This window comes from Lissotriton vulgaris, chromosome 12, assembly GCF_964263255.1.
Source record: "Lissotriton vulgaris chromosome 12, aLisVul1.2, whole genome shotgun sequence".
NCBI classification, from domain to species: domain Eukaryota; kingdom Metazoa; phylum Chordata; class Amphibia; order Caudata; family Salamandridae; genus Lissotriton; species Lissotriton vulgaris.
Window position 1 is genome coordinate 801,902,888 of NC_141700.1, and position 1,153,433 is coordinate 803,056,320.

The 1,153,433-nt window shown below is 49.1% G+C and overlaps 4 protein-coding genes and 1 long non-coding RNA gene across 11 annotated transcripts; 2 read left to right on the forward strand and 3 right to left on the reverse strand.

Moving 5' to 3' along the window:
* The first annotated feature begins 73,352 nt into the window (after nt 1-73,352).
* On the forward strand, nt 73,353-748,900 carry MINK1 (misshapen like kinase 1). Of its 6 annotated transcripts, XM_086946233.1 has the most exons (32): nt 73,369-73,663; nt 161,144-161,209; nt 231,922-231,978; nt 309,193-309,318; nt 342,919-343,029; nt 364,443-364,533; nt 367,508-367,638; nt 416,920-416,974; nt 421,809-421,887; nt 436,702-436,877; nt 450,265-450,334; nt 465,777-465,984; nt 473,055-473,171; nt 493,799-493,885; nt 526,721-526,969; nt 535,789-535,968; nt 542,086-542,310; nt 565,431-565,516; nt 580,368-580,480; nt 588,726-588,814; nt 618,511-618,671; nt 624,676-624,790; nt 636,116-636,256; nt 645,799-645,910; nt 659,933-660,106; nt 677,005-677,148; nt 691,816-691,950; nt 703,405-703,505; nt 709,431-709,580; nt 720,163-720,322; nt 721,380-721,519; nt 746,175-748,900. In XM_086946233.1, the coding sequence occupies exons 1-32, from the start codon at nt 73,607-73,609 to the stop codon at nt 746,256-746,258; spliced, it is 3,990 nt and encodes a 1,329-aa protein (XP_086802359.1). In that variant the 5' UTR covers nt 73,369-73,606; the 3' UTR covers nt 746,259-748,900. The 6 variants fall into 6 exon arrangements, with proteins under 6 accessions (XP_086802360.1, XP_086802362.1, XP_086802359.1 ...); XM_086946234.1 differs by lacking the exon at nt 493,799-493,885 and having other exon boundaries at nt 73,353-73,663; XM_086946235.1 differs by lacking the exon at nt 542,086-542,310.
* LOC147678784 (uncharacterized) lies at nt 249,131-250,329 on the reverse strand. Its single transcript, XR_015302586.1, has 3 exons — nt 250,232-250,329; nt 250,057-250,136; nt 249,131-249,730 (listed from the first exon to the last, which is right to left on the reverse strand). It is a non-coding gene; the product is annotated as an uncharacterized LOC147678784 (long non-coding RNA).
* Nucleotides 748,901-778,461: 29,561 nt separating the features above from the next.
* Nucleotides 778,462-852,212, reverse strand: LOC147678785 (very-long-chain 3-oxoacyl-CoA reductase-like). 2 transcript variants are annotated; one of them, XM_086946239.1, is made up of 11 exons: nt 851,418-852,212; nt 842,635-842,681; nt 831,658-831,733; nt 827,798-827,908; nt 822,345-822,412; nt 820,054-820,098; nt 819,323-819,357; nt 810,023-810,104; nt 806,681-806,746; nt 800,827-800,976; nt 778,462-779,276 (listed from the first exon to the last, which is right to left on the reverse strand). In XM_086946239.1, the coding sequence occupies exons 1-11, from the start codon at nt 851,587-851,589 to the stop codon at nt 779,175-779,177; spliced, it is 954 nt and encodes a 317-aa protein (XP_086802365.1). In that variant the 5' UTR covers nt 851,590-852,212; the 3' UTR covers nt 778,462-779,174. The 2 variants fall into 2 exon arrangements, with proteins under 2 accessions (XP_086802365.1, XP_086802366.1); XM_086946240.1 differs by lacking the exon at nt 842,635-842,681 and having other exon boundaries at nt 851,418-851,647.
* Nucleotides 852,213-934,863: 82,651 nt separating this feature from the next.
* Nucleotides 934,864-935,802, forward strand: LOC147678786 (olfactory receptor 5V1-like). Its single transcript, XM_086946637.1, has one exon. It carries the CDS (start codon nt 934,864-934,866, stop codon nt 935,800-935,802), a length of 939 nt encoding a protein of 312 aa, XP_086802763.1.
* Nucleotides 935,803-1,032,619: 96,817 nt separating this feature from the next.
* Nucleotides 1,032,620-1,047,496, reverse strand: LOC147678787 (uncharacterized). Its single transcript, XM_086946242.1, has 2 exons — nt 1,045,628-1,047,496; nt 1,032,620-1,033,383 (listed from the first exon to the last, which is right to left on the reverse strand). Exons 1-2 carry the CDS (start codon nt 1,047,424-1,047,426, stop codon nt 1,032,852-1,032,854), a joined length of 2,331 nt encoding a protein of 776 aa, XP_086802368.1. The 5' UTR covers nt 1,047,427-1,047,496; the 3' UTR covers nt 1,032,620-1,032,851.
* Between the last annotated feature and the right edge of the window lie 105,937 nt (nt 1,047,497-1,153,433).

A 1,153,433-nucleotide genomic window follows, 5' to 3' on the forward strand; every position in this document is an offset into this window, starting at 1 on the left:
ACTCCAGACCCGTTGTACCCAACATTACCCAGTGAAACTGGCAACAAAGACGAGTGTGACGTAACCCTGTTCCGGCTCCTGTGATTGGTCACACACAGGCTCCTCCCATGGGGTTAAGGCCCCTGCTGCGGAGATCTCTGAGCATCCATCAATGGCCAGACTACATGAACGTCAAATCACCGGTGGTTAATGCACTTGCAGCGGAGATCTGGGTGCTGGCCTGTCTCGGGTCTGCGTCAGATTGAAACAGCAGAGAGGGTTCAGGTCCCTGCCGCAAAGCACAACGGAAAACGCAGGTCACTGATTTCAGTTGTAAGAAAAACGTAAAAAACATCAGCAGACCAAGGTCTGGCACCTTCACTCTTTGAGTTTCAAAGCTAACAAAGTGAGTGCAACAACTTCCCACAACTGCTGCTGAAAGATGCCTATTTACAATAAGAATTAAAGGCCAAAGGAAGGTGCACGACACAGAAGTCTGGACAAGGAAATTCTTCGAAGGTTCTTCTTTTTATTGAACTCTTTTGAAAACAACAGCGGCGCACAGCCAACGCGTTTCGGTCCCCAGTGCCACGGGAGCTTCGTCAGGGCTGCAACAATTATAAAAGACTTACATAAAAATATACATAAATACAAACATTCTTATGAGCAGAAACAGTAAACATAATATTTGTCTAGACGCCCAACGCATCCTATCACTACACTACTATTTTCACAAGAAGACACTTACAAGTAAACAGTTTGCCCCAAACATATTATCCAAAGTACGATTTTGTTTGACAAAAGACAAATAAACACAATAAGAAACCCACACAGGTAATTAGATCATTATTATTTGTTGTTATTGAAATTCAAGACTTTTTTCTTTTTCAGTTTACTGATTGGACAGGATATTAAGTTCATCGTGGAGATATCCTGCTATAGACATTTACGCTATCGATACTAATTTGGGATTCCTGCAAATTGGCCAAATATAGGTGCAAATGTATCTAGACTAAGGTTATAGTTGGGAGGAATGTGTTTGGGACTTTTTTCAATAGTCATGTACTTTGTGATGTCACTTTTTTGTCAATGTTTGTATATATTTATGTAAGTCTTTTATAATTGTTACAGCCCTGACGAAGTTCCCGTGGCACTGGGGAACGAAACGCGTTGGCTGTGTGCCATTGTTTTCAAAAGAATTCAATAAAAAGAAGAACCTTCGAAGAATTTACTTGTCCAAACTTCTATGTAGTGCACCCTCCTTTGCCCTTTAACACTGATTTCAGTTGAGTTCAGGTAGCTCAGTGGGTTACTGCTTTTGCCGCAGAGGTGTTTCTGTTAACTGCAGGTCATAATGTACAATCCTTGTACGGTGGCGCTGTGAGTTACAAACAATCATCAAACATCTGCACCAAACTGCAAGAAACGCACTTTTGTTTTCTTCAATCTTTACTTTTTTATAAGGCTTCTTAAAGTAGTAAAGAGAATACCAAATTCTGGGGTATATTCACAAGAACGTGTGATAACTACCGCAAGAGTAGCGTAACTCAACTTTCAACCTCGCAGCCCATCGCGGGAAAATAACCCTGTGTCAATGTGGAATTCACAATACAGCGGTTGCATGCTATAGTTTGCCGACACCGCAGACAATGTCCACGAAGCAACCACTGCGATGGAGATAAAACCCAATCCCCAACGTGACAAAACCTGCGATGGTCAAAGGTGTGATAAGAAAACAGTGACAACCAGCGCGAGGACAGCAATACACACGCGCTATGCAGGAAAATAGTAAGAGACCAGCTCACACAAAATGCCACTGAACAAAAATTATCAACAGCGGAGTACGATGAATGCACCCTGGACCACTGCAGAGGACAACATCTACACCACAACATCCAACCAACGTGGAAGAACAGAACTGACAGGCACACCATACGAAAGAGATCAGTGGCAGACAGAGCAGAGCCGCAGGAGCGACACACCCTCCGTGATGCATGGAGTGGAGAAGTGTGGCTCAATGACTGGAGAAGTGTGGCTTAATGATTAGAGCAGCAGACCCTGATGCAGAGGTCTAGCCCGGGACCAGGGTTCAATTCCCCGCCTCGGCGGGTCTTGGGCTCAAAATTCCACAGACTTGATAATTCTCGCCTCGGTGCCTAATCCAATCATGGAGTCCCACTCTGCAACTCTGGGCAATAGCTTGCCTAATCTCCACAACGGCCCCCACAACGCTAAGGATGCCTGGCCTCCACCTTGGGGATGCCCAGGAGTGGACGCTTCACAGGGAAAGCCAGGATGGGTTCCACAGCGGTATTCGTACAAGCGCCTTGAGACCCTTGCGGGTGAGTGGTGCGCTATACAAGTATCAATTTACATTTAAATTTGCACACAATCAGGAGTACACCCCGGCAGTGACAACATCCCTGGTCAAACAGCACCCCCACCACATTTTAACACCGGACACAACTGGTTCTGCAAATGTGCACAACCTATCAAATCACATCTGGAACGCAGGGAAACGTAACATCAAAATGTACAAGAACAAGCTGAGACCTGCAAAGAGGTTTTATTCACACATGCAGTGCATTTGGACATTTACTACTGTCGCTTGATTGCCATGGACGGCCACATTGTGACGTGCTCATGAGAAGTAGTGTCAATGATGGTGTTCCTACGGGCCATTCCTGCCGCTGCCGCAGTGGGATGAGGCCCACCTGCCCCATCACCACCACCATCGTCCGGTACCTCTGGGACTGGGATCCATGGGGCCCTGGTGCGAACACAGATGTTGTGCAACACACAACATGCAGCGATCAGCTTGCACACGATGTCCGGGCTGTACAGGAGCTTCCCACCTGTGCCGTTGAGGCACCGGAAAAGTGACTTCAACACGCCAAATGTGCGCTCCACGATGCCCCTAATGCATATGTGGGCTGCATTGTACTGCCTCTGTGCGGGTGTGGCCGGGTCTCGAAGGGGAGTCATCATCCAAGGGCAGATGCATATCCTTGATCACCTGTGACAGTGCAGGGAGAAAAGAGTCAATACCTGGTTCGGAAGGATGTGATGGCAGTGACGCTGTGCTGGCAGTGTGTGGGGTGAGTGTGCGCCAGCCCGCAGGGATGAGCTGATGCTGGAAACGACACCACCAGTCTGTATAGGGTGCAGGGGCATGCCAGGATGACCATGGAGTGTGTGGTCGTGTCTGGTAGGTGCACGGGTAGTTTGACATGTTGAATATGGCTTGGTCACATGTGCATCCCCACAGTTGTGCATTGTGCTGTGGAGCCATTGGGATGTGTGGTGTGTTGACTTGCTACTTACCAACGCGCAGTCCAGTTCCATATGTGCCACCCTGGAAGCGCTGGTTGATGATGGACTGTCGGAAGATGGAGTCGTGCACACTGCCTGGGTAGTTGGCGACAACATTGGTGAAGAGTCCCCGGCGGTCCACCATTGCCTGCACATTGATGGAATGTGTGTGCTTTCTGTTGCGGTAGTGGTGTGCAGTATCTGCAGGGGGCACAAGTGGGACATGCGTGCAGTCGATTGCCCCCAACATGAACGGGAATCCGGCCATGGCGTAGAAGCCTTGCTTTGCCTCCAGCTGTTCCTGTGCAGTGTGGGGGAAGTGAAGGTGCTGGGGTATGAAGCTGATGATGGCATCCAGGACAGGTGTGATGAACTGGGATAGGGCTGGCTGTGAGACCCCTCCGACTCTGCCGGTTGTTGGTTGGAATGTCCCAGAGGCCAACAGGTACAGTACGGCCAGCAGCTTTGTCTGCGGCGGGATGTTGGTTCTCCGCTGTGTTGGGACCGTGAGCCTGCGGGTGATGTGGATCAGTATGCGGTGAATGGTTATCCTTTTGAGCCTGTAGTGGGCAATGACTTCCTCTGGCGTTAGGTCTGTGAGACTGGTGCCTTTTGGGTAGGTCCGCTGCTTACTTTGTGCTGCCTCTGTGGTGGTCCAGGGGCGGGTGCGAGTCCGGGTCCAGCGGGTAATGGCGGTCCTAGGTGTTGTGGCCTTGTTGGGCTGTTATCGCTGGAATTCTGACGATGTCTGCAGTTTGCACCAGCTTGTGAATGGGGTGTTAGTTCTATCTCCACTTTTGGTGCGTTAAGGTGGTGATAAATCGGAGGTGACTCCTTGTAAATCTGCCCCTCAATGTTTTGTGGACCCCCCACACACGTTTTAAATCCTGACTGCGTTTCTCCAGAATAAGTGCTCTTAAGATGTAATTTCTATCAGAATAGATGATTTACATGGGCACTAGAATTATGCGGTAGGGGGAAGACTAAATTATGCACAAAGAAAATGCAAATTAGGTGGCCCAAAATGCACGTTACCTCCTTATTTTTACATTTGTGCACAGGTTAACACTGTCTGAGCGGTTTCACATCATAAGTACCGGTTTAACATCAAAATACAGTAACAAGCAACAGAAATGGGGCCAGTGATCCTTTGCAAAGGCCCTCCCCTGCGCAGCAGCGCGTGGCTGCATTTTTTGTCATTTTTGATCGGTATGAGCTAGAGGCACAATTCTTTTAAAACAAACAAAAAAACCTGCAGGATACGTAGCAGACACTGTATTATGAGGCAAATCCTTAATTATGAGGGAAAACGTCACTGCTGCAAACTCTCATCATGCCGATGGCCCTAATGTCATGGACTCCCCCGCCGGGACCCTCCGTCATATTTAGCATCTATGCACATAGACTTACAACCAGACCCGGACTGGCCATAGCGGGCACCGGGCAATCCCCTGGTGCGCCGCAAGGGTGGGGGCCGGTTTTGAGCCCATGGGGGCCGATTTTGTTACAGGGTCGTTTTTGCAGCATAGCTGCAAAATTGGCCGTGCAACAAAATCGGCCGAAAACTGGCCCTAGCAAAGCGCTCGGCGGCACCTCCAACCCCCCCTGAGTGGGGAGGGGGGCCGGCCGAGCACTTTGCCAGGGCCAATTTTGGTTCCCAGTCCAGCCCTGCTTACAACTTGTGTGAGTCATTGCACACTACAATATCTGTGCAATTAAAGCGCTCTGACAACCTGCCTTGTGCCGAGGAGCATTTAAAATAAATTAGAGAAAAATGAGTCAGGGGCATTTTATCAAGAGCGGTGTTAAAAATGATCGCTGGTTTAGCGGCAGGAAACTGCAGCTAAAGCGGCGATAATGGGCTTGATGATATGCCCTGGAGAATTCCCATAGAAGCCCAGGTTGACACCAGAACATGGGCTTCTATGGGAATTCACAAGGGCGTATTATCAATCCCATTTTCGACGCTTTAGCGGCAGTTTTCTGCAGCTAAATCGGCGATAATTTTAACGCCGTCCTTGATCATATGCCCCTAAGTGCTTTATAAATGTTTATTGGTGTCATTACTCAAGCAGACAAACACACATGACATTCTTACAGGACAAGGGCACCTCTGACAGAAAGGGGGTGGAAAAGGAAAGCCCCTCCCTCCAAACCATGGTTTCTCTTCTTCTTAGCACCTGTGAGGCCATCACAAGCAGACTGTATCTTGACTAAATCATTTAAGAGTCCATCTCGCCTTCAAGATTCAAAAATAAATTCACCCGGCAGTAAGAGAGCCCCATGGTTCACCGACGAACTCAAGAGCTCCAAGAAGAACTGCCGAGCCCTCGAGAAAGCCTGGAGAAAGGAACCCACGCCGGACAACAGGACCACCCTCAAGCTCGCCACCCGGAAACACCACCAACTGATCCGCACCGCCAAGAAAACGGCTTTCAAGAACCGACTGGACAACAACGCACACAACTGCAAGGAACTCTTCAACATCGTGAAAGAGCTCTCCAACCCCAACGCCGGAAACAACGACATCACCCCATCGCAAGACCTCTGCAACTCCCTCGCCTCCTACTTCCACAACAAGATCGTGGACATACACAACAGCTTCAGCACTCAACCGACGCACGCCACGACCGCAGCAACGCCACCCACCACCACCCTCCGCGCCTGGACCCCGGTCAACACCGTCCACATGATGAACTCCGTCCACTCCGGATCTCCGACCGACCCCTGCCCTCACCACGTCTTCAACAAAGCCGACACTGTCATCGCACCCCACCTGCGGGACATCATCAACACCTCATTCGACACCGCCACCTTCCCCGAGAGCTGGAAGCACGCCGAACTCAGCGCTCTACTCAAGAAACCTACAGCAGACCCCACCGAACTCAAGAATTACCGCCCCATCTCTCTACTCCCGTTCCCAGCCAAAGTCATCGAGAAGACCGTCAACATACAGCTGGCCGCCTTCCTCGAGACGAATGGATCCCTCGACCCATCGCAGTCCGGATTCCGTGCCAACCACAGCACCGAGACCGCCCTCATCGCCGCCACTGACGACATCCGAGCCCTGATGGACAACGGAGAAACAGCGGCCCTCATCCTCCTAGACCTCTCCGCAGCTTTCGACACGGTCTGCCACCGCACCCTAGTGCAGCGCCTCAGCAACGTCGGAATCCAGGAGAAGGCACTGGATTGGATCGTCTCCTTCCTCGACGGAAGAACACAGTGAGTCCGCCTACCACCGTACAAGTCAGAGGCCACCGAAGTCATCAGCGGCGTCCCTCAAGGATCCTCGCTGAGCCCTACTCTCTTCAACGTCTACATGAGCCCCCTCGCGGCCATCGCACGCCAACACAACCTCAACATAATCTCCTACGCCGACGACACCCAGCTGATCCTCTCCCTGACCAACGACCCCGCCGCCGCCAGAGCCAACCTGCACGAAGGGATGAAAGAGGTAGCCAAGTGGATGACGACGAGCCGCCTGAAACTGAACTCAGATAAGACGGAGGTCCTCATCCTGGGCTCCTCGCCATCCGCCTGGGACGACTCCTGGTGGCCCCCCGCCCTGGGCACCGCACCCAAACCGACGAACCACGCACGCAACCTGGGCTTCATCCTGGACTCCTTCCTCTCCATGACCAGGCAAGTCAACGCCGTCTCCTCGTCGTGCTTCAACATCCTGCGCATGCTTCGGAAGATCTTCTGGTGGATCCCCACGGAGACCAGGAAGACCGTCACCCAGGCCCTCGTCACCAGCCGACTGGACTACGGCAACGCACTCTACGCCGGAACCACCGCCAAGATCCAGAAGAGACTCCAGCGCATCCAGAACGCCTCAGCCAGACTCATCCTCGACATCCCACGACACTGCCACATCTCCGGACACCTAAGAGACCTGCACTGGCTCCCGGTCAACAAGAGAATCACCTTCCGCCTCCTTACCCACGCACACAAAGCTCTCCACGATCAAGGCCCGAGCTACCTCAACAACCGCATCAACTTCTACGCTCCCAAAAGCCACCTCCGATCTGCCAGCCACGCCCTCGCCGCCGTCCCACGCATCCGTAGAGCCACTGCAGGAGGAAGGTCCTTCTCCTACCTGGCCGCCAAGACCTGGAACTCCCTCCCGGCCGACCTGCGCCTGACCCAAGACCACCTCTCCTTCAGGAAGAAGCTCAAGACCTGGCTGTTCGAGCAGTAGCGGCACCCCCCCCCCCCAAGCGCCTCGAGACCCTAGTGCGCTCTATAAATGTCTTTGATTGATTGACTTGTATAAGCTTACTCCAATTCGTTGTTGTGCTACATTCACCAAGTGTTTCGTCTACGAACACTATATTACCATGGAAAAAATTAGGAGACAGCGGAAACTCTTGAGTTTCCGCTGTCTCCTAATTTTTGCCATCACAAGCAGGGCGCCTCTGTTTGCCCCATCACACTGGCATCCAGGTGTGAGGCTGCAGAGGGCTCCCGCCAGCATCAACAAAAGGAGTGCTGGGGGCCCTTAAGTGAGGCATTTTTGTTGGGCCAGCTCCCAAACCTCCAGAGAGAGGCACAGTGGGGGTGCAGTGAGTGTGTCACTTTTATTTATTTATGTGTTTTTATATAGCGCGGACTTTACCCGAAGGCGTCAGAGCGCTTCACAAAAGGAACAGAAAATTACAAATGAACAAATTACAAAAGCAGACGATAAGTTACATGAGGTAAAAGTGACAATTGTGAGCAAACAAAATACATGAGGTAGCAAACAGTGCAATACAGGAGGAGAGAGTGACAAGTGTGCAGGTTACAAGAGAAAACAAAGTACAATTATAGGTGAAATACTGCAATATATGCTAGACACTCAGGCACAAGAACAAACGTTACGTAGGCAATGGTGGCACTTGTGCAAGTGTCAAAAGCAAACAAAATGTGAGAGGTAGCAAACAGTGTGTTACAAGAGAAAAGTGGCGTGTGCATGTTACAAAAGAGAACCAAACACAGTTACAAGGATAATACTGTAATAAATGGCAAACACTCCAACCACAAGAACACACTGGGTAGGTACTTCCATAGTCATGGAGAATAGAGTTTTCAGTAATGGGAGGTCTTCCTTCAGATAATAGAGAGGGCGTGAATTACTTTAGGAGGTATCTTTGGAGGAGGAGAACTTTGAGGTCTGTTTTGAAGACCTGGGAGGAGGTGGTGGTCTGGAGCTGAGGCGGAAGGGAGTTCCAGATTCTCACCGCGTTGCCTGAAGAGGATTGGGCCATCGATCTTTCCTTCTTTAAAGTGGGAGGTTCAAGCAGTAGATTTTCTGCATTGCGTGAAGGTCTAGAGCCTCCAGAGAGTTTCAGCTTGTTCGCCAGGTAGCGAGGAGAGGAGGAGTGCAAGGCTTTGTGGGGGATACAGGCAGTCTTGTAGATAGCTCTAGCCTTGATGGGAAGCCAGCGGAGGGTGGATAACATGGGTGTGATATGGTCGCTTCTTTTGGCCCCATAAATGAAACGAGCTGCTGAATAGAGAACAGATCTACGGGGGGACAAGTGGGATTTGGGGAGGCCAGTAAAAAGAGAATTGCAGTAGTCCAGTCTGGAGAGGACCAGCGATTGCACCAGGGATTTAAGGTCCTGCTCCGGGAAAAAACTATGAATTCCGCAAAGAAGGCGCAATTGGTATCGAGCAGACTTTGCAATGGAATTGATGTGGGGAGTTAGATTGAGTTTTTTGTCAAGTATGACACCAAGGGATTTTTTGCTGTCGACAATGATGGGTTTATTGTTAAGTAGATTCATCTGATCCATCCATGATTGAACCGGGGAGGCGAAGGAGGAGAGGAGGAGAAGAGGAGGAATTCAGTTTTGGAGGGATTCAGAATCATGTGATGAGTTGACATCCAGTTTTGAATGGAGTCGAGAGTGGAGCTTAGGATGGAGAGATCGTGAGAGGAGGCAACCTTGAGGTAGATTTGAGTGTCATCTGCATAGAGATGATAGTGGATCCCGGATTTACTTAGGAGATTTCCCAATGGTTCTAAATAGAGATTGAACAATGCGTGTGCAAGTATAGAGCCTTGAGGAACACCTTGACCAACCGCCAAAGGAGATGAAAGACTGTCCGCTATTTTGATCATTTGGGATCTGTCTGAGAGGAAGGAGGCAAACCATTTAAGCACAGTGCCCTCCAAGCCCATTCTCTGTTGAAGAGTGTTGAGGGGGTGTTGTGATTGACAGTGTCAAAGGCTGCAGAAAGGTCAAGGAGAATTAGAAGACAAGACCCTCCCGAATCGAGTATCCTCAGCGCGTCATCAATCACTTGCAGCAGGGCTGTTTCAGTGCTGCAGTTTTGGATGAAGCCGGACTGACAATTGTCAAGAAGATCTTTGTCCATGATATGACGAGAGAGTTGTTTCGCTACACATCTGACGAGAGAGTTGTTTCGCTACACATCTTTCTGTGATCTTTGCAAGAAAGGGTAGATTAGTGATGGGGCGGAAGTCCACAGCTTACCCCAGGACACAGTCAGCATATTTCGGTGGGGTTCAGGTCAGTGATGGGATGGGAACCCCCCCCCCCCTCCGCCCCCATCTCCGCCCAGCCTGTAACTGGTGGGAGTGTCAGGCAGGAGGGAGGGCCCTTTGGAAATGATTCTTGTGCATTTTCAATCTGGATATCTTTGTAAAAATGCTAACCCTCTCAGCATTTTATCTTCTGTAATCACATTCCTGCCTTTTTAAAACTCATACCTGCCTTTTGTTAGTTTCTGCTGCTCTGGAGGAGCCTCGCGCTGCTGGGCGAGAAGGGCTGTGTATAAAATGTACATTATTCTTTTTGACGCGGCAAATACACCTCTCTTTGCTCTAACAACCGGTTATAAATAATGTTAACAGCTCTTAAATCCTTTATTAGTGATTTCTTCATATTGCAGTTTTAGGTTTCTATTTCAAATGGGAGAAAAAACAGATGTCGCTGCTTTCCCCATTTTCTTTTCATTGACAGGAACATAGAAATACAGGCCCGGCGGTAAATCTATTGGGTACAAATACCATTACAATAAGATATTTCTGAAAAAGAGAAGGCGAGGCAGAGACTGGCAGTCGTGTGTTCAGGGCACAAATCCTAAAAAAAGAAGTGGGGGGGACGCTGTCACCGGAAGTGACGTCACGACGAAGTGACGTCACGAAAGGTGGCTTACACTACAGGGCTCATTGCCTCCCCTCGCTCACCCCTTAGATGCGATTGCATCCGAGAAGTCAGCCCGTGAGCAGCGTGCTGTGCGCTCCGATCTCGTCCCAGAGAGGCCAAAGAGTGAAGTCCAGCTGCTTGGCAGGGGGGACGGCGTCCACCCGGTAAAATAAGTAGGGGGACGCTGTCCACCAGCGAGATACCCCGACTCGAGCCTTGCTTAAAACCAATGTTTTATTCCTGCCCTGCACTTGCAGACAGAAGGGAGTCAATACACAGAGGCCTTCTGGAGTAAATAAAGAGTACTGTACTACTGTTCCAGGTCGAGTCACAGGGCAATCTGGAGTATGAAAAGGAGTACAGTGGTACTGTTCCAAGTAGAGTTACAGAGGAAATCTATAGTGTGAAAAGGAGTACTGTGGTACTGTTCCAAGTCGAGTCACAGAGGCCTTCTGGAGTAAGTAAAGAGTACTGTAGTACTGTTCCAAGTCGATTCACAGAGGCCTTCTGGAGTAGGTAAATGAGTACTGTGGTACTGTTCCAAGTTGAGTCACATAGGCCTTCCGGAGTAAGTAAAGAGTACTGTAGTACTGTTCCAAGTCGATTCACAGAGGCCTTCTGGAGTAAGTAAAGAGTACTGTACTACTGTTCCAGGTCGATTCACAGACGCCTTCTGGAGTAAGTAAAGAGTACTGCAGTACTGTTCAGGTCGAATCACAGAGGCAATCTGGAGTATGCAAAGAAGTACTGTGATACTGTTCCAAGTCGAGGCACAGAGGCCTTCTGGAGTAAGTAAAGAGTACTGTAGTACTGCTCCAGGTTGATTCACAAAGGCAATCTAGAGTATGCAAAGGAGTACTGTTCGAAGGCGAGTCAAAGAGGCCTTATGGAGTAAATAAAGAGTACAGTAGTACTGTTCTGGGCCGATTCACAGAAGCCTTCTGGCATAGGTAAAGAGTACTGTAGTACTGTTACCAGGTCGATTCATAGAGGCCTTCTGGAGTACAAAAGAAGTACTGTGATACTGTTCCAAGTCGAGGCACAGAGGCAATCTGGAGTATGAAAAAGAGTTTTATGGTACCTTTCCAAGTCGAGTCACAGAGGCCTTCTGGAGTACGTAAAGGAGAACTGTAGTACAGTTCCATGTTGAGTCACAGACACCTTCTGGAGTAGGTACAGTAGTACTGTGGTACTGTTCCAGTTCTATTCACAGAGGTCTGCGGAGTATGTAAAGGAGTACTATAGTACTGTTCCAGGTCGATTCACAGAGGCCTTCGGGAGTAAGTAAAGAGTACTGTAGTACTGTTCCAGGTCGAATCACAGAGGCAATCTGGAGAATGAAAAGGAGTACTGTGGTACTGTGCCAGGTCAATTCACAGAGGCCTTCTGGAGTATGTAATCGAGATCTGTAGTACTGTTCCGGGTCGAGTCACAGAGGCCTTCAGGCGTAGGTAAAGAAGTACTGTAGAACTGATCCAGGTCGATTCACAGAGGGCTTCTGGAGTAGTTAAAGGAGTACTGTAGTACTGGTCTAGGTCGATTTAGAGAGGGCTTGTGGAGTAGGTAAAGGAGTACTGTACTACCGTTCCGGGCAGATTCCCAGAGGCAATCAGGAGTAAGTAAACAGTACTGTAGTACTGTTCCAAGTCGAGTCACAGAGACAATCTGGAGTAAGTAAAGAGTACTGTCTTACTGTTCCAGGTCGAGTCACAGAGGCAATCTGGAGTAGGTAAACGAGTACTGTGGTACTGTTCGAGGTCAAGTCACAGAGGCAATCTGGAGTATACAAAAGAGTAAGGTGGTACTGTTCCAAGTCGAGTCACAGCGGCCTTCTGGAGTAAGTAAAGGAGTACTGTAGCACTGATCCAGGTCGATTCACAGAGGGCTTCTGGAGTAGTTGAAGGAGTACTGTAGTACTGTTCGAGGTTGAATCGGAGAGGCCTTGTGGAGTAGGTAAAGGAGTACAGTGGTACTGTTCCAGGTCGTTTCACAGAGTCATTCTGGAGTAATACTGTAGTACTGTTCCAGGTCGAGTCACAGAGCCTTTCTGAAGTAGGTAAAGGAAAACTGGGGTACTGTTCCAGATCAATTCGCAGAGGCCTTCTGGAGTAGGTAAAGGAGTACTGTTGTGCTGTTCCAAGTCGATTCACAGAGGCCTTCTGGAGTAAGTAACGAGTGCTATAGTACTGTTCCAGGTCGATTCACAGAGTCCTTCTGGAGCAGGTAAAGTAGTACTGTAAAACTGTTCCAGATTGATTCACAGAGGCCTTCTGGAGTAAGTAACGAGTGCAGTAGTACTGTTTAAGGTCGATTCACAAAGGCCTTCTGGAGTAGGTAAAGTAGTACTGTAGTACTGCTCTAGGTCGATTCACAGAGGCCTTCTGGTGTAGGTAAAGTAGTATTGTAGTACTGTTCCAGGTCGATTCAGAGAGGCCTTCTGGAGTATGCAAAGGAGCACTGTGGCACTGTTCCAAGTCGAGTCACAGAGGCCTTCTGGAGTAAGTAAAGAGTACTGTAGTACTGTCCAAGATCGAGTCACAGAGCCAAGCCGAAGTATGAAAAGGAGTACTGTGGTACTATTCCAAGTCGAGTCACAGAGCCTTCTGGAGTAAATAAAGAGTACTGTTGTACTGTCCCAGGTCGAGTCACAGAGCCAAACCGAAGTATGAAAAGGAGTACTGTAGTACTGTTCAAGGTCGATTCACAGAGGCCTTTTGCAGTAGGTAAAGGAGTACTGTACTGTTCCGGGTTGAGTCACAGAGTCCTTCAGGTATATGTAAAGGATTAATGAAGTACTGTCTCAGGTCGATTCACAGAGGCCTTCTTGAATTGGTAAAGGAGTACTGTGGTACTGTTCCAGGTCGTTTCACAGAGACCTTCTGGAGTAGGTAAAGAAGTACTGTAATATTTTTCCAGGTTGATTTACAGAGGCAATCTGGAGAGAGCAAAGAGTACTGTAGTACTGTTCCAGGTCGATTCACAGAGGCCTTCTAGAGTACGTAAAGGAGTACTGTGGTACTGTTCCAGATTGATTCACAGAGGCCTTCTGGAGTAAGTAACGAGTGCTGTAGTACTGTTCCAGGTCGATTCACAGAGACCTTCTGGAGTAGGTAAAGAAGTACTGTAATATTGTTCCAGGTTGATTTACAGATGCAATCTGGAGAGAGCAAAGAGTACTGTGGTACTGTTCCAGGTCGATTCACAGAGGCCTTCTGGAGTAAGTAAAGAGTACTGTACTACTGTTCCAGGTCGATTCACAGAGGCCTTCTGGAGTAAGTAAAGAGTACTGTAGTACTGTTCCAGGTCGAATCACAGAGGCAATCTGCAGTATGCAAAGAAGTACTGTGATACTGTTCCAAGTCGAGGCACAGAGGCAATCTGGAGTATGAAAAAGAGTTTTGTGGTACTGTTCCAAGTCGAGTCACAGAGGCCTTCTGGAGTAAGTAAAGAGTACTGTAGTACTGCTCCAGGTTGATTCACAAAGGCAATCTGGAGTATGCAAAGGAGTACTGTTCCAAGGCAAGTCAAAGAGGCCTTATGGAGTAAATAAAGAGTACAGTAGTACTGTTCCAGGCCGATTCACAGAGGCCTTCTGGAGTACGTAAAGGAGAACTGTAGTACAGATCTGTGTTGAGTCACAGAGACCTTCTGGAGTAGGTACAGTAGAACTGTAGTACTGTTCCGGGTCGAATCACAGAGGCCTTCAGGTGTATGCAAAGGAGTACTGTGGTACTGTCCCAGTTCTATTCACAGAGGTCTGCGGAATATGTAAAGGAGTACTATAGTACTGTTCCAGGTCGATTCACAGAGGCCTTCTGGAGTAAGTAAAGAGTACTGTAGTACTGTTCCAGGTCGATTCACAGAGGCAATCTGGAGAATGAAAAGGAGTACTGTGCCAGGTCAATTCACAGAGGCCTTCTGGAGTATGTAAACAAGATCTGTAGTACTGTTCCGGGTCGAGTCACAGAGGCCTTCTGGAGTACGAAAGGAGTACTGTAGTACTGCTCCAGGACGATTCACAGAGTCCTTCTGGAGTAGGTAAAGGAGTACTGTAGTACTGTTCCGGGTCGAGTCACAGAGGCCTTCAGGCGTAGGTAAAGGAGTACTGTAGTACTGATCCAGGTCGATTCACAGAGGGCTTCTGGAGTAGTTAAAGGAGTACTGTAGTACTGTTCTAGGTCGATTTAGAGAGGGCTTGTGGAGTAGGTAAAGGAGTACTGTACTACCGTTCCAGGCAGATTCCCAGAAGCAATCAGGAGTGAGTAAAGAGTACTGTAGTACTGTTCCAGGTCGAATCACAAAGGCAATCTAGAGTAAGTAAACAGTACTGTAGTACCATTCAAAGTCGAGTCACAGAGGAGATCTGGAGTAGGTAAAGAGTACTGTAGTACTGTTCCAGGTCGAGTCACAGAGGCAATCTGGAGTACGTAAAGAGTACTGTCTTACTGTTCCAGGTCGAGTCACAGAGGCAATCTGGAGTAGGTAAAGGAGTACTGTGGTACTGTTTGAGGTCGAGTCACAGAGGCAATCTGGAGTATACAAAGGAGTAAGGTGGTACTGTTCCAAGTCGAGTCATAGCGGCCTTCTGGAGTAAGTAAAGAGTACTTCAGTACCGTTCCAGGTCAATTCACAGAGGATATCTGGAGTATGAAAAGAAGTACTGTGGTGCTGTTCCAGGTCGATTCACAAAGGCCTTCAGGCGTAGGTAAAGGAGTACTGTAGCACTGATCCAGGTCAATTCACAGAGGGCTTCTGGAGTAGTTGAAGGAGTACTGTAGTACTGTTTGAGGTTGATTCAGAGAGGCCTTCTGGAGTAGGTAAAGGAGTACTGTGGTACTGTTCCAGGTCGTTTCACAGAGTCCTTCTGGAGTAAGTAAAGAAAACTATACTACTGTTCCAGGTCGAGTCACAGGGAAATCTGGAGTATGAAAAGGAGTACAGTGGTACTGTTCCAAGTCGATTCACAGAGGCCTTCTGGAGTAAGTAAAGAGTACTGTACTACTGTTCCAGGTCGATTCACAGACGCCTTCTGGAGTAAGTAAAGAGTACTGTAGTACTGTTCAGGTCGAATCACAGAGGCAATTTGGAGTATGCAAAGAAGTACTGTGATACTGTTCCAAGTCGAGGCACAGAGGCCTTCTGGAGTAAGTAAAGAGTACTGTAGTACTGCTCCAGGTTGATTCACAAAGGCAATCTAGAGTATGCAAAGGAGTACTGTTCGAAGGCGAGTCAAAGAGGCCTTATGGAGTAAATAAAGAGTACAGTAGTACTGTTCTGGGCCGATTCACAGAAGCCTTCTGGCATAGGTAAAGAGTACTGTAGTACTGTTACCAGGTCGATTCATAGAGGCCTTCTGGAGTACAAAAGAAGTACTGTGATACTGTTCCAAGTCGAGGCACAGAGGCAATCTGGAGTATGAAAAAGAGTTTTATGGTACCTTTCCAAGTCGAGTCACAGAGGCCTTCTGGAGTACGTAAAGGAGAACTGTAGTACAGTTCCATGTTGAGTCACAGAGACCTTCTGGAGTAGGTACAGTAGTACTGTGGTACTGTTCCAGTTCTATTCACAGAGGTCTGCGGAGTATGTAAAGGAGTACTATAGTACTGTTCCAGGTCGATTCACAGAGGCCTTCGGGAGTAAGTAAAGAGTACTGTAGTACTGTTCCAGGTCGATTCACAGAGGCAATCTGGAGAATGAAAAGGAGTACTGTGGTACTGTGCCAGGTCAATTCACAGAGGCCTTCTGGAGTATGTAATCGAGATCTGTAGTACTGTTCCGGGTCGAGTCACAGAGGCCTTCAGGCGTAGGTAAAGGAGTACTGTAGAACTGATCCAGGTCGATTCACAGAGGGCTTCTGGAGTAGTTAAAGGAGTACTGTAGTACTGGTCTAGGTCGATTTAGAGAGGGCTTGTGGAGTAGGTAAAGGAGTACTGTACTACCGTTCCGGGCAGATTCCCAGAGGCAATCAGGAGTAAGTAAACAGTACTGTAGTACTGTTCCAAGTCGAGTCACAGAGACAATCTGGAGTAAGTAAAGAGTACTGTCTTACTGTTCCAGGTCGAGTCACAGAGGCAATCTGGAGTAGGTAAACGAGTACTGTGGTACTGTTCGAGGTCAAGTCACAGAGGCAATCTGGAGTATACAAAAGAGTAAGGTGGTACTGTTCCAAGTCGAGTCACAGCGGCCTTCTGGAGTAAGTAAAGGAGTACTGTAGCACTGATCCAGGTCGATTCACAGAGGGCTTCTGGAGTAGTTGAAGGAGTACTGTAGTACTGTTCGAGGTTGAATCGGAGAGGCCTTGTGGAGTAGGTAAAGGAGTACAGTGGTACTGTTCCAGGTCGTTTCACAGAGTCATTCTGGAGTAATACTGTAGTACTGTTCCAGGTCGAGTCACAGAGCCTTTCTGAAGTAGGTAAAGGAAAACTGTGGTACTGTTCCAGATCAATTCGCAGAGGCCTTCTGGAGTAGGTAAAGGAGTACTGTTGTGCTGTTCCAAGTCGATTCACAGAGGCCTTCTGGAGTAAGTAACGAGTGCTATAGTACTGTTCCAGGTCGATTCACAGAGTCCTTCTGGAGCAGGTAAAGTAGTACTGTAAAACTGTTCCAGATTGATTCACAGAGGCCTTCTGGAGTAAGTAACGAGTGCAGTAGTACTGTTTAAGGTCGATTCACAAAGGCCTTCTGGAGTAGGTAAAGTAGTACTGTAGTACTGCTCTAGGTCGATTCACAGAGGCCTTCTGGTGTAGGTAAAGTAGTATTGTAGTACTGTTCCAGGTCGATTCAGAGAGGCCTTCTGGAGTATGCAAAGGAGCACTGTGGCACTGTTCCAAGTCGAGTCACAGAGGCCTTCTGGAGTAAGTAAAGAGTACTGTACTACTGTTCCAGGTCGATTCACAGAGGCAGTCTGGAGTATGCAAAGGAGTGCTGTGGTACTATTCCAGATCGATTCACAGAGATCTTCTCGAGTAAGTAAAGAGTACTGTAGTACTGTCCAAGATCGAGTCACAGAGCCAAGCCGAAGTATGAAAAGGAGTACTGTGGTACTATTCCAAGTCGAGTCACAGAGCCTTCTGGAGTAAATAAAGAGTACTGTTGTACTGTCCCAGGTCGAGTCACAGAGCCAAACCGAAGTATGAAAAGGAGTACTGTAGTACTGTTCAAGGTCGATTCACAGAGGCCTTTTGCAGTAGGTAAAGGAGTACTGTACTGTTCCGGGTTGAGTCACAGAGTCCTTCAGGTATATGTAAAGGATTAATGAAGTACTGTCTCAGGTCGATTCACAGAGGCCTTCTTGAATTGGTAAAGGAGTACTGTGGTACTGTTCCAGGTCGTTTCACAGAGACCTTCTGGAGTAGGTAAAGAAGTACTGTAATATGTTTCCAGGTTGATTTACAGAGGCAATCTGGAGAGAGCAAAGAGTACTGTAGTACTGTTCCAGGTCGATTCACAGAGGCCTTCTAGAGTACGTAAAGGAGTACTGTGGTACTGTTCCAGATTGATTCACAGAGGCCTTCTGGAGTAAGTAACGAGTGCTGTAGTACTGTTCCAGGTCGATTCACAGAGACCTTCTGGAGTAGGTAAAGAAGTACTGTAATACTGTTCCAGGTCGAATCACAGAGGCAATCTGCAGTATGCAAAGAAGTACTGTGATACTGTTCCAAGTCGAGGCACAGAGGCAATCTGGAGTATGAAAAAGAGTTTTGTGGTACTGTTCCAAGTCGAGTCACAGAGGCCTTCTGGAGTAAGTAAAGAGTACTGTAGTACTGTTCCAGGTTGATTTACAAAGGCAATCTGGAGTATGCAAAGGAGTACTGTTCCAGGCCGATTCACAGAGGCCTTCTGGAGTACGTAAAGGAGAACTGTAGTACAGATCTGTGTTGAGTCACAGAGACCTTCTGGAGTAGGTACAGTAGAACTGTAGTACTGTTCCGGGTCGAATCACAGAGGCCTTCAGGTGTATGCAAAGGAGTACTGTGGTACTGTCCCAGTTCTATTCACAGAGGTCTGCGGAATATGTAAAGGAGTACTATAGTACTTTTCCAGGTCGATTCGAAGAGGCCTTCTGGAGTAAGTAAAGAGTACTGTAGTACTGTTCCAGGTCGATTCACAGAGGCAATCTGGAGAATGAAAAGGAGTACTGTGCCAGGTCAATTCACAGAGGCCTTCTGGAGTATGTAAACAAGATCTGTAGTACTGTTCCGGGTCGAGTCACAGAGGCCTTCTGGAGTACGAAAGGAGTACTGTAGTACTGCTCCAGGACGATTCACAGAGTCCTTCTGGAGTAGGTAAAGGAGTACTGTAGTACTGTTCCGGGTCGAGTCACAGAGGCCTTCAGGCGTAGGTAAAGGAGTACTGTAGTCCTGATCCAGGTCGATTCACAGAGGGCTTCTGGAGTAGTTAAAGGAGTACTGTAGTACTGTTCTAGGTCGATTTAGAGAGGGCTTGTGGAGTAGGTAAAGGAGTACTGTACTACCATTCCAGGCAGATTCCCAGAAGCAATCAGGAGTGAGTAAAGAGTACTGTAGTACTGTTCCAGGTAGAATCACAAAGGCAATCTAGAGTAAGTAAACAGTACTGTAGTACCATTCAAAGTTGAGTCACAGAGGAGATCTGGAGTAGGTAAAGAGTACTGTAGTACTGTTCCAGGTCGAGTCACAGAGGCAATCTGGAGTACGTAAAGAGTACTGTCTTACTGTTCCAGGTCGAGTCACAGAGGCAATCTGGAGTAGGTAAAGGAGTACTGTGGTACTGTTTGAGGTCGAGTCACAGAGGCAATCTGGAGTATACAAAGGAGTAAGGTGGTACTGTTCCAAGTCGAGTCATAGCGGCCTTCTGGAGTAAGTAAAGAGTACTTCAGTACCGTTCCAGGTCAATTCACAGAGGCAATCTGGAGTATGAAAAGAAGTACTGTGGTGCTGTTCCAGGTCGATTCACAAAGGCCTTCAGGCGTAGGTAAAGGAGTACTGTAGCACTGATCCAGGTCAATTCACAGAGGGCTTCTGGAGTAGTTGAAGGAGTACTGTAGTACTGTTTGAGGTTGATTCAGAGAGGCCTTCTGGAGTAGGTAAAGGAGTACTGTGGTACTGTTCCAGGTCGTTTCACAGAGTCCTTCTGGAGTAAGTAAAGAAAACTATACTACTGTTCCAGGTCGAGTCACAGGGAAATCTGGAGTATGAAAAGGAGTACAGTGGTACTGTTCCAAGTCGAGTTACAGAGGAAATCTATAGTATGAAAAGGAGTACTGTGGTACTGTTCCAAGTCGAGTCACAGAGGCCTTCTGGAGTAAGTAAAGAGTACTGTAGTACTGTTCCAAGTCGATTCACAGAGGCCTTCTGGAGTAGGTAAATGAGTACTGTGGTACTGTTCCAAGTCGAGTCACAGAGGCCTTCTGGAGTAAGTAACGAGTGCTGTAGTACTGTTCCAGGTCGATTCACAGAGACCTTCTGGAGTAGGTAAAGAAGTACTGTAATACTGTTCCAGGTCGAATCACAGAGGCAATCTGCAGTATGCAAAGAAGTACTGTGATACTGTTCCAAGTCGAGGCACAGAGGCAATCTGGAGTATGAAAAAGAGTTTTGTGGTACTGTTCCAAGTCGAGTCACAGAGGCCTTCTGGAGTAAGTAAAGAGTACTGTAGTACTGTTCCAGGTTGATTTACAAAGGCAATCTGGAGTATGCAAAGGAGTACTGTTCCAGGCCGATTCACAGAGGCCTTCTGGAGTACGTAAAGGAGAACTGTAGTACAGATCTGTGTTGAGTCACAGAGACCTTCTGGAGTAGGTACAGTAGAACTGTAGTACTGTTCCGGGTCGAATCACAGAGGCCTTCAGGTGTATGCAAAGGAGTACTGTGGTACTGTCCCAGTTCTATTCACAGAGGTCTGCGGAATATGTAAAGGAGTACTATAGTACTTTTCCAGGTCGATTCGAAGAGGCCTTCTGGAGTAAGTAAAGAGTACTGTAGTACTGTTCCAGGTCGATTCACAGAGGCAATCTGGAGAATGAAAAGGAGTACTGTGCCAGGTCAATTCACAGAGGCCTTCTGGAGTATGTAAACAAGATCTGTAGTACTGTTCCGGGTCGAGTCACAGAGGCCTTCTGGAGTACGAAAGGAGTACTGTAGTACTGCTCCAGGACGATTCACAGAGTCCTTCTGGAGTAGGTAAAGGAGTACTGTAGTACTGTTCCGGGTCGAGTCACAGAGGCCTTCAGGCGTAGGTAAAGGAGTACTGTAGTCCTGATCCAGGTCGATTCACAGAGGGCTTCTGGAGTAGTTAAAGGAGTACTGTAGTACTGTTCTAGGTCGATTTAGAGAGGGCTTGTGGAGTAGGTAAAGGAGTACTGTACTACCGTTCCAGGCAGATTCCCAGAAGCAATCAGGAGTGAGTAAAGAGTACTGTAGTACTGTTCCAGGTCGAATCACAAAGGCAATCTAGAGTAAGTAAACAGTACTGTAGTACCATTCAAAGTTGAGTCACAGAGGAGATCTGGAGTAGGTAAAGAGTACTGTAGTACTGTTCCAGGTCGAGTCACAGAGGCAATCTGGAGTACGTAAAGAGTACTGTCTTACTGTTCCAGGTCGAGTCACAGAGGCAATCTGGAGTAGGTAAAGGAGTACTGTGGTACTGTTTGAGGTCGAGTCACAGAGGCAATCTGGAGTATACAAAGGAGTAAGGTGGTACTGTTCCAAGTCGAGTCATAGCGGCCTTCTGGAGTAAGTAAAGAGTACTTCAGTACCGTTCCAGGTCAATTCACAGAGGCAATCTGGAGTATGAAAAGAAGTACTGTGGTGCTGTTCCAGGTCGATTCACAAAGGCCTTCAGGCGTAGGTAAAGGAGTACTGTAGCACTGATCCAGGTCAATTCACAGAGGGCTTCTGGAGTAGTTGAAGGAGTACTGTAGTACTGTTTGAGGTTGATTCAGAGAGGCCTTCTGGAGTAGGTAAAGGAGTACTGTGGTACTGTTCCAGGTCGTTTCACAGAGTCCTTCTGGAGTAAGTAAAGAAAACTATACTACTGTTCCAGGTCGAGTCACAGGGAAATCTAGAGTATGAAAAGGAGTACAGTGGTACTGTTCCAAGTCGAGTTACAGAGGAAATCTATAGTATGAAAAGGAGTACTGTGGTACTGTTCCAAGTCGAGTCACAGAGGCCTTCTGGAGTAAGTAAAGAGTACTGTAGTACTGTTCCAAGTCGATTCACAGAGGCCTTCTGGAGTAGGTAAATGAGTACTGTGGTACTGTTCCAAGTCAAGTCACATAGGCCTTCCGGAGTAAGTAAAGAGTACTGTAGTACTGTTACCAGGTCGATTCAGAGAGGCCTTCTGGAGTATGCAAAGAAGTACTGTGATACTGTTCCAAGTCAATATATTTTACAAAACAAGGGAACCCAAGGTGCAATCGCTAGGGACCTATGGGTAGTACTTTTAACAGAGACAGTGGTCCCTAAACAGACAGGATTAATTCAATGAATATAGACTAGATAGTTCTATATTAAAGTCCAGCCAGACCGTTTTATTTAATTAGATATTTGATTGTATCAAAATCTTAAAAATGTAAGTGGGACACCAGCCGGTGCCCGACTAAACACACTCCACAAGGGAAAAACATACAACAAAAATTGTAGGCAAAACAAGAGGTAGTCTGATTGGCATGAATTATAAACAGACTAATCATAAGATACACATATGCACATACAGAATCTCAATGCATTAGTGACATTTGTGTATGCTGTCGACGACGTTTCGAACTACAACTTATTTAGAGTTCATCTTCAGGACTATTGATCCTTTGCCTAGTCTAAATGGCTGCGCAAGCTTGTCAGAATGGTGGGAAAAACGAATGCCGAATTAGATTCCACCGTTAAAGGGCCGGGGAAGAAATTTGTGCAAGGGCGCATCAGCAAAATTTAAAATAGCCGCGGTCCAGAGTAAAGTACGGAATCCCTGTTCCAAGTCGAGGCACAGAGGCAATCTGGAGTATGAAAAAGAGTTTTATGGTACCTTTCCAAGTCGAGTCACAGAGGCCTTCTGGAGTAAGTAAATAGTACTGTAGTACTGCTCCAGGTTGATTCACAAAGGCAATCTAGAGTATGCAGAGGAGTACTGTTCCAAGGTGAGTCAAAGAGGCCTTATGGAGTAAATAAAGAGTACAGTAGTACTGTTCTGGGCCGATTCACAGAGGCCTTCTGGTGTACGTAAAGGAGAACTGTAGTACAGTTCCGTGTTGAGTCACAGAGACCTTCTGGAGTAGGTACAGTAGTACTGTAGTACTGTTCCAGGTCGAATCACAGAGGCCTTCAGGTGTATGCAAAGGAGTACTGTGGTACTGTTCCAGTTCTATTCACAGAGGTCTGCGGAGTATGTAAAGGAGTACTATAGTACTGTTCCAGGTCGATTCACAGAGGCCTTCGGGAGTAAGTAAAGAGTACTGTAGTACTGTTCCAGGTCGATTCACAGAGGCAATCTGGAGAATGAAAACGAGTACTGTGGTACTGTGCCAGGTCAATTCACAGAGGCCTTCTGGAGTATGTAATCGAGATCTGTAGTACTGTTCCGGGTCGAGTCACAGAGGCCTTCAGGCATAGGTAAAGGAGTACTGTAGTACTGATCCAGGTCGATTCACAGAGGGCTTCTGGAGTAGTTAAAGGAGTACTGTAGTACTGGTCTAGGTCGATTTAGAGAGGGCTTGTGGAGTAGGTAAAGGAGTACTGTACTACAGTTCCGGGCAGATTCCCAGAGGCAATCAGGAGTAATTAAACAGTATTGTAGTACCCTTCCAAAGTCGAGTCACAGAGGAGATCTGGAGTAGGTAAAGAGTACTGTAGTACTGTTCCAAGTCGAGTCACAGAGACAATCTGGAGTAAGTAAAGAGTACTGTCTCACTGTTCCAGGTCGAGTCACAGAGGCAATCTGGAGTAGGTAAAGGAGTACTGTGGTACTGTTCGAGGTCGAGTCACAGAGGCAATCTGGAGTATACAAAGGAGTAAGGTGGTACTGTTCCAAGTCGAGCCACAGCGGCCTTCTGGAGTAAGTAAAGAGTACTGCAGTACTTTTCCAGGTCAATTCACAGAGGCAATCTGGAGTATGAAAAGAAGTACTGTGGTACTGTTCCAAGTCGAGTCACAGAGACAATCTGGAGTAAGTAAAGAGTACTGTCTTACTGTTCCAGGTCGAGTCACAGAGGCAATCTGGAGTATACAAAGGAGTAAGGTGGTACTGTTCCAAGTCGAGTCACAGCGGCCTTCTGGAGAAAGTAAAGGAGTACCGTAGCACTGATCCAGGTCGATTCACAGAGGGCTTCTGGAGTAGTTGAAGGAGTACTGTAGTACTGTTGGAGGTTGATTCGGAGAGACCTTGTGGAGTAGGTAAAGGAGTACTGTGGTACTGTTCCAGGTCGTTTCACACAGTCCTTCTAGAGTAATACTGTAGTACTGTTCCAGGTCGAGTCACAGAGCCTTTCTGAAGTAGGTAAAGTAAAACTGTGGTACTGTTCCAGGTCAATTCACAGAGGCCTTCTGGAGTAGGTAAAGGAGTACTGTTCCAGATTGATTCACAGAGGCCTTCTGGAGTAAGCAACGAGTGCTGTAGTACTGTTCCAGGTCGATTCACAGAGTCCTTCTGGAGTAGGTAAAGTAGTACTGTAAAACTGTTCCAGATTGATTCACAGAGGCCTTCTGGAGTAAGCAACGAGTGCTGTAGTACTGTTTAAGGTCGATTCACAGAGGCCTTCCGAGTAGGTAAAGTAGTACTGTAGTACTGTTCCAGGTCGATTCACAGAGGCCTTCTAGAGTACGTAAAGGAGTACTGTGGTACTGTTCCAGATTGATTCACAGAGGCCTTCTGGAGTAAGTAACGAGTGCTGTAGTACTGTTCCAGGTCGATTCACAGAGACCTTTTGGAGTAGGTAAAGAAGTACTGTGATACTGTTCCAAGTCGATATATTTTACAAAACAAGGGAACCCAAGGTGCAATCGCTAGGGACCTATGGGTAGTACTTTTAACAGAGACAGTGGTCCCTAAATAGACAGGATTAATTCAATGAATATAGACTAGATAGTTCTATATTAAAGTCCAGCCAGACCGTTTTATTTAATTCGATAATTGATTGTATCAAAATCTTAAAAATGTAAGTGGGACACCAGCCGGTGCCCGACTAAACACACTCCACAAGGGAAAAACATACAACATAAATTGTAGGCAAAACAAGAGGTAGTCTGATTGGCTTGAATTATAAACAGACTAATCATAAGATACACATATGCACATACAGAATCTCAATGCATTAGTGACATTTGTGTATGCTGTCGACGACGTTTCGAACTACAACTTATTTAGAGTTCATCTTCAGGACTATTGATCCTTTGCCTAGTCTAAATGGCTGCGCAAGCTTGTCAGAATGGTGGGAAAAACTAATGCCGAATTAGATTCCACCGTTAAAGGGCCGGGGAAGAAATTTGTGCAAGGGCGGTTGGCACATCAGCAAAATTTAAAATAGCCGCGGTCCAGAGTAAAGTACGGAATCCCTTTTCCAAGTCGAGGCACAGAGGCAATCTGGAGTATGAAAAAGAGTTTTATGGTACCTTTCCAAGTCGAGTCACAGAGGCCTTCTGGAGTAAGTAAAGAGTACTGTAGTACTGCTCCAGGTTGATTCACAAAGGCAATCTAGAGTATGCAAAGGAGTACTGTTCCAAGGTGAGTCGAAGAGGCCTTATGGAGTAAATAAAGAGTACCCTAGTACTGTTCTGGACCGATTCACAGGGTCCTTCTGGAGTACGTAAAGGAGAACTGTAGTACAGTTCCGTGTTGAGTCACAGAGACCTTCTGGAGTAGGTACAGTAGTACTGTAGTACTGTTCCAGGTCGAATCACAGAGGCCTTCAGGTGTATGCAAAGGAGTACTGTGGTACTGTTCCAGTTCTATTCACAGAGGTCTGCGGAGTATGCAAAGGAGTACTATAGTACTGTTCCAGGTCGATTCACAGAGGCCTTCGGGAGTAAGTAAAGAGTACTGTAGTACTGTTCCAGGTCGATTCACAGAGGCAATCTGGAGAATGAAAAGGAGTACTGTGGTACTGTGCCAGGTCAATTCACAGAGGCCTTCTGGAGTATGTAATCGAGATCTGTAGTACTGTTCCGGGTCGAGTCACAGAGGCCTTCAGGCGTAGGTAAAGGAGTACTGTAGCACTGATCCAGGTCGATTCACAGAGGGCTTCTGGAGTAGTTAAAGGAGTACTGTAGTACTGGTCTAGGTCGATTTAGAGAGGGCTTGTGGAGTAGGTAAAGGAGTACTGTACTACAGTTCCAGGCATATTCCCAGAGGCAATCAGGAGTAAGTAAACAGTACTGTAGTACCCTTCCAAAGTCGAGTCACAGAGGAGATCTGGAGTAGGTAAAGAGTACTGTAGTACTGTTCCAAGTCGAGTCACAGAGACAATCTGGAGTAAGTAAAGAGTACTGTCTCACTGTTCCAGGTCGAGTCACAGAGGCAATCTGGAGTAGGTAAAGGAGTACTGTGGTACTGTTCGAGGTCGAGTCACAGAGGCAATCTGGAGTATACAAAGGAGTAAGGTGGTACTGTTCCAAGTCGAGCCACAGCGGCCTTCTGGAGTAAGTAAAGAGTACTGCAGTACTTTTCCAGGTCAATTCACAGAGGCAATCTGGAGTATGAAAAGAAGTACTGTGGTACTGTTCCAAGTCGAGTCACAGAGACAATCTGGAGTAAGTAAAGAGTACTGTCTTACTGTTCCAGGTCGAGTCACAGAGGCAATCTGGAGTATACAAAGGAGTAAGGTGGTACTGTTCCAAGTCGAGTCACAGCGGCCTTCTGGAGAAAGTAAAGGAGTACTGTAGCACTGATCCGGGTCGGTTCACAGAGGGCTTCTGGAGTAGTTGAAGGAGTACTGTAGTACTGTTCGAGGTTGATTCAGAGAGGCCTTGTGGAGTAGGTAAAGGAGTACTGTGGTACTGTTCCAGGTCGTTTCACAGAGTCCTTCTGGAGTGATACTGTAGTACTGTTCCAGGTCGAGTCACAGAGCCTTTCTGAAGTAGGTAAAGGAAAACTGTGGTACTGTTCCAGGTCAATTCACAGAGGCCTTCTGGAGTAGGTAAAGGAGTACTGTTCCAGATTGATTCACAGAGGCCTTCTGGAGTAAGCAACGAGTGCTGTAGTACTGTTCCAGGTCGATTCACAGAGTCCTTCTGGAGTAGGTAAAGTAGTACTGTAAAACTGTTCCAGATTGATTCACAGAGGCCTTCTGGAGTAAGCAACGAGTGCTGTAGTACTGTTTAAGGTCGATTCACAGAGGCCTTCTGGAGTAGGTAAAGTAGTACTGTAGTACTGTTCCAGGTCGATTCACAGAGGCCTTCTAGAGTACGTAAAGGAGTACTGTGGTACTGTTCCAGATTGATTCACAGAGGCCTTCTGGAGTAAGTAACGAGTGCTGTAGTACTGTTCCAGGTCGATTCACAGAGACCTTCTGGAGTAGGTAAAGAAGTACTGTAATATTGTTCCAGGTTGATTTACAGATGCAATCTGGAGAGAGCAAAGAGAACTGTGGTACTGTTCCAGGTCGATTCACAGAGGCCTTCTGGAGTAAGTAAAGAGTACTGTACTACTGTTCCAGGTCGATTCACAGACGCCTTCTGGAGTAAGTAAAGAGTACTGTAGTACTGTTCCAGGTCGAATCACAGAGGCAATCTGCAGTATGCAAAGAAGTACTGTGATACTGTTCCAAGTCAAGGCACAGAGGCAATCTGGAGTATGAAAAAGAGTTTTGTGGTACTGTTCCAAGTCGAGTCACAGAGGCCTTCTGGAGTAAGTAGAGTACTGTAGTACTGCTCCAGGTTGATTCACAAAGGCAATCTGGAGTATGCAAAGGAGTACTGTTCCAAGGCAAGTCAAAGAGGCCTTATGGAGTAAATAAAGAGTACAGTAGTACTGTTCCGGGCCGATTCACAGAGGCCTTCTGGAGTATGTAAAGGAGAACTGTAGTACAGATCTGTGTTGAGTCACAGAGACCTTCTTGAGTAGGTACAGTAGAACTGTAGTACTGTTCCGGGTCGAATCACAGAGGCCTTCAGGTGTATGCAAAGGAGTACTGTGGTACTGTCCCAGTTCTATTCACAGAGGTCTGCGGAATATGTAAAGGAGTACTATAGTACTGTTCCAGGTCGATTCACAGAGGCCTTCTGGAGTAAGTAAAGAGTACTGTAGTACTGTTCCAGGTCGATTCACAGAGGCAATCTGGAGAATGAAAAGGAGTACTGTGCCAGGTCAATTGACAGAGGCCTTCTGGAGTATGTAAACGAGATCTGTAGCACTGTTCCGGGTTGAGTCACAGAGGCCTTCTGGAGTACGAAAGGAGTACTGTAGTACTGCTCCAGGTCGATTCACAGAGTCCTTCTGGAGTAGGTAAAGGAGTACTGTAGTACTGTTCCGGGTCGAGTCACAGAGGCCTTCAGGCGTAGGTAAAGGAGTACTGTAGTACTGATCCAGGTTGATTCACAGAGGGCTTCTGGAGTAGTTAAAGGAGTACTGTACTGTTCCAGGTCGATTTAGAGAGGGCTTGTGGAGTAGGTAAAGGAGTACTGTACTACCGTTCCAGGCAGATTCCCAGAAGCAATCAGGAGTGAGTAAAGAGTACTGTAGTACTGTTCCAGGTCGAACTACAAAGGCAATCTGGAGTAAGTAAACAGCACTGTAGTGCCATTCAAAGTCGAGTCACAGAGGAGATCTGGAGTAGGTAAAGAGTACTGTAGTACTGTTCCAGGTCGAGTCACAGAGGCAATCTGGAGTACGTAAAGAGTACTGTCTTACTGTTCCAGGTCGAGTCACAGAGGCAATCTGGAGTAGGTAAAGGAGTACTGTGGTACTGTTCGAGGTCGAGTCACAGAGGCAATCTGGAGTATACAAAGGAGTAAGGTGGTACTGTTCCAAGTCGAGTCACAGCGGCCTTCTGGAGTAAGTAAAGAGTACTCCAGTATTGTTCCAGGTCAATTCACAGAGGCAATCTGGAGTATGAAAAGAAGTACTGTGGTACTGTTCCAGGTCGATTCACAAAGGCCTTCAGGCGTAGGTAAAGGAGTACTGAAGCACTGATCCAGGTCGATTCCCAGAGGGCTTCTGGAGTAGTTGAAGGAGTACTGTAGTACTGTTTGAGGTTGATTCAGAGAGGCCTTGTGGAGTAGGTAAAGGAGTACTGTGGTACTGTTCCAGGTCGTTTCACAGAGTCCTTCTGGAGTAAGTAAAGAAAACTATACTACTGTTCCAGGTCGAGTCACAGGGAAATCTGGAGTATGAAAAGGAGTACAGTGGTACTGTTCCAAGTCGAGTTACAGAGGAAATCTATAGTATGAAAAGGAGTACTGTGGTACTGTTCCAAGTCGATTCACAGAGGCCTTCTGGAGTAGGTAAATGAGTACTGTCGTACTGTTCCAGGTCGAGTCACAGAGGCAATCTGGAGTATACAAAGGAGTAAGGTGGTACTGTTCCAAGTCGAGTCACAGCGGCCTTCTGGAGAAAGTAAAGGAGTACTGTAGCACTGATCCGGGTCGGTTCACAGAGGGCTTCTGGAGTAGTTGAAGGAGTACTGTAGTACTGTTCGAGGTTGATTCAGAGAGGCCTTGTGGAGTAGGTAAAGGAGTACTGTGGTACTGTTCCAGGTCGTTTCACAGAGTCCTTCTGGAGTAATACTGTAGTACTGTTCCAGGTCGAGTCACAGAGCCTTTCTGAAGTAGCTAAAGGAAAACTGTGGTACTGTTCCAGGTCAATTCACAGAGGCCTTCTGGAGTAGGTAAAGGAGTACTGTTCCAGATTGATTCACAGAGGCCTTCTGGAGTAAGCAACGAGTGCTGTAGTACTGTTCCAGGTCGATTCACAGAGTCCTTCTGGAGTAGGTAAAGTAGTACTGTAAAACTGTTCCAGATTGATTCACAGAGGCCTTCTGGAGTAAGCAACGAGTGCTGTAGTACTGTTTAAGGTCGATTCACAGAGGCCTTCTGGAGTAGGTAAAGTAGTACTGTAGTACTGTTCCAGGTCGATTCACAGAGGCCTTCTAGAGTGTGTAAAGGAGTACTGTGGTACTGTTCCAGATTGATTCACAGAGGCCTTCTGGAGTAAGTAACGAGTGCTGTAGTACTGTTCCAGGTCGATTCACAGAGACCTTCTGGAGTAGGTAAAGAAGTACTGTAATATTGTTCCAGGTTGATTTACAGATGCAATCTGGAGAGAGCAAAGAGTACTGTGGTACTGTTCCAGGTCGATTCACAGAGGCCTTCTGGAGTAAGTAAAGAGTACTGTACTACTGTTCCAGGTCGATTCACAGACACCTTCTGGAGTAAGTAAAGAGTACTGTAGTACTGTTCCAGGTCGAATCACAGAGGCAATCTGCAGTATGCAAAGAAGTACTGTGATACTGTTCCAAGTCGAGGCACAGAGGCAATCTGGAGTATGAAAAAGAGTTTTGTGGTACTGTTCCAAGTCGAGTCACAGAGGCCTTCTGGAGTAAGTAAAGAGTACTGTAGTACTGCTCCAGGTTGATTCACAAAGGCAATCTGGAGTATGCAAAGGAGTACTGTTCCAAGGCAAGTCAAAGAGGCCTTATGGAGTAAATAAAGAGTACAGTAGTACTGTTCCGGGCCGATTCACAGAGGCCTTCTGGAGTACGTAAAGGAGAACTGTAGTACAGATCTGTGTTGAGTCACAGAGACCTTCTGGAGTAGGTACAGTAGAACTGTAGTACTGTTCCGGGTCGAATCACAGAGGCCTTCAGGTGTATGCAAAGGAGTACTGTGGTACTGTCCCAGTTCTATTCACAGAGGTCTGCGGAATATGTAAAGGAGTACTATAGTACTGTTCCAGGTCGATTCACAGAGGCCTTCTGGAGTAAGTAAAGAGTACTGTAGTACTGTTCCAGGTCGATTCACAGAGGCAATCTGGAGAATGAAAAGGAGTACTGTGCCAGGTCAATTCACAGAGGCCTTCTGGAGTATGTAAACGAGATCTGTAGCACTGTTCCGGGTTGAGTCACAGAGGCCTTCTGGAGTACGAAAGGAGTACTGTAGTACTGCTCCAGGTCGATTCACAGAGTCCTTCTGGAGTAGGTAAAGGAGTACTGTAGTACTGTTCCGGGTCGAGTCACAGAGGCCTTCAGGCGTAGGTAAAGGAGTACTGTAGTACTGATCCAGGTCGATTCACAGAGGGCTTCTGGAGTAGTTAAAGGAGTACTGTCTGTAGTACTGTTCTAGGTCGATTTAGAGAGGGCTTGTGGAGTAGGTAAAGGAGTACTCTACTACCGTTCCAGGCAGATTCCCAGAAGCAATCAGGAGTGAGTAAAGAGTACTGTAGTACTGTTCCAGGTCGAATCACAAAGGCAATCTGGAGTAAGTAAACAGTACTGTAGTACCATTCAAAGTCGAGTCACAGAGGAGATCTGGAGTAGGTAAAGAGTACTGTAGTACTGTTCCAGGTCGAGTCACAGAGGCAATCTGGAGTACGTAAAGAGTACTGTCTTACTGTTCCAGGTCGAGTCACAGAGGCAATCTGGAGTAGGTAAAGGAGTACTGTGGTACTGTTCGAGGTCGAGTCACAGAGGCAATCTGGAGTATACAAAGGAGTAAGGTGGTACTGTTCCAAGTCGAGTCACAGCGGCCTTCTGGAGTAAGTAAAGAGTACTCCAGTATTGTTCCAGGTCAATTCACAGAGGCAATCTGGAGTATGAAAAGAAGTACTGTGGTACTGTTCCAGGTCGATTCACAAAGGCCTTCAGGCGTAGGTAAAGGAGTACTGTAGCACTGATCCAGGTCGATTCCCAGAGGGCTTCTGGAGTAGTTGAAGGAGTACTGTAGTACTGTTTGAGGTTGATTCAGAGAGGCCTTGTGGAGTAGGTAAAGGAGTACTGTGGTACTGTTCCAGGTCGTTTCACAGAGTCCTTCTGGAGTAAGTAAAGAAAACTATACTACTGTTCCAGGTCGAGTCACAGGGAAATCTGGAGTATGAAAAGGAGTACAGTGGTACTGTCCCAAGTCGAGTTACAGAGGAAATCTATAGTATGAAAAGGAGTACTGTGGTACTGTTCCAAGTCGATTCACAGAGGCCTTCTGGAGTAGGTAAATGAGTACTGTCGTACTGTTCCAGGTCGAGTCACAGAGGCAATCTGGAGTATACAAAGGAGTAAGGTGGTACTGTTCCAAGTCGAGTCACAGCGGCCTTCTGGAGAAAGTAAAGGAGTACTGTAGCACTGATCCGGGTCGGTTCACAGAGGGCTTCTGGAGTAGTTGAAGGAGTACTGTAGTACTGTTCGAGGTTGATTCAGAGAGGCCTTGTGGAGTAGGTAAAGAAGTACTGTGGTACTGTTCCAGGTCGTTTCACAGAGTCCTTCTGGAGTAATACTGTAGTACTGTTCCAGGTCGAGTCACAGAGCCTTTCTGAAGTAGGTAAAGGAAAACTGTGGTACTGTTCCAGGTCAATTCACAGAGGCCTTCTGGAGTAGGTAAAGGAGTACTGTTCCAGATTGATTCACAGAGGCCTTCTGGAGTAAGCAACGAGTGCTGTAGTACTGTTCCAGGTCGATTCACAGAGTCCTTCTGGAGTAGGTAAAGTAGTACTGTAAAACTGTTCCAGATTGATTCACAGAGGCCTTCTGGAGTAAGCAATGAGTGCTGTAGTACTGTTTAAGGTCGATTCACAGAGGCCTTCTGGAGTAGGTAAAGTAGTACTGTAGTACTGTTCCAGGTCGATTCACAGAGGCCTTCTAGAGTACGTAAAGGAGTACTGTGGTACTGTTCCAGATTGATTCACAGAGGCCTTCTGGAGTAAGTAACGAGTGCTGTAGTACTGTTCCAGGTGGATTCACAGAGACCTTCTGGAGTAGGTAAAGAAGTACTGTAATATTGTTCCAGGTTGATTTACAGATGCAATCTGGAGAGAGCAAAGAGTACTGTGGTACTGTTCCAGGTCGATTCACAGAGGCCTTCTGGAGTAAGTAAAGAGTACTGTACTACTGTTCCAGGTCGATTCACAGACGCCTTCTGGAGTAAGTAAAGAGTACTGTAGTACTGTTCCAGGTCGAATCACAGAGGCAATCTGCAGTATGCAAAGAAGTACTGTGATACTGTTCCAAGTCGAGGCACAGAGGCAATCTGGAGTATGAAAAAGAGTTTTGTGGTACTGTTCCAAGTCGAGTCACAGAGGCCTTCTGGAGTAAGTAAAGAGTACTGTAGTACTGCTCCAGGTTGATTCACAAAGGCAATCTGGAGTATGCAAAGGAGTACTGTTCCAAGGCAAGTCAAAGAGGCCTTATGGAGTAAATAAAGAGTACAGTAGTACTGTTCCGGGCCGATTCACAGAGGCCTTCTGGAGTACGTAAAGGAGAACTGTAGTACAGATCTGTGTTGAGTCACAGAGACCTTCTGGAGTAGGTACAGTAGAACTGTAGTACTGTTCCGGGTCGAATCACAGAGGCCTTCAGGTGTATGCAAAGGAGTACTGTGGTACTGTCCCAGTTCTATTCACAGAGGTCTGCGGAATATGTAAAGGAGTACTATAGTACTGTTCCAGGTCGATTCACAGAGGCCTTCTGGAGTAAGTAAAGAGTACTGTAGTACTGTTCCAGGTCGATTCACAGAGGCAATCTGGAGAATGAAAAGGAGTACTGTGCCAGGTCAATTCACAGAGGCCTTCTGGAGTATGTAAACGAGATCTGTAGCACTGTTCCGGGTTGAGTCACAGAGGCCTTCTGGAGTACGAAAGGAGTACTGTAGTACTGCTCCAGGTCGATTCACAGAGTCCTTCTGGAGTAGGTAAAGGAGTATTGTAGTACTGTTCCGGGTCGAGTCACAGAGGCCTTCAGGCGTAGGTAAAGGAGTACTGTAGTACTGATCCAGGTCGATTCACAGAGGGCTTCTGGAGTAGTTAAAGGAGTACTGTCTGTAGTACTGTTCTAGGTCGATTTAGAGAGGGCTTGTGGAGTAGGTAAAGGAGTACTCTACTACCGTTCCAGGCAGATTCCCAGAAGCAATCAGGAGTGAGTAAAGAGTACTGTAGTACTGTTCCAGGTCGAATCACAAAGGCAATCTGGAGTAAGTAAACAGTACTGTAGTACCATTCAAAGTCGAGTCACAGAGGAGATCTGGAGTAGGTAAAGAGTACTGTAGTACTGTTCCAGGTCGAGTCACAGAGGCAATCTGGAGTACGTAAAGAGTACTGTCTTACTGTTCCAGGTCGAGTCACAGAGGCAATCTGGAGTAGGTAAAGGAGTACTGTGGTACTGTTCGAGGTCGAGTCACAGAGGCAATCTGGAGTATACAAAGGAGTAAGGTGGTACTGTTCCAAGTCGAGTCACAGCGGCCTTCTGGAGTAAGTAAAGAGTACTCCAGTATTGTTCCAGGTCAATTCACAGAGGCAATCTGGAGTATGAAAAGAAGTACTGTGGTACTGTTCCAGGTCGATTCACAAAGGCCTTCAGGCGTAGGTAAAGGAGTACTGTAGCACTGATCCAGGTCGATTCCCAGAGGGCTTCTGGAGTAGTTGAAGGAGTACTGTAGTACTGTTTGAGGTTGATTCAGAGAGGCCTTGTGGAGTAGGTAAAGGAGTACTGTGGTACTGTTCCAGGTCGTTTCACAGAGTCCTTCTGGAGTAAGTAAAGAAAACTATACTACTGTTCCAGGTCGAGTCACAGGGAAATCTGGAGTATGAAAAGGAGTACAGTGGTACTGTCCCAAGTCGAGTTACAGAGGAAATCTATAGTATGAAAAGGAGTACTGTGGTACTGTTCCAAGTCGATTCACAGAGGCCTTCTGGAGTAGGTAAATGAGTACTGTCGTACTGTTCCAGGTCGAGTCACAGAGGCAATCTGGAGTATACAAAGGAGTAAGGTGGTACTGTTCCAAGTCGAGTCACAGCGGCCTTCTGGAGAAAGTAAAGGAGTACTGTAGCACTGATCCGGGTCGGTTCACAGAGGGCTTCTGGAGTAGTTGAAGGAGTACTGTAGTACTGTTCGAGGTTGATTCAGAGAGGCCTTGTGGAGTAGGTAAAGAAGTACTGTGGTACTGTTCCAGGTCGTTACACAGAGTCCTTCTGGAGTAATACTGTAGTACTGTTCCAGGTCGAGTCACAGAGCCTTTCTGAAGTAGGTAAAGGAAAACTGTGGTACTGTTCCAGGTCAATTCACAGAGGCCTTCTGGAGTAGGTAAAGGAGTACTGTTCCAGATTGATTCACAGAGGCCTTCTGGAGTAAGCAACGAGTGCTGTAGTACTGTTCCAGGTCGATTCACAGAGTCCTTCTGGAGTAGGTAAAGTAGTACTGTAAAACTGTTCCAGATTGATTCACAGAGGCCTTCTGGAGTAAGCAACGAGTGCTGTAGTACTGTTTAAGGTCGATTCACAGAGGCCTTCTGGAGTAGGTAAAGTAGTACTGTAGTACTGTTCCAGGTCGATTCACAGAGGCCTTCTAGAGTACGTAAAGGAGTACTGTGGTACTGTTCCAGATTGATTCACAGAGGCCTTCTGGAGTAAGTAACGAGTGCTGTAGTACTGTTCCAGGTCGATTCACAGAGACCTTCTGGAGTAGGTAAAGAAGTACTGTAATATTGTTCCAGGTTGATTTACAGATGCAATCTGGAGAGAGCAAAGAGTACTGTTGTACTGTTCCAGGTCGATTCACAGAGGCCTTCTGGAGTAAGTAAAGAGTACTGTACTACTGTTCCAGGTCGATTCACAGACGCCTTCTGGAGTAAGTAAAGAGTACTGTAGTACTGTTCCAGGTCGAATCACAGAGGCAATCTGCAGTATGCAAAGAAGTACTGTGATACTGTTCCAAGTCGAGGCACAGAGGCAATCTGGAGTATGAAAAAGAGTTTTGTGGTACAGTTCCAAGTCGAGTCACAGAGGCCTTCTGGAGTAAGTAAAGAGTACTGTAGTACTGCTCCAGGTTGATTCACAAAGGCAATCTGGAGTATGCAAAGGAGTACTGTTCCAAGGCAAGTCAAAGAGGCCTTATGGAGTAAATAAAGAGTACAGTAGTACTGTTCCGGGCCGATTCACAGAGGCCTTCTGGAGTACGTAAAGGAGAACTGTAGTACAGATCTGTGTTGAGTCACAGAGACCTTCTGGAGTAGGTACAGTAGAACTGTAGTACTGTTCCGGGTCGAATCACAGAGGCCTTCAGGTGTATGCAAAGGAGTACTGTGGTACTGTCCCAGTTCTATTCACAGAGGTCTGCGGAATATGTAAAGGAGTACTATAGTACTGTTCCAGGTCGATTCACAGAGGCCTTCTGGAGTAAGTAAAGAGTACTGTAGTACTGTTCCAGGTCGATTCACAGAGGCAATCTGGAGAATGAAAAGGAGTACTGTGCCAGGTCAATTCACAGAGGCCTTCTGGAGTATGTAAACGAGATCTGTAGCACTGTTCCGGGTTGAGTCACAGAGGCCTTCTGGAGTACGAAAGAAGTACTGTAGTACTGCTCCAGGTCGATTCACAGAGTCCTTCTGGAGTAGGTAAAGGAGTACTGTAGTACTGTTCCGGGTCGAGTCACAGAGGCCTTCAGGCGTAGGTAAAGGAGTACTGTAGTACTGATCCAGGTCGATTCACAGAGGGCTTCTGGAGTAGTTAAAGTAGTACAGTCTGTAGTACTGTTCTAGGTCGATTTAGAGAGGGGTTGTGGAGTAGGTAAAGGAGTACTGTACTACCGTTCCAGGCAGATTCCCAGAAGCAATCAGGAGTGAGTAAAGTGTACTGTAGTACTGTTCCAGGTCGAATCACAAAGGCAATCTGGAGTAAGTAAACAGTACTGTAGTACCATTCAAAGTCGAGTCACAGAGGAGATCTGGAGTAGGTAAAGAGTACTGTAGTACTGTTCCAGGTCGAGTCACAGAGGCAATCTGGAGTACGTAAAGAGTACTGTCTTACTGTTCCAGGTCGAGTCACAGAGGCAATCTGGAGTAGGTAAAGGAGTACTGTGGTACTGTTCGAGGTCGAGTCACAGAGGCAATCTGGAGTATACAAAGGAGTAAGGTGGTACTGTTCCAAGTCGAGTCACAGCGGCCTTCTGGAGTAAGTAAAGAGTACTCCAGTATTGTTCCAGGTCAATTCACAGAGGCAATCTGGAGTATGAAAAGAAGTACTGTGGTACTGTTCCAGGTCGATTCACAAAGGCCTTCAGGCGTAGGTAAAGGAGTACTGTAGCACTGATCCAGGTCAATTCACAGAGGGCTTCTGGAGTAGTTGAAGGAGTACTGTAGTACTGTTTGAGGTTGATTCAGAGAGGCCTTGTGGAGTAGGTAAAGGAGTACTGTGGTACTGTTCCAGGTCGTTTCACAGAGTCCTTCTGGAGTAAGTAAAGAAAACTATACTACTGTTCCAGGTCGAGTCACAGGGAAATCTGGAGTATGAAAAGGAGTACAGTAGTACTGTTCCAAGTCGAGTTACAGAGGAAATCTATAGTATGAAAAGGAGTACTGTGGTACTGTTCCAAGTCGATTCACAGAGGCCTTCTGGAGTAGGTAAATGAGTACTGTCGTACTGTTCCAAGTTGAGTCACATAGGCCTTCTGGAGTAAGTAAAGAGTACTGTAGTACTGTTACCAGGTCGATTCAGAGAGGCCTTCTGGAGTATGCAAAGAAGTACTGTGATACTGTTCCAAGTCGATATATATTTTACAAAACAAGGGAACCCAGGGTGCAATCGCTAGGGACCTATGGGTAGTACTTTTAACAGAGACAGTGGTCCCTAAACAGACAGGATTAATTCAATGAATATAGACTAGATAGATGTTAGACAGGGACCGGGAGGGTCGGCCGAGGACAAGGGGAGAGGCCTCCGGTGAGGGCCGTCTCCAGCGATCGTACAGACAAGTAACTTCCCCCCCACAGATGGACACCACACAAGGATAAGGTTAACGTTCTTTATAGGCAATTCTTGAAGTATGATGATACTATACAATGGAAGCAGGATACGAGGATCCTCTTAATTCTAGTCTCTTGTCAGGGAAAGGGGTAGCGGGACAGTCTTTGTTATCAATCTGGTACTGCGATGCGACGATGGTAGCTCACAATCCTCGAGCTCGGCGTTCGAGAGGGATGGGCCGCGGCAGCGCCAGCAGGTCCCGAGGTGGTCGTAGATAGGAACGGGCCGCGGCAGCGCCAGCAGGTCCCGACGAGGACGAAGGTTGCAAGAAGGCCGCGGCAGCGCCAGCAGGTCCAACGAGGATGAAGGTTGCAGAAGGCTGCGGCAGCGCCAGCAGGCAGGACGATAGTTCACAAGGCAGGGCTGCGGCAGCGCCAGCAGTCCGTCAAGGATGAGTTCTTCACGGTGTCTCTCGACTCCAAGATACAACTGCCTTCCTGCTCTGGAGCTGCCCCAGTTATAGGTCTGGCGCCCTTTGATGTCCGGACCCTCGCACTTGGAGGTCGGGAGGTCCGGGATGAGGGAGTCCAGACACCCAGCAGGGGGGTGGAGCCAGCGCCCGGGGAGGCTGGGGGCGATCGGCACCTGGCGGGGGAGAGCCATCGACACTTCTTCCTCCCATTGACCTGACAAGTGGTCCGTTCACCTCCTGGGTGGATTGTGGTGCCGGGATGTCGGGCCTGGCCAGGCCCAGGGTTGGGGTCGAGCTGAGGCCACGCGGCCTCGTGGTGCAGTGTCCAAGATGGCGGCTGGGCCGGGCAATGGTGCTGCCGGTGGCCCGGGCCAGTGATACAGAGATGTCTGGGAACAGGAGTCCCGTAGGGGACGGTTTGCGGGTTGCTTCGGTAGGTCGTACCTGGAGAGCCGGTGTCCGGGCCCTGTCAGGCGGGGAGGGAGCGAGCCCTTCATGTGGCCTGTCCAACAATAGTTCTATATTAAAGTCCAGCCGGACAGTTTTATTTAATTAGATAATTGATTGTATCAAAATCTTAAAAATGTAAGTGGGACACCAGCCGGTGCCCGACTAAACACACTCCACAAGGGAAAAACATACAACATAAATTGTAGGCAAAACAAGAGGTAGTCTGATTGGCATGAATTATAAACAGACTAATCATAAGATACACATATGCACATACAGAATCTCAATGCATTAGTGACATTTGTGTATGCTGTCGACGACGTTTCGAACTACAACTTATTTAGAGTTCATCTTCAGGACTATTGATCCTTTGCCTAGTCTAAATGGCTGCGCAAGCTCGTCAGAATGGTGGGAAAAACTAATGCCGAATTAGATTCCACCGTTAAAGGGCCGGGGAAGAAATTTGTGCAAGGGCGGTTGGCACATCAGCAAAATTTAAAATAGCCGCGGTCCAGAGTAAAGTACGGAATCCCTGTTCCAAGTCGAGGCACAGAGGCAATCTGGAGTATGAAAAAGAGTTTTATGGTACCTTTCCAAGTCGAGTCACAGAGGCCTTCTGGAGTAAGTAAAGAGTACTGTAGTACTGCTCCAGGTTGATTCACAAAGGCAATCTGGAGTATGCAAAGGAGTACTGTTCCAAGGTGAGTCAAAGAGGCCTTATGGAGTAAATAAAGAGTACAGTAGTACTGTTCTGGGCCGATTCACAGAGGCCTTCTGGAGTACGTAAAGGAGAACTGTAGTACAGTTCCGTGTTGAGTCAAAGAGACCTTCTGGAGTAGGTACAGTAGTACTGTAGTACTGTTCCAGGTCGAATCACAGAGGCCTTCAGGTGTATGCAAAGGAGTACTGTGGTACTGTTCCAGTTCTATTCACAGAGGTCTGCGGAGTATGTAAAGGAGTACTATAGTACTGTTCCAGGTCGATTCACAGAAGCAATCTGGAGAATGAAAAGGAGTACTTTGGTACTGTGCCAGGGCAATTCACAGAGGCCATCAGGCGTAGGTAAAGGAGTACTGTAGTACTGATCCAGGTCGAGTCACAGAGGCCTTCAGGCGTAGGTAAAGGATTACTGTAGCACTGATCCAGGTGGATTCACAGAGGCCTTCAGGCGTAGGTAAAGGAGTACTGTAGTACTGATCCAGGTCGAGTCACAGAGGCCTTCAGGCGTAGGTAAAGGATTACTGTAGCACTGATCCAGGTCGATTCACAGAGGGCTTCTGGGGTAACGAGTACTGTAGAACTGTTCCAGGTCGATTCACAGAGGCCTTCTGGAGTAGGTAAAGGAGTACTGTAGTACTGTTCCAGGTCGTGTCACGGAGGCCTTCTGGAGTGCGTAAAGGGTACTGTAGTACTGTTCTAGGTCGATTCTCAGAGGCCTTCTGGAGTAGGTAAAGTAGTACTGTAGTACTGTTACAGGTCGATTCAGAGAGGCTGTAGGAGAGTAGGGTCTGCTTCCTATGTTCACACCCACTTTTGGCTGTGATTCACTGGTTTTTCGACTTTAGTGTGGCTGTGGGCCTGCTAATCATACCCACAGCCCAGCTGTTCTCTCTCTAAATTGATACCATGTACTTTAGGTACATACCTAATTGGGTATTGGGTCACCTTTGTGAGCCCCATATAGTGTACCATAGGTACCCAGGCATAGGTGCATCCAAGGCCTACCAGGGGCTGCAGCATGTATTATGCCACCCCTGGCTGGCCATCCAAACTGACACCACAGCTGATCACTCAGCTTGGGCAAGGTCCTGTAATCACCCCTTGCTTAGATATAGTATTCCTATATCTACCCTTATATATAAACACATATATACCTATATGTCACTCCTATGGCAGGCCTTGACAATCCTGAAGGCAGAGTGCTTGCTTTTATGTGAGATGGTGTTCTAGCATGAGCTGAGCCCGTCTACAGCTTTCTGAACCATGTCCTTATAGCTGTTCTATGATATAGCCACCATGTCCTTATAGCTGTTCTATGATATAGCCATACCATATACTCTTAAGTGCATTATAATCCTCGCGGTTAACGCTAACTTTGGTTTGCCTTTATCAAAACATGTCGTGTAAGGTGTCAAACACTTTGGAATACTACCCCCCCCCCCCCCCTATCCAGTCCTGGCTTTGGGGGTAGCATTCCACCCTTCTAGAGGGAGAAGACATGTAGTTACTGCTTTACCCGATTAAAGTTAAACAGAGACTCAGCATCACAAAATGAATTCTGCTGCCACAGACACAAGTCTGACCTCCTGCAGATGGACGAAACTCCGGCCAGGGAGGCTTGGACAATAGGTTTCCTGTCGAGGGAGGTGGTAGCACCTCCCCAGACAGCCTGTAGTGTATTGGGGCAGGGTGGGTTCAATGGAAAGATGCTTTTTCAGACACTGCCTGGGGCACACAAGGTGCTCCATGCATAGCCCGGTTCAAACCAGTTGCTGGGGCACTCCAGCCCCAGCTCTAGCGCGAAACTGGACAAAGGGAAAGGGGTGTAACCACCCCCTTCCCAGGTTCCACCCATATGAGGGACCTAGCAGGTAGTCCAGCCCCTTAGATTAGTATAAAGATAGGAGCTGTGTCTAGAGACATTAGATTATCCTGGAAAGAAACTCTGAAACTAACTCTTGGACCTTCGACGTTCCATATCGACTGGAGGACTGAAGACATCTCCCTTGTGTGAGAAGTTGGCCTGGTATATGATGTCCACTATTCTAGTGGGCACCCTGCACCAGTCCAAACGGCCCTTGTGGTGATGGTTGTAAAGTCAACCTTATAGACCAGCTATCCTAGTGGTAGCATGGACAAAGCAGTCTTAGGCTAAAACTTCAGAGAGCATGTGAAGCCAGCTGTGTTACCAATTATAATCCCTTGAATATCAAATGAAAGGACATCACACACGGTGTATATAAAATATATATGTATTTATTACTAACACAACCCCTCTGGACTCTTTATGAGGTCAGAGTTCGAAATACAGCACAAGTTACTCAATAAGAATACTATAAGTTGCACAAATACAACTCTGCCCTAGGGGCCTCACGAACCATATACTAAGTAAGTGGTATAAGAACCACTTCAGGAAAGGTGAGTAGGCCTAGGGCCTAGGAAACTGCTGGGGCTACACTGAACAAACAAGGGATTGGAAGTAGGAGGCCCCCGGGAAGCGTGTGCAGTGTCTAAACACACACGCGGGTTACCCACACACGCGGGTTACCATAGAGTTTCAATGGGAACGTAAAAGTTACAAAGTAGTAGATTTGGACACTTCCGGATGGACTACGGGAAAACCCTGTTAAACTAGGACACTTGGATAGTTAATACCCATGGGAGCACCGGAGTACTCGAGTTACCTCACCCAGGGAAGCCGGGTGCATCGGTGTTCTTTTGTGTCGGGTTTTGTCGCTGTTTACTATGGAGAGCTGCAAGAAAGTGCTGCAGGCGACCAGGAGAAAAGTGTCCGGGTGGATCAGAGTAGTAAAGAACTTGAAAGCAGTGGGGACTGAGTCTGGGTCACTAGCCAGTGACCAGGAAGGAACCAGGCGATGTTGAGATGCAATCAGGTGAGGAGGTAAAGCTTGTCTCTGCAGCCACGAGAACCAGGAGGCGTTGACGACAACCAGGAGCTGGAGTCAAGCTGTCCCACAACGGATCTAGCTGTTGGCGGTGTCGGTATCCGGATTGGACCCAACAAACCTTGGCAAGTGCAATCCACGCAGGATGGGAAGATTGGCTTCAGTTCAGACCAGCAAGGTCTGGGGAGCTTCTCCTTCGCCGGGAAGCTGGAGCAAGCTTGGAGCAACAAGGCAAGTGGTGTAGTTTCACAAAGATGTCTTCAGAGGGCTCACTAGCCAACGGCCTAGCAACCGCAAAGACGCATTGAGCTGAAATGCAGGCGCAGGCCCCACGCAGCACTCATGGAGTGTGGAGGGCTGAGCTTTGGTGCACTTACGGCTCGGGGTTGGGGCTTCTCAAACCCCAAAGCACAACTTCGAGGGTACCTCAGAAGCTGCACAGGTAGCAAAAAGCAGGTAGTCCAGGATGTCCGGTCCCACGTCTCTCGTGTCCGCCACGGGTCTCAGCTTTGCTGTGGATGTGGGTCGGAGTCAGGGAAGTCTGGAAGTCCAGTTCCTGCGTCGCTAAGTCTTCGGGTCCCGGCGGGAGCATCGACAAAGCGAACTGGCAAGTTGCTGATGGTGCCTGTTTGCACAGGGTGATCACTCCTTGACCACAAGGGAGATATCTTCAGTCTTCCAGTCGATATGGAACGTCGAAGGTCCAAGAGTTTGTTTCAGAATTTCTTTCCAGGATAGTCTAATGTCTCTAGACACAGCTACTATCTTTATACTCAACTAAGGGGCTGGATTACCTGCTAGGTCCCTCCTATGGGTGAAACCTGAGAAGGGGGTGGTTACATCCCTTTCTCTTTGGCCAGTTTCGCGCCAGAGCTGGGGCTGGAGTGCCCCAGCAACTGGTTTGGACTGGGCTATGCATGGAGCACCTTGTGTGCCCCAGGCAGTGTCTGGAAAACATCTTTCCATTGAACCCACCCTGTCCCAATCCACTACAGGCTGTCTGGGAGGTGCAAGCACCTCTTTCGACAGGAAACCTATTGGCCAGGTCTCCCCTGCCAGAGTTTTGTCCAGCAGTAGAAGGTCAGACTCGTGTCTGTGGCAGCAGCATCCATTTTGTGATGCCGAGGCTCTGTTTAACTTTAACCGGGTAAAGCAGTAACTACATGTCTTCTCCATCTAGAAGGGTGGAATGCTACCCCCGCCGCCAGGACTGGCGGGGGGGGGGGTAGTATTCCAAAGTGTTTGACACCTTACACGACATATTTTGATAAAGCCAAACCAAAGTTAGCATTAACCGCGAGGATTATAATGCACTTAAGAGTATATGGTATGGCTATATCCTAGAACAGCTATAAGGGCATGGTTCCGAACGCTGCAGAGGGGCTCAGCTCATGCTAGAGCACCATCTCACATAAAACCAAGCACTCTGCCTTCAGTATTGTCAAGGCCTGCCATAGGAGTGACTTATAGGTATATATGTGTCTATATATAAGGGTAGATATAGGAATACTATATCTAAGCAAGGGGTGATTACAGGACCTTGCCCAAGCTGAGTGATCAGCCTGTGGTGTCAGTTTGGATGGCCAGCCAGGGGTGGCATAATTCATGCTGCAGCCCCTGGTAGGCCTTGGATGCACCTATGCCCTGGGTACCTTTGGTACACTATACAGATGCTCACAAAGGTCACCCAATACCCAATTAGGTATGTACCTAAAGTACATGGTATCAATTTAGAGAGAGAACAGCTGGTCTGTGCGTTTGATTAGCAGGCCCACAGCCACACTAAAGTCGAAAAACCAGTGAATCACAGCAAAAAAAGTGCGGGTGACCATAGGAAGCAGACACTACTCTCCTACACAACACCCCCCCACCCTCCAAACGCAGGGACATTAAACTAACCTTGACCAGTTGAGTCTTCATGTTCTGAGTGGAAATATCTGGAGAGTCCATCTGCATTGCCATGGTCAGTCCCTGGACAGTGCTCCACTGTAAAGTCCATCCCCTGTAGGGAAATGGACCACCTGAGTAGTTTGGGATTTTCACTCTTCATCTGATTTAGCCACAAGAGGGGCTTATGGTCGGTCTGAATCTTGAAGTGAGTACCAAACAAGTATGGCCTCAGCTTCTTCAGGGCCCAAACCACAGCAAATGTCTCCCTCTCAATAGCTGACCAACGTCTCTCTCTAGGGGTCAGCCTTCTGCTAATAAAAGCAATGGGCTGGTCTTGACCATCTTTATTCAATTGTGAAAGAACAGCTCCCACACCCAACTCAGAAGCATCTGTTTGGACAATGAATTCTTTGGAGTAGTCTGGACTTTTCAGAATAGGTGCAGTGCACATGGCCTGCTTCAGGTCATCAAATGACTTTTGACAGCTTACTGTCCACTGAACTTTCTTTGGCATTTTCTTTGAGATTAAGTGGTGTCACAATGGACCCATAGTTCTTAACAAACTTCCTGTAGTAACCAGACAGGCCCAAGAAAGCTCTGACCTATGTCTGGGTGGTTGGAGGAGTCCAGTCCTTTATGGTCTGGATCTTGCTCTCCAGTGGTTGAACCTGCCCTCCACCCACAAGGTGGGCCAGGTACACAACCTTGCTCTGCCCTATCTGGCACTTAGTAGCCTTGATAGTTAGGCCTGCCTTTTGCAGGGCCTCCAAAAACATTCTTCAGGTGGATCAGGTGATCCTCCCAAGTGGAGCTAAAGACAGCAATATCATCTAGATAAGCTGCACAATAGTCATCCAGACCTGAGAGGACTTGGTTCACCAACCTTTGGAAAGTGGCAGGTGCATTCTTCAAGCCAAAGGGCATCACCACAAATTGGTAATGACCTCCTGGGGTCGAAAATGCTGTTTTGGCTTTTGCATCATCAGCTAGTCTGATCTGCCAGTAGCCTGCTGTCAGGTCAAACTTGCTCAAAAACTTGGCAGAAGCCAATCTGTCAATGAGCTCACCTGCCCAGGGTATTGAATAGGCATCTGACCTAGTGACAGCATTGAGGCCTCTGTAGTCCACACAAAACCTCATCTCTCTCTTACAATCTTGGGTGTGAGGCTTTGGTACAAGGAATACTGGACTGGCCCAAGGGCTCTCCGAGGGCTCAATAACTCCCAACTCCAACATCTTTTGGACCTCTGTCCTGATACAGTCCCTGACATGATCAGGTTGCCTGTAGATCTTATTCTTCACAGGCAGACTATCACCAGTGTCCGCCTCATGGGTGCACCAGTTTGTCTGACTTGGGGTCAGGGAAACCATATGTCTATAGGACTGTAGAACGGGTCTACAGTCCTGTTGCTGCTGGTCACTGAGGCTGCCTGCCAAGGCTACTCCATCAACTGAGCCATCATCAGGGTTCTAAGAAAGAAGGTCTGGGAGAGGGTCACTCTCCTCCTCCTGTCCCTCATCTGTAGCCATGAGCAAGCCCATGTCTGCCCTGTCAAAATATGCCTTCAGTCTGTTGAAATGAAGCACCCTGTGGGGGCTTCTGGGAGTCCCTAGGTCAACCAGGCAGGTTACCTCTCCCTTTTGCTCAAAAATAGTGTGGGGTTCAGACCGTTTATCTTGGAGTACTGCTGGGGTCACTGGCTCCAACACCCACACTTTCTGTCCTGGCTGGTACACAGTCAGTACAACCTTTTGGTCATGCCAGGCTTTTTGGAGTTCCTGGCTAGCCTCAAGGTTTTTAGAAGCCTTTTTCATGTATTCCGCAATCCTGGAGCGGAGACCAAGTACATAGTCCACTATGTCTTGCTTAGGCTTTTTGAGAGGTAACTCCCATGACCATCCTTCCTTCAAAAGACACAGGGGTCCTCTTACAGGATGCCCAAACAAAAGTTCAAAAGGGCTGTATCCAACCCCCTTTTGATGGACCTCTCTATAAGCGAACAAACGGCAGGGCAGAAGGATGTCCCATCTTCGCCTAAGCTTTTCAGGTAAACCCTTGATCATGCCCTTTAAGGTCTTGTTGAATCTCTCCACCAGACCATTGCATTGTGGATGATAGGGTGGGTGAACTTATAGTTCACTCCACACTCCTTCCACATAGCAGTTAGGTACCCAAACATGAAGTTTGCACCTCTGACTGAGATAACCTCCTTCGGAAAACCCTCTCTTGAGAAAACTCCCAGGAGGGCTCTTGCCACAACAGGTGCTGTTGTGGTCCTTAGGGGAATAGCTTAAGGGTATCTGGTGGCATGATCCACTACCACCAGAATAAACCTGTGCCCAGATGCTGTTTGGGGATCCATTGGTCCAACAATGTCTATCCCAACTCTCTCAAAGGGAACCCCCACCACAGGTAGTGGTATTAGGGGGGCCTTTGTGGTGCCACTTGATTTGCCACTGGCATGGCAGGTGTCAATGGAGCAACAAAACTCCTTGGTATCTTCTGACATGTGGGGCCAGAGAAAGTGAGGGACAAGCCTGTCCCAAGTCTTATTCTGGCCACAATGTCCTGCTAAGGGAATATCATGGGCTAAGGTAAGATGGAAGTCCCTGAATGCCAAAGGTATGACCAACCACCTGGAAGCACCAGGGTCTCTAGCCTCTGAATAAAGGAGCCTTCATCCCAATACACTCTATGGGTACCTGTAGCATTCCCAGCAGCCTCAACAACAGCTTGCTTTCTGAGGGGTTCAAGAGAGGGGCAGTCCAACGTTGCCTGCCTTAGATCTGCCCTGGAAGGTCTCCCTGTCCCAAGAAACTCAACCTGATCAGGTTCAAGGTCTTCTAGGACAGGTCCTTCTTGGGTCTCACACTCAGCTTCCTGGGAAGACTGATCCTCATCCTGAGGCAAGGGGGAAAACAATGCCTTAACCCTTCTGCTCTTTCTCTTGGAAGGCAACTGGTCCATAGTTTCAGGATCTAGTGCCTGTTCAGTTTGGCACTTTTTGGACTGTGACCTGGTCACAGCAAGGACATGTGCTGATATGCCCAGCATCTCTGCATGAGTCCCTTACTCCACTTCAGACTAGACTGAAGATTCTAGATCATTGCCCAACAAACATTCTACAGGGAGTTCTGAACTTACAACAACTCTTTTGAGGCCAGTTACCCCTCCCCAGGAGAAATTAACAATTGCCATACTATGGGTGGTAGTGACATTGCTAGCATTGGTCACCAGGTAATTATCACCTAGTATGATCTGTCCAGGGTCCACAAAGTTAGGCGTCACCATGGTGACACTGGCACATGTGTCCCTGTAGGCCTGAGCCACTTTATTATTGATTAAAAGAGTCTGTCTTTACTTGCAGGCCCTCTGCAAAGCAGTTATCCACTTGTGGATGTCATCCCCACTCTTGTAGGGAGGGACAATCTTACTTAGGTTTCTATGGTCATATGACCCTTCCCTACTTCTAGGGGTATTGCTGCCACCAGTGGATTCTACTCCATTTAACTGTTGCTCTCTTGCGAAAGCCAAGGTCTCTTTAGCGAGGGCAAGTTCTTGCCTCTGGATCCTAAGATTAACTTCTTTCATCCTAGCTTCATGCTCTCTTCTCTGAGGGGAAGCCATCCTCCTGAGAGCAGAGGCATCTGACCCTATTGAGTCACCAGAGTGGTGAGATTCCCTGAAACAGGATCTCCTCCTGGGCTCATAGTTAAGCCAGTTGTGGGTCTGGATGGGTTTCTGCCATCTCCATTCCCATGTAGGCTTAGGTTGATCTGGTTAAGTTCTCCAACTTGGACCTGATCAGTGTCATCATCCTCTTCTTCATCATCCCCCTGATCTTCATCAGGGAGATCTTCTGTTGAGGGATGGCCCTCCCCTGTACTGCCTGAAGGACCTTGGTTAGCTGCTTTCTTAGCATCATACTCCTCTAGGATTTCTATCAGGTGCTTGAGGGTAGGGTTTGACCCTTGTCTCAACTTTCTAGTTGTGCATAAGCTTCTCAGCTCATGAAAGATAAAGGTGTCATATCTAGAGGGTGCCCTGGGAGGGTCGGCTTCTACTGGGAGGGATCCACTAGGTTCTCCTCTCAGAGACATGATCTAGTGAGGTGTGGTGTGTGCACCTACCTACACTAAGTGTTATCTACTAAACCTCTCTAGGAGTTGTAGTCAGCACATGTCCTTGCTGTGACCAGGCCACAGGCCAAAAAGTGCAAAACTGAACAGGCACTGAATCCTGAAACTATGGACCAGTTGCCTACCAAGGGAAAGAGCAGTAGGGTTAAGGCAGTGCCTTCCCCCTTGCCTCAGGATGAGGATCAGTCTTCCAAGAAAGCTGACTGTGAGACCCAAGAAGGAACTGTCCTAGAAGAGCTTGAACCTGATCAGGTTGAGTTTCTTGGGACAGGGGGACCTTCAAGGGCAGACCTGAGGCAGGCGCAATTGGACTGCCCATCTCTTGAACCCCTCAGACAGCAAGCTGCTGTTGAGGCTGCTGGGAATGCTACAGGTACCCATAGAGTGTACTGAGATGAAGTGCTCCTTTATTCAGAGGCTAGAGACCCCACGCCTGGTGCTTCCAGGAGGTTGGTCATACCTCTGGCATTCAGGGGCTTCCTTCTTACCTTAGCCCATGACATTCCCTTAGTAGAACATCTTGGCCAGAACAAGACTTGGGACAGGCTTGTCCCTCACTTCCACTGGCCCCACATGTCAGAAGATACCAAGGAGTTTTGCCGCTCCTGTGCCACCTGCCAAGCCAGTGTCAAATCAAGTGGCACCACAAAGGCCCCCCTAATACCACTACCTGTGGTGGGGGTTCCCTTTGAGAGAGTGGGGATAGACATTGTTGGAACAATGGATCCCCAAACAGCATCTGGGCACAGGTTTATTCTGGTGGTAGTGGATTATGCCACCAGACACCCAGAAGCTATTCCCCTAAGGATCACAACAGCACCTCTTGTGGCAAGAGCCCTCCTGGGAGTTTTCACAAGAGTGGGTTTTCCGAAGGAGGCTGTCTCAGATAGAGATGCAAACTTCATGTCTGGGTACCTAACTGCTATGTGGAAGGAGTGTGAAGTGAACTATAAGTTCACCACACCCTATCACCCACAATGCAATGGTCTGGTGGAGAGATTCAACAAGACCTTAAAGGGCATGATCAAGGGTTTACCTGAAAAGCTTAGGCGAAGATGGACCATCCTTCTTCCCTGCCTTTTGTTAGCTTATAGAGAGGTCCTATAGAAGGGGGTTGGATACAGCCCTGCTGAACTCCTGTTTGGGCATCCTGTAAGAGGGCCCCTGTGTCTAGTGAAGGAAGGATGGGAGTTACCGCTCAAAAAGCCTAAGCATGACATAGTGGACTATGTACTTGGTCTCCGCTCCAGGGTGACTGAATAGATGAAAAAGGCTTCTAAAAACCTTGAGGCTAGCCAGGAACTCCAAAAAGCCTGGCATGACCAAAAGGCTGAGTCAAGAATCACCCCCCCCTCCCCAACGTATCCATGCAGCGCGTTAACCGCCACGCTCGACCTGTTAGGACAGCGCAGCAGCCGATGGGCCAAAAAACTACAGGCACCAGCATGCCTAGTGCGATTGGCGCGCGGACGGGAAATGCCTATATATGGCATAAACACGCTAGGAAAGGCGTCGGATATTATGATCCTTGCCGGCCTTCCTGGGTAGCTGTATACCGCGGACCCGTGCCTTTTCTTCTTCAGCTCCACGGACCTCGTTTGGTACTTGCACGTTGTGTGAGAGGTAAGCAGGAGTGGCTGCTCTCGTTACCCTCACGATATTGATTTGACTTGGTCGAGTGTTTGTTGATACACTCCCGAGTCTGGATTGGGCAGAGACGCACACCACAGAGGTGTTTGCAGCGTCTCTGCTTGGGTTTGCTTTGTCCTTGCCCCAAAGCGTGTATGTGCATCAGACACACGAGCACTACACAAATCCCCCGGAACAAAGTATCCGAAGGTAGAGCGGCAGCTCCCGGGGACACCAACACAAGGCGCTGCGGAAGAGTGCCCGGCTGGGCATTCCCGAACTTCGCGCCTTACAGCTCTCGAGATACTTCTACTAGCGCTGTACACAGAGTACAGGAACTAGCCACCCCTCTCACCCCCCATTAGCCTCATTTCGAGCGGCATTGTCGGCCGTTACATTGCACAGTGCCCTCCATTGGGGAATACCGGGACCGGTATTCATGCGGAGGACGGTTGGAGCCCTGCAAGAGGACCTGGGCGGCTAATGGGTATCGTTGTATACACTTTCTGATTTCCTGTTATAATATTGGTTGTGGTTTATTCCATAGTTACGGGACAGTGACTTACTGCATATTTTGATTTACCTTATTCCTTTGCTGTATCAATAAACTTTCTGGAAGACAACCAACAGTTTAACCTTGTTGTAGTGTTCTACCGTTACTCCCCGATACCGGGAAAACAAGCTTGATAACAGGCTGTGCTGACTGTGTACCAGCCAGGACAGAAAGTGTGGGTGTTGGAGACAGTGGCCCCAGCAGCCCTCCAACACAAATGGTCTGGACCCCACACTATTGTTGAGCAACAGGGAGAGGGAACCTACCTGGTTGACCTAGGAATTCACAGAAGCCCCCACAGGGGGCTTCATGTCAACAGACTGAAGGCATGTGTTGCTAATCAGGCCCACAGCCCAGCTGTTCTCTCTCTAAATTGATACCATGTAATTTAGGTACATACCTAATTGGGTATTGGGCCACCTTTGTGAGCCCCTGTATAGTGTACCAAAGGTACCCAGGGCATAGGTGCATCAAAGGCCTACCAGGGGCTGCAGCATGAATTATGCCACCCCTGGCTGGCCATCCAAACTGACACCACAGGCTGATCACTCAGCTTGGGCAAGGTCCTGTAATAACCCCTTGCTTAGATATAGTATTCCTATATCTACCCTTATATATAGACACATATATACCTATAAGTCACTCCTATGGCAGGCCTTGACAATCCTGAAGGCAGAGTGCCTGGTTGTATGTGAGATGGTGCTCTAGCATGAGCTGAGCCTGTCTGCAGCGTTCGGAATCATGTCCTTATAGTTGTTCTATGTAATAGCCATACCATATACTCTTAAGTGCATTATAATCCTCACGGTTAATGCTAACTTTGGTTTGGATTTATCAAAACATGTTGTGTAAGGTGTCAAACACTTTGGAATACTACCCCCCCCCCCGCCAGTCCTGGCGGAGGGGGTAGCATTCCACCCTTCTAGAGCGAGAAGACGTGTAGTTACTGCTTTACCTGGTTAAAGTTAAACAGAGCCTCAGCATCACAAAATGGATGCTGCTGCCACAGATACGAGTCTGACCTCCTGCTGCTGGATGAAACTCCGGCAGGGGAGGCCTGGACAATAGGTTTCCTGCCTTGGGAGGTGCTAGCACCTACCCAGACAGCCTTCAGTGTATTGGGGCAGGGTGGGTTCAATGGAAAGATGTTTTTTCAGACACTGCCTGGGGCACACAAGGTGCTCCATGCATAGCCCGGTTCAAACCAGTTGCTGGGGCACTCCAGCCCCAGCTCTGGCGCGAAACTGGACAAAGGGAAAGGGGTGTAACCACCCCCTTCCCAGGTTCCACCCATAGGAGGGACCTAGGCAGGTGATCCAGACCCTTAGTTTAGTATAAAGATAGGAGCTGTGTCTAGAGACATTAGATTATCCTGGAAAGAAACTCTGAAATTAACTCTTGGACCTTCGACGTTCCATATCGACTGGAAGACTGAAGACATCTCACTTGTGGTCAAGGAGTGACCACCCTGTGCAAACAGGCACCATCAGTAACTTGCCGGTTTGCTTTGTCGGCGCTCCCGCCGGAATCCAAAGACTGAAGAAGTGGACTTGCAGACTTCTCTGACGCCGACTCACATCCACAGCAAAGCTGAGACCCGTGGCGCACACAAGAGACGTGGGACCAGACACCCTGGACTATCTGCTGTTTGCTAACCGTGCAACATCAGAGGTACCCTTGAAGTTGTGCATTGGGGTTTGAGAAGCCCCAGACCCGAGCAGCATTTGCTCCGAAGCTCAGCCCTCCACACTCCTCGAGTGCCGTGTTGTACCTTTGCCTGCATTTCAGCTCACTGCGTCTTCCCGATTGCTAGCCCGTTGGCTAGTGAGCCCTCCAAAGACTTCTTTGTGAAACTACACCACTTGCCTGGTTGCTCCGGGCTTGCTCCAGCTTCCCTGCGAAGGAGAAGCTCCCCAGGTCTTGCTGGTCTGAACTGAAGCGAATCTTCCCATCCTGCGTGGATTGCATTTGCCAAGGCTCGTTGGGTCCAATCCTGATACCGACATCGCAGTCAACAAGATCCTTTGTGGGACAGCTGGAATCCAGCTCCTGGTCATCGTCCACACCTCCTGGTCCTCGTGGCTGCAAAGACAAGCTTCACCTCCTCACCTGATTGCATCTCGACATCGCCTGGTTCCTTCCTGGTTCCTTCCTGGTCACTGGCTAGTGACCCAGACTCTTTACCCTCTGTTTTCAGGTTCTTCACTACTCCGATCCACCCTTGGATCCACCCGGACACTTTTCTCCTGGTCGCCTGTAGAACTTTCTTGCAGCTCTCCACAGGAAACAGAGACGAAACCTGACACGAAAGTACACCTATGCACCCGGCTTCCCTGGGTGAGGTAACTCGAGTACTCCGGTGCTCCCGTGTGTGTTGACTCTCGAAGTGTCCTTGTTTAAAGGGGTTTTATCGTAGTCCATCCGGAAGTGTCCAAAATCTACTACTTTGTAACTTTTACGTTCCCATTATAACTCTATAGTAACCCACGTGTGTGTTTAGACACTGCACACGGTTCCCGTGGGCCTCCTACTTCCAATCCCTTGGTTGTTCAGTGTAGCCCAAGCGATTTCCTAGGCCCTAGGCCTACTCACCTTTCCTGAAGTGTTTCTTATACCACTTACTTAGTATATGGTTTGTGATGCCCCTAGGGCAGAATTGTATTTGTGCAACTTATAGTATGCTTATTGAGTAACTTGTGCTGTATCTCGATCTCTGACCTCATAAAGAGTTCAAAGGGGTTGTGTTAGTAATAAATACATATATATTTTATATATACCTTGTGTGGTGTCCTTTCATTTGATATTCAAGGGATTATTATTGGTAAAACAGCTGGCTTCACATGCTCTCTGAAGTTTTAGCCTAAGACTGCTATCTCCATGCTACCACTAGGATAGCTGGCCTATAAGGTTGACTTTAGAACCATCACCATAAGGGTCGTTTGGACTGATGCAGGGTGCCCACTAGAATAGTGGACATCATATACCAGGCCAAATTTTCACAGAGGCCTTCTGGAGTAGGTATAGGAGTACTGTGGTACTGTTCCAGGTCGATTTATAGGGTCCTTCTGGGGTAACAAGTACTTTAGAACTGTTCCAGGTCGATTCACAGAGGCCTTCTGGAGTAGGTAAACGAGTACTGTAGTACTGCTCCAGGTTGGGTCACTGAGGCCTTCTGGAGTGCGTAAAGGGTACTGAAGTACTGTTCTAGATCGATTCACAGACAACTTCTGGCGTAGGTAAAGGAGTACTGTGGTACGGATCCAGGTCAATTCACAGAGGCCTTCTGGAGTAGGTAAAGGAGTGCTGTAGTACTGTTCCAGGTCGAGTTACAGAGGCCTTCTGTTGTAAGTTTACGGAGTACTGTAGTACTGTTCCAGGTAGATTCAGAGAGGCCTTCTGGAGTAAGTAATGAGTACTGTAGTACTGTTCTAGGTCGATTCAAAAAGGCCTTCTGGAGTAGGTAAAGGAGTACTGTGGTACTGTTCCAGGTAGATTCAGAGAGGCCTTCTGGAGTAAGTAATGAGTACTGTAGTACTGTTCCAGGTCGATTCACAAAGGCCTTCTGGAGTAGATAAAGGAGTGCTGTAGCACTGTTCCAGGTCGATTCACAGAGGCCTTCTGGAGTAGGTAAAGGAGTACTGTGGTACTGTTCCAGGTCAATTCACTGAGACCTTTTGGAGTAAGTAACGAGTACTGTAGTACTGTTCCATGTCGATTCACAAAGGGCTTCTGGAGTAGGTAAAGGAGTACTGTAGAACTGTTCTAGGTTGTGTCAGAGGCCTTCTGGAGTGCTTAAAGAGTACTGTAGTACTGTTCCAGGTCGATTCGCAGAGGCCTTCCGGCATAGGTAAAGAGTACAGTAGTACTGTTCCAGGTCGATTCACAGAGGCCTTCTGGAGTAGGTAAAGGAGTACTGTGGTACTGTTCCAGGTTGATTCGGAGAGGCCTTCGGGAGTAAGTAATGAGTGCTGTAGTACTGTTCCAGGTCGAGTCACAGAGGGCTTCTGGAATAAGTAATGAGTGCTGTAGAACTGTTTCAGGTCGATTCACAGAGGCCTTCTAGAGTAGGTAAAGGAGTACTGTAGTACTGTTCCAGGTTGATTCAGAGAGGCCTTCTGGAGTAAGTAATGAGTGCTGTAGTACTGTTCCAGGTCGATTCACAGAGGCCTTCTAGAGTAGGTAAAGGAGTACTGTGATACTGTTCCAGGTTGATTCGGAGAGGCCTTCTGGAGTAAGTAATGAGTGCTGTAGTACTGTTTCAGGTCGATTCACAGAGGCCTTCTAGAGTAGGTAAAGGAGTACTGCAGTACTGTTCCAGGTCGAGTCACAGAGGTCTTCTGGAGTAAGTAATGAGTACTGTAGTACTGTTCCTGGTCGAGTCACAGAGGCCTTCTGGAGTAATACTGTAGTACTGTTCCAGGTCGATTCACAGAGGCCTTTTGGAGTAAGTAACAAGTACTGTAGTACTGTTCCAGGTCGATTCACAAAGGGCTTCTGGAGTAGGTAAAGGAGTACTGTAGAACTATTCTAGGTCATGTCACAGAGGCCTTCTGGAGTGCGTAAAGAGTACTGTACTACTGTTCCAGGTCCATTCACAGAGGCCTTCTGGAGTAGGTAAAGGAGTACTGCGGTACTGTTCCTGGTCGAGTCACAGAGGCCTTCTGGAGTAATACTGTAGTACTGATCCAGGTCGAGTCACAGAGGTCTTCTGGAGTAAGTAAACAGTACTGTAGTACTATTCCAGGTCGATTCACAGAAGCCTTCTGGAGTAGGTAAAGGAGTACTGCGGTACTGTTCCTGGTCGAGTCACAGAGGCCTTCTGGAGTAATACTGTGGTACTGTTCCAGGTCGAGTCACAGAGGCCTTCTGGAGTAGGTAAAGGAGTGCTGTGGTACTGTTCCAGGTCGATTCACAGAGGCCTTCTGGAGTAAGTAATGAGTACTGTAGTACTGTTCCAGGTCTATTCACAAAGGCCTTCTGGAGTAGGTAAAGGAGTACTGTAGAACTGTTGTAGGTTGTGTCAGAGGCCTTCTGGCATAGGTAAAGAGTACAGTAGTACTGTTCCAGGTCAATTCACAGAGGCCTTCTGGAGTAGGTAAAGGAGTACTGTGGTACTGTTCCAGGTCGAGTCAGAGACGCCTTCTGGAGTAGGTAAAGGAGTACTGTAGTACTGTTCCAGGTTGATTCGGAGAGGCCTTCTGGAGTAAGTAATGAGTGCTGTAGAACTGTTTCAGGTCGATTCACAGAGGTCTTCTAGAGTAGGTGAAGGAGTACTGTGGTACTGTTCCTGGTCGAGTCACAGAGGCCTTCTGGAGTAATACTGTAGTACTGTTCCAGGTCGATTCACAGAGGGCTTTTGGAGTAAGTAACAAGACCCATTAAAAGAATACTCATCTAGTTAGTGAAGTAAGTGCACTTACCCAAGTTAGATCATTATAAAAAGGTTTGGCCAACTGAGCAAAGGTAAAAGGAACTAACATTATTTATCTCTTGAAATAGTGACAACTAATTAGAAGGGTGCAGAAAACTCTACAATAGAACAGAAGAGAAGCAAGGTCCAGAAGCATAAGGGTGGGTGAGATATACAGTAGATGGAGTATTGAGCAATCAATCAATCAAAAAATGTATATAGCGTGCTACTCACCCGGAGGGTCTCAAGGCGCTTGGGGGAGGGGGGTCTGCTACTGCTCGAACAGCCAGGTTGCTTCCTGAAGGAGAGGTGGTCTTGGGTCTGACGGAGGTGAAGGGGGAGGGAGTCCATGTCTTGGCTGCCAGGTAGGAGAAGGATCTTCCTCCCATGGTGGCTCTTCGGATGCGTGGAACGGCGGCGAGGGCGTGGTTGGTCGAACGAAGCTGGCGGATGGGAGTGTAGAAGGTCAGGCGGTTGTTGAGGTACCTGGGGCCCAGGCCGTGGAGGGCCTTGTGTGCGTGGGTGAGGAGACGAAACTTGATTCTCTTGTTGACGGGGAGCCAGTGCAGGTCTCTCAGGTGTCCGGAGATGTGGCTGTGGCGGGGGATGTCCAGGATGAGTCGTGCGGAGACGTTCTGGATGCGTTGGAGTCTCTTCTGTAGTTTGGCTGTGGTTCCGGTGTAGAGGGTGTTTCCGTAGTCCAGTCAACTGGTGACGAGTGCCTGTGTGACAGTCTTCCTGGTTTCGGTGGGGATCCATCGGAAGATCTTCCGGAGCATGCGTAGGATGTTGAAGCACGAGCAGACTTAGGTAGTTAGGATTTTAATAGTGTGTTATTTTCTAGGTTCCAGTGAAAATCAGACAGCGACAAAAGTAGCAGCCTGAGGAACCTCTCTGGACCAGTCTCTTCTCTGTTTGTTATTTTATCCAATTCCCCCTTCCCCCGAAGTGATGTTTAGGAGGTTCTGAATTAAGACCTGTTGGCATTGTTTTGGGGGATTTGGGTACAAGCATCTCTGTTCCTGTGCAAGAACTGGTAAGCCTTATAGTATTTAAGCTTGGAGTTCTGACACTGCCTCAGATGTTACAACAGTCCACCCCTACAAGAAGAAGACTGGTGGGGCTCAGCTCCTTTTTCTACGGAAGAAAACCCTGAATGGCCAAGGTCCAAAACCAGGAAAAGCAAAAAGCAAAAGAGATTAGAAAAGGGACCCCCCCCCCCTGGTATTACCGGTCATATCGGAGGAAAACCCTTGGGAGGCAGATAAGAATTTCCATGCCGCACAAAGAGAGAATCCGGTACTGCAAGAGGCTTGGAACTCAGCTCTGGAGGATGAAGATCCCCAACATGTAGGTCCCTACTTCTTTGTTAAAAGGGGGTTGTTGTATAGGAAGGGAAGTCCCACCCAGAATCCCCAGCTGTTAGTCCCCGAACCATTTCGAGAAAAGGTATTGCTTTTGGCCCACAGTCACTTATTAGGCGGTCACTTTGGATCTGAAAAAACAGAAAAACAGATTATTGAACGATTCTATTGGCCAGGTATATACCAACAGATCAGAAGGTACTGTAGAAAATGTCCTGTGTGCCAGAAGAACAGTAGATATCGGCCCCCTCCAGTTCCCCTACGACCTCTGCCCATCATAGACGAGCCTTTTTCAAGAGTGGGTATGGATATTATAGGCCCTCTGCTGCCTTTCCGAAGCAAGTGCCGCTACGTACTTTTCATTGTTGATTACGCCACCCGATTTCCAGAGGCTATAGCCTTACGTAGGCTAGATGCCACTAACATTGCTAAAGCAATGATTTATGTATTTTCCCGAGTAGGGTTTCCCAAAGAGATCCTAACGGATCAAGTGACACCTTTTGTGTCAAAAGTCATGAGACAGGTGTGTGCTCAGCTAGGGGTTAGACAAATTAGAATGGCGGCATACCATCCTCAGACCGATGTGTTAGTCGAGCGTTACAACGCCACTCTTAAGTCTACCTTAAAAAAATTGTTTGACCTGGAAACAAGGAAATGGGAAGACATGATGCCCTTAGTCTTGTTAGCCATATGGTGCAAAGTGCAAAAGAGCACCGGTTATTCCCCGTTTGAATTTTTGTATTTGCGTCAGCCAAGAACTCTGCTAGAAATGACCCAAGAGAAATGGGAAAACAAACCAGATAACACCCGGCCTCTGGTGGATTATGTGTCCGCCTTAAAAATACGCCTAGGGCAGATCCGTACCATAGTCCGGAATAATCTAGAGGAAGCACAGGAGTCTCAAAAGGAACAATATGATAAAAGGGCAAAGGAAAGGTCTTTTAACGTAGTAGACTCTGTACTGTTAATGATGGCTTCATCAGACCACAATTACTGGGACAGTGGCAAGGTCCTTATACGGTGACAGAAAAGGTGACCCCTATCACGTACCGCATAGAGATAGATCCGACCCGGGCAGTGTCACAGATCTTTCACATCAAATTACTTTAAAAGTGGGAGGGACCCCTACCCATAGGGGTAGTTAGCACCGAAGAGCAAACCCCTCTGTTCAACCAGGGCATAGATCCGGCCCTACCCCTAGAGTTAAGGCAGGAGCTCACTCTCGTTCTTCTTCCCCTACAGAACGACTTCTAATTAATCCCTGGGAGGACAGCCTTGGTTGAACATGCCATTAAGACACCTCCCGGAAACAAAGTACGTCTTAGACCGTATAGAGTGCCAGAAGCCCGGCGTAAGATCATTAGGGATGAAGTCCAAAAGATGATACAATGGACATTATTGAGCCCTCCATCAGTTAATGGAATTCCCTGATTGTTTTGGTACCGAAGCCAGACGGCTCTGTGCGTTTTTGCGTAGACTTTAGAGAAGTAAACAAAATATCTGAATTCGACACATATCCTCTCCCAAGAGTGGATGAAATGGTCGAAAGGATAGGAAGAGCTAAGTACATCAGCACCCTTGATCTCTGCAAAGGGTATTGGCAGATACCATTACGCCCACAAGATAAAGAGAAGACAGCGTTTTCCACGCCCGATGGTCTCTTTCAATTCAAGGTATTACCTTTCGGGTTACATGGGGCACCTGCTACATTCCAAAGGGCTAAGAATCTGATATTACGACCCCATGAACAATATGCAGGGGTTTACATTGACGACATAGTCACCTACAGTGATTCTTGGACACAGAACAAGACACATCTAACACAGGTGATACAAGCTTTAGGATCCTATGGTCTCAAAATCAACCCTGCCAAAAGTCATCTGGCAGATCAAACTGTGACATATTTGGGCTATTTATTGGGAGAAGGCAACATTAGAACACAAGATTCCAAGTTGTCAGCCATCTCACAGGATCTCTTACCCTTGACAAAGAAGGATCCCCGGGCCTTTTGGGGTTACTCGGTTATTACCGACGTTTTATACCCAATTTTTCTCAAACAGCAGCTCCCCTAACATATCTGTTACAAAAAAATTTAAACACAGAACTCAGATTGAAAAATCCTTACCCTGAGATACTGCAGGCTTTCGAGGCTTTAAAAGGGTCCCTCACATCAGAGACAGCACTAGCAAGTCCTGATTATTCCCTTCCGTTTGTATTACAAACCGATGCATCAGACTAGGGGTTGGGAGCCATATTATCTCAGGTATCTACACAAGGGGTAGAGAGGCCCCTCATATACATCAGCAGAAAACTCTTCCCAAGGGAACGCAATTATGCTGTAATCGAAAAAGAGGCCCTTGCTATAAAATGGGCAATAGAGACCCTAAGCTATTACCTAGAATGTCGGGAGTTTACCCTATACACCGATCATGCCCCTTTAGAATGGTTGTCCAGACATAAGGGTAATAACGAAAGGGTGATGAGGTGGTTCCTGGCCTTACAGCCCTATAAGTTCCAAACTAAACACCATAAAGGAGCAGAACAAGGAAACGTGGACTTTCTATCAAGATATCCCCAAGAACACACCCCTAGTAGCAGGACAGCAAGGGAAAGGAGATGTAAAGGGGTAGACCCGGGGACCCGTTTTTCCACCTCTAATGTACCTGTGGGGACGCCCGCCCTGCTCTATTTACGCCGATTTCCACTGCAGGGGAGAATACCGCGTCAGCCAGCTACACCCATCTGTCGTATTTTCCTACGGCAGGACGAGAAACCGGAAGGAGGAGGGACTAACCCCGGAACCATTGGGTCTGCACCAGTGAAAAGGCACACAACCCAGGGAGGAAGGTAGCGGACCAGCAGGGCCGGCTCTAGGCTCATGGTGGCCCTGGGCAGGGAGCGTAGGTAGGGGGCCCGGAAGAGGGGGTCCGGGCGAAGTGGAGCGCGCAGGCCAGTAAAGAGGGGAGGGGGTCAGGGAGTTTAGAAGTGGAACAGAGCCGGAGGCCGCCAAATCCCTGCCAGGGGCCACCACGCAAATATGTATCCATCCTCAGAGGATTAATATATTAAGGATATATATTGGCGTGGTGGCCCCTGGGGTTTGGTGGCCCTGTGCAGGTGCACAGCTTGCACATGCCTAGAGCCGGCCCTGTGACCAGGAAGAGAACCGGAAACGAAGAGAGCAGGAGAAGACGCCGAGCGGGACCAGGAAGAAGACGCCGGTCGGGACAAGGACAAAGACGTCGGTCGGGTCCAGTACACCTACGCCGGAGAAGCCGAAGGATCGGAAGACCACTGGAGTGAAGAGTGGTGGCGTCCCTCGTAGGAGGCTGACAAGTGGCCGTAACTCAGAAGGGTTACGACAGGCCCGGTGAATGACTGGATTCTGGGGGAAGTTCAGGACAGGAGCAGGGAGGAGGGAGGAGTTTGGAGAGTGGGCGGATGCGGGTGGGTTTTTGAGGAAATGGGCTTGGTTTTAATACCACGGTTCCTGCCGAATTCCCTACACGTATTCCCTGACACTACCTAATCCTGATATACCCCTCCGCTGCATGTTTGTACACACGTAGGAATACCAGAAACCCGGTTATCATAAAAACCACGTGGCCACCAAACTTTTGAGACATACGACACTGAGAATAGTGTCTTCGTTTTTTTTTTTTGTCTTTCTTTATTTCACACTGGTGCGGTGAAGGGTAGCCTAACTTCAGTCACAGCCAGAAGTACATATTACTCACGGCCTCTCTTTTCCTCTCTTTCTAAGCTTTCGGGAGATACCAATCACGGCGGTGGACTCCAGACTAACCCCTTTGAGCACCAGCTCAGAAGGGGACAAGGAAATCCAGGAACAAACCCCTACCCTCACCAGCAGAAAAGAAACCCAATCCGGAAACTCAGAGACTCTCCCAGTGGTGAAACCCAAAATACTATTGTCTGATACAACAATAAACACCCTTGGAAAATACATCCAGCCTCCGCGTCTGCATATCCGACCCGCCCTCCCACAGGACCACTGAGAGATCTATTGACATTGATAAGCTGCGCACTGATTTATCTCACACGCGCAAAAGGAAGACCTATGTGGATAGGCACCACTGTGCTTCGAACCTGTTGTTCAATAAAGGAAGCCAAGCCATTGTCAGGCAGAAATGGAACCGCAAGTATGATGCTACTTTTGATGCTGTCCCACTGAGAGGTGTGACTAGTAAAGGACACATGGCGCCTGCTCATCGACCTGGAAAGTCCATCATCAGAGGTTCTTGCTATTTCAAAATCACACACAACTGAGGGGAAGAGGTATCATTCTTAAGACAATGTACAAACACACAAAAAGACATAGGAGAACTAGAGAACATACCACAAAGGTAGTGTGTGGCACCCGCTTTGTTCTTAAAAACTCCCCTCACCCACAAATTGTGCCATACTTCATCATTGGGCTCGCTAACAACATCCCTGCACAGACCGACGCCTGAAATGGAGCAAAAGGAAAGGGGGAGACAATACAAACAAAAAAGTTGTAGGGATCAAAAAACAAATATAGTGCAAGGTTAATTTTAGGGTGGTATATAAACAAAGAGATTCTATCAATGTGTGGTGGTGACTATTTTTTTAGATTAATATTTTCTGTGTCTAGTGAGATACTAGGCTCTCTCTTAGATCTGAAAAGATGAGAGCACTATGTGCTTTATAAAATACCCCTCACACACTAAAAAGTCCTTTAGTGTCATGCTTCATCATGGGGGTCTTCCCGTCCCTCTAACGGGCGGGGTGTGCTGTGACCTACGAACTACGCGGGAGCACTAAGTTGTTGTGACAGAAGGCTATGTGTCAGTGCAGGAGGTGTCAGTGAAGTGTAGGGACCTAATACGCGAGTGTAAGAAAGGGTAAAAAAGGTTAAAAATTCCCTGGCTAGTAGAAAAAAAATATTTTACTCGCTTCTCTAGCTGGGAACGTTAAGAAGGGGGTTTTGAGGTAGAGCAGTAGCTTGCTACCAGGTCGACATGTTTCGTAAGCAGTCCCCTACTGCTTACTCATCAGGACCATCTCTTTGTTTATATAATTCTGCTAGGAGGGTGATTCTCTCAGTACCTCTACGCTTCCTCTATTGTTTTGGAGTTAATTTTAGGGTGGCTCAGGAATATCCACTATATATTGTATTTCTTGATTTCCTGGTCAGGATTAAAAATTGCATATAGGATGGTGGTGTTGGGTGGATTAATGGCCCCTCACCCCGCCTATCTGCATGTCTGTCAACATGTTTCAGCAGATTTATTTTAGCTCACTCAGGATCTTCCGGCTTTCATCAGGACCTAAGATCCCCAGTTTCCCCATCTCTCCTACCTTCCTTTGAGTGTATGTTCAGGTCTGACTCATTCTGGTCTGGGGGCTTGGGTACACACTGCGGTAATACCTAAAATGGAAATAGAACATTTGTGACCACAGCATATTTACACATAAGACCTATTAAATTCTCTGTGAATTCCACAAGAAAAACATAGTATAAGTACTGAACATAAAAACATGGCTTGGCCATACACTCCTTAATTCCATTTGGTACCACACTCAGATTTATTTCAAGTGTCTTAAAAAGAATGGGGTAGGACACCAGTAGAATCTCTTATGACATGAAATGTTTACAGAGTTTCAATGTTGTATTTCCTCAAATAGATGTAGGAGTGAGAGCAGCTCCCTGTACTCAAACAATGATCATGAATACAAAAAACGAGAGATTTGAAAATTATTACCTGCTCACCTTGCGTGCTCTCTGCCCATGAGTTAATCTCATGGGTAAAGGAGTCACTATCTTGGGCATCACTTCACTTACCCTCTGTCTGGGCCATTATGGTCCCGACAATTGCAGGCCCCCTCCCCCATCTCCTTAATTTATCAAGGTGAGACAACTGCTACATCAATTCACTCCGAGCACCATGAAGGTGCTGGCCCGCTTCTACAGTCTCCCTTCTGTACGTGCCCATCAATGTCATGTGATCATACATGGTGATCACATGAAAGTACAGGCTATGTTGTTTCTACAGGACGTGTACCAGATCTTGTCCCCGTTTTCTGCCATGTTAGGTCAGAAAAAGTCCTACATGGATATGGTCATTTTAATGTTCATTATCATAACTCTCAAAAAAGAATATTGGTGGTACCATTATGTTTCGGCAGGCAACAATCTTCATATTGATTATGATATTCGATCTTGTTGTGATTGTCAGCTCTCATAGTCCTGTCCTACGGGGGGCAAATTCTGTGTTGGTGCTACCGGGGTGCGCACAGGAACATGTCCCCCTCTCTACCACGTCATGAGCCTGGAGATCATGCAGGCAGTCCAGGCAGCTCTGTTCAGCTCTCATAGTCCTGTCCTACGGGGGCAAATTCTGTGTTGGTGCTACCGGGGCGCGCACACAGGAACATGTCCCTCTCTCTACCACGTCATGAGCCTGGAGGTCATGCAGGCAGTCCAGGCAGCTCTGTTCAATTACGTTCTCTGTTGGCAACCAAATCAATTTCACCACAGAGCGTACTGAATCCCACTGAGTACCGTTGTGCACCTAACTGGCATTTGGATTGCCAGTTAGCTGCACAGAGAATGTAATTGAACAAAAGGTAAATGATCACAAGGCAGTGAACTTAAGAGGGAACTAACCGTTATGAAATTGAAATTCGAAAAAAGATATAACCATTGCCTCCAGTAAATAAGGTTGGTGAAAGATCCATAAATAGAGCGGTGAATGGTCCAACACTAGGTAACACAGGTGCCATTACTTAACAAGCCCTGAAGAAGACGTGTGTGAGACAAAATGGGTTGACTACATGTGAAGAAACGTTTTTACAAAAAGGAAAAGAGATGTGAATAAAAATAATGTTTCTAAAGGAAAAACAAATGGAGTCTGTCCACTAATTTTAGATAAACAATGTGTACTATATATTTGTGACCAATAATAGATGGTGTACCAGATACAATAGATGGTGTGTGCTGATCTTTTTCATATAATATAGTAAGGAGCTAGACCCCTGTGTGGAAGATTAGGGGATTGATCTTCCTGATCATTGCACCACCCATAATTTGATTACAATAAGTCACTGGAAGTGATAGGTGTGATTTGTTGTTTCTCAATCCTAATCTATGTAAATCACTCAATCAATCAGCAAATTGTGAAGTGCGCTATTCACCCATGAGGGTCTCAAGGCGCTATGGGCGGGGGTGCAGCTCTGAGTTAGCCCAAAAAAAGTGTCTTGAGGCTTTTCCTGAAGATGTGCAGAGTAGGGGAGCGTCTGAAGTTGACCGGGAGCTCGTTTCAGGCCTTAGCTGTGACATAGGAGAAGGCCCTTCCACCTGCTCTAGTCCTGCAGATGCACTGAGTTACTACTAGGGTGAGGTTGGCGGAGTGGAGGTTTCTTTTGGGTACGTGGAAGGAGACTCTTTCGTTGAGGTATTTGGTCCCTGTGTTGTGGAGAGATTTGTAGGCATGAGTAAATCACTCGGAGTTTAGGGTGGTGGCGCCAGCATGATATTGTTTTGTAGTGAAGAAAGTGATGCATAATCCTTGTCTCCATGTCTTTAATAGAATTGAGCTTTCCTTCTTGATAGCTAGGAAATTTTATATTTCTGTTCTAACTAGGGCTGGCAAGAGAAAAATACCAGGCATTTGTTGTTGTTTTAAGAGTCAGCAAGGCTGGGACGTGATACTAAAATCGATTTTATATAAAATGATATGCATTCATTTATAATATGGTCTTTCTGCCTTTGTTTAGGTTAATTATTAGTCATGGATCATTAACACAGCTCTAGAACACATTTAAATGTAATTTCTATTTCTATTCGCTGTTTTAATTATGCACAGAGAAAGGCTAAAAATACCAGCATTTTGTGATTTTGTATATTTGTCTACTGGCTGCGATATCAAAATATAGGTCAAGTGGCAACCCTAGTTCTTTTTTTAAATTCTAAATATTTTATTATTTTCTTAGAGACAGTATGAAACAGAAAGCATGTAATACATACATACATAAAGCCTACTAGAACATGCTAATGTCAGTGAAGATATACATTGCTTCCACCTACAACCTTGTACACAGGGGAATATAAATAGAGTCCAATTTAAACTTGTCTGCATGCAGGTTATGCGTTATAACGGCAAGAGCAACATCGAGTTTAGCTAAATAGAGCATATAAAAAGAGTAAAGCACTGCCCTAAATGTAAATGTGGGTGTACTTGTAAAGTGCACTGCGACTCCATGGAGTATCCTGGCGCTGAAGACCGCTGGGGAACCCGTCCTGGTTTTCCCTGTGAGATGGTCCCTTTCTGGGCATCTCCAAGGTGAAACCAGGCATCCCAGGCGTCTGTGGGGGGCCGTTGTAGAGTTGAGGCAAGCTTAATGCCCAGAGTTGCCGAGTGTGTTCCCTGGTTAGAGTAGGCACCGAGGCGAGAATTATCGAGTCCGTTTTGACCCTGGTCCTAACAAACACGGATGTGGAAGAGGGTTACAGTAAACATACCCAATATAAAAGAGAAGGAAGCGAAAAGAGGGGGAGAGGTAAAAGGAGTAGGGAGAGAGGAACCACCATGTGGGTGAGAGACAGAAAGAAAAGGGTGAGCATGACAGCTATGATCCAGGATGGAGCAGAGTAGACCAATTTGGCAGCTACATGCTATCTATCCAGTGTGTGCCAAATGGATTAAGCAGCAATAGGGTTCTGTGGTATCGGTCTAGTGTTCCAGTTAACCGGAACCGGAAGGGACGTAGCGGAAGTTGTGGGCGGCCATTTTATTCTGGCGCCAACCGCACAGAGTTAAGACGTGGTCCCGGCGCTCCGGGGAATAAACTACAGTTAACCTACCTAAGTCTCATGTCGTTCTTGAAATGACTTCATTACAATGGCGACGAGGCAAGGTATCTGACAAGAGAGCCCATGGTGCATAGACGACGAAGACAGTGGGAAGGAAAATGGCAACCCAGAGCGCGGCAGAGGACGAGGGAGAGGCCCAAGAAAGAGCGATCAGGTCCTCATAAGTAACAACGTGGTTGAACACACAAGTAAGCTGAACCACGAGCCGATCTCAAGCAGCATTACGGCGGCGGGAAAGGCGGCAGAGCGAGAGCACCCGAAAAAGCGACTCACCGTCCAGGGCATGAGGAGCCCCACTCTGAAGTAGTGTGGAAACCCACGCACCAAGCTGGCGGCACTGCGAGAAAAAGGGGAAGGAACGAACGCTGTTGACGGAGCGGTCCGAGACGACCTGAGAACGCCACTGCACACAGAAGGTGGGATTGGAGGCGGCTCAGCCAGCGGCGAGCACAGAGAAGAAGACGTGGACGAGAGACAAGCTCCTGGCAGTCCGCCGGGCAGGCCAGTCCCGACGCAAGCTGGACCCAGAGGGAACGGCAAGATGGCGACACAGTCCTCCTCCTTAACCCAGTTGGTACCGTTTCTCCCAAAAAGGGGGGAACCCACGATGCCTTGAGAAGACTGGAAACAATATTTTCTCAATTACCTGGATGCGTTGGAAGAAGAGAATGGAGCAGCGTATGCAGGCCCCAGAAGGAGGAAGATCTTACTACATAACTTAGGCCCAGAAGGTCTCAGGGTATATGACACCATCGTCAAGAAAGCAAGAGATGCGACCGACACCGACGTGTTCAGCCACGCACTTGAAGACATTGACGCGCATTACAGACCCGTAGTGTGCATAGCCATAGACAGACGCAACTTCTTCAAGAGGAAACAGGAGCGCGGAGAGACAATCGATGAGTACAAAGCGGCGTTGCAGAAATTGGCGCTAACCTGTAAGTTTGGCGCGCTACATGATGATCTGATAAGAGACCAGATCATAATGCACACGACCAGCACGCATGTGCAAGAAAAACTGTGGGTGAATGGAGATGCCCCCCTGAAGGAAGTTTGGGCCCTGGTGAAGAAGGCGGAAATGTCCAAGCGATGCGCCCAAGCTGCTCGGAAGGACACCGGGGCGACGCAACCGGTCTGTAGGATTATGACGCAGAACAAGAATGAGAAGGCCAAGCAGAGAGATCCACAGAAAGGGCAAGAACAAGGACAGAACCCACATCCAGGGACCACGGCCGACAAGACAGGAAGAGGAGGACGGCCATGCTGCTACAGATGTGGAAGCTCGTCGCACTTGGGCAACGACAAGGTGTGTCCCGCGTTCAGGGTGAAATGTGCGTGATGCCACATATTCGGACAGTATGAAAAAGTGTGCCGAAGGAGATGGAAAGGAGCCACAGTCAAGTACATAGAGCAGGAGTCCCAGGAAGACGAAGCAAACCTAACAGGGGAAGAGGAAATAGAGGAAGTCCTCTACATCGATGCCCAGATCTTGGACGTAGGGTGCGCAGAATCGGACAAACCAAGGCTCGACATGCATATCGGAGGAGTGCCCATCGAGATCATCGCCGACTCAAGCGCCCCCATCACCATTGTACAAAGACAGGTGTGGGAAGAGAAGTTTGAACCGATTATTAAGGAAGAGCTACGTCCCATGGACCTACAGACGGTCACGTACACGGGACAGAAAATACCGATGTTAGGGTATTGCCCTCTACTATTTGAGTTCAGAGGACGCAAGGCAGAGTGCAAGCTATACGTCGCGGAGAAAGGGCCGTCGGTGCTCAGCTGGAAAGATCAAGGAGCACTAGGAATACTGCTGAACCCAGGAGGCGTAGAAAAGGTGATGCTGATGAACGTGGAGGGCAGGGAAGAGATAGAGGCCTGGCGCAGAGGATACCCCAAAGTGTTTGAAGGGCGGATTGGCGAACTGACCAAGTACACACACCTAATCAAGCTAAAGGAGGGAGCCAAACCGGTCATCCACAGAGTGAGGAACATCCCCTTCCGAAGCAGGGAGGCGGTGCAGGAGAACTCGACAGACTGGAGAAATGCGAAGTGATACAGGCCATCGAGAGTGCGGAGTGGCTCTCACCGTTGGTGGTAGCCCAAAAGCAAAATGGGAAGGTGAGGCTGTGCGTTGACCCCAGGGAACTAAACAAAAACATCCTGATCTACAAGTTTCCCCTTCTTCGCATCAATGAAATGTTGGCCAAGACCAAGGGCGTAAAATGGTTCTCGACGGTGGACTTATCGTCTACCTACCACCAAATAAAACTCCATCCGTCGTGCAGCCACCTCACATCATTCATCACACTCTTCGGGTGCTACAAATTCTTCAGGATGCCATTTGGGCTGGCATCAGCGGCCGCAATATTCCAAAAGTTGATGCACAGACTCTTTCGTAAGGTGGATGGTGTTCAGTTTTTCCAGGACGACATCCTGGTCATGGGTAAGTACAAACGAGAACATAACGAAAAGCTACACACCGTACTGCGAACACTACAAGAGAATGGATTGGCGGCTGAGTGGTCCAAATGCAAACTCGGGATACCATTGGTTACATACCTGGGCCATGAAGTCAGTGAACGAGGCATTGAACCAAAGAAATCCAACATGCAAGCGATATTGGACGCGCCAGCCCCCGGAAAAAAGGAGGACGTCAGGTCGTTCCTGGGAATGACCGAATACTATAGTAAATTCATACCCCACTTTGCCACGAAGACACACTGTTTACGCCAACTGCTCAAAGAAAGGAATGGTTTCAAATGGACCAATGAAGAGCAGGAGGAGTTTGTCAAATTGAAAAAGGAAATGAGCGAAACGATTCTGCTTACTGGATTTGACCCGGACGCCGAATCAATCCTCACCACGGATGCAAGTGAACGAGGCCTGGGGGCAGTGCTCATGCAGAGGTCAGCCCTAGGGGAAATGTCAACGATCAGCTTCGCCTCGAGATCCCTGGCACCCAATGAGGAAAAATTCAGCGTCATTGAAAAGGAGATCCTGGCTGTTGTGTGGGCCATGGAAAAGTTTAGGCAGTACCTGTGAGGTGCAAAGTTTCTAGTCAGAACAGACCATAAACCCCTGGTAAAGGTTTTAACATCCAACGGACATGCTCATGCCACGCCCAGAATAGCCAAGATGACACTACGTTTGCTAGACTTCGTGTATGATGTGGAACACATACCTGGCCCCCAGAACAAGATAGCAGACTTCCTGAGCCGGGCGGCAGCTAAGGAAGACGCGGATTGGCAAGAATCCTCACAGTGGGACAGCTATGTGGTGGCAACAGTATAAGACATGGAGAAGGTGATTGGAGCTCAGGAATGGGAAGAGGCCTATAAATCGGACGAGGACCTGCAGGCGATAAAAGGGTATGTGGTCCACGGGTGGCCCGAGAAAAGACACTTGAAAGAGACATTAAGAAGGTATTGGGAAGTGAGGGACGAGTTGTCCCTAGGGGAAAATCCCCTGTTTCTGCTGAGAGGCGACAAGGTGATTCCTCCCCAAGGGATCATCGAACACCTAATGACTTTGTTACATGAGGGGCACCAAGGAATCACCAAGACAAAAGCGTTGGCTCGTCAAGCCTACTGGTGGCCAGCAATCGACACACAAGTGGAACGCTTTGTACGACAATGTGAGTCGTGTGCTAAAGCGCACAAGTCCCAGACCCTGATGAGGTCTCCCTTAAGAAAGTTCCCGGTGCCTGAAGAACCATGGGAGATGGTATCAGTGGACATTATGGGACCAGTACTAAATGCCAAGTGTATTCAAAAGTATGCCATAGTATTAATTGATAAGTACTCCAAGTGGCCAACGGTGGTCATAAAGGAAGCAGTGGACACAGATATTTGATATTTTGATATTTGATATTTATGGATATTTATAGAGCGCAGACATTCGCTCCAAGGGAGCATCTTGGCGCTAGGCTGACGTGCAGGGGGTGATTGCGTAGAAGATGAAACGTGATGAAGAAACTGAGACTAGATGGCTGCCAATACAGAGGTGTCTGGTTGTTGGTACACCCATGTCTTTAGGAGTTTTCTAAAAAGGCCCTCCTTATCAGTTAGTCTAAGATTGATTGGAAGGTTGTTCCATGCCCTTGCTGCCAGTACGGTGAAGGTTTTCCCACCCCGGGTTTTGTACTTAAATCTTGGAATAATGATAAGATTTGTACCGGAGGATCTCAGGCATCGTGAGGGGTTGTAACGTGTAAAACGCTTTGCAAAATAATAGGGTCCTGTATTTTTTAGGGTTTTAAAGACAGTGAGGAGAAGTTTAAAAAGAATCCTTTTGTGTAGAGGTAGCCAGTGGAGGGTATTCAGCGCCGCTGAAGCTGATGACCTTCTAGGAAGTCCCAGCACCAGTCTGGCAGCTGCATGTTGTATGCTTTGCAGTTTTTTAGGGTGGACTTTTTCACTCCTGCCATTAATCTGTTGCAGTTACAGCTACCGTGACTGATTTTCGAGCTGCAATGGGGAGGAGAGCAAAGATTTTTTTTAGGGATTTTATAAGTGCGAAACAACGTCCAGCAGTGATCCTGACGTGGTCATCGAAAGAAAGAGATGAATCGAATTGCACGCCCAGGTTCCGTGCTGAAGGTACCGCGCTGGGGGGGGGGCCTCAGATCCTACGGGCCACCACTCTTTCGGGCAGAAAGATAGGTCTCTGCTCAGCGGAATGATTTCGGTCTTGGCACTGTTACATTTTAAGTGGTTTTTGTTAAGCCACTGGAAAACATCCGAGAGACAATTTTGGAAACGCAACTCTGCGCCCGCACACTTTTTGTCAATCGTGACGACAAGTTGTGTGTCGTCGGCGTATGATGTGACAAGGATCCCATGGGATTCTATCACAGCGAGAAGGGGAGCCATATAGATGTTGAAGAAGAGCGGACTTAATATGGACCCCTGGGGAACACCTGATGTTATTGGTTTCTCGCTGGATAGAAAGGGACCCAAGGACACAGTTTGGGACCTGTTAGATAGGAAGGATTTAACCCATGCCAAAGCTGTGTCTGTCACGCCGATCTCTCGCAATCTATTGATCAAGATGGCATGTGAGATAGTGTTGAATGCTGTTGTTAGGTCAAGCAGGATGAGGACGGCCTGATTGCCCTCATCCTGCAGGAACTTGATGGAGTCAGCTAGTTCGACCAAAGCTGTTTCGGTCGAATGACCGGAACGAAATCCCGACTGTTGAGGATGCAGAATGTTACGTGCCTCTACAAAAGTTTTTAACTCTTCGTGTACTAACTGTTCCGTGATCTTACCCAGGACAGGTAGTAGCGAGATGGGGCGCATGTTAGTGAGATTAGTAGGGGATTTGTTTTGCTTCTTCATCAGAGGCTTCACAATGGCCTTCTTCCAGTCATTGGGCACTATCCCAGATTCAAGAGATTCATTAATGATGGTGTTAATAAGGGGATTAACAGTATCAATCAAGTAGTGAAGGATACTGGGAGGGCAGGAGTCGGTGGGGGCTCCTGATTTGCATGCCAAAATTGCCTTACGTGTTTGTTGGAGGGAAACAGGTTTGAAACTAGAAAGCGGAAGATAATTATCTGTTACCTCATTAGGGGTGATACTGTGATAGCCTTCCTGAGGGATGTGTTTATCAAAGAAGGAATTCCCAAAACCATCATAAGTGACAATGGGCCGCAATTCACTTCAGGAAAATGGGACGCCTTTGTAGCCAGAAACGGGATAGAAGTCAAACACACACCCGTATATCACCCAGCCGGCAATGGGCAAGTAGAAAGATTCAACAGGGTGATCATGGGCACCATACAGGCAGCCATAAATGATGGATTGGACTGGGAGAAGGAAGTGCCAAAAATGTTTTGGGCATACTGCATCACGCCAGGGAGCACGGGGTACAGCTCCTTCAAACTACTGAGAGGGAGAGAACCATTTACCAAAGACAACACAGCATGGAGGAAGATGGCTGTGCAAAGTAAGTGGTCTCCAGCGGTGGTCAGGAGAAATCTAGAGAGAGCACAGGAGGCCTACACCGAACATTTCAACAAGAGACGAGGCGTACAAGGTGGGGAGTTAGAGAAAGGAGATTGGGTCAGAGTGAAAGTGGCGACCTTAAAGAGGAAAGGAGAGAGTAAATTCACGCCACCCCTCCAAGTGTTGGAGCCGTATACCAGATCGGCACTACTCAGTGATGGAAAAGTTTGGTCGCAAGACAGAATGGCCAAGTGCAGCAAGATATTGGAGTGGGGAGAGGAGACTGATGAAGGGACCGAGGACGTCGAAGGAGGCAAGGAAGAATGTGATGGAAGGAGCACGGAGCAGGTAGAAGAAGTGCGCAGCAAGTGGAAGAGAGAGATATGAGGCAGGACGATGAAGTCAGAGGAACCAGCGGCACAAAGGACAGGAGCAAGTTTAGATCGATGAAGGAAAAGGCGGGAAGCACCTTGGAAGGGACAGAGACAGGTGAACCGGAGCAGGAGGAACAGGGAGACGGGAGAAGAGAAGGAGCTGTAAAGACGAGAGCGGGAAGAACCATAAGAACTCCGGAGAGATTCAAAGACTTTGAAATGGACTACAAGTAAGACTGTTCCAAATGTGTTTTGAAATATTCTGTTGTGAATAAAGGGGGAGATATGTGGTATCGGTCTAGTGTTCCAGTTAACCGGAACCGTAAGGGGCGTAGCGGAAGTTGTGGGCGGCCATTTTATTCTGGCGCCAACCGCACAGAGTTAAGACGTGCTCCCGGCGCTCCGGGGAATAAACTACAGTTAACCTACCTAAGTCTCATGTCGTTCTTGAAATAACTTCATTACAGGTTCCTGTAGAGGCAGGTTACCACTTATGTATGCTTCTAAGATACGTGACCACTGCCTACCACATGTGAAATTGCACATTATTTAATGTCTTCCAGTCCAAGAGAACCCTAGCTCCAACAGCAGCAAAGGGTTCAGTTCAAGTGCAACCAATGGTCAAAGTGACAAGCAGATTTCCTGACTCTGGCATGGCCACCTCGCTCAGTGGTTAGCAGACGTGCCTGTGTTATGCCTGATCCAAACATGGAGCCTCTCACATGATATGGGGAGCTGCAGCCATTTTATCCGCTGTAGAAGCGCAGAGTTCGGCGGCACCTGCTGCAGTACTGAAAGAGAGCCCTCAGCTCAATAAAAAAGCTTTTTCCATCAAAAGGTACGAAGCAAATGTTAAAATGTGTACCAGAAAAGTAGACATCTTTACACACTACAGGTTTTTCATTTTGGGGTATCAGTTTAATTTTTTTAAAACTACCCATAAAAGAATACTGCTTTAACTACATATTGGGAATATTTACCATATAAATACAATAGGTCAAAATTGTCAGCAGTACTTACGTTTAAAAGGTGCCAGCAATGGGTGACGTCATTTTCTGAGCCATTCTTCCACGGATACTCGATAAACATTGTCATTTCAAGATGGCCGCCGCGTTAGGCGAAGGCCTCCCGTTTCATGGCCTCTGGCAGTGGTGAAGCCGGGCCTTCCTGGTATGCGGCAGCGCGGAGGTCACGCACCTGTCTGCGGTCGTTCCCCTCGGGCTTTCGATGCCAGTGTAGCGGTTCCTTCCTGGTGGTGGACCCGCGGCGGCCCGGCGCTGTGCAGCGCGCGCGCGTCGTTGCCTGGGCGCGGCTTGCTTCGGGCTTGTTTCTGCGGGAGCTGGGGCTTGCCTTCTCCGCCGGCCGCCTGTCAGTGACAGCGAGGATCGGGGTGCAGGGGAGTCTGCGCGAGCCACCGAGGAGCCCCCCAGGACCACCGCCCGCGGCCCTCAGCCACAGCGCCCCCCCCCACCCCCCCCCCGCCATGGGGCCGCGGAGGGAGCGGGGGATGAGCCCCGGGGGCGCCCCTCAGTGAGGGAGCCCCCCCCAGGTCCCCCCGCCAGCCTCGGAGGAGCCCCCCCAACACCCCCCCAGCCATGGCGGACCCCGCGCCCGCCCGGAGCCTGGATGACATCGACCTGTCGGCGCTGCGGGTAGGTGGGGGCTGATGAGAGGGGGGAGGGGGAGGGACGGGTCCTGCCCCCGCACCTGCAGCTCTGCCCCCTGCAGGGGCACCTGTCTGTCTGTCTGCACTGCCCTCCCCCTCAGGGCACCCCCCCCCCCACTGCCCTCCCTGGTCACCCCACATTCACTGGCATCTACCTTCAATGTCTTCTGCTCCTCTCAGGTGGCGCCCACTCCTGGCAGCCTCTGCCACCCCTCTACCCCCTCACCAGTGTCCTCCCAGGTGGCCCCCAAAGCCCCCCTCTCATGCCAGTCTGTGCCAGCCCTGCACAGCTCACTCTACCACCAATGCCCGCTGCCACCCTGCCCCTCAGTGCCCTCTGGTCCTCTCAGGTGGCACCCCCTCCTGGCAGCCTCTGCCACCCCTTTACCGCCCCCTCATCAGTGCCCTCTGCTCCTCTCAGGTGGTACCCACTCCTGGCAGCCTCTGCCACCCCTCTGCCCCCTCAACAGGGCCCTCTGCTCCTCTCAGGTGGCACCCACTCCTGGCAGCCTCTGCCACCCCTTTACCTCCCCCTCATCAGTGCCCTCTGCTCCTCTCAGGTGGCCCCCAAATCCCCCCTCTCATGCCAGCCTGTGCCAGCCCTGCACAGCTCACTCTACCACCAATGCCCTCTGCCACCCTGCCCCTCAGTGCCCTCTGCTCCTCTCAGGTGGCACCCCCTCCTGGCAGCCTCTTCCACCCCTTTACCTCCCCCTCATCAGTGCCCTCTGCTCCTCTCAGGTGGCACCCACTCCTGGCAGCCTCTGCCACCCCTCTACCCCCTCACCAGTGTCCTCCCAGGTGGCCCCCAAAGCCCCCCTCTCATGCCAGTCTGTGCCAGCCCTGCACAGCTCACTCTACCACCAATGCCCGCTGCCACCCTGCCCCTCAGTGCCCTCTGGTCCTCTCAGGTGGCACCCACTCCTGGCAGCCTCTGCCACCCCTTTACCTCCCCCTCATCAGTGCCCTCTGCTCCTCTCAGGTGGTACCCACTCCTGGCAGGCTCTGCCACCCCTCTGCCCCCTCAACAGGGCCCTCTGCTCCTCTCAGGTGGCCCCCAAATCCCCCCTCTCATGCCAGCCTGTGCCAGCCCTGCACAGCTCACTCTACCACCAATGCCCTCTGCCACCCTGCCCCTCAGTGCCCTCTGCTCCTCTCAGGTGGCACCCCCTCCTGGCAGCCTCTTCCACCCCTTTACCTCCCCCTCATCAGTGCCCTCTGCTCCTCTCAGGTGGCACCCACTCCTGGCAGCCTCTGCCACCCCTCTACCCCCTCACCAGTGCCCTCTGCTCCTTTCATGTGGCCCCCAAAGCCCCCCTCTCATGCCAGCCTGTGCCATCCCTGCACAGCTCACTCTACCACCATTGCCCTCTGCCACCCTGCCCCTCAGTGCCCTCTGCTCCTCTCAGGTGGCACCCCTCCTGGCAGCCTCTGCCACCCCTTTACCTCCTCCTGATCAGTGCCCCCTGCTCCTCATAAATGGCACCCTCTGCCACCCCTGCACCTCCCTCTCCATCCCTGCACCTCCCTCTCCATCCGCCCTGGCACCCATCTGTTTCCTCCTTTTTAGGCACCTCTCTGCTTCACCCCATTCATTGGCATCCTACAGCCCTTGTTGATTAGGCCTCTCTGCCCCGCCCCTAATAGGCACCCTTCAGCTATAGCTTGACACCCTCAGATGCTCTTCCTGGCTCCCTTCTATTCCTCTGCTCCGAGAGGTATCTGCCTTCTTCCTGCCAATCTTCTGCCTTCCCTAGCACCCATCCGCTTCGCCCTTTATGGGCACCCACTGACCCTCCAGTCATGGGCACCCTATTGTCTCTATGGCTCACTTCCCTGGCACCTCACCGGCCCATCTGTGCATTCTCGTGTTTCTCAGTATTGTTTTTAATTGGTCTCTCGAGCAGACTGTATAAAACCGGATTAGATCATTGAGCAGGGTCTGTTTTGTGTGGGTGGGGTTTGTATGGGGGCAGTGGGGATCTAGAAGATGCCTGCCTCGCAGGACGTTCGGTTGTGGCCAGTCCACTGTGAGTTATGGCACCAGAAGCTGCCCTGTTGATGCCATCTCTGAGCCGAGGCTGGGCCTGCTCAGCCAAGGATTGGTCTGTGATGGCACCAGAAGCTGCCCAGCTGATGCCATCTCTGAGCCGAGGCTGGGCCAGCTCAGCCAAGGATTGGTCTGTCTCAGACACAGTGTAGGAGATGCCCCTCTGGCCTTCTTAGCTGAGCACTGCGGCCTTGGGTGGTCATTGATTCACCTCGCCGTGTTTGATGGTTTCCATTGCACACTCCGGACCTGACCTCTCCTGGGCAAATGAAGAGGGGTCGTTATAGGGGCATGGTTGGGCGATCTTTGGTTTCACTCTGGTACTGGGTGTGTTGTGCTTCATTTGATACATGGGCAGCCAGTGGAGAAGTTGTCATGGTGTTTTGATCTTCCCGGAGACCACTCCAACCATCGCCTTTTGGTTGGACTGCAGAGTAGTGAAGAGGTGGACTGGGGTGTGGGGAACAGCTGGGCTGGAGTGTGGGGAACTGCAGTGGTGGGGAACAGTTGGGCTGGGGTGTGGAGAACCGCTGGGCTGGGGTGTGGGGAATAGCAGGGCTGGGAAACAACTGGATTGGGGTGTGGGGAACAGCTGGGCTGGGGTGTGGGGAACAGCTGGGCTGGGGTGTGGGGAACAGCTGGGCTGGGGTGTGGGGAACAGCTGGGCTGGGGTGTGGGGAACAGCTGGGCTGGGGTGTGGGGAACAGCTGGACTGGCGTGTGGGGAACAGCAGGGGTGGGGAACAGCTGGGTTGTGGGGAACAGCTGGGCTGGGTTGTGGGGAACAGCTGGGCTGGGTTGTGGGGAACAGCTGGGCTGGGTTGTGGGGAACAACTGTGCTGGGTTGTGGGGAACAGAAGGGGTGGAAAACAGCAGGGGTGGAGAACAGCAGGTGTGGGGAACAGCAGGGCTGGGGTATGGTGAACAGGTGTACTGGGGTGTGGGAAACAGGTGGACTTGGACGTGTTGTGGAGAACAGGTCCACTGGGGTGTGGGAAACAGGTGGACTGGGTAACAGGTGGACTGGGGTGTAGGGAACAGGTGGACTGGGGTGTAGGGAACAGGTGGACTGGGGTGTGGGAAACAGGTGGACTGGGGAACAGGTGGACTGGGGTGTAGGGAACAGGTGGACTGGGGTGTAGGGAACAGGTGGACTGGGGTGTGGGAAACAGGTGGACTGGGGAACAGGTGGACTGGGGTGTAGGGAACAGGTGGACTGGGGTGTAGGGAACAGGTGGACTGGGGTGTGGGAAACAGGTGGACTGGGATGTGGGATTGGGAACAGGTGGACAGGGATGTGTTGTGGGGAACAGGTGGACAGGGATGTGTTGTGGGGAACAGGTGGACAGGGATGTGTTGTGGGGAACAGGTGGACAGGGATGTGTTGTGGGGAACAGGTGGACTGGGATGTGTTGTGGGGAACAGGTGGACTGGGATGTGTTGTGGGGAACAGGTAGACTGGGATGTGTTGTGGGGAACAGGTGGACTGGGATGTGTTGTGTGGAACAGGTGGACTGGGATGTGTTGTGGGGAACAGGTAGACTGGGATGTGGGATTGGGAACAGGTGGACTGGGATGTGTTGTGGGGAACAGGTGGACTGGGATGTGTTGTGGGGAACAGGTGGACTGGGATGTGTTGTGGGGAACAGGTGGACTGGGATGTGTTGTGGGGAACAGGTGGACTGGGATGTGTTGTGGGGAACAGGTGGACTGGGATGTGTTGTGGGGAACAGGTGGACTGGGATGTGTTGTGGGGAACAGGTGGACTGGGATGTGTTGTGGGGAACAGGTAGACTGGGATGTGGGATTGGGAACAGGTGGACTGGGATGTGTTGTGGGGAACAGGTGAATTGGGATGTGTTGTGGGGAACAGGTGGACTGGGATGTGGGATTGGGAACAGGTGGACTGGGATGTGTTGTGGGGAACAGGTGGACTGGGGTGTGGGAAACAGGTGGACTGGGGAACAGGTGGACTGGGGTGTAGGGAACAGGTGGACTGGGGTGTAGGGAACAGGTGGACTGGGGTGTGGGAAACAGGTGGACTGGGATGTGTTGTGGAGAACAGGTCCACTGGGGTGTGGGAAACAGGTGGACTGGGGAACAGGTGGACTGGGGTGTAGGGAACAGGTGGACTGGGGTGTAGGGAACAGGTGGACTGGGGTGTAGGGAACAGGTGGACTGGGGTGTAGGGAACAGGTTGACTGGGGTGTGGGAAACAGGTGGACTGGGAGGTGGGATTGGGAACAGGTGGACAGGGATGTGTTGTGAGGAACAGGTGGACTGGGATGTGTTGTGGGGAACAGGTGGACTGGGATGTGTTGTGAGGAACAGGTGGACTGGGATGTGTTGTGAGGAACAGGTGGACTGGGATGTGTTGTGGGGAACAGGTGGACTGGGATGTGTTGTGGGGAACAGGTGGACTGGGATGTGTTGTGGGGAACAGGTGGACTGGGATGTGTTGTGGGGAACAGGTGGACTGGGATGTGTTGTGGGGAACAGGTGGACTGGGATGTGTTGTGGGGAACAGGTGGACTGGGATGTGTTGTGGGGAACAGGTGGACTGGGATGTGTTGTGAGGAACAGGTGGACTGGGAAGTGTTGTGGGGAACAGGTGGACTGGGATGTGTTGTGGGGAACAGGTGGACTGGGATGTGTTGTGGGGAACAGGTGGACTGGGATGTGTTGTGGGGAACAGGTGGACTGGGATGTGTTGTGGGGAACAGGTGGACTGGGATGTGTTGTGGGGAACAGGTGGACTGGGATGTGTTGTGGGGAACAGGTGGACTGGGATGTGTTGTGGGGAACAGGTGGACTGGGATGTGTTGTGAGGAACAGGTGGACTGGGATGTGTTGTGGGGAACAGGTGGACTGGGATGGGAACAGGCAGACTGGGATAGGGTATGGCGAACAGGTGAGCTGGGAAGCTCCAGCACATTGCGTAGTTGAACTTGAAAGTCCTGGATTGATGACTTGCGTATTCTGGTCCCTTTTCATGTAGTCTTTTCTGGCTAAGAAATCCTTTGCTTTTCCAACTACTGGTGATTGCCTGTTGTCCATCTAAAGCATAGAGCCGTGTTGTGCCGCCCCTCTGCTCTAATCCTTTGGCAGATGTGGTGTCCCAGATGCCCACCTCTCTAAAATTTGCTCTACAGCCGTGTACCATCTCATTACTTGATCACAGATGCCCCCTCTTGGTCCTCACCTCATGCAGGATTCACAGGCATGATGCATCCTGTGCTGTAGTCTTTATTCTCCACCCTGTGCTCTCGTTTTTAGACATGTGGTGTGCCAGGGCCCTCTAGATGGACCTGGTCACCTGTTGGATCAGGATGTCAGCCTTCGGCTCTCATCTGATGCGGGTCCACACTGGCTTGCATCAAAGTACATGTGGCCTGCGCCCTCCCACGCTGGCAGTGTGTCCCTGAAGCTTGGTGTGTGCAGCCAGTTTTAGTGGGAGCAGAGCGCAGGGGGTCTCCAGGATCACCTTCACATACACACCACACCGCCTCTCCTTGCCCCTAGCAGAGTACCATGACAGGGTGAGATGCTGGGCATGTCATGGGATGGGCGCTTCATGGGTGGTCCTTGTGCTGCCCTGGGCTTCAGTAGTTGCCTGGACACTGTCTGTCGAGGGCCAGTCTCTCAAGGGCTGGTCTGTGTCTGTCGAGTGCCGGCTTGCATCTGCCAAGGGCTGGCCTGTCGAGGACCGGCCTGTGTCTGTCGAGGGCCGGCCTGTGTCTGTCGAGGGCCGGCCTGCGTCTGTCGAAGGCCGGCCTGCGTCTGTCGAGGGCCGGCCTGCGTCTGTCGAGGGCCGGCCTGCGTCTGTCGAGGGCCGGCCTGCGTCTGTCGAGGGCCGGCCTGCGTCTGTCGAGAGCTGATCTGCTCAAAGGTCATTTTGTCACATTGTCTTTTTAGGACTGGCCTGTGTTAGTCGAGTGCTGGCCTGCATCTGTCGAGGGCTGGCCTGTCGAGGGCCTGCCTGCGTCTGTCGAGGGCTGGCCTGTCGAGGGCCGGCCTGCGGCTGTCGAGGGCTGACCTGTGTCTGTCAAGGGCTTGCCTGATGAGGGCCGCGTCTGTGTCTGTCAAGGGCTTGCCTGATGAGGTCTGCGTCTGTCGAGGGTAGTCCTGTCGAGGGCCGGGTCTGCGTCTGTCGAGGGCCGGGTCTGCGTCTGTCGAGGGCCGGGTCTGCGTCTGTCGAGGGCCGGGTCTGCGTCTGTCGAGGGCAGGGTCTGCGTCTGTCGAGGGCAGGGTCTGCGTCTGTCGAGGGCCTGTCTGCGTCGAGGGCCGCATCTGTCGAGGGTCGCATCTGTCGACGTCTGTGTCTGTCGAAGACCACGTCTGATGAAGACCGCGTCTGCGCCTGTCGAAGACCGCGTTTGTCAAAGGCTCGAGGGCCTGCCTGTGCCTGTCAAGGGCTGGCCTGGCCTGTGCATGTCAAATGCTCAAGGGTCGGCCTGTGCCTGTCAAGGGCTGGTCTGGTGTGGCCTGCATGGGGCAGGGCCGGCCTGTGCCTGTCAAGGGCTGGCCTGGCCCGTGCATGTCAAAGGCTCAAGGGCCGGCCTGTGCCGGTCAAGGTTTGGCTTGCATGGGGCTGGGCCGGCCTGAGCCTCGTCAGGGGGCGGAATGGGCCGTCCTGTGCCTGTCGGGGGCTCAAGGGCCGTCCTGTGCCTGTCGGGGGCTCAAGGGCCGTCCTGTGCCTGTCGGGGGCTCAAGGGCCGTCCTGCGCCTGTCGAGGGCTCAAGGGCCGCCCTGCGCCTGTCAAGGGCTCAAGGGCCGCCCTGCGCCTGTCAAGGGCCCTCTTGCGCCTGTCAAGGGCCCTCTTGCGCCTGTCAAGGGCCCTCTTGCGCCTGTCAAGGGCCCTCTTGCGCCTGTCAAGGGCCCTCTTGCGCCTGTCAAGGGCCCTCTTGCGCCTGTCAAGGGCCCTCTTACGCCTATCAAGTGCCCTCTTGCGCCTGTCAAGGGCCCTCTTGCGTCTGTCAAGGGCCCTCTTGCGCCTGTCAAGGGCCCTCTTGCGCCTGTCAAGGGCCCTCTTGCGCCTGTCAAGGGCCCTCTTGCGCCTGTCAAGGGCCCTCTTGCGCCTGTCAAGGGCCATCTTGCGCCTGTCAAGCGCCGTCCTGCCCCTGTCAAGGGCCGTCCTGCTCCTGTCAAGGGCTCAAGGGCCATCCTGCGCCTGTCAAGGGATCATGGACAAGGGTTCAAGGGCTGGCCTGTACCTGTCAAGGGCTGGCCTGTACCTGTCAAGGGCTTAAGGGCCGGCCTGTACCTGTCAAGAGCTCAAGGGCCGGCCTGTGCCTGTCCAGGGCCAAAAACTACAAATAAGTAGTATCCCTCTAGACCTATGTTTCTTTACATAAGGCTTTCGTAAGCTCATACCGGGGGCCCAAAACAACACTCTTTTGCACACAGAACTAATATTTTCTTTCTTTTCACATTTTATTTCTTTTTCACTATTTTTTGATCATTGTTCTTTTATATTATTGTATACAAAGTCATGTAATATTAAAAATTGACCAACTTTACACAATTATAACAATCTTTTTTTAAGAGACAAAACTTGTGCAAAACATAATACAGAAAATCTGTATCAATTGAAAACAACGTTTGGATATTAACTAATTGGAATATCCAAACTCACAATCCCTGATACTCTTTCACACCTCTTCTCACTCCACATCCATATCACTTACATTCTATACATACATACATACTATCCCCCCCAGAACCAGACTACATACACAGATGAAACCATTGGGGTGAGGAACTCGACCCTCCAATGCTGTGCTGAGAGCTGGGGCTTTTCACTCAGACTGGTCAACGCGTGTTTCAATGGCTTAGTTTACGTTTCTTGCCATCTTCTTCTGGACCTGTTACTTTAGAAATCTGTAACGGGCAGGATGAAGGGGGAGAGCAGAATTTCCTGCAGTTCCTAGATATCAGGGAGTACTTCTACCAGGCATGTTGTTGTTTTGCTACCGTCTTTTTCTGATGCTGTTTTCCCGCTCTATGCTGTCGTTTTCCTTGATTGCTCCGTGGCCTGACAGTCGTCCCTTTTCAAAGATGGGCTTTGCTCCAATGCTGTACTTAGTATAGCGGCTGGGTAACGTGCAGTTCATGTTACCGCTCCGTCTCTTACAGGATTGCTGTGTTAACGATTCGCTTTTCTTTCTTACACCGATTAAGACTCAAGACTGCCGTTGGGATGCTCACTTTGTTACTCTTTGGCGGCCCTTCGAGCATCTTCGGCAAATCAGCTTATCCGGCACGGCCCCATGTCATGGAGTCTCTGTCCTGTGCCTGTCAAGGGCTGGCCTGTGCCTGTCAAGGGCTCAAGTGCCGGCCTGTGCCTGTCAAGGGCTCAAGTGCCTGCCTGTGCTTGTCAAGGGCCACTCTCCTGGGATGGCTAATGGAGCAAGCGGGTGGTACATGTCGATTCTGGGGTCTGTGCCGTCAGCCCGATTCTGACACCCCCCACCCCCCCACCCCCCCACTTGAATTGTATTGTTCACCTATGCCACCCCGAGCTACGTATCCCCCCTCACCCCCTTTCTTGGCGCTCAGTAGTGCAGCAAATGAGCTGACCATCTCTTCTGAGCATGTAAAGATCAAATGATGCAGATTTTAATTTGCGAACGAACGCATGTTGATTGTACGTCGTTCATTTTAGACTGTTGTGTTGAAAAAAGGTCCCAAACAGGAAATATTTTAACCTCAGCATGACGGTGGATATGCAAGAAAGGTGTCTAGTTTTGTAAAAATATCTTCTTTCCAAAGAAGTCTGTTCAGCATAGACAAGCCCACCGGGCTTCCAGTAATCTGTGGCCGCAGCATTTTCTGCATCATTGTTGATTTGCCGCGATCGCCACACAGGCGCAGTTCCAGGACGTGGGATTTGGGTAAGCCATGGAGAACCATGGGTGGGCCTTATTTTCCACATGATTTAGTCAAGCCAGTCACATCATTTGGTTTACTGCAGCCGCATAATTCCAGTGATCCTCAACAAAAGGTAGGAATAACACAATAGCAGAAAGTGACCATAACAAACCCCACCAAAGATGTATATCCTGAGTGTATGTTTATTTTCACTGAATTTACTTGCAATAGCAAAATCCTTCACACTGTTTCTGCAGTAAAACAGTTTTTCCTGTCTGAATGACTGTGAAGGGAGCTTGCGTTCCCCATATAATGCTTGTGTCTGAGGTACGCCTTCAGTTCACACATCCATCTTCGTGACCCCTCGGAGGTCTCCAGGCACTTCAAGGAGCCCAAGGCACTAGCGTTCTAGATGTAAGTTACACACTTAGCCTTTGATTGCAAACCTGCAGGCTGGTGCGATTTTTGCATTGACAAAAAGAACAGAAGATGGCCCTTAGGTGGGCCACTGAGCTGTCTTGGGAGGGCCTGGCCTACCTGGCCCACTCCCTAGAACCTGGCCCGAAGCACATAGCCCATTATTTACTACTGCATAATTTACAAGTTTTAGCAAAAACCTTTTCTTGCTAGATCAACGGATGGAATGTTCTGGGCTGCCACACCCGTGGCCCTGCAGGGCAGAACCTTTGCAAAGGTGTCACCTGTCAGTCAGTCCAGTGTTCACTGGGTGTACTAAGGTGAACCCTTGTCCAGACAGTGTCAGCGTGTGAAAGTGCAGAGTATTAAAGTAACGCTGCCAGAAGATGCCAAGTGCCTTTACTCACTGCCTGATGTAGTCGTCTCCAGTGGCCCTGAGTGTTGGTTCCACCATGGTGTTGTGGAGCGGGGACCATGTAAAGTAATGCAGACCCCCTTGTCTGTGGGAGGAGGCCCCACGTCTCCCCATGGTGGTGGCCATACCCGCGGCTCCTAATCTGTGGTGGTTTCTACATGAGGAGCCTTGCATGGCCTTGTCACACAGGTTCCAGCTAGTTGTTGAGTCCTGAGCACAGGGTGAGTGTGTTTCCCTTCGTGAGCTCTCCTTGCGCCTGGTATAAGCCTGCTGCTTTCTGTGTGTGCTGAGAAGCGCCACTTTAATGGAATGTCCGTGCGCAGCACTAGGTGGAGGGCATCTGGGGCTTTCGCCGCCATGTTGGGTAATGTTCAGACTGCTCAGTGGTGGAAGGGACCTCTGCCCCCGGAGGGGGGCAGGGTACTCCTCGAGTAATGCCCCCTGACCGATGGGTGCTAGTCACTGGGCCGTACCCCCTATCTTCTCATGGCTTGTGGTACCCCAAGGACGCCCGACGCTGCTCCAGTGCAGGAATGAGCAGAGGACCTGCCTTCCGCTCCCAGAAGCCAGCCATCTCTGGAGAGGACCTCTGTCTCAGACCTGTCCAGCTCTCCGTAACCTTTGGCTGGGTTCAGATTCGGGCAGGTCTCAGAAAACACCAGGCGCAGCCCCCTGTCCGATTGGAACTGCCTCGCCATCAGCCTTTCACAAAACCCCCGTTATGGTGATTTTACCGGATGTGGAAATGTCTGCTTTTTTACTGCAGACTTCTGCACTTTGAGCAGGGCCTAACGCCGCCTAGAATAAAGTTACCGCCCTCAACACATAATCCAACGCCATGTCCATAACTTGAAGGTATCATCACAGTTTCCCAGCTCACAGGGACAAAAAGTTGAAAACATTGCACATCGGTGCAGAGTCGTATCTGACACTTTGTACAAGTGCTGACTTGAGTGCTGCGAGCGGGCATTTCAATGGGGGCACTCATTCTCAATCCATGACCTCTGGGAGAGGATTTTGTGCACCACAGGAAACAAAAGCATGCGTACTTTTTTTATGCTTTTTTTTTTATTATAGTACTGCATTATTTATCACAATAATTAGCACATTTTGCAAGTCTCATAATCTGCTCATAGGCGATTAGCAAGGCTTACATTGCGGCATGCATGGTGTACCAAGGTTTATATCGCGGAACGCATGGTGTACCCAGGTTTACATCACGGCATGCATGGTGTACCAAGGTTTATATCGCGGAACGCATGGTGTACCCAGGTTTACATCACGGCATGCATGGTGTACCAAGGTTTACATCGCGGAACGCATGGTGTACCCAGGTTTACATCACGGCATGCATGGTGTGCCAAGGTTTACATCGCGGAACGCATGGTGTACCCAGGTTTACATCACGGCATGCATGGTGTGCCAAGGTTTACATCGCGGCACGCATGGTGTACCCAGGTTTACATCGCGGCATGCATGGTGTACCAAGGTTTACATCGCGGAACGCATGGTGTACCCAGGTTTACATCACGGCATGCATGGTGTACCAAGGTTTACATCACGGCATGCATGGTGTGCCAAGGTTTACTCACCCAGGCACCATTTGTGTGCAATAGTGTTTATTACAATCCTAATGCAGGAGTTACCGATAAAAGAAAGATCTAAAAAGAGAAAACAAACCAACAACATCTTGCAGCAAAAAGCACACATACTTAAATGTAATGTAATGCAATAGGATGCACAGAATGAGTCCATTGTCCTGAGAAGGATCAACACCCAGTCACGTGACACCCCAGGCACTGTTCTCAAAGCTGTGCTGAATACAGGAGGGACCTCGAAGTGGAAGGTCTGATTCTGCAAACCTCGGGTGCTGCTAGCAAGGCAAGTTAGGAGAAGTATGAAAGGATGAGGACTGTTCTGCAGGGCTGGTTTCTGCTGGAGTAGAGGTGTTTTCAGAAGCCCAATGGATGCTGTCCAATATTTAAAAATAATCAAACAACTTCCTGGGCCCAGAGGTTCTCTTTGGATGCTGCCGCTGCCTAGAATTGATCAGAACACAGAATCTTTATTGGCTCAGCTTAGCATATATAAGCCATACAATAAAAACCTAAAAATGCATAAAAACAATAATCTAGTACAAAGTTGGTATCTGCCAGATAATGAGGATGCTATTCTGATTTACAAGCCTTAACCTGGTGGCAAACAGATTGCAGATTTACGCCACTCATAAATACAACTCCTGAATCCATGTTATATATATACAGAATCGTGATTCGAAATCCGAACACCCCAGAGAAGGGGCGGGTCAATCTCTGGACAGTATGTGCAAGATTGTGGCATAGTCTGTACTTCATGTATCCTTCCAAGGACCTGAGTAAGCAGGCTGCAGTGGGCTTCGGACTAGAGCATGATGAATAGTTGTCCTGTGGTTGGCGCCCAAAGTGGCGCACTGCAAGCTTAAAATAATTCATTCTCTAGACCGTCCTGATTCAATGTCAAGCTTCTTTCTTCTAGTCTCTCTCTCAGACTCGTGTCCTCGTCTCCGCTGTCGTTTCTCCTCCTGTAACTATTTTCACTCGTTCTCTTTCTCCTTTGTCCTGCTCTGCAGTATTCCCGCTTGCTCTGATTGTATAAAGTGAGTTTCAAGTGCCCCCAAGAATGAGCACAGGTATCCCCTCCCACCGGCAGCCACTAGCACAGGGTAGGCACTGCTAAGATGTGAACATCGGGTGAACCAAAGGTGAAAAACAGTTTGGGTATATACCTGAGAAGTGTTGAATAATCAAGGGACCCACGTCATACAAGGCGTGTGAACGGATACCTTGCGTTTCTGCTGACTGCCACATTATAGATGTTGTGCACAAACTGTCTTAGTTTGCGGGTGGGAAGGGTGGTTAATAACACTGTGTGCTTTCCTGCAAGACCTCATTCTTTTTGAACAGGTAATATTAGACGTGGGGTCTTTAGAGGGTTCTCGCACGCCCGTGAAAGAGTCGGAGATGGGCAATGTGATATTACAACCAAGTTTATGCATGTTCATGCACAGGTGTAACCCCTCTCGTGGCTTATGGCCTGCTCACCTCTCTTGTCCTGGTGCTGCTAATCTTCACTGTTGGATGTCTTACTGAACCTCCCTTCATGAATTTCAATCTATTACCCTTCACTTCAATGGCGCCCAGTCTCCTTGACCCATAGTATTTGAGCTCCTCTCCCTGGCTTCTTACACCCGCTCTTTCCCTGATTGCTGTCCTTCACCTCCAAAGAAGGGTGACCTCTGGTGTGGAAGGAAGGAAGGGTGTCACCTTGTAGCAGTCTCCACCTCTACTGATTAAAACCTGGCTTCTATAGCCCCAAGCCATGTCACCTTTCTGTTCTTCCATTTCTGTTGCATGAACTGTCTGGCAAACTCACTATGGTTCTTCTTCACGTGTGGCGCTTCCCCCAACCCTACTCCAGGCCCTGCCCTTCTTTCCCCACACAGATCATGACTTCCCTGGTGTCCTGATGTTTCCCTGCTGTACAGATTACCCCCACTCCCCCAAACCTGCCCTTCCTCCCTTCACAGGTGAGTGACTCTTCGGTCCTCATTCCCCACTCGCCCAGAGAGGTTTTGTTTGGCTTGGTGTGCCCTGCTGCTGCTCCTCCTCTCCCCTGGTATTCCCAGCCCAACCCCAGCAGTCCCTGTCTAACGCATTTCTGAGGTTAATGGATGGGTTAGTTGGTGATATGCCACATATGCAAGCTTTTCAAGATGACATCTAAAGAAGAACACATACAAAGGTTGAACATGGTTTTGAGCATCTCACAATCCAAAGGAATGACTGTGAAGCCTAGTAAATGCAAGCTCCTTGTGCAAGAAGTGGAATATTTAGGGTATCTTATTTCGGGGAAGGGAATTAAGCCTAAGTTTTGCAATGTGGAGGCCATTAAGAGTGAACCTCCTGACAAGGGTGCTCTCTGCTCCTTTCTTGGCCTCTGCAAGTATTATGCCAGGATTGTACCGGGTTATGCTCTGATGGTGCAGCCCTTCAGATCTCTTCTCAAGAAAGGTGTTAAATTTGATTGGAATGATTCTGTCAATTTTGTGTTTAAAGAAGTCATACTATCAGTTGTTAATGCTCCTACGTTGCAACCATTTGTTTCTAGCAGCAAATCATTCATTACGGTCTTGAGTCTTAAGGGGCTTGCAGCAGTCTTGGGTCAGTGGGTTGAGGTGCAAGAAAACACCATTGCACTTGTTTCTAGAGCTCTGATGGGGCTCAAAGTTATTACAGCACCATTGAAAAAAGCTCTGACAATTGTATGGGCTGCGCAAAAATGCAAGACATATATTTGGGGTAATTCTTGTGAAATGTTTACTGATCACAAGCTTTTGGTGTTTTTATTTGTGGGAATGGTTTGGGTAAGGCCTCTGCACGATTGGTTTGGTTTTTGTTTAAGTTACAGGAGTATGACCTGATTGCTAAATACACTCAAGGAGGTAAGAACATTTGTGATGATTGTTTGTCCCGCCTTCCTCTTTCTTATAACAGAGATTATATTGATAACTGTCATGGAGTGTGTTGTTGGTCTTGTAGATGTTGTATCTGCATGTCAAGGGAGTATAGATGAGTGGTGTACAGCCATGGCTGAGAATGAGGTTTTGAGTAAAGTGGAGTATTCTGTCAAAACTAAGTGGCCATCTGAAAAAACTCCCACTGGGGAAATGAGGAGTTTTGCTCAGGTTTCAGAGGAACTTTCATTTGAAAATAGAATTTGCATCTGGAAGGATCTTTGTTCCTCCATCCCAGCTCAAAGAGATGATCATTAAAATGCTTCATGAGGGACATATGGGAAGAAAATAAGACCCATTTACTGGTGGCCAGGTTTAGATAAGCAAGTGTCTAATTTTGTTGGAGTGTGTCCTCAATGTGTAGTTTCCGATAAGCATTGGAAATTGTCTCCGGAACCGTTATTTCCAGTTCGTTTTCCGGATAAAGCATGGGGAAAAGATCGGTTTGGATTTTTCTGGGCCATTTAATCTGCTTCCATCTGACAAAAGATATTTTTTAGTAGCCATTGACTACTTTTTGAAGTGGTTATTTACTCTTTTGTAGAGGCAGCCAGCTCTTCAATGGTGATCACTTTTCTGCAGACCATGCAGTATAGTTATAGACAATGGCATGCATTATGTCTCTAGACAGATGGTGGATTTTATGAAGACGTATGATATAAACATTCTCAGGTGGTATGGTATAGTCCATCTTCTAGTGGGTTAGTTGAGGGAGCTAACCGTTTTCTGAAAGAAGGGATTCAGACAACGCTTGCGGCAATATTGATGTTTCAGAATTTTTGCAGGAAAAAAGTTTGGGCATACCTCACGTCTCCTCATTCTACCACAGAAGTTACTCTATGTAAATGACTCTCAGGCAGGGAAGCCAGATCAAAGTTTATACCAAAGTGTTTTTTGAACTTGTCTGCTGGGCTAGGCCTTGCCAAAGCGAGTAATGAGGGGGAAGATGAGCAACTTATTAAAGACAGGGTAGCAGCTAAACAGCTCGTGCAGAAGAGTCAGGGCAGGACAGAGGTTAAAGGTGTGCAGATAGCTGTTAGTGATTAGGTACTAATCAAGAAACTGTATAGGGTGTGTAATGGTCCGTCAAAGTTCTCTCTACTTGTACGAGTCATTAGGGTCAGTAACGCTTCTGTCTTACTGGATAGGAGAGGATGGTGGAATAAGTGTTCGGTTAACAGAAAGCAACTGGACAATTTCGGTGCATGTATGCTGACAGAGCTGGTGATGATGTTGAATGTGGGGTCATGTCTACTACAGGGACTCAAAACTGCAACACCTCTGCAGGGGCTGATATGGGTGTCCCCTCGTCCAATATTCAGGACGATGTGAGTAGCAGTGATTCTGCTGCCAGGGTTGCATGTGATAAAGGTGGTGCAACTGACTCCAATCTTCCAGCATTATTGGCTCAGAGCAAATCATACAAGGAACCCTGATCATCCTCTCGTAGCCAGCGCACAATCAAATTGCCTGCTAAACTGCGTAATTATACCCTGGCTTGAGTTTTGTTTTGTGTTGTGTAAGGAAGGGGCTGATGTCGTATTAGCAAGTAAATTAATATTTACTTACATGTGTTTTTTACTGTTGAATCTTAATGTATGTATTGAGTTATTTTCTGTGTTGACAATGTTGTAGTCTTGAAATGTTATGTATGCATGTTTGCATTCTTTTTGGATCCTTGACTCTTCGAATGACGGTCTGGTTCTAGAATGGACAAGTTTTTCAGTTGCCTGCTGCTCTGGAGCCGGACGGGAGCTTGTTTAGTCTTGGTCCCCTGGAATAAAGAACTGCATCTAAACCTTTCTCTGCGTTGGTTTCCAAATGATATTCTCAAATATTTTAACGCTCCAAATGGGGTCATAAACGGGGTGATTGACTGTTACTCTTCACAAAGCTGAATTGGGTGAGATGCTGAATGCAAATCAATGGTGGAAAAATATTTTGAACACCTAGTGTTTGCAATCATCTCATGAATATGTGGAAGCGGATGGCAATCCACTGCGATGTTCTGTTTGTGAGCGATCTTAAATCCGCACATAGTCTAAGATCTCCGATCTTCTTCTTGGCCAGAACGACCAGAGAAAACCCACCCCAATGCATCAATGGGGGCAATGATCCCTTCAGACTTTAACTTCTGCAAAACCAATTTACGATCCTGCCTTACACTGAGAGGCACATGTCTCACTTTGTGCACTACCGGCAACACACTCTTCTTGAGCTTTATGCTGTGCTCAAAACCCAGTACTATCCCCATAGCATCTTTAAAAACACCAGGATATGATGCAATCGGTACTGTCCACAATATCACCCTCCACCTCCGATGATAGCAGATCATTATGTGGTTCCCCCACTACGACGGGGGGATCTTGACCTGGGCGCAAGATGATACCCACACTAGCAAGATCTCTCCAACCCACTATATCTTTTCCATTCATTGCAACATAGACCTTCGCTAGAATAGACCTTCCCAAACATACCAATGTAGACCAGCAGAATCCTATAAGATCTATATCCTGTTCCCTTAATGCCTTTGGGTTAATGTCAGGTGGAGTCAGGGCTGCTGTCACCGTCCAAAGCTTATAAATGGTACGATCTGACAAAAAAGTAACGGGGCACCAGAATCTACAATCACCGTAACCTCTTTGCCATCAATAACAGCATCAACAATAGGTCCCTTAATTTTTTTCATTGAAGCCCAACTAGAGACCTCTGGCAAATCCACAGTCAATAACACATTCGAGTACCTGTTGCTACGCTCTCACAACTCCCCCCTCAGAATCGTTCACACTCACATTTCTAATTGTAATCTTATTAAATTTGCTGCCCATGCTAGCCTTGCGCACACCCTGAAAATAGCCTATTTTACGACATCGATTACATGTTATACCCAACGCAGAGAAAAATGGGTAATTCCCTATGTGATTCTTTGAACCACACCGATACACACTTGTTGGCCATGTCTCTGCTGACCACGCTGTTTTTTTTCCAGCCAACTGTTTGCTATTGAAAGCACAAAGAACCTCTTCCTCCATAGGCATCTAACCGAGGATTGGGTTTGCGAGGTATAACTTGACAACCCTTTTTCAAGTGACAATCTATCTCTCTATGCTTTTGGCCACATCAATAGTTTCTCCTAGCGTAGGATTACGACAAGTCAGCAACCGTTCTTGCACCTCATTTGAAAAACAATAAAAAAACAATCACGTGTATAGATGTCAACGTTGCCTCCAAATTCCCACTTTGCAACTAAGACCCGTAGAGTGGCAATATATTCCTCTACACTAGTCTACAGACTCCTCACATGACTGCTTGCACATTGCAAAATTGAATCTCCGTAATAAAACACTTGATTCACCAGAGTACTGCTTCCACATCCTTTCTTTTGCTTCCAGGTAAGCGTTCATGGGTGTCTCTTAGTTCAACGGTGCCGGAATAGGGGGAAGATTATCGAAAACCCTCTGACCAGCCACCCCCAAGTAGTTAAATAACAGTGCTATTTTCCTGGGAGGAAAATATGTATCTGCATCAATGGCAGTCAAATAGTTTTCAAAAATAGAAAGCCACTCCAACCGTTTTATATCCGGTTTTCCAGCTTTCTGCAAAAAAGGGTTGTGGCTGAATACTTCCCTGATTTGCGGCATTTATAACAAAATCTATGTAGATGGTTGTTGGAAAAAAAGTAGTCAAGTTAGCTTGTCCACAAGTAGAGCAAACTCAAATGGACTGAGGACAGGCTACTAGCCAGGAAGCGCAGGTGAAGGAGTAGTAAGCACCCACACAAAAGCGCATGCAAAATGAACAGAGAAAGCACAAACAACTGTGAGGCTAACTGAGAGAAACTAAGCTGCTCAGGAAGCGCAAGTGAAACAAACTACAAGCGTTCTTCAAGTAATGAAAACGTTGAGTTCACCAATCCAAAATGGCTGCATGCCAGGGAGGACCTGGATTTGCTGTTCGGGCTGGACTGTTCCCATGAGGCACAGGGTCAAGACTGATTTGCATATGGCCATGTCTGAACTGGGGTGGCATGGTGAGCAAAAGAACGATGGATTTAACTCAGATCTCTTGACTGGAGGTGAATGTTTTGATTTGTTCTGCATTCCGTCCATCAATTGTGTGTCTTTTGCTTTTTCGTCCTAAGTACACCAGGTATGCCCAGATGTGGGTTCCGGGCTCACTGTGCCACTGGATTCAAGCAATCCAGGCTGAAGAGGGTTGAAACTCCAAAACCAGTCTTAGGATGCTTGTTTCGGGTCCAGGGAGGACCTGGCTTTGCAGTTCAGGCTGGACTGTTCCCACGGGGCAACAGGGTCAAGACTGATTTGCATATGGCTGGGTCTAAACTGGGGTGGCATGGTGAGCAAAAGAATGATGGATTTAACCCAGATCTCTTGACTGGGGGTGAATGTTTTGTTCTGTTCTGCATTCCGTCCATCTGTTGTGTGTCTTTTTCTTGTGGCGATCGTCACCGGAGGCAGGTCCGGAATGTGGCTCATTGCACTGCCAAATGGCACATCAATGCCATCTGCTGCGCTGGGCGGTTGATCCTCCCATCAGCACGCGCCGATCTCGCTCCGGGTCTCGCGCACTCAAGGTGCGCTGGTGAATCTTAAAAACAATGCCAGGTACTCGCAAAGAAACCTTTCCGGCCAACAGTTCCCAGCGTCACAAAAATGTATAATCCTTTCCTTTGAATCCAACATAGTCAGTGGGTCACATAGGTGGGTTGTAAGATTACCCCACTCTTGGTACCAAAATGTAGTGTGAGTTCCACACATACCAAAAGGAAGGACTGGAAACCAACACTGAGAAAGGTTTAGATGCAGTTCTTTATTTCAGGGGACCCACAACCATAGCATGCTCCCGTCTGGCAACAGAGCAGCAGGCAACGGACAAACCTGTCCACTCTAGAACCAGACATTCATTTGAAGAGTCAAGGCTCCAAAAAGAATGCAAACATGCATACATAACATTTCAATATTTAAACATTGTCCATACAAAAATAATTCAATACATATATTAAGATTCAACGGAAAAAGACACATTTTTAAAAATATATTTTTTCTAGAGTTTTACATAGCGCGAACTAGACTCGAAGATATCAGGTATCGGATCGCTTTACATGAGCACCACTTTCGTTACAGAAGGACATATTCATTTTGTTAGGCATGGGGACATTAACTGATTTGCCCAGAATCGCAGGATGTTGAGCGTTGTTGCTGAGACTCGAACCCTGTTCCCCTGCTTCGAGGTCCACCACTTTAGCCATTTAAGTACATTTTTATTTGCTTGCTAATACCAAATCCTGTTCCTTCTTCCAGTCTGCTGAGTCTGGCCACCTGTGTAGAGGCTCCGTACACGAGGCCTACCTGTTGGTGTCTGAAGTTAGGTGCGCTGTGGAGTAGTTGAACGCAATAGGTGTATTTATCCACTGCAGTCGTTGCAGCCCTGCCATTCACATCCACCCCCCAGCACCTGGTGTCTCAAGGTGAGCCAGGGAGGGAGGGGGTGACCCCCCACAGCTCCAGGTTTCCAAAGGCGGCCCAGGGAGGGGGTGATCCGCTCCCACAGCATCTGGTGTCTGAAGGCGGCCCAGGAAGGGTGTCGTACAGGGAGTGTTTACGTAGTGTAGGGGTTGGTGGTCTGACACCATCACAGACCCATGCCATGTGGAAGAGATGGTGAAGTGCTCCGGATAGCGACGATGTTCACAGCCCCTTGTCCTAAAGTTTCCCTTTAGTCCAGAACCCACCTGTTGCACAAGTGGCGTTAACCTGAAATATCCTCATCAAGTGACCAGCACTTGCACAGCGCGCAGAGGGCTGTCTCAGAAGTTACACACGTGTGGCCACAAAAATCCCCCAGTGTCTGGTTTAGGGTGGAGATGTCTGTTGTGTTCTATAATCTAAACTTCACTGGTACAGCGGTGGACCTTCACACAGTCCGCGCCTTTGTCTACTTCCGTCAAAAACTGTATTTGACATAGTGTACCTCACTCTACATTTCTGCAGTCATAATCTGAGATTTTGATCTAGAAGTTAAAGTGTAGCCGTGCATTGAAAATCCTGTAACAGTCGTGGGAAATGCTTTAAATGTTTTAGTGCTTAGAATATAGAAGTGAATGTTTGTGCACTATTTCGATGTGGTGCGACAATCTGAAGGGTTTCCTACGTAAGAGGTCACAGCGATTGTAAGCACAGGCCCCATCCCTGAGATGGAGTTAGGAGTGAGTGAACGTAGAGCGCCCTCAAGGGGTGAGGGTAGATTTACCAACAGACCTCTGCCTTGGGGGGAGTATGCACCTCGCCTGCCTTTCCAAGCATTGTATTTAACCTTTTATATTATGTTAAATGTAACCTAGTTCACCTTCTGATGGGTCTGTCTGAAGGCTCGGATATTAAATATTACTATTTGTTTTCTTTACAACGCCTCCCAGTCTGCTGTGTGCTACTCTGAGTGCAATGCTGGGGCCTGGCCAGGGGGCTTCAGTGAGGTATAATGTCAAAGGCTTTTTAAGCCTAGTCCATTAGGGGGAGGATGCCCTCGCCCGACCTGAAGCTGTATCACATCACTGGATAGTAGTTCTTAGGTCGAGCCTAGAGGCAGCGCGCATGCGCTGCTCTGCACAGCACACTGTATTAGAGTATGCACTTGAAGCCTCGCTCATATCTGTCATTGGCTTGTATCATCGTCCTTCGTAAATGCAGGCTTCTGATTCGTAAATAGGCTTGTTAGTCCCTCCTTGATACTGCCTTGTCTGCATTTGTTACCTCCAATAGCGACTGGACCTTTTACTTGGCTTGTTACACGGTCTGCATTATAAGTCAGTGAGCACTATTTTGTTACTTGACTAATGGGGACAATGGCTGCTGCTTCTTGTATTTGCAGCAGCGCCCATGCAGGACCATGGTGGCCGATTTTCGTATGGATTGCAATGCCGCTCTCACTTAAAAAGTGGCTACCCCCTAACCCCACAGTACTCGCAGTACAATGGTGACGCTTTCTTTAAATATTACTTTTAAGATGAGCGCTTCAGGGACACCACACTTTCTTTCAGCTTTAATTTATTATTATTTTTTAAATAAACTTGAATGATGAGCGCAGCGCCCGTTTCAGAGACACCGCGCTCTGTTTCATTATTTTTTTTAACCTTAATGTTGAGCTTCACGGACACTGCGCTCTGCAATACAATAGGTCTTGTTTTTGCCAAACTTTGATCTATTTGAATTGTAAATGGCAATGCCTTTTAATGTTATGAAAGGCCTTGCCATTTACAATGCCAATAGCTCAAAATCGCGCAATTCCGAGACTTAATGCATTGTAAATGTTTGTTCCAACTGGTCTTGTGTTTAAGAATTCCCTGGGAGAAGCAGCCCCCCTGGCCCTTGGCAGTGCACGCCCAAGGATCCAGCTGGGCCAGCCCCCTCCGAGATGGCTGTTACCTCCTGAAAAGACTTTGCCATCCTTTTCTGGTTTTCTTCTCCGGTCTGATGATCATGTTCTGTTTTATCTTCGGGTTCTCCGGTGTGTAGGCCTCTGCCCCTACCCCCGCAGGTGTCAACAGCACAGCCCCTGCTGCCAGCCTCACCTACCACCTACCACCACCACCACCACCACCACCTCCTCCCCCTTCTCCTTCCACCACAGACCACGGTGCACAATGGGGGAAGTTTTCTTTTCCCAGCCCTCCTTTCTTGTTTTCCACATTTTGCTTATGGTAACAGGGGCTGTACATTCTTATTGTGTGAAGGTTTCTTTTCTCTGTTTTACTTCCTCTTCTTGAATTCATTGGTAGCGCTTTTGGTTAAAAGGGGATGCCCTGGTTGCTGGGAGAATGCGTGCTCTGGTAGCCTCACTGCCCACCTTGGCACCGCGAGACGTGGGTTCTGGACCCAGCTTCGGTTCTGCCCATGATGATCAGTCTCCTCGGCTGCAGTGACTGATTCACACTGACCTCGACTCCTCCCGTCTCAGCAAGCCACAGGCCCTGAAGGGCGATGGCGGTACATGCACCTCTCTCACCCATGGGGCTTCTTCTAGGCTAATTATATGGTCTGATCCTCAAGGAATCTTCCCCCCAGCCAAAGACACTCCTTCCATTATGCACAGAGTTTCGTAAGCCTGGCATGGTGCCCGCCGCCTCACCTTGATCTAGTTCAGTTATTTGTACCCAGGTCTGCTGCCTGCAATAATGATTAAACTCTGAGTAAGGCGCTGGGAGAGATACAGATGAAGATCTGCGGTGTCCATCTGCAGATACCAGTTCAACATAGACCCGGAGAAGAGCAGGATCACCCTTAGTCCCTTAGATACAGCAGGCAGGTGCCCAGTCACTGAGGATCTGTGCCCTGGCAGATGTGCCACCTTCTTCTCCCCACATCTGAGGAAAGGACCCCAAGATCCAAGCAGGAAAGTGTCCAGTCACTTAGGATCTGTGCCCTGGCACAGGTGACACCTTTGTCCCACCACATCTGAAGTGTCCAGACATGTATGCTCTCTGCCCCCATCACAGATGGCACCTTTGTTTACCCACACTTAATGAAAGCTCCCCTTATACACAGCAAGAAAGTCTCCAGTCACTTGGGTTCTGTGTCCTAAGCACAGATGCCACCTTTTGTCTTCCTACACCTGAGCAAAGGGTCCCTAGACACAGAAGGGTATTGTCCAGTCACTTAGGACCTGTGCCCAAGCACCGATGGCACATTTCTCTCATGACTCCTAAGCAAAGTATGTTTTCACAGTCTTGTACTACAATGTAGTAGAAGGCCAGAAAGAGAAGAAGGGCTTTTAGAGCCTTGATACTCAGTTGTGTGCCGACTCATCCGGGAGGATATCTCCTTCCAGCACCGACTGTTTTTGGACTGGTACTGAGTCATTATATATCCCACTTGTACACCTGACTTCTAAAAATGTGGCACCGCTACACTCCTGAACGCCAAAATGTAATCTACGTACTAAGGGTTAAACTGATACAAAATGTAAGCAAACATACCATGTGTGTCCCCACTTCCTGCTCGATGTGGATGTGATGCTTCCGACTATGGCATTCCACTTTGGTTTCCTTTACTTCTTCCTATTGGCTTTGACGAGTCTGCGACAGGAACAGGCCCCTAGTCTCTTGGCCTCCCTGAGTTCCTAAGCTTACACCTCGCTGATTCTTAGGGGCCACATGTTTTTACATCTGTGATTTGTTCAAGAGTCAGATTCTTAGTGCCTCGCTCTCGTTCAAGCTCCTTCCTTATTATAACTTTAACAAGCACTGGCAGTGCCAAAAGGTCTGGCTTTAAAGGCCTTTTGTATGGTAATGTTAAGCGTCACAAGTAAACAGAATGGGAATTGATTTGCATTTGAAAGCAAAGAATTGTACAATAATGTCGGTGTAGGTTAACAGGTCAGGCGACAGTTGCACTGTCAAGCCAGACATAAAAATCCATGCAGGTTAATGCCTGTCCTCCTCCCATCTTTGCTGCCACCAGAGAGACAATATCAATTTTCTAGTTATCTAAGATACTTTAATAGCATTACCATGCCATGCGTTTGCTTCTGGAAGTTTAAGCTCAGGGAGACAAAATGTCCAGCATTTGTTTTTGTGGAAGCCCACAACTTCAGCCCAATCAAAGCATGTCCCAACATCTTGACGGATCCAAAGCCCCTTTCCTAGTGATTCTCACATCATTCTTTGGCAACTTCTGCACTATCAAGCCAGACCATAAAAAGCACAGATACATCATTTTCATTTTCGTATTGTGTAGGAGTTATTGGAAACGCACTCAAAACACCAGTGTGTAGCGAGTGAACCCCTCTGTTACCATCTGGAGTAGCCATCTGACATGACATATAACGGCTCTCCATCCGTGGGTTTGAAAGTTGGACAGGCTTTTCTGTAACTTTCACTTTCTCATCAGCACAATATCATACATGTCTTCTGATAGTAGAGTGGTTTATACTACTGGCGCGGACACCAACTCTATTTTCCACTTTAAGCAGTGTTTCTTTCTATGCTGGCTGCAAGCTGCTGCCCTTATTAAAATAACAATCCCCAGAACTCTGCACCCGTTGTAAACAACAAACTTGTCCCCAAATTGGACACCTTGATGACAAAGACCTACTGCTTTCCATGACGACATCAGACACACAAGATTGTCAGCTCCGGTCTTAGCATTGCATAGTGACGTCACAGACTCACAGCTTTGTCAGTGCTGGTTTCAGCATTTCATGATGACATCAAACTCCTACATTTTAGACACCTTCATGCTCTGCTTTCCATAACAACCTCTCATACTCTCACCTTTGTTAACTCCAGCGTCCGCATTCCATGATGAAAATCAGACTCTCCGCCATCTTTAGATTCAACATTAGATGATGACGGCTCAGACTCACAGCTTTGTACGCTCCAGCCTCAACATTTCATGATAACATCACAAAGATTTGCTGCTTTCTGCAATCTTTAGATTCAACATTTCATGATGACATCAGACTTTTAGCTTTCAGAAACCTTCAGGCTCAACTTTCCATGATGACAGAACAGACTCACAGGTTTGTACGGTCTGGCCTCGGCATTCCATTATGACATCACAGCTTTGCAGCTTCCAGCCATCTTCAGACAGGCATCAGTCTTCTGTATTGAAGTTACAGACAATGCGTATGCCTCGGCCTTCCGTATTGACGTTTCAGACAATGCGTACGTCTCGGCCTTCCGTATTGACGTTACAGACAATGCGAATGCCCCGGCCTTCCGTATTGATGTTACAGACAATGCGAATGCCCCGGCCTTCCGTATTGACGTTACAGACAATGCGTATGCCTCGGCCTTCCATATTGACGTTGCAGAGACTGTGTAGGCCTCGGTCTTCTGTATTGACATTGCAGACACTGTGTGGCCTCGGCCTTCCATATTGACGTTGCAGAGACTGTGTAGGCCTCGGTCTTCTGTATTGACGTTGCAGAGACTGTGTAGGCCTCGGTCTTCTGTATTGATATTTCAGACACTGCGTATGCCTCAGCCTTTTGTATTGACGTTGCAGAGACTGTGTAGGCCTCGGCCTTCTGTTTTGATGTTGCAGAGACTGTGTAGGCCTCGGCCTTCTGTATTGACATTGCAGACACTGTGGCGACTCCGGTCTTCTGTTTTGACGTTACAGAGACTGTGTAGGCCTCGGTCTTCTGTATTGACGTTGCAGAGACTGTGTAGGCCTCGGTCTTCTGTATTGACGTTGCAGAGACTGTGTAGGCCTCGGCCTTCCATATTGACGTTGCAGAGACTGTGTAGGCCTCGGTCTTCTGTATTGACGTTGCAGAGACTGTGTAGGCCTCGGCCTTCTGTATTGACATTGCAGACACTGTGGCGACTCCGGTCTTCTGTTTTGACGTTACAGAGACTGTGTAGGCCTCGGTCTTCTGTATTGACGTTGCAGAGACTGTGTAGGCCTCGGTCTTCTGTATTTTTTTTTTAAAACCTTTATTTACAAATGCACAGTACACAGCGTCTGCCTACAACCCCGCAGGGCCGGCCGCTATGACAAAAAACAGGCTGAGCGAGAAGTGCAATATGAGGCAGCACGTTGCTGAAGCAATCTCTCAAATCAACATTATCGGCAAGAGCGTAACATCAGACAAATAGGATAAGAAAGGTTTAATTTTATGTTTTTGTCGAAGTGAACACTAACAAACAAACACATAGTATCATAGTGGCATGGGTTGCTGGAGGTGGGGGGGGGGGAATGAATGTAGGAGAAACGACGATGGCGAGGGGGGGGTGGCGCGCGCAAGAGAGGTATGTGGTGAGAATAGGAAAGGAACGTAAATCACGGAGAGGAGGGAAGAGGGACCTCGTAGTCAAGTGGGGGAGAACAGATATCGCCACGATAAGCATTCCAGGGAGCCCAAACTCTGGACCACTTCCCCGGACGCCCCCGGGCCTCATATACCGTCTTCTCTCGGAACATGGACCAGTCCATGTTCTCCTTCCAGGCACTTAACACTGGCGGTCTAGGGGAGCCCCAAAGCTGCGCAATATCCCTCTTCGCGATCATATTGCCAAGGGTGACCCAAAGTGTCTGGGCAGCAGTGCAGTCAGACGGTTCCCATACATTCAAGAGACAACGACGCGCCTCAGGAATCAATGGGACCCCCGTGACACGGCTCATCACATCATGCACCCTGGACCAGTACGCTACAATCACCGGACATTCCCAGAGAACGTGGAGAAAGGTACCATCCATCCCACACCCACGCTTGCATCGACCATCCGAAACCAAACCCATTCGCACCAGACGCATTCCAGTAAGATACACGCGATGGAGGATTTTCAATTGGACAAAGCGAAGTCGTGCAGGAATAGCCACCTCCTTAGGGGAGGACACGGCAGACTGCCAGTCCTCGTCGTCCAATTCAAGTCCGTCGGCCGTCCAGGCAGCCCGGAGCTTCTCGAGCTGGTCAGTTCTATTATTAATGAGCTTCTTGTAGATTAAGGAGATGGTACTGTCTGGGACGTGGCCATCTAGAACCCGATCCTCCAAAGGGGAGGACTGCGGAATGTCCGTACCGGGGGGGAAGACAGAAGACAAGGCATGCCTCACCTGCATGTACCGGAAGTGCTCCCTATCATCGAGCCGGTATTCTAGCTTCAGCGATTCAAAGGACTTAACCGCGCCACGTGTCCACAGGTCCCCCACAGTGCTAATCCCAATCATGTCCCATTTCTCAAATCCTTTCGTCTTCCACAGGTTGCCCAGACGTTCCGAATCATACAGTGGCGTCATACGTGTCAGTCTACCGCCCCAGCCCGTGGCCACCGTAGCGTCTCGCCATGCCCGCACCGCACATTTCGTTGGGCCCGTAAGAAGTCGGAAGGGGGCCTTAGAGTACAGCGCCCTATTAAAGTTGCCACCGGGCAGCAGCAATTTATCCAAAGCAAAGGCAGGAGCGGGCTCCGGAGCGTACGTCGCATGGTTGATGGCACTCAGGTGTGAGGCCCAGTAGTATCGTCTAATGTCCGGCAGCGCAATACCTCCGTCGTACCAGGAGAGCGTTAGCTTGGACAAGGCAATGCGGGCACGGCCGTCCCAGATAAGTTGCCGCTGTAAACTCTCGACTTCATGGAAGTAACGAGCCGGAACAGGGTCGAAGAAATTTTGCAGGGCGTAGAGGAATCGAGGGAGCGACATCATTTTAAAGAGCGCCGCCCGGCCCAATGGAGATAAAGGCAGATCGCGCCAACGCCGAACATCCTGCTTTAGTCTGCGGAGTGGGGCATACAAGTTACGCTCATAGCGGACCGAAGAAATCATGGATACATGGATCCCAAGATACTTAAAACCGTCCGTCGCTACCAGGATGGGAAATCTGCGGGGGAGAGGCGGCAGAGTACCAGCTATGGCGTAGACACAGGACTTGGTCCAGTTAATGACCAGTCCCGAGTTTTTACCGAAGGACGTGAGGACGTCGAAGAGAACATTGAGCGACTTCTGTGGGGAAGTGAGATAGAGGAGGATGTCGTCCGCGTACAAGGAGACACGATCCTCAAGGTCAGGGGACCATCGGATCCCTTTGATCGAGGGTTCCCACCGGAGCCACGCGGCCAGAGGTTCGAGTGCCAAAGCGAACAAAAGCGGAGAAAGAGGACAGCCTTGACGTGTGCCACGACCCAAGGGGAAGGGGTCCGAGCACCGACCATTAACCGCAACCTGGGCTAGCGGCTGCTCGTAGAGAAGCTTGACCCAAGCGATAAAATTGGGGCCAAAGCCAAATTTAGCGAGGGCTGCCCATAGGTAGGGCCATTCAATAGTGTCAAATGCCATCGTGGCATCAAGGGAAGCGACTACTGCTGGCTCGGCGAGAATAGAAGCTCTCGCGAGGACACTATGGAGCCTACGCAAATTAAGAGCAGTGTTTCTGTGGGGGATGAAGCCGGATTGATCCGGGTGGATCAGGTCACAAATCACAGCAAGCATCCGATTGGCCAGCACCTTGGCGAGGATTTTGGGTTCCGCATTAAGGAGGGAAATGGGGCGGTACGAGGCACACCGGTCACGAGGTTTGCCATCCTTGTAAATGACCACTATAGTAGCGAGGCGCTGCTCAAGGGGGAGGCATCCAGCCTCAACCGCCTCGAGGAACATGTGACGCAGGTGGGCGGCCATCTTGTCGGGGCAAAGCTTGTAGAGTTCAATGGGGAGACCATTAGGACCCATCGCCTTACCCGAGCGAAGGGAACGGATTGCAAGGGCAATCTCATCGACAGTAAAGGGGGCCTCTAGAGCAAGGCAGTCCGCATCAGACACAGTAGGCAAAGCAATGTCACGTAGGAGTAGCCTGGAGTCGGCCTCCTCTCGGTCACTAACAGGCGTATAAACCGTACGGAAGTGGTCAACAAAGCACCCAACAATCTCACCCGGATCAGAGACAGTCACACCAGAATCACGAACAATGGAGGGAACAACACGACTCGCACGCTCAGTCTTATCCAACCACGCAAGCAGCTTGCTAGCTTTGTCACCCACATCATACAGTCGACCAAGTTGATTAGACCGCATCAATTTAGCAGCATCCGTGACACAGGCTTTATAGTCTGCTTGCTTCAATTCCAATTCATGCAACAGTGCAGGCGTGTCATTCCCACCCAGCTCGCTTTCAAGCGCAGTGATTTCAGTTTCAAGAGCCACAACAGCCTCCCTCTTGACCCTACGCTCAGTGGCAATGAGTGACAGGGCGGAACCCCGAATAACCGTCTTAAAGGCCTCCCAGAGAACAGTGGGGGAAGTGACAGAGCCCATATTCTCAGAAAAATAGCAATCTATTGCCTTAAGCAAGTCTGAGCGGAGCCGGGGGTTTCGAAAGTGCCAAGGAGGAATCGGGGGAACTCTGTTACCAGGAAGACCGCCCACAGAAATCGTAATTAGCAGGGGGGAGTGGTCAGAGATACCCCGGGGGAGATGTCGAATCTCACGAACAGTGGACAAAGTGGAGGCTAACATAAGAAAATAGTCAATGCGGGAGAGGCTGCCGTGCGCACCAGAGTGAAAAGTGTATTGGTGGAGTGTGGGATGTAGTGAGCGCCAGACATCAACCAAACCAAAAGTGTCAGCCATTTCACTGAGCCACATCTGGGACTGTGGCAATACTCTAGGGGGTAGCCTGTCGCCGTCGCCGGACATGACAGAATTGAAGTCCCCGCCCAGGACCAGCAAGCCGTCTGGCAGCCCAAGGAGAGTCCTGCCTAAATCAGCATAAGTGGTAGCCTGCAGTCCCGGGGGGATATAGACAACAACAAACACGACCTACTTACCCTGCCACCTCCCCGAAACAGCAGCATACCGCCCACGTTCATCAAGGATAACCTCGTCGATAGCAAGAGCAAGGGAAGACCTCACCATAATACCCACACCCCGGGAACCCGAAGTGAAACCCGCATGTGCAACAAGTCGATATCCCCGGCGGTCTAAGGCCTTGCAAGCATTGCCAATCAAGTGGGTCTCCTGAAGAAACACAACATCAGGGGCGTGGCGCCTCAAGAATTGCAGTACAATGCCCCGCTTAATCCGGTCACCCAAACCATTTACGTTCCAAGAAAGAATCCGCATTTCACCCCCCCCCCCCATTGCGACGAAAACATTCCACACCCACCCCCCAGCAGAACCCACTATGAAAAGTCATTGCAAGATGTGAAGTACCATGAAACAAAGAACAAAACAAATTAAACAAAACAGAACCAAGTCCCCAAACACCAACCCCAAGACCCAAACCCGTTACAACACCCCCCTCCCTGCACCCCTGCTGACTAAGAAGCCACCCCCAACTGCAGTGTGCCTGTCGCCCCATACTTCTACACAAAGAACCCCCCGAGGAGGAAGGGAGAAATCACCCGTTACCGCACCGCCACGGGCAGAGTCATTAGGGAATAAGTCAATGTACACAGAACGTTTCATAGTCTCAATCGGAACCTCTGGGGCATCTGTTACTCCTGGGCCGCTGCACCACCTTCCGCACCACCAGGGCCTCCGCTCCCAAAGTCATCTGCCGGCAACGAGTCCAGCCAGTCGGCTACACGTTCAGGTTGGTCAAAGAAATAGGCACGCTCCCGATATTCGATCCGGAGCCTGGCCGGAAACAGCATGGCATATTTCAGTCCCCGGTCCCGTAGACGACGCTTCACTCCAAGGAAACCTGATCTTTGTCGCTGCACTTGAGGAGTGAAATCGGGATAGATGGAGACAGAGTTATTGTCAAACTTCAGGGGACCATGTTTACGGGCGGCCTGGAGGATAGCATCCCTGTCCCGGTAGTGAAAAAGCCTGGCGATGATAGGCCTCGGTGGGTTCCCCGGCTTCACTCGACCTCCAGGAAAACGATAAGCGCGCTCCACGGCAAAGAACTTACTAAGTCCCGCCGGAGCCAATTGGGCGACTATGAGTTCCTCGACCAAGAGATCGGTCGCTACAGCACCATCACCTTCCGGCACTCCGACAAGGCGTATGTTGTTCCGCCTGGCCCTGTTATCATAGTCCTCCATCCGCTTAAGCAGTAAGTTGTGCGATGCACGCAGATTGCCAATTTCGGACTGCGCCTCGGCCATGTCGGTCACCAGGCTCGACGTCTTGAGATCTAGTGCCTTCACCCGCTCATTTGTTTTGGCCAAGTCGGCCCGAATCAGAGTCACATCCACCGCCACCGTGTCTATTTTGGTCACCACGGCTTCAAATTGTTGACTCATGTCGGCCTTGAGTCCAGTAATGGCAGCCATTAGGTCTTGGAGCGACACTTCCGAGGTAGACGATGTGTCTGTTGGAAGTCCTTCAGCACCCATACATACGGTCCCGGGGGAGCCCCTCGGCTGGGTGTAGCGTTCGATCATGTTTGACTGGATCGATCCCCCCCGGGTTGCCGCCTTCCGGCGTTTTTCGGCCTCCACTTTCGTCGCCATCTCGCATTCAGTGTCGGTCAGATAGCCAGGGGAGGTGACGAGAAGGTAGAAAAGTTTCGGAACTCCGATGCGCCACTGAGACAGAGGTGTCGCAGCCTCCTTGCCAGTCCAACGGAGGATAGTGCAGGCTGAGAGGGCCGCAGGCAAGGCAGAGTAGGAGGAGACAGGAACAAAGAAAAGGAAACCGAAAGTGAAAGCAATACACCTCCGGCGGGCCAGATGCCAGGCAGCCGTTGTTGTTCAATTACAGGTCGGCCAAAGTGGGCAGCCGAGTCCCCGGTCGCGCCCGCGGGCAGGCCAGAAAGTTGCAAAGTCCAGAAAAATGGTCCCCAGGGTCCGATTTTGACCAGAGAAGGATCAGTAGCATCAGCGATGATGGCGCTGCAAAAGCCCGTCAAAATGACCAGGATAGGTGAAGGATAGATAAAGAAGGACGGTGCGGGTCTCGGGAGCTCTCTGCTCACGCGACCATCTTGGATGCCCGCGTAGCTCCTCCTCCCATCGGTCTTCTGTATTGACGTTGCAGAGACTGTGTAGGCCTCGGCCTTCCATATTGACGTTGCAGACACTGCGTAGGCCTCGGTCTTCTGTTTTGACGTTGCAGAGACTGTGTAGGCCTCTGCCTTCTGTATTGACGTTGCAGACACTGTGTGGGCCTCGGCCTTCTGTATTGACATTGCAGACACTGTGTGGCCTCCGGTCTTCTGTTTTGACGTTGCAGAGACTGTGTGGGCCTCGGTCTTCTGTATTGACGTTGCAGACACTGTTTAGGCCTCGGCCTTCTGTATTGACATTGCAGACACTGTGTGGCCTCCGGTCTTCTGTCTTGACATTGCAGACACTGTGTGGCCTCCGGTCTTCTGTCTTTACATTGCTGACACTGTTTAGGCCTCGGCCTTTTGTATTGACGTTGCAGAGACTGTGTAGGCCTCGGCCTTCTGTATTGACGTTGCATAGACTGTGTAGGCCTCTGCCTTCTGTATTGACGTTGCAGACACTGTGTGGGCCTCGGCCTTCTGTATTGACATTGCAGACACTGTGTGGCCTCCGGTCTTCTGTTTTGACGTTGCAGAGACTGTGTGGGCCTCGGTCTTCTGTTTTGACGTTGCAGAGACTGTGTAGGCCTCGGCCTTCTGTATTGACATTGCAGACACTGTGTGGCCTCCGGTCTTCTGTGTTGACATTGCAGACACTGTGTGGCCTCCGGTCTTCTGTCTTTACATTGCTGACACTGTTTAGGCCTCGGCCTTTTGTATTGACGTTGCAGAGACTGTGTAGGCCTCGGCCTTCTGTATTGACGTTGCATAGACTGTGTAGGCCTCTGCCTTCTGTATTGACATTGCAGACACTGTGTGGCCTCCGGTCTTCTGTTTTGACGTTGCAGAGACTGTGTAGGCCTCGGTCTTCTGTATTGACGTTGCAGAGACTGTGTAGGCCTCGGTCTTCTGTATTGACGTTGCAGAGACTGTGTGGGCCTCGGTCTTCTGTATTGACGTTGCAGAGACTGTGTAGGCCTCGGTCTTCTGTATTGACGTTGCAGAGACTGTGTAGGCCTCGGCCTTCTGTATTGACATTGCAGACACTGTGTGGCCTCCGGTCTTCTGTCTTGACATTGCTGACACTGTTTAGGCCTCAGCCTTTTGTATTGACGTTGCAGAGACTGTGTAGGCCTCGGCCTTCTGTATTGACGTTGCAGAGACTGTGTAGGCCTCTGCCTTCTGTATTGACATTGCAGACACTGTGTGGCCTCCGGTCTTCTGTTTTGACGTTGCAGAGACTGTGTAGGCCTCGGTCTTCTGTATTGACGTTGCAGAGACTGTGTAGGCCTCGGTCTTCTGTATTGACGTTGCAGAGACTGTGTAGGCCTCTGCCTTCTGTATTGACGTTGCTGAGACTGTGTAGGCCTCGGCCTTCTGTATTGACGTTGCAGGCACTGCGTAAGCCTCGGCCTTCTGTATTGACATTGCAGACACTGCGTAGGCTTCGGTCTTCTGTATTGATGTTGCAGACACTGCGTAGGACTCGGCCCTCTGTATTGACTTTGCAGACACTGTGTGGCCTCCGATCTTCTGTATTGACGTTGCAGACACTGCGTAGACCTCCGGCCTTCTGTATCGACGTTGAAAACACAGCGTATGCCTCGGCTTTCTGTGTTGACGTTGAAAACACAGCGTATGCCTCGGTCTTCTGTATTGGCGTTGCAGACACTGCTTAGGCCTCGGCCCTCTATATTGACGTTGAAAACACAGAGTATGCCTTGGCCTTCTGTATTGACGTTGCAGAGACTGTGTAGGCCTCTGCCTTCTGTATTGACATTGCAGACACTGTGTAGGCCTCCGATCTTCTGTATTGATGTTGCAGACACTGCGTAGACCTCCGGCCTTCTGTATTGACGTTGAAAACACAGCGTATGCCTCGGCCTTCTGTATTGACATTGCAGATACTGCTTATGCCTCGGCCTTCTGTATTGACATTGCAGACCCTGCGTATGCCTCGGCCTTCTGTATTGACTTTGCAGACTCTGTGTAAATGAATGAATGTATTTGTATAGCGCATGGCTACCCGGAGGCCTCCCAGTGCTGTGGACCGGGCAGGAAGAGGGAATGAATAATGACCGGACCGTTCTTCCTGATCGCTCTGTGAGCCAGGCACATGGCCTTGAACTGTATCCTGGCCGTGATGGGGAGCCAGTGAAGGCTACTTAGTGCTGGTTTCACAGATTGCCTGCTGGTAATCTGGAGAAGTTGGCGGGCCGCACAGTTCTGAAACATCTGAAGTTTGTGGATGGTGAATTGGGGAGCTCCCAGGTACAGGGCATTCCCATAGTCGAGGTGAGAAAGAATAAGAGCCTGTACCATAATCCTTCTTGCCTGGAAGGGGGGGGGGGGGGGGGAATCTTACGCAACATCTTCATTAGGCCATAGCAGGTGGCTGAGAGCTTAGTGGCCTGGTGGTTAAAGCTGAGGGAACTATCAAGCCACATGCCAAGACTCTTGATCTGGGCTTCTGGGTCTTGGGCGGGGCCAAGACAGTCCGGCCAGAGGAGGGCAGGGTTAAAGGAAGGTGAGTTGCCAAGGAGCATAGGCTTGGTTTTGTCCCCGTTGAGCTTAAGACATGAGAGTTCCATCCACTTGGCCAACGCCTCTAGGCAAGGACCTAGGGTGCAAGATTACCTCTCAGGGTGGTTTAATGCCACCACAAGCTGCATGTCATCTGCATAGGTGATCTTTATGCCGAATGGATGGACAATCTCCGCCAGGGAACACATATAGATATTAAATAGCTTGGGGCTCAGGGAGGAGCCCTGGGGAACCCCACAGCTAAGAGGCAACCGGTTGGACACACCATCTCATTCGAAGACTTGGAAGAACCGGTCGCTAAGGAAGGACTGGAGCCAGGTTAGTGCCGTGCCTGTCACTCCCAGATTCTTAAGTCGGCAGAACAGGTTGTTATGGTTAACAGTGTAGAATGCGGCACTGAGATCTAGGAGGATGATTGCCACAGTGCCTCCCTGGTTCAGTATCCTCCTTTCCTCCTCCATTACTGCTAGAAGGGCCGTCTCCGTCCCGAGCAGAGGATGAAAGTCTGTTTGAGAATCATGGAGCAAGTTGTTGGATTCCAAATATTCTACTAGTGGGGTGTTTATATGTTTCTCAATCAGCTTACTCAGCCAGGGAAGAAGGGAAATCGGGCGGTAGTTGGTTTGATTGGATTGGTCCAGGTTGGGTTTCTTTAAAAGGGCCCTGACCAGCGCACATTTCCAGGCAGGAGGAACCATACCAGAGGTAATGGATGATTTTAGAATATCAAGAATTACAGGGCGGATGGAGTTAGTGACTACGGTGATTGACTGGGGGGGGGGGGGGAGGGGCAGGATCGGAAGGAGAGCCAGAGGTTACCCTGGAAATCATTAGATCTAATAAGTCAGCATCCAGGAGAGGAAATAGCTCTAGTGGGCACTGGGGTTTAGAATGAGGTCCTCCCGTTATGGTGGCAGTGGGCTCAATCTGAATGGTAGGGAAGGACATATAGATGTTTTGAATTTTTGGGTGGAAAAATTCTGCTAAGTTGTTACAAAGAGTTAGTGCCCCCTCTGTTATCGGAGGTTTCTGGGGCAGAGTAGAGAGAGATTTGGCAAAACGGAAGATCTCTTTAGGTGAATTTGTGGTTATATTGATTTTCTATTCCTAAAATGCGATTTGGGCAGCTTTAATTTCTGACTTATATAACCTAATTGCCTCTCTGTAGTCTACTTTTCTGACCGCTGAAAAGTTCTGTCTCCACCTTCCTTCTAGTCCTCTGCATGTTCGCTTTAATTCTCTTAATTTAGGAGAGAACCAGGGTCCTGTTTTTTGTCTGCTTTTCTTGTGAGTGGGTCTCTTAGGGAGGACTAAGTCAAGAGCTTCGGGTCCATAGGTTGAAATTATCATTAGCCAGATTGGGGTTGGTATCTCTGGTTGGTCTTGTTGCTTCAAGAACTGATGTCCAGTGGTCGGTAGAGAGCTTGGACCACTTTCTTTCCAATACCGTCATTACTCTATGGGAGAAAATAGGCCCAGAAATCTCCCAGGTTAGGGGAATCAGGAAGTGATCCATCCAAGGAAGTGGGATAGGGGTGCCTACGACAAGATTTTGCAGGTTGCTAAACACATGGTCAAGAAGGGGACCTTTGGCATGTGTGGAGGCGAATCCTTTCTGTGGGAGCTGGAGCGCTAGGAGGTTCATTGATAATTCAGTGGCTACGTGGTCGGAGGGTTCATCTAGGTGGATGTTGAGATCCTCGAGCACAGTAAAGTTAGCTGGGGCTAAGGCTACATTGGCAACAGTCGTGGAAAGATCTGTGAGGAATTGCCTTATGGCTCCAGGGGGGCGATAGAGTAGTAGACAGGAGAAGGCACTTGTGGGTGAAAACTCTATAGAGAAGGCCATGTTCTCGCAGTCCGATAGCGCGTCCATGGTATCAGACAATTGAAAGTGTCTTTGACAATAATAGCTAGGCCCCCACCTCTGCCAGTCTTGCGATCTGCCCTGGGTATTAAATAACCAGGGGGAAGGGTTTAAACATTAACAGGATCAGCTTCAGCCTGAAGCCATGTCTCAGTTAGGAAGAGAGCGTCCGGTTTTACCTATAGTCCAGATGATCGTTTGGGGAGCCTTTTGTATTGACATTGCAGACACTGTGTAGCACTGGCTGACACTAGTAGGCTTCCTGAGTGAAAGCACACATGACATTCACACAGACAGATGCTGCTAGACCATATATTAACACCGGACTCTACTAATCAGGCAACCGATAACAACAATATACAGTGTAAAGCGAAAATAGGGCACAGATCAGACGCAGCCGCACTGCCAGGCTTTCTGTGTACTTCTCTGACACTGACTATCTTCTAAGCATTGCATATGATGAACACCTACAATGACCAGAGACCGGGACATTAGTGCTATTAACCGCTTCCGTGCGGCGCGAATTCCCCGCCCATGCTGACTCCGCCTTGCGCGGGCGGAGTCATGACGGAACGGTTCCGTCATCAGCACAGCTCAACCGACGCTGATGACGGAACCGTTCTGTCATCAGCATGGAAGGAGTTAAAACTCGCTGTTGGGATGTGACAAAGCCTGTAATTTACAAGTACAGGGTCCACACTGCAGTGGGAGACCAGACGGAAGGGAGCTGTTAACACACCTGAGACACTCATGTTTGCTTTCCTGGAGCCGAAATATAGTTTTAAAAAATATCTTTCAAGTTGTAATCCGTTGATTGACATAGTGAAGTCTCAGGGCCTGGCCTGACCTTATGATCTGCTGTGCCACAGACTGCCTCTTCCTTAGTGACCAGTAGCAATGGACTTCAGATACTTGTTCCTCTTGGCAACCCCTCTAGACTGTTCCTGTGGCCCAGATCCAGAGACCCCAAAACAAGTCTGATGGGTATGCATTGATCACACTGCCGACTCCTAGTGGCCAAAGGAATCTAGTTCACGTCATTGTTGTCCAGAATGTCATCCACAGGCACTGCCTGTCCTTCAGCTGCCACATTCAGCCATCCCCAGCCACATTCAGCCATCTGCAGCCACTGCCTGTCCTCTTCAGCCACCACAATCAGCCATCTGCAGCCACTGCCTGTCCTCTTTAGCCGCCACATTCAGCCATCTGCAGCCACTGCCTGTCCTCTTTAGCCGCCACATTCAGCCATCTGCAGCCACTGCCTGTCCTCTTTAGCCACCACATTCAGCCATCTGCAGCCACTGCCTGTCCTCTTCAGCCGCCACATTCAGCTATCTGCAGCCACTGCCTCTCTTCTTCAGCTGCCACATTCAGCCATCTGCAGCCACTGCCTGTCCTCTTCAGCCGCCACAATCCGCCATCTGCAGCCACTGCCTGTCCTCTTCAGCCGCCACATTCAGCCATCTGCAGCCACTGCCTGTTCTCTTTAGCCGCCACATTTAGCCATCTGCAGCCACTGCCTGTCCTCTTTAGCCGCCACATTCAGCCATCTGCAGGCACTGCCTGTCCTCTTCAGCGGCTACATTAGGCCATCCGCATCCATTGCCTGTTCTCTTCAGCGGCCACATTCAGCCATCCGCAGCCACAGCCTGTCCTCTTTAGCCGCCACATTTAGCCATCTGCAGCCACTGCCTGTCCTCTTTAGCCGCCACATTCAGCCATCTGCAGCCACTGCCTGTCCTCTTCAGCGGCCACATTCAGCCATCTGCAGCCATTGCCCGTCCTCCTCATCCGCCACATTCAGCATTTCCCATCTGTTTAGAAAAGCCACTGTTCTCCTGACTACCAAGTAAACCCAAAACGTGTGTCCCAGCTATAACTGGACCATTCAGCGACCACCTCCGTTTCTTCCGCCAGGACACCTTGCCATCTTCTGCCACCCAGTCGCGGTACCCTGGATCACTCGCCCACTAGGAAACCAGCCATTGACATGTATCAGAGCAGCGTGCTTACCTACAAAATGTAAATGATCTGCTTGTGCTGTTGTTTTCTGGCTTCAAGTTCAGTGTTGGATCTCCTGACGTACCTCGACCAGAGGTCCCACGACGCTTAGAACACTTACCTGCTCCTCCCCCAACAACTTGGATGTGTTTTCTGGTGAGAAATTCCCTGTGCATACAAACCCACCCCTGCGGAGGCTGCCTCTCAGTGGCGTCTGAATCCTGAACATTCTAAAGGAGAATGCTTAGAAAGTCACCCAAGGGGTTTCGGCCTCTTCCTGGTGTCTGCCTCCTTCAAAGTCTGTAGGAGAATATATAGAATAGAAACCTGGAGCCTGCCACTGATGTCGCATGTCTGTACTCTGTGCTTACAAAGCCACCCAGAGGGGAGAGGGCTGCCTCCTGGAGAGTCTGTAGGAGAATGTATAGAAGTCTGGTGACATGACCTGCTCTGTACTTACAAAGCCGCTCACCAGGGTGATGCCTCTCTTTGATGTCTGCCTCTTTGAATTTGTAGGAGTATGTATAAAAGTCTGGTGGCATGACCTGCTCTGTTCTTACAAAGCCACTCGCGACGGTGACTGCTTCTCTGTGACGCCTGTCTCTTACAGTTTGTAGGTAGGAGAATGTATAGAAGTCAAGTGACATGACCTGCTCTGTACTTACAAAGCCACTCGCGAGGGTGACTGCCTCTCTGTGACGCCTGTCTCTTACAGTTTGTAGGTTGGAGAATGTATAGAAGTCTGGAGCCTGTCACTGATGTCACATGTCCTTCCATGTGATTAGAAAGCCACCTGTGTGGTCTCTGTCTCTCCTTGGTGTCTGCCTCCTGGAGAGCCTGTAGGTGAATGTATAAAATCCTTGGGACTGCCCCTGACCTCACATTTCCTGCTCTGTACTTACATTTCCTCCCAGGGGGTTCTGCCTCTCCCTGATGTCTTCCTCCTGGAGAGTCTGTAGTAGAATGTATGGAAGTCTGGAGACTGTCCCTGACGTCACATGCCCTGCTCTGTACTTACATTTCCTCCCAGGGGGTTCTGCCTCTCCCTGATGTCTTCCTCCTGGAGAGTCTGTAGTGGAATGTATGGAAGTCTGGAGACTGCCCCTGGTGTCACATGCCCTGCTCTGTCACAAGCCATGTAACAATGCAGGCTTTGAACTCCAGACACCTAGAGTCGAGCTGTTAGTTGAACAGTGATGCCTTTGTTAGAGTGCAGGGGCAGGGAGGCACAGTACTTGAAGTAAGTCTGCTTTGAACCTGGGCCTCCCTTAACCCACTCCTGCTGCTCCCTTGCCGGTTTGTTAAAAAGGGACACACTTGTTTACTGACCTCTACACCAACATGCCCCCTGATTGTCCAATGTTAGCCGCATTGTTCTTGGACGATATATGGTAAGGCTGTCCCACTAGAACCCACAAATAGGTCCAGTTCAGAGGCCGCGCCATGCAGAGGAGTGGGTAATGCTGGGTAGTATCCATCGTGCAGTTGTTGGCAGGGTTTGCAGAACCCTGGTTTTATCTTCTGTTCAAGGCCTCTCAGTTTCGTCAGAGTACTTGCGTTTTTCTCCCTGAAAATAATTGGGATTAAGCGTATGAAGGTATTATAACCATATATACAGGGTGTTTCGGATTACAAAGGCGGCGCCTCTAATAAAATATTCCTAGTTGCACTTCGTTGCCCCTGCCTTTTTTAGAGTACCCTCTCAGACTTTTTTTTATCCCATTTACAGTACTAGATAGCACATCATATGCATGCAGGATCCATTGCCAAAGTGTTTCTGAGCTTGAAAAATATTTGCATGCACTTCCATTTCTACCCATGTCATACGTGTCAACACACCTGTCTCAGCAGGGTGACTCCCGAATTTGTAAACCAAATACAGCTTTATTTTTGCGGTCTCCTCCCTAAAATTACATTAAAATCAATGCAAGTAACATACATTCCTCAGATTTTTTTTTTTAACGTCCCTCTTTCTTGCTTCTTAATGTTGGCATTATGCCGTATATGGTGGTTTACTTCCCCGTGCTCAAGGAGAGAGCAGGCCAGTCTGGAAATGTGAGTGCACTGGAAGAAATGTGTTCTGGAAGTATCTATGATTCAAGTACAAATGTCAATACTTAATAATACTTAGTGTGTTTAATAGACAGGACAACTGTTCTTTCCTTATAACTTGCAATGGTGTAAAATGCACTTGGAAAAAACCGACACTATTATCGCGTCTAACATAATACATCGGGCATCTTCCTCTTTCTTTGGGAGTGTTGGAACGTGGGGATCCAGTGAAATATGGAGGTCCTCTCCCTCGACATGCCATCAATTATTCGCTACGCGTTTACAGCTTTAGGCATGTCGCTTACAAATCATCTACATCATGCGTTTAAGTCTAATTAGTTTAACTTAAGTCAACAGACCCTTCAACATTAAATGCATTAACCCAGTGGAGCTGTGCTGATGACGAGCTGAGCTCGTCATGAACAATGGTATATCATGAGTTGCAGCACAGGAGAGGAAAACCTCTAGCAGCCAAGGTGTTCAAGTGCTTGGTGCACGGCTCCCCTGGCTAGGTTTGACGGCTCCCCAGGGAGCCACGGCACACAGTTTGGGATCCCCTGCCATAGTCCCTTGTGTGCTTCTCTCTGTCCACCTCTGCTCAGTGTTTTCTTTTTCTTTAGCCCACTCCATGCCTCTCTCTCATGTGCTCCCTCACTCGCAAAAAGCGCTCTTTGTTACTGTCTCCCTCCTGTGCTTCCCCGCCTCTCCACTGCTTGCTCATTTTTGTGCTTCTGCACCGTGTAAACCTCCCTGTGCTCTGCTTTGCTTTCTCCTGCATGCTTTACCTCCAGTGAACCCCCGTGCTCTGTTGCTCTCTCCTGTCTGCTTTACCTCCAGTGAACCTCGTGCTCTGTTTTGTTCTACACATGTGCTTTACCTCCAGTGAACCCCCACGCTCTGTTGCTCTCCACATGTACTTTACCTCCAGTGAACCGCCACGCTCTGTGTTGCTCTCTCCCGTGGCTTTACCTCCAGTGACCCCCTCACACTCTGTGTTGCTCTCTCCCGTGTGCTTTACGTCCAGTGAAACCCCACACTCTTTGTTGCTCTCTCCTCATGCTTTACCTCCAGTGACCGCCGCACTCTATATTGCGCTCTCCCACATGCTTTACCTCCAGTGAACCCCCTGTGATCTGTGTTGCTCTCTCCTGTGTCCTTTACCTCCAGTGAACTTCCTTCACTCTGTGTTGCTCTTTCTAGTGTGCTTTACCTCCAGTGAACCCTCTGTGCTCTGTGTTGTGCTCTCCCGCATGCTTTACCTCCAGTGAACACCCTACGCTCTGTATTTCTCGCTCCCGCATGCTTTACCTCCAGTAAACCTCCGTGCTCTGTGTTGCTCTCTCCCGTGTGCTTTACCTCCAGTGAACCCCCGTGCTGTGTTGCTCTCTCCCGTGTGCTTTACCTCCAGTGAGCCCCTCTGCGCTCTGTGTTGCTCTCTCCTGTGTGCTTTACCTCCAGTGAACCCCCTGCTCTGTGTTGCTCTCTCCTATGTGTTTTACCTTCAGTGAACTCCCCTCGCTCTGTGTTGCTCTCCACATGTGCTTTACCTCCAGTGAACCCCCACACTGTTTGTTTCTGTTTCTCATCTGCTTTACCTCCAGTGAACCCACATGCTCTGTTGCTCTCTCCTGTGTGCTTTACCTCTAGAGAACCCCCCATGCACTCTGTTGCGCTCTCCTTTGTGCTTTACCTCCAGTGAACACCCGTGCTCTGTGTTGCTCTCTCCCGTATGTTTTACATCCAGTGACCCCCGCACTCTGTATGGCTCTCTCCTGTGTGTTTTACCCCCAGTGAACCCCCGCGCTCGGTGTTGCTCTCTCCTGTGTGTTTACCTCCAGTGAACCCCTCGCGCTCTGTTGCTCTCTCCCTCGTGTACCTCCAGTGAGCTGCACATACTCTGTGTTGCTCTCTCCTGTGTGCTTTACCTCCAGTGAACCCCTATGCTCTGTGTTGCTCTCTCCTGTGTGCTTTACCTCCAGTGAACCCCCCTGCACTCTGTTGCTCTCTCCCTTGTGTACCTCCAGTGAGCTTCCCATGCTCTGGGTTGCTCTCTCCCGTGTGTTTTACCTCCAGTGAACCCCTCACGCTCTGTGTTGCTCTCCACATGTGCTTTACCTCCAGTGAACCCCCACACTGTTTGTTTGTTTCTCATCTGCTTTACCACCAGTGAACCCCCATGCTCTGCTGCTCTCTCCTGTGTGCTTTACCTCTAGAGAACCCCCCACGCGCTCTGTTGCTCTCTCCCCTGTGCTTTGCCTCCATTGAACCCCCACACTGTGTTGCCTTGTCCTCTCTGATTTGCCTCAAGTGAAGCCCCCCTGCTGTGTTTCTCTCCCTTGTGCTTTACCTTCAGTGACCCCCCACATGCTGTGTGCTGCGCTCTCCCGTGTGCTTTACCTCTAGTGAACCCCCGTTCTCTGTTGCTCTCCCCCGTGTGCTTGACTCCAGTGAACCCCCTGCTCTCTTTGGTGCTCCCTCCTGTGTGATTTACCTCCAGTGAACCCCCTATGCTCTGTGTTGCTCTCTCCTGTGTGCTTTCGCTGCAGTGAACCCCTGTGCTCTGTGTTGCTCTCTCCCTCATGTACCTCCAGTGAACCCCGCGCTCTGTGTTACTCTCTCCTGTGTTTTTTATCTCCATTGAACTCCCGTGCTCTGCGTTGCTTTCTGCCGTGTGCTTTACCTCCAGTGACCCCCTACGCTCTGTATTGCTCTCTCCGTGTGCTATACCTCCGGTGACCCCCGCACTCTGTTGCTCTCTCCCTCGTGTACCTCCAGTGACCCCCCCACGCTCTGTGTTGTTCTCTCCCGTGTGCTTTACCTCCAGTGAACCCCCGTGCTGTGTTGCTCTCTCCCGTGTGCTTTACCTGCAGTGAGCCCCTCCGCGCGCTGTGTTGCTCTCTCCTGTGAGCTTTACCTCCAGTGAACCCCGCGCTCTGTGTTGCTCTCTCCCGTGTGCTTTACCTCCAGTGAACCCCCGTGCTGTGTTGCTCTCTCCCGTGTGCTTTACCTCCAGTGAGCCCCTCTGCGCTCTGTGTTGCTCTCTCCTGTGTGCTTTACCTCCAGTGAACCCCCTGCTCTGTGTTGCTCTCTCCTATGTGTTTTACCTTCAGTGAACTCCCCTCGCTCTGTGTTGCTCTCCACATGTGCTTTACCTCCAGTGAACCCCCACACTGTTTGTTTCTGTTTCTCATCTGCTTTACCTCCAGTGAACCCACATGCTCTGTTGCTCTCTCCTGTGTGCTTTACCTCTAGAGAACCCCCCATGCACTCTGTTGCTCTCTCCCATGTGCTTAACCTCCAGTGAACCCGCACACTGTGTTGTCTTGTCCTCTGTGATTTGCCTCCAGTGAAGCCTCCCTGCGGTGTGTTTCTCTCCCTTGTGCTTTACCTCCAGTGAACCCCCACATGTGTGCTGCTCTCTCCCGTGTGCTTTACCTCCAGTGAACCCCCGTTATCTGTTGCTCTCGCCTGGGTGCTTGACTCCAGTGAACCCCCTGCTCTCTCTGGTGCTCCCTCCTGTGTGCTTTACCGCCAGTGAACCCCCCCACGCTCTGTGTTGCTCTCTCCTGTGTGCTTTACCTGCAGTGAACCCCTGTGCTCTGTGTTGCTCTCTCCCTCATGTATCTCCAGTGAACCCAAGCGCTCTGTGTTGCTCTCTGCCCTGTGTGCTTTACCTCCAGTGACCCCCCTACGCTCTGTGTTGCTCTCTCTCGTGTGCTATACCTCCAGTGAACCCTCGTGCTCGGTGTTGCTCTCTCCTGTGTGCATTACCTCCAGTGAACCCCCGCGCTCTGTGTTGCTTTCTCCTGTGTGCTTTACCTGCAGTGAACCCTCGTGCTCTGTGTTGCTCTCTCCTGTGTACATTACCTCCAGTGAACCCCCGCACTCTGTGTTGCTTTCTCCCGTGTGCTATACCTCCAGTGAACCCTCGTGCTCTGTGTTGCTCTCCCTGTGTGCTTTACCTCCAGTGAGCCCCTTTGCTCTCTGTGTTGCTCTCTCCTGTGTGCTTTACCTGCAGTGAGCCCCTCCGCGCCCTGTGTTGCTCTTTCCTGTGAGCTTTACCTCCAGTGAACCCCCTCGCTCTGTGTTGCTTTCTCCCACATGCTTTACCTCCAGTGAACCCCCTGCCCTCTGTGTTGCTCTCTCCTGTGGCTTTACCTCCAGTGAACCCCCTGTGCTCCGTGTTGCTCTCTCCCACATGCTTTACCTCCAGTGAACCCCCTGCCCTCTGTGTTGCTCTCTCCTGTGGCTTTACCTCCAGTGAACCCCCTGTGCTCCGTGTTGCTCTCTCCCACATGCTTTACCTCCAGTGAACCCCCTGCCCTCTGTGTTGCTCTCTCCCGTGTGCTTTACCTCCAGTGAACCCCCGTGCTCTGTGTTGCTCTCTCCCACATGCTTTACCTCCAGTGAACCCCCGCTCTCTGTGTTGCTCTCTCCCACATGCTTTACCTCCAGTGAACCCCCGCGCTCTGTGTTGCTCTCTCCCACATGCTTTACCTCCAGTGAACCCCCTGCCCTCTGTGTTGCTCTCTCCTGTGGCTTTACCTCCAGTAAACCCGCTGCGCTCTGTGTTGCTCTCTCCTGTGGCTTTACCTCCAGTGAACCCCCTGTGATCTGTGTTGCTTACTCCCATGTGCTTTACCTCCAGTGAACCCCCTGCGCTCTGTGTTGCTCTCTACCGTGTACTTTACCTGCAGTGAGCCCCTCCGTGCTCTGAGTTGTGCTCTCCTACATGCTTTACCTCCTGTGAGCCCCCGCACTCTGTGTTGCTCTCTCCCGTGTGCTTTACCTGCAGTGAGCCCCTCTGTGCTCTGTGTGGCTCTCTCTAGTGTGCTTTACCTCCAGTGAACCCCCACGTTCTGTGTTGCTCTTTCCCATGTGCTTTACCTCCAGTGAGCCCCTCCGCGCCCTGTGTTGCTCTCCACATGTGCTTTACCTCCAGTGAGCCCCTCCGCGCCCTGTGTTGCTCTCCACATGTGCTTTACCTCCAGTGAACCCCCGCGCTCTGTGTTGCTCTCTCCCGTGTGCTGTACCTCCAGTGAACCCCCGCACTCTGTGTTGCTCTCTCCCGTGTGCTTTACCTCCAGTGAACCCCGCACTCTGTTTTGCTCTCTCCCGTGTGCTGTACCTCCAGTGAACCCGCTGCGCTCTGTGTTGCTCTCTCCCGTGTGCTGTACCTCCAGTGAACCCCCGCACTCTGTGTTGCTCTCTCCCGTGTGCTTTACCTCCAGTGAACCCCCGTGCTCTGTGTTGCTCTCTCCCGTGTGCTGTACCTCCAGTGAACCCCGCACTCTGTTTTGCTCTCTCCCGTGTGCTGTACCTCCAGTGAACCCGCTGCGCTCTGTGTTGCTCTCTCCAGTGTGCTTTACCTTTAGTGAATCCCCTGCGTCTGTACCTCTTTGTGAGACTTTCCTACTCGGGAAACAACAAACACATACATATTTTGCTCTTATTTGTCAACAGGCCACTTCGATGTAATCTCTGTAAAAGCAACATGATTCTTAGGCCCACAGCGGAAGGCGGCCATGCGCAGACTGGAAACTTGCCTGCCGTTTCTTGTTTAGGGATTAAAATCTGGAAAGACAAGTAGAATTTGGTACTTTAGGCCACATTTCTTCTGCCTATTAATTTGCTTTTATTGTACAAGGCAGTTATTTTGAACAGTGCTTCCCATTGAGGATGTAAGAAAGATGGCTCCTGCAGGTGGCTTGGTGATGTCTGATGCCTGTGGCGCTCAACACAGCGCCTGGAAGTCACAAAGACTTCATCTCTGGCAGCTGGGTGGAGACTAGGGCTGGAGACCCTGCACAGATCACACTGTGCACAGTACTGAACAGACTTGTGTACTGTGTTATTGAATGTGGTTTTCCTTACGTCAGTGGACGGTAGGGCTGGAGACACGGCTTAAATCAGACGGTGCACAGTACTGAAGACAGTTGTGTACAGTGTTGCTGAGTGTGGTCTTCCTTATGTCAGCGGTCAGTGGAGGGTAGGGCTGGAGACCCTGCTCAGATCACACGGTACTGAACAGACTTGTGTACGGTGATGTCGAGTGTGGTCTTCCTTATGTCAGCGGTCAGTGGAGGGTAGGTCTGGAGACACTGCTCATATAATACAGTGGATGGTTCTGAACAGATTTGTGTCTGGCGTTGAGTGCATCAGTCAGCAGTCAGTGGAGGGTAGGGCTGGAGACACTGCTCAGATCATGGTTCTGAACAGACTTGAGTACGGTGATGTCGAGTGTGGTCTTCCTTGCGTCAGTGGAGGGTAGGGCTGGAGACACTGCTCAGATCACGGTTTTGAACAGACTTGTATACGGTGATGTCGAGTGTGGTCTTCCTTGCGTCAGTGGAGGGTAGGGCTGGAGACACTGCTCAGATCACGGTTTTGAACAGACTTGTATACGGTGATGTCGAGTGTGGTCTTCCTTACGTCAGTGGAGGGTAGGGCTGGAGACACTGCTCAGATCACGGTTCTGAACAGACTTGTGTACAGTGTTGTCGAGTGTGGTCTTCCTTATGTCAGCGGTCAGTGGAGGGTAGGTCTGGGGACACTGCTTACATCAATCAGGTGGATGGTTCTGAACAGATTTGTGTAAGGCGTTGAGGGCATCAGTCAACAGTCAGTGGAGGGTAGGGCTTGAGACACTGCTCAGATCACGGTTCTGAACAGACTTGTGTACTGTGTTGTCGAGTGTGGTCTTCCTTACGTCAGTGGAGGGTAGGGCTGGAGACAGTGCTCACATCACACGGGGCATGTTTCTGAACGGACTTGAGTACGGTGTTGTCTCTTGTGGTCTTCCTTAAGTCAGTGGAGGGGAGGACTAGACTAGACACTGTTCACATCACAAGGTACTGAACAGATTTGTGTACGGTGTTGTCGAGTGTGGTCTTCCTTACGTCCGTGGTCCGTGGAGGGTAGGGCTGGAGACACCACTCAAACCACACTGTGCACAGTACTGAACAGACTTGTGTACAGTGTTATTAAGTGCTCTGTAGATGTGCCGTCTGCACTGGCTCTGTGGATGTGCCATCTGCACCAGCTCTGGGGATGTGCCGTCTGCACCGGCTCTGGGGATGTGCCGCCTGCACCGGCTCTGGGGATGTGCCGTCTGCACCGGCTCTGTGGATGTGCCGTCGGCACCGGCTCTGTGGATGTGCCGTCGGCACCGGCTCTGTGGATGTGCCGTCGGCACCGGCTCTGTGGATGTGCCGTCGGCACCGGCTCTGTGGATGTGCCGTCGGCACCGGCTCTGTGGATGTGCCGTCGGCACCGGCTCTGTGGATGTGCCGTCGGCCCCGGCTCTGTGGATGTGCCGTCGGCCCCGGCTCTGTGGATGTGCCGTCGGCCCCGGCTCTGTGGATGTGCCGTCGGCCCCGGCTCTGTGGATGTGCCGTCGGCCCCGGCTCTGTGGATGTGCCGTCGGCCCCGGCTCTGTGGATGTGCCGTCGGCCCCGGCTCTGTGGATGTGCCGTCGGCCCCGGCTCTGTGGATGTGCCGTCGGCCCCGGCTCTGTGGATGTGCCGTCGGCCCCGGCTCTGTGGATGTGCCGTCTGCACCGGCCCTGTGGATGTGCCCTCTGCACCGGCTCTGTCGGTGTGCCGCGGGGCGCCGGCTCTGTCGGTGTGCCGCGGGGCGCCGGCTCGGTCGGTGTGCCGCGGGCGCCGGCTCTGTCGGTGTGCCGCGGGCGCCGGCTCTGTCGGTGTGCCGCGGGCGCCGGCTCTGTCGGTGTGCCCCGGGCGCCGGCTCTGTCGGTGTGCCCCGGGCGCCGGCTCTGTCGGTGTGCCCCGGGCGCCGGCTCTGTCGGTGCGCCCCGGGCGCCGGCTCTGTCGATGTGCTGCCGGCTCCAACTCTGTAGATGTGCTGCAGGCTCCAACTCTGTAGATGTGCTGCTAGCACTGGCTCTGTAGGTGAGCTGTAGGATCCACTGTGGATCATTTACCCATTTCCGTTTTGTGGAGAAGTGTGGCTCACTGGTTAGAGCAGGCAGACCCTGAAGCAGAGGTCAGACCCGGGACCAGGGTTCAATTCCCGGTGCGGCGGGGTCTTGAGCTCAAATGTCCATGGACTCGATAATTCTCGCTTCGGTGCCTGACCTAATCATGGGTTCACACTCTGCAACTCTGGGCATTAAGCTTGCTTAATCTCCACAACGGCCCCCCCGCGGCGGGATGCCTGGCTTTCACCTTGGGGATGCCCTGTAGGGGCAATCTCACAGGGAAAAGCCAGGACGGGTTCCCAAGGCAAGCGCGGAGATACCCCTTCGGGGGTCGATTCTGGCGCTATATAAGAAACATAATAATAATAATAATAATAATTAGAGACGCAGTACCATTTCCTCTTCAGTGCCTGTGGTGTTTGAAAGGCAGCCCTGCACCCTCAGAATCTCTCTGCAAGTGCTAAGGCCATTAATATGAAATGAGGTATTCTGCGAGGCGCCCCAGGTCCTGCTATTAATACCGCTCATGGCAGTCCCATGAATTCCGAGTTTTCCAAGACTGAGGTGTAATTATTACTGACAGCTGGAGAAGAGCTTGCATCCCTTTCGCCACCGGTAGCGCCTCACTAGAGGCTCTGGCTAGCAACAGAAGGCATCAGTAAGATACAAGGAGCACATTGTGTCTGCATAGAGGGCTCATTGTACATGGGCCCACACAGGTGCGGAGGGCTCGTATGCCTCAGGTGAGGGGCTGGCTCCTACGTCTTCAGGACAGGGTGCAGTATTGAATAGCACAGTGATGGGGCAGGGAACACATGCCTTTGGTAGAGGGGGGTTGCATGTCGGGTGTGGGGAATTAAATACTCGCGTGCCTCTGGTGAGTGCCTCACTTGCCTCTGGTGAGTGCCTCACTTGCCTTGCCTCTGGTGAGTGCCTCACTTGCCTTGCCTCTGGTGAGTGCCTCACTTGCCTTGCCTCTGGTGAGTGCCTCACTTGCCTCTGGTGAGTGCCTCACTTGCCTCTGGTGAGTGCTTCAGGACAGGGTGCAGTACTGAACAGTTCAGTGACCGGGCAGGGTGCACATGCCTCCGGTGAGGGGGCTCACATGCCTCTGTGAGCGAGCAGGCTCTGAGGGCATCAGGACAGGGTGCAGTACTGAACAGTTCAGTGACCGGGCAGGGCGCACATGCCTCCGGTGAGGGGCTTGCAAGCCTCTTCTTCTCTTTTGGGGTGTGTGCGGCAGAAAGAAGGCCGTGGGGTAAACCACTGTCAGACATGACAGGGTAGAACGACTTTTCGGCATAAAGGCAGCTGTAGTCTCAGCAGCAATGTGTATGGAAAGAAAGTGGTGTAGGTATGGTGCATGGACAGCGCCTGCAGCTCACTTACGTGTTGTGTAAAAGAGATCACGATGAGAAGGTCAGTCTTGGCTGTCATGAGCCATAGGACACAACTGTGCACGGGACGAATGTATGGTCCCCTGTGGAAAGCCCAATGGTTTGGAGGAAATAACAGGTTCGACCTTTCAGAAAGTACATCACAAGGTGACTAAAAAAAGAGAAGGCTGATCTGGCGCATATAAAAAACCTGATGTAGCCGAAAGGTGACTCTCAACAGTGCTCAGTGCAAGACCTTAGGGGGTTAGTGACTAAACAAATAATACAGTAGAACATGTGGGCTGCAAAGGATTGAGATGTTGGGGGTCCCACAGCAGTGAACAAACGTGTCCCAGAATATATGGCTCACCGGCCTGAAACAAAAGGACCTTTATGTCGGTGTGTTGTACAACAAGATTATTTGTTTTGATGATAATTTCAATAGTGTACAGTCTGAGGTAATGTCTGCAGACACGGATTAGGTTATAAGTTAACTTCTGCAGCCTGTGATCAGGTTTTGAGTTGACGTCTGCAGACGGTGATCAGGTTATGGGTTAACATCTGCAGACAGTGATCAGGTTATGAGCTAAATTCTGCAGACCGTGATTAGGTTATGAGTTAATGTCTGCAGACAGTTAATGTATTATGAGTTAACATCTGCAGACGGTGATCAGGTTATGAGCTAAAGTCTGCAAGCGGTGAACAGCTTATGAGTTAAAATCTGCAGACCGTGATCAAGTTATGAGTTAACATCTGCAGACATTGATCAGGTTATGAGTTAACGTCTGCAGGCGGTGATCAGGTTATGAGTTAATGTCTGCAGACGGTGATCAGGTTATGAGTCAACGTCTGCAGACAGTGATCAGGTTATGAGTTAACGTCTGCAGACGGTGATCAGGTTATGAGTTAACGTCTGCAGGTGGTGATCAGGATATGAGTTAACATGTGCAAACGTTGATCAGGTTTGAGTTAATGTCTGCAGCCGGTGATCGTGTTATGAGTTGACTTCTATAGGTTGTGATCATGCTATGCGTTAACGTCTGCAGACGGTGATCAGGTTTGAGTTAAACGTCTGCAGACGGTGATCAGGTTTGAGTTAACATCTGCAGACGGTGATCAGGTTTGAGTTAACGTCTGCAGACGGTGATCAGGTTTGAGTTAACGTCTGCAGACGGTGATCAGGTTTGAGTTAACGTGTGCAGACGGTGATCAGATTATGAGTTAACATCTGCAGACAGTGATCAGGTTATGAGCTAAAATCTGCAGACAGTGATTAGGTTATGAGCTAACGTCTGCAGACGGTTATCGTGTTATGAGTTAACGTCTGCAGGTGGCGATCAGGTTATGACTAAACGTATGCAGATGGTGATCAGGTTTGAGTTAATGTCTGCAGACGGTGATCGTGTTACGAGTTGACGTCTGCAGACGGTGATCAGGTTTGAGTAAGTGTCTGCAGATGGTGATCAAGTTTGAGTTAATGTCTGCAGACGGTGATCGTGTTATGAGTTAACTTCTACAGGTTGTGATCATGCTATGAGTCAACGTCTGCAGACGTGATCAGGTTTGAGTTAGTGTCTGCAGATGGTGATCAAGTTTGAGTTAATGTCTGCAGACGGTGATCGTGTTATGAGTTAACTTCTACAGGTTGTGATCATGCTATGAGTTAACATCTGCAGGCGGTGAACAGGTTGAGATAACGTCTGCAGACGGTGGTCAGGTTATGAGTTAACGTCTGCAGACGGTGATCAGGTTATGAGGTAACATCTGCAGACAGTGATCAGGTTATGAGCTAACGTCTGCAGGCGATGAACAGGTTATGAGTTAACGTCTGCAGACGGTGGTCAAATTATGAGTTAACATCTGCAGACAGTGATCAGGTTATGAGCTAAAATCTGCAGACAGTGATTAGGGTATGAGCTAACGTCTGCAGACGGTTATCGTGTTATGAGTTAACGTCTGCAGGTGGCGATCAGGTTATGACTTAACGTATGCAGATGGTGATCAGGTTTGAGTTAATGTCTGCAGACGGTGATCGTGTTACGAGTTGACGTCTGCAGACGGTGATCAGGTTTGAGTTAATGTCTGCAGACGGTGATCGTGTTATGAGTTAAAATCTACAGGTTGTGATCATGCTATGAGTCAACGTCTGCAGACGGTTATCAGGTTTGAGTGAACGTCTGCAGAGGGTGATCAGGTTATGAGTTAACATATGCAGATGGTGATCAGGTTTGAGTTAATGTCTGCAGACGTTGATCAGGTTTGAGTGAACGTCTGCAGACGGTGATCGTGTTACGAGTTTACTTCTACAGGTTGTGATCATGCTATGGGTTAACGTCTGCAGGCGGTGATCATGTTAGTAGCCAGAAGCCCTCCCACAGGGTGATGGTCTTTGTCTCCTGTGACCAGGATTGCATCCTAATGACAGATCCATGGCCACTGGATTGGTTGTAGACCGTGTATTTTTACTGGTATTTGGGCCCTTGGTGAGCTGCGTTCTATAAATTCTTGGTAGTTTGTGTGTTTATTGTGCCTGCTGCTTGTTTGTGAGGTGTTAGTCAAGTGTTGCATGCACCTGTGGTTAACTAACCACCCTGGCTGGATACCCAAGCAAGGTGTTAAATTCCTCGGGTCTTGGGCTTCGGGTAGATCACTTTTATCTCGGGGTAGTCTCACAGTCAGTGGATTTGTGAATTTCCTGCCGCATCAAAGAAAAGCTTCAGGGAATGGCCGAGTTGGCGGAGTTCATTCCGTTGCACCAAATCTATCGGGATCCTGTTGTGTTTTCGAGTAGTGATGCCCTAGTTCCCTTTTGACTTCCTCCTTTTCTTTCGTTTGAAAAGCTGCTGAGCCAAGGCGATGTTTCTGCTGGTGGCAGACCTGATGTCAGTATTTCTTGGCGCATCGGCGGAGTCAGACCCAGGAGCCCTCTTGCTTCCGGTTGGGTAATACAAAGTAGTCACTGAGCAGTGAGGCCCTCTCTTCTGGGTCGTGGTGCCTTTGCACAATACCACAGAAATAGTCCGGGTACCACGGCTTAGTCCTCACATTACGTGACGTGTACTCCAGTGGAAGCACTGAAGCCTGATCGAGGAGCTCTAAACCCAAGAAATGACTAAACGTCACAGAAATGTTCATGGTCTGGGCTTGTGTTTAAGAAGCAGCCGAGCTCATGAACGTACATGGAAGCAGGAAAGGCTGTGTGGCTTTGAAATGCAATATGAGTAACATATCTGGAGTTGCCAAAGGCCTGTTCGTAAAGCTCTACAGAAAAGGGATGTTATAACAAGGCCGAACCTCTTGAACTTACTGAACTTTGGGCCAGGTGCATCAGTCAGTTTTGCCCATTCTGTGTGTATGGGAATTTGTGTTCATGCATATGGCCCGATGCTTCCAAACCTGTGTTTGCGAGCATCGGCTGATCCCCCTGCCAGTCTGCCTTTGTCCCTGTTCATGAACATGGCTGTGCCGAGCTTGAGTTCTTGGCACCTCCCTCCCTCTCATGGTGAGGAGTATCCCTGCCTGAGGCTGCCTCAAGGACTCCATGGGACCGACCCCATCTGTACCAGTTTACTTCCCTTTCAAGGTCTCCATGGGACCAGCTGACCCCATCTGTACCAGTTTATTTCCCCTGTTCATGAACATGGCTGTGCCGAGCTTGAGGTCTTGGCACCTCCCTCCCTCTCATGGTGAGGAGTACCCCTGCCTGAGGCTGCTTCAAGGACTCCATGGGACCGACCCCATCTGTACGAGTTTACTTCCCCTTCAAGGTCTCCATGGGACCAGCTGACCCCCATCTGTACCAGTTTAACACCTTCATGCAATAATTATCCATTAATAAGGGAAAAGTGACCAGTTACCTTTTGCAAAGCATTTGCTAGTTCATTGCAGCAAGATTGCCATGTTTTGTTACTAACCTTTGACATTTTGAGCAGTTTCTTGTGTTCTGTTCTGCACGTTATGAAGCAAATATATACATGTGGCAATTGTAGAAACCCCACATTTGCACGGAACATGCAGAAGTTATGTAGTCGTTACATTTCCATTGTCCTCCTGCATGTAGGGAGAACTTCTTGGGGCTGGCTGAGTCTCCACACTTGGCAGGGACAGCATTGTCTTCACACTCTGGGTGCATGTTTACAACAAGTCATCCCTTCCAGGCGAAGCTTGGGAAGAGCTCCTTCACGTAGAAGGTGGCTCTGGGTATTTGTGCCAGAGGGGAAAGCTTGGGAAGCGTGCTGTCACCTGGAAGGCAGCTCCAGGTACTAGTCCCAGAGGGGTATGTTTGGGAAGCCCTCCGTCCACTGGAAGGCGGGATCTGTCCCCTGGAAGGTGGCTCGGTCTCCTGGAAGGCGGCTCCAGGTTCTAGTGCCAGAGGGGTAAGCTTGGGAAGGGCTCCATCCCCTGGAAGTCCTGTTTCCCTCTGTGTCCAGCTGAGCGGCTTGCTGGTCCTGTTTTTCTCCTAGTTTAGCAGTGCTGCTTGCTTGTCCTGTTTCTCTCTGTGTCTAGTAGTGCTGCTTGCTTGTCCTGTTTCTCTCAGAGACTAGCAGCGCTGCTTGCTTAGCGCTGCTGCTTGTCCTGTTTCTCTCAGAGACTAGCAGCGCTGCTTGCTTGTCCTGTTTCTCTCCGAGACTAGCAGCGCTGCTTGCTTGTCCTGTTTCTATCGAGTCTAGCAGCGCTACTTGCTTGCCCTGTTTCTCTGAGTCTAGTAGTGCTAGTTGCTTGTCCTGTTTATCTTTGAGTCTTGTAGTGCTGCTTGCTTGTCCTGTTTATCTTTGAGTCTTGTAGTGCTGCTTGCTTGTCCTGTTTCTTTTGGAGTCCAGCTGAGCGGCTCGCTGGTCCTGTTTTTCTCCTAGTTTAGCAGTGCTGCTTGCTTGTCCTGTTTCTCTCGGAGTCTAGTAGTGCTGCTTGCTTGTCCTGTTTCTCTCGGAGTCTAGCAGCGCTGCTTGCTTGTCCTGTTTCTCTCGGAGTCTAGCAGCACTGCTAGTGTGTCCTGTTTCTCTCGGAGTCTAGTAGTGCTGCTTGCTTGTCCTGTTTCTCTCGGAGTCTAGCAGCACTGCTAGCTTGTCCTGTTTCTCTCGGAGTCTAGTAGTGCTGCTTGCTTGTCCTGTTTCTCTCGGAGTCTAGCAGCACTGCTTGCTTGTCTTATTTCTCTCAGAGTCGAGTAGTGCTGCTTGCTTGTCCTGTTTCTCTCGGAGTCTAGTAGTGCTGCTTGCTTATCCTGTTTATCTTGGAGTCTAGTTAAGCTGCTTGCTTACCCTATTTCTCTCTGATTCTAGCAGTTCTGCTCACTGGTTCTGTTTCTCTCGGAGTCTAGCACTGCCTGCTTCCCTGTCCTGTTTATTTCAGCTTTAGTGTAGCCGCTAATGCCAGACTGTGCATACCCACACTTTGTGTACTCTACCCTGCATATTGAGAGCACCTGGGGGAGGTGTCATTATATTCTGTTATTAGACCCTGGTAGGTGTGTACAGGTGTGTCTCTCCCGGACTGGGTCCAGTCGCTAATGCCAGACTGGGTATACTCACACTTTGTGTACTCTAACACTGCATGCCTGTAGAGCGGTGTACTCTGTAGGCATGTGTAGGTGAATATCACCACAGCTGGGCCTGTTTGTAATGACAGGGTGCGTATCTCTTCACTCTGTAGTTTGAGGGCACAGTGGTTGCACTGTTTTTGTTGTGGGTGATTCTTTTGTTGCTGGTGATTTCTACCTCCTCATGTCTTCATGCACAGCTCTGTCTACAATCGCAGGGGACAGTGTACCCAAGTTTGAGCCTGCATTTCGCTGGTCTGCCATAAGGGTAGAGCTTTAGCCCTGCTGTAGCTCACACTCTGCTCTTGCACCCTCAGTGCCCGTCTCATGTTGGTGTCGCAGAGGGCTCGGCGACAGCTCCTAGTGCACTAAAGCTGAGAGGGAGTGTTGAGAGCCTGTGTGTAGCCAGGGCTTGCCCATCTAGTTTTGGATAAACCTGGAGAGACTCTGGTTCTGAAATGCATTTGTGTGTCTTCTTGAACTGTGGCTTGGACCTGAACAACCTTCCTTCAGAGACGAGGGCTGCTCTCGCTATACTCTAAGGTGTGCTGGTGTGCAATGTCACAGTGGTGTGTCGGTTGTGTGTTTGTAGCTGTGCTACCTCCGCTCTACATAAGTCATATGTTTATTAACACTTAAACTGCATTAGATTCTCGATGCGTGGTCCCTGTGACCGACTGTGGTATACTCAACAGTAGGTTGGTACAGACAGGGGCTGTGTGTGAACCTCATGAGCTCCTAGCGTGACGTGGTCCGAGCCTACCTGGCTTCCTGCCGCGCCCTCACCTGTCTACCAGCTGCCCAACTAGACAGGACTTGCTTCACGCCCTGTGTCAGCCGCCAATGTTTACACTTTGATGACTGTCTGGTGCCTGCCCACAGTACCTTCCTTGGCACTCCTCTGTGGTTGGGCTTCACTGAGAGTGTGAGTTCCTGCACTGCTCATGGCAAGTGCAGCTCTCTAGACCAGAGGGCTTCAGGTAGCGTTTATTGAACATGGTAATCGATGCTCGATTGTATCAGTGCCGGGCGCTGCGCTGCCAGGATTGTATGTCGGTCAGTATGTATGAAGCTGTGGTCACTAGTCTGCAGCATCTCCTGTCCCTGTTAGTCTCTGTACATGTATCAGTGCTGGGCGCTGCGAGGATCGGGATTAGCTCTGTAGGTATGAAGCTGTGGTCACTCGTCTGTGGGATCTCCTGTCCCTGTTAGTCTCTGGTCATGTATCCGTGCCGGGCGCTGCAAGGATCGGGATTAGCTCTGTAGCCATGAAGCTGTCGCGGGATCTCCTGTCTCTGTTAGTCTCTGTTCATGTATCAGTGCTGGGCGCTGTATGCGAGGATCGGGATTAGCTCTCTAGGTATGAAGCTGTGGTCACTCGTCTGTGGGATCTCCTGTCCCTGTTAGTCTCTGTTCATGTATCAGTGCTGGGCGCTGTATGTGAGGATCAGGATTAGCTCTGTAGCTATGAAGCTGTTGTCACTCGTCTTCGGGATCCCCTGTCCATGCTAGTCTCTGTTCATGTGTCAGTGCCGGGCGCTGCTTGGATCAGGATTAGCTCTGTAGATATGAAGCTGTGGTCACTAGTCTGCGGGATCTCTTGTGCATGCTAGTCTCTGGTCATGTATCAGTGCCGGGCGCTGTATGTGAGGATCGGGATTAGCTCTGTAGATATGAAGCTGTGGTCACTCGTCTGCGGGATCTCCCGTCTCTGTTAGTCTCTGTTCATGTATCAGTGCCGGGCGCTGTATGCGAGGATCGGGATTAGCTCTGTAGGTATGAAGCTGTGGTCACCCAACTGCGGGATCTCCTGTCCCTGTTAGTCTCTGTTCATGTATAAGTGCCGGGCGCTGCGAGGATTGGGATTAGCTCTGTAGCTATGAAGCTGTGGTCACTCGTCTGTGGGATCTCCTGTCCATGCTAGTCTCTGGTCATGTATCAGTGCCGGGCGCTGTATGTGAGGATCAGGATTAGCTCTGTAGCTATGAAGCTGTGGTCACTCGTCTGTGGGATCTCCTGTCCATGCTAGTCTATGTTCATGTTTTAGTGCCGGGCGCTGCGAGGATCGGGATTAGCTCTGTAGCTATGAAGCTGTGGTCACTCGTCTGTGGGATCTCCTGTCCCTATTAGTCTCTGTTCATGTGTCAATGCCAGGCGCTGCGTGGATCGGGATTATGTCTGTAGCTCTCTAGCTATGGTCACTCGTCTGTGGGATCTCCTGTCCCTGTTAGTCTCTGTTCATGTATCAATGCCGGGCACCGGGAAGCCCAGAATCAGCTCTGTAGGTATGAAGCTGTGGTCACTCGTCTGTGGGATCTCCTGTCCCTGTTAGTCTCTGTTCATGTATCAGTGCCGGGCGCTGCGAGGATCTGGATTATCTCTGTAGATATGAAGCTGTGGTCACTCGTCTGTGGGATCTCCTGTTCCTGTTAGTCTCTGTTCATGTATCCGTGCAGGGCGCTGCGAGGATCGGGATTATCTCTGTAGATATGAAGCTGTGGTCATTCGTCTGCGGGATCTCCTGTCCATGCTAGTCTCTGTTCATGTTTTAGTGCCGGGCGCTGCGAGGATCGGGATTAGCTCTGTAGCTATGAAGCTGTGGTCATTCGTCTGTGGGATCTCCTGTCCCTGTTAGTCTCTGTTCATGTGTCCATGCTGGGCACTGCGTGGAAAGGGATTAGGTCTGTAGCTCTGTAGCTATGGTCACTCGTCTGTGAGATCTCCTGTCCCTGTTAGTCTCTGTTCATGTATCAATGCCGGGCGCCGGGAAGCCCAGAATCAGCTCTGTAGGTATGAAGCTGTGGTCACTCGTCTGTGGGATCTCCTGTTCCTGTTAGTCTCTGTTCATGTATCTGTGCCGGGCGCTGCGAGGATCGTGATTATCTCTGTAGATATGAAGCTGTGGTCACTCGTCTGTGGAATCTCCTGTTCCTGTTAGTCTCTGTTCATGTATCCGTGCCGGGCGCTGCGAGGATCGGGATTATCTCTGTAGATATGAAGCTGTGGTCACTCGTCTGTGGGATCTCCTGTCCATGCTAGTCTCTGTTCATGTATCAGTGCCGGGCGCTGCACCGCGAGGATCGGGATTAGCTCTGTATATATGAAGCTGTGTCATTCGTCTGCGGGATCTCCTGTCCATGCTAGTTGCTGTTCATGTATCAGTGCCGGGTGCTGCGCTGCGAGGATCAGGATTAGCTCTGTAGCTATGAAGCTGTGGTCACTAGTTTGCGGGATTTCCTGTCCATGCTAGTCTCTGTTCATGTATCAGTGCCGGGCGCTGCGAGGATCGGGATTAGCTCTGTAGATATGAAGCTGTGGTCACTCGTCTGTGGGATCTCCTGTCCCTGTTAGTCTCTGTTCATGTATCAGTGCCGGGCGCTGCGAGGATCGGGATTAGCTCTGTAGATATGAAGCTGTGGTCACTCGTCTGTGGGATCTCCTGTCCCTGTTAGTCTCTGTTCATGTATCAGTGCCGGGCGCTGCGAGGATCGGGATTAGCTCTGCAGCTATGAAGCTGTGGTCACTCGTCTGTGGGATCTCCTGTCCCTGTTAGTCTCTGGTCATGTATCAGTGCCGGGCGCTGCACTGATCGGGATTAGCTCTGTAGATATGAAGCTGTGGTCACTCGTCTGTGGGATCTCCTGTCCCTGTTAGTCTCTGTTCATGTATCAGTGCTGGGCGCTGCAAGGATCGGGATTAGCTCTGTAGCTATGAAGCTGTGGTCACTAGTCTGCGGGATCTCCTGTCCATGCTAGTCTCTGTTCATGTATTAGTGCTGGGCGCTGCACTGATCGGGATTAGCTCTGTAGATATGAAGCTGTGGTCACTCGTCTGTGGGATCTCCTGTCCCTGTTAGTCTCTGTTCATGTATCAGTGCTGGGCGCTGCAAGGATCGGGATTAGCTCTGTAGCTATGAAGGTGTGGTCACTCGTCTGTTGGATCGCCTGTCCCTGTTAGTCTCTGGTCATGTATCAGTGCTGATCGCTGCTCTGCGAGGATCGGGATTAGCTCTGTAGATATGAAGCTGTGGTCACTCGTCTGTGGGATCTCCTGTCCATGCTAGTCTCTGTTCATGTATCAGTGCTGGGCGCTGCGAGGATCGGGATTAGCTCTGTAGCTATGAAGCTGTGGTCACTAGTCTGCGGGATCTCTTGTGCATGTTAGTCTCTGTTATTTTACCCTTCTTATTACATCACTTTTACCGTCTGAAATCAGAGCTTTCATAACAAACCGTAGACATTGCAAATCACATCCCTTGTCAGAACAGGGCATGGTATTGTGCTGGGTAATAGGTAATGTAGTGGGGCCACCGAGTTCACTCTACTGTTTATGGAATTGGGCGAGTTATATCAAATATAACAAAAAAGGATCCCCTGAATCAGCTAGATTTTCCTAGGACAGGGAAACAATGCTTGAAGTGGTAACAATTCCTAGGCAACTTAACACCTGTCTAAAATCAGATTTTACACATTTGGATTAATGGACAGAAACTCAGTGTACTAAAGAAAAACAGTTAAAAACATTTCATTGTATTTAATTCATACATGTATATATATTATATGTATGTATATATATGTATATATATATATTTATATATATATATATCTTAATTTTGAAACAAAATTCACAACAACAATTAGAATGTTGGAAAGTGTCAAGAGTAGAGTGTTGCACAGTGGATTGTAGAGGCATAGAGAGGCGGAGAGGGTTGCACATTGTAGTTGAAGGGTATAGAGTAGAGTAGAGGAGGGTGTGGTATAGTGGCCTAGTGTAGTGGACTCTTGTAGAGTGGAGTTGCTTAGAGTAGAGTGGAACGGTGTAGAGTGGAGTGTCGTGCAGTAGCATAGAGGTCCGTGCAGTCCATCGTAGTGGTCTAGCATAGAGTGAAGTAGTGTATTGTAAAGTAGAGTGGTGTGGTTTGTCTGAAAGTGGGGTGGACTTGTGTGTTGCGTGTCAGAAAGTCTCATAGAGTGGAGCGCCAAAGATTGGATTACAGTGTAGTACAGTGGACTGGCGTGGAGTAGAGAAGACTGTGGTTTATAATATGATCGAGTTTAGTGAAATAGACAGTTGTAGAGTTGCTTGGCATACAGTAGCGTACTGTGGAGTGGCTTAGAGGGCGGTAGTGTCTCATAGAGGATAATTTAGTAAAGTGGGGTGGAGCGGCGTAGGGGGAGTTGCGTAGAGTGTCATAGACTGGTGTAGAGTGTTGTATAATGGCATAGAGTAAAGTAGTGTGGGGTGGATTGACATTGACAGGAGTACATTATTTATTGTAGAGTGGAGTGTTCTAGATGGAAGTATAATGTGGTAGAGTGGAGGTGCGTAGACTGTCGTTCAGTGGAGTACAGTATGGTTGAGCGGAGTTCAGTGGAGTGCTGCATTGTGGAGTAGCTTAGAGTGGAGTAGCATAGATTGGAATAGCGCACAGTGAAGTGACATAGAATAGAGTTGTGTAGAGTAGAGTGGCATAATGTGGAGAGTGGCATTGACATGGTTGGCGTAGAGTGTAGTACTGTACCTTGGAGTAGCTTACATTGGAATAGTGGGTAGTGGCTTAGAGTGGAATAGTGTGCAGTAAAGTGCATACAGTGAAATAGCTTTGACTACAGTGGTGTAGAGTAGAGTGGAATGGTATACAGGAGGGCGGCATGGAGTAAGGTAAAGGGGGATGGCATAGAGGGGAGTGAGATACAGTGGAATAACATCGAGTGGAGTGGAGTGGCATGGACTGAGGTATACCATTGTGGTATACAGTGGATTGGTGTAGAGCAGAATAGCGTAGAGTAAAGCAAGGTATACAATAGTGGCATTCAGTGGAGTGTTATAGAGTAGAATAGAATAGAATAGAGTGTAGTGAGGTTTACCGTAGAGGCTTACAGTGGAGTGTTGTAGAGTGCAATAGAGTGGAGTGAGGTTTACTGTAGAGGCTTACAGTGGAGTGTTGTAGAGTGCAATAGAGTGGAGTGGTGTAGAGTGGCATGAGGTATACCGTAGTGGCTTAAAGTGGAGTGTTGTAGAGTGGAATAGCTTTGAGTGGACTAGCTTTGAGTATAGTGGCATACACTTGCTTGACGTGGAGTGGTGTGAAATGACGTAGAGTATCATACTGTAGAATACCATAGAGGCGAGTAACGTTGAGTGCTTTGGCATACATTGGAGTGGCTTAGAGTGGAATAGCTTTGAGTGGAATTGCGCACGATGGAATAACGAGGGTGTAGTGTTGTAGAATTGAGTGGCGAAAAGTGTAATTGTGTGGAGTTGTGTACAGTGGGTTATAGTAAAGTTGAGTGTGGTACTTTAAAGAGATGTATCATGAGAGTGTGTGAATGGTATTAGATGCCCTGTGGCAGGAATATAGATTAAGGGGTTTAAATGTTCATTATTGGTAGTAGGTGTAAATAGTTTACATGTATAAAAATACTTTGTTATATATTGTGCCGCAGTATACTGCTGTACATACTGATGACAAGGCAGTATAAAAATCGCTAATGGCTCCCTTTACAAAATGTAAAAGGCAGCCATGTTGTTTTCAGCACACACTGGCTGTGTTCCTTTTTAGGGCCTTAGAAGATAGGTAAGTAGTTGCTTTTATCGTTGCTCCCTACCTATTCCCACTTTATTAAAGGGATAGTAGGTAGTGACTTGTATTTATTATATATTATATATATACATATTTTTTTTTTAAACAGGTTGCGGCGACCGCGCTATTGCCTACAAAGAAATGCAGTCGTTGTCGGAAAAAATAAAATACAAATATACCAAAAAAAATTCAATACACTGTAGTAAAATCTTAGAATGAGGTTAAACCATTTCCTTCTCGCCCAATCAGTCACAGCATCTGCCTGGCCCTCTCTCTTGCTGTGCTCTTGCATGTCTAAACTATGTCTGGGACAGGAGGAAGCAAGAAAAACACACATATGATGGACAGAATACAGAAGAAATCAAACATATACCCTCAGTCAAGAGGTCTGGGTTAAATCCACACCACCCCAGTATGGGCCCAGCCATATACAAATAAGTCTTATCCCTGCTCCTCATGGGAACAGTCCAGCCTGAACTGCCAAGGCATGTCTTCCCTGGACCGGAAATAAGCATCCTGGGACTGGTTTCGAGTTATCAAAAAATGAATGGATTTAACCTAGATCTGTGACTGGGGGTCAAGGTTTGATTTGTTCAGCATCCCGTCCATTATCTGTTCTTTTTGCATGGGAGAGAGGAAGGCTTTAGCGACAATCACAGCGCCTGCCACAAAGGGAAATGTGACAGATACCGGTCCCTGCTCCTTCTCCTGCTCGCACCAGAAGGGTTCCCGGTGTCTGCGTACCCGGCCATTGAGCGACTGGCTCCAGAGGGCATCTCTGGTGACTGGAACTAGAATACGAGCACGGACCAAACGCATTCTCAAGACATGCTTCTGGCACCCTGCCAAGTGCAACACTGATGAAGGAATTGGGTTGCTTTCTTTGTCTGCTATTTTTGGCTGTTGAAGGGCCTAAATAGCAAGATCTGAGCCGGGAATGCTGGGTTTTGTCAGAGAAAGCAGTTCTTTGTTCTCTTTCTGAATGCTTGCTCTAGTTCTGCTGATTAACCAGATTATCCGAAGAAGCTCTGACGCTGCAAGGCCTCCCCAATGTCTGCATACTCACCATGTGTAGCCAGGTTAGGAAGGTTTGCTTACAGTGCAGCAGACTTTTGTCTGAAGGATTATCAGGTGCTGCGTCTGAAGGTCCTGTGACGAGAAGGGTTTGGGTTGACTTAGGGCGAAGAAAGCAAGAGCAGAAGGGATGTAGTAGCTGTGGACCTCTGTGTTGTGCGCTTCCTATGCCATGGCTTTTCCTTTTCCCTCTGACTGGTACTTACTGTCTCACTTTCTTTGATGTGTCCTCCATCTCAGACATCACTTCTTCAGCTTTTGCGAGCGAGAAGGCGCTTGCGTCTTCTCAGTCTTCTCCCTATACGCCCCGGGATGGATCGGAAGTGGTGGAGTCCCTACCTGGAGGTAGCGTCAGCAGAGTCCTCTTCATACAGCTGAAGACCATACCTGGAGGTAGCTTGAGCAGAGTCCTCATGGTACGGCTGAAGGCCATACCTGGAGGTAGCGTCAGCAGAGTCCTCTTCGTACGGCTGAAGACCATACCTGGAGGTAGCGTCAGCAGAGTCCTCTTCGTACGGCTGAAGACCATACCTGGAGGTAGCGTCAGCAGAGTCCTCTTTGTACGGCTGAAGGCTACACCTGGAGGTAGCTTGAGCAGATTCCTCTTCGTACGGCTGAAGGCCATACATGGAGGTAGCGTCAGCAGAGTCCTCTTCGTACGGCTGAAGACCGTACCTGGAGGTAACGTCAGCAGAGTCCACTTTGTATGGCTGAAGGGCATGCCTGGAGGTAGCATCAGCAGAGTCCTCTTCATACAGCTGAAGACCATACCTGGAGGTAGCTTGAGCAGAGTCCTCATGGTACGGCTGAAGGCCATACCTGGAGGTAGCTTCAGCAGAGTCCTCTTTGTATGGCTGAAGGCTACACCTGAAGGTAGCTTCAGCAGAGTCCTCTTCGTATGGCTGAAGGGCATCCCTGGAGGTAGAGTCAGCGGAGTCCTCTTCATACAGCTGAAGACCATACCTGGAGGTAGCGTCAGCAGAGTCCTCTTTGTACGGCTGAAGGCTACACCTGGAGGTAGCGTCAACAGAGTCCTCATGGTACGGCTGAAGGCCATACCTGGAGGTAGCTTCAGCAGAGTCCTCTTCGTATGGCTGAAGGGCATGCCTGGAGGTAGAGTCAGCGGAGTCCTCTTCATACAGCTGAATCCATACCTGGAGGTAGCTTGAGCAGAGTCCTCTTCGTATGACTGAAGACCATACCTGGAGGTAGCGTCAGCGGAGTCCTCTTCATGCAGCTGAATCCATACTTGGAGGTAGCTTCAGCAGAGTCCTCTTCGTATGGCTGAAGGCCATACATGGAGGTAGCGTCAGCAGAGTCCTCTTCGTACGGCTGAAGACCGTACCTGGAGGTAACGTCAGCAGAGTCCACTTTGTATGGCTGAAGGGCATGCCTGGAGGTAGCATCAGCAGAGTCCTCTTCATACAGCTGAATCCATACCTGGAGGTAGCGTCAGCAGAGTCCTCTTCATACAGCTGAATCCATACCTGGAGGTAGCGTCAGCAGAGTCCTCTTCGTATGGCTGAAGACCATACCTGGAGGTAGCGTCAAAAGAGTCCTCTTTGTACGGCTGAAGACCATGCCTGGAGGTAGCGTCAGCGGAGTCCTCTTCATACAGCTGAATCCATACCTGGAGGTAGCTTCAGCAGAGTCCTCTTCGTATGGCTGAAGACCATACCTGGAGGTAGCTTCAGCAGAGTCCTCTTCGTATGGCTGAAGACCATACCTGGAGGTAGCTTCAGCAGAGTCCTCTTCGAATGGCTGAAGGGCATGTCTGGAGGTAGTGTCAGCGGAGTCCTCTTCATACAGCTGAATCCATACCTGGAGGTAGCGTCAAGAGAGTCCTCTTTGTACGGCTGAAGACCATGCCTGGAGGTAGCGTCAGCGGAGTCCTCTTCATACAGCTGAATCCATACCTGGAGGTAGCTTCAGCAGAGTCCTCTTTTTACGGCTGAAGGCCATACCTGGAGGTAGCGTTAGCAGAGTCCTCTTTGTATGGCTGAAGACCATACCTAGAGGTAGCTTCAGCAGAGTCCTCTTCGTATGGCTGAAGACCATACCTGGAGATAGCTTCAGCAGAGTCCTCTTCGTATGGCTGAAGGGCATGTCTGGAGGTAGTGTCAGCGGAGTCTTCTTCCTACAGCTGAATCCATACCTGGAGGTAGCTTCAGCAGATTCCTCTTTGTATGGCTGAAGCGCATGCCTGGAGGTATCGTCAGCAGAGTCCTCTTCGTACGGCTGAAGACCATACCTGGAGGTAGCGTCAGCAGAGTCCTCTTCGTACGGCTGAAGACCATACCTGGAGGTAGCGTCAGCAGAGTCCTCTTTGTACGGCTGAAGGCTACACCTGGAGGTAGCTTGAGCAGATTCCTCTTCGTACGGCTGAAGGCCATACATGGAGGTAGCGTCAGCAGAGTCCTCTTCGTACGGCTGAAGACCATACCTGGAGGTAGCGTCAGTAGAGTCCTCTTCGTACGGCTGAAGGCTACACCTGGAGGTAGCTTGAGCAGATTCCTCTTCGTACGGCTGAAGGCCATACCTGAAGGTAGCGTCAGCAGAGTTCTCTTCTTACGGCTGAAGGCTACACCTGAAGGTAGTCTCTCTGACTGAAATTCTTGCATGCTAAGCCCTTTTTGAACGAGTAAAATCTGTGTCCAGTGGGCCCTTGAAATCTGGTTGTTGATTAAAGGCCATGTCCAGTTGGCCCTGGAAGTAGGGATGCATGACCAATAACCTGTCCACTTCCTGAGCTTATGGCCCAGCTTCTAGGGCAGAACTGGGCTTTCGATTTATCACCCCCTGTAGTGAGCAGAGACACCCAAAGTCTGCTGTATAGGGCAAAATGTGGGTCACTATCGAGCAGTATCCTTGAACTGCATCTCAGCTACTGTATATCAGTGCCTGGGGAGGGTTAATTTCTGGTAGTGCTTGGGGCCCTTTCCCCAGTGAGGGCCCGGGTGCTTCTCAGCTACTTTATACCTGTGACTGGGCGGTTCACTCCTGTTAGTACATGTTGCCTTTGCTCCAGCGAGGGCCCAGGGTGCTTCTCAGCTACTTTATACCTGCAACGGGGAGGTTCCCTCCTGTTAGTACATGTTGCCTTTGCTCCAGCGAGGGCCCAGGGTGCTTCTCAGCTACTTTATACCTGCAACGGGGAGGTTCCCTCCTGTTAGTACATGTTGCCTTTGCTCCAGCGAGGGCCCAGGGTGCTTCTCAGCTACTTTATACCTGCAACGGGGAGGTTCCCTCCTGTTAGTACATGTTGCCTTTGCTCCGGCGAGGGCCCAGGGTGCTTCTCAGCTACTTTATACCTGTGACTGGGCGGTTCACTCCTGTTAGTACATGTTGCCTTTGCTCCGGCGAGGGCCCAGGGTGCTTCTCAGCTACTTTATACCTGCAACGGGGAGGTTCCCTCCTGTTAGTACATGTTGCCTTTGCTCCGGCGAGGGCCCAGGGTGCTTCTCAGCTACTTTATACCTGTGACTGGGCGGTTCACTCCTGTTAGTACATGTTGCCTTTGCTCCGGCGAGGGCTCAGGGTGCTTCTCAGCTACTTTATACCTGCAACGGGGAGGTTCACTCCTGTTAGTACATGTTGCCTTGGCTCCGGCGAGGGCCCAGGGTGCTTCTCAGCTACTTTATACCTGTGACTGGGCGGTTCACTCCTGTTAGTACATGTTGCCTTTGCTCCGGCGAGGGCCCAGGGTGCTTCTCAGCTACTTTATACCTGTGACTGGGCGGTTCACTCCTGTTAGTACATGTTGCCTTTGCTCCGGCGAGGGCCCAGGGTGCTTCTCAGCTACTTTATACCTGTGACTGGGAGGTTCACTCCTGTTAGTACATGTTGCCTTTGCTCCGGCGAGGGCCCAGGGTGCTTCTCAGCTACTTTATACCTGTGACTGGGCGGTTCACTCCTGTTAGTACATGTTGCCTTTGCTCCGGCGAGGGCCCAGGGTGCTTCTCAGCTACTTTATACCTGCAACGGGGAGGTTCACTCCTGTTAGTACATGTTGCCTTGGCTCCGGCGAGGGCCCAGGGTGCTTCTCAGCTACTTTATACCTGCAACGGGGAGGTTCACTCCTGTTAGTACATGTTGCCTTTGCTCCAGCGAGGGCCCAGGGTGCTTCTCAGCTACTCTACATCTGTGGCTTTGGGGATTTATTCCTGGTAGTACATGGGCCCTCTCCCAGATGAGGGCCCGGGCGCTTCACAGTTCATGTGCATTTGTGATTGAGGACCCAGTACCTCTGCTCTCTGGAGTTAGTGGAAGAACACAGATTTGAACATTTATAAAATACCTAAATTCCTTTAATGTGGTTTCTTTGAGAAAGCTAGACGACCAGGGCCGGCTCCTCTGCTAGGACGGAGGAGCGTCGCCGGGCCGGCTCCTCTGCTAGGGCGGAGGAGCGTCGCCGGGCCGGCTCCACTGCTAGGGCGGAGGAGCGTCGCCGGGCCGGCTCCTCTGCTAGGGCGGAGGAGCGTCGCCGGGCCGGCTCCACTGCTAGGGCGGAGGAGCGTCGCCGGTCCGGCTCCACTGCTAGGGCGGAGGAGCGTCGCCGGGCCGGCTCCTCTGCTAGGGCGGAGGAGCGTCGCCGGGCCGGCTCCTCTGCTAGGGCGGAGGAGCGTCGCCGGGCCGGCTCCTCTGCTAGGGCGGAGGAGCGTCGCCGGGCCGGCTCCTCTGCTAGGGCGGAGGAGCGTCGCCGGGCCGGCTCCTCTGCTAGGGCGGAGGAGCGTCGCCGGGCCGGCTCCTCTGCTAGAGCGGAGGAGCGTCGCCCCACTGCTTTGCTGCAGTGAAAGAAGGAAAAATAAAATGATAATAACTTGAGGTTCTCCTCATTGTACTTCATCCTGCTGCGGCAGCTTTACGGGAGGGGCTGCTCTGATGACGGAGAAGCAGGGGGAGGAGTGGTGGCACGCTGTAAGTGCGCATGGCTGTTTGACCGGCCGTCTGGGGCACTTTGCATGTTTTCGACCCAGGTTGTTTAACAGCCTGGGTGGAGAACATGCCCAGGCTCCCAGTCCCCACCTGTGTGCCGAACAACTGCGCTCAGACCAATCACAACGCTGCATTGCCGCGTTGTGATTGGCTTAGGAGAGCCTGGGGGCTTCTTGTTCCGGCCCGACGTGGAGGAAAGACGCAGCAAAAAGGTTCGTTTTTTTGTTTTCCTTGGTTTTTTACACCCCTTATCCCACCTCACCCCGCCACCCTCGATCCATGCCTGCCGCCACTGTAGATTACCGTACATGGAATGAAAGATTAAAGCATTTTCAGAGGTGCATTTCTTTTTAATTTTGTTTGCAATGCAGTATTTCTTATTGCTGTCATTTGCCTCTTTTATATATTATGAAAAGGGTTTTTAAGCATTAAGCACTTGACACTGAAGTGCGCAACAGCTCCCAGCGATGACTCACGCCTGTGTTCTGTAACTGCATGGTCCTTCCCTTCAGCGTAAACAAGCAGCTCATTTGGTGATGGAGAAAACTTGCCATGGCCGAAAACTTATGCTCCTATGCTTGGCCCTCAATACATGTGAAACTATTAGTTGCATGGCCCTCAATATGTGTAATGCAGACCATTGCCTGCCCGCAGTACATGTGATTCAAGGTGTTACGTGGCCCTCAGTATGTGTAATGCAAACCATTGCCTGCCTGCAGTACATGTGATGCAAGGTGTTGCGTGGCCCTCAGTATGTGTGATGCAAACCATTGCCTGGTCCTCAGAACATGTGATGCAAGATGTTGCGTGGCCTTCAGAATGTGTGATGCAAACCATTGCCTGGTCCTCAGAACATGTGATGCAAGGTGTTGCGTGGCCCTCAGAATGTGTGATGCAAACCATTGCCTGCCCGCAGTACATGTGATGCAAGATGTTGCGTGGCCTTCAGAATGTGTGATGCAAACCATTGCCTGGTCCTCAGAACATGTGATGCAAGGTGTTGCGTGGCCCTCAGAATGTGTGATGCAAACCATTGCCTGGTCCTCCGAACATGTGATGCAAGGTGTTGCTTGGCCCTCAGTATGTGTAATGCAAACCATTGCCTGGTCCTCCGAACATGTGATGCAAGGTGTTGCGTAGCTCTCAGTATGTGTAATGCAAGCCATTTTAACAAAGGAGGGACTGGAATAGGACAATATTTTACGGGGTCCAGTGTACTGGTCCGGAAACTAGTAGCAAAAGAGGGTACAAAGTTCCCCGGGAAGAGTGACGGATCAGAGAAGTGTGTGTGCTAGTAAGAGGGGGGAATCCCCTAGTTGGAACTAAAACCCTCACACACCCAGCAAGCTAGGTGTCATGCTTCATCATATGGGTTCTGCTCCTCGTCAGACTGACGCTGCAATGTCTGACGGGCTCCCAAAACTAGGGCTCTTTATCGGAGATCTTTTGTTCCCGCCATATTGTGCATGTGTGTGAGAGGGCAGGGGGAGTGTGTGGTCGTGACGTGAAAAGTGAAGCTAAAAAAGGTGAGTCAGTCCACAACCTAATTTATTCTCGTGGTTGACTCCCTTGGTTAAAAGGGGTGCGAGGGGAGGTAAACTGCCCTGGAACTACCCGAGCAATATTAACTGCTACCCTCAATTATGGTCAACATGTTTCTTGCCTGATGGCAATTCTTCAGGACCTCAGTAAAAGAGTACCACACAGTGAAAAATAATGGTGAAGGATAAAATTTACAATGAGGTATACAACCTTTTACGGTCGGTAATACCGGAGTGCAGGCCAATTGGCCCTGCTGCAGTATTATAACCTGTAAAGATGAAAATGAAAACAATTCACAAATTAGCAGCGTCAGTGAAGTCTTCAAATGTGAATGGTTTACTCAACTGTAGTGCAAGCACACACACACAAAGACCTTCCTCAAGGAATGATAACAACCATTTTCACGTGAACCCTGTCTCTAAATTAACCTGAGCTCATCTCCCTTGTAGACATGACACAGAGGAGACAGGCTTAACTGCGTGGCAATGTGCAAAGTATGTATGCCTTACTTAAGCAGTAATAAAGTCAAATTTACAAACAATAAAAATCCCAAACCGATTTTGAAATGTAGAGCAATATTCAATAAACCATATGACAGCAAAATGGCAGAAATGCCTTTAAGGGGAACTGGAGATTTGAATTCTTATATTGAAGGGACATTAGTGTAAAAAATCACAAAGCTCCAATGATGGTCTATGGTTGCTGTGCCAATGACACATGCACAATTTCAGACTGACCGCGATGGAGCACTGGTCGGAACCAACAACAAGGTTCGTCCCCTGCCAAATGTTTTTCCTTCTGACTTAGTGTTTTAAGTTCCTATCAACCACAGGAGTAAACTCCAACTGCCCCCAGAACCTCAAGGTAGGCACTCACAGACTCTCTGGCAGACACCAGCAGTACTGTCTAGTCCAAGTCCAGTTGCCACTGGGCAGCTGGGTAGTCCTGGGAAAAGGCCTCTTGCTACTTGTTGCCTCTCTACATCCATACAGTAGGTCGGCCAGTTGACCCGTGGGTCCATGCCTTTTCTTGGGTACAAGAAGGAGCAGGTCCAGTTCATCAGAGATCCTCTCAGGTCACAGTCGGCAGAAGGATTCCATCAGGGCTCCTCTCAGGTCACTGACGGCATGTCCAGTTCATCAGAGATCCTCTGAGAGCACGGATGGCAGATCCAGTCCTCAGGACTCATCTCAGGTCACAAACGGCAGGTTCAGTCCATCAGAGATATTCTCAGGTCACAGACGACAGGTCCAGTCCATCACAGATCCTCGCATGTCACAGACGGCAGGCCCAGGCCTTCAGGGCTCCTGTCAGGTCACAGATAGTGGGTCCAGTCCCTCAGGGCTCCTCTCAGGTGACAGACGGCAGGTCCAATCACTCATGGCTCCTCTCAGGTGACAGACGGCAGGTCTAGTCCCTCAGGGCTCCTCTCAGGTCACAGACGGCATGTCCAGTCCTTCATGCTCCTCTCAGGTCACAGACAGCAAGTCCAGTCCCTCGGGGCTCCTCTCAGGTCACAGCAGCAGGTACAGTCCCTCAGGGCTCCCCTCAGGTCACAGACGGCAGGTCCAGTCCCTCAGGACTCCTCTCAGGTCACAGACGGCAGGTCCAGTCCCTCAGGACTCCTCTCGGGTCACAGACGGCAGGTCCAGTCCCTCAGGGCTCCTCTCGGGTCACAGACAGCAGGTCCGGTCCCTCAGGGCTCCTCTCAGGTCACAGACGGCAGATCCAGACTTTCAGGGCTCCTCTGAGGTCACAAAGACAGCAAGTCCAGTCCTTCAGAACTCCTCTCAGGGCACAGACGGCAAGTCCAGTCCTTCAGAACTCCTCTCAGGTCACAGACGGCAGGTCCAGTCCCTCGGGACTCCTCTCAGGTCACCGACGGCAGGTCCAGTCCTTCTGAGCTCCTCTCAGGTCACGGACGGCAGGTCCAGTCCTTCTGAGCTCCTCTCAGGTCACAGACGGCAGGTCCAGTCCTTCGGGGCTCCTCTCAGGTCCCAGATGGCCGGCCCAGTCCTTCATGTTACTCTCAGGTCACAGACAGCAAGTCCAGTCCTTCAGAACTCCTCTCAGGTCACAGACGGCATGTCCAGTCCTTCAGGACTCCCCTCAGGTCACAGACGGCAGGTCTAGTCCCTCAGGACTCCTCTCAGGTCACAGACGGCAGGCCAAGTCCTTCATGCTCCTCTCACGGCACAGACGGCAGATCCAGTCACTCGGGGCTCCTCTCTGGTCACAGACAACAGGTCCAGTCCCTCAGGGCTCCTCTCAGGTCACAGACGGCAGGTCCAATCCCTCAGGGCTCCTCTCAGGTCACAGACAGCAGGTCCAGTCCTTCAGGAGTCCTCTCAGGTCACAGACTGCAGGCCCAGTCCTTCGGTGTTCCTGTCGGGTCACATATGGCAGGTCCAGTCCCTCAGGGCTCCTCTCAGGTCACAGACGGCAGGTCCAGTCCTTGAGGGCTCCTCTCAGGTCACATACAGCAGGTCCAGTCCTCTGGACTCATCTCAGGTCACATACGGCAGGTCCAGTCCCTCAAGACTCCTCTCAGGTCACAGACGGCAGGTCAAGTCCTTCAAGCTCCTCACAGGTCACAGACGGCAGGGCCAGTCCTTCAAGCTCCTCACAGGTCACAGACGGCAGGTCCAGTCCTTCGATGCTGCTCTCAAGGCGCAGACGGCAGGTCCAGTCCCTCAGAGCTCCTCTCAGGTCACAGACAGCAGGTCCAGTCCTTCTGAGCTCCTCTCAGGTCACATACGCAGGCCCAGCCCTTCGGTGCTTCTCTCGGGTCACATACGGCAGGTCCAGTCCTTCAGGGCTCCTCTCAGGTCACAGACGGCAGGTCCAGTCCTTCGGGGCTCCTCTCAGGTCATAAAGACAGCAGGTCCAGTCCTTCAGGGCTCTTCTCAGGTGACAGACGGCAGGTCCAGTCCTTCATGCTCCTCTCAGGTCACAGTCTGCAAGTCCAGTCCCTCGGGGCTCCTCTCAGGTCACAGATGGCAGGTCCAGTCCTTCTGAGCTCCTCTCAGGTCACAGACGGCAGGTCCAGTCCTTCTGAGCTCCTCTCAGGTCACAGACGGCAGGTCCAGTCCCTCAGGACTCCTCTCCGGTCACAGACAGCAGGTCCAGTCCGTCAGGGCCCCTTAAGTCACGGACAGCAAGTCCTGTCCTTCAGGGCTCCTCTCAGGTCACAGACGGCAGGTCCAGTCCTTCAGGGCTCCTCTCACATCACAGACTGCAGGCCCAGTCCTTCAGTGCTCCTCTCAGGTCACAGACGGCAGGTCCAATCCCTCAGGGCTACTCTCAGGTCACAGACGGCAGGTCCAGTCCCTCGGGGCTCCTCTCAGGTCACACACGACAGGTCCAGTCCCTCAGGGCTCCTCTCACATCACAGACTGCAGGCCCAGTCCTTCAGTGCTCCTCTCAGGTCACAGACGGCAGGTCCAATCCCTCAGGGCTACTCTCAGGTCACAGACAGCAAGTCCAGTCCTTCAGAACTCCTCTCAGGTCACAGACGGCATGTCCAGTCCTTCAGGACTCCCCTCAGGTCACAGACGGCAGGTCCAGTCCCTCAGGACTCCTCTCAGGTCACAGACGGCAGGTCCAGTCCTTCATGCTCCTCTCAGGGCACAGACGGCAGATCCAGTCCCTCGGGGCTCCTCTCTGGTCACAGACAACAGGTCCAGTCCCTCAGGGCTCCTCTCAGGTCACAGACGGCAGGTCCAATCCCTCAGGGCTCCTCTCAGGTCACAGACAGCAGGTCCAATCCCTCAGGGCTCCTCTCAGGTCACAGACAGCAGGTCCAGTCCTTCAGGAGTCCTCTCAGGTCACAGACTGCAGGCCCAGTCCTTCGGTGCTCCTGTCGGGTCACATATGGCAGGTCCAGTCCCTCAGGGCTCCTCTCAGGTCACAGACGGCAGGTCCAGTCCTTCAGGGCTCCTCTCAGGTCACATACGACAGGTCCAGTCCCTCAAGACTCCTCTCAGGTCACAGACGGCAGGTCAAGTCCTTCAAGCTCCTCACAGGTCACAGACGGCAGGGCCAGTCCTTCATGCTCCTCACAGGTCACAGCCGGCAGGCCCAGTCCTTCGGTCCTCCTCACAGGTCACAGACGGCGGGTCCAGTCCTTCGGTGCTGCTCTCAAGGCGCAAACGGCAGGTCCAGTCCCTCAGAGCTCCTCTCAGATCACAGACGGCAGGTCCAGTCCTTCTGAGCTCCTCTCAGGTCACATACGGCAGGCCCAGCCCTTCGGTGCTCCTCTCGGGTCACATGCGGCAGGTCCAGTCCTTCAAGGCTTCTCTCAGGTCACAGACGGCAGGTCCAGTCCTTCGGGGCTCCTCTCAGGTCATAAAGACAGCAGGTCCAGTCCTTCAGGGCTCCTCTCAGGTGACAGACGGCAGGTCCAGTCCTTCATGCTCCTCTCAGGTCACAGACTGCAAGTCCAGTCCCTCGGGGCTCCTCTCAGGTCACAGACGGCAGGTCCAGTCCTTCTGAGCTCTCAGGTCACAGACGGCAGGTCCAGTCCTTCTGAGCTCTCAGGTCACAGACGGCAGGTCCAGTCCTTCTGAGCTCCTCTCAGGTCAGAGACGGCAGGTCCAGTCCCTCAGGACTCCTCTCAGGTCACAGACAGCAGGTCCAGTCCTTCAGGGCTCCTTAAGTCACGGACAGCAAGTCCTGTCCTTCAGGGCTCCTCTCACATCACAGACTGCAGGCCCAGTCCTTCAGGGCTCCTTAAGTCACGGACAGCAAGTCCTGTCCTTCAGGGCTCCTCTCAGGTCACAAGTAGCAGGTCCAGTCCTTCAGGGCTCCTCTCAGGTCACAGAGGGCAGGTCCAGTCCTTCTGAGCTCCTCTCAGGTCACAGACGGCAGGCCCAGTCCTTCAGTGTTCCTCTCAGGTCACAGACGGCAGGTCCAATCCCTCAGGGCTACTCTCAGGTCACAGACGGCAGGTCCAGTCCCTCGGGGCTCCTCTCAGGTCACACACGACAGGTCCAGTCCCTCAGGGCTCCTCTCAGGTCACAGATGGCAGGTCCAATCCCTCAGGGCTCCTCTTAGGTCACAGACAGCAGGTCCAGTCCTTCAGTACTCCTCTCAGGTCACAGACGGCAGGCCCAGTCCTTCGGTGCTCCTCTCGGGTCACATACGGCAGGTCCAGTCCCTCAGGGCTCCTCTCAGGTCACAGACGGCAGGTCCAGTCCTTCAAGGCTCCTCTCAGGTCCCAGACGTCCGGTCCAGTCCTTCAAGGCTCCTCTCAGGTCACAGATAGCAGGTCCAGTCCTTCAGGGCTCCTCTCAGGTCACAGACGGCAGGTCCAGTCCTTCAGGGCTCCTCTCAGGTCACATATGGCAGGTCCATTCCTCTGGACTCATCTTAGGTCACAGACGGCAGGTCCAGTCCTTCAGAGCTCCTCTCAGGTCACAGACGGCAGGCCCAGACCTTCATAGCTCCTCTCAGGTCCCAGATGACGGGTCCAGTCCCTCAGGCCTCCTCTCAGTTCACAGACGGCAGGTCCAGTCCTTCATAGCTCCTCTCAGGTCCCAGATGACGGGTCCAGTCCCTCAGGCCTCCTCTCAGTTCACAGACGGCAGGTCCAGTCCTTCATAGCTCCTCTCAGGTCCCAGATGGCAGGTCCAGTCCTTTAAGGCTCCTCTCAGGTCACAGATAGCAGGTGCAGTCCGTCAGGGCTCCTCTCAGGTCACAGACGGCAGGTCAAGTCAAGTCAAGTCAGAGAATTTATATATAGCGCACTACATACCCAGAGGGTCTCAAGGCGCTTAGGAAGGGGAGGAGGATTACTTGTCAAATATCCACGTTTTAAGTTGCTTTCTGAATGCTAGGTGGTTCTGGGTAAGGCGAAGGTGAGCGGGGAGTGAGTTCCATGTTTTAGCAGCCAGGTATGAGAAGGATCTGCCTCCCATGGTGGTCTTGTTGATGCGAGGTACAGTGGCGAGGGCTTGGTTGGAAGAACGTAGTTGGCGGGAGGGGGTGTAGAAGGACAGTCGTGAGTTGAGGCATTCCGGTCCGATGTCGTAGAGTGATTTGTGTGCGTGGGTTAGTAGTCGGAAAGTGATTCTCTTATTGACGGGTAGCCAGTGGAGGTCTTTCAGGTGACCAGAGATGTGTTCGTTGCGTGGGATGTCTAATATGATCCTGGCTGAGGCGTTTTGGATTCGTTGGAGTTTCTTCTGGAGTTTAGCGGTAGTACCTGCGTAGAGGGTGTTTCCGTAGTCCAGTCGGCTCGTGACCAGAGCATGGGTGACTGTTTTCCTGGTTTCAGTGGGGATCCAACGAAATGTTTTTTTGAGCATGCGAAGAATGTTGAAGCAGGATGAGGATACGGCGCTGACTTGTCTGTTCATTGAGAGTGAAGAATCCAGATGACGCCTAGGTTCCGTGCGTGGTCAGTCGGGATGGGTGCTTTTCCAAGGGCTTCCGGCCACCAAGAGTCGTCCCATGCAGAGGGGGATGTACCTAAGATGAGGACTTCTGTTTTGTCTGAGTTCAGTTTCAGACGGCTTAGTTTCATCCATTCGGCAACTTCTTTCATTCCTTCGTGTAGGTTAGTTTTGGCGGTGCTGGGGTCATTGGTGAGAGAAAGGATTAGGTGAGTGTCATCCGCGTAAGAGATGATGTTGAGTTTGTGTTGGCGGGCGATGGCCGCGAGGGGGCTCATGTATACGTTGAAGAGGGTGGGGCTGAGTGAGGATCCTTGTGGTACGCCACAGATGACTTCAGTGGCCTCGGACTTGAATGGTGGAAGGCGGACTCTCTGGGTTCTTCCGGTGAGGAACGAGGTGATCCATTCAAGTGCTTTTCCTTGTATTCCGATGTTATTGAGGCGTTGTAAAAGGGTGCTGTGGCAGACTGTGTCGAATGCTGCAGAGAGGTCGAGGAGGATGAGGGCGACTGTGTCTCCATTGTCCAGTAGAGTTCGAATGTCGTCTGTTGCTGCGATGAGGGCGGTCTCAGTGCTTTGTTTTGCTCGGAAGCCAGATTGTGAGGAGTCGAGGGATTTGTTGGCTTCGAGGAAAGCGGCGAGCTGGTTGTTGACAGCTTTCTCGATGACTTTGGCCGGGAATGGGAGGAGCGAAATGGGGCGGTAATTTTTGAGTTCGGTGGGGTCCGCTGTGGGTTTTTTCAGAAGGGCGGTGAGTTCAGCGTGTTTCCAGTCTTCCGGGAAGGTGGCGGAGTTGAAGGAGCAGTTAATGACGTCTCGGAGGTGCGGTGCTATGACGGAGTCTGCTTTGTTGAAGATGTGGTGAGGACATGGGTCTGTGGGGGATCCTGAGTGGATGGAATTCAGGTCACAGACGCCAGGCCCAGTCGCCAGGCCCAAGTCCTTCATGCTCCACTCAGGTCACAGACAGCAGGTCCAGACCTTCAGGGCTCCTCTCAGGTCACAGACGGTAGGTCCAGTCCTTCAAGGCTACTCTCAGGTCACAGACGTCAGGTCCAGTCCTTCAGAACTCCCCTCAGGTCACAGACGGCATGTCCAGTCCTTCAGGACTCCCCTCAGGTCACAGACGGCAGGTCCAGTCTCTCAGGACTCCTCTCAGGTCACAGACGGCAGGTCCAGTCCCTCAGGACTCCTCTCAGGTCACAGATGGCAGGTCCAGTCCTTCATGCTCCTCTCAGGGCACAGACGGCAGATCCAGTCTCTCAGGACTCCTCTCAGGTCACAGACGGCAGGTCCAGTCTCTCAGGACTCCTCTCAGGTCACAGACGGCAGGTCCAGTCTCTCAGGACTCCTCTCAGGTCACAGACAGCAGGTCCAGTCCTTCAGGAGTCCTCTCAGGTCACAGACTGCAGGCCCAGTCCTTCGGTGCTCCTGTCGGGTCACAAATGGCAGGTCCAGTTCCTCAGGGCTCCTCTCAGGTCACAGACGGCAGGTCCAGTCCTTCAGGGCTCCTCTCAGGTCACATACAGCAGGTCCAGTCCTCTGGACTCATCTCAGGTCACATACGGCAGCTCCAGTCCCTCAAGACTCCTCTCAGGTCACAGACGGCAGGTCAAGTCCTTCATGCTCCTCACAGGTCACAGACGGCAGGGCCAGTCCTTCATGCTCCTCACAGGTCACAGACGGCAGGTCCAGTCCTTCTGAGCTCCTCTCAGGTCACAAACGGCAGGCCCAGCCCTTCGGTGCTCCTCTCGGGTCACATACGGCAGGTCCAGTCCTTCAGGGCTCCTCTCAGGTCACAGACGGCAAGTCCAGTCCTTCGGGGCTCCTCTCAGGTCATAAAGACAGCAGGTCCAGTCCTTCAGGGCTCCTCTCAGGTGACAGACGGCAGGTCCAGTCCTTCATGCTCCTCTCAGGTCACAGACTGCAAGTCCAGTCCCTCGGGGCTCCTCTCAGGTTACAGACGGCAGGTCCAGTCCTTCTGAGCTCCTCTCAGGTCACAGACTGCAGGTCCAGTCCTTCTGAGCTCCTCTCAGGTCAGAGACGGCAGGTCTAGTCCCTCAGGACTCCTCTCAGGTCACAGACAGCAGGTCCAGTCCTTCAGGGCTCCTTTCAGGTCACAGACAGCAGGTCCAGTCCTTCAGGGCTCCTTAAGTCACGGACAGCAAGTCCTGTCCTTCAGGGCTCTTCTCAGGTCACAGACGGCAGGTCCAGTCCTTCAGGGCTCCTCTCAGGTCACAGACGGCAGGCCCAGTCCTTCGGTGCTCCTCTCGGGTCGCATACGGCAGGTCCAGTCCCTCAGGGCTCCTCTCAGGTCACAGACGGCAGGTCCAGTCCTTCAAGGCTCCTCTCAGGTCACAGACGTCCGGTCCAGTCCTTCAAGGCTCCTCTCAGGTCACAAGTAGCAGGTCCAGTCCTTCAGGGCTCCTCTCAGGTCACAGAGGGCAGGTCCAGTCCTTCTGAGCTCCTCTCAGGTCACAGACGGCAGGCCCAGTCCTTCATGCTCCTCTCAGGTCACAGACAGCAGGTCCAGACCTTCAGGGCTCCTCTCAGGTCACAGACGGCAGGTCCAGTCCTTCAAGGCTACTCTCAGGTCACAGACGTCAGGTCCAGTCCTTCAAGGCTCCTCTCAGGTCACAGACAGCAGGTCCAGTCTGTCAGGGCTCCTCTCAGGTCACAGGCGGCAGCTCCAATCCTTCAGGGCTCCTCTCAGGTCCAGTCCCTCAGGGCTCCTCTCAGGTCACAGGCGGCAGGTCCTGTCCCTCAGGGCTCCTCTCAGGTCACAGGCGGCAGCTCCAATCCTTCAGGGTTCCTTTCAGGTCCAGTCCCTCGGGGCTCCTCTCAGGTCACAGACGGCAGGTCCAGTCCTTCAAGGCTCCTCTCAGGTCACAGACGTCAGGTCCAGTCCTTCAAGGCTCCTCTCAGGTCACAGACAGCAGGTCCAGTCTGTCAGGGCTCCTCTCAGGTCACAGGCGGCAGCTCCAATCCTTCAGGGCTCCTCTCAGGTCCAGTCCCTCAGGGCTCCTCTCAGGTCACAGGCGGCAGGTCCTGTCCCTCAGGGCTCCTCTCAGGTCACAGGCGGCAGCTCCAATCCTTCAGGGTTCCTTTCAGGTCCAGTCCCTTTGGGCTCCTCTCAGGTCCAGTCCCTTTGGGCTCCTCTCAGGTCCAGTCCCTCAGGGCTCCTCAAGTCCAGTCCTTCAGGTCTCCTCTCACGTCACAGGCGGCAGGACCAGTCCTTCATAGCTCCTCTCAGGTCACAGACGGCAGGTCCAGACCTTCATAGCTCCTCTCTGGTCCCAGATTACGGGTCCAGTCCCTCAGGCCTCCTCTCAGTTCACAGACGGCAGGTCCAGTCCTTCATAGCTCCTCTCAGGTCCCAGATGGCAGGTCCAGTCCTTCAAGGCTCCTCTCAGGACACAGACAGCAGGTCCAGTCCTTCATGACTCCTCTCAGGTAACCAGCTGCAGGTCCAGTCCATCAGGGATCCTCTCAGGTCACAGACGGCAGGTCAAGTCCTTCAAGGCTCCTCTCAGGTCACAGATAGCAGGTCCAGTCCTTCAGGGCTCCTCTCAGGTAACCAGCTGCAGGTCCAGTCCCTCAGGGATCCTCTCGGGTCACAGACGTCCGGTCCAGTCCTTCAAGGCTCCTCTCAGGTCACAGATAGCAGGTCCAGTCCTTCAGGGCTCCTCTCAGGTCACAGATAGCAGGTCCAGTCCGTCAGGGCTCCTCTCAGGTCACAGACGGCAGGTCCAGTCCTTTTGAGCTCCTCTCAGGTCACAGACGGCAGGCCCAGTCCTTCATGCTCCTCTCAGGTCACAGACAGCAGGTCCAGACCTTCAGGGCTCCTCTCAGGTCACAGACGGCAGGTCCAGTCCTTCAAGGCTACTCTCAGGTCACAGACGTCAGGTCCAGTCCTTCAAGGCTCCTCTCAGGTCCAATCCCTCAGGGCTCCTCTCACGTCACAGGCGGCAGGTCCCGTCCCTCAGGGCTCCTCTCAGGTCACAGGCGGCAGCTCCAATCCTTCAGGGCTCCTCTCAGGTCCAGTCCCTCAGGGCTCCTCTCGGGTCACAGACAGCAGGTCCAGTCTTCAAGGCTCCTCTCAGGTCACAGACAGCAGGTCCAGTCCCTTAGGGCTCCTCTCAGATCCAGTCCCTCAGGGCTCCTCAAGTCCAGTCCTTCAGGGCTCCTCTCACGTCACAGGCGGCAGGACCAGTCCTTCATAGCTCCTCTCAGGTCACAGACAGCAGGTCCAGTCCTTCATGCTCCTCTCAGGTAACCAGCAGCACAGTCCCTCAGGGCTCCTCTCAGGTCACAGACGGCAGGTCCAGTCCTTCAAGGCTCCTCTCAGGTCCAGTCCCTCAGGGCTCCTCTCAGGTCCAGTCCCTCAGGGCTCCTCTCAGGTCCAGTCCCTCAGGGCTCCTCTCAAGTCCAGTCCTTCAGGGTTCCTCTCAGGTCCAGTCTCTCAGGGCTCCTCTCAGGTCACAGACGTCGGGTCCAGTCCTTCAGGGCTCCTCTCAGCTCCTCTTTGTTGGGACTCTGGTTTTGTTGGCTGCTGGCCGGCCCTTCTTGATTGTGTGTTTTTGCTTTGGGTTTATCTACTCTAGGTTGGCCCTGAGATTAGGCCTTCTGGTTTTCTCTTGGCTGCTTGACAAGCCTTCTGCTGGGTTTTTTATGTGGTCATTTCTGTTGTCCTCTGCTGTGGAAGTTTCTTCTTAAGATGGTTCCCATATCTTGGGACTGAACTTACCCTATGTGGGGTAGTGGTAACTGTTATATAGCTTGTTCTATGCTTGGGAGCTGTGGTTGCCTTCGGGCCTCTGCTCTCCATGGAATTAAAGTACGTTGCAGGTGCAATTCTCCTATTGTTGGCTTGGAATGCCTTTGGTTTCGTCCCGGGGTGTTCTTCTCCGGGGTCGCTGCGCTGTTCGCCTGGTCTGGCCTGCTGTCAGCGGCCTGACGCCATGGCTCTGGTTCCGCTTCTTTTTGAGTCGTGTGTGTGGACTCCTCCCTGAGGCATGTCTGGACCTTTCGCCTTCCTGCTCTCTGTCTTCGGCTGGCGTCTGGCTTGCCCTGAGTGCATTGTCCTGTGGTGTTCTCTGCCTCTCCTTTCTGAGGGATGAGATGGATTTTGTGTTCCTCCCTCTTTCGGGTGCAGCCTGCCCGGTTCTTCATGGGTGCCCCAGGCTCCTCTTTCTGCTTCTGCCTGCTTTATTGCTGTCGGCGCCGTTCTGTCTAGTCTATTGACTTCTGCCTGTGGTAGGCTCAGCTGCCCTCTTCAAGAGGTGTGTTCCCGGTGGGGGGGACTTGCCTTTGTTCTATCTCGTCTCCTTGGAGTCTCTAGGTTGATCTTCTTCCTCTATCCTCCTCTTCCTTGCCTTGGCCTTGGATGGAGGTTCTGTTGCCTTGTATGGGCTTGGGGTGCTTTGGCCTCCTCTTGCCTGCCCTAGTTTCCTCTGCTGAGTGTGAATGGGCTACCTCTTCTTTTGTTCTTCCTGCATCCCCTTTGGGGTCGGTGTTTTTTTTATTGTACGGTTCCCCTTGCCTGGGGTGGACAGGGCTCCTCGGCCTGTCCGTTGGACTTGTCCCCTTTGGAACCCTCTGTTATATCCAGGCTGGTAGGTTCCCCTCGCAGACCCTCCTTTCCCGTGGGTATGGCTAGGGCATCTATTTTACGTTAAGGAATCTGCGGCTAGTAGTCTCTTATCAGATGTACGAGTTACTTACCTTTGGTAACGATGTATCTGGCACAGACGATTCTAGCCGCAGGTTCATTCACGGCCCGTCCTTCCTCCCCGTTCTGCGAGGACCTTTGGCTTGGTCTTCTGCATTCTCCTCCCTGTGGGTGGCTCTGTCTTCAGTGAGTGCAATCTGTCGGTCTTTCTGTCAGGATGTTCGTCCTGTTTCTTTGCTCCTTTTCCTCCCCTTTTTACACATTAGAGGATGGGTTTATAAGTGCTTCTGTGATCTTCTGCTCTGGTTGCTCCTGGTTGGGGCCTGCCTTCAACCTCGCCCCATCCCCTACCTTTTCCCTTTCTTATTTAGGGTTCTGGCTCCTCTGCTATCCTCTAGGTTGGGGTCTTTTGGCTGTGCCTCTGCCCTATGTTCCTTATGGGGGCTGTCACACTCTGTGATGGGGCTGTCTTGGAGGGGCGTCGTTCCTTGTTTGCCCTGGACTGGTTCCCCTTCATTGTTATTGGTTGGGGTTGTAGTCCTGCTACATGTTATCATGTCCTTTTTATATTTATTTATTTATTTATAAAGTTTTATATAGCGTAAACTTGATCCTGAAGGATATTAGAGCGCTTTACAATTTGAGGCAAAGGTAACAAATCAGAACATTAGTCTAACATGGGGAATCTAATGGGCATTGAGATGTTTACTCCTCTCAAAATCTGAATGGTGGTTGTATTAAAATTGCATAGATAGAGTGAGGGAGATAGATAGATAGAGGGTGATGGATAGAGTGAGGGCGATTAGATAGAGTGAGGGCGATTAGATAGAGTGAGGGCGATTAGATAGAGTGAGGGCGATTAGATAGAGTGAGGGCGATAGAGTGAGGGCGATAGATAGAGTGAGGGCGATAGATAGAGTGAGGGCGATAGATAGAGTGAGGGCGATAGATAGAGTGAGGGCGATAGATAGAGTGAGGGCGATGGATAGAGTGAGGGCGATGGATAGAGTGAGGGCGATGGATAGAGTGAGGGCGATGGATAGAGGGAGGGCGATGGATAGAGGGAGGGCGATGGATAGAGTGAAGGGCGATGGATAGAGTGAAGGGCGATGGATAGAGTGAAGGGCGATGGATAGAGTGAAGGGCGATGGATAGAGTGAAGGGCGATGGATAGAGTGAAGGGCGATGGATAGAGTGAAGGGCGATGGATAGAGTGAAGGGCGATGGATAGAGTGAAGGGCGATGGATAGAGTGAAGGGCGATGGATAGAGTGAAGGGCGGTGGATAGAGTGAAGGGCGGTGGATAGAGTGAAGGGCGGTGGATAGAGTGAAGGGCGGTGGATAGAGGGAGGGCGGTGGATAGAGGGAGGGCGGTGGATAGAGGGAGGGCGATGGATAGAGGGTGGGCGATGGATATAGAGTGAGGGCGATGGATATAGAGTGAGGGCGATGGATAGAGTGGAGGGCGGTGGATAGAGGGAGTGCGGTGGATAGAGGGAGGGCGGTGGATAGAGTGAGGGCGATGGATAGAGTGGAGGGCGATGGATAGAGTGGAGGGCGGTGGATAGAGGGAGGGCGGTGGATAGAGGGAGGGCGGTGGATAGAAGGAGGGCGGTGGATAGAGGGAGGGCGGTGGATAGAGGGAGGGCGGTGGATAGAGGGAGGGCGGTGGATAGAGGGAGGGCGGTGGATAGAGGGAGGGCGGTGGATAGAGGGAGGGCGGTGGATAGAGGGAGGGGGGTGGACAGATAGATAGATGCTCCGGAATGTGGTATTCTGTATAGGGTTAAGGCGCCTCTTGGTAGAATCCATAATATGATCCTGGTTCTACATATTTATAAAAACGGTGCTGCAGGGTGTGGAGAACCACTATATATGTTCCTTGTCTCCAGGGGGGCTATCTCCGTACTGGCAGGGTTGCTGCTCAGGGCTGTGCTCTGTTCTTTATTATTTTCCCTACCTCTGGGTACTGCGGTGCTGGGCACTGTTCTTTATGGTGTTGTTCATACCCTTTCCTTCTTTCCAATTTCCAGTTCTTTCGCACACTGTTCCCATACTCCCACAGTTTTGTCTGATGGCTATGCTTTCTGGCGCGGAAAAGTTATCCGAAGAAAACTGACAAAGGCGCGCCGGGGTGGGACTTATGTGACCTCGCTGACGTCACGTACGCGGACTACGCCTGGACAGTGCGCTGGGTTGTGGGTTGCTCTGGCAAAAAAAAATCTGGATCCAGTCTCACGCCTTGGGATAATTCTACATTAAGGAATCTGTGGCTAGAATCGTCTCTACCAGATACATTGTTACCGAAGGAAAGTAACTCGTACATCTAAGGCTGAAACTCCGGTGAGGCAGGCACTGTACCCACAACAAACACAGAGGCAGAGTCTGGTAGGCCGGGAGCGGGAAACTTCAGCAGCCAGGCCGGGTCTTGGTATCCTTGTCTCCCCCCTTCACATCGGCCACCAGCAGGAGTGGGTCTCTGTCCTTGGAGTGGGAGGTTTGTGTCCATGGTGAATTAAAGTAGCTTGGTATTGAGTGAACTGTTACTACATGCGTTGCACACTACATTCTGCATTGCCACAGCTGTTTTTTCTGTAGGACATCTGGTCCATGTTGCACTCCTGAATGTTTGCCTTGTTTATGCTTCAGTTATACCTCATAGACTGAAGTAGAATGCCAACAGTGGGCAGAGAGTGCCACATACATATGTTGGAGTTCCTGCCCACCTGTGGCCACTGTCCAGTGCGTGCACTGTCTCCGACGTGCACCCGTGGCCTTCGCTTGCAAGATTATGCATCTGTGCACAGAAATGTTGGAGTCAGTACCAGGCCACTGGGTTAGGCCGGAGCCCACATGTGCCGTGCAGCCATACGAGCCCAGATGTGCAGGAGGCGGTACCAGGCCACTGGGTTAGGCCAGAGCCTGCATGTGCCGCACAGCCATACAAGCCCAGATGTGCAGGAGGTGGTGCCAGGCCACTGGGTTAGGCCAGAGCCTGCATGTGCCGCACAGCCACACGCTCCCAGATGTGCAGGAGGCGGTACCAGGTCACTGGGTTAGGCCAGAGCCTGCATGTGCCGCACAGGCACACGCGCCCAGATGTGGCGGTGCCAGGCCACTGGGTTAGGCCCAAGCCCGCATATACCTTACAACTACACCCGCCCAGATGTGCAGGAGCTGGTGCCAGACCACTGGGTTAGGCCAGAGCCCGCATGTACATTACAACTACACCCGCCCAGATGTGCAGCAGGTGGTGCCAGGCCACTGGATTATGCTGGAGCCTGCATGACCCGTACAGCCACACCCGCCTAGATGTGCGCGTAATTCCGTATTCACGGCGATTGTTACGGTGACTACTGGGCCCGTGCACGGACATGCAGGTGGCTGTGCTCGGCCACTGGGTTAGGCCGGAGCCCGCATGTGTCGTACAGCCACACCCTCCCAGAGGTGCGCGTATTTCTGCATTCACCGCGCTTGGCATGCCCCTCCATCTGTTGCGTGGTTTGCAGCTGTGACAGGCTGGTCTCAAACTCGGATGCATCGCTGCTCCCTGGGCACAAGTCAGCAGCCCCCTACCGCCGTTAGATTCACCCTAAATAGGTGAGAATTGTGCACAGAGGGCGCCCCCCCCCTCCCATGCAATAACCATGGGAGGGGAAGGAAGCTACACGTGTACGTGCAGTTCAAACCGAGGGAAGAAGGCTTTGCTTTCCTTCATGAAGTGTCGTCTTCTACTGACCTCATGAATCCTTGTTCACACGGCTGCTGCGTGCACTGGGAGTTCTGTCCTGCAGGCCTGTGTGAAGGGGGTGTCCCCTGAAGCGCTAAGCTATGGACAGAGTAAACACGAGCATGGATTCCCGACTAGTGCTTTTAAAACACTGAATAACAGAAGTAACTTTTCTTCCAACAAGTGTCCCTGAGCAGGCTTGTGTTCGCGACCACGGCGCTTTCTTAGTGTAATTGTATTGTATTGCATTGTAATTGCATTTACATAGCGCTTGCAACCCCTGACGAGGCGCCAAAGTGCTTTTTCGGCGATGCGCGCGTTACTTCGGAACCTATAGGTATTACAGTTGAATTGGTATAGTGAAACATGTAAGTACATTTTAAGTGGTGGATAGGTTAGTCAGTTATAGGTTAGTCAGTTATAGGTTAGTCAGTTATTTAGATTCAGATTCGGAAAGATAGCAGAATCTTGAAGCAGGCTACTCTGGAAACCCATAAAGGATTAGTGCTGAATTAGTATGGTGAAATATGAAAGTAATTTGAGTGGTGGATATGAGTCCGTTATTTGGAGTGAGAATGGTAGCGGAGGGTTAAAAGGGAAGAAAGTTTTGCATTCATGTAACACCTGTTACCCCTGATGGGTGTTGAAGCGCTTTTCTGGCGAGTAGCACGCTACTCTGAAACCCATAAAGGGTTAGTGTTGAAAGAATTAGTATAGTGAAGTATGAAGTTATTTTTAATGGTGGATATGTTATTCAGTTATTTGGATAGAGAAGGGTAGGTTGCAGGATAGAAGACGGAAAGAGGTTTGTATTTATATAGCACATGCTACCCCTTGATGGGGTTTTGAGGCACTTCATTGGCAAGTAGCACGCTACTCTAAAACCCATAAAGAATTAGTGGAGAATCAGTATAGTGGAATATGGAAATTGAGAAGTGAACCTGTTAATCTGTTATTTTGATGGAAAAGTATAGTGGAGGGATAAAAGAGTGAGATTTTTTTCTCCTTTTTTTGAGGTCATAGTATTAGGAGGAGACTTTTGGATATGTATAAGGTTTTTTTAGGGGAAGAGTCAGAGGGAAGAGTTTATAAAGGTTTGTTTTGGGGGATTGGTATAGTAAAAAGAGGTGTCAGATGATGCAAGGAGGGGTAGAGTAGGAGAGAGTAGAGAAAGGGTTATTTTGGGGCTCATAGTTGTGGTATAGGGTTTGGGGAAAATGAGAGAGTGGATGTAGAGGATAGATGTATAGGGTGAGAGATAGGGTAGTGCACTGGAAAGAGTATTAGTAGAAATAAGTTTGAGATGAGTCAGAAGGTTGGGCCAGAGGATATATTGAGAGAAGTGTAGGCTGAGAAATTGGGGAGAGCGCCAGGGCTCCCTGCAGGTTTCTTTTGTGCTCTCTGCAGCTCTTCAGGTGGGCGCTGTGCTCCCTGCAGTTGTCCTTTGTACTCTCTGCAGGTGAGCGCTGTGCTCCCTGCAGTTGTCCATTGTACTCTCTTCAGGTGAGCGCCGTGCTTCCTGCAGGTGTCCTTTGTTATGTATACAGGTACCTCCCATCGTCCGGGGGGCTTAGGGTACTATGTATGCAGGTACCTCCCATCGTCTTGGGGGCTTACGGTACTATGTATGCAGGTACCTCCCATCGTCAGGGGGCTTAGGGTACTATGTATGCAGGTACCTCCCATCGTCCTGGGGGCTTACGGTACTATGTATGCAGGTACCTCCCATCGTCCGGGGGGCTTAGGGTACTATGTATGCAGGTACCTCCCATCGTCCGGGGGGCTTAGGGTACTATGTATACAGGTACCTCTCATCGTCCGGGGGGCTTAGGGTACTATGTATGCAGGTACCTTCCATCATCTGGGGGGCTTAGGGTACTACATATGCAGGTACCTCCCATCGTCCGGGGGGCTTAGGGTACTATGTATACAGGTACCTCCCATCGTCCGGGGGGCTTAGGGTACTATGTATACAGGTACCTCCCATCGTCCGGGGGGCTTAGGGTACTATGTATACAGGTACCTCCCATCATCCGGGGGGCTTAGGGTACTATGTATACAGGTACCTTCCATCAAATGGGACATAGGGTGTTATGTATGGAGGTACCTCCATCCTTAGGGGGGCTTAGGGTGTAATGTATGCAGGTACCTCCCATTGTCTGTAGACGCAGGGTGTTACGTTTCCAGGTGCCTCCCATAGTGAGGGGGAATATAAGGTCTAGCAGGAGTAAACAAAAGACATTTTAAATAGCTTGAGTTACTTTACGCTGGACAGCTGGCCCCTTCTAGTGTCATACTTGCTACTTTGAGTCACCAAGGTTGTCAGTGAGATGGGCATCTGTCTCACATGATGGTGCCCCTTTAATCGTACTCTTCTTTCTTTCAGGATGTCAGGCATTGTGTTGTAAGTCTGCATTTGTGGCTGGTGTTTGCCCTACTCACTCCTCCCTTTCTCTTTTCAGGACCCGGCGGGTATCTTCGAGCTGGTGGAGGTGGTCGGCAATGGAACGTATGGACAGGTGTACAAGGTAAGGGGTCTTCTCTGTCCTTCCAAGGGTGTGAGGGTGGGATGGGACCAAATGAGAAGTGATCCAACCTTAGAGTTCACTGCTTCTCCACGCCTCTGGGGTGTAGGCCTAACAGGGGTATTACTGCAGAGCCTGACAAGTGACATTGCTCAAGCTCTCCTGGCACCTATAGAGGCTGGGCATCCGCCCTGGGTCTTATATCTGTGTGATGTTAAAGACAACTAAACTCTTGTTTCACCCACAAGATGTTCAGCAGTGTGTGTCTCCCCACACCACCATCATTCATAGCAGCACTTGCTTTGATCTTAGTCCAGAGCTCGCCAGTGTGCCTTGTTGTAGGAGACTCTCTCAGCCACTTGTTTCTTCTGATGAAGAGGTTCTACAGGGCCTGACGGAACCTTGCCAGAATTTGGTGCGTGCCTTGTTGTTGGTGACTCTCATGTCTTTGTTTCTTCTTGATGAAGAGGTTCTCCGGGGCCTGACCGAACCTTGCCAGGATGTGGTACGTGCCATGTTGTAGGTGACTCTCTCATGCCTTTGTTTCTTCTTGATGAAGAGGTTCTCCAGGGCCTGACGGAACCGTGCCGGGATGTGGTGTGTTCCTTGTTGCAGGTGGCTCTCTCATACCTTCCTTCATATGGAGAGTTTCTCCAGAGCCTGATGGAACTTTGCCAGGATGTGGTGTGTGCCTTGTTGCAGGTGGCTCTCTCATACCTTCCTTCATATGGAGAGTTTCTCTAGAGCCTGATGGAACTTTGCCAGGATGTGGTGTGTGCCTTGTTGCAGGTGGCTCTCTCATACCTTCCTTCATATGGAGAGTTTCTCCAGAGCCTGATGGAACTTTGCCAGGATGTGGTGTGTGCCTTGTTGTAGTTGACTCTCATGTCTTTGTTTCTTCTTGATGAAGAGGTTCTCCAGGGCCTGACGGAACTGTGCCGGGATGTGGCGTGTGCCTTGTTGCAGGTGACTCTTGTGTCTTTGTTTCTTCTCAATAAAGAGGTTCTCCAGAGCCTGATGGAACTTTGCCAGGATTTGGTGTGTGCCTTGTTGCAGGTGACTCTTGTGTCTTTGTTTCTTCTCAATAAAGAGGTTCTCCAGAGCCTGATGGAACTTTGCTAGGATGTGGTGTGTTCCTTGTTGCAGGTGGCTCTCTCATGCCTTTCTTCATATGGAGAGGTTCTTCAGAGCCTGATGGAACTTTGCTAGGATGTGGTGTGTTCCTTGTTGCAGGTGGCTCTCTCATGCCTTTCTCATATGGAGAGGTTCTCCAGGGCCTGACGGAACTTTGCCAGGATATGGTGTGTGCCTTGCTGTAGGTGACTCTTGTATCTTTGTTTCTTCTCAATAAAGAGGTTCTCCAGACCCTGATGGAACTTTGCCAGGATTTGGTGTGTTCCTTGTTGCAGGTGGCTCTCTCATGCCTTTCTCATATGGAGAGGTTCTCCAGGGCCTGACGGAACTTTGCCAGGATATGGTGTGTGCCTTGCTGTAGGTGACTCTTGTATCTTTGTTTCTTCTCAATAAAGAGGTTCTCCAGACCCTGATGGAACTTTGCCAGGATTTGGTGTGTGCCTTGTTGCAGGTGGCTCTCTCATGCCTTTCTTCATATGGGGAGGTTCTCCAGGGCCTGACGGAACTTTGCCAGGATGTGGTGTGTGCCTTGTTGTAGGTGTCTCTCTCATGCCTTGTTTCTTCTCAATAAAGAGGTTCTCCAGAGCCTGATGGAACTTTGCCAGGATGTGGTGTATGCCTTGTAGGTGACTCATGTCTTTGTTTCTTCTTGATGAAGAGGTTCTCCATGGCCTGATGGAACCGTGCCGGGATGTGGTGTGTTCCTTGTTGCAGGTGGCTCTCTCATACCTTCCTTCATATGGAGAGGTTCTCCAGGGCCTGACGGAACCCTGCCAGGATTTGGTGTGTGCCTTGTTGCAGGTGACTCTCGTGTCTTTGTTTCTTCTCAATGAAGAGGTTCTCTAGAGCCTGATGGAACTTTGCTAGGATGTGGTGTGTTCCTTGTTGCAGGTGGCTCTCTCATGCCTTTCTTCATATGGAGAGGTTCTCCAGGGCCTGATGGAACCGTGCGGGGATGTGGTGTGTTCCTTGTTGCAGTTGACTCTTGTGTCTTTGTTTCTTCTCAATAAAGAGGCTCTCCAGAGCCTGATGGAACTTTGCCAGGATGTGGTGTGTTCCTTGTTGTAGGTGGCTCTCTCATACCTTCCTTCATATGGAGAGGTTCTCCATGGCCTGACGGAACTTTGCTAGGATGTGGTGTGTGCCTTGTTGCAGGTGACTCTCGTGTCTTTGTTTCTTCTCAATAAAGAGGTTCTCCAGACCCTGATGGAACTTTGCTAGGATGTGGTGTGTTCCTTGTTGCAGGTGGCTCTCTCATGCCTTTCTTCATATGGAGAGGTTCTCAATGGCCTGATGGAACCGTGCGGGGATGTGGTGTGTTCCTTGTTGCAGGTGGCTCTCTCATACCTTCCTTCATATGGAGAGGTTCTCCATGGCCTGACGGAACTTTGCTAGGATGTGGTGTGTGCCTTGTTGTAGGTGACTGTGTCTTTGTTTCTTCTCAATAAAGAGGTTCTCCAGACCCTGATGGAAGTTTGCCAGGATGTGGTGTGTGCCTTGTTGTAGTTGACTCTCATGTCTTTGTTTCTTCTTGATGAAGAGGTTCTCCAGGGCCTGACGGAACCGTGCCGGGATGTGGCGTGTGCCTTGTTGTAGGTGACTCTTGTGTCTTTGTTTCTTCTCAATAAAGAGGTTCTCCAGACCCTGATGGAACTTTGCCAGGATTTGGTGTGTGTCTTGTTGCAGGTGACTCTTGTGTCTTTGTTTCTTCTCAATAAAGAGGTTCTCCAGACCCTGATGGAACTTTGCCAGGATTTGGTGTGTGTCTTGTTGCAGGTGACTCTTGTGTCTTTGTTTCTTCTCAATAAAGAGGTTCTCCAGAGCCTGATGGAACTTTGCCAGGATGTGGTGTGTTCCTTGTTGCAGGTGACTCTTGTGTCTTTGTTTCTTCTCAATAAAGAGGTTCTCCAGACCCTGATGGAACTTTGCCAGGATTTGGTGTGTGCCTTGTTGCAGGTGACTCTTGTGTCTTTGTTTCTTCTCAATAAAGAGGTTCTCCAGAGCCTGATGGACCTTTGCTAGGATGTGGTGTGTTCCTTGTTGCAGGTGGCTCTCTCATGCCTTTCTTCATATGGAGAGGTTCTCCAGAGCCTGATGGAACTTTGCTAGGATGTGGTGTGTTCCTTGTTGCAGGTGGCTCTCTCATGCCTTTCTCATATGGAGAGGTTCTCCAGGGCCTGACGGAACTTTGCCAGGATATGGTGTGTGCCTTGCTGTAGGTGACTCTTGTATCTTTGTTTCTTCTCAATAAAGAGGTTCTCCAGACCCTGATGGAACTTTGCCAGGATTTGGCGTGTGCCTAGTTGCAGGTGACTCTTGTGTCTTTGTTTCTTCTCAATAAAGAGGTTCTCCAGAGCCTGATGGAACTTTGCCAGGATGTGGTGTGTTCCTTGTTGCAGGTGGCTCTCTCATGCCTTTCTTCATATGGGGAGGTTCTCCAGGGCCTGACGGAACTTTGCCAGGATGTGGTGTGTGCCTTGTTGTAGGTGTCTCTCTCATGCCTTGTTTCTTCTCAATAAAGAGGTTCTCCAGAGCCTGATGGAACTTTGCCAGGATGTGGTGTATGCCTTGTAGGTGACTCATGTCTTTGTTTCTTCTTGATGAAGAGGTTCTCCATGGCCTGATGGAACCGTGCCGGGATGTGGTGTGTTCCTTGTTGCAGGTGGCTCTCTCATACCTTCCTTCATATGGAGAGGTTCTCCAGGGCCTGACGGAACCCTGCCAGGATTTGGTGTGTGCCTTGTTGCAGGTGACTCTCGTGTCTTTGTTTCTTCTCAATGAAGAGGTTCTCTAGAGCCTGATGGAACTTTGCTAGGATGTGGTGTGTTCCTTGTTGCAGGTGGCTCTCTCATGCCTTTCTTCATATGGAGAGGTTCTCCAGGGCCTGATGGAACCGTGCGGGGATGTGGTGTGTTCCTTGTTGCAGTTGACTCTTGTGTCTTTGTTTCTTCTCAATAAAGAGGCTCTCCAGAGCCTGATGGAACTTTGCCAGGATGTGGTGTGTTCCTTGTTGTAGGTGGCTCTCTCATACCTTCCTTCATATGGAGAGGTTCTCCATGGCCTGACGGAACTTTGCTAGGATGTGGTGTGTGCCTTGTTGCAGGTGACTCTCGTGTCTTTGTTTCTTCTCAATAAAGAGGTTCTCCAGACCCTGATGGAACTTTGCTAGGATGTGGTGTGTTCCTTGTTGCAGGTGGCTCTCTCATGCCTTTCTTCATATGGAGAGGTTCTCAATGGCCTGATGGAACCGTGCGGGGATGTGGTGTGTTCCTTGTTGCAGGTGGCTCTCTCATACCTTCCTTCATATGGAGAGGTTCTCCATGGCCTGACGGAACTTTGCTAGGATGTGGTGTGTGCCTTGTTGTAGGTGACTGTGTCTTTGTTTCTTCTCAATAAAGAGGTTCTCCAGACCCTGATGGAAGTTTGCCAGGATGTGGTGTGTGCCTTGTTGTAGTTGACTCTCATGTCTTTGTTTCTTCTTGATGAAGAGGTTCTCCAGGGCCTGACGGAACCGTGCCGGGATGTGGCGTGTGCCTTGTTGTAGGTGACTCTTGTGTCTTTGTTTCTTCTCAATAAAGAGGTTCTCCAGACCCTGATGGAACTTTGCCAGGATTTGGTGTGTGTCTTGTTGCAGGTGACTCTTGTGTCTTTGTTTCTTCTCAATAAAGAGGTTCTCCAGACCCTGATGGAACTTTGCCAGGATTTGGTGTGTGTCTTGTTGCAGGTGACTCTTGTGTCTTTGTTTCTTCTCAATAAAGAGGTTCTCCAGAGCCTGATGGAACTTTGCCAGGATGTGGTGTGTTCCTTGTTGCAGGTGACTCTTGTGTCTTTGTTTCTTCTCAATAAAGAGGTTCTCCAGACCCTGATGGAACTTTGCCAGGATTTGGTGTGTGCCTTGTTGCAGGTGACTCTTGTGTCTTTGTTTCTTCTCAATAAAGAGGTTCTCCAGAGCCTGATGGACCTTTGCTAGGATGTGGTGTGTTCCTTGTTGCAGGTGGCTCTCTCATGCCTTTCTTCATATGGAGAGGTTCTCCAGAGCCTGATGGAACTTTGCTAGGATGTGGTGTGTTCCTTGTTGCAGGTGGCTCTCTCATGCCTTTCTCATATGGAGAGGTTCTCCAGGGCCTGACGGAACTTTGCCAGGATATGGTGTGTGCCTTGCTGTAGGTGACTCTTGTATCTTTGTTTCTTCTCAATAAAGAGGTTCTCCAGACCCTGATGGAACTTTGCCAGGATTTGGCGTGTGCCTAGTTGCAGGTGACTCTTGTGTCTTTGTTTCTTCTCAATAAAGAGGTTCTCCAGAGCCTGATGGAACTTTGCCAGGATGTGGTGTGTTCCTTGTTGCAGGTGGCTCTCTCATGCCTTTCTTCATATGGGGAGGTTCTCCAGGGCCTGACGGAACTTTGCCAGGATGTGGTGTGTGCCTTGTTGTAGGTGACTCTTGTATCTTTGTTTCTTCTCAATAAAGAGGTTCTCCAGAGCCTGATGGAACTTTGCCAGGATGTGGTGTGTTCCTTGTTGCAGGTGGCTCTCTCATGCCTTTCTTCATATGGAGAGGTTCTCCAGGGCCTGACGGAACTTTGCCAGGATGTGGTGTGTGCCTTGTTGCAGGTGGCTCTCTCATGCCTTTCTTCATATGGGGAGGTTCTCCAGGGCCTGACGGAACTTTGCCAGTATGTGGTGTGTGCCTTGTTGTAGGTGACTCTTGTATCTTTGTTTCTTCTCAATAAAGAGGTTCTCCAGAGCCTGATGGAACTTTGCCAGGATGTGGTGTGTTCCTTGTTGCAGGTGGCTCTCTCATGCCTTTCTTCATATGGGGAGGTTCTCCAGGGCCTGATGGAACTTTGCCAGGATGTGGTGTATGCCTTGTAGGTGACTCATGTCTTTGTTTCTTCTTGATGAAGAGGTTCTCCATGGCCTGATGGAACTTTGCCAGGATGTGGTGTATGCCTTGTAGGTGACTCATGTCTTTGTTTCTTCTTGATGAAGAGGTTCTCCAGAGCCCGATGGAACTTTGCTGGGATGTGTTGTGTTCCTTGTTGCAGGTGGCTCTCTCATGCCTTCCTTCATATGGAGAGGTTCTCCAGGGCCTGACGGAACCATGCCAGGATTTGGTGTGTGCCTTGTTGCAGGTGGCTCTCTCATACCTTCCTTCATACGGAGAGTTTCTCCAGGGCCTGACAGAACCATGCCAGGATTTGGTGTGTGCCTTGTTGCAGGTGACTCTCATGTCTTTGTTTCTTCTCAATGAAGAGGTTCTCTAGAGCCTGATGGAACTTTGCTGGGATGTGTTGTGTTCCTTGTTGCAGGTGGCTCTCTCATACCTTCCTTCATATGTAGAGGTTCTCCATGGCCTGACGGAACGTTGCTAGGATGTGGTGTGTGCCTTGTTGTAGGTGACTCTTGTGTCTTTGTTTCTTCTCAATAAAGAGGTTCTCCAGACCCTGATGGAACTTTGCTAGGATGTGGTGTGTTCCTTGTTGCAGGTGGCTCTCTCATGCCTTTCTTCATATGGAGAGGTTCTCCATGGCCTGATGGAACCGTGCGGGGATGTGGTGTGTTCCTGGTTGCAGGTGGCTCTCTCATACCTTCCTTCATATGTAGAGGTTCTCCATGGCCTGACGGAACGTTGCTAGGATGTGGTGTGTGCCTTGCTGTAGGTGACTCTTGTATCTTTGTTTCTTCTCAATAAAGAGGTTCTCCAGACCCTGATGGAACTTTGCCAGGATTTGGCGTGTGCCTTGTTGCAGGTGACTCTTGTGTCTTTGTTTCTTCTCAATAAAGAGGTTCTCCAGAGCCTGATGGAACTTTGCCAGGATGTGGTGTGTTCCTTGTTGCAGGTGGCTCTCTCATGCCTTTCTTCATATGGGGAGGTTCTCCAGGGCCTGACGGAACTTTGCCAGGATGTGGTGTGTGCCTTGTTGCAGGTGGCTCTCTCATGCCCTTGTTTCTTCTCAATGGGGAGGTTCTCCCTGGCCTTATGGAACCTTTCCAGGATGGGATCTAGCTAGCAAACTATCTTACTGAATTCAACATTGTGTTCTTTTCTTATTTTGAATGAATAATTTTGTGTTTCTTGATCACCAAAGCCTGTGCACATCCTATTCAAATAAAATAGACAGTATAAATTACAAAAGTCAAATCATGTGGCCAAATCGTTTTGAAGCAGGATTATTGCACTGAAGATTCATGCTGCTATCTGCGTGCCAACCCTGACATTCCTACAGAAGGATGCAGCAATAGGTTGCTGATGGGCACTAGCCTCCTCTGAAGGTCATGTGGGCGCCTTCTTTATACTGTCCCTCCTTCCTGGAAGCCTGTCCTCAAGTCCAGGAGTCACACTTGGCTGTAGAGACCAGGAATTCTGGATGCATAAATGTTTAAAGGAGGGGAAACGAGCTGCTGGGCTAAATAAGTCATTGATCAGAATCCCCTGGATAGAATAAAGATCATTTGAATGCCACTGCTCCAGGTGTCCCAAGGAGCCTCGCACCCACCTGCCCATGGCAGGATCTCCTCCATTCTAATCTATTGTAAGTGTCTTATACAGCGCACAGCTGCCCCAAGAGGTCTCCCGGCACTGAGGCTTGCACTCTTGCAGGACCTATGCAAGTAATGGTGAAATTAGAACAGATGGGCCTTCAAAGGATCCTGAAGGAAGTTTCTGACTGCGTTAGCCTTAGTTTGACAGGGTGGGCACTCCACAACTTGGCAGCCAGATACGCAAAAGACCTTAAGCCACATCTGGCTTACTGGCCCTTGGTCTTCCTCCAATGGCACTCTCCCAATCTGCCTGCAGTGGATCTGCTGCTCTTGAGCTGTACAACCCAGATGTGGGTTCCGTGCTACCTGTGCCACTGGATTCAAGCTAGCCTGGCTGCCTGACTGATGAAGGGTGTTACCCAGAAACCGCTCCCAGGATGTTATTTCCGGTCCACGAAGGACCTGGCTTGGCAGTTCGGGCTGGACTGTTCCCATGAGGCACAGGGTCAAGACTGATTTGCATATAGCTGGGTATAAACTGAGGTGGCATGGTGAGCTAAAGAACCATGATGGATTCAACCCAGATCTGTGACTGGGAGTGAGTGTCTGAAAAGTTTCAGCGCTCCGTCCATCATCTCCTTGTGTTTGCTGTACCTTATTCTCCAGGCAGTAGCGGCCTAGATACACATTGTAGTTGAATTTAAAGGCCCCACACGCTCTCTGCGAACGCAGCCTCCGTCTTTATTCCGTAAAAGCTTTAAAAGAAACGAGGCCTCCTTAATAAGCACTTTAATTTCTTGGCTTGCATGAGCAGCGCAGCCGCCCCACGGCCCCTCTTTTAATTGAAGGCTTCAGCGGGTCAGAGTGTGGAACAATTGTCTTGCGGCTGAGATAAAATGCCCAGAGCTTTCTACTGAGCTGAACAGGTTCACAGCACCACTGTAGGCTCCCAGAAGGATATTTTCCCAGACACGTCCTCTCTTTCAGTGGCTTTGATATCTAAAGATATCTTCCAGCTACAGGGATTCCAAGTTAATGTTTTTGATCTGAATACATTTTCATTCGGTTTAATGTTTGAAAGGTAGCTGCTCCTCTCTCATCACCAGTGCTGCATTTGAGTCCTAATTTCTGAATATTATTTTTCAAACGCACCTCTGATCCTCAGAGAGCTTTCTTGTACTTTGTAAACACCCCCAAAGCACAAGTTCTGCACTTCCCTCTGCCTCAACCCCCTGATTCCTGATTCGCCTGATAACCACCAATCCCATTGGTCGATGCAAGTCCCGAATGAAGCCGGAAGCCTTCATCCCCCGGCGAGCGACCGTGCCATGTTTCCATTGGTTGATTCGAGTCTGCTCCTTGACCTCAGTCCACACCGCCCAATCACTCCTGAACTCACTGCCTTCAGTGATCACCTCCTGGCTGCTCAGCCAGTTTCACCTACACGCCACTAGAGAAGTCTCTGGGCTTTATTTAATGTCCCCAAGCATGCCCCATCTGTCCACCTACTGCCTCCAAGAAGGGTGCCTGAGTGTCAGAAACAGGGCAGTATGTACATCAGTGATGCTTGTTTGTAGAGCAGCCATCCTTCTGGCCTCCAGCTATCCTGCCGACAGTCAGACCCTTCTGATTACACCTAGACTACAAGCACTCCTCCAGCTTTCATGGCTTCTGCCCGCTAGTCCCAACCCCCTCCCAAGTGGGCGAGACCCTCGAGCCCCCAGCCCACCCGTGCACCCCACTTCCCTCATGCTCACATATGACGCTCTTCGGTGATGGTGCAGAAGGCCGCAGCTGTATGAACATCTTATCCAAACGCGTAGTTTATTTCCAACCAGTCCCATTGATACCCGTTTCGTTGTTGGTCGCTGCAGACCAGTCTTTAAACCTTGACGGCTCAACCCTTTGAGCCGCCCCTGAGCGAAGGCCCTTTCTCAGCAGGTCTGGCATTTCCTGCAGCCTCTAGGCTGCACATTCCTGCCAAATGTTGTGGATGGACCTCCTGCCTGACCAGGGCTGCAAGTGCCGTGTCCACCCTCTGCTGACCTGAAGCCTGCTCCCTGTGCCCCACCACAAGGCATCCCAAGGGCACAGGTTTGAGTGGAACCCCTTTGGCTATTGCTCTCTGTCCGCTGATCCTCTGTGCTGTCCCCCCCCACGCTGCCTTTGGTTTCACGACCTCGGGCAGCTCCCCCTAAACTTGCTCCTTCCTGCCTTCATCTGAAACCCAGTGACTCCAGAATCCCACTTATGTTGAGGAGGAATAGCCCCATGCCCACTTCTGACAAATATACCCCATCATTGTCGTGGTACCCTTCTGCTTTAAGGTTTATGAGGCCATGCCTTACAAAACCCCACCCAGTCACCTTGCACTCCGGGCATGGTACTGTTTTGTTTCTTCTGAGACCGTTCTACGCAACATTGCCCAGCGCCCCTTTCCATAGGACTCCGGAATGATCTCAGACCGTATCAGCTCCGCTGGTCTAATGCACCTGGCTCCAGCTGCCAAATCCAATACCATGACTCCCATCAAGCCCCTAAACCCCAGGTGGGCCAGGTTCCCCCCCCCCCCCCCCCCCCCCAGGGTAAACCAAGTCCTGTGTATTGAAAGGGGGAACGCTCTCCATTAAGGAGCGGAGAGATGACACATCCTGAGGACCACTTCCATCCCCAAGTCCTGTGCACTGAAAGGCGGAATGCTCTCCATCTAGGATCACAGGTTCACCTCTCACACGTAGGCATGTGCGGGCAGATCCACAGGTTTTCCTCACACCTAGGCCTGCGTGGGCAGATCCAGAGGTTTTCCTCTCACACGTAGGCATGTGTGGGCCGATGCAGAGGTTTTCCTTTCAGACATAGGCATGCGTGGGTGGATGCTGAGGTTTTCCTCTCACACATAGGCATGCGTGAGCAGATGCAGAGGTTTTCCTCTCGCGCGTAGGCATGCATGGCCGATGTGCAGGTTCGCCTCTCACACATAGGCATGCGTGGGCGGATGCAGAGGTTTGCCTCTCACATGTGGGCATGCTTGGTCAGTTGCAGATGTTTCCCTCTCACAACTAGGCATGCATAGGCAGATGCAGAGATTAGCCTCTCACACGTAGGCATGTTTGAGCAGGTGCACAGGTTTGTCTATTGCGCATATGGCAGATACAGAGGATTCCCTCAACACGTAGGCATGCGTGGGCGGATGCAGAGGTTTGCCTCGCTCGTAGGCATGCGTGGGCGGATGCAGAGGTTTGCCTCTCACACGTAGGCATGTGTGGGCAGATCCACAGGTTTACCTCTCACACCTAGGCCTGCGTGGGCGGATGCTGAGGTTTTCCTCTCACACGTAGGCATGTGTGGGCAGGTGCACATGTTTGTCTCTCACGGATAGGCAGATGCAGAGGTTTCCATCTCACACATAGGCATGCGTGGGTGGATGCAGAGGTTTTCCTCTCACACAGAGGCATGCGTGGGCAGATGCTGAGGTTTTCCCCTCACACATAGGCATGCGTGGGCAGATGCTGAGGTTTTCCTCTCACACAGAGGCATGCGTGGGCAGATGCTGAGGTTTTCCTCTCACACGTAGGCATGAGTGGCCGATGTGGAGGGTCGCCTCTCACACATAGGCATGGATGGGCAGATGCAGAGGTTTCCCTCACACACACGCATTCGTAGGCAGATGCAGAGGTTAGCCTCTCACACGTAGGCATGTTTGGGCAGCTGCATAGGTTTGTTACTCATGCATATGGCAGATTCAGAGGTTTCCCTCTCACACGTAGGCATGCGTGGGTGGATGCTGAGGTTTCCCTCTCACACATAGGTATGTGTGGGCAGATGCTGAGGTTTTCCTTTCACACATAGGCATGCATGGGCAGATGCTGAGGTTTTCCTTTCACACATAGGCATGCATGGCCAGATGCAGAGGTTTCCCTCTCACACATGGGCATTCGTAGGCAGATGCAGAGATTTCCCTTTCACACGTAAGCATGTTTGGGCAGGTGCACACGTTTGTCTCTCACGCATATGCAGATGCAGAGGTTTCACTCTCACACATAGGCATGCGTGGGCAGATGCAGAGGGTTCCCTCTCACACATAGGCATGCGTGGGCAGATGCTGAGGTTTTCCTTTCACACGTAGGCATGTGTGAGCAGATATTGAGGTTTTCCTCTCACACGTAGGCATGTGTGGGCGGATGCTGAGGTTTTCCTTTCACACATAGGCATGCGTGGACAGATTGAGGTTTTCCTCCCACACGTAGGCATGCGTGGGCAGATGCTGAGGTTTTCCTTTCACACATAGACATGCGTGGGCAGATGCAGCGGTTTCCCTCTCACACATAGGCATGCGTGGGCAGATGCAGAGGTTTCCCTCTCACACATAGGCATGTGTGGGCAGATGCAGAGGTTTCCCTCTCACACATAGGCATGCGTGGGCAGATGCAGAGGTTTGCCTCTCACACGTAGGCATGCGTGGGCAGATGCAGCGGTTTCCCTCTCACACATAGGCATGCGTGGGCAGATGCAGAGGTTTCCCTCTCACACATAGGCATGCGTGGGCAGATGCAGAGGTTTCCCTCTCACACATAGGCATGCATGGGCAGATGCAGAGGTTTCCCTCTCACACATAGGCATGCCTGGGCAGATGCAGAGGTTTTCCTCCCACACGTAGGCATGCGTGGGCAGATGCAGAGGTTTCCCTCTCACACATAGGCATGCGAGGGCAGATGCAGAGGTTTCCCTCTCACACATAGGCATGCGTGGGCAGATGCAGAGGTTTCCCTCTCACACATAGGCATGCGAGGGCAGATGCAGAGGTTTCCCTCTCACACATAGGCATGCGTGGGCAGATGCAGAGGTTTCCCTCTCACACATAGGCATGCGTAGGGAGATGCAGAGGTTTTCCTCTCACACATAGGCATGCCTGGGCAGATGCAGAGGTTTTCCTCCCACACGTAGGCATGCGTGGGCAGATGCAGAGGTTTCCCTCTCACACATAGGCATGCGAGGGCAGATGCAGAGGTTTCCCTCTCACACATAGGCATGCGTGGGCAGATGCAGAGGTTTCCCTCTCACACATAGGCATGCGAGGGCAGATGCAGAGGTTTCCCTCTCACACATAGGCATGCGTGGGCAGATGCAGAGGTTTCCCTTTCACACATAGGCATGCGTAGGGAGATGCAGAGGTTTTCCTCTCACACATAGGCATGAATGGGCAGATGCAGAGGGTTTGCCTCTCACACGTAGGCATGTTTGGACAGGTGCACAGGTTTGTCTCTCACTCATATGGCCGATGCAGAGGTTTCCATTACACACATATGCATGTGTGGGCAGATGCTGAGGTTTGCCTCTTACACGTAGGCATGTGTGGGCAGATGCTGAGGTTTTCCTCTCACACATAGGCATTCGTAGGCAGATCCAAAGGTTTGCCTCTCACACGTAGGTATGCGTGAGCAGATGATGAGGTTTCCCTCTCACACACAGGCATGCGTGGGCAGGGGTGCTCCTGGTCCTACGCTAGCATCCTGCTTTTCTCTTTTCACCAAAGGCGCCTGGGCTCAGACCACCAGCGACTTTTCCCTTGTGAGTTTTAATTTTGAGATTTTGCAGAAAGTCTCATGTAAACCACTGTAGTTTGAAGCAATCACCAAGATTGCAGAAACCAGATGAGGCTGAATGTTCGCTGGGAGCAGTCTTCATTTAAAGTGAGGTTACTGATGTCTCGCTGCGGATAATCCATTAATGAGGGGGCATTGGAGAGGTGCTGATGCGGGTGGGCTATCAGTGCATTGGCGATAAAGACCTGAACATTGATTCTCTCGGCTCTAAATCATCATGTATCCTAGTATAGCACATATCCCCCTCCTCTGAGCTGAAGGGCTCAGACAGGTGCCTCCCCAGACCTGAACTTGTAGCAGCTGGAACAAGATCACGGTTTTTCGCCAGGGCTGGTGAGCATCTAATACTCCCTCTACCTTGTCAGGTACTTGTGCTCCTGGGGAGATCGCTCAAGTGGTGCAAACATGTCCTCTAGAAACCATGTGGCTTCTTAGGGAGATCGCTCAAGAGGCGCAAACATGTCTTCTAGAAATCATGTGGCTTCTTAGGGAGATCGCTCAAGCGGAGCAAGCATGTCCTCTAGAAACCATATGGCTTCTTAGGGAGATCGCTCAAGTGGAGCAAGCGTGTCCTCTAGAAACCATATAGCTTCTTAGGGAGATCGCTCAAGTGGAGCAAACATGTCCTCTAGAAACTATGTGGCTTCTTAGGGAGATTGCTCAAGTGGTGCAAACATGTCCTCCTCTAGAAACCATATGGCTTCGTAAGGAGATCGCTCAAGTGGAGCAAGCGTGTCCTCTAGAAACCATATGGCTTCTTAGGGAGATCGCTCAAGTGGAGCAAGTGTGTCCTCTAGAAACCATTTAGCTTCTTAGGGAGATCGCTCAAGTGTAGCAAACATGTCCTCTGGAAACCATATAGCTTCTTAGGGAGATCGCTCAAGTGGAGCAAGCATGTTCTCTAGAAACCATATCGCTTCTTAGGGAGATCGCTCAAGTGGAGCAAGTGTGTCCTCTAGAAACCATTTAGCTTCTTAGGGAGATCGCTCAAGTGTAGCAAACATGTCCTCTGGAAACCATATAGCTTCTTAGGGAGATCGCTCAAGTGGAGCAAGCATGTTCTCTAGAAACCATATGGCTTCTTAGGGAGATCGCTCAAGTGGAGCAAGTGTGTCCTCTAGAAACCATTTAGCCTCTTAGGGAGATCGCTCAAGTGTAGCAAACATGTCCTCTGGAAACCATATCTCTTCTTAGGGAGATTGCTCAAGTGGTGCAAACATGTTCTCTAGAAACCATATCGCTTCTTAGGGAGATCGCTCAAGTGGTGCAAACATGTCCTCTAGAAACCATGTGGCTTCTTAGGGAGATTGCTCAAGTGGTGCAAACATGTCCTCTAGAAACCATGTGGCTTCTTAGGGAGATCGCTCAAGTGGCGCAAACATGGCTTCTAGAAACCATGGGGCTTCTTAGGGAGATCGCTCAAGTGGAGCAAGCGTCTCCTCTAGAAACCATATAGCTTCTTAGGGAGATCGCTCAAGTGGAGAAAGCATGTCCTCTAGAAACCATATCGCTTCTTAGGGAGATCGGTCAAGTGGTGCAAACATGTCCTCCTCTAGAAACCATATTGCTTCTTAGGGAGATCGGTAAATTGATGCAAACATGTCCTCTAGAAACGATGTGGCTTCTTAGGGAGATTGCTCAAGTGGTGCAAACATATCCTCCTGTAGAAACCATATGGCTTCTTAGGGAGATCGCTCAAGTGGAGCAAGCGTGTCCTCTAGAAACCATATGGCTTCTTAGGGAGATCGCTCAAGTGGAACAAGCGTGTCCTCTAGAAACCATATAGCTTCTTAGGGAGATCGCTCAAGTGGAGCAAACATGTCCTCTGGAAACCATATCTCTTCTTAGGGAGATCGCTCAAGTGGTGCAAACATGTTCTCTAGAAACCATATCTCATCTTAGGGAGATTGCTCAAGTGGAGCAAACATGTCCTTCCCTAGAAACCATAGGCTTCTTAGGGAAATTGCTCAAGTGGCGCAAACATGTGCTCTAGAAACCATATCACTTCTTAGGGAGATCGGTCAAGTGGTGCAAACATGTCCTCCTCTAGAAACCATATCGCTTCTTAGCGAGAGCGGTCAATAGATGCAAACATGTCTTCTAGAAACGATGTGGCTTCTTAGGGTGATCGCTCAAGTAGCGCAAACATGTCCACCTCTAGAAACCATATCGCTTCTGACCTGAGGGTCTGCTTGGGTTCGATGCCTCCAAACCCACTCTTCAGCAGCTGTACTGGGAACATGTGCTTAGACGCGAACATGGTGGTCCTCAGCTGCTGACCAAGCCCACCTAGACATGGCCTTGTCTAGCAGCTACAGAGCTCCACCTGGCAGGCTGAAGGTGCCTGTGCTGTGATTAAACTATCACAACCCCTGGTCAGAGGGACCTTCAAATGAAAGGCAAACACTTCATGAAAGTATCCTCGTCCCACTGGTTGTAAGTTCAAAACAACCTATTCAGGAAGGGTTGGGGGTGCTAGATCAACAGCCCTGCTAAAGAATGAAAGAGTTAAATCAATGTCACAAAAAGGAAGTTCTGTTTCCTCATTATACTGCGAAACATTCAGAGCCAAACAATACAAGGAAAGCGAGGTACACAGCGTACAGCCCTGTCTCTGTGGACTTTGTGCAGGATCTTGACGAAAGACATCCCAGTCTTGAGTGCATGTGATCAGACAAGGGTGGCGGTGTACTTTCGACCAGCAAAGGCAGCCATGTGTGAGCCCGATGCACGTGCAGAGGCTTAGACCAGATCTTCCAGAGCCAGTCAAATGTACAAACAGCACTGCCTCAGCAAAGGCATCCATGTGTTGTCCAGGATCGGCACACTTAGACCAGACCTCCCAGAACTGGTCCAAACGTACAAACAGCACTGCTTCAGCAAAAAATGCATCCTTGTGTGGTCACAGGACCGGCGCACTTAGACCAGACCTCTCAGAGCCAGTCCAAACGTACAAACAGCACTGCTTCAGCAAAAAATGCATCCTTGTGTGGTCACAGGACCGGCGCACTTAGACCAGACCTCCCAGAGCCAGTCCAAACGTACAAACAGCACTGCTTCAGCAAAGAATGTATCCATGTGTCGTCCTAGGAACGGCACATAGACTTAGACCAGACCTACCGGAGCCGGTTCAGAAATACAGACAGCACTGCTTCAGCAAATGTATTCATGTGTGGGCCTGAGGCAGATGCAGACACTTAGACCAGACCTCCCGGAGCCAGTCCAAATGTGCAAACCGCACAAAACAGTAAAACAAGGCCCCATATACTGGCGAGACTCCTGTGCACCAGTATAGGGCCCGGTATTTCAGACCCCACGTAGTAGTACAGGCCCCTTATGCACGAGTAGAGGACCCAATATACTACCCCATACTAGCACAGCGCTCCATATATGAATACAAGGCCCCATATATAGATACTAGCTCTGACCTCACGTAGTAGCACAGGCCCCATATACTGACGACAACAAACCTACCGATCATACACTCTTTACATTCCACATCTTAGCACAAACACTTACACTTGGCAATACATTAACGGGGAAGGTGTTTCCCATATGATAAAGTGGATGGAATTGTTGCTATGGATGCCCATCATTATACGGCTAAAATACAAAGTATGCTACAAATCCCAGAACATTACAAACATGATAATCTAGGTGCACTTAACGGATTGAGAAGCAAAAGTGATTAATTGACAAAGAAAGCTCTTCACAATAGAGACATCTGTAAAAAGGAATTTGTGTTTTGGAACAAGGAAAGCCCGGTTATTCCGGTTTTATATGTGTCCCCAAGCCGTACAAAAACGTACTTGATTCACCGCTGCACCCCATCATCTCCTCCATTAACTCTATTGCTGAACCGCTGTCGAAGTACTTACATACTTTTATCTGCCCTATAACAAATAGCTATGCTTTGTACATCAGAGATACAGGAGATTTGGTCTCCAAAATTGAAAATTAACCATTCAATCCATGCCAAGAGATCCCAGTCACCCTTGACATTGAAGCGTATTTATCACTGAGCATTCCAGACCGATGACCAGGAGGGATTCAAGCACATGGATCTATGAGCATGTGTCCATACTGGTTTTGTTGATCACTGAGGATCCCAGTCTGGTGACGGGAGGGATTCAGGCACATGAATCTATGAGCATGTGTCCATACTGGTTCTGTTGATCACTGAGGATCCCAGCCTTGTGACGGGAGGGATTCAGGCACATGAATCTATGAGCATGTGTCCATTCTGGGTTTGTTGATCACAGAGGATCCCAGCCTGGTGACGGGAGGGATTCAGGCACATGAATCTATGAGCATGTGTCCATACTGGTTTTGTTGATCACTGAGGATCCCAGCCTGGTGACGGGAGGGATTCAGGCACATGAATCTATGAGCATGTGTCCATACTGGTTTTGTTGATCACTGAGGTTCCCAGCCTGGTGACGGGAGGGATTCAAGCACATGAATCTATGAGCATGTGTCCATACTGGTTTTGTAGATCACTGAGGATCCCAGCCTGGTGACGGTAGGGATTCAATCACATGAATCTATGAGCATGTGTCCATACTGGTTTTGTTGATCACTGAGGATCCCAGCCTGGTGACGGGAGGGATTCAAGCACATGAATCTATGAGCATGTGTCCATACTGGTTTTGTTGATCCCTGAGGATCCCAGCCTGGTGACGGGAGGGATTCAAGCACATGAATCTATGAGCATGTGTCCATACTGGTTTTGTTGATCACTGAGGATCCCAGCCTGGTGAAGGGAGGGATTCAGGCACATGAATCTATGAGCATGTGTCCATACTGGTTTTGTAGATCACCGAGGATCCCAGCCTGGTGACGGGAGGGATTCAGGCACATGAATCTATGAGCATGTGTCCATACTGGTTTTGTAGATCACCGAGGATCCCAGCCTGGTGACGGGAGGGATTCAAGCACATGAATCCATGAGCATGTGTCCATACTGGTTTTGTTGATCACTGAGGATCCCAGCCTGGTGACGGGAGGGATTCAAGCACATGGATCTATAAGCATGTGTCCATACTGGTTTTGTTGATCACTGAGGATCCCAGCCTGATGACGGGAGGGATTCAGGCACATGAATCTATGAGCATGTGTCCATACTGGTGTTGTTGATCACTGAGGATCCCAGCCTGGTGACGGGAGGGATTCAGGCACATGAATCTATGAGCATGTGTCCATACTGGTTTTGTTGATCACTGAGGATCCCAGCCTGCTGGCCGGGAGGGATTCAAGCACATGGATCTTTGAGCATGTGTCCATACTGGTTTTGTTGATCACCGAGGATCCCAGCCTGGTGACGGGGAGCGATTTAAGCACATGAATCTATAAGCATGTGTCCATACTGGGTTTGTTTATCACGAGGATCCCAGCCTGGTGAAGGGGAGCGATTCAAGCACATGAATCCACGGAGAAGTTTCCGTACAAGTGATGTTTATCACCGAGGATCCCAGCCTGGTGACGGGGAGCGATTTAAGCACATGAATCTATGAGCATGTGTCCATACTGGGTTTGTTTATTACGAGGATCCCTGGTGAAGGGGAGCGATTCAAGCACATGAATCCACGGAGAAGTGTCCGTACAAGTGATGTTTATCACTGAGGATCCCAGCCTGGTGACGGGGAGCGATTCAAGCACATGAATCCACTGAGAAGTGTCCGTACAAGTGATGTTTATCATCGAGGATCCCAGCCTGGTGACGGGGAGCGATTTAAGCACATGAATCTATGAGCATGTGTCCATACTGGGTTTGTTTATCACGAGGATCCCAGCCTGGTGAAGGGGAGCGATTCAAGCACATGAATCCACGGAGAAGTTTCCGTACAAGTGATGTTTATCACCGAGGATCCAAGCCTGGTGACCGGGAGCGATTTAAGCACATGAATCTATGAGCATGTGTCCATACTGGGTTTGTTTATTACGAGGATCCCTGGTGAAGGGGAGCGATTCAAGCACATGAATCCACGGAGAAGTGTCCGTACAAGTGATGTTTATCACTGAGGATCCCAGCCTGGTGACGGGGAGCGATTCAAGCACATGAATCCACTGAGAAGTGTCCGTACAAGTGATGTTTATCATCGAGGATCCCAGCCTGGTGACGGGGAGCGATTTAATCACATGAATCTATGAGCATGAGTCCATACTGGGTTTGTTGATCACGAGATTCCCAGCCTGGTGACGGGAGGGATTCAAGCACATGAATCCACGGAGAAGTGTTCGTACAAGTGATGTTTATCACTGAGGATCCCAGCCTGGTGACGGGGAGCGATTTAAGCACATGAATCTATGAGCATGTGTCCATACTGGGTTTGTTTATTACGAGGATCCCTGGTGAAGGGGAGCGATTCAAGCACATGAATCCACGGAGAAGTGTCCGTACAAGTGATGTTTATCACTGAGGATCCCAGCCTGGTGACGGGGAGCGATTCAAGCACATGAATCCACTGAGAAGTGTCCGTACAAGTGATGTTTATCATCGAGGATCCCAGCCTGGTGACGGGGAGCGATTTAAGCACATGAATCTATGAGCATGTGTCCATACTGGGTTTGTTTATCACGAGATTCCCAGCCTGGTGACGGGAGGGATTCAAGCACATGAATCCACAGAGAAGTGTTCGTACAAGTGATGTTTATCACTGAGGATCCCAGCCTGGTGACGGGGAGCGATTCGATCACATGAATCTATGAGCATGTCTCTGTACTGGTGATGTACCTACAGTGACCCTGCACTTGACCTGTGACCTTCCTTTTTTGTTGTGCTGCAAACTTCGAGGAATTTCTTCTCCCCTTGCCCTCCACGCCATGGCCGCCTGCAGTCTGCACTTGCAGGATAAATGGAGAGAGGTAGTTTGTTGATTGCTGTCTTCACCCTGCCCCTCCTCAGCTCGACCCACCTAATTTGACTGTTTCACACTGCACAGTTCAGTCACTCAGAGGCTAATGTTTATTGAAATGTTTATTTCTCAGCAGTTGAACCTCGCCCGCTATGCAACTTCAATCCGCTAAGCACACATCTTGCGTTACGCTGTGTATCAGATGTTTTAGTCTGTCCTAGTATTTACACAAATAACAATTTTAATACCACTATCTTGTCTTATTTCTTTTATAGCACTACTAAACCCAATCCAGGGTGTCAGAGCCCTTTACATCACACATTATACATTGACAATAAATCATGTGTGTAAATCAATTTACAGGATGTGTTACATAAGATGCTGAGGGTTGCAAGGTGTAGCATTCACATGTCCTTTCCTTCATAGTTCACTGTGCTGTATTAGAAGGACTACAGTTTATGAACTGTACGTAAATAACGGACCTCTGTGTCAAAAGCAATAACCCATTTACCCATCTACATAAAATAAAAATCCGTCATCTGAGTGTCACATGATGTGCTTTGCTGGAGTTATATTAACCCTCAATGCTACTTTGATACAAAACTGGCACTAGACAAAACACCTGTCTCTCCAGCAAGTGCATTAACCCCCCGAGTTATCTTAGCATTATTATTATTTCTAGAGATTTACTGGGTACATAAATCTCTATGCAGCAGGTGCCTTAACCACATAAGATATTTTAAAATGCACTCATTGCAGCCAGTTGAGTAGAACAGATATACTGCCACGTTTCTCCTTGTTGCCCATTTTTTTCTGGCAGAGTTTAAATAAATAAAGGTATAAGTGGAGGCCTAGATCTTGCGCTGGGGTTGCATCACTTTTTTGGCACAGCTCAGACGAAAAATCTAATTTGTGAAATATTGTAATGCACTTGAATGTACTCATGATAGACCTGCTTAACATATATAAGTTCTGATGTGCTTTTTTGTTATATCACTTCCTGTGAGGTCATGGGTTGTGATGTCACTTACATACTGCCTAACTTCGTTAGTGCCCCATTTTTAAAAAGAAACATTCTTTTAGGCCTTGTGGGATAAGTATAATGGAGAACTGGTGTTGATGGTTTTGTAGGCTAGGCATCAAATTTAAATGTTGTTCTTGAATATTAAGAGGCCAAAGTTATTTGACAGGAATTAGAGTAATGTGATCGAATTCCAGAGATAAAGAATTGCCAAGTTTGGCATTGTTGGACTTGACCTTTTTTGCAGGGTCATCCCTAAACTTTTTGCCTTTCTCCTAGCCTTTTTTCTGACATGTTGTTGGTGGTTTTAGGACTCTGGGCACTCTAGCACTGCTGTCCAGTGTAAAGTATGTGTGCTCTCCGTGTTACATAAGGTAAGATTGGTCTAAATCTGTTTCACCTATTTAATTTACCTGTCAGTCCCTTGTAATGTGGTATGTCATATACCCAGGGCTGGTAAATTAAATGCTACTGGTGGGCTTCCAGCGCTGATTGCGCCACCACCAAAGTAGCCTTTCAACCCTATCTCAGGCCTCTGCCATTGCAGGTCCTGTGCACACAGTGTGACTACCGCTGTGACGTGGCACCTAAAGTGTGTGCCATATCTGTGACCCCCCCCCCCCCTTTTACTGCATGTCACTCACCCCTAAGGTAGGCCCTAGCTAGCCCTATGAGCAGGGTGCATTGTAGGTAAAAGGTAGGAGACATGTACCTTAAGTGTGTGACATGTCCTGGTAGTGACAAACAGCCATTTTGGGTTCTCACTAATGTGAGACTGCCCTACCATAGGAATGCATTGGGGATTCCCTGATAAGTGTTAATTCCTGATATGAGAAGAGCAGCGTGGTCAAGTTTAGTATATTTGGAATTGTATAATTATAAACACTGCGTAATGGTGTGCGCAGATTTATTATAACTATTTTAGAAACGCCACTTTTAGAAGTTGGCATTTCTGTGTGCTATGCGTCTGCCTGCCTGATGTGAATTGCATGTCTGACTTTTGAGTGACAATGGCTTGTGAGGTGTGTGTGGCTCCAGGAGTGTTGCTTCAGCACTAGGCTGAATGGGACATCTGCAGTTGGAGTAGTGGGAAAAGATGTCCCTGAATAGGTCTGTGCCTAGCCTGTACAATGCTGGCTCCACTCCCCTGTGGTGTGTCTGATGACGAGCTTCCACCTGAGGGACGGTGTTCAATTGGTTTAAGTCCTTCCTGTCTGAGCGCCAACAACTGGTCTGGTCGCCACCTCATGCAGCAGTGGTTCCTTCACTTGAAGTGGGAGTGCCACAGGGATCAGCAGGGCTTGACAAATCCACTCGCCCGCTCGCATTTGCGAGGGAGAATGGATGAGGACGAGCTATTTTTAGTTCCTACTCGCCCTTTCTGGCGAGTAGGAAGTCAAACTAACTTTTGTCCTCTGTCTTTGAAAACAGAGCAAAAGTGACAAGTTAACACGATTTAAAGGCATTTTTATTGCTCATTAAGGGAATGAGCAATAAAGATGCCTTTAAATCTTGTTAACTTGTCACTTTTGCTCCGTTTTCAGAGACGGAGGTCAAGTGGGTTGCAGTCAGGTCGAGGGGATTTTCCATGGTACTAGACCAGCAGGACTAGTACCATTTTTCAGATTTGTCGAGCCCTGATCAGTATTGAGCCCCACCCTCTTTAATATTTATCTTTCCCCTCTGGCTGCACTGGTGGAGTCTTATGGCGCCCGTATTGTATCGTATGCTGACGATACGCAGCTGCTGTTCACCTGTGATAAACATTCTGATTTTGCAGGTGATTCCATCAAAAGCTGCCTGGAGGCGGTCTTCGCCTGGTTTCAGGAGAATCCGCTTAAATGCAATTCAGACAAGTCTGAAATTATTTTTTTGGGCTGTTCTCCTGCCTCTCAATGGAAATCCTGGTGGCCGGCAGACATGCACCCTCCTTCGTCACCTACTGAGGTTGCTAAGAACCTGGGCGTGAAAATTGACAAGGGTCTCACTTTTAAACCTCAGATCCTCGCCTTAGTTGGCCAATGTTTTGGGCTACTACGGACGCTTAGGAAATTCCTTCCTCTACTGTCGCATTGCCACAGGAGAATCACTGTGCAAGCAATGATCGGATCTAGGCTTGACTACGCCAACGTACTATACTTAGGACTTCCAGAGTACCTCTTGGCTCGCCTTCAGACTGTACAGAATTCTGCCGCGAGGGCCATTTTTGGTCTGAGTCGTAGAGCTCATACTTCATCCCTGCTCAATTCACTCCATTGGCTCCCGGTTAGGAAACGTATCATCTTCAAGACCTTGCCCATGACTTTTAAATCTTTGCATGGCATCGGTGCAGTCTACTTAAGGAAACATGTCCAGTTTTATCAGCCTTCTAGATCACTACGCTCGGCCACACAATCTCTGGCTGTTGTACCAGCAATAAAGCGTGCTCGCATTGGAGGTCGGTCATACAGGGCGTGCGCTCCGCAGCTCTGGAACAAACTCCCACTTTCTCTGAGGAAGGCAGACAATCTCTTAATTTTTAGAAAGGATCTCAAGACGTGGCTTTTCGGTCTCTAGGACGTCATGTTGTGTTCAGACCTCACTACTGATCTGTAAAAGCGCCGGGACACTCTGATAGAGTAGCCGTGCGGTATACAAACCTACGTTTAACATAACATAACATAACCTGACAAAGGGGAAGAGGAGCCTGGTAAACAGACTGCTCCAATTCCCCCCCATAACCAGTTTTGGCTGGTTCCCCCAAGACCTGTGCCAGGGCTGACAAAGGAATGTGGAATATATATAGGCTGTGACCCCATGAAATGAGTTGGTGCTGTTACTGTACTTGCTGGGGCTTCCTGCTGCTGGGGGCCCAGAAGGAACCGCCACGAGGGCTTGCCTCCCTGCTGGAGGGCACTGTGTGCTGGCCTCCCTGGGCCCAGCTGTGCCCCTGAACTGTGTCTTGGATCTTTGGCTCTTAGCGCCTCGTGAGTGCGGAAATTTGGCTCCTGGAGGAGTTCTGGAGCTTCGCAGCGCCGAGCTGCACATCACCTCTGAGGGAATCCCAGAGTAGGGATTCCCTGCATTTCTGCTGCACCGAGCAGGAGCCTACCCCGCTTTATGCATATTGAAACAGCGGGTGCCCACCCCGCATTTGGAGGACGTTCGGCGGGTGCCCACCCTGCATTTATGTTGTTTATTTATGCCCACCCCGCATTGGGGTGCCTTTTTTGAGCGGGTGCCTACCCCGCTTTATGCCTTTTCTTTAAAGGCGGGGGCCCTCCCTGCATTGCGGCCAAGGAGAGCGTCACAGCCGCGGCCCAGAAGCCAGGCAAGCTGCCTGCTTGTGGGCGGGTTTTGACATGCGTCGCCGGAAGTGAGCTGAGGGAAGCCCTGCTTAAGCCACAGAGGAAGAAGAGAGTCCCCCGAGGAGTAGGGCTCAGGCCACTTTCCTCAGTTGCGCCGCCGTAGCGGGCAACTGCAACGATTGGGCATATTTGTTGAGCGAGTCCCAGAGGGGACCTAGAGGCCACAAGTGCCAGTGCCCACAGTCTCTCACGGCTGTACCGCAATTAGCGGCAGCTGCAAAGTTTAGGCCAGCGCAGTTGCGCACTTTGGATTCTGCTGCAGTGGCTGCCAGCCCAGACATGCGGGACATAGGGCATTTGAGCCCTCCGAGAAGGCCAGTTGGTCAGGGGGTGTAACGACCGGATTCTCAGGACAGGCAGCTCACCAACCGTGGATAACCCAGTCGTCACGTAACGACACTCTTCTCAGGCCACTATTTACAAGACATCTAGAATACTCACCTGAGAAAGTGAAAAGAAGCTGTTTACATGCCTGTATAATCAAACATACCACTAACACCTAAAGGATTCCATATCTTATCCTATACTTACCTCATTTGATATTCTTTAACGTCTCCCGACGATATCTTCTATCTTCTTTAGTCCCGTAAGACTGTATCTTTAACGTCACCCGACGATCTCTTTAACGTCACCCGACGATCTCTTTAACGTCACCCGACGATCTTTTTAACGTCACCCAACAATATCTTTAACGTCACCCGGTGACGATATTTTTAACGTCACCCGACGATCTCTTTAACGTCACCCGATGATCTACACTAATGGGGATAACTAATAGGGATACACCTTTAAGAGTTATTTCCCAAATGAAGTCCACACTCTCCCCCAATCATCAGTTACCTTTGCAGAAGGGCATATCCCATCCTTCTGTATGTCAGCACCTGGTTATAAGGAAAGGTTAATCTCATTCATGAAAACAACATTCAAAGATATTGGTCATTAACTCTTTATTCTATAATCAAACATGACAGAATGAGCAAAAGACAAATGAATTAAGTTAGTCGCTCCCTATAACCTAAAAGGGGAATAAAGATGAATAGTTAAATGCATTCTACACTAAGCTCAGAACGCCTCACCTTAGACATGTGTCTTTCCATCTCAGCAGCGGAGCTGATCCCTCTCTCTCTCGTTTTGCCTTCAATGCGCGCGGGACTCTGCTCTCCCTCTATGGCTCACGAATAGACGTCTGCACCGCTATACCTCATCCACGCTGCCATGGTTCCAGGATACTCGAACCCTCTTCTGGACTTAGTCTCTGCCACTCCTGTATGATGTCACTACAGGACTTTCAATCACCCTCCTTCACTTCAGGATTTCAGTTAGCTGATGGTATCAATCTCTATGCACCAGCCTTCGGACCAACTTCTTCGGTCTTCTCCACACGTTGCTCTCTCTCTCTTCCCTACTCGCTCCTTGATAATATAGAGCTCACTTTCTCTATGGAAAATTCCGGTATTAGGCCGACTCCCACCGAATTCCTGTACCAGTCCCCGGCTCCCTTCGCCTTCCACAGTGGTCACCTGCGTATTGCGTCTAGAGCCGGGGAGACAAACACATTCCTTCGATAAGGACCAGTCTTGACTGGTTCCTCTCTAGCGAACAACAGGATGAATTCTAAACATTACCTTTACCCTGCAAGCGCCTCGGACAGCCGAGACAGAGATACAAAATGGCTTCTCTCTAGCTTTCGGGCCGGTAGGCCCGAGAAAACGGTAAAAGGCACTAAACCCTGTCAAAGCACATAGTTAAGGCCTACAAATGAACGCAAATACAACTAGGACTGAAATGGTAGTAGATTATAGTCACCACCAGTCTGAAAATAGACTAAAATTACCCTGTCGCTACAGGGGGGTCAGTTGGGTTGGTAGGGCGCCAGGCCTTAATGTGATTTATCTGATGTCTAGGATAAATGTGAGTTATGCACCATGTTGTATGCCTCTGATGTTTGTTTAGGAGGTTATTCCCTAATCTGAGTTTTATGCTTATGAGGTTATTGCCTAATGTGATTTCTGCTTATGAGTTTATTCCATACTGTGTTCATGCTGGTGAGGTTGGCGCATAAAGTGTTTTACAACTGATGTGATGCTGATTGCATAATATGATTTATGTTGCAGGATAATGCCGAGTACAGTGTTTTGCCAGTAGTTACTGGATGTGTTCTACATTTACTATTTGTGCTTTGTGATGGTACTGACAGTGGCCCAATTGGCCCCTTCATGTGTACATAATCCCCTGTAAATATTGCATAGTGCCAGTTGGCACAGTGTATATTGTGTGATTAGTATTCTAATGTGTTTATGATCATACAAAAGAGCTTTTTTATTATATAACCGTGTGTGGAGTTCCTTTTGTGGTGTACCTAGTGTGTTGCTGCTGTGTGTGTTGTACAAACGCTTTACACAATGCCTCTGGGATAAGCCTGACTGCTCGTTCCAAGCTACCATGGGGGTAAGCAGAGATTATCTTCAGCTTGTAACTCCCTTGCCCTGACTAGAGGGGTGTTTTCTTCCTGGCTTTGGCACAAGCCTTAACCAACCAGAAATCCCATTTCAAACAGGCATGTAGGACAATTTTCAGTGGCAAGAGGCAGGCTTGTGAGGCGCCCACAAAGACGGCGTGGCCGAGGTCTAGTCATGACAGTATTTTTTTGTAGAAAAGAGACAAGAATGGCTTCATCTTTTCAGGACCCAGAGGTAATAGTTAGCCACCTTAACGATTTTGTTAATACAGAGTAGACAAATGTGATGATGGGAAATAAAACAGAGGCTGGAATTGATATAAAGTTAGCAATGTCAGTGGGCTTTTGCATTTCATTGTCCACTAATAAAATCCTGGCTGGCATGCTGATCTATTGCCCCAACCCCTGGGCATACAGGGGGGTTTCTGACTTCTCTGGAGGAGTTCCTTTCGAAGTACATTTTGAAATACTTGAATTTCACATTTCTGTGGGACCTTAAAATACATATGGACACAATCTTCTAACCTGCATGGCCAACTTCTTTTGGAGCATATGTCTTCTTACGAAATGTCACAGTTTGTGACTCAGCCCACTCACATAGCGAGTCACACCTCAGACACCATTTTTTCTAACACTCAATTTTTGGTACTCGACATTAGTCCCCAGATTTGGTCTGACCATTTTCTCATTCACTTCCATTGTTCACTGGACCTTGGCCCTCATGGATGCGGCTTTCGGTGTTCTCTACCACATTGTAATTAGGCCGCTGTCTCTTCTACGGACATTAGTCTTGCCTTGAGCAAGTACTCTCCACCTATGACGGAGGACATGGAGGTTGATGTCAGTTGATCGACTCCTGGCTTACACAGGTAGCTAACTACATCTACCTTTTAAACATGGAGATGTTAATTCCTCAGGAAAAAGACAGTCAGCCCCTTGGGTTAGTGAGGAGCCTAGAGTGCTTTGTAAGCACTGTAAGAAAATGGAACTGATCGGAGGCGTCATTACCTTTGTAATGACAAAGTGCTCTACAAGAAGGCTCTAAATATCTACCATTGTGCAATTAAGAAAGTTCAGTCTGACTTTTTACAGATCAGATCGACGTGTCTCAAAACAAGTCTGGGGGGATCTTTAAAATCGTCAAAAATGTTATGCAGCCAGAAGCTGTGTTTCTGCCTTTAAAAGCTTCTCTTAATTTATGTACCCACTTGTTCAACTTCTCTAACACTAAAATCCAAAGCATTGTGGATGCTTTACATCACGCGGATGCCGCCTTGATGAGAATCAGTGACCATGCGGCACTGCAGGTAGAAATAGTGCCCTCTCGTGGCAAATTGTTCCGGCAATTTGCCTCCATTTCACTTGAGGAGTCCGCTCCGGCCTTCAGTGCCTGCAAATCAGGGACGCCAGATGACCTGTGTCCTCTTAACTTTCTTGTTACTTATTGTACTGCCATCATCACTGTTCTAAACCAGCTTCTAAGTCAGTCAGTTTGTTTGGCCACAGTGCCCAGTGGTTGGAAGCCAGCCAAGTTGATTCCTCTTTGAAACAAACCCACAGTAGACAAGACAAATCTTGGCAATTTCCGTCCCATTTCTCTGCTGCCGTTCTTTACTAAGATTTTAGAGATGCTCATAAAAACAGCAACTATCTGCTTTTTGAGAACAAAGTGCGCCTTTTCACCCCACCCAGTTGCGCTTCCGCCTGGGTTTCAGCCCCAACACCACACTGTTGGAGGTCTCGGGTACAATTAGGCTAGCGGTAGATCAACGGAAGCAGGTGGCACTGATCCTTCTTGATCAATCCGCAGCTTTTGTCACGGTCATGCATTCAACACTCCTGCAGCGCCTTGAAACCGTAGGTGTCCGGCTCCGTTCCTTGCTGACAGTCCGGCCCCAGGTAATCTGGATGGCCTCATTTGCCTCTGATCCAACACCACAGGGTTATGGGGTCCCTCAGGGTCCTACACTAAGCTCCACATTGTTTGCACTTTGTAAATGACCCCTTTGGCTCCCCTGGTTGAGTCCTTTGGGGGTACTTGACAATATCTTATGCAGATGATGCACAACTGCTCCTCACTCTTGACAGAAATGCACCTAATGCGCTGCGCAACCCCCAGACCTGCTCAACGTCTGTGGTTCAGTGGCTGTTCGGTAGTGACCTCCAACGTATTGCTAACAAGACAGAAACTCTTCTCTTTGGGGTCCCCCTGCTCCGCTGGGACAATGACCTTTGGCCCAAGGATGTCCCCCCGCCACCATGGCAGCACGCAATCTTGGGGTGAAATTTAATACTACTGCTTCTTTCACCCCCCAGGTAGGGGGGTAGTAGACACTTGCTTTGGTCAGCTAAATACATTAAGGTTCCTCCAAATCTTCCTCCTCCCGCAGTAGAAAACAGTGATTTAGGCCTTGACCACCCCAAGGCTGGGTTATGCGAACGGTCTGTACTGGGGCCTACCTGCCGACCTCCTGAGGAGACCACAGCTAACGCAGAGCTTCTACCACACCTCCCCAAGTGAGCCCACATTCAGCCAGGCCTAAAGGAACTGCAAAGAAGGTGAGGTTCAAAGGTTTGGTTCTGGCACACAGAGCTTTTCACCACAAAGGCCCTCTGTATTTGTTAACAGATTCACACCTTACCAACCAGCTCGGTCTCTTTGGTCATCCAGCTCAGATGAACAAAGTGGAGCGCTAGCTCCGTCTCTTATCTGGCGGCCAGGAGGTGAAATGCCCTCCCAGTTCAGCGCCCTGATTCCAGGGACATTCTGACCTTTAGGAGGCTTCTTAAGACCTGCTCTTTGCTTCTGCCTTTTAGCACCTCTGTTATTTAGGGAGCAGAATGGGACACTCTCTTGAGTAGCTGTTGCGCTTTATAAACCTTTAAAAAGCAATAAGTATGTGTCATTGGTTCAGCAGGTTAGGGTGGAAAGACTTTCTGCCCTTGTAGAAGAACAGGATTTCGAATACAGAAGTCCTTTAAAGATTGTAAATGCTTTCATGTACTGAACAAGCCTGTGCAGTGGTGAAGACGTAGTAAGGTACATTAGGGTGTCGTCTAGGGATTGCTGGATGGAGACGTCTCTTTCCACCAGTTACATAACTTGGTGACCACGGGTCCTGTAAAATGAGACCCGCGCCCCCAGATAGCTGTCCCAAATCCTTAGCGAACCTTACTACTCTTTATCCGTCCGTCTGTCACAGGAGGTCACAGCAGTGACATACCTTTACTTTAGATTAGAGATCTTAGATGTCACTGCCAGCACGTCACATTGTCTTTGCTATAAGTGTTCATGATGACTCAAGTTAGCACAAAACCATAATAAATACAAGGCCCCTTTATTGAGACATCATTTTACATTCTGAACAGAATCCCCACTCATAGCATGTATGTGCTATGTTTCTAGAATCCTATACGAATGATCGTCTTCCACAGGACAGTAGTAGGGCACTTTTTTCCCCAGTGTTGACGGTGACGCTGTAATGCACATATGTTCTCATTTTCTACAGTGATGATGTAAAGACAGTTCACCTTCTGAGGTGTTCTTTACTACGTTTTCTTTGGGTAGGTGAAACTACCCTTTTCACTGGCATTCAATTATCTGCGCAGTTCAGAAGAAGTGATATGTGTGTTTAAAAACAATAAGTTGTGTTGTGCAACAGCTCTTCCTCAGACAAACTTATATTTTAGTTGCTCACTTCCAAGACAACGAAAGTCATTTCCCTTGAAAATTCTGAGAGTTTCCCTCACTCGTTGCTGTTTGTGTCTGAATAATGCTGTGTTTAATGAGAGACAAAGACAAGGTCTACTACAGCCAGTGTGAGGGCGAAAGATGTTATTCTAATTCTGGCTCCCCCTCTACCTCCACTCAACGTAGTGTGATCCTGGACACGTCATTCAATCTAACTTAGCTTCAGGCTCTTCTAAAGTCTTAGAGAGTGGCTACTGAGAGGCGCAATAAAGTGTCTTTTACCCCCCCCCCCCCTCACTTTGCTGTTGGTTGGCTTCATTGCCACCCTTTTTTTCCCTTCCTTTTCATTGATGAGCTCATTTCTACGCATGCCAGCTTCACTTAGTCTCCATGTTTTTGTTTCCTTCCATGAAGCATGACCCAAGTAGTGTTTCTCAATGACTTCTTATCCCATCGTCCCCTAGAAACAATTTTCCTGAACTGCAAACCTGGTCGATTCCTGGTCCATTCTTTTGCTTCCACTGCTGGATCTCCCTCGTATATATATTTGACTCCTAGTAAACTCAATGTACATTATTTGTCGCATCAGCCCAAGTGCAGCACACACAGTTCAACACAGAGGTGGTTAAATACACGAGGCCATCAAGTGCGTCAGCCACAAATGAGAAGTTATCTGGCTGTATCTATAATTCATTATTCCATCAAATATATAAATGGTGTTTCACAATGGGATAGTGAATCAGTAACTTCTCCGTGGCTCAATGTTTTCCGTTCTACCAGACAAAGGGCATCTTCACTCAATCTTCTCCAAGCAATCATAACATGCATCTCTAAATTCTTTAACCTTTGGGCAAACATTGTCCTCAAAGAGGCCGGGTGCCACTAATCCTCCCCCTCACATCATTGCTTCACTGTTAATGCTCATCTCTCCAAATGACACTTGTAAATAAATCATCATAGTCTTGAGCAAGGCCTCCACACCTTCAATCATTGTTCCAATTAAATGCTCAATATTTTGGCATGAATAATTCTAGCTTGAGGCATATTTGCTAGTTTTGAACATATATTTTTTGTGAACCTCTCATGTAACAGAGATTTAGTGCTTTAGTGCATCCCGAACACTACTCATTTGGGACCTTCCACCCACTGTATTAATTTGTAAGCTTCACACACCATCACTGTTTCTGGTGTTCATCACTAAAACCTCATATCTGAGCTTCGCCCACACACCTCATTCTGCATATCTCACTATACCTACCTTTGTGAGCCTCTCATTTGTGTCTCACACAACAGGCTTTTTTTCCATTGGTAAGCATCTCTCTTCCACACAAACACTGTACATCTCATTTTGTGAGCTTCCCACATGAGGCTAATTCTTATTGCAAATTTATCTCATAGGTCTTCTTACATTTTTGTGCAAGATAATACCGTTTGAGTGCACTTTATACTCCTATCAATCTGAAATAAAGCTTCTCATGGATTAGACAACAAAGGTTTCTGTATTGTGTTGTGTACTTTGCGAAGCTATAAGGGTTTCTCCAGCCACAGGAATGCAGATGATAAACTTCCAGTGTTTGAGAAACTATTCTCGTTCTCCTTCTTGTGGCCTGCTATACCAGGGGGGTACCAAACGGGATCCAACTTCAACACTCAAACAGTCACACAGAATCCTATACCATACTATTAGATCTGCCAGCCTTAGGGATGTCTTCCCCCTCCCAAAATGTTTGACTGCTTACCTTCTCCTTTTGCTGATTCTTTTTGTTGGCCTTAGGACTCTGAGCACTTTACCACTGCTGACCAGTGCTAAAAGTGTGTGCGCTTCTCCCCTAAATTTGGTAACATTGGTGTATTCACAATTGACATTTTTAATTTACTTGTATGTACCTTATTCAGTGGTATACCATACACCCAGGGCCTGTAAATGGGTCTTCAGCACTGATTGTGCCACCCACACAAATATCCTGTTAAACATGTTTCATGCCTGCCACTGCAGAACGTGTGTGTGTAGTTTTACTGCCATTTCGACTTGACTTTAAAAACCCTTTGCCTAGCCTTAAACTTCCCTTTTATTGCACATAAGTTACCCCTACGGTAAGCCCTAGGTAGCCCATAGGGCAGAGTGCTATGTAACTAAAAGTGAATACTCCTCTCTTAGATTAACATTGGGAATTCCTTGATACACTCTTTAAAGCTGTAATTCCTGGTTAGAAATGAGTAGTTGTGTCATATATCCTCTATACTGGTAAGGTTGGATATAACATTGCTATTTTAGAAATGCCACTTTAAGAAAGTGGATATTTCTCTGCTCTAATAGCTCTGGGTGCCTACAGCCCGTCTCAAATACACTCCGATATTGGTCCAATTGCATTCTAAGGTTTAGGAATGTCGCAAAGAGCATTCCGTTTATTCTTCCTTTTCTTCGTCCCACCTGTGTTTGCTTGGTGCATGATGTAAGATTAAAAAACATGTTTTTTCACATTTCGTCTAATTACTTTGTGAATGTAAATTATAATGAAAGCATACTTGCAAACAGTTACTACATGCCTGCCTTTATCAACGTTGCACTACAAAATTATGCAATTGTATTAGTTCAATGGAGCGTATGGCTCCCAGACAATGGGCGATTGGTATAGGGTCACTGGAAAGTCCAAAAGGTTGTCCTTGTCCCCACTCTCTGAAATGTAATGTCTCCTACGCCCCTGGTTCCATGATGCCTGTGCTTAGTGCTGACTGTTTTTTCCACATTCATGGTACTGGCCCCTTTGCATCATTCAAGTGGAGCAGCGCCTCTACAGCACGAGAGGGCTTGTCATGGACAGGGCCTCACTTGCTATAGTGCTGGGCCTGCGTAGTAGTGGAGGTGTAAACATAAAGATGGAGCAGATACATGGAGAGTAAAGCATATCTAAAAAGAGACAATTGACCAGCAAAGAGCGGGTTGCTGAGTGAACCTATGTAGTTTGGAAGCAGAGGAGTTGCAAGCGTTTCTGAAGGCGGCCTGCCCCTCAGTGGAGGAATGGGACCCCCCCCCCTCCCCCCTCAGTGGAGGAATGGGACACCCCCCCTCGGTGGAGGAATGGGACACCCCCCCTCGGTGGAGGAATGGGACACCCCCCCTCGGTGGAGTAATTGGAACCCCCCCCTTGGTGGAGGAATGGGACGCCCCCCCTCGGTGGAGGAATGGGACGCCCCCCCTCGGTGGAGGAATGGGACACTCCCCCCTCGGTGGAGGAATGGGACACTCCCCCCTCGGTGGAGGAATGGGACACCCCCCCTCGGTGGAGGAATGGGACACCCCCCCTCGGTGGAGTAATTGGAACCCCCCCCTTGGTGGAGGAATGGGACGCCCCCCCCTCGGTGGAGGAATGGGACGCCCCCCCTCAGTGGAGGAATGGGACACTCCCCCCTCGGTGGAGGAATGGGACACTCCCCCCTCGGTGGAGGAATGGGACACTCCCCCCTCGGTGGAGGAATGGGACACTCCCCCCTCGGTGGAGGAATGGGACACTCCCCCCTCGGTGGAGGAATGGGACACTCCCCCCCTCGGTGGAGGAATGGGACACTCCCCCCTCGGTGGAGGAATGGGACACCCCCCCCCCCCTCGGTGGAGGAATGGGACACCCCCCCCCTCGGTGGAGGAATGGGACACCCCCCCCCTCGGTGGAGGAATGGGACACCCCCCCTCGGTGGAGGAATGGGACACCCCCCCCCCCCTCGGTGGAGGAATGGGACACCCCCCCCCCCCTCGGTGGAGGAATGGGACACCCCCCCCCTCGGTGGAGGAATGGGACACCCCCCCCTCGGTGGAGGAATGGGACACCCCCCCCTCGGTGGAGGAATGGGACACCCCCCCCCCCCCCTCGGTGGAGGAATGGGGCACCCCCCCTCGGTGGAGGAATGGGACACCCCCCCCCCCTCGGTGGAGGAATGGGACACCCCCCCCCTCGGTGGAGGAATGGGACACCCCCCCCCCCTCGGTGGAGGAATGGGACACCCCCCCCTCCTCGGTGGAGGAATGGGACACCCCCCCTCGGTGGAGGAATGGGACACCCCCCCCTCGGTGGAGGAATGGGACACCCCCCCTCGGTGGAGGAATGGGACACCCCCCCTCGGTGGAGGAATGGGACACCCCCCCCCCTCGGTGGAGGAATGGGACACCCCCCCCCCTCGGTGGAGGAATGGGACACCCCCCCCCTCGGTGGAGGAATGGGACACCCCCCCCCCCCCTCGGTGGAGGAATGGGACACCCCCCCCCCCTCGGTGGAGGAATGGGACACCCCCCCTCGGTGGAGGAATGGGACACCCCCCCCTCGGTGGAGGAACAGGACAGCCCCCTTGGTGGAGGAATTGCCCCCCCACCCTTGATGGAGGAATTGCCCCTCCACCCTTGATGGAGGAATTGTCTCCCCTTGATGGAGGAATTGGGACATTCCCTGCTCAGTTGAGGAATTTGACACCTTCCCCCCCCCCCCCCCTCCCCACCCCTTCGGTAGAGGAATGGGACACTCCCCCCCCCCCCCCCCCTGGGTGGAGGAGTGGGACACCCCCCCCCCCCCCCCCCAGTGGAGGAGTGGGACACTCCCCCCTCGGTGAAGGAATGGGCCCCCCTCGGTGAAGGAATGGGAAACTCTCCCCCCCCCCCCCCCCCCCCCCGGTCGGCCCTGGTCCCTGCCCGCTCCCCGGGTCAGCCGTGGTCCCTGCCCGCTCTCAGGGTCAGCTGTGGTCCCTGCCCGCTCTCACTTAGCCACTGGTTTCAAGCAAGCCTGGCTGAAGACGGCTGGAATGCCAGAAACCGGTCCTAGGAAGCTTGTTTCCGGTCCAGGGAAGGCATGGCTTGGCAGTTCCGGCTGGACTGTTCCCATGAGGCACAGGGTCGGACTGATTTGCGTATGGCCATGTCTGAACTGGTGTGGCAGAGTGGGCTAAAGAACGGTGATGGATTGAACCCATATCTGTTGTCTGGGTGTGAGTGTTTGATTGGTTAAGATGCTCCGTCCATCACCACCCGTTTTTGTACCGCTTTGTTCGCCATAAGTTGGCAGGGTATGCTCAGACGTGAGTCCCTTGCTCACTTTGCCACTGGATTCGAACAAGCCTGGCGGAAGATGGCTGGAATGCCAGAAACCGGTCCTAGAAAGCTTGTTTCCGGTCCAGGGAAGACATGGCTTGGCAGTTCGGGCTGGACTGTTCCCATGAGGCACAGGGTCAGACTGATTTGCATATGGCCATGTCTGAACTGGGGTCGCAGAGTGGGCTAAAGAACGGTGATGGATTAAACCCAGATCTTTTGACTGGGTGTGAGTTTTTGATTGATTCAGATGCTCCGTCCATCACCACCCCCTTTTGTACCGCTTTTGGCCGCCATAAGTGTGGCAGGGTATGCTCAGATGTGAGTCCCTTGCTCACTTTGCCACTGGATTCAAGCATGCCGGGCTGAAGACGGCTGGAATGCCAGAAACCGGTCCTCGGAAGCTTGTTTCCGGTCCAGGGAAGACATGGCTTGGCAATTTGAGCTGGACTGTTCCTATGAGGCACAGGGTCAGACTGATTTGCATATGGCCATGTCTGAACTGGGGTGGCAGAGTGGGCTAAAGAACGGTGATGGATTAAACCCAAATCTTTTGACTGGGTGTGAGTTTTTGATTGATTCAGATGCTCCGTCCATCACCACCCCCTTTTGTACCACCATCTTGCGAATTCAGCAGGGTGGCAGGAGACCTGCTGAGATGCCCCTGCGCCAGTATGTGTGTGTGTGCCAGTGTGCACACGTTTGTTTGTGCGTGCTAGTGCTTGCGCGCGCCAGTTCGTGTATGTGCACCAGTGTGTGTGCCAGTATTTTTATGCAATCCAGTGTGTGCGCTCTCCAGTGTGCGGGCGCCAGTGTGTGTGCACGCCAGTATTGTATTTGCATTTATATAGTGTTTACTACCCCTGACAAGTCGTTGATTATTTTTTTGGCGAGTCGCACGCTACTCCGGGACCCATAAGGATTTATGATGAATTAGTATAGTGAAGATATTGGAGGGATAGAAGAGGAAAGGATTGTAGTTTTAGGTCCCGCCTGATCCAGCGCATGCGCTGATCCGGCAGAGACATTTAGTCAGTGACATTTCCAAGTGCTCCACCCCTCCATGTACCTCTCAATCCTGTTCTCCTTCTTTGCGCCCCTCCCTCTTCCAGCACGTACCTTCTTTACTCATCCAGTCTGTCTCTGTTCCCTCCCCTTTCTCTTCTTCGCTTCCATCCATCTGTCTCCTCGTTCTCCTCCCACAGTTCCTCTGTGACACTCGCGCTCTCCTTTCTCCTGCACCTTGGCTCCTCCCCTCTATGCCTCACCTTCGGCTTCTCCCGTCTTTCCCTCCTATTCCCTCCTTGTTTATTTTGTAAGCAGGGCACGCTTTTATTATAGCGGCTGCTTTTTCAACAATGCCCCCTCCCCCTCCATCGGAACCGGAAGAAGCCATCTGCTTGCAGCTGCTGGTTGCCACAAGGTCACGTTCGGTGTCAGATTTCACTTAGATGAGTAAGCAGAAATGTTTAGGGGGCGGGGGCTCGACAGGAACATTCCAAGATAGTTTTTAGCTGAGTCACAAGTCGTAGGCTTTATCATTAACGTGGACGTAGTGTTGCTGTTTAGTAACTATGTCTCTGCACAACACTGCTCTGTAAACTTGCTTTAGCAGCATGCGGGTGAGTAAAGCATAGCTCATGTAAGTGAGAAAACGTCAAAGGTATCATCGGCATGTGCGCAGCTCAGAGGGTATAGTTATTAGCTCCGTGCATGCCCCATTGCTGTATTCACAATCGTGTGCACAATTTTTTTATGCCCGCTACCAGTGTTCTCTTATTAGTGTGATTAAAACCTATAGGCTGTAATATACATACACTCACTAACACTGTGAGGTTAATTTGGGTGTGTACACAGTATCACTGTGTGCACACAGTGAACACTTCACCTGTTCAGGGCTTACAATGCTAAATGATGTGTAAGTGAAAAGGGGCACTTGTTTTATTAGCTAAGGTAAGTGTAATGCATTTGAAAACCAGTACATATAACTTCCCCACCGGTCCTGTCACTGTTTATGCCTTCTACTTCTAAGGCGGAGGTCAATTAGGAGTTAAGGGCCTTATTTGACTTTTACGTCCCGTTTGAAGTGTTTAATTTCTTTGCTTCATTGACCAGTTATTTTACTTAAGTCTTTACTTGAGTTTTTTCCAACCTTGTTTTGATGCAAACGCAACGCAACGCAACACAACACAACCCATCCGACAGGTCGCGGACTACTGTGTTCGGAGATTTTGTTATTTTGACTACTCACTCTGAGGTCAGTAGCCTAGCTTATTTGGTACTTAGCTGAACCTGTCTCTCCACTGATGAAACGTGTGATAATAAAGGGTGGTGGGTCCTTGGGGTTCAGCTGAAGTTCATGTTTTTGTGAAGCATCTACCTCATGTTTTGGGAATGGACTGACTGGTTGCTCTCTTGAGTCCATTTATGAATAACATCTTGTGAATGGGCTGCTCTTCCCTTGAGCTAAGCTTCCTCGAGGAGGTGCTGGGCTGGGCCACTTTTTGGACACAGACTGTCCTTAACGGATTGACCTCCATGAGAAGGGGTGCTCGAGCCTCGACTGCCATTTGAGCAGCTTTGGTAATGCCGATGCAGTATCCCTGTCAATATGACCTTCATTGGTATTTTGCTTCGAGGCTTATAGATTTTGTTGTCGGGCTGCAGAAACTGGGCTCTCTCCCCTGCCTTTCTTTGTACTTTAAATACAAAATACCGGTTTGTCCCACAGTTGTAATAACTTAAAAATCCCACGCACCATTCTATTTCCTTCTGATACAAGCATTGTTTTAGCCCTGAGCTGCTACTCACAAAAAATCGAAGTTTCTATAAAGTGTCTTGTAGAATTTAAAATCATTAAAATAATCAACTCACAAATAAAGAGAACCCGTTTACTCTTTAAATTCGTTTTTGGATATTATTTGCTCTGCAAATATATATATGCACATTTTTATGAATTTGGTTTAAACCAGATTAAATAAAATAAAAAAACACATTGGGTGTGCACCAGATGCACATCGTTATTTTTGTATCCCGACTTAGTGACTCAATTCTCACATTAATAACTGGCTGAACCACTGCATTTTGTTATTTTTATACTCCTCAGTTCATCCAGTAGGGTAAACCTTTAACTCTGCACATAAAGGGGCAATAGTGTCATGTCTGACATCATTTGCTGTCTAGGAGCAGGCCTTGTGGAGCTGTCTCTGTGCTGATTGACACATGTCACACGCAGGACAGAACGCCCAAAGGATTCTGTTCGCAGTACCCCGGGGGCTCACTCACTGTGCAGAAGCCCTCACTCATTGGCATCCAAAGCCTTGTGAGTGCGCAGCAGGACGCAGGACGTCTAAGCGCGGCAGCCTTCCTGCTGTTTGTGACTCTACATTCAGTCTCTATCATTGTTCGCGTGTTTTCATAGCACTAATATACCGCATTACCATCTCCGGGTGTTTACGCACAGCAAGCATACTGAAAGTCCGCAGCCTGCTCCTGTTTGCTCTCCGCCTTTCCTCTCTGAAAGCGAAGGGGTTTCATGTCCGCTCTCTTCTTTCTCTCCAGCACAATATCCTTGGTGCAACAACATCAACTGTCGCATGGCTAAACACTTATAAGGTACATGGTTTAGCTATGCAACAGCGGACGTTGTCGCACCAAGGATATTGTGCTGCAAAACGAAATATTTATAAGGTCCCAAAAGCAAGACCTATTGGCTATGCCAATGCTTGTTCTTTTTTTTTTTTTTGCTTTGGAGGCCGTAGCAGTAGGAAGAGGCTTTGGGATGAGTACAAAGAGATGTGGAGGGGAAGAGTTTAGAAAGTCTTGTTTTGGAGGAATCGGTATATTAAAGAGATGTCCGATGATGCAAGGAGGGGTAGAGGAGGGAAGAGCCTAGGAAGGTATTTTGGGGATCATAGTAGTGGTATGGGGTTTAGGGGGTTTGGGATGAATGAGAGAGTGGAGGTAGAGGATACATTGATAAAGGTATAGGGTGAGAAATAAAGTAGTGCATTGGATATGCCGATGTAGAAGAAAGTAATAAATATATAGATCCATAAGTACATGGAAAGTATGTAGATGCATAAAGGAAGTAATTATATGTGGAATTAAGATATTGATACAGGTGTAGGGTGTGGTCTCCAGTATGTGCGCATGCCAGTGTGTGTATGTGCCCCAGTGTGCATGAGCGTCAGTGTGTGTGATCCAGTGAGTGCTTGCGCCAGTGTGTGTGTGTGTCCAGTGTGTATGTGTGTGTGCGCGCATGCCAGGGTGTGCGCGTGCCAGTGTGCCAGTGACAGTGTGTGTATGTGCCCCAGTGTGCATGTGTGTGCTTCATTGTGTGCACACTCCAGTGTGTGCACGCAGTGTGTGTATGCCATTGTATGTATGCGCCCGTTTGCGTCTGTGCTCTACAGTATGTATGCGTGTCAGTGTGTGCATGCGCTAGTGTATGTGTGTGCGCATGTCAGTGTGTACATGTCATTGTGCTTACGTGTGTGCCGCCAGTGCGTGTGTGATCCAGTGTGTACGCGCCAATTTAATGCGCGTGCAGCAGCCTCTGTGCCCCAGTGTCGTGTGCGTGCACGCATCAGGGTTTGTGTGACTGTGCCAGTGTGTGTGCGCCAGTGTTTGCTTGAGCGCGCCGTGTGTGCATGTCAGTGTGTGCTCTAATGTCCAGTGCGCGCACACAAGTGTGCCTGCATCAGTGTGCGTGTGTGCATGCCAGGGTGTGCGCGCCCCACTCTGCACATGTTAGTGAGTACGCGGTCCATGGCAGTGAGGACGCGGTCCATGGCAGTGAGGACGCGGTCCATGGCAGTGAGGACGCGGTCCATGGCAGTGAGGACGCGGTCCATGGCAGTGAGGACGCGGTCCATGGCAGTGAGGACGCGGTCCATGGCAGTGAGGACGCGGTCCATGGCAGTGAGGACGCGGTCCATGGCAGTGCGGACGCGGTCCATGGCAGTGCGGACGCCGTCCATGGCAGTGCGGACGCCGTCCAGTGCTTTGGGCCCACGGCACAGCTCCATGGGAGGGAAGGACGCTCTTGCAAGGGCTCTGGTTGCCTCTGCTATGCTTTCTGGGACTTGCAGTTTTCCTCATTGTGTCTCCTGCACTCATTATTCTGTCGGCTAAAACCCTGGACTGCTGGAAAGTGAGCAGATAAATGACCTCTATTGCTGTCGGGAAGTCCTGTTCTGCTCGTGTGTCTTGAATATTATGAGCATAGATTAGAGGGACGAGTCACTGACGGCTCGAGCCAGAGGCCTGGCTCTGCCCGAGGACCTCTGGGAGCTTCGAGCCCAAAAACGAGCCCAGCTTAATGTGGCTTTTGCTTGCCAACACACTCTAAACGCATACACTAAGAAATACAAATAAAGCATACATCTTGGGTATTAAAAAGGAGAAAAAAAGGTACCCATCTGGTGGCTGAGTTTTAAAATGAACAAACTGAAACCCTGCAATCAATCCTGGCTTCCCTGCTTGATTAAATTGTGTGATCCTGGGCAAGTTCTGTGACATGCAGGTAGGCCTCAAACCTTTCTGTCCTTCATACTTCATGCCATTATCTCTGTCCACCTCCCTCATAGTGCCATGACACGACATAACAGCGCGTGCAGCACTTTCAAAAATTAAGAAACGTCACTCCTGTCTTCCTGTTTGTATTCTATGCTCTTCCCTGCTATTTTCTATTCATGCCCACCTGTCATTGCTGTCTACCTTTCTGTATTCTTTGCTCTGCCCTGCTGTTTCCATGCCCACCCTGTCTTTACTGTCTACCTTTCTGTATTCTTTACTCTGCCCTGCTGTTTCCATGCCCACCCTGTCAGTGTTGCTTCCTTTCTGTATTCTTTGCTCTACCCTAGGCCTGCTGTTTGCTTTCCATGCCCACCCTGTCAGTGTAGTCTTCCTTCCTGTATTCTTTGCTCTGCCCTGCTGTTTTCTTTCCATGCCCACCCTGTCAGTGTTGTCTTCCTTTCTGTATCCTTTGCTCTGCCCTTTGCCTGCTGTTTGCTTTCCATGCCCACCCTGTCATCGTTGTCCTCCTTTCTGTATCCTTTGCTCTACCCTAGGCCTGCTCCTTGCTTTCCATGCCCACCCTGTCATTGTTGTCTTCCTCGCTGTATTCTTTGCTCTACCCTAGGCCTGCTCCTTGCTTTCCATGCCCACCCTGTATTTACTGTCTACCTGTCTGTATTCTTTACTCTGCCCTGCTGTTTTCTTTCCATGCCCACCCTGTCAGTGTTGTCTTCCTTTCTGTACTCTTTGCTCTGCCCTGTGCCTGCTGTTTGCTTTCCATGCCCACCCTGTCAGTGTTGTCTTCCTTTCTGTACTCTTTGCTCTGCCCTGTGCCTGCTGTTTTCTTTCCATGCCCACCCTGTCAGTGTTGTCTTCCTTTCTGTACTCTTTGCTCTGCCCTGCTGTTTCCATGCCCACCTGTCATTGCTGTCTACCTTTTTGTATTCTTTGCTCTTCCCTGCTGTTTTCTTTCCATGCCCACCCTGTCAGTGTTGTCTTCCTTTCTGTACTCTTTGCTCTGCCCTGTGCCTGCTGTTTTCTTTCCATGCCCACCCTGTCAGTGTTGTCTACCTTTCTGTACTCTTTGCTCTGCCCTGTGCCTGCTGTTTGCTTTCCATGCCCACCCTGACACTAGTGCAGAGCCCTGGAAGGAGTGTGAAAGCCTTGGTAACGAGTTCCCTGTTTCTATAGCAGCTTCTTCCGGTCCTGGCGGCAGATCAGGCTGCTGTTGGCATGGCAACAGGATGGAAGTCACTGCGCTAGGAGTGCTGCTGGTGATGCTACTGCTCAGCACCTGAATCTGTGCTGCTGAGGCTCTCTCGAGATGCTCGTAAATGAAAGCCTGTAACCCCTACCACTGAGCCAGGCCTCGACCGTAGCGCTTCCAAGACTTTACCCAGGGCAGAAGGCGGGAGAGACTGGTACTAACCGCACAATGGACCACATTTCCTAGTAGTTTAGATTAAAGTATGCAAAACCTTATAAATGCATGCTTGAATTAACCCCAGCAACCAGTAGTTACTTGGCCACATCCCAGTCTATACTTATTTTGCTCACCGTGCTACCGCAGGTTAGACCCAGCCATATGCAAAACTGTCTCGACCCTGCTCCCCATGGTTACAGTCGAGCCCGAACTGCCAGGCCACGTCCTCCCTGGACCGGAAACTAGCATCCTGGGACCGGTTTCGCTCATCAGCCAGGTATAGCTTGGTTTCAGTGACAAAGTGCACTGGATTGAATAGTCTCACTTAGGGGGTCACTGTAGTATACAAAAAAGTGAACGATGGTAGGAATGCTTGAATTAACCTCAGCCACTGGTAATTACTTGGTCCGCCTCCCAATCACACCACGCCACCTCAGTGTGGACTCGCCCATATGCAAATCAGTGTTGACCCTGCCTCAAAGGGAACAGTCAAGCCAGGACCAAGGGCAGCGGGGAGCAGGGGGAGTCTGCAGAGGGGCGCGCGGCGCCGATAAACAGGCCGGCCGCTCTCGCCGCGAGAAACAGGCTGGTCGCCCGCGTGAGCTTCTGCCGTAGACAGCATGTCAGAAAGAATCGGATCACGACATGCGCCTCGTGAACTGTTCACGTGACTTTGGTAGGCTTTAGGTGAACTTGGAGGACACATTCACTTCTTTTATCACTCACAAGAGGTACCAAACTCACTCCTAGGAGCACACTTGCGTGACACCTAACAAGACCCTGCACCAGCACCCAAACCCCCCCCCCCCCACCCCCACCCCATCAATAGTCCATGCAGCTGGACTTACTACGTCACAGCTTTTACTCGGTACCGTACAGAAGCGCTCGAGGTCCGGAACTGCAGCCTGCACACCGGACACGGTTGAGAAGACCGGTCGGGAAGTCAGCCAAGCCTGTGACCGGAGACCGCGCGGGACCCCTCCCTTTCCACAATCCGTACCATGTAAGGAAGATACACTCTGTCCTACTGGAAAAACTACTCTCTGTGGGCACAGCATGTTATCTTGCAGTACTTGACCCGTAATTCACTTTCCAGTACATAGCTTGCATTTTTCGACCAAAACGGATGTTTTGATATCAGAAGTTATTAAAATGGCTGCATATGTAGTAAGTACAGTGTTGCACCGGGCAGTTTGCAGAATGTTTCTGTCAGCTTTCAGCTGTTACTGTATTTAGAGAGGAGACCCTGTTACCCACATAGTTTACACTTTGCTGTTTGCGCGCGTTCACCATCTCCTGTCTCCCAACACACAAAGCCACCCCCATGCTTTCGTACACGCAGAGGCACACACACACACTAGCACACATACACGCACACACACATACAGAGTCAACCCCCCCCAGCCGCACACACACACACGAGCGCACACACATACAAGCGCACAGAGACATACCCCGCGCCCACCCGCCGCCACCACCACCCCGCCGCCACCCACAGTACAAGTTAGCTTCACTCACCGCATCGGCAGCCTCCTCGGGGCTCTCCCTCTGGCATGGGAGCCCCGTCACCACTGCTCCTCTCCTAGCCAGCTAGTCTGTGGGCGCGGGCTCCCCGTAGAAGATGGAAGTCCCGCCCCACGACAGGTTTCGTTTTCGTCAGTGCACGCGCACGTCTTGTTCTGCATGGTGTTGGCTTTAAAAGTCCGCTCCAATGCGTCTGTCCCTGATTAAGCGCTCATCTTGCAGGACACAATGGAAACAGGTACAGGTCTTGTTTTAAATGAGGATGTTATGAGCGAAATATGCTTAATACCTATGAAAATTCTTTAAAAATCTTGTGGACTGGCTAAGAGGCTCACGGTGCTAAGCTCGCAGCGCACCCACAAACGTTGCTCAAACCTCATACAGTGACTCCTGAAAGCATGAATACAGTCTATTCAATTAAAGGTATAATGATCTCGATTGTGGACCACTCTTTATATTTTCTAAGAGACAGTTGGAGTTTTACTGCTTTTAAAATACATCTTACTTTGAGTCGACAGGTACATTCATTCTTTTTCGACCTCGTTTTCCTGACTTAAGTTGGTGCCTTGATCCTTCTAATTCATTGTTTACTTTATCCAGCATTGATTGCATTGTATTATCTATATCTGTATGTTACTATATTTTTATACATTGTCTTATTTGCATTACATCTTGCAATTGTTTATAATGACATTGCTAGCACCCCCTAAGGTACCTAAACATCTCCAAGGAAAAAACTAACTCTGCTCTTCCGGACGTGGATTTCCCACTTGACTGCAGAAATGCCCTCTTAAGTGCTCGCTAAGCTTGGCATCATTGGTGTATGTTGCGTAAGTGTGGGTAAATGTCGATCAATCAGTTATCAGCCACATCTATTCACATCAAACATGAGACATAGCATGCTTCTGAAGCAAATGTAGTAGAGGTTCAACTCCGCTTTTGCAACTGGAACACTGGGGTGTTACTTCGTCACTCAGATCATACTGTACTTTAAGTCTTACCGTAATGCAGATTATATTGCAAACCAGATACTTATTATCAATTACATTTGACCCTAGACCGTCCTACCTGATCCTGCCAGATTTATCTCGATGCAGACCGGAGACTGGTATCTATACTTAGAGGTTGTCCTCATCAAAGCCTACCTCATGGAAAATATGTTGGACTTTTTCATGAGCCTGCAGGTGCTTTCACATTTTTTTTAAAGTTTAACTTTCTAGTGACAGCAGATTCAACTCTGGCGATCAAACACCACCAGCCATCAGTGTACGCTTCAATTGTTAACTCATCCCTAATTAACTATTGTAGCAATCGCAGTATGGCGCAATTTACTTTTAAACAAATGTATCTAAAGCGCAGCATGCCACCATTGCAACAAAAATAAATACACATGTTTTTGGCATACCATTTATAGCAATGCCAATAGCTCAAACTTAATTAATGCGAGACCTATTGCATTGCACATGCTTGTTGCTCTTATTATGGGTTCATCAGCCGGATACAGCTTGGTTCCAGTGACTGTGTACACTGGACCAACATCAATGGACCGGGATGCAGCCTCAAGTCATTCACCGGTGGCTGAGATTAATTTAATCATTGCATCCATCGCTTTTCTGTATTCCATAGTCTCCTTTTACCTTGTCCCAGGCGGGGTGTGTCGCTATACTCCCTTCTGTCGGTTTAAACCCCTGTCGTCAGCGCCGCTTGCCGTGATTCCCTCTTTGTGCCAAGGATACCCTCCTAGTGTCAGCCCACAGCTGGCTGGGAGCTGTGTGTGACAGTAAATGTACGGCCGAGCCATGTTTCCCACAGTACTTTTCCTCCTCCCTCTTGATTAGTAGGTACGTAAAGGGTGAGGGAATCCTTTTGTTAGAGGCGATGGCACTAACGTATGTAATCGGGTGAGAGATGTGGTCACACCAAGTTTGCATCCTAGTGTTAAAAAGGGCGGGGGCAGCCACTTGCTCCGCTTTCTGACGGCTGTGTTCAAGGACAGTTAAACTCTCTTAGAGATATGGACATTGGGGGTGAGCCCTGTGGACCAGTGGCCTCATAATTAGACCTTTCAGACGGTCGTCATATGGGGTTTCTTAAGGTTTACGGTTAAGTAACCAGGCAATGAAAACAGTGCCAGCACCACAAGAGTGTTATGGAAACGCACAGTGGTTTGAATAAAGATGAGGAAATCATTCACCCAATGGAAAGGTGCGCTGCCGAAAGGGCCTATGGATAGGTTAAGGTGCAGTCTCAGAGTGCCCGGGAATTGAGAGAGATTGAAGAAAGATGGCACCAGCACACCTTCCAGGGGAGCTGCTTAGTCCCAACATGTCTGTCCGGACAGAGGCTGATACTATTGCATGCACTCAAGTGTAGGTTCAGATTCCCAAAGAGAGAAATTCAACAAAGAGGGTGTAGATTTTCCTGTGGTGCTGCTCCAAGGGGCCGTGCAAGATGCATCTTGTAATTTCCATCCTGCCCCTTGTCTTAACTGTGACATGGTGGGTGCTTTCAGGTGCTGTGTGTGTTGTTCAGCTATTACCACTGTTTGCCTATGTCTGTTATGGTAGTGATGTTCTACTGTCCTTCTGATGACCAGCGTGGGTGCCTCTCCTAGTCTTTGCAGTGGGGTGCATGGGATTCTTCTCTTGTGTAGGGTGGCTCTTTTTACTGTCCTTCTGATGGCCAGCGTGGGTGCCTCTCCTAGTCTTTGCAGTGGGGTGCATGGGATTCTTCTCTTGTGTAGGGTGGCTCTTCTTACTGTCCTTCTGATGGCCAGCGTAGGTGCCTCTCCTAGTCTTTGCAGTGGGGTGCATGGGATTCTTCTCTTCTTGTCTAGAGTGGCTCTTTTTACTGTCCTTCTGATGGCCAGCGTGGGTGCCTCTCCTAGTCTTTGCAGTGGGGTGCATGGGATTCTTCTCTTGTGTAGGGTGGCTCTTCTTACTGTCCTTCTGATGGCCAGCGTAGGTGCCTCTCCTAGTCTTTGCAGTGGGGTGCATGGGATTCTTCTCTTGTCTAGGGTGGCACTTCTTACTGTCCTTCTGATGGCCAGCGTAGGTGCCTCTCCTAGTCTTTGCAGTGGGGTGCATGGGATTCTTCTCTTGTCTAGGGTGGCACTTCTTACTGTCCTTCTGATGGCCAGCGTGGGTGCCTCTCCTAGTCTTTGCAGTGGGGTGCATGGGATTCTTCTCTTGTCTAGGGTGGCACTTCTTACTGTCCTTCTGATGGCCAGCGTGGGTGCCTCTCCTAGTCTTTGCAGTGGGGTGCATGGGATTCTTCTCTTGTGTAGGGTGGCACTTCTTACTGTCCTTCTGATGGCCAGCGTAGGTGCCTCTCCTAGTCTTTGCAGTGGGGTGCATGGGATTCTTCTCTTCTTGTGTAGGGTGGCTCTTCTTACTGTCCTTCTGATGGCCAGCGTGGGTGCCTCTCCTAGTCTTTGCAGTGGGGTGCATGGGATTCTTCTCTTGTCTAGGGTGGCACTTCTTACTGTCCTTCTGATGGCCAGCGTGGGTGCCTCTCCTAGTCTTTGCAGTGGGGTGCATGGGATTCTTCTCTTGTCTAGGGTGGAACTTCTTACTGTCCTTCTGATGGCCAGCGTGGGTGCCTCTCCTAGTCTTTGCAGTGGGGTGCATGGGATTCTTCTCTTCTTGTCTAGGGTGGCTCTTCTTACTGTCCTTCTGATGGCCAGCGTAGGTGCCTCTCCTAGTCTTTGCAGGGGGGTGCATGGGATTCTTCTCTTCTTGTCTGGGGGGGCTCTTCTTATTGCCCTGATGACAAGCATAGGTGTTTGTCCGAGTCTCTGCAGTGGGGTGACAGGGACTCTTTTGCTTCTTGTCTGGGGGGATCTTCTTCCTGTCCTTCTGATGACAAGTGTGGGTGCCTGTCCGAGTCTAGGGGAGTGGGGTGCCCAGGACTCTTCTCCTTCTTGTCTGGGAGAACTTTTTTTTACTGTCCTTCTGATGACCAGCGTGGGTGCCTGTCCGAGTCTCCTCAGTGGGGTACCCGGGAATCTTTGGCTTTATGTCTGGCGGGGAACTCTTCTTACTGACCTTCTTATGACAAACTTGGGTGACTGTCCAAGTCTCTGCAGTGGGGTGCCCGGGGCTCTTCTGCCTCTTATCTGGGGGGACTCTTCTTATTATCTGGGGGGACTCTTCTTATTATCTGGGGGGGACTCTTCAGGTCCAGGAGTGAGGGAAGACGATTCTCCTACATGGCCTCTTAAGAGCGGTATGCTCTTCCAAATTACCTCTGTTTGGAGGACGTCTATATGTCCTTCCGTAGACCGCTGAAAACATTTGTGTTCCCGGTCGCCTAAAGCTGGTCATTTCGGTGGGTTCTGTTCCTGGCGCTCGGAGGCCTTATGGTAGCCAGGTGCTTTACAAGTGCCAATTCCATTCAATTCCTGTTCTTCTGATGACCAGCGTAGGTGCCCGACTGAGTCTCCACAGTGGGGTGCCTGGGACTCTTCTGCTTCTTGTCTGGGGGGGCTCTTCTTACTGTTCTTCTGATGACCAGCGTAGGTGCCCGTCCGAGTCTCCACAGTGGGGTGCCTGGGACTCTTCTGCTTCTTGTCTGGGGGGGCTCTTCTTACTGTTCTTCTGATGACCAGCGTAGGTGCCCGTCCGAGTCTCCACAGTGGGGTGCCTGGGACTCTTCTGCTTCTTGTCTGGGGGGGCTCTTCTTACTGTCCTTCTGATGACCAGCGTAGGTGCCCGTCCGAGTCTCCACAGTGGGGTGCCTAGGACTCTTCTGCTTCTTGTCTGGGGGGGCTCTTCTTACTGTTCTTCTGATGACCAGCGTAGGTGCCCGACTGAGTCTCCACAGTGGGGTGCCTGGGACTCTTCTGCTTCTTGTCTGGGGGGGCTCTTCTTACTGTTCTTCTGATGACCAGCGTAGGTGCCCGTCTGAGTCTCCACAGTGGGGTTCCTGGGACTCTTCTGCTTCTTGTCTGGGGGGGCTCTTCTTACTGTTCTTCTGATGACCAGCGTAGGTGCCCGTCCGAGTCTCCACAGTGGGGTGCCTGGGACTCTTCTGCTTCTTGTCTGGGGGTGGCTCTTCTTACTGTTCTTCTGATGACCAGCGTAGGTGCCCGTCCGAGTCTCCACAGTGGGGTGCCTGGGACTCTTCTGCTTCTTGTCTGGGGGGGCTCTTCTTACTGTTCTTCTGATGACCAGCGTAGGTGCCCGTCCGAGTCTCCACAGTGGGGTGCCTGGGACTCTTCTGCTTCTTGTCTGGGGGTGGCTCTTCTTACTGTTCTTCTGATGACCAGCGTAGGTGCCCGTCTGAGTCTCCACAGTGGAGTGCCTGGGACTCTTCTCGGTCTTGTCTGGGGGGGCTCTTCTTACTGTTCTTCTGATGACCAGCGTAGGTGCCCGTCTGAGTCTCCACAGTGGAGTGCCTGGGACTCTTCTGGGTCTTGTCTGGGGGGGCTCTTCTTACTGTTCTTCTGATGACCAGCGTAGGTGCCCGTCCGAGTCTCCATAGTGGGGTGCCTGGGACTCTTCTGCTTCTTGTCTGGGGGGCTCTTCTTACTGTTCTTCGGATGGCCAGCGTAGGTGCCCGTCCGAGTCTCCACAGTGGAGTGCCTGGGACTCTTCTGGGTCTTGTCTGGGGGGGGCTCTTCTTACTGTTCTTCTGATGACCAGCGTAGGTGCCCGTCTGAGTCTCCACAGTGGAGTGCCTGGGACTCTTCTGGGTCTTGTCTGGGGGGGCTCTTCTTACTGTTCTTCTGATGACCAGCGTAGGTGCCCGTCCGAGTCTCCATAGTGGGGTGCCTGGGACTCTTCTGCTTCTTGTCTGGGGGGCTCTTCTTACTGTTCTTCTGATGGCCAGCGTAGGTGCCCGTCCGAGTCTCCATAGTGGGGTGCCTGGGACTCTTCTGCTTCTTGTCTGGGGGGGCTCTTCTTACTGTTCTTCTGATGACCAGCGTAGGTGCCCGTCCGAGTCTCCATAGTGGGGTGCCTGGGACTCTTCTGCTTCTTGCCTGGGGGGGCTCTTCTTACTGTTCTTCTGATGACCAGCGTAGGTGCCCGTCCGCGTCTCCATAGTGGGGTGCCTGGGACTCTTCTGCTTCTTGTCTGGGGGGGCTCTTCTTACTGTTCTTCTGATAGCCAGCGTAGGTGCCCGTCCGAGTCTCCACAGTAGGGTGCCTGGGACTCTTCTGCTTCTTGTCTGGGGGGGCTCTTCTTACTGTTCTTCTGATGACCAGCGTAGGTGCCCTTCCGAGTCTCCACAGTGGGGTGCCTGGGACTCTTCTGGGTCTTGTCTGGGGGGGCTCTTCTTACTGTTCTTCTGATGACCAGCGTAGGTGCCCGTCCGAGTCTCCATAGTGGGGTGCCTGGGACTCTTCTGCTTCTTGTCTGGGGGGCTCTTCTTACTGTTCTTCTGATGGCCAGCGTAGGTGCCCGTCCGAGTCTCCATAGTGGGGTGCCTGGGACTCTTCTGCTTCTTGTCTGGGGGGGCTCTTCTTACTGTTCTTCTGATGACCAGCGTAGGTGCCCGTCCGAGTCTCCATAGTGGGGTGCCTGGGACTCTTCTGCTTCTTGCCTGGGGGGGCTCTTCTTACTGTTCTTCTGATGACCAGCGTAGGTGCCCGTCCGAGTCTCCATAGTGGGGTGCCTGGGACTCTTCTGCTTCTTGTCTGGGGGGGCTCTTCTTACTGTTCTTCTGATGGCCAGCGTAGGTGCCCGTCCGAGTCTCCACAGTAGGGTGCCTGGGACTCTTCTGCTTCTTGTCTGGGGGGGCTCTTCTTACTGTTCTTCTGATGACCAGCGTAGGTGCCCTTCCGAGTCTCCACAGTGGGGTGCCTGGGACTCTTCTTGGTCTTGTCTGGGGGGGCTCTTCTTACTGTTCTTCTGATGACCAGCGTAGGTGCCCGTCCGAGTCTCCACAGTGGGGTGCCTGGGACTCTTCTGGGTCTTGTCTGGGGGGGCTCTTCTTACTGTTCTTCTGATGACCAGCGTAGGTGCCCGTCCGAGTCTCCATAGTGGGGTGCCTGGGACTCTTCTGGGTCTTGTCTGGGGGGGCTCTTCTTACTGTTCTTCTGATGACCAGCGTAGGTGCCCGTCTGAGTCTCCACAGTGGAGTGCCTGGGACTCTTCTGGGTCTTGTCTGGGGGGGGCTCTTCTTACTGTTCTTCTGATGACCAGCGTAGGTGCCCGTCCGAGTCTCCACAGTGGGGTGCCTGGGACTCTTCTGGGTCTTGTCTGGGGGGGCTCTTCTTACTGTTCTTCTGATGACCACCGTAGGTGCCCGTCTGAGTCTCCACAGTGGGGTGCCTGGGACTCTTCTGCTTCTTGTCTGGGGGTGGCTCTTCTTACTGTTCTTCTGATGACCAGCGTAGGTGCCCGTCCGAGTCTCCACAGTGGGGTGCCTGGGACTCTTCTGCTTCTTGTCTGGGGGGGCTCTTCTTACTGTTCTTCTGATGACCAGCGTAGGTGCCCGTCCGAGTCTCCACAGTGGGGTGCCTGGGACTCTTCTGCTTCTTGTCTGGGGGTGGCTCTTCTTACTGTTCTTCTGATGACCACCGTAGGTGCCCGTCTGAGTCTCCACAGTGGAGTGCCTGGGACTCTTCTGGGTCTTGTCTGGGGGGGCTTTTCTTACTGTTCTTCTGATGACCAGCGTAGGTGCCCGTCTGAGTCTCCACAGTGGAGTGCCTGGGACTCTTCTGCTTCTTGTCTGGGGGGGCTCTTCTTACTGTTCTTCTGATGACCAGCGTAGGTGCCCGTCTGAGTCTCCACAGTGGAGTGCCTGGGAGTCTTCTGCTTCTTGTCTGGGGGGCTCTTCTTACTGTTCTTCTGATGACCAGCGTAGGTGCCCGTCCGAGTCTCCATAGTGGGGTGCCTGGGACTCTTCTGGGTCTTGTCTGGTGGGGGCTCTTCTTACTGTTCTTCTGATGACCAGCGTAGGTGCCCGTCCGAGTCTCCACAGTGGGGTGCCTGGGACTCTTCTGCTTCTTGCCTGGGGGGGCTCTTCTTACTGTTCTTCTGATGACCAGCGTAGGTGCCCGTCCGAGTCTCCATAGTGGGGTGCCTGGGACTCTTCTGCTTCTTGTCTGGGGGGGCTCTTCTTACTGTTCTTCTGATGGCCAGCGTAGGTGCCCGTCCGAGTCTCCATAGTGGGGTGCCTGGGACTCTTCTGCTTCTTGTCTGGGGGGGCTCTTCTTACTGCTCTTCTGATGACCAGCGTAGGTGCCCGTCCGAGTCTCCATAGTGGGGTGCCTGGGACTCTTCTGGGTCTTGTCTGGGGGGGCTCTTCTTACTGTTCTTCTGATGACCAGCGTAGGTGCCTGTCCGAGTCTCCACAGTGGGGTGCCTGGGACTCTTCTGCTTCTTGTCTGGGGGGGGCTCTTCTTACTGTTCTTCTGATGACCAGCGTAGGTGCCCGTCCGAGTCTCCACAGTGGGGTGCCTGGGACTCTTCTGCTTCTTGTCTGGGGGGGCTCTTCTTACTGTTCTTCTGATGACCAGCGTAGGTGCCCGTCCGAGTCTCCACAGTGGGGTGCCTGGGACTCTTCTGCTTCTTGTCTGGGGGGGCTCTTCTTACTGTTCTTCTGATGACCAGCGTAGGTGCCCGTCCGAGTCTCCACAGTGGGGTGCCTGGGACTCTTCTGCTTCTTGTCTGGGGGTGGCTCTTCTTACTGTTCTTCTGATGACCAGCGTAGGTGCCCGTCCGAGTCTCCACAGTGGGGTGCCTGGGACTCTTCTGGGTCTTGTCTGGGGGGGGCTCTTCTTACTGTTCTTCTGATGACCACCGTAGGTGCCCGTCTGAGTCTCCACAGTGGAGTGCCTGGGACTCTTCTGGGTCTTGTCTGGGGGGGCTCTTCTTACTGTTCTTCTGAGGACCAGCGTAGGTGCCCGTCTGAGTCTCCACAGTGGAGTGCCTGGGACTCTTCTGGGTCTTGTCTGGGGGGGCTCTTCTTACTGTTCTTCTGATGACCAGCGTAGGTGCCCGTCCGAGTCTCCATAGTGGGGTGCCTGGGACTCTTCTGGGTCTTGTCTGGGGGGGCTCTTCTTACTGTTCTTCTGATGACCAGCGTAGGTGCCAATCTGAGTCTCCACAGTGGAGTGCCTGGGACTCTTCTGGGTCTTGTCTGGGGGGGCTCTTCTTACTGTTCTTCTGATGACCAGCGTAGGTGCCCGTCCGAGTCTCCATAGTGGGGTGCCTGGGACTCTTCTGGGTCTTGTCTGGGGGTGGCTCTTCTTACTGTTCTTCTGATGACCAGCGTAGGTGCCCGTCCGAGTCTCCACAGTGGGGTGCCTGGGACTCTTCTGGGTCTTGTCTGGGGGGGCTCTTCTTACTGTTCTTCTGATGACCAGCGTAGGTGCCCGTCCGAGTCTCCATAGTGGGGTGCCTGGGACTCTTCTGGGTCTTGTCTGGGGGGCTCTTCTTACTGTTCTTCTGATGACCAGCGTAGGTGCCCGTCTGAGTCTCCACAGTGGAGTGCCTGGGACTCTTCTGGGTCTTGTCTGGGGGGGCTCTTCTTACTGTTCTTCTGATGACCAGCGTAGGTGCCCGTCCGAGTCTCCACAGTGGGGTGCCTGGGACTCTTCTGCTTCTTGTCTGGGGGGGCTCTTCTTACTGTTCTTCTGATGACCAGCGTAGGTGCCCGTCCGAGTCTCCATGATGGGGTGCCTGGGACTCTTCTGCTTCTTGTCTGGGGGGGCTCTTCTTACTGTTCTTCTGATGACCAGCGTAGGTGCCCGTCCGAGTCTCCACAGTGGGATGCCTGGGACTCTTCTGCTTCTTGTCTGGGGGGGCTCTTCTTACTGTTCTTCTGATGACCAGCGTAGGTGCCCGTCCAAGTCTCCACAGTGGGGTGCCTGGGACTCTTCTGGGTCTTGTCTGGGGGGGCTCTTCTTACTGTTCTCCTGATGGCCAGCGTAGGTGCCCGTCCGAGTCTCCATAGTGGGGTGCCTTAGACTCTTCTGCTTCTTGTCTGGGGGGGCTCTTCTTACTGTTCTTCTGATGACCAGCGTAGGTGCCCGACTGAGTCTCCACAGTGGGGTGCCTGGGACTCTTCTGCTTCTTGTCTGGGGGGCTCTTCTTACTGTTCTTCTGATGACCAGCGTAGGTGCCCGTCCGAGTCTCCACAGTGGGGTGCCTGGGACTCTTCTGGGTCTTGTCTGGGGGGGCTCTTCTTACTGTTCTTCTGATGACCAGCGTAGGTGCCCGACTGAGTCTCCACAGTGGGGTGCCTGGGACTCTTCTGCTTCTTGTCTGGGGGGGCTCTTCTTACTGTTCTTCTGATGACCAGCGTAGGTGCCCGTCCGAGTCTCCACAGTGGGGTGCCTGGGACTCTTCTGGGTCTTGTCTGGGGGGGCTCTTCTTACTGTTCTTCTGATGACCAGCGTAGGTGCCCGTCCGAGTCTCCATAGTGGGGTGCCTGGGACTCTTCTGGGTCTTGTCTGGGGGGGCTCTTCTTACTGTTCATCTGATGACCAGCGTAGGTGCCCGTCCGAGTCTCCATAGTGGGGTGCCTGGGACTCTTCTGGGTCTTGTCTGGGGGTGGCTCTTCTTACTGTTCTTCTGATGACCAGCGTAGGTGCCCGTCCGAGTCTCCACAGTGGGGTGCCTGGGACTCTTCTGGGTCTTTTCTGGGGGGGCTCTTCTTACTGTTCTTCTGATGACCAGCGTAGGTGCCCGTCCGAGTCTCCATAGTGGGGTGCCTGGGACTCTTCTGGGTCTTGTCTGGGGGGGCTCTTCTTACTGTTCTTCTGATGACCAGCGTAGGTGCCCGTCTGAGTCTCCACAGTGGAGTGCCTGGGACTCTTCTGGGTCTTGTCTGGGGGGGCTCTTCTTACTGTTCTTCTGATGACCAGCGTAGGTGCCCGTCCGAGTCTCCACAGTGGGGTGCCTGGGACTCTTCTGGGTCTTGTCTGGGGGGGCTCTTCTTACTGTTCTTCTGATGACCAGCGTAGGTGCCCGTCCGAGTCTCCATAGTGGGGTGCCTGGGACTCTTCTGGGTCTTGTCTGGGGGGCTCTTCTTACTGTTCTTCTGATGACCAGCGTAGGTGCCCGTCTGAGTCTCCACAGTGGAGTGCCTGGGACTCTTCTGGGTCTTGTCTGGGGGGGCTCTTCTTACTGTTCTTCTGATGACCAGCGTAGGTGCCCGTCCGAGTCTCCACAGTGGGGTGCCTGGGACTCTTCTGGGTCTTGTCTGGGGGGGCTCTTCTTACTGTTCTTCTGATGACCACCGTAGGTGCCCGTCTGAGTCTCCACAGTGGGGTGCCTGGGACTCTTCTGCTTCTTGTCTGGGGGTGGCTCTTCTTACTGTTCTTCTGATGACCAGCGTAGGTGCCCGTCCGAGTCTCCACAGTGGGGTGCCTGGGACTCTTCTGCTTCTTGTCTGGGGGGGCTCTTCTTACTGTTCTTCTGATGACCAGCGTAGGTGCCCGTCCGAGTCTCCACAGTGGGGTGCCCGGGACTCTTCTGCTTCTTGTCTGGGGGGGCTCTTCTTACTGTTCTTCTGATGACCAGCGTAGGTGCCCGTCCGAGTCTCCACAGTGGGGTGCCTGGGACTCTTCAGCTTCTTGTCTGGGGGGGCTCTTCTTACTGTTCTTCTGATGACCAGCGTAGGTGCCCGTCCGAGTCTCCACAGTGGGGTGCCTGGGACTCTTCTGCTTCTTGTCTGGGGGTGGCTCTTCTTGCTGTTCTTCTGATGACCAGCGTAGGTGCCCGTCCGAGTCTCCACAGTGTGGTGCCTGGGACTCTTCTGGGTCTTGTCTGGGGGGGCTCTTCTTACTGTTCTTCTGATGACCACCGTAGGTGCTCGTCTGAGTCTCCACAGTGGAGTGCCTGGGACTCTTCTGGGTCTTGTCTGGGGGGGCTCTTCTTACTGTTCTTCTGATGACCAGCGTAGGTGCCCGTCTGAGTCTCCACAGTGGAGTGCCTGGGACTCTTCTGCTTCTTGTCTGGGGGAGCTCTTCTTACTGTTCTTCTGATGACCAGCGTAGGTGCCCGTCTGAGTCTCCACAGTGGAGTGCCTGGGAGTCTTCTGCTTCTTGTCTGGGGGGCTCTTCTTACTGTTCTTCTGATGACCAGCGTAGGTGCCCGTCCGAGTCTCCATAGTGGGGTGCCTGGGACTCTTCTGGGTCTTGTCTGGTGGGGGCTCTTCTTACTGTTCTTCTGATGACCAGCGTAGGTGCCCGTCCGAGTCTCCACAGTGGGGTGCCTGGGACTCTTCTGCTTCTTGCCTGGGGGGGCTCTTCTTACTGTTCTTCTGATGACCAGCGTAGGTGCCCGTCCGAGTCTCCATAGTGGGGTGCCTGGGACTCTTCTGCTTCTTGTCTGGGGGGGCTCTTCTTACTGTTCTTCTGATGGCCAGCGTAGGTGCCCGGCCGAGTCTCCATAGTGGGGTGCCTGGGACTCTTCTGCTTTTTGTCTGGGGGGGCTCTTCTTACTGTTCTTCTGATGACCAGCGTAGGTGCCCGTCCGAGTCTCCATAGTGGGGTGCCTGGGACTCTTCTGGGTCTTGTCTGGGGGGGCTCTTCTTACTGTTCTTCTGATGACCAGCGTAGGTGCCCGTCCGAGTCTCCACAGTGGGGTGCCTGGGACTCTTCTGCTTCTTGCCTGGGGGGGCTCTTCTTACTGTTCTTCTGATGACCAGCGTAGGTGCCCGTCCGAGTCTCCATAGTGGGGTGCCTGGGACTCTTCTGCTTCTTGTCTGGGGGGGCTCTTCTTACTGTTCTCCTGATGGCCAGCGTAGGTGCCCGTCCGAGTCTCCATAGTGGGGTGCCTGGGACTCTTCTGCTTCTTGTCTGGGGGGGCTCTTCTTACTGTTCTTCTGATGACCAGCGTAGGTGCCCGTCCAAGTCTCCACAGTGGGGCGCCTGGGACTCTTCTGGGGGGGCTCTTCTTACTGTTCTTCTGATGACCAGCGTAGGTGCCCGTCCGAGTCTCCATAGTGGGGTGCCTGGGACTCTTCTGGGTCTTGTCTGGGGGGGCTCTTCTTACTGTTCTTCTGATGACCAGCGTAGGTGCCCGTCCGAGTCTCCACAGTGGGGTGCCTGGGACTCTTCTGCTTCTTGTCTGGGGGGGCTCTTCTTACTGTTCTTCTGATGACCAGCGTAGGTGCCCGTCCGAGTCTCCATAGTGGGGTGCCTGGGACTCTTCTGCTTCTTGTCTGGGGGGGGGGATCCTTTCCCGGCTTACAGCTTGTGCACCTGGTACCATGATGGTTCCGCACTCATCTGTGTCTCTTGGGGTTTCATTCCATTGTCTTTGGGTGCGTTGACTGGAGGCTTGTGGTGTGTTGTGTGGGGTGTGTAGGGGGATGAAGGGCACTCTTTGTCCCTCCCCTTCTGAAGCATCTTTCCAGAGATATGACTCTAAAGTGCACCTCTCGCTCTTCGCTTTGTGCATCACCCATGGGTGTCTCATTCTATTCATCAACCTTCTCCTGGTTTTCGTTCCCTACAATCCCTGTGGTGTTGCTGCTCGCAGAAGAAGAGGTTCGCTGGGCTGGAGCCCAAGCTGCAATCATGGTTCAGTGTCGGCTCCTTGTGAAAGGCTTTCATGTGCTGAAAGGAAGGTTTTCCAGGAGAGAGTGCAGTGCTTCGACTCTGCCTCTCCTCCACCTACAGACCCATTACTCTGAAAGGCGTCTTTATGAATCCATTTCTGACGCCCTTCAGCCTTGATCTCCGCTCTCTTGTTCCAGCCCTCACAGTGAACCTCTCTGGCATCTCTCTGTGGTTTCAGAGCTGTACTCCCGACCTTCTCGTCGGGTTACTGAGGAATAACATGCTGGGCTGCTTTTATTCTAATTTCCTTTCAGAAAGTCTTTGTCAAGGGGAGCACATGCCTGCCATGTTTACGTGCTATTCTTCCGGTTTCAACTTTTAATATTTTGATTTGGCTTGCTAAGCTTGTTTTTTGTGTGCGTATTTTCATATGCTTGTGTTCTTCAATGAAGGTAAGAATAAGTCATTGGGTGGATGAATGCATAGATGATGCAGCGATAAAGTGAGTGAAAGTCTGCATACCTGGCGAGCTGAGTGTCTCGAATGCAGTAGCCACTTACGAGGCGCTTTCAGTTATAAGCCAGAACTATTGACATCGCAAGTACTTGTGTGCACTTCTGCCAGCCCTGTTCATTGTCCACAAGAACCGGCAAGGAGGCCTTCATTGTTTCCTTTAAGTAGCACTGTGTGTGGCTTCTTTGTTCTTCAGAGCCAGCTGCGTGTTGTTTACTCACTGAGATCAAAAGAAGTGACAGGGGCATTGTAGCTGCCTTAGAAAACCCTACTTTCATCACAAGGGCATTGTAGCTGCCTTAGAAGACCCTCTCTCATGACAGGGGCATTGTAGCTGCCTTAGAAGACCCTCTCTCATGACAAGGGCATTGTAGCTGCCTTAGAAGACCCTCTCTCATGACAGGGGCATTGTAGCTGCCTTAGAAGACCCTCTCACATGACAGGTCCATTGTAGCTGCCTTAGTAGACCCTCTCTCATGACAGGGGCATTGGAGCTGCCTTAGAAGACCCTCTCTCATGACAGGGGCATTGTAGCTGCCTTAGTAGACCCTCTCTCATGACAGGGGCATTGGAGCTGCCTTAGTAGACCCTCTCTCATGACAGGGGCATTGTAGCTGCCTTAGTAGACCCTCTCTCATGACAGGGGCATTGGAGCTGCCTTAGAAGACCCTCTCTCATGACAGGGGCATTGGAGATGCCTTAGAAGACCATCTCTCATGACAAGGGCATTGTAGCTGCCTTAGAAGACCCCCTCTCATGACAGGGGCATTGGAGCTGCCTAAAAAGATCCCCTCTCATGACAGGGGCATTGGAGCTGCCTTAGAAGACCCTCTCTCATGACAAGGGCATTGTAGCTGCCTTAGAAGACCCTCTCTCGTGACCGGGGCATTGTAGCTGCCTTAGAAGACCCTCTCTCATGACAGGGGCATTGTAGCTGCCTTAGTAGACCCTCTCTCATGACAGGGGCATTGTAGCTGCCTTAGAAGACCCTCTCTCATGACAGGGGCATTGGAGCTGCCTTAGAAGACCCTCTCTCATGACAGGGGCATTGGAGCTGGCGTAGAAGACCCTCTCTCATGACAAGGCCATTGTAGCTGCCTCAGAAGACCCTCTCTCATGACAGGGGCATTGTAGCTGCCTTAGAAGACCCTCTCTCATGACAGGGGCATTGGAGCTGGCGTAGAAGACCCTCTCTCATGACAAGGGCATTGTAGCTGCCTTAGAAGACCCTCTCTCATGACAGGGGCATTGTAGCTGTCATACAAGACCCCTCTCTCATGACAGGGGCATTGTAGCCGCCTTAGTAGACCCTCTCTCATGACAAGGGCATTGGGGCTGGCGTAGAAGACCCCTCTCATGACAGGGGCATTGTAGCCGCCTTAGTAGACCCTCTCTCATGACAGGGGCATTGTAGCTGCCTTAGAAGACCCCCTCTCATGACAGGGACATTGGAGCTGCCTTAGAAGACCCTCTCTCATGACAGGGGCATTGTAGCTGCCTTCGAAGACCCTCTCTCATGACAGGGGCATTGGAGCTGCCTTTGAAGACCCTCTCTCATGACAGGGGCATTGTAGCTGCCTTAGAAGACCCTCTCTCATGACATGGGCATTGGAGCTGCCTTCGAAGACCCTCTCTCATGACAGGGGCATTGTAGCTGCCTTCGAAGACCCTCTCTCATGACAGGGGCATTGGAGCTGCCTTTGAAGACCCTCTCTCATGACAGGGGCATTGTAGCTGCCTTCGAAGACCCTCTCTCATGACAGGGGCATTGGAGCTGCCTTTGAAGACCCTCTCTCATGACAGGGGCATTGGAGCTGCCTTAGTAGACCCTCTCTCATGACAGGGGCATTGGAGCTGCCTTAGAAGACCCTCTCTCATGACAGGGGCATTGTAGCTGCCTTCGAAGACCCTCTCTCATGACAGGGGCATTGGAGCTGCCTTTGAAGACCCTCTCTCATGACAGGGGCATTGGAGCTGCCTTAGTAGACCCTCTCTCATGACAGGGGCATTGGAGCTGCCTTAGAAGACCCCCTCTCATGACAGGGACATTGGAGCTGCCTTAGAAGACCCTCTCTCATGACAGGGGCATTGTAGCTGCCTTCGAAGACCCTCTCTCATGACAGGGGCATTGGAGCTGCCTTTGAAGACCCTCTCTCATGACAGGGGCATTGTAGCTGCCTTAGAAGACCCTCTCTCATGACAGGGGCATTGGAGCTGCCTTAGAAGACCCTCTCTCATGACAGGGGCATTGTAGCTGCCTTAGAAGACCCCCTCTCATGACAGGGGCATTGTAGCCGCCTTAGTAGACCCTCTCTCATGACAGGGGCATTGTAGCTGCCTTAGAAGACCCCCTCTCATGACAGGGACATTGGAGCTGCCTTAGAAGACCCTCTCTCATGACAGGGGCATTGTAGCTGCCTTCGAAGACCCTCTCTCATGACAGGGGCATTGGAGCTGCCTTTGAAGACCCTCTCTCATGACAGGGGCATTGTAGCTGCCTTCGAAAACCCTCTCTCATGACAGGGGCATTGGAGCTGCCTTTGAAGACCCTCTCTCATGACAGGGGCATTGGAGCTGCCTTAGTAGACCCTCTCTCATGACAGGGGCATTGTAGCTGCCTTAGAAGACCCTCTCTCATGACAGGGGCATTGGAGCTGCCTTCGAAGACCCTCTCTCATGACAGGGGCATTGGAGCTGCCTTAGTAGACCCTCTCTCATGACAGGGGCATTGGAGCTGCCTTAGAAGACCCTCTCTCATGACAGGGGCATTGTAGCTGTCATACAAGACCCCTCTCTCATGACAGGGGCATTGTAGCTGCCTTAGTAGACCCTCTCTCATGACAGGGGCATTGGAGCTGCCTTAGAAGACCCTCTCTCATGACAGGGGCATTGGAGCTGGCGTAGAAGACCCTCTCTCATGACAAGGGCATTGTAGCTGCCTCAGAAGACCCTCTCTCATGACAGGGGCATTGTAGCTGCCTTAGAAGACCCTCTCTCATGACAGGGGCATTGGAGCTGGCGTAGAAGACCCTCTCTCATGACAAGGGCATTGTAGCTGCCTTAGAAGACCCTCTCTCATGACAGGGGCATTGTAGCTGTCATACAAGACCCCTCTCTCATGACAGGGGCATTGTAGCCGCCTTAGTAGACCCTCTCTCATGACGGGGGCATTGGGGCTGGCGTAGAAGACCCCTCTCATGACAGGGGCATTGTAGCCGCCTTAGTAGACCCTCTCTCATGACAGGGGCATTGTAGCTGCCTTAGAAGACCCCCTCTCATGACAGGGACATTGGAGCTGCCTTAGAAGACCCTCTCTCATGACAGGGGCATTGTAGCTGCCTTCGAAGACCCTCTCTCATGACAGGGGCATTGGAGCTGCCTTTGAAGACCCTCTCTCATGACAGGGGCATTGTAGCTGCCTTAGAAGACCCTCTCTCATGACAGGGGCATTGGAGCTGCCTTCGAAGACCCTCTCTCATGACAGGGCCATTGGAGCTGCCTTAGAAGACCCTCTCTCATGACAGGGGCATTGTAGCTGCCTTAGAAGACCCTCTCTCATGACAGGGGCATTGGAGCTGCCTTAGTAGACCCTCACTCATGACAGGGGCATTGGAGCTGCCTTAGAAGACCCTCTCTCATGACAGGGGCATTGGAGATGCCTTAGAAGACCCTCTCTCATGACAGGGCCATTGTAGATGCCTTAGAAGACCCTCTCTCATGACAGGGGCATTGGGGCTGGCGGAGAAGACCCCTCTCATGACAGGGGCATTGTAGCTGCCTTAGAAGACCCTCTCTCATGACAGGGGCATTGGAGCTGCCTTAGAAGACCCTCTCTCATGACAAGGGCATTGTAGCTGCCTTAGAAGACCCTCTCTCATGACAGGGGCATTGTAGCTGCCTTAGAAGACCCTCTCTCATGACAGGGGCATTGTAGCTGCCTTAGAAGACCCCTCTCTCATGACAGGGGCATTGGAGCTGCCTTAGAAGACCCTCTCTCATGACAGGGCCATTGTAGCTGCCTTAGAAGACCCTCTCACATGACAGGGCCATTGTAGTTGCCTTAGAAGACCCTCACTCAGGACAGGGGCATTGTAGCTGCCTTAGAAGACCCTCTCTCATGACAGGGGCATTGTAGCTGCCTTAGAAGACCATCTCTCATGACAGGGGCATTGTAGCTGCCTTAGAAGACCCTCTCTCATGACAGGGGCATTGTAGCTGCCTTAGAAGACCCCCTCTCATGACAGGGGCATTGTAGCTGCCTTAGAAGACCCTCTCTCATGACAGGGGCATTGGAGCTGGCGTAGAAGACCCTCTCTCATGACAAGGGCATTGTAGCTGCCTTAGAAGACCCTCTCTCATGACAGGGGCATTGTAGCTGTCATACAAGACCCCTCTCTCATGACAGGGGCATTGTAGCCGCCTTAGTAGACCCTCTCTCATGACAGGGGCATTGGGGCTGGCGTAGAAGACCCTCTCTCATGACAAGGGCATTGTAGCTGCCTTAGAAGACCCTCTCTCATGACAGGGGCATTGGAGCTGGCGTAGAAGACCCTCTCTCATGACAAGGGCATTGTAGCTGCCTCAGAAGACCCTCTCTCATGACAGGGGCATTGGAGATGCATTAGAAGACCCTCTCTCATGACAGGGCCATTGTAGATGCCTTAGAAGACCCTCTCTCATGACAGGGGCATTGGGGCTGGCGGAGAAGACCCCTCTCATGACAGGGGCATTGTAGCTGCCTTAGAAGACCCTCTCTCATGACAGGGGCATTGGAGCTGCCTTAGAAGACCCTCTCTCATGACAAGGGCATTGTAGCTGCCTTAGAAGACCCTCTCTCATGACAGGGGCATTGTAGCTGCCTTAGAAGACCCTCTCTCATGACAGGGGCATTGTAGCTGCCTTAGAAGACCCCTCTCTCATGACAGGGGCATTGGAGCTGCCTTAGAAGACCCTCTCTCATGACAGGGCCATTGTAGCTGCCTTAGAAGACCCTCTCACATGACAGGGCCATTGTAGTTGCCTTAGAAGACCCTCACTCAGGACAGGGGCATTGTAGCTGCCTTAGTAGACCCTCTCTCATGACAGGGGCATTGTAGCTGCCTTAGAAGACCCTCTCTCATGACAGGGGCATTGTAGCTGCCTTAGAAGACCATCTCTCATGACAGGGGCATTGTAGCTGCCTTAGAAGACCCTCTCTCATGACAGGGGCATTGTAGCTGCCTTAGAAGACCATCTCTCATGACAGGGGCATTGTAGCTGCCTTAGAAGACCCTCTCTCATGACAGGGGCATTGTAGCTGCCTTAGAAGACCCTCTCACATGACAGGGCCATTGTAGTTGCCTTAGAAGACCCTCTCTCATGACAGGGGCATTGGAGCTGCCTTAGAAGACCCTCTCTCATGACAGGGGCATTGTAGCTGCCTTAGAAGACCATCTCTCATGACAGGGGCATTGTAGCTGCCTTTGAAGACCCTCTCTCATGACAGGGGCATTGGGGCTGGCGGAGAAGACCCCTCTCATGACAGGGGCATTGGAGCTGCATTAGAAGACCCTCTCTCATGACAGGGGCATTGGAGCTGCCTTAGAAGACCCCCTCTCATGACAGGGGCATTGTAGCTGCCTTAGAAGACCCTCTCTCATGACAGGGGCATTGGAGCTGCCTTAGAAGACCCTCTCTCATGACAGGGGCATTGGAGCTGCCTTGGAAGACCCTCTCATGACAAGGGCATTGTAGCCGCCTCAGAAGACCCTCTCATATGACAGGGGCATTGGAGCTGCCTTAGAAGACCCTCTCTCATGACATGAGAGAGTCCTTAAGGTAACCCAGCAATGCTGTGCCCTATGTCGAGTATGGAAATCAATGAGTCCTCAGGACTGCTTACTGAGAAGAACTGGCATCCACGGACATTTTGCCTGGTTTTCCCTCAAATTATCTCCTAATTCATTGATTTCCATACTCGACCTAGGGCACAACATTACTGTGTTACCTTAAGACGATTTACTCCTTTAACCTCATCTCAAGAGATCCTTCTGGCAGCCTCCACTCAGCGAGGAAACGCCTAGGAATACCTCCCACTTGCTGGGCTGTCCTTTTTGTCTTGAAGAAGACCCGCTATGACATCACACTAACGCATCATCAGGATCGTAACGTCGACAATTACACATGGTTCAGTATCTGTCCCGGACTCCGTAATGAAAGATGCGCAATACTTAAACCTCACTTTAATATGCGTGGAACAAGGACATGTAGACAGGCATTGAAAGTCTGTCTTCATTCGAATGATATAGTCATGAATGCTGCCTTTGTAAAATTCCTAAAGATAGCATCTACAAAACTGGGAGAATAAATTAGAAAAAATGCTTTTATGAATAATTTTAAAGAAATCTTTAAGGATATAATTGCATTTATTGTATTGTATTTATTGAATATGTCTTTGTACTGGAAATATTGTAAGATTTTAAATAATCAAACAATAAAGAATTTATCAGGGTATCACATGGTTCAGTCCTAACACATCTTTTGGTGTATACTATTGAGTGGCCCTGCCACAACCAGAGATATTGTCTGCGTTGCTGTTCTGGCCATTCATCATCTTGTACAAACTTGTATATAGCTTCACTCTTGTATATAGGCACTGCACTACCAGCCCTGAGCACCATTGTCACTTTAAAACACTGGTCACTTCACAATTGCGCCTCACCTTGACAGCCCTTGAAAAATGTGTTTTTAGAAATGTCCTGTGAAAACTCGAAAATAACAAATAATAATATATTCTTTGCAAGCAATTTGGAGTTTTTTGTACTGTTGTGTTCCAATATTCATGTTGTCGCGCTGAGATTTAACCCACCTGTACTGTCTGGCATATTGGTTACGCAGAGTAGTCTATAAAGTAGTCGTAATAAGGCTTGTCTTTATTAGCAATGTAGTTGTCTCCTCCCCGACGGAACCATTGTAGGTCTACTTCTGCTTTTGGGACAGGGTCACACTGTCCTTGGCACAGATCTCCGCAGGGGTGGCTTGGGTCTTACATTTGGGGGAGACAGTCCCAGTACCTCATTCCCAGAAGGCATTGCCTTGGAGGCTACACACCCCCAGCTTCATTTTTGGAGCCTTCCTTTTGGGGTTGGTCAATTGACAACCTTTACAGTGTGTAATAGGAAGACTTATTTCCAGCATGTACAGGCGGTAGACGTACAGTATCAAGCGATCCTGTGTTTCTTTTTGATTTCTTTGGTTACAAACGTCATGATATGACTGAGTATAAGGATGTCCATGGATCCCAATATTGCCCAGGCCTCTGAAGCGCGTTGATTTCAGATGAAGCTCTAATGGTCACTGGCCAGAACCTTCTCTTCAACCCTTCTGCCTGCAGCAGGAGCCAGAAAGGAACTGACTGGCCGGCTTATGATGGGGGCTTCAAGGTGTCCAAGCAGTGCAATGTTACCATCTTTTGTGAGAAATTCAGATGGTCTGTTGGATTCAACTGTCTTGTAGGCTTTTTCTTGTCCAGTTCCTGTTATTTCATCAGTGTGAAAGGGCGTTGTTATTATAGCAGAGTGTAATGCTGGTTGGTACTGCTGGCCTGTCATCAGTGCCTGTGTAGAGTACTGTTCTGAGTGTTGGTATTTGCCAGTTGGTGGGTGAGGTGAATAAACTTACTTACTTCCTACCCTGACTGCAGCTTCGTTATTTACTTTTCACTCGCGATGATTTGGCCGAAGGAGAGAGGTTCACCTCAGCATGACTGCCACAATGTGCTTGGATGCTATTTGTTGTCAAGAAGGAAGACCTTGAAGGGCACAAAGTTACACTATCTGAGCGATTGAATCGTTTTGCTGAGATCCTTGGAGTGCCCTTTGATTGTATAACAATTGAAACAGTTTTCAATCCTTTTGCAACTAAGGCTGAGTGTACATCGAGTCTTGTGGGTGGAGGAACAATGGAGAGTCGCCCAGGCTTGTTGGGTGATGTCGCCCTGCAATGCTTGACGTCGCCCTGCATTGCTTGACGTCGCCCTGCATTGCTTGACGTCGCCCTGCATTGCTTGACGTCGCCCTGCATTGCTTGACGTCGCCTTGCATTACTTGACGTCGCCTTGCATTGCTTGACGTCGCCTTGCATTACTTTTGATTTCGCCCTGCATTGCTTGAGGTCGCCCTGCATTACTTGTCATCACCCTGCATTGCTTGACGTCGCCCTGTGTTGCTTGACGTCGCCCTGCGTTGCTTGACGTCGCCCTGCGTTGCTTGACGTCGCCCTGCGTTGCTTGACGTCGCCCTGCGTTGCTTGACGTCGCCCTGCATTGCTTGACGTCGCCCTGCATTGCTTGACGTCGCCCTGCATTGCTTGACGTCGCCCTGCATTGCTTGACGTCGCCCTGCATTGCTTGACGTCGCCCTGCATTGCTTGACGTCGCCCTGCATTGCTTGAGGTCGCCCTGCATTACTTGTCATCACCCTGCATTGCTTGACGTCGCTCTGCGTTGCTTGACGTCGCCCTGCATTGCTTGACGTCGCCCTGCATTGCTTGACGTCGCCCTGCATTGCTTGACGTCGCCCTGCATTGCTTGACGTCGCCCTGCATTGCTTGACGTCGCCTTGCATTGCTTGACGTCGCCCTGCATTGCTTGACGTCGCCCTGCATTGCTTGACGTCGCCCTGCATTGCTTGACGTCGCCCTGCATTGCTTGACGTCGCCCTGCATTGCTTGACGTCGCCCTGCATTGCTTGAGGTCGCCCTGCATTACTTGTCCTCACCCTGCATTGCTTGACGTCGCTCTGTGTTGCTTGACGTCGCCCTGCATTGCTTGACGTCGCCCTGCATTGCTTGACGTCGCCCTGCATTGCTTGACGTCGCCTTGCATTGCTTGACATCGCCCTGCACTGCTTGACATCGCCCTGCACTGCTTGACGTCGCCCTGCACTGCTTGACGTCGCCCTGCACTGCTTGACGCCGCCCTGCACTGCTTGACGTCGCCCTGCACTGCTTGACGTCGCCCTGCACTGCTTGACGCCGCCCTGCACTGCTTGACGTCGCCCTGCATTGCTTGACGTCGCCCTGCACTGCTTGACGTCGCCCTGCACTGCTTGACGTCGCCCTGCACTGCTTGACGCCGCCCTGCACTGCTTGACGTCGCCCTGCACTGCTTGACGTCGCCCTGCACTGGTTGACGTTGCCCTGCACTGCTTGACGTCGCCCTGCATTGCTTGACGTCGCCTTGCATTGCTTGACGTCGCCCTGCACTGCTTGACGTCGCCCTGCACTGCTTGACGTCGCCCTGCACTGCTTGACGTCGCCCTGCACTGCTTGACGTCGCCCTGCACTGCTTGACGTCGCCCTGCACTGCTTGACGTCGCCCTGCACTGCTTGACGTCGCCCTGCACTGCTTGACGCCGCCCTGCACTGCTTGACGCCGCCCTGCACTGCTTGACGCCGCCCTGCACTGCTTGACGCCGCCCTGCACTGCTTGACGCCGCCCTGCACTGCTTGACGTCGCCCTGCACTGCTTGACGTCGCCCTGCTTTGCTTGACGTCGCCCTGCTTTGCTTGACGTCGCCCTGCTTTGCTTGACGTCGCCCTGCATTGCTTGACGTCGCCCTGCACTGCTTGACGTCGCCCTGCACTGCTTGACGTCGCCCTGCACTGCTTGACGTCGCCCTGCACTGCTGATGTCACTGAAATGCATTTTGACTCTCTGTGAGGACGTGTAGCCTGGCAAGTGACACGGGCATGTGCTGCGTATAAGATCATTGAAAGGGAACATTCCACTGGGATATTGGAACACTGGAGACTCACTCAAACATATGTTGTGTCCCTAAAGCGCGTTACAGCACAGAAAACCCCCTCAAGCCTGTCTGTTGATGAGCCTTAGTGTACACAGAGTGTCACATCCCAGGAACGTAATGTAGTAATGGAGTGTGGTTTACCTTGATCAGTAGGAGTGTTAAGGTAGCACAGTGTGCTGAGTGGCCTTTTGCTTGTTTTGTATGATTGCATCTTAGCATGCCTGTGTCATGTTTTAAACTCTTGCAGAAAGACTGCAGCATGCTTTATTACGACGCCACTTCTTGAGGGCTCAACATTTAGGTAGTTCCGTTGGGGAACGGATGCGTTGTACTGTATTTGATTCCCTGGAGTTTTTCCTCATTTATTTTTCTGAGTTTGGTTTTGCTGTTTTTCTCACCATGCAGAATGTTACACCATTCCCATTTTTATACCCATTTCTGGTGAGCGAAATTTGGAATGAAGTAAATAGAAATTATTTTTTATGAACTTTGCATGTGTTTGTGGAACCAATCTTAGTGCTGAAACGAAACGCGCTTCGTTAAACCGTTGGTTAGGAGCTGATCGGCACAATGGAACATACCTGTATTAGCGGATGATAGAGCACAATATCTCAACCAATTGTTAGAAAGAGATTGGATCTACCTTATCTTCCTAGGTTAAGCACTATACTTGAAAGGCTCCAGTTTGGTAGACAGACACAAAAGAAGGATGAGACTGGGAAAGAGTATGTCACTGCTTTCAGAAAATTGGCTGTCTCATGCAAATATAGAACTTTATGTTAAGAAATAATCTGTGACCAATTTGTTCTACATTTCCAGTCACATGAACTGAGAGAAGAGTTGTGGTTGAAAGATGAACCACTTCTGTGTGATGTGATTGCTACTACAAACCCAGTTGAGCAGATGTTGAACTGTGTAAATGAGTTGAAATAAGAAGGTTAAGTGAAGGAGGTTGTGAGTGTAGTTGAGGTGAAAGGGGGAATTAAGTCACAAAAGCTACCTTCTGTATTTAAAGAAAGTTTTTTTCATTATGGCATGCATGGACATAGTTGATTCACAAAAATGTCTAGCATTATCGCTGCTTGCAAAAAATGAAGCGGTCTTTCCTCCAAAGTTGAGTGAATCAGCAGAATTAAGATTTATGTCACTTGGACTCTTACCCCCTCCTAATTCCCCCACACCTCCACCCCCCACGGTAAGTAAAGATTTACCTAAGAAACAGTGGGTGTTAAAAGCCCTCTGGACATTGTGGGCTCTTTAAGAGGTGTGGACAGTATTCCTTGCTTATTACCATGGACTTATTTTCAAGATGAGCTGAAAATTCCTGTGTTAAAGACATTATTTCTAATTCTGTGATTAGATTTTTGCAGTGGATTGTTTCGTAGAAAAGGTTTTCTGAGTTCCATTCTTTCTGACAATGGAACACAGCTATGTTCACTTGAGGTTGAAAGAGTCCTTGATGTGCGGCATACCCTACAATAAATGCTCACTTAACCATCCTCAAACCAATGGGATTGTAAAATGTTTCAATAGAAGTAAAAAAGAGGACGTCCATCATGCCAAGGCTAATAATATTGCTGAGAAAAAATGTTTCCTAGATCACTTTCTAGCTTACAGATTGTCCTCACATTCAACCACGGGGAAAACTCATTTTCAATTGTTTTTTGGGAGGAAACTCCATTCCAAACTTGAACCTGGCTGGAAGGGTTGGAAGTAGGAATGGGTGGAAGTCTCTGATCGGGATTCATGGAGCACTAGTGAACTGAGTTTGTGTGAAAACAGGAAGAAATACCTTGACTCCAGGCAATGTGTGGAGAAAGTGTGCATGAAGGCGTCTGTTGAAAAATGGTCCTCCTGTTGGCGCTGACAATGGTTGAAATCTACTCTTCGTGGGCAAGTTATCAAGTTGTTCAACAACGCAGTTAAGGCCTGCGATGGACGAATATTGAACCGTAGTGAGGTTGCCTGGGTCAATGATGATTCGGTAGTGGTAGGGGGTCGGACGAGTAAGTTACCATCTAGTAATGAGGTGTCACATCATGCCTATTTTGCTCCTGAATGGAATAGGTCAAGTAGATTCAGGTGAATTCCCCCCCCCGTATTTATAAGACTACTTAGTTTGACCATTGATTTGCTTGAATCTCTCAGCTTTGATTTTTTATCCATTGTCTTGTTTTATAGTGAACTGTTTGACTTGCTATAAAATGTATATTGTTGATGAACAATTGTTTCTTCCAAACGGTATTCCCTCCTTTGTTTATTTAAAATAGGAAATGTCATCTTTATATAAAGTGTTTTATTGTTCTTGTTGTATAAAGCTAAGATGTGTAATGTCAGTGCTGATGACGTGTCATCCGTGTCTGTGTAGAAAGCTCTGTGACCTCATTTAGTAAGAGTTCTATTAAGATGTTTGGGATTAGTCAGTTGGTGGGTAAGTTGAATACATCCGCTTACTTCTTGCTCCCACATGCAGTTTCATTATTTACTTTTCAGGAGGGCTACCGCACACATCTTTGGCTTCTGTTGAACAAGATACTAGTAAGATGCGAGCACGAAAAAAAGAAAGCCGAAGGCTGTATGGAGAATAGTAAATGCCATTAAATAGGAATGTAAGCTGGTTCGAGCATTCATGCATGCTACTCAAGGCTCTTTGCCACTGAGCAATATGTGCAAGAATGTGCACAGAACCAGTGCTTGAAGTGTACATCTTTTAGACTATTCCCCTGCACAGCTGCCCTTTACACTTACCACATTTGTCAGGAAAAGTAAAAGTTAGTACTTAAACTCTTACTGTTAATCTAATGCTGTCGTCTTTTCCTCACACAGGGCCGCCATGTCAAGACCGGGCAGCTGGCAGCCATTAAAGTCATGGATGTCACAGAGGTAGAGTATACTCTGATCATTCCACTGCTTGCTTTATGTATGATTCAAGAGTCCCTCAGCCCTTCTGTACCTTTCCGTCTCTCCCGTGCCCACTGTGGCCTCACCGCTTGCCCAGGGTTCCCTGCCAGATGTGACTTTTCTTTGTCTGGGGCTGGGTAGTGTGTGTGCCCAGAGATGCTGAGTCGATTACGTGTGTCAAAGTGTGCAAGTGCTTGATCGGGGTCTCCACCCACTGCTTGTTATACTCCTCAGAGGTGTGGTCTGGACTTTCAGCTGAATGGCCAGACCCAACATCGGCGGCCTGTGTTTGGCCACTTCCACTGCCTAAGTGCTGAAACCTTTGGATATCAACTCAGTATAGGGCTCAGAGTTGGATTCTGTTGACATGTACACAAGCACTTCATTATAACTACATCTTTAACTCAGTGGTAAATCACAATGACCACCTATTACAATTTGTTTCTGTTTATGGGATCCTGGAGTGTCAATTTCTTTGCTGAGTGTCTACTCCATCCAAAGGAGCCTGCTTCTCACTTGTGATTCTGCTACATTGATTTCTTGCTTTTAGAGCAAGTCTCTTCTGTTTATTTTATGAATGATGAGATGGTCAACAAGTCTAACACCAGTAGATAGCACCACATTTGGTCAGTTTATTGACCGGGCCCAATGTAACCTATGACTTCCTGCTCGGACGAACCTTGCATTGTGTGTGGTCACCTCTCTGTGTTTAGGAAGCACCTGGGAGCACACACATACATGAGTCAGCTCTCTATAGTGTAATGTAATACGACAAATATATAGTGCTTACTACCCCTATGTGGAGCATTGAAGCACTTGCTTACATGGGTAGCATGTTGCCCATGTAAGGTGTGCGGTTGGAGGTGTGTTGTCCTTCTTTTGATCCTGTAAGAGAAGTGTTTCAATGTTGTACCTGAGGACCACCAAGGGGCAGTGATGGTGTATGGGACTTCGCCCTTCGTATTTATTTATTTATTTATTTATTTATAAAGTTTTATATAGCGCGGACAAGATCCTTGCGGATATCAGAGCGCTTTACAAGAGAAGTACCTGGGGGAGCATAGACAGACAGGTGGAACAATAGGTCACATAGTATGAGACAGCATTCGATGTCCAGTGCCCTCCTCCGCCGTGTAGCGGGGGACCTCTTCCAAGTACCTGGGGGAGCATAGACAGACAGGTGGAACAATAGGTCACATAGTATGAGACAGCATTCGATGTCCAGTGCCCTCCTCCGCCGTGTAGCGGGGGACCTCTTCCAGCCCTCCGAAGTCGTCGAGCTGTCGGGACTAGGCTCCTGGAATCTCAGCTGCCCCTGAGATGTGCAATTAATAACAGTACTGAAAGGTTGAGTGAGAGAGTTCGGAGCATAGACAGAGCATAGACAGACAGGTGGAACAATAGGTCACATAGTATGAGACAGCATTCGATGTCCAGTGCCCTCCTCCGCCGTTCGTAGTGTGATGAATGGAGATTGTGTGGGAGTTTGTGGTTTCCGGTAAGCTGCAATTTGGAGCTGCTCTGCAGGTCCTTTTAAGTTACTTCCAATGAGAATAGTTCACTCAGCTGGTTACTGTGATGGGTTGTCTATTCTGAGTCATCTCCAGTCACACGTGAACGTAGTGAGACAGCTGGAGACCCTCACTGGCCAGGGATGGTGGCAGACCAGGCTCAGCCCCAGAAGATGAACTCCTGGTGTCACCTCCAGGAAGACACTCCTTTGAAGCACAAATAGTCATCCGGAACTTCTTTCCAGTGTATTTCAAATTGAAATCTTTATAAGTACGTACGCTGATTTGTTATTGCAGACTACTGTAGGCTATTTGTAAGTTAAAGAAAACTAAGCACAATGAAGTGGAAAAAAGCAAAACCCTTTTGGGTGACATTATCCATTAAGGGGTTTGCTAAGAATGCAGTATTTCTCAGACCTGCCATTTTGTGTGTTGTAAAAAGGCTGAAGTCGGATTTTTGCACTGTGAATATGACTGCAGCACTGGTCAATGAGGATATAGAGTACAGTATTCTCATCTGCCTCTAGAGGTCTCTCTTCTTTAGAAATGCGCTCTGTAGGAGAGTAGGGTCTGCAATCCTATGATCACCCAGATTTTTTGCTTTTGTTTCACTGGTTTACGACTTTCTCTGGCTGTGGGCCTGCCAATCAGACCCACAGCCTGGCTGTTCTCTCTCTAAATTAAGATATGTGCCCTAGGTGCATTTACCAATTGGTACTGGGCCACCTTATCAGACCCTGTAACCCAGGGCATAGGTGTACCCAGGGCCGCCAGGGGCTGCAGCATGTATTATGCCACCCCTGGCTGGCCTCCTAAATCTGACACAACTGGCTGCATGACAGCTGGGGCAAAGTCGTGTAATCACCCTTTGCTTTAGATATAGTAGCCCTATATCTAACCCTCCAATGGACACCCGAGTTCCTATTAGTCACTCCTATGGCAGGCCTTGACAATCCTGAAGGCAGAGTGCATGGGCTCGTGTGAACTAAGCTCTGGCCCGAGCCGAGCCCGGTTGCAGCTTGCGGAATCAAGACCCAATGGCTGTTCCATGATAACGCGTACCATATCGGTAACTTCGGTGTCGCGTTATCAAGACATGTCGAGTAAGGTGTCATACGAATCGGGATGCTGCCCTCTCACCAACTCTGGCGACGAGGTTAGCATTCCGCCCTTCTAGAGGGACACGACATGTACGTAACTGTGAACCCCGGTTAAAGTTAACGAAAGCCTCAGCTCCACAAAATGGATGCTGCCACCACAGACACGAGTCTGACCTCCTGCTGCTGGGAGTCCTTCCAGCGAGGAGCACTTGGACAAAGGGTTTCCTGTCAAGGGCGGTGTTCGCACCGTCCCAGACAGGGTTTGTGTATTCTGGGTAGGTAGGGCTTTTGCGAGAAGGTGACTGCGGAGTGGCACCCCGGTGCTCACTACGCATCTGCCGGTTAGAACCAGTTCCAGGGGCGACAGCCCTGGCCTGGGGAAAGCCCGGCAGGGGAGAGGGGTGTAACTACCCCCCTTCCTGGTCCCACCCTTAGGGCAGGACCTAGTCATGTACCCACCCCTTTCTTTAGGATAAAGGCCGGAGCGGGGACCCTTCCAAATTAGATCATCTTTGAATCAAGAACTACTTTCTACGAAAAGGACCTTCAAGACTCTTCTCAAGATTTCTCCCTTGTGGCTAAGGAGTAGTCACCCTGCATCAGCGGGCACCATCTAAGAACTCTGCGGTTTGCTGTAAGTCCTTCCTCAAGGAAACCGACGGCCCAGCTCGACGAGAACCGGCTTCCCTGGCACCTCTGACCTCTACCCACGTCATCAGCTCAGCTGTGATCTGTGGGTGCGACGAGACCTCGAGGGACCGGCCATCATCAGAACCTGCACGCTCTTAAAAACCAGCACGACCATCGAGGTAACTCTCTGGTGAGTGCTCTGGGGTCCGAGAAGCCCCGACCCTGAGCCGCTCCAGCACCGAAGTGCAGTCTCCCAGCATCTCCACGATCTGCGTGGGGCCCTTCTGCTCGCTGCTCAGCACGTTGTCTGGTCACTAGCCGCTGGCTTGTGTCCTTCTGTGACGACATCCGAAAATCAACACTGCCGGTCTGGTTGCTCCAGACTGGCCCTTGCTTCCATCTTTTTGAGAAGCACCCCGGACCCTCCTGGTCCACTCAAGACGCCGACAGCGACATCCGTCGTGGGACAGCTCGCACCTCCACCGTGGTCGCCGACAACGCCTCCTGGTCCGAGAGACTGCAGAGCCTAGCGTCGCCCACTCACCTGGTCGAGGTGACGGCCAACTGGTGCCTTCCTGGTACCCTCTGACTACTGGCTAGTAGTACGAACTTGGTCCCCTCTGCTTTCAGGTTCCATCAATCTCCGATCCAGGCTTGGATCTCTACGAACTATTCATCACTGGTCGCCGGCCAGCAACTCCTTTTCTTCCGACTCCTGGCTCGTCAGCGAAGACCCCGACGCCTGTAAGACTTGCAGCCGCAGCCCTCGTGGCTAGGTAACTCGGCATTTCAGTGCCTGCATAGCCTCCTTACTCTAGGGTCCCGAGTCCCTCGCTTCCGACTTGCCTTAACCTTTCCGTGTCCCCGGACACTTGTTTTAAACTGTGCACTTGAAGTATTTACTAAAGAGATTTGGTTTGTGCTTAGTACCCTGTCCTCATAAAGAGTACAGGGCTGTTGTGATTCTTAATAAATATACTGTTTATTTTCATAACACTTGTGTGGTGTCCTTTCACTGGGTGTTCAAGGGGTACATGTGTGGTAAACAGCTGGCTTAACGCGCCCTCTCGAGTCTTTAGCCTTAGACTGCTCGTATCCACGCTACTAGGATAGCTGGTCTATAGGTTGACTTACAACCAAACACCATAAGGGTCGTTGGAACGATACATAGCGGTCGCTAGAATAGCGAACGTTGCATATCGGGCCAACTTCTCACATTGGTGAGCAGCGGTTGGGATTTGAGCTTGCTGTTGTTTTACCACACGTATCCTAAGAATATCTTGTTGAAAGATCGCACAAGTACTGTTAGTACATATAACTAAAGCTTAGAATACTCTGAGTTCTACTGAACCAGCTGTTGTAGCTCCTCAAGGCTTAGCACACCTTGGCTACAACTCTTAGCAAGGGAAAAGTAGGTAAACACATAGTGTAGGTAGGTGCATCACTTACACCACACTAGAAACAGTATGTCGGACAAAGGAGGAAACTCTGAGTCTCCCCTTGTGTCAGTTGACCCTCCACAGGTCATCCCGTCAAGATATACTGCGCTTAACTTCCACGAGTTACGACAAGTATGTACCTCTAGGAAGATTAAGCAAGGGGCTAACCCCACCACCTCCTTTCTGATTGGTCTCCTAGAGACTTATGATGCCAGAAAGGCTGAGAAGCTTCTTAGCCCTTCTAATCCAGAAGGAGGCATGCCTCCCCTCGAGGGAACCCGGGACGATCCTGACCTCATTCACCTCGCAACCGAGAACGAGGATGTGGAGGAGGATGAGGATGAGGATCTCTCAGGGGACGAGGCAGATAAGGGACAGGTAGAAGTCGTCAGACTAACACGGTCCAACTTAAGCAGACACGATAGTGGTACTGGGGGAACCCCGGCGCTACTGTCGGTTCCGCTTAACATGGGGAATGGACAAGCCAGATCTCTATCAAGAGGCTCTGGCAGATCCCTTCATACCAACGGCTCTCACAACTCTTCTCAAAGAGGGATGACGTCCCCTCAGAGGAGAGTGTACGAAGCGAAGGAAAGGGCAGCTAATCTGCGGATCGAAAGGGAAGAACTTGCCCTGGCCAAGGAAAAGCTTGCTTTTGCTAGAGAGCAACAGTTAAGTGGGGCAGTCCCCACTGGTGGCAGCAATGTACCTAGTAATAGGGAAAAGAGTTTCGATACGAAACACCTTGGGAAGATAGTGCCCCCCTTTAAACAAGGGGACGACATCCACAAATGGATTACTGCTTTGGAGAGGGCCTGCACTGTGCAGGGTGTTCCCCAGAGTCAGTGGGCAGCTATCTTGTGGCTCTCCTTTGAAGGTAAAGGAAGAGACAAGCTCCTCACCACAAGGGTAGAGGACGCTAACAATTACCAAGTCTTGAAGAATACACTCGTTGAAGGGTTCGGCCTAACCACTGAGCAGTACAGGGTGCTGTTCAGGGATACCCAGAAAACGCAGTCTCAAGATTGGTCTGATTTTGTCGATTGTGCCACTAAGGCTTTTGAGGGCTGGTTGCTGGGCAGTAAGGTTACTGATTACAAAGGATTGTATAATTTGATGATGAGAGAACAAATTTTAAACAATTGTCAGAACCAGTTGTTGCATCAGCATCTTGTCGACTCGGATCTGACCTCTCCTCAAGAATTGGGGCAGAAGGCAGACAAATGGGTTCGTACGAGAGTTAAACAGAACCAGGGCCAGAATCAAGGTGGTCAGAAGAAAGCAGACCAGAAGGGTAAAGATTCAAAGGGGGAACAAAATGACCAGAAGTCTTCGACAGGTCCCCAACAACCCAAAGAGGGTGGGGGTCAGGCTCCCCAAAAGAAGAAAGAAGGCCAATCCAAACGATGGTGCCAGTACTGTAAAAGTAAATCTCACTGGTTTAGTGAGTGCACCAAGAAAGGAGGAGGGCAGACTCCTGCCACTGCAGCCCCTAAGGCACCTGTGCCCCCTAGTACAGTCAGCAGTGGTAGTGCGCCTCCCAAGGGTTTAGTAGGGTTAACCCTGGGTTCTGAGGGGCGTGACAACTTAGTTGGCACGCTCACTCAGGCTGTCCTTGTCAGTACAGGGGACGTGGACGTGTCCCCTGACGTAAGCCCCAATACTTTGGGCAAATACAGACAGACGCCTTTCATAAATGGAAAGATGGCTCAGGCCTATAGGGACACTTGTGCCAGCGTCACCATGGTGACGCCTAACTTTGTGGACCCTGGACAGATCATGCCAGGTACAGAATTCCTGGTGACCAATGCAAGCAATGTCACTACCAATCACAGTATGGCAATTGTAGCTTTCTCCTGGGGAGGGGTAACTGGCCAAAAGAAGGTTGTAGTTAGTCCAGACCTCCCAGTGGATTGTTTGTTGGGAAATGATTTGGAGTCGTCACAATGGTCAGAAGTGGAGCACCGGACTCACATGGAAATGTTAGGTCTGCCAGCACATGTGTTCGCTGTGACTAGGTCACAGGTCAGGAGATGCCCCACTGAACAGGTGCTGGATCCTGGAACAACGGACCAGACACCTCCCAAGAAAAAGAGCAGTAGGGTTAAGGCTGCGCCTTCCCCCTTGCCCCAGGTCGAGGATCAAGTCTCAGAGGAGGCTGACCTACAGGAATTGAGGGAAACTGAGCCGAGAGAGTTCGAACTTGATCAAGTTGAATTCTTGGGCTCAGGGGGACCCTCAAGGGAAGATCTGGGGAAGGACCAGTTAGACTGCCCTTCTCTTGAACCCCTCAGACAGCAGGCTGCTGCTGAGGCTGCTGGGAACGCCACAGGTACCCACAAGGTATACTGGGAAGATGGACTCCTGTACACTGAGTCAAGAGACCCCAAGCCTGGCATGACCAGGAGGCTGGTCGTCCCCTTGTCTCAGCGTGGTTTCCTACTTACCTTGGCCCACGAGATTCCCTTAGCAGGTCACTTAGGCCAGACGAAAACGTGGGACAGGCTTGTCTCGCACTTTCACTGGCCTCACATGAACGAAGATACCAAGGAGTTTTGCCGCTCCTGTGTCACTTGCCAAGCCAGTGGTAAGTCAGGTGGCACGACAAAGGCCCCCCTTATACCAATGCCTGTGGTGGGTGTGCCCTTTGAACGGGTGGGGATCGACATCGTCGGTCCCATGGAACCACCGACAGCATCAGGGCACAAGTTTATACTGGTGGTAGTGGATCATGCCACCGGGTATCCTGAAGCTATTCCCCTTAGGACCACTACAGCACCTGTTGTGGCAAGAGCCCTAGTTGGAGTATTCTCCAGAGTGGGTTTCCCTAAGGAGGTCGTCTCCGACAGAGGTGCAAACTTTATGTCGAGCTACTTAACTGCTATGTGGAAGGAATGTGGTGTCAACTACAAGTTCACTACACCCTATCATCCACAATGCAATGGGCTTGTTGAGAGATTCAACAGGACCCTAAAAGGGATGATTCATGGACTACCGGAAAAGCTTCGGCGTAGATGGGACGTCCTGATCCCCTGCCTCTTGTTCGCCTACAGAGAAGTCCCACAGAAGGGGGTTGGCTACAGCCCTTTTGAACTTTTGTACGGGCATCCTGTAAGAGGACCCCTGTGTTTGGTGAAGGAAGGATGGGAGAGACCTCTCAAAAAGCCTGCAGCCAACATAGTGGACTATGTGCTCGGCCTCCGCTCGCGGATGGCTGAATACATGGAGAAGGCATCCGAAAACCTTAAGGCCAGCCAAGAACTCCAAAAAGCTTGGCATGACCAAAAGGCTGTCTTGACTGTTTACCAGCCCGGACAGAAGGTGTGGGTGTTGGAGCCAGTGGCCCCAGCAGCACTCAAGGACAAATGGTCCGGGCCCCACACCATCCTGGAGAAAAAGGGAGAGGTCACCTACCTGGTCGACCTGGGAACTCCCCGGAGCCCCCACAGGGTGCTTCATGTCAACAGGCTAAAAGCATATGTCGACAGGAAGGACATGAGTTTGCTCATGGCCCTAGATGAGGGACAGGAAGAGGAGAGTGACCCTCTCCCCGACCTGCTCTCTCAGAATCCTGACGATGGCTCGGTAGATGGTGTTGTCTTTTGTGGCAGCCTCTCCGAACATCAACAGAGCGACTGTAAACAGGTTCTTCAGTCGTTCCGACATCTGTTCTCTCTGACACCCAGTCAGACCGATTGGTGCACCCATGAGGTCGACACTGGTGACAGCTTGCCCGTAAAGAGTAAAATCTACAGGCAGCCTGATCACGTTAGAGACTGCATCAAAAGTGAAGTGCAGAAAATGTTGGAGCTGGGAGTCATTGAACCCTCGGATAGCCCTTGGGCTAGTCCCGTAGTTCTAGTGCCGAAACCTCACACCCAGGGTGGTAAGAGAGAGATGAGGTTCTGCGTAGACTACAGGGGTCTCAATGCAGTCACTAAGACTGACGCCCACCCAATACCAAGGGCAGACGAGCTTATTGATAGGCTGGCCTCGGCCAACTACTTAAGTACGTTTGACCTGACAGCTGGGTATTGGCAAATCAGGTTAGCTGAGAACGCCAAGCCTAAAACCGCATTTTCAACCCCTGGTGGGCATTATCAGTTCGTGGTGATGCCCTTTGGTCTGAAAAATGCACCTGCCACCTTCCAACGGTTGGTGAATCACGTCCTTACCGGGCTGGATGACTTCTGTGCGGCGTATCTTGACGATATTGCTGTCTTTAGCTCCACCTGGGAGGATCACCTGGTCCACCTGCGGAAGACATTGGAGGCGCTGCAAGCGGCAGGCCTCACTATCAAGGCCACCAAGTGCCAGATAGGGCAGACACAGGTTGTATACCTGGGCCACCTTGTAGGTGGAGGTCAGGTTCAGCCACTGGAGAGCAAGATACAGTCAATCAGGGACTGGGCTCCTCCAACCACCCAGACTCAGGTTCGAGCTTTCTTGGGCCTGACTGGTTACTACAGGAAGTTTGTCAGGAACTATGGTTCCATCGTGACACCATTAAATGAACTGACAAGTAAGAAAATGCCAAAAAAGGTTCAGTGGACAGCGAGCTGTCAAAAAGCATTCGATGACCTAAAGCAGGCCATGTGCACGGCGCCTATCCTCAAGAGTCCGGACTACTCCAAACCATTCATTGTCCAAACAGATGCTTCTGAGTTGGGTGTGGGAGCTGTTCTTTCTCAACTGAATTTTGATGGTCAAGACCAGCCCATTGCTTTTATAAGCAGACGGCTGACCCCTAGAGAGAAAAATTGGTCAGCTATTGAGAGGGAGGCCTTTGCTGTGGTTTGGGCCCTAAAGAAGCTGAGGCCATACTTGTTTGGCACTCACTTCAAGATTCAGACCGACCATAAGCCCCTCTTGTGGCTAAATCAGATGAAGGGTGAAAACCCCAAACTGCTTAGGTGGTCCATTTCCCTACAGGGGATGGACTTCACAGTGGAACATAGACCTGGTACTGATCATGGCAATGCCGATGGGCTCTCCAGATATTTCCACTTAGAACAAGAAGACTCACCTGGTCAAGGTTAGTTAGTTGTTCCGACGTTTGGGGGGGGTCATGTAGGAGAGTAGGGTCTGCAATCCTATGATCACCCAGATTTTTTGCTTTTGTTTCACTGGTTTACGACTTTCTCTGGCTGTGGGCCTGCCAATCAGACCCACAGCCTGGCTGTTCTCTCTCTAAATTAAGATATGTGCCCTAGGTGCATTTACCAATTGGTACTGGGCCACCTTATCAGACCCTGTAACCCAGGGCATAGGTGTACCCAGGGCCGCCAGGGGCTGCAGCATGTATTATGCCACCCCTGGCTGGCCTCCTAAATCTGACACAACTGGCTGCATGACAGCTGGGGCAAAGTCGTGTAATCACCCTTTGCTTTAGATATAGTAGCCCTATATCTAACCCTCCAATGGACACCCGAGTTCCTATTAGTCACTCCTATGGCAGGCCTTGACAATCCTGAAGGCAGAGTGCATGGGCTCATGTGAACTAAGCTCTGGCCCGAGCCGAGCCCGGTTGCAGCTTGCGGAATCAAGACCCAATGGCTGTTCCATGATAACGCGTACCATATCGGTAACTTCGGTGTCGCGTTATCAAGACATGTCGAGTAAGGTGTCATACGAATCGGGATGCTGCCCTCTCACCAACTCTGGCGACGAGGTTAGCATTCCGCCCTTCTAGAGGGACACGACATGTACGTAACTGTGAACCCCGGTTAAAGTTAACGAAAGCCTCAGCTCCACAAAATGGATGCTGCCACCACAGACACGAGTCTGGCCTCCTGCTGCTGGGAGTCCTTCCAGCGAGGAGCACTTGGACAAAGGGTTTCCTGTCAAGGGCGGTGTTCGCACCGTCCCAGACAGGGTTTGTGTATTCTGGGTAGGTAGGGCTTTTGCGAGAAGGTGACTGCGGAGTGGCACCCCGGTGCTCACTACGCATCTGCCGGTTAGAACCAGTTCCAGGGGCGACAGCCCTGGCCTGGGGAAAGCCCGGCAGGGGAGAGGGGTGTAACTACCCCCCTTCCTGGTCCCACCCTTAGGGCAGGACCTAGTCATGTACCCACCCCTTTCTTTAGGATAAAGGCCGGAGCGGGGACCCTTCCAAATTAGATCATCTTTGAATCAAGAACTACTTTCTACGAAAAGGACCTTCAAGACTCTTCTCAAGATTTCTCCCTTGTGGCTAAGGAGTAGTCACCCTGCATCAGCGGGCACCATCTAAGAACTCTGCGGTTTGCTGTAAGTCCTTCCTCAAGGAAACCGACGGCCCAGCTCGACGAGAACCGGCTTCCCTGGCACCTCTGACCTCTACCCACGTCATCAGCTCAGCTGTGATCTGTGGGTGCGACGAGACCTCGAGGGACCGGCCATCATCAGAACCTGCACGCTCTTAAAAACCAGCACGACCATCGAGGTAACTCTCTGGTGAGTGCTCTGGGGTCCGAGAAGCCCCGACCCTGAGCCGCTCCAGCACCGAAGTGCAGTCTCCCAGCATCTCCACGATCTGCGTGGGGCCCTTCTGCTCGCTGCTCAGCACGTTGTCTGGTCACTAGCCGCTGGCTTGTGTCCTTCTGTGACGACATCCGAAAATCAACACTGCCGGTCTGGTTGCTCCAGACTGGCCCTTGCTTCCATCTTTTTGAGAAGCACCCCGGACCCTCCTGGTCCACTCAAGACGCCGACAGCGACATCCGTCGTGGGACAGCTCGCACCTCCACCGTGGTCGCCGACAACGCCTCCTGGTCCGAGAGACTGCAGAGCCTAGCGTCGCCCACTCACCTGGTCGAGGTGACGGCCAACTGGTGCCTTCCTGGTACCCTCTGACTACTGGCTAGTAGTACGAACTTGGTCCCCTCTGCTTTCAGGTTCCATCAATCTCCGATCCAGGCTTGGATCTCTACGAACTATTCATCACTGGTCGCCGGCCAGCAACTCCTTTTCTTCCGGCTCCTGGCTCGTCAGCGAAGACCCCGACGCCTGTAAGACTTGCAGCCGCAGCCCTCGTGGCTAGGTAACTCGGCATTTCAGTGCCTGCATAGCCTCCTTACTCTAGGGTCCCGAGTCCCTCGCTTCCGACTTGCCTTAACCTTTCCGTGTCCCCGGACACTTGTTTTAAACTGTGCACTTGAAGTATTTACTAAAGAGATTTGGTTTGTGCTTAGTACCCTGTCCTCATAAAGAGTACAGGGCTGTTGTGATTCTTAATAAATATACTGTTTATTTTCATAACACTTGTGTGGTGTCCTTTCACTGGGTGTTCAAGGGGTACATGTGTGGTAAACAGCTGGCTTAACGCGCCCTCTCGAGTCTTTAGCCTTAGACTGCTCGTATCCACGCTACTAGGATAGCTGGTCTATAGGTTGACTTACAACCAAACACCATAAGGGTCGTTGGAACGATACATAGCGGTCGCTAGAATAGCGAACGTTGCATATCGGGCCAACTTCTCACACGCTCCACTTCCATGCATGTGACATTGACTGGCCCTGAACGCAGGGGGCTTTTATGGCTGACTTAGAGGGTCATCCCAGCTGCACATTATAAGAATTTGGGATATTACTTGAAGGAGGTAAGTATCCATCTCAAGTAATAATCACAGTCTTTGTCAGGGTGAACCCTTAAAGTCATTAATTTAACCTGAGCTCAACCTGTTTGTAGCTATGGCAGAGAGCAGACAGGCTTAAGTTAGAGGTAAATGTGTAAAGTATTGATGCAGTTCTAAAATAGTGATAATGTAGAAAAGCAAAACTAAAAAATCCCATAATGACCTAGAAAAATAGAGTACAATTTAATAAACACAATGATAAAAATCTAATTAAAAGAACCAGAGATGAGATTATTACATTTTTAAGTACAAATAGCATCACAACACACAAAGTGTCAATGATACTCAATGGTCACAGTATAATGGGGTGTAGACACAATTTGACACTGATGGTGTGGGCTGTGGGTCGGATACATCCACCATATTGGGTCTGGGAAAAGATTTTACCTTCTGACTTTAATCATTTAATTCCCAATCCACCACATTCGTACACTTCTGAAGCCCCAGGACCTCATGCGAGGTACTCGGAGACTTACAGGATGGAAGGAAGCGACCAAACGCATGGACCCAATCCAGCTCCAGATGTCACTGCTCAGTTAGGCAGTTGCAATAAAAAACCTCTGTAGCTTGTTATGTCCCTGTAGCTTTGAAAATAAGTCAGCCTGTTGACCCTTGGAGTCTAGTTCCTTGTCCTGTGTCTACAAGAGAGGGGACATGCCCGGTCTTCTAGGCTCTTGCTGGTCTCAGACAACAGATTCGATCCTCTTCTGATCTTCCACATATCTGGGAATGTTCTGAAGATAGTGCTTGGAGATGGCGCCTGTGGGTGGAAATTACCCCTGGAGGCTCCCTAACCTAAGGGGTGATGGTCCTAACCCTTACAACTTTGGGTATTTTCAAGATTGCGAACGTCTTGAGCTACACTTACGGGCTTGATGTGTATGGGCAATGTACTACCGTAATCCTAGTGCGCTTCCACATCTAACACAAAAATCCAGTTTGAGGCCGGTCCTTGGCCCATAACCACCTGAGAGACAGAAGTGTGGTAGAACAAAACAGAGAGGGGCAAACAAAAAAGGGCCCTGCCCCAGTGTCCGCTAATATTTCTCTGTGATGGGGAGGCCTCTCTGAAGTGCGCCCCAAGTGTCTAGTGGAAAACACCAGCAGACCTGTGGAACAGGATGTGACATTCAAGCACCCCCTAGTACTTCTTGCATATTCTGTCTGTTCAGAGGGGTAATCACTGCCCTTTCAGGTCAGCCTCCTGTTTGCTCCTGGGGGATGTTTTACACCAATTCACACCGATTCAAATGCTAAACACTGAATGGCTGCAGTGGAAGAACACATGTGCATGGCTTCCAGGGACTTTACACAGGGCAAGGTAACTTTTAAAAAGTAACTTTTGCTTAATAGTTGTACAAAATGTTATCTTACCATTACATTGGATTTTGATTAACTATTTAAGAATCTTTGAATTACTTTTCTAGCTGCTTCCGTACCGAGTAACCTAGTGTTTTCCTATGAAGCAGCCAGCCTTGCTGCAGTAAAACTAGCTTTCGGTCCTTTTTCATTGTAAGGGCATATGGAACAGTAAACCTTACATGTCCTACTTGTAAATACTATGCGCCCTTATGGCTTATGGGCGCTAAGGCTACTTAGGGATTATGTATTAATATTTTATAAGGTTTTTTTGACAGGTCAAGTTGGCATTTTAAAACCCAACAGCTTTTCTACAGTGGCAGGCCTGGAGACAGGTTTGCTGTGTCACTGCAGTGGTTGGCACAATGGCTGCTACAGCCCACTAGTGAAATTTAACTGGCAGGCCCTGTGTACAATCTGTGCTATATATTAGGGATTTCATCGGTAAGTTAGATATACGATTCAAGTGTATACCAATCTCAATATGCTGGTAGGAGAGAGCACAATCACTTTAATAGTGGTTAGCAGGAGTAAAGTGCAGTAGGAAAATAGGGTTCAGCAAAAAAAACAGGGTGACCCTGCCAAAGGGCCACTTTCCAACACACGTTCAGTGTGTTCTGTCGGCTTTGGGTGGTGAGGAGCACTATTCATTCAGAGCAAGCTGGAGTAGGCCTGTATACCAAAGGTCCTTCTCCATTAACAAGGGTTTGCTTTTTCTGGTATGAGTGGATAGGTGGTATTGCCTCGGCCTGTGAGCAGAGGTTGACTTGGAAGTAAGGTTACCCCTCTGACCCTCACCTCTGGGCAGTGCCACAGTTGTGTTCATTGGATGTGTTATTGAGAAAATCTGTCATTGACTTGGTCATACATACTTGATTCCACTCTATTGTGACCATCTTTGTGTTTCCAGACAATTAATATTTATATCACAGAATGCACTGTTGCAACACACTCCGTATTTGGATCACCATTTCTGAGCGCTTGTATCCTTATTTGAGAATAAGTGGTCCCAGGGCCTTTACACTCACCTGATGGGCCATTGATTAGGCCAATATTGCCAGGCACCTATTACAGGCAGTCCAGCACTGCAGCCGTAATGCTGCCCGAGTGTCCCATACGTGAGGACAAATCCCATCGGGCAGAACTGCAGACATCAGATTAGGTAGACATGACACAAATCACATGAACCAGTGCTGCTTTCAGCTCAGCTCAGATACACTTCTACTGCCAGGCTGAGCCCAGACCCCTCCAGTGGAAGGGCTTAGCATAGACAGACCTGTGCGGCAGGACATGTACTGTCAGCTGAGCACAGACCCGGTCCAGAGGGAGCAGTGAGATCAGACAGACCTATGCGACAGGACATGTACTGTCAGCTGAGCACAGACCCTGTCCAGAGGGAGCAGTGAGATCAGACAGACCTGTGCGGCAGGACATGTACTGTCAGCTGAGCACAGACCCTGTCCAGAGGGAGCAGTGAGATCAGACAGACCTGTGCGGCAGGACATGTACTGTGTCAGCTGAGCACAGACCCCTCCTGTGGAAGAGCGGAGATCAGACAGACCTGTGCGGTAGGACATGTACTGTGTCAGCTGAGCACAGACCCCTCCAGTGGAAGAGCGGAGATCAGACAGACCTGTGCGGCAGGACATGTACTGTCAGCTGAGCACAGACCCGGTCCAGAGGGAGCAGTGAGATCAGACAGACCTGTGCGGTAGGACATGTACTGTGTCAGCTGAGCACAGACACCTCCAGTGGAAGAGCGGAGATCAGACAGACCTGTGCGGTAGGACATGTACTGTGTCAGCTGAGCACAGACCCCTCCAGTGGAAGAGCGGAGATCAGACAGACCTGTGCGGTAGGACATGTACTGTGTCAGCTGAGCACAGACCCCTCCAGTGGAAGAGCGGAGATCAGACAGACCTGTGCGGTAGGACATGTACTGTGTCAGCTGAGCACAGACCCCTCCAGTGGAAGAGCGGAGATCAGACAGACCTGTGCGGTAGGACATGTACTGTGTCAGCTGAGCACAGACCCCTCCAGTGGAAGAGCGGAGATCAGACAGACCTGTGCGGTAGGACATGTACTGTCAGCTAAGCACTGACCCCTCCAGTGGAAGGGCTTAGCACAGCCCGACCTGTGTGGCAGGACATGTACTGCCAGCTGAGCACAGACCCCTCCAGTGGAAGGGCTTAGCACAGACAGACCTGTGCGGCAGGACATGTACTGTCAGCTGAGCACAGACCCCTCCAGTGGAAGAGCTGAGATCAGACAGACCTGTACGGCAGGACTTCAACACAGACCCCTCCATTGGAAGAGATGTGATCAGAGAGACCTGTACGGCAGGACTTCAACACAGACCCCTCCATTGGAAGAGATGGGATCAAAGAGACCTGTGCGGCAGGACAGGTACTGTGTCAGCTGAGCACAGACGCCTCCAGTGGAAGGGCTTAGAACAGACAGACCTGTGCGGCAGGACATGTACTGTGTCAGCTGAGCACAGACGCCTTCAGTGGAAGTGCTAGGGTAGGACAGACCTGTGTGACTGGACATGTACTGTGTCAGCTGAGCACAGAATCCTCCAGTGGAAGGGCTTAGCATAGACAGACCTGTGCATCAGAACATGTACTGTGTCAGCTGAACACAGATGCCTCCAGTGGAAAGGCTTAGCACAGACAGACCTGTGTGACTGGACATGTACTGTGTCAGCTGAGCACAGAATCCTCCAGTGGAAGGGCTTAGCATAGACAGACCTGTGCATCAGAACATGTACTGTGTCAGCTGAACACAGATGCCTCCAGTGGAAAGGCTTAGCACAGACAGACCTGTGTGACTGGACATGTACTGTGTCAGCTGAGCTCAGACGCCTTCAGTGGCAGGGCTTAGCATAGACAGACCTGTGTGACTGGACATGTACTGTGTCAGCTGAGCACAGACGCCTCCAGTGGAAGGGCTTAGCACAGACAGACCTGTGCGGCAGGACATATCTGTCTTTACTCTCAGCTGAGCACAGATCCCTCCAGTGGAAGAGCTGAGCACAGACAGACCTGTGCGACAAGACATGTACTGTGGCAGCTGAGTACAGACCCGTTCAGATGGAACAGCTGAGCACAGACAGACCTGTACGGCATGACATCAACACAGACCCCTCCATTGGAAGAGATGGGATCAGATAGACCTGTGCGGCAGGACATGTACTGTGTCAGCTGAGCAGAGACTCCCATGCTGTCCAGCTGTGAGCTCAGTGCAGATAGACCAGTACTACCTCTGGAACATGCCCACCAGTATGTTGGTTTCAGTGCAGGTTTGTGGCTCTCTGCCTACTCTGCCATTTGACGTAATGTGACATAGGTGAATGGGGACTCCCTGTGATACTTTAAGGTCTAGAGGAGGGAGTGACAGTCTATAACAAACAATGAGGGGAACCTCTATACTGACCTATATTTCTTTACATCTGAGCATTAAAGTCTCTACAAGGTTACAATTATGATGCTGCATAAGAACAAGAGATAATTCATTAAGACATGGAATGTATATTTGATTTCTTTCATTTATTTTATATCTTTTGCATAACAAATTATTTTTTTCTTCATTTTCTAGTGATCATTTTATCAAAGTTACAAAACAGTGACATGGTAACATATGTATATATAATTAAAAAATGCATGGTTGGATCATGTCTAAACACAAACCCCTAAGCAATACACATAAAATAACTTTCACTCATACCTTCATTCATACAAATTCAAACTTTCATACCCATTATTCTAACACTACTGACAATAACACAAAACAGTGAAAAAAAGTGAACATGTATCGTGTCCTTCGATAGACTCCTCAGAATATGGCTAGACCCCGTTATCTTATTTCTTCCTTTTTGTTTTGAGGGTTAGCAGTTTTTAGTGCTCCTTTCCTTTCCTTCTCCAGATTTTGATTTCTGATTTAAACTGAGGGTGTCTGATGCGTACGGCCTACGTACGTTTCGGTGATGTGCTTAGTTTGCTTCACCTTCTTCAGGGCCAACATGTAAATGGACAACAGACAGGTGCATACATACAGTTAAAACCAGGGGGTTTTCATTATCTGCAATGAGAACATATATACCATGATTAAATTATGAGCATCCTGAATTCAGATAAATGTTTCAAAGGTTTAATAAAACTGTTTTGTGCTATGGTCCAACCTGTGACCAGATCAAAGTTAAAAATTAGTCGGATGTGGTAGGAATACTGAATAGTTTAGTACCTTGTTACCCAAGCTGAAAAGGAAAGTTGTGTGAGAAAGTAGTTTAGTAAAGCCTTATACCTCCCAAAAGAATAAGAAAGCAGATTAGGTGACACCTGGTGTGTGGACACATGCATGACAAGTATGTGTCATCTACAACTAGGTTGAGGAGTTACTTATATCACCTGTGTCTGCGTTGACACTATTAGGACCCTTTTAGGAAAATAGATTTTATGGACAGTCGTGTCTCTGTGAGGGTAGCTTCCTGTAGATAGGGATACAAAAATGAAGCCTCTTAATTTTCTATGCTATTTTTTAGAGACGTTTCTTTATATAAGTTTGTTTGTGACTGCATATTACCGAAGAGTTTTGGATCCTCCAGATGTATCTGCGGTTAGGATTAAAGGCTATAATGTGAGTTCTCTGGGCCTATGTTATCGGTCATTATTTCTTTGGGACCTAAAACAAAGCAAAACAACGCGGGTCACAGATTTGTAATGGATACCAAGGTATGTTCATAGTTTGGGAGATGACAAGAATAAGATACGCCTCGGCATATGACCTATCGGGCATATATGTCTTATTTGTGGGGGTAGCACAGTGTTTTCTGTGTTCATAATTTTTGTGTTGCTGATCTTTCGGGCTCTGTGTGGTAGCTAAACTCTGTCTCTTTTTACTGTCCTGTACTAAGGTGCGTTCTGCTATTCATATTGACTATGAGGCGCAAGATATGAACAGTGAGATATTAACTTCTATCAGACTGATGTTATGTTAAATGATGACCCTCTGTGTGCAGTATTTAGTTGTGTTAATATTCTTAGCTGTGTACTGCCTGTCCTCGAATTTGCCATTAGTACTAGTTGCAGTGTGATTGCTACTGCTTGTGACAGAAATGATATCTGTTCACTTTTATATAGGAATGCTACACTGTAAACTTAATAATTAAAATTTCTGCGCCGAGATGAGGGCTCTCTCTGTCTGATTGAAAGTGCTTACTCGGGAGGGCTGCAGTCTGGTAGTTTTCTAATTTTTGGCTCGCTATGATTGTATAAACAAATTCCAATGCATTAATTCCAACCCTTAGACATAGCAGAGCAAGGGGAGTTCGAGCCTATAAGGAGAAAGTGCTGCACGGAAAACATTTTCCTAAGCACTGAGAAATCTTTCGCATCCTCGGGCGCTATTGTGTGCTGATACTGCGTGTTTATCCTAATGTGTGCATCTTGTGATATTACTGGGATAGAGGCTCTAACTGTCTGTAAGGACGTGCCAACTGCGGATAAGGAGTGTTAAATAATACACTAGTTGGCCTTCTGTTACGTTTGCAAGGTAAATAGCAAGTGCGCTGGCTGCAACTTTCAATTAAAACCGAGCGTCTGGGAATTGAAACTACTAGGGGAAACATGCAGTGAGGGAAGAGAGTTATGTAATATTCCTGGGATTAGTGCTTTCCCTGACTGCGAGGACGTCAAGTCAAAAATATGTTTATTTAGACCGTTTGATCTATAAACCACAGTTCCACCTTTATCATTTAAAATCACATAACACAAATTCATATTCTTAACAATAAAATTTATCCTAAAAACAACCTTTATACAATTTAAAACCAAATTTCATTTGGATTATAGGACTATTGGCTATTTTGGGTCTCCAGACAGATCAGGAACTTATATACCCCCTGCATATATTTTCCGATAGCTATCGCAATGTCAAGATTTTCCATGTCAACTAAAAGCTCCCGTGCTTTAGTGCGATCCTCAACCTCATATTTTAAAAATATCGGGCGGAGAAACTGTTTACGTAAATTTAAAAACATGTAACAATCCAGCAAGATGTGCAAAATATCACATTTCATTCCTAGTTTACACACACATTTACCATCAGGATGCATTAGGGCAGTTTTTATTGCACTATTTGTAAATATCGGATTAATACCTATTCGTAATTTAAAGACTTCTGTTCTTATCCAACGGTTTGGTAGTAAGTCTATATATGGAAAGTTAGAGTCTTTCTCCCATCCTGAGCTCATAAACTTTACAGAGTCTTTCTCTTTCAGATACATTTGGTCTGTCGCCCTAGAAATTTCTTTACCATGCACTTTAAGAACATTCTTTATAACATTAATTTGGAGTGTCATAGGGTCGATGTTCACATTCAAGTAATCACAAATGGCCAGGAGTTTCCTTCTTGTTGCCTTCGCCCACTTTAACTCACTAGTCTGAATTTCTTTCATACACCATTGTGATACCTTAGTGACTTCCCCCTGACCCAAACGGTTCCAGAATCTGAGGAGACTCATCTGCACCTGAACATTCCATGCGGTTAGGCCCAATTCTACTCTAACTGCCTGGATCATTGCCGACCCAGGGAGGGACAGCAAGGCTTTTAAACATTTTCCCTCCTCTTTATCCCAGGTGCTTTTCCCATCGAAGCAGAGAACTTCAGCCCCATATTGGAATTGTGGCGGAACCATAGCTTTGAAGGCAGTCAAGAGAGGTTTATGAGACATATCGCCATAGCTATGGTTGAATCTTTTCAACCCGCATACCGCTAAATGCGCTTTTAGTTTCTGCGCTTCCAAATGGGAATCCCACTTCAGAGACCTTGTGAACCAAATCCCGAGGTATTTATATTCACTTACAGTTTCTAGCTTGGTTTGGCCCAAGTACCAGCTAAACTTCGTGCTCTTCTTCCCAAAACATAGAATTTTTGTCTTATCCATGTTTACTGTAAGTCGTTTTGCGATAGAATATTCATTGAATGCATTTAACTTCCTCTGAAGCCCCACCTCTGTTTGATCCATTATTACAAGGTCATCTGCGTACAACAGACAGGACAGATGCTTACCATTTATTTTAGGGCTCGCTCCTCTGGCAGTACCCAGGAGAAGGGGCAAGTCTGCTAAAAATATGGCAAAAAGTAACGGGGCCAGAACACAGCCTTGCCTCAACCCATTATTTATCGGTATTTCCATTGTAAGGCCGCCAGAGGTATCTTTAATCACCCGTGCCCAGTTATGGCTATGCAATTCTTGGATAATTAACAAAAGATCCGCCGGAACATCATACTTTCTCAATGTCTCCCACAAACAGTCCCTATCCACCAAGTCAAAGGCTGCTCGAAAGTCCACGAAGCAACAAAACAATTTGCCCTGCTGCTCCATGGACTTCCTGGCTACAGCCCAAAGTGCGAAGCAGTGATCAATAGTGGAGTGCCCCTCCTTGAAGCCACCTTGCTCTATTGGAACTATTGACTGCCGCTCCACCCATTCTTTCAATTTTCCCAGGACTATTTTAGAGAATACCTTTTCCCCGATGTCTAATAGGTTAATTAACCTATAGTTCTTAGGGTCTTTCTTTTCTCCTTTTTTATGCAGGGGTCTAATTATGGCACCTCTCCAGGATTTAGGGAAATGACCCAAAGCCAGGATTGCCACAAACATGTGGGATAAAAATCCAGCCCACCAATCTATCTGGGTTTTAATTAGGATGGCGGGAAGATTATCTGGACCTGCTGCACGTGATAAGTTTAATTTTTTAATAGTTTCTCTCACTTTCTCTATAGAGAAGTCTGGTATTAAACCTTCTACATCCCTTATCCGAGTTGATCTATTCTTCTCGCTTTCCGGGGACTTTTTAGCATTATAAAGGTTACTTAAATAGTCTACCCATACTGCCTCCTCCACAACGCAGCTCATAGTACCCGGTACCCTTCCTGCGGCATCCTGTATCAACCTCCAGAATCCTTTTATATTTTTATTTTCAATTGTTTCTAAAAGGTTTGCCCAGCATTCTTCTTTAAAAATCCCTTTCTGCTTCTTTACTAGGGATTTATACTCCTTCTTCAACCCAAGCAAGAGCTCCACATTCCCAAGGTCATAGCTGATCCTCTGGCGTCGCTCTAATTTTCGTATCACACTTTTTTTACTCTGACATTCCTGATTAAACCACTTGGACTTTCCTTTCTTGGGTTGTGCAATTGCCTTGACTTGTTTCTTATCATTTAGGTACACTCTTATACACTGCACCGCCTGTACTATTATATCCTCATACCATGCCACCTGATGCCCTTCAAACCTTTCCGTTGATAAGTTTTGTTGAAAACTTACCAGTTTCTCCACATACTCATCCGTCAGTCTTGTGGACATGCGTTTGGGATACTCCACACTTTGGGGGATTACCCTTTCACCAGTGCCCAATATTCCACCTACAATTTCACAAAACAATGCATTGTGGTCGCTATCTCTGCGCTTAATAACATAGAATTGTTTTACCAATACATAGTTCCACGCCTGGATAAAGATATAGTCTATAGGGCAATGTTGGTTTCCCACTCTAAAGGTCTGTGTAGCAGGTCGATCAGTATCCTTCCTGCCGTTCAGGCATATTAAACACTTTGACCCCAAGAACTTTCCAAGAACTTCATCCTGGTTAGACGTTGGACATAATGGGAAATTTGCTGGATCTATGTTATAGGCACTCAACATATCCTCGAACCAATGATCCAACCTTCCAAAATTTAATTTGTGATTAAAATCGCCCATTATTACCAAAGTATCCTTCCCATACTTTTCTGTCAAGTCAATTATATCCTTTTTAAAGAGGCTTAATTCTCGCTCATATTCTTTTTGAGACCCCCATTGGATATATACGTTTATGATAATCAGATGGACAACCTCCCCATTGGACCCTAGATGACATACATTACACACCAACAGCCATTTACATAGTGAACTGATTAGTTTGGACTCTTTTACAAAATTGGTTGAAACAAGTGTTACCATACCCCCTGAGGGGCGTCCAAATTTTTTATTTTTGCTAGCTGGTTTGTGAAAATGAACGAAACCTTCAACTACCTGAGTGTTGCCGCATAGCCATGTCTCCTGTAGACAAATAACATCAACACACTTTGCAAGCTGGTTTAGACTATCCGCCTTTGTTGTACCTCCCAGCCCGTTTATGTTCCATGAAATTAATTTCAGGCTATGCGGCAACTCAGTAACCTAATCGAGGACGTACTTACTACGGACTACGGACAAAGAGTATTAGGTCATTCCCTAGCTGGCAGCCCACTACATTTATCAGATGAAGAGCTAATGCGCTGGCGGTAACTTTTACTATCGGCCCAACATTGAGGGATTTAAACCAATAAAGGGAACATGCCGTGAAGAGTGCTTACCTATATGCAGAGAAATCTACTCGCATCCAAGGGCGCCTCCGGCCGATGTCACTGCCACTGACATTCGGCCGTAGTGAGTGTGACGCTTATATAGCGCTCTCAATGGGGAATTGGTAACAGCTGCGGCATAACCCGCGATAACGTTAAACCTGTTCTTGAGATGATGATAGAAAGGGGACTCAGCCAGAGCAAACCGAAAATGCAGTGGTGAGCACAAAGAAAGGACTGAGATGTGACTATGTTGAGAGACTACAACATGGCGCTCGTTGCCAATAATGCCTCGGTCTGCTCTAGTTATACGTGCTGTTGTAGGTACTGTGTATAACTTTAATGGTGATGTAACCTTGTGTGTTTGTATAGTTTTAGTATCCACTTAGTGGTGTAATAGGGCTGAATTCCTGCAAAAGGCTCTGTAATTATTTTCCTATGGGAGAGTTCTGCTGCTCTTGCTCCCAAAGTGAGGAGGCACGGGTTGTTTAACACTGTATTGTGCCTTCTTGGTGGCATTTAATGCCTATTGTCATTTAGTTTTGCTATATGGCCACTAGTTATAAGGTACCAGGGAGTGATCCCGTGATGTAAAGCCCACATCGCCAAGAAAAGATGTGTTGTCTTCCTATGTCAGTTTAGAGCAGTCCTAGAGACAGCGGGTTTATGATAAGGGTGTTCTGGTAATAGATGTCATTATATCTATGTATATAAATCAAAGGATAATTGGGATATCTGTGCACTGATGTGGGAATTTGATATGGGGCTGGTCCTGTGTGTGTTAACTATTCAGTAATAATCCAGCAGATTTCTTCATTGTGGCCATGGCGTACTGTATCTAGATGGTATATCCAGAAAGTTTCTCGTTTTTTCCGAAATTTTGTCATGCCCTTACCTGGAGTGTACTGTATATGTTCAAGAATAAGCCAGCGCATGTCATATTCTGAGTGGTCATATTGAATATAATGTGCTACCATGGGTGCATTAGTTTTTCTAGTTCTGACCGCTGACTTGTGTTCCGAGAATCTAACTCGGAATGCTCTAGCTGTTTCTCCAATGTAGCCTAAACCACATGGGCAAACAATGAGATAGATTACATTGGAGGTTTTACAATTTGTCATTTCTTTGAATTGACCAGTTCTGTTTCTGTAAGACCATGAGTTGCCAGGGATGACCTGATCACAGGCATGACAGGTTCCACATTTATGGTTCCCTTTTGGTAATGGCTTGCCATCTATGGTACTTTGACGTATTCTATCTTTTGGTTTGGTCCTGCTGTGGACTAGCTTGTCTCTGAGGTTAGGGTTCCTCCTAAACGCAATCAGAGGTTTTTTCAGCTCTGTCGAGTGGTCATAGGTATTTAGAATCTTCCAATTTTTATTTATAATCTGTCTTATTTTGTTGTTAAGAGTGGTGTGAATAAGGACACAAACCAGATTAGAGTTAGGGGCTTTGGCACTTTGGTTAAGGAGGGCATCCCTATTATAATACTTCGCTCTTTTAAGTGATTGGCGAACTAATCTTCTGGGGTAGCCTCGCTCCAATAGGCGGTCTTGCAGTTTGGTGGCATGTGTCATAAAGTCTTTGTTGTTTGTGCAGTTTCTCTTTATCCTTAGAAATTCTCCAAAGGGGATGGAGTCTTTTTGACACGGAGGATGATAACTGCCGTGTTCTAAGATGGTATTTTTCGCTGTTGGTTTGCGATATAAGCTGACTGTAATTTCTCCTTCTTTATTTTGAATCCAAATGTCCAAAAATTCAACTTGTTTGGTTGAAGAATTACAGGTGAATTTCAGATGTGGGTCTGCTAGGTTGAGCCACTCCATAAATTCTTTTAGCATTTCCTCGGTTCCTGTCCATATAAAGAATATGTCGTCTATAAAACGATGCCACCTCGTGACATTTTCATAGAAGGGGGCTACTTCATTGAATATGTTTTTTAATTCAAATTCACCCATGTAGATGTTAGCAATGCTAGGGGCGCAAGAGGCCCCCATACTGACTCCCTTGATCTGTTGGTATAGATTCTCTCCAAACTCAAAAAAGTTGTTGTGGAGAACAATATCCAAGCATTCCATGATGAAGGTGTCTGGTCTCTGTCCCGGTGTCCTAGCAAGGAGCGCTGCCACCGCTTCCATTGCTAGGTCCTGGGGGATATTGGTATAGAGAGATTCTATATCACATGTAACTAAGAATTGTGTATTTTCATTGAATGGGACATGCTCTAGAATGGTGATAATATGACCTGTGTCTTTTATATAGGAGTCATATATGGTAGTAAGAGGGCATAGGAACGTGTCTAAGTATTTGGAGAGAGGCTCTGTATTGGAATTATTGGAGGCTACTATGGGTCTGAGTGGAGGGTCTAAGACATTTTTGTGTGTCTTGGGGACACCATAGATCGCTGGAGTAACTGCATTGGTTTTTATCAGAAAATCACTTTCTTTATGGCAAATGAAGCCATCTTCGAATGCTTTGTTGACTGTCTGTTCTATTTGTTTAGTCAACTCTGATATTGCTCGTCTGTTGATTTTCTTGTAATGTTCTTCAACATTGAGCATTTTTTGGATTTTATCAGTGTAATTTTCGGTATCCATAACTACTATGCCTCCTGCTTTATCACTCGGTTTAATAGTGATACCTGTGTTTGCTTGCAGGCGTTTAAGAGCTTCTCTTTCTGATATGCTCAGATTTTGTTGTGGTTTAGGGATGTATTTCAAGGTTCTTTCCAACTCTTTTAGCACATTTTTTTCGAAAATCCCTACTTCTGGGCCTAGCATGTCAAGTGTTGGCGTGAAAGTGGATGGCGGTTTGCATCCAGATGTGTTTGCCTCTTCTTCACTCACCATTATCCCGTCAAAGAATTTTTTAAGCCTCACCTTACGAAAGAAGGAAAATATATCTTGATTGATTTTGTACCTATTCGCAAACGCACTGGGGACGAAGGAGAGTCCTTTACTAAGGACTCGCACTTCTTCTGATGATAATTTGTGCTTGGACAAATTGAATATTGGAATGGCAGGTGTGTTATCTAGTTTTATTGTTTCCAATATTGTTGTCTTCTGGTTTGGACATAAGGCTGAGGATGTGGAGGGTTCGATTGTTGGTAATGGTTCGTGTTCGTCCCGGGGTAACGAGGTCTGTGCATACCTCGTCCTCTCCCTAAAAAAGACGATCGTCTGGGGCCTCTGTTGAATCTACCTGTTGGTTGCCCTCTTTGGTTGTTCTCATGGTAACCATAATCTAGCTCTTCTGCTTCTAGCCCTTCTGGGTCTGATTCAGAAGAGTTTGTTTCAGAGAAGTTTTGGATTCTTACTCTTTTGTTGTATCTCTGATTATGGGGCCCTTGATTATATGTTCTGACTCCTGATGGTATCTGGTCATGGGGGCCTGTCTGATAGAAATCTGGTCTTAAGTAAGGATAGATTTTTTCACGTGCAAACCATCTGACATCCTTTTTCAGTTTGTCCATTTTTTTCTTTATGAGATAGGTGTCAAATTCCTCTATTTCTTCATTGATCTCTTGTAGTGTTTTTTTCGCTTCTTCTACAGCTGGGACAGTTGTTAATTTCTCCTCTAGTTCTGCTATTTCTTTGTTTAATACAGCTAGCATCTCTCGGACTGTGTCTATGATTAATAGCATCCAGTCTCGCGAGCATCTGTTAGCTATAAGTGACCAGCGTTCTAGGAATTTGCGCACTTCTATAAACAAGGCCGGTATATTCCTTACTCTGAGACCTGTGGGGATTACTCCTGCTTTAAGGTACTCACACATGAAAAATGCATGAGATTCCATGCGTTTAGCTTTCTTTTTGAGATTAAGTAATTTTAGCCATTCACTATTGGAGTTAGGTAGGGAGTTAGTACTTGCCGTGTTATTTCCTGTAATCTGGCCTAGCATATTGGCATAATCCTCATCTGAGAAACCAAAGGTTTCTAAATTGTCCATGTTTAGGAGAGAATGAAAAAGACAAAGGCAACGAAAGTGTGTATCAAGAAAGATATTATATACAGCGTCAATTATTGTGAAGTATGAGATAGCAGTTAAGAGCAGTATAGTGGAAAAATGGGTACTGCCAATGGTTGTACACCGACTGGGCTAGTTGATTGGTACACTGGTTATGTCCGTAGCACAAAGTAGATTCAATAGAACAAGAACCCCACAGTAAAGACTGTGGAAAAATAACATAGGTGATAAATGCTGTCGGATTGAATACCTTTCTCACAATCGTGGGTTTGTTTAGGAGTTTTGCGATGAAGCTAGACTCCTCTTTGTTATTATATAGCTGATGTGTTCCTGGGTATGCTCTGAACGCCTTTTAATGTGTTACTAGTACAAAGGGCGCCTGGAGTGGTGCTGTCAAGGAGCATGGACAAACATCACCCCATTCTTAGAACATGTAGTTTGGTCAACGCTTGGCTCCTGGTGGCCCTTCTTGAGTATGTTAAACTTTTATGGCCTCTCATGAGAATGAAAGCACTACTGCTTTCTAAAGCAATGAATGGAAGTTTTGATAGTAATGCTGAAAATACTCAGGTGTACGTTTCATCCCCTTCACAGGTGAAGGAAGGATCCTGTTCTTAGGATGTGGAGCCCATCTTAGAATGTTAGCAGACGGGACTGTAGATAAATGAAAGGCTACCCGTCACGGCAGGGTGTTCATCTCTGGTGCTGAGTTGTGTATAGGGATCCTCTGTGTGTCTGTAGAAGGCAGACTGTCCTGTACTAAGAGTGTATACCTGTTTAGGTCTTGCCTACAGGGAGCTTTTAGCTGTAGTTGAAGATCTATTGTTTACAATACCAATTCTTGGATAGGGCTTTGGGTCAGTCCACTGCTTCCCATTGGTTGGGTTTCTTGTCCGTCTTGTATGCTTGCATTTTATTCAGTGGCTTTTCTTTCTCTTCTGCTGTTTTGTCTCACTCCCTCCCACTACCCCCCACACCCCCAGGAGCATGCCTTCGTTGCCATCCTTTTGAAAGGATAACTTGCATCCTTCTACTGCTCACATTCAGGGAACTCTTTTGCTTTCTGCATGTGTTTTCTTTCTCTTCGTCCTGCCACATTTTCAGCATACCCCCGTCCTACCCCCACAGTATGTGTTTTCCCCAGCTCGTTTGTTGCTTCTTTTACTCCCTCACGTCCCTTTTGTGGTTTTCTTTTTATTTAAGAACCACCCTACCGAGCTTCAGCTTTTCTCCCCACCCAGGTTCTTCCCACCTGCTTTTCTAGATGCTCATTGATGTTTACTTCACTTCCTGCTGCCCCCACCTGCTCCACTGTTGTCCCTATACTCCCTATCCCCCACCCCTGGGTATATTTTTCTTTCTCTTTTGAGGAATGCAATATGCTGCCAGGCCACCCTTTCTGCTTTGAAACACTTTTTCTGTTTTTTTGTAGTTTAATGCTCCACAATGGGCATCCTCCATCTTGGAAGGGTATAGTAAACAAAACGGACATGTCCCCGGGGTTATGACATATGCATGCTCATGCTTGGCGATGCATGCACAGATATACGCCATCACACTGGCACCGCCATAGCGTCATGACACACAGCAGCTCATGTATGATGCACATACTCCTATTCACCCTCATCAATTTTCTTTCTTCTTTTTTAATTTTTATTTTACTGATTGTCTTTTGCTTCTTTTGGCCAGTGTGGAAGAGCTTTTGTAAAGGCAAACGGTCGGATAATGCTAGTGAATGTCAGGACCTATTGGTTTTCGCAGTGCTTGTTTTATTTTACAGATGAAGAAAGAGGGCAGAGAATCACATAGGGGTCAGAATGCAAAGCTGCGGATGGGATTATTAATCAGTGTTACCTTCCATTTTTTTTATAGGTGTCCGCCTCGAAATACATCTTGGTGGATTTTGTAGCCTGTTGAATCTGCGTTCAGACTGGAATTTTTCCATTTCAAATCCAAAAATCCAAGGCTTGCCTTTTGTTTGACTCAAGCACTGTTGTTGTATATCCATTTATTAGACGAACATGACTTCTTTGTCTCTTTGGATGCAAAGAGTAGGTGTGTAGGGTGAAGTGTGGTGGTTTAGGGCTCTGTAAGTATGTCATACTGTAGGTCTCCTCCAGGGAGAAGAGCGAGTTGCTGATGTAGTTGAGGATGAGTTCATTGAAAGATTGGGCAGAGTGATATGTTTAATTAATTCATTTGTTTACGAGTTTTATAAAACGCGAGTATCGGGGCGCTGTACAAGTAGCAGAAACCGGTTCAAAACAGTCAATAAACAGATGTAGGTATAGACAGCAAATGTACAAATAGCAAACATGTTAAAACATTTAAAGTGAAAAGCAGTAAGAAGAGCAAACCATGTAAATACAATATATAGCAAACGCCTTAGCAGATTCTTGGTAAACTAAAGCTTCAGAAATGTGTACAGAAAAACTAGTCCAGCTGAGTGATTTCAGGTCTAGTGTTGAAAGAATCTATTCAGAAATAGCAGGTTTACTTCTTTTAAAGAAGTAGTCCAAGAGTTGGACTGGTTTCGAGAGGTTTCGCGCTCCTTATTCTTGGGGTAAGACCAGAAAAGCTGTGGTTATAAGTTTTCGTTTTGTTGAACTTCTGTTGCTTTAACAATAGGGAGTTATAACAACTTAGGGAGCGACTCCCCCCAGAGAGTTTGAGTTTTTTGTACTAAGTAAACAGTGTTATGATGTAGAAGAGCCTTTTGCGCCATGCAGGCTATCTTCAACTGAATCCCTGCTTCAAACCGGAGCCACTTGAGATGGTTTAGATCTGGTGTCATGGGGTCCCGTTTACTAGATCCTGTGATAAGCCCCGCCCACAGCAGAGTTCAGAGTGGTTCTTAACAGAGCCAGTCTAGTTTTGGGTAATCCTGCAAAAGTAGCACTCCTGTAACATAATCGGGAGATTACTAGGGATTGGACGGTTTTGATTTTTCTTAGTATGTTCAGTTGGTAATTGGCTCCCCTGGTGGTTGCACTGATATCATCTTGAATATTTAGTTATCTGATAGAGACATCTAGCTTTCCTTTCTCTTCTGCTGATTCCTGACCTTTGAATTTCTCAGGTGTCAGACTCGATCTGGAATTTATTTCTTGGGACAATACCCTCCACGTCGCTGGGTGGCTTCGGTCGCCTCCGCGTGGCGTTGTCCGCTCCGCCGGAAGTGACGTCCACATCACCTATGTAGGTGCCACTTCAGCACGCTGACGTAAATTCTTTTCTTTCTGTGCCAGTCAAGCTCTGATCTGTGAAGAGAGCTACCCTCGGTCACTTTTTGACAAGATTTTTCGACATTTGTCGACCCCTTTTTAGGTCTCGCCCTGGAATTCGCATCCGAAGGATGCGTCCAGGGCAGAGACTTATAGCTGTCGGATGCCGGGGAATGAGGGACAAAAAACTATCACGAGCTTTAGCAGGCGGATTTGGCTGCGCGAACGCGCACGTTCCGTCCTGGGCCGCGCCGTGCGCTTCCCTCCCGTACTCCCAGCAAGTCAGGCTAACGCGCATGCATGCACACGCATTTACACTTACACGCAGGCACGCAGACAGGCAACCCCCCACAGTCACACACACACACGCATACACACAGACTCCAAGACACAGACACACACATGCACGCACGCACGCTCACACACATACACAGCCCACCGCCGCACGCGCGCACACACATGCCCCCCCCCAACAAGGCGAAGCCCCACTCACCGGCTTCCTCGGCTCTCACCGGCAGCAGAACTCTTCCTTCCTTCTTCGGCACCGGGGCGCAGGGTAGGCTCCTGCCTGCTCCGGTGCTCAAAACAATCGCGGGCTTCCTCGGCTCTCACCGGCAGGCACCGGGGCGCAGGGTAGGCTCCTGCCTGCTCCGGTGCTCAAAACAATCGCGGGCTTCCTCGGCTCTCACCGGCAGCAGGACTCTTCCTTCCTTCTTCGGCACCGGGGCGCAGGGTAGGCTCCTGCCTGCTCCGGTGCTCAAAACAATCACGGCTCTTCCGTGGGAGGCGGGGTAGGCTCCCGCCCTCCTACTTCCTGTTTCCAGTTGTCCAGCCCGGCCTGCCTGACTTCCTGGTCGCAGGCCGGCGGCGGACTGCAGCACGCGCCATGCTTGTTCCAAGGAGAGGCCGGCGGCTTGAGCAGGGGGATGGGCAGTTTTGTGTTTGCATGGTATAGGGAGGTGAGAGCCCAGCAGGAGGACGACAACTTGGAGTTTGTTCTCATTTCATTATATTTAATTAGTGTTCTGTGTATTTGTCAGCCTTTTTAAGACTTTCCAGTGCGGACCTCCAGCGCTGTTACGATTCATTGGATGATGAACTTGAACGTTCTCCGCCTTAGTTCCTGAAAACGCCAGGGGCACGTTTTACTTTTCCTTTCACCTCGTTGAAGGTATTAGTTACAGAACGCATCCATCCATTCAGCAGGCAGGATGGTCTTTAGGGGAACCTCCAGCGCCCTTTATATAGAACAAAACTAGAAATTCCCGTTGGTGTATTTGGCTCATCTTTCGTCCCTCTTTTATCAGTGCCCCGTCTCACTCGCTTTCTCTTTTCTAGCGCCAGCCAGACAGCAGATGTCCGCCTGCTCGAGGTTTTTTTTGTTGCTGATTGTATCGCACGCTAATCTTTGAAAAGAAGTATGGTGACTCCTTGCAGCAGACAAATGCAGAGTGCAGAGTGACAGTGAGTGCAGAGTGACAGTGAGTGCAGAGTGGCAGTGAGTGCAGAGTGGCAGTGAGTGCAGAGTGGCAGTGAGTGCAGAGTGGCAGTGCGTGCAGAGTGGCAGTGCGTGCAGAGTGGCAGTGCGTGCAGAGTGACAGTGCGTGCAGAGTGACAGTGCGTGCAGAGTGACAGTGCGTGCAGAGTGACAGTGCGTGCAGAGTGACAGTGCGTGCAGAGTGACAGTGCGTGCAGAGTGACAGTGCGTGCAGAGTGACAGTGCGTGCAGAGTGACAGTGCGTGCAGAGTGACAGTGAGTGCAGAGTGACAGTGAGTGCAGAGTGACAGTGAGTGCAGAGTGACAGTGAGTGCAGAGTGACAGTGAGTGCAGAGTGACAGTGAGTGCAGAGTGACAGTGTGTGCAGAGTGACAGTGTGTGCAGAGTGACAGTGTGTGCAGAGTGACAGTGTGTGCAGAGTGACAGTGTGTGCAGAGTGACAGTGTGTGCAGAGTGACAGTGTGTGCAGAGTGACAGTGTGTGCAGAGTGACAGTGTGTGCAGAGTGACAGTGTGTGCAGAGTGACAGTGTGTGCAGAGTGACAGTGTGTGCAGAGTGACAGTGTGTGCAGAGTGACAGTGTGTGCAGAGTGACAGTGTGTGCAGAGTGCGTGCAGAGTGACAGTGTGTGCAGAGTGCGTGCAGAGTGACAGTGTGTGCAGAGTGCGTGCAGAGTGACAGTGTGTGCAGAGTGCGTGCAGAGTGACAGTGTGTGCAGAGTGCGTGCAGAGTGACAGTGTGTGCAGAGTGCGTGCAGAGTGACAGTGTGTGCAGAGTGCGTGCAGAGTGACAGTGTGTGCAGAGTGCGTGCAGAGTGACAGTGTGTGCAGAGTGCGTGCAGAGTGACAGTGTGTGCAGAGTGCGTGCAGAGTGACAGTGTGTGCAGAGTGCGTGCAGAGTGACAGTGCGTGCAGAGTGACAGTGCGTGCAGAGTGACAGTGCGTGCAGAGTGACAGTGCGTGCAGAGTGACAGTGAGTGCAGAGTGACAGTGAGTGCAGAGTGAGTGCAGAGGGGCAGTGAGTGCAGAGTGACAGTGAGTGCAGAGTGTGTGCAGAGGGGCAGTGAGTGCAGAGTGACAGTGAGTGCAGAGTGACAGTGAGTGCAGAGTGACAGTGAGTGCAGAGTGACAGTGAGTGCAGAGTGACAGTGAGTGCAGAGTGACAGTGAGTGCAGAGTGACAGTGAGTGCAGAGTGCCAGTGCGTGCAGAGTGACAGTGAGTGCAGAGTGACAGTGAGTGCAGAGTGTGTGCAGAGTGACAGTGAGTGCAGAGTGACAGTGAGTGCAGAGTGTGTGCAGAGGGGCAGTGAGTGCAGAGTGACAGTGAGTGCAGAGTGGCAGTGAGTGCAGAGTGACAGTGAGTGCAGAGTGACAGTGAGTGCAGAGTGACAGTGAGTGCAGAGTGACAGTGAGTGCAGAGTGACAGTGAGTGCAGAGTGACAGTGAGTGCAGAGTGACAGTGAGTGCAGAGTGACAGTGAGTGCAGAGTGACAGTGAGTACAGTCACTCCGCACCACCACATTATCACTCAGAACCACCACAGCATCACTCAGAACCACCACAGCATCACTCAGAACCACCACAGCACCACTCAGCACCACCACAGCATCACTCAGCATCACTCAGCACCACCACAGCACCACCACAGCACTACCACAGCACCACCACAGCACCACCACAGCACCACCATAGCACCACCATAGCACCACTCAGCACCACCACAGCATCACTCGGCATCACCACAGCCCCATTCAGCACCACCACAGCATCACTCAGCACCACCAAAGCACAAATATGTTCTCTCAATGTTTCAAGCTTTATTACAAATGTCACAAAAAGATGTTAATATTTCACTTCTGTTCTTGGATTTCGTTACAATAAAATACACTGAACATAATCTTCACAAAAGTTATTTACAAAAGTTTAAGCTATTGCCATTATAAATTACAATCACTTTTATTAAGTATTAAAAAAAATTAAAAGCCATTGTTATTTGTAATATCAATACATCTAAGTCACGTAAATACAAATGTTGCATTACAAATGCTATAGGTGTCACATTTGCGAAAGTTATAACTATTGGCATTGTAAATGACAAAGCTATTAATTTAGCTATTTTCAAAACCAACACATAAATGAACATTTGGTGAATTACCATTAAAATATTTGACTTTTTTACTAAGATATTATTGTACTCTTTTATGCAAACAAAATTTAGATACTGCATAAATAAGTTTAATAAAACATATTTTATATGTAGCTTTTTATGTAAAAAAAAACTATAGCACAAAGCAAAAAACAATTGCCATTTACAATGCTAATAGCTCAAACTTAAATAATGCGAGACCTATTGCATTGCAAATGCTTGTTTGATATATAGGCAGTCATGTCCTCTTGGAAGACTTCAGGGTTCAAACCGTGCAGTGCCCGTCACAGCTCCATGTCTGTGACGGATCTGCATTTGGTTTGTCACCTGCACACTGCCTGGCAGGTGATGCTTCACTCGCCTCCTCGGAGGTCACAGTCCCTGTCGAGAGGAAGGTCCCGGCACAGCTCCAGGAGTCCAAAGTCCTCTTTGTCCCTCTCAAAATCATCAGCACATTCAGCTAAGAGGTACTAAAAACACAAGTCGTCGACGTGTGCTTTGATTTTTTCCTGTCCGTCAGCCGACGCAATGGAGGAACATAGGCGTTCTAGGCTTCATTCTCCCCAATCTGCACCTGGGTCGAATTTCATGAGCCCAGGAGTCTAATTTTTGAGCGGCCTGACCCCTCCAGCCCACCTTCGGGCCCCCGTAGGCTCAGAGGGGGACCCAGAGTGTTCCGGACCAGCGGCTCTGGTGCCGATGGCCCCCTGTGGATCTGGGTATGGATCTGGACCGACGTTGGTCATGCCATTTCACTCTTCCTTGGCGCCTGCCCCATTCTGATTCCAGGCAGCCTAGAGAGGCGCCTACCGACGCTGACAAGACCTACAGGTCCTAGGTCACTTCCTGAGCCTTATTCTCAAAGGCTAGGATTGGGGGGGTTGCTAGACACTTTAGAAGACCAGCCTGATGAGGAAATTAATTTATATGAGGAATTGGGTGAGGCCAGCGGACTGAATACTTCTTCAGCATCCAAACCCTCCTAGTCTTGCCCTTCAAGACCATGGGCATCCAGTTGGATCAGCCATCACCTCCACCACTGGCAATGCATTACATCAGACAGCTGGGTCCTCTAGATTGTCCGAAGGGGCTACTCCCTCCCCTTTGAGACCACCCCTCCCTCCTATTTCTGGTTGACAGAGGATCATTTGATTTTGTTCCAGGAGGAAGTCTTGACCTCTTGACCAAAGGAGCCTTAGAGAGGGTTCTGGTGCCAGAAGTAGGTTGTGATTGCTATTCCCGCTATTTTCTTGTTCTGAAAAAGGACCAGGGCCTTCATCGTATTCTAGACCTACGAGCCTTCAACTACTTCCTCAAAAAAGAAAAATTCAAGATGTTCAACTTGGCTCTGGACCGGTCTGTCCTAGACCCCGGAGACTGGATTTTAGTGTCGGACTTGTAGGGTGACAGTTTTCACGTCCCCGTTCTGCCTGCACATCGGCACTACCTGCAGTTTACGGTAGGCCACGAGCATTTTCAGTTCACCTGGTCCCTTTTGGCCTAACCAGCGCCCCTCAGGTGTTTGTAGTATGGCCTAAGGCCTGCTTTGCGCGCATGTTATGTTAGCATGGCTTATTAGAAGTTTAAACGCCATTTTACCTTTTGCTGCTTTTGCACATGACATTGCATAGCTGTTTTTGTAAGTTAGCTTTCACGAAGGTCTACACATGAGAAAAGGTTTTGTTTTTGACATCTCTAGACTTACATCGTGCCCCTGTCTTCACAGTGAGTGCTGAAGCCTTCAAAACATGGTGGCTGTTTTTCGACATGTTCGAGTAACGCTTTCTAGACACAACAATTTGGCAGCTGTGAGCCAACTAAGATTCTGGCGCCCTTATTATTCCACACTTGCCATGATTACACACACTTGGAAGATTTCCATTTCCAGGGATGCAGAGAGCTTATGCTGATTCAGATGTTATTTACTCTTACTGAGCGGAAAGGTTATGGGGTCCCCCACACAAGCCTAAGAGATCTTCTTTAGTTTATAATACATAGTTCCTATATAGGGAGGGTGTTAAAACTAGGCGACATAAGACCTGTTTTCACCATCATTGTAATATGATTTCTCCTTTTGTATTTTATGGAATTGTAACAATGCTGACCATATTATTTTTAATCATATGTCTGCTTATGTTGGCTAAGATACTGCACATGAGATCAAGTTGTTAAAAGAAATATTTTAACCTTACCTGTGTCTCTTATTTACTCCTGTTGTGGACTGGTATGAGAGTATAACTAAAGAGTGTTCTAACTTCCCACCATTCCTGAGATGGTCCTAAATCCATTGTTCAAGGTTGTCTCATAATTGGTTACTTTGCTATAGGATGAAGATTTAATGTGACACTGATGCTAGCTGGTTGGGGTTTTTCTAGGTACTGAGGTGAGTTTCTGGTACACCACAATTCACTTATGTCCCTGTGCACAGTTCTGTGTATGAGCAGGATCCTTGCAACATGTTCACCAAGTTAATGGCGTGGTCACAGCTCATCTGCGCAGATCAGGGGTGCCAGTCTTCTCCTATCTCAACGACTGGCTGCTGAAGGTGATTTCACGCCGGCTGTTGGCTCTCATCTCCAGACTACGGCAAACCTTCTGCATTTGCTGGGGCTCACTTGCAACGTGCCGAAGTCACACTTGACTCCTTCTCAGTTACTCCCTTTCATCGGAGCTGTTCTGAACACAGTGCAGTTTTGGGACTATCCTCCTCAGCAATGAGTCCAGGATATTCAGGCTATGATTCTGATATTTCAGCCTCTATTCTGGATTGCACTGAGAATGACTTGGCTGCTGGGCCTCGTGGCCTCCTGTATCGTGCTAGTGACTCATGACAAATGGCACATGCGTGCTCTGCAGTGGGACATGAAGTTGCAGTGGGCGCAGCATCAAGAGAATCTCTCCGATATGGTCCAGATTTTGGAGGGAACCACACGAGACCTGCAATGGTGGCCGACAGACCGTGATTGGGTCAGGCATACCCCTTTCCCTTCCCAACCCGATCTCACAGTAGTGACATATGTGTCACTTATGGTATGGGGCAGCAATCTGGGAGAGGGGGAGATCAGATGCTCTCGTCTCTGGTGGAATCTGCACTCAACATCAACATACTGGACCTCCAACCATCCATTTGGCATTGAAAGCCTTTCTATCCTCCATCAAGGGGAGGCTAGTGCAGGTGTTCAGGGACAACACCACCACCATGTGGTACTGCAACAAGCAGGGTGGGGTTTGTGGACTCTTTTTCAAGAGGCCTTGCGTCTCTGGACTTGGCTGAAACAGCAGAGCATATCTGGTGGTTCAACACCTGGCAATTTCTCTGAACGCCAGGGCAGACAAACTCATTCGCAGATGTCTAGCGGATCACGAATGGCGTCTCCTTGCAGAGGTGGTGCAAGGTCTCTTTCAGCAGTGGGGAGAACCTTGGTTAGATTTGTCCGCCTCCGAAGTGAACACACAGTGACAGCAATACTGCGCGCTGGAGTTCCCAAGTTGTCTATCGCTCAGCGATGCCTTTCATCGCGAGTGGAGCTCATGCCTGCTGTATGCCTTTCTGCCAATACCACTCCTGCCCAGGGTTCTGAAGAAGATCAGGAGTGACCGGGCCCAAATAATCCTTATGTCTCTGGACTGGACAAGGAGAGTTTGGTATCCAGAGCTTCTGAGAATGAGCATCGATCCTCTGATTAGGCTGCCTCTTCGGGAGGATCTTCTGTCGCAGCAGCAGGGGAGGGTCCTCCACCGGAACCTTTCAACTCTACTCCTTCTTGTGTCAAGATTGAGCGGTGGCAGTTGATAGATTTCGACCTTCCTCTCGAAGTTTGTAATGTTATTTTGGCAGCCAGGCTCCAAGACGGTATATGCCTGCTGATGGAACAAATTTCTATTGCATCGTACAGAGATGTCTATTGACCCTCTTTCTGCTCCGCGTTTTGATGAGTTGCTTTTTATTTTGACCCTTGCCCAGCAGGGTTCTGTCTGGGTACTTTTAAAGGGTATATTTAGGTTTTGTCTGATCTCCTGAGACTTCCAGACCAGCCGTCCTTATTTAAATCACCCACTGTACATAGATTCCTGAACGTCTTGGTCATATGTTTCCACTTGCCCCCTTCATTATGCCTCAGTCGGACTTTGTATCAGAACTACTACTCGCCTCTCAATTGTCCTGGTCTTTTTAAGAAAATGAGTAGAGAAATCCACTCAGTGGGAGTTAGATGTTATCTTCAGGGTTGTGGCTAGATCGGCCGCTAGCTTGCTTTTTGATGATTTGGAAATGTTTTTCGGGTCTGCTTTTGGCATTGCCTAGTTGCGTCCTAAAGTATCACGGATGAGTTTGTTATTGGAGCTTCTTATTGACCTCAAGTACTGAAGGTGAGTAGTGGAGAGAGAGACTCTTCATGATCTCGCGACACGCCTTAGTTTGCCCCTAGCTTCATAAAGGTGGCCGTTAAACCAGGGTTTGGAATGTCTACTGGGTAATCTTCTAAACTGCTTCTGAGAGATTGTATCAAAAACATCTAACATGGAATGGTTGAAATGTTCGGTAAGGTCATTTACGTTCGTCATGTGCGAGGGCGGAGGAAAGGGGTTGTTGCTAATTGAAGTTATATTGGTTATGTTAATATTTCTCAGGTCTCTGAACCATAGTTCTGGTTTTACGGAGTTGGCCTTATCTAATCAGCACATTTTCCAAGATGAGGAAGGAGATTAGCTTGTGATTTGATCAGTCGCAAGGCAAAATGGATTCAATTCTATTGTCTTTCATGATGATTAAATCGAGAGTCGGTTCCTGTAGTAACATCAGTATGAGAGGACCTCATTCTGGGAAGAACTGGTAGGATCCCGGCTAGATGTACTTTGAGGGTCATGAAGTGCAATCAGCCACCAATTGAAAGCACAGACAAGGTGCAGTTGGTGCAATCAGCCCCATACATGGGCACACAGCAAAAAGCATGTCTGCAAGAATGAATGCTCACAGTAAATGATGTGCAATCAGCCCCCAAGCGTGGTCAAGCAGCAAACATCAGAAAGCAGGTGGAACCTGAGCGGAGGTGCGAGCATAGCCCCGATATAAAAGAAGACACCGTTTCACTCTTCAGTAAAGCAGTGAAGAGGCTTTGCACAGCGGGATCGTGAGCATGGGTGCACACCGTCCAGAATGACCATGGCATTCAGAAGTGAAAGGCCCAACAACTAGGGGCAACCAAAGCAGGGAGAAGCTAGGAGAAGAAATCCAGTTCATCAGAGCCGCAAGACAGACCCAGGAGCACTAGCAGCATGAAATGAGAGGCCTTATTTTGCACCAGTGGGACCATCAGCAATGGGGGCACTTATGCCTAAAACCCAACGGGAGAAGCAAAGAAAGAACCTGATAGCTCGGGTGGAACTTAGCATGCTTACTTAAAGCTTATTCATTTCTGTGTGCTTCTTAGCTAAGTGTTCTTTCTTATAGTTCCTGGCTTCTGGAATAGTTAAACCAGAGGCTTCTTGCTGCAGGGCATATCCAGGTCGGAATCCCATCGATTATCAGGATCGCTAGAATGAGTCTGTTCCAGCATACACAGTCCAGCAGGGACCAAGGTAGATCAGGGAAATCCCTACGTAGCAGCCTGTGGTAGCTCCAGGCAGCTGACCCAAGCAAGAGTGTCTCAGGCACAGGCTAACCGGCCACAACAAGGTCACAACTAGCGCAGCATCCGGCAAGGAAAACCAGCATAAAGCCAGGGGGCCAAAGTAACTGATCGAGCCCCGATCAAGCGTGCAGCATCACCATAGGCAACCAGGCCGGCCGGCGGAACCTCGGGAGGCAGATAAACCTGAGCCTGGGCCTGAACGACGACGCAGATGTCAACCTTGAACACATCCACGGGGAAGCATGTTCCACAACCCTGCAGCGTTATCTTGGCTCCACAGATCGGCGAGGAGGGCAAACTATCCAAATCAAGAGTGAAGGATGCAGGCCGGTCCCCCGGGGTTCAAAGCACTCAGAGAGGGTCTTCTGGATTCAGGGAAGTCCAATCCAATCAATGTGGTTGTTCTGTGCAAATGGCACAAAGTAGAGGGGTGGGTGGCAGGGCGCGTACCAGAATATTCACTCTGCTGCAATCTTGCGTGCCAACTTTTGTGGGTGGGTCTATACTTAAAAAACCGACCGTCTGCTACAGTATTTGCTCTTGTTTTCATTGCGCATAATTGAGGTACAAGCATGTACCATGGCATATGAGTGACAGACACATCAAGCTCCCTAGTGTTTTGGGAAAGAGACCTGGCACTGGGAACCTGGTTAGCAGGGCCTCTGTGCACTTACAGTTAAAAATCACATCATGCAAAAAGTGGGTCTAACTGCAAAAAGAGGCACTTTCCTACAAGACGACTCCTTCCCCAAATAAGCGGATGAGACCAACCTTTGACTAGAGAGTCTCAATCTTCTAAGTGGGAGAACCTGGAAAGACCATCTGCATTGGCATGGTCAGTCCCAGGTCTGTGTTCCACTGTAAAGTCCATTCTCTGTAGAGATGTGGACCACCTTAACACTTTGGGGTTTCTCCTTTCATCTGCATGAACCATCTGAGAGGTCTGTGGTCAGTTTGCACAAGGAAGTAAGAGCTAAAAAGGTATGGTCTCAGCGTCTTTAGGGCCCAAAGCACAGCAAAGGCTTCCCTCTCTATGGCATTCCAAGCCTGCCCTCTAGGGAGAAGCCTCCTGCTTATGAAAGCAACAGGTTGGTCACGACCATCATCATTGGTCTGGGATAGGACCACTTCTATTCCATGTTCACAGGCATCTGTCTGCACTATGAACTGCTTGGATTAATCTGGAACTTTTAAAATGTTTACTGAGCACATTGCTTCTTTCAAGGTGTCAAAAGTCGTTTGACAGTTCAGTGTCTAATTTACCTTTTTGGGCATCTTCTTAGAGGTCAGTGCTGTGATGGGGGCCACAATGGACCTATATCCTTGCATAAACCTCGTTTGCTACCCTATCACGCCAAGGAATTCACTGACTTGGGTCTGGGAGGTTGGAGATCCACAATCAAGAATGGTCTGTAGGAGCTAAACTTGGCCTCCATCCACAGAGGGGCCCAATAATACCACCATGCCCTGCCCTTTGTAGCATGTGCTCGTCTTGATAGTGAAGCCTGCCCTCTGAAGAGCTACAGGACCTTGTGGAGGTGGATCAGGTGATCCTTCCAGGTGAAACTAAAGACTGCAATACCAAGATAGGCTGCACTATAGGCTTTCAGTCCAGCAAGGACTTTAGCCACCAAAAGGTGGCAGGGGCATTCTTCAAACCAAAGTGCGTCACAGTAAACTGGAAGTGCCCTTCTTCATTGGAAAATACTGACTTTTCTTTTGCTCCAGGGGTTAGACTATCTGCCAATACTCTGGTGTGAGATTAAAGGTACTCAGATATGTGGTTGCCCCAAGCCTGTCAAGTAGCTTATCAGCTCCTAGAATTAGGTGGGCATCTGTCTTGGTAACTCATTGAGGCCCCTGTAGTCCACACAAAACCTCATTTATTTCTTGCTGCCCTGGGAATGAGGCATGGAGACTAACATAACTGGGCTGGTACAGTGGCTCTCTAAGGGTTCAGTGATACCAAACTCCAACATCTTGCGTTCCTCAGCTTTGACGCTTTCCTTGACATGATCAGGCTGTCTGTATATTTTGTTTTTGACAGGTAGGCTTTCACCAGTGTCCACATCATGTATACACTAATTAGTCTGTCCAGGAGTCAAAGGAATGAGCTCAGCAAACTGGTTTTGGACTTGCCTACAATCAGTCTGCTGTTGAACATTGAGGGTGTCTGAAAAGACCACTCTATTAACTGACCCATCTTTACGGTTGTGCGAGATGGGATCAGGGAGTGGCTCACTCTCTACACCTTGTTCTGAATCTGTAACTATGAGCATAGTCACATCAGCCCTATCATTGTAGGGTTTAAGGCGATTTACATGTATCACCCTTTAGTAGTTTCTACATGTGCCAAGGTCCACTAAGTATGTGACCTTCCCTTTTCTCTCAAGGATAGAGTAGGGCCCAGTCCATTTTTTGTCACATGCTCCAAAATCCACACCTTCTGTTCTGGTTGTAACTACCATGGCAGCCTTACGATCATACCTATTTACAACAAGGGGTGGTGAGGGACAGCGTCTCTGAATTAAGCAGAAAGCTCTCACCCAGTCAAGAAATCAGGGCTAGATCCAACACTGTTTTTTAGCTCACTGCACCATCCCAGTTTCAGAACCTGGCTGTATGCAAATTAGTCTGTTCCTGTCCCAGTGCATGATGGGAACAGGGCAAACCAAACTACAAAAGCCAATTCTTACACTGGGAAGGAAACAAGCTCCCGGGGACCGGTTTCTGGCATTACAGCCGTCTTCGGCCCGGTTTGCTTGAATCCTGATGGTGCAATGAGCAAGGGTCTCACATCTGAGAATACCCTTCCACGCTTAGGGTGGACAAAAATATTTACAACAAGGGGTGGTGAGGGACAGAGTCTCTGAATTAAGCAGAAAGCTCTCACCCAGTCAAGAGATCAGGGCTAGATCCAACACCGTTTTTTAGCTCACTGCACCATCCCAGTTTCAGAACCTGGCTGTATGCAAATTAGTCTGTTCCTGTCCCAGTGCAAATGCCAGAAACCGGTCCCCGGTAGCTTGTCTCCTTTCTGGTGAAGAATTGGCTTGGTAGTTTAGTCTGCCCTGTTCCCATGATGCACTGGGCCAGGGACAGACTGATTTGCATATAGCCAGGTTCTGAGCTGGGATGGGGCAGTGAGATAAATAACGGTGATGGATCAAGCCCTGATCTTTGGACTGGGTAAGAGTGGTCTGTTTAACTCAGACACTCTGTTCATCACCACCCCCTTTTTGTAAATCGTTTTTGGCCACTATAGGTGTGGCAGGGTATACTCAGACATGAGTCCCTTTCTCACTGCTCTATCAGGATTCAAGCAAGCCGGGCCGAAGAAGGCTGAAATGCCAGAAACCGGTCCCCGGTAGCTTGTCTCCTTTCTGGTGAAGAATTGGCATGGTAGTTTAGTCTGCCCTGTTCCCATGATGCACTGGGCCAGGGACAGACTGATTTGCATATAGCCAGGTTCTGAGCTGGGATGGGGCAGTGAGATAAATAACGGTGATGGATCAAGCCCTGATCTTTGGACTGGGTAAGAGTGGTCTGTTTAACTCAGACACTCTGTTCATCACCACCCCCTTTTTGTAAATCGTTACGATCATACCAGCTCTCTGGAGCTCTTGGCTGGCCTCAAGTTTTTGGTTTGTTTTTTCATGTTTTCAGCCACCCTTGAACAAAGACCAAGTACATAATCCAAAATGTCTTGCTTTGGTTCCTGGGTGGCTCTCTCCCATCCTTCCTTGACAAGACAGGGGGGTCCTTTTGTAGGGTGTCCAAACAAAAGTTCATAGGGGAGAAATCCTGCTCCCTTTTGTAGCACCTTACTGTAAGCAAAAAGCAGGCAAGGAAGCAAGACATCCCATCTCCTTCTTAGTTTTTCAGGGAGTCCATCAATCATGCCTTTTATGACCTTGTTACATCTTTCCACAAGCCCATTCGTCTGTGGATGGTATGGTATAGTGAACATATAGATCACTCCAAACTAAGCCCACTTGTGTTTCAAGTATGCAGACATGAAGTGTGTACCTTTGTTTGATACTACCTCCTTAGGAAAGCCTACCCGAGTAAAATATCAAGGAGGGCCTTAGCCACTACAGGTGCAGTGGTGGTCATTAGGGTAATTGCCTTAGTGTACCTGGTGGCATTATCTACCACTAAAATAAATGTATTCACTGATGCTGTTGGTGGGTCAAGGGGACCAACAATGTCAATTCATATGCTTTCAAATGGTACCCTGACCACTGGAAGTGGAATTAAGGGGGGCTTCAGGTAGCTACCTGTCTTGCCACTAGCTGACTAGTGGCACAGGAGTTGCAAAACCCCTTCACCTTTTGGGACATTGACTAGCAGACTCCAGGTTTTTGTCTGGCCAAGATGCCCAGTTAGGGGAACATCATGGGCCAATGTTAGGAGAAACTCTCTAAACTGCTGGCACCCGGTTTAGGGCCTCTGGCCTTAGAGTATAGGGAGTCCCTCCTCCCAATAGCACCTATGGGAACCTCTGGCACTTCCCTTTTCTTGATCAGCAGCTTGCTGTCTCAGGTTTTCAAGAATGGGAGAGGTTCTTTGCTCCTGGCACAGATCATCCCTAGAGAGTCCCCCCTACTCCTAAGAGCTCTGCCTTGTAAGGCCAAAGCTCCTGAGACTCCGTTCCTTCTGGGGCTGACCAGTCTTATTCCTGAGGAGAGGGGACTTAGTCTGGGGTCTGTTTTGAAGCTGGTTTCCCAGACGTCCTGTCCTTTCTCTTGGAATGTTGGTCCATCATTTCAGGCTCCAACACTTCTTATTCACCTTGAGTTTTTCTTTGTGCCTTTGTTTTAACACAAGCAAAAAGAACAATCGATGGACAGAATGTAGAACAATGTCATACATTCACCCCAGTACAGAGATCTGGGCCTAAATCCATAGTTTTTATGCTCACCATGCCATTCCAGTTTGGACCCAGCCATACGCCAACCAGTCATGACCCTGGGCCCAATAGGAACGTTCCAGCCCGAACTGCCAGGCCAGGTCCTCCCTGGACTGGAAATAAGCATCCTAGGACTGGTTTCGTGCTTTCAGCCCTCATCAGCCAGGTTAGCTTGACTCCAGTGGCATGTAGAGCACGGTACCCACACCTGGGCATACCCTGCCTTAGGGCTAAAGGCCTGCAGTAGGGGTCACTTGCATATATCTTATGCAGTGCATGAGAGGCAATGCACACAGGACTGTGCGTCATGTTATCTCTTCCGCTTTTCCTGCACCAGGACATGCAGTCTGCATTGGCAGAGTGCATAGCCTTATTGAGGGAGTCCTGGGGTGCTACAACCATTACTGCAGCCCCAGAGGACCTTCTTCAGTTCCCATGCCCTAGGTACCAGGGTTACTACTTACTAGCAACTTACAGGGGTCACTCAAGTGATGCCAATCTTTTAGGAAAAATATCGAACACTAGGAACCTAGTTAGCAGGGATCCAGTGCACTTACAGTTTGAAATCACATCAGGCAAAAAGTGGGGGGCTAACCATGCAAAAAGAGGCACTTTCCTACAGGATCGGAATCTGCTTCTCTGCGACCATATACCGCAGTATGCTTCTCGTAGATGATATACCGCAGTATGCTTCTCGTAGATGATATACCGCAATCTGCTTCTCTGAGATGATATATCACAGTCTGCTTCTCTGAGATCATATACTGCAATAAGCTTCTCTGAGATCATATATCGCAATAAGCTTCTCTGAGATCATATACCGCAATCTGCTTCTCTGAGATCATATATCGCAATAAGCTTCTCTGAGTTCATATACCGCAATCTGCTTCTCTGAGATCATATACCGCAATAAGCTTCTCTGAGTTCATATACCGCAATCTGCTTCTCTGAGATCATATACCGCAATCTGCTTCTCTGAGATCATATACCGCAATAAGCTTCTCCGAGTTCATATACCACAATCTGCTTCTCTGAGATCATATACCGCAATCTGCTTCTCTGAGATCATATACCGCAATAAGCTTCTCCGAGTTCATATACCGCAATAAGCTTCTCTGAGTTCATATACCGCAATAAGCTTCTCCGAGTTCATATACCGCAATCTGCTTCTCTGAGATCATATATTGCAATCTGCTTCTCTGAGATCATATATTGCAATAATCTTCTTTGAGTTCATATACCGCAATCTGCTTCTCTGAGATGATATTTCACAATCTGCTTCTCCGAGTTCATATACCGCAATCTGCTTCTCTGAGATCATATACCGCAATAAGCTTCTCTGAGTTCATATACCGCAATCTGCTTCTCTGAGATCATATACCGCAATCTGCTTCTCTGAGATCATATACCGCAATAAGCTTCTCCGAGTTCATATACCACAATCTGCTTCTCTGAGATCATATACCGCAATAAGCTTCTCTGAGTTCATATACCGCAATAAGCTTCTCCGAGTTCATATACCACAATCTGCTTCTCTGAGATCATATACCGCAATAAGCTTCTCTGAGTTCATATACCGCAATAAGCTTCTCCGAGTTCATATACCGCAATCTGCTTCTCTGAGATCATATACCGCAATAAGCTTCTCCGAGTTCATATACCGCAATCTGCTTCTCTGAGATCATATACCGCAATCTGCTTCTCCGAGATCATATATTGCAATCTGCTTCTCTGAGATGATATTTCACAATCTGCTTCTCTGAGATGATATTTCACAATCTGCTTCTCTGAGATCATATACCGCAATAAGCTTCTCTGAGTTCATATACCGCAATCTGCTTCTCTGAGATCATATACCGCAATAAGCTTCTCTGAGTTCATATACCGCAATCTGCTTCTCTGAGATCATATACCGCAATCTGCTTCTCTGAGATCATATACCGCAATAAGCTTCTCTGAGTTCATATACCGCAATAAGCTTCTCCGAGTTCATATACCACAATCTGCTTCTCTGCGACCATATACCGCAGTATGCTTCTCATAGATGATATACCGCAGTATGCTTCTCGTAGATGATATACCGCAATCTGTTTCTCTGAGATCATATACTGCAATAAGCTCCTCTGAGATCATATACTGCAATAAGCTTCTCTGAGATCATATATCGCAATAAGCTTCTCTGAGATCATATACCGCAATCTGCTTCTCTGAGATCATATATCGCAATAAGCTTCTCTGAGTTCATATACCGCAATCTGCTTCTCTGAGATCATATACCGCAATAAGCTTCTCTGAGTTCATATACCGCAATCTGCTTCTCTGAGATCATATACCGCAATCTGCTTCTCTGAGATCATATATTGCAATCTGCTTTTCTGAGATCATATATTGCAATAATCTTCTTTGAGTTCATATACCGCAATCTGCTTCTCTGAGATGATATTTCACAATCTGCTTCTCCGAGTTCATATACCGCAATCTGCTTCTCTGAGATCATATACCGCAATAAGCTTCTCTGAGTTCATATACCGCAATCTGCTTCTCTGAGATCATATACCGCAATAAGCTTCTCCGAGTTCATATACCGCAATCTGCTTCTCTGAGATCATATACCGCAATCTGCTTCTCTGAGATCATATACCGCAATAAGCTTCTCCGAGTTCATATACCACAATCTGCTTCTCTGAGATCATATACCGCAATCTGCTTCACTGAGATCATATACCGCAATAAGCTTCTCTGAGTTAATATACCGCAATAAGCTTCTCCGAGTTCATATACCGCAATCTGCTTCTCTGAGATCATATACCGCAATAAGCTTCTCTGAGTTCATATACCGCAATAAGCTTCTCCGAGTTCATATACCGCAATCTGCTTCTCTGAGATCATATACCGCAATAAGCTTCTCCGAGTTCATATACCGCAATCTGCTTCTCTGAGATCATATACCGCAATCTGCTTCTCTGAGATCATATATTGCAATCTGCTTCTCTGAGATGATATTTCACAATCTGCTTCTCTGAGATGATATTTCACAATCTGCTTCTCTGAGATCATATACCGCAATAAGCTTCTCTGAGTTCATATACCGCAATCTGCTTCTCTGAGATCATATACCGCAATAAGCTTCTCTGAGTTCATATACTGCAATAAGCTTCTCTGAGTTCATATACCGCAATCTGCTTCTCTGAGATCATATACCGCAATAAGCTTCTCTGAGTTCATATACCGCAATCTGTTTCTCTGAGATCATATACCGCAATCTGCTTCTCTGATATCATATACCGCAATCTGCTTCTCTGAGATCATATACCGCAATCTGCTTCTCTGAGATCATATACCGCAATAAGCTTCTCTGAGTTCATATACCGCAATAAGCTTCTCCGAGTTCATATACCGCAATCTGCTTCTCTGAGATCATATATTGCAATCTGCTTCTCTGAGATCATATATTGCAATAATCTTCTTTGAGTTCATATACAGCAATCTGCTTCTCTGAGATGATATTTCACAATTTGCTTCTCTGAGATCATATACCGCAATAAGCTTCTCTGAGATCATATACCACAATCTGCTTCTCTGAGATCATATACCGCAATAAGCTTCTCTGAGTTCATATACCGCAATAAGCTTCTCTGAGTTCATATACCGCAATAAGCTTCTCTGAGTTCATATACCGCAATCTGCTTCTCTGAGTTCATATACCGCAATCTGCTTCTCTGAGTTCATATACCGCAATCTGCTTCTCTGAGTTCATATACCGCAATCTGCTTCTCTGAGATCATATACCGCAATCTGCTTCTCTGAGATCATATACCGCAATCTGCTTCTCTGAGATCATATACCGCAATCTGCTTCTCTGAGATCATATACCGCAATCTGCTTCTCTGAGATCATATACCGCAATCTGCTTCTCTGAGATCATATACCGCAATAAGCTTCTCTGAGTTCATATACCGCAATAAGCTTCTCCGAGTTCATATACCGCAATCTGCTTCTCTGAGATCATATATTGCAATCTGCTTCTCTGAGATCATATATTGCAATAATCTTCTTTGAGTTCATATACAGCAATCTGCTTCTCTGAGATGATATTTCACAATTTGCTTCTCCGAGTTCATATACCGCAATCTGCTTCTCTGAGATCATATACCGCAATAAGCTTCTCTGAGTTCATATACCGCAATCTGCTTCTCTGAGATCATATACCGCAATAAGCTTCTCCGAGTTCATATACCGCAATCTGCTTCTCTGAGATCATATACCGCAATAAGCTTCTCCGAGTTCATATACCGCAATCTGATTCTCTGAGATCATATACCGCAATCTGCTTCTCTGAGATCATATATTGCAATCTGCTTCTCTGAGATCATATTTACCAATCTGCTTCTCTGAGATGATATTTCACAATCTGCTTCTCTGAGATCATATACCGCAATAAGCTTCTCCGAGTTCATATACCGCAATCTGCTTCTCTGAGATCATATACCGCAATAAGCTTCTCTGAGTTCATATACCGCAATAAGCTTCTCTGAGTTCATATACCGCAATCTGCTTCTCTGAGATCATATACCGCAATCTGCTTCTCTGAGATCATATACCGCAATAAGCTTCTCCGAGTTCATATACCGCAATAAGCTTCTCTGAGTTCATATACCGCAATAAGCTTCTCTGAGTTCATATACCGCAATCTGCTTCTCTGAGATCATATACCGCAATAAGCTTCTCCGAGTTCATATACCGCAATCTGCTTCTCTGAGATCATATACCGCAATCTGCTTCTCTGAGATCATATATTGCAATCTGCTTCTCTGAGATGATATTTCACAATCTGCTTCTCTGAGATGATATTTCACAATCTGCTTCTCTGAGATCATATACCGCAATAAGCTTCTCTGAGTTCCTATACCGCAATCTGCTTCTCTGAGATCATATACTGCAATAAGCTTCTCTGAGTTCATATACCGCAATCTGCTTCTCTGAGATCATATACCGCAATAAGCTTCTCTGAGTTCATATACAGCAATCCGCTTCTCTGAGATGATATTTCACAATCTGCTTCTCTGAGATCATATACCGCAATAAGCTTCTCTGAGTTCCTATACCGCAATAAGCTTCTTTGAGATCATATACCGCAATAAGCTTCTCTGAGTTCATATACCGCAATCTGCTTCTCTGAGATCATATACCGCAATAAGCTTCTCTGAGTTCATATACCGCAATAAGCTTCTCTGAGTTCATATACCGCAATCTGCTTCTCTGCGATCATATACCGCAATAAGCTTCTCTGAGATCATATATTGCAATCAGCTTCTCTGAGATGATATTTCACAATCTGCTTCTCTGAGATGATATTTCACAATCTGCTTCTCTGAGATCATATACCGCAATAAGCTTCTCTGAGTTCATATACCGCAATCTGCTTCTCTGAGATCATATACCGCAATAAGCTTCTCTGAGTTCATATACCACAATAAGCTTCTCTGAGTTCATATACCGCAATCTGCTTCTCTGAGATCATATACCGCAATAAGCTTCTCTGAGTTCATATACCGCAATCTGCTTCTCTGAGATCATATACCGCAATAAGCTTCTCTGAGTTCATATACAGCAATTCGCTTCTCTGAGATGATATTTCACAACCTGCTTCTCTGAGATCATATACCGCAATAAGCTTCTCTGAGTTCCTATACCGCAATAAGCTTCTTTGAGATCATATACCGCAATAAGCTTCTCTGAGTTCATATACCGCAATCTGCTTCTCTGAGATCATATACCGCAATAAGCTTCTCTGAGTTCATATACCACAATAAGCTTCTCTGAGTTCATATACCGCAATAAGCTTCTCTGAGTTCATATACCGCAATCTGCTTCTCTGAGATCATATACCGCAATCTGCTTCTCTGAGATCATATATTGCAATCTGCTTCTCTGAGTTCATATATTGCAATCTGCTTCTTCTCTGAGATCATACACCGCAATAAGCTTCTCTGAGATCATATACCGCAATAAGCTTCTCTGAGTTCATGTACCGCAATCTGCTTCTCTGAGTTCATATACCGCAATAAGCTTCTCTGAGATCATATACCGCAATCTGCTTCTCTGAGATCATATATTGCAATAAGCTTCTCTGAGTTCATGTATCGTGGGAGCCAACCAATTGTAAGTGAAAGTAAGTAATGGGCAGACTCCATGCCCCTTTTAAGATTTTATTTTTGGATTTTTAAGATATTTTGCAAACACTGCACAGGCAAAACCTTAAAAGGAACCAGAGTGGGAGCAGATATTATGACTGTGAATGTATCAATTGCAGCCATGTATGAAATGTCATGATCAGTATACACATGTACTGCACTTGTGTGAGCAAAGTTATAAAGACAACTCATTGCTTTTGCTTGAATTCCACGGTGCCTTGCTCCTTTCTGCACCAGTGCCTGGGCTAGCCCTTGTCTGCTAAGCTTGAAGTCCAAAGCGGATTCAAGAGGGGAAGGGATGCAATTCCAGGCTATTTGTCTGAGCCCCACAGGCATATCCCTGTGGATTTCGCAAGATTGACAGGTCAACCTCTATCAGCCCCTTGTTCATCTGCAATAGCGTGTCTAACCAGAGGGCTTTTCATAAACTGATGATTTGTATAGAAGCTTCTGGTGTGAAATTCATGACCTGGTTGCGTATCCCAGCTGAGTTTGTTTCTGGGTCACCTCTTTGATCGCATTCGGGACCTTGCATGTATTTATGTTGCTGGTAACCTTTTGTCTGTGATGTGCAGGGCCTAACTTCATTCAGAGCGTCTATGGCATCTTTACATCCCCATTCAGTAATTCCCATTGTGCCAGTGTGCGAGGTGAGCATGGACAAGTTGAGCTTTCAGGGACTCCACCATTAGTACACATTAAGTAAATTTGGCCTGAGTTGTGCACCCCGGGGATAATATAAAGAAAGTGCCACAGCAATTGAATATTGTTTTACTGTCACAGTAAAATGGGTACATCCTGTCGCTTTGGTGGTCTGCTTGAGTTATATTTGTGGTATTTATGAAATGTGAATGTAGGTTTTTGAAGCAATAGGTACTTGAACAAAGAAGAGTTTACATCACCATGGCAGACATGTTTCTTCCTGGTAGATGACTGATGGATCGTTGGCAAGAGTGGTTCTGGAGGCTCTTCGCCATATGAGCCATAATAAGCTTCCCTGAGTTCATATACCGCAATAAGCTTCTCTGAGTTCATATACCGCAATCTGCTTCTCTGAGTTCATATACCGCAATCTGCTTCTCTGAGTTCATATACCGCAATAAGCTTCTCTGAGTTCATATACCGCAATAAGCTTCTCTGAGTTCATATACCGCAATAAGCTTCTCTGAGATCATATACCGCAATCTGCTTCTCTGAGATCATATACCGCAATAAGCTTCTCTGAGTTCATATACCGCAATAAGCTTCTTTGAGTTCATATACCGCAATAAGCTTCTCTGAGTTCATATACCGCAATCTGCTTCTCTGAGTTCATATACCGCAATCTGCTTCTCTGAGTTCATATACCTCAATCTGCTTCTCTGAGTTCATATACCGCAATAAGCTTCTCGGAGTTCATATACCGCAATCTGCTTCTCTGAAATCATATACCGCAATCTGCTTCTCTGAGATTATATACCGCAATAAGCTTCTCTGAGTTCATATACCGCAATAAGCTTCTCTGAGTTCATATACCGCAATCTGCTTCTCTGAGATCATATATCGCAATAAGCTTCTCTGAGTTCATATACCGCAATCTGCTTCTTCTCTGAGATCATATACCGCAATAAGCTTCTCTGAGATCATATACCGCAATAAGCTTCTCTGAGTTCATATACCGCAATCTGCTTCTCTGAGATCATATATCGCAATAAGCTTCTCTGAGTTCATATACCGCAATCTGCTTCTTCTCTGAGATCATATACCGCAATAAGCTTCTCTGAGATCATATACCGCAATCTGCTTCTCTGAGTTCATATACCGCAATAAGCTTCTCTGAGTTCATATACCGCAATAAGCTTCTCTGAGTTCATATACCGCAATAAGCTTCTCTGAGTTCATATACCGCAATAAGCTTCTCTGAGATCATATACCGCAATAAGCTTCTCTGAGTTCATATACCGCAATCTGCTTCTCTGAGTTCATATACCGCAATAAGCTTCTCTGAGTTCATATACCGCAATCTGCTTCTCTGAGATCATATATTGCAATCTGCTTCTCTGAGTTCATATACCGCAATCTGCTTCTCTGAGATCATATATTGCAATCTGCTTCTTCTCTGAGATCATACACCGCAATAAGCTTCTCTGAGATCATATACCGCAATAAGCTTCTCTGAGATCATATACCACAATCTGCTTCTCTGAGATCATATACCGCAATAAGCTTCTCTGAGTTCATATACCGCAATAAGCTTCTCTGAGTTCATATACCGCAATAAGCTTCTCTGAGTTCATATACCGCAATCTGCTTCTCTGAGTTCATATACCGCAATCTGCTTCTCTGAGTTCATATACCGCAATCTGCTTCTCTGAGTTCATATACCGCAATCTGCTTCTCTGAGTTCATATACCGCAATAAGCTTCTCTGAGTTCATATACCGCAATCTGCTTCTCTGAGATCATATACCGCAATCTGCTGCTTTGAGATCATATACCGCAATAAGCTTCTCCGAGTTCATATACCGCAATAAGCTTCTCTGAGTTCATATACCGCAATAAGCTTCTCTGAGTTCATATACCGCAATCTGCTTCTCTGAGTTCATATACCGCAATCTGCTTCTCTGAGTTCATATACCTCAATCTGCTTCTCTGAGTTCATATACCGCAATAAGCTTCTCTGAGTTCATATACCGCAATAAGCTTCTCTGAGATCATATACCGCAATAAGCTTCTCTGAGTTCATATACCGCAATCTGCTTCTCTGAGTTCATATACCGCAATAAGCTTCTCTGAGATCATATACCGCAATCTGCTTCTCTGAGATCATATACCGCAATCTGCTTCTCTGAGATCATATATTGCAATCTGCTTCTCTGAGTTCATATACCGCAATCTGCTTCTCTGAGATCATATATTGCAATCTGCTTCTTCTCTGAGATCATACACCGCAATAAGCTTCTCTGAGATCATATACCGCAATAAGCTTCTCTGAGTTCATGTACCGCAATCTGCTTCTCTGAGTTCATATACCGCAATAAGCTTTTCTGAGTTCATATACCGCAATAAGCTTTTCTGAGATCATATACCGCAATCTGCTTCTCTGAGATCATATATTGCAATAAGCTTCTCTGAGTTCATATATCGTGGGAGCCAACCAATTGTAAGTGAAAGTAAGTAATGGGCAGACTCCATGCCCCTTTTAAGATTTTTATTTTTGGATTTTTAAGATATTTTGCAAACACTGCACAGGCAAAACCTTAAAAGGAACCAGAGTGGGAGCAGATATTATGACTGTGAATGTATCAATTGCAGCCATGTATGAAATGTCATGATCAGTATACACATGTACTGCACTTGTGTGAGCAAAGTTATAAAGACAACTCATTGCTTTTGCTTGAATTCCACGGTGCCTTGCTCCTTTCTGCACCAGTGCCTGGGCTAGCCCTTGTCTGCTAAGCTTGAAGTCCAAAGCGGATTCAAGAGGGGAAGGGATGCAATTCCAGGCTATTTGTCTGAGCCCCACAGGCATATCCCTGTGGATTTCGCAAGATTGACAGGTCAACCTCTATCAGCCCCTTGTTCATCTGCAATAGCGTGTCTAACCAGAGGGCTTTTCATAAACTGATGATTTGTATAGAAGCTTCTGGTGTGAAATTCATGACCTGGTTGCGTATCCCAGCTGAGTTTGTTTCTGGGTCACCTCTTTCATCGCATTAGGGACCTTGCATGTATTTATGTTGCTGGTAACCTTTTGTCTGTGATGTGCAGGGCCTAACTTCATTCAGAGCGTCTATGGCATCTTTACATCCCCATTCAGTAATTCTAATTGTGCCAGTGTGCGAGGTGAGCATGGACAAGTTGAGCTTTCAGGGACTCCACCATTAGTACACATTAAGTAAATTTGGCCTGAGTTGCGCACCCCGGGGATAATATAAAGAAAGTGCCACAGCAATTGAATATTGTTTTACTGTCACAGTAAAATGGGTACATCCTGTCGCTTTGGTGGTCTGCTTGAGTTATATTTGTGGTATTTATGAAATGTGAATGTAGGTTTTTGAAGCAATAGGTACTTGAACAAAGAAGAGTTTACATCACCATGGCAGACATGTTTCTTCCTGGTAGATGACTGATGGATCGTTGGCAAGAGTGGTTCTGGAGGCTCTTCGCCATCTGAGCCATATTTTACGGTTGGAGAATGCACTGCGGAAGTGAATTCTGCATCTTTCCCAGGATCGTAGTCTCTGCAGACGTGCATGCTCAATGCTGTTAGTTGTGTTGATGTGTCTTGGATAGTTGAGTCTTCTGCTCTTCTCTGAATTAAGGATGTCTTACTTTGGAAGAAGAGTTTTTTTCCTTACTCTGGTGGTTTTCACTGAGGTAGCTTGCTTTCAAGTTTTCTTTTCTTCTTTTGATTCATTTTCTGCTAGCTATATTTTTCTATCCAATCACTACCTCGTATGAGCTGTAGGAGGGTTCCAAAATAATTTTAGTATACAGCATGGACCTATAGAATATGATCCTGCTACCTCCACTTCTTGTTCCTGCTCAACTCCTTAGAGCACAAATGGCAAATGACTGTGGCTTGATAATTTGCAGTTTTTGGAGGTGAACGTAGGGTCTTCATTTGATGTGAGGGCTTCTTATTCTTTCTTCCAATGCTCTGTCACTCGTACATGTACCCCAGTTCAGTTCTGAAGTCTTCCATCTGATGCTCGGATAAAGAAAGTATGACGTAGATTTACAAGAGGTGGTGAGCGTATGGAGCGCTTTTGGCACGCAGGAAGGTGTCCCCTTGCAGACAACTCGGACACTTGCCATTTAATTTGTTTGAGCATCATACAAGTGTGCTTCTTCTGCAAATCATTAAAAAAAAACACAATACATGCACACACAAATACATTCTCTCTCTGCTTAGGATTCATAGTGATCTCGCACAGGTGGCATTTGAAATGGGCGCTTTATCGATGCTAACAAAGACACAAAATTTTAAGGAGGATCCGAAGGGTATAAATGGTTTAATGACCCGAGTGCACCCTATCCCCTGATCCTACTTGTAAAAAACACAAAAAGGGGTGCTACTAGTCAAAAGGGCTAGAGTGTCTACTTTCTCATGTATGAAATGTGTGCATGTACTGTAAAGTATGAGGGGTGAAGAGAAGAAAACCCATCACCCCACCCGTTGGCGGAGCTTCATTATTTGGAATTTTTTAAAGGACAAACTGGTATCCACTAGGTTGCTCACTGTTGTTATTGTGAGTCAGCTCTAGTTACGGATCCGCCAGCGATGAGCAGCCATAGAGTGGTGGTGTATATGAAGCTGTGGGAAGAGAGAGTTGCAGTGCTCAAAAATGTGTAAGCTCGTGAGATGTGAGATCCATCATTTCAATCTCTGACTCTGAGCTGAAGTGATCCGTGGAAGGCATCCGTAGTCACGTGAGATCCATCATTTCAATCTCTGACTCTGAGCTGAAGTGGCCCGTGGAAAGCATCCGTAGCAGCCTGAGATCCATCATTTCAATCTCTGACTCTGAGCTGAAGTGATCCGTGGAAAGCATCCGTAGCAGCCTGAGATCCATCATTTCAATCTCTGACTCTGAGCTGAAGTGATCCGTGGAAGGCATCCGTAGTCACGTGAGATCCATCATTTCAATCTCTGACTCTGAGCTGAAGTGATCCGTGGAAGGCATCCGTGGTCACGTGAGATCCATCATTTCAATCTCTGACTCTGAGCTGAAGTGACCCGTGGAAGGCATCCGTAGCAGCCTGAGATCCATCATTTCAATCTCTGACTCTAAGCTGAAGTGATCTGTGGAAGGCATCCGTAGTCACGTGAGATCCATCATTTCAATCTCTGACTCTGAGCTGAAGTGATCTGTGGAAGGCATCCGTAGTCACGTGAGATCCATCATTTCAATCTCTGACTTTGAGCTGAAGTGATCCGTGGAAGGCATCCGTAGTCACGTGAGATCCATCATTTCAATCTCTGACTCTGAGCTGAAGTGATCCGTGGAAGGCATCCGTAGTCACGTGAGATCCATCATTTCAATCTCTGACTCTGAGCTGAAGTGACCTGTGGAAGGCATCCGTAGCAGCCTGAGATCCATCATTTCAATCTCTGAGTCTGAGCTGAAGTGATCGTGGAAGGCATCCGTAGCAGCCTGAGATCCATCATTTCAATCTCTGACTCTGAGCTGAAGTGATCGTGGAAGGCATCCGTAGCAGCCTGAGATCCATCATTTCAATCTCTGACTCTGAGCTGAAGTGATCCATGGAAGGCATCCGTAGCTGCGTGAGATCCATCATTTCAATCTCTGACTCTGAGCTGAAGTGACCCGTGGAAGGCATCTGTAGCAGCCTGAGATCCATCATTTCAATCTCTGACTCTGAGCTGAAGTGATCTGTGGAAGGCATCCGTGGCAGCCTGAGATCCATCATTACAATCTCTGACTCTGAGCTGAAGTGATCCATGGAAGGCATCCGTAGCTGCGTGAGATCCATCATTTCAATCTCTGACTCTGAGCTGAAGTGACCCGTGGAAGGCATCCGTAGCAGCCTGAGATCCATCATTTCAATCTCTGACTCTGAGCTGAAGTGATCTGTGGAAGGCATCCGTGGCAGCCTGAGATCCATCATTTCAATCTCTGACTCTGAGCTGAAGTGATCTGTGGAAGGCATCCGTGGCAGCCTGAGATCCATCATTTCAATCTCTGACTCTGAGCTGAAGTGATCTGTGGAAGGCATCCGTGGCAGCCTGAGATCCATCGTTTCAATCTCTGACTCTGAGCTGAAGTGATCCGTGGAAGGCATCCGTAGCAGCCTGAGATCCATCATTTCAATCTCTGACTCTGAGCTGAAGTGATCCGTGGAAGGCATCCGTAGCTGCGTGAGATCCATCATTTCAATCTCTGACTCTGAGCTGAAGTGACCTGTGGAAGGCATCCATAGTCACGTGAGATCCATCATTTCAATCTCTGACTCTGAGCTGAAGTGATCCGTGGAAGGCATCCGTAGTCACCTGAGATCCATCATTTCAATCTCTGAGTCTGAGCTGAAGTGATCCGTGGAAGGCATCCGTAGTCACGTTAGATCCATCATTTCAATCTCTGACTCTGAGGTGAAGTGACCCGTGGAAGGCATCCGTAGCAACCTGAGATCCATCATTTCAATCTCGGACTCTGAGCTGAAGTGATCCGTGGAAGGCATCCGTAGTCACGTTAGATCCATCATTTCAATCTCTGACTCTGAGCTGAAGTGACCCGTGGAAGGCATCCGTAGCAGCCTGAGATCCATCATTTCAATCTGACTCTGAGCTGAAGTGATCGTGGAAGGCATCCGTAGCAGCCTGAGATCCATCATTTCAATCTCTGACTCTGAGCTGAAGTGATCCATGGAAGGCATCCGTAGCAGCCTGAGATCCATCATTTCAATCTCTGACTTTGAGCTGAAGTGACCCATGGAAGGCATCCGTAGCAGCCTGAGATCCATCATTTCAATCTCTGACTCTGAGCTGAAGTGATCCATGGAAGGCATCCGTAGCTGAGTGAGATCAATCATTTTAATCTCTGACTCTGAGCTGAAGTGACCCGTGGAAGGCATCCATAGCAACCTGAGATCCATCATTTCAATCTCTGACTCTGAGCTGAAGTGATCCGTGGAAGGCATCCGTAGTCACGTTAGATCCATCATTTCAATCTCTGACTCGGAGCTGAAGTGACCCGTGGAAGGCATCCGTAGCAACCTGAGATCCATCATTTCAATCTCTGACTCTGAGCTGAAGTGATCCGTGGAAAGCATCCGTTGCAGCCTGAGATCCATCATTTCAATCTCTGACTCTGAGCTGAAGTGGCCCGTGGAAGGCATCCATAGCAGCCTGAGATCCATCATTTCAATCTCTGACTCTGAGCTGAAGTGACCCGTGGAAAGCATCCGTAGCAGCCTGAGATTCTTCATTTCAATCTCTGACTCTGAGCTGAAGTGGCCCGTGGAAAGCATCCGTAGCAGCCTGAGATCCATCATTTCAATCTCTGACTCTGAGCTGAAGTGACCCGTGGAAGGCATCCGTAGCAGCCTGAGATCCATCATTTCAATCTCTGACTCTGAGCTGAAGTGACCCGTGGAAGGCATCCGTAGTCACGTGAGATCCATCATTTCAATCTCTGACTCTGAGCTGAAGTGACCCGTGGAAGGCATCCGTAGCAGCCTGAGATCCATCATTTCAATCTCTGACTCTGAGCTGAAGTGATCGTGGAAGGCATCCGTAGCTGCGTGAGATCCATCATTTCAATCTCTGACTCTGAGCTGAAGTGATTCGTGGAAAGCATCCGTAGCAGCCTGAGATCCATCATTTCAATCTCTGACTCTGAGCTGAAGTGATCCGTGGAAGGCATCCGTAGTCACGTGAGATCCATCATTTCAATCTCTGACTCTGAGCTGAAGTGATCCGTGGAAGGCATCCGTAGTCACGTGAGATCCATCATTTCAATCTCTGACTCTGAGCTGAAGTGACCTGTGGAAGGCATCCGTAGCAGCCTGAGATCCATCATTTCAATCTCTGACTCTGAGCTGAAGTGATCCGTGGAAGGCATCCGTAGCAGCCTGAGATCCATCATTTCAATCTCTGACTCTGAGCTGAAGTGACCCGTGGAAGGCATCTGTAGCAGCCTGAGATCCATCATTTCAATCTCTGACTCTGAGCTGAAGTGATCTGTGGAAGGCATCCGTGGCAGCCTGAGATCCATCATTTCAATCTCTGACTCTGAGCTGAAGTGATCTGTGGAAGGCATCCGTGGCAGCCTGAGATCCATCATTTCAATCTCTGACTCTGAGCTGAAGTGATCCGTGGAAGGCATCCGTAGTCACGTGAGATCCATCATTTCAATCTCTGACTCTGAGCTGAAGTGACCTGTGGAAGGCATCCGTAGTCACGTGAGATCCATCATTTCAATCTCTGACTCTGAGCTGAAGTGATCCGTGGAAGACATCCGTAGTCACCTGAGATCCATCATTTCAATCTCTGACTCTGAGCTGAAGTGATCCGTGGAAGGCATCCGTAGTCACGTGAGATCCATCATTTCAATCTCTGAGTCTGAGCTGAAGTGATCCGTGGAAGGCATCCGTAGTCACGTTAGATCCATCATTTCAATCTCTGACTCTGAGCTGAAGTGACCCGTGGAAGGCATCCGTAGCAACCTGAGATCCATCATTTCAATCTCGGACTCTGAGCTGAAGTGATCCGTGGAAGGCATCCGTAGTCACGTTAGATCCATCATTTCAATCTCTGACTCTGAGCTGAAGTGACCCGTGGAAGGCATCCGTAGCAGCCTGAGATCCATCATTTCAATCTCTGACTCTGAGCTGAAGTGATCGTGGAAGGCATCCGTAGCAGCCTGAGATCCATCATTTCAATCTCTGACTCTGAGCTGAAGTGATCCATGGAAGGCATCCGTAGCAGCCTGAGATCCATCATTTCAATCTCTGACTCTGAGCTGAAGTGACCCGTGGAAGGCATCCGTAGCAGCCTGAGATCCATCATTTCAATCTCTGACTCTGAGCTGAAGTGATCCATGGAAGGCATCCGTAGCTGAGTGAGATCAATCATTTCAATCTCTGACTCTGAGCTGAAGTGACCCGTGGAAGGCATCCGTAGCAACCTGAGATCCATCATTTCAATCTCTGACTCTGAGCTGAAGTGATCCGTGGAAGGCATCCGTAGTCACGTTAGATCCATCATTTCAATCTCTGACTCGGAGCTGAAGTGACCCGTGGAAGGCATCCGTCGCAACCTGAGATCCATCATTTCAATCTCTGACTCTGAGCTGAAGTGATCCGTGGAAAGCATCCGTTGCAGCCTGAGATCCATCATTTCAATCTCTGACTCTGAGCTGAAGTGGCCCGTGGAAAGCATCCGTAGCAGCCTGAGATTCTTCATTTCAATCTCTGACTCTGAGCTGAAGTGATCTGTGGAAGGCATCCGTAGCTGCGTGAGATCCATCATTTCAATCTCTGACTCTGAGCTGAAGTGATCAGTGGAAGGCATCCGTAGCAGCCTGAGATCCATCATTTCAATCTCTGACTCTGAGCTGAAGTGACCCGTGGAAAGCATCCGTAGCAGCCTGAGATTCTTCATTTCAATCTCTGACTCTGAGCTGAAGTGGCCCGTGGAAAGCATCCGTAGCAGCCTGAGATCCATCATTTCAATCTCTGACTCTGAGCTGAAGTGACCCGTGGAAGGCATCCGTAGCAGCCTGAGATCCATCATTTCAATCTCTGACTCTGAGCTGAAGTGACCCGTGGAAGGCATCCGTAGTCACGTGAGATCCATCATTTCAATCTCTGACTCTGAGCTGAAGTGACCCGTGGAAGGCATCCGTAGCAGCCTGAGATCCATCATTTCAATCTCTGACTCTGAGCTGAAGTGATCGTGGAAGGCATCCGTAGCTGCGTGAGATCCATCATTTCAATCTCTGACTCTGAGCTGAAGTGATCCGTGGAAAGCATCCGTAGCAGCCTGAGATCCATCATTTCAATCTCTGACTCTGAGCTGAAGTGATCCGTGGAAGGCATCCGTAGTCACGTGAGATCCATCATTTCAATCTCTGACTCTGAGCTGAAGTGATCCGTGGAAGGCATCCGTAGTCACGTGAGATCCATCATTTCAATCTCTGACTCTGAGCTGAAGTGACCTGTGGAAGGCATCCGTAGCAGCCTGAGATCCATCATTTCAATCTCTGACTCTGAGCTGAAGTGATCCGTGGAAGGCATCCGTAGCAGCCTGAGATCCATCATTTCAATCTCTGACTCTGAGCTGAAGTGATCGTGGAAGGCATCCGTAGCAGCCTGAGATCCATCATTTCAATCTCTGACTCTGAGCTGAAGTGATCGTGGAAGGCATCCGTAGCAGCCTGAGATCCATCATTTCAATCTCTGACTCTGAGCTGAAGTGATCCATGGAAGGCATCCGTAGCTGCGTGAGATCCATCATTTCTGACTCTAAGCTGAAGTGACCCGTGGAAGGCATCTGTAGCAGCCTGAGATCCATCATTTCAATCTCTGACTCTGAGCTGAAGTGATCTGTGGAAGGCATCCGTGGCAGCCTGAGATCCATCATTTCAATCTCTGACTCTGAGCTGAAGTGATCCATGGAAGGCATCCGTAGCTGCGTGAGATCCATCATTTCAATCTCTGACTCTGAGCTGAAGTGATCCGTGGAAGGCATCCGTAGCAGCCTGAGATCCATCATTTCAATCTCTGACTCTGAGCTGAAGTGATCCGTGGAAGGCATCCGTAGCTGCGTGAGATCCATCATTTCAATCTCTGACTCTGAGCTGAAGTGACCTGTGGAAGGCATCCGTAGTCACGTGAGATCCATCATTTCAATCTCTGACTCTGAGCTGAAGTGATCCGTGGAAGGCATCCGTAGCAGCCTGAGATCCATCATTTCAATCTCTGACTCTGAGCTGAAGTGATCCGTGGAAGGCATCCGTAGTCACGTTAGATCCATCATTTCAATCTCTGACTCTGAGCTGAAGTGATCCGTGGAAGGCATCCGTAGTCACGTGCGATCCATCATTTCAATCTCTGACTCTGAGCTGAAGTGATCGTGGAAGGCATCCGTAGCTGCGTGAGATCCATCATTTCAATCTCTGACTCTGAGCTGAAGTGACCCGTGGAAGGCATCCATAGCAGCCTGAGATCCATCATTTCAATCTCTGACTCTGAGCTGAAGTGATCCGTGGAAGGCATCCGTAGTCGCGTGAGATCCATCATTTCAATCTCTGACTCTGAGCTGAAGTGACCCGTGGAAGGCATCCGTAGCAACCTGAGATCCATCATTTCAATCTCTGACTCTGAGCTGAAGTGACCCGTGGGAAGCATCCGTAGCAGCCTGAGATCCATCATTTCAATCTCTGACTCTGAGCTGAAGTGACCCGTGGAAGGCATCCGTAGCAACCTGAGATCCATCATTTCAATCTCTGACTCTGAGCTGAAGTGACCCGTGGAAGGCATCCGTAGCAGCCTGAGATCCATCATTTCAATCTCTGACTCTGAGCTGAAGTGATCCGTGGAAGGCATCCGTAGCAGCCTGAGATCCATCATTTCAATCTCTGACTCTGAGCTGAAGTGATCCGTGGAAGGCATCCGTAGTCACGTGAGATCCATCATTTCAATCTCTGACTCTGAGCTGAAGTGATCCGTGGAAGGCATCCGTAGTCACGTGAGATCCATCATTTCAATCTCTGAGTCTGAGCTGAAGTGATCCGTGGAAGGCATCCGTAGTCACGTTAGATCCATCATTTCAATCTCTGACTCTGAGCTGAAGTGACCCGTGGAAGGCATCCGTAGCAACCTGATATCCATCATTTCAATCTCTGACTCTGAGCTGAAGTGATCCGTGGAAGGCATCCGTAGTCACGTTAGATCCATCATTTCAATCTCTGACTCTGAGCTGAAGTGATCGTGGAAGGCATCCGTAGCAGCCTGAGATCCATCATTTCAATCTCTGACTCTGAGCTGAAGTGATCCATGGAAGGCATCCGTAGCAGCCTGAGATCCATCATTTCAATCTCTGACTCTGAGCTGAAGTGACCCGTGGAAGGCATCCGTAGCAGCCTGAGATCCATCATTTCAATCTCTGACTCTGAGCTGAAGTGATCCATGGAAGGCATCCGTAGCTGCGTGAGATCCATCATTTCAATCTCTGACTCTGAGCTGAAGTGACCCGTGGGAGGCATCTGTAGCAGCCTGAGATCCATCATTTCAATCTCTGACTCTGAGCTGAAGTGATCTGTGGAAGGCATCCGTAGTCACGTGAGATCCATCATTTCAATCTCTGACTCTGAGCTGAAGTGACCCGTGGAAGGCATCCGTAGTCACGTGAGATCCATCATTTCAATCTCTGACTCTGAGCTGAAGTGACCCGTGGAAGGCATCCGTAGCAGCCTGAGATCCATCATTTCAATCTCTGACTCTGAGCTGAAGTGACCCGTGGAAGGCATCCGTAGCAACCTGAGATCCATCATTTCAATCTCTGACTCTGAGCTGAAGTGATCCGTGGAAGGCATCCGTAGTCACGTTAGATCCATCATTTCAATCTCTGACTCGGAGCTGAAGTGACCCGTGGAAGGCATCCGTAGCAACCTGAGATCCATCATTTCAATCTCTGACTCTGAGCTGAAGTGATCCGTGGAAAGCATCCGTTGCAGCCTGAGATCCATCATTTCAATCTCTGACTCTGAGCTGAAGTGGCCCGTGGAAAGCATCCGTAGCAGCCTGAGATTCTTCATTTCAATCTCTGACTCTGAGCTGAAGTGATCTGTGGAAGGCATCCGTAGCTGCGTGAGATCCATCATTTCAATCTCTGACTCTGAGCTGAAGTGATCAGTGGAAGACATCCGTAGCAGCCTGAGATCCATCATTTCAATCTCTGACTCTGAGCTGAAGTGACCCGTGGAAAGCATCCGTAGCAGCCTGAGATTCTTCATTTCAATCTCTGACTCTGAGCTGAAGTGGCCCGTGGAAAGCATCCGTAGCAGCCTGAGATCCATCATTTCAATCTCTGACTCTGAGCTGAAGTGACCCGTGGAAGGCATCCGTAGCAGCCTGAGATCCATCATTTCAATCTCTGACTCTGAGCTGAAGTGACCCGTGGAAGGCATCCGTAGTCACGTGAGATCCATCATTTCAATCTCTGACTCTGAGCTGAAGTGACCCGTGGAAGGCATCCGTAGCAGCCTGAGATCCATCATTTCAATCTCTGACTCTGAGCTGAAGTGATCGTGGAAGGCATCCGTAGCTGCGTGAGATCCATCATTTCAATCTCTGACTCTGAGCTGAAGTGATTCGTGGAAAGCATCCGTAGCAGCCTGAGATCCATCATTTCAATCTCTGACTCTGAGCTGAAGTGATCCGTGGAAGGCATCCGTAGTCACGTGAGATCCATCATTTCAATCTCTGACTCTGAGCTGAAGTGATCCGTGGAAGGCATCCGTAGTCACGTGAGATCCATCATTTCAATCTCTGACTCTGAGCTGAAGTGACCTGTGGAAGGCATCCGTAGCAGCCTGAGATCCATCATTTCAATCTCTGACTCTGAGCTGAAGTGATCCGTGGAAGGCATCCGTAGCAGCCTGAGATCCATCATTTCAATCTCTGACTCTGAGCTGAAGTGACCCGTGGAAGGCATCTGTAGCAGCCTGAGATCCATCATTTCAATCTCTGACTCTGAGCTGAAGTGATCTGTGGAAGGCATCCGTGGCAGCCTGAGATCCATCATTTCAATCTCTGACTCTGAGCTGAAGTGATCTGTGGAAGGCATCCGTGGCAGCCTGAGATCCATCATTTCAATCTCTGACTCTGAGCTGAAGTGATCCGTGGAAGGCATCCGTAGTCACGTGAGATCCATCATTTCAATCTCTGACTCTGAGCTGAAGTGACCTGTGGAAGGCATCCGTAGTCACGTGAGATCCATCATTTCAATCTCTGACTCTGAGCTGAAGTGATCCGTGGAAGACATCCGTAGTCACCTGAGATCCATCATTTCAATCTCTGACTCTGAGCTGAAGTGATCCGTGGAAGGCATCCGTAGTCACGTGAGATCCATCATTTCAATCTCTGAGTCTGAGCTGAAGTGATCCGTGGAAGGCATCCGTAGTCACGTTAGATCCATCATTTCAATCTCTGACTCTGAGCTGAAGTGACCCGTGGAAGGCATCCGTAGCAACCTGAGATCCATCATTTCAATCTCGGACTCTGAGCTGAAGTGATCCGTGGAAGGCATCCGTAGTCACGTTAGATCCATCATTTCAATCTCTGACTCTGAGCTGAAGTGACCCGTGGAAGGCATCCGTAGCAGCCTGAGATCCATCATTTCAATCTCTGACTCTGAGCTGAAGTGATCGTGGAAGGCATCCGTAGCAGCCTGAGATCCATCATTTCAATCTCTGACTCTGAGCTGAAGTGATCCATGGAAGGCATCCGTAGCAGCCTGAGATCCATCATTTCAATCTCTGACTCTGAGCTGAAGTGACCCGTGGAAGGCATCCGTAGCAGCCTGAGATCCATCATTTCAATCTCTGACTCTGAGCTGAAGTGATCCATGGAAGGCATCCGTAGCTGAGTGAGATCAATCATTTCAATCTCTGACTCTGAGCTGAAGTGACCCGTGGAAGGCATCCGTAGCAACCTGAGATCCATCATTTCAATCTCTGACTCTGAGCTGAAGTGATCCGTGGAAGGCATCCGTAGTCACGTTAGATCCATCATTTCAATCTCTGACTCGGAGCTGAAGTGACCCGTGGAAGGCATCCGTAGCAACCTGAGATCCATCATTTCAATCTCTGACTCTGAGCTGAAGTGATCCGTGGAAAGCATCCGTTGCAGCCTGAGATCCATCATTTCAATCTCTGACTCTGAGCTGAAGTGGCCCGTGGAAAGCATCCGTAGCAGCCTGAGATTCTTCATTTCAATCTCTGACTCTGAGCTGAAGTGATCTGTGGAAGGCATCCGTAGCTGCGTGAGATCCATCATTTCAATCTCTGACTCTGAGCTGAAGTGATCAGTGGAAGGCATCCGTAGCAGCCTGAGATCCATCATTTCAATCTCTGACTCTGAGCTGAAGTGACCCGTGGAAAGCATCCGTAGCAGCCTGAGATTCTTCATTTCAATCTCTGACTCTGAGCTGAAGTGGCCCGTGGAAAGCATCCGTAGCAGCCTGAGATCCATCATTTCAATCTCTGACTCTGAGCTGAAGTGACCCGTGGAAGGCATCCGTAGCAGCCTGAGATCCATCATTTCAATCTCTGACTCTGAGCTGAAGTGACCCGTGGAAGGCATCCGTAGTCACGTGAGATCCATCATTTCAATCTCTGACTCTGAGCTGAAGTGACCCGTGGAAGGCATCCGTAGCAGCCTGAGATCCATCATTTCAATCTCTGACTCTGAGCTGAAGTGATCGTGGAAGGCATCCGTAGCTGCGTGAGATCCATCATTTCAATCTCTGACTCTGAGCTGAAGTGATCCGTGGAAAGCATCCGTAGCAGCCTGAGATCCATCATTTCAATCTCTGACTCTGAGCTGAAGTGATCCGTGGAAGGCATCCGTAGTCACGTGAGATCCATCATTTCAATCTCTGACTCTGAGCTGAAGTGATCCGTGGAAGGCATCCGTAGTCACGTGAGATCCATCATTTCAATCTCTGACTCTGAGCTGAAGTGACCTGTGGAAGGCATCCGTAGCAGCCTGAGATCCATCATTTCAATCTCTGACTCTGAGCTGAAGTGATCCGTGGAAGGCATCCGTAGCAGCCTGAGATCCATCATTTCAATCTCTGACTCTGAGCTGAAGTGATCGTGGAAGGCATCCGTAGCAGCCTGAGATCCATCATTTCAATCTCTGACTCTGAGCTGAAGTGATCGTGGAAGGCATCTGTAGCAGCCTGAGATCCATCATTTCAATCTCTGACTCTGAGCTGAAGTGATCCATGGAAGGCATCCGTAGCTGCGTGAGATCCATCATTTCTGACTCTGAGCTGAAGTGACCCGTGGAAGGCATCTGTAGCAGCCTGAGATCCATCATTTCAATCTCTGACTCTGAGCTGAAGTGATCTGTGGAAGGCATCCGTGGCAGCCTGAGATCCATCATTTCAATCTCTGACTCTGAGCTGAAGTGATCCATGGAAGGCATCCGTAGCTGCGTGAGATCCATCATTTCAATCTCTGACTCTGAGCTGAAGTGATCCGTGGAAGGCATCCGTAGCAGCCTGAGATCCATCATTTCAATCTCTGACTCTGAGCTGAAGTGATCCGTGGAAGGCATCCGTAGCTGCGTGAGATCCATCATTTCAATCTCTGACTCTGAGCTGAAGTGACCTGTGGAAGGCATCCGTAGTCACGTGAGATCCATCATTTCAATCTCTGACTCTGAGCTGAAGTGATCCGTGGAAGGCATCCGTAGCAGCCTGAGATCCATCATTTCAATCTCTGACTCTGAGCTGAAGTGATCCGTGGAAGGCATCCGTAGTCACGTTAGATCCATCATTTCAATCTCTGACTCTGAGCTGAAGTGATCCGTGGAAGGCATCCGTAGTCACGTGCGATCCATCATTTCAATCTCTGACTCTGAGCTGAAGTGATCGTGGAAGGCATCCGTAGCTGCGTGAGATCCATCATTTCAATCTCTGACTCTGAGCTGAAGTGACCCGTGGAAGGCATCCATAGCAGCCTGAGATCCATCATTTCAATCTCTGACTCTGAGCTGAAGTGATCCGTGGAAGGCATCCGTAGTCGCGTGAGATCCATCATTTCAATCTCTGACTCTGAGCTGAAGTGACCCGTGGAAGGCATCCGTAGCAACCTGAGATCCATCATTTCAATCTCTGACTCTGAGCTGAAGTGACCCGTGGGAAGCATCCGTAGCAGCCTGAGATCCATCATTTCAATCTCTGACTCTGAGCTGAAGTGACCCGTGGAAGGCATCCGTAGCAACCTGAGATCCATCATTTCAATCTCTGACTCTGAGCTGAAGTGACCCGTGGAAGGCATCCGTAGCAGCCTGAGATCCATCATTTCAATCTCTGACTCTGAGCTGAAGTGATCCGTGGAAGGCATCCGTAGCAGCCTGAGATCCATCATTTCAATCTCTGACTCTGAGCTGAAGTGATCCGTGGAAGGCATCCGTAGTCACGTGAGATCCATCATTTCAATCTCTGACTCTGAGCTGAAGTGATCCGTGGAAGGCATCCGTAGTCACGTGAGATCCATCATTTCAATCTCTGAGTCTGAGCTGAAGTGATCCGTGGAAGGCATCCGTAGTCACGTTAGATCCATCATTTCAATCTCTGACTCTGAGCTGAAGTGACCCGTGGAAGGCATCCGTAGCAACCTGATATCCATCATTTCAATCTCTGACTCTGAGCTGAAGTGATCCGTGGAAGGCATCCGTAGTCACGTTAGATCCATCATTTCAATCTCTGACTCTGAGCTGAAGTGACCCGTGGAAGGCATCCGTAGCAGCCTGAGATCCATCATTTCAATCTCTGACTCTGAGCTGAAGTGATCGTGGAAGGCATCCGTAGCAGCCTGAGATCCATCATTTCAATCTCTGACTCTGAGCTGAAGTGATCCATGGAAGGCATCCGTAGCAGCCTGAGATCCATCATTTCAATCTCTGACTCTGAGCTGAAGTGACCCGTGGAAGGCATCCGTAGCAGCCTGAGATCCATCATTTCAATCTCTGACTCTGAGCTGAAGTGATCCATGGAAGGCATCCGTAGCTGCGTGAGATCCATCATTTCAATCTCTGACTCTGAGCTGAAGTGACCCGTGGGAGGCATCTGTAGCAGCCTGAGATCCATCATTTCAATCTCTGACTCTGAGCTGAAGTGATCTGTGGAAGGCATCCGTAGTCACGTGAGATCCATCATTTCAATCTCTGACTCTGAGCTGAAGTGACCCGTGGAAGGCATCCGTAGTCACGTGAGATCCATCATTTCAATCTCTGACTCTGAGCTGAAGTGACCCGTGGAAGGCATCCGTAGCAGCCTGAGATCCATCATTTCAATCTCTGACTCTGAGCTGAAGTGACCCGTGGAAGGCATCCGTAGCAACCTGAGATCCATCATTTCAATCTCTGACTCTGAGCTGAAGTGATCCGTGGAAGGCATCCGTAGTCACGTTAGATCCATCATTTCAATCTCTGACTCGGAGCTGAAGTGACCCGTGGAAGGCATCCGTAGCAACCTGAGATCCATCATTTCAATCTCTGACTCTGAGCTGAAGTGATCCGTGGAAAGCATCCGTTGCAGCCTGAGATCCATCATTTCAATCTCTGACTCTGAGCTGAAGTGGCCCGTGGAAAGCATCCGTAGCAGCCTGAGATTCTTCATTTCAATCTCTGACTCTGAGCTGAACTGATCTGTGGAAGACATCCGTAGCTGCGTGAGATCCATCATTTCAATCTCTGACTCTGAGCTGAAGTGATCAGTGGAAGGCATCCGTAGCAGCCTGAGATCCATCATTTCAATCTCTGACTCTGAGCTGAAGTGACCCGTGGAAAGCATCCGTAGCAGCCTGAGATTCTTCATTTCAATCTCTGACTCTGAGCTGAAGTGGCCCGTGGAAAGCATCCGTAGCAGCCTGAGATCCATCATTTCAATCTCTGACTCTGAGCTGAAGTGACCCGTGGAAGGCATCCGTAGCAGCCTGAGATCCATCATTTCAATCTCTGACTCTGAGCTGAAGTGACCCGTGGAAGGCATCCGTAGTCACGTGAGATCCATCATTTCAATCTCTGACTCTGAGCTGAAGTGACCCGTGGAAGGCATCCGTAGCAGCCTGAGATCCATCATTTCAATCTCTGACTCTGAGCTGAAGTGATCGTGGAAGGCATCCGTAGCTGCGTGAGATCCATCATTTCAATCTCTGACTCTGAGCTGAAGTGACCCGTGGAAAGCATCCGTAGCAGCCTGAGCTCCATCATTTCAATCTCTGACTCTGAGCTGAAGTGATCCGTGGAAGGTATCCTTCGCAGCATGAGATCCATCATTTGGAAAGAAAGACACTAGAGCCTCATATCTCCACCAGGGGCAAATCCTAAAAGGTTTTAGATGTCAGATTAGCGAAGGGTGCACTGCCATAAGTAGACGCACAACATAAATAACGCGCTGTGTATAGATGGTGCAACTGGGTGAGTGGAAAACCCTTGGAACCACTCTGCAGTTAGTAAATAAATCTACCAACTAAATGAATAAAGGAAGTACCCTATGCACACACAAGAAATTAATAATACGTTGTGTAACAATCAGTATACATTATACAAAGAAACAAAGCAACAGAATATTTAGGGATCTCCTGTGGGAGAGTGATCCAATGAAATCCTTTATTGCGTAAGACAGCCAGCCGACACATGTTTTATCGCTTATGCGAATCCTCAGGGCTAAACGTGGCTGTGTCAAACAAGGAGGTCACTCTGCCGGTGATACTTCCGACCCAGCAGGGCCTGTGATCTTGGTTGTGTGTATCAGGGAAATGGAGTCCACACCCTGTGTCAAGGAGTGGGTGTTCCCTATGAAGAATCCCAGTAGTATGCGTTAGCGACGTGCTGAAGAACTGTGAAAATCGTGCGATTCTACAGATAATGTAAAGACGTATTGTGCCCGGGAGTCATGTGCGAACTCGATGTAAAGGGCCAATTGTCTCCGAAAAAATCTGATGAAAGTGAGTGCAGTGAAGCCGCGTACTCCCGGGTCGCCATACAGGAACACGGCGTTCATCAGATTTTTTGGGACATTATGAACAAGGGCTAACTGAAAACCTAGCCCACCCTTTTTGTGGAATATAAGCTCCATAATTTCCAATTTTTTAAATACGTCCAGCTGCACCATGCGTGGTAAGCAGAAGGACGGATGGGGTAGATCTGCAGGACTTTGTGCCACTTGAGGGGAGACTGTTGCAAGAAGAATTAACAACCAGAGCAATATCCTCACATAGAAGACACTTAATAACAATATGCCCGACAAACTGGGTAAGGTTCGGGAAAAGTGGGAGACTGAGATGGGTTCCATGGATAGTGTAGATTGGGAGGCGGCCCTGATGCACTCAAGGGTAGTAGCCATCAAGGCCCGTTTGTGTCTCATCCAATTTAAGGTTTAACATAGAACAAACTAAGACAGGGAGTGACTACACACAATGGGGTGGGCCGATAACATGGTCTGCTTTCGTTGTAGGACTGCTTTGGGGGATTTTCTACATACACTGTGGGGATGTCTGGTCATACAAATATATTGGCACGCAATACTTGCAGAACTAAGTAAGGTAAAGGGGGATACATATCCCGGCGATCCCCAGGTTCGTACTCCTAGGCATCCCAAGCGAAGTAGGTTCGGCTAGACCTCAGCTACTCTTCAGTGCACTTGGCCTAGTTGTGGCAAAACCAGATGTGGGCAGGCATTGGGGAGCGGCAGAAGCCCTCACTCACCAGGAATGGAGACGGGGAATGGACTTGTATATGGCCACGAAAGAGTCACAAATAAAAGTAGGGGGTGCCCACATACATTTTGGGAGGTGTGGGGTAGATGGTTGCGCTGTTGTGGCCTCGATTCCTTGGTTAACACCTCCTGACGGGGGAAAATAGGAGAAATCGCACATCCCTGTGCATGCCACCAAAGCGAGTGGAACGCAATAATAGAAGAAGTGAATATGTATTGTTGTGTCGTAGGGCGGGAGTTCTGCATTACTTGGCCATGCTCCTGTCTTCGAGTGATCTCATTGAAGCTGCTATTTGTGTGATTCTTATGCCTGTCCTGTATGCGACTGTTATTATGGTTCTGATGCATGTATTCTCACTTTGCATATTAAAAACAAATAAAGATATTCCCAAAAAAAGGGGAAGAAGTCTTTTCTAGTTGGACCCTCATGGCTGTTGACTAGCAGTGGACGAGGCGCTTCTTGAAAAGACGTGCTTTCCACCCCTTTCTGAGCGGGAGAAGTGATTGAGAAGCTGCTATTTCACTGCCTTGAGTAGACTTGCTGCCTCAGTTTGTCTTTCTGTGTTTCTTGATTTCCCATCTGGCGGTATCCTAGCTCTGTGTATCCAGCTCTGTGTATCCCAGCTCTGTGTATCCCAGCTCTGTGTATCCCAGCTCTGTGTATCCCAGCTCTGTGTATCCCAGCTCTGTGTATCCCAGCTCTGTGTATCCCAGCTCTGTGTATCCCAGCTCTGTGTATCCCAGCTCTGTGTATCCCAGCTCTGTGTATCTCAGCTCCGTGAATCCTTGCTCTGTGAATCCTTGCTCTGTGAATCCTAGCTCTGTGAATCCTAGCTCTGTGAATCCCTGCTCTGTGAATCCCTGCTCTGTGAATCCCTGCTCTGTGAATCCCTGCTCTGTGAATCCCTGCTCTGTGAATCCCTGCTCTGTGAATCCCTGCTCTGTGAATCCTTGCTCTGTGAATCCTTGCTCTGTGAATCCTTGCTCTGTGAATCCTTGCTCTGTGAATCCCCGCTCTGTGAATCCCCGCTCTGTGAATCCTAGCTCTGTGTATCCCAGCTCTGTGAATCCTAGCTCTGTGAATCCTAGCTCTGTGAATCCTAGCTCTGTGAATCCTAGCTCTGTGAATCCTGGCTCTGTGAATCCTAGCTCTGTGAATCCTAGCTCTGTGAATCCTAGCTCTGTGAATCCTGGCACTGTGAATCCTAGCTCTGTGAATCCCCGCTCTGTGAATCCCCGCTCTGTGAATCCCCGCTCTGTGAATCCCCGCTCTGTGAATCCCCGCTCTGTGAATCCCCGCTCTGTGAATCCCAGCTCTGTGAATCCCAGCTCTGTGAATCCCAGCTCTGTGAATCCCAGCTCTGTGAATCCCAGCTCTGTGAATCCCAGCTCTGTGAATCCCAGCTCTGTGAATCCCAGCTCTGTGAATCCCAGCTCTGTGAATCCCAGCTCTGTGAATCCCAGCTCTGTGTATCCTATCTCCGTGAATCCTAGCTCCGGCGAGTCCCAGCTCCGGCGAGTCCCAGCTCTGGCGAGTCCCAGCTCTGGCGAGTCCCAGCTCTGGCGAGTCCCAGCTCTGGCGAGTCCCAGCTCTGGCGAGTCCCAGCTCTGGGTATTGTGCTTCCTTAGATGAGGAGTGGAGTCTGGTTTGTGTTATGTACGTCATCTGAATATGTTGGATCTGCTTTTTGGCTGGTAGAGAGAACCAGTTAAATTTTTTCAGAGTTGGACTCATGTGGTTGTATTTCTTTAGGCCATAGAGTTGGGCTTCTTCACGCAGGGCACCCTTCATAGGCTCAAGGTTGGTATCTGCTAGTGGACAGGGTGTTCCAGGGGTGTACAATGAAGGAAAAATCATAGTCTATATCTTGGTGTTTTCTTTTGGGTGTGAGTAGGGGGTGAATTCTTCCATCTTCCTCTGGATCAGCCAGTTCTGTAAGTGTGGTTCTTTGGAGCAACTGGCAGTGAGAATGAAATTAGGTGCCTGGGACTGTGCAAGGGGATGTTTGTTGCCAGCTTTTCAATTCCTGTAGCATTTCTAACAGAATAATTTGAGTGAGGAAAAAGAGTGGGTAGCAAAGCAGAGGAAGGATACTAGACCTTAGAGTCCAAGCATTGAAACCCCCATGCTGCGGATTTCATGTCATTCCTTCTAGGACCCCAGCAGGCCTCTGTCATGTAGTAAGTCAAACGATGCCCGAGGATCTGTCTGCATCAGGCAGTCTGGCAAGAGTGCAGAGTTTGGGCGAGAGGATGAAGGAATGTGTCTTCTCTAAGGGACATCCTCTTTTCTCAAAAACACGGTATGAGAGAAGACCTCAGAGATTTGCTTTTTATTATGGTATGCTAAACAGAGAGGGCACTTTACAGGCTGCTAATAACTGGCAGCTGTTACCTCCCTGAGCTAGAAAAGAAAGCTGTGGGAAATATTCTAAACAGTTGGGAATCTTGGCATCCAATGCAGTGGCAGAGTGCACATCGCTATGTCCAACAGTGATGCCCCCATTGCTATGTCCAACAGTGGTGTCTCCAATGCTATGTACAACATTGATGTCTCCAATGCTATGTCCACATCAGTGGTGTCCCCATTGCTATGTCCAACAGTGGTGTCTCCAATGCTATGTACAACATTGATGTCTCCAATGCTATGTCCACATCAGTGGTGTCTCCAATGCTATGTCCAACAGTGGTGTCCCCATCGTTATGTCCAACAGTGGTGTCCCCATCTTTATGTCCAACAGTGGTGTCCTTATTGTTAAGCCCAACAGTGGTGTCCCTATTGCTATGTCCAACAGTGGTGTCCCTATTGCTATGTCCAACAGTGGTGTTTCCATCGCTATGTCCAACAATGGTGTCTCCATCGCTATGTCCAACCATGGTGTCCCCATCTGCTATGTCCATCAGTGGTGTCCCCATCTGCTATGTCCATCAGTGGTGTCCCCATCACTATGATCAACAGTGGTGTTCCCATTGTGATGTTCAACAGTGGTCTTCCCAATGTTATGTTCAACAGTGGTGTCCCCATTGTTATGTCCAACAGTGGTGTCCCCATCGCTATGTCCAACATTGTTATCCCCATCGCTGTGTCCAACATTGTTGTCCCCATCACTGTGTTCAACAGTGGTGCCCCCATTGTTATGTCCAACAGTGGTGTCCCCATCGCTATGTCCAACAGATGGTGTCCCCATCGCTATGTCCAACAATGATGTCCCCATCGCTGTGTTCAACAGTGGTGTCCCTATTGCTATGCCCAACAGTGGTGTCCCTATTGCTATGCCCAACAGTGGTGTCCCTATTGCTATGTCCAACAGTGGTGTCCCTATTTCTATGTCCAACCGTGGTGTCCCCATCGCTATGTCCAACATTGTTATCCCCATCGCTATGTCTAACATTGTTATTGCTATGTCCAACATTGTTGCCCCCATTGCTATGTCCAACATTGTTGTCCTCATCGCTATGTCCAACAATGATGTCCCCATCGCTGTGTTCAACAGTGGTGTCACCAATGTTATGTCCAACAGTGATGTCCCTATTGCTATGTCCAACATTGTTATCCCCATCGCTATGTCCAACATTGTTATCCCCTTTGCTATGTCCAACATTGTTATCCCCATCGCTATGTCCAACATTGTTATCCCCATCGCTATGTCCAACATTGTTATCCCCATCGCTATGTCCAACATTGTTATCCCCATCGCTATGTCCAACATTGTTATCCCCATCGCTATGTCCAACATTGTTGTCCCCATCGCTATGTCCAACATTGTTGTCCCCATCGCTGTGTCCAACATTGTTGTCCCCATCGCTGTGTTCAACAGTGGTGTCCCCATTGTTATGTCCAACAGTGGTGTCCCCATTGTTATGTCCAACAGTGGTGTCCCCATTGTTATGTCCAACAGTGCTGCCCCCATTGTTATGTCCTACAGTGGTGTCCCCATCGCTATGTCCAACATTGTTGTCCCCATCGCTATGTCCAACAATGATGTTCCCATCGCTGTGTTCGACAGTGGTGTCCCCATCGCTATGTCCAACATTGTTGTCCCCATCGCTATGTCCAACAATGATGTTCCCATCGCTGTGTTCAACAGTGGTGCCCCCATTGTTATGTTCAACAGTGGTGCCCCCATTATGTCCAACAGTGGTGTCCCCATTATTATGTCCAACATTGTTGTCCCCATCGCTGTGTCCAACATTGTTGTCCCCATCGCTGTGTTCAACAGTGGTGTCCCCATCGCTGTGTTCAACAGTGGTGTCCCCATTGTTATGTCCAACAGTGGTGTCCCCATTGTTATGTCCAACAGTGGTGTCCCCATTGTTATGTCCAACAGTGCTGCCCCCATTGTTATGTCCTACAGTGGTGTCCCCATCGCTATGTCCAACATTGTTGTCCCCATCGCTATGTCCAACATTGTTATCCCCATCGCTATGTCCAACATTGTTATCCCCATCGCTATGTCCAACATTGTTGTCCCCATCGCTATGTCCAACAATGATGTTCCCATCGCTGTGTTCGACAGTGGTGTCCCCATCGCTATGTCCAACATTGTTGTCCCCATCGCTATGTCCAACAATGATGTCCCCATCGCTGTGTTCAACAGTGGTGTCCCCATTGTTATATCCAACAGATAGTGTCCCCATCACTATGTCCAACAGATGGTGTCCCCATCACTATGTCGTCCCCATCACTATGTCCAACAGTGGTGTCCCTATTGCTATGCCCAACAGTATCTCCCAATTGCTGTTTCCAACAGTGGTGCCCCCATCGTAATGTCCAACAGTGGTGTCCTCATCGCTATGTCCAACGGTGGTGTCCCCATCGCTATGTTCAACAGTGGTGTTCCCATTGTTATTCTCAACAGTGGTGTTCCCATTGTTATGTCCAACAGTGGTGTCCTCATCGCTATGTCCAACACTGGTGTCCCCATCCTGGCGTGGATTACATCCACTCCTGGGCATCTGCTCAGATTGATCACGGTACATGCAGTACGTATGCATAAGCTTGGGAGTTCCTCATCACTAGGATGCACGGTGGACAGGTTGATGCAGCTCCCAATCGTCTTAGTGGTGTTCTGAAGTGTTTTGGGCGGGAGAGTCAGCGTGAACATCTTTCTGCAGAACCTCCTCGTCTAAGGGCCCTGTGTAGCTTCCAGTTCTCCCCTTCATCTGCGGCTCATGTACATTACTTCAAGCCAGCTGAATCTGAGTGCAGTGTGGAGTTGAGATGAGGCATGCAGGGTGAGTGTGTCCAGGTTTGAGTCAGAGGGATGTGCCATGGAGGACCGGTCTCACATTTGATCCATCTCCTGCCCTATGAGTACCAGAGTTACTTGAACCACTCTGAACCCGCCCACCCCTCATCTAATCCAGTATTTGAAAGTAGGAAGATATAGGCGACAAGAGAGGAAATCGACGTGTTCCTGACACCCCAGTCAAAATAATTGTGGCCTCTCCCATATCCCAAATGCAAGCTTAACAATAAGTCTGGAAATGTCCCCGGAAGCAGAAGTACCAAAACCACTCAAAACTTATATGAACATTGTGATATTTAACATTGTTTGCTGTATGTGCTCAAGAAAATATAATTGACAAATAATAAATCATGCATCTTCTTACTTTTATCAAAAGGATGAAGAAGAGGAAATTAAACAAGAAATTAACATGCTGAAGAAGTACTCGCACCACAGGAATATTGCCACGTACTATGGAGCCTTTATCAAGAAGAGCCCTCCCGGTAACGACGACCAGCTCTGGGTGAGTAGGAGCACCAATGCGCAGAAGCACCTCTCCTCTTTGGCCAAGAGCATCCATTCTGCGGCCAGAATAATGTATAGCATGATTCCAACTCATCTGCCTTGTCCTAGTCACATCAGGTAGGGTAGCTCTCTGTTGCACAGAGGCCTCAGGAGAGATGACCTGCCCTGGGTGTTCAAAGCAGACCCCCAGCTTCCTCTCATACCTAGGTGCACAGTGCGATCGCCTACTGTGTCCAAACTCCAGAGTACCCCACCACATTTCAGGTCTTTCAAATAACTGGGTCCCTTAGGACTCTTGTCCGAGCTAGTCACACTCTGACTGACTTGAAAGGAGCCCTGAAAGTTGACATCACCTTGAATGCTCTCTCACTTATACTCAAAACTGCTGATACTTCCAAAAGCGACCTGTAGCTATGTCACCTTTCTAAATATCTTATAGATTGTACTTTGATTGTTCATGTAGTGGAACTTGCCCTCATACCTCAACCTCATGTACATATGGTTTTCTGAGTTATCCCACGGTCTTTTACATCTGTGCCATCTTGATCCTGCATTCAGCACTTCTATTCCAAGAGATTCAAACATCATGAAACACAAATTATGACGTTAGAAGGTTGTTGGGGAAAATGATCTTTGGTGGCAGCCCTGGCGCATTGTCCATCGTCCAAGCAGATTCTTTAGAGCCGTTTGCCCTGACATGCTCATAGATTTACCACACACGTCCAGTCAAAGTCCAGCTGCATTTCAGACACCGGGCCCGCCACCTTTCAGTCATGGCTTGGATGGAGGTCAACGTGCCAAGTCCTCAACATCTCCTTTCGCCCTTCTGTGTAAGTCATTGAGATGTGGGCCTGCCAATACTTGCAGGGAAACTTGTAGTGCTTTAATGATTGATACCGTCTATCAGTTTATCTTCTTGGAGTCTGTGGTGAATCCATCTCAGAGGTAAATCTGTGCTTGATGTACATGGCCTTGTTCCATTATGTGGTGGGCACCACTGGGCTAGGTCCCCTGTGACTGTTCCATCAGGAAGCCTGGTATTGCCTGTTAATGTTCCTATGGTGAGAGCCATCTGTATTCCACTGATAAAGTTGGAGTCCAGGCCTCATTGCGGGCATGCAAAGACTGCTGGTGTTTCCTAACTGATGAAAGACAAGCCCTGGTGATGGCACTTGCGGTGATCTAGCGGGCACCCTGTGCCTTCGTCTCTGCTTAGGAATGAGAGGTGGGCATGGATCTCAGAGTCCAAAGCATGGTGCATCATCCTTTCAAGATTAAGACTTCACTCTCGCAATCCTCTATGGTCACCCTTGGTGTTCCTCAGGGATCTGCCCTCTCACCCATTCTTTTCAAACTCCTAATGGAGCCTTTTGCGAATGCACTGAGGTCTGTGAACATTCTGTATCATTTGTACGTGGATGACACCCAACTGTATCTGAATATCACCTCGCCAGAAGATTTCATTGCCCTCAACACTATTCTACTAAACACGCAAAGCTGGCTCACTAACAACCACCTCATACTGAATACCAAAACAAAACGGAATTCATTCTCATCTCGCCACCGAGCCACACACCAAAGCTAGACTTATGGTTAAAACACCTAACCTCCTTTGACTGTGGCCCCCTCATCATCTGCAAAATCCTTAGGAATCACCATAGACAAACGTCTGAATATGCAGTCGCACATCTCTATTGCCACCAAGGGAGCTAATCACAAGTTGAGTATATTAAGGAAACTCAAACCCTTCCTCCCTCAGGCAGATCTAAAAATGGCCGTACAAGCCCTAGTGCTACCAAGACTAGAATACGGAAGCACCACCCTCTGTGGTCTTCCTAAATACAAGCTGGCTCTGCTAAGAGCAGCATTGAATGCTGCGGCTAGACTGGCATCAGGAACCAAAAGAAATTACCACATCTCACCAACCCTGAAAGCACTGAATTGGTTGCCTTACAAGGTAAGAATACACTTTAAAGTGGCCTGCATGACACAAAAAGCAATTCACAGCAATACACCCAGTTACCTGGCTCTAAAGCTGGAAAGGTCTGGAGGCTGCAGACGACTTCGAAGTGCGAGCACTTTCCTTCTGAAACCTCAATCCTTCCATAAGAAGAGAACAGGCTGCAGAGCTTTCTCCGGGATTGCACCAAGGATCTGGAACTCCTTACCTCCAGTAGTTCGTCGAATCACTTCCCCTACCGCCTTCAAAAAAGAAGTAAAAATACTACTAATGAACAAATTCATGCCATAAGTTTGATTTCTAGGATGTCACCAAGTGATCTTTATGATCGGAATACTTTTGCCTATCTCGGGTGGAATGGTAGAGTCCATTTTATGTATGACGAATATCACTACCCTTACTGTTCAATAACCGTATGTAGTCTAAAGCTTTGCTGGTGGTGGGACTCTCTTGGTTTTATCTATACACTTCTTATCCATTGGGATTCGATCGTGGTTATAATATGTATGTTTGCTATTACAGTCACCTAATGTTCTTTAACTGTATACTGTACTACGTCCTGCAGTTTCACGGTCCTCTATGTTTGTTAGTCATATATCTTTTATTCCTTTTGTACGAATTGACACTTTTGAATGTATGTGTACCACCTCAACCATTTATGTTCTTATACTGTAAAGCGCTCTGATACCCCCGCGGGTCATGTTCGCGCTATATAATACTTGATAAATAAATAAAATCCTCCTTTCACCTCTCAAGTGGGGCAGATTTGTGGATGTGCACGTGCGCCCCTTCCACATATATGTGAGCCTTATGTTGCTGTTACTGGCTTATCTCATGTGCTCCATGTAAATCTAGCATGCGCGTACAGGGTCATCAGCTGACACAGCAGCAGAGAGACGGAGTTCTGACACAAGGCTTGGAACCTGTGCAGTGCGTTGTGAAGTGGTAGGTGGCTGCTGAAATGTTACCATGGAGTCTGCAGCAGCAACTGCGGAGTGAGGAACCATGGCAACCCCACACTGCTTGGTACATGTGATGCTGATCCCCTCTAGCACAGGCACTGAGAGGAGGGGGCATTCCATTACATAGGACTGGATGTTCATTGGCAAAAGAAACCTGATCTGAAATTAAATGCCATTCACATTCTAGTGGGTATTCAGTGGCATAAACACAATAGGATATTTAGCTGCAAAGGTAATCGAATGTGCATTCAAGGGCATAAGCAATCTGATTAGTATTCAGAGTTAGGAGCAGTCTAATGGGCGTTTAGTGCAGAAGCAAACTTATGGGTATTCAGTGGCATGCATGGTCTAGAGGGTATTCAGTGGCATGCATGGTCTAGAGGGTATTCAGTGGCATGCATGGTCTAGAGGGTATTCAGTGGCATGCAAGATCTAGTGGGTATTCAGTGGCATGCAAGATCTAGTGGGTATTCATTGGCATGCAAGATCTAGTGGGTATTCAGTGGCATGCATTATCTAGAGGATATTCAGTGGCATGCAAGAATTAGAGGGTACTCGGTGGCATGCAAGGCCTAGTGGGTATTCAGTGGCTTGCTGGATCTTGAGGGTATTCAGTGGCATGCAAGATCTAGTGGGTATTCAGTGGCATGCAAGATCTAGAGGGTATTCAGTGGGATGCAAGATCTAGTGGGTAGTCAGTGGCATGCAAGATCTAGAGGGTATTCAGTGGGATGCAAGATCTAGTGGGTAGTCAGTGGCATGCAAGATCTAGTGGGTATTCAGTGGGATGCAAGATCTAGTGGGTATTCAGTGGCATGCAAGATCTAGTGGGTATTCAGTGGCATGCATTATCTAGAGGATATTCAGTGGCATGCAAGAATTAGAGGGTACTCGGTGGCATGCAAGACCTAGTGGGTATTCAGTGGCTTGCTGGATCTTGAGGGTACTCAGTGGCATGCAAGATCTAGTGGGTATTCAGTGGCATGCAAGATCTAGAGGGTATTCAGTGGCATGCAAGATCTAGTGGGTATTCTGTGGCATGCAAGATCTAGTGGGTATTCAGTGGCATGCAAGATCTAAAGGGTATTCAGTGGGATGCAAGATCTAGTGGGTATTCAGTGGCATGCTGGATCTAAAGGGTATTCAGTGGCATGCACGATCTAGAGTGTATTCAGTGGCCTGCAGGAATTAGAGGGTATTCAGTGACATGCAAGGTCTAGAAAGTATTCAGTGGGATACAGGAATTAGAGGGTATTCAGTGGCATGCAGGATCTAGTGGGTTTTCAGTGGCATGCAAGATCTAGAGGGTATTCAGTGGCATGCAAGATCTAGAGGGTATTCAGTGACATGCAAGATCTAGAGGGTATTCAGTGGCATGCAAGATCTAGAGGGTATTCAGTGGCATGCAAGAATTAGAGGGTACTCGGTGGCATGCAAGGCCTAGTGGGTATTCAGTGGCATGCACAATGTAGAGAGTATTCAGTGGCATGGAAGAATTAGAGGGTATTCAGTGGCATGCACGATCTAGAGGGTACTCAGTGGCATGCAAGATCTAGAGGGTATTCAGTGGCATGCCAGATCTAGAGGGTATTCAGTGGCATGCAAGATGTTTAAAGAATCTAACGCCATACAGTAGCACAATCAATTCAGTGTTCAGTGGCACTGACAATCTAATGAGTGTTCAGTGGCACTTACAATCTAATGAGTGTTCAGTTGCACTGACAATCTAATGAATGTTCAGTGGCACTGACAGTCTAATGAGTGTTCAGTGGCACGGACAATCTAATGAGTGTTCAGTGGCACAGACAATCTAATGAATGTTCAGTGGCACTGACAATCTAATGAATGTTCAGTGGCACTGACAATCAAATGAGTGTTCAGTGGCACTGACAATCTAATGAGTGTTCAGTGGCATGGACAATCGAATGAGTGTTCAGTGGCACTGACAATCTAATGAGTGTTCAGTGGCACTGGCCGTCTAATGAGTGTTCAGTGGCACTGACCGTCTAATGAGTGTTCAGTGGCACCGACAATCTAATGAGTGTTCAGTGGCACTGACAGTCTAATGAGTGTTCAGTGGCATGGACAATCTAATGAGTGTTCAGTGGCACTGACAATCTAATGAATGTTCAGTGGCACTGACAGTCTAATGAGTGTTCAGTGGCACAGATAATCTAATGAGTGTTCAGTGGCACTGACAACCTAAAGAGTGTTCAGTGGCACTGACATTCAAATGAGTGTTCAGTGGCACTGACAATCAAATGAGTGTTCAGTGGCACTGACAATCAAATGAGTGTTCAGTGGCACTGACAATCTAATGAATGTTCAGTGGCACTGACAATCCAATGAATGTTCAGTGGCACTGACAGTCTAATGAGTGTTCAGTGGCACGGACAATCTAATGAGTGTTCAGTGGCACGGACAATCTAATGAATGTTCAGTGGCACTGACAGTCTAATGAGTGTTCAGTGTCACGGACAATCTAATGAGTGTTCAGTGGCACTGACAATCTAATGAGTGTTCAGTGGCACTGACAGTCTAATGAGTGTTCAGTGGCATGGACAATCTAATGAGTGTTCAGTGGCACTGACAGTCTGAGTGTTCAGTGGCACGGACAATCTAATGAGTATTTAGTGGCACTGACAGTCTAATGAGTGTTCAGTGGCACAGACAATCTAATGAGTGTTCAGTGGCACTGACAATCTAATGAATGTTCAGTGGCACTGACAACCTAAAGAGTGTTCAGTGGCACTGACAATCAAATGAGTGTTCAGTGGCACTGACAATCAAATGAGTGTTCAGTGGCACTGACAATCAAATGAGTGTTCAGTGGCACTGACAATCAAGTGAGTGTTCAGTGGCACTGACAATCTAATGAATGTTCAGTGGCACGGACAGTCTAATGAGTGTTCTGTGGCACTGACAATCCAATGAGTGTTCAGTGGCACTGACAATCCAATGAGTGTTCAGTGGCACTGACAATCCAATGAGTGTTCAGTGGCACTGACAATCCAATGAGTGTTCAGTGGCACTGACAGTCTAATGAGTGTTCAGTGGCACTGACAATCTAATGAATGTTCAGTGGCACTGACAATCCAATGAATGTTCAGTGGCACTGACAGTCTAATGAATGTTCAGTGGCACTGACAACCTAAAGAGTGTTCAGTGGCACTGACAATCAAATGAGTGTTCAGTGGCACTGACAATCCAATGAGTGTTCAGTGGCACTGACAATCAAATGAGTGTTCAGTGGCACTGACAATCAAATGAGTGTTCAGTGGCACTGACAATCCAATGAGTGTTCAGTGGCACTGACAATCAAGTGAGTGCTAAGTGGCACTGACAGTCTAATGAGTGTTCAGTGGCACGGACAATCTAATGAATGTTCAGTGGCACTGACAGTCTAATGAGTGTTCAGTGTCACGGACAATCTAATGAGTGTTCAGTGGCACTGACAATCTAATGAGTGTTCAGTGGCACTGACAGTCTAATGAGTGTTCAGTGGCATGGACAATCTAATGAGTGTTCAGTGGCACTGAAAATCTAATGAGTGTTCAGTGGCACTGACAGTCTAATGAGTGTTCAGTGGCACAGACAATCTAATGAGTGTTCAGTGGCACTGACAGTCTAATGAGTGTTCAGTGGCATGGACAATCTAATGAGTGTTCAGTGGCACTGACAATCTAATGAGTGTTCAGTGGCACTGACAATCTAATGAGTATTCAGTGGAACTGACAATCTAAAGAGTGTTCAGGGGCACTGACAATATGAGTGTTCAGGGGCACTGACGATCAAATGAGTGTTCAGTGGCACAGACAATCTAATGAATGTTCAGTGGCACAGACAATCTAATGAATGTTCAGTGGCACGGACAATCTAATGAGTGTTCAGTGGCACAGACAATCTAATGAATGTTCAGTGGTACTGACAGTCTAATGAGTGTTCAGTGGCACTGACAGTCTAATGAGTGTTCAGTGGCACGGACAATCTAATGAATGTTCAGTGGCACTGACAGTCTAATGAGTGTTCAGTGTCACGGACAATCTAATGAGTGTTCAGTGGCACTGACAATCTAATGAGTGTTCAGTGGCACTGACAGTCTAATGAGTGTTCAGTGGCATGGACAATCTAATGAGTGTTCAGTGGCACGGACAATCTAATGAATGTTCAGTGGCACTGACAATCTAATGAATGTTCAGTGGCACTGACAATCTAATGAGTGTTCAGTGGCACTGACAATCTAATGAATGTTCAGTGGCACTGACAATCCAATGAATGTTCAGTGGCACTGACAATCCAATGAAAGTTCAGTGGCACTGACAACCTAAAGAGTGTTCAGTGGCACTGACAACCTAAAGAGTGTTCAGTGGCACTGACAACCTTAAGAGTGTTCAGTGGCACTGACAGTCTAATGAGTGTTCAGTGGCACTGACAATCAAATGAGTGTTCAGTGGCACTGACAATCTAATGAGTGTTCAGTGGCACTGACAATCTAATGAATGTTCAGGGGCTCTGACAATGTACAGAGTGTTCAGTGGCACTGACAATCAAGTGAGTGCTAAGTGGCACTGACAATCAAATGAGTGTTCAGTGGCACAGACAATCTAATGAGTATTCAGTGGAACTGACAATCTAAAGAGTGTTCAGGGGCACTGACAATATAATGAGTGTTCAGTGGCACTGACAATCAAATGAGTGTTCAGTGGCACAGACAATCTAATGAATGTTCAGTGGCACAGACAATCTAATGAATGTTCAGTGGCACGGACAATCTAATGAGTGTTCAGTGGCACGGACAATCTAATGAGTGTTCAGTGGCACTGACAATCAAATGAGTGTTCAGTGGCACTGACAATCAAATGAGTGTTCAGTGGCACTGACAATCTAATGAATGTTCAGTGGCACTGACAATCCAATGAATGTTCAGTGGCACTGACAGTCTAATGAGTGTTCAGTGGCACGGACAATCTAATGAGTGTTCAGTGGCACGGATAATCTAATGAATGTTCAGTGGCACTGACAGTCTAATGAGTGTTCAGTGTCACGGACAATCTAATGAGTGTTCAGTGGCACTGACAATCTAATGAATGTTCAGTGGCACTGACAGTCTAATGAGTGTTCAGTGGCACTGACAGTCTAATGAGTGTTCAGTGGCACGGACAATCTAATGAGTGTTCAGTGGCACTGACAGTCTAATGAGTGTTCAGTGGCACTGACAGTCTAATGAGTGTTCAGTGGCATGGACAATCTAATGAGTGTTCAGTGGCACTGACAACCTAAAGAGTGTTCAGTGGCACTGACAATCAAATGAGTGTTCAGTGGCACTGACAATCAAATGAGTGTTCAGTGGCACTGACAATCAAATGAGTGTTCAGTGGCACTGACAATCAAGTGAGTGTTCAGTGGCACTGACAATCTAATGAATGTTCAGTGGCACGGACAGTCTAATGAGTGTTCTGTGGCACTGACAATCCAATGAGTGTTCAGTGGCACTGACAATCCAATGAGTGTTCAGTGGCACTGACAATCCAATGAGTGTTCAGTGGCACTGACAATCCAATGAGTGTTCAGTGGCACTGACAGTCTAATGAGTGTTCAGTGGCTCTGACAATCTAATGAATGTTCAGTGGCACTGACAATCCAATGAATGTTCAGTGGCACTGACAGTCTAATGAATGTTCAGTGGCACTGACAGTCTGAGTGTTCAGTGGCACTGACAATCTAATGAATGTTCAGTGGCACTGACAGTCTAATGAGTGTTCAGTGGCACAGACAATCTAATGAGTGTTCAGTGGCACTGACAACCTAAAGAGTTTTCAGTGGCACTGACAATCAAATGAGTGTTCAGTGGCACTGACAATCAAGTGAGTGTTCAGTGGCACTGACAATCTAATGAATGTTCAGTGGCACTGACAGTCTAATGAGTGTTCAGTGGCACTGACAATCCAATGAGTGTTCAGTGGCACTGACAATCAAGTGAGTGCTAAGTGGCACTGACAGTCTAATGAGTGTTCAGTGGCACGGACAATCTAATGAATGTTCAGTGGCACTGACAGTCTAATGAGTGTTCAGTGTCACGGACAATCTAATGAGTGTTCAGTGGCACTGACAATCTAATGAGTGTTCAGTGGCACTGACAGTCTAATGAGTGTTCAGTGGCATGGACAATCTAATGAGTGTTCAGTGGCGCTGACAGTCTAATGAGTGTTCAGTGGCATGGACAATCTAATGAGTGTTCAGTGGCACTGACAATCTAATGAGTGTTCAGTGGCACTGACAGTCTAATGAGTGTTCAGTGGCACAGACAATCTAATGAGTATTTAGTGGCACTGACAGTCTGAGTGTTCAGTGGCACAGACAATCTAATGAGTATTCAGTGGAACTGACAATCTAAAGAGTGTTCAGGGGCACTGACAATATAATGAGTGTTCAGGGGCACTGACAACCTAAAGAGTGTTCAGTGGCACTGACAGTCTAATGAGTGTTCAATGGCACTGACAATCAAATGAGTGTTCAGTGGCACTGACAATCTAATGAGTGTTCAGTGGCACTGACAATCTAATGAATGTTCAGGGGCACTGACAATGTAAAGAGTGTTCAGTGGCACTGACAATCAAGTGAGTGCTAAGTGGCACTGACAATCAAATGAGTGTTCAGTGGCACAGACAATCTAATGAGTATTCAGTGGAACTGACAATCTAAAGAGTGTTCAGGGGCACTGACAATATAATGAGTGTTCAGGGGCACTGACAATCAAATGAGTGTTCAGTGGCACAGACAATCTAATGAATGTTCAGTGGCACAGACAATCTAATGAATGTTCAGTGGCACGGACAATCTAATGAGTGTTCAGTGGCACGGACAATCTAATGAATGTTCAGTGGCACTGACAGTCTAATGAGTGTTCAGTGGCACTGACAGTCTAATGAGTGTTCAGTGGCACGGACATTCTAATGAGTGTTCAGTGGCACTGACAGTCTAATGAGTGTTCAGTGGCATGGACAATCTAATGAGTGTTCAGTGGCACGGACAATCTAATGAATGTTCAGTGGCACTGACAATCTAATGAATGTTCAGTGGCACTGACAATCTAATGAATGTTCAGTGGCACTGACAATCCAATGAATGTTCAGTGGCACTGACAACCTAAAGAGTGTTCAGTGGCACTGACAACCTAAAGAGTGTTCAGTGGCACTGACAACCTAAAGAGTGTTCAGTGGCACTGACAGTCTAATGAGTGTTCAGTGGCACTGACAATCAAATGAGTGTTCAGTGGCACTGACAATCTAATGAGTGTTCAGTGGCACTGACAATCTAATGAATGTTCAGGGGCACTGACAATGTAAAGAGTGTTCAGTGGCACTGACAATCAAGTGAGTGCTAAGTGGCACTGACAAAGTGTTCAGTGGCACAGACAATCTAATGAGTATTCAGTGGCACTGACAATCAAATGAGTGTTCAGGGGCACTGACAATATAATGAGTGTTCAGGGGCACTGACAATATAATGAGTGTTCAGTGGCACTGACAATCTAAAGAGTGTTCAGTGGCACTGACAATCCAATGAATGTTCAGTGGCACAGACAGTCTAATGAATGGTCAGTGGCACGGACAATCTAATGAATGTTCAGTGGCACTGACAGTCTAATGAGTGTTCAGTGGCACGGACAATCTAATGAATGTTCAGTGGCACTGACAGTCTAATGAGTGTTCAGTGGCACGGACAATCTAATGAGTGTTCAGTGGCACGGACAATCTAATGAGTGTTCAGTGGCACGGATAATCTAATGAGTGTTCAGTGGCACTGACAATCTAATGAGTGTTCAGGGGCACTGACAATCTAAAGAGTGTTCATTGGCACTGGCAATCTAAGCAGTGTTCAGTGGCACTGAAAATCTAATATGTGTTCAGTGGCACTGACAATCTAATCAGTGTTCAGTGGCACTGATTTTGGCAGAACAACTGGCCTCCCATGTAATAAAGCACTCTAAAACTGTCCTAGTGGGGGATTTAAACTATTGGTTCGATAGAACAGACACTGACACCCAAGCTGGAGAACTGAGGGACCTGCTTACAGATCTAAACCTGGTCCAACACATTCACTCTCCCACTCACCAGAAGGGTCACAGCTTGGACCAAATCTGGACATACAACGTACCACCATTCTCTCCTATTATAAGCCCTTGCATTTGGTCAGACCATTATCTTATCCAGTTCCCGCTAGAAATTCAAGGGCAGCACAAGGCCAAACCTCCCATGGGTAAAGAGTTCCGCAAATGGAAATCCATGGACCGCTCTGGGTTCATGGACACGTTGAACAACACCCTTCCCCCATTAGACGAAGATCTGGAGGTTGACGAGAGGGCACTGTCCTCCTGGCTTCTCCACGCAGCAGATCTGTTCGCCCCCTCTGTATACTTACCTAACATTAGAGGCAATGATGCCCACAAATGGTTCACTCAAGAACTTAGAGCACTTAAATTAGGGGTACGACAGAAAGAAAGACAGTGGAGAGCCACCTACTCTTCACAGGATAGGGAAACCTTCTGCGTCACTAGGAAAAATTATCAAAAAATTTTAAATCAACACAAACTTAACTACTTCTCCACAAAAATTTTATTGTCATCCAACAAGTCCAAAGATATTTTTAATATAGTTAATGAACTCTGTGACAACGACAGGACAGCCCCTTCAATAGCTCCTACGCAGAAACTATGTGATTCCCTGAATAATTTTTTCAGAGAAAAAATTGTCACTATCAAATCGAGCATTGCTAGTTCCCCAACGTCACTTCCTTTGGATGACGTCTTTTACAATCCCTCTGTATTAGATACCTTCCCGGCCATTGATGGTAAAACTTTTTCTTCACTTTTGACGAGGGTAAAGTCCGGATCCCCTAACGACATCTGCCCCCCCCACATCTTCTCGGAAATCGGTCAGACTATCCCTCAGGGTATTCTACCCCTACTAAATAAATCACTGACCCAGGGCAGGGTACCTACTGGCTTTAAACACGCTCTGCTAATCCCTTTAATTAAAAAAACAGGTCTGGACCCTCAGGACTCATCAAATTATCGTCCTATATCCCTGTTGCCGTTCCTATCCAAGATATTGGAGGCTCACGTCTCCAATTGCCTTTCCAACTTTGTGGAAACCACTGGATTTCTGGAGCCAAATCAAGCTGGGTTCCGTCCAGGCCATTCGACCGAGACGGTAACCCTGGCAGTCCAGAATACACTTCGGTGTAACGCAGACAGGGATGTCCACCAGGCACTGGTGCTTCTTGACCTGTCTGCTGCATTCGACACGGTCGACCACACTATTTTGGTCGGCCGTGTCGAGCAGGCAGGCCTCAGAGGTACTGCCCTGAGCTGGGTGGAATCATTCTTGTCCGACCGGACTCAAGCAGTGAGACTGGGCACCTTCACAGCCCCTAGAATTAAGAACGACTGCGGTGTCCCTCAAGGCTCATCCCTGTCTCCCCTTTTATTTAATTTATACTTGCGTCCCCTTTTGTACTCCTTGAGGAAATTCAAAGTGTGGATCTTTAATTACGCAGATGATCTGCAATTGGTTTTCCCCCTGGGGTCGCCGGATGCTGTCACTGAGTTTAGGGAGGTCATGGCTCATATCCAGAGATGGATGGGCCTTAACCACCTAAAACTTAACCCAGGCAAGACTGAACTGATCTTACTTGGGAAGAGCGAACTCAGCTGGGGACCTCAATTTTGGCCTCCCGAGATGGGAAACCCCCCCTCCAAATCCCGCACGGTTAAGAGCCTTGGAGTCACCTTTAGTGAAGACCTCTCCCTGAAAAGTCAGGTAGGGTCAGTTGTTTCCGCCTGCTTCTTTCAGCTGCGCAAGATTAGAAAGATTGCCCATTTCCTAACTCATTCTGCCCTGATACAGGTGACCATCGCCCTTGTGCTGTCTAGGCTGGACTACTCAAATAGTTTATATTTGGGCCTTCCAGCCGGGCAGCTCAAGAGGCTGCAGCTGGTTCAAAATCAGGCGGCCAGGCTGATCTGTGGGCTTCCTAAATGGCAGTCCATCAGGCCAGGCCTGGCAGACATGCATTGGCTGCCGGTAGCCCAGAGGGCGGCTTTTAAAACCGGCTGCATTATCTTTAGGGCATTACAAAGCAAAGGCCCCAAATTTATCATCAACTTGCTTGCCAGATACACCCCCTCCCGCAACCTCCGTTCTGGTCACAAAAACTTGCTCACGGTGCCGGTTGTTAGGAAACAACGTCAGGGCGGCAGCTCCTTTCACTTTCTTGCTGCCTCCCTCTGGAACTCCTTGCCAGCTTCTTTAAGGTCACACGAGGATATTCTAGCCTTTAGACTAGCCTTTAAGACCTGGCTTTTTAGAGAAGCCTATCCTTAGACGTTCTAAGTTGTCCTCCTGTTGTTGTGTTATGCTCTGAAAACTTCCTACAGCGCCATGAAGCCTACGGGCGTACGTGCGCTTTATAAGCTAAATTTAACATAACATAACATAACTGACAATCTAATCAGTGTTCAGTGGCACTGACAATCTAATCCGTGTTCAGTGGCACTGACAATCTAATGAGTGGTCAGTGGCATTTACAATCTAATGAGTGGTCAGTGGCACTGACAATCTAATGAGTGTTCAGGGGCACTGACAATCTAATGAGTGTTCAGTGGCACTGACAATCTAATGAGCGTTCAGTGGCACTGACAATCTAATGAGTGTTCAGGGGCACTGACAATCTGATCAGTGTTCAGTGGCACTGACAATCTAATCAGTGTTCAGGGGCACTGACAATCTAATGAGTGGTCAGTGGCACATACAATCTAATGAGTGGTCAGTGGCACTGACAATCTAATGAGTGTTCAGAGGCACTGACAATCTAATGAGTGTTCAGTGGCACTGACAATCTAATGAGTGTTCAGTGGCACTGACAATCTAATGAGTGTTCAGTGGCACTGACAATCTAATCAGTGTTCAGTGGCACTGACAATCTAATGAGTGTTCAGGGGCACTGACAATCTAAAGAGTGTTCAGTGGCACTGACAATCTAATGAGTGTTCAGTGGCACTGACAATCTAATGAGTGTTCAGTGGCACTGACAATCTAATGAGTGTTCAGGGGCACTGACAATCTAATGAGTGTTCAGTGGCACTGGCAATCTAAGCAGTCTTCAGTGGCACTGACAATCTAATGAGTGTTCAGTGGCACTGACAATCTAATCAGTGTTCGGTGGCACTGACAATCTAATCCGTGTTCAGTGGCACTGACAATCTAATCAGTGTTCAGGGGCACTGACAATCTAATGAGTGGTCAGTGGCACATACAATCTAATGAGTGGTCAGTGGCACTGACAATCTAATGAGTGTTCAGTGGCACTGACAATCTAATGAGTGTTCAGTGGCACTGACAATCTAATGAGTGTTCAGTGGCACTGACAATCTAATGAGTGTTCAGTGGCACTGACAATCTAATCAGTGTTCAGTGGCACTGACAATCTAATGAGTGTTCAGGGGCACTGACAATCTAAAGAGTGTTCAGGGGCACTGACAATCTAATGAGTGTTTAGTGGCACTTACGAACTAATGAGTGGTCAGTGGCACTGACAATATAATGAGTGGTCAGTGGCACTGACAATCTAATGAGTGTTCAGGGGCACTGACAATCTAAAGAGTGTTCAGTGGCACTTACAATCTAAAGAGTGTTCAGTGGCACTGACAATCTAATCAGTGTTCAGTGGCACTGACAATCCAATCAGTGGTCAGTGACACTGACAATCTAATTAGTGTTCAGTGGCACTGACAATCTAATGAGTGTTCAGTGGCACTGACAATCTAATGAGTGTTCAGTGGCACTGACAATCTAATGAGTGTTCAGGGGCACTGACAATCTAATGAGTGTTCAGTGGCACTGGCAATCTAAGCAGTGTTCAGTGGCACTGACAATCTAATGAGTGTTCAGTGGCACTGACAATCTAATCAGTGTTCGGTGGCACTGACAATCTAATCCGTGTTCAGTGGCACTGACAATCTAATCAGTGTTCAGTGGCACTGACAATCCAATCAGTGGTCAGTGACACTGACAATCTAATGAGTGTTCAGGGGCACTGACAATCTAATCAGTGTTCAATGGCACTAACAATCTAAAGAGTGTTCAGTGGCACTGTCAATCTAAAGAGTGTTCAGTGGCACGGATAATCTAATGAGTGTTCAGTGGCACTGACAATCTAATGAGTGGTCAGTGGCACTGACAATCTAATGAGTGTTCAGGGGCACTGACAATCTAAAGAGTGTTTATTGGCACTGGCAATCTAAGCAGTGTTCAGTGGCACTGAAAATCTAATGAGTGTTCAGTGGCACTGACAATCTAATCAGTGTTCAGTGGCACTGACAATCTAATCAGTGTTCAGTGGCACTGACAATCTAATGAGTGGTCAGTGGCATTTACAATCTAATGAGTGGTCAGTGGCACTGACAATCTAATGAGTGTTCAGGGGCACTGACAATCTAATGAGTGTTCAGTGGCACTGACAATCTAATGAGTGTTCAGTGGCACTGACAATCTAATGAGTGTTCAGGGGCACTGACAATCTAATCAGTGTTCAGTGGCACTGACAATCTAATCAGTGTTCAGGGGCACTGACAATCTAATGAGTGGTCAGTGGCACATACAATCTAATGAGTGGTCAGTGGCACATACAATCTAATGAGTGGTCAGTGGCACTGACAATCTAATGAGTGTTCAGTGGCACTGACAATCTAATGAGTGTTCAGTGGCACTGACAATCTAATCAGTGTTCAGTGGCACTGACAATCTAATGAGTGTTCAGTGGCACTGACAATCTAATCAGTGTTCAGTGGCACTGACAATCTAATGAGTGGTCAGTGGCACATACAATCTAATGAGGGTTCAGTGGCACTGACAATCTAATGAGTGTTCAGGGGCACTGACAATCTAAAGAGTGTTCAGGGGCACTGACAATCTATTGAGTGTTCAGTGGCACTGACAATCTAATGAGTGTTTAGTGGCACTTACGAACTAATGAGTGGTCAGTGGCACTGACAATCTAATGAGTGTTCAGGGGCACTGACAATCTAAAGAGTGTTCAGTGGCACTGACAATCTAAAGAGTGTTCAGTGGCACTGACAATCTAAAGAGTGTTCAGTGGCACTTACAATCTAAAGAGTGTTCAGTGGCACTGACAATCTAATGAGTGGTCAATGGCACTGACAATCTAATGAGTGTTCAGTGGCACTGACAATCTAATGAGTGTTCAGTGGCACTGACAATCTAATGAGTGTTCAGGGGCACTGACAATCTAATGAGTGTTCAGTGGCACTGGCAATCTAAGCAGTGTTCAGTGGCACTGGCAATCTAAGCAGTGTTCAGTGGCACTGACAATCTAATGAGTGTTCAGTGGCACTGACAATCTAATCAGTGTTCAGTGGCACTGACAATCTAATCCGTGTTCAGTGGCACTGACAATCTAATCAGTGTTCAGTGGCACTGACAATCCAATCAGTGGTCAGTGACACTGACAATCTAATTAGTGTTCAGGGGCACTGACAATCTAATGAGTGTTCAGTGGCACTGACAATCTAATGAGTGTTCAGTGGCACTGACAATCTAAAGAGTGTTCAGTGGCACTGACAATCTAGAGAATGTTCAGTGGCACTGACCATCTAATGAGTGTTCAGTGGCACTGACAATCTAATGAGTGTTCAGTGGCACTGACAATCTAATGAGTGTTCAGGGGCACTGACAATCTAATGAGTGTTCAGGGGCACTGACAATCTAATGAGTGTTCAGTGGCACTGACAATCTAATGAGTGTTCAGTGGCACTGACAATCTAATGAGTGGTCAGTGGCACTTACAATCTAATGAGTGGTCAGTGGCACTGACAATCTATTGAGTGGTCAGTGGCACTGACAATCTAATGAGTGGTCAGTGGCACTGACAATCTAATGAGTGTTCAGTGGCACTGACAATCTAAAGAGTGTTCAGTGGCACTGACAATCTAAAGAGTGTTCAGTGGCACTGACAATCTAAGCAGTGTTCAGTGGCACTGACAATCTAATGAGTGTTCAGTGGCACTGACAATCTAATCAGTGTTCAGTGGCACTGACAATCTAATGAGTGTTCAGTGGCACTGACAATCTAATCAGTGTTCAGTGGCACTGACAATCTAATGAGTGGTCAGTGGCACATACAATCTAATGAGGGTTCAGTGGCACTGACAATCTAATGAGTGTTCAGGGGCACTGACAATCTAAAGAGTGTTCAGGGGCACTGACAATCTATTGAGTGTTCAGTGGCACTGACAATCTAATGAGTGTTTAGTGGCACTTACGAACTAATGAGTGGTCAGTGGCACTGACAATCTAATGAGTGTTCAGGGGCACTGACAATCTAAAGAGTGTTCAGTGGCACTGACAATCTAAAGAGTGTTCAGTGGCACTGACAATCTAATGAGTGTTCAGTGGCACTGACAATCTAATGAGTGGTCAATGGCACTGACAATCTAATGAGTGTTCAGTGGCACTGACAATCTAATGAGTGTTCAGTGGCACTGACAATCTAATGAGTGTTCAGGGGCACTGACAATCTAATGAGTGTTCAGTGGCACTGGCAATCTAAGCAGTGTTCAGTGGCACTGGCAATCTAAGCAGTGTTCAGTGGCACTGACAATCTAATGAGTGTTCAGTGGCACTGACAATCTAATCAGTGTTCAGTGGCACTGACAATCTAATCCGTGTTCAGTGGCACTGACAATCTAATCAGTGTTCAGTGGCACTGACAATCCAATCAGTGGTCAGTGACACTGACAATCTAATGAGTGTTCAGTGGCACTGACAATCTAAAGAGTGTTCAGTGGCACTGACAATCTAGAGAATGTTCAGTGGCACTGACCATCTAATGAGTGTTCAGTGGCACTGACAATCTAATGAGTGTTCAGTGGCACTGACAATCTAATGAGTGTTCAGGGGCACTGACAATCTAATGAGTGTTCAGGGGCACTGACAATCTAATGAGTGTTCAGTGGCACTGACAATCTAATGAGTGTTCAGTGGCACTGACAATCTAATGAGTGGTCAGTGGCACTTACAATCTAATGAGTGGTCAGTGGCACTGACAATCTATTGAGTGGTCAGTGGCACTGACAATCTAATGAGTGTTCAGTGGCACTGACAATCTAAAGAGTGTTCAGTGGCACTGACAATCTAAAGAGTGTTCAGTGGCACTGACAATCTAAGCAGTGTTCAGTGGCACTGACAATCTAATGAGTCTTCAGTGGCACTGACAATCTAATGAGTGTTCAGTGGCACTGACAATCTAATGAGTGTTCAGTGGCACTGACAATCTAATCAGTGTTCAGTGGCACTGACAATCTAATCAGTGTTCAGTGGCACTGACAATCTAATGAGTGGTCAGTGGCATTTACAATCTAATGAGTGTTCAGTGGCACTGACAATCTAATGAGTGTTCAGGGGCACTGACAATCTAATGAGTGTTCAGTGGCACTGACAATCTAATGAGCATTCAGTGGCACCAACAATCTAAAGAGTGTTCAGTGGCACTGACAATCTAAAGAGTGTTCAGTGGCACTGACAATCTAATGAGTGTTCAGTGGCACTGACAATCTAATGAGTGTTCAGGGGCACTGACAATCTAATGAGTGTTCAGGGGCACTGACAATCTAATCAGTGTTCAGTGGCACTGACAATCTAATGAGTGTTCAGGGGCACTGACAATCTAATGAGTGTTTAGTGGCACGGACAATCTAATGAGTGTTCAGTGGCACTGACAATCTAATGAGTGTGCAGTGGCACAGATAACCTAAAGAATGTTCAGTGGCACTGACAATCCAAAGATTGTTCAGTGGCACTGACAATCCAATGGATATTCAGTGGCACAATAAGGATGTAATGGGTAGTCAGTGTTATAATCAGTCTAATGGGCATTCAGTGGCATAAAGGATGCAATGGGTATTCAGTGTTATAATCAGTCTAATGGGCATTCAGTGGCATAGACAATCTGATGAGTACTCAGGCATTTTTAGAGGTGTGTATTTGTCTCCCTTGGGTCTACAATGGATGTGAGGGCTTTGTACTCTTTTTCCCAATGGTCGTCGTTCACTCCTCCATCTGCCTCTGTTCAATTCCTAAATCTTGAGAAGTTCTCAACCTGAAATGTGATAGGAGTCTGGGGCTCCTTTTGATTGCACCCAGGGATGCATCCCCAGGCAGTGAACAGGATGGAAGTCTGCTTCTTCTGATGAGCTTAGAGCACTGCTTGGGATGCTGGACCTGAAATGAGGTGATAATTTTCAGAAATATACGGTGAATGATGGAGGCTTTTGGGGGCATCCGGTAGATGGATGTGGAGGAAGCCGACCTCAGTAGTCTAGTCATACTTCAGACACAGCGTGACCTGAGCTCTACAGGTGGTCCTCAGGAATGGGGGCTCAGCGAGCGCACCCTACTATCAATCAGATGCAACTGCTATGGCAAATTCAAATGATCAACACTTTGTGCACGGTTTCTCTTGGACCAGTTCTGTCTTCTCTTCGTCTCCTCCCAGTTATTTGAAAAGGCAGACGCTTCCCATCTCTAGGCATGAATGAGGTCCTGGGTTCTCCACAAAAAACCAACTGTAATGGAAATGGGGAATACTGTAATTAGAATGTTTTCCAAAGGTGATGGGAAACCTGGAGCCCTTTCTGCTTGCATCCTGGGAGACGTACCCTGGAAGAGTCCCATTACTATCTCATGACGTGTTGAATGACATTCTTGGAAGAGCCCCTGTCACTATCTCAGGACAAGTTCAGATGAATTCTTGGATGAGCCCAGTGTCCCATTTCAGCCACTAGTTGCCGATGGGGGCCACTGGCACTCATGTTTGGGAGTTGGCACTTATCTTTTCCCAGCGGAAATTTGCGAGATCTAGAACTGGAAGAACACAAAACGGAAAGATAGTGGAAGAGAACGATAGAAAGAACGTCACAGAGAGAGAAAGCAGAGGCCTGCAAGAGTGAGAGAAATGGGCAGGGAGTGTCTGCAAGTGGATTAAAGCAATAGAAGGTTGATTTATGACTACGCAGCCTTGGTATTTAGTGTGTCGACATTCGCCTGCACAGGCCACAGACTTCTGAGTAGAGCTTTGGGTACCAACATTCATTCTGTCAAGGACGAGGCCCATCACTATCTCAAGACATGTTGAGCGACATGGTTGGATGAGCCTTGTTACTGTCTCAGGACTTGATGAGTGACACACTTGAATGAACCCTGTTACTATCTCAGCACATGCTGAGTAGCACTCTTGGACGAGCCCCATCACTATCTCAGGACATGTGTAGCGACACGCCTGGATAAACTCTGTTACTATCTAAGGACATGCTGAGTGACACTCTTGGATGAACCCCGTTACTATCTCAGGACTTATTGAGCGACACACTTGAATGAGCCCCATTACTATCTCAGGAGATGCTGAGTGGCACTCTTTTATGAACCCCTACACTATCTCAGGACGTTTGGAGCGACTTGCTTGAATGAGCCCAGTTACTAACTCGGCACATGCTGAGTGGCACTCTGAGTGGCTTGTTGAGCCGCACACTTGGATGAGCCCCATTATTATCTCAGAACATGCTGCGCGGCAGTCTTGGACAAGCTCCATCACTATCGCAGGACATATTGAGCGACACTTGGATGACCCCGTTTACTATCCCACCACATAATGAGCGGCACATTTGTACAAACCCCATCACTCGCTTAGGTCATGTAGAGCGGCACACTTTGATGAGCCCCTTTACTATCTCAGGACATGTTGAGCGACACACTTGAATGAACCCCATTTCCTATCTCACCATATGAGCGGCATATTTGTACAAGCCCCATCACTGTCACAGGACTTGTAGAGCGGCACGCTTGGATGAGCCCCATCCCTATCACAGGACTTGTAGAGCGGCACGCTTGGATGAGCCCCATCACTATCACAGGACTTGTAGAGCGGCACGCTTGGATGAGCCCCATCACCATCTCAGGACTTGTAGAGCGGCACGCTTGGATGAGCCCCACCACTGTCACAGGACTTGTAGAGCGGCACGCTTGGATGAGCCCCATCACTATCACAGGACTTGTAGAGCGGCACGCTTGGATGAGCCCCATCACTATCACAGGACTTGTAGAGCGGCACGCTTGGATGAGCCCCATCACTATCACAGGACTTGTAGAGCGGCACGCTTGGATGAGCCCCTTCACCATCTCAGGACATGTAGAGCGGCACGCTTGACTGAGCCCCATCACCATCTCAGGACATGTTGAGCGGCACGCTTGTTTGAGCCCCATCACCATCTCAGGACTTGTAGAGCAGCACGCTTGGATGAGCCCCATCACTATCACACGACTTGTAGAGCGGCATGCTTGGATGAGCCCCATCACTATCACAGGACCTGTAGAGTGGCACGCTTGGATAAGCCCCATCACTATCCCAGGACTTGTAGAGCGGCACGCTTGGATCAGCCCCATCACTATCCCCGGACTTGTAGAGCGGCACGCTTGGATGAGCCCCATCACTATCACAGGACTTGTAGAGCGGCACGCTTGGATGAGCCCCTTCACCATCTCAGGACATGTAGAGCGGCACGCTTGGATGAGCCCCATCACCATCTCACGACTTGTAGAGCGGCACGCTTGGATGAGCCCCATCACCATCTCAGGACTTGTAGAGCGGCACGCTTGGATGAGCCCCATCACCATCTCAGGACTTGTAGAGCGGCACGCTTGAATGAGCCCCATCACCATCTCAGGACTTGTAGAGCGGCACGCTTGGATGAGCCCCATCACTATCCCAGGACTTGTAGAGCGGCACGCTTGGATGAGCCCCTTCACCACCTCATGACATGTAGAGCGGCACGCTTGGATGAGCCCCATCACCATCTCAGGACTTGTAGAGCGGCACGCTTGAATGAGCCCCATCACCATCTCAGGACTTGTAGAGCGGCACGCTTGAATGAGTCCCATCACCATCTCAGGACATGTAGAGCGGCACGCTTGGATGAGCCCCATCACTATCTAAGGACATGTAGAGCGGCACGCTTGGATGAGCCCCATCACTATCACAGGACTTGTAGAGCGGCACGCTTGGATGAGCTCCATCACTAGCCCATGACTTGTAGAGCGGCACGCTTGGATGAGCTCCATCACTAGCCCATGACTTGTAGAGCGGCACGCTTGGATGAGCCCCATCACTATCACAGGACTTGTAGAGCGGCACGCTTGGATGAGCCCCATCACTATCACAGGACTTGTAGAGCGGCACGCTTGGATGAGCCCCTTCACCATCTCAGGACATGTAGAGTGGCACGCTTGACTGAGCCCCATCACCATCTCAGGGCATGTTGAGCGGCACGCTTGAATGAGCCCCATCACTATCTCAGGACATGTAGAGCGGCACGCTTGGATGAGCCCCATCACTATCTCAGGACATGTAGAGCGGCACGCTTGGATGAGCCCCATCACTATCCCAGGACTTGTAGAGCGGCATTCTTGGATGAGCCCCTTCACCATCTCAGGACATGTAGAGCGGCACGCTTGGATGAGCCCCATCACCATCTCAGGACTTGTAGAGCGGCACGCTTGGATGAGCCCCAAAACTATCTCAAGACATGTAGAGCGGCACGTTTGGATGAGCCCCATCACTATCCAGGACTTGTAGAGCAGCACGCTTGGATGAGCCCCTTCACCATCTCAGGACATGTAGAGCGGCACGCTTGGATGAGCCCCATCACTATCACAGGACTTGTAGAGCGGCATTCTTGGATGAGCCCCTTCACCATCTCAGGACATGTAGAGCGGCACGCTTGGATGAGCCCCATCACCATCTCAGGACTTGTAGAGCGGCACGCTTGGATGAGCCCCATAACTATCTCAAGACATGTAGAGCGGCACGCTTGGATGAGCCCCATCACCATCTCAGGACTTGTAGAGCGGCACGCTTGGATGAGCCCCATAACTATCTCAAGACATGTAGAGCGGCACGTTTGGATGAGCCCCATCACTATCCCAGGACATGTAGAGCGGCACGCTTGGATGAGCCCCATCACTATCTCGGGACATGTAGAGCGGCACGCTTGGATGAGCCCCATCACTATCCCATGACTTGTAGAGCGGCACGCTTGGATGAGCCCCGTTACCATCAGTACATGCTGAGTGGCACACATAGTTCAAGTTCAAGTTCAGGCATTTGTATAGCGCGCTGCTCACCCAGAGGGTCTCAAGGCGCTAGAGGGAGGGGTACCTTATTTGTCGAAAAGCCAGGTTTTCAGTTCTTTTATGAAGGAAATGTGGTTCTGATTAAGGCGGAGGTGGGTGGGGAGTGAGTTCCAGGTCTTGGCAGCCAGGAAGGAGAAGGATCTGCCACCCATGGTGGATTTTCGGATGCGCGGGACTGCGGCGAGGGCTTGATTGGATGATCTTAGTTGGCGGGTGGGTTTGTAGAAGGACAGTCGAGTGTTGAGGCATTCGGGTCCTAGATTATAAAGGACCTTGTGTGCGTGGGTGAGAAGGCGGAAAGTAATTCTTTTGTTGACGGGAAGTCAGTGGAGGTCTTTTAGGTGTCCGGTGATGTGCTCTTGGCGCGGGATGTCTAATATGAGTCTCGCTGACGCGTTTTGGATGCGCTGGAGTTTTTTCTGTAATTTTGTTGTAATTCCGGCGTAGAGTGTGTTGCCATAATCTAGTCGACTCGTGACCAGTGCATGGGTGACAGTCTTTCTTGTCTCGAGGGGGATCCAACGGAAGATCTTTTTGAGAATGCGAAGGACGTTGAAGCAGGAGGATGAGACGGCGTTGACTTGTCTGGACATTGAGAGAGAGGAGTCTAGAATGAAGCCAAGGTTACGTGCATGGTCTGTGGGTGTGGGTGCTGTGCCCAGAGCGGAAGGCCACCAGGAGTCGTCCCAAGCTGAGGGGGAGGATCCTAGGATGAGCACTTCCGTTTTGTCTGAGTTGAGTTTTAGGCGGCTCAGCTTCATCCATTCGGCTACTTCTTTCATGCCTTTGTGAAGATTGGTTTTGGCGGTGTTGGGGTCTTTGGTGGAAAGGATTAGCTGGGTGTCATCGGCGTAAGAAATGATGTTGAGGTTGTGTTGTCGCGCGATAGAGGCGAGAGGACTCATGTAGACGTTTAAGAGGGTGGGACTGAGTGAGGATCCTTGAGGTACGCCGCAGATGACTTCGGTGGCCTCTGAGTAGAATGGGGGAAGCCGAACTCTCTGAGTTCTCCCGGCTAGGAACGAGATGATCCAGTCCAAGGCTTTTCCTTGTATGCCGATGTTGCTGAGGCGTTGTATAAGGGTGCTGTGGCAGACTGTGTCGAAAGCGGCGGATAGGTCGAGTAGGATGAGGGCCACTGTTTCTCCGTTGTCCAGAAGTGTTCGGATGTCGTCGGTCGCTGCAATGAGGGCGGTTTCGGTGCTGTGTTTGGCTCGAAATCCGGATTGAGATGGATCAAGGGAGTTGTTGGATTCAAGGAAGGCGGCGAGTTGGCTGTTGACGGCTTTCTCGATGACTTTGGCTGGGAAAGGGAGGAGGGATATGGGCCGGTAGTTTTTCAGTTCTGAGGGGTCTGCTGTGGGTTTTTTCAGAAGGGCGCTGAGTTCGGCGTGTTTCCAGATTTCTGGAAAGGTGGCAGAGTTGAAAGAGCAGTTGATGACATCGCGGAGTTGGGGTGCGATGATGAAATTAGCTTTGTTGAAGATGTGGTGGGGACAGGGGTCAGAGGGCGAGCCAAAGTGGATTGAGTTCATGAGGTGAATGGTGTCTTCAGTGGTGATTGGGTTCCAGGCGCTGAGGTTGTTGGTTGGAGGAGTGGGATCTGAAGGAGGTGGGGCGGGTTGATCACTGGGAGTATTCTTGAAGCTGTTGTGGATGTCGGCAATTTTGTTGTAGAAGAAGGAGGATAGCGCATCGCAGAGGTCTTGGGAGGGAGTGATGTCGTTGGATGCTGCGGTGGGGTTAGTAAGTTCTTTGACGATATTGAAGAGTTTCTTGCTGTTATGAGAATTGTTGTCGAGACGATCCTTGAATGCTGATTTCTTGGCGGATCGAATCAGTTGGTGGTGTTTGCGGGTGGCTGTCTTGAGGGAGGCCATGTTGTCTGAGGTTGGGTTTTTTCTCCAATTCTTCTCCATGGTGCGGCATAGCTTCTTGGATTTTTTAAGTTCATCATTGAACCAGGGAGCCTTTTTGATGGCTGATTTTCAACTGGGGCTTTTTCAGGGGAGCTAATTCGTCCGCACTGTGGGTAATCCATTGTCTGAGGTTGGTGGCTGCTTGGTTAGGGTCCGTTGCTAGGGTGGGAGGGTTTTGGTTGAGTGATGTGAGGAGTTGGTCGGTGGTGATTTTGTTCCAGTTTCTTCGGGGAATGGGTTGTGGGCGGTTGTGGGTCAGGGTGGTTTTGTAGCTGAAGTGAACACATCTGTGATCCGTCCAGTGGAGAGCTGTAGTGCGATCGAAGGAGATGTGCTTGCTGGAGGTGAAGATAGGGTCGAGTGTGTGTGTCCGGCTGTGTGAGTGGGGGTGTCAACAAGTTGTTTAAGTCCGAGGTTGGCCAGGTTGTCCCTAAGGGTGGTGGTGTTGCTGTTGAGAGTGTTTTCAAGGTGGTAGTTAAGGTCTCCTAGAAGAATGTAGTTCTCGGAGGCGAGGGCATGTAGGCTGACGAAGTCCGTGATGTTATCGCTGAATTGAGTGCGGGTACCTGGAGGCCTGTAGATGAGGGAGCCTCTGAGGGTGGTCCTGGGTCGGTGTGAATCTGAAAGTGGAGATGTTCGGCGTTTGCAAGATTGTCCTCGGAGCTGGTTGTGATTTTGATGGTGTTTCTGTGTACGATGGCGATGCCTCCTCCAGTTTGATTGGTGCGGTCTTTTCGAATAATCTTGTAAGCGTCCGGTATGGCGATGGCGATGTCGGGAGCAGAAGAAGCGTTCATCCATGTTTCGGTGAGGAAGGCGATGTCAGGAGACGCAGTGTCGATTAGGTCCCAGAGTTCTGTTGCATGTCTGTGGACCGAGCGGGTGTTCAGTAGGGTGCAGTTCAGGCGATTGGGTACGAAGCTGTGAGAGGAGGCAGTGGGTTTGGTGAGGGTCCTGAAGCAGTTGAACTTGCAGGAGAGGCAGGCAAAAGGGCCGTGGGTGCGTCCTGGGGTAACTTCGCAGCATTGTGCTGCGCGTCTGGGGTTGAGGGCGAGGAGAGTAGCGGCATCATAAGTGACCCTAGAGGTTAGGGAGCCACGGGGCCAAGGGGTCTGGCGCTGGGCGCGGTCCAGGCACGGACGGCATAGACGGGCTTACCTTTGGCGCACCTTTGGCGCGAATGGGGCGCGACCGCTGCGCGTGAACGCTGCGCGCGGGAGCATCTGTCATATGTAGAAGTTGGAGTGGGCGGGGGCGAGGGAGGCTCAGCTGGGAGGCGGGAGCGAGGAGGAGACACGGGCCAGGAGAGGGAACAACAACGACAAAATGGCTACGTAAGCAGGAAGCGAAATGGGGCACAGCCGAGGACCGGCAATGAAAACTAAAGCAAGTTATAGTAATTATGTCCAAGCAAAGCGGTGCCAACGTGTATGTAAGCAATCTACTTGCGCAGTAGCGACTTTCCAACAGGCACGTTATGAAATAATTAGCTTGGCAATGCGGCACAGGAGGGTTCCAATAGCGCTTAGAGGCTACGATACCAATCACTGTGAGGAGCTTCAAATTCAGAAACAGCAAGGTAGCAGGCTGCAGAGAGGCACACCGGCAGGCAGCAAGCGTGGGAGGGAGCAAGCATGGGAGCGCTGTTGAGCGACCGCATAGGGACAAGCCCAGGTGGTCACAGCGCTAGAAGTGGAGGAGGGTCGAACTTACTCAGATTGTGGGAGGGAGGCTCAGCTGGGAGGCGGGAGCGAGGAGGAGACACGGGCCAGGAGAGGGAACAACAACAACAAAATGGCTACGTAAGCAGGAAGTGAAATGGGGCACAGCCGAGGACCGGCAATGAGACGAGACCCATCATCATCTCAAGACTTGCACCACTTCCCTCCAAGGCCGTGCTTGGAGATTTTTTTTCTAGACATGTGCCATCCATTACTCTTAACATAGTGCTGATTGCGTTCAACAGTCACCATATTTGGACTGCAGACCGATATTGAAAGTTTCAGATTTATTTCAGCCCGAGGCACATAAAATTGAATCTTCCCACAGTGGTCTAACCTTCCTGTGTCTGGCTTGAAACGGTCGCTGGTACTCAACGTGTGCTTTTTCTGTAGCTCACCTGCAGGTAGTTTGTACCTGTATTGCAAACATCCATCTGGTTCCTTTATGCATGTTTTGTGCTAGAATTGAATTGTGGTTTCTTTATGGTGACAGTGAATTGTGCATCACAAAGGGAAGACCTCCCCTCCAGTGACGGTGTCGACTTCAGCACAAACTGGGCGTATGCGGATGTAAGTCCAAAGCTGTTGGTGGCCATGAAAATGGTCTCATCAAGGGCTGTCAGAACAACCATTTTCAGTTCCATGACTAGCAAAGTAGGGATGTGGACACTTCCTGGTTCTGAAAGAAAATACCTTGGTATGGAAGCAAAGTATCAGTACCAGCAGATTTTTCCTCTGTACCCAGGTGTTGGCAGCTGGTTAGCCAGTCCTTGTGCCCAAATCTGGCATTATCCACCTACAGTTGACGTTCTTCTCAGATTCTCCTGGAAGTGGTCCAATAGCCCTGTCTGCTTAGACGCTGCAAATCCTGACACTTGTTGGAGATCCTTGACTGAGTCTTAGTGGTGGGCCGTGCACAGATGATACTCCTGGCAGTGGTCGACGCAGCACTGTCCGCTTAGACGCTGCAGATCCTGACACTTGTTGGAGATCGTTGACTGAGTCATGGTGATGGGCTGTGCACAGATGATACTCCTGTGGTAGTAAAAGTACTCGAAGCTCCTTGTTCTCTTAGTCCTTGAGCGGCAGTGTGGCTGATGCTCTGTTCTGTTTAACGCTGGGAACTTTGTTGAGGTCCCTGTATATGTTCAGTAAGTGTCAGTCAGTCATATACAGTCCACTTTGAAGCTGTCTTTACTGCTGGGCAGGGTGTTAGTGAAGTTCAGTCGCCAAGCCTTCGGGTGTTGGAGGCTGCATGAAAGGCACCATTGCTCAATGCTGCCAGACAGGAAAGGAAGACCTTGATGTTCTGATACACACCGATGAGGCAGAGTGTGAAATGAGTGGGGGTGGAGAAGTGTAATGAAGTTGAGTTTACTGCCTCCCAGAGTACCAACTTTATATCTGTAGCATCAATAAGATTCCGATCAGAAATATTTTTAAAAGTATTGGCAGTAGTAGATAGAACAGTGAGGTAAGTTGGTTAACAAAGTAAAAATAGAATAAGTTGCTGTGTGTATTCCTTGCACCAGTTGTATGGATATCCTTGGCGAAGGCAGACACTCATCTAAATAATAATGCAATACCGATCGGAGGGAGATCTTTCTTATTGCTGCTATCAGGGGGGAGAGTGGGGAGTTGTAGCTGTTGTGTTTTTAAATGCATTTTAATTTAAAAATCCCTTTTTTGGCACTGCTGGACTTATTGCATGAGACACACAGAGGTCAGCGCTCCAGTTTTTCTTGAGTGGATCTGTATATAATGATGGCAAACATGGACTGGTGCATGTTGGTGGAGAGGTTGTGCAGGGCAAGAGGATGCCCACAGAAACTTGAAAAGGTATGGGGCCTTTGGTATGAGTTCAATAAGGCAGATGTAGGAGGAGGGATTGCAGTGCCTTGGAGGTTATCCTGTTTACTGATAATGAGATTGACAAGATGCACGGTTAGCCTAAACAGTGTCAAATTATTGGTCACAAAGTTTATGTTGTTGCCTATACTGCTAATTAAAACTTAATAAACAGACGTTTTTAACGGATTTGCTTGACAGTGAAGCTTGTCATCTGCATTGGTCATCAGTAAGAAATAGGTGGTCTTTCAGAGCAATGGAGTGAAGAGCAGAGAGGGTCTTGGCTTGTTGGGGCGAGTCCCAGTGGACTGGCATGCCCGGTTTGAGCAGGCAGACACCCTTCTTGGCATCTGTAGACAGGGAACAGTTTACCTGAGGAGTAAGTGTGCGACCCTTGACATTCCTGGTTGTCGCCCCCCCCACTGCACCTCCGCCTGCACCCCTGCTGAGGTGTACTAATCGCCGCCGAAGTCTAGGCCCTCCACCACCCGCAGGCTCCACCTGCGCCTCATCCCTGGTGGCCAGTGGTGGCCTTGGTGGCATTGGCTTGTTTCCGTTCTACTGTGCCCCTCTCTGCCTGTCCGCTCCTCTTCTGTGCCCCATTGCTTGATTCTGTGCCCCATTTTCTTCTACTGTTGCCCCCTCTGATTCTGGGCCCCGTTTTCTTCTGATGTTGCCCCCTTTGATTCTGTGCCTCGTGTTTTCCTGCTGTAGCCCCCTCTGATTCTGTGCCCCGCTTGCTGACTTCCGTGACCCCTTGATCCCTGTCCCTGCCTGTCTCCTTCCCGCGGTCGCTCCGCTCCGCTTCCCTGACCCCATCCCCGCCGCTGCTTCCCCTGCGGCCCGCTCCCTCCGCGCCCATTCGCTGCCCCTGCAAACACACCTCCCGCCTCCCAGCTGCTCCTCCCGCTCCTCCTTCCCATATATGACGGCCGCTGCGCGGTGAGGAGAGCGACCCTTGACCTTCCTGGTAGGTCGCTCCCCTCCGCTGCAGGTCCGCCTGCACCCCGCTGAGGTGTATTGATCGCCGCCGAAGTCGAGGAACTCCATCACCCGTATGCTTCACCTGCGCCTCATCCCTGGTGGCCAGTGGTGGCCTTGGTTTGTTTCCGCTCTACTGTGCCCCTCTCTGCCTGTCCGCTCCTCTTCTGTGCCCCCCTGCCAACCGCTAGCCTTTCTGTTCTGTGGCCCATTGCTTGATTCTTTGCCCGCGGCGACCCGGAAGTGTTTGGCTGGCCGGCCAATTGCAGCGCGTCCCCGGGGAGAAGGACCGGAAGTCCCGCCCCCGCAGCCCGAGAGAGGAAGTCGGAAGCTGCCTGCCGGGGCTCCCCTGTGAAGGGAGAGCCCCGGGGAGAGAGAAAAGAAGAGCCCCGAGGAGCAGGAGCTCTACGGTGACCCTACGACGCCGCCGGAGTCCCCAGCGAGGCTCTCACAGGTGAGAGAGCCCCGCCCGCCGTCGTGAGCAGTACCCGGCCCCCGGAGCGGGACCGGGTGATCAGGAGGGCGCTGCCTCGTCGGAGAGCTAGCGCGACGTCGGAGCCTCCGCCCTAGAGCCCAGTGAGTGTGGACGGGCAGGGGGGAGAGCTCCAAACAGGCCCGTAGCGCCTGAGAGGCCGCTTTGTTCTTAGAGCCCACGAGGCTCATCCAGCACCCTGGGGCATTGTAGTTGTTTAGCCCACGAAGGGCTCCGGGGGCATATTTTGTTGTTGAGCCACAAGATTCTCAAGCCGCCACAGTTGTTCACGGGTCCCCCGTGAGGGACCCCCCCGCTCCCCCTAGTGAGGTGGCATATTTGTTTCACGAGCCCAGAAGGGGCCCTTGAGTGCCACTGTTATTTAGAGCCATGAGAGACTCAGAGGGGGCATTTATTGTGCAAAGAGCCCAGCGAGGCTCAAAGGGGCCAGTCCTTTGTCTAGAGTCCAGCGGGGCTCCAAGGGGACAGCTGGTTTGTGCAGAGCCTGGAAGGCTCCAACGTGGTCCCCACCATTGCTTCCAAGCTGCCCAGCACTTCGTGGGCAGCTGCCACGTTTAGGCCCCTGACACTGGGACACAGGTCGTCCCAGCCCTAGAGAGGCCAGTTGGCCTAGGGACTGCCAAAGGTTGTGGCTAATGTGATTTTTGCGCAATTGTGTTTTTTTCCTTACACCTCTGAATGTTTTTAGGCATCATGTGTTTTCCTTCCTTACACCGCTGAATGTAGGATCTGCATCATGTGTTTTCCTTCCCTGCACCTCTGAATGTGTTGGTTATGCATCATGTGCCTTGTTCCTTACACCTCTGAATGTATGTTATGCATCATGTGTTATGTGCTTATACCCCTAAAGGTATTGTGATACTTAGGTGGTTGTTTTTCTCCTAGTACAGGTGGTGCTAGTGAGGTCCTGGTTCCCTGCGTGACCTGTTCCTAAGGTGGTTAGGATTGTGTAGGTGGTACTTAACCTGTACCAGTAGTTACTGGTTGTGTGCTTTATGTTCTATTTTATGCTACAGTGATTTATATTCCATGTTCTAAGTGCTAATTCTATCTAGTGCTAAGTTCTAAAAGTGCTGATTCCTGACAGTGGTCCATGTGGCCCTGTCTTGTACATATCCCCTGTAAATTCTGCCCGTGCCTGTTGGCACATTGTAAAGTGTGTGTTTTTATCTAATGTGTTTTGATATAATACAAAGGCTATTTTTATATATATAACCTTGTGTGGAGTTTCCTTTGTGGTGGGCCTTGGGTGTTGTTGCTGGGGTGCATGTGCAAATACTTAACTCACATCGCCTCCAAGTTTACCCTTGCTGCTCGCGCCACGTTACCTAGAGGGTGAGCAGGGGTTATCTTGGTGTGTAACTCCCTTGCCCTGACTTAGGTGTGGTGGTCTCTGACTGACTTTGGTGCAAGCCCTGGCCAGCCAGGGATCCCAACGGAGATCCTCATCCTCTGGCCCAACCCCTCAGCATGGGACGACTCCTGGTGGCCAGCACCACTGGGACCTCCCCCGGCCCCTACCAACCATGCACGCAACCTGGGAATCATCCTCAACTCGAAACTCACTATGACCAAACAAGTGAATGCAATCTCTTCCACCTGCTTTAACACCCTCCGCATGCTCCGCAAGATCTACAGATGGATCCCGACAAACACGAGGAAAACAGTCACCCAGGCCCTAGTCAGTAGCAGACTCTACTACGGAAATGCCCTCTACACCGGAGCCTCGTCCAAGCTCATCAACAGACTACAAAGAATCCAGAACGCCTCTGCATGCCTGATCCTCGACGTCTTGCGTCGCGACCACATCACCCCCCACCTGAGGAACCTACACTGGCTCCCCGTCGACAGAAGGATCTCCTTCAAACTCCTGATCCACGCACACAAGGCACTCTACAAAACCGGCCCAGCCTACCTCAACAGCCGACTCTCCTACGTACCCAACAGGATACTCCGCTCCACTGACCACGTCCTGGCAACGGTCCCGCGCATCCGTAGGACCACCTCCAGAGGCAGATCCTTCTCCCACCACGCCGCCAAGACATGGAACACCCTCCCTGTCTACCTACGACAAACCGAAGACCTACTGACCTTCAGGAGACAACTCAAGGCCTGGCTTTTCGACCAGTAGCAGCATCCCCCCCCCTCAGCGCCTTGAGACCCTCGCGGGTAAGTAGCGCACTTTACAAATTAACTGATTGATTGATTAATTGATTGAGTGCTGGTTGATTACAGTGTCCATGGGGCAGGAGGTGTAAAGAGGGGGTATTGCATGAGTAGATTCACTCTTTGCCACATACTGTTGGGAGTTTTGCTGTCTGGCAGTTCTTCCTGAACTGAATTCCAGAATCTAGGATCTGGCACCAATTCTGCTGATGGGGATGAATAGCAACATCACATGTGGAATCAGTGGACACCAAGATTCCCAGCGGCAGTGGAGGCAAACGTCGGACATGGGAGTCTGAGTTGGAACAGACGGGGTGGCGGGGCAAAGACTGCGTAGGTGTACACACTCTCTCTTTAAGACAAGTCCCACTTGAGATTAAAGAACCACCTGGTGTCAAGTGTCTGACCTGCAGTCCAGTATCCGAGCCTAGAGGTAGCTGAGAAAACATGTGGCTGTTCCCTTCCTAGAGGTGGTATGACAAGCTAAGGGGATGTGTAAAGTGACTGAAGGCGCCGCAAGGTACAGTTTGAGGGTCACCAACAGATGTGAGCAAAGAGATCAAGGAACATGATGAAGGCCGGTGATAGGCCCAAGAAAATATGTCAACTTGTGCTTACTGACTGGTTCTTGGGCTCTCCTTATCGCCTCTTCGACTCCTCCTCAGCCCTAGGTCTGGCAAATTCACAGTGAGGGTCTTGAACTGACAAGCTTGTATGGCTGTCTTGTCATTTTCAGCCATTGTTTATAATTGTTACGAGTATGTTTCCGTTTGTTTGTTTTCAAATTATATATTACAAATTTTAAATGGCATGGACGGAAAGGAGCAATTTGAAAAGCAGCTAGACAATTAGGAAAGTGGAAAAATGGACAATTCTTTCAGAAAGTGGCCTTTTCCTCTCAGGTCCTGCTATTTCTTGATATTCCATTGTGCTAGTTATAAGGACTCTATTTGCGTATATTATGACACTGTGTTCTTGGCAGGGAACGCCCCAGTCTTATTTGGAAAGACAGTGGTTCAGACTACAAATTAAAGCTGGTGGGAAGGGATTCGCCCATAGGAGCTTTTAGGACATACCAAGGGCAAATGCAAGCGCTTTTCTTACACACATTCCCTGAATGCATCCGTGGGGCCAGTCCAATTTGCAAATGGAAGTGTTGGTGTGCTTCCAACCGACTCTGTCTAAGGTTTGTCGCTGCACCCAGTCACTTCTGTTATTTCATCATTTGTCGTGTATCTTATTATTTCTAAAGATTGAGTTTCTAAGAGTTCTCTTCCTTCTTTGCAGTTGGTGATGGAGTTCTGTGGGGCAGGGTCGGTCACAGATCTCGTGAAGAACACCAAGGGCAATGCCCTGAAGGAAGACTGCATCGCATACATCTGCAGGGAGATTCTCAGGGTAAGTGAGGGCCTGAAGGAAGACTGCATTGCAAATGTCCTCAGGGAGATTCTCAAGGTGAGTGAGGGCCTGAAGGAAGACTGCATTGCAAACATCGACAGGGAGGTTCTTAGGGTAAGTGAGGGCCTGAAGGAAGACTGCATTGCAAATATCTGCAGGGAGATTCTCAGGGTGAGTGAGGGCCTGAAGGAAGACTGCATTGCATACATCTGCGGTGAGGTTCTTAGGGTAAGTGAGGGCCTGAAGGAAGACTGCATTGCATACATCTGCGTTGAGGTTCTTAGGGTAAGTGAGGGCCTGAAGGAAGACTGCATTGCATACATCTGCAGGGAGATCTCAGGTTAAGTGAGGGCCTGAAGGACGACTGCATTGCATACATCTGCAGGGAGATTCTCAGGGTAAGTGAGGGCCTGAAGGAAGACTGCATTGCAAGCATCTACAGGGAGGTTCTTGGGGTAAGTGAGGGCCTGAAGGAAGACTGCATTGCATACATCTGCAGGGAGGATCTTGGAGTAAGTGAGGGCCTGAAGGAAGACTGCATTGCATACATCTGCAGGGAGATTCTCAGGGTAAGTGAGGGCCTGAAGGAAGACTGCATTGCATACATCTGCAGGGAGATTCTCAGGGTAAGTGAGGGCCTGAAGGAAGACTGCATTGCATACATCTGCAGGGAGATTCTCAGGGTAAGTGAGGGCCAGAAGGAAGACTGCATTGCATACATCTGCAGGGAGATCTCAGGTTAAGTGAGGGCCTGAAGGACGACTGCATTGCATACATCTGCAGGGAGATTCTCAGGGTAAGTGAGGGCCTGAAGGAAGACTGCATTGCAAGCATCTACAGGGAGGTTCTTAGGGTAAGTGAGGGCCTGAAGGAAGACTGCATTGCAAACATCTGCAGGGAGGTTCTTAGGGTAAGTGAGGGCCTGAAGGACGACTGCATTGCAAACATCTACAGGGAGGTTCTTAGGGTAAGTGAGGGCCTGAAGGAAGACTGCATTGCATACATCTGCAGGAGGTGTCTTAGGGTAAGTGAAGCAGCAGATGCTTTCCAGGGTTATGTGGACCGATGCAACAGTGAGCCGAGCGAGGAAGGACTTCTAACACTGATGCAGAGAGTGGTCCTGAGTGTAAGTGTGGGCCCAAGACTGCAGCAGAACAGATCAAAAACACAAGCCGACTAAAAGCTTGGATCACTAAGAGCGTATTCAGACGCCTGATACGATGAAGGGTAAAGCAGTAAAAATGAGCGCAACGCATGAGATTGATGCTAAGAATCTGTGGTTCTGTGTTGAACGTAGGCATTTGAGATTATGCCAAACATTAATTAGATCAGAAGTGAAGATGGGCTTTGAGATGGATGCAAGGAAGAGGTAATGAGAACGAGGTATTGAAGGAGGAATTCACACAGACTTGAAGGAACTGCACGCTGAAGTTGGCCCTGAGCAGAGGGGTCTAGCACAAATTTCTAACAAGTGAAGACTACACTGTCAGCTAGTCGGAACACAATGATTGTGGGAGAAAGTGGACAATGCATGTTCAATTGTGTTTATTGAGAAGGCTTGGGTGACAATAGGGATTAAAATGAGGAGGGATGGAATATGTGTTAAGTTAAATCAGCGGGTGCCATGGTGAGGTTGTAGATGCTCTAACAGATCATTTTAATTGAACTCCTGCCCATTGTGAAAGCCCTTGATGACTACTGTCTGTGACACCCAACTCCACGCCCTCCATCCTCCCAGAGTACTCCAACTCTTGGAAGGTCCCTGTATCCAAAGCAGAAATGTCACAGGCTCGGTTTTGTTTCAGGTGCTCCACTGCTCTGCACAGTTGTGATTTGTTGCCTATAAAAGTCTGAAAACCTAGCTAACTGTTGGTGCTCAAACAACAACACAAACAAAAGAGCTGGAATCAAGATAGTAATCCTGTGCATGAAACATGAAAAACCTGATTTGAGTGACGAGATGTGAGGGATGGACACAGGATTAGTGGGGCACTAGAAATAATTTGGGTGCCATGATGGGTGACGGAGGTGTATAGAAAACAGCATTAAGTCTGGGCGTTTGTGTATGTCACATAAACATTGGCAGCTCAACGGACACATGATGTGATTCGGCATGAGAGGTTCTTGGAGAGAACAAGGTTAGCTCTCACCAAGGTGGGACACAGGAATCTGTATGTCAAGGCATGTGCAGTGTGAGAGTGGGAGGCTATCCAAAATTAGAGATTGTGCCTGTTTTATTCAAGATGAGAACGGGAGGTCTTGCAGTAAGGAGGCTCTGCTGGCCTTGTAGTAACAGTAAGAGACATTCGAGGCAGTGCGTGGCAGATCCACGGCGCGAGCGGGAGGTCTTGCAGTAAGGAGGCTCCGCTGGCCCTGTATTAGTAACAGTAAGAGACATTCGAGGGAGCCCGTGGCTGATCCACAGCGCGAGCGGGAGTTCTTACAGTAAGGAGGCTCTGCTGGCCCTGTAGTAGCAGTAAGAGACATTCGAGGCAGCGCGTGTTGGATCCATGGAACAAGCTGGAGGTCTTGCAGTAAGGAGGCTCTGCTGGGATCCACGGCACAAGCGGGAGGTCTTGCAGTAAGGAGGCTCGGCTGACCCTGTAGTAGCAGTAAGAGACATTCGAGGCAGCGCATGTTGGATCCACATCACAAGCGGGAGGTCTTGCAGTAGGTCACAGGGCGAGCAGACTACTTGCTCGGCCCTCCCACCCTCCCCAATATAAAAAGCCCATTACTTGGCAATCTCCCCACTGATAGACCTATCGTAAGGTTCCTGAGGCTTGAGCCGGGAACATCGATTTTCGAGCGAACATTTTAAAATTTATTTCTGTGTGTTGCTGTTTTTAAAATACTCCCGGAGCACTTCTTACCTACTTGCTCATGTGTGCGATCATAGCGCTGAAGCTGGGGCCATAGCAGCCGAATAAACGCTGCATTAGGAAACCTCACCGCCATCTTGGGTGAGTCACCCGGCGAGCAGACTACGTGCTCTGCCCTCCCACCCTCCCACCCTGACCAATATAAAATGGAACCTCCTCCTCGGAGGCGCAGCAGACGGGCGCAGCGGGCGCACCGGTGGCGCGCCGAAGGCTCGCCAAAGGCAAGCCCGTCTGCGCCCGTCCGAGCCTGTCCCAAGCCTAGGGCCACCCTCCCTGGATCACAGACTCCTGATTTACTATACCCGGGAATCTGCTATGATGCAGACTATTTAAAATCTTTAAACACCAATAAAGCCCACTGCACCCCGATCAACCTACATACTCTAAACTATGCCCCATATACCTGCCCCCTTTGTCCTCTTCATATTATGGACTACCCTCACTTATCAAATCCAGTTGTTACACCTGACAATAAATCTTCTCATACCATCAAACTAGCCCTTCTAAACGCTCGATCACTCCCGAAACATAGGTATGAAATTGCACACCTTATTGATAGTTGGCATCTCGATATCCTGCTACTAACCGAAACCTGGGTAGACCAAGCATCGTACCTTGATTTCGCCTCAGCTACTCCGGAGGGATTTTCTAACATCAGACTAGATAGATCGCTTAAAAAAGGTTGGGGGAGTGGCGATTATTTATCGCGACACCTTTCGTTTACGCACAGAACCTCTAAAAATTAACACATGTGAGGCTCTGAATTTTACTTTTGTTACTCCTTACTCTACCTCCTTCAGAGGTATTTTGATTTATCGCCCCCCTTGTCCCCGTACCACTTTTTTGTCCTCTTTGAGTCATATTTTAGAACCAATTCCTGGAGAAAACAACTTCACCATTTTGGGTGATTTTAATTTTCACTTAGAGAGGAAGGAAGATCCTGACACTCACTCCCTCCTTACGGAAATTAATGCAGCAGGTCTCATTCAACTTGTCCACTCTCCTACACACCTAGCTGGACATACATTGGATGGAATGTTTTCCAATCTCAATTCCCTAACCATAGAGCACATACTACCTCTCACATGGACAGACCACTCTGCTGTTTGCTTCAATATTCTCCCTCTGACTCCGATTCCCACGAAATCCTGTAAACCGGACACCTTTAAATCCTGGAAAAATATTAATGTTCCCGAATTTACTAATAAATTAGACGCCTTAAAAGAAATCGACACCTCTGACCCAGAAGCCGCAGCCATCTATTATACTACATGTATCAAGACGGCAATTGACACCTCTGTTCCCATAAAAAAACGTTCCTTTAACAGACTTTCAAACTCTGCCCCATGGTTCACTGAAGCACTCAGGTTGGAAAAGCAAAGTTGCAGACGCCAGGAACGCAAGTGGCGTACTAACTATGACCCCCATGAGAAAATCTGTTACAAAGAAAAACTAAAACATTACAAATTATCAATCATTAATCAGAAAAGTATTTTTTCAATAATCAAAATCGAATCAGCTCAAGGCTCAATTAAACAACTCTTTCAGGTCGTATCCCATCTCTCCGGCCATGACAAACCTTCCACTGTAGAAGCCTCCCAACCTATGTGCAATGCACTTTCTACATACTTTCAAGAAAAAGTTTGTGATATCTATTCCAACTTTAACAAACTTACTAATGATACACATCAGTCCCATACTCATACCACACTCAAATCCACACCCCCAATCCCCCCACATCCCCCAAACATCCTAATTTCTCAGTTAATCACATTTCGCCTGAGCTGATTCACAAACGTATGATGTCCACCAACTCTGGCTCACCCGACGATCCCTGCCCACCTTCAGTTATTAAAATGGTTCCAGAGAGGATCTCAGTTGTTCTTGCAGATATCTTTAACGCCATGATTTCATCCTGTACTTATCCTACCATATGGAAAAAAACAGTAATCAAGCCTGTTGGACCTGCGATGGGCAAGCCCAGCACAAAGGGGGTAGCTTGGCTCAAGTGTCAAGGCAAGTGAAGGCTATCGTGTTAAGCCGGCTTTGACCCAATAATATCCACTTGTACAACCACCAAAAAGAAGGACACCACACCACTGTTGTAGAAAAATACGATTCCTTTATGTACAAAATTCTCTGTCGTGAATGGGGATCAATTAGGAAAGCACATTTACATTTCTTTTGGCCACAATTTGCTGGGTTTCGATTTTGGAATAAATACAATAAATAAGCTCAGGATTACAATTTATCCATAAATAGAATAAATATCAGGAATAAATATCTTCAATAAATAGAATAAATATCACTTTCTGTTTAGCAGAATAAATACTGGTTCAGTTAAATAAACATCTACAGGTTCATTCTAGTATCGCTGCCACCAATTGAATACTTCAGGAACACTACATTTGCAAATACATTTCAGGTTGGAAAGATTACTCTTACAGTTTATGACGATTTCACCAATAATGTACACAGGCTTCTCTGGGCACAAAAGGAGTGCTGGGACTCTTTAAGAATCACACGGGGGTTATGCACGTGTATCTAAAAGGCAAGGAAAGACAGTGAACACTTTATTTACACTCGGCTGCCACCGGGTTGAGATCTCTGTTTGCCGGTGGGGTCTAAGCGCGCTTAGGGGCTTTACCATTGCTAGCACTCAGGCGGCACCAGTTCAAAGTCTTTAGACTGACGAACGGGGCTGCCGAAGAGGTCACACAATCTTCGCGCTTAGTCAAATAAATGCCGGTTCACAGTTCCTTTATATCACCGCTTCCCACCTGAAGAAACGGGCCCACCTCACATCGGCTGCAATCGAAAAGCGATTCAGTCGGGTTCAGCACTTCTCTCGCCAGCGACGGGTTCTCAGGGGCTCCACGGACCTCCCTCCGACTTCCTCAAACAGGGATGGTTCCCGCCCACAGCTACAGCCGCCGATTCACTGGGGAGGGGCAGGGACAGTAGTCCCGCCCAACGAAGGCCGGCCTTTCCCCGCCCCGGCGCACCACCTCACCTCAGTCTGCGCAGGAAGCACTCTACGCCGGTGGAGCTCGGAGACGTCCGAGCTCCTCGCTGGAGGCACAGAAGACGCTCTCGGTCGCGGCGAACTTGCTCTCGCCTCGCGACCCGAGACTGTCGTAATTCACCACCGGGGGGAGGGGGGGGGCGGCGGGGAAGGCACACGAAAACGGCCACAGTCTCTTGGGGGTGACGAGGCACTCGCTGGGCAGGCGCAGTAGGCGCGAGGTCACCGCACACACAGCTGACTGGAACGCCAGTCAGGATCCACGCCAGTGACCCTTGCTTGCTCTACTGCCGGCACTACCAGCCGCCTCAGGGGTCAACAGGGCAGGTGTCAATCTGGTGTCAAGTCTCGAATCTCATTCTTCACCTAGATCTGGAACATCATTATCCTATCTAGTCTTCTGGTCATCTAAAATGGCCGTCAGGGACTGGACCTTATATAGCCAGTGCCCTGAGGTGCTGGCTCGTGCCAGTAGGTTCTAGAACCTTCTTTGGGCTAGGCCAATGACATGGCACTTCTAAGAGGTATTTGGGACCCTAACAGCCACCATACTGGGGTTCTAGAGCAGCCATTTTGTGTACCTGAGGGAAATAAAGAAATTCCTGTCAGGAATGCGCGCCAAGTAAAAGGGCGCCAAAACCTTGAAAGGTCAGGGTTCATGGAGGCTCCCATGGGAGTCACTCACATGAGGAAAAAGGATGGCCACCATTTTGAGGCCATTCATACAGGTTGCCAATCCCAGTCTATAATGTCACAGGTTTCGCCAGGTGCCTTGTAAATAGGTGCCAAAAACCTTGTGAACAACTGGGCGTCAAGGAACATCCAGCCCCATGAAACAGCACACAAAAGGTCCTGGTAGACAAAGAAAAGCGACAAATTTTGGGAGGTACAGTGGAACAAAAGAAATCATAGTGGTGGGGGGACTCTCAGAAGCAGACGGGTCTAACACGCGTCCCCCCCAGCTGAAAGTGGGGAGAGCTACCCAACCCCTTGGGAGTTCTCAACACTAAGGCGGAAATACCTGGAGAGACCGTCTGCATTGGCGTGGTCAACTCCGGGTCGGTGTTCCACCCGAAAGTCCATTCCCTGTAGGGAGATAGACCACCTCAACAGTTTGGGGTTTTCCCCCTTCATCTGCATGAGCCAGCGAAGGGGTCGGTGGTCTGTCTGAACAAGGAAGTGTGAACCAAACAAGTATGATCGCAGCTTCTTCAGTACCCAGACCACCGCAAAGGCTTCCCGTTCAATGGTACTCCACCTCTGTTCTCGGGGAAGCAGTCTCTGTGACAGAAAGACCACGGGTTGATCCAGACCCTCTTCATTGAGTTGCGATAACACCGCCCCAATGCCAATGTCGGATGCATCTGTCTGGACAATGAATTCCTTCGTGAAGTCTGGAGCCTTCAAGATGGGAGCGTTACACAATGCTTGTTTCAGAGTGTCGAAGGCCCACTGACAAGCCTCCGTCCAGATGACTCTCCTGGGCTGCTTCTTGGCCGTGAGTTAAGTAAGGGGTGCCGCGATAGAGCCATACCCTTTCACGAACCGTCTGTAGTAACCTGTGAGGCCCAGGAAGGCTCGGACCTCAGTCTGGGTCTTGGGGGGGTTTCCAGGCCATGATTGCCTCAATCTTCACCTGAAGGGGCTGCACCTTTCCCCTGCCCACCAAGTGACCTAAGTACACTACCGACCCCTGTCCAATCTGACATTTGCTGGCCTTGATCGTCAAGCCAGCCTTTTCCAGGGCTTGGAGAACGGCCTGCAAGTGCTGCAAGTGATCCTTCCAACTGCTACTGAAGACAGCTATGTCATCCAAGTAGGCAGCAGAGAAGGACTCCATCCCGGTGAGGATCGTGTTCACCAACCGCTGAAAAGTGGCAGGAGCGTTCTTGAGCCCAAAGGGCATGACGCAGAACTGGTAGTGTCCATCAGGTGTGGAGAAGGCTGACCTTTCCTTGGCTCCATCAGTCATTGGTATCTGCCAGTACCCTGCAGTGAGGTCAATGGTACTGAGATATTGGGCAGCTCTCAACCGGTCAATCAGTTCATCCGCCCGAGGGATCGGATGAGCATCCGTTTTGGTTACCGAATTTAGTCCTCGGTAATCCACACAGAATCGTAATTCTGGTGTGGCGCCAGGTGGAGCGGCTTTGGGCACCAAAACCACCGGGCTAGACCAAGGGCTACTTGAAGTTTCAATGACTCCTAGCTCCAGCATCTTAGCTACTTCACTTCGAATGCTGGCCTTCACCTTGTCAGACAGCCGGTAAGACTTGGACTTCACAGGTGGGCTGTCTCCTGTGTCCACATCATGGGTACACAGGTGGGTCTTACCCGGGACAAGGGAGAACAGAGGAGCGAATGACCCCAAGACCTGGCGACATTCCTCCTGCTGCTCAGGAGTCAGGGATGGCGAGAGTTTCACTCCCTCCACCGACCCATCCTTTTCTTGAGACGTAAAAAGGTCAGGGAGAGGCTCTGTGTCCTCTTCCTCTGATCCGTCAGTCACCATAACCAACATGACTTTGGGCCTCTCGTAGTGGGGCTTGAGGCGGTTGGCATGTAACACCCGATGTGGGTGCCGAGGGGTCTTCACATCCACCAAGTAGGTAGCCTTGCCCATCTTTTCCAACACCTCATAGGGGCCTGTCCAACGGTCCTGGAGGGAACTCAGCTCTCCAGGCTCCATCACCCACACCTTCTGACCAGGCTCCAGCTCCACCGGGTGAGAATTGTGGTCATACCACGCTTTCATCCCAGACTGGCTGGCTTCCAAGTTGTCAGAAGCTTGCTTCCACAACTTAGCCATTTGGCTCCGGAAGGCCAGCATGTAACTCACCACGTCCCGGGGAACTTTCCGAGGAGACTTTTCCCAGGAGTCCCTCACCAGGCTGAGAGGTCAGGTACAGGGTGCCCGTACAAAAGCTCAAAGGGGCTAAAGCCCACTCTCTTCTGCGGTACTTCCCTGTAAGAAAAGAGCAAACAGGGTAGGAGGACGTCCCATTTCCTCCGCAGGCTTTCGGGTAGACTTCTGATCATACCCTTCAAGGTTTTGTTGAACCATTCCACAAGGCCATTGGCCTGTGGGTGATAAGGAGTGGTAAACCGGTAGGTCACTCCGCACTCCTTCCACATAGCCCGCATGTACGCTGACATGAAGTTGGTCCCCCTGTCAGACACAACTTCTTTGGGGAATCCCACTCGGGTAAAGATCCCCATCAGGGCCTTCGCCACTACCGGTGCAGTAATGGTTCTCAGAGGTATTGCCTCTGGATACCTTGTGGCATGATCCACCAGTACCAGGATAAACCTGTGACCGGATGATGTCGGTGGATCCAGGGGCCCAGCAATGTCGATGCCCACCCTTTCAAAGGGGGTGCCAACGACGGGAAGTGGTTCCAGGGGAGCCTTCAGCTTCATCCCTGTTTTCCCACTGGCTTGGCATGACACACACGACCGACAGTATGTGTCGGACGCCACCCTCATTCGAGCCCAATAAAAGTGGGGGACAAGCCGTGCAAAGATCTTGTCCTGTCCCAGGTGTCCTGCCAAGGGAATCTCGTTAGCCAACTCTAATAGGAAGGCTCGGTAACACTGTGGGACTACCAGGACCCGTGACAGTCCATGCACTGCCCCCCTAGCTCACTGTAGAGGAGACCATCCTCCCAGTAAACACGATAGTTCCCAGACTCGTTACCTGCTGCCTGGGCTTCAGCCTGTTGCCTCAGACCCTCGAGGGAGGGACATTCCCTCTGTCCCTTGCTCAGTTCCTCCCTGGATGGTCCCCCCTCCACTCGCCACTCAGCGGGGATAGGCAGATCCTCCAACGGAACCATGTCTTCCTCCGCGGACTCCGGGTCCATCTCCTCCGATGGCCTATCCGTCTCACGGGGCACAGACATCGAGGCAGGCTCCTCCTGTCCTCGAGATGCTCCCTCATCGGCAGCTGGGTGGGCCATTGTTCCAGGCTCCAACCCATGCGACTTCTCCTCCCGAGCAGCCGCCGACCTGGTACTCACACAGGCCCAATCAGGTGTACCCAGCATCTCAGAATGAGTCCGGTATTCCACCTCCTTCCAAGCATTGTGCTCCATATCATTGCCCAGCAGACAATCGACTGGCACGGCGGGGCTTACGGCAACTCGAAGTGAACCTGCAACCCTTCCCCACTCAAAGGGAACCTCAGCCACGGGATAGTGGCTCATTCTGCCGTCAGCCATCGCGGCTGGATGAAGTACGCCTGGAATCACCTGCTCTGAGGACACCAGATGACTCCTGACTATAGTCATACTGGCTTCTGTATCTCTCAGAGCTTCCCCTCTATGGCCATTGATGGTGACCCATTGCCCATACTTGGTAGTGTTTGGGGGCACCTGGATCTTTGGAACCATCTCCCGATCACCCAGGGACACTAAGGTGACACCCGCCCACTCCCTCCCCTTAACTAAGGGCATCTCCTCCCCGAGCGCTACACTAGCAACTCCCGGGGCCTTTCCTCCAGTGGGAGGGGGTGGTCTCTTTGGGCATTTCGCGTCTCCATTATAATGTCCAACACCACCGCACTCAAAGTAATGGACAACCCTTGGCTGCTGACTCTGGCCAGGATTAGGGTTCTTTTGCGGGCTAGCCTTAGAGTTGTAGAAGAAACTTTTCCCCTTAAAGTTATTTTGGGGGCCTTTGGAGAACTCCTGTTTCTTATTATCTCCCCCCTCTTTCTTCTGGGGAGCGCCCTGTCCGGACTTCTGAGAATCTCCTCCCGTCCCCTTCGTGGACACTCTGGTACTTACCCAAATGTCCGCCTCCTCAGCAAGCTTAAGGGGGCAAGTAAGTTTGCTGTCTACCAGGTGCTGCCTCAGCTCGGGAAGACATTTCTCGAGGAGATGTTCCTTGAGTATGAGATTGTACAACCCTCGATAGTCTTCCACCTCACTACCTTAGACCCACCCATCCAGGGCTTTCTTGGCATAATCCAGGAAGTCAACCCAATTCTGTGAGCTCAGTTTATGGCTGGCCCTAAACCTCTGCCGGTATTTCTCGGGGGTCAACCCAAACTTCCTGATGAGCGCCACCTTCATGGCGGGGTAGTCTACCTGATCCTCCCGGTCTAGGGCCAATAGGGCATCCCTACCTGTTGGAGGCATGTAGCGATACAATCCACCACCCCAATGCTTCTCATGGATCCCATGGGCTCTTAAGGAGACCTCATAGGCTGCCAGCCACTTAGCTATGTCATATCCAACAGTATAGCTAGCGACCACGTCCTTGGGTAAGTGAGGCCTGAGCTCCCTGGCAAATTCCTTAGACTCGACACCCTCCGGAGTGATGTTATGGGCCCTGAGGTCGAGTTCTCGTAGCTTGAACTCGTGTTCCATCCTCTTCCCTTCCATCTCCAGCTTAGCTAACTCCCATCTCAATTGTCTTTCCTCTCTTCTATCAGCTAACTCGGTCTCTGACAACCCTCCTGTTGATGCACTGCTGCCCTCCCGTGAGGCTACTTTGGGGCTGATTATCATATCACCCACCCCCAGGGGACATTCCGCAGCTCTCTCAACGACAGTACCCCTGTCTGACTCCTCCTCCTCTACCATACCCTCCGGATGCGCCTCCACCCAGGCTCGCAGACTAATGCAGAGCTCCTCTCTTTTGGCCCCTCGCCTAACGAACACTCCCCTTTCCTGACAGAACTCCTTCAGCTGCGCCACAGTATAGGTCTCCAGCTCTGACATATCGAATTCCATCTTGTCAGTGAAAAGTGTGGACAACCACCTCGAAGTAGGTTACAAGGATAGGAACTCTGAGGGTCACCTCCACCCACCTTCAGAAGAGAATTTGGAAAAAACAAAATATTGAATTGGAGGGCCGCTGGGAGAAAACTCCGGGTGTGTACCTGTGGCGCACACTGAATTATTATGGGGTCCAAAACAAGCACGGCTCGTAATCCCACCCGCTGAGCACCAATTTTATGTTGGACCTGCGATGGGCAAGCCCAGCACCAAGGGGGTAGCTTGGCTCAAGTGTCAAGGCAAGTGAATTCTATCGTGTTAAGCCGGCTTTGACCCAATAATATCCCCTTGTACAACCACCAAAAAGAAGGACACCACACCACTGTTGTAGAAAAATACGATTCCTTTATGTAAAAATTCTCTGTTGTGAATAGGGATCAATTAGGAAAGTACATTTACATTTCTTTTGGCCACAATTTGCTGGGTTTCGATTTTGGAATAAATACAATAAATAAGCTCAGGATGACAATTTATCCATAAATAGAATAAATATCAGGAATAAATATCTTCAATAAATAGAATAAATATCACTTTCTGTTTAGCAGAATAAATACTGGTTCAGTTAAATAAACATCTACAGGTTCATTCTGGTATCGCTGCCACCAATTAAATACTTCAGGAACACTACATTTGCAAATACATTTCAGGTTGGAAAGATAACTCTTACAGTTTATGACGATTTCACCAATAATGTACAAAGGCTTCTCTGGGCACAAAAGGAGTGTTGGGACTCTTTAAGAATCACACGGGGTTATGCACGTGCATCTAAAAGGCAAGGAAAGACAGTGAACACTTCATTTACACTCGGCTGCCACCGGGTTGAGATCTCTTTTTGCCGGTGGGGTCTAATCGCGCCTAGGGGCTTTACCACTGCTAGCACTCAGGCGTCACCAGTTCAAAGTCTTTAGACTGACGAACGGGGCTGCCGAAGAGGTCACACAATCTTCGCGCTCAGTCAAATAAATGCCGGTTCACAGTTCCTTTATATCACCGCTTCCCACCTGAAGAAACGGGCCCACCTCACATCGGCTGCAATCGAAAAGCGATTCAGTCGGGTTCAGCACTTCTCTCGCCAGCGACGGGTTCTCAGGGGCTCCACGGACCTCCCTCCGACTTCCTCAAACAGGGATGGTTCCCGCCCACAGCTACAGCCGCCGATTCACTGGGGAGGGGCAGAGACAGTAGTCCCGCCCAACGAAGGCCGGTCTTTCCCCGCCCCGGCATACCACCTCACCTCAGTCTGCGCAGGAAGCACTCTACGCCGGTGGAGCTCGGAGACGTCCGAGCTCCTCGCTGGAGGCACAGAAGACGCTCTCGGTCGCGGCGAACTTGCTCTCGCCTCGCGACCCGAGACTGTCGTAATTCACCACCGGGGGGAGGAGGGGGGGCGGGGAAGGCACACGAAAACGGCCACAGTCTCTTGGGGGTGACGAGGCACTCGCTGGGCAGCCGCTGTAGGCGCGAGGTCACCGCACGCACAGCTGACTGGAACGCCGTCAGGATCCTCGCCAGTGACACTTGCTTGATCTACTGCCCGCACTACCAGCCGCCTCAGGGGTCAACAGGGCAGGTGTCAATCTGGTGTCAAGTCTGGAATCTCCTTCTTCACCTAGATCTGGAACATCATTATCCTATCTAGTCTTCTGGTCATCTAAAATGGCCGCCAGGTACTGGACCTTATATAGCCAGTGCCCTGAGGTGCTGGCTCGTGCCAGTAGGTTCTAGAACCTTCTTTGGGCTAGGCCAATGACATGGCACTTCTAAGAGGTATTTGGGACCCTAACAGCCACCATACTGGGGTTCTAGAGCAGCCATTTTGTGTACCTGAGGGAAATAAAGAAATTCCTGTCAGGAATGCGCGCCAAGTAAAAGGGCGCCAAAACCTTGAAAGGTCAGGGTTCATGGAGGCTCCCATGGGAGTCACTCACATGAGGAAAAAGGATGCCCACCATTTTGAGGCCATTCATACAGGTTGCCAATCCCAGTCTATAATGTCACAGGTTTCGCCAGGTGCCTTGTAAATAGGTGCCAAAAACCTTGTGAACAACTGGGCGTCAAGGAACATCCAGCCCCATGAAACAGCACACAAAAGGTCCTGGTAGACAAAGAAAAGCGACAAATTTTGGGAGGTACAGGGGAACAAAAGAAATCATAGTGGTGAGGGGACTCTCAGAAGCAGACGGGTCTAACAAAGCCTCTACTCAAGAAAACTACCTTAGACCCTTCCAAAGTAACTAGCTACAGACCTATAGCATGCATTCGCTATCCATCCAAGATCATTGAGAAAATTATGAATATTCAATTATCTGAATATATAGATTCCAACAATTGTTTAGACGCTTCCCAATTTGGATTCAGGAAGGGAAACGGGACGGAGACAGCATTAATTTTAGCCTCAGATGAGATAAGAATGATCCTTGACAAAGGAGGCGCCACGGTGCTCATACTACTCGACCTGTCCGCGGCTTTCGACACGGTCGATCATTCCATTCTGATCGACCATTTCGGAAAAGCCGGAATCTCATCTAATGCTCTCTCACTCCTGGCTTCCTTCCTGACAGACCGAGAGCAATCAGTCTCCATGGGCACATTTTCCTCGGACTCCTTCTCATTACCTTGTGGAGTCCCTCAGGGATCCTCGGTAAGCCCAACACTTTTTAACATTTATGTGACGGACTTAGCGAGGATCATTAAAGCTCATCGCCTAGCATTTACATCGTACGCAGACGATACACAGCTTGTCCTGGCTATTAACAACAATGGAATGGAGGTTGCCAATAACTTCCAAAAAGGAATGGTTGCCATGTGTAATTGGATGAATTCAAACTGTCTGAAACTTAACTCGGATTAAACCGAGGTGATGGTGTTTGGGAAACTCACTCCTGCATGGTCTTCTATCTGGTGGCCGCAAGATCTTGGCCCCCCCGCCCAATCCTGTCACCAAGGTTAGAAATCTTGGTGTTATCTTTGATAACAAACTCTCATTTACCCAACAAGCCAACTCTATAGTTTCTGCCTCCTTTTTCACACTTAAAATGATTTTAAAAATCCAACCTTATCTTCCCTTAAATACCATAAATACAGTTGATTTCTACCTTACTAATGTCCCGAGGCGACTACTGCAATGCACTCATGCTTAATGCCCAAGAACAAGTAGTCAACAAACTTCAGCTGGTCCTAAACGCAGCTGCACGACTCGTCACAGGTACACCAAAATTCAAACCCATCTCTAATACCATCGGAAACCTCATTGGTTGCCAATCAGACAACGTATCAAATTCAAAGCCCTCTGCATCGCTTTCAAAAGCATTCATGAAAAAGCACCTTCTTTTCTTAAAGACGTCCTTTGTCCCTATTGACCACTACGCAATCTTAGATCTGCTGATGCAAATCTTTTGAAAGTAATCAAAACTAATAAAGCAACTTGGGGAGATAGATCCTTCGCAGTAGCTGCGGCTAAACTATGGAACACCTTACCAGGACATCTAAAAAACGTTCCAACATTATGATCATTCAGGAGGCAGCTGAAGACGTGGCTGTTCAATCACTAGATCCCTTCACTCTCGGGCCCAACCTTTCAATTTTCTCTGTCAAAGCGTCAAGACACCCTTGGGTACACGTGCGCTCAACAAATTGCATAAATAAATAAATAAATATGCTCCACTGGCCCTGTAGTAGCAGTAAGAGACATTCCAAGCAGCGCATGGTGGATCCACGGTGCGATCGGGAGGTCTTGCAGTAAGGAGGCTCCGCTGGCCCTGTAGTAGCAGTAAGAGACATTCGAGGCAGCGCGTGTTGTATCCCCGGCGCGTGCGGGAGGTCTTGCAGTAAGGAGGCTCTGCTGGCCCTGTAGTGTCAGTAAGAGACATTCGAGGCAGCACGTGTTGGATCCACGGCGCGAGCGGTGGGTCTTGTAGTAGGAGGCTCTGCTGGCCTTATAATAGCAGTAAGAGACATTCGAGGCAGCACGTGTTGGATCCACGGCGCGAGCGGAAGGTCTTGCAGCAAAGAGGCTCTGCTGGCCCTGTAGTAGCAGTAAGAGACATTCGAGGCAGCACATGTTGCATCCACGGCACGAGCGAAAGGTCTTGCAGTAAGGAGACTCTGCTGGGATCCACGGCACAAGCGGGAGGTCTTGCAGTAAGGAGGCTCGGCTGGCCCTGTAGTAGCAGTAAGTGACATTTGATGCACCGTGTGTTGGATTCATGGCTCGAGCGGGGGGTCTTGCAGTAAAGAGGCTCCGCTGGCCCTGTAGTGGCAGTAAGAGACATTCGAGGCAGCGCATGTTGGATCCACGACGCGAGCGGGGGTTCTTGCAGTAGAGAGGCTCTGATGGCCCTGTAGTAGCAGTAAGAGACATTCGAGGCAGCGCGTGTTGGATCCATGGCGCTAGCGGGAGGTCTTACAGTAAGGAGAATCTGCTGGCCCTGTAGTAGCAGTAAGAGACATTTGAGGCAGCGCATGTTGAATACATAGCGCAAGTGGACGGTCTTGCAGTACGGAGGCTCTGCTGGCCCCGTTGTAGCAGTAAGAGACATTCAAGGCAGCTCATGTTGGATCCACGGCGCGAGCGGGAGGTCTTGCGGTAAGGAGGCTCTGCTGGCCCTGTAGTAGCAGTAAGAGACATTCGAGGCAGCGCGTGTTGGATCCATGGCGCTAGCGGGAGGTCTTACAGTAAGGAGAATCTGCTGGCCCTGTAGTAGCAGTAAGAGACATTCGAGGCAGCGCATGGTGAATACATAGCGCGAGTGGACGGTCTTGCAGTACGGAGGCTCTGCTGGCCCCGTTGTAGCAGTAAGAGACATTCAAGGCAGCTCATGTTGGATCCACGGCGCTAGCAGGAGGTCTTGCAGTAATGAGGCTCTGCTGGCCCTGTAGTATCAGTAAGAGACATTCGAGGCAGCAAGTGTTGGATCCACGGCAGAAGTGGGAGGTCTCGCAGCAGGCTCTACTGGCCCTGTAGTAGCAGTAAGAGACATTCGAGGCAGCGCGTATTGGATCCACGGCCCGACCCGTGGGTCTTGTAATAACAGGCTCTGCTGGCCCTGTAATAGCAGTAAGAGACATTTGAGGCAGCGCGTGTTCTATCAACGGTGTGAACGGGAGGTCTTGCAGTAATGAGGCTCCGCAAGCCCTGGAGTAGCAGTAAGAGACATTCGGGGCAGCGCATGTTGGATCCACGGCGCGAGCGGGAGGTCTCGCAGTAAGGAGGCTCTGCTGGGATCCACGGCACAAGCGGGAGGTCTTGCAGTAAGGAGGCTTGGCTGGCCCTGTAGTAGCATAAGTGACATTTGAGGCAGCGCGTGTTGGATCCATGGTGCATGCAGGGGGTCTTGCAGTAAAGAGGCTCCGCTGGCCCTGTAGTAGCAGTAAGAGATATTCAAGGCAGTGCGTGTTGTATCCACGGCACGAGCGGGAGGTCTTGCAGTAAGGAGGCTCTGCTGGCCCTGTAGTAGCAGTAAGAGACATTCGAGGCAGCGCTTGTTGGATCGATGGTGCGATCGAAAGGTCTTGCAGGCAGTAGGCTCTACTGGCCCTGAAGTAGCAGTAAGAGTCATTCGAGGCAGCGCATGTTGGATACACAGCACGAGCGGGAGTTCTTGCAGTAAGGAGGCTATGCTGGCTCTGTAGTAGCAGTAACAAACATTCGAGGCAGCACATGTTGGATCCACGGTGCGAGCTGGAGGTCTTGCAGTAAAGAGGCTCCGCTGGCCCTGTAGTAGCAGTAAGAGACATTCGAGGCAGCCGTGTTGTATCCACGGCACGTGCGGGAGGTCTTGCAGTAAGGAGGCTCTGCTGGCCCTGTAGTAGCAGTAAGAGACATTCGAGGCAGCGCATGTTGGATACATAGCGCGATCGGTTGGTCTTGCAGTAAGGAGGCTCTGCTGGCCCTGTAGTAGCAGTAAGAGACATTTGAGGCAGCGCGTGTTGGATCCACGGCGCGAGCGGGAGGTCTTGCAGTAAGGAGTCTCTGCTGGCCTTGTAGTAGCAGTAAGAGACATTCGAGTCAGCTCATGTTGGATCCACGGTGCGAGCGGTGGGTCTTGTAGTAGGAGGCTCTGCTGGCCCTGTAGTAGCAGTAAGAGACATTCGAGGCAGCGCATGGTGGATCCACGGCGCGAGCGAGAGGTCTTGCAGTAGGAGGCTCTGCTGGCCCTGTAGTAGCAGTAAGAGACATTCGAGAAAGTGCATGTTGGATTCACGGTGCGATCGTGAGGTCCTGCAGTAAGGAGGCTCCCCTGGCCCTGGAGTAGCAGTAAGAGACATTTGAGGCAGCGCATGTTGGATCCACGGCGTGAGCGGGAGTTCTTGCAGTAAGGAGGCTATGCTGGCCCTGTAGTAGCAGTAAAAGACATTCGACGCAGCGCATGTGGGATACACTACAAGAGTTCTTGCAGTAAGGAAGCTATGCTGGCCCTGTAGTAGCAGTAAGAGACATTCGAGGCAGCGCATGTTGGATCCACGGCGCGATCAGGAGGTCTTGCAGTCAGGAGGCTCTGCTCGTCCTGTAGTATCAGTAAGAGACATTCGAGCCAGCACATGTTGGATCCACTGCACAAGCGGGAGGTCTTGCAGTAGGCTCTACCTGCCCTGTAGTAGCAGTAAGAGACATTCGAGGCAGCGCATGTTGGATCCACGGCGCGAGCAGTGGGTCTTGTAGTAGGAGGCTCCGCTGGCCCTGTAGTAGCAGTAAGAGACATTCGAGGCAGCGCATGTTGGATCCACGGTGCGATCGGGAGGTCTTGCAGTAAAGAGGCTCTGCCGGCCCTGTAGTAGCAGTAAAGACATTCGACGCAGCGCATGTTGGATACACAGCGTGAGTGTGAGTTCTTGCAGTAAGGAGGCTATGCTGGCCCTGTAGTAGCAGTAAGAGACATTCGAGGCAGCGCATGTTGGATCCACGGCGCGATCAGGAGGTCTTGCAGTCAGGAGGCTCTGCTGCCCCTGTAGTAGCAGTAAGAGACATTCGAGGCAGCGCATGTTGGATCCACGGCGCGAGGTCTTGCAGTAAGGAGGCTCTGCTGGCCCTGTAGTAGCAGTAAGAGACATTCGAGGCAGCGCATGTTGGATACATAGCGCGAGCGGGAGGTCTTGCAGTAAGGAGGCTCTGCTGGCCCTGTAGTAGCAGTAAGAGACATTCGAGGCAGCGCGTGTTGGATCCACGGCGCTAGCGGGAGGTCTTGCAGTAAGGAGGCTCTGCTGGCCCTGTAGTAGCAGTAAGAGACATTTGAGGCAGCGCGTGTTGGATCCACAGCGCGAGCGGGAGGTCTTGCAGTAAGGAGGCTCTGCTGGCCCTGTAGTAGCAGTAAGAGACATTTGAGGCAGCGCGTGTTGGATCCACGGCGCTAGCAGGAGGTCTTGCAGTAAGGAGGCTCTGCTGGTCCTGTAGTAGCAGTAAGAGACATTCGAGGCAGCGCATGTTGGATCCACGGCGCGAGCGGTGGGTCTTGTAGTAGGAGGCTCTGCTGGCCCTGTAGTAGCAGTAAGAGACATTCGAGGCAGCGCATTTTGGATACACAGCGTGAGCGGGAGTTCTTGCAGTAAGGAGGCTATGCTGGCCCTGTAGCAGGAGTAATAGACATTCGAGGCAGCGCATGTTGGATCCACGGCGCGAGGTCTTGCAGTAAGAAGGCTCTGCTGGCCCTGTAGTAGCAGTAAGAGACATTCGAGGCAGCGCATGTTGGATACATAGCGCGAGCGGGAGGTCTTGCAGTAAGGAGGCTCTGCTGGCCCTGTAGTAGCAGTAAGAGACATTCGAGACAGCGCATGTTGGATCCACGGTGCGAGCGTGAGGTCTTGCAGTAAGGAGGCTCTGCTGGCCCTGTAGTAGCAGTAAGAGACATTCGAGACAGCGCATGTTGGATCCACGGTGCGAGCGTGAGGTCTTGCAGTAAAGAGGCTCTGCTGGCCCTGTAGTAGCAGTAAGAGACATTCGAGGCAGCGCGTGTTCTATCCACGGCGCAAGCGGGAGGTCTTGTAGTAGGAGGCTCTGCTGGCCCTATAGTAGCAGTAAGAGACATTCGAGGCAGCATGTGTTGGATCCACGGTGAGAGCGAAAGGTCTTGCAGTAAGGAGGCTCTGCAACCCCTGGAGTAGCAGTAAGAGACATTTGAGACGGCGCATGTTGGATACATGGCGCGAGCGGGAGGTCTTGCAGTAAGGAGGCTCAGCTGGGATCCACGGCACAAGCGGGAGGTCTTGCAGTAAGGAGGCTCGGCTGGCCCTGTAGTAGCAGTAAGTGACATTTGAGGCACCGCATGTTGGATTCATGGCGCGAGCGGGGGATCTTGCAGTAAAGAGGCTCCGCTGGCCCTGTAGTGGCAGTAAGAGACATTCGAGGCAGCGCATGTTGGATCCACGACGCGAGCGGGGGTTCTTGCAGTAGAGAGGCTCTGATGGCCCTGTAGTAGCAGTAAGAGACATTCGAGGCAGCACATGTTGGATCCACGACGCGATCGGGGGTTCTTGCAGTAAAGAGGCTCTGATGGCCCTGAGTAGCAGTAAGAGACGTTCGAGGCACTGCATGTTGGATCCACGACGCGATCAGGAGGTCTTGCAGTAAGGAGTCTCCCCTTGCCCTGGAGTAGCAGTAAGAGACATTTGAGGCAGCGCATGTTGGATACATAGCGCGGGCTGGCGGTCTTGTAGTAAGGAGGCTCTGCTGGCCCTGTAGTATCAGTAAGAAACATTTGTGGTAGCACGTGTTGGATCCACGGCACAAGCGGGAGGTCTTGCAGTAGGCTCTACAGGCCCTGTAGTAGCAGTAAGAGACATTCAAGGCAGCGCGTGTTGGATCCACGGCACGAGCGGGAGGTCTTGCAGTAAGGATGCTCTGCTGGCCCTGTAGTATCAGTAAGAGACATTTGAGGCAGCACGTGTTGGTTCCACAGCACAAGCGGAAGGTCTTGCAGTAAGGAGGCTTTGCTGGCCCTGTAGTAGCAGTGAGATACATTTGAGGCAGCAAGTGTTGGATCCACGGTGCGAGCGGGAGGTCTTGCAGTAGGAGGCTCTGCTGGCCCTGTAGTAGCAGTAAGATACATTCGAGGCAGCAAGTGTTGGTTCCACGGTGCGAGCGGGAGGTCTTGCAGTAGGAGGCTCTGCTGGCCCTGTAGTATCAGTAAGAGACATTTGAGGCAGCAAGTGTTGGATCCACGGTGCGAGCGGGAGGTCTTGCAGTAGGAGGCTCTGCTGGCCCTGTAGTAGCAGTAAGATACATTCGAGGCAGCAAGTGTTGGTTCCACGGCGCGAGCAGGAGGTCTTGCAGTAAGGAGGCTCTGCTGGCCCTGTAGTAGCAGTAAGAGACATTCGAGGCAGCGAATGTTGGATCAATGGCGCGAGCGGGAGGTCTTGCAGTAGGAGGCTCTGCTGGCCCTGTAGTAGCAGTTAGAGACATTCAAGAAAGCACATGTTGATTCCAGGGTGCGAGCGAGGTCTCACAGCAGCTTGTTGAGAAGCTGGCAAGTGCATGCAAAGGAAGGTATTATGCCAGTTGTGCCAGGTTATACACAGGTGTGAATGGAAGGTGCACAAGCTGGATCTTGCAGATGAAGCAAGTGGTGGCATGAGTGCACATGAAAACTGTGCCTGGTATTAGGATTCAGAGCGAGTGAAAATTGTTCATAATGATACTTTCATCCGAGAATAGAGTAAGAGCCTAATGAAAATGGATCAGAATGAAAACAAAATAAAGGTTCTTATGTCAGATTATCTCCTTGTTTCTAGGGTCTGGCTCATCTTCATTCACATAAAGTCATTCATAGGGACATCAAGGGGCAGAACGTGCTGCTGACGGAGAACGCAGAAGTGAAGTTAGGTAAGTTATCAGCAGTGTGTTCTACAAATTGAGTAGAAGTCAGGAAGTCTTATTAGGCCACCGCTGTCACTTTACATACTTAGAAGTGATCAGGCAGCGTCTAGCCACATAGTTGAGGTCCACCCTCATCGATTTAACTGAATTTGATTCTTCCAAGTCTGAGAGCCTGGTCTGAGTGATCTGAGTGAGAGGTGAGGATCCTCCATCAGTGGCTTTGAGCACATTGAGACGGCATTACTCCTCGCCAGGGTGTGAATCTCTGGCATTTCCAGGTTGGTGACTTGGAATGATTCAAGCATGTGAATCTATGAAAGCTTCACATGCTGGACAATCCTACTTATTTAGTTGTAATGTTTTTATTTCCAGTGCTGCCCTTCCTGAATCATGGTTGTGAACCTGTGCTTTTACAGCAGTGGCACGTTTGTCATAAGACCGCCATCTGCCAATCCTTTTCATGTGAACCTGAGAGCTTCACAATCGCCTGTTCTTCAGGAAATAACTGCAGTCCTGTGTATCAGCAGTGACCGGTGACGTTTAGTGCACTAGACGTCTGGGATGACGTCTGGATGTGTCAGCAATTAAAAGGGCAAAGATGCTGTCGCACCTGGTCAGTAAATACTCCAGACGGCCATTTCAGTGTAACATTTGTAACCGCTCCATAATAGGATAAATAGAGAAAGAGGTTATAGGCTGTTGGGTTCAACTCATTTCTGTATTAAATATTTAAAACCTTAGGTAAAAATGGGTGTAGCAAAAATGTCCTTCCTTGTACTATGCTACCACCCCAATCCAAGTATGCCATGGCTGTGCGAGGCTTACCAGAGATCTGTTGAAACAGGTTCAGCTCACCATTGTTCTCTAGGACCAAGTAAGTGACGCTAAAAATGCAAAGTGCCCATGATGATTACCCCAGTTGGCAGGAGCAGTACAGAAGTGAGGCGGTGAAGCATCGTCTTCCTCGCTGTCCTCTGATCATAGACCAGTAACCTATGGGCAAAGGAGTATCTTCAGAGACTGATCCACTACCCCCTCAGAGTCCAAACACCAGCTCTGTCCTGTTACTGGAATGCAGCGGGCGCACCCTGGGGTGGCAGAATCACCGCAGGTATCTGCGGCTCCGTCCCCACCGGACGCAGGAGCTAATGAATGAAAAACACGCGTCGGAGGGGCTTGAATTCTGAATCTTAAAGCTCTACCCTGAGGTGTTCCTTTGTCTTTTCAGTTCTCTGAAATCACCTCAATTGTTGCTGTTCACAAACTGTCGGCCTCTTTTTACATTATTTCCAGAAATCCAGTAGTTTGCACTAGATCAGAACGTCTTTTACACAACGTCTGCCTCTCATGTCACACTTTCCCTAGAGAGCATGTTGTGCTTTATCTTGCTAAAAAGGAGATGATGGACGTAGCGCTGAAACTTTTCAGACACTCACCCCAAGTCACAGATCTGGGTTTAATCCATCATCATTCTTTAGCTCACTCCGCCACCTCAGTTCAGACCTAGCCATATGCAAATCAGTCTTGACCCTATTCCTTATGGGAACAGTCCAGCCCGAACTGCCAAGCCAGGCCTTCCCTGGACCGGAAACAAGCATCCTGGAACTGGTTACGGGGAATTACCCCTCATCAGCCAGGCTAGCTTAAATCCAGTGGCAAAGTGAGCAAGGGACCCACGTCTGGGCATACCCTGACCTTGCTTGACAGTTCACGCTGGACTGTTCCCATGAGGCATTGGGTCAAGTCTGATTTGCATATATAGCTGGGTCTGAACTGGGTGGTGAAGTGCGCTAAAGAACAATGATGGATTCAACCCAGATCTGTGACTGGAGGCGAGTGTCTGAATAGTTTCCACGCTATGTCCATCATCCCCTTGTGTTTGCTATGCTTTATGTTGCTGCCATTATGCTTCCTTTCTTAACCCACATGGGTTCAGCTGCACTGTTTCTTTGTCTTCATGCATGTTGTTCTCCTTTCTCCTGTAGAATGCTTTCCGTCTTACTGAAAGTTGTGGCAAAGACAATTCTCTTTTAAAAATGTCTCAAATTGGGCTTGCATGTACGTATTGATATCTGTGGTTTGTTTTTCCAACACCTGTAGACTCACACCTGTACTCCTGTGCTCTTGTAGAGCTAGGATCTCACAATCTGCAAGGAACGTCTGTAACCTAGACTCTCATCTGCACCTAAAACTCAGAGAAGCCGAAAAACAAGGGCCTGAACCCATAGCATTTCACATACAAGGTGCCATGTGTGGTGCCTCATAGGATTCCAGTCCTCTGGGTCTGGCCGTAGTAAGGATCAGACGGCTGTAGATAGGATCAGTGTTTTATCTTTTGCTATCCGTTTTAGGGTATGCACCGTAAGCTTTCTACCACCAACTCGCCTAAACTCCACTCTCCGGGACATGTTGTTTTGTCAGAAGTCCAGAAATTTCTTTTTAATAGTGTTGTATACTTCCTTCTAAAATTTGGGAGTTAATCAGTAATACTTTGATTCACAAGAAGGTAGGCACAACTCCCTATTTAAATGCTTTTGACAGTATTGTGTACTATTTGCTGGAACAAATGTGAAATGTATACAAATGATGTCATGTTCCTTAAGTGAAATCACAGCTGTGCTTACCATAGGGTACACGTAGGAGGTAGGCTTCATTTTATTCAGCCAGCAACGATGGTCGCATGAAGGTATTTAGGTTCCTTTGTAGAGTCCCCTCTGCCATTTGAGATGCTTTAGTAATCTAGCTCAGAAGAATCACAACCCTTAAAACCATATTTCCGGTTCCTTCCCTACTTAGTTCCTGCAGCACTGCTTTCCATGGTTTGGTCTGTTCCTCCGATTCGCATCCACACCCAGGGAATCCTGCCTCAGTTCGATAGATGTGATATCACAATAGATCTCTGTCTTGAATGCAATGAATGATCCCGTTCTCAGTTGACCACTGGCCTCTGAATGACTCTTGTGTTCTGCTTTTGTTTCAGTGGACTTCGGGGTAAGCGCGCAACTGGACCGTACAGTCGGCCGAAGGAACACGTTCATCGGCACGCCATATTGGATGGCCCCGGAAGTGATTGCATGTGATGAGAACCCTGATGCCACCTACGATTACAGGGTGAGGAACTCTCTCTTTGTTTGGGTTCCTTCCTCTAATTGTAAACATCACATTGTAATATCCACAGCGGGTACTTCTACATTTCCAGAAGTGATGTATGCAGTCTGGCACATATATGGATACTTCGAGTAAAGTACTGTAGCAAAGTAAAGAGACAATACACCTGCCGCCTTCGACTCACACTCTCTGCATTGTGTGACTACTAGTTCATGTCAAATTGCTCAAGCAATCTGAAGTGCCTGCTAGAGACTTGTGGCCAATATCACTCATGCTGGTGCAAGACCCAGGTGCTCATGAAGTATGCTTCCCATCAGAGAAACCCCTGCCTGGGTGCCTGCAGCCCTCCCCTATTACTGCAAAACCTCAGGACTTTTCGAAACTTCCCCCGCCTCCCTTATATACTCTCCCTCACCTTCCATCTGATGTCTCTCTGTATAATACCTGAGCTCCTGTACCCCCCACTATTACAAAATATACCAGGACTGTTTGTAACTACCCCCCGTGTACCCTTCCTCCCTTTCCATCTGACGTCCCTCGGTATAATACCAGGGCTCCTGCACCCCCCACTATTACTAAAAAAGAACAGGACTTTTTGTAACTACACCCCCCCCCCCCCACCCACCCCCCCCATTCAAGGAACTTGTAAACACTCAAAAGTGGGAAAGTACCATGGGATTACTTGATTGCTTCCGCTCTGTTTTTACCATTAAATTTGAAAAACAATGAAGGACACAACATATACGATGCTACATCTAGAACAGTTACCATTTTCTATGGCAGAAACTGATTCTGCTGTGTGGTTAATGCATGGGGTTATTTCATTGACTATCACTCTCTTCCAATTACGGCCTGCATAAAACACTATCCGGTTGGTAGGTATGAGCCCCTCAGGAGTAGCTATATTCATGAATTATGGTCCCTGCCATTCACGTTTCGGTTTCAACAAGCAGATACGGAGGTTTTCTTTACAGGGGAGGATTGTGATTCTACAGTAGAACACTTCCTAGTCTGCAAACAAGTAAAACTTCACGGTGCCTGCAACGTTTTGGCCCCTAATCTGGCTTGGTTTTTTTCTTCCAATTTCAAAGTATTTTTATTAATTTTATAAACAAGTACATTAGCATTTCCGTTACGAGGTTCCAGCCAAACATGGTTGGTGTTACGTTAATTACAGGTATTTTGATATACATGTTTAGCTAAACCCTCTACTTGTTTTTTAAGGAGAACCCAGTCCCAGCTATTATTACTGCACTAACTTTGCTTTCTAATGGCAGTTATCTGCTTCTAAATAATCTCATCCCTTATATAGTAACGTTTTCACAATGTGTTACGTGTTGCAGCAATGTCCTGGTTCCACCCCTGCATGGGATTGCAGATAGTGCGCTTTGGCCTTCCATTCCAACTTTGAAAACAGATTTCAACAAGCTAAGCAGACTCAAAGCACCTGTGTTTCAACGAGAAGTGGCTCTTACATCCGCTCGTGAGACCTTTGAGTTGCAGGTGGCAAGAACCGCAAGTAAGATTCAGTCACTGCTAAACACGAATCTCCCACTCCATTTTAGAGAATTAATTCACCAAATATTTAATGCTTCTGATACAGAAGGCCTTGCCGACTTTTTTAAACTTGTGGGATCCGGACTTGTCCGCTCCTTTCAGATTATTTTGGGAGTAACCCAAGTTTTTATCCATTCTATTTTTTCCAGCACCTTTGGAGGGTTTCCCCTATTGCTCCTGTTGATTTGCAGCATACGTGTACTTATACTGCTGCTCACAATGACTGCTCGGCCTGTAGTACTGCCAAGCCCGGTCCAGTTGCCGTTGTACTGTGATCGAAGGCGGCAGCTTTTTGGTCTGATGCGATTAGACACTCAAATGCCGACTATTGGCTGGCCTACTGTTATGTCTAATTTACCTGCGTGCAACCTGTGTTCTACTGCCTCCGGTGCCCTTTCTCAATGGGCCCTGGATATCTGCCTCTCTAATACGTCACACGCTGCACTGGATTATGAACTGTTGATGGGTTCGTTGTTGGCCAATGACCAGGATTGTTCAGTGAGTAGGCGCCTAGTGTGCGATCCTCTACTTGAGTACCTGTGCTCGTGCACAGCGCCTCTAGGATCACAGTTAATGCATTTTGGCCTAATATGCTCCTTATGGCCTCTGGATAGGAGGAGCATGTGTCCTCGTTCGACTTACTTAATTGGATGGCATACCTTTTTACTATGGAAGGTTCAGACAACATACTGGAGTTTATGGCGTTCCACTTTTCCCACAACATGTTTGACTCTGAAGATTCACTGTGAATTGATATGCATTTGTGTACCCAGTTGGCTATTTTTTTTAAATGTAAGTTAAACAAGTTGTGTCCGAAAATGTTCTGATTGGGATACCATCAAACCGATTTGCCTCAGATTTTTGTTTTAGCCCAGTGCTAACAACTTGACCAAGGGGAGGGTGTCACATGGCCCATGGGGAAATTGTCGTCTTCTCTAAGTTAGCATGAGCGAGCTGCATCTTGCCCGCTGCTTTGCACATGTTACTACACTATTTTATTTTTGCAATAATGTCTATGGCTGTTTTCACATGAGAACTCATCGCTGTGTTCACTCTCTGCATGTTCCTGGGATTTCGACTGAACATTGTGAGCAAGGTCGAACAACAATGCCCCTCGCTATTTTGTTCCAGCCAGGCCTTAGCCCTTAGACAAAACATACTGATGCAGCTGTTTGGACAACGTACTTTGGTTTTATTGGAATACACAATTAGGTAGCACACTCTTGGAGAGAGACCTTTCAAGGGAGAAGAGCGAGACCGCACCTATGATACTGATCTACTCTCTATAGGCTAAGGTATGGGGTCTGCTGACAAAGCCCAGAGATCTTCTAATATATAATAATACTGCTTCGTAGCAAGGGGAGGGAGGTTAGACTCTGTTGTCTTTCCATGATGAGATCTCCCCTCATCATTTATGGGCTAGTTGCTATGCTGACTGTATTTGTACTATGCATTTTCCTGCGTGTAATGCCATGTATACTGTATGTTAGGACATGTTTGGTAAAATAAGTAATTTAAACTTTTTTGTGTCTGTGTCAGATCTTATTGTGGACAAGTAGAAGAGTGCGAGCAAAAGGGTGTGTCTTGTTACTGTGATTCCTGAGAGATCTGGGAGTGTTGTGTCCTGGGGTGTCTAATCATTTGCTTCTCTGTGAGTGAGTAGGAGAGCAAGTGAGACATAATAGCTCGTCGGTTCTGGGCTTATGGGTACTAAGTTGGTAGGATGACTCCGTCTCTGTACACCAAGGTCCTATAATCCTTCACATAGTTCTGTTTTTGGGCAGAATCCCTGCAACAGTACTGTGTGCCTTCTTTTAAGCTCTCCCGCACAAAGTCTGTTTCTGTATAGAGGCTGCTGCCTGCCTTTGCCTTTGTTCCGCCTCTACACTTTTAGTTCTCCTATTGTCCTTTTCTAGCACATAAATGCCTTTTCAAACTAGCAGGTCTTTGATCAACCAATGAAATGATGGTCACATCTTTAGCGGAGTCCCCATTCCATTGCTCAGTGTGGACAGTGGCTTTGAGCAGGGTGGAACAACACTCGGCGAGATCATGTGGAGGAAAGGATGGGGAACTTCTGCATGGCGATAGAGATAGGTCTCCTGTGTCCTACCGAGGTTTACTCACCTTCAGCTGGCTTGACCATCAGGCACTGAGACAAGGTGGAAGTTCACTTATGATCTTAGAATCTTCAGGCTCTTGGGAGCCAAGTGGTTATGACCTGTTCTCTTCAAACCTCATCTCATAACAGGCACAAGCCAGGCCAGGGCCTCACATTTGCTTTCTTTCGCCAGATTGTAAATTTCCTAAGTGAGTGAAGGAAACATACTACAATGTGCAGGAGCATGGGAGGAGGAAAATATTTACAACAAGGGGTGGTGAGGGACAGAGTCTCTGAATTAAGCAGAAAGCTCTCACCCAGTCAAGAGATCAGGGCTAGATCCAACACCGTTTTTTAGCTCACTGCACCATCCCAGTTTCAAAACCTGGCTGTATGCAAATTAGTCTGTTCCTGTCCCAGTGCATGATGGGAACAGGGCAAACCAAACTACAAAAGCCAATTCTTACACTGGGAAGGAAAGAAGCTCCCGGGGACCGGTTTCTGGCATTACAGCCGTCTTCGGCCCGGTTTGCTTGAATCCTGATGGTGCAATGAGCAAGGGTCTCACATCTGAGAATACCCTTCCACGCTTAGGGTGGACAAAAATATTTACAACAAGGGGTGGTGAGGGACAGAGTCTCTGAATTAAGCAGAAAGCTCTCACCCAGTCAAGAGATCAGGGCTAGATCCAACACCGTTTTTTTAGCTCACTGCACCATCCCAGTTTCAAAACCTGGCTGTATGCAAATTAGTCTGTTCCTGTCCCAGTGCATGATGGGAACAGGGCAAACCAAACTACAAAAGCCAATTCTTACACTGGGAAGGAAAGAAGCTCCCGGGGACTGGTTTCTGGCATTACAGCCGTCTTCGGCCCGGTTTGCTTGAATCCTGATGGTGCAATGAGCAAGGGTCTCACATCTGAGAATACCCTTCCACGCTTAGGGTGGACAAAAATATTTACAACAAGGGGTGGTGAGGGACAGAGTCTCTGAATTAAGCAGAAAGCTCTCACCCAGTCAGGAGATCAGGGCTAGATCCAACACCGTTTTTTAGCTCACTGCACCATCCCAGTTTCAGAACCTGGCTGTATGCAAATTAGTCTGTTCCTGTCCCAGTGCATGATGGGAACAGGGCAAACCAAACTACAAAATCCAATTCTTACACTGGGAAGGAAACAAGCTACCGGGGACCGGTTTCTGGCATTACAGCCGTCTTCGGCCCGGTTTGCTTGAATCCTGATGGTGCAATGAGCAAGGGACTCACATCTGAGAATACCCTTCCACGCTTAGGGTGGACAAAAATATTTACAACAAGGGGTGGTGAGGGACAGAGTCTCTGAATTAAACAGAAAGCTCTCACCCAGTCAAGAGATCAGGGCTAGATCCAACACCGTTTTTTAGCTCACTGCACCATCCCAGTTTCAAAACCTGGCTGTATGCAAATTAGTCTGTTCCTGTCCCAGTGCATGATGGGAACAGGGCAAACCAAACTACAAAAGCCAATTCTTACACTGGGAAGGAAAGAAGCTCCTGGGGACCGGTTTCTGGCATTCTGGTGAGATAAATAACGGTGATGGATCAAGCCCTGATCTTTGGACTGGGTAAGAGTGGTCTGCTCAATTCAGACACTCTGTTCATCACCACCCCCTTTTGTAAATCGATTTTGGCCACTATAGGTGTGGCAGGGTATACTCAGACATGAGTCCCTTTCTCACTGCTCCATCAGGATTCAAGCAAGCCGGGCCGAAGAGGCTGAAATGCCAGAAACCGGTCCCCGGTAGCTTGTCTCCTTTCTGGTAAAGAATTGGCTTGGTAGTTTAGTCTGCCCTGTTCCCATGATGCACTGGGCCAGGGACAGACTGATTTGCATATAGCCAGATTCTGAGCTGGGATGGGGCGGTGAGATAAATAACGGTGATGGATCAAGCCCTGATCTTTGGACTGGGTAAGAGTGGTCTGCTCAATTCAGACACTCTGTTCATCACCACCCCCTTTTGTAAATCGATTTTGGCCACTATAGGTGTGGCAGGGTATACTCAGACATGAGTCCCTTTCTCACTGCTCCATCAGGATTCAAGCAAGCCGGGCCGAAGAGGCTGAAATGCCAGAAACCGGTCCCCGGTAGCTTGTCTCCTTTCTGGTAAAGAATTGGCTTGGTAGTTTAGTCTGCCCTGTTCCCATGATGCACTGGGCCAGGGACAGACTGATTTGCATATAGCCAGATTCTGAGCTGGGATGGGGCAGTGAGATAAATAACGGTGATGGATCAAGCCCTGATCTTTGGACTGGGTAAGAGTGGTCTGCTCAATTCAGACACTCTGTTCATCACCACCCCCTTTTGTAAATCGATTTTGGCCACTATAGGTGTGGCAGGGTATACTCAGACATGAGTCCCTTTCTCACTGCTCCATCAGGATTCAAGCAAGCCGGGCCGAAGAGGCTGAAATGCCAGAAACCGGTCCCCGGTAGCTTGTCTCCTTTCTGGTAAAGAATTGGCTTGGTAGTTTAGTCTGCCCTGTTCCCATGATGCACTGGGCCAGGGACAGACTGATTTGCATATAGCCAGATTCTGAGCTGGGATGGGGCAGTGAGATAAATAACGGTGATGGATCAAGCCCTGATCTTTGGACTGGGTAAGAGTGGTCTGCTCAATTCAGACACTCTGTTCATCACCACCCCCTTTTGTAAATCGATTTTGGCCACTATAGGTGTGGCAGGGTATACTCAGACATGAGTCCCTTTCTCACTGCTCCATCAGGATTCAAGCAAGCCGGGCCGAAGAGGCTGAAATGCCAGAAACCGGTCCCCGGTAGCTTGTCTCCTTTCTGGTAAAGAATTGGCTTGGTAGTTTAGTCTGCCCTGTTCCCATGATGCACTGGGCCAGGGACAGACTGATTTGCATATAGCCAGATTCTGAGCTGGGATGGGGCAGTGAGATAAATAACGGTGATGGATCAAGCCCTGATCTTTGGACTGGGTAAGAGTGGTCTGCTCAATTCAGACACTCTGTTCATCACCACCCCCTTTTGTAAATCGATTTTGGCCACTACAGGTGTGGCAGGGTATACTCAGACATGAGTCTCTTTCTCACTGCTCCATCAGGATTCAAGCAAGCCGGGCCGAAGAGGCTGAAATGCCAGAAACCGGTCCCCGGTAGCTTGTCTCCTTTCTGGTAAAGAATTGGCTTGGTAGTTTAGTCTGCCCTGTTCCCATGATGCACTGGGCCAGGGACAGACTGATTTGCATATAGCCAGATTCTGAGCTGGGATGGGGCAGTGAGATAAATAACGGTGATGGATCAAGCCCTGATCTTTGGACTGGGTAAGAGTGGTCTGCTCAATTCAGACACTCTGTTCATCACCACCCCCTTTTGTAAATCGATTTTGGCCACTATAGGTGTGGCAGGGTATACTCAGACATGAGTCCCTTTCTCACTGCTCCATCAGGATTCAAGCAAGCCGGGCCGAAGAGGCTGAAATGCCAGAAACCGGTCCCCGGTAGCTTGTCTCCTTTCTGGTAAAGAATTGGCTTGGTAGTTTAGTCTGCCCTGTTCCCATGATGCACTGGGCCAGGGACAGACTGATTTGCATATAGCCAGATTCTGAGCTGGGATGGGGCAGTGAGATAAATAACGGTGATGGATCAAGCCCTGATCTTTGGACTGGGTAAGAGTGGTCTGCTCAATTCAGACACTCTGTTCATCACCACCCCCTTTTGTAAATCGATTTTGGCCACTATAGGTGTGGCAGGGTATACTCAGACATGAGTCCCTTTCTCACTGCTCCATCAGGATTCAAGCAAGCCGGGCCGAAGAGGCTGAAATGCCAGAAACCGGTCCCCGGTAGCTTGTCTCCTTTCTGGTAAAGAATTGGCTTGGTAGTTTAGTCTGCCCTGTTCCCATGATGCACTGGGCCAGGGACAGACTGATTTGCATATAGCCAGATTCTGAGCTGGGATGGGGCAGTGAGATAAATAACGGTGATGGATCAAGCCCTGATCTTTGGACTGGGTAAGAGTGGTCTGCTCAATTCAGACACTCTGTTCATCACCACCCCCTTTTGTAAATCGATTTTGGCCACTATAGGTGTGGCAGGGTATACTCAGACATGAGTCCCTTTCTCACTGCTCCATCAGGATTCAAGCAAGCCGGGCCGAAGAGGCTGAAATGCCAGAAACCGGTCCCCGGTAGCTTGTCTCCTTTCTGGTAAAGAATTGGCTTGGTAGTTTAGTCTGCCCTGTTCCCATGATGCACTGGGCCAGGGACAGACTGATTTGCATATAGCCAGATTCTGAGCTGGGATGGGGGCAGTGAGATAAATAACGGTGATGGATCAAGCCCTGATCTTTGGACTGGGTAAGAGTGGTCTGCTCAATTCAGACACTCTGTTCATCACCACCCCCTTTTGTAAATCGATTTTGGCCACTATAGGTGTGGCAGAGTATACTCAGACATGAGTCCCTTTCTCACTGCTCCATCAGGATTCAAGCAAGCCGGGCCGAAGAGGCTGAAATGCCAGAAACCGGTCCCCGGTAGCTTGTCTCCTTTCTGGTAAAGAATTGGCTTGGTAGTTTAGTCTGCCCTGTTCCCATGATGCACTGGGCCAGGGACAGACTGATTTGCATATAGCCAGATTCTGAGCTGGGATGGGGCAGTGAGATAAATAACGGTGATGGATCAAGCCCTGATCTTTGGACTGGGTAGGAGTGGTCTGCTCAATTCAGACACTCTGTTCATCACCACCCCCTTTTGTAAATCGATTTTGGCCACTATAGGTGTGGCAGGGTATACTCCGACATGAGTCCCTTTCTCACTGCTCCATCAGGATTCAAGCAAGCCGGGCCGAAGAGGCTGAAATGCCAGAAACCGGTCCCCGGTAGCTTGTCTCCTTTCTGGTAAAGAATTGGCTTGGTAGTTTAGTCTGCCCTGTTCCCATGATGCACTGGGCCAGGGACAGACTGATTTGCATATAGCCAGATTCTGAGCTGGGATGGGGCAGTGAGATAAATAACGGTGATGGATCAAGCCCTGATCTTTGGACTGGGTAAGAGTGGTCTGCTCAATTCAGACACTCTGTTCATCACCACCCCCTTTTGCAAATCGATTTTGGCCACTATAGGTGTGGCAGGGTATACTCAGACATGAGTCCCTTTCTCACTGCTCCATCAGGATTCAAGCAAGCCGGGCCGAAGAGGCTGAAATGCCAGAAACCGGTCCCCGGTAGCTTGTCTCCTTTCTGGTAAAGAATTGGCTTGGTAGTTTAGTCTGCCCTGTTCCCATGATGCACTGGGCCAGGGACAGACTGATTTGCATATAGCCAGATTCTGAGCTGGGATGGGGCAGTGAGATAAATAACGGTGATGGATCAAGCCCTGATCTTTGGACTGGGTAAGAGTGGTCTGCTCAATTCAGACACTCTGTTCATCACCACCCCCTTTTGTAAATCGATTTTGGCCACTATAGGTGTGGCAGGGTATACTCAGACATGAGTCCCTTTCTCACTGCTCCATCAGGATTCAAGCAAGCCGGGCCGAAGAGGCTGAAATGCCAGAAACCGGTCCCCGGTAGCTTGTCTCCTTTCTGGTAAAGAATTGGCTTGGTAGTTTAGTCTGCCCTGTTCCCATGATGCACTGGGCCAGGGACAGACTGATTTGCATATAGCCAGGTTCTGAGCTGGGATGGGGCAGTGAGATAAATAACGGTGATGGATCAAGCCCTGATCTTTGGACTGGGTAAGAGTGGTCTGCTCAATTCAGACACTCTGTTCATCACCACCCCCTTTTGTAAATCGATTTTGGCCACTATAGGTGTGGCAGGGTATACTCAGACATGAGTCCCTTTCTCACTGCTCCATCAGGATTCAAGCAAGCCGGGCCGAAGAGGCTGAAATGCCAGAAACCGGTCCCCGGTAGCTTGTCTCCTTTCTGGTAAAGAATTGGCTTGGTAGTTTAGTCTGCCCTGTTCCCATGATGCACTGGGCCAGGGACAGACTGATTTGCATATAGCCAGATTCTGAGCTGGGATGGGGCAGTGAGATAAATAACGGTGATGGATCAAGCCCTGATCTTTGGACTGGGTAAGAGTGGTCTGCTTAACTCAGACACTCTGTTCATCACCACCCCCTTTTCTAAATCGTTTTTGGCCACTATAGGTGTGGCAGGGTATACTCAGACATGAGTCCCTTTCTCACTGCTCCATCAGGATTCAAGCAAGCCGGGCCGAAGAAGGCTGAAATGCCAGAAACCGGTCCCCGGTAGCTTGTCTCCTTTCTGGTGAAGAATTGGCTTGGTAGTTTAGTCTGCCCTGTTCCCATGATGCACTGGGCCAGGGACAGACTGATTTGCATATAGCCAGATTCTGAGCTGGGATGGGGCAGTGAGATAAATAACGGTGATGGATCAAGCCCTGATCTTTGGACTGGGTAAGAGTGGTCTGCTCAATTCAGACACTCTGTTCATCACCACCCCCTTTTGTAAATCGATGGAGCATGGGAGGAGGGTCTGTAGTGTTGAGATTCCTTCAAGAGATGATCTTCAGTTGCTTTCTGAATCGGGAGACAGTGTCAGTTCTGAGGTGACAGGGATGTTATTCCAGATATAGGAACCATGGATGTAGAAGGCCTGGGTTCTGGGTTTTTTCTTCCTTTTTTGCAGTTCCACAGTCTGGCGATGTCCTAGTTTGTGATTTCCAGAACTCAAATGCCAGACTCCTCTTCAACCTCTCACACAGAACTCACATCACACCCCACCACACCTCAGGGAGCTCCACCTGTTCCAAATACACAAAAGCTCTAGTTGTAACTCCTCGTACACACATTCAAGGCACTACACAACCCAGGCACCACCTGCCAGACACCTCCGCTCGCAGAACTCCGACTCACACCCATTCCTCACATACACAAAACCAGATCAGAAGGACGGGTGTTCTCTTACTTCACTCTTAAAGTGTGGAGTGGCCTCCAACTTCACATCAGAGTCCCCCCCTCTCTTCTTGTATTCCACTGGGAGCTGAAGACCTACATTTGAGCTAACTAACTTACCAAAGTTAGAGCTCAGCACACTCACCTGCTCAGCGCCGGAATACCTTTGCGGGTGATAGTGTTCTTTACAAATACACTTAACATATGCGGAGTAGTCTACTGAGATGGTTGTTTTCTTGGACAAGTAGGCAAGAGTAACATATTTGTTGGACTTGCAAGTGGTACAGTTGGTCTTAAAGATTGTGTGCTTGTGGGGGTGGGGGCGGTAGTTGAATGTCTTCAATATTTTGATGTGGTGTGTTGTGGGAAATGGATTCCTTTCAGAGGGCTAATGCACAGAAAGTGAAGTCGTGGAGTGGAATATTGCTTCCACCTTTATGTGAGAGAACAAGGGTTTGTCTAGCAATTCTGATATTGTGTTTAGGGAGTGATTGTTAAAAGTTTTTCAGGAGGGACAGCTGATACAGTGCCGTTGTTTTCTTTCTTGAAATCGAGGTCGGTATTGAGGATAAATATTTTCGGGTTTGCATTGGCTCACTTTTGGGATATGAAGCCATCTAGGCTCATGATGGTGAGATACATTTTGACTTTTTGTTTGCTGTAGTTGTCAAAGAGTAGGCATTCTGTTTTGGTGGGCTTGAGTTTCATATCGAATGCATGTGAGGCAGTCTTTGAGTGGCTAAATCTCGAGAGCTGGTTAGAATTACAGATAGAGTTGGCCGCCGATTGGATGTTGGTGAATTTTGATTTTGCTGTTGATGAGTGTAGCTCAGAGGAGCTCCATGAATGGACAGAAGTGTCAGATCCCCACAAGGCTTACCTCTGCTTGTGAAGAGATTCCGCAGAGACGACAAGAGCTACCGCCCCGTACCTACCTGATCCCGTACCGAACGATGAACCCGGCAGGGATGAGGTGAAACCAGGGGAAGGAGCAAGAGTTGTGGACGGTGATGGACGGTGACGGTGTGGCAGGACAGTGAGGTGCCCTAGGAGAAGGACAAGAGACCCGTTAGAAGGAACCCAGACCCCACCTCCTTCCTGTGTACACCTCTAGACACTTCCTCATGAGGACCAACACTGGTACTCACCAAGCCTTGTAAACACCTGGCAGCCAACAACAGTAAGGTTGCTCCTGGGGTATGGAAGGGAAGCGCACTTGCGCCTGATTAGCATATATGGGTAAGTTGACAGTGTACAGCAAAGGACTTGTGAACCACGCACAAGTGCAGCAAATTAAGAACCTCAACTGACTGCTGTGTGCTCTTCTTGAAGCCTTGATAATGAGTGCGTCAGCGCACTCAAACACTGCCATTCAAACCAACACGCTCCTGCGTGCCTAAGTACAAAACAAAAGCGTTCCAGCGCATGTGGCTAAGTAACCTAACAACAAAGCGCTCCTGCGCGTGCAGCAAAGAACTCAAAAAACAAGCGCTCCTGTGCATGTAACATATAACCCCAAAACAAAGCGCTCCTGCGCGTGTGACAAAATAACCAAAGCAAAGCGCTCCTGCGCGGAAAGGCGGTATAGTCAGGATTCAGCAATAACAAGATAACCCCCTAGACGGCAACGAACCGGAATACCTAGGGGCGTAGAAATGCGGGACTCCGGATCGGGCAGATTGCGGAAACAGGAACCCAAGCCGGCAAGGAGATAAGCGTCCGTCTTATCTCGGAGACCAGGACGCCGTGAAGAATCCGAAGCGGTGAACCGGCGGGACTACGCAGTGTTTATGCGTGTCCCCCGGAAGTGCTCAGCTGCTGCAAGGTTGGAACAACTAGACCGGTCTGGGCCTGGAAGACCGGAAGTAAGGAGAAAACCGGAAGTGAGGATTCCGGCGTGTGTGTAGAGGTGTCTATGGAGCGGCAAGTCGCCGCGTACATGACAAGAAGATGCCTGAGAGGACAGGATTGGCCACGGGGTACTCTGCAGGTGACGAGGAGGCTTTTCGGATCTTGAGGTAGCCGTCCAGTTGAGCTGGTGATGGATGCTAAAGTCGGTAGAGAACCAGTGTGAAACAGCGTCTGGGAATAGATGTGTGATGTCACAAAGATGATGAGGGTGGACTTGTTGACTGTTGAAGGCAGTGGAGGTGCCTGCAGCACCAGGAGGCAGTAGGCAAGTGATCGATCCAGGGTCACAGAGATGCGATGCCTTTAATGCGCTTGGGTATCCTTTTCCTTGCCCATCATGATGTCCATATGCCTTGCATCCTGCACCAGTTTCTGGTGGCTCTCATTGCTGTCTCCTTTTTTGGCAATTGTTTTCCTTTTTAATCTCTTGAGAAAGCAGATTGCTTCCTAATAGTTTTTGGCTCGTGTTTAACGTGCAAAGTGAGGTGGCTGTTACTTTCCTTCTCCTCTCTTTGTAGCTCTTAGAACCCTCATAGGCCTGGGTCCCCAGATGAGCTCCCTCTTATCTTACATACCTGCTCCCAGCCAAGACACTTTAATAAACCAAAAAGGCAGTACAAATTAAGGCCATTACCAACTGGCCTTCATTCCAGATGTGACAGATGTGCCCTCTCTTCCAGCATTGGTGCTTTCATAAATTGACATGCTTGAATCAATCCCTCTTGCCGAGCTGGGAGTCTCATTGAAAGATTACAATAGCAGTAAGCCCACGTCTGTGGAAATATGAATAGGAACATTCAATTTCAGCCTTCTTAACCTCATTCAAAAATACTCCGTGTCCAACCAATGAGGTGAAAATACACTGAACTCTACTTCTTCAGAGGCCCCCCTACTGCAGATTCCCAGGTGCATGCTGTGTGGTTGGAAGAGCTTTCCTCAGATACACAATTTGTTTCCAGCTTTACTTGTAATTGAAGACTTGTACGTTTAACCAAGGGTACTTCCTCTTGTGAGTTTACCATGATGTCTTGTAGCTCATTGAGGCTTCTAATTTGTTTCTGTCAGAAACCAAAAAAACACTATTTAAGCCCTGTGTCTCTTGTGGGAAAATAGAGTTTGTGCTGATGATCTGCATGATGACTGTATTTATTGTGTGTGCCCCAGCTAGAAGGTGCATGCAAGATCTACCACACTTTTTCCACCAACAACCATAAAGGTCTCCTAATCCGGTAGCTTCAGACTAAGAAGGCTTCGTAAGCGGCTTTTTCAGATGAGTGTTTCAAGAGAGAAATAAAACCCACAGAACACACTGAGAGGGTGAAAATGTGAAAGGGTGAAATCTGACAATCAACAGGTGACTTTTGATCAACTGTCCAGTAAGGCCACATCCAAGTCTGAAACCTGTGCCAGAAGTGTCTTCGGTGGCATCTCTTGCTAAGAAAAAGGCTTCAAGATCTTTGTCGATAACTGCATCATGTATGAGCTATCCAATTACAGTAGCCTTGGAGATCGTTGCCACTCCACTGTCAATCTGTCAATGTCACAACCTGTTGCAGTCTGGGAAAGAAGCCATTGTTACTGACTGCACCATCAGCACCACTAATCATGAACCATTGTTAATGACTGCACCGTCAGCCCCACTCATCATGAACCATTGTTGACAGGATCTAAAAATTCAATGATTTCTGTGACGATAACATTGATGACGCTGTGACCCAATCCGGCCAATTCAGTAAAACATCGACTAAGGCGTCTATTGAGCCATTGATTCTCTGGAGACAATAGATTACATCTCCTAGCACGGTTTTACTTTGCCCTCCTAAGGAATGTTTTGACAAGGAAGGGGAGAATCTTAAGATAAAGGCCTATTTGGGACTGCTACTAGACCTACTCAAATTCATGTCAAACACCAGAATGATGACAACAAGGAATACTGTTACAAATATTAGGAGAGATACGGACTTCAATCTGGCAGACTCTTGCAAATGGAGGTAATGACGAATCACACTATAATATGGCCAGCTTCATTGGGACTGCTCCTAAAAAGTGTACAATGATGAACTGAGCCGTTGCTGAGAGTCCGAATGAACAAACGAGAAGATTCATAATGCACTAATAGGTTCTCAAGAAGGGCGTCCCAGCACTATAAGACAGAGGGAAGTCTGCAGAAACTGTTGTGGCTGGATCAGGCATTAGATACTAGTGAACAGCCAGGTGTTCAATTCTTATGAAAGCATGATTCTGAAGACAGCTGGAAGTTTGTACCGGAGTTTAGCAGAGGGGAAGGCAAAAGTACATCCACTTTTTTGGTTTTTATATCTCAATACATGCAAACTACTGCACATGCCTGCCGGCTGCCACAGTCATTTCAAGTTACACTTGTGTGCTCTCATGTTGGCACCAAGGAACTTTACAAAGTGTATGGAATTGTAGCAGCTTTTGTCAGGAAAGGAGACCACAAATATTTCTGTTTCTGGATGACTGGCTGGTCAAAAGCAAGTCTTTGCAAGAAGCAAATTCTTCGAAGGAAGAATGCCGAGATCTGATCCGATCTTTGAGTCTCACGCCCACCATGTCAAACTCTCAGTTGGGGCCTGCCCGATGCATTTAGTTTCTGGATGTAATTCTAGAACTAATGGCAAGAAAAGGGCATCCATTGGAGATCATTCGGGATTGCACTCCTTTGTGTCACAAATTCAATGATTGAAAAACACAATAGTTCACAAATTCTAGTCCTTTTTAGATGTGAGGTCTTTGTGCGTTCTACGGACTCCTCACTGCAGACTGAAAACTCATCCTTTAGACGAGGAGCTGCGTGCGCAATGGCTTCAGGTGTAAGGACCCTGAGAGGATCTAATCCAAATATCAGACGGAGTCAAAATGGAACTATAATAGTGGACGGTGCCATCAAACATGACATCAGGATTGCTGTTTCAGCTGTAGGTACCATATTTTGCTATTACAAAAATCGCAGCTTTGTAAGAATGGGGAGCTCATTTGCAAGACCTAGAAAACATTGGTCTAAGAAGGACAAACAAACTTCATATAAACGTTCTGGGGCTCAGAGCTGTCAGGCGAGGTGGTGAGTATTTTCTTCCATAGTTTAGCAACTCTTAAGTTCTTGTGGGAGCAAATAATACTACAACCATCGAATATATAAACAAAGAAGGTGGAACAAGTTCACCAATTTTCTAATAAGTGTTTCAGGAGCTGTGCAACTGGACTGTCGGTCATGGCATTTTCCTTTCACCGGAGCATGTACCAGGATCTGTAACTCATGAGCAGAGACACTCAGCCGAACAGCAAAGATGAACCCCGAGCGAGAATCGACCCAAGATCTAGTGAACATGATCTTTTGTCAATAGAGACTTCTAGTAGTGTATTTGTTTGCAGAACTTTAGATCAAGAAATGCCGCTTCAGTGTCCTGGTTGAACATCTTTGCTTATGCAGGTAATCAAAAATATCAAAAGCAAATCTTGTAAGAAAAGGTTAAAAGCAAACCTTGCATGGTAATCCTGGTGGCACCTCAGTGGCCTTGCCTGCAATTGGTTTACAGAGTTTCTCCACCCATCTGTGCACTCATTCACCTGAACAACCAACAGTGCCTTGTTTCCAGAGAGAAAGACCAGACTTTTGATCACAATCCCGGACCTCTGAAATTGACAGCATGGCTCATGAGTTCATAGAGTTTTTGGGTCTAGATATTGCATCAGATTGCAGAATAATCCTACACCAAGCCAGAGAGCTCTCAACAATTAAAACTTAACAGGCCAAGTGGGGGAGATTCTGCTCCTCGTGCCACACTAAAGGTTTGAATCCTTTATCTTCTGAGCCGTACCAAATGCCTCCTTACCTATTAAATCAGGCCAATCTGGATTGAATCATTCTTTACCAAAGTATACTCTACGGACATATTACTTTTTTCACCCCACGTGCTCTTCTTCCTTGCAAGCTTCTAGAATTGTCAAACAATTTGCAGGGCATTCCAGCTGATAAAGCTCCTACTCCCATCAAGGGAACTGAATATGGACCTTGTGTAATTCATAAAACCACCCTTCGAGCACAGATATTAGGTATGTCACTTGGAAGACATCATTACTGTTGGCCTGAACATTGTGCAAGAGAGTGAGATACAAACATTCACTATAAAGTAACCATATTTACATTTACAAAAACAGGGTTATTCTAAAGAGTAATCTGAGGCTGATGCAAGTGCCTTCTGGCATTCTTTTAAATGAACCTGTTATACTTATGCCTTCACTCCAAAATCCTCCAAAAATTGCAGAATTCTTTATTCAGTGGCTATTCCAAAGTGATTGAAATTTTATTTTGACAAAACAAAAACATTCAGAAAATAAGACCAGTTGTTTGCCTCCTTTGAAGTTGCACAATTTCTAAGCAAGTATTCCGAAAGTGGATAGCCTTGGCTATGCTTACCGTCATTTCTCTGCTATGCTTACCATCATTTCTCTGCTCGTAATCCTTTGCCATCTAGTTTCGCTCTTTCCATGAGGAGTATAGCAGCAACAGCAGCTTTGTGTGTGGGCGTACCACTATCTGACACTTGCAGGGTGGCAACATGGAACGCCCGCCACACTTTTTTGAAGAATTGGACACCGCTGTGGGTCAGACAGGTTTCCATAATCTATTTTGCTAAATACACCTCTTTCTTCTTCAGTTGAATCAGTGTTCTGTTTGACACTGTTGTAAAGTGTCTTCCTATAATATCCATATTGTTTGAGTACTGCTTGCTACTCTGATTCACTACTTACCCGTAACTGCAGTTCTCTCCGGAGTTGGTGTCTTTCCTAGATTCACTGATGACCTGTAACTGCAGTTCTCTCCGGAGTTGGTGTCTGTCATAGATTCACTGATGACCTGTAACTGCAGTTCTCCCCGGAGTTGGTGTCTTTCATAGATTCACTGATGACCTGTAACTGCAGTTCTCTCCGGAGTTGGTGTCTTTCGTAGGTTCACTGATGACCTGTAACTGCAGTTCTCTCCCGAGTTGTTGTCTTTCATAGATTCATTGATGACCCATAACTGCAGTTCTCTCCGGAGTTGGTGTTTTCATAGATTCACTGATGACATGTAACTGCAGTTCTCTCCGGAGTTGGTGTCTTTGATCGATTCACTGATGACCTGTAACTGCAGTTCTCTCCGGAGTTGGTGTCTTCGATCGATTCACTGATGACCCATAACTGCAGTTCTCTCCGGAGTTGGTGTTTTCATAGATTCACTGATGACCTGTAACTGCAGTTCTCTCCGGAGTTGGTGTCTTTTATAGATTCACTGATGACCTGTAACTGCAGTTCTCTCCGGAGTTGGTGTCTCTCAGAGATTCACTGATGACCCGTAACTGCAGTTCTCTCCTGAGTTGGTGTCTTTGATATATTCACTGATGACCCATAACTGCAGTTCTCTCCGGAGTTGGTGTTTTCATAGATTCACTGATGACCTGTAACTGCAGTTCTCTCCGGAGTTGGTGTCTTTTATAGATTCACTGATTTTTTTTTTTTAAATATATTTTTATTGCAGGAATCAGTAAATCATTACAGTAGCGACCAGCATTGTATCAGAAGCAATATTAACAGTATAAAGCCCTCTGGCCCCCCACCGCACAGTTCAAACACAACTAACGGCCCACTACCCTCGGGTCGGGCGACGAAATGCAATGGGGGTCAGTTGGATGGTGGAGCTGGTCCGGATAATGCACTGTCCGTCATCTGCTTTTCCAAACAAGTCTAAAACCCCCCCAAAATAAATCCCTCCCTCCAAAAATGTCTACTAACTAAGAAAACCCCCCCCCATCCCCCACCACCAGCGCCAGGGAGATAACAACCAAGGACTCTGCTGTTGGACCCACGGGGAAGACAATAGGACTGTCAATGCTAACGTTCAACGGGACTCGGCGTGAGTCGCTTCTTCGCTTTCAGAGTCGCTGGGGGCACAATAATCCCTAAGGGCCTGTACTAACATTTCCCATTCCAACGCGGCTTCCTGCGCCTTCTCATTGCCCTGTCTCCAAGCCAGCTGATATCTCAACGCGCTCTCTCCCGCTGCCCACTTCAAAAGCTCACTGTGCCATCTGCCGCCTGCCGGACCAGCCCTTGCCTTCCAGTTCCTGGTCACCTCTCGCTTAGCAAGGAGGAGCCCTAGGTCGATAAATTTACTAGAGATTTTATTTCTGGGGGTATGGGGAAACCAGTGCAGGAGCCCCACCGCTGCATCCATCGACAAGAGTCTTCCTGTCACCTCTTCCAGGGTCATCGCTACCTCCTGCCAGTAGGACGTCAGTCCTGGACAGGCCCACAACATGTGTAGGAGATCCGCCTCCTGAGCCGGGCATCTGGGGCATTCCGCCGAAGCCGTGGCAAAATAACGCCTGATTTTCATCGGGGTAAGGTACGCTCTATGGAGAACATAATAGTGGACCAGTTGGAAACGGGAGTTACGTGTGCCCTTCCAGGCTCGCCTCACCAACTGGGACCAGGTCGTCTCCGGTATCTCCCTCCCAATGTCCTCCTCCCAGCGAGCCTTCAAAGTGGTGAGAGGAGCCAATCCCTCGGTAATCAACCTGCCGTAAAGGCAAGTGACCGCCTTCACCGTGCCTGCCGACATCATTACGTACTGGCACACCTGCGATAAATGGGGTTCCTCCTGCCCGGTCTTCCAGTATGCCTGGATCGCTCGCGCAATGGCCGAGTGCAGCAGAAAGTCACCCCGGGAGATCCCGAAGCGGTCAATGAGATCTTGAAAGGACAAGAGTGCCCCGTCCTCATATAGATCACCAACGAGCTGTAAACCGGAATCCTCCCAGGCCGCCAAACGTGACCAATCCCCTCCGTGGGGGAGGGCCGTCAGCATCCCCAACGGTATTTCAGGAGCGTATGGCGTTCGCAGGTGGCCTCGGGCGTGAGCTCGATTCCAACACAGGCGGACAGTCCGCTCCTCCATCGACAAGTCCCGCAGGACTAAACGTTGTCGCAGCGCTATAAAGGAGAGAACATGCCTGGCCATTCCCGTCCCCCTTCTGTCTTCCGGGCCCCGGAACTCCCTGGCAATCTCCTGGGTGAAGGTTTGGAGCTGCGCCGCCAGATAATATTTCTCAAAGTCCGGCACAGCGAGCCCCCCCTCGTCCTTCGGCCTCATCAAGGTGTTAAGGGCCACCCGCCTTCGGCCCGTACCCCAGAGGAATCCGACCACCATGGAGCGTAACCGTCGAAACGTGGCTGGTGGGACCCAGATCGGCAAAGTCCGGAAGTAATATAATAACCGGGGAAGTGCCACCATTTTGAGCAGAGCGATACGTCCCGCCACCGAGAGCGGCAGCGTGGCCCAGAAGTCCATGCTACCTCGCAGTGCCCGAATGCAGCGGGCTATGTTCCCATCTAGGAGGTCGGGTTGGTCGTGGTAAACGAATACCCCAAGGTACTTAAAGCAGTCGGGCTCCCACCTAATCTCTCTATTTAGCGCAGGGGCGGGGGTGCCTCTGCGCATCGGAAAGAGACAGGTCTTAGACCAATTTACTCGGAGGCCCGAAACCACTCCGAACTCCGTGAGCGCCGACTCCGCTCCGCGTAAAGCGTCGATCGGGTCCTCCAGGAAGAGCAACAGGTCGTCCGCATATAGCGAGACATAATGTGGGCCCGCCGACGTCCACAAGCCCGCATAGTGACCACCCAAGCGAAGGTGCAGCGCCAGTGGCTCCACCGCCAGCGCAAAGAGGAGTGGGGACAACGAGCATCCTTGCCGCGTACCTCGTTCCACCGGGTAGCGCGATGAAATCAATGGGCCCGCTCGGACCCTGGCCGAAGCAGAGGCATAGAGAACCGCGGTCCATCTAACAAATCCCTCCCCGAGGCCGAATCTCCGTAACACCGTACTGAGATAGTCCCACTCCAGGCTATCGAAAGCCTTCTCCAGGTCCACCGATAAGACCACCGGGGACGGGGCATCCACAAGTGGTTCCCCTAGCAAACGGAACAACCTACGAATATTCATAGTCGTGTTCCGCCGTGGGATGAAACCGGCCTGGTCTTCATGCACCAGGGAGCTCATGTGTCCCAGCAGCCTCGAGGCCAAGATGCTGCTCAGTATTTTATAGTCTACTGTCAACATCGACAGGGGACGGTATGATCCCGGGTCGGACGAGTCCCGGCCCGGCTTGAGAAGAGGAACCACCAACGCCTCACACATCGAGCTCGGGAGTCGCCCCAGCCTCTTCGCCTCCCTGTAGACCACCAGTAGTCGCGGGGCTAGGAGGTCAGCATACGCTGCGTAAAACTCCACTGGCAGGCCATCTAGGCCCGGGGTCTTGTTTCTCGCCATCCGTTTAATGGCCCCGCGGATCTCCCCCAATTCGATGTCGGACCCCAAGGCTTTCGCCACTTCCTGCTCCACGGTGCGGAGCTCCAGTGGGCAAAGATAATCATCAAGCCGGTCTGGGTCACGTACGGAGCGACTGCGGTACAAACATTCATAATAGTGCCGGAAGCAACTAAGAATCTCCGGTTGGGTGCATACTACAGTTCCGTCTGCCCCACGCATATTAGTCGTCGTTTGGGACTGGCGCGTAGGGTTAGCCAGCCACGCCAACAACGCACTCGACCTGTCTCCTTCAGCGATAGACCGGACCGTATAGGCCTTATAATCAAAGCAGCGGAGCCGTTCGACCTCTGCCGCCACCCGTTCCCTCGCCTCCGCCGTTCGTGTTTGCAATTCCGGGTGTCCGGGACGGCGAACCTCAAGCTTGCGGAGTTCCCGGTCCGCTGTGTTCAAGTCAGCCAGAATGACGCGCCTCATGCCCACCTTCTTAGAGATACAGTAACCCCTCACCACTACCTTAAAAGCGTCCCATTCCAACGCCCTAGTACTCGCGGAGCCGCCGTTGGACGCAAAATAATCCAATATTCTCTCTCCCAGGTCTGCTTTGAAGACACTGTCCTCGAGGATCTCGGGCCGTAATTTCCAGGTGGGCACCGCCGGCGCCCCCGGAAACCAGCGAAGATCCAGTAGGAGGGGGTTATGGTCCGAGATGGTCCTAGATAAGTACTCCGAGCGGACCGCCGCCGAAACCAGTTCGGGTGATCCAAGAAAGCCATCGAGTCTGACATGCAACTCGTGGAGTCTCGAGAAATATGAATAATCCCTAGATGCGGAGTGATGCGCCCTCCAAATGTCCGTCAGCCCCCAGCGGGTCTGCCAATCTTGTCGACCCTTAGCCGTGCGACGGACTGGGGAATCGGGAAGCGGTGGATGCGAGCGGTCCATGTCCACATCAACTACGGAGTTAAAGTCTCCCCCAAGCAGGAGGGGCCCGGCAAAGAAGTCAGCCAACGAGCCCGATAACCTGGAAAGGAAGGCAGTCTGGTCCACATTAGGAGCGTACACACAGCAAACGTTCAGGTTCCTCCCCCCTAATGTGCCCGAGATGGCCACGAAACGCCCCTCTGGATCCAACACTGTTCTCGTGACTTGGAAGGGGACCCCTGCCCTGATCCAAATTAGCGCCCCCCTGGCATAAGCGGAGTACGACGTGGAAAAGACCTGCCCCCGCCATCTACGCTGCAGCGCCGCCCCTTCCGCCTTGTTCAGATGAGTTTCCTGTAGCAGCGCCATTTGCACTCCCCTACGCACTAAGTAAGCGTGGACCTTATGGCGTCTGGACATAGTGTGAAGCCCCCTTACATTCCATGTAACACATTTCAAGTTAGCAACATCAGCCATTGTCCCAGATTGTTCTCGCACAGTTCCCCCATCCGGGTCTCCACAAAGAAAAGACATCCTTCCTCCCAGCACTGGTGGCGGCCATTTTCCCCAACCAAAACCAAACAACCCAAAAACCCATCAAACCCCCAACCACCCACCCCAGAACAGGACCCAAACTGCACCATCTAGATCCCATCCAAACCTCGTCTGTCAACAACCCAAGAATCCCCACTAATCCTACGGTCGCCACCGTAGGAAGGCCTTATGGGCCAGGTGCGGGCTGGGCGGAGGCAGTGGGCCCTCGTCGCCCGGGTCACCAGGACTATAACAAGCCCCAACCTGTACCGAAATCTTCCGGGGCAAAAGCATAGGCCCCCCAACCCTCTCCTCCCCATTGTTAGCAATAAAGGACAGCAACCGCCTCCCCCCTGCCGGGCCCCCACCCAAAACAAATCAGTATACCCCGTTACCCCTGTCCATCCAATAGGTCCTCCACCGATTTCGGTGTGATCACCGGTGTATGGGCGCTATCGGCCACTGAGTCCTCCGAGTCCGATGGTGCTCCCTCATCTCCCAGGTTGTCTTCCTCCTCGATGGATTCAGTCCGTGCTCCCGACAACTCCGACAATACTTCCAGCACTCCCCTCCGCTCCGATGATGTCTCCGCAGTTGAGGGCCCTCCTGTGCGGCCGCGGCGATTCCTGACCCTCTTGGATCGCCGTCTCTGTTCCGGCTCATCTGCCTGTTGGGACGAGGAGCCAAAGCCATCTTTCCCTGACCTGTAGAGCTCAAGCCAGTTACAGACCTCCTCCGGAGTGTCGAAGAACTGGGTTTTGTCGTCTACAATGATGCGGAGCCTTGCAGGATACAGGAGTGAATATTGAATGCCCTCGCTCCTGAGCTCGCGCTTAACCGCCAGGAAAAAGAACCGCTTGCGCTGAGTCTCGTAGGTGTAATCCGGAAAGATGTTCACCTGGCTGTTCGCCACTTTAAACGGGCCATTGTGCCTGGCGGCATTGAGGATTAAGTCCCTGTCCCGAAAATGCAGCAGCCGCGCCACTACCGGTCTCGGGGTGCGTCCCTGCTGTGGGGGTCGTGCTGGGACTCTGTGGGCCCGTTCGAGTGTGTAGAAGGAGGACAGCCCTTCCGGGACCACCGTGTCTCGGAGCCAGGTCTCCAAGTACCCCACCATGTCATCATCCTCGATCTTTTCCGGCAGGCCCACCACTCGGATGTTGTTCCTCCTGTTGCGGCCTTCCGCGTCCTCCGCCCTCCGTTCCAGGGTCGCAATTCGGGATAGGGCGTCCTTCATCGTCGCAGCCAAGGTGCGCTGCGCCGGCTCCAAGGTTTCCACCTTGCTCTCCACCTCCTTGACCCGGTCTGAAAGTTTGCCATGATCTGCCCTGAGGAGGCCCAGGCTCGTCGCCACTTGAGCAATGTCCTGCTGGAGGGCCGATCTCGTGGTCGCTATCGCCTCCAGGACACGGTCGAACTGTTGCTGCATCTGCGCGCCATCAGAACTTTTCGGGTCTCTCTGCTCCTCCTTGTCCTGGGCTTCAGTGTCCGAGGCGGTCTGGTTGGATTCCTTGGCCCCTCTAGGTTTCCCCATGCTCCCAGGGGCACTCCGTGAAAGTCCCGGACTAGGCGGCTCCGCGTGCAGGAATCGATCACGACCTTCCCGGGTGCTTGTCCCCAATTCGAGTATGGGCGACCTCCTTCTCCAGAGCCCGTGGAGATTCCGCCGCTTCGGCTCACACCACCGCCACGGCGTCCGGGGGCACCGATGAGGGGGCGGAGACAGCCGTCGCCGAGTCGGGCAGACCCGCTTCTCCACTACAGCCCCGGGGTGAGGGCCACCAACTCCCTCGGATGATTTGCGGCGCCAGAGTGTCGCGCCTCCCATGTAGGTGGACTGGTCAGGAAGACGTAGCTAGTTGCGGAGTCGCGAGGCGAGCCACCGCTCGGCTCGCAGGGCGTCCGCTCTCGGTGCCCTCCACTGCGTGGGCACCCACCCGGCCGTCCAACCGAGTACAAATCCGTTGCAAAAAAGGTCTAAGCCAATAAATGTCTCACGCCCAGAAGAGCCGGGGATGGTGAAGCCAGGCGCCAGTCGCTGCCCACGGCACTTCTCCGAGTCAACAAGTCCCCACAGGGGGACAAAGGAGACCGGGCGCCATGTTGGGTCGCATCCCGCAACTCCGCAAACTTCGGTCTAAGTCCGTAGCAATTCTTGTCCGATCTCCGTCAGGGGCCTCGGTAGGTTACCGTCGGCATATTCAACAGAATGCGGGGTTTGGGGTGTCCCGCAGCCTCCAATTTTCAGGATAATCCCGGGCTCAGTCCCGGAGCCGAGCTCTCAGGCGACCATCGCCATCGGCGCCCAAGCCACGCCCCCCTTTATAGATTCACTGATGACCTGTAACTGCAGTTCTCTCCGGAGTTGGTGTCTTCGATCGATTCACTGATGACCTGTAACTGCAGTTCTCTCTGGAGTGGGTGTCTTTCATAGATTCACTGATGACCCGTAACTGCAGTTCTCTACGGAGTTGGTGTCCTTGATATATTCACTGATGACCTGTAACTGCAGTTCTCTCCGGAGTTGGTATCTTTCATAGATTCACTGATGACCCGTAACTGCAGTTCTCTCCGGAGTTGGTGTCTTTCATAGATTCACTGATGACCCGTAACTGCAGTTCTCTCCGGAGTTGGTGTCTTTCATAGATTCACTGATGACCCGTAACTGCAGTTCTCTCCGGAGTTGGTGTCTTTCATAGATTCACTGATGACATGTCACTGCAGTTCTCTCTGGAGTTGGTGTCTTTTATAGATTCACTGATGACCTGTAACTGCAGTTTTCTCCGGAGTTGGTGTCTTCGATCGATTCACTGATGACCTGTAACTGCAGTTCTCTCCGGAGTGGGTGTCTTTCATAGATTCACCGATGACCCGTAACTGTAGTTCTCTACAGAGTTGGTGTCCTTGGTATATTCACTGATGACCTGTAACTGCAGTTCTCTCCGGAGTTGGTGTCTTTTATAGATTCACTGATGACCCGTAACTGCAGTTCTCTCCTGAGTTGGTGTCTTTTATAGATTCACTGATGACCTGTAACTGCAGTTCTCTCCGTAGTTGATCTCCTTGATATATTCACTGATGACCCGTAACTTCAGTTCTCTCCGGAGTTGGTGTCTATGATCGATTCACTGATGACCCATAACTGCAGTTCTCTCCGGAGTTGGTGTCTTTCATAGGTTCACTGATGACCCGTAACTGCAGTTCTCTCCGGAGTTGATGTCTTTGATATATTCACTGATGACCTGTAACTGCAGTTCTCTCCGGAGTTGGTGTCTTTGATATATTCACTGATGACCTGTAACTGCAGTTCTCTCCGGAGTGGGTGTCTTTCATAGATTCACTGATGACCCATAACTGCAGTTCTCTCCGGAGTTGGTGTCTTTGATATATTCACTGATGACCTGTAACTGCAGTTCTCTCCGGAGTTGGTGTCTTTCATAGGTTCACTGATGACCCGTAACTGCAGTTCTCTCCGGAGTTGATGTCTTTGATATATTCACTGATGACCTGTAACTGCAGTTCTCTCCGGAGTTGGTGTCTTTGATATATTCACTGATGACCTGTAACTGCAGTTCTCTCCGGAGTGGGTGTCTTTCATAGATTCACTGATGACCCATAACTGCAGTTCTCTCCGGAGTTGGTGTCTTTGATATATTCACTGATGACCCGTAACTGCAGTTCTCTACAGAGTTGGTGTCCTTGATATATTCACTGATGACCTGTAACTGCAGTTCTCTCCGGAGTTGGTGTCTTTTATAGATTCACTGATGACCCGTAACTGCAGTTCTCTCCTGAGTTGGTGTCTTTTATAGATTCACTGATGACCTGTAACTGCAGTTCTCTCCGTAGTTGATCTCCTTGATATATTCACTGATATCCCGTAACTTCAGTTCTCTCCGGAGTTGGTGTCTATGATCGATTCACTGATGACCCATAACTGCAGTTCTCTCCGGAGTTGGTGTCTTTCATAGGTTCACTGATGACCCGTAACTGCAGTTCTCTCCGGAGTTGATGTCTTTGATATATTCACTGATGACCTGTAACTGCAGTTCTCTCCGGAGTTGGTGTCTTTGATATATTCACTGATGACCTGTAACTGCAGTTCTCTCCGGAGTGGGTGTCTTTCATAGATTCACTGATGACCCATAACTGCAGTTCTCTCCGGAGTTGGTGTCTTTGATATATTCACTGATGACCTGTAACTGCAGTTCTCTCCGGAGTTGGTGTCTTTCATAGGTTCACTGATGACCCGTAACTGCAGTTCTCTCCGGAGTTGATGTCTTTGATATATTCACTGATGACCTGTAACTGCAGTTCTCTCCGGAGTTGGTGTCTTTGATATATTCACTGATGACCTGTAACTGCAGTTCTCTCCGGAGTGGGTGTCTTTCATAGATTCACTGATGACCCATAACTGCAGTTCTCTCCGGAGTTGGTGTCTTTGATATATTCACTGATGACCTGTAACTGCAGTTCTCTCCGGAGTTGGTGTCTTCGATCGATTCACTGATGACCTGTAACTGCAGTTCTCTCCGGAGTTGGTGTCTCTCATAGATTCACTGATGACCCGTAACTGCAGTTCTCTCCTGAGTTGGTGTCTTTGATATATTCACTGATGACCTGTAACTGCAGTTCTCTCCGGAGTGGGTGTCTTTCATAGATTTACTGATGACCCATAACTGCAGTTCTCTCCTGAGTTGGTGTCTTTCATAGATTCACTGATGACCCATAACTGCAGTTCTCTCCGGAGTTGGTGTCTCTCATAGATTCACTGATGACCCGTAACTGCAGTTCTCTCCTGTGTTGGTGTCTTTGATATATTCACTGATGACCTGTAACTGCAGTTCTCTCCGGAGTTGGTGTCCTTGATATATTCACTGATGACCCATAACTGCAGTTCTCTCCGGAGTTGGTGTCTTTCATAGATTCACTGATCTGTAACGGCAGTTCTCTCCTGAGTTGGTGTCTTTCATAGATTCACTGATGACCCATAACTGCAGTTCTCTCCGGAGTTGGTGTCCTTGATATATTCACTGATGACCCGTAACTGCAGTTCTCTCCGGAGTTGGTGTCTTTCATAGGTTCACTGATGACCCGTATCTTCAGTTCTCTCCGGAGTTGGTGTCTCTCATAGATTCACTGATGACCTGTAACTGCAGTTCTCTCCGGAGTTGGTGTCCTTGATATATTCACTGATGACCTGTAACTGCAGTTCTCTCCAGAGTTGGTGTCTTTCATAGATTCACTGATGACCCATAACTGCAGTTCTCTCCGGAGTTGGTGTCTTTCATAGATTCACTGATGACCTGTAACTGCAGTTCTCTCCGGAGTTGGTGTCTTTCATAGAATCACTGATGACCCATAACTGCAGTTCTCTCCGGAGTTGGTGTCTTTCATAGATTCACTGATGACCTGTAACTGCAGTTCTCTCCGGAGTTGGTGTCTTTCATTGATTCACTGATAACCTTCCATCCGGCGCCGTCAAAGGCTTTCAGCTTTATCCTTTCACACTTCTTCCATTATAATCCACATTTGTAAAGCGCAAACAATCACCCATAAGGGTCTCCAGGGGCTGGGGGCCATCGGGAAGATTAAGCAAGCTAATGCCCAGAGTCACATGGTGCTAGGCTAATCTGCCGCCGGCGCAGGGAATCGAACTGTGATTCCCATGTTCCAGCGTCAGTCGCTGTTAGACGGGGACCTGGAGGGTCGGCCGAGCACAGGGGGAGAGGCCTCCGGTGAGGACCGTCTCCAGCGATCGTACAGACAAGTAACTTCCCCCCCCACAAATGGACACCACACAAGGATACGATCTGCACACTTTATATAGGATTCTGAGGCAAGATTATCAACGATACAGTGGGGGGCAGGACACGAGGATCCTCCCAATTCTAGTCTCTGTAGGGTAAGGGGTAGCGGGACAGTCTTGGGTACCAGTCCGGTACAAGGGCGGCCAGAAGGAGCTCACAATCCTCGAGCTCGGAGGTCTGAAAGGTCGGGCCGCGGCAGCGCCAGCAGGCTAGGATGATGTTCTCGGCAAGGAGGGCAGCAGCAGCGCCAGCTGGCTAGGATGATGGTTCTCGGTAAGGAGGGCCGCGGCAGCGCCAGCAGGCTACGATGATGACTTCTTTGCAGAGGGGCCGCGGCAGCGCCAGCAGGCAAGAGCGATGGTTTACAAGGATGGGCCGCGCCAGCAGGTCTGGACGAAGATGCACGTTGCAGAGGGCCGCGGCAGCGCCAGCAGGCTTCGGAGATGGTTCACAAGGCAAGGCTGCGGCAGCGCCAGCAGTCCGTCAGGGATGAGTTCTTCAAGGTGTCTCTCGACTCCAGGATACAACTGCCTTCCTGCTCTGGAGCTGCCCCAGTTATAGGTCTGGTCTCCTTTGATGTCCGGACCCTCGCGCTTGGAGGTCGGGAGGTCCGGGGTGAGGGAGTCCAGACACCCAGCAGGGGGGTGGAGCCAGCGCCCGGGGAGACCGGGGGCGATCGGCACCTGGCGGGGGAGAGCCATCGACACTCCTCTCTCCCATTGACCTGCCAAGTGGTCTCTTCACCTCCTGGGTGGATGGTGGTGCCTCGATGTCGGGGCCTGGCCAGGCCCAGGGTTGGGGTCGAGCTGAGGCCACGCGGCCTCGTGGTGCAGTGTCCAAGATGGCGGCTGGGCCGAGGCAATGGTGCTGACGGGGTGTCAAGATCGGGATATGCTGTGCGCAGGGTCGAATGAGAGAACTACCAGGACGGCCGATGAAGGGACTACATATCCCGTGAGCCTGTGCGCCGCGCATGCGCGAACAGACGCGAAGTCGCAGGCCCCGTGTGCCTGTGCGCCGCGCATGCGCGAGATGCATTTAAACAGACGCGAGGCCGGGAGACGGCATCGGATATTGACGATACCACGGAAGACGCCGAGGAGGTAAGGGAAACGCGTTCCCAGTGCTGTGTCCATAGTTTTGCTTAGCGGGACGCTATTTGATTCTTAGACGCCCGAGGCATTACAGCCCAGTGACCCCCGACCCTTGAATCCGACCTTGGCTGTGCAGGTACACGGACTCGTGTGGCTGCGCCGGTTATACCTGAACACAGCTCCCCCTCCTCATTTGGGTGAGAGCGAGCGCAGAGGCTCGCACTTTGACTTTTAACCCTCGTGTGGGTTTCCGGATATCTAGGACGCTATACCGCGCTGTACAAACAGCTGAAAGACAGCATAGGACATTTGGGTCTTTGGTGCAAACATAACCAAGGACATACTGTACCCTTCGTTGGAAGGTGCTGGGACCAGCACCACTGCGGGGGACGGTTTCAGAACAGCTGGCTAGCTGTTCAAGAGTCGAGTGGCATTGTCGGCCGCTACTTAGCACGGTGCCCTCCGTTGGAGAGTGTCAGGAAGACACTCATGCGGAGGACGGTTGAGACACTCCATAGGAACAGAGTGGTTTAACTCTTAGTACTAATTGTAACCCAGTATGAACATTTGCATAGTAAAACTTGAACCAAAACTACTCAGTCTGTGTCTGTGTTAGTACAGCCTTGCGCTACTACTGGTGGGGAGTCACCATCCAATCCTGTGGGCAGTCAGGGTTTACAAAATATCCGATCTTTACCCTAAACAGCCACCCGGTTGGATAGAGACTCATGGCAGACATGAACGACGTGTTAGAAGCCCTACAGGCTGTACAGAATGAGCTATCGGCATCCAGGCTGGAAACCGCGGACATCAGAGCCAGAATGGAACATCTGCAAAGGAATCCGTTCAATGCTGGACCAACCCCAGTTACGCAACAAACCGCAGTCACTGTGGAAATGCCGGTGTCCATACCGCTGGCCACGCCGGAAAGATATAGCGGAGATCCAAGCACGGTTCAGGTGTTTTTGACACAGGTAGCCTTGCACTTCACATGCAAACCTCGATCATTCCCTACCAACCAGGCGAGAGTCGCCTTCCTGATATCCTATCTAGCGGGAAACGCGGCACAGTGGGCAGTACCGTTGGTAAGCCGAGACGACCCGCTTATTCACGACTGGGAGACCTTCCAAGAAGAATTTATAAAGGTGTTTGACAGGAGGGCCGATTCGTACACGGCAGACAGAGAACTGCTAGAGCTGCGACAAGGCAACTCTGGACTGGTGGCCTATATGAATGCCTTCCGTCGGTTGGTGTCGGAAACCAAGTGGCCCAACGAAAAGAGAGCGGCGCTATTCCATCAAGGCCTCAGCGAGGACTTGAAAGACGTGGTGGCACAGATCGACCCCCAACCGGCCTCTTGCGAGGACCTCATAGGCTTGGTTCTTCGTCTAGACCATAGACTAGGAGAACGCAAGGGAGACCACAAGAAAAAAGACAAGACCCTACCCTTGACAGGACCGCCGGGGGTCCCCGAGGCTTCGATAACCCCACGCAATGAACCCATGGATGTAGGAGCCATTCGAGCCAGCTTAACATCCACGGAGAAGGAATCAAGACGCAAACAAGGGCTGTGCCTGTACTGCGGGAAGAAAGGGCACTTCGTGAGAGAATGCCCGGTCAAACCAAAAACAAACCGATTCAGGCCAGCACGTTTGTCCAACGCTGCCGTTGATGGGTCGGCGGAAAACTAGAGGACTCCATGAAGAAAGAAGGGGATTCAAGGAGTCGTTGTTTTATCCCTTCCATGCACGTAAGGATGCCTTCCACCCCGAAACATTTGTTTATACCCATCCGCCTCAAGGTGCAGGAGGTATGGGTTTCAGTGGAAGCTATGGTGGACTCCGGGGCCACAGGGCTTTTCATGGATGTGGAGAAGGCAAGGGAACTGGGTATAGTCCTCAAACAGAAGGAAACACCAGAGAGCGTTTACGCTGTTGACGGGCGCTGTTTGAACTCAGGGCCCATAAGACAACACACCGGAGGGATGCTGGCAAGGTATGGAAAGGAACACGTGGAAACCATTGAATTCAACATCATACAAGCCCCCCAGTATGGAGTGATCCTAGGGCTACCCTGGCTAAGGAAACACAACCCTGCAATAGATTGGGAAAAACAAGAAGTCAACATGAGTTCGGCCTATTGCATCTCTCAGTGCGGTGTGTCAGTAGAGCAACCTAATGAACAGTGGGGAGGACCTTACACGGTAGCCACAGCAGCAGAAAAGGACGTGACTCTCCCTGAAGCATACCAGCCTTATGCCGATGTGTTAGACGACACGCAGGCCGAAGTACTGCCCCTGCATCGGGTGTTCGACTGCCAAATCGACCTGGTCCCGGGTGCGAGCGTGCCGAGTGGAAGGCTCTACGCTTTGTCAGAACCCGAGAATGTGCACCTGCGATCGTATCTTGACAATATGCTGAGGTTGGGATTCATTCGCCCGTCCAAATCCCCAGCAGCTTCTCCCCTGTTTTTCATCCCCAAGGCCAATGGGGAGCTCCGCGCCTGTGTGGACTTCAGAGCCCTCAACGCCATCACCGTAAAGAACAGATACCCACTGCCCCTAATCAACGTACTGTTGGAACAGGTGAAAACAGCTAAGATCTACACCAAGCTTGACCTAAAGGGAGCGTACCACCTGGTGCGTATGAGGTCAGGGGACGAGTGGAAGACCGCGTTTAAAACGCGGTTCGGGTTATACGAATATACGGTGATGCCCTTTGGGCTATGTAACGCCCCTGCGGCGTTCCAGTTCTTCTTGAACGATGTGTTGCACGAGCTCCTGGACGTCTTCGTAGTAGTCTACATTGACGACATTTTGGTGTATTCGGACAACGAGACAGAACACGTAAGACATGTGTCCACTGTGTTGCACATACTCAGGGAGAACCGGTTATATTGCAAGCTAAGCAAGTGCGACTTCCATGTCACATCCGTGGAGTTCTTAGGAGTCATGTTGAGCCCGGAAGGCCAGACAATGGCAGACAGAAAGGTCAAGGCCATAAAGGAGTGGCAGCCCCCTCGGAACGTCAAGGAGGTACAAAGCTTCATTGGCTTTGCCAACTTCTATCGGCGTTTTATCGAGGGGTTTTCAGGACTGGTGGCCCCAATCACCCACCTGCTGCGGAAATCTCAGACTTTTGCATGGACCCAGGAGGCGGGAGAAGCCTTCGAGGCCCTGAAACGAGCGTTCGGTACCGCTCCAGTGCTGGCTCATCCAAACCCGAACTTGCCCTATGTGGTGGAAGCAGATGCTTCGGACGTGGCGATTGGGGCCATCCTATCGCAGAGAGACGAGGGCACGGGAGTGCTTCATCCGGTGGCGTTCATGTCCAGGAAGCTGTCAGAGGCGGAGAGAAACTACCACATCGCCGAAAAGGAGTTGCTAGCGATCAAGGACGCCTTCTCGGAGTGGAGGCACCTCCTGATGGGGGCTAGGCATAGGGTATCGGTGTTCACGGATCACCGAAACCTGCAATTCATGACCGCAGCAAGACACCTATCACCGAGGCAAATGAGGTGGATGCTGTTCTTTTCCGGTTTTGATTTTGTTATAACCTATAGACCCGGAGCCGAAAACCGCAAGGCGGATGCCCTCACTAGGCAAACCTATGGCGCCACGGCGCATCCCGCACCGGTGGCTTCTATCATCCGCCCTGAGAAAGTGGTCGGTGCAATACAACCTGACAGCTTCATGAAGAGGGTACAGGAGGGGGCACGCACCCAGGAATGGAGAACCTGGCTTCATCATCACCCAGAGTGGCGCATAATGGAGGGCATTCCTATCAAGGGGAAGGCCATGTTGTTACACGTTCTGGGGTTAAGGAAACAGGCGTTCAGATGGTGCCATGAGTCGCCCAGTGCTGGGCACTTGGGGACTGAAAAGACAAGAGAATACGTCTCCAGACAGTTCTGGTGGCCTAGCATGAGAAGAGACGTCGCTGACTGGGTCGCTTCGTGCAGAGTGTGCGCTACCATGAAGTCGGATCACCGCAGACCGCAAGGAATGCTGCAACCCCTTCCCACGCCTTCCAGACCATGGGAAAACATATCGTTGGATTTCGTGGTTGGGTTGCCTTCTGACCAAGGGAACACGGTGATCTTGGTAGTAGTCGACTATCTCACCAAGATGGGGCACTTCATTGCCTGCAAAGGACTGCCGTCAGCTGGGAAGATGGCCTCTGTGCTACTAAAAGAGATCGTTAAACTGCATGGCCTGCCCAACGTGATCGTATCCGACAGGGGTTCGCAGTTTACGGCCCAATTCTGGAAGACGTGGTGCTCTTCCTTGCACGTCAGGTCAGCCCTGTCCACGAGCTACCACCCCCAGACAGACGGCCAAACAGAGAGGCTCAACCAGACCCTAAAACAATACCTGCGTTGTTTCATTGACCAGGGCAAGGAGGAATGGGTGGAGCTTCTCTGGCTGGCAGAGATCGCATACAACAATGCAACTCACAGTTCAACCAAGGTGTCGCCTTTCTATGCCAACTACGGACACCATCCCAGGTTTCTGCCATTGGAGCAACCGGCTGGGGTGCAGACAGTGCCAGAAACTACCAAGAGAACAGCACACATCAAGGATCTGATGGTGCGCACCCAAAGGTGCCTGGTGGAGGCGAAAGCCAGATACAAGGCACAAGCAGATAAACACCGGAGACCGGGGCCGTTGTACAAAGCCGGGGATTACGTGTGGGTGTCATCCCGCAACATGCGCTTCCGGAAACGTAGCCTGTTTCATCCTAAATACATCGGCCCTTTTTGCATCAAGAAATGCATCAGCCCGGTGACCATGAAGCTTGCGTTGCCCACCGCAATGCGGATCCATCCCGTATTCCACATATCGCTGCTGAAGCCCTCCGTCTCCAGGAAGCCTGCTCACCGGGTTGAGGTGCAGGTAGAGGCGGAGCGCGACTACGAGGTGGCAGGCATCCGCGATTCCAAGTGGAAGAGAGGCAAGCTATGGTATCTGGTGTCCTGGAAGGGGTACGGCCCTGAGGAGCAGTCGTGGGAACCTGTGGCTGGCATTTCGGCTCCGCAGATGCTGGCAGCGTTCCACAGGAGATATCCCACGAAACCCGGCCCTTCCAGGGGACCGGTGTGAAGGGGGATGTGTTGTCAAGATCGGGATATGCTGTGCGCAGGGTCGAATGAGAGAACTACCAGGACGGCCGATGAAGGGACTACATATCCCGTGAGCCTGTGCGCCGCGCATGCGCGAACAGACGCGAAGTCGCAGGCCCCGTGTGCCTGTGCGCCGCGCATGCGCGAGATGCATTTAAACAGACGCGAGGCCGGGAGACGGCATCGGATATTGACGATACCACGGAAGACGCCGAGGAGGTAAGGGAAACGCGTTCCCAGTGCTGTGTCCATAGTTTTGCTTAGCGGGACGCTATTTGATTCTTAGACGCCCGAGGCATTACAGCCCAGTGACCCCCGACCCTTGAATCCGACCTTGGCTGTGCAGGTACACGGACTCGTGTGGCTGCGCCGGTTATACCTGAACACAGCTCCCCCTCCTCATTTGGGTGAGAGCGAGCGCAGAGGCTCGCACTTTGACTTTTAACCCTCGTGTGGGTTTCCGGATATCTAGGACGCTATACCGCGCTGTACAAACAGCTGAAAGACAGCATAGGACATTTGGGTCTTTGGTGCAAACATAACCAAGGACATACTGTACCCTTCGTTGGAAGGTGCTGGGACCAGCACCACTGCGGGGGACGGTTTCAGAACAGCTGGCTAGCTGTTCAAGAGTCGAGTGGCATTGTCGGCCGCTACTTAGCACGGTGCCCTCCGTTGGAGAGTGTCAGGAAGACACTCATGCGGAGGACGGTTGAGACACTCCATAGGAACAGAGTGGTTTAACTCTTAGTACTAATTGTAACCCTGTATGAACATTTGCATAGTAAAACTTGAACCAAAACTACTCAGTCTGTGTCTGTGTTAGTACAGCCTTGCGCTACTACTGGTGGGGAGTCACCATCCAATCCTGTGGGCAGTCAGGGTTTACACGGGGGCCCGGGACAGCCGATGCTGGGATGCTCGGGAGCAGGCGTCCCGTTGGGGACGGTTTGCGTGTTGCTTCGGTGGGTTGCCGGGGTGGTTCTTCTGGGGACACCGGGAGAGCCGGCGTTCGGGCCTTATCATGCGGGGAGGGAGCGGTCCTTTCACGAGGCCTGTCCAACAGTCGCCCTGGCCGCGGCGCCACATCTCTCCCTCTATTGAATATCTGAAGTATGGTGGCTTCTGATGGAGTAAACTTCAGTAATCTTTCACCTTGTTGATTTTATGTTTTGTCTTTCCCAATCAGTTGAAGAGGGTAATAAAGTGAATGTTTTTGTGTTTGGGTGGAAATTGAGGCTTGCATCTGTTGGAATGTTACAGCGGCTCCCGGATCGAGGACAAGCAATGATTCAAGCATGTGCATGTATGAAAGACGCTAACACTGGAGATCTGCAGTTATAGTGAAATAACGTTATTTTTTACCTCTAACAAAACTTTCAATTTGTCGGCAGTCCCCGGGGCCTAATAATGCCAGGGACCATGGACCAGGCTTCGGGTGCAAGCAATAACAATTCAATATACCCTCCAAAGTCAAGGAGGGTCTCAGTCTTCCAAAGTATCTACATAAATGGGATTCTCTTGTTGTTAGGATGACTTTTTGTAACTGCCTTGCCGTTTCCTCAGCAAGCGGTCCTAGTCCACCATCTTCAGGCGTAGTTATCCACATAGCTGTAGTAAGAAACAAAAATATAATGATGGACCCTTCCTAATGTCAGCACCTGACTACCTTTCTCCCCGTAATATTCTATGGCCCTTAAGTTAATGAAGGGAATTGTGTGCACACTGGATGGCACCCATCATTACTATGCCTATTCCCTAGGGAATCTCAGTTCAAATAAAACAACCGCAAAGGTGCACCACAAAGGACAAGACAATAAGTGCAAATGGTATTAAGCGCAATGAAGAATTATTTCTCAAAGAGATGTTGATAGTTTTCTGATAATCTTTATTTTCAGTTTGCAGTAAAACATACAGCCGACGCGTTTCGTCCCAAGCTGGGACTTCTTCAGGGCTTTTAAAGTTGTGGTATGTCGCTTTTAAAGTGAGTGTGAAAGGAACGGGGGTCCAAGGGGCGCCTTCCCAGACACTGTAGTCCTAATTTGCGAGCCGGAATATATATTATTTCATTCCAATGTCGAACAGTCAGGGTTGGACTGTAAACATGTTAATGAACGGTGAAGACAGTGCTTTGCAGGATTCCTGAACAGTGAGAACGTTCTTGTAACCTTAATTTGTGTCTGACTCAAATCGTGTTCTGAGTAATTTGTAGGAATTGAAGTGGACAGGTGGTCCTATCTGTCCCAGGGAGGAGGGTGTGGGCACTGTGTTCCAGTAGGCCGTTCGTATTAAAGCAGCCGGTGCCCATCCACAGCCCTCGTCCCGCCGAAACACCCACAGCGACCACAACTTTAAAAGCCCTGAAGAAGTCCCAGCTTGGGACGAAACGCGTCGGCTGTATGTTTTACTGCAAACTGAAAATAAAGATTATCAGAAGACTATCAACATCTCTTTGAGAAATAATTCTTCATTGCGCTTAATACCATTTGCACTTATTGTCTTGTCCTTTGTGGTGCACCTTTGCGGTTGTTTTATTTATCCACATAGCTGTCTTGAACCTAAAAAAGTGCATTTTTGTATATAGTGCACAAAAGAAGATCATTGAAAAAAAAGGCCTTCCAAGAAAGCGCACACCACTTAGCAGGGAACAGCAGCAAATGTAACAAATTATGGAATACCGTCTTGCTCTACTAACAAAGAATACAGCAGCCTCACTTGTCCGCAGTCTCTAAGAGCCTTAGGCCTCGTTGATTAAACCATGATATCCCGGACACCGCTGTGCCTGGATGAGTGATGCGTGGCAATATATCCAATTCTATATGTGAATGGTCAGGGGAAGACCAATTGAATGGTGGGGGTAATTGTTTCTCTGGATGTTAGGTAAATGGGGAGGGTCACTCATCTAATACTCATGTTTTCTCAGTGTCGTAATGTTGTTGTAATTCTTTCTTCAGTCCATGAATCCTCTGAATCTTTAGCGCTATAGAAGTAATGGCAGATTCCAGGCGCAGATATGAAGGGAGATCTCTTTGCTGATCCTCTGCCTCTCTGCAACAAAGACAGAACCATCTGCCACCCTCCATGTCTGCATAGTTCAGCCTTTTGCATAAACTGCCTCGTGGGTTGGAAATCCAGGACGGAATGTTAATCGTTTGTAGGGAAACAGTAATCGTTACTCCAGACTGGGTCTGTCCCAGAAAGGAACCTCTCACATCGCTCATCGACACCTCTTAAGCTCAACTTCATTCAGTATTGAGGGTGATGCTGGACAGATGCATCAATGGGATGATGTAGAAATTATGCTGACAAAGGTCACTACTGTGTTACGTGAACCAAGTGCAAGTACAGACTCTTAACAGCCGCTTCTTTTTCTGTTTGAAGTACCATCATTCCTCATCTGTTTACAAGAGAAAGGTTTTTGTCCCTTAATTGTGCAGTACCAGTCTGTGACCAATTGAAATCCGCCATTCAATGTCAAGAGAAGCTGCTTTACAGTAACACAAGATATATGTCCCGCCATCAGTTTCCTGGACAAATGTTCTACACAGTTCAGCTCCACCATCTCAGACATATGCATCTGTTTCAACATGCAACACTCTGCTCCTGGGATCCAGAATGATGGCTGTTGCAGGTGTTGATGTACCTGTAGTCAAGATAATGCCATGTCCTCTGTTTCTACCTGAACTTCATGAACATCTTTGGTAAAGCTAAACTAAAAAGATCGTAACTTTGAGTCCTCCAACCTCAGCAATTGTTCACAGCAATCTGAAACACTGTTCTTGGATTTATTCTATTCTTCCAACCACTGCATCAACGTTGTTTCCCTGTAAACCATCCACTCCTATTTACTCCGTAAGTTTTCAAATTGATCTATTCCCTCTCAGTCTTTGAAATGACTGCCTTTGCCAGCAACCTCGGGAGTGAAAGGTCAACATGTAGCTCTCCTTGGCATCATGCAGTATATAGGAGGCTTGTTCAACGAGCCAAAAGCGGGTGGAGGAACCGGATTCTCACTGAGAACTGATTGTTCATGCAGATGCATGAAGCTAGGCGGCATCTTTGCACTGGTCACCGTTCCACTGGCCTTGATGGCTGATCTTCAGCAACCGTCTTTGCAAGTATGTGCCACGCAGGAGTCTCTTCCGGTCACACGTTCCTGCCAGAGCGAGCTCCACACAGTAATGCACTCTGCTTGTCTTCTGTGTTGGGTCCCACATCCCCTTCTTAATGTTGCTGTTTCCTTTATCCCTCACAGTAAGATGGCAATAACCCTTCGCTGCAGGTTCCCCAGTGACGTGACTGTCCATCGGGCATCTGAATCCATAGCAAAGGTGATCCACTTACCACAGCTCAGATCGTCCCTGAGAACTTCAGCATCATGTCTAATGCTGTTCCCTTTCGGATTGATGCTTACCATCCATGCCCTGCATACACAAGGAATAAGTTTGTCATTCACTGTTGACCAAGCGACTAATTATACCATTCAGCATCAAAGCTACAGGGCCGAGCATTGCCTGAGAACCAGCCTTGTGCTTTAGCCCCAGCGGATCCTCCCAAGAGGATGGCCATCGCGGCTCTCGGAGGACCTTCTCAGGCAAATGAAGTCAAGCTTCACATGACTCCGTATTCGTGCTTATGGACTCTACTTCCGCCATGTAGGGAGAAAGTCCTCTGCACTCCACTTACTTCTAAAAAGGTGCTCAAAGTGCAGCAGCCCTTGTCACATAGAAGTTCTTAAAGGATTATTCTCGTCCCAGATGTGAAGCTTCCTACATTTCTCACCAGCCTGAGATTTTCTTATGGCATGTTTCTGCTAAGATCCTTTAACTGTATTAAAGAGCGACATTCTGCCTGCACACAGGGCCCTTCTAGGATGGCAAGCTTTCCTCACAAGCAACAATGGTTTGCCTGCCGCCCTTTGTTGTGTGTTGTCTGTCTTGGATAATCAATGTTATAATCTACTGAGTTATTGTCTAATTATTACTTCTTGCAGCACTTCCTTCTTGTTTGTCCTCCTGTGTGGTTTCTGTTAGACTAAGCATTTCTAACGCCTAGTTGTGGTCACAGACCTGATTCTAGAGCACAGACCTCTTTGTCATCTCTGCATGCACAAGGCACTTTGAGCCTTATTTACTGGTGCAAGAAATATCGCAAACCTGATTCAATGACATGAACCTTGACGGTTTCAAATCCCAGGTTTCAGCGAATGCCAAGTCTCTCTAAAAGCAAGGCAGCAGGGTTTTTCCAGCTATATACCCAGGATCTAGAACAACATCCCCGTATACATGAGGAGCCGCCCACCCCTAACGCTGCTCCTGTTCAGAGAAAGAGTTGAAGGCTCACTCCTTTGAAGAACACTATGTCGCAACGCATTAACAGCTCACAAACTACCTCTCGTTCACTGTATATTTGCCTCAGACCCTCGACAGTGCTCCAATGCCTGTTTGACTTGGTTTGCGCTGTACAAATACTGCATACATACAGGAGGAGTTGCTGAGACTCGGCCAAGGACGGAAGTGGCTACTTTCGGGGCTGGATGGATTCAAAATTCAACAGCCCACCCTGATGTGAAATCAACCCACCTCCCCAGTGTTCCATGAGGGGATCCACTTCAGTCAGTCCTGCATCACTCTGAGGATGAGATCTGACTACTCTGACAGAGCAAGAACCGCACAAACTTTATAACCCGGGAAATCATCTAAGTTCCAAATAACGGCGGGTACTGAGCCTTGGGCTGATGGCTAGGCTCAAAGGAGTCCGTTATAAGGCGTAGCTTCTAGTGCGAATGGAGCATCTCCTCTACAGCTAACTATCAGGGACACACTGGCGCGTATAATAGAAGAGCTGTTCCACTCCCTGGAGAAGGACATGAAACCTGCTCTTACATTACCTAAGGTTTCCACTCATTTCAACACTGGACCCCACCATCCTCTTTGAGGGTTTCAGGCAGTGGACAGACATGTCTAGATCAACCCTGCAATGGGTTCATTCTCTTTCATCATCCACACCCAAGAAGTGTGGATTGGATCACTCTAATTGTCCACACACCGTTTCCTGCGCATTTCACAAGGTGCATACCTCATGCCTTCTCTTAGGCATCTCAATCAATCAATCAGGGCATTTATATAGCGCACTACTCACCCAGAGGGTCTCAAGGCGCTAGGGGAGGGGGGTCCGCTACTGCTCGAACAGCCAGGTCTTGAGTTGTTTCCTGAAGGCGAGGTGGTCCTGGGTCAGGCAGAGGTGGGTCGGGAGGGAGTTCCATGTCGAGGCGGCGAGGTAGGAGAGGGACCGTCCCCCTGTGGTGGCTCTTCGGATGCGGGGGACGGTGGCGAGGGCGTGGCCGGTCGATCGAAGCTGGCGTTTGGGAGCGTAGAAGTTGAGGCGGCTGTTGAGGTATCCTGGGCCTTGGTTGTGTAGGGCTTTGTGTGTGTGGGTGAGGAGACGGAAGGTGATTCTCTTGTTGACCGGGAGCCAGTGTACACCCCTGACTCCGCTTCCGAAGCAGCACTAGGTGCTCTTCCATATATATGTTGAAGACCTACGAATCCACAACTGGATCTGCACGACATGTTCCTCTGGACGAAGGGTAGATTCCTTAAAAGAACGATACCAGGAACAAGATCCTATAACTTGAGACACTAAATATAGCCCAATATCGCTCCACCTTCTAACTTGCCTGAGTAAGTAACCTGGGAATTCTTGGCTATACCGACCTCTTTCATTCCAAGTTAATGTTGTGGCGAAGGAAATAAACTTACAGATTATATCGTCTTTGTAAAACCCATCCACTTCTGCCCACTGATCATAGTCAAGCTATCTAGAGCTCTAGTCCTGTTGCGCTTCGACTACTGCAATACCGTCTTCTTTGGCCTCCTGAGAAATATGCAGTCAGCTGTAAAAACCTTAGGACACGTTTGCCTCTTTTGACCTTACTATTTGTAAGTGTCGCCACCTCAAACCTGCCCTTAAAGCTCCCCACCCCCTCACCTTTGAGGCCTGAATCTAGTCCAAGGGATTGTTCATCACTACAGATGCACTCGGCAAAGTCGTGGTGAAGATACAGAAGATGGACCCTCACTACCCCTCCAGCAAGAGCCCTTTGTTCTGCGCCTTCCCATCGAGACAGCCTTTGGTCTTTGTGGAGACTGAAGCATGGAGGGTGTCCGCTGGTGCTCAAGGTCCTAGACCCTAAAGAGCTCTTGCTTGAGGTTGAAATCAAAACCTGATGACATGCTGTTCAAAACTTCTGGAAACCCAACTCTTCACATCTGCCTTTTACTGAACTCAACACAGAACAAGGGCCACGACTGAAGAATTTCGAACAAGGTTCATCACTTGTGCACCTGGAGTGTAACTCCCTTCCATAATGTTCTGTCCTGAAGACCTCTGTCAGTAGCTAAAAGGAAACCAGCAGCACTTTGCAAAGCTTCCTAATACTAAATACGTTATTATCATTATTACATTATCACCAGCTGTCTGTTCATGTTGGAATTGTCCCATGCTTTACATTATATGTTTGCTGACGCTGATGTGTCCCAAACTCTTTGCTTATTAATCAATGTGAAGGTTTGCTTAAGGTTTTAGTGTAAACTCGATCAGTTGTTTCAAGCCGCTTGGCTGAACCTTTTTTGAAACACACCGGAGAGGTTGAGAGCAGCACATAATCTGTATTTGACGAACTGGAGGTGATGTATGGCTAAAAACTCAAATGCATAGAACAGAACAGTCTGTGAGCAACATGTCAGCACCTGTGTGCATCTCTGATCCTTCGCCTTGTTGGATACACAACCTGCCTACCTTCACTGGTTGTCCCTCACTACCCTCACAAGAATAGTGTAGGCTACTTAGAAGAGGGAAAATGAGTCCCTCCCTTGGATCCAGGACTGATCAGGAGAGCCCCAATAGCACCCACTGCTCTATCTTTAATGCCATCTGGATTTTTAGTAGTGTCCCCGCCTCGCTTCATGCTGCCATCAAAGCAAGCTTTAAGTCCCGTTTCCACTCCCTGCAATTTTTACTGCAATCGTTTGTATGAGATGTATGTCAAGTCAAGTCAAGTCAAAGAATTTATATAGCGCACTACATACCCGGAGGGTTTCAAGGCGCTCGGGAAGGGGAGGAGGATTACTTGTCAAATATCCACGTTTTAAGTTGCTTTCTGAATGCTAGGTGGTTCTGGGTAAGGCGAAGGTAAGCGGGGAGTGAGTTCCATGTTTTAGCGGCCAGGTATGAAAAGGATCTGCCTCCCATGGTGGTCTTGTTGATGCGGGGTACAGAGGCGAGGGCTTGGCTGGAAGAACGTAGTTGGCGGGAGGGGGTGTAGAAGGACAATCGAGAGTTGAGGCATTCTGGACCGATGTCGTAGAGTGATTTGTGTGCGTGGGTAAGCAGTCGGAAAGTGATCCTCTTATTGACGGGTAGCCAGTGGAGGTCTTTAAGGTGACCAGCGATGTGTTCGTTGCGTGGGATGTCTAATATGAGTCTGGCTGAGGCGTTTTGGATTCGTTGGAGTTTCTTCTGGAGTTTTGCGGTAATACCTGCGTAGAGGGTGTTTCCGTAGTCCAGTCGGCTCGTGACCAGAGCGTGGGTGACTGTTTTCCTTGTTTCGGAGGGGATCCAGCGAAATGTTTTTCTGAGCATGCGAAGAATGTTGAAGCAGGAAGAGGATACAGCGCTGACTTGTCTGTTCATAGAGAGTGAAGAATCCAGGATGACGCCTAGGTTCCGTGCGTGGTCTGTCGGGATGGGTGCTTTTCCGAGGGCTTCCGGCCACCAGGAGTCGTCCCATGCAGAGGGGGATGTACCTAAGATGAGGACTTCTGTTTTGTCTGAGTTCAGTTTCAGACGGCTTTGTTTCATCCATTCGGCCACTTCTTTCATTCCTTCGTGTAGGTTGGTTTTGGCGGTGCTGGGGTCATTGGTGAGGGAAAGGATCAGTTGAGTGTCATCCGCGTACGAGATGATGTTGAGGTTGTGTTGGCGTGCGATGGCCGCGAGGGGGCTCATGTATACGTTGAAGAGGGTGGGACTGAGTGAGGATCCTTGTGGTACGCCGCAGATGACTTCAGAGGCCTCGGACTTGAATGGTGGAAGGCGGACTCTCTGGGTTCTTCCGGTGAGGAACGAGGTGATCCATTCCAGTGCTTTTCCTTGTATTCCGATGTTATTGAGGCGTTGTAAAAGGGTGCTGTGGCAAACTGTGTCGAATGCTGCAGAGAGGTCGAGGAGGATGAGGGCGACTGTGTCTCCATTGTTCAGAAGAGTTCGAATGCCGTCTGTTGCTGCGATGAGGGCGGTCTCAGTGCTGTGTTTTGCTCGGAAGCCAGATTGTGAGGGGTCGAGGGATTTGTTGGCTTCGAGGAAGGCGGCGATCTGGTTATTGACAGCTTTCTCGATGACTTTGGCCGGGAATGGAAGAAGCGAGATGGGGCGGTAATTTTTGAGTTCGGTGGGGTCCGCTGTGGGTTTTTTCAGAAGGGCGGTGAGTTCAGCGTGTTTCCAGTCTTCCGGGAAGGTGGCGGAGTTGAAGGAACAGTTGATGACGTCTCGGAGGTGCGGTGCTATGACGGAGTCTGCTTTGTTGAAGATGTGGTGAGGACATGGGTCTGTGGGGGATCCTGAGTGGATGGAATTCATCAGGCGGATGGTGTCCTCAGTGGAGATTGGGCTCCAGTCGTTAAGGGTGTTCACGGGGGGAAGATGATCAGCAAATGGTAGGGTGGGTTGGTTTCCGGGTTGGTTGTCAAAGCTGTTGTGGATGTCTGCAATCTTGTTGTGGAAAAATGAGGCTAGGGAGTCGCAGAGGGTTTGAGAGGGGGTGATGTCGTTGGAGTTGGCCGAGGGATTGGAAAATTCCTTGACGATGTTGAAAAGTTCCTTGCTGTTGTGGGCGTTGTTGTCAAGTCGATCCTTGAATGCTGTTTTCTTGGCTTTTCGGATCAGTTGGTGGTGAGTGCGGGTGGCGTTTTTGAAGGCATCCTTGGTGCTGGTGGTTGGGTCTTTTTTCCAGGCCTTTTCAAGGGAGCGGCAGAGTTTCTTGGACTTCTTGAGATCATCGTTGAACCATGAGGCCTTTTTGCTGCCAGGTTTGTTTTGACGTTTTTTCAGTGGTGCTAAGGTGTCAGCGGTGTTGGATAACCATAGGGTGAGGTTGGCGGCGGCTTCGTTAGCGTTAGAAGAGAGGGCTGGGGTGTTTTGAAGGAGCGATGCGGAGATTTGGTCCGTGGTGATTTTGTTCCAGTTCCTTTGTAGGGTAGGTTGGAGGTGGATGCTGGGTTTTGGTTTGTTGTAGGTGAAGTGAACGCAGCTGTGGTCAGTCCAGAGGAGGTCCGTAGTGTGGCTGAAGGAGACATGGTTGCTGGATGTGAAGATGGGGTCGAGTGTGTGACCTGCGATGTGGGTGGGGGAAGTGACTAGTTGTTTAAGTCCGAGGTTGGCGAGGTTGTCCTCGAGGGTGGCGGTGTTGCGGTCGTTAATCTTTTCGAGGTGAAAGTTGATGTCTCCCAGAAGGATGTAGTCTTTGGAGGGGAGCGCGTGTGGAGTGATGAAGTCCGTGATGTCTTCACTGAATTTTGCGCGGGGTCCTGGTGGTCTGTAGAGGAGGGTGCCTCTGAGTGTGGTTTTAGGGTCGATGTGGATCTGGAAGTGAAGGTGTTCGGAGTTGGCGAGGTTGGCGTCAGAGCTGGTTGAGATGCGGATTGATTTCTTATGTAGGATAGCGATTCCTCCTCCTGTGTGGCTGGTACGGTCTTTGCGAGTGATTTTATAGTCTTCAGGGATGGCAATGGTGATGTCTGGTGCGGAGGAAGCATTCATCCATGTTTCCGTAAGGAAGGCGATGTCCGGAGAAATGGTGTCTAGTAGATTCCATAGGTCAATGGCGTGCCTGTGGACAGATCGGGTGTTGAGAAGGATGCATTGTAGGTGGTTGGGGTTGGGAATCTGTGGTGTGGTCGTAGCGGAGATGTTGTCGGTGCCGCTGAATTTGCAGGAGTAGCAGGAGAAAGGTCCATGGGTTTGTCCAGGGGCGGTTGGGAGCGCGACCGGGGTTAAGGGCTAGGAGGGTTGCGGCATCGTAGGTGATGCGGGAGGGCAGCGCAGCGAGAGGGGCAGGGGGTCTGGCGCGGTCCAGGCGCGGACGGGCGTAGACGGGCTTACCTTTGGCGCACCTTCGGCGCGGCCGTAGCGCGTGGACGCTGCGCGTTGGGACATCTGACATAAATGGAGAGTGGAGGGGGGCGGAGCGTGGGCGGGTCAGCTGGGAGGCGGTAGCGGGGAGGCGGGGCAGGGGAAAGCACAACAACAAAATGGTGGGAGGGGTAGGAATCGAAACCAGCACAGTGCAATGCCAGCTATGAAGGAATGCACTGAAAGCAGGTAAAGCGCTAAGGACTTAATACTGTTAGGAATAGGTAAAAAGCGCTACCAAATGCAGTTATGTTCAAGCGCTACCCAAATGAGCCAGACACTAGCGCTATGAAAATACACACGAAGGCTGAATGCTAATATAAGCGCCACTACAATTCACAATGCACAGAGCACAAGCGCTATGAAGATGCACACGGAGGCTGATTGCTAATATAAGCGCCACTACAATTCACAATGCACAGAGCACAAGCGCTATGAAGATGCACACGGAGGCTGATTGCTAATATAAGCGCCACTACAATTCACAATGCACAGAGCACAAGCGCTATGAAGATGCACACGGAGGCTGATTGCTAATATAAGCGCCACTACAATTCACAATGCACTGAGCCAAGAGCTACGATACCACACACGAGGGCTGCTTGAAAACGCTTCAGCTGTAGGCACTGGGAAAAGGATTGCAGGCAGGAGCCAGGCAGCGTGGGGGAGCAACCGTGAAAGCAAACGAAGACCAAACTCATAGAACACATAATGTAATCAAATGAGAGCCTAGGACTGGAACCTCAGTGTTATGGTGATGTGGAGTCTTGGGGCATATCAGCCAGGGCCGGCGAAAATTATCGATAAGCGCACTTAGCTCTAGGATAATTATTGCCGGCCAACTCTGAATTTTATCGCGGAGATAGCGTGCTATCAGCAATGCTAATCTCCAAAGCGATAAAATTCAGAGCGCAAGCTGATAATTGTGCAATTATTGCTGGAAATCCAGCGATAATCGCACAACTTTTGGCGCTAGCTTGCTGATAGGGCTACACATACTTAGCCATAATATCCACCTTCCATAGGCTATCATGGCTAAGTCAGTTTCAAAGCAGGCGTAAGGAAAGTAGCGATAACGGAGGTTATCGCTATGCTTCTGTGCGTGAGGCTTGATAATAGGAGAAATGTCGCTAAGCGACATTTCTCCCGCTATCCTGGGGAGGAACCCCCACTTTGCATCTCATTTGAGATGCAAAGCTGAACGTCAAGGGAAAGGGCGAAGAAGCATGGATTTGCGCGTTAGCGTGTCCTTTCTAATAGGGCTTTAAAATTATCGCTGTTTTTTTCCGAAAAAACGGACGCTAAAGCGGCGATAATTTTTACTCTGACCCTGACTGATATGCCCCTTACTTCACTAGCAAGGAGCTGATTTACAGATTCGTGGAGAGGGTACTCCATCGCGACAGCTCACTGAATGTGGAGATAGCTCACTAGAACTGGAGATAGCTCACTAGAACTGGAGATAGCTCACTAGAACTGGAGATAGCTCACTAGAACTGGAGATAGATCACTAGAACTGGAGGTAGCTCACTAGAAGTGCAGATAGCTCACTAGAAGTGCAGATAGCTCACTAGGGGCTAGATGTAGGTAATAGCAAATTACCGAATGGTAAATACCGAATTTTACCGATTCGGTATTTACTAATCTCTAATTGCTATGTAGGAAAAAAAATCGGTAAAAATACTGAATCGGTAAGATTCGGTAATGACCGATTCGGTATTTTACCGATTCGGTAAATTTACCAATTCGGTAAATTTACCGAATCGGTTAAATTGGCCCCCTACATCCCAAAAATCCATTTACCGGTCGGTAACGGCCGAAATCAGCCGTTACCGGCCGGTAAATGGCCACCTTCGTCTGGCCCTAGATGTGGAGATAGCTCACTAGATGCGGAGATAACTCACTAGATGCAGAGATAACTCGCTAGATGCGGAGATAGCTCGCTAGATGCGGAGATAGCTCACTAGATGTGGACATAGCTCACTAGATGTGGAGATAGCTCACTAGATGCGGAGATAGCTCACTAGATGCGGAGATAGCTCACTAGATGCGGAGATAGCTCACTAGATGCGGAGATAGCTCGCTAGATGCGGAGATAGCTCGCTAGATGCGGAGATAGCTCGCTAGATGCGGAGATAGCTCGCTAGATGCGGAGATAGCTCACTAGATGCGGAGGTAGCTCACTAGATGCGGAGGTAGCTCACTAGATGCGGAGGTAGCTCACTAGATGCGGAGGTAGCTCACTAGATGCGGAGATAACTCACTAGATGCGAGATAGCTCACTAGATGCGGAGATAGCTCACTAGATGCGGAGATAGCTCACTAGATGCGGGGGTAGCTCACTAGATGCGAAGGTAGCTCACTAGATGCGGAGGTAGCTCACTAGATGCGGAGATAGCTCACTAGATGCGGAGATAGCTCACTAGATGCGGAGATAGCTCACTAGATGCGGAGATAGCTCACTAGATCCGGAGATAGCTCACTAGAAGCGGAGATAGCTCACTAGAAGCGGAGATAGCTCACTAGATGCGGAGATAGCTCACTAGATGCGGAGATAACTCACTAGATGCGGAGATAACTCCCTAGTGATGCGGAGATAACTCCCTAGTGATGCGGAGATAACTCCCTAGTGATGCGGAGATAACTCCCTAGATGCGGAGATAACTCACTAGATGCGGAGATGGCTCACTAGATGTGGAGATGGCTCACTAGATGTGGAGATGGCTCACTAGATGTGGAGATGGCTCACTAGATGTGGAGATGGCTCACTAGATGCGGAGATGGCTCACTAGATGCGGAGATGGCTCACTAGACGCTGAGCGGCGATAGCTCGCCAGAGGCTGAGCGGAGATAGCTCTCCAGAGGCTGAGCGGAGATAGCTCTCCAGAGGCTGAGCGGAGATAGCTCTCCAGAGGCTGAGCGGAGATAGCTCTCCAGAGGCTGAGCGGAGATAGCTCTCCAGAGGCTGAGCGGAGATAGCTCTCCAGAGGCTGAGCGGAGATAGCTCTCCAGAGGCTGAGCGGAGATAGCTCTCCAGAGGCTGAGCGGAGATAGCTCTCCAGAGGCTGAGCGGAGATAGCTCTCCAGAGGCTGAGCGGAGATAGCTCGCCAGAGGCTGAGCGGAGATAGCTCGCCAGAGGCTGAGCGGAGATAGCTCGCCAGAGGCTGAGCGGAGATAGCTCGCCAGAGGCTGAGCGGAGATAGCTCGCCAGAGGCTGAGCGGAGATAGCTCGCCAGAGGCTGAGCGGAGATAGCTCGCCAGAGGCTGAGCGGAGATAGCTCGTCAGAGGCTGAGCGGAGATAGCTCGTCAGAGGCTGAGCGGAGATAGCTCGCCAAAGGCTGAGCGGAGATAGCTCGCCAAAGGCTGAGCGGAGATAGCTCGCCAAAGGCTGAGCGGAGATAGCTCGCCAAACGCTGAGCGGAGATAGCTTACGAGACGTGAAGTTTTCCCTGCATAGACGGAGACAGGTCATCAGAAGCTGAGTTAGGTCACCAGAGGCAGAGATAGCTCACCGGATGCAGAATGAAGGTCACAGAATGTAGTGATATTGGATCCCTATACACACAGATAATAGCTTGCTGAATCTGAGAGATATAAGGCACTGAAAGCAGAGCAATCGCTCTCTGGTAGAAGAGATAAAGCTCATAGAAGGCTTTGTTGACTTGAAAGGAGCTTGTGGCTCCAGCAGTGAGAGGCTCATCACTGAATACACAACCGCCTGTGTTGTCAATCATTTAATTGTGTCCTTGTTGGTGTGGACTCTTGTGCTGAGTGTGCTCTCCTTTTCTCCCACAGAGTGACATCTGGTCTCTGGGAATCACAGCCATTGAGATGGCAGAGGGAGCTCCACGTAAGTTGTCCCGGCCCCCTGAGGCCGCTCTGCTGCTTCTCCTCTCTCTGCTGGTTGTAGTGTGTAGAGCCCTGACCTCATGATTGTCTGGCTTCAAAGGGATGGCCTAGAAAATGTATGCCAGCCCTTAGGGATGAACTGGGCTGAGATTACATGTGTGTGTTTGCCGGAGCTCCTGAGTCCTCCCCAGGAGGCAGGGGAGGTCCTGCTAGTTCTGCATTGTAATCTCACTCTCCTTTGGACTCTGGTACCTGTAGCTCTGACTTCATGATAGGGAAAGTAAAATTACAAGTGTCAGGATGCTGGGAGGCGTGAAATATTAAGGATGGCTTGATGAGCATCTCAGACCTAGCATGCCCCCCCAATTCCAAGGGCCCCCTGTGAAGTAATCAGGACAGTACCAGCCTCTCTCTCCTTCTATGCTCTGTCTCCTCCTCAACCCTTCTTGGTCCTCTTCTGCTCCTCTCCTCCATGCCACACCTTTCCATCACTCCACTTCATCTATCCTGTGTCTGTGTCACACTATCCTCTCTCTCTCCTTCTCTGTCCCTCTCTCCCTCCTTCTCTGTCCCTCTCTTTCTCCTTCTCTGTCCCTCTCTCTCCTTCTCTGTCCCTCTCTCTCCTTCTCTTTCCCTCTCTCTCCTTCTCTGTCCCTCTCTCCCTCCTTCTCTGTCCCTCTCTCCCTCCTTCTCTGTCCCTCTCTCCCTCCTTCTCTGTCCCTCTCTCCCTCCTTCTCTGTCCCTCTCTCCCTCCTTCTCTGTCTCTCTCTCCTTCTCCGTCTCTCTCTCCTTCTCCGTCTCTCGCTCTCCTTCTCTGTCCCTCTCTCTCCTTCTCTTTCCCTCTCTCTCTTTCTCTGTCCCTCTCTCTCCTTCTCTGTCCCTGTCTCTCCTTCTCTGTCCCGCTCTCTCCTTCTCTGTCCCGCTCTCTCCTTCTCTGTCCCTCTCTCTCCTTCTCTGTCCCTCTCTCTCCTTCTCTGTCCCTCTCTCTCCTTCTCTGTCCCTCTCTCTCCTTCTCGGTCCCTCTCTCTCTTTCTCCGTCTTTCTCTCCTTCTCTGTCTCTCGCTCTCCTTCTCTGTCCCTCTATCTCCTTCTCTGTCCCTCTTTCTCCTTCTCGGTCCCTCTCTCTCTTTCTCCGTCTCTCTCTCTCTGTCTCTCGCTCTTCTTCTCTGTCCCTCTCTCTCCTTCTCTGTCCCTCTCTCTCCTTCTCCGTCCCTCTCTCTCTTTCTCCGTCCCTCTCTCTCTTTCTCCGTCCCTCTCTCTCTTTCTCTGTCTCTCTCTCCTTCTCTGTCCCTCTCTCTCCTTCTCTGTCCCTCTCTCTCCTTGTCTGTCCCTCGCTCTCCTTGTCTGTCCCTCGCTCTCCTTCTCTGTCCCTCTCTCTCCTTCTCTGTCCCTCTCTCTCCTTCTCTGTCCCTCTCTCTCCTTCTCTGTCCCTCTCTCTCCTTCTCGGTCCCTCTCTCTCTTTCTCGGTCCCTCTCTCTCTTTCGCTGTCTCTCTCTCTCCTTCTATGTCCCTCGCTCTCCTTCTCTGTCCCTCTCTCTCCTTCTCGGTCCCTCTTTCTCTTTCTCCATCTCTCTCTCTCCTTCTCTGTCCCTCTCTCTCCTTCTCTGTCCCTCCCTCTCCTTCTCTGTCCCTCTCTGTCCCTCTCTCTCCTTCTCTGTCCCTCTCTCTCCTTGTCTGTCCCTCTCTCTCCTTCTGTCCCTCTCTTTCTTTCTCTGTCTCTCTCTCTCTCTTCTTCTCTGTCCCACTCTCTATACATGAGTACAGCCCTCTGCCTTTCCTCTTTCTGCCTCTCTCTATTTCTCCATTCTGTGCACAGCCCCTTTTTGTACTTCATCTCTCTCTGTAGGGGCCTATTACGTGGTTTCTCATCACTTTCTTACCATTCATTAAAACCTGTTCCATCTCTGATTCACTTTCTGTGCACCCCGCCAACCTCTGCCGCCTCTTTCACCCCTTCCTCTTTTCTCACATATCTTTCTCTCTCATACCTCACTTCACCTCACCACTGCCTCTTTACATCTCTGTGTACCTATGTCTCTATAACTGCACTCTACAGCAGCTGTGTACCTCACCTCTCTTTCTGTACACTGTACTCTGCTTTCCAAAGCTCGCACCGCTCTCTACCTCCGTCTGTGCCCATCTGTACCTCTCTACCATGCTACTCCTACTCTCTACCTCCTTCGGTGCCCATCTATACCTCTCTACCATTCTACTCCCGCTTTCTACCTCCCTCGGTGCCCATCTATACCTCTCTACCATTCTACTCATGCTCTCTACCTCCCTCTATGCCCATCTATACCTCTCTCCCATTCTACTCCCGCTCTCTACCTCATCTCTCTCAGCATCCCCGTCTCTGCGCCTCATTCCACACTGTACCTCCCTCTGTCCTCATCTATATCTCTCTACCATTATACTCCTGCTCTCTACCTCAATCTCTCTCTCCATAATCCCTGTCCCTGTGCCTCACTCCTCGCTCTACCCCCTCTGTCCTCATCTATACCTCTCTACCATTCTACTCCCACTTTCTACCTCCCTCGGTGACCATCTATACCTCTCTCCCATTCTACTCCCGCTCTCCACCTCATCTCTCTCTGCATCCCCGTCTCTGCGCCTCACTCCACATTGTACCTCCCTCTGTCCTCATCTATATCTCTCTACCATTATACTCCTGCTCTCTACCTCAACTCTCTCTCTCCATAATCCCTGTCCCTGTCCCTCACTCCTCGCTCTACCCCCTCTGTCCTCATCTATACCTCTCTACCATTATACTCCCACTTTCTACCTCCCTCGGTGACCATCTATACCTCTCTCCCATTCTACTCCCGCTCTCCACCTCATCTCTCTCTGCATCCCCGTCTCTGCGCCTCACTCCACATTGTACCTCCCTCTGTCCTCATCTATATCTCTCTACCATTATACTCCTGCTCTCTACCTCAACTCTCTCTCTCCATAATCCCTGTCCCTGTCCCTCACTCCTCGCTCTACCCCCTCTGTCCTCATCTATACCTCTCTACCATTATACTCCTGCTCTCTACCTCAACTCTCTCTGCATAATCCCTGTCCCTGTGCCTCACTGCTCGCTCTGCCTCCCTCTGTCCTCATCTATACATCTCTACCTTTATACTCCTGCTCTCTACCTCAACTCTCTCTCTCCATAATCCCTGTCCCTGTGCCTCACTCCTCGCTCTACCCCCTCTGTCCTCATCTATACCTCTCTACCTTTATACTCCTGCTCTCTACCTCAACTCTCTCTCTCCATAATCCCTGTGCCTCACTCCTCGCTCTACCCCCTCTGTCCTCATCTATACCTCTCTACCTTTATACTCCTGCTCTCTACCTCAACTCTCTCTCTCCATAATCCCTGTCCCTGTGCCTCACTCCTCGCTCTACCCCCTCTGTCCTCATCTATACCTCTCTACGTTTATACTCCTGCTCTCTACCTCAACTCTCTCTCTCCATAATCCCTATCCCTGTGCCTCACTCCTCGCTCTACCTCCCTCTGTCCTCATCTATACCTCTCTACCTTTATACTCCTGCTCTCTACCTCAACTCTCTCTCTCCATAATCCCTGCCCCTGTGCCTCACTCCTCGCTCTACCCCCTCTGTCCTCATCTATACCTCTCTACCTCAACTCTCTCTGCATCCCCCCTGTATCTGTTCCTCACGCCTCTGTTTCCATCTGACCTCCCTGTATTTCTCCTGCATCTACTTCCACTTGCTTGCATTCTGATCGCCTCTCCCGCTCTCTACCTCGTCTCTCTCTCTGCATCCCTGTCTCTGTGCCTCACTCCACACTGTACCTCTCTCTGTCCTCATCTATACTTCTCTACCCTTATACTCCTGCTCTCTACCTCCACTCTCTCTGCATCCCCCCTGTCTCTGTGCCTCACTCCTCTGTTTCCATCTGACCTCCCTGTATTTCTACGGCATCTACTTCCACTTGCTTGCATTCTGATCGCCTCTCTGGCTCTCTACTTTGCCTTTCTTTGACCCTCTACACTGTACCTCACTGTTGCACTTCTTACTGTACATCCCCACACCATCTGTACTTTGTATCCCTCTATACGCCTCTCATTACCTTGCCTTTCTACGCCTCTGCATGTATCTATCTCTATCTCACCTCTCGTTCTACATGACTGCTCTCTGCACCTCACCCTTCAGTGCAGCCCTTCCCTTCCCCTACACTCCCTTCTCCATTTCTCTACCTGGCAGCTACGGTCTCGTCAGAGAAGTTTACCTATAGTACTGTTTGACTGGTAGGCGCCAAGTAAGGGGAGCTTTCTGCTGGTTCTGTGTGGCCCAATTTCTGAAAGTTTAACATATATTCAGTGTTATTAGGCATCCAGGGAGCTTCAAGATGCCGCATGAGCAATGATAGTGCCCTCCAAAGTGTCTTGCCCAAAGCCCCAGTACTTAGGATGGCACTGGCTTAATGTGCTACTTCTCTGCAGTGCATGTTCAGTCCCCTGGACCTCACTCTCACATGCTGAAAACTCTTATAATAATGCATCGTGTACTGTCTGCTGTGCTGGTATCCCTTGCAGATCAGAGGGTGTGGTGTTGAGTCCATTGATGTGCTGCACCTTGTGGTGGGTGCGAAGCTGGTTGATGTTGGCATAAGGAAACCTGACTGGTGAATGGTGACTTGCCATACCTAGCTCTCTATAGATGTTCGGTGTTCATTTGGGGCATCTGGCTGCTTGGTTTTGACTTGGAATGCTGGACTTGACAATGAGAGCTTCGCCTTGAGCACTGTATGTTTTTTACATCTCACTACATATTGGGTCTCAAGGATACTGCCTTTGCCAATGCTGGGTGTTTCTTTTCCTCCACAGCTCTGTGCGACATGCACCCAATGAGAGCCCTGTTCCTTATCCCCCGGAATCCACCTCCGAAGCTGAAATCCAAGAAGTGGTAGGTGCCTTTCTTGCTGTCCTTTGTATGACCTCAGAATCCGTGCTTGGTGAGTCTCAGGTCAAGGCTTGGGTAGTTGGGAGGTATGGGGTAGAAACCAGAAGTGAACGCCTGGTGCATGTGAAAATGTGGTGTCCTTGGGATTAAACCGAGTCTCATATTTATATAATATTTACATTCTTACCCATCTTGCCTACCTTTTTGGTACATTTTCATATATTTGTGATCTAATGGAGCATATGAACTTGGCGTATCCAAGGTGATATAACTGGTATCTTTTTCTTATTGATGGGGAAATGTGAGGTACGCTTACACCCGTGGATATGGTTATTGATAAACAGGAAGAGTCTTTGCTATGTGATTTCACACCTTAAATAATACTGAGAGTATGCAGTACTGTCCTGCTGCTACCTTCCTATAGTGTCTTTAGTACAACAGATCTGCGGAGACTAGGGAATGAAGCATGGGGAAGTCCCCTTGGGTGAACAAGGCTCTCTGGAGCATCTTCCACCTCCTGTGATTCCTCTTGGGTAAATCAGTCTCCCCGGAACAGCTTCTACCTCCTCTGAGTCCCCTTGGGTGAATCGGGTTCTCAGGAACAGCTTCTACCTCCTCTGAGTCCCTTTGGATGAATCAGGCTCCCTCGAACAGCTTCTACCTCCTCTGAGTCCCCTTGGGTGAATCGGGCTCTCTGGAACTGCTTCCACTTCCTGTGAGTCCCCTTGGTTGAATCGGGCTCTCTGGAACTGCTTCCACCTCCTGTGAGCCCCCTTGGGTGAATCAGGCCATCTGGAACAGTTTCTATCTTCAGTGAGTCGCCTTGGGTGAATCAAGCTGTCTGGAACTGCTTCTACCTCTTTTGAGTCCCTTTGGGCCAAACAGGCTCTCTGGAACAGTATTATACCTCCTCTGAGTCCCCTTGGGTATATCAGGCTCCCTCGAACAGCTTCTACCTCCTCTGAGTCCCCTTGGGTGAATCGGGCTCTCTGGAACTGCTTCCACCTCCTGTGAGTCCCCTTGGGTGATTCAGGTTCTCTGGAACTGCTTCTACCTCCAGTGAGTCCCCTTGGGTGAATCAGGCTCACTGGAGGTGCTTCTTCCTTTAGTGAGTTCTCTTGGGTGAATCAAGCTGTCAGGAACTGCTACTACCTCTTGTGAGCCCCTTTGGGTGAATCGGGCTCTCAGGAACAGCTTCTGCCTCCTCTGAGCCCCCTTGGGTGAATTAGGCCATCTGGAACAGCATCTTTCTTCAGTGAGTCCCCTTGGGAGAATCAGGCCGTCTGGAACAGCTTCTTCCTTCAGTGAGTCCCCTTGGGTGAATCGGGCTCTCTGGAGCTGCTTCTACCTTTTGTGAGTCCCCTTGGGTGATCAAGGATCTCTGGAACAGCTTCAACCTCCTGTGAGTCCCCTTTGGTGAATCAGGCTCTCTGGAGCTGCTTCTACCTCATCTGAGTCCCCTTGGGTGAATCAGACTCCCTAGAACAGCTTCTACCGCCTCTGATCCCCCTTGGGTGAATCAGACTCTCTGGAACAGCTTCTACCTCTTGTGAGTCCCCTGGGTGAATCAGGCTCTCTGGAACAGCTTCCACCTGGTGTGAGTCCCCTTGGGTGAATCAGGCTCTCTGGAACAGCTTCCACCTCCTGTGAGTCCATTTGGGTGAATCAGGGTCTCTGGAGCTGCTTCTTCCTTCGGCGAGTCCTCTTGGATGAATCAAGCTGTCTGGAACTGCTTCTACCTCTTGTGAATCCCTTTGGGTGAATCAGGCTCTCTGGAACAGCGTTGTACCTCCTCTGAGTCCCCTTGGGTGAATCAGGCTCTCTGGAACAGCTTCCACCTCCTGTGAGTCCCCTTGGCTGAATCAGGCTCTTTGGCGCTCCTTCTACCTCTTGTGAGTCCCCTTGGGTGAACATGGCTCTCAGGAACAGCTTCCACCTCCTGTGAGTCCCCTTGGGTGAATCAGGCCACATGGAACAGCTTCTATCTTCAGTGAGTCCCCTTGGGTGAATCAAGCTATCTAGAACTGCTTCTACCTCTTTTAAGTCCCTTTAGGTCAAACAGGCTCTCTGGCACAGCATTGTACCTCCTCTGAGTCCCCTTGGGTTAATCAGGCTCTCTGTGACTGCTTCTACCTCCTGTGATTACCCTTGTGTGAATCAAACTCTCTGTAACTGCTTCAACCTCCTGTGAGTCCCCCTGGGTGAATTAGGTTCTCAGCAACAGCTTCCATCTCCTGTGAGTCCCCTTGGGTGAATCAGGCTCTCTGTAATTGCTTCCGCCTCCTGTGAGTCCCCTTGTGTGAATCAAGCTCTCTGTAACTGCTTCTACCTCCTGTGATTACCCTTGTGTGAATCAAGCTCTCTGTAACTGTTTCCACCTCCTGTGAGTTCCCTTGTGTGAATCAAGCTCCCTGTAACTGCTTCCACCTCCTGTGAGTCCCCTTGTAGGAATCAGGCTCTCAGGAACAGCTTCCATCTCATGTGAGTCCCCTTGGGTGAATCAAGCTCTCCGTAACTGCTTCTACCTCCCGTGAGTCCCCTTGTGTGAATCAGGCTCTCTAGAGCTGCTTCTACCTCCTACAAGCCTCCTTGAGTGAATCAGGCTGTCTGGAACTGCTTTTACTTCATGTGAGTCCTCATTGGTTGAGCCGTCTCTCTGGAATTCCTCCTACTTCCTGTGAGCTCTTTTGTAGCGCAGTCTTCCTGAATCTGCTTGTACCAGGTGTGATCCTCAGTGGTGGAGCAGGCTCTATGGATCTGCTCTTATTTTCTGTGAGTCCTCATTGACTGAGCAGTCTCTCTGGATCTGCTTGTACCTCCTGTAATCACCAGTGGGGGACAGTGCCTCAGATATGCTTCTGCAGACCCGTGTTCAGGTAATGGGTTTTCTGAAACTGCCTGTGATCCTCAATGATGTAGGCGTTTCTCTTGGCTTGCTTCTACTGCCTGAAAGTCCTTGTTGGTGGAGCAGTCGCTGGATTTGCTTCTGTGTCCTGCAAATCCACTTTGTGGAGAAGTCGCTATATCTGCGTCAACCTCCTGTAATCCTCACTGGTGGAGCAGTCTATCTGGATGCGCTTCTGCTTCCTCCATGTCCTCATTGGTGGAGCAGTCTCTGTGGATCTGCTTCTGCTTCCTGAATGTCCTCATTGGTGCTTCCTGCATGTCCTCATTGGTGGAGCAATCTCTGTGGATCTGCTTCTACTTCTTTTGAATCCTAGGCGGTGGAGCAGTCTCTCTGGATCTGCTTCTTACATGTCCTCATTGGTGGAGCAGTCTCTGTGGATCTGCTTCTGCTTCCTGCGTGTCCTCATTGGTGGAGTAGTCTCGGTGGATCTGCTTCCGCTTCCTGCGTGTCCTCATCGGTAGAGCAGTCTCAGTGGATCCGCTTCTACTTCCTGCGTGTCCTCATTGGTGGAGCAATCTTTGTGGATCTGCTTCTGCTTCCTGCGTGTCCTCATGGTGGAGCAGTCTCTGTGGATCTGCTTCTGCTTCCTGTGTGTCCTCATTGGTGGAGCAGTCTCTGTGGATCTTCTTCTGCTTCCTGAATGTCCTCATTGGTGCTTCCTGCATGTCCTCATTGGTGGAGCAGTCTCTTTGGATCTGCCACTGCTTCCTGCGTGTCCTCATTGGTGGAGCAGTCTCTGTGGATCTGCTTCTGCTTCCTGCATGTCCTCATTGGTGGAGCAGTCTCTGTGGATCTGCTTCTGCTTCCTGTGCGTCCTCATTGGTGGAGCAGTCTCTGTGGATCCGCTTCGGCTTCCTGTGTCTCCTCATTGGTGGAGCAGTCTCTGTGGATCTGCTTCTGCTTCCTGCGTGTCCTCATTGGTGGAGCAGTCTCTGTGGATCCGCTTCTGCTTCCTGTGTGTCCTCATTGGTAGAGTAGTCTCTGTGGATCTGCTTCTGCTTCGTGCGTGTCCTCATTGGTGGAGCAGTCCCTGTGGATCCGCATCTGCTTCCTGCATGTCCTCATTGGTGGAGCAGTCTCTGTGGATCCGCTTCTGCTTCCTGCGTGTCCTCATTGGTGGAGCAGTCTCTGTGGATCTGCTTCTGATTCCTGCATGTCCTCATTGGTGGAGCAGTCTCTGTGGATCTGCTTCTGCTTCCTGCGTGTCCTCATTGGTGGAGCAGTCTCTGTGGATCTGCTTCTGCTTCCTGCATGTCCTCATTGGTGGAGCAGTCCTTGTGGATCTGCTTCTGCTTCCTGCGTGTCCTCATTGGTGGAGCAGTCTCTGTGGATCTGCTTCTGCTTCCTGCGTGTCCTCATTGGTGGAGCAGTCTCTGTGGATCCGCTTCTGCTTCCTGCGTGTCCTCATTGGTGGAGCAGTCTCTGTGGATCTGCTTCTGCTTCCTGCATGTCCTCATTGGTGGAGCAGTCCTTGTGGATCTGCTTCTGCTTCCTGCGTGTCCTCATTGGTGGAGCAGTCTCTGTGGATCCGCTTCTGCTTCCTGCGTGTCCTCATTGGTGGAGCAGTCTCTGTGGATCCGCTTCTGCTTCCTGCGTGTCCTCATTGGTGGAGCAGTCTCTGTGGATCCGCTTCTGCTTCCTGCGTGTCCTCATTGGTGGAGCAGTCTCTGTGGATCTGCTTCTGATTCCTGCATGTCCTCATTGGTGGAGCAGTCTCTGTGGATCCGCTTCTGCTTCCCTGTATCCTCATTGGTGGAGCAGTCTCTGTGGATCCGCTTCTGCTTCCTGCGTGTCCTCATTGGTGGAGCAGTCTCTGTGGATCTGCTTCTGATTCCTGCATGTCCTCATTGGTAGAGCAGTCTCTGTGGATCTGCTTCTGCTTCCTGCGTGTCCTCATTGGTGAAGCAGTCTCTGTGGATCTGCTTCTGCTTCCTGCGTGTCCTCATTGGTGGAGCAGTCTCTGTGGATCTGCTTCTGCTTCCTGCATGTCCTCATTGGTGGAGCAGTCTCTGTGGATCTGCTTCTGTTTCCTGCGTGTCCTCATTGGTGGAGCAGTCTCTGTGGATCTGCTTCTGCTTCCTGCGTGTCTTCATTGATGGAGCAGTCTCTGTGGATCTGCTTCTGCTTCCTGCATGTCCTCATTGGTGGAGCAGTCTCTGTGGATCCGCTTCTGCTTCCTGCGTGTCCTCATTGGTGGAGCAGTCTCTGTGGATCTGCTTCTGATTCCTGCATGTCCTCATTGGTGGAGCAGTCTCTGTGGATCTGCTTCCGCTTCCTGCGTGTCCTCATTGATGGAGCAGTCTATCTGAATCTAAGTCTACCTGCTGTGATCCTCAGTGGTGGTGTAGTCTCTCTGGGTCTTGTGCCCTTGGAAGTCCGTGTAGGTGGAGCTGTTTCAATGGAACTCCTACTCCTGGTGACCCTCAATAGTGAAGCATCTGTGGATCTACTGTTGCTTCCTGTGTATCCTCATTGGTAGAATAGTTTCTGTGGATCCGCTTCTGCTTCCTGCGTGTCCTCATTGGTGGAGTAGTCTCTGTGGATCCGCTTCTGCTTCCTGCGTGTCCTCATTGGTGGAGCAATCTCTGTGGATCTGCTTCTGCTTCCTGTGTCTCCTCATTGGATGAGCAGTCTCTGTGGATCTGCTTCCTGTGAGTCCTCATTGGTGGAGCAATCTCTGTGGATCTACTTCTGCTTCTCTGTGTCCTCATTGGTGGAGCAATCTCTGTGGATCCGCTTCTGCTTCCTGCATGTCCTCATTGGTGGAGCAGTCTTTGTGGATCTGCTTCTGCTTCCTGCATGTCCTCATTGGTGGAGCAGTCCTTGTGGATCTGCTTCTGCTTCCTGCGTGTCCTCATTGGTGGAGCAGTCTCTGTGGATCTGCTTCTGCTTCCTGCATGTCCTCATTGGTGGAGCAGTCTCTGTGGATCTGCTTCTGCTTCCTGCGTGTCCTCATTGGTGGAGTAGTCTCGGTGGATCTGCTTCCGCTTCCTGCGTGTCCTCATCGGTAGAGCAGTCTCAGTGGATCCGCTTCTACTTCCTGCGTGTCCTCATTGGTGGAGCAATCTTTGTGGATCTGCTTCTGCTTCCTGCGTGTCCTCATTGGTGGAGCAGTCTCTGTGGATCCGCTTCTGCTTCCTGTGTGTCCTCATTGGTAGAGTAGTCTCTGTGGACCTGCTTCTGCTTCCTGCGTCTCCTCATTGGATGAGCAGTCTCTGTGGATCTGCTTCCTGTGAGTCCTCATTGGTGGAGCAATCTCCGTGGATCTACTTCTGCTTCTCTGTGTCCTCATTGGTGGAGCAATCTCTGTGGATCTGCTTCTGCTTCCTGCGTGTCTTCATTGATGGAGCAGTCTCTGTGGATCTGCTTCTGCTTCCTGCATGTCCTCATTGGTGGAGCAGTCTCTGTGGATCTGCTTCTGCTTCCTGCGTGTCCTCATTGGTGAAGCAGTCTCTGTGGATCTGCTTCTGCTTCCTGCGTGTCCTCATTGGTGGAGCAGTCTCTGTGGATCTGCTTCTGCTTCCTGCATGTCCTCATTGGTGGAGCAGTCTCTGTGGATCTGCTTCTGCTTCCTGCGTGTCCTCATTGGTGGAGCAGTCTCTGTGGATCTGCTTCTGCTTCCTGCGTGTCTTCATTGATGGAGCAGTCTCTGTGGATCTGCTTCTGCTTCCTGCATGTCCTCATTGGTGGAGCAGTCTCTGTGGATCCGCTTCTGCTTCCTGCGTGTCCTCATTGGTGGAGCAGTCTCTGTGGATCTGCTTCTGATTCCTGCATGTCCTCATTGGTGGAGCAGTCTCTGTGGATCTGCTTCTGCTTCCTGCGTGTCCTCATTGATGGAGCAGTCTATCTGAATCTAAGTCTACCTGCTGTGATACTCAGTGGTGGTGTAGTCTCTCTGGGTCTTGTGCCCTTGCAAGTCCGTGTAGGTGGAGCTGTTTCAATGGAACTCCTACTCCTGGTGACCCTCAATAGTGAAGCATCTGTGGATCTACTGTTGCTTCCTGTGTATCCTCATTGGTAGAATAGTTTCTGTGGATCCGCTTCTGCTTCCTGCGTGTCCTCATTGGTGGAGTAGTCTCTGTGGATCCGCTTCTGCTTCCTGCGTGTCCTCATTGGTGGAGCAATCTCTGTGGATCTGCTTCTGCTTCCTGTGTCTCCTCATTGGATGAGCAGTCTCTGTGGATCTGCTTCCTGTGAGTCCTCATTGGTGGAGCAATCTCTGTGGATCTACTTCTGCTTCCTGCATGTCCTCATTGGTGGAGCAGTCTCTGTGGATCTGCTTCTGCTTCCTGCGTGTCCTCATTGGTGGAGCAGTCTCTGTGGATCTGCTTCTGCTTCCTGCATGTCCTCATTGGTGGAGCAGTCTCTGTGGATCTGCTTCTGCTTCCTGCGTGTCCTCATTGGTGGAGTAGTCTCGGTGGATCTGCTTCCGCTTCCTGCGTGTCCTCATCGGTAGAGCAGTCTCAGTGGATCCGCTTCTACTTCCTGCGTGTCCTCATTGGTGGAGCAATCTTTGTGGATCTGCTTCTGCTTCCTGCGTGTCCTCATTGGTGGAGCAGTCTCTGTGGATCCGCTTCTGCTTCCTGTGTGTCCTCATTGGTAGAGTAGTCTCTGTGGATCTGCTTCTGCTTCGTGCGTGTCCTCATTGGTGGAGCAGTCCCTGTGGATCTGCTTCCGCTTCCTGCGTGTCCTCATCGGTAGAGCAGTCTCAGTGGATCCGCTTCTACTTCCTGCGTGTCCTCATTGGTGGAGCAATCTTTGTGGATCTGCTTCTGCTTCCTGCGTGTCCTCATTGGTGGAGCAGTCTCTGTGGATCCGCTTCTGCTTCCTGTGTCTCCTCATTGGATGAGCAGTCTCTGTGGATCTGCTTCCTGTGAGTCCTCATTGGTGGAGCAATCTCTGTGGATCTACTTCTGCTTCTCTGTGTCCTCATTGGTGGAGCAATCTCTGTGGATCCGCTTCTGCTTCCTGCATGTCCTCATTGGTGGAGCAGTCCTTGTGGATCTGCTTCTGCTTCCTGCATGTCCTCATTGGTGGAGCAGTCCTTGTGGATCTGCTTCTGCTTCCTGCATGTCCTCATTGGTGGAGCAGTCTCTGTGGATCTGCTTCTGCTTCCTGCGTGTCCTCATTGGTGGAGCAGTCTCTGTGGATCTGCTTCTGCTTCCTGCATGTCCTCATTGGTGGAGCAGTCTCTGTGGATCTGCGTCTGCTTCCTGCGTGTCCTCATTGGTGGAGCAATCTCTGTGGATCTGCTTCTACTTCTTTTGAATCCTAGGCGGTGGAGCAGTCTCTCTGGATCTGCTTCTTACATGTCCTCATTGGTGGAGCAGTCTCTGTGGATCTGCTTCTGCTTCCTGCGTGTCCTCATTGGTGGAGTAGTCTCGGTGGATCTGCTTCCGCTTCCTGCGTGTCCTCATCGGTAGGGCAGTCTCAGTGGATCCGCTTCTACTTCCTGCGTGTCCTCATTGGTGGAGCAATCTTTGTGGATCTGCTTCTGCTTCCTGCGTGTCCTCATTGGTGGAGCAGTCTCTGTGGATCCGCTTCTGCTTCCTGTGTCTCCTCATTGGTGGAGCAGTCTCTGTGGACCTGCTTCTGCTTCCTGCGTCTCCTCATTGGATGAGCAGTCTCTGTGGATCTGCTTCCTGTGAGTCCTCATTGGTGGAGCAATCTCCGTGGATCTACTTCTGCTTCTCTGTGTCCTCATTGGTGGAGCAATCTCTGTGGATCTGCTTCTGCTTCCTGCGTGTCTTCATTGATGGAGCAGTCTCTGTGGATCTGCTTCTGCTTCCTGCATGTCCTCATTGGTGGAGCAGTCTCTGTGGATCTGCTTCTGCTTCCTGCGTGTCGTCATTGGTGGAGCAGTCTCTGTGGATCTGCTTCTGCTTCCTGAATGTCCTCATTGGTGCTTCCTGCATGTCCTCATTGGTGGAGCAGTCTCTTTGGATCTGCTACTGCTTCCTGTGTGTCCTCATTGGTGGAGCAGTCTCTGTGGATCTGCTTCTGCTTCCTGAATGTCCTCATTGGTGCTTCCTGCATGTCCTCATTGGTGGAGCAGTCTCTTTGGATCTGCTACTGCTTCCTGCGTGTCCTCATTGGTGGAGCAGTCTCTGTGGATCTGCTTCTGCTTCCTGCATGTCCTCATTGGTGGAGCAGTCTCTGTGGATCTGCTTCTGCTTCCTGTGCGTCCTCATTGGTGGAGCAGTCTCTGTGGATCCGCTTCGGCTTCCTGTGTCTCCTCATTGGTGGAGCAGTCTCTGTGGATCTGCTTCTGCTTCCTGCGTGTCCTCATTGGTGGAGCAGTCTCTGTGGATCCGCTTCTGCTTCCTGTGTGTCCTCATTGGTAGAGCAGTCTCTGTGGATCTGCTTCTGCTTCCTGCGTGTCCTCATTGGTGGAGCAGTCCCTGTGGATCCGCATCTGCTTCCTGCATGTCCTCATTGGTGGAGCAGTCTCTGTGGATCCGCTTCTGCTTCCTGCGTGTCCTCATTGGTGGAGCAGTCTCTGTGGATCTGCTTCTGATTCCTGCATGTCCTCATTGGTGGAGCAGTCTCTGTGGATCTGCTTCTGCTTCCTGCGTGTCCTCATTGATGGAGCAGTCTATCTGAATCTAAGTCTACCTGCTGTGATCCTCAGTGGTGGTGTAGTCTCTCTGGGTCTTGTGCCCTTGCAAGTCCGTGTAGGTGGAGCTGTTTCAATGGAACTCCTACTCCTGGTGACCCTCAATAGTGAAGCATCTGTGGATCTACTGTTGCTTCCTGTGTATCCTCATTGGTAGAATAGTTTCTGTGGATCCGCTTCTGCTTCCTGCGTGTCCTCATTGGTGGAGTAGTCTCTGTGGATCCGCTTCTGCTTCCTGCGTGTCCTCATTGGTGGAGCAATCTCAGTGGATCTGCTTCTGCTTCCTGTGTCTCCTCATTGGATGAGCAGTCTCTGTGGATCTGCTTCCTGTGCGTCCTCATTGGTGGAGCAGTCTCTGTGGATCCGCTTCGGCTTCCTGTGTCTCCTCATTGGTGGAGCAGTCTCTGTGGATCTGCTTCTGCTTCCTGCGTGTCCTCATTGGTGGAGCAGTCTCTGTGGATCCGCTTCTGCTTCCTGTGTGTCCTCATTGGTAGAGCAGTCTCTGTGGATCTGCTTCTGCTTCCTGCGTGTCCTCATTGGTGGAGCAGTCCCTGTGGATCCGCATCTGCTTCCTGCATGTCCTCATTGGTGGAGCAGTCTCTGTGGATCCGCTTCTGCTTCCTGCGTGTCCTCAATGGTGGAGCAGTCTCTGTGGATCTGCTTCTGATTCCTGCATGTCCTCATTGGTGGAGCAGTCTCTGTGGATCTGCTTCTGCTTCCTGCGTGTCCTCATTGATGGAGCAGTCTATCTGAATCTAAGTCTACCTGCTGTGATCCTCAGTGGTGGTGTAGTCTCTCTGGGTCTTGTGCCCTTGCAAGTCCGTGTAGGTGGAGCTGTTTCAATGGAACTCCTACTCCTGGTGACCCTCAATAGTGAAGCATCTGTGGATCTGCTTCTGCTTCCTGCGTGTCCTCATTGGTGGAGCAGTCCTTGTGGATCTGCTTCTGCTTCCTGCGTGTCCTCATTGGTGGAGCAGTCTCTGTGGATCTGCTTCTGCTTCCTGCATGTCCTCATTGGTGGATCAATCTCTGTGGATCTGCTTCTACTTCTTTTGAATCCTAGGCGGTGGAGCAGTCTCTCTGGATCTGCTTCTGCTTCCTGCGTGTCCTCATTGGTGGAGCAGTCCTTGTGGATCTGCTTCTGCTTCCTGCGTGTCCTCATTGGTGGAGAAGTCTCTGTGGATCTGCTTCTGCTTCCTGCGTGCCCTTATTGCTGGAGCAATCTCTGTGCATCCGCTTCTGCTTCCTGTGTCTCCTCATTGGATGAGCAGTCTCTGTGGATCTGCTTCCTGTGAGTCCTCATTGGTGGAGCAATCTCTGTGGATCTACTTCTGCTTCTCTGTGTCCTCATTGGTGGAGCAATCTCTGTGGATCCGCTTCTGCTTCCTGCATGTCCTCATTGGTGGAGCAGTCCTTGTGGATCTGCTTCTGCTTCCTGCATGTCCTCATTGGTGGAGCAGTCTCTGTGGATCTGCTTCTGCTTCCTGCATGTCCTCATTGGTGGAGCAGTCCTTGTGGATCTGCTTCTGCTTCCTGCGTGTCCTCATTGGTGGAGCAGTCTATCTGAATCTACGTCTACCTGCTGTGATCCTCAGTGGTGGAGCAGTCTCTGGATCTGCTACCCTGTGCCCTCATTGGTGGAGCAGTCTCTGGATCCGCTTCTGCTTCCTGTGTCTCCTCATTGGTGGAGCAATCTCTGTGGATCCGCTTCCTGTGTCTCCTCATTGGTGGAGCAGTCTCTGTGGATCTGCTTCTGCTTCCTGAATGTCCTCATTGGTGCTTCCTGCGTGTCCTCATTGGTGGAGCAGTCTCTGTGGATCCGCTTCTGCTTCCTGCGTGTCCTCATTGGTGGAGCAGTCTCTGTGGATCTGCTGCTTTCTGCATGTCCTCATTGGTGGAGCAATCTCTGTGGATCTGCTTCTGCTTCCTGCGTGTCCACATTGGTGGAGCAGTCTCTGTGGATCTGTTTCTGCTTCCTGCATGTCCTCATTGGTGGAGCAATCTCTGTGGATCTGCTTCTGCTTCCTGCGTGTCCTCATTGGTGGAGCAATCTCTGTGGATCTGCTTCTGCTTCCTGCGTGTCCTCATTGGTGGAGCAGTCTCTGTGGATCTGCTTCTGCTTCCTGAATGTCCTCATTGGTGCTTCCTGCGTGTCCTCATTGGTGGAGCAGTCTCTGTGGATCCGCTTCTGCTTCCTGCGTGTCCTCATTGGTGGAGCAGTCTCTGTGGATCTGCTGCTTTCTGCATGTCCTCATTGGTGGAGCAATCTCTGTGGATCTGCTTCTGCTTCCTGCGTGTCCTCATTGGTGGATCAGTCTCTGTGGATCTGTTTCTGCTTCCTGCATGTCCTCATTGGTGGAGCAATCTCTGTGGATCTGCTTCTGCTTCCTGCGTGTCCTCATTGGTGGAGCAGTCTCTGTGGATCTGCTTCTGCTTCCTGCGTGTCCTTATTGCTGGAGCAGTCTCTGTGGATCCGCTTCTGCTTCCTGTGTCTCCTCATTGGTGGAGCAGTCTCTGTGGATCTGCTTCTGCTTCCTGCGTGTCCTCATTGGTGGAGCAATCTCTGTGGATCCGCTTCCTGTGTCTCCTCATTGGTGGAGCAGTCTCTGTGGATCCGCTTCCTGCGTGTCCTCATTGGTAGAGCAGTCTCTGTGGATCTGCTTCTGCTTCCTGCGTGTCCTCATTGGTAGAGCAGTCTCTGTGGATCTGCTTCCTGCGTGTCCTCATTGGTAGAGCAGTCTCTGTGGATCTGATTCTGCTTCCTGCATGTCCTCATTGAAGAGCAATCTCTGTGGATCTGCTTCCTGCGTGTCCTCATTGGTGGAGCAGTCTCTGTGGATCTGCTTCTGCTTCCTGCGTGTCCTCATTGGTGGAGAAGTCTCTGTGGATCTGCTTCTGCTTCCTGTGTGTCCTCATTGGTGGAGCAGACTCTGTGGATCCACTTCTGCTTCCTGTGTCTCCTCATTGGTGGAGCAGTCTCTGTGGATCTGCTTCTGCTTCCTGTGTCTCCTCATTGGTGGAGCAGTCTCTGTGGATCTGCTTCTGCTTCCTGCATGTCCTCATTGGTAGAGCAATCTCTGTGGATCTGCTTCTGCTTCCTGCGTGTCCTTATTGCTGGAGCAGTCTCTGTGGATCCGCTTCTGTTTCCTGTGTCTCCTCATTGGTGGAGCAGTCTCTGTGGATCTGCTTCTGCTTCCTGTGTGTCCTCATTGGTGGAGCAGACTCTGTGGATCCACTTCTGCTTCCTGTGTCTCCTCATTGGTGGAGCAGTCTATCTGAATCTACGTCTACCTGCTGTGATCCTCAGTGGTAGTGTCTCTCTGGGTCTTGTGCTCTTGCAAGTCCTTGTAGGTGGAGCCGTTTCATCAATGGAACTCCTACTCCTGGTGACCCTCAATAGTGAAGCGTCTGTGGATCTACGGCTGCTTCCTGCGTGTCCTCATTGGTGGAGCAGTCTCTGTGGATCTGCTTCTGCTTCCTGTGTGTCCTCATTGGCAGAACAGTCTCTTGGTTTCGACCTCTGCTGCCTGTGAGTCCCCTCTGGGGAACTGACACTCTGGATCCGGAGTCTGTCCTCTTCAGTGGTAGATCAGTCTCTCTGGACCTGCATCTACTTCCTGTGAATCCTCATTGGGAAATGTAGGTGAAAGGTTAGGTGACTCCCCAGGCCTACATCTGGGTACATTACAAAACATAACCGCATATGGTGGACACTCCTATCATCTTTTCTTATGTGTATGGCTCTAATATAAGAAGCTCGGTATTATGGTGATAGAACAAAAGTACCTCTTGATACTATAAAGGCAGGAGCCCCCTGCCATACACACGTATCTCAACGTACTACACAATGTTGTATCCCTGGCTTACATGGTGAGGATCAGCAAGAAGAGTGATTCTTATCACCTGGTGCTCATGTTTGTTAATCCCTAATAGTTCAAGACTGAGGCATCAGGCAAAGTCTTACACCATTGGAACATGCTTGTTTCAGCACCGTCGACTGAGATTCTGCACCCTGTGCGGGATGAAGTGTGCCAAGAGATACCTCACAAGCTGGGTGGAGGCGTGGCCGCTTAACCGTGTGTGTAAATGAGTCCAAAGCTTCATGTGATGTTCTACTTGGTAAATACAGAGGTTTCCAACAACAGGCATGTTCACCTCAGTAGAGTCAGTACTTTTAGGAGGAAGACCTTTAAAGGTGGGTGATCATGGAGGAACATAAGAGTTGGACATAAAAAAATTGTTGAGGTTCAGAAAGCTCTGTAGCAAGATGAGGGTGAATGCTTGAAGCCCTACCTTTGGAACTAAGTTTTGTGGCCGTTATTACAGACACCTGCATTGATCCTCTGCACCTCCTGATTCTTAAAACATAACCCGGGGTCTGTGGTGCTGGTGGAGGAGGCTGTTACAAACAACCGCTAAATACTAAACCACACAAGGCTGAAAATAGGTCTTCCCAGTACCCAGAAGCTCCATGCTGCACTGAAGCTTCACATTTACAAGTATTCCAGCAGTAAAGCACCGGAGGGGAAAGTTTCTTTCAGCCGTATCAAAAATATGTTTTTTTTCATAATAAAAATATTTTCTTACAACCAATCACACTTCAAAGCAGTGTCCATGCTGACACGTTTCGAGCTTACAGAAATGCTCTTCATCAGGTACGTCTGCGGGTGTCTGACTAAAATATGTTCACATTTGGTCTGAGGTCAGCGTTTAAAGAATGCAGTAAGAGATCAAAAGCAGTTGATTCGCCCTCCAAAAGTGTCTGGAGATTGTTGTCTCTCGAAAAGACATTACAGTTTGAGTTAGGAATAAGTTATAGAATGTACTAGGAAATGTATTAAAAATGACATGGGTACAAAATCCAGGAAACCAAATATAGACATGATACTTAATCTTAATTTGGCTTTCTGATTCCCAGCCTGCGTAATTGAGTCTTCTGCTGAACATACAGGCGTGTGTGTGTGTGTGATGTCTGCTTGTATAAACTTCAGCATCACGCGCTGCTGCATGTTTTCATTAGCTGAGGCTATAGTTAAGGTAAGGATACAGAACACCTTGGCTTTAGATTCCCTGTTTCTTGAAATATTCCTATAACTAGTTGTTTTCAGTAAAATATAAGCAATATGATATTGATTTTAAGATTACAAGGCCTGAAAGTAGTGACAGGTAAGGCATACATCTCATGGAAACAGCTGAACCTTTGCGAACTAGAGTGTGTTTGTGGTCTGCAGTGACCCCTGGCAGCTGTCATTTTCTGTTTTTTCAGTGTTTCTTTTTTTACTGTTCCTTACAGGTCTAAGAAGTTTATTGATTTCATTGATACCTGCCTGATCAAAAACTATATGAGCCGTCCACCCACAGAGCAGCTCTTGAAGTACCCCTTCATCAGAGACCAGCCCACCGAGCGGCAGGTCCGAATCCAGCTCAAGGACCACATTGACCGATCGCGGAAGAAGCGCGGAGAGAAAGGTAGAGATTTCATAGCTGACCACAGGCAGGAACCTGGGAATTTGTGCAGCATCTTGTCTGGGGCAGCTCCTTTTCATGGGTAGTATCTTGTCATGGGCAGCATCTTGTCATGGGCAGCACCTTTTCATGGGCAGCACCTTGTCATGGGCAGCACCTTTTCATTGGCAGTATCTTGTCCTGGGCAGTACCTTGTCATGGGCAGTGTTATGAGCAGCAGCTTGTCAGGGGCAGCATCTTGCCAGGGGCAGCATCTTGTCAGCATCTTTTCATGGGCAGTATGTTGTCCTGGGCAGTACCTTGTCAGGGGCAGTGTTATGAGCAGCAGCTTGTCTGGGGCAGCACCTTGTCAGGGGCAGTATCTTGTCCTGGGTAGTACCTTGTCATGGGCAGTGTTATGAGCAGCAGCTTGTCCTGGGCAGTATCTTTTCCTGGGCAGTATCTTGTCATGGGCAGCATCTTGTCATGGGCAGCATCTTGTCATGGGCAGTGTTATGGGCAGCATCTTGTCCTGGGCAGTATCTTGTCCTGGGCAGTATCTTGTCCTGGGCAGTATCTTGTCCTGGGCAGTACCTTGTCATGGGCAGTACCTTGTTATGGGCAGTACCTTGTCATGGGCAGCATCTTGTCATGGGCAGTATCTAGTCCTGGGCAGTACCTTGTCCTGGGCAGTATCTTGTCCTGGGCAGTATCTTGTCCTGGGCAGTACCTTGTCATGGGCAGCACCTTTTCATCGGCAGTGTTATGAGCAGCATCTTGTCATGGGCAGCATCTTGTCATGGGCAGTGTTATGGGCAGCATCTTGTCCTGGGCAGTATCTTGTCCTGGGCAGTACCTTGTCCTGGGCAGTATCTTGTCCTGGGCAGTACCTTGTCATGGGCAGCACCTTTTCATGGGCAGTGTTATGGGCAGCATCTTGTCCTGGGCAGTATCTTGTCCTGGGCAGTATCTTGTCCTGGGCAGTATCTTGTCCTGGGCAGTACCTTGTCATGGGTAGTATCTTGTCCTGGGCAGCACCTTTTCATGGGCAGTGTTATGAGCAGCAGCTTGTCCTGGGCAGTATCTTTTCTTGGGCAGTATCTTGTCATGGGCAGCATCTTGTCATGGGCAGCATCTTGTCATGGGCAGCATCTTGTCATGGGCAGCATCTTGTCATGGGCAGTATCTTGTCCTGGGCAGTACCTCTTCAGGGGCAGCATCTTGAAATGATTTGATCTCCGCGCTGCCCTCCTTTGTCCATCATCTCTGTCCTACCACATGAATGAGCTTTGCAGAGCTCGCTCACCACAGGACTCGCTCATTCAGCTCCACATTGATGGCGGAGCTGAGCGATTGGGCCCTCGATTTGAAGCTCCCGTTTCTTCATGGCAGTTGAAGTACTTTGATGTCGCTGACATATCTCGCTACAGTACCACGCTGAGCTCCAAGCTGAGAAATACAGCCTCACTTTTTTAATAGACCTTTGTGTGATGTAGTGAATCAAGGGAAACACAAGGAGATGATGGACGGAGCGCTGAAACTTTTCAGACACTCCCCCCCCAGTCACAGATCTGGGTTGAATCCATCACCGTTCTTTAGCCCACTCTGCCACCCCAGTTCAGAGATGGCTATATGCAGATCAGTCTGACCCTGTGCCTCATGAGAACAGTCCAGCCCGAACTGCCAAGCCATGTCTTCCCTGGACCGGACGCAAGCTTCCGGGGACCGGTTTCTGGGGCATCACTCATCAGCCAGGCTAGCTTGAATCCAGTGGCCAAGTGAAGAAGGGACTCCTGTCTGGGCATACCTTGCCAACTCAGGATGCTTATTTCTGGTTCGAGGAAGACGTGGCTTGGCAGTTCGGGCTGGACTGTTCCCATGAGGCACAGGGTCGGACTGATTTGCATATAGCTGGGTCTAAACTGAGGTGGCGGAGTGGGCTAAAGAACGGTGATGGATTCCACCCAGATCTGTGACTGGGTGTGAGTGTTTGAAAAGTTTCAGCGCTCCGTCCATCATCTCCTTGTGCTTGCTTTGTGATGTGGTGAATGTCACAGTGCTTTTGTTTGGGCAGTGCCAAGACTAGTTCGTATGTGTCTGGTCATTTTCTGTTAAAGCACAAATCACCTAAAAAAACATTGAAATACTGCACATCTGAATTTGCTATGGTCACGTTTTGATTCAAGCATTACTATTCATTACTTGGTCGCTAGTGAACAGCGACTTGTTATTTTTGAGATGGTATCCTTTCACAATCACTCCATCTTCCTTGTGAGGCAGAACTGGAACGTGAATGCGCTGAGGGAGAGGAAATACTGTTATGTTGTTATGTTATGTTATTTTATATTTGTCTTGTATAGCGCACAGCTACTCAAAGAGTTTCCCGGCACTGTGACTGTGTCGAGAGCTGTTGTCACTGAAGACAGTTCTGTGGGGGAATTCATTAGCGCAGGTTGGATGTTCTACATATTAATTAATGTTTTGATATATTCACTCCTGTCACTGGTAAGGCAGAGGGAACAGCCGAATGAACCAAAGGGTGGCAGGGAGCACCGATGGAGATAAAGCACTGTGACTGTGTCAAGAGCCCTTGTCACTGAAGGAGGTCTGAGAGTTGATCGCTCTTGGAGCTAATGCTAGGTCAGGGCCAATACCTGGGGTGGGAGTAACCCAACATGTTGCACAGCTTAGTTTCCTTCCAAGAGTCAGAGCTTTGGTGGGAGGATTCATTTGCGCAAGTTGGATGTCCTACAAATTACATTCATGGTTCACTCCTGTCACTAGCAAGGCATGGGCAGCTGTCTAGATAAAGCAAAGGGCGGGAGAGAGTTCCAATCCGGCTGAACATCTGGAGTGCATTATTCCAAGGAGACATCATGCTGACACCAGCTACTAACTTGTAGGTATTGTAGAAAGTGGAACTCTTTTTGTTATAACGTGTTTCGCTCACTCCATTTCCAGACAATCTTGGTTTACAGAGGACAGACATTTTACTATTGAGTTTGGAAGACTTGTTTCCATCCAGTTGTAGCGGTGTTATTGGTGAAAAGTAATCAATCTCCTTGCCGTTGGGAGCCGGTTCATACCGAACTGTTCTGCTAAGGTCTGGTCTGTTGTGTCCACGCTTCTTGTGTTTATGGCTTGGCTGCTCTGCCTTTTTGGATCTTTTGGCTCAAAAAATGGAGTTGCAGTTGACATTACCTGTCGCGTTTTGCAAACTGTGTACGAGGCTTAGACCCAAAACACGTGCTGTCCAAGTAGCCATGGAATGCTTCTAGGTGTGGTCATTCATTGTTGGGGCACTTGTGTGTGCCTCGTTGTGAGGTAGGAAACGGAAGGCAGCCCATTACCGACCTATTGCTCCCTGATTTGACAGTTCCACACGTTGCAACCACTTCCTGCAATGCATACTCCGTTTAAAGCCTTGTGACGTGCAGAGAGAGTGTGTCTAGCATCTGCTGAACATTGTGTTGCAATTGTGAAACTCTTGGTCTGCAAGTGAAGCGTTGTATTCAACCTGTGTGTCTTCTTCCAGTGCATGGCGTCCCAGAGTACCCATCACATTTATGATGCTTCAGAGAGAGGATTCCTGCCTTTCCGTCAGCTTCCAGGGAGTCTGTCGGTGACACCCTGCTAATCCTTTCCCCTTCTACTAAGGGTCTCCCCCTTCTGATCGCTGGTTGGACTGTTGTCTGTATTTTCTCTGCAGGTTCAAACCTTTTTTCTGCAGCAACATACACATTTGTCTGCCCTTAATTCTAATGCCCACATGTGCACCCTACTGTTCTGTGAATCACTGGCATCGCTGAATTTAGCTAGGTTTTTAAGTTTACAAATATTTCGCTGGTAACATATCTGCTTGCAGATCTTGTAAGAGACAGTGTGTTGTTTGATCTAGTTGGCTAATGAAAGCGTGGGTGAAATATTTGCTGATGCAGCGGTTGAACGCATTCGGCATATTGTTGGAGATGTGCACAGCCAGCTTCCTGGAGTGCCATCAGGGGTATATGTTTACGAGGCGCTTTTAGGTTGAGACTGGGCAGTGCATGCGTTGCTCTGGGAGGCATGCTGTACTGAGGTAAGATCTTGAAGCTCCACCCACTCTCTGCCAATATTTTTCATTGGCTTGTGTCATTGTCCACTGTATCTGTGGCTGTTCATTGGTCAAAAGGCTTAGTAGTCCCCCCTTAGTACTGCCTTGTCCTATTTTGTAGCATCCCATGGCAACACCACCTGTTATGTGTGTTATTACTCAGTTGGCTTTAATCACAGCTGACATGTTCTCTCCTAACGCTTTTAAAAAAAAAATTAATGGCACACATTTGCAATTCAATAGGTCTCACATTTGCTAGAGTTTAAGCTTTTGGCATTCTAAATGACAATAACTTTAATTTATCTGTTTTAAAAAGAACTCATAAATAAAAGGCATTGTCATTTACAATGCCAACAGCTCAAACTCTCGTAAATGCGAGACCTAGTGCATTTCAAATGTTCGTTGGAGGTTGTAATAGTTTACAATCAAAAGGGAATGAATCATGTGTCGTTAGCAAGCCAGGGTCTGTGTTGTACAATGACCCTCATACATTCTAACCTGTGGGTAACGGTATATCTTGATTTTCCACTTGAAAAGGATAGTTTGTTGGGTTTGTCATTGGGTCCTTTTCCGTCTGAGTTTCCCATTCTCCAGGCAGTCAACCTTCCTCCACCTGGAGGGAGCCCATCTGGTTCTATGAGGGTTGTGATTTTGTTAGTCTTAGCGTAACAAAAGTGAGAAAATTAAAAATACCTCCTATCCTGTACTCTGTGTTTTATTTGTCAGGGGGAGGTAAGATTAAAAACAGTGTGTGGTGCTCTGGTGGATATGTAAATGGTCCACCGCACTATAAAATGGTAGTTTCATTGGTCGACATCTTTCAGTCCATGGGTGTCTCTAAAGATCGGTGGACTTTCATCAGGACCTAAGTCGTAGTGATATTGGAGCAGTTTAACAGATTGGATAAGTTATTGTCACCCATCTTCGTCCTTATTTCATTTAATTGACGATGTGTATTAGTTATGGTTCTACCTGTTGCTTTTATTGGAGTTTAATTAAACTCCATCAGGTGTTGCGGGAGCTCTCTGAGGTGCTACCTGCACCCCCTTGTTGTAGCTTCCTACCGAGACCCGGAAGTATTCATTCCCTATTGATTATAAACTATTGAGCACAGAAGCAGAATGAATCACAGGTACTTCCTCCCTTTTCTTGTTTTTTGGGAGGTTGTAATAGAAGACATTATCCAAACAACACTCTTGGGACAGATCATACAATAAGAAAATGACATTTGGAAACTCAAATTAAAAGTTTCTGAAATTGGGTGTGTATCCTGGGTGCCCACACATAGTAAATACTGTGTGTACTTTACGAAGAGTCTTCATCTCTAATCTGTACGTCATTGATATATTAAATGAATCTGGGGTTGTTTTTCTAGAGTACCATTTTTCTGGATGCAAACACAGACAGTTATAAGCCGCTTAGCACGTTTGCAAAGGAAAATTCAGCCAAGTCAGAGAGTCCTGGCCGAGGACCATTGCTTCCCTCTACTGAAGCTCACTTCATTTGTGTTTGTTACCCTTTTGAGCTTCCATTATCCCAACCCATTGATTTTTATTGAGAGCGATGTCTTATTCCGTTGGCCTTATTCTATTCTTCTTGTGTCCCAGAGTGCACTGGGAAGACCGGGTGGGGAGGGGACTGCAAGCAATGGTCTGCACCCCTGGCTGGATCGACCATGAGTTGCTTGGGCCGGTGCTCCGCAGCTCGTTTGACAAGTGTGACTGAGTGAGGGTCCTTATGCACCCTTACATTTGGGGTCAGTAGCTCAGATCTATGGATGTTGCCTCAGGAGCTCAGTGCGCGTTGCTGGTAGTTCCATCACTGTCTGACTGGGCTCTGCCTCCGGCCTACTTCCTGTGTCCAATCACTGAGCTCCCCTGTGACTTGCAATATCCCTGTTCTATACAGCAGGGAGTACTGTGGCTCCTGTGCTAGGACTTGTAACACCTCTAGTCATCTATAATAAAGGAATGCCCTGTGGTTTCAGCTGCAATAAGTTATTACAGTTGCGTTGTGACTACCCGAGGCCTCCTGCCACAGAAAGCAGCCAGCAGCCAGGGTGGAAGGCCGGCCACAGAGCACCATTAAAGCTGCAGTTTAAACCAGGAAAGCCACAACTGGCTTTTGCTTCTTCTGCTCTGGTTTTCTAAAAGCGTATACGGATCAGCAGAAGCTGGGTATCCATGGCAATGGTGGGGGGTGAGCTGTAAACACCATCTCTTCCCCCAAGGATTTAATATTGTCCCTGTTGTGGTCATGGAAGTAAAGGGGCTTCTAGATAAAAATGTTTTACTCCTTATGCCCTTCAGCAATAACTAGCATGGCAGGGGAAAAGCCCCAGTAGCACCCGCCACATATTGGCAGTAATTGTTTGTAGGAGGTCCTTGCCCCCTGGTGTTTGCGGCCAGTGCTGAATTTGAGGCCGTGGTTTCCGGTGTTCGGCACCAGCGCCTGATTGTCATCACTTGCACTTATCTCAGTCTACCACATGGAGGCGCTGTTTCTCCAGTATTAGGGTGACTTTCATGGATTCACATGCTTGAATATTCCCCGTCGTCGAAGTGGGAGTCCCACGGTAAATAAAATAGCAATAACATACCAATAACATATGTATGTAAAAACATAACACATGAAATAGAGTAGTAAATACATAATAAAGGCTCAAAACCAATTCCTACATAGGAATACATGATAGAGAGAAAAAACATTTTTAACATATTCCTGTCATTATGTTAGTCCAAACTACAGCCAATCAGGCGCCAGCACCCTTCCAGAACCTTCTCCTCAGAGCTCATACGCTCAGATTTTCTACAGCACGTCGTGTGAAGGGAGTCTCCCTGAGCTCTGCTCAGTTTTCTCGATTTCTTCAAGTTTTTCCTGTCTTCTCAACATGTCAAGTAAGAAGTCTTTATTTAGGCCTTGCTCTTCTTGTGGGAAACTGCATCTTTACTGTGAGGACCCCCACAAGAAGTGCATTTATTGCCTTTATCCCAACCATGAAGTTGGTAGCTGTAAATTTTGCAGGACTTTCTCAACGAAAACCCTTAAGGGCAGAGAAGGCTGTCTCCTCATTTGGCTCCAACATCTTAAGGACAAGGATTCGGCTTTGTCAGATTCAGAAAGTTTGCAGTCTGGACCTTCTCATGCAGCCTCCAAGCGTAGTAGTGTGCAGGATATGCCTTCTCCTTTTTTAAAAAGTAAAAAACTTTCCATGTCTGTGGTTCCTGCAGTGTCTTCACCACCTCCTACTACCGCTATGCCCACGAGACCTGGCTCTTAGGCGTCTTCTGCTGCCTCCCATCATGGTTCTGCTCCGAAACATGTTTCATCGTCGACGGGAGCGTCGACGATCGTCCCAACGACGGGATCAGCCATCTCCGGATCGTCGACGGCGACAGTGACGACGACATCAGCCTCCGGATCGTCGACGACAGCTACGTCGTCGTCGTCCATGTCGACTAAGGTATCGCTCAGCTTCAAGACTGTCTCGTCGACGATACCTATTTCCTCGTCGTCGACGAAGAAATCTGCTTCGTCGTCGGCAAAGTCATCGTCGATGAAAGGTCACAAGAACTCTTCTTCGTCGACGGTCCCGAGGGCTCCGTCGACGCTGGCCTAATCATCGTCGACGACTTCGTCGAGGACCTCGATGTCTACGATGGTTCTGAAGGCGGATTTTTCTACAGCGATTTCGTCGACGCCTCTACCAGCGTCGTCGTCGGCACCGTCGACTACACACCGTCGACGGTGGTTCCTTCATCGTTTGCCTCCATCGTTTGGTGCCCTTGTCTTCCACTGGGTCTGGTTCTTCCACCGCCGACCCCTTGCACCATCGTCGTCAGCGACAGTTGACCAACTATCTCTTCCAGATCCACAGCCTCCCTCGCCCAGGTTCACCACGGGCTCCGAGCCGAATTCTGAATCGGATAATGATGTGGATGATTCTTTCAGAGTGGCACGCAGTCCGTCAGATTTGATTATTAAGTGCCAGGATTATGGTGATGATGATGATGATGATAGCGATGGCCAGTACTCTCAGGCAGAAGAACGCTCTATACAAGTTCCTACTGCGACATTGCCATTGTCGCTCATCTCAAATCTCCAAGATATGTTGGATGACCACAACCGTCGTTTCCCGCCTTTTCCGCAGGGTACGCCTATATCTCATGTGCCTGCGACTGCAGTGGCTCCTGTCCCTGTTCCGCCACCTTTGCCACCAACGCCTTCACCACAGGTTCAGACGTCAGTGAAGATCCACACTACTGTGTACCCAGTTGATGATGATATCGTCTCTCCCGAACGGGAAGATGGTGAGGTCCAGGATGATGATGCGGTCACCCACATGGCTGAGTAGGACGACTACCAAATCCAGACGCCTTCCCCTCCCCCGGTTGAGCCCGGGGATTCGCCTCCGGTGGACATTGCGAGTTTCCATCAGCTGATGAATAGAGCGGCCCAACGTTTCAAATTGCCTAGAGTCCAGAGGGAGGAGGACTGTTTCCTTTATGATTTTAAAAATCAGCCATTCAAACAAGTCCACACTATACCCATCATAGACTTTATATGAGCTGAAGGGGTAAAGCTCATGCAAACTCCTAATTGACTGCCGGCTCAACTGCCTCGCCTTGAGAAGAAATACAAGGCGCCGGTAGGATCTCCGGCGTGCCTTGTCGCTCATCCAAAGCCCGACTCAGTGGTCACCCAAGCTGCACAACTTCGTTCCCATAATTCGGCATCGCCAATTTCAGCTCCTCCAGATAGAGAGGGTCGGCGCTTAGACGTTATTGGACGCAAGTTCTCCACAATTACATCCACTACGGTGAGGGCGGCTAATGCTTTAGCCATTTTAGGCCGCTACGACCGCCAGATGTGGTCGGACTTGTCTACCCTGGTGAACCTCATCCCTGACGCTTCCAAGGCTGAAGCTTTGCAAATCCTGCAGGACGGAGAGAGGACATTGGAGGAGATCATTGATTGTGCAGTTGACATTGCGTGTGCTGGCTTTCGTCAGCTTGCTGGTGCAGCGGTCTTACGAAGGCAGGGCTGGTTACGGTCCACCTCTTTCCGCCAAGAAGTTCAATCCAAGATCCTGGATATGCCATACAATGGTGAGTCGCTTTTTGGAGCACACATAGACGAGGCTCTGTAGGCCATTAAAAAGGACACTTACACTGCTCGCTCATTGGGGACTTTACAGTTTCGGAAGCAGCCATTTCGGCGTACTCGCGGACGCGGCAACTCCTCATCTTTTTGTGGAGGAAACTCTCAATACCGCTCCTACCATCAAGGTAACCAACGTTACTCTTCCAACCAACAGCAGTCCTCCCGACAGCAGTCGTCAACATCCTACAGGGGAAAATCCTCGTATAGAGGATCCACTCCCTAACGCCAGTGACTTGTGTATCCTCCCCAGCGTTGGAGGTCGAATCTCTCTGTTCTTTTCTCAGTGGTCCTCCATCACCTCGGACCGCAGGGTTCTGGACATTGTAAAATAGGGCCATGCTCTAGAGTTCATCAAGATTCTTCCTTCCACTCCACCGTCTGGCCTGCCTCCTCCCCACCTCAAGGAGCTTTTCCATCAAGTTTGTCTTCTAATTCAGAAAGGTGCCGTCGAAGTGGTTCCCCAGTCTCGGAGAGGAAAGGGTTTCTATTCCCGTTTTTTTCTAATACTCAAGAAGACGGGAGATTGGCGGCCAATTCTGGATTTGCGAGCGCTCAACAGGTACCCTCAAGAGCCAATCCTTCCGCATGCTTAAACTGGTAGAGATCCTGCTTCTTCTCTCCATGGGCGAATTCATGACCACCATCGACCTACATGCTGCCTACTTCCATGTTCCAATTTTCAAAAGCATCGGAAGTACTTGCGCTTCCGGGTGGGACGGAGAGACTTCCAGTTCAAGGTGTTGCCTTTCGGCCTCCGATCCGCCCCTCGTGTCTTCAAGAAAGTATTGGCTCCAGTATTGGCTTACCTGCATCTCCGAGGCCTCCAAATCTTTCCATATCTGGACGACTGCCTCCTCAAGTCAGTCTCGCAAACAGCTGTTTCAACACACCGACGTGTTTCGATCTCTGGGCCTAACCATCAATATCGACAAGTCTCAGGTCGATCTGGCTCAAAGCAGGAATTTTCTGGGAGCAACATTGGACACAGTGCTTTCAAAGGCATTCGTGTCCCAGGAGCGTCAACAAAAGATCCTTCGCTCGGTGTCTCTGATTCGAGCAAGACTGTCCGTTTCTGTCCGGATCTTGAAGTTATTTCTGGGGATGGCATCGTCTTGTATTGCACTGATCCCAAATTGAAGACTTCGCCCCATTCAAGAGGAATTGGACGTACAGTGGCGTCAGGTCTCCGGTTCTTTCAACGACCTTGTGAGTGTCACTGCTCGCATGAGATCAGCTCTCCAATGGTGGGCGCATCCGTCCAACCTTGCGACAGGAACTTCTTTCCTCTCCACCACTCCAGAGCTCACGCTCAAAACAGACGCCTCATTAGAAGGCTGGGGTGCTCACCTTCAAGGCCTTTCCATCAAAGGCAAATGGTCTCCGCTTCATAGTTCCTGGCACATCAACAGGCTGGAGTTGATGGCAATTTTTCTGGCACTCAAGTCGTTCCTTCTTGTGATTCAAGGGGAATCAGTGCTTATTCAGACGGACAATACCACCAGTATGCACTATGTCAACAAGCAGGGTGGAACCAGGTCCCCACTCTTGTCTCGACTGGCTCAGTCGATCTGGGATTGGGCAATCCGTCATCAAGTTACCCTGGCGGCGGTGCATCTGCCGGGCGTCTCCAACATCCTAGCGGATTCCCTCAGCAGGTCCACGTCATCGACCCACGAGTGGGAGTTACATCAACCGACTCTCGACCTCGTTTTTCAACGATGGGGTCGTCCGTCTCTGGATCTCTTTGCAACACCGGAGGACCGGAAATGCCCATCTTAAGCAAGTTGGCACCCCCACCACAGGTCGTGCGGGAATGCCCTTTTGATGAATTGGTGCGATCTATTCGCCTTCGCTTTTCCTCCGATCCCGTTGGTGGCTCGTGTGTTGTGGAAGATGCAGAAGCAGCCCTGCCACATTCTCCTGATCGCCCCCAGATGGCCCCGTCAGACATGGTTCTCTGAGTTGCTCCTTCTGTCCCAGTGCGAGCCCATCCTCCTTCATCCTCGACCGGACCTCCTCACGATGGACAAGGGTCAGATTTGCCATCCGAACCCCTCCTCTCTACAATTGTCGACCTGGAACCTGAGCACCATGAATTTGCGCATTTGAATATCTCGCCGGAATGCCGAGACTCTCTCACTCAGGTCAGGGCTCCGTCTACCATTAAGACTTACAAGCTCAAATGGAAGAGGTTCTGCCATTGGTGTGTGGCTATGAATATCCATCCTATCCATTCCACTCCGGAGCAGCTACTTCCGTTCTTTCTGGACCTGGCTCAATCCGGGCTTTTCCGTGCTACTTTGAGAGTTTTCTTGGCGGCAATCTCTTGTTCTCTGCAGAATGGCTCCTCCTCTCTCTGCTCTTCCAGAGTTATTCGTCAGTTTTTCAAAGGACTGTTCCGGAAGTTCCCACCTCTTCGGCGTCCTCCTCCCACTTGGCATCTCAATGTTGTCTTAGCCCAACTAATGAAGGCGCCATTCGAGCCTATCCATAGGGTGGACTTAAAGTTTCTGACCTAGAAGGTAGCCCTTCACCTAGCTCTGACATCATCTCGTCGCGTGAGTGATCTTCACGCTTTTACTGTTAAACCTCCTTTTCTCCAATTCAAACCTGACTGTGTGGTGCTTCGCATCAACTCGACTTTCCTGCCAAGGGTGCCTATGGATTTCCATCTAAACAAACCAGTTTTCTTAAAGACTTTCTTTGCCGATCCTCAATCTCCGGCAGAGCAACGATTGCACTCTTTAGACCTCAAACGATGCCTTATATTTTACATCAGCTGGACTGCCCCTATTCGCAGGTCCGATCAACTGTTCATTGCCTACGGACGCATGCGTAAAGGGCGCCCTGTTACAAAGCCAACTATTGCACGTTGGATTTCTTCAGCCATTGTCTTCTGCCATCAGCAGGCTGGCAAGCCTCTACGATCTGCAGTGAGGGCTCATTCCACCAGAGCAATGTCATCCTCTGCCGCCCTGTTTGCTTGTGTGCCACTTCATCAGATCTGCCGAGCAGCCACGTGGTCCAACCGGCACACGTTCACGAAGCATTACTGCTTGGATGCCATCAACGAGGCGGATACAGCAGTGGGACAGGCCGTCCTTCGTCATCTTTTTAACTAAGGTGAGCCTCTGCCCCTCCTCTGCTATGGTTTTTATGATTGCTATCAGTACTTACATGACTGTATTATTACTGTCTCTTTGGTTTTCCGCATGCTGTTGCAAAGCAATCGGACCTCTTAGGATGTTACTGCTCTCTATTCTATTCAAGCATGTGAATCTATGAAAGACACCTAATACTGGAGAAGAACAATTGTTACTTACCTGTAAACAGGTGGTTCTCCAGTATTGGTGTCTTTCATAGATTCACATGCGACCCACCCTCCTCCCCTCCTCCCCTCAGAGGCTCACTTCTCCTCATCGACTCTTTTGTCACTCTTGTGCTACGAAAATCTGAGGGTCTGAGCTCTGAGGAGAAGGTTCTGGAAGGGAGCTGGCGCCTGATTGGTTGTAGTTTGGACTAACATAATGACAGGAATATGTTACAAGTGTTTTTTCTCTCTATCATGTATTCCTATGTAGGAATTGGTTTTGAGCCTTTATTATGTATTTACTACTCTATTTCATATGTTATGTTTTTACATACATATGTTATTGGTATGTTATTGCTATTTTATTTACCGTGGGACTCCCACTCCGACGACGGGGAATATTCAAGCATGTGAATCTATGAAAGACACCAATGCTGGAGAACCACCCGTTTACAGGTAAGTAACAGTTGTTCTAGTCTAATTTATATATGAGCACAACCACAATTATTTATTAATGCAGTATACATTAAAAATGTTGATACATGCCTCCCAAGACATTCGTATAGCTTTTGGGGCTGGAATAGTCTGAACCGTCATACTTGTAGGGTGCGATGGTTAGTAGTTGTGTTTGTGATGGCATTGGCAGCGCTGGCAGTGACTGTGGGTGGTGTGAGCTGCAGTGGCCTCCTGATAAGGGCCCTGGCGCTTACTGTTTTACGAATCAAGCACGTCATACTCTGCGACAGAGAGGGAGGAAGGGTGCTTCTGCCAGTGTCACTGCTCGATCACACAGGGTGTGGATACAATGATATCTTATGTATACCTTCTGCTCCCTCCCAATGCAGATGAGACTGAGTATGAGTACAGCGGAAGCGAGGAGGAGGAGGACAGCCATGGTGAAGAAGGAGAGCCCAGGTACTGCCCGACCCTGCTCCCCAACTCTTCTGATCCACACATTCTGAAACCACTTGTGTCTTTGCTGTTGCATGCAACACTCGGTTGCCATGGTGAAAGAAATGATAAATTTATAGAAGAATGTGACATCAAACATGCTTTGAGCTGTCTTTTTCACGTCCTTCCACTGTGTCTGATTGAGCCCCTGTGGTGATGCCCTAAAGACCCCTGAGAACGCAGGTGCCATTTTTAATCACTTGACACCATGCCTTTCCATAGCCATAGAGCCCTTTGTAGAAAAATTACAGGAAAGTAAGTGAATTGTCGTTTTATTAGTGGGAGACTGATTATTTAAAAGCAAAAACATTCATATAGTAAAATAAGTTTGATTATAAAACAATTTAAAGTTGAGCGTTTAGTTAGCAGTCTGGGCAAATATGTGGGCTGAGGCTAGGAGGCGGAAGTTAAAGTTGAGAGAAATGTGGTAGCCTACAAAGTTCTCCAAGTTCTGCCCATGTTCCAGGCTAGTCACTAAGTTGCTCCTAACTACTTGTCTTCATGAGTGACTTTCAATCCACTCTAATTAGTGGGAGACCTTCTGTATATGGAAAGCACCCTCCCCTCCTTGGTGGGATTTGGTGTTCAGTAATCAGAGCCGATGTTTATTTTTTGTGTAATTAACATATGTGTGGAACACAGCTGGGCCATGTACTATTTGTCATACGTGTTGAGCACACCGGGACCCTGCAGTATTTGCCAATACCTGTGGAACACAACTGGGCCATGCAGTATTTGTCATACGTGTCAAGCAGACCGGGACCCTGCCGTATTTGTCATACATGTGGCACACAACTGGGCCATGCAGTATATGTCATACGTGTCGAGCAGACCAGGACCCTGCAGTATTTGTCATACGTGTCCAGCACACTGTGACCATGCAGTATTTGTCATGTGTTGAGAACACTGGGACCATAGAGTATTTGTCATACATGTAGGGCACACCAGGATCCTGCAGTATTTGTCATACGTGTCGAGCACACTGGGACCATGCAGTATTTGTCATAAGTGTTGAGTACACCGGGACCCTGCTGTATTTGTCATATGTATCGAGCACACCGGGACCATGCAGTATTTGCCGAGCAAACCAGGACCCTGCTGTATTTGTCATACGTATCGAGCAGACCAGGACCCTGCTGTATTTGTCATACGTATCGAGCACACCTGGACCCTGATGTATTTGTCATACGTGTCGAGCACACCTGGACCCTGCAGTATTTGTCATCTGCGTGAAGAAATCTGGGACCCTGCGGTATTTGTCATCCGTGTTGAGCAATCCGGGGCCCTGCAGTATTTGTCATATGTGTCGAGCACACCGGGACCATGCAGTATTTGTCATGCGTGTGTAGCACACTGGGACCCTGCAGTTTTTGTCATATGTGTCGAGCACACCGGGAGCCTGCATTATTTTTCATACATGTCGAGCACACCGGGACCTTGCAATATGTGTCATACGTGTCAAGCACGCCGGGAGCCTGCAATACGTGTCATATGTGTCAAGCTCACCGGGACCCTGCAGTATTTGTCATACATGTCGAGCACACCGGGACCCTGCAGTATTTGTCATACGTGTGAAGCACACCAGGCCCCTACACTATGTACCGTACATGTGGAGCACACTGGTACCTAGAAGTATTTGGACACTTTGCATGTAATTCAGATTCACCTCACAATAAACTACAGTAATAACATTGATCAAGAGTTATAAGACCATAGGCAAGAGAATAGGGAGGCGTTTATCCGACAGCAGTAGACATATATTTTGTATATCACAGACATGTTTAGGGGGTATTTATTGAGCAACTGGAAACAAAAAGCTTTTCAAGCATTCCTGAAGGTGAGAAAGAGCGTTTCTTCATGTTTCCTGGAGAACGAAAGGTCCAGGAGTAGAAGCAGCACTTGTGAAGGATTGCTTCGGGTCAGGGTTTTTCTGAATTGACATACCTCAAGTTGGAGGGTATTTCTACTTCTAAGGCCTCTCCCTCTGCCAGCAATGAGAGGTGAAGCTTGTGTGTAGTGTGGATTATTTGTATGAGAGGCAGCATGGTTTGCATTTTACCTTAGCCATGAGTGGTGTCTGAGGGTGATCGCATGCGATGGGATCTAATTTGCTTGAGATTTGTGGTTGTGAATCGTGCAAGAATTGCACCATCCTGCATCTTTATAATGCTCGTTCATGAACGCCTGAATCTTTTCCTGGGGGCTGAGTTTCAAGAACTGGCCATTGTTTCTAGTGCCAGTTTTTTTTCTTCAGGGAAATCTGGTCAATGTTGGAAAGTAGGGTTAAAAGACATCCGGCTTGGGATGTTGATTTCACACATCAGCCAACACCAATCGACTGGACTTCAGACCTCTTCAGCATATTTCTGGTGGTTTGTGCTGCTCCTGATCTGAGACCAGTAATACGTGAGGGTGTGGTGGAAGCAATCAGGCCCTATCCTAAGGAGTCGCACTGTCCTGCAGTTCATCTGCTTCCCTGCCCTGTCAACAAGGCATCCTGAAAGCCAGAATCCCATGAGCAGAAGCGCCTCACACATCTTCCCACTCATTCTATATATCTGGTAGCATCGCGGGTGTAAACCTTTTCTTAGAAACAAAACATACTAAACTCCAGCAGAGACTTTAAGTGTGCTCGATTCAAACCTCCTACTGAATGCTCGTTTCAGAGTTGAAAAGTCTGCCTGTATGCCTTTCTCATTCTTCACTGGCTACTCAGCAAATCAGAAAACTCTTATCTAAACTTTCAGGAGTCCCAGGGCAGACAGCCTTTGATGGACAGGGTCTCTTACGACTGGTGTGCTTGGGCGAACCTTAATTGTGAGCCAAAAGCTAAGCCCCAAGAACACCCTTTCAACCTTTCACCCTCAAAGTAGCAAAGTCAAGAATTCCAAAGCTTTCTCAGGGAGGAGGTGTTAGGTAAGAGGCTCCGAACTCAATAACCCACCAATACAAGTGAATAACGTAATCCCCGGCCAATGCTTAGTCTTTGAGAAAGAAGAGCTATTTTACTCAGTCACATGCAACACAATACTGTACACACTACTCCAGGAAGCCGGAAATAATATTGGATATTCCATCAACTTTCAGAGGCTACTAGGGAGGCATCCTATACTGCTCCTATACACAGCCTTTCATGGCACCCCCTCATGCAAACATCCCAAAGAGATTTGCTAGATCTTCCTTGAAGGGGCTTGGAGATACCAGGAGGCCGACCTCTTCAGGGGCCTGCACTTGCATTCCCGCCCCCTGCCCTCCCCGCCCACCTTTTGTGTTTTCTCCCAGGTTGTGGAGTACCTTTATGTTCGAGGCATGTGGGCTGCTGAATTCATATCTGTGCATAGATCGCCGCCTAGTGTTAGGTCCGGATGATTGCACATTGTTGTCCTGGAAGAGTCTTCAAAGTATCACGAGATAGGTGGTTCCTCCCCTGGACTACAGTGCGCATGGGCATCGCCACAATCCACAGATTGTTTTTTTCCTCCATTGGGTTCGGATGTGTTTCGGTTCACTCTGTCGGAATCGATAGTTGTTTAACTTTCCTTACTTGAGACCAAAAGGTCTTTAGGACTCGCGTCGGTATTGTCTGTCGTTCGGGTTGGTTTATCCATCGGCTCCGAACACTTGCTGCCCTTCCGCGTGCTGTCGGCGCGGACGGGCCTACACGACGCGCCAGACTACTTCAACATGGAAAGAACTCCGTTTAAGAGGTGCCCAGTGTGTGCCTCAAAGTATTCACACCTCGACGTGCACCCAGTGTGCAACAGATGCTTGTCGCCGGACCACGACGAGGCCAGGTGTATGGCCTGTGCCAAGTTCCGGTCGAAGAAGACTCTCAAGCTACGTCGGGCCGCAAGACTGCAGGCCCAGTTATCGGCACCCCCACCAGCAAAGATCTTTGAAGAAGATGTTGAAGACGACACCGTCCTTAATGTTTCGGACTCTAACCCGGCGTCGGAGGAAGAAGACTACGACGCGGGAGACGAAGAGTTCGAGAAAGTCGTCGAGGAGGTAGGGGACGACGTCGAGGCCATTGCCACCGTAGAGGATAGCTCGGAAGAGGAGCATCCTCATACTGACTCTGGGGCCGAACCCCATCATAAGGCCCAGGTCAAGGGATCGCCTTCGGGCCTTACCCAAGACCTCAATACTCGTCCCACGGCCCCGCCTCCGGGCCCGGCCACGGACATTGGTGATGCGCCACTCCCGGTACTGAAACCGAAAGTGAAGCCATCGGGGTCCACACCATCTGTATCGAAACCGAAAGTGCAAGTCGCACTGGTGGGATCAAAGGTTCCAGAGGCCTCGGCGCCGAAGAAATCCAAGATGGCCGCCGAGCTCAAGAGCCACGCCAAAATGGCCGATCCGAAGACACCCGGGTCGAAGTCGAAGGCGAAAACGCCCGACGTGGCTGCGTCGGCGCCGAAGCTGGTCGACGCTCTGAAGAGCCGCGTCGACGCCAAGAAGGTCGATGACCCTAAAAAAGCCTCGAAGAAGCGTCAAGACGACCCCAAGTCTCTGGCTGCACCGATCCCGGTCGACAAAGCAAAGGGAGGTGCTGTATCGGCTCCGAAGACTGCGCCTTCTATCGCCGACCCTAATCCGGACTCGGAGGACGCGCTCGAGCCGGTCCAGCCCTCCCCCTCATTTACCAAGAAGGTCACGGAGTCCCTTCAGCGTATTCGGAAGGAGGCAGTGGCTCTCGAGCCGAAGGATGTAACGCCGAAGCCTCCACAGAAACCGGCGAAGGCGGAAACGCCGATTCACTTCAGGCTGCCGCCGAAGACGGCGCCGAAGGCTTTCGCTCCGAAACACGAGGCCGGGGTGCCCTTGAAGCTGGTGTCTACGCCGAAAGCATCCCTGGTAGTGCCGAAGCCACGGCACCAGCCACTAGCGGTCGAGGAGCGTCGAGAGGTTGTCATCGATGCCAACACAGGCAAGCTCTCTCTCCTTAAAAGGAAGATCACCCCGGAGCCTGTGTTGAAGCATTTTCATATTCCTCTTAAAAAGAAGTTGGACTCTGCGGGTGCATCTGCCCCTATGGAGCCTGCATCTCCACAAGGTCTGGAGCTCTCACCCACTCACTCTAACGCTGGGGAGGGTGACGGGGACGAGGAGGAGGAGTACAATTATCCAGCGTACTCGGATCCAGAGGATGTCAATGAGCCATGGTCTGCTGGAGGCGACCCTGTGGACCCTCAGTCAGGACACGAGCCGCAGCTTTTTGCTGCGAAAACTTCCCCAACAGAGGACTCTGCAGCCTTCAACGCTCTCATTGAGAGAGCTGCGGCCAATCATGATGTCGACCTCCATGCGGACCCAGTGGATGTCGATTTTCTTTTTGACACTTTCTCAGTGGCTGAAAAGACTGTCAAGACATTGCCAATGCTCAAAGGAGTGCTAAAGCATGCGCCTGAGGTTTTCAGGGAGCCCACCCGGGCAAGAGTCATTAATCCTCGTATTGACAAACAATACAAGGCAGCGCCCACTGATCCAACGTACATCAAGGGACAGTTGCCACTGGACTCTCTGGTTGTCTCCAACGCACGTAAGCGCACAAACTCACAGACCACGGGTGATGCTCCTCCCCCAGACAAAGAATCTAAGGTCTTTGAAGCTTCAGGGAAACGTATTGCTGCGCAGGCAGCTAATATGTGGCGCATTTCAAACACGCAGGCACTACTCGCACGCTACCATAGGGCGCACTATGACACCCTAGAAACCCTTCTACAGCACTTACCTGATCAGTACAAGGAGGGAGCTGAAATGTTGATTCAGGAGGGGAAGCTTATCACCAACGCTTCAATTAAGTGCGCACTGGACGTGGCTGATACCGCCTCCAGAGCTATAAATACTAGCGTGTTACTGCGTAGGCATGCATGGTTTAGAATATCGGGTTTTAAACCAGACATTCAGACTACCATCTTAAACCAAACAGTTAATCCAGACCACCTGTTTGGGCCAGAAGTGGATGCCACCCTTGAAAAAATGAAAAAAGACACTGACACTGCTAAATCTATGGGTGCCTTACAGTCCCAGCAGTTTCGGGGTGGTTCCTTTCGCCGCTCCAATAACAGAGGCACCTCAAGGGGTCAAGCGTCACAATCCACGCAATACTATAAAGGCAACACCCAATCCTCATACACCAACAAGGGTAGAGGTGGTTACCGGGGCAACAACGTCAAAGGCAGAGGACGTGGAAATAACAGCTCCAGGTCCTCCACCACCAACAAACAGTGACGCCTTGTCACTGCCCCCCGACCACACGACACCGGTCGGGGGAAGGCTCCAGCAGTTCCTGCCCGCGTGGAAATCCATCACCACGGACAGGTGGGTCAAATCTCTTATCCAATACGGTTATTGTCTAGAACTCACTTCCACTCCACCAAACATACCTCCAAGGCACCGTCCTATGTCAGGCGAGCACTTGCACTTGTTGCAGCAGGAAGTCCAAGTCATGCTGCAAAAAGGGGCAATAGAGCTCGTTCCACTGCAAGAGAGGGGAACAGGGGTTTACTCTCTGTACTTTCTAATCCCCAAAAAGGACGGATCCCTCAGGCCCATCCTGGACCTCAGGCCTCTCAACTGGTACATTCTGTCAGAACATTTCCATATGCTCACGTTGCAGCAGGTTCTCCCGCTGCTTCGGCAAGGGGACTTCCTAGCTACTCTGGATCTCAAGGATGCATACTTTCACATTCCCCTGCATCCTTCACACAGGAAGTACCTAAGGTTCACCATTCAAGACCAGCACTACCAGTTCAGGGTTCTGCCTTTTGGGGTCACCACAGCGCCCAGGGTCTTTACAAAGTGCCTGGCGACCGTGGCGGCGCATCTAAGACGTCAAAACATCCACGTCTATCCCTATCTGGACGACTGGCTCATTCAGGCGAAGTCGGAACAACAGTGCGCCAACCACATGTCCCGCACCATTCATCTCCTACACGATCTGGGATTCTCACTGAATTACCCGAAATCCCATCTCCAGCCCGCCCACATACGGCAGTATTTGGGCGCGACAATAAACACTCTGGCGGCCACTGCGCAGCCAAATTCAGTGAGAGTCGCCAGTATCCAGACGCTGATCCAGAGATTCAGACCTCAGCACTCGCTTCCAGCGAAAGTGTTCATGCAGTTGATAGGCATGATGGCCTCCTGCATCTCCATTGTCCCGCACGCGAGGTTACATATGCGTCCGCTTCAGGAGTGCCTAGCACGTCAGTGGACTCAGGCTCACGGGCAACTAACAGACCTAGTGTTGGTGAGCGGTCGGGCATACAACTCTCTGCATTGGTGGAATCCACAAAACCTTTGCAAGGGCCGACCGTTCCAAGAGCCTGTGCCACAGATTATCCTGACGACGGACGCTTCTCTCCAGGGATGGGGAGCGCATGTACTCCACTACACAGTGCAGGGACTATGGACACTACAGCAACGGAAGATGCACATCAATGTACTGGAACTGATGGCAATCTTCATGGCCTTAAAGGCATTCAAAGTACATCTGTGCAACAAGGTCGTGTTGATCCGGACGGACAACATGACGGCCATGTACTACATTCAGAAACAGGGAGGAACACACTCTCCGCAGCTGTCTCATCTGGCTCAGAGCATGTGGAAGTGGGCCATTCAGAGGAACATTTTCCTGATGGCAGAACATCTCCCAGGCAAAGACAATCAGATGGCGGACCTGCTCAGCAGGCACAGCCACCAAATGCACGAGTGGGAGATACATCCATCAGTACTCCAACCGTACTTCCAAAGGTGGGGTCATCCAGAGATAGACCTGTTCGCCACAAGGGAGAACGCAAAATGCCAAAGCTTCGCCGCCAGGTTCCCACACCCGCAATCACAGGGCAATGCGATATGGATGAACTGGTCAGGCAGATGTGCGTACGCTTTTCCCCCAGCACCTCTGATACCGCTGGTGGCGCGCAAGCTCAGGCAGCACTCGATGACTCTCATCCTGGTTGCTCCAACGTGGGCTCGCCAATCATGGTACACCACGTTTCTGGAACTTTCCGTGGTACCGCATCAAAGGCTTCATCTCACACCCAGCCTTCTGACGCAGAGCCATGGCGACATTCAGCACCCAGATCCGCAACAGCTCAACCTGGCGATCTGGCTCCTGAAGTCCTAGAGTTTGGCTACCTCAATCTTCCCCCGGATTGCATGGACATCATTCGGGAGGCAAGAAGGCCCACTACTAGAGCATGTTATGCGGCTAAATGGAAGCGGTTTGTCATTTATTGTGCAAACCACGACATTAACCCGTTGGATGCTTCCATTCAGAACATCATTTGTTACCTGTTCCATCTTTACCAATGCAATTTTGCGTATACTTCCATCCGCATTCACCTGTCTGCGATGGCCGCATACCTCCAGAATAGGCAACACCTTTCACTTTTCAAAGTGCCTGCTATCAAAGCATTTCTGGAGGGACTCAAAAGGGTCATTCCACCACGGACACCACCAGCTCCAGAATGGAACCTCAATGTGGTTCTTACAAGGCTGATGGGTCCTCCTTTTGAGCCACTACACTCTTGCGAGCTTCAGTTCCTGACTTGGAAAGTGGCTTTCTTAGTAGCAATTACATCGCTACGGAGGGTTAGCGAGTTGCAGGCCCTCACCATCCAAGAGCCTTTTTTCCAAGTCCATGCAAACAGGGTGGTGGGTGCTTCACACTAACCCTAAATTTCTACCCAAGGTTGTGTCTCAATTCCACATGAACCAAACAATCGAGTTGCAAGTGTTTTTTCAAAATCCTGAGTCTCTGGCGGAGCGGATGCTCCACACCCTTGACGTTAAAAGGGCCCTAATGTATTACATTGACAGGACCAAGGATTTTAGAAAGACTAAGCAGCTTTTCGTTGCCTTTGCATCACACCACAAGGGTAACGCTGTTTCCAAGGCTGGTATTGCTAGGTGGATCGTGAAATGTATTCAGATCTGTTACGCAAAGGCTAAACGCACTCTTACAATTCCACCGAGAGCCCACTCCACCAGAAAGTTGGGGGCCTCTATGGCCTTCCTTGGAAACATTCCCTTAGAGGACATATGTAGAGTAGCCACATGGTCTACCACACATACATTTACTAAACATTACTGTGTAGACGTGCACTCTAAACAGCAGGCAGCTGTAGGGCAGGCTGTTCTCAAGACACTTTTCCAAACTGCTGCAGCTGGCACGGGCGGCCGCCGCTAATGGAGGGACTGCTATGTATTCTATGCACAGATATGAATTCAGCAGCCCACATGCCTCGAACTGCAAATGCTACTTACCAGTATGCATCTGTTCTTGGCATGTAGGGCTGCTGACATTCATATCGCCCGCCCTCCTCCCCGGCGCCTGTAGCAGCTGCAGTATTCATGTATATGCTCATAGCATGGTCATCACTCACATAGTTCACTCCATCTCGGCCACAATGGCTAAAAACAATCTGGGGATGGAGGCGATGCCCATGCGCACTGTAGTCCAGGGGAGGAGCCACCTATCTCGTGATACTTCGAAGACTCTTCCAGGACAACAATGTGCAATCATCCGGACCCAACACTAGGCGGCGATCTATGCACAGATATGAATATCAGCAGCCCTACATGCCAAGAACAGATGCATACTGGTAAGTAGCATTTGCATATCATTAGATGTTTGAAGAGTGCACGCTGCTCCTGGATCTCTGGGGTTTGGGAGGGCAGAGCCATTCCGTGTGGTATGCTCTACATTACCCATGGAGGGCAGAGGGCAGTGTCTTCATCCCACCCCAGACTACTTGTGTGCCAGCGATGGGTATGGCACTATGAAACAGGTAAGCGGACGCAGTGCCAACGTCAGACGAGACCTTTATGGTGGAGTGACGGAGCTCACATCTTTTCATGTCTTGAAGTTTGGGGTTTTCCTCTGCTCCAGTCAGAAAACCCACCCACCAAACAAGCTGGGTGCCTAGGCCTCTCAGCCAATCCAGGGTTTCTTCGTAACTTTGTGGTGCTTGAATTCACAGAGGAGCTTGGCTGCTCTTGAGTACCTTAGTACCCTCCATTTATGGGGTACACAGCTCTAATCTTGAGTACCTTAGTACCCTCCATTTATGGGGTACACAGCTCTAATCTTGAGTACCTTAGTACCCTCCATTTATGGGGTACCCAGCTCTAGTCTTGAGTACCTTAGCACCCTCCATTTATGGGGGCACACAGCTCTGGTCTTCAGTACCTTAGTACTCTCCATTTGTGGGGGTACACAGCTCTGGTCTTGAGTACCTTAGTACCCTCCATTTATGGGGGCGCACAGCTCTGGTCTTGAGTACCTTAGTACCCTCCATTTGTGGGAGTACACAGCTCTGGTCTTGAGTACCTTAGTACCCTCCATTTGTGGGGGCGCACAGCTCTGGTCTTGAGTACCTTAGTACCCTCCATTTATGGGGTACACAGCTCTAGTCTTGAGTACGTTAGTACCCTCCATTTATGGGGGCGCACAGCTCTGGTCTTGAGTACCTTAGTACCCTCCATTTATGGGGTACACAGCTCTAGACTTGAGTACCTTAGTACCCTCCATTTATGGGGGCGCACAGCTCTGGTCTTGAGTACCTTAGTACCCTCCATTTGTGGGGGTACACAGCTCTGGTCTTGAGTACCTTAGTACCCTCCATTTGTGGGAGTACACAGCTCTGGTCTTGAGTACCTTAGTACCCTCCATTTATGGGGGCGCACAGCTCTTGTCTTGAGTACCATAGTACCCTCCATTAATGGGGGCTCACAGCTCTGGTCTGGAGTACTGAAGTACGCACCATTTATGGGGGCACACAGCTCTAGTCTTGAGTACCTTAGTACCCACCATTTAGGGGGGAGCACAGCTCTAGTCTTGAGTAACTTAGTACCTTCCATTTAGGGGGGCGCACAGCTCTAGCCTTAAACACCTTAGTACCCTCCATTTATGAGGGTACACAGCTCTAGTCTTGAGTACCTTAGTACCCTCCATTTATGGGGGTTCACAGCTCTAGTCTTGAGTACCATAGTGCCTTCTATTTATGGGGGCGCACTGCTCTGGTCTGGTGTACCTTAGTACCCTCCATTCATGGGGGTGCACAGCTCTAGTCTTGAGTACCGTAGTACCCTCCATTTATGGGGGTACACAGCTCTAGTCTTGAGTACCTTAGTACCCTCCATTCATGGGGGTAAACAGCTCTAGTCTTGAGTACCTTAGTACCGTCCATTCATGGGGGTACACAGCTCTGGTCTTGAGTACCGTAATACCCTCCATTTATGGGGGTACACAGCTCTAGTCTTGAGTACCTTAGTACCCTCCATTCATGGGGGTACACAGCTCTGGTCTTGAGTACCGTAGTACCCTCCATTTATGGGGGTGCACAGCTCTAGCCTTGAGAACCGTAGTACCCTCCATTCATCCATTATTTACTCTGAAGGCCATTCTTCCCACTTGGGTGATTCTGCCCTGAGGCAGGTGCTGCATCGGCACAAAGAGACTGATGGATTCTATCATTTGTAACCTTCTTAGAACATCCATTGAGAATCTTAGTTCCAAGGTGAGGTGGGCGTCGTTGTGGAAATAAAGAGCAAAGCAGTTTGTGGCCTACCTCCTTAGAATCCGAAACAGTGACAAATCTCTGAAACAGAACTGTGATGCCACAGAGTGCAGATGCAAGCCTTCCATCTGCAGGATCTTATGTCTTTAGCCATCCAAGCCAGTTGTAGCAGAGCCCTTCTTTCCTCCAGAAGGGTGGGGCACAGGCACAATACGTGTGTTATGTCCTCTTTATGTTTGTTACCGAGCCGACACGCTTCCTTAGTATTTCCCCTTTTCCATTTTGGGAGATTACCGGTGATGGGGATAACTTCCATTCTCAGCTTCATGAACTGTAACTTATTCCTTTCTTTACAGGAGTCATTTAGGTAACACTGGGGTGTCCTTTGTTTGTAAGTGCATAAGGTCATCCAGCCGTGGTTCGGTGCAGAGAGACTGGCCCTGTCTTCAGTTGAAGAGAGCCGTTTCATGCTGATTTTTGCTACCCTTTTGAATTCCTGTTGACTTATTGTGTAGGTCTCAAGAGGGTGCCAATCCAAGTGTGCTAAGGGCTTGGGTCAGATAGTGGTGTCCCACCGACCTTTGGTTTGTGTTTAAATGAATCCATAAGTGGTGAGCCAAGGTGCCTTCTTTGGAGACCCTAAGCTTGTGGCAGCTTGTAACGAAGGCCGCCAGCGCCTGTCTGCTGATTCCAAATTCCAGTCGTCTTTGCGCTGGAGATGTGTGGGATGGGAGCTGGAAAAGCATTCTATACATTTTTGTGAGTATATTGTCCAGTGTCCCGCTCTCCTGCCCTTTCAGAGCCTCACACCCATGGGATAAGGTTGGAAGAACCTTCGCCTGGGCTACCTGGAGAATCGGTGCAAAGGTGGGGCCATTTAGTTTTTTGTATCCAGATCTGAGAGCAAACGACAGTGCGGTGCCATTCTATTTATATTATGCCATTATCATTGAAAAGGACACCTAAATACTTGTGGCAGTTGGTGGCATCTATTTTCTCCTGGTGCAGAGACCATGTTGGCTTTGTAGACCTAGGTGTAAGGGCCACATGGATCTTGGTTTTCTTTTTATCAGCTCATTCAATCTTTTCCCAGATGTCTGTGCAACTATCGTGCCATTAGGAAGTGAGCTTCTATGCATTGGCTGCTTTTCTTGCTTACCCCCTTGTCCCCCGTCAAAGGGTGCACAATATGGTGTGTTGACTTTGCCGTCACTTTTTGCAGTGTATCTGCCCGTTCGAGCTGACCAGCGTTTCTAAGAATCCCTTATGTTTTTAATATCAAACCATATTCCAAAATTAAGGAGCGCTGATCCTCCTTTTGTCGTTCGGTGAGCGTTGTTCATTCATGTACTTGCACTACGATGCACTCTCCTTCTTTGACTCGTAGGCATTGCTTCGGATCTGGCAAGGACTTTTAACATAAATGATCCTGCCCTCCTCTTTAATTGCTGTTGTGTTGAACCGCATAAGGATAGTCACATGCATCATTTTTTTTTTTTGTATGTTCTTATATAGCGCTCGACTACCCGGAGGCATCTCGGCGCTTGCCTTGGGAACCCGTCCTGGCTTTTCCCTGTGAGTTAGCCCCTAACGGGCATCCCCAAGGTGAAAGCCAGGCATCCCGCAGCGGGGGGCCGTTGTGGAGATTAAGCAAGCTTAATGCCCAGGGTTGCAGAGTGTGAACCCATGATTAGGTCAGGCACCGAAGCGAGAATTATCGAGTCCGTGGACATTTGAGCTCAAGACCCTGCCGCGTCGGGAATTGAACCCTGGTCCCGGGTCTGACCTCTGCTTCAGGGTCTGCCTGCTCTAACCAGTGAGCCACACTCCTCCATCATTGTGCCTGCAATCCGTATCATGAACCTCTCGCACAGGGGTGGTCAAAGTAGAGGGGCGGTCAAACAATGGGCTAACCCTGTGTCCCTCAGAACCTGGGTAGTTTAGACGTTTAAAGAAAAAGCGGTTCTGGCAGGTAGGACTGATACTACTTCAAAGTACATTAAATTTCACACAGAATATACTCTCTCCACATTCAGATAAATAATGAGCAAAAAATTTAATGAGTACTGATTTTCTTTTCATTTTCTTTCTTTTTGTGTGGAGAGAGTATATTCTGTATGACATTTAATGTACTTTGAAGTAGTATCAGTCCTACCCGACAGAACCGCTTTTTCTTTAAACAAAATAGAGGGGCACCAGGTCTGCATGTTCATGGTATCCATGTACATCTTATTTACATAAAGCACATTTGAATGGAAATTGTTTACATAGTATGTGGTTATCCTGAAAATATGACCAGGATCTGGCCATCCTCGCTGTGTGCTGGACAGATTTGGTCTAGAACCTCCAAAAGTATTGTGGTAGGGGTTCACAGTGCAGGACATTGTGGGGCCTTGTCTGCCTCCAGTACCTCAACGATACCAGTCACCCTCACACCGTCCTTTCACGTGATTACCTGGGTCCTACTACTTATATAGCGCTATGTGCGCAGCTCGGCCTTGACTTCATGAAGTGGCGGTGTAGCAAGATCTTAGTTGTCGTCTGCAACTTTGCTATTTCTCCAAGCGTCCAGGGATAGGACGCGGATCCTCCGGTTTACCAGTTATAAAAAAAACACGCTGCTGGAGATCTAGGGATCCCTTGAGTAACACCCCACTTAAGACGCAGACCTTAGCCTTGCTTGCACTCTCACTTTGTCTTACGTCTCCCTCCCCCTTAACAGCTTTCTTCTTGATTTGCTATAATGATATTGTTGTTATTACTGGCATCTGGCATTTTGGCGGAAGTGCTTTCTGATGTTGTTGCAAGACATTTCGTTACTTGACTTTTTCTCCTCCTTGCTCACCTCTGGAATATTAGACCTGGCACATTGTGCAACCAAATTGCTCCTGGGCGGAGTTTAGATCATACAAGTAGGAAGGATTTAGGTAGATTTTGACAATGACCCCCATGTTTAGAAAAACATTTATCTATTTTGATTTCAATATAAATGGCAACGCCACCTACAAAGCATCAGGTAGAGACGACCTTACACCCTGCGCTGTGAAACCATAAGACAACTTTACAAGCAGCAGGTGCTCCTTGGACGGCATCCTTATTGCTAAGCAGGCTCAAAGAAGAGACATCACAACTAGCGTCAACTCTGTTCAATATGCATTTCAGGGCAGATGTCCCAGAGGGTGAAGTGTGTCCTCAGGAGAAGGTTTGGTACTCGCATCCTTCCTCCCCTAGTACCATCTCTGATTAGTTCTCTGGTCGCATAGCATAGCCATCCTTACCTCCCTAAAGGAAGCTATCAGCACGAGGACAGCTTGAGATGTAAAATGTCCACTGGGCCTGGGGGTTCATCAGATCCCCGTCCACAGAAGCAACTCTTTAACTTTGCTTTTATTATGTTGTCCTTAACAGAACAATAGCGAATAAAACCGGGATTTTGCCAGGCCTTTAGCTGACCCCAAATGGTAGTAGGTCTTTGTAGGTCTCTTTTTGTGGGCTATGACAAAGAAAAGGGACAATCTAGAAGGTCAGAATATAAACTTCTTGTGAGTGTGTGTGTTTCAGAACTCTTTCTTTAAAAATACTAGCCAAATATTACTAAAAAATAAAGTGTATGTTCCATAACGGCCTTCTTGACAGTCACCAGCATGTGACTAAAGACAGATTAAATGCAAGAGAGCTTTGGGTTGTTATAGGCAAATAACCTCTTTCTCCTGGTAAAGTTCCCCCTTCCCTGGAAACAGGACCTCTGAAGTTCTGGTCGCGTCTCTACTGCAAATTGCTGTGCCTTACGTGTGTCCTATAACACATTTTGCCAGCGAATTTTTTTCTTCTTCTTCCAGAAGTTAACCTACCAATGCTTTCAATTTCCACAGCTCAATCATGAATGTGCCAGGGGAATCAACTTTACGGCGGGAATTCCTGCGGCTCCAGCAAGAAAACAAGAGCAACTCTGAGGCCTTGAAGCACCAGCAGCAGATGGTGGCCCAGCACCGGGACTCTGAGGCCCACATCAAGCACCTCCTTCATGAACGGCAGAGGCGCATTGAGGAGCAGAAGGAGGAGAGGCGCCGGGTGGAAGAGGTAAGGCGATCACCTCAGTAAGAGCACAACATTGAGCTTGGGTCTCTGTTTAAAGTCTGAAATCTCCATGGATTTTCAGGGCTGGTGTTAGGAGGGTTTGCAGAGGTATAGTTACACCTTGCAGTCCCATGAAGGAGTTTATGCATGAGATGAAGCCGGACTCTAGGGTTCAGTTGGAATTAATCCTAAAACCAGATAGCTCAGGAGCCATCTTATTAATTGATGTACGTTTTTAGCTGGAATAAGACGCAGGCTCCACTGGGTAGCGATATGGAGTGTGGCAAAGTTGCTTAAGAGGCAGAGACACAGTGATGATAGCAAGCTAAGTTCAGAGGGAATAGAATGTCCATGTGAAGAGAATAAAGGAAGCAGAAAGTCCTTCCTCTAAGTCAAGATGAAGTCAAATGAGTTCATAGCACATAGGCCCAGAATATTACTCCCTAGGCCCATCACTACATTCATACCGGCTCACCAAAAAGAAAACAGTACTCTCAAATCAAAACCCAGGAGCAGATCATGGCCACATGGAACAACCGTATAACTGCAAAGGTATCAGGCAAGAAAAGCGGAGTGTAAATAGAGCAAGCGTCCCTTAGCGCAGAGGCACACTAAGGCAGCTTAGTCCGAGAAGAAACAGAGACACTGATAATACTGTTTCTAATCATATTTAAGAAGTGGTGGACTTTAGCCCCAAATCTCTTACAATACTGAGCCTGATGCTAAATACAACCCCTATCTGTCACTTCCCAGAAACCTGCACCAATCAAGATGATCCTCATACCTGCTGGCTGCAAACCGCCTGTGTGCAGGTCGCTGTTCTTCACAGATGAATATATTGCTTCACACTAATACTGGACTCTCAGGTGGTATATATCCAATTACAGTTCTGTTTCCTAGCTTGTAACGAGAAGGCAGACTAATCCTCGTGCAGGCAGGATCAAGACGTGACTCTGATTTTCCTTGCGGCTACTTTGCCTCTCATTACCCAGTTAATCTGCTCATACTTGAGTTGTGGCATTTTTATGGTTTCACATTTCCTAAACCCAGTAAATCCAGCTTCATCCTCCCCTTAGCAAATCAGGACTCCCCACCCACTTTATGGACAGTCTTAAAATGTCTACCCCCAGTTCTTGCCCTCTGATATATCAACGCACAGCATTCCGTTGCTCAAACATACCATAAATATCTACATAGGCATACATCAGTCACCTGCTGCGCTTGAAGTACCCAGTGCCTTCAGTCTGCTATGAAAAGCACTGCATGCACTGAGACACTTGCGTACAGTCCAAGTCCATCATTCTTAGGTTCCACCGTGCTGTAAAACATATCATTTGTTCCATAAAGAAGTGTAAGAGCTCAGTGCAGGGTTACCAAGATGTAGAAGGGTTGTGCATGTGAAAGATCACATTGTGTGCAGAAAGACTCTCCGTTCACGAGGTGGTTTGACGTTGACTCTGCTTAATAAGTTACTAAGATGGTGTCTTCATGAACACAGCAATTCAATTGTAACTTCAACTTATTGCAGAACGCGAAGAGCATATATATATATATATATATATATATCAGCATACAATTACAGTGTAATGCAAACCAAGTTGTGAGTGTATTCTGTACGTTGTATCGTAAAGAGGACGATCATTCTGACATTAAAACATGCAATTCAATCCAGAATAGGGTCATTTGAACCACCATCAAATCTGTAAATCGTTGATTATAGCGGCCCCTGCGTGCCACCGTGGCCCAGACCCCAGCACCCGTTCAGTAGGCAGCCTAGAGAGTGACTTGTTTTCACATCCAGAGGAGTCGGTGGGCAGTAACCTCCGTCTGTGGTTGAAGGCCATCCATATGAACATAAAGTCCTCAACCATAGGTGCGAATACAGCGCCTCGCGTGTAGGAAGGACCCAAATATTAGCAGCTGCCATGCATGACTGCCTGATCAGTGACATCCCATTTTCAGTATCCTTATCGCAAATCTATATACCACTGGAGACTGCGTGTTTGTTGATGGAACAGAGTTATATACCTTAAGCAAGGCTTCGTTTTCTGGTTGAGGTATTTTATCAGGAATGCTCAAATTGCTTCAAAAAAAGACTCCTCTGGTGGAATCTTGCTGTTTCCTCCTCCAAACCTCCTTATGTGTGAGGAAAATGTTTTTTGTATTTACTCATTCCTTCACGAGTGACTGGTGAGCAAGAATTTCTTAGTCGGTGGAAAACGTCTGCCTCCATCTGCTATCACTTTGACCATGACAGTCTCTTCGATCAGGCCCCCAATCATTAATGAAACCCTTGTTGACAGGTTTCTCGTTAAGGTTAATGAAGACTTCTCCATCAATGAATGTTTCTATTCATCTACAACAGACTCTTGTCAACACAAGACTCGTAATCATTTAAGACAACATCATCGGCGAAGGGTTCATCCTCCTTTATGGAAGGACTCTTGTCACAGAAGGATTCCTCGTCTCGCACACATCTGAGAAGCAGTCTTTGTTGTCTTCAAACTCTCACCCTTGGCCATTGTAGCGTCTCCCATCAGTCTTGCATTTAGTGATGTTAGCAGGTCCTCTGGTTACACAGTAACCACAGAGAAAGCTGCCGCCTCAACTTCCTGAGCCTAACTTGCAAGAAGAGTAAGTGATTATGAAAATAAACGACGAAGCGCTAGAAGATGCTCCTATGAAACAAGTTTGATCCAGGTTCGCTGGACATGTACTTCCTTCCTGGGAAAAGGGAGCAAGACTTCAGTCACTTTTGGAAAACAGTAGAGTACTCTTCTCAACTAACTGTCCTTATCAACCCTTTATGTCTCCAATATTTTCCTATTCCACACAAGCATTGTCCAGGTCTTAGCAGAGTTTCTGGCCTCCTTTGACAGGACTGTGCATGTCTGGTGCAGGAGTTTTCCAGACCCAGTTCCCACCCATCAACTCCACCGCTGGTCCTTCTGCCAAGCTCCAAGCACATGGCTCCTTTTGAACAACATTCACTTTTCTTAACCACAGAGGAGCCACTGGGACACCGTAGCATGCCAGCTTTGGGTGGGATTACGATGGAGGGGATGATGACATCCTCGAAGGAGTTGAAGATAACATTTCTGAGATGAATACATTACATGGAAGTGTGTATTGGATCTTGAAATTTCCCTCCTACAATGTGACCTTTCCGTGACTATAATGAAATGATTTTTCTAGTTATGTCTTTAGGGAAAACCTCTGTGAGTAAGTAAATAATAACCTTGTTTGGAGCCATTTGTAGTAAAAAGATTGCTTCATAATGTCATCATCATCATGGTTAACACTTAACTGATAATGATAAAGACGCGTGCCCAGCCGGCCTCACCGAACGGACGACCTGGGCATAGCAGCTGCTCGTAACTGGTCAGACCCTGGCCTCCCGACGCACGGCCCCTCTGAACTGCAGATGGCAGTCCATAGAGGTGCTTAGAAAAAGAGTCCGTTCTTCTTGGTGCTTCCATTACAGGCTTCAGCCTCAACAACCTTTGTCAGCAGATATATCAGGCAAAGGTGGCATGCGATTGCTTCATTGCTACACTTGCTGGTTGAGATAAAGAAAACCGGTACAAACTGTATCTTGTGCGTAGGACAAGTGACCTTAGCATTTATGATCAACACAGCCATGGACATTGCCATCACAGGATTGCAGCAGTAGGCTAGCCCTACAGCGCGTCCAATGCATGGTTGGATGCCCATCACAACCAGGCCTCAAAGTCAGTTGGTGGCAGACCAACTTTAGATGTAGTTCTATAAACAAATTGCTGAAAAAGAATGGTAATCCTGCAGCGTATTATCTCCCTGCATGTGCAGGACAAGTTTTGCCGCATCTACTCTTTCATAGATTGACAATCGCTTTTAGTGTTTGCTGGACTTTTGCCTAGAAGGGAGCCAAGAACTACACCTCCCAGGATACCCTGCTGCAGTGGACACCAAAGGTAGGGAGGAGGGAAGGCAGCTAGCAGTACATAGTATGCTCCACTCTCATACAGCGCGGAACATACCCGGCGAATACCGTGACATGGGCAGACTCGTCTGAGGCTGGTAAGTGGCTCGGTTGACCCACACCCCGTTTGTCTTCCCTTTCATGTTCAGCATTCTCTTATTTTAGGGTGCAAGCAAAAGACTCAAGGTAATGCTAGGTTGGTTAATACCAACACCAACAATATTGTGGTGCAAAAATATCAAAGGACAAAATATCAAAATGTAAGTCAATATAGGAAAGTGTAGATTTACTATTCCTAACTCCACAGGTACATACCGTGAAGATATGTAATATGTAGGTCCATGTGTGGAGTTAGGTAAGGAAAATTAAAAATTTCTTACCTGCTTATATTTTTTATTCTTGAAACTGTGTCCTCTGTATTGTGTCCCATCGATAACGGGGTTTCAACATTCAGGGGTAAACCCTTGTATTCCAGTAATTCTTTACTGAACACTCACTCGCCTATCACTAGTGCTTCTTTGCCTTATGCTCTTGTACCAGCAGTTCCTCAACCTCCCTAGGTATCGAGCTTGTTGAATATCTAAGGTATTGCAGCCACCAGACTGTCTCCAATGTTATTATATCTACTAGCCACGTCACAGGTCTGTCTAGCACATCTATGTCTGCCTCTTCGACTCAGCATCTCCCTCCTGAAGCCTGTCCTTGGGTCATAATTCTGACCTACAAGTGATAACGTGCCAAGTGGAAGACCCACAGTTAACATTCTAGGGCCATTCTGCGGTGTTGTGTGACCAAAAGAAACACGCCTACGTGTCTAGATTTGTGAGTAATGTAAAGTGAAATCTCGTCACAAGTTGTGGGTCTTTTACCCACAGTACCATTCATTGTTTGTGTACTAATTGCCTGCAGTGCAGAATGTTTGTTGTGCAAGAATAAATGTTCCTGTTGCAGAACACACTGTCTAAGTCGGCTACAAACGTCCACTATCTAGCTTAGTAAGTGGTGTCTTCTTTGTGAAACTGTCAGTTTTGCTATGCTTGGGCATGGTGAACACCCAGCCAGTACGCCCCTCTGGTCTCTTCAGTGTTGAAGCCACCCAGACTAATATTCTGAGCCGCATAAGGTAATTGACGCCACAGGACTACCAAGTTACAAAAGGGGTCATAATGAGCTGGTATTGCAGCAGCTCTGTATGAAGATTTCTTGTATTGGGTTCTAGAGCATTACACTCCACCCATGATTATATATTTCAACTTTGTATGCTGCTTATGCGTTTACAACACCAGTTACCCGCCGCCCGTGCCAGGAGAGCCCCTAGCAAAGGTGGGTGCGCCATTGTAAAACCGATTCAAAATGTGAGACTCAAAAACGAAAACTTTAATGGGAAATAACCTTTCGTTAGGTAAAACACCTGACAAGCTTACAGCAGAAATGGAAGCTCACGTGCTATCAGTATTGAAGGAACTTACCATGATTACAACAGACTTAGCACCACAAATGGGCCCTAATTTTAGTTTCATAAATGGTTCGCACAAACACACCTCTTCTGAACAATAGAACCCATGTTCAGTAAAATAGCAGCGACTTCTAAACATGTCTGCGTTAGCAGGAGGCTGACAGGCCCATCAAGCGAAGGCTAAATGTGCCTCCCGAAGGTCTTCAGCAAAGGAAGGTGATAGAGTTCTGTGTGGCCTCTGACCCTCAGATTTTAGTTGATGGGATGTATCTGATCAATTTTTAACCTTGCAGAAGGAATGAAGTGCATAAAAGGCCTTGGTGCCCGTCCATTTGTGTTTATTCTGTGAAACCAACCAAGCTGAAGGTTAAAAACCAGTCCCCAGAAGTGAAGTTACCATTGTCAATGAAACCTTGTTCAATATTTGAAACATTCACTGGAACAAAGGATTGGATCATAGAAAAGAATATGAATATATCACACAGATATTTTATCATGTTACAATGAATACTGACACGAATAAATGTGCGTTTTATATTGATAACTAATGCATATAATTGAAGAAATACAAAGAGAATTATCACTCTGTAAACATCTGAGCTATGACTGCAGACCACAGACTCCTCATTGAAATGTATAGAATACATACATTCCAGATCGTATCTCTGAATCTTAAGGACTCCCTGATGTCAGAACCTGCTGAGGTGCGTTAAGTGCTGGAAGAATTGGAGCAAAGCGCCAGCAAGCAATGCGCATTCAGGCATTTCTATACATACGCACAAAACAGGGAGCTCTAGTCTGCGAATGTCACATCTTTCAATACCTTCTGTGCCGGGGTGAGGCCTGCTGGGCTGTCTTAGGCGATCACCCGGACAGTTTGTAAGCCTGGCCTTTGAGAAGGCTTTAGATGTCTTGCCATACTATTGTCTTTCTAAACACTTCATTCATAGTATGCTTCCATAGAGCGGCCTTCGGTCAGTAGATTTCATCCATTGGCCTTTTGCTTCCTCCCACATCAGCATACTCCATTGGTCGGTGGGTGAGCCCTCTTCACTCATTGGCTCCCTTGGGTGACTGCAGAGCGAGCGCCTCTGCACATTGTTCACATTCACCTAAAAATGTTGTCTTTCTCTCAAGTGACGAAGCTGGTTTGCAGGGTCTTTTATTTTATTTAGGTTTATAGTAGCTTTTAATACCAGATATTTATTTTGTCTACTCTTTAGGGGCCAAGTTAGTTGAGGATTTATTTTCGGTCTCCTTCTAAAGCTGCTGTAATACAGTGTTTAAGTTCTATTGTAACATTGTAGCTGTCTGGGACGTGACGCCTACTTTGGTGGGGATTTATTCTCGTCACCTTTGCAAATCTTAACGGCACAACTGAAAGGCTTTTATGTAAAAATACCACAAGTAAAGCGTCCACATCAGTACATGTTTTTTCATTTTTAAATGTTTATTTACAAACATGTCAGCCAAGTTTAGTTTTCTTCATGTTTTTTCATTTCATTCTGTAGGCTTGTATGAAAACAGAAAATCAATCAGCCATTACACAGCTGAAGGCCAGTCCATTTTGACTTTGCCAGTGCTTATTTCTGATGCTACAAATGAGTCCTAAAAAACTCACTATCCATTTTCTTCGTCTTCTCTGCCCTTCAACAGCAACAAAGGCGGGAGCGAGAGCAGAGGAAGCAGCAGGAGAAAGAGCAACAGAGGCGCATCGAGGACATGCAGGCTATCCGAAGGGAGGAAGAGCGACGGCAGGCGGAGCGAGAGCAGGTATGGAGCAGGCACTGGAAGAGGTCTTGCTACAGGCAGAAGTCTGCAATATGAGCGGAGTAAGGACCTGAAGGATTGAACACCTGCCACCTTATCGATGTCACTTTTAGATCTGTAATTAGTCTTGATTTCAGAGATTTCAACATGAAACATCATAAAGCTGTGCCTGACAGCTTGCGGTAAAGGGTGTAAGACCTATCTCCGTTATCCCTTCAGAGAAAAGTGCCTATGTATTTTATTTTTCTTTAAGGCTCAACAGGAACATCGAAGGCAGCACTGTATGATCAGCGTGGACCAGTGTTGCTGACTGTTAGGAACTTTTTACTAGCACATATTCTTGGTTGCCTGCAGCGCCGTGAGATCGTACTCTGAGAGTCCTTGTGTCCCAGAATAGAGCTAATTTAGGACTTCAAGCCATCCTCAGGAAGCAGTCTAGTCATTATATAAACAGTTCACTTTCCTTAACCTGTTAAAATCAACAAATAATTCTGCCTCTCATTTGTGCACAAAGAGAAATTGTTCTAAATTACTGTTCCACTGACTCTGTAATGACTGAGTTGTCAATGACTCTAGTATTCTTTAAACTGAACTTGTGGCATCTTTTCCTGTTGCGTTACTCCGTTTCCGGCAAACAGACTGCAACCAATATTTGTCCCTTTTGCTCAGTACTGGAATATTTCCAGGCAGAGAGTCCCGCTCTCTGCTTTGTTTTAGGATTCTGTGTCTGAATAGTATGGGATCCATTACAAACTTGTAAGGTGATTTCTGTGGATTCATTGAGTTTTTAAGCACTGTTCTATGAATCTGTGAAAGTAGTTTGACGTCATGTAGTGTCAACATTATGGAATTCCCAATGAAGGAAAGATAAGCAGCCATACGAATCTCACAGATCACTAATTGATTCATTGTAAACAACTTGCATATCCAAGGTCTGTATGGGAATCCCTTATATCCAATGATAATCCTTTTAGGATTTGACTAAAGCCAGTTGCGAGGTTGTTATGGGATCCCATTGAGCCCCTGATGATCAGTCATAGGAACCCTTGGCGCCATTGAACCTCCATTATGGGACTTCAATAGAGCCAGGATCCGTCCCTCACAGGAATACCCTAATCCCAGTAATAATCCATGAAAATAATAATAATAATAATATGTCCATTTGTAAAGCGCAATGGCTACACTAATGCAAGTGTGTGTCCCCGTGCTGCCTAGATAAAGAATGTTAGCATAGTCTAGGCGCGACGTCACCAGCGCATGGACCAGAGTCTTCCTAGCCGCCAAGGATAGGAGGGACAAGGTTTTACGAAGGACCTTCAAAATCCCAAAGCAGGTACCTCCCACCCGCCTAGTTTGATAGTCAAACGAAAGGCTGGGATCCAGCCAAACTCCCAGGTTTGTAGCCTGCACACAGGACGTAGGTGTCACCCCCAAGTCCTCGAGCCACCATGCCGACGACCACACCGTCGGGGTCTGACCCACTATCAGCACCTCCGTCTTGCTGCCATTCAGCTTCAGGCAGTTCTCAGCCAATGAATGCCAGGCACTCTGGCTTTGGACAAGAGCTATTTTCTCAGACTACATTTGTCATCCAAACCAAACCTGAGCACGCAAACCTGGAGTCAGTGCTTTGTAGACATTGAATACATCACAGTCTCCACACCTCAAACAGCCCATTTTTTAGCTTTCATCAGACATCCAACATCACTCTGTACCCACCAGTAGCATCACACACCATCACTCTAAGCTCCCTTACTAAAGGTCCTACTCCAACAAACACAGGTTAGACAGAACCCTATCACCATCGTGCACCAACAAGGCTCTAGAGCCATGTAGTTAGCAAAGAGCGGTCTAATGAACTGTGCTGCCGCACATCTCACTGACACACACCCTAGAAACAAGCAGATAAAACCAGCAGAAACATGCCACAACTCATGTATGTAGCACCACATGATACAACACTGACCTGGATTATCTAGAAGACACTTAGCTCAGGCCCAGCAGTGGACAACGGAGCACCGAGACACGAGCACTAGTGCTTCATCGCAGCCACTTGTACACAGCAGACCCACAAGTGATATTCTTACTTTCATACTATTGCACACTAACCATTTCCAAGCTAAGCACTAAACAAACTATTCTTCTAACCACACAAAATCCGACCACTCAAAGAATGTTCACTTGTACGAGGGGACTCTTCCAGTTCCATGTCAGTGGACGCTTGCTGCGGTGCCGTAACCGTGTTTTTTTTAAATAATTCTTTTTATTATAGAAGCATCAGTGAAAATCACATTACAGAGAGTCTGTCATATCTGCCGAGCACACATCAGAGGTCACCGGATAAACAAAGCTTACTATTTTTTTTTTTTAACATCATTTTTATTGCATCACCAATAGAAATGTACAGACAAAATAATCATCAGTAAATATACAGCATGTACAAGATCAGTATGGTCCAATCCTTCTCCATCCGGGGGGTGCACCTCGTCCTCAGTGTGGGTGACCTCATCCCTGACCACTTCTCGTAACTCCTTACATCGTCTGACCGCTATAGTAGGCAAATATCTCTGGGTAAACAAAGCTTACTATTGTAAAGGAACTTCACGGAGAGTGGGGGATCTTCAATAGCAGCCTTTAGGGGTGGTGTACAAACATCCCCTCTGTAACTGTTCCAGGGCCCCCATACCAATGACCACTTGGGAGGGCGTCCCCTATTTCCCTAAACATACACCAATCTAAATTCTTTTCCCACACTTCCAGAGTGGGAGATTGTGCAGTTCCCCACATTTGGGCTATATTTCGTTTGGCAATCATAATACCCAGGGTAGCCCATTGGGTCTGTGAGGTGTTTAGGTCAGTAGGTTCCCAGATGTTAAGCAAGCACCTCCTCGCCTCCGGTAGTAGGGAGATCCCCAGTAGATTATGCATCATGCCATGTATGTTGCGACAATATGTGGCGATGTGCTCACACTCCCAGATAATATGGATAAAAGTACCAACGAGACCACACTGTTGTTTGCATAATCCCATGTCTGAGGGTCCCATGTGTACTAGTCGGGGACCTGTGAGATAGATCCGGTGTAGAATTTTAAGTTGAACTAATCTCAAGCGAGCTGGAATTGCAACTTCTTTTGGGGAAAGCCTTGCTATCTGCCAATCCTCTTCATCTAGCTCTATCCCATCCTGCATCCATTTGTCCCTTAACGCCTCAAGGGGTTCAGAACTGTGGTTAACCAGTTTTTTATATATCAGGGAGATTGTTTTGTCAGGAAGGTGTCCATCTAATATCCTATCTTCAAGAGGTGAGGCCTCTGGGGGCTCTGTCTCCTCGGGTAGTGCTGAGAGAAGGGAGTGACTAACCTGCCCATAACTAAAGTATTCGGAATTTGCTCGCTTATACTCCACTTGCATTTCCTCAAATGATTTTAATGTTCCCCTTCCCCCAGATATCTTTTACCATAGAAATCCCTATTAAGTCCCATTTGTCGAAACCTTTTGTCTTCCAGAGCTTGCCAAGTTTTTCGGAGTCTCACAGTGGGGTGGCCATAGTCAGTTTGTTTTTCCAGCCCAATCAACCCGTGGCATCATGCCAGTTCTGAACCAAATGCTTCGTTGGCCTAGTTAATGCCACTCTATTCGGCCGAGAGTACACGGCTCTGCTATACATACCCCCCGGAAGAAGCCATTCATCCATAGCATATCCAGGGTCATCAACCCGGCCATATGTGCCGTGGTTAATAGTTCGGAGGCCCAGTAGTATCCGTTTTTTTTCTATGAGAGAACATCGACAATGATAGAGACTGATTACAGAGAAGTTTGGGATTGAAGATAATAATGGAGAGGTCACACTTCCCCTCATGAATACTATGCTCCTACAAATTCATGGATTTTGGGAGCTTTTTCCATCGCCATTTACAACTTGCTCGCTTTCTGTTAGGAAAGAGTCTGATACCTTGCCCTGACGAAGTCTATGGTTGACGCCAAGAGAGACGAAACCCGTGTTGACTAGGACCAAGTTTGGAATATTGAAGAATAAATGAAAGAATGAAAAGATCGTCTATTTTTTAACAAGGACATTTACTTGTACGGATTTAAGCTCAGGATATATTTGTTTTTCTCTTTTGATATCTGGGAGAGCGATAACTTAGTCATACTAAGAAAATGTTAATTTGTGTAAAGCAATGCGGGGCCTGCCCTCCCACAATAGGCTCCGTTGAAAGCTCTCGATCTCATGGAAGTATCCCGATGGCACTGCATCCAAGGTATTCTGCAGAGCGTAAAGAAAACGAGGATGAGCCATCATTTTTAAAAGGGCTGCTCTACCCAACAATGAAAGGGGAAGCTTCCTCCAGTTGGAAATATCACTCTTGAGCCTCTGCAAAGGGGGGGAGGAGATTTCGGGAATACCTAACCGAGGGATCTAAAGAGACAAAGATTCCCTAGTATTTGAACCCTTCTGTGTTGAACTGTATAGGACAGTGTCGCGGAGGGACTGAAGGGTCTCCCTTCAATACAAACAAGGATTTCTCCCAGTTAATTGTAAGTCCTAAATTTCTCCCGAAGAAGGCCAGGATATCGAAGATGACAATGAGGGATTTACGGGGAGAGGTCATTCGCATATAAGGATATGCGGTCCTCCCATTCAGGGGACCACTGTAAACCTTTAATCGAGGGTTCTCAGCGTATCCAAGCGGCAAGAGGCTCCAAAGCCAATGCAAAAAGAAGGGGGGACAGCGGGCAACCTTGACGGGTACCCCGCCTCAGCAAAAAGGGAGCCGAAGCTCTGTTGTTTACAACTACTTGAGCGAGCATTTCTGAGTACAGCAGACGTATCCATCCGATGTATCCGGGGCCAAACCCAAACTTGGCCAGAACTGCCCATAAATAAGACCATTCGATCGTGTCAAAGGCCATTGTTGCTTCAAGTGACGCAAATATGGCTGGTTCTCGCAAAGTATGAGCTCTGACCTATACCCCATGCATTCTACGCAGGTTTAAGGCCATGTTCCTATGGGGCATAAAGCCCGATTGGTCGGGGTGGACTAAATCACTGATGACCTTTACCAGTCTGTTTGCCAGAATCTTGGCCAGATTCTTCGGCTCGGCGTTTAAGAGAGAGATAGGCCTGGATGAAGAACAGCTCGTTTTTATCTTATCCTTCTTATGAATCACCACTATCGTAGCGACCCTCTGATCTCTAGGGAGAACACCCCTGTCTCTTGATTCCACATACGTTTCCTTCAAATAAGGCGCTAGTTTGTCTGGTTTGAGTTTATAGAGTTCAATGGGGAGCCCGTTGGGACCCAACGCCTTTCCAGAGTTTAATGAACGGATGGCCAGGGCGATTTCATCAGTTGTTAGTGCACTATCCATAAACTTTCGATCTTCAGGGCAAAGACACAGGAATTGTATGTCCCGGAGTAGCTGGTGGGAGTCTGCTTCCGAGCGAGGGGAGACCAATGCATAAACTGCCCGGAAGTGGTCAGCGAATTTATCCACTATATCCTGAGGTTCGGTAAGTCGTATACCTTCCTCTGTTAGAAGCTCTGGGACTAGACGCGAGGCCCAGTCTATCTTATCAAGCCAAGTGATAAGCTTCCCTGCCTTGTCCCCCAAGTCGTAGAGCCTGCCCTGCTGCACCCTACCAAGAGCCTTAGCCCTCTCAGTGACCAATGGTTTGTAATCGTGTTGTTTCAGGCTCAGATGATGAAGTTTAGTTTGTCACCCCCAGTTCCAATACCCCATCCAATCTACAAATTTCAGTCTCCAACTCTACCACCTCTCTCTGTCTCTCTTTTTTAGAGCCAGCTATCAGAGACAGAACTTGACCCCTGATAAGCTGTAAAGGCCTCCCATATGGACCCTGAAGAGGGCACAGATCCCACATTGTTAGCAAAGTAGTCCTCTAACGTTGCAATGAGATCTTTGCGAATTTTGGGATTGCGCAAATACCATGTATTTATCGGGGCCACCCTACCCGCTGTACCCCGAGTTACAACTATGTGGATCCACAGTGGAGAATGGTCTGAAATGCTTCTAGCTAAGCGTGAAGCCTCTGTGATGTAGGATGCTTATGCAGCAGGGACCAGACAATAGTCTAGTCGTGAGAGACTATTATGTGCCCCAGAGGGGAAAGTATACTGCTTTTGATCTGGGTGGAGTAACCTCCAAGCGTCAACTAGGCCCATTGCTTCTCTAAAGTCTGGTAGCCAACGCATTGCCCGTCCCGTTTCCCGCGGAGGATGCCTGTCCACCATACCAGAGACGACTGCAATAAAGTCGCCCCCTAAGAGTAAAAGCCCAACAGGGAGTGAAAGTAGGATCGTCCCCAGACCTCCAGCATTGTGCCCTGTACCCCTAGTGGAACGTAGATGGACAAAAAGGTTATACGTTTACCCTCCCATGTGCCCGTGACACCAATATATCTGCCACTCCCATCTTCCCATGTGGTAGTGATTGCCAATGGGAATGTCTTACGAATCAGAATGCCCACACCTCTGGAGCCCGACGTAAACCGTGAGTATGCGATCAAGTTGTATCCCATTCTGTGTAGTGCTTTGCATGAGCTTCCAACAAGATGTGTCTCCTGAAGCAGGACCACGTCTGGCGCCTGTCTTTTGAGAAACTGAAGTACTACACTCCGTTTAATTTTGTCCCACAGCCTGTTAACGTTCCAACTCAGCACCTTTACTTCTCTACCCTCCACCGTCTACCCGGTACAATCGGCAAACCCCTGCATTTTGTCTATTGAACCAAATTATTGTGCTGATGCTACCAACAATCCACCCAACAAATAATCCAAACATTTCCCCCCAACATCCCCCCACCTCGCTGCCCTGCCCACTGGGCTCCAAACTGCCCACTGAAAAATGCAGAGTGCCTGTCGTCCCAAAAATTCAAGAAAGAAAAATGGATACGGTTTGTTCTCACCTCCCCTACCCTCGACCCCTATCAAGAAAGAACTGGATCCCCTCCGAGCCCCCCAACCCGCCACCCAGCCAATCTTACGGAGAGTCATACGGCAGCCCGGAGGCCTCACAGTCACTGACATCCGGCAAAACACGGTCAAACCAGGGGGTAAAAGACAATCTTATTCCTGTTCCGCCGTCGCCTGCTCCTCCAATCTGTCAGGTGCGCCTGGGCCATCTCGAGGAAAAGTGTCCATCCAATCGGCCACAGTATCTGGGGTGTCAAATAACCAGGCTCGCCCGTTGTCTTCCACCCGCAAACCTGCTGGGAACATCTGAAAGAGACACGTTAGTGATAGATTCCTTACCTTAGAATATCCCCAGGCGTCAGACTGGATCCGGAAAATTTTGCATAGCAATACCCCTGCGCGCCGGCAGGCGTCGTCCGCGGCTCCGCGTCCGTCGTCTGCGTCGTTGGCGCTGGAATGACGTCGTCGGAGTACTTAGATGCCGCCCATGCACGCTGACGTCAGTTCTTCTTTTTCCGTGCCAGCTAGCGCAGATCCGGAGAAGCTCTACCCCTTAGTCTTTTTTGACTAAACTTTTTGATCTTTTTGATCATCTCTCTACTCGAGTCTTCGACTCCAACGGTGCCGGTAGGGATGCCCGGGTTCAAACCCTGTTCCAGGTGCGACCGACTGATGTCGGTTACCGACCCCCATCGCCGGTGCCTCAAGTGTTTAGGCCTATACCACGACGACCGCACCTGCTCCGACTGCCGGGCCCTGACGTCTAAGGCTAGGTGAGAGCGGTCTCGCAAGCGACTGGAGCTCCGGCAGTCGGCACCACGCCGCACCCGGTCCTGGTCCCGGTCCCACGGGAGGTCGAGGGACAGCTCGCGGGGTCGGAGCCCTCGCAGCTCCGGGAGTGGTCATCGGTCGTCAGGATCCAAGTCCTCAGGTAAAAGGCATAAGAGGTCGGAGAGACATCATCGTTCCTCCGACCCACACCGACGCTCGCACGATGCGGCCGGGGTTTCGGTGACACCACCCACGCGGCTTTGCCGGAGTCGCAGTCGTCGCCGCCGCCTGCCCCACACCTTCGGATCCCTGGGCAAGACGCGACGCCTGAGGAGATCGAGCGGTACCTCATGGCCTTGAGGTCCCTCCCTCCTCAGCTGGGTTCCGTGGTGCCTTCGGGCCCAACGGCCCCGGCTGGAGGGCTTAGCGGGTCGGGTGCTTCGGCTCCGACGCCGTCGGGTGCTTCGGCCCCGGCGCCGCAGGCCCTCTCTGGATCCACTTCCAGATCCGGGTCGTCGCCGGTCGACCTCACGACCTTGCCGACACCAGCCCTATGGGTGTCGCCCCCTGCGCCTGCTATGGGTGCCGTCCCCGATCCTACCCCCGGTCCGACGGCATTTGGAGTTTTCTATTTCCATAAACAGGACCCATCTGTTGAGCCTGTACTACAGGAGATGGGTGAAGAGGGTGATTGGGAGGGGTCTGAGGACTCTCTGGCACGGGAGTACCAGTCACCACAGGACTGGACATATGAGCTTGGGGAGGCCAGTGGCATTGACACTTCGCCAGACACTGGATTTGTCTCCCCTCCCACCGTGGCTATGGAGGAGTGGGCTGCTTATCGTGTAGTGTTGTCACGGGCAGCCAAGGCCTAAAACCTTGAGCTCCCTGCCGCGGCCATGAGGACTAACCTCCTCACAGAGGTCCTTAAACCGCAGGCAAGCTCCAGTGAGCCTCTGCTGCTGTTTAATGACGTTGTGTGACGTTCTTGTGGGCACTTGGTCCAAGTACGCCACAGGTCCGCCTGTGGATAGGAACGTGGCCAGACGCTACCGCCCAGCCCCGGGCGACCCTTGCTTTTTGTCCACTCACCCCACTGCCGAGAGCCTGGTCATCCAGGCCTCCACTTCCCAGACCGCATTCCCGACGGCTCCGCCCGATCGGGAATCCAAGAGGTATAAGCAGTTCTGGAAGAATGTGTTCTCGTCCCTCAGTTTGGGACTGCGGTCAGTTAATACCGCATGCCTCTTGGGCCGCTATACCCACACCCTGTGGGACGCTGTCGCAGATGTGCTGCCACAATGTCCAGAGGAGGTCCGGGCAAAACTCACCCAAACCCTTGCGGAGGGTCGAGATGCAGCGCGGAATTCCATCCGGTGTGGGCTGGATACCACGGACTTCTGGGCAGGGCGATGGCAACAACAGTGGCGGTTCGACGCCACGCCTGGTTGAGGTCCGCCAACTTTTCAGCCGATGTCCAGGCCACTCTGCTGGACATGCCGTTTGATGGCCGTCGCCTCTTTGGCGACAAGGCAGACCATGCGCTTGAGCGATTTAAGGACTCCAGGGCAACGGCCAAGTCCTTGGGCCTCTCGGCCCCTCGCCAGCAAACGGGTGCCTTTCGCTCCTTTCGTGGCGCCCCCACACGTGCTGCCAGCCACGTGCCGCAAAATGTCCAACAGTGCGGTGGCGGCCGTGGAAACCGCTGTGGCGGCGGTCGGGGACAACGGCGCGGCCAGTCCACACCTTCCCCCACAGCACCTGCCTCAAAACCCTCCTAGTCCGTGCTTTCAGGCCCATGTGAGGCCAGTGGGGGGCAGGGTTCGCCATCACCTCTTCCACTGGCGCACCGTCACGTCGGACAGGTGGGTGCTGCAAATCTTCCGAAGGGGCTACTCCTTCTCCTTCGAGGGGACCCCTCCAGCCATGCCACCGCAATTCCACCGCGTGTCGGGGGATCACTTGCAACTTCTGCAAGAGGAAGTCACGGTCCTCTTGGCCAAGGGGGCCATCAAGCGCGTTCCTGGGCCAGAGTAGGGTGTGGTTGTTACTCCCACTACTTTCAGGTACCCAAGAAGGGCAAAGGGGGCCTACGCCCTATCTTGGATCTACGGAACGTCAACGGCTTCCTCCGGAAGGAGAAGTTCAAGATGCTGACTCTGGCTCAGGTCTTAGCTGCCCTGGACCCAGGAGACTGGATGGTAGAGTTGTACTTGCAGGACGCCTATTTTCACATCCCCGTCCTGCCGGCCCACCGGCGTTACCTCAGGTTCACGGTAGGCCACGAGCACTTTTAGTTTACCGTACTCCCCTTCGGCCTTACCAGCGCCCCACGGGTGTTCACCAAAGTGATGGCGGTGGTCGCAGCCCATATGCGCAGGTTAGGGGTTTCAGTCTTTCCCTACCTCGACGACTGGCTGTTGAAGCTGGGCTCGCCCTAGACAGTCGTCAACCACCTCCAGACTACGGCCGATCTCCTGCATCTGCTGGGGTTCTCCATCAACGTGCCGAAGTCACACCTGTGTCCCTCTCAGAAGCTCCTCTTCATCGGAGCGGTTCTGGACTCAGCGCAGTTTCGGGTTTATCCACCCGAAAAGCGGGTTTGGGATATTCAGGCTATGATTCCGATCTTTCAGCCTTTATCCCGGGTCTCGGTCAGGTTGACGCTGCGTCTTCTGGGGCTGATGGCCTCCTGCATCCTTCTGGTGCATCACGCCTGGTGGCGGATGCGGGCTCTCTGGTGGGACCTGAAGTTTCAGTGGACCCAGCATCAGGGCAACTTGTCCGACCATGTCTTGATCTCGGAGGGCACTGCAAAACAGCTGCAGTGGTGGCTCACGGACCGCGATTGGGTCAGTGGCAGATCCCTCTCCCTACCCCACCCGGAGCACGTAGTTGTGACGGACGCGTCCCGCCTCGGTTGGGGAGGCCACATGGGAAAGGTGGAGATCAGGGATCTCTGGTCTCCGGCCGAGTCCCAGCTCCACATCAACCTTCTGGAGCTGCGGGCGATCCGACTTGCACTGAAGGCATTCCTCCCCTCTGTCCGGGGGAGTGTAGTGCAGGTGTTCACGGACAACACCACCGCCATGTGGTACTGCAACAAACAGGGCGGGTGGGGTTGTGGACCCTATGCCAGGAGGCTCTGTGCCTCTGGCAATGGCTGGAACATCAGGGCGTGACCCTGGTGGTTCAACACCTGGCAGATTCCCTGAACGCCAGGGCGGACAAACTCGGTCGTCGGTGCATGATGGATCACGAATGGCGTCTGAACTTTGATGTGGTGCAAGGCCTCTTTCAGCAGTGGGGAGAGCCTTGGTTAGATCTATTCGCCACAGAAGGGAACGCGCAATGTCTTCAGTTCTGCTCGTTAGATATTGCAAGGCGGCCGCTCTTGCTCGGGCGCGCTTTTCATCGCGAATGGAGTTGCGGTCTATTGTACGCCTTTCCCAACTATACCACTTCTGCCCAGAGTGCTGAAGAAGATCAGGCGCGACCGGGCACAGGTTATCCTTGTGGCTCCGGACTGGGCACGAAGATACTGGTATCCCGAGCTACTCAGCATGTCAGTCGATCCCCCGATTTGTCTGCCTCTTCGGGAGGACCTTCTGTCGCAGCAGCAGGGGACGGTCCTCCACCCGAACCTGTCCAGTGTCCACCTACAAGCTTGAAGATTGAACGGTGACAGTTGAGGCCATTTGACTTTCCTCCCGAAGTCTGTAATATCATTCTGGCAGCCAGGCGTCCCTCCACAAAGTCGGTATACGCCTGCAGGTGGAACAGATTTGTGGCATGGTGCACAGCAAAGGCTGTGGATCCACTCTCTGCACCCCTTTCTGAGGTTCTCCTCTTCCTTCTTTCTCTTGCCCAGCAGGGCTCTGCTCTGGGCACTATCAAGGGCTACCTTTCTGCCCTTTCAGCCTTCTTAAGGCTACCTGATCAGCTTTCTTTATTCAAGTCCCCCATTGTATACAGATTCTTAAAGGGCATCACTCATATGTTCCCTCCTGTTCCTTTTGTGATGCCCCAGTTGGACTTGAATCTTGTGCTTACCTACCTAATGTGTGCTCCCTTTGAGCCGCTCAATAACTGTCCTCTCGTCTTCTTACCTTGAAGACTGCTTTCCTGGTTGCCATCACCTCTGCCAGGAGAGTGAGTGAGCTCCAGGCTCTTTCTTCTACACCTCCTTTCCTCTCTGTTCATCCGGACAAGGTTGTGTTGCGGACGAGACCTTCGTTCCTGCCCAAGGTTGTCACAGCCTTCCACATCGGGCAGTCCATCACCTTGCCCACCTTCTTTCCGCCTCCGCATCCCTCGAAAGAGGAAGAGAGACTCCACCGTCTTGACCCAAAACGTGCGCTCTCTTACTATCTGGAACGCACACGCCAGTTCCGGGTGGATGACCAACTCTTTGTTGGTTACGTGGGCGCTAAGAAGGGAAAGGCGGTGCACAAGCGGACCATCTCGCGGTGGATCATCTTGTGTATCCAGGCGTGTTACTCCTTGGCTAAGAAGGAACCACCTGTGGGGCTGAGGGCTCATTCCACTCGAGCCACAGCGACTACAACTGCCTTGGGCCGAGGTGTGACCTTGCAGGACATTTGCCAGGCGGCTACGTGGGCCTCGCTGCTCACGTTTGCACGACATTATTGCCTGGACAGTCAAGTCCGGAGGGATGGCTTCTTTGGTCGTTCCGTCCTCCAGGACTTTCTGGTGTGATTATTGGTTCGCAGACCCACCACCGGGGTTGGTATTGCTGGGGTATCTATTCTAAGGTAAGGAATCTATCACTAACGTGTCTCTTTCAGATGCACAAGTTACTACTTGTGTTACGATATATCGGTAAGAGACATTAGTTAGTGATAGATTCCTTACCGACCCACCCATCCTCCCTGTTCTGCGAACCGATATCTAGGGTTAAGGTCATCCCCTTTTTGGGGCCCTAGTTTCATGGCACCAGTGTTGGTTTTTTGCATAGCTCTGTCTAAGAACTGACGTCAGCACGCAGAGGCAGCGTCTAAGTACTCTGACGACATCATAACGGCGCCCACGACGCCGACGACGGACGTGGAGCCGCAGACGACGCCTACCAACGCCTACCGACGCGCAAGGGTACTGCTACGCACAAGTTTCCGGATCCAGTCTGGCGCCTGGGGATATTCTAAGGTAAGGAATCTATCACTAACTAATGTCTCTTACAGATATATCGTTACACAAGTAGTAACGTGTGCTTTAAGCCTTTAAGCCTCAATCGTGAATCTCGTGAGATCATCCCTGAGGCTTTTTGGCTTTTTCGCACCTACATCTTCCTTTTTAGCCATGCCAGGTGGCACATGGAAGCTCTGCGGCAGGATTCGAAGTTCTAATAGGCCCAACTTCATGGAAATCTGAAAGTTATCATCCAGGTCTCAGTGGAGGTGGCTCGCGGCCCTCAGCGGGCCAACAATTAAACCAGCTGCAGGCCATCTTCCTTCCCCCTCCGACAATTGGTGGTAGTGACAGATGTGTCCTTACTGGGCTCATCTGGGGGAGGTGGAAATCAGTCTCTGACAGATGCCCATCTTCATATCAGTCTGTTGGAGTTGCAAGCCAATCGCCTGGCTCTGAAGGCGTTCTGCTGCCCATCAAGGGATCGGTGTTACAGGTTTTTATGGACAACACCACTGCCATGGGTATCGCAATCAGCAGAGTTGAGTTGGGTCCTGGATCCGGTGCCAGGAGGCTCTGCACTTTTGCAGTTGGTTAGGGCACCAGGACACTCCCTGATCGCAAATAACCTTGCAGCGTCCCTGAATAGCACAGCGAACAAGCTGAACAGACTTTGTCTGGTGTATCATGAGTGGTGTCTGCATCCCGAAGTGGGGGTCGGGAATCATCCATCTGTGGGAAGAATCCTGTTTAGATCTTTTCACCACAGTTCAGAATGCACTGTGTCGAACATTTGTGAACTGAAGTTTTCACATACCAGGCGATGCATTCCGCCTGGAATGGAGCACATGCCTTCTGTACGCCTTCAGTCTCTTCTGCCTGCAGTTCTGAAAATAATCAAGAACGACCAGGCCCAGGTCATCCTAATGGGTAGAGATCGGCCAGGAGAGCGTGGTACTGTGTCTGTCACTTGAAGGGGTAAATATCATCCTTGCAGCCTGACTTCCTCTCACAAAATCCATTTATGTTGGACCCTGGGACATGTTTGTGGTCTAGTGTGGTGCTCATGAAGTTGATCCTTCACAGGCAGGGCCTTCCAGTGGACATTATTAAAGGTAATTTCTTTGTATTTACCTCGCCGACCATGCTTCTTTAAGGTACCATGTTGTGATGAGATTTATTAAAGGTTTGACACACATGTTCTCTTCCAAGCCTTTTTGTGATGCCTCAGTGGTGCATTATCTTGGTCTTGACATTTCTCATGTGTACGCCCTTCAAACCTATGCATGGTTGCTCTCTGCCTCTCCTTATTTTGAAAACTGTCTTCCTCATTGTGATTGTTAGCTCGTCGCATGAGTGAACTCCAGTCACTTTCACTGCAACGGCAATGCACCACATTTCTCCCAGACATGTAGTTGCTGAGGCTTTGATGGCACTCATCTCAAAAGTTACTACTAACTTCCATGTTGGACAGTCAGTCGCTGCAATAGCATTCCTTGTTTTTTTGACCCCTCGAGACTCCATCTGGTGGCCCCCAAAAGGGGTTTGAGTTTTTTTTATTGAGCATTCCAAGAAACATGTGTGGATAATCAGCTATTTTTGTAGTTTCCCATGTTGAATAAGGCAAGGTTGTGCACAAGCGGACCCTGCGGATGTGGATACCACTCGGCATCACATTCTGCTGTGCACTGACCAGGAAACCATCACGTCTGGTGCCAGTGCCCATTTTACAAGGGCCGAGGCTGCTGCTAATGTGTTTTCTCATGGAATGCCTGTCCTTGATATCGGCCAGGACTCAGCATGGGCATCTTTGCATAACTTCATGAAGCACTACCACCTTGACAGTTAGGTCCGGTGGGAGAGCACTATTTTCTCTCGGTCCTTGAGGACATATTGGTCCAAGTTTACTCCAGAAACCCTCCACTTGGGAAGTTGATGCTTTGGTATCTATGGTTAGAAGTTTCCCTCAGAGGAAGAAGGTACTTGCCTTTGGTTACTCTTTCTCGTGGATACTCTAACTGCAGATCCCTCACGGGCCTCGCACCTCCCTGTTCTATGAAGTGGCCTCTTTTTGGCTTCTGAAAATTTCCAAGTCATTATTCAGCACTGTGATACCAAGAATTGTTCATGCTCTGCATCTAAGAGCGCAGAAAGGGAGAAACAAGAAGCAGACGTCCGCATTGATATGAGACTCCGCTTCGTCTCTTCTGGGATGGTATGGAGCCATGCAGCATCACAGAGAAGTGCCTGGGAACACTGCTAAGAATTTTTTTTTGATCGAGTCTGGTGCCCTGGGGAGGGTTTTAAAGTAAGGAATCTGCAGTCCGAGGATCCACCAGAATGAGTAATACAGAAAGATGGTGATTTGTTCATTAGCAGCAATTGTGATCACAATTCTTCTTTTTTACTTCTGATGAGAGATACCTTGTTGCACTCCTGCTCGGTTAATCTTGCCATGCACGATTTTGCTCTAACCTGTGCCTCAAGACTTTATTCAGTAGGTCATGTTTCCAACCTCCCTCTGATATTTCCATTCCTGTTTCCCATGTGGTGTTCTCATGCGCAGTTACTCTTTAGCAAAGGTAGCTGCTCGATGACCTCATAGATTTCAATCAATTAATCAGGTTGTACTTGTAGAGGACGGCTTGTCACCGGAGAGGGTATCCAGGCGCTTTACTGCTGTGGCATCTATTTAGTACTCCTTGGTTTGTTCATTGGCCTTTGGGCACACCATCAGTCATTTGCCTTCAAACTGCTAGACGCCCTACAGCGGTGACTCACAAAAACTATCCCTAGAGTCCATCATGGATAATTCCCCTCCAGGATTCAAGTTCTTCTTGTTCAGTCTTCTCCTACCCCATGCTGTACATACTCCTTTTTTCTGATCTATACATCTCTTCCTCCTTCAGTTCTGCACTTGCTGACCGGTTCCTATACTTTGTCTCAATGATTACTTTAAAACATCCCAAACTTTGCGTACTTGGAGACTTACTTCAGGGCCTAATTTGCAAATGTAAATACTTCATAAACAAATGAACGGAATGTCGTCCTTCCCTCTCTACTGAACTTACACCTGACACTGTATTTGTGCATCTTGTAATCCCAGCACAGTGATGAGCTAAACTTGTTAATTATTCAGTTTCCCTTCACATCTCTTCCCCTTCCACAAAGTATACCACTACAACCCCACTGTCAGCTGCTAAAGCATAAGAATACATGGCCTGCTCCCTTTTAATGCTTAGCTAACTTCCTCACCTAACAGCCTAACAACGACAGTTCAGCAGTCCCACCACGGACTAACACTGGATTGCATCAGTCGTTAGCAGAACCAGCGTACGCCGAGCAAGCACAATTCCTATCAACATCCGAAAGCAAGATCATTGGAAAACAATGGTAAAAGACAAGCAACTACTGTGATAAGATGCAGTCTCCTTTCAGAATTTATGAAACCACTCTTGCTCAGTGGTCACTATACTTCCAGTTCTGCTTCTCAATTTAGTTTTTTTTTGTTTCTAAACTGTGGAACAAACTTCTTTTGACTATGGATCGCCATCCCCTCTGCTTCTGTTTGAAGACACCTGAAACGACACTTCCTTAGCTTAGGCTGGAGCTTTTTCTTGTGTTAAATGAATTGTTCATTTTTATGTAATTGTCTAACCCTGCTTTAAATAAGACTTCTATCTAAATACAAATAAATCGCTGAAACGCCCCAAAATGGACAGCCAAAATCTTCACTCTACTTGCAGTACGTCATAGGTACCTTTGCGAGGGGGTCAGTTTCTAGACGCCAAAGTGGACAGCACTAGAGCCAGACCAACAAAATCTTTCTGAGGATAACTAAATAGGACAAAGTCTTTTTCACCAGTCACTGGAAGTAAAATGCAGCCTTTCTAGATCCCTTGTGTGCACTTCTTTAGTGAGATCATCCCTATCAAAACATCTAGTATCAAAGAGATTTTCAGGTATTTGGCCTTGGTAGGAGTTGGACAGAGGGCAGAGGTGAATGGTCAACATCATGGACCCAACCTCTGTTCTTAAAAACCCTTCACAATTAGCTCTTCGTTTGTGGAGTGTAACTCTCAATTATGTTTGCTCATCCATTCGTCAATGGTCCTAAGACATAGGCCAACAACAGGGTTTTAGTTTTGTTAATAAAAGCAATAAGTTATGGTAGAGTCTCATTAGAATGGTGATACTCATTAGAATGGTGATACTCTGTAAAAGCTAAAGGGTCTGCAGTAGTCTTAAGAAGCATTAGGTTATCTTCTGCATATTGAGAAGCAAGACTCCAGTGTGTCTTATAATTTGAATTAGGTATGCGTCGGCCATTCTGTTACTTGTTGTTTTGATGTTTAATAAAAACATTTTTATTAGGTTCACTGGTGTGCGGAATGATTAATCTCTGCTCCTAATATTGCTAAAAAAGGTTTGTCTCAAGTTAATGTCTTTGCACCCCTATAAGGCGGAGGGTATTTTATAAAAAGCATGCATCCACTGAGGAGACTCAAACTGTGGAACAGTTGTTTTAGCGGAGTAATCTTTAGTTGTTGTGTCAGAAGTGGTTGAAGGTACATACTTTGATTCATCCTCAACTGTCCTAGTTGGGCTGGCTTAAAGACACACTGCTCTCATGGCCTTGTATCTCTGCTTTCACGAAGACTGCATTGTGAAGTCAGAAGGTGTTGGTTAGGATCGAGCTTTGAGTTCTGCCTTATCCTCACTAACTACTGAAGTGTATCAAAATTTGGGAATCCCCTGCTAGAATTACATTTAATTACAACAATTCCAGTTTGGGGTGAATAATTTAAATTTGGGCCTGCAGATTAAATTGGATGAGCTGCTGATTAGCTTTTTCTCGCCTCTTGATGCGGCACCAATGGAGTTGGCTGATTCAGACTTCCTTCCTCTGGGTTTTTATTCTGAGGACCATGGTTGTGGAAGTACTATGGAAGGTCTGGTGTGTCCTCCTCCAGTCTGGACAATTAAGGACACAGCACCACCCTCTGTGCCATCTGGCTGGTTACTTGACTTGGCTGACACTAGTGTCTTAGAATCTTCGCCATCCTCCTGTCTCCATCCGGTTAGTCTACTGAGGCCAGCTCCATGTTGGCGGACATGCTCCAACGAGTTTTGATTACTCTGGATTTACACCTTCCTTAAGAAGAATTGCCAACAGACCCCTTACTTGGTATTCTACACCCTGCCCAGTCTAATGTTGAGCGTATACTTCCCTATAGTGACTGTCTTTTCGATATCCTTTTGGGTGCTTGGACTAAACCTGATGCAGGCCTCTCTGTGAATCGCTCAATTTCTCACAGGCATCACCCGGCCATGGAGTATTCCTCTCTGTCTACTTAGGTGTCCCTCTACTAAAAGCTTTGTGGTTCTGGCTGCTTCAGCCATACAGAATATATATTTTCTTCCCTGTGTCCCTCTGGAAAGAGGGGCCAGGAGATTTGACACTTGTGGTAGGCGTATTTTCTCTTCTTCTAGCGTCGCTCTGAGCTGTCTGAACACTTCTTGTGTGCTCGCCCGCTTCTTCCACGCCTTGTGGGACTCGGTGGAGCGCCTCTCGCCCTCCCTTCCGGAGGAAGCCTGGAATGCTCTTGTTCCCCTGGTACAATATAGGCAGCAGGCTGCCACACTTAGCATCCACTGTGGTATGGATACTACTGATTCTGTTGGCTCGCACGGTTGCGTACTTCCAGGTTTTTGGAGGTTGTGCATTGATTGACATGCCTTTTGAAGGCAACTCCCTTTTTGGTGCACACGGCGGATACGATTTATGCCGGTTCAGGGATTGTCATAGTGGTGCAGAGTCTGAACTCGGTTATTATTTCACGTCTTCCTTAGGCGGAGTTCTCTCCCTTCCAAGCATATTCGTGGTGTGGTGTTCCTGCTTTCTTCAGGTACCCTTCGTCTTGTTCTTGCTGTTGGTGACCGTTCCTTTGACTTTTTTTTACAACTTGCATTTTTCCTACCCCAGTGCTTGCTCTTGAGCAGGTATTCTGTTAAGTTGTGCGGTTGCACTATTGCCTTGCTCCCCATTTCCGGGGTGCCTCGGATTCTTTTTAGTGAGCTACTCTTACACTTTGTATCCCTTATAGTGACTTTGCCTTCCTCTTTTGCTGGCCTTCTGTCCATATGGACTCTGCTGGTGCCGCAGGCAGGCAACCTCTTTGGGTTCCTATTGGTTCAGGCCTGGGTTCAATTACTCCAGCCTTGTCATGCTGCTGGGACTGTTCGTCTCAAGGAGTCTAGTATTCTGGTGCCTGTTTTATACGTATCTCCCATCGTATTTATGGGGTAACGGTTGCCTCTACTCTTCTTTTCAGTCCCCTTCACCTGGGACACCCGTCCTCTTCCTTGTTCTGGTCCTTAACTGGTATCCTCCTTTCACTAGCGGCTAGAGTTTTTCCTTTCCTCCCTCCACTCTCGCCTTTGAGGCGTCCCCCCCTCACATTTGTTTGTGATAGAGGTTATGTTTCGCTCCCCCCCACCCCCCTTCCCCTGGTGGGGGGTTTTCATTATATTTTTCTTAAGAGTCTATCCTGTCTTTTCCCTCGTTTTCTTGAACTGTTGCGGTTTGTTTCCGCTGGCCATTGGTTTCACCTGGACCTTCCTCCCCTTCTCGTCTCGCATCTGATCCCAAGTAATGATGCCTTTCATATTCCCACTGGTCTTCATGTGTCCCAGTCTTTTACCAGATGCAGGTCTTGCGTTTCTTTGCGGTTTCCAATGGTTGATAATGGACTTTGAGCGCAGACATCCAGCGCGGCTTCTTGAAGTGCAGCATTAGTGAACGAAGGCTTTGAATCATCTTTTGCCTTCTCGGTGAGATCTTCAGTCGCTAAGGATTGCGATCTTATTGGCTAATGATGTGGTGGGTATGTAGGTGACGCTGTTGTAGCTGTCCTCATTTTTGGCGTATACTGAGCAGGTGCTACTATTACCCATTTTAATAACACTTAGTCTGTGATCCTGGAGGTAATGAAGGGCAGAACGTGCCCTGCGTCAGGTTCTTCCTTTCTTCTCTGTTACCAGAGTTCTTATACAGATCACCACAGTGTAATCAGACTTTCAGCGTGAGGAGTCTGTACAAACCCTCTCTGTTTGGCTGACACTAAACTAAGATGACTGGACCATGCAGCAAGTGAGAAGTGCAGGTAAGTAAAATGACTTCTTTATTCCAAGAATCGTGTGAAATCAGCAAATGTTTTTGTATATTTCACTGCTCCTTCCAGAACTCTATTGCCAGCATGCTCGTAGCTTTGCTTTTAAAAGAAATGGAGTCTTCTGAGGCACTCCGCTGAGCTCTAGATGGTGTAGATGCTGCTATTTTCATGACTCAATATGTATGATCTTACTTTATTATCGTGTGCGATCTTGGTTTGTTAGAACATGCATTTTGATATACTACACTTCCTATCGCTGTAAAAGTCAGCGCTTCGAAGACAAACATTCTTTTTCAATGCAAATCCTTTGGTAGATGCAGAAGGAAAGTTGCCTTAGTGTCAAATGTGATGCTACGAACAGAGAACCATTGATACTTGTTTAAACATGCAGGTTAGTGCACGTTTTGAAGATTCTTTGAAGCCCTCTGACTGCCCTAGTAGATACGTGCTTCAAGCTATGAGGATAGAGGATCTTGGCTGAGATTTTTGCCTCCTTTTGCCCTTTTTGTGCTTATTTTCTGAGTACTCCTGTTCTTCGCCCTTCTGGTTTTACTTCTTCTGTTTCTGTCTCCCTTTCTATTTCTCTTTCTTCTCTCCAGGAATATATAAGGCACAAATTAGAGGAGGAACAGAGACAGTTAGAGATCCTTCAGCAACAGCTCCTGCAAGAACAGGCCCTTCTTCTGGTAAATGGTGCCTCTCATCACCTGCTCATGTTCATTTTTTTATTGCCAGATCATTTCTCCATCCGTCAATCACTGAAGATAACAGTCTTTAATTGATTGGAACATTAGCCAGATAATTCCTGTGACTCATGGGTGTACCATTCATAAATCCTTGGATGTGCATTTCACTTCGCAGCATCTTCTAAAGATTACACCATTCGTGGTATCAAGGAAGCAGGTTGCGAACCTGTCTTTTGTGTTTGACTTTCCAAGCTCATTCCGGTCATCAAGCTTGATTTACAGACAATCGTAATGCGTTAAAGAGCATGATTGATGGGTGAGGTGTCCCGATTAATTACTTTTACAGATCGGTTCACAATTAAAATGAGATCTTAGCCTTGAAAAGACAAATACCATTACATTGAAGTAAAGGCTTGATTGAAGTGTTTGCAGTGTTTCGTTTGTTCGCGGTCGTGTAGACCATCATCTGAATTATCACTCAGTCCATCTTCTTCATTTCCAGTCATAGCACTATTCAGTTCAATCCGCTTTCCTGCAAATTCACCAATTGTTGTTGAAGTTTAGAGTCCACCTCTCTGCTGTCCCAGAAGTGTGAGAACCCATCGGGTTCTTGGACCCTCTGATGTTGTCATCATTTTGACCCTACAGTTCTTAAAGCTCTTCTTCTGCCGTTGCATGTCCTTTGCAGCATAATGTGTCTTCCTGATCAGTTGACTTATCTAATAAATCGCTCTATAACCCACCCATTTGCACGTGAGCCTCTGTACTGACCTTCATACAGCTACCGCTCCCAGAATGATTGGATATTCTCTAAATTCGATATTCCCTGTTTTATCCATATTTATCTCAACTCTCACCGTTTTCATCTCGTCTTACTCTTCTGCCTACGAACCCTTTTCAAACAAACCATCGCTTCCTTCAAGCCAGTATCTGCTTTTCAAGCACCCGTATGTCCCATCTACTGCTGCTGTGTGGTCACAGGTACTGTGCAGGAGATGCACCAGTATTTGCAGAGTGTTTTGGGCCCATCATGTGTTTCATACTCTTCATCTCCCTTACGCAGCAGTTACACCGTAGTTCTCTTCTGCTCTCAGCATGAGAAGAGTGTATGCAGACATTTGCATTGATTTCTTAAGAGTCCAAACATTCCATGAGTGTCTGCACATTTCCACAATTGCCCACCTTTTTCCCACACACTCACTCCACATCTGGTCCAGATCTTTGCAAACCTTTCTGCAATCTGTGACAACCACTTTCTCAACATTCCCTCCATCTCACCGCTGTACCGGTCGTTGTCTCGCTACATTCGGTCACCTGTTTGTTTCCCAAGACTTTATAGGGTTTCTCAAACTATTTTAGTTTGCGAAGGTATTAGCTCTACCACTATTGTTGCCCTGGTAACCAAGTCTTCATGGAACCTTTCCAGAAATTTAAAAGTTGAGTTTTCAGTTAATGGACTCCGATAAGGCTTTCATGGCACTGGGAGTCTCTCTTTCACTTCACTCTTTTGTTTCAGCAACCGTGGTCATTCCATTGCTCTCCTTAGCCGCTGCTGGGTTCTCCTTTCACTCATATCACTTCCTCCAGTCACGACTTAGGTGAAAGTAAAGCATATCCAGCCCATTTCCTTCTACCCATCAGTCATCTTCAATGACATTTGTGGTACATGCTCCTCTCTTTAACTTATTAGTTGAAACATCAGATATATTGTGTGTCACAAGAATGTCGGTGCTGTGATTTTATAATGTCATTTTCTTCTGTTTGAGCTAAGGTTGTCTTGCTTCCACAGTAACCAATTGACCTTTCTTCTTTTCTTCATGTTAACAACATTTTCTTCACTCTGTTTTCCTTTGTTGTAAAATGTACGGTTTCTGATGGTCCTTGTACCTGCAGATTCAGGATGTGAACAATCTGCAGGTATATCGAGTATCCGTCAGAAAGATCATTAACAAAGCTAAGTAGCATTCTTTAGCGTGAGACTTGTCACCCTGGAAGGGTGGGAAGTTACTGAAAATGTTTACAACAAGATGCAGATGCTAGATAGTTTAAAATCATTCTTCTGGTCGGTTCATTGGTAGACAGTGCTTTCCACTCTGTGATGAAACCTCTCAAGATGGTTTGCAAACATCAACCCTGAGGTTACAATGTTCAACGTTTGGAGGAATCTGGTTGCACACTTACCAGATGGGATTTTGTCTGGAGTGGATCTGTTTTTCCGTGTACTCCTCAGAAAATGAGGGACAGAGGAGAGGTGATGAAGTGAACTATTTGCAAGAGAGCCTCGATGGTTTAATGTACATCTGCTTCTTCAGCAGTCCAATATGCAGGTTTGTCCTCTTCACAATAAGTGCACTTTATTCACAAAGGAATAAGTCCAGCGTCACAAAAATGTTGTTTTCTATAGGCTCTATCTGTAGAGGAGGCTGCAGTTAAGGTTCATAGAAATTGCCTTTTCATTAACACATATGTAAATCAAGTGCAGGAGGTAGAGGAGAAAGACACAAGGTCTTGTTCTCCTATTGACCTTCACTGTAAACAATGACAGCCCATCTCTCACCTTTGGACTTTGTTTTCACTTCTGGGTTTGGAAAACAAAATGTTTTCTTTAGATGACCCTCACCCACCAGGGTTTCCCCTTGGTGGCTTTCAGGACCCAATGATGAATCATGCCACAAAGAGGAAATCCTGAGGGGTGAGGGTTATCAAAAGAAAACATTCTATAAGGGATGGTCTCTCTTTATTTTCATTAACACAGCCATGACTTGCCTCCTCATACCTTCATCCACACAGTCAAGACTTGCCTCTTCATACCTTTATCCTCACAGCCATGACCTGCCTCTTCATACCTTCATCCATACAGCCATGACTTACCTCCTCATACCTTTATTCGCACAGCCATGACTTGCCTCTTCATACCTTCATCCACACAGCCATGGCTTGCCTCTTCATACCTTTATCTGCACAGCCATGATTTGCCTCTTCATACCTTTATCTGCACAGCCATGACTTGCCTCTTGATACCTTTATCCGCACAGCCATGACTCTCCTCTTCATACCTTTATCCGCACAGTTGGTGCTTGCCTCTTCATACCTTCCTCCACACAGCCATGACTTGCCTCTTCATACCTTCATCCACACAGCCATGACTTGCCTCTTCATACCTTCATCCACACAGCCACGAATTGCCTTTTCATACCTTTACCTGCACAGCCATGACTTGCCTCTTCATACCTTCATCTACACAGCCATGACTTGCCTCTTCATACATATATCCACACAGCCATGACTTGCCTCTTCATACCTATATCCACACAGCCATGACTTACCTCCTCATACCTTCATCAACACAGACATGATTTGCCTGTTCATACCTTTATCTGCACAGCCATGACTTGCCTTTTCATACCTTTATCCACACAGCCATGACTCTCCTCTTCATACCTTTATCCGCACAGTTGGTACTTGCCTCTTCATACATATATCCACACAGCCATGACTTACCTCCTCATACCTTAATCCACACAGCCATGACTTGCCTCTTCATACCTTTATCTGCACAGCCATGACTTGCCTCTTCATACCTTCATCCACACAGCCATGACTTGCCTCTTCATACCTTCATCCACACAGCCATGACTTGCCTCTTCATACATATATCCACACAACCATGACTTACCTCCTCATACCGTCATCAACACAGCCATGACTTGCCTCTTCATACCTTTCTCTGCACAGCCATGACTTGCCTCTTCATACCTTCATCAACACAGCCATGATTTGCCTGTTCATACCTTTATCTGCACATCCATGACTTACCTCCTCATACCTTTATATGCACAGCCATGACTTGCCTTTTCATACCTTTATCCACACAGCCATGACTCTCCTCTTCATACCTTCATCGACACAGCTCAGCAGATTAACCAGCTAACACCCTGGCCTTCAAGGACCGGTATTTCCACAAAACGGGTCCTAATTACTCCAGACAAGTGGGTGCCAAATACTGTACTTAAAGGCATCAGCATTGAGTGCAACCTCTCTACAAAGAATCTCCAAATGAAATTCAAGAAAACAAAACAAGAACATATGCCATTACTCTTAAAGCGAGCAACTGAACTATTGGACAAGAGAGCCATAGAGGAGTTACAGCTCGGACAAAGGGGCATATTGAGACAATCTGAGACCTTCTGACTCTACAACCCCTCACCTGATAGGTCAGAATTTCCTATTGCTAAATATCAACACATTAAGATGTCAATTTCTGATGAGTGAATGTGATTTAATTAGTTCCTTTGATTAGAAGGACACTGAATGCCACACACCAATGCATCTAAGCTAGAATGAGTACCCCGGTTTCAGTTTGTGGTCTGTTATTCTGCATAAAATGTGCACCAATCCCTTTCACAATGATCTCACAGTAGAGATGGTTCATGTATAGGAACAGCGGAACCCCTCTGGACGTGTCCGTTGACTGCAACCAGAACATTTTTCGAACACGTGGGCTGCAGAATGAGATTTCTAACTGAAGAAATGCCATCTGATTCCGAGCCAGATTTCTGTAGGCCATCTCCGAGACGCAGCAATTAATTAGCTTTTCCTCATCTCATAAAAAAAAGTGAGAGTAATGACATGTCTTCATCTAGTATCCCGTTGGTAGGTGAAAAGACCATTCCAGAAGTGACTTCAAAAATGTATGATACAAGCTCTGGGGGGATTGGTCGATTTTGTTAGCTACTTCCAGTGCTTGAAGATATACGTTCTCTGGCAAAGAAAAGCAACTCCAGGTGACCGGAAAGGAAGAGACATCCTTAATAGATGGAGGGCACCTACCATCAACACTGGATTCATTGATACAGAGGACAGTGGCACTTATCCTGCAATCCTTTCAGACGTATGCAATAAGGTGGTATTGATTCAAACAGATAATACCTCAACAGGGGTTTCCGTACTGAGATAGCGTTAGACTAGATCACCACACCTGTCAGAGTAGTCCCTGGACATATGGCTTTGAACCTATATGGCAGGGATTACATTAACAACTTTTACTAGGAGGACAACATGAGGAGGAATGGTATTTGAGTCGCAACATACTAGTCTTACATAGATGGCAACTGTGTGGAGCAACAGTAGGAGACTGGTTTGGGAACTGGGCAAATACACAACGATCTGCTTTTCATGCGATCAAACAGAAGTCATGACGTTGCATCCAGATGTAACAAAAATCTGGCACTAAAGGCTGAGGAAAGGAGACAAGGTGCCTGTTGTCTGTACTTCAAAAAGAAAATGTGCAGAACTTCAACTCCTGCTTTGTGTGTGAAAGGAAATCAAGCTCAATCTGATGGCATGCTTCATTACCCGTCTGCCTCTCAAGCAGTGTGATAGGTTCCTCATAGCCAAGGAGCTCTTACTAGGGTCTATATAATATCAGTAGAATAACTCCTGTGTCTAAATATTTACTTTCTCACTCGGTTTGTCATAAATTCCTTTTTAGATACACTGTCTCAGTGCTTCAGACTGGTGAGACCCCTGGGCCCAGCTGGCTGAAATTGCACCTAGAAACACACAATAAGAACCCTTAGAGCTGGGGTCTCCAAACCGGTCCTGGAGGGCCGGATCCATGCCAGATTTTTAAAATAACTACATGTATCTCAATGGGGATATCCAAAAAATCTGGCATGGATCTGGCCCTCCAGGACCGTTTGGAGACCCCTGCCCTAGAGAATATACTGCTGATAGAGAGGTAGAGGCATTTCCATTGGGTTTCCATCACCTTAATCAACCAAGTGATCTGAAGGAAGCGCAACTCGTCCGTAAAGATGACTGACAGCTACTACTGAAGCCTGTCAAACATGGTGTTCAGATGACCTGAAGGGGACATGGATCTTATGGTCAACGAGCCTGCGGATGGGACATGGATCGCATGGTCGACCAGCCTGCGGATGGGACATGGATCGCATTGGTCGAAGTTCCTGCGGCTGGGATTTGGATTGCATGGTCCGAGAGCCTGTGGATGGGACATGGATTGCATGGTCGAAGAGACTTTGGATGGGACATGCATTGCGTGGTCGAAGGACCTGCGGATGAGAAATGGATTGCATGGTCGGAGAGACTGCGGATGGGACACGGATTGCATGGTCGGAGAGCCTTCGGATGGGACATGGATTGCATGGTCGAAGAGCCTGCGGATGGGATATGAATCGCATAGTCGACGAGCCTGTAGATAGGACATGGATTGCCTGGTCGAAGAGCCTATGGATGAGACATGAATCACATGGTCGACGAGCCTGTGGATGGGACATGAATTGCATGGTTGAAGAGCCTGCGGATGGGACTTGGATTGCATGGTCGAAGAGCCTGTTGATGGGACTTGGATCGCATGGTCGAAGAGCCTGTGGATGGGACATGGATCGCATGGTCGAAGAGCCTGCGAATAGGACTTGGAATGCATGGTCGAAGAGGCTGCGGATGGGACATGGATTGCATGGTCGAAGAGTCTGTGGATGGGACATGGAATGCATGGTCGAAGAGCCTGCGGATAGGAAATGGATTGCATGGTCGAAGAGCCTGCAGATGGGACATGGATTGCATGGTCAAAGAGACTGAGCATGGGACATGGATTGCATGGTCGAAGAGACTGCGGATGGGACACAGATCGCATGGTGCTGGGACATGATCGCATGGTTGAAGATACTGCGGATGGGACATGGATCGCCTGGTCGAAGAGACTGCGGATGGGACATGGATCGCATGGTCGAAGAGACTGCGGATGGGACATGGATTGCATGGTCGAAGAGCCAGTGGATGCTATTGACTAAGAAACAGAGAAAAACTGTAGCCCGTCAAGTCCAAGCAGTGTAAAGATGGAATTTAGTTTTTGAACTCGCTGATTGCCAGTAGTAGACCCCAAGAAGAAATGCATGAATGTTGTGCAGGAGGCAAAGAGAACACCTAGAAGGTTGGGTTATTCGCTTTACTGGAAGGGATTGTGAGTACCTCTGACTGCGCTGCTTTTATTTATCTGACATTGGTTCATTGTGTATATTCATCAGTGTGAATCTAGACTTCCTAACGCGGTACGGAAGGTTGGAAATAATGAGTCCCTTTCTGGAATCACTCAGGGCTTTTGGAAGGGTTGAGCATGTTTTGCCACAGACTTAGGACATCACTCCTGAAACTAAATACAGTTGTTGAAGACGCTCGCCAACCTTCTTTTCAACCTTTCATTTCAACATCTCCCTAAAGACCTCACACTGGAGGGTTATTTCTTTGTACCGTGCTGTCACTTTGAAGAGTCGGCGAACTTTATGCAGTAGCTAGAATTGATACATATTTAAAGAGAATATTGGGTGTTATCAAAAATGATATATTTTGTTCATGATATTCAAAAAATTGTGCATTGAAACACCTTAAGGCAAATCCAAAAAGAAATTTTCCCACATTGGTATAAGAAGGGCATTAATAAATTACTCAAACAGAACTGAAGCGTTTGAAAAGCCGAAACAATTATTTGATTCCTTTGGAAACTCTAAGAAATAATCCCCGTTATTAAGAATGATTGGGAAAGTTTTACGGATATTTATTACAGTATCTGATTAATGTTGCGCTAGAGAAGCGGTTCTTGTAGCACATCTTACGCTGCTTAAGAAGTCATCGATTCCTCTTTGATCCATACGGTACCGACCATATGAGGTGAATGTCTTCTACGGGCTTATAGAGAGGTAACAATGGTTGAAGAAACATCATCTATACAGGATGTTGATGCATGGCGTTTTCTGGAGCACTCTTCATCATCAAAGTGGACTCTTGTGACAAATACACCTGTGGTTGACGTCCACAATGAACATCTTCAAAAAACAAGTCTGTGTATCCTGCTTACATGTTAGATGTCACAATGAGTAAACCTGCAACTCTTCAAGGTGCAAAAGTGTTTTATCAGGAAAACAATTGTTTTATTATTTGAAATATCTTTATACGATATGTGTTTTATTATAACAAGGACTCTCTTCTTATGACATTGTTGCTGTCCATGTCTTATCACCAGAGTTATAGAAGAAAAGTGTTGGCGTACATTTCAGCTGTCTTTACTTTAAACTAAAATAATTTTGCTTATGATTTAATTAAGATACAATTATAAGAATTTGGATTACATTTTCTACCTCAGAATTATAACAAAATTGTGTTCACATGCTGCTGCCTTTTTCGTTTATTTGAATCCTTCGGTTATTTCCTTCTAGTCTGACTCAGATTGTTTTAAGAACAACATTTAATGTTCACACGCCAGTAATACTCATTGAGATGTTGACCTGATTTACTCCTGTTTGGTCACAGAAAGGATTTCCCACTACGTCAATGGGGATTGTTTTTTTTCCCCTTGAGGTACCCGTAATTCTCAGAAACTATGACACCATGCAAAGTACTGATGGGTCCAGTGCGAGGGGTGCTGCAATATAAAAATTGTGGAGCCCCTTGCAAGGTATGTGCATAATCACAAGTGCTCGCAAGCTCCCAAAACGCACAGTTTCAGAGTAGTTGCGTGAAAAAAAGCCAAGCAAGCATTGTACTCGCTACAAAATGCGCTTGAATTAACTACACTATATAACACTCCCTAGAGAAAAGTATGTGAGTGGAAACGTGTGAGAACAGTTGTAGGTTTCGTGGACTGATCAGAATCCCCGTGGACTGTACTCGTGGAACAAACATGAGTTTCCTCCTCCTTATTAAATAAATCAACCTAAAATTCTCTTAGTTTACTTTCCTTGTGGCAGTTTACAGCATGGTTTTGTCAGAGAACACCTGGTTTCTTTAGAACAGCATTTTGTTGTTGGAATTATAAACTTTTTGAGGCAGACTAGGCCAGTCGCATTTGAGATAAGCACTTTGACATTCCATCCGTTGCTTAAATAGTTCGAGGCGGAGCTTAGGCTTTAAAGCACGCCGTATCGCGACCTCAGGCGATTTTAGGCCTGTGTTTGTCACGCCGACTGGTTTTTGCTCGTACTGTTTTTTAAATTGTTATTTCGGACTCCGTGCTTTAAAATTGTTCACGTTGCTAACTGCTCGAATTACTTGTTGTCCTCTTGCTGCTCCAGACACCACCCGAGGCCTCAGCCAATCGACCGCAAGGTGGGAGGAGTTAGAGGCAGAGCCCAGGCTTAAATGCACTGAAAACCGCGGGAGCGCAGCGGACACACTGGAGGCGTGCCGAAGGCAATCCCGTCTGCGCCACGCCGAAGGCAAGCCCGTCCGCGCCCTGACGGGCCCAGGGACCAGGCACCACGGCCTTTTTTTAAAATATTCCTCTGAGCAACTTAGATCTTTTGCTAAACAGCGCTTATCCCTTGATGCAGCCGCCTGTAACCGCATAAGGACTAAAGGTATTTTTCAAACACATAGCCCTTACCCTGCCCCTACCTGTACTCCTCACCATTCCCCCACTCTTGACCTAACCATTGTTAAACACTCCGCCCTTCGCATTCTGTACCTTAACACACGCTCCTTAGTCAAACATCAGCTCGATATTTTCTTATTGCTTTCAGCAGATAAACCAGAATTACTTTTGCTCACTGAACCCTGGCTGTCACAGGACTCTATCCCTGATGTTTTTAGCCGCCCTACCCCAGGACTACTATATACTGCAGGGCAACCGATCCTCAGGTGAACCTGGTGGTGGAGTTGCCGCTATTATACTCAAACACCGCAAATTTACTTTTGTATCTCCTCTGGATCTGCCGGCGGTGGAGAATATAGTATCAAACTTAACGTCAGCTCTAGAGATCTTATTTTTGCCTAATTTCCCCATCTCCCTATGTGAACAGCTGGCCAATCTTGCCATGAATTTCACCAATATCTTACTCATAGGCGACCTGAACTACTGGTTTAATGACTCCTTAGGCGGGCCTCATGCTACAGAATTACTTGACTTACTTTCGAACCTGAATTTTGTCCAACATATCTACTCTGCCAACCACATAAAAGGCGACGCACTGGACCAAATCTGGGCCACTAATCTCACGCTGACAGAACTGACCATCTCTCCATGCATATGGTCAGACCATCATTTAATACAATTCAATGTCATAATGCTTCCTAAGACCAAGATCCTCACATCTGAGGGTGGAGTGACCAGAAAGTTGAGGGCTTTAGATAAACAAGCTTTCACTGAAACACTGGCCAGCTCAGTTCCACCCACAATTCAGATGTTAACTCCATGGAAGCGAATATTTCTACCTGGGTATTGTCGCCTGCAATACCCATGCCCCACTCACTAAGTTTACCCGTGCTCGCCATTCTGACTCCCAAAAATGGTTCTCTGCTGAGCTAAAAAAACAGAAACTTGAGCTCCGCCAAAAAGAAAGGAAATGGAGATCATGCTATTCCCCTGAAGACAATACATATATAGAGTGGTCCCAGGAAGGAAACGTAACATAAGAGTACGCAAATTACTTAATCAAATCATTGTAAAAAGGTAGAATTCATCATATTTAATAAAGCCAACATTGTCATTGCATCACAATGTGCTGTCTATTCAATTCAATTTTTGCAGTATAAAAACATTAAAGCCCCAAACACAGAGAGGAGGAAAAACAAGTGTGAAGTGTAGGATGAGAAAGGTAAAGTGATTTAGAGAAGAAGAAACCAAGTTACATATTCAAATACAAAACATTCATTATGAATTATGAAAGGCTATAACTTATTCAAGCCAATATGGTAATGAAACAAATATGCAAATCATTCTACGGTCACAGTCATAAGTAATTTAATCTTGGATAGTGCCGGATGATGGGATAGGTAGAGCCGTCGACGTTTCGACCCCTACATGGAAGGTTGACTTGAATCCTTACAACGGGGTCTTCATCAGGACAAGAGGGGTAGTGGGGCAAGACAATTCTATGAAATAAAAGATAATTCAATAAATTCTGAGTCGTAAATTAATTATCAATTTTAGTTGGTTGTTAAAAAAGTGGGAAAGATTTTACCATGAATGTTCGGGCCAGCCGGCGCCGAATATAAGGAATCTGAAGAAACAACTTCCGTGTAGTCAGCAGTTATTGGAGCAAGGTGGAATACAATCAGTACAATACAGGTATCTAAGATAATTAATTAAAGGAGTGAGGAGGAAGTAAGTTGTCACTTACATATTTCTTTTCTTTTCTTTGCTTTAAGGCTAAGGTCGGTCCTTCCTAATTGATGGACTTGTGGGGCGAAATGAACATCCTCAGCTGTCGCTGAAAGGAGGAGATTTAGGAAAATTTGATCCCATGGATTTTATTGGATCTACCCTAATGTGGCCTCGTGCTCCCTGATCAGGTACTTACATGAATCAGGTGGTTAACGTAGGTATGGTGGCCCTTCGCGGTGAGAGTTCGTCCGCGTTATTGCCGAATCTCTGCAAGCTATAAGGTAATTGAGCAAGTGTCAGTATTTTTAAGACACGCTCCTCGATCAGAACAAAACAATTCTTAGGACTCTAATACGACATTGTGATCCCTGATCAAGGTACTTACATGAATCAGGCGGTCAACGTAGGTACAATGCACAATTGGGTGGCCCTTCGCGGAAAGAAATTGTCCGCGTTTTTCGATTCCCTGCAAACTATAAGGTAATGAGGCAAGTGTCCGTAATTTTAAGACGCGCCCCACAGTTGAAGCAAAAAAAGAAGAAAACAGTTCTCTCCCATAAAACCGACTTACTCGTAAGCGTAGCCGCAGCCGCGGTCTCTCGCTCCAACGCTCTTCGCTTCTTAGAGTGTACGAAGCAAGCGTACTTCCGTGTTTTTGGTAACTTCGTCGTGTAGTCACGTGAGTGACTCCCATGGAAGAGATACTATTCAAGTAGCTGGGTTGAATCGCTAATGTGTTTAGCAATACGACCCAAACTAGGAATTCCCTATATTTAAAACCCATTCTAGGAGACATGCGCTTAACATACATTAAGCATTTGGATGTTACATAATTGCAGGAGTTGAAAGATATTATTCGAAATGTTTGAATTGATATTAACAATGTTGCAAATTCATACGTCAGAGCAATTAACAATGAACAAAGTCCCAGAGCGTGCACCTCTTATACAAAAGGGTATAAACGCCTGACAATACTAATTTAAATTGATTATATATTGAGACGGCCAGTTCATTTGGTATGTAATATCATATAACGCAGGGTGCATTCGAGATTATTCAATAATTATTATGGGACGTGCACCTCTCACACATGAGGGTGTAGGCGTCATATTCCTAGAGATTTGGTATATCAAATTCAGTCCTGACAGGTAGAGGATACAAAGAAATACCAAAGAAAGACCTGGCTGTATGAGCAAGCCCTTGTGTAACCTCTCTTCGACATGACACCTGCCTGATCAGCGCCATGAAACCTCTGGGTGACTGTGCGCTCTATAAATTCCTATTAAGATAAGATAAGATACAGCGACAGGTACATGGGCCTGGTTAATCAAAAAAGACACGCCTCTTAGAAGTGTCTGTGCGATTTTCTGGCTACTGGCATACTTTTGCTGCAGCCATCATGTAGGAAAATTAAATTGCCGGTTTAATACCAAGTTATATTCATGATTGAGAAATGTCATGCTCGTAGATTAAACTTACATGTTGCTCACTCATGCACTAGAAATCCCTGACGAAATGACGTGCCATAGTCAGACATGTCTAGCACCCTCATCCCCAAAGCTACGGATAATGCGTGTGTTAAGTTATATGCGTTCCCAGTGATTCTGTCTGCTGATGAGGACATAGTGCTGCATATCTTGGACGAGACAGGGTGTCTGCTGAGATGGCTGGTGAACCTTGCCCAGACATGCGTCTTCTTCTAGTGGAGCTGGGCCTTAATTCAGTAGCTGCACAGTACTCCGCAGATGGTCAGACCATGTCCCTTAGTGCTCTTGGTGTCATGCTCACACACGGTGGAGGTGATCTATGCAACTGTTTTTGCTACTCTCTGCCCCAGGGCTGGAATGCTGTGTGTATTCTCTTAATCCAGAGTGTTGGCCGAGATAGCTTCAGTTCGCAATAATTCCATTGGAAAGTCTTCCATTGGGCACCACTTGTGGTCACCTCTTCGAGTAGTAGATATTTGCCTCTGTAAAGGTTGAACTTTGAACGTAGCTGCTTTTCTGTATCTGATTCCATCAGAGTATGGCATGCGTTGTCTGACCAGGGTGGAACATCATGCTGTACATCTTAGTGCAGGTGTTTCTTTGGCTTAGTCTACTCATCTTCTATCCTTTATAAGACCGAGCTCACATCTGCCATCTGGCCATACTCTGGGGCATCATGCTGTACATCTTAGTGTCATCAGGCCAAACTCTGGGGCATTGTTCTGTATGTCTTATTGCAGGTGTTTCTCTGCCTTAGTCTACTCCTCTTCTATCCTAAATTAGATCCGGCACACATCTGTACTCTTTGTCATCTGGCCATACTTATGAGGCAAAATATGATGCTCACTGGAGTGAAAATGATGTAGGCATATAGATAGAAAGTGTGTTGCAACCTGCACAGAAACACAAGCTTAGCCCTGCCACCTCTTTCAGATTTTAACACTGAGGTTCATTCTGAGATTAGTACCTTTGCCACAATGATGCAACCAGTGTTCCAGGCATGTGTGCTATGGATATACATGCTTTGCATACTCCTGCCATCTAGCGTTGGGTCTGGATGCTTGCAAGTTTTTTTTTCTTTGAAGAAGTCTTTCCCAGTAATGAGGTAAGGTTACTCCTCCTTTCGGTGATAGTGCGCATGGGCATCCACTCCATTGTTAGATTGTTTTCTTGTTGCCAACGAGTTCAAACATGTATTGCTGAGCTCAGGTTCTAAACTGTTCTTCAGGTTCCCCTCGGAACGCAGTCCACTGTACCCTCGACGGTATGTTATTGTACACATTTCCCTATTCTCCATGTATCGATTTAATCGGAAAACTCTTTATCTTTGGTCGAAAAACATTGTGGGTGACCTTCGGGCTTAGCTGCGTCAGTCTAGCCTTCTGTAGATAGAACAGATTCAGTTTCAGTTCTGTCCTCGGTGCCACTTCAAGTATCCTCCCATCGACCTACATAAAGTCTGCAAAATGTGCCTCTCAGTGGAGCATAAGGAAGAAGATTGTGAGACTTGTCGGTCGTTCCAATCGAAAAAGACGCTTCGGGATTGTCTTGCTCGACGACGAGAAATGCAGCGCCAAAGCATCCAACATACTCAGGATATCTTCGAAGAAGAATCCAAACAGGAAGAGGTCGAAGTGACCGCAGCAGAAGAAAAAGGAGTTGGAGTCTGAGGATGTTCCACCTGGACAGGGTGCCCTGAGTACTAAAGCCCTTTTAGCCCATAAACTCTCTTCCACCAAACATAAGGCTTCGGCACCACCTCTGTCTTCGGGCCTTTGTCAGAACCAAGATGTTTCCGACGACCTGCTCTCAGGCCCGACATCGAAACAAACAGTCAAGACTTCTGGCTCGAGTCGAGACAGCTTGTCTTCGGATCTGAAACCTTCCGCTCTGAAAGACAAGGCTGGGTCGGAACCGAAACCTTCTGCTTCAAAACACAAGGCTGGTTCGGAACCGAAACTTCCGCTTCCAAGCACAAGTCCGGTTTGGCACGAAACCGTTGCTGCTGAAATCGAAAGAAGACTTTCCAAAGCCCCCGGAACCAATCCTGGACATTATGAAAGAAGATTAGACCCTAAGCAGAAGAAGCTATACATCAATCCAGATACTGGACACATTTTAGCTAAAACACCTTCAAACGGAAAGTCAGTTCAGAGGACAATAGTTCTAACATTCCTCTCAAAGAAGAAAGACATGGCTGCAAGTCCCATTCACCCTACTTTGCCATCCCCTCCCCCTCCACCATCTTAACCATTACCACTGCCACGCTAAGATCCATTACGCATAGCACCTCAGGGGCCGCCTCATACACAGCCTGATTTAGAAGATGATGACGATGACAATGGTCATTTACCAGCAGATCCATGGGATGAATATGATATTGATCCACCCACGGATAATGATCTAGATTTATGTCCTGCAAAGCCATCACTTACAGATGATCCTGTCTCTTATCTAGAGCTGATTTCCAGGGCAGCAGCTTATCATGGTGTTACACTGCACAAAGAGGCTTTAGATGTAGACTTTTTATTTGAGCTACGAGGGTCTTCACATAGAACTAGTCAGAGTCTACCTATGTTGAAAGGCATGATGAGACATGCAGATGAGATATTTAATGACACTGTTCGTGCCCTCATTTTAACAACTAGGGTTGACCAAAAATACAAACCCCCACCATCTTATCCTATTTTTATTAAAGGACCGCTACCTTTTCTAGTATTCTCTAATGCTCGTATGAGAGCAAACTCACAGACCTTTGCAGATGCGCGTCCCCCAGACAAAGTGTCTAAATTGATTGACTTATCCGGTAAAACGGTGCCCGCTCAAGCAGATCACCACTGGCGTATTGCCAACACGCAGGGCCCACTAGCCAGGTATGACGGCATACCTCCCAGAAGAGCTCAAAAACAAAGCACAAGAGTTAGTTCAAGAAGCAAAATCATATCTAATTCTTCTATTAGATGTGCTCTAGATGCTGCTGAGACTGCAGCAAGCGGAGTTACCACCAGCATTCTACTATGTCAAAGTGCTTGGTTTAGAATTTCAGATTTCAAACCTGAGGTCTTTCAGTCTATTTTAAATACCCCTTTTGACAAACAACATCTTTTCGGACCTTTAGTAGATGAGGACTTAGAAAAGATGTAAAAAGTCACAGACATGGCGGAGTCCATGGGAGCGCTAAAGTCCCGTCAAAACGAGGCTCATTTTATAGGGGAGAATCCAAAAGTACATCCTCAGACCCTAATGCTTCCTCATATAAGTCCAACACGCAACCCTCTTCCTCTAGAGGCTTCTACAAAGGAGGGTACAGAGGAAACAATGTCACCGGTAGGGGTAAGAGCACGCCAACGGGTAACTCCCCTTCCCTCAGTAAACAGTGACTTGCCTACGAATGTGTCTCATTACAATGTGTGATGTTACCACGCATGGCGGTTCGAGGCATGTGGGCTGCTGAATTCATATCTGTGCATAGATCGCCGCCTAGTGTTGGGTCCGGATGATTGCACATTGTTGTCCTGGAAGAGTCTTCGAAGTATCACGAGATAGGTGGCTCCTCCCCTGGACTACAGTGCGCATGGGCATCGCCTCCATCCCCAGATTGTTTTTTTCCGCCATTGGGTTCGGATGTGTTTCGGTTCCCTCTGTCGGAATCGGTAGTTGTTTAACTTTCCTTACTTGAGACCAAAAGGTCTTTAGGACTCGTGTCGGTATTGTCCATCGTTCGGGTTTGTTTATTCATCGGCTCCGAACACTTGCTGCCCTTCCGCGTGCTGTCGGCGCGGACGGGCCTACACGACGCTCCAGACTACTTCAACATGGAACGAACTCCGTTTAAGAGGTGCCCGGTGTGTGCCTCAAAGTATTCACACCTCGACGTGCACCCAGTGTGCAACAGATGCTTGTCGCCGGACCACGACGAGGCCAGGTGGATGGCCTGCTCCAAGTTCCGGTCGAAGAAGACTCTCAAGCTTCGTCGGGCCGCAAGACTGCAGGCCCAGTTATCAGCACCCCCACCAGCCAACATCTTTGAAGAAGACGTTGATGACGACACCGTCCTACAAGTTTCGGACTCTAACCCGGCGTCAGAGGATGAAACTACGACGCGGGAGACGAAGAGTTCGAGGAAGTCGTCGAGGAGGTAGGGGACGACGACGGGGCCATTGCCACCGTGGAGGATAGCTCAGAGGAGGAGCATCCTCAGACTGACTCCGGGGTCAATCCCCATCATAAGGCCCAGGTCGAGGGATCGCCTTCGGGCCTTACCCAAGACCTCAATACTCGTCCCACGGCCCCGCCTCCGGGCCCGGCCACGGACATTGGTGATGCGCCACTCCCGGTACAGAAACCGAAAGTGAAACCATCAGGGTCCGCACCATCTGTATCGAAACCGAAAGTGCAAGTCGCACTGGTGGGATCAAAGGCTCCAAAGGCCTCGGCGCCTAAGAAAGACAAGAAGGCCGCCGAGATCAAGAGCCACGCAAAAATGGCCGACCCGAAGACCCCGGTGTCGAAGCCGAAGGCAAAAACGCCCGACGCGGCTGCGTCGGCGCCAAAGCTGGTCGACGCTCTGAAGAGCCGCGTCGACGCCAAGAAGGTCGATGACCCTAAGAAGGCCTCCAAGAAGCGTCAAGACGAGCCCAAAGCTCTGGCTGCACCGATCCCGGTCGACAAAGCCAAAGGAGGTGCTGTGTCGACGCCGAAGACTGCGCCTTTGGTCGCCGAACCGAATCCGGACTCGGAGGACTCGCTCGAGCCAGTCCAGCCCTCCCCGTCCTTTACCAAAAAGGTCGTGGAGTCCCTTCAACGTATTCGGAAGGAAGACGTGGCTCTCGGGCCGAAGGATGTGGCGCCGAAGCCTCCACAGAAACCGGCGAAGGCGCAGCCGCCGATCCACTTCACGCTGCCGCCAACGACGACGCCGAAGGCTTTCGCTCCAAAACATGGGGCCGGGGTGCCCTTGAAGCTGGTGTCTACGCCTAAACCATCCTTGGTGGTGCCGAAGCCACGGCACCAACCACTAACGGACGAGGAGCGTCGGGAGGTTGTCATCGACGCCAACACAGGCAAGCTCTCTCTCCTTAAAAGGAAGATCACCCCGGAGCCGGCGTTGGAGCATTTTCATATTCCACTTAAAAAGAAGTTGGACTCTGCGGGCACTTCTGCCCCTATGGAGCCTGAATCTCCACAAGGTCTGGGACTCTCACCCATTCACTCTAACGCTGGGGAGGGTGACGAGGACGAGGAGGAGGAGTACAATTATCCAGCGTACTCGGATCCAGAGGAGGTCAATGAGCCATGGTCTGCTGGATGCGATCCTGAGGACCCTCAGACAGGACACGAGCCGCAGCTTTTTGCTGCAAAGACTTCACCAACGGAGGACTCTGCAGCCTTCAACGCCTTCATTGAAAGAGCTGCGGCCAACCATGATGTCGACCTCCACGCCGACCCAGTGGATGTCGATTTTCTTTTTGACACTTTCTCAGTGGCTGAAAAAACCGTCAAGACATTGCCAATGCTCAAGGGTGTGCTAAAGCATGCGCCAGAGGTTTTCAAGGAGCCCACCCGGGCAAGAGTCATCAATCCTCGCATTGATAAAAAATACAAGGCGGCGCCCACTGACCCAACATACATCAAGGGACAGTTGCCACTAGACTCTTTGGTTGTCTCCAACGCACGTAAAAGAGCCAATTCACAGACCACGGGTGATGCTCCTCCCCCTGACAAAGAATCAAAGGTGTTTAAGGCATCAGGGAAACGTATTGCTGCGCAGGCAGCCAATATATGGCGCATATCAAACACGCAGGCGTTACTTGCACGCTACGATAGGGCGCACTACGACACCCTAGAAACACTTCTACAGCACTTGCCAGATCAGTATAAGGAGGGTGCAGAAATGCTGATTCAGGAGGGTAAACCCATTACCAATGCCTCCATCAAGTGTGCTCTAGATGTGGCTGATACCGCCTCGCGAGCCATCAATACTAGCGTTCTGCTACGCAGGCATGCATGGCTCAGAATATCAGGCTTAAAACCAGACATTCAGACCACCATCCTCAACCAAACAGTAAATCCAGACCACCTGTTTGGACCTGAAGTAGATGCCACATTCGAAAAGATGAAGAAGGACACTGACACCGCTAAATCTATAGGTGCCCTTCAGTCCCAGCAGTTTCGGGGTGGTTCCTTTCGCCGCTCCAATAACAGAGGCACCTCAAGGGGGCAAGCGTCACAGTCCACACAATTCTATAAGACTAACACCCAATCCTCATATACCAACAAGGGTAGGGGTGGATACCGTGGCAACAACGTCAAGGGCAGAGGACGTGGGAATAACAGCTCCAGGTCCTCCACCGCCAGCAAACAGTGACGCCTTGTCACTGCCCCCCGACCACACAACACCGGTCGGGGGGAGACTCCAGCAGTTCCTGCCCGTGTGGAGGTCCATCACCACGGACAGGTGGGTCAAATCTCTTATTCAGTACGGTTATTGTCTGGAACTCACTTCCATCCCACCAAACATACCTCCAAAAAACCGTCCTATGTCCGGCGAGCACTTGCACTTGTTGCAGCAGGAAGTTCAAGTCATGCTGCAAAAAGGGGCAATAGAGCTCGTACCACTGCAAGAAAGGGGAACAGGGGTTTACTCCCTGTACTTTCTAATCCCAAAGAAGGACGGATCCCTCAGACCCATCCTAGACCTCAGACCGCTCAACATGTACATTCTGTCAGAGCATTTTCATATGCTTACTCTGCAACAGGTTCTCCCACTGCTTCAGCAAGGGGACTTCCTGGCAACTCTGGACCTCAAGGATGCATATTTTCACATTCCCCTGCATCCTTCACACAGAAAGTATTTAAGGTTCACCATTCAAAACCAGCACTACCAGATCAAGGTTCTGCCCTTTGGGGTCACCACGGCGCCAAGGGTCTTCACCAAGTGCCTGGCGACAGTGGCGGCGCATCTAAGACGTCAGAACATCCACGTATACCCCTATCTGGACGACTGGCTCATTCAAGCAAAGTCGCACGCACAGTGCGCCGACCACGTGTCCCAAACCATTCACCTTCTGCACGATCTGGGATTCTCACTGAATTACCCGAAGTCCCATCTCCAGCCCGCTCACATACGGCAGTATCTGGGCGCGACCATAGACACTCTGGCAGCTACAGCGCAGCCAAATTCAGTGAGGATCAACAGCATTCTATCGCTGATTCAGAAATTCAGACCTCAACACTCACTTCCAGCACGAGTGTTCATGCAGTTGATCGGCATGATGGCCTCCTGCATCTCCATTGTCCCGCACGCGAGACTACATATGCGTCCGCTTCAGGAGTGCTTGGCACGTCCGTGGACTCAGGCTCACTGGCAGTTGAAAGACCTAGTGTTGGTGAGCGGTCGGGCATACAACTCTCTGCATTGGTGGAATCCACAAAACCTTTGCAAGGGCCGACCGTTCCAGGAGCCTGTGCCACAGATTATCCTGACGGACGCTTCTCTCCAAGGTTGGGGAGTGCATGTACTCCACTACACAGTGCAGGGACTATGGACACTACAGCAGAGGAAGATGCACATCAATGTATTGGAACTGATGGCAATCTTCATGGCCTTGAAGGCGTTCAAAGTACATCTGTGCAACAAGGTCGTGTTGATCCGGACGGACAACATGACGGCCATGTACTACATTCAAAAACAGGGAGGGACGCACTCTCCACAGCTGTCTCATTTGGCTCAGAGCATGTGGAAGTGGGCCATTCAGAGGAACATCTTCCTCATGGCAGAGCACCTCCCAGGCAAGGACAACCAGATGGCGGACCTGCTCAGCAGGCACAGCCACCAGATGCACGAGTGGGAGATACATCCATCAGTACTCCAGCCGTACTTTCAGACATGGGGTCATCCAGAAATAGACCTGTTCGCCACAAGGGAGAACGCAAAATGCCAAAGCTTCGCCGCCAGGTTCCCACACCCGCAATCGCAAGGCAATGCGATATGGATGAACTGGTCAGGCAAATTTGCGTACGCTTTTCCCCCAGCACCTCTGATACCGCTGGTGGCACGCAAGCTCAGGCAGCACTCGATGACTCTCATCCTGGTTGCTCCAACGTGGGCTCGCCAACCATGGTACACCACGTTTCTGGAACTGTCCGTGGTACCGCATCAAAGGCTTCGTCTCACACCCAGCTTTCTGACGCAGAGCCATGGCGACATTCAGCACCCAGATCCGCAACAGCTCAACCTGGCGATCTAGCTCCTGAAGTCTTAGAGTTCGGCTACCTTAACCTTCCGCCGAATTGTATGGACATCATTCGGGAGGCAAGAAAGCCCACTACTAGAGCCTGTTATGCGGCCAAATGGAAGCGGTTTGTCATTTACTGTGCAAACCACAACATCAATCCACTAGATGCTTCCATTCAGAACATCATCTGTTACCTGTTCCATCTGTACCAGTGTAATTTGGCATATACTTCCATCCGCATTCACCTGTCTGCGATGGCCGCATATCTCCAAAATAGACAGCACCTTTCACTTTTCGAGGTGCCTGCTATCAAGGCTTTTCTGGAAGGACTCAAAAGGGTCATTCCACCACGGACCCCTCCAGCTCCAGAATGGAACCTCAATGTGGTTCTTACAAGACTGATGGGTCCTCCCTTTGAGCCACTACATTCCTGCGAACTTCAGTTCTTGACTTGGAAGGTGGCTTTCCTAGTAGCAATTACTTCGCTACGGAGAGTTAGTGAGCTGCAAGCCCTCACGATCCAGGAACCATTCTTCCAGGTTCATGCTAACAGAGTAGTGCTCCGCACTAACCCCAAATTTCTACCCAAGGTTGTGTCTCAATTCCACATAAACCAAACAATTGAGTTGCCAGTGTTTTTTCAAAATCCTGAGTCACTGGCGGAGCGGATGCTCCACACCCTTGACGTCAAGAGGGCCCTAATGTATTACATTGACAGGACCAAGGATTTTAGAAAGACTAAGCAGCTTTTTGTTGCCTTTGCGTCACACCACAAAGGTAACGCTATTTCCAAGGCTGGTATTGCTAGGTGGATCGTGAAATGTATTCAGATCTGTTATGCAAAAGCTAAACGCACTCTTACAATTCCACCAAGAGCCCACTCCACCAGAAAGTTGGGGGCCTCTATGGCCTTCCTTGGAAACATTCCCTTAGAGGACATATGTAGAGCAGCCACATGGTCTACCACACATACATTTACAAAACATTACTGTGTAGACGTGCACTCTAAGCAGCAGGCAGCTGTAGGGCAGGCTGTTCTCAAGACACTTTTCCAAACTGCTGCAGCTGGCACGGGCGGCCGCCGCTAATGGAGGGACTGCTATGTATTCTATGCACAGATATGAATTCAGAAGCCCACATGCCTCGAACCGAATATGCTACTTACCAGTATGCATCTGTTCTTGGCATGTAGGGCTGCTGACATTCATATCGCCCGCCCTCCTCCCCGGCGCCTGTAGCAGCTGCAGTATTCATGTATATGCTCATAGCATGGTCATCACTCACATAGTTCACTCCATCTCGGCCACAATGGCTAAAAACAATCTGGGGATGGAGGCGATGCCCATGCGCACTGTAGTCCAGGGGAGGAGCCACCTATCTCGTGATACTTCGAAGACTCTTCCAGGACAACAATGTGCAATCATCCGGACCCAACACTAGGCGGCGATCTATGCACAGATATGAATGTCAGCAGCCCTACATGCCAAGAACAGATGCATACTGGTAAGTAGCATTTGCATTACATCGCAAGTCGTTTCTACGACTTGTGCTAGATGGCGCGCTGGTCTTAGGAATAGTATAAATTACTATTCCTACTCCAATTAGCGCATCGGCAAGGAATGTGTTGGATTTAAAATCCAACACATTCTCTGGTGTTGCACGCCACGTAGCGCAAGTCGTAGTAACGACTAGCGATGTAAAGCCACATGTGGTAACAACGCGTTCGTTGTAATGACCGCGTTGTTACCTACCTGCGTGGTCACGCCCGCGTTGTAACTGCTGCTTCCCCTTGCCTACACTTCCCCCTGAACATTTAACACCTGTGGGGGGAAGACTGCAACAATCTCTCCCCTTTTGGCAATACATGGCATCAGACAAAGGGGTGGTACACATTATCCTATATGGTTATTGCCCGGAGCTCACCAGCAATCCTCCCAATATTCCACGTCACACTCACAAACTCTAGTCAGACTACCCACAGCTCCTCAAAAATAAATACAGGTCTGTTTAACAAAAGGAGCCATAGAACCATTTCCATTACAGCACCAAGGTTCAGGGGTTTACTCTTTACTTTGTAATCCCCAAAAAGGACGGCTCCTTAAGACCAATTTTGGACCTGAGGACATTAAATCTGTACATACTGTCAGAACATTTCTACATGGTGACCCTTCAACAAGTGTTTCCACTTCTACAGCAAGGCAATTTTATTTCCACACTAGACTTAAGACGCATACTTTCACATTCCAGTTCACCCAGCTCATTGCAAAGACCTCAGATTTGTGATAGTAGGAAAATACTATCAATTCAAAGTACTCCCGTTCAGAGCAACCACTGCTCCGAGAGTATTCACAAAATGTCTAGCAGTACTGGCAGTACATCTCAGAAGACAACATAATTATGTCTTCCCTTACCTAGACGACTGGCTCATCAAAGCCAACACACACCCAAAATGTTTACAACTAGGCCGGGGCAGTAAATTTCGTTCCGCTTGCGGAATTTGGTTAACTTTGCGTTCTGCGGAGAATGCGGAATTGCCAAAAATTCCCCGGCTTCGCTGAGTTTTTTGCTTGTTTGCGCTTCAAAAGGCGTGTTCGCAAGATATTTCTCCCCGAGCACGCAAGCAGCGTTCGCGAACAGGAAAAGAGCATTACGAACGGGCGGAACGTGTTTGCAGAACTTTTGCGTTCTCGCAGAGATTTTTTACCGTTTCCGGAGCTTTGCCCAGCGCGACTATGCAAATTCCACCCACCCCTATTTACGACACACTAAGACTGCATTAGACCTAGTCCACCAATCGGATTTCACGGTCAATGCGCAGAAGTCTCATTGTCAGCCGTCACAATTGCAGTCCTTTCTGGGAGCGACTCTAAACACCTGCACAGCTCTAGCCTCTCCCAATGCAGCCAGAATTCTAAATATTCTGCTCTGCTGCTACAGTGCAGACCAATCAATATTTAGCAGTCAGGAATTTCATGCAACTATTAGGAATGATGGGATCATGCATTGCAATAGTGCCTCATGCAACGTTACACATGTGTACTTACAAGAATGCTTAACACGTCAGTGGAATCAGTCTCAGGGTCAATTAACAGATCTAGTGTTGGTAGACAACCGCACCCATTGCTCTCTGCAGTGGTGAAACGCACAAAACTTACAAAAGGGAGGCGCTTCATCAACCCGGTTCCACAAATCATGCAGATACATCTCTCACAGGTCGGGGTGCCCATCTCCACAATTTTACAATTCAGGGTCTATGGGACAACAAGTACAAAACTCTTCACATCAACTATCTAGAGCTTCTAGCTGTGTATCTAGCACTGAAAGCTTTACATTGTCACCTCATAGGAAAAGGCATCTTATTCCTCATGGACAATATGACAGCTATGTACTATGTACAAAAACAGGGGGTGGGGGCACTGCAACTGTCACTCCTTTCTCAGACCATTTGGTGTTGGGCAATCAATCACAGAATTGATCTTCTGTTAGAACATCTCCCAGGAGTGAACAATCAAATTGCCGACCTCCTCATTAGGATGCGGCTACAAATACGTGAGTTGGAACTTCATCCCCAAGTTCTCCTTCCATACTTTCAAGAATGGGGATTCCCCCAAATAGATCTGTTCACCACAACTCAAAATGCCCAAACTTCTCCTCCAGGGTTCCATTGCCTCTATGCAAAGTCAATGCTCTATGGATGAATTGGTCAGGGATATGTGCCTACGCTTTTCCGCCTCTCCCTCTCCTTCCATTTCTGGTTCTGAGACTTAGGCAAACATCCCTCACGCTGATTCTATTGGCTCCCACTTGAGCCCGTCAACCATGGTTCACCACACTCTTGGAACTATCAATGGTTCCATATCAAAAACTGCATCTCAGTTCCAGCCTTCTCACGAAGAACCATGGAGAAGTCAGACACCCAAACCCCAAGGAGCTCAATCTAGCGCTTTGGCACCTGAAGTCATAGTTTGGTTATCTCAACTTGCCACCAGACTGTATGACTATTCTTAGGGAAGCAAGAAAACCTCCTGTCAGAGCATGTTATGCAGCAAAATGGAAGCGATTTGTTATAGAATGTAACAACAACAATAGAAATCTATCCAAATTATTATGTGTTACCGTTTGCAATCTCAACATGCTGGTCTAGCCTACACATCCATTCGATTGCACCTTGCTGCAGTAGCCGCATATTGCAATGCAGGCATTTATCTTTGTTGAAGGTTCCAGTAACTAAAGCCTTTATGGAGGGCCTTAAAAGAGTAATACCATCCAGGGTACCTCCTGCACCAGTTTGGAATCTAAACATTGTGCTTACAAGACTTATGGGTCCACCCTTTGAGCCATTACACAACTGTCCGCATCAGTTTCTCTCACTGAAGATTGCCTTTCTCATTGCGATCTCTTCATTGAGGAGAGTTGGTGAACTACAAGCATTAACCTCAGAGGATCCCTTCTTTCAGCTTCATAAAGATAGAGTAGTTCTTGCACCAACCCAAAATTCCTTCCCAAAGTGGTTTCTGCTTTTCATATCAACCAATCAGTTGAGTTACTTGTGTTCTTCCCTCAGCCTGATTCCGTAGCAGAGGGAGCTCTTCACACACGATGTCAAAGAGCGGTATTGAACTCTATTGAAAGGCCAAGATATTTTCGTAAGGCAAAGCAACTGTTTGTTGCATTTGCTACACCTCCCAAAGGCAATCCGATCTCTAAATCTGATATTTCAAGATGCATTGTTAAATGCATTCAAACTTGTTATGCTAAAGCTAAAAGAACTTTATACCTCCTAGAGCACATTCCGCTCATAAAATATGAGTGTCTATGGCCTTTTTAGGTAACATCCCTATAGCTGACATTTGTAAGGCAGCAACATGGTCAACACCACACACATTTACCAAACACTACTGTGTGGATGTGTTAGCACGTCAACAAGCCAAGGTAGGGCAAGAAGTGCTAAAGACACTTTTTCAAAAAACTGCACCATCTACTGGTTAGCCACCGCTTTGGGATAATACTGCTTTATAGTCTATGCAAAGCATGTGTATCTACAGCACAAATGACTTGAACGGATTATGTTACCCAGTAAACATCTTGGCATGTAGATCTGTAGATTCGCATGTGTCCTTCCACCTCACCGGGCACCTGTAGTTGTTGCAGTTTTCATTATTTACATTATACATGCATGGACATCTCTGTACTACACTTACTTACTCCACTCTCACCCTCTTGCTGGAAAACAATCTAACAATGGAGTCGATGCCCATGCGCCCTATCACCGAAAGGAGGGTTCACCTTACCTTGTGATCTGTTCTCAGGCCAGGTCGCTCCCCCACCCCTCCAGCGCTCCCTGCTAGTGCTGTACCCTCTGCCTGTTGCCCCTCGCCGCTGCTGAAAGTTCGAGGCCCTCCTCCACCCGCAGGCTCCCGCCTGCACCTCATCCCTGGTGGACGGTAAGTATTTAGTCTGACTTTTTCCTCCGTCTGTTTTCTTTCTCCTTGATTTCCTTTTGTATCTTGCCACCTGCATTTCTGCCTGTACTGTACCTGTATTCTGCCTTTAGTCTTTGCTTTGTGTTTCTCTTTGCCTTGTTTTACTCACTGCCTGTTGTTTTCTAGTGCCCGTCTCTCCCTACCTTTTTCTCCCCCCTCCCGCCCCCCCTCATTCCTTTCCCGCCGCTGCGGCCCCGCCCCATCCTCTCCCATTCGCCTCCCGCCACCCGCCTCCCAGTTGCTCCTCCCTCCCTCCACCCTTCTTAATGCAGGCCGCTGCGCGGCCGCGCGCAACAGGCGTGCTGCTGGCGCGCCAGAGGCAAGCCCGTATGCGCCCGTCCGCTCCTGGGCCGCGCCCAGCGCCAGAACCCCTGGCCCCCGCGCACCGGACCCGTACACATCTACGACGCCGACTCCCTCCAACGCTCTTAACACCGGCGAGACCAACAATGCATCCAGGCCACCCCGAAACGCACCCACGGACCCTTCTCCTGCCGCAAATGCAGCTTCACCTGCAACAGAACCACCAAACCATCAAGGACCAGACCCAACCACCTCCTCTGCATACTCCTCAACACCCGCTCTGCACGCAAACACGTCGTCGAACTCTGGGACCTACTTGACAACACCACCCCGGACGTAGCCTTCCTGACTGAGACATGGTGGAACGACTCCTCGGCTCCAGACATCGCCATTGCCATCCCAGACGGCTACAAGATCACCCGCGGGGATGCGCCAACGGCATCGGAGGAGGAATTGCCATTGTCCACAAATCCACCCTCAAGGTCACCACCCACGCTGACAACACCCTCAACACGGCCGAACACCTGCACTTCCAGATCCACACCGACCCCAACACCACCCTCAGAGGGACGCTCGTCTACAGACCTCCCGGACCCCGGGCCCAGTTCAGCGACTCCATCACCGACCTCGCCAGCACCCACGCTCTCGCCTCCACGGACTACATCCTCCTCGGGGAACTGAACTTCCACCTCGAGAACAACAACGACGCCAACTCCGCCACACTGATCGACAACCTCGCCAACCTAGGCGTCAGACAACTCGTCACCACCCCCACCCATGCCGGCGGCCACACGCTGGACGCCGTCTTCACCACAAGCAACCACGTCACCTTCAACCACACCACCGAACCCCACTGGACAGACCACTGCTGTATTCACTTCACCTTCAAAAAACCTGCCACGCACCACCTCACCCAACAGACACCTCACCGCTGCTGGAGAAAAATCACCGAAGACCAGATGACCACCACCCTCTCCCTCAACCAACACACCGAGCCCACCAACCCGGACGCCGCAGCCTGCAACCTGAGACAGTGGATCGGAGATTGTGCCAACACCCTCTCCCCACTGAAGAAACCCCCCAACAACCACGCCAGCAAGAGAGCCTCCTGGTTCACCGACGAGCTCCTGGCCTCCAAGCGCGCATGCCGGAAACTGGAGAAGAGATGGCTCCACTCCCACACACCGGACAACCACGCAGCCCACATGGATGCCACCCGCAGACACCACCACCTCATCAGATCAGCCAAGAGGTCCTCCTTCAAAGACCGACTGGACAACAACGCACACGACAGCAAAGAACTCTTCCGCATCGTAAAAAAAATCTCCAACCCTAGCGCCAACGCCATCCCACCCTCACAGGAACTGTGCGACTCCCTTGCCAACTTCTTCCACCGCAAGATCGCTGACATCCACGACAGCTTCAACGCCACGACCGACCCGACCCCACCCCTCCTGCGAACACCATCAGCCCAACCTCCTGACCTCCTGGTCCAACGTCTGCGATGACGAGACACGCAAGGTCATGAACTCCATCCACTCAGGATCTCCGACAGACCCGTGCCCACACCACATATTCAACAAGGCAGGCGCAGCCATCGCACCCCAACTATGGAAGGTCATCAACATCTCCTTCGAAACTGCGACATTCCCGGAAAGCTGGAAGCACGCCAAAATCACCGCCCTCCTCAAGAAGCCCAAGGCGGACCCCAAAGACCTCAAAAACTTCCGGCCCTGCTCCCGTTCCCAGTGAAGATCATCGAGAAAATCGTCAACATGCAGCTGACCCGCCGCCTAGAAGACAACAACATCCTGGACCCATCCCAATCTGGATTCAGACGAAACCACAGCACTGAGACAGCCCTCATCGCCGCCACAGACGACATCAGGCGACAATTAGACAACGGCGAAACATCAGCCCTCATCCTCCTGGACCTATCTGCCGCCTTCAACGCGGTCTGCCATCGCACACTAAAGACTCGCCTCCATGAAGCCGGTATCCAAGAGAAGGCCCTCAACTGGAGCACGTCTTTCCTCTCCGGCAGATTCCAGAGCATCCGCCTCCCGCCTTTCTGATCCGACGCCACTGGCATCTGCGGCATCCCCCAGGGCTCCTCCCTCAGCCCAACGCTGTTCCACATCTACATGGCCCCCCTCGCACAAGTAGCCCGCCACCACAACCTCAACATCATCTCCTACGCCGTCGATACTCAGCTCATCCTCTCCCTCACCATGGACCCACGCACCGCCAAAACCAACATCCACGACGGAATGAAGGCCATCGCCGACTGGATGAGGAGCAGCCGTCTGAAACTGAACTCGGACAAGACGGAGGACCTCATCCTCGGGCCCAACCCCTCAGCCTGGGACGACTCCTTGTGGCCTACCACTCTGGGGACAGCCCCGACACCCACCTACCACGCACGTAACCTGGAATTCATCCTCGACTTCAACCTCTCCATGTCCAAACAGGTCAACGCCGTCTCCTCCTCCTGCTACAACACCCTACGCACCCTTCGCAGGATCTGCAAATGGATCCAGGACGAAACAAGAAGAACGGTGACATAGGCTCTCGTCAGCAGCAGGCTGGACTACGGCAACGCACTCTATGCCGGAATCCCAGCCAAACACCTACGACGAATCCAGCGCATCCAAAATGCCTCCGCCCGACTGATCGTCAACACACCCCGCCGCTGCCACATCACCCCCCACCCGAGGAACCTACACTGGCTCCCCGTCGACAAGAGGATCACCTTCAAACTCCTCACCCACGCACACAAAGCACTCCACAACGCCGGACCAGCCTACCTGAATAGCAGACTTCCACACACCCGCCAGCTCTGCTCTGCCAGCCTCGCCCTTGCCACCGTCCCCCGCATCCAACGAACTACCTCCGGCGGCAGATCCTTCTCCTACCTCGCCGCCAAGACCTGGAACACCCTTCCTACCCACCTACGTCAGACCAAAGACCTACTCGCCTTCAGAAAACTCCTCAAGACCTGGCTCTTCGAACAGTAGCGTCCCCCCCACCCACTAGCGCCTTGAGACCCTCACGGGTAAGTAGCGCTCTTTACAAATCCACTGATTGATTGATTGATTGATTGATTGTGTCCACTCAATGGTTCCAGTGTACAGGATCGTTCGACAATGTCATCTGTGTGACTCCTCCCATGGTGAAAGCTCTACAGTGGTGGATTCACCCGCAGAACCTTTTGCAAGGCTTGCCATTCTTGCTTCCAGTTTCTCCGCATATCGTAACAGATGCGTCCCTGGAAGGTTGGGGTGCGTTCCTCCAAGAACTCAGAATCAGTGGACGGTGGTACCCTTCCGAGCGCCAACTGCACATAAACCTCCTCGAGTTACGAGCAGTTTACCTGGCGCTTCGAGCATTTCTTTCTCGGATCACAAATTCCCCAGTCATTGTGAGGACGGACAATACCACGACAATACACTATATAAACAAACAAGGGGAGACCCGTTCTCTGACGTCTCACGAATCTCAAAGAATCTGGAACTGATTGCTTCTTCACAACATTTCCCTTCGTGCAGAATACGTCACTGGAAGGGACAATGTCCTCGCATACTCACTGAGCAGACAGCGCTCTGGGTGCAACGAGTGGGAATTGGATCAACAGCTTCTCAGTCACATCTTCTCCCAATGGGGAACGCCTCACCTGGACCTTTTCGCAACCAGACAAAACGCCAAATGCCAACACTACGCAAGCTGGCGTCCCCAGAAGGGATCTCTAGGGAATGCATTTTCGATCGCATGGTTCAACGTCTTTGCGTACGCATTTCCTCCATTTCCCCTGATTCCCAGGGTCCTCCTGAAGTTGAAGGCGGAACATTGTAGCCTTATCTTGATAGCTCCAGCTTGGCCGCGCCAACACTGGTTTACGGAGCTTCATCTCCTATCGCTGGAACCGCCGATCCCATTGCAGCTGTTCTGGCCCGAGCTCGTGCTGACAGTACCAACAAGAAATATTCCCTGAAATAGAAGAGATTCTGCATATGGTGCAAATCAAAGAAAGTGCATCCTCTTTCTTAGTCTCCTGCACAGATTTTGCCTTACCTTCTACATTTGGCACACTCAGGTCTTGCTCATGCTTCGATGAAAGTTCACCTGCCCGCAATTTCTCGCTTCAGACGTTCCTCTGAAGGTCCTTCCCTCTTGTCCAGTAGACTCATAAAACAGTTTCTTAACCGCATGCGCGCTAGCGGAATTCCACTCGCACGCTGGGTTTTTAAAAAACGCACTTTACGTGACGAGCTGGGCTCGTCATCAGCGTGCGAGGAGGCTACGCCATGACGAGCCCAGCTCGTCATCAGCGTCGAAGGGGCTAAAGGCTTGTTCAGAAGGTTCCCTCCGGTGAAGGTTTTACCACCTGCCTGGCGTCTTAACATTGTGCTTGCTCAACTAATGAAACATCCCTTTGAGCCGATACACAAAGCTGATTTTAAATATCTTTCCTGGAAAACGGCACTTCTACTGGCTCTTACCTCGACGAGGAGAGTGAGTGAGCTCCAAGCGTTCTCAATTCAAGACCCTTTCCTCCAATTCAAACACGACAGAGTGATTCTGAGGACTAATCCTAAATGTATTCCAAAGGTCCCATCTGACTTTCATCTTAATGAGTCTATAGTCCCTCGCTCTTTCTTTCCGAACCCACAATCGGCAGCAGAGAGGTCTCTCCACTCTCTGATCTCAAACGCTGTCTTAAATTTACATTCACAGAACACAGACATTTCGAAAATCTAACCAACTCTTCGTTGCTTTTAGCAGACCTAGGAAAGGTCTTCCCTTGACTAAGCAGAGCATTTCACATTGGATCTCTGCGACTATTGCTTTCTGTCATCAGCAAGCAGGACATCCTCTGCATTTCAAGGTTTGTGCTCATTCCACTAGAGCAGTCTCAACCTCCATGGCTCTTTGCTGGAGTGCCCATTATTGACATCTGCAGAGCGGCGTCATGGAAGACGCTGCATACGTTCACTAAGCACTACTGCTTGGATACAGAACTTATGAAAGATGCAGCAGTGGAACAAGCTGTGCTCCGTCATTTATTTCACTAGAGGTGAGCCTTCTCTTTCATCCCATCTTCCTACTGTATGCTCGCACATTTCTCTCTGATATTGCATTTTGGTACCTTTTGCATTTCACAATTGATATGTTATTATCTAGCGAGATGTCATTTTGTACCATTCGAAATGTGCTTGTCACTGCTTGCTACTCTGATTCAGGCATGTGAATCTATGAAAGATACCAATAATACTAGATATGGAATGCGTTACTTACCTGTAACTGCAGTTATCCATTATAAGTATCTTTCATAAACTCACATGCAACCCACCTCACTTTAGTTCTCTCAGTAATATGTCTACTTAGCACTATACTTACGAAAATCTGAGGGACCAGAGCTCCTTCCAGGAAGGTTCCAGAGGGTGGTGATAGCTGATTGGCTCTTGCCAAAGTCACAAAAGGACATGGATATGTTACTAATGAGAGGCCTCTGGCCCATTACTATGTATATATGTCTGTGACATTACTTTATTTATGTACCGGCGACTCCCATCTCGACGACGGGGAAGGATTCAGGCATGTGAATCTATGAAAGATACCAATACTGGATAACTGCAGTTACAGTTAACGCATTCCTTCTCCGCCTTGTCAACATCATGATTCAACCTCCTGACCACTTCCACAAACCCAGAACTCCTCCATCCACCATATCACGCGTCTGGTCCTAATGTATCCTTCATGCAGGCAGCTGTAGCTTAGGAGTGCGTTTAGTGCTTCTCCTGCACTGTGCATTTGTGCGCCTCCCTTTTGAACCTGAACACTCGATCGTCCGGCACAGGTGCTGCTTCTCTGGGGTTATGGCGAGATGGCCATTGAAGTTTGGGTCTCTGATTGATGGTCTCGGTACCATAGCACTGTATAGAACGTGGATTCCCATATTCTGACTTCAAGGTGGACGAGTGGGTTTCATTGAATAAAGAGGATATTGTGTGTGGGTGGGTGATCACATGTGCATGTGTTTATGTTTCCTTCCTGGTGGCTTCTGCCCAAGCTTTGGGCTCTGCTTTTCTGGAGCTCATGTCTCACTCCTTCCTGGACATGTTTGAAGGACCCAATCCTGTGTAAGAAGGTGCAATTGCATAGTCCCTGCAACTCATCCCATTTCTGGTTTCTTTCGTTGCCTGCAGGAGTACAAGCGGAAGCAGCTGGAGGAGCAGCGACAGTCTGAGAGGCTGCAGAGGCAACTGCAGCAGGAGCACGCGTACCTGAAGTCTCTGCAGCAACAACAACAACAGCAGCAGCAGCAGCAACAGCAACAGCAACAGCAGCAGCAGCAGCAACAACTACAAAAACAGCAGCAGCCGCCTGACAAGAAGCCACTCTATCACTATAACCGGAATATCAATCCCACAGACAAACCGGCGTGGGCCAGAGAGGTATGGCGTGTGCAGCTGGCACCGGGAGGGTGTTCAGTGTGGGCGAGGGGGACTGCACAGTCAAGACACCATGCATATTGGTCAGCAAAGACCGCCCCACTCACTTCTGGGCTCCAGCAGCGCCAGAACTGAGCGAGGCCAGTGGTAGGGTCCCTAACGGAGAGGACGAGGAGAAATGTCCCTCATAGGAGAGGGCGAGTGGAAGCGTCCCTTACAGGAGAGGGCGAGTGGAAGCGTCCCTTACAGGAGAGGGCGAGGGGAAGCGTCCCTTACAGGAGAGGGCGAGTGGAAGCGTCCCTTACAGGAGAGGGCGAGTGGAAGCGTCCCTTACAGGAGAGGGCGAGGGGAAGCGTCAATTACAGGAGAGGGCGAGGGGAAGCGTCCCTTACAGGAGAGGGCGAGGGGAAGCGTCCCTTACAGGAGAGGGCGAGGGGAAGTGTCCCTTACAGGAGAGGGCGAGTGGAAGCGTCCCTTACAGGAGAGGGCGAGTGGAAGCGTCCCTTACAGGAGAGGGGGAGTGGAAGCGTCCCTTACAGGAGAGGGCAAGTGGAAGCGTCCCATACAGGAGAGGGCGAGGGGAAGCGTCCCTTACAGGAGAGGGCGAGGGGAAGCGTCCCTTACAGGAGAGGGCGAGGGGAAGCGTCCCTTACAGGAGAGGGCGAGGGGAAGCGTCCCTTACAGGAGAGGGCGAGGGGAAGCGTCCCTTACAGGAGAGGGCGAGTGGAAGCGTCCCTTACAGGAGAGGGCGAGTGGAAGCGTCCCATACAGGAGAGGGCGAGGGGAAGCGTCCCTTACAGGAGAGGGCGAGGGGAAGCGTCCCTTACAGGAGAGGGCGAGGGGAAGCGTCCCTTACAGGAGAGGGCGAGGGGAAGCGTCCCTTACAGGAGAGGGCGAGGGGAAGCGTCCCTTACAGGAGAGGGCGAGTGGAAGCGTCCCTTACTGGAGAGGGCGAGTGGAAGCGTCCCTTACAGGAGAGGGCGAGTGGAAGCGTCCCTTACAGGAGCGGGCGAGTGGAGCTCCCTTACATGAGAGGGCGAGGGGAGACATCCCTTAAAGGAGAGGGCGAGGGGAAGCGTCCCTTACAGGAGAGGGCGAGGGGAACATCCCTTAAAGGAGAGGGGGAGGGGAGGCATCCCTTAAAGGAGAGGGCGAGGGGAAGCGTCCCTTACAGGAGAGGGCGAGTGGATGCGTCCCTTACAGGAAAGGGCAAGTAAAAGCGTCCCTTACAGGAGAGGGCGAGTAGAAGTGTCCCTTACAGGAGAGGGCGAGTGGTGTGCTTCACCCAGAGGCTCTGCACTCACACCCTCACTCAAGTTCTCAGAAGCTCTGATTCACTGATGGCCGCACTCTCTCGACAAGGCTGTTCTTAGAGCATGGGTTTCATTCCTATATAGTCAAGCCTCTTTAGATCCAATAATCATATCCTATATGTCATTAACAAGGGGGAAAATCCAACCCTCAGTACAGAGTAAAAGAGGCCAAGCTGCTGCCATGCCACTGGTGCACCGTGCCAGGCTGCTGCCATGCCACAGGTGTACAGTGCCAAGCTGCTGCCACGCCACTGGTGCACCGTGCCAAGCTGCTGCCACGCAAGTGGTGCACCGTGCCAATCTGCTGCCACGCCACTGGTGTACCGTGCCAAGCTGCTGCCACGCCAGTGGCGTACCGTGCTAAGCTGCTGCCACGCCACTGGTACACCGTGCCAAGCTGCTGCTACATCACTGGCGCACCGTTCCAAGCTGCTGCCGTGCCACCGGTGCACCATGCCAAGCTGCTGCCATGTCGCTGGTGCACCGTGCCAAGCTGTTGCTATGCCACTGGTGCACCATGTCTAGCTGCTGCCATGCCAGTGGTGCACCATGCCAAGCTGCTGCCATGCCATCGGTGCATTGTGCAAAGCTGCTGCCATGCCACAGGTGAACCGTGCCTAGCTGCTGCCATGCCACAGGGACCCTGTGCCTAGCGGCTGCCATGCCACAGGTGCACTGTGCCTAGCTGCTGCTATGCCATTGGTGCACCGTGCCTAGCTGCTGCCATGCCACAGGTGAACCGTGCCTAGCTGCTGCCATGCCACAGGTGCACTGTGCCTAGCTGCTGCCATGCCACAGGTGCACTGTGCCTAGCTGCTGCTACGCCATTGGTGCACTGTGCCTAGCTGCTGCCGTGCCACAGGTGCACCTTGCCTAGCTGCTGCCATGCCACAGGTGCACTGTGCCTAGCTGCTGCTATGCCATTGGTTCACTGTGCCTAGCTGCTGCCATGCCACAGGTGCCCGTGCCTAGCTGCTGCCATGCCGCAGGTGCACTGTGCCTAGCTGCTGCTATGCCATTGGTGCACCGTGCCAAGCTGCTGCTTTCTCTGGCAAACTGCCTTTTCCTATGTCAAGTCACAATGAAGTCTGTTAATTGAAATACTATATACTTATGAATGCTATATGCAACAACCTGGCTGAACCATAAAAAAACGTGTTTTGCAAAATTGCGTCAAGAAAATTACATTGAAAGCAGTTGGAAGGGTTTTAAGATCACATTCTTTCTCTTGTCTTTGGGGCTGCAATGCTTCACTGTCCTGGCTGTTGTGTACATTTTTGTTGATGCAGTTACGTTGCAGGTATATGGAGCGGGTGATACCTGCGCAGCAACAGCCTCACAAGACTGAGCTAAAGATGAGGCTTATTTTGTCGCACACCTAAGGACCTGACAGCTGGTGTCCACACCTCAAGCAGCATGTGCCTCGCATTCATTTATTTTTGGCAGCCATGAATCTGTGCGAGAGGTGGCTTTTTGTTCATTTTTAGCCATTGCTTGGTGAAAGAGTTGCAGCAGTCTTCAGGTCAGTGCTGCTCTGTCAGTGACCAGGGAAGGGTGGGGGGACTGGAAGGGCCTCTCGTGGTTTTAAAACTAAGAATACCTAAATAAATCTCATTCTGGTGCAGACAAAAGAAACGTGGAATGAAGCTTTCAAACGCCCCTGTCCCTCCAGGATTAGCCATGCATTGGACTGTCCCTGCCAGGCGGAGAGAGGCTGAGGCTGGGGCTCCGGTGATGATGCTTCAGTCTTCCCAAGCATGCCCCTGCAGCTCATATGATCCGCGCTCCTTGTGCGCTCTGGGAGCTGTAATCCTGTCTAGATCCGAGACTGCAAGGAAGGAGCTGTATTGGACCAGGTGCTCCCTCCCTCGTGTGATGCTTCGCTTAAGAGAGGCTCATCCGTGAAGCACCATTGTACTATAAATGATCTTCGTGACCGATAATGTCAGTCAGTACCAGAAGAGCACATGACACCCGCGGACACACAAGTAAAACTCGAGCATCTTTACGGCACAGAGTCAAAAGATTTAGAAATGAGTCCACTTTGTGATTCAGATTCTCAGAGAGATTGAGTGAGGGATATTTCTGCTTATTCTCATAACAATTGATTCCAGAATTCACCTCTGCAGTTATATTTATGTAAACTATGCCATGTAGATCAGTTTACTCTTTCAGAGCTTTTGACCAAGAAACTGAATTAAAACCTAGGAAAGGAAGCTACACTGCGGGAGAATGACCGCGTGGAATACATACCCACCCCCTGGCCATACGTTTTCCTTGAGCTATGTATTTCTTCAGTTCAGCGATAGTTTAGGGAGATTTTCTTTTCCTACTGAGGTGAAGCGACTCCATTGATGCAGACTGATGTGGTCTTTCCTTGAGGAAGAACACCTTGCTAAGATTTCATTTGTTGACATTTGTTTTGAAATTTTGTATGATCATGAGTTGATGAAAATAAGACACTGCGTTCGTGTTGAGAGGCCTCCTGTGTCATTCCTATCAGACATCCCCTTGCATCAACAACACAGCCATGCTCTTGTGTCAACTCCTTGACCGCACAGTCTCAACACATGATGGTAGGAGCATCAACAGAATGCCTCTGCTCCTGTGTCATGACTCCCTGGCTGCACAGTCTCAACACATGATGGTAGGAGCATCAACAGAATGCCTCTGCTCTTGTGTCATAACTCCTTGACCGCACAGTCTCAACACATGATGGTGAGAGCATCAACAGAATGCCTCTGCTCTTGTGTCATAACTCCCTGGCTGCACAGTCTCAACACATGATGGTGGGAGCATCAACAGAATGCCTCTGCTCCTGTGTCATGACTCCCTGGCTGCACAGTCTCAACACATGATGGTGGGAGCATCAACAGAATGCCTCTGCTCTTGTGTCATGACTCCCTGGCTGCACAGTATCAACACATGATGGTGGGAGCATCAACAGAATGTCTCTGCTCTTGTGTCATGACTCCCTGGCTGCACAGTCTCAACACATGATGGTGGGAGCATCAACAGAATGCCTATGCTCTTGTCTCATGACTCCCTGGCTGCACAGTCTCAACACATGATGGTGGGAGCATCAACAGAATGTCTCTGCTCTTGTGTCATGACTCCCTGGCTGCACAGTCTCAACACATGATGGTGGGAGCATCAACAGAATGCCTATGCTCTTGTGTCATGACTCCCTGGCTGCACAGTCTCAACACATGATGGTGGGAGCATCAACAGAATGCCTCTGCTCTTGTGTCATGACTCCCTGGCTGCACAGTATCAACACATGATGGTGGGAGCATCAACAGAATGTCTCTGCTCTTGTGTCATGACTCCCTGGCTGCACAGTCTCAACACATGATGGTGGGAGCATCAACAGAATGCCTATGCTCTTGTCTCATGACTCCCTGGCTGCACAGTCTCAACACATGATGGTGGGAGCATCAACAGAATGCCTCTGCTCTTGTGTCATGACTCCCTGGCTGCACAGTATCAACACATGATGGTGGGAGCATCAACAGAATGTCTCTGCTCTTGTGTCATGACTCCCTGGCTGCACAGTCTCAACACATGATGGTGGGAGCATCAACAGAATGCCTCTGCTCTTGTGTCATGACTCCCTGGCTGCACAGTCTCAACACATGATGGTGGGACTGCCGATTTGTAAAGTTAATATTCCAACTTTCTGTTCTTCTGGACTTTCTGAGGTTACAAGTACTGCCTTAGAACAATGCAGCAGCGAGGGTCTCATCCATCAGGCCATGATTAGCATCTGTCACTTTGACAGAAGACATTGAACTCGTTATATGCACAGAAGGTAGATGAGAGGCAATATAAATTGAACAAGTAAAACTAAACTATGTATACAGGTCGAAATACAATCAATAGTCGTAGGTTGAAGTCTTTGTGTGTCTTTATTTCAAGTGCGCTTGATTCACGTGTTTTTGGAAACAGTCAACACGTTTCGGCCAAACAAGGGCTTCTTCACGTTAATCGATCGGTTCTCATCGCGCTGAGTATAGGACGTTATCCCGACAAGGGTCGCATCACTGCTACACTGTAATCTCCACACAAATTAACCGTTCAACTGAAGACACTTTGGCCATTTGACTCTACCAAGTAGCCTGGGGACTCACAAACTTGGACACACAGGCGGTGCTCTGGGCCAGAGGCCTCTTCACTTTCTACCCACTTCCCTCAATGGACCTACCACGCCGACCACGTTCTATAGATGCCAATTACCCTGGCTAAACATATACAACATCATCGATTGCCCTGAAGAAGCCCTTGTTTGGGCGAAATGCATTGGCTGTTTCCCAAAAAAAGTGAATCAAGCGCATTTGAAATAAAGACACACAAAGACCTTGACCTATGTTATATGTTATACTGAATTTGTAGCGCGCACTGTTACTCTAGAGTGTCCTGGCTCGATAGAGAGCTGGGGTAGGGCGAGAGACATATTAGTTTGACTTCCTGAACAGGTGTGTTTTTAAGTGCTTTTTAAAGGGTTGGAACTCATGAATAAGTTGAAGGGCAGAAGGAAGCGCATTCCAAGCTTCCGCAGCTTTGACAGCCAGCGACTGGCCCCCCAAATGCACTCGAAAGCGAGGAATAATCATCCGGCGGTGAGAAGCCAAACGCAAAAGGCGATTTGGCACATAAAAAGAGAAACGTTTCCTCAGATAGGTGGGAGCCAGCCCGAATGGTGAGCCAGAGTGATGGCTTTGAATTGCACCCGCTGAGCCGCCGGCAGCCAGTGCAGTTCCCGGAGGTATTGGCGCGCGCTAGATGTCCTAGAGGCATTAAAAAGGAGCCTGGCTGCCGCCTTCTGAATAATCTGGAGCCTGTGCAACAAATAGCCAGGCAAACCAGTATACAGAGCGTTGGCGTAGTCCAGCCTGGACAAGATCAGGGCCCGGGTAATCGTCTCTTTGGCTACTCGCAGGAAAAAGGGGAAAATTTTACTGAGTGTTTTGAGGGTACCAAAACAGACTCCCGACAGTTTCTTTACATGATCACTAAATCGGAGGTCCTCGCTGAACCAGACCCCCAGATTTTTTGCAGGCCCGCCCTCGGACTGAGGCCTAGGGTGGTTGGGCAGCCACAGGTGGTGTCTGAAATCTGCAGGGAACTGGCCGAATAGGAGGACCTCCGACTTATCCTCATTGCATTTGAGAGAGGCTTGGGCCATCCAATGAAAAACAGAGGTGAGGCACGTCTGTGCCATGAGTGTTCAGATCCCTGCTCCCCCAAGTAAAAAGCAGCTGTGTATCATCAGCATACGCCATTACTTTCGCGCCGAGTTCCTCAGCGAGATACATCAATGGTGTTAAGTAGACATTAAATAGCAGAGGACTCCGAGTGGAGCCTTGCGGAACCCCAGTGGTCAGGCTTCTGACCGAGGAGGTACAGGAGCACATGAAGACCTGCTGCGTGCGGGAGTCCAAAATAGGATTTAACCCAGTCCCAAACCGAGCCCGAGATCCCAATTGCAGAGAGCCTGGCCAAGAGCCGCTGGTGTAGAACCGTATCGAAGGCGGCAGAGAGGTCAAGTAGCACCAGGGCCGCCCTGCCGCCCCCATCAAGACACTCTCTGATCGCCTCCAATACCTCCACCAGAGCAGTCTCAGTGCTGTAGGCAGCTCTGAAGCCTGACTGAGGTGGGTGGAGTGCCCCGGATGTTTCCACAAACGTCTTCAGTTGCCTAGAGCCACCTTCTCACAGACTTTGGCCAGTGCTGGCAGAAGTGAGATAGGCCGATAATTGGCCAGAAGTAGGGGGTCCAATGAAGGTTTTTTCAGGATGGGTAGTAATTTAGCCCGCTTCCATTGGGCGGGTACATAGGCCTTCAGAAGGGAAGAATTAACCAAGGCCACAACTGCTGGGCAGACTGCCTCTGCTACACCTGCTAGGACTCGTGCCGGACAGGGGTCCGCCAGAGAGCCCGACTTAAGAGACCCCAGAATGGCTGAAATATCTGTCTCAGAGGTGGGGCGGAATGAGATGAACTGGGCGGAGATCGCAGGCAGGTTCGGGGAAGACCCCGGGGAAGGGGTTTCCCCGTATCCGGAGGGAGGGCCAATATTCTCCTGGATCTTGAGAATCTTGTCTGCAAAAAAGGCCGATAGCTCCTCACACCATTCGGACGATATAGGTAGCGCACTTTGTTCAGCACAAGGGGATAGAAAGCTTCGGACAATAGCAAACATCTCCTTGTTGTTGTTCCGGGCCAACGCAATCCTCCCAGCAAAATACTCGCTCTTAGCTGTTTTAATGGCCATGTGGTACTCCCTCTGAGCTAATCGCAAGACAGCCTTAGCTGTCATGCAGTAGTTACGGCGCCAGCAGAGCTCCAAACTCTTACACCCTTGTTTCAGGTCCCTGAGCTTGGGGGAGTACCAAGGCTGAGAGAAAACAGAACACCGAGAGCAGCCCTTATTAGATTTGGAGCTAGCCCTAACCCCCTGACCAATCCAGTGGTCAAGGTTGGCCACTGCCTCCTCTAAATCTGTGGCGGGAGCTGCGCGAGACTGGCGTAGAAACATTGTGAGGGTTGGGAGCTATGACTATTGATTGTTTTTCGACCTGTATACGTTGTTTCGTTTTACTTGCTATCAATTTATATTGCCTCTCATCTGCCTTCTGTGCATGTTTCTATTTGTGATCAAAGAGCAGCTCGTCATTGGAGGGGAGCAGTATCTACATATCACGAGACTGACCTAGGTAGTGCAGTTCTCTATAACCCGGCTGCTTTCCCATTTTTTGATTCTATTGAACTGGTTATATATTTACCAAGTACTTTCTCGCTGCTTTAGTTAACTTGGTGTCTCAGCTCATGTGGAAGAGTCTGGTATTTTTCCTGTACCAAATGTAGCAGGTTCGTCAAGTAAAGCATAACGACACTTCAAAGATGTTTATTTTTCTCAGTGGTCTATCTGCCCAGTAGGCAGTTTTCTTGTTTCCGAACTACATGATAAAAAGGATACTTGAGAGGCGGAGTGTGGCACAGTGACAATTTAGAAAAATGCTTTTCATTATTAGCATGGTTCCTCCTCTGTGTCCAGGGGGACAAAAGCTCTTCAGGATGAGATATTTCCAGACTTGAATGAGTTCATAGTTCTGATAACAAACTGAAGGATCCTGGAGCGCATTATAAAACTGTTCCCTCTATCAGCATCTCATCTCCAGCTGCTGTTTAGCAGATGCCTATAATGCCCCTTTCCCCTGCCCCTTCTACGAGAACGCCTGACCCTGGATAGATCTTTTCTGTGATTAGAAACCATGGGCCTGTTGGATCTGGAGGTGATGCTAAAGTTATAGAGCAGGTGTTACAGGTAAGAAACTTGTCTTTGCTGCCCTATCTTTCGCAAATCTATTTTTTGAGCCTGTGGTCATGTAGCCAGAGGGTTATGGCTTGGTCCAGTTTACGAATTGGAGGCAGAAGATAAAACTGACTTGAGGAGCGCAGACAAAGATTGTTTTGTATATGTAATGGACTAATTGTTACTGCTATAGGTAGAAGAACGGTCGAGGATGAATAAGCAAAACTCGCCCCTTGCCAAAAACAAGGTGGCTTCCAACAAGTCGGACCCTTCGTTGCAGTCCCGCGTGGAGTCGATCTCTCTGAATTCAGTACCGGACTCCCAGACGCCCCCTATGCAGCGCCCTGTGGAACCTCAGGAAGGGCAGCATAAGGTAAGCAGGCTTCATGTGCCCGGTGGCTCCGGGACTCTCTTGCCTCCACCTGGAGCTGCCTTCTCTTTAAGGAAAGTGTGAGCCAGGTCCACAGCTTGGTGATCCACTGCACTGTGAATGACCGCACGGTTCTTCCCTTTGTCTGTGCCTTTTCCCACCAGTGTCCTGTGCCGACCCGTTGCATGTCATCCCCATGTGCCCTTGCTGCTTCGCTTCTTTTATGTTCATTTTTCGTTATTTTCTTTACCATATGTGGATGCTTCATACACCTGAAAGATACCTCTCTCACTAGCGCAGAGCAGTGTCTCCACGGTAATGATCACAGTGGAGGAAAGCACACAGAATAATTAGGGCTTCAACTCTGAACTGTTTTCTTGAATTTTTTCTTTACTTTTTTTAAGTAGACCTGAATATGTGTGTGTATTGAGCTTCAGACTCCCATGCTCCTTTCAGTATAGGCCCAACATTTAGCTCTGATGTTAATACAGATACTCTATTTCTTGTCAGCAGAGCCTGCCTCTTAATATCCTCCAGTTGCAAGCATTCCCACTGTCCACAGCTCTACATGAGAGTCTAACGGTGATGACTTACATTCTGTGGCTCCAGTGCACTATGGTTTTGAGGGGTCATTACTGTCTCACAGGAGTTTGCTGTGTTTGGACTAATTCTGACCTTGCTGGGGTAGCGGATGCTACGCGCTTGGTGACTGTTGAACTGTTTGTACTGAAAGAGCTGTCTTAGTGAGTCCTATGCTGTACTGTTTAGCTCGAGTGGAACAGTTTTTTGGCTTAGACATGACTTGTCTTGTTGTTTTTTGTTCTTATGCATGTTTTTCATTCTTATTTCTTTGCTCCTAGCGCCTCTCTGAGCATGGACGCGAGTCTTTGATATAGTAAATAAACCTTCTTGCTTCATGGTGATGTCTGTTTTGCTAAGTCTTTATGAACATTAGCATATTATTAAGGTTATGATAAGTGTTGATGTTAGCACCAGTAGCGGGGATTTTATGACACCCTCATTCACCGGTAATAGGTTACCTCGCTCAGCGACACTCGTAGTGTAGACGCTAAGCAAGTGGCTCTAATAGCTAATCAGCTCTGAATATCAGCAAGCGCACCCTTTGACATCGAACACATGAGCATCTAAATAATACTTATTTTTCCCATAGTATGTTCAGGATGGTCTAATGCTGCATCGTACTGATTGGACCACATAACATTTACCCTAATTAATTATCTAAAAATAAATGTGTATCCTTGGCCAAACGTCTACATGTGGAGCAGCGCATGTAATAAGGGTCTTGTTGATAATCACTAGTCAGGTGCTCCTGTGATGGTGATTTTGAAAAGTATGTTTAAGAGTAGCGTCGACTTACATCGCATTCAAAGACTCCATTTTAGACCCCCCCTCCCTCTTTCTGTTGGCACATCTCACCTGCTGGCGTGTTGAGCCTCATCACTGGGAAGTCCATGCATTGCGCATCTGTTGCACATGGTCATTTCTGTGCATTGTTCACATTTAACATTGTTACCTGTGCATAGCAGCAGTAGTTGTGTTACCACTACCATCTGCTTAAAGTTGTACAAAAGCTACTCTCTTATCCCAAAATAGAACTCTAGCTGCAGTGCTATCCTCAGATTTCCGTATGTGGTGTCGTTCTTTTATTTCAGACTCCGTCAGTTTGTGTTCTTGGGATGAATGCATTGGGTTGACAGTTACTTTCTGCTGCGTTTTCTGCCACATGAGTTTGTGAACATTAAAACAGAGTAATCATGACCCTTTTGTCCCAATACATTGTTGCTAACTGGACCAGTATTGTTATACACCTTCTGTCAGTAAACAGCATTTTGGGTTCTGGAATTTGAGATTCCATTGCATCCCTTTTGAAATCACTGTTTGTAAAACAGGACAGACTAAGAGCGATGCTCATGATTTGAGGTCTTTAGGTGCTACGCCCACCTCCCTTTATAGCTCCTGTTCCGTGGTACTTAGTAGAGTTTTTTTAGCCTTGAAAAAGAAGTATAGCTAGATGTGAACGCTTGTTCTGTGTGTTTTCTTCGCACTTGATAACATTACTGGCCATAGTTGTGATTTCTAGTAGCTCCGATCCATGCAAATATTTCACTCCTCACAATTCCCTACCTTGCATTTGTTGAACAAATCATGAGTATATCTTCGAGGCATGTGTGCTGTAGATACTCATGCTTTGCATACTCCTGCCATTTCGTGTTGGGCCCGGATGTTTGCAATTTGTTTTTCTTCTAAGACGTTTTTCCCAGTCACAGGGTAAGGTGACTCTTCCTTTCCATGATAGTGCGCATAGGCATCAACTCCATTGTTAGATTGTCTTTTTTACCACCATCTGGTTCGAACATGTATTGCTGTGCTCCAGTCTAAACAGTCCTTCAGGTTCCCCTCAGTGCACAATCCTCTGAACCCTCAACTGTATTGTTATCGTATGCGTTTCCCTCTCTCCAAATATCCATTCGGCCGGGAAAGTCTCTCTCCTTCGGTCGAAAACATCGTGGCTGACCTTCGGGCCTAGCCGCGTCAGTCCAGCCTTCTGCCAATGGAACGGACTCCGTTTCATATCTGTCCTCGGTGCCACTCCAAGTACCTTCGCACCAATCTACACCAAGTCTGCAACTTGTGCCTCTCACTGGAGCACAAGGAAAAAGATTGCGAAGCCTGTTGGTCGTTCCGATCAAAAAAGACTCTTGGAGATCGTCAGGCTTGACGACCAGAAATGCAGCGCCAAAGCTCTCAACATACTCCGGATATCTTTGGACATGAATCCAAACACAAGCGACAGCTGTGGAGAAGAGGAGGCCTTCTCGGTCTCCGAATTGGATTCCGACCTAGAGATTGAATTGGAGTCCAAAGAAATTCCAGCGGGAAAGGTGGTCATGAATACTAAAACCCCTGTACCCCATAGACTTTCTTCCACTAAACATAAGGATTCAGCACCACCTCTGCCTTCGGGCCTTGGTCGGCACTGACACGATGTTTCCAACATTCCACCCTTAGGCCTAGATGTGAAACAAACGGTCCAGCCTTTGGAATTGAGTCGAGTCTGATAGTCTTCGGATCTGAAACATTCCGCTCTGAAATACAAGTCTGGTTCAGAGCTGAAACCTTTGCTTGAAAGGATAAAAAGGACAAGTCCGGTTCAGCATGAGACCTTCGGTGACAAAAACAAAAGAACATCTTCCAGATCCCCCGGAACTGATCTTGGATGTCATGAAGGACAGATTGGACCCGAAACAGAAAAAGGTATACATTAATCCAATATTCAAACTCTGCTACTACAGTTCGGACCAATCAATACTTAGCAGTCAGGACTTTCATGCAACTGCTAGGGATGATGGCATCATGCATTGCAATTGTGCCTCATGGAAGGTTGCACACGCGTCCTCTACAAGAATGCTTAGCACGTTGATGGAATCAATCACAGGGTCAACTACAAGATCTAGTGTTGGTAAACGGCCGCACCCATCGCGTTCTGCAATCGTGGAACACACAAAACTCACCAAAAAGGCATCGCTTCATCGACCCTAATCCACAACACAACACGTACTAACAGCAGACGCATCTCTCACAGGTCGGGGTGACCATCTTCTCAATTTGACAATTCAAGGTCTATTGGACAACAAGCACACAACTCTTCACATCAACCATCTAGAGCTTCTAGCTTTTTATCTAGCAATAAAAGCTTTTCAGTCTCACGTCCTAGGGAATGATTCCCTAGACCGCACGGACAATATGACAGCAATGTACTATCTACAAAAGCAAGGTGGGCGGAGACATTCTCTTCTACTGTCACGCCGCTCTCAGACCATTTTGCCGTGGGCAATTGATCACAAAGTCCATCTTCTGGCAGAGCACCTCCCAGGGGTGTACAATCAGATTGCAGGCCTCAGCAGAAGTCGGTAACAAATACATGATTGGGAACTTCATCCCCAAGTTCTCCTTCCATACTTTCAACAATGGGGATTCCCACGAATAGATCTGTTCGCCACAGTGGACAATTCAACATGCCCAAACTTCGCCTCCAGGTTGCCAAACTCTCTAGCCAAAGGCAAGGCCCTATGGATGAATTGGTCAGGGATATTTGTCTACGCTCTCCGCCTCTCCCGCTCCTTCCATTTCTGGTTCGGAAGCTTAGGCAAACATCCCTCACATTGATTCTAGTGGCCCCCAAATGGTCTCGTCAGCCGTGGTTCACAACACTCTTAGAACTGTCGGTAGTTCCACATCAAAAGTGGCATCTCATTTTTTGTCTTCTCACGAAGAACCAAGGAGAAGTCAGACACCCAAACCCCAAGGAGCTCAATCTAGCGATTTGGCCCCTGAAGTCATATTTTGGCTTCATAGCGCCAAGACGCCCACGCGCATATTATGCGCTTTATAAATTTTAAAAATAAATAAATAAATCTTAACTTGCCACCAGTTTGTATGACTATTCTTAAGGAAGAAAGAAAACCTCCTATCGGAGCATGTTATGCAGCAAACTGGAAAAGATTTGTTATATATTGTACAACGATATTAACCCACTAGATGCCTCTACTCGAAATATCATTTATTACCTTCTGCATTTACAGCGTGCCGGTCTAGCCTACACTTCCAATCGATCGCATCTTGTGACAGTAGCAGCATATTTGCAAAGCAGACAACATCTATCTTTGTTCAAAGTTCCATTACTGAAAGCCTCTGTGGAGGGCCTTAAATGAGTAATACCACCCAGGGTACCTCCTACACCAGATCAGAATCAGAACATTTTGCTTACACGGCTCATGGGTCCAACTTTTGAGTCATTACACAACTGTCGGCATCAGTTACTTTCATGGAAAGTTGCTTTCCTCATTGCGATCTCTTTATTAAGGAGAGTTGGTGAGCTACAAGCATTAACCTTCGAAGAACCCTTCTTTCAGCTTCATAAAGACAGAGTACTTCGCACTAACCCAAAATTCCTCCCCAAAGTGGTTTCTGCTTTTCATATCAACCCGTCAGCTGAGTTACCTGTGTTCCTTCCTCAACCTGATTCTGTAGCAGAGGGAGCTCTTCCTACTCTTTGATGTCTGAATAGCTTTATTGTATTATATTAAAAGAACAAAGGATTTTTTTAAACAAAATAACTGTTTGTTGCATTTGCTGCACATCACAAAGACACTCTTATCTCTAAATCTGGTTTGGAAAGATGGATTGTTAAATGCATTCCGACCAGCGATGCTAAAGCTAAAAGAACTTTGTCCAAACCCCCTGAGCACATTCCACTCGTAAAATAGGAGCATTGACGTGGTCCACACCTCACACATTTACCAAATACTACTGTTAGGTTGTGTCAGCATGTTAACAAGCCAATGTAGGGCAGGCACTGCTAAAGACACTTTTTCAAACAACTGCAACACCTACCTGTTCGCCACCGCTTTGGGAGAATACTGCTCTATAGTCTATAGAAAGCATGTGTATCTACAGCTCACATGCCTTGAACGGATTATGTTACTTACTCAGTAAGCATCTGTTCTTGGCATGTATAGCTGTAGATTCACATGCGCCATCCCACCTCCCAGGGCACACGCATGGACATCTCTGTACAACACTCACTTACTCCATTCTCACCCTCTTGTGGGAAAACAATGATGCCCAGCCTAATGTCACCGAAAGAAGGAGTCACCTTAGCTTGTGACTGGCCTTCTTCGAAGATAAACAACTTGCAAACATCCAAATCCAACACTAGATGGCATGAGTATGCAAAGCGTGTGACTCTACAGCTCTACATGCCAAGAACAGATGCTTACTGGTTAAGTAACATAATCCTTTCTTTGTTTTCCTTTCTCCTTGAACAGTCGCAAGTCCCATTCTTTGTGGCGCTGCAACACACCCTCTGGTGTGTCTGAGCTGGTGTACCCCAACACAGCAGCACAAATAATGGGAATTGTGACCTTGGAGCCCCATCATCGTCTCTTGCTACATGGTTTTTGTTAAAACAAACCAAATTTTAAGAAAATGGGAGGACTAAAAGAAATTGGACTTTAAGTTGGGGGAACAATGATTTAAAATATGTGCTGTATTATTAATTGTGAAAATTCATCGACTATTGCATACACATTTTCACAGAGCCATGTAGCCCATCGTGTCCCGTTAAAACCATATGCAGTGCCCGTGCCAAGGTCGCAGTCAATGCAGGATCAGCCAGCTAAGAGCGGGATCTCATTCTCAGAGAATGAATCCGTCCCGTTGCCACGAGGGGAATCGATCCAGCAGAATTCAGAGCCCACCCGTCCTGGGAAGAGAGAGGAAAGAGGACCCTGGGTCAGGATGGAGGCAGAGGTCCCACCGAAGGTAACCTAACAGAGGGCGGTGCTGGTGGTGGTTGTGTGGCTTCTGAAACTTCTAGAATCATCTTGCACTGCCTGTATTCTCAAGCAGCCTCCTTCGAAGTTGGGTGCATCGCAATCAGGTGTTGGGCGACACAACTCAAATCTGTTCTCTTCAATGACGAGTCACAAACAGGAGGCATTACTGGTGCACTCTTGCACTGTAGTCTACACATTGTAATTATTTATTATTGTTGCTGAATTTCAATGCCACCTGAATTGAGACCTTGCCTTGGAATATTCTGATATCAGTCCCAGTTGCATGGGTGAGCCGAAAGACACTGCACAGCACCAATGTCAACCAGAACTGACCTGAGCTGCTATGCTGGAGTGGGTCAGCTCTCACCTTTCACTTGTCTCGGATCTTCTGGCCGAATATCGGGAATGGTACGTTTTCCCTACGGTAATTTCCTGCTATTTCTTTTTCATTTTCGACTCTAATCCCTAGATATGTGTAGCGTACTGTTTGCGGTTCTTCTGCTGTGCTCCGTCATAAATACTGAGAGTTGCTGCCTTAGTTTTAAGTAAGCACAATCTGTATCAAGAGCTTCTTTCAGACACCCACATACTTCATCTTACAAATTTCACGAAGCAGACTGTATCCCAGAAATTTATTTGTAAGTTAAAGTTGTTCAGCACTTTGTGCGACAAATAGAAAACAGCAATCCAAATCTTACTTACAGTGGAGGACATCTTTATTGAGCGTAGAGTGAAGCAGTCAATTGATTAGCGTTGCCTTCTCTCAAGCTTGCAATGATCCTGTTTTCAAGTTAAACCCTAGTCAACACTCCCATAAGCCGCTGACTTAGCACAGCATTGGGAGTTTCTTGTCTTCTCTCCCCCGCTTTCACTCTGGCTTTCCTGAGGTCAGCAGAGTCATTTGAGTCATTCAACAACTTGGGGGGTTCTGACTTGACACTATCTTGGTGTCTGGTTCCAAAGAAATGATGCATTTTAAGTTAGATCTTTGATGGCCCAGATAGTGAATTGTGGCTTTTTTGTACTGTGCGGCAAACGATAAGCTCAACATCCTTCAGTGCCACAGAGGATTTTTAAACTGTGCTATTTGAAGAGGCCAGCTTCCACTTCTTCAGTCACTTCAACCGAGGCCTAGAGTTATGTCCCTTGTGCCCCATTTTGAGTGATTGACAATAGCAATGGTTCCATCACAGGAGGAATGGTTTAGGAGTTTTATAAAGTGCTCAAGTCTCCTTCTGGATTACTCCCTACACTGACGTAAATATCTTCCCACAGATTACTCATTTTATGAATATTCTCCGCGTGCAAAACTGTTTTTTGAACTTTTTTCTCCTGCGACTGCTCTACAGCATCTGCAGCCGGTACTATTTGGCCTCAGATGCTTGTCCGCCTGCACTTAATGTGACAACATCGAAGCATATAAAGCTCCAACTGGCACAGTGGTGTCACTTCCTTTTTTTCCACGCTTCACTGACAGGGCCAGACCTTTGCTTCTGCTTTTCTATAGTGACTAGGTTGGATGTCTCCTACTGTTAATGTTGTATTTGAACCCAGTCGTAGCTGCCGTTAAAAGTCCTTGATGTATCCATATGACATACCCTTTGGCCTGCCACTCCTGTGCCTTAGTGTGTCCAAAAGCCATAAGGGAAAGGGAGGCCAAGCTATTTTTGTAAGGCCCGCTAAGGTATGCCGAAATGTTTGTCTTCTGCAGCTTGGGATCTTTCAAAGATTCACATCCTTGAATCATTCCCCAGCATCGAAGTGGGAGTCCCACGGAGAACGTAAAATAGCAACATGGGACATAACTCACCTGAAAGCAGCGTCACTTTAGTACCACAATCACCTCTTTGAAAAAGACCTGAAGTCCAGCCAGAGAGGCGAGAGTTCCCTGAATTCTGAATTCCTACCCTAACAAACGGCATCTGACCTCAGATTTCTGTTATTTCTTTTGAAGAAAGGGAGTCCCAGATCTTTGCTCCATCTTCAGTTAGATGAGCCATTCTTTCACTTCAAAAACTTCATGTTAAACTCTCCTTTAAATTTTGGATGTGCAGGTGTACAGGTGAGTAGGAAGAATATATGATACATACATACTTTTAAGCATGGACTCTTGAAATAGAATCCTCTGAAAGCCCCTGAGGCTTGTGGCCAGATGAGGGTTTACACTGATGATCCTCCTGCTTTTACCAAGAGCATAAACCAGAAGCCTGTAAGATATACAGAAAAACCCTCAGTGATCATAGAGCGAGGAGTGATGAGGTGTTTTCAGAAATTAGGTCTTGAGTCTGTACAAAGTCTCATTTGTGCAAAAGAAGAAAATCCAGAAAGCTGTTTGTAGACTTCTAAAGCACAAAAAGAGACATTGTTGACAAATAAACAAGCCTCCCCCTCTTGTGTGCAAAAGGCAAAAATGTTCAAAAAACACTTTAGTAAATTGGATAGGCCTACCTTTCCTTCACCTGAGCACCAATCTGTGAATAGAAGGTTGTCGATTATGCCACCACCAACTTCTCCTCTGTCCAAAGCAGTAAAATCATCAATAGTGCGCAGGTTGATAACTCTATGATTGGTTATGTTCTCCCCTGCTATAAAACGCAAGTCCGCAATGTCGTTGTCAGTACCCATTGGTGCCAATTCGTTGATGACAACACTGGCGGCAAACAGCTTCCTATGAGCGTTTCATCAACAAAAACCGTGTGGAAGACCGCTCTACTGACGAGCATAAACGACCATCCCATTGCTGCAGCCTCGTAGACATCTAGAGCAGGATTTCCTATAGCAATATCGCCAAAACACCCTTCCCCAGACAAAGTACTATCCCAGCCTCCTGCTAAAGGGCAGAAGAGTCTAATCCAGAGGATCCTTCTGGCACTGTGTACAGTCCACGACAACGCAAAGTTCAATGCCAGGATGCTGAAAAAGAGTTTATTAGCATCCCTGTAATCCGGACTCAACAATGTCATCGTATTACCTATAATCCCGGAAAGAAGAATTGGCAGCAAACCGCGCCCATTCGGCCCTCACTATAATCCTTAAGAGGAAGAGAATCCATAATCTCTGAACCACCAATGATTTGCAAGTGCCCGCTGATCCTTAAAATCTCAAACACATGATGGCAGATTATTCCCCCCACACCATCCCTTGAATCCTCCTCCACCAGAGATGCCGCAGCAGAGGTGGCACCAGCGTCACCAGCAGCACCTCTGCCCGAGCGTCTGATTATTCACCACACTCGCCACCAGCGTAACTCTAGGCTGATGTATCCAATGAGGAGCATCACTAGGCAAACACCTTTGAGGCGAAGGTGCTCCAGGTCGGGAGACTCTGAAGGGAACCGCATGAAGCAAAGTTCTAGTGACAGACCTGCCTCCACTGGTGGAGTCACCAGCAGCTGGCATCACTGCACTTCCTATGCAGATAGTAAGGACTTCCAGAAGACTGGAGCACGCTGCCACACATCTTCCTGGATTCCAAATGTCAGGAATACCTGCGATTGGATGAGGCCAGTTGCTGTTATCAATTCAAAGTGTTTTCTTTTTTCCTTATGTCGGCTCTGAGGATATTGAAATGTAAAGCACAAGTAGCAGCGCTTCTTCGGCAGTTATTGAATCTGGAATTTTAATAGCTTGATAACTGATTATTCAAGTATGTTTCTCTGGAAGCCACAAACTAACTTATCAAAAATAGCCTGTCTAGAACTATCCCACCCATTGGGCCTTACTCTGAACACAGTCTGTGTCTGGATCAACCCTGCACCATCGAGCAGCAGATGTGGTCCTCAACAGCTTCGAGCTGTGGAACCTGGCAAGCCTTTTAACAAATCAGATTCAGAAATAACCAACTATCAGAGATCATTTACTAGAACGACTGCTGGGCAGTCTGCAGCCGCCTTCTCTCCCTCTGCCAGTTGAGAATGCGAATGAGCACAAATATAAAGTTCTTTCGTCACCCAAATCCACGTCACTTTGGTGACGAGGAATGTTCTTCCATTCCTACAACCCCTGTTAGTTTTGTAAGAACCATGGATGCATCCATGAGGGATGGGGAGCACGCCTCCAGGAGCTGACAGCAAGAGTGCTGTGGCCCAGCCAAGAGGCAGGCCTTCGCATCAGTGTCTTGGAACTATGAGCCATCAGAAAAGGCCTTCAAGCTTTCCTGCCCACCGTTTGTCACTCATCAGTCTTGATATAGACAGCACAACCTTCAAGTTTTACATCCACAGGCAGGGAAGTACAAGATCACAGGTACTGTAAGCTCGGCATCTGTGGCATTGGGCTGTATGTCACCAGATCTCAATATGAGCAAAACAGCTGACCTGCTCAGACGCACCACAAAAGACTGCCACTAATGGGAGCTCAACGACCAGAAGGAATGTGTTCTGATAGAGACCGCAGATTCCTCACCTGAGAATATTCTCCAGGCGTCAAAGTAGATCTGGAGAATCTTCTCGTTGGTAGGTGGCGTTGTTGGCTCCGCACTGACGCTTTGTACGTCTGAAGTGATGTTGCTGTGTCTATAAAGGCACCCCCTTTGCATGCTGACATCAGTTGCTTTCTTTCCCAGTCAACAGCGTGGATCCAGAGAGCTACTTATGTCATTTTTGACCACATTTTTTCAACTGTTTGTCTACATTTTTTAGCTTTACTCCCAGTGTGCTAGGACATCATGTCCACTGCAAAATCCTCAGGGTTTAAGCCTTGCAGGGACTGCCACAGATGTCTGAATCCGATTCCCATTTGCTTTGTCTCTGATGTCTGAGGTTAGGTCACGAGTTGAAGTCAATACATCTAAAGACAATTTGCAAACAGACGATGAAGCTCCTGGCGGCACCGCAGAAGAAGGCTCCATGCTGCTCCTTTTCTTGTTTTTGTGGAAGCTCTTGGGGCCTTCCTGCAGACAATTGTCTTCCCGCTCCAATAACTCCTTATTGAAGTCTGCTATGTCCAGAGAGCACAAGATGAAGAAGCTGAAGCGCTCTTTGGCTTCACCTTCCTGACCTTGCGCTTCTAGGCCCAGCCCTCGCACTCCACCTGCGGAGCAAGGGTCTGAGCCCATAAAGTACTATCCTGAGTTTCAGGCACCGGAGCAACACCCTTCCAACTTAAAGAATGTTGTGATGCCATCTTTGGTCCACTGACTCCCTCAGGAGCGCCTTCAGGCACGCAGAGTTGGGAGGTTACCGTCCGCAGGTTTGAGCTCAACACTAGCCTGGTCCTCTGGATCCAGATTGATGCTACAAGTATGGCTCCATCCACCCTAGCTTCGTCCCTACTGGCACCATCCTCAACGCTGCTTGACAATGAGCCGATTATTATCCTCGTCGAAGACCCAGTGCCGCCCGGCACCTCTCAATGTAGATGCCAGCAACATTCAGACCTTACCATTCCCAGGACTTTCCACCCCTTGACAGGCCCTACCCTCCTGATGGGGGGAAAAGAGGATTAGGTGTATGTTCCCCTAAAGGACCCTGAGGCCACCAGCTATGAGGAGCTGGGTGATGCCAGTAGCCTGAATGCTTCCCTAGACTCTGACATGATTTCCTCTTTGGGCCAGGTTTTGGATGAAGGCACATCTTTTACCACTGTGATGCACATGATGACATACGTTCTGGATCTCCAGCTGCTGATCATCAAGGTCAAGACCAATGTCTTGACAGAAGTGCTTGAACCTGGGGCAGGCTCGTCTCAGTCCATGCCTCCCTTTAATGAAGCTCTCACTGACATGCTCCTGGGAGCCTGGACGAAACCTTGCGCACGAGCTCCTGTTCAGTGAATGATTGCCCGTCTGCATCCTCCCGCCTTGGGAGACCCAGCCTTCCTCTCCCAGCACCCCTCGCCTGAATGCCTCGTGGAGCAGGCCTCAACAGGGAAGATCAGCACATGCGCGTTCCCTACTGCACCTCCGGATCGGGAATCTAAGAGGCAACATGCTTGCCCTGCAGTTGGGGAACACCGCAGCCTCTTGGGCTGATATTAGCAAGCTTTCCTAAATTTGGTTGCGCAGCTGCTTCCCATGCTGCCAGAGGAAAGCTGCGCCATCCTCAATCAAGCTTTGGTGGACGACAGGGATGCGGTGAAGGTCGCCATCAGGTGCGTACTGGACACCACAGACTCCCTGGGTAGAACTATGGCTTCTACAGTGGTGCTGCATCATCACACCTAGTTACGGTCCACTGGGATCTTGGGGGATGTCCAGTCTTCACTGACTGGTAGGCCCATCCGTGGCTCCTTCCTATTTGGTGACAAGTCTGATGGGGCGCTCGAGTGCATTTGCGAAAGTAGGGCCACAGCCAGATCCCTTGGCCTTTCTTTCTTGACTCAGCCGCAACAGCAGTCCTTTTGCCTCTAATGCGGATATGGGAGGGGAAACCATGGGCCCCTGAGTACCAGATGTACCCTGTCCAGCAGCCTGCCTAGTCCTTTTGACGACTGGAGAGGATGCAGTAGCCAGTCCCAGCATGCTGCCTCATCCCCTGCCTCTCCGACTGCTGCACCTCCACACCCCTTTAGTGCTCCCTCCATCCCGCACAGCCATCCCACTGGAGGCAGAGTCTGGCACCACCTCCCTCAATGGTTGGTGATTACATCCAACATGTGGGTGCATAAGATTGTGCAGAAGGTGCCCTACTGTTTTTAGAAACACCCCAGCCCCTCCCATGTTCTCAAGATCATCTTACAGAGGACCGACTCACCTTACTTCATCGAGAAGTTCAGGCTCTTTTGTCCAAAGGAGCCATCAAGACTGGCCCACACCCGAAGCAGGGAGTAGTTATATCCACTACTTTCTGGTGCCGAAGGAGGCCTCCGTCCTATACTACATATGCGCCCGGTCAACGCCTTCCTGAAAAAAGAAAAATTCAGGAACCTCCCGTTGATTCAGGCTCTGTCTGCCCTGGAGACTAGATAGTGGACCTGGACCTTCAGGACGTTTATTTCCGCATCCCTGCCTGCCGACCCAGAGCGTTCACGGTGGCCGGCGAGCATTTCCATTTTACTGTGCTCGCCTTTGGCCTCACCAGTGCCCCTTGGTGGATGAAAGTGCTGCCAGTGGTTGCAGCTCTTGAAGGTGGGCTCACCCCAGGCGGTCATTGCCACCTCCAGACTACGGCCAACACTCTGCATTCCCTGTGTTTCGCTATCAACAGGCCAAAGTCACATCTGACTCCCAATCAGATGCTTCCTTTCGTCTGATCCATTCTGTACACAGTGCAGTTCTGTGTCAATCCTCAAGAGATGTAAATACAGGATACTCTGGCCATGATTCTGATATCCAGGATTTCATTCAGATTCTGAGGCTGCTGGGTCTCATCGCCTCCTGCACCCTGCTGGTACAACACCCTCAAGGGCATATGCAGGCTCTGCAGTGGGACCTGAAGTCCCAGTGGCCCCAGAATCAGGGGAATCTTTCCCACCTGGTCCCGATATCGGAGGGAACTGAAAAGATCTGCAGCAGCAGACCCCTCTCCCTTTCTCAGCCAGAGACAGCAGTGGTGACCGATGCGACACTCCTAGGTGGGGGCCGCCATCTGGGAAAGCTGGAGATCATAGAATTCTGGTCTCTGGCAGAGTTTCAGCTCCACATCAACCTTTTGGAGTGGAGAGCTATTAGTTTGCCATTGAAAGTCTTCCTTCCATCAATCAAAGGAAGGCAGTTCCAGATGTTTATGAACTGCAACAAACAGGGCGGGGTGAGGTCATGAACCCTGTGCTAGGTGGCTCTGCGCATCTGGACATGGCCTGGTTGTACAAAACTTGTCAAGGAACTCTAAACGTCAGGCCGGACAAACTCTGCTGTCGAAGCCTTGCGGATCATACATGGCGGCTACATTCTGGGGAGTTGCAAGGTCCCTTTCAAGACTGGGGATAACACGCACAGTGAGCACTTCTGCGTGCTGGAATTTCCAAAGCGGCTGTCACTCAGAGACTCATTCCGCCTCAGGTGGAACTTGGGACTCCTGTATGCCTTTCCACCCATACCGCGCCTGACTAGAGTTCTCAAGAAGATCAGATCCAACTGGGCCCACGTCATACTGGTGGCTCTGTGTTAGGCACAGAGACTGGTATCACAAACTCCTTAGCTTGAGCATCTGTCCTTCGGTCTGGCTGCCCCTTCAGATGGATCTCCTGTTGCTGCAACAGGGACGAGTTTTACATCCGGACTTACGCATGCGCCACCTTCATGCATGGAGATTGAGTGATGACACAATAGTTTTAAACCTCCTTCCCAAAGTTTGCAATGCCATCTTGGCAGTCAGGCATTCTTCCACCAAAACTGACTCCTCTTGCTGTTAAGTTTGTGATTTGGTGTTCCTCAAGTCATGTGGACCCCCTTTCTTCACCTCTTGAAGAGTTTTTAAGGCCTTGCTCTGGGCACCGTTATAGGTTATTGGTCAACTATTTCGACTTTTATGCGGCTGCTGGTTCAACCCTACCCGTTTAAGTCACCCTTCTTCCTTGACTAACTGGTCTTACAGACGCTTGCCTCTTTCATTCCCAATATAGTCGCCCCTTTTCACATTGGCCAGAGTATTACTCTGCCTGTGTTCTGTGCTCCACCTCATCCGTCCAGGGGGGAGGAGAAGAGAGTCCATCATTTGGACCCTGAAAGAGCTCTGTCGTTCTGTATTGACCGCACTAAAGATCATCGAATGGACAATCAGCTCTTCATTGGGTTCAACGTAGCAGCGAAGGGCAAAGCTGTGCAGAAATGAACCCTCTGTACATGGGCAGTTAAAATCTGCTCGTGCTGGCGAAGAAGCAGCTCCCGAGGGCTTGTGGGCTTACTCCACTAGGGCCAAAACCACCACTACTGCATTAGCGACCAGGGTGCAAGTCCGGGACATCTGCCAAGTGGACATCTCTACATACATTCACGAAACACTACTGCTTGGACAGTCTGGTCCGTTGTGGTGGACATTTCGCCCACTCGGTCCTTTAGGACCATTTGGTCTGAGCAAGTTCGTAGATCTGCCGCCAGGGAGGTATTGCTTGGGTATCTATTCTAAGGTGAGTAATCTGTGGTTAGAAGTCTCTATCGAAGTTACTTACCTTTGGAAAAAAATATTATGCTAAAAACTATTTCCAACTGCAGATTCCTCACCGACTCTCCCATCCTCCCCGATCTGCGCACTGGGATCTTTACCCTAAACATCTTTTTAGACACTGCACACTGGTTAAAAAAGTAACTCTGGTTTTTGGTGGCTCTGTGTTGTTGGCACAGAGCTCGTCACAAAAGAAACTGAAGTCAATGCACCGCGTCATCTCTTCCTACGTTGAGGTGGAGCTGAACAACAGCTCCTGCCGACTAACATCGGTACTGCTCAAGATTTCCCGGATCCAGTCTGACGCCTCGGCAATATTCTAAGGGGAGGATTCTGTGGTTAGATAGTCTCTACCAGAAAGAGCTGCCCCGAAGGGAAGTAACTTTTTCTTCAGTGCATGGAGAAAACACAAGACAGACCGACTTGCAACCAGGCAGACAAAAAAATGCCAGTTCTATGCACACCGATATCCGCAAGGAAGAGGATTGTAGGGAGAAATGAGTTTTCGATTGTATAATCGAGGACATATGCACACTCTTTTTCACCACCCTCACTGATTCAAAGTCATTGCAAAGATCAAATGAAAACTATGCTGGATGTTTCTAATCGCTCTAAAGAGGCCCAAACTATACTTGTTCGAGACCCTGCATTTGTTGCGATTGCTCTCCATTCCCCAGGGATCACAGATGAACCTCCTTTCCTAGTGCTACGGACAAGCCCTATATCTGAAATTATTGAAGCCTGAAGTCTGGATTCAGGGATTTCTCTGATTCAGACATTCATGCTGCCTGCCGAGCCCTTCCTGTGCAGCGAAGGGTTCGGTCCACTAACAAAACATACACAGCGAAATAGAAGAGAGTCCTCATTGTGTGTTCGTTCAAAGGCCTTATCCAGCCCCCACCCGCTCTTACTTTGCTCATATGGACATCAGAGGCACATCAACAATCAGTCTTTCTTTTGGTTGCACAGGTTCGTTCAAGAATTGTCTTAAGGTCTTTTAGAGCTTTCCCTTCCATGAAAAATCTGTCAACAGAATGGGAGCAATGTGGGCCCCAGTTAAGCCAATTCACAGAGCTAGTCCCAAAATTGTCTTATAAAAGATAGTGCTATTTCTAGCTCTTATTTCGGCCTAGCCAGAAGAGTTAACAAAATTCAAGCAAGATGGGTATCAGCAGCCAACACCTTCTGCCACGGAAAGGCTGGTCAAGCACTTACAAGAACAGGCAGGCGTACCCCTTCCTGACGTCTGCTGTGCACCTACATGAAGATGTCAATACACCTTCACTCAGCCCTACTACTTACTACGTGAAAGCAGTCGTAGACCTAGATTCACTGATTAACCAAGCAGCTCTTCATCCTCTTTTTGGTAAAGGGAGCCTTTCTATCATTGTCCCACCCGACACACTGTTGATATGTGAACACATGGTACTGCTTACGGGTCTGATTAACGCACATCAATCTATGAAAAATCCGGTGGCAGAGAACGAAAAGAGATACTTGCCTTTGACGATAGGTTCCGTAACATTTGTCTCTGTAGATGCACATGTTCTGCATACTCCTGCCACCACGTGTTGGGCTTGGATGTTTGTTGGTCATTTTCCTCTCAGCCACAATGCATCATTGCAAAGACTCCACCTCAGATTGTTCTAGTCTGCCTTTGTGTTTAGACCTTCAAGTGGCAAGCTCCGGGACTGACATTGGACCCCAGCATGGAGGAAATGATTGTCAACCTCTTCACTGCCATCCGCAGAAACTTTCTATCGCCATCTGACCTAATTCTGTAAGCCATCGCAGGGACCCTTAACTGACGACCGATGTCAATGGCACAATTGAAAATTCCGGTTGTACCTCGAGAGTGGCAGAGGGGATGTTATGGAGAGAAAAGTCGTCCAGTTCTGCCCTAGGTACAGCAAAGGTAAGTAACTTGTTCTTCAGTGCATGGAGAAAACTGATCTGGTCTGACCCTCCTTCTTTGGAGGAGAGTCTGCAGTATCGGACCCTCCCCCAAAGAGGGTTCTGTCCGGGTGCAAGTGCTAAAAGACCACCACTACACCCATGGTTCCAGCACCAACCCCTCCACTGCCACGCCCTCACACAAACTCCCTCTTCAGCCTCTGCAGGAACCTGCTGTTCTTTTCGGTGTGGGGGGGGGGGGGGTTAAATACTCTAAGAGGAAAGGCATACCTCAACCAGGAAAGGGTGATGGCATTGCAAAAGGTGCTGCCATTTTTTTAGTTAGGACACTCCCTCACCGTACAAACAGTGATATCATTATTGCAGATGATAGCCACTAGTATCGCAGTAGTACCATTTGCAAGAGTGTCTAGTGAAGCAGTGGTAACAAGCGGGATGTCATTGAGAAGAACCAGTGTTGGGAAGGCCAAAGCACAATGTACATTCCTCTGACGAGACGGCAATGACTTGTTGCTGAGCAGGCCTTTTCTTCAACCCATTACTGATGCTTTCTTCAACCCATTACTGATGCTTCACTCGTGGTTCGGGGAACACATCCCAACCATATGAGAGTTCGGGGTACCTGGATGGCACGACAACAATGCCATGGCCATCCACCTCGCACTCATGGCTTTTTACAAGCTCAGGCTAGCCAAAACACTACTCATGAGGACAGGCAGCACGACAGCAATGTACTGCTTCCAGAAACGGGGGCGTACACTCTCCCCAGCTATCTGCTTTGGCTCAGTACATACAGCATAGGGCTGTTCACATTCAGATTCTGCTTCTAGTAGAACATCTCCCGGAGAAGGACGACGACTTTACTTAGCTGCTAAGCAGGATGCATCAACAAGTCCACAAGTGGGAGAAGAATTCCCAAGTCCTCCAACTGAACTTCCAGAAGTGGGGCATTCATACTATAGCTCTCTTTGCCACTGCATCAAAAGTAAAATAACAAAGATTCACCTCAAAGTACTCACATCTACAGTCCGTGGGCAATGTTTCATGGATGAACTGGTCCGAGATATTTACCTTTGCTTTTCCTCCAGTTTTCATAATCAGGAATAAGAGGCGAGTGTCAATGACTCTCATTCTGGTGAACCCAACCTGGTTGAGACCACACCATGCTTCTAGAGGTGCCAGTTCATTCGCTTGGCTAGTTTCCGCAGAGCGAGATCCTTTGTCTTGGCATCTGGGTCAGCTCGATCATCCAGACCCCAGACGATTCAATCTAGTGATCTGGCTTCTGAGATCTTATAGTCTGCTTACCTCAAACTCCTGAAAGAGAGTATGGAGATTCTGCATGAGGCGGGTTCATCAATCACGCACGACTGCTACATTGCCTAGTGAAAAAATGTTTGTCCATTACTGGTTCAGCAAGCACAAAGCTTCCCTTCACTCTCTGGAGAACATCTGCTACTGGATACATTTGCAGAATGCAGCTCTATCCGTTTATATTTAGATGCGGCTGCAGCCTAATTTCAAAATAGGGAGCATTTGTCACTCTTTAAAATCCCTGCCAATAATCCCTTCTTCGAAGCCCTCAAAAGAGATATTCCACCAAAGACCCTGCCTGCGCTTGTCTAGAACTTGATTGTAGTCCTCACAGGGCTTAAGGCCCCGCCTTTTAAACCATTGCCTTCCTGATCGGTGTTGTCTCTTTTACCAGTGACAGAATATTTATTTTTTATTTTGCACAAAATGTGTAATTTTAACCTGTTCGAAGATTGTAACGATTTTTATTAATCACTCAATAAAATTAACTTGACTTGACTTGACATTGCCTTCCTGTGACATGCAGTTCTTGTCATGGAAGGTGGCCTTTTTAGGGCCCATTATTTCACCGAGATATGTCCGTGAGCTGCCGGCCTTAACTGTAGAAGAACCTTTCATCCAGGCTCACATGATCGGGGTAATCCCAAGAAATAACCCAATATTCCTCCAAATGCGGTTTCCCCGTTCCATGTCCACCATCTTCTGCTTGTATCCAGTCTCTGTAGTGGAATGGGCATTACCTGCTTAAATGAACGAGGGCGCTTGTGTATTATTTGGGAAGAACCAAACGCTTCCATAAAGCTAAGCACCTGTTTGTAGATTTTGTCTAGCGGCACATAGGAAATCTTGTTTCCAAGTTAGACTTTGCCATATGGATTGTTAAATGCATGGAAACTCGTTATGTGAAGGCCAAACGTACACTGCTTGTACCACCTAAGGTGCATTCTACATGTACGAAAGGAGCCACTAAGGCTTACTTCGAAACACCTGGAACGCCAGACAATACTGCATGGTCATCCAAGCCACCAGCGGCTTTCATTGGCCGGACTGTATCTGAAAGAAAGTTCGTTTTCGGCCCATTAGTCACTGCTTAGATGGGAAGCTGCTTTGCATTCTGTGCATTGCACGAGTAACAACAGCCATGTGCTGCGAACGGAAAAGTTTACTTCCCTGTAACCATTGGTTCGTGGAGTGCACTGGCGGAACTTTCTGAAATCCAGTAGGTGGTCGCAGAGGCTCTCAAAAGTTTCCTTTTTCACAATGCACAGTAATTACCACTCTGCTTTCAAAACTCCACTCCACTTAAATATGAGGTAGAATCTTTGTCCTGGCGCATTGTGGACTAAAGTTGGACTCACAATACTGACTTCATAACAACTTTGAAAAATGGAACTTGCAAACGTCCATGCCCAAGTCTAGAAGGTATGAAAAGCATGTGAAAATTCAGCGTTACGTACTATGAACACATGCTTACAGGGGGAGTTACATTTTCCTTTTTCGCCATTGATATCATAGGTCCACATACAACCCTCCCACTTCACCACATATAGACTCCATCAGTCATGTGCTCTTTTTTCACTTGTGGTAGAGATCGGAGTTGAAATGCTCCTGTGAGGATTGGATTTTCCCAAAGAGGTGAGTGAGCTACTAAGTGACACTGGTTTAAGGCCTTTCAAACTAGCTGCTATTGTGAGGTTATTGTGGGACTCACTGGGAAAATGAATCTGTGAAAGATTCCACCACTGGAGAACTTTAGTTAGTGATAAATAAAATGTTCCTTCTACTTCAGGTAAGTACCCTACACGAAACAATCCTCTAAAAGGCCTTCCCACAAATAACACAAAAAGTGCCAGGGGAAGATGAAATCTTCTTTTCTGAGCCACAGTCTCTCTCCTAAGACTGTTCAGAGTACAGACGTTATTCCCCCGACATCAGGCTGTTCCTTCTTGCTGGAGCTGATTCAAACATTAAAAATGATGAAGCCAGAGTTTCCAACTGCATCGACACCCTTGGGCAGGCTGTGAAGCCTACCTGTTAGTGATGCTGAATCTTTCAGGACAACTGTAACCATCCAGGTTCATGTGTGTTTGACAATTTAAAGGTGTCCTCCCCTAAGCTTCCCGACTCTGTCCCTCTTCTCCCGGCCCTCCAACAAAGACAGTGCCATGTAGTGTGCTATCTCCTGTGCAGTCGTTGCCATCCTTGGTGCCTGTTCCGGCAGTCTTCCAAGCTCTTGAAATCTGTTGACATCATTCAAGTAGAATAAAGAAAGTTTAGGCCGGTTTCAATGACCAGCCCTTGGCACGGCCCATGGATCTGACTGTTTGGAAGAAGGCTTTAGGTCCAACTCCGATGCTCTTGTCATGACTGTAAAGATCATGGCCATACAAAGATGCCGATCCTCTTCTCTTTAATCACAGGCGCTGGCCATTACAGTAACATGTGAAATGTGAGTGGACTGAAGGTAAATTCCCTAGCTCCTTTGGTCTTCCGTCAGAGGAACTCTTAGTTCTTTTTGGTGGTATGAAAAGAAGCTGAAACCTTGGATCTGGCCTTACCATCCACTGCAGTGAGATAGAACATTTAACTGAAACCTGGCAGCCTTCCTTTGAAGGGTCAGAGCCTCCACTGCCCTTCATCAGGTCCCTTTTGGAGCCTCTGCTGGCTGCTTGGAAGGAATTCTCAAAGACATCTAGACAATGTAGGACCAACCAGTGTGATGGAAAGACTCTTCCACCAAACTGAATCCAAGTGCATGTCCCACAGCCCCTCCATGGCCTTCTCACGAGGAGTCTTGTCTCACAGCAAGAGGACGTCCTCACAACTTCCTCCCTAGGGCAGTCTCATTAACAATGCTCTGTGGCCCCGCAAAAAGCCATATAACTCTTCTTCGCTTCTTTTTAACCCACACTGCATTTTCCTTTTCACGTGTGATATGGCGTCGCCTTAACATTGCTTTGTTTCCACCTCGCAAGTGGCTGCTTATTCCTGCTTTCTTCCTTTCTCTGGCTGTCAATGTCTCAGCACCTGGCTGCTCTGAAAATGTGTTGCTTCCTGGTAAGAAAAGCAGGTGGGTATATTGTGAAATATTGTTTTAATGATTCCTAAAATATATGGTTATATTGTAAAAATATGAATTTCAAGTCTCCTGTGTCATCCTCTGTTTGAACCAAACTTATCAATTGTAATGTGTATGTTACTGTCTCAGAGGAACGTCGCAGCTGTGTCATGTTTCCTTTTCAATTCTTTTTTGTTTGTTTGATTATACTTGCACGTTTCGCTAATTCGCTTTTCCTAATTTTCTGATACAGGAGTGTCTTCAGCGGAAGCTACATTCATCCTCATATAGGGCTTAAATCAAGCGTTTATTTTTACTGTGTTGAGATGCTCTATAGCCAGGACAGGGTACAATGTGTGAGAATGTGAGAGCAAGCTACAGGGAATCCGCTCTTCAAAATCAGGATATTGACTCTACCTATCCTATCCTGTTTTACCACATGTTCATATTTAGTTTCTTTTGTTTCAGTTCAATTCTTATATGGTCTGTTGTGTATTCTTTCCCACATGGACATGGATAAGTTTAGAGAACAGCAATAATATTGAATATTGCTTTTTTCTGCACTGAGTGATAGTGTGTGGTGACTCCCCCTGCTCCCAGGGAGGGAGAATCTGCAGAGGGTCTTATTTTCACGCTCCAAACCCGGGTCTGGCTTCTCTACAGTTTAAATCTTGTTATGAGGACCAATGGAAAGAATCTAAAGGCATCCATCGTGCTCGGATGCTGAAACAAGTCTTAAAGCTTTTGGGAAGGGCATTAAATCGCCTATATTTCTGAGATGGTTATAAATATTGGTTGTCCTCAAGGTTTATAAAGTCTGGCTTGTGGTTATTTGCTGGCAGCATGGCTCAGTGACTGGAGCGCAAACCACCAACATCTGCTGCAGACCATGAGTCTTGACGATCGACTCATCTTTCTTAGGTCGGCACATCTTGGAACATTCACTTGTGTACCCTATTATCCTTACCTCTGTACTTTGGGAGCAAGCCCATTGGCACAAGGGCTCACAACGGCCACAATGAAGTGGCATCATTGGTTTATGTCAACCGTAGTGCCTCACACAGCTGTTGTTGATGTATAAAGGCATTGGATGTGCCTTTGTGCATAGTGCCTGGAACTACACTGGTTTGTACACAATGTAGGTACGTGGCATTTGTGTTGCACAAACCTAGCCCATAGGCAGTGGATCACTGTACAGGGTCAAAGGCAAGAACTGGTTTGTGCTTTTGATTAGGTTTCTTAATGTTTAAATACATTTTGTGTACACATATTAAGCACATTGGTTTGCCTGATGAAAACAGGGTTAAAGTGTGGGCGTCTTTCTAATATACCTTTTTTATCGCAACACCCTGTTTTGTCAGTTTAGTGTATTTTGGTGGTGTGTACGCAGAATGTATCAGTTGTAGGCATGTTCGGTTGCTTTGTCCTAGCTCGCATGCATCTTATGTGGCTTGTAGGACTATCCTGCTGTTGTGCTGGCGTCATTCCCTGGTGCACAGGTGTAACATAGCTTGTTTTATGCCTGATGCCTTTCTTCATAGCGCCCCTTTTGCATTAAAGATACTCTGATGTGCTCAGTAACAAAAATGGGCACTTGGTTAATGTACTTGTTAAAATGCCTAGCATAATAACGTTTTTATATAGCGCTTCGTGTAGCACTTCTTCCTCTTCTAAGCTTTGTATTTAAAAGATGTTATGGTTACCCAATTCATGCTACTAAATTCACCAACCTATGGAAGGGTGAGTTGGCGTTACCAGGAGCTGAACTTGTGACCTGCAGATCAGTCATCGCCTCTTTCACCAGGACACGTTTAATTCACTGGGCCATCCTGCCTGCTCGAGGTGAACCCGTGTATTGCTTCACCCCCGTAAGGTATTGATGTGCTTCGGTATTATATGGGTTTAATCATACAAACTATTGGTTTAAATGCATCATATGATGATTTACACTCGCAATGTATTCCTTTGTGCCTTTGACTGTATCTTGGATATGTACGATTGCCCAGTATGACCGCTTCGTGGAAACCACTGATCGCCTCGGTGGGAGAAGGCTGGGTTCCTTAACTGGGCAGGATGTTTTCCGTCCACCATTACTCCTGCTCTACTTTTCTTTCTCTTATAACTGCCCCCTCATCACAACCTCTTTTCTATCCCTTCCTCATTCTCATGTTTGTCCACCTTCTCCAAACGTATAAGAATGTGGACCAGTTGCGTGGGGAGGGCTCTCTTTCAAACGAACCAGGACAGATTTGTGCCTGAGGTCCTGGCTCCCTAAGTGTTTGATACGAGTCGATTGAAGCAGTCCGTTGAGAATGTGGCAGTGGCCAGGAAAGAGTTCACTAGATCTCAGTAGATAAGAAGCGTGTTTCGTTCTTGCTGATGGGCCACGGAGTCGGAAGTTCGCAGTTGTCGTCTTATGTTCATCTTTCATGTCCACCGAGCTTCTTCGACTTAGCCGAGGTTACAGCAGTTGGTAATATTGGGCTCCTCCTCTGACCTAATGAGGTTTATAAGATGACCTGCCTACGTAACCTGAAGAACAATCCCAGCATCATTTCTTTTCCTTCGCTAAAGAGTGTCATTGTAATTGATGGCTTCTCACATCTGTGTCCTTCATTTTATTCACTTAACACTTTATTGTACTCTTGACTATGAATGATGTTTAGCATGTGGCCTGAAGGATCCCATCTTTCATTGCCAGCACCTTTGAGTCGAGTAATTTAAGTCAGTTTTGCTTTCGAAAACTTGCTCACGGTTACACACGAACAGTAACCTCAAAATGTCCCTGTCGATCACTTAAGTTGATGCCTTGTGGGTTTCCACATCAGACGAGAGCTGGATTTCAGCACTAAGTCTCACATCTCTGCAGTAGAAGGCATCTCTATAACAAGAAGTGCTGAATTGACCCCCCGCCAGCCAACTCCTGCACTGGGGGGCACCTGGGAATCTTTGCTATTAATCGGTACAGTTCACAGATAGATGATCGCCCAAGTGTTACAGTGTCAGCTAAACAGTGTCCTATGTCTCCAGGTGATTCTGCAGACTCTGCTCCCTGTCGGAGGCATCCATAGAGAACCTGGCTAGCGCTCCTGTGATACATTAATGGATGCAGAGGAGGCGACCTTAGCTAAGTTGCTTGTTTCCAGCTGTATAACCATTCCACTCTTTGAGAATGAAGGGGGGCTGATCATACGACTGAGAACACATACCACACTTCTCTTTTCTTCTAGTTGTAGTCCTAGGACTGTCTAGTCTCAAGCATCAATCATTCAGTGCAGTTGCTTTGTCTTCAAGGAGGATGAACACGTCAGAAAAGGTTCATGTTTCTTTGGTCTCAATGCTATAAAGTGAAATAAGATGTGATTGATGGCATCAACTTCCCTCACTGCTGTACCCTTCTCCCACCAGTCCAAGGTGGACATGTCTGATGCTCAAGGCTCTCTCTGCTTGTCTATAATACAGACTACACAAGGCAAAGAGAAGAGGGGGTCTGAGAACCAATAAAGGTCCAGTACCCAGGCTCAGATGGCAGTCGTAATGTCAGCCACGAAGGTACTGTTCCTAAAGAAAGGAGAGCTCAAAGAAAAAGGGGGATGGTTCTCAAAAATATAAATGTAAGAGCATGAGGGCGAATCCTAAGGATTATTACTTGTTGCCCTCACACCCCCTAAGGATGTCATGCTTCATCTTCATCGTTGGGCATTGCTCCTCGTCGGGCCGGCGCTGCATTGCCCTACGGGCCGCGCAAAGGGTCAACTCGGCAGAGATCATTTACAGATAAAACTGTATGATAAAGTACCTGGTGTAGACGTAGATAGGTATGCTTGCCCACCCTGTGTAACAATCATTCATATCCCATTGGTCGATGCAGATGTCAGCGTACTGCTGCTGAATGTCACCAGTGCGTGAAGGACCAGAGACCTACCCTCCTCTTCTCGCTAGGATTTTGGGGGGCAGAGGAGGGTAGGTCCTTCACCAGGTACTTTGCCATTGGGGAATACCTACATCACATAATAGGTGTGGGGTAGGTTCACCACCCACCTTTTACTGGCCCTGACGAAGGACCTTAGATCCGTTAGGGGCCATCAGGCACGAAACATGTTGAGCTGATTAGACTATTTCTTAATCCCAGTTTTTTGGGAACATTACGCCCCATCAGTTGCTTCAATCAGTTTGTTGGTCCTTATAATCCTCTCAGGAGAACCTCTGCATTAAAATAGTTCCTTGGTTTCTCCTAAATAGTTTTATTCTCTATTCTCTTACTTTTGACCACCCCACATGCCCATTACACCCTAGCACACACACCTTTTCATTATACGCTGTAACGGGGTGTCCCGACATTGATGCCCGTTATAGGGACTAGCCCTGACCTATCCCATGTGGCTCGGTTAAATCCCTCAATCACCCACTCTTGTCTCCCTCAGCAGATGGACTACCGAGGGTCTGAATCAGAGACTGCATCATGCATGGAAGGTGAACGGGACTGGCCCTTTAACCCTCAGCCTGAGGACGAGTGGGCGTGGTTCCAGGAAGACGTAACGCCGTCAAATGCGGAAGCACAGGGAGACGAGGTGTGCTTGTACACCCGGAGCAGAGAGGAGGAGAGAGGTCGGAGGAAGAAGGAAGCGAGTAGGAGAGAGGAGTCGAAAACTGGAGAAGAGGTCCTGTCACCGGAGGAGACGCCAGGAGGCCCGAGAGTCCTGGAGTCACCGGTCCCCAATGCTTTGACTGTGGAAATTGGGGGCAATGTCAAAGCATTGGGGGACCGGTGTCTCCAGGACTCTCGGGTCTCCAGGTTCGAGGTTTGGGGAACTCTACTGGTCGTGGCGGCTTCTTCTCCGGTTTGGGAGCCGGTCTGTGGGCCTTCTCATTTTCCCATCCTGGATTTCTAGGTTGTGCCCGGGCAAAAGAGGAGGCCATTTCTATGGCCTGAGCAGTCGTAAGGTTGTGATGCTGCCTAAGCCACCTTTGTGTGGCGTAGGGGAGGGCTTCCAAATACTGCTCCAGGTATGTTCTATCCATTATCGCCTCCTTGGAGCTGCTAGAGGGGGTTAACCATTTGTCGGCAGCCATTTGTAAACGTACGAATAGAGTCTTGGGATTCTCCCCAGGGGCACCCCGTTCCTTTCGAAATCGGAGACGATAGGCCTCTGCATCTAGTCCCAGATGGTCTAGGATGATCCGTTTCACCTCTGTGTATGGGGTATCCCCTGTGGGGTTTGCTACCTGGTACGCAGCCTGCGCCTCACCCACCAGGAGGGGTGCTAGGAAAAACGACCATTTGACAATGGGCCAACCACAGGCCCTAGCGGCGCGTTCAAAGTTCAGGAGGAACGAGTCGGGGTCCTCCCCCGGTTGATATTTCTGGAGGGATATGGCAGCCGAGCCATGGGGTATGATTCTCTCAGCACTGCTTCCGGGGGAGGCGGGATCCACTCACGGAGCCGGGTTTCTAGCTGCCAATGCCTCCTTTAGTAGGTCGCGGTCGGCTTGGGCGGCGTTGAGTTGCTGCTCGGCGACCCACTCAAGCCTCTCCTGTCCTTTGACAAGTTGTTAAATTACTGTCTCCATCTTCTGTGTGCAGATGGGGTCTATGCCCGCATTCTCCACCACTGTAACCGGTGCGGGAACGGGGTTCACGGGGACAGGAGTGAAGGACAACAGTCGGGTTCTGGTTACCACGGGCTTTATTGATTCCAACAAATAATTCGAACAAGTATTTCTGGTGAGTGTGGTTCGACGGGGAGATCGGCTTCTGGTGCTTCTCCTGTTACGGGGTTCGACTGTCCTACGATAGCCGGTCTGGCTTCGTCGGGGCTTGGTATCCTCCGGGTCCGTCTTGGCGCCTCAACTCACGGGACCGTAAAGAAAACAAAAGAAATGCAGTACGTGAGGTGATTATCCAACACGGACCTATACTCAGGGAAAGGGAGTGAGGAGTTTGAACAACCCGTGCTCCGACGCTATATATAAGTGTGAGGACGGGGGGTGCTCAGGGTAGGGAAACCGGGACAAGGGGAAACCGCTATTATACAACGGGACCGCCCTTCCGTCCCACCCAGCCCCTGATCTTACTACGCACCTGGGCAAGCCACACACCTCCCCCGGGTGAGTGGCTGGGCGGCTCGTGGGACCGGTGGCCTCCTGGCATCTTCTCCGGTGACAGGACCTCTTCTCCAGTTTTCGACTCCTCTCTCCTACTCGCTTCCTTCTTCCTCCGACCTCTCTCCTCCTCTCCGCTCCCGGTGTACAAGCACACCTCGTCTCCCTGTGCTTCCGCATTTGACGGTGTTACGTCGTCCTGGAACCCCGCCCACTCGTCCTCAGCCTGTGGGTTAAAGGGCCAGTCCCGTTCACCTTCCATGCATGATGCAGTCTCTGATTCAGACCCTCTGTAGTCCATCTGCTGAGGGAGACAAGAGTGGGTGATTGAGAGATTTAATTGAGCCACATGGGATAGGTCAGGGCCAGTCCCTATAACGGGCATCAATGTCGGGGACACCCCGTTACATACGCCAAAACCAAAAAAAGATCTCCGCCAAAGTGACCCTTCGTGGGGCCCGTAGGGCATTGCAGCGCTGGTCCGACAAGGAGCAATACCCAATGATGAAGCATGACATCCTTAGTGCTGTGTGAGGGCAACAAGAATTAGTATGTAGGATTCCCCCTCATGCTCTTATATTTATATTTTTGAGAATCGTCCTTCTTTTTCTTTGACCAATACTTTCTTTAGGAATAGTACATTCGTGGTTGACATTATAATACAAACTACTCGGTAACTCAGCCTACTGATCCCCTCGATGAGGGCGTATGTTCATCGACAATCAGTTGGTGCTTCGCTTTTAATTAGTTGTTACTTGTTGCTCTGGGTAAATAAAGCTTCCTGTTGAGCTGGGTAAAGCCGATTGAACCATTTGAGGCAGGTGCATTCACCGAGCTGCAGACATGTGGGGTGCTGTCATGCACAGCCCTCTGTGGGACACAGCCATGTTTTACACTTGCAGGGTCAGTAGCTTCGCTTCTGCGTGTGTGTCGTAGGGAGGGAGCTGGGGCATGTAGCCGATGAATATCTCTTCCCTTTCTCTATCCCTCCTTACAGCTCCCAGATTGTAGAAGTAAACAGGGGTGTCCTGTATAACGCTTTCAATAAATAGTAATCTAGCCAGGCTGTCACGTTGGCCTGCAAGTGTGCAGGAGGTGAACATTGCATTCTCACTATCACATGATGGCGTCACCGCTTGATCATCTCTTTGGTTGGTAGGACTGGTACTTGCTCCGCATTTACAAAAGGCAGATTGATTATTCTTCTGGAGCTGAGGTCACAGCAAAGGGTGTCGGAAGTCGATGTGTTGAAACAAGCCGCCTTCACACAGTAGAACCTGCATTTGAAGAGCACTCCAAGTACCACAATGCGAAGTGGTTATCAGGTGTGAAAATAATGGTGCTGTCAGGTGAAACTGAGGTGCGCCTCACCCCAAATATCCTGATAACGCCCACTGTCATTTATCTCTGTACATTCCCTTCACACATGTTCTTCGGTTGATTGAAGGATCGATGGACAGAGACATTATTGACAAGCTGGATCTGGAAGCTAATGCTTTGCTTTTTGCTACTTCTAAGTTGGTGCTATTTTTTGGGCCTGCTGCAGCCGAGAATTATAAATTGAAAGTTGTGTTCACATGGTCCTGTAATCCCTGCTGATTCTTGTCCCTAATTTTGTTGGCTCTGCTCTCTAATCTTTTTATTTTTATTTTTATATTCTTTTTTTTTTGTAACCAAGGTCCCTCAAAGGACGACTTCGATAGCTACAGCTCTGAACACGAGTGGCGCTTCAAGCACACGGCAGATCCAAGCAGTTCGTGCCAGGTAATAGGCCTCTCTTGGCCACCACTTCTTGTGTTAGTGTTGCCCCGGCACTAGGACATGTTTACCTTTTCTAGGTGAGAGGGCAGCATCTCCTAGATGTCACCTTTAAGTATATCTGGGGCATGTAGGGATTTGTTCCAAACATCAGCTGCTGAAATTGAACACATTTTGCTTTCAGATACAAGCTCTTAATGATGAGAAATAAGCTCAGCTCACCAAGCTAAAGCACGTAATTCTCAAACACAGTGTTTTAATAAACATATTTCCTCCCCATGCCTCAGACTATCATTTCCAGGTACCGCTGCCACACATGTACAAGATCTGCCTGCATTCCCATAGTATGGCAGAAATGCTGTCTTTATACTAATGATTGTCACTATCCTCTCAAGTTGGCCCTCAAAAATGTTCAGTCTGTATACCATGAAGTTGAGGCCACAGTATGCGTAGGATCGGGAGCGCAATTGCTGGCATAGGCACTATGTATGTCCTCAGCATTCCAGATTCTCACCGTTGTTCCAGACGTGAGCATGAGTATAGCAAGAATTCTTACAATATGCCAACCAAGCTGACCTTTATGCCCAGTATCATCCCAAATGTTCCAGGAATGGCTTTAAAAGTTTTTTTGTGAGAGGGATCCCACATGCCATGGGCGGCCTCACCCATTGGGGATGAGGGTGTCACTATTTATGGACAGTTCCAGGTTTAGGGACACTACAGACACCAAATCCTTGCCTGGGTCGTCTTGAGCTGCTAGAGATCTGAAGTCCACTGTTCTAGCTTTGGGTGCGTTACACCTCTCCTGACAAAGAAGACCGTGCATGTGTGATGGGCCGCAGGGTCCACCACACATCTGCTTTCTTGGCGCTCTGAGGTTCTCGAGCTGCACAGAGCCTCTCCTGGAGTTGTACAGCCCATATATTTCATATTCATTTATGAAATGTTTTTATAAAAAGGTAAATATTGGGAACACACATATTTTTCAGAAGCAACATCAGATAGTGTTGGAGCAAATTTCCCAAACATTGCCAGACCTTCCTGTTCAGCAGGGACTGTATTGGAGGCTGCGGCTTACAGTGTGGGCACATGCGGGACGTATGCTGCTGTGCCCTAGAAGGTGAGAAGCAGGCGAAATGTGCTGCTTTACGTCTAGAGGTTGTAGTGTTGGTTCTAGCTTGGGTAGGGTTACAGGTGGAGAATAGGGACAGACAAGACATTTAGGAATGAGGCTTGTGGATGTTGGCAGATCACACACACACACACACACACACACAGCCTGCCGTTCTTGTGTGTTTCATTTGTACCTATGGACCTTGAGCCATCCATCTGTTCAATGCCTGAAAGCTGTACATTAAAGCGCAGCGTTTGCAGCAGTTTCAAGTGTGGCAGCCTGTAGATGTCAGGTCTGCCTTCCAACAACTGCAAGATTAGAGTCTGTGTGGCAAGAACTGGACCCTGCACAAATTTGGTGTTTCCAGAATTACCAACACAGAACAAAGCCTCAGCAAAGATTGCTATTTCCCCACAGGATCCCTGTCCGGAGCCTCCTATAGTGCTTATGAATTTTAAATGAACTATTACAAATATGTTTATTGGGAATCGAATAGTGTAAAGTTGCGACTCACTAAAGATGTGGGTTACAGTTGCTGCCTGTGTCTGTTTTATTTAAGAATAAATGGCCGCCTGTACCTGTTGACTGTCCTCATCCCTCTAAAAAATAAAGAAATGTAGTATTATGGGACTTCCTGTGTCTAACAGAGGTAAAGGAACAAGAAACCCTCACTGTGAATGTGATCAGTGGGAGAAGTTAAGAAAAAGCTCAAATAATGCTGAGCTCCCCAAGAAACACCTCTACGGTCTCAACCCACACTGTGGTTTAAGAGGTAATAGTGAGCACCTTAAAATGTGCCGTGCTCCCCAAGAAACACCTCTACGGTCTCAACCCACACTGTGGTTTAAGAGGTAATAGTGAGCACCTTAAAATGTGCCGTGCTCCCCAAGAAACACCTCTACGGTCTCAACCCACACTGAGATTCAGAAGGTGATAGTGAGCACCTTAAAATGTGCTGTGCTCCCCAAGAAACACCTCTCTGGTCTTAACCCGCACTGTGGTTTAAGAGGTAATAGTGAGCACCTTAAAATGTGCTGTGCTGTGCTCCCCTAGAAACACCTCTCTGGTCTCAACCCACACTGTGGTTTAAGAGGTGATAGTGAGCACCTTAAAATGTGCTGTGCTCCCCTAGAAACACCTCTCTGGTCTCAACCCACACTGTGGTTTAAAAGGTAATAGTGAGCACCTTAAAATGTGCTGTGCTCCCCAAGAAACACCTCACTGGTCTTAACCCACACTGAGATCCAAGCACATGGTCTCTGGCTGGTTGTCAACCATATGAAAGGCTTCTGGGACACCAGAGCAGATGAACTGAGTTGGGGTCATCTGTCTGACTACAAGTGACATCTCCATCCATTGCGGAACAAAAATATGTTTGTTCTGTGAGGCACTCCTCAGGTGGGCCACTTTGACATTCAGAAGGATGTGCAGTGCCCACGGTCATGTGATCTGTTCCTGTTGCAGGGAGCCTTGGGGGAGGGGGATACATTTCAGCTGATGTGGAAGTTTCCTTTTCATTATGCATTTCTTCCATAACCTTAATTTCTCGAGTGTCGAAGTTACGCCTAGGTCGGCTTACTCATTCTGATAACTCCAGATTGGCCAAGGAGGGTGTGGTATGGAGGCATCCTTCGATTCTTGCAGTTAACTCTCACAGTAGACCTCTTCTCCCAGCCACAGAGGCAGGCTCTGTACCCCAGTGTCCTGAGCCTACACTTTCATGACTGGAGACAGTTTACGGTTACATTGCTATACTATTAGTTTAAGTTTTTCTTCTGGATCAACCCTCTTTGTTCAGGTGCTCGATTATTGTAAGAATTTTCAAGGGCCTAACTGCATGTTCAACCTTCCCCCCTTTTTTTTTTTACCTGTTTGACCTTAATTTAGCTCCCATTAGGGGCTATGTCGCGTCTTTTGACACTAAAGACTGTTGATGGTGCCCATCACTTCAGCATGATGTCAGTGGGCTGCATGCCCTGTGTGTCCATCCATCCTTCACCTCTGTCTTCCTAGACAAACTAGTTTTCAGCAATAACATGACTTTCCTTCACAGGTTGGTTATTCCATCTCATTTGGGTCAGTCCGTTAGACTTCTTTCTTTTTCCCTCCTGCCCATAACACCAAAGAGTAGGCGAGGTTACATTGGCTGCACCCTCGTAGGGCAGTCAGTTTCTCCATTTACTGAACAAAAGAGTTCAGGTCTGACAACCAGCTCTTTATTGGGTCTATGGTAACAAGAGGGGCGGGTTCAGAATGGGCCCTGTATCATTGGATTAGCCTCGCCCTAGGATCTGTTATGCCCTTGCTAAGAAGGAAGCACTAGATGGAATCCATGCTCATTCCACCAGATCAAATGCTCTGATCTCGGCTGAAGCAGGGAGTTCATTTGACAGAGATTTCTCATGAAGCAGCATAAGCTGCTCTTCACACATCCACAAAACATTTTTGTTTGTCCTGGGACGTGAGAAGGGATAGAGATTTTGCTTGTTCTGTGCTGCACAATCGCTTGACCTGGTCATTGCTTCAGATTTTGGTAGGTCTGTCTCTGACAAAGCAGATCAGCAACACCTGCGAAGGTGAAGATCTATTCTATTTCAAGGAGTGCGGCCTGATGGTTCGCTATTATCAGCACCATTTCTTTGTTGTGGAGTTAGCCCAACACCTTCCCTCGAAATATATGCCTTTGCTAGCCTCCCAGAGCACACCTGCAGAGGTTAGCCGAGCCTATATAGAATGAAAATAAGTCTGTCTCTCCTCTTGGGTATTGAAGAAAACCTTGTCCACAAGCCACCTTTTGCCTATGTGTCATATTACGCCTCCCCCTGCTTTGTTTTCCCCAACCACAACTCAGTGGGTAGTGATGAGATAACCCCCTTGGAAGCGTATGGGATCCCTGTATTCCTGATAGGCTTGTGGAAGGAAATAAGAAATAGTAGTACCCAGGGCCAGACTGGGAATCCAAGAAAGGAGCCCTGTCACAAATATTCAAACCAACACTGCTTTCTTGCTCCAGTCGCATCTATCTCACCTCTCTCTCTCTATTCCTCCCTCCTTCGAGCACTCTCTCCCTCCATCATGCTCTCAGCAATCTTTCTCTGTCCTGAAAGCTCTTCATGCCTGCTGTAATTGCTTAGGGAAGATGAAGATAACCGTGGAAGATCCAGCAGCTGCCCCCTGTTTTAGAAAGCCAAACATTTGATGGCTCCTGCCCACCCGGGAAGAGGCAGGTGGAGACACTTGTCAGCCCAGGCCTGGTATTCCCTAGAGAAAGATCAGTGTGATGGGGAGAAGTATCTATATGCCCTCTTACCTGCTGCGCCATATATCCCTCAACCCCACAGAGGTTACCCCAGCTGTCACTACAGTGTGTTGATGTGATCCTGCCGCATGTGGCCCATGGAGTGAACTGACCACTGAATATCTGGTATAACTCCAGGTCTCAATGCCCATTTGCCAGAAGTGTACGTATAATAACCATGGCTTTTAATCTTTGTTTAACACTCTCAGGGATTTCCTTGGGTGCTGGAATAGTTGAGCCATATCTGGAAAGGCCATGATAAGGGTAGTGTCGAAGTGCACTTGTTCATAGGTACAAACACTTTCAAGGGTTTTGTGAGTCTTTGATTCAGGATTCTGGTGATCATTTGTTAGGGCGGGCCCTTGGAGGAGATCTGTGCATCAGGACACTTGCGTTGCTAAGTTGACCCCTCGGTCCACAATCACCCAGCTCACTATGCACATAGGCATTCAAGTTGCAGTTCCAAGCAGGACCTATTGTGTCGGTGCTCAGCAGAGAGGAGGCCAGGGTCCAGCCATGATGCCTCTCTGTTGTCATTATGCCTCGCTGTGATTGACTCCTTTGTCATTTGGGGGACCTGTCTCGCAAGTGTATTCAACGTGTTCTGCTAGTCCTACATTCAAGGCCCAAGCCCTACTTGACGAGGTCCAGCAACAGGAGGAATATCAGGACCTCAAGCAGAAGTCGCTTTTTGTCCTATGCCCCAATTTTCAAATATTCAACGCCTCTCAACCGCAGCAGATGGAAGTGAAGGAAAAATAATCCCCGGTTGGCCAAGCCATTGCTCACATCTCACAGCCCATCGATCACATGATTGTTGGCTCACATGGAGAAACATCAAACCCACCAACAGTATATCAGAGAAAAGGATGAAGGGTTGGGGGGCACTCATATACATGGCTTTCTTTCCATTCCCCCACTGTTCCTCCACCCCCCTCAACAAGATTCCGGAGAGACCCTCACTCAGGATGTGTTGCTGTAACTTGACACCTCCTAGATCTTTAGGGCCAAGTTACTTTTGAGGTAGACTCCTTGGCACAGGTTCCCCACCTTAGGAATATCCGAGGTGTGAGACTGGATCTGTAGATTATTGTATCAGTGGTCCCATGCGCCAGTAAGCGGCGTTGTGTAGCTCTGCTGTCCTACATAAGTGGCAACGCGATGCACTGACCCCAGTTACTTTCTTTGTGCGCCTTTCGAAGCAGATACGGTGCTCCGCCCCTCACTTCTGCAACCATGTGCTAGGCAACAATGTCCCCACAAAATAAAACAACTGGATTTGAATCGCGCTTAGACTGTAAGAAGCAGAGGTTGTACGAGTGTGCCCTTATGCACCCAAAGGCGGTTTGAGAGCGAAAGCTTTCCATCGCCGAGCATAAGAAGAGGTCGACGTTGAAGCCCATGTACTACTCCAAGTTTCAGGCCCAGTCATGAGGCCTCTCCGGTGAAGGTCCACTTTCCTGTTGAAGTCTTCTGTTAAGTCTAGACATAGGTGCAAGAAGGTCAGCTAGTCTCCAACTCATCCAGCCAGCCCAAATCTAGAAGGGTGAGATGATGTCAAGTTAAAGATCACACTCTGGTGTCACCCCAATCCAACCCAGTTCCTCAACTAGCTCCAGCACTCCATAAATTTCTCAGGCCATCTTCAACCCCATGCTAGATAACAGCTTTGAAAGGGGCTATGCGGCAGATCTTTAGTGCCGTTTCAGCTCCCTCTTGTGCGCCTTCAAGCCCCACAGATCTGAACGTGTCTCCAGTCAGACTTCAGCTGGGACCAGCAACTGAGGCCCATACTGACTTCAATCCTCACTTCTACACCGGTGCCAAGGTCCACATCTGTTCCTTCCTTACCTGGCGGAAACAAAACAAACCATCCTGATCCATCCCAGGATATGGTCCTGACCTTGAACTAACATCAGCCGCTCCAGACTCGGGTTGCACTATGAGATCACAGATGGGCAACCAGGAGCCGCACAGCCAGGCTCTAATCCAAGACGTCTGCATCAATGCCAGCACTAACAGTGTTTTGAAGCTATCTTTAGGTTATGTCCCTCAGGACTCTGATGATCACAGGAAGGGGATTCTCATGATTCCTTCTACTTAGACCTCCAAAATGCCAGTGGGCTCTGCACATTAACTAAAAGAGAGCTCGACTCACCACCTGGACCATCGACAGAAGGAAGTGCCTGGTTTGCAGTGGTGTTGGGGCCAGCTGAAGCTCTAGACTTTTTTTTTAACTCTTTATTAGCAACTGTACAGTATTTGCACCAATTTATCATTTATTCTTATCATACTGTACAGTCTATTTTCTCAACAACCAAACAAGGCAGTCATGTACTATTCCAGCATGTTATAGATGTCTTATGGAAAGAAATACAGGAGTACAGTACATCATATTCTTCCCCAATCTACATTTCCATGATGGTGCTTGCAAATTCGTTGGTACATTACACATCAACAAGTTTAGTATCAACAAACTGAAGGATCAAACCCCGATCCTCCCCCCTCCCTGCAACACCCACCCTATCCCCGTGCGTCTCCTGCACATGTGCAGTCCAAAATGTAACCTGTTCAACCTAGTTATGGAACCCTTCACCACCTTGCTCCAAGCATCCAATGTACTCTTTCACATGTACGCAGATGACACCCAACTATATCTCAAATTACAATCCCCCAACGACATTTTACTACTGAACTCTACGATCAGAAGCACTCAATCCTGGCTTGCTGATAATCATCTCAAACTCAATGCTCTGAAAACAGAATTCCTGCTGATCTCACCCCCGGCGAAGATCCCCATCGCGCAAACCTGGCTTAAACAGTTAACTGCACTCAATGTCCAACCCATCATAGTGGACTCAGCGAAATCTTTAGGCATAACCCTCGACTCCAACCTTAACATGCAACATCATATCAGCAAGGCTACTAAGGGAGCGAACTTCCAAATCAATACACTGAGGAAGCTTAAACCCTTCCTGCCAGCCAAAGACTTCCAAACTGCAGTACAAGCTCTAGTTATCCCTCGAATTGAATACGGCAGCATCGCCCTTTGCGGTCTCCCGTTAACCAGCACTGCACCCCTAAGAGCCTCTCTAAACGCTGCAGCCAGACTCATCACTGGATCAAAAAAACACTCACACATCACCCCTGATCTGAAAACACTGGACTGGCTGCCTTTTGAAGCCAGAATACATTTGAAAATCGCCTGCATGACACACAAGGCTCTACACCTGAGCTCTCCCAGATACCTCACTCAGAAGCTGTCAATCTCTGGCGGCTCTAGAATCACTAGAGGCACAGACAACCTTCTGCTAAAACCTCGAAGATTCCGGAAGGTAAAAACATATAAACGCTCTTTCTCAGGAATGGCACCCAGGATCTGGAACTCACTCCCCCCTGAAACTAGGCTCATCTCCTCCTTCACTCTTTTTAAGAAAGAAGTAAAAGCCATTTTTATGGCCAAATACACTTGACCGATTAGCATGGTTTTCAGAAGACCCTACTCCGACCTGTATTACTTTGCTCGAACTCTATGCATGTATGATCATGTATGATTATGTATTTCACCTGAATTATTGTTGCTACTACCATCTACGCACACATTTAAATCGCTGTTCGAACTTTATGACTATGTATCTCACCTGTATTATCGATGCTACTGACTATCTATGCACACATTTAACTGTTATATTTGTATTATTGATGTGTTGTTCTACCTATGTGTAACCCCAATCTCTTGCTGGCATTATCGATGCTACTGACTATCTATGCACACAGTTAACTGTTATATTTGTATTATTGATGTGTTGTTCTACCTATGTGTAACCCCAATCTCTTGCTGGCATTCCCAGCCGTGTAAAGCGCTCTGATATCTGCAAAGATCCTGTTCGCGCTATATAAAACTTTCAAATAAATAAATAAATAAATAAACACTCCGTCGGAATGAACCAGATTGTCATAGCACGTAATGTAAGTTCACATAAACCACACCCATGCACCAGCGAGCTTTAGTACACCGGTATTGCACACGTCTTCAGACCCTGTACTATTCTTCCAGTCTGAAGCTCTAGACTTATAAGTGCCCACCAGTGAAACAAGGCGATGCCAAAGGGGGGTGATGGACGAAGTGTTTGAGCAAATCAAAAAATCAACACTCACCCCCAGTCAACTGATCTGGGTTTAATCCATCACCATTCTTGAGCTCACTCCACCACCCCAGTTCAGACATCCCCTTTGGTAGCACCAGTGAAACAAGGGCAAGTGTATTGGCTGAGATTTTTCACCCAGAGACGGCTTCATCTGAGATACTGCTCTACAATGAAGTTCTTACTGACACTGCGATGGTGGCTGAGTCCAAGTCATGCTCATGTCCTCCCGTCAGGTGACATAGACCAGCTCCTGGGGACCTGGACTTAATAACCGAACGTCCTACACAGAAAAGACAGGTAGTTTAGGCATCTGCAAGTTAGGTCAATCACAGCTCCTTTCAGACCAATCGTTCAAAAAGAGAATGTAAAATGTTGATGCCTTTACAAAGAGTATATTTTTGGCTCCGATCCATCACACGGTTTCTCTCCTGGCAAAGTACATCCATGCAATATGGGATGTGGCGAGCAGTAACTTGCCCGCCATTCTCGAGGACCTTAGGGCCTCTTAAGCCTAAACAATACATGATGGTTAGGATGCTGCAAAGGATATGCTCCGAGCTGGACTGGACCCTGCTGATTGCAAAGGCAGAGCTATTGCACCAGAGTTACGCTCAGCAGGAAAGCCTGGATGAGGTTAGCCGAGTTTTCAGGAGACGCATGAGCATTCTTAACGGTCCTGCCCTTTGTTTGCTCCAAACTATTTGTTGAAAAGGCTGGTTTGACACTAGAATGATTTAAAGGCAGTCGCGCCACAGCCCAGACCATGGGATTATTATTGCCAGCCAAGTAATTTGCACACAAATACAGGAAGTTTAGGGGCTACTCTAAGGGGCTAGCTTACAGGCCGTTCCAGCCTTCCCAGTCTGTACTAAAGCAACCGACTCAGCCCTTTTATGGCTGAGGGTGTGGCAACAATGAAACCATTCGTACCAGCAGGGTTGCAGCAGTCGTCCAACTCTTCTTCCTCTGCAGCAGTAGCCTGTAAGCTGCCTTGTTGCCCTCAGAGATCAATGCCTGGCTGGTAAGAGGCAGAAAAGAGCATTCCCAGCTGGCTGGAGATCCATCACGTAAGAGAGGTTGACCCTACAAATCGGTCATTGTCTCATTTATTCCCCACCCCATCTTCCTCTTGTGCCAGAGTGGCCTTCAGTGGGACATTCACAATACAGATGCAGCAAGCCATTCTTCTGTTGCCTAAAGATGGCATCAAGTGGATGCCAGACTCCGACAGGGGAGGAGGGTGCTCTTTACGCTGCTTCCTTGTTCACAAGAAAGGCTCCGGCTTGAGGCCTATCATGGACCTCAGCCCATTTACGCCTGTCTGATGAAGGGCAAGTTCTAAATGTTCTTTGTTTCAGCTCCTCCGAGCTCTATACCTAGGAGGTTGGATGCTGCCCCTGGACTTGCAGGATGTGTATTTCCATATATACGTCCTGCAGTTTCTGCGGTTCAAGGTGTCGTTGGATCACTTTCAATTTGCAGTGCCTCCCTTCAGCCTTACCTCGACCCCTCAGGTATTCAAGAAAGTGATGTCCAGGGGTACGTGTTCCCATACCACAAGGACTGGCTGCTCAAGACTGGCTCCCCACAATGAGTCTTAAACCACTTCCAGATGTCTTCTGAGATCCTGACGTCTTTGAGGTTTTCCATCAATGAGCCGCAATCCCACATATGACCTACGTAGAAGATCCCTTCATTAGAGCTGTCATGGCCGCAGTGAGATGCAGGGGGTAATACACTGTCACAGCGAGTCTGGACCAATCAGGATATGATCCCTATGTTTCAGGCTCAATCCTGGGTCCTAGTGAGGACGCCTGTGAGGCTTCTAAGACTCCTGGCCATGTTCATCCTCCTCTTCCCACACAGAAGGTGGCATATGTGGCACTGCTGTAAAATATCAGGTTTCAGTGGGCCTAGCATCAGGGCTGCCTCTCCGACTTCATCCAGAACTTGCCGGAGACTGTTCAGGATCTACGATGGTGGCTCGCGAATACCAACCTGACCTGAGGCAGGCCGCTCTTCCTCCCCCACCCAGAGTTCACAGTTGTGCCAGATGCATCATTAATGGGCTTGGGGAGGTGGGGGGGTCACCTGGGAGAGGGGGAGATCAGAGGCCTCTAGTCCTCTCCTGAAAGCCAGCTTTATATCAGCCTCGTGTAGCTTTGGGTGATCCATCTAACCCTGAAAGCATTCATTCCATCCCTCACTGGAAGGATGTTGTAAGTCCTCACAGACAACATGAATGCCTTATGGTGCTACAACAAACCGGGCATAGAGGGGCCTTGTATTCAATGTCAGGGGGCTCTATGCTTCAGGCAGTGGATGGACATCTTCCTCATAGCTAATACCCTAGCGGGTCCCGGAATTTCACAGCAAAGAAACTGAGTAATGTTGTCTGGCAGACCATGACGGACGTCTCCATCCCTAGGTGTCAAAGGCAGGGCTGGACTGGGGGAATCAAAGGAAGCCCTGTAAAAATACTGAAACCAGCCAGCTCGCTTCCTCTCCTTGTGCAATCTCTTGCTTTTCATCCATCCATTCTCTCTGCCCTCGTTCTCTTCTCCCCCTCTGGTCCCTTTCTCTCAACCTTTACTCCTCCCTTTTTATTCTCTGTTGAAACTTCCCTGGCATGCTGCAATGACCCTTAGGAGCTTGGGAAAGTAACAGAGCCACCAGGACTGGCCCAGGACTCTCAAGGGCTCCAGCCCCCTGTGGAAATGCCCGGTGAAATAAAAGGCTTGTTTGGCCAGGCATCTTCAGCTTGCCTAGATCTATCTACCACCATCGAGAACCTTAAGGTAACAATTTTGAATGCTGGAATTTCCTCCGAGGCATTCGCAAGGGCGTGCCTTCTGACTAGAATGGAATGAAGGACACTTTCCTGCTACCTGTCCTGCCTCGACTTTCGAGGAAGATCAAGACCAACTGGACACAAGTCATCTTATTCGGCCAACGTTGGGCCAGGAGTGTGTGGTGCCCACACCTTCGGAGCCTGAGAATGTGCCTTTCAGTCAGGCTATGTCTTCAGGGGGGCTCCTGTCTCAGCACCAAGGCAGGGCCCCACACCTGAGTCTCCACCACCTACAGCTCCAGGCATGGAGATGGCCGCAGTTGAATGCTTTTGACTTACGGACTGAGGTGGTTGAGGTCATCATTGTAGCCACGAGCCCTTCCACGAAGTCCATCCACACTAGGCCCTGGGACAATGATGGTGCCTGGCGCAGGCCCGAAACACTGACTCCTTGCTGGCCAAACTCCCAGATGGTATTTTGTTGGTTCTTTTGTTCTCCCTGCAAAAACTTACGGTGGGCACAGGGGAGGGCTGTTTGCCGCCTTTTGGCCTTTGTTGTGTGTCCCTGATTAACTAATATTGTATAAGTCTCCTGGTATTATGCATCTTGTTTCTCTGATATCCCAGCTCGCCCACTCGCACCCCGAAGCTGCTAATTATGCCATGTTACGACCTGGACTTGGTCTTGACGTTTCTTGCATGTTTGCACCCTTCGAGCCAATGTTACGATTCTTGACACTAACGAAACATCTTCCTTATTGCGATTACATCAACATGTCACACAGTGAACTGCTGCCACCTTACGGCACCTTCTCTCCTGATCGAGTGGCACTGAGATCCTTGGGTGGCCTTCCTACTGAAGGTTGTGACTCCATTCCACATTGTCTGATCGATTACCCTCCTGACCTTTTTGCTTTGCTTTATCCCTCAAACGAGGAGGAAAGACTTCATCAGCTTGACACTAAGATGGCTCAAAGCTCTCGCATCGACTGCACAAACGACCACTGTGCAGAGATGGTCAGCCCTTTGTTAGACTTTCTCTAACAAAGGGCAATGCAAAAGAGGACCTGTAAAGGTGGATAGTTCTCGGTATCAGAATCTGCTATGCGCTAGCCGAGAAACAACTCCTTGAAGGCCTGGAGAACCTCTTTACCAAAGCCGTCACAGCACTAATGCGAGGGATTCACAGTTGTAGCCATCTGCCAGGCTACAATGTGGACGTCTGTGCATATCTTTAGGAGGCACTGCTACCGTAACAGTTTTGGCCGATAGGAAAGTCGCTATGCCAATCAAGTTCTGCAGGAAATTTTTAAATGAGTCCACTCCCCAGGCCCCCACCATGGATGGTATTGCTATATATCATTTTATGCTTAGGAAAATGCAGTTAGAAGGATCTGTCAGAAGAAGACACCTACCTTCTGTAATGGTCTTTCTTGTGGATACTCTAACCACAGATTAATTACTGGCCCTCCCCATTCCATGGAGTGGCCTCTTTAACAAGTAAAAAGGTCCCATGTGAGAATGCGGCAAAGTGTTCTGGTTAATTGTTCGATGCTCTGTGTTTGAGGGTACTGAAGGAGATAATTGATAAAAAGGACCTTAGTGTGTGGGGAAGTTGCTTTTGTGTTTCCGCTTCATCGCTTCGTGCGCAGTATGGTGTCAACACAGAGCCGCACAACACTACCTACCAGCATATGTGAGTACTGCTACAATATCTCCAGGTCTAGACGGCCGCCGGAGGTTCTTAAGGTGGGGAGTCTGTGGTTAGATATAGTGTCTACCAGAAATGGCTTTAAGTAAGGTAAGTTACTTGTTTGTGTTTCCCCATGACTGCACATACCTGCAGTGTTTGGGCACCAGGCAATGGAATTGGGTCATCAGTCATTTTGGGTCTAAGTGAAAGCGGCCTTGTGTACAAGGCATCTCGATGAGGGTCCCCTCGTATTCTCTTTTAGACATACTTGTTACATAATATTTATATTTGATTTCTTTTCATTTCTTCTTTGTAAAATATTTTCTATGTCTCTTCATGGCACTATTTAGCCAGAATATAATCACATTTTGTTTCGGGTAAATCATTCTCATCGTGTTTGGAGCACATTATGCAATATCGACTCAACCTTCATGTCTATAAGTGAGGAGCTAACCTGAAGCTGCTTGAAGACCCCTGACGAGCTGTGATGCATGATGTTGTGGCTTCCTACCCCATGATCAGCCCAGCACCTCGCATAAGATGTGGTGTGGGAAGATGATAACCTGGCATAGCTAAGACTTGGAAATCTAGACATGTCGCACATGGTCTGTAGATTTAATCTAAACTTCACATGTCTTACAGGCAGCATCGGTGCTTCCATTTCGTCACTTGATGCTATCCAAGATCCTAACACCCTTGTTTATACCTCGCTGGGGCAGTAGAAATCATCCCTGGCTGGTGAAATGAGAGCAGGTTCGGATTTCACCTATGGTAACTGTTGCTAGGCACAGAACACGCTAATAAGTTGTATTTGGACAGATATAGAGAGCTGCACAAGTACATCTTATCTCCCCGTATCAAATAACTTTATTTATTTGAAACGATTTATAAAGCGCGAACAAGACCCTTACGGGTATCAGAGCTCGGAACAGATTTGGCGAAAGCATGAGTAGCCAAAACACAATGGTACAGAGGGTGGAGCGAAGTCAAACATTGTAAAACAAAGGGGGGAAACAGACCTGGTCATGGCTTGAGGGGTTGGCTCAACCAGAACTGTATCAGAAGTGCTCTAACTGTTACCCCTTTTGAGAATAAACATTTCCACTGGCCGCACCTAGGATGTAGAGCCTCAGAAGCGGCCTCGCATCACCTACTGAGGCCATGTCAATAAGTGACAGTTAACCTGTCCTGATCAAGTACCACCGTGATCATGGGAGAACCTTCTTGACTAGGGTATTTCTAGCTAATTTTAATTTCTGTCACTGGATCCTGTTCCTCATTTTCAAACATAGACCAGCCTGGTATTAGTGTTGCTTTCTCGCTCATAGGTTGGTTTGCTTTAGTTAAATCCGCTTATTTTCGTCAATAGACTGGTCCTCTCTTATATCAGCTGATTTATTTTTGTCAGTCGTGTTACACTCTGAGGACTGTTCGGCCGTTAGTTGCTCAGTGCAGTCCAACACTGGTAACCTCTCCACACCTCAGACTTCTGAATCACAGCATTATTAATGCTGACGTGTAAGCAGGGCACAAGTCCTAAAAAAAGAAGTGGGGGGACGCTGATGTCACGACAGGAAGTGATGTCACAAAAGGTGGCTTGCACTCAGTTGCAGTTTAGTTATCGAGCTCCATGTAAAATAAGTGGGGGGACGCCGTCCACCCGCGTGGTACCCCGACTCGAGCCCTGAGTGTAAGTCTCCCTCTGTGTCCACGTGATGGCTCATTTGGTTTCAGTTGAACAGTTCCTCATTCTTGTCCAGTGTTATTGAATGATAGCATGTATGATTGTTACCTACTCTCTCCTTTGCTGCAGTAACCCAGATCTTCGGCGGAGCGATCCTGGCTGGGAGAGGTCGGACAGCCTACTACAGTCTGGACTCCCGAGCCTTCCGCAGGCAGGATCCCTGGAGCGCAACAGAATAGGAGGTGAGTCTCACCCTGCAAGTGAGAAAGGCCTGGTTCACACTGCCCCATTGTAGCCCTTGTTGTTGACGTGCAGTGGACATTTTGTTCTGCCAGTGGTCCTGGCAAAAACTTCGACCCTACCTTCTGCTGTGCACTGCTGATTGGTCCAGCAGAGCCGATCTAATCAGTATCTCGGTTTGCTTTGCTCCTGCGTGCATCTGATGCTAGTAGTCGAGCAGCTCCTTTTGCCTGCCGAGTGACTGCCTTTTTACTAATTATTCTGTGTTGAAGAAGCTAGAACCTATTGAGAAATATCCGACTTACCAATAGACATCCAGGCGGTGCTTAAATAGCTCTGCTGTCCCTGTGGACAGTCTCTGATGGAGTCCCCCTAATCCAGAGTCTGACCTGCTATTCAAGTATTTGTATTTGATTCCATTCAGGAGACTCCACAGACTTGACCTGTATCCTTTTGTGCGCCCGATGTATGCACTGGCAGTTACACTTTGAGTTCCTGTTTAATTAACATCTTCATAAAGTATTCAGAATCCTGTTTATGTAAAGAAGCATCACTACTATTTCAACAGTTCTCCGATCGCATGAGTGGAGGCGTGAGCATACAGCGAGGCCCTGGGCAGCAGTGAGTGAATACGCAAGCTCACTACCAGGCCCTTGGCAGCAGGGAGGTAAAACGCAAGCACACCACTAGGCCCTTAGCAGCAGAGAGCGAACACACAAGCTCACCGCCAGGCCCATAGAAGCAGAGAGCAAATACACAAGCACACCACCAGGCCCTTGGCAGCAGTGAGTGAATACTCAAGCTCTCCGCCGGGCCCATAGAAGCAGAGAGCAAATACACAAGCTCACCGCCAGGCCCATAGAAGCAGAGAACAAATACACAAGCACACCACCAGGCACATAGAGGCAGAGAACAAATACACAAGCTCACCGCCAGGCCCATAGAAGCAGAGAACAAATACACAAGCTCACCGCCAGGCCCTTGGCAGCAGAGAGCGAACACACAAGCACAACGTTAGGCCCTTAGCAGCAGAGAGCGAATACACAAGCAACTCCGCCAGGCCCTTAGCAGCAGTGAGCAAATATCAAAGCACACCGCGAGGCCCTTGGCAGCAGTGAGTGAATACACAAGCACAACGCCAGGCCCATAGAAGCAGAGAGCTAATACGCAAGCACAACGTTTGGCCTTAGCAGCAGTGAGCGAATGCACAAGCACACCGCTAGTCCCTTAGCAGCAGAGAGCGAATACACAAGCACACCGCCAGGCCCCTAGCAGCAGAGAGCAAATACCAAAGCACACCGCCAGGCCCATAGAAGCAGAGAGGGAATACACAAGCACACTGCCTGGCCGTTAGCAGCAGTGACCAAATACCAAAGCACACCGCCAGGCCGTTAGCAGCAGAGAGCGAATACACAAGCACACCATCAGGCCCTTAGCAGCAGTGAGCGAATACACAAGCAGCCCGCCATGCCCCTAGCAGCAGAGAGCAAATACACAAGCACACCACCAGGCCCTTGGCAGCAGTGAGTGAATACTCAAGCTCACCGCCAGGCCCTTCGCAGCAGAGAGCGAATACACAAGCACACCGCGAGGCCCTTAGCAGCAGTGAGCAAATACCAAAGCACACCGCGAAGCCCTTGGCAGCAGTGAGTGAATACACAAGCACACCACCAGGCCCTTAGCAGCAGTGATCAAATACACAAGCACGCCACCAGGCCCTTGGCACCAGTGAGCGAATACGCAAGCACCCCGCCAGGCCTTTAGCAGCAGAGAGTGAATACACAAGCTCACTGCCAGGCCCTTATCAGCAGAGAGCGAATACCAAAGCACACCGCCAGACTCATAGACGCAGAGAGTTAATACACAAGCCCACTACCAGGCCCTTAGAAGCAGAAAGTGAATACACAATCGCACTGCCAGGCCCTTCGAAGCAGAGAGAAAATACGCAAGCACACTACCAGGCTCTTAGCAGCAGTGAGCGAACATGCAAGCACACCGCCTGGCACTGGCAGCTGTGAGCGAATGTGCAAGCCCACCACCATGCCCTTGACAGCAGAGAGCAAATACAAAAGCACACTGCCAGGCTCTTAGCAGCAGAGAGCAAATACAAAAGCACACTGTCAGGCTCTTAGCAGCAGAGAGTGAATACAAAAGCACACTGCCAGGCTCTTATCAGCAGAGAGTGAATACACAAACACACCGCCTGGCACTGGCAGCTGTGAGCGAAAACGCAAGCACCCCACCAGGCCCTTGGCAGCAGAGAGCGAATACACAAGCACACCGCTAGTCCCTTAGCAGCAGAGAGCGAATACACAAGCAACCCCGCCTGGCCCTTATCCGCAGAGAGCGAATATGCAAGCTCACCGCCAAGCCCTTGGCAGCAGGGAGCTAATACGCAAACACCCTGCCTGGCCTTTGGCAGCAGTGAGCGAATACCAAAGCACACCGCCAGGCCCATAGAAGCAGAGAGTGAATACGCAAGTACACCGCCAGGCCCTTAGCAGCAGAGATGAAATACACAAGCCACCACCATGCCCTTGGCAGCAGTGAGCGAATACGCAAGCACCTCGCTAGGCCCTTGGCAGCAGTGAGCGAATACGCAAGCACCCCGCTAGGCCCTTGGCAGCAGTGAGCGAATACGCAAGCACCCTGCTAGGCCCTTGGCAGCAGTGAGCGAATACGCAAGCACCCTGCTAGGCCCTTGGCAGCAGTGAGCGAATACCAAAGCACACCACCAGGCCCTTGAACGCAGTGAGTGAATGTGCAAGCACACCACCAGGCCCTTGGCAGCAGTGAGCGAATACACAAGCACCCTGCTAGGCCCTTGGCAGCAGTGAGCGAATACGCAAGCACTCTGCTAGGCCCTTGGCAGCAGTGAGCGAATACGCAAGCACCCTGCTAGGCCCTTGGCAGCAGTGAGCGAATACGCAAGGACCCTGCTAGGCCCTTGGCAGCAGTGAGCGAATACGCAGGGACCATGCTAGGCCCTTATCAGCAGTGAGCGAATACGCAAGCACCCTGCTAGGCCCTTGGCAGCAGTGAGCGAATACACAAGCACACCACCAGGCCCCTAGCAGCAGAGAGCGAATACGCAAGCACCCTGCTAGGCCCTTGGCAGCAGTGAGCGAATACCAAAGCACACCACCAGGCCCTTGAAAGCAGTGAGTGAATGTGCAAACACCGCACCAGGCCATTGGCAGCAGTGAGCGAATACACAAGCACCCCGCTAGGCCCTTGGCAGCAGTGAGCGAATCTGCAAGCACCCTGCTAGGCCCTTGGCAGCAGTGAGCAAATACCAAAGCACACCGTCAGGCCCTTGAAAGCAGTGAGTGAATGTGCAAGCACACCACCAGGCCATTGGCAGCAGTGAGCGTATACGCAAGCACACCACCAGGCCCTTGGAAGAACTGAGCGTATACGCAAGCACACCACCAGGCCCTTGGAAGAAGTGAGCGAATACACAAGCACACTTCCAGGCCCTTGGCAGCAGTGAGCGAATACACAAGCACACCACCAGGCCCCTAGCAGCAGAGAGCGAATACGCAAGCACCCTGCTAGGCCCTTGTCAGCAGTGAGCGAATACGCAAGCACCCCGCTAGGCCCTTGAAAGCAGTGATTGAATGTGCAAGCACCCCACCAGGCCATTGGCAGCAGTGAGCGAATACACAAGCACCCCGCTAAGCCCTTGGCAGCAGTGAGCGAATACGCAAGCACCCTGCTAGGCCCTTGGCAGCAGTGAGCGAATACGCAAGCACCCCGCTAGGCCCTTGGTAGAGTGAATACGCAAGCACACCACCAGGCCCTTGAAAGCAGTGAGTGAATGTGCAAGCACCCCACCAGGCCATTGGCAGCAGTGAGCGAATACACAAGCACCCCGCTAGGCCCTTGGCAGCAGTGAGCGAATACGCAAGCACCCTGCTAGGCCCTTGGCAGCAGTGAGCGAATACGCAAGCACCCCGCTAGGCCCTTGGTAGAGTGAATACGCAAGCACACCACCAGGCCCTTGAAAGCAGTGAGTGAATGTGCAAGCACCCCACCAGGCCATTGGCAGCAGTGAGCGAATACACAAGCACCCCGCTAGGCCCTTGGCAGCAGTGAGCGAATACGCCAGCACCCTGCTAGGCCCTTGGCAGCAGTGAGCGAATACCCCGCTAGGCCCTTGGTAGAGTGAATACACAAGCACACCGCCAGGCCCTTAGCAGCAGTGTGTGAATACACATGCATACTGCCAGGCCCTTGGCAGAAGTGAGCGAATACACAAGCACACCTCCAGGCCCTTGGCAACAGTGAGCGAATACGCAAGCGCCCCGCTAGGCCCTTGGCAGCAGTGAGTGAATACGCAAGCACCCCACTAGGCCCTTGGCAGCAGTGAGCGAATACGCAAGCACACCATCAGGCCCTTGGAAGCAGTGAGCGAATATGCAAGCACACCGCTAGGCCCTTGGCAGCAGAGAGCGAATACACAAGCACACCACCAGACCCTTAGCAGCAGAGAGTGAATACAGAAGCACACTGCCAGGCCCTCAGCAGCAGAGAGCGAATACACAAGCACCCCGCCAGACCCTTGGCAGCAGTGAGCAAATATGCAAGCTCACCTCCAAGCCCTTGGCAGCAGGGAGCTAATACGCAAGCACCCTGCCAGGCCCTTGGCAGCAGTGAGCGAATACCAAAGCACACTGCCAGGCCCTCAGCAGCAGAGAGCGAATACACAAGCACCCCGCCAGACCCTTGGCAGCAGTGAGCAAATATGCAAGCTCACCTCCAAGCCCTTGGCAGCAGGGAGCTAATACGCAAGCACCCTGCCAGGCCCTTGGCAGCAGTGAGCGAATACCAAAGCACACCGCCAGGCTCATAGAAGCAGAGAGTGAATACACATGCACACTGCCAGGCCCTTGAAAGCAGTGAGTGAATGCGCAAGCACACCACCAGGCCATTGGCAGCAGTGAGCGAATACGCAAGCACCCCGCTAGGCCTTTGGCAGCAGTGAGCTAATACCAAAGCACGCCACCAGGCCATTGGCAGCAGTGAGCGAATACGCAAGCACCCCGCTAGGCCTTGGGCAGCAGTGAGGGAATACGCAAGCACCCTGCTAGGCCCTTGGCAGCAGTGAGCGAATACCAAAGCACACCGTCAGGCCCTTGAAAAGAGTGAGTGAATGCGCAAGCACACCACCAGGCCATTGGCAGCAGTGAGCAAATATGAAGCACCCCTCTAGGCCCTTGGCAGCAGTGAGCGAATACGCAAGCACACCGCCAGACCCTTGAAAGCAGTGAGTGAATGCACAAGCACACTGCCAGGCCCTTAGCAGCAGAGAGCGAATACACAAGCACACCACCAGGCCCTTGAAAGCAGTGAGTGAATACACAAGCACACTGCCAGGCCCTTAGCAGCAGAGAGTAAATTCACAAGTACACTGCCAGGTCCTTGAAAGCAGTGAGTGAATGCGCAAGCTCACCACCAGGCCCTTAGCAGCAGAGAGTGAATACAGAAGCACACTGCCAGGCCCTCAGCAGCAGAGAGCGAATACACAAGCCCCCCACCAGGCCCTTCGAAGCAGAGAGAAAATACGCAAGCAGGCCACCAGGCCCTTGACAGCAGAGAGCGAATAAGCAAGCACGCCACCAGGCCCTTAGCAGCAGAGAGTGAATACAGAAGCACACTGCCAGGCCCTCAGCAGCAGAGAGCGAATACACAAGCCCCCCACCAGGCCCTTCGAAGCAGAGAGAAAATACGCAAGCAGGCCACCAGGCCCTTGACAGCAGAGAGCGAATAAGCAAGCACGCCACCAGGCCCTTGACAGCAGAGAGCGAATAAGCAAGCACGCCACCAGGCCCTTAGCAGCAGTGAGCGAATACGCAAGCACGCCACCAGGCCCTTGAAAGCAGTGAGCGAATACGCAAGCACACCGCCTGGCACTGGCAGCTGTGAGCGAATGTGCAAGCCCACCACCAGGCCCTTGACAGCAGAGAGCAAATACACAAGCACACTGCCATGCCCTTAGCAGCAGAGAGTGAATACAAAAGCACACTGCCAGGCTCTTATCAGCAGAGAGTGAATACACAAACACACCGACTGGCACTGGCAGCTGTGAGCGAATGTGCAAGCACCCCACCAGGCCCTTGGCAGCAGAGAGCGAATACACAAGCACACCACCAGGCCCTTAGCAGCAGAGAGCGAATACACAAGCACCCCGCCAGGCCCTTAGCAGCAGAGAGCGAATACACAAGCAACCCCGCCAGGCCCTTAGCAGCAGAGAGCGAATACACAAGCAACCCCGCCAGGCCCTTAGCAGCAGAGAGCGAATACACAAGCAACCCCGCCAGGCCCTTAGCAGCAGAGAGCGAATACACAAGCACACTGCCAGGCTCTTAGCAGCAGAGAGTGAATACACAAGCACACCGCCAGGCCCTTGAAAGCAGAGAGTGAATACACAAGTACACTGCCAGGCCCTTGAAAGCAGTGAGTGAATGCGCAAGCACACCGCCAGGCCCTTGAAAGCAGTGAGTGAATACACAAGCTCACCCCCAGGCCCTTAGCATTGAAACACGCTTTGAAGTTTACACTTGGTTTTGAGTTTTCCAACATAACTTAAACTAAAGAACAAACGTATTTAGGAAGATGTGTATTCTGTTTTATTAAACCTGCAAATGTTCACAGCGTGATGCATATAATCACATACCCCACATTAAGTCCAACTAGATAGCGGACTGCATCTCTGTTCTGCAATGCTGCTGTGCATGGTTGTGTCCCCAGTAAATGTGCACAGCTGGCACTGCCCCACAGAATGCGCAAGAGAATCCTTGATGAATCGAGTAGTCCTTTTTGAAAGTCTATGTAGGAGACCCCAGGTCTGTGCTGCACTGGATGTCCTTCCCATCTGGTTTCGGAGCTGCAAGCGAAGACAGTGGTCAGAGTTCTCACAGTCTCCAAAATCCTCCCAAGTCTGTATCACCGTTGAGCATAGGGGAACCGTCCTTATTAATCTGATCCTAATGGGAAGGGGAGAGCAGGGGGGGTCCGGCCGTCTATCAGTTCGTGCTAAGGAGGTTCAGTATTGGACCTTACACTAGTTCGTCCATTGCGGTGGCGGTCTGTATACATAGAACAAACTTAACAGGAAATAATAACACTGGTAATAATTAATGATGCTAATACATTTGAGTAATGACTTGGCTCTGTAGTTTCAGACCTTGCAGGGTCATACGGTATACTCAACTTCAGGGCATTATATTAGAGCACATTAATGACCGGCCTCTCAATGACCGTCTGTATTGGACCTTACACTAGTTCGTCCATTGCGGTGGCGGTCTGTATACCGCCACCATCACTGCTTGGCCCAAGCAGTGATGGTGGAGGTATACAGATCCACTATCAGGGCCTGACTATCCTAACGACCCGTGCAGGCGGATTGATAACGCCCCCCATAGCAATAATAATATTTCAGACTACATGCAGAATAACCAGGAGATTGATACCGGTTTCATCCAGACCCCACCTCAATCGACCGAGCAAAGGAGGAACTAGTGTAAGGTCCAATACAGACGGTCATTGAGAGGCCAGTCATTAATGTGCTCTAATATAATTTTGTCCTGATGAAGACTCCAGAATGAGGCGCAAACATCCCTTTAATCCAGCGGAGTCGAAACGTAAACTGACTACACTACTGTCTCACATTATAGGATCCAAATATATCAAGATATCCATCCTATATGTGAAGAGACATAGGGAACTATGGGTCGTATTAGACTGTAAAGGTCTTTTTCTAACGATTTTGTGATTGTGTTATTGTTACACCACCTTTACCCAGTCCCACACTTACCTCATCACCCCCATCCTACCCTAACACTTACTACTTCTTCACTGAGAGCATGTTCAAATTTTAATATGAGATAGATAACTTTGATTTACAAGAGTTACTTATGAGTCTTGGCATTTCCAAAACTGAATTGTTTGAAAAACAATTTTTTGATTCATTCTTTTGAAACAATAAAATTGCTTTGTTCATTCTCCAGAATTTTTTGTCTATTAAATATGAAATGTGATATAGCATTGTTGTGAACTTTTGAATTTTGTGTTTTTTGTAAGTTTTGTTACATTTTTGACAATGTTTAAACACTGACCCATACCTTACGTACTTGCTCTGGAAGAGGGAGGGATGAGCAGTGAGCATGTGCACTGAAATGTATAGGGCCAGGAAGAGACCTTGTGATTAGAGAATTAAATCTGAATTGTTTGTTATGTCCACAGCTACCTCTAAGATCGAAGGCTCCCCGATTCTCTCCCAGATGAGCAAGCCCGGCAAGGACGATCACCGATCCAGACCTGGCAGGCCAGCAGTAAGTCTCTCTCCTGCATCTTTCAGTATAATTTTTTTTCGGCAGCGGCTCTGTTAGGCTCAGTTGTAAGGTCAATGTAGGAGCCAACTGCATTTTTTTTTACCACATCCTTTAAAAGGAAAGGGGAGTTAACTCTGTAACACGTGATAGTGAAAGCTGCAGTCATTGGTGTTCATACACTAGAGAACCAGGCATGTGTAAAGGCTGTATCACCTTTCACCTGTAGTCTTTTTTAATTTAAAGTGATAATATCAATGTTTGTTTAAAGGGTCTGCTCCAGGCTCTCGCTTCGAGTGTCTGGACCTGGGTTATTGGCAAGCGTCTGGCCCCAGTCAAGTATTCAAAATCTGCTTCTCTGAACACTCGGGCTATATCCAGATCCGCGGGCAGCCTCTCTGGGCTCTACTCATTCAAAGTATACATATAGTGCATTCGCGACTATAAGCATTTAGTTGCTTTAAATCTGAGAACATGTGCTTGTAGAAGAATTGGCGAAGAAGAAAACAATGAAAAGAAGATCTGTACATAAAGCAGGAGAAGGCAAATGCGTGAGGTGAGGATAAGTAGATTAGGGTGAGAGTCATGCATGACGGGAAATAAGAGGGTACTCTGGGTAGTGCAGCACAGGATGCCAAAGATGTGTCTTTAGTTGCAAAAGTGATGAGGCAGAGTTGGGGTATAATGGTAACCCCTTATCTGGTGGAGCCATGATATAGCTGCAGATTCCTTACCTCTGAACTTGCGGGTGTCAGGCCGGATAAGGAAGATTTTTGATAGTAGCATCCCTGCGAGCTGATACGTGGCGTTGGTCGATTCTGCGTGGGTCGTAGGAGTTGGGTTCGTCGTTGTCACTTCCGTGTCATCTATATAGGCGCCAACCCAGCGCACTGACGTCTGTACATTGCACGACTTTCCATGCATGAAGAGCAGAGCTATGAAGTGACTAGTAGCGGTATACCAAAAGCAACTAGGTCCCAGAAGCGGAAACAGCCCGGACACTAACCACTTCGCAGTGCGGTGAGGATGGGTAGGTCGGTAAGATCATGTCTCTACCAGATAGGGCGTTACAGAAGGTAAGTAACTCGTCCATCTGATAGAGACATCTAGCAGCAGATTCCTTACCTTTGAATAGATACCCAAGCAATACCATCCCGGAGGAGGGACTACTGAAAGGTTTTAGACTAAGAAGTCGTGCAAGTAAGAGCGGTCAAAGAGGCCCTCCCTGCCGACCGGAGAATTCAGGTAGTAGTGTCTGGCAAACATGTGCAGAGATGCTCATGTGGTCGCTTGGCAGAAGTCAGTAACCGGGACACCACACTAAAGAGCAGTTATGACTGCCTTCACCCTAGTAGAATGGGCCCTAAGGCGTTCAGGAGGTTGTTTCTTCTCCAGGGTGTAATATATTAGATGTAGAGGATGACCGAGCATGAAATGGTACTCTTCTGAACTGCTCACCCCTTCTTTGCTCCAACGTACTCTACGAAGAGTTGGTTGTCCACCCAGAACTCTTGAGTATGCTCAAGGTAGAACAATAATGCTCTTTTTTGGTCTAGATGCTCCTCCTACTTGGACGGATGCTGAGGTGCATAGAAAGTGGGCAGAGTAACAGATGAAGCCAGATGGAAAGGTGTTACTAGCCTGGGCAGAAAAGATGCCCTAGTCGCAGCACTACTTTGTCCGGAAAGACGGTCAGTTAAGGAGGCTGACTTGACATTGCCTGTAGTTCGCTCATGCTCCTGCCAGAAGGTATTCCCACTAAAAAGACTGTTGTGATAGTGAGCAGCCAGAGGGAACGATTGTACAGAGGTTCAAATGGCGCACACATCGAAAAGGTGAGGTCTAAATTAAGGTCCCATAGGGGCACAATAATAGGCAAAGGGGGGAAGAGATAAGTAAGCCCCTCCAAAAATCTGATCCAGCAGCCGAAGAAAAGCAGACCGGGCTGAAAGGTAGCCCTTCAAAGTGCCCAAAGCAGAGCCCTGCTTGCCCAAGGAGAGAATGATAAGAAGAACTTCTGACAGGGAAGCAGACAAATGGTCAACAGACCGTTCTTTACAGTATTTAGAAAATGTTTACCATTGGCAGGCATATATACCGATTTCGTGGAGGGACTGCCAGAATAAACTCAGACTTCAGCAGGAAGGTCAAAAAGCTGTCAACTGTCGCCGCTCAGTCTCCACGCAATGAGGCGGAGAGTGGATCGGTTCGGGTAGAGGACCCTCCCCACTGCTGCGACAGAAGATCCTCCCAAAGAAGCAGTTTAACCGGAGGATCAATGCTCTTTTGCCGAAGTCCGGGATACCGGACTCTCCTTGCCCAGTCTAGAGCCACAAGGGTGACTTGTGCCCAGTCGCTCCAGATCTTCTTGAGTACTCTGGGCAGGAGTGGTATGGCCAGAAAGTCATATAGGAGGTCTGTGCCCCACCTGTGACAAAAAGTGGCACAGAGCGAGAGCCACCTTGGAAACTCCCAACGTGCAACACTGCTGACATTGCATGTTCTGATCTAACTACTGTTGAAAGATACCTTGCACCACCTGCAGATGGAGACTGCACTCGTGATCTACAAGGCACCGGCAGCTGAGTTAATCTATTCTGGGGTTCAGTGAACCGGCCAGATATTGAACCACCAGGAAAATGCCCTGTTGTTCCAGCCAAGTCCGGAGACACAGAGCCTCTTGACAGAGCATCCACGTCCCCACTCCGCCCTCGTTGTTGCAGTATTACATGGCTGTAGTGTTGTCCGTGAACACCTGAACTAGCCTTCCTTTGAAGGATGGTAAAACGGCTTTCAGTGCCAACCGAATCATTCACATGAAGCTCCAACAGGTTGATATGGAGCTTGGCTTCTGCCAGAGACCAGAGTCTTCTAATCGCCATCTCTTCCAGATAGCCGCTCCATCCCAGAAATGATGCTTCCGTCACTACCCTGAGATCTGGGTGGGTAAGAGAGACGGGTCTGACTCTGACCCAATCACAGTTTGTCAGATACCACCGCAGGTTGTTAGCGATTCCCTCTGAAATCTGATCTAGGTCAGTGAGATTCCCCCGATGCTGTGCTCAATGGAACTTCAGGTCCCACTGCAGAGCCTGCATTTGCCATCTGGCATGGTCCACTAGCAGGATGTATGAGGCCAAAATGCCCAACAGCCTCAGTCATTCTCACCGAAATCAACAAACCCGAAACAGCCCCATGTTCAGAATTGCTCAGATGAAAAGGAGCGTCTGAGAGGGAGTCGGGTGTGACTTGGACACTTTGATAGTGAACCCCAGCGAATGCAGAAGGTTTACCGTAGTCTGGAGTTGGGAGACGACTGCTTGGAACGAGCCTGCCTTCAATAACCAGTCATCGAGATAAGGGAAAACTGAAGCTCCTTATCTCCGCAGATGATCGGCAACCACTGCCATCACCTGGGTGAACACTCGAGGGGCACTGGTGAGACCAAAGAGAAGCACTGTAAACTGAGAGTGCTCGTTGCCCACCGTAAACCACAGATAGCGATGATCGGCAGGCAGAACAGAAATGTGAAAATAGGCTTCCTGCAAGTCCAATGTTGCCATCCAGTCTTCCGGTTCTAGGGCCGACAGGACCTGGGCAAGGGTGAGCATCTTGAACGTCTCCTTTTTAAGGAAGTAGTTGAGGGCCCTGAGGTCAAGGATAGACCAAAGACCTCCATCCTTCTTTAGATCCAGAAAATAGTGGGATTATCAACCACGACCTATTTCTGGCCCGGGAACCCTCCCTAGAGCTCCCTTGGCCAACAGAGTCTTGACTTCCTCGCGGAGTAAAGCAAGCTGGTCCTCCGTCAGCCGATTTTTAAGTTGGAGGCATGAAGGAAGGTATAGTTTCGAAGGAGAGGGAGTAGCCCCTTCGGACTATTTGCAGCACCCATCTGCCCGAGGAGATATCTCTCCAGTTTTGGAGGAGATGGCGTATCCTGCCACTGTCCATGATTTGGGAGGATCAGAGTATGAAGGTTTATTGATGTAGGAGGGGCTTGTTGCTTCACCTGACTTCTGGCCACCCGACTCGCAAGGTCAGGGTTGACCGCGTCCATGGCCCCGCAGAGGCTGTTGGACTTGTGGGGTCCTCTGGCTGGAATAGGCTTGGCACGGTTGGAATCTCCTTCCATAGCCACGGAAGGGGGCGAATGGCAGACACAGGCTGGGATGAGGTGGAGAGACCCTGGTACATGGCCGAAGCCCGCGAGTTCTTTTTTTTTTTTTTTTTTTTATTTTTGAAAACCTTTATTGTGCATAAGAAATGATAACATATACGGGCCTACAACCATCCGGCCGGCCACGAACAATCGGTTAGCACAACAGCATACGTTATGGCGACACAGCACTGTATCAGAATCGCAAGCATTTAAGGAAAGAAAGACTGAGGACAACGCAGCACCGTGTCACAGGATAATTGTAGGTTAAATTTTAAATTTTTCGTTATGCAACTATGGAGATCAGGCCGTAGTGTTCCGTACTAAGAAAAGAAAGGTATAAGCAAGGTCCATGTAGGCGGGACTTGACTTTAGCATCTGTGTCAAGCAAGTCTTAATTCGGTAAGCAAGTCCCCGCCAGGCAGGATGGCCACACAATAGTTATGCCACGTCGTAGCACCCATGACCCAGTCACATTTCCACTGCCACCCTACACCCAGCACTCCCAAACATGGAAAGGTAAGTGAAAATCATAGAAAGAACAAAACAGGTCCCATAGAAACTAACAAAAAAGAATAATAACCCCCCACCCTACACACATGCAGAGGCTATGGCCTACCCCCCCCCTAGCAGCGTGCCTGTCGCCCCATAAACCCGAAATTTAGGAAGAAGAAAAGTCGGAAGAAAGGAGAAAGAACAGCGAGAAGTGCAGAGGAAGGAAAGAAGGAGACAAGAAGAAGAAGAAAAAGAAAAGGAAAAACGTCACTCTTGGATTCAGGGAGGGAGAAAAGGACAAGCTAATCAGCCACTCCCCAAAAGGGAAAAGGTGGGGGGAGGAGCCCACTGAGCCTCAGAACTCCCGGGACCCCAGCCATCCACTACGTGCCCACACTGGAACCTCTGACTCCAAAAGCGACTGCGCTGTACTAATTTGCAACAATAGGAGCGATGGAAGAAAACAATACACGATGTGTGCACACAACATTTACAGGAGCAGTTTCAATCCCTGTGCAGCCCACACGGATAAGCATTGTGTCATTAATCACCCCAAACACGACATGATAGCGGGCACACGTCGAGGCTAGTCATTAATAATCACCCTTTGGACCCTGGACCCAGACAGAACCCCCCTCCCATCGTCAAAGAGCACAACTGTACAGGATAGACACAGGTTCTAACTGGGAAAGAGGCTACAATTGCAAATCAGTCACCACATCAAAACGATAGACAGTCCAGGTCACCGCCAGCCGATCAAACTAGCCGAAATGAGGGGCCACATCAACCCTGGCCCGATCGACGAAACTTCTCCAGGCATGGCCATTCCATCAGAGCAAAGCACAAGAAAGAGACTCAGCCCTGTCCTGAACGGCAAATTCCGGCCCGGGCTGGCCATCGCTGCGAGCATTCACCGGGAAGAACAAAGGGGCAAAATGGCCGCTCCAGGCAAGGATGGTACACAGGAGACGAAGAGGAGCGTCCCCGAACACCACCAGATCCAGCAACAAGTCTGTAAAACACCCCCTCCGCCGCCGGACAGCACAGTCTCAGCAACTGCAGAAAAACGGCTTCAGAGGCCAAGACTCTAGGGAGGGTCAGGCACTGGAAGGTCGATGGACATGGAGACTGAGTCACGGTTCCCAGGGTGGGGGGCAACATTGTATCAAGAGCCTCACCAAGGAGAAGACCGCCAACACTGTAGCCAGGGGCACTGCACACCTCTTCCCTCTCAGATTGCAACTTTGTAGTCTTTCCGGACAATACTAAGGGTGGCGGGGGGACAGCCAGTCCCGGTCGGGATGCACAGGATAAAGCTCCCTCGATCTTCTCCGTCAGCTCCTGGACGGTCCGCCGCCATGTTGTCCCCAAGTCTGCAATGGCGCGCAGAATGTCCCCATAAGTCAGGGAGTCCTGGGATAGTAAGCGATCCGCAGCGGGCGGCGATGTCCCGGGGTCCGCCTCTAGTCTGGGAGCAGGCAGGGCAGCGTGCAACAGGGATGGCGGAGCAATCTGACCCCCGTCATGTAAGGCAAGCGCCATTGCTGCCACTCCGGTAATCCGCGGTGATGAAAGGGGAGGCGAACAAACCATCCAGGAAGCCGGCGTTGAAAGCGCGGTGGAAGTGCAGCCCACAGCAAGGGGATCGCACAGTACGAGAGTCTCTCTGCCTCTCTCACCAAAGCAAGGGATCCACCGCCGAAATTCACCTCAGGACGGGGAAGGTCCAGACAAGAAGCAGCAGAGCGGGGGGAAGCGCCGCGTTGGAGGCAGCACGCGCATACAGACGTACCTCGGCCAGGGCGAGTAACTCAGCATCGGAAAAGAGCTAACCAGTCCATCGCCGAGATCGCCCTACTCCCGTAGGCAGCGGCACCACCCCCGCTCGTCCAACCAGCTTGGTCACGTAATGGCCGGCGGTAGCGATCAGCATAGCTGCCCGGGCAGCTCCGGAGATCGAGGAAATCAGTGAGTCCTGCACCAATTCAGGCGGTGGAGATCTCGACGGGAAGCAAGCAGTTTCTGCGCGTTTGTCTCGGCATTTTGACACGGTGTGAGCCAGGATTAAAGACAGGATATCGTGGCAAAAGCAGGTGGCTTACGGAGCCGGGAGCTCAGACGTCCGTCCCGTTCGCCATCTTGGCTCCTCCTCCAGCCCGCGAGTTCTTGATGCCCTCAAGTGCTGCATCTGCCTGGTCTCCGAAGAGAAGGGAGCCATCAAAAGGCATGTCCATGAGGTCAGGCTGGACATCCTCCAAAAAGGCAGATGTCCTCAGCCAGGCGTGGCGCCTAACTACCACCATCGAGGAAATCACTCTGGCCAGCGAATATGTTGTGTCTAAGCCATATTGTAAGTCAAACTCTGCTGCATCTCTCCCGTCTGTAACAGCTTGAGAGAGGAGAACCCGGTCCTCCTCTGAGACTCTGAGCCACATCTGCACAATCGTATCCCATAGAGAATGAGAGTAACAGCCCAAGAGGCATGCAGTGTTTACCAGCCGCAATACTAGGCTGGTGGAAGAAAAGGTCTTCTTACCAAAGCTGTCCATCCTTTTGTATTCCCTGTCCGGAGGTGCGGAAGTGGAGTGTTAGACCTGGCACCTTGGCGTGGGTCTCCCTTCCACTTTTTGTTGCTGTGCCTCATATATTTTCGCTGGTGTTAGCTGCTCAGAGCACTGTGCCCCTGCCAGCCAGTGCCACAATGCAAGTGCTCCCTGTGTAAATTGCTATATTGATTGGATCACATGATTGGCTTATTTGGTTTACTGTCAGACCCTAGTACTGTGCACCAGGAGTGCCCAGGGCTTGTAATCCAAATGCTGCTGGTGGGCTTGCAGCACTGGTGGTGCCACCCACAGCAGCAGCCCTGTAAAATGTGTCTAAGGTCTGCCATTGCAGAACCTGCGTGCAGTCTGGAACTGTCATGGTAACTGCGCAAGTACAACTACTTGCCAGTCCTCAAACCTTCCCTTACCTTCATGTTAGTCACCCCTATGGTAGGCCCCAGGGCAGGGTGCATTGTAAGTATAAGGTAGGACAAGCCCTGATGTGTGTAGCATGTCCTAATAGTGAATGACAGCCATTTTCGTTTTTCACTATTGCAAGGCTACCTGTTCTCATAGGCCAAAATGGGTTGTTAGAATTGTTACATTCTATAATCCTAACAGACTCAGGGAACATGGTAGAAATTCGAGTTTAGTATGCCTGAACTCAGAATAATAAAATACATATTTTAGTAAAGTTTATATTAATATTCTGTGTTTGCAAATACCACTTTTAGAAAGTAGGTACTTGCCTAACCATTTCAGCGCGCCTCTGCTAGGATGTGTATCTGCTATCTGGGTTCTGTGAGTGACAGGGCTGGGGAATTCCAGAGGGCAGGGCTAGGTAGCCTGGTGGTGAATAGAGAGATTTACATCCAGATGGGTGGGAGTAGTGCACCTAGGCTCTGAATAGGACTGTGCCTCTCCACCACAATGCTGGCTCCACCTCCTGTGGAGTGTCTGATGTCTCTAGCCTGCTCCCTGAATGAAAAGTCAGTCATGTCCACAAAGTGCTCAAGAACTGGTTTTGGCTGGGCAAAGGCCCCTCTACCCCAGAGGAACAAAGGATTTAGGAGTATAAGTATTGGGACCCTGCTCCCAAAAAATTTGATCCAGATTTGACAAGAAAAAACCTCTGCCTGAAGAGAAGGAACTGGGAAAGCTGAAGGAGGAATACTGTCCCTGACCTGAGGGATTGGCCTGCAGTGGTTGCCTTGCTCCTGAAGAAGAGGAGAAAGACTGAAAGACTTTATTTTCCACGTGTGCCAAAAGATCTCCAAGGGTTTGGAGGCGAGCTTGCCCCCTGAACGAAGTCCCAGGACAAATGGACTTCATCCGCCTCGAAGAGAGCTGTGGGAAACGCTGTTTTCCGTAGTTGCCGAGGTCGGGAGGTATGTACGCCTTGTACGATCGACTCGTATCCTGCAAAGCATCGTATCCGGCACCGTCCGCCTCAATTAACGCAGCTCTCCGCTCAAACGACTCGTACTCACGACGTTCCCGAGCCGTAGCTCGTACTGTGACTGGCCGACAACGCAGCGTACAGCGCTTCACCTCATCGAATCGCCCTGGTCGGAACGACACTTACACTGCTGCTGAGCTTGAGTCTGCCGATCGCACCTGGAGAGGTGTACGCTTCGCACGTCCGTGTCGCACCGACTCGCACCGCATCACAGACTGAACAACACAGCTCCTGCAGTACGGCTCGTACGCCGCAACGTAAGCTGACTGCACCGCATCCCGCTCCGCCTGCCTCAATCAAAGCGGGTCCCCTCCGCGCTCTACGCCTCGTACAGACGACATCAACGAGCCGGGGCTCGCACCGTGACTGGCCGACAACGCATCTTGCATCGCCGCCTTTTTGCAGCTCCTTGTCCGTGCCGGTCGCATCAATTAAAGGTACTGTGTACGCCTCGAACAAACATCCTGAACGCACCGGACCGAAGCGTCCTCTGCGCTTGTTAGACTCTTTGTGTTATTTTGATTACCGTGAGAGCCGGACAAAGAGTACGAATTGCACAGTACACTAAAACTAAGCATTTTAGCAAGAACTCTTTATTACTAATAGTATTGTGGATTATTTTTGTCTTTATTTGGTCTTGTTCTAAGTCTTTATATAAAAGCCAACAATTTTTGATATAATACCTGTGTGGTGTCCATTTGTAGTGTTGTCACTTGATTACTGTATGTGTTCACAAATGCTTTATACACTGCCTCTGAGATAGGCCTACCTGCTCGTGCCAAGCGACCAAGGGGGTGAGCAGGGGTTATCTTGGGAGTATACCCCCTTACCCTGACTAGAGGAGAGTGTCCCTACTTGTTACAAGTACCTACCTGTGCCAACTAGAGACCCCCAATTCTAACATGGAGGCTTGCACCACCAAGCTCTGTGGGGTGAAATGGGTAGAGAGGAAAGCTGGGTCGCCCTGTGCAGGGCGGTGGAGGCGGGCAATGGTTCTATTCACAGGAACCCCTGTGCTGGGCTTGGACCAGGTACCCAGTAGAACATCTGTCAAGGCCTCGTTGAAAGGCAGCAAGGTTTCTGAGGTTGAGACACCAGGCTTCAGGACCTCTGTCAAGACGTTAGTCTTGATTGCCACCGCAAGAAGCTGCAGGCCCAAGACCTCCGCAGCTCTACGCACCACCATTGCAAATGAAGCTCCCTCCTTGGTAACGAGGTTAGAGGAGGGAGGCATGCCTGAATATGGAGAAGTGTCCAGGCCGCTGGCATCACCCAGGTCCTCACATCAGTCCAGGTCTTGATTTGGTTGTGGGATTTCTAAGGGATCCTTCTGCCCCCTCCAGTCTTCATCATCCATGCCTAACGCTTCAGAATTGGGCAGGTTGAACGGCATGGAGCTGTACAGCTCTGTCAGTGTCGATGGATGCTCAACTGGCTCTTTGTCGTGTAGAAGGACGATAACAGAGGTGCCACCGGTGGGCGCTGGTGAAGCAGAGGGCATCCATGTCGGAAACTGGGCCGGGGAAGGACACAGGGGTATGACCTGTGCCGGTCCAGATCCATGGGCGGATCCAAGAGGAGACCATGGCGCTAGGGCCGAAACCTGAAGTGCGGAGCCCACAGGATCTCCTTCATCTGAGCCTGCTGGGCCCAAAGGTGCGCCAGCAGGGTCAGGCCGCACAAAGGTGATGCGCATGGCATCAAAAAATTATTTTAATTGGGCGGGGGTCACTCCTGGCCCCGGAAAAGAAGGGTTGACCCTGGGGCCTGCTCCAAAGAGTGAGTGTTTTAATGCCTAGGCTCCTCTGTCTCCTAGCGCAACGGGCGGGGCAAAGTCGAAGCACTCTTTGACTTCTTGTGCTTTTTATGATGCTTGTTAACTGACCGCAATGACGTTGAAGAAGAAGACTTCGACCTCCTGGAGTGGTGCTTGGACTTTCCTTTCGACCAGCAGTGAGATTGACGAGACGACCTCTGTGGCACCAGATGCTGGGCCGCGATTAGTTGTAGGGATACCTCTCTCAAAACCTACAGCGACATGGCCCAATATTCGGAGCTCTACTTCGTGTTGTGATCGCGCTCCAGGCACCGAAGACACACCAAAAGAGGCTCTGTGGCCAACATGGCACAGTGACAGGCGCCGCACGGTTTGAACTCTGAGACTTTCTTACTAGACATACCTGCACACCAAAAGGAGTTTACAAAAAGTTGAAAAAGTCTGACAAAAAAGTGAAAAGGGGTTGCTCTCTTCGACAGATCTACGCTGGCTCACGCGGAAAGAAAAGAACCAACGTCAGCGCACCAGAGTGGCACCTATATATACGAAGCGGAAGTCATGACGACGAACCTGCCGCCTACGACATCACAAGGAGTCGGCCAACACCACCTATCTGCACTCAGGGGTACTGCTATCAAAAATCTCCTGGATCCAGCCTGATGCTTGGAAGTTCAAAGGTCAGGAATCTGTGGCCAGATGTCTAAATCAGATGGGGCCAATTTTATAAATAGAGTCTGGTTGTTACTCCTATTACTTTGTGATACTGCAAAAGGATGGAGGCTTCGCCCCAATTTAAGCTAGCTTGTTAGCTTGTTCTTAAGGAAAGACCAGTTTTGGATGCCCACCCTGGCCCCAGTTATCTTTGACCTCGATCTGAGAGACTGGATGGTATGGTTGGAGTTGCATGATACATTCTTCCACATTCCTAACCTTTATTCCCACAAGCACTACCTGCGGTTTAAGGTGGCCCAAAAACACATTCAGTTTCCTGTGCTTTCCCTTTGGCCTGACTAGTGCACCTCAGGTATTAACACCTCCTGGAACAAGAGCGCGTCCTTGCTTTCGACGCCGGTCTGGGCCAGGTCTACGACTGCCACCTCTCTGCGACAGCTAGCTCGGCCTCATGTTCACAGATGGTCTTACTGTTCATCTTAACACATGACTTTTAGTTGTAACCAGAGCCTAGACACCAGAGGCCTTTGTCATTGGGATCTGTAACTGACAGCTGTGGGGGACAGGTGACACATGATTTAAATCCTGTGGGTTTATGTTACGTCTCCACACTGAAGAGAACATTTCAAGAGACCGGCAAATCTGTCAAATGACAATTGAAGCTCTGGATCCGCATTGGTTGGCTGGAAAGAAAGGTAGTGACGCCAGCGCGAGCTGGTGATGTATGTATACTGGTCCCTGTGCAATGTCTGCAGGAGGCGAGGTAGCACAGCGCCACCCGCTGATGCTGGAAGGAATTGCTATGCAAATGTTTCTGCATCCACTCTGATACCTGGTGATACTCCAAAGGTAAGTTATCTACAGTTACATTTAGTCTCTACTAGAAAATGTGTCAGCGAAGATAAGTCACTTATTCTGAAGCGCTTTCATGTCCCCACTTTCTGCCAAACCCTTGGATTAGCAGGACCCACCACAAAACGAAGGAACAACCGTGCATGATCTCTCTTGTAGGTTAAGACACAGGCCAGGAAGTACTCTTTCATACATCCGGAGACATGTGGATAGCTGCTTCAATCTGACACTGTCTAATGGCAGAGAAGCTCGAGCAGGGACTTCATGACACCCCAGTGTCCAGGACTCTGCAGCCTGGCTGCTTCAGACTCATGAGTGGGGATTCCCAGGTCATATGGTGAGCTGGCCCTGACTTGTTCATAACAACGATCTATGCTTCAGAGAGACTTTTGTATTCTCTCTGGGCCATGCTTTAGGAGCTTTGAGCCTGAACAAGTGTTTCTTGGTGTGATCCTCTCATGTGCTCATCAGCCAAGTCATACTTCCCTTAGCACCTTGAGCTCCGCCCTCCCCAGGCTCAGGGTTTACTTGCAGACCTGTGAAAGGATTTAGTAAAGTACTATTTTAGAATATTCCCATGACTTCAGACAACTGTTTTGTTAATTTAATCTGATATAGCGCAGGAATCGCCCTCATAGGGGTCTCTCGCACGCTGAAGATGAACACAGGCAGGTCAAACAACTAATTAAAAGAAGAGGGTCTTCAGCATCTGACTCACATAGGAGTGTGAACAAAGCAAAATCAAAGGGGATGATGGACGGAGGGCTGAACATTGCAGGCACTCACCCCCACTCAACTGATCTGGGTTCAATCCACCATCCTTCTTTAGCTCACTCCGGCACCCCAGTTCAGACATGGCCATATGCAAATCAGTCTGACCCTGTGCCTCATGGGAACAGTCCAGCCCGAACTACCAAGCCATGTCTTCCCTGGATGGATTAAACCCAAATCTTTATGACTGGGGGTGAATTTTTGCTTTGTCCAGCATTCCGTCCATCAACTGTTTCTTTTGCATATGTCGCCCCAAGTTGGCAGGGTATGCCCAGACGTGGGTCCCTTGCTCACTACAGCACTGGATTCAAGATAGCCTGGCTGATGAAGGGAGATGCCCTAAAACTGATCCCAGGATGCTGGTTTCCGGTCCAGGGACGACCTGGCCTGGCAGTTCTGTCTGGACTGTGCCCATTGGAGAAGGGTCAAGACTGATTTGCATATGGCTGGCTCCAAACTGGGGTGGTGTGGTGAGCAAAAGAATGATGGATTAAAACCAGATCCTTGTGACCGGTGGTGACCGTTTGCATTGTCCAGCAATCCCCCCATCAATTGTTTTTTTTGCATTTGTCACATAGGAGTGTAGCACTGTTTACTGGCAGATCACGAAGAAACCTTTTCAATGAAATTCAAAAGGCATTTATACCCCTGCTCAACTGCACAGCATCATTCTTTCGATCTGTGACCTCTGCCAGACGTGTTTGACACACTCAAGCATTTTAACTAGACCAAAAACCTTAAGGCAGGTGTGCTAAGACCCCACCTGCAGCCATCAGTCCACTTGAGCAAGAATGTCCCCTCACAGTGTTCTTTCCTCTGCCCTCCTCTGCTGCCGAGAAGAGACTGCCTTCACTAGACGTCGAGCACCTTTTGAAGTTTTACATAAATGCAATCGTTTTTTGTCGGTCTGGATAATTGTTCATGTCCTTTGGGAATGCCAACAAGGACCAGCTCCTTCCCAAGCAGTGCATTTCCTGTTGGACCGCAGCTGGCATCACACGATGCCATGGCAAGGCGGGTAGTTTACTGTGGAGTAAAGTGGATTCCTACTTTACCAAAAGCCACAAGAGTGGCGCTTCTAGACTTTGGTAAATGAGAGTATGGTCCTCTCCTTCCATGTGCACGAGGCACTGCTCTCTGATGTGCGCACAGCAGTGGGTGCTGGTGAATCTGTTTTATTAAGGGGCGTCTCAAACATTCTGCCACAATGCTCTTGACTGTGATACTGTTTTTCTAGTCCTAATGCAAGAGGTGACTCTGTGGCCGGTCCATTGCCGGCCAAGAAAAAAAGTTAGTTGGCTGTAACTACGATTGTCCAGTTTTTGTATCTTTAATTGATTCTCATGACACCCTCCTTCCTCTGCCTTCTGGGAGACTTTAGCCCTGTTACCCTTGCCTCAGTAAATCTGAGCCACTAAAGCCTCTGATGGGAGCAGATCTCAGCCGCCCTTCCCCTGTAGAGTAGAGTTCCTGCCACACAATGATGTGAAGCCTGCACATAGGGCATGGCGAAAGCAATGTTCAATGAGTGAGTGTAAGCCCTGTATTGAACTGAGGCGTATCCTATGAGTGAAGCCGGCGCATAGGGCATGGCTGAAGAAGTGTTCAGTGAGTGTAAGCCCTGTATTGAACTGAGGCGTATCCTATGAGTGAAGCCGGCGCATAGGGCATGCTGAAGCAATGTTCAATGAGTGAGTGCAAGTCCTGTATTGAACTGAGGCGTATCCTATGAGTGAAGCCGGCGCATAGGGCATGGCGAAAGCAATGTTCAATGAGTGAGTGTAAGTCCTGTATTGAACTCAGTCGTATCCTATGAGTGAACCCGGCGCATAGTGCATGGCTAAAGCAATCTTCAATGAGTGAGTTTAAGTCCTGTATTGAACTCAGGCGTATCCTATGAGTGAAGCCGGCGCATAGGGCATGGCTGAAGCAATGTTCAATGAGTGAGTGCAAGTCCTGTATTGAACTGAGGCGTATCCTATGAGTGAAGCCGGCGCATAGGGCATAGTGAAAGCAATGTTCAATGAGTGAGTGTAAGTCCTGTATTGAACTCAGTCGTATCCTATGAGTGAACCCGGCGCATAGTGCATGGCTAAAGCAATGTTCAATGAGTGAGTTTAAGTCCTGTATCGAACTCAGGCGTATCCTATGAGTGAAGCCGGCGCATAGGGCATGGCTGAAGCAGTGTTCAATGAGTGAGTGTAAGTCCTGTATTGAACTGAGGCGTATCCTATGAGTGAAGCCGGCGCATAGGGCATGGCTGAAGAAGTGTTCAGTGAGTGTAAGCCCTGTATTGAACTGAGGCGTATCCTATGAGTGAAGCCGGCGCATAGGGCATGGCTGAAGCAATGTTCAATGAGTGAGTGCAAGTCCTGTATTGAACTGAGGCGTATCCTATGAGTGAAGCCGGCGCATAGGGCATGGCGAAAGCAATGTTCAATGAGTGAGTGTAAGTCCTGTATTGAACTCAGTCGTATCCTATGAGTGAAGCCGGCGCATAGTGCATGGCTAAAGCAATGTTCAATGAGTGAGTTTAAGTCCTGTATTGAACTCAGGCGTATCCTATGAGTGAAGCCTGCGCATAGGGCATGGCTGAAGCAGTGTTCAGTGAGTGAGTGTAAGCCCTGTATTGAACTCAGGCGTATCCTATGAGTGAAGCCTGCGTATAGGGCATGGCTGAAGCAGTGTTCAGTGAGTGAGTGAGTGTAAGCCCTGTATTGAACTCAGGCGTATCCTATGAGTGAAGCCGGCGCATAGGGCATGGCGAAAGCAATGTTCAATGAGTGAGTGTAAGTCCTGTATTGAACTCAGTCGTATCCTATGAGTGAAGCCGGCGTATAGTGCATGGCTAAAGCAATGTTCAATGAGTGAGTTTAAGTCCTGTATTGAACTGAGGCGTATCCTATGAGTGAAGCCGGCGCATAGGGCATGGCTGAAGCCGTGTTCAATGAGTGAGTGCAAGTCCTGTTTTGAACCGAGGCGTATCCTATGATTGAAGCCGGCGCATAGGGCATGGCTAAAGCAATCTTCAATGAGTGAGTGTAAGCCCTGTATTGAACTGAGGCGTATCCTATGAGTGAAGCCTGAGCATAGGGCATGGCTGAAGCAGTGTTCAGTGAGTGAGTGAGTGTAAGCCCTGTAATGAACTGAGGCGTGTCCTATGAGTGAAGCCGGCGCGTAGGGCATGGCGAAAGCAATGTTCAATGAGTGAGTGTAAGCCCTGTATTGAACTCAGGCGTATTCTATGAGTGAACCCGGCGCATAGTGCATGGCTAAAGCAATCTTCAATGAGTGAGTGTAAGCCCTGTATTGAACTGAGGCGTATCCTATGAGTGAAGCCTGAGCATAGGGCATGGCTGAAGCAGTGTTCAGTGAGTGAGTTTAAGCCCTGTATTGAACTCAGACGTATCCTATGAGTGAAGCCGGCGCATAGGGCATGGCTGAAGCAGTGTTCAGTGAGTGAGTGAGTGTAAGCCCTGTATTGAACTGAGGCGTATCCTATGAGTGAACCCGGCGCATAGTGCATGGCTAAAGCAATTTTCAGTGAGTGAGTTTAAGCCCTGTATTGAACTCAGGCGTATCCTATGGTATCCCATTGTTTGGAGGCTCCCTTCCTCCATGGTGTGGCCGCCCTCATGCAGGTGGAGCTGAGGCAGTGTCAGTTGCTCTCCAGTGCAGTGTTCCCGGTTATGTCATTTCTGAAGCTGCCTTTGGCAGACTACGCGTGCCTTATGTTCTTCCAAGCAATGCACAGGTCAACCATTGAGCTGGCTCTCCATCCCATATTGTAACTACCTCTCCGTCCCATGATGTAACTAGCTCACCGTCCCATGATGTAACTAGCTCACCGCCCCATTATGTAACTAGCTCTCCATCCCATGATGTAACTAGTTCTCCATCCCATGATGTAACTAGTTCTCCATCCCATGATGTAACTAGCTCTCCGTCCCATGATGTAACTAGCTCTCCTTCCCATGATGTAACTAGCTCACCGTCCCATGATGTAACTAGCGCACCGTCTCATGATGTAACTAGCGCTCCGTCCCATGATGTGACTAGCTCTCCGTCCCATGATGTAACTAGCTCTCCGTCCCATGATGTAACTAGCTCTCCATCCCATGATGTAACTTGCTCTCTCTCCCATGATGTAACCAGCTCTCCATCCCATGATGTCACCAGCTCTCTATCCTATGATGTAACTAGCTCACCGTCCCATGATGTAACTAGCTCACCGTCCCATGATGTAACTAGCTCTCCGTCCCATGATGTAACTAGCTCTCCGTCCCATGATGTAACTAGCCCTCCGTCCCATGATGTAACTAGCCCTCCGTCCCATGATGTAACTAGCTCTCCGTCCCATGATGTAACTAGCTCACCGTCCCATGATGTAACTAGCTCTCCATCCCATGATGTAACTAGCTCTCCATCCCATGATGTAACTAGCTCTCCGTCCCATGATGTAACTAGCTCTCCGTCCCATGATGTAACTAGCTCTCCGTCCCATGATTTAACTAGCTCTCCGTCCCATGATGTAACTAGCTCACCGTCCCATGATGTAACTAGCTCACCGTCCCATGATGTAACTAGCTCTCCGTCCCATGCTGTAACTAGCTCTCCATCCCATGATGTAACTAGCTCTCCGTCCCATGATGTAACTTGCTCACCATCCCATGATGTAACTAGCTCACCGTCCCATGATGTAACTAGCTCTCCGTACCATGATGTAACTAGCTCTCCGTCCCATGATGTAACTTGCTCTCTCTCCAACTAGCTCTCCCTCCCATATTGCAAATAGCACTCCATCCCATGATGTCACGAGCTCTCTATCCCATGATGTAACTAGCTCTCCATCCCATGATGTAACTAGCTCTTCATCCCATATTGTAACTAGCTCGCCGTCCCATGATGTAACTAGCTCCCCATCCCATGATGTAACTTGCTCTCCCTCCCATGATGTAACTAGCTCTCCATCCCATGATGTAACTAGCTCTCCGTCCCATGATGTCACCAGCTCTCTATCCCATGATGTCACCAGCTCTCCATCCCATATTGTAACTAGCTTTCCATCCCATATTGTAACTAGCTCTCCATCCCATGATGTAACTAGCTCTCCATCCCATATTGTAACTAGCTTTCCATCCCATATTGTAACTAGCTCTACATCCCATATTGTAACTAGCTCTCCATCCCATATTGTAACTAGCTCGCCTTCCCATGATGTAACTAGCTCTCCATCCCATATTGTAACTAGCTCTCCATCCCATATTGTAACTAGCTCTCCATCCCATGCTATAACTAGCTCTTCATCCCATGCTGTAACTAGCTCTCCATCACATGCTGTAACTAGCTCTCCATCCCATGCTGTAACTAGCTCTCCATCCCATGCTGTAACTAGCTCTCCATCCCATGCTGTAACTAGCTCTCCGTCGCATGCTGTAACTAGCTCTCCATCCCATGCTGTAACTAGCTCTCCATCCCATATTGTAACTAGCTCTCCATCCCATGATGTAACTAGCTCTCCATCCCATATTGTAACTAGCTCTCCATCCCATATTGTAACTAGCTCTCCATCCCATGCTGTAACTAGCTCTCCATCACATGCTGTAACTAGCTCTCCATCCCATGCTGTAACTAGCTCTCCATCCCATGCTGTAACTAGCTCTCCATCCCATGCTGTAACTAGCTCTCCATCCCATGCTGTAACTAGCTCTCCATCCCATGATGTAACTAGCTCTCCATCCCATATTGTAACTAGCTTTCCATCCCATATTGTAACTAGCTCTCCATCCCATATTGTAACTAGCTCTCCATCCCATGCTGTAACTAGCTCTCCATCACATGCTGTAACTAGCTCTCCATCCCATGCTGTAACTAGCTCTCCATCCCATTCTGTAACTTGCTCTCCATCCCATGCTGTAACTTGCTCTCCATCCCATGCTGTAACTTGCTCTCCATCCCATGCTGTAACTAGCTCTCCATCCCATGCTGTAACTAGCTCTCCATCCCATGATGTAACTAGCTCTCCATCCCATGATGTAACTAGCTCTCCATCCCATGATGTAACTAGCTCTCCCTCCCATATTGTAACTAGCTCTCCCTCCCATATTGTAACTAGCTCTCCATCCCATGATGTAACTAGCTCTCCATCCCATGATGTAACTAGCTCTCAATCCCTTATTGTAACTAGCTCTCAATCCCATATTGTAACTAGCTCTCCATCCCATATTGTAACTAGCTCTCCATCCCATATTGTAACTAGCTCTCAATCCCATGCTGTAACTAGCTCTCCGTCCCATATTGTAACTAGCTCTCCATCCCATGATGTAACTAGCTCTCCATCCCATGCTGTAACTAGCTCTCATCCCATGCTGTAACTAGCTCTCATCCCATATTGTAACTAGCTCTCCATCCCATGCTGTAACTAGCTCTCCCTCCCATGATGTAACTATCGCTCCATCCCGTGATGTAACTAACTCTCCCTCCCATGATGTAACTAGCTCTCCATCCCATGATGTAACTAGCTCTCCCTCCCATGATGTAACTAGCTCTCCATCCCATGCTGTAACTAGCTCTCATCCCATATTGTAACTAGCTCTCCATCCCATGCTGTTACTAGCTCTCCATCCCATGATGTAACTTGCTCTCCCTCCCATGATGTAACTATCGCTCCATCCCATGATGTAACTAACTCTCCCTCCCATGATGTAACTAGCTCTCCATCCCATGCTGTAACTAGCTCTCATCCCATATTGTAACTAGCTCTCCATCCCATGCTGTAACTGGCTCTCCATCCCATGCTGTAACTAGCTCTCCATCCCATGCTGTAACTGGCTCTCCATCCCATATTGTAACTAGCTCTCCATCCCATGATGTAACTAGCTCTCCATCCCATGCTGTAACTAGCTCTCCATCCCATGCTGTAACTGGCTCTCATCCCATATTGTAACTAGCTCTCCACCCCATGCTGTTACTAGCTCTCCATCCCATGATGTAACTTGCTCTGCATCCCATGATGTAACTAGCTCTCCATCCCATGCTGTGACTAGCTCTCATCCCATGATGTAACTAGCTCTCATCCCATGATGTAACTAGCTCTCATCCCATATTGTAACTAGCTCTCCATCCCATGCTGTAACTAGCTCTCCATCCCATGCTGTAACTAGTTCTCCATCCCATGATGTAATTAGCTCTCCATCCCATGCTGTAACTAGCTCCCCATCCCATGATGTAACTAGCTCTCCATCCCATGATGTGACTAGCTCTCCCTCTCATGATGTAACTAGCTCTCCTTCCCATGATGTAACTAGCTCTCCATCCCATTATGTAACTAGCTCTCCCTCCCATGATGTAACTAGCTCTCCATCCCATGATGTAACTAGCTCTCCATCCCATGATGTAACTAGCTCTCCCTCCCATGATGTAACTAGCTCTCCATCCCATGATGTAACTTGCTCTCCCTCCCATGATGTAACTAGCTCTCCATCCCATGATGTAACTAGCTCTCCATCCCATGATGTAACTAGCTCTCCATCCCATGATGTAGCTAACTCTCCCTCCCATGATGTAACTAGCTCTCCATCCCATGATGTAACTAGCTCTCCCTCCCATGATGTAACTAGCTCTCCCTCCCATGATGTAACTAGCTCTCCATCCCATGCTGTAACTAGCTCTCCATCCCATGCTGTAACTAGCTCTCCATCCCATGCTGTAACTAGCTCTCATCCCATATTGCAACTAGCTCTCCATCCCATGCTGTTACTAGCTCTCCATCCCATGATGTAACTTGCTCTCCATCCCATGATGTAACTTGCTCTCCATCCCATGATGTAACTAGCTCTCCCTCCCATGATGTAACTAGCTCTCCATCCCATGATGTAACTTGCTCTCCCTCCCATGATGTAACTAGCTCTCATCCCATACTGTTACTAGCTCTCCATCCCATGATGTAACTTGCTCTCCATCCCATGATGTAACTAGCTCTCCGTCCCAGGATATAACTAGCTCTCCGTCCCATGATGTAACTAGCTCTCCATCCCATGATGTAACTAACTCTCCCTCCCATGATGTAACTAGCTCTCCATCCCATGATGTAACTAGCTCTCCCTCCCATGATGTAACTAGCTCTCCCTCCCATGATGTAACTAGCTCTCCGTCCCATGATGTAACTAGCTCTCCATCCCATGCTGTAACTAGCTCTCCATCCCATATTGTAACTAGCTCTCCATCCCATGATGTAACTTGCTCTCCATCCCATGATGTAACTTGCTCTCCATCCCATGATGTAACTAGCTCTCCGTCCCAGGATATAACTAGCTCTCCGTCCCATGATGTAACTAGCTCTCCATCCCATGATGTAACTAGCTCTCCGTCCCATGATGTAACTAGCTCTCCGTCCCATGATGTAACTAGCTCTCCATCCCATGATGTAACTTGCTCTCCCTCCCATGATGTAACTATCGCTCCATCCCATGATGTAACTAACTCTCCCTCCCATGATGTAACTAGCTCTCCATCCCATGCTGTAACTAGCTCTCATCCCATATTGTAACTAGCTCTCCATCCCATGCTGTAACTAGCTCTCATCCCATATTGTAACTAGCTCTCATCCCATATTGTAACTAGCTCTCCATCCCATATTGTAACTAGCTCTCCATCCCATATTGTAACTAGCTCTCCATCCCATATTGTAACTAGCTCTCCATCCCATGCTGTAACTAGCTCTCATCCCATATTGTAACTAGCTCTCCATCCCATGATGTAACTAGCTCTCCATCCCATGCTGTAACTAGCTCTCCATCCCATGATGTAACTAGCTCTCCATCCCATATTGTAACTAGCTCTCCACCCCATGCTGTTACTAGCTCTCCATCCCATGATGTAACTTGCTCTGCATCCCATGATGTAACTAGCTCTCCATCCCATGCTGTAACTAGCTCTCCATCCCATGCTGTAACTAGCTCTCCATCCCATGATGTAACTAGCTCTCCATCCCATGATGTAACTAGCTCTCATCCCATACTGTTACTAGCTCTCCATCCCATATTGTAACTAGCTCTCCATCCCATATTGTAACTAGCTCTCATCCCATATTGTAACTAGCTCTCCATCCCATATTGTAACTAGCTCTCCATCCCATATTGTAACTAGCTCTCCATCCCATATTGTAACTAGCTCTCCATCCCATGCTGTAACTAGCTCTCATCCCATATTGTAACTAGCTCTCCATCCCATGATGTAACTAGCTCTCCATCCCATGCTGTAACTAGCTCTCCATCCCATGATGTAACTAGCTCTCCATCCCATATTGTAACTAGCTCTCCACCCCATGCTGTTACTAGCTCTCCATCCCATGATGTAACTTGCTCTGCATCCCATGATGTAACTTGCTCTGCATCCCATGATGTAACTAGCTCTCCATCCCATGCTGTAACTAGCTCTCCATCCCATGCTGTAACTAGCTCTCCATCCCATGATGTAACTTGCTCTCCCTCCCATGATGTAACTAGCTCTCATCCCATACTGTTACTAGCTCTCCATCCCATGATGTAACTAGCTCTCATCCCATGATGTAACTAGCTCTCATCCCATATTGTAACTAGCTCTCCATCCCATGCTGTAACTAGCTCTCCATCCCATGCTGTAACTAGCTCTCCATCCCATGATGTAACTAGCTCTCCATCCCATGCTGTAACTAGCTCCCCATCCCATGACGTAACTAGCTCTCCATCCCATGATGTGACTAGCTCTCCCTCTCATGATGTAACTAGCTCTCCTTCCCATGATGTAACTAGCTCTCCATCCCATTATGTAACTAGCTCTCCATCCCATGATGTAACTAGCTCTCCATCCCATGATGTAACTAGCTCTCCCTCCCATGATGTAACTAGCTCTCCATCCCATGATGTAACTTGCTCTCCCTCCCATGATGTAACTAGCTCTCCATCCCATGATGTAACTAGCTCTCCATCCCATGATGTAACTAGCTCTCCATCCCATGATGTAACTAACTCTCCCTCCCATGATGTAACTAGCTCTCCATCCCATGATGTAACTAGCTCTCCCTCCCATGATGTAACTAGCTCTCCCTCCCATGGTGTAACTAGCTCTCCCTCCCATGCTGTAACCAGCTCTCCATCCCATGCTGCAACTATCTCTCCATCCCATATTGTAAAGAACGCTTCTTATGCTCCTCAAAAGACCATTCTAAGTGGATTGGAGCGAAGCACTAAGTTCAGCTTTCTCAGCCTAGTTAACCTGTACCTACACCCTTCTTTCAGAAGGCCCACTTGTTATGTCTCCTCTGCGCACTTACAATGAGGTGTAAGCAGGGAGAAAAGCATCTGCACCAGGGAGGGCACTGTGTAGCTTGGGACGTAGGTTGTAAGCTGGATGGGCATTTTATCTCCCTATTTTCTGCACATTGGGCTGAGTCCTTACCGTACATGCAGGGCAGGCTGCAAGTCTGAAGATGGAACAAAGGGAGTATTGGAGGAGCCCGAGACCCACAGCATTCAATAATGAGGACGTCCAGCGCAAGTCTATGCGGGCGCGATCAATTCTAGACTTTCTGGATATCCACTCAAGATACATTTTCATGCAGACATTGTAAATAGAAGTACTTAACAATGTACAAATCTGCTCCGATCTGGAGCGAGACCTTACTGTGACCGAAGTGGAGAAGGCCATCCATGATTTGCGTGGGGGAATGCTTCGGGACCCAATGGGATCCCCATAGAATAATTTAAGTTGACGGCAAATGTGAATGCCCCTTATCTTACAGATCTGTACCAGGGGAGTTAAGAGATTGGAATCCTTCCCAAAGACCACAGACTGGCTATCATCATTGTCATCCACAAAACGGGCAAGCCAGCAGATCAGTGTTCTTCGTATAGGCCTATTTCGTTGCTCAATTGCAAGGCAAAAATCCTCGCGAAGGTCCTCGCCACTCGTCTGTTGCAGGTTCTTCCCACCCTGATCCATCCGGACCAGTCCGGGTTTATGCCGGCAAGAAACACATCTCTTAATCTCCGTGGATTATACGGAGTACTCTGCAGGGCAGACACTTCGAGAGGATGCCTTGGTGGTGTCCCTAGATGCTGCATCGACCTTCGATACTATTGAATGGCCCAATATATTTGCGGTTCTCCGCAAAATGTCTTTGCCCCGGAATTTATTAAATGGGTGCGCCTTTTATATTGCCAACCGTTAGCGCAGGTGGTCGTCAATAATCGGAAGTTCCTGTTTTTCCCTTGGGCAGGGGCACTAGGCAGGGTTGTCCCCTATCACCGCTCCTCTTTGCTTTGGCCTTGGAGCCCTTGGGGCGTGGATCCGCTGGGACCCTGCTATCAGGGGCATGAGATGGACTCATGGCTGGGAGGACCGCATATCATATCTTTGTATGCGAATGACATCCTGCTTTATGTTGCCTCCCTGGCGAAGTCGCTCAACGTGGTGATGGGCATATTTCACATCTTCAGTAGATTCGCAGTTGACAGGATCAACTGGTCCAAATCTGTGCTCTACGTACTTAGTGGGCAGAAGCCCCGACTTCCCTGGGGTTGGCAATTGCCGGAGGCCGTGGAAGGGTTTAAATATCTGGGTATCCAAAGACTTGTCTCGATTCTATGAAACTAACCTCCGGCCTCCGTTAACACGTCTTAAATCTGATGTCCAGCACTGGAAGTCGCTTTCTCTAACCCTCTTGGGGCGTGCAGCATTATTTAAGATGAGGTCTCTCCCCCGACTTCCATATGTACTGCAGAACATGCCAATTCCGGTAGCAGCGTCGTACTTCAAGGAACTAGAGTCTTTGGTGCAGGAATTGTTATGGAGGGTAAACCCCCCACATTGCCATGCAAAAACTTGCGTTGGGTTGGTTTGACTGTGGAATTGGGCTTCCTGATATGAAAGGTATTATTGGACCTCGCAGCTCGTTGCCATCAATCAATGCCGATGTAGACTGCACGACGCCCCGGCCTTTCGGATAGACCGATGCCTCCTCCCAGGAGGCGGCTTCAAGGGGGTGTTGTATAACAAATCTCCAATATCCGTCCTGTCCAGCCCGACTAAACATGCTGTGCATGTATGGAAAGACGCTACTAGAAGCCTGGGTTAGGAGGGCAAGCTCACCAGGGCCGCGCCGCTCTGGCACTGTGACCGGTTTGGTCGAATGTTGTGTTCCCAGGGGTTCGACACATGGGAAATCATTGTTATCTCCAGAATTGGGGATCTATGGAAATCGGGCGAGGTCATACCATTCGCCCGATTGCAGCAAGAATACGAAATGGCGACTTCTGAACAGGTTTGGTATGTCCAAATCAGGCACGCTTTGCTTGCAGTTCTCCCTAAGGAAATTGACCTCCCTGAGTCCTCTCCGCTGGAGGACAGGATCTTAGATGGCGATTTGCCTGAGAAGGTTATATCTCTCATATATAGAAAGCTCATAAACAACATGACTTATCCCCTTATCCGCCTCAGAAAGGAGGCTGGATGACGAGGAGTGGCGGGCTGCAGTGGCATCCCCGCGGGAGGTCATTATGTCCTCGAGACTGCGTTTGGTCCAACGGAAAATCCTTCACAGAACGTATTTGTCTGGACCCTCTTTGGTTCATATGGGCTTCGCCTAAGACAGTAATTGTGTAAGACACTGTGGGCAAGAGGGCACCTTTATTCACATACTGTGGGAATGTTCTATAATACAGAAATATTGGGAGGGGTTTTACGTGTGATGGAGGAGGCATTGGGACAACAGATACCATGTAACATCAAATTGATTTTATTGAACATTTGGGACCCCACGGACCTCAGTGCTAAGGAGAGACTTGGGTGGCTCTGGGCTTTATGGTGGCCAAGAGAAACCTTGCACGTCTATGGAGGGCCCCGAACCCATCTAGCATCGCCAATTGGGCCAAGGACATGGACAGGTGTATGGTGATGGAAGCTCCTATTTATGCCTCTAGGGGGTGCCCGACAGAATGGTCACAAATATGGGGGTCATGGAACACTTTTCAAGGGGATATATGTGAACCACATGGGAGCGGGGATGAGAGGGCTCCTGTAGTTGTATAGTATGTGACTCTTGACAATATTTATAATGTACTGTGCAATTAGTTATTACTACTGTATCAATGTGCTCTACAGACCCTTTGAGCATCGTAGAGCCTTGGTTGTTTACTTGCCTTTTTAAATAAAAAGAATAAAAAAAAACAATGTACAAATATGGCTTCACCCCATCCCTGCTGGACCTGCATACCCCATGATTAAACTTATGCGGTGGGTTTGTGTAAAATCTGATGGGAGGGACGTCCGCCTTTTATCTAGTTCAAAGCTGTAGTGTGGTGAGGCATCATCCGCCTACTTGTTCCGTGGCCTTCATCCAGTTCTTAATGTCACACATTTTGTAGACATCGCTCCCTTAAATCCTCCTCCCCTAGCACTCTTCTCCCAAAACCTCTAGCTTGGGAAGGTGGCACATGTTTCCCTCAGTTTCATTTGTACTCATTGTTTTATAGCTGCACATCCTGAAATAGTTCAACTGTCTCCCTTTCTCACCATTACATCTTTGCCAGCCAGACCCATGTGAGTGCAAAGCATCTCCTTTCCATAAACCTTCGTCCGCATCTGAAGTTTAACTCGCTGATGCTTGCTATTCCTTAAGGGGTTGATAACACTCGCATGTGGCGATCACTGCAGGTCATTTCTTGGTTGATCCTGTCACTTTACGAGGGCAATTCATATGCATCTCTTGGTGAAGACATGGTTGCAACTGAGAAGTAGCAGAAACTCGTTGTGGGTGTGCCCTGGTCCAGAAATGAATGGGAGAAGTGGTGTTCATTGGCATGGTGTTTGTGTAAGATCAGTCTGTTGAGATATGAAATGACACTGTTTACCTTAAAATGGGAAGATCAGACACTATGCATCTTTCAAATGAAGGAGGCTTCGCATAGGAGAAGCACACTCAAATGTGCGCAGGTGCCCTTTGGAGGGACCCTCATAGGGGGGCAGAATTCTTTGCTAGCTGTGCTGTTTCACAAACTAATATCTTGCCCTTGCTTTTCCTGCATCCTCTCCCTCGTGGCCCCTCAGAGTTATAAGCGAGCCATAGGCGAGGTTAGTGCACATGTTCTGTATGTTCGTGTTTGCGCATGGCTGTCTTCGGATGTCTTATATTTTTGCCGTTTTCTGTCCTGTAGCATACATGTTATGGCATGTGCTTACCATCATCCTATTTTCTGTCCCACTCTCTTCTGCTTTTGGTGTAAATCCTCTGGTGTTGGTGGTCTTCCACAAAACATACCACAGGCAGTTTAGGGGAGCACAAATGTGAGATGCAGAATCTGTATGGAAGTCGAAAGGCACCATGGTACCCCCTCAAGTGGAAAAGGCAACAATATGCAGTTGAACGGATCAACCTTATGGTGTGCATGGGAAGTTACTCTGAGAGGAATATTGTCAGTAGGGTTTTCCAATGTGCTAGGGAAGAGGTGCCTCATCTTCAAAGATAACAGATGTAGTCATTGGCCCTAAAGGTTCCTACCGGCACGCTGCCCTTTTCCATTCTTCGCTTGGTGCTAGTTCTACAATTGGGAAGTTGGTCTGTGAAATTCCGGTTCTGTTACCCACTGCTCTCTGTGACTGCAGCCTCTTAGCTATAGATTTGCAAATATCAATCTTCTCTCGCTGCGTCCCAAATTCATATTTTTTGCTCAAGAGTTTGTGATAAGGCAGAGGGTCCCCCTGGTCTGCAAAAACTGCCTAATGAAACATTGCTAAATTTTTCCAAAAGAGGAATGTCTGTGAAATTCTGTGGTAACAGATTTTTTGTGTTTGCTAAACTTTGTCCCTATAATGTTTTCCAAAGTAACGTCTCCAAAACTATTCCACGGCATCTATGGTGTGGACCTTTCTTTGGCCATAACAATCAACTGGGAGCCATCGCCCTGGAGACCAGAATATGGACATGTTTTCACATTCTCCCTTTATTACATTGGAATTATTTGCTTATGCCGCAGAGACAATTCCCCAGCAGAAAACTCTTAAGAGGCATTACTCTTACTTATTGCCGAGCATTAGGTGGGCAAAGCTAACCATCAACACAAAAGTAGCAAAGATACAACACTGGTAGGCCAGATAATTCTTTTAGAGCGATGGTTGGCTCTCTTTAGGTTAAAGGAACAGCAGTCAAGACTTACAGACCTAGTAGTACTGTGTTCACATATATCCCTCAACCTGTTTGTAAACTTTATGCCACAGGTTAACCTTGATCTGTAATCTCAGCGCTTATCTGAGGAATTCAGTCTTTCCTGTTAGTCTCCTGTGAGCAGTCCTTCTCTCGTCTTTTAGTTTTATTTAGTGGTGGAAGTGGGTCCTGGTCTGTGGGGAGCAGAGAATGCCCAAGTAAAGTGAGTTAGATGAAAAAGGGTCGACCTTTGAAGAATAGATGACCCATTCCTACCTATAAAGCCTTGGCAGTCTGCTGGGAGTTCGGGGTATGCCTAGAAACCTTTTGTCATATTTTGTTCAGAGGATATATCTCTGGAGAATGGTTATGGGAGGAGAGATACATAGATCGCTCCAGTGGTGACTCACCCATATCACTCTAACTCGAGAGCACATTGTCGATACAACGTGTCCTTCTTACTTTCGGTTTGTCAAGTGGGCTTGTTGTTAGGTCCCCATATGTTGCAATGTCTCAGTCTTCCTTCTGCTGTTCATGTCACGCGGTGTCTTTCTGTTTTTTTGTGGATTTGATTTGCTACCATTGTATTTGCCTGTTCCAGTAAGAGGTAACCTCAGCCTTCTGCTCTCATGGACCGTTGAACCAGTGGCGGCCTCGGATACAGGTAACCTTCGAGGGCCTGTAGACGGATAGAAGCAGCTAAACTTGAGTTACCTTGGTGATTACCAATAACCACTGGCTGAACCCCCACCAGCCTCTTCTAAACACCTGCAAACGAATTATGGTTGTGTTCTTCTTATTGAGGCATCTGTTTTGTTTATGTAAGAGATTTGTTTTTGTGTCTCTTTCATTTTTGTGTATTTTTGTGTGGATCCATCTCTCAATTGTTTGGTGATTTTTTTTCCATCCTCTGGCTTTTAAAGGTCGACTGTTTCTATTTACAAAATATATTTCTTTTGTGCTGTTCGGGCGGGGGGATGGAAGTGTGAGGGGAGCATGGTACAGAGTATCTATCCTATTGTTTAGAGACTTCTGATGATGGTTAGGACATAGTCTTTGGCGCAGAGAGGTTGCATAGGGTTCTGGAGTGCCCCAGGTAGCGATGTGAGCCTGTATTTTTTCAGTTGAATAGTCATTCACAACTGGAATGAGGGAGCGTGTACAGATGTCTCCATAGGAGTAACTTGGGAAACACCATAGGGATGGATGTGTGTTTGTGTGTACGTATCGAAGTATTGGTTGGGCCGAGTGGATTAAGTGTGTCTATTATGAGTTTTATTAGGACTGGAACATATTTAGCTGAAGCTCCTGCTTTTAGGCTGTAAACCTTAGACTGAATTGCAAGACTGTGAGACTTGTGTCTTCCAAGAATGGAACAGGCGTTGCGATCACTGTTAGACAGTGATTGTTGTATCCTCAGGTGCTAAGACGGGGCAACTGTCTTTCCAGAGGGCAGTAAAGATGTGCATGGTTCTCAGAGACTAGTCACTGATTGTAGAGACTATTGTTAGAAGGCTTCCTGAGAAGAAGGATTTGTGGTGTTTCTGGATAAGAAGTGTGAGGATAGTGTTCAAAGTTTAAAAATCCATCTGAGTGACATTCAGGGCTCTGTTGATCTAGAATAAAGCGTCCTCTAGCTCAGAAAGTGGTCATTGTTTGTGAATCAGTTTAGCCCAGGTGATGACATGGGGTCGCGTGTTCCCTTGAGTCAGCATGATGTGCACCTTCGGGTCGGGGAGATGGGAAATGTATCCTGCCCAGTGACTCTTGCTCCTAATCTCTTTGCAAAGGATTATGTTCTGTTGAAAGATCGTCCAGAAGATGTCCCCAAACCTCCAAAGAAAGCCATGGACTACTCTTCATCCAGCGATGAGATTGAGAGCAGTGAGGATGAGGACGACGAAGGAGACACTGACCGGCAGGACGAGAGCAGGGACAGTTCTGGTGCCAGGTAAGGAAGATGTGATGCAAACACACCCACCACCCCAACCATTCCCACCCCAAGGTTGTTTATGCTCTTATTTAAGTCTAAGCCTAAAGGCCTGGATTGTAACAAAAGTTGTGTGTGGTATTGTTGATAAATGCAAGAGCGGGTCAATGCGTTGATGAACGGATGCATGAGACGCAGGTTAAGTGACCAAGTGCATTTACTGTGGTTTGTTTGATTGACGAGTGATTGTGTGGATGAAAGCATCTCTCCACCCTTGACTCATCCTTGCTTTCACCAATCCACAATTATTTCCACCTGGAATACCACATACTTAAAATCAATAGTAAAATCGAAAAAAGCTTTATTCGATTTCACATTGTAAATCATAAAAGCATAATAGTCACCAAGAAGAGACATTTTCACTTATCCACACTACTACAGACACACACTCAGTTGTAAGCCAGACCAGTTTGCTTTGTCAGTGGTTATTTATAAATCCTGCTGAAAGGTTGTGTGCAAGTTAGCCTGAAATAATTACCCTAAAACACCTTATTATCTTTTATTAGTTGCTTTTCTTTCAGAGATGGTCTATAGTTCAAGACTCAGCCAAGGTTAAGTCTGAACACACAACTTGCATTAATACTGCGAATGCTGTCGATGTTAACTGAAATCATTGATACCTAGTGCTTTTCTGAACAATTTTAAAATTTCTAGTGAGTGTAGCACGTATAACGAAGCTCGAGCTCCTGTGCTAATGTGAAATGCTGCATTCCCCATACATTCGACTGGTGGAGTGAAATGGTTTGCGTTTGTTTACATTGAGTCTCGTGATGGTTATGCGAGTTGACATTCCATTCCACGCACTGCTTCTGACTCTAAAGCATCCTGCACTGACTGACAAGGCTCTGAGAGGACGATTGTTTTGAAGATGCCTCTGCATGCTTTGTAGCTTTCCATAGCTTGGTGTCTTCACCTGGGTGCAGTCCAGCCTTCTACGCCTGATCCTGCCTTGCGTCAGAAAGGTTGGTAGGTGTGCTAGCTCCACTGCACGTGCTGAGGGTTCTCTCCCAACTACCAGTGCTGCCGCTTCCCAACTTCACAGCAGATCACCTGGACTCAGAACCACAACGTAAATGGAATCGCCCGCCTCCAGAAAACCTGGGGATTTTAAAATTTTCTTTATCACGCCTTGGCATTAGGTTCATAAGATTATGGCCCTATCGATGAGGGTCTGGAGGCAATAGCTCCAGCGTACCAATGCAAACCCAAGCACCAAACAGACAACTGCATTTGAAATCTGCACCGCACGAGCCATTCGAATGATTGGTACCTACAATTAATTTTCCATTTAATGGTGTTGAGGAATTTGATGATGAAAAAACATCCAACAAAACTAACAGCAAAGCAAGCGCGTAAGCCCCCCTTTTTAGGTCTTGACTATTCTATCCCGCAGGGATAAATAGACGAGAGTAATGGAGTTGAAACAAACTCTCTGACCAAGAGGATTCCAAGCCGGATTCCTCCCAATGCATGTTGTCTTCTGAAGCGTGAAGCTTCGCCAGGCGCGCGCTTGGCCTGCTCATTCCCTCCCACTTGCTCCCCTGCTCCCCCTCCCACGCCTCGCACCAGACTACCATTTGTTGCACGCATCAGACTTTCACGGACCCACATTTTTTTCACTTTCGCGGCAAACAGCTTGCCCATTTGATGCGCCTCTAACAGCTACAGTAATGAGCCGCTGTGCCGGCCTCCAACTTGCCCCCCTTCCCTCCTCCCCTAAGCAGCTGATCAGCCACGTAAACCGCCGCTGCAGATTAAAATTTATTTTCTGTTTACTTCCCTTCGCTCCTCCCACGCATGTATACTTTCCGTTCTTCAATGTTTCAGGAATGTGTGAGTTAAAGTGCAGTGTTTTGTTTGTTTCCGCCTGGGGCGTACTTTGCACACGGTGCTTTAAATGACGTGCTTTTGTTTGTATTGCTTCTTCTCCAGCTGACATTGGATGCATTTTTACAAACAATGTTAATTTTAAAGCAAAACTTTAATCATGGTTACTCTATTTTTTAAAAAAACGGGGGGGAGGTAAACGTGTTATGTTACACATTTCTGAACATAAAATATAGCCCCACAACTTATCAGTTGTGTGCCCGTCCTCCTCCATCTGGTTGCGCTCCATGCAGCATCAGCAGACCTGCGTCTACCATCGGCTCATCCTCCCCAGCCTATGTTTCTGAGAGTCTGGGCTCCTCTGTCGAAATCTACCATTAATTTATCTTGAATGGTTGTTCAGCGCACGGGAAGATACATTTATTATTTATGTGCATGGTAACCTTACTCCATCACAGCAACATACAACTGGAAGCCCTGGAACATGAAATCTACCCTTGTGCTGTACTACCACTGTACAAGCACTCGGCTTACCCTCTCACTTTCCCTGGGTCGTTATTTATAAAATCATGTAAACAAATTACAAACATGAGCTACTCTGTGAATGACAATATACACAAGGAAATGCACTGCCTCACTAACCAGTTAAGCCGAGAACAGACTTTCTTCTACAGCAAGCCACTGTGGGGTTATGCAACATTTTGTGGCTTTTCCAGCTATGGGATTGCGTTCACTTCTACGATGGAGTCAGTTCCCACTTTGTAACACCCCTTTGCACCAAGGAATTGCAAATATGCAACACAATGCCATTAAGTTCTGTACTCGCAAAGGCTTTTGTGTAAAAAAAATAATTGTGCATAAAAGTGGATCAATGTTATCATACACGTCGCTTTGCGTCACCTAACTAGTGAACCGTGATGCTTCGCCAGGCGCGCGCTTGGCCTCACTCACACCCCATGCTTGCGCACTCCCCTGCTCCGCAGCCCACCCACCCCCATCCGCCTCGCACACCACATCAAAGGCTGCTGCTGCTCCCCCGCCCACCCATACTGCAATGCCGAGAGCTTGTTTTTCAAGCAGCCCGACACCCCATGCTTCAATAGTGGTGGCCTCACACACCACTGTCTGGACACTGCTTGAGCAATGGTGGCTGTTTTAATTTTATTTTCAGCACGCAATGCTCGCTTTCAGTTTCACAAGGGCAACCACACACACATTGATTGTGATGATTGTTTGCTGTGGTTTCTGTCCTCAGCGGGGAAGCTACGCGCAAGTCTGCTGATGCTAAACCCACTTCATTACCGTTTATTGACTCCGCAGCATTGATCCATTATCAGGACTTTCTTTGCTGTTCCTGACAGCCTGTGTTACCCTCTCCCACCCCCTTCCCCTGAATAAAGCTCTGTCTGCGGCCTTACTAGGCCCCGCACCACAGGCTTCCAGCCAGCTATTTCTTGCAGTAGTTAAAGTTTGAAAGCAGGGCTCTATGGTTCCGAGCACACAGTAAACAAAATTGTTTTACTCAACCGCCGTTTCCCAGCGTTGCTCCACTGCTCAGACATGGATATGAAGGAAGTGGAGTCTGCCACACTTAGAATTAGAGGTGAGGTGGTAGCAGCTCTTTTTCTGTTTACTTCCCTTCCCTCCCCCCACGCATGTATACTTTCCGTTCTTCAATGTTTTAGGAATGTGTGAGTTAAAGTGCAGTGTTTTGTTTGTTTCCGCCTGGGGCGTACTTTGCACACGGTGCTTTAAATGACGTGCTTCTGTTTGTATTGCTTCTTCTCCAGCTGACATTGGATGCATTTTTATAAACAATGTTAATTTTAGAGCAAAACTTTAATCATGGTTACTCTATTTAAAGAACAAAACGGGGGGGAGGTAAACGTGTTGTTATACATTTCTGAACATAAAATAAAGCCTCACAACTTATCAGTTGTGTGCCCGTCCTCCTCCACCTGGCTGCGCTCCATGCAGCATCAGCAGACCTGCGTCTAGCATCAGCTCTTCCTCCCCAGCCTATGTTTCTGAGAGTCTGGGCTCCTCTGTCGAAATCTACCATTAATTTATCTTGAATGGTTGTTCAGCGCACGGGAAGATACATTTATTATTTATGTGCATGGTAACCTTACTCCATCACAGCAACATACAACTGGAAGCCCTGGAACATGAAATCTACCCTTGTGCTGTACTACCACTGTACAAGCAGTCGTTCTCTTTTCTCTGTCAACATTTCTCCACCTTCTGGCTATCTTTCTATTCCATTGCTCTCCTCAAATACTAACTAGCTCTGTCTTTGTCGCATATTTTTTTATTTGCCCCTACACAGACACTCTTACCTTGCTGTTTCATTCTCTATCTCTGACCTCAGTACTTCTATATATATTACATTATACTGATTTCACACTCTGTCCACACAGTTTATGAGATATGCCCATTACCACAAATTCAGTCTGACCTCAGAATATTTCTTAAACAACAAGGGGTTGGGCAATATCTATTCCCAAACACTACCACCACAGCATTACTCAGCACACAAAAATATCGCTCAGGGCCACCACAGCATCACTCAGCAACACCACAGCATCACTCAACACCACCACAGCATTACTCAGCACACAACAATATCGCTCAGGGCCACCACAGCATCACTCAGCAACACCGCCGCATCACTCAGCACCATCACAGAAACACTCAGCAACAACACATCATCACTCAGGGCCAATAATGCATCACTCAACACCACCACAGGATCACTCCGCACCACCACAGGATCAATCGGCACCACCACAGCACCACCGCAGCATCACTCAGCAGCACGACAGCATCACTCAGCTCCGCCACAGCATCACTCAGCTCCGCCACAGCATCACTCAGCACCACCACAGCATCACTCAGCACCACCACAGCATCACTCAGCAACACCACAGCATCACTCAGCACCACCACAGCATCACTCAGCACCACCACAGCATCACTCAGCAACATCACTTCATCACTTAGGGCCAAGAATGCATCACTCAACACCACCACAGGATAACTCAGCACCGCCACAGGATCACTCAGCGCCACCACAGCATCACTCAGCGCCACCACAGCATCACTCAGCGCCACCACAGCATCACTCAGCGCCACCACAGCATCCCTCAGCGCCACCACAGCATCCCTCAGCGCCTCAACAGCATCCCTCAGCGCCTCAACAGCATCACTCAGCGCCTCAACAGCATCACTCAGCGCCTCAACAGCATCACTCAGCGCCACAACAGCATCACTCAGCGCCACCACAGCATCACTCAGCGCCACCACAGCATCACTCAGCCCCACCACAACATCACTCAGCGCCAGCACAGCATCACTCAGCGCCACCACAGTATCACTCAGCGCCACCACAGCATCACTCAGCGCCACCACAGCATCACTCAGCGCCACCACAGCATCACTCAGCACCACCACAGCATCACTCAGCACCACCACAGTATCACTCAGCACCACAACAGTATAACTCAGCAAAACCATATCATCACCCAGGGCCAAGAATGCATCACTCATCGCCACCACAGCGTCACCCAGCGTCACCACAGCATCACTCCGCACAACCACTCAGCGCAAACACAGCATCACTCAGCGCAACCACAGCATCATTCAGCACCACCACAGCATCACTGGTTCAAATATGTTCTCTAAATGTTCCAAGCTTTATTACAAATGTCACAAAAATAAGTTAATATTTCATTTCTGTTCTTGGATTTTCGTCACAATAAAATACACTGAACATAATCTTCACAAAAGTTATTTACAAAAGTTTAAGCTATTACCATTATAGATTACAATAACTTTTATTTAAGTATTACATATTAAAAAAATTAAAAGGCATTGTCATTTGTAATAGCAATACATGTAAGTCACTTAAATACAACACATATTGGCATTGTAAATGACATAGGTATTAATTTCGCTATTTTCAAAACCAACACATGTATTGTAAATGAAAATTTTTTTATGTATGTGTTGTTTTTGAAAATAGCGAAATTAATAGCTTTTGTCATTTAAAATACCAATAGCTCAAACTTTCCTAATGCAAGACCTATTGCAGTGCAAATGCTTGTTTTTTTAATATGTCTTCTTTTTCACTTTGCAGGAGTGGCAAAGATGGCGACACAGACAGTGTGAGTACCATGCTGGTCCATGACGTGGAGGAGTTGGTGTCCACCTCAGATAGCTCCTATGGAGACGGAACTAAGGTAACCCAACGGGTGAGTAAGTGCTCATGAGTAGAAAGACTAGATCAGCGGCTCGGTCATTACACTGTTTCATCTTCAGAAGGCGATGGTGGCAACAAAAAGGTACCATTCAAGAACAAAGCTTGACTTTGCATGGGTGTTAGAGGCTGCTCTGGGCTTTCCTACAGAGGACGGAAGGGGATTGTTATATGGACTGGAGTGGCCTCGGGAGCAGGTGACCAGAGCGAACTGGAAGTGCTAAAAAGAAAATGATGGCCAGTAGGTTCTAGTTGCTTCATTTAGATGTACAATATAGAACCCTAAGGTTCTCCATCCTTAGGGAATGCAGCACTCACTGGCAGCTTCCGAGATCACCCCTCACGTCGAGACCCCGAGACATGCATGATTCACAGGCAGACGATTGAGATCTCCCCTCACGTCGAGAGCCTGAGACATGCATGATTCACAGGCAGCTTCCGAGATCTCCCCTCACGTCGAGAGCCTGAGACATGCATGATTCACAGGCAGACGATTGAGATCTTCCCTCACGTCTAGAGCCTGAGACATGCATGATTCACAGGCAGCTTCCGAGATCTCCCCTCACGTCGAAAGCCTGAGACATGCATGATTCACAGGCAGCTTCCGAGATCTCCCCTCACGTCTAGAGCCTGAGACATGCATGATTCACAGGCAGACGATTGAGATCTCCCATCCCGTCTAGAGCCCGAGACATGCATGATTCACAGGCAGCTTCAGAGATCTCCCCTCACGTCTAGAGCCTGAGACATGCATGATTCACAGGCAGACGATTGAGATCTCCCCTCACGTCTAGAGCCTGAGACCTGCATGATTCATAGGCAGACGATTGAGATCTCCCCTCACGTCTAGAGCCTGAGACATGCATGATTCACAGGCAGACGATTGAGATCTCCCCTCACGTCGAGAGCCTGAGACATGCATGCTTCACAGGCAGCTTCCGAGATCTCCCCTCACGTCTAAAGCCTGAGACATGCATGATTCACAGGCAGACGATTGAGATCTCCCCTCACGTCTAGAGCCTGAGACATGCATGATTCACAGGCAGCTTCCGAGATCTCCCCTCACGTCGAGAGCCTGAGACATGCATGATTCACAAGCAGCTTCCGAGATCTCCCCTCACGTCTAGAGCCTGAGACATGCATGATTAACAGGCAGACGATTGAGATCTCCCATCACGTCTAGAGCCCGAGACATGCATGATTCACAGGCAGCTTCAGAGATCTCCCCTCACGTCTAGAGCCTGAGACATGCATGATTCACAGGCAGACGATTGAGATCTCCCCTCACGTCTAGAGCCTGAGACATGCATGATTCATAGGCAGACGATTGAGATCTCCCCTCACGTCTAGAGCCTGAGACATGCATGATTCACAGGCAGACGATTGAGATCTCCCCTCACGTCTAGAGCCTGAGACATGCATGATTCACAGGCAGACGATTGAGATCTCCCCTCACGTCGAGAGCCTGAGACATGCATGCTTCACAGGCAGCTTCCGAGATCTCCCCTCACGTCTAAAGCCTGAGACATGCATGATTCACAGGCAGACGATTGAGATCTCCCCTCACGTCTAGAGCCTGAGACATGCATGATTCATAGGCAGACGATTGAGATCTCCCCTCACGTCTAGAGCCTGAGACATGCATGATTCACAGGCAGACGATTGAGATCTCCCCTCACGTCGAGAGCCTGAGACATGCATGATTCACAGGCAGCTTCCGAGATCTCCCCTCACGTCGAGAGCCTGAGACATGCATGATTCACAGGCAGCTTCCGAGATCTCCCCTCACGTCGAGAGCCTGAGACATGCATGATTCACAGGCAGCTTCCGAGATCTCCCCTCACGTCTAGAGCCTGAGACATGCATGATTCACAGGCAGCTTCCGAGATCTCCCTTCACGTCGAGAGCCTGAGACATGCATGATTCATAGGCAGACGATTGAGATCTCCCCTCACGTCTAGAGCCTGAGACATGCATGATTCACAGGCAGACGATTGAGATCTCCCCTCACGTCGAGAGCCTGAGACATGCATGCTTCACAGGCAGCTTCCGAGATCTCCCCTCACACCTAAAGCCTGAGACATGCATGATTCACAGGCAGACGATTGAGATCTCCCCTCACGTCTAGAGCCTGAGACATGCATGATTCACAGGCAGCTTCAGAGATCTCCCCTCACGTCTAGAGCCTGAGACATGCATGATTCACAGGCAGACGATTGAGATCTCCCCTCACGTCGAGAGCCTGAGACATGCATGCTTCACAGGCAGCTTCCGAGATCTCCCCTCACGTCTAAAGCCTGAGACATGCATGATTCACAGGCAGACGATTGAGATCTCCCCTCACGTCTAGAGCCTGAGACATGCATGATTCACAGGCAGCTTCAGAGATCTCCCCTCACGTCTAAAGCCTGAGACATGCATGATTCACAGGCAGACGTTTGAGATCTCCCCTCACGTCTAGAGCCTGAGACATGCATGATTCATAGGCAGACGATTGAGAACTCCCCTCACGTCTAGAGCCTGAGACATGCATGATTCACAGGCAGACGATTGAGATCTCCCCTCACGTCGAGAGCCTGAGACATGCATGATTCACAGGCAGCTTCCGAGATCTCCCCTCACGTCGAGAGCCTGAGACATGCATGATTCACAGGCAGCTTCCGAGATCTCCCCTCACGTCGAGAGCCTGAGACATGCATGATTCACTGGCAGCTTCCGAGATCTCCCCTCACGTCTAGAGCCTGAGACATGCATGATTCACAGGCAGCTTCCGAGATCTCCCCTCACGTCTAGAGCCTGAGACATGCATGATTCACAGGCAGCTTCCGAGATCTCCCCTCACGTCGAGAGCCTGAGACATGCATGATTCACAGGCAGCTTCCGAGATCTCCCCTCACGTCGAGAGCCTGAGACATGCATGATTCACTGGCAGCTTCCGAGATCTCCCCTCACGTCTAGAGCCTGAGACATGCATGATTCACAGGCAGCTTCCGAGATCTCCCCTCACGTCTAGAGCCTGAGACATGCATGATTCACAGGCAGCTTCCGAGATCTCCCCTCACGTCTAGAGCCTGAGACATGCATGATTCACAGGCAGCTTCCGAGATCTCCCCTCACGTCGAGAGCCTGAGACATGCATGATTCACTGGCAGCTTCCGAGATCTCCCCTCACGTCTAGAGCCTGAGACATGCATGATTCACAGGCAGCTTCCGAGATCTCCCCTCACGTCTAGAGCCTGAGACATGCATGATTCACAGGCAGCTTCCGAGATCTCCCCTCACGTCTAGAGCCTGAGACATGCATGATTCACAGGCAGACGATTGAGATCTCCCCTCACGTCTAGAGCCTGAGACATGCATGATTCACTGGCAGCTTCCGAGATCTCCCCTTACGTCTAGAGCCTGAGACATGCATGATTCACAGGCAGCTTCCGAGATCTCCTCTCACGTCTAGAGCCTGAGACATGCATGATTCACAGGCAGCTTCCGAGATCTCCCCTCACGTCGAGAGCCTGAGACATGCATGATTCACAGGCAGACGATTGAGATCTCCCCTCACGTCTAGAGCCTGAGACATGCATGATTCACTGGCAGCTTCCGAGATCTCCCCTCACGTCTAGAGCCTGAGACATGCATGATTCACAGGCAGCTTCCGAGATCTCCCCTCACGTCTAGAGCCTGAGACATGCATGATTCACAGGCAGCTTCCGAGATCTCCCCTCACGTCTAGAGCCTGAGACATGCATGATTCACAGGCAGCTTCCGAGATCTCCCCTCACGTCGAGAGCCTGAGACATGCATGATTCACAGACAGCTTCCGAGATCTCCCCTCACGTCGAGAGCCTGAGACATGCATGATTCACAGGCAGCTTCCGAGATCTCCCCTCACGTCGAGAGCCTGAGACATACATGATTCACTGGCAGCTTCCGAGATCTCCCCTCACGTCTAGAGCCTGAGACATGCATGATTCACAGGCAGCTTCCGAGATCTCCCCTCACGTCTAGAGCCTGAGACATGCATGATTCACAGGCAGCTTCCGAGATCTCCCCTCACGTCTAAAGCCTGAGACATGCATGATTCACAGGCAGACGTTTGAGATCTCCCCTCACGTCTAGAGCCTGAGACATGCATGATTCACAGGCAGCTTCAGAGATCTCCCCTCACGTCTAAAGCCTGAGACATGCATGATTCACAGGCAGACGATTGAGAACTCCCCTCACGTCTAGAGCCTGAGACATGCATGATTCACAGGCAGACGATTGAGATCTCCCCTCACGTCGAGGGCCTGAGACATGCATGATTCACAGGCAGCTTCCGAGATCTCCCCTCACGTCGAGAGCCTGAGACATGCATGATTCACTGGCAGCTTCCGAGATCTCCCCTCACGTCTAGAGCCTGAGACATGCATGATTCCCAGGCAGCTTCCGAGATCTCCCCTCACGTCTAGAGCCTGAGACATGCATGATTCACAGGCAGCTTCCGAGATCTCCCCTCACGTCGAGAGCCTGAGACATGCATGATTCACAGGCAGCTTCCGAGATCTCCCCTCACGTCGAGAGCCTGAGACATGCATGATTTACTGGCAGCTTCCGAGATCTCCCCTCACGTCTAGAGCCTGAGACATGCATGATTCACAGGCAGCTTCCGAGATCTCCCCTCACGTCTAGAGCCTGAGACATGCATGATTCACAGGCAGCTTCCGAGATCTCCCCTCACGTCTAGAGCCTGAGACATGCATGATTCACAGGCAGCTTCCGAGATCTCCCCTCACGTCGAGAGCCTGAGACATGCATGATTCACTGGCAGCTTCCGAGATCTCCCCTCACGTCTAGAGCCTGAGACATGCATGATTCACAGGCAGCTTCCGAGATCTCCCCTCACGTCTAGAGCCTGAGACATGCATGATTCACAGGCAGCTTCCGAGATCTCCCCTCACGTCTAGAGCCTGAGACATGCATGATTCACAGGCAGACGATTGAGATCTCCCCTCACGTCTAGAGCCTGAGACATGCATGATTCACTGGCAGCTTCCGAGATCTCCCCTCACGTCTAGAGCCTGAGACATGCATGATTCACAGGCAGCTTCCGAGATCTCCTCTCACGTCTAGAGCCTGAGACATGCATGATTCACAGGCAGCTTCCGAGATCTCCCCTCACGTCGAGAGCCTGAGACATGCATGATTCACAGGCAGACGATTGAGATCTCCCCTCACGTCTAGAGCCTGAGACATGCATGATTCACTGGCAGCTTCCGAGATCTCCCCTCACGTCTAGAGCCTGAGACATGCATGATTCACAGGCAGCTTCCGAGATCTCCCCTCACGTCTAGAGCCTGAGACATGCATGATTCACAGGCAGCTTCCGAGATCTCCCCTCACGTCTAGAGCCTGAGACATGCATGATTCACAGGCAGCTTCCGAGATCTCCCCTCACGTCGAGAGCCTGAGACATGCATGATTCACTGGCAGCTTCCGAGATCTCCCCTCACGTCTAGAGCCTGAGACATGCATGATTCACAGGCAGCTTCCGAGATCTCCCCTCACGTCTAGAGCCTGAGACATGCATGATTCACAGGCAGCTTCCGAGATCTCCCCTCACGTCTAGAGCCTGAGACATGCATGATTCACAGGCAGACAATTGAGATCTCCCCTCACGTCTAGAGCCTGAGACATGCATGATTCACAGGCAGACGATTGAGATCTCCCCTCACGTCTTGAGCCTGAGACATGCATGATTCACAGGCAGACCATTGAGATCTCCCCTCACGTCTAGAGCCTGAACATGCATCGGTGACACACACATGATTGCCTTTTCCCATTACGTAGAGAGCTTGAGACATGTAGTGAAGGACACAAAAAGCAGCAATGGATGTCAAGTGGTGCAGTACACCAGGAGCGTGTGGACTGTTGGGTCGGATGTTTGTCGATGAGGTGCAGTGCCACCTCTTGCAGTCACGGTAGTGCGCTTACTTTGTTGTATCCAATAGGGATGGAAGTTCACCAACCGTCCACATATCTGGTCCCCAGATCTCACCATTCCTGCCAGAATGGGAAGATCCTCCTGTTGTTGAGCCCTTCCTGTCTAGATTTCGGTGATTCCTGCTCTGAAAGATTTGTGATGTATTTTCCACATAGGACTTCCTAATATGTATAAAATGTACTCCCCACAAGGACCCTTAGTAATCCAGCGTGAGGTTACCATCACCTCACTCCTTTGAGTTTGTAGAGGTTTTATCTTGAAGTTTTAAACCCCACCCCGTGAAGATTGACTTTTGAAGCAATGCTTCAGATTCCTCCCAACGCATATGGATGTGTTCCATGCTGCCCTCTTCATCAATAGTTGTCTAAAGGGAATCATTTTTACTCCAGTTTCGGAGCTTTCATAGATTCACATGCCTGAATAATTCCCCGTCGTTGAGATGGTAGTCTCCGGGACATAAAAAAGCAATGCTTATGTGGGCATGGGAGGAGGGGTAGTAGTAGGCTCGGTTACAGAAAGAGGCTGCAAACCAGTGTATCGCTTCAAACTGGGTTTTATTTTTATGGTGCGCCTGGTCCGAAAGGTCAGTCTGTCCCTTGCAAACTCCAGGTTGTTCGTGGTGGCGGGGTCTTCGGGTGTCGGTTATCCTGACGGGCGTCTGCAGGGTCAGCTCCAGTCCTCCGTCTCCGGAATACCCAGGGAAAAGGAGACCAACAGAGGGAGCCGTTAGTTTAATATTCAGATACCGGCGTACTTCTCAGAGGGACCGAGTGATAGTGAGGGAACACCCGTGTATACTACAGTCTGGCCGTGCTCGTGAAAGGGGGGGTTAGGTTGTGAGGAATACGGGAAGGGCAAGGAGTTGGACACGGGAAAGGCACACACAGGGTTATGTACACTATCTACACAGGGGAGCTCTTTTCCCCACCCGGGCTGCCCAACGCCGCCGTACCTGAGAAAGCCACACTCCTCCCTCGGGAGTGTGGCACGGCGGAACACGGGGTCGTTGGCCTCCTGGCTCTCCTCCGCTCTCGTTTCTCTCGTCCTCTCCGTTTGCTCCACGCTTCCTCTCCGACACCGCTTCTCCGCTCTCGACCTCCAGGGTGATGACACACCCCCCATACAGGACTTCCTGCCCTTTGTGCAGTCTGGAGTCTCCGACGTCAGAAGGGGGCAGAGTCGCGTCCTGATCGTCGAAGTTCCAATTAAAGGCGCCGAGGTCCTTTTCACCTTCCCGATCCGAAAGGCTGTCCCACTCTGCCCTCGGTGCGTTAGTCTGCAGAGAGGGAGGGGAGTTAGGGACAGGGGTCCACCAGTGCGTACGGCTCCTCACCCCGACCCCGCTACAGCTTAGTAGTATAGCAAACTGAAAAGAGACCTAGGCCCATTTCCCTTTTGCAACCCATAACCCTTGTTATGTAAAAGAAGCCAAACTTATCCTTGAACTAATCAGAGCTCCTCACCCTCTAGAACCCTCCTGAGAGAACCTTTTGCCCCTCAGATTTTCCACTGCACGTTGTGCTTGGGAGTCTCCTTTGAGCTCTGCTCAAACTCTTCAGTTTCTGCTCAATCTGTATTGGATTTGACAGTTTCTTCTTCCTCAGATTTAATTATTTGCATTACTACCTACTATTTCTCCATCTTTTACCATGGCTGACAAGGTGAAAAAAGGTTTATTTAGAGCCTGTGCCACCGGTTCGAAGAAAAGGCTCTATACAGACGACCCTCATAAGGATTGCATCTACTGCCTTTAGCCAGACCACCAGGCAAAGGATTGTTAGGTATGTTGTAGCTTTTCCAATAAAACTTTGAGGGTTCGTGAAGGAAGGCTTTTACTGTGGCTTCAAAAGCTAAAAGCCAGGAAGGAAGTCCCGTCTAGTGACAGTGAGGAAGAGTCTTCATCTTCTAGGAGATCTAAAAAAAGAAGCAGATCACCTCAGACCTGATCTGAGAAGGCCCTTAAAAGACCACCCTAGGATCTTCTGGGCGCAGTCCCTCTAAATCTCCTCCAAGCAAGGAAAAGGAGAGCAAGGGTCATGCTTCGGGGGTAAAACATGCCAAGAGGACAAGCTCAGAGCCCTCAAAATCACCCCTAAGGTCAAACATTCAGTCAAGAAGCCATCCTTCACACCTCCTGGGGGAAGATTGGGACAATCTACATCGTCGACGGTAGCGTCGACGAAGAAAATAACGTCGTCGACTAAATCTGAGGTAAAAGTTGCCTCAAAGGCTTTATCGCTGTCGACAGTACCACCATTGACCACAGTGTCGACGGCGAGATCTGTGGCAACAACGGCATCGATGACGACAATGACTACGGCTACGATTGCGTCGACGACGCGATTGGCGACGGCGAGCGCGGGGTCGTTGACGACGGTAACAGCAACGTCGACGGTAGCGTCGATGCTAATATTATCGGCGGCGATCTCGTCAACTGGCTCGTCGACGAGGGGAAAAAAAAAACAGAAATTACCCTGTAACTTACCTCTCCAAGTAAGGTGACACCTCTGGTACCATCTCACCTGTTGAAGGAGGAGGAGTCAGAAGAAAGGGAGGATGATGGTGGTCCTTTTGGCTACGCTAGTAGTCCGTCGCAGTTACATGTGAAGTACCAAGAAGGTTACTCAGAGGACGAATATGAGGAATTTCGAGATCGTCCCCAGCAACAATACCTCCAGGAGTATCAGGAGGAGGAGATGTGTGTTCCATCTTTATTGTTAAAGGATCTGCAGTTCATGCTGGAGGATTATAAAAAGAGATATCCTGTACCTCATACCTCTAAAGAATTACCAGTGGCTATGCCTCAACCACACTCTATACCAAGTACGCCAGTGCGTAGGCGAGAGATTTTACCAGAGCCCTTGCCTGGATCTCCACCAGCAAGATCTCAACAGGAACCAGTGACCACTGATGATGATCAGGAGGAGGGAGAGATAACGAACCCTTGCAGAGAGTGGGACGATTATCTCAATCCATCGCCTTCTGCTCCTTCGCCGAAGCCTGTAGATTCTCCACTGGAGGACATCGATGGTTTTCATAATCTGATGGGGAGAGCAACAAACAGATTTGCACTCACCATGTCAACTGACAAAGCAGAATGTTTCTTGTATGACTTTAAGGAACCTTATCGTAAGACAGTTCGGTCCTTACCGATTGTCAGTTATCTATGGGAAGAAGGCCTGAAAGTCATGGAGACACTGGCAACAGTGACTCAAGTACTCCCCAGACTGGACAAAAAAGATAAATCGCCTTCAGATGCTCCAGCTTGTCTTTTTTATTTATTTATTTATTAAAAGGGGGTGGCAATGGACGGAGCATCTGAACCAATCAAACACTCACAACCAGTCAAAAGATCTGGGTTTAATCCATCACCGTTCTTTAGCCCACTCTGCCACCCCAGTTCAGACATGGCTATATGCAAATCAGTCTGACCCTGTGCCTCATGGGAACAGTCCAGCCCGAACTGCCAAGCCATGCCTTCCCTGGAACGGAAACAAGCTTCCGAGGACCGGTTTCTGGCATTCCAGCCGTCTTCAGCCCGGCTTGCTTGAATCCAGTGGCAAAGAGAGCAAGGGACTCCCGTCTGAGCACACCCTGCCACACTTATGGCGAACAAAGCGGTACAAAAGAAAGCTGCGATACAGAGGAAGCTGCAATGCAGAGAATGCTGTGCCGTGAAACAGAGTGTGCAGGGTTTACCCACAGGAGGGTGTCAGTTCATTGAACAAAATACCCACAGGATAGAAACCTTTGAACAATTAAATATTTCTCTCTGACTCCCCCCCCCACCCCCCTCCCCCACCCTCATTTCTTGGCATAAACAGCTGTGTTTAATCTAACTAGAGCCTAGGCGCCGCTTCTAGGTGCTTGAGAGAGAGTTATTGTACACAAACTTCTTGCTCTTCTCATCCCATAAAAATTATCTCGTTATGTGCATTTTCACTTGCAAGGGTGTATTTTTTCTGTCCTATAATGGTATTGCATCTTCAATGTACTCCTACAAGTGAACTCGCTTTCATGCTTTTCCCTTCATCTCCACTTGTACCTTGCTTTGAAGTCAGGAGACATTATTGGTCAAGTGTTTTTTTCAGAGTAAAATGCAACCATTATTCTGAATAAGCATCAGCAAGGCCAATGGGTCTCGACTTAAAATGGCCAAGTCGTACCCTTTGCCAATGCATGTTTACAGTGACATACAAGATACAAACACATCTCAAAACTCATGCACACGCAATGTCTGGCAATTTTGGAATGAGTTTCCTTTTAATAGCTGCATGTGTCATGACACTTGCCTGTGCATGTGTTGTGACACTCGCGTCATGATGCATATGCCCATGTGAGCACTTGCATCATGACCGACATTTTGTTTGTATGCTTTCTGTCTCATTTTACTGTTACAAGATGGCAGCCACCCATCTTCGAGTGGTATATTAGGGGGGGAATTAACATTAAAAAATACAGGTGCAACGTAAAGGAGGAAAGCTTTTGAATCAGGACCAGGTAAGTGAGATAGCCAGCCCAGCCATCCTATCATGAGCAAGGGGCTTGCCTGAAGCTCCTTGTCTACATACCTGTGTGTGTGTTGTGTATAGATAGATAGATAGACAATAGGTGTCCTATATTGACGATTTAGGGGACCTAGGATGTGACAGTAGACCGCTAAAGCGGTCTGAAGCCGAGACCTAAAAAGTACATATATTGCTAAATATTTTGAGAGTTTCAAAGTTATGTTACAGAGACAGGGAATATTAAAGGTTGTATGGTTAAACCAAAGCAGCTGCATCTCAAATTTTACGCCCAACCAAAAGGTAATGCAAAATGTTAATTTTTGATTGTGGTTCATAGCCTGAATACTGCCTTTTTCCTCCTGTGCTCTGTGGGGCATCCATTGGTGGCCAGATTTTTATTTTAGAGTCTCACTTCCTACTACGTTGCAATGGGTATGCAATATCAACAGTTGTTAATATCGGGTTGTCAGCCAAATGGCTTTTAAGTTTTCTTTTCCCTGCTCTTGCTAAGTTTTTGTATGTCCTTAATGCTGCTTTCATGCCTTGTGGATGTCGTTTCATTCTTAAAGCAGTAGAAAGCCAGCAGTGTCTGGCATGCAGTCTAGCCATTCTTGGGAGGGTTTTTGTCCCAGCAGCCCCACCTGTCTCCGCAATGAATGGATGCGCCAATACAGCACCAAAGGCAGCCTTATTCCTTAGGTTACTGGAGTGGACGTCTATATCTAAAGTACATGCATGAACAGAACGCTTCGCTTGCGTATGCCGCCAAGCTGTGTGCGTGTGAACGTGTACTGCATGCTGCTCTAGTGACTCTTGTTGTTTTCTTCCTCAGACACCAGAGGAGGACCGCAGCCTCCTACACGCGGACAGTAATGGGTACACCAACCTGCCTGACGTGGTGCAGCCCAGCCACTCCCCCACAGACCCCAAGGGAACGAACACCTCTCCAGCCAAAGATGGCAGCACGACTGATGTAAGGATGCGGTGCTCCCTGTCCGACTGTCACCCTAGTGCATTTGGAGATGTGGGTTTACTCTCGGGTTTGAGGTTCCATGGGAAGAAGTGGTGCACCTCTGCGCCTTGCTGGTGATCACTAGGAAATCAAGTTACTAAGCACATTGAACGGCAGTTTGGGGGCAGACTTTGGGTCTAAGGCATTGGGACGGCATTCATAGCTACTCGTTAGACCTGCCATGTTACTATCCTTGAAATACATCCAGACACAGGAGATTTCTTTCCTCGATTCTGCTTGGTTATCCAGAGTAATACATCAACAAGAAAGCCACACTGAGACTATTGTTTTTTCAGATATTGGCCCATCGCTGTCTTCCCATGTGAACTCCTCTTCCACTTGAAACGGGGACTTGCACCGATGAGTGTGTGCAACTCACCAGGGCATCCTTGGGTAGTGGGACCGATGGTTCTCAGAGCACAGATGAGGACGGCGTCTCACTGGGCAGAGGCGCATGTTCAAGCGCTTGTCATTTCTGTGCTTTGTCTGTAGAAGCCAACTCTGGCCTGTGTGTTGATGGTAGCCCTGCTGTGCATTAAGAGTCCCGGTGGCATCCCAGGTCTTGAGGGCAGCGTTTGCAGAGGGATTTCCATAGAGTCATTGGCCTTTGTTTTAGTAATATTAATGCATGAATCATGGCCTGCCCCCCCCCCCCCCCCCCCCAAGCGTACGAATATCCTGAAAAGGCCGACTCCGACTGAGCTTTGAAATTGATAGTTTGAGATTGTGTGCAGATGCTGGGGTGAATTTCCTATGTGCTGCAAATCCAAATATTTGATATTTCTCACCTAATATTTCCCTCTCACCTCTTTGCTAAATGGATGCATGCACTTGGCCTCTAGTGGTGAAGGCCTCAGAAAGCTCTTCACATGTCCTAGTGGGAGAATTCAGAAAGCCAGTGGCCTGTGGCCATTGAGATCGAGTCCAACTCAGAGTCTGCCCACAGAGTGCAGCCCGGATGAGCACAACCGAGTAGTGACCCGCATCAGTCACCGCCCTCCAGCCAATGAATGGGAGTTGTTGCAAATACACTGCCCAATTGAAGTAGTGACCCGCATCAGGCACCGCCCTCCAGCCAATGAATGGGAGTTGTTGCAAATACACTGCCCAAGTGAAGTAGTGACCCGCATCAGTCACCGCCCTCCAGCCAATGAATGGGAGTTGTTGCAAATACACTGCCCAAGTGAAGTAGTCCGGAGGCTTTGGGTGAAATGTTCACTTACATCTGGGATTAAGAGTGGAAAAAATCTGAATCTACTTGCAAACAGTGACTCGAAGGCCATTTTGTTTGGAAGGTTTCAGATGGGATTACCTGTAGGGAAAGAAGAGGGGAGCTAGGTTTGGATTTTTGGAGCACAGTAGTTGTGGGGTATTACCTCTTGAAATGGAAACAGATCCAATAATTTTATGTCATTAATCTGATCTAGAATAGAAGCATTGTGGGACCAAGCATGTAAAGCTTGAAACCTGCAGTAGATTCCTTGTCTGTTCTTGGGGACAGCTGTGTGTTCTATCTATGAGCTCTTTGTTTTTCTGAGAGCGCAGATGGCAGTAGAAACAGTCTTCATTCCTTGCAAGAATATCCAGCGACAGCTATGATAAGCAAAGTGACTCATTCCGCACTGCGTGCAAAGCGCCTTCATAAGCGCCTTTATAAGAATGTCTTGCACTCTCCTTGTTGCCCAAGGTGACTGATAACTGCCCAGTGGCCAGTCCTATTCAATAGTCCAAAATGAGCAGGTCATAGAGACTTGGAGCTTTAAGCATTCTTTATTCCCAACAGCATCAACTTTTAAAGAGGTTAGATCTGCCTTTACAATGGAGTTTTGCATCTACTTCCTCAACATACACTTGGAAAACGGTAGTGAGGAAAGCATTTCACGATCAACAGCCTACAAATGTTGAGTGCACTTTATTTCAGCTTTTGAAATGTGTTAGTAAGGCTTAGCTATTGCTTTTTGGTCAACCTGTTTCTCCCTCAAATGGGCTTACTCAGGGTAGCACATCAGTAAGCCACGAGCCGAGCGGAAGATTACTACCATTATAGGTTGGGAATGTCACTATTAGATTTTTAAGAGGAGCTTAATTTCTCCCCAGAATCAAGTAAGGTACTAGCATTGGGTAAGCCTACAAAAATCACCGCTCAGAAATACAGTGAAATATTTAGAATACTTAATTGTGAAATTCAACTTTGTTTCTCCTTTTTATCCGTTTGTGGGTCTTTTCTAAGTCAGCTCTTTGTTAATCATGCAACAGTTTATCGTTCATTTGGGCACATGTTGAATTTTGATCTCATGTGACTATTTTACACTCATTCATACTAATTACATGATATAGAATTCAAGCTCAAAATATATATACAACAATTTTCAAATGCACTCTCGGGTCTTGTATAAAACTAAGAATCGTTTAAATGTCAACAATTTATGCAGTAACATTTTACCCTTCTTATTCTTCATTCATTGTAACTCTTCATTATGCCAGTGTTTAAAAAAAATATCTAATAATTTTAACTGACTCATTAGAGTCAATAGTAATGACAGTAGTCTTTATTCTGTCGAAGGACAAGTGGCACCTTTGATTTGATAGAAACTAGGCCATCCTTCCTTGGAGCTCATAAAGAGGAATATTCAGACACAGGCCTTTGTGCAAAAATGTTACCTTTGGAATCCTAGAGAATAATGTTTCTTTAATAGGCTCACATGCTTGAATTATTCCCAGACGCCAGTCTGTTAACCTTTGGTAGTCAATATTAACAAAGCAGTATTCCAATACAGCAACTGAAATAAAAAACAAGTTTGAAGAGAATCATTGACTGCACGTAGCCCATCCACCTCATTTTATAATCCAAGCTCCAGCCAGTTAGGTGGAGAGGCCCGAAATCCATCCTCCCCGGAAGCGCCAACAGTCAGAGCTCCGCCCACGTGTACCACGCCGCAGGGAATCCTGTGCACCCTGCTCCTTTTACAGATTGACCTTTTGGACTTCCTTCTTCATGAGTCCTCTACCCTCCTTCAGATACAGAAGACCTGCAGTGTCCTCTCCTCTCTGGACTGGGAAGTAGAGCGCATGGCAGAGGCTTCATATTTACATAACTTTCCAAGCCATGTGAGGTGTGTAGAGCAAGGAAGATCCTCACTGATGACCCAAATGCTAAATGTAAATTTTTTTTTACCCGCAAGGCAGGGCATATACCCAGCAATCATTTCATCTGTGGGACATTCACTAAAACTGAAGGACCAGAATGAGTTGGCTGCAGAGATTTAAATGCTGAATCTCCAGGGAAAGCATCTGTGATGACAGCTACAAAGTCAAGGAAGCACAAATCCGGAGATTGTCCGCATCAAGTGTGGTCTTGTGGGCCCTTCCACTGAGCCTTGTGTGGGCCCGCCAAGAGAGCCTCTGCATCAGTACCGGTAACGACTGCGATCCGGCAATGAAGCTACACCCACTGTCGACGAAGGAAACCCAGTCGTCCAGTAAGAGACTTTCACAGACAGCACCGCAGCTCTCCCATCTGCTGGAGCAGTGGGGATCGCTGTCCTGGCAATAGCGTCATTGACATCAACATCATCAACAACGTCATTGACATAAACTTCATCAGCAGCGTCATTTACATCGACACCATCAACAGCGTCATTGACATCCACACCATCAACAGCGTCATTGACATAAACTTCATCAACAGCGTCATTGACATAAACTTCATCAACAGCGTCATTTACATCGACACCATCAACAGCGTCATTTACATCGACACCATCAACAGCGTCATTGACATCAACAGCGTCATTGACATAAACTTCATCAACAGCGTCATTTACATAAACTTCATCAACAGCGTCATTTACATCGACACCATCAACAGCGTCATTGACATCAACATCATCAACAGCGTCATTGACATAAACTTCTTCAACAGCGTCATTGACATCAACATCATCAACAGCGTCATTGACATAAACTTCTTCAACAGCGTCATTGACATCAACATCATCAACAGCGTCATTGACATAAACTTCTTCAACAGCGTCATTGACATCAACATCATCAACAGCGTCATTGACATAAACTTCATCAACAGCGTCATTTACATCGACACCATCAACAGCGTCATTGACATCCACACCATCAACAGCGTCATTGACATAAACTTCATCAACAGCGTCATTGACATCAACATCATCAACAACGTCATTGACATAAACTTCATCAGCAGCGTCATTTACATCGACACCATCAACAGCGTCATTGACATCCACACCATCAACAGCGTCATTGACATAAACTTCATCAACAGCGTCATTGACATAAACTTCATCAACAGCGTCATTTACATCGACACCATCAACAGCGTCATTGACATCAACAGCGTCATTGACATAAACTTCATCAACAGTGTCATTGACATCCACACCATCAACAGCGTCATTGACATAAACTTCATCAACAGCGTCATTGACATCAACATCATCAACAACGTCATTGACATAAACTTCATCAGCAGCGTCATTTACATCGACACCATCAACAGCGTCATTGACATCCACACCATCAACAGCGTCATTGACATAAACTTCATCAACAGCGTCATTGACATAAACTTCATCAACAGCGTCATTTACATCGACACCATCAACAGCGTCATTGACATCAACAGCGTCATTGACATAAACTTCATCAACAGCGTCATTTACATCGACACCATCAACAGCGTCATTGACATCAACAGCGTCATTGACATAAACTTCATCAACAGCGTCATTTACATCGACACCATCAACAGCGTCATTGACATAAACTTCATCAACAGCGTCATTGACATAAACTTCATCAACAGCGTCATTTACATCGACACCATCAACAGCGTCATTGACATCAACAGCGTCATTGACATAAACTTCATCAACAGCGTCATTTACATCGACACCATCAACAGCGTCATTGACATCAACAGCGTCATTGACATAAACTTCATCAACAGCGTCATTTACATCGACACCATCAACAGCGTCATTGACATAAACTTCATCAACAGCGTCATTGACATCAACAGCGTCATTGACATAAACTTCATCAACAGCGTCATTTACATCGACACCATCAACAGCGTCATTGACATAAACTTCATCAACAGCGTCATTTACATCGACACCATCAACAGCGTCATTGACATCAACAGCGTCATTTACATCGACACCATCAACAGCGTCCTTGTAAGCGACACAGATGACGGTGATCCCAGCATTGTCCCAAACACTGATCTCCTCCCTACTGCCGCTTTAAAAAGCAGTCTGCACAGCACGGATGATTCTCCCTCTGCACATGGTTTGGGATCCAGTGTTCATGATAGCGATGGTGGCGAGAGCCAATATGGCATAACATGTATTTAGGCAACTAAATGCTGTTTGAAACGGCTTCACAAGCAGGGGAACCTCGTGACCCAAATGACCACAGCATAGGCAGTGACTCGCACGTTAAAGGCATAAAACTACCAAGAGCCGTCGTGTTACGCAGGCTTCGGGAGGTGGAATGCAAGCACATTCATTGTCACAAATGATTCACGTACTCATGGGTTTGTTTAACTCCATGAAGAAGTTAATGGAGGATTTCTACAGTAGGTTACTTCTCCCCCCTTAACCCCACCACTTCTGAATCCCCTTCCTCGAGCTCTGGCCGCAGAAATTACATCCCCCTTGGGAACCATCTTGACAAGATGTCTCTGGCTGCCTAGCCCTACCATTGGTCCGGAGGGTCAGTTGAGGCTCCTGGACATGCCTCCAGTGATGCCCCAGAGAAGGGAGAGCATCATCAACACGTAGGGGCTGTACAACTCGAAACCATCAAACTGTTATGGAAAGAGGTCACCGAGCTGGTCTCAAAAATCTCAAAACATCAGAGGCTTTCATCTGGATTTGTCTTCCAGTTTGAAAAACAATTGGCTGGTGGCACCCAGTTGTAGGCGTAAAGACACTGAACAAGTTTCTAAACTAACAAACTTTCAGGATGATCTCATTGTTTGATGTCCTCTAACACATTAATTAAGAAGACTATTTGGTGTCAGTAGATGTAAAAGATGTGTATTTTCATCTACCAATACATCAACAGCACCGAACATACCTACTCTCTGTGGTGGGTGGCCATCACTGCGGTTCAAAGTGCTTCTTTTTGGCCTCAGGTCAGTGCCCGGAGTATTTCCAGAATGTCTAGCTCTAGTAGCTCATGTGAACTTGTTGAAATACTAAATGAAAGCTCACAGGGACATTCAGGCAGGTGGCTGTTTATTCCATCAAGAAAGGCTGCTCCCGTCAGCTTGTCCCAGCTGTTCCCTCTTTCTCTTCAGCTGTTACCCAGAAAATATCCACCACCCCCACCAGTAAACATTCTGAGGGCACGGAATGGAGAGTAAAGTACAAGTTCCCAGGGCACAGCGAGTGCCTTAATTATTACATAATGAGACGTTGGTGCCCCCTGGAGCCAGACCAGGGTTGGAACAGAAGAGAAGAGGCCTGCGGTGCAGGTGTAGTTACAGGTAAAGTTTCCTACCTCTAACTACATTTCTCCATCATTGGCATCTTGCATAGATTTGCTTCTGCCGCCCTGCTCCCTGTCCATGAGGCAACTGACAACCACATGAGAAAATCAGCCCGTTGATACCTTTGAGGAGGGTTAGAGTTCTGGGCCACTCCTGCTTGACTTAAAGCCAATAAATTAAGTGGATAGGGTACTTGTAGTTTATTGCGTTTTACAGTGTGTTTCAATTTCAGTTGCTGAATTGGAATACTGCTCTCTCAACACCGAGTGGCAAGGGTTGACAGCCTAAAGTTAGGGTTTAAATCAAGCATGTGAATCTCTGATGCGTACCAGTGCCAGAGAACTGTTGTTACAGCTAAGCAACATTTCATACATATGGTCACCCTAGGTTTACAAATATCAGACAAGAGTAGACTAGTCGACCCCTAAAATATCTGTCCAATGTTCTAGTTTCAAGAAGGCAAGAGGACTCCACTGATTCAACCGTGTCTCTGTTTCAGTCAATGTAGTATTTTATCCAAACTCCAGTGCCTATTGTGATGTGGACTGCACATTGAGGCTCCAACACTCGATCCATTTGGAGAACACAATCCTTGTTTTAGGTTCAGTTACAAATATAATAAAATCATTTTCCGATAATGTAAGCTTGACACTTCCCTTAGGTTTGAAATTACACTCATTGTATCTTGCTGTCCTGGGTTAGCATCAGGACTCAATATTTTCTGTAATATTCCCTTTGTAAGCCATGGATGGCACAGCTCTAAAGAGAGTAATAGAAGACGGTCATTCCCTGAAACTGTATTCAACCAAAGCACACTAAGTGGTTGTAACTATTATCCAAATTTCCACAATGTGTGGTTCAACCCGTCATAAATAAATGTCCTTTTGTAGAAATCCACAGAGTCTGCTGCCGATTACGAGGTGCTGGGATCACCGAGAGATGAAGAGAGGACGTATCAAGGTCCTGAGTCTATAAAAGAGCAACATCGACGAGCATACTTCCGAGACCAGATGCACATATTTTAAACAAAGAGTTGATATAACTCCCAGTCAGACTGATAGTGTACAATTTTTCATGACTGAGGTTATTTAATTACGCCTTTAAGATTTGAAAATATGGAAATGAACTCAGTTTTTTAAATCAAAGCCTTGAGAAAGCCCAGGGGGGCGAAACGTACGTCAGCTGATGCTGTTCTCCATGCATAAGTAAATGAAATAAAACAAGTAAAAGGACCTGATTCAAGACTCTTTGTGGATTTCTACAAAAGGACATTTGTTTATGACGGGTTGAACCACACATTGTGTAAATTTGGATAATAGTTACAACCACTTGGTGTGCTTTGGTAGAATATTGTTCTAGGCTGCTTGTTTCTAGTGGATGTATGCCCTGGTGGGTGGGTATTGCAACACCATGAGAGCACCCTAAAATACTGTCATTTCAAGGACATGGCTGAAAGAAATTTAATATTGTTGTTAATAGATATGCAGGTCATAGGTCATACCCACAATCTTTGGAAATAATATTCCCTGAAGCTGATGGCCCAATGCCGCTGTTCTAATGTAGACTAAAGCCCTTTGTAGACCAACTGGTCCCTAGACTACATCTGGCCTTCCGACCTTAACTTCTCTGCACAGATATCCGAAACAAACCTAAGCACCGAGTGAAGAACTTACAAGGCTCACAGTACTTTTCCTCCACATAGTGGACGCAAAACCCACAATTTCCTCAACCTACAGCTAAAAAATCCACACCACTTCAAAATTGACCACCAATAGACTACCTTATCCATTTACTAAGTGCACTGGTTTTCCTGTTCAGTAGTTCTTCGCCCGATATTAAACTCAGTTCTCTGCCGCTTTCCAGTCCCTTGACTCTCTAGTCATACCCCAAAGAAATCAATATTCTTCAAAACAATCTGTGTACCCCGAATCTCAGACTGTTAATACCCACTGACTACAACAGTATTTCAGATCACATTTGCAAGGCCCATCATTGTCTGGTAACCGTAACTCTTTTCCTGCCCAGAGTTCCTTCTGTGCTCACACCTGCCCATCACCCAGAGCCCTGTTCTCTACAGCAGAGGTCATGCTTCAGTCCAGAAAACCCTTTACAGACCGAAACAGCATGAAGGTTATCACATGAGCACTGTCTGTCTATGTGGTTGAGCCCTCCATCTAGGTCTCTACAATCTGTAGATCTGCACAAACACTTGCCTGCCAGGGGTTTGAAGTACTCGTGTTTTTCGACTTTGGACAAATTACTTTTTTCAGAGCACCAAGCCCAAGCGCGGCTCTGTGGCCATAGTTCCTTGTAAAGACGTTTGAGTGCTAAGCACCATTGCCCCTCGTCCATGACAATCTTTTACCTTCCCACTGTAAAGGTATTCCTAAGTTAAATGTGCCACACAAGCCACTGCCCTGACTTTGCCGCAGCCCTCTCCTTTTGCCAATAAACTCTGACTTTCCCACTACTCAGCAGTCCTTCCTCACTGGCACAGATTCACCCCCCCCCCTTCTTTTTAAAGTAGAGAGATACAACACTGTTATGTCTCTGCAAACATCATTGACCATGACAGCCAGCAATACTCGCTGAACCTTTTCAGTTCATCAACCAAGCTTTGCTGAAAGCCGTTTACAAACAAAAGACACAGATTTTGTTGTCCTGATTGAAATACAATCTTCTATTCCTTTGTCCTGTGTTTGGCTTTGTTGTTGTTATGCAGCAGCTCATAAGTAAGCTTTCCTCTCAAAGCGTAAGCCGCTTTGTGATCAGCATTGAGTCAGGCATTGGCTTCACAGTGTTTCTTTATATTTTTCCAGTTGGGCACATTTACTGTGAAACCAGACAAAATAGTAAAGAAAGCTAATTTATGTTTGAGATGGGCAGCATAGCTTCATAAATGGAGGCAGTGACATCTGACAGAAAGTGACAGAGTTTAAATGGTCTCTCCTTGTTTCTTTTCTTGTAGTACCAGTCTAGGGGGCTTGTAAAAGCCCCCGGGAAGAGCTCCTTCACAATGTTTGTGGATCTGGGAATCTACCAGACGACGGGTGGTAGCGGCGACACTATTCCTATAGCAGGTACTGTATAGTTTCACCCTGTATGCATTACAGACCCCCAATTTCCACACTCTCTTCCCTTGGACTTTAAATGTTGGTGTCTCCCTTGGACATTGCCTTATAAAAGCATCTTGCTCTTTAGTCGTAACCCCAAAATGCCTAATTTGCCATTGAAGTCTGTGAGTCGTCTTTCAGCGAATGCCAATTGATTTAGGGAAGATCCTATGGTTTAGTCCACCTCTTCCGGATTGGGATAAAAGCAATATATTGAAAGCCAGTTTTAGGCTAGAGAGAATAATTCACAAAATATTGAAAATGTGGTTTAAGACAGTTTCTTTTGCTTTGATTCTCCCAGCCTTAGGAAAGGCAGTTTAGTTGGCTTGTGCATCTTGACATATAAAATGCACCTCTCTTTGAACCAATTCTAAAGTATCACAGAACGTTTTTGAGATTCTCCAGTATTGGGGTGTCTTTCATAGATTCACATGCCTGAATCATTCCCCGTTGTCAGAGTGGGAGTCCCACGGTACATAAAAAAGCAATAATATGCACGTAATAACCAAAGAACCTTGGTAATAACCAACCTGGAAGTAAAGTAGCCCTAAGCTACAATAGCAAAAACTTCCACACTCATGACTATCCTAGTCAGTTTGTATTGACCAAACTGCAGCCAATCAGGCGACAGCACCCACCTGAATGTTCTCCCCAGAGGCTCAGGCTCTCAGATTTTCTACCGCACGCCGTGTGAAGGGAGTCTCCCTGAGCTCTGCTCAGTACTTCACTACTTTGGCTGGTTTTTACCTACTTTAAGAATGTCATCTTCTAAATCTCTCTTCAGGCCTTGTCAATCAATCAATCAATCAAAGCATTTATATAGCGCACTACTCACCCAGAGGGTCTCAAGGCGCTGGGGGAGGGGGGTCCGCTACTGTTTGAACAGCCAGGTCTTGAGTCGCTTCCTGAAGGCGAGGTGGTCCTGGGTCAGGCGGAGGTGGGTCGGGAGGGAGTTCCACGTCTTGGCGGCGAGGTAGGAGAAGGACCGTCCCCCTGTGGTGGCTCTTCGGATGCGGGGGACGGCGGCGAGGGCGTGGCCGGTCGATCGAAGCTGGCGTTTGGGAGCGTAGAAGTTGAGGCGGCTGTTGAGGTATCCTGGGCCTTGGTTGTGTAGGGCCTTGTGTGCGTGGGTGAGGAGTCTGAAGGTGATTCTCTTGTTGACCGGGAGCCAGTGCAGGTCTCTCAGGTGTCCGGAGATGTGGCTGCGATGGAGGATGTCCAGGATGAGTCGTGCTGAGGCGTTCTGGATCCGCTGGAGTCTCTTCTGGAGTTTGGTGGTGGTTCCGGCGTAGAGGGAGTTGCCGTAGTCCAGACGGCTGGTGACGAGGGTCTGGGTGACCGTCTTCCTGGTCTCGTGGGGATCCACCGGAAGATCTTACGTAGCATGCGCAGGATGTTGAAGCACGACGAGGAGACGGGGTTGACTTGTCTGGTCATGGAGAGGGAGGAGTCCAGGATGAAGCCCAGGTTGCGTGCGTGGTCTGTTGGTTTGGGTGCGCTGCCTAGGGCGGGGGGCCACCAGGAGTCATCCCAGGCGGAGGGTGAGGATCCCAGGATGAGGACTTCCATCTTGTCCGAGTTCAGTTTCAGGCGGCTGTTCTTCATCCATTCGGCTACCCCTTTCATCCCTTCGTGAAGGTTGGCTCTGGCGGTGGCGGGGTCGTTGGTGAGGGAGAGCATCAGCTGGGTGTTGTCGGCGTAGGAGATGATGTTGAGGTTGTGCTGGTGTGCGATGTCTGCGAGGGGGCTCATGTAGACGTTGAAGAGGGTTGGACTGAGCAAGGAGCCTTGAGGAATGCCGCAGATGACTTTGGTGGCTTCAAATCTGAACGGGGGGAGGCGGACTCTCTGTGTCCTTCCGGCAAGGAAGGAGATGATCCACTCCAGTGCCTTTTCCTGGATTCCGACGTTGCTGAGTCGCTGCACTAGTGTACGGTGGCAGACAGTGTCGAAGGCCGCGGAGAGGTCTAGGAGGATGAGGGCTGCTGTTTCTCCGTTGTCAAGCAGTGCTCGGATGTCATCGGTGGCTGCGATCAGGGCGGTCTCGGTGCTGTGGTTGGCCCGGAAGCCAGACTGCCAGAGATCGAGGGATCCATTTGTCTCGAGGAAGGCGGCCAGCTGCTTGTTGACGGTCTTCTCGATGACTTTTGCCGGAAACGGGAGCAGCGAGATGGGGCGGTAGTTCTTGAGGTCGGTGGGGTCGGCTGATGGCTTCTTTAGTAGAGCGCTGAGTTCGGCGTGCCTCCAGCTCTCCGGGAAGGTAGCGGTGTCGAAGGAGGTGTTGATGATGTCCCGCAGGTGGGGTGCGATGACCGCGTCGGCCTTGTTGAAGACGTGGTGAGGGCAGAGGTCGGTAGGAGATCTGGAGTGGATGGAGTTCATCGTACGGACGGTGTCTTCGGTGCTGATCGGGGTCCAGGTGCGGAGGGTGGTGGTGGGGGGGCGGTGGTTCGGTCGTGGCGTGCGTCGGTTGAGTGCTGAAACTGTTGTGTATGTCCGCGATCTTGTTGTGGAAGTAGGAGGCGAGGGAGTTGCAGAGGTCTTGCGAAGGGGTGATGTCGTTGTTTCCGGTGTTGGGGTTGGAGAGCTCTTTAACAATGTTGAAGAGTTCCTTGCTGTTCAACATTGTGAGGGCGTGGCCGGTCGATCGAAGCTGGCGTTTGGGAGCGTAGAAGTTGAGGCGGCTGTTGAGGTATCCTGGGCCTTGGTTGTGTAGGGCCTTGTGTGCGTGGGTGAGGAGTCTGAAGGTGATTCTCTTGTTGACCGGGAGCCAGTGCAGGTCTCTCAGGTGTCCGGAGATGTGGCTGCGATGGAGGATGTCCAGGATGAGTCGTGCTGAGGCGTTCTGGATCCGCTGGAGTCTCTTCTGGAGTTTGGTGGTGGTTCCGGCGTAGAGGGAGTTGCCGTAGTCCAGACGGCTGGTGACGAGGGTCTGGGTGACCGTCTTCCTGGTCTCGTGGGGATCCACCGGAAGATCTTACGTAGCATGCGCAGGATGTTGAGTGCTGAAACTGTTGTGTATGTCCGCGATCTTGTTGTGGAAGTAGGAGGCGAGGGAGTTGCAGAGGTCTTGCGAAGGGGTGATGTCGTTGTTTCCGGTGTTGGGGTTGGAGAGCTCTTTAACAATGTTGAAGAGTTCCTTGCTGTTGTGTGCGTTGTTGTCCATGCGGTTTTCTTGGTGGCGTGGATCAGTTGGTGGTGTTTTCGGGTGGCGAGCTTGAGGGCAGTCATGTTGTCCGGTGTTGGGTCTCTGCGCCAGGTTCTCTTGAGGGCTCGGCAGTTCTTCTTGGAGCTCTTGAGTTCGTCGGTGAACCATGGGGCTTTCTTGCTACCGGGTCTGCTAGGCGGGGTCTTCAGAGGGGCGAGGTCGTCTGCGCAGTTGCTGATCCACTTCGCGAGGTTGGTGGCCGCCTGGCTTGGGTTCGTTACGCTGGTGGGAGGGTTCATGCTCAGGGAGGTCGCGAGCTGGTCGGCTGTGATCTTGTTCCAGCTTCTGCGTGCCACCTGTTGCTGGTGGTGGTGGATCGTGGTCCTTCTGAAGCTGAAGTGGACGCAGCTGTGGTCCGTCCAGTGGAGTCCGGTGGCGTGGCTGAAGGCGATGTCCTTGCTGGATGAGAAGACCGGGTCGAGTGTGTGTCCGGCGTAGTGGGTGGGGGTGGTGACCAGCTGCTTGAGTCCCAGGTTTGCGAGGTTGTCCAGCAGGGTGGTGGTATTGCGGTCGTTGTTGTTCTCCAGGTGGAAGTTGAGGTCCCCGAGGAGGATGTAGTCAGTGGAGAGGAGGGCGTGCGGGCTGATGAAGTCGGCGATGTCTTCGCTGAATTGTGTGCGTGGTCCCGGGGGTCTGTAGATGAGGGTGCCTCTGAGGGTGGTCTTGGGGTTGATGTGGACCTGGAAGTGCAGGTGCTCGGTGGGTGTGAGGGTGTCGTCGGTGTTGGTCGTGATGCGGATGGTGTTCCTGTGGATGATGGCGATGCCTCCTCCGGTGTGGTTGATGCGGTCCCTTCGGATGATCTTGTATTGATCTTGATTGCGATGGTGATGTTGGGCGCTGAGGAGGCGTTCATCCAGGTTTCCGTGAAGAAGGGGACGTCTGGGGCTGTGGTGTCGAGCAGGTTCCAGATCTCGATGGCGTGCCTGTGGACGGAGCGGGTGTTGAGCAGGATGCATTTCAGGTGGCTGCTGCTGTTGCTCGTCTTGGTCTTGGTTGCTGCTGGGGTAGTGCAGGTCCGGATGCAGGTGAACTTGCAGGAGTTGCAGCAGAAGGGTCCGTGGGTGCGTCTCCGGGTGGCTCGGTAGCATCCTGGGATTCGGCCGGCGTTGAGTGCGTTGAGGGTGGTGGCGTCGTACGTCCGGCGGGTGGGCTGGGGTCTGCGGGGGCCAGGGGTCCTGGCGCAGGGCGCGGTCCAGCCGCGGACGGGCGCAGACGGGCTTACCTTTGGCGCACCTTCGGCGCTCAGTCGGCGATCCCGCTGCGCGCGTCCGCTGTGCGGTCGCTCAGGGGACGTCATAAGAAGGGGGACAAGAGGGGCGGGTCAGCTTGTGGTAAATAATTTTACCGTATCATTTTTCCATATAATTAATTATCAATAAGGAAGCTCATTCAAATGAGAGGCAGAGTCCGTGGGATCTGAGTCATACGGGCTTTAATGAAGGATCCTCGAGGATCGGATATCATGTTCCATCACCACTAAGGTTCAGGAAGGGACATTCAACGTTTTATTAACATTACACATTATATATAGTAAAACAGTACAATTGAAATGAATGCAGTAGGCGTAACAGGTGAAAAGAGAGAGATAAGAACACATGTGCGTAACAGGAGGCGTGTAAAAAGGCGTACACATGGGCGTGCACTGTACATGTCAGAGAAACATCACAAGAAACGTCACATGTGGGTGGATGCAAAGAGAAAGTTTGCAGGATCAGCAGAAACCTATGACCTGGATGCGCGCGCAACTGAGCATGACGTGTAACTGGGGAGAACTGGGGGCTTTGACTTTAGCACTAGTGGAGGAGACTGGTGTCTGGGATGTCAGGGCAACCTGTACCTATAACATATCTGGTATCTCATGTTTGGAGGATGTAGTGTCTGAAGTAAAAGGTCTCTCGGGCAGAGGCCGTTCAATACTGCATGCTAGTGCGTGCATACGTGTTTTGGTGCAATGCGCGGGACCATGGGCCTACCATGGTAACGGGTTCAGTAAATCACTTGCAAGGAGGACAGGAAGGCCGGGCCCTTTGCTCTGTAGCCGGGAAGATGTTTTCCTATTTCACTAGACTGGAATTTGTTTTCGAGGAGGCTGAGCAGATAACTGTAGGCAAAATACGATTTTGGCAGGCAGTCCAGGCCGAGCCGGGCACCGCTTCGCTAGCAGAAAGTAAGGCAGGGGTCAGGGATGCATACAGTTTTCAGAGACAGGAGAGACGAGACTGGCCTCGTTTAAGGGCCTAGCTCAACTGAGCCAGGAAACATGGAGAAAACGTGTGCGAGATTCAAAAGTGTACCATGTAAAGACGTTGGCACCATAGGCCTAGAAGCCTAATTAACAGGATTTTCTTGCAGGACTGGATAGCTGACATGTTAAGGATGGACGCAAATGCATATGCGTCTTTCTAGCATGTACGGGACAGAAGTTACACGACATACAAGGAACATGGGTGCATGGATAGGGTGCGAGTGGGGGACACATTAGCTACCTGAAAATTTCCTCAAGCTGGGCGGCGGGAGCGGCTCGGCCAATGGGCCGGTGGTGGGCGGGGCCTGTGGCGAGCTGCGGCGGGAAGCTGGCGAGCGGGCGGCTCTGCTGAGGCTGGGCCGCTCAGGGGGCCAGGGGGGCGTCGGCGGCGGAAAAAGGCGGCAAGGCTGGCAGGCAGGAGCAGGAGGCGGCAGGAGGAGCAAGGGTGTAACCCGGCCTGGTGAGAGGCGCAGCGGTCACTCCCGAGCACTCCTTGCTGTCCCCTTAAGAAGGGGGACCAGAGGGCGGGTCAGCTGGGCGGCGGGAGCGGCTCGGCCAATGGGCCGGTGGTGGGCGGGGCCTGTGGCGAGCTGCGGCGGGAAACTGGCGAGCGGGCGGCTCTGCTGAGGCTGGGCCGCTCGGGGGGCAAGGGGGGCGTCGGCGGCGGAAAAATGCAGCAAGGCTGGCAGGCAGGAGCAGGAGGCGGCAGGAGGAGCAAGGGGGTGACCCGGCCTGGTGAGAGGCGCAGCGAATCTTGTGGGAAGCTCAGGCTTTTTAAGGAAGATCCCCACAAGAAATGTATTTATTGCCTGTATTCAGACCATGAGATAAAGGATTATAAGATCTGCAGAACCTTTCCTCAGAAGACCCTCAGAGACAGGGAAGCTCGTCTTCTCCTGTGGCTGCAGAAGATCAATGATCAGGACAACCCCCTATCTGAGGTAGGAAGTGTAGCCTCGGGGTCAACTATATCCTCTAGGAAGAGGAAGGCAGAGGAAGAGGTATCTTCTGAGGCTAAGGTGTTGAGAAAAGCTCAATCCACCAAGGATTTTAGCTTGCCTTCCTCCTCTTCCTTAAAGAAGACTTCTCCACCTTCAAGATAAGACCTAGTACGCCCCCGAGAAAGTATGGAAAGTATGGAAAGTCTTTGTCATCAAAAATACTGTCACAGAAAGTTTTACCTCAGAAAATGACTTCTTTGACGACACTGTCGTCGACGGCTCCTCTGTCGACAATTATCATCATCGATTCCTCTTCAACTTCGACGGTCACCTTTTCATCTCCGAGGCCTAAAATGATAAAGTCTTCGGCCTCTTCCCCGTCAACGCTGGTCTCTGTTTCAGTTCGACCCATCTCGTAGACGAAGGTAGTGCCATCGGTCGTCGACGCTCCACCGACGAAGGGTAAGAAGGTCCTGTCGACGAGCGCATCATCGACGAAGAACACCTCAACGACGCCTACTCCTTTGATGAAAGCCACCCCGTAGAAGAAAATTACATCGTCGTTGACGGCCACAATGAGGACGAAGATTGCCTCGTCGTCAAAAACAATGTCGACAATGATTGCCCCGTTGATGATGTTTACTGTCTCGTCGTCGGCCACTGTCCATACACCATCTCCCTCGACGGCACCGTCGCCGGTCCTACCATCGACGCTTCTTCTTTCATCTTGTAAAGAATTACAAGTCTGGTCTGCTGCACCATCTACAGTCACCTTTGCCTCGCCATCTACGGCAGCTTCTTTATTAGAAAGACGGGGCTCTTCACTAGCTGCTCTCACCCGCTGAAGTTGCCTGAACAGCTATTAAACTCTGAAGAGGATGAAGAACAATCTGATGTGGATGAGAGGTTCAGCGCAGCTAGGAGTCCATCTGAGCTGCTTATAAAATATCAGGACGAGGATCAGGAAGAAGAGCAGTTCCTTGAACCTACAGGTCAGGCTCCTGCCACCGTGCCTACGGCACAGATACCATTAACTCTACTCAACAACTTGCAGTATAGGTTGGACGACTACTATCGCCGGTTCCTTCCATCTGAATCGGAAGAGTCGCTCCCTTCGACGCCCATGCCTCAAGCCTCTGTAACGGCGTTTAGACCTCCAAGACCATCATCTCCAACACCAGCATCCGAAATACGATCTACAATTCCACCTTCTCCGGCGCCATCCCACCATACCCAGGAAGCTGTCACCACTGATGAGGACGGGGAGGAAGGAGAAGTTGATGATAAGTCTGTACTGTCTGAGTGGGATGACTATCAAACACAAACCCTATCACCATCTGCTCCACCTGCTGCGGACTCTCCGCCTGTAGATATTGGAGGATTCCATCTCATAATGGAAAGAGCAACAAAAAGGTTTCTAATTTCCATGGAAACGAAACAGGATGCCTGTTTCCTTTATGATTCTAAGGACCAACCGCAGAGGCAAGTAAAAACAATTCCCGTAATAGACTTCATCTGGAAAGAGGGGCTGAAGATCATGTCAACACCAAATTCTCTCCCTGCAGTCTTACCTCGCGTAGACAAAAAATATAAGGCACCACTCACCTCGCCTGCATGCCTTATAGGGCAATCAAAGACGGATTCAGTCGTCACCCAAGCGGCTCAGAGGCGGGCCAGAAACCCCTCTTCACAGGTAACTGCTCCACCAGACAGGGATGGCAGACGTCTGGACTCTATTGCCAAAAAAGTCTCGACTATAGCTGCAACTAGTGTTCGTGCTGCAAACTACCTAGCAATATTCGGGAGATACGATAGACAAATGTGGTCTGATATCTCACCATATATTGAAAAGACTCGAGAGCCAGAAAGATCAGAAGCTAGAAAAATATTACATGAAGGGGAGTGTACTTCTGCAGAAATGATCGATTCAGCAGTAGATGTGGCATCTACAGGCTTCAGGCAGTTGGCGGGGGCTTCAGTGCTGAGAAGGCAGGGTTGGCTGAGGTCAACATCCTTTCACCAGGAGGTCCAGGCTAAGATCATCGATATGCCATATGATGGGGAGTTTCTCTTTGGCCAGCATATCGACAAGGCCCTGCAGGCCATGAAGAAGGGCACTGAAACAGCAAGGTCACTGGGAAGCCTGCAGTTTCGTAAGTCGTCCTTTCGTGGTGCCAAAGGACGTGGATCCTTTTCCAGTATAGGGGGCTACTCTCTGTAACGATCGTACCAAGCCTCTCAAGGTAACCAGAGGTATCAACCGTACAAACAGCAAACATACGGACAGCGAGGTAACAATTACTCGCAAACAAAACAGAAGTTGTCTTACCGGGGACGAGATTCCTCTAGGAAACAATGAGACATACCACCTGCCACTATCTTTGCCCATTCCCAAGTCGAGAGTTGGAGGAAAAATATCCTGTTTCTTATCGAATTGGTCAAAAATTACTACAGAGAGATGGGTCTTGGATGCAGTGGCCAGGGGCCACGCTTTAGAATTCATCAAAACCCCTCCAAATTCTCCTCCCAAAGGACCACCTCCAGCTCACCTCAAGGAGCTGTTCGGAAAGGAGCAATCGAAAAAGTCCCTCAATTGCAAAAGGGAACGGGATTCTATTTGAGGTTCTTCCTCATACGCAAGAAGTCAGGGAAATAGTGCCCCATCCTCGACCTGCGTGCCCTCAACAGATATCTCAAAAAATTGTTCTTCCGGATGTTAACGCTTCAAGAAATCCTCCAGCTTCTCTCGGAAGGAGATCACATGGCCACCCTCGACCTTCAGGATGCTTATTTTCATGTACCGATCCTTCCCAGGGACAGAAAGTTCTCAAGATTCAGAGTGACTGGCAGGGATTTTCAGTTCAAAGTTCTCCCATTTGGACTTCGTTCAGCGACCCTTGTTTTCACGAAAGTATTAGCTCCAGTGGCAGCGCATCTTTGCTTAGTGAGCATTCAAATTTTTCCATACTTGGACGTATGCCTTATCAAGGCCAGTTCTTAAGTAACAGCAAGAGCGCATGTTCAAAGTTGCCTGTCACTATTGCAGTCTCTGGGTCTCTCAGTCAATTTCGAAAAATCCACTCTAACTCCGTCTCAAAGAAAGTCATTCTTGGGAGCCACACTAGACACTCAACTCACTCAGGCTTTCATCTCAAAAGAAAGACAGCTCAAGATCTGCAAGATGGCTCTCCTACTGAAACAAAAAAAGAGTAATTTTCAGTTCGGATGTTGAAATCTTCCCTAGGGATGATCTCATCCTGCATCCCTCTGATACCCAACTGTCGTCTCCGAATGAGGCCTTTACAAGAGGAACTCAACTTCCAATGGTTGCAGGTTTTGGGGTCGTTCGACGACATGATGAGCATAACTCCTCGTATGAGGGAAGTCTTTCACTGGTGGATTAAAAGGAAAAATTTGCAAAAGGGATGTACATTCCTGACGGAAGTGCCAAGGTTCACCATCACCACGGATGCTTCCCTCGAAGGATGGGGTGCACACCTTCAGGGAATTACTGTCAACGGAAAGTGGAATGTGCAACAATGGAAGTGGCACATCAATCATCTAGTGCTGCGAGCCATTTTCTTAGCCCTGAAGTCCTTTCGAGCCGACATCAGGGGATACGCGGTTCTAATTAGGACAGACAATACAACAAGTATGCATTACTTAAACAAACAGGATGGTACAAAATCGGCCCTTCTTTGGAAGTTAAGGCAAACTAAAATTCAGCAGCCTCAACAGCTTTCATCCAAACCTCTGTTGCTGTTCAATTACACTCGTATCGAAGCACTACTGGGTACCTAGGCTATACCTTCTTCTTATCCACCAGTTCACAGGCAGGTAGCCAGATGCCACAGACTGGCACCAGGTGACCCATATGTCTAAACACCCTATGATTGTAAAAGATCTGCATTGTTGACTGTTCAATAGTAATTGAAGCTGCAGCAGACGCCCGCCCCTGCCCGATGAAAAAAGCTGGTGGATGCATTGCTACTGGTCTGAGGAGGTCATCTGGGAGAGGTGGAGATCTGTGGACTCTGGTACCTGGCGAAGACGCAACTGCAAATGAACCTGCTGGAGTTGCGGGTCATTCGCCTGACTCTGAAAGCTTTTCGATTTTGCATCAAAGGGAGGCTGATTCGGGTTCTTGCTGACAATGCCACCACAATGTAGTCCTGCAACATGCAGAGCAGGGTGGACCTGCGTCCTGTGCCTGGCTGGGTCATCGGGGCATCTCCCTAGTTAAAAACCACCAGGCTGGATCTTTACACTCTAGGACGGATGAACTGAGCCGGCGTCGCATGGCAACTAATGAATGGCGATTCATCTTGAGGTGGCACATGCCATCATCCAGCAATGGGCAGAACACGCACCAGATTTTTTCACCACCATGGAGAACACGCATTGTCAAAACTTTTGCGCACTAGAGTTTCCAAGAAGGCTTTCTTGGGGATTTATTTAGGCAGAACTCCTGTACGCCTTTCCATCTCCCCTACCTTTAGTTCTAAAGAAGACCAGGAATGATTGGGACCAACTCATCTTAATGGTTCCGGCTAGAACCAGGAGTGTGTGTGTAATCCAAAACCTCTGGGCATTTGCCTTCCGATGAAACTGCTGCTTTAGGCGGATCTATCGCAGTCGCACCTTGGCCTATGCAGTATCCATGTATGGAGATTAAACAGCATGCGTTGATTGCTTCAGGCTCCCTTCTGAAGTTGTGAATGTCATCCTTGCTGCCGGGCACTGAAACAAAGGTGTACCTTGAAGTGGCACCCCCAGTACGGACTTGTTACAAGCCAAACTGCCCGATGTCTCGTCGTTTATTTATTCTCTGGCCCAGCAAGGACTTGTCGTGGCAAAATCAAAGGTTGTTTGTTGCCCTGTTTGACATCTTTGCATTTGCGAGACCAAACGTTTCTGTCTAAATCTCTTGTGATGAGGTTTATAAAAGGTTTGATTAATATATTCTCTTATCCCTGCTAATGCCACAGAGAAATCTTAACGTGGTTGTCATTTCCTCATGTTCACTCCCTTCAAGCCTATGCACATCTCCTTACGCTGAAGACTGCCTTCCTTGTCCCAATAACTCCTGCTTGTCGCATGAGCTTCAGCTGCCTCAGTGCAACCGTCTTGCATTACGTTCTTTCCTCACGAGCTGGTGTTGAGAACCAACATGGCCTTCGGGCCTGAATTCATGACTCTCTTTCACGCCTGGCAGTCCGTCACCCCTTGCAGCGTTATTAACTTGGCCTCATCCCTGGAAAGAGGAGGAGAGACTTTATTGGCTCCACCTGAATAAAGCCTTGAGTTTTTATATTGAATGATCAAAGATCATCGGGTGGACACTCTTTGTTGGGTTCTCTGAGGCAAAGAAGGACACGGCAGTGCAGGAAACGGCTCTGTCTAAGTAGATAGTCCTTCGTATTGAGATCTGCTTCCCATTGGCCAAGAAGCAGCCTTTATAAGGGTGGAGGTCTTTTCCGCCAAGGCTGCTACCAATGTGTTAACACACAAAGTGCCTATTCTCCATATCTCTCAGGATGTACAAAAACAAATGCTTCAGCGGCGGACCTCAATCCTAATACATCAAAGTAAGTGTCCTGTGCACAGTTCTTCCAGCACCTGCCGCCATCGGGTGCCACTGAAAATCAGATCCTGAACTTTTTCAAACAAGAGGAATGTGCACCAGAAAAGAAGTGCTCATCCAATTTGATTATCCAAATCTTTTATTGATAATGTATATATATTAAAATCCAGCCAACGCGTTTCGTTCCATGTTACACAGTAATTTCATCATGGTTCAAAAGTAATGTTGTGAAGGAGTTGTATACGCCTTTTAGTGGTATAGTATCATCACATATCAAAAATCATTCTCCTCCTTATAATCAACATAATTTTCATATACCAAAAGGTACCCTAGAACCTTGACACGTCCCAGATTTGATACCTTTGTTTTTTTTGATAATCAAGTTTATTGGTTTTAAAGAACAAATCACAAAATTCATTGGCAGCGAAATCAAGCACATTATTTGGATAAAATAAATTTTAAAGAGAGACGACAGAGACTTGTAAAGGCACTCTTTGACCTGAATAAAAATACTTGCATATGGTTATTCCTGTACAAGACATACACGCGTCCCTTAGGGCAGTAGATTGAACCCTTTGCCCCATATCTTGCCAAAAAGCTTGGGGCAGCCCTGGGCCTCAAAGAGGGGCTCCTCTTGAGTTCCACACCAATCCACTCCCCGTCTCCAATTCCGTATAGTAGGGGGTTTGGCCTGAGACCAGAGTGCCGCTATATCGCACTTCGCTACCGCCACCGCTGTTCCTAGAAAGCGCTTATCGGCCGAGCACCATCAAGGCTGTCAAACACACCCAGGACCAAGCGTAGTGGGTCATGGTGAACCGTCCACCCCAGGGTCTGTGTGAGTTCCAGTTCCACCCGCCCCAAAATGGTGCAAGGACAGTGCATTGCCAAATCATGTGATAGAAGTCCGCAGGGACGTGATTGCATCGCGTGCAGGTCGGGGAGGACCGCCACGGGGGCTGTATAGGCGTGCAGGAGTGAGGTAAGCTGTATGGAAGTAATAGAGTTGGTTGGACTAGACTCAACTAGAGGAGGTTGGGCCATTGTTCACTAGGGAGCGGTAAATCTGCGACCCCCCCCCCCCTCTATCCAGGGTTCCCTTCATCACTTGGGCCTCAAGGGGGCTGAGTTCCGGGAAGGAGGTGGAAGATGGAATATGTACTCGAAGGGCATGCCTTAGCTGTAGGTACTTATAAAATTGGGAGGAGTGGAGGGAATAGAGCTGTTGTGAATCTACAAAGGATCTTATTTGGTCCCCAACACAGACGTGCCCTAGTAGTGAGATCCCAATATGATCCCACCGACGGAAGTCCCAAACACCACTTCACAAGGTGGTCTGCCTAGTTAGTTTTCCGTCCCATTTCGTGAGGCTCAAGGCCATGTGCGCCGTTTGGGTGACTGGGTGAAGGACCTGCAGTATGGGGGCCCCATACAGGTAGGCCTGGAGTTGTGGGAAGTCCAATGATCGGAGTTCCACCCGGTACGCCGGTCGGACTTGCCGCCTGCGAACCAGTCATGGATCACGATGAGTCTTGTGGCCAGATAGTAGAGGTGGAGATCCAACTAGTACAGTTCATTCTCTCCTTCCTCAGTCAGTGCAGCGAGCACATCCTAATGGCAGAGGTCACAACTGGTCTAACTCCCAGCCTTCTTGTGTATATGTGCCTCTTGACTCCTTGCCTTGTGCTTCATAAAACTTTAAATCATATGAGGGTCCCAGGACCACCCAGGCTTTCACTATCATGTCTGCAGTTTAAACACAGTATCCATGTGGTCTACTACTTCACCTGTGCCAACTCTGCACTACTTCCCTGCCAGAGTCCTCCCTCGTGCTTCTGTCCTAGGGTTTCTGTCATTTGTAATAATGTTTTGCCTCCACCCTATCTCTACTGTTTGTTTGATTATGGCTGAATGAATGAATGAATGAAAATAAACTTATATAGCGCAACTTAGCCCATCGGGCGTGCTGCTTTCTTTTATTTGTTTTTTGTCTCTCTCCTTCCTGCAGCCTCCTTTGTCAGCGGAGATGCTGCCTCACGCTTGGAGCAGCTGAAGTTAGAGGCACGCAAGGGATCAGTGGTGAACGTCAACCCCACCAACATACGGCCCCACAGCGACACTCCTGAAATCCGCAAGTACAAGAAGCGCTTCAACTCTGAAATCCTCTGCGCAGCGCTATGGGGTGAGGGTCTATATCACAATCATTCACTGCATTAGGACTGATTAGTGAAAAAGAGAAATGAACTGCTGACCTTTACTGTATGCCTGGTTGCTTTTATGCCCACATATTATTTTCTACTGTTTAGAGAACACTAAGGGTCATGTGTGTAAATTCACTGAGCTGTCAAAGCATATGCTAACCTGGGTGAATTTGTCATATTTCTCATATTTTCTGATGGAAACCTTCCGCCAGTTTCTTCACTTCATGGAAATTCCTTCAAGTCCACAAAACGTCTTCATGAGCAATGCTTTTCAAGTTCCTCTAGGTGGCACAGTGCGCCTCTAGCCTCCACTCCGCCTCCAGAAGTCATGTGTCCACCAGCGTGCTGGGAGCAGTTCCTCTTTTTCCGTGCCTTCTTAATGTCGTCCAGAGTTATCTCTCCTACTGTCAAGTTCCTCCGCATTCGACAGCAGCGAGGTCTATTATCTCATCAGAGGGCCTCAGTCTTTAACCTTGCAGTGTGTGTCACAAGAAGACCTTTCATGCTTCCAGACACCACACTTCATCGATGTCAGGTGACTCGCCTTCCATCCCCATTGTCCAAAAGGAGGAGACTGGAGTTTCCGGTTCCCTCAAATGACCCCAAGGCTTTCCTGCTAATTTAGCTGCATCTTTTCAGGACGGTTCCCAAACCTTTTAGTTTCTCCCCAAGATGGGGGAATGGCTATATCCTACTGGTCTGGTTCCTCCCTCCTTCCACAGATGGAATTGGAGAAGTCTAAACTAATCGGGGCCATCCTCAGTTTGCTTGAGCCCTCTATTGTGCCAGTTTTGAAGTGATTCTGCCCATGGAGCAACTTAAGGGCCGTCCAAGGACTCAATAGGATAAAGTGTCATCCATGTGGCAAAGGAGAGGGTGGGGACAACTTTAATCAGTGAACCTTATTGTGAATAACTCCCCAGAGACCAGTGTGTCCCCCGCTTGAAGACTTTTGGTTCAGTTTCAGATTCCTTGACTCTGGAATGAAAAGGTCTAGAATGGCCCGCAGGATGAAAAATAGGAGGGAATCGAGAATCCTGACACCATATGTCGCAAATCTTTTGTCTCAAGAAGTTTGGCTCTTTGTATGGCTAATGATACCTGCCTTTAAGGCTAGTACGCCCTGGCCTTCTGGGAACTAGTGAACTTAAGATTCCTATCCTGCAACCACATTTCACTGACCTTGCGAGTGACGGTCTGGATGCATCAAAACACTTCCTGAAGTGTGGCTTTGTTTCTGCCGACATCCTGCTCGTCCTGTGGCTACGGCCATCATGCTGGGCTTGGCTAAGTTGCCCTGAATTTTCTAGAGATGTCCAAGACATGCCCTTTGATAGTGTGCAGCTGGTTGGAGAGAAGGCGGACTACTCCTGCTTGAAACATTTTAAGAGCAGCAGGGTTCAGGTTTGCACCCTAGGCCTGGTTGTCTCTGCATGGCACTTTCACCAACAGTTTAGGAAGTTTGGAATGTATACAAGGCCTGTAGAGTGCTCGCAGCGGTTACATGACATCTAAAAGCTACAGGATCTATATCACTCCTTTCAAAGCAAGGGTGGTTCCAGGAGGCAACCACAGCAGCATGAGATCCAGATGCCCGTCTGCCCTTCCATTCCTATCCTACCTTGCCAGATGAACCTCTTTTTCTTCAGAGCATTCTTCCTGACTCCTGAATCGATTCTGGAGGCGAAAGGCATTTCTTCGCAGGACAAATGGGGCCATAGAAGTGATGCCAGTGATTGGTAAATGCGCGACAATTTCTTGTCCGGCAACTCCCCATAAAAATTTTTGCTTCCAAAGGGCTAAACTCGGGAAGCTGCTCCAGGCCTATCAGATGGGGGCGCCAAAGCGTGGCGAAACTGAAGGTAGCGGAAGAACTGGGTGCGGGGCATCCCAAATTCCTCCTGCAGGTTTGTAAATGATTTGAGGGCGCACCCTGACATAACATCACCGAGGGTAGAAATACCTAGTGCATCCCATCCCTGAAAGCCCCTCAGCGCATTCAACTGGGGCAGCCGACCATTTCGCCAGAGGGGTGTTTCCTGGGTAAGTACATTCCACCACCCCATCCTACGCAAAGCCTGCCTCCACACGTGAAAAATCACTTGCGTGGCCGCGGGAAGAGATCTCCGAAGTGGCGCCGAGTACAGCAGCGCATGTAAAGATGCAATACCCATCAGCGTCCACTCCACCGCGTAGGCCGGGTCACCCCTGTCCCCATACCACCAGTCGTTCAGCACCAAGAGGTGAGCCGCTTGGTAGTATGAGAGTACATCCGACGTGGCCAATCCCCCAGTGTATGTGGACAGGAAGCACGTCCTCAGGGCCACGTGCGCAACACCCCCCCTCCCACAGAAACCCACTAAGCGCTGAATTCAACTGTCGGAACCAGCGGGGCGGGATCACGTGCGGGTGGTTTTGCAGTTGGTATACCAGGCGTGGCAGCACCACCATCTTAAAAATGGCAGACCTGCCCAGTATAGACAGCGGCATCTTAGTCCATACCTTCAAGTCCTCGCGTGTGCGATCCCAAACCAGGGTAAGGTTGGGATCGCGGGACATCGCCGCATCTTCAGTTAGGTATACTCCCAGATATTTCACCCTATCCGTCGCCAGCTGGAGGCCCGACGCCCAGTCACCCACGACTCGTTCACCACCCAATATCCAGAGAGGGACTTGCTCGGATTCATGTAAAGGCCAGAGGTTTCACCGAAAATTAGAAGTATGCGCAAAATTCGCGGCCCAGAATGGGCCAGGTCAGTAAGAAAGAACAGCACATCATCTGCGTATAACGCAAATCTATCAGTGTGGTCTGAAGACCACCGGAACCCTTCAAGTTGGGCGTCGATGCGCACCCACACCGCGAGAGGCTCCATCGCGAGCGCAAATAAATACGGGGAGAGGGGACAGCCCTGCCGCGTCCCCCGCTGAACCGGAAACGATCGGGAGACCGCCCCTCCAACGCGCACTGATGCCATAAGGCTGGTGTATAGTAGTTGAACATATTTCAGGAATCTCGGACCAAGATTAAGGCGCCTCAGCAGGGCAAACAAATAAGTCCAGCTCAGGGAGTCAAAGGCCATGTCCATGGCCGCTAGGAACAGCGCCGCCGGCTTCTCAAGGTACCTCCAGGCAGATATCGCGACATGGGCCCTCCTAATGTTGTGCCGAGTGGCTCTCCGCGGCATGAATCCCGCCTGATCTGGATGAACCAGGTCCGTAATATAGGGTTTGAGCCTAGTAGCCAGGGCCTTCGCAAGGATCTCCGCCTCCGTGTTCAGTAGGATCGATGGGGCGATAGGACGCATGGTTTTCCGAGGGTCGCCCGGGCTTCAAGAAGACCACGACCTCAGCATGTCGCCAGTCCGGTGGGAGCGCCCCACTCTCGCACGCCTCCTCCAGTACCGACCGGAAGTGTGGGCTCAGCTGGACCAAAAACCGGCGGAAAAATTCGCTTGGAAATCCGTTGGGGCCCGGCGCTTTACCCGGATTTAATTCACCCAAGGCCTCACCCAGCTCCTCATCCGTCAGGGGCCAATCTAAGAGTTCCCGCACCTCATCCGAAACGGCTCTCGGGGGAAGATCTTCTATGAAGCGCTGGACAGTCTCGGCCTCCAGACACTCCCGGGGCATGTGCAACCCCTCGTAGTACCCGGCAAAGCTCTCTGCAATAACTGCGGGTTCAAGTATGGGTTCCCCCTCAGGGGTCTCAATCTGAGGCAGCGGCTGAGCATGCATGATGCCCTGACATAGGCGGTGTAGCATATTACACGATTTGTCACCCCATTGATAGATCCGACTGCGGGTGGCCAGCCAGGCCTGCCTCGCCTCGTCCATGAGGACTGTGGCATATTGCTGTTGCGCCAGAGCCAGTTGTCGTCTGGCGGGGCCACCATCCTCCTCCCGACCCCTGCGTTCCAACGCCTCCAGCTCTGCCTCGCGCCGCACTAGATCCTTACGCTTCTCTCTCCGGGCCGCAGCCCACCAGGATATATCCACGCCTCGCATTGTCGGCTTCATGGCCTCCCAGAGGACAGTCGGGGAGTCCACCGAGCCCAAATTCGTGGCCAGGTACCGGTCTATTTCGACCGTCATGTGCGCCCTGTACTCGTCCTGCGTCAAGTGCCAGGCCGACATTCGCCACCGAAACGGCTGCCTGGCCGGGCCTACATTGAGCGTGATGGCTACCGGTGAATGATCCAAAAGCGTCTGCAGCAGAATCTCCGCTGACAGTAGCTTGTGGGCCAGCGCCCTGGGGATGAAAATGTAGTCCAATCTGGAGAAGGAATCGCGTGCAGCGGAGAAGTATGTGTAGTCCCTGCGAGCCCCATGTTTATACCTCCATGTGTCTATCCAGTCAAGGCCTACCGTCAATGCATGCAGCCTAGTGGTGGGCCCCTCCCCCTCCGGTGCCAGGGCCGCCACCACACTCCGCCATCTATCACAGCTCCCATCTAAGACATCATTCCAATTTCCCCTACAATGGACAGGGCATCTGGCATGGCACCCCAAAGGGACAAGAGCCGCTCCACCAAGGACCACTGTAGCAGCGGCGGAGCATACACGCTACCAAGAATCACGCTATCCCCTCCAATTTCGCCCTGCAGAAAGAGGTACCTGCCCTGTGTATCTGTCCATAGGCGTTTGTGTATATATGGCACTCTCTGATGTATAACGACTGCCACTCTCCTTGAGCCCCTCGAAAAGCCTGCATGGTATGCATGCGTGAACCCTGAGCGCTGGAGACATAGGGCCTTCGTGCCTAGCAGATGGTTTTCTTGCAACAACAGTATGTCTACTCCCATTCTTTTGACGCACTGAAAGATCGCCCCCGCTTAACTTTGTCCAGAATCCCCCGCACATTCCAGCTCAAGATTCGCAGTGAACCAGGGCCTACCCGCCCTCCCTCCCCGACAGCAGACATTTGAGTAGTATATCACATGTGGGACAAGTGTCCCCAATGCACAGCTGGTTCGGTACATGGCAAATAACGAGCAGCAAAGCATACGCAAACACCCCCCCCCCCCTCCAACCCCCAAACCCCAACTCCCAACCCCCCCGTCCTCCCCCCTCCACGTACCTCCCAAACATGAAAGCACCTGTTGCGGTCGGATTGTGGCCTGGTCCCCAACGGGAGACCCAGCCCCACGTTCTCCAATGGATCCCCTTGTGCTAGCCCATAGGAACTAGGCTGTCACTCCCACCCACCCATTCAGACTGGGAAGGGCTCCCAGCCTAAAGCAACAGTGCACCTGAGCATCCACACCCACTATATGCATTGAGTCACGTTCATGGCCCCCGACCATCAAGTACCATCAGTTTGCTGTTCCTGTGTGGGGCTGTCTGTGCGGGCGACCGAGTCCGATCTCGAGCCCCTATTGGAACGCGACCTTTCGCGGCTCCGGCTCTGGCTTCTGAGGCCCCCCCCCAGGCAGTTCCACTGGAGGAGGAGTCTGACTCCTCGTCTCTGGCCGTGTTGACGCTAACTTTCATGGTTTCGTCTGTCCAGTGGAAGACCTCCTCCGGAGTGTCGAAGAACAAGGTTCGGGACTTGTAGATCACCCGCAACCGCTCCGGGTAAAGCAACGCGTACTGGAGTTTAAGGCCACGAAGGCGGGCCTTGGCCGCAAGAAACGACTGACGCTGCTGCTGCACCAACCTCGTGTAGTCCGGAAAGATGAGGATATTCGCGTTGTCGTGCATTAGTTCGCCCTTGTGTCTTGCTTGCCGCAGGATGGTATCTCTATCTGAGTAGTTCAAAAACTTGCCTATGATCGGCCGTGGGCGTGCTCCCACAGGGGGTTTCTTCACGAGAGCCCGATGGGCCCTCTCCACCACAAAGCAGCGAGATAACGTGTCTGCCGGGATCCAGCCCTCCAACCATTGCGCCAAGAAGTCTTCAACCTTGTCCCCCTGGCAGCTCTCCGGAAAGCCCACAAAGCCGGGGTTATTCCGACGAGCGCGCCCCTCGGCATCCTCGACCCTCGTGGCCAGACCCTTCCGTATCTTTTCCATGGACGCAACCTTTTTCTTTAGGATAGAGACATCATCTTCAACTTAAGTGATACGGGTCTCCGCACTAGTGATTCGCTCTACTGCATTCCGCAGTTCTTGGCGGAGAAGGGTGACATCGGCTCCTACCGCACCTATTTTGGCGTCCAGCATGTCCCTCGACTGACTGATGGCCGCCAGTAGCGCCACATTGTCAGGTGCCGGCGCCTGGGATCCCCCAGGGCCCGCAGCCCCGGTGAACTTGTCCATCAGCCCCTGCTTGCTCTGGCCACCCCCGGCCCCACCCCGCATCATCTCTCTGCGTCCTAAGCAATAGGAACTCCTTATGCAGGCAAGCTCACACTCCTGGGCTAGCCGTGTAGGCCAGAGGCAAAGCAGGCGGTCGTCCAACGCAGATTGTAGGCCCAGGGGCCGCACCCAACACCACAGAGTCCCTCTTTTAGTCCCGCTGGGCCAACATGCCACAAGGCCACAAGCAAAAGCACTCCTCTATGGCCGACAGCCTACAATGTCCAGGCAGCCCCAATGGACACCGCGCACAACGCCTCCACTGGCCCAGGGCGCTGCGAATTCCCTTCTGCCAGGGCCCGACCCGACCCCCGAGTCACCCTGCAGCAGGCAGTCAGAACTCACCACTGTCACGACGGTCCCACCAGTCGCTGCCGCTCGTCTCTCACATCACTGGACCTGGCCGGGTCCCTCTGCGCCCCCTCAGTGCTTCTCCTTCTATTTAGTGCAGCCAGTGTCCCACTCGCCGCTCCAGCGGGGAGCCCAGGCAGATATGGTATCACAGGGCGTCTCGGACAGTGGAACCCCCGATCACTGGGACGCACTCCGAGGGCCAGGCACGGAAACCCGGGGTATAGCTTGTAAATGACCACGACGGGTCACCAACCTCTGGGGCCACACTCAAAGCTACTGGCACCCGTCCTCAATCACACAAGGTTCCTGGCATGCTGGACCACATGCTGGAGTCAAGCTAGCCGGGCTGATGAGAGGTGTTACCTCGAAACCGGTCCGGTCCTCTGATGCTTGATTCCGGTCTGGGAAAGATATGGCTGTGTAGTTCGGACTGGACTGTTCCCATGGGGCACAGGGTCAGAGCTGATTTGCATAAAGCCATTATCTAACCCAGGGTGGTGTGGAGTGCAAAAAACGATGGATTTAGGCCCAGATCCTTGTACTGGGGTGAATGTAAGACATTGATCTACATTCTGTCCATCAAATTGTTTTTTGTAATTTTGGACCACAGTTCAGGGCACGCTCTCGCCGAGAGCCAGCAACGGCTACGTTAAGGCCACGCCTGGGGCCCCACCACTTGTAGTCCCCGTCTGTGCTGGGCGCCGCCTGTCCTCCCCACCGGGGCCCGATCTAGCCCCCGAGGCACAGAGTCCCTGGGCAATCCCCACTCACCGCCGCCACGACGACTCTGCTGGACTGCGCAGCGCCTCCCATCCGATATCAGGCAGGCCAGGCCCGTCTGCTCCGCGTTAGGGATCTCTGCCGTGCGAGGCCCAAACCAGCGTCACTCAGCTCCCGATGATCAGGGCAAGCCGAGAGCTCCCACAGCTCCCGCAAGGGCCCTTCCCCTGCCCGCTGCTGCCACTCGGCCGAGCGGCTCCACGGCAGACAGGGCGGCCCAAAATGGCGGCTGCCTCTCAAGGGTGTCTCCTCCAATGTTCGCCCACTCAGCTCCAAACAGGGCACCTCTCCAATGTTTAGCGGCGTGCCTGCCGTAAGGCGCGGGGGCCCCACCCCGGACAGCCAGGCCCTCGGCCAAGCTCCGGCACCCCGCTGCGCTCACAGCCGCCGCCGACAGCCGCACCCGATCCGGGTGGCGCCATTATCGAGGCCCTGGCTTTGTAGGCCTCGTCAGATCTTCTGGGGCCCGCTGAGTTTCTAGGTCGTTTCGTCGTCCTCGGTGCCTCCACCCGGCTGTTCTCGCTACCGAGTGTAGTGCACGGGTGCAGCAGCAATAATCACAGACAGAGAGCCCTAGTGGATGCCCAGGGCAAGGATATTCGATCAGGATAAAGTTAGGCTGGTCGGAACTCAAGCTCTACACGACCGCCATGATCGCCGGCCAAGCCACGGCCCTGGGGTAAGTGATTTTAATGTTAAAATCTCAAATAGTTCTTCGTTGGCTTTTAGCACCAGAGAATTAGAAGATGTATGGTCTGTTCCTGAAATAATGTTGCCGGCTCATACTCGATCGGAGAGGGTGGAGTCTCTTAGATTGTTTGAGAACCAATGACTTAGTTATATTAAATAGGAACATTCCAGAGGACTCCCCTGCCGCCCTAACTGTTCATGCTGCCCGGGGGCAGTCATTAATGCCTATATGGTGGTATACCAACTCTTTGGAGCACGTACTCAGTTCAAGATACTATGGACGAATCTGAGTTACCATCCTATTTTACCAGTGGATGTTAATCTGGAATTAAAGATGCTTGATCGTTGGAATTCAAGAAATGAAACTATTAGGTACAATAGAACAATTGGGCGTACCTTTTGGTCTCATAAAAAACTGACCTGCTTGAAGAGATGTGTTGAAAATGCAAGCTCTGGACCTGGTCAGGAAAATCCCATTAGTTGGTATGAGAAGCACTTGGCTTTTTTAAAATCATGTGGAAGTAAACAACTAGTCGGTGGCATTGACCATCCAGTAGTTACTTTGTAGAAGGTAAAAATGCTAAATCTGGAATTTAATGCTTTAGTAAGGGACCAACCTAAGCAGACACCATTGTCCATGCAAAGGGAAATTAATAGATTAAAACAGGCAAGAACCAGACTAAGGGCTTCAGAGCGTAGTGGTGGATTCCAAATGTATCAAATCAAGAGAGGTCGCACATTCTGGTGACTCCCGTAAATATTGGGCCCTAATTGCCGAATTCTGCGATAGTAGAACTAAGGCAGAAGCCATTTTAATATCTGATTCAGAATGGACCAAATTGTAATTTTTTAAAATTTATTTATCAGAGCGCTTTGCATAGCACCAGTTGCATTACATGAGGACACATTCATTTTTGTTAGGCACGGGGAGATTAAGTGATTTGCCCAGAATCGCAGGATATTCAGCGTCATTGCCGAGACTCGAACCCAGTTCGGTGGATTCGAGGTCGACCGCCCTAGCCGTTAGGCCAACTTTCATAGCTATATGCACTAAACACTAGGAACAGTTTATTTATGTACCTGATAGAGACCACTAGCTGCAGATTCCTTAACGTAGAATTATCCCCAGGCGTGAGACTGGATCCGGAAAACGTTTCTGCCACAGCACTCCTGTGCACCGGGAGGACGGCACCACGTGACTCCGCCCTGACGTCGTCCGCGTTCGTGACGTCAGCGAGGATACATAAGTCCCACCCCGGCACGCCTATGTCAGTTTTTTCTCTTTCCGCGTGCAACGCGGATTGTTTCCTAGCCTGTTTCAGCCCTTCTCTTCTTTTTTCACTCTTTGGCGTTACGTGGAACAGTGTGCGAATGCCTTCGGGCTTCAAGACCTGTACCTCCTGTGTACGTCCCATGTCGGCGACGGACCCTCACCTGTTTTGTATGTGGTGCCTGGGCGAACACCATGACTCGAAGAGTTGAGACTCCTGCCAGCACCTTACGCCTAAATCACGGCGGGAGCGCCCGATGAAGGTACTGTTGGCGCGGTTGTCCAGGTCAGGGTCGGCCCAGCGTCCATTCCCTACCTCGGAGGCAAGGCGCCGCCGGTTCCGTCTGCAGAATCGCCTTTCGCCGCGGCCCTTTGGGCGTGGCTCACCGGCTGGTAGATCCTTCAGTTCGTCTCCGAGGCCCTGTCCTCCCGCAGTGGGCGCCAGCTCCCCGGGACAGGTGTCACCGCCCTACCAGCTGTGTTCCGGCGCAGAGGCGACTAGGGCCCAGATGACAGCCTACGCTGCAGTGCTGCAGGCTTCTTTGGCCCTTCCTCCACCTCCTGTGACGTCTGCAGATCCCTTGCCTTGTGCGGGGACTTCCGTGGAGTCGCTGGCGGCTCCGACGCCGGTGCTAAAGGTTCCGGCTTCAGGTTGTAGGAGGGTGGCGTCATCGAGGTGTAGTCCTCCGGGGCTCCAGCGCCTAGCATGCCTGCCTCACCGCAAATCCCTATGGGGCTCCCTGTGGTGTCGCAGGTGATCGCCGGGACTCCTGGCTTGTCCCCGTGTCCCCCTCGATCCTCTGAGCAGGCGGCTGCCTCACCAGAGGTTGAGCTGGCGCCGGGAACCTTCCTCTCAGGTGGAGTCGCGGGTGGAGGCCAGGACCTGGGGCGCCTTCCCGAGTCCCTCTCGGTCCTCAACGCGGGCGGCTGCCACGTCTGAAGTTGAGCTGGTGCCTTTTAAGCGCCGCACCTTTGCCATTCCGGCATCAACTTTGCCCCATTCTCCTGGAGAGACAGTGATGGCAGGAGTCGGCCCGGCGCCACGGAGGCCCACTCCCGCGCCAGTCGATGCCCATTAGGCGCTGATGGCGGACTCCACGGAACCGCGTCTGTGTCGGGTTCTGGATTCGTCTCCTGAGGTCCCTTCTTCTCCAGAGGTCTGTCATCTATTTGTTAGTGTGTTCCTCCCCGGAGATAGAGCACTGTTTTGTTGCCTTTTCCCCGGCATCTTCCAGGGAAGGCTCTTCGCCGTCCCCACGGCCTGAATCCTCTAACTTTTCTTTCCGTGGCTCGCGGTTGGCTTCTCCACCGTCCTCTCCGCCCTCCCCTGGGGCACCTCAGGTTCCCCATTCCTCTGTGGATCCTCCTCTACTCCGGGGCTGGCAGCTCCCCCCTGGACTTGGGGATGGGCGGCTCAGTCTGCAACCGTCACCCACGGAGGAATTACTTTCCCCTCCGCGACGACCTACTGAGGCCAGTGTTGCCTTTGTTCGGGCTATTATTTATTTATTATTTATTTATAAATTATTTATTGATTCATGGGGACGTAATGTCTTCTCTTCTTCCAGTGCAGCCTTGCAGGTGCTCAACACTTTGTGTGTGCTGACCATGGCTACTTCCAGCCTGTGGGATTCTGTGGTCCCTTCTTCCTCATGTCTCTCATGAGGGGGCCCGTGCTGATCTGCGGGGCCATGTGTTGGATGGTAGAGAGTTGGCCGCGTTTATTCTTCGTGCGGCTTTGGATGTTGCCGATGCCCGTGCTATGGCCACTTCTGTGGCTCTCCCTCGCTATGCTTGGCTACGCGATGCTGTTTTTCCTGAAAATATTAGAGAGCGTCTGGTCGACTCCCTTTTGACGGGGTCCTGCTGTTTAATACTCATGCAGACTCCGCCATTCAGGGTCTTCTTGCGGGGCTCCGTCCCCCCCCCCCCCCCCCCCCCCCCCTAAGTAGGTTGTTTTCCTGATCCTCTGGGTCTTGGTGGGAGGCGTTATCCCACTTGCTTCTACTTTTGGGTTTTGGCCCCTCTTTTCAGTTGGCTGCTGGTTCAGCCCCCTTTTTTGGTGAATAGGTGTTTTTATCTGCTTACTAAGCCTTTTGTGGTTTGTGCCGCAGGTCTATGGTTTTGTCCTCTGATGCAGGATTGTTTTTTCCCTAAGAGTGGTTCCCATGCTTTCTTGCGACGTGTCCTAGTCTATGTGGGGTACATGTAGCTATTGTATAGCCCTCTCTTACGCTTAGAGGGTGTGGGCTCCCCTTGCGGGTTCCTCGCCCCTCCTGGTGTTGCTGCGTTATGATGGTGCGGTCTTTGGTCCTTACTGGGGCATAGCTTGGCCATCTATGGTTTTGTCCTGCAGTGTTTTTGCCCTTCGCCTGCCGTTTGCTCTGTTCCTCTGTCTGGTGTTTCTGAGGGAATAGTTTTCCTGTGTGGAGGCCTGGTACTTCCTTCTTGTTTCTGCTCTTAACTTATAGCTGATCGGACTTCTTCATGGATCGGTTCTGTCCGGAGCGGTCCCCTTTGGGGGTGTTTGAAACGTTTTGCTAGCCTTAGCCTTGTTTGGACTGGGCGTTTAGTTTCGTGGCGCCTGGCAGCGGCTGCCCCACCTTCTGTTCTGTGTGGCCAGAGGCCTTGGCGTGGGCCCTGGTGCTCCTTCTTCTTGTACTGCGGGGTCATTGTGAGGGTACGTTCTTATTTTGCCTTATTGCTGGGGCACTGTTCTGTCTTGTCTGTTGACTTCGAACTATGATGGGCTCGACTACCCTCTGTACTGGGTACGTTTCCTGGTGGAGGGCTTTGCTGTGCTTCTGACTCTTCTCCTTGGAGTCTATGGGTAGCTTTTCTTCCTCTGTACTCCTCTGTGGTGCCTGTTCTCTTGGGGCATCCGTTGGAGGTTCCTGGTACGTTAACTGGCCTTGGGGTGTTCTGGCCTCCTTCGTATTGCCTTGTTTTCTCCTGTTGGTGGAGGCTGGATGGCCCCTTTGTCGTTCTAACACATCCCCTTGGGGCAGGTGTTCTTCCACGTTGCTGAGGTTCTCTTCCGCTTAGGGCCTGTGACTCCTCCCCTGTTGCAGTGGACTGGTTTTTTTTCCCCTGTCCCCGTGACTAGTCCACTATTGGGGGTCTTGTGCTCTTTTGAGCTGTAGAGGTCCTCTCTCAGACCCTCCTCCCCCTTGGGTATGGCTACGGTATCTATTCCACGTTAAGCATTCTGCAGCTAGTAGTCTCTATCAGATGTATGAGTTACTTACCTTCGGTAACAATGTATCTGGTAGAGACGATTCTAGCCGCAGATTCCTCCATGGCCCGCCCTTCCTCCCCGTTTATGCGAGGACACCTTTCGGTCTTCTGTACTCGCCTGCTTCAGGGCGGTGGTCCTCTGCGGGTGTCCCCTTTTCTTACTCCCTCCCTAGAGGGATGCTCGCTTTGTTGTTGTTGTTGCTGTTCCATTCCTTCCTTTCTGGTGATGGGTGGGCGAATGCCTGGGTAATTTTGCACCCATGCATTAGATCTCCAATGTAGGGTTTGTTGAGCCCTGCTTCCTAATGTTTGCTTGCACTTCTGACTCTTACAGTCCTTGAGGTTGAGGTTCCCTGGCTGGGTCTCACCCTGCAGTTCTTTTAAGAGATCCCCCCCCCCCTGCTGGTGTGGTTGGGGGATGACTTGTCACTGCTCTTCCATTCTGGCTTGGAACCCTTCTTGGTTCCGGGCGATGGATGCAGACTTCTTCATCTGCTGTGCCCTTTTTCACATGCCTTCTGCCTCTAAGGAGGCTGTTATGTTGGTTACAGACTTGCTTACAGTAGCTATGCTCTATTCTTTCATTCCATGAGTTGGTGCCTTAGTACCTGGCACTGTTCTGGATGGTTCTGTTCCTCACCATTTGTTTCTCTCCCGTTCTGTATAGCTGGGTTTTTGCACACTGTTCCAGTATTCTCACAGTTTTGTTTGTGATTGAGGGCTCCCCGTTGTGGTGCGGAAAGTTCTCCGAAAACAACTGACATAGGTGTGCGGGGGTGGGACTTGTGTATCCTCGCTGACGTCACGAACGCGGACAACGTCAGGGCGGAGTCACGTGGTGCTGTCCCCCCTGGCGCGCAGGAGAGCTGTGGCAGAAAAGTTTCCCTTATCCAGTCTCACGCCTGGGGATAATTCTACGTAAAGGAATCTGCGGCTAAAATCGTCTCTGCCAGATACCTCGTTACCGAAGGTAAGTAACTTGTACTGTCTGACTATGAAAGGTTCAAGTAATAAGCATGAATTGTTGGTGTGAGACTATGGAAGGTTCAAGTAGTAAACATGAATTGCTGCTGTGTGACTATGAAAGGCTCAAGTAATAAACATGAATTGCTGGTGTGTGAGTATGGAATGTTCATGTAATAAACATGAATGGATGGTGTATGACTGGAAGGTTCAATTAATAAGCATGAATTGCTGCTGTGTGACTATAGAAGGCTCAAGTAGTAAACATGAATTGCTGCTGTGTGACTATAGAAGGCTCAAGTAATAAACATGAATTGCTGCTGTGTGACTATAGAAGGTTCAATTAATAAGCATGAATTGCTGCTGTGTGACTATAGAAGGCTCAAGTAGTAAACATGAATTGCTGCTGTGTGACTATGAAAGGTTCAAGTAATAAACATGAATTGCTGCTGTGTGACTATAGAAGGTTCAAGTAGTAAACATGAATTGCTGTTGTGTGACTATAGAAGGCTCAAGTAGTAAACATGAATTGCTGCTGTGTGACTATAGAAGGTTCAAGTAGTAAACATGAATTGCTGCTGTGTGACTATAGAAGTTCAAGTAATAAACATGAATTGCTGTTGTGTGACTATAGAAGGTTCAAGTAATAAACATGAATTGCTGCTGTGTGACTATAGAAGGTTCAAGTAGTAAACATGAATTGCTGTTGTGTGACTATAGAAGGCTCAAGTAGTAAACATGAATTGCTGCTGTGTGACTATAGAAGGTTCAAGTAGTAAACATGAATTGCTGCTGTGTGACTATAGAAGTTCAAGTAATAAACATGAATTGCTGTTGTGTGACTATAGAAGGTTCAAGTAATAAACATGAATTGCTGCTGTGTGACTATAGAAGGTTCAATTAATAAGCATGAATTGCTGCTGTGTGACTATAGAAGGTTCAAGTAATAAACATGAATTGCTGCTGTGTGACTATAGAAGGTTCAAGTAATAAACATGAATTGCTGTTGTGTGACTATAGAAGGTTCAAGTAATAAACATGAATTGCTGCTGTGTGACTATAGAAGGTTCAATTAATAAGCATGAATTGCTGCTGTGTGACTATAGAAGGTTCAAGTAATAAACATGAATTGCTGCTGTGTGACTATAGAAGGTTCAATTAATAAGCATGAATTGCTGTTGTGTGACTATAGAAGGTTCAAGTAATAAACATGAATTGCTGTTGTGTGACAATAGAAGGTTCAAGTAATAAACATGAATTGCTGCTGTGTGACTATAGAAGGTTCAAGTAATAAACATGAATTGCTGCTGTGTGACTATAGAAGGTTCAAGTAATAAACATGAATTGCTGCTGTGTGACTATAGAAGGTTCAATTAATAAGCATGAATTGCTGTTGTGTGACAATAGAAGGTTCAAGTAATAAACATGAATTGCTGCTGTGTGACTATAGAAGGTTCAAGTAATAAACATGAATTGCTGCTGTGTGACTATAGAAGGTTCAAGTAATAAACATGAATTGCTGCTGTGTGACTATAGAAGGTTCAAGTAATAAACATGAATTGCTGCTGTGTGACTATAGAAGGTTCAAGTAATAAACATGAATTGCTGCTGTGTGACTAGAAGGTTCAAGTAATAAACATGAATTGCTGCTGTGTGACTATAGAAGGTTCAAGTAATAAACATGAATCGCTGCTGTGTGACTATAGAAGGTTCAAGTAATAAACAAGAATTGCTGTTGTGTGACTATGGAAGGTTCAATTAATAAGCATGAATTGCTGCTGTGTGACTATAGAAGGTTCAAGTAATAAACATGAATTGCTGCTGTGTGACTATAGAAGGTTCAATTAATAAGCATGAATTGCTGTTGTGTGACTATAGAAGGTTCAAGTAATAAACATGAATTGCTGCTGTGTGACTATAGAAGGTTCAAGTAATAAACATGAATTGCTGCTGTGTGACTATAGAAGGTTCAAGTAATAAACATGAATTGCTGCTGTGTGACTATAGAAGGTTCAATTAATAAGCATGAATTGCTGTTGTGTGACTATAGAAGGTTCAAGTAATAAACATGAATTGCTGTTGTGTGACAATAGAAGGTCCAAGTAATAAACATGAATTGCTGCTGTGTGACTATAGAAGGTTCAATTAATAAGCATGAATTGCTGTTGTGTGACTATAGAAGGTTCAAGTAATAAACATGAATTGCTGCTGTGAGACTATAGAAGGTTCAAGTAATAAACATGAATTGCTGCTGTGTGACTATAGAAGGTTCAAGTAATAAACATGAATTGCTGCTGTGTGACTATAGAAGGTTCAAGTAATAAACATGAATTGCTGCTGTGTGACTATAGAAGGTTCAAGTAATAAACATGAATTGCTGCTGTGTGACTATTGAAGGTTCAAGTAATAAACATGAATTGCTGCTGTGTGACTATAGAAGGTTCAAGTAATAAACATGAATTGCTGCTGTGTGACTATAGAAGGTTCAATTAATAAGCATGAATTGCTGTTGTGTGACAATAGAAGGTTCAAGTAATAAACATGAATTGCTGCTGTGTGACTATAGAAGGTTCAAGTAATAAACATGAATTGCTGCTGTGTGACTATAGAAGGTTCAAGTAATAAACATGAATTGCTGCTGTGTGACTATAGAAGGTTCAAGTAATAAACATGAATTGCTGCTGTGTGACTATAGAAGGTTCAAGTAATAAACATGAATTGCTGCTGTGTGACTATAGAAGGTTCAAGTAGTAAACATGAATTGCTGCTGTGTGACTAGAAGGTTCAAGTAATAAACATGAATTGCTGCTGTGTGACTATAGAAGGTTCAAGTAATAAACATGAATCGCTGCTGTGTGACTATAGAAGGTTCAAGTAATAAACAAGAATTGCTGTTGTGTGACTATGGAAGGTTCAAGTAATAAGCATGAATTGCTGCTGTGTGACTATAGAAGGTTCAAGTAATAAACATGAATCGCTGCTGTGTGACTATAGAAGGTTCAAGTAGTAAACATGAATTGCTGCTGTGTGACTAGAAGGTTCAAGTAATAAACATGAATTGCTGCTGTGTGACTATAGAAGGTTCAAGTAATAAACATGAATCGCTGCTGTGTGACTATAGAAGGTTCAAGTAATAAACAAGAATTGCTGTTGTGTGACTATGGAAGGTTCAAGTAATAAGCATGAATTGCTGCTGTGTGACTATGGAAGGTTCAAGTTATGCTGGTTTATTGTTGTTGCTTGGCCACCTTTCCTCTGAGCTCGTTGTGTTCTGCATCCTCTTTTTAGGGGTGAACCTTCTGGTTGGGACAGAGAATGGACTGATGCTTCTTGATCGTAGTGGACAGGGGAAGGTGTACAGCTTGATCAACCGAAGGCGTTTCCAACAGATGGACGTTTTAGAGGGTCTCAACTTGCTCATAACCATCTCTGGTAAGGACCCCCCTTCAGACTTTCTCGGATGACGGGTTCCCAACCCAGCAATAAGTCACACCACATTCCCAACTCCATTTGTAATCCAAACATGGACAGCACTGCTGAAATATTGTCTCTTCCTCTGTTCAACCTGAAACCGACACACACAAGAGCTACGTCCTGTGCTTGCCTCTGTTCATCTTAGTGAGATTTTTACTCTTGTGCAGGACCTGTGCTAGCGCACCGTACTCGGAGACTTCTCCTTGATCTCCATTCCATAGTGTCACTGTCCCTAGGCACTCACATTCCATAGTATCACTGTCCCTAGGCACTCACATTCCATAGTATCACTGTCCCTAGGCACTCACATTCCATAGTATCACTGTCCCAAGGCACTCACATTCCATAGTATCACTGTCCCTAGGCACTCACATTCCATAGTATCACTGTCCCTAGGCACTCACATTCCATAGTATCACTGTCCCTAGGCACTCACATTCCATAGTATCACTGTCCCTAGGCACTCACATTCCATAGTATCACTGTCCCTAGGCACTCACATTCCATAGTATCACTGTCCCTAGGCACTCACATTCCATAGTATCACTGTCCCAAGGCAGTCACATTCCATAGTATCACTGTCCCTAGGCACTCACATTCCATAGTATCACTGTCCCTAGGCACTCACATTCCATAGTATCACTGTCCCTAGGCACTCACATTCCATAGTATCACTGTCCCTAGGCACTCACATTCCATAGTATCACTGTCCCTAGGCACTCACATTCCATAGTATCACTGTCCCTAGGCACTCACATTCCATAGTATCACTGTCCCTAGGCACTCACATTCCATAGTATCACTGTCCCAAGGCAGTCACATTCCATAGTATCACTGTCCCAAGGCAGTCACATTCCATAGTATCACTGTCCCTAGGCACTCACATTCCATAGTATCACTGTCCCAAGGCACTCACATTCCATAGTATCACTGTCCCAAGGCACTCACATTCCATAGTATCACTGTCCCTAGGCACTCACATTCCATAGTATCACTGTCCCAAGGCACTCGCATTCCATAGTATCACTGTCCCTAGGCACTCGCATTCCATAGTATCACTGTCCCTAGGCACTCACATTCCATAGTATCACTGTCCCTAGGCACTCACATTCCATAGTATCACTGTCCCAAGGCAGTCACATTCCATAGTATCACTGTCCCTAGGCACTCACATTCCATAGTATCACTGTCCCTAGGCACTCACATTCCATAGTATCACTGTCCCTAGGCACTCACATTCCATAGTATCACTGTCCCTAGGCACTCACATTCCATAGTATCACTGTCTCAAGGCAGTCACATTCCATAGTATCACTGTCCCTAGGCACTCACATTCCATAGTATCACTGTCCCTAGGCACTCACATTCCATAGTATCACTGTCCCTAGGCACTCACATTCCATAGTATCACTGTCCCTAGGCACTCACATTCCATAGTATCACTGTCCCAAGGCAGTCACATTCCATAGTATCACTGTCCCAAGGCAGTCACATTCCATAGTATCACTGTCCCTAGGCACTCACATTCCATAGTATCACTGTCCCAAGGCACTCACATTCCATAGTATCACTGTCCCAAGGCACTCACATTCCATAGTATCACTGTCCCTAGGCACTCACATTCCATAGTATCACTGTCCCAAGGCACTCGCATTCCATAGTATCACTGTCCCTAGGCACTCACATTCCATAGTATCACTGTCCCTAGGCACTCACATTCCATAGTATCACTGTCCCTAGGCACTCACATCCCATAGTATCACTGTCCCTAGGCACTCACATTCCATAGTATCACTGTCCCAAGGCAGTCACATTCCATAGTATCACTGTCCCTAGGCACTCACATTCCATAGTATCACTGTCCCTAGGCACTCACATTCCATAGTATCACTGTCCCTAGGCACTCACATTCCATAGTATCACTGTCCCTAGGCACTCACATTCCATAGTATCACTGTCCCAAGGCAGTCACATTCCATAGTATCACTGTCCCTAGGCACTCACATTCCATAGTATCACTGTCCCTAGGCACTCACATTCCATAGTATCACTGTCCCTAGGCACTCACATTCCATAGTATCACTGTCCCTAGGCACTCACATTCCATAGTATCACTGTCCCTAGGCACTCACATTCCATAGTATCACTGTCCCTAGGCACTCACATTCCATAGTATCACTGTCCCAAGGCAGTCACATTCCATAGTATCACTGTCCCTAGGCACTCACATTCCATAGTATCACTGTCCCTAGGCACTCACATTCCATAGTATCACTGTCCCTAGGCACTCACATTCCATAGTATCACTGTCCCTAGGCACTCACATTCCATAGTATCACTGTCCCAAGGCAGTCACATTCCATAGTATCACTGTCCCTAGGCACTCACATTCCATAGTATCACTGTCCCTAGGCACTCACATTCCATAGTATCACTGTCCCTAGGCACTCACATTCCATAGTATCACTGTCCCTAGGCACTCACATTCCATAGTATCACTGTCCCAAGGCAGTCACATTCCATAGTATCACTGTCCCAAGGCAGTCACATTCCATAGTATCACTGTCCCTAGGCACTCACATTCCATAGTATCACTGTCCCAAGGCAGTCACATTCCATAGTATCACTGTCCCTAGGCACTCACATTCCATAGTATCACTGTCCCTAGGCACTCACATTCCATAGTATCACTGTCCCAAGGCAGTCACATTCCATAGTATCACTGTCCCAAGGCACTCGCATTCCATAGTATCACTGTCCCAAGGCAGTCACATTCCATAGTATCACTGTCCCTAGGCACTCACATTCCATAGTATCACTGTCCCTAGGCACTCACATTCCATAGTATCACTGTCCCAAGGCACTCTCATTCCATAGTATCACTGTCCCAAGGCAGTCACATTCCATAGTATCACTGTCCCTAGGCACTCACATTCCATAGTATCACTGTCCCTAGGCACTCACATTCCATAGTATCACTGTCCCTAGGCACTCACATTCCATAGTATCACTGTCCCTAGGCACTCCCATTCCATAGTATCACTGTCCCTAGGCACTCACATTCCATAGTATCACTGTCCCAAGGCAGTCACATTCCATAGCATCACTGTCCCTAGGCACTCACATTCCATAGTATCACTGTCCCTAGGCACTCACATTCCATAGTATCACTGTCCCAAGGCACTCACATTCCATAGTATCACTGTCCCTAGGCACTCACATTCCATAGTATCACTGTCCCAAGGCAGTCACATTCCATAGTATCACTGTCCCTAGGCACTCACATTCCATAGTATCACTGTCCCTAGGCACTCACATTCCATAGTATCACTGTCCCTAGGCACTCACATTCCATAGTATCACTGTCCCTAGGCACTCACATTCCATAGTATCACTGTCCCAAGGCAGTCACATTCCATAGTATCACTGTCCCTAGGCACTCACATTCCATAGTATCACTGTCCCAAGGCACTCACATTCCATAGTATCACTGTCCCAAGGCACTCATATTCCATAGTATCACTGTCCCTAGGCACTCACATTCCATAGTATCACTGTCCCAAGGCACTCGCATTCCATAGTATCACTGTCCCTAGGCACTCACATTCCATAGTATCACTGTCCCTAGGCACTCACATTCCATAGTATCACTGTCCCTAGGCACTCACATTTCATAGTATCACTGTCGCTAGGCACTCGCATTCCATAGTATCACTGTCCCTAGGCACTCCCATTCCATAGTATCACTGTCCCTAGGCACTCGCATTCCATAGTATCACTGTCCCTAGGCACTCCCATTCCATAGTATCACTGTCCCTAGGCACTCGCATTCCATAGTATCACTGTCCCTAGGCACACCCATTCAGTAGTATCACTGTCCCTAGGCACACTCATTCAATAGTATGACTGTCCCTAGGCACTCACATTCCATAGTATCACTGTCCCTAGGCACTCACATTCCATAGTATCACTGTCCCTAGGCACACCCATTCAATAGTATCACTGTCCCTAGGCACTCACATTCCATAGTATCACTGTCCCTAGGCACACCCATTCAGTAGTATCACTGTCCCTAGGCACACTCATTCAATAGTATCACTGTCCCTAGGCACTCACATTCCATAGTATCACTGTCCCTAGGCAGTCACATTCCATAGTATCACTGTCCCTAGGCACTCGCATTCCATAGTATCACTGTCCCTAGGCACACCCATTCAGTAGTATCACTGTCCCTAGGCACACTCATTCAATAGTATCACTGTCCCAAGGCACTCACATTCCATAGTATCACTGTCCCTAGGCACACCCATTCAATAGTATCACTGTCCCTAGGCACTCACATTCCATAGTATCACTGTCCCTAGGCACACCCATTCAATAGTATCACTGTCCCTAGGCACTCACATTCCATAGTATCACTGTCCCTAGGCACTCACATTCCATAGTATCACTGTCCCTAGGCACTCACATTCCATAGTATCACTGTCCCTAGGCACACCCATTCAATAGTATCACTGTCCCAAGGCACTCACATTCCATAGTATCACTGTCCAAAGGCACTCACATTCCATAGTATCACTGTCCCTAGGCACTCACATTCCATAGTATCACTGTCCCAAGGCACTCACATTCCATAGTATCACTGTCCCTAGGCACTCACATTCCATAGTATCACTGCCCCAAGGCAGTCACATTCCATAGTATCACTGTCCCAAGGCAGTCACATTCCATAGTATCACTGTCCCTAGGCACTCACATTCCATAGTATCACTGTCCCTAGGCACTCACATTCCATAGTATCACTGTCCCAAGGCACTCACATTCCATAGTATCACTGTCCCTAGGCACTCACATTCCATAGTATCACTGTCCCTAGGCAGTCACATTCCATAGTATCACTGTCCCTAGGCACTCACATTCCATAGTATCACTGTTCCTAGGCACACCCATTCAATAGTATCACTGTCCCAAGGCACTCACATTCCATAGTATCACTGTCCCAAGGCACTCACATTCCATAGTATCACTGTCCCTAGGCACTCACATTCCATAGTATCACTGTCCCAAGGCACTCACATTCCATAGTATCACTGTCCCAAGGCACTCACATTCCATAGTATCACTGTCCCTAGGCACTCACATTCCATAGTATCACTGTCCCTAGGCACACCCATTCAATAGTATCACTGTCCCTAGGCACTCACATTCCATAGTATCACTGTCCCTAGGCACTCACATTCCATAGTATCACTGTCCCTAGGCACTCACATTCCATAGTATCACTGTCCCTAGGCACACCCATTCAATAGTATCACTGTCCCAAGGCACTCACATTCCATAGTATCACTGTCCCAAGGCACTCATATTCCATAGTATCACTGTCCCTAGGCACTCACATTCCATAGTATCACTGTCCCAAGGCACTCACATTCCATAGTATCACTGTCCCTAGGCACTCACATTCCATAGTATCACTGTCCCTAGGCAGTCACATTCCATAGTATCACTGTCCCAAGGCAGTCACATTCCATAGTATCACTGTCCCTAGGCACTCACATTCCATAGTATCACTGTCCCTAGGCACTCACATTCCATAGTATCACTGTCCCAAGGCACTCACATTCCATAGTATCACTGTCCCTAGGCACTCACATTCCATAGTATCACTGTCCCAAGGCACTCATAGGCATGAACGAAATTACATCTTAGCCTTTGCCACAATTGATACATTCACTGCTCTCAACCAACATTTCCTGACTGATACAAATCCTGTGAACGATAACTTGAGGCATGTCAATAACAAGGTGGCAATACACAGCAAGCCTTCTGCCCGGAGCACAGCGTTGGAGCTACCATAGTAACATTCTGAGTAGGTGCTGGTCTCCTGACTCCTAAACGTTTCTGTTGTCTTTGTCTTGACAAATGGGGTCATCATTGACATCCAAACAGCATGTATCAATGTCATTAGAAGGGTCTAGGGCTGGTTCACTGCGTTCATTTTTAAAATTCCAGTCCGCTAGTTCCTGTCCCCGGCAGAGTGCTGCATGAATGGAGGCTTCGATGCTATTTTTATCGTCTGTATGTAAGGAAATGCCTCTTTTTGTATGGTAAACCACAAGTTTGGGACTGATGCTGCTGGTTTTTGGACTCAGGAAGTGCACTAAGGCCTGTTAAGCAGACCTCAGTGCCTCTGTCCTTACCCTTAAGCTGGTATGTCAGATTGCAGCACTCATTGTGCCACCCTCCACCCTGGGTGAGACACGAATAAAACAAGACTACCAGCCTGCCAATTGCAGACTGGAGGAGCAGTTTAAATTGCTGACCAGACTTTACCATTTAAGTAATGGCAAAGTCAGACCTCCCCCTGGTATGTGTTCAAGTCACACCTATGTCAGACCTATAGAGTCCTAAGGCAGGGTGCAACATATCCCACAGGTATGAACATGTAATTTTACATGTTCCGGTAGTAAAAACACTAAACTGTACTTTTTTACTGTGGAAAAGCTTGGTCACCCAATTGGCGAATACAGAGTTACCCTCTGACCCCTCAGCTGTGATAACTCTGAAACAGGACTGTAAAGTGGGTCTTCCAAGGTACCAAACAACTCGTTGCATTAAGCCAAACTTGATACGTCAAAATTAATGTATCTGCTTTTTCAGAAGAGGAAGAACAGAAGCTTGCTTTCAAATTTTGGGGAATACGCCGGATACAAAAAACAGCGTTTAACAAGGGGGTCAGGGCCATTCCTATCAATTCAGGTATTTTTTTAATGACCCAGGCAGGGCACAGATCACTTGGGGCTCCTGAGCGAATCAAGGTCAAGACCTCTATTGTCTTTGATGTGTATCCAATGAAGAGAATTGATCAAGTGCCAATGGAGAGTCCCCACTGCCTGGCCTGCCCATATTGGAGCTTGGCTGTATCATGTATCATTTTATTGGCTTCAGAAAAGGAAGAGAAAATAACTTCAACCTTATGCTTGAAAAAATCAGCAATTTCATTGCAGAATACGGAATTACTATGGCTCCTAGGAGCAGTTGGAGTAGACAATTTCTTAATAGTATTAAAAAGCTCCTTTAAATTGGACTTAGCAAGAGTTATCTGCATTGAAAAAAGCTGCCTTTTAGCTTCTAATAACATATGTTTATAACTTGCAATACAATGTTTATATCTTTCCTTGTCTGTTTCACCGTAACCTTTGCGCCATGCCCTTTCCAACAGTTTACACTCCAGTTTTTTGACTCCCAAGTTCTTCCGAGTACCAAGGGGCTGAAGGTGAAGCTAGTTTGGGAGACCATTGTTTCCTGGGGGCCAGTAAATAGCATGATGTGGCTAGCCATTGATTATAGGCAGCCGCAGCGATTTCCACTCCAATCGGGTGAGGTCGCATCGAATTACTTAGTGAACTTTCAAATTCCTTAATATCCAGTTTTCCCAGGCTCTAGTCACAATCTCATGGGCTGGTTTAATTTTGGCTAATTGATTCCCACCACTATTCAGTTTAAACTGAATATGAGTGCAAATTCAGAGTTGTTCAGTCACAGTCACATAAAACGTTACCTTTGATTGGTGTAATATTATTTGGAGGTAAGTCTGCTCCGCCTGGCAGAAGTGGACATTCCAGTGCACGTGTGGCCTGCAAAGTTTGTCCGCATCAATAGATTGGGGAATTTGTGAGTATTCGCAAGTGTTTTCTGTCAATGGAAAGAGTCAGAACATTATTCTTGTTGGGGGAAGAAGTAAATCTGTGTTCGAGGCATGTGGGCTGCTGAATTCATATCTGTGCATAGTCCGCCACCTAGTGTTGGGTCCGGATGATTGCACATTGTTGTCCTGGAAGAGTCTTCGAAGTATCACGAGATAGGTGGCTCCTCCCCTGGACTACAGTGCGCATGGGCATCGCCTCCATCCCCAGATTGTTTTTTTCCGCCATAGGGTTCGGATGTGTTTTCGGTTCCCTCCTTCGGAACCGATAGTTGTTCGATTTTACTTGAGACCAAAAGGTCTTTAGGCTGGGCGTCGGTATAGTTGCGTTCGGGTTTTCTTACTGACTCTCAGCTCCAATCTCCTACTGCCCTTCCACGTGCTTCAACGCGGACGGGCCTACACTACCACATTTGCTATGGAGCGGACTCCATTCAAGAGGTGTCCGCTGTGTAACTCGAAATATTCGCACCTCGACGTGCACCCTGTGTGCAACACATGCTTGTCACCGGATCACCGGGAAGACACCTGCATGGCGTGTTCAAAGTTTAGGAGTAAGAAAACTTTGAAGATTCGCCGGGCTAATCGACTCCAGGCGCAGTTGTCGGCTTCGGCGCCCTCACCTGATGACATATTTCAGGAATCGGTCGAGGAAGAGGTCGACGTAAGGGAGTCGGACTCTGGTCCCGCGTCCGAGGACGAGACCTACGACGCGGAGGAGGAGGCCTGCGACGAAGTCTCCGGTGAGGTAGGGGACGACGAACTGATTTGTGCCACGATGGGAGATAGCTCGGAGGAAGAGCATCCCCAATTAGACTCCGGGGTTACCCCCCCGTCTTACGGCCCAGGTCGAGGGATCGCCTTCGGGCCTTACCCAAGATCTTGCTATGAGTCCTACGTCCCCGCCTCCGGGCCCGGTCACGGACATTTCTACCAAGAAAACGAAAGTGAAGCCAACTGGTCCCGCACCCTCGGATGCGAAACTGAAACCGAAAGTGGCGTTGGTGAAGAAGGTTCTGGAGGCGTCAACTTCCACGAAACCCAAAATGGCCGACTCGAAGAGCCACGCCAAAATGGCCGACCACAAGAGCCGCGCCAAAATGGCCGGCCCACAGCCCTCTGGGTCGGCGTCGACGGTGAAGGCATCCGACGCGGCTGCGTCGGCACCGAAAGGGGTCGCGGACCCGAAGACGGCTTCGAAGAAGCGTCACGCCGACGGTGCGCCAGACCATGGGGCGTCGGCGCCGAAGAAAAGGCCTCCCGGCGACCGGGCTCTCGGAGACGAAGAGTCGCTCGAGCCGGTTCAACCCTCGGCATCCCTTGCAAGGAAGGTGGGAGAATCCTTAAAGCGGATCCAACAGTCCACTGTGGTTCCCAGCCAGGACACTGTAGTACCTAGGCCCGCGCCGAAATCTACCAAAGGGCATACGCCCATTCGTTTTACCCTTCCTCCCAAGTCGGCGCCGAAGGCTTTCGCGCCTAAGCAGAGCGGACGCTCTCAAGAAGCGATGACGCAGAAGGCTGCATTGGTGGTATCGAAGCTTCGGCTCCAGCCGCTGGCGGTGGAGGAACGTCCTGAGGTGATCATCGACGCCAACACCGGGAAGTTGTCGCTCCTCAAGAGGAAAATTACATCGGAGCCGGCCCTGGAACCTTTTAGGATTCCACTCAAGAACAAGAGAGACTCTTCGGCGCTGATGGAACCTCTGTCTCCACAGGCCCAGGAACACTCGCCGGCACACTCCCCCGTACCTGAGGTGGACGAGGAAGAGGACGAGTACACATATCCTGCGTACTCGGATCCGGAAGAGGAGCATGTGCCCTGGACAGCAGGAGGCGACGCAGACGACCCGCAGTCGGGCCAGGACACTCAACTTTTCGCCGCGAAGACGTCCCCAACGGAGGACTCGGCGGCATTCAATGCATTGATAGAGAGAGCTGCAGCGAACCATGACGTCGAACTGCACTCCGACACCGTGGATGCCGATTTCTTGGTCGACACCTTCTCGGTAGCCGAAAAACAAGTCAAGACACTACCGATGCTTAAAGGGGTGCTGAAGCATGCACAGGAGGTGTTCAAGGAACCCACCCGGGCGCGGGTGGTCAACCCTCGCATCGACAGGAAGTATAAGGCGGCGCCCACGGATCCCATGTACATTAAGGGACATTTGCCATTGGACTCCCTGGTGGTGTCCAACGCTCGAAAAAGGGCGAATTCGCAGACTACTGGTGATGCTCCTCCCCCAGATAAGGAATCCAAAATCTTTGAAGCATCAGGCAAACGCATTGCTGCGCAGGCAGCAAACATATGGAGGATCTCTAACACTCAAGCCCTGCTTGCACGTTATGATAGGGCCCATTATGACACATTAGAGGCCATCCTGCAACACTTGCCTGACCAATACAAGGAGGCGGGGGAGATGCTCATTCAGGAGGGTAAACTGATAACAAATGCATCCATCAAATGTGCCCTGGACGTGGCAGACACTGCCTCCAGGGCTATCAATACTAGCGTTTTACTCAGACGCCATGCCTGGCTTCGAATTTCGGGGTTCAAACCCGACGTACAAACCACTATATTGGGTCAAACAGTGAATCCTGACCATCTGTTCGGCCCTGAGGTGGATGCCTCCCTAGAAAAGATGAAGAAAGATACCGAAACTGCCAAGTCTATGGGGGCTTTGCAGAGTCAGCAGTTTCGGGGGAGTTCTTTTCGCCGCTCAAATTCAAGAGGCACCTCAAGGGGCCAGGCATCCCAGTCCACGCAATACTATAAGGGTAATACCCAGTCCTCGTATAACAACAACAAGGGCAGGGGTGGCTACAGAGGCAATAATGTCAAAGGCAGGGGACGTGGAAACAATGCCTCCAGGTCCACCGCCTCCAACAAGCAGTGACGTCTTGTCACTCCCCCCCGATCACACAACACCTGTCGGGGGGAGACTCCAGCAGTTCCTGCCAGCGTGGAGGTCCATCACCACGGACAGGTGGGTGAGGTCTATTATCCAGTGCGGGTACTGTCTAGAACTTACGTCCATTCCACCGGACATACCGCCAAGAGGCCGTGCTATGTCCGACGAGCATTTGACCTTGTTGCAGCAAGAAGTACTGGTCATGCTGCAAAAAGGGGCAATAGAGCTCGTTCCATTGCAAGAACGGGGAACAGGAGTTTACTCCCTGTACTTTCTAATCCCCAAAAAGGACGGATCACTCAGGCCGATCCTGGACCTCAGGCCCCTGAACTGGTACATCAACTCGGAGCACTTCCATATGCTCACATTGCAGCAGGTACTTCCCCTGCTTCAGCAGGGGGACTTCCTAGCAACGCTGGATCTAAAGGATGCCTATTTCCATATTCCCCTGCATCCTTCCCACAGAAAGTACCTCAGATTCAAGATCTTAGACCAGCATTACCAGTTCAGGGTCCTGCCGTTCGGGGTCACCACGGCACCGAGAGTGTTTACAAAGTGCCTAGCGACTGTGGCGGCGCATCTCCGTCGCCAGCACATCCATGTCTTTCCATACCTAGACGACTGGCTTATTCAGGCAAAGACGGAGCAGCAGTGCGTGGACCACGTGTCACGCACCATTCATCTCCTGCACGATCTGGGATTCTCTCTGAACTACCCCAAGTCCCATCTCCAGCCCGCCCACGTGCGACAGTATCTGGGCGCGACAATCGACACTCTGGCAGCCACTGCGCAGCCGACTTCAGTGAGAATCGCCAGTATCCAAGCGCTGATCCAACGGTTCAGACCCCAGCACTCGCTTCCAGCGAAGGTGTTCATGCAGTTGATAGGCATGATGGCCTCCTGCATCTCCATTGTCCCGCACGCGAGACTACATATGCGTCCGCTTCAGGAGTGCCTAGCACGTCAGTGGACTCAGGCTCATGGGCAACTGACAGACCTAGTGTTGGTGAGCGGTCGGGCATACAACTCTCTGCATTGGTGGAATCCACAAAACCTTTGCAAGGGCCGACCATTCCAAGAGCCTGTCCCACAGATCATCCTGACAACGGACGCCTCTCTCCAGGGATGGGGAGCGCATGTACTCCACTACACGGTGCAGGGACTATGGACACTTCAGCAAAGGAAGATGCACATCAATGTGTTGGAACTGATGGCAATCTTCATGGCCTTAAAGGCGTTCAAAGTACATCTGTGCAACAAGGCCGTGTTGATCCGGACGGACAACATGACGGCAATGTACTACATCCAGAAGCAGGGAGGTACACACTCTCCACAGCTGTCTCATCTGGCTCAGAGCATGTGGAAGTGGGCCATTCAGAGGAACATCTTCCTCATGGCAGAGCACCTCCCGGGCAAGGACAATCAAATGGCGGATCTGCTCAGCAGACACAGCCATCAGATGCACGAGTGGGAGATACATCCATCGGTACTCCAACCGTACTTCCAAAAGTGGGGTCTTCCAGAGATAGACCTGTTCGCCACAAAGGAGAACGCAAAATGCCAAAGCTTCGCCGCCAGGTTCCCACACCCCCAATCACAGGGCAATGCGATGTGGATGAACTGGTCAGGCAGATTTGCGTACGCTTTTCCCCCAGCACCTCTGATACCGCTGGTGGCACGCAAGCTCCGGCAACACTCGATGACGCTCATCCTGGTTGCTCCAACGTGGGCTCGCCAACCATGGTACACCACGTTTCTGGAACTCTCCGTGGTACCGCATCAAAGGCTTCATCTCACTCCCAGCCTTCTGACGCAGAGCCATGGCGACATTCAGCACCCAGATCCGCAACAGCTCAACCTGGCGATCTGGCTCCTGAAGTCCTAGAGTTTGGCTACCTCAATCTCCCTCCCGATTGCATGGACATCATTCGGGAGGCAAGAAAGCCCACTACTAGAGCTTGTTATGCGGCTAAATGGAAGAGGTTTGTCGTCTACTGCGTGGAGCACAGCATTGACCCGCTAGACGCTTCCATTCAAAACATCATATGTTACCTCTTTCACCTGTATCGTTGTAACCTAGCTTACTCTTCCATCCGCATTCACCTGTCGGCTATGGCAGCATACCTCCAGAATAGGCAGCACCTGTCACTCTTTAAGGTCCCTGCTATCAAGGCTTTTCTGGAAGGACTCAAAAGAGTCATTCCACCAAGGACTCCACCAGCTCCGGAATGGAACCTCAACGTGGTTCTTACAAGGCTGATGGGTCCTCCCTTTGAGCCACTACACTCTTGCGAGCTGCAGTTTTTAACCTGGAAGGTTGCGTTCCTAGTAGCAATCACATCGCTACGGAGGGTTAGCGAACTGCAGGCGCTCACCATCCAGGAACCTTTCTTCCAGGTACATGCTAACAGGGTGGTGCTCCGCACTAACCCTAAGTTCTTACCAAAAGTGGTCTCACACTTTCACATAAACCAAACCATTGAATTGCCGGTGTTTTTCCAAAACCCAGAGACGCTGGCGGAGCGGATGCTCCACACCCTTGATGTCAAAAGGGCTTTGATGTATTATGTGGACAGGACGAAAGATTTCCGCAAAACCCAACAACTTTTTGTTGCTTTTGCCACACAACACAAGGGAAATGCAATCTCCAAAGCAGGAATAGCTAGATGGATAGTAAAGTGCATTCAGATCTGCTACGCTAAAGCTAAGCGCACTCTCACTATCCCACCGAGGGCCCACTCCACTAGGAAGTTGGGGGCCTCTATGGCTTTCTTAGGTAACATTCCCTTAGAAGACATCTGTAGAGCAGCCACATGGTCTACCACTCATACTTTCACTAAGCACTACTGTGTAGACGTGCATTCAAAACAACAGGCAGCTGTTGGTCAGGCTGTTCTAAAAACACTTTTTCAGACTGCTGCAGCTGGCACGGGCGGCCGCCGCTAATGGAGGGACTGCTATGTATTCTATGCACAGATATGAATTCAGCAGCCCACATGCCTCGAACTGCAAATGCTACTTACCAGTATGCATCTGTTCTTGGCATGTAGGGCTGCTGACATTCATATCGCCCACCCTCCTCCCCGGCGCCTGTAGCAGCTGCAGTAGGTATTCATATACACATATATGCTCATAGCATGGTCATCACTCATTTCTCACTCCATCTCTGCCAATGGCTAAAAACAATCTGGGGATGGAGGCGATGCCCATGCGCACTGTAGTCCAGGGGAGGAGCCACCTATCTCGTGATACTTCGAAGACTCTTCCAGGACAACAATGTGCAATCATCCGGACCCAACACTAGGTGGCGGACTATGCACAGATATGAATGTCAGCAGCCCTACATGCCAAGAACAGATGCATACTGGTAAGTAGCATTTGCATTCCATTCTGGGAATCGCAAGCGAATCCAGAGTAGGAGAACGGGGCTGTCTACAGTTTAAAATATTTACCTCATGGACCGATGTTAAAAGTGCAATTGTATTATTCAAGACATTTACCCGCGCTCAGTTCAACTTCATATGCAATCCACCAGCCGAACGCCTTCAAATGAAAGTAAAGGATCATTCAAAAAAGGTTTCAAGACCACTCCTGGGAATCGCAGACTGTTGCGGCTTTCAAGACTTACTCCTGGAAATCTTTGAGGATTCCAAAAATTTCAAAATGGACACCTAAATGTAGCTATAAGCGTGGAATTTTGAATTTTTTTGTCAATTATTCCCTTTATATTTCTATGTGCCGCATCGACAAACGAATGGTCTCTAATTCTTTTTAAAAATGTCTACAGTTTTTTTCATCTTATTTAATCCCGGTAAACAGTCTTTGTTTTCCTCTTTTTAAAAGCGAGGTTACTAGTGGTAAAGTACGCCAGAGCGAGATGTTTTCTCTGTTCATGCGGTGCTCATCGCTGTTAATTTCTTTTGCACAATCACTGCGTTGTTTTAATGTGAGAACATGGACATTCCGCGTAGTTAAAACCTTTAACAACCAATTTTTAATCGATCTTAGGTAAAAGGAACAAGCTCCGGGTGTATTACCTGTCGTGGCTGCGGAACAAGATTCTTCACAATGACCCGGAAGTGGAGAAGAAGCAGGGCTGGACCACGGTGGGGGACATGGAAGGCTCCGTGCACTACAAAGTTGGTAAGCATGCTTGGTGCAAAGATATGTTCTGAGAACACGCGACACGTGAGTGCTCAGCAGTTCCGCCCTACCTTAACAAACAAGGTAGACGGTGGGACATGTAGAGGACATTAGTTTGCTAGAACAACACTTACCACACTGTGTACGTAAACATGCCCAAAACATAACCAACTATATTAATTAGGGCCTCCCTGGTATCTGTTTACATCCCACCGAGTGTATCAAAGACTAGAAGTTTATTCGGTTTCATGGGAGTTGGGCACAACCATGTGCGACCACCACAGTTTGGTCTGTGCCCACTTTTCATACTCTTTATATCCTGTTCAGCGTTTACACCTAACTAGCCCTCTGAATTCTTTCCAGTAGGAGAAGAAAGGGAACTGAGTTTTTATGAATTCATTTGAAGGGTCCAGCAGCGACATTAAAGCATCGATAGCCAGGAGACGCGTACTCTGGTGGTGGAGACCATGAGCGCGCTGTCAGCTTCTGAAGGGACTAAGGGGGGCTGCACAGAAGAGGGAGTCTGCCTCCCCGGCAGCCTGCTGCCCCTTCTGATGAGGAGAGGCTGTGAGATCTCAAATCAGTGGTTGAGTAGGTTAGCGCTTAATTTAGGGTTTGTACAGACATGCCTGTGCGTGAATCCTCTGGAACTGAGATGTCCTGAGAGACCAAGAGGGCAGCCCCTTGTAACTGAGTAGATACTGGCTCATCGGTAGGGGTAAGACTTGTTCCCCTTCCCCCAACCGAGTCTGCAGTTTTACTTGTACTGAAACAAATCACTGTTTAGGGTACCTACCCTCACCACAGGTCTTTGCTAAATCATCTTGGCGCTATGAAATTCTACTTTTGGGCCTTTTAGAAAAGTAATTCTGCTGAATGTGTTTAACAAATATGCCCTTTTTAATCTTGGAACCTGTGAGGCGTGCTGAAGGGCACACCTTCTACTGCCTCACTATGTCTTGGTACCCTTTAAGAGCATGTGAGTGACATGCAGTGCCCAACAAATGCACCTACAAATAAAAACATTAACACCACCTCTCACTGTGTAAGTAGTGTGTGGCTCCAGATCGCCTGAGGTTTAGTAGTCATTCTTATAGCAGAGACCTTGGGTACTCAAACATTTTATTCTATTTACATTTATGTATATTAAGTGTTGTGGCATGTGCCGCCGAGGGTCATGTGCTCTGCGCGCTCCCGCCATCTAGCGTTGGGCACTGATGTTCGCCAGTTGTTTTTCTTCAAAGAAGTATTTAGCCACGAGCTGCCTCATGGCCCTTTTCTACGCACACAATGTACCAAGTCAAAGGCTTTTCCATCTTAGGTTGTTTTTTCCACCTTCGGGGACGAATGTTCCATCTGAGCTCCAGGATTTCTGAGTAACTACCAGATGCCGTTTGACTGCAGGCATTGGAAGCGGGCAGCTGCCTTGACTTGGGGTCAGAGCACTTTGCTGTGCTCCAGGTATTGTGAGAATGGCTGTGGGAGATGGAAAACCCACCTTTCCAATTCTGCCCATGGTGGAATGGTAAGTTCATGTTTCCGGCTCATCATGGAGTGTGTAACTCCTGTCTGCTCTGGACCAGGAAGAACCCTCTTGATCCGCCTACAAGCCATTCAAGAACAAATAGACAATTAGATGCAGAAGAACGTTACAAAATGCGCAACTGGACCCATAACCAGAGTAGCTGCTTGACTCAGGGGACTCAAGTGAAAGGCCTTGGAAGGATTCGGACCCTCTGGGCACAGTTGGACGGCTTCTTTAAAGACCAAGGCCCCTCTCCTTGGGAGGCTCATACAGCAGCTGCAAGACATGCAAAAAGACGCCCTGAGCGCTCCCACACCACCACCTGCATCCGAGGACTGACCCTCCAGGGTTCAACTTGAAAACACAGAGGCCAAGTACCAACCCCAAGGAAGCGCCTGGATACCCTCACCGGTGATTGGCCGCACTCTACACAGTCCAGGCATACAACCTGGCATGGCATGGCATCACACAGCAGTACACATGTTGAAAATATGTTGGATTACAGTACAATCGGACTTCATAAAAATGTTCCATCAGTAAAACCATAGAAAGTGTTGAGAATCAATAGAATGAGTTGCAACATATCCACAGATCTCAATGAAATGTCACCTGCCTACATAAGCAGCGTACGATATATATAAATGTGTTATCAGGCAATATACCTAGATAAGTTCATTCTCTCCCTCCGGTTTTCCAGTTTCTTTTCCCACTAAATGTTGTTGTACAGTCCCCAAAAGCCCTTTGGTCTGTTCTGGGGAGGAAGTAATTCCCTGTATATGTCGGATCGCTTGTTACAATATAGCATATCGGTGTTCCAATGTTTGATAGTTGGTATATGACCTTTAGCCCACCGGATAGCAACATACAATTTTGCAAGCTACAGCCAAATCGCTACTAGTTTCCTAGCACTTTTTTCAACCCCGGTATCATAGCCCAGTAATGCAAACAACGGGTCATGGGAGAGCCCTGTAATCTCATTTAAGTTATGGAAAATCTTATCCCAATATTCTGGGATTTCCAGGCAGTACCACGCCGTGTGTATAACCCCAGTGCCTTGCCCGTGACAGCGGGTGCACTCTGCCGAATCGCTAAGTCCCTTCCAATAAAGTCTCGCTGGTATATAATAAATTCTATTAATATATTTAAATTGAATTTGGAAATGTCTACTATTCAAGGAGACTTGTTTGTCGCTTCGCAACAATACTGCCAGCATTTATCATCGAGCACTTGACCCAGGTCCCCCTGCCATTCCAGGTGTGCCTTCATCAAGTGCGCCACCTGGACTCCTGCGCAGAGCCATATATTCTCATTACCAGTTTAGCAGGGGTGGGATTAAGTATTAGATAGGAAAGCGCGAGCATCTCTGGCCGCCCCTGCATATCTTCCCCTAATAGGTCTCATAATGCGTGTTGCGCTCTATTGTAGTGATATCGAGTTAGAGTCAAAGGTTCTTGACCCTCCGTGGAGACCGCCTCTCCTTGTGAAAAGTCACCCATCTTGATTATACCTATTGTCTGTTGTGCACGGGCAACATCTCTTTCTCTCCCGGTCCGGAACCTTGAGCACCATTCCAGCAGCACATGTGGGAAATAGAACAAGGCGCCCAGCTGCCGCTCCAGGAGGTTTCTCCATGCATGTACCATGGAATTGAAAGAGTCATGGGTGACATGACTGCACCGGGCAACCAAAGAGCGCCTAAGAAAGTGTTTCAGGGTCAGCGGCATCCCTCTCAATATGCAGATGTGGCAATTCCTCAGGGCCATGTAGCCAATAATGTGCGTGAGCTCTGCGCTGCTCTGTAATACAGCTCCAGATGAGGCGTGTTGAGTCCACCCATATTCTAGGGCAAAGTAAGAATATCCCACATAACCATCGGCTGCTTCCCTGCCCAGGCTAGCTTAATCATCGAAGAATGGGGGGTAGCAAATATAGAAAGCGGAAGGAGCATTGGGATATTTTGAAATAAAACAGAAATCTGGGAAGCATGATCATCTTCATGATAGAGATACTCCCTATCAAGGATCGGGGTAACTTCATTCAGCGAGCTACGTCGTTCTCAAGTTTGTGATTAACTTTCCCATAATCATCCACTAGCACTCTTTCTGGGTCATGGTGCATTTGGTGCCTACGCAGCACACCAAGTCTGTTGACCACTGCAGAGGAAAGTCTAGCTGAACGGGAGTCATAGTTGGAGTCAAAGGAAAAATAATGGACGCTAATTCCCCAAAACGAGCAACTTCCTTAAGCGCTGGCGTGAAATGCCTCACCGGGTCACAGACATAAAGCAATGTATCATCCACATATGCCGACACAACGAGGCGCTAGCCTGAGAAGCGCAATCCCCTGTGTCCATGGTATTCCCTCAAGGCGCGTGCCAGGGACTCAGCCACTAATGCATATAGAAGGGGTGACAATGGGCTCCCCTGTCGAGTCCCCCGTGTGATCATGAGGGGGGGTGACAATATCGTATCATAGTGTTTTGAGCTCCCAAGCCTTGCGGAGTGCTGCATCCCGATCCCTGTCTTTCAATCAGCGCCCTATAATGGGCATGGAGCAGCCCCAGGTAAGGTTTAGGGGCAAGGGAGCGATGTGCGCGCTCTATTTAAAAAATGTCTGAAAAAATATCTGACCAGTAGTGGAGCCAACAGTTGTTCAACATAGAGTTCCATATTGGGGCTGTTGGTGGGCTGCGCCACTCCCACTAGCTTTCTGTTATGGCGCCTTGAGCGCACTTCCAAATCTTCAACTTTGGCTTGTAGCAAGTGAAGCAATTGGTCCACTTTAGTGTGAGCAAGAGACCCTGCATTAACCGCATCCTCTGCTTCAAAGACCCTTTCTCCACCTTATCTCGCCTTTCTGTGTGTTTATCCAATCTTTGAGTCATCCTGTCCATACCAAAGGAAAGGGCGTCAATGTTCCTGTCTATTTTGTCCAGCGGCGCTGCATCGCCGCAAGGATCAGAATCCGCCAGCGGGTGATTGGACTGCGACCCAGACTCCGAGGCATTGTTATCCAGCTCCTGTTGTCTTGAAGGTTGGGGTGGTTCAAACTGCAGTTTGGACTGCGCTTTTTCGGTTCTACCCATATTGAGTTATCTCCTCGTGTGCCTAAGTAGACCAGCAGCTCTACTTCAAAACAGCTATAGATCTGTTCTTCTTCTACTTCCTATAATACTGCAAAACTGCTCAAAGAGGTCTGTAGTACAACGCTAGCACTGGCCCCCTCAGCGGTACAACCTGTAAGTACAATTATCCTCCCACATACAGTGACTGGGGAGATCTCATTGTGTAATTAATTCCTAGCAACACCTGGATGTATAGACTAGCACTGGCCTATGCAATCTCTGGACATCCCACTAATGTCCCAGTCTGTCCAATATGAGGATCACAAAGGACACATTTAATGTGCAGCTTAGTGTGGGCCCTGGTCACCTCAGGTACTGCATTTCCTTACAGGGAGGTTTTAGCACTGCAAATTGTCCAAATATTCCCAGTGAGGAGGACTCAACAGTGTCCCTGCCCTGCCCAACACATCCTGCCGCCCTCCGAGGGCCGTTCATCGCACCGGGGTAGCACGTCACCTTTCAGGGCAAGGCCCAAGGCTGACGCCCTCTGTAATTCAGGCTGGGGCGTGCACAGCTATCAGCCCCTGCAGTTCGGTTCTCAGACAGCGTGCATGACTGCCGGCTTCAGGGATCCCTGGCAACTCGGCCAGGTGCTCAGGAGGGATCAGCGACTCCGTAGTATCACCGAGAGGCAGGACGGGCACCACGCGTGAGACCGCTTTCTCTGCCCGCTAGTGTTGTCTTCATCGGACCTGGACCCCCGCCACTTGCAGGTTAGTTTCCGGGGTGCAGGTGGGTTGTGCATTTATATCTTAGGCAATCAGCTAGAAGGATCGTATGGATTATTGTGCTGTGCTCACAGAGCTCCTTTAGATTGAGGCCATCTTGGAGCAAGGCAAGCTCCACTCCTCACACTCTACAAATTCACACGTCAAAGCAAATGAGTTAAGGATCGAGCCCTGAGATGCCACAAGAGAGGCTCCGACACCCAGCACTTGCTGCGGTACCCTAGATGCCTTGGCGCCAAAAGCTAGCCTCCGCCCCTTACAGGCTTCGAGGGAAGGATTACAACCACCAATCCGATAAATCACCGGCCAAGCCTTGGGGCACTGAGCTGCCCCCTTGGTGCTGAAATTGGCACCGAGGTCGACGCTGAAAAAGCCTTTTATGCCAGGTTCAGCTTCATGCGAGTTCCTTGTACCCATAGACCTGCAAGAAAACCTGGCTGTAAAGCAAAGGAGGCTTTATATCCATCCATCTTGAATTAAAAATCCTGGCCAATCCTCTAATGCCGCAAGAGCAAAATCCCACTTCCTGGAAGAAAAGGAGATTTGCTTTTAAGAAGGCTTGAGCAATACCCCATACTTAAGAAGCCCAAATAACTAGGGCCTACTCCAGGGTCTCAGCCAAGACAGTCTCAGACGCAACAGCCTCCACCATCATCTCCCAGCGCCAGACCCCCTTCGCCTCAGTGAGCACAGCGTTCCCCATCACCACAGGACTCTCCCCATACTCTCTGACTGTTCATGATAGTCAGGTGACATCCAGGACTCCAATGTCCTATTAGCTCATATTTGGTTTTGTACAGTAAAGAGGTTTGTTAAGGAAAATGCTGGTTACTCTTTTAATCCCCAGGACAATGCAGGCTTGGAGCCTTACCCTGTTAAGTCATCGCCCTCTGATGACCCCACATCATATCATCTGTCTTTCAGCACAGCTGCACACCATCAAGCCAAACTGCACATGATGGAAGAAGCAGAGAACTTGATCATTGAAACTCCATCCAAGACAAAATGCTTTTGTCCAGTTGCTGCCTGTCCTTTAGAGAATGACTGTGTGCGTCGGAACATTTTAAGGAACCAATGAGAGGCAGGGTCAACACCCCCAGATTAGAAGAAAATGCTTAGAGAACCTCAATTCCTCCTGGGCGTACTTGCCTCCTAACTCTGGTAGCACTGACAACTCTAAACAGAGCTTTTGTGCAGGGTACAGAGACACTGTCTCCAGACAGGAAATTGGCACCACTGGGACATGTGTGGCAGTTGGGGCTGCCACGCAATGACGAATTACCAATGGTGTGGGTTTCCTCTTCAGGTAATTTAGGTACCTAACAAGCAAATAGAGAGGCAACAATGACAGTTATAAGATAAAGTATCAATACATCAAAGCACAACACATGTCCTTCTTTGATATGAAAAAGTCCAGTTTTAATATGTCTTCTTGATACGATGATAGAAATAGACAGTCGGTATTCTCAACATAGGATGATCAAAGAAACAGCCAACGCGTTTCGCCCGTTGCGGGCTTCCTCAGGGCATATTTTTCAGATTAACCGTATTCACACTTATTTCCAGATGAATAAATACACACGCAAGTAAGCTTATTGGTACTGGTATTCTATGCATGTAACCGCGAAAACGAAAAGAGGGGGGGGGGACGTAGCTTGGACACAATGTTAATCCAAAAAGATTTACTCAAACAACGTGATATCTGTATAATTCTTCCTTTTCCTTCAATAATGGTACTCCGTTTCACGATGAGTGTATAAACTATGATAGGCAAGACTCCAAATACTGTTTTTCTAGAATGCCCCCATGTCCTCCACAGTATCTCGACGCCCTCTTCTCTTCAACCAGATTTCACGCGAAAAAAGGTACCATTGGCAGGAGATGCAACAACTGGTGAAGCATCTCCGGAAGTGTGATAGTGAGTTGGCGCAGGAAGGTTAGATGATCTGCACTTAGATGCAGCACTCAATGAACCTAGAGCCCCATCGACTGCTTAGGGAGGAAGTAAGAGCTATTCTCAACTATGGAACCATCAAATCCATACCGCCACATGGCAGGGGATGATAGTGTACACGCTGTATTTCCTCATCCCCAGAAAGAACATGGACCATTGGCTTGTCATCTGTCTCCGGCCTCTCAGTCACTGCATCCTTTTGAAACTCCTACAAATGACAACTCTGCAAGATGTCATCCCTCTGTTCTGTGAAGGATAAACGCATTACAACCCTCATCCTAAAGGAGGCCTTTTCCCACACTCCCAGGTGTCCAACGCATCACTGATAACTATGGTTTGTTGTAAGTGGCCAAAACTATCCATTCAAGGTGCTGCCCTTTGTGGTCACAACAAATTGTCTAGCTGCGGTTGCAGCATATCTCTGACAGAGTGCCATCCATACATTTTCATATCGCTCTGATTGACTGACAAAGAGCGGCAACTGACAGCAATGCGAAGTGCGTACTAAGGTACCAGCGTCGCTACTACTTAGGCTAGGGTTCAAAGTGAACATCAGAAAGTCCCCGTCTCATGCCACAGCAAGTTCAGCTGTTCCTAGGAGTGGTGTTAAACTCAATATCAGGACAAGGCTGCTCAAACTGAGAGAGGGGGATGCACTTCATCAGCTGCGGTCTTTTTTTAAAATGCATCCATTACCTCTAAGAACGCTCATGCTCATGGGAGTTTTGGGGATGTTGGCCTTGTGCTTGGCCGGAGTCCGCTTGCCTGACTCCATATTCGGCCTTTACTGGACCATCTGGTCAGGTGTTGGTCTCAAACAGTGGGTGCTTGAAAGATTTAGTGTTGGTCGAAGCCAAAAATCAGCACAGCGTGGCGGAACTACGAGAATGTATCACAAGGCAGGCCTTTTCTGCACCCACACCTGCAGGTGAAGATTACCACAGACTGCTCCCCTCGTGGGACAGGGCGCTCACCTAAACTACATGATTGTTCAGGTTACCTGGACTCAAGAGCAAAGACATTACCACATCAACGTCCTGGAACTGAGCACAATGAAATTGTTGCTCTGAGTGTTTTACATACTCATTCAAAGCTGAATAGTCCTGATGAAGAAGACCAATATGGCTGTCCTGTATTGCATTCATAAACAGGCACAGACTTGTTCACCACAGCTGTCAACTTTAGCTCAAAATAACTTGCACTGGGCCATTCGTAAACAAATACACCACCTTGCACGGTATGTGCTGGGGATGGAAAATTATTTTGCAGCGCTCTTAAGCAGAATGTATAAACAAGTTCACAAGCAGGAGATGAACCCCCAAATACTTAATACTTCTAAAGGTGTGAGGTGCATCCACCGTCGACTTGTCCACCACTGCAGGAACTGGAAAATGCCCAAGCGTCGCCTCCAGGTACCCACTCAGTCCATGAGTAATGCACTGTAAATGAGTTGGTCCGGGATATTTTCCTACAGTTTTCCTCCTCTCCCGTATCAATATGTGGTGATTAAGCCCAAACAATTGCCAGTCAGTCTCATTCTAACAACACCAACGTGGGCAAGACAGCCCAGATTATCAGTACTCCTGTAACTGTCATTACATCCACACAAGAAGCTCCGCCTCTGGGACATCTTCCAACTCAGCATCAGGGATAGTTCAGACATACAAATCTCAGGGAAATGGACGTAGAGATTTGGAGCCCGAGGTCATAGAGTCCATGTAATGTGTGCAAATCCAATGGGAGGCAAACAAGCCTGCTACGCGGGAGTGCTGCAGTGATTGCAAAAACACACCACTAATCTAGGTTTTAGTGCGAAGCAGGGTTAGCGTAAATTCATCTAGCAGCTATCACTGCCTATATGCAAAACAAAGAACATGCTTCTCTCATCAAAATACCTGTCATTGAGGCATTCTTGTAGGGTTTCAAGAGAGTATCCTGTCCTATGCATTACTTTAACCTGGTACTTACCCAACTTTGGGGCCCCTCATTGAGTGACGTCACTCTTAATACCTTTCCTGGTACCTTCATGGTCTATTTGTGATCACTCAAGGAATCAATCCGGGGTTGTAAAGCGCGTACTCACCCATGTGGGTCTCAAGGCACTGTGGGGTGAAGCTGCTGAGCCGTCTGGTGTGGAGGTTCAGTCGAAGAGCCAGGTCTTGGGGTCCTTCCTGAACTGGGTCAATGACGCAGATTGTCTGAGGTGGAGGGGTTGCGTGCTCCAGGTCTTGGCGGTGATATTGGCAAAGGATCTTCCTCCAGTTCTGGTCTTGTGGATTCATGAGACGTAGGCCAGAGCGAGTTAGGCGGAGCGGAGTTGCCTGGCAGGTGTGTGGAAAGCAAGGCAGTGGTTCAGGTATTCTGGTCCTACGGCGTGGTGGGCCTTGTACGCATGTTTGAGAAGCTTGAAGGTGATCCTCTTGCTGATAGGTAGCCAGTGGAGTTGTCGGAGGTGTTGTCATGTGGCTGCAGCGGGGTATGTCGAGGACCAGCCTGCCTGCCTGCAGCATTTTGGATGTTCTGTATTTTCCTGAGCTCTTTGTGGGTGACGTCGGCGTGGAGTGTGTTGCCGTAGTCAAGTCTACTGGTGATGAAGGCCTGAGTGACCGTCTTTCTGGATTATGTGGGGAGTCATCTGAAAGTCTTTGGAAGCATGCGAAGCACATGGAAACAGGATGAGGATATTACGTAGATTTGGTGGTTCATAGAGAGCGAGGAGTCCGGAATGATGCCCAGGTTGCCGGCATGGTCCGTAGGGGTGGGAGGGGCTGCTAGTACAGCCTGCCACCAGGAGACATCCCAAGCTGAGGAGGTGGATCCCAGGATGAGCGCTTCGGTGTAGAAGGCAGCCGATAGGTGATATGTCCAGTTGGATGAGCGCTTCGGTGTAGAAGGCAGCCGATAGGTCCAGTTGGATGAGGGCTGTGGTTTTACCCCGCTCTAGGAGGGAGCGGATGTCGTCAGTGGTGGCGAAGAGTGCAGTCCTTGCTGTGGTTGCTTTGGAAGTCGGATTGGGAGGAGTGCAGTACTTGGTCTGAACTTAGAGAGTTGGGCGTTGATGGCCTTCTCGATGACCTTGGCTAGGAAAGGGAGGAGGGAGATGGGTCTGAAGTTCTTGAGGTCTTTTGGATCAGCGGACGGTTTCTACAGCAGGGATGTTGATCTTGGAGTGTTTCCAGTCGTCGGGGAAGGTGGCGGTTTCGGTGGATCAGTTGATCACTTCTCTAAGGAGAGTTAATGAATTGGAGGCTCGAATAGTGGAAGAACCTCGCCCCTGATGACACCACTCTCGGGTTCACAGGGGTAGAATCGTCCTAAGATCCAATCTTTGTTACCTTACCAAGATGGCTTCCCCTTTCAATGTTAATCAAAATGCATATACAGAGGGGCTTTGGGTCAGCCCTCCTCATCCTTGGGTCTGTTCACCTGTCATTCACATGTTGCTTCCTTTAACCGCACTATGGGGAAGGGATTCAGCTCACTTCTGCCATTGGCTCTTGCACTGGGAGTGATTGCATTTTACTTCTGCATTTGTGAACATCCATCTGAAAATAAGTACCCATCAGTGCCAGGGCTGGTGGGCTTGAGCTTTACTTTGACAATGTTTTTCTTTATATTTGTAGCCTTTTAAAATCTGTTCTGGTCATCTTTTGTGTTTAAACAATGTCTTCATGTTACAGTAATTCAAAGCCAATTGTACATTTTTTGCAGCACTAAGAATCATATTTTCTTGTGATGTACATTAAACCTAAAATTGGTTTCTACACCTGCTATGAGGTACCTGTACCATTCAGTTAAAATTATATCTGATGGTTAATTAAAAAAAAAATTGCAAGCCTGTCAATGCCACGTTTAGGAGGCAGAAAGCGTTGTCTTTTAATTTTGCGACATATGCTTACAGTAAGAAACTACCCATCACACTCATTCTAATGCTAGACCTGTTTGCTTAGCCAATGCTTATTTTCAACAGTGACATTTAATCTAACATGTATCATTTGAGATGTTTAAACAGAAATATTCAGAATTCTTTACAAGTGTTAAAATGTTGGAGTTTTGAAACTTGACAGTTTATAATCCTAGAGTGACAGTATAGTCACCAGACATTTGTTTGTGTTTGTCATAGTAAAATATGAACGCATCAAGTTTCTCGTGATTGCTTTGAAGAATTCCGTGGAGGTCTACGCTTGGGCGCCCAAGCCATATCACAAGTTCATGGCGTTTAAGGTAACCTGCTCTTCTAATCTTTATGATCAGGTGTCCTGGTGTTTAACAGAAGTGTGAAATAGAACCTGGGATTGTGGGCCTGACCTTTTCACTACCACTTCTGACACTGCAGTGTACGAGCACAGCAACTAATATTGAAAATATTCATCGGCCACGAGCAGCCTATCTTCATTCTTTTAAGACCTGAAGTTCAGCCTAACAGGTGGATGGGCTCAGAGCTGAAACTGGCCTCCGAGGCACCACCTGCGAAATTCTGAATTTTCAGTAGTTCATCTTTCACCCCCTTCTGAAGAAGGTGCGTCTTTCCCTTCATTTTGTGGTTGGGTGTCTGATCCGGAGTCCCCTCTTTTTTCTTGAGCTTTGCAGAGTCCTCCAAGAAGGAAAGTCTCTTCAACCCCTGTGATGCATGTGGGCATGAATGGTTTTTGTGGCTGATCCTCAGCGTGTTTGCTTTATCTTCACAAAGAAGAAAAATCAGCAAAGAATTGCTCCTTCTGAAAGAACTTCAGAGCCGAACGTTACAAGATAAAAAGGGCTCGCTTCGTTTGGCACTTGAAATACTTCACCTGGTGTTGAGTGTCTTAAAACCACTCTCATAGAATCCTAAAATTGCAATGTTGTTCCTGATTTCTCTGTGGCTCTAGTGAAGCCATCGTCTTTTGCGTCTGAAGGGCCCTCTCTTTCTGAATGCAAGCGCCAGACTTCTTGCACAGGTGACGAGCCCTAAGGGGAAAGATCTGGAAGAGCAGTAATGAATCTTCTAAGGTTACTCTGAAGAAGTGCCACAAATCTTAGCTGTGACATCTCCAGTTAAAGCTGTTCACATTCGGCCTTTGAGGACATCACTATCAATGAAGAAATAGTCATTGTCGTCAACAATGACCAAGACCCTGTTGAGCTGTCTGCAGACAATGAAATCGCCATCAACACCAACACTGGGAGTTCTGACAAAGGTCATGATGACGCAGCAACCACCAACGTTCATACCATTGACAGTGAACTCGTTGATGAAGAAAGTCAACACTTATTAGGATCAGTCTCTGACTAATGTTATGTTATGTTATGTTATAATGGCTTTTGTAGAGCGCACGGCTACTCAAAAAGAGTGTCCCGGCGCTTTTAGTAAGGAGGGCTACAGTATACTAACATAACACATTAAAAAAGAAAGTATCACAGACAAAAAGAACACAACAAGCAAAAAGGCCTACTGGGTAAACAACCAGGTTTTGAGGCCCTTTCTAAAAGCAAGTAAGCTGGTGGCTCCCCGAAGTATAAGCGGCAGAGAGTTCCACAGCTGTGGCGCCAGTAGTCCAAAGGAGCGACCTCCCAGGCGCGCTCTCTTCACTCGTGGAACAGTCGCCAAAAACAGGGATTCTGACCTCAGAGAACGAGCCGGGCGGTAGAAGGCAAGTCTCTTTTGGAGGTACTTTGCTCCCGTCGCATGGAGGGCCTTGTAGGTCAGGGTCAAAGCCTTAAAGGCGATCCGCTTGCGGATTGGGAGCCAATGCAGGGTCTGCAACAAGCCCGCTGCACTAGCGCGTCTATTCAAGCCAAAAATCGCTCTCGCCGCAGCATTCTGCACAACTTGGAGCCGCTGTAGCAGGTACTCTGGCAGGCCCAGGTACAGAACGTTCGAATAATCTAGCCTAGAGCCTATCAGGGCCTGCACAGTCAGCTTACTATGCTCCTCCGATAAGAGGGGAAGAAACCTCCGCAGCATCCTAAGGAGGCCGAAGCAAATGCCCGACACCCCCAGGATCTGGGACTTCATAGTCAACCCCTTGTCCATCTTGACCCCCAAGTTCTTAGCCATTTGGGATGAACAAGTTGGGGGGAACATATTAATAGGCCACCAAGCCTGCCAGTCTGGCTCCGTGTCACACCCAAAGAAGAGTACCTCGCACTTATCGGAATTGCACTTGAGGCTGTTCCGTTGAAACCATTGGAACACAGCCCCAAGGCAATCCCGGATACACTCCCCATCAAATGCTATCCAGGTTTTAGTGGAATGCTGGTGGTGAAAACGAGATTGCCCCACAATAACAGGGCAGTGGGCTGGATAGTCCCATGAAAGTGCATTGATCTTTCCTCCTGGTCCTTCCACAGGAGTCTGTCTCATTTGCCTTGGAAATTAGGTGAGCAGCTGAGGTCTTAGATCCACAGTTACCTTCTGTTGAGGTGAAGACAAAAGTACTTACAAAGGTGATGTAACCTCGCAGTCTTCCACTGAAGAACCTAGGCTGTTCAATGAGATCCCGACCGATACCCTCATGGGCACGTATGCTAACCCTTGCTCTTTTTTGCCTGTTAACCGACAGGTGGCACGTCTTCATATGAGCGTGAGAGCCACAGGCTACTCTGCCGATGTTCAATGAGATCCCGACCGATACCCTCATGGGCACTTATGCTAACCCTTGCTCTTTTCTGCCTGTTAACCGACAGGTGGCACGTCTTCGTATGAGCGTGAGATCCACAGGCTACTCTGCCGATGTTCAAATGGGATCCATGGATATGCCATTTGGGGAATCTCGCCTTTTTGCTCAGAAGGCCAACTCCACACTAGAGCTCTTTGAAGAATGTAGAGCCACTGCATCCTCCCACGTCTCTCCACGCCTAGGAGCCAATATCCCCCAACAATTTCCCCCCTCTCGAGACATCACAAGAGATTTTGTCTACAGGCAACATCAAGGCCCACAAGCCTAAGCCACCCCAGTCTTTTCGGGGTCAGGGTAGGAATTCAGCAATCAAACTGTCCCAGACCCTCTGGTATCGACATTCAATAGAGTGCACTTCAAAGCCACCTCCCCGGCCTGCATGGATTAAGAACCATATTTTCTTGGAAGGACTATAAAAGAAATCCTAAAGCTCCTCCTCACAAACCCAGCGGAGTGGGTACCAAGAGACCATGGAATGAAGGATTCTGTTTGAGGCTCTTCCTCAGCAAGAAACAATTGGGGAAGGTGGTGCACTATTTTAGACCCGATGAGTCTAAAGAGAGTACATCATGCATCAAGGCTTCATGATTACATCACTAAATATTCTTCAGAGCAATTAGTGTCAGTGGCAGCAAATCATCAAACACCTAGACATTACTGTGCTTATAACTCCAGTAATAAAGATAGCGCTCTCATGGTGAATGCTAGAGGAACACAGCTTATCAGAACAAGACCTGCCTGTTCAAAAACCCTCGGCTTCAGTTGGCAATGGATGCCTTCCTGAAAAGGTGGGGTGTTCATCTTCAGGAGCAGGCTACAAGTGGGCTCTGGTTCCAACAAGAACAGCCTCTCCACATAAACGTATTAAAAGTAAGAGTGATGTTAAGATCCTTCCTGCCGCGGCCCTGAAAAGTTCTGATCCATACAGACAGTATGACGACTTCACGGTACATCATCAAACAAGGAGGAACGCCATCTTGAATCTGGTTTCAAGCCGCTCAAAAACAGTGGCCGTGAGGCCACACTGACAGCAGAATATGTACCAGGGTTACACAGTGTGTGGGCAGAGGTGGTATTGTTTACAGCATCAGCCTCCCTTGAATGGGAAGTACACTCAAGGCAACTAAAACTCTTCTGTTTCAGGAAGCATAACCCACCCTGTGGTACCACACGGAGTCAACATTTCCTCAGTACTGATGCGAGCAAAGCGCGGAGATACCTCATGGGTCGATTCTGGCGCGATATAAGCAATTAAATAAATAAATAAATAAATAAACTACAGTTAGTGTTTCAAAGTTGGGGGACTCCAGGGTTAGATCTATTCCCAACACTGTGCAATGCAAAAGGTCTGATCTTTGTAAGCAGGTGGTGGCGTGAAAGAACCCAAGGAGAAGAACCCCAGAAGAAGCTCCTTCAGTGTTATGCTGTGGAATATTTAACCTGCGCCTTTCCATCAATCCCATTGATTCCCGGGATACTGCCGAAGGCCCAGTGGGAATCCTGCCACCTCCTGCTGGGTGCTCCAGCAAAAGTTCTTGCACACAGATCTACAGCACCTATCGCTGGAGAGCCCTTTCAGTTCAAGGCGGAATCATAGCTCCTTCAGAAGAACAGGTACGGAGATCATCACAACCCAACCTCCCTCCGCTTCGCTGCTTGGCTGCTGCAAGACGTAGAATTCGGAGGCTTAAATCTGCGTTCATAATGTCTGCTTTCTGCAGGAGCTGATTCGATGAATAAAACCAATACTTTCAAGTAGACAGGGATTTTTACATTCCCCTTCCAAACCTTCTCTGTGAGACTCAGTAAGGCATTTGAGAGTCTTCATCTTTATAAATCAAACTACCGCCTGCTTGTGATTTGAACACAGATTCAGGGGCCGTCATGGGAGACCCGGTGGACTCAATTCATAAGCTATCCTTACAACTTTTCTCATGGAAAACTGTGTTTCTTCTGTCAGTCAGCTCCACCAGACGAGTTGGATACAATGCCTTCTTAGGTAAAGCACCCTTTCTTTCCAAGAACAAAGTCACTTTAGCCACACATCAACGATTCGTTCCAAAAGTGTCTCCTTCCTTCCGTGAAGATGAAAAAGTCCATTTGGCAACATTCATTGCTCATGCAACAACTCCGGCAGAAAGACATCGCACCCATTGGATATTAGTGTTGATTAAAATTCAATCTGGACACAACAAACACTACGTGGAAGAGTGACTAGCCGTTTGTCTACTTCAGCAATATAACTAATAGTGACCACATTGGAGGATGGCTCTAGATGGATTCCTTCGTGTACAGCTTCAGTGCAAAGCAAGAGCTCTCTTGAGAGAGGTGTGGTGGCGCAGGGTAAAGTACTCCACCCTACAGGGCCTAGACAAGCGCAGAGCTGCGATATGCGCTTTCGACTCGCACCCTTTTCATGAAGCATGTCTAGATATTGAGACCGAAGCGGGACAGGTAGTGCTACATGATCTGGTTCATAAACGGGAGCCTCATTGCTTCCAATATATTATTTTTGTACTACTGTGGTAATCCTCATTCAAGCATGTGAATATGAAAAGTATCCAGTGCTGTAGAGGGGAAAGTTACTTGTCTGCAACTACACTTCTTCCGCATTGGCATCTTTCATAGATTCAGATGCGCTCGCCCTGTCCCAATGCACGATGTGGCCATGTCTTTCTGAGTCGGGCAACAAAAAAATCTGATACTTGGTGCCTCCCAGGACAATTGGACCTCTGAACCCATCCGAGGCTGGACTTAGTTGTGGCGGGTGGACTGCTGGTAAGCTATGGCAGTTTTCAATGCTGGCTATGTTTTGGGCTAATTCTATATTAAGATTAATAATGCAGGGTTATCAGTGAGATGTTGGGGAATAATGGCGGCTTGTCATTCTCTGAAAGATTCCAGTGCTGAAAGACTGTACTTGCAGGCAAGTCATTTTTTTGTTGCTTTCAATGAGAACTGCCCACCAAGATTTTATGCCATGGTGTGAATTGACTGTGAATAAATATCCCTGTGGTACTTGCTCTGTCAAACAATACTGTACAACATGGGTCAAATGAACGAAGAGAAAAACATGCAGAATTTGAAATAATCAATTAGCAGAATAACAGTGCGTAGAAACAAATCTGAAGAAAGAGGCTCTTAAGAAAAACATTCCCTGCGTTGTTCTAAATGAGAATTGCACAACCCTGCCAGCACAGGAGTCCCCTGGAATCCAATTTGGATACAGCAACAAATGTCATTCTTTATTAAAAAAAAAAAAAGCATGTTTAATGGTCTGTTGAACATTTCTAAATATATACTTTACCTGCTGTGAGATCAAAACTCCCCATTTGCTCATCTCTAGGTTGACTTAGTTGGGGAGTATATTTTAAGTCTTCTGTTGGATTGCCCCGTCCTTTCATTTGCAGTTCATCAGCTCTTCTTTGCCAATCATGTTGCTTTCTCTTGGTTGTGTTACTAGTGACCTGGAAATGTGTTGTTTGTGTAGTCTTTTGCAGACCTTCCACATCGGCCACAGCTCGTTGACCTTACTGTTGAAGAGGGCCAAAGGTTAAAGGTCATCTATGGCTCATGTGCTGGTTTCCATGCAGTGGACGTTGACTCTGGAAACAACTATGATATCTATATCCCGGTGCATGTAAGTACCGCCCTCCAACCTACAACAGTATCAAGTACAGAACGTGAGTGCGTAGATCTCTCATCTCTGCGACAGACTGAGGACACGAAACGCTTTTTGAATGGCCAATTCTTGAAACCCTCCGATGGGATTGTGTCAAGTCTCCCCAGTACAGATAACGACCATCCAGCCGTCTGTTCAGTCCTGCATTGTAGGACCCTAACTGAAATCACAAATGTTGGCTCTTCCCACCAGTGCGAGGGCCCCAGCACACTTCTGTTAATTCAGTTGTATTGTAGCAAAAGCTTTCATTGGAGGTAGTTTTCAATGTATGTTTCACCTTTGTAGTAGTAAGCAGGACAGTTTTTCTCTCTGACTTAGTCACTTTACAACCAAACACTGAAACCCCTAACTGAAAAATGTCAACCCCAAGCTTAGAAAAACGTTAAAGCCTTGTGCTACAGTGGAGAAAGGAAAAGGAATAGAAGGCCTGCTAGATTAAAAAAGCACTAGGTCAAAGAGCTGACTGCTCCTTTACTAAGTCAGGAGACTCCATCGCCCAGCATGCACTGCGCGGGCAGTGTGCCTCACATCCTCAGTGTTTACCTTCAGTGCTGACTAGAACCTTGAACTCTTCACTGAAACCTTCTTCCTATTGTTTGTGGTTCAGTTTCTCAGATTGGATATTTGTTCACATCATTTGACGTTTTGTGTCCCCTTCATCTTCTTTTCCCATATTTGTCAGGTGTTTTCACTTGCAGTGTCTTCACTTTTTGTGAAGAGCTCTTCATATGGGGTGAATGGGGCTGTGGCAGATGTATGTGGTGTGCTCTCCGCTTACCCAATGTCACAAGCTCTGAATTCTGTCATAAAATGACAAAAAAAGTCTAAAGTACAGAGAAGGGTTGTGCCCGAGGGGAATTTATAACTTGTATATGCAGTGTTAATTCTGACTCACACAGGATTTCTGAAGATTCGAAATGTCGCTATATATGAACAAATCCTTTAGTATGCCAATCCAAATAAGACACCAATTAATTCACTTCTCTTGGTTTCCCAGGCGAAGTGCTCCCATAATCTCAAGGTATCCAAAGAGCCGTGTACAGCATGCAAGCTACCGGCGTTCTGAGCTATTCAGACATCATAGCCTTGAGGAAGTCGCGGGATCACACCCTAATGCGACGAAACGCGTTGGCTGTTGCTGGAAAGATCTGAATAAAGCGTGAAAAAGAGAACCCCAAAAAAATAAATATTGTGTAATGTGTTATCGAATCACTGTACATGCTCGTCACTAACAGGGAAACTGTGTTTACTCAAACGTGTGCTTGGGAGTAGAAATTGTATTTTGAGACTTATTTTCTCTAACCTTGTGGAGTTCTGTGGTTCTGTAGGCAATCGAGAGGAACCCCTTGAAACTCCAAGGGAAATAGGGTTATACAACCAAGAAAGGGAGGATTCCCCTGGGGACGAACTCAGTACAGATTGTAATACCAACCTTACAATGTCACAAATACATACACCAAAAAGCAAGGAAATACTTAAAAATACATTTATTATGAAAAAAACTTAAGAACACAGTGAAGGGTTAAGCTGATCTAGATCCCTACTTCTAAAATACAATTAAAAAATATTTTGACAAAGAGTACATACAATTGCGGCCTGCACAATTCAAAAGACAGAACGAGTACAACATTCAATAGTTGAATACAATTCGTATATTCTGGCTCCGCTGTGGGGACACCGATGTTGTATTGCTATTGCATCAGCATATCAATTTTGGTGTTGGAGACTTGAATTATACTAAAGAATGCGCATACTCTTTGTCAAAATATTTTTTAATTGTATTTTAGAAGTAGGGATCTAGATCAGCTTAACCCTTCACTGTGTTTTTACGTTTTTTTCATAAATGTATTTTTAAGTATTTCCTTGCTTTTTGGTGTATGTATTTGTGACATTGTAAGGTTGGTATTACAATCTGTACTGAGTTCGTCCCCAGGGGAATCCTCCCTTTCTGAGTTCTGTGGTTCTCCATACCTTAAAGCACCTTGAACCTTACTCCGAATCAACTATAATTTAGTGGTAATTAAAACTTAGGCGCCTGAATCCCTATACGCATAACCACGCCGTTGTTTTTAGGTTGCCACCTCTACAGATACAATTAAAACTATGATAGATCAAGGGAGGAGGTCAGTTTCTCCGTTGAGAAAAATGTCAGAGTTGCATCATCCTGTCCGCATAGTACACGACCTCCAATAACCCTGGATAAACGCAAAAAGAGAAGGTCTCCTCCATACTCCTTTTGGCAAAAGATAGAGAGGCAACAGAAACAAATGTGGAGTATCGCATTCAACATTAAACAGATGCTCGAAGGTCTTGATTATTAGTGTAGAATTTTTCTTTATTTTGTATAATTCGAAGGTGGCACAGCCAACACGTTTCACCTTAGGGATGAGGTTTAAAGTAAATTCCTGATGATAGATACTGTTAGATTTGGGGGTTTCTGGTTGGCACAGGTAGGTACTTTTTGACTAGCAGGGACCCTCTCCTCTAGTCAGTGAAAGGGGGATTACACACCTAAACTAACCCCTGCTCACCCTCTAGGTTGTGTGGCGCGAGCAGTCAAGGCTTATTTCAGAGGCGTTGTAAATCTGAAAGAGACACGTAAGTGATAGATTCCTTACCTTAGAATATCCCCAGGCGTCTGGATCCATGCGCGTCGGTAGGCGTCGACCGCGGCTCCATGTCCGTCATGGGCGCCGTGATGACGTCGTCGAAGTACTTAGACGCCGCCTCCGCGCACTGACGTCAGTTCTTCTTTTTTCCGCGCCAGCAAGCGCAGATCCGGAAAAAGTTTTACCCTAGTCAATTTTTGACTAACTTTTTACGATTCTTTTGATCTACTTTCGAAGTCTCGCGACTCCGACGGTGCCGTTAGGGATGCCCGGGTTCAAGCCCTGCGCCGACTGATGTCGGTTACCGACTCCCATCGCCGGTGCCTGCACTGTCTAGGCCCGGAGCACGACGACAACTCCTGCTCCGACTTCCGGGCCCTGACGTCTAAAGCTAGATGGGAGCGGTCCCGTAAGCGACTCGAGCTCCGGCAGTCCGCCCTGCGCCGCTCAAGGTCCCGGTCCGAAAGGAGGTCGAGGGGGCGGTCGCGGGGCCAGAGTCACCACAGTTCCGGAAGTCGTCATCGGTTTTCGGCTCGAGGTCCTCAGGTAAGAGGCACAAGAAGTCAAAGAGGCACCATCGCTCTTCTGACTCCCCCGACGCTCTCGCGATGCGGGCGAGGGTTCGAACTACACCGCCCACCCGGCTCCGTCGGAGCCGCAGACGTCGCGGCCTGCTCCATGCCCGCCGGTCCCTGGGCAGCACGGGACGCCGGAGGAGACGAGGCCTTCCTCTCGGCCATGAGGTCGCTCACTCCTCCGTCGGGTTCCCCCAGAGGGCCGGGTGCTTCGGTTCCGGCGCCGTCGGGTGCTTCGGCCCCGGCGGTGCCTGGACCGAGTCGCCAACGGCGCCGGGGACGAAGCACTCGACGGCTCCACCTCCACTGGATCCGGCTCCGGATCCGGGTTGCCGCCAGTCGACCTCACTACCTCGCCGGCACCGGCCCCAAGGGTGACACCCCCGGCGCCCTCGATTCGGGTCCGGCGTCAGAGCGTATCCAACGCCGCTTGGAGATTTCTATTTCTATGACCCGGCCCCATCCTTTGAGCCTCAGTACCAGGCGATGGGTGACGAGGGGGATTGGGATGGGTCTGAGGACCCTCTGGCACGTGAGTGTCAGTCTTCTACGGACTGGACAGGAGAGCTTGGGGAAGCCAGTGGTCTGGACACTTCGCCCAACACTGGGATTGGTCTCCCCTCCTAGCGTGGCTATGGAGGAGGGGGCTGCTTATAGCGTGGTGCTGATGAGGGCGGCCAGGCCTTGGGGACTAACCTCCTCACTGAGGTCCTTAAACCGCAGTCACGCTCGGCCGAGCCTCTGCTGTTATTTATTGAGGCCTTGTCAGACGTTCTTCTGGGCACTTGGTCCAAGCCCGCTACAGGTCAGCCTGTGGATAGGAACGTGGACAGGCGCCACCGCCCGGCTCCGGGCGACCCTTGCTTTCTGTCTACCCACCCCACCCCCGAGAGCCTGGTTATCCAGGCCTCTAATTCCCAGACCGCATTCCCGGAGGCACCTTCGATCGGGAATCCAAGAGGTACGAGCAACACGGGAAGAAAGTTTTCTCCTCCCTGAGTTTAGGATTGCGGTCAGTCTGGGGCACACAGGGTCTACTCCAGGTTGGATTATATCTTCATGGCTAGGGGGATGCTGCAAGTCACAGACAAAATCGACTACCAAGCGAGGGGCATATTGGACCACTCCCCTCGCTTAGCCGATATAGGGGAAGGCCGAGGGAAGCCGCAGTCGCAGACGTGGAGGCTGGCGGCCTGGGATCTCCAAAATATGGACATCGTTCGGGCTGACATCAAGGTGTACCTAGCCGAAAACGAAGGCTCGGTGAAGTCCATGATGACGCTTTGGGTAGAGCTCAAGACAGTTCTGGGGGACAGGGCTCAGAACAGGGTGACAGGTGAAAAGAGGGAAGCAGAGGAGGAGGTGACTGCGCTTGAGGAGCGGATCCGGGCGCTGGATTGCCAATACCGCTCCGGGGGTGACTCAGGTATCCTTCGACAATTGTTAGACACGCAACACCAATATAGGCACCTGTTGACGGGCGCGGCGAAGGCGCAGGCCCTGGTGACGTTGCATCGCCTGTATGATGTCGGGGACAAGTCTGGTAGGCTGTTGGCGTGGCTTAGCAGGAAGGAACGGGATGCACGATGGGTAGAGAGAGTGCAGGATGGCCTGGGTAATTGGATGCAGGCGGACGACCGGATAGCTGCGGCCTTCACGGACTACTATGGCGCCTTCTATGAGGCCAGAGCACTGGGGTCAGTGGAGGATGCGCTGCAGTATATGTCCCCTATAGACCTCCCAGAACTTGCCGAGGCGGACCAGGGTAGCCTGGAAGCGGACTTTACAATAGATGAGGTCAAAGAGGCATTGGCAAGGCTTCGGGTGGGGAAATCTCCGGGACCCAATGGCTTCCCGGCGGAATTCTTCAAGAAGACGGCTGACCTGCTGGTCCATCACCTGCTGGGCATGTTCGAGGACGCTGTAGAGGAGGGTAAACTCCCGTTGTATCTCCGCCAAGACACGATTGTCCCTATCTATAAAGAAGGCAGGCCTCCGGAGGACTGCGCGTCCTCTTCCTACTGAATGTGGAGGACAAGCTCCTTGCGACGCTATTGGCTCTTCCCCTTCGGGGTGTTATCTCCGGGCTGGTTCATTTGGACCAGACGGGCTTCCTCCCAGGTAGGGCAACTCGTTATAACCTCAGACGGACGCACAATTGGCTAAAGGAGCTTTGTGATCGCGAGGATCCCCAACTTTTCCTGTCCCTTGACGCCGAAAAGGCTTTTGACGCCGTACACTGGCCCTTCCTGGAGGGGGTTTTTAATTAGGTTTGGACCAAAGTTTAGGAAATGGGTAAGTCTGCTATACACGGATCCCAGAGCACGAGTCAGGGTAAATGGAGTATTGTCTACGGACTTCCCGGTTAGACGAGGCACTAGGCAGGGATGCCCTTTATCTCCTCTATTGTTTGCCCTGACCATAGAAGTACTCGCTTGTGCAATTCGCCAAAACGAGGGGATCACGGGGTTCCACCTGGTTAGGGGGAGCGCCACACATGAGAAAATATCCCTGTATGCGGATGATGTCCTTCTTTACATCACACATCCGGAGACTACGATCCCAGCGCTGTTCGCAGAGCTGGCTAGCTATGGAGCCCGGGCGGGATATCAGATAAACTGGCACAAATCGGTCCTCTATGACCCCGGAGACAGAGAGGGCTTGCCTGACCTTCCGGAGAAGCACCAGACTACCAGGGAGGGCTTTAAATATTTAGGGATATTTGTGACCACTGACGGTGCCCTCTCCTATATTAAGAATATTAAGAGAGTGTTGACCAGCTTTTCGGCCGACGCTGCAAGGTGGAGGCTGCTCCCGCTGACGCTCCTGGGCCGAGCGGCTATGTTTAAAATGATTACTTTGCCAACATTTTTATATGCCCTCCAGAACGAATATTTCCCCCTCCGGAGACAGGTTTTCCGGGATGTACACGCAGAAGTGCGCGCCTTTCTGTGGCTGGGGAAGCAGCCTCGAGTGCCATTGTCTACCTTGCAGAGGCATGAATACGATGGAGGTATCTCTCTGCCTAACATAGAAGCCTACTATTGGGCAGAACATTTGACCCCAATAAACGAATGGATACATGCACCTGCACATCACCCCACTTATGCCCTGGAATGGCATTCGATGGGCACCCGTACATTTATGCACTACTTATATGGGGTCAGAGGCAGGGACAGGCTGCTTCCGGTCGTGCGGGTCACTCTGGGGGCGTGGACTAAGGCAACGAGGGCTACGGGATGGCAGAGCAAACCCACTCGACCGACTCCCCTGTGGAACGGAAGTGTGCCTGGCTCAAGGAACTGTCTAAGTTGAGGGGCTTCGGGGCCTGGGATGCAATAGTTATCACTACCATGGGAGACAAAAATGAAGAGGGGAAAGCTACAATCGTTTGCGGAGCTGAGGAGGGAGTATAGTCTGGGTCCCACACAGGCTTTTAGATATGCACAACTGAGACATGCCTGGAGGGCAGAGGCGGTGTTGGAGGGCCAACTTCCGGAATATGCCCCGCTAGAGGGTCGCCTCCTACAGGAACAGATCCTGCATAAGGCGGTCTCCCTCACATACAGAACGTTAATGAATAATATGCCTAATGGGCTAGTGAAATTGCGGGAGGTTTGGGAGAGAGATGTGGGGGACATGGAGGAGGTAGATTGGGAAACGGTATTAATGCATCCATGTAAAGTAGCGATTACATCTCGCCTACGATTGATACAATTCAAGGTGCTCCACAGGACATATTTTGACAGGTTGAGACTGCACAAGATTGGGAGGGTGCCTGACCCCTGCTGTTTGCGATGTGGATTTGAGAGGGGAGACTTCTTCCACACTATCTGGCCATGCCCGAACATCCAGGTTTTCTTGGGTGAAGTGCTCCGTGAATTGGGAGCGGTACTGGAGACCGCCATTCAACCCAACCCTAAGTTGGTCCTATTGGGAATGACAAACGATGTTGATGTGAGCCGCCCACAATTGATTTTCCTAGTGCTGGCCTTAGTGGTGGCCAAGAGGGACGTGGCCAGGAAGTGGGGAGCCCCAGACTGCTCGCGGCTAGAGGATTGGCGCGGCGGCTTGGTCTTGTATATGGCTGCAGAGAGGGTCACTTATAAAGCTCGGGGATACCCCAAAACATTTGGGAGAGTATGGGAGAAATGGCGCCGATACCATGGGCTGGATGGCGGTCTCTGGGAACGCTGCTGTACTAAGGATCTGGGCTACACGAGGGTCGTGGTTTGAAGGTTACCATATTACACTTGTGGCCTGCGGGACTACTGTGGAAACCGTCTGGACTGGATTATTCATTTGTGAGCAGAGATTTGGGGTTCTGGGGGGCCGTGGGGGGGTTCTGGGTTTGGAACTGTAGAGGGATAATGGCATGCCTGTTCTATTGTTTTGCACTGAAAATGCTAATAAAGTTATTTAAAAATTTTTTTTTACTAAACACTGAATCCTGAAGTGTTGGGATGAGTGCACTGTTACCACCTAAGATGGCTGAAGGGCTGGGTGGGGAAGGGCAATTCACCAATGGCTTCTGTAACCGATCCCTTCTGTGGTGGGAGGCTTCTATGACAAATGCATTGCTTCTGTGATGAGTGGCGAATGGCTTCTGTGATGGGTGGGGTCTGTGACGGATGTCAGATTGTGCATCCAACCGAAGAGTCTCTGACTGATGGTGTCTGTGATGCGTGATGTATGGCACCTCTGATGTAAGGGTCTGTGATGGGTGGGGTCTGTGATGGGTGGGGTCTGTGATGGGTGGGGTCTGTGATGGGCGGTGCCTCTGATGGGCGGGGCCTCTGATGGGCGGGGCCTCTGATGGGCGGGGCCTCTGATGGGCGGGGCCTCTGATGGGCGGTGAATGGTGCCTCTGATGGGTGGTGCCTCTGATGGGTGGGGTCTGTGATGGATGGTGAATGGTGCCTCTGATGGATGGTGCCTCTGATGGGTAGTTTCTCTGATGGATGGTGCCTCTGGGCGGGGTCTGTGATGGGTGATGAATGGTGCCTCCGATGGGTAGTGCCTCTGATGGGTGGGGTCTGTGATGGGTGGTGCCTCTGATGGGTGGTGCCTCTGATGGGTGGTGCCTCTGATGGGTGGTGCCTCTGATGGGTGGGGTCTGTGATGGGTGGGGTCTGTGATGGGTGGGGTCTGTGATGGGTGGTGCCTCTGATGGATGGTGCCTCTGATGGATGGTGCCTCTGATGGGTGGTGCCTCTGATGGGTGGGGTCTGTGATGGGTGGGGTCTGTGATGGGTGGGGTCTGTGATGGGTGGTGCCTCTGATGGATGGTGCCTCTGATGGGTGGTGCCTCTGATGGGTGGTGCCTCTGATGGGTGGGGTCTGTGATGGGTGGGGTCTGTGATGGGTGGTGCCTCTGATGGGTGGGGTCTGTGATGGGTGGTGCCTCTGATGGATGGTGCCTCTGATGGATGGTGCCTCTGGGCGGGGTCTGTGATGGGTGGTGAATGGTGCCTCCGATGGGTAGTGCCTCTGATGGGTGGGGTCTGTGATGGGTGGTGAATGGTGCCTCTGATGGGTGGGGTCTGTGATGGGTGGTGCCTCTGATGGGTGGTGCCTCTGATGGGTGGTGCCTCTGATGGGTGGTGCCTCTGATGGGTGGGGTCTGTGATGGGTGGGGTCTGTGATGGGTGGTGCCTCTGATGGATGGTGCCTCTGATGGGCGGGGTCTGTGATGGGTGGGGTCTGTGATGGGTGGTGCCTCTGATGGATGGTGCCTCTGATGGGCGGGGTCTGTGATGGGCGGGGTCTGTGATGGGCGGGGTCTGTGATGGGCGGGGTCTGTGATGGGTGGGGTCTGTGATGGGTGGTGCCTGTGATGGGTGGTGCCTCTGATGGATGGTGCCTCTGATGGGCGGGGTCTGTGATGGGTGGGGTCTGTGATGGGTGGGGTCTGTGATGGGTGGTGCCTGTGATGGGTGGGGTCTGTGATGGATGGTGCCTCTGATGGATGGTGCCTCTGGGCGGGGTCTGTGATGGGTGGTGAATGGTGCCTCCGATGGGTAGTGCCTCTGATGGGTGGGGTCTGTGATGGGTGGTGAATGGTGCCTCTGATGGGTGGTGCCTCTGATGGGTGGTGCCTCTGATGGGTGGTGCCTCTGATGGGTGGGGTCTGTGATGGGTGGGGTCTGTGATGGGTGGGGTCTGTGATGGGTGGTGCCTCTGATGGGTGGTGCCTCTGATGGATGGTGCCTCTGATGGATGGTGCCTCTGGGCGGGGTCTGTGATGGGTGGTGAATGGTGCCTCCGATGGGTAGTGCCTCTGATGGGTGGGGTCTGTGATGGGTGGTGAATGGTGCTTCTGATGGATGGTGCTTCTGATGGGTGGTGCCTCTGATGGGCGGGGTATGTGCTGGGTGGTGAATGGTGCCTCCGATGGGTAGTGCCTCTGATGGGTGGGGTCTGTGATGGATGGTGAATGGTGCCTCTGATGGGTGGGGTCTGTGATGGGTGGTGCCTCTGATGGATGGTGCCTGTGATGGGTGGTGCGTCTGATGGATGGTGCCTCTGATGGGCGGGGTCTGTGATGGGTGGGGTCTGTGATGGGTGGGGTCTGTGATGGGTGGGGTCTGTGATGGGTGGTGCCTGTGATGGGTGGTGCCTGTGATGGGTGGTGCCTCTGATGGATGGTTCCTCTGATGGATGGTACTTCTGATGGATGGGGCTTCTGATGGGTGGGGTCGTTGATGGGTGGGGTCTGCGATGGGTGGTGCTTCTGATGGATGGTGTTTCTGATGGGTGGGGTCTGTGATGGGTGGGGTCTGTGATGGGTGGTGTTTCTGTTGGATGGTGCTTCTGATGGGTGGGGTCTGTGATGGATGGGGTATGTAATGAGTGGGGTCTGTGATGGGTGGTGAATGGGGCCTCTGATGGGTGGTGCCTCTGATGGGTGGGGTCTGTGATGGATGGTGAATGGTGTCTCTGATGGGTGGTGTCTCTGATGGGTGGTGTCTCTGATGGGTGGTGCCTCTGATGGGTGGTGCCTCTGATGGGTGGTGCCTCTGATGGGCGGGGTCTGTGATGGGTGGTGAATGGTGTCTCTGATGGGTGGTGCCTCTGATGGGTGGGGTCTGTGATGGATGGTGAATGGTGCCTCTGATGGGTGGTGCCTCTGATGGGTGGTGCCTCTGAGCGGTGAATGGTGCCTCTGATGGGTGGGGTCTGTGATGGGTGGGGTCTGTGATGGGTGGGGTCTGTGATGGGTGGGGTCTGTGATGGGTGAGGTCTGTTATGGGTGGGGTCTATGATGGGTGGAGTCTGTGATGGGTGGGGTCTGTGATGGTTGGCAGATGGTGCCTCAGAGGATAGGGTCTGAGATGTCTGCTGTATTTTTTATAGATCCAAACCCAGATAAACCCGCACGCTATTATCTTCCTACCCAACACCGACGGCATGGAGATGCTGCTCTGCTACGAAGACGAGGGCGTCTACGTCAACACGTACGGCCGGATCATCAAGGACGTGGTGCTCCAGTGGGGAGAGATGCCCACCTCTGTGGGTAAGAGCTGCTGCGAAGGCTGAGGAGCATGCCTGTTTTGTCAGTTAACATGGGGTGCAGTGCATTGCTGTTGCCTTTTCCTTGTAATGCGAACATCACAAAAAGAACATGAAGCTGCAAGGTGGGTGGGTTACGAAGGGTAATGGCGCTCCTAGGCAGTACGCAGATAATGTACTCGTGTTTGTATTATGTGAGCGGTGCAGAAAGGGGTAGGGAAAACCACCCTTCTACCTTAATTGTGTCAAAACCAATAAGCAAAACAACAACACAATCCCTTGCACACGCTAAACCGTGTATATAAGAAGTAGGTAATAAGTGAGAGCAATCTTGATCTGTAGCTCGATCTCGTAACGCAAATTGTTTATTCTTCACGTGGTCAAATTAAATAGTCTTAGCCAACACGTGTTTCGTCGCGTTTTGCTGCTGTGAGCAGCGACTTCTTCAGGGCTAAAGTGTTCTCTGCACAGTTCCTTCATTTCGGTTTTAATTCCACCCCGAAATGGGTTCAGATACAAGGCGTCCCTGGTTGAGAGCGCCTTCATGTCATTCCTAGTGTTAGTATAAGGTGCTAGTGCACGCTTCAGTAGTAGATGACTGGTGACCAAGGCGTATAAATATGTAGTTCATCTCCCGGCGAGTACGTTAGAACAGAAGCCCTGCATACTCGCCGGGAGATGAAGTACATATTTATACACATTGGTCACCAGTCATCTACTATTTGATGGGTGTGCTGCTTCGATCGCAAACTCTTAATAACAAGTCTCGATTCTGGTGTGAAATATTACGTGGAAATTACAACCTTATACCGCATGCCCACTATTGAGGATCCGGTCTATTACCAACACACAAAGGGTGCATAGAAACGTGTACCAGCACCTTATACTAACACTAGCATCACAGCTCTTGTCGTACTGTAAAGTGGAGCATAAGCACTATAGGAAACTGTTAAGTAAATCTGCTTCTTCATTTCTGCCACTTGATGAAGACGTCCCTGCTCACTGCTGTGTTGTCTGTGGCTCACCACTCTTATGACCATGTCTTGTATTTTGTTTTTTAGCATACATCTGCTCCAATCAAATCATGGGCTGGGGGGAGAAGGCTATCGAGATCCGATCTGTGGAGACTGGACATCTGGACGGAGTGTTCATGCACAAACGGGCGCAGCGCTTGAAGTTCCTCTGTGAACGAAACGACAAGGTCCAACGTGTTTTTGCCCTTTTGTCTGCCTCACCTAGACTCTCTCCCTCTATTCTTCTCTTTTTCTTTACCCTCTGTCCATGTCTAGCCCATGTCTTTCAATCTCCTATCTATGGATGCCTGCACACCCATGAGTATTGGTGGATGCTTGTGTGTCTGACTGCATATCCAAGGCCGACTTCTTATCAATGGGTGACTGCTTATCAATAGCTGACTGCTTATCCATGGATGCCTGCATATATATGGATGCCTGCATATATATGGATGCCTGCATATCTATGGATGCCTGCATATCCCTGAATGCCTGCATATCTATGGATGCCTGCATATCCCTGAATGCCTGCATATCTATGGATGCCTGCATATTTATGAATACCTGCATATGTACGGATGCAAGCCAGATATTTCGGGTCTTGAACTCACGAAGTCCATTTTGGCACTTGTGTGATCTAGTGCAGCTAATCAATTATGATGTTTATGCCTTTGCGACTATAAATCCTGTATTTCTGCATCGTAGGCTCTTCATCGATAGTCATAAATGCTTGAATCATTCCCCACAGGCTGCATGAACCCCATGGCTCCTCTTTATAGTTTTCTTCCATGGAAACCGTATGCTAGAATGTCTTGTCCTTGAGTTTATATACAGATCGCTGGAACGAAAGCCTAACAGATGCCTCATTTTTCCATCAACCCCTGGACTTGTCATCCTTGGTCTGGCTCTTCCCACCTGACGGGGGAAATAAAGAAGAGGGGTATGGACCCTTTGAGGAGGACCCAGACGAGGAACAAATTGGTATGAGTAGCAGGGTGACACCAGTGGCCTGGATACCAACCCAGACTCGGGCATACTGTCTCCTCTACGCCCTGTTGTGGAGGAAGGCGCATCTGTTGCGACCTTGATGCATTGGGTCTTCAAAGGTCCTTGACCTACAACTGCCAGCCGTTGAGATCAAGACCAACGTCTCGACAGCGGTACTTCTTCCGGGGGTGAGCTTTGCCCGGCCCTTAGTTTCATCCTATGAGGCCCTCACACACGTTTTTTGGGAGGCCTGGGCTAAACCTTGCACAGGGGCTTCTGTGCACCGCATGATTGCCTCTTGTGCTCGTCCCGCCCCAGGAGATCAAGCCTTCCTCTCACAGCATCCCTCCCCTGAGAGACTGGTGGTGCAGCCCTATACAGCTAAGGCTAACCCAAGTGCGTTCCCTTCCTCTCCACCGCTTGGCCTTGCGTCAATATTCTCATGCTCTATGGGACTCATTTCCACAGCTGCTGCCCATGCTCCCCAAAAAGGGCAGAGTAAACCTGAACCAAACATAGGTGAACGGTCAGTGAGCTGCTGAGTTTGCCCTCCGGTGTGGACTGGCCCCGATAGAGCCCCTAGCTAGGGCCTTGGACTCTACAGTGGTACTTCGCCACTATGCCTGCTTTTGGGGGGATATCCATTCATCCTTGATTGACATGCCTTTCAATGGTTTCCCAACTATTTGGCAACAAAACTGGCACAGCACTCAAGCGTTTCATGCAAGTGGGGTTACCGCAAGATCCCTGGACCTTTCTCTGACTTCCCGACCACAGTAACAGTCCTTTCATCCCTTCCGTGATGGCAGCTGTGGCGTCTATAGGCGGCATCAATACCACCCTTACAGCCCTGCAGCCTTTCCAGCCTTTTTGTGGTGGGGTAGCAGATCCCCGAGAGAATGCAGGAGCCAGACCCAGTGTGCTGTCCAGTTCCAACCCCTCAGCTACCACAGCCTCCCAGCAGTATTAGTGAGCACTCTCTCCAACGCGACCACCCGGTGGGCAGTAAGAAGAGGCACCACCTGCATCAATGAAATGAAATAAATTCCGCCAGGTGGGTGCTCTAAATTGTGCAGAACCCTTCCATTAGTGGAACCCCCTCCTCCTTTGCCACCATCCCCAGAACGGCTGACTGAGGACCATCTTTACTTGCTCCGTCTGAAAGAGCGAGCTCTGTTGGCCAAAGGAGCCATTGCGAAGATGCCGCCAGCACAAGAAGCAGGGCGGGGTTTGTATTCCCTCTACCATCTCACTCCAAGTAGTCATCACCCCCCTCCAGACTACGGCGAACCTCCGGCACGTGCTAGGGTTCACTCTGAACATGCCAAAGTCACCCCTTACTCATTCTCAAACTCTTCCTTTCATCAGAGCTATCCTGTATTATTTGATGATGATGATGATGCTGATACATTTGTAAAGCGTAACAATACCCTGAGGTCTCTAGGCTCTACTCTTCAGCACATGCGGGTTTAACTCAAGAGGGTTGGGATTATGCCTTAAAAAGCCACGTTTTTAGACCCTTTCTAAACTTTAGTAGCTTTGTCTCTTTCTTGAGTGAGGCTGGTAGAGCTGTTGTGGTGGTAAAGCTCTTACCACCCCACCTAGAACTTTTTTTACTCTAGGGACAACCTGATTCCCAAGCTCGTCTGACCTAAGGGGCCTTGCAGGGATATATGGTTTGAGATAATTTGCCAGCTGCATTGGGCCCAAATTGTTCTGGGATTTGAAGCCAATGCAGAGAGATTTAAGCTGGATGTGCTTTGCTACCGGCAGCCAATGAAGGTGAGACAAGTCTGGGATTCCTAGGAGTACTCTGGCAGCAGCATTTTGCACTATCTGTAGTTTTTGCATGCTGCGCTTGGAAGCGCTGGTGAACAGAGCATTGCAGTCAACTCAACGGCAATGAGCATCAATGAGATATGCAAGCTTCAGTGACCCATCTTAACATTCTGCAGGGGGGGTACCATCATTTTGCGTTCTGCCACTGAATCCTATTTGACACCAAGTAGCGCTGCTATGACCTTACTTGCTCTATTTAACCAGATTAGAGTCTTTCAGGCTGCTAAAACGGCATAGAAAAAGTTGCCACAGTAAGTTTCATTCAGTTAGATACTAGTCATTTCTGGACTGAAAAAAGGTTTTTCCACCAGGGAAAAGGCCGTCCCCACCATTGGAGCTGAACCTAGTACTTCCAAGATTGGTAGGCTCTCCTTTTGAGCTTCTAAAGCATCTCTCGTGAACAAGTTCCTGTTTAATCGCTGTGACCTCGGCTAGAAGAGGCAGCTAGTTAAAATCTTCATAATTTTTCATTCCATTCGGGTTGTTTTAAGAACTCATCCTTCATTCTTCCCCAAAGTTGTTCACATCAGTCAAGCTATTATGTTACCTGCTTTCTTCCCTAACCACCTACTCCCACAGAGAGGGTTCTACGCTCTGGATAAAAACCAAAGAGATCAGAAAAACAAAACAGTTGTTTTAAATGATGGTCCCATGAGATAATCCTTCACAAGATGGTTTGTGGCTCATATATAGTCTCATGCTTCCGGCTTTCAAACCAGCCAACAACAGGAAAACCCAAAGCCCACTCCACCACAGAGAAAGCGGCTCCTACAGCCTGGATAAGAAATGTTCCTACTTCAGACTTTCGTAGAAATGCAACTTTTGAATCAGTCCATACGTGTACAAGGCATTATTTGCTTATAGTCTGATACCCGAGCAGGGGGCAAAGTAGGGCAGGAACTCTCAGGAATCTTATAAAATAAGAGCCTTTTGTTTTTCTAAACAGAATGTATGCCTAAATGAGGTATATTTGTGTGTACGTCTGCTGTAAGCTCTTAGCTTGCTGCTCTGTTCAAGCACTTGGGTGTCAGTGAATATCCTGCGATGCAGAAGAGGTGACTTGCCTGGAGGCCGGGTTCCTCATTGATTGAAGGAATCTTCATTGAAATCATAGACACTCGTCCTCATCCCTGGGGGGCTTTAACACTGGGCAGTTATTTAAACATACTCGTACTCTATACTATCCCCTAAATTAGAACTCCTCCAGAGAGGCAATTGTACAATGCATTCTGGGAAGACGTGCACCCCCCCCCCTCCCAGTTTCAAAGAGACAAATTATTTTTTTCCTCTGTGTTCAATGTGAGCTCAACAAGCTCAGATTTGGCTTTGTCTTCACTGCTGAAAGAGGCTTTCTCTGCATTTCTGCGAGGATAATCTGGAGAGTTATTCCAAACATCTATAGAAAAGCGAGGCATCTGCTGGCTTTCATTCCACTGATCTGTATATGAATGTCTGGACAAAGATCTTCTATGTTACTGTTTCCAAGGAAGGTGACTATATGAAAAGGTGTTCTGTGGCCTGCACACCCAGCGATTATTCAAGCATTTATGGCTTCAATAAATATATTTAAAATGCAGAACGAGGACTGCAGGTACCAGAGCCTTTCTTTTTGCACTACTGTCCCTTCACCCCAGCCTCACTCCCCTACTTCTTTGTCACAAACCAAGAATACAGCATATACCCTTCCTTCACTTGCCCTCCTTTCATGGTCATTTTCACTTCACCCATTTGGAAAAGGTAAACCACAGACAATTCTGTACTAACATACATGTTCATCTGTTGTTCTGCTCACCATCCTCTGCATCTGGATGGGACAGGCCTGCTCCAGCAGGTAAGGCGGGAACACACTTCTTTAAAAGATCCCTGTCGCTGCAAGAGCTTTGGAGTCTCCATGTTGGAGTGTTCCTCCACGCGTACAAGCCTCAAATCCTGTTGATGCATCACCACTGCAACACCCACCCTTTCTCTTTTGCGTGCAGGAATCGGCTTGGCTGGCACTTCACCCTTTTACAACAGTTCTGTACTTCTTTTGCTGTTTGGCATTTTTAGAAGCATGTTCTTATGCGTTTTGGTTTTATAGTGACTTAAAAGAAGAACTTGTCTGCCTCTGCACTTTGTCTTCACAACGGGCTTCACGCATTGCCTAGGTTGCAGCACGCAGTTCTTGGATGCTGAATAGCACAGGCTCTGTAGCTCATATTTGTAGACCTGTATCTTGAGAGTTTCTGTGACTTCTGTTCTGGAATCCACCACAGCTTGCTGAGGAACCAATCTGTTGGTGTCCAGGAAGAGGCTGGCACTGAACTATACCTGGGCCAGGACCCAATCTGTAGCTTCTAGTCAAGAGGGATAGAGTTCTGGGAACAGTTGTGTAGTCGTTCGTGCCTGGTAGTCATTCTTGCTTGTTGGTATCTCCAAGAGGGTTGCCTCTTCCGTTTCAAAGCTTTTTACTTCTCATTTAGACGGAACGTCCTCAAGGTGCTCACACCTGTGAGCGCCTTCCAGAGGGAAATTGTTAAGACTTGGGATCCTGCATCAGGGGGGGACCTCCCCGGGCAGAGCTTGGTTGTACGGGCTTCCTATGCCAATCTCAATCTATGTTAACACCTCATGTTCCACCGAAAGAGGTTTGAAACGGTGTGAGCCTCTAAAGGATAAAGATACTCACTCCGGTCACTAGGGTCTGCCTGCATTTAGGAAATGGTCACCCATGGGTGCCAGTCTGCCTGACCTCTTGAGATCCAGGCGAGTATGGCATGGGCTCTGCAGAACAATCCATGCAGATGGGCTCCGCTTTGCATTCCGTGAAGTCAGCTGATTACGGCAGCATTTGTGGGTATGTGCAACTCGCTTCTCCATCGACGTACATCTGGTCATGGAGTCCAGTAATGTAGACTTTCCATGCATCAAGGTTCCTGTTCGGATGCCAACCCACATAGTTATACACATCTTCATTTATTTGTAAATTATTTTCAGGGTATTCATTTCAGCTTTTTCCATTTTTAAGCGCAAGTTCAATTTACTTTATACTTTAGTACTTTCTTGTTATTATTAGTTTTCACTTTCCAACATTTGCTCTACGTTTTCTTTAACGTATTGAAAGTGTTTGTTAAGTTCAAACTTGGGCTAATGTACTTCTCACCATTCCGTGCATTTTAATGTTTGTCGCAGCTTATTTCCTTGCCTTTTCATCCTTTGAAAGAGGAGGCAAGAGTTTCCAGGCCATGCCCTATAATGCTTAGCCATTGTATGTACACTCTGTGTCCTTATAGGGTCGGTGATTAACTTTTTGTAGATTTTCAGAGGTATCATTGTGATAAGGCAAGCGGAAAACAGGCCATTCCTTATTGTCAAGCGGTGCCACAGACTGGCAGAAAATCCTGCCCCGGTTGGATTTTGGGCCAACACTTCGATATAAAAATGTCTTGTACTCCGGCTCTGTTAGGAGTATGCTGCACCGGATTGTGTGCTCACAGCCACCTGCTCCTTAGCTTATACCTTTACCAAATCTTCCTGCCGTGTTTCAGAGCAGCAGGATAGGCCTGTCACAGGCATACTCCAATCCTTTCTCCTGCAAGATTCAGTTATTCAGATCCTCAACCCTTCACCTTCGGTGATGCTCGGAAGTGTCAATCCGAAGGAGTGGCGAACCATTCGGAGAACACGGTTGGTACATTTGGTAACATCCTGTCTGATGGATGCCCGGGCTCCTGCACTGCCCCGCAGCCCCCTCATGCATCCTCTTGAAGATGTGGATCTTGAATTTTATTTCACTTTTCTGTGTTTACTTTGCCTCCATCCTCTATTTTTTAAACCCTGTGGATGCTAAGAGAATTCACCCCAAACTGATGCCCCCAGCATGTGGGGTCCTTGTATGGGACTGGCAGCAAGACACATGGTGTGATATCGGAAGGTGCTACTTCATACTGACAATGAATACTTTCGGAGGATTTCTGGCGGCTGCAACAATTGCAGTCCTATAATTCCTGGAAGACAGAATATGTTCACAAAATGTAAACCTGGTGCCATCATCGCCTTATCTTTGGACACATGCACCATGGTTCCTCAAAGATGGATTTTTAACTTCTTTCCCAGTCTTCAGAGCGCAGGGAGTGGTGCAATGTGAAAGAACGTGCATCAGAGAAAGGAGATTTCAAAACAAACCTCAGGACTTGCAAGTGTTACGGCCGCTTGCATCTCTCCTGTGCCCTAGCACATTTCTGTGTAAGGATTTTGCAGTTCTTTTGCTGAGCACGAGGCATCACTACAGCATTACAGTGGAAGAAGACTTTCGCCCCTGCCGCATGTTGGAGTTTTTAATGGTGGACTCCAATGTCCAACCGCTTTTAGGAGGCACCTTATGGGCTCTGACTCCTCACGTCATTGTGACAACATAGGTATCCTCATTTGACTGAGGAGCACTTTGCAAACGTCGGTGGGGCTCTTAAATTCCAAACTCTCCTGCGTAGATATGGCCTCATGCTATAAAATTGTTTCTTCCTCCCAGGAAAAACTGATGCACTTAAGTGTAAGCGTGCCCGATGCTGAGCACAGGCATGATGCTGAGGTGTGTAAGATTGATAGCATTGTGCTTTTCGTACATGTTATCTCCACTATGACTAACAGCCCCCCTCTACCTGCTAGTCCACTAGGCAGTCACTCAGTGCCTGTCAGAAAGGTTTGTCACTTGTCACTGCCGGTACTCTGTTCTGCCCCTCTTCAGCTGAAATCTGGATCACCAATGATCTGCCCACGTTGATTCCAAAGTGCCCTCCCCCTTCGCTCGCACCATCTCCCTGTCCTGTTAAGGATCCATCTTTCTATTCGGGCATGTTCCTGATTGCGTCTACACCCCTTTGAAAAAAGCTTGGCCTGGGTACAAGGATTCAATTACCCTAACTCGTTCACTCCGCTTCCAGCTTTTTTAAAAACATGGGATGCTTTCTTGCCAAAACGGCTTCCCTTGTATCCCATGATCTCCTTGGCTGGACAGGTTTCTGGACGGGATACGGCACGGAGGCTGACCTGGTTTCAGCCGCTGACTATTTTACTCAAGGGATCTTGTGTCTCTGATAGCCTATTGCTGTTGGACCTGTCCATTGCATTTGACACAGTGGACCATTCCATCTTAATTACTCCTCTTAATTATAACAGGTTTACCAATTCAGCCCTCTCTTTACATGGTCGTTTGCAAACAGTCATGTTGGCCCCTTTCCGTTCTAAGGAATGCCGGATATGATGCAGCAAAGATCCGAACAATTGCCAGTCCTGAGTTCTATTTACCACACCATTTAACACTTAAGGCCACAGTAAATATATCAATGGTCTCAATGAAAGATGAATTTCTCAAAATTATTTAAACCTTATTTTTGCTTAGTAAACTATACTATTCCGTACAAATAACTCGCCAATGGAAACACAACAGTTACAAGAACAAACATGAATTGTTTTATCACATCAAAACTTCATAAAAGACACCTCACCCATTCAATGTTCTCACCCATCTATATCACACTCACTACCGAATCATAATCCTGACCGCCTTCCTCTCAGAGACTGCCAGCAGTACAACCATGAGTGACAACCAACTTTTTTAAGTTCAACTTGATAAAACTGAAATTTTATCTTGGGTGCCAGCAATTTAGTCTGGTGGTCTTCACCTCTGGGAGCTCCCCTGCTCAGTGCCACCAGCTGGAAGGTCTGGGCTTCTTCTGTGACCAAAACCTTCTTTCACTTCGATCCAAAAACATGTAACCCCTGTTATCCGGCACTCAAAGCCTGGAGAACAGTCTTGCTCTTTCTCTTCTGGGACAAGTGGACAGTGGTCATCATTATGTCTCGGCTCCACTATGGGTGTGCTGTCAAGATCTGGTTTCCTGACTTTTAACATTGTCAGGCTGCAGGGGATCCAAAAGATGCCTCTGCGCGTACAGCTGATCTTTTGAATTTGTATTGTCCGAAGCGTGTTGTGCGCAGCATTGGATCCCGTAAGAGAACACATCCAGGTCAAGGTCCTCTGACTGGTTCATTGGGCCTGTTATCTCCAAACCAAACTTCTGACTGCTCTAATGTCTCCTTATAATCGAGGGAAACTCCTCAGACCATGTCTCTTCCACTGGTTTCCCTCCCAGGGAACAGTCCTTCAGAATCCTGGACCCTAGACTCTGGAACCAACTAACACCTTGGCCTTTGCCAGACCGCCTCTTACCAGATGTTGTGTAGAAAGCTGAAAGCTTCCAGCTTCTTTGTTCCTCTTTCCTGCTCCTGTAGGATTGCTTTTTTTTCAAGTCTGACAATTTAGTCTGTTTTCTTTGCTCACCTCCTTCATAGGGTCTGCTGTTTTAGGGCCTGTATGCCTACTGTTGATAGTTTGGAAAAGACACACAATTGATGGACGGAATGCAGAACAAATCAAAACATTCACTCCCCATTCAAGAGATCTGGGTTAAATTCATCATTCTTTTTCTCACCATGCCACTCCAGTGTAGACCTGGCTGTATGCAAATCAGTCTTGACCTGGTGCATCATGGGAACAGTTTGGGCTCTAACATAATATATATGTATATTTTTGTTTTCCAATAACTTCTGGGTAACAGGAATATTGCCCAGTGCTACTGGTCCCCACCAGTTTTGTAAATATAATATATTAAAAACCTTACTGAGAAATTCTCAACAGTACACTATAAACATTAAGGATTCTTGAAATGTTTCGTTGAATCTTATTTATTCATTTGATTAATCGAATAACACAGTAATACAGCCAGCAAATGTTTCACGATCAGTTGCACTTCTTCTGGACTATTAAACTTAAAAAACATCAATCAGTATTTATCGTACATCAATACAAAACCATATGTTAAAACAATTGTAAAGTAAACAGTATTTCCCTTTTGTTTTCTAAACAATTCATATTCCTATTTACAAGTGTATTGCCTATACATCCATATTCTTTTTCTAAGCAGCATAAAATTCATATTCATCAAATTAACCTAAATTACATTGTAATGTGGCACATAGACACTCGACCAATAATAGATTTAAAAAAGATTTTCTAAAAATATTTTATTAGCTATTTGTACTTGCACCTTTTTTCCAAGGGTATCTTTGTTATACTCAAAAACCCTTAAGTCTCAATACAAAACTGTAAAATCTACGTTCTATTAAAAATGAATTGTATGCTATGCAAATTACCTCTCACTTTTATACTTGTTGTTCAATGAGCTGATTCAAAACCAATGAGGTATTTCTTTCCGTCTATAGTATTTACAAATGTATACCTCTGGAGAGGAAAAATACAATGATGATTTTATTGCAGTGTTATGAATGTCATCTATAGTGGTCTTTTCTATGTATGTATCTAGACTTACTATGTCAATAGGGTTGCTGTTCAACCCTTTTCTTATATATCCTATTCTTGGTTCTCATCTGCCCCTTCCACTCATTCCGTAGTTTGTAGTAAAAGCAGTTATGTGAAGGAAAAGTAAGTACTTTCTTAGCGCGAGTACTTTTTAAATCACCTTTTGTGATCTTCCTAATAAAATATACCATGATTATCAACGTTCTCGCCTGTGGATCATTCTTCAATCATCTTTAAACATGCATCGAGCCAAGACCATATAATATGAGATCAATCCACCTGATTAGAGATACTACAAATGAAACGGAACAATGCAATGTCAAGAACCGATAAATGTTCTTATTCTGCAACACGGTTTGCATCCTCATGCGCAAGTATCTAGATAGGTCTAGTTGCCGACTCGCTCTCTGCTTGAAGTTACCACCAACTTGATCATATTGCTCATTATGGAAGATAAAATATGGCTGCAGTTCATATTAGCCTACGTTCTATATTTATAAAGACATCATTCAATGGTCAATTTTTTGTTAAAAAAGGGGAAGGAAGAACTTATGTTTAGCCTCTTCCACTTCTCTTGTCATTTTTTAAAATAAGCATCTTTAAGTTTCAGCCCCCTCTGGAAACCCTCCAGAAACCATTGCACATTAATTAGCGTATTCTTCGGTCTATATTAATTAGGACCTCAAGCTCAAATAGATGTATGTTAACAGAGAGATGAAAGACCTCATGCTAACACTTACATTTCTCCTTTTCATTTTTTAAATAAGCATTTATTAGTTAAAATCCCCTCGAGTCCCTTCAAAAGCCACTGCTTCTTTGTTAACGCGTTTCCCTGTAACAGCTCTGAAACCCGCTCGCTCTCACCCACAAAATCATTAAATTTTCCACCATTTACTGATAGTTAAACTGCAAGTACAATTTTAATCTAATTAAAAAAAAGCTAAAGCCTAACCCCACAGACTTTAATGTCTATCGTCACTCACCGCACACCTATTTCTCTATACGTCCATTCTCTCGTACGTTTCAAGATGCAAGTTGTGTGGCGGGCCTGACCTTCTATTTATACTGCGTCTCAAATTGGATGCATTAGACCTGTGTACGTGCAAAAATCTCATGTTATTTAAAGGAAACCTCCTCTCCAGTGCATCTTAATCTAGATGGAAATTATGTATTCTTATTAAGGTTGAAAGTCCCTTCCCTGAGTTTTCGAAACCTAGTTGCTGTTTTTACATACCATTTTCGATTAGTTTATATACCTTGTGCAATTTTTGTATCGTCTATTCTTTACAGTAAGTATAATTCACTTTGGTAAACATTAAGATAATGCTGGATTTTTCTTTAACAAATTTCCCATTATACTTAAAGCTCCTAACTGAACAAAGATAAGAATTTAAAAACATTTGTGACAAGAAATATTTCTTTAGTTAACTTAGAGGTCCGTATATGGAGGCTTGAATCCTATATGCTACTCTTTACTTCTTACTACTTCTGCTTGCAACTACCCTGCACTATGAAACAATCATCTAATGTTTGAAGTGCTAGTGTTTCTCAAATGACTATTTTCAGCATCTTGACTGGTCCATTAACATAGTGTTTCAATTCTATTTGGGAACAACTTGTGTAGGAAGGTACCTCCTGACTATGGTTGCCCCCAACTTTTTGCCCTGTGTTTTAGCTAGTTTTGGACATAGTCGACCTGGGATCCTGCCAATCAGGACCCCAGGCCTACTGCTCTCTCTGTAAAATGGATTCCATGTACCCTAGGTGCATTTCCAATTGGTACTGGGCCACCTTATCAGACCCTGTAACTCAGGGCATAGGTGTACCCAGAGCCGCCAGGGGCTGCAGCATGTATTATGCCACCCCTGGCTGGCCTCCTAAATTTGACACAACTGGCTGCATGACAGCTGGGGCGAAGTCGTGTAATCACACTTTGCTTTAGATATAGTAGCCCTATATCTAACCATACAATGGACACCCGAGTTCCTATCAGTCACTCCTATGGCAGGCCTTGACAATCCTGAAGGCAGAGTGCATGGGCTCGTGTGAACTAGGCTCTGGCCCGAGCCGAGCCCGGTTGCAGCTTGCGGAACCAAGATCCAATGGCTGTTCCATGGTAACGCGTACCACATCGGTAACTTCGGTGTCGCGTTATCAAGACATGTCGAGTAAGGTGTCATACGAATCGGGATGCTGCCCTCTCACCAACTCTGGCGACGAGGTTAGCATTCCGCCCTTCTAGAGGGACACGACATGTACGTAACTGTGAACCCCGGTTAAAGTTAACTAAAGCCTCAGTTCCACAAAATGGATGCTGCCACCACAGACACGAGTCTGACCTCCTGCTGCTGGGAGTCCTTCCAGCGAGGAGCGCTTGGACAAAGGGTTTCCTGTCGAGGGCGGTGTTCGCACCGTCCCAGACAGGGTTTGTGTATTCTGGGTAGGTAGGGCTTTTGCGAGAAGGTGACTGCGGAGTGGCACCCCGGTGCTCACTACGCATCTGCCGGTCAGAACCAGTTCCAGGGGCGCCAGCCCTGGCCTGGGGAAAGTCCGGCAGGGGAGAGGGGTGTAACTACCCCCCTTCCTGGTCCCACCCTTAGGGCAGGACCTAGTCATGTACCCACCCCTTTCTTTAGAATAAAGGCCGGAGCGGGGACCCTTCCAAATTAGATCATCTTTGAATCAAGAACTACTTTCTACGAAAGGACACTCAAGACTCTTCTCAAGATTTCTCCCTTGTGACTAAGGAGTAGTCACCCTGCATCAGCGGGCACCATCTAAGAACTCTGCGGTTTGCTGCAAGTCCTTCCTCAAGGATCCGACGGCCCAGCTCGACGAGAACCGGCTTCCCTGGCACCTCTGACCTCTACCCACGTCATCAGCTCAGCTGTGATCTGTGGGTGCGACGAGACCTCGAGGGACCGGCCATCATCAAAACCTGCACGCTTTCTTAAACAGCACGACCATCGAAGTAATTCCCTGGTGAGTGCTCTGGGGTCCGAGAAGCCCCGACCCTGAGCCGCTCCAGCACCGAAGTGCAGTCTCCCAGCATCTCCACGATCTGCGTGGGGCCCTTCTGCTCGCTGCTCAGCACGTTGTCTGGTCACTAGCCGCTGGTTTGTGCCCTTCTGTGACGACATCCGACAATCAACGCTGCTGGTCTGGTTGCTCCAGACTGGCCCTTGCTTCCATCTTTGAGAGAAGCACCCCGGACCCTCCTGGTCCACTCAAGACGCCATCTTAGGCCCACCACGTGGCCCTGAGATCTGCCAAGGCTTGTTGCCCCATCCGGGGCCTAGCGACGCCGACAGCATCATCCTTCGTGGGACAGCTCGCACCTCCACCGTGGTCGCCGACAACGCCCCCTGGTCCGTGAGACTGCAGAGCCTAGCGTCGCCCACTCACCTGGTCGAGGTGACGGCCAACCGGTGCCCTCCTGGTACCCTCTGACTACTGGCTAGTAGTACGAACTTGGTCCCCTCTGCTTTCAGGTATCAACGATCTCTGATCCAGGCTTGGATCTCTACGAACTATTCATCACTGGTCGCCGGCCAGCAACTCTTTTTCTTCCGGCTCCTGGCTCGTCAGCGAAGACCCCGACGCCTGTAAGACTTGTGCAGCCGCAGCCCTCGTGGCTAGGTAACTCGGCATTTCGGTGCCTGCATAGCCTCTTTACTCTAGGGTCCTGAGTCCCTCGCTTCCGACTTGCCTTATCGGGTCCGCCCGAGACCTTAAACTTTCCGTGTCCTCGGACACTTGTGTTAATTGTGCACTTGAAGTATTTTCCTAAGAGATTTGGTTTGTGCTTAGTACCCTGTCCTCATAAAGAGTACAGGGCTGTTGTGATTCTTAATAAATATCCTGTTTATTTTCATAACACTTGTGTGGTGTCCTTTCACTCGGTGTTCAAGGGGTACATGTGTGGTAAACAGCTGGCTTAACACGCCCTCTCGAGTCTTTAGCCTTAGACTGCTCGTATCCACGCTACTAGGATAGCTGGTCTTTAGGTTGACTTACAACCAAACACCATAAGGGTCGTTTGGAACGATACATAGCGGTCGCTAGAATAGCGAACGCTGCATATCGGGCCAACTTCTCACAACTATACTATATATTTCCTTGCTATGCTATGCTTTTTAAAACCTGCACTGTTCGATACTTTTAAATTTGCGTCATTGTAATTGCGCAGCTGTATTCTGCCGTTGTTTAAATCTAAGCGCTGCTACTGCTGTCACTTGGGGATTAGATAGGCTTACCTGCATCTAAATTGTGCCCCCACAAGCCGCGTTTGCGAGACTGAGTTAGGGGTCCCTGGTCCTGGTGATTCGTCCGCCATCTTGGGTAGGTAGTGACGCTCTGAGACATTCTCAGGCGCCATATTGGTTGGGTTAGAGGCTCGAGCAGCCGGAAGCCCGCACTTGGAGAGCTTATAAAAGCTGCTCCTAGCCCTCGTCTTTCAGACCTTTCCTGACATCACGCGCATTACTTCGGATTCTTGTTTTTAAAACCTGCACTGTTCGATACTTTTAAATTTGCGTCATTGTAATTGCGCAGCTGTATTCTGCCGTTGTTTAAATCTAAGCGCTGCTACTGCTGTCACTTGGGGATTAGATAGGCTTACCTGCATCTAAATTGTGCCCCCACAAGCCGCGTTTGCGAGACTGAGTTAGGGGTCCCTGGTCCTGGTGATTCGTCCGCCATCTTGGGTAGGTAGTGACGCTCTGAGACATTCTCAGGCGCCATATTGGTTGGGTTAGAGGCTCGAGCAGCCGGAAGCCCGCACTTGGAGAGCTTATAAAAGCTGCTCCTAGCCCTCGTCTTTCAGACCTTTCCTGACATCACGCGCATTACTTCGGATTCTTGTTTTTAAAACCTGCACTGTTCGATACTTTTAAATTTGCGTCATTGTAATTGCGCAGCTGTATTCTGCCGTTGTTTAAATCTAAGCGCTGCTACTGCTGTCACTTGGGGATTAGATAGGCTTACCTGCATCTAAATTGTGCCCCCACAAGCCGCGTTTGCGAGACTGAGTTAGGGGTCCCTGGTCCTGGTGATTCGTCCGCCATCTTGGGTAGGTAGTGACGCTCTGAGACATTCTCAGGCGCCATATTGGTTGGGTTAGAGGCTCGAGCAGCCGGAAGCCCGCACTTGGAGAGCTTATAAAAGCTGCTCCTAGCCCTCGTCTTTCAGACCTTTCCTGACATCACGCGCATTACTTCGGATTCTTGTTTTTAAAACCTGCACTGTTCGATACTTTTAAATTTGCGTCATTGTAATTGCGCAGCTGTATTCTGCCGTTGTTTAAATCTAAGCGCTGCTACTGCTGTCACTTGGGGATTAGATAGGCTTACCTGCATCTAAATTGTGCCCCCACAAGCCGCGTTTGCGAGACTGAGGGGTCCCTGGTCCTGGTGATTCGTCCGCCATCTTGGGTAGGTAGTGACGCTCTGAGACATTCTCAGGCGCCATATTGGTTGGGTTAGAGGCTCGAGCAGCCGGAAGCCCGCTCGGCGTAATACTATAACTAGGATGTGTAAGCAGACGCGCAGCGGATGCGTGCAGCGGAGGCGCCGTAGATGCGCCAGAGGTAAGCCCGTTTGCGCCCGTTCGCGTCCCGGGCGCCTCTGGCGCTCCTGCCCCCGCATACCCCTGCCCTGCTTCCACTGTGGACTTAGAACCCGAGCCCATCCTCACCCCGCATAAGACATTGTCTTGCGGCTTGTTGAATGCTCGCTCTTTGATAAAGCACCACGCTGAGACCGTCTTATTAATTGAATCGTCACAGCTAGATATACTATTCGTGACTGAAACGTGGGCCACGAAGGACTGTGACATGGAATTAGGTTGGGCGTGCCCGCCAGGCTATTTGATAAGACACACCCCCCGCATCTCGGGCAGGGGTGGTGGGGTAGGTTACATCTTCAGAGACTCTATATCCTTGACCGAATTGGTGACTACGAAGGTAGCAGGGTTTGAGCTTATGGGCTTTTCCATCGTGGCTCAAGGAGGTACCTTAGTAGCAGGTCTTTTATGCTACCGACCACCCTCTTTGCCTACGACAGCCCTTCAATCTCTGATTGATCTGATTTACGACCTCTCGAACTCGCATACCAATTTTCTAGTACTGGGTGATTTCAACCTTTGGCCTTCTGGCCCCCATGATTTGGCCTTCCGAGAACTGTGTCAAGCATGTAGCAACATCCAACTTGCTCAACTGGTTCAGGTACCCACCCATGATAGGGGACATATACTAGACTTGGTATTTGCAGATAAGAACCTGGTTGTGGTAGATAAGGTCGAGGCCCAGGGTTGGACCGATCATTCTATGATTGTCCTGTCCCTCCTTATGCCTGCCCCCTGGAGACCCAATAAATCGACCAGCAGGAAGCTGAATCGGCAATGGAGTCGCCTCCTTAGGGAACCGATTCGACCCACACTTCTACCGGGAATCTTTCAGATGGAGGAGAATGTGGATAAGAGCTACGCCTCTCTTTGCCAGCATATTGTATCATCTCTCGATGACCTGGCCCCCTTACGCAAGGTAAGAGACAGGCCCAGGGGCCTAAACGCCTGGTTCAGCGAAGAATTAGGGCACTCCAAACTCCGCTGTAAACAGGCGGAGCGCACTTGGAGGAGAGGATATAGGGAGCAGGATAAGGCAACGTATATAGCAGCCTTGCACGAATACAAGGCCCAGTTAAGAGCCGCAAAAGCCAAGTATTTGGAAGACACTCTGGCGAAGGCCTCTAACAAATCTCAGACCCTGTTCAGACTGGTCAAGACCTTGTCTGACCCGCCTTGTATGGCGTCTACTATCCCGGCCTCACAGGCACTGTGCGACTCGCTGGCCCTTGCATTTGAGGAGAAAATCAGGACTATCCTGACTGGACTGAAAAATTCCGAACAATCGGTAACAACCGCAGTCCCTCCTTTGGACCCGTCTGACAACATGGACTCCAACTGGGTACCTAACAAGGAAGGTATGCCTCAGCTGTCCAGCTTTCCCGTTCCCTCGTTAGAGGAATTTGTTATCCTGGCAAGCAGTGTATCGTCAGGATCACCGCTGGACCCCATGCCTCACAAGATCTGGAAGGCCTTTCAAGATGAGCTTTTCCCTCCGCTGCATTCCATCTGCTGTCAATCGTTGACCACAGCGTCAGTTCCAGACAGCTGGAAGTTGGCCATTGTAACACCTCTGTTGAAAAAGGCTTCTCTGGACCCTCTCTGTGCGGCCAATTATAGGCCAATCTCGCTATTACCATTTGCGATCAAAGTCCTTGAAAGATGGGTCACAAGAGCCTTATCCAACTTCCTAGAAACAAATCTGTGTCTGGATGCTGTACAATATGGCTTTAGGCCAGCGCACGGCACCGAGACGGCCTTGGTCACCGTGTTGGACGATCTGCGAACGCGAGTCGACAAGGGCAAGTCTGCATTTTTGGTGCTACTTGACATGTCGGCCGCGTTCGACACGGTGGACCATGAAGTTCTACTTGGCCGTCTTCGGAGTGCGGGAGTGTGCGGCCTGGCCCTAGACTGGCTCACGTCCTATTTGGACAACCGACAACAAGCCGTGGCATTACCACCTTTTCGATCAGCCACTAGGCGGGTGAAACAGGGAGTCCCTCAAGGATCGGCAATTAGTCCGATCCTATTTAACATATATCTCCGTCCCTTGATAGCACTGATAAAGTCATTCGGCATATCTGTTGTCAACTATGCCGATGACACTCAGTTGATTTTTTCATTTGAGGGTTCAGAGACTATTTCAAGGGATGTCTTTCACCGTTGTATGGCAGCCACAGCAGCATGGCTGCGAGCCAATGCGTTGCAATTCAACGGATCAAAAACGGAGGTACTCCACTGCTCCTTGGACCGAACTCCCCGTACACTACCGGCAGATTTCTGGCCAGTGTCCATCCCGGGATCGGTGGAGGCGGCAGAGTCAGCTCGAAACCTGGGAGTTCTATTCGAACCCAATTTGCAGCTCGATGCCTCCGTAAACAAAACGGCAGCAACATGCATGGGTCTGCTCCGTGCCCTACGGAAAATCCTGCCACTTCTTCCACGGGGCTCCAGAGCTGAGGTAGTGCGTAGTTCCATTCTCAGTAGGATTGACTACTGTAACGCACTACTTTTAGGTGCCCCGAAGATTCTGATCCTAAAGCTCCAAAGGATACAGAATATGGCCGCTAAACTGGCCTTGTCTCGACCACGGTCCGCCTCTTCATCGGCAGCTTTGGCCGATCTACACTGGCTTCCAGTCCAGCAGAGAATTGCGTTTAAGGCTCTCTGCCTTGTCTTTAGGGCCCTGCATGGACTGGGACCAATACCTCTTCAGACTCTCTTCCTCTGGTATCAGGCAGCCAGACCTCTAAGATCATCTTCGGCGTTCTTGGTAAAAGTCCCTAAAATTAATAGAACGAGAATGGGGGGTCGCGCTTTCAGTTTTGCGGCTGCCACGCTGTGGAACACTCTCCCCCTGGCATTAAGGAGCTGCCCTGATCTGCTCACTTTCAAAAAGAGCCTCAAAACTTACCTGTTTCCCAGAGTAATGTAGCTGTTTTAATAGATGCACGGTTCGGTCTCAGCGCCAGGATACCCTTGGGGGTGACAGTTGCGCTTAATAAGAAATAAATACAAATACATGTTATTGTTGGTTGTTCCTCATGACCTCTAACCAGCAATCTTCAATTATTTTTCAAAAGAGCGGCTCTATCTTTTGTTTTGTTTTCCCAAGCGATTAAAGGTTTCTGTGTTTTGGAACTCAGTTGTCCATATCATTTGGATTTTGCTATTCCAGATAGTTCTATTTCTATACATCTAGTCTCCCTATTTATGGTCTCGGCTGCTGATCCCAGAGCAATATGAGATAGATATAATTTGAAAACTATTTTTAGATGAATGAATGAATGAATGAAAATATTTGTAGAGCGCACTACTGCTGAGGCGTCTTGGCGCTATAGAAAAGTGAACAGACACAATGCATACCAGATTTAACGTTGAGTGAAAAGCCAGGTTTTAATTTCTTTCCGGAACAACAGTCGATTAGTTACCATTCTCAAATGAACAGGAATTGAATTCCATAGCTTAGCTGCTAGGAAGGAAAAACGTTTTCCTCCCCATCTTACTTTTTTTGGGGAAGTTTGACCATCCCAAGGGTGGCAGACTTCAGATCACACATTGGTGTGTAGCGGGAAAACAGGGACGGCACATCCTCCACCAAACAGGGCTTTATGAACCAGGCAGAGTGATTTAAACTCAATGCGCCGCCGTACTGGGAGCCAATGGAGTTTTTTAACGCGGGTGATGTTTAGGTAAGTTAAGCAACACTCTGGCTGCCGCATTTTGAATTGATTGCAGTTTAGCTATTTGTGCCGCACTAGCTCCTAAATACAGAGCATTGCCATAATCAATTCTGGAGAGAATGTTGGCAATTATCACTGTTTTCCTCAATATGAGAGGGGTGAACGGGAGGATCTTTCTCAGGCATTTCAGCATAAAAAACAGGCAGATGATACTTGATTAATCTGAGCAGCCCAGTCCAATTCTTTGTCGAACATAAAGCAGAGATTCCTGGCTTTATTTACTGGTACTGGGCAGACCCCGGCTGAAGATGGCCACCAATGCTGATTCCAGATCAAGGCTTTATGACCAAACTCCAATACTTCCATTTTATCGGTATTCAGTTTTAAAAAGTTAGAGTTCATCCAGGTCATCAAAGCCGAGGTGCACTTGGAAAATTCCACTGCCATGACATCCGCCGCCTGGGTTACAGGCACAATCAGCTGAGTGCCATCGGCACATGACACCAGCGTCAAGCCAAAACTCTTTAATAATTTTGCCAATGGGGCAACGTAGATGTTAAAAAGAGTGGGGGATAATGCAGAGCCCTGAGGGACTCCTCCCGGAAGAAGAAATTCCTCTGACTGATATCTATCCCAACGGATGACTTGTTCTCTAGATGATAAAAAAGAGGAGAGGAGGGCAAGAGCTATACCAGAGATACCGATGTCCTGAAGCCTGTGAATTAGCACCACGTGACTCACAGTATCAAAGGCTGCTGTTAAGTCAAGCAGGACCAGTATGGCCCTTCCTCCCTCGTCCATAACCTTGCGTATTTCTACTGCTGCCATGATCAGTGCTGTCTCCGTGGAATGATTTGCATGGAAGCCATGTTTGGTATTATCCAGGATGTTGTAAGTTTCTAGATAGGATGTTATCTCCACATTCATGGCCTTCTGCAGCACTTTAGCAGGCAGCGATAAGCAGGAGATGGGACAATCGTTTTTTTTTCATTTAGAGGGTCCAGTTTTGGTTTCTTTAGAAAGGGACGGATACAGGCCCTTTTCCACTGTGTTGGATAGACTCCTGAGGTAAAGATTGTGTTTAGCACAGGAGGTAGGACAAGACGTATTTCTTCTGGGGCCAGATGTAATATAAACGGTGGACAAGGTCCATAGGGGAACCAGATTTAATTTGTAGCAGCAAACTTACTACTTTTTCTTCTGCCAGATATTGAAATTGGTATAAGACGTGTCCCCAGACCCTAAGAGTAGACTGCACCAGGTCTTTTCCCTTGATGTCATCCGCTACTCTTGAAAGCTCGTTATACACCAACTGAACCTTAGTTTGAAAAAATCTGGCTAGTTTATCTATTAAGTTTTGGTCGGGAGTAAAAATTGCATCCCAAGGACACTTCAGTAGTGTAGTGACTGTTTGAAACAGTTCCTTTGGAGCGTTGACCGCCTCTTGATTTTTAGTAGTAAAAAAAGCAGTTTTAGCGTGAATAATTGCATTCTTATATTCTTCAAGCGACGCACAGTCGAACTTCCTCTGTGCAACATCATATTGTGAGCTCAAGGCACGCTCTTTTTGTCGCCATTTGATTTTAACTAATTTGAGATCAGCAGAATACCATGGAGATGAAACCTTTTTCGGTCGTGCTTTTAAGAATCTTTCTGGGGCTACCTTATTAGCAGCCTTGTTAAGCCAATTGTGAAATTCCGTGGCTGCTTGATTTGCATCAGGGGAAATTACAGGCCTGACGTCAAATGCAGACACTAGGTCATGTTTATTTACTGCCTTCCATGCACGATATTTCCTTACTGGAGGTCTGATTCTCAGTTTGTTTGGTTACTGTTGTCAACACTACAGTAAAATGCACCGCAGCATGGTCTGTCCAAAGGAGAGGGGCGACCCTATTAACTTCCATCCTAGGGTTACTGGTAAATAATACATCAAGTGTATGTCCTGCTATATGGGTAGGTTCACACACAATTTGTTTTAATCCAAAACTAGCAAGAATATCAAGAAAATGGATAGTATCGGAGTTGTTGTTATCTTCCAAATGAAGATTACATTATCCAAGGATAGTAAAACTATCAGTATCAGTGCAGGATTCCAAGAATGTCTGAAGGGAGAGGGAAAACGGAGATCTCGGGCCAGGAGGCCTATAAATTAGTAGCCCAAAGAAGGTTTCTAGATTCTTAGATTTTAGCAGAAATGACATAGCTCAGCCGAAATCATAACTGTGAAGAGGGAGCGATAGATTATCGCTATTCCTCCACTCCATGTGGAATTCCGTATCAATGTTGAACCCAAATTGGACTGTTTGGAGTTTGTTGAACCAAAAAGTTTCCCTTATTTTTATTTTCTTGTCCAGATCTCCTGTACAACGTTACACTTCCCAATCCCATAAAACATATTCCTCCCATTTCTGTATATTTATGTTGATCCTGAAAATGTATGGCCATAGGATATTTAGTATCACAATTCTTGATTGCTCCAAGGTGTTCCATCCACCTGATTTTAAGATTTCTTACTGTTGATCCTACATACATCTTTACACAGATGCACGTCATTGCATAAACACAGTTGCTCGTTTTTCAATCGCTAAAGGAGGTGGACTCATATCTCCTATTATATCTTCTGTCCTGAAACGTTTTAGCTTATCAGCTACATGTTTGCAACAGATACAGTTGCTATATCTGTATGAACTTTGGGAAGTATGTGAATGCCAATGTTTCTGTTTCAGTTACCATGTTGGAAACCTCCTATAGTACAGTGTCACTAGGCCTCGCTAGTGTTCTTGGAGTTGGTGCCTTCTTATAACGCATAATAGTTTTGGGAAGTAGAATTCTATTCATATCTGTATCTAGCGTAAGAATATCACCGAGAGGTATACATTTGCAAATACTATAGACGCAAAGAAAGATCTAATTCGTATGAATCAGCTCATTTAACAACAAGCATAAAAGTGAGAGGTAATTTGCACATCATACAATTTGTTTTTGAATAGAAAGTAGCTTTTACAGTTTTGTATTGAAACTTAAGGGTGTTTGGGTAAAAAAAATAGAGGTTAAAAAAAAAGAGGGAAATCGAGTTACTGTGTTTTACTCCGGGGAAAAAAGGTGCAAGTGCACATAGCTAATAAAACCTTTTTAGAAAAACTTTTCAGAAATGTATTATTGGTCTGGAGTGTCTATGTGCCACAGTACAATGTAATTTTGATTATTTATTTTTGTAGGAATTTTATGTTGCTTAGAAAAAGAATATCAATGTATAAGCTGGAGGCCACACTATGTATGATGTATGATAAATACTGAATGATGATTTCTATGTGTAACAGTCCTGAAGAATTGCGAGTGAGCATTGAATTGAATTGAATTGAATTGAAACTGCACTTGTATAGCGCTATCTACCCGGACGCCTCGTAGCGCTTATGACTGGAAACTTACTTAGCGCGGGCTCAGGGCAGATCAGCAGGATTTTGCAAACAGGTGAGTTTTCAGGGCTTTTCTGAAGGAAAGATGATTGCTAATTCCTCTGAGGGATAAAGGAAGGGTGTTCCAGAACTTAGCCGCGGTGTGTGAAAAGGAGCGGCCTCCCCAGCGGGCTTTCCTGACTCTGATGGAGGAGGCCAGCTGGAGGGTACAGGATCGGAGAGAGCGTGCCGGGACATAGGGAGTGGCCAAGGTGATGGAAGGCTTTGTGTAGAGTACACATAGCCTTGAATTGTACTCTGGCCGCTATGGGAAGCCAATTAAGTTCCCTTAGGGCATTCCTTGCTGACTGCCAGCGAGGGAGATTATAAAGTAAACGGGCCGCACTGTTTTGGGTGACTTGGAGCTTATGGGTGACAAAGGAGGGGGCTCCCATATAGAGGACGTTTCCGTAGTCCAGGCGAGATAGTATAAGAGCCTGGACCAGGATCCTCCTTGCCTGAAATGGAAGCAGAGGGAGCACCTTCCGCAGCATCCTCATCAATCCAAAACAGGTAGCTGCGGTCTTTGTGGTTTGGGCTGAGAAGTTCAAGGCTGTGTCGAACCAAATCCCCAGGCTTTTTATTTGGGACTTGGGAACGGGGGGCGAGCCCAAACATGGTGGCCAGATGGATGCAAAGACAGAGGGAGAGGGGTTACCCAGAAGGATGACATCTGTCTTCTCCCCGTTGAGTTTTAAATGGGAAGATTGCATCCATCTGGCAACAGCCTCTAGACAGGGGCCTAGGGTGTTGGACGATACCTCTGAGTCGTCTAAGTAGACCACCAGTTGGGTATTGTCCGCGTAGGTGACAATACGCACACCGAAGGGATGGACAATCCTGTCTAGGGGTTCCATGTAGGCATTAAACAGGGTGGGGCTCAGGGAAGAGCCCTGAGGAACCCCACACCTGAGTGGATGTTTAGGTGACACTGCCTCGCCCTCAAAGACCTGGAAGAAGCGGTCAGCCAGGAAGGATGTCAGCCAGTCCAGAGCCGGGCCCGACACGCCCATGTCCGCCAGCCGTTGTAAAAGCGAGACATGGTTGACCATGTCGAACGCGGCGCTGAGGTCTAACAGGATGATGGCGACTTTGCCACCCTGGTCTAACACTGCTCTTGCTTCCTCTGTTAACGCTAGGAGGGCGGTTTCGGTCCCATGTAAGGGACGAAACCCTGTCTGAGAGGCACGTAGAAGGCTATTTGACTCCAAATAGTTCATCAAGATGTTATTTACGTGCCTCTCAAGCAGTTTGCATGAAATATATATATATATATATATATATATCTTTTTGTATAGCGTGACCTAAATTGGATATGTATACTTTTAAACATGAGAACCACAGACGTGCTCCAGTGATGTCTCTGCGGGCTTGATGGTGCACAAAGTCAGGGGTGTGATGCACAATTTTGGGGATTGATAGGGTTGCTGTTGTACGTACCATCTCCATTTGAGAGACTCGACGGTGGATCCGTTTTGGCTTATTAGTGGAGCGTATGATGTATGGAGATCTTGGATTAAAGTAAGGGGGGGTCACGCAGCTACTGATTGGTGTAACGCAGCTACTGATGAGTTTGTATCCACGCCCCTTCACCTCGGATTTTCACTCTCCTTCCTATCTTCCAAGAAGTTACTGCATGTTGCACAAATACACCTTAATCTTATGTTTTTATACTTATCTTTTTTTGTCGGTCTTTTGTTACATGTAAATTTACATTGTGCAAGAAAGCATCTTTTAAAATTAGAGTGCCTAGGTGGGCGGTGGGCCTGTCAACAGGGGGATACGGGAGGATGGCTGGTGAGATCCTATCTGAGACACCAAAGTTAGTGCGCCTGTTCTTTTGGCCTTTACTCTCCAGATATTCATTGCTCCTTATTGGCTCTTCCTTCTGCAGGTGTTTTTTGCCTCTGTCCGGTCAGGAGGAAGCAGCCAGGTCTACTTCATGACATTGAACCGGAACTGCATCATGAACTGGTGAGGATGCAGCGGAAGGATTGACGTCCGACACACTGGATATCTGGGAGCTGTACTGATCGCTTTCCGAAAGATCTTCAAGAGAAAATCCGGGAGAGGAACAATCCCCAGGAGATGAGATGCCACGGGCATCCTTTTCTGAAGCCTGCTATCACTGGAGCCTGCTGGGAGTGATGGCATGCCTACAGCTGTTGTGGTCATGTGACTGTTAACCCATCATGCTTTTTAAAATGTTACGGAGCTGTGCCTGCTTTATTTCTCTCTATCTCTTTCTCGCTCTTGATTGGTGGAGGACAATCAATGATTTAAGAAAACTTTTATCAATTTTAAATCAAAAACAAAAATCACGTGACGAACCGTTCTCCCACCTCCAAACCCCGTCTCTCCTTCCACCGCCATCTTTCCAGCGGTGGCTCATACAGAGCCCTCAGCGGCCTGAAGGTTCAAGCCGCACTCTTCTTATGCGTAACCGAAAAGGTTTTTCTGTTTGTTTTTCGCTTCCATGGGAGGTTGAAGGGGCTGGCCACCAGTGCTGGAGGTGAGGAGCGAGACCAAAACAGGACGAGGTACTTACGCACTTTATAAACAATCAGAGACCCTCTTCCCCAAATTCCCCAGGATGGTTCTTTGAGAGTCCACTGCTTATGTCTGCTTCAGGGACCCCACTCCTGCCAAGACCCCTGTCTTCCTGCACACCACAGGCTGCCATCCACCCCCACATTTAAACTTGAAACATTCTGGGTGCAGGGAAGGCCCAGCATTGGGCATTGCAAGTCCTCGCCTGTCTCCTAGCAATGACGTCAACATTTCACTCTGACCGTGTGCAGTTTATGACCATGAGCTCTCGCCTTCTCTGCCTGGTTCGTCACCTAGCAGCAGATTCTGGGTCCTTCTGCTCTTCTCTTCCTTGATGATGTGAAGTCCCCTTTCTCGATTCTTGTAACCTCGGCTCTCAAGAGTCCCTTCCGTTGACCCTCCTCCGTCTCCGTAGCGCCTAGCCCAGTTTTCAGAAAGATGTTCTGTTGGTGGGTCCTTCCATTCACTGGTGTTTTGTTTTTGGGTGGAGGGGGGGCGGCTTGCTGTATTTTGTTCGACAGACTTTTCCTTAGCTCTCAAGAGTCAAGGCTAGCTTAGGTGGGAGCCCACTCCCTGAGGCCAGCACACTTTCCCTCAATTCTTTTTTAACAAAGCTGAGGGGAGCACTAGAAAAAAGAATATTTCATTTTTGGGTCACCAGTCTAACGACTCTTACCTTATCATGATTGTATAGGTAGAACATACACTCCTACTTTGTTCTCAACACTCCACATAGCAAGAAGATATTGTGGTTCTTTGTCACTCTTTCCCCAACCACAATTTCGGATATCATAGTTTCAATTTCTTTATTTGAATTTTATTTCAGATTAGCTGAGTTTCTGCCGAACAGGTTTGTGTTGCATTATTTTGGTTTTTTATGTTTTGTATTTTTTAAAACATTGTGTGTGTTTGTATACACACACATATATAGTTTGTGTTGCTACTGTCATTTGACTGAGGTAGAGTAACTCCCCAAATCAACTTTTTTTGAAAAATATTTGTGTGTATATATATATATATATATATATATATATATATATATATATATACACACACAAACACATCAATTACACTTTTATCATGCCTAGACGTATTTAATACGAAGTAAAGGTGGGACGGAATTGTGTTGATCTGCCAATACGCAGAAAGCCGTCTCAGCTTTATCTAGTACAATTTTAAATATTTGGGAAGGAGTAATAACAAAAGGGGGAATGCTGACTGTCATGATAAGGTTTTGGGTGAGTGGATGGAGGAGAGTATAGTGGGATTCCGCATAGGAGGTTTTTGGAATAGGCAGTGGTCCTTTTGAAGGAAGACCACAGTCACGCACAGATCACGCGTGCCCTTGAATGGGCACATTAGCCCAGGATGGCGGCGGCTAGGAATGGTGAAAGCTGTTGGGCAGATGACTTTGCAATGACGATAGGCTCTTTGGTGGGAAGCAGTCTTGGACTCCTGAACCACACCCTAAAAAAGCTGTGTGACCACAGTGCTGGAGAGGCGAGCTTGTGCCCGGTCACTGCAGCTGGTTAAAAGGAAGAGTGGCCTGGGCTGGTGGCTTATAGCACGAGTGGCATGCGATTCTGGAACAAATGAAGCTTTAGTCTTTGAGCGAGTACTGCTTGCCCCTGCAATCTGCTCCAGATTGTTGTGTGCCCTGGAACTGCCACTTTAAGATGCAGAGGGATCAATAATTTGATTATTCTGTTTAGAACCAGCCCCACCTCCATATCTGTGGTGATTCTGACATTGTAATTCATAACACCTCATCTCCCCTACTTAACAAATATGTGTTCTGGCCTCCACACTGACCAGACTCCGTGGGGCAGATCCGGTGGGGCTCTTGACAGCGGACATCCTGGTGGTGCAAATTTGAAGAATATAGACAACGGAAAGAAAAAAGTTCATTCTTATTTTTATAACTGACAGATGCTGAATAGTTTAAACATAAATAGGAGGATGACAGAGGCAGAGATATTTTATGTAGCAAATTGTAAAAATGAGAAATTGGACTAAGCTATAATGATGATATGGTCTTGTATGTATAATAAAGTTACAGTGTCTGCTCTACTCTGTCCCAGTTTTTCTATGGCTTACTTTTTGTAGGTGTGGAACTGTAATTCTTGACGCACCCTGTTGTGACAGGCAAGTGGACATCTCTACCTGTCCTTCATTATAATATATTATTCTTATGCATCATAATCCACGTCTGTCATATACCACAAGCTACAGGACAGCCTGCGGACACCTAATACCTTATATTTCTGCTGGATACTTCCAACCACAGGTTTGTGCTGTTCAGGATATCCCCAGGTGCCACACTGGATCCACACTGGATCCAGAGAATGTCACAGCAATGCATGTGCCTGCTGATAGGCGACCTTTGTGCTTCCCCGGAAGTGACGGTGACACCCGCGCTCATTAGCATCCGTTCCTTTCTTTCCACACCCTTTGACATGGATCCGAAGCACCCATCCCACCTTTATCAGTCTTTCAAGAACTTTCAAATGTACGTCAGACAGTGTGCCACGGATGATGTGTCCCCCGAAAAAAACAGGGTTCAAGCGGTGCCGCGTTAACAGGAAGCAGATGATGGCCATGGATCCTCAAAGGCGCGTCTTTGGGCCGGAGCTCAAGTGGGGAAAAAAGAGTAAAAAGAGCTGTCGCTGTGTGACTTGGCATCAGGAGCAGAACAGCAGCAGATATGCAGCGGTCAAAAGGGCCGACCCTAATTGGAGTGCCAAGGCAACCAAGTAACCAGGTCAGGCAGGGCCACGGGACCCCTTTTCAGTGGCCGGTCCGCGCTGTGGCCCATGAAGGAGTAGCGGTTTGATGGCTGTCCTACTGATGGTTCTGCATTGTCCCCTGTGCCAAGGTGGCGCTGTCGCCTTTTACACTCCTGTCTTTTGCTTGCTCCCTGTTGGCTTTGTTATTGCCCTAAGCTCCCCCCCTTTCCCGTCCTTCCCATTTCCCCTTTTGGATTCCCCCCCCCCCCTTTCTAGATGTTTGTAATGTTTTCTAAAAGAAGAGAACAAATAAACAAAGAAAACAAAGCAGTAGAAGGGGTAGGAGATCCGGGGCCGGTGAGAGTGGCTGGGTGAGACCGGGTGTGTGGTGGGAGAGACATGGGAGGTGGTGTCAGGAAGGAGCAAGTGAAGGCACAACATGGAGGCAAGATGTAAACAGCGGCAAAAAGAGAGGAAAGACCGGAAAAGGTGGGGCAGAACAGAGCAAAAAAGAGGAAACAAATACCCAAAAACAAGTATAAAATGTGAGAGAGTGGGTTGGGTACAGAGTACAAAGGGGGGGGGGGGTGGGGGGGGGGGGAACAATCAGAAAAAAGGGGCAAAAGTAGTCGGAAAGGAAAAAGTAGCAAAAATAGTGAAAGAATGGACAGAGTGAGAAGAGTGGAGTAAATGGAATATAGAAAGTGGAGAAAAGTGGCCTGGGCGCTCTCCAGGACCCCTTGTAAATGTAAATGTACAGGAATTTATATAGCGCAAATCACCGAGCGGTTTCTAAGCGCTTGCTTAGGGAACCCGTCCTGGTATTCCCCTGTGAGATAACCCCGGCAGGGTATCCGCAAGGTGTAAGCCAGGCATCCCGCTGCGAGGGGCCGTTGTGGAGATTAAGCAAGCTATTGCCCAGAGTCGCAGAGTGGGAACCCGTGAATCGAGTAGGTACCGGAGCGAGAGTTGTCGAGTCCATGGACATTTTAGGACTCAAGACCCCGCCGAGCCGGGAATTGAACCCTGGTTCTGGGCTGACCTCTGCTTCCAGGTCTGCCTCCTCTAACCAATGAGCCACACTTCTCCCTTCCCGGTTCAGACTGCTGGATTGTACTGTGAGACTCCTGAAACAGCCCCTACACTTCCTGTACTGTTGATGGAACTGATTGGCAGAAGACAAGAGTCTTAAGTATCATGCTATGGTTTTCTTGTCCTTAACTTGTTTGAGTGCTGAGACAGCCTTCTCTCCAAACAATCCAGAGTTGTCAGATTGAGACTAAGAAGGATTGCCTGGCCCCACCTGACCTTACCTGGTCACATTCGCCCTGTAGCCAGGTCCCGCTCTTTCGGACCCTGCATTGCTGCTGCTGCTGAGACCCAGCAGCATTCGGACCGCTTGTTTGACTTGCTCACTTTCTTTGCTTTTTACCACTCTTACCTTTTTTTCTTCCCACTTTTCCTCCACTTTGTTGCAACTTTTGACCAGCACCTCCCACTATGTCCGCTCTTTCACTCTTTTTTTTTTTTTAGGTCTCGCCTAGGCGGCGCTTGCGCTTGTCTCTTCGAGACATGCTGTATGCAGGTATGGACTTGAAGCCCTGCCCATTTTCCGCCCATCATTTCAATTGGCTCCTGTTACTGTCCTTCCTAAATGGTGGTTTTGATTTCTGAATAGGCTTAGTAGTCAATACTTAGTACCACCGGTTCTTCATGTCTAACCTCCCATAAGGACTAGCCCTCTTACTGTGTTACTTGCATTTTTTTGTACACTCTGAGCACTTTTTTACTAATTACTTTATCCTACTTGCTGTTGCAAGCAGGACAAGATTTTAGGCTTCAGCTTGCACAGTAGCAAGGCACGCCTTCATCTTCAAAAAGGCGCGGCCTGCCAAACTCTTTATTTTTTAATATTGTAACCAGTGCTGCACAGGTGGCGTGCTGCTCTGCCTACGAAAAACGTTCATTATTGGAAAAATGGAGTTGGGTGAACTGCGTTGGTGAAAAGAAAGGCACTGCTCGCTAAACAATATATGTTTTAGTAACGAGTGCAGAAAAGCGTACAGTATTGAAAAATTAGAGATTGGCAGCCTTGCCTTTTTTTTAATTGACGGGGCTCGCCAAACTATGTTTTTTCAATATTGTAAGTTTTTCTGCCATTAAGCCATTCACCGTGAATCCACCATCTTTCTTTGAACCCCCACTATCTCCCCAATTAGTGCGTTCCCAGAATACATGATTTTAATGTGCACAGATGCTGGTAACCGTTCACGCTACCATTGCTGAAGAAACAATTGATGGACGGAATGCTGGACAAAACAAACATTCACCCCCAGTCACAAGGATCTGGGTTTAATCCATCATTCTGTTGCTCACCACACCACCCCAGTTTGGACCCAGCCATATGCAAATCAGTCTTGACCCTGTTCCTTGTGGGAACAGTCCAACCCAAACTGCGAAGCCAGGTCCTCCCTTGACCGGAAACAAGCATCCTGGGACCGGTTTCTGGGCATTACTCTTTATCAGCCAGGCTAGCTTGAACCCAGAGGTGTAGTGAGCACAGGACCCACGTCTGGGCATACCCTTCCCACTTAGGGCGACATATGCAAAAGAAACAATTGATGAGCGGAATGCTGGGCAATGCAATCATTCACCCCCAGTCATAAGGATCTGGGTTTAATCCATCATTCTTTTGCTCACCACACCATTGCTGAAGCCAGCGCTATGGTATTGGAAGGCATGTATCTAATAAAAAACCTCCATCTTCGAATTTTCCATCGAAATCACGCATCTAACGAAGGACACGGCCATTTAGTGGTTACATCTCTGGTGAATGTGTTATCCAATGAGCGAAAGGTAAATAATTATATAACCAATATGATGCCAGGGTAAAAGTTTTGAGTCTCCACCGCCAATAAACAACGAGATTGCCGGTGACCAATTGAAGATGCCTTAAGTTTTTCTACTGGAGCAGGGAAAGCACACCTTTCTTTAAACATGGCGCACGCTTTCCTATACATGTGTTTTTAACTCTAGCGCACGGCAAGCACCAAAGTCATGGGGAGAGAGTGCCAGCAAGCAGCCCCGGAACCACCTCCTAAGGGTGAGAGGGCTCACTGCCCACACGCTTGGTCACCCTTCTGGTCTTCGTTTCGCCGCTCTCACTCCTATGCCGCCATGGCCGTGAGGATGCTGCAGCGGCTGCGGGTGTCCAATCGCTCCATCTTCATCTTCTTTTCACTCTCCTCCTCCTACCTCTATTTCATCTACGTGGCATAGGTAAAAGCGACTGCTCCCGCACCACTCATTTCAGCCCACACCAACAAAGGAGCCCGCCGTGGATGTGCCTTCCTTTGGCAACGGCGTCTCCATCCTTTATAATCTGTCCAATGTCCAGCACAGAAAGGTCAATTCATGTTCCCAATCCACATGTTTAACTATTTAATAATCCTGTATTAAATTGTAGGATTAAATTTTCCCTATCCTTTTAGCATTTGCTTATTTCACTCATCCTTCTTAGAATTTCTGCCTGTACTCGCACCCTCTCGCCCCTTTTGATCAATGACGTGCCGGGCTCAATCCTCCATGCAATTGTTCTGTTCGTGTCCTTGTATGTTGAGTAGCTGTCACCTATTTGAATCCTCATGCCGTCTATTCTGTCTTTTGTTATCGAGGTGGATAAGAGAGTCCCATTAAATTAGCTTTCCACCAAGCATGGTTGGGTCATCTCTTTGGGTTGTAACAGAAACTCTTAATTACACGACAGAATGCGCTTCCGGTAACAGCGAGCACATCGCTTGGAGCAGAACCTGTTTGCACCCTTGATTTCAGGACTGTTAGATGACAACAGAGAGTCCGGTAGCACCCTTATCCGAAGTGTAGAGCGCTTTCTCGCATTCTTCCAGACCCATCTAGGAAGTCAACGTGGGAGGCGGCACTTCTTTGAAGGATTTCAGTTTCTAGTAACATACCTTTTGCACCTTTTGCCCATTGAAGGGCTTTTGAGGTCACACGAAGCCCATGGCTTTTATATTTGGACACTGGCGATCCCGCTGTGATCCACCTTAGATACTAAGCATTGCCACCCTGAGCCCTTGGAGGATGTCTGGAAGAAAATAGACTTACAACCCCATCCATGCTGACAGGGTCGGACTGACTTATAGATAACCTGCCAATGCCAGAATTGCAGGTCGGTGTGTCGGCCAGTGCCAGAAGGGCTGGTCCAACAGGTCAGTGTGTGCGCCAGTGCCAGAAGGGCTGGTCCAACAGGTCAGTGTGTGGGCCGGTGCCAGAAGGGCTGGTCTGACAGGTCAGTGTGTGGACCGGTGCCGGTAGGCTGGTCTGACAGGTCAGTGTGTCGGCCGGTGCCAGAAGGGCTGTTCCGATAGATCAGTGTGTCGGCCGGTGCCAGAAGGGCTGGTCTGACAGGTCAGTGTGTTGGCCGGTGCCAGACGGCTGGTCTGAAAGGTCAGTGTGTGAGCCAGTGCCAGAAGGGCTGGTCCAACAGGTCAGTGTGTGGGCCGGTGCCAGAAGGGCTGGTCTGACAGGTCAGTGTGTGGACCGGTGCCGGTAGGCTGGTCTGACAGGTCAGTGTGTCGGCCGGTGCCAGAAGGGCTGTTCCGATAGATCAGTGTGTCGGCCGGTGCCAGAAGGGCTGGTCTGACAGGTCAGTGTGTTGGCCGGTGCCAAACGGCTGGTCTGAAAGGTCAGTGTGTGAGCCAGTGCCAGAAGGACTGGTCCAACAGGTCAGTGTGTGGGCCGGTGCCAGAAGGGCTGGTCTGACAGGTCAGTGTGTGGACCGGTGCCGGTAGGCTGGTCTGACAGGTCAGTGTGTCGGCAGGTGCTTGAAGGGCTGTTCCGATAGATCAGTGTGTCGGCAGGTGCCAGAAGGGCTGGTCTGACAGGTCAGTGTGTTGGCCGGTGCCAGACGGCTGGTCTGAAAGGTCAGTGTGTGAGCCAGTGCCAGAAGGGCTGGTCCAACAGGTCAGTGTGTGGGTTGGTGCCAGAAGCCTGGTCTGACAGGTCGGTTTGTGGACCGGTGCCAGAAGGCTGGTCTGACAGGTCAGTGTGTCGGCCGGTGCCGGAAGGGCTGGTCTGACAGGTCAGTGTGTCAGCCGGTGCCAGACGGGCTGGTCCAACAGGTCAGTGTGTGGGCCGGTGCCAGAAGGCTGGTCTGACAGGTCAGTGTGTCGGATGGTGCCAGAAGGGCTTGTCTTACAGGTCAGTGTGTGGGCTGGTGCCAGAAGGGCTGGTCTGACAGGTTAGTGTGGGCCGGTGCCAGAAGGGCTTGTCCAACAGGCCAGTATGTGGGCCGGAAGGGCTAGTCTGACAGTTCAGTGTGTGGGCCGGTGCCAGAAGGGCTGGTCTGACAGGTCAGTGTGTGGGCCGGTGCCAAAGGAGCTCGTCCAACACTTCAGTGTGTGGGCTGGTGCAGGAAGGGCTGGTCTGACAGTTCAGTGTGTGGGCCGGTGCCAGAAGGGCTGGTCTGACAGGTCACTGTGTGGGCCCGTGCCATAAGAGATCGTCCAACACTTCAGTGTGTGTGCCGGTGCCAGAAGGGCTGGTCTGACAGTTCAGTGTGTGGGACTGTGCCAGAAGGGCTGGTCTGACAGGTCAGTGTGTGGGCCGGTGCCAGAAGGGCTGGTCCAACAGGTCAGTGTGTCGGCCGGTGCCAGGAGGGCTGGTCTGACAGGTCAGTATGTGGGCCGGTTTGACAGGTCAATGTGTAGGCCGGTGCCGGAAGGCTGGTCTGACAGGTCAGTGTGTGGGATGGTGCCAGGAAGGCTGGTCTGACAGGTCAGTGTGTGGGCCCGTGCCATAAGAGCTCGTCCAACACTTCAGTGTATGGGCCGGTACCAGAAGGGCTGGTCTGACAGTTCAGTGTGTGGGCCGGTGCCAGGAGGGCTGGTCCGACAGGTCAGTGTGTGGGCCGGTCTGACAGGTCAATGTGTCGGCCGGTGCCGAAAGGCTGGTCTGACAGGTCAGTGTGTGGGCCAGTGCCAGAAAGGCTGGTACGACAGGTCGGTGTGTGGGCCGGTGCCAGAAGGCTGGTCTGACAGGTCAGTGTGTTGGCCAATGCCGGAAGTCTGGTCTGACAGGTCAGTGTGTGGGCCGGTGCCAGAAGGGATTGTCCAACAGGTCTGTGTGTGGGCCGGTGCCAGAGGGCTGGTCTGACAGGTCTGTGTGTGGGCAGGTGCCAGAAAGGCTGGTCCGACAGGTTAGCGTGTCGGACGGTGCCAGAAGGGCTGGTCCGACAGGTCAGTGTGTGGGCCGGTGCCAGAAGGGCTGGTCTGACAGGTCAGTGCGTGGACCGGTGCTGGAAGGCTGGTCCGATAGGTCCGTGTTTGGGCCGGTGCCAGAAGGCTGGTCTGATAGGTCAGTGTGTCGGCTGGTGCCAGAAGGGCTGTTCCGACAGATCAGTGTGTTGGCCGGTACCAGAAGGGCTGGTCTGACAGGTCAGTGTGTCGGCCGGTGCCGGAAGGCTGGTCTGACAGGTCAGTGTGTGAGCCAGTGCCAGAAGGGCTGGTCTGACAGGTCAGTGTGTGGGCTGGTGCCAGAAGGGCTGGTCTGACAGGTCAGTGTGTCGGCAGGTGCCGGAAGGCTGGTCTGACAGGTCAGTGTGTGAGCCAGTGCCAGAAGGGCTGGTCTGACAGGTCAGTGTGTGGGCTGGTGCCAGAAGGGCTGGTCTGACAGGTCAGTGTGTGGGCTGGTGCCAGAAGGGCTGGTCTGACAGGTCAGTGTGTGGGCTGGTGCCAGAAGGGCTGGTCTGACAGGTCAGTGTGTCGGCTGTTCCTGATCTGTTTGTCGTCTTGTGTTATGGTCTGTCTAATTCCATGATATTACCACGCACTTTATCTGGAGAATCCACAAATGCATGCGCTCTCCCAGTCCTTGCAAACACCCATACAGGGTCTTTATAAGGTCAATTGTACCCTGATATGGAAATGTGGCCCATTCTTTTATTAATGTGATTAACTAATGCGCCACTTTTATTTTGTTGCGTGTGCCAATTTTTATTATGTTACGTTATAATGACTTATAAAGCGCACAAATACCAGCTGGTGTCTCGGTGCCGGCTGCTCCTGGGACAAAACAAAAGCCTACTTAATAAAAATCCAGGTTTTTAATTGTTTCCTGAGTGCCAATAGGGTATGAAGGGCTCTAATCTGAGGAGGAAGAGAGTCCCATAACTTAGCCGTGTCCCACTTCGATCCTACTTGCTTGCTGACATGCTTATATACGTAAATTATGCGGAAAGTTTATTGATTAGGCTGATCTAGCTTAAGAGTGAGTTATGGTTCAGTGGTGAGTTCCACAAATAGGTAACACTATCCTAAGAAAGCTAGAGCTGTCCTATTGGTGGCTTCAGCACTGTACAGTTCCAGGCTCTCCTTCTGTTCTTAGGGGTCTTCTGCGTTCACAGGCGCGCCGTGCCCTCTGTGTGCGTCTGTGGCCTGCTCACCCCTTCGTTCTCTTTCTCACATACTCTTCCTGCTTCTGTCTGGAGTTCATTCACCTCTTCGTGCACACATTGCCTATCCCTCTCTATCATCCTTTCTATCTACCCTGTGCAGCTCTCATCCCATCTATTCACCATGACACATAATTCCACTACACAAATACACTGCACAACACAGTTCCACAGCTAACAATTCCAAATCAACCCACATAATTCCATTCCACATCAATTACATCCACAGAAAAAAACATGGGTAAAAGACATTGTCATTTGCAGTGCCAATACTCAAACTCTCGTAAATGCGAGACCTATTGCATTGCACAGGCTTGTTGTCACGTTTTGCTACTTTTTCCTCTCTGACTGCGTTTTGCCCCTTTTTCTGCTCTTGTTTCCCCATTTTTCTCACTCTGTATCCGCTCCTATAAACACTCTCTCACGCTTTCTTCTTGTCATTTTTTCTTTGAACACTTTCTGCTGTTTTTTTTGCTCCATTCTGCCCTCTCTGCCGCCCTTTCCTTACTTTTCTGCCCCTTTGCCACATTTTTTTCTTGCCTTGTTGCCCCCCCCCGTGTTGTGCTCACACCTGCTCATTCCTGACACCGCCCACCATATATGTCCCGCCACACACCCGGCCCCACCTAGCGACCCCCACCATACCCAGCTCCACATCAATCTAGTGGAGCTACAGACTCTTCTTCTGGTCCTGAAGGCTTTTTTGTTGTCCTCCTGGAGTCTGGTGCAAGTTTTCACAGGTAACGCCACTGTACTAGCGAGGCATTTAACAAGCACTCGATGTGGGCCCGGGGTCCTTTGCGAAGAGACTTTGTGTCTCTGGAAGGGCTGGAGCAAGAGGACGTCTTCCTGGTCGCCAGCCACTGGGCAGGGTCATGAATGCCAGAGTGGGTGATCAACTTTATTTGGGGGTTTTCTGGATTAAAGACAGGGATGTCTGTGCAGAAGAGGACCCGGCTGAAGTGACTAGTCATCTGTATTAAGATCTGCTATGCACGGACAGAGAAACACCCTTTGGAAGGTCTGAGAACCCATTCCACCAGGACCAATGCTGCGATATGCATGGGGTCACTGCCTTGCGAGCCAGGTCCGGTGGAAGGACACTTCACCCCCTTGATTTTGCTAAACTTTTTGGTCTGAGCCCACTCCATAAACCCACCTCTTTGGGGAGCTACTGTTTTCGCACCCCGTGGAGAGAGCCCAGGCTAGACGTGGGGCCTACATCCTCAGATAGCATAGGGCGTCTTCAACCAGTGGAGAGAGCCCAGGCTAGACGTGGAACCTACATCCTGAGATAGCATAGGGCACCTTCAACCAGTGGACAAAGCCCTGGCTAGAAGTGGTGCCTACATCCTGATATAGCAAAGGGCGTCTTCACCAGTGGAGAAAGCCCTGGCTAGATGTGTCGTCTACATCTTAGATAGCATAGGGCGTCTTCAACCAGTGGAGAGAGCCCTATCTAGAAGTGGCGCTTACATCCTGATATAGCATAGGGCCACGTCTAGAAGTGGCACCTACATCCTTAGATAGCATAGGGCGTCTTCAACCAGTGGAGAGAGCCGTAGCTAGAAGTGGCGCCTACATCCTGAGATAGCATAGGGCGTCTTCAACCAGTGGGGAGAGCCCTGTGTAGAAGTGGTGCCTACATCCTGAGATAGCATAGGACTTCTTCAACCAGGGGACAAAGCCCTGGCTAGAAGTGGCGCCTACATCCTGATATAGCATACGGCGTCTTCAACCAGTGGAGAGTCCTGGCTAGAAGTGGCGCCTACATCCGCATATAGCATAGGGCGTCTTCAACCAGTGGAGAGAGTCCTGGCTAGAAGTGTCGCCTACATCCTGAGATAGCGCAGGGCGTCTTCAACCATTTGAGAGAGCCCTGCTAGAAGTGGCACCTACATCCTGAGATAGCATGGAACGTCTTCAACCAGCGAAGAGAGCTCTGGCTAGAAGTGGCGCCTACATCCTCAGATAGCATAGGGTGTCTTCAACCAGTGGAGAGAGCCCTGGTTAGACGTGGAACCTACATCCTGAGATAGCATGGAACGTCTTCAGCCAATGGAGAGATCCCTGGCTAGAAGTGGCACCTACATCCTGAGATAGCATAGGACGTCTTCAGCCAGTGGAGAAAGCCCTGTCTAGAAGTGGCACCTACATCCTGAGATAGCATGGAATGTCTTCAACCAGTGAAGAGAGCTCTGGCTAGAAGTGGCGCCTACATCCTGAGATAGCATAGGGCGTCTTCAACCAGTTGAGAGAGCCCTGTCTAGAAGTGGGTCCTACATCCTGAGATAGCATAGGGCGTCTTCAGCCAGTGGAGAGAGCCCTGTCTAGAAGTTGCGCCTACATCCTGAGATAGCATAGGACGTCTTCAGCCAGTGGAGAAAGCCCTGTCTAGAAGTGGCACCTACATCCTGAGATAGCATGGAATGTCTTGAACCAGTGAAGAGAGCTCTGGCTAGAAGTGGCGCCTACATCCTAAGATAGCATAGGACGTCTTCAACCAGTGGAGTGAGCCCTATCTAGAAGTGGGTCCTACATCCTGAGATAGCATAGGGCGTCTTCAACCAGTTGAGAGAGCCCTATAGAAAGCTGAGACAGGTGTGGCAGAGGTGGAAATTACTGCTATGAATGAAAACTAAAAAAAGCTTCTTATCCGGCTTGTATAAATAGCCAGGTTTTCGGCCCTTTCTAAAACTGAGCTTTGAAGGTGCTGTTTTTAGGGCAAATGGCAGTTGATTCCAAAGCATTGCTGTTGACCTAAAGAAACTTCCGCCTCCCCAGGTGGCCTTCTTAGATGGGGGGACCATCATTTTCTTCGACAGACCTGAACGTAGAGTTCTTGCTGGCGTATACCATCTCAATTTGTTCTTAAACTGGTCTGGTCCCAATCTATGCAAAGATTTAAACGCCAAGCAGAGGGCCTTGAATTTGCATCTTTGTCTAACTGGCAGCCAATGAAGTCTTCTGATGGCTTCTCTTGCTGATTTTGTTTTTTGGATTTCTTCCGTGGCTATGATTAAAGCAGATTCAGTGCTATAGTTTTTCCTGAAGCCATGTTGCGATTTGTCCATTCGTTCACTTCTATGTACTCTGAAATGTACTTATTCATAATTTTCTCCGCCAGTTTAGCAGCAAATGGGAGTCTCGAGATAGGGCGATAGTTGCACAGCTCAGCGTTGTTCAAGTTATCTTTTTTCAGAAGTGAGAGAATTGAGGTATGGTTCTATTGGACAGGGAAAGTCCCACTGGTGAACAAATTGTTTAGAATTTGCCCCAGATTTTTTGCCATCTGGGCAGATATTTGTTGCATTACATTTGGTGGACAGGGATCATATGGGGAGCCTGATTTAATTGACAGAATTTGGTCTCTGAGTTGATCCTCAGCCTGAGGGTACACTGCTATGTTTGCCGCAAATTTGTTATAGATGCTAACCACCTTCTCATGAAAGAAACTGGCCAATATGGGTACGGTCACCTTCCCTATGTAGCACCCCTCCACAAAATGTGTTGTTTTCTGGCCGTTAGAGGGGGAGCTCAGGTGATAGTTAATCCCCCCCCCGCCCAGGAATGGCTGTGTGTTTTGTTATTTATTCTTTGTTTCAGCTTATCATGTATAAGCCAAAAAATATAGCATAAGATAAACACAAAAGAACATACAAACATGTATCTAGTACAACTTTTGCCTATTTCTATAAAAGCATGAGGGAGCTGGCATGTAGTTGACGCATGATATACATTAAAGAAGAACAATCACAGTTAATAAGACACGTCTTGCTTAACATGATAATACCTGTGCTACTGTAAAGAACTGCTCCAAGACTGCCCTTTGGAAGAGCTTCAAATGCTAACATCAGATGGAAAAGAGACCGCTGACTTAAATTGTATGTGCAAAAAGCAGAAACCAGAAGCTTTAATAGGTGTGCGAAATTGCACTAGAAAACTAAAAAATAGTATTTCGAGATATTATACTTTGGGCTTCTCCTGGTAGCTGAGAAACCGTGACGGTGGAAGTGACGTAGCTGGCTAGCCCCAACGCTGAGAGTAAAAACAAGCATTTGCAATGCAATGGTCTCGGCATCATTAAAGGTAGAGCTATTGGCATTGCTCATGACATTTTTTTTCTTTAAATCAAAAATAAATGGGCATTGTCATTAACATTGCCAATACACAGCACTCTGCACTCAACAGCACATAATGCTCTGCACACTCACTCTGCACACTCACTCTGCACACTCACTACTCTGCACACTCACCACTCTGCACACTCACCACTCTGCACGCTCACCGCTCTGCACGCTCACCACTCTGCACACTCACCACTCTGCACTCTGCCCTCACCACTCTGCCCTCACCACTCTGCCCTCACCACTCTGCCCTCACCACTCTGCCCTCACCACTCTGCCCTCACCACTCTGCACACTCACCACTCTGCACACTCACCACTCTGCACACTCACCACTCTGCACTCTGCCCTCACCACTCTGCCCTCACCACTCTGCCCTCACCACTCTGCCCTCACCACTCTGCCCTCACCACTCTGCACACTCACCACTCTGCACACTCACCACTCTGCACACTCACCACTCTGCACACTCACCACTTTGCACTCTGCCCTCACCACTCTGCCCTCACCACTCTGCCCTCACCACTCTGCCCTCACCACTCTGCCCTCACCACTCTGCCCTCACCACTCTGCCCTCACCACTCTGCCCTCACCACTCTGCACACTCACCACTCTGCACACTCACCACTCTGCACACTCACCACTCTGCACACTCACCACTCTGCACACTCACCACTCTGCACACTCACCACTCTGCACACTCACCACTCTGCCCTCACCACTCTGCACTCACCACTCTGCACTCTGCCCTCACCACTCTGCCCTCACCACTCTGCCCTCACCACTCTGCCCTCACCACTCTGCCCTCACCACTCTGCCCTCACCACTCTGCCCTCACCACTCTGCCCTCACCACTCTGCACACTCACCACTCTGCACACTCACCACTCTGCACACTCACCACTCTGCACACTCACCACTCTGCACTCTGCCCTCACCACTCTGCCCTCACCACTCTGCCCTCACCACTCTGCCCTCACCACTCTGCCCTCACCACTCTGCCCTCACCACTCTGCCCTCACCACTCTGCCCTCACCACTCTGCACACTCACCACTCTGCACACTCACCACTCTGCACACTCACCACTCTGCACACTCACCACTCTGCACACTCACCACTCTGCCCTCACCACTCTGCACTCACCACTCTGCACTCTGCCCTCACCACTCTGCACTCACCACTCTGCCCTCACCACTCTGCACTCACCACTCTGCACTCACCACTCTGCACTCACCACTCTGCACTCACCACTCTGCACTCACCACTCTGCACTCACCACTCTGCCCTCACCACTCTGCCCTCACCACTCTGCCCTCACCACTCTGCCCTCACCACTCTGCACTCACCACTCTGCACTCACCACTCTGCCCTCACCACTCTGCCCTCACCACTCTGCCCTCACCACTCTGCCCTCACCACTCTGCACTCACCACTCTGCACTCTGCCCTCACCACTCTGCACTCACCACTCTGCACTCACCACTCTGCCCTCACCACTCTGCCCTCACCACTCTGCCCTCACCACTCTGCACTCACCACTCTGCACTCACCACTCTGCACTCACCACTCTGCACTCTGCCCTCACCACTCTGCCCTCACCACTCTGCCCTCACCACTCTGCCCTCACCACTCTGCACTCACCACTCTGCACTCACCACTCTGCACTCACCACTCTGCACTCACCACTCTGCACTCACCACTCTGCCCTCACCACTCTGCCCTCACCACTCTGCCCTCACCACTCTGCCCTCACCACTCTGCCCTCACCACTCTGCCCTCACCACTCTGCCCTCACCACTCTGCCCTCACCACTCTGCCCTCACCACTCTGCCCTCACCACTCTGCACTCACCACTCTGCACTCACCACTCTGCACTCACCACTCTGCACTCACCACTCTGCACTCACCACTCTGCACTCACCACTCTGCACTCACCACTCTGCACTCACCACTCTGCACTCACCACTCACCACTCACCACTCTGCACTCACCACTCTGCACTCACCACTCACCACTCTGCACTCACCACTCTGCACTCACCACTCTGCACTCACCACTCACCACTCTCCACTCACCACTCATGCACTCACCACTCTGCACTCATGCACTCACCACTCTGCACTCTGCACTCTGCACTCTGCACTCAGCACTCACCACTCTGCACTCACCACTCTGCACTCACCACTCTGCACTCACCACTCTGCACTCAGCACTCTGCACTCATGCACTCACCACTCTGCACTCAGCACTCACCACTCTGCACTCACCACTCTGCACTCACCACACTGCACTCACCACACTGCACTCACCACTCTGCACTCACCACTCTGCACTCTGCACTCACCACTCTGCACTCACCACTCTGCACTCACCACTCTGCCCTCACCACTCTGCACTCACCACTCTGCACTCACCACTCTGCACTCACCACTCTGCCCTCACCACTCTGCACTCACCACTCTGCACTCACCACTCTGCACTCACCACTCTGCACTCACCACTCTGCACTCACCACTCTGCACTCACCACTCTGCACTCACCACTCTGCAGTCACCACTCTGCAGTCACCACTCTGCACTCACCACTCTGCACTCACCACTCTGCACTCACCACTCTGCCCTCACCACTCTGCCCTCACCACTCTGCCCTCACCACTCTGCCCTCACCACTCTGCCCTCACCACTCTGCCCTCACCACTCTGCCCTCACCACTCTGCCCTCACCACTCTGCCCTCACCACTCTGCCCTCACCACTCTGCACTCACCACTCTGCACTCACCACTCTGCACTCACCACTCTGCACTCACCACTCTGCACTCACCACTCTGCACTCACCACTCTGCACTCACCACTCTGCACTCACCACTCACCACTCACCACTCTGCACTCACCACTCTGCACTCACCACTCTGCACTCACCACTCTGCACTCACCACTCTGCACTCTGCACTCACCACTCTGCCCTCACCACTCTGCCCTCACCACTCTGCCCTCACCACTCTGCCCTCACCACTCTGCCCTCACCACTCTGCCCTCACCACTCTGCCCTCACCACTCTGCCCTCACCACTCTGCCCTCACCACTCTGCCCTCACCACTCTGCACTCACCACTCTGCACTCACCACTCTGCACTCACCACTCTGCACTCACCACTCTGCACTCTGCACTCACCACTCTGCCCTCACCACTCTGCCCTCACCACTCTGCCCTCACCACTCTGCCCTCACCACTCTGCCCTCACCACTCTGCCCTCACCACTCTGCCCTCACCACTCTGCCCTCACCACTCTGCCCTCACCACTCTGCCCTCACCACTCTGCACTCACCACTCTGCACTCACCACTCTGCACTCTGCACTCACCACTCTGCACTCATGCACTCACCACTCTGCACTCATGCACTCACCACTCTGCACTCACCACTCTGCACTCACCACTCTGCACTCACCACTCTGCACTCACCACTCTGCACTCACCACTCTGCACTCACCACTCTGCACTCTGCACTCACCACTCTGCACTCACCACTCTGCACTCACCACTCTGCACTCACCACTCTGCACTCACCACACTGCACTCACCACTCTGCACTCTGCACTCACCACTCTGCACTCACCACTCTGCACTCACCACTTATCCACCGTTCCCCTCGCCCCCCACCCACCCCCTCAATTAACTGCGCATGTTGCATACAAACTGCACAGAGCAGACGTACTTTTTCGTCGGGCCAAATGCTTCCATTGTAGCTATGAGTTCGACTTCAGCATGATTGCAAAACGCTAAAATAAGTATAAATTGAAGTGTGCAGAGGTCCTGAGGCACTATGGGTGGGGTGTCGAGCACAGCAGGCCCGGGGGCGGATCTAGTCCAAACTTTAAACATAAAAGGCCACTCGCACAACAGGTTGGTTGTATGTGCCTTAAGTGGACAGCGTTAAAATGCAGCCTGCATCCCGCTCTCCTGGGCTTGTGTTGGACACGCCACAAAGGGTCACGGCTATGTGAATATTCGCCATGCCTTTCCCACGCTCAACGCCGTTTTAAATTCACCCCTAAACTAACTGGCACACGTGGTGCAGAACGTGGGAAAACACAGAAGCCCTTGTTTCACATGGACAAAAGCATTAAATGTGCTGGAGAAATACCTTAACGCATTTTAAAGTGACGCAAAATGCTCAAGGGTTTTAAAGAAAAAAAATCCCGATAAGTTTTTAAAGAGAAATTCCCAATAGGCCATACGTTTTCCATGAATTAATATAGTTAGTAAATGTCTAAAATAAATTATTGTGGCTGCAATTTTTTAATTTTTTTTGGTGTGGGGGCAGATAAGTGAAAGCCCTGCTTAAGCTAAACCTGTTTGCAGTTTTCTTGCGCGGCCGCCCCGGAAGTCAGGCACGGTCGCCTGTGACGGGGGCGGGGCCACGTTCACACCGGAAGAGGAGGCAGGCGGAGTCGTAGCATCTCGCGGCCCGGGGCTCCTGTGAGCGGTGTAGAGCCCCGGGGCCGCGCCAGCAGGAGGTTGGGCGCCGCGTGCTGAGGTAAGGTAGGTGCACGTGTGTGTGTGTGTATGCTCGTGTGTGTGTGTGTGTATGTATGTGTGCGACGGTGACGGCGGGGGAGGGGGAGGGGGGGCCTCGGTGCACTTGTGTGTGTGCGCCCGTGTGTGTATGAGTCAGGGGTGGTGTCTCTGTATGTATGTATGTGTGTGCGTGCATGGGCGCGTGTGTGTGTGTATGCGCATGCGTGTGTGGTGCTTGCGCTTCCCAGGAGACAGCGCCTGGCCACAGCGCGCGTTCCAGTTACAAATCGCCTGGAAGGATGCGCGTGGCCAGGACTGTCTCCTGGGAATGATAGTCGCTGACAAAAGATCTCGGCGGAGACGCGCCTCCGCGCGTTGACGCCGAGACCTGACAAAAGATCTCGGCGGAGACGCGCTTCCGCGCGTTGACGCCGAGACCTAAAAACAGGCTTCTAATAATGCTCCTTGTTGATCTCCGTGGAGTCTAGATGTCTGAGGCTGCTGGTGCCCATGGAGCGCACCTGAGTCAGCATAGCGACACAGCGACAGGGCTACTGTGCAACGCCTTATATGACACTTAATAAATAACGGTCTAAGGTGCTCTTTCCTAGCTGAAAAGGACTTTGTGTAAAGCAGCATGAAGTGGAGCTGGGATCCTTCCCGCCTTGCTAATAGAAGGCAGATGCTGCGCTACTTCTTTGCGACCGGTAGGATGGGCAATCTAAGAATTTAATTAAGAAAGATCTTTTCATAGCTGGAAAGAGATTGTTGATATAAGTTCAAAGTATGAATTTGGTCTAATTGTAAAACATTGGTTCATCATGGGGCCTCCTGTTTCGGCTCGTATCAACGCCCAGAGCTTGTCCTTGAGTAGTAGCTGCGGGGTTGAAGGCGTCATTGCTTCCAGATTCTTCTAACAAACTTTGCATCCTAATCACAGAAAAGTTCTTGAGATGTGGTCGGACAAAGGAATACTGTTCATTCTGTCACTCGGCCAAGTTTCACGCATGGCGTTTCGAAAGATGGCCAAGTCGGGCTTTGTCCCGATGAATGCCCAATATCAGACTGGTTTAAGAGTGATTTCAGTGGCCTCATACTCAGTTTCAGCATAAGGGCGTCCATTGAGTTCTCTACCCCAAGTGGAGAAGGTGACATAAACAAAACATTTCCCAGCTTTGCCAAATCAAATCCCCTTGGGTTTTTGAAGCACCCAAGTTCCGCTCCAAAGATGCTTGCTGGCACGGCTTTCATTTGATAGGCGCGGAGTGCTGGTGAAAAGAGTCTGAGAGCACACTGAGCATCTGAGCAGGGCGCTGCTGCAGTGAAGCGGAGTCCCTTCTCTGTTAGAGACTGGTGCAGTCCAGGAGAGCTTCGTGTCAAATCGGATCCCCAGTTAGTCAAAGGAGTGGACGGTCAAGACCTGCCCGTATCATTTAAAGACTGACTTCAGAGACTTTCTGTGATTCACCATCATGAATCTGAGTTTGTCGTCTTTATCATGAGGTTCTTGTTAGTGGAATATTTCTCGAAGCCCTTGAATAATTTGTGTTGAGACCTCAGTGCAAGATAGTAGAACAGTATTGGAATTCCACCTCCCCCAATATGGCGGAGTCCACGCTCAGGTCTGGAAGTATGCTGCCCACACCGTTTACGAAGACATTGAATAAAAGGGGTCGGAGGACCCAGCCCTGCCTTATGACACTGTTAATGGCAAAGTTTTACGCCATATCTGACGGGTCAAAATGATGTAGTCGCTGCACAGCGTCCCGACTTTGGAGGGAAGGCCCCTCTCATGGAGGGGTTGCCCCAAGATGGACCTAGTAACAGTTGAGCGCTGGTTTGAGGTCTCTGGATGTTATATACAAAGGCGTGTTTTTTATATGGCCATAATTTAAGCATGTCTTGTTTAATCTCGTTGCATGGTCGATTGTACTATGGACTTTTCTGAATCTCACCTGGAATTATAACAATATTCTCTTTTCCTCGACCCCGGATTCCATTGATAAGGAAGGCTGTTCAATAAATCTTCCCCCATCGTCTGCAATGTGATTGGACAGTAGTGAGCTACGTCTTCTGTGCGCCCTCTTCCTGGAGAGGAGCTATGGTTGCTGACTTCCACGATGCTGGGACCGTCTCGGCTTCCAAGGCGGTGTCAAACACAATAATGCTGAGAAGGCTGTTTTCCATAAAGATCGATTGCTGTGGTAGGTGTCTCTTGACCCAGCGTCAGGACCTGAGGACGTGTTTGGTTTTTCAGACAGAATGGCTGCACGGATTTCCTTTTCTGAGAACTTGCGAGCCAATGTCTTGCAGTTAAAAGGCACTGGTGGCATGGCAGCACAACTTTCGGAATGGGGGGGCATCCTTGGTTGAGCAGGCAGAGGGCAATATGGCTTTAAATTTGCTGGGGGATTTAGTTTTATATATTTCTTTGAAATGGTTAACCCATGGGGCAGAGGTGATGACTGAGTCCAAATTTCTGATAGTCCCTCACAGTCCCACCTGATCACGTCCCAGAAGCGTGTGCCTTCTTTTCTTAAAGCCTTTGCAAGGGCTCCCAGGCTCGCAGATTTACTTGCGACTATATTTAATAAGACGCCTGTAGTCTTGCCACAGTGGCTTCAAGCTGACCTCCTCCTCTTCCTAGCAATGTCTTGTTCTTAATGCAACTGAGAGAGCCTGCTCCGCCTTTGCACAATCAGAGTCATCCCCACTTGTTTATGTAAAAAAAAGGACAATGACGTAGCCTTTGTGAAGTGTGTCTTCAAAACGAAGCATGGGATGTGTTGGACAGGCCACATGGAAGGCCGCTCTCCCCCAGCCCGACCCGGCCTCCGCCCGGTCCCGCAGGAACCACACACCACTCTTGCACGGCCTCCGTCCCCTCAGGGACCCCTGCCCTCGAGTATGTCAACCTCGTGGGCCCGATCCACTGCCCGTCTACGCGCCCATCCCGGGGCGCCATCTTGGACACTCCACCACGTGGCCGCCTGGCCTCCGGCCGACCTCAACCCTGGGCCTGGCCAGGCCTCAGACATCCCGGCACCACTCTCCACCCAGGAGGTGAGCGGGCTACTTGGCAAGTCAATGGGAGAAAGAGGTGTCGATGGCTCTCCCCCGCCAAGTGCCGCTCACCCATCGCCTCCCCGGGCACTGGCTCCACCTCCCTGCTGTGTGTCTGGACTCCCTCATCCCGGACCCCCCGACCTCCAAGTGCGAGGGTCCGGACATCAAAGCACACCAGCCCTATAACTGGGGCAGCTCCAGAGCAGGAAGGCAGTTGTATCTTGGAGTCGAGAGACGTAAAGAGGAACTCATCCTGGACGGACTACTGGCGCTGCCGTAGCTCTGTCTTGTGCACCATCGTCCTGCCTGTTGGCGCTGCCACAGCCTTCGTAATCTTCATCACCTTCATCGTCGTCGGGACCTGCTGGCGTGGCCGCGGACCGTTGTAACCGCCATCTTCACCGGGACCTGCAGGCTCCGCCGCGGACCGTCGTTTTCCTTCGTCCATCTCGGGACCTGCCTGGCTCCGCCGCGGCCCGATCATCTAGAACGCCGAGCTCGAGGATTGAGAGCTATTTTTCACTCATTGGTAACAAAGACTGTCCCGCTACCCCTTTTCCTAAAGTCAGAGACTAGAACCGAGGGGACCCCTGAGTCCAGACCTCCTTGTATCCATCATCGTAACCTAAGAATTGCATATAAAATCTCGTTAACCTTCAAACTTGTGTGGTGTCCGTCTGTGGGGGGGAAGTTACTTGTCTGTACAGTCGTTGGAGACGGCTCTCCCTGGAGACCTCTCCCCGTAACCTCGGCCGACCCTCCCGGTCCGTCTAACATTGGTGGCCAGCGGCGCGATCCGAATCACCGCATAAACGTACAGAGAGTAGCTCACCCCACGACGAAGTCACAATGACCACGAAAGAAAGCGGATCAACCGAGAAATTCCAAATGGAGAAATTGGAGGAGTATAACCATCGTGAACTAAAACAATTCTGCATCGAACTGGGTATCGCTACCACCGGACTGAGTACCAAGGACGATTTTAAGCATGCCCTAGAATCTTGGGCAGAGACCGGGGCTGCCGGAACCCCTGATCAAAGCACCGCAGAAAAAACAACCACGGCCCCTGAAGGACAAAGAACGGGTCTCTCGCAAGACGAGATCCAGGAAAGAGAAAGAACCCGACTACACGAGCTGGAAATGGCCCGACTCAAAATGGACGTTGAACTTAAGTTGGCCGAACAAAAAATCAACTTAGAGCACCTGCGTCTCCGAGAAGAAAGAGAGGAGAAACAGAGACAAAGGGAGCTCGAGGAAAAGAAACTAGCGTACGAACACGAACGGAACCTAGCCGAGATCAACCTACGCAAGCAGAATAAAGAAGCAGGGGTGCCAGAGCGACCCCCCACCTCAGGGGCCACTGAGAAAAAGGTACACATCCCCAAGGATGTTGTCCGAGAATATTTCAGAGAAGACGACATCCAACAATGGTTTAAGGCCTATGAAATCGATATGACTGCACACCGGATCGATAGAAACGACTGGGGAGCCGGTCTATGGGGAAGATTCCTCAATGAGGGCCGCGACACCCTGCTGCAGCTCCCGGACCACCAGATGACCTCCTACGATCATATGAAAGCAGCACTCCTCACCCGCTATGGCCTCACACCCGAGATGTACCGTCAGAGGTTCCGAGACTGCACCCGCATCCCGGGTACAACTTGGGTGGACTATGTAACATACTTTAGCCGAGCCTTCGAGGGCTGGGTCAGAGGAAGCAATGTCACGACCTACGAGCAACTATTTAATCTGATGGTATGGGAGCATCTGTCGAACAATTGCTTCATTGAACTCCGCCAGCACCTCCTCGACAGCAAGTTAACGGATCCCCGGCAGCTCGCAGCCGAAGCTGACCGGTGGGAGATCACCAGAGTAGGCCGGAATGGGTCCTACGAACAGAACCGGAACAACAATGGTCAGCACCGACCCAGAGGAGGAGGAGGGGGCCAAGGGCGAGGAAGAGACAACGCCCCGGTCGCCCCCGCTACCAGCACCACCCCCCCGGCCAACCGGGGCAGCACCCCAGCGCGACCGGGGTACAGAGCCAATGTCACGTGTCACCGATGTCAACGAGTCGGCCACTATGCGAACGACCCAAACTGCCCGCAGTACCAGAGCCCAAGACCCCGCCAAGTGGCCGCTGCAGCCCTAGGGGAAGAACAGATCTCCGAGGAGCAGGAAGAATACGAACAAGAGCATCAAGAGTGGGAGCCAGCCGCCATGGCTCTAGCCTGCTTAGGGGGGAAAGACATGGTCCCGCGGGTCCCCCTACCCGCTAACACCCAGAAGTACAGCCAATGGGTGAGCATCAATGGACGCCAGGCCGAAGCCCTTCGTGACACCGGGGCCAGTGTAACAGCCGTCCGCTGTCACCTGGTGGCCCCAGAACAATATCTACCGAACATTCTCTGCCCTGTACGATCAGCCGATAACTCGGAAAGCCTGTGCCGGATGGCCTGCGTCCCCTTCGAATGGGGGGGGGTCTCCGGCATGTTGAAAGTAACGGTCCGAGACGATGCCCCCGTAGACTGCCTCCTGGGCAATGACCTTGAAAGCTCTCCGTGGGCCGCCGTGAAGCGAAGAGAACACCTGGGGATGTTGGGCGTCCCAGACTGGGCGTGCGTCACCACCCGTTCCATGGCCGCCCGTGCCCATCACCGCCCAGAAGAACCCGAATGGCCGGCGCCACCGCCTCCGGTCGCCCCAGCCGAAAACACCGACCGTGACATTCCCTCCGAACCAGCTCAACCTACCGACCTCGCTAACCTCGACCAGTGGCCTCAAGAGGGGGGGCCCACGCAAGAACAATTTCGCCAAGAACAAAAGACCTGTCCCTCCCTCGAGGGACTCCGCCAGCAAGCGCTCGCCCAAAGCGCAGGGGATACCTCCGGAACTCATTGGGTCTACTGGGACAATGATCTGCTGTACAGCGAGCAAAGAATCGCCGAGCTGGGGAGCAACCGAGTACTAGTGGTGCCCCTCCGTTCTAGAGACTTCCTGTTAAACCTGGCCCACGATGTCCCCCTGGCAGGACACCTGGGACAAGATAAAACTTACAGTCGCCTAGTGACCCACTTCTTCTGGCCAAAAATGAGGAACGATGTGCACCAGCATTGCCGATCTTGCCCCACGTGCCAAGCCAGTGGAAAGAGCGGCCGCAAGCTAAAAGCTCCCCTACAACCTTTTCCTGTGGTCACTACCCCGTTTGAGAGAGTCGGAATAGACATTGTGGGGCCCCTGGACCCACGCACAAAACAAGGCCATCGATTCATCTTGGTGCTGGTGGACCACGCCACCCGCTACCCTGAGGCTGTCCCTCTGCGGACTGTGACCGCCCCGGTAGTCGGCCGGGCCCTGATGGGGATCTTCTCCCGTGTGGGCTTCCCCCGAGAAGTCGTCAGCGACAGAGGCACGAACTTTATTTCCAAATACATGAAGTCCCTCTGGCAACAGTGCGGGGTCACCTACCGATTCACGACCCCCTATCACCCTCAAGGGAACGGACTCGTTGAGCGGTTCAACCGCACGCTAAAGGGGATGATCGGGGGGTTGGAAGAGCCCCTCCGTCGCCAGTGGGATGTGCTGCTGCCGTGCCTCCTCTTCGCGTATCGAGAGGTCCCCCAGAAATCCCTGGGCTTCAGCCCATTTGAACTACTGTATGGACACCCAGTGCGAGGGCCACTCAGTCTCGTCAAAGAAGGCTGGGAGCTGCCGCCATCAAAGAACCCTCCAGATGTCTTCCGGTATCTCTTAACCCTCCGCAACCAGACCCGGCGGTTCCGGGAACTAGCAAAAGCCAACCTAGAGGCCAGTCAAGAGGACATGAAAAAGTGGTATGACCGGAATGCCTCATCCATTGAATTTGAACCTGGGCAACAGGTATGGGTGATGTCCCCCACCGAGCCATGTGCACTACAAGACAAATGGACGGGGCCCTTCAAGGTAATCGAGCGCAAGGGCCCTGCCACCTATCTCATCGACATGGAGTCCTCCCGGAACCCACTCCGGGTCCTCCACGCTAACAGACTGAAGCCCCACTTTGTGCGTACAGAACTCAGCCTCCTGATGGCCACAGACACTGGGGCGGAAGAAGACTCCGAGCCCCTCCCTGACCTCCTACGGACTCGGGAACAAGACGGCTCCGTGGATGGGGTCCGACTCTCGGAGACCCTCACCGGAGAGCAACGTCAGGAATGTCAAGCTCTCCTCTCACAGTTCGCCAGCCTGTTCTCCCTCACCCCAGGTGTCACTTCCTGGTGTGTGCACGATGTAGATACGGGGGACAGCCCCCCTATCCGCCACCGGGCCTACCGCGTGCCAGATCGGGTACGAGCCTGCATCCAGGAAGAAGTAGCCAAGATGCTCACACTTGGGGTCATCGAGGCTTCGGACAGCCCCTGGGCCAGCCCGGTCGTACTGGTCCCCAAAGCGGCCACCCCCGGCACCACCCCGGAACTTCGGTTCTGTGTCGACTACCGGGGCTTGAACGCGGTCACCCGGACAGACGCACATCCCATCCCCCGGGCCGATGAACTGATCGACCGCATGGGAGCTGCCCGCTACCTCAGTATCTTCGACCTGACGGCGGGCTACTGGCAGATCGGCCTCACACCCCGGGCGCAAGAACGTTCTGCCTTTTCCACACCCGATGGCCATTACCATTTCACCGTCATGCCCTTCGGCATGAAGAACGCTCCAGCGACATTCCAACGGCTCGTCAATCAGGTCCTGGCGGGGCTCGAAGGATTCAGCGCCGCCTACCTAGACGACATCGCTGTATACAGCCACCATTGGTCCGAGCACCTCCACCACCTCCGAGCAGTGCTGCAAGCCTTACAGCGGGCTGGCCTCACGATCAAGGCCAGCAAATGTCAAATTGGACAAGGATCTGTGACCTACCTCGGGCACCAGGTGGGAAGCGGGCTGGTGGCTCCTCTGCAGCTAAAAATTGCCGCCATCCAGTCATGGCAGTCCCCCGTCACACAGACCGAGGTACGAGCCTTCCTGGGCCTCACAGGCTACTACCGAAGGTTCGTGAAGGACTATGGTACTATAGTGGGACCCCTCACAGAACTCACGTCGAAAAACCAGCCAAAGAAAGTCAACTGGACACCCGAGTGTCAGGCTGCCTTTGAACAATTGAAAGCCGCCATGTGCTCCGCCCCGGTGCTCCAGGCCCCCGACTACAGCCGGGAGTTCGTCGTCCAGACGGATGCCTCTGACCATGGCATTGGGGCAGTCCTGTCCCAAGTGAACACCGAAGGCCTGGATCAACCGGTGGCCTTCATTAGCAGACGACTCCTACCGCGAGAACAGCGCTGGAGCACCATAGAGCGGGAGGCCTTCGCTGTGGTATGGGCCCTCAAGAAGCTCCGGCCCTACCTGTTTGGCACACACTTTCGGGTACAGACCGATCACCGACCCCTGCAGTGGCTGATGCAGATGCGGGGGGAAAACCCGAAGTTACTACGCTGGTCCATCTCCCTACAAGGGATGGACTTCACAGTCGAACACCGGCCTGGGCCAGATCACGCCAACGCGGATGGCCTGTCCCGGTTCTTCCGCCTCGACGAGGAGAGTCCCCAAGAGGATGGGTAACTCTCCCCGCCTTCAGCTGGGGGGGACGCATGTTGGACAGGCCACATGGAAGGCCGCTCTCCCCCAGCCCGACCCGGCCTCCGCCCGGTCCCGCAGGAACCACACACCACTCTTGCACGGCCTCCGTCCCCTCAGGGACCCCTGCCCTCGAGTATGTCAACCTCGTGGGCCCGATCCACTGCCCGTCTACGCGCCCATCCCGGGGCGCCATCTTGGACACTCCACCACGTGGCCGCCTGGCCTCCGGCCGACCTCAACCCTGGGCCTGGCCAGGCCTCAGACATCCCGGCACCACTCTCCACCCAGGAGGTGAGCGGGCTACTTGGCAAGTCAATGGGAGAAAGAGGTGTCGATGGCTCTCCCTCGCCAAGTGCCGCTCACCCATCGCCTCCCCGGGCACTGGCTCCACCTCCCTGCTGTGTGTCTGGACTCCCTCATCCCGGACCCCCCGACCTCCAAGTGCGAGGGTCCGGACATCAAAGCACACCAGCCCTATAACTGGGGCAGCTCCAGAGCAGGAAGGCAGTTGTATCTTGGAGTCGAGAGACGTAAAGAGGAACTCATCCTGGACGGACTACTGGCGCTGCCGTAGCTCTGTCTTGTGCACCATCGTCCTGCCTGTTGGCGCTGCCACAGCCTTCGTAATCTTCATCACCTTCATCGTCGTCGGGACCTGCTGGCGTGGCCGCGGACCGTTGTAACCGCCATCTTCACCGGGACCTGCAGGCTCCACCGCGGACCGTCGTTTTCCTTCGTCCATCTCGGGACCTGCCTGGCTCCGCCGCGGCCCGATCATCTAGAACGCCGAGCTCGAGGATTGAGAGCTATTTTTCACTCATTGGTAACAAAGACTGTCCCGCTACCCCTTTTCCTAAAGTCAGAGACTAGAACCGAGGGGACCCCTGAGTCCAGACCTCCTTGTATCCATCATCGTAACCTAAGAATTGCATATAAAATCTCGTTAACCTTCAAACTTGTGTGGTGTCCGTCTGTGGGGGGGAAGTTACTTGTCTGTACAGTCGTTGGAGACGGCTCTCCCTGGAGACCTCTCCCCGTAACCTCGGCCGACCCTCCCGGTCCGTCTAACAGGATGCAAACATCTAACGACAAAAATATAGCGACAAGTAAAGGCTGCTCGATTGAAAACCATGCTGAAACGTTTGGTAATTCACTTAGCAATGAAGGGTCGTGTTTTTTGCCCTGAGCTGTGCCCTCGGGGCTGCACAGGATCGGATTGGCTGACAGACAGCTGTTTCCAATTGGTTGTTTTTGAAAATTCAGTGCCATCATGGACACACTTATCGCATCCGAGGTCAAGCTGAGCTCTTTTCTAATATTCTGAGCAGTTTAACAGTTTTTTTCCGGCTACTCACCGGAATTGAGTGCAGGGTGAGGTCCGAACCTCATAAATAATCTAGCCTCTTCAGGGTTGTGTTGATTGCTGATCAAAAACAGTCTGACAGAGGGTTGAGAGGAATACAGACCAGCAACTGAGCATGAGGTGCAGAAAGGATGGGAGCAACAACAGGGGAGGGAGGGAGGGAATGGGTGGGAAGATGCAATAAACTACAGGCCCCGAAGCGGAACTGGCACCCACAGTGTAACACGAGCAGAAAAGAAATAAAAAATAGTCCCCCAAATGAACAGGTAAACAACCAAAGCGTAAAGTTACAGTACTTGGTCCCTGCTCGGTAGAAGGAAAGGAAAGACAAAAAGGAGGGGCAAAGAGTAAGGACTGACCACTAGCAAGCAAGGATTTTTAAAGGACACTGAACAAATGAAAAGTAGTGGGTGTCCTTTGAGCCACAAAGAAGTATATACTAAAGTATATACAACATGTCTCGAAAGCTCAACCTAAAAAGGCATTGATGCGGAAGAAGACTAGACAGATCTGGTTCTCTCTCTGGTCTGGGAGAATGCTCCCTTATCCCTGAGAGGGATATAAGCATGCTTGAATTACTAGAGCATGTTATGCTAAATTATCTTGACAGCCCACTTTTCTATTTTTGAGGTGCTTATTTAGGCCTTACCCTAGATGGGGATTTGGGCAGAACATTTTTGCGGTAGTAATTTGTGAATTTATTCTGAGATAGTGCTGCAGCTGATCTTGTCCTGAGGCAGCAGGCTGATGTGTCTAACGCAGGGCATAATAATTGGATGAGCAGAAACCTTGTTTACATGCTTATAGTGTGGGAAAGGAAGAGTTGGTTGCATGGAATAAGGCGGGATCAAAGGTTGCATGTTTGTAGAACATTGTTCGACAGTTGTCAGGCTTTGGTTTTGGCTAGTCCTGACTTCTTCGGGGCGAATCCCACTCAATTTTAGATTTAGACCACATGGGCTTAATTTTTTGTTGAAACCATGAGAGGAAGGTGGTGGAAGCATCAGCTCTATCCTTTGGCCTGTCTCCTGGCTGGCTAGGCTGGGCTCCCATTTTTATTCTCTGCCTTGCACTCCTCCTTGCTCTGTTGCGCTGAGAGGTTCTTGGGATCCTACGTAGGGCCTGGAGAGGACCATGGATTGGGCTGAAAGCAGCCTGGGGTTGGATGGCTAGGTAGCTAGTTAGCTGGAGGGAGCAGATTTTGCGGGGGCTGGCAACTTGACTAATGACCAGCAGTTGCTTCACTGCCAGTTCTGCTGCTTTGCTTCCTAGGTAGCCCCCATGTGGATATGGGTTGTAGAGTAGAGTAGGGGTGTGCTAAAAAAAGGAAGGCACTGGCAGCCCAATTGGGAGTGTGCATGAGGCCCACAAAGTGAGCTGCAGTTATATTCTGAGTGACTACAATGTCAGAGAGTGGAAGCAATGGGTCCTCGATGAACAAGTCGTCCACCAAAGGAAACGCAAATATTCATCAGTGACTACCATGAGGTGATGTCCATTTCCTGGAGACCCAACAAAATCATCTGCAACTCTCTCCCAGGCATGCGCAGGACGCTCAGAAATTGTCAGCGGATGCTGTGTCACCTTGAGGGGTGAGCAGTTACAAAGGGGGCATGCTTTCAGCTCTTCTCGGCTAGACTCAGGAGCCACACTCGGTCTCTTAGGGCTCTTTTTGTTCCTACAATGCCGCGACATCCTTCATGGGCCAGCTCAATCACTTGCTGTCTCAGGCTCTCAGGGATGATGATTCTCGAGCCTCTCAAGATGGTACTCTCGGGTGACGGATAGCTCATCCTGTACATTTGTTTTTTAAGTTTACGTTTATAAAGAAGTAGTTGAAAAGACAAATGAAATATCATATACAAGGAAGTACAATATAAGAGAATTCTAATCTTCCGCAAATAATCATTAATGATAATGAAAGGGAAACGAGGGGGGAGGGTAACAGGCAAAGAAAAAGAACAGGGGAGGGGAAATATAATATCATATCAGAACATTAAAGCTGAAAATATTATCTGAAACATAATCTCTATATGCAGTGAAAGGCATTTGAGAATCCAAATAACCATAATAGTTAATACAGCAAAGGGAGTAACATTAGGATCATGCATAGAACTAAAATATATAGACAACCAGTATTTCAAGGAGGTTTTCGGACTTCATCAGGAGGATTAACTATTGTAGCGGAAGCGGAGGCAGCGCATGTGAAGTATGTGGAAAGAGGGAGCCATACAAGTTCCCTTTTAATGGATAAAGGTATGGGAGTGACGTGGCTAGTGTCAAGCCTGTGATAAAAGCAAACCGCATCCACCATGCTCTGAAAGTAACTCTGTCCGCTTGTTTGTAGTTGGAAGTTATTAAATGGAGGGCTACTGCTAGTAATAAATCAATTAGTGAGGGGCTGGAAGATGAGTGGGTCCAAGGATGATAGCCTAAAAAGATGTTAGTAGGGGAGAAAGAAATTTGGGTTTAAATTTTTTTATTAATTTGTGACCAAACTAGTAACCAAAAATGTGAGATGGAGGGACAATCAAAAAGCATGTGTTTTAAGTCAGCAGATGCATTTGAGCAAGTCCAGCAAACAGAGGAAGATACAATAGAAAAAGAGGCTAGTTTTGCAGGGGTGAATAAAAGGCGTTTGTAAATAAAATAAAGTGTTTGAGAAGACCCAACACCACTTTAGTGTTTAGTGAAGAATTCGTAAAAACAACCCCAAGTGTAAAAAACAAATCACTTCTTAAAACGCAGATGTTTTTGTATCTGTTTGTTTAGTTTTATTTGCAACATCCCTTTTTTATCTCATTCACACACCAATAATTTTCTGAGAAGAAACATCTTTGTAAGTTTGTGAACAGTCTGTCCATCTGCAGACTGTAGAGTGCGGGTGGACAGACTCCTCTAGGGGCAGCTGCTGTCGTGCCCTCTGGACACCCCGGGAAATATGACCCCATCACCACCACCACCACCATCATCATCAATGCGTGATGAAGGAACTGAGGGCGTAAACATGGACCAGCGAGCCCCTCTCAGGCTGAGGTTGACCTCCCATAGTCCAGGCCTTGAGACCACAGGTCCTCAAACTGTGGCCGCCCTATTGAGATGGGCCTACCTTCATAGTCCTCTTTCTGTTTCAACAATGGCATACCTTTGAGTGTGTATCCAAAATAGGCACCTCACACCTTCTCTCAAGCAGCTTACATGGAAGCTGTGCAGAGTCTGAAGTAGACCAGTAAAGCCGTGAAACTGGGGGTGCGCGGGGACAGCAACTGTTGTGAGGGTATTGGTTACAATGGATAGTAATTCACATGCCTCTCAGGTGACTGGAAACAAAGCAGTATCAAGTACACAAGGTAAAATGAACAAATATGCATTATCAGAATAAGAAATATTGGAAGTATGAACATCTGTAAAAGGCAGTGGAACTATATGACAATAAAGTAATGGAGCGCGGCTCCGCGTTGATCACTGCAGCCTCTTGGTTTCTGATTTATTTTGCAGTTGTGACTTAATGCTGAGATCTGAAAGCCGCAACCATTCGGGGACCAGCAGCTCGAACAGGAAGCTCTGAAAGAAATCAACATGAAATATGTTATTGTAGCCTCATGGATGGGAAGAAGAGGCTGAGGTAATCACCTCCCTCAAGGTCAAGATGGACTCTGTCTACAATCCTGGCCTTGAGACCTACTCACCTTTGAGCTTAGGTGTGTGAGTTAATGAATTCAATAGAAACAGAATAAGACTACAACTCCCAGAGTGCATCAGGCTACCACACAAAAGTCCATGACTGGAAACAGTGTCCATAATGACCTGGATGGAGGTGGTCATCCTCGAAGAAGCAGAGGGCTTCCACATGTGGTGCCTCCGGAGCGCGCCGAGCTGCAGTCGTACATTGTAGGGAGAGGTTAGGTCTCCATAGTCCCTGAACCAGGCTTGGAACCTGGAATTGGAGCTGGCTAGCCGCAGCTTCAGTGTCTGACCTAAACCTGTGCGATGCAGAGCAGATCACTGTATCTCCAAATGGTAAATTTGCGTATCTCGAAGACGCACATTTAAATGCAAAATGTATTTTGTTTAGTATCGTCCTGATTACATTCTTTAACACCTTTGATTCTGTTATACAGTGTTAACCGGATTCTACCCATACACCACCGATTTGCCTGCAGCACCACACTTTTGAGAGGCTCCTGCCATAACAAAAGAAACGTGGAGAAGCACGGATTTACTATTCTCAACTCTCTGTTGACTTGCCTCGACGATATAGTGAGAGTAAGGAGAGAACATGTATGGAAGTACAGATTTACTATTCTCACCTATCGACTTACCTCGACGATATAGTGGGAGTTGGGCGAGTGGATGGCTAGAGAAAAAAACATTCTGGAAGGACCACTTTTAAGACGTGTCACTAAATTTGATGCCAGAAGAAGGGCCTTGTAAAAGAGTAAGACAAATCAACGAAGGAATATCTCACGTTGGAGAAGATAAGCCTTGAGAATGGTATCGAAGGGAGGACCGGTGATGTAGATTCGAAGTCGAGTAAGGGTTTTCTGAAGAAGTGATGGAGAAAGTGTAGGAGTGCATGTTCCTACCCACCCAGGGAAATTTGGTGTTTTTCACCGAAGTGATGGAGAAGTCAGGGGAGAGGAGATTCAAGAAGAGTTATGCAGAGTAAGGGAAGTCAACGCAGGAGTAGCTTGCATTGGGGAAGGTACGTCTTGACAGTGGTATGGAAGGGAGGACCAAAGGGTGTAGATCCAAGGTTGAGTGATAAAGTGATGGAGAGGTCAGGGGAGAGGAGAGTCAGACCAAGTTATACAGAGTAAGGGAAGTCAATGCAGGAATAGCTCAGTTTGGAGAAGGTAAGCCTTGGGAGTGGTATCGAAGGGAGGAATGAAGAGTTTCGCTCTAAGGTCGAGTGACTGGCTTTCTGACGAAGTGACTGCAGACGCTGGCATTTTATTGTACTGTACTCCTGGCCCTCCGAAGACTTTATCAAATTTCTTGGCATGGCATTGGACCATAATATTGTTCAAACTTTTCATTACATTGTAATTGAGGACTTTGATATACATGTTGACTGTGTTTGCTACTGATTCTTTTTATGGATTTCTTTCTTGAACTTTTCATACTATCACGTTAACAACAGTTATATAAATTTGTTCTCACTAAGTACTCCACTCTAAACAGAATTACTAGACTCGATAAAGCCTTAAAGGGGACAAAAAGATCTAAAAATATATAACAAATAAGGAACAAAAGGACCATCTTGCATAAGCAGCAGTTCTCCTTCAGATACTGATTCTATTGCTTTGTTGGATAGAATGTCCTCTCTGACTCTCTCTCAGTTATTCACACCCGCTGTGAATCAGGCCGGCCCCACAATTGACCTTATGTTTTCCTGTGTCCGTTAAGGACTCCTGACCACATACATGGTCTGACCAGAATCACTTTTCATTGGCAGGTTGATCGAAGATCAATCAGGACTGTCTACCGACTGCTGATTTTTATCAGGCGTGGAGGCGCATTAAGGCTACTGATTATAGCAATCTGCTTACCCAGTCAATTCCTATTTTATCAGGTAATCCTGAATCCAAAGCTGTAGCCGTGGATAGCTGGCTCCGGGCCGCATCGAATACCTTAGTCCCTTTAACTCGCTGCAAGACTCGTACCTGAGCTCCTTCGGCCCCCTGGTTTACTCGGGCCTTAGCCATGGGCAAAAGTGCTTGTAAAAGGGTTGAAAGACCATGGCAAAATACTTATCAGATGGAGGATAAGGAGGCTTATAGGTTTGCTTTAAGGAGATATCCCATGGCTATAAGAGCAGCCAAAGCTTTGTTTTACGAGAAAAGAATCTCAAAGCCAACAATGGACCTCGTGAGACTTTCAAAGTAGTGAAAGGGGTTTTATCGTCAACAGTTTGCAGCAGTGGAATCATTCCTTCTCAGAAGATGTTTGATAGATTCTCAGAATGTTTTTAAGGATAACATTGTTAAGATTCAGGCCATTAGAATCAATACGCCCATGGTGGTTGATTAAGAGGGAGGTATAGCTTGGGTATGATGTATTCGAAGGTAATGAACCTGCAGCTAGAAGTTTTTATCAGATGAACAAGTTACTGACCTTCGGTAGCACCTTACCTGGTAGAGGGTCTATCTAGCCACAGATCCTTTACCGACCCCCCCATATAGCCCCACTCGGCAGATGGATCTCGAGAAACAGGGGGCCTCATTTATGAGGCTGTGCGTCACTTTTACGCCACCGGTGCGTCACTTTTTGTGACGCACCAGTGGCGTAAAAATGCACCTTGTTGCGCCATATTTACAAAGTGACGCATCTAGGTAGATGCGTCACTTTGTAAACCCCTGCGCCACATTATACCTGCGCCAGGTATAATGTATGCAAGGGGGGCGTATTGACGCAAGGAAGGGTCGTAGAAGTGACGCAGTGAAATCTATGAGATTTCACTGCGTCACTTTTAGGACGCTGTTGCGTCAAAATCTTGCGCCTGCCTCACTGCAGGCGTAAGACTGACGCAGGCCCTTTCACATGGGGCTTGCCCCATGTGAAAGGACGCATTGCTGGAGTTGCGTCACTTTTGTGACACACTCCAGCAATGCGTCACTTTTGCGCTTACAAATACGTCAGAAATACTGACGTATCTGTAACTCCTTGCGACATGATGCGTCATATTATAAATATGACGCATCAGGAATGTCGCAAGGAGTGCGCACTGAGAAGTGACGCATCGCTGCTTTCACGCAGCGATGCGTCATTTCTCATAAATGAGGCAGAGGGTTTCCTCTCTCAGGTCCCTAGTTTTCCACACCAGTGGTCGGTGTTCTTCATGGGTCCGTGCTTCTGGTGTGGAAATTTGCAAAAAGAAACTGACGTCCGATCACTGGGCTGGCACCTATATAGGTGTAGAGTGAGTGATGGAGCGACCGGTGACATCACTTGGATGACATCAACGTGACTCAAACAGAAGTGATCAAGCAGGCTCAGCAACCCGGGCCCATGGTAACTGATTGACAGGTCACAGGTGGGGTGGCACGTAGCCAGCAGACGAACGTGCAAACGGGAAACTCAGGTCCATCCCAGATAAGTGCAGTGATACCACAATGGTCCAGGGAAATCGTCCCCAATAAAACACACAATGCCAGAGAGGCGTGTGCATTTCAAAACACCATAAAGTTAGATGCCACATGAAGGTAGGAACACACAGCCACTCAGGACACAGCACACACAGTACACGCAGAGATTATTCGCCCCTCATGTTAGACCTCTGGTCACACTACCCACAGGCCCACATTGTACCCACACAAGGTTGTGCACCTGCATTTGTTATCAAAGACACTTTACTAATGATCCCAAAGATCAGGCTCACATTCTTTTACCAAACAAGGATTGCCAGATGCATTTTCATTGTACGCAAAGCTGAATTTAAGCCCGCACAAAGTGATTCTGCTTTGAGACAGTGCTCCGACCCGGTCAAAGTGCTTAAATAAAACCAACTGTTCCTGTTTTGCCAACCACCTCTTTTCTTTGTTACTTCAAGGTAAATTCATATTCGAGCAACAAGCATTGGATGCGGCACGCCTTGGCATTGTTACTAAAAGATCACGATTAGCAAGAACCAGCAAGAAGGTCCCAAGCGCATGACCTGGGGAATACTGCCGAAAGTAGAGGACACATAATGCATCTGGGGATTGAAAAACTCCAGCTGCTGCTGAGGAATGTACTTATAATTGGGTTTTTACACAAAATAGCAGATTTTTATTCTGACTCGTCATTTGCAGAAGGAACAACCAGTGGATCAACCAGTGAAAAGGGCCGATGTTAACCCCTCCTCTGTGGGGCTAATTCCCCCGCTGTGCTGGGGGGCGGGTGCGCGCAGCGCCCCGGTGCTCATGACTAGCTCGGCTCGTCATGCAGCACGGTGGCGCTGTGCTCATGACGAGCTGAGCTCGTCGTGACCACGCCCATTCCAATGGAACGCCCAGCACAGCAGGGGAATTATCCCCGCGTGGGCGCAGTGCAACGGTCATGACGAGCTCAGCTCGACCGTTCCTCATGACGAGCTGAGCTCATCATAAGCATGGGAGGAGTTAAAGATATGTCTCAGCCTCTTCTCTGCAAACCTACCTGTCATGGGGAGAAGGTCTGCCTTTCGCTAAGGAAACGTTTGTGATTTTGCAAATCTAAGGGTATCTGTCACATGACATGGTTTATCCACAGAATCCCCCTTTCACTGGTGCAGGTGACCGTAAAATGGCCAAATCAATCTGCATTCGAGATATTCATGCAATCGGAGGAGAAGGCATTGCTTCAAGGTATTTTATGCAGAATGCATAAGGTCTTCAGTAAATCCTCTCAGTTCTTATTATCCTATGCCACTCTTCCTGGGTTCAAGGACACCGCCCGGTGTCTGGTACTACAGAAAACAAATGATGGACGGAATGCTGACAATGCAAACATTCTCGCCCAGTCAAAAGATCTGGGTTAAATCAGTTTGGACCCAGCCATATGCAAATCAGTCTTGACCCTGTGCCCCTTGGGAACAGTCCAGACTGAACTGCCAGGCCGGGTCCTCCCTGGGCACAGCCAACCCAAGTCCAAGTCGACACAGGTTAGTCCCTTCGGGCAACAGCTGGCTCCGGGGTCAGTAGGGCAGAATGCCCTCTTTCCGATGGAGCAAAGGTTCACGTGTTTGTATCAAGAGACCCGCCAGCTACAGCCAAGTAATAATGCTGCCACGTGTGCGTGCAGGTTATGGGGCCACCCCGGCACATGTGATTCACTACCCCTGAACATGTGATCACTGTCCCTGAACATGTGATTCACTGTCCCTGAACATGTGATTCACCACCCCTGAACATGCAATTCTCCACCCCTGAACATGCGATTCACTGCCCCTGAACATGCGATTCACTGTCCCTGAACATGTGATTCACTGCTCCTGAACACACCCCGGCACATGTGATTCACTACTCCTGAACATGCGATTCACCACCCCTGAACATGCAATTCTCCACCCCTGAACATGCAATTCACCACCCCTGAACATGATTCACTGTCCCTGAACATGTGATTCACTGTCCCTGAACATGTGATTCACTGTCCCTGAACATGCGATTCACTGTCCCTGAACATGTGATTCACCACCCCAGAACATGTGATTCACTGTCCCTAAACATGCAATTCACTGTCCCTGAACACACCCCTACACATGTGATTCACTGCTCCTGAACATGCGATTCACCATCCCTGAACATGCAATTCTCCACCCCTGAACATGCGATTCACCACCCCTGAACATGTGATTCACTGTCCCTGAACATGTGATTCACTGTCCCTGAACATGTGATTCACTGTCCCTGAACATGCGATTCACTGTCCCTGAACATGTGATTCACCATCCCTGAACATGTGATTCACTGTCCCTGAACATGTGATTCACTGTCCCTGAACATGTGATTCACCACCCCTGAACATGTGATTCACTGTCCCTGAACATGTGATTCACCACCCCTGAACATGCGATTCACTGTCCCTGAACATGCGATTCACCACCCCTGAACATGTGATTCACTGTCTCTGAACATGTGATTCACTGTCCCTGAACATGCGATTCACTGTCCCTGAACATGTGATTCACTGTCCCTGAACATGTGATTCACTGTCCCTGAACATGCGATTCACTGTCCCTGAACATGTGATTCACTGCTCCTGAACACACCCCGGCACATGTGATTCACTGCCCCTGAACATGCGATTCACTGTCCCTGAACATGTGATTCACTGTCCCTGAACATGCGATTCACTGTCCCTGAACATGTGATTCACCATCCCTGAACATGTGATTCACTGTCCCTGAACATGTGATTCACTGTCCCTGAACATGTGATTCACCACCCCTGAACATGTGATTCACTGTCCCTGAACATGTGATTCACCACCCCTGAACATGCGATTCACTGTCCCTGAACATGCGATTCACCACCCCTGAACATGTGATTCACTGTCTCTGAACATGTGATTCACTGTCCCTGAACATGCGATTCACTGTCCCTGAACATGTGATTTACTGTCCCTGAACATGTGATTCACCACCCCTGAACATGCGATTCACCACCCCTGAACATGCGATTCACCACCCCTGAACATGCGATTCACTGTCCCTGAACATGTGATTCACCACCCCATAACATGCGATTCACTGTCCCTGAACATGCGATTCACCACCCCTGAACATGCGATTCACCACCCCTGAACATGCAATTCACCACCCCTGAACATGTGATTCACTGTCCCTGAACATGTGATTCACTGCTCCTGAACACACCCCGGCACATGTGATTCACTACTCCTGAACATGCGATTCACCACCCCTGAACATGCAATTCTCCACCCCTGAACATGCAATTCACCACCCCTGAACATGATTCACTGTCCCTGAACATGTGATTCACTGTCCCTGAACATGTGATTCACTGTCCCTGAACATGCGATTCACTGTCCCTGAACATGTGATTCACCACCCCAGAACATGTGATTCACTGTCCCTGAACATGCGATTCACTGTCCCTGAACACACCCCTACACATGTGATTCACTGCTCCTGAACATGCGATTCACCATCCCTGAACATGCAATTCTCCACCCCTGAACATGCGATTCACCACCCCTGAACATGTGATTCACTGTCCCTGAACATGTGATTCACTGTCCCTGAACATGTGATTCACTGTCCCTGAACATGCGATTCACTGTCCCTGAACATGTGATTCACCATTCCTGAACATGTGATTCACTGTCCCTGAACATGTGATTCACTGTCCCTGAACATGTGATTCACCACCCCTGAACATGTGATTCACTGTCCCTGAACATGTGATTCACCACCCCTGAACATGCGATTCACTGTCCCTGAACATGCGATTCACCACCCCTGAACATGTGATTCACTGTCTCTGAACATGTGATTCACTGTCCCTGAACATGCGATTCACTGTCCCTGAACATGTGATTCACTGTCCCTGAACATGTGATTCACTGTCCCTGAACATGCGATTCACTGTCCCTGAACATGTGATTCACTGCTCCTGAACACACCCCGGCACATGTGATTCACTGCCCTTGAACATGCGATTCACTGTCCCTGAACATGTGATTCACTGTCCCTGAACATGCGATTCACTGTCCCTGAACATGTGATTCACCATCCCTGAACATGTGATTCACTGTCCCTGAACATGTGATTCACTGTCCCTGAACATGTGATTCACCACCCCTGAACATGTGATTCACTGTCCCTGAACATGTGATTCACCACCCCTGAACATGCGATTCACTGTCCCTGAACATGCGATTCACCACCCCTGAACATGTGATTCACTGTCTCTGAACATGTGATTCACTGTCCCTGAACATGCGATTCACTGTCCCTGAACATGTGATTTACTGTCTGTTGGACAGGCCACATGAAGGGCCGCTCTCCCCCGGCCCAACCAGGCCTGAGTCCAGTCACGCAAGTACCACACACCACCATTGCACGTCCTCCGTCCCCTCAGGGACCCCTGCCCTCGAGCACGTTGACCTCGTGGGTCCGATCCACTGCCGGCCCACGCGCCCAGCCTGGGGCGCCATCTTGGACACTCCGCCACGAGGCCGCCTGGCCCCCGATCGACCTCAACCCTGGGCCTGGCCCGGCCTCAGACATTCCGGCACCACCCTCCACCCAGGAGGTGAGCGGGCTACTTGGCAAGTCAATGGGAGAAAGAGGTGCCGATGGCTCTCCCCCGCCAAGTGCCGCTCGCCCATCGCCTCCCCGGGCGCTGGCTCCACCCCCCTGCTGGGTGTCTGGACTCCCTCATCCCGGACCTCCCGACCTCCAAGTGCGAGGGTCCGGACATCAAAGCACGCCAGCCCTATAACTGGGGCCGCTCCAGAACAGGAAGGCAGTTGTATCTTGGAGTCGAGAGACGTAAAGAGGAACTCATCCTTGACGGACTACTGGCGCTGCCGTAGCTCTGTCTTGTGCACCATCGTCCTGCCTGTTGGCGCTGCCACAGCCTTCGCAACCTTCAAATCCTTCATCGTCGTCGGGACCTGCTGGCGTGGCCGCGGACCGTTGTAACCATCATCTTCACCGGGACCTGCAGGCTCCGCCGCGGACCGTCGTCTTTCATTCGTCCATCTCGGGACCTGCCTGGCTCCGCCGCGGCCCGATCATCTCGAACGCCGAGCTCGAGGATTGAGAGCTAATTTCCACTCATTGGTAACAAAGACTGTCCCGCTACCCCTTTCCTAAGCCAGAGACTAGAACCGAGGGGACCCCTGAGTCCAGACCTCCTTGTATCATATCATCGTAACCTAAGAATTGCATATAAAGTCTCGTTAACCTTCAATCTTGTGTGGTGTCCGTCTGTGGGGGGGAAGTTACTTGTCTGTGCAGTCGTTGGAGACGGCTCTCCCCGGAGACCTCTCCCCGTAGTCTCGGCCGACCCTCCCGGTCCGTCTAACATTGGTGGCCAGCGGCGCGATTCGAATCACCGCATAACGTACAGAGAGTAGCTCACCCCACGACGAAATCACAATGACAACTAAAGAAAGCGGATCAACCGAGAAATTCCAAATGGAGAAACTAGAGGAGTACAGCCATCGTGAACTAAAACAATTCTGCATCGAACTGGGTATCGCTACCACCGGACTAAGCACCAAAGACGATTTCAAGCATGCCCTAGAATCTTGGGCAGAGACCGGGGCTGCCGGAACCCCCGATCAAAGCACCGCAGAAAAAACCACCACGGCCCCTGAAGGGCAAAGAACGGGTCTCTCGCAAGACGAGATCCAGGAAAGAGAAAGAACCCGACTACACGAGCTGGAAATGGCCCGACTCAAGATGGACATTGAACTCAAGCTGGCCGAACAAAAAATCAACTTAGAGCACCTGCGTCTCCGAGAAGAAAGAGAGGAGAAACAGAGACAAAGGGAGCTCGAGGAAAAGAAACTGGCGTACGAACACGAACGAAACCTAGCCGAGATCAACCTGCGCAAGCAGAATAAAGAAGCAGGGGTGCCCGAGCGACCCCACACCTCAGGGACCACAGAGAAAAAGGTACACATCCAAGGATGTTGTCCGAGAATATTTCCGAGAGGACGACATCCAGCAATGGTTTAAGGCCTATGAAATCGCTATGACTGCACACCGGATCGATAGAAGCGATTGGGGAGCCGGTCTATGGGGGAGATTCCTCAATGAGGGCCGCGATACCCTGCTACAACTCCCGGACCACCAGATGACCTCATATGACCATATGAAAGCGGCCCTCCTCACCCGCTATGGCCTCACACCCGAGATGTACCGTCAGAGGTTCCGAGACTGCACCCGCATCCCGGGTACAACTTGGGTGGACTACGTAACCTACTTTAGCCGAGCCTTCGAGGGCTGGATCAGAGGAAGCAACGTCACAACCTACGAACAACTGTTCAATCTGATGGTATGGGAGCATCTGTCGAACAATTGCTTCATTGAACTCCGCCAGCACCTCCTCGACAGCAAGTTAACAGATCCCCGGCAGCTCGCAGCGGAAGCTGACCGGTGGGAGATCACCAGAGTGGGCCGGAATGGGTTCTACGAACAGAACCGGAACAACAATGGTCAGCACCGACCCAGAGGAGGAGGAGGGGGCCAAGGACGAGGAAGAGACAACGCTCCGGCCGCCCCCGCAACCAGCACCACCCCCCCGGCCAACCGGGGCAGCACCCCGGCGCGACCGGGGTACAGAGCCAATGTCACGTGTCACCGATGCCAACGAGTCGGCCACTACGCAAACGACCCAAACTGCCCGCAGTACCAGAGCCCAAGGCCCCGCCAAGTGGCCGCCGCGGCCCTAGGAGAAGAACAGATCTCCGAGGAGCAGGAAGAATACGAACAAGAGCATCAGGAGTGGGAGCCAGCCGCCATGGCTCTAGCATGCTTAGGGGGAAAAGACATGGTCCCGCGGGTCCCCCTACCCGCTAACACCCAGAAGTACAGCCAATGGGTGAGCATCAATGGACGCCGGGCCGAAGCCCTTCGTGACACCGGGGCCAGTGTAACAGCCGTCCGCTGTCACCTGGTGGCCCCAGAACAGTATCTACCGAACATTCTTTGCCCTGTACGATCAGCCGATAACTCGGAAAGTTTGTGTCGGATGGCCTGCGTCCCTTTCGAATGGGGAGGGGTCTCCGGCATGTTGAAAGTAACGGTCCGAGACGACGCCCCCGTAGACTGCCTCCTTGGAAATGACCTTGAAAGCTCTCCGTGGGCAGCCGTGGAGCGAAGAGAACACCTGGGGATGTTAGGCGTCCCAGACTGGGCGTGCGTCACCACCCGGTCCATGGCCGCCCGTGCCAACCACCGCCCAGAAGAACCCGAATGGCCGGCGCCACCGCCTCCGGTCGCCCCAGCCGAAACCACCGACCATGACATCCCCCCCGAACCAGCTCAACCCTCCGACCTCGCTAACCTCGACCAGTGGCCTCAAGAGGGAGGGCCCACGCAAGAACAATTTCGCCAAGAACAGAAGACCTGTCCCTCCCTCGAGGGACTCCGCCAGCAAGCGCTCGCCCAAAGCGCAGGGGATACCTCCGGAACTCATTGGGTCTACTGGGACAATGATCTGCTGTACAGCGAGCAAAGAATCGCCGAGCTGGGGGCCAACAGAGTATTAGTGGTGCCCCTCCGTTTTAGAGACTTTCTGCTAAACCTGGCCCACGATGTCCCCCTGGCAGGGCACCTGGGACAGGATAAAACCTACAGTCGCCTAGTGACCCACTTCTTCTGGCCCAAAATGAGGAACGATGTGCACCAGCATTGCCGATCTTGCCCCACGTGCCAAGCCAGTGGAAAGAGCGGCCGCAAACTAAAGGCCCCCCTGCAACCTTTCCCTGTGGTCACTACCCCATTTGAGAGGGTCGGAATAGACATTGTGGGGCCCCTGGACCCGCGCACAAAACAAGGCCATCGATTCATCTTGGTGCTAGTGGACCACGCCACCCGCTACCCTGAGGCTGTCCCGCTGCGGACTGTGACAGCCCCGGTAGTCGGCCGGGCTCTGATGGGGATCTTCTCCCGTGTGGGCTTCCCCCGAGAAGTCGTCAGCGACAGAGGCACGAACTTTATCTCTAAATACATGAAATCCCTCTGGCAACAGTGCGGGGTCACCTACCGATTCACGACCCCCTATCACCCCCAAGGGAACGGACTTGTTGAGCGGTTCAACCGCACGCTAAAGGGGATGATCGGGGGGTTGGAAGAGCCCCTCCGTCGCCAGTGGGATGTGCTGCTGCCGTGCCTCCTCTTCGCCTACCGAGAGGTCCCTCAGAAATCCCTAGGCTTCAGCCCATTTGAACTGCTATATGGACACCCAGTGCGGGGGCCGCTCAGCCTAGTCAAAGAGGGCTGGGAGATGCCTCCGTTAAAGAACCCTCCAGATGTCTTCCGGTACCTCCTCACCCTCCGCAACCAGACCCGGCGGTTCAGAGAACTAGCGAAAGCCAACCTAGAGGCCAGTCAAGAGGACATGAAAAAATGGTATGACCAGAATGCCTCATCCATTGAATTCGAACCTGGCCAACAGGTATGGGTGATGTCCCCCACTGAGCCATGCGCCCTACAAGACAAATGGACGGGGCCCTTCAAAGTAATCGAGCGCAAGGGTCCTGCCACCTATCTCATCGACATGGAATCCTCCCGGAACCCTCTCCGGGTCCTCCACGCTAACAGACTAAAGCCCCACTTTGTGCGAACAGAGCTCAGCCTCCTGATGGCCACAGACAATGGGGTTGAAGAAGACTCCGAGCCTCTCCCTGACCTCCTACGGACTCAGGAGCAAGACGGCTCCGTGGATGGGGTCCGGCTCTCGGAGACCCTCACCAGAGAACAACGCCAAGAGTGTCAAGCCCTCCTGTCACAGTTCGCCAGCCTGTTCTCCCTCACCCCAGGTGTCACTTCCTGGTGTGTGCACGATGTGGACACCGGGGACAGCCCCCCTATCCGCCACCGGGCCTACCGCGTGCCAGATCGGGTACGGGCCTGCATCCAGGAAGAGGTAGCCAAGATGCTCACGCTCGGGGTCATCGAGCCCTCAGACAGTCCCTGGGCCAGCCCTGTCGTACTGGTCCCCAAAGCAGCTGCCCCCGGCACCACACCAGAACTCCGGTTCTGTGTCGACTACCGGGGCTTGAATGCGGTCACCCGAACAGACGCACATCCCATCCCCCGGGCAGATGAACTAGTCGACCGAATGGGAGCTGCCCGCTACCTCAGCATCTTCGACCTGACAGCAGGCTATTGGCAGATCGGCCTCACACCCCGAGCGCAAGAACGTTCTGCCTTCTCCACTCCCGATGGCCATTACCATTTCACGGTCATGCCCTTCGGCATGAAGAATGCCCCAGCAACATTCCAACGGCTCGTCAATCAGGTCCTGGCGGGGCTCGAAGGATTCAGCGCCGCCTACCTAGACGACATCGCCGTATACAGCCACCAGTGGACCGAGCACCTCCACCACCTCCGAGCAGTGCTGCAAGCCCTTCAGCGAGCTGGCCTCACGATCAAGGCCAGCAAGTGTCAAATTGGGCAAGGGTCTGTAACCTACCTCGGACACCAGGTGGGAAGCGGCCTAGTGGCCCCTCTACAGCTGAAAATTACCGCCATCCAGGACTGGCAGCCCCCCATCACCCAAACTGAGGTACGAGCCTTCCTGGGCCTCACGGGCTATTACCGAAGGTTCGTGAAAGACTATGGTACCATAGTGGGGCCCCTCACAGAACTCACGTCAAAGAATCAGCCCAAGAAAGTCAACTGGACCCCAGAATGCCAAACTGCATTTGAACAATTGAAGGCCGCCATGTGTTCCGCTCCTGTGCTCCAGGCCCCAGACTACAGCCGGGAGTTCGTCGTCCAGACGGACACCTCCGACCAGGGCATTGGGGCAGTCCTGTCTCAAGTGAACACCGAAGGCCTTGATCAACCGGTGGCCTTCATCAGCCGGAGACTCCTACCACGGGAGCAACGCTGGAGCACCATAGAGAGGGAAGCCTTCGCTGTGGTATGGGCCCTCAAGAAGCTCCGGCCCTACCTTTTTGGCACCCACTTTCGGGTGCAGACCGACCACCGACCCCTGCAGTGGCTGATGCATATGCGGGGGGAAAACCCAAAGTTGCTACGCTGGTCCATCTCCTTACAAGGTATGGACTTCACAGTCGAACACCGGCCTGGGCCAGATCACGCCAACGCGGATGGCCTGTCCCGGTTTTTCCGCCTCGACGAGGAGAGTCCCCAAGAGGATGGGTAACTCTCCCCGCCTTCAGCTGGGGGGGACGCATGTTGGACAGGCCACATGAAGGGCCGCTCTCCCCCGGCCCAACCAGGCCTGAGTCCAGTCACGCAAGTACCACACACCACCATTGCACGTCCTCCGTCCCCTCAGGGACCCCTGCCCTCGAGCACGTTGACCTCGTGGGTCCGATCCACTGCCGGCCCACGCGCCCAGCCTGGGGCGCCATCTTGGACACTCCGCCACGAGGCCGCCTGGCCCCCGATCGACCTCAACCCTGGGCCTGGCCCGGCCTCAGACATTCCGGCACCACCCTCCACCCAGGAGGTGAGCGGGCTACTTGGCAAGTCAATGGGAGAAAGAGGTGCCGATGGCTCTCCCCCGCCAAGTGCCGCTCGCCCATCGCCTCCCCGGGCGCTGGCTCCACCCCCCTGCTGGGTGTCTGGACTCCCTCATCCCGGACCTCCCGACCTCCAAGTGCGAGGGTCCGGACATCAAAGCACGCCAGCCCTATAACTGGGGCCGCTCCAGAACAGGAAGGCAGTTGTATCTTGGAGTCGAGAGACGTAAAGAGGAACTCATCCTTGACGGACTACTGGCGCTGCCGTAGCTCTGTCTTGTGCACCATCGTCCTGCCTGTTGGCGCTGCCACAGCCTTCGCAACCTTCAAATCCTTCATCGTCGTCGGGACCTGCTGGCGTGGCCGCGGACCGTTGTAACCATCATCTTCACCGGGACCTGCAGGCTCCGCCGCGGACCGTCGTCTTTCATTCGTCCATCTCGGGACCTGCCTGGCTCCGCCGCGGCCCGATCATCTCGAACGCCGAGCTCGAGGATTGAGAGCTAATTTCCACTCATTGGTAACAAAGACTGTCCCGCTACCCCTTTCCTAAGCCAGAGACTAGAACCGAGGGGACCCCTGAGTCCAGACCTCCTTGTATCATATCATCGTAACCTAAGAATTACATATAAAGTCTTGTTAACCTTCAATCTTGTGTGGTGTCCGTCTGTGGGGGGGAAGTTACTTGTCTGTGCAGTCGTTGGAGACGGCTCTCCCCGGAGACCTCTCCCCGTAGTCTCGGCCGACCCTCCCGGTCCGTCTAACACTGTCCCTGAACATGTGATTCACCACCCCTGAACATGCGATTCACCACCCCTGAACATGCGACTCACCACCCCTGAACATGCGATTCACTGTCCCTGAACATGTGATTCACCACCCCATAACATGTAATTCACTGTCCCTGAACATGCGATTCACTGTCCCTGAACATGCGATTCACCACCCCTGAACATGCGATGCACCACCCCTGAACATGCAATTCACCACCCCTGAACATGTGATTCACTGTCCCTGAACATGTGATTCACCACCCCTGAACATGTGATTCACTGTCCCTGAACATGCGATTCACCACCCCTGAACATGCGATTCACCGTCCCTGAACATGCGATTCACCGCCCCTGAACATGTGATTCACTGTCCCTGAACATGCGATTCACTGTCCCTGAACATGCGATTCACTGTCCCTGAACATGCGATTCACTGTCCCTGAACATGCGATTCACTGTCCCTGAACATGCGATTCACTGTCCCTGAACATGTGATTCACCACCCCATAACATGTGATTCACTGTCCCTGAACATGCGATTCACTGTCCCTGAACATGCGATTCATCACCCCTGAACATGCAATTCACCACCCCTGAACATGTGATTCACTGTCTCTGAACATGCGCTTCACTGTCCCTTAACATGCGATTCACCACCCCTGAACATGCGATTCACCACCCCTGAACATGTGATTCACTGTCCCTGAACATGCAATTCAATGTCCTTGAACATGTGATTTGCTGTCCCTTAACATGAGATTCACCACCCCTGAACATGCGATTCACTGCCCCTGAACATGTGATTCACCACCCCTGAACATGTGATTCACCACCCCTGAACATGTGATTCAGCGCCCCTGAGCATGCGATTCACTGTCCCTGAACATGCGATTCACTGTCCCTGAACATGTGATTCACCACCCCATAACATGTAATTCACTGTCCCTGAACATGCGATTCACTGTCCCTGAACATGCGATTCACCACCCCTGAACATGCGATGCACCACCCCTGAACATGCAATTCACCACCCCTGAACATGTGATTCACTGTCCCTGAACATGTGATTCACCACCCCTGAACATGTGATTCACTGTCCCTGAACATGCGATTCACCACCCCTGAACATGCGATTCACCGTCCCTGAACATGCGATTCACCGCCCCTGAACATGTGATTCACTGTCCCTGAACATGCGATTCACTGTCCCTGAACATGCGATTCACTGTCCCTGAACATGCGATTCACTGTCCCTGAACATGCGATTCACTGTCCCTGAACATGCGATTCACTGTCCCTGAACATGTGATTCACCACCCCATAACATGTGATTCACTGTCCCTGAACATGCGATTCACTGTCCCTGAACATGCGATTCATCACCCCTGAACATGCAATTCACCACCCCTGAACATGTGATTCACTGTCTCTGAACATGCGCTTCACTGTCCCTTAACATGCGATTCACCACCCCTGAACATGCGATTCACCACCCCTGAACATGTGATTCACTGTCCCTGAACATGCAATTCAATGTCCTTGAACATGTGATTTGCTGTCCCTTAACATGAGATTCACCACCCCTGAACATGCGATTCACTGCCCCTGAACATGTGATTCACCACCCCTGAACATGTGATTCACCACCCCTGAACATGTGATTCAGCGCCCCTGAGCATGCGATTCACTGTCCCTGAACATGCGATTCACTGTCCCTGAACATGCGATTCACTGTCCTTGAACATGCGATTCACTGTCCCTGACCATGTTATTCACTGTCGCTGAACATGCGATTCACCACCCCTGACCATGCGATTCACCACCCTTGAACATGCGATTCACCACCCCTGAACATGCGATTCACTGTCCCTGAACATGTGATTCACTGCCCCTGAACATGTGATTCACTGTCCCTGAACATGCGATTCACTGTCCCTGAACATGTGATTCACCACCCCTGAACACGTGATTCACCACCTTTGAACACGCGATTCACCACCCCTGAACATGTGATTCACCACCCCTGAACATGTGATTCACCACCCTTGAACATGCGGTTCACTGTCCCAGAACATGCGGTTCACTGTCCCTGAACATGTGATTCCCTGTCCTTGAACATGCGATTCACTGTCCCTGAACATGTGATTCACTGTCCCTGAACATGTGCAATGTGGGCAGAAAGGTGCACCTGTGGAATTGTGCAATGCCAATCCCCCAGGAAGTGATGTAGGCCTGGGTTGGGTTGCCTGTGGGAATTTTACCTTTATTGGTCAGTGAGTCCTCCCCACTCACAAACTCAAAATTGGCTTAAAAAGGACCCCTTCTGGCTGCCGGCCTCAGAGCACTGCTGGGCTCAGAAAGGACAGATGGAGGCTTGTACATGCAGAACCTGCAAACCTCAGACCGGAGGGCTGCGCCAAGAAAGCCTATCCCTGCAGAACCCAGACAGGTCTTCAGAAACAGAGGCATGCTTTTGAGGTTCAGACTGTGGAGGGACATTCTCTGCACACTGGGTCCTCGTGTGGTTGTTACATGGGATGGTGAGATGGGCCACCAGGCCTGAGCAGGACCTGCAGCGCCTCAACCGCTTGTGCCAAGGAGCAGTAAGTGGACTCCAAGGGCTAGCTTGCTAGCTCCTCAAAAAAAGCTAAAGAAGCCCTGCATCTTAAAAGTACCCCGCTGACCAGTTCCTACTGGACTTCCCCTATGCCCTGCTGGTGCAGCCTGCAAGATCGAGTCGTGGCCCCCAAGATGTGCCCCCCGAGTCCTGGTCCCTTCTAAAACGAACTGCAGCTTGTGAGCCTAAGGCTCAACGATAATGGTTTTTCACAAAGATCCAGACACTCGTGCCCTACCACTGCTCAGATCCCTGTAGTCACTACTGTGTGACGCAGGCGTGGAAGTGTGCAGGATTGGAAGGGTACAATGTGCCCATACTTTTTTGATTTATGATAAAACGTTCCCCTTTTTTCTGTAAACCCGTCCAGGGATGGTGAATTCCAATGTTTAAAATGCTTCAGCTGAAGTGTTATTCAGGGAGCGTTCAGTGCTGCGATACCGAAGCCGGGCAGACAGCTAAACAAGCCTTCCTGCCAGGGGTGCCTGCTCGCAGCAGGCAGGGCGATGCTCCTCCGCCATTAATGAAGAGCCGCCCCTGTGATTCAAGTAGCCTCCGGTGCTGCGATACCGAAGCCGGGCAGACAGCTAAACAAGCCTTCCTGCCAGGGTGCCTGTTCGCAGCAGGCAGGGCGATGCTCCTCCGCCATTAATGAAGAGCCGCCCCTGTGATTCAAGTAGCCTCCGGTGCTGCGATACCGAAGCCGGGCAGACAGCTAAACAAGCCTTCCTGCCAGGGTGCCTGTTCGCAGCCGGCAGGGCGATGCTCCTCCGCCAATAATGAAGAGCCACCCCTGTGATTCAAATAGCCTCCGGTGCTGCGATACCGAAGCTGGGCAGACAGCTAAACAAGCCTTCCTGCCAGGGTGCCTGCTCGCAGCAGGCAGGGCAATGCTCCTCCGCCAATAATGAAGAGCCGCCCCTGTGATTCAAATAGCCTCCGGTGCTGCGATTCCGAAGCCGGGCAGACAGCTAAACAAGCCTTCCTTCCAGGGGTGCCTGCTCGCAGCAGGCAGGGCGATGCTCCTCCGCCATTAATGAAGAGCCGCCCCTGTGATTCAAATAGACTCCGGTGCTGCGATACCGAAGCCGGGCAGACAGCTAAACAAGCCTTCCTGCCAGGGTGCCTGTTCGCAGCAGGCAGGGCGATGCTCCTCCGCCATTAATGAAGAGCCGCCCCTGTGATTCAAATAGCCTCCGGTGCTGCGATACCGAAGCCGGGCAGACAGCTAAACAAGCCTTCCTGCCAGGGTGCCTGCTCGCAGCAGGCAGGGCGATGCTCCTCCGCCATTAATGAAGAGCTGCCCCTGTGATTCAAATAGCCTCCGGTGCTGCGATACCGAAGCCGGGCAGACAGCTAAACAAGCCTTCCTGCCAGGGTGCCTGCTCGTAGCAGGCAGGGCGATGCTCCTCCGCCATTAATGAAGAGCCGCCCCTGTGATTCAAATAGCCTCCGGTGCTGCGATACCGAAGCTGGGCAGACAGCTAAACAAGCCTTCCTGCCAGGGTGCCTGCTCGCAGCAGGCAGGGCAATGCTCCTCCGCCAATAATGAAGAGCCGCCCCTGTGATTCAAATAGCCTCCGGTGCTGCGATTCCGAAGCCGGGCAGACAGCTAAACAAGCCTTCCTTCCAGGGGTGCCTGCTCGCAGCAGGCAGGGCGATGCTCCTCCGCCATTAATGAAGAGCCGCCCCTGTGATTCAAATAGACTCCGGTGCTGCGATACCGAAGCCGGGCAGACAGCTAAACAAGCCTTCCTGCCAGGGTGCCTGTTCGCAGCAGGCAGGGCGATGCTCCTCCGCCATTAATGAAGAGCCGCCCCTGTGATTCAAATAGCCTCCGGTGCTGCGATACCGAAGCCGGGCAGACAGCTAAACAAGCCTTCCTGCCAGGGTGCCTGCTCGCAGCAGGCAGGGCGATGCTCCTCCGCCATTAATGAAGAGCTGCCCCTGTGATTCAAATAGCCTCCGGTGCTGCGATACCGAAGCCGGGCAGACAGCTAAACAAGCCTTCCTGCCAGGGTGCCTGCTCGTAGCAGGCAGGGCGATGCTCCTCCGCCATTAATGAAGAGCCGCCCCTGTGATTCAAATAGCCTCCGGTGCTGCGATACCGAATCCGGGCAGACAGCTAAACAAGCCTTCCTGCCAGGGTGCCTGCTTGTCTGAAAGATTTGCAAATGTGTGCAACAAGTTAATTCTGCAGCTGTAAAGGATACTTGGGAGCCGGCGTTGACTTTAATTGATCGAATCACTCAAAGCTTTTCAATGACAGAGATGTATTATTTTGTTTTAATTGTAGTTATATCTAAATCGGGCCTCGACCCCTCACAAGGTGTAGAAGGGACAGTTAGGTAAAAAAAAAGAAATCCATCTCGTACAGTCTTGGTATTACTAAAATCTATATTTTGGGAGGACCATTTTATTTTAAACCTTTTTGTGCATTTGGTAGCAGTCTATTGTATACCGTATGTAATGCAAGTATAAAATAATGACTTAAAGATGCATAGTGCTTTCTGTCACAGGCTGTGACCTCGTAGCACAAAAATGCACAAGTCACTATTCTCTACTGCTTCAACCAAGATTTAATACTGTGGCTCTCTGGTTACACACAAACCTCTGCAGTGCATTAACTAATAGAGGTTTCATAATGTACTATTGTGCATTTCCCCCTGAGTAACATATTTTGTTTAAGCTGCGTGTTATTTGATATGTAGCCCCCTCACGGTAAAAGACCTAAGCACTCACAGAATATTTTTGACTTTTTGCCACACCTGTGACCCCGCCCCCATTGCATGCAGCATCACAGTTTCCATACTATTTTTAATGCACTTTGACCGCTGGTGTGAAGTGACGAGTTTGCGCCTTTTAAGTGTGTCTGGAAACAGAGGGGCATCTCGTTACCTCTACGATCATAAGAGCATCAGGCGCCGTATCATGGATAGGGTGCACTTTCCCTGTTAATGCCTCGGTGCGCTGGGGGTAAACAGAGAAAATGCGCCCTAATACAATGCATGCATTTCCGCAGGGCAACCGTGAACTGGTGCTGCCCTAGGGGCAGAACATTTAGGAGAAATACGGAGCCGCTGTGAAGCAGTTGCTTTGTGTTTCACTGTGGAGGGGGCCCTCCCGCTTGCACTTTCAAGAGGGGAGAGAGCCCCTTGCAGGCGGGTGCAGTGAGTGACTGCACCCGCGTCCATGGGGGACTTCTGCGGGGTCCATAGGACCCCCTTTTCTCCCTCCAGAGGGCTACCATCGGGGGTGCTGCCGTTAGGTGGCGCACTGTTAGTGCTCCTGACAGCTTCTTTGCCTCGGCCCCTGCATCTATAATAGAATGCAAAACAACAGTTGATGGCCAGAATGCAGAACAATGTCATACATTCACCCCAGTACAGAGATCTGGGCCTAAATCCATCGGTTTTTTGCACTCCACACCACCCCAGTTCAGACATGGCCATATGCAAATCAGTCTTAACCCTGTGCCTCATGGGAACAGTCTAGTCCAAACTGCCAAGCCATGTCTTCCCTGGACCGGAAACAAGCATCCTAGGACCGGTTTCTGGCTATCAGCCGTCATCAGCCAGGATAGCTTGACTCCAGTGGTGTGGAGAGCATGAGACTCACGTCTGAGCATACCCATCCCACTCGGGGTGACAAATGCAAAACAACAGTTGATGAACTGGGGTGGTGTGGGGTGCAAAAAAAGGATGGATTTAGGCCTAGATCTCTGTACTGGGGTGAATGTATGACATTGTTCTGCATTCTGTCCATCAACTGTTGTTTTGCATCTATAATAGGGCGGGGCGCAGAGGACGAGGGATTCCATAATTTGCATGGGGCCACACCCCAGGCAAATGAGGGAACACACTCTGGTGATAGGGCTGGTGCTATATGTGTACAGAAGGGGGTGTACAAGTGTCTGCGGCCCGTTCTGTTAATACCAAAGTGCCCCAGGGGCGTGCAAAGCAGGCATAAGCAGCCGTTGTCCCCCGGAACACTTCTGTAATACGGCTGCAGGTGTTTGTAGCGCTTTGAAGCTACTAACGCTTCTTCCGGTGGAGGTACGCACCTGAATGCCGTGGACCAGGCAGCCGTTGGTGTAGGTGGCGAAGCCGATGGTGTTGACGGCCTCCCTGGCGAAGTCCTCGGCCGACTTCACTGTCAGGCTCTGCTTCTTGTCTGGCACCAACTTTGTGGCCACAAAGAGAGGGGCCACGCACTGGAGGGGCGGGGGAGGGATAGAAAGAATTAGAAAGGAAAGGACAAAACCTACCAGTTTGGCAAATGAAAAACAAACTTATTAAATCTAGGGTTCAGTTTGCGCACTGTAACACATATCAAGACCCTGATGGCCGTTTTTTAATCATCACTAGACTGCGGCTGGGACACAGGATCGCCCTGGTGGGAGTACACGACCCGAACACTGACTCCCCTTCCTTTTTTCACTCCTTATTGTCTTGCCTCCTCTCGATTGACACTGGGCTTCTGATCATGGGTGGAGACTTTAACCTCCTGATGGACCCCCCTAGGGACAGCACTGCTACCTCCCCCGACACCAAACCCCGCGCCCGATCTGCCCTTATGGAGATCTGTGCGCAGTACTCTTTAGTGGACGTGGAATCCCCTTTACACCGCAGCACCCTGCTTTCACTCACTATTATGGGTTCCACAATACCTGGACGAGGATTGACTATGGCTGGCTTCCCCCGGGTGGCGGGCTGGATTGGGACAGTCCTGACTCTTCCCCGCACCCTATCTGATCACTCCCCGGTGGTCCTGCAATTGCACATTCCCCGAGGTGGCGCTTTGAGAGGCAGTGGCGATTTCCTGGACGCGCCTTGATGGATCCCATTTTTAACGAAGAAGTTTTGATAGGCTATTGAAGACTATTTTGACTTGAACACCGGTTCTGTCGACACATGGGCGGTCTTATGGGAGGGCTTCAAAGCTTATATCCGAGGGGTCTGCATCTCAAAGCACGCTGGTGTCTTGCGCGATCTGCGCTCTACTTTGGCCCGTATTGAGAGGGATATCGCTGCTATAGACTGCGAGCTGCTTGCTGCTCCCACTGAATCCCTTAGAACACGTCGTCTGGAGCTGTGCGTGGAGTGCAGAGACGCCGCCGATAGGGAGTTGTCTTTCCTCAACAAACACAGCGTGGCGCGTCGGTATGGTGAGGGTGAGCGCCCGGGCAAGCTCCTGGCCAACACATTGCGCCCTCCCCGAGGCCCCACATATTTCGTTTCAATGGCTGGGCCCGATGGCTCTCCTTTGCACTCCACCCCAGATGTTTGCAAGTTATTTCTCTCCTATTATAAATCCCTTTACATCTCCCGCCTGTCCGGGGATCCTAGCAAACAAGAGTCTTATTTATCAGAGATGGCCTTGGTTTACCTGGAGCGTTATATGCAGGACTTTCTTCTGACTCCCATCACCCCCAATAGTATTGTTGAGGCTATTGACACCCTGCGTGCATCCTCGGCTCCTGTTCTCGACGGATTCTCCGCTGACTTTTATAAGGTTATAAGGACATACTGGTGCCTCGTTTAGTGAAGGTTTACGCCGAGGCTCTTGAAGCTGGTATCCTTCCCCCGACATTCCGAGAGGCGGTGATCATCCTATTGCCCAAACCCGGGAAGGACCCCATGCTCTGTGGCTCTTATAGACCGCTATCCCTGTTGAACTTGGATTATAAAATCCTAACCAAGGTTATAGCCATCAGATTATCATTATTGATGGAATTCATTATTTCCCCGGTACAGTCTGGCTTCGTCCCTCGTCGGTCCACCTCTCTCAATCTCCGGACGTTGTTTACGGTGCTGCACCGAATTGAGCCTTCTACCCCCGCTGCTGCTATTTTGCATGACGCTGAAAAAGCGTTCGACTCTCCCGAATGGCCCTTTTTCCTTTCAATCATGCGTCGTATGGGCATGCCGGAGTGTTTTGTTGCAATGGTGGCTCTATTATATACTAAACCCATGGCTCGGCTGCGCCTCAACGGCACTCTGTCTGAACCTTTCCCTTTGTCATGCGCCACAAGACAGGGCTGCCCTTTATCCCCTCTTCTTTTTATTTTGGATGGACCCTTTAGCTTGGCAATTCCAGGAAAAACACTTACAACGCGGGTTGCAATTCCGTACTGGTCCTCTGTTGTTATCAATGTATGCAGACGATACTGTTCTCTACGTTCGAATGCCCCAGGTCAATCTGATTCAGAAAAGGGGGTGGTGATGAACAGAGTGTCTGAATTAAGCAGACCACTCTTACCCAGTCCAAAGATCAGGGCTTGATCCATCACCGTTATTTATCTCACTGCACCATCCCAGCTCAGAACCTGGCTATATGCAAATCAGTCTGTCCCTGGCCCAGTGCATCATGGGAACAGGGCAGACGAAACTACCAAGCCAATTCTTCACCAGAAAGGAGACAAGCTACCGGGGACTGGTTTCTGGCATTTCAGCCGTCGTCAGCCCGGCTTGCGTGAATCCTGATGGTGCAGTGAGCAAGGGACTCATGTCTGAGTATACCCTGCCACACCTATAGTGGCCAAAAACGATTCAGAAAAGGGGGTGGTGATGAACAGAGTGTCTGAATTAAGCAGACCACTCTTACCCAGTCCAAAGATCAGGGCTTGATCCATCACCGTTATTTATCTCACTGCACCATCCCAGCTCAGAACCTGGCTATATGCAAATCAGTCTGTCCCTGGCCCAGTGCATCATGGGAACAGGGCAGACTAAACTACCAAGCCAATTCTTCACCAGAAAGGAGACAAGCTACCGGGGACTGGTTTCTGGCATTTCAGCCGTCGTCGGCCCGGCTTGCTTGAATCCTGATGGTGCAGTGAGCAAGGGACTCATGTCTGAGTATACCCTGCCACACCTATAGTGGCCAAAAACGTTTCAGAAAAGGGGGTGGTGATGAACAGAGTGTCTGAATTAAGCAGACCACTCTTACCCAGTCCAAAGATCAGGGCTTGATCCATCACCATTATTTATCTCACTGCACCATCCCAGCTCAGAACCTGGCTATATGCAAATCAGTCTGTCCTTGGCCCAGTGCATCATGGGAACAGGGCAGACTAAACTACCAAGCCAATTCTTCACCAGAAAGGAGACAAGCTACCGGGGACCGGGATCTGGCATTTCAGCCGTCGTCAGCCCGGCTTGCTTGAATCCTAATGCCAGAAACCGGTCCCCAAAAGCGTGTTTCCTTCCCAGTATATGAATTGGCTTGGTAGTTTGGTCTGCCGTGTTCCCATGATGCACTGGGCGAGGGACAGACTAACTTGCATGTAGCCAGGTTCTGAGCTGGGATGGTGCAGTGAGCTAAAAAACGGTGATGGATCAAGCCCTGATCTGTTGACTGGGTATGAGTGTTCTGTTTAATTCAGATATTCTGTCCATCACCACCCCCTTTTCTGAACCAGGTCAATCTGGCCCCCTTAATTCACGAAATCGTCCGGTTTCGTGAGTTCTATGGGCTCCACATTACCTGGCATAAATCAGTTATTTTTCTCCTTACGGCTGGCACCACGCCCTGGCAGTGCGAGTTCCCATTGGAATGGTGTGAGGATTCGGTAAAATACCTTAGGGTCCATATTCACCTTGATACCGCCTCGATGATCCGCCTTAATTATGGCAGAGCGATTAACTCGTTAGAATCACAGGTCAGGAAGTGACTTCGTCTGCCTCTGTCCTTGGCAGGTAGAGTTGCTATTATTAAAATGGTGGTTCTGCCCCGATTTTTGTACTATTTTAATAATATTCCCATTCCCCTCACCAAGGCCTTCTTTTCGCAGCTTCGCTCCATATTGTTACGCCTGGTTTGGGGAGTCAAGACGCCCCGGGTCAGTTGGAAGATTCTGACTTTGCCGCCGGACAGAGGCGGTCTTGGAGTCCCAGATTTTTATTTATATTATTTGGTGGCACAGTGTTGTTACGCGTACTCTTGGTTCCACCCGGATGCGCGCATCCCATATTTAAAGCCAGACGCAGATCTGGTACTCCAGCGACAGCTTCTTACACTCCTTCCCTCGGGCTTCCCTCGGGATCCCCGGTATGTTCATACAGTCTCCACCACGTGCTGGGCCTGGAGCAGACTACGCAGACTCCTGGGGCTGGACTTATTACATTCCCCTGCTTTGCCCTTACCTAATTCTTCCCTTCTTCCCATTACTGGGGAAACTTTGGTCAAGCGCACCCTGGAGAAATTTCATGTACACACACTCGGGGACTTGTTTCCTGACGGACATGCATTTTCAATGACAGAAGAGGCTCGCTTTAGTGAACGTTCATTTATGGACACACTTATCCTGACTCGGGTGTGCTCCGCTCTTAGGGCCAGGTTTCCAGTCTTTCCCACAGCCCCGGTTGAGGCTCCCCCCCTCACTCTGCTGATCCACAGCCCGGATGGGACACACCTGATTTCTAAACTTTATCTGCCGTGCGGAACTCTTAGACCCATGGATGACTCCAGGGTTCGGGCGGCTTGGGAGGCTGACTTGGGTGGACCGATCTCAGACGACCAGTGGGAGCATTGCTGCATTGTCTCTTTGAACAGTCAACACAAACTACTTCATTTCAAATTCCTTCGCCGGTTGTATTTCACTCCCGCCCATTCTCACAGAATGGACAAATCCAGACCACACCACTGTCAGAAATGTTCTGCACCCTTTGCTGATTTTGCACACCTCGCCTGGACCTGTCCTAAGATCCACCAGTACTGGTTGAGCGTACACTCCACAATGGGAGGCATATTATCCATGCAACTCCTGCCTACTCCTGAGATGGCACTTCTCGGCTATGTGGTTACCTTCCCTAGGAAGGTTCGTAGGCTGGCTGCGCTGGGCTTCCTCTTGGCCAAACGGGAGATTGCACTATTGTGGGGCAGGAGTAGGCGCGCCCCCACACTGCGCTCGTGGTTGAACAGCCTTGCGTTCTGTAATGTCAACTGTGAGGAATTCAGTACTCTCCTTCCCAGCTCATCCAGGCCAATGGATATATGGGGCCCATACAGGGACCGTATCTCCCGGTGCAAGGCGGCACCAGGCTCCCAGGCGCGGCCGGCATCACCCCTGAGGGTGTGGGTTCGATCTCTGCTGCCGCTGGAGTTGGGTTGTGGGTCTGCTGCTTGCCTGTTTTGTGTATTTCATTCTGTTTTTGTCCTTGGATGTGCTTAGTGCTTTTGTCCCCGACACATTATCATTCGTTGATATTTCATGTATTTTTTGTTTTATTAGATTTGTCCGCCGTTCTTTCGCAACTGCTGGTTCATCCAACTGCATTGTATCTTTAATGTCTTGTCTTTTTTGCAAAACTGGAAAATAAAGGATTAAAAAAAAAACGTAATAAATATAGGGGACTGGTCCGGGCAGCCCAAAAGGAGAGCTACATCTGACACCACCCCAGCCCCCCGAAATGCCTACGGGTCCCCCTAAAGTGTGACCAGCTCTGCCCAGCCCTGCTGGCCTTGCCTTCCCGTGTCCAGCCCACCCCTGTAGCCTGCACGGCTGTTTGTGTTTCTATGACCGTGCTGAGGCCTGTGGGGCTGGCGCCAGTGAAGGGGGCTGGTCTGTGCCATTTATGGACAGTGCCAGGGCCTTGAACCCTCGGCCGGCAGGGGGCAGCCCAGGCTCTTTCTCTTGGTTTGCTCTGTCTGTCCTTCTGCTGTCCCTTGTGACACAGGCCGGGAGTGCTGCGCCTAGCCGTGCCCCGGGGGCCTTCAGGGCGCTGACTGGTCTCACAGGGACAGGCTGCAGCTTACAAGCCCAGCATGTGGGCGCCTCTCCCTGCCCTGGCTCATCAGTGGGGTACGGGGCTTGGGGGGCAAGAGGGCAAGAGGGAGGCTGATGGAACTGAACCGTGTAACTGGGTCCTGCGCTGAGTGCACTGACCCCCCACCCCTCGCAGCGCTGCTCCTACCTGGACAGTGATCCCAAAGCTTCTGTACTCGACCTCCAGTGCCTTGGAGAAGAAGTTCATGCAGGCCTGGAACAGAAACAAGAGCCAGAGTCACGCAGGGTGCAGAGAGCGCTACGTCAGAGAAGAGAGGAGAGGTGCTGATTGCCTCGAGGCGCTGTACATCGGAGAAGAGAGGAGAGGTGGCCACCGCCTTGTTTGCTCTACATTAGAGAAGAGAGGAGAGATGGCATCGCCTCGAGGCGCTCTACATTAGAGAAGAGAGGAGAGGTGGCACCGCCTCGAAGAAGAGAGGAGAGGTGGCGACCACCTCGAGGCGCTGTACATCAGAGACGAGACGAGAGGAGAGGTGGCGACCACCTCGAGGCGCTCTACATTAGAGAAGAGAAGAGAGGTGGCGACCACCTCGAGGCGCTCTACATTAGAGAAGAGAGGAGAGGTGGCCACCGCCTCGAGGCGCTGTACATGTTATGTTATGTTACGTGCATTTGTACTGTGCACAGCTGCCCCAGCCAAGGGGCGTCCCAGCGCATGGCAAGGTAACACGCAACAGCCACAAGAAACACAACAGCTAAAGAGAAGAAACCAGGTTAAAATAAGAACGTTTTAATGGCTTTACGAAAGGAGAAAAGATCCTCCAGCAGCCGAATCTCCACCGGGAGGGAGTTCCACAGTTCGGCCGCTTTGACGCGGAAGGAACGACCACCAACACGGCACAGCTTATATCGAGGGGCGATAGTAAGAGCTTGGCATCAGAGAAGAGAAGAGGGCATCAGAGAAGAGAAGAGGCCATCGCCTCCAGGCGCTGTACATCAGAGAAGAGAGGAGAGGTGCCAACCGCCTCGAGGTGCTGTACATCAGGGAAGAGAGGAGAGGTGGCCACCACCTCAAGGCGCTGTACATCAGAGAAGAGAGGAGAGGTGCCAACCGCCTCAAGGTGCTGTACATCAGGGAAGAGAGGAGAGGTGGCCACCACCTCAAGGCGCTGTACATCAGAGAAGAGAGGAGAGGTGGCGACCGCCTCCAGGCGGTGCACATCAGAGAAGAGGGGAGAGGTGGCCACCGCCTCGAGGCAATCTACATTAGAGAAGAGAAGAGAGGTGGCGACCGCCTCGAGGCGCTGCACATCAGAGAAGAGAGGAGAGGTGGCGAACGCCTCGAGGCACTCTACATTAGAAAAGAGAAGAGAGGTGGCGACCGCCTCGAGGAGCTGCACATCAGAGAAGGGCGGAGAGGTGGCGACCGTCTTGAGGCACTCTACATTAGAGAAGAGAGGAGAGGTGGCGACCGCCTTGAGGCGCTGTACATCAGAGAAGAGAGGAGAGGTGGCACCGCCTCGAGGCGCTGCACATCAGAGAAGAGAGGAGAGGTGGCGACCGCCTCGAGGTGCTCTACATTAGAGAAGAGAAGAGAGGTGGTGACCGCCTCGAGGCACTGCACATCAGAGAAGAGAGGAGAGGTGGCAACCACCTTGAGGTGCTCTACATCAGAGAAGAGAAGAGAGGTGGCGACCTCCTCGAGGCGCTGCATATCAGAGAAGAGAGGAGAGGTGGCCACCACCTCGAGGACCTGCACATCAGAGAAGAGCGGAGAGGTGGCGACCACCTTGAGGCAACTTACATTAGAGAAGAGAAGAGAGGTGGGGACCTCCTTGAGGCGCTGTACATCAGAGAAGAGAGGAGAGGTGGCACCACCTCGAGGCGTTGCACATCAGAGAAGAGAGGAGAGGTGACGACCGCATCGAGGCGCTTTACATTAGAGAAGAGAGGAGAGGTGTCGACTGCCTTGCGGCGCTGCACATCAGAGAAGAGAGGAGAGGTGGCGACCGCCTCAAGGCGCTCTACATTAGAGAAGAGAGGTGGCGACCGCCTCATTTGCTCTACATTAGAGAAGAGAGGAGAGGTGGCACCGCCTCAAGGCGCTGCACATCAATGAAGAGAGGAGAGGTGGCCACCGCCTCGTTTGCTCTATCTTAGAGAAGAGAGGAGAGGTGGCGACTGCCTCGAGGCGCTGCACATCAGAGAAGAGAGGAGAGGTGGCGACCACCTCGAGGCGCTGCACATCAGAGAAGAGAGGAGAGGTCGCGACCGCCTCGAGGCGCTGCACATCAGAGAAGAGAGGAGAGGTGGTGACTGCCTCGAGGCGCTGCACATCAGAGAAGAGAGGAGAGGTGGTGACCTCCTCGAGGCGCTGTACATCAGAAAAGAGAGGAGAGGTAGTGACCGCCTCGAGGCGCTGTACATCAGAGAAGAGAAAGGTGGTAGCTGCCTTGAGGAGCTGTACATCAGAGAAGAGAGAGGTGGTAGCTGCCTCGAGGAGCTGTACATCAGAGAAGAGAAAGGTGGTAACTCTCTCTCGAGGCGCTGTACATCAGAGAAGGGAAAGGTGGTAGCTGCCTCGAGAAGCTGTACATCAGAGGAGAGGTGGCGACTGCCTCGAGGAAGGAATGCAGGTGGGAGCTGTCATGGGTCCGGGCACCACCCTACGTGTCCTAGAGGCGCCATCTTAAAGACACCGTTCATCATTTTGGTCCCCTGGAGAGAGAACGCGGGTGGCCATGTTGCTCCCTGTCACCCAGAGACGTGCACGTGGCCACATTTAGACACTGATGTGCAGAGGTGGTCACTTCATGTCCTGCAGCTCCGGTCCAAACGTGGCCATACACAAGTCGGTGCGTCTCCTTTATTCCTCTGCCTATGCACAGCAATTTAATGCCGTACAGCTTGGCCATCTGCCCCCCCACCTCACCCCAGCACCCCTGTGGATCACTGTGACGGCTTTATCTCCATTTATCTCAATTTCCAAACCAACAAATATATAAATATATAAATAAATAAATAAATAAATAAATAAATAAATAAGAGGGGAGATGAAAGGAGGCTCCGTACCAAGTGTTAAGCGGGGGCCACTTCACTCCAGGAGTCCTGGAGAGTCGAGGTCACTCGCACCCTGTTATTCCCCCCATCATTCACCACACCCTGTTTTTGCCCCATTTAACCACACTGTGCTATTGCCCCCACCATAAACCACACCTTGTTATTGCCCCCACCATTAACATCCACCCTCCAGTCAAACACAAAGGTCGCTGTGTGGGAGGCAAGGGACTTGTCCAGAAGCCTTGACCTGGTTGTCTGTCTGTCCGGATAAATATTGTTTCCGGCACTGCTGTGATACCCGGGTTTCATGTTCGCCCCTGTGTGTGGCGGAAGCGTGATTTGTGAGTTTCCACCACATAAATCTGATTTAAATGTGATTGTAACTGAGAGCCACCACCTCTGGTCTGCAGAAGGTGACAACGATAGGGCGCGAGAACCGGAGGGGACAGAGCCGGACTGCCCCCCTTACCTTGGTGGATGAGTACATGGCATGGAGCGGGTGTGGGTGGGCTCCGGCCTCCGAGGAGATGTTCACGATTGCCCCTCTTTTCCTGTGTGAGAAAGAGATAGAAAGAGGTGTCACCGCTGGAGCTGCTCTCATCACAGATATGCCAAGGTGCCCTGAGCTCCTGTCAGCAGCTTTCGACACAGTCTCCCACCACACACTCGCCACCAGACTACACGACGCCGGAATATAAGGAACCGCCCTCGACTGGATCTGTTCTTTCCTCACCGGCAGACACCTACAAATCAGACTGCCACCCTTCCTCTCCGAACCCACAGAAATCAACTGCCGAGTCCCCCAAGGATCATCACTCAGCCCAACCCTCTTCAACATCTACATGGCCCCCCTCGCCGCCATTGTCAGTCAGCACAGACTCAGCATAGTATCCTACGCCGACGACACCCAGCTCATCCTCTCCCTCACCAAGGAACCCCCAGCGCCAGACTCAACTTCCAGGAAGGAATGCAGGACATCGCATCCTGGATGAGCAGCAGCTGCCTGAAGCCCAACTCAGAGGAGACAGAAGTCCTTGTACTCGGACCCTCCCCCTCGGCATTGAACAACACCTGGTGGCCCTCCGCCCTCGGAAGCCCCCTGACCCCCATGGACCACCCCAGAAACCTTGGCATCGTACTCGACTCTTCCCTCTCCATGAGCAAGAAGGTAAATGCTGTCACATCCAGCTGATTCAACAGCCTCCGCATCCTCCGAAAGTCCTTCAAATGGATCCCCCCCGAGTCAAAGAAGACAGTCATCCACGCACTCTTTACCAGCAGATTGGACTACAGAAACGCCCTCTATGCCGGCATCAACAAGTCTCTACTTTGCAAACTCCAGATGATAAAGAATACCGCAGTCAGTCTCGTCCTCAGCATCCCCCGACATGAGCACATCAGTCAACACCTACAGACCCTCACTGGCTTCGCCTTGAGAAGAGAATCACCTTCAAGATACTCACCCACGCCTACAAATGCCCCCACAACACAGGACCACAATACCTCAAAGAGAGAATCACCTTCCACATACCCAAAAGAAACCTCTGCTCCACCGACCTCGCCCTCTTCGAAACCCCGCGCATCCACAGAGCTAGAACAGGGGGAAGAGCCTTCTCCTATATCGCGGCCAAGACCTGGCACGAGCTCCCTATCGACATCAGATGCGCCCCCTCCCATAGCACCTTCAGGAAGACCCTCAAGACCTGGCTCTTCGACTATTCAGAGCTGCGGACCCCCAGACCCCCAACCCTCAGCGCCTTGAGAGCCTCAAGGGTAAGTAGTGCGCTTAAAACTCCCTGATTGATTGATTGATTGATTGATTGATTGATTGATTGATTGGTTGATTGTCTGCCAGGGAAAACCAGGACTAAGGGAAGCTTCGAGTCATCCAAGTCCTAGGGTCTTTGCTTAAGAAAATAATAAACTGGAAGTAATATTTTTTTTAAATCTACTATTTCTGGGAACTGACCCATGATGTACAAAGGAGTCCAAGGCACCCCTTTATTAGTGGGGTGAATGAGCAATTAAAAAAATAAAATAAATACATGAGGGTCATGCAGGATATACTGGTCCTTTGACCCTCGCGTTTCGGCCCTGCTCTAACGGCTGCAGAATGTCCGGGGCATTCGTCAGGGTGGGCTCACTTTACGAAAACTCCCCTGTGACGCCCTGTGAATAACTTTTCACTGTGGCACGCACATATACCAAGGCATGCAAAGGCAGTAAATACTGCTACTCCATTGGTACCTAGAGGTAGAGATGCACAAAAAAGGTACAAGTTTGTGTACAGTGCATAAACGGGTTCACGTGGTCACAAAAAAACACAACAGTGTCTGTTTATCAACTCGCATACAAAAGTTATACCAGTCCTGCAATGCTAACCACAATGCAGTCTGCATCCTCTGCTACGCTTGTACTGTTACACGGGCGCAGCCAGACAAATGGATTGCTTAGCATTGAGACCCAGGGAGGAACACGTGCACCATCACATTTTTGTAGCGGTGTTCTATGAACAATCGGGCAGTCATACAAATAAAACGGTGAGCCTTGCAGTGTGGTTGACATGCATGGTAAAGTGGCATGCAGTGGTCTTTGTAACGTACCCTAAAGTGGGTATTTTCATACTACCCGGGAGGGAGGTTTGGCCCAATTGGTCAGTAAACCGAGGCGAACAACTTCTCAACACACAAAACAGAAAAAACACACACATTTGTGTAAATACAAATGAGAATCAGGCTCTTAGCTCAGGAAAAAGCTTCAGTGGGTCAGAAACCGGAGCAGCGCAGCGAATGCTGCTCGGCAGGGGTGGTTCCTCCTAAAGGGTGGAGGAGCATCGCCCCACCTGCTGCGAGCACAGCAGGTAAATACAAATAAATAAAACGACATGGCAAAACCATTTTACTTTGCCGGGCACACTGTGTACAGTGTGAGTGTGAGGGCAGGAAGTGGGCTGATTCCTGCGATTGCAGCATGACTCCTGCCCCTCCCAGTGCGCATGTCAGATTGGCCGACATTGTCTTGTGAGAGGGGATCCTGACATGCACACTGTAGAACAAGGAATCCCAGGCCTGTGAAACAGCGGGGGGATTGCTGGCACAGCACCTAGAGCCTCAAAATGAGCGCTGGGTTAGCCTGCTCCAACCAATCCTCAAAACAGCATGAGAGCAGCTCCAGGATTGGTTGGATTTGCATCCCGCTAGGCAGGAAGGAAGTCCTTTTCCTGATCATCGCACCAGGATCCCGCCAGGAGAGGAGAGACACACCGGACCGGGTGCATCAATTATGGTGAGGTTTAGGGCATCGCTCCCCACCATATTTTCATGTTGCCAGCTGCCACTGCTGTTCGGGTCGAAAGTCCCATCATTACGCATGTCTTCAAGGGTCCCTAACCACCAATGCACCTACTTGGCTCCACTCAAGCCTGGTTTTTGTTACAACTGAGTGCGACTTCGGTAGGAGTTTTTATCTCCCATGTTGAGCTCAACTGGACCAGGTTAGCAATTGTGAAAGTGAGCGGGTAACGCTGCATGCGTCAGCATCATGTTGCCTAGGGCTGATGGGAAATGTAGTCCTCATTCCCCAACGTACTACTGACTTCTGCAACGGCACACCAAAATTCCAGCAGAGCGAATAACTTTTATTCCCTTAAGCAAATGTGATTTACAGACGGTATAGGGAATGACCCTGTGATTTTTTTTTAATTAAAAAAGAAAGGAAATTCCACAGCGAATTGTTTTTTTTTATATATAAGCATTTAACTCATATGTACCTGAACAGGTAGGCTTTTATAAGATGGCAGTCATTGCCACTCCCACAGAGGTTTTTATAAGGGGATGAGTCAAATTCGGGGCTCGATGGTTTGGGGGCTGAGTGCCCCCTTGTGCAGTATTGAGAGGGGAAAATATCTCAGTACGCTCTCATGTTAAAAAAAAAGAGTTCTGCGGAAAATCATTCCAGTTGCGGAGTGTTTGGGGCAAACTCAGGTGTTGAATGCTGCTCTTAAGACAATAAAGCGTAGTATAACTGACGAACATCATGTGCGGTATATGCATGGAATAGGGCTTCGTGATTGCCTTAAGCTCAGTTTATTCCATGGGATGTTATCATCAAGTAAACACAAGGGGATGATGGACGGAGCGCTGAAACTTTTCAGACACTCACCCCCAGTCACAGATCTGGGTTGAATCTATCATCATTCTTTAGCCCACTCTGCCACCCCAGTTCAGACACAGCCATATGCAAATCAGTCTGACCCTGTGCCTCATGGGAACAGTCCAGCCCGAACTGTCAAGCCATGCCTTCCCTAGACCGGAAACAAGCATCCTGGGACCGCTTTTGGGGTAACACCCCTCTCCAGCCAGGCTAGATTGAATCCAGTGGCAAAGTGAGCAAGGAACCCACGTCTGGGGATACCCTGTCAATTTAGGGCGAACAAAACAAACACAAGGATGCCACAGCCGGCCCACCCCTCCAGACACACCAGCCAGCCCAGTATCTCCACCTGGACGTCAATCAAAACTGAAGACACTACCTCAACCATGAAAGGCATCCACTCAGGGGCCACCACAGACCCCTGCACCCCTCACATCTACCAAAGACCCACTATCGCACCCGAACTACAACGCACTATCAACACCACCCTCGAATCGGGCACCTTCCCAGATGACTGGAAACGCGCAGAAGTCAGGCCCCTGCTCAAGAAGCCCACAGATGATCCCACCGACCTCAAGAACTACTGGCCCATCGCGCTCCTCCCCTTCGCAGCCAAAGTTGCAGAGAAAACAGTCAACAGGGAACTGACACAATTAATCGAAGACAATGCCATCCTCGACCCGTCCCAATCCGGATTCCGAAGCAACTACAGCACAGAGACCACCATACTCCCTGCCACAGATGACACCTGTACCCTACTGGACTAAGTCCACTCAGCAGCCCTGCTCGACCTATCAGCGGCCTTTGACACCATCTCTCACCGCACACTCGTTGCCAGATTACACTACGCCGGCATACAAGGAACAGCCCTAGACTGGATCCGATCAATCCTCACTGGAAGAAGCCAAAGGATCAGACTGCCACCCTTCCTCTCCGACCCAACGGAAATCACCTGCAGAGTTCCACAGGGTTCATCGCTGAGCCCGACCCTCGTCAACATCTACATAGCCCCCCTCGCAACCATTGTCCGAAAATATGGCCTCAACATCATTTCCTACGGCGATGACACCCAGCTCATCCTCTCCCTCACCAAAGACCCCGCCACCGCCAGACTCCACTTCCAGAAAAGAATGTGAGATGTCGCAGTCTGGATGACCAACAGCTGCCTGAAGCTCAACGCCGAGAAGACAGAAATCCTCGTCCTCTGAACCACCCCTTCAGCATGGGACAACACCTGTTGACCGACAGCCCTCGTAAGCCCACCGGCCCCATCGAACTAAGCCAAGAACCTCGGCATCGTACTTGACTCATCACTCACCATGAACCGAAAGATCAACACCATCACCTCCAGCTGCTTCAACACCCTCTGCATCCTCCGCAAGACCTTCAATTGGATCCCCCCGGAGTCAAGGAAGACAGTCACCCACGCACTCATCACCAGCAGACTGGACTATAGAAATGCACTATATGCCGGCATAAACAAGTCCCTACTCCGAAAGCTCCAGACGATACAGAATACAGCCACCCGACTCGTCCTCGGCATCCCCCGGCACAAACACATCAGCCAACACCTTCAAAGGCTTCACTGTCTCCCGTAGAGAAAAGAGTCACCTTCAAAATGCTCACCCTTGCCTACAAATGCCTACACAACACCGGACCCAAATACCTCAACGACAGAATCTACTTCCATGTACCTTAAAGAAACCTCTGATCTTCCAACCTTGCACTGGCCGAAACCCCGCGCCTCCTCAGAGCCAGAACAGGCAGAAGATCTTTCTCCCACACTGCGGCCAAAACCTGGAATGAGCTCCTGGCAGACATCCAACTCGCCCACTCCCTGAACTCCTTCAGGAAGACCCTCAAGACCTAGCTCTTTGGCTAACGGATCTGCGACCACCACCCCCCCCCCCAAGGCCTTGAGACACTCATGGGTGAGTAGCGCCCTTAATAAATGCTGCTTGATTGTTGTGGAGAAGTGTGGCTCAGGGGTTAGAGGCGGTAGACCCGGAAGCTGAGATCGGTCCTGGACCAGGGTTCAATTCCCCGCCTCGGCGGGTCTTGGGCTCAAAAATTCCACGGACTCGATAATTTTCGCTCCGGTGCCTTCTCGACTCACGGGTTCACACTCTGCGACTCTGGGCAATAGCTTGCTTAATCTCCACAACGGCCCCTCGCGGCGGGATGCCTGGCTTTCACCTTGTGGATACCCTGCCGGGGTTATCTCACAGGGGAATACCAGGACGGGTTCCCTAAGCAAGCGCCGGGAAACCCACTGCGGGTAGCTGTGCGCTATATAAGCTCAAATACATTTACATTTACATTTGATTGAAGGACATGATGGACGGAGCGCTGAAACTTTTCAGACACTCACCCCCAGTCACTGATCTGGTTTGAATCCATCATCATTCTTTTGCTCACTCTGCCTCCTCAGTTCAGACCCATCTTTATGCAAATCAGTCTTGACCCTGTGCCTCACGGGATCAGTCCAGCCCAAACTGCCAAGCCATGTCTTCTCTGAATCATAAACAAGCATCTTGGGGCTGGTTTCGGGGTAATACCCTTCATTAGCCAGGCTAGCTTGAATCCAGTGGCAAAGTGAGCAAGGGACCCTCGTCTGGGCATACCCTGCCAACTTAGGGCGAACAAAGCAAACACAAGGAGATGATGGACGGAGCCCTGAAACTTTTCAGACACTCACCCCAGTCACAAAAAGGGTGTAACCCGCTTTGATCCAGTAGCCCCCTTTTCTTACAAGTCAGTATTGATAGCAGGTCACCTGTCAAGCACCCCAAACTTTAAACATTCATTGCAAAGTGCAGTGACAGGTACGTGTAAAAAGAGAGCTGTCACCATGCACATGGGATAGTGGTGAAAGCACGGTACATGACTTTCCACATATCAACTTATTTTATTCTTTTTCAAATAAAGAACACCCTGGAACCCTCAGCTAGCTCTTCCTCCGCCCTCTCTGCTTTAATTTCCATAAGGAGAATTCACTTGATCCAGACTCAATAAATCTACTGGATCACATGGCGGGTGCAGGTCCAACACAGATCATTGACGGGTCCTCACACAAAGCTGGATGGCCTTTTCACGGATAATCAAGAGCTCCACTGGGTATCCTCACTCCCTCTGACCTGGTCTGACCACAAAGCCATTCTGTTTGAGATATATGGGCTACCTGAGGTAGAAAGAATTCACCCACAATGAGGGAATACTACTCGGAGTGCTATTGACGCTGAGCAGCTCAACGCCTCCCTTGTCCAATCAACTCCACTGGTCTCCTCTGATTTGGACACAGCCATTGGTTGCTACCATCATTGGCTGGACCTGTCGTTAACCCAGCCAGCAAAAAAAAATCTCTTAATCATAAAATGTATCCCTCCAAACCCTGGTTCAACGACGTTCTCAGGAACAAAAAGCCGGACTGTAGGGGGTCTGGACGCAGGCGGAGATCTCAGCTTAAACCAGCAAAGACCTTTACTCAAGCGATCCGCAGACTTACAAAAAGATCATTTTAATTGCGAAAAAGAACTATTTTGCAACAATAATAGAAGGAGCAGTGAACCCTTCCAAGGAACTATTCACAACAGTTAAAACACTATCAAAACTTCCTGATCCTAAAAACCCAAATATTAAACAATTCTGTAACAAACTAACACTTCCTTTTCAGGATAAAGTTAAGTCTGTCTATAAACGCAAGTAAAACGGCTGACTCCGATTCTGGATCTCCAAAAGACACACACAACATCAGTGCTGTATCCCACTTTGGACCGCTGACCACCAGCAAAGAATACTGATGCAGATCAAATCAGGTTCACCACAGGACCCTTGATTGGCCAGAACAATTCTCTTAGCCCCAGCGGTGATAGCCACACGCCTCACGGCCTTCTTTAGCAATCTCTTCAAAGTAGGTTCTTTTCCGAAAGATTGGAAGGTAGGGTCTATTCTGCCATTATTTAAAAAAAAGGCTAATTTAGACACTGGTGACTCCAACAACTATCGTCCAATAACTCGATTACCATGTCCTGCCAACTGGTTGAGAAAATCGCAATAATGAATTGACCATCTCTTTAGAAAAAAACAAGAGTGTATTCTACACAGTTCGGTTTTTGAAGTCACCACAGTACCAAATTGGCACTGATTACAGCCACGGATGAAATTTGGAAAATGATAGATAGTGCGAGAAATGCGGCCCTGGTCCTTCTAGCTCTATCCACCGCCTTTGATACGGTCAACCATGCTCTTCTCATTGATCGCCTTGAATCAATTGGGGAGAGGAGTTGGCCTAACGGCTAAGTCAGTCAATCTCGAATCTGGGGAACTGGGTTCGAGTCTCTGCAACGACGCTGAACATCCTGTGATTCTGGGCAAATCACTTAATCTCTCCATGCCTGCCAAAAATGAATATGTCCTCATGTAACGCAACTGATGCTATGTAAAGCGTTCTGATACCCGATACCTTCGGGTCAAGTTTGCGCTTTATAAAACTCCGTAAAATAAAAATTGGGCTCAAAGGTCTCGCACTCAAGTTCCTGACTTCTTTTCTGACCGACCGCATTCAAACAGTCTCTTCAGGTGATTTCACTTCACCAGCATTTTCATTACCCTGTGGAGTCCCTCAGGGTTCATCCCTGAGCCCCACCTTGTTCAATCTTTATGTTACTCCACTTGCAGCCTTAATTAAAACTTTGGTTTTTCCTGGTTTCATATGCGGATGACACGCAAATCGCTGTCGCCATAACCAATGATCCTGGATCCACGGCTGTTTATCGATAACTGAACGAGCAACAACTGCTTGAAATTAAACACCTCTAAAACAGAGGTTCTACTCTTTGGCAACAACCCTTCTTGCTGGTCAAACAAGTGGTGGCCCCAGGAACTGGGGAGTCTGCCTACCCCCAGGGAAAAGGCAAACAACCTTGGGGGGATTATTGATACGGTTATCTTTTAAAGGACAAATACATCATATCACTTTTTTGTATTTCCTAATTTTGAAAACCTTAAGGAAAGTATTACCTTTCATTCCATCTATCCTGCATAAGAGGGTAGTCACAACTCTGATTTTGTAAAAACAGACTATGGCAATGCACTTTTATCAACATTTAAAAACTTTTTCTAAATGAGTTACAAACACTACAGAACGCCCCAGCTAGGCTACTGCTGGGCATCCAAAACATACCTCTGTTTCTCAAGCACTCCTCCAACAGCACTGGCTCCCCATTGATAAACGTACACAGTTTAAGGCCCTCTGCATTGCCTCAGGGCACAGCATGCTGTCGGCCCGGATTACTTTATACGGCATTTTCATCGATATATCCCAGCGCGCTCACTGCGCTCATCCACAAGAGGAAACCTGGTAATCCCCAGATTTAAGAAAGTCAACTGGGAGGGGAGAGGCTTCATCCTATGCACATCAAGACTATGGAATTCTTTTCCAACAGAACTAAAATTCAAAAGAAACATACTAGAGTTTAGGAAAGATCTAAAAACTTGTTTTTTTTACAAATAATTCTGCCCTTTTCTGGATCTTCTCAGCCTGTCGGTTTCTGCTTAGCGCCTACATCCCCCCGGGTGATTGTTCATTTCAAGGCACCCTTCCAGGTCTGCGGCTTACCTTTCCAGCATCCCGGGGAGCACAATCTGCGTCATCTGAAAAGCAGAGCAGAGAGGTTAGTAATACACTGAGTAGGGTGGGGTGAGGTTAGTAATAGCTGAGTAGGGTGGGGTGGAGGGTGCTAAGTTCACAGTTTGGGTCTTGGGGACTAGAGAAGGAAGACACACATCCTGTCTCCTGTAAGCCGGGGTGTCCACTGTAGGCCCAGGAGGGCCGAGTACACCCCAGATATTCAACAGATGCACAAGAAGTACAATGACGTACATGGATCTACAAGGAACTCATTTACTCATTTACAGAGTCCCTGAGGATTTGGAGGAGACCTCCAAGGAGCCTGGATCTGGTGCCTTCCTGGCACTCGCCGTGGTGTATGATGGGCTGATTGCTACAGCCTTGGGTCAGGCTCTGCATTGGCCTTCTACAGGAGCAGAGGCTGCCATAGGCACAGGTGATGGATAGAATACACTAGGTTTTGGAAGACACCTTCCTTGGTGGGACACAGGCTCCCTACCATCCTATGGAGAGGAGGCTCACAAATGGGCGGTATACAGGTAGGCGTTACTGCGAACATTATGCATTGCATTCCTAACCCAGAGACCTGGTCCTTGGTTTCAGTCTTCTATAGGCCATATGAAGGAGAAGTTCTCACACATTCAATGTGCGTTGAGTACATAGGCCAGTACCACGCACCCTAAGGTTGCGTGAGGTGAACCCTCACCGGAGGTACTTACCTTGAACATCGACAGGATGTTGCAATTGATGACATCTGGAATCTTCTGCAAAAAAAACAAAGATAAAGAACTTTACCCTTGTGTGTGAGGGAGCACCCTGGGACCCTGAGGGGTATCAGTACAGTCCTGGGACTCATGGCCATTGCGTGCCAGATTAATATGCCACATTGGAAAGACGACAGCTCCATCACCTCTCAGCGCCAGCAGAGGTACGTCAATGGGACCGTCTTGTCCCAGCAGGGGCTTGGGGCGAGGTGTGCCCCCTGAACTGGGCATTCCTCCCAAGCAAACCAGCCTATCCCTTCCACAAGGCTCTCATGATTCATGTTGTCGCTGCCTCCCTCCAGGTACCTCAACTTCCTAACGCTTGACCTGTCCTCCTTCTACGGAGCCTGCAGGAGCCCACCTCCATGCTTGGTCTGGTGTGGGGTGGTCCACTGCCCTTGTGATGAGACTTGTACGTTAGACGTACCACCCATAAATATACAAGCATGAGTGTAGGAGAGATGGGCACAGGCAGACTGAGAAGGGAGAGTCTTACCTCATTTATTACTAACGTTGGGTGTTTCAGGAGATCTCTAGCGCTCATATAGGAATACACTCATTTGTAAATCCTCAATGTAATTCCCTTGGGTGCTTGCAAACCAAACGGGAGAAGAGAACACCCCACTTCTCTCTATACAATCCTAAGATTGAGCAATATTTCAAGTAATGTTCACAGCACACCACTTATCACAATCTGTAACATAAGACAATCCATTGGGCTCCTGATGAATCCTTCTTTCTTTTAATTTATTCTCTCAACTCCAATCCCTTATGCCAACGTGTTTCGCCGCGGTTAAGGTAACCCACCGGCTTCCTCAGGGCTCAACTATGCGTCTTGATACTTCCTTGGGAATTCGTAGATATTCAGCAAAGTACGGTGGCAGAAATAGTAAACCTTCACCGCATGCTCCAACTTGTGCTTGCAGATACTGACTGACACTATTTTGGAAATGATGAAAACTCCAAAGTTCCTTAACTTGAAGTGAACTGTGAATTCCCAAGGATGTATCAAGATGCATAGTTGAGCCCTGAGGAAGCCTTAACCGCGGTGAAACGCTTTGGCATAAGGGATTGGAGTTGAGAGAATAAATGAAAAGAAAGAAGGATTCATCAAGAGCCCAATGGATTTTCTTATGTTTTGTGAAAATTATTGTTTGTTACAGATTGTGATGAGTGGTGTGCTGTGAACATTACTTGACGTCTTACCTCATTTAGTTGCTACTATCCATAGTACACATTCTACAGTGTACGGTAGTCACTACACGCAGATTAATGAGTAACTACTATAGGTTGAAAGGTTGTGTGTGGATCCTCTTCATCGATGCCAGAGTGATGCTGAAGGCTGATCCTCTACAGAGGCACCTGAGTGGGAGAACTTTGACAGGTAAGAAGGACCTCTCTTGATATAGTCTATGGAGGGATCAAACATATAATCAGCTTAGATGTCACGCGTACACCATTTAAAGGTGTATAATGCAACTACTACTACCTTTAAACTTCTTGCAAACTCCTTTCCAGAAGGGAAGGAAAGAGTTTTGATTCTTCAGTGAAACCTGTATTTAACGTAAGACAAAGGATATTATCATAATCTTAAATAAGATGGTTTTGTGGACAGGGCCTGCAGTCAGTCCCGCGATAACTGGGACCTTCCCAGGAGGTTGGTTTCTAGTTAATTAGGAACAGAGTAGGCACGCACCATTACTTGGGGTGTAGGGAACACCCATTCGAGGACTTACCGCGACTCTTAGCCCTATAGTCATTTCAATCCCTCAACCACCTTCTTCTGAGGACGCGATCACACGTGTGTAGATGAGGTCATGGCCCACCCCCTACAGCTGAAAGCGTTTACAGCTCTCTGGCCTCCATATCGCCCCCTACTGTATGATATCACCCACTACCACCTCACATGGAGGGGTCCGACCTGGTCAGCACACGCAGCATATAGGGAGTGGGTGGGTTGTGCATAACAAACCTTCTAAAACAAGAATGTCTTCTAAACACTGCGGAACACACTATGCATTCACCTGCAGCTTACCCCCAAACCTATACATGCAGGTCATTGCTCAGCTACTCCTCGAACACCTCACTCCCCGACCACTACAGTTTGAGGTCTAAGGGTGAATGGCCATCATTGTGCCCAACAGATTGCCACCACCAACACAGCGGGACTGGTGTAGGTTGCTAGCCCCCCAGCACCCCACTTTTTCATACCACCCCTTCTCCCACCCGACGGCCCCCTGACCAACCTCTTCGATGTCCTCCGGGTCCAGGAAACGAAAGATTTTTGGCCCAGGAAGCATCCCGACGTTGTTCACTGTAATGGGGGAAAAACATGATGTCAGTTGTGGAAAGTACAATTATTCCACAGAAGCTTCACTCTTTAGGTCTTGCTATTGACAGCTGTTGTGCCTGGGCGACCTCGTGTTACCAATACTTTAAAAAAGAGCATAAAAGAAGCATGAAGTAGAAGTGGCACAAAGAGAGTAGGTGTTGGTTCAGCCCTCTTCAGCCATTGGCTTTCAGGTGGTTTTCATGTTTTGTCATTGGTTGGTTGGGCTGTCTTTCCAGCCCATAGCATTTCGTTGAAGGTTACATTGTCCCACCACTGTTTCACCAGGTGGGAGGCCACAAGGCTTCAAGTAGTCCTCATTTCCATCGCTGCTCCTGGGTGCCCCCTTCCTATTCCCTCTTCCTTTCTTTTTCCAAGCTCCTCTCTCCCCCATCACAGCAGCATCATCCATCTCATCTCCAGAGGGCTGCCCACAGGGATGGTGTGGTGGTGGGTGTGCGGACGGTTGGGGGTCTAGGAGGGCCGCACTGACAGTGCACCTCCTTAGGGCCTGTTTGCCTCTGCACTTGTGTCTTTACTGTGGCACAGAGGCAAAGCGATTCCCTCCTTTGCCTGTGACCACGCCCCCATGCAAATGAGGGAACAAGATAGCGCAGGTGCTACATGTGCGTCAGCAGCATCAGTATTACAGAAGGGGCCCCACAAGCATCTGCTGCTGCTTATGTCATACCAAGGGGCCCGGTGAGAGCACACGCCCCAAGGGCTGTGTTACTGAAAGAGTCCTGGCAAGCAATGCTCATGATCAAAATTCATGCAAAATCAGTTTTCTTTGCCATTGTTTCGTCTCACTGTCACTATGAGACATTCAAGGGTGTCTGCTCTGGTCTTAATACTCTGGTATCCGGAGATTGAACAGGCGGTGGTGGACACAACTGGGGCAACTAGCAACGGTCTAAAGACACTGCAGCATTCTAAAGCAAGGGCTTGTCTGACTCGAGGGACCTCTAGTGACTGCCTAAGGTACTGCAGCCTGCTACAGCAAGGGCTAGTCCGACTCAAAAGACCTCTAGAAATGACATAAGGTACTGCAGCCTGCTTCAAAAAGGACTTGTGTTTCCCTCAAGCACCTCTAATGATGGCCTAAGGTACTGCAGCCTGCTTCAGAAAGGACTTGTGTTTCACTCAAGCACCTCTAGTGATGGCCTAAGGTACTGCAGCCTGCTTCAGAAAGGACTTGTGTTTCACTCAAGCGCCTCTAGTGATGGCCTAAGGTACTACAGCCTGCTTTAGAAAGGACCTGTGTTTCACTCAAGCACCTCTAGTGATGGCCTTAGGTACTACAGCCTACTGCCTCAAGAACCCATGCCTCATCTGAGGGTCCTCTAGTTACGGCTGAAGGTACTATGGCCTTCATATAAAAAGTGCAGCTTTTCACAAGTCTGAATGCTACATTTGACTGGGAGTTGTTTGTGTTTTTTCTGTTTATTGAAATCTCATGTCTTTGGCAGCTGCAGAATACGAGAGCCGTAATTAGTGTGACTAAGTGTGAAAAATAAACTCGCATTGCTGAAGCCAATAGATCTGGCTTGCATTTTCAGTTACATGCCCGACCTATTGAAAGCGCTTTCTTAGAAAAGGGAGTCCTATTGTATTTGTCAATTTTTATTTTATTTTCGTTAGTTACCAGAGTCAAAATAAAGAGCTTATCTTGATTAAAATGATGATATAGGCTCCATCATTGAACCTATGCAGGTCGGCAAGAAAGACTAAAACAATGCAAAAGTTAAAATCTACTGGGGTCATTTCCAATCAGAGAAGCCACAGTCAGCAGGGGGCGGGATTATATCGCTAGGTTTCCATCTGTGGATGGCGCAGATCCTGGTCTGTGGTCACCATTGTTCTCTGGGGTGGAACCATTTCATGCGAGCAAACCAGTGTCAAAAGCAGCATCGGATATTTGTGAAAGCAAGAATTTATTTTATTGAACCACCAGGGCCGTATTACACATTATCACTCTTTGCGCCTGCACACCATGCAAAAGGTGCGCCTGGCGCAAACGGTGATAATGCGCCCCATGATGGTATATGTGCTGCCCCTAGGGCAGCTGCAAACTCGGCTGCAGAGGGCTGCTGTCAGAAGGCACACTGACAGTGCGCCACTTTTTAAATGTGGGCTTCTTTGACTCTGCGCCCACGTCTGTAATATGGCGCAGGAGCAGAGTCAAAGGAATTCCCTCATTTGCATAGGGCTCTCCCCATGCATATGAGGGAACACCCTCTGTTGATAGTGCTGGCGCTTTAAGTGCGCTAGTACAATCCGTATTATAGAAGGGGACGCACAAGCATCTGCGTCCCCTTCTATAACACCAAAGTGCCCCGGGGGTGCGCAAAGTAGGCGCAAATGCCTGTTGCACCATCCATAATACAGCCCCAGATATCCATAATGATATGTACACCTATTATCGCTAATAATATGACATTAATAATACATCTACATAAACTAATAAACCTGGTGTTTGAGGTACTTTTGATCCAGACAATAACAGTGTAAGATGGAGGGGATGGTGAAAGGGTGCCCTGGCTTATTGACTGAACTACAGAACCATCCCTAGCGCCTTGAGACCCTAACAGAAGGTTAGCCGCGCTCTACAAGAGCCCTGATTGATTGAACATGAATGAAGTGAGCAGACACTACCATGAAAAGGCATGAAGTGAGCAGACATGACCATGAAGAAGCATGAAGTGAGCAGACATGACCATGAAGATGCATGAAGTGAGCAGACATGACCATAAAGAAGCATGAAGTGAGCATACATGACCATAAAGAAGCATGAAGTGAGCATACATGACCATAAAGAAGCATGAAGTGAGCAGACATGACCATAAAGAAGCATGAAGTGAGCAGACATGACCATGAAGAAGCATGAAGTGAGCAGACATGACCATAAAGAAATATGAAGTGAGCAGACATGACCATAAAGAAGCATGAAGTGAGCAGACATGACCATGAAGAAGCATGAAGTGAGCGGACATGACCATGAAGAATGTAAATTTAAATGTGTTTGTATTTATATAGCGCACTTCTACCCTGAGGTCTCGTAGAGCTGTATTCATACCGCTGTGGAACCCTTCCTGGCTTTCCTGTGAAATGTCCACTCCTGGGCACCCCCAAGGTAAAGCCAGGCATCCAAGCGCTGCTGGGGCCGTTGTGGAGATTAAGTAAGCTATTGCCCAGAGTGGGACCCGTGATTAGACGAGGCACCGAGGCGAGAACTATCAGGTCCGGGGAAATTGAGTCCAAGAGCTGCCGAGGCGGGGATTGAACCCTGGTCCCCGGCTAGACCTTTGCATCAGGATCTGCCGCTCTAACCATTGAGCCACGCTTCTCCACATGAAGTGAGCAGACATGACCATAAAGGAGCATGAAGTGAGCAGACATGGCATCGAAGATGCAGGAAGTGAGCAGACACTACCATGAAAAGGCATGAAGTGAGCAGACATGACCATGAAGGAGCATGAAGTGGGCAGACATGACCATAAAGGAGCATGAAGTGAGCAGACATGTCCATGAAGATGCAGGAAGTGAGCTGACATGACCATGAAGGAGCATGAAGTGAGCAGACATGACCACGAAGATGCAGGAAGTGAGCAGACACTACCATGAAAAGGCATGAAGTGAGCAGACATGACCATGAAGATGCAGGAAGTGAGCAGACATGACCATGAAGATGCATGGAGTGAGCAGACATGACCATGAAGATGCAGGAAGTGAGCAGACATGACCATGAAGATGCATGGAGTGAGCAGACATGACCATGAAGATGCAGGAAGTGAGCAGACATGACCATGAAGATGCATGGAGTGAGCAGACATGACCATGAAGATGCATATAGTGAGCAGACATGACCATGAAGATGCATGGAGTGAGCAGACATGTCCATGAAGATGCATGGAGTGAGCAGACAAAACCATGAAGATGCAGGACGTGAGCAGACATGACAGTGAAGATGCATGGAGTGAGGAAGCATGACCATGAAGATGCACGGAGAGAGCAGACACTACCATGAAAAGACACGAAGTGAGCTGACATGACCATAAAGAAGCATGAAGTGAGCAGACATGACCATGAAGATGCATGAAGTGAGCAGATACGACTGTGAAGATGCATGACGTGAGCAGATACGACTGTGAAGATGCATGAAGTGAATGGACATGGCCATGAAGGAGCATGAAGTGAGCATACATGACCATAAAGATGCATGGAGTGAGCCCTCTTTATGCAAGAATAAGTGAATGCATTCAGGGGCCCCATCACGCCCAATTACAAATGCAAATCCATAGAGATTGTCAGTATTTTATTGCTACCAAGAGCCAGGCATGGGCTGCACTGGGAGGAGACAGTTTGGGGTCAGGTGTAGAGTTTAAACTCAGCTGCAGAGGGATATGAAATATAACTCAACACTGCAGCTATTGTGGGGCTGTTGGGGCAACCCTAACAAGCAACACTGCATTTTGCAGAGTGAGAAGGCAAGAATCATGGATTTCCCGAAACACGATGTCAAGAGGAGTGGGTGTATGTGATCTGTGCCTCCAACATCTTTGCAGGGGTCCTGCCAGTGCTTAATTTCAGCAGGTGGTTTCCAGTGCTCGACCCCGGAAAGTAATTGTCAACGCCGGCACCTATTACAGTCTGCCACATGGTGGCGCTGTCTGTGTAATTTAGGGATTAGCGAACAACAGCTGTTTATTAATTCAACATACATTAAAGATGATTAACTCCTGCCGCCCAAGCTAATCTTATAGCTTTGGAGGCATGGAATAGTCTGAATTAGCACGCTTGTAGGAGGAGTATTTTGGTGAATATTTGCGTAAGTTTTGTCGAGGGCAGCGCTGACAGGGGCAATGGGTGGTTTAAGCTGTTGTGGCCACCTGACGAGGGCTCTGGCACATATTTCATTTCAAATTAAGCGCTGGTCCTGCTGACACAATTGTGACAACAGACCGAATGCTGCAGGCATTGCACCACAAAGCACTAAATGATGGATTTGCATTCATTGTAATTATGCATAATTTTGTATTCTTTTCCCAAATTTCTAATTTATTACATCTCTACTCAAATGTATGCCTTTGAAATACGTGTACATTTTTGGACAGGTTTGCTACGTTCCCAATACTCCAGGTTTGGGAGAGATGTGTGGGTCATGTGTGGTCTGGTTCTTTTGGTCAGGGTGGTGAGTAGGGAGATCAAAACATTGTGAAAACATGACACACCCCCCACTGCTGCTTCCCTCCTTGGATGTGTGTCAGGAATGGTTGGAACCTTTGCCCACCACATGCCAGTTAGAATGACTGCCAGCTTTACTATGAATGTGCATTGGGTTTACGCAGAGATGAACACATTAGAAATTACCCAATATTCCAATGTTGAGGTCCTTCAGGCCGGATTTGATTGGTTCATAGATTTCGCGTCCTTTGCAGAAATCCGCCTGTATGATCCTGGTTTTGCAACCATACGTCTCTTCTGTAAAACAAAGATTGTTCTTTAGCGTTTGACTGTGTGCTGGTATGTTATTTTCAACCACACACATGCCCCACCCTGGGGTCCCGTGTGCCTTTACACTCATTAAGTGAAGCACACCTGACAGGTGGAGGGTGGGAGAGCCGCCATGTCTCAGGTGGAGGGTGGGAGAGCTATCATGTCTCAGGTGGAGGGTGGGAGAGCTACCATGTCTCAGGTTGAGGGTGGGAGAGCCGTCATGTCTCAGGTGGAGGGTGGGAGAGCCATCATGTCTCAGGTGGAGGGTGGGAGAGCCATCATGTCTCAGGTTCAGGGTGGGAGAGCTATCATGTCTCAGGTGGAGGGTGGGAGAGCTATCATGTCTCAGGTGGAGGGTGGGAGAGCCATCATGTCTCAGGTGGAGGGATGGAGAGCCATCATGTCTCAGGTGGAGGGTGGGAGAGCTATCATGTCTCAGGTGGAGGTTGGGAGAGCCGTCATGTCTCAGGTGGAGGGATGGAGAGCCAGCATGTCTCAGGTGGAGGGTGGGAGAACCATCATGTCTCAGTTGGAGGGTGGGAGAGCTATCATGTCTCAGGTGGAGGGATGGAGAGCCAGCATGTCTCAGGTGGAGGGTGGGAGAGCCGTCATGTCTCAGGTGGAGGGATGGAGAGCCAGCATGTCTCAGGTGGAGGGTGGGAGAGCTATCATGTCTCAGGTGGAGGGTGGGAGAGCCATCATGTCTCAGGTGGAGGGTGGGAGAGCCATCATGTCTCAGGTTCAGGGTGGGAGAGCTATCATGTCTCAGGTGGAGGGTGGGAGAGCTATCATGTCTCAGGTGGAGGGTGGGAGAGCCATCATGTCTCAGGTGGAGGGATGGAGAGCCATCATGTCTCAGGTGGAGGGTGGGAGAGCTATCATGTCTCAGGTGGAGGTTGGGAGAGCCGTCATGTCTCAGGTGGAGGGATGGAGAGCCAGCATGTCTCAGGTGGAGGGTGGGAGAACCATCATGTCTCAGTTGGAGGGTGGGAGAGCCAGCATGTCTCAGGTGGAGGGATGGAGAGCCAGCATGTCTCAGGTGGAGGGTGGGAGAGCCGTCATGTCTCAGGTGGAGGGATGGAGAGCCATCGTGTCTCAGGTGGAGGGTGGGAGAGCCGTCATGTCTCAGGTGGAGGGTGCCTTAGTCTCAGTACTGCTTTATACACTCTCATCTTTGTCTCAGTACTGCTTTCCACATTGCCTTTACAATAATTATTCCTTTACACATTTCCTTTGTCTCAGTACTGATTTACACATTCCCTTTGGCTCAGTATTGCTTTATGCATGCCCTTTGTTTCAGTACTGCTTTATACACTCTCATCTTTGTCTCAGTACTGCTTTACACATTGTGTTTACATCAATTATTCCTTTACACATTGCCTTTGTCTCACCACTGCTTTACACATTGCCTTAGTCTCAGTATTGCTTTATACACTCTCTCTGTCTCAGTATTGCTTTACACATTGACTTAGTCTCAGTACTGCTTTATACATTCCCTTTGTCTCAGCACTGCTTTACACATTGCCTTTACAAGAACTATTACTGTACGCATTGCCTTTGTCTCAGCACTGCTTTACACATTGCCTTTACCCTAATTATTCCTTTACACATTCCCTTTGTCTCAGCACTGCTTTACACGTTGCCTTTGTCTCAGCACTGATTTACACATTCCCTTTGGCTGAGTATTGCTTTATGCATGCCCTTTGTTTCAGTACTGCTTTACACATTGTGTTTACATCAATTATTCCTTTACACATTGCCTTTGTCTCACCACTGCTTTACACATTGCCTTAGTCTCAGTATTGCTTTATACACTCTCTCTGTCTCAGTATTGCTTTACACATTGACTTAGTCTCAGTACTGCTTCATACATTGCATTTAAACTAATTATCCCTTTACACATTCCCTTTGTCTCAGTACAGCTGTACACGTTGCCTTTGCATCAATGTATTCTTTTCATATTCTGTTTATTCCAGTCCTTTATTTACACATTGCCTTAGTCTCAGCACTGCTTTTCACATTCCTTTTGTCTCAGTGCTGCTTTATATACTCCCGTTTGCCTCAGTACTGCTTAAGACATTTCCTTTACACGTTGTCTTTGTCTCAGCACTGATTTACATATTCCCTTTGTCTCAGTGCTGCTTTATACACTCCCTTTGCCTTAGCAGTTCTTTACACATTGCCTTTACACTAATTAGTCCTTTACACATTGCCTTAGCTTCAGCGCTGCTTTACACATTGCCTTTGCACCAATGTATTCTTTACAATTTGTGTTTATTCCAGTCCTTTATTTACACATTGTCTTTACCCTAAACCTTTCTTAACAAATTGGTTTTACCCGTCCATTCTTTACACATTGCCTTTACGCCAATGCATACTTTACACACAGCTTTACTCCAACCCTTTCTTTGTGCATTGCTTTTATCCTAGCATTACTTTGCATGTTTCTTAACACCAGCCATTCCTTTACACATTGTCCCTGTCTCAGCACTAATTTATACATTGCCTTTACACCAATGTATTCTTTATCAATGGCTTTATTTCAGTTCTGTATTCATACATTGTCTACACCCCCACCTTTCTTAACACATTGCTTTCACCCCCTATTTTCTTTGCACATTGATTTTTTACTACTGTATTTTTTTACCCTTTGCCATTGGCCCAGTCATTTATTCACAAATTCCCTTACTCCATTGCATTTTTTATCCATTGCCTTTATCCTAACCCTACACTTGTTGCCTTTGTTTCAGCCAATCCTTTGAGTATTGCCTTTGCTCAGCGCTGCTTTACACATTGCCTGTATGCCAATGTATTCCTTATGCTTTGCCTTTACCACAACCCTTTCTTTACTCATTGCCTTATTACAATACTACTTTACACTACATATTAAGCCTATCCTTTACGCACACATTGTCTTTACCCCATCCATTGTTTTATTTTACTATTCTCCAATCCTTTCTCCACACATTACCTGTACCCCAATCCTGTCTGTACACATTGCCTTATTACAACACTTCTTTACACCTCACATTTGCCCTGACCGTTTATATACACATTGCCTTTACCCTAGTCCATTGTTTTATTTGACTTTTTCTCCAATCTGTTTTTTACGCATTGCCTTTACGCCGACCCATTGTTTTATTTTACTATTCTCCAATCCTTTCTCGACACATTACCTGTACCCCAATCCTTTCTTTACACATTGCCTTATTACAAAACAACTTTACACTTCACATTTGCACTGATCTTTTATATACACATTGCCTTTACTCCAATCTATTGTTTTATATTACTATTTCCCCAATCTGTTTTTTACGCATTGCCTTTACCCCAATCCATTATTTTATTTGACTTTTCCCCCAAACCTTTCTTCACACAATGTCTTTATCCCAAACTTTTGTTCACACATTGCCTTTACCCCAATCTTTTGTTTATGCATTGCCTTTACCCCAATCTTTTATTTATGCATTGCCTTTACCCCAATCTTTTATTTACCCATTGCCTTTACCCCAATCTTTTTTTTATGCATTGCCTTTACCCCCATCTTTTTTTTACGCTTTGCCCATATCCCAATCTTTTTTTTATGCATTGCCTTTACCCCAATCTTTTATTTACCCATTGCCTTTACCCCAATCTTTTTTTTATGCATTGCCTTTACCCCCATCTTTTTTTTACGCTTTGCCTTTACCCCAATCTTTTGTTTACTCATTACCTTTACTCCAATCCCTTCTTACCTATTTCTGCTGCCACCTTTTCCAGTAGTTCCCGCGTTCGGCTGATGAGAATCACGTTCAGGCCTCTCTTAGCAAACTTAATAGTGAAGAGAATACAAAAATAGCATTTAAAATGTACAATGGAAGCAGAAGTGCATCTGAGTGATAGAAAGGGATTATACGTGTCATAAACATGCCTTGTTTCATGTGGTGGGCATGCTGGGACTGAGATGTGTGCTGTAAAAGAGTCAGGTTGGTTTACCAATTGGCATTGAGGCACGGCACCACCGTGGCTCCACTGGTGGGGTCACTGGCTGATACCGATATGTTGCGGTGTTTGGGTGCATCAACCTCATGGGCTTGGGATTCACAACTGTGGTTTTTGGTTAGGGGGCGCTGCGCCATGCCTTCTGTGGGGATGTATGGTACACCCTAGAGTCGCGTTTGTGTGATCTGATGTGTAAGGACCCTGGGTCGGATCAGTGCCTTACAATGTGAGTAGAACATGCATCACAAGCAGCTCACAGGTCCCTCCTGGGCCTCAGTGGACCCTTGGATTGGCTTCTGGCTCTGTCTCCAAAGTCCACCTTGGCACAGACACTGAGGGCACAGCGGATGCATTAAGAAGAGGCACGGACAAGGTTCCTAGTATTGATCATGGGGAGCGGGGTGAACATTTGTTGGCCATCATTTTAGTTTGGATTTGGTTGGATAAAGGGCTGCTGTGTTGGCACTGTGGGGCACATTTACAAGCCCCTTGCACCACCGGAGTCTCACTTCTTTATACTTACGGGTGGCGCCGTGTGCCTGCCAATATTTACACCGCCACGTAAAGTCACCCTGTGTGGGTTTTTACAGCCTTGTAAATATGGGCCCCTTTCATGATTTACTCGGCGTGAAAGGGGAGGTTCACACGTGTTGCTGTGGGGGTTCCCGCACAACATCCATGGAACCTGATGCACTCCCAGATTTAAAAGGTTTCGTAAACCTGAGAATGTGTCAGATTCTAACGCCTCCCCACAGGAGGCGTTTAAGTTGTGCCGCGAGGAGAAATATCTTTTTTTCTCCTTGTTTTGGGCTCTTTTTATGTGGGCTGCGTTCTGCAGCCCACATAGAAGGAGGGAAAGGCCATCAATGATTGTTTTTGTGCAGCAAGGGGTCCCGTGCTACACAAAAACAATCATCCCTGCAACACAGACACCCTTGCACCATGGGGCAAGGGGGCCTGCGTTGGCACTAGGAAGCCAATTGTGCACCAGTGCAGAGGAAAACACAGGGATGTGTCGTATTGTTGTAAATACAAAGCATCCCGGCACTCTCCTAATGACGCAGCTCGGCGCACCAAGATGGCTTGTAGTGCCGTGTAGATTTCTTGTAAATATGCCCCAAGGTCCTGTATGGAATGTGTGTCACTGTGATCACCCTGGAGTATTAGTGCACTGTGCCGGAGTCCAGTGGATTCCTTATATGCATACAGAGGCAAAAGTAGATCATACTAGCGCTCTATTTGTTGTAGTGTGGGCGAGCAGCTAGGCTCATCAGAGGGCAGTGCTAAGCATTTGTTGTTGCCCTCAGAGGCATTAAACGAGACACACAACTGAATAAATCCGAAATCAATTTCTAAACATAACATCGATTTTTATCCAGTTTTTCAGACCAAGAACTTCATTCTGAGGTAAGTACTTTTTAAGATATGATTTTTCAAAGTTCGAAAAATAAATCCCTGTTGTGTAAATTATGCCCAATAGCAGTCAATGGGAGGAAATGGGAAAAAGCCTATAAAATCACACAGTTAGTTCTCGAGGTTCACCTTCTGGATTTAGGTGAGTAGCAGGGCCAGGTCCAATGATCCACCAACAGAAGATCTGGAGCGTCCTGGATTCCGCCAAGAGCAGGGTGCTGAGGTCATTGGTAGCCGGCGTGTTACGAAGAAGGGGGGCCATCTGAAAACACAATGCACAAAGGGACTTTCAGGTAAGTCCAGGGGGTCCAACTCAAGGGAGCAGGTTGCAAGCGGCCCAGGACCATAGGAGCACAGCTGGTTCATCATTAGCCAGGCCGGGAGGGCTGGGTTCAGAGCAGATAGGGCAGCCAAGCATTGTGCGTTTAGAGGGTCCTCGCAGACAGGACAGGCAGGTTACATGGACGATTCTGGGACAGAGAAACCCGAAAAGTCACAGTGTGCCATGCCCCCCTACATGGCATGAGGTATACAGCAGGCCTTATAGCCCTACGGCAGGGTGCACTATATCCCATGTATGGACATATCTGCATGTACAGATATGTCCCTAAAATATCTATGTCCATTCTTGCATATTGAAAGTGCAAAGGAAAGCCACGGAGAGTACACGTGCTGGACCCCCATCATTTCGGGTTCCCTAGCTCCCCGGTGCCTTCACTGTACCCTAAGATGTTTGGACCAAACATCTTGTCTTAGCAAATCCTCACTGATGTCAGTGTGGGATTTATTAATAAATGTACCACTGAGACCCTTTACAAGGCTCTCTGAAAACCTACCAGTCACTGGGGTCGTCTCTGACTAGTCTTAGCCTGCCTGCCACCACCAGACATCTTTCTGACCTCATTGAGTGACCCAGCGCTCTCAGAGGCGAGACACAAAGCCTGCTCTGGGGGGAAATAGTGTGGGGGGAGGGTGCTTCACACCTCCTCCAGGCTGGGAGGGCCTGCCGTGATGGGAAAGTTCAAAGGCGATGACGTCTCTGAAATACAACCCAGGCATCTCCAGATAGTGGAGTCTGACAACCCCTCTTTTCTGCTCCTCTTTTGGAAGAAGGACAGGCTGGAGAATTAGTTAGATTAGGATGTGCGCCCACATTCAGCTACACTACCTCTAAGGTGGGCAGGTGATGTAGACACTACTTTTCAAATTCCTCTATCTTGTGATGGTAGGAAATCAACCTATCACGGCTAGGTAGTGCCCCTTTCCACAGGAATTGGTCAATTAGAGCGTGTAGGCACCCTAAAGGTAGGTAGCCCATTGGCAATTACCCATCACCCCCTTTAACGCCCCTAAATGTAGTATTTAGGTAGCATCCCTGGACCCTGAACTTAGCTTTGATGAACCTAAGAAGAGCAATTGACTAAAAAGAGCTGCTGACGCGAGACATGAAATCCTGATGCAGAAAATAGGTGCCAAACACTTCTGGCTGCTTCCAGGACTCAACGATGGTGGTGTGCTGTCTCGCCCTGCAACTGTGAGGCCTCTAAGAACCCCCGAGCGCTTCCATCAATAACCAATTGCTGAGAACCTCCCTTGGAATAGAGGAGCGCCATGCCAATACCCGTGGTACCGGATCCCCTACACTGAAGACTTAGAAGAAAGAGTTTAAACCAGGCTCCAACTACCCAGGATGGCTGACACCCATTGAGGACTTTGAGACCCCTGCGCCCCACTCTGCGAATGTCCCAGCTGTCCCGGAATCATCCCTGCAACCTGCCTACCCCTGCCTGCGAGGATCATCTGGACGCACGATGCTTCGCTGCCATATGAATGAACGAATGGGAGTATCTGTTAAGCGCAAAAGAATACCTGGAAGCGTCATGGCGCTGTGCGAGACAAGGAACAGTGGAACTCAAATATACTATTGCAGTAGAAGAGACTTTCTGAAGATGGAAATGGAGGCAGCTGGTTGAGTTCAAAAGGAAGACAGTTCCAGAGTAAAGCTGTGGACCTGAAGAAACGTCTACCACCCCAGGAGGCATGTTTGAAGGATGGCACCACCAGATTTTTTAACTGAAGCGCTCATTCCTGCCGGGCGTGTACCACCTCAGAGTATCCTTCAAGTAGGAGGGACCCTGCCCATGAAGAGCCTTATAGGCCATACAGGGAGCTTTAAAGATGATACTTTGTCTAACTGGCAGCCGGTGTAGTTTGCTGATGGCTGCTTTTGCTGAATAGAATTTAGGGATTTCCAGCAACAACCTTGCAGCAGAGTTCTGGAGAGTTTGTAGATTTTTCGTGGACCCTTTTGAAGGTCTAAATAAAGGCTGTTAGAATATTCCAGTCGCGTCAAGATGAGAGCGATGACCGCTGTTTTTAAGAGATCAGAGGGTATGAATTTCTCCATTTTTTTATCACTCTGAGAGCGACGAAGGAAGCTGAGGTGACCTTGTTAACTTGATCTTTATATTTCAGGTCACTGTCTAGAAGCACCCGAGGTTTTTTACTTTCGACACCGTGGTGGGAAGTGATCCTAGATCAGATGTCTGCTCTGCACCCAGCCCGCCCGGCCTGGGTAACGAAGAACCAGCTGTGCTTCCATGGTCCTGAGGCCCTTGCGACCTGTTCCCTTGAGTAGGGACCACTGGACTTACCTTTACGTCCCTCTGTGCAGCGTGTTTTTAGGTGGACCCTCTTCTTCGTAACATGTCGGCTACCAATGACGTCAGCACACTGCCCCCGGTCGAATCTGAGACGCCCCTGACCTTCTGCTGCTGGAACAATTGGACCTGGCCCTCCTACTTACCTAAATCCAGAAGGTGAACCTTGAGAACCCACTGTGTCGTTTGATATGCTTTTTCCTATTTTCTACCATTGACTTCTATTGTGCGTAATTGCGCACAACAGTTATATATTTTGCGAACTTTAAAAAATCATAATTTAAAAAGTACTTACTTTAGAATGAAGTTCTTGGCTGCAAAATTAGATAAAAATCAATGTTAGTTTTATAAATTGGTCTCGGATTTATTCTTGAGTGTGTGTCTCATTTATTACCTCTGTGAGTACAACTAATACTTAGCACTACCCTCTGGTAAGCCTGACTGCTCGCCCACACTACCACAAAAGAGAGCGTTAGTATTATCCTCTTTTGCCTCTGTAAACCAGTAAGGGACCCGCTGGACTCGCTGCGCAGTGTACTTCATTTTAGTGCACTATAGTGAGAGCCTGCCTTCTACAAAAGCAACACAAATACCAATTCGTGTTGGTTTTTAAATCCCCAAAAGGATTTTGTGTCAGTTTGCAATAAAAAAGGAACAGAAAACCTTTGTAGATCTGCGCCTGGGTCTCATCCTGGGTGCACATTGGAGGGAGGGGTCATAAGGACGTAGAGTGATGGGTGACCATGGCTTTTGGGCGTGGGCCCTGGAGGCCTTCGATGCGCATCATTGGTTAGGGAACCTCCATCCTCAGTGGATGGATTCTTAGTGGAAATCACTTACTGATGGAATCAACACATTCTGGTTGGCTGAAGGGACGCCCCCAGCCAGGCAGAACCTACCGCCCCCGTCAAGGATGGGTGATTACACTCGCCGGATAACCTGTGCTTGGCGCTGAGCAATCAGGCTTACTTCAGAAGCAATGTGTAGAGCAGAGGCTCAGCCGACACTCGGGATGAATACACCGAGCGTCAGAAACAAGACTTCACTCAGGATATATGAAATTAACGTTTCTATTCAACACACGTATTCAATCATTATAACATGAAAATCATGTATTTTTTAGGTCATAAAACACATTTGGAAATATTGCTAGCAGTACTAGGCCCACTCGTATTGTTGTGATCAATAGTATGTACTCTGTGGATAATTCCTTATCTCACAACGCCCATCCCCCACACAGAGAGAGAGAGACCACTCTTATGCGGTACAACACACTGTCCACACCCTAGCAATGCTGATGATACAGCCCAGCGCAGTTATAGGGTACACCCTGGGTAGCAACAATATCAAAGATATGTATGTACATGAAGCAAGAACACTTTTTAGCAGCAATGAAGGCCAGAGCCACGCGGATAAAACCCAATGTCACATGTTTTGTGCTTTTAGCATAAAATCAACTTATAAAGTGGCAGCGCCAGCCAGTGTTGTGAATCACAGGTGGTCCACCAACTATCACTCCTACTCACACACACACTCCGCACCACTACACTGTGTGATACGTAACAGCCGAGTCCGTACATTTCACACTCGCACACATATGTACTCAGCACCCTAATGCGGTGCTCCTAGTACCCTGCCGGTCAATGGATAACACCCTGCCGACTCTGTGGCCCTAGCCTGCCTCCACCCTCTAGTTCAGCCTGATTGTCCTATACCCCCGATGGAAGAGAACCAGCCCTGCCTCCCAGACACTGGGCCACATGCGAGCCGAAGTCACACTTGGGGGTCGATTAGGATCGCGGACGGACTTGCGTCCGTCCGCGACCCCAGAGCAGGAGGGAACCTCCGCATGGCATGCGGAGTTCCCTCCTGTGCAATTAGGATGTGACCGCCACCCTGGCGGTCACATCCTCTATTTTTAACATTGCCGCGGGTGCAGCTTCAAGCTGCACCCGCGGCAATGTTAAAAATGCACGCATTGCATTTGCATGCAGAAAGAGGCAGGCACCGCGCGGTGCCTGCCGCTTTCTGCATGCAAATGCAGGGGGGTACCATAGGTACCCCCCATGTGCACCCCCCACCCCCCCTTCACCTAGGGGGCCCGCAACGGGCCCCCGCAGTGAAGTTCTGTATGCTTTTCCACGGCGGAAAACCCGCCGCGGAAAAGCATACTTTACTGGCCATCCTAATATGGTGGACGGTGTCTGGAAGACACCGTCACCATATTAGAGCTTTTCCGCCGCGGTTGTAATCCGACCGCGGCGGAAAAGCTGCGGACGGAAACCAGGACCCACCAGCCATCCTAATCTGGCGGTGGGTCTTTGGTCAGTCCGCTGCGGATTTTCCGCATCCTCGGGGCCGGCGGTGGCTTCCGCCGGCCCCGAGGATGCGGAAAATCCGCAATCATAATGACCCCCTTAGTCTGGGTCCCCAGTAAGAAGGTGGGAATCTGCAACAGTTTTAATTAGAAGGTAGATGTAAACAAGGGAAGGTTAGCAGCTAATCGGGAAGTTCACACACAGATCTCAAAACACAATGCAGTCATGCAGCCTTTTGACCCGCTTCTGACTGTATCGGAAGCATTCCTTCCACCCAGTCCATCTCTCTTTTGCTACTACCTGGTGCTAAAATGTCTTCAGGAGGGGCTAGGTGTGAAGAGGGCAGTTGGTCCACCGTGATGATAGTCAAAAGAGAACAGCCAATGAAGGGGGAGTAGCACAGGCGAGCCTCACTGTAAGAGGAGGCACCCCGAGCGGTACACAATGATTAGGGTCGTGCCCAGGCAATCTGGGCACAGCATCTGGTGCGTGTTGTGGTATGTGTTGCACCAGACACTTCAGGTCTTTAAAATGAAGATCTGTAAATACTGTAACACCCTGGAAGTGAGGCACAATGACTGGTGCACATTAAGATGGGTTGCACCAATCCATTCTCGTCACATATGATGAAGAGTTGCAAATTCCAGACCTGCCTGGAAATGAGGCATAACGTCTGGTGCAGGATGATGCGGGTTGCACCAGACCAGTCCAGTCACACACACACACACACGTGCAAGTTCAGCAGAACCACATGAGGTTAAAAGAGGCTCTGCTATGGGTACACTCCCACCTCCTAGGGTAGCACTCAGTGAATCGGACATTGCACGCAATGTGCATGCAGTCTGCGTATCGCATAAGAGAGATGCGGCACGATCGACGAAACGGACCACGCGGGGACCCGCAACTAGCCCTGGGCGTAGTGGGCGTAGTGGGGCTTCGCAGAGCTACGTGAAGTGGGCGAGAAACTACGCCCACATCCGCACTCCGCGTAGCCCCACTACGCACGCACCACTGGCCGCCACCCGCCTCCCTCCCGCCCTCCCTAAATACTTTCAATGATAAGTGTAAAATAATTAAAACGCACTTACCTTGCCCGCCGCTGCCCGCCGCGTCCCCGGGGCTCGCTATCTTCATTCTTCCGTCTTGTTTACTAATGCGCATGCGCGGGCGGCCGCGCATGCGCATTTTCTCGTGAGAAATGAGCATGCGCGGCCGCCCGCGCATGCGCATTAGTAAACAAGACGAAAGAATGAAGATAGCGAGCCCCGGGGACGCGGCGGGCAGCGGCGGGCAAGGTAAGTGCGTTTTAATTATTTTACACTTATCATTGAAAGTATTTAGGGAGGGCAGGAGGGAGGCGGGTGGCGGCCAGCTACGCTCCGTCTGCGAAGCGTGCGTAGTGCCGCCTGGCTACGCCCGTTCCGCAAAATGTGGAGTAGGCGGCACTACGCACACTTTGTGCACGGAGCGTAGCTGGCCGCCCACCCCTACCCGCAACCAATGAATTCGCTCACCTCCAACTTGATGCTTATGAGGGTCGCTGCAGTACAGGCACCACACGTCTGTAGATGCGGGCACGATATCTGGGGCTCCGCACTCAACAATCCTGTCTCCAGACACAAGTCTTAATTCTTTGCTCACATTGCGCTACCAGATGGGATTCCATAGCCGATGTAGGCACTTGAGAGGGCACCGCTCTCCACATGTCACAGGTAGATGGTGTAGGTTCCTCGTTGGAGATCTTTGATTGCGTGAGATCTCCGGGAGAACAGGAGGCTCGGCAAAGGACCCTGGGAGAGCGCACTTCAGGGCGCCACACTTCAGAAGATCTTGGCCCAGGCCAGCCACTATTCCGAAGGGGAACGCGGTCCCCTTCACGGCCTGTGATCCTCCATGTGCACAACAGAGTACAGTCCTCTGGCAGTATGCACCACGCAGTCCGGGTTCTCCCCCCACAAGCCTATCACACCCCTTGCTGAAGGATGGCACCAGTAGTTATACTCTCATGTGGAGAGGTGTGGCGCAGCGGCCAGGTCAGCTGACTTCGAAGCACAGGGCTCACTATTTGATCCCCGGCGGCAGCTCAACTCAGCACCATGTGACTCTGGGCAATAGCTCACTTAATTTCCACAACGGCCCCCAGCGCCTTGAGACCCTTAAGGGTGAGTAGTTCCCACTTTACTAATACGAATTTACATTAACTATTTTTTTTAAGGTAGGGTGGTTTAAGGGGTTTCCCTTTGAACCGCAGATGTCTACCCTAAGTTGTAGGCCTGTCTGCCATGGAATGCAGATATTAATCTTTAGTGGGGCCATGAGCAGGCCCAAGAGGCTAAGTGTCAAAACCACTCTCTCCAAACTATCCCATCCAGCCCTCCAATGGCAGAGGTCTTGTTGTTGTGGTGGTATGCCCATGGTTTAAGATGGTCGCTGGGGAATGCACAGCTGTGCTGCCCCGACCCCTGGTGTCCACTGGAGCCAGGTACCACGGCACACAAGACTCTTAAAGGTTATTCTATAAGTCTCCCCTTTACCACTGGAAGGGGCTCGGCCTTGCAAATCGATGGATGGGAAACATCACAAGGCTGCTCCACTGCAATCCACTATTGCAGCCCGAAGTAACGTCAGCTTCCTCCTCCTGGTAACTTATGGGATGAGCAAGCATCATAGGTAGTGAAAACACACATCGGTATTCCTCACTACCTGAGTGCATGTGCATTATAGGCGATACTGATATTAATTTTTGACTCTTTACAGTACCCTGTCCTTGCTCCTTTCCTTTGCCTGAAAGACACCACTTTCACTTTTACGCTATCCTTACTATTTTTTCCCCTCCTTTTTGTACGGCACAGGCTTGTGTCAAGCTATTTTGTCTATATTGTAAGATTGGATATTGCCTCCAGAAAATAAACTCCTTTCCCAGCTGGGTCTGGAAACCTTAAACTCGTATAGCTTCCATTGTGTACCTATACTGTATTGTTTTGATTCTTGAATAAGCTAAGGACCCTTGTTCTTTATAACGTAGTTATACCCATGGTACTTAGCTATCCGTTGGGTCCCCTTGTACTATAAAAAGCTATTGTGCACACAGACCTGCGTTGGCAGGTTGGACACATCATCCCCAGCACCAGAGGTGGAAGTTCACCTCCCGAGTCCGCAACGGCTGGCGGGACGCAGGTTTAACTAACTGGATCTCAGTGTACAGGCACAGCCTCCTGTGGCAGGCAGCGCACACAACTACGGCACCTTCGATGCAGGTGTGCACCTTCGGCGGCCTGCGATGACAGGTAGCACACGCAACCATGGAACCTTCGATGCGGGTGCGCACCTTCGGCGGCCTGCGATGACAGGTAGCACACGCAACCATGGAACCTTCGATGCGGGTGCGCACCTTCGGCGGCCTGCGATGACCGGTAGCACACGCAACCATGGAACCTTCGATGCGGGTGCGCACCTTCGGCGGCCTGCGATGACAGCTAGCACACGCAACCATGGAACCTTCGATGCGGGTGTGAACCTTTGGAGACCTGCGATGGCAGGTAGCACACGCAACCATGGAACCTTCGATGCGGGTGTGAACCTTTGGCGGCCTGCAATGGTTGTATGACGTTACAACGCATACTTTTACAACGCATGCCTTCACAATGCAGTTTTTACATCGCAACATCCTTTACAACGCATTCCATTACATGACATGACATAGCATTTTAAGAAACTACCTTTACAACACATTCCATTACATCACATACTGCCTTTACAACGCATACCATTAAAATGCATTTAAGTAAAGTATTGGATAGTAGAAGGGGTAAAAATTACTATTCTAACTCCAGGGGGTGGAACAGTAGGGTAAGTGTTGGATAATGATATGCGTTGTAATGGTATGCGTTGTAATGCCTGCGTTGTAGTGATATGCGTTGTAAAGGATGTTGCGATGTAATGACTGCGTTGTAAGTGTAGTGCGATGAAATGACGGCGTTGTAAAGGTTGTTTCCCCTGCAGCTGCAGGCTGCTCATGCATGTAATCATGATAGATGCCAGTGCGCACACCGGTCGTCAAGGACACGCTAGCCCATATTTCCAAACATGGAGTCCCCGCCACTTCCTAACACGGGTAGAAAGGCCACGCGCACTTTCACGGTGTATTTACAGTGGGAAAGTCCCCAGAGCCCAGAAGCCATTCATGAGAAACAGTAAAACCGAGGGGGGGGGAAAGCTAAATGTTTAGGGAAACGCTACCTGAGGGGATCAGGTGCAGCCCTTACTGGTGCCCATGAAAGGCAGTACGTTGGCACACAGGTACAAACGTTGCAGGACTTAGTACTTTGACGACCATTACCTCATGTGCATATGCTTTCCCGATCCCAGACGTCGCTCCGGTCACAACTGCAAGAGAAAAGAAAAGGTTTCGGGAATCAGATTCGACAAAATAACAAGCTTTAGGCAGAAGGCACAGAGCGGGTCACTACTAGGAACTACAAGGGCACTAAAAGGGCACAGACCACTGGCATGGCGTCACCAAGACACATAGCAAAGACCTGCTTATACACAGGAATAACAGGAGATGGAGCACAGACATGATACCAGTGCCAAGGCATAAGAGGGGACAGAGAACAGACATGATACCAGCGCCAAGGCATAAGAGGGGACAGAGAACAGACATGATACCAGTGCCAAGGCATAAGAGGGGACAGAGAACAGACATGATACCAGTGCCAAGACATAAGAGGGGACAGACATGATACCAGTGCCAAGGCATAAGAGGGGACAGAGCACAGACATGATACCAGTGCCAAGACATGAGAGGGGACAGAGAACAGACATGATACCAGTGCCAAGACATAAGAGGGGACAGAGAATAGACATGATACCAGTGCCAAGGCATAAGAGGGGACAGAGCACAGACATGATACCAGTGCCAAGACATAAGAGGGGACAGAGAACAGACATGATACCAGTGCCAAGACATAAGAGGGGACAGAGAACAGACATGATACCAGTGCCAAGGCATAAGAGGGGACAGAGCACAGACATGATACCAGTGCCAAGACATAAGAGGGGACACAGAACAGACATGATACCAGTGCCAAGACATAAGAGGGGACAGAGCAAACATGTGATACCAGTCATGGAGTGCAGACATGCCAGCACCAAGACATACGAGGGGACAGAGAACAGACGGGATACCAGTGCCAAGACTTAAGAGGGCACAGAGCACAGATATGATACCAGTGCCGAGGCATAAGAGGGGACAGAGCACAGACATGATACCAGTGCCAAGACATGAGAGGGGACAGAGAACAGACATGATACCAGCGCCAAGGCATAAGAGGGGACAGAGAACAGACATGATACCAGTGCCAGGGCATAAGAGGGGACAGAGAACAGACATGATACCAGTGCCAAGGCATAAGAGTGGACAGAGCACAGACATGATATCAGTGCCAAGGCATAAGAGGGGACAGAGCACAGACATGATACCAGCGCCGAGGCATAAGAGGGGACAGAGAACAGACATGATACCAGTGCCAACACATAAGAGGGGACAGAGAACAGACATGACACCAGTGCCAAGGCATAAGAGGGGACAGGGAACAGACATGATACCAGTGCCAAGACATAAGAGGGGACAGAGAACAGACATGATACCAGTGCCAAGACATAAGAGGGGACAGAGCAAACATGTGATACCAGTCATGGAGTGCAGACATGCCAGCACCAAGACATACGAGGGGATAGAGAACAGACGGGATACCAGTGCCAAGACTTAAGAGGGCACAGAGCACAGATATGATACCAGTGCCGAGGCATAAGAGGGGACAGAGAACAGACATGATACCAGTGCCAAGGCATAAGAGGGGACAGAGAACAGACATGATATCAATGCCAAGGCATTAGAGGGGACAGAGCAAACGTGTGATACCAGCCATGGAGTGCCGACATGCCAGCACCAAGACATAAGAGGGGACAGAGAACAGACGTGATACCAGTGCCAAGGCATAAGAGGGCACAGAACAGACATGATACCAGTGCCAAGGCATAAGAAGGGACAGAGCACAGACATGATACCAGTACCAAGGCATAAGAGGGGACAGAGCACAAACGTGTTACTAGTCATGGAGTGCAGACATGCCAGTAGACATGATGCCAAGACATAAAATGGCACAGAGCACAGATATGATAGCAGTGCCCAGACATAAGAGGGGACAGAGCACAGACATGATACCAGTGCCAAGGCATAAGAGGGGCCAGAGAACAGACATGATACCAGTGCCAAGGCATAAGAGGGGACAGAGCACAGACATGATACCAGTGCCAAGACATAAGAGGGGACAGAGAACAGACATGATACCAGTGCCAAGACATAAGAGGGGACAGAGAACAGACATGATACCAGTGCCAAGGCATAAGAGGGGACAGAGAACAGACATGATACTAGTGCCAAGACATAAGAGGGGACAGAGAACAGACATGATACCAGTGCCAAGACATAAGAGGGGACAGAGAACAGACATGATACCAGTGCCAAGGCATTAGAGGGGACAGAGCAAACGCGTGATACCAGCCATGGAGTGCAGACATGCCAGCACCAGGACATAAGAGGGGAAAGAGCACAGACGTGATACCAGTGCCAAGGCATAAGAGGGCACAGAACAGACATGATACCAGTGCCAAGGCATAAGAAGGGACAGAGCACAGACATGATACCAGTGTCAAGGCATAAGAGGGGACAGAGCACAAACGTGTTACTAGTCATGGAGTGCAGACATGCTAAAAGACATGATGCCAAGACATAAAATGGCACAGAGCACAGATATGATAGCAGTGCCCAGACATAAGAGGGGACAGAGAACAGACATGATACCAGTGCCAAGGCATAAGAGGGGATAGAGAACAGGTATGATACCAGTGCCAAGGCATAAGAGGGGACAGAGCACAGACATGATATCAGTGCCAAGGCATAAGAGGGGACAGAGCACAGACATGATACCAGCGCCAAGACATAAGAGGGGACGGAGCACAGACATGATACCAGTGCCAAGGCATAAGAGGGCACAGAGCACAGACATGATACCAGTGCCAAGGCATTAAAGGGCACAGAACAGACATGATACCAGTGCCAAGGCATAAGAGGGGACAGAGACAGACATGATACCAGTGCCAAGGCATAAGAGGGGACAGAGCACAGACATGATACCAGTGCAAGACATAAGAGGTCACAGAGCCCAGATATGATACCAGTGCCAAGGCATAAGAGGTAGTACTGAAGGCCGGGAGTGAGGTGCATTCCTGGGGCTGAGTGAGGGTCTCAGTACTGGAACGGTGAAGATCTTGGACAAAGGTTTATTTTTAAAAAAATGAACATTAACATCTGCGACCCGGCACTGATGAAAAGCTGACTTTTGAATGGGCCGTATATTCATCATGTCCTTAACTTCACAGGCAAAACCCGGTATGGATTTCTCAGAAATGAGTGTAAAATCCTTAATGCAATCACTGTCAGCGATGCAGTCTCCGTCTGCATTTCGGGTGTTTGATTCATCTTCCCATGAGTCTTTGCTTGTTCCAGACGGTGGGTCTCTGTAGTTTTTGAAGCAACACAATTAACTTTTGTTCAGTATATTTGATGCCCTGACCCCTGATAGGCGCCTGGCTGAGCGCGGGTTGTGGGCGGATGTTTGTGACTGAAGCTTCTCAAGGCGCCTGCCCTGCTTAATAACCATGTTGAGACTGCATGCACATCCACTCCTTGGCCTCTCTGCAGGGCTCCACGGCCATGGTCACATAACTGTGAATGGGGCAGAGTGTATGAGAGAGACAGTGACATGGAGGCTAGAGGTGGAAGGAGGAATGAGCAGAAGCAGAGAGTGAGCAGGCTTGGCTGACGAGGAGGGAGGAGGGCACATGAAAGATGTCAGAGGGATGTGGGGAGGGAAGGGGCGGAAGTGTCGGTCAGAGCGAGAGGCTGCGGAGGAGAGAGGCATCAGAGGCCCATCAGAGCGACTGACCCTCCCCCTTCAGACCTGGTGATGACCATTCACAAGCTCCGGTCCTTGGAACTGAAACATGTTCAATTCAAATAGTTTACAGAAAAGTCTTTGTTGCTCATTTATTTGATACTGCTAACAAGCATTGGCAAAACCAATAGGCAAGGCTCGTTTTCGCAGTAGGCCCATTGTTGTGTGGTGCATCTGGTTGCAATTACACAGAACTCAATGATGCCCCCGGGTACTCTTCTGGCGACACACGGGGTTGTTTGAATTACACCCTTATTACAGAGGTAAAGCCTCTCGGAGACTATTCATGCTTCTTCATTCCGGCTCTTGTCAGAGACAGCCACCTTTGCATCCTACTTACCCCACTGCCTCTACATCTAGGAAGCTTGCTCTCTGAGGGCCCGATGTAGGTCACCAAATACCGGTCGGTAACGGCCGAATTCGGCCGTTACCAACCAGTATTCGGTGATTGAGATGTAGGGGCCATTATTTTACCGATTCGGTAAATTTACAGATTCTGTAAATTTACCGATTCTGTAAAATACCGAATCGGTAATTTTACCGATTCGGTAAATCCCAGATGTAGGTAGCACTGTTTACAGTGCTACAGGCACTTCAGAATTCGGTATTTTATCACCCAATACAATTGGGTGGTAAAATACCGAATTCAGGTGTACATGCACATCTGTGCATGTACACCTGTGCCATGTGACACACAGAAATGCCCTTAGGGCATGTATGTGTGCCACATGGCACACAAGCCAGGAATTGGGGTGCTACAGGGTGTCAAAGTGACACCCCGTTCACCCTTGCAGGATTCGGTATTTACCGATTCGGTAAATACCGAATCGGTATTTCCCATTGATTCCTATGGGCTTCAAGGCCCATAGGAATCAATAGGAAATACCGATTCGATATTTACCGAATCGGTAAATACCAAATCTTACAGATTCGGTAATTCTAAAATAAGAATTACCTACATCTGCCCCCTTCCTATTTACCTACTCTTAAATACCGAATCGGTATGATTCGGTATTTAAGAGTAGGTAAATAGGAATTACCTACATCGGGCCCTAGATATAGAAAGGGGCTCTGGGCCCGCCTCCTTCAGCCACTCGCTCCTTAGCCTCAGGACTGTTTAGCCATTGGCTGGAAGCTCAGACCATGGAGAAGTGTGGCTCAATGGTTAGAGCGGCAGACCCTGATGCAGAGGTCTAGCCCGGGACCAGGGTTCAATTCCCGCCTCGGTGGGTCTTGAGCTCAATTTCCCCGGACCTGATAATTCTCGCCTCGGTGCCTATTCCAATCATGGAGTCCCACTCTGCAACTCTGGGCAATAGCTTTCTTTTTTTTTTTTTTTTGAAACCTTTATTGCACAATAGCAGCAAAACAAATACCGGCCTACAACCATCCGGCCGACCACGACATATGTTGAAGCAAGTTAGCAAGCAATACGGTAACTCGGTAGTATCTGAGCACAAAATAGCAATCAGCCTGGGTTACACTTGGTATCTTCGCACTACCGAGAAACAGGAGAAGTTAAGGTTAATTTTTAAAGTTTTAAGTATGTTCCAAAGTATTAGCAATAAGAAGGATCAGAGTTCCAACAATCCACCGATGACATGAGAGGGCAACGTCAACCAGAAGAAATCCAAGCAACAGAAAAACATAATCAGAATAGCGGCATGGGAATGATACGACAGGATAATGAGAACAAAACATGTTGCATGCCAGTCGCCGCCCCCCTCGCACCGAGCCACCCTACTGACCCAAGAAAGAAACAGGAAAAGAAAAGAAAACCAAGAGTAAAGAGAAAAAGAAGGCCCTTAGAAACTGAAACGGACAAAATAAAAACCCTACCCCCCTACCCCCACCCTACACGCATGCAGAGGCTACGGCCTACCCCCCCCCCGCTAGCTATAAATTAATGCCGAGACTGCTGATATTAATTCGCTAATATAATCCTATTTGCAGAGCCCATCTTTCGATCCTCACAATAAGGCGCCATCATCAGTTAGCCTGTGTATAACGTCAAGTCCACTAACCACCATATAACTTTAAATCAAGGTAATCAATTCATATATAAGGGGGAAAATTTTTTTTTATTACTAACTGACCCAATCTCGACTATTTCGGTGACATAAGCTCATTTTTTGTTTCCTTTTATTTTTTAGTTTATTTGTTTTTCTTAGTGATATGGGACATCTACACTACGGCCACCAATGTCTGTACAAAGAATAATTTTTATCAACTGAATTTACACGTCCTAATTGGAATCTCAGGTACAGAGATGGCTCTATAAATTCTATTATCTGTGCTATACAATATTAGCTTTTGGTTTAGTACAGTTAGTGCTTATCCTTCCCCCCTTCCCTTTGTCTCATCCTGTCGTAATTCTTCCAGCAGTTGGTAGAATTCACCTAGAAGTCGGTAGAATTCTCTTGGGATCCTGGGGGACTAATTACCACTATGCATCCGTGACATAACTATCATACAACGACAATATCATGCGCTGGCTGTATTTGTATGCGCATTTCCAACGCTTACTCTCTGCCATTGTGGCCCTTATTATAGCTGCAGTGTTATCCACATGTCTCGTACAGGACGTTTGAGCCATTGTGTTTAGATACAGATGAATAAGTTTATGTATTCATCCATTTATCAAATGTTAACTTTATTATTAGGATCTCCTCCATCCAATTTCTATACTGTCACCTATAACGTCCACACGAAGTGTTCACCTTCAGTGTCTTTGCTGCATGGATAGAGCCCCAATTGTTGTAAGTATACAATTGTAAATTGAGTACATTGCTAAGTTTCATCAGGACCCTATCTCATCAAACAGTAAGAAATTATGTGACTATTGTATATTCATTATGTTTTTTCACTACAAAAGATACAGTCTTAATTATATGTACTGAGAAATGATTCAACTTCAGTCTCAACACAGAAGCTCGATTGTGTGCTTCATACCTGTAGGGGGTTTCCCTCTAGGACTTATTCACAATGATCTTCCTCCAAGTCAGATACTGTACAATCGCTAGTCGTTATTTTGCTCATCAATGGCTTTGAGTGTACAAATTACTAGTCATGGTCAGTCTTTAAGTAAGGAATAATGTTTTTAATATGTTAGTAACAATAAATAGATGGTTTGTCCATTTTTCTGTCGTATTTGGGTTAATATGTTGACACGAATTTATGAATGTATAGATAACACACATATTCTTCTATAATTATATTTCAGGAATTAAACTGTGTCTCCTGAAGAAGGCGGTCCTCTGCCGAAACGCGCGTCGAGTTTTTATACTTTTTTCATTAATTCTGTGATTATTCTTATGTCTTTGACAGTATTTTATTTTACTTTGTGGAATATGAGTTTTTATGTTAATTGTGTATTGTAACTGTATATTACTTTGACAAGAAAATTTTAATACCCATCATATTGTTTGACCTTTGGTCATGTCTAATATGATTTTTAAATATATTAAATAAAAATATACTTTTTATACAGATTTGGTAATCTTCTCCAATTGTTTCTTCTTGATCACTGGTCTGACCTAATTGTCCACTCACACACCTAGATGTCCTAGGAATTTTTCTCACACCTGTTGCTACCCTGCCCTAGGAGTCTATAGATCTTCACTACCCAGGGGGTCCTTGTTATTCTCACCTATCAAAACTAGGACGGCCAGAGCTTTATGAGGAACCGGATAACAGTCGGAAGGAGGACGTGCTGTGGGTAAAACTGAATTTTAAGAACTTCTTGTCGGTGGGGCGAGAAGAGCAGGAGCTATGCAAGCCCATAGTTAGGGCCCATTACTTGTTAAAACATCTATTAACATTGAACCCTACCAGTTAATTGTAAAAAAGCTGTATCATCGCTGGCTTCTAACTAGGCTCCGTTTTAATCTGATCCATCTAACGTTGGGGGATTATCAAAGATGGTGTAATCCTGATGATGCTGAACCTTGCCAATGTGATCATTTCTCGCCGCAGGACATATTACATTTTATGATGTTCTGTGACTTTTACTCCAATATTCGCATGAGATTTCTATTCCCTATCCTGAGAGGAAGGGGTTTTTCCCAGGTTAGACCAGCGCTAGTTTTCCCACAATCTCTGTGTAACCCTGATGATATTTTTTAAATCGCATCGTTTTTAATAGCGGCAGTGAGGATTAAGAATAAGAGAAACCTGAGGACGAGCTCATCTTAAGTCATCGCTTGAGGGCTGCTGTTATTTTTAGGGTACGAGGTCTGATTAGGCGATAGTGTTTTATAATGAATTGAATTATCGTCTATGTATTTTAATTGTTATGTCTAAAGATTTGTAATATTGCTTATGTCTGTGTTCTGTTTTTGTACTTTTATGATTTTAAGTAATCGAATAAAGTGGATTGACTGACTGGCACACACGTTTCATCACAAGTAATCCATTCTCTGTCTCGTGCATTCAGAGCGCCCTGCAATGTGTGTTGCGGAGGCAGCAGGGACTTTGCACCGCTCTTGTCAGGGTTCAGATTGGCAAGGACTCGGTCTGCACCTGACGGGAAGAGGTCTGCGTGGTAACGACCGATTCCATCCCCAAGCAAACAAGAATCAAAGTGCCAGAAATGGCCATGAAAGTGTAAAATCCCAGAATAACTCTGGGGCATATTTAAAAGCCCTGTGCATCACCAGAGCATCACGTTATTTGACGCTCCAGTGGCAGTGTGCTGGCCCATATTTACAAGACTTTTTATGGCCTTGCAAATATGGCCCCTTCCACGCATTACTCTGCGTGAAAGGGGTGTTCCATGGGTGTTGCTGTGGTTGTTTCCACGCAACGTGCTTGGAATCTGATGCATTCCCAGATGTATGGTAAACTGGGAATGTGTCAGATTACGACGCCTCCCCACGGGGATATGTGCGGCTTTCTGCAGCACACATAGAAGGAGAAAAACACCATCAATTATTGTTTTTATGCAGGAAGGTGCCACTCAGCCTTTCATCCTTCTGAGGTCGATAAAATGAGTTACATTAAGGCGAGTAACAATAAACGTGTTATTCAGTGCCAAGATGCCCTTCAGGGTGAAGGTGCGCTTTACAAATGCACGTTATGGTTTGCAGCCCCTCCTTGGCCTCACCTGCCCACTCCCCGTACGCCTTGAGGTCGGTCTTCCAGATGCTGGAGAGCAGGTACATCCGCACACCCCGCAGGACGCCATAGGTGAACCGGAGGGTGATGTACACCGCGGTGCAGGCGCCCAGGTACATGAGCCCCTGGCTCCAGGCGCACCCCGCGGCCCCGGTGCCCATCCCTTCGCTGGCACCGCAGGCGGTACACACTCGGCTGGTTTGACTTCTTGGAGATGGAGCTTCTTCACCAAAAGGTCCAATCACTGGTAGGAGGTCAGACCAGGAGGAGGGGCCTGCTGGTGGAGCCTCAAGAGGCGAGAAGCTGGAAGTCTCCTCTCACAGGAAGTGGGGATCCCTCCTGCAGCTGGGGTCTCCTCTCACAGGAAGTGGGGGGTCCCTCCAGGCAGCTGGGGTCTCCTCTCACAGGAAGTGGGGGTCCCTCCTGTAGCTGGGGTCTCCTCTCGCAGGAAGTGGGGGGTCCCTCCTGCAGCTGGGGTCTCCAATCACAGGAAGTGGGGGTCCCTCCTGCAGCTGGGGTCTCCTCTCACAGGAAGTGGGGGGTCCCTCCTGCAGCTGGGGTCTCCTCTCACAGGAAGTGGGGGGTCCCTCCTGCAGCTGGGGTCTCCTCTCACAGGAAGTGGGGGTCCCTCCTGCAGCTGGGGTCTCCTTTCACAGGAAGTGGGGGTCCCTCCTGCAGCTGGGGTCTCCTTTCACAAGTAGCTCAGCACTGTCCCTCAATGGGGGTTGTTGCCCCCGGTCTCCCCCCGCTCAGGTGCTTCCTCGCTGCTAGCGCCTCGTCGAGTGCCTCGCAGCGCCGACGGGCGGCTCTTATCTCAGCCCTGGTCGGAGTTCAGCTGGTTAAACACTAACCAGGGGCCGAGGAGTCGCTCCCGGAGGCGCCGCCGGGCAGATGTGCCAAACCCGGTCCAGGGGGCGTCGACCGGCCTTGGGGGCCTCGGAGGGGCGTCGACCGGCCTTGGACTCAAACTCGGGGAATTGTTTTCGTCGACTGTAACCATGGTTACCTGCTGAAGTCTAGCGCCCTGAAGCCCCAGAGCGCATGTTGGAGACATTTTTTTTAATATGTAAAAAACGATTAATAGAACTGTGGCATGAAACATATTCCAAAGAACTTTGAACACTGGTCACCTGAGAAAGTGGATTCAGCACGACGGGTGTCGCTCGGTCACACTGCAGAGGGCGCAAAGCGCCTCGAGTCTGGTAAAGCACCAAAGGGACAGGGGGACCTTTGACGTTAACACCATTCAGTGTTTGTGTTTTAAACTCCTTCGTTCAAGTGATCAAAACAAAGCGCGAGCATTTCTCTTGTATGATATGTGTTTCCGATGTCAGAGCAGAACAATCTTCATGTCTGAATTAAGCTCTCATTTACCAGACATGTAATCCCACATGCTGACCCTTAACAGGCGTGTAGTACCACATGCTGACCCTTAACAGGCGTGTTATACCACATGCTGACCTTTACCCCGCATGTCATACCACATGCTGACCCTTAACAGGTGTGTAATCCCACATGCTGGCCCTTAACAGGTGTGTAATACCACATGCTGACCCTTAACAGGTGTGCAATACCACATGCTGACCCTTAACAGGTGTGTAATACCACATGCTGACCCTTAACAGGTGTGTAATACCACATGCTGACCCTTAACAGGTGTGTAATCCCACATGCTGACCCTTAACAGGTGTGTAATACCACATGCTGACCCTTAACAGGTGTGTAATCCCACATGCTGGCCCTTAACAGGTGTGTAATACCACATGCTGACCCTTAACAGGTGTGTAATACCACATGCTGACCCTTAACAGGTGTGTAATACCACATGCTGACCCTTAGCAGGTGTGTAATACCACATGCTGACCCTTAACAGGCGTGTTATACAACATGCTGACCCTTAACAGGCGTGTTATACAACATGCTGACCTTTAACAGGTGTGTTATGCCACATGCTGACCCTTAACAGGTGTGCAATACCACATGCTGACCCTTAACAGGTGTGTAATACCACATGCTGACCCTTAACAGGTGTGTAATCCCACATGCTGACCCTTAACAGGTGTGTAATACCACATGCTGACCCTTAACAGGTGTGTAATATCACATGCTGACCCTTAACAGGTGTGTAATACCACATGCTGACCCTTAACAGGTGTGTAATCCCACATGCTGGCCCTTAACAGGTGTGCAATACCACATGTTGACCCTTAACAGGTGTGCAATACCACATGCTGACCCTTAACAGGTGTGTAATACCACATGCTGACCCTTAACAGGTGTGTAATACCACATGCTGACCCTTAACAGGTGTGTAATCCCACATGCTGACCCTTAACAGGTGTGTAATACCACATGCTGACCCTTAACAGGTGTGTAATCCCACATGCTGGCCCTTAACAGGTGTGCAATACCACATGCTGACCCTTAACAGGTGTGTAATACCACATGCTGACCCTTAACAGGTGTGTAATACCACATGCTGACCCTTAACAGGTGTGTAATACCACATGCTGACCCTTAACAGGTGTGTAATACCACATGCTGACCCTTAACAGGCGTGTTATACAACATGCTGACCCTTAACAGGTGTGTTATACAACATGCTGACCTTTAACAGGTGTGTTATGCCACATGCTGACCCTTAACAGGTGTGTAATCCCACATGCTGGCCCTTAACAGGTGTGCAATACCACATGCTGACCCTTAACAGGTGTGTAATACCACATGCTGACCCTTACCAGGTGTGTAATACCACATGCTGACCCTTAACAGGTGTGTAATACCACATGCTGACCCTTAACAGGTGTGTAATCCCACATGCTGGCCCTTAACAGGTGTGCAATACCACATGCTGACCCTTAACAGGTGTGTAATACCACATGCTGACCCTTAACAGGTGTGTAATACCACATGCTGACCCTTAACAGGTGTGTAATACCACATGCTGACCCTTAACAGGCGTGTTATACAACATGCTGACCCTTAACAGGTGTGTTATACAACATGCTGATCTTTAACAGGTGTGTTATGCCACATGCTGACCCTTAACAGGCGTGTTATACCACATGCTGACCCTTAACAGGTGTGTTATGCCAAATGCTGACCTTTAACAGGCGTGTTATGCCATATGCTGACCATTACCAGGCATGTAATACCAAATGCGGACCATTACCAGGCATGTAAAACTACATGCTGACCTTTACCACACGTGTAATACCACATGCTGACCCTTAACAGGCATGTTATGCCACATGCCGACCCTTAACAGGCGTGTTATACCACATGCTGACCTTTAACAGGCGTGTTATACCACATGCTGACCCTTAACAGTCGTGTTATACCACATGCTGACCTTTAACAGGCGTGTTATACCACATGCCGACCCTTAACAGGCGTGTTATGCCACATGCCGACCCTTAACAGGCGTGTTATGCCACATGCTGCCCTTTACCGCGTGCGTAATACCACATGCCGACCCTTAACAGGCGTGTTATGCCACATGCTGACCTTTAACAGGCGTGTTATACCACATGCCGACCTTTAACAGGCATGTTATACCACATGCCGACCCTTAACAGGCATGTTATACCACATGCCGACCTTTAACAGGCGTGTTATACCACATGCCGACCCTTAACAGGCGTGTTATGCCACATGCTGACCTTTAACAGGCGTGTTATACCACATGCCGACCTTTAACAGGCGTGTTATGCCACATGCTGACCCTTAACAGGCGTGTTATGCCACATGCTGACCCTTAACAGGCGTGTTATGCTACATGCTGGCCTTTAACAGACGTGTTATGCCACATGCTGACCTTTAACAGGCGTGTTCTGCCACATCCTGACCTTTAACAGGCGTGTTATGCCACATGCTGACCTTTAACAGGCGTGTTAAGCCACATGCTGACCATTACCAGGCATGTAATACCAAATGCGGTCCATTACCAGGCATGTAATAAAAAATGCGGACCATTACCAGGCGTGTAAAACTACATGCTGACCTTTACCGCGCGTGTAATACCACATGCTGACCCTTAACAGGCGTGTTATGCCACATGCAGACCTTTAACAGGCGTGTTATGCCACATGCTGACCCTTAACAGGCGTGTTATGCCAAATGCTGACCTTTAACAGGCGTGTTATGCCATATGCTGACCATTACCAGGCATGTAATACCAAATGCGGACCATTACCAGGCATGTAAAACTACATGCTGACCTTTACCACACGTGTAATACCACATGCTGACCTTCAACTTCAAGAGAACCACGACACACCACCACCCGCAACAGGCTCCCCGCAGAAGCTGGTGCAAGATCACCGCCGACCAGCTCACCACCTCTCTCAGCCATAACCCTCCCACCAACACGGTAGACCCCAATGAAGCAGCCCGCAACCTCACACAGTGGCTCACCAACTGCGCCACTGCCCTTGCACCACTGAAGAACCCACCCAGCAGACCCGGCAGCAAGAAAACCTCGTGGTTCACCAACGACCTCACCCTCGAAAAAGCCTGGCGCCGCAACCAGACAACAGAAAACATGACAGTCCTAAAGAACGCCACCCGCAAACACCACCAGCTAATCTGCACCACCAAGAGGACAACATTCAAAGAACGACTGGACAACAACACCCACAACAGCAAGGAACTCTTCAGCATCGTTAAAGAGCTCTCCAACCCAGCGCCTGCAAGAACGACATCACACCCTCGCAAGACCTCTGCGACTCACTCGCCTCGTTCTTTCATCGCAAGATCGCCGACATACACAACAGCGTCGGCGAGCAGACCACGCACCCAACCACTGAACCAGCGCCCCCCACCACCACCCTCAGCACCTGGACCTCGGTCAGCACCGAAGACACCACCCACACGATGAACACCATCCACTCCGGCTCCCCAACCGACCCCTGTCAACACCACATCTTCAACAAAGCCGACTCCATCATCGCACCCCAACTCCTGGACATCATTAACAGCTCCTTCGCATCTGCCACTTTCCCGGAGAGCTGGAAACATGCTGAGCTCAGCGCTCTCCTGAAGGACCCCACGGACCTTAAGAACTTCCGCCCCATCTCGCTCCTCCCTTTTCCTGCCAAGGTCATCGAGAAGACCGTCAACAAACAACTCTCCGCCTTCCTCGAGACTACCGGATCCCTCGACCCCTCGCAGTCCGGCTTCCGATCAAACCACAGCACCGAGACCGCCCTCAGCGCAGCCACCGATGACATCAGGTCCCTGCTTGACAACGGGGAAACAGCTGCCCTCATTCTCCTGGACCTTTCAGCAGCCTTCGACACCATATGCCACCGCACCCTGATACAGCACCTCAGCAACACCAGTATCCAAGGAACGGCCCTGGAGTGGATCATCTCGTTCCTCGCCGGAAAAACTCAGAGAGTCCGCCTCCCCCCCTTCCGATCCATGGCCACCGAAGTCATCTGCGGCATTTCTCAAGGATCCTCACTCAGCCCCACCCTCTTCAACGTCTACATGAGCCCTCTCGCAGCCATCGCACGCCAACACAACCTAAGCATCATCTCCTATGCTGACGACACCCAGCTGATCCTCTACCTCACCAACGACCCCGCCACCGTCAAAGCCAGCCTCCAGGAAGGAATGAAAGACGTCGCGGAATGGATGAAGCTCAGCCGCCTGAAACTGAACTCAGACAAGACGGAAGTCCTCGTCCAGGGACCAACCCCCTCTGCCTGGAACGACTCCTGGTGGCCCTCTGCGCTGGGCGCCGCACCCAAGCCCACGGACCATGCACGCAACCTGGGCTTCATCCTGGACTCATCCCTCACGATGACCAAGCAAGTCAACGCCGTCTCGTCATCCTGTTTCAACACCCTACGCATGCTCTGAAAGATCTTCCGGTGGATCCCCACCGAAACCAGGAAGACGGTCTCCCAGGCCCTCGTCACCAGCCGACTGGACTACGGGAACACCCTCTACGCTGAAGCCACGGCCAAACTCCTGAAGAGACTCCAGCGCATACAGAACGCTTCTGCACGACTCATCCTGGACATCCCTCGTCACAGCCACATCTCTGCCCATCTGAAAGACCTGCACTGGCTACCCGCCAGCAAGAGGATCACGTTCAGCCTCCTCACCCACGCACACAAGGCTCTCCACAACATGGGCCCCAAATACCTCAACAGCCACCTCACATTCTACACTCCCACCCGCCAGCTCCGCTCCGCCAGCCTCGCCCTCGCTTCCGTCCCACAAATCCACAGATCAACCGCCGGAGGAAGATCCTTCTCCTACCTGGCGGCCAAGACATGGAACTCCCTCCCCACTCACCTACGGCTGACCCGGACCATCTCTCCTTCAGGAAACAACTCAAGACCTGGCTGTTCGAGCAGTAGCGACTCCCCCCCACCCCCCTCCCAGTGCCATTGAGACCCTAGAGGGTGAGTAGCGCGCTTTATAAATTTTTTTGATTGATTGATTGACATGCTGTCTTTTACCGCACGTGTAATACCCAGGGCACAAGTCGGGGGTACACAGGAGTGGACAGTGTCCACCCACTTATTTCACAGGGGGGACGCCGTCCACGCTGCCAAGAAGTTGGGCCCCACTGATGAAGAAGATGCTGAATTCGTCCCGGTGTCATTTCCAAACTACAGGACACTTTCTGCAGCGCCTGCACCTTGTTATCTGCTTTCCATCCCCAACAACGTGCAGGCGGCAGGGGGCTCTCTGATTTAAGACTCCGGCTGGGCCCATTCCAAAGGCTGAATCTGAGGGGTCCTCAGGCCTCCTTTTGTTCGAGTCCCATGTCTCTCCTGGCAGCAGTCAGGAGCCTCACACCTGATGCAAATGCAGCAGAGGGGAAACAAAGGCTCACACCTTGTTAGCACTTCATACATACTTAAGAGAGGCAGCTTTTCACTTTGTCCACTCCCTGTTTATGTGCTATGCATGCACTGTAAGAATGTCGGATACGTTGGGCTTTCCCAGTATTTGCACGAAATAAATAGCATTTATATAGCGCTTACTACCCCTGAGGAGGCGTTGTAATAATTTAAATATCATAATTTTTCTTTTAAAGCACTATGGCTGGAGGAAGCTTTACACTGACAAAAGGCACCATTGTTTTATGTGTAGCGTACAAAAGTGTGAATCTTCTGCCTAAATCAGCAGAGTTTACAAGTATTCTCGAAATGTGCTCCAATGTACTCTTGATACACCTGCTAAATATGTATCCGAGGACTTAAGATCTGATGTCACTGCTTGTGATGCCACTTCCTGTGGTGTCACACGATGTGATGTCACTCGCCACCATGTCACACGCCGTGCTGTCGCGCGCTGTGATGCCACTTGCATACTGATTAACTAGATTAGTCCCCCACTTCGTTTTTTAGGACTGGTGCCCTGGTTGTACCACATGCTGAATATTACCAGGCGTGTTATACCACATGCTGTCCTGTACCACAAGTGTAATACCACATGCTGACCTTTACCAGGCGTGCCATATCACATGCTGACCTTTACCAGGCTTGTAATATCACATGCTGACAATTACCAGGCATGTAATACCACATGCTGACCATTACCAGGCATGTAATACCACATGCTGTCCTTTACCGCGCATCATACCACATGCTGACCTTTACCAGGCGTGTCATACCAAATGCTGACCTTTACCATTCGTGTCATACCAAATGCTGACCTTTACCAGGCATGTAATACCACAGGCTGACCATTACCAGGCATGTAATACCACAGGTTGACCTTTACTGCATGTGTTATACCACATGCGGTCCTTTACCAGGCATGTCATACCACATGCTGACCTCTACCACGTGTGTCATACCACATGCTGACCTTTACCAGGCTTGTAATACCACATGCTGACAATTACCAGGCATGTAATACCACATGCTGACCATTACCAGGCATGTAATACCACATGCTGTCCTTTACCGCGCATCATACCACATGCTGACCTTTACCAGGCGTGTCATACCAAATGCTGACCTTTACCATGCGTGTCATACCAAATGCTGACCTTTACCAGGCGTGTAATACCACAGGCTGACCATTACCAGGCATGTACTACCACAGGCTGACCTTTACTGCATGTGTAATACCACATGCGGTCCTTTACCAGGCATGTCATACCACATGCTGGCCTCTACCACGTGTGTCATACCACATGCTGACCTTTACCAGGCTTGTAATATCACATGCTGACAATTACCAGGCATGTAATACCACATGCTGATCATTACCAGGCATGTAATACCACATGCTGTCCTTTACCGCGCATCATACCACATGCTGACCTTTACCAGGCGTGTTATACCAAGTGCTGACCTTTACCATTCGTGTCATACCAAATGCTGACCTTTACCAGGCATGTAATACCACAGGCTGACCATTACCAGGCATGTAATACCACAGGCTGACCTTTACTGCATGTGTTATACCACATGAGGTCCTTTACCAGGCAAGTCATACCACATGCTGACCTCTACCACGTGTGTCATACCACATGCTGACCTTTACCAGGCTTGTAATACCACATGCTGACAATTACCAGGCATGTAATACCACATGCTGACCATTACCAGGCATGTAAAACCACATGCTGTCCTTTACCGCGCATCATACCACATGATGACCTTCACCAGGCATGTCATACCAAATGCTGACCTTTACCATGCGTGTCATACCAAATGCTGACCTTTACCAGGCGTGTAATACCACAGGCTGACCATTACCAGGCATGTACTACCACAGGCTGACCTTTACTGCATGTGTAATACCACATGCTGTCCTTTACCAGGCATGTCCTTCCACATGCTGACATTTACCAGGCTTGTAATACCACATGCTGACAATTGCCATGCATGTAATACCACATGCTGACCATTACCAGGCATGTAATACCACTTGCTGTCCTTTACCGTGCGTCTAACTATATGCTGACCTTTACCAGGTGTATCATACCACATGCTATCCTTTACCCCGCATGTCATACCACATGCTGACATTTACCAGGCTTGTAATACCACATGCTGACAATTGCCATGCATGTAATACCACATGCTGACCATTACCAGGCATGTAATACCACTTGCTGTCCTTTACCGTGCGTCATACCATATGCTGACCTTTACCAGGTGTGTCATACCACATGCTATCCTTTACCCCGCATGTCATACCACATGCTGACATTTACCAGGCTTGTAATACCACATGCTGATAATTGCCATGCATGTAATACCACATGCTGACCATTACCAGGCATGTAATACCACTTGCTGTCCTTTACCGTGCGTCATACCATATGCTGACCTTTACCAGGTGTGTCATACCACATGCTATCCTTTACCCCGCATGTCATACCACATGCTGATCTTTATCAGGCGTGTATTACCACATGCTGACCTTTACCAGGCATGTAATACCACATGCTGACCTTTACCGTGCATGTAAAACTACATGCTGACCTTCACCTGCGTGTTATACCACATGCTCTTCCTTCTGTTCACCAATAGTGTGGGGTCCACTCCACATGTCTTGGAGAGCTGCTGGGGCCACAGGCTCCAACACCCACACTTTCTGCCCTGACTGGTAAACAGTCAGCACAGCCTTTTGGTCATGCCAGGCCTTTTTTCAATTCCTGGCTAGCCTCAAGGTTTTTGGTTGCCTTTTTCATATACTCAGCCATCTGGGAGCGGAGACCAAGTACATAGTCCACTATGACCTGGTTAGGGGGTTTGAGAGGTAACTCCCATCCCTTCTTCACCAGACAAAGGGGCCCTCTTACAGGATGCCCAAACAGAAGTTTAAAAGGGCTGTAACAAACTCCCTTCTGAGGAACCTCTCTGTAAGCAAACAAAATGCAGGGCAGTAGGATGTCCCATCTCCGCCTAAGCTTTTCTGGGAGACCCTTGATCATATCCTTTAAGGTTTTGTTGAACCTTTCAACTAAACCATTGCATTGTGGGTGATAAGGTGTGGTGAATTTGTAATTCACTCCACACTCCTTCCACATTGCAGTCAAGTAACTAGACATGAAGCTAGTACCTCTATCAGATACTACCTCTTTAGGGAAATCTACTCTTGACAACACTCCCAAGAGGAACCTTGCCACCACAGGTGCTGTAGTGGTCCTAAGGGGAATGGCTTCTGGGTACCTGGTGGCATGGTTCACCACCACCAGGATAATTCTGTGCCCAGATGCTGTCTGAGGATCCATCGGACCAACAATGTAAATCCCAACCCTCTCAAAGGGAACCCCCACCACAGGTATCAGGGGGGCCTTTGTAGTACCACCTGCCTTCCCACTGGCTTGACAGGTAACACAGGAGCGATAAAACTGCTTGGTGTCTTCAGACATATGGGGCCAATGAAAGTGAGGTACAATTCTGTGCCAAGTCTTGTTTTGGCCCAGCTGGACCTGCAAGGGGAATATCAAGGGCTAGTTTCAATAAGAAACCCCTAAACGTCAGAGGTATAACCGACCTCCTGGTTGCACCAGGCTTGGGGTCTCTACTCTCTGAGTACAGGAGTCCATCATCCCAATATATCTTATGGGTTCCACTAGCATCCCCAGCAGCCTCACCATCAGCCTGCAGTCTGAGGGGTTCAAGAGAAGGGCAGCTCAGCTGTTCCTGGCTCAGATCTGGCCTGGAAGGGCCCCTTGTCCCCAAGAACCCAACCTGATCAGGCTCAAGCTCCTCTGAGACAGCTCCTTCTTCAGGACTGAGATCATCTTCCTCAAGAGACTGATCATCACTCTGAGTAAGGGGGGAAGGCACTGCCTTAATCCTACTGCGCCTTTTCTTGGAAGGCACCTGGTCCATTATTTCAGAATCCAGGGCCTGTTCAGTGTTAGACATTTTGGCCTTTGACCTAGTCACAGCGAACACATGTGCAGAGATACCTAACATTTCTGCATGGGTCCTGAGCTCCACTTCAGCCCAGTCTGAAGTCTCCAAACCACTGCCAAGCAAGCATTCAACTGGGAGGTCTGCACTTACCACAACCTTCTTGAGGCCAGTTACCCCTCCCCAGGAGAAATGAACAACTGCCAGGGCATGGTCAGTCCTGACATTGCTAGCATTGGTCACTTGGTAAGTTTCACCAAGTATGATCTGCTCAGGAGCCGCAGGTCTTGTGTCACCATTGTGACACTTGCCCCTGTGGCCCTGAATGCCAAAGCTTCTTTGGAACTCTGACTAGGCCAGAGTCCATCTCAGAACCCAGGGTTAACCCTACTACACCCTTCTGCCGAGTACCACCACTTGGAGCTGAACTAGGGGGAACAGTTGCCTTAGGGGCAATGGTGGCTGGAGTTGAGTCTTTGGACCTATTACATTCATTCATTGTTTCTTTATTTCGGCAATATTTGCCATAAAAGATGTCGCAACATTATACATATTAAAAATATAATACAGTATATATGAATAATCAGAGCATTGAGAGCAGGCAGAACAAACGTAGCAAGAGTCCAGATAATAAATGGCATATCTACAGTAAAAAATGTGATCATGAATAGATTCTTGACATACCTAACAGAAAATGCAACCGTCTAAGCATCTGTGGCAAACTGGTATAAACGACTTGTACAAATGGGTATGAATTTAACCAATGTTTGTTAAAAGCCTTCGCTTGTGCCACATGGCTTCCAAAAATGTTGCTACAGCAAAGACAGTCGCACTAGATAAATCGGTTTTAAAAATTCTGTAGGCTTGCATGCAATGTGTAAAACCCATGTTTTTGCAAGAAGGTATGATCCACTGCCTTCTTGACTTAAGATATGCTGGACAAAAGAACAGTATATGCAAGCCATTTTCCTGCTCACAATTACAGCCAGGACAGTTTTTAGGAGAGGACGAACACCATTTACTCGTGAAATTCCTAATTGGCAGGGTGCCGTACCTCCATTGTAAGTACAATTTCCTGGTTATAATAGGATAAATATCATCTAAAACATGCTCAAAATGATAAAAATCTTTAGTCATTAAAAATATTCCAGATAAGGTGCAGGTTTGTGTATTCTGTTTAGAGGCAGTAAGTTTACTTTCGTGGCACAGTTTTGCCAAGTGCTTGCATGGGACCCTAATGCAGGCTGCCTCCGGGCAGACCACAAAAGAGGAACTCCCAACTTCCCAAATTCATATTTCACGTACTTAAACCATGGGATTTTCCCCACATTTGGGAGGCTTAGGATTTCCTGGAGCTCCAGCCTATAGTTCAGGAGCTCCGGCATGGTCCAGAGCCTCCGCCAGAATGTTAGCGGTTTGAGGCCCAGGTCCTCATCTATTGGTCTGAGGCCCAAGTCGAGCCTCAGGGGTCAAAGTGGCGCGCTAGGGGGCAGGGCTACGAGCTGCCTAAGGAATTTGTTTTCAGTGACAGCAATCTCAGATCTGCACGAATGACCCCAGAGTTCGCCGCCATACATTACTGCCCCTCTAGCCTGGAGTCTATATATCTCTAGGGGTGGGCCATCAGTTTTATAGTAGATTTATTTGAGAGCTTTCATTTATAGTCAACCCCAGGTATTCAAAAGTCTGTACCCTTTCCAGCCTAGTTGTGCCTATACTAGGGTTTGGACGTGTGGTTGATGGAGGATTAAAAATCATAAATTTGGTTTTGAGAGCATTTATCTCAAGGCCCGCTCGACACAGAATGCCTCAAAACCATCAAGCACATGTTGGATCCCCATGGGGGATTTTGACAGTAGCAGGGTGTCATCTGCGAACATAATCGCAGGCACCCTGCTACCGGCAAGCTTGGGGGCATCACTATTCGGTACCGCATTCAGGTGGGCGATTACCCCGTTGACGTAGAGGCAAAACAGGGTCGGTGCCAAGACACAACCCTGTCTCACCCCTCTGTCAACGGGGAATCTAGACGACAGCACGCCATTCTTGCCACATCTGACCTGAGCAAAAATGTTCCTTATGGAGTCGCATTATTATGTTTAAAAGTTGGGAAGGAATGCCCAGCTCTAAAAGCACGGACCATAATTTCCCCCGTGGGACCAGATCAAAGGCCGCACAGAGGTCAACAAAAACAGTGTAAAGGCTACCGCCCTCGATCTTCACAGTTTCCAGAATAAGAGGGTCAAGCGAAAAATGTGATCCATAGTGGATGTATTTTTTCTAAACCCTGCCTGGTAGGGGCTCAAGATTGAATGTTCGTCTATCCAGTCCTGGAGGCGGTCTAAGATCAGCCTCGCAAAGATCTTTTGCGGCACATCAATGAGGCTGATATGCCTGTAGTTGGCTGGGAGCAGAGGGGAGCTCCTCTTGAAGATGGGAACGATCTCTGCGCCCAGCCAAGTACTAGGCACCGCCATCCCCCCAGGACTGCATTAAATATAACCATTAGATATGGTGACCAAACCCTGGGTTCATGCTTGAAAAGGTCACCCGGGAGTTTATCCAACCCGGGGCTTTTCCAGCTGCAAGTTTAGATTTTGCAGCGCAGACCTCCACCTCAGTGAAGTCAGCCCAATCAATTTCGGGCGGATGGGTTAGGCAGAAACCCCCCTGGATCCCCTACTTGATCGACGTTAGCCCCTCCATACAAGGCACGAAAGTGATCCTCCCACACGTTGGCAGCGATGTTTGCTTCAACTGCTGTACATGGATCGCCAGACCCCGTATTCAAAATTAACCAGAATTTGCGAGCATCTCAGGTTTTGAGGGCAGCCAACATGTTAGCCCAATTATCATGGTCCCATTCAACCTTAGCACAATGATTTAGGCGCTTGTATTCGGTTCTCCTGGCTTTTATTATCACCTTGTTGCTATTATGCTTCATGGATGCTAGAAGGCCTGATTTTGCCATTCTGCAGGCGGCATTGTACCATGAAGCTCTATTCCCCTTAAACAACTGTTTTGACACAGGGGGATTCAGCACTTCTGCTAAGGTAATCAACTCCCGATGGAGAGCCCAGAGTGTTTGGTGCTTATCAGAAGAGTGGAGTTGCGCGATTAGAGCATTAATACCTTCGAGTACTGGGACAATGCGAGCATAGAGCTCAGCAACTTCCGTGGGGTTTTCTACCAATTTGTCCCACCTAACTCTGCGTCTGTCATTGGATAGAAACGCCCTTGAGTCAGGAACAGCATTGGCCGTCTGGTTATCATTGAAAACGCCAGACGAAGAAAATTCCAAAATCAACGCATTGTGGTCGCTCTCATCTCTTGCGATGACCCTAAAGTCCATAATCTTAGCCCAGGCCGTGTTTCAACAAAAATGTAGTCCAGGCGTGACTCCTGTCTAGATTTGTTGAAGGTACATTTTGGGGGGATGTCAGATTGTACGCGTCCATTACAGGCCCTGATCGAGTGGTTAAGTGTCAGAGCCATGATTTGGACGGCTAACGGCGTCCATGACCTGGCTGGTGGACCCACTATTGGGGGTATTGCCCAATGATCGTCTTCTTCCAAAGATGCGCCGTCCATCAAGCATAATAATGGCTCAAAATGGGAGTTGACGTCACCCCCTACCACAAACAAGATACCTTGTGGAATGGTGTTGAAAAATAGGGACAGCTCCTCAATGGGTCTAGACTCGTTTATTATATTCACAGGTCTGGAACACACATTGACCAATGCGAGCTTCGAGGCATTCGGCCACTCTAAGAGCACGCATTGGACATCCTCAGATAAGGTGTTCAAGGTCCTTGCCTTGCATCCTAGGTGGGAGCCCACCCAAATGGTAAGGCCCCCAGACGGGCGACCCTTCCCCCCCCCCCCCCACTTTGCTGGGACTGAGAATGAGGCAAATCCGCTCCGTAATTTGTCCTCTCTGGCCCAGGTTTCTTGGAAAAGACACACATCAGACTTATCTATAAACGAACCCCACTCAGGACATGCCATTTTGTTACACAAGCCTGCCAGGTTCCAGGACAGTATTGACAATGAACCTGGATCAACAGTATTCGTGATTCTCCCAGTCGGGGGCCTCAGTCCTAATTTCACCGGGCTGGCCAGAGCGATGTGCAGAGTATTGGACCTTCTACCGAATGACCACAGTCAGCGGGGCCAGGAAGTAAGTGTTCCAATGGCCTTGGATGACTGATCGCTTCCTGGTTGGGTCCTTGGATCCTCACTCCTCTAGTACAGTCGGTAGTCACCCTCGGCTGAATAGAATTATCGCTGGTACCATCGGTTACCTTAAGTCGACCTGCTGCCCCCTGCTTATGCTGTAGTCAGTCGACCATATCCAAACAGCTAAACCGATTATAATGCAGAAGTTGGCTAGACATGTGGGTATTATAAAACTTGTTCCTACCCTCCCTACTCTGTCCTCTAGATGCCACCCTGGTCCAGCCCTCCTCAGGTCCCCCCCTTGGGCACGATAAGTCAGATGGGTAGAAGGAGGACAGTGGCAAGGCCTGGATTAGTGTATCAGGATCGCCAGTCGGTCAGTTTCAGATATGAAAGACCGTCCTTGGGTCCCTAAAATTTACCAGGAAGCAATCACCACTGATGTTTTTATTGGTAATGCCCACCCAAGACACCCTTCTGACCATCAAAATTTCACTAGAAATTTGAGGGAAGAGGGGTCTGTGTTTGTTCAACCAGCTAACAACTTTATTTTTCAGTGATGCAAATGATTCTTTAGCTGAAGCATCAAGCTCAGGGACTCCAGTTAAAACAACTACCAGACGAGCTGCGTGGGGGGTAGGTCTATTACCATTTTCTTACTCAAAATATTGCCCTCCGGTACTTGTTGCCCACCGTGTGGGTTAGGCTTTTTAGCCGATGTCGGGGCAATCACAAGCGGGGGGGCTGGACGTTCCTATTTAAGGTGCTCTGAGATGTAGGGCGGGGGATTACTGGAGAATTAGTGTTCGCTATGAGCACACCCCCCTCGTTGGTATCGGGCGTGTCCTGTGTGAATTTAGCTGTATTCAAGCGGTCTGCAGTAGCCCCTGTTACTTTTTCTATGTTCATCAGCCTTGCTTCAATTTGAGTAAGTCTAGCTTCTAATGGACTAAGCAGGGACTTCAGAAGGATGCCTAGATTATGGTTCAGTGAGTCTACACCAGCCGGTGGTATACCACTGATATTTAGACTATTGGGGAATAGTATAGGGGGGTTTGGAACTGAGAGGGTGGTGGGTTCACTGATGACTGGAGCGGCCTCCCTATGTTTTGCCACGATCTTGGGATCAGGTAGGCTAGAATGTTTAGCAAACTTCGCCTTTTTCCCCCCAGATATTTTGGCCTCGCGTTTCCTTTTAGGAACTGCCCCCTCCCGATTCCCTCGTAACTGGCTGGTATTAAGCTTGGCCTGGCTATCAGCTAAGGGGTTCTCACAAATATTAGATGTTGGAATAGACTCGGGGATAGCCGGTAGGGAATCTCTGTGTAATAGAGCGCTGCTCCCGGGGTTTGGCGAATCAATAATTACTAAATTAGCATCAGGGGGAACCAAGCATCTAACAGGAGTTCTAGCATTTGCTATGTGCCCCAGCAAGGATCTTTTAGCGTTATCAATTTCCTGTGATATTCTCTGCTCTAAATAGTAATTTCATGGGATAGAACAGAGCTAGCTCTAACAAGAAAATTGTCTTACGAGAAGTTTATCTGTGTCCAGGCAGGGGGCGGTAACGATGAGGGAAGAGGCTGAAGCTGTGTAGGCAATGGGCTGCTGGTCCTCGCAGTCCCTCTGTAGTGCAAACCCTCCAATGCAGGCAAAAAACCTCTACTTGCGGCACCCAGGGAGCGGGGGCCGCAAGATGTTTATCTGTGTCCAGGCAGGGGGCGGGAACGATGAGGGAAGAGGCTGAAGCTGTGTAGGCAATGGGCTGCTGGTCCTCGCAGTCCCTCTGTAGTGCAAACCCTCCAATGCAGGCAAAAAACCTCTGTCAGATCCTAGCGCTCCTTGCTGGTCTCTGTGACTCCGGTCACCACTCCTTAACCCGGGCAGCAGACGCACAGCATCCAAGGCCCGCGCTCAGCCCTCATGGATATAGGGAGCGGGGTCTCCTGCGGCGTTGATGGAGCGCTAACAGCAGCAGCATCCGCGGCGGGGAACCTGGGTGCTGAACTGCAGACTGATCTGGGAGAGCGTGTGTGATACGTGGTACAGTAAGCTAGAGATCGGCTGATGTGGGTCTTTCTGTTTTCGACTCCCCACGGTCGCTATATTCTGCAGCAGACGCCGTCAAAACAACCCCAAAATGGCGCCCAGAGTGACAGGTGTGTTTTCTCACTGCCCCCTCTGACAGATGGAAGGGATGCTAATGATATCCCCAAGGGAACTACTGCCTTCAACCAAGAGGTAATCCACGCCTTATTAAAGGCTGCATCCATCCATTAATCCAGGGAGCCCGGCAGTTTCTGTTACACACCTCGCGTTGTGGACTAGTCCAGTGGCTGTTCTGTTTACAGACGTTACACCATAGTTTCTCTTGGCCTTTCTTCTGGGAAGATTGGGAATCCACACCATTAGAAGATTTTTGGGGACCTTGTAAAGACTTCTGGTCTTTACCCTTCTCCCCACCCTTATTAGGATCTTGCTTCTTCTGGTCACCACCGTGGTTCTGTACCTTCTGCTTCACCCTGGTTCTGACCCATTTGTTTGCCTTCTTTCCCAATTCTTGGCGAGAGGTCAGGTCAGAGTCCACCAGGGGCTGATGATACAGCTGATTCTGACAGTTATTAAGGATCTGCTCTCTCATAATCAAGTTGTACAATCCTTTATAATCACACACCTTACTGCCAAGCAACCAGCCATCCAGAGCCTTAGTAGTACAATCAACAAAGTCAACCCAGTCCTGAGTCTGAGCCTTTTGGGTATCTCTGCACTTCATTCTGTATTGTCCAGTGGTTAGGCCAAACCCTTCAATCAGAGCACTCTTCAGGACTGTATAATCATCAGCATCTTCTTCTCTGACAGTGAGGAGCTTGTCTCTACCTTTGTCTGCAAAGGAGAGCCACAAGATTGCTACCCACTACTCCTGGGGACCCTCTGAACTTTGCAGGCCTTTTCCAGTGCAGTTATCCATTTGTGGATGTCATCCCCACTCGGGTAGGGAGGGACCATCTTGTTTAAATTCCTATGGTCATGAGATCTTTCTCAACCACTAAGGAAGTTGCTGCCACGATGGGACTCTAGTCTCATCTTTTTTTCTAGCTCTTGTAAGCTCTAGGGACTCTCTTTCTAAGGCTACCTGCTGTATTTTAATCCTCAACTGGGCTTTCTCAAACTTGAGCTGCCTTTCTCTCTTCTCCTGGGAGGATTCCCTCCTATGAGAAGAGACAGAGGTCCCTATAGACACACTTGATTGGTTAGGCTCCACAGAAAGAGATCTGGGCCTTCTAGGTGTACCTCCAACTCTTCCTGGGGGGACAAAGATAATGCCTTCCTGGCCTTCATCCTCATTTCCAGTAGGAGCTGCACTGTCCAGGCCAAGGTCATTGTCATCTCCCTGGTCAGCATCAGAGTCTGAGTCCTGGTGGTTTGTACCACTGGGCTCTTCCTCATCTGCTGCCCCAACCCCACTGCCTAACCCTTCAGACTGTAAAGCAGGGGTCTCCAAACCGGTCCTGGAGGGCCGGATCCATGCCAGATTTTTTGGATATTCCCATTGAGATACATGTAGTAATTTTAAAAATCTGGCATGGATCCGGCCCTCCAGTACCGGTTTGGAGACCCCTGCTGTAAAGCCTTGCTAAGATCATCTAGCAGTAGTACCTCCTTGAGGCATTGGGTGTTGGCACTCTTGCCTGTCTTCAATTTCCTCATAGTACACAGAGACCCTAATTCTAAGAATGGGAACGTGTCATACTTGGATGCCTGCAACATACTGACATCTGGCAGGGACCCACTGGTTCCTGGCCTTGAAGACATTACTAGTGTGGTGTGGTGTATGCACGACCTACTCTAGTGTGGCCTACTAAACTCTCTTGAGTTGTAGAAAGAGTGTGCTAAGCTCTTGACACACAACTCTAAGTTCAGTAGAACTTACTGTATTTAAGCTTGTATTACATGTACCTCTGGCACCTTTAGTGGTTTTCAGTTAGTTAATCACTTGAGAAACAATGGCAAGCTGGAATCCCACACGCTGCACACCAATGTGAGAAGTTGGCCTGGCATATGCTGTCCACTATTCTAGTGGGCACCTTGCACCAGTCCAAATGACCCTTATTGATGGTACGTTTAAAGACAACCTTATAGAAAGCTATCCAAGTGGTAGCCGTGGAGAGCAGCCTTCAGGCTAAGTCTTGAAGGAATGTAAAGCAGCTTGTTTTACCAGTCTATAATCTCATGAATGGCCAAATGAAAGGAGAACCACAACAGGTATATATATAAAATATATGTATTTATTATAAACCTACTCCGCTAGTCTCTTTATGAGGCTAGTGGCAAAAGAACACACATTAAACTTATTTGCACACAGTAAATTAGCACAATATATGTAAGCCCAAGATGGCGTACCAAACCATATAACAATAAAGTGGAATAAGAACCACAACTCCATTAGACACAAGGCCTAGAGCCTGTAGAAGTGCTGGGGCCACAAGGAACCACCCAAGGTAGTGACCCAGGGGACCCACAGGGGACGGGTGCAGTGTCTGAACACAGCCGCAGGTTACCATTAACTTCGATGGGGAAAGTCACGGATGGAAATTTAGAGAAAAGGGACACTTTGAGGAGGACTTGGAGCAAACCCCTTTAGACTTAAGGGGTTCTAGAGCCAACACCCGTGGGAGCCCCTGAGTACTCGAGTTACCTCACCCAGGGAAGCCGGGTGCATAGGTGTCTTTTGGTGTCGGGAATTGTCGTCGTTTCCAGTGGCGAGCTGCTTCAAAGTGCTGCCGCCGTCGAAGAGGAAAGTGTCCGGGTGGATCCAAGCCTGAATCAGAGATGTGAAGAACCTGAAAGCAGAGTGGACAGTGTCTGGGTCACTAGCCAGTGACCAGGAGCACGATAGGCGGATGCCCACTGATATCGGGTGATTTCAGGTGAAGAAGGGGAAGCTTGACTCCTCAGCCACGAGGACCAGGAGGTGTCGATGACAACCAGGATCTGGAATCGAGCTTTCCTACAAAGGATGTCGAGTGCTGCGGTGTCGGTGCCCAGATTGGACCCAACAAGCCTTGGCAACAGCAAGCCACGCAGAAAACAGAGATAGGTTTCGGCGTAGACTAGCAAGGTCTGAGGGACTCACCACATGGTGGAGAGTCAGGGCATGTCTGGACCAACCAGGGAAGCCCTAGGAAAATTAGAGTTGCCTTCACAGAGGCCCCCCAGTTGACTTACCAGGGACCACAAAGGAGCCTCAGGTGGAAATGCAAGAAGCGGGCTCACGGAACACTCATGGAGTGTAGGCCCACAATCTTCAGTGCAGATAGTGCTCGGGTCTTGGGCTACAAGTAACTTGAAGCACAACTTCAAGAGGCATCGAGAAGTCAATGCACTTGCAAATGTGCACAGTGTCCAGGAGTTCCAGTTCCACGTCACTCTTGAGGGTTGCCGGTCTCAGCTTTGCCGGGGACTCGTGTCAGCCTTCGAGAAGTCTGAAAATCCTCTTCCTGGGCTGCAGGTACTTCGGAGTCTATCGGGAGCTTCGGAGATGCAGATCGGCAAATGATTCTTTGGTGCCTGATTGAGCAGGGGAGTCACTCCTTGACCCCAAGGGAGATTCTTCCGTCCTCTAGTCTTTAGTAGAGCGTAGAAGTTCCAGGATTCAGTTTCAGAGTTTCATCCAGGTGTAATCTAAAGTCCTGTTGCCAGGTGTCCCTTACTTATACTAAAGAAAGGGGTTGGACTTACTCTAGGGACCTACCTCAGGGAGGGTTTGGAAAGAGGGGTGGCTACACCCATTTCCTTTGTCCGTTTCGTGCCAGAGTAGGGCCTGAGTGTCCCTACAACCGATTTGAACTGGACTATGCACAGGAACACCAAATGTGCAGGTAGCCTATATCTTAGTAAGGGGTGCATGCCCCACCTTACCCAGGCTGCAGTAGCAGTCCTGTGGTGTCATTTTGGAAGGCTTCCCAGGGGTGGCATAATACATGCTGCAGCCCCTAGTAGGCCTCTGGGGTACCTATGCCCTTAGTACCTAGTGTACCATATACTAGGGACGCACAAGGTTACCCCAGTAACCAAACTGCAGTGTACCTATAGTACATGCAATCAATTTAGAGAGGAAGCAGCTAGGCTGGGGTCCTGAGTAGCAGGGCCACAGCCAGACTAAAGTCGAAAAACAGTGAAACACCAGCAAAAAGTGGGGGTAACCATAGTAAGCAGATCCTACTCCCCTACACTGAGCACATACACGTCCATGTTACTGGCTCACATTTAAACTTGACATCTTTTTACAAAGAGACCTTTCACATATATTTGTCTATGCACCAACACATGATAAAGTACGGAGAATGTATTTGCCAACAGATCCACTTCTTGGGAGGCACCTTATCACTTCCTAGGACAGACTGTTCAAGGGCTGGGTGTACTGCACAAAGTATTGTTATTGATCTTGTCTGTTTGGCGACCTCCCTGGTGGGTAGAATACACACGCACGCTGGCCAAAGAGCTCGGGCATCAGACCGAATGCGGTCCATTTAATATATAAACTGGCCAGCCCTTTATTTATATAGAGTCACGGTCACTCTGCGCATGAATTCTAGCCCAGCTGAATCCTATTCCTATCCTGAGAAGGACGGCGGCCTGCTCTGCATCAGACCTGGCTGTCGATTGAAACATACACTGGTACCTGGGGACAGAGCACTTAGTGCAGATATACACACCTGTGCTTAGTTAGGGTGGGCTGAGTTAGGCAGGAGTACAATTAAATGGCTCCAAGTTAGAGAAAGAATAATATTTAAGGCTATCGGTATTTTTTTAAAAGCCTTCCATGGATCAGGTGCCTCCTATCTTAGAAAACGAGTCAGCCGTTATGTGCCCACCAGGACACTAAGATCACCCAACACCAACCTGGCCTGCATCCCCAAAGCTCGTCTGGCACCCAGAGGCGGCAGATCTTTTGGCTTCTGCTGAAAACTTGGTTATTTAAAAACTAAGCCACGTAGGGTATGCATTGAGACCCCTGCGGTCAACACAGATCCTCATCTCTCTCTCTTACCACCCTGGGTGTGAGGTTTTGGTACCAGGACTACTGGACTAGCCAGGGGCTATCTGAGGGCTCAATCACTCCCAGGTCCAACAATTTCTGAACTTCAGTCCTGATGCAGTCCCTGACATGATCAGGTTGCCTGTAAATCTTATTTTTAACAGGCAGACTGTCCCCGGTGTCCACTTCATGAGTGCAGCAGGTAGTCTGATTTGGAGTCAGAGAGAACATATGTCTGAACTGATTGAGGTCTTTCCTGCAATCAGTTTGCTGTTGGTCAGTGAGGCTGCCTGCCAAGGCCACACCATCAACTGACCCATCGTCAGGGTTCTGTGAGAGCAGGTCTGGGAGAGGGTCACTCTCTTCCTCCTGTCCCTCATCAGTAGCCATGAGCGAGCCCATGTCTGCCCTGTCAACATATGGCTTGAGCCTGTTGACATGAAGCACCCTGTGGGGGCTCCTGGGAGTCCGTAGGTCAACCAGGTAGGTAACCTCTCCCTTCTGTTCCACAATTGTATGAGGGCCACTCCACTTGTATTGAAGGGCTGCTGGGGCCACTGGCTCCAACACCCACACTTTCTGTCCTGGATGATAAACAGTCAACACAGCCTTTTGGTCTGCCAGGCCTTTTGCAATTCCTGGCCAGCCTCAAGGTATGAATCTGTGCCCAGATTCAGTTTGAGGATCCATGGGACCAACATCGTCAATCCCTTCCCTCACAAAGGGAACCCCCGACCAGAGGTAGTGGTATCAGGGGGGCCTTTGTAGTACCACCTGCCTTACCACTGGTTTGATAAGTGATACAGGAGCGATAAAACTCCCTTGTGTCCACAGACAAATGAGGCCCATAAAAGTGAGGAACAAATCTGCCTCAGGGCTTGTTTTGGCCTAAGTGTTCTGCTAATGGGATATCATGGGCCAGTGTCAAGAGGGAGTCCCTAAACTTTAGAGGTATGACCAACATCCTGGTGACACCAGGTTTGGGGTCTCTACCCTCTGAGTATAAGAGTCCATTGTTGCAGTAGATCCTGTGGGACCCACTGGCACTCCCAGCAGCCTCAGCACAGCTTGCTCTCTGAGGGGTTCAAGAGTGGGGCAGTTCAGTTGCCCCTGGCTCAGATCTGCTCTCGAAGGGTCCCCTGACCCCAGGAACTCCACCTGATCAGGTTCAAGTTCCTCTGAGGCAGTTCCTTCTTGAGGACTAGGATCATCTCCCTCAAGAGACTGATCTGTACTCTGAGGCAGGGGTGAAGTCACTGCCTTACCCCTAATGCTCCTTTGCACCGGATCCACTGGGAGCCCTGAGAGAGGCATGGGAGAGAGACGTAGGAACTCTAGAGTACGATGACTCTGAGGAGGCTATACAACGCCCTAGAGAAGTAGCATTAAAGCATGATTCCGTCTCATGTAACTTTGAATCCTGCATAGGTCATACAGAACTAGAACAAGACTATACAAAAGGGGTAAATGCGACTCAAACAAGTGTATGAGGGGATGCAGAGAGGAGGGCGCATTATACCATATGCTTTGGGGCTGCACGGGGCTGCAGAGATATTGGACCATATTGGCCCAGCAGTTACCGGACAGTGAGTTCCACTATATGCCAGATGGCATATACTGTGTATTACTGGGGAGACCAAGTGACCGAGGTACACCAGCTTGTGGTTTCTGCAGGGAGCTGTAATTGCCAAAAGGAGCATAGAGAGGGCATGGGGAGCAGCACTCCCCTCTAGGGTCATAGACTGGGAGAAAGAACTTGACTGGTCTGGAGCAGCCGAAAAAGTAGTCTATCACAGCCAGGGGTGCCCAGAGATATGGGGTAAAATATGGAACAGGTGGATGGAGTACAGAGGGATTTGAAATGTTGCTAGGTTGTAAATGAAACGAGACATGTAAAAACAATGAGGTGGTTCGAGAGCCTAGCTAAACGGAATTGCTTAACTAAGTAATGTTGAAGGGGAGATATAAGGACTAAATGGGGTTGGGCAACGAGAATGCTTTTGAAACTGTACAAGCTATGATGGCTACAATTGACCTGTGATGTGTGTTATACATCTGCAAGTTTAATAAAACATTTTTTTACTTTAAAGAAATAATTGAGGTAGGTCCGCATTGACAAGACAGATTTTATCATTGAGACCATTATCCAGGATTGCAGCCCTATTGATTCCGTCAAACCAAGCAATTGTTCGAGGTCCTCTTCACAACAGAGCCCTACAGAGATTGAAGATTCAACATCTTTGCAAGGGTCCATCCTATCCCGATCAGGTGAATTTGTTGACAGAGGCCACTAAGGAGCTGTCATGGTGTCTGGAGGCCTGGAACTGCAGGGCCATGTTCAGCTGTCAACTGGAAATCATGATAGAGTTGGACGCCAACGGGTGGGGCCTGGGAAGCACGATGCTGCTCAGCTTCCACAGGCAGTAGATGGTCGAGTGGAATTAACCCTTTACATTAATTGCTTGGAGCTTCTAGCTTCTTTGCCATCAAGATATTGTCGCCTCAGAAGTCTAGTTGGTGCATTCTTCTGAGAATGGACAAAATCTTCACAGCCCGCTACATCTACAACAAACCCGGTGGAATGGAATTTTTACACTTCTGCCTGCAACAACATGTTTCAGTTGTGTACATGCTAGGGCAGCAGAATGTAGTTGTGGACGGGAACTCCAGGTGTTTGTGAGACAACAGAGACTACAGGTTGCATCCTCAGATGTTTCAATCACTGAGCAAGATGTGGGGTCTGTGCAGGTTAGACCTCTTTGTGTCCAGGTAGAACCGACAGCTGGAGGAATTCTTTGTCTGGAGGTTGGACCCAGTGGCGAAGGACACAGGTGCATTTCTTTCTGATTGGTTTGGGGATTTTCTTTGTGCTTTATACACATTCCTGATGATGCTGAGAGAGTCAGCACAGGTGGCGAGACAAAGGAATTGATCCCAGTGGAAGTCCAGGTCCTGGTTCCAGTCCTACAGATGTCTTGCGACTTCCCCATAGGAATCCCGGTTTTTCCGCGCCGGCTCAGGGACCCGATAGGTCAACCGCACATGCTAGTGCAGATGGCGAACCCAAGACTCTTGACCTTCAGAGTTTCACGAGTCATTGGCACGTGCCAAGACTTTGGCAACAAGGTATGTTTTACATTAAACAGGCATGGTTATCCAATACGCAGAATAGATGTAAACGGTGGGTTTGCTGGTGCAACAAAGGGGTGTGGCTCCTTAGGAAGCAGACTGGCACCTGACTGTGAATTTGTTTTCTGAGCTGGCACTGGAGGGGTTGGCTTATAGGTCAGTAAATAACTTCTATTCAGCCATTTCAGAGGGACATGTCCCAATAAATGGCCAGCCAATAGGTAACAGCGCCAGGAAACTTATGGTGACAGAGCGCTATACAAAACCCCCTTAAGATAAGAACTATCCGCTAGTATGTAAAATGTTGAGGGGAATTAGATTTCCCAATCCTCCAAAACCTAAATATTCAACATTAAGGGATGTCAATGCTGTGTTAAGATTTCTGAGCGTTGGCCAGCCAATGGTGACTTATTGGGGAAACCGTGGTCCGTAAAGTTGACCATGTAGTTAAGCCTCAGCTCCTGTGGAAAGGATTCTGATGTGAGAGCCTTGGATCTAACAGGTACAGTCTTTTTTCCAGAAGATTTTTTTTCACGTTTTCAAAAGACTGTTTGAGGATGTAATTCTTCTAATTAGATTAATAAGGAGACCTCCCTTTCTTTTATATTTAGTCCTAGGGATTCCCCACAGGATGTTAAAGGCCAATTGCTGGTCACGCTTCGTAAGCCTTTTAGGCCAGAAACTTCCGCAGCTCTGGCCAGGTGGGTTTGAAGAGTACCGCACCAGTACCGCAGTTTGTTTTGGTAGCTGCACATTCTCTTGCGTTCTGGATATTTGCTTAAAATCACTGACTTGGTTTTGTGCAAATTTTTGTTCTAAGCCAACTAGATCACGTCCAGTAAACTGAAAGTCGGTTGAAAACTGTTCCACAAAGAATAGCACACTATCAAAACCATGCTTTTGTTTCACAAAAAAGTTGAAACCCCTTGCATGCTTGAGCTTGTTGTAATTTACTGAAAGGGCTTTCAAAGCATCATTTGCTCTAGTCTTGTGAAAGCTGTGAACTGCTGGGGAGGGGCGTGGCTTCACTGTGCAGCAAGATGGCCGCTCGCTGAGAGGGCTCTGCCGGCCGAGGTATAATCCTGCATTAATCTGAACTCTGTGTGGCAATCGGATTGATTATCCTGCCTGTAATGCATTCCTAACTGCCCGCAGTTGCTTTCGCTGTCTTCCCAGAGCCTGTGACCTTTCGGCGAGCAGACTACATATCGACTGCCATCTGGGCCTCCCACGCGCCCAGCGGGCTGAGTGGACTGCGGCCTAACTCTGCCTGAGTGTGAGTTCCTCAGTCCCGTCCACCGGAGGCCGCCAGGACAAGAAGATCAAAACAGAGATGCATTTTTAGGAACCAGAGTCCTGTCCTCAGCTGCCTGCCCGCGGTGGAGAGGGCAGAACTGCACTGGGCGGTGGAGGTTGGGCCCCAGCCACAGCGCTGAGGAGACATCGGATGGAATCCAAGAGAAGTGAGCGCCCCCCTCAACATCCTACTGGAGTGTCGTCTGCACCTGGGGCCCCCCAGGCCGTTCTCGTTGCGGGCTGTGGTGTGGGCGTTTTCGACTAAGGGTGCCGCTGCGGTGCCGTGGGTAGATGGTCGGGTGGGTTGACAGGGAGAGGGCCAGACATCCTTGCCAAGCAAAGATGATGTGGGGCGCCATCCTGCGGGCCGCACCGCTGCTGATCTAAGGGGCTGGCCCTAATGTTGTCCCGGTGGTGCAGGCCTAGTAGGATTTGGTCAATTAGCAGACACGTTGCAAGGCTCACACTGCAGTTCGGGCATGGCCAGGCATGGTTAAAATTGTTTTCCTGACTGCAACGGCACAACTGAGCTAGGTAAACATGGGTCTGCACGTGCCCATTGCTTGGAGGTGATTGCAAGGTGAGGCGGGCCTAGGCACTCCTGAGTCTGTCAACATCCCCCTAAACCCTTCCTCTGAAAGACCAGTGGGCCCCCTGTGTACTGCACACCCCCAACACGGGGAAAAGCAACGCCAAGCAATCTAAACTGTCCTTTGAAACAAGTGGTTAACACGCCTGACAGATACAGGGACAGATTCAGACGTGGATGCTGGAACTAGGGACAACTCGGAGAGACAGGGCGACAATCTCCATGCTATACTGCTGGAGGTTAAAACTATCCTCAAAACTATCGACTCCAAGCTTAATATCTTAACTTCCAGGCTGAACCAGGTAAAACAGCAAGTGGACACTCATGAGTCACGACAAGACTAACTCAAAAATCGAGCAAGTGACGGTCACGACAACTAGGTTGAGTCCAAGGAGCATCTGCTACAGATGGAAAATGTTTTAAATGTGATCAAAGCCAAGAGAGAGGAACTGGAGACCCGCTCTAGGCGGAACAACCTCCACATTACCGGCAACTACAGAAACTACAGCAATCTTCAAGATGGAAATCTTTGTGGAGTCACTTTTGCTGAACTTACATCCGTGTTCATTGTGAAACGAGCTCACCGCTGCCTTGGTCCCAGGCCTCCAGTGGGCGTGACACCAAGACCCATTCTAGCCCGCCTACTTAACTACTGGGACTGTGACATGATCCTGTGCCTGGCCAGGGAGCACGGTGACATATGCAATCAAGGCAATAACATTTTGTTTTACCCCGACTTTACCCACTTGGTCTAAGTAGCCCGCGGTGACTTTACACCTGTAAAACGTATTTTGCGGGAGGCAGAGGTGCCATACAATCTCCTGTATCCAGCTAAACTGAGTCACCTATAAAGGGAAACCCCACTACCTCACTGACGCAAAATCAGCCCTCAAATTTGCCAAACAAATAAGGGGTCAGAAATGCTCCCCTGGGCCCTCCCACGTATCGCTGCAGGTGCTGGACTCAGTGATAATGACTGAATATTTATTCTGATGCGTGGATAGCACTGGCCTCTGATGCTTCATTGTTACTATGAATCGTGAAAGTATGACCTTATAGCGGTCTGAATTCGTATTGCTTTCGTTTGCATATGCTCAGTATTACTTGTTCCCAACTCTGCTATTCGATATTTTTGTACTCTTAAATTGCCACCAATAAGTACTTAGCTTGGTCACCCGCCACTATGTCAGGGTAGTTCGTCAGCGTTCACTTACTACCCAGGGAGAACTTTCATTTTCACTCTGTTTTGGGCAAATGTAATGTTTGTGAGGTTGTGTGTAGGTAAAAAATCACAAGCTAGTTGGGGGTTGGTGTGGCAGACAGGAGAGATGGGGCAGTTATCGCAGTTTGTTCAGAGATGGGATGAGGGACGCTTGGGCACTAATGCTTGGATGTGTAATTTTTTATCCACTTCACATGCCAAGTTACGCAGATGACTGTCTTTACACATGCACCGTAGCAGCGCACCCATGGGCAAGTACATGGTCTGGACCACCAGACCGGGACTAATCTGCAAGTTACCCGTGCAACACAGTCTGAAATGACGACAATTACATACCTCACTTGGAATACTCGTGGTCTAAACGATCATAGGAAAACACGCCTAATCCATTCGTACTTACTGAGACAAAAAATAGATGTCTGTTTCCTTCAAGAGACATATCTCAGTAGTAAATCCACCTCCCCATTACATAATAGATAGAGAGACATCTGCACAGTGGCGTACTTTAACTACACTAGAGGTATTGCCACAAACTTGGACCTGCTGAACTCTGACCACTACAGATCGCTTACAAATGGACCTTTCCTGGGCAAACTGATAGAAAGAGCAACATTCACTCAGATGTCACAATTCATTGAAGATAATTCCATACTTTCTGACATCCAAACGGGATTCCCTCATGGAAGAGGCACAGAATCTGCCCTCCTTAACATCTGGGATGACCTGAAGAACACGGTTGACCGCAACGGGATTGCTGCGCTACTTCTCTTGAACCTCTCGGCTGCTGATGACATGGTTCACTGTGACACTCTGATCCAAAGACTCTACGAAGCTGGCATAGAGGGGACTGCTCTAGACTGGATCACACCCTACCTTCGCGACAGACCTAATCCATCCATATCCCCCCTTTCTCATCAAAACTGCACTTTACAAAAGCAGGGGTCCCTCAAGGCTCTGTCATCGTGGTCATGCTATTTAACACCTAGATGAAGTCATGACCGGGACTGATCAACCAGTTTCATTTCACGTGCTATAACTATGCAGATGACACGCAAATACTCCTTCAACTGGAATGCCCCAAAGACATTGGAAGCTCGCCAATTTTCAGTTGTCTTAGAGCCGTGGATCAATGGATGACATGGAGCCATCTCAAATCGAATGCGTCCAAAACAGAAATAATCATGTGTGGCGATTGAAAACGTTATGACCAACTCACTGCGTGGCCTGATGATCTGAGAACACCACCTAAAATATCAAAGTAAGTAACAAACCTTGGAATAACCATGGACTCCAAGCTGTCAATGAATGCCCAAGTGAACAAACTAGCAAGATCAAGCTTTGTTACTACAAAAACAGTGTGACAAGTTTTCCCCATTTGGGTTTTCCACACAAGGTCCAAGCTACCATCACCCTTGTTCTGTCCAAACTCGATTACGTCAATAGCCTCTACCACGGATCACCTTTAACGACCATGAAAAGACTACAACGGATTCAGAACTCGGCTGCCAGACTACTCCTGCATATCAAACAGTAAGACCACATCTCCCCTGCCTTGAAAGCGCTGCATTGGTTACCGGTTGCCAGAAGATCCACATTCAAGCTGCTTTGTATCACCGACAAAGCGAAACATGGAACAGGGACCGCTCTTCATCAGGAACAAAATTACCAAACACATTCAACAAAGGAACCTCCGCTCTAGAGTGACACCTCGCATCAAAATCCCAAGATGCAAGAAAAAAAACATGGATGGCACATCCTTCTCTGTTCAAGTAGTGAAACTATGGAACTATGTACCCCTGCAACATAAAATCCATGGATAACCACCTTATCTTCAGAAAACTTCCCCACATAACCACCATACGCACACAGATGGAAATATACAGCATATTCCTCTGTATATAAGCATGTATTTGTACTATAGATATGTGCCTATAAATGTTTATTGGTTTGTATAATTGAGTAGAATAATTGTGTTTTTAAAAAATATAGCATTTGTTAGTTCTGCTTAACAAATGTACATTATTCCATGTTTTTAACATGATAAGTGACTACATAAATAAGTAAATCTTTTATCATAACTATTTATCTACAATTGTTTCACTATAGAATTACAAAAAAAACCAAAATAAATAAAATTCATTTAAAGTACAACAACACTTGAAAGCCGGAGTTTATTTAATGCATCTTTAATCTTCATATACTATATTCCTTTCTGCATCTATATACCTTCCATGTACTTATGGATCTATATATTTATTACTGTTATTCTAATTCAGCATATCCAATGCACTACCCAATTTCTCACCCTATACCTCTCTCACTATATCATCTACCTCAACTCTCGGACTCATCTCAAACCTCGTTCTACTCCTCTCTCCAATGCACTACCCTATTTCTCACCCTACACCTCTATCGATATATCCTCTACACCCACTCTCTCATTCATCCCAAACCCCATACTAATATTATGATCCCCAAAATAACCCTTTCTACACTCTTCCTTCCTCTACCCCTCCTTATATCATCTCATACCTCTTTTACCATGTCAATCCCCCAAAACAAGCCTTTCTAATACCTTCCCTCTGACTCTTCCCTCTTCACCTCCCTTTTACTCATCCCAAGCCTCCTCCTACTGTTATGATCTACAAAACATCCCTCCAATATCCTTTTCAATCCAAACAACAGACTAACATGTCCACCACTCATATTAATTTCATATTTCACTATACTACTTCACCACTAATCCTTTATGGGTTCAGGAGTAGCGTGCTACGCGCCGAAAAAGCCCTTCATCAACTCATATGGGATAGCAAGAGCTGTATAAATGCAAACCTTTTTCCCTCTTCTATCAAGCCGCTATCCTTCTCAATCCAAATAACTAACTAACATATCCACCACTCAAATTACTTTCATATTTCACTATATTAATTCACCACTACTCCTTCAGGGGTTCCGGAGTAGCGTGCTACTTGCCGAAAAAGCTCTTCAAGTCTTGTGAGGGGTATTAAGTGCTATATAAATGCAATTACAATACAATTCAATATTGATACACAGAAGGTTAGGTTGGGTTACATCCCGCTCGCTGGTTGACCCCGATGGCAGATATGTCATTGTGGGTGGCACACTGGGTGTGACACGGATCACTATGGCGGCAGTACATGGGCCCAATGTAGATGATCCTGACCTTTTTCGGACTATTTGGTTGAAGATTGCCCTATTGGGTTGCAAAACTGTAATCTGTGGAGGCGATTTTAATACTCTACTAGACAATACTCTCAAACGATCGGGCTCCTCTCGAAGTCTCCACCCAGGGGCGGGATCGATGCTAAAATCCCTCACACAGGGACATGGTTTGGTAGACATTTGGAGACAATGGCTCTCTGGTGCAAGGGAAGGCACTTGTATTCGACACAGCACAGTGTGTGGTCCCGGCTTGATTTTTGGCGTGTATCTGGTGATTAAGCTACATAGGCGATCTCAACTCGACATATGTCACAGACGCTTTCCGACCATGCCCCAGTCTTGCACAGGTTGGCATTAACTCAGTCGATACCTCAAGCATTCAGTTGGCGCCTACCCCCAAAATGCCCTAATGGACGCAGTCTTTAGGGAAGAAATTCGCAAAGAGATGGTAAAATACTTCTCACTTAACAAAAAGTCTTTAACTTCTCCTACTGTGCTCTGGGATGCCTTCAAGGTGGCAATTAAAGGGACATATATTGCTAAGCAATCTGGAGTATTTAAGGCTATCAGACAGTCCCTGTCACAGTTAAAAAGCGCCATCAGTGATACCGAGTTGGAATAATACTGTACCAACAGGCCTGAACACCTGGTCACCCTTAGGGAACATTTCAGAGTTTGGGGACGAGGCCCAGAGGAAGACTAATTTTTTTAGGAAAACTTGCTATGGCTCAACGATATGAGGAGGGTAAGCGCCCGGAAAAACCTCTGCGCACTCAATCATATATCACTGAACTCTTGGAGGCTGACTCCAGCCCAGTGAAGGGCCCGAGCGCTCTACTGGAACTCCTAACCGATTTCTATGCCACATTATATCCATCTACTACTAGCGACTTGACCGTAGGACTGCCCGAATATTTTGACTCGATCGAATTGTTGTGGCTGAGCAGGGCACATCAGGCCTACCTTGATGAACCTTTCCCTATAGAGGACATCATTCAGGTGATACATGGCCTGCCCAGAGACATGGCCCAGGGCTGGATGGGCAGACGGCCTCCTTTTATAAATCTTGTGCGTCAATTTTGGGACCACATCTCCTGGCTGTTCACCAGGAGGCGGTGGATACAGGAGTCCTACCCCATTCCTTGCAAGAAGCAATAATATTGACACTTCTAAAACCCAGGGCAACCCGCAAACCTCCGGAATTCCTGCTGCCCACTGTCCCATATCAATATTGATAACAAAATGTATGCTAAGTTGCTAGCTAACAGATTACAGCCACTCCTCCCCGTCATAGCCAGACCTGACCAATCGGGATTCATACCTGGACGTTCAACAGCACACAATCTATGCATGTTTTTTGTGGCATTACACCACCTCAGCCCCCAGGTACCTGCACATGCAACCCTCCTCAATGCCACTAAGACATTTGATTCACTGGAGTGGACTTACCTGTTTACAATTTTGTCCAGGATGGGCTTCGGTTCTAAGTATAAGCAACAAATGTAACCTCCTTACACTACTCCAACTTCCCGACTGCGTGTGAATGACCTCCTCTCAAATCCATTCCCCTGACCCGGGACACACGTCAAAGATGGCCCCTATACCCTCTTCTCTTCGACATAACGATGGAACCTCCGGCAGCACGACTTTTTCAACACCATGCTACCGAGGACTTTTATTCTCATCTAGAGACTATTTGTCTCCCTATATGCAGACGACATCACTCTTTACATACACAACCCCAGGGAGAATCTCAACCCTTTGATATGTGAAATTACTCAGTTTGGAAGTTTGTCCGAAACACATATTAATTGGTCCAAATCGATATTGTTTCCCCCAACCGATGTCACTCACCCCTTCGCGCTGGAATATCCCTTATCATGGGCTGAAGGTCCAGTCAAACACCTGGGAATCTGGCTGAGCCGCGACTCACATGAACTCTGGAGCATGAACCTATAACCGTGCAGTGACTTGGCTGGAGAGGAGAGCGTCCGCCTGGTCTAAACCGCCTATGTCGCTATCTGGCAGGATAGCTATAGCGAAAAGGATGATTTTACCAAAATGTCTGTATTTATTTGTCAATCTACCCTTGCCACTCAATAATACACTGTTCAAACGGCTGCGCTCCCTGGTGGTGGCCCTGGTCTGGGCTGGCAAACAAGCTCGAATATCCTGGGAATTGCTTACACTTCCGCTGAAGCAAGGAGGCCTAGGAGCAACAATCTCACCTTATATGCCTACTACGCAAAAGCCCCGTTTCTACACTATTGGCTCCACCGACCCCTTTTCAGCTCCACGTCACGGTGGAAAAAGACAGGGCGACTCCCATCACCCTACAGGTCGCTGTATATCAGTCTTACAGGAACCTGGGGAGAGAAATAAACACAGTGGAGGCTCTGAGATGGGCTTGGGAGGGATTGCGTAAGAGAGCTGGTCTTTTGACACTATACCCTCCGTCTATTCCATTGACTCACAAAACACAACTCCCCCCATTACTAGACAGCAGAGTTGTGGGGCACACGCGCCGGCTCAGCCTCACCACTTTCGCAGATCTATACCCTGAAGACACCCTCCTCGTCTCCCCACAGACAGGTCGAAAATCCCCCACTACCAGTTCAGATCTACTGTTATACTACCAACTTCAGGCTGCATGTCATAAGCTGCATGATTCGTTCCCATCTCTCCCCCCACCCCCCACGCTCCCGGCACTTGAGCACATGCTAACTGATCCCTCCCCATGAAAACTCATCACACGACTCTACAATTCTACACAACACACTCCCCAATAGCCGTATCAAAGGCACAAGATTGATTGATTGATTGATTTGAAACTTGTATAGCGCATACTGTCACCCTACGGGTATCCTGGCCCTTCAGACTAATAAGAGTTGACCAGAGTGGAAGCATGTCACAGCAGAGAGGAAAAAAAAGACAGGGACTTAGGCCTTGGGATAGAGCCAGGTTTATAGGTTCCTGCGAAACTCTAGCAGGGAGTTGAATTGTCTAAGGCTCTGGGGGAGTTCGTTCCACCAACGGGCACCAACCACGCTGAATGCCCTTCCTCCTAACATAGACCGTTTTTATCTGGGGATCATCAATAGGCTGGCACTAGAAGAGCGAAGCTGCCGTATGGGACGGTACCATGTAAACCTTTCCTGCAGAGGGACAGGACCTAGCTCATGCACCGCTCTAAAAACCAGACAAAGGGACTTAGAGTGAACCCTTTCCCTTATAGGCAACCAGTGTAGCTCTCTCAGAGCCAACGTTGTGGAAGAACTCCATTGCCTACCAAGGACAATTTAGCTGCTGCAGACTGGATTCTTTGCATCCCCTGGAAGATGTACCTAGGGGCCCCCAAATACAGGGATTTGCAATAGTCCTGCCTGCTTCCCACTGTGCTTCTTACCACCAGTGAGCGTGACTCTTTGGGTAATAGAGGGAGTATTTTATGTAACATACGTATTAAGGCGAAGCACACGCTGGCGGTCTTATTTCCCTGTGATTCCATCTGAAGATCGTCATCAATAAGCACCCTCAGATTACGTACCTTACTGACCGGGATTAGTGGTTCCTCCTCTGGAGTAAGTCGATACTCAGATGGTAATTGTCTAAGCATCCTGCCAGAGGAGCAGTTCACCACCTCAGTCTTTCCGCTATTAAATTGTAAAGAATTTCTTCTGAGCCAGTCAGTCGTCCGCCTCATGAATTGCTGGAACATGTCCAGAGATATTGCATGGTCACCTTCTAAAGAGAATGCCAATTGCGTGTTGTCGGCACAATTGACTAGGCAGACTCCAGAGGACTTTATAATGGGGAGCAGGGGCTGCAGATATACATAAAAAAAAATAGGACTAATCGCAGATCCCTGCGGCCCCCCATGGGTAACTGGAGATTTACTAGAGGGGAACGGTGCTAAGGTTACCACCTGCTGTCTTCCTGCTATATAAGATTGAAGCCATTGCAACGCCCTACCTTTCACTCCTATCCTCTTAAGTCTTTCCACTAGAATGGGATGGTTGACCGCGTCGAATGCAGCCGACATGTCGAGAAGCACTAGAACAGTAGCATTCCCGTTGTCGGCTCACATACGCAAATTATCCAGCATAGTGGCCAGAGCCTTCTCGATCCCATGACCTGAGCGAAAACCAAACTGATCTTTATCAAGTAGATGATTCTCCTCCAGAAACCACAACAGTGACCTACTGACTGCTTTTTCTAGAATTCTCGCCAGATAAGGTAGGCGAGAGATGGGCCTGAAGTTTGCCGGTGTTGACGGATCCAGAGATGGCTTTTTAATCAGTGGAGTCACCACCGCCAATTTCCAGCATCCAGAACAATTCCTTCTTCCAGGGACTGGTTGCATATCTGCCTCAACCATGGAAAGCTATCTCGGCCAAATGACTTCCACATTTTATGGGGGAGAGGATCAAGGGGGGAGCCTGAGGACACGCTATACACCAAGCTGTCAAAAACAGCTTCTGTTAGAACCTGAAAATTGTCCAAAGATATAGGCTGTTGTTGAACTTCATCTATCATTTGTTCTGAATTAAGTTGTCCATCATTATTATTAACATGGAGAGTGTCCACAATTTTTGCAATCTTATCCTGAAAATGGAGAGCAGTCTCATCACATAATTTTTGAGATGCTGCCACTTTATTTTTCATACATGTAGGGGAGGAAAGGTCCTTGATGATTTTAAAAAGGGCTTTTATCCCGTTTGGCGCTTGTATAATTGAACTGGCATAAAAGTCTGCCTTAGACTTGAGACTACGCTCTTTGTAAATGTAAATGTACATATATTTATATAGTGCAAATCACCGACCCGGTATCTAAGCGCTTGCTTAGGGAACCCGTCCTGGTATTCCCCTGTGAGATAACCCCGGCAGGGTATCCACAAGGTGAAAGCCAGGCATCCCGCCGCGAGGGGTCGTTGTGGAGATTAAGCAAGCTATTGCCCAGAGTCGAAGAGTGTGAACCCGTGAATCGAGTAGGCACCAGAGCGAGAATTGTCGAGTCCGTGGACCTTTTCGAACTCAAGTCCCGCCGAGCCGGGAATTGAACCCTGGTCCCGGGCTGACCTCTGCTTCCAGGTCTGCCTCCTCTAACCAGTGAGCCACACTTCTCCACTTCTTTGTATTTCAATTGTATCAATCTCAGGTCTTTTTTGTCTTCCTCAAGGTAGCTCTTTCTCCATTTCCTTTCCGCCTTCTTGCGGAGCACGCGGAGCTGTTTCAGCTCCTCATTATATCAAGGAGCCGTGATTTTGCTCCTATTTTATATTTCCTTTATAGGGATTACCGGATCCAAAATGTCAGTTATATGGCTAGTATAAACGTTACAATTTTCCTCTACGGTCATCGTAGGTACAAAGTGAGTGATATTTGGGGCAAATGCAAGAGTTCTAGTCTTATCTAGTTTTGCCCATTCCCTACCTCTCCTCTAGGACCTTTGCTGACTAGCGCTGTCCCCAGAGCATCGCATCCCAATGCTGAAATGGACAAGATAATGGTCAGACCAATTCTGAGGAACTATACTTAATACCCTGGTTGTGGACTGATTGGCAAATAGCAAATCAAGAATATGCCCCCTTGATGTGTGGGACTTTTCACCAACTGAGAGGGATTCAAATGTGTACATGTGTGCCTCAGATCTCGCAAATGACTACTAACATTCCCATCCTCCCTAGGACTAAGATCTCCTGATATGATCATACTGGAGTGTGCCAGCGTAAGATTAGAAATAATGTCAAGGAGATTTTGATATTGTGTGGCACCACCCGGAGGCCTATAACACAACAGTCCTGTAAGTAGGTTCCCGCTAGAAGATTGTAACGAGAAACCAATCATTTCTATCCCCTCTACTTCATTTATCTGTAAGAGTCTAAAATCCAGCTCCTCTTTAAAAATCACCCCCTCTCCTCCTCCTCTGCCCGTAGTTCTAGGCTTATGGAGAATTTTATAGCCATTAGGGCAAGCTCACCCCATTTCTACAACTGACTCTGCGTTTGTCCCCTTTCAGATTTAGACCCAGCCATCCCTGAGGAGCAGTGGCTTAGGGGTGGCTCTAGGCTCATGGCTGCCCTGGGCAGGCAGCGTAGGTAGGGGGCCCCGGAAGAGGGCCCTGGAAGAGGCGCGGAGGCCAGTGAAGAGGGGGGGTCAAGGTGTTTGGAAGTGGAACAGAGCCGGAGGCCACCAAATCCCTGCCACTGGGGCCAACATGCAAATATGTATCCATCCTCAGAGGATTATTATATTAAGGACATATATTGGCGTGGCGGCCCCTGGGGTTTTGCGGCCCTGTGCAGGTGCACAGCTTGCACATGCCTAAGGCGGGCCCTGCAGCAGGAGTTCCCTTCCTCTAACTACAAATTGAGACTCATCCGCTTTAAATTTCTCCACCATATCTACCGCAATCCACTGCAAATTCATCGGCTGGGTCTCAGGTCCGACGCCAATTGCTGGAGATGTCAAATGCCGCGAGCCACGATCCTACATCTAACATGGCCAAGTCCTCCTACAGCAGAGTTTTGGGTCAAGGTTTACGACGTCCTTCAAGAGGTGGCTGGGGTAGAATTTGGATACACACCCTTGGTGGGCCTGCTGGGCTACGTCAAAGATGCCCCGCTTGTAGTCTGATGCCTCCTCGCCATATCGTCCTACTGGCAAAACTTAAAGTTTCCATACATTGGGGCAAAAGCTCCGCTCCCTCAATCGACACGTGGATTCATGATATTACATTTTGTGAAGAACGACTGTCTACCTTTTGAGAATTAATGCCCCCCACGTCTAGACCCAAAGATATTTGGGCCCCATTCACATATTGGGTGGGCACGCGGAATCCAGATCCCTCCAATCCGCCTGGAACACCCTGAAAAACACAATGCTCGTGCACCCCAACCGCCGCACCTCGGCTTCGACTATGGTATAACAACGCCTTCGCCAACACAAGACTGTATTGTTCTAGATAACTGGGGCGCTATTGTATAACTTGCGCAGCGCATGCATTTGATCTTTGTTGGTCTACCATGGAACGCGCTCTCACCATTGAAATCTGATGTTGGATTTCCGACCAGATCTGAGTCCGTACCCCGCTCCTTTCCCTCTTTTCTTTACTGTTTGTCTTCTTGCATAATGGCCATACATTTATCCATGACTACCGTATATTCTGGAATATTGGACCGCTATGAACTTATGACTTTTTCCTAGTCAAGCACTTAAAAGAAATACCAGCTTTGTGCTGTTAGGGACTATACTTACATGGAATTTTAAAATGGCATATCTACGGTTCTTCTGATGGAATTCTTGTCGTTTTGGTCTCATTTTATTTATTAAAGTTTACTCTATTTTTCTACACAGGTTTGGGTTATCTCTTGTGTTGTGTTTTCGTTTTGTTACTGGTTGTGTGCTGCATAAATACTTTACAGATTGACTCCAAGTTAAGCCTGACTGCTTTTGTGCCAAGATGCCAGAGGGTTAATCACAGGTCAATTTAGTGACTTTCTTTGGCCAAGGATTGTGGTTGTGGCTGGGCAGGGTTTTCACCCAGGGCCTCCTTCAGGTGACGGAGATGTGCGCGTTTTGTGCGCGCACATCCTCAGATCAGGCGATTTGGTGAAAGTGCAATCCCAGATCAGAGGGTGTTCTGCATACACACCCAGATAAATACATTTAGCGGCCGCAATGTTCCTACCTGTGCATTTTACGCATGCGCATATCAGGTGAGTGCCTTTTGCGCCTGCAAATGTTCCTATCTGTGCATTTTACGTATGCGCATATCAGATGAGTGCATTTTGTGCAGGACCACGGGCGTGTTGTATGAGCATTTGATGGGTGCGTCTGCAGACCTATTTCCAGATGTGTGCATTGTGCACTGACAGACTATCGGCTCGTTGGTTGGCGCGTTTCCATATCTGGTTCAAGGGCTGCAGAAGCTCAGCAAATCCGCAGTGGGCTCTAATCCAGGCTGGGGCCTCTCTAGACCAATGAGATAAGACCGAGGAGCCCTTATCAGCAGAAGATAACGCGAGTGTAAAGGTCACTCCTCTTTGTGGGATGTCTGCCTCTAGGAACTAAAGGTCTGTGCTCATTCTATAAGCCCCGCCCTCCAGCTCACCCCAAGAGTTTATTTGTGCTCACAACTTTACACCGTGCACCAATTTCTTTCAAAACTTATCTAATATTAGAAATATGCCGCCACCTGCGCGTGCCAGGGACATGTTTGGAGCAGTGACGGCTCGGAGCGTTCAAAGGGATGGGGCACAACCGCACCCGGCTCTGGGAGCAAAACATCTGACTGGATATTTACTGAAGGGTGGACACCAGGTGAAGGTGACAAGCACCTTCCTCCAGCACAGGGTCCTGGACACCCCAGACCCCGTCTGCGTCATAACACACATGCAAGAAATACACATGGGATGTCTCATAACACATGCAAGAAATACACATGGGATGTCTCATAACACACATGCAAGAAATACACATGGGATGTCTCAAAATACACATGCAAGAAATGCAAATGGTATGTTTCATAACACACACATGCAAGGAATACACATGGGATGTCACATAACACACATGCAAGAAATACACATGGGATGTCTCATAACACATGCAAGAAATACACATGGGATGTCTCATAACACATGCAAGAAATACACATGGGATGTCTCATAACACACATGCAAGAAATACACATGGGATGTCTCAAAATACACATGCAAGAAATGCAAATGGTATGTTTCATAACACACACATGCAAGGAATACACATGGGATGTCACATAACACACATGCAAGAAATACACATGGGATGTCTCATAACACATGCAAGAAATACACATGGGATGTCTCATAACACATGCAAGAAATACACATGGGATGTCTCATAACACACATGCAAGAAATACACATGGGATGTCTCAAAATACACATGCAAGAAATGCAAATGGTATGTTTCATAACACACACATGCAAGGAATACACATGGGATGTCACATAACACACATGCAAGAAATACACATGGGATGTCTCATAACACACATGTAAGGAAAACACATCGGATGTCTAATAATACACATGCAAGAGATACACATGGGATGTCTAATAATACACATGCAAGAGATACACATGGGATGTCTCATAACACACATGCAAGAAATACTCATTTTTACAGATAAATACAGACAGAAGTAGTCTATTTTCTGTCTGTATTGATTGTTAAAGCGGAAAAATACAGAAAAGTATGCTTCTAGTGAGTGACTCTTCTTTTTTGTCCTTTATGAATTCCAGACCAATTGATAAGCAGGTAGAAACAATGGAGTTTCAAAAACATGATCAGATTCCCTTAGATACAGGCATATGTTAATATATTTCTGTGTATAATGTACATATTTACCTGGTGGTGTGGTGTTCTATCTGCCCTCAAACTAGCTGTGTCTAGGCGCCGGGAAACCCTTTTTGGGTAGCTGTTGCGCCCTATAAATTGATAAAATAAATAAATAAATTAATTATTTTTGACTACTTCAGTTGTTAAAACGTAACAGGTATCAACATATGATCATAACATATGATAGCCAGAAACCGGTCCTAGGATGCTTGATTCCGCTCCAGGAAAGACATGGCTTGGTAGTTCGGGCTGGACTGTTCCCATGAGGCACAGGGTCAAGGCTGGTTTGCATATGGCCATGTCTGAACTGGGGTGGTGTGGAGTGCAAAAAAACGATGGATTTAGGCTCAGATCTCTGTACTGGGGTGAATGTATGACATTGTTCTGCAATCTGTCCATCTACTGTAGTTTTTGCATTTATCAGCCCGAGTGGGATGGGTATGCTCAGACGTGGGCCCCGGGCTCTCCACGCCACTGGAGTAAAACTATCCTGGCTGATGAGGGCTGGATGCCCAAAACCGGTCCTAGGAAGCTTGATTCCGGTCCAGGGTAGGCTTGGCTTGGCTGTTCGGGCTGGACTGTTCCCATGGGGCACAGAGTGAAGACCGATTTTCATTTATTTATTTATTTTTGTGTTTTATAGAGCGCGAACTTGACACGTAAGGTTACCAGAGCGCTTTACATAGTCAAAGAGTGGAACAAAAGGCATGGAATCACAGGAGTAAAAGGGGATGCAAGGAACACAAGGTACAGTTAGCATTACAGTTGCAGAGGACAGGGGAGGGAAGGAAGGATACAGGGTATAGTTAACATAATAGTTGCATTCTCTGATTGTTTAAGGTATATTATTTATATTAGTGAGTCTGATATAGCATGTGATAATTCCTCAGAGTCTAAGATCTGGGAGCTCCTTGTGGCATGGCGGAACAGATGAGAGTATTCCGATGATTTCACCTGGGTACTGTTGGTGCTTAGTCCTCAACCAATCCGAGGGTCGCCAAGTCACAGAGGCTGAGGTGGATAAAGCAAACAGTAAACACTAGAGGGGAGTATCTCTTTCCGGCTCTCTCTGGCGTCGAATTCTGTGGGCGTAACATCGTGATGCCAGGGGGAGGGGAGAGGATCTCCGTCTAGAGCACCCAAATTGGTATATGAGGAATAAAAAAAAAAAAAAAAAAAAAACATAATAGTTGCTGAAGATAGGCCCTGGGTTTCTTGGTGGGGCGAAAGGTCGACGGAAGGAGGCAATAGTCTCTGTTGGGGTTATGGGACAGGGTTTAGACTAGGAATTTACTCATGAGGAAGGATGTGGCCTCCTTTTTGAAACGTACAACAGAGGGTATTCTTCTGATGGCAGGTGGGAGGGAGTTCCATATTCTTGGCACAGCCCCAGCGAATGCCCGATTATACGTTTGTTTTTCTCGAAAGCCTGCAGGCTGGAGTAGGAGGTCTCTGGGGGACCGTGAATTTCTGATTCCTCCAGATATAACAAGTTTCTGCGCCAGTTATGCAGGGGAGTTCGAGTATACGGCCTTGTGCGTGATGCATGCCAGGTTAAGCTGTATTCTGGCCTCGAGAAGAAGCCAGTTCAGCGCTTTCAGGTGTGGAGAATTGTGATTACATTTCCTTGTGCCGGTGAGCAGTCTGGCGGCCGCATTGAGGCAGGCTTTCAAGGGTGCTAGGGAGATCTTGGGTAACCCAGAGAGGGTGCAGCCATATTCCAGTCTAGAAATTACTAGTGCTTGGACTGCTATTTTTAGGTCGGGAGCATCCAGGAAGAGTTTCAATTTCCATAGGTAGCTCAGGTGGAATCTGGCAGATTTGGCCATTGAGCTAATGGGGTCTCCATGTTCAAGTTGCCATCCAAGGCTATTCCCAGCGATTTGGCCGAAATCACAATGGTCGGTGGACAGTTTAAGGCTGTGATGGCCTTAATCCAAGTCTGAGTTTCGGGGTCGGTTTTAGGAGGGGAAATTAGAAGAAATTCTGTTTTCTTTGCGTTGCGTTGAGTTTGAGCTTATGGCTGGGTTCAAACTGGAATGGCATGGTGAGAAAAAAAAAGAATGGATTTAGGCCCAGATCTCTGTACTGGGGTGAATGTATGACATTGTTCTGCATTCTGTCCATCAACTGTTGTTATGTTAAATGTTATGTTAAATAAACTTTTTGAGCGCAACTAACACCATTAGGTTCCTTGGCGCTATAACAGAGAGAGCAGATGAAGAGACAAGAAACAGCAGCTAATTGTAGGACTCAGTGAATAGAAAAGTTTTGAGGGAGGATCTAAACTTGGGATAAGGAGAGGGCAACCTTAGGGGAAGGGGTAGGGAATTCCAAAAAGTCGGGGCGAGGAATGAGAACCTGAGGCCACCGTGTTTCTTCCTCTTGAATCTAGGAACCGATAACAGGGCCATCTGGGATGACCGAAGAGTGCGGGAAGGGACATGCGGGTGAAGAAGGGAAGAGATGAAAAGGGGACCGTGACCTGCTAGGGATTTGGAAATAATGCAACCAAGCTTAAATTTGCAGCGGGCAGATATCGGAAGCCAGTGAAGACTTTTTAAAAGGGGGCGGACATGTTGATCTCTAGGTTGGTGAAAAATCAGGCGAGCGGCCTTATTTTGGATCAACTGTAGCCTCCTAAGTTGATAAGCAGGAATTCCTACATATAGTGCATTGACATAGTCAAGCCTAGACATGACTAGCGCAAGCAGGGTCAAGGTAAGAGCCTCAGGTGTAAGTAGGCGAGAGATTTTGCGTATTTTCCTGAGTTGGAAGTGGCTTGAGGATACTACCGCGCTTATCTGGGGCGTCATAGAAAGGTCACTACTAATGACGACTCCTAAGCTTTTGGCACAGTTGACGGGACAGGGAGGGCTGCCAAGGCTAGCAGGCCAAAAGGAAGGATGCCAGGGATTAGAGGGTCCCCCGACAAGAACCAGATCGGTCTTGTCGGGGTTGAGCTTCAGGTGGTTTGAGCTCATCCAGTTACTGATAAAGCAAAGAGTGTTTTGAAAAGTGGAAATGGATTCATCAGTGGAGTCAATGGTGAAAACTAATTGTATGTCATCCGCGTAATTAAACGCGGTGACATTGAACTGACGAAGGGAACGTATTAGCGGGGAAAGGTACAAATTAAAAAGAAGAGGGGATAGGGAAGAACCCTGTGGGACTCCACAGGTCAATTCGGCCTGAGTGGCAGAGAACTGGGACAGCTTGACTGCTTGATGGCGTTGGGTCAGAAAAGACCGGACCCAGTCTAGGGCGGTGCCCTGGATGCCAGCCTCCCTGACACGGTCGACCAAGATGTCGTGGTCGACCGTGTCAAAGGCGGCCGACAAATCCAGGAGGACCAGGGCCTGACAGATGTTAGCATCGGCCCCCCTGCGCAGTTCCTCCATCACAGAAAGGATGACTGCTTCTGTGGAGTGCGCAGGTCTGAACCCAGCCTGCTGGGGGTCCAAAAAGCTTGAGTCTTCCACGAAAGTGCTAAGGATTTGAGTGACATGCGACTCCAAAACTTTACTGAGGAAAGGGAGAAGGGAAATTGGGCGATAGTTGCTCATGATGGAGGGGTCTGCCGAAGGTTTTTTCAGAATGGCAACCACCTCGGCCTGTTTGAAAGATCTAGGAACCTCCCCAGTAGTCAGAGAGTTGTTTAAAAGAGCGAGGGGGAGGGGCGTGGCTACGGCGGCGATGTGAGCAGACGTGTCTCACTCGAGCTCCGCCGCCCCGCTGCTTAATCTGCTTGCTTCAGCGTAGTCCTTGGGGAGCGAACATCCCGGAGGGCCCCCACCCATCGAGGCCCTTGTTGGTACCCCTCGTGGACGCGGAGAGACGCGACTGTGGAAGCCCCTGCGGCCACACCGCCAGCCGGCGGGACCTGCACTAACGGTCGCTGACCGCCATCTTGCCTTGGGGCTGCTGCGTTGGCGCCAGGTCGAGCCCCTGGGGAAGGATCCGGCACTGCGGTCCGGAGAGGACACCGGAACGCTCCTGACCTCGCCTGTAGCTGTGTGGGGGTAGCGGACTCAGCCTATCGCCGGCGGGACCGCGCCGGAGCTGTCGGAGCCGGACTGTCGGGCTACCCCAACGAGAGGCGCGGCGGCGGCCCGGACGCCGCTCCTACCTGAGCCCCCGGTCCCGGCGGGAAAACTAGGCCCGGATCAGTCGGGGCCCAGACGGTGAGCTGCATGCGCTGCCCCCCCTGCCTGCCATCTCCCGGGGGGGGCCCGTCGCTTGCACTTCCCGCCGTTCCCCGCCCCTGACGGTGGGTCGGCCTCCACCGACGGACTCAGCCTGGCCCAGGCCTGTGGAACGGCCGGCGGCCCCCGAATCCTGACCTCGCCTGTAGCCGTGTGGGGGCAGCGGACTCAGCCTATCGCCGGCGGGACCGCGCCGGAGCTGTTGGAGCCGGATTGTCGGGCTGCCCCAACGAGAGGCGCGGCGGCGGCCCGGACGCCGCTCCTACCTGAGCCCCCGGCCCCGGCGGGAAAACTAGGCCCGGATCAACTGAGGTGCCGGCGACTCCCGAATCCTGGTCGGGACTCCATCGCCCGTCCTGGGCCCAGACGGTGAGCTGCACGCGCTGCCCCCCATGCCTGCCATCCCCTGAGGGGACCCGACGCCTGCTCTCCCCGCCACTCCCCGCCTCTGTCGGTGGGTCGGCCCCCTAGCGCCGACGGACCCAGCCTGTGTGCCCCTAGCTGTCCTGGGCGCGTGGACTGCGGCTGGCACGCCGCTGCCCGTGGTACGTAAGCGACCCTTGAGCCCTGGTGGGCCCCATCCTTGCGGCAGCTGACCCCTGGCCACCTTGCTACCAAGACCCGACTCTCCTGCGCCGGGGGGGCCCCGATCTGGACGACCCCGCTGCCGGTTGCGGTGCGGCCGGCTGGACACGACGCTGGAAGGAGGCCCTGACCTGGGCGGAGCTGGGGTACTGATCCTCACCACGCCGGCCCGGCCTGCTGTGACCCTTCGGTAGCCCTCACATCTCCACTGACTCTCCTGCCTCTGCGCTGCCCCATCTCCTCGGGTGTGCTACCCACCCTAGCTCCGGAGGCCCCTCCACGGCCTGGATCACCCCTCTTTGAGTGCGGCCCACGTGGACCATGACCCGCAGCAAAGGGAATAAGCCAGACCCCACTCCCGCGACGACCAGAGGGGCGTCGGTGGCCTCTATGTGGGGTAAGGCGGGCTCGTCATCACCCTCCGGTGGATCATCGGCACCGTCAGGGGGGAAGCCCCCTCCGCCGCCCGACTCCCCACCGGTGACGCAGGCCTTCATGACCTCCTTTATGGCCGAACTGAAGACTGAAATTGGGTCCCTTAGGACAGAGGTCCACACTTGCGTCAAGGAAATGCGCAAGGAAGTCACCGACCTTGGCGATCGCGTCGACGGTCTGGAAAGAACGGTCGACTCCCGCACGGAGGACCTAGAACAGATTTGGCGGCGAGTGGCGACTCTCGAGGAACAACATATCCAACTCCAGATCAAACAGGAAGATTTGGAAAATAGGGGTCGCCGCAACAACCTCCGCATACGGGGTGTGCCACTCGGTGAAGAGGGGACTAATATCATGGCCTATGTGGCTCTACTCTTGCAGGAGGTGTGGGGTGAGGAGGACGCCCACCCACCGCGCCTGGACCGCGCACACCGTGTCTTCGGAGCGGGGGGAAAAGCGGGTCTCCTGCCCGACATCGTCACCAGGCTCCACTACTTCACCGAGAAGGAGGCCATCTTGAAGGCGGCTCGGGATAACCCGGACCTGCGATACGAGGGCCACAAGATTCAGATCTACCAGGACCTGGACCCACCACACTCCACAGGCGGCGAGTCTTCCGCCCGATCACAGAGAGACTCCGGGCCCTCAACGTCTCTTACCAGTGGGGACACCCCTTTGCACTCATCTTCAAGTGGGAAGGCAAGCGCAGATCCCTCAGATCCTACCGAGAGGCGGCGCAACTGCTGGACATGCCGGAATCACCGGATCATAGCCCAACGCGTCCTCCCCCCTCGGAGAAGGCCCCTCCACGCTCTGAATGGTCCACTGTGCGCAGACGACGGCGTTCCCCCCCGGTGGACGCACTCTCTGCTTCGCAAACTAAGCAGGACATCATTGCGCACATCCGCTCCCTTGAAGGCGACCACGAGGAGCGGGCCTCCCAGCCTCCTGCTTCGGGTTCTGAGGGTGGGGATCGCCCCTCGACTCCAGATGCCCACTGAACGATGCCACTGCGACTCCAGCTACCCCTCACACACGCTTGCCTTCTAGACGCCTCAGCGTGTCTCCCTGCCCCGTGGTGGCCTATCCCTGATGTTCGTGGTGAGGGCGCCACCCTTTGCCTCCCTCAAATCTTGGACTCCACCACGGAGCCCCTGCGCCCCACTGGCGCCTGCATGGACCGAGTGGCCCTACAGCCTGACACACCCCCGGACTACCTCTGTGCAGCGGGGTGGACGGGCTCTGAGACTATTTACTTTCACTCTACTTGCCCAGATCTCCACTTCCTCCCCTTGTCCTATAGGAAGTGACATTCCTGGATTCATCCAAACCCTCGGGTAGAGGATGTTCGACACCTGGGACATTGTATGCTGGCCCTGTTGGCCTGTTTTGGTTCGATTTCCTTTTCGTGCCCTTCTTCTTTTTTCTGGCCTTTCTTTTCCCACTTCACCTTTATACTTTCCTCTTCGCGCCTGCGGTGGGGTGGAGGGGTGGGTTCTGCGGGGGCTACCGCGCTGGGAGCGAGAAGCGGCTGCCGCTGTATTGTCTACGGGAGGGTCTGCTACACTGGGTTATGCGCGACCTCACTCTCCCTTAGTGCCATGACGGCGAACATCCCTACGCCCTTGAAAGTCCTATCTCTCAACGTCAAAGGGCTCAACTCCCCCAACAAGCGACAACAGGTATGGCGCTACCTCCTACATCACGCCCCTGACATTATCCTCCTTCAGGAGACGCATCTTCTCAGGGGGGACACCAAACGCATGGCCCACCCTAGATACCCTACACAGTTCTGGGCATCCTCTGACACCAAGACAGCGGGGGTGGCAATCCTATGCAGGGCAGGTATTAGGCGGGGATCCGTGAAACCCTTCAAAAGTGCTGACGGGCGATTCCTCCGAGCCACGGTGCAGCTGGGCCGTGCGCAGTTCACGCTTGGGTGTGTATATGCCCCCAACCAGTCGCAGGACAAATACCTCCAGACACTCCTGCGGGAGCAGTTCCCCTCGGGCGATAGTAATGTGATCCTGGGCGGCGACTTCAATCTTGTTTGGGACCCCGAGCTAGATCGGGCGGGAGCCTCCTTTAATGGAGCGGGAGCGATGTCTTCCACTCTTAAAACACAGCTTAGGGACCTGGGACTTGTGGATACGTGGCGCTACCACAACCCGGGGACCCGGGACTACTCCTTTTACTCGCACTCTCATAGGACTTACTCCCGAATCGACTATCTCTTCGCCTCCCTCGAGGTGGCCCGAGACTCCTTGGCTTCTGCTATCTCCGACATCTCCCTGTCGGACCACGCTCACGTGGAGCTCCTACTGCAGGACCCCCTGTCGCAAGCCGTTCGTGAACGCCGTTGGACACTTCCCCCGAGGATCCTTCGGGACCCGGACGACGTAGCCAGCATCCGTGACGCCATAGACTCGTATTTCGCCGTTAACGACACCCCCGACCTGCCGTTTCAGACGGTCTGGGACGCTTTCAAGGCCACCATTCGGGGTCATATCACCTCTCTGGCGGCGGCGCGGAGGAGGGCTGAGTCCAAGATGGAAACCGACCTGGCTAGCGACATCAAGCTAGCGGAGGCCCGGGACCGGACTTCCCCCTCGCGGGCGTCGAAGAGGGCTCTAGCTAACCTGCGGGGGCAACTCCGCACCCTACGCACCAACAAAGCGGAACACTCCCTGCTAGCGCTCAAGCAACGGTACTACGAGGGTGGGGACAAGGTTGGCCGACTACTGGCCGGCAGACTGCGGGCACGCACCGCTAGAGCCCACATCGCTAACGTCAAGCAACAGGACGGCACTTGCGCCACCTCCGAGAAGGCCAAACAGGCCGCCTTTGTTGCTTACTACTCCTCCCTATATGCCGAGGAGCCCACCTCCCCGGAGGCCCGTGAGGCCGTCCTCGCAGACTATGGGGGGCCTACCCTGTCCCCGACGTGTGCGGCCTCGCTGGAGAGCCCCTTGCAGGAGGAGGAAATAACGGAGGCTGTTAAGGATCTCCCCGTGGGGAAGACCCCGGGGCCGGACGGCCTACCATTGGCCTTCTATCGGCTGTTCTTGACCCAACTCCGCCCGCACCTGCTGCGACTATACAGCTCCTTTTCTGACACCGTCGGCCCCTCACCTGACATGGGCCTGGCGGAAATAGCCCTGATCCCCAAACCTGGGAAAGACCCGGACCTGTGCGCCTCCTACCGCCCCATCGCCCTCCTTAACACTGACCTTAAGATCTATACCAAGGTTTTGGCCAAACGTCTTGACCCTCACATGCCGGGCCTGGTGAACCCGGACCAGGTGGGATTTATCCGAGACCGCCAGGGAGCTGACAATGTCCGCAGGCTGGCGCACTTGGTGGGAAAAGTGCACCATTGGAAAATACCGGCCTGTCTCCTCTCGCTGGACGCAGAAAAAGCCTTCGACCGGATCGATTGGACCTTCCTCCGGGCGGTCCTCCAGAGACTAGGCCTTGGCCCTATTATGATTTCCAGGTGTATGGCCCCCTACCTGGGACCACATGCCCGGATCCGGGTCAATGGACAGTTGACGTCGCCACTCTCGGTCCACAGGGGTACGAGACAGGGGTGCCCGCTGTCGCCGCTCTTGTTCGCCCTCGCTGTGGAGCCACTGGCGGAGCTGATTAGGCGTACCCCCGATATTCATGGGGTCCCCCATGGAGGGCGCATGAATAAGGTGGCGCTCTTCGCCGACGACCTGATTCTTACTCTTACGAACCCTCGGATCTCCTTCCCAGCGGTGCACGAAGCCCTCTCCCTGTTTGAACGAGCGTCCGGTCTTAAAATCAACCATGCCAAGTCTTGGGCACTCAATCTTACCGTCCCCGAAGAGGAGATCTCTTTCCTGCAGGGGGTCACGCCCTATCGCTGGGCGAACAGCCACATTCAATACCTGGGCCTGGATCTCGCGCCCCACCTTGATTCGTGGTCCTCGAGGAATTGGGCCTCTTGCCGCAAGGAAGTCCTGGCTGACCTGCGGAAATGGAAACCCTTGATGGTCTCCTGGCTAGGGCGGCTCAACGCTGTCAAGATATCCGTCCTTCCCCGCATTCTGTATGTTTTCCAGTGCCTTCCCACCCCGATTCCGAATCACTGCATCAGAAACCTTCAACGCGACCTCACGTCCTTCATATGGGGGGGCAAAAAACCCCGGTTCTCGCAGAAAGTCCTGATGGAACCGAGAGACAGGGGCGGTCTTGCCTGCCCGAATCTCCTCCACTACTATTGGGCGTCACACCTCCGGTACGTGATCGAATGGGGTGCACGCGAAAGCGACAAGCACTGGTTCCACATGGACCGATCGGTCACGGGGCGCACCATATGGGACCTGCCTTGGCTACCGCGAGTGGCGCGCTCCAGAAGTGCATATCTTGCGGTCCCCACGAGGACGGTTCTTGAGGTATGGGACAGGGTGGCAGTGGTCAAGGGTCTCACTACATTCCCTTCCCCGCATACCCCCATTGCGGGCAACCCACACTTCCCTCCGGCCGCCCGGTCCCGAGCTTTCGAGAGCTGGACGCAAGGCGACTGCAGAGTTGCGGGAGACCTTTTTCTTGGCGGATCGCCTAAAACATGGCTAGACTGCAGGGAGGAATTTAGGCTCCCCCCCACCGCCCACTTGCAATACACGCAGCTGCGCCACTGGACCTCCGGGGAGGTCATGTACCAAGCTGCTACTAGGCCATATACTCCCTTTGAGGAACTGGCACGATCCCTCGGGGGGCTGAAACGGCTCATCTCCCAGATATACAACATCCTGCAACACCCCACCGCCCCACCTGCACACCCCTATCAGAAGCAGTGGCAATCGGCGACGGGTGCTGACATCACGCCCTCTCAATGGACTCGGCTTTGGAACGACATCCCCAAAACCTACCGCAGCATCCCGCAAAGGGAAAACGCATACAAAATGCTGACGCAATGGTACTACACCCCCCTACGGCTCAGCAAAATGTTCCCCGCCTCCTCGCCGCTGTGCTGGAGGTGTGGCACTGCGACTGGCGACTTTGTACACATCTGGTGGTCCTGCCCTGCCCTAGCTGTCTTTTGGAAGGAGGTCCTCAGTCACATCAAGAAGGTGTTGGGTTTCCCCCTCCCTGAAGAGATTTGCACACTCCTACTGGGCATCCGACCCCCCGCCCTTAGGGCCCTCACGCGCAGCGACTGGATCCTCACTCTTCACATGTTAGGTGCTGCCAAACAGCTCATTGCCCTATACTGGAAGCGAACGGAGGCGCCGCCGATAGCATCCTGGTTCGTGCGCCTCTGGCAGGTTCTAACTATGGAACTACTCACAGCGCGGATACAATTCAGGGGGGTGCGCTTCAAGGCTGTGTGGGAACCCCTAGTGCGCCTCTTGTGCTCGGTTAGCTATGCCCGCCACATGCCTCCCAGACTCCGAGCTCTGCAACTATTCGAGGATGCCCTCATCCCTGCCGACCCCAGCAGGCTAGACTTTTGACCGCTAACCCCGGCGCCGCTTTGTGCTTTGCACTCCTTGTATGTGGCCACGGGTGCGCCCCTTTACCTCCTCTTCGTCTTCTCACTGCTAGCTCCTTTCCTGACTTTCCTTCCTTCCTACTTGCCTCTCTGGCTTCCACCCCTCTTTGGGGCAGTTAGGTCCCTGTTGGGCCTGTTGAAAACGTGACACCATTGCTGTTCCTCACATACGTGCCTACCCCATGCAACGACGGATTGCCAGCATTATGTCCACCTCCTGCCATGCTCTCCTCTAAGCCACGCGGCCGCCCCCCCCCCCCGGGGGTTGTAGGCAGGGCGCTGTGTTTAACGACTCCATCTCCCCTGTCTAGTTCTCCTTCCTGGCTCTTTTATGCGCGGCCGGCTCCGGAAAGGGGTTGTAGGCTTATCGCTGTGTTCACAATAAAAACAGATTTGAACAAAAGAGCGAGGGGGGGTTCTGGACAGGAAGTGAAAGCTTCCCGAAGGGCCGAGGGGGGGCAGCAATCGCTGGGGGAGCCGGAGGAAACTTTGTGTAAAAGAGATAAATAATTGACCTTAGAAATGAGGGGGATATGAGTTAGGGTATGAGTATAGGAGTGACCGGAGGCACTGGGCAATGTAGGGACAAGTGAGGCTTGGGTGGAAATGCTAGTTTTAATCTTAATGATCTTGTCCACAAAAAATTGATTCAGGGAATCGCACAAGGACTGGGAAGGGAGGGGGGCTATAGTGACTCTAGCCGGGTTGGACAATTCCTCCACAATTGAAAAGATGTCTTTGGACTTATTCGAAGAGTTCGAAATTTCATTAGAGAAGTAGCACGATTTGGCTAGAGTTATTGCTGACTTATACTCCTTCAGCCGAGAAGAAAAGATCTCTTTCGATTCAGAGGAATACCCCCGGCGCCAGCGCCTTTCTGCCTGGCGAAGACCAAGTTTTAGTGCTCTGAGATCATCGGTGAACCACCTTTGGGCGTCATGGCTGCGCCTCATCTTTACAGGTTTTAGAGGTGCCACTGAGTCAGCAGCAGAAGTAAGCCAATGGATGAGGCCCTCTGACTGAAGGTCAGTGGAGGTGATGGATCCAATAGTTGGAGGGGCCGATGAACTCAGGAGGGAGGTGAATTTGTTAAGGTCAGCTTTGTTCCAGTTGCGTGCCAGGAAGTTGGATTGTCGGGCAATGGTAACAGGAGAGGACATAGCTAGAGTGAAGGTGATTAATGAGTGGTCTGACCAAAGACAAGGGAGGACGAGGGGAGCAGAGACTGTTGTTTTTGCATTTGTCAACCCGAGTGGGAAGGGTATGCTCAGACGTGAGCCCCGTGCTGTCCATGACACTGGAATCCAGCTATCCTGGATGATGAGGGCTGAAAGCCCGAAACCGGTCCTAGGTTGCTTGTTTCGGGTCCAGGGAGGACCTGACTTGGGAGTTCGGGCTGAACTGTTCCCATGGGGCACAGGGCCATAACTGATTTGCATATGGCTGGGTTCAAACTGGAATGGCATGGTTAGCAAAAAACGATGGATTTAGGCCAGATCTCTGTACTGGGGTGAATATATGACATTGTTCTGCATTCTGTCCATCAATTGTGGTTTTTTCAACTTAGAATGTTGGTGCACTGCTTGTCAGTTGGTGCTTAAGAACCAGTAAATACAGGACATTACTTTCCCTTTGTAGTTTTCATTTTTCTCATAACATTTTGGAGACGATTCCCTCTCTCCTTTACTGCGCTGGGGGCAGTCTCCTGATTCTCTCCCCTTTATTACTGCTTCACCAACTACTTTTACGGATCTGTAATCACCCACTGGTCTTTTCCTGCTTTTTCATTCGACTTTGTGGTGAGTGCTGTGCTGTTAAAATTTTACTCTGTTCTCCGTTTCAACTTTTATCTGGCGCATGGCACTACTCCGGTCGATGTGGAGTATTGGAACTGGACTAAATTAATTGATTACAAGTGTCACCTGTTTTGTGGTGTGTGCGATCCATACTGTGCGGGCGCGTCACAGACTTCTGCCTAAAACTAAAGCTGTTGATGACACACGTTTCTCGCTTATTTTAGGCATTTGAACAGCTGATTCTGACGTGTGAAATTTACAAGCTTGTCAACTGAGGAGAGTTGCGCTGCGCCTTTTATTTGTCCCGGAGGTGGCGGCGGTGTTTCCTTAGTACCATCAGCCGGGGACACCGGAGTACAAGCACTTACCTAACAGAAGTGATCTTCGAATGCCACGTTCCGACTAGGGTGACCAACTGGCATTGGTGCAAATTCAGGACGGTGAGTGTAAAAATTCAGGACAAAGGGTCAAAATTCAGGACACAAATTCAGGACAGGAGGTCAAAATTCAGGACAAAACTTCAGGACAATTGGTAAGTTTTACAGACACATCAGAGGTTGCGCAATAGTATATAAGTAAGCCCAGCCATTTCCAAACATATTCAACCATTTGCAAACTTATCCATCATGTATCCTTCCATCTATCATTTCACTCATCCTTCCCTTCAGCCATCCCTTCGTCCATCCTTTCACTCATCCATCCATTATCCATCCATCCACCCACCCTTTCACCCTATCCATCTGTACACTTATCCATCCAATCTTCATCCCATCCATTCATTCACTCATCCATCCAGCCATTTACCCTTTCACCAATCCAGCCATCCTTTCACTTACTAATCCTTCCACCCATCCACTCTTTTAGTCATCCATCCATCCTTCCTTTCTCTCCATCGACCCTTTCACTTAGCCATCCTTCCTTCCATCCATCTATCCACCCACCCATCCATCCATCTACTCATCCACTCATGAACCATCATTGACCCTATCACTCATCCATCTATCATTTCACTCCTTCACACATCTATTCATCCTTTTGTCCATCTACCCTCCCTTTCACTCACTCATCCATCCATCCTTACATCCACCCCTTCACTCATACGTCCATTCATTCACCCTTGCACTTACCAATCCATCAATCCATCCATCATTTCACTCATCCACCCACCCACCCATCATCCACCCAACCACCCACCCACCATCCACCCACCCACTCATCCATCCTATCACCCACCCACCCACCATCCAATCCACTCATCCATCCTTTCACCCACCCACCATCCACCGACCCACTCATCCATCCATCCTTCCTTTAACCCACCCACTCATCATCCATCCTTTCACCCACCCACTCATCATCCATCCATCCTTTCACCCACCCACTCTCCATCCATCCACCCACCCATCACCCATCCTTCCCCTCATCATACATCCATCCATCCTTTCACCCACCCCATCATCATCCATCCATCCCCACATCATCCATCCACCCTTCCCTCATCATCCATCCATCCTTTCACCCACCCCTCATCATCCATCCATCCCCTCATCATCCATCCATCCTCCCCCTCATCATCCATCCATCCTTCCCCTCATCATCCATCCATCCTTTCACCCACCCACCCATCCATCCATCCTTTCACCCACCCATCATCCATCCATCCTTCCCCTCATCATCCATCCATCCTTCCCCTCATCATCCATCCATCCATCCTTCTACCCACCCACTTATCATCCATCCATCCTTCCCCTCATCAGCCATCCATCCCCTCATCATCCATCCTTCCCCTCATCATCCATCCATCCTCCCCTCATCATCCATCCATCCATCCTTCTACCCACCCACTCATCATCCATCCATCCTTCCCCTCATCATCCATCCATCTTTCCCCTCATCATCCATCCATCCATCCTTCTACCCACCCACGTATCATCCATCCTTCCCCTCATCAGCCATCCATCCCCTCATCATCCATCCTTCCCCTCATCATCCATCCATTCTTCTACCCACCCACTCATCATCCATCCATCCTTCCCCTCATCCATCCACCCATCCTTCCCCTCATCATCCATCCATCCTTCCCCCTCATCATCCATCCATCCTTCCCCCTCATCATCCATCCATCCTTCTACCCACCCACCCACTCATCATCCATCCATCCATCCATCCCCTCATCATCCATCCATCCTTCCCCTCATCATCCATCCATCCATCCTTCTACCCACCCACTCATCATCCATCCATCCACCCTTCGCCTCATCATCCATCCATCCTTCCCCTCATCATCCATCCATCCTTCCCCTCATCATCCATCCATCCTTTCACCCACCCATCCATCCTTTCACCCACCCACTTATCATCCATCCATCCTTCCCCTCATCATCCATCCTTCTCCTCATCATCCATCCTTCCATCCATCCTTCTACCCACCCACTCATCATCCACCCATCCACCCTTCCCCTCATCATCCATCCATCCTTCCCCTCATCATCCATCCATCCTTCCCCTCATCCATCCATCCATCATCCATCCTTCCCCTCGCCCATCCTTCCCCTCATCATCCATCCTTCCTTTCACCCACCCCCTCATCATCCATCCATCCACCCTTCCCCTCATCATCCATCCATCCTTCCCCTCATCATCCTTCCATCCTTCCCCTCATCCACCCATTCTTCCCCTCATCCATCCATCCTTTCAGCCATTCAGCCATCATCCATCCTTCCCCTCACCCATCCATCCATCCCCTAGTCCATCTATCCTTCCACTCATCCATCTATCCTTTCACTCATCCATCCATCTTTCCCCTCATCCATCCTTTCACTCTTCCATCCACCCTTTTACCCATCCAGCTACCCTTCCACCTATACATCCAGCTATTTACATTTTCTCTCATCCATCCTTCACCTCACTCATCAATCCATCCATCCTCTCTCATTATCCATCTATTCAATCTTTCATTCATCCATTCACCCTTTCACTAATTCATCCAGTCATCCACCCATCCACCCATCCCTTCACTTACTTACTTGCCTACCTTTCCATATTAATTTGAGCTGAGCCCTTTTGAGAAGAGGCCCATCAAGAACTTCACCCTCGCTGCAGGGGCCGTTCCAGGACTGGGACAGAAGCCACCCAGGGCAGAACAGGAGCCATCACAGGGGGGGGGGGGGGGGGGATTGGAACAGGATCCACCAAGGTGGACACAGGGGTGGGTGGGCATGCAGTATTCTAGTATCATCTTCGGCTCCTCGCCCCCTCCTGCACAAGACAACAAGAAGACAGGCTCTCTGTCCAAAATGCCATCCCCCACTGTGATATACAGTATTTACAGGAGATACTCTAAGAGAACTGATTGAACTGATTGTCCTCCATGCTTTGTTAATCAGTGTGGGTGCGATTGTGCCATTTCTTTATTTTATTACATTATAGGCTGCATGTTTGAAGAACCAAGGTTTGCTTACAATTTAGTGACAGTAATTAAGCTCTGTGCTGTGAAGAGAACCACGTGCTGTCTCGGTGTAATCTGGTCGAGTCTAGGATGTTTGGGGCCCTGGGCAGAAAGGGAATGTGTGAGCCCCCCTCTAAATTGCAGTGCCATGACACGCATTCAGGGCTGTTTGCATCTGAATGGATGCCTCCCCCCCTCCCCCCTTCCTGAACCGGCAGCCCCTCCCTCTCAGTCACCTTCGAAGCACCTCTTAACAGGTCATCAGGGGCTGGAGGTGTGAGGGTTGCCATCCCGCTGTGCCTCTCTAATGCTGCCGGGTATCTGAGCTTTGAAACAGCATCGGAGTCAAAGAGGGAGGTGGGTGGAAGCGGTGCCCTGTTAAAATTACGGACAAATAACGTCCGTTAAAGAATCCTTCACGGACAACGGACAGACGGCTGAAATTACGGACTGTCCGTGAAATTTACGGACGGTTGGTCACCCTAGTTCCGACTTACAGCACTTCCCAGCTGTTGCTGAGTGATGCGGCCCCTCCCCTTCCTCATAGCCTTGGGAGCAGAGTTGGCTGCATCGCTCGTGCTGAGTGAATTATTTGTGTTTCTTTTCTCTTCCCTCGCGTCTCGGGCTGATGATGTCCAGCGTGAAGGGGACACTTTCATCAGCTGAAAGGAATTGGGTACTGTAGTATTGTTGGGATTCTGTGGGCTGAGGTCTTCAGTTGACATTGGGCTGAGCATCATGCTGGATGCTCCTGGTGGGGGTTTACCATCTTATCTGCATATCTTCAAATAAACATCTTTACATCATCTTTGTGTGGGACCTGATTATTACAGGTACTTATTCCACTTCTGCCCAGCAGGTGGCAGCATTCTCCACACTTCATCTTCCCCTGCCTTCTGCCTTCTGAGAGCGAGTTCGGTGTCAATTTCCTGCTCCTCAGTTTCATCACCAGCTGACTCTAATGGTGGTTCTGCATTCATCCCTCTTACTGGAAAAAAAAACGTTACTGCTTTTTTATTTCTCCTCAGAATTTATTTATTTTTATTTTTTATTTATAAAGTTTTATATAGCGCGAACTTGATCGTGAAGGATATCGAATTGCCTTTATTTCCTCAGCTGTTAATGTTTTGTTCCTTAAATACTTTGAGCTCCAGGACGACTCGAGGCATCACCTTGAGTTTCTACTTAACTCTGCTGTAGCATTTTGGATCACATTACTTTTGGGGCTTGTTGTTTAAACAGAGACTGTTTTTCCACCTGCCCACCTTCATTAACGCTGACAGGCTCAGCTTTCCTTTGTACTACAGATATTCTACATTCCTCTATTCGAGAATTCCATGTCATTTTAGCCTGTCAGTTCTACTCAACGCTCATAAGCACAACTTACCAATGATACAGTTACTATTTGGATGCTTCCTTATGTGCTCTCCTTCGCTGATGGGCACAGCTTACAGATAGATTTTCACCATGAAGCTTGCTCTTTCAACTCTTTGTACAGTCCAGTATTATACAGTTTTAGTTTATTACATTTTCTATTCTGTTTTTTTATCCTTTACATAATTTCTGAATCTTTTTCTCCCTTTACTCCTTCTCATACATACCCTTTATTCTGTTGTTATCCTTCCTCTATTTTCTCCTTTTTATCTCCCTTTCTTTTCGCTTCTTTTGCAATGTCTCAACCTCCTTCTTTCATTAATGGGGAGGGCGAGCCTTTATTCCTTGGAAGAAATGGGTGAATCTTTTTGAGGCATATTTAATAGCGATAAGGGGTGACAGGTTCCCTAATGTACATAAGCAACATATTCTTTTGCATAATTTAGGTAAACATGCGAGTGAAACATATGATGATTTACCAGATCTTGCTGAGGAAGATCAAAGTTCAAATGAAGATGCAATGGGGGATACTCAACAAGATGTTTACCATAACACCCTTAAGAAATTGAAAATGCAATTTTGGGGGAAAACTGAATATATTTCATGAACGACACAAGTTCTTTTCCAGAGCACAAGAGAAGAACTTGAAAGTTGTTAATTACATAGCAGTTTTAAGAGGATTAGCTGCCACGTGTGATTTTGGCACCTTAACAGAATCTCTAATTAGAGACCAATTGGTGTGTTATACACATAAGAAGATTCAGGAGAAATTATTGTCTGACGCACCTGATCTCAAACAAGCAATAGACATTGCAAAAAGTATTGAACATACTGTTTTCTATATGGGAGAAATGAAAGAGAATCTTGATGTAAAACAAGTAACGGAGAAGAATGTGTGTAGAATTTCTGGTAAGGATGACTTAAACAAACCGGTCATTGTAGAAAACTATAATCATACAATTGAACCTACTAAATTGAAATGTTTTAGGTGTGGGAATGCTAACCATTTAGTAATAACATTCGCTGCCCTGCCAGAGGTGTGATATGTAAGAAATGCAATAAAAGAGGGCATTTCTCAAAGGTTTGTAAAGATATAAAGAGAAAGGTGGCACACTTAATTGACTGTGAAGAAACTCCTAGTGAAGATATAATTTTTCACATTGCTTATAATTTGGGTGTTTACAACAACAATTATCCCACTTGTGACATATTGTTGGATGAAGTTTCCTTCACAGTTTTTGCTGATTCTTGCTCTCCATTTACTTTGATTAATGAAAAATATTTTCTGGTAAGGTATAAAGACAAGAATTACAAATTTTTACCACCTGACGTTAACCCTGGTGGCTATAACAATGATCCGATACCATTAGTTTGAATGCTAGTTATGCAAATAGGATTCAAAAATAGGTCTACTGTTGGAAATGTTTACATGAAAAAAAGTGGTTCAAATTTGCTAGGGTGGAAACACCAAAAGGATCTTGGGATCAAATTAGATTCCAATGCCCCTGAATAAGTCTATCTTGTTGATGAGTCCATAACAGGATATGACATGTGTGAAAGATTTCCCGAAGTTTTCTCCAACAAGCTCGGGTTACTTAAAGGCTACCTCCATAAGATTAAACTCAAAGATCATATCAAACCAGTTGTTCATAAGGCTAGATCAGTCCCTTTACTTCTACGTACCCCTTTGAAAAAAGAGTTGGATGAATTGGAAGCCAATGAAATTATTGAGGGAATTGAGAGTTCAGAGTGGGTCACCCCCATTGTTATAGCATCCAAAGAAGGGGGGAAGAGCATCAGGTTGTGTGTTGACTTAAGAGACCTTAACGCTAATATATGGGTTGATAGACATCCTCTCCAAAACATCAATGAGATGCTTAGTGTAATACAAGGTGCCAAGTACTTTAGTGTTTTGGATCTTTCGTCAGCATACCATCAGGTAACTCTTCACCCTGACTCGAAAGCTCTCGCATCTTTCATTACTCCTTTTGGAGCGTATCAGTATTGCAGGATGCCCTTTAAATTAGCATCCGCTGCAGCTGTATTTCAGAGTATCATGCAACACATTTTACAGGGCATTAATAAAGTTCTGTTCTTTCAGGAAGATATTCTTATGTATGGTGAATCAAAAGAGGAACACAACAAGGTTCTTGAGGAGGTTCTTAAGAAATTGAGCAGAGCAGGATTTACCACACAAATTAATAAATGCAAAATTGGTGTACAATCTGTGGTTTACCTTGGCCATACTATTACCAGAGAAGGGAAAAGTCCCAAGCCTAGTCGTGTCGATGCAGTTAGACTGGCCCCTGCACCATCCAATATAGAGGAACTTAAGTTGTCCTTAGGTTTAATTGAATATATGTCCAAATTTGTGAGAAATGTTGCTGAGTGTGTACATTCTCTAAGATATTTGTTAAAGAAAGGTAACACATTTGAATGGAATGTTTATTGCCAAAAAGAATTTGCTCATATCAAACAAGCCATTTCCGATTCTCCTTTGTTAAGTATGTTTAATCCTAATGCTAAAACCTTTTTAAGCCCTGACGCAAGCATGAAAGGATTAGGAGCATCCCTCACTCAAAGTGTGGATTGTGAAGAGAAAGTTATAGCCTTTGCCTCAAGAACCCTCAGTGTCCATGAACGTGACTTCTCTACCATAGAGAAGGAGGCTCTTGCCTGTTTTGGGGCAATTAATCATTTAATTTTTTTTCTATGGGGCATTCCATTCTCTTTAAAGACTGATCACAAACCCTTGATACCTCTATTCATCACAAAGTCTATTGAGAAGGCCACACCCGCATCTCCAAATGGGTGTTAGGTTTACAAGGGTTCAATTACAGCATGATTTTTGTACCAGGAGAAAATAATCTGGTTGCAGACTGTCTATCCAGACTTCCTATAGAATCGGAGGATGACTATAATGAATTCTCCGACTGTAGCATTCTTGCCATTGACATCAATTAATAAAGATGAATGGATGAAATGCATCCAAGATGATGACACTTTTGCTCCTCTCAAAGAATTCATCTGTAAAGGGTGGCCTAATAACATCAAAGATGTTCCAGAGAATCTAAAACCTTTTTGGATTGTAAGAGATGAACTATCCATAATTAGTGATAACATACATCGATGCAATAACATTTTTCCACCAAAAAGCATGTATGAACGTATTATTCAAATTGCTCACAAAGGTTACCCCGGCAGAAGTTTAACCAAAAGCAATATTAGGAAACACTACTGGTTTCCCAACAAGGACTCTTTATCTGAAATTGTAGTAAATGATTGCTTTGCAAGTGGGTCAAGTGACAAAACAAAGATTATTCGCAAAGCTCCTCTCCTTCCTGTTCCTGTTCCTTCAAAACCATGGGACAAGTTACGACTCGACATCATAGGTCCTCTCAATCAGTTAGGGGCAGATTTACAAGCCCCTTGCACCACTTTTGCGTCACTTTTAACATGGGAAAGGGACGCAAAAGTAGCGCAAGAGGCTTGTAAATCTGCCCCTTAGTCCACAGCAGAGATTCATGTTTCTTATTGACTATCGTTCACATTGGATTTGCACTAAATTTGTCACTTCTATTACCACTATCACTCTCATTGAATTCCTTAAGGACACATTTCCTATCCCTACTCAAATGAGTGCAACAGTTGGGAATGTGTTGGACAGTGGAGGGGTAAGATGTACTATTCCCACTTCAATAAGTACAACAACAGTATATCACATTATTTTAGACTCAATATTCTGGTATGACCCTTTCAAAGATGGTCTTAGTGGGCGTGTGTTCATCCGAGGCAGCCATCTTTGCATGGGTTTGTTACGATAATGCAATTCTACAATCATACAATTCCAGGTTTCTGCAGCACAAGCAGGCACATGTTCCATCGTAGGTGGCCATTTTAAAAGGGCTTAAATAACATGCTCACATGCTTGTCCATTGATAGCGTAGCAGGCACCTAGAAGTTAAAAAACTGAAAAGCTAAAAAACATATATATATGTGGGATGGGGGTGGAGGAGCAACGGAGGAGCAGTTGATTTGGGTGTTAAAAATGAGTCGGACGTGGTCAGCGAAGCAATGGTCCAGCTGGGGGCTTTAGAGGGTAGGGAAGCAAAACAGAACAAGGGGTTGGAAAGTGACAGGGAAAGCAGCACATGGAGAGAGAGAGTAAGAAAACACATGCATTCTCATGAAGAGCTTAAGGTGAAAGAAAAAAGAGTTCCCTGAGTGGAAGCATCATCTGCAGTGGATGATACAAGTCACTCAGGACAGTGAGCAGAAATGCACAAGAATAGGGAGTAAATCCATCAAATCAGAAGTGACAACTGTGATAGGCGACAGATGACAAACAACAGAGCCATCAAGCGCAAGTTAGGAGCTGACCCAAAGTCCACTCTATTTTTGAAACATTCCTTCTGGCCAACATATCCCTCAGGGTAGATATCAGACTCACAGACCTAGCCAGAGGACAGTCACTACATTCAGGCTGTGTCTGCACCCATCTAAGTCATGAAAACTCCAAGACAACTATCAATCTAGGCCATCAATGTCACAGCCTCCTAGATTCATTAAAACAACCAGGGAATAATCAATGCATCCACTTGGGGGCAGATTTATTGAGCCTTTGCATCACACCAGGCTTCGCAAGGGCTTAATTCTCACTTACCAAGCCCCACAAAGCCACCTTGAGCGGCCCTGCATGACCTGGCAAATCTAGTCACGCAAGGCGGTGCAAGTGACTGCCGTAAGCTACTCTGTGTGGGAAAGCGCTCCACCGTGGAGCGTGGGTGCTCTCAAGCAACCACCCATGGGTTTGGTGCATTACCAGGTTTGCTTACACTGGTACACCTGGGATTGTTTCAAAAAGCCACGCCTTTCCAGGTGAGGCATAACGAGGAGAAATTGGCTTACTTCTCCTTATTTTTCCCTCTTTCTTTACGAATTGCAACCTGCAGCACTCATGGAAAGAGGAAATAACCTCAGAAGGTGTACCTTCCTGCACGAAAACAACCCTGCATGCAGCGCAGGCCCCCTTGCACCATGGTGCATGGTGCGTCCGTTGGCACGAGGCAGCACCAGTAGTAACGCCTCGGGCAGAGTCCTTGATACTGGAAATAAAGACCAGTTGCTCTCCTTTTTCTCCACATTTTCCTGAAATAATATGAATAACTGATTTCAAGTTGAGGATTTTAATTATGGTTCACTGTCGTGTAGTTCCTATATAACCTGTACAGGATCTGCACATTTGGATAACATAAACTGGGGGATTGGTGGCAGACTGATTCCGTCCACCCCCACCGGATACGTTAGCCTGTCTGCATCTGCTGGCTCACAGTGCCACTAGAATCTCCTCTTATTGGGGAGAAAATAGTTTTTGGCAACCTAAAAATATGACAACCCTGATCCCCCAGGATTGTGGAAACAATATACTGTGAGAAGTTGGCCTGGCATACGCTGTCCACTATTCTAGTGGGCACCTTGCACCAGTTCAAATGACCCTTATTGATGGTAGTTTAAAGACAATCTTTATAGAAAGCTATCCTAGTGGTAGCTGTGGAGAGCAGCCTTCAGGCTAAGTCTTGAAGGAATGTAAAGCAGCTTGTTTTACCAGTCTATAATCTCATGAATGACCAAATGAAAGGAGAACCATACCAGGTATGTATATAAAATATATGTATTTATTCTAAACACATCCCTATAATTTCTTTATGAGGCTAGAGGGAAAATAACATTCAGTAAACTTAATCAGCACACAGTAAATTAGCACAATATACGGTGAGCCCTAGGGGCGTACCAAATCATATATTAAGAAAGTGGTATAAGAACCATGACTGACATGGAGACCAGGCCTAGAGCCTGTAAGACCGCTGGGGCCACAAGGAACCACCCAATGTAGTGACACAGGGGACCCACAAGGGACGCGTGTAGTGTCTGAACACAGCCTTGAATCACCATTAACTTCTATGGGGAAATTCGAGGTTGGAATTTTAAAGATAAACGACACCTAGAAGAGGTCTTGGAGCAAACCCCTTTAGAACTAGGAGGTTCTAGAGTCAACACCCACGGGAGCATCGGAGTACTCGAGTTACCGCACCCACGGAAGCCGGGTGCATTGGGTGTCTTTACGTGTCGAGTTTCGTTGTCGTTTTCAATGGCGATCTGCTGCAAAGTGCTGCTGGTGTCCAAGTGGAAAGTGTCCGGAGTGATCCAATCCTGGATCAAGGATGAGAAGAACCTGAAAGCAAAAGGGACAGAGTCTGGGTCACTTGCCAGTGACCAGGAAGGCGATGAGCGGATGCCCACCGCTATGGGGTGCTTACAGGCGAAAAAGGTGAAGCTTGACTCTTCAGCCACGAGGACCAGGAGGCATCGACAACAACCAGGTGCAGGATTCAAGCTGTCTCACCAAGGATGTCGAGTGCTGCAGTGTCGGTTTCCGGGTTCGACCCAACAAGCCTTAGCAACAGCAACCCACACAGAAAGCAGAGATTGGCTTCAGTGCAGACCAGCAAGGTCTGAGGGACTCACCACATGGTGGAAAGTTAGGGCATGTCTGGAGCAACCAGGAAAGCCCAATGAAAAGTAGAGTTACCTTCGAGGGGACTCACCAGTTGATGGACCAGGGATCGCGAAGGGGCCTCAAGCAGAAATGCTATAAGCAGGCTCACGGAACACTTGTGGATAGTAGGCCCAAAATCTTTGGTGCAGATGGTGCCCAAGGCTTGGGCTACAATTAACCTAATGCACAACTTCGGGAAGTTGATGCACTAGCAAATGTGCACGGTGTCCATGAGTTCCGGTCCCACGTCACTCATGAGGGCTGCGAGTCTCAGCTTTGCTGGGATCTTGAGTCGGCCTTTGAGAAGTTTGTAAGTCTGTGTCCTGTGTTGCAAATACTTCAGAGTCCGGCGGGAGCTTCGGAAATGCAGACCGGCAAGATGCTTCTTTGGTTCCTGTTTGAATAGGGAGTCACTCCTTGACCCCAAGGGAGATTCTTCCGTCCTCTAGTCTTGAGTAGAGCATCGAAGTTCCAGGATTCAGTTTCATCCAGGTATAATTCTATAAGTCCTGTTGGCAGGGTTCCCTTACTTACACTAAAAAAAGGGGTTGGACATACTCTGGGGACCCACCTATGGGAGGGTCTAAGAAGAGGGGTGGTTACACCCCCTTCCTTTGTCCAGTTTCATGCCAGAGCAGAGGCTGAGTGCCCCTGCAACCGGTTTGAACTGGGGTATGCACAGGGACACCAAATGTGCCCCAGTGCTGGCTGAAAAGCACTCTCTGAGTGCTCCCACCCCACCCCAATACACTAAAGCCTGTCTGGGAGGTGGTTACACCTCCCTGTGACAGGAAACCTATTGTCAAGGCCTCCCCTACTGAAGTTTCATCCAGAAGCAGGAGGTCAGACCCATGTCTGTGGCTGCAGCATCCATTTTGTGATGCTAGGGTTCTTTTAAACTATTACCGGTTATCCCAGTGTGTCCATGTCTCTCCCTCTAGAAGGGGGAAATTCTACCCCTGCTGCCAGGACTGGGGGGGGGGGGGGTAGGATTCCAAAGTGTTTGACACTAAACACAACATGTTTCCATGCAGCCATTCCAAAGTTAGGATTTACCGCAAGGTTATAATGCACTTAAGAGTATATGGTCTGGATGCATCACAGAACAGCCTCAGAAAATAGGCTCCAAAAGCTGCAGAGGTGCCCAGCTTATGCATCGTCACCCTCCCCCACAAAACCAAGCACTCTGCCTTCAGGATTGGTAAGGTCTGCCATAGGAGTGACTGATAGGTTTATATGTGTCAGTGATTAAAGGTTGATATAGGTAACCTATATCCTAGTAAGGGGTGCATGCACCACCTTACCCAGGCTGCAGTAGCTGACCAGTGGTGCCATTTTGGAAGGCTTCCCAGAGGTGGCATAATACATGCTTCAGCCCCTGGTAGGCCTCTGGGCTACCTATGCCCTTAGTACCTAGTGTACCAAATACTGGGGACTCACAAGGGGACCCCTTTAACCAAACTGGAGTGTACCTAAAGTACATGCACTCATTTTAGACCGTAAGCAGCTAGGCTGGGGCCCTGGATAGCAGGGCTCCAGCCGGACTTAAGTAAAAAAACAGTGAAACACCAGCAAAAAGTGGGGGTAACCATAGTAAGCAGATCCTACTCTCCTACATGTACTAACTTTCGTTCAGTCACTCATGCTTACTTAGGGGCAGATTTATGTTAACTGGCGCATCCCGAGGGATGCGCCAGTTAACATGCGCCACAGTGCGCCACAGCTACGCCACCCATGGTGCGCCGCATTTATGATGCGGCGCACCATGGGGCAAAAACGGCACAGATGCGTGACGCATCTGTGCCGGATATGTGGCGCATTGCTGGAGTTGCGTCGCAAACGCGACGCAGCTCCAGCAATGCTCTGGGGGGGCCTATTCTTTCAATGCTGCCTCAAGCCTTACGCCTGCTTCAAGCAGGCGCAGGGTTTTGACGCAGCATTGCCCTGAAAGTGACTGAGTGAAATCTCATAGATTTCACTCTGCCACTTTCAGGAGGCGTTCCTGCGCAGGAACGCCCCCCTGCGCAGGAACGCCTCCTCATGGCGCAGTGCTGTACAACGTGACGCATCTCCTAGATGCGTCACGTTGTAAATAGGGCGCAGGGATGCGCCACGTTTCCGTGCCGTTGCGTCACGCAACGGCGGCGTAAACGTGGCGCAAGCCCTTCATAAATCTGCCCCTTAGTCTGTCTCAGAGATACACAGAATAGACATACTGGGCATTTGTCAATAAGAATTGATTGAACAGTTGTTATTCTAGTGTAGAATAGATGAGCTGCAACAATCATTAGACAGTAGCATAGATATATGATTAGCAGTACAACAAAAGTAAAGGGATGGGACAGTTCTACTATTTTGCAGTAATCATGAATGTATGTGAAACAATAAGGGAGTGGCCCCACTGCCCAAGAGACAGGGTACTGATTACAATCAATGTAAAATGAATTTCTCTTGGGTGAACAAATTATAAATGTCAAACTGCGTTGCAGACAACCATACACAAATCTTACATGCACTCAAAATCCCATTCGTATTCAAAATTGAGGACCCAAAGAACAATTATAAACACATGGACAAAGACCAATCCAAATATCGCAAAAATATGTTATTTAAAATCACAGATCAATACAAAAATCTAATTTAGACCAGTTAAAAATTGTATGTCTACAAATTCATACATTAGACAACCATGATGCTTAAAATACACGAAAGACAAAAGACAAGTGAAACGTTAAAAACATCATAATTTGGTTATTTTGAATGAATCAATTTTGTTGGAGACTATCAGTGTTCCTATGATTAGACTCAAATGTTCCTCGAATATAACCATGTGATAAAGGGCGTCGACCCGTTTCGGTGGCTACGATCTATTTGTGAACCACCTTCTTTAAGACATAAACAGTTATTGTCCCTCCTAATTGCAATTTAATGTCATAAATGCCTGGTTAAGAACAAGAAATAATGAAAAGGTGACAATTAACCTTTAACTGGTGGTTTTAATTTTTTTGTGGTTTGAATGTGTTATAGATGGAATGGTTGCCCTAGGGCCCCTAAAACAATTGTAATATCACATTGTCAACATTGGCTGTCCACGTATTTGCCACATGTTTTGATGATAAAATGATCTTAAACTGTGTTGTTATATATGTTCTTTGACGTATGAGTATACCTATGTGATCTGACTCCTTTCATTATTTTTTATTGATGAAAAAATGATATTAAATTGTGGTGTTATATATGTTCCTTGATGTATGAGTATTCCTATGTTAATTGTCACCTTTTATTATTTCTTGTTCTTAACCAGGCATTTATGACATTAAATTGCAATTAGGAGGGACAATAACTGTTCATGTCTTGAAAAAGGTGGCTCACAAATAGGTCGTAGCCACCAAAACGCATCAACGCCCTTTGTCTCATGGTTATATTCGAGGAACATTTGAGTCAAATCATAGGAACACTGATAGTCTCCAACAAAATCTATTCATTCGAAATAGCCAAATTATGATGTTTTTAATGTTTCACTTGTCTTTTGTCTCCCGTGTATTTTAAGCATCATGGTTGTCTAAAGTTTGGATTTGTAGACATACATTTTTCAACTGGTCTAAATTAGATTTTTGTATTGATCTGTGATTTTAAATAAAATAATTTGTGTGATATTTGGATTAGTCTTTCTCCATGTGTTTATAATTGTTCTTTGGGTCCTCAATTTTGAATACGAATGGGATTTTGAGTGCATGTAAGATTTGTGTGTGGTTGTCTGCAACGCAGTTTGATATTTATAATTTGTTCACCCAAGAGAAATTCTTTTTACATTAATTGTAATCATGAATATATACAAGTACATAAAGTACATGATAATAAGTGCGTACTCCTACGATGCCTCCCTAACCTGATGTACCTAAATGTACCTAGCATCTATGTAGGTGTTATGCCAAGAATCCCTCTAGGATCTAGTCCACCCAATTACCTGAGAATGAGAGAATATGGAACCCCGTCCTGGTCTCGAGTTGGACACTTTGCGAGGGATGTTAGACCACTGCGAGCTGGAGTATCTGCATGCAGGAACCTCAGCGTCTCTGGTCAGTGTGCCAGCCGGAAAGTCTTAGTCTCATCTGTCTTACTAATGCAAGACATGATGTATATATACCCATAGGTCTCCCCAGGGGTCCTACCTTGCTGTGTTACTGTGTCGGCCTAAAGGTGACGTCGGGCCTGAACTTTCTACAAAGATATTATACAGGAGATGGTCGTCCTGCTGTGCTTCCAGGAAACCTCATGCATAATGTATGGGATTCGAACAAGGGAAAAACCTGCGTTCTGTGTGCGGTGTCGTATCTAGGTAAAAGGTCAGTGCCTAAAAACCATTATGTATGTAATGTAGGGAAGAGTAGAGGTGAAAGGTTGTGATGTTACCTGTGCCTATATAAGGTACCCATATGGAATATAACATCACTTAAGGCAGGTAAAAAACCCACACTTCTTTTATTTGTTCTGAGCTTAGCTAGAGTGTCACGGCCGGGCAGTATAATATTTTTTTACTACAGAATACCAGCTGCAGCTTTCATGTTCATCATCCATATGGTAGACTGCATTCTATAGAATACACTGAGTATATTTCCCTGTGTTAATCTTCCAAGTAAATAAAAAATAACTCATCACCCATGCAGACTGCCAGGTATAAACACAGATACTAATGAATATAATTATCTGGTTATTTTAACATTCAAATGATTTCTTGTTGTTGTTATTTGAACAATTAAAGGATTTTAATGACTGCTACCTATTTTGGCACGCATGCCTCTACAAATTAATTTCTCTGGGACGCCTGGACTGGTACCCTGCAGGCTTGCTCCCAGTAGATGTAGTTGGGCGCTTCACGTGTTGTCGTTCGATGATTTCTAACACCAGGATGATAAAAGGGCTGCATCCCAGCATTGCCCGGATCCACTGGAGCGCCTACTCAACACTTCGGAGTGCTTTACTAGGAGCCCTTTAGAACAGAATCCAGTTTGGCGCGAACAATCTCTCAACACATTGTAGGGAATCCCGAGCAGAGGAGCGACATGTATTACTACTAGCACAGGGAGGTTTGGGGGACTCAAGGTTGCATCTTTCGGGTTCCAAATGACTGTAGTATAGGCACCAAACACCATAGTGTATGCATTATACAACATAATGTACTCACTATACACCTGAGTGTATGCACTACACACCATGGTGTACTTACTGTACATCCTTGTGTATTGAGTGTGCACCATAGTGCACTCACTATACACCATTGTGTCTCACTATATACCACAGTGCACTCACTATACACCATTGTGTCTTACTATATACCACAGTGCACTCACTATACACCATTGTGTCTCACTATACACCACAGTGCACTCACTATACACCATTGTGTCTCACTATATACCACAGTGCACTCACTATACACCATTGTGTCTTACTATATACCACAGTGCACTCACTATACACCATTGTGTCTCACTATATACCACAGTGCACTCACTATACACCATTGTGTCTCACTATACACCACAGTGCACTCACTATACACCATTGTGTCTCACTATATACCACAGTGCACTCACTATACACCATTGTGTCTCACTATATACCACAGTGCACTCACTATACACCATTGTGTCTTACTATATACCACAGTGCACTCACTATACACCATTGTGTCTCACTATACACCACAGTGTACGCACTACACAGCACAGTGTGCACACGCTACACTATAGTGTACTAACTGTACACCATAGTGTGCTCACAATACAGTATCATGTACGCACTAAACAATATAGTGTGCATACTACACACAAAAACCTTCATGAATGAAGGAGTAGGGGTAGTGTTGTTATTAGTAATAGCAGCTGTGGTAGTATTTTAAGTAGAAAAGTTGTCGTAGTAGCAGCGGTGTTAGGAGCAGCGAAACTAGTAATAGTAGTCGCAGCAGCAATAATAATAGGAGTGTTAGTAGTAGTACTAGTATTAGTGTAGTAGTAGTAGAAGCAACATTAGTAATGGCTCCAGCAGTAATACTAGGAGTAGCAGTAACAGTAGTAGTAGCAGCAGAAGTAGTAGGAGTAGCAGTAATAGCAGTAGTATCAGCAGTAGTAGTTCTGGCAGTAGTAGAAGGAGTAGCAGTAATAGTAGTAGTAGCAGCAGCAGTAGTAGGTCCGATAGTAGTAGTAGGAGTAGCAGTAATAGTAGTAGTAGCTGGAGTAGGAGTAGCAGTAATAGTAATAGTAGTAGTAGCTCTGGTAGTAGTAGTAGTAGTAGCTGCAGTAGTAGCTCTGGCAGTAGTAGTAGCAGTAATAGTAGTAGTAGCAGCAGTAGTAGCTCTGGCAGTAGGAGTAGCAGTAATAGTAGTAATAGTAGTAGTAGCAGCAGTAGTAGCTCTGGTAGTTGAAGTAGTAGCAGCAGTAGTAGCTCTGGCAGTAGGAGTAGCAGTAATAGTAGTAGTAGCAGCAGTAGTAGCTCTGGTAGTTGAAGTAGTAGCAGCAGTAGTAGCTCTGGTAGTAGTAGTAGTAGTAGTAACAGTACTATTAGTAGCAGCCAAAGGAGCTCTGTCAGTAGTAATAGTAGTTGCAGCAGTAATAATACGAGGAGTAGTTGTAGCAGTAGTATTAGTGTAGAAGCAGCAGGATTAGTAGTAGCTCCATCAGTAATAGTAGCTCTGGAAGTAGTAAAAGAAGCAGCAGTAGTAGCTCTGGCAGTTGTAATAGTAGTAGGAGTAGTATTAGCACGCAATCCTTATAAAAGAGAATCATAACTAATTCCAGCCCTAGACATTAAACCCATATTAAGAAACACCCTCTATTAGCATAAGACTCCCTTCAGGCATTGAAATAGCTGCAAGGAGTCCACAATGGCAGAAGTTGTTGCGATCACAGTCGTGTCTTGAAAAGAAACACGCTTCTCTTGCAGGTCTTACTACCGCTTGTATCCATACTCTCTTCAAATAATGTCTTCCTTCTACAGAACGCAGCGGCTAGAAGTATCGAGAGCGCTGCCCAGTCAGTCATTCACTGGTACCAGAACCGGAGTTCCTAGTGCTTTTGGCTGACATAGGAAATCTCTTGAGTAAGGTAAGATGGCTTGGATTGAAGACATGGATTTATCCTGGCGTAAGTCAACTTCAGACTGACGCTGGATTCTCTTTCTGGTGTAGGACGGGTATCATTCTCTTTTAAGTAGGGGAAACCTTAAGCAAATCCAGTCCTTTGGATTCGATCAATGAAAACAGACAGCTACAACATTTGTAACTTAGCCTTCATGCAGGTTTTTATGACCTGTCTCTAAAGGGTCAAACAATAAATCAGGTAGGATTTGTGCAGTGCGGCTAATCACCCGCGAGGGTGTCCAGGCGCTGAGCTCCAAGCATAGCCGATCCTTGAGGCCTCTTCTGAATTCCTTGATGGGGGGTGAGGTCCGGAGATGGACCAGGAGGCAGCTCCAGGACTTCGCAGTGAGGTAGGAGAAGGCGCTTCCTCCACTGTTGCTTCGGCAGATGTGGGGTGTGTGAGTGAGGTAGAGTGGAGGAGTCTGGAGGGTTGGTGGCAGCTCAGGTGGTGGTTGATGAATGCTGGTCGTTGGTTGTGCCGGGCTTTGTAGGCGGGAACCAGTGGGGTTTCTTCAGGTGAGGAGTGATGTGAGCCAATCTGGGGAGGTCGAGGATGAGTCTGGCCACTGAGTTCTGAGTGTTCTGCAGTCTCTTCAGGAGGTGTGTCACAAATTTCTGCAAAGAGTGTGTTGCCATAGTCCTAGCGGCTGGTGACGAGAGTTTGAGTGACGGTGCGTCTGGTGGAGGCTAGGAGCCATTTGAAGATTTTGTCGGAGCATGCTCAGAGTGAGGAAGCAGGTGAAGGAGACTGCGTTGATCTGGTTCTTCATGGTGAGTTCTTTGTCCAAGAGGATGCAGAAGTTTCAGGCATGGCCCCTGGGGCGGGGGAGGGTCCCAGTTCACCAGGAGTCATTCCACAATTAAGTGTTGTTCCCAAAGATCAGTACTTCAGTCTTGTCTGTGTTGAGCTTGTGGCAGTTGTTTAGCATCCAGTCGGCGATGCTGGTCATGCACAGGTGATGCTGGCCCTTGTGCTGGACGGGTCTTCAGTTAGCGAGAGGATGAGGTGGATGTCGTCAGCATAGGACATCATGTTCAGCCTGTGGTTTCCAACGAAGTTTGCCAAGGGGATCTTGTAGGGGTTGAACAGAGTGGGGCTGAGAGATGAGCCTTGAGGGACACCGCAGAGAGTGTTCTTGGGCTCTGAGGTGAATTGTGGAAGGCGGATTTTCTGTGTTCTTCTGGTGAGGAAGGATGTGACCCATCTGAGGGCATCCTCTTGCCTCTGATCTGATGAATCCTCTTGATTAGGGTGTGGAGGGACACAGTGTCAGTGGCCACTGAGAGGTCGATGCGGATCAGGGAAGACTCCGCTCCCTGGTCTATGAGGGTTCTGATGTTGTCAGTGGCTGCGATCAGTGAGGTTTCAGTGCTGTGGTTCATGTGGAATCCAGACTGGGATGCATCCAGAAGATCATTGCTCTGGAGGTATTCTGTGAGTTGGTGGTTGATGCCCTTCCGAGGATCTTGGCAGGAAAGAGGAACAGGGAGTTGGGCCTGTCGTTTTTGAGCTTTTCCGGGTCAGCGGACGGTTTCTTGAGGAGGGGTTTGCCTTCAGCGTGTTTCCACTCATCTGGGAAGGTGGCCAAGGCGATGGATGAGTTGAAGATGCCTGTCATCTTGTTGCTGATGGTCTTGCTGTTGAGGTTGAACATGTGGTGGGGGTAGGGTACTGTGGGTGCTCCTGAGTGGCCAGAGAGCATGATGTCAGTGGTACCCTGCATGGTGAGCTGGTCCCCCGCCGTGATACAGTGTTGCAACTGTGGGAGTGAGGAGGCTGAGGATGTCGGTGAAGGTGGGTTGGGGTTCAAAGTTTTTGTAGATTGTGGAGATCTTGTCATGGAAGAAGTCTGCTAGGGTGTTGCAGAGTTCTTAAGAGGGGTGATGGTGTTTCCAGTCACTGAGGGGTTGGAGTACTCCTTGACTATGCTGAAGAGTTCTTTGCTGTGGTTGGAGCTGGCTTTGATGCGGTTGGTTAGGGTGTTTCTTCTCGTCTCTTTCAGGAGTTGGTGGTACAGGTTGAGTGATGTCTTAACTCCTTGGACGCTCAGGACGAGCTCAGCTCGTCATGGTGTACACCTCCATACACTCATGACGAGCTGAGCTCGTCATGAACAATGGGGAAACCAAAAGCTCAGCACAGGAGGAAAATAACACTAGCATCGATGTGGTTAAACGTGGTCCGGTCGGTCGATTCCTTGCTAGTGCACCATTTATTTTCCAGTTGCTGGCACCTGCGTTTTGTGGTTCTCAGTTCTGGGGTGTACCAGCTGGCATGTTTGTCGGATCTCTTGAGTTTGGTGGGTTTGATGGGGGTGAGTCAGTCAGTGCAGTCGGTGATCCAGGTGGTAACATTATTGACAGCCTATTCAAGGTTGGAAATGGTGTCCAGGTGGGAGGTGTTGAGGGCGTTGGTCCATTGGCTTTCTGATACTATGTTCCAGCTGCGGTGTGAGGTGCTAGGGTGTCTGTTGGCGGTGCTGGGGGCTGATGTAAAGGTAAAGTGGACAATTGTGTGGTCCGTTCAGGTGAGCTCTGTGTCATGGCTGTATTTGACTCCATTGCTAGCTCTGAAGATAAGGTCCAGCTTGTGCCCTGCATTGTGTGTGGGGTTGATGACAAGCTGGGTGAGGCCGATATTGTTCATGCTTTTGAGAAGGTTGGCATCATTGGGGTCATCGAGATGAAAGTTGAGGTCTCCAAGGAAGATTTGGTGTTTGGTGTTGATGGCTTAATGAGTGATGAATTTGGGGAGGGTGTCTTGGAAGCCGGGGTGGTGCTGAAAGTCTGTGGGCGATGGTGCCTCTGAGGGGGGTTTTGCCATCTATGACTGAGCTGGAAGTTGAGGTGTTTCATTATCAGGGTGGTGTCGTCCGTGGTAGTGGTGCACTGGACGGATTCTTTGTGGATGAGTTGCCCGACTAATTATGCGAAAAGGGACAGAGCACATCAGAGCTACTAAGAAAAGATCTAATGCTTTTTTCTTAGACCAAAGTTAGCCTACTTCAGCTAAAAGTGAGGAAAATGCGCAGTTTCAGTTTAGGAAACTTGACATATGTTTTCATTAGCTTTAGAAACCCTCTCTTCTCTCACCTAAAACTGTTTTCCGATTACAGTTCTTGTGTTCCTTCCTCTACCTCTCCACCTGTGGTGAATGTTTGGTCTCCTCAATATCAAGAAAAGAGATTTTAAGATACACACTTTCAGGGTATTTTGAAAGATGCAAGTAGTATGTGGTCAACAGAAGGAAAACTCTTCCCTCCAGCTAGGACTACGCAATCACCATTGCAGGGGTCTCCAACTGAACAAACCTCTCCTCAGACATGGCTGTGCCACTCTTCACCCACAACCATACCACCTACATGCTATCTTCAGAATTTTTTTTACGGTGAGACAACACAGTGACAACATGAAATTACTGTCCTGCAAATCACCCCATCCCATTCAGAGAAATACTAGAAAAGCAGTAGCCACCCAAGTACAGGATCTCCTCATCTACAGGCATCTTGTGCACGACTACGAAACAGGCTTCACGCGACGTTCGCTGAGCCACAGTGACGGCTACCATCCAAGCCTTGGGCAACACACTGACTGGGTTGTTCCCATCTTCTTGCTCTACCTGACCTGTCCGCATCCTCTGGCAGTGACCCATCAGGCCTAGATCAGCATCCTCATGGTGGCCTTCATCAATGCCACACTTTGTTGGTTCTCACCCAACCTCTTCGATCCTATGGTGTCCAGGTGATGACCTGCAGAGCCCTGGGGCCACCTCGAGTCTGCAGAGCACACAGACTCCTCGCTCCGCTCCCACCAAGAACCCTCCTCACTGACCAAGGATTGAGGATGTGCACAACATGTCAGGATTTGTCTTAAAATAATAATTGGAGATACTATTATTTCTGATTGTAGAACTGAATATTGACCACCAGAATATTGTGGCACAAGAATATTGAGGACAAAATATGGAAGGACAAAGTATCAAAAGGTAAGTGCATGAAGGGAAGAATAGAGTTAATAATCGTAGCTCCATATCTAGGCCCCTTGAAGATGTACGTTTTCCGGACCCCCCCCCCCCCCCCCTGTACATTCAATAACCAGACACTGCAGGAGCGAAGAGTGACCCAATCCTCTACCCATGCATCCAGCTCTCCTGACCTACGTGAATCACAGACAGGAGTGAAGGGAGGAAAAGGGGAGAACAAGGACCCACAGCAACAGATAGCCAGTCTAGTCTCCTCAACCTGGCTGGGCAATACTCCCAATTAATACTGACACTGCAAAGAGAGAAAAAGAAACACAAAGGAAAAGTTTATAACATACGAGAAAGAACACATCCCCACCCATCCCTCCAAGCACACGGCTGACCCCCTACTGTATAACTGAGTCCTCGGGCTTTTACCCATTCTACATAATGTCCACAGGGCAGAATATTTTGTGAATGGAATAGTGGAGAAGTGTGGCTCACTGGTTAGAGCAAGCAGACCCTGAAGCAGAGGTCAGACCTGGGACCAGGGTTCAATTCCCGATGCGGCAGGGTCTTCAGCTCAAATGTCCATGGACTCGATAATTCTCGCTTCGGTGCCTGACCTAATCATGGGTTCACACTCTGCAACTCTGGGCATTAAGCTTGCTTAATCTCCACAACGGCCCCCCTGCGGTGGGATGCCTGGCTTTCACCTTGGGGATGCCCTGTAGGGGCTATCTCACAGGGAAAAGCCAGGACGGGTTCCCAAGGCAAGCGCGGAGATACCCCTTCGGGGGTCGATTCAGGCGCTATATAAGAAACATAATAATAATAATAATAATAATAATAATCTGGGAATTGAATAAAGAGTCTATTCCTGCTCCAACTTCTCGGGAAAAACCCAAATGTGGAGAAAAAACTTGTGACAGGAATATCAAAATAATGCAAGGAATCCCTTCCAAAACAAACACAAACACGAGAAAGAAGAGGGAGAGGCAAGGACGACCCCAAAAAGACACTCGCGTCTCTGTAGAAGACCCGTTGTAACGGACAGCCTCGGGGAACCCTTCAGACGAGTCCTCACTGTCCGTAACCGTTACCAGGAAATGTCAACGCTCAGAGAGGGGGCAGGGAAACACCGTCGATGATGCCTGGGACAATCCTAGGTTCCAAGAACACCAGCACCAGTCTTGATATAGCGCTCCCAAACGCGCTCGAAAAAAGTGGCCATGCGTCCGTGAACTGCCCTCCCACAGCCACGGTAACAGCGGCAAAACAAGCAGCATGCAAAGATGACAGGAAAAGTCGAGAAACAAAGCCTCACCTATGCTGCCCCTTCCGGGACATGACATACGTATTGCTTATGTACATGTATGTGGAGCTAGGTACAGAAATGTAGACTTACCTGTCAATGTTATTTTTGATATTGTGTCCCATCGACTCTCTGGAGTCGGCATTCAGGGTACACACCATTGCTTCTAGTCAGGATAAAAATAGGATGTATCCTTTTAAGCCCATTCCTATTCCTATGTCATATTCCTTCTCATCCTCCTAAAAGTATTTCTCCAACTGGTTGCCAACCTCATCCACTTTTGTCAATGTTATCTTTGTTGGGATCCCTTTCTTTTATCCCTAAAGCCAGCTCTGTGAATTGTGCATGGAATTGTCCTTCTATCGAGGACACTGCGCTTTATTTACTCCTTACTGACTATCACCAAATGAGCTTACCTTACAAATTCGTCCAAACCTCTTAGGCCCAGACCCGGCCATTGTCCGGTCATTTTGTGGAATTGATAATGTATCGATACAGAGTGTTGATGGAGTCTTAAGTCATTTGGATTTTGGGGCGCCTCTTTGAATGGACTTCCAGGGTGTTCTTGCAAAGTATCAACTCTAACAAATTAACCCTCAATAATATCGACTCCTAGACATCAACCGGCACAATATTGTCGACATAGACGTGGAGTTAGAATGGTAAACCGAATCTCCCCCATGCACACCTACCCTGACAATATTATGGGGGTCAATATTTTTGTGGTTGATATTCTGATATACAACACCTTGTAGGCCGCTCAGAAGGGTGGACACATTTGACTTATAAGGGGGTGGACCCCCCACTTAAAAAATTTCTCCGCAAGCTTTATTCTGATGCTACCGCTTGCGTGAGGTATGGGATTGGCGGTGAACTATCCCCGTCATTCCCAGTAACTAAAGGAGTCAGACAGGGCTGTGTCCTGGCTCCCTTCCTATTTAATTTGTATACCAACGGGCTGGAAGCGGCCATGCTAGTAGGGAGTCAGGACCTTCCAACTATCAACCATCGCCCTATTCCCGCTCTATTATATGCGGACGACTCAGTCATTTTAGCAAGAACACTGATACAGTTACAAAGGCAACTAGACAAATACTGCCAGTTCATGCTTTCCCTGGGGTTGAAAGTAAATAAAAGTAAAACCTTTGTTATGCACATCAGCCCCAAGGCGAAGAACCCTAAACCTGTTTTCATAGAACAAGTCAGATTGGAACGCGCCAGGGAATATCCCTATTTAGGTATTTTAATGGATGACCAACTATCCTGGAAACATGCAGGGTCTACTAAAAAGTTCTCTATCAGAGAGTAACCTCTGCTCTTGTTTCCTTTTCTAGAAAATTGGGCAAACCAGCTCCAGCCGAGTTGCTTAAAATCTACCACGCTAAATGTCATAGCGTAGCAACATACGGCGCAGGTGTTTGGGGCTACGCTCCCGTAGACGATCTACAAAAGGTCCAAAACGGGTTTCTAAAATATATCTTGGCACTTCCTCAAAGTGCCCCAATTTACGGTTGCCACATCGAGTTGGGTATCGACTATTTAATAGATAACATCAGATGTCAACCGATCCTTTTATGGCACTGTATCTGGAATAAACCGCAATGCCATCTAACCCGTTCATTACTAACTGACTGTTTATCCTTGGATTGTTGGAGCAAAATTCCTTGGCTCGTTTATGTCTCCAATTTTCTAAAGGATTTGAACTGCACACCTTACTTCTCTGAGCCCACTTCAACATCAGCCATCTCCAGGAGTGCCCTAAAAAATCTCTGTTTAAACCATCTCAGAGATCTGCGGCTTTCTCAAGAAGTAATTAAACCAACAAATGTGCAAATTTTAATGGTCCAGACGACTGTTGGTATCCAACCATATTTAACTTTTTTCTTGTCTAACTATGAAAAGTTTGTCTTAACCAGGTTTCGTTTTAATTCTTTCTTTCGTCTTGTTACCTTCCCCACTGAATTAAACTGGTCCCACGATTTGATTAAATGCCCGTGTGATGGAATATCATCTCAGTCCACATTACATGTAACTATGTTCTGCCGATACTACGGACAACCCCGCAAGCGCTGGATTATCCCCCTTCTTCGTGCAATGGGCCTGAGAACTTGTCGTCCAGCTTATCTGGCCCTGCAGTCGTTAGACTCACAAAATTCTGCTAAATGTGTAGCTCGCTTTTTGAAATCATGTTTGAAAATTCGCTGTAAAGTTTGAGCTACCGTTTTCATGATTTTATACCCTTTTGTACATGAACTCTCATAATTGTTTTTTCGATAGTTTTTAAAGTCAATCAGTTTTTATCTGTAATAGATAATGTGATTTAAACATGTACTGTAATTAAGATGTACTTTTAATGATTTGCTAAGTGCTAACCGAATAAAAGTTTTGGAATACGAAAACATTTGATCTAGTCAGAATATTTTCCATCTGGTCCACATGTACGTAGGTGTGTATGTGCCTTAGGGAGAGTAAACTAGTTATCCAGCAAAAGAGTGCCGCAGAAGAGGAGTAATACAGTGGAGTGTGAGGACAAGGGGGTGAGATAGGGAGGGGCCAGCCCTTGGAAGAGGGGGCATACCGTTTTAGCAGGGTCACAATGTTTGGAGCAGGAAGGCTCTTGCAATTACATTGTGACATTGATTTAAAACCCACATTGCTTTCAAAATATTTTTAACATGCTCGTGATCACATTCCAAATCTATTGCAATGAAATATATAATCCATCAAGTGCACCGGATGTACCTAATACTGAAATGGATTGATATTGTACAGATTATGGCATCCTGTCACAACCTCAACAGCGATTCCGACCTCTTTGAAAAGAAAGAAGGGGAAGATAGAATGCAGATATTCTTTTCGTATTTGGACCCGAGTGAGCTACATCCTATCAATCACCCAACTCACTTTTACATCATCACTTCTCCCATATTGGACAGTTGTAGGACTGATAAGTATTGCTCAATTAATATCATTCAATATAAATTAAGCCCTGAATGGGCTGTCCCAAAGAAATTTAGACAAATTGGAGCAAAACAATAAATATAGATCTAAAAGATGTATATTTGCTGTAAAATCAATCAATTATGGATTGTGTATCCCTCGATAGACAGTCTGCCAATCTACCAATGGTCATAGTAAAAATAAAGTACTCATGCTAATGTTGTTATATGGTATGATGCACTTGGAACCTACTGGATTCGTGGGCCTTCTCGCTAATTGGGAGTCCACACCCTCCTGAATAGTGCCACCCTCACCTCTTGTTAAAGCTAGTCTCATATTGTTGCCCTATTAAAACAATATATAAAAAAGTCTGGAGAAAGACCTGATACAGAGAGGACTTATAACAACCGGCATAGAGAGAACATGATTCGGGACTCTACATTGAATCTTCTACCCTATATGGACCCACATTTCCTCTTCATTATTTAGCCTATAGGGGACCAAGGTTCTCAGCTCAATGATGTATTTTGATTCGAGCTGGCGTAAGATATTGACCCTATCACCACCTCTTTCTGGTATGGGCACTTGATCCACACAGAAAAAGCTCAAAAGATCACTTTGCTCTGATGGTAAATTGCAAAATGTCTAGCCACTGGGTAACTGCTATCCAATTTTGTGATTGCCTGCATGTGCTCTAGCACTCTTTTCTTCACTGGATGCACAGTGCTCCCCACGTACAGTAGGTTGCACGGGCACAGCAAGCAATAGACCACAAAATCGGCATTACAGTTAAGCAAATTTGTATTAGGTTTCCTAGATTTATTCCCCGGAACTAGATAATCCCTGATCTTAACACTTTTCCTGCATGTCTTACATTTCATGCAAGGATAAAAGCCCATCACTTTCGGTTCCACTACTCCTTTACTTGAAAAATGGCTGTGCCCAAGTAGGTCTTTCAGCAATGTATTCTTCCTATAGATGATTCTAGGATGGGGTGGAACTCTTGCCCGATTACTCCATCTGCTTGTAAGATATTCCAATGTCTGTCCAAGATTCTTTGTATCTTATTAGAATCTTTTGAGAATGTGAAAATTAGCCTAGTGATTTTATCATCTTCCTTTCTACACCCCTGCATTAGCAGGTGCTTTCTTTCTTGGTGTTCAACCCTACTCACTGCTGTTTTCAATATCCTCCTAGGGTACCCCCTTCTTTTGAATCTAGATAGAGCCTTTTTCTTCGCTGTCTCATAGCTGTCCTGGGTTGTACCTTTGAGTTTGATTCGCAACAGTTCCCCATAGGGAATACGATTCACCAAACAGCGTGGGTCTTGACTCCTAAAGTGTAGAGGGGCATTGCCAGCTGTTGATTTCCGATACAATTTGGATATCAATTGAGCACCCTCCACATACACCACTAAATCAAAAAATGCTATTTTAGAGTCACTAATGTGACTGGTGAACTGCAGAATGTGCTCATTAGCATTCAGAGTGGCAATGTATTCCTCAACCTCCCCACAGGAACCCCGCCAGACAAAAAATATATTGTCTATAAATTGAGCCCGCACTGCCAACTTTTGAGACCATTGTTCATTTGTCTCGGCCCAGGCCAAGTGCTTCTTCCACCAGCCTATGAATACATTTGTGTAGCTGGGGGCGAAGCACATGCCCATTGCAGTCCCTTGCCTTTGTAGGTACAGTTGGTCAACAAACATAAAGATATTGTTAAGTAGACAGATTAATACTAGTTGCATGATCATCTGATTATGTTCAAGATATGTTAAGGGTCCCTCTTTAAGAAAAGTTCCTACTGCTTTCAACCCCTGCATATGATTGATGCTGGTATAAAGGCTTATGATGTCTAATGTTAACAGTAGAAAATGTTCCTCCTGTGTTATGCTATTAATTAGTCTGATGAAATCAGTAGTGTCTTTTATATAAGAGATCAAATCATGAACAAATGGACAAAGACTAGCGTCCCCAAACGTTGAGGTATTTTCTTGCAGGCTTCCCTTGGAGGATATTATTGTTCATCTGAGTGGGTTTGTATTGTTTTTATGAATTTTAGGTATGTGATAGAAAGTAGGACCCACTGGATATTTGACTTTTAGGAATTGATATTTTTCTTGTTCCAAATTTGCTCAGTCTCTCCATGTTGTAATTAATTGTGAGAACGCTTGGATGCTCGGAATATATTCTTTTCTCATGATCTGTACTTTGCATCTCGTGTCACTCAATTGCTGCAAGTCTTCTTGTTGGTACCAGTCCTCATCCTGTATCACAATACTCCCACCTTTATCAGCCGGTTTGATCCTCATTGTCTGATCTTCCTTGAGTGATAGAATTCTTTAGTTCTATCTCAGTTACATTAGAAGGCTTCCATCCTTTGCTGTCATTTCCAATACTGTGTCTGAGTTTGTCAAGATCCCTAATGACAACCTCATAGAAGCTGTCAATCTTTTTTGGAATAAACTTAGACTTGTTTTTGAACTGACTAAGGGCACTTCAGATGTAAAAATATGCATCTAAAGCCACTCTCAATGTAATATCTCCCTATGTAACGACCTGCAAAGTAACGACTGACGTTCGCTCCAAGGGTGTCAGGCCATGTGGTAGGGGAGTGAGTTGGGCCTGCGGACGAAGGATGCAAGACATCCTTACTGAGAAACTATGTATGTAGAGGGTAAAGGAGATAATGGTAATGGTAATATAGTTTCTTATATAGCGCACGTATCACCACAAAGGGTATCTCGGCGCTTGCTTTGGGAACCCGTCCTGGTTTTTCCCTGTGGGATAGCCCAGCTGGGCACCCCCAAGGTGAAAGCCAGGCATCCCGCCGCGGAGGCCGTAGTGGAGATTGAGCAAGCTATTGCCCAGAGTTGCAGAGCGTGAACCCCTGATTCAAGTAGGCACCGAAGCGAGAATTATCAGGTCCGTGGACATTTGGGCTCCAAACCCTGCCGCGTCGGGAATTGAACCCTGGTCCCGGGCCGACCTCTGCTTCTGGGTCTGCCTCCTCTAACCGGTGAGCCACACTTATCCAATGGAGAGGGAGGTAAATTGAGACTAGAGTTGTGAACTTTGACACATCTACTGATGTGCCTTTTTATCATGTCTATAGAATATAAAATAATATTGTCAGGGCAGTAGCTACTGAGCTTGAAGGAACCTGCTGCTTTGGAAACATGGTCTGGGATGATGCAAGAACCTATACATTATCATTGCATCACTATCTTAATGTTACTGACTAAGCACCTTCCACTCTTGTTCTTGCAGATTGGACGCCTTCAGCACATGGATCATGTTAACAAGACCACGGCCGTGCTAGACTTCACCCTGCTTGGACTGTCCGACCTCCAGATGCATCAAACATCTCTCTTTGTCCTGTTCATCTCCATCTATGTGCTGACGGTAACTGGAAACCTTGCTATATGTGCTTTGATTAATGGGGACGCGAGTCTCCACACACCCATGTACTTCTTCTTGATCCACCTGTCCTTTTTGGATGCATGCTCGCCTTCTGTTACAGTCCCCAAGATGCTTGCTAACTTTTTAGTGAAGAACCGGACAATTTCCTTTGGTGGATGCCTGTCCCAGCTCTACTTCTTCATCAGCTTCCTCGCTGCAGAATGCTTCTTGTTGACGGCGATGGCTTTGGATCGCTACGTTGCCATCTGCCACCCTTTGCGCTACACGCTGATCATGAACAGGGCGGCGTGTGCACAGCTGGCCATGGGCTCCTGGTTTGGCGGGTTCCTGTACTCCATGATGCACACCATTCTTACTTCTCTGTTAAATTTCTGTGGCTCTCACGAGATCCACCACTTTTTCTGTGACCTCCCACCTCTTCTTAGCCTATCCTGCTCAGACACCTTCATCAATTCTGTCCTGATTTTTGCTGGTGGGGTCTTAATTGGGGTGAGTTCCTTCATCTTCACTCTCCTGTCTTACATAAAAATTCTTTCAACCGTGCTGAAAAGTCACTCGACACGTGGAAGGTCCAAAGCCTTCTCCACTTGCATCTCCCATCTCACAGTATTTACCTTGTTTCTGACCTCATTAATCTTTGTCTATATGAGGCCAAAATCCAGCTATTCACTAGACAGCGACCGGCTGGTATCCGTTTTTTACTCCGTCCTCACCCCGCTGCTAAATCCCATAATTTATACTCTCAGGAACAGAGACATTACTTTAGCTCTGAGGACGGTATTCAGCAAGAAAGGTGTGTGGTGAGGAAAGATCACAGACTTTTATGTACACAGAAGATTCCCTGCCTCAGGACAAAAGGTCATGCCAGCGACGGCACCTAAAGCGAACCATATGTTGACTTCCCAAATATCATTGGCATTTATTGAGTGTGCCTATGACCAAAACACATGACAATTCAATTGCAAACTGCCAATTTCCCAAGTAACTGTTGGGAACTATTCTAAGAAATTGAAAAAAATATTTTTTTCTATCTAACCTTTTCTAGAAACATTATTTTCTTGAAGCAGGCCTGGAGTAGAATATGTCTTCCTATCATTGTCTGACTTTTAAAAATATCAAAATTAATTGACTAAATATATGGTTTAAGTCCTCCCAAGGCAAGAGGGATCATGCCCCTGTCAGGCAGTCATTATGCCATAGATGATGCCCCTATTAGGCAGTTGTTTTGCCAGAGAGCATGTCCTATCAGGCAGTTATCGAGTCTCATGTCATACCCCTATCAGGCAGTTATTGTGGCAGTAATTAGCCCTAGAGCTCTCATGCTCAGTTAAGATGCTAAAAGTCAGTTTGTTTTTCAAACTGGAGAATAAGTTTGAAAAGCTTAATAACTTCCTTTCCAACTTTGTATATGTGAATCTTGTCATGTACATAAGTCTTAAGATAATGTATATCATGCTTTATAAAAATATTTGACAAAGAAAAAGAACTGCCTACCTATCTTACCCTTTCACTGGCCATCACTGGCCTAGCCCAGGGGGATCTTTAATGCATCTTTTCCCTTTACTTATCCTGCAACAACCACAGAACTCCTGGAGTTTAATCAATGCCCACTTACCCTTATTGAACTGCAAACACGTGCACTGTCAACCTTGACCTCGCGCACTTCAGGGGGCCACCTACTGACTCTAAGACAACAGTAGGGGTGAGCACATGCTTAATTATGCACAAACAGTTGTGAAAATCTGGAAATTCCAGCCTACGAGTGACCCAAAGAGTTTCCATGATTTTCCAAACTATGCCATGCATAGGTCAATGTTTTCCCCTCCCCCATCTACTATTTCTGGAGCCAGGATGTTATTGGGTGCTCAGCCTGGAGCAGGAGTGGCGGGTGGACAGGATGTACCTTCCCATGAGCACAGGCAGGTGCCGGGGCATCGAGCAGCTAGAATAGTGTAGGGTGGAGATATGACTTGGTGAAGCAGGGAGCAGGTGTGTGTGGTGAGGGAGTGAGGAAATTCTTTCAGTGTAATGTATCCCCTACTAATAAATACAGTAGTTAGTGGCTCGGATGAAGAAAGGCCTTACTGCAAACCCATATTTTTAGGTCGAGCCTAGCGGCAGGGCGCATGCACCACTCGCTCTGCGAGACTGCTGTATTAGAGTATGGGAGAAAAGCTGCAGTGTCATTGACAAGAGTCCCAACTGCCATGCAGTGTCATTGACAAGAGTCACATCTGCCGTGCAGTGTCATTGACAAGAGTCACATCTACCGTGCAGTGTCATTGACAAGAGTCACATCTGCCGTGCAGTGTCATTCACAAGAGTCACATCTGCTGTGCGGTGTCTTTGACAAGAGTCCCATCTGCTGTGCGGTGTGGTTGACAAAAGTCGCATCTGCCGTGCAGTGTCATTGACAAGATTTCCGTCTGCCGCGCAGTGTCATTGACAAGAGTTGCATTTCCCGTGCGGTGTCATTGACAAGAGTCACATCTGCCGTGCGGTGTCCTTGACAAGAGTCACATCTGCCGTGCGGTGTAATTAACAAGAGTAACATCTGCCACGCAGTGTCATTGACAAGAGTCGCATCTACCGTGTGGTGGCATTGTCGGGTATGCTCTTTTTCTGCAGGCTTCAGCTTTACGGGGGCACACAGAAGGTTCCTGGGTGACTAGCCTCCCACGGTTCCAGGAGTGCCTCGTTGAACTCTGGATGTCTTGAGCGTTGGGATCCACTCTGGTGGTGCGATTCTCCTCAGACGTTCTTTGTGATGATGATGATGCACCCAGATGATGGATGCAATACTTTTCTTTCAGTTGGGCATCCAAGTTGGGTCCCCAAGACCTCTTGCACTTGGGGACCTCGTGGAGTGAGAACTTGAGGAAGTTTCTTGCCACTTAGGGTTGTCTTCAGGCAGGTGCACTTGCTCGATGTGGTGCTATCGATGTCAAGCAGCCGGTGACAAGAGAGTAGACGGTTGCACTGTGAAGCGTGGGGCCCGGACACAGATCGCGCTTGCTGGCGGCTTGCGGTTGATCCTCCCTCAAAGCTGTCGCCAGTGACGTCCCTGCACCCCGGTGGGTGGCTTGTGCTGATGAACACCTCCTCCAGTGCTGGCACAAGTCATCTGTTCTGTCGATCTTCGCCTTCTCCCTCTTGTGCACTTGTGGTGGTTGTTTGCCTTGTGGCGTCATGCCACTCTCCTTTCTTCCTTCGCAGAGTGGCGTCCTGCCACGCTCTTCTTCTTCCAACCAGGTAAGTCACTCGGATGTGGCACCCTGCCACATGTCTCATGTTTGCACCACATGGACATCTCGCTGGTCGTGTCCGGTTCTTGGGACGGTCTTTACTTTGCTGCTGACCTGGTGCAGGTCTGTCCTGTTGGTAAGACGTGCTTCTTCTTCCTGAGGACCTCTTGCAGACCCCTTCCTCTCCACAGGGGTTTTCACGATGCTCCTCTGCTTTTCACACAAGGGAGTCGCACTTGGACCTCGAGGCTGCTCTGTCATGGCGTTTGATCCTGCCTCTGTTCAGGCATGCTTGGCAGGGTTGGTCACTTCATGTAACGTGCTCCTTCTTGCCTGCAGAGCGATGTTGTGTCCGGCCGCATGTTGCGGGTCTTCAGTGCATTTGCTGTGGTGCCTGCTTGCCACTTGGAGTGTGCGAGTCTTCTCTTGCCTGTCTGGGCCACTGGCAACTGCGTCTTGAGGCAGTGTGAGGGATGACACTCGGCTGTTTTTGATCCATGGAGGGGCTTCTCTGGTGCGGTGGAGATTCTCCCTGATGCCTTCAGCATTGCTCCTTTTCTTCTGGAGGTCTTACTCTCCTGGGCGCCTGCCCATGTGGTCAAACTTCTGGGTGCATGCGTCAGCGCACCTTGGATCTTGCGTTCTTGGCCTTTCACAGCGCCTTCTTCTGGAGCTTGGCGTGGTTGTTTTCTAGGTTGCGGTGATGTCCTTTCACCACTGGAGCCATGTGTCGCAATTCTCTTTGCTTATGGTTGCGTCCGATAGCCACTGGGGGGGCGCATGTTCTTCTTGTGGCTTTCGTGGGGCTTGCTGCTTGGCTGCTCGTGGTTTTCTGTAGTCCTGGGGGTTCTCTCTCTGGGGAAGAGAGGGTTGCAGTTTCTCTCCTTCAAAAAGGATAGGCAGCCCACAGGAGGCGTGTAGCACTCTCTCGACAGTCTCTTACTGTGGTGGCCTGTTGCCGCTAAGGGGCACATGATTCTCCCCCCTCCCCGAAGAGTAGCACAGTCCAGGTGGGGGCACAATGGCGGCGGACCCAGGTTTGTCTGCAGTTCTGCTGCAGCAGGCAGTGGGGGACGTGCAACATGGCATGTCTTCTTGCTGATTGCGCCACTGCAGGCAGTGTTGACAGAGGCTTGGGTGTTCATTTACAGTCTTTGTTCCCTTGCTCAGGGTGATGTTCCAGGGCATTACAGGCTTTGTTCTGCTGGGCAGAGTGCCTGTTTTACCACTGGTAGGGGCCGCTTCACACCTACCAGTGACTTGCTGGGATGCGGTGCAGGCAAATGACCGCTATGTGGCGCTCCAGCCACCACTGCTTTCAGGCCACGGTGGCTTTCCTTCAGCCGGGGCTACACGGGGACTGGAGATTCCGGTTCGCGGCCCTGCTCAGCGCCAATGTGGCCCCAGCTCTCTCTTCATTGATCCCAGTGCCTCTTCCAATTGCGGGCCAGCACTGCACAGTATACGGCACAGCTGTGGCAGCTCCACTGCAGTTTTCCTTTGGTTTGCAATGTGACTTCTCCATTAGTGGTTTCCTGGGCTGTAGCAGGGTCGCTCTTCACCACCAAGTGGGCGCTGCAGGAGAAAGACCCAGGGTCACCCAGCAGGCCATGCTCCTCTCTGCTGCGAATGAGGCAGAGGGTGCAGGGGGGTGGGGGTGCCTGCCGCTGGTTTCCTTTTCTTTGCCGCAAGGAGGGGGTCGGTAGACGGGGGGGCCTGCTGGAGGGCTGCTGTTAGAGACACACAGTCTCGGGTGAGAGAGCGGTGGTGGCAGTGGGCCGGCAGCATGACGCGATGAATGTTTATTCTCCAGCAGGTAAGGGGGCAAGTACTAACAGCGGTGAGACAGTCTACTGTGCTTCGTAGGCCCGGCAGCTTTGGAGGTCCCTTCCAGGCCTTGGCATTCCTTCCAGGCCTTGGCATTCCTTCCAGGCCTTGGCATCCCTTCCAGGCCTTGGCATCCCTTCCAGGCCTTGGCATCCCTTCCAGGCCTTGACATTTCTTGCAGGCCTTGACATTCCTTGCAGGCCTTGGCATTCCTTCCAGGCCTTGGTATTCCTTCCAGGCCTTGGCATCCCTTCCAGGCCTTGGCATCCCTTCCAGGCCTTGACATTTCTTGCAGGCCTTGACATTCCTTGCAGGCCTTGGCATTCCTTCCAGGCCTTGGCATTCCTTCCAGGCCTTGGCATTCCTTCCAGGCCTTGGCATTCCTTCCAGGCCTTGGCATCCCTTCCAGGCCTTGACATTCTTGCAGGCCTTGACATTCCTTGCAGGCCTTGACATTCCTTGCAGGCCTTGGCATTCCTTCCAGGCCTTGGCATTCCTTCTAGGCCTTGGCATTCTTTCCAGGCCTTGGCATTCGTTGCAGGCCTTGACATTCTTGCAGGCCTTGGCATTCCTTCCAGGCCTTGGCATTCCTTCCAGGCCTTGGCATACCTTGCAGGCCTTGACATTCTTGCAGGCCTTGACATTCCTTGCAGGCCTTGACATTCTTGCTGGCCTTGACATTCCTTGCAGGCCTTGGCATTCCTTGCAGGCTGGATCCCAGCGTTCTAGCAGGGCCGCTGCAGAAACATGCAGGTGCCTTATGCCCCATTAGTGCACACCACCCCGCCAGGCCACTCTTGCTTAGGCCTTGCTGGAAGTCAGAATGTGCATCCAGGGGAGAGCGCTTCTTCCCCAGGACAGATGGTGGCAGGCCGCACTGCTGACAGGCATCCCCGCAGGTCTTGTCTCACTGCTGGCCTTGCCGACGCCAGAGAGGCTGGTGCCCGTACATTGGTCAGGTGCGGCCTTGTCGTCAGCAGGGCCAAACAGCAAGAACCCTCTCGCAGGGCCACAACAGCTCTTGCTTCTTTCTTTCCCACTCCCCTGGGGGCTGACAGGCATCGCAGGGCTAAGGATGCCGGTGCAGGCTTCCTCACTCTGGGCACACCTTAGGCGAGTGATGACCCCCAGGGGATGCAACCGGGCCAGTCTCCGCTCCTCATACCTGTGAGCACTGGAGCTGCCAGAGGGTGGGCTCGATCTTCTCTCCCCTTTCGGGCATTGCATGGGTGGGAGGGGCAATCAGCAGTCTCAGTCGGCAGTGTCGAAGCGCCTCGGGCCCAGCGCTGACTGCAACTGTTTACCCCCCAGTTATTGCTCTACGGCTGCAGAAGTCTTGACGTGAGGGCAGCTGCAGGGGGCCTACCGGTGAGTGCCGGTGCCCATGATCTGGCCCAGACTTGCCCCGGTAGACTTCGCACAGGGCGTCCTTGACATGGGCAGCTCCTCTTCCCATGAGAAAAAACAGCCAGCCCGCTGCCATGATACACGCGGGGTCAGACCTGCCTCATCGCCATTGTGGTGTCTTGGGCCAATAGGCCATCATGCTACAGAAGTGACCACACAGAGACAATAGTGGGGTACTGGAACTGGCCCAGGGCACGTGCGCCCGGTCCCTTTTATTAGCAGGGTCACCTGACTGGTGATGCCTATGATGGGTGGGTGTAAAGTGTATTACATCACACTCCGCAACACTAGAACGTGTCCAGCAGGACACTACAAGAAGGACACCCAGAGCAACCCACCGGAGGCATCCTCTGGGAACCTCTCTAGCATGCCCTAATACTGGAGGGAGGCCCCTGCAGTTCATGGGGGAGGGGCAATGCTTCAGGGGTCCCCCAAACTTTCAAGTGGGTCCCATTCAGTCCAAGACAAAAAAACAATTGTGAGACATCCTCTCCCGCGTGACCCAGTGATGCCATGAAGAGATGAGCATCTAGTGCAGGTTCGGTCACTTCCCCTAATGCAGTGGTGATCTTCCCCAAAATGTGTAGATCTAAGGGCAGGGCCAGGCAAGGGGTGGGGCCAGGACCATGAGAGGCTTGGGACGATGAGAGGCATGTTATGTTATGTTATGTTAGGTATTTATAGAGTGCACGGCTACTCCCAGGAGTGTCCCGGCGCTAGGAAAACAAGGCCACATAACAACAAACAAAGTGTTCCTATAAAGTGGAAACTCAAAGCTGAAAGAGCCATGTTTTCAGATTCCTCCTAAAAGTAAGGAGGTCCGGAGTCTGTCGAAGAGAGAGAGGAAGGCTATTCCACAGCCGAGAAGCCACAGCTTGTAAAGAACTCCCCCCAACCCGGGAGAGCAGAACCTTCGGAGTTGAGATCAAAAGCTGAGAGGAAGATCTCAAGGTACGTTGTGGTACATAAGGTTGAAATGTTTCTCTAAAATAGGGAGCTCCAATCTTATGGAATGCTTTAAAAACCAAGACTAAGGCTTTAAATTGAATTATTTTCCGCACCGGGAGCCAGTGAAGAGAGGACAGAAGCAGGGTGGTGTGAGCCCTCGGGCCTGTCAGAAAGACGACCCTCGCCGCCACATTCTGAATCACCTGTAATCGGCCCAAAGGATACCGAGGTACAGGGAATTAACATAGTCCAGTCTGATAACCACCAGAGCCTGGACCACTGATTTCCTATAGGGAACTGAGAGCAGAGGGAGAATGTTCCTCAGCATTCTCCACACCCCAAAACAGACCCCGCCACCGTTTGTACTTGGGCTTTCATAGAAAGGGCCGAATCCAATTTGACCCCCAGATTTTTCACAATGGTGACAGAAGACGAGGGGGTGTTGGGGGGGGGACATGTCCTGCGGCCACCAGGTATGCCAGTCTGCATACGGACATGGACCAAAGAAGTTAATATCTGACTTTTCAGAGTTACACTTTAGTTGATTGTGTCTGAGCCAGGAAAAGACTTCAGAGAGGCAGATGTTAATTAAGTTGCCGTTGAATTTGACGCCCTTCTCGCACGTAAACAGCAGCTGGGTGTCATCAGCATATGACACTATTTTGACCCCGTATTTCTCAGCGAGAAGGGAGAGAGGGGCGATATACAAATTAAACAACGTTGGGCTCAATACTGAGCCCTGTAGGACCCCAACATTCATAGGCGGAATCGCAGCAGCAAAAGGAGCGGGGCCAGGCGAGGGGCGGGACCAGACAATGGGCGGGGTTAGACAGTGGGTGGGGTTAGGAAAGGGGTGGGGTCAGGAAAGGGGCAGAGTCTGGAAAGGGGCAGGACCAGGCAAGAGGGGGGCCAGGTGATGGGCGGGACCCGGAGAGGGGCGAAGTCAGGAGAAGGGCGGTGTCAGGAGAGGGGCGTGGCCATACATACGGTCAGCATCCCACACATTACAGCGCCAGCCACTGCCATCTTTAGCTATTCCATGTTTCACCAAACAAACAGGAGTGCAGTGCACTGTGTGTGTATTGTACTTGTGACAGCAGAAACTTACCATTTGTGGGTCCAACAATATAACCATTGAGTATCGGTTAAACAATGTCCCAGTTCTCGTTTCAGTTTTTTTGTACATAAACATCCTTATTCTTCAGTTCAACCACAATCCTGGTGTACATTCTCCTGGCCCAGCAATATTACAATAATTACAAACACAAATGAATACTTTACAATACGTGCAGAAACGATATGAAAGGCATAAAAAGTCTCTTTAGGGAGAAAATGAAGGTGTTCTGATGATTTTAAAAGTTTAATTTTATTAATATGTAATTTTTCCCTTGTTTTAATTAACATAAAATTAAAATGAATGGTATTAGGTTTCAGGGGATTGAACTGAACTGGGTATTTTAATTAATTATTATTGAACTGGATATTTTAATTAATTATTATTGTGTCACCTTGTGTGGGATATTCGTGCCGCTACTATACTGCTTATAGGTTATTCGTTTTTAATGGGATCGGTGAAGAATCAGTATTGTATTGTTTTAATATTCACAATTGGGTATTATTGTTGTTTAAAGACTATGGTCTAAATAAACATTATTTTTGACTTGACTTGACTTTACAATACAACATTTAATCACCACACTCACCACTCATCAAGTGATGTGGTGAGTGGAGTGATTATATGTTGTATTGTGAAGTATTGTATTGTTTTTGGAATTATTCTAATATTGTTTGTAGAATTTGTGTATGTTTTTTTTTAAAGATTGTATTCACGAAAAACGTATATAAAAAATGAACCCCATAAAAATAAGAAAAGTTGCTAGAATAGGAATCATGTGAAATGAAATAAAAAAATGTATGAACTTTATTGGGTCTCTCCACATTGAAATAACTCCATTTATGAAAGTAGAGGTTGAGCGGGATGTGTAATTAAGGACATGCAGAGGCTACCAGGGCATCCATGAGTGTCCACTTGACAGGAGGCGCAGGGGCTCTGGTGCCCCTAAGCGAGCGGGTGATGCTTATGAACAGTTTAAGCTACAACAAACCTAGCAAATGGAGGGGAAGTCGATGGACACGTTCTATGCACGCCTGCGGTCTTTAGCACATAAAAAGCGATTGATAGAATGATTCAATACTTTATTGTTTATGTTAATAAAAACAATAACAATAGTCCAATAACATCAGATACAGTATCTTGGCTATCATCGTCCGAAGATGATTAATAACGCATTGTAGCAAGTAACTTTAACCATTGTAGGCCGGCATGCCATCAATCATCCTAAGGGGCTGCAGTGCCATTAAAATCCGAACAGTAGGGCTGAGTTACTGATAAAAGACATAATCTAGAATAAAACAGAAAATCAATTGGAGCAATATTTGGATGCTAAAACCCCATGGTTGATATTGCCCTTATTGTTAAGCCAATTGGTGTGTGGGGTCGCACTCTCCCTTATCTTGCTGTTTTCCGTTCTTTAATGCGGGTGGTGTTGAGCTGGAAATCCTTCTGGGCACAAGGTTTATAGATCAAATGTAGACATGTGTGTGTAGCGGGGGTGAAGGGGGAGAATGAGGGGCTCGGAGACTGGAGCGTGGTATATAGGGCTTTATTTTTATAAAGGTTTTCTTTCTCCTTTGGGAAGTTCTTTCTCTCGCAAGTATCGCACGGTTGACTCCTCTGCTTCCAGGCTTAGGGTGTGGTGGGCTGCTTTCTTTGTCTGTGTCCAAGTCTTCATCGGTTGCTCCACCGAAGTTCATGCGGGACCGTAAAAAGAAAGGAGGACTAACGTTAGGACAAAGAAACTAAATGAGTTTTCCCATCAGGAATACCCGGAGGGGGTGCAGCGATCAACGTGTTTCATGCCATGTGTATACCACTAGTGTGCAGGGTGCCAGTACAGTTACACTAACAAGCGACCTATACAGTGGGTTCTACGCGAACTAGGCGTTGTCTGCCCGCCTCCCAAACCACCCAGTAACGCGGTGCTGTACCTGGTGTAGCCACACTCCCTGGTGAGTGTGGCTGGGCGGCTCGCGATGTCATTGGCCTCCTGGCTTTCCTTCTGGTCCGGATACCGCCTGGGTCCTCTCTCCTTCTTCCACCTCGGGTCCGTTTGCACCGTCTTCCCAGTTCGCTGGTCCATCCTTCGGCTTCCACCGGAGCTGCTCTCCCTCCTCCGATCGTCGTTCGGTGATGTCACACGCCGTCCTTTCTGCTTCCTCTCTTTTCACCAATCGGTGGTGAAGACGTCAGTCCGGGGTGTGGCTTCGTCCATCACAGACTCCCAGTTGAAGGAGCCGTCTCCTATTCCGGCGTAGTCATCTGGCCAGATATGCCGCGAGTCGTGGCCCGAGTTGTCCTGGTGTGGGGAACAAGAGGGAGGGTCATCTAGGTCAGAAGCCCACCAGTCTACTACAGGGGTTCCTTCCAGTGGAGGTACACTCTCCCCGCTACAGTGTGTTCTGGTCATCAGAACACATCACCAAACTCGCACTCAGTTGTTAACTTTCAAAAAACATTCAAAAGTCTGTACTCTTTTACTTTATCATCATGTTGCATTTATTTGTTCTCTGGTGATTTAAATCATAGTCATTTAATTTTCTTCATAAATTCCTGATTGAAATTTGAGCTATATGCATTTTGTGCGCACTGCCCTCCATCGGGGGACTTTGTAGTATCTGGGAAGTATATAATACATATAATCACTCGTACATTTATTAAAAATATTGTTGCCACTCCATCATAGTGATCGTGTGTACTGGTGTATATACAAAGATCATGGTGTTAAACCGATAGTGTTTTTGTAATTCGTGTATAGGCATGCGCCGCCTTTGTGTTCTACAGTGCTCGTATTTACAAAAAATCATGTGCAATCGTGGTGAAATAGCCGAAGCTTGTACCCATAGGGAAACTGACCTGTATCGGACTCTGAGTTTTACTCGTTCTGCATAGAAAAGAACACAAATAATATATTAGAACACACATGGTGCGCGTGTACTAGATCGTGTAAAAATAAATAAATAAAGGCTCGCTGTAGAATCTTACCGATTATGTAAACAACTTGCAGGCTGTTTCTTAAGTTCGTGCGCGTCTTCCGGTATTCGCGAGTTCTCGCGAGTAGTTCCTTTGTTGTGATCAGTCCGGTCACGTGCGTTAAAACTAAAGAACAGACTAAAGTTAAGTCTGTTTATGAGAAAAGACTATCGATATCAGTGTGATGTTCGATATCGGTGGAACACGATAAAAAACGCAGTGAATGTGTATCGGCACAGTAAAAAGTAAAAATTTAATAATAACATGTAACAAACTAAATTGTGAGTACTAACAAAATGTGTAAGGATGGTGAGGGCAACATTCATTTATGGTGCATGAAAAACTCATTGTGAATACTACTATTAATGCTGATATATTCAACGTAAAATAACTGAAAAGCAATGGTGAAAGTCCATAGTCAAATAATGTGTCGCTTTATAAAAAGCAGCTTAAGTCCATCCGCTCATTTAACCCCTTCGGGTGTAGTGTGCATAAATGGTTAATCCAAAATATTTCCCTTCTCAGTAATTGGCTGGTGTTATCTCTTGGTATTGTGTCGACGTTTTCAAGGATACAAAATTTCAATTGACTAGGGTTATGTTTTGCCTCATTGAAATGAACTGCTATTGTAGATTTCATGTTTTTTAATCTGATGTTGCTTTTGTGTTCGATTATTCTTGTTTTAATCTTTCTTTGGGTTTTTCTAACATATGATAAGCCACAAGGGCATCTCAGCATGTAAATTACATTACTACTGTCACGAGTTCGAGAGGTTTTTAATTTCACTGGCGTTCCCTTTGTTGGATGATTGATAATATTCCCTTTAATTATAGCGCTGAAGTTTCCATCATCAGATGATACATCTTCCGACGATTCACAACAAAGAAGAACACAACTTGAGCACAGTAGACCCATGAGAGGGCAATCTGCACAAATTCAATCCGGAAGAAATATACCAGGCACACCAACTGTAACATCAGCAACTTCTTCTACTGCACCTTTTTTAGAGAGAGGTCTAGGACCTCAAGTAGAACCAGGAGGAGCAAGAAAACACACAGCACACAGTCCTGCACCCCCAGAATACATGGAGCTGGCTGGCCCACAAGGCCCAGAAGACCACACCTTGCATTGTCCAAAGCCCTTCGGCGGTCTAACAGCTCCAAGCACTCAGCCAGGCCCTCCAGGGCTTCCTGTCCCAAGCAGCACGTTGGAAGGCATAGGTCGAGTGCCTAGAGACTCACTTCGACCTGGCGAAAAATTCTGGTGCCACGTCGACGCCCCATGCTCCTCCACCTGGGGGGTGCTGACATCCACAAGATCTCCAAGACAGTACGGGAGGCTGGACTCCTAAGAAATTACACCACCATGCGTGATGCCATCACAGTGCACTTTGAACCCTACGCCACCCAGACCATGAGCGGTTTCTCCTCCGCCAGGCATGACAGCTGCCAGATGAGTCAGTCGACATCTTGCTGGCAAGCATGTGCACTCTCCTGGACAAAGATGACGAGGTGTGGGCGCAGTTTATTCAAGGGTGCGCCTCATCCAAGTTACGCAAAAGCATCCTACAGGAACACAACATGCCCATGAGAGACATCCGGATGCTAAGGAGATACAAAGAGCTATCCAAAGCCTGAGCGGGCCAAACAGACCCCAAATCTTCAACTCTTATCAAAGAAGAACCCGTCAAAGCTATACAAAGGGAGACGCGCTGGAGCAGACTGAAGTTTGTCAAATCACCTCCACACTCGGCCAAGCAAAGCTCACAGAATTGCGCGTGTAGGTGGTGCAGAGGTCCACATGCCCACAACAGAACCTGCCCTGCAAGAGGCAAAGCCTGCAGCGTGTGTGATAAGCAAAACCACTTTTCCAAAGTCTGTCGTTCTTCACAAAGAAGACGGCCCAAGGGCCCACAGAAGCAAGTACGCACAGCCGCACTTAGACAAGTCGTCCAATAGCGACATGGATGAAGATGAAGTAGCCACAGTCCACGTGGGGAGAGCGTTGGATACGCTCACAGCTACCCGGCAGACTGCACTGGTATGAAAGATCAGAGTGCAAGACCATTCCGTCGCCGCGCTCATTGACTCTGGAGCCACCATCAACCTCATCGCTGCAAACATCTACTGCAGCCTACCAAACCCTTCAGCACTCTGCAGCACCAATGTGAAATTGTACACCTTCGGCGACCGCTCACCGCTGAAGGTGTGTGGCGTCTTCCAAGCAGACCTCTCTTGTGAAGTCACCCCTCAACGCACAAAGGTCTACGTGTCGCATGAAGGATCAGGCTTCCTACTTAGCTGCCGCACAGCTCAAGCCCGTAACATGATCCAATTCACATTTGATGTGCACGCACACGACCTAGACCGCCTGCTACAGGACTTTGCACTGCTGTTCGAGTGGATTGGGTGTCTGAAAGGTCAAGCCATCCAGTTGCACATCGACAGATCAGTGACTCCGATAGACCCTAGGCACAGAAGAATTGCTTTCCACCTCCGGCCAAAGGTGGAGGCCGAGCTCCGACTCCTAGAAAGGGCTGGCATCATTGAACGGGTGAGGGGACCAACACCGTGGGTGTCCTCCATCGTTGTAGCAAAGAAACTCAAGCTGCCCAAAGCCGTACTCATCTGCCACCTCATCCTGAAAGTGGATGACATTATCGGTGAGCTGGCAGGATCAAAGTGGTTCTCCAAGATGGACCTCCGTTCTGGGTACCATCAAATACCCCTGCACCCAAACTCCCACCCCATCACTACTTTCTCGACTCATGCAGGTCTCTTGAGATAAACCCAGCTCAATTTCGGAATCTCCAATGCCACCAAGGTCTTCCAGAATATTGTCAAAACCGTTCTCCATATGTTGCAAGGAGTATTCAACGTGAGCGACGACATCCTGGTGCAATCTCCCACATTAGAAAAACACCTCCTTTGCCTCCAAGCCGTCTTCTCCCGACTCAGAGAAAAGTGAACTCACTCTACAGGTGAAGGACATCCAAGAAGCACCTGCCCCAGTCCCAGTGTCTGGAGTTCGCACTTTCCTGAGCATGGTGACCCACTGCAGATGGTTCATCAAGAACCTGTCAGACCTCACAGGCCCTCTCAAAGACCTGACCAAAGCCACCAGCCCATGGATATGGGGACCGGAGTAGGAGGAATAATTCCAGCAAACCAAAGTTGCCCTGTCTGCAGATGCCACACTGGTATACTTTGATCCCAAGAGAGAATCCCAGCTCGTGGTGGATGCCAATCCCACCAGCCAAGGCGCAGTCCTAGCTCAGCGACAGGAATGCGGGGAATCGACTGCGGTAGCCTATGCCAGTCGAACACTCACACCAACCGAGCAGCGGTACTCACAAATCGAGAGAATCGATCACAATCGATCACAATCCTGTGGGGCTGTTGACACTTCTACATATACTTGAACAATGGTGTTGAAAGCTGCAGAGAGGTCCAGGAGGTTCAGGGCGGCTGAGTCTCCTCTGTTGATGAGGGTGCATATGTCATCTCCTGCAGTGATCAATCCAAGGAATCTTACACAGTGTCAGATGAATCTTGAATCCTCCCAAAACGCGAAAAAGTGTGTTAAATAATGTGAAAACAAGAGGTGACTTCTAAATTTTCCAAGCAGTGAATGCATCCCCTATGCATGCAGAGTTCCGGTCTTTCTGTTTACCGTGTTTACACTCAAGTCCTCTTTCTATGCCCATCGGCATACTATAACCCCTCGTTTATGCCTTGCACTCTGTAAACGCTGTTTCCGCGTTCGGGACACACTAACGATTCACCCGCATCCGGCCGAGAGCACGTTAACTTCATGATTGCGGTAAACTTTGCCCTCCACTATACAGGTCTGGCGTTACTCGTTTCATTATTTTTACCGCTTCTGGGTCTTGGTACCTATTTCATTTGAAGCCTTTCTAGACGCACGCTGTGTAAACTTCCACCCATGCTCGTGTTCACAGCTACACTGTTAATCCACATTACGCTTTAGAAGTCACTGACACTTTTGCGTCTTTTCACCCACTGAACCAGTTACTCACCTATGCAATTTCGTGAGTGTTATTCAGCACGAGCACTACACCACTGTATTATCATTTTCGTTGCACTGAGGTAGCAGCACGCTTTTACCAACACTGTACAGTTCTTTTTCTTTCTACAGCAGCATGTTGTTGTTATGGAGGCATTGAGGATTGTGTTGAGCTGGTGGCTGATCTTGTCTCTTCCGAAATTGAAGAGTCAGTGAAGCATGGCTGACAGGGTGCTCCTGAGTGGATGGAGTTCATTACAGTGATTTTGTTTGGTGTGCTGAGTTGTTCCCATGTGGTGATCGGGTGGTCGATGGTGGTGGTGAATGGGTTGCTGAAGATGTCGAAGGGTTGGGGATCAAAGTTTCTATAAATGGTTGCTATCTTGTTGTGGAAGTAGACGGCGAGGGCGTAGCAGAGTTCTTGTAAGGCGGGGATTGAGTTTTTGGTGGCTGTCGTTGAGGGCTGATTTGTAGGAGGCTTAGCCTGTGTTGTGCCTGCTGGTGCACCATCTTCTTTCCAGTTTTTGCACCTATGCTTCGATGTATTGAATTCTGGAGTGTACCAGCAGGTTTGTTTGATGGATCTGTGGGATTTGGCTGGTTTGATGGGAGTGACTCCGTTGGCGGCGCTGGCGATCCAAGCGTTGAAGTGCTCTACTGTCTGGTCCAAGTTGGTGGTGACGTTTGGCAGTGTGTTCTGAGGGCGTCTGTCCATTGTTGCGGAGTGACCTTGGTCCAATTGCGGTACACCAGTCCAATTTCCTCTTTTTCAATGCAAGTCAATGAGTAAAATCAATTCCTACGTTTTCTTTCTTCCAGAATCTCCCTTTTACCTTGTTCAAAATGTTGGCAAGTATGGTACATTGGATCACGGAGGGCAGGAGGAATGGAGTAGGGACATGGACTTGGATAAGAAAGGGTAGGAGGGAGGTGGGTGGGGTCCCAAACTGACCTTACAGGGTATGGGTTGCAGCAGCACAATACACCACACAGGGCAAGCATGATGGTAGTGCAGCACAACATTCCATGGAAAGCAATAGGGAGGAGAGGAAGCGGACGTTCAAGTAGAACTACTACTTGTGTGGCAGAAAGAAGCAGCAGCCTCTTGCACTGTGCGTGGTGCCAATCTCACTGATTTCCCAACGTGGGACAAACACCCAGCAATAAAAATCAGCACGAACAGTGCAACATATCGCACTCCACCGCTTGCAGAAAGCCACGCAGCGCAGCACAGTTTTTTGGTCACTTTGCAGAGTTCTTCATAGTAAAACTCCACCCAGGCCTAGTCAGGGGCAGCAAACTGACCACACAGGGCAGGTGGGAGGGGTTGTAGCAGCACAGAAGGCCATGCATGGCAAGCAGAAGGGTTAATGGCCGTGCAACGGTCATGGTGTGCAAGGGGCAGGCACCAAGGAGGACAGAAAGAAGGGGTAAGGGCTGGACACAGATGAAATAAGGCAGGGGAAGGGGCTTCACAACAGACTATGCACGGCAAACAGGAGGAGCAGTTGCAGCACAGCAGGTCATGGAGGGCAGAAGGGAGTGGCAGCAAAATGGACCATGGAGGACATGAAGGGGGGTAAAGGGCCATGGAACTTGGACTGGCAGGGTAGAGGTAGCAGCAGCCATCTTACCATGCTAAGCCAGCAGGAGGGGAAGCTGCAGTTTAACAGAACACTCAGAGTAGATAGGAGGGTGGCAGGTCCATGGAATATGGCGGGCAGAAAGGAGGGAGCAGGGCCATTCACACAGAAATAAGAGGGCAGAGGGAAGGAGAGTGGGGGCAGCAAGCTAAGCACAGAAGCAGCGCAGAAGGGCAATGATGGGGCATTGAAAAAGGGAACAGAGGGCAGGAGAAGTGGGCAGGGACATCATACATAATGTAGGGCAGAGGCAGTACATCGGATCCTTCAGGAGAGGAGGAGGTTGGTGCATGGACTTCGACAACAGAAGGTAGGGAGCAGGTAGGTGGGGCTGCAAGCTAACTGTTTAGGGCAGGCGGGAAGAGCAGTGGTAGAACAGCAGCCACACACGGCAGTAATGAGGGAGCAGGGTCATGGACTTGGACAATGGATGGCAAGGAGAGGCGGGGTAGGAGCAGTAAGCTTGGGTAGGGGCAGCACAATGCCAGGCCTGGAGTTCAAACCCCCCCTATTGTGCATTGCAATGAGCATTTTACTTAATGTTAAAAAAAAACATAGAACTTCACTGAAAAAAACAAAGGTTACAGGAATGTTATAGTTAAAAAATAGAATTTAAAAAACGTAGTCATTCACTGAAAAAAGCACAGGTTGCAGGGATGTTACAGTTAGGCTAAAATTTCACTCGTACAAAACCAGTAAAAATCAGCAGTTATAGTTACCTCAGCTAACTATAACTTACATCCCTGCAATGCATTGCTTATGACCTCACATATTGCATCGCTCATGACATTGTCTGTGACATCACTGATGATATCATCCACAGAGCCACTCACACCCCTATACAACCTCCCATACACCCACTCAAACAACCACTCACCTACCCTATCACAGAACCATGCAAGTACTCACACAAGCACTTACTCCTCCATAGAGCCACTCACAGTCACTCACACAACCACTCACCCAAACAGCCTCTCAACACAGCCACTCACTGAACCATGCAAGCACTCCCACAACCACAACCACTTACATACCTATTCATACATCAATACAAGCACTCCCATATCCACTCACTTGCCCATACAGCCATTCACACAAACATTCACACTCCAATACAGACTCTCACACACCAGCTCACGTAACCAAACACCCACTCAAACAGCCACTCACTTTCCCACACAACCACTTGCACACCCAGCCATGCACTCATATAGCCATTACGACACCAACTCGCTCACTCATACGGTCACTCACACCCATCCATACAGTCACTCTCACACCAAAACAGCCATTAACCAACTCACACACCCATATAACCACTCACACAGCCATACAGATACTGGCTCACCCACGCAGCTACTCAAACCCACTTATCTACCCATACAGCCGCTCACACACCCATAGAACCACTCACACACCCACAAAACCAGTCACGGACCCACACAACCACTCACACCCACGGTGCCACTCACACCTAATCACACACCCATAAAACCACTCACACACCTACAGATCTAGTCAGAAACACTCCCCCATGCAGCCACTTATGCACATACTCACCCCCCCCATATAGCCACTTGGACACCCACTCACATCACATATGTTATGTATGTATGTATAGGCATTTATATAGCGCACTACTTACCCGGAGGGTCCCAAGGCGCTTTGACCGCTGCGAAACCCTTCCTGGCTTCCCTGAGAGATGGTCCCTTAATGGGTATCTCCAGGGTGAGACCAGGCATCCCCGGCGGTCTGGTGGGGCCGTTAGTGAAGATGAGGCAAGCTAATGCCCAGAGTTGCCGAGTGTGATCGCTGATCAGAGTGGGCACAGAGTCGAGAGAATTATCGAGTCCGCTGACCCTGGTCCAGAAACCTGCCGCGCCGGGAATCGAACCCTGGTCCCAGGCTGTCCTCTGCTCTCGGGTCTGCCGCCTCTAACCAGTGAGCCACACTACTTCACTGTTAGAGACAGTAACACTCATTAGTAGTATAACTAGTATACTAATCTAAATTTTGCAGTAGGTTAGTGTATATGTTTAACACCCATAAACTCTTAGAAAACACACTCCCTTGATATCAGTGATGTCATTTGAGATGCTATCAGTGATGTCACTGACCATGTCATGAGTGATGTAATAGGTCAGGTCATAAGCAGTGCATTGCGTGGGCATTCATTATAGTTAGCTCAGGTAACTATAATTGAGGAATTGTTATTGGTTTTGAATGAGTGAAACCTGAGCCCCTTTAACTTGCCAAGCCAAAACAAACAGCCATGTCTTGGGGGTGGGAAGCGGGACATAGCAGGAGCTGGCCCTAGGGGGTGGTGGTGGTCCCAATGGCTATTAATGGCTCCAGGAGGATCCCTACGTTCTGTTTACATGGGCCGTCCCAGGGGAGGGGTGGTCCCCGGGGCTGTATATGGTCTAGGAGGGGGACTGCACATCCCCCCTCCCACATGTATTTTAACTGCTGGCCCCAGAGAGCTGGTTCACCCTGGGGCCATATATATGGCAGAGAGGAAGACTGCACAGCCCACCTCCCACATGTATTAATTGCTGGCACAGGGAGGAGGTGTTCCCCGGGACTCAAAAGAGCCCATGGAGGGGGTCCAACGGCCCCTCAACAATATGTAAATAAAGCTATGGGGAGGTGGTAGTCCACAGAGCTCAAAAAACCTTAGAAGGGGAGCCCCGTACGCCCCCTCTTTTTCTTAACAAATGCCCACCCGGGGGCCCTTTTCTAAACATGCACTGGAGCCTGTGCTCCTTTTTCCCCCTGCCGGAGTCGCAGATCTGCCGTGTTTTTTGGCAACCATTAAAAAAAAAGGGTTTTATGCCGTGCTGGGGTTCCTCTGGGACCCCAGGACCACAGTTGAGGAGCCAGAGTATTTCGACCATTCCCCCTTTTTATTTTTAAAAAACTTTCTCCAGGGTCTCGGCTAAAGCAGAGTCCCAAGATGGCTGCCAACAGTTCCTGGGATAAGTGTTGGCAGTAATTCAAATCTCAGCACGAGACTGGGATGGTTTGTGGAGCCTTCGCGTCCCTAGATATACAAATATGGTTTTCAAAAACTACTGAACAGATTGACACCAAAAAGCACATTGAAAACTGTCATGGACTGCACAATCTTCACAGACTGGTAACACTTAAATATATAAAATGAGTAATGTATTCAAAACTATTTAAGAAAGTGTGGCAGCAGGTATGAAATCCATTTTCATTTACATATTATCCTTCTGTAAAGAAAAATCTATATCCGTCTTCTCTCCCAAAGCCTCCCACAATAGGTTCATCCTGTGAGCGAGAGCACAACTTGTGCTCTTTGTTAGAACTCTGTGACCTTCAAAGGAAGCAGTTATGGGAAGAAGGCATAGTAATACATGTGCTGACACTGTAACAAGACTTGTCTCAGGTACTGGTTGTGAATCTTCGGGGTAGATCTCATCTGGTTAGAAGCAATCAAAATGCAGCATTTTGGTAGTGTATGGCTGTCTGATTTCCAATATCTTATGTCACATGCTCATGTCAAGTGCCTTCCTACCAGTTTTATGGTCTCAGTGTTGTCAACGACGTGCACATTTTCTGCTTACATGCATCTACAATAATACACTCTACATACATTTTGATTTATATTGCATTTTAGGAAATCAATCTTTCAACCTGGAGCCACCCTGTGCACTCCGGGCACAGCACTGGCTGGCAGACGAACCACTGTTTACCTTTCAAGCACAAAGACAAAGAAACACCCGGATGTACATCCGAGACCAGCAAACTATGAAGACTTTGGCCCAACGCACTCCAAGTAGAAACACATCTACACAAGTTTATATTTTTTTAATTAAAAGTATAAATGCCTATGGTAGATATTTGGAAAATGAGCAGTTACAGAAAGGGAGTTTGTCACACGGATGAGAAACAGAAGAGTAACCCCCAGTTCTATGAAACAGAAAGACAACGAAGCACTGCTAATCTACAAGCTCCTTTATGTACATGGATGGTCTGAAGTTGATGGGATGGCCCAGGGTTTTCAAACGCGGATGAGAATAACCCTACATGACGGCCATGGATGCTACCGAGCATGAGCCTCCTCCCACCACAAAATACCTGTTTTCATACAACACTCACTGTTTGTTCATGTCTAGCAAAGTCTAGGGATTGCTGATCTTCGAAGGTAACAAATCTGTACCCACCTTGGAGGGATGTCCTTCATATTAAGAAAAGTAGGCTTGTAGTAACACAGTCATAGTTACGCCTTGCTCCGGGGGGCGTGGCTGGGAAATAAAAGATGGCGAATGCGGGGGCGTGGCCAACTGCCGAACATGGCGGCAGCTTAACTCGGGAGCTCCGCAAGGCAATCCGGCCCGCGCAATAATCCGCATGCACATCCGTCTACTGACCTGCCTGAAGGGGTGAAATCGGCTCCGGGAACCGAGCGGCGCACAACGAGCCGCTCTCGGCGCAAATCCGACGCCGGGAAGTGCTCCATCCGCCGACAGCGAGACGAGGCCTACGACAACTCAGCAGCACCGGCCTAAAGTACGGAGACAGGCCGACCGGAAGCGCACCTTGCCCGGCCGGAAGAAGTCAGCCTCAGCCGGCGCCCGCTCCTCCCCGCCTGGCGCCAAGTTCCACCACCGCGCTCTCATAACGCTGCACTTGGGAGCGACCTCCGGTCCCCCTGAGCCAAGACTTCAAAGATATCAAGGGCGAGCGAGGCCCCGCACAACGTCGAAGCAGTCCTGGATCTGCGCTACCGGGCGGACGCCCAGACAAATACGGCAAGGTAGGGCGGAGGACGCCTGGGTCGACGCAGTCCCCCCGCAGCACTGAACATTACTCCGGACCACCGTTGGGCAGAAGGGCCGAATACACCGTAGTGGCGCCAGTCTCCGGCTACCCATTGCAGCCCTAGAAGGCGGCGGCGCGACCCACGTGGAGCGGGGAAACAGTACGGTATGCGAGAGATGCACACGCCGCCAACAGCACCGCGAGAACCCTTCTGCTGACTCCAACGGCAGCCACAATAAGGCTACACTTCAGGCCGGGATCGACCTGGGCCCTGCGGCTCCCGCTCCTTTACCGGCTGCTTCGACGGCGACCACCAAGGGGAAGGCCTACACGGTAGGTGGCCGGGCCGGGAACAATTGAAGGGCCGGACACTGTCAACCCAAGCAAGCCAACATGACAGGCAAAAACACGAGGAGCATGACAACGACGCAAGCAAAGCTTGATAAATTTGCCTATGCCCAGAACGGCCACTCACAGGGACCTGGACGGCACTCCGCCGGTGCCTCCTCTGACGCCAATGGCACTGGAAAAGTCACACTGGAAGCCATAATGAGAACTCTCACAGACGTCCAGGCGACGGTAGGCACCATTTCCACTGAGGTGAACCTGCTACGAGCAGATTTTAAGAAAATGTCGGAGAGGGTGTCGCAAGTGGAGGTGGTCACGAAATCCCTCATTGAAGACACTTCAGACCTTCAGGTGGCGATGGAGCGACTAGAAAGGACCACTAAACAACTACAAGAAAAATTGGATGACCAGGAAGGACGCTCGAGAAGAAATAACATCCGTATCCTAGGCCTTCCGGAATCGGAGGGGAAGGGGGCCATGGACCTGTACATCGAAGACCTCATTAAGACCAAACTGCAACCTAAAGGCCTGTCCGCCTTCTTCTCCATCGAGATGGCTCATCGGGTCCCGGGGGGTACGCCCAAACCAGGGGCCGCGCCGCGACCGGTGCTGGCCAGGCTCTTCAACCTTAGGGACAGGGACGCCATTTTGCAGGCGGCCAGGGTGGCGCCGCCGGTGAAAATCCTGAACTCCACGCTGGCGTTCTTCCCAGACTACACGGCCGAGGTGGCCAGGCGTCGAAAATCCTTCAATGAAGTCAAGAAGACGCTGCGAGACAGGGAACTACCCTATTCAATGCTCTTCCCCGCCAAACTGCGGATTGTGGCCGAGGGGAGGACATGGTTCTTCGACAATCCTGAGGTGGCACGAGAATGGTTGGATGGCTGGAGACCGGCGGGCAAGCCTCACCGCCCACATAAAGACCGCCAGGACCGCCGTAATGAGAAGACGCCGGAACACCGTGCGGCCAGCCCGGCCACTGAGCAGGGCGCGGCCGGGGGCCTGGAATCCGATCTCGAGAGGGACCTGTTTGATTCAGGTCAGCCTAGCAGGGGCTGAATGGCTACACTGGAAGCACCAAGATCTGGACACAGCCCTTGGGACCTTGGGCCGATGGAACTGAGTAGGGCGGGTTTTGGCCGGAGCCTGTAGGGGACTCACCAACCCCACAAGCAAGTAAGACTAGATAGGGGGGGGACAAAAGCACTCTGCCAAGTTGGGGATGCGGGCGGGAATTCGTCCGTGGTGCAGGGGAGCAGGGAGGGGGTGGAGGGATGGGAGTTACGAGGTTCAAGTTAAAGTTAAGTTTTATGGTCATCATCATTGCAATCTTACAAGGCACGGGAACACTACTCACTATGGGCGGCATGCGCCACCTCCGCGTTCTGGCGTCCTTATCCTGCTGCACATAGAGAACACGGTTCATACACTCAAATGGCACGACATGATCGAGCTACACCCGCATTGGGTACCCCTGTAACGACAATGGTGCCCCCACTGAAGCTCCTTACATGGAATGTCAGGGGGTTGGGGGACAAAATTAAACGGGGTCTGGTGCTGCAAACTGTTAAACGTAATCGATCAGACCTAGTGCTGCTGCAAGAAACACATCTGGCAGGGACCACCTGTAAGGCTCTGAACAGGCGTGGGTACACCATGGCAGTACACTCCGAGTTTACCTCAGGTTCCAGGGGCACCGGGATACTCCTCAGAAACAATTCCCCCTTTTTGGTCACTGGCCACAAGACAGATGATCAGGGACGGTTCGCAGCACTCTCAGGCCAGTGGGAGGGGAGGGCCTTGAATGTGATATCTGTATACATCCCCCCAGCACTGCATGCTACAGCCTTGCCGGCACTTAGCCGATTCCTTATTGATCTCCCAGAGGGGGACATGATCCTGGGGGGTGACTTCAATGCCATCACAGACCCCCTACTAGACACCTTTCCCCAGCGGGATCGCCAGAGAGGGTCTGCCACACTTCCGGGATTCTTGTCAGCTATGGGCCTCACAGACATCTGGCGTCACCTGAACCCTACAGCGCAGCAATACACACACTACTCTGCACCCCACAACAGCCTCTCACGTATTGACTACTTCTTCTTTCTAGGGGTTGGACTGAGCTCTGTGGATAGTATTGATATCCTACCACGAGGAATCTCCGATCACTCCCCGGTCTCCCTTCACATTTCTACCAAAGATTGTAAACGGGCTAGGCTGTACCCGATCTATCCCAATTATCTGCAGGTCCCTACCATTAGGAAAAAACTCAAGTTAACCACCACACACTATTTCACTGAGAACACAGGGTCGGTCACCTCACCCTCAGTCCTGTGGGAGGCTTACAAGACGGTCCTCAGAGGGGCGTCCATATCTGCCATTACTGGGCATAAAAGGGAGTCTAGGGCTACACTGGCCAATTTGGAATTAGCATTACACACGGCGAACACTGCGCATATGGCAGACCCCACCCCTGAGACGCTTCATGAACTACAGCTCCGTCAGCAGCAGCACCAGGCACACCTCACTGTGATCACCAAAGGACACCTCGCGAGCACGGCGCACAGAATCTATGATGTGGGCGATAAGGCGGGGAAGATGCTGGCATGGCTGGACAAACGAGGTGGCAGTAACAAGGGGATACACGGGCTCTACGATGCGGCCGGCGTGCTGCAAACTCACCCGGAACAAATAATCCAGACTCTAGCTCGCCACTTCCAGGGGATCTACACACCGACACGGCCAGTCACTGAGCGGGAGGCCACAGAATCACTTGGTCACATCCCTGTCCCCGTACTCACACCTGAAGCACAGCAGGAACTTGATGCAGACCTGACAGAGGGAGAGGTCCAGTTGGCAATACAGGCGCTGCAGTCAGGCAAAGCCCTAGGCCCAAACGGAATTCCTGTGGAGTGGTATAAGACGATGGACTCTGTGCTGGCCAAGCCCCTCTTAGACATGTATAACGACAGCGCAAAAAAGGCGCTGCTTCCACTTGATCAACGCACGGCCACCATTGTGGCCATCCCCAAGCCAACCAAGCCACCAACAGACAGTGCCTCATACCGACCCATCTCACTGCTCAACGCAGAGGCAAAGGTCCTGGCGAAGCTCCTGGCCAGTCGCCTAACCAAACATCTGAGTACCCTAATACACCCTGACCAATCGGGCTTTATGCCACACAGAAGCACAGCGCTAAATCTACGGAGGGTCCATGGGGTACTGGCGAAGGCGCATCTTCTTACGGAGCAGGCTGGGATACTTTCCCTAGATGCTAAAATGGCATTTGATTTGGTAGGGTGGGAATACCTTTTTGCTGTCCTAACCCGCATGGGCTTCGGGCCCCAATATATGGCATGGGTGCGACTGCTCTACGCCCAACCGATGGCACAGGTGGTTGCAAATGGACGCATATCCTCGACCTTTCCGCTGGGGAGGGGAACTAGACAGGGGTGCCCGCTGTCGCCCCTGTTGTTTGCGATAGTACTGGAGCCACTGGCAATCCTGCTTAGATCGACGCCGTTGTTTCGGGGAATCACTTGGAGCGACGGGTGGGAGGACAAAGTCTCATTGTACGCCGACGACATGTTAGTATACATGACCGGCCCAACTGAGGGGGTCCCCGCCCTATTGGCAATCTGCGATGAACACGGCAGGGCCTCGGGATATACCCTGAACTGGTCCAAGTCTATACTCTATGTCCTTACTGGCCCGGCTCCGGTGCTGCCGGCTAACTGTCCTCTCACAGTAACCACCTCCTCCTTTAAGTACTTAGGTATTTATGTGACGAAGGACTCTAAACAGTTTTATATCGAAAACCTGCAGCCGCCTCTGCAAAGATTGCGTGCTGATGTCCGATACTGGGCGACGCTGCCGCTGACCCTCCTAGGGCGCGCGGCGCTCTATAAAATGATGGCTCTCCCGAGATTTCTGTATGTGCTAGAAAACTCCCCTTATGTGGTTAACCCACAGTATTTTAGACGGGTAGCGGCATTGGTCTCCAGCCTGTTGTGGAGTAATGGTCCGGCGCGAATAGCGCAGGCCAAACTGGTGAAGAGCTGGTACGAGGGGGGTATTGCATTACCCAATCTCCAACTATATTACTGGGCGGCACAGCTTAAAGTTATTAATCATTGGATTCACGTTTCACGGGACGACCCCGCATACAAGGCGGACTGGTCGCAACTGGGGACTGATGGCATGCTCTCGGTGCTGTACAACTACCCGCAGGTAAAGACCCTGCTAGGCCCAACATTCCACACAGCGACAATCTGGCATACGGCACAATCACGCCTAGGGTGGAAGGGTAAAATCACCAGGCTAACACCGCTATGGGACACTAAAACACTGGGTAACCTACGGACCTGTAAGGGATTTGCGAGGTGGGACGACCTAGGGATCTCGGTAGTGGGGGACCTCTGGGACAAGGGCACGGTTATTCCCTTCCAGCACCTCCAGCAACAATACGGCCTGGGGCCCACTGAAACGTACCGCTATGTACAAATCCGGCATGCACTACTGCAAGCGATCCCACCAGACACCACACTCCCAGAATCATCGCCACTTGAGGATAGGCTGCTCACCGAATTCATGGAGCAAAAAGCGACCTCACTCACGTACAAAAAATTGATTAACAACATGCCAGATCCCACACACAAACTTAAAGAGAAATGGGTGGACGAACTGGGCGACATGGATGAAACGGAGTGGAATGAGGCATTGGCCTCGCCGAGGGAAGTGGGCATATCAGCCAGATTCCGCCTGGTGCAGCTCAAGGTGCTACACCGCACCTACTACACTCGCACATTACTCCACAAAATACAGAGAGCGCCACACCCATATTGCCTCAGGGGATGCGGGGAGGAAGGGACTCTCCTACACACGTTATGGGAATGTCCACAAATCAGGGAACTATGGCGTCAGATTATGCGCACAGTCTCTCAGGCCATCAATGTTTCTGTCCTACCGGAACCTCGTAAATGCCTGTTGAACATTTGGGACCCTACGGACTTAAACAGGTATGGACAACTGTGGGTCACCCTAGCAGTGACAGTGGCCAAACGAGACATTGCACAGAGGTGGGGCGCTCCAGAATTGCCGACGGTGGCAGGGTGGATAAGAAACATGGACCTTCTCATGGTAAAGGAGAGAGCAGTATATGTATTAAGAGCCTGCCCCCACAAATGGAATCGGGTGTGGATGCCATGGAACGCATATAGGGGTGACCCATGTGAGGCCTTGCCGGAGGGTGAGGACTCAGAATCGGAGGAAGACGAGGACTAGTGGCTATGGATGTGCTAGCATAAACAGGGGAGGGGCCGGGAGGCGGAGGGAATGCACCGCTACTGCAGACGGAATGCTGAATGTGTAAGCCTGTGGGATAGTATATATGAACGTACACAAGTATTGGTAAAATGATGACCGTTGTTGGGTTTTTTAGACTTGTTTTCTTTATTCTTATATGTCCCCGCTAATACCATGTATGGGGGAAGTCAGCCTACTGAATCGAAAAAGTATGGGCGGGATGGGCGTTAAGAAGAAGGGGTGAAATTGGGCCTTGTGATACATATGTCTGTTTATTCACTTCTTAACTACTGGGCCTTACATGGAAATGATAACTGTTGATCCAATCTGTGTTAAATCCTTTCCCCACCGGGGGATCATAATACTGTTATGTCGCTGCAACTACAAAATGCCGATATGAATATCTCTTCTAAACTCCTGACAATAAAGAATTTTCAAAAAAAAAAAAAAGATGGCGGATGCATGAGGTTAGAGCTCCGCACAGGCCCAGCCACTAATCCGCTATGATCCTCATTCCCTGGCTGCACAACAGTTTTTCTTTGGCCAGCCATCGGTTGAGGAACTTCTGGTGCAGGGGTGACTGGCCTGTGGAGACGGCGGGGCGATAAGAGCTCAGAGTACACACCACCCTGACCCACGTGCCTGAGCTGCCACGCTTGAGTTCGGGGGTCCCATATGGAGGGCCGCCCCAGCGAGGCAGAGGTCAAGATGTGGCCTCGCAGAAGACGGCGACTCTTATTGGCTGAGACTCTGTTTTTGATAGGACGTGCAGGGCCAAATGGCTGCAGCCAACACGCAAGTAGCTGCAGCAGGCGTGTGACATCAGTACAATGACCCCTGGGTAGAGGATATCAGCCGGCGAGTGTCCCGGCCTGACAGCGCAGAGGAGGCGGCAGATCACTGTGCTATTGGCCTGTTGAGCCTCATTGAGAGCCTGACTCACTCCCCAGAACTGGAGAACGTCTCTGTAAACTTATTTCTGGGTGCAGATTGGCAGCATGGGGGCTGGAGGCACCCAGAGCCTGGGAAAGCAGTCGGTAATCAGTGGAGCGTGACACCCTGGGGGTGGGGGGGGGGGTCCCTGGTGAAACAGATTGGAGGGCGCTGCACTGGGAACAGCTGGTAATTGCCATCTCCCTCCCCCAAGAGGGACATCTTGCATTGCGTGGAGCAAGAATATGGACTGAGGTGTGCTTATGAGAATCCTGAGCCCTTGATTAAGAGACTTGCTGCAAGGCTGGAGAGTGGACCCTGGTGGTATATAGTCTTTTTTAGCGATCCTGACTGTTTCCCTCTTCATGGCCACCGAAAATACATCAAAGGGCCAACGGAGAGGATTTGGGGCATGTAGCGATGCCCGATTTGGACTTGTCTGGGTGAAGACCACTGCCACCTGCACTCCCTCTAAGTCTGAAGGTGGCTAGTATTGACCAGAATGTCTGGAGCTGGGTGGTTGACTGGGTGCGACATACGGAGGGTAGCCCCTGCTGTTTCTAAAGGTCGGGCCTGCTTTCCTGGAGAGGGCCCTATTGGTTGATTGTACTTTGGGACTCTGCTTGGTGGGCCTGAGATGGGTAAATAGAAGGTGACCGCTCCGGACCCAGACGCTGGGGTGCCCGCACTGAGAGGCTGCCAATTGGAAGTGGCACAGAACAGATGGCCTCTGTCCGGCAACAAACAATTAACAAGATCCTTGCTGCCATTGAAGACTCCAAAGACACCCTTCAGGCACAAATGAAGAGCGTGTCAGTGGAACTGGGCCTGCTTTGGACTGATTATCGGAAGCTAGCTGAAGAGGTCAGGGAGATAGAGGTGCTGGTTGAGGAGCAATGACCAGCACAGCAGTCCATACAGTAGCAGATGGGTGATAGTTCTGCATCAGTAAGAACCTTGGGGAGCAGTGCTGAAGACGTAGAGGACTGTAACCGGCACAATAATGTGCGGGTTGTGGGGCTCCCTGAGGGTGCAGAGGGAGAGGACATGGGTGCCTACCTGGAGCACTGGCTGACAACAGAGGTAGACCCTGATGGAGCTTTCTCCTTTATTCGTGCTCAACAGTCCAGACCAAGTTCCTGTGAGAACCCCGCCGACAGGGAGGCCACCGTAGCCTAGCTACAATAATAACAGGACTGTGGCACCCTGCACCAAAAGGCATGTATGGATGGTCCCTTCTGGATTGCCAATGCAGATATGACTCTGTTCCTGGTCTTCACCGCAGCGGTGCAGGCTAAACGGGCTTCCTTTCTGGAGGTTGAGCACGCATTGAGGGAGGTAGATCTGATACTGCTTTTTGTTCCCTGCAAAGCTGTGTGTTATGTTGGTTGGTAACACGCACATCTTCCTGGCCCCTACTGGTGCATGGGATTGGCTGGACTACTACAGAGCAGAGGGAACAAGTGGAGGGACATCGGAAAGGTGCTCTTGCCCACAAAACAGCTGAAGAGGAGACATGGGGTGTGGGCCGGCATGGGCCATGTGCAGGGTCCAACGAGGGCAGAGGCAGGCCAGGATAAAGCACTGGTTCTGCTGGTCGAGACTGGCCTTGCACACAACAGGACTGTTGACTCGGATATTATGACACCCTCTGATGATTGTGCCATGGACTTCAGTTATATGTCTAAACAACTACTGCCTAAACCATGACTTCCTGAACCACAAATGCTTTTCAACGAGCTATCCTAAACCACAACTTTTTTTTTTCAACGACTTTCTAAACCACAAAATGAATCACCTTGCGACTGGCCAATAGATGGCAGTATTGTAATAACAATACTTCCACTAAATATTTTGTAATTCCTCATTACCCATTTCTTTGTCAATTGTTGGACAGGCCACGTGAAGGGCTTGCTCCCTCCCCGCACGACCAGGCCCGACCTGGGCTCTTCAGGTGTCACACCCAACCACCACCCGTTTCCAGTCTCATATGGGACCCCTGCCCCTGGACATCTCCCCGTCATGGGCCCATCTCCTACCGGTCCTCTCGCCCGGCCTGGGCGCCATCTTGGACACAGCACCACGAGGCCGCGTGGCCTCCGATCGACCCTAACCCTGGGCCTGGCCAGGCCCCGACATCCCGGCACCACCATCCACCCAGGAGGTGAGCGGACTACTTGGCAGGTCAATGGGAGAAAGAGGTGTCGATGGCTCTACCCCCGCCAGGTGCCGATCGCCCCAGCTTCCCGAGGCGCTGGCTCCACCCCCCTGCTGGGTGTCTGGACTCACTCATCCTGGACCTCCCGACCTCCAGGTGCAAGGGTCCGGACATCAAAGGGCGCCAGACCTATAACTGGGGCAGCTCCAGAGCAGGAAGGCAGTTGTATCCTGGAGTCGAGAGACGCAGTGAAGAACTCATCCTTGACGGACTACTGGCGCTGCCGTAGCCCTGCCTTGTGAACTATCGACCTGCCTGCTGGCGCTGCCGCAACCTTCTGAAACCTTCATCGTCGTCGGGACCTGCTGGCGTGGCCGCGGACCGTTTGTAACCACCACCTTCATCGGGACCTGCTGGCTCCGCCGCGGACCGTCGCTACCTTCAACCATCCCGGGACCTGCTGGCTCCGCCGCGGCCCGATCATCTAGAACGCCGAGCTCGAGGATTGTGAGCTCTTTCATCTACCAGATTGGTAACAAGACTGTCCCGCTACCCCTTTTCCCAACCTAAGAGACTAGCCTAGAGGGGACCCCTGAGTCCAGACCTCCTTGTACCATTGCACCGTACTTGAAGAATTGCTTATAAAGTAACGTTGAACCTTATCCTTGTGTGGTGTACATCTGTGGGGGGGAAGTTACTTGTCTGTACGATCGCTGGAGACGGCTCTCCCCGGAGGCCTCTCCCCTTGTCCTCGGCCGACCCTCCCGGTCCGTCTAACATTGGTGGCCAGCGGCGCGATCCGAATCAACGCGTAATCGTACAGAGAGTAGCTCACCCCACGACAAAACCACAATGCCAACCAAAGACAGCGGATCCACCGAGAAATTCCAGATGGAGAAATTGGAAGAATACAACCATCGGGAGCTGAAACAATTCTGCATTGAACTAGGTATCGCTACCACCGGCCTGAGTACTAAAGACGATTTCAAGCACGCCATTGAGTCATGGGCAGAAACCGGGGACGTCAGACCCCCGGACCAAAATGTCGCAGCAGCAGAAAAAAACACCGCGGCTCCCGAGGAGCAAAGAACGGGTCTCTCGCAAGAAGAGATCCAAGAACGAGAAAGAAACCGACTACACGAGCTAGAAATGGCCCGGCTCAGAATGGATGGCGAACTCAAATTAGCCGAACAAAAACTGAACTTGGAACACCTGCGGCTCCGAGAAGAACGGGAAGAGAAACAGAGACAAAGAGAGATCGAAGAGAAGAGACTGGCGTATGAACACGAGCGTAAGCTAGCTGAAATAGACTTACGCAAGCAGAACAAAGAACTAGGGGTGCCCGAGCAACCGCGCATCCCGGGGGCAACAGAAAAAAAGGTACACATCCCCAAGGATGTCGTTCGAGAATATTTCCGAGATGACGACATACAGCAGTGGTTCAATCGCTATGACCTCCCACCGGATCGATCGCAGCGACTGGGGAGCCGGTCTATGGGGGAGGTTCGTCAATGAGGGCCGCGATGCCCTGCTGCAGCTTCCCGACCATCTGATGACCTCCTATGACCACATGAAAGCTACCCTCCTCACCCGCTTTGGGCTCACACCCGAAATGTACCGCCAGAGGTTCCGAGACTGCACCCGGATCCCGGGTACAACTTGGGTGGAATACGTGAACTATTTCAGCCGAGCCTTCGAGGGTTGGATCAAGGGAAGCAACGTGACGACCTACGAGCAACTATTCAATCTCATGGTATGGGAGCACCTATCAAACAACTGCTTCGTCGAGCTCAGGCAGCACCTCCTCGACAGTAAATTGACTGATCCACGGCAGCTCGCCGCCGAGGCTGACCGGTGGGAAATTACCCGAGTGGGCCGAATTGGGTCACATGAACAGATCCGGAACAACCACGGTCAGCACCGTCCCCGAGGAGGAGGAGGGGGCCAGGGACGAGGAAGAGACAACGCCCCGGCCGCTCCCGCTACCAGCACCCCACCCCCGGCCAACCGGGGCAACACCCCGGCGCGGCCGGGATACAGAGCCAATGTCACATGTCACCGATGCCAGCGAGTCGGCCACTACGCAAACGACCCGAATTGTCCACAGAGCCAGACTCCGAGACCCCGCCAGATGGCTGCCGCCGCCCTGGGGGAAGAACAAATCTCCGAAGAACACGAGGAATGTGAGCAAGAACACCAAGAATGGGAACCCGCCGCCATGGTTCTAGCGTGCCTAGGGGGAAAAGACATGGTCCCGCGGGTCCCCCTACCTGCCAACACCCGGAAGTACAGTCAGTGGGTGAACATTAATGGACGCCGGGCCGAAGCCCTGCGTGACACCGGGGCCAGTGTAACGGCCGTCCGCCGTCACCTGGTGACCCCAGAACAGATCCTGCCGAACGTTCTCTGCCCTGTCCGGTCAGCCGACAATTCGGAGAGTCTATGTCGGATGGCCTGCGTCCCCTTCGAGTGGGGAGGAGTCTCCGGCATGTTGAAAGTGAGGGTCCGAGATGATGCCCCCGTAGACTGTCTCCTGGGAAATGATCTGGAGAGTTCCCCGTGGGCCGCCGTAGAGAGGAGAGAGCACCTGGGGATGTTGGGCATCCCGGACTGGGCGTGCGTAACCACCCGGTCCATGGCTGCCCGTACCACCCCGTCCCGAAGAACCTGAATGGCCGGCACCTCCGCCCCCGGCCGCTCCAGTAGAAGACGCCGACCGTGCCGTCCCCCCAGAGCAAAGTCCCGAGGGGCTCGCCCCTCCTCAGGACCTTCCCGGCCTGGCTCAGTGGCGTCAGGAGGGGGGGCCCACCCAGGAACAGTTTCGCCATGAGCAGAAGACCTGTCCCTCCCTCGAGGGACTCCGCCAGCAAGCCCTCGCCCAGAGTGCAGGGGATACTTCCGGAACCCATTGGGTCTATTGGGACAATGACCTGTTGTACAGCGAACAGAGAATCGCAGAGTTAGGGGCCAGTCGAGTGCTAGTGGTGCCCCTACGCTTTAGAGACTTCTTGCTAAACCTGGCCCACGATGTCCCCCTGGCTGGCCACCTGGGCCAGGACAAAACCTACAGCCGCCTGGTGACCCGTACTCCAGCACTGCCGGTCTTGCCCCACGTGCCAGGCCAGCGGGAAGAGCGGCCGCAAGCTTAAAGCCCCTCTGCAACCTTTCCCGGTGGTCACCACCCCGTTCGAGAGGGTGGGGATAGACATTGTGGGGCCCCTGGACCCCCGTACAGCACAAGGGCATCGGTTCATCCTGGTACTGGTGGACCACGCCACTCGCTACCCCGAGGCTGTTCCGCTACGAACTGTGACCGCCCCGGTAGTCGGCCGGGCCTTGATGGGGATCTTCTCCCGGGTGGGCTTCCCCCGAAAAGTCGTCAGCGACCGAGGCACAAACTTCATTTCAAAATACATGAAGTCCCTCTGGCAACAGTGTGGGGTCACCTACAGATTCACGACCCCCTATCACCCTCAAGGAAATGGACTGGTTGAGCGGTTCAACCGCACGCTCAAAGGGATGATTGGGGGGTTGGAAGAGCCCCTCCGTCGCCAGTGGGATGTGCTACTGCCGTGCCTCCTCTTTGCCTACCGAGAGGTTCCCCAGAAATCCCTCGGCTTCAGCCCTTTCGAACTCTTGTATGGACACCCTGTGCGCGGGCCGCTCAGCCTAGTCAAAGAAGGCTGGGAAATGCCCCCTCTAAAGAACCCTCCAGATGTTTTCAAGTATCTCCTAACCCTCTGCAACCAGACGGTTCCGAGAGATGGCAAAAGCAAACTTGGAGGCCAGTCAGGAAGACATGAAACGATGGTACGATCAAAATGCCTCCTCCATCGAATTTGAACCCGGCCAACAAGTGTGGGTAATGTCTCCCACCGAACCATGCGCCCTGCAAGACAAATGGGCAGGGCCCTTCAAAGTAGTCGAGCGCAAGAGCCCTGTCACCTATCTCATCGATATGGAATCTTCACTGAACCCTCTCCGGGTCCTCCACGCCAATAGACTGAAACCCCACTTTGTGCGCTCAGAGCTCAGCCTCCTGATGGCAACAGACAGCGGAGCCGAGGAGGACTCCGAACCCCTTCCTGACCTCCTACGGAATCGAGAGAAGGATGGCTCCGTAGACGGGGTCCGCCTCTCGGAGGCCCTCACCCCGGAACAGCGCCAAGACTGCCGAGACCTCCTGCTGCAGTTCGCCACCCTGTTTTCCCTCACCCCAGGGGTCACCCCCTGGTGCTTACCCGACGTGGACACTGGAGAGAGTCCCCCTGTCCGCCAACGGGCCTACCGCGTACCAGATCGGGTACGGGCCTGCATCCAAGAGGAGGTGGGCAAGATGCTCACACTCGGGGTCATCGAGCCCTCAGACAGCCCCAGGGCCAGCCCAGTGGTACTGGTCCCTAAGGCGGCCGCCCCCGGCACCACGCCTGAGCTCCGGTTCTGCGTCGACTACCGGGGCCTGAATGCGGTCACCAGAACAGACGCCCACCCCATTCCCCGAGCAGATGAACTAATCGACCGCCTGGGGGCTGCTCGCTACCTCAGCATCTTCGACCTGACAGCGGGCTACTGGCAGATCGGTCTCACACCCTGGGCCCGAGAACAACGCTGGAGCACCATCGAAAGGGAGGCCTTCGCCGTGGTGTGGGCCCTCAAAAAGCTCCGGCCCTATCTCTTTGGCACCCACTTCCGGGTACAGACCGATCATCGGCCCCTGCAGTGGCTAATGCAGATGTGGGGGGAAAACCCGAAACTCTTGCGCTGGTCCATTTCCCTGCAGGGAATGGACTTCACTGTGGAACATCGACCCGGGCAAGACCACGCCAACGCAGATGGCCGGTCCCGCTTTTTCCGCCTCGACGAAGAGAGTCCCCAAGTGGATGGGTGACTCTCCCCGCCTTCAGCTGGGGGGGACGCATGTTGGACAGGCCACGTGAAGGGCTTGCTCCCTCCCCGCACGACCAAACCCGACCTGGGCTCTTCAGGTGTCACACCCAACCACCACCCGTTTCCAGTCTCATATGGGACCCCTGCCCCTGGACATCTCCCCGTCATGGGCCCATCTCCTACCGGTCCTCTCGCCCGGCCTGGGCGCCATCTTGGACACAGCACCACGAGGCCGCGTGGCCTCCGATCGACCCTAACCCTGGGCCTGGCCAGGCCCAGACATCCCGGCACCACCATCCACCCAGGAGGTGAGCGGACTACTTGGCAGGTCAATGGGAGAAAGAGGTGTCGATGGCTCTACCCCCGCCAGGTGCCGATCGCCCCAGCTTCCCGAGGCGCTGGCTCCACCCCCCTGCTGGGTGTCTGGACTCACTCATCCTGGACCTCCCGACCTCGAGGTGCGAGGGTCCGGACATCAAAGGGCGCCAGACCTATAACTGGGGCAGCTCCAGAGCAGGAAGGCAGTTGTATCCTGGAGTCGAGAGACGCAGTGAAGAACTCATCCTTGACGGACTACTGGCGCTGCCGTAGCCCTGCCTTGTGAACTATCGACCTGCCTGCTGGCGCTGCCGCAACCTTCTGAAACCTTCATCGTCGTCGGGACCTGCTGGCGTGGCCGCGGACCGTTTGTAACCACCACCTTCATCGGGACCTGCTGGCTCCGCCGCGGACCGTCGCTACCTTCAACCATCCCGGGACCTGCTGGCTCCGCCGCGGCCCAATCATCTAGAACGCCGAGCTCGAGGATTGTGAGCTCTTTCATCTACCAGATTGGTAACGAGACTGTCCCGCTACCCCTTTTCCCAACCTAAGAGACTAGCCTAGAGGGGACCCCTGAGTCCAGACCTCCTTGTACCATTGCACCGTACTTGAAGAATTGCTTATAAAGTAACGTTGAACCTTATCCTTGTGTGGTGTACATCTGTGGGGGGGAAGTTACTTGTCTGTACGATCGCTGGAGACGGCTCCCCCGGAGGCCTCTCCCCTTGTCCTCGGCCGACCCTCCCGGTCCGTCTAACATCAATTTATTCTCCGTATATTTTAATATGGTCATATTTTTTTTAACCTGACAAACTCCAAATTATTCTCACCAGCAGGCCTTCACATGGGATTCGTGACACCTCTGCTTATTTCATCTTTGTTGACACCGTGTTAAAGCTTTGCTGGCTGCTGATTAAACCGCAGAGCCAGGGGTCACGGCTTCTGCCCTTCAGTCCGAAAACTTTAAAGGTGGCAGCCCAAAATTCTTCAAGACAGATTTCCTCATGCAGAGCCTTTTAATCATGTCTGCCTGTTGGTTTTAGAGCAAGTTTTAGCGAGGTTTAAAAAGTGAAGACGGAAGTCTGTTTGAAGTAAACATTTATGTTCCTTCACCGCGGATGTCTCTCACTTCATGGAGCAATGAAGGTTACTTGCCTTTGTTGTCTTTTCTGGTAAACAGGCCAGCTGCACAGAGCAAATGAGTCCGCCTTATACGAGTAGTAATTACACATTGCTCGAGGGCCGTTAACTCTTAAACGCAACTGTCAGTGTGTTACTACAGTGTCCTTCCTTTTCATGTCAGGATCTTTAAAACACAGATTACTTCCTTTTGACTAAATGTCGGGTGTGGGTAGCTTTAAGCAGAGAGGAGTGACGTAACACTCCAACACTGGAAACAGCCACCCACAAAAGAATAGGATCTTCTACATGGGGAACATGGCGGCCGCTGATTTGAAGCGGTCGTGAGCCCTCTTACCTGATGGATGGACGCGCGTAGTCGGAGCTGTTGCTCGCATACGAAGGCTGCGGATTTCGAGTTTTGAAGCTCGTGAGGTCTCAGGGGAGGCTTCTTTCCTGAGGTACGCCAGCGTTTCGGCCTAGTTTGATGTGTCTCTTTCAAGCGGCTTGCTTCGGGCGTCCTCACTTCACGGACGGCCCCAGACACGTAGCAAGCTACGGCAATGCTGGGTGGCGTCTGGACGGAGGCTGCTGCACGGCTCAGAAAGCGTCGCTGCGCGGCAGCAAGAATCGGACTCCCGCTCTGGGGGGGTTGCAGTCACAGGATCACCCTGCAAGTTTCAGACAGAACGAATAACTTTACCTGGAGAGGTAAAGGCCGGTGACTCTTTCCCACCAGCTTCGTTTGTCAGATTAAGGGCACAGCAGCCTGAAGAGCCCGAGGATGTGAGAGGGGAGCCGAGACCGATGACCCCAGTAAGGAGGCAAGTGCAGGAAGAATTGAAAGAGGGCACAGCAGGGAGGGGGGCTGAAATCTCTAGGAAAACCCCAGGAAAGAAGGGGAGGAAAGGTAAAAGAGAGGATAAGTTACAGGAGAAAATAAAATGTGGGACCTTTAAGGAGCTACATAGCTTAAATAAATATACATTAAGGAGCAGAGGGGCTGCGGGGCGAGGAAGATCTTGGCTTGGCTACGGGTGAAAAACGAAAGGTTGGGCAGAATGCCGATCTTCTGCCCAACCTTTGATTTACACCCGTATCACCAGCATTGTTTACTGTAAAAATGGAGCACGTTAGAAATCACACATAAAATATAAGCCAAGCCAAGGCCTTCTCTCTGGCTTCTTGGCTGCCGTACAACAGTCACAGAACGGATGCCACAGGAATTCCTCCCGTGCCAGTCCCAACACCAACGGCCCTAACTTAACTTACCTTACGTGGGAAGAGGGTCAGGCGGCAGTACACAGCAGCAGTAACTCCCCTCAAACGGCCAGAGCTGGGTATGCCAGTAATGGAGACTACCTCAGACGCCTGTGAACGCACATAAGACGCGTATACGTATGCACGTATGGCGGCAGCGCGCTCCTGGGACAAACCATGTCCCAGGTTTTTGCAGGAGCATATTTTGGCTGAGGCTTCTTCACTTTTCCACATTGTGGTCGCGGCCCCCCTGGTTCCTCATTACGGCGTACCGGGGTGCCGCGGCGGACAGTTTGGGAACCACTGGCTTAGTGGAACGAGTGGGCGCCATGGAGCATGCGTTTGGGCAGCTTGAGGCGAAGGTAGTGGTAAACCAGATGGAAATTACTAAACTACAAAAGAATGAGCAAGAATTAAAAGACAAGATAGAAGCCCTCGAAAATAACGCAAGACGCAAAAATCGCCAAATACTAAATGTCCCGGAGGGCTCAGAAGAGGGTGACATAAAGGCTTTTGTAGTTACTCTCATACTGGAGCAGAATAGGGACCTCAACCAAGCCTCATTAGAGGAAGATATACAGAGAGTTCATCTGGATCCTTTTGTCGCTCGCACTGGCAGAAAGTCAGCCAGAAGAATTTTGGTAAACTTCAGAACATATACACTGAAGGAGAGGATACTTGCAGGAGCACTAAAAGCAGGTTCGTACAAGAAAAACAATTGGTCATATTGCATAAGGTCAGATATATCCCGTACTACGCTGGACCGCCAACGGGAGCTTGGTAAATTTATTTCAGAATTAACGGATCTCGGTGCCACAGCAAATATCAGATTTCCTACATCATGATTAAAGCACAGCCGCATTAAAAAGAGTATCAAAAAGCCCATCCAAGAGTAGGAGAGCTCAAATTGAGGTGTATTACTATACCTCAAGAACTTAGGGAGGGTTCCCGAGGGAGGGGTGGGTCACAGGTAAAAAAGTTAAAATGTAAAAAAGACCACAAAAATATAATTTGCATTAAGGGTGGGGGAGCATGTGGGAAAAATCATTAAAAAAAGTCCTCAATTGTTACAGCTTTTGTTTTGGTTTTTTAAGCTACCTGGAAAAACGCAGTTTTATTTATTGAGTGACAGTTTCAAAAAAACTTAGCTACCTGAAAATTATGATGGACTGTCAATGGCTTAAGGGTCTTATCAAGAAGACAACATTTTTTAGAGTATCTGAAGCTGTGTGACTCAGATATTATTTTTATTCAAGAGTCACATCTTGTTAAAGAGGAATGGTTAGAAATCTTAAAACGCCAGCCATGGATAGACTATTGTATATGCACCTCTCAAACAGTTACAATAAAAAGGAGTCGCAATATTGGTCAAAAAAACCTGTCAGAGCATACTAGAGAAACCCAAGTGGACCCATCAGGTAGGTGGGTAATTGCAACGGTTAAGGTTCAGGGCATTTGGCTTACACTGGTAGATTACTATGGCCCAAATTTAGACAAACCAACCCCTCTAAAAACACTATTTTTACGCTTAATTGAATCCAGCACAGAACACTACATCTAAGAGGGTGGCAATGACAGTGTCAAAAATGAGGGCAACAGTAAAACAACTAATTCAAGACTTGGGGCTTGTGGGTATTTGGGCTACAAGGGGTGTAAGGGCGGGACTAGTAGCAGGGAAATATACATTCCATAACAAAAAGCATGGTCATAGGTCCAGGATCGACTTCTTTCTAGTATCAGCGTGGATTAGCGAACAAATCAGAAATGTGGAGCATATCCCAGAGCATTTGTCTGGCCATTCGGCAGTTTTATTACAGTTTGTTTTAAGGGATAACTAGACGAAAGACGTAGGACTTTGAATTGGTCTTTACTCTGTTATTTCAACAATAGAAAAATTGAAACATACTACAAATGAATTCTTTCTTCTTAATCAAAACACTGCTCCGTTAGAAAAAGTATGGGATGCGCATTAAGCATATCTTAGAGGGACATTAGTGGGCATCAGTGCATATCATAAGAAAAATGACAAGGCCGAAATCCAGGTACTAGAAGAGGCAATTAAGCAGGCACAGGGAAATCTAGAATGTTCTCAAAACTCAATCACTGATTCTGAGCTAACAAATGTAAGGAATAATTTAGCTGACTATTTGGAGATTAAAGTAAGACAAAGTTGGGAAGCGAGTAAACTCGCAAACTACGAGTATGGGGAAGGTTGCAGCAAACTGCTAGCGTGGAAAATAAGGGCAGACCAAGCTAGGAATATAATTAGTGAAGTAAAATGTCAAGAAACTGGCACAAGAATCACTGAAGATGGGGGGGATAAAACAAGTTTTTGTAAAAAAAAATTCAAGAACTTTACACAGAGGATTCAAATCCTGGTATGGGCCAAATAGCAGCTTTTTTACAACATATAAACTTTCCGCACCTCAGTGACTAACTTAGAGAGGATTTATCAGCCCCATTCACAATAGATGAAATCTATATGGTCATTAAAAACTTAAAGAAAGGTAAAGCTGCTGGTCCTGATACCCTCCCCAATGAAATTTACTCTTATGAAAGAGGAATTTGCTCTCATTTTGCTTGATTTGTTTAATTCTATTTATATTTCAAAACAAGATCTCCCCGCATCCTGGCCACAATAATTATATTATTAAAGCCCAACAAGCTGCTGCCCCCCCCAATCAGTCTTCAAAGGCTGCCGCTCCCCCGCATCAGACTTCAAAGGAATGCACTCCCGCCACAGCAATGCCGAGTGCTTGTTTTGCTTGCTACTCCTTGCCCTCTGGTCTCCGCCTGCTCTCCTGTGTGCTTGCTTCTTCCTTCCTTGGCCCTGGGTGTTTTCAGTGTTCTCCCATTCAGTGCCTTCTCGACCCCGTACTTGATTGCTGTCCAAGTCCCAGTCCTTGCTGCCTCCATCATTACACACACTCCCTGTGTTTTCCTGTTTCCCCTTGCTTTTTCCCGGCTCCATCATTCTGTGCTTTGATAAACTGAACACGCTTTGTAGCACTCAACCCTGCGTGTTCTTAGCTTTAGGCTCGGAGCTGCTGCACCACATCACTCGGGGGCACCACCACATCACTCGGGGGCACCACCACATCACTCGGGGGACACCTCGGGGGCACCACCACATTGCCAAGGGACACCTCGGGGGCACCACTACATCTCTCAGGGACACCACCACATCACTCGGGAACACCACCACATCACCCGGGGCCAACACCACATCACTCGAGAACACCACCACATCACTCGGGGGACACCTCGGGGGCACAACCACATTGCCAAGGGACATCTCGGGGGCACCACCACATCTCTCAGGGACACCACCACATCACTCGGGAACACCACCACATCACTCGGGAACACCACCACATCACACGGGAACACCACCACATCACTCGGGGACACCACCACATCACTCGGGGACACCACCACATCACTCAGGGACACCACCACATCACTCAGGGACACCACCACATCACTCAGGGACACCACCACATCACTCTGGGACACTATCACATCAATCGGGGACACCACCATACCACTCAGGGACACCACCTCATCACTGTAATACACCACCACACCATTAATACACCACCACATCACTCAGCCCAAACACATCATCACTCAGCACCACAACAGCACTGTCCTTGCTTGCTACCAATAAGCATTGCCATAGCCAATAGGACTCGAATTAGGAAAGTGTAAGCTGTTGGCTTTGCGAATAGTAATGCTATTAATTTATATATTTTCAAAGCCAACACATATTTAAAAAAGTTGTCATTTACAATACCAATAGCTCACACTTTCCTAATGCGAGACCTATTGCATTGCAAATGCTTGTTTTTTACTAGCAATTAAATCATTATATAAAAATCCTGTTGCCTGAGTCTTGGTAAATGGCACTCTTTCATCCCAGATCACAATAGGGAGGGGCACCAGGCAGCAGTGCCTCTCACCATTACATTTTAACATGTATATAGAGCTGCTTGCTTTTAAACTAAGGGAATGGGGCGTGGCCAAGATGGCGGGGTGAGCAGACGCTTCTTCCCGCAGCTCCTCCGGCCCGACTAGGCCCGAGCCCTTTTTCGTCAGCTTCTCTCCCCCCGCTGAAGCTCAGCGACCGAGGGACGAGTGGCGGAGACCCTGGGGCACATATTGATGCAACTTCGGCCCCGAAAGACCCGCCGGAGGCACGCTTAGAGACGATAAACGAACTGTGGAGCGCTTCGGGGGCGGAGCGGAGCGCTGGCCTGGTGGCTTGGACAGATCCTGGTGCTGATAACTGGTGGCCTGGCATGGACTTCGCTTGGATGCCCGCATCGGGTGGCGCCCGATTGGGAACGACGGCGGTTAGCTGCCACGGGCTGCCGCAGAGAGTGGACCCTGTTGTGTGATCGTGGTGGCCCCTAGATCTGCAGCGGTGGCTTACGGCATTGAATGGACCCCGGCCCGTCGCAAGTTTGAGACACTACTCAGAATCTGAGGCCAGGTTTATTATCTCTCTTCGTTGGCCGTCGGCCTTGGCTGGGACTCCTGCCAGTGACACTGTCTCCCGGTGCGACTTTGGTGGCGCCGTCGGGCTCGGATGATCTACCTGGCTACGCCCACCCGCCATCTTGTCTTCCAGGCGACGGTGACGAAGCCCTCCTATAGTGTCGCCCGGGGACGACTCCTGCACCCCTGACTCAGCAAAGCTCTTCCTTCCCGAGGGACGTTGCACCCTGGGTCCCCTTGATGGGGGCCAGCGTCTGACTTTGAGTTGCCTTCTGCGACAGGTCTGGCCCGCCATTTTGTCCTCTGTGGCGAAGATCCCTTGGTGTCCCTACTATCACGGGCGTTCCCCCTGACAGCGCTCCGCCGGCTGTTGGAGACTCATCGGAACCGAGACCTGCTGCTAGTGACCCGAGCTCGCATTCCCTGACTGGAGTGTGGCAGCTTACGGGGCATGAATGTCGGGGAACCGAGGATCAAGGAAAGGAGATCGCACCCTGCCGGACATGCTTGGCAGGGCCCAGCAGCAGCGGGACAGGGCGCAACCGTCCCGAGCTCCTCGAGGGCTGCAGCGGACCCGACTGGAGGCGTGCCCCCCGTCACGAGGTCCTTCATGGAAGAGCTGTTCAGCTCGCTTAAGGCCGACTTCCAGACGCTGAAGCAGGAGGTGGCTAGCGAAGTGCGCGAGGTCCGTAGAGAGGTGGAGGGCCTAAGCGAACGGATGGAGACGGCGGAGGCGGCGGCTCAACGGAGGGACGAAGAGATTGTTCATTTGCAGCAAGACGTTCTCCGCCTCAGAGAGCAACATGTCGAACTCCAAGCGCACAATGAGGACCTGGAGAACAGGTCAAGAAGGAACAACATCCGAGTTCGGGGTGTGCCGTCCGCGGATGAGGGGACAGATCTGACGGGCTACCTGAAGGACTTGTTTCGAGAGATTCTGGGAGAACCCGCGGGTTTCCCGATCCGAATCGACAGAGCCCACAGTCGGCCGACAGCGACAGTCGACGGCACCCCCACCGGACATCTTGGCCTACCTCCCGGATTTCCCGGTGAAGGAGCGCAACATGGCCGAAGCCCGCAGAAAGCAACCATTGACCTTCCGTGACCGCCCTGTCGCACTGTATCAGGACCTGTCCGCTATCACGCTACAGAAGCGCAGGTCCTTCAAAATTGCAACAGATTTCCTGCGAGAGCATGAGACGCCGTACTCTTGGGGGCATCCCTTTCGCCTGATATTCCGCTGGAACGGAGTGCTCCATCAGCTGCGTTCCTTGCAAGATGTCTGCGGTGTCCTGGGCCTCACGGCCGCGGAGGAAGGAGAAGCAACACCGAGCTGGAGGCGTTCGGATAGAGGAGGACGACGGAGATCAGCGAGGAGGAGGTCGGCGGCGAGTGCTGGACGGCCGGACTCGCCCACTATCAGGGCAGACATGGCCAGCGCACTGAGAGAAGCGGCCAGGGACTCGGTTGCCACGAACGGTGTCGCCTTGGCGGCGTAAACTCACTCCGGGGGGAGATGGACATAGCTTCTTCAGTGCCAGGTTTGGGGGCTGGGGGAGGGTCGGGGGGGAGACGGGGAGAACGAGTGGCTGGCCGTCCACTTTTGCTACTTTCCACAGACTTGTCCGTTTTGGGACTTGACTGGGACAATCGGTTGTTTGTGCATGGGTGGGGAGTTGGCCAGTTGCCATGGGTCTGTTTCGGGGGCGGTTGGGTGTTGTTCAGGGGTTGAGGGGGTACCGTCCAATGTCTCAAATGTTATTGCTTGGCTCCATTTTGCTTGTCCTGCGCTGCTGGCCCGTGCCCCCCTTTTGCTTATAGTCTACCCGTGGCTTAGCTTTTCCGATTTCCCGGGGATATGTCGCCATTGAAGGTAGTGACCCTTAATGTTAAGGGTCTGAATAATCCTGTGAAGCGAAGGGCGATCTTATCTCTGCTGGAGGGGACACAGGCCGATATATGCCTACTGCAGGAAACCCATTTACTATCGCGGGATTGTCATAGGATGCGCTCTGCTAAGTTCCCGACTCAGTTTTTCTCCTCTGCTGCATCTAAGACCGCGGGGGTAGCCATCCTGTTAGCGAGTTCCTTCAGGGGGGAGGTATTGTACAAATTTGCGGAGCAGAAGGGGAGGCTATTGGCATACCGCCTCCGCCTGGGGGACACGACGTTCACTGTTGGCTCCTTATATAGCCCAAATGACCACCAGGAGCGCTTTCTGGACTCCGTGCTGTAGATGTGACTGCCTCCCCCGATCGCCATGTCATACTGGGGGGTGATTTGAATATTGTCTTTGATTCTACACTAGACAGATCAGCGCAGCGATACCCGCAGACTGGGGAACTTTCACAGGCTGGGAAGGCCCGGATCACTGACATGGATTTGCATGATCTTTGGCGCACCCTCCACCCCACAGACAGGGACTACTCCTACTATTCCCATGCGCACCGGACCTACGCACGGCTGGACTACTTATTGGTTAGTAGACCGATGCGTGCCGCTGCTACGGCGGCGGACATTGGGGTCCTCTCGCTATCTGACCATGCGCCGGTCGTGGGCTCATTTGCATTGCCGGCGGCCTCCCCCTCCCGGGGGGTGTGGCGCCTCAGGGACACCCTCCTACACAAAAAAACGGTGGTGAAGCATATTGAGGAAGCGATTCGGGAATACCAGGCACACAATGATAACTCGGACACCTCGCCAGCGACACAGTGGGCGGCACTGAAGGCGGTTCTTAGGGGGGAATTCATATCCATCTCCTCCGCAGAGAATAGGGAGAGACAGCGCAAGAGGGAGGAGTTGACTGCCCAGGTCCGGGAATTGGAACAGGTCCATCGCCGTACCGGAGCTCCAAGGGTTTGGAGGCAGCTGAAGGATGCTAGGAAGCTCCTGTCAGCGTTGGACATGGATAGAGCGGAATACGCAGCGCTGCGTCTAAAACATGCCTTTTATACAGGAGGGGATAGGTGTGGCAAACTCTTGGCAAATAGGCTTCGTATCGCGCACCAACGTAACGTGGTGAAGGAGCTCCTCGGTGCTGACGGGGTGGCGGTCTCTGATGACGCCGCGGTGGCAGAAACGTTCTGTAGTTTCTATGAAGCGTTGTACACGGGGGAACCCCCCTCGACGCAGGATGCCTCGGAATATTTGGAGTCTGTGACCCTTCCGGCGCTGGACTCTGCTCAGGCGGAACACCTTGAGCATAGCATCCACGTAGAGGAGGTGGTGTCGGCGATAGCGAGGCTCAAACACGGGAAAGCTCCAGGCCCAGACGGTTACACGTCCTTGTTCTATAAAACCTTTTGCCCGGTTGTGGCCCCTATTCTTACTCGCCTGTTTAACTCCTTTTCGGAGCCGGGAGCCATCCCACCGGACCTGTTAAGAGCAACGGTATCAGTGATCCCGAAACCTGGGAAGGACCGGGCCCTACACAGCTCGTACAGGCCTATCTCACTCCTGAATGTCGACCTTAAATTGTACACGGGGATATTAGCGTCTAGGCTAGCCCTGCATCTGCCGGGCCTAGTTGAGGCTGATCAAGCTGGCTTCGTGCCTGGCAGACAGACGGTCGATAACACCAAGAGAGTGGTTCACATTCTGGAGAAGGCTTCGCGGATCCCGGGCGAGCGGATGCTGCTGGCGGTGGATGCTGAGAAGGCATTCGACCGGGTTCACTGGCCTTATCTCGAGCAGGTGCTCCGGAAACTAGGCATTGGTGACAAATTCTGCTCGATGGTCTTCAACTGCTACAAGCGCCCGTCGGCGACAGTAAGAGTCAATGGGTGCAGCTCCCTTAGCTTTGCGATCGAACGGGGCACTAGGCAGGGGTGCCCGCTCTACCCACTCCTCTTTGCTCTTTACATGGAGCCGTTTGCCCAGAGAATTCGTCAGAACCCAGATGCGGTCTGGATCAAGATGGGGCAGTATGTTCACACGGTCAGTCTTTATGCTGACGACGTCCTGTTAACTTTGGACGATCCTAGACGGGCCCTCCCGGCTTGTATTCATGAACTGGACGCTTTTTCGAAAGTGGCTGGTTTTAAAATGAACATGGGCAAGTCGGTGGCTTTGGATGTGTCCCTGGCCGCAGATACTAGACGAGATCTGCAGCGGCTCTTTCCCATGCAGTGGTCGTCATCTCTAGTGCCGTACCTGGGGATTTTACTAGCGCCAACGTTGCCAGCGATGGTAACGACCAACTATGCCTCTCTCAGCAGGAAAAGCAGGAAACTAAGGGAGGAATTGGGCCGCTGGAGTAAGAGCCTATCGTCTTGGCTCGGCAGAATTGCTGCGGTCAAGATGATGGTTCTGCCCCAGATTTTATACCTCTTCCGAGCCTTACCGCTCCAGCCTCCCGTGGGCTGGATTAGACAAACACAAGCGGACATCGCACGCTTCGTCTGGCAAGGCCACAAACCGAGGATGAAGAGGGTTCTCTCCACGCTGGCTCCGGAGGCAGGGGGCCTTGGCATCCCTGACCTCCGGAAATACTTCCAGGCGGCGCAGTTGCGCTACCTGGTGGAGTGGAGCAGGTGGGAATCCGACAAGCATTGGCTTTTTCAGGACCAGGCGGTGGCGGGGCGTACCCTCCAGGAGGTTCCATTCATGCGCCGGGCTCACCGCCCCCGTAATCTCTATGCTTCTTTCGTTAAGCGAGTTCCCCTAAGGGTATGGGACACAGTCAACGTGGCTCGTGAACTCACTACGTTCCCCTCCCCTTTTACACCGATCGCAGACAATCCTGACTTCTCTCCCGGGATGGAGCCAGGTGCTTTCTCTCACTGGAGGGCGGCGGGCTGCCGAGCGCTCTTACAGGTCTATGGGCCGGAGGGGGTAGTCCCCTTTCAGCAACTGAAACAGGAGTTCCATTTGTCTGAGTCGGACAGGCTGCGATATATGCAGGTCAGGCACTGGGCGCTTCAACCCCAGGTGCGGGACACTGCTGATCGCCGGATAACGCCATACGAACGGTGGTTGGTGACACGCGCCTCTGACGCTAAGCTGATCACTGATCTTTATAAATTTCTACAGCCCCCTCCGTTTCACTTCTATAATCCGGGCAGGGAACGTTGGAATAGAGAACTGGGAAGGACGCTTAGCCATAAGGAATGGGATCAAATTGCGCATCGTACGAGACATTCTGCATATCATACAGGCCTCGCGGAAACACTCACCAAGGTATCTACGTATTGGTATTACACCCCGGAGAGGCTCCATGAAATGAACAGGCATATTGAGAAGGCGTGCTGGAGGGGTTGTGGTCGGGTGGGGACCCTCACACATATACTTTGGGATTGTCCTTTGTTGGAAGCTTACTGGAAGGAAGTTCTTGACGAGATTGATGTTCATTTTGCAACTGAATTGCCGCGCTTCCCTGCGTATGTATTGCTAGGCCTTCCTAATGACCTGATGTACCCGCTGAAGTCCCGTAGGGGCAGACAAATTGCGATAGCGCTGGGCTCGGCGATTCAGAACATCTTGATCCACTGGCGTACCACCACGGTCCCCTCCATCACAGGCTGGCTGCACAGGCTTTGGCACGTGCTTGGTATGGAGAAACTATCGCTTATGGTGGCGGGAGAAGTGGACCAATTTGATGAGCTATGGCAACCCTTCCACGCGCTTCTATCTACTGAATTCAGGGAACTCACTTGCCCGAGATACCTCAGACTTTTGAGATTAACACCGCCGGTGCTTTCAACCGACTAAGGAGTCATAAGATTTGGGCTCACGAGGGGGAGGGGGGCGTGGCGGGAGGGCAGGTTGTGTTATCAGCCGAGTATTGGACGGGGGAGGCGGGGGGGGGGGGGTGAGTTGGGTTGTTTGGGGGGGGGGGGTTCTGGGGGCGGTGGGGTGGGTCTCCTGCGTTATTGCTTTTTCTTTTTCTGGTCTGCCTGATGGTGTCGACTGTACTCAGCTTTTATCATTTGCCATTGTTCTTTTCTTTGCAGCAGCTTTGTCCACCATCGCACTCATAAATTTATGCTCAGCTTTTCTCACCTAATCGTATGTAACCCTACCCCCCCATGTTCCCTTGCCTCCTATTTTTTGTCTTAATAAAATGCTTTAAACCTAAACTAAGGGAATGTAAGAATATTATTCCATTTTCGTGTAATGGATGGGTGAAGAAAATAAGCCTTTAGGCGGACGACAATGATTTTTACGGGACACCTTCAAAATTCAATAGTAGCAATTTGGGACACCGTAAAAAAATTTGGGGAGGTATCGGGATATGCAGTTAATCCGATGATCAAAACAGAGGTTATGCAACGGAATACACACTACAGCTGTAAGCAGATTTGACATAGCATTAGGTATTTACGAATAGAGTTAGTTCAGAAACTCAAATTATTACCGAAGGTAAACTTAGATAAAGTAACATCTAAAGTCAGGGCAAAATTGCAGAAATGGGACTCGCTGCCTCAATCCTTCTTGGGAAAATCAAACCTGTTAAAAATGGTAATTTAACCAAAATACGTGTTTTTATTTAATTCAATTCCTTTGGAGTTTAAGAAGGACTGGATAACTAAGGTTCAAGGTCTTTTCACTAGTTTTATATGGGCTAAATTAATCAAAAGGGAATGGACACTGGTGTCTACTAAACCTTCGGTTAGTCTTTGAGAACCCTCATAGACAGCCTGATTTAGTCGATGCGGTGTATCTTTTATCCGCCCAGTCAGGCGTCATGGCATATTCATAGGATAGTCAAATAACGTGCGGTATGCCTGCCTCACCAGAGGCTACCTCTGATCCAGGTAGAAGTGTCCAGAAATAATAGGAAAGGGAAAAATATAAAAAAATATATATATAAAAAAAAATATATAAAAAACAGCGTGTCACCATAAAAGAATTTTTAATGAAAAGGTTGGCACTGTTAAAAAATTCGATATATATGTAATCGGGCAACTAGATTACCATATATCTATATATATATGGATGCGTCAACATGTTTCAGCTCTATGAGCCCAGTCGGGTCTGTAGAGCTTTCGTCAGGACAAAAAGACAAAAATACATACACAGAAGGTACTTACACAACTTGTGTAGGTTCCTATAGCTATTATGGAACTTCTTATACAGTCACCTATAATGTGGGAACACAAACCAATACACTATATTATGGTATGTTCAATGCGGTGAGTAGGCATAATACTTTTCTTAAAGCACACAGACTAAAATTACTAGTAAAAGGTATGCACCTAATTGTAGATACATTAATAGTGAGAAGGAAGGAGGGCAGGGGAAAACAGGTTTCAAGTCTCTAAAACACAGAGAGGAGGCTACTTGTGCATTTCGTGATAATTGGTGGGGTAGGAGTGGAATGCTAAGAGTGCAGGGTCGTGCTCAAAAACTGTTATCAATTACTACGCTGCTCTGTGGGTGCCAATTCCAATAAAGTGCATATTTACACACGCGGCAAAATTTCAGAAAAAATACCATAATAGGCGTTCTTGGAGGCTTCTACAGGAGTGAAGAGTCGCTAGGAGTGGTCTTTGCTAGAAAAATTTACCAACTCAGTTATAATATAATAGGTAGGACTTCTTACCCGAGTAAAGTCGTCTTCAAACATAATTCTTACCCACGAGGACCAGCTTTCAGTCCATGTGCTGACTCTGCCCCTGTTTACAGGCGGGGCTCTGCCTACCAGTCTTTAGGCAGGAGTCTAGACACTAAAAAAAAGACTAAAATACAAACAAGTTAGTCCCTCCAAGATGGTTCCCTCTACCAGTTAAAAAACTAAATGCTTTATTTATATTTTTTAAACATAAAGGCTCAAGGACCTGGGGTTTACTTGAAAGGGGTGCAATATTAACCAACTTAAACATAATTCTTACCCACGAGGACCAGCTTTCAGTCCCTGTGCTCACTCTGCCCCTGGTTACAGGCGGGGCTCTGCCTACCAGTCTTTAGGCAGAAGTCTAGACACTAAAAAAGGACTAAAATACAAACAAGTTAGTCCCTCGAAGATGGTTCCCTCCACCAGTTCAAAAACAAGACCCAGAATAGCTTGGCGTAAGTTTAGGATAAGAAAGGAAAATGGAGGGATTACCAGACCAGATCTTTTGCAATACCAGAGGGCTTCATTTAAAAAATTTCAGGCATCTATTGGGTGACACTACTTCTTTTACACCATTATTCCAGGCATTGACATCAGGTTTTCAGTGCCAATCCAGGTTTCTTAATTTAAATTTGGAGACCCAAAATCCTTCAAAAAGGTGAAATTAAAAATCCAACAGGCAACTTGTAGAGTATGGTATCAAATAAGAGTGATACTACGAATCCCCTATTATAGCACTTATGCCCCAAAATGGAATTCACCAGGAACACCAATATGTTAACAAGACTCTCTTGCAGTTCCAATCCAGGCAAAGGGAATCGAGAAATGGGGTGAACTGCTAGAGGGGTTGGAGTTAATTTCATGGCAAAAGCTACAGGACATTACAGAGAAGGCTGTCTCCAAATTTAAATTGGATCATTTATCAAGCTGGGCCAAATCACTGAGAAGAGCCGGGAACGGAAATTAACTTTTCGAACATAAAGTTGTTACTACTTCTTTGGGGCAGAAAGAAATTGCTGAATGGTATTGGATGCTAGTTCAGCCCCATGAGGACTCTCAGCGTGGTTTAAATCAATTTGGAGGAAGGAGCTGCCCAGCTACGATCTTGATACTTTATGGCAAGTACCGCTCTCTTTTTTTATGGCAAAGTGTTAAGTCTGCACCTCTAAGAAAAAATCATTTATTTACTCTCCATAAACCATAATGGACCACGCGAAGAATATCTAAAATTGGTTCCAAAGGAGCGAAGTGCCTAAATGCGGGGAAGCTGATGCAGACAATGCACATGTTTTGGTGGTGTCCTTCCATCCAAACCTTTTAGGGGAAAGTAGGTGAGACGATCTCCAGCATTATGGGGTATGAAGTCATGGGGAGTCTTCCACAGACAATTTTTGGTGTAACCCCTGATGAGGATGTAACAATTAACGTATCTAAACACCATAAAATTCTTATGTTTTTGTTCATTTTATTGGCGCGCAGGGAGCGGTGTATTAAGTGGATTCTGCCTGTTCCCCAGTGGGTTGAGAATGGCTCAACTCGATACATAGGATTGCAAAACCGGATAGGGAAATACGCATAACAAAAAAAACAAAATTCTGGAATGTTTGGGATGAGTGGTGTAGAAGTAGGCAAATGTAAAAAAGAAAAAAAACTGCCTTAAGTATTGTTTTTTTTTATTATTATCTTCGGAGGTAGCTATTTTTCCTTTTTAGGGCTCGCCTGCTGATGCGCTTCTGCGCATCGCTGGCGAAGCTCTATTACGGCTTATCCAGTGTTGATCCACCACTGGCGATTCCACTGGCGATTTCTTCAAGTGCATGTGCTTTTTAGGTCATTGCGCAAGCGCAAGCCCTAAAAAGCTCGTGCACAATGCCACCAGCCCCCTGCCTGCCTGCCTCGCATTACCAGATCAAAGGCAGCCCAGCCCCCCTCCCACAAGCTTCTCAGCGTGTGCTCTGCCTCAGGCCTGCATTTCTCCTCCCCTCGGGCAAACAGATAGCCGCAATAACACCCTCCAGGAGCCCTTCCTCCCCCCAGATAATCTATCTCCATAAGAGATAAGCAGCTCTTCCACCATCTCAAACCCGTATTAGTGCTCCTCACTATGCATGTTTTTACTTAGAAAATCAGCACAATGCAGCAGTGTGACATCAAGCCAGGTTCATCGACATCACTGCAAAAGTAAAGTTTTTATTCCCCATTTCCTCTTCAAGAAAGTGACTGCGCATCAGCCTCTACGGATCAGAAAGCGGAGCCCCTCCACTGACCGGGCTGCGAGTCAAATGGCCATGTTTCACAAATTATGGTTTTCGTGGTCTTATTCTGGAGTAGCCCTGTTGGCAAGAGAGGAAAGAGCAAGGCTCTGACAGTCAGTCCTCCTCTGCTTCATAGTATGCCGCGCCACTATAGTAAGTTGAACAAGGGATATTATTTGACAGAAAGAGGCAACCTGCATCTATTCACGGAAATACATTGAGCAGTCTACATTTTTATTTTTTAAAGCTACATACAATGCACCATAACTATTCTAGGTCTACAAATGGAAATACATAACAAGCAATATTTTTATTTATTTTTTAAGAGGTGCATACTTAAAAAAATGATTACAAAAATTAAACATCAACTAGTAATTAAAAAACCTAGCAATTAAGATATGCCACGTCAAATAATAACTTTTGTCGCCAATTAATTATCAGTGTCTGGAATGGATATGGTCACACCCTCACTCACCCTCAACCCCTCACCCTCACTCACCCTCAACCCCTCACCCACACCCTCACTCACCCTCAACCCCTCCCTCACGCTCACCCACCCTCACCCTCACTCACCCTCAACACCTCACCCTCAACCCCTCACCCTCACTCACCCTCAACCCCTCACCCTCACCCTCACTCAGCCTCAACCCCTCACCCTCAACACCTCACTCACCCTCACGCTCACCCTCACGCTCACCCACCCTCACCCTCAACACCTCACCCTCACTCACCCTCAACCCCTCACCCTCACTCACCCTCAACCCCTCACCCTCAACCCCTCACTCACCCTCACTCTCACTCATCCTCTATCACCCTCAACCCCTCACCCTCTCACCCTCACCCACCCTCAACCCCTCACCCACCCTCAACCCCTCACCCTCACTCACCCTCAACCCCTCACCCTCACCCACCCTCAACCCCTCACTCACCCTCACCCACCCTCACTCACCCTCACTCACCCTCACCCACCCTCAACCCCTCACCCTCACTCACCCTCACTCACCCTCAACACCTCACCCTCACCCTCACTCACCCTCAACCCCTCACCCTCACTCACCCTCACTCTCAACCCCTCACCCTCAACCCCTCACCCTCACTCACCCTCACTCACCCTCACTCACCCTCAAACTCAACATACATACATACATACCCTCACTCACCCTTAACCCCTCACCCTCACTCACCCTCACCCTCACTCACCCTCACTCACCCTCAACCCCTCACCCTCACTCACCCTCAACCCCTCACCCTCACCCTCACTCACCCTCAACCCCTCACTCACCCTCACTCTCACTCATCCTCACTCACCCTCAACCCCTCACCCTCACTCACCCTCACCCACCCTCAACCCCTCACCCTAACTCACCCTCACCCTCACTCACCCTCAACCCCTCACCCTCACTCACCCTCAACCCCTCACCCTCACTCACCCTCAACCCCTCACCCTCACTCACCCTCACCCTCACTCACCCACTCTCACTCACCCTTACCCTCACTCACCCTCAACCTCACTCACCCTCAACCTCACTCACCCTCACTCAACCCCTCATCCTCACTCACCCTCACCCTCACTCACCCTCAACCCCTCACCCTCACTCACCCTCAACCCCTCACCCTCACCCTCACTCAACCCCTCACCCTCAATACCTCACCCTCACCCAACCTCAACCCCTCAATACCTCACCCTCACTCACCCTCACCCTCACTCACCCTCAACCCCTCACCCTCACTCACCCTCAACCCCTCACCATCACCATCACTCACCCTCACTCACTCGCCCTCACACGCCCTCACTCACCCTCACTCACCCTCACCCTCACTCACCCTCACTCACCCTCAACCTCACTCACCCTCACCCACCCTCAACCCCTCATCCTCACTCACCCTCAACCCCTCAACCTCACTCACCCTCAACCCCTCACCCTCACCCTCACTCACCCTCAATCTCTCACCCTCAATCCCTCACCCTCAGTCACCCTCACCCTCAACCCCTCACCCTCACTCACCCTCAACCCCCTCACCCTCACTCACCCTCAACTCCTCACCCACACCATCACTCACCATCACTCACCCTCACTCACCCTCACTCGCCCTCACTCACCCTCACTCACCCTCACTCACCCTCACTCACCCTCAACACCTCACCCTCACCCTCAATGCCTCACCCTCACTCACCCTCAACACCTCACCCTCAACCCCTCACTCACCCTCACACTAACTCACCCTCACTCACCCTCAACACCTCACCCTCACTCACCCTCAACCCCTCACCCTAACTCACCCTCACCCTCAACCCAACTCACCCTCACCCTCACTCACCCTCAACCCCTCACCCTCAACCCCTCACCCTCACTCACCCTCAACCCCTCATCCTCACCCTCAATCTCTCACCCTCAATCCCTCACCCTCACTCACCCTCAACCCCTCACCCTCAATCTCTCACCCTCAATCCCTCACCCTCAGTCACCCTCAATCCCTCACCCTCAGTCACCCTCACCCTCACTCACCCTCAACCCCTCACCCTCACTCACCCTCAACCCTCACCCTCACCATCACTCACCCTCACTCACCCTCACTCGCCCTCACTCGCCCTCACTCACCCACACCATCACTCACCCTCACTCGCCCTCACTCGCCCTCACTCGCCCTCACTCACCCTCACTCACCCTCAACACCTCACCCTCACTCACCCTCAATGCCTCACCCTCACTCACCCTCAACGCCTCACCCTCAACCCCTCACTCACCCTCAACACCTCACCCTCACTCACCCTCAACCCCTCACCCTAACTCACCCTCACCCACCCTCAACCCCTCACCCTAACTCACCCTCAACCCCTCACCCTCACTCACCCTCAACCCCTCACCCTCACTCACCCTCAACCCCTCATCCTCACCCTCACTCACACTCACCCTCACTCACCCTCACTCACCCTCACTCACCCTCAACCTCACTCACCCTCAACCTCACTCACCCTCACCCACCCTCAACCCCTCACTCACCCTCACCCTCACTCACCCTCACCCTCACTCACCCTCAACCCCTCACCCTCACTCACCCTCAACCCCTCATCCTCACTCACCCTCACTCACATTCACCCTCACTCACATTCACCCTCACTCACCCTCACCCACCCTCAACCCCTCATCCTCACTCACCATCATCCTCACTCACCCTCAACCCCTCACCCTCAACACCTCACCCTCACCCTCGCCCTCAACCCCTCACCCTCAATCCCTCACCCTCAACCCCTCACCCTCACTCACCCTCAACCCCTCACCCTCACCATCACTCACCCTCACTCACCCTCAACCCCTCACCCACCCTCAACACCTCACCCTCACTCTCAACCCCTCACCCTCACTCACCCTCACTCACCCTCTCTCACCCTCAACACCTCACCCTCAACCCCTCACCCTCACTCACCCTCAACCCCTCACCCTCAACCCCTCACTCACCCTCACTCTCACTCACCCTCACTCAACCTCAACCCCTCAGCCTCACCCTCACCCTCACCCACCCTCAACTCCTCACCTCACCCTCACTCACTCTCAACCCCTCACCCACCCTCAACACCTCACCCTCACTCACCCTCAACCCCTCACCCTCAACCCCTCACCCTCAACCCCTCACCCTCGACCCCTCACCCAGCCTCACTCACCCTCAACACCTCACCCTCACTCACCCTCAACACCTCACCCTCACTCACCCTCAACACCTCACCCTCAACTCCTCACCCTCACCCTCACTACACATATTGTGTTACAATAGGTGTCACATTTGCAAAAGATAAAACTATTGGCATTGTAAATAACAAAGCTATTAATTCGCTATTTTCAAAACAAGCACATAAATAAAAAATGTGTCCTTTACAATACCAATAGCTCAAACTTTCCTAATGCAAGACCTATTGCATTGCTGTGCTTCTCTCCCCTGCTGCACTCTCCTGCTCTCTAGAGATGTGGCCTAACGACAAGAGCTGCCATCTAAGTCACGTAAATACAAAATATGTTGCATTCCAAATGCTATAGGTGTCACATTCGTAAAAGTTATAACTATTGGCATTGTAAATGACAAAGCCATCAATTTAGCAATTTTAAAAACCAACAAATAAATAACATATGTCATTTACAATACCAATAACTCCAACTTTTCTAATGCGAGACCTATTGCATTTCCAATGCTTGTTATGTATTCATCTCCGTTCTTCTTAGTTAAGGATGTCCCCTGCTCCAATAATCTTTTTATGGTGGTTAATTTAGTCCTATGATTATGTGGTAGCCATACAGGCCAGGAATATCCAAAATGGTTTGGACTGACAGTCATGGAGCGGATTTTCTGTGTGACATATTACAATGGAGAAGGGAAATCGGAAGGAGAGAGATAAGAAAGAGGTTCAAGGTTGGACCAATTGAGGGTCCAAGGTATCCAGTGCATCCCCTCTGTAAAAGGAGTGAGCGGATTCCCTCATATTTGGCACAACCAAAAACTGGAAGTTTTAAGCCTTTTTAGGTCTCAGCCTCCGTCGCACTGCGTAATTAGGTCTCGGCCTCCCTCGCACTGCGTAAGCAAGGGGCAGAGTCTGAGATTTTTTGTTTTGGCTACAGTGGGGCTTGAACCCGCCCCTCTTCTCCATTGGCTGGTTTCCTAAACGGAGGCCAGCCATTGGAGGAGAGGGGTGTCACTCTATTCAAACCCCACCTTTTTGCGATTCGGGGCGTGTTTTTTTGCAGTTTTTAAGCCGACACGTCATCCGTCAGTCAACTGCTAAACACAATCCCCCGAATCGCGAGAATGTCAGAGCTGTGCGGCAGCCATTTCAGGCCGACCGCCGGCGGAAGTCGTCCGCAGGTGAGTGCTTGCTTTCTGTAAGCCTGCTGTGTGCCTGCAGGCCTTCTCTGCGAGGTCCGGAGCACGCATGTCTGCTGCATAATATATATGCCTGATCGCGCCTGCGCCGGCTGCAGTCTTTCGATGCCTGCTGAGGCTCTTCCAACCTCAGCTGCTTGCTGTATCTGCTACTTTTCTTCTGTGCCTGCTTTTTCCCCGCTTGCATCTCGTGGCCATGGAGTCTGTGCTTTCTCTCTGCCTTTTGGGGTTGTTCCAGCTGCGGTGAAGCTGTATCCGAGCTTTATTTCCACCCCTGTAGGGCTGGCTCCCTTTCCTTGCCCAAGAGCTACAGATTCAGACGTGCTCTGGGAGAGTCTCGGAACCGGTTCTAGGGCTTCTGTGCAGATCAGAGGCCAGCGGAGACATAGGCAGGAGAGAGGGCTCGGGCATGTGCTCTGCGCCAAGTGGGACCGCAACTTTAATTGTGTGGCAGATATGCTCTTGACCGCTCGACGTCACCACTTCCTGGACTCCTGCACATTGGCCTGTGAGAGGATTCTGGGACTGGGTGACCTGCTGGGGGTTGGAGGATCCCTGGAGGACACAACATGGTGAGGAACAAGATTATTCCTTTCACTCTAGACTATATACCCTACATGTCCACCTGGACATGTTCCTGTGTTCTGTACCCCCTTAGCCAGTTTGCTTAAGAAATTGAATAGCTTGGACGCACAATCTCAGACTATAGTCCGCTTCTGGTGAGTCTGCAATCAGGGACTCCTCGGCCAGTGATCCCCATGAGATGCCTGTCCCCCAGTGCCCTTAAAGATGAGGCCTATCACAAAGACCTATGGGAGGCCATCTCGAACTATTTTGCTCAGAACGCGTGCACTGTCTCCGATTGTCTTATTGAGCGGGAGGCCTTCAAAATGTTTGTCAGAAGACACTGCATGGGTGTGATGGTAGGTGATCAGAGGGTACTTGATCGGGAGCTGTGGAGCTGGATGGGACCATACATGGATTGGAGTGATGCGCTGACACAGACCCTGCTTTGGGGATGCGACTGATGGAGGCCACCGAATGATAGAACGTTCTTTTGTAGGTGCTCCAATGCCACAACTATAAAGTACATCTTTCTCTGGAACATGGTGGCGAGTGTAAGGTGGCCAGGCTACTAGCATAGGTATTGATTCCAGAGACAAGAGAGGCTGCAATTGCATCCCTGACTCGATCTGATGGGCAACAGGTGCACTCCCAAGTTGATATCAGGAATTACACTGGACTCGATGAGAAACACACTGAAGGGCTGCGGGAGCTTCTGGGGGCTTTCCAGCCTCCTTTGGCGCTGCAGGAAGGGAGTCAGATTGCTGTGGAAGAGCGCAGTGGGCCCATTACACCCCAGGAAATCAAGGGTGCTATTAATTATATGGTACACAAAAAGACACTGGGCCCTTACGGCCTACTGGCAGATTTTTACTCTGTATATGCTGGGCTGTTGCCAGCACGCTTTGCCGACACGTACCCCACAGCGCTGGTGCAGCTGGAATTCCCAGCCACCATAAGAGATGCACTTGTTCCCCTGCCAAAAACGACTCAACAGGGAGCCCCAACCACAGCGTTTCGGCCATTGTCCATTTTGAACATAGACTTAAATATTCAGTAAAGTGTTGGCTACGTGTGTGCTTCTAAACATCCGAGCTCTGGTCCACCCGGACCAGTGTGAACTTATTCCCCAAAGTAACACCTACCTGTGACATTTGTACTCGGTGTTCTTCACCCTTAGGCGGGATGGAGATAGTGGGGCAGGCCTGATAGCGCTTTGCCTGGAAAAAGAGTTTGACGCGGTTAGTTGGGCCTACCTGGAGGCGATTATGACCAGAATATGGAAGAGGTCCTCCTAGGAGGGGTAGGATTGCCTCTTATATACAAGTCCCATGGCTCAGGTTCGTATGGGCTGAACTGTGTCAGACTCCTATGATATGTGTTGGTGAACCCAGCAGAGATGCCGGCTGTCCCCACTCTTGTTCACCCTGGCTATTGAGCAATTGACGGAACTCTGCCAGTTGCAGTGATGGAGAATCCAAGTGGCTGGTACTGAACATCCGATCTGTATGACTGTATGTGGATGACCTTTTTTCATATGACCCGGATATGGTTGCCGATGTCCCTTACATGTAGCAACTTTTACCCGAATTTGGGGCGGTCAGGGTTTAAGTGAATCTGGTCAAGATGTGCATTTTCCCAGTGCTGCCTGGTATGGCTCAACCACAGACTCTGCGGTCAGAAATCAGCTGGGCCCGTCAAAATTCTACTGTTTAGAGATACAAGTGTATCATACCCTGGAAGAACTCCAGGAGAGCAATCTGGGAGTGGTGTTGCATTCCCCGAGGGGTAGTGTGGCCTTTTGGCGTACACTACTGTTTCCCATTATGGCACAGATTACCCTTAACCAAAATGATCATGCTACCACACAGTTGCTTTATTACTTTACCAATCTCTCAACCTAGGTGCCTATCCCATTGTTTTGTCAATTGGACTCACTGTTGAAAGAGCCGATCTGGGAAGGGGGCGTCACAGGGTATCTCTGGATATGCTTTGGCAACCTATATTGGAGGGGGACTTAGGGGTGCCGTACTTTCAGCTCTACTGTTTGGCTGCTCAGCTGCAATGGATCACACTCTGGTTAGATGCTGCTAATCTGATTGAGTTGGGCAACTACTCTGACGGATGCTGAGCAGGAAGGAGGGGGGGGGAGGGAGATGGAATGCTTTTAGGGACAGCATTAGACCTGGTGGAGCAGTGTCAGGCAGACGCTGGAATGCCTGCTATACACCCAGCCCTTCCATTGGTGGGGCTGCCACATTGGAATCTCCCCACCCCGTTCTTCTCTGCAGCACAGTTGGCGATGTGGACAGAGTTGGGGTATAGTGACGTCAGTGAATACTAAGAGGCCAATACTTTACTGCCCTTGGAGGTCCTGGTTGAGATGCATGGTTTTCCCCTGCAGCACTCACTTCTTTCACGCTTCTCCAACTCTTTCAGTGAACTCCTACATTTCACTTTCTTGGGGATGCTACAGCATGTTCTTCCTTAGGGTGCTTCTAGAATTCCGTACACCAGGAGATACAGAATCTCTTCTCCTCTGTGCTCATTATAGGTATCAACTGAACCTGTGCTATAAACAAATTTCATCCAGTCCAATTTCTTTTTTAGCAAATATCACCAAGCATACTGTGGCTTATAAGTAAACGGCAAGTCCCAGAATGCCTAGTACTGTTGCTTAAAACTGTATTAACCTAAAAGCTAGTCTTATTAATAAGCTAGCAGCTATGCTTGAGGCTCTTGGAGCACACCCCCATTCTGGCTTCGGAGCCCAATTTCAGAACTTCATTGTCACGTACTCTAACCTCTGGGCCTAGATCTGAGTTTTGTGAGCCTGCTGCCTCTACAAACATTAGCGGGGTCACTGTAGCTGAACATCATAACAAAAGCAATTTTAGTTAAACCTATTCCATGTTTTCTTGTGTACTGTTTCACAGCTACCCTTCTGGGAACTCAAATTGTTAATGAACATGCTGTCAGTTTACATCAACTGATGTGTTTGACAAATATGTTAACCAATAGTATTGTGATGGAAGAAACTAAATTACGTTAGTTTAACCTTTGATGTGTGGCACATGGCAGTGCTGAAGAATTAACGCCACACAATTCAACTCCCCATATTTACAGAACGCACTATTTCAAATACACAACACAATTCCACAACATACCAAAAACATCCAAAACACACCACAAATTTACACATTGTACCACAACTAATAACTCCAATACAACACACATTAATCCAGGCCAAACCACATACGTCCACTACACTCCAAAACAGATCAGTCATTCACAACACCAATAGCTCCAACTCTCACAAATGTCATTTTATTACAAGTTACGATGACGAATTTTAGTTATGAGTCTGTAAATAAACTTAAGAGTAGGCTGAATTGAAATTGGGCAGAGAAATATTGAAATACTGGTTGCTGGTTTTTACTTTACACTTAAGCATGAGAAAAGATTAATTCTTTACAAAACACGTCTGTTTTATTAGATATTTGCGCATTTAGATTGAGTCTGCACAGAAGTCTGTTTAAAGTGCATCTATAAATGAGTTCCAAGTGAACACTTGTTCTCTAATGCTATATTTATACATACCCAAGTTACTGGGAGTACTTTTATGGTTGAAATACTACCGAATAAAGTCTGTTTTGATTTGATTTACATACCCAAGTTTACGTGAACATATTGGGTTGCTCTTGTTCCTATGAGTAGTGTTCTTAACATGGCAGAAGGCAAAGGAACATTCCGCTCTTCAGAATCTACGTTAGATTTACGGTCGTCGTGAAAGGTAATTGTCAACTCTGAAGCCACAGAGTACACTACCTTTACAGTGCATTTGTGTATTCAAACATACCCAGAATAGATAAAAGTAGAGCGCAAAGACTCTTGCCATTCATTTTTTGTCCTCCGAGGAAACTGCCAACAAAAGAAAACTGGAGACAAATCGGTGAAAGCGTTCCTGCGGTCGGCGCAAAACAAGAATGCATTCCCGTCAAAGGATAAGTAGTGGGGCTGGAGCATGCACAAAGGCGGATGGGCACCCTGGCAATTCTGCACGGACCAGCCCAATAAGAAAACACTGACCAACCCAGAGAAAATGTACCCCTCTAAGAGCAGATTGAGATGCAGACTTGCAATGATATTGAGCACTGCTCTTGTCATGGTGCAGACACCCTTGGTTGTAGGAACGACTCCAAAATTACTAACAGTCTCTGCGAGGAATAGGCTCATCCCAACTGCTGGAGGAGTCACTGGATGTGCAACGCCTAGTGAAAGGCACTGGGCTTCCTGACACCTCAGAGTCCTTATAATAAGTTTGAACGAGCAGGACTTGGGTGGGTGAAAAATTCTCATGTTCCCATGCTGCAGTTCATTATAAAATTACCCATGGTTTGGTACTTTCTGCTTCACAACTTAGAATAGACTCCAGAGGGACATGCAACCAAGACACAGTAGGAGCTGGGACCAGAGTCACGAGGCACACATCAAAACCAGAACATTTCTGTGCCATCCTACTGCAAACACTTAAGTTATCTGTTGTCATCCTTCAAGTCTCTGGTAAGGACGGACACACTGAACGAAAACTTCCCACAATGGCATCTTTTAAGGATGCGATTGCCTAGCTATAGTCGTACACACCCCACAGACACAGGACTTGGAGGATATTCCTATGCAACAAGGGGGAAATGAAGACTATAATATAGGACCTTAAAGGGCGCAAAAAAAAAACCTTACCCAAAAAAGGATTACTCCAATAACTCACGCAGGCATGCCTGGGGATTTACACGAGTTCTTAAATGACTAATACCCACATGAAAGCTTTGACATCTTTAAAAAGAGTTCTGACATTACCTATTGAAAATCTCTCCAGAAATATTCCATACATAGACTTGAAGGCTGACCTAATTAATACAAGAATTAGAAATACTAGTAGTTCAGACCTACTAAAACACAAGCAGCTGAGAATAGATCAAGAAGGTAAAATAGAAGATGGAGGTGCCTGACAGAGGGAGTGGAGGCTCACACTTGGGAAGCTTTCATGGTGGCGTCATTCTCACGAAATGGTCCTACATAAGATAGTCCAACCTATGTCCAGAATGGGAAGTAAGAGGCCAGTCCTTGACCAACAGGCAAGAGTTATTCTTGCTTACGTGTGATACTTCCATGAAAACGGAGGGATCTTCTGCCTCAACGTGTAGACTATACAACCTTGGGGCATTAGTATCACGGGACTCATTCAGTTAGCCCAGCCATAATAGAAAGGCTACTCAGATTAGTTTCTACTTGTAGAAGATTCTTTGGGGTAGGGGGCTTAATGGAATACTCAAAGTTTAATAAATGCATCTGGTACAAAAACATGTTTATGGCTTCAAGCAGTGGGAACCAATGGGGATGGTCCATTGCAAAACTGGGTCCTAATGTGCAAAAACCCACTAAAGATCAATCACCAGAATGTTGCTCACTTTATACAGAAAGGCTTCAAACCCATAGTACTGAACTCCCTCCTCCTATGGGTGAAGATGAAACGGGAACTGGGCTACGAGGCTTCAAGATGTGTTACCAAGCGTCAGTCGAGACCAATACTCGTGTGGTGAAAAAAAATATATATACATCAAAAAACAAATGAAACCTACTTCTTGTGAAGGCACTATCACCACAATATTAATTATGGTAATCTTATCAAAACAGGCCTTACCCAATGCACTTTTCTCAGCTTCCAGGAGATGGGGCAAAAATCCTGCCACCGACATGGAGTCAAAAATCTGAAAACATACTGTTCCTTGGTAAAATCAAAAAGACTGTCATCGCTTAACTTCAAAGAAAAATTATGGGTGTTCGTTGGTACTCTCCTGCAAGACTACGAAACTGCATTTACACAGAGCCACTGCACCAAAGCAACCGCCTTTCAACTGGTAGACGCAACAACCAAACAAACCTCATCCTGTTCTTGCTTCCCAACTTTCAACACAGTTGCTCACAGCCAACATAGCACACCCCCCTAGCATTTTTATGCCCTTAGTGATTGACAGCTTACCCAAACACATACCACCAAGTTCAAACGAGCATGTCCATTCTCCCCAAGACCCATTCTTTCACCAGCAATATTCACTTGCTAGATGAAATTACAGAATATTGTCTGGTCGGCAAGAGCCATCATTAAGTTTCACTACAGCCAAAGCTAAATACAAATAGCACGACTTAACATTAGCCAACAGAGAATACCTAAAAATCTTCCATGCCTTGATTCTCATGTTGTCAATGAAGTTCCACCAAGACAAGTTGCCAGTGATAACTAGAAACAAGCATTTGCAATGCAATAGGTCCGCATTAGGAAAGTTGGAGTTATTTGTCCTGTACATGACAAATTTATTTGTGTTATTTTTGAAAATTGTGAAATTAATAGCCTTGTCATTTACAATGGTAATACTTGTATTTTTTGACAATGTGACTCCTATAGCATTTTTAATGCGACATGTTTTGTATTTACGTGACTTATAAGTATTGATTTTACAAATAACAATGTTTTAAAATACATAAATAAAAGTTATTGTAATTTATAATGGCAATAGCTTAAACTTTTGTAAATAACTTGTGAAGATTAGGTTCAGTGTATTTTATTGTTACTAAAATATAAGAACAGAAGTGAAATAAACATCATTTGTGACATTTGTAATAAAGCTTGAAAACATTGAGAGACCATATTTGAACCAGTTGTTGAATGTTGTGGTGGCGACAAGTGATGCTGTGGCGTTCAGTGATGTTGTGGTGCCCCTGAGTGATGCTGTTGTTGTGCGATAGATAGAGTGAGGGCGATAGAGAGATGTGTGTGGGGTTGTATGTGTGTGGTTGTATGTATGTGTGTGTGTGCGGTTACAGAAGGATGTATGTGGAAAGAGCAGCAGATCAGCACAGGAGAAGAGTACAGGGAGTTCGAGAAGTAGGCGTTGGAAGGGAACAGCAGATCAGCACAGGAGAAGAGTACAGGGTGGAAGAGAGCAGCAGATCAGGATGGGAGAACAGAACAGGGAATTAAAGAAGGAGGCGGGTGGAAGAGAGCAGCAGATCAGGATGGGGGAAAAGAACAGGGAGTTAGAGAAGTGGGTGGTGGAAGGGAACAGCAGAGCAGCACGGGAGAAGAGAACCGGGTTTTGGGGGCGGGGTGGAAGAGAGCAGCAGATCAGGATGGGAGAACAGAACAGGGAATTAAAGAAGGAGGCGGGTGGAAGAGAACAGATATTAGCACAGGAGAAAATAACAGAGTTAAAGAAGGAGGCGGGTGTTTGAGAGCAGCAGATCAGCACAGGAGAAGAGAACAGTGAGTTAGAGAAGGGGCGGGGTGAAAGAACAGCAGATCAGCACAGGAGAAGAGAAAGGGGAGTTAGAGAAGGAGGCGGGTGAAAGAGAACAGCAGATCAGCACGGGAGAAAAAACTGGGAGTTAGAGAAGTAGGCGGATGGAAGATAGCTCAAAGATTATCACAGGAGAAGAGAACAGGGAGTTAGTGAATGATGCTGGAGGAAGAGAGCAGCAAATCTGCATGTGAGAAGAGAAAAGGGAGTTACAGAAGGAGGTTGTGGAAAGGAACAGCAGATAAGCACAGGAGAAAAAAAAGAGTTAAAGGAGGAGGTGGGGTGGAAGAGGAGCAGATCAGCACAGGAGAAGAGAAGCGAACCAGGATTTAAAGAAGGATTTGGGGGGGGGAACGAGAGTAGCAGATCAGCACAGGAGAAGAGAACAGGGAGTTACAGAAAGAACAGTAGTTTAGCACAGGTGAAGAAAACATGGAGTTAAAGAAGGAGCCGGATCAAGTGGTGGCGCCAGAGTGGTGGTGCATAGAGTGGTGGCTGATAGAGTGGTAGAGTGTTGGTGGTAGAAGGCTGGCTGTGTGTGAGAGCGTGTGTGTGTGTGTGTGTGAGTGTGTGTGTGTGTGTGAGAGAGAGTGTGTGTGTGTGAGAGAGAGTGTGTGTGTGTGTGAGAGAGTGTGAGTGTGTGAGAGAGTGTGAGTGTGTGAGTGTGCGTGGGACAGAGTGCGTGGGACAGAGTGCGTGGGACAGAGTGCGTGGGACAGAGCGCGTGGGACAGAGCGCGTGGGACAGAGCGCGTGGGACAGAGCGCGTGGGACAGAGCGCGTGGGACAGAGCGCGTGGGACAGAGCGCGTGGGACAGAGCGCGTGGGACAGAGCGCGTGGGACAGAGCGCGTGGGACAGAGCGCGTGGGACAGAGCGCGTGGGACAGAGCGCGTGGGACAGAGCGCGTGGGACAGAGCGCGTGGGACAGAGCGCGTGGGACAGAGCGCGTGGGACAGAGCGCGTGGGACAGAGCGCGTGGGACAGAGCGCGTGGGACAGAGCGCGTGGGACAGAGCGCGTGGGACAGAGCGCGCGGGACAGAGCGCGCGGGACAGAGCGCGTGTGTGACAGAGCGCGTGTGTGACAGAGCGCGTGTGTGACAGAGCGCGTGTGTGACAGAGCGCGTGTGTGACAGAGCGCGTGTGTGACAGAGCGTGTGTGTGACAGAGCGCGTGTGTGACAGAGTGCGTGTGTGACAGAGTGCGTGTGTGACAGAGTGCGTGTGTGACAGAGTGTGTGTGTGACAGAGTGTGTGTGTGACAGAGTGTGTGTGTGACAGAGTGTGTGTGTGACAGTGTGTGAGTGTGACAGAGTGTGTGAGTGTGACAGTGTGTGTGTGAGTGTGACAGTGTGTGAGTGTGACAGATCGTGTATGTGAGAGTGTGTGTGCGTGCGTGTGAGAGTGCGTGAGAGAGAGTGTGTGTGAGAGAGAGTGTGTGTGAGAGAGAGTGTGTGAGAGAGAGAGTGTGAGAGAGAGTGTGTGAGAGAGAGTGTGTGAGAGAGAGTGTGTGAGTGTGTGAGAGAGAGTGTGTGTGAGAGAGAGTGTGTGTGAGAGAGAGTGTGTGTGAGAGAGAGTGTGTGAGAGAGAGTGTGTGAGAGAGAGTGTGTGAGAGAGAGTGTGAGAGAGAGTGTGTGAGAGAGAGTGTGAGAGTGTGTGAGAGAGTCTGTGAGAGAGTCTGTGTGAGAGAGTGTGTGTGAGAGAGAGTGTGTGTGTGTGAGAGAGAGTGTGTGTGTGTGAGAGAGAGAGTGTGTGTGAGAGAGAGAGTGTGTGTGAGAGAGAGAGTGTGTGTGTGAGAGAGAGAGTGTGTGTGTGAGAGAGAGAGAGTGTGTGTGTGAGAGAGAGTGTGTGTGAGAGAGAGTGTGTGTGAGAGAGAGAGAGTGTGTGTGAGAGAGAGTGTGTGTGTGTGAGAGAGTGTAGTGTGTGTGTGAGAGAGAGTGTGTGTGTGTGAGAGAGTGTAGTGTGTGAGAGAGAGAGTGTGTGTGTGTGAGAGAGAGAGTGTGTGTGTGTGAGAGAGAGAGAGAGTGTGTGAGAGAGAGAGAGTGTGTGAGAGAGAGAGTGAGAGAGAGATTGAGAGAAAGAGTAGGACAAGGATAAAAACCAAGGTCAAACTGAAGGTCACTCTCTGGACAAGGGGACAGTTGGCAACCATGTTGGAGTATCTGGACACCAGGAAAGCAGTTCGTAGAAATCACCCGCTTCTTAAGTTGCGTGTTCTCCAAAACATGACAACCCAATAAAGTCCGCCCTTTGATTTAAATGGTATGTATTTTTTTTTACCAGACCAGGTATTTTTTTTTATAAGCATTCTGATACTTGGACTCCGGTTTAGTTATTATAAATCCAGCGAGTAAAAGTACTGGTCTGTAACAGGAAGACTGTCTGGCAAAGCCAGTAGTTGTCAAATTGACAAGCTGGTTCATTTAAAAAATGTATTTACTGTTTATTGCAATCATGTTCCACCAAAAAAAAAAAAAAAAAAAAAAAAAAAACACATGTTGCCAAACCATTATTATTTTAATACACATTACAGGAAAATAGGATGGCGGTGTAGGAAACAAAAAGGTACTGAATTACGATAGCTGGAAGAAATAGTTAGAGATAAATGAACGCATTGGCAGAGGTCGAGCCCGAAAAAGGCTGGAGACCGTGCCGCGGGCTGCCCCACCCTTGTCCTGCCATGAAAGGCATCCTTATGACATTAGCACTGGGCCTCAGGCCAGCCGTCCCGCCCTGGTGGGGAACAAAGGGCCCCTTCCTGCTGCAACTTGAGCGGATAAGAGTCAAAAGAGGGAGGGGGCAGCGAGAGAGGCTGGTGACCTTTGTCCTGGATGATAATTGGTTAAAACCTTCATTATTACCTACATCTACGGGAGTCCTTTCATCAGAAAGATAGAGTCTGTGTTCACATTATCAGATATCAAACCCTTGAACAGCAAGTGTTGATCTATAAAGACTTGTTTGTATAGCGCCTATATGCCACCGATCTACTGATGCAGTTTTCTATAGCGCCAACATGGTACAAGGGCATTAGGACCGATTACAAAAGAACAAACTAGTTCGCAAATACTGACAAACACTGATCATGAATGTGTCAAATACCATGTAATATCAACCGGAAAAAAGTGAACAGAGGCGGATCGGTAACAACAATACAGTCACAACCCTAAACAAAACTGTATATGTGGAAGTAAAAAGAGAAAGAGGGAATGCACTCGAACAAGTTAAATCCAAGAAATGCTCATGAACGAATTAGAGATGAGAGCAACCCTTCACAGGACAGCGAGGATGGGTCCACACAGAAGGGAGCTCTTAGCACTTATGGGTCGCCCTGATGTGCCTGGGTTTTGGAAAATATAAATGTATGGATAATTGGAGCACACACGAAATTCAAGACAGATGCTACAACTTTCCTGTGTATATATCGCAGCGATGTGTTTATCTTAAATCTCATCCCTGTATAGAGAGCTCGGACATCGACAAGACATGGTTGTCACTATAGGAAACCCTAAATTCAAATACATCAAACTAAATTATAAATATAATCACATCTTTTGTGGACTGGTTGTGTGTGCGTTGCCACATGTGTGAGAGAGCATGATGGGGTGAAGCAGGAGAGGGCAGAGATAAAGACAAGCCGGGGTGCCAACCTGCGTGTAGCGCCGTGAGGAGAGAATGCAGCTGTGCATACCAATGGCGAGGGATGGCAGGTCCAGCGGAGACGGAAGAGGCTGAAGGTGGGAGGGCGGGGGAGATAGCGAAAGGGTGAGAGAAGAGGCATTGCGCAGAGGGGGCGGGGGAAGAGCATTCCTTTGAAGTGTGAAGCTCTCGGTATTGCTGTGGGAGGTCTGATGCGATAATGGAGGTGGCTGCGCGTGCACATGCACTCAGAGTAATCAGTCTGGTTCAGCTTTCCTGTTTCAACCTCTATATGTCCCGACATCTGCAATGCGCAAGTGCATTGGCAGAGGTCGAGACCTAAAAGTCTCTACCGAGTGATGAACTGCGACTACTTCACACCAAAATTGGTCAACTGCACAACCCACTCCGTCTCCATATCAACAACATCCACAATACATGATGCAAGTCTCAAAAAAGACTTCCCAGCACGAACACTGCAAAAGGAATGATTTTCATAGTGAAACAGACTCTGCAGGGGTTCCAGAAGCCCTGATCATCGGAGCTCCAAGAAGGGCATCTTATGTTGTCTGGCAACAGCAAGAGTTGCACACAAATTAACCAAACTCTACAAGCTCCCTTTACCGGTCCATTCAAGACAATCCAATATTGCGGCATCACCTATAAAGGGGTCAGCACTGCACTCCTGTTTAACAGGCAATGAAGAGATCTAGGGAGCTAACTGATACCTAAAGTGTCATCCCTAAGGCTCAAGAAAAGAATAAAAGCACACCTTTTCTTCCTAGTGCACAAGTATTTGGTACTCCATCCCTAAATGTACTCCTCAAACTCAGTCTCTCCTGCTCTATAGTAAGCAAAGAACACACTACTTTTTTTTTAAAACATCTCATCCACATAAACCCTGTGACTGATGGACCCTAGCTTCTAATCCACACTTTTACTTCCGGTATTCCTCTGTCACACTCACTCCTGCTTGTAACTTACTAGTGCTCGATGCTGTGTAGTTCAACTCACACTGTACAAAAAGCCATGTGTAGGCCAACAATTTACTTTGGCTTAATGCTGCAAACAGATTATTATGTAAAGTAATTCATTTGTAACATTAACAAATAATCACATAACTGAAGAGGTCCCGCCAATAAATAACTATGAACACAATGCCAATAACAGCTCTGGCCTTCAGTGTAAATCCGACGGTATGTGGGATTTACACATCAATTGCCCCATCTCTCGAAAATAAACACAACATTTGAAGTAAACAATAAAAAAAAAAATTCTATGTTCGAAATATTACGCAAGTTTTCATTTCACTTCTTGAGAAAAACATGGTTATTCAAATTGAAAAATGATTACTTGCTGTAAACGTGTTGAGCAGTACTCCGGCAATTATATTATAGTAAATGAGCGGAATGAAGACTTGCTGTAAAGATTTGATTGAAAATGAGAATAGAACATTAGCATTGTGCACTTTCTAACCCTCATTCCTGAAATATGTTTTAATACCTCAATGCTAAATGCGAATAATCCACTTGTACCCTAGCCATTATATTTGTTGCCAAGAAGCAAAACGAAATGAAAAAAGTAAAATAGTATATTTCACGGTCACGGATATATAAATGCATAAAAGAAAGGGCACATGAACCTTTAAAACATGTTTCTTGACTATCAACGAATTAGGCGGTTGAAATCAGGAAAACAAACACTGTCCTAAAAACAAGCATTGGAAATGCAATAGGGCTCGCATTAGGAAAGTTTGAGCTATTGGTCTTATAAATGATTTTTTTTTAAATTATGTGTTATATTTTAAAATAGCTAAATTAATAGCTTTGTGTTTTACAATGCCAAGTTATAACTTTTGCAAATGTGACACCTATAGCATTCGTAATGCAACATGTTTTGTATTTACGTGACTTAGATGTACTGATATTACAAATAACAATGGCTTTTAATTGTTTTAAATAATTAATACTTACGTAAATAATTTATTTAATTTGTAATGGCAATAGCTTAAACTTCTGTAAATAACTTTTGTGAAGATTATGTTCAGTGTTTTTTATTGTGACGAAAATCCAAGAACAGAAGTGAAGTATTAACATCTTTTTGTGATTTGTAATAAAGCGTGAAAGCTTGACAACAGCTTGAAACATTGAAAGAACATATTTGAACCAGTGAGTGATGCTGTGGTTGCGCTGAGTGATGCTGTGGTTGCGCTGAGTGGTGCTGTGGTTGCGCTGAGTGGTGTGTGCATTGGCGGAGCATCGGTGGAGCTGTGCGGTGGGTGCATCGGTGGAGCTGGGGGCATCGGCGGAGCTGTGCGGTGGGGGCATCGGCGGAGCTGTGCGGTGGGGGCATCGGTGGAGCTGGAAGCTGTAAGAGTGGACTACAGGCAGTAAGCGCAGGCCGTGGGACAAAGTGGCATGTGCGGGAATCAAGTAATCTAAGTATTCGATGGCGCCAGCAGTGGTCTTCCTAGAAAAACTTTTGTCTGTTACAATTATTAATCGTTTATCTTATTTACAAATTGATCCCCGTGAGTTACATTATTGTCAGTCTATGTACTAAAAAAAAAAAAAAAAAAAAAAAAAAAAAAAAAAAGAGTTCACGCTGAAAGTTACAAGAAACAAAACACTAATCTTATTGGTGCAATGAAACACAAATGTGACTACAGGTCTGGGAACGGCAGGTGACAGGACATGACAGAGACAAGGAAGGGTTAATCTGTAGGGATTCAACAGCAGACCAAGCATTAGGCGCATTTCAAGATGTCTTTTAAAACTTAGTAGGTCATTTCGCTCCAGGAAGAAATGCTGCAGTGTAAAGCTGCACGTTTTGTTCAAGACAGGAGTTCACGTGTTAATGGAGCTGGTCAGGGCAGCGCTTCCTGGATTAGCAGCTACGTGTGAATTTGAAGGCTTGGTCTGCCAAATGCTGGAAGGCCAATTAACACGCTATACACAACACACAAAGGTGGCAGACTGTTGATCAGTAAAATACAAACTATAAGCAGACAATTGTGATAATACAATGAGCTGAGCAGTCTATGGCCAGTGAAGAAGCAGCTTCTGATGAGAGCCAAAATGAAGCACGTGGAATGTCAGGCAAGAGTAAATATACGGTGAATCAAAATAACACGAGAAAGAGACATGACAAAGTGCTGTGGATGTGGCAGTATTACCCCATAATGAATAATAAAAGATGTTGACAAAGTGCTGTGGATGTGGAAGTATTACCCCATAAGGAAAAATAAAAGATGTTCAGCAACTGTAAAGCTCGACAAAGGGTTTGAAAGAAACTAGTCCGAAGTATACCTATACAAAATAAACAAGCATCAGAGAGCATGAAAGGAGACCTGAAAGTACGGCCGGCCGTGAATAATTAGGGGGTGAGCGCACGCTGAGAAGCTTGTGGGAGAGGAGGCTGGGCTGCCTTTGATATGGTAATGCCAGTCAGGCAGGCAGGTGGCTGGTGGCATTGTGCACGCGCTTTTTAGGGCTTGCGCAATGACCTAAAAAGCACATGCACTGCGTGGAATTGTGTTTGGTTAAACGCTGTTTAAGCCCCTATAGAGCTTTGCCAGCTATGCGCACAACAGGCGAGCCCTAACAACAAATAAATGCACAACCTGCACAGTAAATTACAAGACAAATGGAGGGAAACTGTGGACACATATACTTCAAATGAGGTGTGAAAAAAGAGACCAGGGAGAAAAAAGCAGGTTAAAGCAAAACATTGTTAATTAAGCTTAAGCAGTCAAATATCACATGATAACAAATGGAAGTGAAAATTTCACAATACTTTAAATGGGATGCTAACAAAAAGGTTCTAAAGATTGAAAGAGTAACGAAGTAGAACCATATCTCCAGGAAAGTGCCACTTTACGTCCCTTATATCATGTACATGTAATGTAAAAGTACAATGAGGACAGAATTACGAGCATGGCAGTCCTCGGATGGCCACTCATGGTGGGAGGCGGCGGAATACAGACTGCCACATTGTGACACTGGTGATCATGCAGCTTGGAAACCGATGTTACGACAGTCTTGAGGCAGCAATGTTCTTGGAAGGGCACCGCGGTACCACCAACCTAATTACAACTTTCCTCGCCAACATCGATTTCATGGAGGTCTTTCCTCCATGAAAATGGTGGCAGTGAGGAAAAATGGGTTCCTACAGAGCCTCCCAGTGCCTCATTCCAGGTGGATTCACAGAGGAGGCACAAGATATCCCCCCAGTCCATGCTGTGCTGGAATTTTTTTCAATGTTACCATTGTTGTGCCCATTTTTTAGGCGTTGTGTGAACACCAAAAGAACCACCCGCCAGCAACAAAAAAATAAATAAATCAGGCGGTTATCACACAGGTTTGGCAGTGAGGACCTGTCACACAGCCAAGCCCATATTCAGACCCTTAATATCTGTTGATCTTCGAAAAGGAGATTTTCATCCACCCAAGTAATGCTTCATATTAGTGTTTCAGTTTTAAAACTCACCAAACTTACTGGAAACTTAACGTAGATATTCTTAGCATATAGAGCTGTTTAGTTTAGGTTTACGTACAATACCTTTGATTACAAATAGCTCACTTCCAAAACGTTGCTTGCTTAATAGTCCTCACAATAATTCCCCTCCTTTCCTGCAGTACAAACGCCAACAGCAATAGTTTTAAATCTATTAACACATATCGTAATGGTTTTATGTATTTCTAACATCTCAATATACTGGCAAACTAAAAAAATATCCAGACATGTTTCTTTTAATGGTGGGAGTAATTTGCTTCATTTTGCAGATACTCCATATTCCCTTACTTCTACATAAGTGTAAAATGATGGATTTAGATGAAATTGCATTTGGAGTGCTGGAGTGAATATTTTGTGAATGGTTTGTTTGCACACCACTGCAAAGTGCCAAACCACCCATAATAAACCAAGTAATGTGGCAACCAAGAGGTAACATGGGTTAGACAGTGTCAAGGATTACAGATGCACATTAACAAGACAACCTGCATTGGAGAACACATACACAATCAACCATACATGAGAATTTGCTAACTCTAGTCTGGCTAAAGTGCATGTTAAACTAGGCACGGTGCAGTAGATAACGAAACTCGTTCTGCATGGCAGAGACCCTTGTAATCTGTATTGCTCACACCCATTCTCCGCCTAAATTGCACTGTGTTCTGGAGCACGCTAGCTGCAATTTCAATTGTTAGGATCACCTGGTGAACGCGAATGTGGAATTTAAGACTAGATCCTACATGTGATTGCTAACCACTAAGGAAGTATTACAGACGCTTAGCACTTGAATGCGGTGCAATATACGTAAGCCTACTGTGGATATTATTCTACAAACCACAACTGTCTAGGGGTCTGTCTACCTGTGTGGGAGTAGAAGGGCTGTTTCTGGAGCCTAAAAATTTCGTTATGTGAGATTGCTTCAACAAGAGGATGGCTTCAAGGTATTTAAACTGTACATTTTTTTATGGTAAGGCATCCCTGAAGAAACCATGCTGTTCCATTACAGACAAACCATTTCTAAACCATGCTTGCGATTGTAGAATGAATGCTAGTAATGCACTAAACAGGAATGTATACTGTTGTGGTCACTTGAATTTATTTGAAAGGCCATATACCCAACTAAAGTGTTTCATCACTCGACAACAAAGACCAGATAATCAAAAAGGTACTCCGTTTCCATAAAACGCGATATTAACTATACAATATCATCTAGGCTTACAGTTTTTTAGATATTCAAATGTGGCTTCAGATTTTTCTTGCAAAGCTGTTCCTGCATCCAGTTAGTTATCTCCCATGAACTGGGACCTATAACCAAGATCTTAGAAACAATTTTTGTCTTCAGTATATTCTGCAACAGTTTTGTTTGCCGTCATATTTACATGGTAAATGAAACGTTAAGTAAAGTGAATATTTGGACAGTTTTAGATTTATGGATAGACAACAGGCTCTTCCAACCACATTTGGTCTCAAACAATACAAAATGTTCCAACAATGGCTGCCATAGCCGATGAATGCTGCACAGTTTAAACGGCAGCATTTAGTTCATTTATACAATTTACTGTCTTGAAGACCTGGACAAAGACACAACCACAAACTGGGGATCATACAAAAAGGAAGCTTCCTATATCTTGACCAGACTTTTCCATGGCTCGACAAAATGCCACTTGGGCCCTGTCATTTGCATAATCCACCTGAACGTATTTCCCTCCTATCGAGGTCTTCCCATTCTCCATTGACCGCACACACTGCCTGGCTGGCAGAACGGCACCATATAGTATTAGAGCCACGCCTCGCTTGCGATCAAAAACATGCTTCTCGACAATGCCACATTCTTCAAACGGTTTCAATAGCTTGCGCTCCTCGAGATCTTTAGGGAGACCATCAACCCAGACACATTTGGAGACTGTATTCTTGCCAGACGTCGTTTTGATGACATATTTGCCAACTCTCGTTAAATTCAACTCTCTGGCGGCTATCTTGGCATGCAGTGCATCCCAGTACTGGACAATGGCGCTCTTGCAATAGCTGTCCGCGGTGTCCTTGATCTCGATATCCAGGATCTCTCCAAAAGGCTTGCAGACTTTGGTCAGATCTTCGAGGGTGACCAGATGATGCAGGTCCTGCACGTACATCACCCGTGTCTGCGCCAGGCTGACGGGCCGGTCTTTGTCCGGCACCAGCATGACCCAGGGCGAGATGGTGAGCACCTTGTTGAAGAGGGGCTCGTCCCTGGCCTTGCGCAGGGCCACGTCGGAGGCCTCCACCTCGGAGAAGTAGACCAGGGCGTAGGGCTCGGCCGCGTCCTCGCACATCTCCACGTCCGTCACGGTCCCGTAGAGCTGCAGGGACAGCTCCAGCATCTCCCGGATGTTCCTGTGCCCGCAGTGAGAGGGGAAGCCCGCCACCCGGACCACGCTGCCGAAGGGCCCCCGGGCTCTCCTGGGCTGCCCGGGGCCTCGGGTGGGGTCCTCGGTCACGGGCACCTTCCGCATGAGGATCCCGACCTCGGCATAGGACGGGCCCCTGTCGGGCGAGCGGGCCCTGGCGAGGCCGGCGCTCCGGAGGGGCGAGAGGCTCCGGGACGGGGGCCCCTCCCGCCGGCCTGCGCCTTGCGGAGCCGGGCTCCGGCTCCTGCCGTAGTCCCGGGGCGGCGGGTCATGGAGCTGTCCGAGGTGGGCCAGGGGGTCCCGGGCGTCCCTCGGGGCGGGCGAGAGGCTGCTGTAGGGCAGGCCGGGGTAGGCCGCGCGCTCACGGTAGAGGTCGGGGTAGGAGACCAGCTCCCGGGGCGGCTCGGGGTAGGAGGCCCGCTCTCGGGGCTGCTCGGGGTAGGAGGCCCGCTCTCGGGGCTGCTCGGGGTAGGAGGCCCGCTCTCGGGGCTGCTCGGGGTAGGAGACACGCTCCCGGGGCAGCGGGGGGTAGGAGAGCAGCTCGGGGTAGGCCGCTCTCTGCCGCGACAGCTCGGGGTAGGCCAGCAGCTCTCGGGACAGGCCCCTGAGCGGGGAGCGCTCCCTGGCGGACCCGTACCGCGTCCCGCGCTCCGCCTCGAGCAGCTCCAGGGCCCCGAGGCCGTTCAGGCCGCGCTCGGGGCCTCGCAGCGGTGCGGGCCAGGGCCCTCGGAGCTCGCTGTCCCGCTGGCTCATGCCGTCGCTTGGCTGGTGTCTCTTCCCGGTCCGGAGTCTCCTCTACTCCGCCTCAGGGCCGCCGAGCTGCGAAGATTTCAAAATGTCGCTGTCCCCGACCCCCGGCAGATGTGCGGCTCTGCGCATGCGTGGGCACCATCTTGCGTGGGCGCGCAACAGCGCGGTACTTGTGCGCCTGCGCGGTCGCCATCTTAGCCCCGTAGAATCGTTAGCTTGGCTAGGCATTGTTAGCTGTACGCTTGCGCAATCAACATCTTAGGTGAACGCGCGGCGCCGCGGCAGTTGAGCGCCTGCGCGATCGCCATCTTGACGCGGGAATCACTGCATCCAAATGCGCGACCACCATCTTGTCTCGGCGAGGATGTCATAAGACTAGGTTTGTGCGCATGCGCGCCCGCCATCTTGGCACTGCCAGCCAGGTTTCTGCTACTCATTCGATTCATTTTATTTTATTTAATGCGATTTTCCATAGCGCGAACATTACCCTAGGGTGTCAGAGCGTGTAACCAGTTGCGTTACATTAGGACTTTGGATTACATGGGTTACATGAGAGATACAAGTGGAAACGATTGCAAATGTACAATTACGCTGTAAAGTCACTCAAGGAATATATACAAAAAGATAAACTCTAAAATCACATAGGAATGGTAGTAGGTACAAAGGTCTACTGCATATACTAGTGGTTAGTTATTTATATATACATATATATGTATATATGTGTGTGTGTCATGTTGTGCGGGGACGCATAACACGGGAAAAGTGACACTTGAGGGGCACAGGGGGCTACACTTAGTAAAGAAATAATGGGACACAGACACCATCGGCTTTGCTTCCTTCATTTTCAACGCCGTCACCTCACTGGCGTACGTGCGTGCGTAGACGCTATTTATTCAACAGAAGTCACGTGGGCGTGACGTGTTCAGCCGGTTACTCCCCCAAAGCAGAGCTCGTGTCCGCCCCTCAGCAAATGCGGCGACACACATGGCGAGGGCACGCCCACCCTCGTCGCCAGCTGGTATGTTGTGCGGGGACGCACAACACGGGAATAGTGACACTTGAGGGGCACAAGGCAAATGCGGCGACACAAGTGGCGAGGGCACGCCCACCCTCGTCGCCAGCTGGTATGTTGTGCGGGGACGCACAACACGGGAAAAGTGACACTTGAGGGGCACAGGGGGCTACACTTAGTAAAGAAATAATGGGGACACAGACACCATCAGCTTTGCTTCCTTCGTCTTCCACTCCGTCGCCTTACTGACGTACGTGCGTGCGTGGATGCTATTTATTCAACAGAAGTCGCGTAGGCGTGACATGTTCAGCCGGTTACTCCACCCACTAGAGCACAACAATATACACAAAAAATTGAAAATTCACTCGGATTACATTTTAACAGCAATAAGGCTTGGCCCATTTTATATTGCATATTTACAGGGCAGGAAATTCTTGCCATCGTTCAGTCAGGTGTTCAGGTGTTGTTGCACTCAAGGGTGGTGGTCTTGGGTCTGCAGGGATCCCGAGTTGGAGATGTCCATTGCATACATTACATCCTAAACCTTTAACTTTCTGATGCCTACTTGCCACCAATTTTATCCACACAGTAATGTCTAGCTCATTTGTATTATATACGATTCTTAATTGTATGTATAATATGTGATAATTATGTACTGTAAAGCACTCTGATATCCCTGTGGGTCATGTTCGCACTATATAAAACTTTATAAATAAATACATGCCAATAGACACGATTCAGGCAGGAGACTACCGATTTTTTAAGCCAAAAATGGCTTTATTTCAGCTGTCTCCCGCCTGAAATTGCATTTTCTACTATAGAAGTCAATGGGGAATTTTCATTCTCCTGATTTTTTACTTTAAATCTCCCACGTCCCTGTCCTCAAATGTTGGCATGTATGCCATAGGGTTAGAAGACCGAATGGTGGTAGGGGTAGCAGCATGCTGGAGGTCAGGCCACAAACCCAGGGCACTTCCCTTGGACTCGTTCTCCGCAGGCAATGTTTGGCTGAGAGTCGGAGCACAGCCGCCCTGTCAGGGTCTGGCACAATGGTCAGGCAGTTCATCGCTAGCTCGCGGCAGCACACTGAAGTCCCAAATTCACTAAAACGTTAACAGACTGTGGCACAGCTAGCGTTCCCGAAACTGGGTCCCCCTAAGTAATGATCATGGAAACTGGATATGTTCACCGCCCTCAGTTATCCGGGTCCAGGCCTCAATCCGTCCACTAACTCCTTACTGTCCGGGGTGCGCCAGCTATATGCCCGAGGTCACCGCGCCGGTCCCGCTGGCCTCTTCTCTTCTCCTGCGGCCCCTCTGAACTCGGCCGCGGGGAAGAGGTTGGATCTATTGTGTGGATACTAGGTCAAAGCTAGGACGCAGAGCTGCCAAGTTTCCTTTTGCTTGTATGTGACATTTCCATGTTTGCAGTATGTTTACGTGTGACATTTCAAATTGCACTGATGCAGCGTGACGGCTCGGTGCAAAGTGGGGCCTACCCAATGCCCACAAGAACACACACAACACAGTTTGTTAGCTCTGTATGTGCAAAGACCACAAGTGGTCTTATGTCCTTTAATTTTTTTCCTTGGGGTGAGCCCGCACTGAGGAGTGCTACATGTGTAACAATGTTGCGGAGAGGTCAGGTGGCTATCTACATCCCTCCTTTTCTTTAGTGTCCATCACTCACATGGTTCTTGCTGTGGAGGCACGACGCACACAAAGTCTTTGAGTTTCTGGCTTGGGGTAGGATTATGCCGGAGACCATATGTCTCGCTCTGGGGCTTGGACTTGGGCCTTACCCCATCCCAGCAGCAGGCCGCGGGCATGCACAAGGTGTCCTGGTACGCCAGATTGACACCTGGGGTGACCCCACCGGTCCCGGCAAGGCCATTGTCTTCTCTGGCCACTGCCGGGGATGGAGTAGGATCCAGAAATGATTCGTCTTTCATCTCCAGATCGGTATTCTGCTCCTGACTGGGGCGGCCTGGTCACCTTCTTGAACTACAACACATTTCGGGTCACCAGTCGTGTGCTCCTCTTGCCGGAAACCATGGTCCCTTGGATGGCAATGACTTTTCACACCTCAGTCTCATAGGGCTTCTGGAACTTCCATTCAGGGTATCTGTCCTTCACAACAGCATAGTCGCCCACGCACAGCGAGGATAGTTGGGTCCCTCGCACAAGGCTTGCCTTCTGGTTGGTGATTTCTCTCCGGGTCCGAGTGGCGTCACAGTCCAGTTCGGCGGGGTCCCAAACTGGGTCTGCTGAGATGCTCGCCCATGGGGCACACCAGAAAAGCAGATGTGATGGTGCTCAGCGGGTGGTGCTGTGTGGGGTTTGTCGATATGCGTTCAGGAAATTATGGAGAGAGCTTTCTGCATCTTCCCCCTTTTCCACTCCAATTCTCAGCGCCCGGTTGAGGGTCCGCATAAATCGCTCGACCTCCACGTTTGTCTGTGGCCATTGAGGAGTGATCTTCCTGTGTCGGATGGCTTTTCCAGCTAGGTAGACCAGGAACTCCCTGCCTTGGAACGGGGGCCCGTTGTCAGATTTAATCTTGTCAGGAAGGCCCAATAGTGCCAATGTCTTGTCTAGGATGGCTTGGACTTCAGCAAATGCAGTGGAAGAAGCCACCTCAATGGCAGAGAACTTTGAGTGCAAATCCATCAGAACTACAGTGCTGCGGCCATCAGGAAAGCTCCCAAAATCTATGCTCCCTTTGAACCATGGTTCAGCGCAGGGCTCCTCCATGATGACAGCGCCGGCGCTGGGTCACCTCCAGTGATCGTGCACAAGTGGCAGTTCCGAATTGCTTCTTCTACTAGGGCGTCCATTACCAGGAACCACACTTTGCTGCAGAGGCGTGCTTTGGTCTTGGCCATCCCTTGGTTTCCGACATGTGCAAGGTCTATTACCTGACTCTGTATCTTGCTCGGTATTACGATGGCATGGCCACTCAGAATGATTCCATGTTCCCCCTCGCTCAGTTGGCTCTGGACTCTCCACAGCTGCTGCCTCGCATGGTGATCCTCCACGTTCAGGGAGAGTGCCCCATCTAGGAAGGGTTTCCAACCTCACAACAGCAGTGCCTCTTTGACTTTTTCCAGGTTCTCATCCAGTGTTGTGGCCGCTGCAATCTCCTGCAGCATCAGTGCCTTGGGGCATGCCTCCTGGGATATCATTCTTATGAACTTTTCCGTGCGCTCTTTGTCGGCAAAGGTTGTCGCTTGTTGGCGGTGACGGGATACTGCAAAAGGTAGTCAGCTGGATTGCTAGCACAAGGGCGGAACACAACCTGAAAGCGAAAAGCTTGAAGCTGTACTCCCACCTTTCTGTCCTGGGAGGGGCCAGGCTGGATGTTCCGTAAAACAGGGGAATCAAAGGTTTGTGGTCAGTCACCACCCGGAAGTCATGCCCGAACAAGTACAGATGAAAATGCTGACACTCCCATTTGATGGAGAGAGCTTCCCTCTCAATTTGGGCATACCTCATCTCGGTGTCTAAGAGTGCTCTGCTGGCATATGCGATGGGCATCCAGTCCTTCTCTTCACTTTCTTGGAGGAGAACAGCTCCCAGGCCAACCGGGCTAGCATCGACCACCAGCTCAGTGAGCCTCCCTGGGTGAAAGTATGCCATGTCTGTCTTGTCCATTAGCACCTGCTTGATGGCATGGAAGGTTGCATTTGTTTTCGGGGTCCAGTTCCAGGGAGCACTACTGCATGTAAGAGCGTGCAACGGCTCAGACAGGGAGACCAGGTTTGGAATAAATCGCCGTAGTATGTGGCCATCCCCAGGAAGCTGTGGACTTCAGTCGGAGTGGTGGGGGCTTGAGCTACCCGAATGGCAACAGCTATCTTCAGGACTACCTGGAGTCCTTCGCGTGAGAAGATGTATCCGAAGAAACCTACAGATTCCTGATAGAAGGAGCACTTTGCCTTGTTGAGTGTGAGGCCACTGTCTGCCAGTCGTTGGAGGGTGTCCTGCAGGTGGGTGTGGTGTTCCTCTAGTGTTCGAGAACACCAGAATGTCGTTCCTGAGGTTTATGACTCCCTGTAGACCTGACAGGGTTTACCGGATGGCCTTTTTGGAAAACTTCTGAGGCCAACGACACCCCGAAGCTTAGTCGCTTGTAACTCCTGAAACCCACGTGTGTGGAGAACGTGGTGATGTCTCTACTCTCCGGTGCGAGTTCCAGCTGATGGTAGCCAGCATTCAGGTTGAGCTTGGAAAACCACTTTGCCTCGTTGAGATCAGCCACAATGTCATCCATGGTGGGTGTCAGATGTCATTCTCTCTTCACGGCATGGTTGGGAAGGCGCATGATATGATATGATAAAATTATTTGTTGAGCGCGGGTACACCAGCGGTTTCTTGGCGCTTAGGCAGAGGGGCATTGACGGATGCAGCGGGAGGGAACTAGTTCTAGGCCTGGGACAAAAGCCAAGTTTTAAGTGATTTCCTAAACTGGGGATAGGAGGGGTTTTGGCGCAATCCCGGGGGGAGGAAGTTCCAGAAAAGAGGTGCCATGGACGAGAATCTCAGGCCGCCGTGTTTTTTCCATTTAAATAGGCAAGGGGTCAAAAGGTTCAAACGGGAAGAGCGTAGGTCACGGGATGGAACATAGCGCTGTATTCTGGAGGCGATGAAAACAGGTCTGTGGGAGGACAGGGCTCTGTGAGTCAGGCAGCCTAGTTTGAAAAGGCTGCGCTGGGTCACTGGGAGCCAGTGTAGACTCTTGAGCAGGGGTTTTGTGTGGCTAAACGTCGGCTGGCCATGGACAAGCCTGGCAGCTTGATTCTGAACCATTTGAAGTCGGTGAGATTGGTATGCAGGGATTTCAGCGTAAAGTGAGTTGGCATAGTCAATGCGTGACATGACTAGGGCCAGGGTGACTTGAATGAGAGCCTCATATGATAGGAATCTGCTGATTTTCCTGATTCTTCGAAGGTGGAAGAAGCAGACAGAAACCACTGAGGTGATTTAGGCCTTCATGGTAAGATCACTGCTTATAGTGACACCTAGGCTGACCAAGCTGACTGGGGAAGGCGGCATCCCAGGGAGTAGGCCAGAAGTTAGAGTTCCACAGGTTACCTAGGGACCCTGTAAGGACCAGCTCTGTCTTGTCTGGATTAAGCTTTAGCTGGTTTGCATTCATCCAGTTACTGATGAAGGTCATGGTGGATTGAAAGTTCTCCATAGAGGAGGGTGAAGTCGATGTTGAAAATAAGCTGGAGATCATCAGCATAATTATATGTGACTACTTCTCTCTTCTGGAGATTAAAAATCAGGGGAAGAATGTACAGATTAAAAAGAAGGGGGGAGAAGGAGGACCCCACATTTCAGTCTTTTTTTCTCAGAGGAGGAGCTGGAAAGAAAAAACGCTTGATAGCGGTCGTTGAGGAAGGAGGCGAGCCATCCCAACGGAGGGCCCCGGATGCCGGCGCTCTCGACTCGGTCGAGCAGCAAGGTGTGGTCAATGGTGTCGAAAGCTGCCGACAAATCCAGGAGCACCAGTGTCTGCGTGATGTTCTGATCAGCCCCCTTTCTGAGTTCATCGTGGACGGCCAGGGCAATAGACTCGATGGAGTGTTGGGGCCTAAAGCCTGATTGGTGAGGGTCTAGGAAGTGGGAGTTTTCCACAAATGTGCTTAGGCAGTTTGCAACAAAGGCCTCCAGGATTTTGCCCAGGAAGGGAAGCAACGATATTGGGCAAACGTTGCTGAGTACCTGGGGTCAGCACCTGCTTTTTTGAGGATGTGTGCGACTTCCGCTGTCTTGAAGTGGTTTGGGACAATGCCCGTGGTGAGGGAGTTTTTAAGGAGCGATAGGCGGGGTTCAGGAATGTTGAGAAAGATCTCCCGTGGAATATGAAGAGGGCAACTGTCCCTCGGAGAGCCTGAGCGGACCTTTTTGAGGAGGGAAAAGAAAACCTCCTGAGTAATCAGAGGGAAGTGAACAAAGAGGGAAGGATTGCGATGAACGTAACCAGGAACGGGGTGAGGTGACCTTGGGGATACTAGTTTTGATGTTGGTAATTTTATCAATAAAGTAGAAGTTGAGAGAATCACAGAGAGATTGTGATGGGGAGGGTTTAAAAGTGACACGGTTAGGTTTCATGAGTTTGTCCGTGATGGAAAAAATGTCTTCAGCTTTGTTAGTGGATTCCAAGATTTTCAAGGAGAAATAATCAGACTTAGATGTAAGATTGGCAGTTTTATAGTTTTTTAAGGCTGAAATAAAAATAGATTTTTTAATGGGACAGGATTCAAGTCTCCACTTGCGCTCGATTTGGCGTAAGGCAAGTTTCTTATCCTTGAAGTTCTTGGTGAACAAACGCTGAGCGTCATGGGACCTCTTGTTTTTAATTTTTTTCAGGGGAGCGAAGTTATCTCTTGCCGAGGCCAACCAGGCATTGATGTTTCCTGCCTGAGTATGCGGCGAGACCGAAAGGCCCATGGGCTGAGAGGTGCAAGGCATAGAGGTGGATAAGAACGTGCAGAGAGTTGTGATATCAACCCGGCTCCAATTCCTGATCATGGAAGAGTCTGTGGGGTGTTGGGGACGGAAAAGGAAATAAGATGGTGATCAGACCAAGTGCAGGGAGAAATCTGTAGGTCGGTGATGACGAGGTTGGAGGTCCAGACCTAGTCCAGGGTATGTCCATTTATGTGAGTGGCTACTTTAATGTGCTGGGTGAAGTTCATTCCATTAAGAAATCAGAGAAGTCTGCCAAGCAAGGGCTTTCACGCGGGTCATGTGGCCAGTAGTTAAAGTCGCCAATGATCAAGATTCTGGCATGGTTAATCGCCAGCTCAGCTGTCAGATTACCGAATAGTTGGGGAAAATTAGGCATATGGGCAGGGGGCCTGTAGAATAACGCACTTGTGAATGAGGAGCCTTTAGATTCAAACTTAAAAAGGAGGCTATCAACAGAAGGGATTGTTGATGCAGTGAGAGAAGTGAAATTATGTGACTGGGAGATAATGGTCGAGACTCTCCCCGACTTTACCCTCAAGCCTGTTGACCTGGAGGACGTAGTAGTTGTCCTGGATAGCGACCAGAATGTCCAGGTTGGATTCGGCTGTTAGCCATGTTTCTGATAAGAGTAGTATGTCTGGATTGATGGATTCAAGAAGATAGAAGATCTCTAGTTGGTGCTTAACCATCGAGTGGGTGTTAAGATACCACATGGACAGGTAATCCAGACTAGACCTGGTAGGGGGGGGTGGGGGGTGGGGGGGATTTGGGGAGGGTGTCCCTCTGGCTGGTTAGTGGCCTGCGAACAGGAAGATAGGGGGTGGTACTGCAAGTAGTGTTTTTTCAGGACAGTATCCCAAGAGTATCTAGAATTCTCCTGGTATCTGGGTTGATGGACCACTCCCCCTGAAGAGAGTTAAGCTCCATTGAGGAGTAATTGAGGGAAAAACGGGCATAATGCGTGGCCCTGGCCCCAGCTGGCCACCTGCGGGCACAGAAGGGCTTGCCTTTGGCGCGCCAGCGGTGCGTCCGCTGCGTGCATCCGTTGCACCGATGCACAGTCAGATAGCCCCCGGCTGGTTGAGTTTTGGGGCGATGACTAGAGGCGACAACCACGGGGTTGGGCCTGTGACTCTTTCAATGACCAAGAGATGCTCAAGTTTTATCAACTCCTCCTCCATCTGTGGCTGTAGGTGAAAAGGCACCTTTCTGTGCCTAAGCGCTGTTGGTATGATCGAGGTGCCGATATGTTGTTTGAACTGCTTCCCTTTTAGCTTTTCTAGGCCCTTGAACAACTGTGGAAATTCACGCAGGATGGCATCGGCATGGGAGTCGTGGACTTGATTGGTGAAGGAAACCAGTCCCAGGTCCTCCACCATATGGCAGCTGAGGAGAGTGCCTTTCTTCCCGTCGGTCATGTGGAACACTTTTCTCAAGTGTCACTTTTCTCCCTCAAGAGCCACATTCCATCACCTGGGCAACCTACAGCCTGTGACATCATAGTGCCCACACTCACAGCAGTGCTAAACAGAGCACAGCTGTGATTACCACACAACAGTTGCATCATAAGTAATTTGGGCCTACTTGAGTAATAAATATTTTATGCCTTTTTTTAGCCTTAGTTTGGGAATGGTCAGGAGAAGGGAAGTGGGTGCCTCAAGAGCATCACCCAGAAGCTGAGCCTCAGCTTATACAACTTGTCTCTGATGATAAACAAATCAACACCCAACAGAGTGCCCGTCTATGTATCCGAGGCATTGCCAGAGTCAGAGTGGGACCTTTACAGTTCACGTCCGGCCAATCACACTACTGGCATCATGATTGAGGAGCCTGATGATTGGGTTGTGCCCACAGTGTGGCATGGAGTCTGCAGCCCTGGCCCGCCACAGTCGTCTCCAGCACTGTGGCAGGCAATCGCCACCACCGCCGGATCATGAAGTTTTCTTTCCCGCCGTCCTCCACAGAACAACAATTGCCTTCCCTGCTGAGACCGCTTGTAAGCTGCTCAATGCAGGAACGCTCACTCAGGATGGAATAGAGCAGTCATATGTCCAGTGTGAATATAATAGATTAAGAAGTGAAGCTAGTGGGTCACTAGCGTCATCCTGTTAGGCACACATCTTCCTCGTCTTTTTACTTGAAAAAGGCTTCCACACTTTCTTCAATTAGTTCATAGTATTTATTTATTCATTAGATTTCCTTCTATTAGTTTTCAATCATGATTTTAGGTTTTCAACATATCTTTAACTTCAGACAATTTCTTATGACCAAATCCAATGCATTTCGGGCATTTAATGGATGCCCTTCATCAGGATACAGACACTACGAGAATGTATATAAACATAATATTAGAATACTGTTTCCATTGTTGTACTTAAAACAGTAAGCATTCAACATAAATAAAAGCAATGTTCAAACCAATTGTTGTATACATCTCAAACTTCTCCTATGTATTAGTTGTTGTTTCATCGTTTGTATTGGCATCTAAATCCGTGCTGTTCGTAAATAAATAAGTGGTTATATAAAGAAACGTGGTTTCACTTACAAGTCTTTCGTCTTGATGTGGAAATGAATCTGTGAAAAAATGAGCAAGGGTTCGGTGTGAGTGTGTTGCATGATAAAGATTCTGAAAGTACTGGTGGGGGTTAGGGGGCAAGACCGGTTAACTAACCTTGGTGTGAGATTAATGGCGTTTTAATGATGTTCCAGCTTCCTTACTACCGTCAGCGTAGAACGAATCTAGCCGCGTATTCGGGATTCAAACAAGTAGCGATCACGTGGTTATAGATATAGACAACAGACTCATTATCGAAGACGGTTGTTTTGAGTACGCTAGTGTCTTTCTCAATGATTCGCTTGTAACGTTATCATTGGGGTGCTTTCTACTAAAAATAGGGTGCATAAGATCTTTATTAATTAAATATGTGATTGAAAATTGTGTGACGTAAAAAGAACGTATTCTGAAAATTAGAACGTGCACTGTGGGGGCAGGAACTCGCGAGTCGAGGTTGATGCTGTGTCTGTGCTTAGCTGGTGTGCTATGGGTCTGAAATGGGTGATGTGGGGAATGTAGTTGATGTGGATGCCTATCAACATAGGTTAGTAATAGAATGTGAATATAACCCAGGTCTGGGTACATCAGGACTGGTAGTCCCATTTGGGGAACATATTCCCATTGTGCTCAAAACTGCATTACAAACCAGCAGCAGATTGTGCCAAACATTGTAAAACCTGCCACAAATTGCTGGAGAAAACTGAACAACGGTCAGTTTATGCACCCGAAAATGGGTTGAATCATGCACAATTTGATTCCAGGCTGATAAATGACTATAAATCGTGCATCCAGAAATTAGTCCATTTTGCTCTAAAGCAAGTTACTGGTTGTGGAAGGGTGGTGGTGCTGGGAGTCTCATGGTTCCCGGAGCACAGAATACGTAAAACACTGCACCATTTAGTCACTCTGTTTTTGTGTTTTCATTAAATGCATAACATTAACTCCCTTACTGCGTTCTATGGTTGAGATCCTGCAAGCACATTTATTTGCTCACACTTTGCAAACACTGCTTTTGAAAGCATACTTAAATGTAGCTATCAAAATGCTCTGTGAATGCCATTTTTCCCAGTTACATTACACAAGGGCAGATTCATTTTTTATTTTATTTTAGGGGCGGGAGATTAGGTGATTTGACCAGAATTACCATATGTTGTGCCAATGCCGGTACTCAACCCTGGTTTCCCAGATGCAAAGTTGGCAGCTCTGACCAGAGCTCCTCACTTGAGCCAACAGAAACCATTTCATGCTATAAATACAGCGATCGCAAGATGCTGCAAAATAAAGAGATAAAACAAAGGCGGGAGAAAAGGGGCGAGAGCCACAAAGAGGGGTGAGTGAAAAAGAGAGAGATGAATTGACAGGGAAGACACTAAAAGCACAAGAAGGAGGGGAAGAGTTAGAGGGTAGCGAGCGACAAATGGAGCAGTTCGAGATGGAATGATACAGAGAAAAAGTTTAAGGTTATAGGGGAGAAGATATGCAAAAGAAGAGGGTGATATTGGTAGAGAGGGAGAAAGAGGAAAGATAACTGAGGGAGGAGGAAAAGACAGCTGCAATTAGATAAGGGAGCAAAGAAGAGAATTGGGAGTAAAGGCAAGAGGGATGAAAGGGGAATGGGATAGTTTCCGGTTGGGAAAGAGGGAGAGCGAAGGGAGGAGAGTGAGCATGAGAGCAAGTGAATGTGGGACACTCATGCATACACGCAGCAACTGTGACGCAAGGTATCCAAGTATTTACACCCAACTTGTGAATTAGGAATGTCAGCTGCATTGAAGGGATGAGTGTTTCACCTCATCCTTGCCTATTCTGTACTTAGTTTCAGCACTTCAGAAAAGTGGTTCTTTTACGGCTCTTTTTACACATTGTAGTTCAGGAGAGAGAGTTATTTTCTAGGCTTAGAGGGCCATCTGTCAGTTGAGGAACTGTAGGAAAGTGGGTTTCTGTTGCAGTAACCCCCGTTGTTTGCCTGATTTCTGATGCACTTTGACTGAAGGAACGCTGGGTCCCTGCTAATCAGGTTCCCAGTGCCTGTGTTCTTTCCCAAACCTGTACATTTGTCTCCACAATTGGCACACCTCGGGCCAACATATAAGTCTCTTGTAAGAGGTACCAAGTGCCTTGTGACCAGAGAGGGTCTCTAAGGTCTGCAACATGTATTGTGCCACCTTCAGAGACCCCTCACCTGACACATAAACACTGCCATTGGAGACTGCGTGTTTTGGTGCAGATAAAACGTGAGACTCGACATGACAGACATTGCCTAAGCCGTAGGTAAGCCACCCCTCTAAGGCAGGCAAAATCTGAACCTTTCACAGAAGCCAAAAGGCGTGATGGTTATGGCTGTTCCACTCCAAGGCTGACCTGCATGTTTTGCGTACAATCTGATGCCATGTGTTGTCTGGAGGTGCATGTTGCAGCATCTCTATGTGATTGTCACCATATTTGCGAGGGCGTAGCTGCATCAGCAATATGCCCCTATAGTGTTTAGGTCCATTCTTAGACATTGCAAGTGGAGTGAAGCCATATTGGATACATGGGCTGTGATATTGTCATTAAAAAGTCCACAGCTCCATGATGCCAGTGCTGGATTTATTACAAAATGCACTCAGAGAGAGCATCTTAGAGATGCCTCCTGAAAAGCAACCAACTTCCTAGTATACAGCTCACTTGTCTGCACTAGCCTGCCACACTCGGGTGTGTTTCTGATCCCCTGAGGTGGGATCCCATGTGCTCTTGTGGATCAGGAACAAAGACTGTTTAGGGTGGAGGTGCTTCTCACCTACCCCAAAGCAGGAATAGCATTCAGGGTGGTGAGCCTCAAAGAATTCCTGCCCTTTGTTATGCTAGCCAGGGTCTCTGTAGCTAGTGGCGATGCCCACCCCTCCGACCAAGCCCCACGTTTCGCAGCAAAGTCAGTGGGAAAATGATTAAACCCGAGAGGTGTGTCCCCTCTTCACCAGGACCACCTCCAAGATGTCCCGGACCAAGGTGACCCTCCTCCGTAGAAAATCCTCCATGTTGGATGAAATGATTTTAGCTAATCAGGTTAGGGGATGCCCCCTTCCCAAAGGGAGGGGACACACAAAAGGTGTAGTCAACCTAAAGATAAGTAGCCCATTCACTAACTGCCAGTACCTGTAACTCCCCTAAATTGAGTATTTGGGGACAACACTGAACCTTGAGTTACAGATTCCTGCAATCCAAGAAAAAGAAGGACAAAGAAGACGCCATGCAGCAAAGCCTCAAGACGACTACTGACTTGGCCCCAGGCCTACCGGCCAGTCTCCAACTTTAAAGACTCTGCAAGAAGACAACGCCTGTCCTGCACCCAGCGACTTCTAGACACCAGAGTATGACTGCATACACTTCACCAAAGACCAGGGGCCCTATTATGCATGCAGCGCAATTTCCATGTCAGTGCTGGGCGCACCTTTCATATGGTGCCCCCTGTGCGAACCAGCAAAATGCATCACATTATGATGAATGTGCTGCCCCCAGGGGGCAGCACATTCAAGTGAGAAATGGAGCAGCTGTTTTTAAGATGCTCTGTGTTTTCACAGTGCAGACGGCCACCTACCTGCACTTTTAAAGGGAATTACATAGCCCCTTGCCCTTACAGACTGGTGCAGTGACTGTACCCACCTGCAAGGGGATGTCTGCAGGGGTCCATGGGACCCTATTTCCCCAACCAGAGGGCTGCAATCAGAGGGCACAATGACAGTGTGCCACTTTTTTGGTGGCACACTGTCAGCCCACCTCCTTAGAGTTTAGCCTCTGCACCCACATCTGTAATAGGGTTCAGGCACAGAGGCTAAGGGATGCCCTCATTTGCATGGCTCCCCACCCCCTTGCAACTGAGGGAATGCCCTCTTGAAGAAGCACTGGCACTGTGCGCCAGCACTTTCAGTATTACAGAAGGGGCAGTACGAGGGTCTGTGGCCACTTTTGTAATAGAAAGTACCCCAGGATCGCACAAAGTGGGTGCAAATGTCTGTTGCGCCCCCGCAGAATTTCTATGACCCCAGATCTCCTGTTGACAGCAGTTCTGTCCACAAGAAACCAACTCCAAGGATTCTTGATCCAGCTGGCACTGCGACTCCTGCCCAATCTGTACCGGACGCCCACAGCCTGAGGCTGAGTGGCCCACCTGCCCAGTGAAGTCTAACCAGCGATCCGGACAATGAAACCATCAGTGACTGACCTCTCCTGTATTACACGGAAACCCTGCAGCTTCCTTTCAAAAGGTCCCCTGGTCGCGACTGGCTACAGCAAAGACGTTCTAATGTCCAAAGGCCCCGCTGCGAGCCCAGTCATGGTGCCCAGGCATCCACACGGACACATCTAGTTACCTGCCCAGCTGTTGGTCACCTTTGTCAGCCTCTTGGCTCGAGCCTGCAGCCTCTTTGTGCGACAGATTCTCCATCTACTTGCATTGGGCCCCTTACGGTGATTTGCATCCTGCACTTGGCTGCCTTGTGACCCCCGTGCTTGCTTAAACCCCTGGGGCCTGTTCTCTGCTCCGTGGGTGCTTACTTGCAACCAGCACCCAATCTCCAATGATTAACATTGGGCTCAGTGACCTCTGCACCTGGCCGCCCCGTACCGTTGGTTGTGCAGTACCCACCTTGATCTGACCCTTGCCCAGTGTTGGTCTAAAACCCTGAAGACTGGATGTGCAAGTCGAGGGTATACACCTGTTACAACGCAACTTTTACAACTACCTACCATTACAACGCAACTTTTACAACGCATACCATTACAACGTATTGCGCTGGGGGGCGCTCTAGGATAGGGAATAAGTTTAATTTACTATCCAACACCTTCCCTAGTGTCCACGGGGACTGGAGTTGGAATAGTAAATTATACTTACCACTATCCAGCACCTCTAAGCGCTATGCGTTGTAATGGTATGCGTTGTAATGGTCGCGTTGTAATGGTCGGTAGTTGTAATGGTATGCGTTGTAACATGGTACATCCGCAAGTCGAGAGCTTACCTGTAAATGTGCCTAACTGTTTTCCTTCCGTAGGATTGCATTGCACTTCTTCCCCTGGGATGAATTGCCAGTCGAAGGGGATATAGGACGCACCCGTTCTGGTCCAGATCCATAACCACCATTGGGGCCAATCGATTGTCCAAAACCCTCCGAACACCTTGTAATCAAGGCGGAGTAGAGCGAGTGGACATCAGGATGCTACCTCAAGCAAGTCTCGCACAGGTTTCGGAACCACCATGATCAGGGCCTCTCAAATGCTACTCGAAAGGTTACTGCGCTCCTTGGCTTGTGCATACTATTTCAATAAGTGTGGGGCTAAAAGAGCACAGTACACGACAGACAGAACTAAATAGGTAGGCCATCAGGATCAGGTGTCTAACTTGTGGCTGCATGTTTAATGTCTAATGAAACCTCCTCAAGAATCAGGAGCGTCTCTCCAGGCTGCAATTGCTAGAGGGATTGTGCTCCCCGGATAGGAGTGGACCGTTCCAGCTTTAAATCTGTAACACAATTGCAGTCTCCACACAAGAGGGCGGGGTTTTGTGCCAAATGAAAAAAGGGGTCGTCAGTGAGGCTAAAGAGGGGTTGGCCCACATTATGAATCTACAGCCCTGTCAAGGCGAGAGGATACTCCTCCATTATGCCCTCCATAACAACATACTGGCCGACCAGGTAAATGAAGGGGTGTTCTGAAACAGGACTACCAGGGCCATCCATAATAGAACCCCCCCCCCCCCCCCCCCCCCCCGCGCAGAGTGAGTGGTGCAGGCCCCCCCACTGATTAAGCAATTTCAGGATCTTCCTTGCTGCTTTGTTCTGCTGTTTCAAATAAGAATGGCCATTGTGTAGATTGCTATAGGTGCCAATGCCCCACATTGCATGTGAGTAGGTTACGTGTGTGGTAAGAGGTCCAATATGTGACCACGAGGAGGTGCAATAGCAAGCAGGTCAGACAACAAGAGAAAAAAAACAATCAATTACCAATAAACCCCAGGCCACACTATCAGTAACAGTCTGACACTGCCATCAATGATTTGGCAACTAGTGCAGTCTTCTTGAAGATTTTCTTTGGGTGGGTCGCGCTGCGGGGGTCCAATACAGTAATCACACTTTACTTCCCCACCAGTGGTACAGGAGAAAGAATACGGTAGCCCCCTCACAGTAGAGCAGCTCCACATTCTTAGTTCCCTTCAAGAGGCCATAGACATGAAGAAACATAATATATCTTGTGTCAGGCACTCTGCAACAAGTCTGCAGGCATTGGGCGACCTTTTAGTTCCTCTGGTAGGTCGCTCTCCTGCATAGTGTCATGTATAGCCCTCATCTCATCAGGTCTGCATTCTGGGATGGACGAGGATGCCTGTGCCTCCCCTCTGCCCAGTGCCACCTGTACTTTTGAGGGTCTAGCCCCTGTTCGCCTCCTGTAACATTGGGTCTTCAAATCCCCTTCTTGATCCATTTGGAAAAAGCACCAATAGTCACCTTGTGTTTCCAGCCAAGTCTGCACCACCATCGACATCAGGAAAACAGTACCTCACTGCCTGAAACTGCCTTTAGTTTTGCAGGGAATAACTACGTATTTGACATTCATCATACACAGGCAGTTCCTCTTCACAGAATGAATCTTGCTTTTTTCATACCGGAAATTACTTCAGGAAGATCGTTAGCGTTTTCCATAGTCCAGGGGCCTTTAGTTCTAAAAAGCCGTAGGGTATTGTTCCTTCCCCTCAAGTCAATCTTGCCACCATATGTCAAGAAGAGGCTGTGGGGCACTCTTTACATGAAAAGAATTTGGAGGTTTCTACCATATGTCAATTATTTAAGAGTCGTTTTGGCTCCAGGGAGGATTTACGGTTAAGAACAATTACCAACAGCTCTGTAAATTTCTCTTGCCATCAGTTGGTGCACCAGAGGGATTGGGTCAGTGGTGCTATACACATTAGGTTCGTCTCCATCTTACCAGTTTTCACTTTAGATCTCTTGGAAAAACACTAAAGAATGTACCTGCCAGGTGAAGACGAAATCGGTGATCCACAACCAGGAAGGGGGGGTCCCAGTACGACCAGCAACCACGAGCACACCACTCACCGAGGAAAGTCAGAATTAGCAGTACATTGCTACCCATCAGAATGCCCCATTTGACATCACATAGGCCACGAGGCCGGTGAAGAGCACTCATGAACTGCACTGCAGCAGGCTCCTATTAATCCTCTATGATCAATGATTACATGAATCACCTCAGGCAATCGGGGTTTCACATGTGATGGTTGCAAGACTAGAGGGAGGGGCACAGGATGCACAAGGAATTGCTAAGCAGCATCTCTGCAGTGAGGGAATCTCCTCTGGAAAACCCACTTCTCCCCTCCCAGAGCAGCATGCAGCCCTGCTGGTCTATGCACCATGGTGGAAGGTGATTGAGGCCATAATTATGTTGTGGAACTCTCAATGCAGGAGGAAGGAAAATACTGCAGGGAGTGTGGGTGCCAGATTTACAGAGCCCGCTCTTGACACTTAAATTCTACATCCCCACTCAACTTCTAATAAGTAAGCACAGGCCTCTGTGTGCGGGCTTTAAAGATATGGTCCCCAATGTTTTATGTCATCAATCACACAGGAGTGGTACCAAGGCACTAGGTTCCCCATGGTCCGAAAGAAGAGCGATAGGGGTACAGCGCAAAACATGCTGACCTATAGAACCCCAGGGACATTGCCAACCTTGTGTTCCTAGATGCCCCTAATTTTAATCGTACTAGTCAGGAATAATACCTACTAGCGAGGTATCTTAAATTCTCTACCCGCCCTTTTTAACGTACACATCATTGTATTGATATCAAACGCTCGCACATATTTGGCCCCAGCACGCCGCCATCCATAACAGATCAGGATGGACCCAAAGATGAAGCATAAAACCAAGGGGTAAATCTAGTGGGTGCGAGTTTTACAAAAAATTGTTTTTTTTACACAATAGTTAAGTATATATTTACTGGGTTCTTTGGTTTGAGACATGATTTTTTCCTGTGGTTACCACAGACATGTTGCATTAATTTCTAGGAGTGGGTCTGGTCCGTGTAGGAGGGACTGGCGAAATACAGGACTATTGATTTGATGTAATCAATCAGGATTATTAAAAAGCAGGACTACTCCCCTATGAGTGTATCAAGGCGCTAAGTGGCTGGGGGTCTGCAGTCCAGGGAAGGCAGGGGGTTGTAGGTGGCTTTGATTTATTGTTCAAAATGTCAAGAGGTCGTCAATTGTCTTGCAAGGAGGTTGGTGTAAAGATCACGAATAGCTTAACTTATTTGCCACCGTGGTCTATGGGCTCCGCTACCTTCTTGGTGGTAGCATCTCATGTTTGGTTGAGGAGCATGAATGACAGTTGGTATTGGGAAGCACATTTGTACATAGGGGCAAGGAGGTATGCAGTTGGAGGGGGGAGTAGTGGATGAAGAGTTGCAGGGGACGCAGTGGTGGTACATAAAAGCTGCCTGTGTGAGGAGGCAGCAGCTAATGGATGTTCACTTCAGGTTCAGAGTACAAGGAGCTCTTGACAGTAGCACAGCAGGGCAAAAGTTTGTGGTGCAGCCCAGGCTTCAATAACAACCATTAGGTAGGCCGAAGGAGGACATAGCGATGAGCGCAGGAAGAAGCAACGGCAGGAACAAACAGGTAAAGAACCAGGAGGAAAACTGGGAGACAGGAAGCAGAGCATGAGGCAGAAGATAGCAGGTGTGAGCCTGCTCAGGACTAGCTTAAATCAAGGGCATGTGCACCTGCTTCATATAGGTGTTACAAAGCAAGTGGTTGGCTTTCCTGCGATTGTATAATCTTGGTGCCACTGCAGTTACCCTTTGGTCAGTAACAACCTTCAGTAGGGATCATCCATGTGAAAATATATATATATAAAGCAGGGCCACTGGATTTATGCAATTGTGCTGCCACAAATGTTAGCATAAATGTAGATTTGCCATATAAACCATCTTGGCCACAATCTGCATATTTTTACAACTTGTTTCTAGCTGAATGGTTCAAAGTTACTAATAAAAATGTGACAACACGTGTTAACAGGCAGTAGAAGGCCCATTGCAAAGCCAGACTGATCACCTTTGTCGCTTTGCTATATTTTGGTGTTAAAGCAGTACAAGTTTACAAGTTTAAAAATGAGAAAGAAAGTAATACTATTACAAAGTGTGCCGCATAATCCGTCCTACTACTGCAGAATTCCAGTGGCGCCATTTAAGTTAGTAATTCACTGAAATAGTAAGACTAAGAATTTATGGTACGATCAGCACTTGAGCTTAGACAATCCTTTGATACAAGCCACTGTTAGACACCAATGTCATCTAGCACCAACATAATGCCCGGGTCAGGCAGCCATGACTGCCAGAACCAGTAAAGCGGTTAAATCTCAGAATCTTCATTTTCTCGCATTAAATCTGGTCTGGTCCATAAAACTCCTAGAACGGTAGGACTTGGACAGTGTGCAACACAAGTCCTTGTACACTGACAGCCGTAATGAAAGCACAGTGCAGTGAAAAGCAATGACGTGAACTAATAGGCCATAGTGAAACTCAAGAAAAAAGGTAGGTTATAGAATGATACATTCTGGAAAAGGAAAACTAAATATTTCACCCTCTGGCTATGAAGGCAGCTCCGGCACAGCACTGGGAACTCGCCAAATTAAGTTCAGAAGCAGATCATTATTGATTCCAGGACTCCAGTCCTTTACAGGACAAGACCTAGAAATAAGGGGAATATAATCCTGAGCCACTTATTTCAGACACCATTTCTATTCAGGGAAGACTCCCAAAAGTGAGGCAGGTATCCCAACAACACACAGTTGAATGAATGGTGCAAGGAACATTGAGGGGTGGGAGAGAGGGGATCCCCTCCATTATTTGTCTGAACTGATCAAGTGGAGACTTTCCAACCAACTGGAAAATGGTAATGTAAAAGAAGGCAATAGGGTCAGACAATTGTAAGCAGCAGAGGCTGGAAAATCCTTATAGCCTTTCCTGCCACAAGTGGCTGAAATTGGTTTTCGATCTGGACTTGTAGGGGTGGCATCAGCCATTGCGCCCAAGAATATCCTTACATTTTAGTACTGTTGGTGGCTAGGCCCAGCAACTCAACTACAGAACTAAGATGGATTCAAAGCATAAAGACCGCAGATTCAAACATTGTAATTGGATACAAACGGATGTGTAATCCAAATTGAACTACTTCGTAAAGCAAGTAGAAACTGAAGTAAAGCTGATGTTCTGCCCAATTTACAGATTTATAAAAGATTGGGTTAAACTCAAACATGTCAAAAGTTACTAGCATGTTGTGCCTGTACTGGCAAACTTGGATTAAGTTAACTGCCACAGTTTGATGTAGAAGGGGTTTAAGCAGCATTTGCTCACCCAGAATTGCTCTAAAATGACAAATAGGGTGCAATGCCAGAGTGTGCTGCATTAGAATAATTTCCCAAAGGAAGTTTATCTTTAATAATAAAAAATAAGTGAAATCTTAGTTTTAAGTAGTAGTGCTATGGAGTGGGCGTTTGAACACGCCGTCAATTGTACTACAGCAATGTACTTTTACCACAATGGAAAACTGACATCTTTGTTCTCAGATGCACTTTTAACACCAGAAGCCTTGGTTTGTGGGGGGCATTCTACCCTGGCTGATGGACAGTACTCAAGTCCCAGATCACCTACTATGCGCTTGAGATTTCCAAGTGATACAATACAGCAAGCCCTGAAGAGGTGTAGAGGTGCCAAGATTACTACTACACTCGGCTCCATCTACTGTCAGCGAACTGGAATCTATAGTTAGCGTAGCTGCAAATAGGTTAATAACCACATAAATGTAACCTTGTCACTCAATGACCAAAGAATGAAAGACATGAATCATTAAAAGTTCACAACTTCTGTATTTGTAATACGACCTCCAGAGACACTGGAGTGCATCATTTAGCCATTTATATAAAAAAAAATGCCTTCCCTACACATTACAAAACATTAACAGTATTTCAGGAGCCACGGGAAAAGTAATCTGTGGATAGCGCAACACAAACATTACATTTTTCTACCAACATTTCACAGAAATATTCCCAGCTCCATCTTTGTGACAAACTGAACTGAATTAAACGAAGAGGAAGTCCCCTGTATCTTGGCCAGATTCTTCCATATCGCGACAGAAAGCCAGACGGGCTCTGTCACTGGCAAAGTCCACTTTCACCCTCCAGCCAGAGATCTGGGTGCCTTTGGTCTCTTGCACTGCGGTGACTGCATCTTCCTTGCGGATGAAGAGGACCAGCGCCCTGCCTCGCAGGCGATCATACACAGCCTTCGCGACTTGCCCAAAGCGGCTGAAGCGCTGCATCAGGTACTCCTGGGTGACTTCCAGAGGGAGGCCATCCAGCCACACGCAGTTGGTGATGATACTCTTGCCAAACTCGGTCTTGATGCGGTGCTTGCCAATCAGCTCTCCATCCAGGGCCTTCCCTGCTCGACAGACACAGTACATATCGCAGAACTCGACAAAGGCAGAGCGCGTGGGCTCCATTTCTTGTGCCCGGCACATCTCCACATCCAGCACATCACCAAAGCGCTCACAGATGGCTCCCAGCTTCTCAGCAGTAATGGCACGGTCCAGGTTGCCAATCAAGAGTGTCCTGGAAAGAGAAGAAACTATTAGTTTTGTTTTTAAACAGCTTTTAGAGAAAAAAAACTAGATCATAGGTATAGATATTCAAACACGTGCCACCAGGTTTGCCTCCCATTCATTTCATGGAGTCCTTCTGTCCTAGGAAGGACGCACAGCTGCCTTACAGTTCCTTAGTGGCCATCCACATTTAACATGGTCTGCTCTTCTACCAACAGGTCAGCAAGCAGTGCCAGTGATGTAACCCAAGTGCCACCCCATGAGGAGAGTTCTAGACTCACAAGCCCTAGATTACACGAGACCGAGGTCATGCCCATTGCATCAGGCACAGGACGAGTCTCAATATATTCAAAATGGGGTGGCCAGGCAGGTTTGGATGGAGACCACAGTTGTGTCCAGTACCCGAAACAAGATGCATGTCAATACCTCGCTAGCAGCAAGCCTAGGTCCACAGGGGGAGCTCAGACTTCTGGTGAAAAGCCAGAAAGAAGGAGATTACATTCATGCATGGGTTCAAAGAGCAACTTTGAACTACAGTCCAGGAAGAGGCCCACAGAGCATCGCACAACACCCCACATCTGGTTCGGCTAGAGATACCATTTGTATACAAGAATCCATAGGTTTTCTGTTGCCAGGAACTACCTTGCAGCACAAACAGCTGACATTTTAAAAGAATGCCATTCATTAGACATGAACCATGCCATGAGTAACACGTAGAGCATGCATTTGAACCACCTTAAGGTTGCCTAATACCAAACTATGAGGATTACTTCGCAGGCCCAGGCACATTTGTAAAGGACAGAAAAAGAACAATTTGCCTTGAAATAGGTCTCACGGGTTTTATACTCCTAAATATGCTACTTATTGCATTACAAATAGGCTTTTGTCACACCACCCCCATTCTGCGCATCAGGTTAATGGAGGCTGCGCCCCTTCAGACAAGCAGTCTAAAGAAGGGGGCATTGCCGACATTGAAGTGAAACCGCGGCATGGGGGCTGTGACAAAAGAAATCTGTTCGTCAAGTTGACAAACAAATGCTTTTTTCCTGCGAAAAGCCCCATGCCACGCCAAGGGCTGGAGTCAAACCGCATACATTAATGCGGATCGCAAACCTTCGTAAATATCGTTTAAGTACACTCATTTTGTATGATAGAACATACAAGACTTTAACATCTTCGCAAATTAGGACAGCAATTGTGAAACATTCAAATCAAAACGGGGAAGTTGTCAATCAGAAGGAATATCCCCATTTTCAGCAGTCTGATAAACCTACAGATGTTATTCATTTCGAGGCTTCCTGAGTAATATTCTACCCGAAACACGCGTTGAATTATATTTATACTGGTTAGGTCACAACAGTAACAACTACTTCACTATCAGAATAATCAGTCTACTGTATAATACATAGGTATGAGTGATGTTTTCATTAATATGCAAGATGTGCAAGTGTAGGAATGGGTGGGGTTGGGAGTGTGACACTAATTCAGCCCCGATCCTATAGGGCTACTCCCAGAAGAAGCGCTTTGCTGCCTCGTCAAGCACTAAATAAATGCAGTTACATTACCTTTAATTGTATCATTAGAATATATTGTTCCAACATTGCACTTTGTCAGTCTTAGTATGTGGATTTGGCTAACCCCATAAAACATTCCATTCAGTGGGTTCTCACACTAAAGGGCATTGCAACCCTGAACTATTGCTAAAATCGACCCCCAGCCCAAACATTTAGATCCCCGGCTTAACCAGAAAGGCTAATATCTCATATAAAGTGTTGCCATAATTTGACGCTGCCTGCTTCTTTGCACTCCTGCCCCACTGGGGTCATGCTGGCCGCGCCTCAGCTTCGACACCACATCTTCCTTGAAGATGCTGCAGACCAGCTCAGCCCTCCACGCCCCCCTTTCTCAATCATGAGGACCTCCCAGGCACCACCTAGAACCACCCTGGACAGTATGTGAGCAGGCTGTGGAGCAATCCTGTGGCAGTGTACATAACTCCACCGCCCCACGGCCCTTTAAGCCTAAACTTTGTGGGAAACCGCTGGACACTCGCTGCAAATACACTGGACAAACTACTGTACTCCACACAACACATCCACATGTGGTGTTGCAGGTTCAGGCCCATAGGAGGTGTCATCGGTGGGATGTACTACACTACCCTGGACACGCCTTTTGGGGCATCCCACCCAGCCAAGAGAGCAGGGGAGGGTGTAGATTCTATCCAAGCGCGCCATTGGGAGATCCCATTGAGGCCCCCGTAAACACCACAGCACCCTGGAATGGAATTCAAATATGAAATATGCGCGACCCTCGCAGAAGGCAGGGAGAAGGACATAAGGCCCCCATAACCACTGAACCCCATAGGTGACAGCCCTCAACACTCTGCACTTCCCTTCAGCCGGCTCTACACTGATCACTCCACCAACCCCGCAAAAAACCATCGAGGCATTTGGGCACCCCATCCCTTCACCCCCTTCTGAAGTAGTCGGGGCAGCAGCGCCATGTGGGCACCCCATCCCTTCACCCCCTTCTGAAGTAGTCGGGGCAGCAGCGCCATGTGGGCACCCCATCCCTTCACTCACTTCTGAAGTAGTCGGGGCAGCAGCGCCATGTGGGCACCCCATCCCTTCACTCACTTCTGAAGTAGTCGGGGCAGCAGCGCCATGTGGGCACCCCCATCCCTTCACCCCCTTCTGAAGTAGTCGGGGCAGCAGCGCCATGTGGGCACCCCATCCCTTCACTCACTTCTGAAGTAGTCGGGGCAGCAGCGCCATGTGGGCACCCCCATCCCTTCACCCCCTTCTGAAGTAGTCGGGGCAGCAGCGCCATGTGGGCACCCCATCCCTTCACTCACTTCTGAAGTAGTCGGGGCAGCAGCGCCATGTGGGCACCCCCATCCCTTCACCCCCTTCTGAAGTAGTCGGGGCAGCAGCGCCATGTGGGCACCCCATCCCTTCACTCACTTCTGAAGTAGTCGGGGCAGCAGCGCCATGTGGGCACCCCATCCCTTCACCCCCTTCTGAAGTAGTCGGGGCAGCAGCGCCATGTGGGCACCCCCATCCCTTCACCCCCTTCTGAAGTAGTCGGGGCAGCAGCGCCATGTGGGCACCCCATCCCTTCACTCACTTCTGAAGTAGTCGGGGCAGCAGCGCCATGTGGGCACCCCATCCCTTCACCCCCTTCTGAAGTAGTCGGGGCAGCAGCGCCATGTGGGCACCCCACCCCTTCTGAAGTAGTCGGGGCAGCAGCGCCATGTGGGCACCCCCATCCCTTCACCCCCTTCTGAAGTAGTCGGGGCAGCAGCGCCATGTGGGCACCCCATCCCTTCACCCCCTTCTGAAGTAGTCGGGGCAGCAGCGCCATGTGGGCACCCCACCCCTTCTGAAGTAGTCGGGGCAGCAGCGCCATGTGGGCACCCCCATCCCTTCACTCACTTCTGAAGTAGTCGGGGCAGCAGCGCCATGTGGGCACCCCATCCCTTCACCCCCTTCTGAAGTAGTCGGGGCAGCAGCGCCATGTGGGCACCCCACCCCTTCTGAAGTAGTCGGGGCAGCCCGAGGGAGGTGATGGACCCACATTAACGTTTGTACGACGCAGACCATTGGGCTCTTGGTGCAGGATGGGGAGCATCAAACGTTTTATTCCAAATAAAGGAAGGTTTACAAATAAAGTACAGCTCTGAAACCCACCTGACTATGGGTATCGCGAGGTTCAATGGAAGCACACAGCTCTCCAACCCCAGGAGTCACCATTTACAAGCCCCCCCCCCCGCCATCGATGCCCCCCGCCAGTCTCCTCCTCAGAGCGGCTGCACATGAACCGATGCTCGCCAGCGGAGGCTTGGAAAGGTGCATGGCGAGGCTCCAAAGATGGGCCTGATGACCATACTCGTGGCGGTTCAACTCATCGAGGAGATGTGGTCCAGGGAAGCCCAGCAGGCTCTGGCAACCAAGGGCGCATCGTCTGCGCTCCGACGCCAGGGCTATTCCTACCCAACAGGCCCAGGTTCTCAATGCAAACCAAAGGCACAGTGCCCTCGAACCCCGGGCAGATCAGGAAGCCTTGTTAGTTTAGTTGTAGCAGTGGGCATGACAGCCCCAGTCATGCGCAGAGGACTAGGGATGATTGAGATGGTCAGCCGTACACGGAGGACTGGTGTCCCCATCAACAAGGAGGGGGTTTCACGAGGACAAGGGCACCAACTGCGAGGTCAGTGGGCAGAGCAAAGGAGTCGCCAATGTTCAAGTCAAGACCACCTCCCAGAGAAGGTTTCCAAACAGGTCTTGGCAACGTCAAGAGGTTGACCGAGGCTCGTTCAAGGGTCTGCTTAAATGAATGGCATTCACTCCACGACTACCTTGACCCTCAATCTAGATCCACAGGTGCATTACCTGGATCTGAAAGAACGGACGTCCAAAGGTAGCCAGGATGGGCACTAACAAAGGACACGTCTGTACCAGTCATGTTGCCCCAATGTACCTCAAAGTATGGCTCAAATTAATGTTTCAGCTTTACAAAGGCAATCCTCAACTTCGAGATACAATTAAAAACAATTCTATGCCATGGTTACCGATTTGTTCGCCTCAGTCTCATTTGTGGGCATATTACTATGTGCACCATGGGGTAACATCAGTGCCTCGAGGCTATGACATCACTGCCTTTCCAGAAAGCCAAAGGTGCCATCCAATAGTTAAACGTGTCACTTCTGACAGAGGCCCAATGACCTCAGTAATGCCTTGCTAGGGAAAATCCGATCACCATGCCCAACGGGGGCCGTATGATGGGAAGTGCCTGGGGTACAGCTGGTAGGAGTGCCCACTTTGTGCCCTGGGGCATTTGGTTTCACGTAAAGGGCTGCTGCGCATGTGTAGTGCCATCACCAGTGGGCGTCCCTCTGCGCCCACACCATACTGGAGATGTGAGTGCAGCACCTATTGGCAGCCCTCTGGAACAAGGGGGTCCTAAGAGCCCCCTAGACTCCCCTAGCAGGCAGCTGTTCAAAGCCCTCCATCACCTGGAAGCAGCGCTGTCCCCAGGACAGAGCCTTCAGTGACAGAGGGCGTCCCCGCCTTGCACCCCCCCCCCCCCCTAACTAGCGCGGTTGGACCACCCTGTGAGCACCAAGACGCCCTCCTGGCTGGTAGCAAGTATAGGTTGATCTGTAAACTTCTAGATGCGCCAAGATGAGCACATACACACGCATGGAGGGAGGACGCAGGAGTGTTGCCATCACAACATGCAGAGAAAACAAGCACAAGTTCACTCAACTCAAACCATGCACTTTGTCTAATCAGATTGCAGCGTTTAGTAGAGCGAGGACAATGAAACTGGGATAAATCACAACTGTGTTAGGCATTAGCATGCCCACTCCAACTCACAAGCAAGCATACCCTGAAGCAAGCCAAGCATTTCCAAGGAGCTTGTCCCCGCAGTCAGAGCTTTAGAAAGGGTGAAACTCCATGTGCGACGGTCCACCACGCATGGACCTCTTACACCACGCCCAAGTGAGGTGTGCACGTGCCATGGTGCCAGCCTGTACCCTCTCCCCAACCATCAGCCCTCAAGATCAGTAGCGCCCAAGTGAGGTGTGCACGTGCCATGGTGCCAGCCTGTACCCTCTCCCCAACCATCAGCCCTCAAGTTCAGTAGCGCCCAAGTGAGGTGGGCACGTGCCATGGTGCCAGCCTGTACCCTCTCCCCAACCATCAGCCCTCAAGTTCAGTAGCGCCCAAGTGAGGTGGGCACGTGCCAGGGTGCCAGCCTGCACCCTATCCCCAACCATCAGCCCTTAAGATCAGTAGCGCCCAAGTGAGGTGTGCACGTGCCAGGGTGCCAGCCTGCACCCTCTCCCCAACCATCAGCCCTCAAGATCAGTAGCGCCCAAGTGAGGTGTGCACGTGCCAGGGTGCCAGCCTGCACCCTCTCCCCAACCATCAGCCCTCAAGTTCAGTAGCGCCCAAGTGAGGTGTGCACGTGCCAGGGTGCCAGCCTGCACCCTCTCCCCAACCATCAGCCCTCAAGTTCAGTAGCGCCCAAGTGAGGTGTGCACGTGCCAGCCTGCACCCTCTCCCCAACCATCAGCCCTCAAGTTCAGTAGCGCCCAAGTGAGGTGTGCACGTGCCAGGGTGCCAGCCTGCACCCTCTCCCCAACCATCAGCCCTTAAGATCAGTAGCGCCCAAGTGAGGTGTGCACATGCCAGGGTGCCAGCCTGCACCCTCTCCCCAACCATCAGCCCTTAAGATCAGTAGCGCCCAAGTGAGGTGTGCACATGCCAGGGTGCCAGCCTGCACCCTCTCCCCAACCATCAGCCCTTAAGATCAGTAGCGCCCAAGTGAGGTGTGCACATGCCAGGGTGCCAGCCTGCACCCTCTCCCCAACCATCAGCCCTTAAGATCAGTAGCGCCCAAGTGAGGTGTGCACATGCCAGGGTGCCAGCCTGCACCCTCTCCCCAACCATCAGCCCTTAAGATCAGTAGCGCCCAAGTGAGGTGTGCACATGCCAGGGTGCCAGCCTGCACCCTCTCCCCAACCATCAGCCCTCAAGTTCAGTAGCGCCCACTGAGGGTTTGCTACCAGAGCTTCCCCCCCCCCCCCACCCGCTTCGGGTATTGGACATTTTGAAAGATGCGCCCACCAAGAACGGGTGCAGCTGGCAATGCGCCAGAACCTCCACAACCTACAACAAGATTTAAGAAACATTTCCAGGCAAAAGGGTGCAAAGTATTAAGTCAAAGTACAGCTATTCTCAGTCACACTGGAACAAGGGCAGCCACATGACACTGCGTTGGAATAATTCTATGCAGACAACCCCCACGCCCGCCCCCCACTGTCCAGGAACTATTGGACCCCAGATGAGAGGGACGCACCCACGATCACACTAGTGCTCAAGGACCACTTGAATGTATCTGGTGGATGGAAGGGGGTCCGGCCAGGGGACTGCGGGGGCCTCGGTGAAGGATGGACGGGGCCTCTGAAAGGGGGCTCACCTGCAATGACTGTTTGGCCAGGGACTGGAGAAGGACAGACCTGGGATAATTGCTATGTGGGAATAAAAGAAAGTCAGTGTGAATGAAAGCCAAGGAGATGCTTTGGGGGGGGGGGGGGATTGGAGAGGCCCAATAATGATTTGCATTAGTGAACAACAAAGGTATCAGTGTCGGGAGATGTATGGTGTGTGAGCATCATGTAGGGATGTATGGATGCCCTACAGGGACCAGGGGACCAGGAGTGTTTCCAGCAGCCATGCCAGCCAAGAACGCCATCTTACCTCGTCCCCACAGCACCTGGGCGAGGCCACTTCTGCCCGGTCGAAGAGCAGCTGCTGCAGCCATGGTCACCACTCCGGGCTCTGAAGAGGGCGGCGAGCGGCCATGCTGTGGAGGCGATGCTGGGACAGTTCACGGCGTGTCAGAGACCACCCTCCACCCCAGCTGGATTCTTGTGCACTCACTAGAGACACCCGACCATAGTCCAAACAAGATGCACTGCAAGACGACCATTGTAGAACCACTGGGACCTAGGCTAATGCGCGGTCTGCAATGGGATTAACGGACCCGCAGCGTCCTTGCGCGACCCTTACCTGGCCAGTGAAATCTTGGTTATGGTTTGAGGTTTGATATGGTATTTAGGCAACCGCTACACGTCAGATGGGCGTCCACAGCAACCCATGGGGTCCTCCGCACCACCGTAACTGGAAGACCGTTTCTTTCTAAAGTCATGTTAACCTATCTAAGCCAGGGCCGGTCTTCAGACTCACAAAGGGATTGTTCCCGGATTAGTGAAAGTGGCTTCTGTGGATGATGTGCTTTGCTAGGAGAGCGCTTTGGAAATGCGCTTCAACAGGGTCAACCCTCGGAACTGAGGTCCAGGCACGGATCAGACGGACAGTTGTATTGAAGCGGGACATCACAGCAGTGGCACGGGCCGCTCGGATGCATCTAAACTTGTCTATACAATACTTCTAGGATGCCTCAAAGAGCCCTTCGAGTGCTTTCAGAGAGGGGTGCCCCTTTCTCTGCACCGATAGTTGCCTGACTCCCTATGGTGGTCCGGTCCTTGGAAGCTCCCTGCTGTGGGGACGCCCCCGATCATTAGCCTGCAGCAGTGGGGGTTCAGCTCTGGCCAGGTGAACGCACATGTCACCAGGCCAGCCTGTGGGTCAGAGGGGAGCGCTCGCACCAATGAGATGCCTCGAGCATCCCTAGAGACCACAGAGCGGGACATTTGGCAGGAGTTTGGACACCTAGAAAGAGGCAACACGCCAGCATACATCGGACATGCATGCGAAGGCCCCCGGGGGGCTGCCACCATGACTCCCGTGGCCGAAGCTGACCACGCTGGACCCCAGGTCCTACAAGGGTCCACGTTACACTGACGAGAGAGGACACTGCTGAACAAAGATGGCCCGATGAATGCACATGTCACCAGGCCAGCCTGTGGGTCAGAGGGGAGCGCTCGCACCAATGAGATGCCTCGAGCATCCCTAGAGACCACAGAGCGGGACATTTGGCAGGAGTTTGGGAACCTAGAAAGAGTCAACACGCCAGCATACATGCGAAGAGGCCCCCCAAGGGGGGGGGCTGCCACCATGGACTCCCGTGGCCGAAGCTGACCACGCTGGACCCCAGGTCCTACAAGGGTCCACGTTACACTGACGAGAGAGGACACTGCTGAAGACTGGATATCTAAAAAGCGTTTGACTGAACTCACGGCTCTGTGCCCTGTTTCCTTTTTCCAGGCAGAAGGGGTTGAACGTTTCCCTAAAGGTTCGCAATTAAAGAGCTAGAGATACCTTCTGACCCACCCTAGTACAACTAGAACTGATGTGGCCCAAATATACGATGTTCCCCATTCACGGGGAACACTAAACGTGTGCCACAGGGGGGGGGGGATTTTCCGGAGAGACGCTTTAAGGATGAACTGCAAGCTGCCCGGATTTAGGCAACTATGAAGGGAGCATCCCTGCTGTGCCAGCCGCAAAAGGGCAGAGGACGGTGGCCAGTGTCCACTTCTGATCACTACATACAGTCCACGCTCACTTCAGTGGTACACGTGGTGAGGGAAGCAGGTGGCTTTAGGGCAGCCTGGGGTTTAATGCTTCAAGTAGAAGCCTTTAGGGGAGCAGGATCAACTATAGATACACAAAGGAAACTAATCCGACTTCGAGGCCTAGCTCGCAGGGCTGTTTACACATCACTGGCACAGGAAATGTACACCAATAAAATGATTTGAATTATGGCTCTGACAAGCGCTTGATTCCAGCAGATGACAACTCGACACTGAACCCCACCCTCGGAGCAGTCTCCCCTCCGCCCACCACCACGGGCCATGCGGAGCCCACACTGTGCAGGGCTGGTATTCGATGGGTTTTTATGCCTTAACACCGCAGGAACAGAGGAAAACAAAAGAGCGATAAACACAAGCACCATGGCAGATGAATCCAGATGGGGGGGGGGGGGGGGGGGGGGGGGTTCAGCAGCGGCTCCTGAAGCCGAAAGGCGCGAGTTACCTACCAGGCGCAAATCCTTCAGCCTTGGCAAGTGTCGAGCATCTGAGATGGGCACCTGGTTAGGTGTGTGCCATGCTTACCCACCAATCACTGGTAGACCAAGGAATGTTACTCACCTCCATTAACTCAGTATCCTTCTTAAGCCCTAGTGGCAAGGAATGGATTGCGGGGGTCGGGGTAGAGCTGCAGTACACGCCTCTGCTGCGGTACCAGGGCAGAGGGCCACAAAAAGGGGCAACCCAGGGCTTCTGGGGGATATACTGCTGCTTCATAAAAAGGGGAGGGGGGTTTGGACTGCTGGGGGTAGGGCGATTGCCAGGCAGGGGCTGACCAGGCATGACTGTCTTTAAATAGCGCTTACTACCCCTGACGAGGCTTCGGAGGTAGTGTAGAGCAGGAAACTGGCGGGAGAGCACTACAGAGAGCGTGGGGACAGAAGGACCCTGTCCAGATCTTCAGCTCGTTCCTATACCACTGTAAATAAACACCCCTACTTTGCATCAATGCCACTTGACCTCACAACAGGGCCGCCCCAGAATGGCAGAGGCGAGCGCCCACGCATGGCACCCTCAAGCGTCCCTCACCACACTTGAGGGTGCCAACCGCTCTGCCAATGCATCGGGAGCAGCATCGAAGGGACTGCGCCCTGTACTGTTTGATGCACTCGGGGAGCCGAGGTTCTGTATCCGTGCACCCCCATTAAGTCAACCTCGCACCAGTGTCACCCATTGCAAGGAACTTCTGACGAACTGACAGTACCCATGCAGGCAATGAAGAGCAGATCCGTGAACTGGCGCCTAAACACCTCAAAGTTTTACTCTGACGACACCTGACAATACACTTTACATAGAACTAAATAGTATTCGTGCTGTTTGGCCGGAGGATAACCGACCATACCTGTTGGCTAGGTGCTTTGAAAAGAAGCTGCAGTGGAAAGTACACCTAGAACATCTGTGCGTGAACTACAAGGCAACTCTAGGGCAGCTGTGCGCCTACTGGTCCCAACCCACCAGCCGGAGTGGGCATTAAGAGCCCCTGTCACTTAAAACAAACTATGAATACTTGTGAGAGTTGACACCAGCACAGGCCAGAACGTGGGAGGACATACAGTGAAGGTGAGCAAGAAGTGCAGGCCTCTAAGTACTGCCCCACCTCTCCAAAGGAGGCCACGAGCCCTCTAGGGTGCACGGGCTAAGTAGGGGAAATGGAACAGGAGTCTAACTTGAATCGGATTGGTATGGTTGCTATGTACCAGAGGGATCTATACTCATCAGCCCGATCACTAGAGGCGTCTAAGGGGACTCGCCAAGACACCGGGGTAGGGTACTGCACCATCTCTTCAAAGGAGGCACTAGCCCTCTAGGGCGCACTGGCTAAGCAGAGGGGAAATGGAACTGTGAAGTCTAACTTGAATCGGATTGGTAAGGCTGCAATGTACCAGAGGCATCTATCCTCCATCAGCCCGATCCCTAGAGGGGGCGTCGCAGGCACTTCAGGCGTCTAAGGGGACTGCTTATCTCTCCAAAGGGGGCCACGAGCCCTCTAGGGCGCACGGGCTAAGCATGGGGAAATGGAACAGGATTCTACCTTGAATTGGATTGGTACGGCTCCTATGTACCAGAAGCATCTATACTCATCAGCCCGAGGAGACACTAGCCCTCTAGGGCGCACTGGCTAAGCAGAGTGGAATGGAACAGGAGTCTAACTTGAATCGGATTGGTACGGCTCCTGCGTACCATAGCTATCTATACTCATCAGCCCGATCACTAGAGGCGTCTCAGGGGACTCGCCAAGACACCAGGGTAGGGTACTGCACCATCTCTTCAAAGGAGGCACTAGCCCTCTGGGCGCACTGGCTAAGCAGAGCGGAATGGAATAGGAGTAACTTACTCTGCATTTTTAAGGCACCTATGTACCAGAGGTATCTATCTTCCATCGGCCTGATCCCTAGAGGGGGCGTCCCAGGCTCCCTGCCCTAGACACTTCAGATGTCTGTGGGTACCTGCCTAGACCCCGGGGTCGAGTACTACTGCCTCATCTGTTAAAGGAGCCCACTAGCCCTGTAGGGCGCACTAGCTAAGCAAAGGGAACGGAATAGTGGATGTAACCTAATTGGATTTTTGAGGCACCTGTGTACCGATCACTAGAGGGGGCGTCGCGGGCACTGCAGGCGTCTGAGGGGACTCGCCGAGATACACCAGGGTGTGGTACTGCCCCATATGTTAGAGGAGGGCTGACTGAGCAATGGGAATTAAGAGTGAAGTCTACCTTGAATCGGATTTGTACGGCTCCTATGTACCAGAGGTATCTATACTTTACTTATCATCCGATCACTAGAGGCGTCTAAGGGGACTCGCCAAGACACCGGGGTAGGGTACTGCCCCAAATGTTAAAGGAGGTCTCTAGGGCGGGCAGACTGGGCAATGGAAATTAAGAGTAGAGACTACCTTGAATCGGATTGGTACAGCTCCTATGTACCAGAGGTATCTATACTCAGCCCGGTCACTAGAGGGGGCGTCGCGGGTACCGCCCCAGGCACCTGAGGGGACTCGCCAAGACACCAGAGTAGGGTACTGCCCCATCTCTTCAAAGGAGGCACTAGCAAGGGGATTGCAACCTAATCTGGATTTGTAAGGCTCCTATGTACCATCCCGGTCCCTAGAGGCACTGCACCCTCAGCCCCCCGCCCTCCCCCCGAGGCAGCCAGAAAGAAGGCAGAAAGCAAGAGAGAAGAGAGGTGAGCACCTGCTGGCCCGCGGGTGGAACTCGTCGGTTTTCTCGTCCCAGTCGGTGATGGGCCGCACGCCGCTCTTGGCCTCTCGTCCGATCCACGGGGTGATCTTGACCAGGCGCCCCAGCAGGTCGTCCCTGCGGCCCTTGATGAGCGCGTCCACCTGGTCCTGCTGGCGGTAGAAGAAGACCAGGGCGTAGCGCTCGTCGCCCTGCCCGTGCACCTCCACCGTGCTCACGTAGCCGTACTTGCGGAACTTCTGGAAGAGGGTCTGCTGCAGCACCTCGTCGGGCACGTCCGCGGGGAAGTTCTGCACCTTCAGCCCGTGGGTCTGCATGGGCTTCTCAGGGGCCCGGGGCCGGCCCTCGGGGCCCTTGGGCGGGGCGGCGGGCCGCGGCCCGGGGGCCATGCCCAGGGGGCCCGACGAGGGGTGGCCCATGCCCATGGGGGCGGCGTGCCGCAGGGGCGAGCGGCTGCGGCTCCTCCGCGGCGGCGGCGCCGGGGGCCACTCCCCCCGCCGGCCCTCCAGCTCCTTCTGCCAGTCGGCCCGGCGGCCCAGCAGCTCCTTGTCCCACTCCTTGGACATGTCGGAGCGCCGGGCGTCGAACTCGCTCGGCCACTCGGGCCGCCGCGCCTCGGCCTCCTTCACCCAGTCCGCCCGCCGGCCCTCCAGGTCCCCGAGCCAGTCCGCCCCGCGCCGGCCCTCCGGCTCCCGCGGCCAGTCGGCCCCGCGCTTCTCCAGGTCCCCCCTCAGGCCCTCCGCCTCCCGCGGGTAGTCACGCCGAGGCTCCGCGTCCCTGGGGAAGTCGGCCCTCCGGCCCTCGATCTCCCGGCCCCGGGGGTCCAGGTCCCTGGGCAGCTCCCCCCGGGGTCGCCCCTCCAGCTCCCTCCCGAACTCCGGGCGCCTGCCCTCCATCTCCCTCGGATCCACGCGGGGCCGGCCCTCCATCTCCCTGGGGAAGTCCCCGCGCCTGCCCTCCATCTCCCTCGGCAGGTCTCCCCTCGGCCGCCCCTCCATCTCCCGGGGGAACTCGCCGCGCCTGCCCTCCATCTCCCGGGGGAAGTCTGCCCTCGGCCGCCCCTCCATCTCCCGGGGGAAGTCACCTCTTGGCCGCCCCTCCATCTCTCTCGGAAAGTCCCCGCGGGGCCTACCGTCCATCTCCCGGGGGAAGTCTGGCCTCGGCCGCCCCTCCATCTCCCGGGGGAAGTCTGCCCTCGGCCTACCCTCCATCTCTCTCGGAAAGTCTCCCCGGGGCCTACCGTCCATCTCTCTCGGGAACTCCCCGCGGGGCCTGCCCTCCATCTCCCTCGGAAAGTCTCCCCGGGGCCTACCGTCCATCTCCCTGGGGAAGTCCCCGCGCCGCGGCTCCTCCCTGGGGAAGTCTCCCCGGGGGCGGGGCTCGTCGTGCAGCAGGTCGGGCCGGCGCACCTCCACCTCGTGGGCGATGCGGTCCTTGATGTACTCGACCATGTCTCGGATGCCCGGCGGGCCGGGGCGGCCAGGCTCACGGGGGCCTCGGGGGTCGAAGCGGCCTCGGGGCGGGCTGGGGCTGCGGGGGGGCCCGAAGGGGCGGCCGTGGCCTGGGAAGGGCTCCCTGGGTCCGTCAAAGGGGCCTCCTGGTCTGCCGCGGGGCCCGGGGCCTCCGTTCATTCCGCGGTCGGGGCCTCCTCCACCTCGGAGGGACATGAGCGGCTTGGGCCCGTGGGGCCGGTCCCCGAAGCCCATGTCGCGGCCCCGCGGGAAGCGCTCGTCGAAGCCGCGCGGGGGCCGTCCTCCGTCGAAGAAGCCCATGGGCGGTGCGCGGTCTCCCATGGCTGGCTCGGGCAGGTGCGTGAAGGGGTCGATGCTGATCTGCTGCTGCTCCTCGAAGTCACCCGCTCACGCTGCTGCCTTCCACAAAATGGCCGTGCCTCGACCCGGACGCGCATACTCTAAGCCCTTAGAGCGCGCCCCTTCCGGCGGAAACGGTCACTGTGCGCGTGCACTGAGCCCCGAGCGCGAGGGCTTTGCAGAAGAAAGAACAGGAAAATGTCTCTCTGCGCAGGCGCACACGCCGAGCGCGAGGCCGATTTCAAACAAAACGGGCAGAATAATATCCTTGTGGGCGTGCGCTGCCCCAACCGTCCTCGAGACCCTGAAACGACATTGTGCGCGTGCGCACTCCATTAAAGCTGCGTGTTTGTGCTGTCCTTCGCCTTTATTTTATTTATTTTTTATTTAGTGCCGTTTTATATAGCGCCAAGTTAACCCGAAGGTGTCAGAGCGCCTCACAAAAAGAAACAGGTAATTTGCAAAAAGGTACACAAAACACCAAACACATTACATGTATACGGTTATAAAGGCTTGAGGAGCAAAAAAACGATGGATTTAGGCCCAGATCTCTGTCCTGGGGTGAATGTCTGACAATGATCCGCATTCTGCCCATCAATTGTTCTTTTTGCTCCTGCCTGCCTCAACCTTCAGCCCTCAGAAATAACGCTGACAAGCAGGCTGGGAACAACACTGCCCCCCCCCCCCCCCCCCACCCCCCTGACTTGGGGTTGAAATCCCCTCCTTTGTCAGGTTAGAACTGGATTCAAGCACCTTGATTTCCTGAGCACACTCTCCTAATTGCTGTATCCCGGCTTCATTTCCTGCCTGCCACCAGAAGACGTGGCGGACATGCAGGGCAGGGGATGCAACCGTCCATCTACGCCTGACCGTACGCCCGTCCTGGAGGCAGTCCATGGTGCAAGGCGCGACTGGGCCTTTGCTTCTCTCGTCTGGATCCGCCTTTTTATCCTTAGGTTGGAACTTGACCAAATTTGACTGGGGCATTATAGGACTAGGCCTTCACTGCATCCATGTGGTCCTGCAATGGTCAATAAAAAATCATCATAAACAAAGCGGCCACCTTTAGTTTTCCGCACGCTACATGGAGCCAGTCCTTCCTGTATTATCGCTGTCCTCCAAATCAAGAGCTCTGGCATAACAAAAGGAGCACAAAGTACAAAACTGAAACACAAACAAGTTACTAAGGATAAGAGCATCGCTCCGTCCACCAGAGGCAGTTGCTCCACCGATGGGAGGCCCCCGCACAAAGAATGGCAGGAGAACTTTCACACTCCAAAACTCTGACTGCATTTCAAGAGACACTCATTGCAGAACAATACCACTATGTGAAACTTATTTCAATGAAAACTGCTCTCCTCTTCTACACCCTCAATACCCCTCTATAGACAAACATGTTTTTCCACTCTCCAAACATTGAGAGAAACACCAAACTTCCACACGGGAGAAAACTCTAGACATCAGCCCCACCTCAGAAAAAAACAGATATTACTATATGTATCTATAATGATAGTAATAGTATTGTAATATAATAACATTATTATGTTTATTATTATACATTTAACGCGCAACTATCACCCAACAGGCATCTTGGCGCTGGTAACTGATCAGTAAAGAAGAGAGATCACTATTGCTGGAGCTGGTAAGTCAGTTTCAGTTATGGAACTCTTAGATTCACACTTTAAAATGCCTTTGAATGTAAAGATGAACATTGTTACGAATAACATTGTTAATCAAAGGCCCCAAATGGTCCCAAGGCTACATACCTCACTGAAGACCCCATAGCTCCAAGTGTTTTAGATGGATTGGATTTTGTACTCTCAACCATGCCACCTAAACCATTTCTCCTCCCCCAACTAGACATGTCACTGAACCTATACACCGAAACCAACATCTTTAGGCCACTCGTGATTGCTTGCATCACGCAACATCTTCTTATTCCTCTTCCCACCCCCAAACTCCCCTCCTCCAAGCACACAGAGACAGCCTACAACTCGCTCACCCTCATACCTTTATGGAACAAGTACACCCCATTGCCACTATTCCCTCTTCAGATCCAGCAAACCCTTCCCTCACACATCCACAACCACATACATACCATTGGTCCCTCAACAACACACTAACCCTCTTTCACCCCTCAGCCACTAAAACATTCCTTGCATACTAACTACCAAAATAATTTATTTCCTGAGAGCGCATCAACAACAGCGAAAGTGGCCCATCACTGCCTGCCGGCGCACATTTCACACACATCCCACCCCCAGCATTACTATCCGCCTCACTCTAACGGCCTCTCCTACTCTGCCCTCCTATCCCCGCTCCACACACACAACATATTAACATTAATCAAGAGTAACCAAAATCGGGACATTGCAGCAAAGGGAGACAGAGCTCCTCCGCCTGATCAGGTGAACATATGATGATAACTCCTTCCCAAATGTCCCCAACTTTATAAATTATTTTCTTTGCATGGGCAGTCGAAGGGAGATACATGTGACAAAAACCCAAACTCCAGATAATGGCGTTCAGAAGGTGCATGGCTTTCTCATGAGAAGAGTACAACAGACCCTGAGAAAAGATACAAGGGTGTTCCAGATGCTGAGCTGGCTTGGTTTGAGAGTTCTTGTTTTGTGAGCCAGGTTCATGCACAGCAGAAGCAAGAGAGCTCACAACTGGTTTAATATAGGTGTATGACAGTGGCTTCAGGTTAAACAACATGCTATAGTTATATGCAATATATTTCAACATAAATCACATGAATTCATAAAGAAGGTATAAGGGCAAGATGGCGGTCGGTAACTCGGCTGTGTAAGCTGGTGGCGCATCCTCTCCTGGACAATTCACCCCATGTCTAGTTTCTATTCCCGCTTGGATGATAAAAAACTGACGTGCAGTATTGGCTTTTCTTTTGATCTCATATCTCCTACTTGCTATGCTGTGGGGTCCAAAGCAATTACAAAACACTCCTACCCGCAACATTTTCTGGCTTTGGGTTGGGTCACCTACCTCCCCGTACAGCTGTGGGCTTTCCCGTTTTCTCTGCTCCCAGAGGAGCCTAGTGGGAGTAATGGCGCCGAAGGTACCGGCAAAGAATCTCGCTGTCAAGGCCCGAGTGGTGGCACAGAGAGGCAGCCCTGCAAAGCCCATCAGCTCAGGGAAGGATTCCCAAGCCCCTCGTGTGAAGGATGTGGCGGCCACTCCTGGAATCAAGAGTATTCAGTTAACACCCGCCGCAGTGAACAAGGCGAAGGAGACGGTCCGGGCAATCTTCAATCAGCAGGCGGCGAAAGGGAATGCTCCGGCCGGTGCGGGGAGTGGCAAGCAAGTATTGCCGAGTTCAATCAAACCGGTGAACCACTCGAGCCTAGTAGGGGATGTTTCCAGCCCTATAGTTTCTGTTACTGTCTCTATAGCTAATTCTACAGTGGTCCCTGCCAGTGGGGATAAGATGTTGGTTCTTCCACCGGATCAGCGTCGATCTCTGGTGCTAGGAGTACCTAATATTTTGGATTCTAATGTTCCGGATTCTAATAGTGAAAGTTCTACTGTCAACATTTCACTGACTGGGGGTAAGGGGGAAGTTCGCTTAGTACATGCTTCAGTCCCTGTTGAATCCCAGTCAGCAGTCCCACCCCCAGGCAATGGAATTATGGGATCTGTAGTTCAGCAGCAGACCACAGGCACTCTTACCTCTGCTCAGTATTCTGTAGAGATAACTGACCCAAGTGCTTCCTCTACGGTTACAGGTGATCAACCGCAACCCCCTAATAACTTTGAGGCTATCAACGAGCTCATAAGGGAGATCGATGGGGGTGATAAATTCTATTCACTGTCAGAACATACTGGCTTATCAGAGGATGAAGGCTCAGACAAAGAGTGGACTGATGATGAGAGTGATCTTGGTGACTGGCGATCAAGCGATGCTTTAAAAGATGAACTCTCGCCCGAAGTCTCCGTACGGTCCGTAAGGCTTTAAGAGTAAAAGATCAAGGGGGGCCTATGGTGAGCAAGGACCCCGGTCATTAGGATCAATGGTTTGGAATTATTCTTATTCCAAGCAATCCAGGCCAAGCGACAGTGGTGTAACATCAGGTGGAGGCAGTGGGATTGATCCATCTCAGGCTCCCTTGGGCGAGGTGACACTTTCAATTATTTATCAGACTATTATGGTGCATCGTGAAGAAACCCAGCAGGAGAGTGCTCGTACACAGGGTGCTTGCCATAGGATGCAAAATTCGATTCGCAGAGTTGCTAAAACTTGCTCTGATATCGCCACTAGAATTGTTGAAGCTGAGGAAAGGATTTCTACCGTTTAGGATGAGCTGGCAACCCAGAAGGGCGTCACTGATTTGATTAAAGCACAAAAAGACGATTTGCTTTGGAAATTGACTGATCTCGAAAATAGGGCCAGAAGGAACAATCTGAGGATCCTGGGTATTCGGGAAGGTAGTGAGGAATCGGACATCAGGCAGTTTGTTGTTGAACTCTTTTCTGAAGCTTTTCCGGATGCACAGCAGTGGGACTGGCAGCTTGAAGTCCAACGGGCACATCGCTTTCCCTTCAAGCAAAGACAAAAGACAGGCCAGGCTGCTGCTAAGCCTCGGGCTATACTAATCTGCTTGAATAATTTTTTGGCCCGTGAGAAGATCTATGATTTAGCTAGGCCAGAAAGGAAGAGGGCAGGGAAAGGTCTAGAGTTTTTTGTTAGACCAGATTTGTGTCCGGCAACTGTTGAACGGAGGTGGCAGCTCCGCCAGTTATTAGCCCCGTTTCAAGTGAAGGGTGCTAAAGCTTTTCTGCTTTTTCCTTCAAAGCTGAAGATAATCGATCAGGGGCAGACCAGATTCTTCCTCTCAGAGGTCCAGGCGAAGGAGTTCTTGGAGTCTATTTAGTCTATCGAGTTTATTTAGGATTCTATTTCTTTCATCTCAGGGGCGAGGGTCTTTTTTCTTTCAGAGATATGGTCCAGGCTAATTATTAACTCCTTCTTTACATTACCCAGAGAGCTCAGTACCCACATCAGCCAGAGAGCTCAGTCCCCCGATATCTAGAGGAGCTCAGTCCCCACATACCTAGAGGAGCTAAGTCCCCACATACCCACAGGAGCTCAATCACCACATACCCAGAGGAGCTCAGTCACCACATACCCACAGGACCTCAATCCCCACATACCCATAGGAGCTCAGTCCCCACATCACCCAGAGAGCTCAGTCCCCACATACCCAGAGCTCAGTCACCACATAACCCAGAGAGCTCGGTCCCCACATAGCCAGAGAGCTCAGTCCCCACATACCCAGAGGAGCTCTGTCCCCACATGACTCAGAGAGCTCAGTCCCCACATACCCACAGGAGCTCAGTCCCCACATACCTAGAGAGCTCAGTCCCCACATGACCCAGAGAAGCTCAGTCACCACATACCCACAGGAGCTCGGTCCCCACATACCCGGAGGAGTTCAGTCCCCACATGACCCAGAGAGCTCAGTCCCCACATCACCCAGAGAGCTCAGTCCCCACATACCCACAGGAGGTCAGTCCCCACATACCCAGAGGAACTCGGTCCTCACATACCTAGATGAGCTCAGTCCCCACATCACCCAGAGAGCTCGGTCCCCACATACCCACAGAGCTCAGTCCCCTCATCACCCAGAGGAGCTCAGTCCCCACATGTTCCAGAGAGCTCAGTCCCCACATGACCCAGAGAGCTCAGTTCCCACATACCCACAGGAGCTCAGTCCCCACATACCCACAGGAACTCGGTCCCCATATACCAAGATGAGCTCAGTCCCTACAACCAGAGGAGCTCAGTCCCCACATACCCAGAGGAGCTCAGTCCCCACATACCCAGAGGAGCTCAGTCCCAACATACCTAAAGAGCTCAGTCCTCATATACCCAGAGAGCTCAGTCCCCACATACCCAGAGGAGCTCAGTCCCCACATTACCCAGAGAGCTCAGTCTCCACATCACCCAGAGAGCTCAGTCACCACACCACGTAGCCAGAGAGCTCAGTCCCCACATACCCAGAGGAGCTCAGTCCCCACATACCCAGAGAGCTCAGTCCACACATGACCCAGAGAAGCTCAGTCCCCACATACCCAGAGGAGCTCAGTCCCCACATACCCAGAGAGCTCAGTCCTCACATGACCCAGAGAGCTCAGTCCCCACATACCCAGAGGAGCTCAGTCCCCACATACCCAGAGGAACTCGGTCCCCACATACCCAGAGGAACTCGGTCCCCACATACCCACAGAAGCTCAATCCCCACATACCCATAGGAGCTCAGTCCCCACATCACCCAGAGAGCTCAGTCCCCACATACCCAGAGCTCAGTCACCACATCACCCAGAGAGCTCGGTCCCCACATAGCCAGAGAGCTCAGTCCCCACATACCCAGAGGAGCTCAGTCCCCACATACCCAGAGGAGCTCAGTCCCCACATGACCCAGGGAGCTCAGTCCCCACATACCCACAGGAGCTCAGTCCCCACATACCTAGAGAGCTCAGTCCCCACGTGACCCAGAGAAGCTCAGTCACCACATACCCACAGGAGCTCAGTCCCCACATACCCAGAGGAGTTCAGTCCCCACATGACCCAGAGAGCTCAGTCCCCACATCACCCAGAGAGCTCAGTCCCCACATACCCAGAGGAGCTCAGTCCCCACATACCCAGAGGAACTCGGTCCTCACATACCTAGATGAGCTCATTCTCCACATCACCCAGAGAGCTCGGTCCCCACATACCCACAGAGCTCAGTCCCCTCATCACCCAGAGGAGCTCAGTCCCCACATGTTCCAGAGAGCTCAGTCCCCACATGACCCAGAGAGCTCAGTCCCCACATACCCAGAGGAGCTCAGTCCCCACATACCCAGAGGAACTCGGTCCCCACATACCCAGAGGAACTCGGTCCCCACATACCCACAGAAGCTCAATCCCCACATACCCATAGGAGCTCAGTCCCCACATCACCCAGAGAGCTCAGTCCCCACATACCCAGAGCTCAGTCACCACATCACCCAGAGAGCTCGGTCCCCACATAGCCAGAGAGCTCAGTCCCCACATACCCAGAGGAGCTCAGTCCCCACATACCCAGAGGAGCTCAGTCCCCACATGACCCAGGGAGCTCAGTCCCCACATACCCACAGGAGCTCAGTCCCCACATACCTAGAGAGCTCAGTCCCCACGTGACCCAGAGAAGCTCAGTCACCACATACCCACAGGAGCTCAGTCCCCACATACCCAGAGGAGTTCAGTCCCCACATGACCCAGAGAGCTCAGTCCCCACATCACCCAGAGAGCTCAGTCCCCACATACCCACAGGAGGTCAGTCCCCACATACCCAGAGGAACTCGGTCCTCACATACCTAGATGAGCTCATTCTCCACATCACCCAGAGAGCTCGGTCCCCACATACCCACAGAGCTCAGTCCCCTCATCACCCAGAGGAGCTCAGTCCCCACATGTTCCAGAGAGCTCAGTCCCCACATGACCCAGAGAGCTCAGTTCCCACATACCCACAGGAGCTCAGTCCCCACATACCCACAGGAACTCGGTCCCCATATACCAAGATGAGCTCAGTCCCTACATACCAGAGGAGCTCAGTCCCCACATACCCAGAGGAGCTCAGTCCCAACATACCTAAAGAGCTCAGTCCTCATATACCCAGAGAGCTCAGTCCCCACATACCCAGAGGAGCTCAGTCCCCACATTACCCAGAGAGCTCAGTCTCCACATCACCCAGAGAGCTCAGTCACCACACCACGTAGCCAGAGAGCTCAGTCCCCACATACCCAGAGGAGCTCAGTCCCCACATACCCAGAGAGCTCAGTCCACACATGACCCAGAGAAGCTCAGTCCCCACATACCCAGAGGAGCTCAGTCCCCACATACCCAGAGAGCTCAGTCCTCACATGACCCAGAGAGCTCAGTCCCCACATACCCAGAGGAGCTCAGTCCCCACATACCCAGAGGAACTCGGTCCCCACATACCCAGAGGAACTCGGTCCCCACATACCCACAGAAGCTCAATCCCCACATACCCATAGGAGCTCAGTCCCCACATCACCCAGAGAGCTCAGTCCCCACATACCCAGAGCTCAGTCACCACATCACCCAGAGAGCTCGGTCCCCACATAGCCAGAGAGCTCAGTCCCCACATACCCAGAGGAGCTCAGTCCCCACATACCCAGAGGAGCTCAGTCCCCACATGACCCAGGGAGCTCAGTCCCCACATACCCACAGGAGCTCAGTCCCCACATACCTAGAGAGCTCAGTCCCCACGTGACCCAGAGAAGCTCAGTCACCACATACCCACAGGAGCTCAGTCCCCACATACCCAGAGGAGTTCAGTCCCCACATGACCCAGAGAGCTCAGTCCCCACATCACCCAGAGAGCTCAGTCCCCACATACCCACAGGAGGTCAGTCCCCACATACCCAGAGGAACTCGGTCCTCACATACCTAGATGAGCTCAGTCTCCACATCACCCAGAGAGCTCGGTCCCCACATACCCACAGAGCTCAGTCCCCTCATCACCCAGAGGAGCTCAGTCCCCACATGTTCCAGAGAGCTCAGTCCCCACGTGACCCAGAGAGCTCAGTTCCCACATACCCACAGGAGCTCAGTCCCCACATACCCACAGGAACTCGGTCCCCATATACCAAGATGAGCTCAGTCCCCACATACCCAGAGGAGCTCAGTCCCCACATACCCAGAGGAGCTCAGTCCCCAGATGACCCAGAGGAGCTCAGTCCCCACATACCTAAAGAGCTCAGTCCCCACATACCAAGAGAGATCAGTCCCCACATACCCAGAGGAGCTCAGTCCCTACATTACCCAGAGAGCTCAGTCCCCACATACCCAGAGGAGTTCAGTCCCCACATGACCCAGAGAGCTCAGTCCCCACATCACCCAGAGAGCTCAGTCCCCACATACCCACAGGAGGTCAGTCCCCACATACCCAGAGGAACTCGGTCCTCACATACCTAGATGAGCTCATTCTCCACATCACCCAGAGAGCTCGGTCCCCACATACCCACAGAGCTCAGTCCCCTCATCACCCAGAGGAGCTCAGTCCCCACATGTTCCAGAGAGCTCAGTCCCCACATGACCCAGAGAGCTCAGTTCCCACATACCCACAGGAGCTCAGTCCCCACATACCCACAGGAACTCGGTCCCCATATACCAAGATGAGCTCAGTCCCTACATACCAGAGGAGCTCAGTCCCCACATACCCAGAGGAGCTCAGTCCCCACATACCCAGAGGAGCTCAGTCCCAACATACCTAAAGAGCTCAGTCCTCATATACCCAGAGAGCTCAGTCCCCACATACCCAGAGGAGCTCAGTCCCCACATTACCCAGAGAGCTCAGTCTCCACATCACCCAGAGAGCTCAGTCACCACACCACGTAGCCAGAGAGCTCAGTCCCCACATACCCAGAGGAGCTCAGTCCCCACATACCCAGAGAGCTCAGTCCACACATGACCCAGAGAAGCTCAGTCCCCACATACCCAGAGGAGCTCAGTCCCCACATACCCAGAGAGCTCAGTCCTCACATGACCCAGAGAGCTCAGTCCCCACATACCCAGAGGAGCTCAGTCCCCACATACCCAGAGGAACTCGGTCCCCACATACCCAGAGGAACTCGGTCCCCACATACCCACAGAAGCTCAATCCCCACATACCCATAGGAGCTCAGTCCCCACATCACCCAGAGAGCTCAGTCCCCACATACCCAGAGCTCAGTCACCACATCACCCAGAGAGCTCGGTCCCCACATAGCCAGAGAGCTCAGTCCCCACATACCCAGAGGAGCTCAGTCCCCACATACCCAGAGGAGCTCAGTCCCCACATGACCCAGGGAGCTCAGTCCCCACATACCCACAGGAGCTCAGTCCCCACATACCTAGAGAGCTCAGTCCCCACGTGACCCAGAGAAGCTCAGTCACCACATACCCACAGGAGCTCAGTCCCCACATACCCAGAGGAGTTCAGTCCCCACATGACCCAGAGAGCTCAGTCCCCACATCACCCAGAGAGCTCAGTCCCCACATACCCACAGGAGGTCAGTCCCCACATACCCAGAGGAACTCGGTCCTCACATACCTAGATGAGCTCAGTCTCCACATCACCCAGAGAGCTCGGTCCCCACATACCCACAGAGCTCAGTCCCCTCATCACCCAGAGGAGCTCAGTCCCCACATGTTCCAGAGAGCTCAGTCCCCACGTGACCCAGAGAGCTCAGTTCCCACATACCCACAGGAGCTCAGTCCCCACATACCCACAGGAACTCGGTCCCCATATACCAAGATGAGCTCAGTCCCCACATACCCAGAGGAGCTCAGTCCCCACATACCCAGAGGAGCTCAGTCCCCAGATGACCCAGAGGAGCTCAGTCCCCACATACCTAAAGAGCTCAGTCCCCACATACCAAGAGAGATCAGTCCCCACATACCCAGAGGAGCTCAGTCCCTACATTACCCAGAGAGCTCAGTCTCCACATCACCCAGAGAGCTCAGTCACCACACCACGTAGCCAGAGAGCTCAGTCCACACATGACCCAGAAAAGCTCAGTCCCCAGATGACCCAGAGGAGCTTAGTCCCCACATACCTAAAGAGCTCAGTCCCCACATACCCAGAGAGATCAGTCCCCACATACCCAGAGGAGCTCAGTCCCCACATACCCAGAGGAGCTCAGTCCCCACATACACAGAGGAGCTCAGTCCCCACATACCCAGAGGAGCTGCCCTCGGCGGTCAGGGCACCAGAGGATGGAATCTCTCAACCTGAACGTACAAAGATGTGCGCACTGCGGGCCTCCCTGTGCCCAGGAAGAGTTGGGGGTTCACACAAACTGTTTCAGCGACATGGGGTTATTTCGTTCTTCCTGGGGATAGAAAACCACTGGATGGAGGAGGCGGAGATGGTGGCGCTGAATGTAAACATACTGAAGCATTTGGAGTTTTTATAGGTCACTGTCTAATAAGTTGATTTTGATCAGAGAGGGAAGCAGGGACCGTAGCCCTGGTCTCGAGGGCAGACAGGCTCGTGCTAGACCGGAAGATCCAGGCACATGAAGTGGGGAGGAGAAGAGACAAGGGTTAGGGGGGCTGCTTGGCATGTGAAGAGAAGAGCACCCGGGGTCCCAAGTGTAAGTGGGGCTCCAGGGCTTGAGAGACTAAGAGAGGGAAGCACAGTGTTTTGGGAGAGAGGTGGTAAGTACACTCATTTATCTTCTATTCAGGGCTCTCTTCGTTTGCAGCGGTGAAGGTGAATCGAGCCTGAAAGCCCTGTCCAGCCTGGATGAAAGCAGCTTTTTATTAACACCCCCAGAGCCCCCCCCCCGCTGTACTCTCCGACGAAAGACAGACAGAGGCCAGGCAGACAAATCAAAGGTGAAAAGAGCAGCAGTTCAAGCTCAGATTTCTTTCAACAAAGTTTATCGCAGCCTCACATCTGCAGAGCCTTCATCTACCGAGAATGAAAAGTGCCCCAGCAACAAGCGGCTAAAAGCAGCCGCGGCGCAGGTGAGAGGTGTGCCGAATGAGAGGGGTTGCTAAGGAGTCCACAGGGGCTGCAGCAGGAACCACAGCCCCTGCATCCCTTTAATTGATGCCCCTGGGGCACCAGGCGCTGCCTCGCCACACTCTTCACTCTCACCGCCTGCTCAGGAAGGTTCACCTCTGCTTCAGGGGCCCTCAGGAACGCCCCCACCTCTTTAATATGACCTCAGGCACACCTCACGACAGGAGGAGCCTGGGGGGGTCATGACCCCCCTCACCAATGAACACACTACACATACCTGTACATATGCTCCATGCTATGGCATCTTTTCTTGCCTATTTTGTTCTAAATAAAGTAAATAACCAAAAAATAGTATGCAAGGGTTAAATAAAGTCATGGGGTTTGATAAAATCGCATTTTAGAATACCTTTCCTTTGCTCAAGAGTTGGTTCTCTGCTCTCTTGTAGTGTGTGAGGGCGTTAACAGTGCTTTTCTTATGTCAGTTTCGCAGCACTGTGCAGAATGAAATGACCTTAGCAATACATGTATAAATATATGTTTATTAGTACAGCTGCTTTAATAATGTTTGTTACTGGCCCATTTTTATTTTCATTGTCATTACATAATAATTTATATCTATGTGTGTATATCAGGGCCACTGGAATTATGCAGCATGGGGTGGTCAAATTATGTGGCAGGGTTGAGGAAATTATGCAGCAAGAAAAACCACATTATCAGCATATTATGTGATAGTATTACTTGATTATTTTGACATTTTTACACTTGTTAACACTCTCTGGGCATTGGTTGTACGTTATTAGTACCATTTTAATAACCAGATAAAGCAATAAGCAACAGAAAGTTGACGAGTGAACCTTTCCAAAGAGGGCCTTTCCCTGCGCAGTAACACATGTCGTAGCGGTTTTAGTAACTGTTGAACTGTTTCAGCAAGAAAAAAATATATATATATACACACACACACACACACATATATATATATATATATATATATTCACTGAAAAAACCATAGGTTTCAGGCCTTATATAGTTAGGAATTTGCATTTAAAAAACCTTGCAAATTCACTGAAAAAACCATAGGTTTCAGGCCTTATATAGTTAGGAATTTGCATTTAAAAAACCTTGCAAATTCACTGAAAAAACCATAGGTTTCAGGCCTTATATAGTTAGAAATTTGCATTTAAAAAACCTTGCAAATTCACTGAAAAAACCATAGGTTTCAGGCCTTATATAGTTAGGAATTAGCATTTAAAAAACCTTGCAAATTCACTGAAAAAACCATAGGTTTCAGGCCTTATATAGTTAGGAATTAGCTTTTAAAAAACCTTTGAAATTCACTCAAAAAACTATAAGTTTTAGGGGTGTTAGAGTTAGCTGGACATTTCACTCATACAAAACCATTGAAATTGTGACCAAGGACTCTGGGAGGCCGAAACGTTATGCTGTCCGTGTGTTGCAGAATAAACTAATCTTACTCACATCTATGAGTGAAGCGGAGAGTAACCTCATTATCCGCCTAATTTCTAAGAAACTCTCAAGATCTGATCTGGTTCCGTTCCATATCGTAAAAATATCCTCTATGAATCTCATCCAAAATGTAATGTGTCTGGTCCATGGTTCGTTCTTCTCTACCCATATCACTTGTTCCTCCCACCATCATGGTTGATGACAAACTTAAATTTGGTGATCAGATTAATACAATGTCATCTGCCACCTTCCATGTGCTTAGGATGATCAAAAGAATTCTTCCCTTTCTACCGGCTGACAGCCAACGGACAGTGGTCACGGCGCTTATCCTGTCTAGGCTCGATTATTGTAATGGCTTCTATCTGAGCCTACAGGAACGCTTCTTGAACAAACTCCAACTGCTGCAAAACGTAGCAGCAAGGTTGCTTTCGTGCATACCGAAATTTGCGTTGATCTTGAAGGAAATTAAAAAACTGCACTGGCTGCCAGTCAGGAAACGGGTGCACTTTAAAGCCCTGTGTACAGTTTTCAAGGCTCTTCAAGGCACATGTCTAGATTATCTGAAACAGCATATACAATGCTACAGGCCTAAAATAACCCTGCTTTCAATGGAAGCCAAGCTGGTGAAAGTTGCCCTGGCAAAAAAAGCCTCTTGGGTGGAAGAAGCTATGTGGTGCGCGCTGAAAAAGCTTGGAATGCCCTTCCTTTTTACCCGAGAAACAGCACAGATCTCCTGCCATTTAGGAAGAGTCTAAAGACTTGCAGCCAGATTCATCAAGGGAAATTGCGCTTGCAAAGGGCCAGATTCTGAGAATCTGGCCCTTTGCGAGGGCAATTATTGCATTTGGAATTCATCATCCCAAATGCAAAATTCGATATTACAGATTTCGCATTTTAGCGAGGAATAGCATTTAAGGAATCTCTATTTGAGATTCCTTAAATGCAATTCATGAAACTTTTAAAATGTGCGAATTCGCAATTTCTGTCCGCTATTTACCGCGAAGTCTGACTTCGTGGTAAATAGCGGAAACTTAGAAAAATGCACTTTAGTGCATTTTTCAAAGTGGCATGTTACACACACACATGTCCTTTGGACATGTGTGTGCGCAACATCAGGCTACATTTCCATTTCAGGGGTGCTACAGGGTGTCTTTGGACACCCCTGGCACCCTTGAAATAGCAATCTTATTTGCGATTAGCAAATTCCTAATCGCAAATAAGGAATGACTCCCCATTCATCATATTCAGCATCTTAATTGTTCATAAAAGAAGATAGATTTGTCCCTAAAGAAATGTTTGCATGCTCCTATGCCCTGGCTGTGCTCAGTGCAGGTATAAAGAGAGAACACATCGAGAAAACCGTCAACAAACAGCTGACAGCCTTCCTCGAGACGAACGGCTCCCTCGACCCATCGCAGTCCGGATTTCGAGCGAACCACAGCACCGAGACCGTCCTCATCGCAGCCACCGATGACATCAGGAACCTGCTTGACAACGGAGACACCGTCGCCCTCATCCTCCTAGACCTTTCGGCTGCATTCGACACGGTCTGCCACCGCACCCTGATAACCCGCCTCCACCACCCCGGGATCCAAGGAAAGGCCCTGGAATGGATCACCTCCTTCCTCTCCGACAGAACCCAATGAGTCCGACTCCCGCCCTTCCTTGCAGAAGCCACCAAGATCATCTGCGGCGTGCCTCAGGGCTCCTCACTCAGCCCCACCCTCTTCAATGTCTACATGAGCCCCCTCGCAGCCATCTCAGGCAGGCACAACCTCAACATTATCTCCTACGCCGACGATACCCAGCTGATCCTCTCCCTCACCAACGACCCGCCACCGCCAAAGCCAGCTTCCAGGACGGAATGAAAGACGTCGCGGACTGGATGAGGCTCAGCCGTATGAAACTGAACTCAGACAAGACGGCAGTCCTCATCCTCGGCCCATCCATCTCCGCCTGGGACGACTCCTGGTGGCCCCCTGCACTGCGCATCCCCCCAAGCCCACGGACCACGCACGCAACCTGGGCTTCATCCTTGACTCCTCCCTCACGATGACCAGGCAAGTCAACGCCGTTACTTCCTCCTGCTTCAACACCCTCCGCATGCTCCATAAGATCTTCCGCTGGATCCCCACTAAAACCAGGAAGACGGTCACCCAGGCCCTCGTCACCAGCCGTCTGGACTACGGGAACGCCCTCTACGCTGGGACCACTGCCAAACTACAGAAAAGACTCCAGCGCATCCAGAACGCATCTGCACGACTCGTCCTGGACATCCCCAGACACAGCCACATCTCCGCCCACCTGAGGGACCTGCACTGGCTCCCCGTCAGCAAAAGGATCACGTTCAGACTCCTCACCCACGCACACAAGGCTCTCCACAACTTGGGCCCTGAATACCTCAAAAACCGCCAACCCGCCGGCTCCGCTCCGCCAGCCTCGCCCTCGCCACCGTTCCACGGATCTGCGGTACCACCACCGGAGGAAGATCCTTCACCTACTTGGTGGCCAAGACATGGAACACCCTTCCCGCCCACCTGCGACTCACCCAGGATCATCTCTCCAGGAAGCACTTCAAGACCTGGCATTTCGAGCAGTAGCGCCCCCCCCCCCATCTCCCAGCGCCTTGAGACCCTCGCGGGTGAGTAGGGCGCTCTATAAATGTTTTGATTGATTGATTGATCTATCATGACCAGCCAAAGGTAAATCCCGTATTTTTTGTTGATAAAGTCTGTTCTATCTCTACAGTATGAGGAAAGGTTGAGAAAGTATGGAAACAGAAAGGAGTCCAGAAATATCGATGTAGTCTCAAGGAGACTGCCATTGGCTGACACAATAGGTCTGCCAGGTGGATTGGTGCTGTTCTTGTGAATCTTTGGCAGCATGTAAAAACATGGTGCTGTGGGTCTTTTGGTGTAGAGGAAGCAGAACTCATCTTTCCCCAGAAGTTCGTGCTGTCTCCATTCTGTCAGTGCAGCATAGAAACGAACGGTCGCCTCATAATTCGCCTCCTCGCTAGAACTACATAGCTTCCAGATGAGATAAGCTGTCTGTTCGCCTCATCTTTGTATAGATTGGTGTCCCGAAGGACCACATTGCCACCTTTGTCAGATGGTTTGATCACAAAGCTCAGATCTTCATTCAGTGCATACATATATATTTATTCACTGAAAAAACCATAGGCTTCAGACATGTTATAGTTAGGAATTAGCATTTAAAAAACCTTAGAAATTCACTGAAAAAACCATAGGTTTTAGGGGTGTTATAGTTAGCTGGACATTTCACTCGTACAAAACCATTGAAATCCCCCAGTTGTAGTTAGTTGTACTAACTATAACTCGCGCGCCCGCAATCCACTGCTGATGATGTCAAATATTACATCATTCATGACATGGTCAGTGACATCACTGATGACATCATCCAGTGAATGTGGTTTGGTTCAATATTTAAATAAGTATTATATATATAGCAATCCGCCTTGAAGACTGAGTGGATGTATAAGAGTCTGAATGGAGGATTTAGTAGCAATGTGATTGACTGTCTAAGTGACAAATTTAATGTGTCTCACTAAATATATGGGATAGTGATTAAACTGTGTGAATACCTGTATCACTCTATCTCTTGTTGTGCATACAACTACATAAGTTGTTTACTAGCTATGTGAAAGTCCATATCAGTAATTAATTAGTTAAGTGAGTATTTGTGTGGGATAGTGAATGAATGTGTGTGGTTGGGTGGGCCGTGTATGACTGTCCAAAGATGTGTAAATAGTTCATTAAGTAGGTATATGAGGTTAAGAGTGTATGTGGAAACAGTTGTTTGATTGAGTGAATCTCTTTATGGGTGTGGTGATGAGTAAATATATTTCTGAATGATATATGTCCAAGAAACTAGAAATATAAAAGGCAGTGTATGTGACAGTTATTGTATATAAATAAGCATACCTAAGACTCAGTGATTGTATGAGTGACTGTATCGAAAACTGTATACTTGTAATAGTGATTTTTTAACACACTAGGAGCCAGATGTAGGTAATTCCTATTTACCGACTCTTTAAATACCGAATTTTACCGATTCGGTATTTAAGAATCGGTAAATAGGAAGGGGGGAGATGTAGGTAATTCGAATTGAAGAATTACCGAATCGGTAGGATTCGGTATTTACCGATTCTGCAAGGGTGCAGGGGGTGTCACTTTGACACCCTCTAGCACCCCAATTCCGGACTTGTGTGCCATGTGGCACACAGACAAGCCCTAGGGCATGTCTGTGTGTCACATTGCACAGGTGTGCATGCACAGATGTGCAAAGTAAGTGAAAAGGAACAGGAGTGAAACCCATAGACCAAGCTGGGACTGGGTATAAAGTATATATAGGAAACAATGTCCCACTAGGTATCAGTAGCAAAGACAGATAGAAAATTGCATACAATACGTATTACAGAGAAGGAATACAAGGAGTCTCAGTACATTTGTGAAAAGGTTATTAATCACCAATTTTCATGGAAATGGGAAGCGCAGTTAGATAGCAGCACTGTACATGAAAGACATTCATGGAGCAACCCAAATGGCACTTGGTGACAAGGTGATAACAAAGTGAAGGTGACGACGCAAGTGAACGTGGTGAACAGCGTGGTCGGCGCAAAGTGATAAAAAGCAATCAAACATAGGCTTTACATTGAGTCTACAGAATTAAAATGTTCAAATTCGGCACAGTTATGAGCCTATTGATAGTGCGCCGTGAAATCGCGCTGTGTTTGTCGACGGCGTTTCGATACTCTATGATTCGGGATCCTCTTCAGGACAGGGTTGACGTTGAATTGGAGTGCTGCATGGGGAAACAATTGAGTTCAGGAGATCGGGCATGGAAGAGCGGTGGCTTAAATAAGGGCACGAGTGTGAGCCGGGTGATCGGGCCGCTCACGATGAAGGAACGCCAGATTAATCAAAGGATCTAACAGTGTTGGCGGTGGCAGAGCGCATGCAATTACGGATCGTGAGTAGGAAGATTGGTCTAGGGTGGAGGACGGGGACAGGGGAGGTAAGGGGAAGCAGTGGCATACCTGAAGTCAGGGAGCGCTGACAGGGTGGGGAAGTCAGTCGTCCAATGGTAGTAGGCCCAGGCGATCAGAGGTGAAGCAGTGATCTTGGCTGGGGGGTCCAGGTCTCGGCTAGTCGAGCCGGTAAGGCACCTAGAAAGAAAATCTAGGTTAGGATGGGGTATCCGGCAGGAAACCTGATGCCTCCGAAGTGGCGGTGGATCTGCAGGTGGTGGGTAGCACAAAAGCCGAATCAATTGCCAGGTACTTTCAGCTCCCCTTGTTACGCACTTTATTGAAAAAGGCCACCGAGACATTGACATACGGTGGCAGGTAATTGAACATCTCAGACTCCCTACCAGAGGTGGCAACATAAACCTACTCCTAAACCGAGCTGAATGTAAATGGATCTCACTTGCAGACTCTGTAAACAGGGGCCTGAACACTCTTGATGAATGCAACAACACGGTCACCACTTGAGTTTCCAACTAGACCTTTGACCCATATTCATCATGATTCATGATACTGCCAGTTAATCTGTGGTCCTATTAAGACTCCTACCGACCGCCTATGCGGTTTTCCTTGTAACTATTCATGCCTCACTCCGCTTCTATTCTTGATGTAAATTTCCATGAATTGTCATTTAACCGTGATCTTGATTGTTCAATACATGTATAATTGTCACTTCTCCTGCAATCAATAGACCACAGCGCAGCGTCCTCCTCTTCCCCCACCCCTTCTCAGTTCCTCCTATCCCCCACGCTACCAGAATCAGCCCATGGGCGTTGCCCTTACCTCCGCTCTCCTCCTACTCCCCGTTCCCACGCCCTCCCGCACCCTGTGGCCCCGCCCCTCCGCTTGGTTACTTCCTGGTTTACTTTGACAACCTCATTCAACCCGCAACCCTTCGCGGGATACCATCGCCACGGATTTATTCGGCTCGAGCGCCAGATTAACTCAGGTAATCTACCCACCACCTGCAGATCCACCGCCACTTCGGAGGCATCAGGTTTCCTGCCGGATACCCGAGCCTAACCTAGATTTTCTTTCTAGGTGCCTTACCGGCTTGACTAGCCGAGACCTGGACCCCCCAGCCAAGATCACTGCTTCACCTCTGATCGCCTGGGCCTACTACCATTGGACGACTGACTTCCCCGCCCTGTCAGCGCTCCCTGACTTCAGGTATGCCACTGCTTCCCCTTACCTCCCCTGTCCCCGTCCTCCACCCTAGTCCAATCTTCCTACTCACGATCCGTAATTGCATGCGCCCTGCCACCGCCAACACTGTTAGATCCTTTGATTAATCTGGCGTTCCTTCATCGTGAACGGCCCGATCACCCGGCTCACACTCGTGCCCTTATTTAAGCCACCGCTCTTCCATGCCCGATCTCCTGAACTCAATTGTTTCCCCATGCAGCACTCCAATTCTACGTCAACTCTGTCCTGAAGAGGATCCCGAATCATAGAGGATCGAAACGCCGTCGACAAACACAACGCGATTTCACGGCGCACTATCAATAGGCTCATAACTGTGCCGAATTTGAACATTTTAATTCTGTAGACTCAATGTAAAGCCTATGTTTGATTGCTTTTTATCACTTTGCGCCGACCACGCTGTTCACCACGTTCACTTGCGTCGTCACCTTCACTTTGTTATCACCTTGTCACCAAGTACCATTTGGGTTGCTCCATGAATGTCTTTCATGTACAGTGCTGCTATCTAACTGTGCTTCCCATTTCCATGAAAATTGGTGATTAATAACCTTTTCACAAATGTACTGAGACTCCTTGTATTCCTTCTCTGTAATACGTATTATATGCAATTTTCTATCTGTCTTTGCTACTGATACCTAGTGGGACATTGTTTCCTATATATACTTTATACCCAGTCCCAGCTTGGTCTATGGGTTTCACTCCTGTTCCTTTTCACTTAGTTGTGAGCAGCTGCTGAGCTGCGAGAGTGGTACCAAACGGTACTTGTCATATGTGCTTTATTCACTCAAGCATGTAGTTGTGTAATAGTCCTTACATACACACTATGTCCAAGGAGTCTCTAACTTACTCTGACGAGTACATCCAATCGAGGTTGACTGGGCCGTCACTCCTCTCAGGCCCTACCGCCTCTACCTCGACCACACCCACCCCCAACTCCTCTAAAGTTCTACTTGATAAACTTGAAAAACTTAAGAAAAAACAAATACGCACGAACCTCCATGCGCGTATGCTTACTGATTACTTGAGATTGGGTGTCATACCGGTAGGCCTACAAATAAGGAACACCCCTGCTATTTTCACCCAAGATCCAAAATTCAGAACCAGTTTTAGCCACCTTGCCACCACATGCTCACGACATTGGATGGTTCTAGGAATCGATACCGCCATAGAACACAGCCGCCTGGAACTACAAGAGATTGACGAATTGGAGAAACTCATCGCAGCTGACGACTCACTAGCTGATGCCAAAAGCCTCCTGGACAAAATCAACAAAACGATTGAAACCTTCAACACCTTTAAAACCAACAAAAAAGTCAACTAAATACAAAAGGACATCAAATTTTACAAAGTAGAAAACACGTATCTTTACCTAAACGAGGAGTTCTTCAATACCCCATATAACCCACCTAGGACACGCAACTGGGGTAGATTCCGGAACAACCAAAGAATTACCTTTTCGGACTCATCCAACACTTCAGCAGAAGAATCAGACTCTGGAGCTTCCACTTCCAGTAACAGACCTCAACCTCTCCTGCCACCCGGTTTTTTAGGCCGGGGCCGCGGCCGCGGTCAACCACCTCCTCCAACCGGCAACCAAGAAACCGACAATACCAACCACAACTCCCAGGAGAACGTCAGACAAGGAACCGGTTCTACCAATGGGGCCAACCACAATAAATAATAACTGTGAAACCCAGAACACTGACCTTACCATCCCCATATTCAACTTATCAAATCATACCTTGACATCTGAAGAAACTAATCTGCTCTCGAGAGGTTTGTCCTTTGTCCCCATGGAACGTACCAACTTCCTGGACCTCCAATCTGACCTTCTTAAATTCTTCAGAAGGATACGGCTCAGACACTTCTTTGCTGATAAAACGGAATCTAACTATCAGAATCAATCTATATTCCGTCCTCCCTCCACCTTCAATCCACCCTCCAATCAAATGTCACCCGAAATCTTGACTTTTGAGAAATTGGTCATGAAGGAAGTGCTAGATCTTAAAACCATTCCCAGATTCACTCCCTACAATCTACCCTTGACCGAAAAGAACGCTCTCCAATCATTGAAAAACAACAACGAAATTATAATCAAGCCTGCTGACAAGGGCGGAGGAATCGTGATAATGGACACCGACCAATACGATACTGAAATCAAACGCCAACTGTGTAATTTGGAACATTATCGTCCTCTCACTAAAGACCCAATACAAGACATCAAATCTAAAATACAGATGGTTACAACTTCAGCGAGAGACCTTGGCATCATAACTAAAAAAGAACATGCGTACTTAAACAACTCACACCCCAGGACACCAGTTCTGTATGTCCTGCCGAAAATCCACAAGGACACAACCAATCCCCCGGGTCGTCCAATTGTCTCCGGTTGCGGTTCAATCCTCGAACCCCTGGGCAAATTTATTGACGCCATCATCAAGGAATTTGTCCCTCTAACTGACACCTATGTACGAGATACCATGGACCTCATTACCACCATCGAGGATAAGGCCTTTGACACTACCTCTCAACTCATGGTCAGTTTGTATATAGAATCCCTATATACCAACATTCCTCACAGAGAAGGCCTACAAGTCATCCATGATCTATTAATAACCAGACCACAACCTGCCCGAATCCCAACAGAGTTTATCATGGACTTACTCAGAATTGCTCTACAAAATAACTACTTCTTGTACCGCGAGACATACTACCTACAAATCAAAGGTGTCTCGATGGGCGCATGCTTCGCGCCCAACTTTGCGATACTTTATGTACACAATCTGGAGAAATCATTAATCCTCAACCCGGCCAATCCTCACCTCCACCATGTGGATCTCTGGCGTCGCTATATTGACGACATCCTCCTCCTCTGGCATGGTACCCCTGATGAATTAACACCTTTCATTGAATGGCTCAACAACAGCCAAGAACATCTGAACTTCACCAGTGAATATAAAACAAACGATCTACCGTTCCTGGATGTGATCATACATGCTGAGGAAGGCACATTGGGCACCATTCTCTACCGGAAACCCACGGAACGCAATACCCTGTTACACTACTCAAGCCATCACCCCAGAGGCCTCAAGATGGATTGCCCTTCGGACAATTTTTACGTATTAGACGTAATTGTAAATGGAGAAAAGATTACTTCCGTGAAGCAGACATCCTGATGAACAAACTCATACATAGAGGATACCCCCGCAGACTGGTCACCAGAGCCAAGAAACGTGCCTGGTACTACCATCATGAAAATCTACTAGTCCCTAAAACCAAGAGACCAATGACCAGGATCCCATTCGTCTCTACCTTTGGACCAGACAGCAACAAAATAAGTGCCATCATCAAAAAGAACTGGGCTGTGCTAAGATCCGATGAACAATTCCGGGATCCACCTCTCTTCTCGTACCAACGAGGCAACAACATTGCTAATCATTTGGTGCGTGCCATCACGTGGCCAGAAACTACCAAAGATCAAAATACCATCACATCTGCCTGGGGCCTGGCACCCATCCGTGGACATTATAAATGCCAAGGATGCAGTGTATGTGAACTCACTAACAACACCAAAGAGTTTATATACAATGGGAGAAGACATGAACTAACGTGTCATACCAATTGTAAAACCACTAACGTGATCTATGCCTTTCGCTGCCCTTGCGATCTACTCTACATTGGCCAGACCACCCAAATGGTGAAACAGCGCATTATTCAGCACAAAAGCCGAATCAATTGCCAGGTACTTACAGCTCCCCTTGTTACACACTTTATTGAAAAAGGCCACCGAGACATTGACATACGGTGGCAGGTAATTGAACATCTCAGACTCCCTACCAGAGGTGGCAACATAAATCTACTCCTAAACCGAGCTGAATGTAAATGGATCTCACTTGCAGACTCTGTAAACAGGGGCCTGAACACTCTTGATGAATGGAACAACACGGTCACCACTTGAGTTTCCAACTAGACCTTTGACCCATATTCATCATGATTCATGATACTGCCAGTTAATCTGTGGTCCTATTAAGACTCCTACCGACCGCCTATGCGGTTTTCCTTGTAACTATTCATGCCTCACTGCGCTTCTATTCTTGATGTAAATTTCCATGAATTGTCATTTAACTGTGATCTTGATTGTTCAATACATGTATAATTGTCACTTCTCCTGCAATCAATAGACCACAGCGCAGCGTCCTCCTCTTCCCCCACCCCCTTCTCAGTTCCTCCTATCCCCACACTACCAGAATCAGCCCATGGGCGTTGCCCTTACCTCCGCTCTCCTCCTACTCCCCGTTCCCACGCCCTCCCGCACCCTGTGGCCCCGCCCCTCCGCTTGGTTACTTCCTGGTTTACTTTGACAACCTCATTCAACCCGCAACCCTTCGCGGGATACCATCGCCACGGATTTATTCGGCTCGAGCGCCAGATTTACTCAGGTAATCTACCCACCACCTGCAGATCCACCGCCACTTCGGAGGCATCAGGTTTCCTGCCGGATACCCCATCCTAACTATAATGTTCCTTCCTTGCCCCCACACTCAATGCACTGAGCCTCAGTAGGTGAAGAACTGCTTTATTATATATTAACAAAGTTATCATGAGCTTAGGGCGCCGAGCGTCTATTCACCACAAGCTCCGGTCACCAACTGTCGTTTTCCCCGTTCGCGCCTTCAATGCCATGCCTGCTGCGCATGCTCGCGCCTTCCGCTCCAGTCTATGGCGTGACGCATCATCGCGTACACGCTCATAGACTAGAGCGCACACCACATATCTCCCCCCTTTAACAGTGACAAGATAACATTCCCCCCAAACTCACTGAGTGTCCATTTGTCCCAAAGTCTATATCTCTGGAGGGCACCGTGGCGGTAACAATACATCATGACTAGTGTCCACTCATTTCAAAGTCTCTATATCGAGAGGGCACAGTGACTGCCCTGCCACTGCGGGTGTGTCTTACCGGCATGTTCTCTTTCACCTCTCTCTCTCCTCGTGATTTCTCACCGTCTCTCTGATCTCCTCTCTGTACTACACCGGCCGGGGTACCTTCTCTGTCGGTAGACTCTGTGTTGGGAGTTTCCACTTCTCTGTCATCTCCTACTCCATCCCACAGGTCTTGAGCATTATGCCCCAGTGGAGGTCTTGCTTCTTGGGACTCCTCCTGTATCTCCTCCTCCTCGGACTTGGGCCACACTACTATCTTGTTGACTCTGGCCATGCGGTCTTGGGACCACACTTTGCCGTCGCTGAGGAGAGCCGCCCTGCCTCGCACCTCTTTGACCTGTAAGGGCTGGCTATACTTGCTTTCACCTTTCTTTTGTATGGTAGGGAGTTTGACCCTGACCCATTCTCCTTCTTCCAGCTCTGTTTCCTTCGTGTTGCGTCGTTTGTCGTAGTGTGCAGCATAAATCTTCTGGGCCTTCTCCAGGTTGTGCTGAACCACTGCAGGGGACCACTTGCTGGTGATGGTCTTTTCCCTCCACACTACGTTGTCCCGGGTTAACGGATGTCGTCCTCTTAGCACTTGGAACGGACTGTACCCCACCACCGTGGGGGTGATCCTGTAGGCCCACAGCATGCTCATCACTTCGGTCTCCCAGTCTTTTCCCTGCGAGATGGCTGCCTGTATGGACCCCATTAGCACGCGGTTGAACCGCTCCACTTGGCCGTTGCATGCTGGGTGGTAGACGGCCGTGTGCCTTGACTCAATCCCGTTCCTCCTCATAAATCGAGCCCACTTGTCCGAGACAAATTGCGGTCCATTGTCACTGAGAATGGATTTGGGTATACCTTCTCTTAAGAACACAGACGTCAGAAATTTCAGTATCGTGTCCGTATCCATGGACTCTTGTATGTCCACTTCAGGCCATTTGGAATACTTGTCTATCACCACACATAAATATTTGTTCACACCTCTGCCGTCCAGGACGGGCCCAAGTATGTCGATGGCCACGTTCTCCCAGGGGCTTTGTGGGGTGTCAAACTTTCCCAAGGCTGGTCTGAGTGGTCGTAGAACTTTGTCCGCTCCTTGGCACTGCCCACACTCCCTCACTTGTCTTTCTATGTGGACATCCATGCCTGGCCACCAATACATGTGCTTGACTCGTGCTTTGGTCTTTACGATGCCCAGATGTCCTTCATGCAGTTGTTTCAACAACTTGGGTATCAGTGTTTCCGGTGGCACTACCCTTTCTCCTCTGTATAGGAAGATTCCCGAATCGCTCAGGGACAGTTCCTCTCTCATCTCGTAGAACCTTCGCACTCCTTCCGTGAGCTTCTTTTTGTCTGGCCATCCAGACGTCAGATGTCTTTTTATCTCTACCTTCTCCGCATCCTGCTCGTAAGCAGCCGCCCATTCCTGACAGCTTATTATCGTCTCATGGTCCTCCATGCTGGCCACCATCTCCTCTCTGTCCGGGGCCTCCTCCGGCGCATCCTCCATCGCCGCAGCCCGGCTGAGGTAATCTGCAACCCTGTTTTGCGTTCCCGGTAGGTATTCCACGTCATAGGTGTAATCAAGTAGTTTTAGTGTCATTTTCGCAATTCTCGGGGTCGCTGTATCATGGCCCGAGGACGTCAGGACTTTGATCAGGGGTTTGTGATCTGTTTGAAGCTTGAATCTAGTGCCCCAAATGAACTGCCGAAACTTGCCCATGGCCCAAGTGACCGCCAGCATCTCTTTTTCAATGACGCTGTACCTTTGTTCCGTCGGGGACAGCGCGCGTGAAGCAAAGCTGATGGTTTCAATGGATCCATCTTCCCTTTCCTGTGCCAAGACCGCCCCTAAGCCCTTGTCGCTTGCATCCGTCGTCACTATGGTCTTGCCTGTGGGGACGTAACCTTGCAGTGGAACAGCTTGGCTGATGCAATCCTTTATTGTGTCAAATTCAGATTGCGCTTCTGAGTCCCAATCAAACTTTGCCTTGTCTCTGATGAGTTGCCTCATTCTGTATGTTCTGGTGGCAAAGTGCCTCACGAACTTGCTATAATACTCGGCCATTCCGAGGAATGACCGCACTTCCTCCTTGGTACTCGGAGCTTTGGCATTCCTGATGGCCTTCACGTTTTGTTCCTTGGGTGAAATACCATGCGTACCGATTTCATGACCTAAGTACGTTACTGAGTGAGTCCCAATCTTACATTTGCTCCATTCTGCAGTTAGACCCTTGCTTTGCAGCACTCCTAGGACTCTGTGTAGCTTTCTGTCGTGATCTCCCTTGGTGGCGCCCATCACCAGAATGTCATCCTGGAAGTACTGCACCCCTGAGATGTCCTTGAACAACCGATGCATCAGCTTCTGAAATACGGCCGCTGCAGATGCTAGACCAAAGGGCATCCTCCGGAACTGGTAGCACCCGAAGGGCGTAATGAAGGAGGTGTACTTCCTGCTCAAGGGATGCAGCTCAATTTGATAGTACGCTGACGTGAGATCTATGGTGGAGAAATGGGTGACACCTTTTGTTGTTGCCAGCATCTCCTCAATTCTGGGAAGGGGAAATCTCTCCACAATGAGGTTTTTGTTGAGCTCTCGGAGATCCACACAGAGACGAACCTTTCCATTAGGTTTCTTGACTACCACCAAGGGGGATAGCCACTCCGAACTATCCACCGGCTCTATGATGCCTTGCTCCTCCAGCCTCAGAAGTTCTTGTTGCACCGCTCCACTTGTGGATATGGGTATGTTCCTGACTTTGTGTACTACAGGTACTGCTCCCTCCTTGAGGACCATTTTGTGGACGAATTTGTCCAGTTTACCGACTGTACCCTCAAAAACCTTGGGGTATGCAGATTTCCAGTCTTCTTCTTTCGTGAGGGGCCACTCGTCCGTTAATAGTATCTGTTCTCTCCCGCCCGGGTTGAGTATGATTCCTAGATCCCCTGCGTCTCTCCATCCAAGCACAGATGGGCCCTTCTCAGCGACGTACAGGGTGCATGTGGCCGACCTCCCTCTGAATTCGAATGTGAAGTCTCGGCACCCCACCAGGGGAATGGCGTTCTCTGTATACGAGATGGGTTTGATGTCCGGCGGCAGTAGGTCTGGTCCCACTACTGGTGCGAAGTCTTCGTCCCATATGGATCTTTGTACGATGGTCCAGGGAGATCCTGAGTCGACGGCCACGTGTACTTTCACTCCACCTATGAGCATGTCCGTGCGAGGCTTATCTCTTCGCTTCCCTGTCACCTCCAGCACCTGGTCCTCAATGCACAGCACCATTTCACCCTCTTCTAGGTCGTCTTCCTCGCTGATTTCCGCATTGGCCGATTCGACACACTTGACCGTGGACTTCTTCCCCCTCTTGCGGCATACTATTTCAAAATGGCCGACCAGGCCGCAGAACGCGCATCTGGCGCGGAACGCAGGGCAGCGTTTATCCTGAGCGGAATGCGCCGTGCTACCACATCTATAACACGAGAACTTGCTGCCTGTGCTGGGGCGGACCGTCTGTTTCCCTGTCCATTTTGTATCCTTCCTCTGTTCTCCATACGTCCCCTTTTGAGTACTGGACTGTGAGGCCTCATCTATTTTGTTAATCATCTGTCTCTGCGTGCCTTCCCTTTTGGCCGCATCTGCGCCGCGTTTAGACATTTCCGCCTTTTTTACCATTGCCACGACTTCCTTGAGCGAGGTTTCGTTCTGCGCCCATAGTTTGTCTTGGACGGCCCTGCTGGTGGTGTGCATAACTATCTGGTCTTTTATGTACTCATCCTGTAGGGCACCATACTGGCACGTGATGGCCAGTCGTCGGAGCGCGGCCACGTAGTCGTCTATGGATTCGCCTGCCTCTTGTTTCCTCTGTTGAAAATTGTAATGGTCTATGGAGACACAGACTGCTGGGCGGTAATGATTGTCCAAGTCTTCTAGTGCATTTTTGAAGACATCTGTCTCCGTCGCACCCCTCTCCTTGGGCACCAAGTTCTTGAACACTCTCACCCCTTCCGGGCCTAAATTATGGAGTAACAGTCTCTTTTTCCTTGCCGGGGTGTACTCCTCCCCATTCTCGTCCTCCAGTGCCTCAATGTAATTTTGAAAGTATTCCCTCCAATCCTCCCATTTTAACTGAGGTTCCCCCGGTCTGGGCAGGAATGGGATGGGGGCCATCAGGGCTGAGGCTTGATTCGCCATCTTGGCCTCGCCTCTGGGGTCTACCGCCTGGGCACTGGGCTGGTCGGGCACACTTGATGCTCCTGCACTCCCTGCCGCGTCACCTTGACTTCTGGGACTACCTGGAGTACTGTCCCTTATGGCTTGCGTGGGGTTGTCTGCCTGCGCCCCTTCCTCTGGCTTGGGGGTGATGCCTTTGGTTGCCAGGGTGCTGGCTGTAGGCTCTGTTCCCTTGGGCAGCACTGACCTGGATGCTTATGCTGTATTCTGGTTTTTCTGATGCTGCTGCGCTGCTGCCACGCCCTATGCTCGTGCTGGTTGCTGTTCTGTCCCTCTGGCTGGTGTGGGGCTGTTGGAGGGTGCTTGCTCCTGTCCACTGTGCTCGATGGTGTTCGTGGTACCAGCCTCGTCGCCAATATAATGTTCCTTCCTTGTCCCCACACTCAATGCACTGAGCCTCAGTAGGTGAAGAACTGCTTTATTATATATTAACAAAGTTATCATGAGCTTAGGGCGCCGAGCGTCTATTCACCACAAGCTCCGGTCACCAACTGTCGTTTTCCCCGTTCGCGCCTTCAATGCCATGCCTGCTGCGCATGCTCGCGCCTTCCGCTCCAGTCTATGACGTGACGCGTCATCGCGTACACGCTCATAGACTAGAGCGCACACCACACTAACCTAAATTTTCTTTCTAGGTGCCTTACCGGCTTGACTAGCCGAGACCTGGACCCCCCAGCCAAGATCACTGCTTCACCTCTGAACCCCTGGGCCTACTACCATTGGACGACTGACTTCCCCGCCCTGTCAGCGCTCCCTGACTTCAGGTATGCCACTGCTTCCCCTTACCTCCCCTGTCCCCGTCCTCCACCCTAGACCAATCTTCCTACTCACGATCCGTAATTGCATGCGCCCTGCCACCGCCAACACTGTTAGATCCTTTGATTAATCTGGCGTTCCTTCATCGTGAGCGGCCCGATCACCCGGCTCACACTCGTGCCCTTATTTAAGCCACCGCTCTTCCATGCCCGATCTCCTGAACTCAATTGTTTCCCCATGCAGCACTCCAATTCAACGTCAACCCTGTCCTGAAGAGGATCCCGAATCATAGAGGATCGAAACGCCGTCGACAAACACAGCGCGATTTCACGGCGTACTATCAATAGGCTCATAACTGTGCCGAATTTGAACATTTTAATTCTGTAGACTCAATGTAAAGCCTATGTTTGATTGCTTTTTATCACTTTGCGCCGACCACGCTGTTCACCACGTTCACTTGCGTCGTCACCATCACTTTGTTATCACCTTGTCACCAAGTGCCATTTGGGTTGCTCCATGAATGTCTTTCATGTACAGTGCTGCTATCTAACTGTGCTTCCCATTTCCATGAAAATTGGTGATTAATAACTTTTTCACAAATGTACTGAGACTCCTTGTATTCCTTCTCTGTAATACGTATTGTATGCAATTTTCTAACTGTCTTTGCTACTGATACCTAGTGGGACATTGTTTCCTGTATATATGCACAGATGTGCATGCACACCTGAATTCGGTATTTTACCACCCAATAGGATTGGGTGGTAAAATACTGACTCTTAAGGGCCTGTGGCACTCTTAGGAGTGCCACCTACATGTGGATTTACCGAATCGGTAAATATACTGATTCGGTTTTTTACAGATTCTGTAAATTTACCGATTCGGTAAATTTACAGAATCGGTAAAATATAGGCCCCCTACATCTGAAAACCCTAATACCGGTCGGTAACGGCCGAATTCGGCCGTTACCGACCGGTATTAGGGCTCCTACATCTGGCCCTAAGTATGACTTTCTAACTATATGAATAAATAAAGTAGTGTTTGTGTAAGTGTGTAGCTTAGTAAATATAAGTATGATCAATTGTTTGCATAAGTAAGTAGGATGTCTGCATAAGTGAACAGGATGTGTGCTGGTGTGTAATGTTGATGTAGGTTTATAAGTCAGACCCCCCAGGATATAGCGGCATGGATTCGCAAATTTAGCGGCACAAATATGGAAATTTAGCGGCACAAATATGCAAATTTAGCGGCATTTTAGCGGCACTTTATTTTACTCATATGCATTCATTTTCAGCCTTAAATCAATGGAAAATGTTTTAGCAGAGTATTCCACTTTGATTAGGCAATCTGGAATATGGAATAGAGGAAGCAGCCCACAGGTGAAGGCTGTTATCCCTTGGAATTGCAATTCTTCATCTGCCAGTTGGGCTAAACAGAAGTGTGAGGTCTAAAACTTTGTGTCACATTTTTTTTTTTTTAATTTTTGAAAACCTTTATTGCGCATGTTGCAGAAAGACAAATACGGGCCTACAACCATCCGGCCGGCCACAAAACGTGTGAGCGCAGGTGCCAACAATACGGTCCCCCCAATGGCATCAGGTGATATAGCAACAATTAAAACATTTACACTGAAAATTATGTCGCCAGGGGGAAGGAGAAGTAAAGGTTAATTTTTAGGTTTTTTCAAATTAAACAGAAGTCAATAAAGGATAGGTGCAAAGGAGATCCGAGCCCGTACAATAGTACCCACATGAGTAGGCAGCAAGAATAATAGCAACAATTGCGTGAAGTACCCCATCAGAGTAGCAATACAATAGAAAAACAATCAGACGACAGGAATTAAGCTCGTGCCACTCCCAGCGCCACCCACTCCCAACCATCCTCTATCACAGACCCAGAAAGGAAAACAGTACAAGAAAGCGCAGAAAAATGAGAAAAAAGGCCCATAGAAACTAAATAAGAGAAATAAAATCTACCCCCCCACCCTACACCAATGCGGAGGCTACGGCCTACCCCCCCCGACAATGTGCCTGTCGCCCCATAAAGAACCCGAAATGTAGTAAAAGTAAAGGAAGAGAAGAAAAGAATATAAGCTCTGAAATATAGAGAGTGAGACCAGACCATTCTAATCTGCGACTCTCAAAAACTACCAGGGAAACGGGAGGAGGAGCCAATCCAAACAGTCCCAGCCCCTCAGTCAGGAACGCTATCCCCACTCAATTTGCGACTACCGAGAATCAGGCATTAATACAAAAAACAGTTAGGGGAAAGTCAATATATCGTGTGCGACTTAAACAAGTATGTACCACTCCCAGTCCCGGTCCAACCAGCCAAGCAACCGACTGCGTAAAAAGAACCTAGCCCTGACCCGACCTCGTACAGACCCCAAAACGAAGCACACAAAGAAGGCCCACCCCCACCCAGACAAAGGACCAAAATGGCCGCACACTGAAGGAGAATAAAGCAGTCCCACAAAATGGCCATCGAACGTCACCAGTAAATCCTTCGTCCTGAGCAATCAAGTTCCAAAGTCCATCCGGAAAATATGGGGTCTCCGGAGCGCAGACTGAAGACAACAATAGGAAAACCGCCGAAGGGGCCAGCTGTTGCGAGTCCCAGGCATGAGGCAGTAACATTGTTTCAGGCGGCAGAGTGTCAAGCTCCGGAGACAAAGGAAACAAAGTATCGCAAACGCACACACTGGCCGGCCGGTGGCAGGCTTCCATAGAGACAGGGAAAGTCACGGCTTCTCCTCCAGTAAAGAGCGATACTGCACCCCTCGTAGGTTCAAATGGAGACAGTCCCAGGGTCGGCTGGCCACCCGCAGTACGATCCCTCCGTAGATCGGCCGCCATAGTGTCGAGACAATCGCTCAGCGCTCGAAAACCCACCCTCATTTCCGTCCTAAATTCGGTCAGGGCGGCCAGGATAGTCTTGTAAGAAAGCGGTGGTTGGGGCTTCCCGCAATCACGTTCCCAGAGAGGAACGAGCAAACTGGCCCCCGGTTCACTTCGGGCACCATCACCGGCAAACAGGGACGGGTGCTCACCCCCATTCTCCAAGGCAGCAGACCCCATCCTAGTGGTCGATGCACAGCGCAAACTTAAATGCGAGTGTGGCGCGGTCCAACAGCAGTACAGGGCTCCAAGCACGTAAAATCAAGGAAGGTCGGGCCGTCAACACGGGGGACTGCGGAGCTACCGGCCGCACACCAGGCCGAGGGGGCAGGCAACAAACTTCATCCCAACATGGCCGTGTGTTCCTTCTCCCTCTCCACCAGCCGCAGACAAAGACGCTCTGCTCGAAATGCCTCTTGAGGGGTAACAGATCACAGGGCGCTGGTCACGGCGTTCCTCGGCAGGCTGCACAACAATGGGTCCGAGTCGGGAGGGGAATGTCACCCTCACAGCATCGGCGAATCCCAGGCAGATCAGCCGCCTATCAGCCTTCCAGACTCGGGGACGTGCGGTGGCGTAGTCCCGGGGCCAGGGCTCGATGTCGTCACTCGGTTTTCTCCGGCTGCCGGGCGAGTTGGGAGACCCGGGAAAGTCGAGACGAGTCAGCACTACGTGGCGCGCATTTCGCCACCAAAATTGCAGGATTAGATGCAGGATAATCAGCGCGGAGGAAAGGTAGCTGTCGGAGCCGGGAGCCTACACGTCTTCACCCGTCGCCATCTTGGCTCCTCCTCTGTGTCACATTTTGTGATGTCAATTCCTGTGAGGTCATTGGTCTTGATGCCACTTCCTGTGATGCGATATGCCATGTCGCCCTCAATGATGTCACTCAATGTGATGTCACGCGGTATGGTGCCTAACTTGGTTAGACCCCCCCTTCACTTCTGTTTTTTAGGTCCTGTGCCCTCCTAAGAAGTGAAATAAAGACAAGACAAAACAAGACAACAGGCCTCCTCCATCCGTGTACCCAGAATCTGGGAGAACATCCCTGTCTCCATCAGGGCCACCCCAGCGCGGATGCAATGCAGGGATTGAGTAACAGGCACTCACCCACACCTGACCCCCCCTACATGTCTGGTTTCTGCCCCCAAAGCTCTCCTGCCTCTGAAATCATGGCTCCTGCCTGGGATCCGAGGGGCAGGCGCTGAGTACAAATGATGCGGAAATGAGTCCTGTTCCTAGGAGGGCTGTGCCAGGGCTTAGAAGCCCCGCTGCGAGTCTAGACTGCGGACGGAGCCCCCCGTGCAACTCACGACACCCACAACGAGGCGCTTCACAGGTCGTAACCAGGGGGCCCGGCCTGAAAAGGATAAAAAGAATGCGGCCCCCCCCGTCCAGCCATAAAAGAAAAATATGCCCCTAACCCATGTATATTGTTTATAAGATAAAGTGTTTCTTCTGCTTAATTCAAGTTTTATTGCCGCTTGTTATCAGACATGAACCTGAATATGATTGGTCTTCCTAGATATATTTCTACGCCCTCCCCAGGAGTTGGCAGGGCTGACCTTAACCTGGATGTAGGGAATGCGCTGCTTCTCAGAGCTAACTAGTGGTGTGCATTCCCCAGACAGATAGTTTATCACAAACATTGACCCAAACCCTGGCGAAGAGAGTACAAGCGTTTATAGTGGATGTGGAATTGCAGCCTACTAAAGTTGTATTTCCTTAAAGTGAACCACCATCTTTGGGCTTTAGGCTACAAACGCACGCCCACTCAGGGTTAGGTACACCCACCTTTTCTTTACCCATGCCATTTTGTTTCCTACAGTACATGAGGAAAGAATTCTTTCAAACACTTCATTTCTGGATGTCATTGCCTGCCTCCCAAGAGTTCTTATGTGGTCTTATGAGTGTGAAGCGAGGGTTGATAAGACGACAGAAGATGAACAAGTAAAATAACTGATCGACTCTATTATATCCTTGCTTCAAAACCACCTGCCCCCGTTCCTAAAAGCAATCTGGTCGCTGGTGCTTGAGCCTCGTCTGGCCATGCACCCTGGTGTCTTTGGAATTGAGACGGCTCTTGTGGTTAATGTGTGCGGGATAATTCCATTGCTGGGGTGTGGAACACTTCTTTTTCTCACATGCTACCAGTGCAATATTTTATCAGCTCGCCTGTAGCTTTCTTTACATTTTGTTTTCTAAGAACGAGTAAAGATATCTGGTTATAAATCTCCAGGAAGTTCACTTATCCTTCCTTGCCTCCCTCCTCCCCCCACGCACACACAATTCCCTTTAACATAAACCGGTCTCCGAGTCCGGCTGGAGCACAAGCAGCAGTTTTGTTCAGCGAGTCTCGCCTGGACTAAGGATCGTAGTGTTGAGGGCTCTGCGTCTCTCTGGGGGTCCTGCTGTATCGGTGTCTGCTATAAATACAGCGATCTGATTTCACAGTGCGCTGCCATGGTAACTCCAGTCCCTTGGCGCAAGGGGAGATTGGCATAATGACCTGTGAAGTACTGGGTGCGGCATGCAGAGCTCAAAAACTGACTGTGTGTGTCCCGGGAAGCTGCTTACACACACGAGTGGGGGGAGGGGTGGCGGCGCACAGCCAATCAAGCGCATTGTTTGTTTTGCTGTCTCCCGGTAGAGACACTTTTCTAAATATCGCGGCCAATATGGTAATTATCGCGGCCATCGCGGTAATCTGCCGATTTCGCGATTTTTTCGTGAATCGCGAAATCGCGATAAGCTGGAGGGTCTGATAAGTATATTTAATAGTATTCTATTGATCTTTGTTAGCATGTATGACTGAATGTATACGTGTTTAGATGGGTGTGTAGATGTAGGAATCACTAAGTGGGTTTTTAGAAACTTGTATTGGTGTGTCAATGGTTTCAAACATGATACTCCATATTTTATAACCCCTTCGATGCTTGTGACGGAACCATTCCGTCATCAGTCACGGTTGGGCTGTGCTGATGACGGAATGGTTCCGTCACGACCACACCCATTTCAATGAGGGGCAGCACAGGAGGGGAATTCCATTAGCAGCGAAGGTGTTAATGAGTGTTGAAAGGTTATGCTACTGTATGATGAAGTGTATCAGTTTGTCACATGGATGATGTCATCAGTGATGTCATTTGAGATGTCATCAGTGATGTCATCAATGATGTCGCTGACCATGTCATGAATGATGTAATATGTGACATCATCAGCAGTGGATTTCGGGCGCGCAAGTTATAGTTAGTACAACTAACTATAACAGGGGAATTTTAGTGGTTTTGTACGAGTGAAATGTCCAGCTAACTTTAACACCCCTAAAACCTATGTTTTTTTCAGTGAATTTCTAAGGTTTTTTAAATGCTAATTCCTAACTATAACATGTCTGAAACCTATGTTTTTTTCAGTGAATTTCGAAGGTTTTTTAAATGCTAATTCCGAACTATAACATGTCTGAAACCAATGGTTTTTCCAGTGAATTTCAAAGGTTTTTTAAATGCTAATTCCTAACTATAACATGTCTGAAACCTATGGTTTTTCAGTGAATTTCAAAGGTTTTGTAAATGACAATTTTTAAATGTATTTCCTGTTATTTTTTTATACTGATTTCTTAATTCTTTTTAAACAGTTTATTTTTAGATATTTTATTTTTTAAATTACATTATAATTACATTACACATTACATTACAAAATATACTTTCTCAGAATGAATTACTTTACTTCAAATACTTTGCAAATAGGCAATAGACTTTTAAGTACAGTAGTTGCAATGGGAAACGCAATTTCAAACACAAGCAACATTGTGAATTTCTAGTTACATGCAATTAATTACTTTTTGGATTACTTTTCTAACCACAGGACTGGATCCTGAATTCAGTCCTGAGACATCACCTGTAAACAGTTGAGTAAAAGAATTTTGGTTACAGTAGTGATTTTTAAGGAATTTTATTGTACGTTAAAAGATGACACTTAGAAACTTTTTCACATAGAATCACTAATGGTATCCTATGGGAGGAAATTGACTTATCAGGTAAGTAGTGTTAACGTTACTTTTTCTTACTCAGTGGTGGATCCTGGTTCCAGCACGGGTGCATCTCCTGTAAACAGTCGAAAGAATGCATTTAAGTCATACAGGCAATTTTTAAGGAATATGTTTAGTTAGTGAAAATAGACACTTCAACATTTTTCTGGTGAGAACCAGACAATGGATTCCTATGGAAGGAAATTCAAGTAACTGGTAAGTATGGTTAGAATTACTTTTCATGATCAGTACTGGGCACAAAGATGCAAAGATGACGTCTCTCCTGATAACAGGTGAGTAAATCGGAATTCGTAGTTCAGCTGATTTTAGAGGAATATTTGTACATTTCAAAAATCAACACTTTTCTGCTGAAAACCACACAATGGATTCCTGTAGAGGGAAATACAAGTTACTGTAAGTACGCTTAGAATTACTTTTCAGGGTCAGTGCTCGGCTAAAAGATGCCGCACTGGGTTCTCTCCTAATAACAGGTGAGATAAATCGTTGAGTAAATCTGAATTCGTAGTTCGGCTGATTTTAGAGGAATATTTGTACAATGGTGAAGGAAGGGGGGGGCACGTTTGCAAACACGCCCTGTGGCGCGTTTTATGTTGAGCGATTAAGTGCCCTTGAATCCTGAGGTCCCCTGGGGGCCAACTAGCCCACCAGGTACCTCTAGTATGCGCCAGGGGGATGAGTTGCAGAGAGGTGTTCAGAGGCCACGCCCCTTTTTACAACACTCTGCAACGCAGCTCCGTGGGCTAGTTGCTCCCAGGGACCCTCAGTATTGACAAGGAATTAATTCCCCAACTTAAACCGCGCCACAGGGTGAGTTTGCACACATGTGAACTCAGGCCCGCCCCCTTCCTACACCACTGTGCAAACGAGCCCTGTGGCATGTTTTAAGTTGGAGGATTAACTCCCCTTGAATACTGAGGGTCCCTGGGGTGCAACTATCCCACCAGCTACCTCCAGTAAGAGCTACAGAGCTGCGTTGCAAAGAGGGGTAAAAAGGGGCGTGGCCTCAGAATACCTCTCTGCAACGCAGCCCCCTGGCACATACTGGAGGTACCTGGTGGGCTAGTTGGCCCCCAGGGACTCCCAGTATTCAAGGGGAATCTGTTACCCCTCTGCAAACACGCCAGGGGGCTTGTTTGCAGAGTGGTGCAATAAGGGGGCGTGTCCTCCGGCCGCGATCCCGTTTTTCTAAAAAAAAAATCACATTTTTTGGCCCTGGGGACCCCATCCACCAGGGCCTGCCCCCAATATTTTTATTTTTAATTAAAATATTTTGAAGGGGGCCCATTGCCCCCCTCCCCAGGCCGTAGTCTGCCCCGGGGACCCCATCCCCCGGGGCATGGGCCTTTTTTTTATGAGGAGGAGGCCTGCCTTGCCCCCCTCCTGTGGCTACTTATGGCCCCGGGGACCCCATTCCCCAGGGGAGGCCCTTTTTTAAAAAAAAATTCCTTTTGGGGAGGGGTGCTGTGTGACCCCCCTCATGCCACTACTAGCCCCAGGGACCCCATTCCCTGCGACTGGCCCTCACCATTGGAGACAGTGGGGGGGTCCCCAATCCCACCACGGTCCCACCGGCTCCCCGCCTCCTGCGGGAGCCGGCATTGCTTTTCCATATGGGGAGCAGCTAAGAGATTCAGCCGCGTCCATTGTGCGCGCGCGAGGGTGTCAGACAACGCGGCCTCACATTGCTTGCATTGCGATTTTACCTTAATGGGTCATGATCCCAGGCCACCCATACACTTTTTTCTTCTAAACTGCTGCTCCCTGACAAAGCATTCGATTGAAATGTCCCTGCTTCTGGAAATGTTAAATCCCGATGCCATCTTCCTAATGGAAACCTGGCTACGGGATGAGGCAGATTCCGCTATCTCCCAGCTCTTACAGCCAGGATATTTACGCCATAGAATTGATCGGAAGTCAGGTAGAGGTGGGGGTCTAGGGATAATCTTCAGAGACCGGTTCCAATGTCGTTCTCGCCCAGCCGAGGTGCCCAACTGTGAAAGCATGAGCTTCGCACTGGAGTTCTCATCTACACAAACCTTCTCTGGTCTACTACTCTATCGGCCCCCCGGAGAGAGGGGACAGTTTCATGATTCCCTCCCTGCCTACGTGGCTGAGATAGCTTTATTCCCGGCAAATTTTACAGTGCTTGGTGATCTTAATATTCACTTTGATGATCCGGCTGATCACCAAGCGAAGGCCCTACTGTCCAATCTAGAAGCCCTCCAATTCACATTGAAGAGCTATGAATCTACACATGTGAAGGGCCATTTGCTAGATGCGGTTCTTAGTAACACCCACAAAATCCATGTGGGCTCCCCATCGCACCTCCCTTGGACCGATCATTTGCTTGTGCCTCTAACCTGGGAAACCGTGATCTCTCCTCCAGCTCCGACATTAGCTCCGCTGATGGGGAGGAACTGGTCGAATCTTCCCACCAACCAATGGATCCGTTCCCTGACGGCTGTGCCCCCGGTGCTGGGCTCAGACCCAGAGATATATAATAGGAATCTTAACAGTTGGATCCAATCCTCGTTGGATTTGGTAGCCCCTCTAAATATTCTACATAAAAAAACCAAGGCTAAGGAAGCGCCATGGTTTACCCCTAAACTACGTGAGCTGAAACAAAAGTGCAGGAAACTAGAGAGGGAATGGAGGAAGGCCCCAGAGGCAGAAAGCCGTATAAACGGTGTGCACCTGTTACAACGCATTTTTTACAACGCACTACTGTTACAACGCATCCATTACAACGCGGATACTGTTACAACTCATGTTTTTACAACGCATTTTTTTACAACGCAGGTACCTTTACAACGCATACCATTACAACGTAAGTATTGGTAAGTATATAGTTATATTTTAAATGTTATATGTTTGGGGTTAAGGGGTATTTTTAGGGGTTAGGGTCAGTTTTGGGTTTTAGGGTAAAGGGGTATTTTTAGGGGTTAGGGTCAGTTTTAGGTTTTAGGGTAAAGGGGTATTTTTAGGGGTTAGGGTCAGTTTTGGGTTTTAGGGTAAAGGGGTATTTTTAGGGTTCAGGGTCAGTTTTCAGTTTTTGGGTAAAGGGGTATTTTTAGGGTTCAGGGTCAGTTTTCAGTTTTTGGGTAAAGGGGTATTTTTAGGGTTCAGGGTCAGTTTTCAGTTTTTGGGTAAAGGGGTATTTTTAGGGTTCAGGGTCAGTTTTCAGTTTTTGGGTAAAGGGGTATTTTTAGGGTTCAGGGTCAGTTTTCAGTTTTTGGGTAAAGGGGTATTTTTAGGGTTCAGGGTCAGTTTTCAGTTTTTGGGTAAAGGGGTATTTTTAGGGTTCAGGGTCAGTTTTTAGTTTTTGGGTAAAGGGGTATTTTTAGGGTTCAGGGTCAGTTTTCAGTTTTTGGGTAAAGGGGTATTTTTAGGGTTCAGGGTCAGTTTTTAGTTTTTGGGTAAAGGGGTATTTTTAGGGTTCAGGGTCAGTTTTTAGTTTTTGGGTAAAGGGGTATTTTTAGGGTTCAGGGTCAGTTTTTAGTTTTTGGGGTACAGGGTAAAAATAAATTAAATTTAATTTTAAATTAAATTATTTAATAGTAAATACATTAAATTAAATTACTTTGCATTATTTTGGGGTTGAGGGTCAGTATTGAGTTTTTGGGGTACAGGGGTACAGGGTAAAAATAAAGTTATAATTTTATAATTTTATATTTTTTTAATTTACAATAATTAATTTTAATTATATTTTAAAAAATTACTTTATTTTTTTGGGGGGGTTTAGGGTCAGTTTAGAGTTTCTGGGGTACAGGGGTACATGGTAAAAATAAAGTAATATTAATTTAAATTTAAATTAATTAACGGAAATTAAATTATTTAAAATTACATTTAATTATACTTTTAAAATAAAGTTACTATTTTATTTTTCTTATTAATATATACTTACCAATACTTACGTTGTAATGGTCTGCGTTGTAAAGGTACCTGCGTTGTAAAAAAATGCGTTGTAAATACATGCGTTGTTACAGTATCCGCGTTGTAAAAACCGCGTTGTAACGGTATGCGGAGTAAAAGTCCGCGTTGTAACATCATATATCCGTATAAACTATAGAGAAGCGATCAGGAAGTACAAGGTGGATATAAAATCGTCGCAATCCTCCTTTTACGAGCAGAAGATAAGGACTGCAGCCAATTCCCCAAGGGAAATTGAACGGGGAGAAAACTGAACTAATGTTCCTGGGGAAGTCCCCTTCTCCCGGATCAAGCATTGACTGGTCATCTTGTATGGGCACTATGCCAGAACCTAAAGACCAGATCAAAAGCCTTGAAGTATGGCTTGATAACACCCTAGGGTTCAACCATCAAGCCACCAAACTCTCGGCAACATGCTTCGGGCTGATGAGGATGCTGAGGAAAATGCCCGGAGGATCATGGTGCAGGCTATCATCTTGTCCCGCCTTGACTATGGGAACTCCTTGTACTTAGGCGCCCCGGCGAGTACCATAAAGAAACTGCAGGTCACTCAGAACTCTGCAGCCCGCCTACTGCTCGGTCTTTCTCGTAGACACTCAGGGTCAGCCTCATTGGAAACACTTCACTGGCTGCCAATGCAGGCTCGGATCGAATTCAAGGCGATGTGTATAGCCCGCACTCTGGTCCAGCATTAGTATGTTCCCTTGTTTCCCCTTACCACCCGCCAAGAGCCTTACGTTCCAAAGGGACCTGTCTGGCTATAACTCGCAAAGTCAAATGAGCAAGATGGGGGGGGGGGCGCTCGTTCTCCCGGAATGCCGCCTCCCGCTGGAACTCCTTGCCCCTCTCCTTACACAGTGAACCAGATCTACTCAAGTTCCGCAAGCGGCTGAAGACCTTCCTCTTTCACTAATATGCACGTCCTGACAGTTGCCTCTCCTCACCCGTTCTAAGCGCTACGAGGCCTCAGGGTAGAAGTGCGCTCTATAAAACTCCATTACATTACATTAGCTTCATTGAAGCGAGAGCAGGTTTCCCTGCTCTCGCTTCAATGAAGCAAAGCAGTTTGCAATGCAGGGTGGGAGCCGCGAGGCTCCCGCCCTGCCATTGCAAACCGCAATATCCCGGGGGTGGGCACCCCGGGACACTGCAGAGGGGGTGGCGGTTCCCAGGGCCATAGAGGGCTCCAGGAGGGGGGGGGGGGGCGCACGGCCCCCCTCCTACATTCTTTAGAAGTCCTGGGGGGTGGCGGTCCCCAGGGCTGGGGTGGCCTCAGAGCCCCTCCTTTTCAAATGTTTTTAAGCCCCGGGGGGTGGTTGTTCCCGGGGCTCGGGGGGCCTCAGAGTCCCCACACCCATTTCAAAATAGCCCCGGGGGTGGTGGTCCCCGGGGCTGCAGGGGGCCCTGTGACCCACCCGCATACATTAAATTCGAGCCCCAGAGGGTGGCGGTCCCCAGGGCTGTGGGGGCCTGAGAGACCCCCCACCCTTTTTCAACAAGCCCGGGGGTTGGCGGTCCCCGGGGCTGTGGGCCCCATGAGCCCCCCGCATATATTAAGTTACAGCGCCAGGGAGTGGCGGTCCCCAGGGCAGTGTGGGTGGATTGGGACCCCCCACACACTATTGTTTTAAAAATGCCCCCGGGATTTGGCCCCCCCCGGGGCAAATTTAAATATTTAGCACGGAAGACCGCGTTTCTTTTTTTTTTATCAGTGGGATGCGCGGATCCTAGGTGCATCCCGCGATTTAAAAAAAATTAAATAATTTGGGGGGCCCTGGGGAACACCCTGAGCAGGCCTAGGGGGGTCAGGGTGTGTCTACCCTGCCCCCTTTTCGCGTTTTCCAGCGTTTTTTTGATTTTCTTGTGCCTCGGTTCTACCGAGGCACAAGATGGCTGCCAACACTTCCTGATTTTGACAGTTGTCAGCCAATTAGCATTCAGCTTGTGCACCGCAGGGTGCCTGTAGGCTGCGCGTAGGGTACGCGGATAGTACGCGGATCCTACGCTCCCTTAGATATATATGTACTTCTAACTGTCATTTTCTCAGGAACTACTGAACGGAATTACACCAAATAAGCAAAAGGCACGAGTCTGAATCAAGGACTACCTCTTTGCTAAAGTTGGTGTAATTCCGTTCAGCAGTTCAGGCTGTAACTGTGGCTAAAGGTCCTATGGGAAACTGCATGGGGAAAACGCGTTTTGGGGCACCCCTTTTTTCTCGGCCCGCTTGATGAATCATCATGAAACATTCAGGATATATATATATAAACACCTTCCCCGTGAGGAGAAATTTGAGTCGCACAAGTTCACGGTAAAAACTGATATTTATTCAAGGAATGCCTTTGTTATTCATTGTCCCAATGCATTTCGGCCTTCTTCGAGGGAAAGTTCTGCAGGCATTGATGTTCTTTGCTTACGGGTCACAGGTGATTACTGGTGCCTTTAACTAACTGCCTCTGGTGGGCGTTCATATTATTCCTTCGCAAGGTACCCTGGTAACCGTAGGCTTTGATGTCTGTGAAACAAACCTTGAGTTGTATCCGCGACCTCCCCACACGCCTCTTTGGTGCGCGATGGGGACTCAAACCAAGCTCCAGTGCCTGGTGGCAGCCAATGCCCTAAAGCTGCACGCTGGTTTCAGAAACGTCCTGTTCGGGCAGATGCGGCGCTCTTGCTGAGGTGCGTGACTCCGCGGCTGGACAACGCCGTATATAACATCTAAACACCTTCCCCGTGAGGAAAAATTTGAGTCGCACAAGTTCACGGTAAAAACTGATATTTATTCAAGGAATGCCTTTGTTATTCATTGTCCCAATGCATTTCGGCCATTTCACTCGGCCTTTTTCGGGGGAAAGTTCTGCAGGCATCGATGTTCTTTGCTTACATATATATATATACACACACAGTGCTTAATTTGAGCAGGTGGTTTCTGCTGCTCAGCTCCAGCACTTAATCATCAACACTGGCGCTTATAGTGCAAACTCAACCCAAAAGTATTGGAGCACTTAACTTGAGCACCAGTTAAGGACACATACATTTTTTGTAGGCACAGGGGGATTAAATGATTTACCCAGAATCACAGGATGTTGAGCCTATGCCGAGATTCAAACAGAGTTCCCCAGCTCCAAAGTCAGCAGCTCTGGCTGCTTTGCCGCATTTTCTCCCCACTTGTAGGGTTTAGTAGTTAGTAGATAGTTCTGGTATAGGCAGCGCTAATAGGAGCAATGGGCTGGTGCAAGCTGCCTCAAGATGAGAGCCCCAGGACTTATTTTTTTCACTAATTAACTACTGTATATATACCCAATGACAGTCATCACTGGGTAGTTATAATTAGAACCACGATTCTAAACTAAATAGATTATTTGTTTGATAGAAACTTTGGCACAGTTTGATGAATCTTCACAAAACTTTCCAAATAGAAGTCTCATCTGCCTCAGCTCCTTCATGGAAAGTTTAAGGTTGATCCATCAAGTGGGGGGTGAGAAAAACTGAACAGCGAACCCGCAAAAACGACTGAACAGAAATACACCTTAATTTGGCAGAAAGCTAGAACTTGGCCCAGAAAGTGTGCTTTTTGAGATTTGGTGAAAATCCGTTCAGTAGTTTTTGAGAAATTAAGGTTGGAAACGTATAGATATTTCATGCCCCGGAGGGTCCGTAGATCTGACAGATCTACCAATAAGATCTGTTTGGCTTTCTCCACATCCAAAAAAATGTAGTGGCAGCCATTTTAGGACTCGGGGACTCAGCCCCCTATCCTGGTAAAAAGTGAAAAAACCATATAAGGGGGAAGGGTACCCTGATCCCCTAGTCCTGCTGGAGCCAAAAATATATGTTTGTCATTTTCTATAGTGGTACTGCAGATCTTTGGTGCTGCTAGATTATAAAAGGCTCCCACCTTTTCAAAAATAATCCAGGGTCTGAGGGGTTGCTAGTGCTTTTTTATTGGAGAGAGCATGTAGCCCCCTCCCTGCGCCTTTAAAAGGCCCTCGGGATCCCGTCCCCGGGGTCGACTTATTTATTATAAGGAGAAGGGGATGCATCCCACCTCCCAAACCCTCTGTAAGGCCCAAAGGATCCCAATGCTGGGGCTGATTTACTTTTTTGTTTGTTTTAAATTCGTTTTTATTGTTGCAATGCAGAGAATATAGCAAAGCACTCAGTTACTGACTTAGTGTCAACATTCCGCCTTGTCAGCCATCAATGCAATTTATAGCAAAGGAAGGAGAAGAAAAAAACTGGCAAGCAATCCCCAACCCCTTCCCACCCCACCCTCCCCCCACCCCCTGTGTGGCTATGAGCTAATAGATAGCTATCTGCTGGTGTCCAGCTAAACTCGATGTATCTCCTGGGAGGAAGTTCTAATCTCCAGTTAATCGCAACAGTTATTTCGGGCATGTAAGCTCTGTGGATTCCTGGGCTAGCAGGTTAATAAATGGGCACCAGACCGCCCTAGTCTCAAAATGTCAAGGATTACCTTTCCTTCCTGAGCAAGTGCCAGATGCGGTGAAGGCACCGCAATCTAGTCGGCATCCCATCAGTGCCCCATAGAGCCAGTATCGTTTGGTGGGCCGCCCGATAGCCAATGCCATGTTTCTGCCTCGTCTGAATTTGAGTGTGTATGTTAATGTGTTGGGTAAGCCCAGCACCGTATACGCAGAGAAGTGGGGGATTTGAGTGTTGAAGCACAGATCGATCTCTCCCTGGATTTCCTCCCAGAAGCAAGTTAACTTGGGGCATTCCCAATATATATGTGTAAGTGACCCAATGGCATCCCTACATCTCCAGCACCTCTCGCTTTGTGTCGGATTTACTTTTGAAGGCGCTCTGGCGTGAAGTACCAATACTTAGCAATTTTCATTGTGGTCTCTATGCTGGATGTATTGGTCGCTGTGTGTCTCGCCCTATAATAGATGTCCCACCAATCCCGGAGGAAGAGTTCCCGTCCGAGTTCCCATTCACAGGGCAGTTGGGATTTCCCTTCCAACACCCTTTCTGACAGGAGCTTGCTTAATTCAGTCACCAACTGTCGGTCTGACTCTTTGCTTAGCAACCACCTTTCAAATTTCATAGGCGGCCATTGGGCCGCATCTTTAATCTCTGGCTGCATCACCCAATGTCTGATTTGCATGTAATGGAATCTTTCCCTTTCCGTAATGCTATTGTCTACCCTCAGAATGCTAAAGGGAATAGGACCCTCTGCATAAAAAGGTGACCCACCGATCTACATCCAGGCTTCAGCCATTCCTGGAATGTTGCCTCCCTTAAACCTGGTGTAAAGTCTGGGTTCCCGATTATTGGCGTGAGAGGGGAAGGAAATCACGATGTATCTAATCTGTGCTGCCTGAAAATATCTGAGAATACACGGGATGCCCAGCACTCCTTCCACCAGGTTTTGCAAGCTAAGATCCCCGCTTAATTGGGAGCGTCGACCCGCCCAGACAACATTTTAAAGGCCCTCTGTATAGTCTGCAATGATCCTGGTGGGGGTCTTAAAAGTAGAGTCAAGAAAATATATAGAAACCTGGGGTGGACCACCACCTTCAATGCTGCGATATGGCCTAGCCAAGACAGCGGGAAGAGACGCCATCTCGCTAGATCCATCTGAGCCTTTGCTACTAGATTTCTGTAGTGGACCTCCACTACTTCAGATATGGCCAGGGCGAGGTGTATACCTAGATTAAACACGGTCCGTGCCATCTAATGGGGAGAGTTTGCGCAAGAGTTTCTTTTATGGCACGTGTTACCGTTAGGCTCAGAGCCTGGGATTTAGTGAGATTATTCTTGAATCCAGAGACTGCCCATAACCTTTCCACCTCTCTCAAAAATGCCGGTAGGGACTCCCGTGGACTCTCCAGGGACACAATTTACATTGTCTGCATAGAATGTAATGAGGTGCTCTTCTCCTCCAAACCTCATACCTGTGATTAGTGGGTCGTCCGTACTCATTGCGCAAATGGCTCCATATAGAGCACGAAGAGTAGTGGGGATAGGGGACAGCCCTGTGGTGTACCGCGTGTGATGGGGAAGCTTGCCGAACTACTGCCGTTTACCCAGATCGTAGCTCTTGGTTATCCGTACCCACTCAGCACCCACACATGAAACCGGGCTCCAAATCCGTATCTTGCCAGCATCTCCTCCAAGTAGGGCCAGTGGACATTGTCGAAGGCCTTCTCTGCGTCGATAGAGAGGAGCATTGTCTCTCCTTGGGAGCGGGAGGCCTTGTCTATAAGACGGAGGATGTGTTTTGTGTTCTCCGCACACGGTCTACCTGGGCTAAACCCCAACTGGTCCGGGTACACTATGATGTGCATATATGACGAAAGGCGAGCCACCAGAATCCCCATAAAAAGCTTGGCATCCATGTTTAGAAGCGATATAGCATAAGTGCTTATCCCTCCCAGGTTTTGAACGGGGGCTATCAGATTGTAAAAAAAACTTTGTAAAAGCCAGCTGAAAATCCATCGGGCCAGGAGATTTGTGCAGCTTAAGCCTGGATAGTGTGGATATGACTTCTTCAAACCAAATGGGACCCTCCAGAGCCACTGGTTGTCCTACATTTAAGCGCATCGCCATAGCCTTCTCTAGATATTCGGAGATAGCTGAGGTCGGGAGATCCTGCGCTGAGTAAAGATCCTTGTAAAAGGATTGAAATCTCTCCATTATTGCATCCTCCCGCTCAACCCCTGTCCCATCCTCATCTAGGAGCGTCTCTACCGCGTTGGCCTGGCGCTGTCCTCTGAGTTTGTTTGCTAATATTCTGCAGCACTTGTTCCCCCCCACATAGGATGCATGTTTGAGGTGCAGAAGCGAATGTTCCGTTTTGTCTAAATCAAACCCGTTCACTGTTTCCTAGTCGCCTCCAGTTGTCGTCACACCCTAGAAGCCCCTGTACGATGGTGGATTTGCTCTAATCTGTGCATTTGTTGCTTCAGCTTTTCTCGCTTGTCCCTTTGTTCCCTTTCATCTGCCGTAGAAATAGCGATCAGCTCCCCTCATATTACGTCCTTCTATGTATCCCATATCGTAGCTATTGAGAACTCTGGGGAATCATTAATTTCCAAATATCCCTTAAGTGCGCTCTCAACTTGTTTAATTACATCTGGTCTGCGTAGAAGTGTTTCCCGTAACTACCATGACCACTGCCTATATTCATGAACGGAGAGGGTGAGGTCCAGCGTGACCGCTGAGCAATCGGATAATAAGCGTGGTCCAACTTCTACCGGCTGTGTCGCAGCTAAGACTTCCCCACTACCTAGAAAATGATCTAGCTGACCATATGACTTGTGCACATGCGAGTAGAACGTGTAGTCCCTTAAGTGTGGGTGATGATTGCGCCAGATGTCTCTCAATCCCAATTCCTTTATTTTATGGGCCCCTCCTTCACTGATCCCCCCGAAGCTCCCTGCCTCTGAGTCGACCGATCTATTTCGTTATTAAAGACTAAAGTGAGGTCTCCCCCAAGGATCACCCATAGACTGAACCTGTGATAATGGAGAGGGCCCCCAAGCGAACGAGATAGCTCAGTAGTCACCCCTTGATTTCAGCTACCTTCACCTCCACCTTCCCTTCGAAGGAATGAGAAAACAGCAGTGCAACCCCATCCCTTTTTTGTGCTAGTGAAAAGAAACATTGTTGCAGGAAGGTTCTGTATTTCAGTCGAGGCCGATCAATGTGCATCAAATGTTTTTCCTGGAGGAGACAAATGTCTTCCTTCGATTGTTCCAAGTATGCGAGGATTGCATTCACTTTGCCTGGGTTGTTTAGACCCTTAACATTCAGGGTGAGTACCCTAAGGCTTTGCTCTAGTGGTGACATAAGTGGATCTCCCATCTTCTCAGCTACACCAGCCATGTCTCTCCTCCCTCCGCCACTCCCCAAACCCCGGAAGTCTCTGTGCTGGCCATTGTGGAGTAACCTGTAAAATACATTTACCTGTTGGACAGCTTTTAACATTTTCCCGAACCATAACTAGAACCAAACAAAACCACTGCCACAGGTTGGACGGGGAGAACAAAGTGTCCTTCCCTCCACCAGTGGTAAAGTCTTTGTGTAGGTGAGTGACCAAGTCCCCAAGACTCATGCTGCTTCCCTGCCTCCCGCACCCACTGCCGCCCTGCTTTGTTTGAAGTGATATCCCCTCATGCAGGATACTTGGAAAGGGTATCTTCAGCTAGCTTGCTGAGCAGAGCACTCCTTTCAGTTGCCATCGTTGCCACCCCCCTCTTCTGGCCGGGACCTTTTGCCAATGCTCACCATGTTCTCTCGGGGTCCGCTCGCCTGAGGACCTCGTCTTAGCACTTCAGGGGGTTCTTTCTGGAGCAGAGCACAGGCTGCAGAAAGGGAACAAATCTGGTGCAGCTGGTCTTGCCAACGAAAGATTATCCGAAAGGGATGTCCCCACCCATAGGGCACCTTCTTCTCTCGGAGGAATGACATGACTAGGTGGAATTCTCTCCTCTTCTGGAGTGCGGAGGGCGCCAGGTCTTGCAAAGTGTGTCCCCGGAATGTCACCTCTGATGTGTCCCTGGCCTTTCTTAAGATCCACTCTATTAAGCGAAAATGATGCACGCAGGTTAAAATGTCCAATGTCTTAGGAGAGCCTGGCCCCCCTATTCACTCTATGAGTCTGATACAGGTGAATCTCCGCTGCTTGAGTGTCTCCTAAGATGTGGGCAAACAGATCTGAGACGTTTGACTATGTCTCCCTCCTCTGCATCTCTTTGAGCCCCCCTGATGTGAATGTTGTTTTGCCGAGAGCGCTTTTCTAAATCTTCTGCGTGGGCCTGTAAGTCAAGCTGCTGGTCCGTTAAGCGGATGACCTCCTGCTGCAGCTGTTCCATCTCTTCATCTCTGGAAGATTCTCGTCCTTCAGTAGAGTCCACCTGGTCCCCTATGTCAGTCATCTCCTTGTGGACTGGCTGTAGCTCGCTTGTGAGATCTCCTTTGACTGCCAGGAGGTCATCTCACAGCCCCACAAACAAGGCTTCCATATAGGGGCGTGTGACTACGGACTCCAACTCCTCCAACGCCGGTGAGGCAGCTCTGCTCAGGCTTCCCTGTGGGTCACCCGCCTAGGTGTCAGCCTGTTTCAGCAGCATTTCCTTGATGTTGCCCCCTTTCTGTACGATTGCTGACGCTATCTTTTGCGTTCCCTGCAGGCAGTCCTGTCAAATTCAGCATTCTGTTGGGGTAGTGTAGTCCTCCTCCACTGCAGGCCCCTAGCTTCTCTGCGCCGCTTCTCCAGACCAGTTCTAACTGCTGCCAAATCCGCTAAGTAAGGTGGTGTGTTATTGCTTCAAGTGGCTGGGTGGGGCTCTGGTGCGTCATTAGCCCTGCCGTCTATCCCCACCGGCTAACCGCCCGGACCTCGTTCCTCGCTGTCTCACCTGGTGGTAGACCCCTTCACTAGCTGCTCAAGGTTCGTTTGGGACCTTCTACCTCTGCTGCAGCTCGGGACTATGAAAATAACATAAAGGGAGAGAGAGAATATTCGTGTGGATTCGTTCTCCCTGGCTTAATATGTATAAACTACAAGAATCCACCAGGAAGGGCTAAGTGTTCCCTACAGTGGTGGGGAGCACATAGTGTTTTTAAAATACCCCTCACAAACCAAAAGGACCCTTGGTGTCATGCTTCATCATTGGGGTCTTTGCACTCCTCTACGGGATGCGGCGTGCTACTACCTACGACCACGCGGGTGCACTTACTTCAATGACTATGCGTGGTGCGTGTGAGGGTTGAATGTAAATGTGAGTGGGTGGTGGGGTTATAAGTGAGGGATTAATTAAAAAGTACCTGGCACGTGGGGTGAACTCAAAAAAATTGTAATGGGCCCCCGGGCTGATACTTTTAAAAATGAGCATTTTGAGGTGTTTATGTAACGTTATGTACATCACCTCTTGTGTGCGTCAACATGTTTCGGAGATAAACTCCTTCTTCAGGACGGGGTGCACAAATCCCCACCTTACTCACGTTTCACTATGTAAAAAATGTGGTTTTATTTACAGAAAAGTGAAAATGAAATGCAGGCTAAAATGTACCTACAGCGAAAGTATCAAAGGTTTCTGCTATTTGCACAACCTCCTTATATCATTCACGGTTCGTTGACCTGAGAAAAAAATAAATAAATATATATATATATATATTTTTTTTTTTCACTGACGAAGCCTTCTGGCGAAACGCGTCTGTTGTGGGGGTAGGGGCTTGAATTAAAGAAAATCACAATCTATAGTATCGTGTGCTGGTCATCTTTCTAGCCGAATTGGAGTGGATCGTTTTGGAATATATATATATATATATATAAAGCTCAGGTCACCCAACGTTTTCGGGGGCACTCCGGGAAGAACTATGCCACGAGGCTCGGCAGCTCACAAGTCGCGGCCTGACGCGTTTCGCAATGCTGCTTCTTCAGAGGCCGTTTCTGTCTGCAACTCGGCAATGCGTGCTTCACCGGAAATTGAAGATGCTGCCTTCTGATAGGCCACAGGTTCCCAATGCTTTATGGTATCCGAAGTTAAGCACAAATTGACCCATGGCATGAGTGATGTAATATGTGAGGTCATACAGTGCATGGTGGGGGCGCAAGTTACAATTAGCTTGGCTAACTATAACTGGTGAAAAAATATAGATAGGTAAATAGATAGATATTACATCAGATGTAATAAATGTAATATGCTATTTATTACCATTGTTGAGTGTGGGTCGGGCCCTCGCTCCCGAGAGGCAAAGCTTTGAGTGACCCTGATGACCGTCTTTGGCCTCAAAAACAACGACAAATGCCATCTTACTTTGTAGATCTTCATGTAAGGTTTATGCCTTGCTGTCTTTTCATGTGCTGTACTTAAAGTCAGTATTTGCGCACAACTGGATCTCCACCCGATTGCATAGGCCCATAGTGAGAAGTTGTGATGAGCAAGAATGTGAGGCTAGTGTAGAGCAGTGAAGAGTAAACGTGTGATGGTTGAGAGGAAGCACCGCAGCAATGGAAGGGATGGGGTTGTGACATCTTGGCCCCCTCAAGGTTTTGCCTCTTGTGATTCATAGCCCCTCTCACCAGATTATAATGTGCATATTAAACTCAGCACATCAGCTTACATACTACATATATCTGTTTACATATACACACACACACACGCATTTGCAAGCTGGCCCGGACCCCTCAGGCTTTGCTTCAGCTTTGCTTGGTTCTCCAAGGGATTGGAATGGCCAGGGCCCGCCACGATGTTCGGGGACAAACAGGGCGGTTGTGAGGATATTCATCCTCATGCTGGGTGGCATGCATTGTCACAGCTGCCCCCGCCGTAAATTGGACCTGAGCTTCGGGGCTGAAGCAGTGTGGGGTCTCAAGGAGGCGCATTGTTTTTACTGCAAGCAGAAAAATTGGGCTGTTCACATCATCACAATCCTGCACCCCGCCCGACCACTTGGTCTGACAAAACGTTCCATGCATCACCTACCTGGAAGCAGAGTGTTACATTCTGGGTGTTGCAGTCCGCGACCACATCGAGATTTGCAACAAGTGCAAGAGGTGGGACAACAACTTGAGGGGCGGAGCCTTGTTCACATGAATAAAGAAGGCTGCAGGATGGAAGCCTCCTGAATACTTGGGCGCTGAAGAAGGCATACCATGCCGAAATGCATTCGCCATTTCTGTGGAAACAAAGTGCTTCCATGCTGTCCCCCGTTGTAGCCTCTGCTCTTTCATGTGGAGGAGTTTGTGTGTGTAATATATATATATATATATATATTAAGCTCCAATTCTTCCTCACTTGCCAAAGAATTCTCCACACTCACGGGGTTGATTTTCTCAAGGTTGCTTTATTTACAGACAAGACAGACGCGCTCGCGTTTAGGCACACAGCCTTTCTCGATGTCAGTAGCCACTAGACATCGGCATGTTTTTAAAACATTATCCCCGCAATAAAGGAAGGACTTATGGCTTGCTGACATTCACCAGCGCCATCTTGGAGTGGTATATATTACCATAGATGTAATCGATCCTATGTATGTTTTACATTTACACATACATTTTATCCACTCATTAATCCAAGTGAAACTCAAACTGTGAAATGTAATTAATTTACCATAATTCCACACATACAATTTTCAGTATTTGAATCAAATTAAGTTACTTGGTTTTCAAACAAAATTGAGCTGTATATCGGCCATTATCCTCCCTTAGATGTTATTCAGGTCTGTTTTTCAAAACAAATCAACCAATAACATATCATTTTATATATATTAACATTGCTATACTTTTTTCATATTTCATTCTGCATTTTTCAATTAATCTTATCAAATTTATGTTTGCAGTCTTGGAGCCCACCAAGGCACATCTCCTAACTTTAAATAAAATTTCAAAGTCACAAATTAATCTTGGATCCAAAATAAAAGCGTTATTTCATCCAAATTAACCTCAAAACACTCTTCCTTATATACATATATACAAATATACATATATACAAATAAAGATATCACAGTCACATCCTTTGCAATTTCATCATATGTTGTTACTGATTGTTTATGTACCAGTGTGAACCATCAGGCCTCCTCCACTATTCATACCTCAAGGTGTTTTGGTATGGAGGCCAATAATGTACCTCGATTCCAGTCTTCGAAGTTTCTTTAGTCTATCCCCTCCTCTGATATTGTCAGGGACTAAATTAAAGGTTAAAGCAACATTATGGTTAAGTGAATTTGTCAGTGACAACAATAACATTTTGTAGTTAAAAAGCAGAGAAATTCACAAGTTATAGTTAGCAATGCTAACTATATTTTATGCCCCCACCATGCACTGCTTATGACCTCACATATGACATCACTCATGACATGTTCTATGACATCTTTTATAACATCACTGATGACATCTCAAAAGGCATCATTGATGACATCACTGATGACATTATCCAAACTTCGCTTACACACAGATTGGTCTATTCATTGATATGCTAATAAAGACGGGACAGTAAGTAAAAAATAGCTAAGGAGAATATCGTCCATCATTACTATCATTAGATCAACTCCTTTAGCTGTAGAAAGCAAATGTAAATTGATAAATGTAAATTGATACTTGTATAGCGCACTACTCACCCGCAAGAGTCTCAAGGCGCTTGTACGAATACCGCTGTGGAACCCATCCTGGCTTTCCCTGTGAGGCGTCCACACCTGGGCACCTGCAAGGTGGAGGCCAGGCATCCTTAGCCTTGTGGGGTCCGTTGTGGAGATTAAGCAAGCTATTGCCCAGAGTTACAGAGTGGGACTCCATGATTGGAATAGGCACCGAGGCGAGAATTATCAGGTCCATGGAATTTTTGAGCCCAAGACCCGCCGAGGCGGGGAATTGAACCCTGGTCCCGGGCTACACTTCTGCATCAGGGTCTGCCGCTCTAATCATCGAGCCACACTTCTCCATTTATTTTTTTTGTAAAACAATTTTTATTGCAGAGTTTGATGTAAATATTACAACATAATTGTAGTATTGCGTTGCGGGGCCTTAGATCGTTAGACACCATCCGATCATCATGTACACAGCCGTACAACCCTCATCCCGGAGGTCAGGCGGCGTTTCACGTAGTAGCAGTACTTTGCTAGTCCCATTGGGTAGCGCAGTCAACTTAGTTGGCCTCCCGCTCTCGGCTTTTAGTTTTTCACCCCTCTCCCCCCCAAGAGCCATGAGTTCCTTAACATGTCCTTCGTGGCTACTGAGAGTCCTCTCCCCCCCCCCCCTCCCCTGCTCCCCCCCCCCCCCTGGTGTCTGTACCCGTGTCTGGTGTCGGAAGATCTCGTAGTGATGGAAGTGCTAGGAGTCTTAAATCGAAAAGAAAGAAGTGGGCATGTGTCTGGTGCAGGTGTTGGGCCCAGGATCGCCTCCCCTAGGGTCCCTGATTCTATGCCTCCCCCTCCTCTTCGCTCTCCACTGCGCTATCCCTGAGAGCCTGAACCAGGATTTCCCACGCCATGGCCGCGTCTTGAGCTTTCTCATCTGAACTACGACGGGCCAGTTGGTACCTAATCGTGCTCTCCGCCGCTGCCCATTTCAGGAATTCGCTCAGCCACCGTGTGTGTGTTGGCGCTGCCCTTGCTTTCCACCCCCTGGTCAGCTCTCTCTTTGCAATAATTAATCCCATGTCTATGAATTTGCTTGACAGTTTATTCTTGCATGTGTGCGGAAACCAGTGTAGAATCGCCACTGCACCGTCATATTGTAGTTCTCTGTCCGCTACCTCGTTCAGGGTGTCACCCACCTCCCTCCAGTAGGTTTGCAAGTGAGGACAGTCTCTCAGCATATGTAGGAGACCCACGCGTAGTTGCGCGCATCTAGGGCACGCTGCGTCTTCTGCGCCAAAATACGTTGCTATTTTGAGCGGGGTGAGGTAGGCCCTGTGGATAATGTAGAGATGTATTAATTGGAAGCGGGCGTTTCTGGTGCTGTTCTTGGCCCTCCGAACCAGTTGGGACCATGTTGTGTCAGGGATTTCTTTCTGCAGTTCTGCCTCCCAATGAGTTTTAAGGCGCGTGAGGGGTTGTATATTTTCGGTATGCATTCTGGAGTAAAGGCACGTAACCGCCTTGAATGTCCCCGCCGCCATCATCGTATATTGACATGCTAAGGTGGTCTTGGGTTCCATCAGTCCCTCCCCCCAGTGTGCCTGGATAGCTCTCACTACGGCTGCGTGCAATAAATAGTCCCCTCTGTGGAGGTCGTACCGCTCCTGCAAAGCCTGGTAGGGTATTAGTACCCTGTCATCGAAGAGGTCTCCCACCATTTGTAGGCCAGCCTCCACTCAAAGTTGGATTCTCGACCAGTCTCCACCATGCGGTAGTGCTGTTATCATGCCTATCGGGATCTCGGGCGCATAGAGATGCTCCGGGCCGGTTCTCTTTTGCATGCGGTTCCAGCATAACCTCAACGTCCGTTCCTCCTGGGATAGGCCTCCCAGCACCAACTTTTGTTGTAGGGTTATATATGCTAGTACATGGCAGGGGGTGCCAATGTCTCTCTCCTGTTCCGGGCCCCGGTACACTCTCGCTACTTCCTCCGTGAAGAACTGCAGTTGTGCGGCCAGGTAATATAGCTCGAAGTCTGGAACTGCTAGTCCCCCCTCGGACTTTGGGCGGGTCAAAGTCGCCAACGCTATTCTTCGCCTGCCTGTTCCCCATAGGAATGACACCAGTTGGGATTTCAGGCGTTTAAAGATCGTTCCCGGTATCCATATGGGAAGGGTCCTAAAAAAGTACAACAATCGTGGTAGGGCTATCATTTTGAGCAGTGACACCCGGCCTGTCATGGACAGGGGGAGGGTGGACCAGAAAGACATGTTGCCCTGCAGCGCTCGGACGCAGCGGCCTATATTACCATCCAATAGGTCTGCGGGCTCGTGGTAGAGGTACACCCCGAGATAGTGTAGGCAGTCGGGCTCCCAGCGTAATCTGGGATGGGCCAGGGAGCATTCTTCCGATTTTCGGATGGGGAAGAGGCAAGATTTTGCCCAGTTCACTCTTAAACCAGAGACCTCTCTGAATCGCGCTAGGAGCGCTTCAGCACCCTCCACTGCCTCTTCAGCGTTGTCCAAAACCAACAGGAGGTCATCTGCGTATAATGATATATAGTGTCGGGTCCATCCAACCTCCAAACCGCGATAGTATTCGCCGCTTCTAGCCAGTGCCGCTAAAGGCTCTACTGCTAGAGCGAACAGTAGGGGAGAAAGTGCACATCCCTGCCTAGTTCCCCTATGAACTTCATAGCGCTCCGATATCAAATCTCCCACCTTCACTCTGGCTCCCGCCGACGCATAAAGTACCCTCGTCCACTGTATGTAACCTTCGCCCAGGCCAAATCTTTGCATCACCTTGTATAAGTAACTCCACTCCAGGCTGTCGAAGGCTTTCTCTATATCGATCGCCAATACCATGGGGGCTCTCGCGTTTGGTGGAGGATCCGCTAACAACCGAAGTAGTCTACGGATATTGTGCGACGTGTTCCTGGTTGGAATGAATCCCGACTGGTCCCCGTGGATTAGGCCCTGCGTGTGGGATACCAGCCTGGCGGCCAGTATTGTACTTAAGATTTTATAATCCGCCGTCAACATTGACAACGGTCGGTACGAGGCCGGGTCAGTGCTTTCTCTACGCGGTTTTAAAAGGGGTATCATTATCGCCTCGCGCATCGATTGCGGTAACGTGCCCCTCGCTTTGGCTTCGGTATAGATTATTTGGAGTCTTGGGGCTAGTAGATCTATATATTTCCCATAGAACTCAATGGGCAAACCGTCCATTCCCGGTGTCTTATTGCGCTATTCTTTTTATTGCACCCCTGATGTCTGTCAGGGTGATCGGGCCTCCGATGGCATCAGCTTGGTCTAGGTGGGGTAGTTGTACCTCGGACAACAAGGCGTCTATTGCCTCGGACTGGTTCTCCAGCTCCCGTCTGTAGAGCAGTTCATAAAATACCCTAAAACAATTCAATATGCTCGGTTGAGTGTTGTAGACCACGCCATCCGACCCTTTCAGGGACAGAATCGGGGAATTGCCTCTGCCAGGGTTGGCCAGCCAGGCTAGGAGCGTTCCCGCTTTACTCCCCTCGGCCAGAGTCTTAGTCAGGTATGTCTTGTAATCGAAGCTGCGGAGGCGCTCCACCTCCACTGCCACTGCCTCTCGCGCTGTGCATACCCTTTCGTGGAGTTCGGGGCGGTTAGGCCGTTCCTTTTCCGCCGTTCTCAGTTTCCTCTCAGCCTTGTCCAAATCGTCCATTAAAGTCCTCCTCGCGCCCGCAAACTTCCCTATACAATGTCCTCTTACCACTACCTTGAGCGCATCCCATTCTATGGCTCTGGAGGAAAGTCACACTTCTCCATGCGTGGAGAAGTGTGCATTTTCTGCAACGTTAACTCTAGATTTTGGCCATCCCCAGAGGGCATTATGGGAAGCGGGCACGCGCCCCCCTCCCTGGGACAATTTTGGCCACAGGGACCCCATTACCAGGACTGGTGCCGTAAAAGGTGGGTGCCCTGGTGCCTTCAGAGGGCACCCACTATAGTATAGTTCGTGCCCACGGTGGAAGCCCCAAGGCAACCGTGGCTCAAGCCGGCTACTAGCATCCAACAGGAGCACGCATTGCTCCCAAAGTTATTAGCAAACCAAAATACTCTCTGTCTATGTAAAAGCTGACCTAACTACAACTACCTAGTGGCGACGGCCTCCAGGTAATATATTTAGCCATGTTTAGCTGCTGCCCTAATTTATAACTTTATGTTTAAAACACCTCTGAAATTATGGTTAAGAAATAAAACCAACAACCTCTGGAAACTCATCAGATAGGGTTAACTTGGCACACCTGCCATACAATCCATAACTTGCACCCCAAATGCAATACTCATGATCTCATCCTTCATGTAGGAGCTTACTTCACAAACTACAGTAATGATCTCACTAGTGACATTACAATTTACGTTACCATTATAAATGACGGGACTACAGGTGGGGCATGATCCATATGTGTATGCAGGTAATTTAAAGTTGTGGAATAAGGTGCTCATTTTAATTTAAAATATTGTGAGGTCATAATGATTGCACTCGGTGCAGAAGCTAGACCCTGTGCCCAGCCTCCGCAGCCGGCCAACCCCCACTGCACACAGGCTTCAGCCATAAGCAGCTTAGGCACGTCAAATTGATTTTTAAAATGTTTTTTTCAGGATTCCTGCATCCAGAGCTGGATTTGCAAATCCCCAAGGATGATCCGCGAATCCTGAGACAAAATGTACTTCATATTAGTTTAGTTTAACGCTGGAGGTCTCCCACCTTGCCCCTTAAGCCTTATTTTTCCCAAAGAAGTGTTGGGTTCACCATGTTGAGTAATGGTGGCCACAAATGACTTTTTTCCATGAAAGCTCACCAGTCAGGCTGCTGTTCATGGCCGCAGGCTATGACTACTACCTGGTGGTGGCAGCTACTTATAGCGGAGGGGTGCTGAGCTTGATATCGTATACATCGCTATTCTGGTTTCCATATTTAGTAGGTTGATATAGGTAACTGGGTAGACGCTGCAAAATGGCCCCCTGTCTTGCACAAAGGGCAGACAGGATTGATCCATTCAGGGAGCAACATCTCCAAGGACATCCGGGTCTTCACCAGAAATAGCCTGGTACAGTCTGGAGGGGGTGTAAGTTCAGGCTGCATTCGTCAAGCATGGGGAGAGGATGTGGCCTAACGGCTAGGGCGGTCGACCTCAAAGCTGGGGAACCAGGTTTGAGTCTCGGCAGGGACGTTCAACATCCTGTGATTCTCGGCAAATCACTGAATCTCCCCGTGCCTAAAAAGAATGAATGTGTCTGTTTACTAACACAACTGGTGCTCGTGTAAAGCGCTCTGATACCTTCGGGTCTAGTTCGCGTTATATAAAACAAAAAAATTAATCCTTGGATCAGGTAAGTGGATTCTGTATCTCGCTTGATGATATTGTGTTGCTCTCCCAAACGCCTCATGCCCTACAACGACTAATAAACAAATTGGCAGAATACACAGACCTAAACCAACTACAGATAAACTTTAAAAAAACAAAGGTCATGTGTTTTTCCAGTCCACAGAAAAAAATACCAAAATTCACCTGGACGATTAACAGCAACAGTTTGGACCGCGAGGAGACATACAAGTACTTGGGATTAACTTTGGATAGCCATCTTAATTACAAGCAACACCAAGAGCAACGGAAAACTAAAGCTAAACAACTACTGTTTGCATTTAAAACCTTGCAAAAAAAACTTAGTGACAGTTCCACTACCCACTTATTAAAGGTCGTGGCATCAAAATTTCTACCCGCAATTACATACGGTTCCGAACTATTAAATGCAAAGGATGCAACATCCTTGAATACCGCCCAATCCAGCCTCTTCAAAAAACTGTTCCACATCCCGTGCCATATTTCACAAGATCGGATAAGACTTGAATTTGGGCTAAAAAAACAGACCATGGCAAGACAGGGAGCGCTGGTCAAATACTATTGGAGAATGCGAGCAGCGGAGGACGACTCCCTGGTACATTACTGCTGGCTGGAGGTCGAAAAGCAATCAAAACTGACTCATTTGGTTCATTTGTTCTTAAAAAAATCGATTGAGGCTTTAAAGTTAGAGGAAGCATGGGATACTATACCGTCCTACTCGGAGTTCAAACAATTGGTCAGCAAAACAGTTAACCAAATGTCCCAAGACCAGGATAAAGCCACGTTGTCCACGAAAACAAATGCATGTACGGGGCTGCTGACATCTAAAAAGCTAAAGCCCCAACCATACCTTTTGGAACACTTTGTAAACCAAATGAAACAGTAATTAATTCTACTGAGACTCGGAGTGTACCCAACTAAAGATTTAACACCTAAATGGAAACGCACCTGGCCTTCAATGGACTGTCGCCTTTGCGGACAAGGTGACGAATCAGTGCTCCACCTACTTTGTATTTGTCCGGCACTATTATCAGAACGGAAAAGACTGCTGCGGCCGTTATTGAAAAAAGAGCAGATAAGGACATGTAGATCCGCAGTAATAACATGTTTAGGAGGGTCAACAGTGCAATTGGCATGTAAATCATTAAAGCTTTTAAGTCTAGCTGCAAAAGCGCTAGAAAAGAAAGACACGGAACTCGATTCAAAAAATGCTTAGGCATTTACTTCGAAGCAAATACAAGTACAAGAATCAGATTCCTCAAGCTAGAACAACTCCATTAGACTAAAAGGCACTAATTGTAAAGTATTCCTTTGCTTTCCTTCGTTTTACTGATCAAAATGTTTTAAATAGAAAGGTCACTAATCAACCAGTATTTATACATGAATTTTAAGTCACAAGTGTTTACGTGTTTTTTAGCGGTAAACCCGCTCTTTGTATGATTTAAACCAAATCAAATAAAGTATTTTTTATCTTATCTTATCTGTATCTCGCTTCTCATTATAACAGGTCTCCAGCTGCTAACAATTAGGGACTAGGTGATGTAGAGTACAAATATATGATGCTTATTTTTTTATTTTGTGGTGTTTATCTTTGGTAATGCCACATACCAGTTTGATACATAATAAAACCTGTATTCAGCCTACATCTCTTCTGTGTGTCGTCTTGGAGATAGGCTTAAGAAAGCTCCCTTCTAACCAGGGAGCTCTTCTGGAGGACTGGTTGTCTATTCCTTTATGGACCCTTCTCTTCTCACATTCCAAGGGGCCGGGGGTCATAGGGCTCCTGTCCGCTTTATCTACTCTGGGCAGCTGATAGGTATACCATAACAGTCTTGTGGCCAAGAAGAATCTACTGAGCATGACCAAACCCCTGCAACATGCCAGCGGGCCCCAAAACCCAGCTATGTGACGCCACCCCATAACTATCACACAGAATAACAACAGAAAAACATTTGCTTCAGACTGATAAAATTCCTCTGCCTCAAGGAGGAAAAATATTCTCCTGTACTTTCCAAGGTTTTGTTAAACCTGTCTATCAAAAGGAAGCCCATTGGTGATCGATTAAAACCTTAACCTATCAAAAGTGACTGTTACGATAGAAGCTTTTGTGTTGAGTACAGTGACTAACATCTTGACGTTGCAAGGTTTTCCAATAATAACAGATAGAAAGTAAGGCAGTGGACGATAATAAAAGCCACTTCATGAAACACAAGCTTACCCCCCAGCGAGTTATTCTGTCGATCAACAACAAGAAATACCCATTACGTTTCATGAAGACAGTGGTATAAGTTGGAACATGCTATTGGAACCAGTGGGATGGGTCTTCTGATGTTATCAAAGGCAACCTGCTCCATGTTTGCAGGCTAAACACCCCATCTACAAAAAGAGTGTTTACTGTGGGGACAGCCTAGAACAACAGTAGATGTATTAAGAGGCATATACCAGCAGCGTAGTAGGCACCATCTGCTACAGACCCGAGATACAGCAAGACAAGTGGTAGCTCCACACACACACATCATGGCCGTGCCCACACCTATTCTGCATACTATTAATGCACTGATGGGAAAAGGTCCACATAAATGGATGCAATAACCTTTTCATCACCTGAACTAGCAGTTAAGACAAGGAATAGCATGCAACCACAACCTGGAGAAACATGGAATATCACCATGTGTATACACCTAGAGATGGTACCTTCTCTTAAAAAATGTAGTGCCTGTAGAATAATAGTTGTCAACTTATACGCCACTACTCATGGGGTGCCTCTTTAGGGTAGTACCAGAAGTTCTAAGCCAAATTATAAAAAAAAAGAATGAAGCATCTGATACTTTTCACCTAGAAATAAAATTGTTTGGGATTTCTTTTGCAAATCATTATTTGATAATCAAGTCTACATCCCATTCACTTAGTTTCATTGTGTCTTGTCACTTTATCAACATATAACTACCCCTCCCCATGCTAACCCTGTCCTTACACACACACATATGGTGGAGTCCATTAATAATCATGAGGGATTCCAGCTCCTTTTCATTAACAACCCATATCAGTTCTTGAATGTTCTTTATCAGTAAATGAAGTGTAAGGCTTTTAGCCGCAATGGGTTTGTCGCACTTTTTGGGATCTAGGGCCATATGTATGAAGGTACCGATTTGCGATTCTGAAATAGCGATTTTTAAGAAATCGCTATTTCAGAATCGCAATTTGGTATGTATGTACAAATTCACTATTTTTTAGCGAATTCTTAGTATTCCTTAATTGCGATTCGCAAATTGCGAATCGCAATTAAGGAATACTTTCCCATTCATTTCTATGGGCCAGGAGGCCCATAGGAATGAATGGGAAGGTATTCTCAATTTTGCGATTCGCAATTTGAAAATCGCAAATTGAGAATAATTTCAAGGGTGCAGGGGTGTCCAAAGGACACCCTGTTGCACCCCTGAAATATGCATGGGTGCACATGTGGGGCATGTATGTGCGTCACATGGCACTTTGAAAAATGCTGAAATGTGCATTTTTCAAGGAAATCGCAACTTACCACCAACTAGAAGTTGGTGGTAATTTGCGATTCCTAAAGGGCATTTTGCAAATTTTTTGGGCTTCATACATTGCATTTAAGGAATCGCAAAATTTGCGATTCCTTAAATGCAATTTCAAAATAAGGAATCACAAATTTTGCGATTCCTTATTTTGCACCAGACTTTACTTCATACATACATATCATTTTGCTAATTTGCATTCGCAAAGGCTGAAATTCTGCGAATATCGGCCTTTGAGAATGCGAATTTGCTTCATACATATGGCCCCTAATGAGGTGAATTATGTGTGACTGCCATAATAATATGAACTGTTTAATAAGATCATACATTATCTTTTCCACGGCTAGTGTCACCCAAAGCGCTGAGTACCAGCTAAGTATTGGCAGACATTCTGGTTTTTTCCAATCTATACCTATCAGTTATGTTGTGTTAAAAATTTTTAAAGCGCATGAATACCGAAGGGTGTCTTGGCGCTATCTGAAGGGCAGGTTAGAGGCAGTTTCAGAGGTTAAATAGCCAGGTTTTTATCTCCCTCCTGAACATCGTTAGAGAAGGGATTGCTCTAATGTGGTGGGAGGCTGTTCCAAAGTTCGGTCATGCTGTAGATAATGCTTCTGCCACCCCATATCATCTTTTTAAATTTGGGAACAGCTAGGAGGTTAGCTTTAGCAGAGCGGAGTTCCTCTATTGGGCATATATCATTTAAAGGCTGATCTAAGAAAATCAGGCCCTGTATTATGCATTCCTTTCTGAGCAAGACATGGGGCTTTTAATTTTGCACGGCTGCGCATGGGAAGCCAGTGTAGCTTCCGAAGTTCCTGGAAGATAGAATGAAACTTGGGAAGTTTTAGGATCATTCAAAAGCAGCGTTTTGAACAGACTGTAGTTGTCTCATATGCTTTTCTAAAAAGTTTACCTAAAGACAGTTGCAATAGTCCAATTTAGATAGGATTAGTGCAGCGATGAGGGTTTTCCTAAGGCAGTCCAGGATGAATGTCAGGACCTTCCGGATCAGTTTTGAGATATAATAAGTTGAGGAAGTTATAGCCGATACTTGGGCACTCATATTGAGGTTGTTATCAATAATAACTCCTAAATTCCTAGCTTTCGTGATAGGAAGGGAAGGATGAAGAAGATTCCTCAGCCACTAGTTAAGGGAACAAGCTGGAGAGGGGTTTCCGAAAACAATGATCTCAGTTTTACCTGAGTTAATTTTCAGGCAGCGTCTACTCATCCAGCCACTAATCGCCTTAATGCAAAATCAGCATCTTAAAGGGCACGATGTATCTTTGTTGGCGGCAGCAATTATCAATTGGGTATCATCGGCATAGAATGCTACCTCCAAGTTGAAGCTTTTAATGAGAGGGGCCAGATTTGCTATATAAATATTGAAGAGCGTTGGGCTCAGAGATGACCCCTGAGGGACTTACCAAGGCCAGGAAAAGGGTGTAGAATTAAATATCCTTAGAGCTACTGTTTCTACAGCAGGTGTTAGTAAGTGGCTCACCAGTAACTCTGCTTGCCTTAGACATCAGGTTTCACCATTCTTTCTTGCAGTCCCAGAAAGATTCTGTTGCACAAGTCCTGTAGTAGACCTATTATTTGTTTGGTGCTGCTAAAAAACACTTTCCAGAAGTTCCCTGGTTTAGCACAAGACCACTAGATATGTAGTGTTGATCTTTCTTTGCTCCTACATTTCAAGCATCCACTTTTTGTTTTGCAATATATTTATTTTAATTGATGTAGGGGTAAGATACCAATTATCAACTTGTATCCTTGCTCTATCTGTATAAACATTTGTGGTTCTGTACCATACCTTCCAACAGTCTCCCCCATTCTTTATCTTCTGAATCCTTTTGGAGAACCTTTTCCCTCGTTTTCTGGAATCTCCATTATTTGCTTTTTTTAGTATTCTGTTTATGCTCGACAATGACACCTTGGGCACGGGGCATACATTCACATATATTTTAAACTCTGAGAGTCCTCTTGTTGTCCCCAATTTAAGGATGCATACCCCAGTGCCCTACTTGTGGAACTGCCAATCAATTATTTTGTAAGTTTGAATATGGCCATACATTGTTGAAAGGATTTGATTTCCACTTTCCAAATCAGTTGACCCATTGTTATACCGCATTCACTCTTTGGGATCGATTCCGATTCTGTCAAAAATGCCTTCCTAATGCCATTCGTTAGCTTACCTTCCGACTGAATCGTATCCGGAGCTTTTTCCTACAAACTAGCAAGTACGATGCGTTTTCATGGAAAATTCTGCCCGAATCGTCGGGTCTGTTTCGTGCACTATGTCAATACCTAACAGGCTCAGGAAACATGGAAATCAAGTCGTACGAAGGTTCAGCCTACAAAATTTCCAGACATGCAAGCACAATGCATTTTTCATACGCATCGTACAGGGCAAAAGTTGCAGCATTCGGACGAAGCGTATTTAAGCTCCGAATCGCACCAGAACACGTCAAGGGAGACGAGGCGGAGTCTGTTGCGTTTTGTATGTGCCAGGCTGTGTAAAATCGTTCGCTTATGTGTCTAATGGGTTGTGTTAATGCTGGACTATGTGGCATTGTTCGCGTCCGAGTCTGTCATGCCGTGTTGATGCTTGGCTACATGGAGTTGTTCGTGTACGAGTCTATCGCGTCAGGATCCTTTCCGGCCTTCAACATTTTTTCCGAACGATTCGGTTGGAAATTACATGCTTCGCATCGTACTTGCTCATTTGGTCGGCGGGTGTACAATTCAGTTGGAAAAAATGACGGGTAAGTGTCGGGTGAAACGATTTCCTTCCAGAATCGGAATCGGCCCCTTAATGTTGAAATGCATGGACTTGTAGGGCTGGGGTAAAAGCTGGATTATGGTGGATTGGTATGAATTGAATAGAGATTTGCATGTTGTTACTCACTGTTTCCAATCCACATTAGCCACAATGTGCATACTGTACTACTGCTTAGTGAGATTTAGAGACCGGTGCGTATTCACTCCCAAATAGTAAGTCATTAACACAACGAAATACCCCGGTCTAACACCAAGAGTAAGGTAGAAACATAGATTATCAAGAAGTTTTCCTTTATTAAGACGAAATCCCACTCTCACCAGAGGTGGCATGCTCCATCATAGGGATTCTACTCAGACTGTGACAACAAATCACGGTGCGGGCTACAACTCCCTCTTGATTCAGGAGAAGCTCTTCGGATATTTGAGTATATAGTAGAAAACCCTATTTGAGACAACAGAATGGTAAGGCTAGCTGAGTGTGCAAGATATGAAAAGAACGTAAACAATGTGATTGAAACGAACAAGTTTGTTTGTTTTTAGAGTTTTATATCGCGTAAAAATGACCCGAAGGTATCAGAGTACTTTACATGAGCACCAGTTACATTATCAATGGACAAATTAATTTTTGGTAGGCACGGGGAAATTAAGTGATTTGCCCAAAATCACAGGACGTTGAGCATCCCTGCCGAGACTCAAACCCAGTTTCCCAGATTCAAACTTGATCGCTGTAGACATTAGGCCACATCCTCTCCCCTAGGTTACAGCTAGAGTGTTAGTAACACTTATTAATGTATAGTGGCACCAATAACCCAATCAGTGGAACAATGCAACAGAAAATGTTCAACTAAAATTCAGTCGAGGGGCGTTCCAAAAGAAAATATTAGTCTTGACCCAATACCAATATTTCACCTTATGGATAATCCTAAAAGTAGAATAAAAGACTTATCAGGAATTGCAAAAATGTATCTCTAGTGATTTAGAAAGAACAGAAGCAAAGTGGTCAGTCAAACTAAATGATGGGGATGTTGATATAGATAAGGTGCTGGAAATAGGTAAAAATGTTTTTATATCATCTAACCTTAAAGCACAACAGTATAAAACGATCTTTAGCCTATAATATACACCAGCGAAGCTTTATAAATGTGGGAAAAGAGAGTCGGATAGGTGTCCAAGGTGTCAAAACGGACCAGGTTTCACTCCTGTGATAAGCTAGATGAGCTAAAAAGGGGAATTGGGGTATTTATGCTACAGACACTGAGGAGGAATGTTAAGATCTCTGATACACTAATGCTACTGGGCTTTGACGTAACAATGCAATTTGATGTGTCACACGGAGACTTAATGTTCTTAAGTGTAGGAATAGCACGTCTCTAGATTGCCACAGCATGGAAGGATTCTGAACCACCAACTTAATATCATCTGCTTTGGGAAACAGGGAGTTGCTTTCTATAAATGCAAAGGCTTAAAAACCAGAAAAAAGGTATGAATATTTGGAAACCACTCATTGTCTGGATGGAGGAACGAAGCAGACAAGGGGTAGGTTAAAGAAACAGATCAAATTTTTGTTCTAACGCGTAGTACAATCAAAGGATAACGTCAAAGAGATATGTTTCTGTATGTTCCTATTTTGGTGTTTATTGTATCTAACATACCCATTATCGGACTGTATAATTTTACATGTTTTTATGTACTCCAATGCAACATGTCTGATTTAAATTTTAAAAAATAAAAAAAATTCAGTCATGTCATTTGTAGAAAACATGCAAGCTTACCCGCAAATGTATAGCTTCATCATGAAAAGTGTGTAGCTTCATCATGAAACTCATTGAATTTGCAGTGTATGATACAAGTCAAGTCTTTCAGCAAACTCATCCATCGTTTCACCAGCTTGCTGTCTCACTTGATTGAAACTGTATCTGTCATTGTTGACATTCAGCAATGGATTGAACTTGGTTCCCAATGCTTCTTTCATCTGACGGTACAATGTTGCACCAGACTGCAAGATCTTCAGCACATCTTTTATTCTGTCACCGGCAAGATTCTCTAAGTATTTATGAATTTCTTATCAACTACCTCTCTCTTCCAGGGCATCTATGGAGACTTCGAATGTCTCAATCCATGCAGTCCTCAACTACCTCTCTCTTCCCGGGCATCTATGGAGTCTTCGAATGTCTCAATCCATGCAGTCCATCTGCCTCTAATATTTAGCTTTTTCCTGATGTTGAATGGTGATGGTGGTTTCAGGGACATAGCTGCATCGTACTTCATGCGCCCCACATGAGCAGCTATTAAAAAAGCCGCTATTCCCAAGGCCTTCAAGGCGTCTATGGGAAGCTGTACCTTCTGCAAGCATAACCTTGTGCTAGTACATGGGCTGTTTCGCCCGATCTTGAGGTTGTACAGCACTATGTCTTTTTAAGCCAGTAAGTGAATCTCCATCTCTCGTACCTAGTTAGCACTACCTTGAGTTCGTACTTAGCACACATAGTCTCACAACACTACAATTATTAGGCGATTTTCATAACAAAAAGTAAAGATCAGCTCAATGGGAGTTTTTATTAATGTGGAAGGAAGGACCAGCCTACCTATGGGGGTGGCCAGAGGGTCATAGTTCCAGGGAATAGTTATCCAAGTGGTTGTGTTGGCTATGCCAGCGTGCTGATGTATTCAGCTGAAAAAACGTTAAGATGCATTGTGGTCTGCAAAGGCCTAGAGAGCCCATAAAAAGTTGTTTGAGCTTAGAAGCATGCAAAATGCTTTGTGAAACTAATATTGCACAGCCCATGATACTCTCTCTGGGGAAAAAGAGTTATCTACAGAGCATGGTATGCACTGAAAAATACAAGCATGAGGTTGGTAGCCTTATAAGGAGACATATATAGGCTGTGCATTAATGGAGCAGAAACGTATGGTGAAATCTGCTAAAAATGTCAGGTAGGGGGCATGGCTTGGACAGTCAACATGGCGGACGCAGATTGGCTGAGCTCCGTTCGTCCACGCTCATAATCCTATTTAATCCTGCAAAAATATCCTGTAAAAACAGCTGCCTGGCGTAGGGGAGACAGAAACTTGATACGCAACGTCTTCGGCGAGTCAGGGAGCGGAGCACCTACAGAAGACCGCGCACCAAGCAGGGAAAATCCGTTGTGGGCCGTCACGCTGGCATAACCCTTTGAAGTAAGTATTTGTTAGCAGCTTATCAAGGACTGCATATACGTCTCTTCGCGTCGCAATACCTTGATGGATATTCATATCTACCTAATGGGATAATCTGATATGTTATTTGTGTGAAAAACTCAACGGCCCTCTACGTTTTGGATACTTCTATGCAACTCGGAACCTTTTACTAGTATATGTACCATTATAGTGGCCAGCATTTTCTTCACTTTAATTGCACTACTATAGGAGAACCATCTATTAAAATTGCCCTGATGAAGCTCCCATGGTTGGGGAGCGAAACGCGTTGGCTGTCCTGTGCACTTTGAAAATACGAAAATAAAAAGAAAAATCTATTTTTGAAAAATGTTGGCCTTTGTTGATTTACTTCAGGATTGGTGCTGCCTCCACGTTCTTTCAGACCGCGCACCAAACAGTGCGGCCTCCCGCCCCTCGAGGTGGGCTGGGCCTATCATCTCCATCTAGCTCCCGGGCCTCGGACGGAGCGTGGCAGGGGAATGTGGGGCCGGCAGGGACCTGGAGGTGAGGAGCATTGATTGCAGCTGGGGTTGCGAGATACGGATTGCCGGCGGTGTGTCACTGCGGAGCCTTTTCGTGGAAGCGTGGCGTGTGTGGGAGGTGGTGACCGTGAGTGTAGGTTGGCTCCCGGTCTGGGCTGGCCTTTTGGCTCCAGATAGCAGTCCGGCCGGGCTTGGGCGCCTCCAATAACGCTGGTCTCCCGCAGCGCCCTTAGAAGAGCGGGTGACGTTATACGGAGGCCCCACAGGTTTTTCCCCCTCCATCCTTATGTAATATTTCCCACGCCAGGGGTTGCTGTAAGGCCAGACTCCGGATTGGGGGGCAGAGGACCACATACTTGGTCGGGCGTGGAGGTACACGCTGCCTGCTGGATCCGGCAACCCATTGGCATCCTGGGCCCTCCTTCGCTCAGATAGTTGCTGGCTTGGCCCTGGTGAGTTGCAGCACCATGTAGCAGACAGCGTTTGCCCCACTTCCCCAGGCTATCTGCTTTGCCTCTCAAGTGGCCAGTACACCAGTTACAGACTTGTGCCGCGCCGCAGTCTAGGGTTACCTCTGGTGGAATACCATAGAACCTCTACCGTTTTTCCTTGGATATCACGACACTCCACAATCTGTACAATCAGGGGGAAGGACAAACCTGGGGGTACTGGCATGAAACAAGGAACCCTCGACCAATATACCACGGCGACGAGCGGGGGAACCGCGTATGGTTCTATTCTGGATACTGCAGCAATTCTAGCCGCCATCACTGTGGCCAGGGATACACTAAATGCAGAGATTGGCGCCACTGGATCCGAGGTCTCCTTTCTCCACAAAAACCTAAGGAAAGCAGAAGATCGGATAACTCAAGCGGAAACGCAGGTCTCATCAGTCGAAGATAAAGTGTACAATATTCAACAACGTGTCAATAAACTCACTGTAATTTCGCAAGAATTGGCCTCACAGGTCGAGGATGCTGAGGTCCACGCCAGACGCAACAACCTTCGCTTTGTGGGATTCCCGGAGGGCTGTGAGGGTACCTCCATGAATCGTTTCCTCACCCAGTGGCTCAGGGATCTCCTACCAAACTAAATGTTTTCATCTTGCTTTGTGGTTGAGAGAGCCCACCGGGTACTTCCGAACAAGCCTCTCCCGGGGGAAAAGCCATGGACAGTTATTGCCAAACTGCTTAACTATGCTGACAGGGACCCTGTATTGCAGTATGTCAGACTACATAAAGACAAACTAATTTTTGAACCTAGATCAATACTGATATTTCCGGATTATACTCGCCTGGTACAGCAGCGTCAATCCTTCATGGCAGCATAGAGACGGTTGCAGGATCTTAACATTCAATATACACTCCTGTATCCAGCTAGGCTATGAGTTGTTTATAACTCCAAGACTCATTTCTTTGATACACCTGAAGCTATGTTTGCTTGGTCTGATGAAAAACCCACTTGCAACCTCGCTCTCTGCCGCCGCTGGAGTCGGATTCATCCCGTGGATCGCAGAGTAACCAATCAAGAAGGGCAAAGTCAAAGAGGCGACATAGGTCTGGATCCGACCGACGCTCCTCTAGCCTGGAACGGGCATCCTGAGCTGACCTATCATTGGACTCTTTGGGTGTCGACCCCGGCCAGCTAAAGAACATTTAAACAGGTTTCTTTTGGTACACTGAGCTCGTGTTACATCTTGCAGTGTAACTGTCAAGCCCCGGACAATTATACATGTTGAAGTTGTGAGAAAAGGTTGGGAACCATTGGAGGGGGACTCTCAGCTCCCCCATTGGGGGTCGGGGGCATCCCCCACCGCAACAGATGCTCCTTGTTCTTGGCAGTATTGGAGGGAGGGCGAGACAATGGGAGTTATAGGGGTTTTATTTATGTTGTTGTAAGTTATTGCACATGCAGACAAACAATCCAGTTCCCGTTCTTGCACGACACTTAGTATCCATACACACAAAATAAATGACCATCCTGGTTAATACTCCCCCCTCCGGCAGATTTGACAGTGGTGTTGTGGAACGTCAGGAGCTTACTTAATAAAGTTGAGCGAGGAGCCATTCTCCACCAGGCCAGGCGGTATATGGCCGACATTCTCATCCAACAGGAAACTGATCTGTTGGGCACCAAGGCTCCCTGCTTGGCAAGGTTAGGTTACCATTTGATATAACATGCGGGGTTCACGAGGGGCTGTAGGGGGACAGCTATCCTTATTCACCGTCAAGCTCCGTTTATATATGAGAAACATTGGGCAGACCCTGGGGGGAGATATGCTATCTTATCAGGCACACTATATGGAAAACACATTAGCATTGGCAGTATCTATGGGCCCCCCCGCCCTGGGCTCTACTTTCGTCGATATCATCACCCAGTTGTGAAGTGAACTACTGGATGGTTTAATCCTATTGGGTGGCGACTGGGATGATGTAATGCTACCGCTAGATAGATGCCGCAGGTCCAGCTCGGGACCCATACCAGATACCACAAAACTGTCTCAGTTTGCTAACACATTGGGTTGGTCAGATATATGGCGGGAATATCATCCAGCAGAAGAGGGAAACACCTATATTTCCACAGTTCATAGATCTTTGTCCCAGCGGGACTACATATTTACGCCACACAGGTACATTCGTAGATTTTTCCAGTTCACTTACCCCCCCAAGGAACTGTCGGGCCACTTTCCAGTCAGTATTCAGCTTCTTATGCATTTTAAAACACCCTCCTCCCTTAGACAATCACCCGAGAAATTCAGGAATATATAGATGTGAACGCTGCTTCAGCCCCATCCAAGACAACCTTCTGGGAAGTCTTAAAACCCACACTCTGGGAGGTCAACATCAGTTATCGTACGAACAAGAAACGCGAACATTCCACCCAACGGGCGGTGTTAGAGGCACATTACACATCCCAAGAGACAAAATATGTCTGCGACCCCAGCGCCTCCCTCCGGCGCAACCTCTTCCATGGTCAACAGCAGTTACAGCAGCATCTAACAGATGAGGCCAAAGAAATGTGGTTGGCGTCACAACACCGGATTTACCAATGGGGGGACAAATCAAGCAAAATGTTACGTAGGCACTGTCAGACCGCACGATTTCCGGCCCCAGTTCTGATTATCCAGGGATCTGGCTGTGTTTTACACTCCTCTCCTGGGGCAGTGGCATTGGAATTCGCGCACTATTTCTCCACCTTATATGCACGGCAAGACCAGCTCTCTGCGGCTCTCATTGCCAAATTTCTTTGGGACGTCCCAACCCTAGGTTAACCGATCAGATGAGAGAAGCTTGATGCCGCTATCTTGTTAGAGGAATTAAATGCGACACCGGTGGCAATGCACTCAGGGCGGGTCTCGGGCCCTAATGGATTCCCCATTGAATTTGTTCGGTCACATGTGACCACATTGGGCCCTTATTTGTTGGAAACCATTCAGGATGCACTTGAACGGCACATACAAACCCAGGATTGGCGGCATGCGGAGATAGTTCTCTTTCTAAAACCGAGCCGCACACCGGAAGACCCCTCCCCATATCCCAAATAAATTTTGAACCCAAGCTTTTCGGCAAGATTTTAGCGGACCATCTACGAGTCTGCATACAAGACCTGGATCATTTACATCAATCTGGTCAGGCTACTTGTCACAATATTCGCCGGGTTCACAATGCTATGGCTCTGGCCCCAGAGCTCGCACAACCCGCAGACATACTACTTGCCGACATTGACAAGGCATTTGACTCCCTTAGTTGGGAGTAACTTTCAACTCCTTGAGGCACTCAACCTCAGCCCACAATACTTACCATATACCCGCCTACTTAACACAGAAACATCTGCTTCTGTGCGCTTGCAGCACACCGTTCAGCCCCCTTCCCCATTTGTTGGGGCACAAGATGGTTGTCCCTTGTCCCCCCTTTTGTTCGTCCTAGCGATTGAACCCTTGGCGGTCTGGGTACGTGGAGATTAGGTGCTCTGGGGAGTCAAGTGGCCTCGGTCACAACCTGATCTGATTGCACTATATGCAGATGACGTTCTTTTTTTTATGACCGACCCGTGGATCTCGGGGCCACGGATCCTAAAGATCCTCCGGGTATTCAGACAAACCTCAGGGCTCCGTACCAACCCCTCCAAATCTGTATTGTTTCCGAACTGCAGTAACCAGCGGAGGGGCTCATGGGCGGCTCAGTTGTTACAGGCAACAGAGGGCTTTAAATATTTAGGGGTTTTCATGTCCTCATGCCCAAAAACTTCATGGGCGCATAATATAAACCCACTCTTAACCGGCATTCGTGACTGAACAAATATATGGTCATCTCTTACCCTTTCGCTATACAGGCACTCAGCGATATTTAAGATGGTCTCTCTTCCTGGGCTATTATACAGACTACAGAACTTTCCATATCATATACTGTGGTCATGGTTTGCGCAAATTAACGCCATACATACGTTTTAATGGAATGGAGAGGCTATCCAGGTGGCGCTATGTACAATCTACGTATTGTGGTGGTACAGCAGCGATGAATGTTTTTGCCTACTATGCTGCCTCTCACCTTTTAATTATCAATGAATGGTGGTATGGTGCACCATCGGATCCGGCGATCGCCTTGGAACGCGCAGAGATGGAAGAGGTTCCCCTCCTTTGCTTACTATACAGTAAACAGAATCTGGATTTCCTCCCACAAGCCAGAAGAACGATCTGGATCTGGAGGTATACTATTGGACAGATGGGGTGGCAAGGACGATTGACTCAGGCGACCCCCTTGTGGTACAGCACCCACTTGCGCCAGGTGGCAGCCCGTACGGGATTTCGCAAATGGGACCCGATAGGTATTTCCACTCTTGGAGATGTGATGAAGGGCACCACACTGAAGTCTTTCCAGCAGCTGCAGGCGGCATATCAATTACATAAAATGCAATTCTATAAATACCTACAGTTATGCCACGTTCTCACTCCCACAATACTCACATTGGACTCCATTCCAGAGTTCCACCCCTTGGAGGGTCGCCTTCTCATGGGGATTTGACAGCTCACAAAATTAGACAGATATACCAAACCCTGACAACTCATGCCAAGACGACCCTTCATAAGACCGGGTTGGCGTAGGAAGCAGATATTCCAGACATGTTGGAGGATGATTGGGCTGAGGCTGTTGCTGGTCCTTGGGGTGCCACTGTCTCCTCTCGTTTAAGCCTCATACAATTTAAATATGTACACCGAGGGTATTATACCCTACTCCGTCTCTGGAAGATGGGAGTCATTCAATCCCCCTATGTCTACATTGCGGCAGAGATGAGGAAACGTTTTTTCACACGGTATGGGACTGTGCTGCATTACAGCCTTTCCGGCGTAGGGTTGCTATACTGGGACCTCCCATTCGACCCTAAGCTATTTCTATTGCACAGCGCCGATGAGATCGGAGGAAACCTGTATAAACAACATTTATTATTCCTGGCCCTGACCATAGCAAGGAGGGATATTGCGCTACTTTGGAAGTTGACATCCCCCCCCTCCCCTCCCCCCCCCCCCCACCCCGACGATAGGAAATGGAGAACAGAACTGGATAGATGCATGGGAACAGAGATTGCGGTCTTCCAAACGAGGTTGTCCTTTAAAACATAGGACACTATGTATTCAATACCATACCTCAGGTGACACAAAAACAACATTTTTACCAAAATGTACAGGTGATGGAATGGTCTTGCCAAAACTTGTATTGTTATATCTGTTATTGGCACTACTTTTGTATGCAAACTTTGGTACCCTTGATTTATCCGATGTTTTGATGTGTATATGCAGGGCTGCTGCCCAGATGGTACCATAAAAGCTCAATAAAATGTTTTTTTATAAAAAATGTCAGGTAGAGCTTAACAACATTTGATGGCTAAGTCAACATGTGATCATGTTGAGCACATTAAGAGCTGCAGGGTGCTCAAGTAGTGTGGGACGAAATATTGGAGGCAAACAGCATGGCCAAAAATCAATAAATGAGCCATATGTTATAGTGGGGCACACCACTATAGTGTGAGCATTGTCATCATATGGCTGTATTAAACAATTAATAGAAGCGGGATAGCAAGGGTCAAAAGTGAACAGCAAGTAAAAGTAAATGGGCTGTGAGGAGACCGCAATTAAGCAGCGCGCTGCAGTGTGAGTCTAGCATAAACCAATGTGCAGTGGCAGGTTAGCAAGGCTCAGGAGTGAATAAATTATCTTGAATGAGAGCACCCTGCAGAGTCCGACCACCACCAGGTTCAAGGACACTAGTGGTGGCCAGGACGAGCAAATTTAAAGGCGGGCTAGGCGCCAGGAGTGACAGGTAAGAAAAGCATCAGAAAAAACTCTCCTGTTGCTACACTGTACATGTTTTATGTGCTGCTTGCTCTCAGGATCTGTTCTTTCACTTGGAAGGAGGACATCTTCACCACAAAGTCTCTAGGATTTAATTTTGTTGCTGTAATTTGCCTACCTAGTCGGTGCACTCTTTCAACTCCGATAGGAGAGTTGTATTCTTTTTGAGAGATTTCCTAGAATATATAACGGGTATATGCTTCTAAGTTTTCCCCCTCTTTTGAACTGTCAAGTTTGGTATTCTCTCTCCAATATCGGTTTTCAACGTACTGCATTTTTCTGCAAGTTGTTTGAGTTTCCAAGGATACTATGAATGTGCTGATTACTTGACTTGAATCAGATAGTGACTGTATTGATTGTTCTGTTGAGTCAATTCTTGTTCCCAGGCTGTGCATGTCTCTCTTGATTTCTGAAATGTCCTGGTCTAGTTTTGACTGAAGTTTACTAAGACCCTCTGATAGGCACTTATTTAAGCCAGTTTTGCAGTCAACCAGACAACCCTGGAGGTATGTGGACCAGAGACATTTTATTTATTGTCATTTCCAACAAGTTTTTATCGGCTGTGTTTGCGTAGGCACCTTTCCCCTCCCAAAATGTATGTTCACCTGTTATGGTACTGCTGGTCGTCCAAGTCATCCTCTTATTTCAGTTGATCTGTCTATGTAGGGTTCTTTGTGTAGCCAGCAAAGCAGCTACACCCTCCCCCACCCCCACAGGACCCAGGCCCTGACAGAGTTCAGTTTCAAAAGCATCGCTAGGACTAGGTTTTCACCTTCTAAATGGATGGTGACAGTCTTAAAAACCTAAAGATGTTGCAATCTTTTTCGGTTTGCATTTTAGGAAGGGTTTCAGAGCGGATCAGTTTCTACTGGGTCGATATGCTTTAATTCTCCCTTTAGGAGTTTTATTTCAGTTTCTATTGTGCCTTCTAAGTACCAGTAGTTTCTTTGTGGTGAATTTTACTTTTGGTTTCAGTAGCGGCTTTAGCCCCAAGTTTTCCAGCCTCTCTAGTCACTGGCCCTTTAGATTCCTCTGTCAGAAGCCCTGCTTGACCTAATAGTTGTTGGCTGTTTTATCTTTACATACCCCTTGCTAGTGAGGTTGATCCATCATGCGCCCTCCCGTTTCCTTTCTACTGAGGCATGCTTTAATTTATTGTATTTTTCTTCAGAGGGAAGGATGGTGTGGAGCAGGAGACACAGGTGTGTTGGGTGTTGCAACCTGTGGGCGCAACTGTGCAGCTTTATCTTCCACTGTGCATGTCCCTTGCTCCCTCTTCTGGACTCACTGACATTCTTCCTGCATTGTTTTTAAGTCTACTCTTTCTGAACACCAAAGGTGGGGGAGGGTACTCTGTTTTCACGTCGAAGGGCCACTTTTTATTTTCACTGAGCTCCTACTCTGGTGCCAACTTGATGCTTATCCCTTGGTTGGAAATTCTGAAACTGTTTCAAAGATAATTCTAAGCAATATCAAAAGCACACCATTACTGGCTATAAGCCAGCATCTTGCTATTGCACAGGAAACCATAGGGGAAATGGTCATATCAAAATTCTATACACTGGGGCAGAGAAATTTAGAGAACCCACAGAAAGAAAGAGTCCAAATGGGAAAATAATACAAAATGAGAAATCCTGACCGGTTTGCCACATCAGAGATCCAATGCCTACTATCACTGCATGTGTTGCAGTTATCAATTGAGAGAACATCAGAACTAGAATTCCCAGATAGAAATCATAATACTACAAAGCTATTTCCAAAATCCACTAGAAACGGGCGACGGCAGGCACTCTGACAAATATTTTGAGGAGAGGAGTGATCAGACAGATTACATAGAAAGGACTATTCCAAAGACAAGGCTACTGACGAACGGCAGCTCCTGGAAAATAACTCTTATCCGACAGGTAAACAAGACAAGAAAGGTCCATATCAAAAGGTACATTTTAAGAAAAATATGGCAAGACTCACAACAGCACTGTATGGGTGTCCCGGTGCACACCTTCTTTGTTTCCAATTTTGTCGTTTTAATCATTTTTGTTATCTTCTGTTGCGTGCTTCCCCGAATAACGCGGACAGCCCAGCCACGCTGTTAGAATATAACGCACTGAAAGGAGGAGTGATTCCACTCCTCGCCGGGTGCACTGCTTTGAATGTTCTAGGCATCACAATATATGCCACACAATAAGTCTTTTGTTTTCTTCTTCTTTATTTTAATCACAATAATCCACATCTTGTTTCATTCTTCTTACTTTTACATCTTTTCGCTCTGTCACAAGCGGGAACGCTTACAGTTTAGCTTTATTCTAAATGAGGCAGAAATGCTCATCCAAGCCTTCTCCTGCACCACAATAGCACATGTAAGTTTTGTTCCTGTCCATAAAATTCATATACCCAATGCATTTCGGGCCTTTATATTTGGCCCTTCGTCAGGGGTTATCTAAAAAGGCAAAATACATAATTAACTCTATGTTACATGCGGTGACATTGCATCTTAAGTTCTAATGACATAAAATATCAAAACTGAGCTGTTTCATAAACTAACGTTTTCCCGCTAGTGAACGTAGCCTGTGCTACACATTACCCTGAATACCTCTACTCCATTCCATGCCTTTCCACCGAGAACTCGGACATTTTGTAAAAAGGTACGCATAAGTAAGGATGGTAAATAAGAACGGGGGAATGTGCATTCAGCAATGAAATATCAGTATGTGGTAAGAGGCGCATATAGAACGGTGGAATTTGGAGGAGGGAGAAGGGTAGATAGATGGCGTGGAAGGTTTTGGGACACATGGGGAGTATATAAAAAAAAGGTGGAAAGGCATGGAATGGAGTAGAGGTATTCAGGGTAATGTGTAGCACAGGCTACGTTCACTAGCGGGAAAACGTTAGTTTATGAAACAGCTCAGTTTTGATATTTTATGTCATTAGAACTTAAGATGCAATGTCACCGCATGTAACATAGAGTTAATTATGTATTTTGCATTTTTAGATAACCCCTGACGAAGGGCCAAATATGAATTTTATGGACAGGAACAAAACTTACATGTGCTATCGTGGTGCAGGAGAAGGCTTGGATGAGCATTTCTGCCTCATTTAGAATAAAGCTAAACTGTAAGCGTTCCCGCTTGTGACAGAGCGAAAAGATGTAAAAGTAAGAAGAATGAAACAAGATGTGGATTATTGTGATTAAAATAAAGAAGAAGAAAACAAAAGACTTATTGTGTGGCATATTTTGTGATGCCTAGAACATTCAAAGCCGTGCACCCGGCGAGGAGTGGAATCACTCCTCCTTTCAGTGCGTTATAAGACTCACAACAGTCCATCTCCAGAATCTTCCAGCCACAATACTGACTGGTGAATACATTCAAGTTGAAACCCCTAATAACACCTAAACTCCCAAGAGTAAATATACAAGACAATTTCAGATAGATGATTTTCTATGCATCATTAAAACGATTATCTGGTCACATCAATCAAACATCAATCATAACATAATGGCTGAAGACCAATACAATATGTCATCTATGAGAAATGAACCCTTCAGGGACAAAGTGAAAATTGGGGCATTTTCTCCATTATGGCAATACAACTACAAGACCGATACAAACAAGAATAGGCTCTTAAGCAAGTTGCAGCATTTTAAGGAACAAATGAAATGGGACAAAGACTATGTTATTCCTCACAAAAATGCAGGTTCAAACTGAATATCCCATAATGGCAGAAGTTAATTGTGACATAACCATTCACACTGAACTCCACAACCAGGGAGTAATAGTATTGTGCCATTCCACAATGAACACCCATAATTTCCCTGTGGTTAGCCCAATGGGATATATAGACTCATGTTAGGGTATAGGCACCTCAAATCATACAGACCTGCCCGTGCTCTGCAAAATGCCCAAAGAACTAGGCTTATGACAACCCTGGTTACATGAAAACCATTTCAAGTATTATTACACTCCTATTTTCACCCAAACTCAGTAACATTAGCTTTAGAAAATCTTCAAGTGAATTCTTGATTCATTTTATTGGACAACTCTCAATGCAAAAACAAACTAACAGCACTGTGAAACCAGGTAACTTCCAGATGCTACCTTTCAAAGAAACCATTTTATCACTAACAGACAATGACGAAAAAGTGACAGAAGGATACTCTTCGAGCTGCCAATATTGCTAAGATTCCTGAGCAGGTATTTATCGTGAATAGTTTGCTTGCTTACAAATGGTGCAGAACTATTTGGAAGGAATAACTGAAATTTTAAAATATTGCACACACATTTAACAGTCTATACAAGGATTCACGAAAAACAGAGCTTAACAGCTAGAAAAACGTCTAGAGATTCCTGGTGAACACAGATCAACTGTCCACACCTCTAATGATTTCTGGTACACCCACCAACCAGTTTGAAAGTACTCTGCTCACATACACACAGATGTATGGCCATGGTCCAATGTATTTTATAGGACAAAAAGCACTCAATATCTTATACTGTCAGCTGTCATCGTCCTTAATGCTTATGAGCATGTCCAGATTTTAGCTGGTTTACTAAGGTCTATGTTTCTCTCACATGCTTGATTTTGTAGCGAGTATACAAATTAATGGCTAACTATAAAAAAAAATGTTTTTTAAAAAGACCTTGAGTTTGGGAAATTTGTGAAAAATTCATCCTGCTGACACAAACATGCCGTAATCAGGGTTACGCAGCCTAGCACTGCCAATTATGAGTGTTATGCTGCAAAATAAATCTACGGAAAATAATTATTCATATATCTATCAAAGTTACATTTAGCTAATGAAAATACTCAGATTTAGCAGGGAATAGGACACATTTCTTGTGAGCAATGATAAACATTATTCCTACAACTTGAAAATAATTTGCTATTTACAACATAGCTGTATTGCAGATCATGTGCTCTAACTACTGTAAGAAGTTATTTTTGCCAACGTAACACAGTCTGACAGTGTTTGAAAAAAATGAGCAAAACTGGTGCTATTCTGGACTAGTGATGTGCATAATAACCATGATTTAGAACAAGTTAAATTTTTTGACATTACTTACCTGGCAGGCTCTTTAATGATGATGAAAAAGTCATGCCATTACTACAATAATTCTCCATTGAGCGCGCGCGCACACACACAAAAACAAAGTCACAAGAGCCGCCAATTGGAAAACATTTATATTATTAATATACCTGCCCCTCCTTTTCACTAGCATGTAACAAAAATTGCAATCATAGCAAAAAATTGACTTAGTCTTTCAGAGAGTCTCCTGTATTTTGACACGATTCTGCCATTTCCTGACAGAAGGCCAACTGAAACCTATCACTTGCAAAGTCCACCATCACTCGGTGCCCACAAAGTTTTCCCAACCCACATTTCAAGTCCTTCATGGCTGTGATTGCATCTTTGTCATGTTTGTAAGTAACTAAGGCCATGTCCTTAGAGGAATCATACAAAGTTTTTGCAACAGGTCCATACTCGCTGAATCTCAAAAAAAGGTAGTCCTGAGACAAATTGGGTGGAATACCATCCAACCACAAGCAATTTGTGGGACTGCGCTTTGCAAAACTTACATTCACATGACTTGTCCCAAAAAACTTCTTGTTTAAGGCTTTCCCAGCCTTAATGAGACTGATGATACTACTGAACTCCACAAATGCTGAGCATGTAGCCTTTCCAGGTTCTTCTTTTATTTCAATGTCCAGAATATCGTCAAATTGCACACAGATATTGTCCAGCTTCTCTGGGGCAATTGTCTTAGGCAAATTTTCAATTAAGAGCATCCTTGTTGATGCAGGGCTAAATTTAGTCATCTCATCATCCCAGATCATTGAGCCACTGTCACGTTTAACTCTTCCTCCTGTCCAAGCTGCAACTTCTAATGTTTTGCTGAACAAACGTGTCTTTGGGGCCCCAATAAGAGCTTCTTTCTGCTCATGCTGCTCATCATAAAAGACGAGGACAAACCGACCAGAATGGTAACGGTAGACTTGGACATCTGTTACAAATCCATACTTCACAAACCTCTGAAAAATAACTTCTTTGAGAGTTTTGTCATCAGGAAGTTCTGAAGTAAAGTTAATCTTGACACCAAACGAGGAGGTTGAGGAATTTGATGACAAACTACTTTCCACAGGAGAGGGGCTCTTACTGAGTGATGCATTTGACCTGCTGGTCTTCTTCAATGGAGAGTGGCTCTTGGATCGGGATGAATGTAACCTGTTACCTCCTCTCAGAGGAGAGTGATTCTTAGACTTAGAAGAATGCAATCTGCTGGTCCTCCTAAAAGGAGAGCGGCTCTTAGCCGGGGGTGAACTTAACCTTTTATTCCTCACTGGAGAGCGGCTCTTTGATTTGGTTGAATGTAACCTCCTTTTTCGCAATGGCGAGCGACTCTTAGACCGGGATGAAAATGAGCTGCTGGTCCTTCTCCGTGGAGAACGGCTTCTAGACCCGGAAGATGGTAACCTGTTGATCTTCTTTAAGGGGGAACGGCTCCTAGATTTCAACAAGTGGAACCTATTGCTTTTACTCTTGGGATGGTGAACTTTGGATTGGAATGAAGGTGGTGACCGACTGGTTCTCTTCAAAGGAGAGCGGTTCTTCGATTGTGATGAGTGGTGTGAGCTGCTGAGTTTTTTATCAGGGGAGCGATTCTTCGATCGAGATGAACGTGATGACTGGGTGATTTTCTCCGGGGGCGAGTGATTTTTAGACCGGGGAGAATGAGGTGAGCTGCTGGTTTTCCTTACAGGAGAAAGATTCTTCGACTGGGAAGAAGGGGAACTGGTGCTCTTCCTAGAAGAATGGTGAGCGTGGCTTGTTTTCAAGGAACGATGCTTGTGTGACGATGACGATGCTGCTGCTGCTTTTGATGCCTTGCTACTACTCTTCGAAGTAGAGGACTTACGGGAGTCTTTCTTAGACGGAGGCGGCTTGTTGCCGTCTTTCACCACTGCTGATTGTGAAACATGTGAATGCCTCTTCTTCGTCTGCGGCAAGCCATTCCCATTCTGCTCTTCTCCACGACTGGCCTCAATGTTTGCACACCTCTTGCCCAGTTTCACAGGCAGCTCCTGCGTAGCCATGGGTCCATTCTTGGAAGAGGAACCTTCTGGCGCTTGCGCAGCAAAGTTGTCATCGTCGCCGAGGAACCAATCACTGGCGCTGGCGGTTGAGTGGGGCGTGGGTGGTGCAGGGAGAAGGTGATCCAGAGGTGCAGCAGTGAGGGCCCCTGGGCTGGGGGAAACCCCTCTGTGCACCATCTCATAGTCCCCCAGGTCTTTCAGCCCCCTCTGGCTGGTGAGACAGCCTGGGGCCGTGGGGTTTGCTGTGGCTCCTCCTGGACCAGAGGTGGCCCCTACCAGAGGTAAGTGCACCGCTGGGAGGTCTCCCCGCCTCTGCTCGCATGCTTTGCGCCAGCCCCCTCCGGCAGCACGGCTCGGGGGGGTCACGTCTGCTGAGCCCTCCTTCAGTTCGTGCAGGGGGTCTCCCCCTCCGCGGGTCACGGTGGTGTCTCTTCCGAGGGCCCCAGAGCGCTCCCCCATCTCCTCAGCACTCCTCTCAGGCGGCGAGAAACAGCCCTGACTGGAGCGCCGCCGCCGACTGCGCATGCCCGGCCGTGATGGCGCCCGCCCAGCGGGGACGCTGGAGGCCGTCTGTCATGGCGCCGAAACACAACACTACACGGAAAGCCCTTTCGCGGCCATCGGATGCTCTTTTTAGGCTTTACCGTAACCAGTGTTTACAACTTTTTCATTGTCGAGCAGGTTGTGACGTTATTATCGAAAATGTAATTTTAAATTAGGAAACATTAAATAAAGTCCATTCTAAAATAAAAAATAATGTCTGACAATAAAATGTAAGTAATTGTTTAAGTTTAGAGGGTTTTGAAAAGCACCACTGTGCGCTGAGGAGGGAACAGCTCCATTCCAAGATGGCGGCCGCTTGTCCTCCATAACTCCACCTCTGCCGCGATCCGTTGTTTTTGTCCCTTTTCTATATCTCGGCCAGTGCGCTTCAAGCTGTTATTATGCCGAGCCCCGCCCCCAACCTCCCTGCTTCTGACCCCGCCCCAACGGCTGCCCGGTGTCTGCCCTGTCCTTGCCCCAGCCCCACAGGCCTGGCAACCTGAAGACTGCGGGCCGGGCATTCATAGGTTAAAGGGACCATCATGGCACTGTGTCTGTTAAGAGCACACCGATTTAAAACTTTATTTAGGTCATATACCATACAAGTTTCGAGTCAAAAGTGCAGTACCTAAGCCCAATTAGTACAATTAATGACTAGACACAATGTTTAAAATATAATGTGGGCCAACATGACAAATGGCATAAAATCACAAAACTCAGAGTTAATATAATAATTAAAATAGTCATAGGTTAGATATAAAAATATTCTTCAGGTTAAAAATGACCCATTAAGTTTACATAATTACTCAAATGTAGCATAGCTGCCAAGGTTTCAGATTGCTTATGTGTGACATTTTCGTAATTTCAGGGTAATTATGAGTGACTACGAGTGAAACTTTCTTGCGGGCAAAATGAAGCCATGATGAAAAGTGAAACATATAAATATCAGAAATTAAACACATTTGAGCAATGAGAAACTCTAAGAAGATCTTAAAACTGCTGCAAAGCACCAGAAATCGAAGGGCACTTGTAGCCCTTGTTACCCTTGTAACCCGATCGTACTCTTTTATTTGAGCACCCACTTAACTACAACACAATCAAATCCTGTAGTCCTGGCTAGGCTACTAACAATGCCAGACCATGAAAAGTGTTTTTCTTTAACACACAGAAGCATTTCACCTTAGTACATCAGAGTATATCACTGCATTGAGATGCACTTATTATTAAATGTGGGAGTTGTAAAATATAGACTGTGAAAAATTCCTGCCCCTGCCCTGATGACAATACTATTAGCGAACTAAGAGGCAAAGTCAGTTGTTATGTGCACCCTTTATGCGGCCTAGATTTTATATTATACACGGAGCAGCATCATTAGCTATTAAATCAAACACAAGGTGATCTCGCCTATTTGAAGGTGCTATCATAGATGAAAAAAGGGGTTGAGGAAATTAAGCATTTGCATAGGGTCACACAATTTGATCAAGTTGGAATGTCAAGACTGATCCTGGATTTTACAGTTTCACACAGTGGAATTCAACCACTAAATGGATATCTCTCTCTGAGATCAAATGTTTGTGTTAAATTCTTGGAGGATAAGATCATATTATTTTTGGCAGTTTTACAAAGCACAAAGCATGCCTAAGTAAATAAGAAGCTTAATAACAGAAACTGTCCTCATGTAACGCAACTGGTGCTATGTAAAGCGCTCTGATACCTGATACCGGGTCAAGTTCGCGCTATATAAAACTCAGTAAAAAAATGAAATGCATTAAAAAAAATAGGCTACGTCTTCCGCACTGCGAGATTTAGCAAAATTTAAAGGATACTAAGTCAAATGGGATTCAAACCTGGCAGCACGGTTCCCAGTAAGGTGTGCGCGGGTGCACGCGCACATCTATCTCACCTCGAGCACGCAGTGTGGTGTGTGAAGCGCACACAGGTGAGTTCAGCAGCAAGTGCCTCATGCACTTTCTGTATTCCTTTTGTTAAAAGGGTGCTGCTGCGGGGCAGGTTGTATGCCTTTGTATAATTATTCATGTTAATTGCAGCGTCCATCATGACCTGTAATTAACATGATTAATTTAACAAAGGCATACAATCTGCTTTGCAGCCCCGCCCTTTTAACAAATAAAAAGCAGGAAGTTTAAAACCTGACGTGTACTTTAAGGGGATTCTGAAAGCACAGTGTGCTTGTAGACTTGCTGCATTTCTTTTGGTAAAAGAGCTCAGCACACAATCTATTACCAAAGGAAATGCAGCAAGTCTACACGCACGCACACGTGTGCTTTCAGAATCCCCTGAAAGCACACATGCTTTTAAAAAGCCTTTTCAAGCCGTTTCAAGCCGTTTCAAAGCCTTGAGCTACTTATTTAAAATCAAAGCTGGCACTGCCCCTAAATATCTTCAGGCCCTTGCAAAGCCCTACCTCCCAAATCGTAACCTGCGTTCAGGTACAGCGGCAAATTTTGCAGTACCTAGGTTTAAAAGAGCCAGAATAGGCGGGAGATCTTTCTCCTACCTGGGGCCAATGCTGTGGAACACGCTGCCCTCCCACATTCGCAAGGAAGAAAGCTATGTGAATTTTAGAAAGAACATAAAAACGTGGCTTTTCAATAAATAATTGCTTTGTCTGTTCTCTCCAAAGTGATCTCTGAGTGTCTAGCGTTCCTGGCGCCGGGAAACCCTTTGTGGGTAGCTGAGCGCCTTACAAATGCTATAAAATAAATAAATAAAATAAATAAATAAACTTCCTGCCTTTGATTTGTTAAAAGGGCGCAGCTGCTGTGAAGACATTAAATGTTTGCAATATTCACACTTATTTTATTGAACAAATTCTGTATGAAGAAGGCTAGCATGGGAGAATATGGGAGGGAGGTGGGGGAGAGAATGGGGAGTGCTTCCTTCAGTATGGGGGAGCCGACAGGACCGTCCAACCAACAGGACTGTGCTGTAGCTCCAAGAAACACCAGCCCACCAGTGCCCCTCTCCAGACCTGCAATGAGCTCTGGGTCGGGCCCATTGGCAGAGCTACTCCTGCTCCTGTCTTGCCTCCTACAAGTGGGCCCTTGTCTGAGGATAAACGGCCCCACCAGCTTTTCTGAAGTCAAACAGTGACACGCCCATCACAACCAATCATTTCAAGGTGAGTGTCTGTCTCCCAGATACTAGATCCCTGTGTGGGTCTGGTCGGTTCTATTCAGGGTCACCTCTAGGGCTGACTTCTGGGGGCGCCATGTTTGCAAGTATGTTATAGTTTTAAAAGTACCTGCTGCCGTGTTCCCTGCATCCAGTAATTTTCATACAACAATAAAAATGTCTATATAACTCCTGTGATTAATGTTCTTTCTGAAGTGGGATCGCAGTTTTGTTTAGTGGAAGTTTTGACTCAACCAAAAGTAGCGCAGTGGGCTAATATGCCTGATGCAAAGTATGTTGTTTTAGAAGGGCCCATTCGACTGAATCTGCCCTTCTACTAGCGATGGAAGAACTGAGGAAGCAGGCAGACGAGGGACAAACGGCCGCACTGATCCTGTTGGATCTTAGTGCAGCGTTTGATACCGTATCCCATAAACTGCTTCTAGAAAGACTCGAAGTATGTGGCATCAGACACAGGGCACTGAAATTGATAACATCGTTCCTTTCTGGAAGGAGTTTTCAAGTTGCACAACAAATACACTTATCTAAGACCTTCCCACTAGCACAAGGAGTACCACAGGGCTAAATTTTGAGCCCGACACTCTTCAATCTGTATGTGGCTCCACTGGCAGAACAAGTACAGTAATATAATGTGTCAATCGTGTCCTATGCGGACGACACTCAGTTGATTGTATTGCTGTAACAGAATCAAGAGTAAGCTGCAATCCGTTTCTCTGAATGTCTAACGCATGTGGCGGAGTGGATGGCTAACCACTGCCTTAGATTAAACAGAAGCAAAACAGAAGTAATGATTGTGGGTAAGACACCATCCATCTGGTCCTCCGCATGGTGGCCCGAATCTCTAGCTTAGCACCCACCCCCAAGTCAAAAGTCAAAAATCTGGGAATCTGGTTAGATGAGAAAATGACTTTTGATAACCAGATCAGGAAAGTAGCCGGCAAATGTTATGGAGCCATAAAAACCCTGAAAAGGATCATTGATCTCCTCCCGCCCGTAGCAAGAAAAATGATAGTACATGCCGTAGTCACCTCCCAACTGGACTACAGTAATGTGCTATACCTAGGGGCCACAAAGAAAGGACTAGCAAAACTGCAGAGAGTCCAAAATGCTGCCGCCCGGTTGGTGCTTAGACTACCTAAAAAAAAAAACAGTATGAAGAAAGCACTGGTAAGACTACACTGGCTACCAATTGAAAAAAGAGTGCTTTTCAAGGCAATGTGCTACTGCCACCGGATCCTGTCATTTAACACCCCAAAATACTTGCAGCCTTTACTAACCCATTATATCCCTGGACAAAATCTAAGATCTACGGACAAATCTATGGTCACCATACCAAGAATTTACAGAGACAGGATGGGGGTTGGTCTTTCAGATACCGTGCAACCAAGATCTGGAACACCCTTCCAATAAATATGAGAACAGAGACGAGTGAAAGCAAATTCCGCAAACAACTTTGTGGCGGTTCAGAAGGAGGGACTCGGACACTAGAGCAGGGTAAATGGGGTTTTATTTTTATAAAGATCTTTTTCTTCCTCTTGGTGAGTCTCTCTCGAGCTAGGGCTGCCGGGTCCAATGTGTGGGCAAGAGCGCGGGGTCTTCGTGGACTGGTCCGCCTTGTCTCCTTCTCTGGGGATTCCTGTTCTTTCTCTCTTGTCGGGTTCCAGCGCCACATGCGGGAGAGGAAAAGAGAGGGCTTTTAGCACTTGGCGTTCTTGCTGTAATGTACCCCCAGGGCACTAGGGGAGTGAAGACACTGGATGTATGTGCGCTATACAGAGTTATAGTGCTCAGGACTGGTGAGGGAGGATACAGTGAGGATAGGAGTTAGGGGGGGGTTTGGGAACAAATAGGAAGGGTGGTGAGTATGATATTTACACTAATTACACATCGTTGCCACGCTGCCCCAGCCCACCCGAAATATGTTGACGCACCTGAGTGAGCCACACTCCTCCTTGAGTGTGGCTGGGCAGTGCTTGGTATCGTTGGCCTCCAGGCACAGCTACTTCCAATCTCCTCTTCTCCTCAATCTCCTCGCTCGATCCTCCTCCGTCCTCTGTAGTCTCTGTTCGCTCTCCTCTCTTCTCCCAGGTGTCGGGACACACCTCTCCTTCCTCTTCTGGCTTCTTGTCCACTCCTCACGATGCCACGTCTTCAGGGGGCGTGTCTTCGTTCTTCCAGCTGCTTGCTCTGCACAGCAACGCGTCATAGGGGTTTGTCTCTTCCTTTGCATACCCCGCCTCGTTAAAGGAACAGTCCCCGCTTCGCTGGGGTTGTTGGTGCCACCACGCTTCGGACTCCGTCTCCCAGGTGTCCTGAAGCGGTGAGAGAGAGGAGGTGTAAGGAACTTCGGTCTTCCACCAGTCCTCATTGGTGGTGTCCCCCGCCTCCCCGTTACAAACTTAAAACGTGGCTGTTTGTAAAAAAGGATAAGATTGACTAGCACACATCCGTCCGACAGATGAATCAGTTGACAGCATCCCTCTCCCTATCACCTTGTTCTGAGTTCTGAGTCTTAGCGCGGGGACACACCGTTGGTGTAACCAGGCGCACTATAAATGGATAAATAAAATAAGTAAAATATGTGTGCCGTGGAGATCACAAAGTCCATATAATGTAAAGAGGTCAGTGCTTTTGTCGAGAGATCCTTTTGATCCTTGCAGTATATAAATCCTACTATAGAGCAATGTAGAATAACTGACATCTAAGAGCTGCGTGCAGACTGCAAGGTATATGATTATTATAGCCTTATGCTTTTCCTCCCAGCCTTTCATGATTCTAACCTTGCAAAAAAGGTTCATTTTTGTAAAAAATAAAAAATAAATTCTTATTATTAAATGTAAACCCCAACTATGGTGTTTTATTTAAAATTCTGAGTGTGCTTCTCCAGAGCAAGCACTCTTAAACTATATATATTATCAACCAGTATGGATGACATGTGACTGCTACACTTTGTATTCCTCTGTCTGATGTAACATTTACTGTACACTGATTTACACGTGTGATTAATCGTCTCTGTGTAATGTGTTTGATGTAAAGTGCACTGACACCCTATACTGGTATAAGCGGCGCTTTTAAACTAATTAAATGCATCTCAGTGAGAGAGTGGTTTTGGAGACGTGAGGCGCACTGTTAAAGGGTGCTAGTGACAGAATCCGTGGCGAAGGTGGTCGCTGGGGGGGGGGGGCAACAAACAGTGTTGCACCAAGCGCCACCAGTGCTAAAGCCAGCCCTGGCTCTATTTGCCTCTGGCTCCTCGTGGGATATCTTATGGCTCTGGATTGGGGAGTTATTGAAAAGGCAAACTGTCCTACACCCATCCTTGAACGAAGCCTCTGTTCTATGCTTGAAAACAACTTGTTGAATTGATGAAGGTATCTTGAGAGGTAAACAAATCCAATAGTCGTAGGTATTCTTAAGTAGGTTTATTAGTTATAAGTTAGGTAGTAAGGAAGGCCCCACCGGGAGCAGCATCCAGCTGCTCAGCCCCACTCACTCAAACTGACCTCACATTCAAACCATGCATACACGAACATTCTAATGACATCACACGCACAGGCTGAGCAGCACAGAAGGAGAAGACCAGAATATAACACGACTCCTACTTGATACTGCTTGAAAAATATCCCCTAAATGATTATTGTTTCTTCATGCTGGATCTGCACTGTTTTACCACCCCGTCTTAGCCTGTTAGCCAGCATCCTAGGCCCTGTACTTGCAACATGCACTCCAGTTTTTTTAATGCACATAAACAGTGATGAGGCTAAACAGCAATCAGAAAACTTTGCCAAAGATAGCACTTAATTGATTTAGGTGTAAAGAGAAACCCTAACCATGGTGTTACATTTTACATTCAGAGTTTTTGCTTCTCCAGACAAAGCACTTAAACTATACTCCCAACTAGTATGAATGACGTCACTCCTGCACCTTGCAGTTCCCTGTTATATGTAACATTTCTTATACACTGATTTCATACCTTTGATTGATTGTCTCTGTTTAATGTATATGCAATGTAAATTACACCCTACACTGGACAAGAGAGAGAAACAGAGACACTGGATATCTTACCTACCTGTTCTTACAGTTGGGCTCGATCTGTGTTGCAGAAGCATTAATATCTAAATGAGAAGTAACTATTTCAGTATTTGCATTCCAATTTATTTACCCAAAAATACACATGATATTCCTTGTGGCAATCTCTATATAAATGACTGTCTATGACTGGTTGAAACTCTGTGGTATCCTAGAAATTCAATAAAATGAAACCTTTATGATAGTTATACAAAATAACCTTACATTTATTATGTGTTTCTATATGGGTAACTGCCTTTCATGATTTGTAAATGTGTGATCTAACTCCTTCTTAATGTAACAAGTTCATCAGTTGTAGCATTGTAAATATGCTTCTCCTCCTGAGAATAAACATTCAAATCCCCACCACTGCGCTACATTAATACCATGTGCGACTTAAAGTCAAATAAAAAATGTCAGTACGATTTGAGAATTCCTTGAGTTCCTTTTGTGAAATAATACGTGCAAAAGAGTTTGCAGTCCTCTGAAAGGATGCCCGCAGCACCATCACGGCTTGACTGGGAACAAAAACCAGCTACGGCAAGCAGCCGAACAGGCCCAGAGAGAGAACTGGGGTTAAAAAAAAGTAAAAAAGCACCACTCCCGCTGCACCACTGCCGTTTTTGTTACAGGGGGTCGATATTGCAGCACCTCTGAAAACCCAGCCCCCTGTAACAAAATCGCCCCCCACGGGTCCAAAACCAGCCCCCACCCTTCTAGTCCACACGGAAAACACCTTGAGTCCACTGCGGCCAGTCTGGTCCTGCGCACCATAGTGCCAAACAAGGTCTAAATCCTTGGTCTCTAGTGCTATCCCAGAATACTTCTCAGTGCCCAGTAGTCTTTGATAACGTCTGATGAAAAGTACAATGAGTTCTTATCTTCTGGCAGCAGTGCTCCAGCTGCATCAGGTAAGTGCCTTGATTGTCTAGCAAACGAGCATTTACAATGCAACGGTCTCGCCTTTGCAAAAGTTAGAGCTATAGGCATTGTAAATAACAACATTTTTATTTATGTCTTGGTTTTGAAAACAGATAAATACATTGCATTGTCATTTACAATGCCAATAGCTTAATCTCTCGCAAGTGCGAGAGCTATTGCATTTGCACACACACACACACACACACACCCAGCCACACACACCCAGCCACACACACAGAGCCACACACACACACATATACACAGAGCCACACACACACAGAACCACACAAACAGAGCCACACACACAGAGCCACACACACACACAGAGCCACACACACACACAGCCACACACACACACAGAGCCACAGACACACACACACAGAGCCAACACACACAGCCACACACACACACAGAGCCACACACACACACAGAGCCACACACACACAGAGCCATACACACAGAGCCACACACCGTGGCCTGCCTTTCATCCTGGCCGCTGGCTCTGACACCAAGCATTATGGTGTCAGAACTCAACTGTAATGACCTGTTACGGTTGAGCAGCAAGGTAATTTCTTTATTATCGGTGACTAGAGGCATCACAAGTGACCTGTAATAAGGAAATTAGAGATGGGCATTTATAAAGTGCATGCATAGTAAATACTGTTGATTCCATAAACATGCTGCTGGCAGTTCAGTCAATCGAAAAGCCAAATATTCCAATTCCTGCATCACATCCCATAATGAATAAGTTTCATATGTTGCAATGTCCATATACATCCCAAAAGACGGTTCAAATAAATTCAATTCCGTTGTTTTGTTGTTCTACCAACTTTTTACTGAGTTTTTTGTATCAAAACAAATTGCAATCAGCACAACCAACGCATTTCGTCCCTAAGGACTTTGTCAGGGTTGAATAATCAAAAAAATAACTTATCACCACGTTGTGTATGGTGTTGTCCCATGCCAATGTCCTCCTAGGGTCAGATCATTTATGTTGGGTGGTATAGTACTCCCAATGTCATCTTCTTCATCCGTGTCTAAGCCCCTAATCCAAAGGCAATAGGCCTACCCAGAGCCAAGACTAAACAAGCATTGTCAAAGCCAACATACCTGGGCTGTGGCTGACAGCCTCTTGGCTTTGAGTTAGTGTTTTGGTTTGTCACTTTTTTTGTAAAACCCAAAAATGATATGCATTGTTGCAATAAAATCAAACCGTCTTGGTTAATGCCAGACCTAAAAAGAGAAGAGCAAAGTCCAGAGAGAGGCTTGTTTTTTGTAGGTCTAGACTCTAGAGTTACCCATTAAAAGAGTGGGCTGCATGCCAACCAGCACCAGCTCATCTGAACAGCATGCAAGTTCATACGCCTGGTATTTCCAGGGAAAGGGTCGAAGGGAAACTTTCGGAGTCGGTTCACTCCAATATAGTGAATCTGTTATGGCAAATTCGTGTTCTAACAGCTCAGCTGTTGACACACTTGGACCCACAGGTGACCAAGTTGTGTGATCCTAAGGCAGACACTAGAGCTCTGCCTAACTGTAAGTCTGCATCCAAAGAAACCTAGGAGTGCTTAAAACAATGCAAATATGCATGGTGTGTAATGTAGCGTTTGCTGTGACAGCCCTGTAGCTCTTTTACTGTCAGTTGCTTTGATAACACAACTGAGTTGCACTCGTTTTAATGACTTTGGGAGGATAACAGGCCGAGTTAGCAGGGCGACATTTAAGCATGTAGCCAGCAGGATGCGGCCATTTTGGCAGTAGATCTGTTCGACTAATGGGGCTATGTGGTCGGTTCCATAAATCGTCGCCTGCCCCTAACAATTAACCACGTTTTTCCGCGAGGAATTGGGCCACAATGCGCTCAAGCGAAAGCCTCTTTGTTGCAATGCCCTCTAAAATCTTTTTTTGTTAAGGTGCAATGTTAAAATTACATCACAAGGGGCCATTCATTTTGCATTGCTTTTTGATTAAAAAATAAAACAAAAATGTCCTTTCTGCTACAAAATGGCTTTTCCCATAATTCATAAGATGGACTTCAACAAAAGAAATGGCTTCAGGTGATCAGTGTGTGCTTGGCAGCGCCTCGCAGCCAGCCAGGAGTGGGGGTTTATGAAGTTACAAGGTATGCTGGTCACAGCTACACAACAGACAGACACTTGGGGTGAAAGATGGCTTCATTCTAATTGGATCTGCGACCCCGAACAGCAGTTTGATTCTAGTGAATAGGCCTCTCTCTATTGTAATATATAACAACAAAAACACCACTAAAATGAAACATGCCAGCACTTCATACGTTAATGCGTCACTCTGCGTATCTCCCAGTGCATTGTCACTGCACCAGAGGCAAGGCCCATGCTCAAAATGCATTTCTGTCAGAAAGAAACACATGATGTGTCATATCAAATTTTAAACATGGCATTTGCTTAAGAGTTACACATTTACAAATAAAACCGCATGCACATGCAAATTAGCCGAAATGCAACTACTTAGGGGACGAGAGACAGCCTTTGAGGCTTCGTTGCACAGGTATATGCTTTTGTTCATCAGGATATCAGATATAATTAAACCACTAGTGCATATTTGCAGGTTTATTGTATAGGGGAGCAGTGGTCATCGGTGCAGCGGGTGCAGCGGCACTGGAGCACAGTGGTGAGAGGGGGCCCACTGCACCCTAACTATGGATGTATTTTAGTACCAAACAGGTTAACGGGGGTGGTATCTTATTATTATTTGCATTAGAAACCATGACACCCTTCAACGTCACGTCTTGTTTACAATTCGAATGTTTCGAATGAAAACATGTTTTGCCTTTTGCTCCACCAAAGTTGCGCTAGGTTCAATGTCTAACTTTTAAAGCGGGCCACCACATGAAAGATCAGAGAAGGGGAGGCCTCTGCGCCTGGGTTACTGTTGCGGTTCAGAAGGAGGGACACTGACACCAGAGTGAGGTACACGTGGTTTTATTTTTATTAATGTTTTTTTCTTGCGTTGGGACCTCCTTTCCCTTGCTAGCGTGTCCGGATCCAATGTTGCAGCTAGGTCTCGGGCTCTACGAGGACTGGACCTTCTGTCTTCCTCTTCCGAGTCTCTATCCTGGGCCGGGTTCCAGCGCCACATAGAAGAGAAAGGAGATAGGCTCTCAGGGTTCTGTTCTCACGGTTAGCTTTCCTGTGGTGTAACCTGGGGGAGTGAGGACACCAGTGAATGTGCACAAACTATATATAGTGCCGGACGAGTGAGGGGAACTTCGTGAAGGAAAAAAGGTCGAGGGAGGTAGGTCAAAAGGGGGGTGGACAGGTATGGGACACTGTACACTAGTTACACGGCGGCTCCCCGCCTTCCCCACCAGCCTGCTACCCAGTCACGCACCTGTGAGAGCAACACTCCTCCTCCTCCTGGAGTGTGGCTGGGCGCAGCGTGGTATCGCGGGTCTCCTGGCTCGGCTCCTCCTGGATTCTTCACCTCTTCTCCCTCCGTCAACGCTCCTCGTTCGTCCTCTTCGTTCCGTCCTCGCTCTCCTCTCCTCTCCGTCTCCGCGGTGTCGGGGCACGCTGGTTCTTCTTCCGGGTATTTGTTTACTCCTCCTTGCCACACGTCACGAGAAGGCGTGACCACCTGTCCCCTGCCGCATTCGTTGAGACTTACGAGCACGTCACAGGGGGGAGTGTCTTCCCGGTCTTCCTCGTCGTAGTTAAAGGCATAGTCCTCCTGCTTGGTCCACCATTCGTCGATCTCCGATCCCCATGAGTTCTGTAGCAGAGAAGGGGCGTGATTATTGTCAGGGTTCCACCAGTCCGTATCTGTAGCGATACCCTCCACCCCATTATAGTTACTTAATAGCGTTTTGTAGTATGTTAGTAGTACAAAATGTACTACAAAAGCAGTATGTGACTAGGCCCAAACATCTTTTCTAATTTCAAGTCACAGCCAGAAGTGTCCACCGTGTGTTTCAGGGTTCTCACAAGACCTGCCACGTGCCCTGTTTTTTGAATTTTAATCAAAATGCCATCTCTATTTTTGACCTCTTGTTCCGCGCAGATTAAGTCATTTCAGATTTGGCAGCTCCAACGTTTTCAATATGCTTTAAATATTGCCTCTGCTGTGTGCCATGTGGTAGCTGTGGGATGCATGGGGGGACAGCCGCCTCCTGCTCCTCAGACAAAGGCCTCGAACAACAGGTGGGTTTTCAAAATGGCACCGAGCGTGAGCCACAACTTCCTCTTTCACTTTAATAACCACAAAACTGCTGCAACTTCCTGTCCAGCTCTAAAAATACTTTTTGTTTGTAGAAAATAGTTGAAATATGATTATCCCTGCCCCCCAAAAGATCATGGGTGTTATTATATCCTATCATGCCATCAAACACCTGGAAGCCATGTTCAAACTGTATACATATAACGTAAAGTTGTGACGCTGTACCGTCAATTAAACCGTTTGTTGTGCACCCATCTAGCTTGCTTCACTGCGTTGTGCTTTGGGACTGCGCTGGCGCCAGTGTGCCTGCCGCTGTAATACTCAACCCCCACCCTTCTTTCTTTTACTTTTCCCCTTCACATTTGAATTTAAAAGCATTTGTTGAGCGCAATTATACCTAGCGGTTTCATGGCGCTTTGAAGATTACAACCAGCGGACAGCAGCAGGAGAGGGCATGCTAAGTGGCAAAGGCGCTAGAAAAGAGAAAAGTTTTCAGGTTTTTTCGAAACTCCAGGTAGGAGGATGAAGTACGGAGCGCCAAGGGGAGGGAGTTCCAGAACACAGGTGCCAGGGCCGCAAATTTCGCCCCGCCGGCTTTCTTTTTCTTGAAGCGGGGTACGGTCAGAAGTGCCATGTGGGTTGAACGGAGGTCTCTGCCCGGTAAGTAGGGACTGATGGCAGAATTGATGAACTCGGGGCGGTGCCCATCCTGGCCTGGAAAGTGAAGCAACCTAGTTTAAAAAGGGAACGTTCTCTCACGGGCAGCCAGTGCAGAGCCTTCAGCAATGGGGTGTCTCGATGGTATTTGGGCAATCCATGAATCAGGCGGGCAGCCTGATTCTGCACTAGCTGCAGGCGGTGTATGGCGTAGGCCGGCGCGCTGTTGTAGATAATATTACCATAATCTAGGCGCGAAAGCACCATGGCCATTACAATGACCTTCAACGCCGGGAGGGAGAAAAAACGAAATATTTTTCTAATTATCCTGAGGGAAAAAAAAACAGGAGGATACCACCAAACTAACTTGGGAGTTCACAGAGAGTTGTGAATTAAGTAGAATCCCAAGGGTCTTGACTTTGGGGACCGGGAGTGGGGGGACACCAAGTGATGGGGGCCAAAATGACGGGGACCATGGACTGCAACCACCTCCAGTCAGGACTAACTCAGTCTTGTCTGGATTGAGCTTGAGGTGGTTGCAGTTCATCCAGTCCTGAATGAATAACATGACAGTTTGAACATTTTGGGCGGACGAAGGGGAATGGGAGAGATTAAAGATTAGCTGTAGGTCGTCGGCGTAATTAAACACCGTGACTTCCAGCTGCTGCAACATAAAAATTAGGGGGTAGATGTATAAGTTAAACAAAAGGGGGGAACGTGATGAGCCCTGGAGGACGCCACACTCCACCTTACGGGAGGCGGCAGTGAAGCCAGCAAGGTGCACCGCTTGAGCCCTGTCGCACAGGAAGGACTCAAGCCATGAGAGGGCTAAGCCCTCTATGCCCGCCGCCTTGACACGGGTGAGGAGGATGGAATGGTCCACCGTGTCAAAGGCGGCGGACAGGTCCAGGAGGATAAGGGCCTGCGGGAGATTGGTGTCAATGCCCTCGCGAAGTTCATCCATTACCGAAATCACTACCTTCTCCGTGGAGTGTAGAGGTCGAAAGCCCGCCTGGCGGGGGGAGAGACAGTGATTTGCTTCCACGTGAGCGCTCAGGGTGGTGGTGACATGAGTTTCCAAAACCTTTCCCAGGTAGGGCAGCAGGGAAATGGGGCAGTAATTGGAAGGGGATGAGGGGTCAACACCAGGTTTTTTCAGGATTGGAATAACGACCGCTGCTTTGTGAAAGTTGGGGACAACACCGTTGCTGAGCGAGTCGTTAAGGAGAGTGAGGGGGGGACGGGACAAGTTAAATAGATCTCTCTGAGAACGCGAGCAGGGCCAAAGTCCAAGGGAGAGCCCGATTTTACCCGTTGGAGCAACGGGGGAAGAGAGTCCAAGGTCAGTGGAGGGATGATGGTCAGTTTGGAGGCAGTGGAAGGGGGAGAGGGGTTGACAAATGTAGGTGAGGGGGGTATATTGGTTTTAATTTTTGCAACCTTCTCAATGAAGAAATCATTGAGCGAGTCGCATAGATGTTGGGAAAGGGGGGATCGTAGCCGTGGCTCTGTTGGAAGACGCTAATTCGTGTACCGTGGCAAAAATTTCTTTGGACTGGGACTCAGCCGCTAGTATCTTATTAGAATAAAAAACTGTCTTGGCCTCAAGAATGGCTTTTTTATAGGTTTGGAGAGCAGAGAGGTATGCAGTTTTCAGTGTGGGGCAGTAAGCTCTCCTCCAGGCTCGCTCAGCTCTCCGCGCGGCCAGCTTCTTTGCCTTAAGGTCTGAGTTAAACCATCTGTTAGCTGCGTGAGCTCTTTTAACCATACTCCGTCTCAGGGGAGCGAATTGATTGCCCGATTGGGTCAGCCAGTTGTTGATGGTGGCCAGTTGAGCTGGGGCAGTGAGGCCTGAGAGGTCAGGGCTGGTCTCAGCCAGCGATGAGCAAAAAGAAGGCATGTCTGCTTTGCCCCATTTTCTGACCCAGATATTCTTACGAAGTGGAGGCTTAGCATCAGGGGCTAGGGCAAGGGAGAATGAGATAAGGGAGTGATCGGACCAGAGGCAGGGGGAAACAGTGGGAAGTGATGTGGGGACATTTAAAGTCCAGATCTGGTCCAAGGTGTGACCGTGGATATGGGTGGGACTGTGGATGTGAGATGTGAAGTTGAGACTGTTCATAAGATCGGTAAAGTCCTTGGAGTGGGGGCTTTCGGCTGGGTCATTTGGCCAGAAGTTAAGGTCCCCTGGGACTAGGACTGAAGAATTGTTTATTGTCAAGGTGGCGAGAAGGTCTTGAAAGCTGGAGTTGAAAGAAGGGGTAAGTTGAGGGGGACGATAAATGAGGACACAGGTCAGGGGTGCCTGGTAAGAGGTCGAGCGCGCCACCAGGTAGTCTACTTCCGGAATTAAGGGAGAAGAAAGGATCTGAAAGTGGAGATCAGTGCGAGCTATCAGGGCCACTCCTCCTCCCCTCTTGCCCTCTGGTCGATCAACTCGAATTGCAGAGTATGAGGGGGCAATATAGCTAGAATATTGGGTAGGGAGTCCGCCTTGAACCAAGTCTCAGTTAAAAACAGAAGGTCGGGTGCATGCGTGTCTATAAGGTCGAATAGCTCATGCTGGTGGCTGACCGCTGACCTGGTGTTAAGAAGTATGGCCGAGATGTTAAAAGCCGGGACTTGGGGAGGGAAGGGATGGGCAAGGGTCGGGGATGGTGAGACATGCGAGAGTGCCAACTGTGACACAATCGCAGGAGGGGAACAGGGAGGGGAGGTAAACAGACCAAGGGCAGACATAAAGGTAGCTACAGAGGGGGAAATGGAGCCGGGGGACCAGTATGAGCAGAGTTGACATGTGGAATAGGTAATCAAACGGGCAGAGTGGGGTGCCCCTAGCCCCTGCCAGCCGCGGATGGGCGCAGACGGGCTTAACTCTGGCGCAACTCCGGCGCGCCTTCGTCGCGCCCGCTGCGCTGACACATATGGGCCGTTTATATAGAGGAGTAGCGAGGGGGGAGTGGCGTGGGTGGAGTTCGCCGGTCCTGCCCAACCCAAGATGGCGGCCGCGGCCGCTGTGAGCCCGCCAGAGACGATCAGCCCACAACCAGCCACGCGCAGCCCCTGAAACAAGGAAGCAGGTTAGTGACCTGTTAACTTTGAGGCAGGTTAGACAACACAGTCTTGACAAAGGGATTAAAGTGCACCACATGCCTTAACTTAGTTGGGAATTGAATATTTTAAAACAGATCGTAACAGAAAGTAAGTTTTGTCTCTTCATTTTTGGTGTAAAAGCCTATGAGACGGTGTAAAAAAAAACTCTTGTGTGTCGGATCGAGTTTGCTACTGTACTGAGTGAGCACGTGGCCTCAACACAAAGGCAACAGACGATCCCAGGGGACTAAGTCTGCTGCCAGCTGTGGAGAAAATGGAGAATGCACAACTCGAAATATCACAAGAGCAAAACGAAGAGTGGAGAAGGGGCAAAAAACAATCGCTACAATCAGAGAGGCTCTCAAATTTAGACAAAGTAAGGGGTTGAATGCAGAAAAGCACTGTAGAAAATACGATTAGGGAGAACGACAGATGTTGTAATCAGTAAGTATTGAGGGCTGTGGAAAACTGAGTGATACAGAAAGCGTACTAGCTTTTCTATGTGGTCAGCTGTCATACTGTGGGTGCAGAGACAGGTGTGGGCTCGAACGCGTGAGGTGGCACAGAGAGGCCACGAGGACACGTGGGGAGCCAGGGCAGGGCTTACTCACACGTGTCCGCAGCGGGTCCTCACAGGTCGGCACAGCACCTCCAGGCACACGGAGGAGTAGAAGGCGGAGATCTCGGGCTCCCCGGAGTCCCCCAGCTGCGGGTAGGAGAGGATCGGGGCTAGGCCTCCTCTTTCCCTCGGGCCACGCTGCCGATTATGGAGCCCATCTTTTGGCGGGCGCTGGTCGGCCTCTGTCCTCCTTCCGGTGACTGTGTCAGCAGAGAGGATGGTAGCCACAGTGTCCATGCCCCTCCTCGTCTCTCTCCCGCTCTGCTGGGGACCGTCGCTGCTGAGGTGCCCTACTCTCTGTTCGCTGGGTGCCACCTCTGGTGGTCGTCGAGCTCCTGCGCAGTGAGAGCTGTTGTTGTGAAACTGCAGCTGCTCGGCCGCCAGCTTTGTAAACACAAACATGTGAAACCCGAAACCAGCTGCCTAGCAGAGCCCATTGGGCCGGCAATCAAATCCGGCGAGGGCGGGGGGTCCACCGGAGCAAGCACCAAGCCCCACACACCAGGGGCAGCACCGGCTTCGGGCATGAAAAAGAGCCCACGTCCCGGCCCGTCATGTTTGCCTGAGCTCTCACCCCCCCTGTGCCAAGCCAAACCCCCCAGGGTGGGGGGGGGGGCTGGGGGGTTTGGCTTGGCTGCACTCACCTTTGCTGCACCCGACAGAACAAACTACGTTGAACGTCTGCAGCTAATTTACAAAACGTTTGGGGCAGCGTGGAGAATAAAGCAGCAACACTAGGCAAAATATGACTGTCGCCATATTTCTGTTTTTATTAAATCTCTCTCCCTCTGCCATCTGCCATCATAACCACACATGAGGTTAATGCGAGTAGTGACTTTCAAGCTTGGTTTTGACAGGCTAATTAACAAGCGCTTGAAACAAGCGCCTGACTTGCTGCTGGCATAAAAGGTGCCTTATCTTCTTTATGGGGCCATCTGTTGGCCCCATAAAGAAGATAAGAACGCTTTTACGCCAGCAGTAAGTCAAGGAGCCCCGTCTGAAAAGGACAGGGCTTAGAGAGAAAGGAGAACGTCACTAGGACCTTGTGACGGGGCAGGTCCGCCTCCAGGGCCAAAGGAAGAGGCCTGGTGGTCCGTGCCACCCCTGTCACCCTCTCTCTCTCATTTCCAACAGGAGAGCTGGAATTGGAACATTAACAGCGGAGAAAAGGAGCAGGGAGCCTTTAACTGGGCATACTACTGTGAAGAGGCCCCGCCCCCAACAAACGTCAGCAAGGAGCCATTGGATATATTTGCGGAAGCCCAGCAGATCACGTCACCAACGCCAAGAAGGTGGAAGACAGAGGAGCCGCGGGAGAAACGAGAGCCGACAGTGGTTGCAGTCCGAGGGAGAGCGGAGGAGAAGACCTCAAGATGGAGGAAGCAGAGCCAGGAGGCCAACGTCCCCACTTATCCCCGAGCCACGCTCAAGGGAGAGTGCGACTTTACCAGGTACGGGACCGTATCCTGGGTTGGGCAGGGAGGCGGGGACGCCCTTAGAACGCGTAGGACAACGCTCCACCGACTCACACGGCTAACCCCCTCCCAACTCCCTCACACACCCTACCCGTGACCCGCCACTTCACCTCCTCACAAACCGGCAGTATAAACAAACGAGCACGGGTCTTGCAGGAATCCTCACCCCGGCCCCTTAGTGTTAAGAAACCCTGACAGCACCACTAAAGCCTTCCTTTTCTTTCCTTGTTGGCGCAACTTGGGAGCTGACAGTGCCCTCACAGAAAAACATCAGAAGAGGCTGCCCTGACCAGGGAAACCATCAAGAGGTTCCGAGTGGTACCCACCATCACGGACCCAGCACAGTTTGCCAGTGATAGACTCACCAGCAGGCACAAACGTGTAATACAGAAAATAAAGCCTTATTTACCTCGAGCCAGCCTACGTCCTGTTCCTTCCACGCCCCCACAGACCTCTTCTCCAATGGCTGGCCACCGTTTAGGAGGCCAGCCAATGGAGAAGAGGGGCGGGGCTTAACCCTAGCTAGTGAAGTATTCCTAAAAATACCAAATCTCGCGAGCTCGACTGAGCATGTGCGCAGCTCGCCACGCGAGACCTAAAAACACTCTAAATATGAGGAACTTATACTCTAAGAATCTAAATGGCTGCCACCCTTGGTCTTGTTGGAGTCCTGTGGCATTCTGGAACATGTAGTGTGTCTCGACACCACTTGTGCATTTCACATAGTGCAAGAGGTGCAGCTGCAGACCCTCATACCAAGCAACACCCACACTCAGCTGACATCCTCTGTGACAAGGAGCTTGTGCATCAAAGAAGTTCAAAAGAGCACGTGTCAACAGCCTGCCTGCATTTAGAAGTGAGTGTAGGCCACAGGTTATGCCACTTGAACTCAACCGTAAGGGACTCCTGGTGCAGCCTATCAGAAGACAAGGGACACTAGTGCAGCTTCTTGCAGATAGAAAACATCTTGGGAGCTGGTTACGTCTACCGCCTAAGGGGGCACAAGGTCCAGGAGGCTGGAGAAGTTGGCCCAGGACTTCTGGCCCTTCTGCCTCCATCACAAGATCTCCGTTACAATAGAGCTCTGCTGGGCAAGGTAAATGTGGTCACAGACTGGAATGTTCATTTTCTGAGGCATCCCAGTGGCATGAGGACTTTCCCCACAATTTATTCATCATAAGACATAAAAACCCAGATTCCAATTTTCTTCAGTTGGAGTCCAGATCTGGAGGCAGCAGTGATTGATGCTTTGCTCCTGGACAGAGGGACAAGTCTCAATTTTGCCCTTCCTCTGTTTATAATGTGTCCCAGAATGGTGGCCCAAGTTGGAAGACAGAGGGCAGAGATGGAGATGATTGCACCTTATTGAAGGTTCCAGGCACAATGACCATTTCTGCTGGTGCGCTTGTGGGGGTTTGAAATCCATTTTCCATAGTTTTGGACTACACCATTGGGTACGGGGGTGGGGTTACATTCAGTGATCCAGGACTATTCTCTACATCTAATAACCAGGCAGATCTCCAGAGACAAGGACAAGTCCCAAGGATTTCACAGCAGACTTTACACTGTATGGAGCAAGTGTGAGGTGCTGGAAGATTCCAGAGATGTGGGCTAGTGGAGTAGTTGATGTACTGATAGGGATATTGATCCTGTGAGGCACTGGATTTAGCGGGAAGGTCAATAATCATTAACTAATCATTAATAAGTCTTAATGGAGAAACATTCAATATTTCCAGGAGGACTGAGCCCGACACTAGTTGGTTGTCACATCCAGCTTTTGCGCTGCATGCCAAGCTATGTGAGATGAGAGGTTTGAAGTAATATGAGGTGGTTAACCTCATCCTTTCATCCCATTGCTTAAGACTGTTATGCAGGGCTATCACACCTATTCACTTAGTTCAAAAAGTGATTAGCGAGAACCTGCCTGGGGTGCTGGCCTGTCTTAATGAGTTCGATGTTGGATACCCTGCAGCCGTAGTTTAGGTTCACCTCTGTGACCGTATTAAAAAAGACCTCATGTTTCCGATAAAACCACTGATCATCAGGCACAGATGGTTCAATTGTGAGTGCTCTATAGTCTGCGACAGGCACTTACGGCAATCCCCAGAATCCCGCAATTTGTGTCTAAAACTCGTAAGACATACAAGTGGGTTATTACAGCCAGAAAAAAGAAATGACTAAGTCAGCAATTAGATTCTCTGGTACTAATTGCTCACAATAACAATAGTAAACCTTTTTGGGCATCTGTAAAAGATTTTAAGCAATTGAATTGGAAAGAGGCAAGGATTAGCTGTAATATCACTAGCCAGGCTTGGGAAGCCCATTTTACCAATGTTTAAGCACTGGAATGTCCAGTATACAACACCTTGCCAGAACCAAACTTTTCTCTAGCACAGTTGACCCTGGGGAAAGTAGGGGACGCAATAAATCAGAGTACTGGGGGCAAGGATGCAGGCCCGACGGGGTCCTGATAGATCTTTTTAAATATAACCCTGGATTCTGGCAGCCTTTATTGCTGAATGTTTTTAACACCTTTGCTTTTACTCCTGGTGGCAGGGGTAGCCCTCAAATCTTTGTTATGGGTGTTAGGGGTGTGTGTTCAAGTGGCCAATGGGCTACTATTCCCATCCGGCCCTGAGGTGCCACCTGTTCTACCCAGAAGCCTTTATTCTACCACTTTCAAACATGGCAGAAATATTTCTCAGCTGTACAGACCAGGAACCCCACCCTAGATATGTGGTAGCCTTTTGGGGGAGTACGTCTCCTGAATACATAATTTTCCCACCTACCTGAGTGCAAATGTGCCTGGGGGCTTGGGAGGGCGGTTTCCTCCTTTGGGAGGGAACCTAGTTGCATATCACAGGCAGTGAAAGCTTTTAAGCTCACCACCTTGATGTGCCACTTCACTAGCCATCCTGTCAGGGAGGGAGGCATGACCTCCTTCCCATCCAGGCCATTGTTTCTGATTTCTGGGCGTGTTCACACCTCCTGGCAGGCAGCCAGATTCCTGTCTTGGCAGCAGCAGTTGTGGGCTAGCAGCGAGAGCACAGGAAAGGCTGGGAAAACCAGGTGGGCAACCTCTTAGGTAGCAACCTTGGTGCATGCCACATTATCCTTGACACAAGATTCCTTTCAGGGGTGAGAAGGCACGTTATTTGATACCAAACATGACATATTTTGGTGGTACCATAATGAAGCTGGTGACCCCGAGTTTGCCCGGGTGCCTGCTCATGTTATCCTATGGGCCGCCTATCACTTATAGTAGCCTTTAATGGTAAAGGCCAGTATAGGGACATATATGCTTGCACTTACATGTCCATACCTTTCATATAATGCACCCTGCCTCGGGCTCAGGAGGTCTTTCTTGGGGGTGACTGTCATATATTAAAAGTGGTGCTTGGACTTTACCACACATAGCAAGGGCAAAGTCGAGTTTGAGCAGCCTGCCTTGTTCCTACAGTCTGCAATGACTGACCTGCTGTCAGTAGTTTACTTGGGTCACTCAGGGTGTCACAAACAGGGCTTCATGCCTTGGTTACCCCTTTAACACCCATGCTCTGGGTACCATTGGTACCATATATGAGAGACTTATAATGGGGTTAAAGTATTTGCCAATTGGGGTTACCAATTCACACATATCCGTTTTAGGGAGGGAGCACTGGCGCTGGGGCCTCCAGCGCACTTTCAGCATAATAACCATCCACATTGGAGCTCCCATGAGGAGCGGGGTCGAGACTGATTTGCATATGGCTGGGTCCAAACTGGGGTAGCGTAGTGAGCAAAAGAACGATGGATTAATCCCTGATCTTTGTGACTGGGGGCGAATATTTGAATTGTTCAGCATTCCATCAATCATTTGTTCCTTTCACTTTTTAAAAGTGGAATTTTAAAAATTGGAATGTTAGATCCGACTTTACCATTAAAAAGGATTTTTCATTACAATTTCATAGATACCAAACATGAAGTGTGTATCTTTGTACAATAAAAAAGTTAGCACGTATTAAATGTAATAAGGCAACCCAATGTTATCCTATGGAACAGAAAGGCCTCAAAGTAGTGAAAATAAATGTAGGAGTTTTTCACTATCAGGACATGTAAAAAGTAAAAGTACAAGTCCAATCTTTAATTACAATGCACCCTGCCTTATAGGCTACCTAGGGCGTACCTTAAGGGCGACTTATATACAGCAAAAGGGGACTTTAATGCTTGGCAAGTGAGTTATATTGCCAAATTGAATTACATTTTTTAACTGCATTCAGTCTGCAATGGCAAGCCTAAGACATGTCTTAAGGGGCTACTTAAGTGGGTGGCACAAAAGGTGCTGCAGGCCCACTAGCATCATTTTATTTTACAGGCCCTGTGTATATGGTATACCAACCAACAAGGGACTTATAAGTTAATTACATTTACCAATCAAGTATAAACAAATCTACCCATGTTTATGGGAGTGAGCACAAGCACTTTAGCACTGGTTAGCAGCAGTAAAGCACACAGGGTCCTAAGGCCAACAAAAACGACTTTCAGCAGGAAACTGGGGGAGTAGGCAAAATATTTTGGAGGAAGACCCTCCTAAGGCTGACAAGTCTAACACATGTTCCTCCAGCTGAAAGTAGGAATAACTACTCAACCTCCTGTGAGTTATCATCACGTAGGCAGAAGAACCTGGATAGACCATCAGCATTGGAGTGGTCTCACCCAGAACAGTGTTCCTCCATAAAGTCCATTCACTTTAGGGATTTGGACCACCTTAGCAATTTTACATTCTCACCGTTCATTTGCATGAGCCACCTGAGAAGCCTGTGTTCTATCTGAACCCAGAAGTGAGTCCCAAATAAGTATGGTCTCAGATTCTTCAGTGCACAGACCACAGCAAAGGCTTCTCACTCAATAGCACTCCACCTCTGTTCCCTGAGGCAACAATGATACAATACCCCTTGAAAACCTCCTGTAGTATCCAGTGAGACCCAGGAAGGCCCTCAGTTCAGGATGAGCTTTGGGGGCTCCCAGGCCAGAATAGTTTCTTTTTTGGACTGGAGGGGCTGCACCCTACCCAATCCATCAGGTGTCCCAAGTACACCACAGATACCTGCCCTATTTGGTACTTACTGGCTTTGATAGCGAGGCCTGTCTGTTGAAGGTCCTGAAGCCCTTCAAGCAGGTAAAAGTTGTAGCCCTCCCAGCTGCTACTGAAGACAGCTATGTCATCCAAGTAAGAAGCACTGAAGGCCTTCATACCCACGAAGACCTGCTTCGCCAGCCTCCAGAAGGTGAAAGGGGAATTGATCAGCCCAAAAGCTATCACATTAAATTGGAAGTGGCCCCTGGCATGGAAAAGGCCAACCTCTTTTTAACTCAGGAACTTGGCAGCCCCTAA

Coding starts and splice junctions, on each gene's coding strand:
- MINK1 (XM_086946233.1), top strand. CDS start 73,607: ATGGCGGACCCCGCGCCCGCCCGGAGCCTGGATGACATCGACCTGTCG. Junction 624,791..636,115: donor GAACTAAGGTAACCCAACGG/GTGAGTAAGTGC, acceptor TTTCTTCCTCAG/ACACCAGAGGAGGACCGCAG. Junction 691,951..703,404: donor CTCCGTGCACTACAAAGTTG/GTAAGCATGCTT, acceptor TGTTTGTCATAG/TAAAATATGAACGCATCAAG.
- LOC147678785 (XM_086946239.1), bottom strand. CDS start 851,589: ATGGGCACCGGGGCCGCGGGGTGCGCCTGGAGCCAGGGGCTCATGTAC. Junction 831,734..842,634: donor GGAAAGCATATGCACATGAG/GTAATGGTCGTC, acceptor TTCACTATTAAG/TTTGCTAAGAGAGGCCTGAA. Junction 827,909..831,657: donor AAAGGTGGCAGCAGAAATAG/GTAAGAAGGGAT, acceptor TTTGTTTTACAG/AAGAGACGTATGGTTGCAAA.
- LOC147678787 (XM_086946242.1), bottom strand. CDS start 1,047,426: ATGGGAGACCGCGCACCGCCCATGGGCTTCTTCGACGGAGGACGGCCC. Junction 1,033,384..1,045,627: donor TTCCACCCGCGGGCCAGCAG/GTGCTCACCTCT, acceptor TTCTCTTTCCAG/GACACTCTTGATTGGCAACC.
- LOC147678786 (XM_086946637.1), top strand. CDS start 934,864: ATGGATCATGTTAACAAGACCACGGCCGTGCTAGACTTCACCCTGCTT.